The sequence below is a fragment of the Macaca nemestrina genome, chromosome 12 (assembly GCF_043159975.1).
Source record: "Macaca nemestrina isolate mMacNem1 chromosome 12, mMacNem.hap1, whole genome shotgun sequence".
NCBI lineage: Eukaryota > Metazoa > Chordata > Mammalia > Primates > Cercopithecidae > Macaca > Macaca nemestrina.
Window position 1 is genome coordinate 72,930,566 of NC_092136.1, and position 944,685 is coordinate 73,875,250.

The following is a 944,685-nucleotide window of genomic DNA, read 5'->3' on the forward strand; positions in this document are numbered from 1 at the left end:
CTTATCTTCTGCCCTGAGAGACACAAAGCTTCTTGCAGGGGGACTGAATTTTTTTTTTTTTTTTTTTTTGAGACGGAGTTTTGCTCTTGTTGCCCGGGCTGGAATCCAATGGCACGATCTCGGCTCACAGCAACCTCCGCCTTTCGGGTTCAAGCGATTCTCCTACCTCAGCCTCTTGAGTAGCTGGGATTACAGGCATGTGCCATCACACCCGGCTTATTTTGTATTTTTACTAGAGATGGGGTTTCTCCATGTTGGTCAGGTTAGTCTCGAACTCCCAACCTCAGATGATCCGCCCGCCTTGTTCTCCCAAAGTGCTGGGACTACAGGCGCGAGCCACTGCACTCCGCTGAAATGTCTTTTTTTTCTTTTTTTGGAGACAGAGTCTTACTCTCTCCAGGCTGGAGTGCAGTGGCATGATCTCAGCTCACTGCAACCTCCACTTCCTGGGTTCAAGCGATTCTCCTGCCTCAGCCTCGAGTAGCTGAGATTACAGAAGGGTGCCACCATGTCCAGCTAATTTTTGTATTTTTAGTAGAGACGGGGTTTCACCATGGTGGTCAGGCTGGTCTCACACTCCTGACCTCAAGTGATTCGCCTGCCTTGGCCTCCCAAAGTGCTGAGATTACAGGCGTGAGCCACTGCGCCCGGTCAATTTCATCTTATTCTTAGTGACAGGCACTATTGGTTGCATATCCAGCAACGCACACATAACACACACACATCCACCATATATACTAGAGATGACAGATGTGTTTCCAGCCTCCTTTCAGCTAAAGTATAGGCACATGAGTCCATCTGAGCCAGTGGGAGATGAAGGAAATGTGCTAGAGGCTTTTTTATTCTAAGAGAAGAAGAGATATAGAGAGATATATTTTCTTCCTTGATGAAAAGGAATAAATAAGAAAAAACTGCCGGCCGGGCGCGGTGGCTCAAGCCTGTAATCCCAGCACTTTGGGAGGCCGAGACGGGCGGATCACGAGGTCAGGAGATCGAGACCATCCTGGCTAACACGGTGAAACCCCGTCTCTACTAAAAAATACAAAAAACTAGCCGGGCGAGGTGGCTGGCGCCTGTAGTCCCAGCTACTCGGGAGGCTGAGGCAGGAGAATAGCGTAAACCCGGGAGGCGGAGCTTGCAGTGAGCTGAGATCCGGCCACTGCACTCCAGTCTGGGCGACAGAGCGAGACTCCGTCTCAAAAAAAAAAAAAAAAAAAAGAAAAAACTGCCTTTTTTCTGCCATTGATGTGGCTGTGTAAGGACATGATATTTAGAGCTAAGATAGCTCTTCTGAACATTAATATATAATTCTAATGAAAAAAGCCAATCACTGATGATGGCTAAGCAGAAAGCCACTGTACCAACCCTGGAACTGGCCTTCCTCTGGATTTCTTTTTAGTAACATAATAAATGTCTTTATATTTAATAATACCTTTATGTGTCTTTGTATTTCTTTGTTATTGTTACTTTGAGCTGACATTCTCATCTTTAGATCCCTTAAAACACCTTGCATAGTTGCTTGACTATTAGGCACTCAATATTGTACGTATATATATAAAGTAGTAGTTATCAAACAGGAACTGCCTTTTTCTGTTTAGTACTCCCTAAAAAGGGATTTATTACTGTTGGAAAGGCAGGAAATCAATAGAAGGAGAAAAACTGTCCAGCTAAAAGGACTGAAATCATATTGCTCACATTTGAAACAAATAATAGCTCTGGCAGGAATTCAAATTCCATCAAATGCAAAGACCTTCTAACCCACACTGCAGGGTATTATAATCATTGCTACTAAAAATAATAGTGGGTCAATATACAAAGCATAAAAATGACAAATGCTCAGTAATTCAAGGTGACCAATTAAATTAGTACAATTAACACAAGATATGTTGAAGTAAGTCTCATTTTTAAAAGACCACAAAAAATAAAGGTGGAGAGGAGTCATGTTAAAACCTGTTTTCCAAATACTTTGTCCTATAAGGACATGCCATTGGAGAATAAAGATTATTCAGTCAAAGTGGAGAAGGTGGTAGAACTTAAATGGAATGGTCCTTTCTGTAATTATAGCCAATGAATAGCTAAGTCAGAAGATATTTTTGCTACAGATTGATCTACAGAATCTATTTTTAATAATTCCATTTTGTTCTGTTCATGTGAATCATGGTCCCCGTTATGAATAATGTGATTTCTCAGAGCCTTGTAAGTGAGGTGTTACTTCCAGGCTTTGAAATTGCAGTGGGGGAAGAACTTGCTTCTTTTTATGCTAGTCCAGAATATATAAAATCTGACACATTGCTGGAGCTCTCCTCTCCCCACACTCTATCCCCCACAAATAATAAAGTCTCCTCTAAGATGTACAAGCGAATGAATCACTCCACCTGCTACTAAGTGATAATCACTCTCAGAGTAGAAGAGAACAACTGCCTCTACTGCTGTTTATATAAAGAACAGAGCATCTTAGGACAGAAAAGTGAGACCAACACTGTTTGCACTGAAATACCAACAGACTGCACAGCCAAATTGTAACTTGCCAAAGAAGCCAAGAGAAACTATCTTTCTGTGAACATTTCTTCGGCTTTTCAATTAACACAAAGTAATTAGGACTTTATTTTACATAAAATCAAAAGATATCAAAATAATTACAGAAATTGTAGCTCAAACTATCGAGTGAGATTATAAGCCACAACATCACAGGGAAAACAAACAAACTTCCAGTTTTAGGAAGATAAAGATGTTCTGTCTTCTTCTCTTTCTGAAACCATTCCAAAACCAGAAAAAAGAAATTAAAATGCAAACTCTGGGTTTGACATCTCTAACCCAGAGCCATAATATTTTAAGATGGGAGACAAAGATAGAGCAATGGTAACTGACTAAACAGAACATATAAAGTGCTTACTGAAAGATGAAGTAACAAGAAGCAAGTCAATCAACTAAGCAGAACTGCAGAAATTCTGCTCAGGAATGTGAAATACCAGGTACCACATAAGGTAGGGGTAAAACAAGGACAAAAACAAGAGAATTGTATCAACGACTGTATGAATAGCATTTTAAACCCATCCCTTTCTATGGTGAAACTGAATACAAGAAGCTCTCGGCGGCCGAGCGCGGTGGCTTACGACTATAATCCCAGCACTTTGTGAGGCCGAGGGTGGCGGATCGCCTGAGGTTGGGAGTTTGAGACCAGCCTGGCCGGCATGGTGAAACCCTTACTAAAAATACAAAAATTAGTCGGGCGTGGTGGCAGGCACCTGTAATCCCAGCTACTTGGGAAACTGAGGCAGGAGAATCGCTTGAACTCGGGAAGTGGAGGTTGCAGTCAGCTGAGATCGCGCCATTGCACTCTAGCCTGGGCAACAGAGCAAGAATCCGTCTCAAAAAAAAAAAAAAGAAGAAGAAGAAGCTCTAGGCTCAGTTAACCAGGCATAGTAAAGTAACAGGGTGAGGTACTGCCAAAAGACAGGGGAATTGATAAGCAATTATCTCTTTCCAATCACCTTCCATAAAAATGGCAGGCAGTCTCATATGCCCAAAAAAGAGACTAAGAGTTTCGCTCTTGTTGCTCAGGCTGGAGTGTGGAGTACAATGGCGCAATCTCGGCTCACTGCAACCACCACCTCCCGGGTTCAAGCAATTCTCCTGCCTCACCCTCCTGAGTAGCTGGGACAGGCACATGGCACCATGCCCGGCTAAGTTTTTTGTATTTTTCGTAGACATGGGGTTTCACTGTGTTAGCCAGGATGGTCTCGATCTCCTGACCTCATGATCTGCCCGCCTCAGCTTCCCAAAGTGCTGGGATCACAGGCTTGAGCCACAGGGCCTGGCCCACATTAATTTCTAGACCAGCGTGGGCAACATGATGAAACCCCACCTCTACCAAAAATACAAAAAATTAGCCAGGCATGGTGGTGCGCTTCTGTGATCCCAGCTACTCCGGAGGCTGAGATGGGAGGATTCCTTCAGCCTGGGAAGTGGAGATTTCAGTGAGCCGAGATCATGCCACCGCACTCCAGCCTGGGTGACAGAGCGAGACTTCATCTCAAAAAAAAAAAAAAAAAAAACCAATTCGCATTATTTTCATCAATAAAGACAAAAAATTTCCAAATCACTTTTCATACCAACTGTCTTCCTGGTTTTACCTGACAGGCTGTTGTTTCTGTTGTCCAGATCGAAGATTATCAGGGACAGTGTGCAGTCTTTCCAGAGGAGGCTTGCAAGAACACTTACATTGTAGCTGTACTCCAATACAGACAACAAAGATTATATATATATACTCTTTATATATATACTCCACTATCTTTTGATGAGAAAAAAAAAAAACCAGTTTATTTGCTATGTGATCTATTTACTAACATTATCATTTCAGAACCTTTCAGCTGGAAGAAACAGAAAACCCAACACCAAATAGTTTAAATGGCCGGGCTCTGTAGCTCACATCTGTAATTCCAGCACTTTGCAGTGGCCGAGGCAGGAGGATCACTTGACGTCAGGAGTTGGAGACCAGTCTGGCCAACATGGTGAAACCTCATTTCTACTAAAAGTACAAAAATTATTCGGGTGTAGTGGCAGGCGCCTATAATCCTAGCTACTAGGGAGGCTAAAACAGGAGAGTTGCTCGAACCCGGGAGGCGGAGGTTGCAGTGAGCCAAGATTGTGCCACTGCACTCCAGCCTGGGCAACCGAGGGAGACTCCGTCTCAAAAAAAAAAAAGAAAAAAAAAGTTTAAACAATAGGGCAAACCACAAAAACAAGCCCTGGCCGGTGCAGTGGCTCACACCTGTAATCCCAGCACTTTGGGAGGCCAAGGCGGGTGGATCACGAGGTCAGGAGATCGAGACCATCCTGGCTAACATGGTGAAACCCTGTCTCTACTAAAAATACAAAAAAAAAAAAAAAAAAATTACCCAGGCCTGGTGGCACGCACCTGTAGTCCCATCTACTTGGGAGGCTGAGACAGGAGAATGGCATGAACCTGGGAGGCAGAGCTGGCAGTGAGCAGAGATCGCGCCACTGCACTCTAGCCTGGGCACCAAAGCGAGACTCTGCCTCTAAATAAATAAATAAATAAATAAATAAATAATAAAATAAAATTAGCCGGGCATGGCGGCAGGTGCCTGTAATCCCAGGTACTCAGGAGGCTGAGGCGAAAGAATCGCTTGAACCAGGGAGGCGAATGTTGCAATGAGCCAAGATCACGCCATTGCACTCCAGCCTGGGTAACAGGGCAAGACTCCGTCTCAAAAAAAAAAAGGAAGTCCGAAGCTTCCAGGAAGCTTCCAGGACTAGTTAATTCCCTCCTACCCAGCAATGGCTACAAGAACCAGGTTCTTCTGTCTTTCTGCTCTGCCTTTCTCAGTGTATTGACTTTACTCTTAGATACTAGCTTCCCCAATAATCACAAGATTGCTGCTACAGTTCAAGCTGACACATCTATATCCTATAAAGTCCAGGGAAAGGAGATGCCGTCTATGTATCTCTGTAAGTAAAAAAAAACATTTCCCAGAATCCCCCATTAAACTCCCCATTACATCTCACTGGCCAGAATTGTTTCATATCCCCATCCTAAATCTGTCGCTACAAGAGAAATGGGATTACTAAGACTAGGATAGAGAGATCCATGGCTGTGTGAAGAAAGATAGATTTTTACATTAAAACTGTAATTTTGTTATGAGGAAAAGATGAAATATAATATTTGGAGCCGAAAGCCAGTGTTCATTACAATAAACACACGAATTCAGTTTTGAGTATGCTTTGTCCTGAAATATTCATTTGTTCATTTATTCATTCTACAAACACTTTTAACTAGTGTGTACCAGGCACTCTGCTTTACTACTGGAAATACAAAGCAGAAAAATATTTGGTCCTTACTTTTTTTTTTGTTTTTTGAGACAGAGTTTCGCTCTGTCGCCCAGGCTGGAGTGCAGTGGTGTGATCTGGGCTCACAGCAACCTCCGCCTCCTAGGTTCAAGCAATTCTCCTGCCTCAGCCTCCCAAGTAGATGGGATTACAGGTACCACCACCACACCCTGCTAATTTTTTTGTAGTTTTAATAGAGACCGGGTTTCACCATGTTGGTTAGGCTGGTTTTGAACTCCTGACTTCAAGTGATGCACCTGCCTTGGCCTCCCAAAGTGCTAAGATTACAGGCACGAGCCACTGTGCCCAGCCTGGTCCTTACTTCTGAGGTTTTGAGGTTATATTATTCTACTGGTGAGGCAAGCATGTTAATATATATTTTTTTGAGATGGAGTCTTGTTCTGTCAACCAGGCTAGAGTGCAGTGGTGCGATCTCAGCTCACTATAACCTCTGGCTCCCAGGTTCAAGCGATTCTCCTGCCTCAGCTTTCCCAGTAGCTAGGATTACAGGTGCCTGCCACTGCACCTGGCTAATTTTTGTATTTTTAATAGAGGTAGGGCTGGTCTCGAACTCCTGACCTCATGATTCACCTGCCTCTGCCTTCCAAATTGTTGGGATTAGAGGTGTGAGCCACCGCGCCTGGTATATTTTTTCTTTTAGAGATGGGATCTTGCTATGTTACCCTGGCTGTTGTTGAACTCCTGGCCTCAAGTGATTCTCCTACCTTAACCTCTCTAAGTGCTGGGATTTTAGGTGTGAGCCATCATGCTCAGCCTTAAAAAACTAAATGTAAGTAAGAATAAAGTAAGTAATGGGGGTACAGGTACTTTATTTATTTATTTATAATTTTTTTTGAGACAGGGTCTCACTCTGTCACCCAGGGTGGAGTGCAGTGGTATGATCTCGGCTTATTGCAACCTCTGCCTCCTGGGCTCAAGCAATCCTCTCACCTCAGCCTCCTGAGTAGCTGGGACTCCAGGCTGCACCACTATGCCCGGCTCATTTTTTTGTATTTTTGGTAGAGATGGGGTTTCACTATTTTACTCAGGCTGGCCTTGAACTTCTGAGCTCAAGCAATCCTCCAGCTTTAGTCTCCCACAGTGCTGGGATTACAGGCATGAACCACTGATCCAGGCCCAGGTACTTTATAATTCTATTTAACTTACTAGATCTGATAAGAAGCGTATATTATGGTCTATAGATCACAGAGATCATGCATATATTTCATATATCATCCACCACTTTGAAAACTAAGATATGGGTAAATTGTTTTTTCTTTTTTTGTTTCTTGTTGAAACGGAGTTTCACTCTTGTTGCCCAGGCTGGAGTACAACGGCGCGATCTTGGCCCACCACAACCTCCACCTCCCACGTTCAAGTGATTCTCCTGTCTCAGTCTCCCAAGTAGCTGGGATTACAGGCATGCGCCACCACACCCAGTTAATCTTGTATTTTTAGTAGAGACAAGGTTTCACCATGTTGGTCAGGGTGGTCTCGAACTCAGGACCTCAGGTGATCTGGCCATCTCAGCCTCCCAAAGTGCTGGGATTACAGGGATGAGCCATCGTGCCCGGCCAGATGTGGGTAAATCTTAATTATCTCCTCCAGAAGAATATGAATTTGATGAATTTATTCTATTTGTATTTTATTATAGCCAAAGCCCAAGAAATGAACAATTGTTGATAAGTATTTTCACTACTGTATCATATCAATCTGGAGCTCAGGGGATATGTCTGAGCTGTAGATAGAGATTTTGGAGTCATCAGCTTATATGTGACAGCTGTAGTAATGAGAATGGATGTATCACCTAAGTAGAGTGTGTAGCCTGAGAAGGCCAGGATAGAATCCTATGGAACAGCAATATTTAAAGTCAGACAGAAAAAGTATGGCAGAGTGTGGTGGTACCCACCTGTAATCCCAGCATTTTGGGAGGCTGAAGCGGGTGGGTAATCTGAGGTCAGGAACTCGAGACCAGCCTGGGCAACATGGTGAAACCCTGTCTCTACTAAAAATGCAAAAATTAGCTGGGCATAATTGGTGCACCCTGTAATCCCAGCTACCCAGGAGGCTCAGGTGGGAGAATCGCTTGAACCTGGGAGGCGGAGGCTGCAGTGAGCCAGCATTGCGCCACTGTACTCCACCCCGGGTGACAGAGAAAGACTCAATCTCAAAAAAAATAAAAAATAAAATAAAAATAAAGAAAGTAATCTGTGAAGAAAAGAATGTCAGAAAGTCAGGTGGAAAACCAGGAGAGAAAGTGGTGACAAGAAAGCCAAGGGAAGAGAACGTGTCAAAAGGAAAGGCTCAGTCAGCAACTGAAATACATCGGAGCAGTTAAATAAGTCAAAGACAAAAAGCATCCTACTATCAAAGGTGAGTGACTGCAAATGGGGCAAATGGGGACAAGGAATCTTTTTTTTTTGAGACAGAGTTTTGCTCTTGTTGCCCAGGCTGGAGTGCAATGGTGTGATCTTGGCTCCCTGCAACCTCTGCCTCCCAGGTTCAAGTGATTCTCCTGTCTCAGCCTCCCAAGTAGCTGGGATTACAGTCGCATGCCACCATACCCAGCTAATTTTTGTATTTTTAGTAGAGATGGGGCTTCATCATATTGGTAAGGCTGCTCTCAAACACCTGACCTCAGGTGATCCACCCGACTCAGCCTCCCAAAGTGCTGGGATTACAGGCGTGAGCCACCGTGCCTGGCAAGGAATCTTTTTAGGGTGATAGAACTGTTCTAAAAATTATACTGTGTTGATGATCACACAACTCTGTACATTAACTAAAAATCACTGAATTGTATGCTGAAAATGAGTGACTTTTGTGGATTATAAATTATACCTCAAAAGAATACCTCAAAAGAATGTTATTCCTTTTTTTTTGGAAATGGAGTTTTTCGCTCTTGTTACCCAGGGTGGAGTGCAGTGGCGTGGTCTTGGCTCACTGCAACCTCTGCCTCCTGGGTTCAAGCAATTCCCCTGCCTCAGCATCTCAAGTAGCTGAGATTACAGGCACCCGCCACCATGCCCAGCTAATTTTGTATTTTTAGTAGAGACGAGGTTTCACTATGTTGGCCAGGCTGGTCTCGAACTCCTGATATCAGGTGATCTGCCTGCCTCAGCCTCCCAAAGTGCTGGGATTACATGCGTCAGCCACTGAGCCCGGCCCTTTTTTTTTTTTTTTTTGAGACAGGGTCTCACTCTGGTTGCCCAGGCTGGAGTGCAGTGGCATGATCTTGGCTCACTGCAGCCTTGACCTCCCAGGCTCAGGTGATTCTCCCACCTCAGCCTCCTGAGTAGCTGGGACTACAGGTACAAGCCACCACACCTGGCTAATTTTGTGTATTTTTAGTAGAGACAGGGTTTTCTTTTTTTTTTTTTTTGAGACGGAGTCTCGCTCTGTCGCCCGGGCTGGAGTGCAGTGGCCGGATCTCAGCTCACTGCAAGCTCCGCCTCCCGGGTTTACGCCATTCTCCTGCCTCAGCCTCCCGAGTAGCTGGGACTACAGGCGCCCGCCAACTCACCCGGCTAGTTTTTTGTATTTTTTAGTAGAGACGGGGTTTCACCGTGTTAGCCAGGATGGTCTCGATCTCCTGACCTCGTGATCCACCCGTCTCGGCCTCCCAAAGTGCTGGGATTACAGGTGTGAGCTACCGTGCCCGGCTGAGACAGGGTTTTCTACATTGCCCAGCCTGCTCTTGAACTCCTGTACTCAAGCAATCCTCCTGCCTCAGCCTCCCAGAGTGCTAGGATTACAGGAGTAAGCCACTGCACCTGGCCAAAACAGTATTTTCAAGAGGGTTACTGGTGGCCTGGGTCTGAGAAGTTTCAATGAAGTAATGAGAATAAAAACCAGATTTGGATTTAGGAGTAAATTCAAAATGAAGAAATGGAGGCAAGAAGTGAGACTCTTTCATTTAAGAAATTCGGTTCTGGCTGGGTGCGGTGGCTCTTGCCTGTAATCCCAGCACTTCGGGAGGCCAAGGCAGGTGGATCACGAGGTGAAGAGATCGAGACCATCCTGGCTAACACAGTGAAACCCCGTCTCTACTAAAAATACAAAAAATTAGATGGGCATGGTGGCAGGCGCCTGTAGTCCCAGCTACTCGGGAGGCTGAGGCAGGAGAATGGCGTGAACCTGGGAGGCGGAGCTTGCTGTGAGCTGAGATGGTGCCACTGCACTCCAGCCTGGGTGACAGAGAGAGACTCCATCTCAGCAAAAAAAAAAAAAAAAGAAAGAAAGAAAGAAAGAAAGAAAGAAAAGAAAAAAGAAATTTGGTTCTAAGGGCAGGAAATAAAAAAAGTAGTACCTAAAGAGACCCACAAGGTCAAGAAGGGGAGGAAGGTGGTAAGTTTAGTTTTAGATGTATTCTGTTTGAGCTAAGACTCCATATAGCTACTAGACAATTATTCCCTTTTGTTTTAGAAGTAGGAATTGTGGCAGATTGCTTAGTACAAAAGTTCCACAACAGGTGGGCATTGGAGTGAAGCTGGAAAGAGAGCAGCACAGCAGATAAAGGGCCCCAGTTGTTCTCTAGGCAAATTCCATTTCCAGAATTACTGAGCTCAGAGAATATCCATAGGACTTCATCTGTCAGCTTCTAGGTATATCAACATCAACTTATTCCTCAGTACATATAGTGAAGAATCTCTGTCTACTCTCCCACTCTCCCCTGTTCCAGTTCTTCATTATCTGGAAGGTTTTCCTGGTGTTTAACACAAATCTCTCTTTAAAATTGTATTCCCAGCACTTTGGGAGGCAGAGGTGGGTGGATCACGAGGTCAGGAGATGGAGACCATCCTGGCTAACAAGGTGAAACCCCGTCTCTACTGAAAATACAAAAAATTAGCCGGGCCTGGTGGCGGGTGCCTGTAGTCCCAACTGCTCTGGAGGCTGAGGTAGGAGAATGGTGTGAACCCAGGAGGCGGAGCTTGCAGTGAGCCAAGAGTGCACCCCTGCGCTCCAGCCTGGGTGACAGAGCGAGACTCCGTTTCAAAAAAAAAAAAGAAAAAAAAAAATTGAATCCTTTAAAACTTCTCATTTAAGAAAAGATGCTGTGGCCGGGTGTGGTGGTTCATGCTTGTAATCTTAGCACTTTGGAGGGCTGAGGTGAGAGGATCTCTTGAGCCTAGGAGTTTAAGACCAACCTCTGTTGCACGGCAAGATCTCATCTCTATTTTAAAATAATAATAATAGAATGTATTTTAAAAAAAGAAAAAAAGTTGTGTGCTTTCATGCTTTCTATTTCTAGTATTTACAAGATTGCCAGACATCCTCTTTTTTTTTTTTTTTTTAACGACATGGAGTCTTGCTTTGTTGTCCAGGCTGGAGTGCAGTGGCTCAATCTCACCTCACTGCAACCTCTGCCTCCAGGGTTCAAGCGATTTTCCTGCCTCAGCCTCCAGAGTAGCTGGAATTATAGGCGTGCACCACCATGCCCAGCTAATTTTTGTACTTTTGGTAGAGATGGGGTTTCACTATGTTAGACAGGCTGGTCTCAAACTCCTGACCTAAGGTGATCTTCCTGCCTTGGCCTCCCAAAATGCTGGGATTACAGGTGTGATCCACTGCGCCCAGCCGCAAACTACTATTGATTAATATCAATCATAAAATAAAGCAAACTCGAAATAATGAAAAAAAAAGTATTTAAAGCTGAGCACAGTGGCTCATGCTTGTAATCCCAGCACTTTGGGAGGCCCAGGGAGAAGGACTGCTTGAGCCCAGGAGTTTGAGACCAGCCTGGGCAACATAGTGAGATTCCCTTCTCAACAAAAAATATAAAAAACAACAAAAAATTGGGGCCAGGCGCTGTGGCTCATGTCTGTAATCCCAGCACTCTGGGAGGTCAAGGCGGGTGTATCACGAGGTCAGGAGTTCGAGACCAGCCTGACCAACATGGTGCAACCCCGTCTCTTCTAAAAACACAAAAATTAGCTGGGCATGGTGGCACAACGGCTGTAATCCCAGCTACTCAGGAGGCTGAGACAAGAGAATCACTTGAACCCAAGAAGCAGAGGTTGCGGTAAGCCGAGATCATGCCACTGCACTCTAGCCTGGACACAGCAAGACTCTATCTCAATAAATAAATAAATAAGATGCTCAACATCTTTTTTTTTTTTTTTTTTTTTGAGACAGAGTCTCACTCTGTCACCAAGCTGGAGTGTAGTGGCGTGATCTTGGCTCACTGCAACTTGTGCCTCTCCGGTTCAAGCAATTCTACTGCCTCAGCCTCCCAAGTTGCTGGGACTACAGGCTTGCGCAGCCACACCTGGCTAATTTTGTCATTTTTTTTTTAGTAGAGATGGGGTTTCACCATGTTAGCCATTATGGTCTTGATCTCCTGACCTTGTGATTCACTGCCTCGGCCTCCCAAAGTGCTGGGATTACAGGCGTGAGCCACTGCGCCAGGTGTTTTTGTATTTTTAGTACAGACGGGGTTTCACCATGTTGGCCAGGATAGTTTCGATCTCTTGACCTTGTGATCCACCTGCCTCGGCCTCCAAAGTGCTGGAATTACAGGCGTGAGCCACCGTGCCCTGCCACAACAACTTTAATGATCAAGGAAATGCAAACCAAAACCACAAATACACCATTTCAAACTACTAAGATGGCTTAAAAAAATGTTTTGGAACCTTCAAATACTTGTACAAAATGTTTGTAGCAGCTTTGTTCACAATAGCCAACAAGTAGAAACAACCCAAGTGTTTGTAGACAGATGAACGGATAAACAAATTGTGTTATATCCATACAAGGGAATACTATTTAACTATAAAACAAAATAAAGTGTTAATACATAGTACAACATAGATGAAACTTTTTTTTAATGCTGAGTGAAACTAGGCAGACAGAAAACCTCAACTATTGTATGATTCCACTTATATGAAATATAGCAAATTCATAGAGACAGAAAGCGCACTGGAGATTAACAGGGGCTAGTAGGAGAGGTTAATGGGGAGTTATTGCTTACTGGGCATGGATTCTGCTTGGGGTAATGAAAATTTTTGGAAATAGATAATGGTGATGATTGCACGACACTGTGAATGTAATTAATGCCACTGAATTATACACATAAAGATTGTTAAAATGGAATTTTTTCTCATATATATTTGACCACAATTTTTTTTTTTTTTTTTTTTTTTGGTGGAAACGGAGTTTCGCCCTGTTGCTCAGGCTACAGTGCAGTGGCGCGATCTCGGCTCACTGCAGCTTCCGCTTCCTGGGTTCAAGCAATTCTGGACTACAGGCGCGCGCTGCCACGCCCGGCTAATTTTTGTATTTTCAGTAGAGACAGGGTTTCACCAAGTTGACCTGGATGGTCTGGATCTCCTGACCTCGTGATCCGCCTGCCTCGGCCTCCCAAAGTGCTGGGATTACAGGTGTGAGCCACTGCGCCCGGCCCCATATTTGACCACAATTAAAACAAACAAACAAACAAACAAAAAAAAACCGAGCTGACTATAAATAGGGTGACTCTAAGTAGAGTGACTATAAACTCCAGAACAGTCCACATTTACGACTGTTGTGTGGATTGTAATTATTGATAGTATACCATTAGACTCTCAAAGCTATACAAGTTTGAACAATAAATTATATAGTCACCGAATCTCTAAGATCTCATTTTGAATGGTTCTGCAATCCTAACATCGGGCATTAGGACCTTAGAAAGGTTTTGCGATGACATCACCTCTGGAAAACTAGAACCCACCGGCCTCCAGGGAACTGGAGGCGGGGCGGAAGATATGTGCATTTCACACAAACGCCCAGCTCCCAAGTGAGAATCTTTTCAGTGATAAATCATCTCTTTACTTCGGGTCCTGAGAGCCTACAACTAAAGAGAAACACTTAAACAGAGTGTGTGGGATGGAGTCAGCGGCGGCAGAAACAGAGAATACCCCACCCTCCCCTGTCAAGCCACACTCAGCATGGCCGCCAACGTCCATGTGGAGGAGGGAGCGCGCATCCTCTCGCAGCCCCAGAGGGGCGTGCCCTGGGAACCGAACGAGCTTCAGCGGACCAATGGGGAGAGGCGAGGGGCGGGGTTGGCCTGGGTCGTCGGCCCGAGGGCGGTGAGGTTAACTTGGACTGGCGGGTCTTGTGGTACCGCGGCTGCCACGTTATTTCCAGCTTTTGAGGTGGATTTTGCCCGGTGGTGTGCCACCGTCAGCGCTTCCGGGTTGAACTCCAGCTGAGCTGATCAGATCCCACCCTACCCAGTGCTTGTCCCTCCCCTTCCAAGCCAGCCCTAGTCAAAGCCCTGTTGGCCCCTCCCTCTCCTTTGAGATGACTCATCTCTGTATCCCAACGACGCGGCACCAGGTGTGGCCTGACACGTTTGAGCTTAAAACCTTTTTTTCTGATTATAAAAATATATGCATATTTTAGGAAATTAAGAAAAGCGTAATGGAAATAAAAGTGATTTACTGTCCCATCAGCCAGAAACAATCATAATTAACCTTTGTCATTCTTTTTTTCCCTCTGTGTATCAATTTTAACACAATTGAGACAATGCTGTATAACTTACGTATTGCTGTTTGCATATTAAATGTTTTTCTTTGTGATTTTATTTAGTTATTATTATTTTTTGAGACGGGGTCTCGCTCTGTTTCCCAGGCTGGAGTGCAGTGACGGTCTTGGCTCACTGCAAGCTCTGCCCCCCGGGTTCACGCCATTTTCCTGCCTCAGCCTCCCAAGTTGTTGGGACTACAGGCGACCGCCACCACGCCCGGCTAATTTTTGCGTGTGTGTTTTTAGTAGAGACGGGGTTTTACTGTGTTAGACAGGGTGGTCTTGATCTCCTGAACTCGTGATCCGCCCGCCCGCCTTGGCCTCCCAAAGTGCTGCGATTACAGGTGTGAGCCACCACATCCGGCCTTCTTTGTGATTTAAAATGAATGGCTAGGATAAGGTATTCCATGGATGAATGACTATCATTTTTATATTTTCCTGTTGAGCATTTAAACTAAACTTTGAGCCTGGGCACAGTGGCTCACACCTGTAATCCCAGCACTTTGGGAGGTCAAGGCGGGCAGATCACCTGAGGTCAGGAGTTCGAGACCAGCCTGACCAACATGGTGAAACCCCATCTCTACTAAAAATACAACATTAGCCGGGTGTGGTGGCACACACCTGTAATCCCAGCTACTTGGGAGGCTGAGGCAGGAGAATTGCTTGAACCTGGGAGGCAGAGGTTGCAGTGAACCAAGATCATGCCACTGCACCCCAGCCCGGGCAACAAGAGTGAAACTCCATTTCAAAAATAAATAAATACATAAAATTTAAAAAATAAAATAAACTTTGAGTGGATAGCCTCTTGGAGATGGGGCAGGTCGGGAAAGAGAGATAGCTAAGAACTGGCTATTCCACAGCTTCACCTTCTCTTTGCAAAGTTGTTCCACAAGAATTACAAGATTGTAGAGTCTTTCAACATTTTAGGATCTTAGGGTTATAAAGTAGTACAATAGAGAAACTTAAAATCATAACATCTTGGGTGGGTAAGGACCCTGAAAAAACAAGTCCAAGCCTCTACCAAATAGTTTCACTCCATCTCAAAAAATAAACAAACAAAAACTGTTCTCTATGGAAAAAAAAAAAAAAAGAAAAATTAGGCAGGTGTGGTGGTGGGTGCCTGTAGTCCCAGCTACTTGGGAGACTGAGGCAGGAGAATCACTTGAACCAGGGAGGCAGAGGCTGCAGTAAGCTGAGATCACACCACGGCACTCCAGCCTGGGAAACAGAGTAAGTCTCTGTCAGAGAAAAGAGAGAGAGGAGAGAGGGGAGGGAGGGACGAAGGGAGGAAGAGAGAGAGAGAGGAGAGAGAAGAGAGAGAGAGAGAGGAGAGAGAAAATTGTAGGAAGAGGTGTGGCAAAAGTCAAATGGTATATTAATTTCCATAGGCCTATATGACAGAGCATATAGAATAGTCCTTCTTAAGGCCAGAAGAGTTTTTATCCCAAAACAGCATTATCAACTCAGAGTGACTTGTTTTAAATGAAGAATTTAGTTATTTTGGTGGTAAAGAGCAGGTTACCTCAAGTAGTTTAGGGTAAAAGTTTGTTGCGCACTTCTTTTTTTCTTTTTTTCTTTTTTTCTTTTTTTTGAGACGGAGTCTCGCTCTGTTGCCCAGGCTGGAGTTCAGTGGCCGGATCTCAGCTCACTGCAAGCTCCACCTCCCGGGTCTACACCATTCTCCTGCCTCAGCCTCCCGAGTAGCTGGGACTACAGGCGCCCGCCACCTCGCCCAGCTAGGTTTTTGTATTTTTTTGGTAGAGACGGAGTTTCACCGTGTTAGCCAGGCTGGTCTCGATCTCCTGACCTCGTGATCCGCCCGTCTCGGCCTCCCAAAGTGCTGGGATTACAGGCTCGAGCCACCGCGCCCAGCCTGTTGCGCATTTCATTATAAAAATAGTCATGTTGGAGGGCCTTGAGATGCTAAGCAGGCCAGTTTCAGAAAGAGATGGGATTCAAAAAGAGGGTGGTTTCGTATTCAAGAAAAGGGTAGGGACCACGACAAAGTTGGAAGGTCTGGTTTTCTTGCAGCCAGACTTAATGGATAATTTATTCATCTGAACTGAGTCTCAGTTTCATCATCTGTAAAATGGAAACAACCATGCAATTGTTCTCTAATTGGACCATTAACAATGTATGGCAGAACAATAAAATCTAAGACCATTTTAGGACTAGGTGCGGTCGCTCATGCCTGTAATTCCAGTACTTCAGGAGGCAGAAGAGGGAGGATCACTTGAGCCTAGGAGTTCAAGACCAGCCTGGGTAACATAGCCAGACCCCATCTCTATTAAATAAATAAAATAAAATAAATAAGGCTGGGCGTGGTGGCTCATGCCTGTAATCCCAGCACTTTGGGAGGCTGAGGCGGGCAGATCAATAGGTCAGGAGATTCAGACCATCCTGGCTAACACGGTGAAACCCCGTCTCCACTAAAAATGCAAAAAATTAGCTGGGCATGGTGGCAGGCACCTGTAGTCCCAGCTATTCAGGAGGCTGAGGCAGGAGAATGGCGTGAACCTGGGAGGCGGAGCTTGCAGTGAGCTGAGATCACGCCACTGCACTCCAGCCTGGGCGACAGAGCGAGACTCTGTCTCAAAAAATAAATAAATAAATACGTACATACATAAATACATACATATCTAGATAAAAACACTAAAGATAAAAGGGTTCAGGCACAGTGGCTCAAGTCTGTAATCCCAGGACTTTGGGGGGCCAAGGCAGAAGGGTCACTTGAACCCAAGAGTTTGAGACCAGCCTGGACAACATAGTGAGACCCTATCTCTACAAAAAATTTAAAAATTAGCTGGGTGTAGTATCATGCACCTGTATTCCCTGCTACTTAAGAGGCTGAGGCTGAGGCAGGAGGAACGCCTAAGCCCAGGAGGTTAAAGCTGCAGTGAGCTACGATCGTGCCACTGCATTTCAGCCTGGTGACAGAGCGAGACTTTGTCTCAAAAAATAATAATGATAAATAAATAAATAAAAGACATAGGCTGGGCGTGGTGGCTCACGTCTGTAATCCCAGCACATTGGGAGACCGAGGCGGGCGGATCACCTGAGGTCAGGAGTTCGAGACCAGCCTGGCCAACATGGCAAACCTCCATCTCTACTAAAAATACAAAAATTAGCCAGGCACGGTGGCTGGCGCCTGTAATCCCAGCTACTCGGTAGGCTGAGGCAGGATAATTGCTTGAACCTGGGAGGCAGAGGGTTTGGTGAGCCAAGATTGCGCCACTGCACTCCAGCCTGGGGGACAGAGCAAGACTCCATCTCAAAAAAATAAATAAATAAATTTTTAAAAATGAAAGACATGAAGAAAGAGAAACATAATGAAATGTTAACATCCTGGCTGTCTTTGGGTGGTGCTGATTTTTTTTTATTTTTTATTTTTTTTGAGATGGAGTCTCGCTCTGTCGCCCAGGCTAGAGTGCAGTGGTGCTATCTCAGCTCACTGCAAGCTCCGCCTCCCGGGTTCACGCCATTCTCCTGCCTTAGCCTCCCGAGTAGCTGGGACTACAGGCGCCCGCCACCATGCCCAGCTAGTTTTTGTATTTTTAGTAGAGACGGGGTTTCACCATGTTGGCCAGGATGGTCTCAATCTCCTGACCTTGTGATCCACCCGCCTCCCAAAGTGCTGGGATTACAGGCCTGAGCCACCGCACCCAGCTGGATGGTGTTGATTTTTGCTGTTGTTGTTTTTACTTTTCTGTATTTTCCAAATGTTTCAGTTAATTATGCTTCCCCACTTTTTTTTGAAGAAAAGGCGCTCAGGGGCTAAAACAGGAGTTGCTAATCATGACAATCATCTCTATTTTGATCAAAAACTTAGAGCCAAAGTTCTTAGTATTCTTCAGCAAGCCCAATCTTCATCCACAAATTATTTCTGGTACCTACAATGTGTAGATGCTAAAAAGATGTTGAGAAAAACACAGAGTGGGATCAGACAAGGATCCGAAAATCAAGGAGCGTTTTCTGGTGGTTTGAAAAAACGCATCTTCAAACAACTATAAAACAAATTGTAAGGTCTATAAAGGAGGTATAGGAAAATGTGTTGAACAATTATCAGTGTCGTATGTGCAATGCGCATGTGAATAGGAACGGCTGAATGATAAATTGGAGACAGATCGTGAAAACTGTAAGTGCCGGCCAGGCGCGGTGGCTCACGCCTGTAATCCTAGCACTTTGGGAGCCCGAGGCGGGCGGATCACGAGGTCAGGAGATTGAGACCATCCTGGGTAACACGGTGAATCCCCGTCTCTACTAAAAATACAAAAAATTAGCCAAGCGTGGTGGCGGGTGCCTGTAGTCCCAGCTACTCCAGAGGCTGAGGCAGGAGAATGATGTGAACCCAGGAGGCGGCGCTTGCAGTGAGCCGAGATAGCACCACTGCACTCCAGCCTGGGTGAGGAGGAGGTTCAAGCGATTCTCCTGCCTCAGCCTCCTGAGTAGCTGGGAATACAGGCACATGCCACAATGCCCAGCTAATTTTTTTGTATTTTTAGTAGAGATGGCGTTTCACCATGTTGACCAGGTTGGTCTTGAACTCCTGACCTCAAGTGATCCACCCACCTCAGCCTCCCAAAGTGCTGGGATTACAGGCATGAGCCATTGTGCCTGGCATATTATTATTATTTTGAGATAAAGTCTCCCCCGTCACCAAGGTTGGAGTGCAGTGGCACAATCACAGCTCACTGCCACCTCAACCTCCCAGACTCAAGTGATCCTCTCACCCTCAGTCTCCCAAATAGCTGGGAAAATACGTATGCACCACCACATACAGCTAATTTTTATTTTTATATTTTGGTAGAGGCAGGATTTTGCCATGTTGCTTTGGGTGGTCTCAAACTGCTTCTGCCTTGGTCTCCCAAAGTGCTGGGATTATAGGCATGAGTCATTGTGTCTGGCCTACATTTATTATTTCTTAATTTTTTGAAGACAAAGTCTCTCTCTGTCACCAAGCTAGAGCACAGTGGTGTGATCATAACTCACTGTAACCACAAAACCCTAGGCCCAAGGGATCCTCCCACCTTGGCCTCCCAAAGTGTTGGGAGTACAGACGTAAGCCTGTGCACCCGGCTGTATTGAAGGTTTTTGGTTTGTTTTGCTTTTTAAATCATGATCTCCATGAAATATGCTTCAAGAAAGCTGTTTTTGGAAATAAACTGGAATAGGAATGAGACTAAAGACTGGCACACCAATTAGTTATGCCAGCACAATAGTTCAGATGGGAGATAATGAAAATGGACCTTGGCTAGTACATGTGGAGGTAAAGAGGAGGGGCATTCAAATGAAGAGATAGAGCAGATAGTTGGAGATGAAGGTCAGAAGCACCTATCTCATTAGGTCAAGGAGTTATTACTATCCTCCAAATAATGTATTTCAAAAACTACCTCCACATTTTGATTTTGTAAAATTTGCACCCATGTCTCCTAATCCCAGGCTGCCAGGCAGGATAATTACACTAGAGGCTATGAGTGGTTTGCTAGAGTGGAATTAGGGTTTTTCTGTTTCTGTTTTCCAGTACATGTGTGATATTTAGGCCATGGACAGCAGCAACACACAGAACTTTTCCATAAGAAAAGTGTTTTGTTTTGTAGAGGTGTGGGTCTCACTATAGCCCAGGCTGGTCTCAAACTTCTGGGCTCAAGCAATCCTCCTGCCTCAGCCTCCCCAAGTGCTGGGATTATAGGTGTGAGCCACCGCACTTGGCCAAAAAGTTTTCTTTTTTTTTTTTTTTTTTGAGACAGAGTCTCGCTCTGTGGCCCAGGCTGGAGTGCAGTGGTGCGATCTCGGCTCACTGCAAGCTCCGCCTCCCGGGTTCACGCCATTCTCCTGCCTCAGCCTCCCGAGTAGCTGGGACTACAGGCGCCCACAACTGCGCCTGGCTAATTTTTTTTGTATTTTTAGTAGAGACGGGGTTTCACCATGGTCTCGATCTCCTGACCTTGTGATCCGCCCGCCTCGGCCTCCCAAAGTGCTGGGATTACAGGCGTGAGCCACCGCGCCCGGCTATTGTAAGTATGATTTCCTTTGTATCAAAACCATACCAAAAAATAAAAGCGGAAAACTTCCACTGAAGCTAAAATAGTTTTCAGTTTGAGGTAGCTTAAGGTATATATTTTCACTTAAGTCATAGATTAGAACTTTTTGGCACTATGGGAAACTTTTTATAATAGGTGACCATGAAATTATTACTTGAAAGGAAGTTTAACTAGAGATCAAACATAGTCTTTCTAAAGGGCGTCCCTTTATTTTCTTGCTCCCTAAGGCATTCTCTGATGTGGTTGTGCTGAGAACCAGGACAGTTTTTTTTTTTAAGCTTTAAAGGAAGGCTAGCTTGTAAAAATAAAACCAGAAAGGCAAAGTACTCAATGCTTTTTTTGTGATGCAAGATATTATAAAGATCTAAAATCCATATTTACTTCTAGGAACTTTAAAAATATTCACATATTCATTATTTCATTCAACATTTGTTGGCGCTTCATTATGTTCTATGACCTGTGCCAAATGCTGAGGATAGAAAGAAACATGAACAATATTCCTCTAAAAGTGCTCTAGTGAATCCGGTAGAGATCTAGTGGAGAAGATACATAAGTGAACAAATAGTGACAATACATTGTGTTGACATCATGAGAAATGAGCTGTGGAAGTGCAGAGAAGGGACCACATTATTCCTGCAGAGTCATTGGAAATGGCTATACAGGAAAGGTAACATTTGACTTGTGTCTGGAAAGAAGAGTAAGAATTTTCCAGGTGAATGAGTAAACAAAGGTCATTTCAACACAAATATTGCAGGAGCAAAGGCAGGGAGGTGTGATAGACAGTATCATGGTTGGAGAATTACAGGATTTAATATTGGCTATGGAGTAATATTTGTGTTGAAAAGGGTGGAAAGGGCCGGGTGTGATGGAAAGGGCTGGGCATGGTGGCTCATGCCTGTAATCCCAGCACTTTGGGAGGCTGAGGCAGGTGCATCAAGTAGGGAGATCGAGACGATCCTGGCTAATATGGTGAAACCCCAAATCTACAAAAAATACAAACAAATTAGCCAGGCGTGGTGGCAGGTGCCTGTAGTCCCAGCCACTCGGGAGGCTGAGGCAGGAGAATGGCGTGAACCCGGGAGGCAGAGCTTGCAGTGGGCCGAGATCGTGCCATTGCACTCCAGCTTGAGGGACAGAGCAAGACTCTGTCTCAAAAAAAAAAAAAAAAAAAAAAAGAGAGAGAAGAAAAGGGTGGAAAGGCCAGCCAGGCTCAGTGGCTCACATCTGTAATCCCAGCACTTTGGGAGGCTGAGATGGGAGGATGTTTGAGGCCAGGAGATCGAGACCAGCCTGAGTAACAAAGTGAGACCTCATCTCTACAAAAATAAAAATAAAAATAAATTAGCTGGGCACAATGCTATGTGCCTATAGTCCCAGCTACTTGGGAAGCTGAGGTGAGAGAATTGCTTGAGCCCAGGAGTTTGAGGTTGCAGTGAGCAAGATCGCATCACTGCACTTCAGCTTTGGTGACAGAGCAAGACTCTGTCTCAAAAAAAAAAAAAAAAAAAAAAAGTGGAGGTGGAAATAAGGCTAGATAGGTAGACGGGAAATAGAGAGCAAAGGACTTGGTTTTTAGGAGTCTGGACCTGATCCCATAGCCACTATAAGGAGCCACTAGCCACATGTGATTATTTACATTAGAATTAAATTAAAATCCAGTTTCTTTTCTTTTTTATTCTTGAGACGGAGTCTCTCTCTGTCGCCCAGGCTGGAGTGCAGTGGCACGATCTCCGCTCACTGCAAGCTCCTCCTCTCAGGTTCACACCATTCTCCTGCCTCAGCCTCCCAAGTAGCTGGGACCACAGGCGCCCACCACCACACCCAGCTAATTTTTTTTTTTGTATTTTTAGTAGAGATGGGATTTCACCGTGTTAGCCAGGATGGTCCCGATCTCCTGACCTTGTGATCCACCCGCCTTGGCCTCCCAAAGTGCTATTACAGGTGTCAGCCACTGTGCCCCACCCTAAAATCCAGTTTCTAAGTCACACTAGTCGCACTTCAAGTGCTCAATAGCCACATATGGTTGGTAGCTATCTATTAGAGCAGATATAGAACATTCACATATTTGCAGACAGTTCTGTTGGACAGCACTGCTACAGGCAGTGTGTGAAGGGCATTAAACAACCTTGGGCAAAAAAGTGACATGGTCATATTTATGTTTAGAAATAGCACTCTGATGGCAGCATAAGAAATGGCATAGAGGTGGGGTATGGTGGGGTGCACCTGGGGTCTCAGCTACTAGGGAGGCTGAGGTGGAAGGATCATTTAAGCCCAGGAGTTCGAGTCCAGCCTGGGCAACACAGTAAGACCCTATCTATTTTTTAAAAACCCTTTTCTTATGGACTAGGAAGAATCTTTTGTGTTGCTGCTCTCCAAGGTCCAGATATCATAAGTGGCTCATGACTGTAATTCCAGCATTTTCCAAGGCCGAGGTGGGAAGATTGCTCGAGCCTGGGAGGTCATGGCTGCATTAAACCATGATTGCGTCACTGTACTCCAGTGTGGGTGACAGAGTGAGACCTTGCCTTAAAAAAAAAAAAGGCCAGGTGTGGTGGCTCACACCAGTAATCCCAGCACTTTGGGAGGCCAAGGCAGGTGGCGTATGAGGTCAGGAGTTTGAGACCAGCCTGGCCAACATGGTGAAACCCTGTCTCTATTAAAAATACAAAAATTAGCCAGGTGTGGTGGCAGGTGCCTGTGATCTCAGCTACTCGGGAGGCTGAGGCAGGAGAAGTGCTTGAAACAGGAAGGCGGGGGTTGCAATGAGCTGAGATTGCACCACTGGACTCCAGCCTGGGCAACAAGAGTGAAACTCCATCTCAAAAAAAAAAAAAAAAAAAAAAAAAAAAAAGGCCTGAAGGAGGGAGAGAAAGGGATTTGTCAAAATCATTTGAAGTGATCGGGCCGGGCGCGGTGGCTCAAGCCTGTAATCCCAGCACTTTGGGAGGCCGAGATGGGCGGATCACGAGGTCAGGAGATCGAGACCATCCTGGCTAACACGGTGAAATCCCATCTCTACTAAAAAATACAAAAAATTAGCCGGGCGAGGTGGCGGGCGCCTATAGTCCCAGCTACTCGGGAGGCTGAGGCAGGACAATGGCGTGAACCCGGGAGGCGGAGCTTGCAGTGAGCTGAGATCCGGCCACTGCACTCCAGCCTGGGCGACAGAGCGAGACTCCATCTCAAAAAATAAAATAAAATAAAATAAAGTGAAGTGATCACGGCCAGGCACAGTGGTTCACTCCTGTAATCCCAGCACTTTGAGAGGCCAAGGTGGGCAGATCACAAGGGCAGGAGTTCGAGACCAGCCTGGACAATATGGGGAAACCCCGTTACTACTAAAAATACAAAAATTAGCTGGGCATGGTCGTGGGTGCCTGTAGTCCCAGCTACTCAGGTGGCTGAGGCAGGAGAACCGCTTGAACCAGAAGGTGGAGGTTGCGGTGAGCCAAGATCATGCCACTGCACTCTAGCCTGGGCAATAGAGCGAGACTCTGTCTCAAAAAAATAAAAATAAAAATAAAATAAATAAGTAGAATGAAACGATCACAAATTACTATTCGGTTCTCTCTTTCTGAACCCTACAGTCATTCTTCTGATATCCACTCATCATGAAGGACAAAACTATCCAGAATTTAGGCCCAAAGCATTGACTTCAGGAAGCCTTTTTCTGGTGGCATTCACATGCTCCAGCCCTTTCCTTCTCTATCTCCCACTAGAGAGGTCAGGAGGCATTTGGTGAGCCTCTAGGCTGATAGCCAAAGGGTCTTCTGGGCAATAAAGAGAGGGACAGGAGCAGTCACATGCCTGGGAGAATGGGAAATTGGCTTATCTGGTACCTAGTTGTAGACTGATGCTCCATATTCATCTCAGATTATAACTTAGAATGTCCTTTACTGCTCACATCTAATCAGTCACCAAAGTCTGCCCATTCTATTGCCTTAATATCTCTCGTATTGATTCTTCTCCATCTCTATCAGTGCCTTAACTTAGACACTCCTCCTTGTCACTTACATTGCCACTTTAGTCTTCCGGCTGGACTCCCTGGCTCTGTTCTCTTCTCTACTTTTCCACTCTTAACTGGCTCCTGATTGGTCAAAGCCTCTCCAACTCTTTGGTCTGACATTTAACAATTTGACTCTATCCTGCCTCTCTAATCTCTTTTCTCAATAGTTTTCTCTCTAAATCTACATTTCAGCCAAACTTGAAGTCCCCTAAACATTCACCACTCTCTTTTTCAAAACCACATAGTGAGTAAATGGCAGGGGCAGGAATGAATTTGAGCCCATATTCTTTTTTTTTTTTTTTTTTTTTTTTTGAGACGGAGTCTCGCTCTGTCACCCAGGCTGGAGTGCAGTGGCCGGATCTCAGCTCACTGCAAGCTCCGCCTCCCGGGTTCACGCCATTCTCCTGCCTCAGCCTCCCGAGTAGCTGGGACTACAGGCGCCTGCCACCTCGCCCGGCTAAGTTTCTGTATTTTTAGTAGAGATGGGGTTTCACTGTGTTACCCAGGATAGTCTCGATCTCCTGACCTCGTGATCCGCCCGTCTCGGCCTCCCAAAGTGCTGGGATTACAGGCTTGAGCCACCGCGCCCGGCCTGAGCCCATATTCTATGCACATTCTCCCATCTCTGTGTGTCTACTATGCTGTTTGTGAAGAAGCAGACAAGAAATATCATTGTAGAAATGGGTTATAGGTAGGAGAAAAGAGAAAGAAGAGGGAGCTTTCAATTCAGTTCACCAGATGCATATTCCATGGGCTGGGCCCTGGACTAGATGCTGGAGATACAAAGATAAATAAGGTATTGGCCAGGTGCAGTGGCACATGCCTATAATCCCAGTGCTTTGAGAGGCTGAGATGGGAGGATCACTTCAGGTCAAGAGTTCGAGACCAGCCTGGGCAACATAGCAAAACACCCTGTCTGCAAAATAAATACATACATAATAAATACAATCATAAGCTGAGCTTGATTGTATACCTTTGTAGTCCCAGATACTCAGGAGGCTGAGGCAGAAGAATCACTTGAGCCCACAAGTTTGAGGTTACAGTGAGCTATGATCACGCCACTACACTCCAGCCTGGGCAGCAGAGCAAGACCCTGTCTCAAAACAACAACGAAGAAACAATCAAATATGAATAAGGTATAAATATCCTTGACCTTGGGAAGTTCATGGTTTATAGAAGGATGAAGTAAAAAGAAGAACTTGGTACTTGGAAAGCGGCCTGTGTTGAGCTGTCTTGGTTTCCCCAAATGGGTGGGAGGCTTTGTTTTTAGAGGCTGAAGACAAAATAAGCCAGAGAAGCTACTAAATGTTAGATATGCAGGGATTTCTGCTTACATCTATATGAAAGTGTCCCTCTGGGAAGCTCAGTAAACGCACTCCTTTATAACATATAACATCAGCAACAGAGCTTCGCAACAATAATATCCATTCCAGTACGTTCATGGATATTGCTGAGGTGCGTTTATATTTATATATGCTAATTTCAGCTTCCTTTTGGGTTCTAGATTCTTGACCTTTGAAAATATTCTAATTGTTAGCTGGGCGCGGTGGCTCACGCCTATAATCCCAGCACTTTGGGAGGCCAAGGCAGGCTGACAACCAGGTCAGGAGATTGAGAACATCCTGGCTAACACGGTGAAACCCCATCTCCACTAAAAATACAAAAAATTAGCCAGGCGTGGTGACAGGCGCCTGTAGTCCCAGCTGCTTGGGAGGCTGAGGTAGGAGAATGGTATGAACCCAGGAGGCAGAAGCTAAGTGATTGGGCCACTGCGCTCCAGCCTGGGCGACACAGCAAGACTCTGTCTTGAAAAAAAAAAAAAAATTCTAGTTGTTTTGGGAATCCTTGTATCTTCATACAAAGGACTAACCGTCTCCTTCTTCCTTCTTTTTCCTTTTTCCTTACTTACCCCAGAGAGTGTATTAACATGAAGATGGATTTGTATCTTTTTTTTTTTTTTCCCCAGACGGAGTCTTGTTCTGTGGCCCAAGCTGGAGTGCAATGGCACCATCTCAGCACACTGCAGGCTCTGCCTCCCGGGTTTAAGCGATTCTCCTTCCTCAGGCTCCTGAGTAGCTGGGATTACAGGCATGCACCGCTACGCCCGGCTAATTTTTGTATTTTTAGTAGAGATGGAGTTCACCATTTTGCTCAGGCTGGTCTCAAATTTGTGATCCACCTGCCTCGGCCTCCCAAAGTGCTCGGATTATAGGCATGAGCCACCACACCCGGCCATGTATCTTATTAGATTGTATTTACCTGGACTAGACAAGGAAAGAAACTCTGGCTGCCAACCTGCCCTTTTGCAAACCTATAGTCACAATCCCATAACACAGATGAAGCACAGGCACTGAAATGAAACAGCTCACCACTTATATAACATTATGTTAGCTAGGTACCTTCTTCCTGTCTCCGTTCCTCATCTGTGAGATGGGTATAATGATCCTCAGCCTCATAGGGTTATTGGAAAGACTGAATGAACCCATAAAGAACCGACCTGGCACATACTAGCATTTGATTGATTTTTTTTTTCTTATTTAAAATTTCACTTCTAAAACCCCAGTAGCATTTATTAGGCAACAATCAATCACTGTACTGGAGGAGGTATGGCTGGTCCATTATATTTCCAAGCATAATTAATTGTCATATCTGTGTTACCTCAGTACTTTGCACACAATTCTGGTATTTCACTTACCATACTAGATACTAATTATTTGTTACTAGATACTAATTATTTTTTACTATTATTTTGATTGAGTTTCTCAAGGACTGAGATCCTGATTGATTAATTTATTCCAGCATCTAGCACGGACGTGGAAATCTGACTTCTAACCTCAATTTAAGAGATGATTGGTCCGGCCCGGTGGCTCACGCTTGTAATCCTAGCACTTTGCGAGGCCGAGGCGGGCGGATCACCTGAGGTCGGGAGTTCAAGACCAGCCCGACAAACATGTAGAAACCCCATCTCTACTAAAAATACAAAAATTAGGCGGGCGTGGGGGCGCGCGCCTGTAATCCCAGCTACTTGGAGACAGGAGAATTGCTTGAACCAGAGAGGCGGAGGTTGCAGTGAGCTGAGATCATGCCACTACACTCCAGCCTGCGAAACAGAGCGAGACTCCGCTTCAAAAAACAAAAAAAGTCAGATCTGTGCTAGACGCTGAAAGGAATTAATCAGACAGGATCTCAGTCTTTTAAGAACTTTCAAATACAGAGAAGAGGTGGTAACAAATCATTAGTGTATAATATTGTAAGTGAAAAATCAGAAATGTGTGCTAAGTACTGGGGTAACATAGAGATGGTAATTAATTCTGCCTGGAGAAACAGCAGTGAATGTGACAACCTGAGTGAGGGCGGAAAGCAGGAGAATTTCTAGACGCTGAATTTCAGAAGCTTCCGGAACTAAAATGATGCGGAAGTTGAGTGAGTCTCGGTGGGATATTGTTGCTGCACCTGGTCAAGGCCGTTCCGTCAGTGTTTTCAGACGCCCTGGGAACGCGGCTGCAGGGGCGGGTCTTCAGTTTGCACAGCTAGAGGCCGCGCAGTAGCAAAGGATGAGCGGAACCTTGGAAAAGGTAACGTAGATTCCACGCACGCGGGGCTTGGTGAGATGGTGGAGAGTGGATAGCGGGGAGGTGGCGGCGGGGGGATATCCGGGGATAAGACACTGGGGCGCCCAAGGTCCTTCCCAGCAGCACATGCGGCTGCCTGGCGGTGAAGGGACTGAGCCCATTCCTTTCCACCCGGGGCGAACTCTGCGGAGGCGAGCCGTGCCACGCCCACACCACACACCACTCTCTCCACCCAGTGCCTGGAAAAGGGAGAGCTCTGCGATGGGAATCACACCAGGATACGGTCCCGATTAACTGTGTGACCTTGGGCAGGTCATTTTATATTTGCATTTAGTTACCAACTTCCATAATTTTTTCTAAGAATGCAGTTTTGACTTGCTGAACTGATGAGGATGTGAAGCTACCTGGTAATAAGGAAAGAGTAGTAATAAACTACGTTTTCGTTCCTCCCTTCCCCTCCCCTCCCCCTCCCCCTCCCCTCCCCCCCTCCCCCCTCCCTCCTCCCCTCCCCTGCCCTTCCCTTCCCTCTCCCCTCCCTTTTCTTTCTTCTCGGATTTCGCTCTGTTGCCCAGGCTGCTTGGCTCATCACAACCTTCGCTTTCCGGGTTCAAGCGATTCACCTGCCTCAGCCTCCCGAGTAGCTGGGACTACAGGCGCGCAAGACACTATGCCTGGCTAATTTTTGTATTTTTAGTAGAAACAGGGTTTCACTGTGTTGGCCAGGCTGGTCTCGAACTCCTGACCACGTGATATGCCCGCTTCGGCCTCCCAAAGTGCTGGGATTACAGGCGAGAGCTACCGCACCCCGCAAATTAACTACATTTTCTTTTTTTTTTTTTTTTTTTTTTTTGAGACGGAGTCTCGCTCTGTCGCCCAGGCTGGAGTGCAGTGGCGCGATCTCGGCTCACTGCAAGCTCCGCCTCCCGGGTTCACGCCATTCTCCTGCCTCAGCCTCCCGAGTAGCTGGGACTACAGGCGCCCACAACCGCGCCCGGCTAATTTTTTGTATTTTTAGTAGAGACGAGGTTTCACCGTGGTCTCGATCTCCTGACCTTGTGATCCGCCCGCCTCGGCCTCCCAAAGTGCTGGGATTACAGGCGTGAGCCACCGCGCCCGGCAACATTTTCATTTCCAAAACCTTATTTAAGTGACTGTCATAAAATCGTATGAACCACTATAAATGTGTTCCTTGGCTTTCTCCTATTCCCTTAAGAGATTTAACAGATTTCATTTGTGCTTTTTCAGTTGTATCATGCTGCTTAGATTAATGGCTCATTTTAGCAATTTATATTAAAATTTTGTTTTAGGCATTAGTTGTGGAGACTATTATTTCCATGATTCATAGGTCAGCATGGTCGTTGCAGCTCATGGATCTACCTATGGTTACCTTGGGGCTGCCCTTGAATGTGTAAGGGCCCACGCCTCACTTCATCCTTTATGAAACAATTCAGTTGTTCACCTGAGCCAGTTTGTAAGAATTTGGCCAAATATAGTGCCAAGATAATAGAAAAAAATTCAGAAAGTTTCAAAATTCCATTGTTAAAGATGGTCACACTGGTGACTACACTCCTTGATTTGCCTTGGTTGCAAGAAATGCTAAAAGGGAGGGAATAAAATAGTATCAAGGAATACTATTTGCAACCATTTGGTTCTCCATGTGTCACCATGTTGCTCAGACTGATCTGGAACTCCTGGAAAAGAGCCCATGGAAATCTGTCATTAAGGCCAGCATCTGACATGGGTATATAGAGCCTCTTTAGTTGCTTTAGTCAGCTAACCTTGTCATTATTTGCCAAATGTAAGTCTGTCTCAAAGTGTTAGTTAATACTTTACATTTATAAGGAAGGTCATAGGATTTGTGTCAGACAGTTCTATCTCTTGTTATGACCTTGGGCAAGTTATTTCACTTCACTGCTTGTGTTTCCTATCTGTAAAAGCAGATGATGCCCACCACATGGAATTGTAGAGATTATAGAGAATAATGTAGATAGGAGTATTTTGTAAGGTCTGAAGGATGATGCAAATAAGAATATTGATATTATTCTAGGCCGGGCGCGGTGGCTCAAGCCTGTAATCCCAGCACTTTGGGAGGCCGAGGCGGGTGGATCACGAAGTCAGGAGATCAAGACCATCCTGGCTAACATGGTGAAACCCCGTCTCTACTAAAAATACAAAAAACTAGCCAGGCGTGGTGGCGGGCGCCTGTAGTCCCAGCTACTCGGAGGCTGAGGCGGGAGAATGGCGTGAACCCGGGAGGCGGAGCTTGCAGTGAGCCGAGATCATGCCACTGCACTCCAGCCTGGGCGACACAGCGAGACTCCGTCTAAAAAAAAAAAAAAAAAAAGAATATTGATATTATTCTATAGTTAATAAATTTTCATTTACATAATTTCATTTGATCTTCACAATAGCACGAGATAATCCTGGCAGATGAGGAAATGGAAGCCTCATGTCTGGTATATAATAGAGACTTCAATGTCATACTGATGCCTTGAATGAATGACTGGAACCTAGGGTTTGTTTTTGTTTAGAGACAGGGTCTCACTTTGTTACCCAGGCTAGAGTGCAATGGTACAATCATAGTTTACTAAATTCTTGAACTCCTGGGCTTAAGTGATTCTCTTCACTCAGCCTCATGAGTAGCGGGGATTACAGGTACACACCACCATGCTCAGCTAATTTTTTTTTTTTTTGAGACAAGAGTCTCGCTCTGTCACCCAGGCTGGAGTGCAGTGGCATGATCTCGGCTCACTGCAAGCTCCCCCTCCTGGGTTCACGCCATTCTTCTGCCTCAGTTGCCTGAGTAGCTGGGGCTACAGGCGCCCGCCACCACGCCCGGCTAATTTTTTGTATTTTTAGTAGAGACGGGGTTTCACTGTGTTAGGCAGGATGGTCTCGATCTCCTGACCTTGTGATCCGCCCGCCTTGGCCTCCTAAAGTGCTGGGATTACAGGTGTGAGCCACTGTGCCCGGCTGCTCAGCTAATTTTTTTATTTTTAGTAAAGATGGGGTCTTGCCTTGTAGTCCAGGCTAGTTTTGAACTCCTGGTTTCAAGCAATCCTCCCACCTTGGCCTCCCAAAGTTCTGGGATTACAGATATGAACCACAACTCCCAGACCAAACCTAGATTAGTTGTACCCCTCCTAAGACCCAACCACCTTTTCTTTTCTTTTCTTTTTTTGAGACAGGGTCTCACTTTATTGCCCAGGCTGTAGTGCAGTAGCACAATCTTGGTTCACTGCAGCGCTGATCTCCTGGGCTCAGGTGATTCTCCCACCTCAGCCTCCCGAGTTGCTGGGACTGCAGGCACCTGCCACCACGCCTGGCTAATTTTTGTACTTTTTGTAGAGACAGGGTTTCGCTATTTTGCCCAGGCTGGTCTGGAACTCCTGGGCTCAAGCAATCTGCCCATCTCGGCCTCCCAAAGTGCTGGGATTACAGGCGTGAGCCACCATGCCTGGCCTACTGCTTTTTCTTTTCTGAGTATTTTACATCTCCCTAATATGACAATATTCTTGGTTTTCCTCATCTGTGAAATGCAGGATGAAAACCTTTCCTGGCTTTCTTATGTGTCAGACCTTTCCTTCTTTGTAACCCGTATAGCTCGTTATACTGATCTAACATAGGATAATAAATAATTTGTGCATCTGCTTTCCTCATTAGAAAGTTTTGTGGGTATGCGACTATATTTTCTTTTTTTTTTTTTTATTTTGTTTTGAGATAGGGTCTCGCTCTGTCACCCAGGCTGGAGTGCAGTGGAGTGATCTCAGTTCACTGCAACCTCTGCCTCCTGGGCTCAAGTGATCCTCTCGCCTCAGCCTCCTGAGTAGCTGGGATTACAGGCACGTGCCACCATGCCTGGCTAATTTTTTGTATTTTTTTGTAGAGATGGGGTTTTGCCATGTTGCCCAAGCTGGTCTCAAACTCCTGGGCTCAAGTGATCCGCCCGCCTCAGCCTGCCAGAGTGCTAGGATAACAGGCGTGAGCCACTGTGCCAGGTTGCAACTGTATTCTTGTCTATATGCACCCACCCTATGGTGTATTTGGCCTAAAGTAGGTAGCTGGTAAATGTCGAATGAATAAGTGGACGAACAAATGTTGATATTACATGGTAAGTACATGGTAGAGCTGGGACTAGAACTTCTAACTCTTAATTCAGTGCTTTTTCCTTGGGACCCTAAGAAATTTCTGGCTGCAGATAATCTCAAATTTTATTTTATTTTTGAGACAGGGTCTCACTATGTTGCCCAGGGTGGTCTTGAACCTCTGAGCTCAAGTGATCCTCCCACTTCAGCCTCCTGGGTTGCTGGGATAAAGACATGCCCTTCTGTGCCTAACTTCATCTCAAATTTTAGATGAGTGAGAAGCCCAGCTTTGCTAGAATAAAACTGGATAGAGCCAATACCTCTTTGGGTCAATAGAAGGAGTTCAGCAGGATGGAACCAGATAAGGCACTCAGGCTGATATTTATCAGATCAGTGTATTGATGATCATGATAGCAGGATGGTATCTGGGGAAGTTAGAATGCACCAAGGAAATGAGTATTGAATCACTTGCACAGAAAATGAATGGCTCACGGGTGTCAAGCTCAGGTCTAGATGCCACTCACTCTGAGATCACCACTATTTTCTCAGGGATTACCTTACTCCTGAACTGCAAGGGTACGGTTAGGGGAGACGCTGTGATTACTAATGGTGTGCCAAGTTATGTCTAATGTGTCAGCCCAGAAGTAACATCCTCGGGAACTGATCTCAGAGATAAAATGTTTTCACATTTCAGCATTTGAAGGCTAAAGAACAGAGTTCATATGAACAAAATATCCTCCTAATACATTGAATAGACAAGAATTAGAGGACATTAAAAGACATGAACTAGTAGTACACACATTTTAGAGTACCTAGAAGGGCAGGAAGTGCAAAAGCACAGAATAATCAAGAAGTTGGCTATTTCCTGGTCACCACTAGACCACAGGCCCTGGAGGAGCTTTTCTATTTTGTTAATGGTTTTATCATTAGCACCTGTCATACCCTAAGGTACATATTGTTTCACAAATGAGGAACCAAACAATTACCACCACCATTATCATTGTTACCAATTTGACCATTAATAATGCAGCTTCTACTTGTTAGCCCTTTTCATGTGTTATCTAATTTAATCATGTCAACAAGTCTATGAGGTAAATATTTTTATAAACTCTTCAGAGATAAGAAAATGAGGTTTAGAGAGATTTACTAATTTGATTAGCAGATATTTATTGGGCACTTGCTCTGTGCCAGAGTGTATGCTAGATGCTGGGATGTAGCAGGTTCCTGTCTTCATGGTGCTTATGTATTTATTTATTTATTTGGAGACAGAGTTTTGCTCTTGTTGCCCAGGCTTGAGTGTAATGGTGCGATCTCAGCTCACTACAACCCCTGCCTTCTGGATTCTCCTGCCTCAGCCTCCTAAGTAGCTGGGATAACAGGCATGCGCTACCACGCCCGTCTAATTTTGTATTTTTAGTAGAGATGGAGTTTCTCCATGTTGGTCAGGCTGGGCTTGAACTCCCGACCTCAGGTGATCTGCCCGCCTCAGTCTCCCAAAGTGCTGGGATTACAGGCGTGAACCACTGTGCCCGGCCATGGTGCTTATTAAGAGATGGACTAATTAAACTTATAACTACTTAACTGACTATGATAAATGCTGCAAATGGAAGATTCAGGATACTATATGACTATAGCAGCAGGATCCAAGCAAGTCTGAGCAGTCACGAAAGTTTTCTTGAGGACACTGCATGACTACTAAGATTTAAAGAGTAAGTGGGATTTAGAGAGAGAAAATGTATTCCAGATAAGGAGAAGAACATGTGAAATGAGAACACACTTGGAGTTCCAGAGGAACTCCTAGAGGAAGTTGGGAGGGAGAGAAGCACTGGGGTGTAGATTAAGGGAGAGTATGCAGATAAGTAGTATGGGAGTGAGAACTGAGGTAAGGGATTGGATTTATATTTAGGCCAGGCATGGTGGCTGGTAATCCCAGCACTTTGGAAAGCTGAGGTGGGTGGATTGCTTGAGCTCAGGAGTTTGAGACCAGCCTGGGCAACGTGGCAAAACTTTGTTTCGACAAAAAATACAATAATTAGCCAGGTGTGGTGGCATGCTCCTGTAGTCCCAGCTACAGGAGCCTGAGGTAGGAGGATCAGTTGAGCCTGGGAGACCAAGGCTGCAGCGAGCTCTGTGATTGCCCCACAGCACTCCAGCCTGGGTAACAGAGCGAGACCCTGTATCTATCTATCTATCTATCTATCTATCTATCTATCTATCTATCTATCTATCTAAACTATCTATCTGTCTCTAAATAAATAAAATTAAATAAATCAAGGCCGGGTGCGGTGGCTCATGCCTGTACTCCCAGCACTTTGGGAGGCTGAGGCAGGGGGATCTCCTGAGGTTGGGAGTTTGAGACCAGCCTGACCAACATGGAGAAACCCCATGTCTACTAAAAATACAAAATTAGCCGGGCATGGTGGCGCATGCCTGTTATCCCAGCTACTCAGGAGGCTGAGGCAGGAGAATGACTTGAATGCGGGAGGCGGAGGTTGCTGTGAGCTGAGATCACACCATTGCACTCCAGCCTGGGCAACAAGAGTGAAACTCCTTCTCAGGAAAAAAAAAAAAAAAAAATCAAATCAGGTCAGACAAACAAACAAACATTTTAGATGGTGACCACAGGATTGTAAAATTGGATTAAGTTCTAGAGAATGTTAGGGAATTGAGTGTAATGGAGCTCAGCTCTAGCTTAGAAGTATCATCCAGCACTTGTGTTATGAGGGCAAATATTTACTTCTCTTCTTTCTTTTTTTTGAGATGGAGTCTCACTCTGTTGCCCAGGCTGGAGTGCAGTGGCGTGATCTCGGCTCACTGCAACCTCCATCTCCCGGGTTCAAGTGATTCTCCTGCCTCAGCCTCCTGAGTAACTGGGATTACAGGCATGCGCCACGACGCCCAGCTAATTTTTTTTCTTTTTCCCTGGGGGATGGAGTCTTGCTCTGTTGCCCAGGCTGGAGTGCAATAGTGTGATCTCGGCTCACTGCAACCTCCACTTCTGGGTTCAAGCAATTCTCCTGCCTCAGCCTACCGAGTAGCTGGGACTACAGGCACCCGCCACCACACCCGGCTATTTTTTTTTTGTATTTTTTTTAGTAGAGATGGGGCTTCACTGTGTTGCCCAGGCTGGTTTTGAACTCCTGAGCTCAGCCAGTCCGCCCGCCTCGGCCTCCCAAAGTGCTAGGATTACAGGCATGAGTCACTGCACCTGGCTCATGCCCAGCTAATTTTTGTATTTTTAGGAGAGACAGGGTTTCACCATGTTGGCTAGGCTGGTCTTGACCACCTGGTCTTAGGTAATCCACCCCCCTCCGCCTCCCAAAGTGTTGGGATTGCAGGCGTGAGCCACCGTGCCTGGAATTCATTTCTGAATTTATTTTTTTTTAAAGTATAACAGCAGGATCCAAGCAAGTCTGAGCAGTCATAAAAGTTTTCTTGTGACCTTTTTAATAATTAAGAAATATAATTTATGTATTATAATATTCACTCTTTTTTTTTTTTGAGGTGGGGTCTCGCTCTGTCACCCAGGATGGAGTGCAGTAGTGCGATCTCGGCTCACTGCAAGCTCCGCCTCCCGGGTTCACGCCATTCTCCTCCCTCAGCCTTCCGAGTAGCTGGGACTACAGGCGCCCGCAACCACACCTGGCTAATTTTTGTGTGTGTATATATATATATATTTTTAGTAGAGACGAGGTTTCACCGTGTTAGCCAGGATGGTCTTGATCTCCTGACCTCGTGATCCGCCTGCCTCGGCCTCCCAAAGTGCTGGGATTACAAGCTTGCGCCACCGCGCCCGGCCTATTCACTCTTTTAAAGTAGATAATTTAATGGTTTTTAATATATTCACAAACTTGTACAACTGTTACCGCTATTTAATTCCAAAACATTTTTACCATCCTAAAAGGAAACTCCTTATCCGTAAATAGTCACTCTCCATACTGCCATCTCCCAGCCCTTAGCACCCACTAATCATCTTTACATCTTACGATTTGTCTAATCTAGTCATTTCATATAAATGAAATCGTTTAATATTGATGGCAGCAGTGGGCCATCTGCAGTGGCCGCTGCCACCACTCTGGCTGCAGCAGGGAGGTGTGGCCAGGGTTGTATGTTTCATGGAAGCAGCCGGAGCCAGGGACAAGTGGGAGCCCTGCCCCTTCCGAGTTGGGGTGGTGCCCAAGTCATGGCTGTGGATCTGGGCCTCCTGCTCCCCGCTCTTCCGAGTGCACTTATGGCTGCCCAAACTGACTACGGACCCAGGCATCTGTGCACTCTTGTGGGGCCCAGGAAGGCTGCCCCAGCCATCGCAGGCCATCAGAGGGGTCTGTTTCTGCTGCCTGGCTTCTCCCTGCTGTCGGCACCAGCTCTGATCTTGGAGTAAAACTGGGGCCAAGCCCAGGCCTGTCGCAGCCTGGCCAGGTGTACACACATTCAGGGCAGTGCTGACACGCCAGCTTCTTGCCTCTGTGACCCCCTCTGGACTTTGGGCACCAACAAGCATAGGAGGGAAGCCGAAGGGGAGGCTGAAGGGAGCTCATCACTGGCCTGCACGTGCCCCTTGGCACCTACAGGGCACCATGATTGACAGTAGGAGGCAGACAGGTTCTTGGGCAGAAGGGTGCAGGTTCCTGGTGAGGCGCCACCTTCAGGCCAGGGAGTGCCTGAAGTCTGGGCCTGGGCTGCCAGTCCGGTGGACAGGAGTGGGAACTTACGGTGCCTTTTCCAGGCCTGCCCATGGCCACCCATGGACAAATCAACATGTACTTCCTCCCCTCTGAGGCTCATAAAAACTTTGAGGCTGGGTGTGTTGGCTCATGCCTGTAATCCCAGCACTTTGGTAGGCTAAGGCAGGCAGATCACCTGAGGTCAGGAGTTTGAGACCTACCTGGACAACATGGTGAGACCCCATCTCTACTAAAAATACAAAAAATTAGCCGAGCGTGGTGGTGGGCGCCTGTAATCCCAGTTACTTAGGAGGTAGCTGGAGAATCCCTTGAACTAAGGAGACAGAGGTTGCAGTGAGATCATGCCATTGCACTTCAGCCTGGGTGAAAAGAGTGAGACTCTGTCAAAAAAACAAACCAACCAACCTTGGGCTCAGCCAGAGCTGAGCAGACATTGGGACAAGAGCTGAGCAGACATTGGGACAACTGGCTGCAGAGAGGAGCTACCCACTCTAGAGCTTTCTCTGCTGAGAACTGGGAAGACATTCAGACGATCTGCCTGCAGAGGGGAGCTGCCCACTCCAAGGGCCTCCTCTGAGCTATTTTGTCACTCAATAAAGCTCTTCTTTGTCTTGCTCACCCTCTGCTTGTCTGCATACCCCATTTATTCTGGTTGCAGGACAAGAACTTGGGACCCGTTTAATGGCAGGGCTGAAAGAGCTGCAACAGAAACAGGGCTGAGATGTGCCCCTTTTTCACCATGTTTTGGGTGAAGAGAAGGAAAGAAGAGCTGCCGCCCTTCGGGGAGCCCAGACCTGGGAGTTCCCTGAGCCAGGGCTGTGACTCTCTCCTTGGAGCCCTGTGGTTGCTGGCATCTCCAAGCTTCTGAGCACCACGTGTTCCCCAGTGCCAGCTGTGAAAGCTGCTTGCGGTGCACCTGGTCTGGCCTCACAGAGAGCCGACACCTGTGCCAGCACCTGGAGTTGCCCACCCTGCTGCAGCAGCCAGCATGTCTGACTGTGCACATTGGCCAGACCCCATGCTCACTCACACACCCCTCACCAGCCAATGCCTGACTTGCCCTTGGCAGGAGTGGGACCCAGGCTGGTAGCGTGAGCTGAGCACAGCCTGCCAAGACAAGTGGGTGAAACAAGCCCAGTTGACCAGAGCAAAACTTGGGCAAAGATGCCACCGGCCACAGACTTTTCCGGCCGGAAAAATGACATTCCAAAAATCCTGTAACAATATGTGAGGTCAGCTGACTTTCCAAGGATTGTACAGCTAGTAAAATGGAAGTGCTGATATTCAAACACAAATTCGTGTTTGGGTTTGTATATAAAATTTGTGCTCCTAACAGCCATAAGGACCCAATCCAAAGGCAGACTTTGATAGCAAACATAATGTGTTTGGAAGGTTATGGCTAAAGGAAAGACTGGAACCAAAAACATTTTTTTGTTTTGTTTTGTTTTTTGAGACAGAGTCTCGCTCTGTCGCCCAGGCTGGAGTGCAGTGACATAATCTTGGCTCACTGCAACCTCCACCTCCTGGGTTTAAGCAATTCTCTTGCCTCAGCCTCCCAAGTAGCTGGGATTACAGGCGCCCACCACTGCGCCTGGCTAATTTTTGTATTTTTAGTAGAGACAGGGTTTCACCATGCTGGCTAGACTGGTTTCGAACCCCTGACCTCAGGTGATCTGCCTGCCTCAGCCTCCCAAAGTGCTGGGATTACATGCGTGAGCCACCTCGCCCGGCCAACAAAAACAATTTTTTTTTTTTTTTTTGAGACGGAGTCTTGCTCTGTCGCCCAGGCTGGAGTACAGTGGCGGGATCTCGGCTCATTGCAAGCTCCGCCTCCCGGGTTCACGCCATTCTCCTGCCTCAGCCTCCCGGGTAGCTGGGACTACAGGCGCCTGCCACCTCGCCCGGCTAGTTTTTTTGTATTTTTTTTAGTAGAGACGGGGTTTCACCGTGTTAGCCAGGATGATCTCGATCTCCTGACCTCGTGATCCGCCCGTCTTGGCCTCCCAAAGTGCTGGAATTACAGGCTTGAACCACTGCGCCAGGCCAACAAAAACAATTTTTAAAAGAACTTGAGAAAACCTGGAGGCAATGATTATTGCCTTCAAATACTTGAGGGATTTGACTTCTTGTATGAAAAACAAGAACCGAACTTAGTTTATATGATCTCAGAATGGGGAACTAGGTACAAACCATAGAATTTACAGGGAGGGCCGGGCGCGGTGGCTCAAGCCTGTAATCCCAGCACTTTGGGAGGCCGAGGCGGGTGGATCACGAGGTCAGGAGATCGAGACTATCCTGGCTAACATGGTGAAACCCCATCTCTACTAAAAATACAAAAAACTAGCCGGGCGTGGTAGCGGGCGCCTGTAGTCCCAGCTACTTGGGAGGCTGAGGCGGGAGAATGGCGTGAACCCAGGGGCCGGAGCTTGCAGTGAGCCGAGATCGCGCCACTGCACTCCAGCCTGGGAGACACAGTGAGACTCCGTCTCAAAAAAAAAAAAAAAAAAAAAAAAAAAAAAAAAAAGTTACAGGGAGATGAGTTTGGGCTTTCTGTGTGGGAGGACATTCAGATAGTTAGCAGTGTCTGAAAATGTTTCAGTTTTGACCAGGGAGGTATTTAGGTAGCAGATGGATCCTTACGGACAGAGAGGCTAGTGTTGGTTGTGTACATGGGAAAGGTAGTGGTGAGGCTGGATGCAGTGGCTCACACCTATAATCCCAGCACTTTGGGAGGCCAAAGTGGGTGGATCATGAGGTCAGGAGTTTGAGACCAGCCTGGCCAACATAGTGAAACCACGTCTCTACTAAAAATACAAAAAATTATCCAGGCTTGGTGATGGGCACCTGTAATCCCAGCTACTCAGGAGGCTGAGGCAGGAGAATCGCTTGAACCTGAGAGGCGGAGGTTGTAGTGAGCTGAAATTGCGCCATTGCACTCCAGCCTGGGCAACAGTGCGAGACTCCGTCTTGGAAAAAGAAAAAAAAAAAAAGGAAGGTAGTGCTGGGCATTGAGAGTGGAAAGCCAGTGAGGAGAATTTGAAACTTCTGATAAATGAACTCAGGCAGGGACTGGGCTTTCCCAGGATGCCTAAGATGAGAGTAAACTCCATTGTAAGTTTTGGAACGTAGAGCCTGGGCAACATGGCAAAACCCCATCTCTACAAAGAAAAAATAAGCCAAGTGTAGTGGTGCATATCTGTAGTCCCAGCTACTTGGGAGGGTGAGGCGGGAGGATGGCTTGAGTCTAGGAGGTCGAGGTTGTAGTGAGCCATGATGACGCCACTGTGCCCCAGCCTGGGTGACAGAGCAAGACCTTGTCTCAAAAAAAAAAAAAAAAAAAAAAAATTGGAATGTAGATCAAGGTGTTGTTCATCTCAGGGAAGAAAATAAGAGCTGTCATGTAACAGCTGACTTGCTTTGCAACAGGAGTATAGGATATAGTATATAGTGGTGGAGAGAGCACTGATTGTGGGGTCAGCTAGAACATGACTTATTAGTTGTATGCATTAGGTGTGTTAATTCACTTTTCTGAGCTTTGATTTCCTCACTATAAAATGCGGTAGAAATGTCTACTTCACAGGAGTGGAATCATAGACATTGGAGACTTGGTAGGGTGGGAAGGTAAGAAGGAGATTAGAGATGAGAAACTACTTAATGGTTACAGTGTTCATCATTTGAGTGATGGTTACAATAAAAACACAGATTTCACCAATATGCAATGTATCCATTTAACAAAATGGCACTTGTACTCCCTAAATCTATATAAAAGAAAATACAAAGAACTATGCCTCGCAGAATGGTTGTGAGGATTAAAGGAGATGGTGTTTGGCATATAGCAGGTGCATAGTAAATGGTAGGATTATTGAATGGCTATTATCATTAGCTATGAAGTTCACTAGTATAAATTGGTATCAGTTTTTTGAGAGGTAGCGTGGAAGAATAGAAAGGATGAACTTTGGATTCAGGCAGACCTGGGTTTGAATTTCTCTTACCAAACCTCTAACTTTGGGCAATTTACATAAACTTCTTTTTTTTTTTCATATATAAAATAGAGCCAGTTATCTCAATAATGCCCCTGTCAGAGATGGTTGTTGTAACGATTAATTGAAATAATATGGACCAGGCCTGGTGGCTCACTCCTGTCTGTAATCCCAGCACTTTGGGAGGCCAAGGCAGAAAGATTGCCTGAGGCCAGGAGTTCGAGACAGCATGGGCAATACGGTGAGATCTGGTCTCTTAAAAAAAAAAATTAAAAAACAAGTAGTATGCGTAAAGTGCCTAGCAAATAGGATGTACTCAATAAATTGTAGTAACAATGCTATTTTAAATAATGTTTATTAAAACATAAATATATTGTTACTTTCGTGAAACAGCTCTCAGTTGCTTACATCAGAGACCCCCACCCACTGCTCTCACCATCCACCCCAGGCTCTGATATCTTAAGCTACTCACATGCTATAGATTTTGCCCTGTGACTTCAGTTTTTTGGCAGTTATGCAGTCCTTGCTTGGTTCCTGGCTCATGGGAGTATTTTTGTTACCCACTGCAGCGTCTGTGCCCTCATTCATTCATTAGCTGGCGTCACCACCCTCCTCTTCCACTTGCAGGGCCAGAGTTGCTCTTCATTTGCTGATGGCGGGGAGAGGGTAATTGTAGATACAGTCCCAAAATAGATTACTATTGTCCTGATAAATAATGCCAAGCATTGCAGGGGAGAGGAAGCACATTTCCCAGAGCTGACAGAGAGAGTTCATACCACAATTTGAATGTCTTCCAGAAATTTGTCAACTCTTAAGTCTGGCTTTTAGATAATTAAATGCATAGTTATTGTAGAGACTCAGAAATCTGAACAACTCAAATGAGAAAGCAGTCTCAATTTGATCTTTTTTCCCATCCAGTACCTCTTCTATATGAAGTAACCCATTTAAAAATACATTCTGTTCATTCTCATTTCTATTCTGTTTGTTGTGGTTAATAGATCCCAGCCCTGGAGGGACTTTAGAGTCATCTGATCTAACTTCAAGGTACATGGCCAGTAGTTGGGGGAGCTGGCCTGACCTCTCCTGGGACCCCAGTTTCCTACTCTGTCTTTTATGCTGAGTATTAGGTTAAGTATATTGTACACATACTTTACAAAGTCTTTTAGTACCTGATTCAGTTGTGCTTTTGGAATCATCTGCATATTTTGCCCTTCTGTCTATTCACATCCTTCCCAATCTTCATGGTCTTACATCCTCTGCAAGACTTTTCCTACGTTTTATCTTTCCTGCTTCTAATTTCCTAAGCATTAACACCTTCATTTATGTGAGAAAAGGTGTAGAATAGTGGGGAAATTACGGATTTTGGTGTCAGAGAAACCCAAGACCCTATGCTAGCTTCAATAGTAGTTGTGTGACTTTGGGTAGGTTACTTAATCTGTTTCCTCAACTGTAAAGTGGGGATAATAATGCTTATCTTGTAAAGGTATTATGATTTAGACACATGATGGGTGCTCAGCAAAGTAGATGTGGGTGCTTAATATACGGTAGCAATGATTATCATTTATTCATCAAAACAAACCTTGATTGTCTACAATGTGCCTGAGAGGAAAATGACATGACCCTTGCTCTGAGGATCTCTTGGTCTAGCATAGGGGTTCTTGGGTGATGATAAGAGTTTTGGTGAATCTCCTGAAGTAGTGGGCAAACTCTTTGTATATCCATGCCTATATGCATTTGTCTAGGAAGAGGGCTCATGAATGAGCAGATCCGCAGCAACGTGTATAACTGCAAAAGCTAAGGATTTCTCCTAGCCATTTCCCCCTGGATTTCCTGCCAGGTATGCTTGTTGTTCACACCACCTATTTTGACTTCCTCATACAATGCCTGCAGTATTGCTTAGCTGTTTAATACAAATGTATGTCTGTGTCTCCAGCCATCCAAATGCCTGAAGGACAGAGATTATGCATATATTTTTTGATAGCTTTATTGAAATATAGTTCACATAACCTACAATTCACCTATTTAAAGTGTGCAATTCTGTAGCTTTTATTATATTCACAGAGTTGTACAACCATTACTACAATCAGTTTGAGAACATCATCCCAAAAAAGAAACTCCATACTCCTTGGCTGTCATCCCCAGCTCCCCAGACCTTCCAGCCCCAGACAGCCACTAATCGACTTCCTTTCTCCATAGATTTGGCTATTCTGGATATTTTACAGAAATGGAATCATATAATATTTGATCCTCTCTGACTGGTTTATTTTATTTAGTATGATGTTTTCAAGATTCATCCCTGTAGTTACATTTACATTTTGTTTTTATATACTCTTCAGCATAGCAGTTGGCATATAAGCCTTCTTTTTTTTTTTTTAACTTGAGACAGGGTCTCATTCTGTCACCCCAGGCCGGAGTGCAGTGGCACGGTCACGGCTCATTGCAGCCTCAGCCCCATGGGTCCAAGTGATCCTCCTACCTCAGACTCCTGAGTAGCTGGGATCACAGGCGTGCACCACCACGCCTGGTTAATTTTTTAATTTTTGTAGAGAAAGGGTCTCCCTATGTTGGCCAGACTGGTCTCAAAATCCTAGGCTCAAGTGATCTTCCCACTTTGGCCTCCGAAAATGCTTGGATTGTAGGCATTACCCACTATACCTGGCTTATAACAGACTTTTTAAAAATAAGCTTTATTTTAGAATAGTTTCAGATTTACAGAAAACTTGCAATGACAGTACACAGAGTTCTCGTATATCCCAATTTCCCCTGTTACTATTATCTTTACATTAGTGTGGTTTATTTATTTATTTTTTGAGACAGAGTCTTGCTCTGTTGCCCAGACTGGAGTGCAGTGGTGTGATCTCTGCTCACTGCAACCTCTGTCCCCTGAGTTCAAGCGATTCTGCTACCTCAGCCTCCCAAGTAGCTGAGATTACAGGCACGCACCACCACCCCTGGCTAATTATTGTATTTTTAGTAGATATGGGTTTTCACCATGTTGGCCAGGCTGGTCTTGAACTTCTGGCCTCAAGTGATCCACTTGCTTTGGCCTCCCAAAGTATTGGGATTACAGGCTTGAGCCCCTGCACCCAGCCTAGCATGATTTTTTTTTTATAATTAATGAGCTAGTGTTGGTATATTATATTAACTAATGTCCATACTTTATTCAAATTTCCTTAATTTTTCTCTGGTGTCCTTTTTCTGTTCCAGATCCCATTCAGGATATTATATTTTATTTAGTTGTCATCTTTTCCATAGGCTCCTCTTGACTGATAGTTTCTCAGATTTTCCTTGTTTTTGCATACTAGACTTTTCATACATCCATGTTGAAAGAATTAAAATTGTTATCCATAGTTGGGCATGATTTTCTCTTGATGTTATGGGACCTTAAGAACAGACATTTTTTGTTTCTTTCCCGTAAAACAAACAAACAAAAGAACAGATGTTTGCTTGGGAGGCTGAGGCAAGGGAATTGCTTGAGTCCGAGAGATCGAGGCTGCAATTGCTATCATTTTATTTGTTTTTTTGTTCTTTCCTGCATTGTGAAGGATCATTATCACTGTTTTTTTTATTTTATTTTTGTTTTTTGAGACGGAGTCTTGCTCTGTTGCCCAGCCTAGAGTGCAGTGGCAAGATCTCGGCTAACTGCAACCTCCTCCTCCTGGATTCAAGCGATTCTCCTGCCTCAGCCTCCTGAATAGCTGGGATTACAGATGCCCACCACCACGCCTGGTTGATTTTTGTATTTTTAGTAGAGACGGGGTTTCACAATCTTGGCCAGGCTGGTCTCGAACTCCTCACCTCGTGATCCACCCACCTTGGCCTCCTAAAGTGCTGGGATTATAGGCGTGAGCCACCTATCACTGTTATTGAGAGAGACAGTGTGCTGTAATAGAGGCATAGCTTTTGTAGTAAGTCAGTCCTCTTTTTTTTTTTGAGACAGCGTCTCATTCTGTGGCATAGGCTGGAGTAGAATGGCGCAGTCTCGGCTCACTGCAACCTCCGCCTCCTGGGTTCAAGCAATTCTTCTGCCTGAGGCTCCTGAGTAGCTGGGATTATAGGCACGCGCCACCACACCTGGCTAATTTTTGTATTTTTAGTACAGACAACACCATGTTCGTCAGGCTGGTCTTGAACTCCTGACCTGGTGATCTGCCCGCCTCTACCTCCCAAAGTGCTGGGATTACAGGCTTGAGCCACCACGCCTGGCCATTAAGTCAGTCCTCTTAGCAGCTTATTAGGTATAAGTTTTTGGAATATAACCTCTCTGGGTCTCAGTTGCTTTACTTGTAAAATTGTCTTGCAGTGTTTTGAGAATTAAAGAAGACTTAATAAAGCCCCTCTCATGATGCTGTGCATGGCAGATGCATAGTAATTATTGATTGATATTAGAAAAAAATGGGTTAAGTTGGAAATGGTAAACAGTGAAAAAGCAGTGTGGGAGGGGGACTTCTGTTTCTTGAGCATTTACTGTAGTGGGTGGAATGAGAACGATGACCTTGATTTGTTTGCATGCTTGGTGTTAATTGTAGGATAGCTTCTTTGCTAGATAAAAACATTTTTGTCCTCTTTTGGTTTGTGTACTGTGCTTTTCTTGCCTCTCTGAGAAGACATACTTGGAGGTCTATAAATGCTTAAGATTTTCCTAACGTGGCTGTTTTGCTGTAGGTGCTGTGCCTGAGGAACAATACCATTTTTAAGCAAGCCTTTTCTCTCTTAAGGTAAGGATATTCATAACAATAATTAAAGATAGGTAACATTTGCCTTTGGCTTCATAGTTCACACAGCATTTTTTCATCATATTTACTTGCATGTCTATAAGCACATCAAGCATCTCCCCTGCTACCTTGCTCCTTCTCAATTCTCAGTTAATAGCATCTCCATTCATCTAGTTGCTGAGGCCAGAATACTTGCAGTTAATCCTTGATGCTGTTAATTCTTTTTTTTTTTTTTTCCTTTTTGAGATAGAGTTTCACTCTGTCACCCAGGCTGGAGTGCAGTGGTGTGATCTTGGCTCATTGCAACCTCTGCTTCCCAGGTTCAAATGATTCTCCTGCCTCAACCTCCCAAGTAGCTGGGATTACAGGCACCTGCCATCATGCCGGCTAAATTTTGTATTTTTGTAGGGATGGGGTTTCACCACGTTGGCCAGGCTGGTCTTGAACTCCTGATTGCAAGTGATCTGCCCACCTCGGCCTCCCAAATTGCTGGGATTACAGGTGTGGGCCCCTGCGTCTGGCCAGATGCTGTTATTTCTTCAGCAAAACTTGTTGGCTTTACTTTTGAAATATATACAGAACCTTTTTTTTCTTTTTTAATTGAGACTGAGTCTCCCTCTGTTGCCCAGGCTGGAGTGCAGCAGCATGATCACAGCTCACTGCAGGCTTGATCTCCCAGGTCAAGTGATTATTCCACCTCAGCCTCCCAAGTAGCTGGGTCTATAGGCGTGTACCAGCATGCCCCATTAGTTTTCATACTTTTTGTAGAGACAGTGTTTCGCCCTGTTGCCCAGGCTGGTCTTGAACTCCTGAGCTCAAGTGATCCGCCCAAACTGCTGGGGTTACAGGCATGAGCCACTGTGCCAGACCTAGAACCATTTCTTTCTCCAGTTTTTGCCTCATGCTTTCTGTTTTGCTAAACCACTATGGATCAGCTCCTTGTCTTCTCATTGCCTTTACTGCTATCACTTTGCCTCCCAACTGGTCTCCCTATGTTTACCTTTGTCTTCAATTCTTCACAGTAAAGCAGAGTGATTTTTTTTTTTAAAGATACCTAACATTATGAACATAAGAATGATTCTTTTATTTATTTATTTATTTATTTATTTATTTATTTATTTTTGAGACGGAGTCTCGCTCTGTCGCCCAGGCTGGAGTGCAGTGGCGCGATCTCAGCTCACTGCAAGCTCCGCCTCCTGGGTTCACACTATTCTCCCGCCTCAGCCTCCCGAGCAGCTGAGATTACAGGTGCCCACCACACGCCCGGCTGGTTTTTGTATTTTTAGTAGAGATGGGGTTTCACCATGTTAGCCAGGATGATCTCGATCTCCTGACCCCATGATCCACCCGTCTCGGCCTCCCAAAGTGCTGGGATTACAGGCGTGAGCCACCGTGCCCAGCCAAGAATGATTCTTTTAAAGCCAAGTTAGCTCACATCACTCCTTTGCTCCAAATTCTCCAGTGGTATCCCATCTTACTCAAAATAAAACCTGCAATCTTTACCATGGCCTATAGGACTTTCCATAATCTGTATCCTCATTTTATACTACTTACTCAGCATTAGCTACACTGTGGTTTCCTATTCCTTGATAATCTAAGCACCTTCCCACCCTAGGATCTTTGCACATTCTTTCCTCAGATATCCATATGGCTTGCCTTGTATTTTATTCAGGTTTCTGCCCAAATGTCATCCCAGCCAAGAGGCCTTCCCTGACTACTCTATGTAAAATATACACCCATCCATCAATCTCTGTTCCCTTGCTTTGCTTTATTTTTCTTTATAGCAGATGTCACCATCTGACACATTTTGTATATATAAAAATGTTTAACTGTCTTTCCTTGCCCCCTAAAAATAAGCATCATGGGGATACAGACTTTTAGTTTTGTGGACTGCCCTATTCCTAGGCCTAGAATGGTATCTGACACATAGTAGGCATTTAATAAATATGTGTTAAATGTGTGAATTGACCCTTATAGTGACCTGGTAAAACAGATGATATTATCTCCACTTTATATAAATAACTGGGGTCTGTTGTTTTAACATGATGGAGCTAATTTGGGTTGGAATTAGGATTCAAATCCAAGTTGTCTTTTTTTTTTTCCCAACTGTTCTGTATATAAAGTGCAACCTCCCCATTGTTTTTCTTTTTTCTTTATTTTTGTGAGACAGAATCTCTTTAGCCTAGGCTGGAGTGTAATGGCACTGTCTCAGTTCACTGCAACCTCTACCTCCCAGGTTCAAGCAATCCTCCTGTCTCAGCCTCCTGAGTAGCTGGGATTACAGGCACCCACCACCATGTCTGGCTAATTTTTCTATTTTTAGTAGAGATGGGGTTTCACCATGTTGACCTGGCTGGTTTCAAACTCCTGACCTCAAGTGATCCATGCTCCTCAACCTCCCAAACTGCTGGTATTACAGGCATGAGCCACTGTGCCTGGGCTCCCCATTGTTTTTCTCTAGGTGCTGATGAAATACATTTGGTGGTTTATTTCTCTGTTCAGCAGCAAATATGCACCAAGTGTCTTTTGTGTGTGGCAGCCACAGGATATAAAATAATGTATTGTATATCTTCCTAAACTACTTGGCACTCATGATCCTGGATGATTTCTTGATTCCTTAACATTTATTGAGGGCTTTCTCCCTTTATTTCCCTTCTAACTTTTAATTTTTTGTTTTTCTTAATCCCGAATGTGATAGTATCCCCTTCCATCTTAATCTATTATCCCATCTTAATCAGTCAACTGCTATTTGATAAGCACCTCCTATGGCACCATGCTATTTTTTGTTATCTTTAATCTTCACAAAAAACACTACAAGACAAATATAAATATCATTTTACAAAAGAGGAAACTGACTCAGAGTTTAAGATACATTTTCAGTCCCATGAGATTGTAGTATTATTGTCTGTATTTTTTTTTTTTTTTTTGAGACGGAGTTTCACTCTTGTTGCCTAGGCTGGAGTAGAGCGGCACAATCTCGGCTTACTGCAACCTCCGCCTCCCGAGTTCAGGCAATTCTCCTGCCTCAGCCTCCCGATTAGCTGGGATTACAGGTGCCCACCACCAAACCCGGGTAATTTTTTGTATTTTTAGTAGAGACGGGGTTTTGCCATGTTGGGCAGGCTGGTCTTGAACTCCTGACCTCAGGTCATCTGCCTGCTTCAGCCTCCCAAAATGCTGGGATTACAGGCATGAGCCGCTGTGCCCGGGCACTTTTTTGTTTTTTAAAACTCACCTCGCCGGGCGCGGTGGCTCAAGCCTGTAATCCCAGCACTTTGGGAGGCCGAGACGGGAGGATCACGAGGTCAGGAGTTCGAGACCATCCTGGCTAACACGGTGAAACCCCGTCTCTACTAAAAAATACAAAAAACTAGCCGGGCGAGGTGGCGGGTGCCTGTAGTCCCGGCTACTCGGGAGGCTGAGGCAGGAGAATGGCGTGAACCCGGGAGGCGGAGCTTGCAGTGAGCTGAGATCCGGCCACTGCACTCCAGCCTGGGCGACACAGCGAGACTCCGTCTCAAAAAAAAAAAAAAAAAAAAAAAAAAACTCACCTCAAAATAGTTTCACCTCCCTAGTAGAAATGACAATACTTTCCTTTGTGTCCTATTTAATTTTGAACATTTCTGTTCCGAATCAATACCATATTGTGGCTCACATTTGTTTCCCAGCATCCTTCCCAACTAGACCATGGATAGAGATATCTTACTTATGTTTGCATTCTCAGGATGTGCACTTTGGCACACAGTAGGTGCTTATTAAAGTTTGTGGAAGGAAGAAGGGAAGGAAGGAGTAAGGAAACAGCATTGATGCATCTTTAGTGACAGAATATAAATTTTGAAAACTATGCAAATAAAATACGGGTTTCTAATTGTATTCAACATACTTTCTCCCTCCTTTTAGGTTTAGAACTTCAAGAGAGAAGCCCATCTATTCTGTAGGTAAGCAGTTTTTACCTGATGTAGTTGGCCTACTTTAAGTGACCCTTTAGCACTCTATAATAATTTTGCATTCTATAATAATTTTGCCTAGAAGGAAGCCTACCATATCTTTGAGAACAGTGGCCTGAACCAAACCCCACCCCTCCATGCGTGCATGGAATAGAACCATGGGTGAGAACATAAAGTAGTGGTTAAGAGCAAGAGCTCTACAGTAAGTTTGGATTCCAACTGTACTACATATTTATTCGGTGATCTTTGGCTATTTCTCTGTAGCTTGGCTTCCTCACTTTAAAAAATGAGCAGGCTGTGAGGCCAGGCATGGTGGCTCAGGCCTGTTATCCCAGCACTTTGGGAGGCCGAGGCGGGCGGATCACCTGAGGTCAGTAGTTTGAGACCAGCCTGACCAACATGGTGAAACCTCGTCTCTACTAAAAATACAAAAAATTAGCTGGGCGTGGTGGCAGGCACCTGTAATCCCAGCTACTCAGGAGGCTGAGGCAGGAGAATCGCTTGAACCCAGGAGGCAGAGGTTGTAGCGAGCGTGGTGAGAGACTGTCTTTACAAATTTTTTTTAAAAAAGTAACCAGGCATGGTGGCACAGGCTTGTGATCCTACCTACTCTGGAGGCTAAGGCAGGAGGATCACTTGAGCCCAGATTACAGTGAGCTATGAACGTGCCACTGCGCTGCGGCCTGGGTGATAGAGCAAGACCCTGTCTCCTAAATAAAAACAATTTTTTTAAATTAAGAAAAGAGGATAATTATAATACAAACTGCAGTGTACCATTTGAAGATTCAGTGAGATAAAAGATATAAAGTGCTTGGCTGGGTACAGTGGCTCATGCCTGTAATGCCAGCACTTTGGGAGGCCGAGGCAGGCAGATCATGAGGTCAGGAGATCAAGACCATCCTGGCTAACACGGTGAAACCCTGTCTCTACTAAAAATACAAAAAATTAGCCGGGTGTGGTGGCGGGCACCTGTAGTCCCAGCTACTTGGGAGGCTGAGGCAGGAGAATTGTTTGAATCCCAGAAGTGGAGGTTGCAGTGAGCCGAGGTCACACCACTGCACTCTAGCCTGGGCGACAGAGCGAGACTCCGTCTCAAAAAAAAAAAAAGATATAAAATGCTCAAAAAGTAGCAGCTGTAATTGTTATTATTAATACTGCTACTATTCTAGACCTGTCTTGCATGTCCATCATCAGGCTAGGACTTTTCTCACACTGTTTAATCCAAAATGAATGTCCATTCAGTCTGATTAACTCAATGGATTTCCATCTCTGTTTCAACCCAATTACTTGCCATTTTTCCTTTGTCTATTATGTGAGAAATTTCAGTGGAGTTGTTGGATTTTAGTGATGTTTGTCATGTGTCTAACAAGTATCAGAGATAAAGGAATGGAAGTAAGGAAGGGAACTAACATTTTTTACTTGATGCCTACTGTGTGCAAGGAAGTGTGGAAGAGGCTTTACATATGTTAATTATTTTAGAAGGTGGCGGCAATGTGTAGGGAATCACCATTTCTACTGGACCCGAAGCCCAGCATCTCAAAATAATGGACTTTTTATTTGTACATTCTCATGACAGGCATGTATCTTATTAGACTGTGTGTTAGATGCTGGGGATACAAAATTAAGAGGATATAATCCTTGCTGTTTAGTAGTTTTAGAAGCTTATTTTTTCCCCAGGAATAACCCAATGAACATTTCTTTACCCACCATTTAGATTCAACTTTTGTTAACATTTTGTCATGTTAGCTTTTTAAAAATCAGACATCATGATACTTTACCCTTGAATACTTTAGCTTGGGTTTTTAGAAATAAGGATATTTTCTTTCTTTCTTTTTTTTAAAATTATAATTTAAGTTCTGGGTTACATGTGCAGAACGTGCAGTTTTGTTACCTAGGCATACACATGCCCTGGTGGTTTACTGCACCCATCAACCCGTCACCTACATTAGGTATTTCTCCTAATGTTATCCCTCCCCTAGCCCCCCACCCCTCGATGGGCCCTGGTATGTGATGTTCCCCTCCCTGTGTCCATGTATTTTCATTGTTCACCTCCCACTTATGAGTGAGAACATGTGGTGTTTGGTTTTCTGTGGTTTTTGTGATAGTGGAGTGCCTGCAAAGAATATATTAAGCAGCCCATTGGATACACTGATCTTGAGCTAAAAATATAGGTGTGAGTTGAAACTATAAATATGAAAGTTATTATTTTGTCAATTTTAATTGAAGCCATGGGAATGAATGTGATCACTTAAGGAGAAAAGGTGGAGAAGAGACCCAGGGATCATATACTGAGGAATTTCAACCTTAAAAATCTGGGTAGAGGGAGAAAGGCTAATGAAGCTGAGAAAGAGAGACCAAGGTAGAGAAAACCTGGATAGTATAGTATCATGGCAGGCAAGAGGAGAGCGTTTCAAGAAGGAAAGAGTGGCCAACCATATTACGGTTTCAACTGTGCTACTGAGCGATCAGGAAAAACATGAACATGATAGTATCCTTGGATTTTAGAATCTAGAGGTCATTGGTGACCTTGGAGCATAGTCTAGGTAGGTGGGGTGGATAGGTTGTAGAAATTAACCATGAGGTGACAAGTGAATGAAAGTCCAAGAGTTAGGAAAAAATGACTGTAGACAATGCTTTAATAAAGTTTGAGACTGAATGGGTCAAGAAAATATTGGCAGGAACTGACGAGGGATGTAGGGTGAAGGAAAGGTTTTTTAAAAAATTGTTTATCTCTTAATTATACTTTTTATTTTGAGAGATATAAAAATATAGAAAAGTAAAAGAGTAATATGTCAAATAAACCCAGAATTGGCAACTATTAACATTTTGTCAGACTTTCATTGTCTTTTTGGTATTCAAACAAAAAGGTCTATGTTCAAGTCCTCATTATTGTCTAGCCTTGGTCTTATCCCTTACCCTCCTCAACCATAGGCAAAGTTTATTTTGAATTGGTATATATTCTGAGGAAAGTCTTTTAAAAAAATTATTAGGTTGGTGCAAAAGTAAAAATAATGGCAAAAACTGCACTTTTGCACCAACCTAATACTATTAAAATAATCAACTGTTAAAAATTTGAAATGGATGCATATGGTAAGAATAAACTTAAACTGTACAGAAGGGTATATGACGAAAAGTTAAATTTTATTCCCCTTTCTCAGTCTTTTTTTTTTTTTTTGAGACGGAGTCTCGCTCTGTTGCCCAGACTGGAGTGCGGTGGCCTGATCTCGGCTCACTGCAAGGTCCGCCTCCTGGGTTGATGCTGTTCTCCTGCCTCAGCCTCCTAAGTAGCTGGGACTACAGGTGCCCACCACCATGGCCCACTAATTTTTTATATTTTTTAGTAGAGACGGAGTTTCACTGTGTTAGCCAGAATGGTCTCGATCTCCTGACCTCGTGATCCACCCTCCTCGGCCTCTCAAAGTGCTGGGATTACAGGCGTGAGCCACCTCTCCCCGCCCTCTTTCCCAATCTTAACTCCCTCATGATATCCACTGATAGCAATTTCTTATGTATCTTTCAGGAAGATTTTATATATATATGAAGATTTATATTATGTGTGTGTATGACTATATCTTAATGCTGGACATTTAAGTTGTTTTAGTTTTTTGCTGTTTCAAAAAATGGTACACCAGCCATTTTCATATGTCTTTGTAAACTTGTTCCTGTACATTTGTAAGATAAATTCCTGGAATTGAAATTGCTGAGTCAATGCATTATGAATTGGAGATTTTGATAAGTATTGCCAGACTATCCACCAGAGAAGTTGTATTAATTTACATTTCTATTTTCCAGCCCAAACTGAGTTTTATAAAACATTTATTGTTAGCTGGAAGCACTGGCATGGACTTGTAGTTCCAGCTACACGGAAAGCTGAAGTCCCAGAACGGTCCTTTGAGCCCAGGAGTTTGAGACTGTACTGCACTTTCATTTTGTCTGTGAATAGATGCCACACTCTAGCCTGGGCGATACAGCAGGATCCCATGTCTAAATAAATAAATAAATAAATAAATAAATATATATATATATATATATTTTTTTTTAGATGGAGTCTGGCTCTGTCGCCCAGGCTAGTGTGCAGTGGGGCGATCTCGGCTCACTGCAAGCTCCGCCTCCTGGGTTCATGCCATTCTCCTGCCTCAGCCTCCTGAGTAGCTGGGACTACATGTGCCCACCACCATGCCCAGCTAATTTTTTGTATTTTTAGTAGAGACGGAGTTTCACCATGTTAGCCAGGATGGTCTCGATCTCCTGACCTTGTGATCCGCCTGCCTCGGCCTCCCAAAGTGCTGGGGTTACAGGCGTGAGCCACTGCGCCCGGCCTTTTTTTTTTTCTGAGACTGAGACACATTCTGTCACCCAGACTGGACTACAGTGGCACGATCTTGGCTCACTGCAACTTCTACCTCCTGGGTTCAAGAGATTCCCCTGCCTCAGCCTCCCAAGTAGATGGGACTATAGGCATGCGCCACCATGCGTGCCTTTTTGTATTTATTAGTAGAGACAAGAGTTTCACCATGTTGGCCAGGCTGGTCTCTAACTCCTGACCTCAGATGATTCACCCACCTCGGCCTCCCATTGTGCTAAGATTACAGGTGTGAGCCATTGCACCTGGCCTAAAAAAAAAATTTTTTTTTGTTAGTGAAAATTATGTCTCATTTTAATTTGCGTGTCTTGAGTTTGTCATCTTTTCATATGGTTATTTGCCATTTGTATTTCTTTCCTAATGAATTGCCTATTTATTGATTTATTGATTTATTTATTTTTGAGAGTCTCACTCTGTCAACCAGGCTAGAGTGCAGTGGCATGATCTCAGCTCACTGCAACCTCTGCCTCTTGGGTTCAAGTGATTCTCCTGCCTCAGCCTCCTGAGTAGTTGGGACTACAGGAATGTGCCACCATGCCTGGCTAATTTTTTTTTGTATTTTTAGTAGAGACAGGGTTTCGCCATGTTGGCCAGGTTTGGTCTCTAACTCCTGACCTCAGATGATTCACCCACTTTGGCCTCCCAAAGTGCTCGGATTACAGGCGTGAGCCACCATGCTTGGCCCATTTATGTTTTTTGTCAGTTTTTCTATTGGATTGTTTACTTTTCCATTTTTGATTTGTAAGAACTTTTAATATAGTTCTTTCTTTTTTTTTTTTTTTTTGAGACGGAGTCTTGCTCTGTCGCCCAGGCTGGAGTGCAGTGGCCGGATCTCAGCTCACTGCAAGCTCCGCCTCCCAGGTTTACGCCATTCTCCTGCCTCAGCCTCCCGAGTAGGTGGGACTACAGGCGCCCGCCACCTCGCCCGGCTAATTTTTTGTATTTTTTAGTAGAGACGGGGTTTCACTGTGTTAGCCAGGATGATCTCGATCTCCTGACCTCATGATCCGCCCGTCTCGGCCTCCCAAAGTGTTGGGATTACAGGCTTGAGCCACCGCGCCCAGCCAATATAGTTCTTATATATTAAGGAAATTAGCATTTCTCTGTTACATATGCTTGTACTTTTTTTAGTCATTTATCCCTTGACTTTATGTTTGTGTTTTTTTCATTAAACAGAAGCTTTAGATTTTTATATAGTTATATTTATTAATCTTTGATTTCTAGATTTTGTTTCATGCTTAAAAAGATATTTTCTACTCTAAGATTATTTTGAAAAGTCCTTCATGTTACCTTCTGATGTATATTTTTTCTTTTAAATATGTGGTCCAGACCAGGTGTAGTGGCTTACGCCTATAACCTCAGCACTTTGGGAGGTTGAAGGGAAGATCACCTGAACCCAGGAGTTCAAGGCCAGCCTGGACAAAATAGGGAGACCCCATCTCTACAAAAAATAAAATAATTAGCCTGGTGGGATAACCAGTGCCTGTGGTCCCAGCTACTCAGAAGACGAAGACTGAGGTAGGAGGATTGCATGAGTCAGATTGAAGTTGCAGTGAGCTATGATTGTGCCACTGTACTCTAGCCTGGGTGACAGCACAAGATCATGTCTCAAAAAGAAAAAAAAGAGTGAGGCTAGGCGCGGTGGCTCACGCCTATAATCCCAGCACTTTGGGAGGCTGAGGCCGGTGGATCACCTGAGGTCAGGAGTTCGAGACCAGCCTGGCCAATACGGTGAAACCCCATCTCTACTAAAAATACAAAAATTAGCCAGGCGTGGTGATGCATGCCTGTAATCCCAACTACTTGGGAGGCTGAGGCAGGAGAATTGGTTGAACCTGGGAGGCGGAGGTTGCAGTGAGACAAGATGGCGCCATTGTACTCAAGCCTAGGCGACAGGAGCGATCCTCTGTCTCAAGTAAAAAAAAAAAGTGAGCCTGGGCGTGGTGGCTCATGCCTGTAATCCTGGCACTTTGGGAGGCTGAGACGGGTGGATCACTTGAGGTCAGGAGTTCCAGACCAGCCTGGTCAACATGGCGAAACTCTGTCTCTACTAAAAATACAAAAATTAGCCAGGTGTGGTTGCCACACGCCTGTAATCCCAGCTACTCAGGCAGCTGAAGGAGAATCCCTTGAACCTGGGAGGTGGAGGTTGCAGTGAGTCGAGATGTCTTGCCACTGCACGTCAGCCTGGATGACAGAGCAAGACTTGGTCTAATAAATAAATAAATAAATAAATAAGTGTTTCATCTGAAATTATAAGTGGGGCATGGATACAGTTTCTCCCCCTTAATGAATGAATGAAGTCAGTTGTTTCAACATTTATTAAAATATCCACATTTTTGTCTGGGCACTATGGCTCATGCTTGTAATCCCAGCACTTTGGGAGTTCGAGGTGGGTGGATCACCTGAGGTCAGGAGTTTACAACCAGCCTGACCAACATGGTGAAACCCTATCTCTACTAAAAATAGAAAAATTAGCCGGGCGTGGTGGCGCTCCTGTAATCTCAGCTACTCAGGAGGCTGAGGCAGGAGAATCGCTTGAACCTGAGAGGCAGAGGTTGCAGTGAGCCGAGACCGTGCCATTGTACTCCAACCTGGGCAACAAGAGCGAAACTCCATCTCAAAAAAAGAAAAAAAAAAAAATCCATGTTTTTCCAGGAGGTTTGAGAATGTAACCTTTATCATATTCTAAGTTCCTGTATAGATCTGGGATTTTAAAATTTTTTTTTTTTTTTTGAGACGGAGTCTCACGCTGTTGCCCAGGCTGGAGTGCAGTGGCGCGATCTCGGCTCACTGCAAGCTCCGCCTCCTGGGTTCACGCCATTCTCCTGCCTCAGCCTCCTGAGTAGCTAGGACTACAGGCGCCCGCCACCGCGCCCGGCTAATTTTTTTTTGTATTTTTAGTAGAGACGGGGTTTCACTGTGGTCTCGATCTCCTGACCTTGTGATCCGCCCGCCTTGGCCTCCCAAAGTGCTGGGATTACAGGCTTGAGCCACTGCGCCCGGCCTAAAATTTTTTATTTAGAGTCAGGATCTCTCTTTGCTGCCCAGACTTTGATGCCATCACAGTTCACCACAGTCTTGAGTTCCTAGGTTCTAGGGATCCTTCCATCTTGGCCTCCCAAAGTGCTGAGATTACATGTGTGAGCCACAACACCCAGCCTAAGTCTAGGGATATTTTTTGTTTGTTTGTTTGTTTTTACTTAAAAATTTTTAAACATAGAGACTAGGTCTCACTATGTAATCCTCCTGCCTCGGCCTCCCAAAGTGCTGGGACTGCTCAGTCTGTCACCCGGGCTGGAGTGTAGTGGCAGCATCACAGCTTACTGCAGCTTCAACCTCCCATGCTCGAGCCATCCTCCCACATGCCTCCTCAGTAGCTGGGACTACAGGCCTGTGCTACCATGCCTGACTTTTAGTTTTTATTGTTTTTATAAAGACAGGGTCTCCCTATGTTGCCCAGGCTGGTCTTGAAGTCCTGAGCTTAAACAGTCCTCCTGCCTTTGCTTCTCATACCTCTAGGTTCACAGGCATGAGCCACTGGGCCTGGCTCGGAACTACTTTTTAAACTTCATTTTGTTTTATTGATCTGTATATATATTTGATGCCAGTATGAAATTGTTTTAAAGCTTTTTGGTTACTATAGTTTTATAGTATATTTTAGTTTTTTATTTTTGAGATGGAGTTTTGCTTTTGTTGCCCAGGCTAGAGTGCAATGGCATGATCTTGACCAGCCTCAACCTCTGCCTCCCGGTTCAAGCGGTTCTCCTGCCTCAGCCTCTTGAGTAGCTAGGATTACAGGCATGCGCCACTATGCCTGGATAATTTTGTATTTTTAGTAAAGGGTTTCTCCATGTTGGCCAGGCTAGTCTCAAACTCCCCACCTTAGGTGATCCGCCCGCCTTGCCTCCCAGATTGCTGGGATTACAGGCGTGAGCCACCGCACCCAACCTGTAGTATATTTTAATATCTGGTAGCTACCTAATTCAGAGGTCATTTTTTATTTATTTTATTTATTATTATTTTTAGATGGAGTCTCACTCTGTCACCCATGCTGGAGTGCACTGGTGCCATCTCGGCTCACTGCAACCTCCAGCTCCCAGGTTCAAGTGATTCTCCTGCCTCAGCCTCCTGAGCAGCCGGGATTACAGGTGTGTGCTACCATGCCTGGCTAATTGTTTTTGTATTTTTTTTTTAATAGAGACGGGGTTTCACCATGTTGGCTAGGCTGGTGTGTAACTCCTGACCTCAGGTAATCCACCTGCTTGGGCCTCCCAAAGTGCTGGGATTATAGGCGTGAGCCACCAGGCCCAGCCTGTTTATTTTGTTTTTGAAGTTGGCATCAAATAGGGCATGTTAAATTGCTATTGTAAAAGATGCAATAGGAATTCTTTTTTGAAAAGATATGTGGGGATAGGAGCATAATTTGTTCAACATTTTTCTATTTGGAGAAATTTAAGTTGTTACCAAGATTTTGCAATGGAAACAACACTGTGATGAACATTCTTGTGCAATAATGTTTGTGCCATTGTCTGATTACTTAGGGTACATTTCTGAAAGTAGAACTGTTGGGTCAAAGGAAACACACACTTTTAAAGCTATTGATTGATGTGTGTTACTAAATTGCTCTCCAGAAAGATGGCACCATTTTTTACTTCTCTATTTGAGAATCCTATTTTATATACTCATCAACATTGAGTATTATTTTTAATATTTGCTAATATTGTAGGTTAAAATATACTTTCCCTTGTGTTTGGAATTTTCATGTCTTTGATTACTAGTTGGTTGAACATATTTTTGTACATTTCCTTGCTATTTATTTATTCTTTCCTTTGCCCATGTTTCAACTGTGGTTGGAGAATACTAGTCCGTAGAAGGTTCCAGGGCCCAGAATAACTCACTAATGTTGGCTCAGAAAGATAATTTCCACTTGAAAGCACACAGCTTTGTTGGCATTTTTTATAGGTTCTTTCAGATATATATTTTTGTTGTTGTTTTTGTTTTTGTGAGAGAGAGGGTCTTGCTTGTGGTCCAGGCTTGAGTACAGTGGCATGATCATAGCTTCCTGCAGCCTCGAACTTCTGGGTTCAAGCAGTCCTCCTGCCTCAGCCTCTTGAGTAGCTGGGATTACAGGTATGCGCTACCATGCCCAGCTAATTTTTTATTTTTTCAATTTTTTGTGGAGACAGGGTCTTGCTGTGTTGCCTAGGCTGGTCTTGATTTCCTGGCCTCAAGTAATCCTCCCATCTCAGCCATCCAAAGTGTTGGGATTACAGGTGTCAGCCACTGCACCCAGCCTGAGATAACTTTTTTTTTTTTTTTGAGACTGAGTGTTGCTCTGTCACCCAGGCTGGAGTGCAGTGGCGCGATCTCGGCTCACTGCAAGCTCCGCCTCCCGGGTTCACACCATTCTCCTGCCTCAGCCTCCGGAGTAGCTGGGACTACAGGCGCCCGCCACCTCGCCCGGCTAATTTTTTGTATTTTTAGTAGAGACGGGGTTTCACCGTGTTAGCCAGGATGGTCTCGATCTCCTGACCTCGTGATCCGCCCGTCTCGGCCTCCCAAAGTGCTGGGATTACAGGCTTGAGCCACCGCGCCTGGCCGAGATAACTTTAAAGTCAGAAATTTCAAAATGGAATTACAATGATACTCAGAAAGCAAGAGTAGGGAAAGTGCCCCATTCCTGCCTTCACCCATCCACTCCGTGTGTGGGCTCTGGGGACCATTCCAGCTGCTCTATCCAAGGAGGGGCTTAATTGTGGTGACCACCTTTTTCTTATTGATTTAAATATAAATAGACAGAAGTAAATATATAAAACTAGATCTAAAGAGACTAGATGAAGGGAACTTAGAGTGCTCTCATTACAGCATGAATAAAAAGGTAGAAGCAGAGAAGCATGGTATATTCAGATCCAAGTAGTTCAGTATAATTAGAACAGCTGAAAGAAATTTGAAAAGAAATTTTGAAAAATGTGGGCAACTGCCAGGGACAAATCATTGCAGATTGTTTTGGTAAAATACCTTAAGAACCATTTTTGTTTTGTTTTGTTTTGTTTATAAATATACACTTACCGAGCACATACTGTTTGCCAGGTGATGGCATTTTTTCTGCCCTGGAGGGCCTTACAGTCTGTTGAGTGGAGAGAATAACCTGTAATTAGCTTCTTGGCTGGGGCTACCCCAATTTTTTTCTTTCCCTAGCTGCATAGTCCTGCTAAAAATGCTTATCCCAATTCCGAATGAGAAATAATTAAAACAAAGTTGTTTATCCCCATCCGGTTTAGTTCTCAGTTTAATAAACAAGAACATTGAAGGACAGTTGTCTCTGGCATATGTAAAGGAAAGGGGAATGCTGTGCGAAACGTCAGTGCGTGATTATGTCTTATAATTGTGGTAACTGAAAGATTTTCAAAGCCTCCATTTGAAACCCTGGAGTTTTGTGTCTTTCGTTAGTGAAGAGTTGCGTTTTCTCTCAGGAGGCTGCAATGTTAATGTGATAGCAGGAAACCTACTTATTGACATGACACAGGGGAAAAGAATTCAGTTGAACTTACTGGAAATCAGAGGCTTTCAAACTTGTAAATTTTATAATTAAAACAACTGGCTAATTAAGCAGTTTAACCACTGGTAATTTGACCAAAACCTTTCATTTAAGGGGAGAATGGTTCATTTAACAGTGGTTTGAACCAGCTTCTTAATTAAGCAGCTGCTCTAATTATAGGAATTGCTCCAAACCGAATTTTAAAATGCCTCCTTGCCAAGGAATTCCAGTAGATAAGAGGCTGAGGCAAACATTTGCAGTACTTTCACCTACGATGTGTCATTATCTCAAATATCCTTTTTGGTTCTGCTTTTTGAAATTACAGATAGATGATTGAGTTTCTATGTAATACTTAAAGATAGTGATTGACATATAAGTTTTCTTTTTTATTTACACAAAATGTTTTATTATATAATGGAGGCATGGTAGAGCTATTACTATGAATTAAACTCTTGATCTTTGTATATTTAGGGCAGCAGAAGAGTTTCACAGAGATGGTAACATTTGAGCTGGCTCTGGAGGCTGTGTAGAATTTCACTGTCCAAGAGGTATAGTCCCAGCAGGGTAAACACCCGAGGAAGGCACAGAGGCATGAGAACTGTGGCAAGAATGGCAAGTGTAGCTCTGTGGCTGGGGAGCAGGGTTTAAAAAATCTAGAGGAGTGGGAGAATGAGATGAAATAGTTAGATCTAGATTATAAAATCAAGATCCTTAAGTGCTTACCTAAGAATTTCAAACTTTGGGCAGCAGAAAACCATCAAAATTTTACCTTCTGTCTCTTTCATTGTTGTCTTTAGAGTGCCTGGCATAGTGCCTGACAAATAGTAAATACCTATATTTTAAAACAGTTGTCCAGCCTGGGCAACATGGCAAAACCGCATATCTACAAGAAATCCAAAAATTAACCTGGTGTGGTGGCACGCACCTGTAGTACCAGCTACTCAGGAGGTTGAGATGGGAGGATCACCTGAGCCCAGGGAGGTCAAGGTTGCAGTGACCAAGATCGTGCCATTGCCCCCCAGCCTGGGCAACAGAGCAAGATCCTGTCTCAAAACAAGCAAACAAACAATTGTGTGTGTGTAATAAATAAAGGGTTAATTAATGAGAGTAACATGATTAGATTTTTTTTTTTTTTGAGACGGAGTCTCGCTCTGTCGCCCAGGCTGGAGTGCAGTGGCCGGATCTCAGCTCACTGCAAGCTCCGCCTTCCGGGTTTACGCCATTCTCCTGCCTCAGCCTCCGGAGTAGCTGGGACTACAGGCACCCGCCACCTCGCCCGGCTAATTTTTTGTATTTTTTAGTAGAGACGGGGTTTCACCGTGTTAGCCAGGATGGTCTCGATCTCCTGACCTCGTGATCTGCCCGTCTCGGCCTCCCAAAGTGCTGGGATTACAGGCTTGAGCCACCGCGCCCGGCCACATGATTAGATTTTTATTTTAAAAGGATTAATCTGTCAGTTCTCAAGGGAGGAATAGAAGAGAGGGATGTTGGAGGGTGTAGGTGCAGATCAACAACTTAGCAGGGGCTACCAATCTAATCTCCCCACTCACTTCACATAACAACCAAAATGATCTTTTTTTTTTTTTTGAGACGGAGTCTCGCTCTGTCGCCCAGGCTGAAGTGCAGTGGCCGGATCTCAGCTCACTGCAAGCTCTACCTCCCGGGTTCACGCCATTCTCCTGCCTCAGCCTCCCGAGTAGCTGGGACTACAGGCGCCCGCCACCGCACCCGGCTAGTTTTTTTTTTTTTTTTGTATTTTTAGTAGAGACGGGGTTTCACCCTGTTAGCCAGGATGGTCTCGATCTCCTGACCTCGTGATCCACCCGTCTCGGCCTCCCAAAGTGCTGGGATTACAGGCTTGAGCCACCGCACCCGGCCCAAAATGATCTTTTAAAAACATATATCAGACGTGCTTCCCTGCTTATGACTGTTCGGGATGAAATCCACACCTTTAACAAGACCCAGCATGGTTGATTCCTACCACTACTCACTCTGGTTCTTTCTTTTTTGAGACAGTGTTTCACTCTGTCACCTAGGCTGGAGTACAGTGGCTCAGTCTCTGCTCACTGCAAACTCCACCTCTCAGGTTCAAGTGATTCTCCTGCCTCAGCTTCCTGAGTAGTAGGGGCTACAGGCATGTACCATCACACCCGGCTAACTTTTGTGTTTTTAGTAGAGACAGGGATTCACCATGTTGGCTAGGCTGGTCTCAAACTCATGACCTCAAGTGATCACCCGCCCCAGCCTCCCAAAATGCTGCGATTACAGGTGTCAGCCACTTTGCCCAGCCCACTCTCATATCTTACGTGCATTCTGTCCCTCTCACTTTGCTTCAGTCACACTGACAGCTTTTCTGTTCCTTGAATGTCCCAAGCTGTGTGTTACATTAGGGCCTTTACACATGCTGTTTCCTCTACCTGGAACACCCCATCCTCCATTTTTTTCATCCAGTACACTTCTATTTCCAATATCTTATTTTATTTATTTATTTTTGAGTGGATAATACATGTATACAAGGAACAGATTTTAAAAGGTGCAAAGGAATATAAGTAACTCTCTTGCCTTTCTAGCCACTTCCCCCGCCCCACTATCCCCCCTGGGGATAACCACTATTATAATTTTCTTCTGAATTCTGGTTTCAGTTAAAATCTCATTTTTTCACAGAGGCCTTCCCTGATATTCTATTCTAAAAATAGGCCTACCTGTTGTATCACCATAGCCATCCCTGTGCTTTTTGTTTTTATCACTTATCAGAATTTGTAATTACTTTTTATAGGAGAGAGGGTCTTGCTCTGTTGCCCACACTGGAGTGTAGCAGCATGATAATAGTTCACTGCAGCCTTGAACTGGGCTCAAGCAATCCTCCCATCACAGCCTCCTGAGTAGCTAGGGCTATAGGCACATGCCACCATGTGCAGCTAATATTTTTTTTTTCCTTTTCTTTTTTTTTTTTTTTTTTTTTTTTTTGAGACAGAGTCTTGCTCTGTCGCCCAGGCTGGGGTGCAGTGGCCGGATCTCAGCTCACTGCAAGCTCCACCTCCCGGGTTTAGACCATTCTCCTGCCTCAGCCTCCCGAGTAGCTGAGACTATAGGCGCCCGCCACCTCGCCCGGCTAGTTTTTTGTATTTTTTAGTAGAGACGGGGTTTCACCGTGTTAGCCAGGATGGTCTCAATCTCCTGACCTCGTGATCCGCCCGTCTCGGCCTCCCAAAGTGCTGGGATTACAGGCTTGAGCCACCGCGCCCGGCCTTTTTTTCCTTTTCGTAGAGACAGGGTCTCTTCTATATTGCCCAGCTGGTCTTAAACTCCTGGCCTCAAGCGATCCTCCTGCCTCAGCCTCCCAAAGTGTTGAGATTACAGGCATGAGCTACCACACCTGGCCACAATTTGTAATCTTATATTTACTTTGTGACTATAAGTCTAATGATTCTCTCCTCCCACTAGACTATAATCTCCATAAGCCGAGTTTTATTGGCCTTGTCCCCAACCCTTTGCACAGTGCCTGGGATATCATTAGTACTCAATAATTAAGCCCTTCCTAAGCTTTGCCTTCTCTAAGTTCATCTCTTGCCACCCTGATCCTCATGCTCTACTTTAAAATTCTCTCTGGCTCTTTCTCTGCCTATACCATGTTTTCTCCTAACTCCTACTTATCCTTGAAGTTTTACTTAAAAGCCACCCAGTCTAAGAATCCTTTCCTGACACTCAAGTTCTTCGTGTGCCCCTCCCCAGAACAGTGCTTATAGACAGCCCTTATCACCTTGCATTGATATTATTGTCTGTCTCCCTAGGTGGCAGGTTCTTTGTTTTTTTTTTTTTTTTTTTGAGACGGAGTCTTGCTCTGTTGCCCAGGCTGGAGTGCAGTTCAGCTCACTGCAAGCTCCGCCTCCCAGGTTTACGCCATTCTCCTGCCTCAGCCTCCCGAGTAGCTGGGACTAGAGGCGCCCGCCACCACGCCCGGCTAGTTTTTTGTATTTTTTTTTTAGTAGAGACGGGGTTTCACCGTGTTAGCCAGGATGGTCTCGATCTCCTGACCTCGTGATTTGCCCATCTCGGCCTCCCAAAGTGCTGGGATTACAGGCTTGAGCCACCGCGCCCAGCAGGTGGCAGGTTCTGTATTGCAGGGACTTAGCCTTTGTTCATTGTTATAGCCCCAGCTTCTAGGGCAATGCATGGTACCTGTCGAGCCTGCCATGGATATTAGGTTGGTTGTACACTGCACAACTCTGGTGTGTGCCATTCATATGGTTGTGCAGTATAATTGTTGCTGCCTACCCTGATAGGTAATAATAAATATTTGTTGAATGGATGATTATACTTTGGAGAGTTCAGTGCTTTTTAGGAGCTCTTATTTTGAGTCGTAATAAAATCTTCTTCAATGAGATTCATTTGCAAGGCCCTGACCTGAGGATCACTGTATACCCATCAAAGAGATTTGGATATCAGCTCCATGGGTGGGTCCTCAGGTTGGAGAGTCTAGAGCCCAAAGTTGCAAAAGGTCAGATTCAGAGAGATGAAACTGGGGCAGCAGTCAGGAAGATACCTTGGTTATATTCTGTGCTCTTTGGGAACCTCTAGCCAAAAATACCACCCTATTCCTTACATGGTAAACTCTTACTCTGCTTTCAAGAATGCAGCTATTGCCTCTTCTGAACCTATTTCCCTGCACCCTGCAGCCCCACCCCAAAGGCAGAGTTACTTTTTTCTTCCTCTGAGCACCTATGACATTGCTCACATGTCCATTAAAGTACTTAGTACACCGTAAGGTGATTATCTGCTTTCCCATCTTCCTTTCATAGTATGCCTCGAGTATCTCAAGGGAAAAGTAGCATATTTTATTTGTAACTGTCTCAGTGTCTATACAGTTATTGGCATGAAATTGTAAATGTGGACTAATACATATTGTGGAAGGGATCCATGATATTTCTGGGGTTGTCTTGATGAAATAGTGTGGATTGTAAATGTAGGGAAGTTCTCTGAAGCCAGGACTGTCTCTGATAGGCCTCACACAGAGCAAACCTGCTTGGAAGCCCATTTCTGAAAAGAGAAGCCTAAGAAAACTTTTACTTGATGTCACTTAGATCAGGAATCCCCAAACTCCAGGCCATGGACCAGTAAGTGGTCTGTGACCTGTTAGGAACCAGGCCACACAGCAGGAAATGAGGGGCAGGTGAGCCAGGGAAGCTTCATCTGTATTTACAGCCACTCCCAGCCTCTCCCCATCACTCAAATTATCACCTGAGCTCTGTCTCATCTCAGATCAGCTGTGGCATTAGGTTCTCATAGGAGCATGAACTCTATTGTGAACTGCACATATGAGGGATCCAGGTTGAGCACTACTCCTTATGAGAATCTAATGCCTGATGTTCTATCACTGTCTCCCATCATCCCCATATGGGACCGTCTAGTTGCAGGAAAACAAGCTCAGGGCTCTCACTGATTTCTACATTATGGTGAGTTGTATAATTATTTCATTATATATTACAATGTAATAATATAAATAACATACACAATAAATGTAACACACTTGAATCATCCCAAAACCATTTCCCCACTCCTCACATCTGTGGAAAAATTGTCTTCCGTGAAATTGGTCCCTAGTGCCAAAAAGGTTGGGGACCACTGACTTAGACTTCTTCACACCATCTTGTGTTTAGTCCCCTACAGAGTGGTGACCCTGAAGAAATAAGGGCAGGACCACAGCAGCTTGAAGATCCCTCTTCAAGGAAGGACTTGCTGCCCATATCTTGATGCCACATACACATACATATAGATAGACACACATACACATGTTATCCTTTAACCTCTTTGTTATCCTCATTTATAAATAAAGAAGAAATAATAGCTCAAAAAACTTTGCTGAAAGTAACCAGAAAGTAACAGGTGGGAAGTCTATTTAAACTCAGGTCTATCTGACTGAACAGCCTGTGTCCATAACCACTAGGTTATAACACTTGAACTTCTAGAATACAAAAATATAGCGAGACGTGATCTGATTTCAGTTTCTTATCTCTACCCATCTTTTCTTTTCCTTTTTTTTTTTTTTTTTTTTTTTTTTAAATTTAGAGACAGGATCTCCTTATGTTGCCTAGGCTGAAGTGCAGCAGCTATTTGCACTACAGCGTCAAACTCTTGATCTCAAGCAATCCTCCTGCCTCAGCCTCCTGAGTAGCTGGTGAAGGGCTGGCCTGCCCCTCCACATCTGTAGGCGTTTCTGAGACCTGAGAAAAGAAAGAGACACAGAGACAAAGTATAGAGAAAGGAAAGTGGGCCCAGGGGAGGCAAGGCACGGGTCTCTGAGTTCCCTCAGTATTTATTGATCATTATCTTTACCATCTTGAAAAAGAGGAAGTGGCGGGACAATAGGGTCATAGTAGGGAGAAGGTCAGCAGAAAGATATATGAATAAAGATCTCTGTGACATGAATAAGTTTAAGGAAAAGTGCTGTGCCTTGATGTGCATACGCAAACATCTCCATAAACATTTTCAGTTCATAAAGAGCAGCATTGCCACTAGCATGTCCCACCTCCAGACCTAAGGCGGTTTTCTCCCATCTCAGTAAATAGAACATACAATCGGGTTTTATACCAAGACGTTCCAGTTCCATTGCCCAGGGATGAGCAGGAGACAGATGCCTTTCTCTGTCTCAACTGCCAAGAGGCCTTCTTTCCTCTTATACTAATCCTCCTCAGCACAGACCCTTCACCGGTATCTGGCTGGGGGACAATCAGGTCTTTCCCTTCCCACGAGGCCATATTTCAGACTATCACATGGGGAGAAACCTTGGACAATACCTAGCTTTCCTAGGCAGAGGTCCCTGCAACCTTCCCTTCAGCAGTGTATGTGTCCCTGGGTACTTGAGATTAAGAGAATGGTGATGACTTTTCTTTTTTTTTTTTTTTTTTTTTTTTTTTTTTGAGACGGAGTCTTTCTCTGTCCCCCAGGCTGGAGTGCAGTGGCCGGATCTCAGCTCACTGCAAGCTCCGCCTCCTGGGTTTACGCCATTCTCCTGCCTCAGCCTCCTGAGTAGCTGGGACTACAGGCGCCCGCCACCTCGCCCGGCTAGTTTTTTGTGTTTTTAGTAGAGACGGAGTTTCACCGTGTTAGCCAGGATGGTCTCGATCTCCTGACCTTGTGATCCGCCCGCCTTGGCCTCCCAAAGTGCTGGGATTACAGGCTTGAGCCACCGCGCCCGGCCTGGTGATGACTTTTCACAAGCATACTTGCCTTCAGGCACTTGTTTAACAAAGCACGTCCTGCACAGCCCCAAATCCATTAACCCTTGAGTCACCACAGCACATGTCTCTTGCAAGGACAGGGTTGGGGGTAGGGTCACAGATTAATAGCATCTCAAATACAGAACAAAATGGAGTCTCTTATGTCTACTTCTTTCTATATAGACACAGTAACAGTCTGATCTCTCTTTCTTTTCCCCACAGCTGGGACTACGGAAACATGCTACCACTCTAGCTATCTGGGTCTACCTCTCTGGGTCTACCACAATGTATGTGTATGTAAAGACCCCCCCCCCTTTTTTTTTTTTTTGAGACGAAGCCTCGGTCTGACACCCAGGCTGGAATGCAGTGGCATGATCTCAGCTCACTGCAACCTCCGCCTCCTGGGTTCAAGCAATTCTCCTGCCTCAGCCTCCTGAGTAGCTGTGTGCCACCATGCCCAACTAATTTTTATATTTTTAGTAGAGATGGGGTTTCACCATGTTGGTCAGGTCGTGAACTCCTGACTTCGTGATCCTCCTGCCTCGGCCTCCCAGAGTGCTGGGATTACAGGCGTGAGCCACTGCACCTGGCCAAGACCCAATTTTTTAAATCCATTAGTAGCATACCTGTATACTGTTCTACACTTTCGGTTTGTTTTTTTTGTTGTTCACTTAACAATATTTGTTGGAGGCTGTTTTCAGATCAGCACAAATAAATCAAGTTAGATGTTTTGTAAAACTTTATGGCCGGGCGCGGTGGTTCACACCTGCAGTGCCAGCACTTTGGGAGGCCGAGGCGGGTGGATCATGAGGTCAGTTCGAGACCAGCATGACCAACATGGTGAAACCCCGACTCTACTGAAAATAGAAAAATTAGCCGGGTGTGGTGGCACGTGCCTGTAATCCCAGCTACTCAGGAGGCTGAGGCAGGAGAATCACTTGAACCTGGGAGGCGGAAGTTGCAGTGAGCTGAGATCGTGCCATTGCACTCCAGCCTGGGTTACGGAACGAGACTCCAGCTCAAAAAAAAAAAAAGACTTTATGGAGCTCTATGATCTTCCTCTTTGTTGGCTATTTTTGCTGCCTGTCTCTTTCTCTGTACAGTCACAGTTAGAAAACTTCAAAAGGGCAGGGGAAAGGATTTTTTTTCGAAAGAAAAAAAGAAAACCTCAAAAGGATTATTGCCTGTTGAGGAACAAGAAGAGATGAGAACCCTCTGAGAATGTATTTTATCTCCTTACTGCCAGTGGCTTTATCAGGAGAGAATTTCTCAAAGAAAGATTAGTGGGGATCGGGCATATTCTAGGAGCCAAAAGGAGTGAATAAGGGGATAAACTGAGAATCAGCCCAGAATCAATAAATATCTATGGCCCTTTAAACCAACAAGAGGTCAGCTACCACCAAATCTTCCCAGTATTGCAGTGGAGAATTTGTCCCCTCAAATCATCTGTGTGTCCCTAGAGGAGCTTAGAAAGAGGTTTTAATATAGTTATTGTATGTTAAGGAAATTAGCATTTCTCTGTTACATGTGCTTTGTACTTTTTCTAGACATCTATTCTTTAACTTTATTTTTTTGTTGTTGTTGAACAGAAGTTTTAACTTTTTTTTTTTTTTTTTTTTTTGAGACAGAGTCTCGCTCTGTCGCCCAGGCTGGAGTGCAGTGGCCAGATCTCAGCTCACTGCAAGCTCCGCCTCCCGGGTTCACGCCATTCTCCTGCCTCAGCCTCCCGAGTAGCTGGGACTACAGGTGCCTGCCACCACGCCCGGCTAGTTTTTTGTATTTTTTTTTTTTTTTTTTTTTTTCAGACGGAGTCTTGCTCTGTCTCCCAGGCTGGAGTGCAGTGGCCAGATCTCAGCTCACTGCAAGCTCCGCCTCCCGGGTTCACGCCATTCTCCTGCCTCAGCCTCCCGAGTAGCTGGGACTACAGGCGTCCGCCACATCGCCCGGCTAGTTTTTTGTTATTTTTTAGTAGAGACGGGGTTTCACCATGTTAGCCAGGATGGTCTCGATCTCCTGACCTCGTGATCCGCCCGTCTCGGCCTCCCAAAGTGCTGGGATTACAGGCTTGAGCCACCGCGCCCGGCCCAGTTTTAACTTTTTATATAGCTAAGTTTATTAATATTTGATTTCTAGATTTTGTTTCATGCTTAAAAAGATTTCTACTCCGAGATTATTTTTAAAAATCCTTACGGTTACCTTGTTTTATATATATATATGTATGTGTGTATATGTTTGTGTGTGTGTGTATATATATATATATATTTATTTTAATTTGTAGTCCAGGCTAGGCGTGGTAGCTCACACCTGTAATCCTGGCACCCCGGGAGGCTGAGGTAGAAGGAGTTCCAGACCAGCTTGGGCAACATAGCAAGACTCCAGCTCTACAAAAAATAAAAAATACTAACTGGGCATGGTAGCACATGCCTGTAGTCCCAGCTACTTGGGGTCAGGGGGTGGGGGGTGGGCCAAGGCAGGAGACTATCTTGTACTTAGGAGTTTGAGGCTGCAATGAGCTATGAGATGGCATTACACCCCAGCTTGGGTGACAGAGCAAGACCCTGTCTCTTAAAAAAAAACAATAATAGCAACAACAAAAAAACAGGTTTGTCTTATTTTCTCTCTTTTAGGTGGAATTCTACTAAGTGCCAGTCGGCCCTACAAGACAAAGCCCACCCATGGCATTGGAAAATACAAGCACTTAATTAAAGCAGAAGAGGTAAGGGGCAGGGGAAGTCTTTTGGAAAAGGGTAACGTGCAACTTTTGCAAAAACCTGAAGATCAGATATGTATAGTTTGGATAATATTGGAGCTAGAAATGATAGAGTTGCCTCCTTAATCCTTGCCAGTTATTAGTTTGGAATTTCCAGACTGGAGATATTTCTACCAACTTCCAGTCTTATCCCTAGGCCAGGTTATCATAGTAAAAAGCAAATGGTTTGAAATTTTTTTTTTGAGGGTCTTGCTTTGTCACCTAGGCTGGAGTGCAGTGGCATGATCACGGCTCACTGCGGTCTTGATCTCCTAGGTGCAAGGAATCCTTCCACCTCAGCCTCCCAAGTAGCTGGTTCTATAGGCTCTCGCCACCATGCCCATCTAATAAAATTTTTTTAATAGAGACAGGGTCTTGCTGTATTGCCCAGGCTGGTCTCAAGCTCCTGGCCTCAAGTGATCCTCCTGCTTCAGTCTCCGGAAGCACTGGGATTATAGGCATGAGCCACCGTGCCTGGCCCGATTTTATTATTTGTAATACTTTAAAAAAATCTTCCTAGTAGTGTACTTAGTTCATTATGGACTTCATAATGGAAATGATAATTCAGTTTAGTTGAGTGAATGAGTTGTGGCAAGTAGAGGTAGATTGATATTTTCAGCCAAATAACTGGTTCTTTTTTGTTTGTTAGGTTTTTTTGAGATGGAGTCTCACTCTGTTGCCCAGGCTGGAGTGCAGTGGCATGATCTCAGCTCACTGCAACCTTTGCCTCCCTGGTTCAAGCTATTCTCGTGCTTCAGCCTCCCAAGTGGCAGGAATTATAGGCGTGTGCCGCCACGCCTGGCTAATTTTTGTATTTTTAGTAGAGGTGGGGTTTTACCATGTTGACCAGGCCAGGTCTTGAACTCCTGACCTCAAGTGATCTCCCTGCCTTGACCTCCCAAAGTGCTGGGATAACTGATTCTTATTGTATTTTCAAATCTAAAATAGGCCGGGTGTGGTGGCTCACACCTGTAATCCCAGGACTTTGGGAAGCTGAGGCAGGCAGATCTCTTGAGGTCAAGAGTTGCAAGACCAGCCTGACCAACACGGCAGAAACCCCGTTTCTACTAGAAATACAAAAATTAGCCGAGCGTGGTGGCACGTGCCGGTAATCCTAACTACTCGGAATGCTGAGGCATGAGAATCCCTTGATCCCAGGAGGCGGAGATTGCAGTGAGCCGAGATCACACCACTGTACTTCAGCCTGGGCAACAGAGCGAGGCTCTGTCTCAAAAATAAATAAATAAAAAAATTATGTGCTTCTTGAATCCTTTATCACAGATAAGTGGGTATTAGTTCTAAGCATTATGAAATTATTTAGCCCATTTCTTTGGCTCCAATTAGATTTCTATGTGTGTGCAGAGGATTTTCTTATGGGGTGGAAACAGCATGCAAGGTAGAAGATCTGGCTTTCAATCTGCCTGTCACTTCGTGCAAACAGTACAGTGGGGGAGATTTTGGGGAGACTTCAACAGCTCTTGGTTCTTTAGCTGATTTTAATGCTTCCACGCAACCACACATATTTCCTATTTACCTCTCTCTTCTTGGCAAGGTCCAATTCCACTGTATTTGGGCCTTAGAAGCCACTAACCTTGCCATGTTCTTCTGAGCTCGTCCTTAGAGTAAGGAATTTCAGGAGAAGAACACTACTACCTATCAGACCTGTATTAGGCAGGCTCCCCAACAGGAAACAAATGCCCTACTAAAATTGGTCCTTTGTAGTGGGAAGTCTGCTGAATTAGGAACAAGGAAAGTTGTGTTCTAGGCTTTGTTCTGCCACTTTTCTGCCTTGTGACTTTGGGTAAGTCAGCCTTCCCCGTCTAGGCATGGCGGGTCCTGAAATTATATGTAAAATATTTGCTGTAGGTGAATTTTTCTGGGAAGAGAGTCCATAGATTTTATCAGACTTTTCACAAAGGTTGAGAAATCTGGATTAGAATATCTCCAAGACGGCCTGGCGCGGTGGCTCAAGCCTGTAATCCCAGCACTTTGGGAGGCCGAGACGGGCGGATCACGAGGTCAGGAGATCGAGACCATCCTGGCTAACACGGTGAAACCCCGTCTCTACTAAAAAATACAAAAAGTAGCCGGGTGAGGTGGCGGGCGCCTGTAGTCCCAGCTACTCGGGAGGCTGAGGCAGGAGAATGGCGTAAACCTGGGAGGCGGAGCTTGCAGTGAGCTGTGATCCGGCCACTGCACCCCAGCCTGGGCGGCAGAGCAAGACTCCGTCTCAAAAAAAAAAAAAAAAAAGAATATCTCCAAGACTAGAATTTCAACTTGTATGTCATGTAACTTCATGATGTTGTGCAGTATTTATTGAATATCTATTATGTGCTAGGAACTCTTGATGCCTTGCCTATTCAAGAGTGAGTTGCAAAATCTTTTTTTTTTTTAAATTTTTTTTTTAAATAGAATCTGCTGTACAGGCTGGAGTGCAGTGGTGCCATCTCGGCTCACTACAACCTCTGCCTCCTGCGCTCAAGAGATCCTCCCATCTCAGCCCCCTAAGCAGCTGGGACTACAGGCATGCATCACCACACCCAGCTAAGTTTTGTGTTTTTTTGTAGAGGGAGTATTTTGCCATGTTGCCCAGGCTGGTCTCGAACTCCTGAGCTGAAGCGATAACACCTGTCTCAGCCTCCCAAAGTACTAGGATTACAGAGATGAGCCATCATGCCTGGCAAAATAGTTTTACAAAATAGATGAACAAGACGTGGTTCATTCTCAGAGGGAGGTGGTAAACCAACAGAGGTAACACACAGACATTGTACTTCCAGGCAGAAAGTGACAAGTGCTAAAAGAAAGATACAAAGTGCTATAAAAATTCAGAAGGAACGATTTGCACCCTTTTGAAGTTGTGACACCTTAGAGTAAATTATTGAAGTTGTTTTATTTTGAGACATCCCTTCTTTTTTTTTTTTTAATAATAAGCATCCTTTTATTTGCCGACACCATTACAAAAAGTGATTACATTTGCAACAAAAAAGTGTTTTCTTGAGTTGAAGTCAGAGGCAGTTACTTCCCAAAATGTTAAGTAAAACAGTATACACATCAATGAGCCCACATAACATAGTGGGAAATAAAATTAGTTTTGTTTGAGGGGGGACTTTTTTGGCTGTTTTAAAAAAGTTTCTGGCCGGGCGCGGTGGCTCAAGCCTGTAATCCCAGCACTTTGGGAGGCCGAGACGGGCGGATCACGAGGTCAGGATATCGAGACCATCCTGGCGAACACAATGAAACCCCGTCTCCACTAAAAATACAAAAAAATTAGCCGGGCGTGGTGGCGGCGCCTGTAGTCCCAGCTACTCGGGAGGCTGAGGCAGGAGAATGGCGGGAACCCGGGAGGCGGAGCTTGCAGTGAGCCGAGATCGCGCCACTGCACTCCAGCCTGGGCGACAGAGCGAGACTCCGCCTCAAAAAAAAAAAAAAAAAAAAAGTTTCTTAGAACCTTCTCTCTCAGATAATTTTCTGCATATGTCATGCTCTGACCCACTCCATTAACGTGGTATAAAAGGAAGCTTAATGCCATCTGTCCCGCCATTCCTCTCCAGCCTCTTCTCCACTCTCCTGGATACCATGCTTTAATGGTATTGGGCCTCTTGTTTTTCCTCCAAGTCATTATACTTTTTCAAGGCTCACAAGCTGTTCTGTCTACTTGGAAGACCTCCCCTTCTTCACCTGGCTAATTCCTCTTCAACCTTTAAATCTCAGTGAGAAAGCAGGGTGTGGAGGGACACAAACAAATTTCTCCTTCGAAGAAACTTTACTGGATTCCCTGCACTGAGTTACTTTTCTTTCTTTCTTTCTTTCTTTCTTTTTTTTTTTTCTTTTTTAAATTTGAGACATGGTCTCACTCTGCTGCCCAGGCTGGAATGCAGTGGTGTGATCATGGCCCACTGCCCCTTGAACTCTTAGGTTCAAGCGTTCTTTTTGCCTCAGCTTCTCAGTAGCTGGGACTACTTGGTGGCACATGCCACCAAACCTGGCTAATTTTTAGAAATTTTTGTAGAGACGGGGTCTCACTATGGTGCCCATGCTAGTCCTCTAGTCCTGGGCTCAAGTGATCCTCCCACCTTGGCCTCCCAAGTGCTGGAATTACTGGTGGAAACCACCATGCCCAGCCCTGAGTTGCTTTTCTTACCGTGAGCTGCCAGAGTTCCTTGTGCCTCCTCTGTTCTAGGAAAACTGCTCTATGTTTTAATCATCTGGGTGTTTTTGTTGTTTTCGTTTTTTTTTTTTTCTTTGAGACAGGTTCTTGCTCTGTCACCCAGGCTGGAATGCAGTGGTGCAATGGCTCACTGCAATCTCTGCCTCCCAGGCTCAAATGATTCTCCCTCCTCAGCCTCCTGAGTAGCTTGGACTACAGGAGTATACCACTACACCTGGCTCATTATATTTTTGTAGAGATGGTGGTCTCACCATGTTGCCCAGGCTGGTCTCGAACTCCAGGACTTAAGTGATCCGCCTGCCTCAGCCTGCCAAAGTACTAGGATTATAGGAGTGAGCCACCGCACCTGGCCTTAACCGTCTATTTTGATGACTATGTTCCCTTTTAGATTATGAGGTCCATAAGGGTAGAAGTCTCATTTTTCTTTATATCCTCAGTGTCCAGCACAGGGCCTGGCATCAAGAAGAGGACAGTAAATATTGATTGAGCTAAACTGAAATGTGGTTATTGGAGCTGCCCTGTGGTTTTATAAATCAGATTTCTCGAATACAACCCACTATCTGCAAACACCTGGCTCCAGATGACCCTGGTTGTTTGAATGGATTGGATGCTCCCTTTGTTTAGGACTGTAGGCTTTTCTCTAATGTTATTGCGTGTCCCAGGGTGGCTGGTACAGTAGTGCTGGCTACTGGAGTAAGTTGCTCCAGCCTCTTGGCTTCCTGCACGGGACAGCACAGTGAAAGCTTTCATCTACCACCTTACAGAGGCTCTGTCCTGAGTTCCTCTCTCTTATCCCTCTGGGGAACTGGACTAGTTAAACTAGATGGAATCTTTTGTGACCTCCTTTCTTTCTCTCCCTAAGCCTAGAAAAAAAATAAGTTGGCTAGATTCCCATTTTTTCCTCTCTGGGTCTCAGTCTGGCCCCTCTACTCTCGTGAGCCCAACATCCCTAAGACAAGAGTAAATTCTCATGCTCATGCACAAAGTACCCAACCCATGTCCCATTTCTGCTCCTTCATTCCTCCTTCGAAAGGTCCCACACTCACTTTTATGACTTCTGCACCTTGGGAAGGAAAGGGGGGTATCTACTTCATCTCAGCTTTCCTTGTTAATACCCTCCCTCCCTCCCTCCCTCCCTCCCTCCCTCTCTTCCTTCCTTCCTTCCTTCCATTTTTTTTTTTTTTTTTTTTTTGAGACGAAGTCTCCCTCTGTCGTCCAGGCTGGAGTTCAGTGGTGCCGTCTTGGCTTACTGCAACGTCCACCTTCTGGGTTCACACAATTGTCCTGTCTCAGCCTCCTGAGTAGCTGGGATTACAGGCATGCGCTACAATGCCCAGGTAATTTTTGTATTTTTAGTAGAGATGGGGTTTCATCATGTTGGCCAGGCTGGTCTCAAACTCCTGACCTCAGGTGATCCGCCTTGGCCTCCCTAAGAGCTGGGATTATAGGCATGAGACACCGCGCCCAGCCTGTTTTTATCTCTTTCTTAACATGGCCCGGTTTATAACACTGAGTAGCTTCCCATCCTTCCATCCCATGTCCTTGTCCTTGATGCTTTTTTGAGGGAGTAGATGAGAGATAAAAATGAGGCTTTTTCTTGGGTGGCAGCATGGGGGATCACAATAAATGTGGTATTTCAGCTCACTTACAGTATGGACCTGACCTCCTTCTCAGTGATCTCCCTTTTTGCACCTTGTATTTCAAGCATGTTTTCTCATACACCCATGCTCTTTCCTGCCTTTCTGCCTTTGCACATGCTCTTTCCTTTGTGTGGGATGATACCCTCCCTTTTTTCTCTATGGTGCTCATCCTGTAAGACCCATCTGGACCTGTGGCAGTGAATGATCACATATTAGAGCGTATCTCCACACCTAGCATCCAGTCTCAATGTGTAGATCTCATTATTCCTTAAAGGCCCTGCATCATTCAGTTGAATTTAAAAGGCTTCAGATATTTGGAGTGACTTATATTTGATAGAAGTAAAAATAAGGCCAGGCGTGGTGGCTCATGCCTATAATCCCAGCACTTTGGGAGGCCAAGGCGTGCGGATCACCTGAGGTCAGGAGTTTGAGACCAGCCTGACCAACATGGTGAAACTCCATCTCTACTAAAAATGCAAAATTAGCCAGGCATGGTGGTGCATGCCTGTAATCTCAGCTACTTGGGAGGCTGAGGCAGGAGAATCACTTGAGCCAGGGAGGTGGAGGTTGCAGTGAGCCGAGATCATTCCATTGCACTCCAGCCTGGGCAACAAGAGCAAAACTCTGTCTCAAAAACAAAAAAAGGTAAAAACAATAATAGTCATTCATATTTGTATAGCACCGGGTCATTTTTCCCAAGACCATTTACATACTTGCCCTCAGCTGTTATCCAGCTTCCAGTCTTGGGGTAATGGCAGCTTAATCTGAAATTTGCCAAGAGAAAGATATGGGAGGATGAAATGGAGGCAACATGAATTTCTGTCACTTTGTTATATGTTCTCATTTCCAGGCCTTGGAGCAAGAGAGTTAGGTATGTCTTCTGCTAACTCAGACAATTTTCTTCCTCTTTGCAGAACGGCCCCTAGGAATCAAGATAGCTTTTCTTTTGGAAACTTCATGCTGTTTTTAGTGTTGACAGAGAAGAGGTGTCTGCCATTTCTGTCACCTATTTATTTTGTTGTGGCACCCATAATAGATCAGCTCTTACAGCCACAAATCTGTGAGGAGACTGGAATCATTCCCAGATAAATCAGCAGGTCAGAATCACTTTATGGTTATAGTCTTAGCTTCTTGAGAGCTGTTTGGAGGTTGTAGCAGGGGAGTGCAGCTAGTTATACACCCTTGACTAAGGACCAGTCCTCCTCTATTGGGGATGGTTGTTCTCTTCAACCGAACTTGCAGCTTCAGGAGGGATGCACATGGAGTGGTAAGGGAGGAAGGTGACACCAGCCTAGCCAGCCAGATCAGCCGACTCAACCCTGGCAATCAGTGGGGTGACAGATGTCGCAGCCAGATCGCCCTCACATCTAGTCCTACCTTCTTGATAACAAAACAATTGGTTTTGCTGGTCTAGAAACTGTAGGGCTAGACATGTATTATAGGACTGGCTTAGGGAGAGTTACTTTATATTAGCACCCATGTTTTCACTCGTTTATTTCTTGTAACTCATTAAAAGAAAAACCATAATTGAGAATCTACTATATGCCACGCATTGTGCTGAGTATCCATAATGCTCAGGTAAATGGGACATGGTCCTACAAAAATTGTAAAGTCTGCTGGGAAAGTTAGTGCTCAAAAGTGTAACTAAATACTTGTGGCAAGTGCTTTACTAGGGGAATAAACTAAATATCAAGAGAGCAAAGATAAGCAATCGCTTCACGATGTTTTACATGGTAAATACATACAATTTTAAAAACCAAAAAGAAACAATTCTCCCCAAAAGGGTCAGTGAAGGTGTTACAGAGTTCAGCTCAACAAACATTTATTAAATGCCACCTGTATTCTTGGCACTGGGTAGGTAAAGCTGAACTGGACACTCCTCTGGCAGTATCTAGTTGCTTGGGGTAGCTGTTGACACAAGGCTGTAAAGAACATTAAAAAGCTCCCCAGGGCTTTTCTAAGTACAGGGAGTGACTCCTGTGAAGACCTGACTCTGCCTGTGCCATTAGAGCTCCTGATCTGCAGCCTGCTTGGAGTCTTGCCCTGTGTTACCAAATTACAATGGTGTCTGATTTTTAGAGGGATTCATGTTTGCTATGAGTAGTAGTAATGATCCTTTTCCATTCTGAAAGTACTTTGGCATCCATTATCTCAGACCCTTGCAAGCCATATTCCCTTGGAACATTGGTAGTACTAGAGCCAAACCCTTCTTCAAGATGAATAATAATAGTCCTTCCCATTTTAGAAACATATTAAATGAATTGATAGAATTTTCTAAATTTCATACATTCCTCCTATCAGTTTTACTTGGTGAAAATAAATATTAACAGAGAAACTCAGTTATGTTTTTATTTTTTTAAATTATTATTTTTTTCAGAGACAGGGTCTTGCTCTGTTGCCCAGGTTGGAGTGCAGTGGTGCAGTCATAGCACACTGTACCCTCAACCTCTCAGGCTCAAGTGATCTCACCCCAGCCTCCAGAGTAGCTGGGACTACAGGTGTGTACCACTACGTCTTGCTAATATTTTTATTTTTTAAATTGATTAATTAATTTTTTGAGATGGGCTCACTCTGTCATCTAGGCTGGAGTGCTGTGGCATGATTATGACTCACTGCAGCCTTGACCTCTCTGGCTCAGGTAATCCTCCCACCTCAGCCTCCTAATTAACTGGGATTATAGGTGCTCCCCACCACACTCTGTAAAGATGGGGTTTTACTATGTTGTCCAGGCTGGTGTCGAACTCCTGGACTTGCGTGATATGCCTGCCTTGGGCTCCTAAAGTGTTGGGATTACAAGTGTGAGTCACCACAGCTGGCCTAGAATTCATTTCAGTTCAACTCAACATTTAATATTTTGGGGCTCTAGGAATAGAAAGATTAATGAGACATAGTACCTTCCTACATGAATTGTGGTAATAGTTTAGTTACCATAATAGAGAGACCTACAACACCAGGGGCTTAAGAAAGAGAGAAATTTCTTTTTTTCTCACATAAAGGTATAAGCAGATACTCCAGCTTTTTGTTTTGCCATACTTATCATATTGCTTCTATCTCATGGTGTGAGATGGCTGCTCCCTCTTTAGCCACTATGTTCACATTTCAGGCAGCAGGAGGGGGAAAAGGGAAACAGTGGTCATCATGTCTCTTTTCTTTCTTTGTTTTTTGTTTTTGTTGTTCTTGTTTTATTTTGTTTGTTTTTGCTGTTTTTTTCTTTTTTGTTTTGTTTTTTTGAGACAGAGTCTTGCTCTGTCACCCAGGCTGGAGTGCAGTGGCGTGATCTCAGCTCACTGCAACCTCCGCCTCCCGGGTTCAAGTGATTCTCCTGCCTCAGCCTCCTGAGTAGCTGGGACTACAGGTGCCCGCCACCACGCCCAGCTAATTTTTTGTATTTTTGGTAGAGACAGGGTTTCACCGTGTTGACCAGGTTGCTCTCGATCTCCTGACCTCAGGTCATCTGCCCGCCTCGGCCTCCCAAAGTGCTGGGATTACAGGCGTGAGCCATCGTGCCTGGCCTGTTTTGGTTTTTTTCTGAGACAGGATCTCATTCTGTCATCCAGCTTGGAGTGTATTTGTGTGATTATGGTTCACTGCAACCTCAAACTCTTGAGTTTAAGCGATCCTGCAGCCTCAGCCTCCTGAGTAGCGGACCACAGGTACGTGCCATCACACAGAGCTAATTTTTAAATTTTTTTGTGGAGATAGGGTCTTGCCATATTGCCCAGGCTTGTCTCAAACTTCTGGGCTGAAGCAATCTACTGACCTTGGTCTCCCAAAGTGCTGGGATTACAGGTGTGAGCCACTGTGCCCAGCCATGTTGTCTCTTTTGTTTTTGAGACGAAGTCTCACTCTGTCACCAGACTGGAGTGCTGTGGTGTGATCTCGGCTCACTGCAACCTCCGACTCCCTGGTTCAAGCAATTCTCCTGCCTCAGCCTCCTGAGTAGCTGGGATTACAGGCACGCGCTACCATACCGGGCAGATTTTTGTATTTTTAGTAGAGGCAGAGTGTCACCATGTTGGCTAGAACGGTCTCAATCTCTTGACCTCGTGATCTGCCTGCCTCGGCCTCCCAAAGTGCTGGGATTACAGGCGTGAGCCACCGCACCCAGCCTGTCTTTCTTTTTTTTTTTTTTTTTTTTTTTGAGACGGAGTCTTGCTCTGTTGCCCAGGCTGGAGTGCAGTGGCCGGATCTCAGCTCACTGCAAGCTCCGCCTCCCGGGTTCACGCCATTCTCCTGCCTCAGCCTCCCGAGTAGCTGGGACTACAGGCGCATGCCACCTCGCCCGGCTAGATTTTTGTAGTTTTTAGTAGAGACGGGGTTTCACCGTGTTAGCCAGGATGGTCTTGATCTCCTGACCTCGTGATCCGCCCGTCTCGGCCTCCCAAAGTGCTGGGATTACAGGCTTGAGCCACCGCGCCCGGCCAGCCTGTCTTTCTTTAGAGTAATTGAACTAGCACTTCGTAAACTGCAGGTGCTTAATAAATTCTTCATTTTGTAAAATTTACCAGTTGGAAATTGGGACCATGCTTACCTCCAATATGTAGTAGTAACAGTAATGTCCTATCTATGTACGCTATACAACCTGTTTTAAAAATGTCATTTATGGCAGGACTCAGTGACTCACACCTGTAATCCTAGCACTTTGGGAGGTGGAGGCTGGTGGATCACCAGAGTTCAGGAGTTTGAGACCAGCCTGGCCAACAAGGTGAAACCCCGTTTCTACTAAAAATACAAAATTGCCCATACATGGTGGCAAATGCCTGTAATCACAGCTACTCGGGAGGCTGAGGCACGAGAATTGCTTCAACTCTGGAAGTGAAGGTTGCAGTGAGTCGAGATCACGCCACTACACCCTAGCCTGAGATACAGAGTGAGACTGTCTCAAAATAATAATAATTTTAAAATGCCATTTATGGCCGGGCGCGGTGGCTCAAGCCTGTAATCCCAGCACTTTGGGAGGCCGAGACGGGTGGATCACGAGGTCAGGAGATCGAGACCATCCTGGCTAACACGGTGAAACCCCGTCTCTACTAAAAAATACAAAAAACTAGCCGGGCGAGGTGGCGGGCGCCTGTAGTCCCAGCTATTCCGGAGGCTGAGGCAGGAGAATGGCGTAAACCCGGGAGGCGGAGCTTGCAGCGAGCTGAGATCCGGCCACTGTACTCCAGCCTGGGCGACAGAGCGAGACTCCGTCTCAAAAAAAAAAAAAAAAAAAAAAATGCCATTTATTTATTTTTAATTTATTTTTTTGAGACAGGCCCTCGCTGTCACCCAGTTTGGAGTAAGGTGGCATGATCTTGGCTCACTGCAACCTTCTCCCAGGTTCAAGCAATTCTTGTGCCTCAGTTTCCCAAGTAGCCAGGATTACACATGTGCACCACCATGCCCGGCTAATTTTTGTAATTTTATTTTTATTTATTTACTTTTTTTGAGACAGGGTCTCACTCTGTCGCCCAGGGTGGAGCGCAGTGGCACCATCTTGGCTCACTGCAACCTCTAGCTCCCGGGTTCAAGCAATTCTGGTGCCTCAGCCTCCCGAGTAGCTGGGACTACAGGCGCCCACCCGGCTGCAATCTCCACCTCCCAGGTTCAAGCGATTCTCCCTGCCTTAACCTCCCAAGTAGATGGGATTACAGGCACTCACCACCACACACCCAGCTAATTTTTTGTATTTTTAGTAGAGACGGGTTGTCACCATGTTGGCCAGTCTGGTCTCAAACTTCTGACCTCAGGTTTTCCCCTCACCTCGCCCTTCTAAAATGCCAGGATTATAGGCATAAGCTACCATGCCCTGCCAAAAATGCCACTTATTATTATATACCAGGTGCTATAAGTACTATGTGCCAGGCTTTAAAGACATTATTGCATTTTATAGCCTTTTAAACCTATTTATTATTTAAGCCTTAGCGTATCATATAGTTATTCGAGACCCTGTTTGAGGAATCCAAGACTCAGAGAAAGATTAAATGATGTGCCCATGTGGCTAGAAGTTTTCAGAGCCAATATTTGGAATGAGGATGGCCAGAATTCATCTAACATATCTAGTATTTCCATTTCATATAAATTCACTCTATTAAGCTCACAATAACTTTAGCTGTTACAGATGAGGAAACTGAGGCCTAGAAAGGTCACACAATGTCATGTAGTGACTAAGCAGATAGTTAGGATTTGAGGTCAGATTTTCTGTGGCTTCCATCTAAGTCTAGCGCACTTTATATAGCATCAGGCCATGCCTCCTTGCTACCCCAGTCAGAGCCAGGCCTTTTGTCCACATGTCTCTCAAGTGTATAACACCAGGTTATAAAATACTTGATTGCTGCGTACCTCACAGCTCATTATGGACTGTTCATGGTACTAACCCCAAATCATTCAAATCCTTGGGTGTAAATTTTGTTATTTTTATCACCATAATTTCTGGAAGCTGAATATGCTGCTGGCATATCAGCCTTTTTGTTTGAGGATTCAGATAATGGATAATTCTTACTGAACTTTCTCACCCTGGAGAGTGTCACTTACAGCGATAGGTAGATACTATCACTTGAGAGGAGAGAGCCTGGGCTTGGGGCTGCAGACTCGGCTTCCAGTTCTGGATAGACATAAAGTGGTTACCTTTGTCCTTTTCTTGCTGTTATAACCTTACACAAACCATTTTCCTTTTCTGGGTCTCAACTTCCTCCTTGTGTAGAATTAGGGGGAAGGAGAGACTCAGTTATCTCTAAGATGCTTTCCAGCTATAACAGGCTATGATTCTAATTTGATTCCTTTCTTTATCTGCTCTTTCCAGCAAAATTTCTCAGTAACCTTGGGCAAGTAACTTACCTTCAGAGGACCTCAGTTTTCTATCTGTGAAATAGGGGTAATAATGTGAACATTTCTGTACAAAACTTGTTTCATAATTTACCCTATAGTCTATTTGGGGGACCACAGTGCAGTCCTGCAGGGATCTAAGAATGACAATCCTGGGCTGTCCCTTAGTGAATCCAGGCCATAGGAGTGCCAACGTTTGATGATGGATAGTAGGCCATCCTCCTCCTACATTTCTCCTAGCTTCCTTTCCTTTCCTGCCTGGCTGGCCTTCATGTGCAGTCAGGTTGGGCTTCCCAAAACACAGCTTTATTCATGTATATCCTTTGCACAGATTTATTTATTTATTTATTTAGAGACAGAGTCTCGCACTGTTGCCCGGGCTGGAGGGCAGTGGCACGATCTTGGGTCACTGCAGCCTCCGCCTCCCGGGTTCAAGCGATTCTCCTGCCTCAGCCTCCTGAATAGCTGGAACTACAGGCGCCTGCCAGCACTCCCGGCTAATTTTTTGTATTTTTAGTAGAGATGGGGTTTCACCATGTTGGCCAGGCTGGTCTTGAATTCCTGACCTCGTGATCTGCCTGCCTTATCCTCCCAAAGTGCTGGGATTACAGGCATGAGCCACCGCTCCTGGCCCACAGAGATATCTTTAGTAGCTCCTCATGGCATTCATGAAGGCCTGAACTCAATCAGTAGGAGTAGAGAGAATGGGATGGATGTGAGAAAAATTGTGTAGATAAAATGACAGAAACTGGCATCTGGTATTATATGCAGTTAAGCTCTTGCTGGCTATGCTGTGCCCTGGCTCAGAACTGAAATATGTACTGTAATATCACAATGGGATCCTGGTAATGTGAATTGGTTCACGTAGATCTAGGCCAACATGGAAAAGCAAGTGAGATGCCAAGAGGGACACTGGGATCAGCTTTCTTTTCTTTGTTCCCCTAAAGCAATACCTTTGGAGAGTCCTGGCATTTTCTGTTGTTAAGAAAAGCCTCCTACAGGCTTCAGAGAAGCTCCTCCCCTCTCTGCTGGAAAATTTCAGCCACTCTCCATTGCATTCTGACTTTAGCATTCTACACAGCTCTTACTGCAGTGCTGCCTGTCACAATGAGAAGTCCTGATTGCTGCATTTGGCCATGAGTGTGTTGGTCTCTGAAGAAGAGAGAGCCGAATGCCTGCATGTTGGTGGTTGGTTTCTAGAGGTTGGCTTCCCACTCACAGCAAGGTCTAGCACCCTGGGGTGGCCACCACTGTTAAGAACTTTAGTAATGCAGAGGAAAAATTCCTGCACTGGGAATCAGGAGGTCTGGATTTTAGTTACTGGCGTCTGTCTTGTCTGGCTCCGTGATTCTGGGAAACACATTTATCTGTTTGGGTTTCATATTCTTCCCTTGCAAAGATGAAGAACCAGGACAAAATCATCTCTAAATTCCTTCCCATTCTAAAATTTTAAAATAATGACTCATTGTATGTTTTCTCTTTACTGGGCCCTGTGCTAGATATGAGGAATATAAAGTGAAAATAATAATAAAAGTTAATGTTTAGTGTTTAAATATGTGCCACAGATTGTATTAACCATTTTACATATGGTATTTTGTTCAATTCTCAAAACATTCCTGTGAGATCAGGTCTATCATCAGTATTACTGGCCTTGTAAAAGGACCATTTCTTCCTCTTCTGTATGGTTCTCCAGACTGGGTTCCTGCTCTCTATAGGTTGACCTCCAGAGCAGCAGTGTAAGGGAACCATTCCTACAGGTTGACCTCCAGAGCAGCAGTGTAAGAGAACCATTCCAGGTGCTCTGTTAGGAACAATGCTGCTGTGGAAGCCACTAGACTGTTGGCTATTAGATGGGGTGACTTAAGACTTATCAGTAGAGATAGTTTTTTTTTTTTCTTAAAAAAATAATTCTGCCCCATAGCAAGACTTACTACAAATCTCCAATTATTAGGACATGGTGGGTATCATCTCACGGATAGACAAATAGCCCAATGGAACAGAAGAGTAGAGAAACAAATGCATATATCTCTGGGTGCTTGTTATATGACATCGGTGGCACTGTAAAGCAGTGTGGCTGGGTCATTTCGGCTAGATGATCATGTGAAAACAAAAAATAACTCTTGACCCTATTTCGCATCACACACAGAAATGACTTAAAGATGGATTATGGATCTAAATGTAAATATTAAAATGATAAAACTGCTAGAACGTAAAATACAAGGGAATCTCCAATTATCTTAAGGTAGGCAAAGATTTCTTTCTTTGACACAAAAATCCCTATAACCATAAAAGATGAATACAGTGGACTACATTAAAAATAAGAACTTAAGTTTAACTTCAGGCCTGGTGTGGTAACTCACTTCTATAATCCCAGCACTTTGGGAGGCTGAGGTGGAAGGATCACTTGAGGTCAGGAGTTTGAGACCTGCCTGGGCAACAGAGTGAAACCCCATCTCTACAAAAAATTTTAAGAATTAGTCAGGCATGATAATGTGCACTGTAGTCCCAGCTACTTGGGAGGCTGAGGCGGGAGGATCACTTGAGACCAGGAGTTCCAGGCTGCAGTGAGCTACCATTGTGTCACTGCACTCCAACCTGGGCAATATAGTGAGACCCTGTCCTTAAAAAAAAAAAATCTGAGCTTCGTCAGTAACAAGTTAAACCAAAAAGAGAAAATAAATAATAAATAAAAATAAAAAAAGAACTTCTCATCAAAATATACCATTATAAAGTTAAAAGGGGGCTGGAAGCTGTGGCTTATGCCTATAATCCTAATACTTTGGGAGGCCGAGGCTGGCGGATCACTTGAACCCAGGAATTTAAGACCAGTCTGGGCAATGTGGAAAAACCTTGTTTCTATAAAAAAAAAATGCAAAAATTAGCTGGGCATAATGGCACATTCCTGTAATCCTAGCTACTCGGGAGGTTGAGGTGTGAGGATCACTTGAGCGTAGGAGGTCGAGGCTGCAGTAAGCTGTGATTGTGCCACTGAACTCCAGCCTGGGCAACAGAGTAAGACCCTATTTTTTTTTTTTAAGATGGAGTCTCGCTCTGTCACCCAGGCTGGAGTGCAGGGGCGCGATCTTGGCTCACTGCAACCTCTGCCTCCTGGGTTGAAGCGATTCTCCTGCTTCAGCCTCTGGAGTAGCTGGGACTACAGGCAACCACTACCACGCCTGGCCAATTGTTGTATTTTTAGTAGAGATGGGATTTCACCATGTTGGCCAGGCTGGTCTTGAACTCCTGACCTCAGGTGATCCGCCCACTTCTGCCTCCCAAAGTGTTGGGATTGCAGGCATGAGCCACTGCACCCGGCCAACCCTGTCTTACAAAAAATAAAATAAAATAAAATAAAATAAAATAAAATAAAATAAAAATAAAGTAAAAAGGGAAGGTACAGAGAGGGAGAAGATATTTGCAGCACGTACAAAGGATCATGTTTAGAATATGTAAAGAACCTCTACAAATCAATAAGAGAAAGGCAGACAACCCAATTTTTAAAATGAGCAAAATACTTGAATAGGCAGATTACAAAAGACAATATCCAAATAGCCAGTAATCATATGGGAAGGTGCTCAGGCTCAACAGATACAAAGAAAATGTTAGTTAAAACCTCACTGCATTACCACTACATATCCACCAAAATGGCTAAAACAAACCCACAAGAAAACCTGACTATACTGTTTTCTAAGTGTTAGGAAGAATGTAGAGCCATTAGAACTCTCATATACTGCTGGTGGAAGTCTAAATTGGAAACTACTCTACAAAACTCTTTGAGAATATCTATTAAAGTTGAACCTATACAAACTGTGTAACTCAGTAGTTCAGCTCCCAGGTATACCCCCAACAGAAATGCGTACATATGTTTACTAAAAGATACACACTAGAACATTGGTTGCACTACTATTCATAATGGCCCCATACTGGAAATAACCCAAATTTCCACCAACAGTAGAAAGGATAATTAAATTGTGGCGTATTCATACAGTGGATTAGTAGCACATGAGAAGGAAAGAATTGCCATTCCACCTAATGCCTGGTGAATCTTATGAACCTAATGAATGAAAGAAGACAGACACAAAAGAGAATGTATCTATCATTCCATTTTTGTGAATTTCAAAAACATGCAAAATAACTCTATGGTTTCATAAGTCAGGATAGTGGTTACTAATTTGGGGGAAAGGAGACATTTTAGGGTACTGGTAATGATCTGTTTCTTGTCTAGGGTACTGATTACAGAGGTACTTTCACTTTGTAAAAATTCATTGAGCTATGTAACTTATATATTTTTGCATATTAATATATTGCAATAAAAATTTACTAAAATTCAAGCATAATAGATTTTAAGATTCTAATTTTAGATTGGTAAAACATTTACACTATTAAAAAATTTTGAAAACAGAAGAAATAGTTTAAAATTCTCATTCCTACCCCCAGGCCCCAGCCACCTAGTTTCTTCACAAGCAGCCAATGATACTAGTTTTTGGGGGTTTTTGTATTTATTTTTGTTTTTGAGACATGGTCTCGCTCTATCGCCCAGGCTGGAGTGCAGTGGCTTAATCACCACTCACTGCAACCTCTGCCTCCCAGCCTCAAGCGGTCTTCCTGTCTCAGCCTCCCAAGGTGCTGGGACTACAGGTGTACACCACCACGCCTGGCTAATTTTTGTGTTTTTTGCAGTGCTGGGGTTTTGCCATGTTGCCCAGACTGGTTCTGAACTCCTAGGCTCAAGCAATCTGCCTGCCTCGGCCTCCCAAAGTGCAGGAATTACAGGCATGAGCCACTGTGCCTAGCCAATACTATTTTTGTACATGCTTCCAGAGGTTTTTTTAAAAATATGCAAGCAAATAAGTATGTATGTAATTACACACATGCACACACACATATCTATTCTCTTCCAGCTCCCCCATTTTATATGTGTGGCAACATTTTGAACACATTATTCTACAGTTTACTTTTATCATTTATTTATCTTAAAGACCTTTCCAGTATCTGTACATAAAGGAGTGGTTATTTATTTATTTATATATTTATTTAGAGATGGAGTCTCGTTTAGTTGCCCAGGTTCGAGTGCAGTGGTGGGATCTCAGCTCATTGCAACCTCTGCCTCCCAGGTTTGAGCGATTCTCCTGCCTCAGCCTCCCGAGCAGTTGGGACTACAGGCGCACACCACCACACCCAGCTAATTTTTGTATTTTTAGTAGAGATGGGCTTTCACCATATTGGCTAGGCTGGTCTCGAACTCCTGACCTCATGATCCACCTGTCTCTGCCTCCCAAAGTGCTGGGATTACAGGCGTGTGCCACCGTGCCCGGCCCCTTATTTCTTTTTACAGCTGCATAATTTACTTAATAAGTCTCCCTTCTTTTCTTTTTTGAAACAGGATCTCACTCTGTTGCCCAGGCTAGGGTGCAGTTGCGTGACCACAGCTCACTACAGCCTCAACCCCTCAGACTTAAGCCATCATCTCACCTCAGCCTCCTGAGTAGCTGGGATTACAGGCACTTGCCACAATGCCCAGCTAATTAAGAAAATTTTTCTTATAGAGTCAGGATATTGCTTATTGTCAGGGCTGCTCTTGAACCCCTTGGCTCAAGTGATCCTCCTATCTTGGCCTCAAAGTTCTGGGATTACAGGTGTCAGCCACTGCACCCAGCCATAAGTCCCTCTCCTTATGGGCATTTAGGTTAGATTATTTTTGGTTGAGGTGCTTTCTTCTTTCTGATGTATGTTGTTTTAAATATTTTTTCCCAGGCTTCATTTTAACTTTTTTTTTTTTTTTTTCTTGAGATGGAGTCTTACCCTGTCACCCAGGCTGGAGTGCAATGGCGCCATCTCGGTTCACTGCAACCTCTACCTCCCGGGTTTAAGCGATTCTCCTGCCTCAGTCTCCTGAGTAGCTGGGATTACAGATGCATGCCACCATGCCCGGCTAATTTTTTGTATCTTTAGTAGAGATGGGGTTTCACCATGTTGGCCAGGCTGGTCTTGAACTCCTGACCTCATGATCCATCCACCTCAGCCTCCCAAAATGCTGGGATTACAGGCATGAGCCACCACACCCAGCCTTCATTTTAGCTTTTTACAGCAGCCTACACAAGTTGATGTGTAGTGAAGCAATATTTTGTATGACAAAAAAGGGGAAGAAATCAAATAATTTTTCTACCTCTCAGTTCTTAAAAGGAATGCTGTGTAGACAATTGTAGAATTTCGAGCTAGGAGGAATAGAAGAGAACTAATGCTGAGATTCCTTTCTGTTAATTTTTTTCATGATTCTGATAAAACTCAGGATTCTCTCCTCAGAAACATATACATGTAAAATTTTGCATATAAATTTTGGGGCTTGGCCAGTAGCAGTGGCTCACGCCTGTAATCCCAACACTTGGGGAGGCCAAGGTGGGTGAATCACCTGAGGTCAGGAGTTTGAGACCAGTCTGGCCAATATTGGTAAAACCTCATCTCTACTAAAATTACAAAAATTAGCTGGGTATGGCAGCGGGCACCTGTAATCCCAGCTACTCAGGAGACTGAGGCAGGAGAATTGCTTGAACCCGGGAGGTAGAGTTGCAGTGAACCGAGATGGCGCCATTGCACTCCAGCCTGGGCGACAGGGTAAGAGTCCATCTCAAGAAAAAAAAAAAAAAAGTTAAAATGAAGCCTGGGAAAAAATATTTAATACAACATACATCAGAAAGAAGAAAGCACCTCAACCGAAAATAATCTAACCTAAATGCCCATAAAGAGAGGGACTTATGGCTGGGTGCAGTCCCTCCTGCCTATGGCTGGGAGGCTGAGGCAGGAGAGTCACTTGAACCCGGCAGGTAGAGATTGCAGTGAGCTGAGACTGCACCATTGCACTCCAGCCTGAGCGACAAGAGCGAAACTCCGTCTCAAAAAAAACAAAAACAAAAACAAAAAAACTGGGGGGCTCATAGACCCCTTAATTCATATATGGGTTAGGAATATTTTAATCTAGGCCAGGCTTGGTGCTCACACCTGTAATCCCAGCACTTTGGGAGGTCGAGGCGGGTGGATTGCCTGAGCTCAGGAGTTCGAGACTGCCCTGGGCAGCATGGTGAAACCCCATCTCTATGAAAAATACAAAAATTAGCTGGGCGTGGTGGTGGGCACCTGTAGTCCCAGCTACTTAGGAGGCTGAGGCATGATAATTACTTGAAGCGGGGAGGAGGAGGTTGCAGTGAGCCAAGATCGTTCCACTGCCACTCCAGCCTCGGTGACAGGGTGAGACTGTCTCCAAAAAAAAGAAAAATATTTTAATCTGACATAACCCTATCAATTTACAAATTGAGTAATAGAAGGCCAGAAATGGGAGGCGAATCTCAAAAGAAGGTAATAGCACAAGACAGTTACATGTACTCATGTTCAAGTAATTCATGTATTCAAGTAATGACAGCAGTATTCTCTCTCCTTGCATTGGCTGATGTCACAACCCAGACTGACAAGGGAAGCTGCTCATTCCTTCCCAGGAGAACTTCAGTTTGTAGGTAGGGTAACCCAAGAGCAAAATGTGAACAAATTTATTAGAAAGATTGACTTTTTAAAATATCAAGATAGTATTATTAGAATTTCTTGTATAATACTTTGATTATTTTCTTTCTCTTTTTGTTTTCTCTTCAGCCCAAGAAGAAGAAGGGAAAAGTGGAAGTGAGAGTCATTAATTTGGGGACAGATTATGAATATGGGGTTTTAAACATTCATCTGACTGCATATGACATGACCCTGGCAGAGAGTTATGCCCAGTATGTTCACAACCTCTGCAACTCTCTCTCCATTAAAGTCGAGGAAAGGTATGAAGGATGCTTTTGTATGGGATGTTCTTGGTGTGGGTAGAATGCTCTGCTTTTTTGTTAAACTAGGCTTTTGAGATACAGTTTACATGTAGTAAAATTAACTCTTTTTAGGTATATAATTTGCTACAATAAAAATATAAACTAGTTCTATTAACCTGAAAAGTTCCTTGGTGCCCTGGTGTAGTCAGTCTTCTCCCTCTTCCCCACTCAAGTCCCTGGCAACCACTGACCAATTTTCTGCCCCTATTGTTTTAACTTCTCCAGAATATCATATAAGTGAAATCACACGTATGTCGTGTTTGTGGCTGGCCTCTTTCACCTAGCATAATGTGTCTGATATTCATTCATGTTTTTGCAAGTTTTTTTTATTGTAAAATACACATAAGTTACCAGTTTAACTATTTTTAACTGTACAGTTTAGTGATATCAAATGCATTCATAATGTTATACAAGCATCATCACCATCCATCTCCATAATGTTTTTCATCTTATAAAAATGAAACTCTAGCTGGGCGCAGTGGCCTACACCTGTAATCCCAGCACTTTGGGAGGCTAAGGTGGGAGGATCACTTGAGCCTAGGAGTTTGAGACCTGCCTGGGCAACATAGCAAGACCTTGTCTCTACAAATAACAAAATTAGCTGGGCATGATAGCGTGTGCCTGTAGTCCCACCTACTTGGGAGGGTGAGGCAGGAGGATAGCTTGAGTCCAGGAGGTGGAGACTGCAGTGAGCAGTGTTCTTGCCACTGCACTCCAGCCTGGGTGACAGAGTGAGACCCTGTCTCAAAATTTAAAAAAACAGCCTGGACGTGGTGACTCAATGCCTGTAATCCCAGCACTTTGGAAGGCTAAGGCAGGCAGATCACCAGAGGTCAGGAGTTCGAGACTAGTTTGGCTAACATGGCGAAACCCCATCTCTACTAAAAATACAAAAATTAACTGGGAGCAGTGGCGCGCGCCTGTAGTCCCAGCTACTTGAGAGGCTGAGGCAGGAGAATCGCTTGAACCTGGGAAGCGGAGGTTGCAGTGAGCTGAGATTGTGCTACTGCACTCCAGCATGCAAGAGCAAGACTCCGTCTCAAAAAAAAAAAAAAAAAATTAAAAATAACAAACGTTGAAACTCTGTACCCATTAAACAATAACTTCCCATTCCCCTCCCCTGAGCTCCTGGCAACTACCCTTCTACTTTCTGTCCCTGACTTTTACTACTCTCCCTCATGTAAGTGGAATCATATAATATTTGTCTTTTTGTGACTGGCTTCTTTCACTTAACTTAATATCCTCAAAGGTCATCCATGGGCCGGGCGCGGTGGCTCACGCCTGTAATCCCAGCACTTTGGGAGGCCGAGGTGGGTGGATCACGAGGTCAGGGGTTCGAGACCAGCCTGACCAACATGGTGAAACCCCATCTCTACTAAAAATACAAAAATTAGCTTGGCGTGGTGGCGGGCACCTGTAATCCCAGCTACTCAGGAGGCTGAGGCAGGAGAATTGCTTGAACCCAGGAGGCGGAGGTTGCAGTGAGCTGAGATCGCACCATTGCACTCCAGCCTAGGCAAAAGAGCAAGACTCCATCTAAAAAAAAAAAAAAAAAAAAAGGTCATCCATGTGGTAGCATATGTCAAAATTTCCTTTCTTTTTCTTTTTTTGTTTTTTGTTTGTTTTTTGTTTTGTTTTGTTTTGTTTTTTTGTTCTTAACAAGCAGAATTTTATGTCCATTCAAAGAGTCTCTTACACCTTTCTGGGCCTATTCACTTGCAGAGAGGAGTCGAAACTGTAACCAGGCTCTTCATATCGTGCATTCATATGAGATGTCCAGTCTTCATATGCTGTCCAATTTCTTTAAGATAAATGGAGTGACTTGCAGCAGGGCCACGTAGATGAGAAAGTTCTGTATGGGAGATCACATCCTCGCGCATCTTCCGTCTCATCTCCTCCGGGTCCAGCTTCGGCGCGAGGCCCTCAATCCGGAACATGGCGGCTCTGACTTTGCAGTTTCTAGATGCCGCGCTCTCCTCTTCCCAGTGGCCGCCTCGCGCCTCTTTTTTTGTTTTTTGAGACAGAGTCTCGCTCTGTCACCCAGGCTGGATTGTAGTGGTGCAATCTTAGCTCCCTGTAACCTCTGCCTCATGGGTTTCACCATGTTGGCCAGGCTGGTCTCTACCTCCTGCCGCAAGTGATTCTCCTGCCTCAGCCTCTCCAGTAGCTGGGATTACAGGTGCGCACCACCACACCTGGCTAATTTTTGTATTTTTAGTAGAGATGGGGTTTCACCAACCACGTTGGCCAGGCTGGTCTTGAACTCCTGACCTCAAGTGATCGCCTGCCTCAGCTCCCAAAGTGCTGGGATTACAGTCATGAACCACTGCGCCCCACCTCCTTTCTTTTTCTTTTATTCTTTTAGTGACGTGGTCTCTCTCTCCCACTCAGGCTGGTATGCAGTGGTGCAATCGTTGCTTACTGCAGCCTCAACCTCCTAGGCTCAAGCGATCCTCCTCTCTCTCTCCCAAATAGTTGGGACTACAGGCAGACACCAAGTTGCCAAGCTGATTTTTTTATTTTCCTGGTATGATCTAGTCTTCTGAGTGCCTGGCTAATTTTAAAATTTTTTTGTAGAGATGGGGCCTCACTTTGTTGCCCAGGCTTCCTTTCTTTTCTTTTTTTTTTTTTTTTTTTTGTCTCACTCTGTTGCTCAGGCTGGAGTGCAGTGGCACAATCTCGGCTAACTGCAACCTCTGCCTCCCTCCAACCTCCAACCTTGCCTCCAATTTCTGGATTGTATAGTAAGTTTATGTTTAACTTTATAAGAAATTGCCAAATTGTTTTCCACAATGGCTGCACCATTTTGTATTCCCACCAGCAATGTATGAGAGTTCCGGCAACTCTTCATCCTGGTCAGCAGTTGGTATCATCAATTTTTAAAAAGCTATTGATAGGTTTATGGTGGTATCTCATAGTGGTGTTAATTTGCTCTTCACTAATAAATAATGATGTTGAGCATCTTTTCATGTGCTTATTTGTCATCTGTGTGTCTTCCCTGATGATATGTCTGTTCAAATCTTTTGTCCATTTAAAAAAATGGCTTGTTTTCTTACTGGGTTTTGAAAATTGTTCATCTATTTTTAGATAGCAGTTCCTTTTTTTTTTTTTTTTTTTGAGACGGAGTCTCGCTGTGTCTCCCAGGCTGGAGTGCAGTGGTGTGATCTCGGCTCACTGCAAGCTCTGCCTCCCGGTTTCACGCCATTCTCCTGCCTCAGCCTCCCAAGTAGCTGAGACTACAGGCGCCCGCCACCTCGCCCGGCTAGTTTTTTTTGTATTTTTTTTAGTAGAGATGGGGTTTCACCGTGTTAGCCAGAAAAAGATCTAATATTTGATGGCACAACAGGGTGACTATAGTCGATAATTTAATTGTACATTTACAGATAACTAAAAGAGTAGAGTTGGATTGTTTGTAACACAAAAGATAAATGCTTGAGATGATGGATATCCCATTTACCCTGATGTGATTATTATGCATTGTAGTCCTGTATCAAAATATCCCATATAACCTATAAATATATATACCTGCTATGGACCCACAAAAATTAAACATTAAAAAAGAGTACAAGCTCTGGAATCAAACTGTTGGCATTCATATTCTGGTTCTATCAGTTATTAGCAATATGACCTTGGGAAATTCTGAGCCTCAGTTTCCTCTTCTATATAATGAGGATGATAATTTTTTCTGTTTCTTTGAGCTCTGAAAATGAAACAAGATGGTACTTGACAGCACTTAGCACAGACACTGGCACATTGTAAACATTCTGTTACTGATTTTATTGTTGCAATAATTCAGAATTTTTTTCATCTGACAGGAATTAGAGATAGCTTCTTAAAAGTTGGTGGCAAAGAATATTAAATGTCATTCACAGAATGTTACTATCATACCTACAGTGGGGTCAGTTCCTTGGAATAGTGTTTGAAATTTTTAGGACTGTTTTTAGAGATGCTGCTTTTACAGTGAAGGGCACTGAATTTCCTGCTTTTCATCAACTAACCGCGGAAGTGCTGTTTTCCCTTTGGCTTTTACTTTTGCCACGTAGCTAGGTTTCTGGTTCCCCCACAGTTGGTGTGTTCACATAAGATTAGGGTCATTTTAGAGGAAATAGTTTCAATGTTTTGTTTGTTTGTTTGTTTGAGTCAGAGTCTTGCTCTGTCGCCCAGGCTGGAGTGCCGTGGCACGATCTCGGCTCATTGCAGCCTCTGACTCTTGGGTTCAAGCGATTCTCAAGCCTCAGCTTCCTGAGTAGCTGGGACTACGCCTGGCTAATTTTTGTATTTTTAGTAGAAACGGAGTTTCACTATGTTGGCCAGGCTGGTCTCAAACTCCTGACCTCAAGTGATCCGCCCACCTTGGCCTCCCAAAGTGCTAGGATTACAGGTATGAGCCACCGTGCCCAGCGTAGTTGCAATGTTTATAGGGTAGTTGTGGTAAGAAGCTAGTTTATTTTACATCTGGCTAAGTGGTCAGTGCTGCATGATTGTATACTCCCGGATTATAAATTTAAAAACTATGTAGTCCAAAAAAAAAAAAAAAGTTTCTTTAAAAAACGCAGCTGTAAAATGCCCTGGCTGCATTTGAGTGAAAACAGGAAGGCAGTTACATTTGTTGAGCACCTGCTATCAGTGAGGCACTCTGAACAAGCTAAGTACATTTTTCGTGTATTATTTAACTCAAACACCTTGTACATAGTAGATCAAAGTATCAACGCCGGAGCCAGACTGCCTGAGCTTTACTCTTGCTCCACTGCATTCTTAGTGTATGACATTGGGCACTTTGCTTAACTTCTTTGTGTCTTGGTTTCCTCATCTGTAAAATGGGATTGCTAAAAGCACCTACCTTAAAAGGCTACAGTGAAAATTAAGGGAGCTATTATGTATAATGTATCTAGAACTATGTCCAGCAACTGTTGGCTGCTATTATTATTACTATTGCTATTACTATTATTATAGAAGCTTGCCCATAGTCCTACACCTAGTAAGTGGCAAGTTCTGGAGTTAAACCTACTTTTTTTCCTGATTCTCTATTCTTCTAACCGGTTCTCCACACAGCATTTAGGGTGATCTTTCTAGATGGAAATATGATTATGTCACTCTTCTGCTTGAAATCCTTTGATGGCTTCTCCCTTAGGAGAATGGGGATGATCCTACTCCCTTAGGAGTAGGAGTAGGGGATGATCCTACTCCCTTAGGATCACAATAAAAGTTTCTCATGTAGCTTCCTAGGTGCTCCAGGGCCTGCCTTGCCTCTTTCATACTTCCCTCCCCACCTCCCTCTACTTCCAGTTACACTGGCTTTGTTTTTGTCCCTTTCCACCTCAGGACCTTTGCATATACTCTTCCTCTCTTCATCTAACTAGCCTCTACCTTTTTCTTAGATGCCATCTTTTTTTATTTTGAGATGGAGTCTTGCTCTATCGCCCAGGCTAGAGTGCAGTGGTGCGATCTTGGCTCACTGCAACCTCTACTGCCCGGATTCAAGCAATTCTCCTGCCTCAGCCTCCCAAGTAGCTGAGATTACAGGCGCCTGCCACCATGCCCAGCTAATTTTTGTATTTTTAGTAGAGATGGGGTTTCACCATCTTGGCCAGGCTGGTCTTGAACTCCTGACCTCGTGATCCACCCGCCTCGGCCTCCCAAAGTGCTGGGATTACAGGCGTGAGCCACCCCGCCTAGCCTCTTTATTTATTTATTTTTTATTTTTTGTTTGTTTTCTTATGTCTCGAATATTACTTCTTCAGGGAACCTCATTAAGTTAGGTCTTTATGTTATACATTAGAAGAAGTAAAAGGTATTTAACTGCCCTTTCATAACATGCACTTCTTGCTCTATAATTACTCGACTATTATTGGTCTTTTCTATTAGACTCTAAGCTCTGTAAGGCAAGGATTGTTTCTGTCTTCATTAGTGGTCTAAGCCTAAGATCTTGCCTAGTACCTGACGCAGTAGGCACTGAATAAAGACTTGTTGATTTGGATTGAATTCTAACAGGCATGCGGACATAATTCCTAGAACAGCAGGATGAATGTGCTGCTTTTTGCCTCTTTGCTGGCTCTTTGCTCCAAACAGCTCAGAGCATAAAGAGCTGTTTGTTTTTAGTAACTCAGTTCTCTGCATTGATTGAGGTTTTCAGACTGTCGTATTGTTAGGCAATCTCACTGCTCAGCCTTTCGGAGATGAAATTCTTTTCTTCTGATTTTCATTTCATCTTAATCCATCTTTCCTCGGGGGAGGGTGGGTAGGGATGATGGCCGTGACCTTGAGATGGAATTGGGCTAGACAGCAGGATGCCAACTTTTGTTCTCTAAATGGTTTGCACTGCTGCAACTACAACTCACCCAGGAGAGGCGAGGAAGAGGCCTCTCAAGTGGGTCCCTTAATTTGCCTGCATCCTTTGCCTAGCAGCTGCCTGAGGAGATGGAAATCTCACTCATCTGGGAGCAGCTTCCAAGCCTGAAGTTGAACCAGCCCCTGTGCTCTGCTGAGAGTAAAAGCATCATTCAGCATCCCTCGCTATGAGGCTACTCTTCTCTTTTTAAAACATCTACTTACATTTTTAAAAATTGAGATATAACTTGTATGAAGTGAAGCTCCCCAGCACCCCAGCAGACTTCCTCGTGTCCCTTTCTTGGCAATACTCCCCCTAAATAGTATTATTTTGTCATGTTAGGTTGACTCCTGAAATTCTTTCATTTATTTCCTTCCATTTTGCTGTCTGATCATCAAAGCAATGTTTATTGCAGAAAATTTGGAAGGTACAAAATAGTGTAGATACTAAAAATAAAAATAAAAAATAAAAAAAACCCATATGTACTCTTACATACATAAAGGCCTGTTCTACATCTTGATAAATCACTACCTCCTGTGAGGCTTTCCCTGAGTCCCCCTTTCCTCCCCTTCTTGTCCCTATAGTATTTGGCACAAAGCTATTATTGCCTTTGTCTTACTGTAGTACAATGTTTGTATACTTACTTACTTCTTTAAAACACTCACAGTGACCTCCTTGAAAGCATAGACCTTTTTTTTTTTTTTTTTTTTGAGACTGAGCCTTGCTCTGTCGCCCAAGCTGGAGTGAGATAGCATGATCTTGGCTCACTGCAACTTCTACCTCCCACGTTCAAGTGATTCTTCTGCCTCAGCCTCCTGAGTAGCTGGGACTACAGACGCTTGCCACCACACCCAGCTAATTTTTGTATTTTTAGTAGAAACAGGTTTTCACCATGTTAGCCAGGCTGGTCTCAAACTCCTGACCTCAGGTGATCTACCTGCCTCGGCCTCCCAAAGTGCTGGGACTACAGGCGTGAGCCGGGCGGCCGACATTTTTTTTTTCTTTAAATAGAGACAGCGTCTCACTAGGTTGCCCAGGCTAGTCTTAAACTTCTGGGCTCAAGCAATCCTCCTGTCTTGGCCTCCCAAAGTGCTCACATTATAGGTGGGAGCTACCACGCCTGGCTGCATAGACTTTTTTTTTTTTTTTTTTTTTTTTTGAGATGTTGCCCAGGCTGGAGTGCAGTGACATGGTCTCAGCTCACTACAACCTCCACCTCCCAGGTTCAAGTGATTCTCCTGCCTCAGCCTCCTGCATAGCTGGGATTACAGGCGGCTGCCACCACACCAGGCTAATTTTTGTATTTTTAGTAAAGATGGAGTTTCACCATGTTGACACTGGTCTTGAACTACTGACCTCAGGTGATGCACCTGCCTCAACCTCCCAAAGGGCTGGGCTTACAGGCGTGAGCCATCACATGCATAGACTTCTTATTGCCCATCAGGGTGCCTAGAACAGAGCAGGCTGTTAGTAAATATTTGTTGAGTGAATGAGTAAACAAATCAATGACATTTTGCTGAAGTAAGTGTTAAAGAATAAAACCCATTATTAGTGGCAGGAATGGACAATTCTCACTTTAGTCAGTCAGTCCTATCTGCAGAATGCCAAAAAAGAAAAATAGTATTTTAGGGTGTTTTTACTTTTCTGAAACACAATTATTTCACTTGAACATCCATAAGAAGTCTATGATTGTGTCCCCATTTTTTATGTTGGAAAGTTATTACTGTATTTGAATCAGAAGAAGAGGAGATCAGAGATAATGCTGAAAAGCAGGAGGGATGTTATTTAGAAAAACTACCTGAAAGAATTTGCAGTACCTTGCATTTACTGGCTGTATTTACTGTATGCCAGGCAATTACTTATGTAATCTCATTTAATCATTGCAACAACTCTATGAATTAGGTATTATTATTTTCAATTTATAGCGGAAGAAATGGAGACTCAGAAACCTGAATTTCCAAATTCAAATAGGTAATAATTGGCAGAGCCAATATCTAACTCCAGGACTGACTGTCATGTCTCTAGTCCATTTACTGTTACTTCTAAACTCCTGATCTCATGATCCACCTGCGTCAGCCTCCCAAAGTGCCGAGATTACAGGCGTGAGCCACCGCGCTTGGCCTATTACACTAAATTTCTTTTGTAGAGGTCTACCTATAGAGGGCCATGCCCCTTGCTATTAAGTGATGATTTTGTGACACATGAAAATTTAGGAATCTTTTTTCATTTATCTTCAGTTTGATGAACTTTTTGATAAGATGAACACAACACTACTACCATATTTCCATGTAGCCATTAGTCAGGTCTTATCTCATTAACACACCAGTTCTCACAATTCTCTGTTGATATAGGTCTAGATCGTTATCTTGTTTATACCTGAAGAAACTGAGGCCTAGAGGGGTAAGTGACTTACCTGAGTAAATATTGCTAATAAGTTGCAGCGCGGACACTTGACTCCTGTTCCGTGTTATTTTCACTGCAACATGTAGGCTTGCTGAAGTCGATTTTAGTAAGCATAAACTCTAACCTGGGAGAAGCTGCCCCTCAGGGGAAAATTAACAACGTCTGGAGGTAGTTTTGACTGTCACCACTTGGGGTATACTACAGATGTCCAGTGGGTAGAGGGATGTATATGGATATGTAGGTCAGCCCCTACAACAAAGAATTATCTGGTCTAAAATGTCAGTAGCACTGAGGTTGAGAAATCCTGTTCTAGAACAATTAATTTTCATGCCTTATTTCTCCAGAACAGATTAAATACCCAAGGTTAACCTCCAAAGCATACCTAGTGATGAGCTTGATTCTCTTTTTCTTTCTTTTCTTTTCTTTTTTTTTTTTTTTTTTTTTTTGAGACAAGGTCTCCCTCTGTTGCCCATGCTGGAGTACAGTGGTGCAATCTTGGCTCACTGCATCCTTGACCTCCTATGCTCAAACAATCTGCCCATCTCAGCCTCCTGAGTAGCTGGGGCTACAGGTGTGTGCCACCACACCTAGTTAATTTTTGTGTATTTACAGAGACAGAGTTTCACTGTGTTGCCCAGGCTGGTCTTGAATTCCCAAGCTCAAGCCATCCAGCTGCCCTGGCCTCCCAAATTGCTGGGATTACAGGTGTGTGCCACCACACCTGGCCGCTTGATTCTTTTAGAATGGGCTATTCTTCAGTAGCAACAAATTATTTATTAATCACCAGGTTTTATTCAGAGTATTGTATTAAGTATGATTAGAGATGCAGAACTGCATTAAACATGGTGTATTTGTTTAGGGAGTTTAGAGACTTTTGAAGGAGATAAGAGGGATCTAGTTACTTTGCTCCTGGTTGCAGATAAGCATCCCCTACATTCTGGAAACTATCACATGCAGTACTGGCTATACTTATGGACTACTATGATTGAAGTGGCTGCTGGCTTCAGTGAACACTCACTATAGTTGACTCTTCCTTCCCACAGTTATGCGATGCCAACCAAAACCATGGAAGTGTTACATTTGCAGGACCAAGGGAGCAAAATGTTACTGGACTCAGTGCTTACCACCCATGAGCGAGTGGTTCAGGTAGGCACTCCAGGAGAATAAAAAATGTATTTGCTTCTCCTGGTTCTTTTCTCTGTCCACTTTTTCACTTTCTGTTATGCTCTTTTCTTTCTTGAATAATGGTATTCTCCAGTGTTCAGTTATTGATGCCTCCATCTCTCCTTTTATAATACCTTCCCCCTATGCAGTCTCATTCATTCCTTAGGCCTCAGTGACCATCATTTAATACTGATAACCCCCAGATGTATACATCTCTAGTCCTGATCTGTTGGCTGAGGCTTGAAACTTGATACCCAGTTGTCTACTGGCCTTCTCGACTTTGATCCACAGGAGTCCTCCCTGCACTCCATCTATGCAAAATTAGTTGTAGAGGGACTGATTTTCCTGTTTTTCTGTAACCCTCCCCACCTTTGAACCTAATGTGTCACCCTTCTTTGTCTTCTGATACCCATTCATTCACCAAATTCTATAGCTTCTACGTCCTAAAAATCTTTCAGATTCATCCACTTCACTTTACCCCCATACCGAGTGATCATGTCATTTTCCTGCTTGAAACCCCTCAGTGGCTGCCTTCCTTTGATCTCTAGTAGTTGTCCTCTTTTCTTCCTGCAGATAATGATGGGTGCCAACCACACTACCTTGAGGGCACCCAGAGGTATTAAAAATACACAGCTTGCCAGCTTTACCATCATCCCCCTTTTAATAAGAGCATTAATTGATATATAATGGGCACATCATACAATTTACCAATTTGAAGTATACAATAAAAATGGTTTTTAGTATATTCAAAGAGTTATGCAACCATCCCCACAATCAATTTTAGAACATTTTCATCACGCTAAAAGAAACCATGCACCCATTAGCAGTCACTCCTCTTTCTTGGTCACCCTAACCCCTTGCAGCCACTAATCTAGTTTCTATCTCTGTGGATTTATCTCTTCATTTAAATGGAATTGTACATTAAATGGCCTTTTGTGTCAGGCTTCTTTCACGTAGAGGAATGTTTTCAAGGTTCATCTCTGTTGTATTGGTACTTCATTCCTTTTTATTGCCAAATAATATTCCATGGTATGGGCAACACCCTTTTTTTATCCACTCAAGGAACATACAGCAAGGTAATAAAATGAATGTTAAATTTAAGTCTAAATATGCTAATTTTAAAAATAAGTATATTTGGCTTTTAAAATATTATTAGGACTAAATTATTTGTAATATATCCTGTGATAGATCTGACATGCCAGAAGCCCATAGAATAGTTTGAATGCTTTAGGTTGGTACTCAGGTGCTTTCATGATTCTTCTCCTGCTTTTCCTCTTCACAGCCCATTTACTCCAGCCACACATGGAGCTAGGTATTTTTTGGGTTTTTTTTGGGAGACGGAGTTTCACCCTTGTTGCCCAGGCTGGAGTGCAATGGCAAGATCTCGGCTCACTGCAACCTCTGCCTCCTGTGTTCAAGTGAGTCTCCTGCCTCAGCCTCCTGAGTAGCTGGGATTACAGGCATATGCCACCATGCCCAACTAATTTTGTGTTTTTGTAGAGATGGGATTTCTCCGTGTTGGTCAGGCTGGTCTCAAACTATGGACCTCAGGTGATCTGCCCACCTCGGCCTCCCAAAGTGCTGGGATTACAGATGTGAACCACTGTGCCCGGCCAATGGAGCTAGTTTTAATTTCCTAACACTCTTATGCCCCCACATTTTACTGAATGTTGTTTCCTCTGCCTTCGAAATCCTCCACATGACTGTTGAATTCTCCTAGTTTACTCCTGTTTTTCTTCAAGATTTCACCAAGATACTAACGCTTCTGGAAGCTTTTTTTGACCTTCCTTGGTTGAGTTGGGTAGGAATTTTTCTTGTGGGTCCTTGCAGCCCCCCTGCCTGCCCTTTTACCATACATCTGATTCACCTTGGTGTTCTTAGCACAGTGTTTGACACCAGTCAGGTCCTGGTATGCGTGGATATGGGCAAAACTGAGTTGAATCAGAAAGTCAGTGTGCCCAGGCAGGTGGTTCACGCCTATAATCCCAGCACTTTGGGAGAATAAGGCAGTCAGATCACTTGAGGTGAGGAGTTTGAGACCAGCCTGGCCAACATGGTGAAACTCTGTCTCTACTAAAAATACAAAAATTAGCCATGCCAGGCGTGGTGGTATATGCCTGTAATCCCAGCTACTCAGGAGGCTGAGGCAGGAGAATTGCTTGAACCTGGGAGGTGGAGGTTGCAGTGAGCCAGGATCGCGCCATTGAACTCCAGCCTGGGCAACAAGAGCGAAACTCCATCTCAAAAACAAAACAAAACAAAAACAAAAATTAGCCAGCTGTTATCTCAGCTGCTTGGGAGGCTGAGGCAGGAGAATTGCTTGAGCCTGGGAGGCGGAGGTTTCAGTGAGCAGAGATGGTGCCACTTCACTCCAGCCTGGGGGTAACAGAGCAAGACTTCGTCTCAAAAAAAATAAATAAATAAGAAAGTCAGCCTGCGCTGGGTGCCATGGTTCATGCCTGTAAACCTAGCACTTTTGGAGGCCAAAGTGGGAGGACTGCTTGCAGCCAGGAATTTGACTAGTCTGGGCAACATAGCAAGACCCTGTTTCTACCAAAAACTAAAAATAAAAAATTAGCCGGGACTGGGGGCACGTGCTTGTAGTCCCAACTACTCTGGAGGCTGAGGTGGGAGAACCACTTGAACCCAGGAGTTCAAGGCTGCAGTGACCTATGATTGTTCCGCTGCACTCCAGCCTGGGCAACTGAAAGAGACCCTGGACTTTAAAACCTCTTGGTCCAGTAATGACATCTAATGCCCACAGGAGCAGATATTGGCAGTGACCATCTCAGCACCTTGCAGAAGGCAGGAGAAATCCCGTAGAGGCCAGGCTCAGAAACCAGTTTTGGTATTAATCTTCCACCCTTGGGCTCTCCAGACTCTACTGGAGCTGGCATTTGAACCCATACCATGTCTGCCCAGTTACCTCCTTTTCAGCTCCTCCCACCTCTTAGAGCGCCTTCTTTCATTTTGCAGATCAGCGGTTTGAGTGCTACGTTTGCAGAAATTTTCTTGGAAATAATCCAAAGCAGTCTTCCTGAAGGAGTCAGACTGTCAGTGAAGGAGGTAGGTGCTGGTTTGAGAAGAGGCCCCTGCTGGCCTGCATATGCTCAAAATAAGGATAAGAACATCTGGGCTGGGCGCGGTGGCTCACGTCTGTAATCCCAGCACTTTAGGAGGCCGAGGCGGGTGGATCACGAGGTCAGGAGATCGAGACCATCCTGGCTAATGTGGTGAAACCCCGTCACTACTAAAAATACAAAAATTAGCCAGGCGTGGTGGTGGGCGCCTGTAGTCCCAGCGACTCGGGAAGCTGAGGCAGGAGAATGGCGTGAACTCGGGAGGTGGAGCTTGCAGTGAGCCGAGATCGTGCCACTGCACTCCAGCCTAGGCGACAGAGCGAGACTCCATCTCAAAAAAAGAAAAAAAAAAAGAACACATCTGGACTGGCTTTAGAAAGAACAGAGAAATGTGGATAATGTGGCCTAAATAATAATCAGAAAAGTTGTATACTCTGATGACACTGTGATCATTAGTCCAGCTTCTGAGGCATCAGGGATGATGCTTTGTGGCCTACGAGTGCTGAGTTTCAACACAGCATCCTGATGTTGGTGGTGAGCCTATGAGGCCCCAGAATTCTCTCCTTTCAGACAGTTGTGTGGAAGAAAGAACATGGGTTAAGATAGTATATGGTGTAATAAATCAGAACACAAATAGGAAAATATATGTTAGAGAAAAGGTTCCTGGATCTTCAAGTCTTGACTGTAGCTTGACTAAATATATTTCATAAAGAATGCTAGTCAATAGGATGTTTGGTCAGGCATGGAAAACTTGGAGAACATTAGGAATCTTAGCCTAAATACTGAGTATTTGGGTCCAATTGCCAAGATGATCCTTCTTATGACACAGATGTATAAGGTCATCTTAGATTGGTACCATTTGCTCCATCCAGTTCTGCTTGTTCTGAGTCCATGCTTGTCAAGCTTCTTCTGGTTAGTATTTGGGCTTCATACAGATCTGGGTACACAGACACTACGTGCTGGTCATGCTGCCTTAAAACAGTCCAATCCCTGTTTGTTTTATTTCCTATGTAAATAATTTTGGTATTCTCTCTCTCTCTTTTAAATGCTTCTATTGTGATAGTTATAGCATTTTGACATTAAATCTTCATATATCTGTCTTTTCTAACTAGACTGCAAGTTCATGGAAAGCAAGGAGGAAATCTGATTCAAGTTTGAATCCCCTATACTATACTATACTATAAGTCTGCTACATAGTAGATGATAAAAGTTACTTGAATCTGAATGATTCTCTACAGAGCTGGTTCATGGTCCCTTTCTGGATGCTGTGCATATCTGGATAACTAAAAGCTCTGCAGTGATTTCCACTTATTTTCTTTTTCTTCTCCTTAGCACACTGAAGAAGATTTCAAGGGACGATTCAAAGCTCGACCAGAACTGGAAGAACTGTTGGCCAAGTTGAACTAGCTACTGTAGACTCTTTCATGCCCGCAATGGTCATATTGAGTGCCAAGGAGAAAAGCTTACTGGGTAGTCAGAGTTCATCAGGAGACCTGACCCTTAGATTTCATAAGTACCCATTCCCATAGCCAGTAATGTCCTCCTTCTCTGTGGCATGGCTGTACTTGCCATTTGTTACCACTTATCTATGAGGCAACCCTTGTTATCTTCCATCTAATAAAAATCTGCTGCTGATATGTATATATATGTGTGTGTGAGAGAGAGAAATTGGCCCATCCTGTGGAGTATCTTTAAGAGATTCTATATTCTGGCCAGGCACGGTGGTGCATCCCTCTAATCCCAGCACTTTGTGAGGCTGAGGCAGGAGGACTGCTTGAGGCCAGGAGCTTGAGACCAGCCTGGCAACATTCTGTCTTTACCAAAAACTTTTTTTTTTTTGCGAGACGGAGTCTCGCTCTGTTGCCCAGGCTGGAGTGCAGTGGCATGATCTCGGCTCACTGCAAGCTCCGCCTCCCTTGTTCACGCCATTCTCCTGCCTCAGTCTCCTGAGTAGCTGGGACTACAGGTGCCTGCCACCACGCCTGGCTAATTATTTGTATTTTCAGTAGAGACGGGGTTTCACCGTGTTAGCCAGGATGGTCTCTATTTCCTGTCCTTGTGATCCGCCCGCCTCGGCCTCCCAAAGTGCTGGGATTACAGGCGTGAGCCACAGCGCCCAGCCAAACATTTTTTTTTTAAATTAGCTGGACGCGGTGGTATGCACTTGTAGTCTCACTACTCGGGAGGCTGAGGCAGGAGGATTGCTTGAGCCCAGTAGTTCAAGACTGCAGGAGCTATGATTTTGCCATTGTACTCTAGCCTGGCTGACAGAGTAAGATCCTTTCTTTTTTTTAAAAAAAAAAAGAGATTCTATTTTCTCTTTGCCTGATGCTTTACACAGAAGCATGTTCCCCTTCCACATTTCTCCAACTAGAGTGAATTCATCCTTTAAAGCAATCTGGCATAGTGTCCTGTAGTGAAGCAGAGGATCATAACATAAGTAAACTCTCTATGGGTGGAAGTTGGAGAGAGGGACATTTTGGCTTTGTACATGAAAAAACTCTCCAGATAGAAACAGATTCTGCCCATAAGTGAAATAAAATGCTTTGTGGGGGTAATAAGTGACTTATAAGTATTCAGGTAGATGTTACATAACTGCTAATTAAGTTACTCTGGATTGAGTTTAAGCAAAGACTTGAAAGTTGATCTTGGTCAGGTGTCAGTAAACTACTGCCCATGAACAAAATCCTACCCACTGCCTGTTTGTGTGTTTTTTTTTTTTTTAAATAATATATTGAGGTGAAATTCATATATACAAAATTAAACTTTTTTTTTTTTTAAACGGAGTCTCGCTGTGTCACCCAGGCTGGAGTGCAGTGGTGTGATCTTGGCTCACTGCAACCTCCGCCTCCTGGGTTCAAGCAATTCTCCTGCCTCAGCCTCCCAAGTAGCTGGGACTACAGGCGCCTGCCAACACGCCCAGCTATTTTTATTTTTTTGAGATGAAGTCTTGTTCTTGTTGCCCCGGCTGGAGTGCAATGGCGCCATCTCGACTCACTGCAACCTCTGCCTCCTGTGTTCAAGCAATTCTTCTGCCTCAGCCTCCTGAATAGCTGGGATTACAGGTGCCTGCCACCACGCCTGGCTAATTTTTGTATTTTTAGTAGAGATGGGGTTTTACCATGTTGGCCAGGGTGGCCTTGAACTCCTGACCTCAGGCGATCCACCCACCTCAGCCTCCCAAAATGCTGGGATTACAGGCATGAGCTGCCGCCGCACCTGGCCTTAAACATTTTAAACTTGAGTAATTCAGTAGCATTTATTTAGTACATTCACAATGTTGTGCAGTCACCAGCTCTATCTAGTTCCAAAACCCCTCCGTTTTTTTGAAATAAAGGTTTATTGGATCAGAGCCATGCGTATTCACTTACATACTGTCTCTGGTTGCTTTAATGCTGCAATGGCAGAGTTGGGTAGCTGCATGTGTATTGCCTCTGTATCATATGGGCAATGGGCAAGTGTCACATGTTTTCCATTTGGAAACCTGGAAAAAATAGCAGTCTTTTCCAGTTGCTCAGTTGTTATCAATATATGGAAGCAGGAATCAGGATTTCATAAACTGACAAGACACTGGAGCTTAAGGACTTTAGGATCCAGCCAACCTAATTGTCTCTTTTAGCTAGTACAGGTTAGGAGCCCATAGAGGGCAATTCTTTGCCCAAGGTCATGGGATATGTCACTGGCAGAGGGGCAGCAGGATTCAAATCTCTTGATTCCTAATCCGTCTTTTTCTATCACATCACTCAGGGATGAGTCAGGCTTCTTACACAGGAGGCAGCTGGATTCTGTCACCTTGGAGCTCTTGTGTCACTGACCTAGTTGATGATTTATGCTCTCACCAGAGTCAGAGAGCTTTTGTTGCTCATCATTAGTTTGCCCTGAGACAAATGGAAGTTACTCTTAATGCCTTATCCTGGTAAGAAGGACTGGAGATATTCTGATTGCCAGAACCTCAGGGTTACAAAACAACTATGAGCTTTGACTCTTCTGGAGGGAGGTCCAGAAGGAAATGGATGTTCTTCCGATCACATGGCAGTAAAACCACACGGAACACAAGTCTTCTGGCTCCAGGTTGAAAATGCCTTCCCTTCCCTCCCTGAGACAACCTGCTAAAGGAAAAGAGGCAAAGAAACCTGAGTTGTGCCTGGCTTCTACATTTATTCATTTCTAGCCCATTGAACTTCAGATTTCTGATCAGAAGAATGAGCATAATCCCTTTTTAGGGATTTGAGATGGAGATAATATATATAATGGGCCGGGTGCGGTGGCTCAAGGCCTGTAATCCCAGCACTTTGGGAGGCCGAGACGGGCGGATCACAAGGTCAGGAGATCGAGACCATCCTGGCTAACACGGTGAAACCCCGTCTCTACTAAAAAAAAAAAAATACAAAAAACTAGCCGGGCGAGGTGGCGGGCACCTGTAGTCCCAGCTACTCGGGAGGCTGAGGCAGGAGAATGGCGTAAACCTGGGAGGCGGAGCTTGCAGTGAGCTGAGATCCGGCCACTGCACTCCAGCCTGGGTGACAGAGCGAGACTCTGTCTCAAAAAAAAAAAAAAAAAAAAAAAAAAAAAATATATATATATATATATAAAATGAACTAGTAATGCTCAGTAAATGTTATATTTCCTTCCCTTCTAAAACTTCTTTGGCATACTTTTTTAAAATATTTTTTTCATTGAGGTATAATTTATATATAGTGACATACAGATCTTGAACATATATTTGATCAATTTTGAAAATACATCTACCTACCCATGAAACCCATACTTGTATCAAGATAAAGAACATGTCCATCACCCCAAAAAGTTCCCTCATAATCTTCTTCCCCCAAGATGGAGTTTTGCTCTGTCGCCCAGGCTGGAGTGCAGTGGCACAATCTCGGTTCACTGCAACCTCTGCCTCCTGGGTTCAAGCAATTCTCCTGCCTCAGCCTCCCGAGTAGCTGGGGTTACAGGCATATGCCACCACACCTGGCCAATTTTTGTATTTTTAGTAGAGACAGGGTTTTGCCATGTTGGCTAGCCTGGTCTCAAACTGGCTGGTCTCGAACTCCTGACCTCATGATCCGCCTGCCTCAGCCTGCCAAAGTGTTGGGATTACAGGTGTGAGTGACTGCATACGGCCATCTTTCACATTTTCTCCAAGAAGTAACCACTAACCTCGTTTCTACTGCCATAGATTAGTTTTGCCTATCTAGTACTACATATAAATGAAATATACAGTATGTATTCTTTTCTGTCTGACTTCATCCGTTTAGCATAATGTTTTATCCCTTGTGTTACATGTATCAGTAGTTCATTCCTTCAGCATACTTTTAGTTTTGAATATCCTAGTTGGGGTTAAATTATTCCTAGTAGTGCCATGAAATCACAAGGGATAGGCAGGAGAGAAGAAGGAATGTCAGCGGATTGAGAGTCAGAATAGGTGGGTTCTAATCCTGGCTCTATCAATCAATACATAACCTTGGGGATAAACTATTTTGGTCTTCATTTTACAAATGTGTTAACTGGCCCAGGGAGAGAGAGAGACTTGTCTAAGGTCACCTAATTAGCCAGTGGCAGAGCCAAGGATGGTTTAAGGTCACACAATTCCTGGTTGAGTGCACATTACTGAGATTTTTAAAAAAGGATTTTTATATAGATCACTATTTTTTTTTTTGAGACGGAGTTTTGCTTTTATCACCTAGGCTGGAGTGCAATGGCACAATCTCGGCTCACTGCAACCTCTGCCTCCCAGGTTCAATCGATTCTCCTGCCTCAGCCTCCCGAGTAGTTGGGATTACAGGCACCCGCCACTACACCCGGCTAATTTTTGTATTTTTAGTAGAGACTGGGTTTCACCATGTTGGCCAGGCTGGTCTTGAACTCCTGACCTCAGGTGATCCACCCGCCTTGGCCTCCCAAAATGCTGGGATTACAGGTGTGAGCCACCACACCGGGCCAGATCACTAACTTTCAAGGATAGGATGCCTGGGTAAAATGGGCAGTTTTCCTAGTTGAGGCCAGCAGATTCCTCAGCTTCATGTTTTTGTCCCTTTCCTCTGGCTGAGGATGACTTGTTCCTCCACCACGAAAGCCTGGAAATGGCCAGCTGTGGATTCTGAAAAGGTATGTTTTAGACACATTCAAACAAATCTAGGTATTTTGGTCACTCAGATACTAGCAATGCTGAGGCCCCTGGGTCCCCTCTGTTTCTAGTGTACTTAAGGAAAGCTTTCTGAGCCTGTACTGGGTGTGCCTAGAACTAATCCTGATGGAGAGAGACTGCATACAGAGGTAGCCAATGTGTCTTGTGCTTGTTTAATCTGTACTTTGATCTCTTTGTGAATTTTTGTTTTCATGTGTCTGATCTTCCCACAATCTAAAATGATTCATTTGACTATAATAATCCCTCTGGAATAACTTTCATTCTCAGACATTTCAGCTCATTTTAGAAAATCAGCTCACCATTGAGTGTCCAGGATCTGAAGAATGAAAACCCTTCAAAAGATAGCTGCTGACAGGGAAGAATCCCTGCTACCTCCTCTGCTTGCTTTAAGTCCTTGCTGAGCGAGAAGGGAGCCCCAGCATTTTCTACAGGAAAATATAAGGATTCAATCTGGACTTGCTTCAGTTCTCTTCGGGTTTCTGAAGTCAGCAGCTCAAGGACTTAGTCTGGCAACTTTATGGAGAGAGGGTGGGAGGAGTATCTTCTTAGTCATGTAGTAAAACGCATTGCAGTGCACCTTTGTACCGAGCACAAGGCCAAGTCCCCAGCCAAGGACCTTGAAAGGAAGAGCTAAACCATGAGTCTGCCCTAGGCCTAGCCAAGAGAGGCATCAAGCCAAGAGGTCTCTCCACTCATCCCTGGCACCAAGCCTCTAAGCAGAGGCAACCCAAAGCTGCCAGAGTTAGATCCTATAGGGACAGGTATGAACCACCTTAAAGTCCAGCTCCTAGACTGTGGGCTGCAAAGCTGAGACTAAAGAAAAACATACCAATCTATATCACTGTGGGCAACTTGCACTAATTAATTGCAAAAAGTTAATTTCCTTTTTGCAAAGTGCTGACAAAAGCAAAGTAATATTTACACAGTCAATGTGGTTACTCACTACTGTGTGTTAAGCACTGCACTGGGCACCAGATGCTTGTGAGAGTAGAGTAGAAAACAGCCTAGGCTTTAGAGCAAGACATGCTTGGGAGTCTGATCCCCAGTCTGAGTTTTATTTCCTCATCTAAAGGAGAGCGAATGCCACGTTCAGAGGATTAGAAATTAGATTAGATAATGTAACTCAGGACAATCACTAGCACACTTAATAGTGATGATGGTAATAGCTAATGTTCACTGAACACTTACTATGTGCCAGATGCTGTTCCTAGGCTAAACCAATATTTAACTCAATCTTTCAACAATCCTATGAGGAAGGCCTATATTAGTTTTGAGGCTTGTGAAAAAGGTACTATATTTGCATTTTTACACAGGTAAAAACAGATCCTGAGATGTTAAGTAACTTGTCCAAAGTCACAAAGCTAGTAAGTGGCATAACTAGGATATGAAGGCAGCACATCATTGGGATTGACAGCAGGCTCTGGAACCAGACTGTCTGAGTTAAATGCCCAATAAATTTTAACACTTTTTATTATTAGCTACATATGTTTCGTTCCCTCATTTATTTGGCTTATGACATACGAATTATCCCCATTTATCTGAGGGAACAGGCTTGGATGGCAAGAGTCCTCTTTGCCTGATCAAATACATTCTGTGATCCACCCCATGCTTAACTCCCTATTAGAGCCACTGTCCTCCAAAACATGCTTGCTCCACTTAGCTGGTTTGGAAGCCATCCTTCCTGCTAAAGAGGCCTTTTATGCTTCTCTCTGTTGCTATCACCCCCTCCTCCATAGCCTACTATTTTTACTCACACAAAATACACACATTCCTATTGTAAAAGATTTGAATACACAGAGTCCTTACTGATGGAAATTGACATTGGGACCATTTACTAGTATAAACAATGCTGCAATGAACCTAATAGTATATATGTCTTATAAAAATACATTTCTGGGCCGGGCACGGTGGCTCAAGCCTGTAATCCCAGCACTTTGGGAGGCCGAGACGGGCGGATCATGAGGTCAGGAGATCAAGACCATCCTGGCTAACACGGTGAAACCCCGTCTCTACTAAAAAAATACAAAAAAACTAGCCGGGCGAGGTGGCGGGCGCCTGTAGTCCCAGCTACTCGGGATGCTGAAGCAGGAGAATGGTGTAAACCTGGGAGGCGGAGCTTGCAGTGAGCTGAGATCCGGCCATTGCACTCCAGCCTGGGCAACAGAGCGAGACTCCGTCTCAAAAAAAACAAAAAAACAAAAAAACAACAAAAAAAAAAACACCTTTCAGGCCAGGCACAGGGGCTCATACCTGTAATCCCAACACTTTGAGAGGCTGAGGTGGGAGGATCACTTGAGCCCAGGAGTTTGAGACTAGCCTGGGCAACATATTGAGACCTCATCTCTACCAAAAACAAAAACGAAATTTCTCTGATTATCCATGATGTAGAGCATATTTATAGTTTCCTATGTTTTCTGGCTTGTTCACTTTTTTTTTTGAGATGGAGTCTCGCTCTGTCACCCAGGCTGGAGTGCGGTGGCAGGATCTCAGCTCACTGCAACCTCTGCTGCCTCCTGGGTTCAAGCAATTCTCCTGCCTCAGCCTCCCAAGTAGCTGGGATTACAGGCACATGCCTGGCTAATTTTTTTGTTTTTAGTAGAGACAGGATTTCGCCATGTTGGCCAGGCTGGTCTCAAACTCCTCATCTCAAGTGATCCACCCAGTTCTGCCTCCCAAAGTGTTGAGATTACAGGCGTGAGCCACTGCACCTGCCTTATTTGTTCACTTTTCTATCCAACAGTGTGCTTCTTAGTGGCTTCCAGGTACTTTTTATTCTGGATGGTAATCTTTTCTGCTATAATTTACAAATAGGTAATGTCTACTTCATCTTTATTATTTATTTATTTATTGAGACAGTCTCACTCCATCACCCAGGCTGGAATGCAGTGGTGCAATCTTGGCTCACTGCCATCTCTACCTCCCAGGTTCAAGTGATTCTCCTGCCTCAGACTCCCAAGTAGCTGGGATTATACTCAGCATGCACCACCATGCCTGGCTAATTTTTTTGTATTTTTAGCAGAGATGGGGTTTTGCCACGTTGGCCAGGCTGGTCTTGAACTCCTGACCTCAAGTGAGCCACCATGCCTGCCCTACTTCATCTTTAAAAGTTCAACTCAACTCATCCCTTCTCTTCTTTGAGATTCTTGCTGAAAACTCCAGTGCACACTGCTTGTTTTCTCTGATGAATCAGCACTGAGCACACACACATAGCAATTTGTCTTTATAATTTGCCTGGTTATCCCCTTCAGCCAGAAATAGGATTGTTCTTTAAACTCCTATCTTCTCCCCTCTTTTCTCTTTACTTCTTCCCCAGATACTGGCATGAAGGCTCAAAGCAAATTTTAAGGCCTACTATACCTCAGATTTGGGCTTCTAATAGATCGATCCTGAAGCAATATTTGTTACTGTCTGGGTGTGGTGGCTCATACCTGTAATCCCAGCACTTTGGGAGGCTGAGGAGGGTGGATCACTTGAGGTCAGGAGTTCGAGACCAGCCTGGCCAACATGGTGAAACCCTGTTCCCTACTAAAAATACAAAAATTAGCCGCGTGTGGTACTGCTTACCTGTAGTCCCAGCTACTTGGGAGGCTGATGCAGGGGGATCACTTGAATTTGGGAGGCAGAGGTTGCAGTCAGCCCAGATTGCACTATTGCACTCCAGCCTGGGCGACAGAGCAAGACTCCATCTCAAAAAAAAAAAAAAAAAAAAAAAAAAATAGAATAGAATGGAAGAGTTTTGTTGAAGAAAAATGAGAATTGATATGCAACTGTTTTGAATCAGAAAACACAACCTACTAAAAGGGGGAGTTATTCAGCTCCAGCAAATTGTTAAGAGGGAATAAAAGTCAATGTTAACAGCTTTTCCACTTTTTAAAAGCTGAAAATCTGTATTTTAGTGTTAAATATACTTTAAAAATGTTAGCCCAACTTTGTGTGTTTGTTGGGTTGGGAGCAGGTTAAAGCCAGACTCGGTATCTGTTAATTCAACAGAATCTAGCATTTAATAGGTACTCAATATTTGAATAATTAGCTGGGTGTGGTGATGCACACACCTGTGGTTCCAGCTACTTGAGAGGCTTAGGTGGGAGGATGGCCTGAGCCCACTGAGGATGCAGTGAGCCCTGATTGCGCCACTGCACTCCAGCCTGGGCAACAGAGACTCCGTCTCAAAAAAACAAAACAAAAACATATTTGAATAAAAAGTTTCCCCATTTGCTTTCTTCCTTCCACTAAACTGACTGAAACATCCAGAACAAGCGATGAAAGAGAAAAGCACTAATCAGGTAATCAATTTACCATTAGATTGTGAATTTAATTTAAAATAAAATGTCCCTAAAATCATCTCAGTACTTGGCACACTGACCCAAGATGTGGGGTGGGGGAGCATCCCTTACCACATTCTTTGTTTTCCTGGCAAATACTGGTGGAACAAGACAGCTGCGGATGTGTGAGATCTGACCACGAACATATGACAGCTGTTTGTGCCAGTCACGTCTAAACCCATGGCTCTCAACTCCAGATCCAAAAACTATCCCCATGTTTTATACCTCCCACACCCAGCATTTAGGATTTCTTCCTCTATAATCCTGCTGGGTGCTGATCTTGGCAGGGCCATCTACTGGGGATAGGTGGTTTGAGGTCTCAGTGGTGGGCACTGGCTTGTTCTTTCCTCCTCTGCAGCTCCTCTCGCCGCCTCGACTGCTGTTCACTCATGCAATCCTTGAACGCCTGCACCTGTGGCTGGCATTGCCGCCAGTCCTGGTGCTGGGCCATGCACTCCTGCACTGCAAAGTGGGAGGCAGCACAGCCAGAGCGGGAGATCAGCTGGTCCAGCGGGTCCTCCTCCTCATCCTCCTTCTTCACCCGTTGGGTCCAGGTATGGCCTTGAGGGGCTGAGGTTGACATCCTGGGGATGGGGAGTCTATAGAACATTAACAGAGACAAGGTTAGAGTGGGGATATAATATGTAAGGTTCCTAGATTATAAATAGCACTGACCAGACTGCACCGTTTAGCCTGTTTATGTCTCCCGTGGGAGACTCGAAGCTTGCAGACAGATGCTTGTGTTTTGTTTTGTTTTTTAAGGGTGTCTTGCTTTGTTGCCCAGGCTCACTGTAGCCTCCATCTTTAGGGATCAAGCAATCTTTCCGCCTCAGTTCCTCCCCAGCCAGAGTAGCTGGGACTACAGGTGTGCACCACCACACTCAGCTAGTTTTTTTGATTTTTTGATAGATACAAGGTTTTTCCATGTTGCTCAGCATGGTCTCAAAACCCTGGGCTGAAGCGATCCTCCTGCCTTGGCCTCCTGAAGTGCTGAGATTACAGGTGTGAGCCAACTGTGCCCAGCTGATGTTTGTCTTGATTTACCTTTGTGCCTCCAGCACTAGGCCTAGCTGAGAGCAGGCCTGCAAAGTGGTTTGAACTGAATGAGATAAACCATGTGAGAATGCTTGACATAACATTCAATAAGTTCAATGGATTTTGCTATTGGAATATTAATTAGGTGAAATGTCATCTTTTTAGATAAGCTATCTCTGATCTACCTAAAAAGAACTAAACTTTCAGCTAGGTACGATGGCTCAAACCTGTAATCCTAGCATTTTGGGAGGCTGAGGAAGGAAGATCCCTTGAGCCCACGAGTTTGAGACCAGCCTGGGTTATGGCAAGACCTCATCTCTACAAAAAAATTTTAAAATGACTGGGTACAGTGGCTCACGCCTGTAATCCCAGCACTTTGGGAGACTGAGGTGGTTGGATTACCTGAGGTCGGGAGATCAAGACCAGCCTGACCAACATGGAGAAAGCCTGTCTCTACTAAAAATACAAAATCAGCCAGGCATCGTGGCGTATGCCTGTAATCCCAGCTACTCAGGAGGCTGAGGCAGGAGAATCGTTTGAACCTGGGAGGCGGAGGTTGTGGTGAGCCGAGATCACACCACTGCACTCCAGCCTGGGGAACAAGAGCGAAACTCTGAGGCCTCAAAAAAAAAAAAAAAAAAAAAAAGAAAGAAAAAAAAATTAAAAATTAGCTGGGCATGGTGGCACACACTTGTAGTCCCAGGTTCTCAAGAGGCTGAAGAGGGAGAATCCCTTGAGCCCAGGAGTTGAAAGGCTGCAGTGAGCTATGATGCTGCCACTATACTCCAGCTTAGGTGACATGGTGAGACCCAGTTTCAAATAAATAAATAACTGTTCTTCTTTTATCCTGCTAGTCTTATTCTATGCTGAAGAACAAAGTTTAAAAAGTGAAAGAGGCTGGATGTGGTGGCTCACACCTGTAATCCCAACACTTTGGGAGGCCGAGGCAAGTGGAGCACGAGGTCAGAAGTTCAAGACCAGCCTGGCCAAGATGGTGAAACCCCATCTCCACTAAAAATATAAAAATTAGGTGGGCACGATGGCAGGTGCCTGTAATCCCAGCTACTTGGGAGGCTGAAGCAGGAGAATCGCTTTAATCCAGGGGACAGAGGTTGCAGTGAGCCAAAGATTGCACCACTGCACTCCAGCCTGGGCGACAGAGTGAGACTCCGTCTCCAAAACAAACAAACAAAAAAACAAAGTGAAAGGGTGCCCAAATATGGGTAGGTTTTGGCACATGGGAAGGATAGAAAGAGCTCAGTGTGGCTGTAGCATACACCATGCAGAAACCTGGCCTCTGCATCTATAAGGTGAGATGGCTTTGTAAACTATACAAAAATGTGAGATGTATTTATTTGCCCAAACTGTCATGCCCATCTGCATCAGAACACTCAGCAGAAAGCAGCATACAGAAGGAACTTAAGATCTGAAGAGAAATGACTTCAGCCTTTGCAAAAATTTCACCATGATGGGCTGTAAAGAAACTAGAAGGACTCCTTATTACCTTTACTGTGTCTCTCATTCACTCAACCAATGATTAAGTACCTATCATGTACCAGGCACTATGCTAGTGCTGAGGATTCAAGAGTGTCTAAGTCAGTTAAGTTCCTGGCTTCATGGAGTTTACAACCTAGACAAGGAGACAGGGCAGTTTACTATGCAGTGTACAGATAGCGAAGACTGGGACCACAGTGGAGGGATACCTAATCCAGACAAGGGCAGGAATAGCAGGGAAGGCTTCCTAGAGGAAGTGATTTCCAAGCTGAAACTTGACATATGGAACAAAAGTTAGCCAGAGATGGGAAAACTATTTTTGGTCAATGGAAGAGCAGGTGGTTGAGATAGAATCTGATACATGAGAGAAAAAAAAAAAGTTCAGTGATGGGAAAATAGAGTATCAGAACAAGATAATATTAAACTGGTGGGCTTTGTAGGACATAGTAGGGAATTTAAGACTTTTTATTCTGAGGGCAATGGGGAAGTCACAAGAGGGAGTCAGGCACTTTACACAACTCATTTGCCTTGGAGGCAGTATAACTTAAGCAGGAGGGGGAAAATGGGCTTTGAAACAGACTCGGACCTAGCTTTGTCACTGCCTCATTTGGTGTCCTTGGACACGTCATTTGATAACCTCTCTGGAAACACAGAGATGAAGCTGGGTGCCATGGCTCACGCCTGTAATCCAGCACTTTGGGAGACTGAGGCTGCAGGATGGTTTGCGCCCAGCCTGGGCAACACTGCGAGCCGTGATCATGCCACTGCATCCCAGCCTGGGTGACAGCGGGAGACCCTGTCTCAAAAAAAAAAAAAAAAAAAAAGGTTTGTAAGGAGGCTAGTACGTCTAAAGAGTTCAATAAATGATAGTTTTCTCTTCCTAAACAGGCCAGCAGCAAATAATTTAGAGAAAGAACAGTGGAATGGAAAGTGCCTTGGATCCTAAACCAAGAGATCCGTATTCGAATCCCAGCACTACGCCTTACTATGTAAACTTTTTCATTTTAGTTTCCCCATTAATAATATTTAATTCGCACAATAGAATGAAGATTAACGAATGAAAAGTGCTTGGGCTACAACAGGACTCAGTAAATGCTACTGTACTCTCCTCTCACCACCTTCTGGCTTCAGTCTCCGGAGTAAAATGAGGACGACCCCTGCTCAGAGATCAGGGTAGGCTAGATGGTTGGCAGCTGGATCGTGGAGGCTGGCCTAAACTAGGAAGTCATGGAAAGGATCTTAAAGCAGAAAAATGCTGGCAGCCACGAGGCCTGAAGCGCCTGAGGGGCATCGCGGACTTTGAACTTTGAGGACGCATGCGCGCGCGCGGCCGCTAATCGCTGCACCTTTGGGCCCGCAACGCCTTCTGAAGAACGCGGTATGCGATGCTCACCGAATAGGTGGGAGAAGAGGGCCCGAACACACGCTCCTACGCAGCGGCTTGAGCTTCGCGGGCGGTTAAGGGTCCTCTGTCCATCCTTCCGGGAACCAGCCCCTCGTGTGGAGCGCGCACACGGAAGGGACGGGGAATGTGAAAAAGGCACGTTTTCATTGGTGGCCTCTCGGTGTTGAGCCCACCCTCTGTCCTCGCCGCACCCTTCTCGGGGACCCACTTCCGGGAAGGGGCGGAAGAGGTGGGCTGGTGGAGGCGGGGTCGAGATGGCGGCGCCTTTGAGGATTCAGAGCGACTGGGCGCAAGCCCTAAGGTGAATCCAGGCCCAGAACAGAGTCAGAGGAGGAGGGTAGTGGATGTTGCTTTTGCGTCAAGGAAAGCCATGCCTGGTCCAGGATATCAATAGGGGTTACTTCATCAATTGTTGAGGGATATGGAGGGAATAGGGTCCGGAAAAAGAAGTCTCAAACCCGTATGGTCATTCTCTGAAAAGCTATCCCCAGGTCAAGGGAGCACATGAGTTGTGTGATCCCCGCGTCAGAATTAGTATCAGTGAGTTGGAGAAAGACAGGGGTACTGGAAGGCAGGAAGGCTCTTGGCCAAGCAGTCATTTAGCAAATATTGATTAGTCGTCAGTTATTTCCAGAAGTCCCTGTACTCACCACTACTTTGTGCATGTGATGGAACCTTTGTATTCTCCTAGGCCCCTTAATGCTATATTGGGCATACTGGACGATACTATTAAGGAAACTAACACTATGTCCAGGCCCCGTACTGGATGCTTGGTGGAGCTCAGATGTATACTCTAAATATAAGTGATGGTTCCTGCTCTTAAGAAGCTGACATCCAAGCCGGGTGCGGTGGCTCATGCCTGTAATCCCAGCACTTTGGAAAACTGAGATTGGTGGATCATTTGAGGTCAGAAGTTCAAGACCAGCCTGACCAACATGGTGAAACCCTGTCTTTACTAAAAATACAGAAATTAGCCGGGTGTGGGAGTGGGCACCTATAATCCCAGCTACTCTGGAGGCTGAGGCAGGAGAATCGGTTGAACCCAGGAGGTGGAGGTTGCAGTGAGCTGAGATTGCACCACTGCACTCCAGCCTGTGTGACAGAGCGATACTCATCTCAAAAAAAAAGAAAAGCTGAAATCTTTTTTTTTTTTTTTTTGAGACGGAGTCTCGCTGTGTCACCCAAGCTGGAGTGCAGTGGCGCGATCTCGGCTCACTGCAAGCTCCGCCTCCCGGGTTTACGCCATTCTCCTGCCTCAGCCTCCGAGTAGCTGGGACTACAGGCGCCCGCCACCACGCCCGGCTAGTTTTTTGTATTTTTAGTAGAGACGGGGTTTCACCATGTTAGCCAGGATGGTCTCGATCTCCTGACTTCGTGACCCACCCGCCTCGGCCTCCCAAAGTACTGGGATTACAGGCTTGAGCCACTGCGCCCGGCCTAAAGCTGAAATCTTAAGTAGGAATACACAGCCAACTATTCATTCATAAAACGTTTATTGATCTTATACTGTGCCAGTTGTTTCTCTAGGAATCAGGATGGATATAGCAGTGCCATATTTGTCAACTGCTACTGCTAATAAGGGTTTTTCAAATTGAAACAATGGTGAAGATGAATGAAACAGCCTTCTGCATTTAAGAAATTTTCACCTTACTAAATTTATACCTTACTTAATTTAGGTGGGCTAAAATACAGACTAGTTGCTAGTACACAGAATGTGATAAGTAGTAAAGAACAATAACATGAAGTTCCACTAGGTACCTATAAGAAAGTACAGCACCAGAATCAGAAGGCTTAACTTGCCCAAGATCATGCATCTCATCAAATGATAGAGAGTTACTGTCAACCTAGATGTTTCTGTCTTAAAAGCATAGACCCTTTCCATTAGACCCTAAAAGTGCTAGGGTGAAGAGATCAGGATTTGGATGATTGGGCAGGTGCCGAAATAATAAAAGGAATCTTGTTTGGTTATTGTGAGAGTTAATGATTGTATATGGAAAGTGCTTAGCACAGGGCTTGGTTTACAATAATCCTGATAAATATCTAATTAGATAACCTTGATTTTTCAAAGTGAGCTCACTGTTGATGGATGAGCATTAATTTAACCAACAGATATCTATTCATTAAATAGTTAATCCACAAATACTTCTTGAACAAATAAAGTTTGTCTGTCTTAGAATGATCTATACCTGATGAGAGGTTGAACTAGCTCATGTCTAAGTACTGTGACCAAACTGGAGGTTACATGACCTTCTTTCTTCCCTTGTAACTATGGGATCCTGTTCAACTTTGGGTGAGCCTAATTAAGCTTTTGTCTTTCTTCATAGGAAGGATGAAGGGGAGGCCTGGCTGAGCTGTCATCCCCCAGGTAATACCCTATATGCTGTCACTTTAAAGAAGAAGGATTATTACCCTTAAAAGAAAGCTTCCTATTTTCTCTTGGCCCAGCCTCCTTATATAATACTCATAGTCTGCAAATATGCTTGACCAGTCAGTACTGTATAGCTAACACCCCAACTCCTCCATTCCAAGGGAAGGCCTTCAGATTGATTTTCCATTTGAAAGCCACAGACTTATTCATGGAGACATTGTTGATGCATCTTAATTAATCACTTACCCTGTGCTGTTGTATTCTAAGCACTTCTGCAGCTTTAACTGGGACCTTCTTGATGATAATTTCTAGATCTATAGCTCCAGCCCTGACTTCTCCATGTTCAAACAGAGATTGATCAGTTGTTTGCTGGAGATTTCTGCTTAAAGGTCTCACTGTCACCTTAAGTTACTTGACTTACTGAAGTCCAAAACCAAGCTGAGTACATTTGTTGTCAAGTGAGTTCTCTTTCTTGATTTTCTCATTTCTTAAGTTACCATCATTTTTCTAGGCACCAGAGTGAAAAACCTAGTTATTTGACCCTGCCATATCCAGGAAGCTCCCAAGTCTTATCAGTTTTTCTTTTGAACAACACTCTTTATTTCATTCACAGGATTCTTTTCAAATTGGTAACCAATGTGGTACCATTCTAAAACAAATCAACCTTCCTTCTAAATTCTGTGAGAAAGTTTTGTTTTGCTGATTATCTTTCATTTCAAATGCTGCTGATATATTGTATTTCTATGAGAAATAAAGTTTTGGCCAGGCACAGTGGCTCACACCTATAATCCTAGCACTTTGGGAAGCTGAGGCAGGAGGATCACTTGAGCCCAGGAGTTCGAGACCAGCCTGGGAAACAAAGTGAGACGCCCATCTCTATAAAAAATAATAAAAAAAAAAATAGGCATAGTGGCATGTTTGTATAGTCCCAGCTACTTGGCAGGCTGAGATAGGAGGATCTCTTGAGCCCAGGAGGTTGAGGCTGCAGTGAGTTACAATTGAACCATTGCACTCTTGCCGGAGTGACAGAGTGAGACCCCATCATTAAAAAAAAAAAAAAGATTATTGTTTATATCAGTGGAATAAAGGACTGACTTTATAGTGTTGTGACTTGCCAATCATCTTAAAGTATAAGGCCAGATGTGGTGGCTCACACCTATCATCCACCATTCTGGAAGGCCAAGATGGAGGATTGCTTGAGACCAGCTTGGGGAACATAGGGAGACCTTGTGTCTACAGCAAATAAAACTAGCTGGGCATGGTGTTGGGTGTCTGTAGTCCCAGCTACTCAAGAGGCAGAGGTGGGAGGATTGCTCAAGTCCAACAAGTCAAGGCTGCAGTGAGCTGTGATCATGCTACTGGATCTCCTACCCTGATCGGGTAGCCGTGATCATGCTACGTGATCTCCTACCCTGGACCAGAAAGTGAGACCCTGTCTCTAAAAAAAGAAACACACACACAAATATACAAATATATATATACACACACATACATACACATATATACATATATATGTAACATAAAAATTCAAGGACAATACTGTATTTTATTTTACCTATTTTATTGTGCTTAATTATGTTCAAAAATCCTATTCTCACTGCTTGAGCTAGGATTGTGCCACTGTACTCCAGCCTGAGAGACACAGCGAAACCCTGTCTCAATTAAAAAATAAAAATAAAAAAAATTAAAAAGCTGGGCACAGTGGCTCTACTAAAAAAAAATACAAAAAATTAGCCAAGCATTGTGGCGGGTGCCTGTAGTCCCAGTTATTCGTGAGCCTGAGGCAGGAGAATGGCATGAACCCAGGAGGCAGAGCTTGCAGTGAGCCGAGATCATGCCACTGCATTCTAGCCTAGTCGACTGAGCAAGACTCCGTCTCAAAAAAAAAAAAAAAAAAAAAAAAAAGCTGGGCACGGTGGCTCACGCCTGTTATCCCAGCACTTTAGGAAGCCATGGTGAGCGGATCACCTGAGGTCAGGAGTTTGAGACCAGCCTGGCTAACATAAAACCCTGTTTCTACTAAAAATACAAAAAATTAGCCGGGCATGGTGGTGCTGCCTGTAATCCTAGCTACTCAGGAGGCTGAGGCAGGAGAATCGCTTAAACCCATGAGGTAGAGGTTGCAGTGAGTGGAGATCGCGCCATTGCATTCCAGCCTGGGTAACAAGAGTGAAACTCCGTCTCAAAAATAAATAAATAAATAAATAAATAAAAGTAAAAAAAAAATACACAAAAGACCTACATTTTATTTTAACTAAAATATATAAACATACATTAAAATTCACCATCTCTTCATTAGTCCACTGATTATTACAAGGACCTTGGCTTTCTTATAATAAACCATAACCGAAAGGCACTGTTTCTTTAAAGCAAGGCAAATCTTTACTTACGCTAAAAAAGCAATCTAAGAGCAAAATGTCAACTGGGGTTTATATTTTTTTAGATCTTTTCCCTAACATTTTGCATTTATCTTGCCCATACTATTAAAGCAGTTTTTTTAAACAGAGTCTTGCTCTGTCACCCAGGCTGGAATGCAGTGGCATGATCTCAGCTCACTGCAACCTCCAGTCCCGGGTTGAAGCGATTCTCGTGCCTCAGCCTCCTGAATAGCTGGGACTACAGGTGCATGTTACCAGGCCCAGCTAATTTTTGTATTTTTAGTAGAGACGGGATGTCACCATGTTGGCCAGGCTGGTCTTGAACTCCTGACCTCAAGTGATCCTCCTGCCTTGGCCTCCCAGAGTGCTGGGATTATAGGCATGAGCCACTGCCCCTGGCCTAAAACAGTTTTTAAAAAAATTATCAAGTCTTTACAAGCAACAAACTTAGTTTTGTTTTGTTTTTAATTACCAAGCTACCTTCAACAACCAAGGAGTTTTTTGTTTGTTTGTTTTTGAGATGGAATCTCAGTGCAGTGGCGCAGTCTCGGCTCACTGCAACCTCCGCCTGCCAGGTTCAAGTGATTCTCCAGCTTCAGCCTCCCAAGTAGCTGGAACTACAGGCGTGTGCCGCCATGCCTGGCTAATTTTTTTGTGTTTTTTTTTGTTTTTTTTTTTTTTTGAGATGGAGTTTCGTTCTTGTTGTCCAGGCTAGAGGCTGGAGTGCAATGGCACAATCTTGGCTCACTGCAACCTCCACCTCCCAGATTCAAGCAATTCTCCTGCCTCAGCCTCCCGAGTAGCTGGGATTACAAGCATGTGCCACCATGCCTGGCTAATTTTGTATGTTTTTTTTTTTTTTTTAACAGAGACACGGTTTCTCCATGTTGGTCAGGCTGGTCTCGAACTCCCAACCTCAGGTGATCCATCCACCTCAACCTCCCAAAGTGCTGGGGTTACAGGCATGAGCCACCGCGCCCGGCAATTTTTTGTATTTTTAGTAGAGACGGGGTTTCACCGTGTTAGTCAGGATGGTCTCCATCTCCTGATCTTGTGATCCACTCACTGTGGCCTCCCAAAGTGCTGGGATTACAGGTGTGAGCCACCGCACCCGCACTTTTTTTTTCTTTTTTGAGGGTAACTTGTAGGCTCAGTTTTCTTATGAATTGGAGTTAATGATGTCAACTCTTAAGGAGGAGGATGGCTTTTGTTTTTGTGTGTGTTTATTTTTATTTTTATATATTATTTATTTATTTATTTATTTTTGAGTTGGAGTTTCGCTCTTGTCGCCCAGGCTGGAGTGCAGTGGTGTGGTCTTGGCTCACTGCAACCTCCGCCTCCTGGGTTCAAGCAATTCTTCTGCCTCGGCCTCCCAAGTAGCTGGGATTGCAGGCATGTGCCACCACGCCTGGCTAATTTTTTTTTTTGTTTTTTTTTTTGAGATGGAGTCTCGCTCTGTCGCCTAGGCTGGAGTGCAGTGGCACGATCTTGGCTCACTGCAAGCTCCGCCTTCTGGGTTCATGCCATTCTCCTGCCTCAGCCTCCTGAGTAGCTGGGACTACAGGCACCCGCCACCACGCCCAGCTGATTTTTTTGTATTTTTGGTAGAGACAGGGTTTTACTGTGTTAGGCAGGATGGTCTCGAACTCCTGACCTTGTGATCCACCCACCTCGGCCTCCCAAAGTGCTGGGATTACAGACGTACTGTGCCTGGCCTATTCTTATTTTTTTGAGACAGAGTCTTGCCCTGTTGCTCAGGCTGGAGTACAGTTACGTGGTTATGGGTCACTGCAGCCTTGATCTCCTGGGTTCAAGAGATCCTCCCACCTAAGCCTCCTGAGTAGCTGGGACCACAGCCATGCACCACCATACCCGGCTAATTTTTTACATTTTTTGTGGAGACAAGGTCTCACTATGTTGCCCAGGCTGGTCTTGAACTTCTGTGTTTATTTTTTAATGCATGGGGTCTCACTGTGTTTCCCAGGTGCTGAATTTGAACTCCTGTGCTCAAGTGATCCTTTCTCAGCCTCCCAAGTAGCTGAGACTCTAGGTGTGATCCACCATCTTGTTTCTTGTTTTTGTTTTTAAATAACAGCTTTATTGAGATAAAAATGTGTGCTATCTATGTGCTAGTTGCTTTACATATATTATTTCTAGTATCACTCCCCCCCCAAAAAAAAGTCTATACCCGTTAACAGTCACTTTCCACCCCCCAATCCTAGCAACCACTAGTTTACTTTCTATCTCTATGGTTTTGCCTACTTTGGACATTTCATATAAATGGAATCATAAAATACGTGGCCTTTTGTGTGACTTCTTTCACTTAGCATAATGTTTCTTTCTTTTTTTTTTTTTTGAGAGTCTTACTCTGTTGTCTAGGCTGAAGTATAATGACGCAATCTCAGCTCCTCATTGCAACCTTCACCTCCCGGATTCAAGTGATTTTTGTGCCTCAGCTTCCTGAGTAGCTGGGATTACAGGCACCTGCCACCACACCCGGGTAATTTTTGTATTTTTAGTAGAGACGAATGAGGTTTCGGCATGTTGGCCAGGCTGGTCTTGAACTCTTGGCCTCAAGTGATCTACCCACCTCGGCCTCCCAAAGTGCTGGGATTACAGGCAACTTAGTACAATGTTTCTATTTGTTGTTTTTATCAGTACTTCATTCCTTTTTGTGGCCCAGTAATACTCTGTTGTATGGATACACTATATTTTGTTTATCCATTCATCAATTGACGGACATTTATTTCTAGGTTTTGGCTATTATGAGGGAAGGAGATTTTGATGGCAGGATAGATGGCATGAGAACCGGCTGCTGTGGGGAATGGGAGAGGTGAAAGGATTACAAAACTGCTGAGTTTAGAAACATGAATTGGATTGGTGACAATTGGCAGTTGTGTCCTTTTCTGGAGCAGTGCTCAGCAGCCTGCATGTAGGAATGTAGAAGGTGAGTAGTTGGATTGATCCCAGTTCTGCTATTATATAGAGAAAACCAAGGCTGAGGTCATTTTAGTGACTTCACAAATGTAGAGAAGTCAGCTGGGCAGGGTAGCTCACCCTGTAATCCTACCACTTTGGGAGGCTGAGGCAGAAGGATTGCTTGAGCCCAGTAATTCGAGACCAGTCTGGGCAACAGTCTCTACTAAAAATAAAAAAAAATAAAAAATAAAAAATTGGCCGGGCGTAGTGGCTTACGCTTGTAATCCCAGCACTTTGGGAGGCTGAGTCGGGTGGATCACGAGGTCAGGAGATCGAGACCATCTTGGCTAACACGGTGAAACCCCTTCTCTACTAAAAAAAAAATGCAAAAAATTAGCTGGGTGTGGTGGCGGGCGCCTGTAGTCCCAGCTACTTGGGAGGCTGAGGCAGGAGAATGGCGTGAACCCAGGAGGCGGAGCTTGCAGTGAGCCGAGATCACGCCACTGCACTCCAGCCTGGGCGATTGAGCGAGACTCCGTCTCAAAAAGAAAAAAAAAAAAAAGTTGGGCATGGTGGCATGCAGGCTACTCAGGAAGCTGAGGTGGGAGAACCACTTGATTCCAGGAGACAGAGGCTGCAGTGAACCATGATCATGCCACTGCACTCCAGCCTGGGTGACAGAGTGAGACCCTGTCTCAAATATTTAAAAAATACATATATATATATATACATCCACAAATGTAGAGAAGTCATTGAGTGATTGGTTGAAATGATGCACCATGAGGGCCAGACTTCTTAAGGCAGTTGGTAAACACAGTAGGGAATTATGGAGTGGGATACAAAGTGAAGTTCCTTCAGTTCTGTTTTTGTGGCATCTTTCTGAAATAGTGCTTCATGATACTTCCCTGTGAAAAGTGTCTTTACTAGGTCTTCTGTAGGCCAAACTTCTACCCTAGACTTGAGTTTCTCTGGGATTTATCCCTTAAGTATCATTTCCATGACTGCTATTACCAAACTGGTGTATTAATTGATGACTCCTTCCCTCTTGTTTTTTTTTTTTCTTTTCTTTTTTTTTTTTTTGAGATGGTGTCTCACTCTGTCACCCATACTGGAGTGCAATGGCATGGTCTCAGCTCACTGCAACCTCCGCCTCCCAGGTTCAAGCGATTCTTCTGCCTCAGCCTCCTGAGTATCATAGCTGGGACTACAGGCGCATGCCACCAAACCTGGCTAATTTTTGAATTTTTAGTAGAGATGAGGTTTCACTGTGTTGGCCAGGCTGGTCTTGAACTCCTGATGTTGTGATCCACCCACCTTGGGCTCCCAAAGTGCTGAGATTACAGGCGTGAGCCACCATGCCCAGCCGACTTTCTTTCGTTCTTGATATGCTCCTCCTTAATTTGGAGTTTTCTTTCCCTTATTTTCTTCCTAGCCAGCTCCTATCTTTCTTTGAGGATCCTACACAAGTCCTATACTCTCTAGAAAGCGCTCCCGGCCGGACGTGGTGGCTTACGCCTGTAATCCCAACACTTTGGGAGGCTGAGGTGGGTGATCACCTGAGGGGAGGAGCTCGAGACCGGCCTGGCCAATCTGGTGAAACCCTGTCTCTGCTAAAAATACAAAAATTAGCCAGATGTGGTGGCAGGCGCCTGTAATCCCAGCTACTTGGGAGGCTGAGGCATGAGAACTGCTTGAACCCAGGAGGTTGAGGTTGCAGTGAGCTGAGATCGCGCCATTGCACTCCAACCTGGGCGACACTAATGAAACTCCATCTCAAAAAAAAAGCCCTCCCACTCTTATGTGAATCCATGGTGATTTCTACTTCTCTCTTCTGTAACTTCAGTTTGGTTCAACATTTATTTACTGAATAATAAATGAATGTAGCACCCTGGTAGACTCAAGGACTTCACAGTCTGTTGGGCAAGTCAGGCATGTAAACAGTGTGTTATATGGGCTGTTTTGGACATGAATATATAAGGTGTAGAAGAAGAATGGAAACAGTTTTTAACTTCATTTTATCATCTGCGTGTGCTTATGTGTAGGATAATATCTTACTTGGCCCATATCTCTGCAAAATCAGTATTCTACTTAGGCAAATTTTACAGGTTACTGAAGCTTAATTCTTTACTGTGTATTATGTGTATATACTGTGGATAAATACATGTATGCATATTGATCTTCACCTTTCATCCTGGAAGAATTACATTTCACAGCCAGTTACATCAGGTTGAGATCACTCTAGCAGCCCCCTCTACAAATGCTGTTTCAAATCACTAAATCTTTGTTCTTTTTTAGTCTTGAAAATGTGTTTTAGTCAGGTCGGGTGCAGTGGCCCACACCTGTAATCCCAGCACTCTGGGAGGCCGAGGCGGGCGGATCATGAGGTCAGGAGATTGAGACCATCCTGGCTAACACGGTGAAACCCCATCTCTACTAAAAATATAAAAAATTAGCTGGGTGTGGTTGCAGGTGCCTATAGTCCCAGCTACTCAGGAGGTTGAGGCAGGAGAATGGCGTGAACCCAGGAGGCGGAGGTTGCAGTGAACCGGATCACGCCACTGCACTCCAGCCTAGGTGACAGAGCGAGACTCCATCTCAGACCAAAAAAAAAAAAAAATAGAATATGTATTTTAGTCTTGAAAGTGTATTCCCTTTCAAATTAGAGTTGCCTAGTGCTATAGTTTGGATATTTGACCCCTCCAAATCTCATGTTGAAATTTAATCCTCAGTGTTGGAGGTAGAGCCTAACGGGGGGTGTTTTGGGTCACGGGGGCAGACGCCTCATGAATAGATTAATGTCCTCCCTGGGGAGTGAGAGTGACTGAGTTCTCTCTCTGTTCTTTCCTGAGAAAGCTGATTGTAAAAAAGATCCTGGTATCTCCCTCCTCTCTCTTACTTCCTCTCTCACCATGTGATCTCTGCACACACTGGCTCCCTTCTCCTTCTGCCATGAGTGGAAGCAGCCTGAGGCTCTCATCAGAAGCAGATGCTGGTGCCATGCTTCTTGTACAGTCTGCAGAACCGTGAGCCAAATAAACCTCTTTTCTCGTAAATTACCCAGCCTCAGGTATTCCTTTATAGCAACACTAAACAGACTAAGACACCTAATCTAATTCTCTTTTTACTTCACCTGACTTTTAACACAGGTACCTGTTTTTCTTTCATGGGCCAATTTCATGGGTTTACTATTTATACAGATGCCTGAATTGGGTCTTCAAAGAGAAAAATATTAAATTTTTCTTATTTTTTGAGACATGCTTTTTTTGTACCATATAGGGAAACCGTCTTTGTATGGCAGCCTAACTTGTCAAGGAATTGGCCTAGATGGCATCCCAGAGGTTACAGCTTCAGAAGGATTTATTGTGAATGAAATAAGCAAGGTATGTTTTTATATCTTCTAGATGGCATGATATTTAAAACTATGGTAGTACCCATACATCTACTTTAGATATTTATACGATTATCGTGTATCTCCACTTCATTTATATGAGAATCATAGTTTTTGCTGCCTGTGTTAATAGTTTTCTTTTTCTCATGTAGTTACATATACTTTTAAGTGCCATCAAACTTCCTCTTACTTCCCTTATATCAGTTCTGATAATGCAAGATGTATGTGTAATTTAAAATTTTCTAGTAGCCACATTATAGAGATAAAAGTAAATGATGAAATTGATTTTTGTTTTGTTTTGTTTTTTGAGATGGAGTCCTGCTCTGTCACCCAGGCTGGAGTGCAATGGCACGATATTGGCTCACTGCAACTGCTGCCTCCCGGGTTCAAGCAATTCTCCTGCCTCAGCCTCCTTAGCAGCTGGGATTACAGGCACCCGCCACCACGCCCAGCTAATTTTTGCATTTTTAGTAGAGATGGGGTTTCATCATGTTGGCCAGGCTGGTCTTGAACTCCTGACCTCGTGATCCACCTGTCTTGGCCTCCCAAAGTGCTGAGATTACAGGCATGAGCCACCATGCCTAGCCGAAATTGATTTTAATAATATATTTGATCTAACCCAGTATACCTAAAACATTATTTCAACCTGTAAATGCTACTAAAAATTATTAGAGAGATTTTACATTTATTTTTCTTATTAAGTCTTCAAAACTCCATGTATATTTTACTTTTACAGCCTATTTCAGACTCTAATTTTTATTAGAAATACTTGATCTGTATTTAGGTTTTATAAAATTTACGGTTGAAAACATATGCCTATATCCAAGTAGTTCTCAGTTGCCTGATATGGCTGTTACCTACTACACTGAACAATGTAGCCTTATAATCCATATCTGTTGAGGCCTTGATGAAGAGTCTACATTAATAGTACTTAACAGTTTTTCTTGTTTGTCTTTGAGGTGAGTATATGGGTAAGCAAAGCATTGGTGCACCCATGATTTGCCTCTCCCTACTAATTCTGACTGCTGCAGTTAGTATGCTCTGATGAGGTGATTCCCTAAGGGTGGACCAACCTTTTGTTTCATTTTTCATTTTTTGTGTAATTAAACTTTTTAGTTATAAAAATACTTTGGATATACTTACAAGAATAGAGAATACTTCATTTTTCATATAAGATTTTTAGCAAATGTTCATTCATTCCCTAAGGTGAGATGATTCCTTAAGGGCAGACCAGCCTTTTGTTTCATTTTTCTTTTTTTGTGTAATTAAACTTTTTAGTTATAAAAAATATTTTGGGGCTGGGCGCAGTGGCTCAAGCCTGTAATCCCAGCATTTTGGGAGGCCGAGACGGGCGGATCATGAGGTCAGGAGATCGAGACCATTCTGGCCAACATGGTGAAACCCCGTCTCTACTAAAAAAATACAAAAAAACTAGCCGGGCGAGGTGGCGGGCGCCTGTAGTCCCAGCTACTCTGGAGGCTGAGGCAGGAGAATGGCGTAAACCCGGGAGGCGGAGCTTGCAGTGAGCTGAGATTGCGCCACTGCACTGCAGCCTGGGCGACAGAATGAGACTCCGTCTCAAAAAAAAAAAAAAAAAAAAAAAAAAAAAAAAAAAAAATTTTGGGTATACTAACAAGAATAGAGAATACTTTGTTTTTTACATAAGATTTTTAGCAAATGTTCATTCATTACTCTCTTTGGGCCAGGTAATAGGCTACATGTTATTTTATATTTCATATTTGTTTTTCATAAACAGCTATGGGTATTATAGGTGTCAGAAGATCTAAGTCTTAGTTAATTCTGACACTTATTAGCTATGTGATTTTGGACAAATAACTTAGTTCTCTGGGTCTCAGTTTCCTCATCAATAAAGCTGAGATCATAATCTACCTCCTAGAATGGTTAATGGGGAATGAGACTGCATGTGGATGAATCTATAAAATACTACAAAAGTTAGTTTTGGTTGTTTTACCATGACAATCCTGTGGGATTGGCATTTAAAATTTCCATTTTGCAGATAGGCAAACAAACTCAGAGAGGTTAATTAATCTCTAATAATCAAAGACAGACTGTATGCTGGCATTGAAACCCAGTTCTGTTGATTCCAAGTTTAGCACTACCATGCAAGCCTACGTTTTTCTCAGGTGTTTTTGCACAGCCTAGATGCTGACTTCTTTCTTCCCTTCATACTCAGACCTGGATACAGTCCTTATCACTTCAAACATGATTGCTAATTTTTGCTGTGAACCTGCTGGGTGGGTTCAGACAGTAAGTGCTTATAGTTGAACATTCATTTGTTTCCTAACTGTCATGAGTCACTTTGCTATTTGATATTGCTACATTGTTCTCTTAAACAGTAGATCTGTCATTGTGCTTAAATGTCTAACCCTGGAGGATAAAAATGTTTGACTTAGAATTTTATCTTAGTGCAGCATACTCACATTTTTTCCACTTGAATTTTGTCTGTTCTGATCTCTCTTGCAGTTTTTCTTTAAAATATTTTCATTAACAGCATGATTGTCCACTGCTATTATTGGAAGATATTTTAACATTTATCTTCCTTCATAGTCTGTTTGTGGATCAAAGGTTGATTTGCAAGATTGCAAAGTAGGAGAAAAGAACTGATTATTGAAATCTGTCACATAGCTCCAAAGAAAGGAAGTCTTCTGAGAGCTAACCCAATTCTTACAGAGGCCCAAACACTAAGCTTTTGAAACTCCTTGCATCCTTGCTAGCGTGAATATTCAGCCAAGAGAATTTAGCTGACACTTTAGTTTCTGGTACAAAAGGTAGTTCCAAATCCAGGCAAGCACTCTTGCAGCTATATGGGCTTTGTCACGCAGTTAGAAGCAAAAACTCATTTAAAGAAAGGCCTGCGGGCAGCCAGGCATGGATATGCTGGCTAAGAAAGTGCTGTTTGTGTAGATAGTCCAATTGTCATTTTAAAGGAGTAGATCTGTAAAGAACATACTGATTCAATGATGAGAATATTTTGACTTTGAAACCATTCTTTCTAATGAACTGTGAGGACCTGTGCTTGTTGGATATAAGGAGATTCAGAAAATTTTGATTACTGAAGTCATTTTCATTGTCCTGAAGAATGACCAGAGACTTGGCCGGGCGCGGTGGCTCATGCCTGTAATCCCAGCACTTTGGGAGGCCGAGGTGGGTGGATCACGAAGTCAGGAGATCGAGACCATTCTGGCTAACATGGTGAAACCCCGTCTCTACTAAAAATACAAAAAAAAAAAAAAAAATTAGCCAGACGTGGTGGTGGGCGCCTGTAGTCCCAGCTACTCAGGAGGCTGAGGCAGGAAAATGTCGTGAACCCGGGAGGCAGAGCTTGCAGATCGCGCCACTGCACTCCAGCCTGGGCAACAGTGGGAGACTCCGTCTCAAAAAAAAAAAAAAAGAATTACCAGAGATTTTGAAGTACTACTACAGAAGAGATAAAAGGTTAGGGGTCCTTTGGTGAGTGTAGCTCCTCAATTCCTTATAGGAGATCTATACTTAGGTGATAGTATTGGTATTATGCTGGTTAGAGTAAGGGGCTGTCATATTGCAAGAGTCCTTGAGGGAGAGTTTACCAAGCCTTTTTTTGGAGACGGAGTCTCACTCTGTTGCCCAGGCTGGAGTGCAGTGGCACAACCTTGGCTTACTACAAGCTCCGTCTCCCAGGTTCACAACATTATCCTACCTCAGCCTCCGAGTAACTGGGACTACAGGCGCCCGCTACCAAACCAGGCTAAATTTTTTTGTATTTTTAGTAGGGATGGGGTTTCACTGTGTTAGCCAGGATGGTCTTGATCTCCTGACCTCGTGATCCTCCCGCCTAAGCCTCCCAAAGTGCTGGAATTAGAGGCGTGAGCCACCGCGCTCAGCCACCAAGCCTTTTTTTTAACCTCTACACATGCTACCTCGAAACACCAATATTCTTATCTAAAATGGTTACAGATGGCCTTTAGCAAGTCATGTCTCCTGAATCTAACATCTAGTTCTAAGCATACTTTCCTAATATGCCACCAGTGTTATCTTCCTATAGTAGTTGAAAGACAGGTGGTAATGACTAGGTAGAACACATGGGGCATCAAAATATAACTGTGTTACAATAACCAGTCTATGCACATGTACAGTCAATTTAAGTCTAAGCAGGGAGTAGGCACTGCAAGCCTGACCCAGGCCTATACATTTTATGGGTGTACCATAATTTACTTTACCAATTTCATCTGGTCATTGTAAATGTCAGTAGTCTAACATTCTCTCTAAAAGTTCTTATAGACAGCAAGTTTACTTTTAGACTTGTCTTTTAAGACCTAGGCTTGGGAGCTGGTGCTGAGTTTCCTTATATCTCTTTATGTCCTCTTCCGCTGATCCTGTTCCTTGCCCCACTGCCAGTTGAGAGTATTGGTATTAGAGTTTCTTCTTAAAACTAATGCTCTAATGCTTGTTGGTTGTATTATACTACTTGTCTGTCTTCTGTGCAGCAGTTTATTTCAACATAAAAAGATAATGGCATCTTAGCGATACCAAATTACACTGTAGCCCTCAGCAGTTTAAAAGGACTGCTGATCTATAGGGGAGGGATAGTTTTGTGGGGTGGGAAAGGAGGATGAGAGAGGGTACACAGAGAAGATGAGAATGTCCTGTAGTCCTAATGTTTTCTTTAAGAGGCTTTAATTATAATACATTGGAGGAGTTTTACTGACAAATCTCATCTTTTCCTCTTTGTTTAGAAAAGCATTCATATTTCATGTCCAAAGGAAAGTGCATCTTCTAAGTTTTTGGCACCATATACTACTTTTTCCAGAATTCATACAAAGAGTGTAAGTATTTTGATAAAATGAAGAGAAAATGTAATAGCATGTTAATTTTTCATTTTATTTGCTTGTCTGGTGCTATAAACATATTCAAAGTTAATATGTCTTTCATTTAGTTTGCATTGTAAGATGATACAGCTGATGAAGTGTGATGTGTTTGGCAAAACTGGTACTCGAGTCCACCCACATACAGTATGTGTTCAGATCTACTCACTGGTAATCTTAGAGATTATATCAAATTTCCTTGTATGTGTTTTAGGAGAGTTAGCAGCTTTCAGATAATGATATAATACTTGATGCTTGGCTAGGTGCAGTGGTTCACACCTGTAATCCTAGCACTTTGGGAGGCAGAGGCAGGAGGATCACTTGAGGCCAAGAGTTTGAGACAAGCCTGGGCAACAGAGTGAAACCCTGTCTCCACAAAAAAACAAAAATTAGCTGGGTGTGGTGGCACATACCTGTAGTCCTAGCTACTCAGGAGGCTGAGGTGGGAGAAATTTTTGAGCCCAGGAGTTGGAGGCTGCAGTGAACTGAGATTATGCCACCGTAGTGCAGCCTGGACTCTGTCTCCAAAAAATAAATAAATAAAAATAAATTTGTAATAGTTGATGCTTACATAATAATGCTGCTGCTCATATTTTATTCCTTTTCCTACAGGACAGGGACATTTTCTCAAAATTTCAAATATACCATGTTGAGGAATAATTTTTAAAGGTCTTTGTAATAAAGCCTTTTCTACCATGGGCTTCTTGGAAGCAGAAGTGAGAAATTGGTAGATAAAACTGATTATATTGAAGCCATTCACTTCTTACTGTTTGGTACATTTTTTAAAAGAGTGATTTTTGGCCAGGCATGGTGGCTCATGCCCATAATCCTAGCACTTTGGGAGACCGAGGTGGGTGGATCACTTGAGCTCAGGAGTTTGAGACCAGCCTGAGCAACATGGTGAAACCCTGTCTCTACAAAAAAATACAAAAATTAGCCAGACATGGTGCCACGTGCCTGTAGTTCCAGCCACTCTGAATGCTGAGGTAGGAGGATTGCTTGAGCCCAGGAGGTCGAGGCTGCAGTCAGCCATGTTCATGCCACTGCACTCCAAGCTGGGCAACAGAATGAGACACTACCTCACTAAAAAAAAAAAAAAAAAGGCCGGGCGCTGTGCCTATCACCTGTAATCCCAGCACTTCGGGAAGCTGAGGCGGGCAGATCACGAGGTCAGGAGATTGAGACCATCCTAGCTAACATGGTGAAACCCCGTCTCTACTAAAAATACAAAAAAATTAGCTGGGCGTGATGGCGGGCCTGTAGTCCCAGCTACTTAGGAGGCTGAGGCAGGAGAATGACGTGAACCTGGGAGGTGGAGCTTGCAGTGAACCGAGATCGCGCCACTGCACTCCAGGCTGGGGGACAGTGCGAGACTCCATCTCAAAAAAAAAAGAAAAAAAGAGCTCTTTTTTACCCTTATTACAAAACAAATATATACTTAGTGATGAAAATTTAGGACATGTAAAAAAAGTGAGAATCACTCGTGTTTCTGTATCCTAAAGGTAACTGTTAGGAACTTCTGCTGTATATCCCTTTTAAATAATAATCATAGTAGTAAAGGTCACATTTATTGATTGCCTACTATGAGCCAGCACCATGGCAACTTTGCATATCATTATTTTACTTAATACTCTGTCTTTTCCTTTTTTTTTTTTTTTTTTTTTTTTGAGACGGAGTCTCGCTCTGCCACCCAGGCTGGAGTGCAGTGGCCGGATCTTAGCTCACTACAAGCTCCGCCTCCGGGGTTGATGCCATTCTCCTGCCTCAGCCTCCCGAGTAGCTGGGACTACAGGCGCCCGCCACCACGCCCGGCTAGTTTTTTTTGTATTTTTTAGTAGAGACGGGGTTTCACCGTGTTAGCCAGGATGGTCTCGATCTCCTGACCTCATGATCCGCCCGTCTCGGCCTCCTAAAGTGCTGGGATTACAGGCTTGAGCCCCCGCGCCCGGCTGTCTTTTCCTTAAATATTTTACCAAAATGGGTTTTTACATTACATGCTATTTTGTAACTTGCTTTTTGTTTTGTTTTGTTGTGTTTTTGTTTTGTTTTTTCATTTTTTTTGAGATGGAGTCTCACTCTGTTGCCCAGGCTGGAGTGCTGTGGCATGATCTTGGCTCACTGCAAGCTCTGCCTCCTGGGTTCACGCCATTCTCCTGCCTCGGCCTCCTGAGTAGCTGGGACTACGGGCGCCTGCCACCATGCCCGGCTAATTTTTTTTTTTTTTTTGTATTTTTAGTAGAGACGAGGTTTCACCATGTTAGCCAGGACTGTCTCGATCTGCTGACCTTGTGATCCTCTTGCCTCGGCCTCCCAAAGTGCTGGGATTACAGGCGTGAGCCACCGTGCCTGGCCTATAACTTACTTTTTATTACATAATTATATGTCCATTATTCTATGCTGTCTTTCAATGTATTCTTCTGAGAGTTGCATGGTATTCTATTGATGAGTTTACTATAATTTAATTTAACTGTTTTATATTACTGGACATTCAAGTGTTTCCAGTTTTGTGATTTTGTATTTTTATGAATACATTTATAGCTAAAGTTTTGCTCCCAAAGATGGGAAGAAATTAGAATTCATTTGTAAAAGTGGAATTGCTGAGTCATAGGATGTGGGAATTATAAGACTTTGGGTGTGTTCTAATGCATCGCCACTTAACTGATTTATAGAGTCAATTTTTGCTCTGCATTTCCTCTGTAAAATATACCATTAGGTTGAATGTTTATCAAGAGTCAGTTGTAATGCCAGTTATATTATTTTTGAAATTATATAAATTAATTAAATATTATGTTAAATCAATAAAATGTGAATGTGAAAAGCAGAGAGCAATTATTTATTTGAAAACTAGGCAGCTGGGTGCAGTGGCTTTTGCCTGTAATCCCAGCACTTTGGGAGGCCGAGGCCGAGGCAGGCAGATCATGAGGTTGAAGTTCGAGACCAGCCTGGCCAACATAGTGAACCCTGTCTATACTAAAAATACAAAAAAATTAGCCAGGCGTGGTGGGGCACACCTATAATCCCAGCTACTCGGGAGGCTGAGGCAGGAGCATCGCTTAAACCCAGGAGGTAGAGGTTGCAGTGAGCCGAGGGCATGCCACTGCACTCCAGCCTGGGCAACAGAACAAGACCCCATCTCAAAAAAAAAAAACAAAAAACAAAAGCACCACAAAAAACAAAGTTGAATGCTTTGAAAAGATGTGATAAAGATGATTTAAAAAAAAAAACTGCTTTAATAGTATGCTGGGCAAGATAAATGCAAAATGTTCAGGAAAAGATAAAAAGAAAAAGCAACCCTAGTTGAATTTTTGCTCTTAGATTGCTTTGTAAGTGTGAGTAAAGATTTGCTTTGCTTTAAAGAAACTGGAAGCTGTAAATTGTGCCTTTTGATTATATTTTATTACAAGAAAGCCAAGGTCCTTGTAATAATCAGTGGACTAATGAAAAGTTAGGGAATTTTAATGTATGTTTATATATTTTAGTTAAAATGTAGATCTTTATGTGTCATTAAAAAAAATGAGATAGGATCTCACTCTGTCTCCCAGCCTGTAGTACAGTGGTACAATCATAGCTCACCCTAGCCTTGAACTCTTAGGTTCAAATGATCCTCGCACCTCAGCCCCCTAAGTAGCTAGAACTACAAAGTTCATGCACCACACGTGGCTTTTTTTTTTTTTTTTCAGATGGAGTCTCACTCTGTAGCCCAGCCTGAAGTGCAGTGGCATGATCTCAGTTCCCTGCAACTTCTGCCTCCTGGACTCAAACGATTCTCCTGCCTCAGCCTCCTGAGTAGCTGGAATTATAGGTACCCACCACCACACCTAGATAAGTTTTGTATTTTTAGTAGAGGTGGGGTTTCACTATGTTGGCCAGGCTGATCTTCAACTCCTGACCTCAAGTGATCTGCCCATCTCGGCCTCTGGAAGTGCTGGGATTACAGGTGTGAGCCACCGTGCCTGGCCTAAAAAAATTTTTTTTTTTTTTTTTTTTTTTGAGACAGAGTCTCGCTCTGTCACCCAGGCTGGAGTGCAGTGGCCAGATCTCAGCTCACTGCAAGCTCCGCCTCCCAGGTTTACGCCATTCTCCTGCCTCAGCCTCCCGAGTAGCTGGGACTACAGGCGCCCGCCACCTCGCCCGGCTAGTTTTTTGTATTTTTAGTAGAGACAGGATTTCACTGTGTTTGCCAGGATGGTCTCGATCTCCTGACCTTGTGATCCGCCCATCTCGGCCTCCCAAAGTGCTGGGATTGCAGGCTTGAGCCACCGCGCCCAGCCTAAAAATTTTTATTCTTATTTTTTGTAGAGGTGGAGTCCTGCTCTGTTGCCCAGGCTGGTCTCAAACTGCTGACTTCAAGCAGTCCTCTCTCCTTGGCTTCCCAAAATGCTGGGATTATAGGTATGAGCCACTGTGCCTGGCCTTTATACATAATTTTTTATTATTTTCTGCTTTAACTTGAGGGAGAAGGCGATTAACCTCTTGGGAGAGTTGGGAATGCCACTCACCTTTTGAGAAGTAAGTTATTTTAAAAATCATTTACAGGCTAGGCATAGTGGCTCATGCCTGTACCCAGCACTCTGGGAGGCCAAGGCAGGAGGATCACGTGAGCCCAGGAGTTTGAGACCAGCCTAGGCAACATACTGAGACCTTGTCTCTAAAAAAAATAAACAAAATAGGCTGGGTGTGGTGGCTCACACCTGTAATCCCAGCACTTTGGGAGGCCGAGGTGGGCAGATAATTTGAGGCTAGGAATTCAAGACCAGCCTGGCCAACATAATGAAACCCCATCTCTACTAAAAATATAAAAATCAGCTGGGTGTGGTGGTGCACGTCTATAATCCCAGCTACTCCGGACACTAAGGCACACGAATCACTTGAACCCAGGAGGCAGAGGTTGCAGTGAGCTGAGGTCACGCTACTGCATTGCAGCCTGGGTGACTGAGCAACACTCTGTCTCAAAAAATAAACAAACAAAATTAGCTGGATGTGGTAGTGTGTGCCTGTAGTCCCAGCTGCTCAGGAGGCTGGGATGGAAGGATTGCTTGAGCCTAGGAGGTCAAGGCTGCAGTGAGCTGTGATTGTGCCATTGCATTCCAGCCTGGGTTACAGACCGAGACCATGTCTCAAAAACAAACAAACAAAAATTAACTATGCTCCTTTTCTATTTCTTATTCTCTTTTTATTTGAGCTTACTGAAAGATGATTCATCCATTTATTAATCACCTACTATATTTCAGCTACTCTTCTGGGCACTGAATCAAACTAATAAAACTACCCTTATAGGGCTTACTTACATTTTAGGAGTGTGGAACCAGACATGATTTGCTGATGACTTGGATGTTAGGTATGAGAGAAAATGAGGAGTTGGGATGATTCAAAAAATTTTTGCCTGAGAAGTAGGTAAATTGTGTTCCATTTACTAATTGGAGGAGGAGCAGCTGTATTGGGATGGGGCAGGGGAAATAAAAGTTCTCTTTGGACATGTTCATTTTGAGGTGTACAGTCTAGCCTTGGTGTCCACTGCCTACCAGCAAGCAATTGAATAGATGCCACCTGTATCAGGACAGAACCTGAAGTATGTTGCTTACCAGTAAAGGATCCACTACTAAATTAGCCGTCCTTGTATAACAAGGAAGCAAAATAAAGAAGAAAAGTCTTAGAAAATGTTAGAGTTGATGGATATATCCCTATAGTTCTTCCCAAATTTATTAATTATGGTTTAATTGGCATAGAATAAAGTAAAATGAAAAGTTGGATAATTAAAGCCAAAGTCCCTACTTTTTTCTTAATAACTTATATGGGAATTATTGTTGCTGGGAATATGTCTGGAATTGCATATCTTGGTCCCACATTTCTGGAGCATTTGCAGCTGGTTGTTTTTTAATAAAAGAGTACAGCTTTGTATGTGTATAAAAGATTTGTTATTCTGATAATGGTTTATGCATGAAGTGATTGCTGATACTGAAATTACAAAAGTGAGGCTAGATGTGGTGGCTCATGCCTGTGATCCTAGCACTTTGGGAGGCTGAGGCAGAAGGATAGCTTGAGCCCAGGAGTTCAAGACCAGCCTGGGCAACATAGGGGGACCCCATCTCTCCAAAAAAAAAAAAAAAAATTAAAAAATTAGCTGGACATGCCAGCCCATGTTTGTAATCTCAGCTGCTTGGGAAGCTGAGGTAGGAGGATCACTTGTTCCTAAGAGGTTGAGACTGTAGTGAGTTGTAATCACACCACTGCACTTCAGCCTGAGCAACAGAGTGAGACCCTGTCTTAAAAAAAAGAAAAAGAAAAAGAAACTATAAAAGTGAATTTGGAAAACAAAAAGTGAATCTGATATTTCTCTATTCTTTATTCTGAAAGATCTATATCTGTATATTTTCTATAGCTATACCTATATATAGGTATATGTGGAAATACCTGTGCTCTTGAATCCTCCTTTTGCATCTTAGAACATTATCTTTTGTGTAACTGGGTTCCTAAGAATTAGGAGAGGTATCTTAATTTTCTTTTTATTTTTTATATTTACTTTAAAATTTTTTGTAGAGATGGAGTCTCATTATATTGCCCAGGCTGGTCTCAAACTCCTGGGCTCAAGTGGTCCTCCTGCCTTGGCCTCCCAGAGTGTTGGGATTACACAGATGTGAGCCACTGCACTTGGTCTTAATTTTAAAATAAAATAGCAGGGCTGGGCATAGTGGCTCGTGCCTATAATCTCAGCACTCTGGGAGGCTGAGATGGGAGAATCACTTGAGCTCAGGAGTTTGAGACTAACTTGGGCAACATGGCGAAACCCCATCTCTATAAAAAAATACAAAAATTAGTCAGGCACATTGGTGTGCGCCTATAGTTCCAACTACTCGGGAGGCTGAGGCAGGAGAATCGTTTGAGCCTGGGAGGCAGAGGTTGCAGTGAGCTGAGATGGGGGCATTGCACTCCCGCCTGGGTGATGGGAGTGAAACTCTGTCAAACAAACAAATAAATGCAACACATGGAAACTATGGAAATGAAATGGGGATAGGGAAAACTTTTTAGCTGAAGCATTAGATGAATAGAGGAATATCTTTTTGTTTGAAGAAGTAAAAGGTGTTTACTTCAGCCTTGTTGGGAGGTTGGTGATGATAACTCAACCTTTACATCAAAAAGCAGTACTTTTTTTTGGGCAACATAGGCTTCAGAAAGTCTTGCAAGAGTGAAACAAGGGAAGTTTATAACATATTTCAAGGGAATACGAGTATTTCATTATTTCTAACACATTGTTTTCTCTTTGAACAGATAACATGCTTGGACATTTCCAGTGGAGGAGGTCTTGGTGTGTCTTCTAGTACTGATGGGACCATGAAAATCTGGCAGGCTTCCAATGGAGAACTCAGGGTAAAGGATTTGGATGTGCTTTTAGGGTCTTAAACACAAAGGGTGGTCTGAGAAGCCTTGGACTGGGACATGGAAGGAAGAATGGCCCGTTCTAAAAATGTGGGACCACTCTGCATGTCAGTTGCTCTCTTTTCTTCCATTTTTGTGTTTTTTGTTGTTTCTTTTCTTTTCCTTTTTTTTTTTTTTTTTTTGAGACAGTCTTGCTCTGTTGCCCAGGCTGGAGTGCAGTGCTGCCTCCTGGGTTCAAGCGATTCTTGTGCCTCAGCCTCCCAAGTAGCTGGGATTACAGGCATGTGCCACCGTACACATCTAATTTTTGTATTTTTAGTAGAGATGGGCTTTCACCATGTTGGCCAGGCTGGTCTCCAACTCCTCACCTTAAGTCATCTGCCCACCTTGGCCTCCCAAAGTGCTGGGATTACAGGTGTGAGCCACCACTCCTGGCCTCCCATTTGTTAATTGGAGAACCATTCTCAAGCTCAGTGATTTGGCAGAACAGAGTGGGGCTGGAGCAGTTAAGGAGCCAGACCAGTAAAGGTCTAAGTGGGTGTGCCCTTGTTTTTTAATTGCCTCAGTGATCTGTTTCCAAGACAGAATAGGATTTTAAATAGAGATGAGTAAAAGGGTCCCCAAGCCACCTCAGCTCTTTATTCTTAGATCTAGACCTAGAGATAGCTGTGAGAGCCATGGATTTTTTTTTTTTAACCTAGGCTCTGGGGTGTTTTTACATGGAATTCAATTCTATAACCTCTATAGCTGAATTCCAGGAAAGAGAGCCAACACTGCCTACTAGACAAATGAGCTAAGAGATCCTTTGGATATCCTTAGCTTTAAAACCTAGCATGTGGGTTTAGCATGTAGGTATTTCACATAAGGAACCAGAGTATGGGAGGTAAGAGAACATCAAGGGATGGACAAGAGAACTAGCATGGAATTTTCTTTTGTTTTTCCAGAGAGTATTGGAAGGACATGTGTTTGATGTGAATTGTTGCAGGTTTTTCCCATCAGGCCTTGTGGTCCTGAGTGGGGGAATGGATGCCCAGCTGAAGATATGGTCAGCTGAAGATGCTAGCTGCGTGGTGACCTTCAAAGGTCACAAAGGAGGTATGAAGTGTGGTTTCTCCAGAAGGCTTCTCTAATGATACCCAGAAATGAATCACTGAAAAGGTAGAAACAGAAACTAGTTATTCACGAATGCACAATCCATCCAGCTGGGCATTTAGAGGAGCTGCCATTTCCCTAAGGACCAGAAATTCCTTTGCCACACAATCTTTTTATTGCTATCTTGAACTGTCTTACACAGTTGGTTTGATACCTAAAGCCTTTTCCAGCTGGGTGCAGTGGTGCATGCCTATAATCCCAGCTTTATCAGTTGTTTTCTACAATTGATTAAAAAAAAAAAAATTCTCTCCAGGAAATCAAATACTTGTGTGTTGGGAAATAGAGTGAGAGAGAAGGAGGTGTGCCTACATTTTGTCATATTAGTCTTTTGGCTGAGAGAACAGTAAAAGCTGGGTAGCTAATGGCTGCATCATCAGACATTATAGATAGAGCTTGATGATTCCCATAGATTTAAATTACAGTTCATGTTTTAAAAATGGATTAGCCTTATAACCAGTTAATATCAGATTATAGAGATAGAGTGGGAACATCTTCCCTTTGTAACTGACTTTTGTGGGGAAAAAATATAATTTAGGCATGTTTTATCCTTAATTGGAATATTGAAAAGGAGATAAGTATGCTATTCCTATTTTACAAGTTTGAATATTTTAAAAATATGTGATAATATCCCCAAATAATTCCTTGATCCTTCTTCTGGAACCATAATACATATTGTGTGTACCACTAATTTGGGAATTAATTTGTATTGCCTTCAACTTATGGGATTTTTAACTCTGTTTTTGTGAACCTCCGTACATTGTAACTTGGTGTGTGGAGAACAAGTTTTAAGCTTTTTTTTTTTAGACGGAGTTTGCTCTGTCGCATAGGCCGGAGTCCAGTGGCATGATCTCAGCTCGGTGTAACCTTTGCTTCCCAAGTAGCTGGGACTACAGGTGCACATCACCACACCTGCTAATTTTTGTATTTTTAGTAGAGATGGGGTTTCACCATATTGGTCAGGCTGGTCTCAAACTCTTGACCTCAGGGTGATCCACCTGCCTCGGCCTCCCAAAGTCCTGGGATTACAGACATGAGCCACCGCGCCTTGCCTTTTTTTTTTTTAGACAGAGTTTCGCTTGTTGCCCAGTCTGGAGTGCAGTGATGCCAGCTTGGCTCACTGCAACCTCCCCATCCCAGGCTCATGCGATCATTGTGCCTCAGTCTCTCAAGTAGCTGGGATCATAGGCGTGCACCACCACATACAACTAATTTTTGTATTTTTTAGTAGAGATGGGGTTTCGCTGTGTTGGCCAGGCTGGTCTTAAACTGGCCACAAGTGATCTGCCTACCTTGGCCTCCCAAAGTGCTGGGATTACAGATAGCCACTGCACCTGGCCCAAGTTTTAAGTTTTGATATTTCTTTATTAAAAACATTTTGCCAGATTACATGCTGATGTTTTAGCAAACACACACATTAACCTAAGTACATAAATGGTTTACTTCTGTGACGTAAGAAAATGGGTACGTTGAGAGGGAATAAAAACAATATTCAGAGCCTTCCTCACATTACTGAAGAACTCATCACCTCCTGAAGAACTGAGAGATTTAAGAAGTCAGAATGGCCTACAAATCTGGGGAGTCCAGGAGCCAAAGGAGTCTAGAGGAACAGTGCAAGCTTCACCTCAGATCTGGCCATCACTTTGAAGGTGTGGGGCACAGGAAAACATTTCAGTGGAACAAGTCATGACTCTGCACGTTGAACTTAGTTAACAAGATGCATATTCAACGTCAGTGCACACCCAGTTTCTAAATACCTTTGGATCACTGCAATTATTGTTCCCTCTACAGAATTCTAAGTCTTCCAACTTTCTTTAATTCTCCCTGAGAATATGTATGTGACCCTTAGCTTAGAGTAAATAGTAGAATGTTTGTTTGTTTGTTTATTTATTTTGAGACGGAGTCTCACTCTGTCTCCCAGGCTGGAGTGCAGTGGTGCGATCTTGGCTCACTGCAACCTCTGCCTCCCAGGTTAAAGCAGTTCTCCTGCCTCAGCCTCCCGAGTAGCTGGGATTACAGGCATGCGCCACCACGCCTGGCTAATTTTTTTTTGTATTTTTAGTAGAGACTGGGTTTCACCATATTGGCCAGGCTGGTCTCAAACTCCTGACCTTGTGATCTGCCCGCCTCAGTCTCCCAAAGTGCTGGGATTACAGGCGTGAGTCACCATGCCCAGCCTAGAATGTTAAATCAATTTAGATTTAAGCTTTTATTCGCATACTTGTTCCATTCTTTTAGCCTTGTGAGAAAGTCCTGGGGTAGAGTAGTGCCTTCTGCAGAGTATAACAGCCCTGACTTTTTTCTTGAGAGGGGAGTTTTTAGTAGATTGAACAGGATGATATATTTTAGAAGAAATGACATGAAGTCAGATCCAGGCTAACCTCTATCAGGTCATGAAAGCTCCTTTCCAGTTAGTTGGATAAAGTAGCCCCAGATTTGGGGTTGCCCATTCTTCCACAGCATGGCAAAAATCAAGATAGATCTCTGATAGTTTAACAACATATATATAGCTAGATCTGACAGCTTAGCAACCTAAAGATTGAGTGATTGTCACTATCTTCAACCAAATGACTTCCGAGTTGCTTTGTGTGACTTAAAAAAAAAAATCTTGGTCCGGGCACAGTAGCTTATGCCTGTAATCCCAGCACTTTTGGAGGCGGAGGCAGGTGGATCATCTGAGGTCAGGAGTTCAAGACCAGCCTCGCCAACATGGTGAAACCCCGTCTCTACTAAAAATACAAAAATTAGCCGGGTGTGGTGGCTGGCGCCTGTAATCCCAGCTACTCAGGGGTCTGACGTGGGAGAATCGCTTGAACTCAGGAGGCAGAGGTTGCAGTGAGCTGAGATCATGCCATTGCACTCCAGCGTGGCCAACGAGTGAAACTCTGTCTCAAAAAAAAAAAAAAAATTCTCTTGAGTTATGAGATTTTGAAGCATTTTATTATCCAGAGCCATGAGCCATATTAAAAAAACAGAAATGGCCGGGTGCGGTGTCTCACCATGTAATCCCAGCACTTTGGGAGGCCGAGGTGGGCGGATCGCCTGAGGTCAGCAGTTCGAAACCAGCCTGGCAAACATGGGAAAACCCCATCTCTACAAAAAATACAAAAATTAGCCAGGTGTAGTGGTATGCGCCTGTAATCCCAGCTACTTGGAAAGCTGAGGCGGGAGAATCGCTTGAACCTGGGAGGCGGAGGTTGCATTGTGCCAAGATCGCACCACTTCACTCCAGCCTGGGCAACAGAGTGAGACTCCGTCTCAAAAAAAAAAAAAAAGTATATATACATAAATTGGTGCCCCAATACTGTGTGTGTGTGTGTGTGTATTTAAATATATAACTAAAGTATTATTGTGTTCTTAATTAACAAGCAGAGGTAAGGTTTCTGTGTGTATGCTGAATTTTTCAAATGGAAAGGTAGACTAAAAGTAGTTTTGTGTTAGTAATATATGAGCTCAATAAGTAACTCTAAAATGCAGTTTAATCAGTTTGAAGTTAAATTGCCCAGGCCATTTAAGTAAGGTTGTGAAATTTGGGAATATACATTTATAATCCTAATTTTTTATAATAAGCATTTCATCTTTCATAATCAGTGAAATGTTGAGACCAAATTAAACTCCATTTTAGTTAACTAGTTGGCTTAGTTTTTTTTTCTCATAATGGTAGTGGAAATGCTTATATTTATAGAATAATTTTAAGAAACCAAGTTGCAGTTTCAGCAGTTGGGCCATTATTTTCCAAGTCTTAAATACTTTCTTAGAAATTGGCTATGCTGCCTCCAAGTAATAGGAGGTGCTTCAAGGCTTATTTTTTTTTTCAGAGATCTGAGTCATAGCCATTTTCCCATATACACATGTATGTATATTGTTCTCTAGCAACATTAGAATAGCTTAATATGATAGAGAAACTAAATAATTTAAATAAACTTGTTAAGAATATACACCTGGGAATATGAAATTTGCTTTATTTCTTACAAATACTTATTTCAGGAATAGTTTCTTCTAATGTTATTCGTATTTCCAGACTTTGGCTGGGATGCTTTTATGTGATTCTGTTGAATCTTTTTTTTTTTTTTTTTTTTTTTTTTTTGAGACGGAGTCTTGCTCTGTGGCCCAGGCTGGAGTGCAGTGGCCGGATCTCAGCTCACTGCAAGCTCCGTCTCCCAGGTTTACACCATTCTCCTGCCTCAGCCTCCCGTGTAGCTGGGACTACAGGCGCCCGCCACCTCGCCCGGCTAGTTTTTTTTTTTGTATCTTTTAGTAGAGATGGGTTTTCACGTGTTAGCCAGGATGGTCTCGATCTCCTGACCTCGTGATCCGCCCGTCTCGGCCTCCCAAAGTGCTGGGATTAGAGGCTTGAGCCACCGCGCCCGGCCAATGAATCTTTTCTTGAAGGCAAATGCTTCTGTGTTCTGGTTTATATGGTGAAGACTTGTATCTATTTGGTTTGATATCTAAAGCCTTTTCCAGCTGGGTACAGTGGTGCATGTCTGTAATCCCAGCTATTTGGGAGGCTAAGGTAGACAGATCTTTTGAGGCCAGGAGTTCAGGGCTGCAGTGTGATATAATTGTGCCTGTGAATAGCAATGGCACTCTAGCCTGGGCAACATAGTGAGACCCCATCTCAACAAAACAAAACAAAAATAACAGTAAAACTTTTTGCAGCTTCTGGTAAGCCTTAGCTGTGGCTGCTTCTCTTAGAAAGGCATTCTTGAAATTGCTACTTTCTTTTTTTTTTTTTTTTTTTGAGACAGAATCTCACTGTCACCCAGGCTGGTGTGCAGTGGCATGATCTCGGCTCAGTGCAACCTCTGCCTCCTGGGTTCAAGTGATTCTTCTGCCTCAGCTTCCCAAGTAGTTGGGACTACAGGTGCACACCACCATGCCCTGCTAATTTTTGTATTTTTAGAAGAAACTGGGTTTCACCATATTGGCAAGGCTGGTCTCGAACTCCTGACCTCGTGATTCTCCCTCATTGGCCTCCCAAAGTATTGCGATTACAGGCATGAGCCACCACGCCTAGCCAAAATTGCTACTTTCGTAGCTTCTTCTTCTTTTTTTTTTTTTTGTTGAGACAGAGTCTCGCTTTGTCGCCCAGACTGGAGTGCAGTGGCCGGATCTCAGCTCACTGCAAGCTCCGCCTCCCGGGTTCACGCCATTCTCCTGCCTCAGCCTCCCGAGTAGCTGGGACTACAGACGCCCGCCACCTCGCCCGGCTAGGTTTTTGTATTTTTTAGTAGAGACGGGGTTTCACCGTGTTAGCCAGGATGGTCTCGATCTCCTGACCTTGTGATCCACCCGTCTCGGCCTCCCAAAGTGCTGGGATTACAGGCTTGAGCCACCGCGCCCGGCCCGTAGCTTCTTTCTAAAGTCATTCTTCATAGGTTCCCACTTCCCCAGGGTCCTATTTTCTTTATTCTTGTCATGTAAGTGTTAAGAGACCCACACCAGATGCTGTTATATTATGAGTGATATTTTACTAAAGAGAGGGTGATAATTTTTCACTCTGCTTTTATAGAAAAGGAAAACTATCTAGATTGCAACTCTTTGCTGAATATTACTTGAAATTTATACACAATTAATAATGTAGTCAGCTTTCTAGCCACAGCTATAGCATCTGTGCCTTGAATACATACTTTTCAGAATTGTTTTTTCCCAAAAGCATGTATCACTTCCGTGGAACTCAGTAGCATTTTGAAATAGCGGTTGGAACTTCCCATAGAGACATAAAGAGATCTTTGATTGCTTAATAAGACCTGAAAGACCTTCCTTCTGATGATTCCTTAGGATTCTTAAAAGCTCTAAGATATTTTCTAATTAGATTTTTGCTGAATGTGTTATGGAGTTAAAATAGAAAGGTAGATTTTCCAAACTCAAAATACTTTGGTGACCAATTGCAAAATAAGAAACAAGATGGCAGCAAACCATATGGGCTCGATAGATCTGTTTTTGAGAGGAAGACTGAAAAATCTTTTCTCTAGTAGACTTTATCTAGTGGGTATATAGCTGTGAGAATTACATTTACCTAACAACTGTTGTCAGCTGTATAAATTGAATTTCGTTTTCTTTTTTTTTTTTTTTTTGAGACTCCCTCTGTTACCTAGGCTGGAGTGTAGTGGCGCCATCTCAGCTCACTTCAACCTCTGCCTCCCAGGTTCAAGTGATTCTTGTGCCTCAGCCTCCCAAGTAGCTGGAATTATAGGCATCTGCCACCACACCCTGCTAATTTTTGTATTTTAGTATAGACAGGGTTTCGCTATGTTGGTTAGGCTGGTCTTAAACTCCTGGCCTCGAGTGATCTGCCTGCCTCGGACTCCCAAAGTGCTGGGGTTACAGTCGTGAGCCACTGTACCTGGCTTGGATTTAGTTTTTATTTTAAACTGCATCTATTTGAAAAGTTACACTATAGTGATTAGGTCCCACCTGAGTTGCTTTTAATCATATTTTCCCACACAGACCCTAACTTGGCTACTTTTTAAAGCTGTGGCATTTTCCATAAACTCATCTTTTTCTAAACAAAGTGAAATTTCCAGTGAGAATTGAGAGACATGGTTAATCACATTGGATTGGCACTTGTACGTTACGCTGAGTTGCTGTAGAGTTTTTGTCAAGGTTTGTGTATCTGAAGTCATTTCATTTTAAGAGGAACGAAAGTATGCTAAAGACCACTAATTAGCTATGTGACCTTTGGTCAGCTACTCTTAATTTATTTGGCACCTATACTAAGCATCGTTAAATGAGTTTTAATAAAACAAATACTAGCCCTGCCTGGATCACCATAAGGTTGCACTACCTCTCTACCCTATACAACTCTGTGTTTTTACACCTGTGCCATTGTATTGTAAGTCTTTTTTTTTTCCAGATATATTGTTTGTGTATTTTTTTCTCTTTTTTTTCCATTGTAAGTCTTTATGTCTATAATTAACTCTATTTTTTTGTGCTGTGTATTCCTGAAGCTAGGGACCAAATATTCATATTATAGATAATAAAGGGCTTCAAAAACTGTAAAACCAATAGACATTTTGGACATTATAACACTCGATCTTAATTCTATCATCTTTTTTGGCAGGCAATTCCCTGTTGAGGTGTGGTATGAGGGCTGGGTAGATAAGAATGTTCAGCCTCCTACTGGGCTCCCCTTACACTACCCTGGCAAAAGTGGAGCACTGACTTATACCGCCTCACATTGTAGACGGGGGAGGTGGAAGTTCAGCTTCCCCCTTGGTCCTGTGTCACCTTCTTGGTGAAAGTAGGACACAGTTGCACCACCTGACTTGCATCACCTCATTGCCTCCTAGTGGCGTTACAAGCTTGGTTCGCTGCTGACTGACACCTGGGAAGGGGTTGTGGGCACCTCAGGGCACCTCTTTGTGCCTGTCAGTGCCAGATGGGGATGGAAGCTCACTGCTGGATCCTGATGACAATACCCTACTTAGCCTGGTCAGCCCCACTGGGTAGGGGAATGGGAGTGCTGCTGCCTGCTTCCATGGGAGCAGGGTAGACGATCACCTCCTGTTCAGCCCCACTGAAACCATGGGGGAGGGGGAGTAACAGTTTTTCTGTTGGTGTCTACTTGTATAGGGTGGATGTTGCCAAGAAGATTTCTATTTTGTGAGCTATGTCCTTCTCAGTCTTTGCGCTAGGGGCAACAGACTTTACTGGGAGTTTTGTTTTGTTTTGTTTTTTAACTCTGTTCCTGTTAGCAGTTTCGTGTTGGAGGCTTCTGCAACGTCCTGTCCAGGATATGTGGGAGGCAATAAAGAAATCCAGGAACTCATTGCTATGTTATTCTTTTTTTTTTTTTTTTTTTTTTTTTTTTTTTTTTTTTTTTTGAGACGGAGTCTCACTCTGTCGCCCAGGCTGGAGTGCAGTGGCCGGATCTCAGCTCACTGCAAGCTCCGCCTCCCGGGTTTACGCCATTCTCCTGCCTCAGCCTCCGGAGTAGCTGGGACTACAGGCGCCAGCCACCTCGCCCGACTAGTTTTTTTTTGTATTTTTTAGTAGAGACAGGGTTTCACCGGGTTAGCCAGGATGGTCTCGATCTCCTGACCTTGTGATCCACCCGTCTCAGCCTCCCAAAGTGCTGGGATTACAGGCTTGAGCCACCGCGCCCGGCTGCTATGTTATTCTTTAAATCCTGAGGTCCTTAGGTGGTCCACCACCTTCTTTCCGTCATTCCGAGTCTTCCTATGCTTGCTGTGTCCACGACTTTTCAGTTGTAAATGGAAGGACCTAGGAGCAATGGGACTACTCTTTCTTGGCCAGAACCAGAAGTCATGTCCTTTTTTCAAATGGGGAGGCTAACCCTTTTAATCAATTATGACTGAAAGCAGCAGCAAGATATATGTAATTATATGTATATATAGTGGGGTCTTGCTCCACTGCCCAGGCTGGAGTACAGTGAAGCAATCATGGCTTACTGTCGCCTTGAACTCCAGGGCTCAAGCAATCCTCCCACCTCAGCCTCCTGAGTAGCTGGGACTACAGGCACAAGCCTCATGCCTGAATTAAATTTTTTGTATAGACAAAGTCATGCTGTGTTGCCCAGGCTGGTCTCGACCTCCTGAGCTCAAGAGATTCTTCTGCCTCATCCTCCCGAAGTGCTGGAATTACAGGTGTGTACCACTGTACCTGGCCAAGGCAGTGATTTTCAAACTGAATTCTCTTAGGTGTCTTATTTTTTTTTTCTCCAAAGTTCTTGTTAAGGTGTCTACTTTATTTATTTATTATTTATTTATTTATTTGAGATGGAGTCTCCTCTGTCGAAGGCTGGAGTGCAGTGGTGTGACCTCAGCTCACTGCAACCTCCGCCTCCCAGGTTCAAGCGATTCTCCTGCCTCAGCCTCCTGATTAGCTGGGATTACAGGCATGTGCCACCACACCTGGCTATTTTGTATTTTTAGTAGAGACGGGGTTTCATCATATTAGCCAGGCTGGTCTTGAACTCCTGAGCTCAGGCAATCCACCTGCCTCAGCCTCCCAAAGTGCTGGGATTACAGGCATGAGCCACCATACTCGACCTCTTAATTTTTATTTTTTAAAAAGGGTTTTGAAGATAAAATAAAAAACTTGAACATGATTGCTCTAGCACACTCCACTAAAAATTAAATCCAGAATTTGTTTTTCCATGCCTGTCTTTCACAGCTAAACTTTGATTTATTGGGGAGCTGGGACTCTATTTCTGTTTTTCGAGCACTTGAACATGGCCAGCATGTGGTACCTGTTCAGAACATGTTTGTGAAGGGATGGAGTCATTTATGCAGCTCCATCTTCTCTGCCCTTGTAGTTCCTTTACTCCATCCTCCATCTTAGGGAGTTTTTTTCTCTTGCTAGGTATCCTGGATACAGCCATCGTTGATCGGGGGAGGAATGTGGTATCTGGTTCTCGAGATGGGACAGCACGACTTTGGGATTGTGGGCGCTCAGCCTGCTTGGGAGTCCTTGCAGATTGTGGTTCTTCCATCAATGGAGTGGCGGTGGGTGCTGCTGACAACTCCATAAACCTTGGCTCCCCTGAGCAGATGCCCAGTAAGTTGATAATGATATGTAGGATTGTTTTTTTTCTTGGGCCCCCTTCAGTGATTGCCTTAGTTTCTCTATTTCTTCCTCATCCTTTTCTGCTCTGTACCTGGTATTTCTGTTTTCACCATACAATTAATATTTATTCTGTACCTACTATGTTTCTATTGCTTTGGAATCTACAAAGGAAGTATATGTCATAGCACTACATTTCAGTAAGTACAATCTAATTTAGCAGATGAGATTAATGCCTATAAAACAGGGGTGTCCAATCTTTTGGCATCCCTGGGCCACATTTGAAGAAGACTTATCTTGGGCCACACATAAAACACACTTAACATTGATGATAGCTGAGCTAAAAATAAATAAATAAATCTCATAATATTTTAAGGAAGTTTATGAATTTGTGTTGGGCCTCATTCAAAGCCTCCCTGGGCTGCAGGTTGGACAAGCTTGCTATAAAACATTTAGAGAACAGTAACATTTGGCTGAACTAATTAGTGATTCTTTTTATTTATAATATTCTTTTAGTGATAGAGTCCTGCTGTTTTGCCCAGGCTGGCCTTGAACTCCTGGGCTTAAGTGATCCTCCCACCACAGCCTCCCTAATAGCTGGGACTATAGGCATGTACCACCATGCCTGGCAAATTAGCGAGTCCTAATGCAAATATAATAGGTTTTCAGAGGGATGGAGTGTTCCCGGTTAGTATAGATAGGAAAGATGTCACAAAAGAAGTTGGCTTAAGCCTTTAAAGGGTAAGTTCAAGTTGAACAGACAGGAATGGTAAGGATAGGACAGTGGGAGCTAGGGCAAGGGGTAGGTGTAGGGGCAGTTTGCATTACAGCTTGGACATGAAACTGAGTGTTATATAAAAAGATACACTTGGCTGGGCTAGAAAGTTGAATTAAGAGGGGTAGTAGTAGGAAATGGGTTGAATAGCTGTGGTGAGAGGCTAATAAAGGTCCTAATAAGGCAACTTTCATTCTTATTTTCCCATAATAATAGTTGCTTCTTTGTTCCATAGGACAATATTTTTTTTGAAATGGAGTCTTGCTCTGTCGCCCAGGCTGGAGTGCTGTGGCACAATCCCGGCTCACGGCAAGCTCTGGTTCCTGGGTTCACACCATTCTCCTGCCTTAGCCTCCCAAGAAGCTGGGACTACAGGCGCGCGCCACCACGCCTGGCTAATTTTTTGTATTTTTTAGTAGAGACGGGGTTTCACCATGTTAGCCAGCATGGGACAATTTTTTTTTTTTCTACCATTGTCTTAGCCCTTCACATTTAAAAAAATAGACCTTATTTTTTAGGGCCATTTTAGGTTCACAGCAAAATTTAGCAGAAAGTACAGGGGGCTGGGCGTGGTGGCTCACGCCTGTAATCCCAGCACATTGGGAGGCCAAGGAGGGCGAATCACAAGGTCAGGATTTTGAGACCAGTCTGGCCAACATAGTGAAACCCTGTCTCTACTAAAAATACAAAAATTTAGCCGGGTGTGGTGGTGTGTGTCTGTAATCCCAGCTACTCGGGAGGCTAAGGCAGGAGAATCGTGTGAACCTGGGAAGTTGAAGTTGCAGTGAGCTGAGATTGCACCAATGCACTCCAGCCTAGGTGACAGTGTGAGCCTCTGTTTCAAAAAAAAAAAAAAAGTACAGGGAGTTCTTATATACCTTTTGCCTTACCCACCCACACATAGCCCTCCTCACTATCAACGTCTCCCACCAGAGTGGTACATTTGTTGCAGCTGATGAACCTACATATGACACATTATTATCATCCAAAGTTCAGAGTTTAAGACTCATTCTTGGCGTTATACATCCTATAGGGTCTGACAAATGTACAGTGACATGTATTCACCATTGTAGTATCATACATAGTAGTTTCTTAGCCCTAATAATCCTCTGTACTCTGTTCAAGCAGTTCTCCTGCCTCTCAGCCTCTTGAGTAGCTAGGACTCTAGGCATGCACCGCTACACCTATCTAATTTTTTTTATTTTTTATTTTTGTAGCGACAAGGTCTCACTATGTTGCCCAGGCTGGTCTTGAACTCCTGGCCTCAAGCGATCCTCCCATCTTAGCCTCCCAAAGTGCTGGGATTACAAGTACGAGCCACTGCTGCTGGCCCTAAAGTAATTTAAATGAAAATATTGTTTCTCGTTTTCTGTACTTTTTCATTTCCCATTTATTCTTCAGCCCATTCTAGGATGGTTTATGCCTAAGTACTTGACTGAAATGGCTATTGTTAAAGTCACCAGTGACCTTCCTTTTTTTTTTTTTTTTTTTTTTTTTTTTTTTTTTTTTTTTTTTTGAGATGGGGTCTTAGTCTTGCCCAGGCTGGAGTGCAGTGGTACGATCTCTTGGCTCACTGCAACCTCCACCTCCCAGGTTCAAGTGTTCAAGTGATTCTCGTGCCTCAGCCTCCCGAGTAGCTGGGATTATGGGTGCCCACCATCATGCCTGGCTAATTTGTGTATTTTTAGTAGAGACGAGGTTTCACCATGTTGGCCAGGCTGGTCTTGAACTTCTGGCCTCAAGTGATCCGCCCTCCTCAGCCTCCCAAACTGCTGGGCTTACAGGTGTGAGCTATGGGGCCCAGCCACCAGTGAGCTTTCTCTTGCCGAATCCATCTTATTTCTCTGTGCTTGTCTTTCTGAATTTAGTGGTATTTCACATAGTAAACCCTCTCCTTAGAGAACATTTTTTTCATGGCTTCTGTGATACCACAAAACACTGGCTTTCTTCCTGTTTCATTGACTGCTACTTTTTAAAGTTCTCCTTTTATGAAACTCCTCTCTTCTACCTTTAAATACTAGAGGGCCCCACTATTAAGTTCTGGGCCCTCAACTGTAACTACAGTTTCTTCCTTTGTGATCTCATCTGTTCCATAGCTATCATTATTTAAACTGATAACGATTTCCAAAGTTCATGTAAAGCATAGACCTCTCACCTGAGTTTCAGACTCTATTTTGATGTCTAATAAATAAGTTGAACTTACCTTGTCTAACAAGGAGTGTTTGATCCCTCCCCACCCCAAACTGTTTTTTTCCATCTCAGAAATGGCACCACTATCTACCCATTTGCTCAAGCCTGAAGCCTGAGATTCACTCACAGTCTACCCCCTCTTTCCTCATGTCCTGCATCAGCAACGTCTACCATCTCTAACTTCAAAGTGTTTCTAATTTTTCTATTTCTCCCTCTCCCTCCCCTTCTCTCCCTTCCTCCTGCCAACATCCTGGTCCAAACTATCATCACCTATTTCCTGTACTACTGCCTAGACTATTCTCCTATAAGCCATTCTTTTCAGAGCAATCATTGTGGTCATTTAAGAAAATCGTGCCGGGTGTGGTGGCTCACGCCTGTAATCCCAGCACTTTGGGAGGCCGAGGTGGGCAGATCACAAGGTCAGGAGATCGAGACCAACCTGGCTAACACAGTGAAACCCTGTCTCTACTAAAAATACAAAAAATTAGCCGGGGGTGGTGGTGGGCGCCTGTAGTCCCAGCTACTCGGGAGGCTGAGGCAGGAGAATGGCATGAACCTGGGAGGCGGAGGTTGCAGTGAGCCGAGATCACGCCATTGCACTCCAGCCTGGGTGACAGAGCGAGACTCCATCTCCAAAAAAAAAGAAAAAGAAAATCATAAGTCATGTCATGCTCCTGCTTAGAACTCTCCAGTGGCCTCCCTTTGTACATGTTGAAATCCTAACCCCTTACATGGCTTACAACAAGCTCTTATACTTTCTGACCCCTGCACTTCTCTCCAGTCTCATGTCATACCATCCTCAGCCAGGCCCACTACATTTCAACTACAGGGCTTCAGTTTCTTCTTTCAGTACAGTGGACTCTCCCAGTCTCCGGACTTTGCCTTCTTTTTTTTTTTTTTAAATTGAGACAGTCTCCCTCTGTCACCCAGACTGGAATGCAGTGGCATATTCTTGGCTCACTGCAACCTCCACTTCCTGGGTTCAAGCAATTTTCCTGCCTCAGCCTCCTGAGTTGCTGGGATTACAGGCATGCACCACCACACCCAGCTATTTTTTGTATTTTTGGTAGAGATGGGGTTTTGCCATGTTGGCCAGGCTGGTCTTGAACTCCTTACCTCAAGTGATCACCCGCCTCGGGCTCCCAAAGTGCTGGGATTACAGGCGTGACCCACCGCACCTGGCCTGACTCTGCCGTCTTTTTCCCTTAGTCTGGAATATACTCCTGAAGCTCTTCACATAACTGGTTTCTGTTCACCTTTCAGATCTCACCGTTCAGTTGAAAAATTACTTCCACAGAGGCTTTTTAAAGTTAAAGTTTAGGCTGGACGTGGTGGCTCACACCTGTAAACCCAGCACTTTGGGAGGCTGAGGTGGGCGAATTGCTTGAGCCCAGGAGTTTGAGACTAGTCTGGGCAACATAGTGAGATCCCATGTCTATAAAAAAATTTTTTAAAAATAAATGAAGTTTACATTTAAAGTTACCCTCCCCACTTAGCCTCCCACCACCTATTCAATTCTGATCTTATTTTCCTATTTTATTTTCTTTTAGAACTCATCACTTTCTGAAAGTATCCTACTTGTTTATTTACCTATTCACTAGAATCCTTGAGAGTAAGGACCTTATCTGTTTGTTCATCACTGTTTCCTTAGCAGTTAGAATAGTGTGTGATGTCATCACATAGAAGATGAAGGTAAAAAAGAAAAAGAAAAAAAGAATAGTGCCTGATACATAGTAGGCCCTAAAGAAATATTTGGTGAGTGAATGAATACATTTCATTTTCTCCAGGCTGTAAGATCTTTGAGGTCAGAGACTATATTTTCCAGCATTGTATCCCTGCTCCTAGTGTGGTGTCTTCTCACGGTACAAACAACTTAGTATTTTAAAAGTTGGGTTTATTGCCAGCCATGGTGTGCACACCTGTAGTCCCAGCTACTCAGGAGGCTGAGGCGGGAGGATTGTTCGCGCCCAGGGATTCAAGGCTGTGGGGTGCTATGTTTGTTCTTGTGAATGGCCCATGCACTTCAGCCTGGACAACATACTAGACCCTGTCTCAAAAAAGAGTACACACACACACATTTTAAAAATACATTTGGATTTACTGAGGTATCTTTTACATATGGTAAAAGTCACCCTTTTCCTTGGCTACTGGATACCATTAAAAAACATTTTTAAAATGTAAAAATAAAGTCAGTCTTTTTAATTGTATAGTTCTGTGAGTTTTGTCAAATATATCCAGTTTATAAATAATACCACAGTGAGATACAGAACATAATAAATGTTTGCTTTGTAGTAAGTGAATCGCTAACAAAATCAGTAGTCAACCATCAGTATTGGTGCTGTGTGGGCACTGCCAGCTGATCAGCCTCACTGTTATTAACATAGTTCATTTGTCATGCAGGTGAACGGGAGGTTGGAACAGAAGCAAAAATGCTGCTGTTGGCCCGGGAAGATAAGAAACTTCAGTGCTTGGGACTACAGAGCAGGCAGCCGGCAAGTGGTTCCTATATGGCCTTTGAACTCTGAGGCAACCTGGGTCGTTCTGTTTCTTAGAAGGCTATTTTGGAAACATTTCTACTTGCTCCCTGTGTTCACTTTTGAGAAAGCTGCCTGAGTAAGAGGAAGTACAGCATAATGATTAAGAGTGTGGGATTTGGAATAAGGGCAACATTTAAATCCCTGTTTGTTTGTTTGTTTGTTTTTTGAGACAGAGTCTCACTCTGTCACCCAGGCTGGAGTGCAGTGGTGCAATCTCGGTTCAGCTTACTGCAACCTCCGCATCCTAGGTTCAAGTGATTCTCCTGCGTCAGCCTCCCGAGTAGCTGGGATTACAGGCCTACCACCATGCCTGGCTAATTTTTATATTTTCAGTAGAGACAGGGTTTCATCATGTTGGCCAGACTAGTCTCAAACTCCTGACCCATGTGATCTACCTTCCTTGACCTCACACCTGGGAGTACAGGTGTGAGCCACTGCACCCGGCCCTAAATCCCAGTTCTTGTGCAACACTTGCAGAGAATAAAAAAATAAAATAAATCTCAGTTCTTATGTTAATACTTAATGATTCCAGCATTGGACAAGTTACTTAACCTCTCTGCGCCTGCTTCCTCATCACTAAACTGGGCATAATAGGGTATATGATGAGGATTAAATGCTCTACTGTTTTGTGATCTTTGTTAAGTCATTTTCCTTCTCTGGGTCTTAGTGTGCTATATGTAAAATGATGAAGTTGTATAGATTTTCTTTCTTTATGAGTCCTGCTACCTCTTAGGTAATGTGAAGAAATTCTGAGTAAAGAACTCATGCGGCTGGGAACAATGGCTCATGCCTGTAATCCCAGCTTTCTGGGAGGCCCAGAAAGGGTAGATTGCTTGAGTCCAAGAGTTCAAGACTGGCCTGGGCAAAAAACCCATCTCTATTAATAATACAAAAAATTGGCTGGGCGTGGTGGCATGCACCTGTAATTCCAGCTACAGCTACTTGGGAGGCTGAGATGGGAAGATCACCTTAGCCTGGAAGGTGGAGGCTTCAGTGAGCCAAGATTGTGCCACTGTACTCCAGTCTGGGGAACCAGAGTGAGACCCTGTCTCAAAAAAAAAAAAAAAAAAAAAAAAAAAGACTCATGTATTCAGGACTCTTGATCAATTAATGAACAGACCATTAGTTGGAGTTTCTTCCTACATCTGAATTTTTGCTGGGAAGATTATGCTGTTAACTAAATTCTCTCTTCCCAGAGATTAGATTTTTAAAATTTCCTTCTAGCTCCTGTAATTGTCATCCAGACAACTTTAATGATTTGGTTTGGCCACAGCGTTTGCTGTTTTCATTTCATCTTATTACTTCATTGTGCTAGTGATATTTCCATTTTCAAAGTTTGTTTCAGGAACATTACCATTTTTGCTAATATCGCCTTTGTACTTGAGTTTTCACACTGGCTTTTACTTCCAGAGGGAAATCAGGTTTTTTTGTTTATTTTGTTTTTTGCCTTTTCTTTTTAGAATGTTTGGGGAAGACATAATCAGTTTGAGCTAACAGTAAGAAGTAAATGAAAATCTAATACTTTCTTTTTCAGATTCATGGGGAGAACTGTGATTCTTTACATCGCTACTTTATTTAAGCCTGTTTATTTTCCTACAAAATACCCTCCTTCAAAAGGTTGAAGTGACATGGAACAAAACTTACATGTGGGAATTGCAAGTGTTTCTCAAATAGAAGGTTGTCATGAAAAAGGGGAAAAGAAGGAATTTTGTTGGTGAGGATACTGTGAGATAGTGTGTTGAGTGGTAATAGTTGGAAAACTGCCACCTCAGAGTATATTACATAAACTGTTCAAGTCCTTAACCAGCCTCAGGTTCCTGAAATCCTGGGAGTATTTCCTTCTCAGTTTTTGGTGAATGTGTAATTTACCATTTGAGAATAATTAAAGGGGGAAGGAAGAAAATATCTCAAAATATAGTGAAATTTTTCCTTTTTTGGTGCCTGTTTATTCTTGGAAACAAATTAATCTCTAAACAGCATTTTTGCCTCCTACTTGTTCCCAGGTGTTCCTCTTTATTGGCTCAGATGCTTTCAACTGCTGTACTTTTCTCTCTGGCTTCTTGCTATTGGCTGGGACTCAAGATGGAAACATTTATCAGCTGGATGTGAGGAGTCCAGGGTGAGTCACTATTCATTTACATGATGCAGGTCTTCTACAGAGTGGAAATTTTTATTGGCTTTAACGTTGATTTAGCCTAGCATATAGATGACTGTTGAATCAAGGGTATATTTTTCCGTTTACAAAGGTTTTCTGGTCTGAATTTTCTGATTGTTCTTATTATTCCTGGACTCATATTAAAATATATGATTCATACTATTATGATTGTCTGACTAATGATTGCTGTGAAAATTAAGCTTAAATATAAACTAACATTTCATTTAAATTGATTGTCTAGAACTTTTAACCTTAAAGAGCTCAGTAATTTTCTCTTACATTAGACCCTGGCTACCCTAAGATTGAAAGATTGAATTATTTTTATTTATTTATTTATTTTTTGAGATGGATTCTCACTCTGTCCTCCAGGCTGGAGTACAGTGGTGCTATCTCGGCTTATTGTAACCTCTGCCTCCTGGGTTCAAGCAATTCTCCTGCCTTAGCCTCCTGAGTAGCTGGGATTACAGGCGTGCGCCACCACACCAAGCTAATTTTTGTATATTTAATAGAGACAGGGTTTCACCAGGTTGGTCAGGCTGGTCTCAAACTCCTGACCTCATTATCTGCCCGCCTCAGCCTCCCAAAGTGCTGGGATTACAGGCATGAGCCACTGTACCCAGCCCTAAAAGATTATTTTTAGTTTAAGGAACCCAGCTCTGTTAGTTATGTAGTTTTGATCATGACCTTTCTAAACAGGCTTTTCCTTGGTCTTAAAGATACCTAAAGAGAATCACACAATCTCTCTGTTGCAGGATTTAATAATTTCTACAATTCTGTCCCTTCTTCCTTTGATTTCCTTCCTTTTTTCAACTGATATTTATTGAAAATAGCTTCTGTGGGCATCAGGCTTGGTTCAAGGCACTGAAAAACAGAAATAAAAGGTACAGACTCTGGGCTGGGTGTGGTGGCTCACTCCTGTAACCCCAGCACTTCGGAAGGTCAAGGTGAGTGGATCACCTGAGGTCAGGAGTTCGAGACCAGCCTGGCCAACATGGCGAAACCCCGTTTCTACTGAAAATACAAAAATTAGTTGGGCATGGTGGCGCGTACCTATTATCCCAGCTGCTAGTGTAGCTGAGGCAGGAGGATCGCTTGAACCTGGGAAGTGGAGGTTTCAGTGAGCTGAGATCGTGCCACTGAACTCCAGCCTGGGCAACAGAGCGAGACTCTATCTCAAAAACAAAAACAAAAAACAAAAAAACAGACTCTGCCTTTGAGACACCTGGAGTCTAATGGTAAAGATGGACAAGTAAAAGACTGTTGTGCAGTGTGATCGCTTGTCTGACAGGGCTAGCCACAGAAATTTAAGGAAGCACCAGAAAGGAGAGGGAAGGAGGTAAGACTGCTTCTCCAAAGCAATGAGAAACATTGGATCTTGTTGAGTAGGAAGTTGCCAAGTAAAGAAGGAGGAAAAGAGCTGGGCTCGGTAGAATCCCATATATACAATCCTATATATGAAGGCATGTGAAAGGGGTTGTTTTCGGGAGTCTATGACAGGTATGTTCCCTGCATATGAGGGCAGTGGTGAGAAGTGATGCCAGCAGGAAAACAGGAGCTGCTTTGACCTTACCTGCCATTCTAAGTTTATTCCAAGAGCAGGGAAGAAATTACAGTAGATGGTGACTAGCTTATACCTTTTCTTCCATCATTTCAGTTACTTAATTTTTTTCTTTTTTTCTTTTTTTTTTTTGCCTCCACAGAGATAGGGAATCTCTGATCACTATTATAAAATCACCCTTACATATATATTAAATTGATTCTCACTCAGCTTTCTCTTTCTTTTTAGAGTCCTGACAATTTTAATATTTTACAACAAATCTTAATTCTTTCGTTAAGTGAAAAGGTTAACATACTGCTAATATTGTTATCTTCAACCCATGTCATACCTGCCTTAAAAACTCAGGATTTGGGTGGTGACTTAGTTCATGTTTAGAGACATGGATGGTTTTAAATGAATTACCTTAATCTGCCAGTTAAGGTTCTTGCCAGGAAAGAAACCATAGAAATGTTTAATCTTTCTCCACATTTTATCCTGTTTGCTCTTATGTGATTAGTGAATATGGTCAAGTATTGCTTTTGAAGAAAGAAAGTAAAATTTCCCTTTTCTTTGAATCCTAGGGCTCCGGTACAAGTCATCCACAGATCAGGAGCACCAGTTCTATCCCTGCTAAGTTTCAGAGATGGATTCATTGCTAGCCAAGGTGGGTCCATGAGCCAATTGAGAGAGATGCTTCTTTGTAGTTCAGTTAATTAAACATAGTTTTAAGTGTATAATCTCTGGCTGGGTTGGGGCATGGTCCCCCATGATTCTTTGGCATATTGTACCTATCAATAGTTTTTATCACTCTGTGTTGTGATTGTCTGCGTCCCCCTCCAGTTCAAGCTCCTTGAGGGTGGTGACTGTGCCTTATTCATTGTGTTATTCCCAGAATTTAGCTCAATGCCCACCACTCTTGTGCCCTAAGGGAGCTCACAATAAGGCAGACAGACATGTGAACATATGATTGCAGTCCAGTTTGATAAGGACTACATTAGAAGACTGCATGAGGAAATGGAGAATAGCTAATTCTAGAGGCAGGAGTGCTGTCAGCAAGGTCTTTGTGAACTAGGTGACATGTAAACCGATAAAGATTTCACCCACTGGAGATGTAAAGATGGACACTGAAAGCTGAAGCTTTTGTGTATGCAAAGTCATAGATGAGGCAAGGGGGGCAAAAGAAGAAGGGCACTAGCATTTCCGGAGAGCCTGCTATGTAGTAGGTACTGTGTTTGATGCTTTACATACATATTCTAGGTAAAGCGAGTACCTTGGTGTAGCCAGGACAAACTCTTTGGAATGGAGTTCAGGAATGATGTTGGGGAAATGCCTGGAACAAAGTGTACATTAAGGGACACTGGATCCTTGTAGGAATGATGCAGGTGAGGAGGACTGGACTATACAGCCTGGAGGGACTACCTACCTACCTTGAGCATTTCAGTATATCAGTTAGGATGTTTTGGGCTGTTATTTACAGAACACTCCGCTGAACATGGTTTAAACAGTTAGGAAAGTGTACTGCTTCACTTAACAAGAAGTCCAGAGTCCATTTCAGATTATATTAATTTAGTGATTTGAAAATAAAAGTCAACCAAGGAGACTAAAGAAACTTGACAGCTAAGTCAGTGGTATTCTAGACTGGATCCAGGATGTTAAGGAAAGACTGGTGGAAAAAAAAAAAGTATGTGTTTAGGTAATAGCAGTGTACCAATATTGACCTCTTAGTTTTGACAAATGTAAGGTAATAACATTTGGGAAAACCTGAAACTGATTAAGGGCATATGGGAACTTTCTGTATTATCTTTAACTTTTCTGTAAACCTAAAGTCACTCCAAAATATAATATTTTTATAAAACTTTTTTTTTTTTTTTTTAATTTAAAAAACAAATGGGCTGGGCACAGTGGCTCATGCCTATAATCCCAGCATTTTGGGAGGCTGAGGTGGAAGGATCACTTGAGCCCAGGAGTTTGAGACCAGCCCGGGCAACATAGAAGACCCTGTCTCTACAAAAAATAAAAATTAGTCAGGCATGGTGGTTCATTTCTGTGGTCCCAGCTACTCAGGAAGCTGAGGTAGGAGGATCGCTTGAGTCTAGGAGGTGGAGGCTGCAGTGAGCCATGATTGTGCCACTGCATTTCACCCTGGGTGACAAAGTGAGACTCTGTCTCAAAAATAATTTTTTTAATTAAAAAAATATTAAAAAGATAGTGACTGGGCATGGTGGCTCATGCCTGTAATCCCAGCACTTTGGAAAGCTGAAGCGGGTGGATCCCTTGAGGTCAGGAATTTGAGACCACCCTGGCCAGCATGATGAAACCCTGTCTCCACTAAAAACACAAAATTACTGGGCATGGTGGCACACGTCCGTAGTCCCAGCTACTCAGGAGGCTGAGGCATTAGAATTGCTTGAACCTGGGAGGCGGAGGATGCAGTGAGCTGAGATCATGCCACTGCACTCCTGCCTGGGTGACAGAGTGAGACTCTGTCTAAAAAAAAAAAAAAAAAAAAAAAATTAAAATTAAAAAATAAGGTTGGGCGCAGTGACTCACACCTGTAATCCCAGCACTTAGGGAGGCCAAGGTGGATAGATCACCTGAGGCCTCGATATTTCTCACCTCTTCTCTCCTACCTGCAGGCCATTTTCCTGATTGTTATCCCAGCACTTTGGGAGATCGAGGAGGGTAGATCACCTGAGGTCAGGAGTTTAAGACCAGCCTGGCCAACATGGCGAAATGCCATCTCTACTAAAAATACAAATATTAGCCGGGCATGGTGGTGTGCACCTGTAATCCCTGGTGAAACTCCCTCTCAAAAAAAAAAAAAAAGTCTCTGTTTCAAGGTGATGTGTGGGTTATATGAGGAGTAGGAGGTGGAGAAGAGCTGACTCGTACTCTACTTTTGGTACTTTTTTTTTTTTTTTTTTTTTGAATGTTAGAAATTTCTTTTTTTTTTTTTTTTTTTGAGACAGGGTCTTGCTCTGTCGCCCAGGCTGGAGTGCAGTGGCAGCATCTCAGCTCACTGCAAGCTCCATTCCCGAGTTCATGCCATTCTCCTGCCTCAGCCTCCTGAGTAGCTGGGACTACAGGTGCCCGCCACCACACCTGGCTAGTTTTTTGTATTTTTAGTAGAGATAGGGTTTCACCATATTAGCCTGGATGGTCTCGATCTCCTGACCTCATAATCCGCCCGCCCTGGCCTCCCAAAGTGCTGGGATTACAGGTGTGAGCCACCGCGCCTGGCCTGAAATTTCTTTATTATTACTTATGCTTACTAAGCACCAGCTTAATACTGCAGAAAATTTCAAATCACTGTTGATAACCCACTTTCTTTTCTCCCACCCGAATTCTTGATCAAGAGTTTTTCAAGTAAAGACATGCTCTTCTCTCTTGTGTATAAAACGTTGTGAAATAAAGGCAAAGTATTGTGTATATCTTGCTGGAAAATGCTGCTTAGGGCTCTGGAGATGGTGGCTGCCCCTGCTCCTTTCACTGTCCAGGTCTTGAAAGACTCTAGTTCATGAACTGTCTCTTCACAGAGCAAGTCCACCACTTGCTGCGTTTATCATTCTGAGGGTTGAAAACTTTCTTACAAAGTCTCAGTCCAGTCTCTTGCCTTAGCTGTTGTAAATAGGCCTTTATCACTTCATCTTCCTGTTTGTTTGCAGGTTTGGGATAAATTGCATTAAGTGGAAAACCGGGCTCTCCAGGAACAGGAAAGTTAGTGATTCCCAGTGTATACATTTCTTTCTCACCCTGGCTTTTGGAATTGCACTTTTGGAGTTCCTTTAGACACTCAGAAACGTAGAGAGAGATACATATCAAGGTCCTATCAGCTTCATTATTAACTTCATAGTTTTTGAAGAAGACATTGGCCTTGAAGTAATAGATGGCTTCATCCACAGTATCAATATCTTTTGTCTCTCTTGGGGCAGGTCCTTTGAATTGACTTCTGATAGGTAACAGTGCCATGTTTCCAATGAGTTCGGTGTCAGAATCCATGAGAGAAGAGTGGTAAGCTGGCATCTTGGTGGCTCCTGGGTTTCAACCCAAAGGAGCAGATTTTTTGTACTTTTCTACTTTTCTGCTGGGAAGAAGGCAAGGCATAACTTCCAGTACTGATATCTAAAGGCAAAGGGAGTAAGATTATAGCTCTGTTTTCAGAGGACAAAACTAAGACCAGTAAGAGAAAGTTATCAGAAACCACATTCCAGTTAATTATAAAGGAAAAGCTTTCTTTTCCTTAAGAAAGAAGCTGCCCTTAAGGTAGTGAGCACCCCTAACTCTGGCGATGGGCAAGTATAGGCTGTTTGGCCGCTCTGCCATGTGCTGTAGAGGGAGTTCTGTACTGGTTTAGAAGTTGGATATAGATGATCTTTGAGGTCCTTTGGAACTCTTTGATTATTAGTGAGGAGATTTAAATTGCCAGATGAAACAAAATAAAAAACTTTTTTGATGGAAATTGCCAAACATATCTAAAAGTAGACAAAATAGCACAGTGAACCTGCTATACCCATTGTCCAACGTAAGCTATTATCAATATATGGCTAATCTTGTTTTACCCATTCCCTTGCATTCCTCATTTCATATATTTTGAAATATATCATGAGCATCTTATTTCACCTGTCAGCATTTCTATATGTCTCTCTCAAAGATAAGGATTCATTGTTGGGGAAGATGATTTTTAATAATAATGCAAGAAAGGGTAAGGTACTACCTTGTATATGCTGCTGCTTGGAATATAGATTAACAGATAAATTTGGAAAACAGTTTTTCAGATTTCCAAAAAGTTTGAAAAGGTTAATTAATATCTGCTGATTCTTTTCCAGGTCTTTATATATACAAAGTCAGAAAAAACTGTATGCATAAAGACATTCATTTATGTACATGCTGTCAACCATGAAAAATAGGCACAAAAAATAGATAAAAATATTAACAGTAATTGCCTTTGAATGGTAGATTGGGGTGATTTTTCTACCCCTGCTTTGTTTATTTTTAAAGTTTTGTTCAATGAGCATGTACTACTTCTATTTATTTATGTATTTATGTATTTATTTTGAGACAGAGTCTCATTCTGTTGCTTAGGTTGGAGTGCAGTGGCACCATCTTGGCTCACTGCAACCTCTGCTTCCTGGGTTCAAGCAATTCTCCTGCCTCAGCCTCCTGAGTATCTGGGATTACAGGCGTGGACCACCACGCTCAGCTAATTTTTTTTGTATTTTTACTACTTTTATATTAACAAAAAGAAATCACCTCATTAAGCAGTTTATAGATCACTCCAAGTTTCATTTGTCCGTGCTCTTTTAAGAATTAGATATACTTTTACTTTCTTAGTGTTAACTGTCCTCTTTCTCCTAGTGTATACAGTCAAATTTACAGATTGAGGAATAATCTGGGAACATTTTAATAGGGAATATCGCCGGGCGCGGTGGCTCAAGCCTGTAATCCCAGCACTTTGGGAGGCCGAGACGGGCGGATCACGAGGTCAGGAGATCGAGACCATCCTGGCTAACACGGTGAAACCCTGTCTCTACTAAAAAATACAAAAAAAAACTAGCCGGGCAAGGTGGTGGGCGCCTGTAGTCCCAGCTACTCAGGAGGCTGAGGCAGGAGAATGGCATAAACCCGGGAGGCGGAGCTTGCAGTGAGTTGAGATCGGGCCACTGCACTCCAGCCTGGGCGGCAGAGCGAGACTCCGTCTCAAAAAAAAAAAAAAAAAAAAAAAAATAGGGAATATCTACACAAATATTTCTTTAAAAAATGTTAAGGACATTTTTTTAGACATTCCCTATTAAAAATAATCTAGGATAAGTTTATAAATACACACACACACTCACACACACACACCTGTGGTTGCTTGCTCTGTGCCTTTGGCTGGCATTGCTAATCAAAGACATCCCTTCTTCCCACAGAACTCGCACTTGCTCTTCAAATCCACCCCAGCTCAGCATTCTAGGCAGCCACTATGGGTTATCATAATTGGCCCACATAGGCCGGGCATGGTGGCTCACGCTTGTAATCCCAGCACCTTGGGAAGCTGAGGCAGGTGGATGGATCACCTGAGGTCGGGAGTTTGAGACAAGCCTGGCCAACATGGTGAAACCCCATCTCTACTAAAAATACAAAAATTACCCAGGTGTGGTGGCGGTCACCTGTAATCCCAGCTGCTTGGGAGGCTGAGGCAGGAGAATTGCTTGAACCCAGGAGGTGGAGGTTGCAGTGAGCTGAGATCGCGGCATAGTACTCCAGCCTGGACAACAAGAACGAAACTCTGTCTGAAAAAAAAAGATGGCCCACATAATAAGATCTATTTGCCATTCTGGGTCTTTGGACCATCTTCTTTACACTAGTGATCTACAGAAGCAAATAAAAATAGTGAGTGTTTAAGCTCTGGATAGAGTTTTCTCTTAGTTATATCAATTTTCTTTCTGCCTTTCAGGTGATGGAAGCTGTTTTATTGTCCAGCAAGACTTAGACTATGTCACTGAGCTCACTGGGGCTGACTGTGACCCTGTGTACAAGGTACAGGCCTGAGACAACACTAGACCTGGGTGATTCTCATGGGAGATCTAGGGCTTTTATGAGACTGAATCCAGATACCTTGTGGTCATTAGGGATGATAAAATAGTGCTTATTGTATAGGCAGTGTGGTAGGATGGGAAGAAATTAAGAGCTTAAGTCAGAGGTGACGTCTGGTCCAGGCATGGTGGCTCATGCCTGTAATTCCAGCACTTTGGGAGGCCGAGACAGGTGGATCACTTGAGGTCAGGAGTTCAAGACCAGCCTGGCCAGCATGGTGAAACCCGTCTCTACTAAAAATACAAAAAAATTAGCTGGGCGTGGTGGTATACGCCTGTAGTTCTAGCTACTTGGGAGGCTGAGGCAGGAGAATCACTTGAACCTGGGAGGTGGAGGCTGCAGTGAGCCCCGAGATCGCACCACTCCACTCCAGCCTGTGCAACAGAGTGAGACTCTATCTCTAAAAAAAAAAAAAAAAAAAAATAGTGACTTCTGGCTGACAGCTGTACCCCCAGCACTTCTGGAGGCTGAAGCAGGTGGATCACTTGAGCCCAGGAGTTCGAAACCAGCCTGGGCAATAAGATGAGACCCCCATCTCTACAAAAAATACAGAAAAATTAGCTGGGCATGGTGGCGCACATGCCTGTAGTCCCAGCTACTCATTTGGGAGGCCAAGATGGGACGATTGCTTGGGCCTGGGAAGTTGAGGCTGCCATGAGCTGTGATCGTGTCACTGCACTCCAGCCTGGGCGAAGAGTGAGACCCTGTCTCAGAAAAAAAAAAAAAAGTTCATCACTTACTGGCTCTAGAAACTTAAAAACTTACTTTACCTCACTAGTCTGTCAATTCATCTGTAAAATGAAGATAGTAATATGAAAACTCCTTGTAAATACATTCTATAAATATTATTATTATTATTATTATTAAGACTTCTGGACTGATTTTCTCATTTGATTAGAATAGAAAGAGAAAAATAAAAGGGGAAATATTTATTGACCAGACACTGTGCTGAACGTTTTATATACATTATCTCATGTAATCTTTGTTACCATTTGTTGAGGTATAGGTATTATTATTCCTATTTTTTCCTATAATTTAAAAAAAGTTGTATAATTAATATCTGTAAAAGTTCAAACAATACAGAATGATACAGATTTAAAAGTCTCCTTTACGACCTTTTTGGTTCCCTTCCTCTTTTCCAGAAGTAACTAGCGTTAACAGTTTGGCACATATTTTTCAAGACTATTTTCAGAGAATTTGTACACTTACATCTTTATGTATTGATGTGAATAATATACTTTTATCTTCAGTTTGTACATAATTGAGACTATTCTCTATATAGTGCCCTGTGACTTTTATTTAAATTACCGTCTTAGAGCTGTTTCCAGGTAAATGCATATAGATCTATTTCTTTTTTCTTTTTTTTTTTTTGAGATGGAGTTTCGCTCTTGTTACCTAGCCTGGAGTGCAGTGGCACAATCTCAGCCTACTGCAACCTCTGCCTCCCAGGTTCAAGCGATTCTCCTGCTTCAGCCTCCCAAGTAGCTGGGATTACAGGCATGCGCCACCACGCCTGGCTAATTTTGTATTTTTAGTAGAGACAGGGTTTCTCCATGTTGGTCAGGCTGGTCTCGAACTCCCGACTGAGGCCTGCCTTGGCCTCCCAAAGTGCTGGGATTACAGGCGTGAGCCACTGTGCCTGGCCATCCATTTCATTTTTTAAAATTCTTGTGTAGTGTTCCAGCCGGGTGCGGTGACTTACGCCTGTAATCCCAGCACTTTGGGAGGCCGAGGCGGGTGGATCATGAGGTCAGGAGATTGAGACCATCTTGGCTAACACGGTGAAACCCCACCTCTACTAAAAATACAAAAAATTAGCCAGGCATGGTGGCAGGTGCCTGTAGTCCCACCTACTCTGGAGGCTGAGGCAGGAAAATGGCGTGAACCTGGGAGGCGGAACTTGCAATGAGCCAAGATGGTGCCACTGCACTCCAGCCTGGGTGACAGAGCCGAGATTCTGTCTCAAAAAACAAAAAACAAACAAAATTCTTGTATAGTGTTCCATATTTTGAATCAACATATTTCCATTGTACAAATGAGGCAACTGGGGCCCGGGGGGTTGAGAAAGTTGCCCTAGGTCATGCAGCTAGTTGGTAGTAAAGCTGAGATTAAGTTAACTCCAGAATTCATGCTGTTTTCCTTGAAGAGTTGATGAAATCCTCCTCAGAAAAAAAGACACATATTCAGTACTTTTTTGTATTCAATTTTATAAGGTTCAAGAGTAGCCAAGCTCATCTATGAACCATCTCCTCCCCAGAGGCAGACCATCTGTGCTCAACCTGAACAACACTAATGGGTTTGCTTTCCACTTGGACCGATTAGTTTCTCTGTTCTATAGTCATGGGTGCATCCCAACCATTGGTGATTGGGATGCTGGCATCACTATGAGCCAGCAATTTTTGTAAGCACATAATCATGGATGTAATTCTGTTGCCTTCATAAAGCCTTCTCAGACTCCCTGGGACTAGTGTCTGTCAATCATAAGCCTCCATCTTTTTGAAATGGAAGAATCCCAGGCTTCCTTTTAACTGTGAATTCTTGTGTTCTAGGTAGCCACATGGGAGAAGCAGATCTACACATGCTGTCGAGATGGTCTTGTACGACGCTACCAGCTTTCTGACCTCTGACTTCTTGGAAAGAGCAATCCTGGTTAGTGAAAAGGTTTGACCCTGATCAACAATGAGCAGAAACATCATCAGACCTTCCCAAGGACCATGGCCCTTAGTGTATTGGGCACCCCTTGGAAATCACAGAAAGTCAGCTGTACTGGCTATATGGAACTCTCATGCCAAGACCTACTTTGAACTGAATAGGAAGGTCACTGGGCCCACTGCATTTGTCCCAACTTCTCCTTGTATAAACGTACCCCAGCAACACAGGGCAAGGATATAGATGCTTTTAGTTTGTTCTTAAACCAGTTGTGTTAAATGTTTACAAGGATCTCAGTACTAAAACTTGTTTTCTGGAGGAAATAAAGAAAATATGTTTGGAGGTGCCTGAATATGAAAAACTTTGTTAAAAACTCTTACTCCAGCAAAAAGTCGGTTAGGATGATGGAATTCCTTCCTCAGCACTCCCTGTTGCCTGACCATAGAGAAGGCCTGCTTGGCAGTAGCAACAAATGTCCTGTAAGAGATTCTTATGCCGGGCGCGGTGGCTCAAGCCTGTAATCCCAGCACTTTGGGAGGCCGAGATGGGCGGATCACGAGGTCAGGAGATCGAGACCATCCTGGCTAACACGGTGAAACCCCGTCTCTACTAAAAATACAAGAAAATTAGCCGGGCGAGGTGGCGGGCGCCTGTAGTCCCAGCTACTCGGGAGGCTGAGGCAGGAGAATGGCGTGAACCCGGGGGGGCGGAGCTTGCAGTGAGCCGAGATCGTGCCACTGCACTCCAGCCTGGGGCACAGAGCAAGACTCCGTCTCAAAAAAAAAAAAAAAAAAAAAAAGAGATTCTTATGCAGGTGGTAACCAACTGTCCCAGTTTGGTTGGAACTAAAGGGTTTGCTGTGACTTGAAACTTGCAGTGCCAAAAGTGGGGCAGTCTCAAACCAACATAATTGGTCAGCCTATATGTAGGTGAGGAAATTGAGTCATAATCATTGTAAAGGCATTGGCTGTCAAAGTGTGGTTCTTAGAACAGCAGCATCAGTATCACTGGGGAACTTGATGGGAAATAGAAATTGTTAGAGCCAATCCTAGACTTAAATCAGAAATTCTACGGGTGCAGCCAGCAATCTGTAGTTTAACAAGGATTCCAGGTGATTCTGATGTATGCTAAAGCTTGAGAGCCACTGATCTAGAGGAAGAAATGGTGGAGGGCACTTTAGTCACAGCTGGAACCCAGGGCTCAAAATGACAAGATTGGTCTGTAGGAGATGAGGCCACAGGGATTGGCAGAGCCCAGCTAGTGAAGGAGTAGGAATATCAGCTAAGGAGCTCAGACTTCAAGTGGTTGGCAGTGGGGAACCACTGAAGGGTTTTAAGCAAGAGAATGGCATGGTCCTTTTTTCTCTAAACATAAAAATGGAATCATAATGTATGTATTCCATGGCTTATTTTCACTTAATGTCTCTGAGATTTTCCATCTCAGTACATGTAGATGTTCCTCATTCTTTTTTAATAATGTCCAGAATGGGGATACCATATTATTTATATTTTTGAGATTATTAGAGAAAAGTTTCTTAAAAGATGTGACACTTGAGCTGGGACATGCAGATTAAGATTTCAATTTATTTAAGGGAGGAAGGTCATTTCATTCCTGGCTGGGGTAATAATATTGTTGACAGAGTTCTTTTTTTTTTTTTTTTTTGAGACAGAGTCTCGCTCTGTCACCCAGGCTGGTGCGATCTTGGCTCACTGCAACCTGCACCTGTCAGGTTCAAACGATTCTCCTGCCTCAGCCTTCCGAGTAGCTGGGACTGCAGGCATGCACTACCATGCCCGGCTAAATTTTTTTTGTGTGTATTTAGTAGAGATAGGGTTTCACCATGTTGGCCAGGCTGGTCTCAAACTCCTGACCTCGTGATCCACCTGCCTTGGCCTCCCAAAGTGTGGGATTACAGGTGTGAGCCACCGTACCCGGCCACCAGAGTTCTTAAAGGCGTATTCTCATGTAAATTTTTTTTTTTTTTTAAAAGACAGGGTCTTGCTCTGTTGCCCAGGCTGGAGTGCTTTGGCATGATTATAGCTTACTTCAGCTTTAACCTCCTGGGCTCAAGCAATTCACTTCAGCCTTCCAAGTTGCTGAAACCATGGGTGCACACCACCACACTTGGCTAATTTTTAAAATTTTTTGTAGTGACAGAGTCTCACCATGTTGTCCAGGCTGGTCTCAAACTCCTGAACTCAAGTGTTCCTCCCACCTTGGCCTCTCATAGTGCTGACATTACAGGCATGAGCCACCACACTCAACCAGGAACTTTGTCTTAACTTTAAATCCCATTTTTTTCTACAACGCCCTGTTGCTTAAACCAAAGTGTAAAAAGAAAATACTGTAATTCATTTAATATCTACTCTGTTCTAGATACTATATTTATATATCTAATCAAAAAGCAAATGTTATTATTTGTTTTATTCTGATAAGGAAACTGAGACTCAATACAGTAAATACCAGAGGCTTCCTTGGACAGTCTATACACCTGCTACACTGTGTAATCACAGGCAGGGAGCAAGAGACCTTTGTGACCAGAGCAATTTCATTTCAAGGTGCAATTTGTGACAGGGTCAGGTAGACCAGAATGGACATATTCCAGAACTTAGAAATATTAAATCCTAGGGGCTCCAGGTGGAACATCTAAGAAGTCAGATTAAGAAAACAGGATGAGGCTGGGCGCAGTGGCTCACTCCTGTAATCCCAGCACTTTGGGAGGCCAAGACGGGTGGATCACCTGAGGTCGGGAGTTCGAGACCAGCCTGACCAACATGGAGAAACCCTATCTCTACTAAAAACACAAAATTAGCCGGGCATGGTGGCGCATGTCTGTAATCCCAGCTACTTGGGAGGCTGAGTCAGGAGAATCACTTGATCCCAGGAGGCAGAGGTTGCAGTGAGCTCAGATTGTGCCATTGCACTCTCGCCTGGGCAACAAGAGCGAAACTCTGTCTCCAAAAAAAAAAAAAAAGGATGAAATGGGCTGGGTGTGGTGGCTCACACCTGTAATCCCAGAACTTTGGGAGGCTGAGGTGGGCAGATCACAAGGTCAGGAGATCGAGACCATCCTGGCTAACACAGTGAAACCCCGTCTCTACTAAAAATACAAAAAAAAATTTAGCCAGGCATGGTGGCAGGCGCCTGTAGTCCCAGCTACTTGGGAGGCTGAGGCAGGAGAATGGCGTGAACCCGGCAGGTGGAGCTTGCAATGAGCCGAGATTGGGCCACAGCACTCCAGCCTGGGCGACAGAGCAAGACTCTTATCTCAAGAAAAACAAAACAGGATGAAACGTTGTCATTTATTTGTAGAATCTGAAACATTTGAACTCATAGAAGCAGTGAGTAGAAGAGCCAGCGTGGTGGCTCATGCCTGTAATTCCAGCACTTTGGGAGGCTGGGGTGGGTGGATCGCTTGAGCCCAGGAGTTGGAGACCAGTCTGGGCAACATGAGGAAACTCTGTCTCTATTAAAAATACAAAAATTAACCAAGCGTAGTGGTGGGCACCTGTAATCCCAGCTACTCAGGAGGCTGAGGCAGGAGAATCACTTGAACCCGGGAGGTGGAGGTTGCAGTGAGCCAAGATCGCACCACTTCACTCCAGCTTGGGCAACAGAGCGAGACTGTCTCAAAAAAAAAAAAATATATATATACACACACACACACACACACACACACACACACACGTGTATATTTTGATACTTTTATATTTTTATGTATATATACATATATTTTATATATACATATTTACATATATTGTATGTATGTATATATAATATACTATAATATATAATATATATAATATATGTGTGTTTATATATATAGAAGCAGTGAGTAGAATGGTGGTTACAGAGACGTGGGGAGGAGGAATGGGGAAAATGATAGTCATAGGGCTTAAAGTCTCAGGAGGAATATATTATTTTTTGAGATCTATTGCATAGCATGGTAGATTGCTAAGAGTAAATTTCAAATGTTCTCAACCCAAAAAATGTTAAGCATATGAGGTGATGGATATGTTAACTGGCTTGATTTAATTATCCCACATTGTATTTATAAGTCACAATAGGACTTTGTGCCCCATAATTATAAACAGGTATAAATTGTCAATTTACAATTAAAAAAAAGAAAACAGGATAAGGAAGGATGTGGCTGAGTACACACAACATGTGAATGTCTGTGAGTTCCCATTCCAGGGCTCACTATTCTACATTGCCACCACATTCATCCACTCCTTTTCATAGGTCTCTAGAGTCGATGTCCCAGTTGTGATATATACAGTGACCCTTGACAGAAGGAAAGGAGGCCAGCTCTCAGGTGCTCCATAGCCTTGTCCACTGTGAAAGGAAGGAGCCCCTGTTTTTAGCAGACAAAGCTTTTTCTTTTTTTTCTTTAGGATTAAGGAGTGCATTCTGGGTAAGGAAGGGTAGGACACTGACAGCTCTACAGACTCAGTGAACTGTGCTAGACGGTGTTTCTTGGCTTTGGGATGCCGCCTTGTGACTTCTTATGAGAAATACCTTTCTCTCCAGACCTGAAAAGCTGGCAGCAGCATCAGCTATTCAGCATGTACTTGGTACCAGGCACAGGCCTCACAATAGGTAGATTTCTTTTCTAAACAAGACTGTTTGTGCATATACTTTTATGTTCTTTTTCTGTTTTAACTTTTATTTTGCCAATAACCTTAAACTTGCAGAAAAATTGCAAGAATAGTACAAAGGATAGGAAACAGACATGAGAAATATTTAAAAATAATAAAAAGAATAAAAAAGAATAGCATCAAGGATTTCAGTACACCCTCACCCAAATCTCCCAGTTGCTGACTTTTTTTTTTTTTTGAGACAGAGTCTCACTCCGTCACCCAGGCTGGAGTCAAGTGGCGCGATCTTGGCTCACTGCAACCTCTGCTTCCCGGGTTCAAGCGATTCTCCTGCCTCAGTCTCCTGAGTAGCTGGGATTACAAGGGTGCACCACCACGCCTGACTGATTTTTGTATTTTTAATAGAGACAGGGTTTCACCATGTTGGCCAGGTTGGTCTCAAACTCCTGATCTCAAATGATCCACCCGCCTCAGACTCCCAAAGTGCTGGGATTACAGGTGTGAGCCACCGTGCCTGGCCCAGTTGTCAACTTTGTATTATGTTTGCTTTATCACCCTCTTTCTGTATATATGTGCACAGATTATATATGCTATATTTTTTCTGACTCATTTGAGAGTAATATGTAAATGTTATATTCTATTACTCTATTACCATTTGTGATGGTGAATTTTATGTGTCAGCTTGACTGGCCATGGTGCCCAGATAGTTGGCCAATTTTCTGGATGTTTCTTTCAAGGTATTTTTTTTTTTTTTTTTTTTTTTATGAGATGAACATTTAAAATCAGTGAATTTGGGGGCTGGGTGAGGTGGCTCAGGCCTGTAATCCCAGCACTTTGGGAGGCCAAGGCGAGCGGATTACTTGAGGTCAGGAGATAGAGACCACTGGCCAACATTGTGAAACCCTATGTCTACTAAAAGTACAAAAATTAGCCAGGTGTAGTGCAGGAGCGTGTAATTCCAGCTACTCGGGAGGCTGAGGCATGAGAATCACTTGAACCCAGGAGGCAGAGGTTGCAGTAAGCCAAGATTGCACCACTGCCACTGCACTCCAGTCTGGGCAACAGAGGTAGGCTCTGTCTTTAAAAAAACAAAAAACAAAAATCAGTGAATTTTGGCTGGACACAGTGGCTGACGCGTGTAATCCCAGCACTTTGGAAGGCTAAGGCAGGAGCGTCGCTTGAGCCCAGGAGTTCAAGACCAGCCTGGGCAACACAGGGAGCCCTTGTCTCTACCAAAGAAAAAAAATTAGCCAGGTGGTGGGGTGTGGCACACTCCTGAAGTCCAGCTACTCAAGAGGCTGAAGTAGGAAGATCGATTGGGCCCTGAAGGTTGAGGCTTCTGTGAGCCATGATCATACCACTGAGCTGCAGCCTGGGCAACAGAGCAATACCATGTCTCAAAAAATAAATGAATAAAATAAAATCAGTGGATTTTGAGTAAAGCAGATTACCCTCCATAGTGTGATAGTGTGAGTGGGCCACATCCAGTCAGCTGAAGCCCTTAATACAACAAAGACTGTTGTTCCCCAAGCAAGAAGTTCTGTCAACAGACTGCCTTTGGATTCAGACTGCAGTTTTTCCCTGAATCTCCAGACCATCAGCCTACCCTATCAGTGTCTGGATTTGCCAAGCCTCCTGTGAGCCAATTCCTTAAATGTCTCTCTCTCTTTCTATGTATATATACACATACATACACATATCTATATGAAAACAGAACCTGCACATCTTATTGGTCCTGCTTCTCTGGAGAGACCTGACATATGTCATTGTATGGATATATACCACATTTTTATCCATTCATCAGTTGATGACATTTGGGCTGTTTCCACTTTTTAGCTATTATGAAATACACTGCTAGCAGCATTCATGTGCAAGTTCTTGTGTTAACATATGCCTTCAGTTCTATTTGGTATATACCTAACAGTGGAATTGCTGGGTCATATGGTACCGATATTTAACTTTTTGAGGGGCTGCCAACTGTTTTCCAAAGTGACTGTAACCATTTTATATCCTCACTAGCAGTGTATGAGGGTTCTGGTTTTTCCATGTCCTTGTTTTTTATTTATTAATTTTTTTTTCTGAGACAGAGTTTCGCTGTTGTTGCCCAGGCTGGAGTGCAATGGCATGATCTCGGCTCACTACAACCTCCACCTCCCAGGTTCAGGCGATTCTCCTGCCTCAGACTCCTGAGTAGCTGGGATTACAGGCATGCGCCACAACACCTGGCTAATTTTTGCATTTTTAGTAGAGACAAGGTTTTACCATGTTGGTCAAGTGAACTCCTGACCTCAGGTGATCCACCTGCCCCAGCCTCCCAAAGTGCTGGGATTACAGGCTTGAGCCACAACGCCCAGCTATGTCCTTGTTTTTTTCCATTTTTAAAGTTATAGTCCATTGATGTTAAGGTGGTTAAAATGGTGTCTTCCAGGTTTCTCCACAGAAAATTAATAAGCATTTTGTGGGGAGCTACTTTGAAACTATATAAATATCCTGTTCCCATGAAACTTACATCAACTAGTTTTAGCATTCTTTGATGATTCTTATCTGAATCAGTTATTCCCATGCTATTAGTAATTGTCAAAGGGTGACTTTCTTATTTCATCATTTTTTCTATATTTATAATTAGCATTCTACCATAAGGTAGAACTTCCCTTCTCCCCCATTTATTTATTTATTTAGTCATTTGCTTGTTTGTTCATTCATAGATATATCAGTGTGGACTACTCATGGATTCATATTCTATGACCACAACTCATTCTTACTATCATTTACTTTGATGCTTAAATTGTCCCAGTTTGGCCAGTGGACACTCCTTCAAGCTGGATCCTGTGTCCTTTTGACATGTTCCCATCATTCTCTGAGCACTTCCATCTTTTCTGGTACCACAAGATGTTCCAGCCTCACCCTGTATTTTTCCAGCCCCAGCCCTAGAACCAGTCACTTGTGTAAGTGGCCCTGGTTCCATTTAGTAGAGAATGGTATTCAGAAACCAAGATCTGGGCACTAGTATACTCTGTTACTGGAGTGTTCCTGCTTCGGGGCCCTATTGGGGACAGTACACGAATGGCCCTTTCCACATCCATCATATTCTGTAGTAAAAAGCATGAGTTCACACTGATGTCTCCAGTTCCAGCCCACCTCCACATGTTTTATCCTACCCTTCCATGTACATACTTCCTTTCTTCAATAGTGAGGAACTTGCCTCTCCTAATCCTCAATATAGTCACTGATTTTGGAGTACCTCTGTGAATAACCAACCTGCCAGGACACAGGCCAGCTCCTCCTGTTTTACCCACCCCCTGCACACATGGTTGTCACTCAGATGGGGTCTTCCTCTCTCCCTCCACCTCAGCCAGGTCTAGGCTGAGCAAGGCGTTCTCCCAACCCTCTGGATTTTCATTTTAATACATTTGTTTTCTAGTGGTAAGAGTGAAACAAATGACTAGCAAACATGAAAAGATGCTCAACTTCATTAGTAATTAAACAAATGCAAATTAAAATTCAAAAGAAGGCTTGGTAATGCAAAAAATTAAAAGGGTAATTCCATATTTTCATTTTGTAAATAGGAAAATGTGGCTAAGAAATAATTGTTTAAGGTCAGAAAACTAGTAGGTAACAGATAGGATTTGGAACTTGGTCTTTGACTCTACTGCCTCAAGGCTGAGGGAGCATCTTGTATATGCTACATGCTTTCCTATAACTTATTATTTTAATTTTTTGTAGACATGGGATCTGGCTATGGTGCCCAGGATGGTCTTGAACTCCTGGCCTCAGCAATCCTCCGTTTCTGCCTCCCAAAATGCTAGGATTACAAGTGGCTGAAGTAGGAGGATCGATTGGGCCCACCTGGCCACCTATAACTTTATATATTTCCCACCAACCCTGTGTTACAGTTGATTGTTAATAATCCCATTTATGTGAACAAACTTAGACTTAGGCCATTAAGCAAGCTTGCTTCAAGTCATACAAGTGGCAGGTGAGCTCGGCAGCATGAAGATTTGGTCACTTTCTGACCACTCAATTTACCCAAAACTTGCACTTTAGTTTTTAGCTCTTTAATTGACTCTTCTGTCCTTTGGCCCACCTCCAAAAGTGTGTTTTACTTATTCCAAATACACCTAAAGTAAGCCTTTTGCCTCAAATAATATGAAAGCGCTACTTTAAGTCAGGCCTTCCTCTGTAACAGTGTGGTTTCAGAGACCCAGGAAAGTTCTTAAATATCTCAGGCACTAGTATCTGAAATGCCATCAGGGAAACAAGCTTTTCCTTCTGCATTTAGAGATGAGATTTTAAACACAGCATTCCTTTTTCCCTATATGAGTGATGTTAGATTCTTCTCCTCAACAGAGGAGTCTCTCTCTGTTGCCCAGGCTGGAGTGCAGTGGCGTGATCTCAGCTCACTGCAACCTCTGTCTCCTGGGTTCAAGCGATTCTCCCTACCTCAGCCTCCCAAGTAACTGGGATCACAGGCCCCTGCCACCACATCTGTTCAATTTTTGTATTTTTTCAGTAGAGATGGGGTTTCACCATGCTGGCCAGGCTGGTCTCGAACTCCTGACCTCAGGTGATCCACCAGCCTTGGCCTCCCAAAGTGCAGGGATTACAGGTGAGCCATTGCACCTGGCCTGAGCCAGCACACCCGGCCAGATTCTTTCTTAAGAGCACGTTTCCATTTGAGGGGAGTAAGAGGCTGACTGGTTGGGTGTGGTGGCTCATGCCTGTAATCTCAGCACTTTGGGAGGTGGAGGCGGGTGGATCACTTGAGCTCAGGAGTTCGAGATCAGCCTGGACAACATGGTGAAACCTTGTCTCTACCACAAATTATTTAAAAAAAAAAAAAATCGGCTGGGCACAGTGGCTCACGCATGTAATCCAAGCACTTTGGGAGACCGAGGCTGGTGGATGATGAGGTCAGGAGTTCAAGACCAGCCTGGTCAAGATAGTGAAACCCTGTCTCTACTAAAAATACAAAAATTAGCTGGGCGTGGTAGCACATATCTGTACTTGGGAGGCTGAGGTAGGAGAATAACTTGAACCCAGGAGGCAGAGGTTGCAGTGAGCTGAGATAGCGCTACTGCACTCCAGCCTGGGCGACAGAGCAAGACTCCATCTCAAAAAAAAAAAAAAAAAATTATCTGGGCATGGTGGCATGCCCTTTTGGTCCCAGCTACTCTGGAGGCTGAGGTGGGAGGATCACTTGAACCCAGGTGGTGGAGATTGCAGTGAGCCATGATCATGCATCATGCCACCGCACTCCAGCGTTGGCGATGGAGTGAAACCCTGTCTCAAAACAACAACAAAGAAGAGGCTGACTGAAGGAGTAGTACTTAGGGAAGATACTCCTGAAGAAAAAGAATGGGGATGGGGAGAGAAAAAGGTTATATTGTGGCATTGTGTTAGGGTGATCAGACCCAACACCAGGCTGTGGGGGCTACAAAGTACAGTGGAGTCAAAGCAATGAGACAAGACAAGTTAACAGTGCATAAAGTAGGTCCAGGGGACCAACGGCAATATGGAGGCTGCAAAGGCCCTGAACTCTGGGAGTGATCAAACAAAGAAGCAGGTGGTGAGGACGTGGGGGTAGAAAGGAAGCAGTGCATCAAGTGTTTGATCTATAGCTGTGGTAGTTTAGCAGTTTCTTTGAAGCATATGGAACATGCTCTGCTACTCGAGATAATGGAGAACATGTTTTTCTACCTCAAGATACAATCAATTTACGAGCCTGGGAGAGCAAGAAGCAAGGAGCCAGCAAGTCTAGACACATTCCAGAGGCAATGAGGTGTTTTATGCCCTGAGCCCTGGATTCCATCCAAGCCATGAGGGGTTTTATGCCCTGAGCTTAGATTGTGGTGCAGCAGGGCAGCCTTCCACCCTTTGGCACAGAGCTTGGTGTTCCAAAGGCCACGAGGGGTTTTAGACCCTGGACCCAAGACATGTTCCAAGACTGTTTTACATTATGTCAAACAAGCAAGTCTTGCCTCAGCTCTTCTACCAACATGCCTCCTTCTTTTTTGCAAAACCACCACAGCTATCATTGCTTGTTCTCGGCGGTGGCTTTCTCTCCAGAGGCAGCTTCTGCATCTGCTGACTAATATGAAACAGCACAAGCACATAATTATTAGAATAAAATTCACAGATGTAGAACTTCCAATGACCTTAATCCATTTAAGAGGATTGATTGCAGACAACCCATCAGCTGCCTTACTCAAAATATTAGTTCTAGGGAGCAGGGCTAAGTGAGTCTGAGAGGCTTCAAAAACCTGCTCTTTTAGTTTTACGATGTTGAGGGTGAGATTTTCCTCTTTTCCTTCCAAATGATGTTTAACTTTTTCCCATTGGTGTTCTGTTTCATTGTAACTATGGGGAGTAATACAAAAATCAGATGTATTCCAGTCACATTGTATTTGAGTTCTATTTTCTAAACTCATAATATGATCCCCCATCCAAATTACAGTCTGATGGAGATCATTAATTTGATTAACTATTTTTTTTATCTATTTGAGCCTGAGAGTTCCATAATTTTGTGGAATTTTTCTGCCACTTATCAACAAATTCAGCAGTTTGCACAGATGACTGTAAAGCCACACCAGCTACTGTAGCAGTAGTAGTAACAGCAATGAGGCCAATTATAGCAAATATGAGAGCCACTATAAATCTTTTTGAACAGGATAAAAGTTTCCTAAGGATTTCAGTTATAGTATGAATCGATGGTAATGCTTCCCATGGAAGCATCTCTAAACAGAGTTTAGAGATACAGGGATCCAGACTCCTTCCCTGGCTCTAATTAACAAAATAGTTTTTGTTTTGTTTGTTTGTTTGTTTTTATCAAAAGCTGAGTTAATGCAGGTAAATAGGCGACATTCTGGGCAGGTAATAGAGCATGTATTTATATCAATAGTAACATTTCCTATTGGTAACATAAAAGGTGGTCGAACACAACTTTGAATCCAAAACGTCCTGTTGGAAAGAAAAGAAAGAGCATATTTATCCTTACCTCCCTCCCTGCTGTACTTTTCATATTTACTCTCCCAAATTTTAATTGGACTTTGAGCTACAGTTAATTTTCATAATTCTGAATGTTCCTGTCCTATAGCAGGAGATATCATTTTTGGACTAGGGGCACCAATGCCATCAGGATTCCATATGATAGGGGCATCAGCTTCTGTCTGAATGTATTGTGTATGATTCCATTGCCAGCAATTCCATCGGTTTGTTACATTTGCTTTACAAGAGGGTCTTCTGGTGCAATTTGGTTTGAAAAATCTCCTTAGGGGACCAATCAATGACGATTCCACAGGAATTATTTTGTAGCGCCTCAGCCTTATTTGCTATACAATCTTCTCAAGTCCAAGTATCTACACCTTCCAACCAAACTTTATTTTGCTTACATTCGAGCTTGTTTGGACGGAATTGCTGAGTTTTAGGGCTGGAATGGTTATATTTTAAACTTTGCCCCAAAATCATTTGTAAAGCAGCCTGTGATTTACTTTTTCCAGGGATTACTGCCAACTAGACTTGTGTGCCAATTTGTAAGAATCCAGCGGCAGGTCCCAGGCATATTGGAGGATATTTATATCCTATTGATATATTCATTTTCATCCCTTCCTCATTAGAATGCATTGGCCCTCGATTATCTATGGGCTTAGGCATCCAGTTACTGTTGTTGTTGTATACTTCAATAACCGGGTCCATCCAACTCACAGACCTAATTAAAGGAGGAAATGGGACATATGCCCAATAAGTAAAATTTTGAGTTGCTCCTACAGTAGGGAGGCTTACCACCACAGTGAGTACTGCCAGCATGGCCATCATTAAGTTACTAGTTGTTTTTGGTTTGTTCTGTGCTCTCAAGCTATCCTCTGCCATCTGCACCAGCTTCTTGATTTGTCCCCATGTTGGAGGATCTGCCTGACGAGTATTCTTGGTCTTCTCTTTTGTCTGTGAGATGTTCATTCATGCCATCACTTGTATCAGGAGCTCTGGCTCTTCCCAGAGTCCTCTCTTCCTGGTGTGGATCATGATACATTTCAAATGTTTGGTGGGCACCCACACAGGTTACTCATTTTCACCTGGAGAGACATAAGCAAATCCTCTTCCCCATGTAATTATCTTTCCTTTTTCCCAGCTTTTTGTATGAGTATCCCTCCACCATATATCTTGTCCGGCCTTTTTGTTTTCCTTTTGTCCTGTCAAGTGTTATTCAGCTGCAGTCATGGATTGATCTTGTTGTAAATTTAGAAAATTTAATGTTGATAAAGCTAAATGTAATTGTATATGCAGTATTTTATATTCCTGGTCTCCCCCTTTTTGTTTTTGTATTTGAGTTTTTAAGGTATGATTAGCTCTTTCAACTATTGCTTGTCCTTGTGAGTTATGTGGAATACCTGTAATATGGGTAATATTCCATTGTTGAAAAAATGTAGCCATAGCTTTACTACAGTACCCTGGGCCGTTATCAGTTTTGATTTTTTTCTGTGATTCCCATAACTACAAAGCAAGATAAAAGATGTCTTTTAACATGAGCTGTAGCTTCTCCTGTTTGACATGTGGCCCAAATAAAATATGAGTAAGTATCTACTGAAATATGAACAAAGGACAACTTTCCAAAGGCAGGAACATGTATTACATCCATCTGCCAGATGGAATTTGGAGATAAACTTCTAGGGTTAACTCTTGCTCCTTGATGTGGCAGATGTGAAACTTGGCAGGCAGAGCAATGTTGTACAATTTCCTTAGCCTGTTTCCAAGATAAGCCATATCTGTTTCTGAGACCTGTAGCATTAAGATGGGTTAAAGAATGGAATGTTTGTGCATCAGTAAAAGCTGCAGAAACCAGTGCATCCGCCCTTTGATTGAGTTTGGTTAAAGGGCTGGGGAGGTTAGTATGTGCTCTTGTATGAGTGATATACAAAGGGGAATGCCTTTGTTGTACTGCTTGTTGTAAAGAATGAAATAAAAGATTGAGTTGATCATCAGTTACATTTTGAATTAAGGCACATTCAGTATTTTGCGTGGCTTGCATCGCATAGGCTGAATGAGAAATAATGTAGCTGTTTAAAGGTTTTTAGTACTGTAATTATAGCCATAAGTTCAGCCCTTTGAGCAGAAGCAAAGTCAGTTTGAAAAACTTGTTGTTGAGGTCCTACAAATGAGGCCTTTCCATTAATAGATCCGTCAGTAAAAACAGGATTGGCCCCTTCAATAGGGGTCTTTTGAGTATTGGAGACTAATATCCATGATGTCAATTTTAGAAATTGGAATATTTTGGATTTAGGATAATGATTATCAAGTATACCAATAAAACCAGCTAAATTAACTTGCCATTTCTGGGAATTAACATAAGCTTGCTGAATTTACTGTTATTTAAAGGAACTATAATTTGATTTGGATCATGTCCCATTAATTTTGTTGTATACAGCCTTGCTTGACCTATCAGTACAGCAATTTGATCTAAGTGTAGAGTAAGTGTTTTAGTTGTATTGTGAGGTAGAAAAAGCCACTCAACTAGATCATCCTGTTGAACAACAACATCTGTAGTTGAATGTTTAGTAGGAAAAATTAAAAACTATAATGACATAGTGGATCAATTTGAGTCACTCGTGCCTGTTGAATTTTTTCTTCAGTTAATTGAAGTTCTAATGCTTCTTTGGCTAGAGAACATTTGCTGTTAAGGTCAGAATCACCTCATAAGGTAGAAAAGAGGTGAGACATAACATAAGTAGGAATGCCTAAAGTGGGACAAATCCAATTAATGTCTCCTAATAATTTTTGAAAATCATTTAGAGTTTTAAATTATCTCTTCGAATTTGAACCTTTTGAGGCTTAATGGTACTTTGTTCTACTTTCATTCCAAATATTGAAATGGAGTGAAAGTTTGGATTTTATCGGGGGCTATGATTAATCCTGCTGCAGTTACAGCCTTTTCTGTTTGTAGCATAGTATTAATTCCTCCCTAGTTTCAGCTTCACATAAGATATCATCCATGTAATGGATGATATAACATTTTTTAAACTGTTCTCTAACTGGCTTAATAACTTTTCCGACATAAGTTTGACAAATAGTTGGACTATTTAACATGCCTCGTGGAAGTACCTTCTTTCCAATAGTATCTATCCACTGGTTCTTTGTTATTTATGGTGGGAACAGTAAAAGCAAATTTTTCATAATCTTGGGTCACTAAAGGAATGGTAAAAAAAGCCATCTTTTAAATCCGTCACTATGAGAGGCCAGTATTTAGGAATCATAGTTGGGGAGGGCAGCCCTGGTTGCAGCACACCCATGGGTTGAATTACAGCATTAACGGCTCTCAAGTCTGTTAACATTTTCCATTTCCCTGATTTTTTCTTAATAACAAACATAGGAGAATTCCAAGGAGAGAAAGTAGGCTCTCTGTGTCCCTTTTACAATTGTTCTTGCACCAATTTTTTTAAAACCTCCAGTTTTTCCTGTTTCAGCACCCATTGCTCTATCCAAACCAGTTTGTCAGTTAGCCAAACAAGAGGAATGGGAGCCAGGGGCTCAACAATGGCTGCTCCTAAAAATAATACCCTAATCCAGTTCGCTCTGTTTGCCCTTTTAGTTTTAAAGGTTCTGGTTGGCCATTTTCATTTTTTTCCTAGTCCTTTCCCTGGGAGATATCCCATTTTTTTTTTCATTATTTATTTACTGTTGTTACTATATTGATCCATAGGAATAGATATTTCAGCACCCCATTGTTGCAATAAGTCACTTCCTTTCCATCTGGCCCTTGACATGGCAGAATTAAGGAACTTTGATAAACTTCTGAGGCAGCTCCTACTCCAACAATACCAATGGATGCCTTTTGTTTGGGCCAATGCCAGGGTCACTGATCTAAAGCAATAATAGAAACATCATCTCCAGTATCTACTAGTCCCTCAAAGTCTTTACCTTGAACGGTTACTGTACAAATATGTCTTTTGTCAGATACTGGATTAACCCAATAGACAGCCTTTTCTGCTGGATTTATACTACCAAACCCTGCCATTCTTTTTACTGTGCTGCTTCCCAGTTTTGTATAAGGTAGAACTAACAACTGAGCAGTTCTTTCTCCTGGGGAAGCAGACCACGGAGTTGCGGAACGGATAACTAGTTGAATTTCTCTGGTATAACCAGAATCAATTATTCCTGTATGTACATTGACATCTCTTAAATTTAAACTAGACCTTCCTAGCAAGAGACCAACTGTTCCTGAGGGTAAAGGGCCCCTAACTCCCATGGGGACCTTCTTTGGTGGCTCCTCAGGAAGTAGGGAGACAGGACTTGTGCTGCAGAGGTCTACGGCAGCTCTGCCTGCTGTGACGGGGGACAATTGTTGTACATTTGTAAGGGCACTGGCTGTGCCTCGGTTTGTTGAGGGGCCCGAGAGAGGTTGCCCATCCTTGCTAAATGTAGAATGACACTGATTTGCCCAGTGATTTCCCTTTTTACATCGGGGGCAGATACTGGAACTTTTTTGCTGCTTACTGGTAGTAACCTTTGCCTGTTGATTTCCTTTTTTACATTCCTTTTTTGTGTGTCCAAATTGCCCACATTTAAAACAAGAGCCTGAGAAACGAGGCATATTTTTTCCGACTTTTAATCCAGCCATAGCCTGAGCTAAAAGAGTAGCCTTATGTAAGTTACCCGCAGTGCCATCACAAGCCTTAATATACTCGGCCAGATGAGCCTTCCCCGTCATAGGTTGAATAGCAGTTTGACATTCTGCATTGGCATTATCGTATGCAAGAAGCTGTATTACAACATCTTGAGGCTGTTTTGTCAGTTATGGCTTTATTCACAGCCTCTTGGAGCTGAGCAATAAAATCAGTATATGGTTCCTTGTCGAACAGAACTGAAAGATTGATATTTTTTCCCTGTAACATTTATTCTTTCCCATGCCCTTAAGCACACAGAGCGTAACTGAGCCATGGCAACATCCTCCATTAATGCTTGATTGTCTAATCAACCCCAATTAGGGCCGACCCCCATTAACTGTTCAAAGGACACAGGCACAGGCGGCTGTGCCTGTGTGTTTTCTCTTGCCTAAGTTTGAGCTTCATTAGCCCACCAAGTTTTAAATTGCAAGTACTGAGACGGAGTGAGAACAGATTTTGTTGAAGTATCCCAATCATATGGTATTAACCTATTATCAAGAGCCACAATTTTTTAGTAAAGTTTGCACAAAAGGAGAATTTGGCCCATATTGACTAATGACTTGCTTGAATTCCTTTAACAACTTACAAAGAAAAGTGGCCCAATTAGCTATATTCTGTCCTCTTTGTTGGGTTACAGTAACTGGAAACTGCCATGCTTCAAGGTCTCCTTCAGCTCTAGCCTTCTGAATAGAATTTTGTATAGCACCACCAGTTGCTCCAAATTTTAATGTTGTCACTACAGGAGCAGTAAGTTTTACAACTACTTCACTTTCTTGCCCATTGTGGGAGAGGGAGGAGGTGCCCATTCGCTTAATTCAGCAGACGGAGCCAACGGACCAGTAAAATACGTGTTTTTCAGCTTTCCTTTCTTTTCTGTGATTTCCTCTGGCTCCTGTGCCTCGCATATCAGAATCTGATGTTAGTTTCTTACACTCATCCTCCTCTTCTTCATCTGAATCTGCCTCATTATCTGTTTGAAATGACTCAAGAGCTGCCTTTATTAACGGCCACATTGACCAAATAGAAACTGGAATTTTGGCTCCATCTTTATATGCCTTTTTAAAATCTCTGCCAATTCTTTTCCATTCATCCAACTCCCTAGTCCCTTGTTCCAGGAGCCATGGGCAGAACTGCTCTACTGTGCTGAAAAGTGTTAATAGACTTTGAGTACTAACTTTCACTCCCCCTCTCTGTAATAAATGCCTTAAGAAATTTAAATAAGAATTTTGCTTTCATTCTGTCCCATTGTTACCCTGGTTCTTCCGAGCGCCCAGCTTACCCACTGAGCTTCTTTCAGTCATGCTCGGGTGTCCTCTGACAATGTGTCCTCCCCTTCTGCATGCTCTAACATTCCTTCACCGGGGTTTTCGTCGCCCCACATTGGGTGCCAGAAATGTTGGGGTGATCAGACCCAACACCAGGCTGTGGGGGCTATGAAGAAGTCTGGCGGAGTCAAAGGAATGAGACAAGACAAGAGTGCATAAAGTGGGTCCAGGGAGCCAACGCCAATATGGAGGCTGCAAAGGCCCCAAGCTCTGGGAGCACACACTGTTTACTGGTGATCAAACAAAGAAGCAGGTGGTGAGGATGTGGGGATAAAAAGGTGAGGAGGTGAGGACGTGGGGGTAGAAAGGAAGCAGTGCATCAAGCATTTGACCTATAGCTGTGGTGGTTTAGCATTTTCTTTGAAGCATATGGAATATGCTCTGCTACTCGAGATAATGGAGAACGTGTTTTTCTACCTCAAGGTACAATCAATTTATGAGCCTGGGAGAGCAAGAAGCAAGGAGCCAGCAAGCCTGGACACATTCCAGAGGCCCCGAGGGTTTTTATTCCCTGAGCCCTGGATTCCATCCAAACCACAGGGGGTTTTATGCCCTGAGCTTAGATTGTGGTGCAGCAGGGCAGCCTTCCACCCTTTGGACAGAGCTTGGTGTTCCAAAGGTCACGAGGGGTTTTAGACCCTGGACCAAGGACACGTTCCAAGACTCTTTTACATTATGTCAAACAAGCAAGTCTTGCCTTAGCTCTTCTAGCAACACATTGCCCCAAGGATAGACCAATGGACAGCAGTCCAGACACCAACCCAGGCATATGCTGAAACTTCATAATCTAACACAGCAGTCAGTACAGATCGGTGGGAAGACAATGAATAATTAAATAACTGATCTGGGCAGTTGGATATCTTTTTAAAAAGATAACTACCTTGCTCCATATATAAAAAAATAAATTCTAGTTGGGTTAAATACTTAAATGTGAAACGGACTTTTGGAAGATCATATAGGTGAAGATCTTTATGCCCTCACATAAGGAAATATTTCTTAAGCTAGACACACGAAGTATAACCAGAAAGGAAAAGATTGATAAATTTGACCTAAAAAAAGGTGAAAAAAGCTTCAAATTGAAGAAAGGATATATATTTCATATTATCAACAAAGAATTTGTTTTCAAAATATATAGCTTTTTTTTTTTTTTTTTTTTTTTTTGAGACGGAGTTTCACTCTTGTTGCCCAGGCTGGAGTGCAATGGTGCAATCTCTGCTCACCGCAACCTCTGCCTCCCACGTTCAAGTGAGTCTTCTGCCTCAGCCTCCCAAGTAGCTGGGATTATAGGCATGTGGCACCATGCCCAGCTAATTTTGTAATTTTAGTAGAGATGGAGTTTCTCCTTGTTGGTCAGGCTGGTCTTGGACTCCTGACCTCAGGTGATCCACCCACCTCGGCCTCCCCAGGTGCTGGGATTACAGGCGTGAGCCACTGTGCCTGGCCTGTCGGTTTTTGAAAAGGATAGTCAAATAGAAAAAATGGGCAAAAACATAAATAGGTGTTTCATAATGAGGAAAAACAAATAGCCAGTAAGTATGAAAAGATACTCAACCAAGAAATGCAAATTAAAATCCACAATGAGATGCCACTTTATGCCTACTATATTGGCAAACGTTTTAAAACGACATCAAGAGTTGGTGAGGGCCAGGAGTGTTGGCTCATGCCCATAATCCCAGCACTTTGGGAAGCTGAGATAGAAGGATCACTTGAGCACACGAGTTCAAGACCCGTTTGCACAACATGGCAAGACCTCGTCTCTACAAAAAATTTAAAAATTAGCCTGATGTGGTGGTGTGTGCCTGTGTTTCCAGCTACTTGGGAGGCTGAGGCAGGAGGATTGCATAAGCCTAGGAGGTCAAGGCTGCAGGAGGTCAAGCCATGATTGCACCACTGCACTCCAGCCTGGGCAACAGAGGGAGACCCTGTCTTAAAAAAAAAAAAAAAAGAGTTGGTGAGGATATGGAGCAAAAGAAACTGATACAATGCTATTGCCAGTGTAAATTAGAATAACCACACCAGAAAACTTTGGCATTGCCTTGCAAAGTGGGCCCATATACCCAAATGTTCATCAACAGAGAGTACTGTACAGCCTGTGTGATAAGTCACACACACAAATACCTACCGTTTGTATAAATGATGCCATTTATATAAAGTTCAAAAATATGAAAAGGTAAATATGTCGCTATGGATATTTGCAGTGTGGCACTGGAGCTGGCTTGTACTGGCTTGGGAAGAACTGGCAAATGCCACAAACCAGCACACCACTGGGTACAGGCATATGGAGTAACTCTCTAAAGAAAAGCAAGAGAATTACAAACAGGTAGGGAGGGGCACATTGGAGAAGTATTCCTTCAACAAGGAATGTTCTAATGCTGCTCTTTTTCTTCCTAAGAAGAAAAAACAAATAGAAGTTAGTTAGGTTGATGTGAGAGTCTGTGGTGGGTGGGGTGGGAGGTTCTGAGCAAAGGTAGCAGCAGAGGTGAATGAGGAGAGGGGATGGCTGGTCCAGGCAGTGGCAAGCGCTGCAGTCCATTCTGACGAGCACTGGGCGCGTATAGGGCAGTGGTGAGAGCTCAAGGTGGAAAGGGAGGCACCGGATCACAGAGGGCCTGTGTGCCATGGTAAGCAGTTTGGAGTTCACTCCAAGTAATGAGGAGTGTGGGTTTCGCAGAACAGAGACAAGGCAATCTGGCCCACGAGGAAGTTGTTGTGGTCTTGCTGAAAGATGAAACCAGAGCTGGGCCCTGATTATGAGGAGGAAGAGCAGAGGAGCTGGGCTTGAGAGGTTGTCTAGGAAGCAGAATGGACTGAGCTTGGTGACCAATTGGATTTGGGATGTTCATGGAAAACAGGGCTCTGCTGTACTTAGAGAGGTGGAGCATGACTCCCTCACTGTAAGGGTGGACCACACAGTGACTGCCTTCCAAAGAGTGCAGTACAGAAAGGGGGAAAGGAGGGCCGGGTGTGGTGGCTCACACCTGTAATCCCAGCACTTTGGGAGGCGAAGGTGGATGGATCACTTGAGGTCAGGAGTTCGAGACCAGCCTGGGCAACATGGCAAAACCCCGTCTCTACTAAAAATACAAAAATTAGCTGGGCATGGTGGCACATGCCTGTAATCTCAGCTACTCGGGAGGCTGAGGCAGGAGAATCACTCGAACCCAAGAGGCAGAGGTTGCAGTGAGCTGAAATTGTGCCACTGCACTCCAGCCTGGGCAACAGAGTGAGACTCCATCTCAAAAAACCAAACAAACAAACAAACAAATTCAAATTGTGGGACATTCTACAAAACACCTGACCATTATTAAAGTGTCAAGGTCATTAAAGCCGTGGAAAGTCTGAGAAACTGTCACAGTCAGGAGGCACCGGAGGAGATGTGACAGCTAACTGTAATGTGGCATCCTGGATGGGATCCGGAACAGAAATAAGATATTAGGTTAAAACAACTAGTAAATCTGAATAAAATGTGGATTTTAGTTAACAATAATGTACCAATATTGGTCATTATTTGTGACAAATGTACCATACTAATGTAAGATGTTAATAATAGGGGAATGTGAGTGCAGTGGCTCACACCTGTTATCCCAGCACTTTGGGAGGCCAAGGTGAGCCCAAGAGTTCAAGACCAGCCTGGGTAATATGGTGAAACCCCCTTTCTACAAAACATACAAAAATTAACCAGGCATGGTGGTACACGCCTGTGTCTCAGCTACTTGGAAGGCTGAGGTGGGAGAATCCCTTGAGCCCGGGAGGTCGAGGCTGCAGTGAGGTGTAATCCTGCCACTGCTCTCCAGCCTGGGTGAGAGAGTGAGACCCGGTCTCAAAAACATTAAAATAATAATGAAATAGGGGAATGTGGATGTGAGGTATATGGGAACTCTCTGTACTGTCTTCTCAACTTTTCCAAAACTCTGTTCTAAAATAAATGTGTTTTTAAAAAATTAGCCAAATGCATTTCTTCTAAAACCTTTTTATTAAAACGAATTGCTGCTCTCTTTAAAAACAAAAACAGAGCCCTGTAAGTCTCCAATTTCTGAGTTGAGTGACCTTTCACAGGGTCACAGAATCAGCCCCAGCTCTCCTAGTCCTTTCACTGACTCCTCTCTGTTGCAGAGGTGAGATTTGTTTAGGGAAGTGGGACTACAACTCCCAGAGTGCACCTGTGCAGTTGTCAGGAGCAACCAAGGAAGCAAACTAACAGCCTTGCTAGAGTCTGAGGACTATCCAGGGCCTCACTGCCAGCCAGCCAGCCATGGGCCAGGATTATTACTCTGTGCTCCAGATCACTCGCAATTCAGAGGATGCCCAGATCAAGCAGGCGTAAGTTGGGGTGGGAGCCAGTCCTTAGGGGTGTGCTGGGGCAGGCCCTGCCCTCTTCTCTTCCAAAACAAGCTTTCCTGCACAGCTTAGAGCAGACAAGGTAAACCTTGTTCCTTCTTTCACTTCTTGCATACCTGTATCCTGGCTTTGGTCTGGGTCAGGGCCCAGGTTGGAAATTTGAACTCTTTAGTTCCTCAATCTGCTCCCAACCCATCTCCCTTTATGCTCCATGCCCTGTCTCCTCTCCTGGGTGCCTTGCCTTTCCCAGCAATGAAATGGAGACAAAGGAGCCATTTGAACTTTATCTTGAATATTATGGAGAACCAGAGGCTTATGAACAAGGGAGTGGCCGGGCCAGATAGATGTTATAAATTCGATTCTGGCCATGATGGAGGTTTTCAACATTGACTAAACTGCATTCCTGAATACTTCCATCAGGTCTTAAGGATGCTCTGGTTCATTCCTAAGAAAGCCTACGACAGGAGTCAGTACATTTTTCTGAAAACATGTTTTTGTTTTTGTTTTTGTTTTTGTTTTTTTTGAGACGGAATTTTGGTCTTGTTGCCCAGGCTGGAATGCAGTGGTGTGATCTCAGCTCACCACAACCTCTGCCTCCTGGGTTCAAGCGATTCTTCTGCCTCAGCCTCCCAAATAGCTGGGATTACAGGCACGCACCACTACGCCCAGCTAATTTTGTATTTTTAGTAGAGACGGGATTTCTCCTTTTTGGTCAGGCTGGTCTCAAACTCCTGACCTCTGGTGATCCTCCCGCCTTGGCCTCCCCAAGTGCTGGGATTATAGGTGTGAGTCACCACACCCGGCCAAAAACATGTTTTTTTTAAACAAATATTTATTAAGCGTCTACCACAGGGTCGAGAGGGTACTTCACCTCCTGCTGCAGTGGTGGCAGCTGGAAATAAATGTCTGAATCTGACAGTGACACTTCCTTACCTCATGCAGCTAGATTTTGTTGCTGAATAGATGTTGAATAAGTCACCACAACTGTGATGAGTGTTACAAAAGAGGAAGTACGGGGGGCTACGGAAGTTATCTTGGAAGGAGAGAGACCCCCTTAGAAGGCTGTTCGGGGTAATCAAGGCAAAAGATGAGGCCAGAGAAAGGGGAGGGAATGGACTTGGCAATTAAGTGGATCACTGGAGGGTAAAGAAAAGAGGAGTCCAGGATAACTCAGTTAAGTTGGGCAGTGACAATAGGTGCATGTTTTGAGTGTGTAGGTGCAGTTCTGAGAACTTTCCCTCACTCTTTAATCCTCACAACAGTCCTGAGAATTAAGTACCATTATTATCCCACGGCCATGCACTAGTAAATGGTGGAGCCAGTGTTCAGACATCAGGCCTCCCAGAGTTGCCAGTCATGGGCCTACTCCTGGGCCAGGTCCTTTTGGGGATCAGTGGCGTAAGTGGAGAGTCTGCAGTGTTGTTGGAGAAAAAAGACACAAACTCATGAAAAGATTTGAGAACAACTCAGGACAGTGTATGATGTCACCCACTCCTTGGAGCATCTCATTGACCAGAAGGACCCATCCAGGGAAAGGTAATCAGGAGGAAGGGCAGTGGGAGTGCAGAAAGAGAAGCACAACTTAAGCACTGGAAAGGGCTGGATCAGAATCCAGATTCACTTACCTGCTAGCTGTGTGACCTGGGCAAATTACTTAACCTCTCTGAGCTGAAGTTTTCCCATGTCTAAAAATCATCCTCATAATAAAGGTTGCTGTGAGACTGAAATAGGATTAGATAAGATAATGCATGTGTCCAGCAATCATTTGCATGTGAAACCATGTCATATAAAGAGTGATTAAGGCCTGGCGTGGTGGCTCATGCCTATAATCTGAGCACTTTAGGAGGCCAAAGCAGGAGGATCCCTTGAGCCCAGGAGTTTGAGAGGGCAGCCTGGGCATCATCGGGAGACCCTGTCTTTACAGAACATTTAAAAATTAGCTGGGCATGGTGGCACACACCTGTGTCCCAGCTACTCGGGAGGCTCAGGTGGGAGGATCGCTTGAGCCAAGAAAGTAGAGGCTGCATTGAGCTATGATTGCACCACTGCACTCCAGTCCGGGCAACAGAGCAAGACCTGTCTCAAAAATATAAAAATGGCTGGATGCAGTGGCTCACACCTGTAATCCTAGAGCTTTGGGAGGCTGAGGCAGGTGGATCACTTGAGGTCAGGAGTTTGCCAGCCTGGCCAACGTGGTGAAACCGCTTCTCTACTAAAACTACAAGAAATTAGCCAGGTATGGTGGCACACACCTGTAATCCCAGCTACTCGGGAGGCTGAGATAGGACAATTACTTGAACCCAGGAGGCAGAGGTTGCAGTGAGCCGAGATCATGCCATTGCACTCCAGCCTGGGTGACAGAGCGAGACTTCGTCTCAGAATAAATAAATAAATAAAAATAAGGCCGGGCTTAGTGGCTCATGCCTGTAATCCAAGCACTTTGGGAGGACGAGGCAGGAGGATCTCCTGAGATCAGAAGTTCGAGACCAGCCTGGCCAACAAGGTAAAACCCCATCTCTACTAAAAAAAAATTAGCCGGGTGTGGTGGCAGGTGCCTGTAATCCCAGCTACTCAGGAGACTGAGGCAGGAGAATTGCTTGAACCTGGAAGGTGGAGGTTGCAGTGAGCCGAGATTGAGCCATTACACTCCAGCCTGGGCAACAAGAGCAAAACTCTGTTTCAAAAATGACTAACTAACTAAATAAAAATAAATAGAGTGATTAAAAGAACTGTGCATGTTTCAAAAAGCAGTCCTTAACCCTTCTCTCCTGCAATAACTCTAAGTCACATGTATGACATGCTTGCTCATGGGACAACCTAGATATTGATTAAAAAAAAAGAAGAGCTAAACTTATATAAGGAAGAAAAGCACCATGATGGTTTATAATTGTCCAGGATTCCTAACTGCAGCGTTCAAGTTGTGATTTCACCCCTTTCTCTGCCACTCAGGAAAGCAGGTGAATGAGAGTGATGTCACTGCAGGGATAATTTTGAAACCACTCAAATTTATATGAAAAACTAAACCTTTCTCAAACCTTGTTACCTTTTTTTTTTTTTTTTGAAATGGAGTCTCTCCGTCACCCAGGCTGGAGTGCAGTGGCACAATCTGGACTCACTGCAATCACAGCCTTCTAGGTTCAAGTGATTCTTCTGTCTCAGCCTCCTGAGTAGCTGGGACTATAGGTGTGCGCCACCATACCCGGCTAATTTTTGTATTTTTAGTAGAGACGGGATTTCACCATGTTGGCCAGCCTGTTTTCAAACTCCTGATTTCAAGTGATCTGCCCGCCTCGGCCTCCCAAAGTGCTGGGACTACAGGAGGCTGAGATGGATGGATCACTTGAAGCCAGGAATTTGAGACCAGCCTGGCCAACACGGCAAAAACCCGTCTTTACTAAAAATACAAAAATGAGCCAGGTGTGGTGGTGGGCACCTGTAGTTTCAGCTACTTGAACTTGGGAGGCGGACATTGCAGTGAGCCCAGATTGCACCACTGAACTCCAGCCTAGGTGACAGAGTAAGACTGTATCTATAAATAAATAAATAAATAAATAAATAAATAAATAAATAAAAATAACCAACTGTGACCTTTATAATTGAGAAAGGCTGGTTTGGAAGGCTGTGACAATGTCTTCAAGTCTCTGAAAGTAGATATTCTCTCTGTAAGGTCCCAGGGCACAGCTACATCCCTTATGGATGGAGGGACAGTTGCAGGACAGCAGATCCAGCTTCCTGTTGCAGTAAGAGGAGGCATTGCCTAAAAGTCAGAGCCATTCCACAGTGAGATGGGCTGCCCTGTAGGATGCTGAGCGTATATCATTTATTTACTCACTCCTGCTCAGTGCCCAGCACTGGGGCTAGAACTGGATGCAGCAACTCCAGAACCTATTAGATGAGTCGACGACACCTGGAACACAGCGCTGCTAAGGACGAGGATCAAAGGTGCTGGGGACTTGGGAAGGGGAGTCTAACCTAGAAAGGAGGCTAGCTGTCAGGGAAGGCGCCCTGGAGGATTTGGTAACCTGAGCCGAAAGTTGAAGGATGAATTAAAAATTGCCCAGAGAAGCTGGGAGGGGCTGTAGAGGGGTGAGTCATGCAGGAGAGGTCAAGGGAGCAGCAAAGGAGAACAGTGAGTGAGGCCAGAGGAAGAGGCAGGGGCTTGGATCTTAGAGTGAGATATCTGAGTTTTATGCTGGAGACAATGGGGACACCAGTGAAGGGTTATGCCAGGAGAGGGACCTGGTCAGAAAATGTTTCAGAAGGCCGGCATGGTGGGTCATGCCTGTAATCTTAGCACTTTGGGAGGCTGAGGTGGGCGAATCACCTGAGGTCAGGATTCAAGACCAGCCTAGCCAACAGGGCGAAATCTTGCCTCTACTAAAACTACAAAAATTAGCCAGACGTGGTGGCTCATGCTGGTAGTCCCAGCTAATCGGGAGGCTGAGGCAGGAGAATGACGTGAACCCAGGAGGAGCTTGCAGTGAGCCGAGATCACGCCACTGCACTCCAGCCTGGGCGACAGAGCGAGACTCCATCTCAAAAAAGAAAAAAAAAAAAAAAAAGAAAGTATTTTAGAAGCATCAGTATTAACGAGCAGAGAGAGTGAGAGCAAGAGTGAGAGATACCGCAATTGGCAGCACACAATGCAGTGGAGGAGGGGCCACTGGGTGCAGGAAGACATGGTTCTGCAATACTTGTCGGGATAAAGAGACAGGAACAGAACATTTATTATTTATTTTGAGACAGAGTCTTGCTCTGTCACAGGCTGAAGTGCGGTGGTGTAATCTTGGCTCACGGCAGCCTTGACTTCCTGGGTTCAAGCAATTCTCCCACATCAGCCTCCCAAGTAGCTGGGACTACAGGTGAATGCCACCATGCCCGGCTAGTTTTTGCATTTTTTTTTTTTTTTTTTTTTTTTGTAGAGTCAGAGTTTTGCCATGTTGCCCAGGCTGGTGTTGAACTCCTGAGCTCGAGTCATCCTCCCACCTCGGCCTCCCAAAGTGTTGGGATTACAGGCATGAGCCACTGTACCCAGCCCAGAACATTAGTTAGAAGGAAAATCCCATGTGACTTGGTGACTGATGGGATAAGGAGAGGAGATGAAGGAGAGCTTGGAGTCAAAGTGCTCACATTTCTGGCTGCAGTGCCTGGGGAAAAATTATGCAGTGAAAATGTATGTGTTGGCAGGGTCAGGTGGCTCACGCCTATAATCCCAGCACTTTGGGAGGCCGTGGTGGATCACCTGAGGTCAGGAGTTCGAGACCAGCCTGGCCAACATGGTGAAACCCTGTTTCTAATAAAAATACAAAAAATTGGCCAGGCGCGGTGGCTCAAGCCTGTAATCCCAGCACTTTGGGAGGCCGAGACGGGCGGATCACGAGGTCAGGAGATCGAGACCATCCTGGTTAACATGGTGAAACCCCGTCTCTACTAAAAAAAAAAATACAAAAAACTAGCCGGGCGAGGTGGCGGACGCCTGTAGTCCCAGCTACTCGGGAGGCTGAGGCAGGAGAATGGCGTGAACCCGGGAGGCGGAGCTTGCAGTGAGCTGAGATCCGGCCACTGCACTCCAGCCTGGGTGACAGCGCGAGACTCCGTCTCAAAAAAAAAAAAAAAATACAAAAAATACAAAAAATTAGCCGGGTGTGGTGGCGGGTGCTTGTAATCTCAGCTGCTTGGGAGGTTGAGGCAGGAGAATAGCTTGAACCCGGGAGGCGGAGGTTGCAGTGAGCAGGGATTGTGCCACTGCACTCCAGCTTGGGCAACAAGAGAGAAACTCCGTCTCAAAAAAAAAAAAAAAAAAAAAGTGTATGTCTGGACTCGGTGAATTTATGATACCTTGGAGAGGAGATGGCAAGTAGACAGTTGGAGGTAGTCTTTGGCTCAGGGAAGTGGTCTGGTTCAGGATGGAGATTTAGCTGTGAGAGACCGAAGCCTGCCCCTGGGATGAGAAGAGAAACCACGGAACTCTGGGGATGGCGGCGAAGCGAGTGTGGGCACTGGAAAAGCAGGCGGAGGTAAGGTTGGGGATCATGCCTGGGCTGAGTGACAGGCGTCTGTGCCGGACGCCTCCCGTGCAACCCTCCAGACCCACTCCCCACCGTTCCTGCCCTGCTCGGCTCCGGCTCCGGGAGGCTTCCTTGCCCTCAGCCTTCCAGATGGAGCCGGCCCAGGGGAGCACTAGGCGGGAGATGGGGAGGGAGAAGGGCGGGGCTGCGGCTTTATTCCCTAGTTCTCCTCCTATGGGGTCTCTTCAGTCAGCTGTGTCGCTTGACAGAAAGTCACAGCTCCGCTGAGGGCCCTGTCCACACACTCCGACAGACCCCTCAGCGTTCCTGGCCTGGGAAAACTGCACTCTGCTGTCCCTGGCAAGTCTCCCTCCGCTCCTCCTGCACCTGGGCGAATGGTCCCTTTATTAAACCCTCCACAAACCACCCAATCCGCGCCATCTTTCCCCCACCCCGGGTCACTTCTGATACATATTCTCAGACGCTACGATGTCTGCCCCTCAGAAACAGGCCAGCTGGTAGGACTTGTATTAACCCTCCCTCCTCCAGGTACCGCAGACTCGCCCCTTAACCACCCGTTGAAGTCAAATGAGCCGTCTTCAGCAGAGATTTTCAGGCAAATAGCAGAGGACTGGGCAGAAAAGAAGTGGGAAAAAAAATAAGCACAGAGTGGGTGTGGGCGGCACAGGAACCAGACGCGCGTTGAGCGCCTCATCCATGTCCGCTGCACACCCGATTGTAGCTCATCCTCCCAAGACGCCTGTGTGTCTGCTCCTGTCCTCTAAGAAGCAAACAGGATTATGTGCAGGAAATGTACCTGGAGAGACTGTGAAGGATGAAGGGAAGGGAGCAGGAGCGCGCAGGGAGAGTCCCCAGAACACAGTGCAGCCTGACGCTTGCGAGTGGAGATAGGGAGGGGAGGAGTGGGGAGGGAGAGCTCAGCCAGCCTCTGGGGAGCCCTCACGCAGAGCGTGCCCGTTGGAGGAGTCCTGTGTCTTGCAGGAATGGGCCAGCCTTGGTATCTCCACCACACGTTAGCACTGGGGGCAGCTCAGGGGCAGTAGCTTCGGCTCAGATGCCCTGGGGGGCAGCTGCTGGAACTGTCAGTCAGCTGTGCTCCCCGCACCAGCTACTCTTCAAGAGCTGAGCAGTGCACCTCCGCAGCCACCACAGCCCGTGAAACTACCCCGGATTTATAGCCAGCCAGGAGTGGACAGAGTGCCAGCTCTGAACTCTGGTCTGCCCTCAGAAACAGGCCAGCTGATACGGCTTGTATTAACTCTCCCTCCTCCAGGTACCGCAGACTCGCCCTTAAGCACCACCCGTTGAAGTCAAATGAGCCGTCTTCAGCAGAGATTTTCAGGCAAATAGCAGAGGCCTTCGACGTGCTGAGTGACCGTGAGTAGCTGTGGGGCTGAGCAGCCCCCTCGATTAGGATCATTCCTTAAGTCTCCAGACTGTTGGGTTTTCTGAGGGGGCCCAATAGCGAGGAAGCATCCCTCTTCCCTGCCTAGAATCTAGACACACAGAGAAGACAGAATACCGACCTGCCTTTCTCAGTAGAAGCAAGCTGAGGGGGAGGACATAGGGTGTGGAGCCCAGGATTACATTGACTCGCTCACCCTGGCAGGCAGTGTGGGAGCAGGGGCACATTCCCCACGCATCCCTATCCCCTGTGAGGACGGGACCTTCCCCGGGAGGAACAGACTGAGGGGCTTGCAGCTACCGGGGAAGAAGGCTGAAGCTGGGCGGGCGCACCCACCTGTCCCTCCCAGAGGTCCTTCCCAGTGGCTGAGTGTCCATTTCCCCAGGGCCAGCAAGAGTAGGAACAGGCACAGAAAGGCCAGGAGTAATTAGGAAATCTCTCTCCGATGGAAATCAGCAGAGTGAAGAAAGTGTGATCCCCGCCCCCACACCCAGGGCCATCCTGCCTGGCTTTCCCTGGGACTTGTCCTGGAGACTAATCCTGGTTCCTGCAGAAGTACAGCTAGAAGATCACTAAGGTTTCTACAGCCCTGAGTTTTCAGGACTTCAGGGTCCTTAGACTCTAGGATTTCAAAGTTTTAAAATTTGGAGGCTGTAGAATTCTTAGCTTCTAAAATGTCAAGGTTCTACAATTCTGTTTACCCCAGATAAGACAGTGGCCATGATGACTGAGTTAGGCCAAATCCCAGGGCCATGGCCTGAGCCTCAGTCTCTCAGTTATTCCCCCAGTCTCTCACCCCGCCCCCAGCAAACCCAAGGCTTTCCCGTCTCTCTTCTGGGCTACAGAAGCCATACCTAGGTCCTCCCAGAATGAAATGGAACCCCTGACTCCTAGGGTCTCATTCCAAAGACTGCCAGACAGCAGGCACTTTGGGATCAAGCTGCTTCTGCCCCTTCCCTTTCTCCATATCCGCCTGCTTCCCAGCCCCTCCACCTATCTCAGCCCCCAAAGTTGGACGCCTCCTCAAGGTGATGCCCATCCACAGCTGTGAAGAGAGGCATCTACGACAAGTTTGGAGAGGAGGGCCTGAAGGGTGGGATTCCTTTGGAGTTTGGATCTCAGACCCCATGGACAACTGGTTACGTCTTCCACGGCAAACCCGAAAAGGTGTTCCACGAGTTCTTCGGTGGAAACAACCCCTTCAGTGGTAAGAGGTCTTCAGAGGTCTTCCTCCCCACCTTGCCTTACAGGGAAACGACACAGCTATAAATGATGCTTTTCGTTAAGTAGTTTTGTTTTTATTTTTACTTTATTATTTTATTTTATTTATTTATTTATTTATTTATTTGGAGATGGAGACTCGCTCTGTCGCCCAGGCTGGAGTGCAGTGGTGCGATCTTGGCTCACTGCAACCTCTGCCTCCTGAGTTCAAATAATTCTCCTGCCTCAGCTTCCCGAGTAGCTGGGACTACAGGCGCACGCTGCCATGCCCGGTTAATTTTTTAAAATTTTTAGTAGAGATGGGGTTTCACCATGTTGCCCAGGCTGCTTTCGAACTCCTGAGCTCAGGCAATCTGCCCACCTTGGCGTCCCAAAGTGCTAGGATTACAAGCGTGAGCTACCGCGGCCGGCCTATTTTTACTTTAATAAATATATATAACACATTGCAAAAGAAAAAGTAAAACAGAATTCATTGAAAAAGAAATACAGGCCGGGCGCGGTGGCTCAAGCCTGTAATCCCAGCACTTTGGGAGGCCGAGGCGGGTGGATCACGAGGTCAGGAGATCGAGACTATCCTGGCTAACATGGTGAAACCCCGTCTCTACTAAAAATACAAAAAACTAGCCGGGCGTGGTGGTGGGCGCCTATAGTCTCAGCTACTTGGGAGGCTGAGGCAGGAGAATGGCGTGAACCCGGGAGGTGGAGCTTGCAGTGAGCCGAGATCACACCACTGCACTCCAGCCTGGGAGACACAGCGAGACTCCGTCTCAAAAAAAAAAAAAAAAAAGAAAAAGAAATACATTCCAGCCCTCCATTTTCTTTCTTTCTTTCTTTCTTTATTTTTTGAGATGGAGTCCTGTTCTGTCACCCAGGCTGGAGTGCAGTGGCATGACTTCTGCTCACTGCAACCTCTGCCTCCCGGGTTCAAGCAGTTCTCCTTGCCTCAGCCTCCTGAGTAGCTGGGATTACAGGCACTCACCACCACACTCAGCTAGTAATTTTGTATTTTTTAGTAGATGAAGGGGTGGCCCACCCCTCCACACCTGTGGGCATTTCTCGTTAGGTGGAACGAGAGACATGAGAAAAGAAATGAGACACAGGGACAAAGTATAGAGAAAGAAAAAGTGGGCCCAGGGGACCGGTGCTCAGCATACAGAGGACCCACGCTGGCACTGGTCTCTGAGTTCCCTTAGTATTTATTGATAATTATCTTTACCATCTTAAAGATAAGGGAGTGGCAGGACAATAGGATCATTGTAGGGAGAAAATTAGCAGTAAGACATATGGATAAAGATCTCTGTGACATGAATAAGTTCAAAGGAAAATGCTGTGCCTTGATATGCATATACAAACATCTTCCATAAGCCTTTTAGCAGCATTGTTTCAGCAAGTCCCACCTTTTGCCCTAAAGCGATTTTCTCCTTTCTCAGTAAACAAAGCATACAATCGGGTCTCACACCGAGATGTTCCATTGCCCAGGGACGGGCAGGAGACAGATGCTTTTCTCTATCTTAACTGCCAACATCCGCCAAAAGGCCTTCTTTCCTCTTGTACTAGTCCTCCTCAGCACAGACCCTTCACGGGTGTCGGGCTGGGGGACAATCAGGTCCTTCTCTTCCCACGAGGCCCTATTTCAGACTATCACATGGAGAGAAACCTTTGACAATACCTAGCTTTCCTAGGCAAAGGTCACTGCGACCTTTGGCCATGTATGTGTCCCTGGGTACTTGAGATTAAGAGAATGGTGATGACCTTTAACCAGCAAGCTGCCTTCAGGCACTTGTTTAACAAAGACACATCCTGCACAGCCCAAAATCCATTAAACCTTGAGTCACCACAGCACACGTCTCTTGCAAGGACAAGGTTGGGGGTAGGGTCACAGATTAATAGCATCTCAAATACAGAACAAAAGTCTACTTCTTTCTATATAGACACAGTAACGAGTAGACATGTGGTTTCACCATATCTGCCAGGCTGGTCTCAAACTCCTGACCTCAGCTGATCCGCCCACCTCCATACATACATACACAATCATTGAAAGGCCTGGGTGAGAAGGCTCTAAGCTGGCCCTGTAGGAAATCTTCCAAGAACACCACCTCTAAACTGGTCCACAAGGAAAGCTGCTGTCTCTGCCACAGTCACGAAGAAGGAATCAGGAAATGTCACCGTTGCATTCCAGAACACACCATAAATGTAGCTGCAACTGCTGCCTCACTTGCTTCTGACAGGCATGAAACTCGTAGGTGGACACACAAAGGCTGCTGCAGAAAAACCCAGTATTTCCACGACAGTGCTCACCAGCTCCAGACAGAGCCATGGAGAGATGCCTGCCGCCTTCTTCCTGCCTCCCAAGTAGCTCAGGGTTTACCTGATGAACAGAATTAAAAGCCAGAACATTAGCTGCTAGAGAGTCTGGGGGTTGTTCCTTTTGGCTCTACAGATTCTCTAGGAGGGAAGGTATGCAAGAAGGAGGTCAGAGCAGATGCCAAGTGCCAGCATGGCTACCATGGGTGTTTTATAATTTATTATTATTAGAGTCTTACTCTGTTGCCCAGGAGTACAGTGGCACAATCTTGGCTCACTGCAACCTCTGCCTCCTGGGTTCAAGCGATTCTCCTGCCTCAGCCACCCGAGTAGCTGGGATTACATGCAGGCACCAGAATGCCTGGCTAATTTTTATATTTTTAGTAGAGATGGGGTTTCCACTCAAGACTGGCCAGGCTGGTTTTGAACTCCTGACCTCAGGTGATCTGCCTGCCTTATCCTCCCAAAGTGCTGGGATTACAGGCATGAGCCACTGTGCCAGGTATAATTTATTATTTTTAATTACTGTCTTATTGATGGGTATTTAGTTTCTTTCTGGTCTTTTGCTAATATTGTATTTGTGGGAAGATACCTCTTGTCTCTTTTGCAGTTAAAACAGTTCTTGTGCTATTTATAGTTTCCCTAACATGCTTGTCTCCCTACCAGACTGGGAGCTGCTCCAGGTCTGATTGATCTCAGAGTAGCCAAACCCCAGCCTAGCATCTGACAAGAGTGAGTGGATGGGTGGATGCATGAAATGAAGGAAGGAAGGACAGATGGATGAATGGATGAGTGGGTGTATGAATGAATAGATGGGCGCGTGGTGGCTGGGTGGGTAGGCAGATGGATGGCTGGGTAGGCGGATGGATGGCTGGGTAGGTGGATGGGTGCATGATCCCAAGTCTCAGACGAACTGACCAAGAGTTGATTTCTGAGGCTCAGAATCATCTTGCAAAGGCAGTGAAAAGACCTTCACACCTGACTTCCTGGCTCCAGTTATGCCCACATAGGCCTAGATTTTCACTGCCTGTTTTCTCCTACACCCCTTCCCCTTCTCCCTGACTATACTTCAGCCTTTCTGAACTTCAAAAGTTCTCTCCTTCTCTTCTCTGTGCCAATACGTGGGTTATAGCCCCTCTGCCTCAGAGACTGCTCCCATTGTGTGCCATCCTCATGTGTCTGCCAGAGGAAGCTTAGTTTATAAGCTCCACGTGAGACTGAAAATAGCAAGGGGCTTTGAGTAGCAGGCCTGTTTCCAATCCATGTGCTGCCATTTGTGAACTGTGTGGTCCTGGGAAATTTTCCTTACCCCTCTGAAACCCCAGCTTCCTAACCATTACATAGACAAAATAATCATTAAGGCTCAAGGGCTATTATCAGATAAGATAATGTTTATGAAAAGGGGCTTTGCAATTGGCCAGGCACGGTGGCTCACGCCTGTAATCCCAGCACTTCGGTAGGCCAAGGCCAGCAGATCACCTGAGGTCGGGAGTTCGAGACCAGCCTGACCACCATGGAGAAAATCCATCTCTACTAAAACAACAACAACAACAACAACAACAACAAAAAACCAAAAAAAAACAGTCGGGCACGGTGGCGCATTCCTGTAATTCCAGCTACTCAGGAGGCTGAGGTAGGAGAATCACTTGCACCAAGGAGGTGGAGGTTGCGGTGAGCCAAGATTGTGCCATTGCACTCCAGCCTGGGCAACCAGAGTGAGACTCCGTCTCAAAAAAAAGAAAAAAAGGAAAAGAAAAGGAAAGGGGCTTTGCAGCCCAAAAATGCCATACGGTGGACCTTGTCTCCCTACCTGTCTCAGTTCAAAGGAGCCAAGGGAGTCTACAGGGCATCGCTCATTGGGAAAGGTCAGGCTCAGGGTCTGGGCCTCCTTAGGCAGCACCCAGAAGCTATACTGCCACAGTGCTCCACCCCAAGGGTTCCTGAGTCCCATCTCCCTGCAGGGTTGAGGGGCTGGGCTTCCTGTGGCCTGGCTATGGGGTGTTTACTGCCTGGTACACTGTAGGTCTGGGTGAACAAGTGAATTCAGCAGTGCAACAGGAGGCCAGATGATTTGCAGGCCCCTTGATTGCCCATCACATCTTACAGGGACACAGTGTAGTCACCTCATCCCTGCCTAAGGTCATTTCACCATTCTAGCCTGTGAAGTTCATTCCATGGCATCAACCATGAGAAGCAGAATATGGGAACTCTGAACCATAGTGCCCCTCAAGTTTACAGCTTATGAAGGGCTTTCACATCTAGCGATGCAGTGTGGCACAGTGGTTAAGGACACAATTTCCATATTCATATTGTCCTGTGGTTCAGATCCCAACTCTACTGCTTACTAGCTATGGGACCTTAAGCATTTTGTTTGGCCTCTCTGGACCAATGAAATAATAATGTAAGGTGCAAAAATAGCACCTGATGCATAGTAAGCTCTCAGCAAGTTTTAGCTCTTTATCTTAATGGTGGAAGGCAAGTCAGGCATTATTACCCCATCCCACAGACCAAGACACTGAAGCCCACGGATCACACAGCACATCAGGGGCAGAGCCGAGATGGGGCTGTCTTTGCACTGGGAGGAAGGATGTGGGCAGCAAGAGGGGTTATGGGTGTAGAGCTGGGCAGGGGCAAAAGAAAGTGAGGAAAGAGGAATTTGGGGGATGCTAGTGGCCTCTCAAATTGTTAGGGACCAAACTTTTCCCTCTCCCATCTCAGTCGACAGCTTTATAGCAACTTGAGTCTGGGGTCTTTAGTAGTCTTGGGCTGGGCTGGACAGCGAAGGGGAGTGGCGTCTGTGGAAGAGTAGGGAGGACTGGCCAGCTCTGACCTTCCTGCCGAAGACTACCAGCAGTCTCTTCTGGCACTCCCGAGCGCGGCCACCAGAGGGAGCGCCTCCCTTTCCTGAGACAGCCAGAGTTACGGTATCCAAGTTGTGATTAAGAGAGACGGGGAAGCAGCGGGGGCGGCGGCGGGGTGATACCCCAAGCAGGGGTGAAGCAGTGGGAAGTGGCAAGGGATGATACTCACTGCATCAGCGGTTGAAGCAGCTCCTTGGCTTGGCCAGTCCGAGAGGTGGTTATAGGATGCTGGGTATTACACAGGGCAATGAAGAGGTTGGGGAGCGTATCTGGATGGGGAGGTGGAGTGTGTGTGTGTGTGTGTGTGTGTGTGTGTGTGTACACGCGTGTCTGGGTCTCTGGATACAATTTCTCTTACTCCTCTCCCTAACCCCCGCAGAGTTTTTTGATGCAGAAGGAAGTGAGGTGGATTTGAACTTTGGGGGGCTCCAGGGCCGAGGGGTCAAGAAGCAGGACCCCCCAATCGAACGGGATCTCTACCTGTCCCTGGAGGACTTATTCTTTGGCTGCACCAAAAAAATTAAGATCTCCAGAAGGGTGAGTACTCAGCTTGCTCCTCCCGGGAGCCACCACCTATCTCCTGCAGCCTAGCAGCCACCTCCTCCCTTACCCGGGTGGGAGGACTCAGGGATGGTCTCTGATGGAATTACAGAACCTTAGAGGCCGGGCGCGGTGGCTCAAGCCTGTAATCTCAGCACTTTGGGAGGCCGAGACGGGCGGATCACGAGGTCAGGATATCGAGACCATCCTGGCGAACATGGTGAAACCCCGTCTCTACTAAAAAATACAAAAAATTAGCCGGGCGAGGTGGCGGGCGCCTGTAGTCCCAGCTACGCGGGAGGCTGAGGCAGGAGAATGGCGTGAACCCGGGAGGCGGAGCTTGCAGTGAGCTGAGATCCGGCCACTGTGCTCCAGCCTGGGCGACAGAGCCAGACTCCGTCTCAAAAAAAATAAATAAATAAAAAATAAAAATAAAAAAAGAACCTTAGATTCAGAGACCTAGGATGTTAGAATTCTAGAATCTGAAATTCGGAAGGGACAATTGAGGATATTAGCCCGGTTCTTTCCTAGTGCAGGAGTGTCCTCTGCAGCCTTCCCAACTGCAGTCTTCCTCTCTTTCAATTCAGCCCCATCCCCGTGGGAACTGGAAAGGCTCTGAATCCTCTGAATTCTTTCCTCTGGGCTTTACCAGACCATATTCCCAGGATTTTACCAGGGTGCATGCCTCATGCATAAGAAAGAACAGTGGGCATGGAGGGTGGGCTGGGAGACAGTCACCAAGGTGACGGGTTGAGGAAGACCCTCAGTGCCTCGTGTCTAGTCCTTGGCTTGGCCCTGTGCCATGGCCCAGCCCTGTGCCAAGCATAAGAGCAAGCCTCCTCTACCTTTGCCCAGCAGAGGAGATGCTGATGCGGCCATGCTTTCCACAGATGGCACCCATCTGGACATGCGATTGGGGAGTGGAAGGATGACACAGTGGTGAATGCACTGGGGGAGGCTTAGATATGTTGACTTTCATTTCTCTCTTTGGGATTAAGAGACTTGCTGGAGGCTCAAGCCCAGGCCTCTGGGATTTGGAGAGAGGAAGGAAGTATATTTTCACCGTGTATCTGTTAGTGGCCAGGCCTGGAGCTGTGTGTTTGATCAACTAATGGTGACTGCTTGGCATCTCAGCCCCTAGCCCCAGTCTCATGGCATCCCCTGCCATCCTGGAATCATAGGTTCTTGGTTGTCATGGCAACAGGATGGGCAGGCTCTCCCCATTGCTGGAGGCTCTTCCCATTGCTAGAGGATTGAGCCCAAGTACAAATCCCATAGAGCATCTTTCATGTGTGCAAAGGTCACCTGAGTGTTCATGAAAATCTGAGCAATTGACTGTGCTCATGGAAGTCCTAAGCAGACCTCCCCACACCTGATATGTTGCTGCAGGTGCTGAATGAGGATGGGTACTCCTCCACCATCAAGGACAAGATCCTGACCATTGATGTGAAGCCTGGTTGGAGGCAGGGCACACGCATCACCTTTGAGAAGGAAGGGGACCAGGTAAGGGTGGAAGAAGCTGACTCAGGTCAGTCACTGGACTCAGGCGGTGGGAAGACTGAGGAGGAAGGGAAGGGAAAAGAGGCAATACTTTTTCCTGACCCTGTGAGCCTTGGTCTGTAGACAGCCCAGTCTGCAGAGTGGGTGAGACGGGATCCCTAATGTTCCTTCCAAGGAACAGAGCCTTATAATGCTTCTGTGAATGGGCAGCCCAGGGACTGTCCCCATTTTACAGAGTGGGAAACGGGGACCCAGAGAAGAATGGGACTTGCCTAGGGCAAGAACATGAGAGCTGAAAGGAGATCCCAGTCTGAACTCCAGTGTTTTCCTGATTTTCTTCAGTGCTTCTCGGAATAAAGCCCAACTACAGGAGCTACTCAGAAATCATTTAATCATAATAATTTTATTTATTTATTTTATTTTATTTTATTTTGAGACGAGAGTCTCACTTTGTTGCCCAGGCTGGAGTGAGGTGGCACGATTTCAGCTCATTGCAACCCCCACCTCCTGGATTCAAGTGATTCTCCTGCCCCAGCCTCCTGAGTAGCTGTGACTACAGGCACGTGCCACCACGCACAGCTAATTTTTTTTTTTTTTTAATTGAGACAGAATCTCACTCTGTTACCCAGGCTGGAAGGCAGTGGCGCAGTCTTGGCTCACTGCAAACTCCGCCTCCTGGGTTCAAGTTATTCTGCTGCCTCAGCCTCCCCAGTAGCTGGGATTACAGGCATGCACCACCACACCCAGCTAATTTTTGTATTTTTAGTAGAGACAGGGTTTCACCATGTTGGCCAGGCTGGTCTCGAACTCCTGACCTCAGGTGATCCACCTGTCTTGGCCTCCCAAAGTGCTTGGGATTACAGGCGTGAGCCACTGCACCTGGCCACCTAGCTAATTTTTGTATTTTTATAGAGATAGGATTTCTCCATGTTGGCCAGACTGACCTCGAACTCCTGACCTCAGGTGATCTGCCTGCCTCGACCTCCCACAGTGCCTGGGATTACAGATGTGAGCCACCATGCCTGGCCTATTAGTAATACTTTTAAATTAAATACTATTTAAATAAAAACATAAAATTATTGTCCAAGGCATGCTGAGTCCTTAAGTCCTGAGAAGAGGCAGAATGATGGAGCATTCAGAGCCAGGAAAGATACATTCCTTTGCCTGCACTTTTTACCCCCTTTCTCACCTATGAAACATCTACCTCCAGTCTGGCTTGGTGGCTTACACCTACAGCCCCAGCACTTTGGGATGCCAAGGCAAGAGAATCACTTGAGCTCAGAAGTTTGAGACCAGCCTGGGCAACATAGTGAGACCTTGTCTCTACTAAAAACAAAAACATTAGCTGGGCATGGCAGTGTGTGCCTGTGGTCCCAGATACTCAGGAGACTGAGGCCGGAGGATCTCTTGAGCCCAGGAGGTAGGTCAAGGCTGTGGTGAGCTATGATCATGCCACTGCACTTCAGCCTGGGCAACAGAGAGAGACCCTGTCTAAAAAAAAACCAAAAACCAAAAAACAAACAAACAATAAATAAAACATCTACTTTGAAGAAACATGCTTCAAAACCCAGCTCGTGTTTCCTGCTCTGGGCAGCCTTCTCTGAGCTCCAGGATCTGGGCCTCCCTTTATCATGTCTCGAGCTTGCTGAGGATTCACGGTCAGTTCCTCTCCCTCCCGGCCACGAGACTGGGAGCTCCTTGGGGTGAGGGGCCAGTCTGATTCCTCTGTCCCCAATGCCCAGAAGAGACCTCAGCAGACTTGTGGTGACTTAATGACAGGGGTGTCATGCCTGGAGTTACTAGCAAGACAGAGACATATGGTCGGTTGCCTGACGCCCAGCTCAGTGTTCTACCTGCCGTCTGAGGAAGCCTCTCCGAGCCTCCAGCTGAGTGGTCTATTTTGGGCATGCTCAGTACAGAAGTAATTCTGGGGGGATTCATCTGGGTAAGCTTCTCAGGCTTCTAATCTATCTGGGCTATGGGGGCCAAACTGAAAAGGCCCTTCCAGAAAACCTGCTCTCATCTCCCCATTGTACAGATGAAGACATGGAGACAAGTAGAGGCAGGAACTTGGCCAAAGTCACACGGCCAACTAGTCCTTGTCACCCTTTGGCGTCCCCTGCCCAGGGCCCCAACATCATCCCAGCAGACATCATTTTCATCGTAAAGGAGAAGCTACACCCTCGCTTCCGCAGGGAGAATGACAACCTCTTCTTCGTGAACCCCATCCCTCTGGGCAAGGTGAGTGGGCAAAGCGCAGGAGCAGCGGGGAGGGGATCGGCATGAGCCCCACCTGCCCTGGCCTAGACTTGGCCTCCCCTCCCGCAACCACCTGCCATCAGTCACTAAGCCCTGTGGATTCCACCCTCCAAATCACCATCCACTTGGTCCCCTCTGCTCATCCGCACCGCCTGGATCTGTGCACCAGATCTGCACAGCAGGTCCTCCTCCCCACTTCTCATCTCCTCCAGGCTCTTCTCCTTAGAGATCCTGCCACACACTCATCGGACCCTGCCATACTCCTCACTGTCTAAACATCTTTGTTTAGAGGGCCACTGGAGGCCCTCTGTGATCTGCTCCCTGCTTACCCCTTCCCCTGCACTCCAGCCCCTTCGCCGCATGGCACCCTGCCTGCGTAACGCATTTTCACGCCTCCGTTCTCATTTCTGCTGGGCCCTCTCCTTGGAATGCTGTCTATTCACCTGACCCTATAGGGTCCTCATCAATAGCTACCACCACTGCTACCACTTCCTGCCCTACTCCTAAATGGTTTAGGGGCCTCTCCTTGGCTCCCACAAACACTTTTATTCTATCTCCATCATTACATTTATACAACATCCATCTTACCTGCCAGATCCACCCATCTTTCCTGCCAGGGCAGAAAATGCCTGGGTCATTCACCTATGAGTTCTTGAACAGCCTCGTCTCCCTTGTGCCTAACTCACAGTCTGGCACTGGACAGGTTCCTAAGGTGCCTTCTAAATAGGAGGGCCATGGTGACCCTCCTCAGCCCCACCTTTGGCCCTGACCCTCCCTAGGCTCTCACCTGCTGCACTGTGGAGGTGAAGACTCTAGATGACCGTCTGCTCAACATCCCCATCAATGACATCATCCAGTGAGTCTATCTGCCTTGGGCCCCAGTAGCCAAGAGAAGGGCTAGCCTGGGATTTAGGGGGTATTGTCAGACAGGTCTGCCCAGTAGAGTTGTACAGGCTGCCCCCAGCACAAGGATTCCCTGCTGAGGGGATAGAGAGGACCAAAACCAAACCCACACTCTGGCCACGCTGTGGGCTGCAATCACCTGGCAAAAGGAGCACCTTTTTCTAATTCACACGAAGCTACTGCAGAGGCTAGAGGCCCCCAGTGTTGGGCAACCCCGTGGCCTCCATCCCCCTAAACTTCTCATTAGAGTTCTGAGTTGCATCCCCTAAGTCCTTTTCCAAGAAAGGCCCTCTGCCCCTGCAGAGGTTTGCCTGGCAGCCCAGCGCCCCGCCCTCACCTCAGGGTTTGCTCACCCTTACTTCCCGTTTCCCGTATCTTAAACAAAGTTTCTGGAATCCTCCATCAGAGACTCAGTGTAAACAGGTTTTCAGGGAGCAAGCGGTTTGGAATAAGCCAATCTCCTCTCCTTTCCCAACCAGTTCTGGCTAAGAGCCACTCCAGGTGAAGGCTGGAGTGACTGTGCCCTTCCTGGGGTTATGTGACAGGGGTTATGTGACAGGGACTTGCTGAGGTGCTGCTCTGGGATGATGTCTAAGCTCCTTTCTTTCATCCTATTTCAGCCCCAAATACTTCAAGAAGGTGCCAGGTGAGGGGATGCCATTGCCGGAGGACCCCACTAAGAAGGGGGATCTCTTCATCTTCTTCGACATCCAGTTCCCCACCCGCCTCACACCCCAGAAGAAGCAGATGCTGCGCCAGGCATTGCTGACATGACTGCGGTGGGCTGGAGCAGGGGTGAGAGGAGGCTAGCTGGGCCTCACCCCACCCCTACCCGCCACAGCCTCAGGGTGTGCACAGGTGTGCATAGCTCAGGGAGCCTGCTGCACAGATATGATACCAGAGTGGGATGGTGCAGGGCTTAAACTAACATAATAAAGATCTATTTCCTGTCCTCCAGCTACACCCATGAGAGTGTGTTGGAGAGGAGCTTCATATTAGCCTTTCTTGGGGGGCACAGGGAAGAAAGAGGCCCAAGGAGCTGAGTGCCTGGGTCCCTGTCCTGGCTTTGTGGGAAAGGGCAGGTAAGGGTTCAGATCCTCTGTGCTTCCACTTTGATAGAGTGGGGCAGGGCTGTGTGGCCTCTGAGGGTCTCTAGCTCTGCTCTGGCTTTTCATGACAGAAGAGACAATCTCTGGAGCATGGTATGGTCACGTTAGAGACAGGAAAACTAAAGCACAAAAGAAAACATTTGTTGCAGGTCACTCAGGCCTCAGTGGCAAAGCTGTCATCAGAACCTTGAAGGTGGCAGGGTGCGGTGGCTCACGCCTAGACTTTGGGAGGCCAAGGTGGGCGGATCACTTGAGGTCAGGAGTTCCAGACCAGCATGGCCAACATAGTGAAACCTCATCTCTACTAAATACAAAAATTAGCCAGGTGTGATGGCGGGCACCTGTAATCCCAGCTACTCCAAAGGTTGAGGCAGGAGAATTGCTTGAACCGGGGAGGCAGAGTTGCAGTGAGCTGAGATCGCTCCACTGCACTCCAGCCTGGGCAAAAGTGAAACTCCATCTCAAAAAAACCCAAAAAGGCCGGGTGTGGTGGCTCATGTTTGTAATCCCAGGACTTTGGGAGGCCGAGGCAGGTGGATCACCTGAGGTCAGGAGTTCGAGATTAGCCTGGCAAACATGGTAAAAACCCGTCTCTACTAAAAATACAAAAATTAGCTGGGTGTGGAGGTGAGTGCCTATAATCCCAGCTACTCGGGAGGCAGGGGAACCACTTGAATCCAGGAGGTGGAGGTTGCAGTTAGCCAAGATTGTGGCACTTCACTCCAGCCTGGGTGACAGAGCAAGACTCTGTCTCAAACAAAACAAAACAAAACCAGAAACCCCCCAAAACCTTGAAGGTCACTTCCCATAGACTCACCCTGCGTAGAAGAGCAGCATGAAGAACACGTGTGCACTGGAAACAGCTTTGGTTCTACCCCTCTGGCCTCAATCCCCTGGTCTGTGATAGGGTCCTGGGCAGGGTGATCTGGGAAACCCAAGTTCTGATCCCAGCCCTGCCACTTTCTCCTGGAACCAGTTACCACACCTGTCTTGTCAGTAGAGCAGAGCTCATAACCCCCTTCACAGGCACGTTGTGAGGACTGAAATCATTGATGTGAAAGTGCTTGGTGAACTCACTGCTTAGATTCAGGAAGGGGTAACAGTCCTGCTGCCCCCAAGGCCTGGAGTTCCAGCATCCACGTCCAACCGGGCCTGCGTAGACCACACTTGCCTCCTCAAAGTCAACAAGTGTGCTACGCTCCCCTTCCATGCCAGCGAGGTTCCCTTCTAGAGTCTGAGCTTGGGTGAGGATAGATCCAGGCTTCGGGGATTAGGTAGCCAATTCCATGGAATGCCTTCAGAGGTGCCAGAAATGGCCCCACGTTCAGATTGCTTGGGACTCCACCATTCAAATCACATCAGCTTAAGGCTTTTTCTTAAATGGGGGTTCAGTAGCACTTTTGTCATTAAAAAAATCACCATGGGCTGGGCGCAGTGGCTCACGCCTGTAATGCCAGCACTTTGGGAGGCCGAGGCGGGTGGATCACAAGGTCAGGGGTTTGAGACCAGCCTGGGCAACATGGTGAAACCTCGTCTCTACTAAAAATACAAAACTTAGCCGGGCATGGTGGCATTCACTTGTAATCCCAGCTACTTGGCAGGCTGAGGCAGGAGAATCACCTGAACCCAGGAGGCAGAGGTTGCAGTGAGCCGAGATCGTGCCACTGCACTCTAGCCTGGCAACAGAGCGAGACTCTGTCTCAAAAAAACAAAAAACAGGCCGGGCGCGGTGGCTCAAGCCTGTAATCCCAGCACTTTGGGAGGCCGAGACGGGCGGATCACGAGGTCAGGAGATCGAGACCATCCTGGCTAACACGGTGAAACCCCGTCTCTACTAAAAAATACAAAAAACTAGCCGGGCGAGGTGGCGGGCGCCTGTAGTCCCAGCTACTCGGGAGGCTGAGGCAGGAGAATGGCGTAAACCCGGGGGGCGGAGCTTGCAATGAGCCGAGATCGCGCCACTGCACTCCAGCCTGGGTGACAGAGCCAGACTCCGTCTCAAAAAAACAAAACAAAACAAAACAAAACAAACAAACAAAAAACAAAAAACATTCACCGTAAAGTCAGCTGCCCAAAGACCTTGCGATGAAGACTCCAGGAAGCATTTCAGCACAGTAGTTAAAAGCACGTGGGCTTTGGAGTCAGATACACCTGTTCTGGATCCCAGGTGTGTTACTAGCCAGCTGTGTGCCTTTGGGCAAGTCACTTCATCTCTCTTAAAGCTTGTAGCCCCTACCTTGCAGGCCTTTCATGGAAACCAGATGGTGAGGCATGAAATACTCAGGGGCAGGACTCAGGTGGAGTGGGGTGGTGAGAGCTGCCCTGTTCTGAGAGCAAGCCCTGAATTGAGAGGGGCTGTGAAAGTAGAGCCAGGGCTGTGAAATTATTGAACTCTAGGTCTCCTGTAGGGCAGCAGGAAAGCCTACTCCTTATCATGAGGCTCTGAAGGAAGCCTGGGTCTCAGGCCTGAAAGTCCCTTAGGAGATTCCTATTACCTCAGTGATCTTCGGCGCTACCTTGAATTAGGCAAAGCACGGCTTATCATATGCCCACTTAATAGGCATTAAAGGGTTGGGGACCAAAGAGAATTGATCTACCTCTGATCAGAATGAATGAGACCCACTGGTATGTTTTCCAGTGGTTCCTACCACTGTTCCCAGCTCATTGTCCCAAGGCCACACCCAGAACCACAATGAAGGTGGGTAGCCTCATGTCTATTAAGGCTGCTGAATGAACCAGCTGACTTGGTCATGCCCACCTGGCCTGTTTAGCTTTGACACACACCTACTAAACTGCCTCTCCTTCCTCTCGTCCAGAGCAGAGCTAACAGCCTGCCTCAAAGGATTAGTGTGAGAAGGTACATAAAGCACTGGCCAGGTCCTCCGTACATGCCACCCCCTGCAGCCTGCCTGGGCTGCCTGTCAACTCTTAACCTGGTCTGCCGCCTTATGGCACTCAACCCTGTCCCTCCCGAGGACTATGGGGCCTCAGATCAATTTGTCAAAAACTAAGAAGGAAGCTGAAGAATCCTGGACCCTCGTTCCTTCTCCAAGAACCAGTCTAACGCCCTGGCCCTCAACCCAAGCACTGAAGGGTCTAGCCTCCAGCTCTGACCACTGGGCTAATGAGGGGAAGGAGCAGTGGCGTCAGCTGCTTGAGGCTGAGGGAAGAGGGAGGGTGGTTGTGTTCTCAGGGCCTGGCTCCACAGCTGCCAAACAAGCTTCCCCAAGGACCCCAGCATTGGTCTTGGGGAGTCCAGAAGGGGAAGGAGGACTGGGTCCCGGTCCCAGTTCAGTAGCGGACTTTCTGGGTGTTCTTGCCTGCATCGCCTGTGTCAGGCCTCAGCTTCTTCAGACACCTACGAACTGGGTCTGAGTGACATATTACTAAGGGCCCAGCCCTACAGAAGATGCCTTGGGATTCTGGGACCTCACAGTCTCCACTCCTTGAAATTGTAGTAGCCCTGCCCACCTGCCTCTGAGGGCAGGTGATAAGAACAGGGACAGAGAAGCGGAGACCCCTGTGTAGCCAAAGCCCTGGTTTCCTATGGACTCCTTGGATCCCTAGCTGGGGCGGGGGCAGGTGGAGAGGGGCTGTGGTGAGACTCCAAATGGAAAGTATCCTGGCCAGGTGCGGTGGCTCACGCCTGTAATCCCAGCACTTTGGGAGGCTGAGGTAGGTGGATTGCTTGAGGTCAGGAGTTCGAGACCAGCCTGGCCAACATGGCAAAACCCCGTCTCTACTAAAAACACAAAAATTAGCCAAGTGTGATAGTGTATGCCTGTAATCCCAGCTACTTGGGAGGCTGAGGCAGGAGAATTGCCTGAACCTGGGAGAGGTTGCAGTGAGCCGAGATTGCACTACTGCACTCCAGCCTGGGTGGCAGCAAGTGAGACTCTGTCTCAAAACAACAAAAAACACAAATGGAAAGTATCCTCAGGCAGAAACCGGATATTTACCCTGCAGCCTCCACCCACCCTCTGTGGAGTCAGGGCCTGCTCCACCCAGTTCAGTAACACTTCCTCTGTGGGTATGGCTGTGGAGGGTGGAAGGAGGCTGACTTGTTCTCACAAGGTCTGGGACTTTGGGAGAGGTGGGTCTTCCTTCCGTTTGTAAAATGGAATAAAATAAAGTTGACAGCATCTAAGAGTCTCATGTTCCTCTGGAACTGCAGGAGATGCAGGGCAGACAGGAGCACTCTTGTTGTGCAGATAAACAGGCCTGTGGCTGGGGTGGGGGGTTGGGATGGCAGGCACTAGGGTACCAGATTCTGAGTAAGAGCTCAAGTGGCCTGGCAAAAGAAGGGGAGGCGAGAGCAAGGCCACTGCTGTCTCTCAGGTGGCTCCTGCTCTCCCCATGTTAGTGCAGGGCCTAGGTCTGAAAAGAAATGGACTGGATGACCTCCACAGGCTGCAGGTTGGATGCTGGAGGTGGAAGGTGGATCACACCCATTTTCAAAGTCAGGTGGTTCCTCCCCTGCCCACCAGGTACCAAAAAGGCCATTGGACCAAGACCTCTGGTAACAGCTACAAGAGAAGGAGGAGACACCAAGGTTGAGCTTGCTTTATGGGTGACAAGTGGGCTAGGGTGGGCTGCGGGGGGCAGGACGAAGATTCTGGCTGAATGTTCCAAGGGATGGGAGGCTTGGGATCCTGGCTGGTACCAGGCCTCCCACACTGTCAAATGTCAGCTCCACCAGCACTGAGAGACAATGAGGAGATGACAATGTGGAGAGAGGGAAGGTGGTGGGTAAAGGCATGGAAGAGAGAGGCGGGGAAAGAGGGAAGGAGGGAAGGGAAAGAAGGAAGAAAAGGAAAGCATGGCCCGGCTAGAGCCAAAGCCAGAGGTGATCAGGTCAGCAGCAGGAGAGGCTCAGAAGGGAGCCTCTCGGGAAGTGCAGGCAGCCATGAGGGCCCGTTTCAGCTGCTCATAGGTGACGAACATCACCACGTTCCAGGAACCCAAGCGGAGAAAGGAGGGCATGAACCTAGGGGAGAAAAAACACAGGTCATGGGGGTACCTCCACCTCCCACTTTCCTCACTGGGCCTGGTATTCAATCCAACCCAGTGGCTCTGTCCCAGAGGAGATTGGGAGGACTCAGTGAACTGAGCTCACAGCTGCCTGGTATGAATTCCCTTTGAGTCTCCGTTTAACAAATACAAAATTGTGATGGTAGCAATTCTGGGAGGAAGGAATTAAAGGGATAAGTGAAAGCTGGCGAAATGCCAGGAGTGGGATCAGAAATAGCCTGGGCTATCAACCCACTGGGCTGATACTCACTTCCGGGTGCTCCTCTCCCACCCATGATAGACATGCATAGCCAAGAGGCCTGAACTGGGTGGGGAGGATCAGAGGCTCACCCTTTGTAGAAGGCTCGGGGTCCCTCCTTCTGGAGCATGGTGAGGGCACAGTGGCCAGCGCTGCTGTACTGGCCCAGGGCAGAGTTCATGTATCTCGTCTTGACCACGTCTACAGGGGAGGCGATGACAGTGGTGCAGAAGCCTGCCCCAAAGGCGGAAGTGAAGTGGCAAGGGAGGTCATCTGCCAAGGAGGAGCAGGCAAGACAGTCAAGATTCTTCACTCATCATTCCAGAAGGAAGGAGAATACTTAAGTAGCTAAGAGTTTTCACGATTTTAAAGAGACAGAGAGGGTGGGCACAATGGCTCATGCCTGTAATCCAGGACTTTTGGAGGCTGAGGTGGGTGGATCACTTGAGCCCAGCAGTTCAAGACCAGACTGGGCAACATGGCAAATCCCTGTCTCTACAAAATACAAAAATTAGCCAGACATAGTGGTGCGTGCCTATAGTCCCAGCTACTCAGGAGGCTGAGGTGGGAGGATTGCTTGAGTCAGGGAGATCGAGGCTGCAAGGAGCCATTAATCACCCCACTGCACTCCAGCCTGGGCAACACAGCAAGACCCTGTCTCAAAAAACAAATAAGAGGGTGGGGCGCGGTGGCTCACACCTGTAATCCCAGCACTTTGGGAGGCCAAGGCGGGTGGATCACTTGAGGCCAGGAGTTCGAGACCAGCCTGGCTAACATGGTGAAACTCTGTCTCTACTAAAAATACAAAAATTAGCCAGTGTGCTGGCGCACATCTGTAATCCCAGCTACTCAGGAGGCTGAGGCATAAGAATTGCTTGAACCCGGGAGAAGGTTGCAATGAGCCGAGATTACATGGTGAGACTCTGTCTCAACAAAACAAAAAACAAAACAAAAAACAAAAACAAGAGACAGGGACTCCAGCTGAGACCTGTTCTGAGGACCGGAAAGCGTCGTTGTGCCAATCTAGCCTCAGTTCCTCAATATGCAAAGCGGGAGCTTTATCCTAGTTGGCTTCAATATGGCGAGTAAGAGATATATCTTACTCTCCCTGCAAAGGGCAAATAGGATGAAAAGATGTAGGCTTCTGGTGTCAACTAGACCCCTGCACCTGCTCCCGGCACGGGGGAAGGGTGAGACCCAGCACCATCAACCTTGTGACTCACCTGTCATGAGGTTGGCTTTCAGAAGGGCATCCTTGATGAGGTCATAGGTCACCAGCTCAGCACAGTTGACAATGGCATTACGAGCAACATTGGGAGAGGTCCCTGTAGGAAGAGGGAGATCCTGGGTGAGACCAGAGAATCAGGGAGGAGGAAAAGGGGAAAAGAAAACAACTGTACACACCTTTCCAGAGGCCCCCAAACCCTTCCTCTCGGGCAATGGTCTTGTAGGCATCGACGGTGCTTTGGTATCTCCGACCTCCAGCCCGGGCCTGAGCTTGGAACCGGACCTTTACCACATCCGTGGGCTGGGCCACAGCCACAGCCAGGGCACCTGTGGTGCTGCCTGCTAGGAGGCGGCTCCCAATGCTGGCATCTGTGGGCGAGTCAGGGGGTCAGTGGCCAGCGGGCTTGCACTGGTTTTTTACCTCATCTCTCCTCACCAAAACCACCCTGTCACTGTCATCTCCTGCTTTGGGGAATAGAATCCAGAAGCTTTTGGCCTTCTACAAGCTCTTGCTCTAAGCACCCCTCACATCAAACAAAATATCCCTATGAATGTCTACTCCTTGATAGGGACACAGCAAGGGGTAAGACCAAAATGAAACCTGGTGCTTTCTTTCATAAAACATTTTCATTTACCTGCTCAACAGCCCTGAGAAATCACAATCATTTCCATCTGACAAATGTAAAACCAAGGCTCAGAGAGAAGTGGCTTTCTGAGGACCGGGACTCCTAAGACTTGGGATCTCAGGTCAGCTTTACTTCTTCCTGCCATGTGATCTTGGGAAAGAAAACTTTTGTTTGGGGCTCTGTTTCTTCATATGTAAAATGGAGGGTTGGCAGAGCATAGTAAGGAGGTGAAAGGGAAGAACGCTGGCCTTGAAGGTGAGTGTCCTGGCTCTCTACTGTGTGCCCTTGGCCAAAGTCCCCCTCTACCCACTGCCTTCCCACCTCAGTCTCTTCTTCTATAACACTGGGATGATACTGCCTACTCCCAAGGTGGTGGTGAGGACTGTCATGGGATGATGCCCTGCTCAGAGCCTCGTGTAGCCCAGGTGCTCGGGAACTATGCGGAGGACCAGGCCCTTCCAGTTCTCTGTTCCTCTGATCTTCCTAGGGATCATGGGGCCTAAAAACACCTATATGGCTTAATGAACTAAGATCTATCATCACTGAGAAAAAAGGGCCAAGGGGCCTCCAGCCTAGCTCCATACTCACGCTCAGAGCCCTTGGTGTAGAACTGTTTGACAGAGTCATACAGGCCAATGCGGACAGAGGCAAAGCTCATTTGACGCTGCAGGCCGGCAACCAGTCCACTGTAGAGGCTTCGGGGGCCCTCGGTACGCACCATGGTCAGAATGGTGCCCAGCACACCGCGGTACTGGGCGCCGGCTGTAGCGCGCACTGGCCCCTGACTTTCTCCTTGGATCTGCAAGGCCAAAACGGGGTAGCTACAGGGATAGGCATGTTGCCCTTCCCACCTCCAGTCATCTTGATGCTCCAAATACCCACTGGCCCTTGAGGGGTCTGTGTCCTTGGGGAGGGAACAGAGTAGACACCATCAAGATCCCCAGGCTTCATCCCCTCACCTGTAACCGGACTTTAGCAGTATCCAGAGGAAAGGTGATGAGATCTGCGATGCAGGCAGCTGTGCCAGCCCCAAGAAACTTCACAGTGGCAGTAGGGGGGATATCTGTGGCCTTGAACCCAACCATGATGCTGATTTCCTGCTACCTCCCAGGAGACGGAGAAAAACCGGAGACGGGGCACCTTTAATCAGTAACAAGACGAGATAGAGGAACTCTGCCGGAATCTAAGCCAAGAGGAGAGAAGCCCCATTAGCCACGATGTCCCCAGGCCCTCCCTGCTCACCATCCCCAACCCCAGCTTCCCTAATAGCACCAAGCCCCTCAGCAAGACTCCAAGTGGCCTCATGAGGGAAAATAGATGTGAACTCGAGAGGCACTCAGTTAGGCACTGGTGAAGTAATTCCTGCTCAAGCAGTCAATACTTCATGAAGGGCTCCCTCCCTTTCAATACAGGGAGAGTCTGGATCAGAGCTCTCCTAGCGCTGCCTCATAAACAGCCACTGGACCAGCCCTCTGTCTGCTGGATGCAGAGGTTTCACTGATGATGCCCATGTTCCTGCTTCTGTGATTCATCTGGAGAGCTGACAGAAGCGGAGAGTTTCACCCAGACTAAGACCCGACAGGCACAGACCCACACGCTTATCTTCTGGATGTCTAGGCAGGAATGGTTTCCATGGGTCTGGAACTTAAGAAGAAAAGGAAGGTACAAGATGACGAATTCAGTCCCTTCCCAGACCGTCAGTCTAATTCTCTCCTCCAGCTCCCACATAGCTTAGGATCTCCAGAGTCACTGTTTTGTGACTTTGCTGGGCAGTAGTTCACTGAGATGCAGGAGATAATATCTACCCTAGAGGAGGCTTACTGTTGGGCACAGCGGGTGGGTGGGCAGATGATTCAAGCTGCGTTTGAGGCTTACAGGACATACTCTCAAAATGCAAAGGAGGGAACAACCAATGCCATCGGGAGAGAAGGAAGAGTGAGTGATCAGGAAAGACTTCCTGGGCCGGGTGCAGTGGCTCATGCCTGTAATTCCAACACTTTGGGAGGCCGAGGCAGGCAGATCACCTGAGGTCAGGAGTTTGAGACCAGCTTGGCCAACATGGCAAAACCCCATCTACACTAAAAATACAAAAATTAGCTGGGTGTGGTGGCACGCACCTGTATTCCCAGCTACTTAGGAGGCTGAGGCAGGAGAATCGCTTGAACCCAGGAGGTGGAGGCTGCAGTGAGCTGAGATTGTGCCACTGCACTCCAGCCTAGGCGACAGAGCAAGACTGTTTCAAAAAAAACCAAAAACCAAAAACAAACTAGCACTTTGGGAGGCCGAAGTGGGAGGGCTGCTTGAACCCAGGAGTTCAAGACCAGCCAGGGCAACATAGTGAGACCCTGTCTAAAAAATATAAATAAAAATAAATTAGCTGGACATGATGGTGCATGCTTATAGTCCCAGCTACTTGGGAGGATTACTTGAGCCCAGGAGGCTAAGGCTGCAGTGAGCTGTGATTGTGCCACTGTGTTCCAGTCTGGGTGAGAGAGTGAGACCTTGTCTCAAACAACAACAACAACAACAACAAAACTAAAGACTTCTTAGATAAGGTAACATTCAACTAGGTGATTTTGGGGGCTGAGAGTAAACTCTGGGGCATTAGACTCCTCCTGGCCTACCATGTGATGCAAAGAAAATTGCTCTCCTTTTTGTCTGGGCCAGTTTCCTTTCCTCCAACTTAGGGGGATCCACACTTACACAAGACAGGCAAGGATGGGGGTACAGGTCAGAGCTGTGAAGAGTGATAAGGAAAACCAAAAGCCCCATTTTGTTCTGAATTGGAACCACGCCCTCCTCCACTGCCCCAGGAGGAAGTGAGCCCAGCACCCTAGTTGGGGAGGGTGACCTGCTTCTTCCCCTGAGCTTATTTCTTTGACTTCATTGGAGCAGCTGCTTTGAGCCCCGCCTGACTGACTGCCTTTGTTGCTGGGGCTCAGATGAGAGCTGGCTGGTGAAGGGAGTCAGCTGTGAATACAGAGACCCATGGAAACAAAGAGCTCACCCAGCTTCCTCTTGGGCTTCTCACTCCAGGTGGCTGGGGCAACCGGGGAAATGAAGATACAATAGCAACTACACTGGGACCTACAGAACAAGGCCTGACCTTTTTCCTGTTTCCCTCCAGCTTGCCCACGAGGCTCAGTGAAGACTGCTGCTCAAATGACAGAGTGGGTTGATGAAGGTGCCCCTGGACTCCCCAGGTTCCCTGCTCTGACACCCCCTTCCCCCAGGAGGTGCTCCACAACTTTCCCCACCCCAATGCCCGGGGCACTGTATTAGCTCAATCCTCAGAGCAGCCCTGCAAGGTGGCTGCCCTTACTTCCATGTGAGATGAGTAAGAGCCACACTTACAGGCACCAAAGCTGGTAGTATTTGCTTTGCACTGCTGCCCAGCTCCTCAGTTCCTTCCTGCTGTTTTCTCAGCCCCAGGCACAGGCAGGGCCTTTCACAAGGAAAGTTCTCTCAGGCTGATTAAATAGTCCTGAGAAGGCTCAGGCAAATGGTATCCCTTCTCTGGGCATCAGAGACATCATGACATGAGTCTATCACATTCCTGACCTTGAGCTGGGTTGCAGGATGTTGTGAAGGCCAGAGAGTAAGACCCAGCTGCTGCCTAAAGACAAGTGCACAGAGGTTCAGCTGCCATTCTGAACGTTGCCTTGGGTTTGCCAAACCAGGTCCTTCAGAGGGTGGGTAAGGGGGCCCTACTGACAGCAATTAAAATGCAGGCCTAGAAATAGTTAATCCTGGCCGGGCGCGGTGGCTCAAGCCTGTAATCCCAGCACTTTGGGAGGCCGAGATGGGTGGATCACGAGGTCAGGAGATCGAGACCATCCTGGCTAACACGGTGAAACCCCGTCTCTACTAAGAAATACAAAAAAATAGCCGGGCGAGGTGGCGGGCGCCTGTAGTCCCAGCTACTCGGGAGGCTGAGGCCGGAGAATGGCGTGAACCCGGGAGGCGGAGCTTGCAGTGAGCTGAGATCCGGCCACTGCACTCCAGCCTGGGCTACAGAGCGAGACTCCGTCTCAAAAAAAAAAAAAAAAAAGAAATAGTTAATCCTATTTTACAGTGCCCAGCAAATAACCAGTTTCAGAGCTGCGCAAGGCTGATTACCAATCTCGGTTTCAGGGATAGTCAAAAGCTAGCATCAAAAATATGAAGTTAGAACAATAGGTTCCTGTCCTAGCTCTTCTACTGGCTCCCAGGATGACCTGGGGCCAGTCACTGTTCCATGTGGGCCTGTTCTCTCCTTTCTAAAATGGGGACCAAGAACCTCGGCTTGATTCGGCTGAAGGGCCAGAATGAGAGCAGGGAGGTGTGAGAGTGCTCTGTGAACTGGAAAGAGCCACTTCACTGTCATGGGGTGGGGATGGTAGTTATTTTTGTTAATGCCCCGCTGACTCCTGTCCCTAGACCACAGGGTTAGGAGACAGCAAGAGATCTCTTCCTTGGACTGGACTCTTACCTGGCTTTGTAAGGTCTCACGGTGAGGCCTCCAAGATCAAGCTTCTCTAAAGGTGTCCCGTTCTTCAAAGCTGCCAGTGGCTGTCATGGCCTGATCCCCTTGGTTTTCCATAGAAAATGGGTGGGAGACGAAACACCTAATGGTCATACTATGTGTCCTGTGGGTGAGCAAAGGCGGAGAATTTAGAAAGGGCCACCTGCCCCAAGACACACAAGCCCACCCAGTCCATGCCTTGGAGGGGGATGGAGAACAGGGCCCATTTCACCCAGGGACTGATTAAGTGCACACACTGGAAAGGGGAAAAGCAGGGTAGAAAATGAACCTAGGTACACTCCCCACCCCCACCCCACCTGCTTAATATCACAAATTGGCTCTTGTCCAGGCTTCTGCTTTTGTAACACCCAGTACTCTAGATAAGCACCCCCTAGCACAGTCATCAGACTTTGGTGAGTGAGAGAGTTATGAGGGGGTCACGATGGGACAGAGAATCTCCGGGAATTGGCTAGGGCCCAGGCCGGGCTGTGAGGAGGTTGGATGGGCTGGGAGCCTGCCCTGCAGGGGCCAGACTGAGCAGCTCAAAGCCCACTAGAAAAAGCCCCTAAGCCCTGGGAAAGGCAGTGCAGGAACACTGCCTGGAGCCGCCTGGTGAGAGGGAGGTCATCGTGGTCATCGCTGACGGTCCCCATCCAAGGCAGGGCTGGGCGTCGTGGTGGAAAGGAGGGATTGAAAAGGTGGAGGATCAAACCACAGCCAACCGAACGGAAGAGGGAAAGAACAAAAAGGAGTAAGAAAAAGAGTAAGAGAAGAGAAATAAAGAACCAAGGACAGAAAGGATTTGTACAGGCCGAGCGCGGTGGCTCATGCCTAAAATTCTAAGACTTTGTGAGGCCGAGGGGGGGCGGATCGCTTGAACTCAGGAGTTCGAGACCAGCCTGGGCAACAAAGCGAAACCCCGTCTCTACAAAACACAAAAATTAGCCGGACGGGCGCCTGTAATCCCAGCTACTCGGTAGGCGGATCGCTTGAACCTGGGAGGTGGAGGCTGCAGTGAGCCGAGATCGCGCCACTGCACTCCAGCCTGGGAGACAGAGCGACAGCCTGTCTCAAACAAACAAACAAACAAACAAACAAACAAAAACAAAAAATAAAACCGAAAGAAAGAAAAGAGTACAAACTTGGGTGGGAGAGAAGGGAAATGGAAGAGCGGGCAGCGCACGCAGAACAGGTGTAGGGGGTGCAGAGGGTGCAGGGCTGGGGCCAGGCTCACCGAGCCTCAGGGAGAACACGAGACTGCGTGCGGCTGTATCTGCTGGAGGAGGGCGCGTCGGGCGAGCAGGACCAACGCGGACGGTCGATCTCAAGGCTTGAACAGCAGGGCTTTGCAGTGTGGCTCCGCGCGGGCGGCGGCGCGGCACAAGTCTCGGGGGCGGGGCCCGGGGCGGGGCCTGCGGGGCGGGGCGTGCCAGCTCTTACTTGGGTGAGGAGACTCTGGAGCCGCCGCCTTTCCGCGGGGACCGTCCCGCCTAAGGTTCTCTCCGTGACTTTCTCCACTCCCATTTCTGTGCGTCCCATCACCGTGTTTACTCTTTCGTTCCCCTAGATGGTCACTCCCTTGCCACTCCCCGCCTCTGCTTCACACTCTCTCGGGCCGCCAACCTCTTTGTGAGGATGGCAAGACTGACGGCCAGAAAGCAGTCTTGTCCAGTCACACACCTCTTGCCTCCCAGCCAGGACGGTTTCTAACAGCGTTCAGCGGGGTCGGGTCTAAGTGTACTTTCTTTTTTATGGGCCCAGCCCCCAACGCTGGGCAAACTACCCACCCTCCTGCCAGCGAGAGCGCGGCTGGCTTCTGCAGGGCGGGGCGGGGTCTCGCGACTGGCCTCGCTGTCGATTGGTTACAGCCGCCGCGTTGTCGAGGGAAGGAACCAATCAGAGCTGCAGCAACAGGTGGTCCGACAACCGGCAACTGCGGTTGGGCTCGGCTGGGGTTCGCGCCTTCTCCGGCGGTGGAGCGGCCTGGCCTTTAGGGACCAGGGACACTAAAGGCCCCGGCGGGGCGGGAGCACCCAGCGTGACCTCACGCTCCTATACACACGCGAGCAAATGGGCTGGCCCCCCGCATGTGACAAGGCAGAGCCGGGCCCAGGCCCGCTGCTTGTCCAGCCCTGGGATGAGAAAAGGAGTCTCATCCCAGGACCGGGCCTGGTTCACCTTTAATTGGCTGACTCGTCCTGTGGGGGTAACCGGCGCGTGAACAGCCAACAATTGGGCCCGGTGGCCAGGACAAACACGTGCATTTAGGGAGTAGAAGAAGGCCGGTATTAACCTCCATTTTACGGTGAGGGAACGGAGTCCCAAAGACGTTCAGTCATCTGCCTGATAGTCACCACACAGTGGCGAGCCCTGACTTAGACCCTGGTCAGGTCGGCGCCATATGTGTTTTCACCAGCAGAAGGGACTGCCAGGGAACAGCTGAGGGGACCAGAGCTGGGAAGGGCCTGGATTATTACAGCGGAAAGAAAAACACGCCGAGCGCATGGTCCTGGCAGAAGCAGCGTGGAAACAGAAGTCAAGGCAGATTATTTCTGTCATGAGGAGATCTTGCCATGTAGGAAAAAAGAAAGAAAGAGAGAGAGAGAAAGGAAAGAGAGAGAGAGGAAAGAAAGAGAGACAAGAAAGAAATAAAACAAAGAGATCGAAAAAGAAAGAAAAGAAAAGAAAGATTATTTGTGGCACTGTGGGTCTCCCTCTGCCAGGTTCTCTAGCTTTTGCGCTGAGCCCTGTCCGGCTGTGCATTCCGGAGAGGCTCGGCAAATTTGCCGTGAGATTGCTGACCGACAGCAGAACAGATGCAAAGGCCTGCAGACCAAAAATTGTCGCTTTAGCTGTCCTAACAGGGAAGGATCTGGATTCCAGAAACTATATACTTATTATCCTTGGCAAAAGAGGCTGTTAAAAGCGTGGACTCGGCCGGGCGCGGTGGCTCAAGCCTGTAATCCCAGCACTTTGGGAGGCCGAGACGGGCGGATCACAAGGTCAGGAGATCGAGACCATCCTGGCTAACATGGTGAAACCCCGTCTCTACTAAAAATACAAAAAAAAAAAAAACTAGCCGGGCGAGGTGGCGGGCGCCTGTAGTCCCAGCTACTCGGGAGGCTGAGGCAGGAGAATGGCGTGAACCCGGGAGGCGGAGCTTGCAGTGAGCTGAGACCCGGCCACTGCACTCCAGCCTGGGCGACAGAGCGAGACTCCGTCTCAAAAAAAAAAAAAAAAAAAAGCGTGGACTCTGAAAAACGGAAGAGGAGATCAACAAGATGCAGCATGAAGTCTTTAAGAAGTCCTCTTTGGAAAAAAAGATGTGTTTAGGGTTTAAACTACTTTTATTATTTATTTATTTAACTTATTTTTTGAGACAGGGTCTCTTTTTGTTGCCCAGGCTGGAATGCAGGTGACTGGGTCTCTACTCACTGCAGTCTTGACCTCCTGGGACTAAGCAGTCCTACTTCTGCCTCCCTAGCTGGGACCACAGGGATGAGCCACTAAGCCTGGCTAATTTATTTATTCGTTGTAGTGACAGGTCTCCCTATGTTGTCCAGGCTACTCTTGAACTCCTGGTCTCAAGCAGTCCTCTGAACTCGGACTCTCACAGTACTGGAATTACAGGTGTGAGCCACTGTGCCTGGCCTCAAGAAATTCTCTTAAAATTCTTTTTGGGTGGGGGCAGATCTGAGCAATCCTATAGACATACAAATGCTGCACCCATGGATTTTCAGCATCTTGCCCAAGTCATAAGATGTCCTGTGGACAAACCAGAGAATGTATGGGTACAGATAACTATATTTTGAAAACTTGTAGCCGGGTGAGGTGGCTCACGCCTGCAATCCCAGCACTTTGGGAGGCTGAGGCGGGCAGATCACCTGAGGTCAGGAGTCGGAGACCAGCATGGCAAAGATGGTGAAACCCTGTCTCTACTAAAAATACAAAACTTAGCTGGGAGTGGTGGCGTGCGCCTGTAGTCCCAGCTACTTGGGAGGCTGGGGCAGGAGAATCACTTGAACCCAGGTGGCAGAGGTTGCAGTGAGCTGAGATTGCGACATTGCACTCAAGCCTGGGCGACAGAGCAAAACTCTGTCTCAAAAAACAAAACAAAAATAAAAAGAAAAGAAAACTTGTTTCACATCTATTTCATTGAATTGTGTGTACACGCACACACACACGTTTATTTGTAAATATTTTGTATGTGCCAATAACCAAATTGACAAGTTTCATATATTTTGTTGTATAATTTTAACATCATCCCAGGAAACAATTCACTGTGCTTACAGTTTTGGAACTTTTAAATCTTTAAATACAAACTGTATTTGAAACATTGAAAATGAAAAAAAGACACAAGAATGAAAGAGAAAACTGAAAACATCAGGTAATTAAAACCAACATGAGAAAAACTTAAACATTTCCTTAGTCTCTGATAATTTCTGCTAAGAATATTGAGTAGATTGGCTATATTAACTTTCCTCCCCTCATCAAACAAGCATACAATTATCTGATTGCATTTTTAAAAGGAAGTCAAATTTGATGACCATGCATTTCTAAAATTGACATGAAACTGAATTTCTTTTTTTTGTTTGTTTGTTTTTTGTTTTTTTTTTTTGAGACGGAGTCTCCCTCTGTCACCCAGGCTGGAGTGCAGTGGCCCGATCTCAGCTCACTGCAAGCTCCGCCTCTCGGGTTTACGCCATTCTCCTGCCTCAGCCTCCCGAATAGCTGGGACTACAGGCGCCCGCCACCTCACCCGGCTAATTTTTTGTATTTTTCAGTAGAGATGGGGTTTCACCATGTTAGCCAGCATGGTCTCGATCTCCTGACCTCGTGATCCGCCCATCTCGGCCTCCCAAAGTTCTGGGATTACAGGCTTGAGCCACCGCGCCCGGCTGAAACTGAATTTCTTTAAACCCACTTAGCAGATGAGATGGGGGATGGTGGCTCATACCTGTAATCCCAGCAGTTTGGGAGGTTGAGACAGGTGGATCACTTGAGGCCAGGAGTTGAAGACCAGCCTGCCAACATGGCAAAACCCTGTCTATACAAAAAATACAAAAATTAGCTGGGCATGGTGGTGCATGCCTGTAGTCTCAGCTACTTGGGGGACTGACATGGAGGATCACCTGAGCCTGGGAGGTTGAGGCTTCAGTGAGCCATGATTGTGCCACTATACTCCAGCCTGAGTGACAGGGTGACCCTGTCTCAAAATAAATAAATAAATAAAAAATACCTGTAATCCCAGCACTTTGAGAGACTGAAGCAGGTGGATCACAAGGTCAAGAGATAGAGACCATCCTGGCCAACATGGTGAAACCCCATCTCTACCAAAAATACAAAAATTAGCTGGGTGTGGTGGCACTTGCCTGTAGTCCCAGCTACTTGGGAGGTTGAAGCAGGAGAATCACTGGAATATGGGACATGGAGGTTGCAGTGAGCTGAGATTGTGCCGCTGCACTCCAGCCTGGCGACAGAGCGAGACTCCATCTCAAAATAATTTTTAAAAACCTCTTAGAAGATTAAATTGAATCATGTATTTGTTAATTTCCATGTCCATTTTGATGTTTCTTCTTCTTCTTGGTTTTGGTTTCTAAAAAAAGGGGGGTGGGGAAATGGCGACACAAAGCCAGATGGAATTACTTGACATGTTTGTCACGTAATTAACCATTGTACATGAATTTTCCTTGGTAAGTAACACACCCTGGTTTTTTGTTTGTTTGTTTGTTTCTTTTTGAGACGAAGTCCTGCTCTGTCGCCAGGCTGGAGTGCAGTGGCGCGATCTTGGCTTACTGCAACCTCCACCTCCTTCAAGGAATTCTCCTGCCTCAGTCTCCCGAGTAGCTGGGACTACAGGTGTGCACCAACATGCCCAGCTAATTTTTGTATTTTTAGTGGAGATGGGGTTTCACCATGTTGGCCAGGATGGTCTCTATCTCTTGACCTTGTGATCCACCTGCCTCGGCCTCCCAAAGTGATGAGATTACAGGTGTGAGCCACTGGGCCCAGCCCACATCCTGTATTTTAAAAGTTGAATTGAAAAACACTGAGTTAAAAGATGCATGTTTTTCCATGAAATGTGTGAATGAAATAAAGCTAAATTCATAAAGCATGAACATAGCAGCAGTTCTCATTTGGCTCACAGTCCTAAAAATGCAAATTCTCCTCAACTTCTTAGAGCATGACAAGTCTTCTGGCAATTTTTCCATGTTTATATAAGAAGCTAGAATTGATCATATGGTTTTACAGTGCTTTCTCTAAAATCCGTTTGTTATTAGATTCTGTTTTTCTTATTATTTCTCACAGGAAATCAAGCAGCAAATTACTCCCATATTTTAAGCTCTAAATTCAAGAACAACTAAATTCACTGCCAGCCATTACAAATATTCAGTTCTTTATTAAGGTATACTCCATTACAGTAGGCTCAGAGTGCTAATACATGAATAATAACTATAGTTAGTAAAACAATGCAAATGAAGATGAGTTTAAAGAGCCCTGATCAATGAAGTACTTTTCAGTTGAAAAATTATAGAAGGACTGGGTGCAGTGGCTCACGCCTCTAATCCCAGCACTTTGGGAGGCCGAGAGGGGCAGATCACCTGAGGTCAGGAGTTCCAGATCAGCCTGGGCAACATGGTGAAACCCCGTCTCTATTAAAAATACAAAATTAGCCAGGTGTGGTGGCACATGCCTGTAATCCCAGCTGCCCGGGAGGCTGAGGCAGGAGAATTGCTTGAACCTGGGATGCAGAGGATGCGGTGAGCCGAGATCGTGCCATTGCACTCCAGCAACAAGAGTAAATCTCCATCTCACAAAAAAAAAAAAAAAAAAAAAATTGTAGAAGGTGCCGGGCGCGGTAGCTTATGCCTGTAATCCCAGCACTTTGGGAGGCCGAGGCTGGCAGATCACGAGGTCAGCAGATCAAGACCATCCTGGCTAACACGGTGAAACCCCGTCTCTACTAAAAATACAAAAGAATTAGCCGGGCCTGGTGGCGGGCACCTGTAGTCCCAGCTACTCGGGAGGCTGAGGCAGGAGAATGGCGTGAACCCGGGAGGTGGAGCTTGCAGTGAGCGGAGATGGCGCCACTGCACTCCAGCCTGGGCGACAGAGCAAGACTCCGTCTAAAAAAAAAAAAAAAAAAATTGTAGAAGGTATGTACTAAAAAGCAATAGTAATATATGATAACTCAATAATTATTGAAGGAATAAGTGAATGAATCAAACTAGAAATTATTTTGATATATTAGTTTTCTTTTTCTTTCTTTATTTTTTTGAGATAGAGTTGTGCTCTGTCACCCAGCCTGGAGTGCAGTGGCAAGATCTGGGCTCACTGCAGCCTCTGCCCCCCTGGGGTTCAAGCGATTCCTGCCTCAGCCTTCCAAGTAGCTAGGATTACAGGCACGCACACCACAACGGGCTAATTTTTTGTATTTTTAGTAGAGATGGAGTTTCGTCATGTTGGCCAGGTTGATCTCAAACTCCTAGCCTCAGTAGATCCACTCACCTCGGCCTCCCAAAGTGCTGGGATTGGAGGTGTAAGCCACACTTCGCCTAGTTCTCTCTCTCTTTCTTTCTTTCTTTCTTTCTTTCTTTCTTTCTTTCTTTCTTTCTTTCTTTCTTTCTTTCTTTCTTTCTTTCTTTCTTTCTTTCTTTCTTTCTCTCTTTCTCTCTTTCTCTCTTTCTCTCTTTCTCTCTTTCTCTCTTTCTTTCTCTCTTTCTCTCTTTCTTTCTTTTTTTTTTTTTTTTTTTTTTTTGAGACGGAGTCTCCCTCTGTCACCCGGGCTGGAGTGCAGTGGCCGGATCTCAGCTCACTGCAAGCTCCGCCTCCCGGGTTTACGCCATTCTCCTGCCTCAGCCTCCCGAGTAGCTGGGACTACAGGCGCCGGCCACCTCGCCCGGCTAGTTTTTTGTATTTTTCAGTAGAGACGGGGTTTCACCGTGTTAGCCAGATGGTCTCGATCTCCTGACCTCGTGATCCGCCCGCCTCGGCCTCCCAAAGTGCTGGGATTACAGGCTTGAGCCACCGCGCCCGGCCTTTCTTTCTTTCTTTCTTTCTTTCTTTCTTTCTTTCTTTCTTTCTTTCTTTCTTTCTTTCTTTCTTTCTTTCTTTCTTTCTTTCTTTCTCTTTCTCTCTCTCTTTCTTTCTTTCTCTCTTTTTCTTTCTCTCTTTCTTTCTTTCTTTCTTTCTTTCTTTCTTTCTTTCTTTCTTTCTTTCTTTCTTTCTTTCTTTCTTTCTTTTTCTTCTCCTCCTCCTCCTTCTCTTTTCTTCTTCTTCTTCTTCTTCCTCTTCTTCTTTTTTTTTGAGATGGAATTCTTGTTGCCCAGGCTGGAATGCAATGGCATGATCTCGGTTCATTGCAACCTCCGCCTCCTGGGTTCAAGCGATTCTCCTGCCTCAGCCTCTCAAGCAGCTGGGATTATAGGTGCCTGCCAACACGCCCAGCTAATTTAAGCCACAGAAGTTAACCCAAACATAGTCTGTTTTGTTATTTTATTTTTAGAGATAGTGTCTCGCTCTGTTGCCGAGGCTAGAGTGCAGTGGTGTAATCATAGCTCACTGCAACCTTGAACTCCTGGACTCAAGCAGTCCTCCCACCTCACCCTCCTGAGTAGCTGGGCTTAAGGCACAAACCGTGCCTGTAGCTGCTATGTGCAGTGCCTGGCTACAACTAGTTCTATAAAGAAGAAAAAGTCAGGAAAAGTATTTACGTAATAACATTCTCAAATTCTTTGTTTGCCAGATATCTTATTTGGTCACTTAGGGTACAGTTTTTTTTTTGGTTTTTTTTTTTTTTTTTTTGAGACGGAGTCTCTCTCTGTCGCCCAGGCTGGAGTGCAGTGGCCCGATCCCAACTCACTGCAAGCTCCGCCTCCCAGGTTTACACCATTCTCCTGCCTCAGCCTCCCGAGTAGCTGGGACTACAGGCGCCTGCCACCTCACCCGGCTAGTTTTTTGTATTTTTTTAGTAGAGACGGGGTTTCACCATATTAGTCAGGATGGTCTCGATCTCCTGACCTTGTGATCTGCCTGTCTCGGCCTCCCAAAGTGCTGGGATTACAGGCTTGAGCCACCGCGCCCGGCCTGGGTACAGTTTTAAACTAGTAAACAATTATACTATAGAAGAACTAAACTAAATTATAACATGGCACAGACTTCTTAACTCGAAAAATCTAAAAAGTGATAGCAATTATTCTAATTAACATTTGAGATGAACTAATGACCCAAGACAACCTTTGAAATTATTCAATTCTTTTTTAAAAGTATACTAGCATAATTTAAGATCTAGCTTGCCTAAGATTATTTATTTATTTATTTATTTATTTATTTATTTTTTTTTTTTTTTTTTTTGAGACGGAGTCTCGCTCTGCCGCCCAGGCTGGAGTGCAGTGGCCGGATCTCAGCTCACTGCAAGCTCCGCCTCCCGGGTTCACGCCATTCTCCTGCCTCAGCCTCCCGAGTAGCTGGGACTACAGGCGCCGCCACCTCGCCCGGCTAGTTTTTTGTATTTTTTAAAGTAGAGACGGGGTTTAACCGTGTCAGCCAGGATGGTCTCGATCTCCTGACCTCGTGATCCGCCCGTCTCGGCCTCCCAAAGTGCTGGGATTACAGGCTTGAGCCACCGCGCCTGGCCAAGATTATTTATTTTATTTTATTTTTATTTATTTATTTTTAGATAGGGTCCTGCTATATCACCCAGGCTGGAATGCAGTGGCACAACCAGAGATCAGAGTTCATTACAGTCTCAAACTCCTGAGTTCAAGTGATTCTTCCATCTCAGCCTCCAGAGTAGCTGAGATTACAGGCGGGCACCACCACACCCAGCTCATTTTTAAATTTTTTTGTAGAGGTAGAGTCTCACTATGTAGTTCAGCCTGATCTCAAGCAATACTTCCCACCTCAGCCTCCCAAAGGGCTGAGATTACAGGCATGAGCTGCCATGCCTGTCCAGAATATGTCTCTATAGTAAGTTTATCATTAGAATGTTTTGATCTGAAGACAGAGTCTTAATGATTCTAAGTGTAATTCTAACCTAAAATCAAAATCCTTCGTTTGTAAACATCAGATTCAATTTTATGTTAATTCGTACGGCAACTAAACAAAAAACAGGTTTTTAAAATGTCTGTATTATTTATTACCTAAACAATTCTGACCGCTAACAACCAAGAGGGGGCGGGAGGGAACAACACTACCAGACCATGAAAACATCTTGCTTCGCAACAAACTTTCCTCCCTCGCTTTAACATTTTTGAGGATTCTTTTCCAAACCTATTACATGTATATTACGATGGTTACGAATTTCCCAACTCCACCACTCCTTTCAGTGGATTATTACTATTATTATTTTATTTATTACTTTTTTTTGAGATGGAGCCTCGCTCTGTCGCCCAGGCTGGAGCGCAGTGGCGCAGTCTCTGCTCACCACAACCTCTGCCTCCTGGGTTCAAGTGATTCTCCTACCTCAGTCTCCCGAGTAGCTGGGATTACAGGCATGTGCCACTGCGTCCAGCTAATTTTTGTATTTTTAGTAGAGACAGGGTTTTGCCATATTGGCCAGGCTGGTCTTGAACTCCTGACCTCAAGTGACCCGCCCACCTCAGCCTCCCAAAGTGCTGGGATTACAGACATGAGCCACCATGCCCAGCCATCAGCACATTATTTTTAATATCTTAATTAAAGGGGAAAAAATCCCCTACTTGTAATAACAAAACAATGTTGGAAACTGCCATTAAAACACAACAAGTGAAAAACAGAGCTCTTCCCAGACTCACGGGACTACAAATTTAGGAAGTACGCAAAAAAATTAAAAATTAATTACACTCAATTGGACACATTAAATATGTACAGCTTTTTGTACATAAATCATACCTAAATAAAGTGATTTTAAAAACAAATGAGATGGGCCAGGTGTGGTGTCTCACATCTGTAATCCCAGCACTTTGGTAGGTTGAGGCAGGTGGATCACTTGAAGCCAGGAATTAGGGACCAGCCTGGCCAACATGGTGAAACACCATCTCTGCTAAAAACACAAAAGTTAGCTGGGTGTGGTGGCACACGCTTGTAATCCCAGCTACTCCAGGGGCTGAGGCATGAGAATCTCTTGAGCCTGGGAGGTGGAGGTTGCAGTGGGCTGAGATGGTGCCACTGCACTCCAGCTTAAGTGACTCTGTCTCAAAATAATAATAATAAATAAATAAAAACAAATGATCCAACCCTTACCACCAACTGATAAAGAAACAAACAAATGAGTCATGCAAAAGAAAAGTCATGCTTTTTGATTTAATCCTACTTTAAGAACACTAACAATAATTTGCATGCAATAAATACAGTTCCCTAAATACAACAGATGAATTCTTTTATAAACACATCTGATTTTTGTTTATGGAGAATCTATTAATAAACACATTTTAGATTCAATATATTATGTATGTATGAATGGAAAGCAACCTTAAACATTTTAAATACCAGACATATACAAAAGAATTATAAACGAAGTAATACAAAGTGCCTCGTTTTTTTTTTTTTTTTTTTTTTTTTGTGAGACAGAGTCTCGCTCTGTTGCCCGGGCTGGAGTGCAGTGGCTGGATCTCAGCTCACTGCAAGCTCTGCCTCCCGGGTTTATGCCATTCTCCTGCCTCAGCCTCCCGAGTAGCTGGGACTACAGGCGCCCGCCACCTCGCCCGGCTAGTTTTTTTTTTTTGTATTTTTAGTAGAGACGGGGTTTCACCATGTTAGCCAGGATGGTCTCGATCTCCTGACCTTGTGATCCACCCGTCTCAGCCTCTCAAAGTGCTGGGATTACAGGCTTGAGCCACCGCGCCCGGCCGTGCCTCGTGTTTTTATCCTGGAGTCAAACCATAGAAATCACAGGTTATTAAGAGAACTTTGAAAAATATTGTTTTGAATATTGAAAATCATGTGTTTTGGGCGTGCCCAAGATGGCCGAATAGGAACAGCTCCAGCCTCCAGCTCCCAGTGTAAGTGACACAGAAGAAGGGTGATTTCTACATTTTCAACAGAGGTACCAGGTTCATCTCACTGGGGAGTGCCGGACACTCAGTGCTGGTCAGCTGGTGCAGCCCGACCAGCGAGAGCTGAAGCAGGGTGACGCATCACCTCACCTGGGAAGCGCAAGGGGGAAGGGAATCCCTTTTCCTAGCCAAGGGAAACTGAGACACACAACACCTGGAAAATCGGGTAACTCCCACCCTAATACTGTGCTTTACCAAGGGTCTTAGCAAATGGCATACCAGGAGATTATATCCCACACCTGGCCCAGAGGGTCCTATGCCCATGAAGCCTCCCTCATTGCTAGCACAGCAGTCTGAGATCTAACTGCAAGGCGGCAGCAAGTCTGGGGGAGGAGTGCCCGCCATTGCTGAGGCTTAAGTAGGTAAAGCCACCAGGAAGCTCGAACTGGGTGGAGCCCACCGCAGCTCAAGGAGGCCGGCCTGCCTCTGTAGACTCCTCCTCTGGGGGCAGGGCATAGCTAAACAAAAAGCAGCAGGAAACCTCGGCAGAGGTAAATGCCCCTGTCTGATAGCTTTGAAGAAAGCAGTGGATCTCCCAGCACAGAGGTTGAGATCTGAGAATGGACAGACTGCCTGCTCAAGTGGGACCCTGACCTCTGAGTAGCCTAACTGGGAGACATCCCCCACTAGGTGCAGACGGACACCCCACACCTCACATGGCAGGGTACACCCCTGAGATGAAGCTTCCAGAGCAAGAATCAGACAGCAACACTCACTGTGCAGCAATATTCTATCTTCTGCAGCCTCCGCTGCTGATACCAGGCAAACAGGGTCTGGAGTGGACCTCAAGCAAATTCCAACAGACCTATAGCTGAGGATCCTGACTGTTAGAAGGAAAACTAACAAACAGAAAGGACACCCACACCAAAACCCCATCAGTATATCACCATCATCAAAGACCTAAGGCAGATAAAACCACAAAGATGGGGAAAAAGCAGTGCAGGAAAGTTGGAAATTCAAAAAATCAGAGCGCATCTCCCCCTCCAAAGGAATGCAGCTCATCGCCACCAATGGAACAAAGCTGGACGGAGAATGACTTTGACGAGTTGAGAGAAGAAGGCTTCAGTCGATCAAACTTCTCAGAGCTAAAGGAGGAACTACATAACTAGCGCAAAGAAACTAAAAACCTTGAAAAAAGAATGGATGAAAGGATAACTAGAATAATCAATGCAGAGAAGACCTTAAAAGAACTGATAAAGATGAAAACCATAACACCAGAAATACGTGACAAATGCACAAGCTTCACTGACCGACTTGATCAACTGGAAGAAAGAGTATCAATGATTGAAGATCAAATGACTGAAATGAAGCAAGAAGAGAAGTGTGGAGAAAAAAGAGTTAAAAGAAATGAACAAAGCCTCCAAGAAGTATGGGATTATGTGAAAAGACCAAATCTATGTCTGATTGGTGTGCCTGAAAGTGATGGACAAAATAGAACCAAGTTGGAAAACACTCTGCAGGATATCATCCAGGAGAACTTCCCCAATCTAGTAATCTAGTAAGGCAGGCCAACATCCAAATTCAGGAAATACAGAGAATGCCACAAAGATACTCCTTGAGAGGTATCTTCTCCTTGAGAAGAGCAACTCCAAGACACATAATTGTCAGATTCACCAAAGTTGAAATGAAGGAAAAAATGTTAAGGGCAGCCAGAGAGAAAGGTTGGGTTACACACAAAGGGAAGCACATTGGACTAACAGCAGATCTCGCAGCAGAAACTCTCTAAGCCAGAAGAGAGTGGGGGCCAATATTCAACATTCTTAAAGAAAAGAATTTTCAACCCAGAATTTCATATCCAGCCAAACTAAGTTTCACAAGTGAAGGAGAAATGAAATCCTTTACAGACAAGCAAATGCTTAGGGATTTTGTCACCACCAGGCCTGCCCTACAAGAGATCCTAAAGGAAGCACTAAACATGGAAAGGAACAACAGGTACCAGCCATTGCAAAAACATGTCAAAATGTAAAGTCCATTGATGCTAGGAAGAAACTGCATCAACTAGCAAGCAAAATAACCAGCTAATATCATAATGACAGGATCAAGTTCACACATAACAATATTAACCTTAAATGTAAATGGACTAAATGGTCCAATTAAAAGACACAGACTGGCAAATTGGATAAAGAGTCAAGACCCATCAGTTTGCTGTATTCAGGAGACCCATCTCACATGCAGAGACACACATAGGCTCAAAATAAAGGGATAGAGGAAGATCTACCAAGCAAATGGAAAACAAAAAAAAGCAGGGGTTGCAATTCTAGTCTCTGATAAAACAGACTTTAAACCATCAAAGATCAAAAGAGACAAAGAAGGCCATTACATAATGGTAAAGGGATCAATTCATCAGCAAGAGCTAACTATCCTAAATATACATGCACCCAATACAGGAGCACCCAGATTCATAAAGCAAGTCCTTAGAGACCTACAAAGAGACTTATACTCCCATACAATAATAATGGGAGACTTTAACACCCCACTATCAACATTAGACAGATCAACGAGACAGAAAGTTAACAAGGATATCCAGGAATTGAACTCAACTCCGCACCAAGCAGACCTAATAGACATCTACAGAACTCTCCACCCCAAATCAACAGAATATACATTCTTCTCAGCACCACATCGCACTTATTCCAAAATTGACCACATAGTTGGAAGTAAAGCACTCCTCAGCAAATGTAAAAGAACAGAAATTATAACGAACTGTCTCTCAGACCACAGTACAATTAAACTAGAACTCAGGATGAAGAAAATCAATCAAAACCGCTCAACTACATGGAAACTGGACAACCTGCTCCTGAATGACTACTGGGTACATAACGAAATGAAGGCAAAAATAAAGATGTTCTTTGAAACCAATGAGAACACACACACAACATACCAGAATCTCTGGGACACATTTAAAGCAGTGTGTAGAGGGAAATTTATAACACTAAATGCCCACAAGAGAAAGCAGGAAAGATCTAAAATTGACACCCTAACATCACAATGAAAAGAACTAGAGAAGCAAGAGCAAACACATTCGAAAGCTAGCAGAAGGCAAGAAATAACTAAGATCAGAGCAGAACTGAAGGAGATAGAGACACAACAAACCCTCCAAAAAAATAAATGAATCCAGGAGCTGGTTTTTTGAAAAGATCAACAAAATTGATAGACTGCTAGCAAGACTAATAAAGAAGAAAAGAGAGAAGAACCAAATAGACACAATAAAAAATGATAAAGGGGATATCACCACCGACCCCACAGCAATACAAACTACCATCAGAGAATACTATAAACACCTCTACACAAATAAACTAGAAAACCTAGAAGAAATGGATAATTACCTGGACACTTACACTCTCCCAAGACTAAACCAGGAAAAAGTTGAATCCCTGAATAGACCTATAGCAGGCTCTGAAATTGAGGCAATAATTAATAGCCTACCAACAAAAAAAAGTTCAGGACCAGGTAGATTCACAGCCAAATTCTACCAGAGGTACAAGGAGGAGTTGGTACCATTCCTTCTGAAACTATTCCAATCAATAGAAAAAGAGGGAATCCTCCCTAACACATTTTACGAGGCCAACATCATCCTGATACCAAAGCCTGACAGAGATACAACAAAAAAAGAGAATTTTAGACCAATATCCCTGATGAACATCGATGCAAAAATCCTCAATAAAATACTGGCAAACCGAATCCAGCAGCACATCAAAAAGCTTATCCGCCATGATTAAGTGGGCTTCATCCCCGGGATGCAAGGCTGGTTCAACATACGGAAATCAATAAACGTAATCCAGCATATAAACAGAACCAAAGACAAAAACCACATGATTATCTCAATAGATGCAGAAAAGGCCTTTGACAAAATCCAACAGCCCTTCATGCTAAAAACTCTCAATGCATTTGGTATTGATGGAACATATCTCAAAATAATAAGAGCTATTTATGACAAACCCACAGCCAATATCATACTGAATGGGCAAAAACTGGAAGCATTCCCTTTGAAAACTGGCACAAGACAGGGATGCCCTCTCTCACCACTCCTATTCAACATAGTGTTGGAAGTTCTGGCTAGGGCAATCAGGCAAGAGAAAGAAATAAAGGGTATTCAGTCAGGAAAAGAAGAAGTCAAATTGTCCCTGTTTGCAGATGACATGATTGTATATTTAGAAAACCCCATCGTCTTAGCCCCAAATCTCCTTAAGCTGATAAGCAACTTCAGCAAAGGCTCAGGATACAAACTCAATGTGCAAAAGTCACAAGCATTGTTATACACCAGTAAGAGACAAACAGAGAGGCAAATCATGAATGAACTCCCATTCACAATAGCTTCAAACAGAATAAAATACCTAGGAATCCAACTTACCAGGGATGTAAAGGACTTCTTCAAGGAGAACTACAAACCACTGCTCAGTGAAATAAAAGAGGACACAAACAAATGGAAGAACACACCATGCTCATGGATAGGAAGAATCAATATCGTGAAAATGGCCATACTGCCCAAGGTAATTTATAGATTCAATGACATCCCCATTAAGCTACCAATGACTTTCTTCACAGAATTGGAAAAAACTGCTTTAAAGTTCATATGGAGCCAAAAAAGAGCCTGCATTGCCAAGACAATCCTAAGTCAAAAGAACAAAGCTGGAGGCATCACGCTACCTGACTCCAAACTATACTACAAGGCTACAGTAACCAAAACAGCATGGTACTGGTACCAAAACAGAGATATAGACCAATGCAACCGAACAGAGCCCTCAGAAATAATACCACACATCTACAGCCATCTGATCTTTGACAAACCTGAGAAAAACAAGAAATGGGGAAATGATTCCCTATTTAATAAATGGTGCTGGGAAAATTGGCTAGCCATAAGTAGAAAACTGAAACTGTATCCTTCCCTTACTCCTTATATGAAAATTAACTCAAGATGAATTAGAGACTTAAATGTTAGACCTAAAACCATAAAAACCCTAGAAGAATACCTAGGTAATACCATTTAGGACATAGGCATGGGCAAGGACTTCATGTCTAAAACACCAAAAGCAACGGCAACAAAAGCCAAAATTGACAAATGGGATCTAGTTAAACTAAAGAGCTTCTGCACAGCAAAAGAAACTACCATCAGGGTGAACAGGCAACCTACAGAATGGGAGAAAATTTTTGCCATCTACTCATCTGACAAAGGACTAATATCCAGAACCTACAAAGAACTCAAACAAATTTATGAAAAAAAACAAGCAACCCCATCAAAAAGGGGGAAAGGATATGAACAGACATTTCTCAAAAGAAGACATGCATAAGCCAACAGGCACATGAAAAAATGCTCATCGTCACTGGCCATCAGAGAAATGCAAATTAAAACCACAATGAGATACCATCTCACACCAGTTAGAATGGCAATCATTAAAAAGTCAGGAAACAACAGGTGCTGGAGAGGATGTGGAGAAACAGGAACACTTTTACAGTGTTGGTGGGATTGTAAATTGGTTCAACCATTGTGGAAAACAGTATGGCGATTCCTCAAGGATCTAGAACTAGAAATACCATTTGACCCAGCCATCCCATTACTGGGTATATACCCAAAGGATTATAAATCATGCTGCTACAAAGACACATGCACACGTATGTTTATTGTGGCACTATTCACAATAGCAAAGACTTGGAATCAACCCAGATGTCCATCAGTGACAGACTGGATTAAGAAAATGTGGCACATATACACCATGGAATACTATGCAGCCATAAAAAAAGATGAGTTTGTGTCCTTTGTAGGGACATGGATGCAGCTGGAAACCATCATTCTCAGCAAACTATCGCAAGAACAGAAAACCAAATATCACATGTTCTCCCTCATAGGTGGGAATTGACAATGAGATCACTTGGACACAGGAAGGGGAGCATCACACACTGGGTCCTAATGTGGGGAGGGGGTAGGGGGTAGGGATAGCATTAGGAGATATACCTAATGTAAATGATGAGTTAATGGGTGCAGCACACCAACAAGACACATGTATACATATGTAACGAACCTGCACATTGTGCACATGTACCCTAGAACTTAAAGTATAATAAAAAAATAAAAATAAAAAAAAGAAAATCATATGTTTTGGGGAAGGAGAGAATTAACAACCGTTCTTTGCCTTAAAATACTTTACATTTTATGAAATTGCAATTGGAATGAAGAAGCTCCTAAAGTAGTCAGTATTCGGGTCAGGGAAATTGAGCAGAGGAGCAAACTACCATTTGTTTTCTCAACTCCTTCACAATGCTCAGCGGAAGAGGTTCCCACTTAAAAGAGCTGCTGAAGTCATTTCTATTTTAGAAAGGTAGTATGAATGAGGTTTTCTATGTATTAGCTAGAATTTATGGTAATTTGTAAAATGTTTTTCCATTTTTAAACGTAAGAGTCTATATGTCCACCCACGAAGCAGCAGTCACTGCGGCTAACATCTGCCACCACACCAGTCTGCATGGCCCATAAGCAGGTGTGGAGAGGACCAGAGTTCACCTGTCAGCAGCACCATGGAATCAACTGTCCAGCCTTTCTGCCATTAATTACCACAGATGTGGTCTTTTTCCTGATATTCTATTCCCACCGGAGGCTTTTTATTAAGATATTGTACCAATGAATGCATTTAGGGTACAACATATTGTCTTCAAGGTACGGGGGTGGAAAATTGGAGGCAGGAAGCAAAAAGAGTGCACTCACTCTCCCTTCTTACTTTTCTGGAACCCAGGCTTGTCCAGCATGAAACTGGACGTGAACCCAACCATCTGTGTCTGCAGGGAGACTTCTCCCATGGACCACAAGCCACTTGACACCATGGGCCTCATGTGGAGATTCCACTGCTTCTGGTGCCCTCTCCCTGGCTACAGTTCTGGCCCAGGAGGCCAGCAAAGCTTCTGGAACAGAAGTTGTCACCATAACTGCATTAACTCCCTCAAGGAGAGCAGCAGACTCTTCTAGGGCAGGCAACCCCTCCCCAGGGAAAAGAGCCACTTCAGGAGGATGTGTCTCCTCAGAGCTTTGCAGGGATGTTTCCCCTTTGTCCGCTTTTGATTTTTTTGGTAATGATTTCCGGATTCTGGCCTCTTTTGCTGTGCTAGGAAAATTCTTTTGATTTGGATAGGCAAAGGCACACAGGAGCTTATTTCTGGCACCAAAGGCCTGTGTGGCTTTGCCTTTAATTGTAAGCACCAGGCCCGCAGAATGTCCCGGTGAATCGGATTAACAGGTGGCTGTTTAGAGGGTGATGAGGGGATTGGTATCTTCTTCTGAGGTTTGGGGTTATCTCTGTACTCTGCCGCCTTTTTTGGGCAGAGTGTTTTTTCATCTTTAGCAGATATTTCTCCTTTGGTTCCCTTTGCTGATGTTCCTGGCAAAGCAATTGTGTTTGATTGATCCTCTTCCCTCGACTTCTGTGAGGAGGTCCAATCCTTGCCTTTTGCCTTCTCCATACTCAGAGAAGAAGTGGAGCTTGGTCCCAAAATCCTTAAATCAGAGTGAAGGTATGCAGTAATCATCACTACCAAGATGGAAACAATTTCTATTTTTCCATAAAGAGTCTATGAAAAGAAGCCAGGCACAGTGGCTCACACCTATAGTCCCAGCTACTCAGGAGACTGAGGCAGGAGGATCACTTGAGCCCAGGAGGTTGAGTTCAGTCTAGACAACGTAGTAAGACCCCACACCTCTAAAAACATTTTTAAAAATTCTGTGAAAAGAAAAACCCAAAGTAAGCAGCAGACCTACATATAAACATTGTTTAAAAATTACATTTGCCAAAAAAATGGAAATAACCCAAACATCCATCAGTTGCGGAACGGACATATGTTAATAAAATATGGTATACGCAAACAATGGAACATTATTTAGCAATGAAAAGGAATGAAGTGGCTGGGCACAGTGGCTCACGCCTGTAATCCCAGCACTTTGGGAGGCCAAGGCGGGCAGATCATGAGGTCAGGAGATGGAGACCATCCTGGCTAACACGGTGAAACCCCGTCTCTACTGAAAATACAAAAAATTAGCCAGACGTGGTGGCTGGCGCCTGTAGTCCCAGCTCCTCGGGAGGCTGAAGCAGGAGAATGGTGTGAACCCGGGAGGTGGACCTTGAAGTGAGCTGAGATTACGCCACTGCACTCCAGCCTGGGTGACAGAAGCAAGACTCCATCTCAAAAAAAAAAAAAAAAAAAAAAAGAAAAGGAATGAAGTACTGATACATGCTAGACCGTGGATGAACCTTGAAAACATTATGCTAAGTAAAAGAAGCCAGTCACAAAATACCATACATTGTATGTTTCCTTGTATATAAAATGTCCAGAACAGTCAAATATATAAAGACAGAAGGTGGGGCTTCAGGGAATGGGGAGACTGGGCCATGACAGCTAATGGGTATGGGGGCTTGTTTTTGAGGCAGTGAAAATGATCTAAAATTGATTGTGGTGGTGGTTGTACAACTCTGTGAATATACTAAAAACCATTGAATTGTGACTTTGAATGGATGAATTGTATGCTATATGAATTATATTTCAATAAAACTGTTAACAAAAATGGAAAAATGGCTGGATGTGGTGGCTCATGCCTGTAATCCCAGTGGTTTGGGGGGGCAAGGCTGGAGGGTCACTGGAGCATGGGAATCAGAAACTAGCCTGGGCAACATAGGGAGACCCCCCCCCCCATCTCTACAAACAATTTAAAAAAATGAGCTGGGCATGGTGGTGTGTTCCTCCCTCCCGAGGTGGGAGGATCACCCAAACTACTCAGGAGGCTGAGCCTGGGAGGTTGAGGCTGCAGTGAGCTGTGATTGCACCACTGCACTCCAGCCTGGGCAACAGAGCAAGACTCTGTCTCTAAAAAATAAAAGGAAAAAAACCAAAATGCAAATTAGACAATTTTAGCATTCTCTCTCTCTCTTTTTTTTTTTTTTTGAGACAGAGTCTCACTCTGTTGCCCAGGCTGGAGTACAGTTGCAGAACCTTGGCTCACTGCAACCTCCACCTCCCAGGTTCAAGCGATTCTCCTGCCTTACCCTCCAGAGTAGCTGGGACTACAGGCACCTGCCACCACACCTGGCTAATTTTTGGATTTTTAGTAGAGGTGAGGTTTCACCATATTGGCCAGGCTGGTCTTGAGCTCCTGACCTCAACTGATCCACCCACCTTGGCCTCCCAAAGTGCTGGGATTACAGGCATGAGCCACCACGCCTGGCCCATTTTAGCATTCTCTTAAGGACAGCTTGTTGCACTTTGAATAAACTCGAAATGGGTTAATCTCTTAAGGACAGCTTGTTGCACTTTGAATAAATTCGAAATGGGTTAAAAAGCAATGGCTGGTCGTGGTGGCTCACACCTGTAATCCCAGCACTGTGGGAGGCCGAAGCGGGCAGATCACGAGGTCAGGAGTTCCAGACCGGCCTGGCCAACATAGCGAAACCCCGTCTCTGCTAAAAATACAAAAACTAGCCGGGTGTTGTGGCACGTGCCTGTAGTCCCAGCTACTGGGGAGGCTGAGGCAGGAGAATAGCTTGAACCCAGGAGGCAGAGCTTGCGGTGAGTCGAGACCATGCCGTTGCACTCCAGCCTGGGTGACAGAGTGAGACTCCATCTCAAAAAAAAAAAAAAAAAAAAAGGAGAATGTTTTCCAAGGCTTCTTATGAGATGTCAGTGAATCTTCATGGTCTGAGTTGAGACCTTCTGAAATAAATTTAAGGCATGTTGATCTGCACACCTTTGACAAAGCTTAACTGATATAGAGTTTATAAATATCCACAGGAATTTGTAATGTTCCATCATATCATTTCTCAATACTGGATGTTCATTGTTTTATACTTTTGCTACTTTAAATACCAAGAAACCTTTTCACAGGAAGAATAAAATCTCCATTTTTCTCTAGAGTGTAGGTAACAAAATATAAAATTAAACCAGATATATGTTTGACAAAGTAATACCTAAAATCACCATTATAATATTCATAATGACATTATGTTAACAGTCATCATAAAGTCCATAAAATTGATTTATAAAAAATGCAGATGATCTTAAGGTAAAAAATACAGTAAGTGCTTTTTGCTAAAAAGCTCTTTGTTGAATTAGGATGTGCTATAATAACTAAGACACCAGACAATACTAAATGTTACCCAAACTACAACACAACACACTTTGAACATAATTTAAGCCTAAATTATTCTGCACCAGCAGGATTCTTTTTAGTGCCTGGCAGTATGAAGCCAACTTTAAGAAAAAAGACACAAAGTGTGAATAACAAGTTCGGTGGCAAAATTAATACCAATGAAGCTTAGCAGAGAGAAGTGAGGAAGGTGCTCATCTCTTCATTCTGATAAGATGCCATCTCTAAACATTACATTCCTTTCAAGAAGTGGAACTTCAGATTTAGGTAAAGAAAACTGGAAAAACTAGCCTGAATGTGAATATCTAGTGTTAAAGCAACTTCCTAGAATGAGTGAATCAAGGTAAGAACATATATCGTTTTCTACTGGGAAGTAAGAGTTTTTGAAGGTTTTCTTTTCTGCAGTTTGTAGTGTGACTATTTTCCTACAAACTCATTGAATTCAGAACTAAACAGTAGAATTACAAGCATAGCTCAAAGGAACCCAGTCTGTTTCTGTTGTACCAACATAAGATTTCTGTTATGTTGTTGAATCTGTGGTTGCTTCCTCAATGACCATTTCAAATGACTCTGTCCTCTCATCTGCTCAAAGCAGGAAGTCAAATCAGGTTTTCCTTTTTCATAAGAAGCATCACCACACTTTCTGTTTGCGTTGATGAGATGGTACAGCATGGTGACATACCCACAGAAATCCTGCAAACCCACTTTGCTCCTTAATATTTCCAGTGCTTTATGAGCACCCATATGACACAAGCAAACTCTCCTTGTGGTTTTATTTTATCAAGTGGAAAAATTTCTCTCATCCCACCATTCAACATTGTAAGCACATGTGAAGCAAGGATCATAACTCCAAGACATAATAATAATAATATAGCAAGAATAACAACGCTGAAATATATCTGACAGTTTTTGAGATCTTGTGCCTTTGGAAAGTAAAAGAAATGGGGTTATGACTTCTGGAGATGACTTCTGGATAACAGGTCTAATATGCTGAGGAGTTCTACTCTGTGGGACTGGATTCATTGGTGAGAGGAGCCATGGAAACAAGCAATATACAATTCTTGTTTAGAACTCTGCTGCAAGTCACAGGTTCCAAATCAAGAAGGCTTTCACAGTGTAAGATACTGAGAAGAAAACCACAGTTGGGTTGTTTTGGTTGTGTAACCACATCATTGAGACACAGACACAGTGTTGTGCTTCTCAGAGTAAGTGCCTGATCAAAATTTCTCTCTATTCTGTACTTCTTTTTCACCAGTGTTTTGAACCTTTTCTAGGTCTTTAAAAAAGTTGTCCAGACACTCATATGAAAATTTGCAAACTTTTGGTGAAAGATTTCCCATCATTAGACCAGCAAGAGTAGCCAGGTATGGTGGCTAGCACCTGCAATCCCAATGACTTGGGAGGCTGAGGCGGGAGGATCACTTGAGTCCAGAAGTTCAAGACCAGCCTAGGCAACAAAGCAAGCCCCTATCTCTATAAAAAATTTAAAAATTAGCTGGGCCTAGTGGCAGGTGCCTGTAGTCCCAGCTACTTGAGAGGCTGAGGCAGGAAAACTCCTTGGGCCCAAGAGTTTGGGGGCTGCAGTGAACCGTGATCATGCCACTGCACTCCAGCCTGGGTAACAGTGAGACTCTGTCTTAAAAAAAAAATCTGTTTACAGATGTAACATTGTACCATGATGAATTAAGTTGATTTAAATTAATTAATTAATTTTTTAGTGAAAGCAACTATATGAAGTAAAGGAATAAAGAATGGCTATTCCAGCTGGGCATGGTGGCTCACACCTGTAATCCCAGCACTTTGGGAGGCAGAGGTGGTTGGATCACTTGAGGTCAGGAGTTCGAGAATGGCCTGGCCAACATGGTGAAATCATGTCTCCGCTAAAAATACAAAAATTAGCCGGGTGTGGTGGTGTGTGCTTGTAATCCCAGCTACTCAGGAAGCTGAGGCAGGAGAAATGCTTGAACCCGGGAGGCAGAGGTTGCAGTGAGCCGAGATTGCACCACTGCACTCCAGACTCGGCAACAAAGTGAGACTCTGTCTCAAAAAGAAAGAAAGAAAGAAGAAAATACCTTACAGAGTTGCAAAGTAATCATCTAATCACTTTTTACTCAATTATGAAACCTTCAAGAGAATAAAATTTTTGTCAGATATGGATACATACAAATGAATAAATTCTTAGTTATATAAACTAGGTACCACATGGTAATCCTCAAACTTCACTGAAATTATGGTAGACTCTCTTTGTTTTACTTCTCTTCATTTCAAAATGTTGAGAGGGTTGAGGACCTGAATAAATGATCTTATCAATAGCATATTTCTCAGGCAAAGTCCATATTTTTATGTCATTTTTGTGATCTGACCAGCCTACATCATCCACAATGTGTCTATGGCAGTTTCTACCGACAATATTGGTGAAAGATGACCACTATGTGACCATTCGTCAAATGTCAAAAAGATCAACTTTTGACAATCTACACTGACTTATAAGATCAATGTACTGGTGTCTTTTTATGCCAGGAAACTTAGACAATCAGCCTCCGTAAAACTGGGCAATGGATTATAACTTTTCTCATTGATGAAAATATCCTCCACAATCCTGGTGTGACTTGAAAATGGTGTTATCCTCAGGCCCTTTACTGTAATATCCAATAAGCGATAAAGGTACAGCATGAGTTGATCTCGACTGTAACAGTTCCTTATAGTATTTTTATTCCTCTTTCTTAACATGTTTAAATTATTAATATTTCTGTGGCATCACGGATTGTGGATATATAGAGGACAACATGCTTTGCATATTCTTTTCTGTGAATTTTCAAGGCCCTGTCACATGTTGGCTGGTGGCTTGCCCTGCAGGTGTTTGTGCTGGATGCAGAGCACCGTGTCTATGGTTCAAAGGCCTGTGGTGAGCCCGCAGGAAGCCTGATACCCTTATGGCTTAGAATGTTGGGGCACCCCATAGTAAGGGTTCCCGACAGCTCCGCATAGCATAGAACAGAGAACGGTGCATCAGCAGTTCCAAGTTTCTTCATTAATCTACATTTTAGGGGATAAAAAGACTTTCAAGGTTATCTTTCTTATAAATAACTCTCCAGGCCCAGTAACCTTCCTTCATATGTGACCATTCCTCGAACTTCACTGAAATGCTTGGAGAATCTCTTGTTTTACTTCTCTCCATTTCAAATTGTTTGCCTTTATGATTCTCTGTCTCTCTCTCTCTCTTTTTTTTTTTTTTCTTTGAGACGGAGTCTTGCTCTGTCACCCAAGCTGGAGTGCAGTGGCCCGATCTCAGCTCACTGCAAGCTCCTCCTCCTGGGTTCACGCCATTCTCCTGCCTCAGCCTCTCGAGTAGCTGGGACTACAGGCACCTGCCACCTCGCCCGGCTAGTTTTTTGTATTTTTTAGTAGAGACGGGGTTTCACCGTGTTAGCCAGGATGGTCTCCATCTCCTGATCTCGTGATCCGCCCGTCTCGGCCTCCCAAAGTGCTGGGATTATAGGTTTGAGCCACCGCGCCCGGCCTCTTTTTTTTTTTTTAGATTGGCTCTCACTCTGTTGCCCAGGCTGGAGTGCAGTGATGCAAACATGGCTCACTGCAGCCTCGGCCTTCTGGGCTCGGGTAATCCTCTTATCTCAACCTCCCAAGTAGCTGGGACCACAGATGTGCACCACCATGCTCAGCTAATTTTTAAACTTTTTTTGTAAAATGGGGTTTCACCATGTTGCCCAGGCTGCTCTTGAACTCAAGCTATCCACCCACTTCGGCCTCCCAAAGTGCTGGGACTACAGGTGTGAGCCACCATGCCTGGCCATGACTCTCTTTTATTTTAGGTTTCTCATATTCTTTCCAGAGCAGTCTCTCCTACTTTTACCCATTATTCTATCCCCTGCTAAGTTTTCCCCAGGACCTTGCTTCTGCAGTCTGTTCCCTATTCTTCTGTCTTTCCTTCTGCTGTGTAAATTAAAATGAACCGTCCTCAGGGCTTGCCCACCCCTTTCACAATGTCTATTTTTTCTCCTTCCTCTCTCTGCCAAACTTTCCAAACAATTGGCTGTCCTCTGACTTCTCAGCCTCTGGCACAACTGTTACATATTTGATGAATGGATAAATGAATGATCTCACATTTATCTCCTCATTCACTTCACTCCAGTCGCAGGCCTTCTTTCTGCATTTTGAACATGCCAAACTCATTTTCACTTTAGGGCCTGTGGACCACTGGTTCCCTTTGCCTGGAACACTCTTAAGATCTTTGCTTGGCCAGCAACTCTTATCATCCCTACACACACACACACACACACGCACCCCACATGCACACACACATACACACACATTATCAATACCCAAGTTTAAGTACACTTTGAAAGTAAATTCTTTTTTAAATGTGAGACAGAGTCTTGTTCTGCTACCCAGGCTGGAGTGTAGTGGTGTGGTCATGGCTCACTACAGCCTCAACCTCCCAGGCTCAAGTGATTCTTCCACCTAAGCCTCCCCCATAGCTGGGGCTACAGGCATGCACCACCACACCTGGCTAATTTTTGTATTTTCTGTAGAGATGGCGTCTCCCTATGTTGCTCAGGCTGGTCTCGAACTCCTGGACTGAAGCAACCCTCCCATGCTAGCCTCCTAAAGTGCTGGGATTACAGGCGAGAGCCACCACTCCCAGCCTAAAGGAAACTTTTATTGAAGTAAAACATATACAAAACACTGCACAAACCCTAAGTATACAGCATGAAAAACTTTTATAAAGCAAACATCCCTGTATAATGAGCACACACATGAGCAAATATTACTAACACCCAGAAGTGATCCTTTGTGTCTACCGTCAGTCTCTATCTACCCAAAGAATAACCAGTATCCTGATTTTTAACACCAAATATTTGTTTTACCTGTTCTTAAACATTATTTAAATGGAATGATACTGTGTGTACTATTTTGTGTCTTTCACTCAACGCTGTGTGAGATTCATCCAAGTTATATAAAATTGTAGTTCTTTAATTTTCATTCAAAAATAGGCAGAGGCCTTAAATAGACATTTCTCCAAAGAAGATATACAGATGGCCAATAACCACATGAAAAGAGCCATAGCATCACTAATCATTAATCAAAACCACAATGAGAGGCCCACCTTACATCCATTAGGATGGCTACTATCAAAAACCCAGAAAATAAGTGTTGAAGAGGTTGTGGAGAAACTGAAACCCTTATACACTGCAGCTGGGAATGAGAATGGTCCAGCTGCTATGGAAAACAGTATGATGGTTCCTCAAAAAATTAAATACAGAATTACCAATACCAAATGATTCCACAATTCCACTTTGCACTTTGAATATACACCTAAAAAAATGGAAAGGAGTTTTTGTTTGTTTGTTTGTTTTGTTTTTTTTTTGAGATGGAGTCTTGCTCTGTCGCCCAGGCTGGAGTGCAGTGGTGCGATCTGAGCTCACTGCAACCTCTGCCTCCTGGGTTCAAGCGATTCTCCTTCCTGAGTACCCCCTAGTAAATCTCTAAGTCTGCAACCCAGCCATACTGACAGCTGGCAATCCCTTGGATGCACCTTGAATGTTTTTATCTTGTTTCTGGGCCTTTACATGAACCATTTCCTTTGCCTAGAATAACTTTCGCTTAACTTCCTTTACCTGGATAACACCTATTTGACCTTTAGGTGTCTTCCTCCAAGAAGCTTCTTGGCCCCCCAGCCAGGTCAGATGTCCCTTATCTGTGTGCCTGCTCTTGGGTGCTTTGTACACACCTCTATTTGTAGCTTTGATCACCCAGTATGGTGACTGATGGTTTGCGGTTTGTCTTTCCTGCCCCACCATCCTCCACCCCAGTGAGCTCCCTGAGGACAGGACTGGTCTTGTTCACCCCAGCACCTAATATAACATATGGCTCACAATGTATGTACAATGAATATTTTCACTCTGTAGCACTCTGTGCTTTTCAAAGTGCCCTGAAACAAACTCATCTATGGAGCTATCATAATATTTCCTTAACATTCATTCCTCCTGAATAAAATATTCTTTTAAAAAATACTACCATTACTTAGAACATTTATGTGAATTATCCATCATGTCACAGATGGGACTGAGTCGGGACTCTATCTCATTTTCATCTGATATATTAGAAGAGTTTGAGAAAAACCAGATTCCTTTTGAATCACTTGACTGGAGGTGGTGTCTCTAGGAGTGTGGTGGGGAAATGGTGCACGGAACTCAGAAGCGGGCCTCAGCTGGTGATCTGACCTTCTCATGAATTCATGTCCCTGCTTTCCTGGAAGCATGAATTGAAGCCAGCATTGAAAAGGTGTTCACACTGTAGCCTGGGAGAAACTGTCTCTCAGTCCTTGGAATCACAGAATGAAAGAACTTCAGGTCATCTGGTTGAATCTCTGCCTTTAAGATGTGGGGAAAGAGACTGGGAGCAGTGGCTCACGCCTGTAATCCCAGCACTTTGGGAGGCCGAGGTGGGCGGATCATCTGATGTCAGGAGTTTAAGACCAGCCTGGTCAACACAGTGAAAACCCCATCTCTACTAAAAATACAAAAACTAGCCAGGGTGTTGTGGCACGCACCTGTAGTCCCAGCTACTCGGGAGTCTGAGGCAGGAGAATCACTTGAACCTGGGAGGTGGATGTTGCTGCAAGCCAATATTGTGCTAATCTGGGCACAGAGCAAGACTTTGACTCCAAAAAAAAAAAAAAAAAAAAAAATGGAGAAAGAGATCTAGTATTTTGGCCTAGAAACCTCACAAGACTCACCAATCTCGTTTTTCTTTCTCCAAAAGGCTGGACTTGGCAGTTAGTAGGCTCCTGATCCCACACAAAATATCTCTTAGAATATTTTATCCTCCCTTTCTCAGAATCATCACCTGAATAGTATCCTCTGCGTAGGTGGTGTGTTAATATTGCCATATAGAAATTCATGGAAGACATAGTTCCCGGCCCTAGAAACTTACAAACTGAGACCAGGAGTTTGAGAGTGATCTGCACACGTCAGTCAAGTCAAAAGAAAGAGAAACTCTTTTTTGTTTTGTTTTGTTTTTTGAGATGGGGTCTCACTCTGTCACCTAGGCTGGGGTGCAGTGGTGTGATCTCGGGTCACTGCAACCTCCATCTTCTGGGCTCAAGTGATCCTCCCACTTGAGCCTTCCAAGTAGCTGGAACCACGGGCGTGTGCCACCACGCCTGGCTAAAAAGGGAAACTTTTAATTTAATTCAATTCAATTTAATTTTTTTTTGAGACAGAGTTTCGCCCAGGCTGGAGTGCAGTGGTGCGGTCTTGGCTCACTGCAACCTCCGCCTCCCAGGTTCAAGCGATTCTCCTGCCTCAGACTCCCGAGTAGCTTGGATTACAGGTACCTGCCACCATGCCTGGCTAATTTTCTCTTTTTTTTTAAATTTTTTAAATTTTTAGTAGAGACGGGGTTTCACCATGCTGGCCAGGCTGGTCTCGAACTCCTGACCTCAAGTGATCCGCTTGCCTCGGCCTCCCAAAGGCATGAGCCACTGCACCAACCAGAAAGTTTTTAAAAGATGGGTTTTATTTGAAAACCAAGCCAGACATTAAATCAAAATAATTTTTTTTTTGCTTTTGTATGAACTCTCCAGTTTTTATACATAGATGATCTGAAGTTATAATTTAAATTTAGGAAAGTGCTGAGGATGAATAGATATTGGCTTTTTCCCAGGGTGTGGAGGGGTAGGAGCAGGGAAGCAGGGAAATGACACTACCGAGCGCCTTCTGTATGCCAACGATTTTTTGTTTGTTTTGTTTCAGAGAGTGAGTCTTGCTCTGTTGCCAAGACTGGAGTGCAGTCGTTATTCACAGGTGCAATCATGGCTCATTGCAGCCTTGAACTCCTGGGCTCAAGCAATCCTCTCGCCTAAGCCTCCCAGGTAGCAGGTGCACACCACATGTCTGCTTTCCAAGGAGGTTTAGATCAACCCTCACAACAAGCCTGTGAAGCAGGGATTGTTATTCCCACTTTTCTGGTAGCACACCAAGGTGCAAGGATTCCCTGTGGATACGTGGTTAGTATGGTAGAATGGGGTGAGTTTTGAACCCAGTCCTGACAATCATCAGAGCTACACAAGGCTGCCAAGAAGTAGAAAAAGACAGTGGCATTTTGGGTCCCCATTATCAATTCGAAAGATGTACAGTCTTAAGCTTGGAAGTCGGTCGTCTGGTTCAACCCTGCCTTTTGCAGAAGCAGGAACTGGAGCCCTAAAAAAATAAAGCAACTTGCCTGCAATTAAATAGGGTGAGAGGGGGCAGATGAAGCGTAGGCATGTGGGGCTGGATCTGGCTGCGCGCTGACACATAGAAAGCCTGAAATATAAGTGAGAAAGGAAAATTCCAAGAAAGAAAAGGCAGAGAAGTGGCTGTTCTTACTCCCACACCTAAGGTGTGAATTCTTTTATTGAGTCATAATAATTTCCCAAGAATTCCGAGTCTTGCTACTTTAGGTTCTTGCCCAGGAATCCACCTCTTTTCCCCCAAGCCCAACAACCCTTTGAGGTGCTCACGATTGAGCACATGGTGGGGGGGAAGGGGCTGCATGGGGGCGGAGATCCTATGGCTTCACATCATCCACTGTCACCTCTGGTCCCCAAGTCTCTGGATCCTTTGGTCTCACCTCTAGACAACCGTATCTTTCAAACCTTCTTCCCTGGCAACTCCCCTCTGTCCCGACAAAATCTCTCCCAAGACATTGTCCTTGTAGTTAGATTCACACAGAGCTTTTGCTTTCATAAGGTGCGTACATGCCCAGCTTCTCACTTGCGTGTGACAGCACCCCGGTGAGGTGGACAGGGAAGGGATGGCTCTCTCCATTTTGTAGGAAAGGGGAGGCTGCCCTCTTGATTCTTCAGTGTCATTAGGAATATTTACGAGTCCCAGCCTCACACTGGCCCAGCAGGGCTTCTTTGGCACAGGCTCTAGTTTTTTCTCTTGTTCCTTGGGTTTCCTAGAATCCCAAAGGACTCTCTGTGGCAGCTACATTACGAATAGGCTGATGATGCATGTGTGACGGTGCAGCGGCAGTCGCCAGCTCTGTGTTGCTGGGTGGCGTCCCTCCGGGCTCTGTGGCTGATCTCCCACTCTATCGTGGGCCCCTCCTGTCCCGTGCTTGCCATCCTTCCTGCTTATCATTCATTATCTATCTTCCTGCTTACCATTCATTATCGTAAATCTAACCAGATTTCACGGGGATACACATCTCCAACCCTCCATTTTGTCCAAACGGATCTATCTTGGTTTTTTTTCTCTTGCCTAAATATTAGGCATGCCTAATGGGTTTCAAAAATTAATATAATTTATTTTCCATCTTGTCAGTGCAAAACAAAGGTGTTCTCAAGGCATGGCACTGAAGACCAGAATCCTTCCTCCTCTTCTACTTCTGTTTCTTGAATCAGCAACAAGTAAACAACAGCTCTGTAAACATGTGTGGGTCTGTGTCCATGTGTGCGTGGATGCACCGTTTTCTTCCATTCTTAACTGGTTTGGGACATGTTAGCTACCAGTGGCCTTCTTGTCGTGTTCAAAACGGAGATTCCCGTAACATCTGGACTTTCATCAGGGCCCGTTTCAGCTGCTCATAGGTTACGAACATCACCACGTTCCAGGATCCCAAACGCAAAAAGGAGGGTGTAAATCTGATGAGAAAAACAACCAACACATCAGGTGGAGTGCTAGGAGACCACAACAGATGCGTGTGCTCTCGCGGGACACAGCGGTAGTGCCAAAGGATCTAGACTTCTGTTCATCACAAGTATTTTCTGAAATCCTTTCAGTCTCTCTCTCTCGCTCTGTTTTTTTTTTTTTTTTTTTTTTTTCCTGCTAAGGGGATTTAGGCAGAAGTCGGAGTAAGGGAAAAAAAACCTGACGTTTTGAGACAGGTTACTGTGTTAGGCAGCGAATTCTCACAGTTCTTTTTTTTTTTTTTTTTTTTTTGAGTCAGAATGTCACTCTTGTTGCCCAGGCTGGAGTGCAATGGCACTATCTCGGCTCACCGCAACCTCCGCCTCCCAAGTTCAAGTGATTCTCCTACCTCAGCCTCCCGAGTAGCTGGGATTACAGGCATGCACCACTACCCCCGGCTAATTTTTGTATTTTTAGTAGAGACAGAGTTTCTCCATGTTGGTCAGGCTAGTCTCGAACTCCTGATCTCAGGTGATCCACCTGACTCAGCCTCCCAAAGTGCTGGGATTACAGGCATGAGCCACTGCACCGGGCCCCTCACAGTTCTATAAGGCAGCCATGTTTTCACAAACCGAGGCCCAGGGAGGTTAAGAGCTCAACCAAAGACCTGTGGCTAGTAAGTGTCAGAGGTGTGGTTCTGACTCCACCCTGCTGCTGGGTGTTTCTGGGTTCAGTTACACCCCGGGGGGCCAGCCCTAACGTGGCCGCCTGCCAGGACATGGAGCAGCTTGGGCTTTGCAGGGTGAAGACAGTGTGGCACCAGATTTAGCTTATCTCCAGAGAGCCTGGCTGTGCTGTGATGGCACTGCAGGGACAGTGTCCCCACCTCAGCTGTGGCTCACCGACTCAGGGAGAAGCCCATGAGCTGGCCCCTGCCCCTCTCTCAGCCTGTCCCTCCACTAACCACCTCCTGGGCCCCTTTGCTCCCGCCAGACTCAGCTAGTCACATTCCCTGACGATACCAGGCCCTCTTCCCTCCATGCCTTTGCTCCTCTTGCTCCCTCTGCCTGGACTGTCCCCTCCTCTCCTCCTTTGCTGGCTGGTTGCTTCTTGCTCTGGAGGACTCAGTTCGGACACCATAACCTCATGCCATGGGTTTTCTTGACCCTCATGGGATATATAGCACTGTGACAACAAATGTAAACTCTGGAGTCAGACCTGGGTTCAAATCCAAGCTTTCCCAGTTTCCAGCTTTACAATCTGAACACATCACTTAATTTTTCTAAGCCTCAGTTTCCTCATCTGTAAAATGAGGAAAATAATAGTATCTGCCTTATAGAGTTAGTCGTGCAGATTAGGTGAGTTAATGTTGGACAGCACTCAGCACAGGGCCCAGCATCAGTAAATGCTCAGTAAATATCACCAACTTATCTGCTGCTCTTTGAGGCGAGCATAATCCAGGGCCTGGCACCTACAGGATGCTCCAGAAATGTTGGACAAGTGAAAGCAGTAACTGAGACAAGTGGCTACAGCTGAAGACTGTAATGATAGAGGCACTTTTTGGAAGAACAGTCTGTCAATTGCAATATAGTTTTGTTACGTCATTCCCAGGCTTGAGAACCTATAGTAGCTCTTGTTCACTTGTTGAGTCCATGATAACACCAGGCACCAGAAAACTCTCTGTTGAAGCCATCAGCAGTGGGAGGTGAAAGGGCCAAGCTAACAGCTTACCAGTAGGATAAACAATATTGTTGGGTGTGGTGTCTGACGGTCTGGGTTTGAGCCATGGCCCCACCATTTTAACTTGTGGTCTTGGATAAGTTACTTAACTTTTCTGACACTCAGTCTTTTCCTTAGTTAATGTGGACAATACTACCCAGTTCAAGGGGCTGTTGGGATAACGTGTGTAAAGTGCTCAGCACGAGGCCTAATATAGAGTGACTTAGCTGTCGTGATCATCGTCACCAACCTGCATTATCAAGTGCTCACTCTGTGCGAGGGACTGTGGGAGATACAAGACGTCTGAGCCACTTTGGCTTTCGGGAACTTGCCCTTTGCAAGAGGAATAACTTAAGCTTACCAATACTGTAATACAAGGCAGGAGGTGATAAATACCATAAAAATGGTATCAAATGGCATTGCAGAAGTTCCCAGGGAGGAGGGAAAATTTACACCTGAGAGTGTTAGGGAGGAGGTGGCATTTGAACTGGTCTTGAAGGAGGCTAAAATTGACAGCCTGTAGATGATGAGGCATTGCATGCAGAGGGAGCAGTAAGTGCAAGAAAATGTGGAGTATGTGGAGACAGTGAGGAAAGCACTGGCTGTGGTCAGCGTGGTGCTCAATGGCCATGGCAGGAGGTCCGGGAGGTCTCAGGATTGCTAACTTCCTTTGGAGACAGGCAGTACTTTTACCTGTTCCTAGAACGCTTCCTTAGTCAGGCTTCCCTAACTCTCCCCATCAGGTATGGTTCACTTTTTTTCTTTTACTTGCATGGTTTTTTAAACTTCTCCTTTGTGGCATTTACATCTGTACTCTTCACCGCTACATCCCAGGTTGACCCATGGTAGCCACATTAGAAAAGAAAGAAGCCCCCGTTCTCTGGGAGGGAGCACTGGAGGCAGGAGGAGGCTCACCCCTTGTAGAAGGCTGTGGGGCCCTCCTGGGCCACCATCTTTATCATACAGTCGAGGGGGCTGAGGTACTGGCCTGGAGGTGAGTTCATATACCGGGTCTTCACCACATCCACCGGGGAGGCCACCACTGTGGCACAGAAGCCGGCTCCAAAGGCAGAGGCAAAGTGGCAGGGGAAGTTGTCTGCATAGGAAGGATGAGCAAATATCAAGGAGTGCGTTTGTGTTCTGTCCATATGTATGCACTGTTTGTCCCCACCTCAACCATGAACTCCCTGAGCATATTTTCCGTATCTGACAGTATTTTCCGTATCTCTCACAGTGCCCTGGGCTAAGCTCTTGGTAAGTACTGGCAAACTAGGCCTGGGCTGACCCAGAGGTGGGAGGTCATGCAGGCTGTTTGAGGAAACTGAAGTCAGAGAAGGTGAGAGATCCTTGCTTAAAGCTACATAGTGAGATGTGGTGCTGGGACTGGAACCCAAGTCTCCAGCCTCCCAGTCTAGGGTTCTTTCCTGCTTGTCACCACAATGTACCAGGCACTCTTTACTAGGCACTGCTTCTCTCTCTGCTCCTTCTAAAACCCAGTTGCCTCTGGGTTCCCTCCCTGCTGGGGGAGGGCTGCCTGCCTGGAGCCCAGGGCCTCACCAGTGAGCAGGTGATAGTCCAGCAGCTTCTCCTTGAGGATGTCGTAGGTCACCACCTCAGCACAGTTGACGATGGCATTCCTCATGATGTTGGGCAAAGTTCCTGTTAGGAAGGCAGTGGGGACGGATGAATGGGAAATGGGAGAAATGGATGCCCTGGCTGCAAGGTCACAGGTCCCAGTTTTGGGGCTATCAGGCCCCATTCCAATGGTCGCAGTCAGAGGATCCCACCCCAGCTGTGCAGATTCCACATTTTCCTCTCTAGAGTTAACAACTCTCAGATTATCCATATCTTCCTCAGAGACAGAGAACAGAGAGGCCCACTGGTGTTCACTTGGCCTCATTTTGGAGGGTAATCTGCAACAGCTGTCAAAATTAACATATGCCTCCCCGAGACCCAGCTGCAGCCAGAAAAGAAAGTCATTCAGCGAGAGGCTGAGCTCTTGGAACAGTGACAGAATGTGGTGCCAGCAGGGCCCACCCCTGGTTTCACAGGTAAGGGGACAAGCTCTGAAGGGTGCCCAACAAGTGACTGAAGAGCCCCCACTTAAGAGGTGTCCTGCCCTTAAACTTCACTGGGTCAGTTTCTTCTGCAAACATTTCTGCAACCTCTGGTTCACACGTGGAGAGAGTCCTGCATTCATCACAGTGGCCGCCATGTGGACACATAGGGAACCCTCCAGCTTTGCTCCCAAGGGAGCGCTTCCTCATTGCATCTCCCTGCGCCCACTCTTCACAGCTGTGCGTTTCTGATGCTCCTCTTCTTCCTCCGGGCCCTGCTTGAGGGCCCCTCCCCTTCCGTCTCCACACACCTAGAGCCTGTTCAGTCTTCCAGGCCCAGCCTAGGTGTCACCTTCTCTGCAGAGCCCGCCTCTGGAGCTCCACCTCTGGGGCAACCCCTACCACATCCTGCCCGTGGTGTAGCTGCATCTTGACTTATCTCCTCCGCTGTCCTCACGCCCTGGGTGTGTGAAGGTGTCTTAAATTCATTTGTCTCCCTCACAGCAGCCTGCACATGGCAAAGGGCTGGTAAAATGAACTGAGTTTGAGGGGCTGTGGCAGGCCAGCGAAGTATCTTTGGTTGTGATGTTCTTTCAGAATCACTGGAACATGCCATGCTGGGAGCCCCTCCTTGCTGGGGTCCCTGCCCCAGCCGGAGGGGAGGGAAAGCTCTGCCTAAGGCCGCTTGTGCCCAGAGTCCAGACCTACCTTTCCACAGGCCCCTGACTCCTTCCTCCCTGGCGATGGTTCTGTAGGCATCTATAGTCCCGCTGTATTTTCTGTCGCTCCCAGACGACCCGAGGTGTATGCTGGCCTGAAATCGGACCTTCACCACATCTGTGGGCTGGGCACAGGTCACTGCCATGGCTCCCGTGGTGCAGCCGGCCAAAATCCGGGTAGTGAGGCTGGAGCCTGGAATGGACAGAAAGAGTGGGTCAGTACCCCCTACTAAGCAGCTCTCTGGGACATGCTGTTCTCTGCGGGACTGCCCCTGCAGCTTCCTTGATGTCCGCTCAGAGCCTCCTCATGAGCATTCGGTACCATCTTCCCCCCCACCCCTGGCTCTGCCTCTGAGTCTAGACTTCCCTGGTCTCTTGACCCACAGACGTTCGGCCACCCCTTTGGTGCTCAGGGACCTGGTCACTCACTGTCTGCGCCTTGGGGGGTGTAGACCTGCTTGACAGAGTCGTAGAGGCCGATGCGGATGGAGGCGAAGCTCATCTGGCGCTGCAGGCCGGCCACCAGCCCATTGTAGGGGCTGCAGAGACCCTCGGTCCGCACCATGGTCAGGATGGTGCCCAGCACGCCACGGTACTGCACAAGCCGGGCCGTCTGGGCCACCGGGTTCTCCCCCTGGATCTGAGGGACAATAGCGGGGGGCGAGGACTCAGATGGGAGGGCAAGAAGGGGCTGGGTGCACAGGAACCCTGCTGGGGCTGGGCCTGCCTGGGCTGGGCCTGAGAACAACCGTGCTGGTCACAGCCTTCACATCACAGTAGAAATCACTGGTGTCTGGGCAGGATTTTACCATTCACAAAGCAGTGTTATACACACGGCTTGATGTTTGATACTCAGAGTAAATCAGAGGGACAGATTGTCTTTCCATTTTATAAGTGCTTTGTGGCTTGCCCAAGATCACACAGTTAATTCCTTACTTTTACCGCACGCTGTGCGCTTTACGAAGTAGGGCCTAGCCCATAAAGGGCCCTGTCGCATTATGCAAAGAATTTAGATTTTTTTGTCTTGGTGGATGGTGATGAGAGGAGGCAAGGAAGGGTCCTAAGCAGTGGAGTGAGAGTCTTGGTCAGGGTTCTGAGTGAGGAAGGGCATGTGGGCACACGTCATGGGGGCTATGGGGGAGAACTAGCCCCTCCTTCCATGTGATCAATGACCCTTGGCCAAAGGGCACCTACCTGCAGGCGGACCTTGGCTGTGTCCAGTGGAAAGGTAAGGAGGTCAGCAAAACAGGCTGCTGTGCCTGCCCCCAGGAACTTCACAGCCATGGTGGGAGGCACGTCTGAAGGCTTCAGTCCAACCATGGTCCCGGAAGGCTCTGCCCAGTCGCTTTAGGGCCGAGAGGAGGTCCAAGGAGAGAGGCTGCTCCACAGCCCTGGGCTTCAGTGCAGCGGTGAGGCTGCAGGAGACAGGCCAGAGGAGGCTGACGGAGTGATGTCTGGCCTGGCCCCCAGGTGCTCCTCAGCATCCAGGAGGGGCTTTAGAAAGGGAGAAGCCTGGGTGGTGCCATACTTAAGCTGCGTGAATTTGGCCTATAAAAACAGGTCACGTTCCCATCCCTCGGATTTTGCAATCCTCCTCTTGACTCTCTCCCTCCCCTCCTTACCATGGGTAGGCAGAGCTGACAGTGGTATCTGCACTGTATACATGAGGAAACCGAGGCTCAGGCACCTGTTCTCCCCAATATCAAACTGCTTCCTTTTTTTTTTTTTGAGACAGGTTCTCGCTTTGTTACCTGGGCTGGAGTGCAGTGGTACAATCCAGGCTCACTGCAGCTTTTACCTCTTGGTCTCAAGTGATCCTCCCACCTTCAGCCTCCTGAGTAGCTGGGACTATAGGCGTGCATCACCATACTCAGCTAATTTTTTATTTTTTGTAGAGATGGCGGTCTCTCTATGTTGCCTATTCTGGTCTCGAACTCCTGGCCTCAGCCTGATCACTTGACAAGAGGGGCAGTTCTTAGCCACTCATGGGAAATGGAATGGATGGGCGTAGACTCAGGTCAAAAGCCCATCTTGGGGTCAGGGCTCTAGAACTTTCAGTAGTCAAGCTCGGGGAGGAGGGGAAGCCACAGTGGTGGGCACATATAGGAGCTGCCCTGAGGCCAGCACTCCCCAATCTTCTTCCCAATTCACTCCAGCCTCCCCTACACCCCTAGCAGCCGGCAGCCTTTTGCCACTGGCCAGTGGAGGAAGAAGTCAAAAGTGGAATCCTCATTTCTGTAGCTCTGCTGGGGCTCCTGAGGGATGGGATGTTCTAGTCTGCATGGTCCATTAATGTTTGCTGGTTGCTTCTTGCACTGGACACCGTGCTGAGGGCTTTACAGACACTGACTGAGTCGATCCTTTATAAGGCTACAAGTAGTTGCTATTATTATTCCCATTTCATAAACCAGGGACCTGAGGCTTCCAGGGCTTTAGCTAGTCATACAGCTGAAGTGCTGGCACTAAGATTGGTGTCCATGCTTGTCTGACATCTGAAGCTGTGCCTGTTTCACTGCCCAGAGAGTCTCAGACTTCAGGGAGAGCCGAAGATCCCTTGAGCTGCTTGTTTACAGAGTAGATTCTCAGCCCTCAGCCCCAGAGATCCTGATTTAGGTCTGGGGTGGGGCCTAGGAATCTGCATTAGGAAAACTCCCCATGGTAGCTCTGAAGCGGGGGAAGGGGACCCCATTTTGAGACATCTTACCCAATACCAGTTGCCTCCCCAACTCCAACCCACCCTCCCGGCAAAGCCTTCACAGCAGCCCACTGAAGAAGCCATGTAGGCGGAGAGACCATGGGCTCTGGAAAGCTCCCAGTAAATGACCTGGACCAGCCTCAGGTCAGAAGTGCCCCTGTCATCCCTACTCAGGAAGAGGCCCCAGGGTCTTCATGGAAGAAAGGGACTTATGCTCTGGAGGAATCGCAGAGATTCTGGGGCAGGCAAAGAAGAAAGCCACTTCCTGTCTATGGGGATTGGCAAAATCCCACCAGAGGCAGCCAGCAAGGCAAATGGGGTATGAGTCTTGAGTGAGTGACACGGGTGTTGGGTTCAAGTCCCAGCCCTGCCACAGTACCCTCATCAGGGCTGCAGCTTCCTTTTTATAAGGTGGGGGCTGGACTGAATATCAGGTCTGACATGCTACAGCTAGTGAGCCCTGACTGCTCGGGGCTGCTCGCTGAAAGCCTCCAATGAAAGGGAGAACAGGAGAAGGGAGAGGGACAGGGGAAGGGATGAGGGAGGAGAAAGGGGTCTTACCTGTGAGTCCTGCCAGGGCAGGGGCAGCACAGGGGCTCCCTATGGCTCCATCCCAGGGGGTGGCAGCAGGGATCGGATGGCCCCTCCTTGTCATTCACTGTTGTCTCTGCTGCTTCTGGCTTGGCACTGGTCTTATACACACGGGCTGACCTGAAACCTTATCCTAGAGAAGCTGGTTGACTGCCTGATCACTTGACAAGCGGCTGGCTGGTGAGGGCAGTGAGGTGAGAGGGGAGGTGAGTGAGTTCCACATCTGGTTCAGTCCTCTTACTTGGGGTGCTTTAATATAGCTCCTTTAAACTGTGGACGCTTTCTTGGTGACGGTGTATGGGGGGGTGGACCTGCTGCTACTTTTGAGTCTAAAGGTCAAGGCCTCCCACGATAGGCTGGGCACAGCTCTCCCAGGCCTCATAATAATAATGATAACTGTCATTTCTTCGTGCCCACTATGTGCTAAATATTTTACATACATTACTACTATTTTTCACAATCCTATGAGATAGGTACTATTAGAATTCTAATTTTTTTTTACTTTTTTTTTTTTTTGGTAATTTAAAAATTTTTAGTAGATTCGAGGTCTCACTGTATTCCCCAGGCTGGTCTTGAACTCCTGAGCTCAAGTCATCCTCCTGCCTCAGCCTGGCAAAGTGTTGGGATTACAGGTGTGAGCCACTGCACCTGGCCTAATTTTGTTTTTTAATTACAGATTTATCGATATAGAATTCACATACTCTACAATTCATCTGTTTCAAGTGCACAATTCAAATGGTTTTTAGTATATTCTGAGTTGTGCAACCATCAACACAATCTATTTTAGAACATTTTCATCACCCTCCTGCCCTGGAAAAACTCCATACACATTAGTAGTCACTCCCCTTCCCCCACTCCCCAGCCTCAGGCAACCACGAATCAATCTACTTTCTGTCTCTATAAATTTGCCTGTTCTGAACACTTCCTAGAAATGGAATCATCCACTATGTGCTTGTTTGTGACTGGCTTCTTTTACTTAGTATAGTAATGCTTTCAAAGTTCATCCGTGTTGGAGCCTGCTTCAGTATTTCATTTCTTTTTAATGCTGGGGATCCTAAAATCTTACCACTTATTTTACTGCGGAGGAAATGGAATCTCAGGGAGGTCATGTAGCCAGCACGTGGCAGGGCCTGACTCCAGCCTGTAAACTCTAAGGCATTTTGGGCTTATCTACTGTGACCACCATTTTCTCTGACATGACACTTGGAAGCTTTAGCATGGACACTGCTGGAGCCAAGGGAGCTGGGGCGGGGTGGAAGGGTGCCCCACAGAAGCTACTGGAGGCTCCATCTTTGGGCACTTAGAGTAAGGGCTGGGCATAGCTGAATCGGGCCCCAGGTGATGGGGGAAGGGGAGAAGAGGAAGAGAAGGGAGGGGAGGAGTGAGAAGCAGAAGGGAGGGAAGGAGAGTGAGTTGATTGGGTAGGGCAGAGGAGGAGTAGGCGGAAGTCTTTTCTGGACTTGGGCACACAGCCAGGGTCACAGGGCAGGTGGTCAGAGGTACGGACGCTCAAGTGCAAAGCTTGGGCTGTACCTGTCCTCTTCCTTGGACCAGGCTCTGACCTTAATGTCAGCAGAATAAGCAGCTGCATTAGTGTTAAGAGGGAAGTGGCTGTCAGGGCTGCTGAGATTAGGAAGGCTTAGGAAGTAGGTTCTGAGCTCCATCTGTAATTGCTAGCCTGGAGGTGGTGGGGTAAATTGCACGGAGTCTGTGGGGGAAGAATAGAGTAGAAGCCCAAACCAGGAGGCAGCAGGCTCTGGAGAAACCCAGGGGGAGGGAGGGCCAAGCTCTCTTTGGCTTGGGAGCTTGAGAGCAGGACCAGGTCTGCCTGCTTTGGCTCCATGTCCAGAGGCCAGCCCATGCTAGAAGTCCCAAGGCTGCCTGCTATGGGTTGGGAAGAGAGGCAGCCACTGGCTCGTTCTGGTGGTGGGAACACCTATCTCATGCCTTAATCCATGCCACATGCCTGGTCAAGTCATTTACCTCAGAGTTGGCACTGGGAAGATTCAGCTTCCAGGGCTAAGATATTGATAAATAACACACTGTTTTGAAGTGGAGATGGGAGGTCTCGACCCTCAGGGTCCCTTTGTGTCATCAGAGGCTGCTCTCAACCTGGAGTAGGAGCATGTCCTCCTAACCCCGATCAGGTTGTCTGTGGGAGCTAGAGTGGGATTTGGAGGAATATTCTTTACCTGGGGCTTTCCCCCTGAGGCCTGGTCTCTGACTGCTCCTCTTTAGGTTCCCTGAGCCCCAAAGGAAGTGGGGTCCTGGGCCTTGAATGCTCTGTGCTGGTGACTTGAGAGGGAGGCTGGCCTCCATGGTGCTGGGGAGGGGTGGGCTGGCAGGCTGGAACTTAGGAGCAGAGACAAATAGAAAGGGGAGGCCTTGTCACCAGGAAGGCGGCACCCACTCCTTCCTTGAGGTTCCCGCATCACTATGCACCCGCTGATGCCCGGGAGTGCTCCGCCTGCCCCAGTGGCTGTGTGCTTGCCTCACTACGGGTTTGCTCCGGAGCATCAGAGAGTGGGTGGGGCTGACATTTCCTAAGCTTCCACTGTGTGCCAAATGTAGGCGAAGCACTTTAAAAAATGTCATCTCATTTGATCTTCCTCACAACCCCATGAAGCTGGAGTGATTATCTCTGTTTTACACATGAGGCCACAGAGGCTCAGACACAGCGAGACTGGTCTCTCTCTCCAGCTGCACGCCGCTCACAGGCTTTTCTGGCTCGCTCTCTATAGCTGTCCATAGTCTGGCCAATTCTCTGGGCTCACCCCAAGACCTGTCTCTTCTAGGAAGCCTTCCCTGACTGCTTCAGCTCACATGGTCTTTCTCCATGAAGTCCCTAAATTAAGAGCACTTATTGGCTGTACCTTGTTTTGATCACTGAAAGCAGTAGCCTTGCAATACCTCTGGGGATTTCTTGTGTGGTGAATCACTTCCTAACTACACAAACAGAGGCAAAACACTGAACTTACAGAAACTGTAGATATCATACTATCTAGAGTTAGCAAGTTGTTTTGAGGACTGAGTGAAGTGACATGTACCTGGGGGTGAAAGCCTATTGCCCAGCCACGTCTTTTTTTTTTTTTGATATGGAGTCTTGAGTCTTGCCCTGTTGTCCAGGCTGGAGTGCAGTGGTGTGATCTCAGCTCACTGCAACCTCCACCTCCTGGGTTAAAGTGATTCTCCTGCCTCAGTCTCCTGAGTAGCTGGGACTACAAGCATGCACCATGCCCAGCTGATTTTTGTATTATTTTTTTTTTTTTAGTAGAGACAGGGTTTTGCCAGGTTGGCCAGGCTGGTCTCAAACTCCTGACCTCGGGTGATCTGCCTGTTTCACCCTCCCAAAGTATTTGGATTACAGGTGTGAGCCACTGCGCCCGTCCATGGCCCTTTTCTTGTCCTCCCCACAGGGCTTTGTCTGTGGCAGCTGCTCAAGAGTTTGTGGTCTGACAGCCTCAGCCAGAGTTACCCATCTCAGAGATAAGAGGGATTCTGAGGGTTCCATTTTACTAATGGATTTCAAGCATCAGCAAAGGAAATACTGGGTGTCACTGTCATCTGGACCAACCCGATTCTGGGGGAGCCAGAGTCTCATGGTGATTGATCCTGTGGGGGGTATGGTTGTTAATCTTCCTCTCTGGCAGTTAGGGCACACACGAATTCCTAGCATCCCCACTCCAGTGAAACACTTGTGCACAGATTACAAACACCAATATGATTTTATTCAAACACAGGCAAGAACAATGACCTTCAGAGCTGGGTAAAAACAATAAGTTAAAAGCATGGTTAGAATTTTAGACAATCGGATAAAAAGTTTGAAGGAGGTGATTTCCCCTTCCTGTCCTAATTAATTCAACATGGCATAAAAATAATTTGTATCTATAAAATATCCTTGTTCCCACACAAATGAACTGGAGGTGGCCCTAGGATTTCCTTGACTATGCACAATGCACACAATGTACATGTCCCTCCTCCCCAGCTTTTAAGGCAAAAATGGTCCCACATCTTCAGGCAGAGGGTGGGCTCATGTAAGCAGTCAGCTGTGCCAAGGACACTGGGAGGCGTTTCTCCACCGAAAGATGCCTGCTAGGGTCCGCTGGCCAAAAGATGGAGGAGCCACTTGGGCGCGGATTCCATTTTGTTTCTAGCCTTTGCCTTACCACAGAAGAAAGGCGCTGAAATTCCGGCAGGTGGACACTGGACTGGCTTGGGGCACTCCTCCAGTCTGGGCTGACTGGGTCTCTTGAGGCAGCCATGGCCTAGGTAAGTGGTAGTTTCAGGACTGTGACAGCCCTGAAGGAGCCAGACCTGGTGCCTCTGCAAACTGGACAAAGCTGAGGGAGGGTGGGCAGGTGTCTCCTTCTCCCAGCGCCTCAGGCTGCGTCAGTCTTTCTGGGAGTACCGAGAAGAAAATATCCGTGCAATTCTGCGAGTTTCTTCCTCAGGCAGGTTGGGGGGGAGCGAGTTAGGTCTGGGGCGACAAGGCCTTTGGGAGAGGGCTCCCCTGGTGGCTTCGCTCTTGTCCTGGAGAGGAAGAAGTCAGCTAGGTTAGTGCTGAGGATATGGCACCACCAATGGATGACACTGGTTTCTCTCATCTTTTGGTCCTTTGGTTAATATTTATGTAGAGCTGCGTGGTTTACAAAGCGCTTTACATACCTTATGTTGCTTGACCCTTACCTCGACCCTATATGGGGGGTATATCATTCTTCCCACGTCGTGGATAAGGAAACTACATCCAGGTGAAATAAACTCAAGGTCCCACAGCTCTGAGTGGCAGAGCTGGGATGTGAACCCCAGCCCTGACTCTTTCTGTGCCTCTGGAGAAGGAGGGCGTCACCTCCAGGACAGGTCTGAATCCTCACCCCTTCTCCTGTTGCGTGGCTTTAGACAAGCCATTTGTGCTCTGGGTTTAGTCCTATGTGTGATGCTGGGAACATATCCAACTCTCAGGGAGATGGTGGGGAATGAGACACTCTCTGGCCCTTAGGAGCTCCTGGAGTTGCCAGATGACATAAAGCACCCACCTACTGCCTGCCTACCAAACTTTGATCTCTCTGACTCTGGCTGACAGGGCACCACTAATTCCACCTTTAAGGTATTTGCCTGTGGGTTATGGTGTCATGGTCCTCTGGACTCCTCTAACTCATTTGCTCATTTTTCTTTCTTTTTTCTTACTCCATGTCAGGCTCCTGTGCTGAAGGAACTCAAAGTTATACAGGAAAGCCATCCCAGACAGCTGGCTGAGAGCAAGGTCCTGGGGAAGAGGTGGGGGCCTGATGGGGGAAGGGGCAGTTCTGAAAGGAGATGGGAGCAGCCTCCACAGGCCAATCTGGTTAACTTCATGGCATGCAGCTTGCTCTTCCCTGCCATCAAGTCCCATGAGCTGAGGCTGTCATAAACTGAAGGACCACTGAGAGCACACTGTACCACTTCCTGGGCACTGAGAAGCAGCTTGGTGGAGACCCTAGAGACTGGGACTACCTGTGCCCTGCAGTTCTGCTCATGAGAAACTGAGGCCCAGCTAGAGTTGCTTCTGGCATCAGTAACATTCAGTTATTCTTTCTTTCATGTCTGCAACCCTTTTTAATACCTACTTGAGAGGGGCACAGAAATAAACAGAACTCCGTTTTTGGCTTTCTCAGCTCAGACTTAAGCCTTGGGAGGCAGAGAGATCTGCCTAAAGAATTAGAATTGGCCGGGCGCGGTGGCTCAAGCCTGTAATCCCAGCACTTTGGGAGGCCGAGATGGGCAGATCACGAGGTCAGGAGATCGAGACCATCCTGGCTAACAGGGTGAAACCCCGTCTCTACTAAAAAATACAAAAAAATTAGCCGGGCGTGGTGGCGGGTGCCTGTAGTCCCAGCTACTCGGGAGGCTGAGGCAGGAGAATGGCCTGAACCCGGGAGGCGGAGCTTGCAGTGAGCTGAGATCCGGCCACTGCACTCCAGCCTGGGCGACAGAGCAAGACTCCGTCTCAAAAAGGAAAAAAAAAAAAAAAAAAAAAAAAAAAGAATTAGAATTGCCAGAATGAGATAAGGGGAGTGGAGTCAGGCATCCCTGGTCTACTGCCTGGATGTCAGTTTCCCACCCATGAAATAGAAGGGTGGATGGGAAACCTTGAGGGTCCCTGCCAATCTAGAATTCTAAGTGCCAAGGGAATGTCTACAATCTGGGAAGCTCTCAGTGCTATCAGTCCACAGGCAGCCTCTCCTTATAACCAAGAGCAAAGTGGCACTAGGGCTGGGCTGCACAGCAGAGACTAGACGATACATCTCCCTGCCTTCTAGGCAGGCCTAGGCTAAAAGGGAAGAAGGAAACCCACTTTTTGCTGGTGTTTGCAGTTATTCCTTCCAAAATACAGGAAGCACCTGCACTCCATGATTGATGCCTCAGGCCAGTGGGCCAGCCTCTGCCTATTGCTCTCCCACTTCCACACTGGGTGCTCCTGTAGGGCATGGACTGGGTCTGAGGCTTGGGATCCCAGCAAGGCCAGGTCCAAGACAGGAGCTTGGGAGCGGCTAGATGAGTATGGGTGGGACCACAGGTTTAAATTGGGTGGGGCCAATTTAAATTGGGTAGACAATGAGCTACCCAACAATCACAGAGATGACCACAGGCCAGGGTAACCACAGGCTTAAATTGGGCGGGGAGGAGACTCTTGTAGTAAGCTTCTCATTCATTCATTCTAGAACCAGTGGTTGTCGGCCTACCATTTGCCAGGTCTTTAGTTAAGTCAAACTCTCTCAGGCTCTCTGTAGCACTTTAAGCTTGTGTATATCTTTCTTTACTCCCAAGACCTAAGATGGCTGTTTCCTGAGCTACTTGGGGTTTAGGGTGACAAAAGTCCCATTCCTGTCCCCCAGCTGTACTGCAGGTAGATTTTCTGGGTCATCAGTTGTATCTTATCTTCCATTTCTTTCTCTGCTACTCTGAAGGGGAAGTAGGGAGATGCTTGCTTTATGAGCCAGATGGGAAAACAGGCCTAAGAGCAGAGTATTCTATCTCAGATCCTAAAACCAGGCATTGTTTCCCCATCATCTAGAGGAGATGTCTTCTCCGTTTTAGAGAGACGTAGATGAGTCTTGTTCTCCATGGCTGGAAGGGCCAACTACCTCAGTTCATGAAATGACCATCAAAAGACCTCTGTTGGGCTGGGTAGCTCACGCCTGTAACCCCAGCATTTTGGGAGGCCAAGGCAGGGGGATCGCATGAGTCTAGGAGTTTGTGACCAGCTTGGTCAACAGAGGAAAACTCTGTCTCTTAAAAAAAAAAAAAAAAAAGGAAAAAAAATAGCAGGGTGTAGTGGGGCACACCTGCAGCCCCAGCTACTCGGGAGGCTGTGGTGGGAGGATCGCTTGAGCCCAAGAATTCAAGGCTGCAGTAAGCTGTGATCGTGCTACTGCACTCCAACCTGGGTGACAGAGGAAGACCCTGTCTCAAAACAAAACACCTCTGTTGGTGACTCATCAAACTTTTCAGGAGCCTAAGATCTACTCTGCTTGATCAACTCTTATGGACAACAGGCAGACGTGGTTCCTTTTGTCACAGGGCTGCTCAGCTAGAGAGGAGACAGACAATGAGCTACCCAACAATCACAGACGTGAGGCTTCGAGCTTGTGAGCACTGAGAAAACAGCAATTAGTAACAGCTAAGAAAGTTTGGGGAGGCTTCACAAGGAGGTGGGCTCCAAGATGGGCAGGGTTTCAACAGAAGCTGGGTGTGGGGTGAGGTCTTCATTAGCGGGAACAGTATGAGCATAGACTTACACCTACTGGCTGGGCCATATCTGCCCTGGAGCTGAATCGTGTGTGGCACCAACCTTCCAGCACTGACACCCTGACCCAGTGGCCTAGGGGGCCTTATCTGCAAGGCCCAGGCCCAGGGACCAGGGCAGGGCCAGGGTGTGCAAGGACAGAGAACTCACACTCAGCAGCACTTTGCTTTTGTTGACCTCAATAGGGTTTAGAAACCATCTTGATTAGTAGTGAAGATTCCTCCTTCATCAGGACTGCTACCCTAACACACAATCCTGGTGGGGTTGGCCAGAGGCGAAACTGGCCAGAGCAGGGATACCCTCAAATGTATTATCCATTCCTCTGAAATACTACCACACTTCTGGCTGGAGGCCTGAGGGCACAAGAAAATTGTCAGCAGAGCATGTACTTTTTGGGAGGCATCAACCTTCCTGGGGAGGCAGGAGGAAGACACATGGAAGCAGGATTGTCGCAGCTGGAGGGGCTGCAGGTGCCTTGGAGTCTAGACAGTGGGTGTCATCCATGGGGTGAAGTCCCTGGAGCAGGGACTTAAACATGAAGGTGGAATGTGAACAGACGATGAAGAGAGAGGGTATGCCGCCTGCAGGCGCAGCTTTTGTGAGGAAGCAATTTTCTTTGCTAGGAAAGTGGTGGGTATGGGATAGACTGAGCTGCAGGTATGGAAAGCAGCCAAGACAAACCTATTACTAGAAGGAGGGGTTGATGCTGGCTGAGGGAAGTTCCAAAATGTGTGGGGGGAATCTGACCTTATTCTTCTTGGACTTCAGCGAGCTGATCTCCAAGGGCCTTCCCAGGGAACAGGGATGGGGTATTCGATGACTGTACTAGGCTGAAGGACAGAACTGGCTTTCCTGCGGGCCGGGTGTCACAGCAGCAGACCAGGGGCTTTCAGGCTGCCCCATTAAATCCTCCCTCATCCATACATGGGACCTGTTCCTTTCTGAGTACCTGGACACCCAGGCCATGAACATGATAGGCCTCTCTGATAATAGATGTGTCTTAAAAGAGCCTTCAATGCTAAAGGTTGGACTTTGCTGGGGAGAATATGGAGCACGTGGAAGGTGTAAGGAGTGGTTTGGAAAGAAAATGTGGGGGTTCCTGGGGCTCTTCAAATTGAGTGGCTAACCCTGCATGAGGAGCTGGTTTTAGTCCTGGCTCTACCACTTCTTAGCCAAGTGGTGTTGGGCAACCCACTTTCTCTTTGGGCCTTGGTTTGTGCATCTGAAAATGGGATCAGGATGAGCAGATAATGCAAGAGGAAGCACTCTATAAACCACAGGCTGATCCTAGCTCTTGGCTCCTTCTCTGATCTGCTCCCTGTGACACAGCCTCTTCTCCAAAAGCTCTCTCGGGAGGGCCTGGCCCTCTTCTTTGGCCTGGAACATGATCTGATCCCAGCCACTGTGTTCTAGGCTCTCTCCACTCCAGCCCCCAGATGGATCCCTCGAACAGGCCACATGCTCCCAGGGTTTGGTGAGTGCAGGTGCCCCCACTTACCCCTGGTTCCAAGTAACCCAGGGACTTTCTCAGAGGACAGGCAATGGAGTGCAGTGGAAAGGACATTGGTCTGTGGCCCAACCTAACTGTCCCACTCACTCAAGATCAAGACACTTTGTCATTCTGGGTCTCTGTGGGTCTTAGCTTCACTGTCAAGTGGATCTAAGAACTTCTGTTTGGTCTTCTTATCCAGGTCTATGCTGGGTTCAAATAAAATTCAGATATGGCCAAGCTAAGATGGTGCTAGAGCCAATACCAGCTGCAGACCCAAGAGCAAAATGAAGCCTTGCTGTTCTCAGACCCCATCCCAGGCAAAGGGTCAGGCCCCAAAAGTCCTGAGTAGAGCTGGGGTACAGCACCTCCTGTACTGGGGTAAGCAGTGCTAGGCCAGGCAAGCTCTCCCCATTCCACTGTCTTCCCCCCTTCTCTGGTAACAGTGAGCCTCTGGTCTGGGATGAGTGCTAAAGTTCTGTTCTTTTCCACAGTAGCCCCTTTAAGTGACACAAACATTGACTCAGGAGCTGAAAACTGAAAGTAAACAGCGGCTGGGTCTGGCTGGCTAGGTGGACCTGCCAATGGACTGCTGCATCAGAGGCCGAGTGAGGGCTCAATATAGTTGCCTGCCTTGCTCAACTTTCACCCCTTTGGCTGGCTGCCTTCCCCTGGGGTGGCCCTCAGAGTCTGGCCTGGACTACAACTTCCTTGACACTCCAGAGAGCAGCAAACTCAGCAGCCACGAGTAGGAGCAGAGGGGAAGTGAGGACAAGGTACTTAGACTAGAGGTCCAGCCCTGAGAGGCAAATCCTAAGTCTGACTTGCTCAGCCTGGCTGCTGCATGGCCGGTCTCATGCTCTGAGCTCACCCTCCATGCCTAAATTAGAGGTCTGGTCATGTGGTTCTCACTACCGATATGCTCCCTCTGTGCCACACCCCACCTGATGCCACCCTCTCCTTATTCCAAGAAGCCTTTCCAGACAGGCCCATTCTAAAGGGCCTACGTCACTCCCTCACCCCGGGCCTCAGTCTATGCCAGGAAGGGGCCTGACTAGGGCAAGACTCCTCAACCTTTTTTTTTGGTTTGTTTTTTAAAACAGGGCCTGGTTCAAAAGATGATCCTCAATCTTCTGAACCCAAGCTCTGCCAGAGACAGGGCTCAAAAGTCCAGGTTTTGAGGGAAGGGCTAAAAATTATACTCTTACAAGAAGAGCTCCTGGCTCCCCCTAGACTCTGGCCTCAGAGTGGCTTAGGCAACCTGAGACTAGCACCTGCCCAGCAGAACCTATGAGCCCCTTTCTAAAAAGTGCCTGCCAACTTGCAGTCTGGGACAGCCAATTTTGGCTGTTTCTTCTGACCTCTACACCCTTGGCCAAGCTGCTTATTTTCTAAAAGCTCTGTATGGCCTTTATCAGAGATACTTTGACCTTTAGGTCTCCTCTTAGGCGCTGCAGAAAGCTAGGGACTTGGTGGTTTAAAGAAATGAGGCAATAGGTCAGGACCTCTTGCCCCAAGAGGGGCAGCTCAGCCATCAGGCCTGGACCACAGGCTGAGAAGAAACCCAGCATCAGGAAGTTCCCTCAGGTCCCTTACTGATCTCATCTGGTGACTTTGTGGAGAACTGGGGTTCTCTACCAGGACCATTCATCTTTCAGCTGCTTCTGGTTTGTGGAAGGGAAACTAAGGGATAGTTTTTTTTTTTTTTGTTGTTGTTGTTTTTAAGACACAATTTCACTCTGTTGCCCAGGCTGGAGTGCAGTGGCACTATCTCGACTCATTGCAACCTCTGCCTCCGAGGTTCAAGTGATTCTCATGCCTCAGCCTCCCAAGTAGCTGGGTTTAGAGGTGCCAGGATAGAAAAATTCTATCCCTTGGTTTAGACATGTTGCTGAGGACCTCAGAAAGTCAAAAGCAGAGACAGGACAAAAAAAAAATCAGGCTTGCTGGCACCTCGATCCTTAGTGATGTCTGAAGTGCTGTGGTCCAGCTGAGTACAAGTGAGAACATGGGGTGGGAGGGGTGGAAAACTCAAGGTTTTAAGGGTACCCTCATGCCTGGCCTTGTCTCATACTTCCTGCCTCCTACACTCACTCCTCATGAATAACAGTGTTTGGCCCGATGCCTGTGGTTAATCCAGGGGCCCATTCATGATGTGGGCAGAACACGGGCTTAACGCAGGAAGACACAGAGCAAGACGGGGCTCACCTCATGGTAAAGAAGTGCCATGTGTGCAGGGCAGGGAGGCCAAGGCTCAGATGACAGGCTGCTTCTTGTCCTTTGCTTTTAATTCCTATCTTGTTTCAGTACAGGCCCATCTCTTCCCATTTCTGACCACGTCTCTAGTACACAGTGCTTGTACCTTCTGCTGTCCAAATTCTGTTGATTCTGAGGTTTTTTCTTTTCAAATCCACAGCCTGAAAAGCCTTTCTTCATCTTTGTTCAATTCAGCTTAAGCCACCCCACATGGCTCTGTCTTTCTTTTCCTATACTCATTCCCTTTGCTTTACTTCAGTGCTAATACAGCCAAATGCTATTTGAGGAAATGAGTGGTTTGGAGGCCAGTGCCTTCCTAAGAACTGCGAGCTCCTGAAGGCAGGATCCACAGCATGAGGGTCCTAGCTCTTTCAGCATGACAGGCAGTTGGTAGGAGTTGGAGGAACTTAGATATAAGGCTGGCTCCCCGGGGAACTGAGAGTTCCCTGAGGGAAGTCCTGTCTTCTGCACCTAGCTCAGGGCTATGGCTTTGCACATTTGTTAAAAGATGCAAATTTCAAGTTTGAGGTCAAAACTATCTTCCTACTTTCTGGCCTGCCTGTCCTCAGGCCCAGCTCTAGTTCTCCTATTCATTTATGGGAAGTTATTGGAAGGTTCTGAGCAGAGAAGTCACATGATTGAGTTGATGACTGATTTAACATCTTAAAAAGTCAATAGGATGCTGTATGGGGAATCGGTTGCGAGGAGAAAGGGAAGAAGCAGAAAGGCAAGTTAGGAGGCTACTGCAATAATCCAGGTCAGAAATAATGATGGCTGAGACCAGGGTGGTGAGAAGCACATTTCTGTATATTTTAAGGATACAGCTGCCAGAATTTCCTGTTTAATCGAAAACTGGCATCAGGGAGGATTCCAAGAGTTTTGGCCTGAACAACTAAACTACAGTCCCAGCTACTCAGGAGGCTGAGGCAGGAGATCACTTGAGCCCAGGAGTTTGAGGTTGCAGTGAGTTGAGATCATGCCACTGCACTACAGTCTGGGCAACAGAGCGAGACCCTATCTCAAAAAACAAACAAACAAATAAAAAACAACCCCCACCTCAGAGTTCAGTTGTACCCTTTAATCAAAATTGAGAAGACGGAGGGGGAAATGGATTTGGGAATAAAATCTGGAGCTCAGTTTTGGACATGTTAAATTTGAGACATCTATTAGATATTCAAATGGTGATGCTGGGTAGGCAGTTGTCGAGTTACAGTTGTAGAGTTAGGTCTAGGCCAAGCTAACCATCGGGAGTCTTCAGCATACAGAAGAAGTAGGGGAAATGAGGGAGACCCAGCAAAGAAGGCAGAGCAGGAGCAGCCAGTGAGGGAGGAGAACCAAGAAGAAGTGATGCCTTAGAAATAAGTGAAAAAAGTGTTCAAAGGAGAGAGATCAACTGTGTCACATGCTGCTGAGAGGTCAAATAAATTGAGCACTGAGATTTGATAACTGACTTAGGAACATGGAAGTTTTTTTGGGGTTTTGACAGGCTTAAACAGTGTTCCCCCTGCCAGTGGTAAAGTGGGGTAAAGGTCTGATTAGAGTGTGAGATTACACTGGCTCCAGTGTGGAGAATGAACAGTGGTGGAAAAGTGCAAGTATAAGCGACACTGGTTAGAAATAGTCAGGGGGTGCCAGGCTGGTGGCTCACTACTGTAATCACAGCACTTTGGGAGGCTGAAGCGGGCAGATCACTTAAGGTCAGGAGTTCGAGCCAGCCTGGCCAACATGGTGAAACCCCGTCTCTACTAAAAATACAAAAATTAGCCGGGCGTGATGGCATGCGCCTGTAATCCCAGCTACTGGGGAGGCTGAGGCAGGAGAATTGCTTGAACTCGGGAGGCAGAGGTTGCAGTGAGCCGAGATCATGCCACTGCACTCCCATCTTGGGGGAAAAAAAATAGTGGGGAGATGATTGGGCTAGACAAGGGCAGGGTGAGAAGTAAGTGATTCAAAAGATGCTTAGGTGGCAGAATTAACAGGCCTTGGTGATGTGGGTTTTGGCTATGGGTCATGGGAGATAAAGGAGCAGGGGTGAGAGATAATTGTGCTTCTGGCAGGAGTAACTACATGGATGGTGGCTGAATTTCCTGAGATATGGATGCAGGTGGCAGAGGAAGTATGCAAAGGAAGATGACAAGCTCAAGTTTTGGACAGAGTGAATTGTGTGTGACACATCAGACAAGACGTCTAGGATGCAGTTGAGTCTGTACGTGTCTGCGGCATGGGAGAGAAGACTAGACTGAAGATAAGGATTTGCATCATTTGAAGTAATATTTGAAGTCATCAGTGATTGAGATATTCCCAAGAGAGAAAATCTACAGAGCAAAAGACATAGTCTGAGGAAGACAACATGTAAAGCAAATTACTGCCGTTCTCATCATCAACCTCTCTCCTCCCCTGTACCGAAGTTGATGAAACTAGTTTGTCCATCAGCAGCTAAGCAAGCAGAATCATACATAACTTTTAACAAAATTAGGAAGCTGTCCCCAGTAAAGAGTTACTTCATCATAAGAGGGAAGAGAAAGCAAGGGCAGTGGAACTTGATTGATTTATAATGAATCTGGAACTGCAAATGGATCACTGTGCCACAGTCCTGCTAAACCAGCCATTGTTCTCACCCCTTTTCTTTTTGCGGAGGCAACAGCCAGAAGATGAGGTAGCATGGGGTGGGAATTACAGGCTGGCCCCAATACTCTACCTGTGTGGCACTCGGTATTCTACAGTACAACCACCCTGTGAGGCCTGATAACCCCATTTGACAGATGAGGAAGCAGATTCAGAAAAGTCCAAAGATCTGACAAATGTCACACAGGGTCCTGTATCCACTCTACTGTGGGAGGAGGGAGGGGACATCTGTTTCACAGATGCTTCCAGTGGAGACTGGGAGGTTCCTTGGCTCAGGTATATCATTTCAATGTGGAGTGAAAGATCAGGTCTTGCCTTTGATCATGGGGGGAAACCAGAGCAATCAATCCAGCAATTACGAGCCCTCTCCTGTTTCAGGGATGGGCTGTTAGCCCTGACCTGGAAGCAGGTCAGCTTTAGTATAGCAGTCCCAGGACAGTGGTTGAGAAGAGCCCTGCAGCCTCTCAAAGTGCTCCTCTTCAGTTGTGAGGGCCAAGGCTGGCCTTGGGAGGAGGCAGAAGAGACGGAATTCTCAAATGCGGATACAGGACAGGGCTCCTGCCCTTGTCTCCCTCTCTCTCACTTAGAGCTGCTGACTGTGCCTGAAGCAGCACCGAGAAAACAGGAGCTTCTATCAACTTGAAACCCTACCACCAGTCTCTAATCCTGTCTGCTTTAGCACCCATCTTCTCTGCCTTCCTTCATGACACTAGGTGAGTTTTCTTTTTCCTCTCAAAAGGCCAATACCTCCACATGTGCTCTAAATCTCATGCCCTTTCTGTTCCCCCTCTCCTTTTTCTCTCCCGCTTCTGTGTCTTCCCTTCTCCCTTTCTCTATGGGATTGCTGCATTAGCACATAGAAAGCTGCAGCCTTCCCATATTGAAAAACAAAAACAACCTCCCTTGGTTGCCACTCCCTTGGTGTGCCACTCCAGCCACTGCCCTATTTCTCTGCTCCATATTCACAGCCTAATTTGCGGAAGGAGTTAGAGTCTCCATCTTATCATCATTCAATCACTGTATAATTTTAATGACATATGATTATGTGATTTCTTTGTATAACATACCAATGAATCTATGTAACAACAGTAAATCACGAAGCACAAGAAAATGAACATCTGTAAACCCACAACCCAATCTAAGAACCGAAACATCACTAATACTGTTGAATAGATCTTTATGTTCCTCCTCCCCTATCCCATTCCCCTGCTTCTATCCCATCCCCTGCCTCCACAACTATGAACACTGTAATCAAACTGCTGAAAACCAGAGATAAAGAGAAAATCTTAAAAACAAGAAATGAATAAAGGCCATTCAGTGCAAGAACAATCAGAACAATACTTCTTATAAGAAACAGTGGAGGACAGAAGACAGTGGAAAGGTATCTCTAAAATGCTAAAACAACAAAAATTCAAGTTAGAATTCTATATCCAGTAGAAAAAAAATCTTTCAAAAATGAAGGCAAAATAAAGATATTTTCAGACAATTGAAGCTGGATAATCAGTTACCAGTAGGTCCACACTACGTGAAATTCCAAAGGAAGTTTCTCAGGCTGAAGGGAAATGGTCCCAGCCAGAAATCAGGATGTGAAGAAGACACGCAGAACAACAGCAATAGTAAGTATGTGGGTGAACAGAAAAGACTATTTTTGTCTCAAGTTCTTCAAAGTGAGGCCTTTTTAATAAAGGTCACAAGATGATGGTGCTCCTGCTCAAATAATATTTCAAAATTAAATCTAAAATAAGTATAAAGAAATCAGTTGATGTTGTGATTTATCCCAAGGTAACAATTTCAATCTTTTTAAAAAATGTAATTCTTAAAAATGTTTTCCTCTTAAATTTTGGTGTCTCTACTTGCTAGTGTCCTAAATACACACATGATCTTATTTCTTAAGTCATCCAATGCTGGCTGGCAGCCAGCCAGGAGCGTAAGATTCTTAGAAAATGTGCTGAAATAACCCAGCAAGTAGTGAGAGGCCCATCACTAGCCAGGATGACTAACCTCCCCGTGTTTACTGGATTCTGGGTTCCAGTGGTAAAACTGCGACAGTTCTGGGAAAACCATGATGACTGGTCATCTGAACCAGGACCCAGAATGAGGTCCTAAGGACAGAAGTGACTCTGAGAGCAGCAAACAATGGAATGTTGTTAAGGGCAACAAAGAAAAAAGGCTGAAAAGTATTATCTTCTCAAAAGTAGACTTGCTCTTTAATTGAAGTGGAAATTCTTATTTCTCCCTCTCCCATACTTTGTATCTAGTATTTAATAGGCCAAAGACATACATCAGGATACTTCTGGACTGACCCCATTTTTCATTAATGTGGCCTCTGGGAAAGCATATAAAATGTATACATGTTAACTGCTAAATAAAATCTAACTGGCTAGAAAAATGTACCATAAGTCAAATGTCATGATTTTCAGGTGGTGTAAGAGAAGAGCACAGAGTTGTGAGTCAGAAGTTTAGATTCAGGCCGGGCGCGGTGGCTCACGCCTGTAATCCCAGCATTTTGGGAGGCCGAGGCAGGCAGATCACGAAGTCAAGAGATTGAGATCATCCTGGCCAACATGGTGAAACCCTGTCTCTACTAAAAATACAAAAAGTAGCTGGGTGTGGTGGTGCATGCCTGTACTCCCAGCTACTTGGGAGGCTGAGGCAGGAGAGTCACTTGAACCCAGCAGGCAGAGGTTGCAGTGAGCTGAGATCGCACCACTGCATTCCAGCCTGGCGATAGAGCGAGAGTCTCAAAAAAAAAAAAAAAAAAAAAAAAAAAAAAAAAAAAATTTAGATTCACTTACTGGTTGGGTAACCCTGGGTAAGTGACTCAGCCTTTATGCATCTCAGTTTCTTTATATATACACAGAAATAGTCATAGCTTATGGGTCAGTATGTGAAGCTCTGAGCCTCAGTTTCCTCATTTTATTTTTTATACAGTCTCACTGTGTCACCCAGGCTGGAGTGCAGTGGTGCCATCATGGCTCACTGCAACCTCCACCTCCTGGGCTCAAGTGATATTTGTGACTCAGCCTCCCAAGTAGCTGGGATTATAGGCATGTGCCACCACGCCTACCTAATTTTTGTAATTTTTAGCAGAGATGAGGTTTTGCCTTGTTGACCAGGCTGGTCTTGAATTTCCTAGCTCAAGCGATCCCGCCACTTCACCCTCCCTAACTGCTGGGATTACAGGCATAAGCCACCATGCCTGGCCTAGTTTCCTCATTTTAAATAGAAGTAATGATAGTATATTCCTCATCAAGTTGCTGAATTTGATTCACTAATACAAAGTACTTGGAACAGTGCCTGGTACATGCTAAGCACCACCATAACTACCATCTTTAACACAGCCTCCTCAGAGAGACCCTGGTACCCATCTCATGTCTATAAATACTTTAGTTTTTGCTTACTGTTTGTACTCCATGAAGACAGGGAATTTGTCTGTCTTATTTACTATTATATGCTCAGTACCCAGCATGACACTTGATTCAGAGGAGGTACTCAAAAGTAGTTATTATTATTGTTTATTTTCTTGCCACTTGCAAGAAAGGTCAGGTGCTGTGCCAAGGCAAAAAAGAGGAGATGTGGGATTTGTACCAGAGTTCCAACCACCTAACTCAGCTGAATGAATAGTTATGAGGTGTTTTGTAAATGGCAAATAGTTGTATGACTGATATTCTGCTCATTCAGATCTTACTGTTGCACTCCCGTAAGGTTACGTCTGTGCTCCCATCTACTTGCTTGGTGGGGACTCCCACAGCACTCAATACACATTTCTTAGCTGCCTCTTGCTTTCATGCTTCTGCACTGCTTTTTTCTTGCGCATGTCAGTGTTGGCCAACAATGCCCTGCTCTTACACATTTGCTCTTCCTCACTTTTCCTGAGCTCCCTGACTACTGCTGGGCCCACAGAATATGCTCAGTACAAGCTTGAGGAGTGACCCCTGCTGCAGCCTTTCCAGGAAGATGGCCTCGGGCAGCTCTGCCTTCTGTGCACTGTTCTGTGGAAGAGATGATGACTCTATAGGAGAAAGGTCAGTTGGCCATTCTCTTACCTGATCTGTTGTGGCTGCTGGTGGCAAAGTTGCTGAGAGTGACAGCATCCGCAGGGAAGCCTCCAACTGCTGGGGAGGCAAAAAGAAGTTGGGCACCACAATGGGCTCTGGGCTACGATGGCAGTTAAGGGACAAAAATACCTAGAAGTCCACCCCCCTTGCAGTGGAGGCCAGTATCTCCACTGACCATTCACTCTGCCCCCACTCATGTTTTTCCCTCAATTAATCTTGTCCATAAATTCTTTGCTCAGCTAGCTCCCTCTGACTGGAAGGCTAACACTACAAGTTCTAAAGTTCTACAAGTTCTACAAGTTACACCACTCCTAACACATACAAGTTCTTTATGGATCGGTTCAAACCTGCCTCCTCTAGGAAGCCTTCTCTGAATCTTAGCCCACTTCCTCACAACCTAGAGCAGTTTGCAACACATGAGAATGCTTAATTTTTCAGTCTGATACAATTATTTTCTTCAATCTTCCCTAAATTTCTCAATGGCAGAGACAGTTTCCTTCTGTTACCTCTACTTCCTGAAAGCCCCTCAGGAGGTTGGCAGGTAGTAGGCATTGACTGATTCTTGCCTAAGGGCCTGCTGGTTAGAAAAAGACCTATTAGCAGTCAGTCAGACAATGTGGGGATGGGCATGTGGCTCCAGGAGGCAGTGCCTTAGGCTGCATTTAGGTGCCCTGCACCGAAGGAGGGCCTGCTTGCCTGTGTTCTCTGCTCACATCCAGAAATGTGAGCTCTGCATCAGGGGCTGTCCATGACAGGACATGTCCTCACGTCAGGGACCAGTACAGCTGGTCCGATCTGGATGCGAGCCCTAGAAGGCAGGTACTGTATCGTATCTTGCACTTCTCCACCATATCTTCTTGAGGTACTCAGTGCTGTGTTGAGCATGTGGTGTTCCACATATTCTCATTATTTTTTGAATCAAATAACTGATTCAGTTTAGTTGAACTCTGAAGGGGGTAAAGAGGGAACTATTTTGATGTTCCAATTTTTTGTTTCTGTTTAATAAGCTAAGTGTGGTTCTCACTCCAATTTGCTTACCACCTTTTCTATTTTATCATCGTTCTTCTACACTAGACTCTACACTCCAAGAAAGCAGAGATGATCTTTTTCATAACCATATTCCTGTCACCTAGCATAGTACCTGGGAGACAGTAAGTACTCAATAAATACCTTGAGAATGAATGAAATGCATTGATTTCTTGCTTTGGTTCAAGTCCCTGATTTTTCCGTAGAGAGGTGGGGAGGAATGGAGATCCCAAAGGGAAAGACCTTTTGACCCGAGGCCTTCTGCAGAGACCCAGGTGAGGTAGGGTCTATTTGCTGTTGCTGAAACCTGCCTGCCAGCCAGCCGATGCTGTGGGGAAGAAGGAACTTTGCTGTGAGGTGGCAGAGCTGGCTCTGAAGCATGGAAGTCTCCTTCCCAGCCCACTGCCTCATGTGTGCTTTAGGGTCCTGTCCCAACAGCCACTTTCTCCCACCAACTTTATTTTATTACACGTTTTTTTGAAACAGGGTCTCACTTCCATCATTCAGGCTGGAGTGCAGTGGTGTGATCATGGCTCACTGCAGCCTTGACCTTCTGGGCTCAGGTAATTCTTCTACTTCAGCCTCCAGAGTAGCTGGGATTATAGGTGCATGCTACCACGCCTGGCTAATTTCTGTATTTTTAGTAGAGATGGAATTTCACCATGTTACCCAGGCTGGTCTTGAACTCCTGACCTCAAGTGATCCTCCCACCTTGGCCTCCCAAAGTGCTGGGATTACAGGCATGAACCACTATGTCTGGCCTCATGAACTTTTAAGTTCCTGTTCCTCAGTCATAAAAATGTTCAAGTTTCCCATTTAGGGGGAAAAAACCAAACAAACCCCTGACCTTGCATTGTCTTCTAGTTGCCACCCAGCTCTCTGTCACTTACTAGATGGATAACTTCAGGAAAGTTCATTTTTTGTGCCTCAATTTCTCCATTTTTAAATGTATTAGTACTTATTGTTTTGAGGGTTAAATTAATTTATAAATGTCAAGTGTTTAGAATGGTGCCTAGCATAGTGAGCACTTAATAAATGTCAGCTATTCTTATCTCCTCAGTTTATGTGAAAAAGTTGCCTGTTCTCACTGTCCTCACCATTTAGCTCCTTTGACTAATGAAGTTTGGCTTCCATTCTCACCAATGCAAGGTCCTCCTTAACACTAAAACCAGTGATACACGTCAGCCACATTCTCCTGGACCTACGTGCAGCATCAGTGTTGACCACCACGTCCTGAAACTCTGCAGCATCGGCTCCCACGGCACCTCTCTCTGCTGCTTCTCCCACCTCCCGACCAGCTCTCCTCACCTCCTTTGTGGGCATGCCCTGTCCTGCTTCTCCTTTGCACACTGAAGATGCTCAGAGTCTGCCTCTGTGTGTTTGGTTCCCCCTTCCCAGGCTGTTCTTGCTGCCCTCATCGATTCCCAGAGATGCCTCCCTTTATGGCCGAGCTCAGCCCTCAACTCCAGGCCTGCATCTCCTCCTGGATGTCCTACAGGCACATGCCGCAAAGGGCAACCTGCATCATCTCCCAAACCCGTCTATGTGCTGTTTCCTATCCAGTAAATGGTATCACCTGCCTGGTAACTTGTGACAGAAACCTCTAATTATTATTTCCTTTGTCTCATCCCCTGCCCCTCTATCTAATCCTCTCAGATCTGTTCCCCTCCTTTTCATCATAAAGCAGTCTATACTTCAGGTCAGACTTTCTTCATCTCTTTTATTATTGCAAGTGTCCTACCTAGCCTCCTCACTTCTAGTCTTCCCTTTCTTAACCTGCCCTCTGCAAGGCATTGGGTGACTTCTTTTCTCATATGTACATCTGACCATACCACACTCTTGCTTAACAGTGGACACTATCCATGTACCAGGTATCGTGCTAGGCATTTTACATGATTATTTTCATTTTCACAACAACCCAGTAAGTACTACTATCACCTCCATTTTCCAGATGAGGAAAGTGAAGTTTCTTTGCTTTAGAATAGAGTCCAAGTACCTCAGCCAGGCATAGAAGTCCTTTAAGATCCAGGCCCTGCCTCACCTTGCACCATCCCCTCATCCCTGGACTCTAGCCACAGTGAACTACTGCCCACAGGCAGCCTCCTTCACCCAGTGAGGCCTCTGCACATACAGTTTGTCCTGACTAGAACTTTTCCTTGTCTCTGTTGCACAATGCCTATTCATCTTTAAGGCCTGGCTCTCCTGCCTCTCTTACTGGGATGGCTCCAAGTAGAGTTAGGGCAGCTCCTTCCTCACGCTCCCTTGCATTCTGTCCACGTCTCATCACAGTACTTGGCACAATAAACTGTCAGTATCTATCTATTTGACCATCTCCTATCTCATAATGGGAACTTCTCGAGGTAAGGTCTCATTCAAATCTGTCCTTGGCACCCAGCACAGGGCCTGGCATGATTTATTTTTGAAAGAATAGTCAGGAAGGCCTAAGTTAAAGCAGCGCTTAGGGTCTGGACACATATGGCAGCTCCTCCATCGGCCATATTCTGAGCACAATTAATACTGACTGCAAAGGCAGCAACATCAGGGTCCAGGATCCAGGATAGGCAAGGTCAGGGAGAACTGCACATGAGGAGGTCTATTTTCAATGCTCAGACTCCAGCCATTGCATGCTTTAATCCTTTCCTGAGCCCACTCCCCCACCCCTAGGTTTTTCTCTGATCTGCATCAAGAATCATACTGTGTGGTATGTACAAATGTTTCCACTCATCTGGTTTTCTCAACAATGTTGTGAAACTGTAATAGTTCAATCCAATCTATACTGACAAATCCCTTCTCTGGGTAGTGCTAGGTCCTGAGGATGCAGAAAAAGACAAGGTCCCTGACTTGGGGAGCTTATAGTTTGGTGGGTAAGGGATTTCCGCCTCCATTTTATAGGTGAAGAAACGGGCTCATAAAGATTAAACTATATATCTATAATCACAAAAATCATTTTGTGGGTCTAGAAGAGTCAAAGTCAGGCTCCCTGACTTCTAGTAGAGGAAGATTTCTAGTCTAGTAAAGCAGCCTGCTTCACCTGCCAGCCACACAATATTCCCTGCTTGTTGGGATAGCAGGTGAGCTGATCTAATCAGTTGGTTAGGCCACAGGTGTGAAGGCTGTAGATGGTCCTAAGTGGTTTCCTTTCCCCATAACATGCCAGTCTGTGTTTAAAAGGAGGGAGTAGGGAATGTCAGGTGCCCCCTGTTCCCATCAACAGTACCTTACTGGGGCCTTGGGAAAGTCCATCTCCATGGTGCCTGTTTAGCTCCATCACTTGGTTTTTTAAAAAAATTTAATCTGGCAAGGCATGGTGGCTCAAATGCTCTACTTGCAGCATTTTGAGAGGCTGAGGCAGGAGGATTGCTTGAGGCCAGGAGTTTGAGACCAGCCTGGGTAACACAGCAAGACCCCAACTCTTAAAAAAAATTAGCTGGGTGTGATGGTGCATACCTAGTAGTTCTAGCTACCTGCAAGGCTGAGGTGGGAGGATCACCGGACCACAGGAATCTGAGGCTGCAGTGAGGTATGATAATCCCACTGCACTCCAGCTTGGGTGACAGAACAAACTGTCTCTTAAAAAAGAAAAAGTAGGCAAGTCACGATAACTGAGCATCAGTTTCCTTATATATGCAAAATAGAGATGATACCTACCTAAAAGACTTGTGATGACTAAATGAAAAATGTACATAAAGTGCTCAATGGCAGTGATCTACTTCCCTCTTTCTCTAGTCCCTCTGCTTCTCTTTCAATTGAGATAAATAGTCTCATTCCTTAGATGCTGAGCCTTGCCTTCAGGTGGTAAAATACCCAACAGATGAATTGGAAAAATCAGGGTAAGCTAGGCTAATGTGCTACCAATGCCTAAACCCAGTTCAAGGCATTATGTTTCTGAGGGCTGGTGTTAATGGTAAAACTGTAGCACCTGTCATGCAGGTGGGGTCTTCTGAAGGTAACGGTCTTCCCATGCCCCCCAGTGCATTCCATGAGGGTGGCCACTTGCTCACACTCACACTAGGCTAGCCTTAGCACCAGCATCCAAACCACTTGTGGGAAATGCCAAAGGATACAGTAGGAGGCTATGCTTTGTGGATGTCTCTGATCCAGTTGTCACTTGCCTCTGCCTGATGTCAGAGGAGTCGATGGGTGGTCCCTTATGTTTTTCCCTTCTGCTCTGGGAGGCTAGGTTTAGTGGCAACTTCTTGAAGCTATCAGCAGAGTCACTGAGCTCACTGGTAGCAGCTTCATTCTCGGCAGGGGCCTCTGACTTGGGTTCCTTGTTCTGATCTGCCTGTGGTGAACTCCATCCAACAAATGTCCTGCTCTGTTGGGCTCCTGAGAGTGTCGGGCATGGGATGGGCTGAGGGTTGGCTGAGGCAGATTCGCCACTAATCTTGGCCTTAGAGGCCTCACCCTCACAAGCAACAAGACTTTGGCTAGGAGAACCCTCCCTAGGCAGGTGGGAGTTGACAGCCCTTTCTGGGCTGGAAAGAAAGCTACTTTTGACCGTAAGCTCTTCTCTGTAGAAAGGCCCTGGAGAAGGACAAGAGGGGCCTTCCCTCTGTACCTCATCAGGCTGAGGGCTGATGACGTCACTTGTGTCTGATATGAAACTAGACCAAGGGCTAGTTTTGTCTGTCACCGTGGTGATCTCATTTAAGGTCCTGGGCTCAATGATGTCTTCTTCATAGTCTTCATCACTGTAGGCTGGGCCTGCCTCAGTGTCCTCACTGCTCTGCATCCTTGTAATGGGTACTGTATGCCTCAGGGACTCATGGAGCATTCTTCCTCCATTTGAAGTCTCTTCAAGAGGAGGGGGTGGTGGGGAATCTGTGCCCTTATCTGGAGCTTTTGCCAATGGCTCATCTGGCATTGTGCATTGTTCTTGCAGTGCCTCTGTGTCCCGAGCATCTGGGAGGGTGGTGGCCTTGTTGTTTCTACTCCTGGCTCGGTGAGAACTCAAAGCCGCTTGGGAATCCCTGGTGATAGTCTGCAGATCTGAACAGCAACACATATCACTCTCATTACAAGGTAGGGCCACAGACCCCTCAAATTTCCCACACTAGCCTCTAGCTTCAGAAGCACTCTGGCAATCAGACTTTGAACAAGCCATAAAGAAAATTAGTCCACCCAAGATTCAGTGAGACTATATTCAAGGCAGTACAATTTTTAGTACTTTATTCTAGTATCAGAGGACCAGAATCTAATCTATAGTTGTGGATACATCTGTGGAAATGCTTTCAGAGACTATCTGCTCATGCTCAGGAATCCTTAGGAGCTGGGAGTTCTGGTGGGCATGTTCACGCTTCCAGTTACTTCAGTAACTACCTATATTAAAAATCAAAATGAGAATCCACTTATTTACCTATTTGATGACAGTTATTAAAACTACCGATTTTACTTGGAAAATAAAAGCAAGGAAATATCTATCACCCACATGATAAGGCAGGGAAGATTTACAGAGAAAATAGAAGCAGCAGAGTATGTTGGAAAGAGCATAGGCTTTGGAGCCAGTCAATCCTGGGTTCAAATCTCCGTTGTCACTTGTTAACTTTGTGATCACAAGCAGACTATCCTCTCTGAGCCTGTTGATCTGTACAGTGTAATCAACACCATCCACTTCATAAGGTTACAGTAGAGAATACACGAAAGAAATGGGCATACATTGTGTGGTGAATATACAACCACTTAATAAATAGAAGCTACTAGTCATCTCAAATTATTTTTGGGATGAAATAGGAGTGAATAAATTAATAAACAGACCTAGTAAATGATACATGTTTGCAAGATAATTTGAGAGGAAGAAAATTAGGAACTGAAGGCAAATTTGATTCCTGGGGAATAGGGGTCACATCTCCCTCACAGCACCTAACACAGGGCTCATTCTACAGGAGGTGCTGGCTGTTTAATATTATACATTGATGATTTTCGGGCCTCAAAGGAATGGGTAGATATATGAAAATGGAACATTACTACCTGTAAATAGGAATAGGCACTGGGAAGCATGTTTAGTTGATCCTAATCCTTTGGCCTGAGCATGCTTTCTGTCTCAGAGCAGTCTTCTTGTTTTTTATAAACCTGCCCAGCCTTCAAGGCTTCAAGGCATGTTCTATTGGATCTCCTTCAGGAAGCCTTTGCAGATTCATGAGTTCAATAAGATTGCTATATGGCTTTGTTCTATAAGGAAGCACTTAAGAATACGATGCTGTGTAATCGTATGTTTACCCCCTCAGACTGTGAGCTTCCTTATAAGCCTTCACTTGCACAGGAGTTTATGTTATGCTTTTAAACATACTATCTTGTTTAATTTTCAGCTAATCATATGAGATCAGTAATTACAAATAAGCAACTTGAGTTTCAGAGAATTTAAGTGGCTTGTCCAGAGCAGGGAGTAGTACGTAGCTACTCAGAATTTGGGACTCCAAGTCTTATCAGGAAGCTTCCCAGGGCATGAACCATATGTCTGAATCATGTTGTATCTCTAGGGCCCAGCCTAGCATATAGCTCTGGCTTAAAAAAAAACCCACTTGGTAACACTCTCTCAAGTTTCACTCATATCCATCTGTCTGATGGCTTTGTAAAAGAAGCGCACTGAGGCATAATGGAGGCAGGGGCAGGCTTTTGCTATGTTATTATTATTTTTTTTTGAATGGTTTCCCCGATCTAATCATCTTTCTCTTTTTAAATTCATTCTCCTTGTGAAAACCAGTTCTCATTCAGTCGTCTGCTTGCTGAGAACTTCCCATTTCTTCCAGGATAAATATTAGGCCCCACAGCTTCAATTCTTCTTTTTTTTTTGAGTCAGAGTATCATTCTGTTGCTCAGGCCAGGGTGCAGTGGAGCAATCTCGGCTCACTGCAACCTCCGTCCCCTGGGTTCAAGTGATTCTCGTGTCTCAGACTCCCAAGTAGCTGGGATTATAGATGCGCACCACCACGCACAGCTAATTTTTGTATTTTTAGTAGAGACGGGGTTTTGCCATGTTGGCCAGGCTGGTTTCGAACTCCTGACCTCAAGTGATCCACCCACTTCGGCCTCTCAAAGTGCTAGGATTACAGGTGTGAGCCACTGTGCCTGGCCACAATTCCCCTTTCTCTCCTCTTTTAATATGCCCCTTTATAAAGATTCCCCTATTTGTTTCCACCTCTACTCCAAACAAGCCTTCATCTGTTTTGCTGTCATACTTTCTTTGTGAGAGGATTTTTCTTTGGTTGACTATAGAATATAAGCTTGATGAAGGGAGATAATGCCTGTCACATCCACCACTGTATCCTGCTGGGACAAATAATAGAATAGTGCCTGGCACAGATGGTGCTCAATAAACACTTGACTGAAAATATCCAAGCAAGTGGAAGTCAAACACAGAGCATTTATCTGAGGCCATGGATACAAACAGGTTAGGTATCTGGAAGAAGAGGACAGAAAGAAAGTTTGTATTTAGTGTCAATCATGGTGTTTTTCTCTCCCTTTAGAGAAAGAAAATTGAAATTCTTCATCCCTGTGGAGAATCTATGCACTTTGCTCGAGCAAAATCAAGTGAGGTCTAAGGATGCTGACCTAGTTGATTTCCCAGTGTTCCCTGAAGTTTGCCTGATAAAGATTTCTAGGTCATGACCCTGGATCCTGATTCAGAAGGATGGAGTAGGACCTAGGAATCTCTATTTCACAGTAAGTGCCCCGGGTGATTCTTGTGCTCAGGCAGGTTGGCCAATACTTGCTCTAGAGCAGTCTCAGTCTTGTCCACACACTAGAACTACCTGGGGAGTTAGAAACAATACTGATGCCTGGGTTCCACCTCAGAGATTCTGTTGACCTACAGTACAGCCTGGGCACGGGGTTTTTTAAAAGTCCCTCAATAATTCCAATACACAGCTAAAGTGAGAACCACTGCTCCAAAGGGGTTTTTCAAAGGGTGGACTATGAACCCCTAACATCCAGAATCATCTAGGGTGCTTGTAAAAAGTGCAGACTTCTGGGCTCTGATAATTAGAATTTTAAATATGCTTGTTGTTTATTATTTTCTCAGAGAGTGGCACAAGTTCAAGAACTGCTATTGAGGAACCACTCATCTAATCTACCCCACTCTTTTCCTGGCTGGGGAACCTGAAGTCCAAGAAGGGAAAGGACATGTTCAGAGTCAGACTCTAAGTCTGTACCAGAAGCCCATCAAGGACCTGGGTCAGTCCAATGCTCTTTCCATTGCCCCATGTTGTTGTGCCATATTATTATGTCCCTCCTTTTCAAAAGCAAGATGGTTAAAAAAAAAAAAAAAAAAAAAAAAGGGAAGAGGGTGAAAACAACTGGTCTCTATTGGTCATAGGGGCTTGTCCAAAGGAAAACATTCAAATGCTTTTCGAATTAGCACCTAGTGACCATAACTTCTCAATAAGAAAGGATCTGAATCATACCCGTGATTAAGGAGCTGACTTGCAACACCAGGTTATTGGATTTTTCCAGGATACACTGGCTCCCAGGGTCTAGGCTGCTGGCACCTGGCTCAAGATGGTCCCTACAGCTCTCCTGGTGCTGTGAGATGGCCGTTTGAGTTTGAGGGCTGAGGGGTAGGAAAGACTTGGTGAGCTTCTGGCTGAAGTACCTCTGGATTTGATCAAGCTCACTCAGATTCTTCCTATAAACAAAAGGGGGAGAAGAAGACAAAAGGGTAATTCATGGAGATTATGAACATCTTTTATGTCACCTGAACACTACTGCTTGAGCCAAAGCCTTAATACCTCTCACTTGCTCTATTAATATACTAAGGCCCTCTCTCTCCAATCCACCAACTCATCCTTCACTCCTCTGACTGCAATCCTGCTACTGGGGACAACTTTCTCCCCATTTTGTCTGTCTAATGCAATTCCTCATATGATGTCCAGCAAAAATGCCACTTCCTCAGAAAGGAACCATTCTTGACCATCATTCCAGTCCTTATTTCTCTTTACTTTGACAGAATAAAGCCCTACTCTGTGCTAACACTGTCCTTTGCTACCTCATAACCATTCCTAATCCTTCAGGCAAGCAACTTCTAAAAAGCCTTCCCTGACTCTCTTAATTAGTTTAGGGGCTCCCCTTCTGTGCTCCATAGTTCTTTCTGCACTCTTCCATCACATCACTCATTTATTTCACATCTACTTCCCCTGATATACAGTGAGCTCTGGGCTGATTCCTTCACGTCTACTGCACCCAGCATAGTGCTTGGCGCAAAACAAAAGAATGTTGAATGGATAAAAAGGACATAAATAAATGATTTTAAAAATCTGTTTAAAAGCCTTTAATAGGGCTGCATTCTTACCATTCTCCAATAAGAAACCTTCACTTGCACAGGATTTTATGTTTATGCTTTTAAACATACCATCTTGTTTAATTTTCAGCTAATCATATGAGATCAGTAATTATAAATAAGCAACTTGAGTTTCAGAGAATTTAAGTGGCTTGTCCAGAGCAGGGAGTAGTATGTAGCTACTCAGAATTTGGGACTCCAAGTCTTATGCTTTTTCCATATGAGATGGGCTCTGTTCCAGCTGGGTTCGTTCCTTCCTCATACTTCTGCTGATACTGGAACCTGAGTTCAGGTAACTCCCTGCTCTATTTCTATTCCATTCAACTTTTAAGGTTGCAGCTCACATTTCTTTTTTTCAAAGTCCATTATCCCAAATCGTTGGACCACCTGTCCCTTAAACACCCTCACACTCATCATTTCACACGTCAAACCTTTTCTTAGATTTTCCCTTAATTGTCTCATTACATGTTAGTTTGGTTTCCCTAAGTAGGCCGTGGGCATCTCGGAATAGAAGATGTATCTCAAATTTCTCTGCTTCCTTAGTACACTCAATGTGCCTGGTACAATCAACACAACATGGACACCAAATACCTGTGACATGAACTGAAAGTCTTTCTATCCTTTTGTTAGAAACAGTCTGCGCGTCTTAGAGGAAAATCCAAATGAGAGGACAAAGTTGATCCTTATTCTATCACTAGAGGCCAAGACTCAAGTCACAGTGGTGTGTACCAAATCACTTAGGTGTCTATATTGTGGTATATGCCACATGGATAAACATCTGCAGGAGGAACATGCAAATAAATGTAACTTGGTGGGGGGTAGCTTTGGGAAATATGCAAACCTACCGGTCTTGTTAGACCAGTGTAGAACCATGTAGAACCATGGCATATCAACCTACGAACACCAAGCTGTAATTTGCTCATCTGTGAAACACAGGTTTATTAATACTTGCTCTGAAGGCCTGAAATGATAGCTATGATTCAAATGCAGCACTGTTAAAGGGCTCTCTGAATCTAAGGAGGTAATGCAAATTGATCTTACCATGTTTCACGCCCATTTGGTAAAGAATCCCTCTAGATAGTAGTTCTGAAAGCCTAGTTCTAGGACCAGCTATGGCAGCATCACCTGAGCCTGTTAGAAATGCAGAGTCTCAAGCCTTATCCTAGACCTACTGAATCAGGAACTGTGTGGATAGGTCTTAACAATCAGTGCTGTAATAAGCCCTTCATGGGATTCTGATATACATTAAATTTTGAGAACTACTGTCCTAGCGCAGTGCTTTTCAAGCTGGCAATATTGTCCCCCAGGATACACTTGGCAATGTCTGGAGACATTTTGGGTTGTCACAAGTCAACCCAAAGAGAGGGGTGCTACTGTATGTAGCTGGTAGAGGCCAGGGATGCAGCTAAACATCATATAATGCACAGAACTGACCCTCAAAACAAAATATCTGGCCAGAATATCAACAGTGCCAAGGTTGAGAGAAACTACTCGAAGGTGAAGGAGTTTTTTTTTTCAAGTGGGTTCCAAATAGGTTATGTGATGACCCAATAAAATACAACCAAATTGTCAATAATTTCACTTAAATAGCCTACAATCTCTAGCATTTTACTAATCTGAAATAAGAATCTGAACATATTACTTCTTTGTAAAATAAGTTTGGGCAGTTTCCCATAATCTATAACAGAAGTCCCAGCCTCTGGGCTGTGGACCGGTACTGGTTTGTGGCCTATTAGGAACTGGGCTGCACAGCAGGAGGTGAGCGGGGGCAAGTGAGCGTTACCCCGGAGCTCTGCCTCCTGTCAGATCAGCAGCGGCATTAGATTCTCATAGGAGCACAAACCCTATTGTGAACTGCTCATGTGAGGGATCTAGGCTGTGCGCTCCTTATGAGCATCTAAATAATGACTGATGATGGGAGGTGCAAGAGTTTCATCTGGAAAGCATTCCCCACCCCCCAATCCCACCCTGCCCCATCTGTGGAAAAATGATCTTCCACAAAACCAGTGTCTGGTGCCAAAAAGGTTGGGGTCTGCTGGTCTATAGCACTATTGATCAATGTTTAACTTGTGTCATTAACCAAAAAGATTTTGTCGATGTTTCTTTTCTGAGTTTGCATTATAAAATCAAAGAATAGGTTTTTTTTTTCCCCCCCAAATATAAAGTCTTTTGGACGGGCGCCATGGCTTACGCCTGTAATCCCAGCACTTTGGGATCACGAGGTCAGGAGTTTGAGACCAGCCTGGCCAACATAGTGAAACCCCATCTCTACTAAAAATACAAAAAATTAGCTGGGTGTGGTTATGGGGACCTGTAATCCCAGCTACTTGGGAGGCTGAGGCAGAAGAATCGCTTGAACCCAGGAGGCAGAGGCTGCAGTGAGCCAAGATTGCACCACTGCACTCCAGCATGGGTGACGGAGTGAGACCCCATCTCAAGAAAAACAAAAACAAAAACAAAAACAAAAACAAAAACAAAAACAAAAAAAGCCGGGAGCCGCAGTGGCTCAGCCCTGTTGTCCTGGTGAATAAGGAGGTAAGCAAGGTCAGGTGTTGGAGCCCATTTAAGGCCCTTCATGATCTGACTCTTAAAAACCTCACCTTGCTTCTTGCATCTTATGCTCAGCTTTTTCCTACATGCACTGCTGGCATTTCCCCAAACTTGACTTGCCCCTGAGCCTTGACATAACTTCTTTCTGCACAAAATGTCCTTCAAAGACCACTTCAAATGTGACTTCTTTAAATCTTTCCAGGAACAATCCAGAATATTAGGCATTCCCCTGTCTACTCTTGGCCAGGAAAACTGCAGCTCTTACTAACCTGCATTATAATTATTTGGCAACATGGCTATCTCCTCCACTGAGATGGGCAGAGCAAGGATTGGAGGTCAAGTCTATCTGACTCTGAAGCCACGTCCTTTCCACTGTGCCACGCTTTTCATTAGACAAGCGAGGGGCTGATATAGCTGATCTATCTGATCTATCATCGCCCTTTCAATTCTTACAGCGATTCTGACTCAAGTGCTAACTAAACTAAGAAAGGAACAGAAAAGAGTTAACAGGACAGAGGCTGGTCTGGAAGAAGTCAATGGTTGTGAGGATAAAGACTGTGGGCAGGACGAAGCTTTGTAAGTTCTAAAGAGAGTGGGAGGCTGTGTAGATGTGAGGGTGGTTATTATGAAGTTTTGGTGAATAACCTGAAGCTCCTGCATTTACAGCTGGATCAGTAACAGAGCCCCTGAAGGAATGAAAGGTCCCAAGCTGATACAGATTCATCTATGAGGAATCCCATGAGGCTCCAGGGTCCAACCTGATACTAACATGCAAAAGAGCACTCTACTAATGTTCCTAGGGTGGTGGCAGGTGATGGAAAAGCAGTAATGCACATTGCCATTTCTCATTCACCTTGTGCCCCACTATGGTTTCCTGCATCTTTTCTCCGCAGAGCCTCACCTGAGAGAAGTCAGAATGGAGGTTTGGGAGGACAAAGGTGATGTGGTCAGTTTGTCATCACATGGCAAGAGTGCTTCTCCCTGAAGATGCAGGGATTCATGAAACCGGCGAATGTTCTGCACATGCTCTTCATGGCGTGATGCTTGGTTTCTTGTGGTGCCACTTCTGCCACAAAAAAAAAAAAAAAAAAAAAAAAAAAAAAAAAAAAAAAGGGAGCAAAATAAATTCCCAATCAATGAGAACACTGCTAGCGTGACAATAAACAAATCACTATCCTGAAATGGAACTGCAAATCTATCCCCACTATCACAGTTCCGGCCTTATCATCTCTTGCTTGGATTATAAATGTCTCCAAAATAATCTTGTCTTCAATCTTGCCTACCCCCTTTTAATTCATTCTTCACAATAAACAGAGTGATTTTTCTAAAACATAAATCTGACTGGGGGCAGTGACTCAAGCCTGTAATCCCAGCACTTTGGGATGCCAAGGCAGGTGGTTCACTTAAGGCCAGAAATTTGAGACCAGCCTGGCCAATATGATGAAACCCTGTCCCTACTAAAAATACAAAAATTAGCTGGGTGTGGTGGCAGGTGCCTGTAATCCCAGCTATGCTATAGGCTGAGGCAGGAGAATCACTTGAACCTGGGAGGTGGAGGTTGCAGTGAGCTGAAATCATGCCACTGCACTCCAGCCTGGGCGACAGAGTGAGACTCTGTCTTTAAAAAAAAAAAAGCCTCCCAAAACCAAAAACCATAAATCTGAAGTAGTAATAACAAGAACAACAATAACAACAATATATTTGGCATCCTTATTATACGCCAAGCCCTGATGTAAGCATTCAACATATATTAGGCCATGTAATTACCATCATGCCTTTCTAGCTTTGGCTTTTCAACAAATCTCAAATTCCTGAGCATGATATTCAAGAACATGACTCCAAAAATCTTCTTTTTTTAATTCACAGCTTTATTGAGATATAATTCACATGCCACATAATTCACCTATTTGAAGTGTATTACTCAATGGTTTTTAGTATAAGAAGAGTTACATTAAGTGTTACCACAATCAGTTTTAGAACATTTTTACCACTCACAAAACAACTTCATAACCATTAGAACTATTCCACATTTCCTGGTCCTAGGCAACTACTAATTTATTTTCTGCTTCAATAGGTTTGCCCATTCTGGATATTGCATATGAATGGAATCATATAATATGTGTTTTTTGGTGACTGGCTTCTTTCATTTAGCATAATGTTTTCAAGCTTCATCTATAGTACAGCATGTATCAGTCTTTCATTCCTTTTTGCAGCTGAATAAATATCTACTCCTCAGTTGATGGGCATGAGTTGCTTCTACTTTTTGGTTATTAGGAATAATGCTGCTATAAACGTAAGTGTACAAGTTTTTGTGTGGACATCTGTTTTCATTTCTTTTGGGTATATAACTAGAAGTAGAATTACTGGGTCATAAGGTTACTCCATGTTTAACCTTTTAAGGAACTGCCAGATTATTTTCCAATGCACCTGCAGCATTTTACTATCCCACCAGCAATTTATCTACCCCTTCCTAAGGCTTGAGATATCTTTTTTTTTTTTTTATTAATACAGTCACCCTAGTGGATATAAAGTGGTACCTTATTGTGGTTTTGATTTGCATCTTTTACTGTGATTATTGGCCATTTGTATATCTTTTTTGAAGAAATGTCTATTCAAATCCTTTGCCCATTTTAAACTGGTTATTTGCTTTTTATTATTGAGTTGTAAGAGTTCTTTATATATTCTAGATATTATTTTGAGACAGGGTCTCACTTTGTCTCCCACGTTGGAGTGCACGGCTCAATGCAGCCTTAACCTCCTGGGCTCAAGTGATCCTCCCACCTCAGCCTCCTAAGTTGCTTAGACTACAGATGTGCACCACCAAATCCGACTAGTTTTTCAATTTTTTGTGGAGATGGGCTCTCACTATGTTGCCCATCTCTATAAAAAATAATAACATGGCCTTGACCTTCTGAGTTCAAGTGATCCTCCCACCTCAGCCTCCCCAAGTGCTGGGATTACAGGTGTGAGCCACTGCACCCAGTCCCCTTTATATGTTCTAGATATAAGATCTATAACTGGCCGGGCACGGTGGCTCACACGTGTAATCCTAGCACTTTGGGAGGCCAAGGTGGGTGGATCACAAGGTCAAGAGATCGAGACCATAGTGGCCAATATGGTGAAACCCCGTCTCTACTAAAAATACAAAAATTAGCCGGTGTGGTGGTGTGCCCCTGTAGTCCCAGCTACTCAGAAGGCTGAGGCAGGAGAATCACTTGAACCCGGGAGGTGGAGGTTGCAGTGGGCTGAGATCACGCCACTGCACTGCAGCCTGGTGACAGAGCAAGACTCCGTCTCAAAAAAAAAAAAAAAAGAAATCTGTAACTTGCAAATATTTTCTCCCATTCTATGGGATGTCTTTTCACTTCCTTGATGGTGTCACTTGCAGTGTAAAAATTCCTAGTTTTAAGATTTTATTTATTTTTATAATATCAATTTGTATTTTAGATCCGTGGTATATGTGCAGGATGCTGAGGTTTGGGGTTTGAATGATCCCATCACCCAGGTACTAAGCATATTACCCAACAGTTAGTTTTTCAACTTTTGTACTCCTCCCTTTCTCCTTCCTTTAGTAGTCCCTAGTTTCTTTTGTTGACATTTTTTATGTCCATGAGTACCCAATGCTTAGCTGCCACTTATAAGGGAGAACATGTGGTTTTTGGTTTTCTGTTCTTGTGGTAATTTGCTTAGGATAATGGCCTCCAGTTGCATCCATGTTGCTGCAAAGAACGTGATTTTGTTCTTTTTTTTTTTTTTTTAATGGCTATAAGAGTTTTTAATTTTGATGAATCTAATTTTTTTCTTTTGTTGCTTGTGCTTTTGGTGTCATTTCCTAAGGAATCATTGTCTAATCCAAGCTCATGAAGATTTACTCCTCTGCTTCCTAGGAAGAGTTTTATAGTTTTAGTTTTTACATTTAGATATGTGACCTATTTGAAGTTAATTTTTGTGTATGGTATGAGGAAGGGGTCCAACTTCAATCACTTGAATGTGGATATCCAGTTGTTCCAGCACCATTTATAGAAAAGACTATTCTGTCCTCATTAAAGAGTTTTGATATCCTTGTTGAAAATTAGTTTATCACAGACACCTGGGTCTATTTTGCGATTATCAATTCAATTCCACTGATTTATATTTCTATCCTCATTCCAGTACTGTTTTGCTTACAGTAGCATTGTAGTAAGCTTTGGAATCAGGGACTCTGTTCTTTTTCAAGGTTGTTTTGCCTATTTTGTGTGCCTTGAATTTCCATATTAATTTTAAGATCAGCTTGTCCATTTCCACAAAGCCAGCAGGAATTTTGATAGGGATTGGGTTGAATCTGTAGATGAATGTGGAGAATATTGCCATCATAACAATATTGTCTCTTAATCCATAAATATGGGATGTCTTTCATTTCATTTAGACCTTTTTCAATTTTTTTTTTTTTTTTTTTGGCAGACAGGGTCTTACTCTGTTGCCTAGGCTGGAGTGCAGTGGCATGAACGTGGCTCACTGTAGCCTCGACCTCCTGGGCTCAAGCAATTGTCCTGCTTCAGTCTCCCGAGTAGCTGGGACTGCAGGCGTGCACCACTATGCCTGGCTAATTTTTTCGATTTTTTGTAGAGCTAGGGTTTCACTTTGTTGCCCAGGCTGGTCTCGAACTCCTGAGCTCAAGCAATCCTCTCACCTTGGCCTCCCAAAGTGCTGGAATTACAGGCACAAGAGACCACACCCAGCCTCAATTTCATTTTTGGTTATTCATTTTTGGTATATAGAAATAAAATTGATTTTGCTTATCACGTTTTAAAAGTTTCTGTTTCAATTTCTAATACAGTAAAAATTGATAGATATAACCCACATAAACAAACCTGTTTGGGTCATCACTAATTTTTAATAGTATGAAAGGGTTTTAAAGTGAAAATATTTGAGAACCACTACTTTATAAATGTGTAACTGATATAAAATAAAATTTATGCATTTAAAGAATACAATTTGATGAATTTTAACACATGTATACATCCAAAGAAACCACTACCACGAGATAATGAATACATCTACCACCTCCAAAAGTTTCTTCTTGTCTTTTGCAATTCCTTCCTCCTTTCCTCCTTATCCACCCTGCCTTGTCCCTAGGCAACCACTGATTTGCTTTCTGTCAGTATAGGTTAGGATGCATTTTCTAGGATTTTATATAAATGGAATCACAAACAATGTACTTTTTATTTTTTTTAAGAGATGGGTTCTCGCTCTGTCACTCAGGCTGGAGTGCAGTGGTGCGATCATAGCTCACTGCACCCTTAAGTACCTGGGCTCAAGTGAGCCTCCTGTCTCAACCTCCTAAGTAGCTAGGACTACAGGCAGGCAAATTTTAAAATTTTTCTGTGGAGATGGGGTCTCACTATGTTGCCCAGGATCGTCTTAAACTCCTGGCCTCAAGCGATCCTCCCATCTCAGCTTCCTAAAGCATTGAGATTAAAGGCCTGAGTCACCATGGCTGGTCCAATGTACTCTTTTTCATCTAGCTTCTCTTCCTTAGCATAATTATTTTGATATTCATTTTGTTGTCTATCAATAATGCATTTCTTTTTATTTTTGAGTAGTATTAATATTTCATTGTATGGATATACCACAATTTGGTTATTTGTTCACCTCTTTGTTGATGGACACCTGAGTTGTTTACAATTTTTGGTTATTACGAATAAAGCACAAAGACAAGAAAGTTTGGAAACTGCTGTTCTAGGCATTTTGCATGTATTATTAGTAATAAAACCTCTCTCTTAAGGCTGCTGTGAAAACCCAGTGAGCTAATGTATATAAAGTCCATATGAAAGTGAGTTATTTCTATTCTCATTTACTCTTCATAACAGCCCTTGAGGTACTATATTATTTTCATCTAACAAATTAGAAAGCTAAAGCTCAGAAAACTAAAGTAATTAGCCTCAGGTCACATGTAGCTAGTAAGTGGTAAAGTCAGGATAGGATTCCAGATCTGTCTGACCTTACAGCCCACTTCACCACCCTGTCCCTTGAGCAGGGCAGGGTCAGGAAGAGCTGGATCTCTGGCAAAATGGTCAGAGAGGGAATTATAGCCTAGCCTTAAATGGCTATCTGTAAATAATATGACATTTTGATGTGGCCCTTCTGAAGTGGTAACAGGGACATCTTTATGTGGACAAAAGGCAAACCATTAAACTTTTAGCTTTTAAAATTACTAAAGAGTGGGCACTAGAGATACCCTCATCCTACCCATGTGTCCCACTGATTGGCTATGGTCAAAGTGACACTTATAAAAGATATAACAAAGGAATTATCTAAAATCTGGGATCTAGGAATTGACAGATACATAGCTCTCTTTGTACAGAGGACAGAGGAGCTCTTCACATCGTGATCAAGTAGAAAACTATGTAGCCCTGAACTGGGCCTTAGAGTGGTTACATGATATAAGTGTCTTCTTGGAATAATAGGGTCTGCTCAGGAACTGCTCTTGTAGGAAGGGCTGCTGTAGAGGAAGATTTCTTGCCCTTTCCCTGAGCTGAAGAGAAAGACATAGGAGAGACTCTGGTGTAGGCAGAGGAGGGTGCCAAATGGTACTAGGGCCTGCAAAGAGGTAGAAGGAAAAGTAGCAACCTTCCTCTTAGACCCTGCCCTTGTACAGGATGGAACATGCTGTAGCCCTGAGGCCATATGCATGTTCAAGCCTGGCTTAGTGAAAAGGATGGACCAGTTGCTTTTTGTAAAATAAACTGGCATGTAGTTTTAGGAGGGGAAAGAAGATGGATTCCTCACATAGCTGATGACTGACTTTAGGGATAAAGGTTAAAGACCTTGGAGGATAACAGAAACTTATCCCTTGTACTGAAGTGGCCCTTCTGAAAGCATACATATTCTAGCTCCTATCTCATAAAAACTTTGTTTTCATAGGATCTTGGGGTTTTTGGAGCTGTGATCAACAAAGCTCTTACCCTGTCTTGTTTTTTCCTCTAATAAAGGAAAGAGAGAAATGATAAGCCAGTTCACACACTTCCATTTTTTAACCCAATTTCTTCTCATCATCAAGAATTCACTCACCTCCCAGGAGAGGAGAAATCAAGCTCCTTTGAGGAGGCATGAGCAAGTTGGTCTAGGGTCTGCCTTGCCATGTGGCTGGAGAATGCAGCATACATATCAGAGGCAGGGAAGGAAAAGGGACTGTATATTGGGATCTGTAAACACAACAAGAAAAATGGTACACTTGTCACCATAAAACCATTCGTAACAAAGCAGTATGTAAATAAATTTGTAAAATTTATTGTGTGCATTTAATTTACTGAATACTTTGTGTTAAACACTGTGCTAAACAATTTACATACATTTTCTCATTTATAATCTTATGAGGCAAGTAGTATTATTATCCCCATTTTACAGACTATGCTATCAGATTACTTTTCAGTTGCTTTATCTATATTTATGCTCTTGTTCCTCCAGCTATTAATACACTGTAAATGCCTGGATGGATATCATTTTATACTTACCCTACATATGAGGATAATCTGGCTGTGAAATTTCTTGTCTTAGGACTACCAGGGTTGGGCTGAAGAAAGGACCTTCCTATATAGGAACCAATGAACTCTGTTTTCTTACGCATGCTTTCATTCAGTATTTATGGATGACCACTCTGTGCCAGACCCTGGGCCAGGCACGAGAGACAGAGAGATGAATAAAAAACATAGTCTTTGCCTTGATAGAGCTCTCGTATTTTTGATAGTCTGGGAAATTCTTCTTTCTCTTACAGTTAAACTCCTTGAAAGATTTGTCTATGCATACCATCATCAATTTCCCTCTTCGCATTCTTTCAATTATTTTTTTAATTGAAAGACTAATGATATCAGTGTAACAGAGTTGAAAAACAAGTCAACTTATATAGTTTCAGATTCTATATGACAATCTTGTTTTATTTGAAAACTGAGCTATAACTAATGTATTATACAATTCATCCTTTTAAAAAGCTCAATTCACTGGTTTTCAGTGTATTCAAAGTTGTGCAACCATCACAACTAATTCCAGAACATTTTCATCACCCCAAAAGGTCAGGAGGTTGTTACGAGACACAAATAGCATATAATGTATTCTATAAGCTGGAAAGGGCCAAACATAAGTAAAGAATGTTCTTATACGTCAGTACAATTCTTAATGGTTAGGGATGTGACTCTCCATACATACCAGTGATTTTGAGGTCTCCACTCCACGCCTTGCTTGCCTTTCTTCTTTGAAGTGTATCAAACTCTCCAAAGGGGAGACAGCAACTTTTATCTGCCCCTGGCACTCTCCACTGAAGTCCGTGATGTTGTACCAGCCACAGACAAACTGGAAACCAGAGAGAAGTGGGGAGAGGTCCACTGAGGCAAAGCCAATCACCCTCTCTTCATCTGTAGGGGAAAGAGAAAAGCTGGGCAATGTGGCTAGGTATGTCCTGCCACTGAGATTAGAGGCTGCACACAGAGAAGCTGATTCAGGGGATAGAGGAGTTCAGTGATCCCAAAGCCATCGGAGAAGACAGATAATGAAGTTGAGAGAGACTGGCAACCAAAGCCTGCCTTCCTGTTAGGAATTCCCTTTCTGTATGGTGGGAAAAAGCTGGCAGGCTTGCACTTCATTCTTTCTCTTTTTTTCAAAGAGATGGAGTCTCACTCTGATGTCCAGGTTGCAGTGCAGTAGCATGATCATAGTTCACTGCAGCCTCAAACTCCCAAACTCAAGCGATCCTCCTTCTTCAGCCTCCCAAATAGCTAGGACTATAGGCACACATCACCATGCCCAGCTAATTTTTAATTTAATTTTTTTGTTGAGACGCAGTCTCACTATGTTGCCCAGGTAGTCTTGAACCCCCAGCCTCAAGTGATCCTCCTGCACTGGCTTCCCAAAGTGTTGGAATTACACATGTGAGCCACCCCACCTAGCTGGTCCTCTTGATATAGGCAATTAGAAAATAACACTAAACTTAAGAACTTATTTTTCCTAGGCTATCATGTCTCAGTGATTTTTCTCAGGACAGTATGTCTTGCAATTATGGAATTATGAGAGATTTGCATTTTCCTATTTCTACTTCTCTGTATTTTCCAAATTTTCTACATATGTATTATATTTAATTAAGAGCAAAGTAATGCAAATTAAAAAGGAAAGACAAATAACTCCCTGGAGACCAGTTTAGGGTGCAAAATGAGCCTGGGCTCAGGCTCTTCTCTATATGGTAAGGGGGCTGCCCTTAATGACTGAGAAGATTCTCTTTTTATTGGACAAGCTACCATGCAATGACCTTCATTCTCATTTTCTTTGCTACTTATTCCTCATTTCTGACATGAAGTAGCTGGGGACAAACAGGCCTCTGTCACTACATGAATTTCTATTTTACACAGGCTCCATTCTGTACAGTGAAATCAAAGGCTGGATCTACCAAACACTGACACAACTATAGGTCCATAAATTGCTTAATAAATAGAGGAATGCAAATTTTCCAGAGGAGTAATCGTGAAGTTCCCACAGTTCCTTGGGCACATTCCTGATGATGCTAAATTCATCACATACTGCATAACATTTGTTTGGACAGCTTGTTGTCCTTTAGACTCGAACCTAGCTAAAAGATGAGAAAAGGTATTACACTATGTTCCCTACGCTGTCCATACCTGGCATAACATCTTCCTGCATGAAAAACTTGATATTCACTGAAAACACAAGTAAACTGGCCAACCTAGAGCGGGACAAAGGAGCAGTGTGCCACAATAGCAAATCTAGGTATGGCTTTGACTGGAAAACACATTCCTCTAACTCCCTGAGCCTCAGCCACACACATAAAATGAGAAGTATTGAACCAGATTCAATATCCCCTTTGGTTGAGCAGGTGGCTCATGCCTGTAACCCCAGCACTTTGGGAGGTTGAGGAGGGAGGGCGGCTTAAGGTCAAGAGTTCGAGACCAGTCTGGGCAACATTGCATGACCCTATTTCTAAAAAAAAAAAATTGTGGGGTATAGTGGTGCATGCCGGTAGTCCCAGCTACTTAGGAAGCTGAGGTGGGAGGACCTTGGGCTCAGGAGTTCACAGCTGCAGTGAGCATAATCCTACCACTGTACTCCAGCCTGGGAAACAAAGTGATCCTGTCTCAAAAAAGAAAAAAAAAAGATCCCCTTCAACTTGGAAAATTTTTGATTCTATAAACACTTGAAGCTGTATTCCCCAGAGTGGGGTTCAAGTAATTCTTACCCACTGGGGATGAAGTATGATGGAGGGTTCTGCCTAAAATGAAGGTAGTACATCTTAAACATACTTGAGGAGTGCTTTGGCTAAGCAGATCATGGAGAAAAGGAATGGCTTGGAAGAGTTAAATTTAACATCGGATTAACAGGACAACCTGCCATTCTCCATTTGCAGTTAATGTTCTAGTCATTGAGAACTTCCCTCAACTCTTTCTTGACTTGAGGCTTTGTATTTGTTTTCCCCTCTGACTACAGTAAGTCCTGACCCTTCATTCCTCAGCTCAGGTGTGCTCCAGGAAGCCTCCTCTGACATCCTAAGTCTGGGTAAGACGTCTCCTATCAGAGTAGCCTATATTTGCCTAATCATACTATACTGTACTTTTTATGTCCCACACTGACTGTGAGCTCTGTGAGGACAAGGGACCATGCCTGTTTTATTTTTATCTTTGTATCCCTAGTACTTAGCATGGTGCCTGACACAGAACAGAAGCTCTGCTGAACACAGCTTGGTTGGATTTCAGTATTTTCTATACTAGATTTGTTGAGTTTGTGTGGAAACAATAGAATTAACCCATTCATGCTGGAGTTTGCAAATTTTTTTATAAAAAATCAGACCTTGGTAAGGACCTCGAGCAGTAGGATATAAATAACTCCCACAAGCTTAGCATTCCTATAATGGAACACTAGGCATAAATAGGTTAAGGGGAGAGAGACATCTACATACACTGAGTGGTGGTCAGTGTTGTCTAGGCATTTTCCTCACTTTCATTTATGACCAGATCTTACTGAGACCCTCTTGAAGTCCTGGAAGATAGGGAATGTATTTTATTCTCTATACTCCAATAGTCCTAGCATAGTACCTGACACATAGTAGACATAATAATAAAAATAGCTCCATTTATTAAGCAACAATTATGTGCCAAGTACTTTACATATATTATCTCAAATCCTCACAAATCCTGCAAGGCCAATACTATTATTCTAACTTTATAAATAAGAAAGATAACAGGAAAGAGGTAAAGTGATTTAATTCAGGCCACAGAGTTATTATAGTAAATAGCAGAGCCAAGATTTGAACCCAGGTCTGCATAAGACCAAAGTTTATTCTCTTTTTCCTGCTAAAATAAGTGCTGAATTGTGAACCCTGGTCTGCTTGAGAATCTCTGTGGTACTTTAGAGAGAAGAGAGAAAAAGCCTAGAAAGGAGGGTGGAGCTCAGCTAAATAGAGCAAGAATTCCTTGTGTTGATTCAGAGAAAAGTGAGTTATGATCAGCTCTTGCTGTATTTACGAGGTTGGGTAGCAGTGGAGGAACTAAGTGAATCCAAAGCAGCAACATAGAACTCATCATCAAAACAAGGGACTCACAGCAGCACTCACCAACAGGAGCACAGGCGGAGAGAAAGCTCAGTAAATTCCCTTTACGTTCTGATTTCTCTCGGGTCTTTATTAGGGTTTGAGGTTAGCTCCAAATATCACCACTGGCAAACAAAAAACTGTGACTCTGTAGGCTGTGTAGGCGACTCAAAACAAATGAAGATTTGGAAATCAGGGCCTAGCTGGAATCCTAAAGGAGCTACACTTAGAGGAGAGATTTAGTGAGACAAAATTTTCTAAGCTGTAAGATGGTTAGATGTCCGCACTACCTCAATTTTCCAAGTTTTCCAATCTTACTAGCATGGTAAGGACAAACAGTGAAGGCTGTATAACCAGTAAGAACTGGGTTCAAATATTGGCTCCAACAATTCATAGTGACATGCCCTTAGTCAAGCCACTAAACTTCCTTGGCCTTCAGCTTTTACAGCTATAAAATTAGACTAATTTTATTTTTACCATCAAGAATCAGAGATGTTTGTAAAGTTCTTAGCACATTACTGCTCATTAATAAAAACAACAAAAACTGATATGGTATTTACTAAGTGTCAGGCTTAATTCTCCAAAAACCCTATGATAATAATACTACCTATGAAGTAGCCTCAATTTTACAGATATGGAAATAGGCACAGAGAAATCATTTACCCAAGGTCACACTGCTACAGTAAGGGGCAGAACTGGCATTTGAATCTGAAGAACCTGGCTTCAGAGTCAAGGCTCTTAATGTTGCTGTGTTATGCCTCTTAATAAAACTGGGTCGAAAGACCATAATATCAGCACATCCCTCTTGGGAAGGTTCTTGAAAATAAGAAAAAATATGTGGTTAGACTCTTGTCTTGTGTACTACCTGATAATGCAAGGGTCTTGGTTAATAAGCCAGAGTCAACAGAAGGCTTAACATCATCATACAAAAGTGGGGAGAAACCACTTGTATGTGGCAGGCTATACATTATGATGGTTGACAGATACAACAGGAAAGACTCAAACATACTTGGATTTCTTCACTAACCAGGTAGTCAAACAAAATTATATAATTTTTAAGTACTTGAATTCTGTAGGAGAACAGGCCAGGTATGGTGGCTCACGCCTGTGGTCTCAGCACTTTGGGAGGCTGAGGCAGGAAGACTGCTTGAGCCCAGGAGTTAGAGATCAGCCTGGCAACACAGTGAGACCTTGTCTGTACAAAAAATAATTAGCGGCTGGGTGTGGTGGCTCACGCCTGTAATCCCAGCACCTTGGGAGGCCAAGGCGGGTGGATCACGAGGTCAGGAGATTGAGACCATCCTGGCTAACACACTGAAACCCCATCTCTACCAAAAATATAAAAATTAGCGGGGCATGGTGGCGGGCGCCTGTAGTCCCAGCTACTCAGCGGGCTGAGGCAGAAGGGTGTGAACCTGGAAGGCGGAGCTTGTAGTGAGCAGAGATCGCGGCACTGCACTCCAGCTTGGGCGACAGAACAAGACTCCATCTCAAAAAAAACAAAACAAAACAAAATTAGCTAGGCATGGTGGTGCGCGCTTTGTGGTCCCTGCTACTCAGGAGACTGAGATGATCACGCCACTGCACTCCAGCCCAGGTGACAGAGCAAGATCTTGCTAAAAAAAAAAAAAAAAAAATCCTGTTGACAATTCACTTTTTTTTTTTTTTTTTTACAGGAGAATAATGTGGCCTTCTGGGGGATTACCCTCTACCACATATCTGCATTCCCAGCACCATCGGGAGTGCTTCACTTCGTTTAAAAAAAAAAAAAAAAAAAAAAAAAAGGAATGGTAAATTGTCAACAGGATGTGAGCTTATTTTTACAAGCAAGCAGATATTCTTTTAACAGAGTTCGTACCTCCTTTATGCCAAACTTTGAAGACCAGGGTTTGTTGTGGGTCCAGAAGCAGCTCTTTTGATAGCCTATTAAGAAAAACAACCACTGTAAACTAAGTGTATAGGAACTTTCTGTAGTATAAAACTTAGATTTGAAGAATATCTTGTAATTTGCAAAGCACTTTCCCAACACTATTTCATCTTCTTAGCCATCTTCTAGGATATATTTTTATCTTCACAGTTAAAATGAGGGGATGGAAGCTCAGAGAGATGAATTAACTTGCCAAGACTTGAAAACAGGCTCCCCTAACACAACATTTCCTCCCCACCACTCCCAAAGTTTCCCTAAGACAGAGGAGTTCCTCAACATGCATTTAAGAGTTTTATTGGAATGGGTAAAGATTCTGCTTATGCCTTAGAATGAGAGAATGGTGAGAAGGGAAGAGGAGGAAAAGAACATTTACTGAGTGCCTACCTTGGGCCAGGCATGGCACCAAGTGTTTCATATACATTTAATCTGCACAAAAGCCTGTAACAGGGACATTATTATCCTTATTTTATAGATGATAAGATTGGGCTCAGAGAAGTAAAATGGTTTGCTTGAGGTCACTGAAGAGTAAGTAAGTAGTAGGCATGGGATTTGAACCCTGGCTTGCCTGACCTCAACACTATACCATGCAGAGGCAAGGCAACAAAGTAAGAAAATGCCTAACTTTCATACCAGATAAAGAAGCTGAAGTGAAATCCACTGAACACCTCCAATACATTTATATATTATATAAAATACAGTTTTAAGTGACAAAGCTTTGGAAATTTCCAAACCAGGTGCTAGGGCTCCAGGTAAGCAAGAAGGAGATCTAGAGAAAACCAAGAGGCTTGATTTCATTCCCCAAACACCACTGGGGAAGTGAAGAGAGCCTACTTCCAGACCAATGAGAGGCACGGTCTAAAGTGAAACAAGGACTGGTCAGAGATTCTAATTCTAGCTGGGAGTCAAAAGACTCACCTCTGAATTGTAGCTCTACTATTATCACCTGAGCGACTCTGGCCATGCACTTAGCTTCTTCCAGGCCTGGTTCTCTTACCTGTTAAATGGGATAATACTACCGACCTGCAAGTTGCTATGAAGATCAAAGGAAACAATTTTGTGATAAGGGAATTGTAAATAGTGCCATTATTCATTTTTCTTCCAATCCTGCCTCTGTTACCAACAGACTATGTAGCCTCCCTGGGCCACAGTCTCCTCAACTGTAAAGTGAAGAGAGGAAATCAGGAGATTGCTCATGCCCCTTCATCAACTTTGTGAAGTTTTGTAATTACGTTAGGTTTTTAGGTTGTGAATGAACAAATCACCTCCACTTAGAAGCTCAGTCCTCTGGTTTCCTGCCTTTTGGGGAGGATTTGATATTTTATATGAAGTACTCTGATGGCCAGAATTTCTATGATTTCCAGTAGCTCACCATATACAGCACTGAGTTTTCACTGCAGTTCTAGCTCCTGACTCAGGCCAGCCTCTCAAATTACAAAACACTGAGCATGTGACCAACTGCTGAGACTCAATTAAAGTACACAAACACTGTGAAAAAACAGAAGACCAGACACCATGGGTATGGCTAGTGTTGGTGGACAAGAATTAAACTTTATACAGGGTGATACAGTATAACTTCTAATAATGATTTTGTTACTATTATCATAACATTGCATCACATTTAATAAAGTTTAATTCTTGGTTTCCTATGCCAGCCCCCTCACATTTAATTAGCCCTCTTTGTCCTAATAAAATCTGAGTGGCACTGCACAGTGCCTGACAGGACTTTACGTCCTATTTTTGAGCCTCCCAAAGGAGACCTAACATTTGTTGTATACCTGCTTTGTACCATAAGGCCCTAAATGTCATCTAATTTGGACCTCACAATGACCTTATAAAAATGACCCTCACTTTACAGAGGAATCTGTGGCTCACAGATGTTACGTAACTTGACCACACAGTCAGTAAATTACAGAGATGGAGTTGGAGGCCAAGTGTCTCTGGTTCAAATGCCCAGGGTCTTTCCACTACACCAGAAGTCTTTTCCAAGGATGAAAATCCACAGCATTTTCTGAGATTAGTTCTCTTTGTTCGGAATATCTTTCCAACTCTTATTCACCTGGATAACTTATATACATTCTTCAATATTTAGCTGAGGTGTCTTATTTATGAAGCCTTCCCTGAACTTCTAGGTTGTCCTAAATAATCTTTTTTTCTGAGCTCTACCAGCATCCCCTTCTTATTTCTCCTTATTGTAATTTTTTTTTTTTTTTTTGAGACAGTGTCTTACTATATTGCCCAGGCTGGTCTCAAACTCCTGGGCTCAAGTGATCCTCCCACCTTAGCTCTACCATCCCACATTGCCACCCCTCCCCTCCCCCAGTAGCTGGGATTATAGGCATGTGTTACCACACCCAGCTTGATGGTAATTTGTTATTGATATTTTTTCCCAGGTAAGACCATGCACTCCTCAACTGCATGAAGTATCTTAATCATCTTTAATTCCAAGTGCCTAAAACAGAGAGGTCCTCTCACTGAATAATTTTTGAGCATACTGAGAAGAGTTAAAAACATTAAAACAAAACCTTTAAACCACTGCTTGCTGTGAATTCATAAACACTAGGATTAAATAATTGCTGGGATAACAAAAGCATTTTCCAGGTCTGCTCAAAAATCGCGTTGGTTATATTCCTTGCTCTGACTTTGTGTCCTGGAACAAAAAGCAGATTCTGGAAGGCTGATGAACAAACAGATAACACAAACCTTGACTGCTGTTGAAAATTCCAGATGGGGGAATCTGTGTTTTCAACCACTTGGGTGTATACAGGAGATGATTCATCGGCTGTTGCAAAGGATACACAACAACTGGGTATCGATACTTTCCGCTCTGTCAAGGGGCTCCCTGAAATAGAATACAGTGGAGTGACTGTACTTTAGGGTACACAAGAAGCCTCAGATTATACAGGCACAAGCAGGACTATTCCTGGCCCTCTTCTACCTATGGGGTCTTTGTTCAAGCTATCCCCCTGTGTCTGAAATGTTTTCAGGCTGGGTGTGGTGGCTCAAGCCTGTAATCCCAGCACATTGGGAGGCCAAGGTAGGAGGACAGCTTGAGCGCAGGAATTCAAGACCAGCCTGGGCAATACAGTGAGATCCCATGTATATAAAAAAAAAATTAACCAAGCATGGTGGCACATGCCTGTAGTCCCAGCTACTCAGGAGGTGAGAGGATCTCTTGAGTCTGGGAGGCAGAGGCTGCAGTGAGCTGAGATTGCACCACTGTACTCCAGTCTGGGGGACAGAGTGAGACTGTGTCAATCAATCAATCAATCAATCAATCAATGGATGAAATGTTTCGGTGACCTTTCTGCTACTACCCTGTCTTTTTAAGACTCAGTTCATAAATATTCCCCAAAAAGAAGTGACTTCTCTCATGTCCTGTACTTTGTGGGAAGATGGAAAATACTGTGTTGAGAGGCAAAAGATAAGATAGAACTACAAGGAGTCCTGAACCTAAGAGTCAGATGACCAAATATCAGCTCTGCCATAAATGTGCTATGTGATTTTGGGCAAGAAGTATCTAGGCCATAGCTTCTTCAACTGTAAAACTGGGCATATTATACTTACACTTCCAAAGATATTGTAAGAATTAAGACAAATACTAAGAGTAAGTAACACTTATATATCACTTACTGTGTGCCAGGCACTGTTCTACGTACTTCATATATATAAACTCATTTAATCCTTACAACAACCCTACAACAACAATAGAAATATGATAGCTATTTCTATCATATAGATTATTTCTATCATATAGATTTCTATCATTATTATTTCTATCATACAGATTTCTAAAAATTAGGGTACTGAAAAATTAATTAGTTGGTCACATATTTATTAAATGGTAGACCTGAGAGTCCAATTCAAGCATTCTGGCTCCAGAGTCCATGCTCTAAAATGTCTCCTATATTGCCTCTACTATGGGGTTAACAAATGTAAAATACTTGGTGCTGGTGAGAATACCTAATGTTAATTTTTACAAGATCAGGTTTCAATGTGGGAGACTTGGTCAAGTTATTCTGTCTTAAGACAGTGTAAAATGCAGACGGCTGATGATACTAGATAGTCTAACTGAGCTGTACAGGAAGATAAGCGACGAGCCACGTGTGGCTATTCACCTTTAAATTCATTAAGACTAAAGATAAAAAATTTACTTCCTTGGTTGCACTAGCCATATTTCAAGTGCTCAATAGCCACATGGGGCTAGTGGCTACCATACTGGACACTGAACCCACAGAACATTTCCATCATAGTAGAAAGTTCTTTTGGACAGCACTGAATAATAGACACTTTACAAAACATAGACTATATATTTCATGAGATCACTTTCAGCTCTAAAATGCTATGAATGTCAGGATTACAGATGAAGGAAAAGAGATGAGCAGAGCAGAAAGGAATAAAGTATGTCCTAAACATAATCGACATGCTCCAGGGAACAGATTCTGTATGTGTATTCTAACTGGGTTGTCTTCTTTCTAATTGTCTAGCTCAGAATTCTCCAAATCCATACTCCCACTTGTCCTGTAGGTGAAGTTCATCTTTGAGGCTCCACCCTTTTCTCCATCTCGCTGCTCCTTTCAGTAAGTACTCCTCCAGGGGCCTCAGTCTGTCCCTCTGGACAGAAAGCATTCTGATGAACAAATTAACACTCAGGAACTGCTGATTTTATTCCTCTCCACATGCAGTTTAATATTTAACAAGTAGTCTTTAAAAGATAGGTTCTAGTACCATCTACTCTGACAAGCCTCCCTAGGTGGAATCACTGAACTTTATACCCTCAGAGCTTCCAACTTAAAATTTCTTTCAGGGGAAGAAAAGTAGCTATAGCTTTGCTTTGATATGTTTTCCTCAAACTAAAGAATTTCCATTAGACCAATTCTTTTCAAACTTTCCCACCAAAGTAACAATGATTCAGAGAAGAATAAACATTAAACTCTGAAGTGCAGGAGTCCCGGTTGCCTTGAAACAACTATAATAAGCATAACATCTAGCAGGCTTGTCTTTTATTTTAGCAATTCAGGAAGGTTTTATATTATATTCCATAATACAACTATATTTGTATCTGAAATGTATAAATGAAAAACAGCATTTCTGTTCCCAAATCTTTGTTAAAAAATTGACATGCTTATTATTTAATCTTGTGACTTCTAGCACCCAGGGCACAAAACCAGACCAGATGACATTACTTTTTCAGTCATTTGTACTGGAAATAATTAATAAAGAAAGAAACTGCGTGATGGGAAGAGAAAATAGAATGGAGATTTTGTGAGGAGGCTTGGGAAGGAGAACTGAAGAGAGATGCTAGCCTTGGAAGGAAGATCTAGTGGCGTCCACAAAGCAGGAGAGAACTGAGGCATGTGCAAGTTGCCAACAAAGCAGGACCTGGAAAAAGGCTGAACCAAGAAGCAGAGGAGCCTTAGAACAGGGAAAGCATTAAAGATATAGAGAAGAACTCTATGAGGAGCAAAACAACAAAACAAAACAACCTCTGGCTACAACTTGGCCAAACCGGTTTACAAGCTATTAAAAAAAACCTTTTTTAAGGCTAATCAAGGAAAGCAGTAGGAGTTACAAGCGTATTTTTGAAAGAACAGGGAAAGGTTAATAAAATAGTAGTAACCAGTGAGCTATCTTCTTAAAAGTTTTAGTGAAACTGAACAGTATTTATGCAGATTGACTTGTGGAGCATCTACTCCCGCCTACTTTTATTGCATTGTATTCCTCTCTATTGTACAGATTGGAAGGGTTAAAAGCTACATTTCTTGGACTCTTTTGCAGCTAGGGTATGGATGCAAATTGGCCTCTGCCAATCAGATGCCCTCACAAAAGATCTGGAGGGCAGGAGGCAGAGGACATCTTCCTTTTCCTTCTGCTTTTGCTAATAACAAGGATGATGATGTAGAGACATTGTGTTTTCTGATCTAGCGTTTGGTCCCTGGGTGGAGAGAGGCCCTGTGGCAATGGCGATGACAAGAGCTTCTGATTCTTAGATTTCAGTTTTGGCACTGCATTCTGAACTTAAAAGATTTAGTGGTTTCCTCCTGAAAGTTTAGCCTAAAGCCCACTCCTCTAGACCTTCTAATGACTTAAAGTACCTTAATATTCTATATTAAACTTCTCTCTGCTTAAAATGGCTGGAGTGGGTTCTGTTTCCTCTGCCTGATATAGCTTTCATCTCTCATTCTTTCTCCCATTTTCCTTTTTGGTCTTAAGCTTCAACTGATTTCTTTCAATAAAATGTCATAAATCCTCACAACTAGGAAGAGATAACCTGGCTCTACCATAGCAACTCTCAAATATTCTATAATAATCTGTGTTTCCCTCACTAGACTGAGAGCTCTTTGAATGCACAGAGTAGTCCCAAGGCCCTTATTAAAGGGTTGCTGACTCCCCACTGCCCTTTGTCTACAGATAGTTGCCCAGGGTTACAGAGAAGAGTTGCCTTGTCTGCTTGCAGTACATACTCATAGAGGATAGCAACATCTTCTCAAGAAAGCTCTGAGAAAGATCAGCAGAGAGGATCAATCACTGTTCCTAGAGGCAGGACACCTAGGTTCCAATATACGCTCTGCCGTTGCTTTAGTGTGACATATTGGATACACCACTTCATTCTGGCTCCCTGGGCCTCAGTTTTCTCATCAGAAGTAAGGGCTCTCAAACCACTTTCCACAGTAAAATTCTAATTCTAGATATATATCAATCTTGCTCACATCTGTCTCTTATGGCAATACCCCCTGTCCCTCTGGTTTTATTTGTTTATTTATTTATTTATTTTTTGAGATGGAGTCTCACTCACTCTGTTGCCCAGGCTGGAGTGCAGTGGCACGATCTCGGCTCACTGCAACCTCCGCCTCCTGGGTTCAAGTGATTCTCCTGCCTCAGCCTCCTGAATAGCTGGAATTGCAGGCTTGTGCTCAGCTAATTTTTGTATTTTTAGTAGAGATAGGGTTTCGTCATGTTGGCCAGGCTGGTTTTGAACTCCTGATCTCAAGTGATCTCCTGGCCTCAGCCTCCCAAAGTGCTGGGATTACAGGTGTAAGCCACTGCGCCCGGCCATCCTCCAGTTTATTTTGAAAGCTACTATTTGCTAAAGGCCTTGAAATAAAACTATTTTAACTTAGGAAAAAGATAGTTCCTTATTTAGACTTGAACAGACACATTCCTTTTAGCCAAATAGGTGGGTGAAAAAGAAATCAGCTTGGGAGAGCAGGTGTATCAGGTTTCTCTGGCTCTCCTCTTGTAGGTGGAAATTCATCTGGGCCTGTTTACATTCTGAAAAAGGTCAAGTTCTGAAATACTTTTGGAAGCAGCCCAAAAGAAGGCTGCTACACCCCTCCACAGGGTTGGGATGCACATTGAGAACAGTTAAGAAGACTTGAGGTCAACCAGTTATGCCATTTAATAATTCTTGATCTGTGGGAGACAGGCACAGACAGATAATTACAACCCAAGAAGATAAAGACTATGCTAAAAACACATGGGACCCAGAGGGGCCCTGAACTCTGCCTGGATGGGCTAAAGAATGCCTCTAAAAGTTGATAATATTGAATCTGATTTTGTTTTTTACTCAGTATAACTTATGCTACTTCAAATTATTTTACCTCTCTGTTCCTTACTTGTCTCATTTGTAAAACAGGGCTAGAAACACCTGTTTTGTCTAACGTAAGTGTACAAATCTTAAGAGTATTGAAGCTGATCTTAACAGAAGGTTCCTCAGAGCTTTTTCTTACAAAAGTATCCAAGAAGTTCTTTTATTTTCAGAACCAGGACTACAGTGGTGACCACAGACCATTTCAGAGCTGCTTCAGAATTAAGCTTTGCTAAAGGCAAAGCTCCGAATTCGGGGCTGTTTGTTAATCCTCTGCATAAAGGTTTGCACGAAAGAACCATTCATTTCCTTCCTTAAGAAAGAGCTTCCAAGGCATAAAAGGGACAGACACTCTGAGAACACTGTTAAGGCAAGAGGAAAGTCAGAAGTACAGATTGTAGAATAATGGTCTCCTACGAGAACGTTTCTGTTGCCTATTCTCCATTCTTGCTGCCTACCTTGCTTCTTTAGGCTTCAGAACTTGAACTAATGTGACGGCCCTCTCAGTGACTGCTGCTTTCAGTTTTATCCAGTATCTTTTTCATATTGCCACCAAGATTTCATGTCTGGTCAACAAATATGACCTTGTCTCTCCACAGATTAAGGCTTTGTTGGTTTCATCTCACCTGCAGTGTCAGTCATGTAGCATACAAAATGCTGCCCATGTAGCCTAATTAGTCTTTCCAGCCCCATTTCTCACTACTTTTTACTCACATTTAATGACCTTTTTTTGGCCAATGTCCCATTCTCTCATAGTACCAAGCTTTTGACCATGCTATTTCTTCTCATTAGAATGCCTTTTTCCTCTTTCATTCAGCAAACTTGCTCCTCCTCCTTCAAGAGTAGACTAAAGTGACACCAATACTTTGAGGCCTGACCACTCCATTAGCAAAAAAACTCCCTCTGTGTTCTCAAAGTTTTCCTATACCACCACATCCACCCTCCCACAGCTTTCCTCTTTCATATTGTTTATTCCTCTGTACCAAAAATGTTAACATATCTCTCCATTAGGCTGTCTGTTCCTTGGGGACAGGGACTGTGTGTTGTTTGTTTATCCCAGCACTGTGATCTTCATGATGCAGCAAAGCAAACATAATGTCCTCCTGTTTTATGAATATGAGACATAACACCTCTCACATTTCTGGCACGAGTCGCAGACCTGTAAATCACTTGTTATTTAGCCTCTAGGTAAAATGACCTGAAGTTACATAGTTAATGTGCTCTGCAGAGCCAGGTGGGCAGGTCTGTACTCAAAGAGACGATGGGCAGGTCTCTATACTATAGGTCTATACTGTATACTCAGCACAGTGTCTGACTGACACATACATGTTGTGAGAGGAAGGACTACATGGGCTTATCACTGCAGGGTGGAAATCAGGATACAACAGTGACGTCTGAAAGTCAGATGTCTACCATATGCTTGCCTTGACCTGGCTGAACAGAAAGAACTCTGTGAGAAATTTAAGAGAGAACAAGTTAGGGGTCTGATGATCTGATGGTGGATAAGGAAAAGAGAAGTATCTATCTAGGTTGATACTCAGGTGGCTGGACTGGGGAATTTACGATATGCAACAAGTTCAGAAAAGCTTTCATGTTGCTTAAACCTTTAGGATTGAGAAAAAAATATTTATCAGTTAAGATAATTAACAGATCCTGCCATGATTTGAAAGACTTGTGAAGAAAGGAGCACACCCTGAAGAGTTAGACATATGCTCCTGGATAGGTGAGGAGAGCATACCTTTCAAGCTCAAGTGCATTGCTCTTTCTACTAGGATGCTGACTGCAAATGTTCCATCCAACTCAGCAGGGCCCTCCTGGGTCAGGCAGACTTCAGCTGTGGTGCTGCAGGGGACCTGAGTGGAGGCAGGAGACTTCTGGTGGCAGGAGACTTCTTCCGGTGGAGAGAGTTGGACCTCATCATTTCTTCTGGGGAGTTGCTCAGACTCACTGTGGCTGCTGCAGTCCATAGAGTCCAGCTCATGAGTGGGCTCAAGGTGTGAGGAAAGAGAAGAAAGAACCACATGAACTCGCAAGGCAGCTCCTGAGAGGTTGGAAGCATTTCGTCCAAACAGAGGATACACACCTAAAAGAGGATGGAGAAGAATAAGGCTAGTCAAGCAGGAACCAAGGAAATACTCACTGAGGGTACTGTGGTCCTTTCTCCTTTGAAAGGTCTACAAACCCCAATACATCAATTTGCAAAAGAAACTATGAAGCTGGTAGAAAACAAGAAAACTTTTACCCTGCCCTAACTATCTTCAATAATGAAAAGTAGGCTGAGTGTGGTGGCTCACACCTGTAATCCTGGCACTTTGGAGACTGAAGTGGGCGAACTGCTTGAGTCTAGGAGTTCAAGAGTCTGGGCAACATGTTAAAACCCTATCTCTACAAAAAACACAAAAATTAGCTGAGCATGGTGGTGTGTGTCTGCAGTCCCAGCTACTCAGGAGGCTGAGGTGGGAGGATCACTTGAGCCCAAGAGGTTGAGGATGCAGTGAGCCATGATTGTGCCACTGCACTCCAGACTGGGTGACAGAGCAAGACTCTGTCTCAAAAAACAAAACAAAATAAAACAAACAAACAAACAAAAAACCCAAGTAATGAAAGTAGTAAGATCTCTGATTTAAAGCCAAAGCCAAGCGACTACCAGGCAGAGCTGTTGTGGAAGGGATTCATGCGCTGAGAGGCAATAAGACTTAAAGAAGTCTGAGATTTGATGAAATCAAGAGTGGCCTATTTTCTCTTCCTCGTGTCTCATGGGCTCCTGTTTTTAGACCTTCTCCCTATCGGGAAGCTGTCTTGACACTCAATTTAGCTATGTTTCACTAGGGTTCTGGCAATATTTTCGGGGGTGGAGGGGAAGTAGGAGGTAAGCGGAGACCAGAAAGAAGTATAAGGGGAGTTAATATTTGTTGGGTGTTTTTCATATGCCAGAATCTCAGAGGAGTTAAATAAACTGCCAACATCACTCTTCCAGTAAGTGGCACATTTAAGCCCAGAGATTTGAATTTCACCAACTTGCTGAATATTAAAATAAGATTTATAAAACAGAAGGTACTAATAGTTCCTTCTGAATCTCAAAGTTTGCTTCATTAGACTCATTTCAATTCAGGAAAATGGAGTTAACTGATTCATAGATGGCAATAATATTAAACCTTTCCTGTTTTAGATAACCAGTTTTCTTCTCAAAGCAATGTGTAAATTATTATGATTATCAAAGGAAAATAAGGGCAGGTCATTACAGGCGGGAAGACACCCAAAAGCAACACAGTTAAATCCTTATCCTCGGGAAAATTAACAAAACATGGAAGTAAGGTTGGATGGATGGCTTGATTCATTCAACAAACACATCAAATGACATGCCTTGTATAAGACCCGTGTACAAGAGAATAAAAAGCTCAGACAAGAGGGATATGGAGAAGTATGAGGGAAATGGATGATCTGAAAAGCTAAATATTACCTTTGGTAGCACTCAATAAAAAGAGATATTTGTGTCTGAGTTCCTATACTTAGATCTAAATTCAGTGTCCTAAACCTACTTTCTTCAGCAGAATGAAGCTAAAAGCCTGTCTTTATAAACTTTAGTTCAAGTGAACTTGGTTCACTTCAAGGACATTTTCTGTAGTCCCTTTGAAGGGACTCTAGGCCTGCTCAGATAAAACAGAGCACATGGCATTTGATGTGCTCAACAGAGCCAGATTTATACCTGTTAGGTCCAGAAAGAACCAGAGAATTTGGGATGATCACCTAGATACACTCAGTTCTCCTCTAGCCTGGGCCACCCACTCAACAATAGGGTCTGAGCACAGGGCTAATAGGGCTAACAAAGGGTCATGACTCAGTTTCTTCGACTGTAGAGTTGGGGAAATAACAACTAACTGGACCGCAATATTAAGCTGAATAAAGATCATATTTGTAAAGAATCTACTCTGGCTACCCCTAATTCATCTTAACTACAGTCACTAGCTTTATTTTTCTAAATGCAAAGCTATACACTCCTCTTGTATTCAGAAACCATTGTACTAATTTTCCATAACTCTCAGGAAAAAGTCCAAACTTCAGCTGAGAAGAGAAGGCTTTCAACACAGTACTCCTGCCTACCTCCCTAGCTTCATCTCTAATCACTTCCAAATCTATGTATGCTAAGATGCAGCTGTCCGAAATTACTATAGTCCCCAAAATCTATCAAACTGCTTCATTCTCCTGTACTTTCACCCATGCTGTTCCCTTCTTTAGAACACCTTTCTTTACCCCTTTCCTTGACTTATACCTACATCCTTTGAAACTCAGGTCAAGTATCACTTTCACTGAGATGCTATCCTTAGAGATGTTGCGTCCCTGCATTCCCATAGCACCAAGAATACCTTTTTCATAGTTCTCATGCCTCACTGTAATTATTTACTTACTATTGTATTCTCCTATTAGACCGTAAACTCTTTAAGTTCAGGAACTAGTTCTTACTCATCTTTGAATTCCCAGGTCCAAGCATATGTATCAAGTACCAAGCAAATGTTTGAAAGAAAAGCACCCAGCACAAAAATGCCACCTGCAAAATGTTACCCTTTTCTTTTCTGCTCTGTCAACTAGTTTATTACCATATAGATTTTCTTTATGGTTCCAAGATGTGGTGACCAGAGAGGAAGAATATCCTGGTCCCCTCAGTAGGTATGCTTTTCAATATAATTAATAAACTAGCATTCTAGATGATCATATAGGCTCTTATATATGTGGTTACAAGTAGTTCCCTAAATTCATTCATTATTTCATAAGTGTTAACAATGTTCTAAGCACTATGTTAAATGCAAAAATCTGATGAGTTTGGATGCACCCTAATGCTACGAAGTTCACAGCCAATTCTTCGACCTATGTTGATCCCACCACAGTACTAGAATTAGATAACACCCTTTCTTAAGCAGGCAGTGGAACTTTAAAAACAATCTCTTTAGGGATGAGTTCATGTCCTTTGCAGGGACAGGGATGAAGCTGGAAACCATCATTCTCAGCAAACAAGAACAGAAAACCAAACACTGCATGTTCTCACTTATAAGTGGGAGGTGAACAATGAGAACACATGGACACATGGAGGGGAACATCACACACCAGGGCCTGTTAGGGGGTGGGGGACTAGGGGAGGGATAGCATTAGGAAAAATACCTAATGTAGTTGACGGGTTGATTGGTGCAGCAAACCACCATGGCACGTGTATACCTATGTAACAAAACTGCACATTCTGCACATGTACCCCAGAACACATATATATAATATTATATATATATACATACACACACATATATATACACACACACATATATATATAATCTCCTTAGTTACAAGAAGCACTACTAAATTATTATTAATCTTTCCGTGTGCAATAATGGAAGGAAAACTTACTAGTCTGTGACCCTGGGCAGGTAACTCAATCTCTCTCAGTCTTCTTTTTAATGAATATAAATTGGGTATAATAGCTATCTCACAGGATTGCTGGGAGGGTCAAGTAAAGTAATGTCTGACAGAGTGTCACGCATAGTGTTTGACACAGAGCAGGTGCTCAAACTACAAGAGTTGAATTGGGCTCCTCACTTACCACTGACAGTTAGTGTCCTCGCTGACCTCTCCCCAAGTCTGGCCAGGTCCACATAGGCTGAGCCAATCCAGCTGTCTGTCTGATGGGGTCTCTCCACACTATCATTGCCATAAGCTTGCCACACTTGGATCTCTAGCCTCTCCTCCCTGAAGTACCAAAGCAGTGATGGTCCCCTGGTGACTTCTGCTCTTTTGGATGCCTTGAAAGTGACGATAATCTGCTTTTTGTTTACAGATTCCTTGGGTTTCTTGAGAGGGGTCCAAAAGGCTTCATGATCATAGAACTTGTAGCGAAGGTAGCAATATGTATTCTTATGAATATGGTTGTGGCCAGCAAGCAGCACGCAATGGATGGGCAGCCACAGCCTTGGGGTGGAGATGGTGACAGTGGCTGGCTCCCCTTCATCCATTCTGACAAAATCTTTCAGGCTGTTCTCAAAGCTCCAGCCCAATAGCTCAGCAGCTTCCAAGACCCGCTCTCTATCTCCACGATGCGTGAAGGAAACTGAAAGCTCCAGACCACCCACGATCTTCTGCATGAGCTCCAAGCCATGAGGTAGGCCCCCATCTTCTGGTAAAATGATAGGATACCATCCTGTGATTCCTTATGGGAGAAAAGAAAGATTCTCAATTATAGTCTTAAAAGTAAACAAAAAACAAGTTTGTTACTCTCCACCCCATAGTATCCCATCACCCTGGCTCAAGACAGAACAGAAGACATACCCCAGTGAATCAGAGTTTGTGTTCATCTGACCACTGAGAGGTAATGAGATTAGATGGGAAGAACAAAGGCTAGGAGTTGGAAGATCTGAGTTCTCTTTGGCTATGGCTAGATCTAGTGGTTTATTATGAACAAGCCATTAATTTCTCTCAGATTTGGTTTCCTTAGCTCACAAATGGGAAAACTGATGCTAGTGCTGTCTCCCAAAGTTGTTATGATTATCCAATGAGATAATGGTTTAGAAAGAGCTTTGAGAGAGAAGTGCTTTAAAAGTGTGAAATGTTTATAGTACTATGAGTACAATAGAAAAGGCCGGGGTCAAAAGAGATCTGGGGTCTAGACTCAAGTCTTCTACCAAGGGAATCGGCATTTAGAGAACACATACCAAGGACCAGGTGCTAGATTTCAAAATCTTTCTCTATCGCCCAGGCTGGAGTGCAGTGTTACCTGTAACTTTGAACTCCTGGGCTCAAGTCATTCTCCTGCCTCAGCCTCCCGAGAACATAGGACTATATGTGTGTGCTACCATGCCTGGCCATTTTCCAAAAAAAGGTTTGTGCTTGTTTTTTTTTTTTGCAGAGATAGGGTTGTGTTGTGATACCCAGGCTGGTCTTGAACTCATGGCCTCAAGTGATACTTGCACCTTGGTTTCCCAAGGTTTTGGGATTACAGGAGTGAGCCACAGCACCTGGCCAAAAACTACTCTTTATTAAACATCTAGTATGTGTCAGAAATTCTGCTAGCCCTTTACAGATATTATTTCATTTAATTCCTCTGATAACCCTGAGAAGTTCTGAGGACTAAATGGGATAATAATCCTTATTTTACAGGTGAGAAAGTGGAAGCTCAGAGACCTGTCCACCTTATTACTGCTACCAAGTAAGAGAGCCAGAATTTGACTCCAGGTCTAGCTGGCTCTAAAGTCTACATTGCACCTAGTACAGGTTCACACTATCTTATCTGAAACCTTTAAGGCCAGATTTATTTCTGAATTTAGAATTTTTCAGGTTTTAGAAAGGTAACAGAGTACATAAACTGAATATTATATAATATTATATATCAGGGCCCACAGATAGTAAATACTTTAGGCTTTTTGGGCCATATGGTCTCTGCCGCAGTCACTCAGCTACTGTGGTAGCTACTGTGGTAATAAAGTGGCCACAGACAATTTGTAAATTAATGGGCACAGTGTGTTTTAATAAAAGTTTACATAAATAGGCAGTTGCCTAAGTCTCGTATCAGCTGAGGTCAGACTTGGCTCCTCAATGAGTTAAAAAACTTCTATTTTCAGGGTCTTTTGGATTTTGGCACTATATAAAACAGATTGCGGAATGATAATATTCACAGCAATTTTCTGAGAAATGTTTTACTGAGTGTATTTTACAAATGAGAAGATTTAGGAGATTAATTTGCTGAAGATTACTTAAGGTTTTATGACTTTTGCACAGGTATTTAGCTTTTCTGGGCCTTCTTAGTTTTTCTCTGTGAAATGAGGAGGCTGAAAATTTTGATCTCTAAGGCTCTTTTTCAGCTTGATAGCCTAAGAGCCTAGGGCTTTGGTTCTATGATTATGTTTCCCCACAGCTTAATGGTTCTTAACATTTTTTTGGTCACAGACCCTTTTGGCTCAAATGAAAGCTATTATGCCCCCGAAAATAAACAAATACACGTAGACACAAAATTTCATGCCATTTCAGTGTTTAAGAACTGCATAGATTATTAGATGGTTACTTTAGCTCTGCGATTCTATAATTGAGGGTATAGGTAGGGAAAAACAAAATAGAGTGCTCACTTTAGAATACGCTGAATACAAAGACAAATGATATATCCTTAATTATCTAAAAGGTATATATCCAAGGGGTTAATTTTAATTCACAGAGATGTGATTTCCCAGATGGTGCTTGTTCTCTCCCAAACTGTAGCTAAGTTATAGAAGGAAGGAAATTGAGGTGTCCTATGTGCCCAGCCCTGTGCCAAGATTTTTCACATGTAAGATTTCATTAAATGCTTTAATAATCTTGTGAAATAGATATTACTATTTCCATATCTACAGATGAGGAAACTATGGATCTGAGAGATGAAGTAACTTTGTTTAGATCACAAACAATAAGTGACAGAAGGGAGTTTTGAATCCCATATCAACTTGTGCAGACTTCTGTCTGGCAGGCACATACACAGTACCTGTTTATTAGGGTAGTGCTCAAATATTAACTCACGAAAAAATTGGGAGATGTGTGACAGAATTCTGCAAACTAGATTACACAATCCTAGGCAGGAAGATGGACAACAGAAGGAAAACCTACACTTATTGCACACCTACTATGTGTCAGGTACTTTATATAACCAATTTAATGAGTTCCTACCTTATAGACTTATCAGGATTAACTGTATCCATCCCATAAGATAAGAAAATGGGGGCTCAGAGAGGTCAAATCACTTGGTCAAGGTCACCCAGTTACTAGTAAGTAGGATGGGATCAGTATTTCCAGACTGCCTTGGTGGTTGTGTCTACTTTGGGGGGCATTTATCCTATATCCTTATTCCTTCTACAGTGAGAGAAAAAATAGGGAAAAATAATGAGTGAATCTGGATTTCATTTCAGGTCCTGCCACTCACTAGGTATGTGGTTTTGGCAAACTACTTAATCTCTCTAAGTTTTCTCATCTGACACATGAAAATAATAAGATCCTATATCCGTACTTGTCAGGGTTACTGTGAAGCTCAAACAAGATCTGAGAAAATATTTTACAAAGTACTATATAATATAATGGATATTGCCATATTCTTCATCATCATCATCATCATCTTTCTTAGGGAAGGATGATAGTATAATGTCTTGAGCTTCTTTGTTTTATTAGAAGACCTTCAGAATGATTAGGGGGAAGACTTAAAATGTTTCGAGAAATGGAGTTCACTCATGATTTGGCTCTCTGTGTGTCTGTTACTGGTGTATAAGAATGCTTGTGATAGGCCGGGCGCGGTGGCTCACGCCTGTAATCCCAGCACTTTGGGAGGCCGAGGCGGGCGGATCACAAGGTCAGGAGATCGAGACCACGGTGAAACCCCGTCTCTACTAAAAATACAAAAAATTAGCCGGGCGCGGTTGTGGGCGCCTGTAGTCCCAGCTACTCGGGAGGCTGAGGCAGGAGAATGGCGTGAACCCGGGAGGCGGAGCTTGCAGTGAGCCGAGATCACGCCACTGCACTCCAGCCTGGGCGACAGAGCGAGACTCCGTCTCAAAAAAAAAAAAAAAAAAAAAGAATGCTTGTGATTTTTGCACATTCATTTTGTATCCTGAGACTTTGCTGAAGTTGCTTATCAGCTTAAGGAGATTTTGGGCTGAGACAATGGGGTTTTCTAAATATACAATCATTTCATCTGCAAACAGGGACAATTTGACTTCCTCTTTTCCTAACTGAATATCCTTTATTTCTTTCTCTTGCCTGATTGCCCTGGCCAGAACTTCCAACACAATGTTGAATAGGAGTGGTGAGAGAGGGCATCCCTGTCATGTGCCAGTTTTCAAAGGGAATGCTTCCAGTTTTTCCCATTCAGTATGATATTGGCTGTGGGTTTATCATAAATAGCTCCTATATTTTGAGATATGTTCCATCAATAGTTTATTGAGAGTTTTTAGCATGAAGGGCTGTTGAATTTTGTCGAACGCCTTTTCTGCATCTATTGAGATAATCATGTGGTTTTTGTCGTTGGTTCTGCTTAAGGGATGGATTATGTTTATTGATTTGCATATGTTGAACCAGTCTTGCATCCCAGGGATGAAGCCAACTTGATTGTGGTGGATAAGCTTTTTGATGTGCTGCTGGATTCGCCACCTGCCCACCCTCGCAAGGGAATAAAATACCTAGGAATCCAACTTACAAGGGATATGAAAGACTTCTTCAAGGAGAACTACAAACCACTGCTCAACGAAATAAAAGAGGACACTAAACAAATGCAAGAACATTCCATGCTCATGGATAGGAAGAATCAATATCGTGAAAATGGCCATACTGCCCAAGGTAATTTATAGATTCAGTGCCATCCCCATAAGCTACCAATGACTTTCTTCACAGAATTGGAAAAAACGACTTTAAAGTTCATATGGAACCAAAAAAAGAGCCCACATTGCCAAGACAATCCTAAGCAAAAAGAACAAAGCTGGAGGCATCATGCTACCTGACTTCAAACTATACTACAAGGCTACAGTAACCCAAACAGCATGGTACTGGTACCAAAACAGATATATAGACCAATGGAACAGAACAGAGGCCTCAGAAATAACATCACACATCTACAACCATCTGATCTTTGACAAACCTGACAAAAACAAGAAATGGGGAAAGGATTTCCTATTTAATAAATGGTGCTGGGAAAACTAGCTAGCCATATGTAGAAACCTGAAACTGGATCCCTTCCTTACACCTCATACAAAAATTAATTCAAGATGGATTAGAAACTTAAATGTTAGACCTAAAACCATAAAAACCCTAGAAGTAAACATAGGCAATACCATTCAGGACATAGGCATGGGCAAGGACTCCATGACTAAAACACCAAAATCAGTGGCAACAAAAGCCAAAATAGACAAATGGGATCTAATTAAACTAAAGAGCTTCTGCACAGCAAAAGAATCTACCATTAGAGTGAAAAGGCAACCCACAGAATGGAAGAAAATTTTTGCAATCTACCCATATGACAAAGGACTAACATCCAGAATCTACAAAGAACTTAAACAAATTTACAAGAAAAAAACAACCCCATCAAAAAGTGGGCAAAGGATATGAACAGACACTTCTCAAAAGAAGACATTTATGCAGCCAACAGACACATGAAAAAATGCTCATCATCACTGTTCATCAGAGAAACGCAAATCAAAACCACAATGAGATACCATCTCACACGAGTTAGAATGGCGATCATTAAAAAGTCAGGAGATAACAGACACTGGAGAGGATGTGGAGAAATAGGAACGCTTTTACACTGTTGGTGGGAACGTAAACTAGTTCAACCACTGTGGAAGACAGTGTGGCGATTCCTCAAGGATCTAGAACTAGAAATACCATTTGACCCAGCGATCCCATTACTGGGTATATATCCAAAGGATTATAAATCATGCACTATAAAGACACATGCATACGTATGTTTATTGCGGCACTATTCACAATAGCAAAGACTTGGAACCAACCCAAATGTCCATCAATGATAGACTGGATTAAGAAAATGTGGCACGGCCGGGAGCAGTGGCTCAAGCCTGTAATCCCAGCACTTTGGGAGGCCAAGACGGGTGGATCACGAGGTCAGGAGGTCGAGACCATCCTGGCTAACACGGTGAAACCCTGTCTCTACTAAAAAATACGAAAAACTAGCCGGGCGAGGTGGTGGGCGCCTGTAGTCCCAGCTACTCGGGAGGCTGAGGCAGGAGAATGGCGTAAACCCTGGAAGCGGAGCTTGCAGTGAGCCGAGATCGCGCCACTGCACTCCAGCCTGGGGAACAGACAGAGCGAGACTCTGGCTCAAAAAAAAAAAAAAAAAAAAAAAAAAGGAAAATGTGGCACATATACACCATGGAGTACTATGCAGTCATAGAAAAGGATGAGTTTATGTCCTTTGTAGGGACATGGATGCAGCTGGAAACCATCATTCTGAGCAAACTACCACAAGGACAGAAAACCAAACACCACCTGTTCTCACTCATAGGTGGGAATTGAACAATGAGAACACTTAGACACAGGGCAGGGAACGTTACACCCCAGGGCCTGTCATGGGGTGGGGGTTCGGGGGAGGGATAGCATTAGGAGAAATACGTAATGTAAATGACAAGTTAATGGTTGCAGCAAACCAACATGGCACATGTATACCTATGTAAAAACCTGCACGTTGGGCACGTGTACTCTAGAATTTAAAGTATAATAATAATAATAATAAAAATAGAAAAAAGAAACGGGGGTTTCACCATGTTAGCCAGGCTGGTCTCGAACTCCTGACCTCAGATGATCTGCCTGCCTTGGCCTCCCAAAGTGCTGGGATTACAGGCGTGAGCCACCGCGCCCAGCCTGTGTTTATCCTTTCTTCAGGCTTTCTCCATCTATAAAATTAACCTCTTCTGTTCAGCTCATTGGAACATTGGAACACATTTCATTTTATGAAATGAAGTATTCCAGATTGCAAATAAAATAAATTAAGATCTTTAAACTAAAAAAAAGTTTCAAGAAAACATTTGAGGTATTGGAGAAAGTTCAGAAGCGTGTGTTAAGGGCTTGTGTTTTTTTTTTTTTTTTTTTTTTTTGAGACGGAGTCTCGCTCTGTCGCCCAGGCTGGAGTGCAGTGGTCCGATCTCAGCTCACTGCAAGCTCCGCCTCCCGGGTTCACGCCATTCTCCTGCCTTAGCCTCCCGAGTAGCTGGGACTATAGGCGCCCGCCGCCTCGCCCGGCTAATTTTTTGTATTTTTTAGTAGAGACGGGGTTTCACCGTGTTAGCCAGGATGGTCTCGATCTCCTGACCTCGTGATCCGCCCGTCTCGGCCTCCCAAAGTGCTGAGATTACAGGCTTGAGCCACCGCGCCTGGCCAAGGGCTTGTGTTTTCTTTTGAACATCTTATAAGAGAGACAGAGATGATCTCTTGTAGGGAAGTGAAAGGGAAAGGGTGGCATCAGAAAGTGATAATCTGGGATCCTTACCAGATCTCTTGATCAGCAGCTCTTTTGTTGGAACTTTTACTACTCCAAGCAGATACTCTTTGCATGACTCAATACTGATTATATCACTGGCTGTTAAATCAAGCAAAAAAGAACAATTATTTGATGGTCTACTCATCAAGGAGCTTGTTTACAGTATATCCACACAACCCTCCCCTTACATGAACTAAATCTTAGTTTTGTAAAATACATTAGAGATTATCTTGCTCTTGCTCATGCCCCAATCAAAGCCTGAATGGCCTCAGTTTTTTTTTTTTTTTTTGGCAGGGTCTCACTCTTTCGCGCAGGCTGGAATGCAGTGGTGCAATCATAACTCACTGCACCCTTGAACTCTTGGGCTCAACTGATCCTCCCGCTTCGGCCTCCCAAAATGCTGGGAGTACAGGTGTGGGCCACTGTGCCCAGCCCATTTTTTAAATTAAATGTTTTGAAAAAAATTCACGAATATAGAAAAGTTGCAAAAACACAATAATGAACTCCTACACACTCTTCATCTGGATACACCCATTAACACTGACGCATTTGCTTTATTTCTCTCTACACTATCTTTCTCTTACATACTTAGTACATATCCTTATTTTTTGCTGTTATCTTTCAGAAATAAGTTGTAGAGATTATGACTCCTCACCTCTAAATACTTCAGTATGTATCTCCTAGGAAGGGCTACACCATTAAAAATGTAGCCTCTTTTAATTTTGATTGTGACAAGTCATATGGTGCTCACCTGACTTGGTATTTTCATGATAGACAGCAAAAATAACTTCTGCAAACTCCAACAACTCTGCTAGGAAACAGGCCTCTCCACTACAGTGCTGAGTCACCAAGTTACACGTGAACTCAACGTGATGGGAAAACTCAGGGCAGAAGGAACAGGCCACAGGGTGAGTTCGGCGCTGTTCTCCCTGGGGCAGGAAGGAGAGATGAGTGGTGACAGAGGCATTGACCCCAACTGTGGCACTAAACTGTAAAGCGGGTTCCTGTTCAGCCAAAGCCCTGTAGAGGAGAGGGGTGGAAATGAGAAGATACCATGGTAATATTAGAAATCAGCTTGACTGCCTGGAAAATAACTTCATTATTTCTACGAGACCACCAAGAATAAAACCAACTATATGCTTTCTTTTTTTTTTCTTTCTATATGCTATCTAGGCTTTTGGCAGTGCCACAATGGGCTTTCTTAGTAATCTAGATATCATGGCATATGTATATGGGGGTGGAGGGGGATAACATCTGCCCATCAGAGTGACCCTGAGGATGACCCACTGTCCTGTCAATGCCCTTAAGTCAAGGACCACAGGCACCAACTCTAGTTGAACAAGCTGGGTTTACTGCTCATTGCAATTAAGGAAAATATATACCATGGGGAACCACAGTACATCTCAGTGAGAAGTATCAGAAAGGGCTTATCAACATTGGGCTAGTGTTAGCTGATTTGGGTGAGGGCTTAAAGGAGCAGGGCTTTGCTCTGGATTGATTTTCTTAAAGAATCTTATCTAGATGGAGGGAATACTAGAGTAACGCTAAAGCTATAACTGGTGAAGCAGCAACTGTCACTCATTTTAGCCAGACAGGAGGATGTTGGGTGTTTCTATGGTTTGCATAAGTGACCTTGTTTTGGTCTGTGCTTAGACATGATGATTGAACTGTCTTGTTTTTGCCTCACTTCATCATAGTAATACAGTGATCTTGTCTGATGCTGATGTTCTGTAAGATTATTTATGCTCAACAAGAAAACACCAAAGTCTACCTATGAAAGTCGGCCCAATTCCCAGAAGTCTGGGGCTGCTTTTCTCTTTCTCAGCACAGATGTTCCATGATGTACAAATGGAATCTACATGCCTTTAATGACACTCATAAAGAGCAGTCAAGTCATTTGTGTGTAGCTACAGTGTGGGATAAACTCCCTTTCCCTAAACTCCCCAAGGGGATAAAGTTGACATCTAGGCAAAAAAGTCCCCTATTTTTGAAGCATTTCTTGATATCCCTAAAGTAGACTTATGGGTTCCTTCCTGTTAAAACCTTACTGTACTTCATATATACCAGTAGAGAGTAGTAATTTGGAGTTATACAGATCTGGGTTTGAAGCCTGGGTCCACCATTTACTCACCGTGTGACTCTCAATAAGTTATTCAACCTCCTTTAAGTCTCAGTTTCCTCTTCACTAAGATGAGGTTAATATAAGGATAGTATATAAATATGAAAGATATATATCTGGATGCTTACTGCAATTTCATTTCTAAGAAAAAAAGAAACACTTTTTCCTTTTCATTATCATTAATGATCATTAATAGATGATTTATCATTAACAGAAGATTAATGTGTATCCATACAATAGCATACCATGAAGTATATATTATGTCTAGGAAAAATGGGGTGAAAATAAATTGAATGCCAGCAGTAGCTTAAAAAATGAGGATAGACTGGGTGCGGTGGCTCATGCCTGTAATCCCAGCACTCTGGGAGGCTGAGGTGGGCGGATCGCCTGAGGTCAGGAGTTCGAGACCAGCCTGCCCAACAAGGCGAAACCCCATCTTTACTAAAAATACAAAAAATTAGCCGGGCGTGGTGGCGGGCACCTGTTAACCCAGCTACTCAGAGGCTGAGGCAGGAGAATCGCTTGAACCTAGGAGGCGGAGGTTGCAGTGAGCCGAGATCGCGCCACTGCACTCCAGCCTGGGTGACAAGAGCGAAACTCCGTCTCAAAAAAAATGAGGATAAAATACTCATAGGGTGTTGTAAAGATAACATTAGATAATATATACAAAGGAGAGAACTTGCCTATGGACAGTGAAGGACTCTCAATAGGGAACTCTCAGAGATGGCAGAAAGGCTTGGGCCCCAAGCTGGTTTGAATTCACTCATTCAGTCGTTATTTGCTGGGTATCTGCTCTGTGTGTCATGCCTTGGGCTCAGCTGGATATTCAGTAGTGAAGTAGCCTCAATTCCTTAGCTTCGTGGCATTTAAAGACTACTGGTTATGTCCAAGAAAGTTTCTATTCACTCTGAGTTAAAGATCAGGTGAGTTAGAAGAATGCAAGTCAATAAGAAGTGCCTACTTTACATAGGCACCAACAATGTATTTTCAGGAAGACCACTGGCAGGTAAGATGGAGGCTAGTGTTTCTTGAGGAGAGAAGACTAATTTACAGCACCTGCTATCTAGATGCCAGCATAAGGATTCAAAAGAGGGGTAAGTTTAGGACACCAAGAATTCTTTTCAGTAAGTGGCAATGCAAAACTTACTTCCCTGATTTTACTGGCAAATAAAGGTCACAATTATCTATACAAGTGGAAGTAATCAGAAAAATCTGTATATTGGTACGATAGTTTGTAGTTTTTAAAATGACTTCATATTTGTTAATTTTTATACTGATCCTTATAAAATCAGGGTAGGAATTTAAAATTTCCATTTCAGATGAAGAAACCGAAGCTCAGGGAAGTAAAGAAATCAGCCCAAGATCATACACAGCTAGTAGGAGATGGAGATGAGACTAGAAGCCACAGTATCTGATTTCTAGAACAGTTCTGTTTCCATTATACCATGCATTGTCTCACATCCTGTGAACCTCTCCCAACCTACCAGAAGAGTGTTGTATCAGAACTGGCCTGACTTCTTGCTCTCCCTCCTTGAATATATGACACAGATCAAATGGGAGATTTAGAATGAACTGCCTGCCATCCAATCTGACTTTCCTCATGAGTCCTCAGACAGAGCAACTACTGAGTTTCTGACCTGTTATCTGCCCTCTCTGAGATCTACTGAGTATCTAAATTCTGAGTCCTTCTCTGCCAATTAAATACTAGTTAATTTAATGCCATATTGAAGAATTCTGATGTTAGCTGGATCTGAGACTCAGGAGGAACTCCAAATACATAAGTTTCATGCCTCCCTGCCTTTGCACATGTTCTTCTCTTTCACCAAAATAACTTTCACTCCCTTTGGGTATCTTGATAACTACTATTCCTCTTTTAAGACTCAGATTTATTTTGAAGGGGCTTGAATCCCAAGCTAAGGAAGTTGGACCTTATTATATGGACCAATGACCCCTAAAGAAGGCTGTATACAACTTAGGAGGTTCATAGGATAAACTACATTGGTGATCTCATATATTAAAGTTTTTCTATTCCATGGTATATCTTAGAAGGTATTTTGTGTATGAGTATAGCAGTACGTGAAGATGATTTATACATGAATAAATATGTACATATTTAAAGGGTATGCTACTTTTTTATTAATAGGAATGCATAATTAAAATTATGAGATCAGGCCGGGCGCGGTGGCTCAAGCCTGTAATCCCAGCACTTTGGGAGGCCGAGACGGGCGGATCATGAGGTCAGGAGATCGAGACCATCTTGGCTAACACAATGAAACCCCGTCTCCACTAAAAATACAAAAAAATTAGCCGGGCGTGGTGGCGGCGCCTGTAGTCCCAGCTACTCGGGAGGCTGAGGCAGGAGAATGGCGGGAACCTGGGAGGCGGAGCTTGCAGTGAGCCGAGATCGCGCCACTGCACTCCAGCCTGGGCAACAGAGCGAGACTCCGCCTCAAAAAAAAAAAAAAAAAAAAAAAATATGAGATCACTGCTATCAACAATGGGAAATCATCAAGTTTTAATGTAAGGACGTGGCATGATTATAAAACTGCTTTACTGTCTCGGTGATGGGATCTGTACCCCAAACCTTAGCATCATGCAATATACCCATATAACAAACCTGCACATGTACCCCTGTATCTAAAACAAAAAGCTGAAATTAAACAAACAAACAAACAAACAAAAAACACACCAAAACCCAAAACAAACATAAAAACAAAACCTAAAACCAGCCTGTCTTTACATCACCTTCACTAACACTAAGATGTTCTTGGGCAGCAACTGAAAAAGTCTATGTGGAGAATTTAGTGAGGAACAGTATTAACTACACTGAGTATCTTAGCTCTTCAGCATCAGATCTAACACAGTAATGCAATTTCTTATTTGGAGACCATAAAGTTACAGGTGAACAGTTTGACCCTTGGTTACAACAGGGAAAAAGTTAGGGAGCACTTGTCTGTTTCTTTGTTCAAAGGGTGTCAGTCTGAAGCAGGAGCCTGATCTAGTTATTTTTCTTACTGGGTGCCTGTTATATGCTAGAATTATGATAGGAGGTTAGAAGGACGGAGAGGAGCTCAGGCAGTGTCTCTGACTAGAGGAACTCACAGTCTAGTGGGAGAAAAATACATGTACGCCAATAATTGAAACAGAATATGTGGTACAACCAAGGTGTTAACAAAGCAAAAACCACCAACTCTGCCTACACGTACAAAGATATAAAGGAAGACAGTCTTGAAGGAAAATAGGAGTTTGTTAAGTAGACAAAAGGAAGAATATTCAAGGCAGAGAGAAGTATCAGTGAAGACCTGAAGGAGGTAAGGGAGAGAGCCGTGCTGTTTTTCTACAGAAATAGTGTTCTAGGCAGAGAAAACAGCAAGAAAAAGGCCCTGAGGGGAAAATATGCTTGGTGTATTCAGAAGCAACAAGGGAGTCATGGCTGGAGTGGAGTAAGCAGAGGGGAGACAGGCAGGAGATGAGATCACAAAGATAGTTGGGGGCAGGGGCACGGTTTTTGTTTTTTTTTTTTTGAAATGGAGCCTTGCTCTGTCGCCCAGGCTGGAGTGCAGTGGCACGATCTCCGCTCACTGCAAGCTCCACCTTCCGGGTTCACGCCATTCTCCTGCCTCAGCCTCCTGAGTAGCTGGGACTACAGGCGCCCGCCACCTTGCCCGGCTAATTTTTTGTAATTTTAGTAGAGACGGGGTTTCACCGTGTTAGCCAGGATGGTCTCGACCTCCTGACCTCGTGATCCGCCCGCCTCGGCCTCCCAAAGTGTTGGGATTATAGGCGTGAGCCACCGCGCCCGGCCTAGGGGCACGGTTTTGATCATATGGGGTCTCATAGCCATTTTAAGGGCTCTGGCTTTTACTATGAATAAGATCAAACATAGGCCAGGCGTAGTGGCTCACGCCTGTGATCCCAGCACTTTGGGAGGCTGAGGCAGGCGGATCACTTGAGGTCAGGAGTTCGAGACCAGCCTGGTCAACACAGTAATGAGGATCCTGCCACTGCACTCTAGCCTGGGCGACAAAGCTAGACTTAGGTGTTCATAAGTTCACTGGCTACTATGTTGAGAACAGACTAAAGGGGTACAAGCTGGAAAAATAGGAGGTAGTACTCAGAAACTGAAAGGAATGAAGTGAGATTACACAGGAGTTGCAGTGATTGGGTATGGCATGGTTTGATGGTGTAGGGTATGGCCATAAGACTAAGTTGTTAAGAAAGGCACAGGATAAAACTGTTGGGCAAGGTCAAGGAACTAAGTTGCTAATAACAGTTAGAATAGCAATGTTTGCAAGTGATTTACTCACTTATATGCTGAAATGCTTTCTTAACAGAAAAAGAGTTGTTGTGGTTAATGAACTGGAAATTATACCTAAGAAAGTTTTGCATATCTGAGCATTATTTTACAATGATTGCAGTGTAAAAGGCTTGAGAATTGCTTGTCTCAGGTGGACTTACTTGGCTGCTGCTTGCAGACCACAGGCTCTGATAATCTGGACTGAGATGGAAACAGTTCGGGCAGCAAGAACTCCCTCTGCTGTTCTTGGACTACGCCTGTACCTTAGGCCCACATCCAGTAAACCTGAAGAATGAGGACACAAGGAAAGAAGGCTGGTCAGAAGAATCTCTGTTCCACCAAACCACAAAGTTGTGGTCAGGAAGGATGGAAGAGGATTAAACACTACAACGAACAATAAGCGCAATGAGAGAATCTGTCCTTGTCATAATCATATTGTTATTCTTTAGGGTTAATAAAGGCTTAACAGGTTACTAATTTACTTTACATTCAAGAAATTATGGTTCAGAGATTTAATTCCTTGCCAAGATTACACAACTACTGAAGGCAGAACTTAACTCCAGATTTTTTTTTACCCCCAATTATGTTTATAGAATTGAGATGGGCTCTAGCCATTTTCTTTTTAAACTTTCAAAAGGTTTCCACACCTCACATACTTCTATCACCCTCCTACCATCACCACCTGAAATATCTTCTTGTGCTACCTTTTTATAAAAACTCTATCATCCTACTGTTACATTTCAGGGAGAGCTTTATGGAATAACAGAATAAGCTGATCAGGGAGCATCAGGAGGAACAACTCAATCTTAATTATGGTGACATAAAACTTGTTGTTTTGGCAGATACTTTTTAGCAAGCATGTACAGCAACTTGATTTAGGAGGCTAAATTTCATTATCTGATGATAAATTTGGAGGGCACACCATTCTGCTGGAGTCATTAGGATGTAATATCATTCAAATCTCCAAATTTGAATTAATCCCTCCCAACTTTAAACCCTAGCCTTTTCCTCTCTTACAGTGAATTCCTGGTTCATGTTAACTATCTTCTACCAATCCCCCATTTGCTCATGTTGGCTTGGAATAACAATTCTCTGAGTGTACCATATAATGCTTAGAATTTATGGCTTGAGGGCTTATAAAATGCTTGCTGAAGTTAAAGGTGAAATGAGACAAGCAACATTTATATAGACTCCATGGAGCTATAAGTTTTCTAGAATTATATACAAAATTGGCAGTGTATATTCTGTACTCATTTTTTCCAAAAGAAGGTGTCTTACAGTTTTCATCAGATCCTCAAAAGGGCAAATACCTCAAAATGTGAAGAATCACTAATTTAGAGAGAAAAGGGATTTTTATGTATACTGTATATTTTGTGTGTGTGTATGTGTGTGTGTGTGTGTGTATATATATATATATATATATATATTTTTTTTTTTTTTTTTTTGAGACAGAGTTTCGCTTTTGTTGCCCAGGCTGCAGTGTAATGGCTTGATCTTGGCTCACCGCAACCTCCGCCTCCTAGGTTCAAGCGATTCTCCTGCCTCAGCCTCCTGAGTAGTTGGGATTACAAGTATGGGCAACCATGCCTGGCTAATTTTTTTGTATTTTTAGTAGAGACGGGGTTTCTCCATGTTGGTCAGGCTGGTCTCGAACTCTAGACCTCAGGTGATCTGCCCACCTTGGCCTCCCAAAGTGCTGGGATTACAGGTGTGAGCCACCACGCCTGGCTATTTTATATATTTTTATGTATACTGATTTTGAAAGAAAAAGACAAACTTGTTTTCAATTACCTGATGACTGGTTCCTCAATTGTTTCCTGTTCTCAATCCTGGGGGTTAAAGGGAGATTAAAGGTCTGTATTCCCACATCCTCACGATGCTGGGTGGTTACCATAGCACAGATCCTTGATAATGGCAAGGTTCCTTTGGCGACCATCTGGTCTCTCACATTAGGATAATAGTATCTGTAAACCACAAAAACACAAGTTGTCAGAAGAATTAGGTGATAAATTATTCAGTCTGCCCCAGAGATCAGCCTTCACTACCTGGTTATCTTTGGTGCCTACTTGTTCTGTGTTGGTAGTACGCAGTTATGGTGTCTGGCTAAATTTACCACTCATTATGTGGAGGAGGAACTCCATAAATTATACCCTGAGTTCAGGACAAACCCCAGCTTCCCACAAGCTTTCTGTGAGGTAACTGTACATGCCTTGAACCTGTCGGAGGTGGCCAGTCCTGAAAGTTTCCATCTTGCAGCAGCAAAAGTGGTTCAAAGTGGAGTAAGCCCAATGTCTTTCATGGCGTACTCTCATCTTCATGCTGAGGACCCTCTAATTTAGCAGGGTAATGAGGATCTGTCAGTACCTACTCTATTTCTTTCTCATGTCAAAACAATCCATTCTTAGATTGCAAAGTTGTAACTCAAACCTAGGTGGTTTTAAAAATCTTTTTTGTACTTGACTTACAATTAATCGTATTTAGGAAAATGTTCTCACATTTGGATGGTACTCATCCCTAGCTCTGTTCCTGATGCTGTTTCCTTTCCTCTTGTATTTATACTCTCTTAAGCACTTTAGCTGGTTTGTTCGTGGTGCAGATATAAAGGGGTGGGTTGAACATCTGTATTTATGCCAGCAATTTCCTGGAAATCTACCAATATTGGTAACATTGAGTGGATTTATATTCTATAGTATAAATCAAATATAATAATTTATATATTTATTATATAAAAATTATATTATTAAATTTTATTTATAAAATAAATATAAACGTTCTTCTGGTGTCGGGAAGAACAGGTTACAAGAAATGAGTTTATAAATGGGAGACCAGTTAGGAGGCTATCACAGTCATTTAGGCAAGATACAAAAAGGGCCTGAACTAAACAAGGCAATAACAGAAGCACAAAAAAGGTGATTGATATGTTTAATACATAATAGGAGGTAAAATGAACAAGACTTTCACTTCGAATGTAAGTAGTGATTAGAAATACGAGATACAATGGCTCACAAGATCCTAATAACAGATTTCAGTAAAAACTGGACAAGAGTCACTGTCAAATCCAAATAATATAAAACAGGGCAGAAGGGGCTGCTTAGCTTTCTTACAATAATTCAACCTAGGCTGGTTAGGAATAGGATGCTTTATGATTGTGCACTTCCTTCCTAGGCATAGGACTGGGGTCTCCACACTGTACCTGCACCAGATTTCAAACTGGACTCCACCTCCAGGTACAAGGCCCTGTGCAGAGAAGGCACTTAGTAGGAGCCTTTGCACTGGAACTTCAGCTGGCAACAGGAGAGAGTGATGGTGTTCACTATTAAAGATGGGATCCGGAACACAGAGTGTGGTTGCAGTTCGGAAGGGCTTCAGAGTAATTCCTTTAGAAAAGAAAAGCATTTCAAAATAATCCAACATATGACTTAGTGCTTTTTTCTTCTTTCATGTTCTTCCAGTGAATATTACTCAGTAATTCCCTAGTAGCTATGGTTCCCTATGATCCCATGATAATATAGAAGAAAAAGATCCCTTGCTAGTGGACAATTCATATATTGCCATTCAAGTGCTGACACTTGTTAAGTTTTTTTTTTTTTTTTTTTTAAATTATAGCTACCTTAGCGAGTATGAAATGGTATCTCAGTAGTATCGATTTGCATTTCCCAAATAAGTAATGATGCTCAGTATTCTTCCATGTGCTTATTAGCCATTTGTATATCTTTGGAGAAATGTCTATTCAGATCCTTTGCCCACTTTTTAATTGGTTTTTAAGAAATGATTGATTTGTAAGAGTTCTTTATATGTTCTGTATATACAAATCTTTTATTTGAACCTCAAAATCAACACTGGCAGCACTCTGGCAATCATTCTGGAACATACACTGAATGGCGAAAAATTCGAGTCACCCAGTCTGTTTGTTCCCAGGTGAGAACAATGTGAGACAGTCCGACTTCTTGTTTCTCGGAGATGACCAGAAGGTGGGGACAGTAGAGGCAGTGCAGAAGCTTCCACTCTGGGGACAGTAGGATGGGGTTTGAATCCCAACCTCGGCCCTTGTTAGTGGGGCAGCCCCAAGCAAGTCACTTAACGCTTGTGAATCTCATTTTTTCTTTCATAAAATAAAGCAAACAGAGTCTACCAGGGTAAGTTGTTTTACGAGTTAAAATAATGATCTATGTGAGATATGTATATGTACATATTTCCTTTAGGAGCAATGGTTCAGTATTCCCTAATTCAGCGTTCATGGTGCTTTACAGAACACAACTACTGTGAGGACTGAGAATCAACACTACGTATATAGATAAGAGTGAGTGGGCACGTAAAGGATATAAGATGGGGCAAAATGCAAATAATTGGTAGATCTAGGTAAAGAGTATACAAAAGTTCTTTGTACTATTTTTATAGGTTTTTGTAAATTTGAAGTTATATCAAAATAAAAAGCTACAAAAATAGTTAAAAAATAAAAAAACTTGGCCTATCTCCTGTTTTACTGCCCAGGTAAGACTAGAAATACTCAACAACACAAAATTCACTCAGAAAAAAAAAGAATTCTTAAATATAATGTAATAAAAGAACCATATAAGAATAAGAAAGCCTAATATCCTAAACCTACCATTTTCAAGGAACTCCGGTCCTTTCAGCACACTGGATTGCGAGTGTTGAACTGGAAAGTAGTACTGGACATAACAATCTGCTTCTCCCCAGACTGTTGCTTGAAGAGGGGCTAGCCCTTTAACCATCTCTACATGGATCTCAAAGCAGTGCTCCATCAGTGCATTTCCTCGGTCCTCTGCCTATTAAATGAAACAGAAACACCGGTGAGCTTTAAAGAGTAACTTGCTTAGAATATTCCTGCTTCTCTATGAAGTCTGAGTATAGATAAAGAGATAAGTATAATTAGTTGATATTAAAATAGATACTTAATTTTCACTGTAACTCTCACAACTGCTCACTGTAAGTAGGCTAAATAGGATGTACTCCTGACTATGAGACTGGGTTAATATTAGGAAATCCATAAATGTAATTCAGTGCATTAATGGAACAACAAAAATGATTAACACAAATGCATTTGATAAAATTCAATATTTGTTCCTGATAAAAGCTCTTAATATACTAAGAATAGAAGGCTATTCCCTTCACAGGAAAAAGAATAAATAGTAAATTTAGAATAAATTCTACATTTAGAATAGCAATGGAATGAGAAGTGAAGTGGAAGAAGGGTAACACCAGACCAAACTAATATCATAATTTAAGAAAAAAAGGAAAACTAATAGCCTACAGCAGACAGTGGCATCCACGATTCCAGCAGGACTCCTTAGCCTGGGCCACTTAGAATAGCAAACAGGTACTAACTACTATTTCCAAATTAGTTGGGGATAACGTCAGGACTGTCCAATAATGGTAAGGACTACTTGGGGAGGTAGTGAAGACACTGTTACTACAGGGAATAACAACAAATAATCATGTATTTATTGAGGATTTACTATGAACCAGGCACTACACCAAACAGCTCACCTTTATTAGGTGATTGAACATGCAGAGCTATTAACAGTGGAACCAGGTTTAGACTTAATGTAGTCTGACTCCAGAGCCAGTGATCTTTATCCCTATTCTATACAGCAGATCTTAGACAACAAATCATTCAGGAAAATTCAAAGGGGGGAATTCAGGATTCACATAAGAGTTGAGATTATATATATATATGTGTTTAACATTTTAACTACTAATCCAAAAAATCTAGAACAGAGACTGTATTAAGTCTCTGCTTTGAAATCTGAAAGCATATGTTAGCAATACCTGCTCAAAAATTTTCCTTAGAAAAACACAAAACTTGCAATTTGATTCCCTGGGGCAAAAATTGGGGAAAAAAAAATCAAGAGTCACAACAGCTATTTAATTTGGCCTTATAGTGTTACAGCAATTTGATAACTCCCTTCTGCAAATGGTGAATTGGATGAGAGGCATGAGTGTAGGAGGAAAAACAACTGTTTTTATAGATATCTAATCCCACAGGTAAATCTTTCAAGGATTTCCTCTGTGCACATAGTGAGAAACATTTTCTAACCTTTAGTATGGAATTTAACAAAATCTGAGTCTACACTGCAAGGTGACAGCCATATAATGCCTAAACAGACTTGGGGATATTAATGTGGTTTTTCTTTATTTGTGCTTTTATATAATTTTCAACTTGAAAAATACGATTATCTATTGACAAACAATAATATCTAACAAATAATTGGCTAGGTGTGGTGGTTCATGCCTGTAATCCCAGCACTGTGGGAGGTCGAGATGGGTGGATTACTTGAGGTTAAGACCAGCCTGGACTGGCAATATGGTGAAATCCCATCTCTACTAAAAATACGTAAGTTACCAGGCACAGTGGTGGGTGCCTGTAATCCCAGCTACCGGGAGGCCAAGGTGGGAGAATCCCTTGAACCCAGTTGGTGGAGGTAGTAGTGAGCTGAGATGGCGCCATTGCACTCCAGCCTGGGCAACAGAGCGAGATCTCACTTCAAAACAAAACAAAACAAAACTAACAAATAACTAAGAAAAATTTGGAGTTCATAATATACAAATAAACCATAACTTGCTAAAAGTTATTTTCCTAATAGTTCTTTCCCTGCTAGAGACATTTAAATTTGTCATTTGGGTTCAGACTTAAGAATATAACATACTTAAATGGTATGGATACTGAGATTTGGCTGTACTAGTAAAAACAACAAATATAAGATACAGTAGTACATGATACAGTGGAATAAAGACTGAACTTGAAGTTAGAAGACCTGTGTCTGAATCCCGGTTCTCTCATTCTTAGTTATGTGACCCCGGACAAGTAACTTACTCTCTTGGATTCTGTCTCATCATCTATAAAACAGAATAACAATGACCCACCTCATGTAGTTGTTAGGGAAATAAACATAAGAATGTATGTCAATGTGCTTTCTCAACTGGACAGCACCAAACAAAAACAAATTACTTTTAAATTACTAGTAGATAAGCAACCACTTCACAATGGCTTTCCAGCATGGGCTCAGCCAATAAGCAGGGTAAGATTTTGCTGGCTTACATTTGGGATCACTCTCCACTCCCATTTTTTTTTAAAGGCAACAAAGCTAGTAAATTAGATAATTAAGATCTGGTTGTTCGATTGGATTTTCTTTATAAATTCAGGGAGCTAAGAGGGACATAGAGATCCATTTAAACCATAACAGAAAACTACCAATGATTCCTTTGATTTATAGGAAGCACTGGAGTGCATGTTACGTTCTTTTGTTGAGCCTTTCATTATAGAAATAAAGGATTTGGGCAATAAATTCACTAAAATATGCAAGAGAAAATGAAATAATGACTTTTTGTAAACCATAGCATTTACTACCATAGCAACAGATGCTACAGTTGGCTGGTCCAGGAAATGGGCTGGCCTAGGGCTGAAGGGAGGGAGTGTTCCTTCTTCATGCTTTAATCTTTGTAGTGCCATTATTTGATCTGAGGAACCCATAGCTAAAAAGACTCGAAGACTCCCATTTTGGTGGCCTGAAAACACATCAATCACAGGCATGTAGCGGTCGACAGCAACAACTGGGTACTGGGCATCCAGCAGCAGGCGAGAAATTTTAGGATCTCTAGAGGGGGAGAAATTGTGAATAAGCAAATAACAAGCATCAATCATGTCATAGAGCAGTTTTATTTCTTTCTTGACTCATTTTTTCAGTTTGTTAAAAATAGATCTGCAACTGGAAAAGTAATAGTGGTTTTAAAAAATGTGTGCATCTGTCAGTAACCCACCAAATAAAAATTACCAGGCAGAGAAGTTCAAAATGTAGCAATTTAAAGGCAGGGAATGTGTCTGATATGTCTCTGTAGCATTATGGCCCCAAGTCCAGTGTCTGTGATTTGAGTAGTATCTCATGGAGCTTTGCTAAACTGCATTATTTTATAGGGAGGAAGTGTGGTCTACTAGGAAGAATGTGGACTTTGGTGTCTGACAGATAAGATTTGGATAATATTGCCAATATCTGCCATCTACTGAGTGCTTAGTATGTGATAGGCATTTTATAGTGTTTCTAATCCTTTTAACACTGCAAAGGTTGGTATTATCCACTATTAATGGATGAGAAAGCCAAATTTAAAGAGGTTAAGTTACTTAGCTAAGGATATACAACTAGTAGGAGGTTAAGTTGGGATTCAAGCTCTGATAAATGATTTATAATGTCATGCTGAATCTTAGCTCTGCCACTTACTTGCTGTGTGACTCAAGCAATTCATTTAACATTTTTGAGTCTGTTTTGTCATCTGTAAAATGTACACAATGAAAAAACTTACATCAAAGGGTGGTTGTTAGGACTAAACTGAGATAACATACAAAATACCAACTATGATGCTTGGTACATGGAAAATGCCCAGTAATTGGTAGCTACTATTATTTTACACACTCTCAGCAAAGAATGAGATCTGATGGAATGAGAAGTAAAGTGGAAGAAGGGTAACACCAGACCAAACTAACATCATAATTTAAGAAAAAAAGGAAAACTAATAGCCTACAGTGGACAGTGGCATCCACGATTCCAGCAGGACTCCCCAGCCTGGCTATGATTTCCAATGTTACTGTTGTAAGTATTAATACTTAGCTGTTCACAGAAGGCATATCCATGTATTTTCTCTCTAGATCTTCATGATTGTTCCACAAGAGAGATAGGGAATCTACTATCACCCTCATTTTACAGATAAGGAAAAGAAAGTCAGAGAGGTTAAGTGACTTCTGCAAGTTAAAGGACAAATTTCTTCATTTGTAATATAGGGATAATAATAATACTTTATAGGGTTATAGTGAGGTTCAAATGAGCTAATGCCCACAAAGGTGCTCTTTGTAAAATGTAAAACACAACATTTAAAACACAGAACTATGAGAAGGCTGCTAGGAAGGAGGTGAATGCTAAAATAAAAATCAGAAACTTGAGTCAAAATAAAAAAGGCACATTTTGGGCCAGATGCGGTAGCTCACACCTGTAATCCCAGCACTTTGGGAGGCCGAGGCGGGTGGATTGCGAGGTCAGGAGATCGAGATCATCCTGGCTAACACGGTGAAACCCCGACTCTACTAAAAATACAAAAAATTAGCCGGGCGTGGTGGCGGGCGCCTGTAGTCCCAGCTACTCGAGAGGCTGAGGCAGGAGAATGGCGTGAAGCCGGGAGGCGGAGCTTGCAGTGGGCCAAGACTGCGCCACTATACTCCAGCCTGGGGGACAGAGCAAGACTCTGTCTCAAAAAAAAAAAAAAAAAAAAAAAAAAAGGAACAGTTTGTATTGAGGAATGAAATAACCATCAGGTTAATCAATACCCCACCTATGTGTTAAAAGTGAGGTGAAGTAATCAAATCTGAAGGTCTAAAAGATAATATTCATTATATAAAACTTGCAAATAGCTGATGTGAACAATACTGAAGTTCTGTGATAGAATGGTAAACCACCTTTTGTGAGGTGGTAACTTTTGGCAGTAGAGCTTTTTGGTGAAGAGTGTGGACTCCACTGCCATGCTATGTTGGGCCCTAACCCTCCACTTTATGATATATGTGACAAGTAATTTAACTTCTCTGAGTCTCTGTTAACTCATCTGTACAAAAAAGCAAATAGAAGTACCTGCCTCAGAGGGTTGTCAAGAAGATTAAATGACTTGATGTATGCAAGGTTTTTAGCATAGTGCCTGAAACATGGTAAGCAGTATCTGTAAGATACTGCTTTAGAATAGGAGAAAGAGCAGCAACTGTGGTGAAACTGAAAAAAGTCCTTCAAGGGATTACTGGGCTATTCATGTTTGCAAATCAAAAGAATTCCTTTTCAGTCCATACAAAGTTAAAGACGCACAATAAAGAATACTCCAAAAGGTCCTATTTACTTGAATGACATGTAAAACTGGTGGAGGGGAAGTTTCACCAGCCCGAGCAGCTTGTCCAGTCCTGGGCTCCGCACCTTATTCCAAGTTTCAATTACCATCACATTGTTCTTAAGCCTTTCCAGGTATTTGGAAGACAGAGAGACGGGAATCACCTAAGAGAGAGGAACAACCAAAGCAAACAAAAAACTCATACCTAAGACAAATATTAATTTATACTTTCACTCAATAAGCATTTACAAAAAGCCTACTGTTAACACACAGTGTTATGAGCTAAAGACATTCAAATAAAACTTACTCTGTATCCTCAAGAGAAGTAGCAGTCTGCTGTTAGAGACTAACACACAAAGGCCAGATACAAAACAGTGAGTTCTCTGATGACAAAGCTCATACAGGTGGAGCTTTGAGGACACAGAGAAGGTTGTTAAACATGTCAAACATGGTGCCTGCCAAACTTGTCCAATCCTTTCTAAGGCAAAGTGATCCACTAGTAAACCCCCCTGAAAGAAAGATGTTTTTGAAAGAAGTATGCTACTGACTTGACAAGAGTTGAGTATTTTATCAAAGGGCAGCCAATCCACTGACTGGATAGCATTTAATAAAATGACCAAGTGCCAAAAGCTCTGCCCAACAGGTGTCACAGTAAAGAGCAAAGCCAACTGTTCCTCTGGATTTTCAACATAAAATTACTCCAGAATTGGCCAGTTGGTAGTTCCAATAGAAAACATGAGAGGCAAAAAGCATGAAATTAGAAAAGGGATGATGAGAGGAAGACACCAGAAGAACAGAGCAGAGCTACTTTTGTATCCACCTAAGAAACACAAAGTGGATACAAACCTAGTGTTTGTATCCTCAACGCATTTCTGTTCCTTGAAACCAAAAACAGTAAAACTAGAACAGCAACCTAACCTCCAAGTAAGGAAGTTGCAGGCAACTACTTCTGGGACAAAGTAACCTTAAATCTCAAGGCCGAGCAGGAGTTAACTAATACAAAAAGCTCTGCTTAAGTGGTGTCATGAAGGCTTAAAGGAAATTTAAGGCAGAAGAATGAGCACATACAAAGATACAGAAGTAGGAGAAGAGAATATTCAGGAAACTCTAAGTAGTTGAGCACAGCTGGGTTATTTAGTATAAAGGGAAGAGTGGCAGGAGCTGAGGCTGGAGAAGTACATACAGTCAGTTTCCAAAGGGTCTTGGATTTACATTCCATCTTGAAGGATATAGGGAATCACGGAAAGGCTTTAAGAAGGGAAGTAAAATGTTCAGGTTAGTGTTTTAGAAAGGTCATTCTCATTGGTGCATAAAGGAGGCAAAGGACATAAAGAGAACTGGGAAACAGCTAGACCAGTCTGAAGGCTATTTGGAAGGAGGGTGAAGGTTTAAATAGAAGCAGTGGCAGTGCAGTGAAGGTAAAGAGATGTGTTCCAGAGAATTAAGTTTGTAGTATCTATCAGACTTGGTAAGTAATTACATAAGAAAGAGTCAAGGGGCTGGGCGCTGTGGCTCACACCTGTAATCCCACCACTTTGGGAGGCCGAGGTGGGCGGATCACGAGGTCAGGAGCTCGAGACCATCCTGGCTAACACGGTGAAACCCGTCTCTACTAAAAATACAAAAAAAAATTAGTCGGGTGTGGTGGTGGGCACCTGCAGTCCCAGCTACTCGGGAGGTTGAGGCAGGTGAATGGCCTGAACCCGGGAGGCGGAGCTTGCAGTGAGCTGAGATCGCGCCACTGTACTCCAGCCTGGGCGACAAAGTGAGACTCTGTCTCGAAAAAAAAAAAAGAAGAAAGAGTCAAGGAAAACTAACAGGTTCTATTTAGGTGCCTGAGTAAATTACAATTTGAATTAGGGCAGACAAAAAGAGGAAGAACAGATTTGGAAGAAGTGATGAATTCAGATTTGAACATGTTTGAATTCGTTCTTTCATTTACACATCTTTATTGAATACCCAGTATGTGCCAGGCAATGTGTTAGGTGACAAGTGTAAACTGAGATATCCAGGTGGTAATGACCAGCAGGCAGTTAGATAGAGAAATCTCAAACTAAAAGGAAATGTCTGGCATATATAGAAGTGTAGATGTGGAAGTTATCGTCATAAAAATGACTGCTGAAGCTGTGTGAATAGATGTGATGATCATGGGGAAAAGTGGATTGATTTGGAAGAGTGCCAGCAATACAGTAATGAGTGGAAGCACCAACAATTAAAGGAAGAAGTATTAGGGTTACCACCCTTTTCCTAGTTTTTTTTTTTTTTTTTGAGACGGAGTCTCGCTCTGTCGCTCAGGCTGGAGTGTAGTGTTGATCTCGGCTCACTGCAAGCTCTGCCTCCCGGGTTCATGCCATCCTCCTGCCTCAGCCTCCTGAGTAGCTGGGACTACAGTTGCCCACCACCATGCCCGGCTAATTTTTTGCATTTTTAGTAGAGACGGGGTTTCACCGTGTTAGCCAGGATGGTCTCGATCTCCTGACCTCGTGATCTGCCTGCCTTAGCCTCTCAAAGTGCTTTTCCTAGTTTTCCTTCTGGCCCAATGACTGAAAAAGAACAGCTTCGAGTGAGGAAGAAAATAAGACAGTAAAGTTATAAAAACCAAGAAAGAAAACAACTTAAGCACCACATTATACAGAAAAATCAAGTTAAGATGCATACTAAAGTAGGGAGAAGAATAAATGTGAGGATAAATATATAAAATAAAATAATAAAGGAGAGATTGGAGAAAGATGGGGAGGTTTAACTAATCAAAGTCTTAGAGGAAGCAGAAAGGAATAGAATCCCAAAACTCAGGCAAAAGAAACAGAGAGAAACCATGTGAACTCAGACAGAATAAAGACAAAAAGTTTTAAAATGTTGACAATGCCTTTCCCTCTTCCATCCAATAGTGGGACTGAATCTGTACACCAAATGATTACAAAGGTTCCTGCTAGTCTGAACATTCTAGATTTAAGATGAAATTATAATTTGGGAAGCATTTGTCTCCCACCCCTATATTCCTCTAATGGATATGGAATGTACAAAGTTACCTGAGAAAAGTTAAAGACCGGTTGTGTTGTGCCCCATGCGATGACAGATCTGGTGACTTCCTCTGTGCTGAAGAGTTTACAATTTAAATAAACATTGCATGGTGATTGTTTCTCAGATTCTCCACTAATAAAATCTTTCCCATCTGGCACCATCAACAGCACATGCAACAGCAAAGCACTCTCTTTTGTTGACCCATTCGTCTGAATAACTAAATTATGGGAGGCTGGCATAGCCATGAAGGTTGAAGGATGTGGTGCTAGAGGGCTTGGTGACTTTCGGGTGGGGAGCACCAAGTTCTGTGCTTTCTTTGCAGTTTCCTCATGAATTTGATTTAAGTTTTGTGGATTTTTGGTATAGGTCATATCTTGGTTAAGTTCTGGTAGTGCCTTATTTGGACTTGTAGGAGCACAAAGTGGGGTATAATGGGTATTGCCACTTAACTTAGTATTGACACCAGTGATATCTTTGTTATCTGTAACAAGCTCCATGGTTACCTATAAAACACAAAAAGAGAAGAGTCAGTAAGAATGTCCTTTAGAATTGGAATTAGAATTTTGAGGTTGGAAACAACATCAGATTATTAGGAAATGAATTAACTCATCCTCAAACACTCTAATAGTAAGAATATTAACAGAATGCATATACATTAACTTGCTAGACTAAGAAAAACTAGACAGATGATTTATCAATAACAGAAGATGAACCTGGAAGATCAAGTTAAGCCAGAATAGAAGAAAGTTCCCAGAAAAGAATGGAGACATGTTTAAAGGACCCAGAAATCCAGTTGAAGAGGCTCCCACTGGCTAAATCTAGGACAATTTCAGCATCAGAATGAGTAACAGTAATGGATTATAACCTATTGAATAATAATCCATGAATCCATCCTGATATAAAATAAATATGAGAGAAGAAACAGCTCCTCCGTATAGAATGCCAATTAATAAACGCACAAGAGACGGTAGAGTTAGAAATCACCATTTGACAATCATCACAGTAATAAGTGATTCAGGTTAATCCCAGTGGAGGAACATTCTTTAAAATAACCGGCATTACTTTAAAAAAAAAATCAACGTACTGAAAAATAAAGAAAGGCTGCAGAACTGTTTCTGACTAAAGGAGAGATTAGAAAGATCTGACAAAATGCAATAGATAATCCTTGACTAGAAAAAAAATTTGCTATAAAGGCGCTGGTATAATTGGTGAAATCTTAGTACAGCCTGTAGATATAGCATCAATGCTATGCTGACTTTTAAAACTCTAGAGTATTATGCATGATGATGTCCTTGTTCTAAGGAAATACACAAAATATAAACTAAAGAATTTAGGGGGAGAGGCATGATGTACAACTTACTCTCAAATAGTTCAGAAAAAAATGTGCATGTATATGTATGGGGGAAGGAGATAAAGGGACAGAAAGAGAGACAGTGAAGAGACAGACAGACAATTATAAAGAAAATGTGACAAATAGTAAGAATTGGGGAGTCTGAGTAAAGAGTATAAAAAAAGTCTAAATGTTAAAAAGTAAAAAAGAAAAGGGATGCAGGATAAATGATGAATTTGAAGAACAGAAGTGGTCACTAACTGTCAGGAGACTCAATTACTAAGGGTAAAAGGTTCTTGCTGTTTCTTTGATCTGAAATCCGTAAGTGTTCGTAAGTGTTACACAGCAAGGTTCTTTTTTTTTTTTTGGAGACGGAGTTTCTCTGTTGCCCGGGCTGGAGTGCAGTGGTGCGATCTTGGTTCACTGCAAGCTCTGCCTCCCGGGTTCATGTCATTCTCCTGCCTCAGCCTCCCGAGTAGCTGGGACTACAGGTACCCGCCACCACACCCAGCTAATTTTTTGTATTTTTTAGTAGAGACGGGGTTTCACCGTGTTAGCCAGGATGGTTTCGATCTCCTGACCTCGTGATCTGCCTGCCTCGGCCTCCCAAAGTGCTGGGATTACAGGCGTGAGCCACCATGCCTGGCCAAGGTTCTTTTACTCTATTGAATATAGACAGCAATCTATCCAGAATAGTATTTCTCTCAAAAGAGCCAGAATAGAAAAAATTTCTAGTTGATCAATCCTATTTATAACCCCTTTCTGATTTTAAACTTTGTAGTCCAGAATGAACCAGGCAGGCAACAACTATAACTTGGATAGCACAAGAGTAAGGTGATGTTAATTTTTTGCAATAATAATCATGTAAGTCTTTAAAGCAAAGTGGTATTTACTAAGACCAAGAAGAGAGAGAAGGCTTTCAAGAAGAAAAGGCAGTATGACAAAACACAGAGGCATGAACCAGTATGATACCTTACTGATTCTTTATATAGTGTGACATAGTTATTGGTAGAGAAGCTGTAGGAGAGAAGGCTGAACGGTAGGCCAGGGTCATATAGTAAGTCTTGTACTTTATCCTTTGGGTGATTGGGAGTCATCAGGATGTTTTAGGCATGGCTGTGATGATTTTTTTTTTTTCTTTTGAGACAGAGTCTTGCTTTGCAGCCCAGGCTAGAGTGCAATGGTACAATCTCGGCTCACTGCAACCTCTGCCTACTGGGTTCAAGCGATTTTTGTGCCTCAGCCTCCCAAGTAGCTGGGATTACAGGCGCATGTCACCACTCCCGGCTAATTTTTGTATTTTTAGTAGAGATGGGGTTTAGCCATGTTGCCCAGGCTGGTCTCGAACTCCTGAGCTCCGGCAATCTGCCCACCTTGGCCTCCCAAAGTGCTGGGATTACAGGCTTAAGCCATTGCATCCGGCTGATTTTTAAAACTCACCAGGACAAAGCTATACTGAAGCCACACACCCTGATTCTGCCATCTAAGAAATCCTAACTCACCTGAATACAAGGAAATAACCCTCTCTCCAATGAATTATATACCAGAATTCATTCTATCAGGCACACTTAGTTACTTTTCTCCTTCTTTATTCCAATTACTCTAGTCTAAGCCACCATCAATCATCTCTTTTCTGGACTAATGCCACAGACCACCTCCCTCTTTCCTCTTGCAGTCTATTCTCTTGTAAAATGGAAATCAGATGATGTCACTCCCACGCTTCAACATCCTTTCCTTGGATCTTAGGCTAAAATCGAAACTCTTTACCTTACCTACAAAGCTCTGATGATACGGCTTCTACCTGACCGTTCAACTCTACTTTCTACCAATCTCTCTCCTGCTCACTATCCTCTGGCAACATTCTATCCCTTGATGACTCCAAGTCCAGTCCTGCTTTAGGGCTGTTGCATCTGTTATTCTCTCTGGAATGGTCTCTGTGTTTTTTACTTTCTCCTCTTATTCTTCAGATCTCACCTTCTATGTCACCTCCATAGAAAGATGTTCCGTGATCACCATCTCCTACTTTCTCCCATCATACCATTTATTTCCTTCATAGCACTTCCACTGCTCTATTTCAAGAGATGCTACATAAGATCAAAGACCTTGCTTTTCTTGTTCACTGCTACATCATCAGTACCAGCCAATAATGCATACTCAGCAAATACTTCTGACTTCCTGAATGTGTATCTACATACCTTGAGGGGGCCAAATACAGTCTGATCATTTTCCTGTTGCACTGGAAGTTGATCACTGAAAGAAAGCAGCTCTGATTGAATGACAGCTCGCAAAGAAAGTGACGCAGATCCAATGACTTCTGGCTGAGGAAGAAGGAGAGAGAACATTTTGGTTAGTTAAAGAGAAGCCACAGGAGATCTTAATTAAAGTGACAACATATGATGGCTTATAAAGGAAACCATGCAGGAAGAAAAAAGCTTAATTATCTAAGACAACTCTGAGATCCCACTTTCTGTCATATTTTGGTCTCTCTTCTGGTTTTTGTTACTTCTGTCTATAAGAATACAGAGGGTTTTATAAGCCACAAAGTGGTTGGAAGATTATCTTTTTCTATCACTAAGAGTTAATTCTTACTCAAAATGTTCAACTTCATTATTAAAAATAACAAATAAAATTTAGATGTCACAAATTTTTGCTATTAAAACTAGGGAAATTGTAAAGTTTAATATATCTAATGCTATCAAGGCTACGGAGAAACAAGAGGCTGTCATTTGAGTAAAGCTGGAAATATAAACTGGGAATATGCTTTTAGATGGCAAATTTGGTAACAAATATTAAAAGCTTTAAATATTTATGCTCTTTGGCCCACTAATTTCATTTCTGGGAATTTATACTAAAGAAATAATAAACAGGCCAGGCGCGGTGGCTCATGCCTGTAATCCCAGCACTTTCGGAGGTCAAGGCAGGCAGATCACCTCAGGTCAGGAGTTCGAGACCAGCCTGGTCAACATGGTGAAACCCCTGTCTCTACTAAAAATATAAAAAAATTAGTTGGGCATGTTGGCAGGTGCCTGTAATCCCAGCTACTCAGGAGGCTGAGGCAGGAGAATCGCTTGAACCCAGGAGGCTGAGGTTGCAGTGAGCCGAGACTGCGCCATTGCACTCCAGCCTGGGCAGCAAGAACAAAACTCTGTCACACACACACACACAAACACACACACACACACATACACATACACACAAAGAAATAAGAAACAATGCATAAAAAGCTTATACACAAATACGTATATGTTAAAAGTAGTTAACAATGAGATACACCTAGTTGTCCAATAATCAGGAATTAAGCTAATTATATAGCACATCCACATGATGGCATAACATGCAGCCATTAAAATGACACTTATTAAAAGTTTCTAATAATATTAATTGTATTTGTTATAATGGTTGATAAAAGGGTATTAATTCATGTATATCATAAACCTTCAAATACTTACAAAATTATGTGGAAAACACTAAATAGATATTTTTGAAGAAAATGAATAAAAACCCTCAAAATGCTAAATGATAAAAAGAAAGAATAAAACCTACATACAAAATTATATAACATATTTTGTTAATTGGAAAAAGACAATGCAGATAGGCATAAACGCTAACAATAGTTACTTCTTGGTGACAGAATTACAGGCAATTTTTGCCTTTTAAAAATTATTTTCCAAGTTTTCTACAAAAATATGTAAAACTCTTTTATAATTAGAAAAAAAATGCTGGCCAGGCGCAGTGCTTCACGCCTGTAATTCCAGCACTTTGGGAGGCCAAGGTGGGTGGATCACGAGGTCAGGAGATCGAGACCATCCTGGCTAACATAATGAAACCCCGTCTCTACTAAAAATACAAAAAAATTAGCCGGGCTTGGTGGCAGGCGCCTGTAGTCCCAGCTACTCTGGAGGCTGAGGCAGGAGAATGGTCTGAACCCGTGAGGCGGAGCTTGCAGTGAGCTGAGATTGCGCCACTGCACTCCAGCCTGGGTGACAAAGAGAGACTTTGTCTCAAAAAAAAAAAAAAAAAAAAAAAGAAAAAAAGAAAAAAAGAAAAGAAAAAAAAAAAGCCATTAACTAGGTATAGGAAAATGATTCAATGTAAATACATCGAAATGTTAATAGAGTTTATTTTGAGTTATGAAATGATGCCTTTCCCGCCCTTTCTATTTTGCTATAATTTTCCAAAAAGGACCTGTATTGTATATGTCTTCTGAAAAAAGCAAAAGAAAACAAGATGTTCTTCATGCTATCCATACCAAATAAGAGGTCAAAAGATTATAAAGACTATTCTTTTATTGAAGGAAGTAAAAACTGCTTGTTATAGTTTATTGATTTACTTTATGCCAGCTGAAAGTAATTTTATAAACTTGGAATTAGTTGATCAAAACTGCTACTCACAACTGTATTATTTTGGGCTTGGATAACTTGTGTATTCTGCCTGCAAACAGGAAGTAAAATCTCAAATTAAGGCTGATAGCCTGTATCAATATAGCTACCTTTCTCTAGAAGGGAACAGCACAATAATGAGGTTAAGAACTTGGGATCTAAAGACAGCAGATTTGGGATGGTGTCTTGGTTCTTTTATTAGATTGAGTGATCTTGGACATGTTATTTCACCAAATCTCAGTTTCTTCATCTGTAGAATGAAGATAATAATGTACCTAATTCACAGAGTTGTGGTGATTAAAATTGATAGTGTGCTTGGGTAGTCTTTAGTATTACATCTGGCCCATGACAAACAGCAGAGATTTGTAGTAGTAATAATAATAATAACAATGGATTATTAGTACTGCCTGCACCTGAAGATTCCTAGTTTAGGCAAGAATATAGTTTTAGGTATGCTCCAAATCCCTGGGGTGAAGGTAAGGCAAAGGCCAAAATCATTCAAAGTACCTTTTTCTGTGGAGTTTTCTTTGCATAAATTTGGAAAGTGAGGTTGGAATTCCACCAGTGCTCTATCATTGGGCCACCAAACTGTACTGGAAACACAAATCGCTGCTGGAACTTCACCTCTGTAAGGAGAACCAGACACACAGACATGTCACACCACCCAACTGAAGTCATCATCAATCCATGCCTTGATACCACCTGCTTCCCTTTCAAATTTAATTAAAATCTCCTGCAGAAATCTTGTCAGTGTAATTTCACAGAAAGTGCTAGGGCTGTAGGACTGAATGAGCAGGGACAAAGAGAAAACCCTGAAGATAGTACACAGAAGACAGGCAGTGCTATGTTGCTCTGCTTTGCTATGAGAAATGAATGCCGATCATGAGTACTGGATGTGTAAGGAGACATACCTATACACTTCACTTTGTTTTAGGTAATAGGACTGTTTTTAAAAGACAAGTTGGTAGGTAGTATACTAAAAGAAGGGGGCTGCCTGGAGGTGGAACAATGAGGGATAAACAGATAAATAGAAGAATGGAATAAAAAACTATAACAACAAAAATAAACTTATCTTCTGGACACTCCTATTGTCACAAACAAGGTATCAGGTACTGATGTTAGCAGTGTCAGGCAAAGCACAGTCTGTCTCTTGGGTGGAAAGGAAGGGGTGTCTGCTATAAGTGTAAGTGGAAGAAGTGATGGTGGTATTTGAGTTTGTGCTCATGGCTATAGAGTTTTAACTAGTAAATAAAAAGAATTTGAGGCCGGGTGCGGTGGCTCATGCCTGTAATCCCAGCACTTTGGGGGGCCGAGACGGGCGGATCACGAGGTTAGGAGATTGAGACCATCCTGGCTAACACGGTGAAACCCTGTCTCTACTAAAAATACAACAACAACAAAAAAATTAGCCGGGCGAGGTGGTGGGCGCCTGAAGTCCCAGCTACTCAGGAGGCTGAGGCAGAAGAATGGCATGAACCTTGGAGGCAGAGCTTACAGTGAGCCTAGATCACGCCATTGCACTCCAGCCTGGGCAACAGAGCGAGACTCTGTCTCAAAAATAAATAAATAAAATAAATAAATCAATAAAATAAAATAAAATAAAGAATTTGACACCAGAGTCAAAGGATGTAAGTTTAAGCTCCAGTTCTATTGTTTATTATTACCACCTCAGAAACACTTTATCACCTATAAAATGATCTTCCTGTCCATTCACTGCTAAGGCCCTTAAAATGGATCATGAATCTGAAGAATCCTCACAAGAGGCCCAGTTATGAAGAGAATCTGCTATTTCTAGCATTCATTCAAATGACCCATTTTAACCTACCGATCTCTCTATTCATCTCTGGCCATATTAATTGGTGACTCTATACTTTTCTTGGCACTGTTGGACAGGATCTGGACCTTGCTGTGTGGATCAATGCACAGGAACTACGAACAAAAGGTCTGGGCCCAGGAAGCCCACATCCACTAGATCAGTTTATTTGGTTGCCCTACCTGGGAAAGGGAAGTAAGATAACACTTGCACCTCATTGGTGTGCTGGGAGGATCAACTGAGGTAATAAAGGAAAAAGCACTTTAGACACTGTAAAATTCTTTATGTACAAACAGAATCCTATTTCAATTTCTCCTTACTACTTAGGTACGTTCTTGCACTGTTACTATATTTCTCATATAATTCTCTGTTTCTTAAGCTCATTATTTTTCACCACTGAGTAAAGTTAATTTACATTATGCCAGCTGCAAGCAATTTTACAAACTTGGAATTAGTTGATCAAAACTGCTACTCACAACTGTATTATTTTGGGCTTGGATAACTGATGTATTCTGTCTGTGAGTTAAGGCAGTAAGTGAAGAAAAAATTCAGGTAAATAACTTGCTAACACTGTCCCAGAGAAGATTTTTTTCAAGAGTTGAAAGGGATCCAGATTAATGCCTAGTCTAATCCATATTATTATTAAGAGAGGCCCACAGGTAAGACAGTGATTTTGCCTAAGGTGCATGATTAGTGTGTGGTATAATCAGAACTAGAACCCAGTCTTGCAATTCTTGGCTCAATGCTTATTCCACATTTCCCATATAATCCTTCTCAGAAAAACAGAGGATCAATCACTGTGGCCAAAAATAAAAATAATGTTTAAGAAGCAATATAGATTAAGGCACATTTTGGAATCGAAATGGTGCTAGGTTGAAGTTCTAGTTCTACCATAAACCAGCTGTGTGATATTACACAAGCTACTTAATTAATTTACGTCTCAGTTTCCTCTTTCCTCATCTGTGAGTTTCCTCTTTCCTCTTTATATCCTGATATGCAAAAATTCCTAAGATTAAAGGGAAGGTGCAGAACCACGTACAGGTTGGGCAGCCCTAACCCCAAAACTCAAAATCCAAAATGCTCCAAAATCTAAAACTTTCTGAATGCCAATATGATGCCAGAGTGGAAAATACCATACCCTACCTCATGTGATGGTCTCAGTCAAAACGCAGTGAAAACTTTATTTCATGCACAAAATTATTTAAAACATTGTACAAAATTACCTTCAGGCTATGCGTATAAGGTCTATATGATACATAAATGAATTTCATGTTTAGATTTGGGTCCTATGCCCAAGATATCGTATTAATGTATATGCAAATATTCCAAAATCTGAAAAAATCTGAAATCCTAAATACTTCTGGTTCTAACCACTTTGAAGAAAGGACACTCAACTTGTGTATGGTGCACTAACACTTGCAGAATCATGGAGGACAGGAGGTGGGGGAAGGGATAAACCAAGCTTGTCCAACCTGTGAGCCCACAAGTGGCCCATGATGGCTTTGAATGCAGCCCAACACAAATCTGTAAACTATCTTAAAACACTGTAAGATTTTTTTGTGATTTTTTTTTTAAGCTCATCAGCTATTGTTAGTGTTAGCGTATTTTATGTGTGGTCCAAGACAATTCTTCCAATGTGGTCCATGGAAGCCAAAAGATTGGACACCCCTGGAATAAACATATTTGCTGATACACACGCACGTGCGCACACACACACACATACACACATCTATCTATCTATCTATCTATCTATCTATCTATCTATCTATCTGGCTATCTATCTATAATGGCTTAAGGAAGGACATAAAAGCAACAACCTTGTTTGTCTGCAAGGATGCAACTTTTGAATTTTGAACCATGTGAATGGATTATCTAGTTCTAAAAGGAAACAAAACAAAGCAAAGTAAAAATTTAAAAATCCCATGTTACTATGCTGTAAAGGAAAAGTTATTTGACTATGTAGTAGGAGTGTTAGGACCACATCTTTTATTTCTCAAACTACTTCCCAGAGAAGAAACTTAACACTGATGAACTAACTATTCATAGATCAAACTGGAAAACCAAGGCAAAGGTATCCTCAGAATATATTAGAAAAGTGGCTGTAATTTTGGGTGGCAGGAACATAAATGTCTATTATATTATCCTTTTTCTGTATCTGAAATATTTAAAACAAATTAGAAAAAAAAAGACAACACCAAAAGCATAAGCAACAAAAGAAAAAAACAGATAAACTAGAGTACATAAAAATGAAAAACTTTTGTGCTGTAAACAATACCATCTAGAGAGTGAAAGGCCAACCCACAGAATGGGAGAAAATATTTGCAAATCATAGATCTGATAAGGGGCTTGTATTTAGGATATACAAAGAACCCTTATAACTCAATAACAAAGAGTCTGATTTGAAAATGAACAAAGGATCTGAATAGGCATTTCTCCAAAGAAGATATATAAATGGCCAATAAGCACATGAAAAGATGCTTGACATGACTGGCCATCAAGGAAAATGCAAATCAAAATCAATGTGATGTCACTTCACATCCACCAGGATGACCAGAATAAAAAAGAATGGAAAGTAACAAGTGTTGATGAGGATGTAGACAAATCAGAACATTCATATACTGATAGTGGGAAAATGGTGCAGCCACTGTTGAAAACAGTCTGGCAATTCTTGAAAAAATTAAAACATAAAGTTACCATATGACCCAGCAATTCTACCATTAGATATATACCCAACGGAAATGAAAGCACACGGTCCATACAAAAACATGTACACAAATGTTCACATAGCAACATTATGCAAAATTGCCAAAAAGTGGAAACAACCTGAATGTCCATCAACTGAGGAAAGGATAAATGAAATGTGGTATATCTATGCAATGGAGTATTAGCCATAGAAAGGAATGAAGGACTGATATATACTACAACTTGAAACCTAAAAATATTATGGTAAGTCAAAGATAGTAGTCAAAAAAATCACAAGTTGCATGATTCCATTTATATGAGACACCTAGAATGGACAAACTGATAGAGACAGAAAGAAGATTAGCAGTTGCTTAGGGCTGGGGAAAGAGGGAAATGGGAAGTGAAAGCTAGTAAGTATGGGGCTCCTTTTAGGGGAATGAAAATGTTCTAAAATTAGATTGTGCTGATGGTTGCACAGCCTTGAAAATATTGGCCGGGCATGGTGGCTCATGCCTGTATCCCAGCACTGTGGGAGGCCGAGGCAGGTGGATCACTTAAGGTCAGGAGTTCAAGACCAGCCTGACCAACATGGTGAAACCCCATCTCTACTAAAAATACAAAAATTAGCCAGGCATGCTGGCACGCACCTGTAATCCCAGTTACTCAGGTGGCTAAGGCAGGAGAATTGCTTGAAGCCAGGAGGTGGAGGTTGCAGTGAGCTGAGATCAAGCAACTACACTCTAGCCTAGGCGACAGAATGAGACTCCGTCGCAAAAAAAAAAAAAAAAAAAAAAAAAAAAAAATTAAAAAATTTTATACTTTAAACGAGTAAATTGTACAGTATGTAAATTATGTCTTGTTAAAGTTGTTTTAAAAGAAGGAAAATGGCGACAGTTGAAAGAAAATGATTTAAGCATCATAATTTTTGAGTTCTAGTCAGTTATGTTACTAGTGACCTGCTGCCTTATATTAGAATAGTCATAGTATCACTGGGCCTGTTTACTCCCTTATAAAATACAGAAATTACAGTAGATTCACTTCAAAGTTCTTTCTAGCTCTAAGATTTTATGATACTACAAAAGTCAAATGAGGCCAGGCATGATGGCTCATGCCTGTAATCCCAGCACTCTGGGAGGCCGAGGTGCATGGATCACCTGAAGTCAGGAGTTCGAAACCACCCTGGCCAACATGGTGAAACCACGTCTCTACTAAAAAATACAAAAATTAGCTGGGTGGGGTGGCATGCGCCTGTAATCCCAGCTACTCAGGAGGCTGAGATGGGAGAATTGCTTGAACCCGGGAGGCGGAGGCTGCAGTGAGTAGAGATTGCGCCACCACACTCCAGCCTGGGCGAAAGAGCGAGACTCCATGTCAAAAAAAAAAAAAAAGTCAAATGAGTAATTACGAATTCAAAAATTCTTCCAAAGTCAGAATGTCTAAGGTGCAGAAAACCAGTGTGTCTCTTACTTCCATTTGTAATTTTACTGGAGGCGAGTCGAACAACCTCAGTGATCAAAGCTGTCTTTCCCAATCCGCTTTCCGAAAAGCCCACAGGAAAGTGATATTCTACAAAGAAAGTGCTAAAAAGAAAAACAAAAAAAGTGATTAAAAACTAACCAAACAATAAACCTAATTTCCGTCTGATAAATCCAACATATATTTGAAGTCCTATTTTCAGGACCTCTAGTACTCAGAAGCCTTACCTCTTCTTCAAAGCTTTCCACCAATCCTTGTCAGAGAATCAAAGGTTCCCTTTCTTGCGTTCCCACAGCACTTTTAATACAAAACATCTATTTTGGGCCCTAAAGCCTTATGTTATAGATAGCCATTTAAATGTTTCTCTGTCCTGCTAACTGTAAGATATGTAAGAACAGAGTCTGTGTCTTAATTTTCTTTAGTCCCATACTTACACAGTTCTTGGGATCTAGTGGGGATTCAGTATATTTCTGTACATTAAATGATGCATATGAAAACACATCCCAAATCACAGTATTATACAACTTTTGATTATTATCATCACACACACTTTCGAAAAATGTCAAATTTAGCTTTCTCATGTTAGAGACATACCGCTTTTTTGCTGTAGTCACCTTAGGTGGTGGACCAGCATAGCTTTTTTTGTCAGGGGTCATCTGATGATTATCTGGAGGAATTCCCATGGTTTCAATGATGATTCTGACTGAATGTGTTCTACCCAAAAGGGCCAGTCTATCCACACTTAGTGTCATCGTTTGGGTATCTTCTGGAGTTTCTGAGAGCATCTGTTGTTCAACCAAATTTCTGAAAGGAGTTCACACGAGCAGTGAGGCATACTGTTACAGGCTTCACATGAAACAATCTAGTTTGCACAGGCAAGATGAGGAAAGAGGGAGGGCAGCAAGTTTTAATTTTTTAATTTTTATTTTTGCACAGGGTATTGCTCTGTCACCCAGGCCAGAGTGCAGTGGCATGATCATGGCTCACTGCAGCCTTGACCTCCTGGGCTCAAATGATCCTCCCACCTCAACTTCTCAAGTAGCTGGGACCACAAGCATGGGTCATCACACCCGGCTAATTTTTGTATTTTTTGTACAGATGAGATATTACTATGTTGCCCAGGCTGGTCTTGAACTCAGACTCAAGCAATCCTCCTGCCTCAGCCTCCCAAAGTGCTGGGATTACAGGTGTGAACCACCACACCCAGTCAAGCATCTTGATTCACAAGTTATCAAGGATTGGAAACAACCTTAATTATCAGAATTCTGGTCCTATAGTGCAAGAAATCTCAAAAAATGTAAAAACAATTATAATCTAAAGGTTTGAGAGTGTATATTCAGGGTAACTGGAATCTATGCTCGCAGTACAAAAAATTTTTAAATACTATATATATACATATACACACACACACACACACATACACACACACACACATATACACACACATATATACACACACACACACACATATATACAATACACATGAGTACAGAAACTGAAACTACAAATTTAGGTTTTTCTAGAAGGGACACAGACCTTATTTCAGTTACCCACTATCCTAATGTAACTACTATTGTCACTTTTGTGTATTTCTTCTCATTTGCTTTCCTTATGCATATTTTCTACATAGTCGTGATTACAGTACACATACAACCTAGAATCCTGCTTTCTTCCTTAACCATTTAAATTATACCTATCTTGGTAGAATCAATAAAATGAAAATGACCATACTGCCAAAAGCAATCTACAAATTCAGTGTAATTCCCATCAAAATACCCTCATCATTCTTCACAGAACTAGAAAAAAAAATCTTAAAATTCATATGGAACCAAAAAAGAGCCCACATAGCCAAAGCAAGACTAAGCAAAAAGAACAAATCTGGAGGCATTACATTACCTGACTTCAAACTATACTGTAAGGCCATAGTCACCAAAACGGCATGGTATTGGTATAAAAACAGACCCACAGACCAATGGACCAGAATAGAGAATCCAGAAATAAAGCCAAATATTTATAGCCAACTGATCTTCGACAAAGCAAACAAAAACATAAAGTGGTGAAAGGACACCCTATTCAACAAATGGTATTGGGACAATTGGCAAGCCACATGTAGAAGAATGAAATTGGATGTTCATCTCTCACCTTATAAAAATATCGACTCAAGATGGATCAAGGACTAAATCTAAGACCTCAAATCATAAAAATTCTAGAAGACAACAATGGAAAAACCCTTCTAGACATTGGTTTAGACAAAGACTTCATGACCAAGAACTCAAAAGCAAATGCAACAAAAACAAAGATAAATAGATGGAACTTAATTAAACTAAAAAGCTTCTGCACAGCAAAAGAAACAGTCAGCAGAGTAAACAGACAACCCACAGAATGGGAGAAAATCTTCACAATCTATACATCTGACAAAGGACTAATATCCAGAATCTATAAGGAATGTAAACAAATTAGCGAGAAAAAAATCAAACAATCGCATCAAAAGTGGGCTAAGGATATGAATAAACAATTCTCAAAAGAAGATATACAAATGGCCAACAAATGTATGAAAATATGCTCAACATCACTAATGATCAGGGAAATGCAAATCAAAACCATAGTGCGATACCATTTTACTCCTGCAAGAATGGCCATTAAAAAAAAAAAAAAAAAAAGAATGTTGGTGGGGATGTGGTGAAAAGGGAACACTATTACGCTGCCGGTGGGAATGTAAACTAGTACAACAACTATGGAAAACAGTGTGGACATTCCTTAAATAACTAAAAGTAGAACTACCATTTGATCCAGCAATCCTACTTCTAGTATCTACCCAGAGGAAAAGAAGTCATTATATGGAAAAGATACTTGTACACGAATGTTTATAGCAGCACAATTTGCAATTGCAAAAATATGGAACCAGCCTAAATGTCCATCAATCAACGAGTGGATAAAGAAATTCCATATATATATATGGAATACTACTCAACCATAAAAAAGAAACGAAATAACGGCATTTGCAGCAATCTGGATGGAATTGGAGACCATTATTCTAAGTGATGTAGCTCAGGAATGGAAAACCAAACATTGTATGTTCTCACTCATAAGTGGAAGTTAAGCTATGAGGATGCAAAGGCATAAGAATGATACAATGGACTTTTGAAACTGAGGGAAACAGTGGGAAGAAGGTGAGGGATAAAAGACTACAAATTAGAGGCCGGGTGCGGTGGCTCACACCTGTAATCCCAGCACTTTGGGAGGCCAAGGTAGGCGGATCACCTGAGGCTGGGAGTTCAAGAGTAGCCTGACCAACATGGAGAAACTGCGTCTCTACTAAAAATAAAAATTAGCTGGGCATGGTGGTGCATGCCTGTAATCCCAGCTACTCGGCAGAAGAATTGCTTCAATCCTGGAGGTGGAGGTTGCAGTAATCTGAGATCGTGCCATTGCACTCCAGCCTGGGAAACAAGAGCAAAACTCTGTCTCAAAAAAAAAAAAAAAAAAAAAAAAAAAAAGGCTACAAATTGGGTACAGTATCATATTGCTTAGGTGATGGGTACAACAAAATCTCAGAAATCACCACTAAAGAACTTATTCAGGTGACCAAATACTACCTGTTCCCCAAAACCTATGGAAAAAAAAAGTACCCATCTTTTCAGATTATTACATTTTTAAGAATTACAATGTTTACTGAGTTATTGCAACTTAATCACTCTAATGGTGCTGGACAAATGGGTCATTTCACCTTAGGAGATCTTGTGAAAATAATATTCCTTTGCATTTACCTTTAAATAAACAGAGCAGCTCACCTATTTTTCTTGCCTGTTGACCTCTTCTTCAGCTTATGATCACTTGACTCCAGAACCTTAGACGATCTGGCAAGAGCTGTTGACTGGCTTATTTTTTTAGAAGGGACAACATCATCCTCTTCACTGAGGAAATCACTGATGCTGGTATCAGATTTCTATGGAGAGGAAGAAACAGAGACACTAAAAGACAGCTGCTTTGGGGATTGTGGCAACGAAACATTTCTCTAAAGAAAGCAAGTTCTAAAAAAAAAAAAGAAAGAAAGCAAGTTCTTCTCTGTACATACATCACTCTCTTAAAGAAAGAACTGACACCAGGAAGATAATCCTGTATTTCTCCTGGTTATACAAAAATAATCTGAAGTTCACAAAAATAACCTACAAGTTCAGTTGAAAGCAAATAAATGAAGGTAGATTCTTCTTTCAAATTCTCAATAACAATAATAATTATTTATTGACTATAGACTGTATGTCTGGTATTATGCTTAATGCTACATGTATATTTCTAACATTCACCACATTCCTACAAGGTTCCTTTATCTCAGTTTTTACAAGAGAGAAAATCAGAGCTGAAAAAAGTAAGGCAGCTTGGTTATGAACCATACCTGTAAAGCCAGATTTTGATCTCCATGGGCTTCAAAGCCTGTATTTCTACCATAGTTTGAGGCCAAATGACTTGGACGATGTCACCTAATTATTTGGATAGACTACTTATTTATTTATTTTTTTTGAGACACAGTCTCACTGTGTTGCCAGGCTGGAGTGCAGTGGCACAATCACAGCTCACTGTAACCCTGACCTCCCCGGGGCTCATGTGATCCTCCTACCTCAGCCTCCTAGCTGGGACTACAGGCATGTGCCACCACCCCTGGCTAATTTTTGTATTTTTTGTAGAGTTAAAGTTTGGCCATGTTGCCCAGGCTGGTCTCAAACTATTGGGCTCAAGTGATCTGCCCGCCTCGGCCTCCCAGAGTGCTGGAATTATAGGGGTGAGCCACTGTACCCAGCCAAGACTACTTTTTGTCACCATTCTATACTACAAATGATTCATTCTGCTTTTAATCTTGCTAAAATGAACTGTTTACTATATATAGGTCACAAATTTCCTTAATGAGGGAACCAATGGCTAAGCCCCTTGCAATTCATTTTTATTTTGAGAAAAGGCAGCTACTGCAATGGACTGATCAGCCCTTTACATCACAAAATGTAAAATAAAGAGAGAAGATGGCATTATAGTTACTGGGTTCCATTTAAAAAAAAAGATACAAAGCTTGCTAATATAATATAAATTCAGGACACAAACCCAAAGTTATTTTAAGTCTATCATTTAAAACTACCCTTTTTTCAGCGTGTCAGGGGGTATAATGTGTTGATCTGTGACAGGGGGACAAATTAATTTAAATAAGCATGATAAGAATGTCTTCTTGGAAGCAATACAACTTTTTTTTTTTTGAGATGGAGTCTCGGTCTGTTGCCCAGGCTGGAGTGCAGTGGCATGATCTCCGCTCACTGTAACCTCCGCCTCCCAGGTTCCAGTGATTCTCATGCCTCAGCCTCCCAAGTAGCTGGGACTATAGGCATGCGCCACCACACCTGGCTAATTTTTGTAGTTTTAGTAGAGACAGGGTTTCACCATGTTGTCCAGGCTGGTCTCGAACTCCTGACCTTAAGTGATCTGCCTGCCTTGGCCTCCCAAAGTGCTGGGATTACAGGCGTGAGCCACCGCGCCACCACAATACAACTTTAAAAGGCAAAATTACAAAGATTTTTGCCTTTAAGATTTCCTTTAAGTGGCAACTTTTAAAAATGGTTATTGATGAGTGCAACTGAAGAATAAATTTTAAATTTTATGTAATGTCAACTAATTTAAGCAGCAGCATGTGGCTAGTAGCTATGTTGAATAGCATGATTGTCAGGTTACTTTTTTTTTTTTTTTTAATTATACTTTAAGTGTAGGGTACATGTGCACAATGTGCGATTTGTTACATATGTATACATGTGTCATGTTGGTTTACTGCACCCATCAACTCATCATTTACATTAGGTATTCCTCCTAATGCTATCCCTCCCCCAGCCCTCCACCCCTCGACAGGCCCCAGTGTGTGATGTTCCCCACCTGTGTCTAAGTGATCTCATTGTTCAATTCCCATCTATGAGTGAGAACAGGCAGTGTTTGGTTTTCTGTCCTTGTGATAATTTGTTCAGAATGATGGTTTCCAGTTTCATCCATGTCCCCGCAAAGGGCATGACCTCAACCTTTTTTATGGCTACATAGTATTCCATGGTGTATATGTGCCACATTTTCTTAATTCAGTCTATTACTGTTGGACATTTGGGTTGGCTCCAAGTCTTTGCTATTGTGAATAGTGCTGCAATAAACATATGTGTGCATATGTCTTTATAGTAGCATGATTTATAATCCTTTGGGTATACACCCAGTAATGGGATTGCTGGGTCAAATGGTAATTCTAGTTCTAGATCCTTGAGGAATCGCCACACTGTCTTCCACAATGGTTGAACTACTTTACACTCCCACCAACAGTGTAAAAGCGTTCCTATTTCTCCACATCCTCTCCAGCATCTATTGTTTCCTGACTTTTTAATGATTGCATTGTAACTGGCGTGAGATTGCATCTCATTGTGGTTTGGTTTGCATTTCTCTGATGACCAGTGATGATGAGCATTTTTTCATGTATCTGTTGCTGCATAAATGTCTTCTTTTGAGAAGTATCTGTTTATATCCTTCATCCACTTTTTGATGGGATTGTTTGATTTTTTTCTTGTAAATTTGTTTAAGTTCTTTGTAGATTCTAGGTAATAGCCCTTTGTCAGATGGGTAGATTGCAAAAATTTTCTCCCATTCTGTAGGTTGCCTGTTCACTTTGATGATAGTTTCTTTTGCTGTGCAGAAGCTCTTTAGTTTAATTAGATACCATTTGTCAATTTTGGCTTTTGTTGCCATTGCTTTTGGTGTTTTAGTCATGAAGTCCTTGCCCATGTGACTACTGGCTACCGAATTGGACAATGTGAGTACAGGACATTTCTGTCATCACAGGAAGTTCTAATGGACAACATTGTCTTACAAGGCTCCATTTCGAAGGATCCTTATCAATATGCACAGTTATTTCTAAAAAAAGGTTTGTTTCCACAGATGCTGGAGAGGATGTGGAGAAATAGGAATGCTTTTACACTGCTGGTGGGAGTGTAAATTAGTTCAATCATTGCGGAAGACAGTATGGCAATTCCTCAAAGATCTAGAACTAGAATTACCATTTGACCCAGCAATTCCATTACTGGGTATATACTCAAAGGATTATAAATCATGCTGCTATAAAGATACATGCACACATATGTTTATTGCAGCACTATTCACAATAGCAAAGACTTGGAACCAACCCGAATTCCATTAATGATAGACTGGATTAAGAAAATGTGGCACATATACACCACGGAATACTATGCAGCCACAAAAAAGGTTGAGGTCATGTTCTTTGCAGGGACACGGATGAAGCTGGAAACCATCATTCTGAGCAAACTATCACAAGGACAGAAAACCAGACACCGCCTATTCTTACTCATAGATGGGAACTGAACAATGAGATCACTTAGACACAGGGTGGGGAACATCACACACTGGGGCCTGTTGGGGGGTGGAGGGTTGGAGAAGGGATAGTATTAGGAGAAATACCTAATGTAAATGATGAGTTGATGGGTGCAGTAAACCAACATGGCACATGTATACATATGAAACAGACCACACATTGTGCACACGTACCCTAGAACTTAAAGTATTAAAAAAAAAAAAAAAAGGTTATTGACAAGGTAATCAAGATCTAGATGAGTCCAAGGGCTGAAAGGAATTAAGGTTAACATAAACTACATTGCTCAACAGCTAAGAATTTCAGGTACCAAAATACAAGGTAATCACACTGTGAATGCTATTCAATATTAAGAATGTCAAACACTGACTTTGGGGAAGGAACATTGTAACACCTTGACTTTCCCGCTGTCTCATGGTCAGTTAGTTCACTCCTTCTTTCAGGCAACAAACATTTTCTAAAATTATTTTGTTCAAATAGCATGGGGGATTATGTAGTACCATTCACACATTCATTTATTCACTAAGTATTCACTGAGTGAGCACTCGGTATCTGTCAGGCCTTTGCTGTACTGGTAATAAAAAGAATGAAGACACATTCCTGCGTACAAGGGACTATATCATACAACGTGGTAAGAGCTATAATAGAAATATGTGCAAGATATATGGGTATTCAGGTAACAAATTATGCTTGGAGAAGTCTGGGATGATTTCTTCACAGAGGTGATGAGTTGATCTTTAAGAATTAAGTTTATCAGATGGATAAGAGCATTTCAGCATTCAAAGTAGAAGGATTAGTACCAGCAAAAAATAGGGAGATACAAGAGCTAAGGCCAGGTGCAGTGGCTCATGCCTGTAATCTCAACCCTTTGGGAGGCCAAGGCAGGAGAACTGCTTGAGCCAGGAGTTTGAGACCAACTTGGACAACATAGTAAGACCCTGTCTTTACAGGAAAAAAAAAAAAAAGAGCTAAAATGTTTCAGAGTGTCAAGTGGCATGAGACTCCAGTAAGGCTGGAGACTCCGGTGGGTAAAGGGTGTAAGTGGGAGACAAAGTTAGAGAGGTCATTCACGGTCAGATTCTAACACCATGCTCAAGACTGACGACACACTGTGGTCTAGTAGAAAAAAATACAGGCTTTTTGTCAGATAGACTAGGGTGAGAATTCCAATTCTGCCACTTAATTATTAGTACTTAACCTCTTTAAGCTTTTGTTTAATGCTATGTAAAGGAGAGATAATACTATCTCATGCAGCTGGTAAAAGAATTAAATAAAATAGAGCTGGACATGGGGGCTTACGCCTGTAATCACAGCAGTTTGGGAGAGTGAGGTGGGCAGATCACTTGAGGTCAGGAGTTCAAGACCAGCCTGGCCAACATGGTGAAAGCCTGTCTCTAATAAAAATACAAAAATTAGCCAGGTGCAGTGGCATGTGCCTGTAATCCCAGCTACTCGGGAGGCTGAGGCAGGAGAATTGCTTGAACCCGGGAGGCGGAGGTTGCGGTGATCCGAGATTATGCCTCTGCACTCCAGCCTGGGTGACAGAATGAGAGACTCCGTCTCGGAAAAAAAAAAAAAAAGAATTAAACAAAATAATGAATGAAAAACAGTATTTAGTGCTCCATTAGTTTCAGCCTTAAAAAAAAAAACAAACAACCCGCCCAAGTATTTAATAAATGATAGATAAGATGTGAAGTCCCTAGCACACAGAAAATGGGTAATAAATATGTAATAAATATTTCCTCGTTATCCTATAGGGAACATATTATCAGTGATGACTGTGAAGGTGGGAAGTCATGAAATCCTAACAGTTCCTAAGGTCTTTCTCACCCACCTCCTCGTGTCCAATCCCACTGCTGCTACTCTCATTCAGGCATTCTCTCTCATACCTCCCGTAGCCCAGTGGCTTCCTATCTGCTTCTGGTTATTCCCTCTTCAGTCTGCCCCCCTGTATGGCTGCCAGACTCAGATTCCTAAAACACTCTTGTGATATGTGACTTCCTCTTCACCTGACATGAAAAGCCTTTCACAGATTGGCTGCAATGTGCTAGCCTGCCTTTTCAACTTCTTTTCCACACAAATTCTCATCTAGTCAACTGGATCCCTTGTAGTGCAAAAATGTGATTTTCTGCACAGGTCATTCTTCTACACCCATTTTGTATCTTTTCTCTGCTTCTCAAAACACTATCTTTCAAGTCTCAGTTAAAACCCTTTATTCTTCATTATGCTTTTCCCCAACAATCTCATGTAAAAGTTTTCCCTGCTTCTTCCAAACTGTAGTAGCCCTCACTGGCTTACTACTGGGCTGGTATAAACTACCTTGTATTTCAGTATCTTTTTTTGACCTGGAGAAAAGGAAAATCAGGAGTATGAACCTTTGCACATATAAACAATTACTTGTGGAACAGGGATTGGACTTACTATGTATAGACTCTAGAAGATGCTAAGTCAGTGAAAAGAGCATAAGGCTTGACAGAAAAAAGAACTTTGAAAAAACCAGCGCTGCCAGAAAAGAGAATCCCTGTCTCACAGGCCAGAAGAGTTTTGTCTCCTACGAGTAAGAAGTATTTTTGGAATATTTTTAACAGATACCAGTTAAGGATGGTTCTGAGGGTGTAACTACATCAGCTGTTCCTTATAAAAGCTCTAAGGAAACCATATAATACATTAATTAAACCATAGGCTTTGGACTCAGGCAAACTTGAATTTGAATTCTGGCTCTAATACTTATTTGTTACATGTTCTTGCACAAAATACTCAAATTCTACTAGGCCTGTCTCAACATCTGTAAAATGAAGATACTACTTTCTTCTTCAGGTTGTCATTATGATTAAGTAAGGTAAGGTATGTAAAATGCATAGCTGTCTGGCAAGTGGTATCATGCCTCCAGCTACTAATATTATTAATACATTTGTTCTCTAATTCTCAGTGCTTTAGGTTCAATGACTTACAGGTACTGTATAAAATAAGTTCTCCAGAAGACTTTGGTCATACTGAGGGTCATTCAGTTCACTGCTGCAATACACATCACTCCCAGGAGATGGGCAATCTGGAGGAGAGCCTAGCCCATCCCAGAAATTGCCTTGGGATAATTCAGCACTGCAGAGATAAGAAAACAAAGCAGAAGAATTTTAACAGAAGTTTCAGCTGAACTATTCTCTCTTTAGTGAAACTTTCTGAAGTTCTAAATGTGGAAGGAGATATGTTAAACAAAAGACTCACATTAAACAGAAGACTACTGAATAAATATTTCCCAATTATACTACCCCTCCTCTGGGATGCTAACAACCAGTATTCAAAAACACACTACTGACACTGATTGTGATCTCATTCATTTATTCAACAAATATTTACTGGTCACCTATTATGTGCTAGGTCCTGGAAGATACAGAGATGGCTAAGCTAACACAATCTGTACTCTTGTTGTATTTACAGTCTGATAGAGAGAAAAAAAAGGTATAATTCAATGAGTTAAATATTATACACTGATTTTGCAAAAAATTCACAGACACACCCACTTCCAATAAACAAAAATATGTGCATTTAGGACTAATTACGGTGATATTAGTTCTATACAGAATATAAAAAAATGAATAAAACACAGTTTATAAACTAATAGGAAGATAAGCATATAAGTAACTATAAACTCAGAATTTTGAAGGAACAAATTCTCCCTTTTTTTTTTTAAATCCTATGCTGGTCTCTCTCTTTTTTTTTTTTTTTTTGAGGTGGAATTTTGCTCTTGTTGTCCAGGCTGGAGTGCAATGGCATGATCTAGGCTCACTGCAACCTCTGCCTCCCGGATTCAAGTGATTTTCCTGCCTTAGCCTCCCTAGTAGCTGGGATTATAGGCACCCACTACCACGCCCGGCTAATTTTTGTATTTTTAGAGATGGGGTTTCACCATGTTGGTCAGGTTGGTCTTTAACTCCTCAGGTGATCCACCCACCTTGGCCTCCCAAAGTGCTGAGATTACTGGTCTCTTTTTTGATAGCAATTTTTACTTTCTACCTTTCTCTCAGTTCCTTGTATAAATTCCATATTTTTCCTCAAAGTTTAGGTTCCTTGAGGGCAAAATATGCATATAGTTCTGTTTCTCCTACATTAATTAGCATTTAATAAGCACCTGTTAGTGAACTTAATGATTTCTTAATGAATATGATGCCAGGTACTGTGCTACAGATTTTATTTATTATTTCTTTCCATGTTGCTTCCTTTCAAGTTAGCTGCTATACTTCTTTCCTTAATTTCTCAAGAAAATAGTATATAATCACTACCTTCAAATTAGACAGTGTTCTTATATTATTTTGAACAAGCAGATAGTTAACGTTCCCTTCCTCACCTTTCCCTGGGCTACAGAAGGGTTTCTCAATCTCAGCCCTGCTGACATGTTGGGTCAAACAGTTCTTCTATCTTTGGGACTGTCCTATGCATTTCAGATCCCTGGCCTCCACTTATCAGATGCCAGTAGCACATTTCCAGTTGTGACAACCGAAAAATGTCTCCAGACTCTGTAAATATCTCATGGGGTTGGGGTGGGGAAGAATCACCCCCTCCTTGAAAACCATCTATCTATAGTAACTCTCAAAGGTCAGAACAGCTTCCTAACTGCCATAATCCAACTAACAACTTCCCAGTCTACATGGCATCTCTGCAGCTTCCGCAGCCCAGGAGTTTAAGACCTGCTTCTTTTTGAAACTCTACTTTTTGGTCTTTTATATAACTGTATTATTTGCCACATATACTCTCCCCCTTGTACATCCTTAAAGTTACGAAGATTTTTCCAGTTGCTTGTTATTCCCCACTTTGTACACCCTTAAATTTATGAAGACTTTTCCACTTTTTACTCTTTTTTGAAATTAATATTTCTTTGAATTTATTCACCTGTCTATGACATACTAAAAGGGCTAAAATTTGCCTGTGTTCCTTGGCCATAAAGTAAGCCTATTTTCAGTACTATCCTCTTCTTTTTCTTCTTAGACATAATTTTAAATAAAAGAATACATATACCTATTCTGAAAGTCAAATAGGACTACAAGGCTTATAATAAAAAACAATAGCTGAGTGATTCCTCAGAGGGGATCACTTTCAATTCCCTTGGATGCTTCTTCTAGTATTTACCTCCATATTTCTCTTTTTAAAAATTTATTAGAGACATGGTCTTGCTTTATTGCCCAGCCTGGAGTGCACTGGTATTATCATAGCTCACTGAAGCCTTGAACTCCTGGGCTCAAGGGATCCTCCTGTCTCAGCCTCCTTAGTAGTAGCTAGGATTACAGGTGCATACCAACACACCTGGCTAATTAAAAATTTCTGTAGAGACAGGGCCTCATTATGTTACCCAGGCTAGTCTTGAACTAAACGATCTGACGTAGCCTCCCAAAATACTGGGATTACAGGTGTAAGCCCCCATGCCTGGCTTTACCTCTGTATTTTGAAGTGACACATTAATATACCACTATTTTCTGATTTTTCGCTTTTCTGTATGATCTATGAAAAATGAAGGACCCACTCTTTTACACCATTACACTTGAACCCACATTTCCCTTTATCCATCTTCTCTATTTAGTTATATTACAAATTTTTTGGTTAAATTAATTTTCAGGGTTAATATTGTATCTGAGCCAAGTACAGTATAATTTATTGCACCTCTTTTCTTATACAAGTAATTATCCCTGGTATAAATTAACTGCTTTAATTTTCATTTGCTTAGTTTTCTTTGACCCTATTACTACTTTATGACTGAATTCTTCAAGAGAATTGAACATTTCCTAAGAGAGAACTGAAAATTTGGTCAATATATGTTCCATTCCCCTTCACCTGTTCACTCCTTAGAAACATCCCTACTGAAGTCAGGGATGCCCCTATACGGACTGCTTGCTCTCTCTCTATGTTATATATCCGAAATCTCCTTCTATCCCTCTTCTGTGTTGTAGCCCCTATTTCTTAGACTATATGTCTTACTCTTTCTTCCTAAAATCAATGTTCAGTAGAAGATATTTTCCTGTGGTTTTCTGAGGAATAGTGCAAGACAGGTAAACTTCTGAGAATCTGAATAAAGTTATTTTTACTCTACCCTCACACTTGATTAATAGTTTGATTAGGAGTAGAATTTTAGGTTGAAAATAATTTTACTTCAGAATTCTGAAGACATTTCTGCACTGTCTTCCAAGGAAGTGGTAGAAAACCTGATGTCATTCCAATTCCTGATATTGTATATGTGACCTTTATTCTTTCTCCCTTTCTGGAGGCTTTTACTATTGTCTCTCAGTATTTTAAAATTTCATAATTATGTGTCTTAGTATATCTTTTTTCATTCACTGTTCTGAGTTCTTGATCCTTTTTTTTCCATAAACAGCTTTATTGAGATATAATTCACATACCATACAATCTTCCCATTTAAAGTGAGCAATTTGGTCAGATATGGTGCTCGCACCTGTAATCCCAGCACTTTGGGAGGCCGAGGCTGGTGGATGACTTGAGGTCAGGAGTTCAATACCAGCCTGGCCAACACAGTGAAACCCTGTCTCTACTAAAGATACAAAAAACTAGCTGGGCGTGGTGGCATGCGCCTGCAATCCCAGCTACTCGGGAAGCTGAGGCAGGAGAATTGCTTGAACCCGGGAAGTAGAGGTTGCAGTTAGCTGAGGTTGCGCCACTACACTCCAGCCTGGGTGACAAAGCAAAACTCTGTCTCAAAAAAATGAAAATAAAAAAAATAAATAAAGTGAGCAACTCGATAGTTTTTAGTATGTTCATAAACGTGACCAACCATCACCACTCAATTTTAAAACATTTTCGTCATCTCAAAAATAAACTCCATAACCTTTAGCTATCACTACCCTGCCCATCAGCACTCCCAGCCCTAAGGAACTATTCATCTATTTCCTATCTCTATAGATTTGCCTATTTGTACATTTCATCTAAATGAAATAAAAGTACATATATTTGCCTGTGACTGGCTTCTTTTTATTTAAGACAGGGTCTTGCTTTGCAACTCAGGCTGGAATACAGTGGTGCAATCACAGCTCACTGCAGCCTCAACTTCCAAGGTGCAAGTGATCCTCCCACCTCAGCCTCCTGAGCAGGCAGGACACTACAGGTGTACGCCACTACCCCAGGCTAATTTTTTACTTTTTGTAGAGACAGGGTCTCCCTATGTTGCCCAGGCTGGTCTTGAACTCCTGAGTTAAAGTGATTCTCCCACCTCGGCCTCCCAGATTACAGGTGTGAGGTACCAACACTGCGCCCGGCCTGGTTTCTTTCAATTAGCATGTTTTTAAGGTTCATCCATGTTGTAACATGTAGCAGTACTTCACCTTGATGGCCAAATGTAAAAACACTGCTCTACTGTATGGATACTCCAGATTTCTTAATCCATTCATCGGTTGATGGACATTTAGTTAGTTTCATTTTTGGGGTTGCTTCATTTTTTTTCCATGTGGCTATCCAGTTGAATAATGCTGGTATGAACATTCATGTACACATTTTTATGTAGACGTATGTTTTAATTTCCCTTGGGTATATAGCTAGGAGTTGAAATGCTGGGTCACATAGTAAATCTTTGTTTAAAAATTTTATTGTTTTCTGTCATATGGTAAATCTATAGGTATGAGTTTGAGGAGTTGACAGCCTATTTTCCAAAGTAGCTTCATCATTTTACATTCCTGCCGGCAGTGTACCAGGGTTTCAAATTCTCCACAACCTCATTAATGCATAGACTATTTGACTTTAGTGGGTGTGAAGTAGTATCTCATTGTCTTGATTTCCTGATAACAAATGGTGTCAAGCATCTTTTCATGTGTATATTGGCAATCTTTTTTTTTTTTTTCTTTTTTTGAGACGGAATCTCACTCTGTCGCCCACCTCCCAGGTTCACGCCATTCTCCTGCCTCAGTCTCCCGAGCAGCTGGGACTACAGGTGCCCAAAACCACGCCTGGCTAATTTTTTGTATTTTTAGTAGAGACGGGGTTTCACTGTGTTAGCCAGGATAGTCTCGATCTCCTGACTTCATGATCTGCCCGTCTCGGCCTCCCAAAGTGCTGGGATTACAGGCGTGAGCCACCATGCCCAGCCTTTTTTTTCTTTTTCGTTTTTTTGAGATGGAGTCTCACTCTATTGCCTAGGCTGGAGTGCAGTAGTGCAATCTTGGCTCACTGCAACCTGCACCTCCCAGGTTCAAGCGATTCTCCTGCCTCAGCCTCCTGAGTAGCTGGGACTACAGGCGCACACCACCACGCCCAGTTAATTTGTTTGTATTTTTAGCAGAGATGGGGTTTCACCATGTTGGTCAGACTGGTCTCGAACTCCTGACCTCGTGATCCGCCTGCCTTGGCCTCCCAAAATGCTGGGACTACAGGCCTGAGTCAGCACACCCGGCCATGTTAGTTATCTTAATATATTTTTTTGGAGAAATGTTTATTCAGATCCATTGCCCATATTTCTAATTGGATTATTTGTTCCTTAATTATTAAGTCATATAAGTTATTTATATGTTCTAGATATAAGTCCTGTATCAGATGTAAGGTTTGCCATTTTTTTTTCCCATTCTGTGGTGTCTTCTCACTTTAATAGTGTCCTTTGAAGCACATAAGTTTTCAATTTTGATGGAATCCAATTTATGTATCTTTTCTTTTGTTGTTTGTGCTTTTGGTGTCATATCTAAGAATCTTTTCCCAAATCCAAGGTCATAGATTTACCTCTATGTTTTCTCTAAGAGTTTTATAGTTTTAGCTCTTTCATTTAGCTGTTTTATCCATTTTGAGTTAATTTTTGTATACTGTGTGAGATAAGGGTCCAACTTCATTTTTTTTTTTTTTTTTTTTTTTAGATACAGGTCTTGCTTTGTCACCGAAACTGGAATGCGGTGGTGTAATCCTAGCTCAGTGTATCCTTGAACTCCTGGGTTCAAGTAATCCTTCTGCCTCAGTCTCCTGAACAGCTAGGACTATAGTCATGTGCCACCATACCTAGCTAATCTTTTTTACTTTTATTTTTTGTAGAGATGGGGGTTTCACCATGTAGCCCAGGCTGGTCTCAAACTCCTGGCCTCAAGTGATCCAACTGCCTCAGCCTCCCAAAATGTTGGGATTACAGGCATAAGCCACTGTGCCTGGTCCCAACTTCATTTTTTCTGCATGGGGCCATCCAGTTGTTCCAGCACCATTTGTTGAAAAGACTATTTGTTCCCCCATTGATTGGTCTTCACAGCCTTGTCTAACTCATATTAGTTGACCACAGATAGATGGGTTTATTTCTAAACTATCAATTCTATTCCATGGATTTATACGTCTATCCTTATGCCAGTATCACACTGACTTGATTCTGTTGCTCTGTAGCAAGCTTTAAAATTGGAAAGTGTTGAGTCCTACTTTTTTTTTTTCAAGATTGTTTTGGCTGTTCTGGGTCCCCTGCAATTTCCTATGAATTTGAGAAACAGCTTGTCAATTTCCACAAAAAAGTCAGCTGGGATTCTGATATTGTGTTGAAACATAAACATAGGATTTTTTCCATATATTTAAATCTTCTTTATTTCAACAATGTTTTACAGTTTTTATTTTATTTTTTATTTTTTTGAGACAAGATCTCACTCTGTCACCCAGACTGGAGTGTAGTAATCACAGCTCACTGTTGCTCAAGGGATTCTCCTGCCTCAGCCTCCCAAGTAGCTGGGACTACAAGCACGTGCCACCATGACTGGCTGTTTTTCTGCATCTTTTGAGATAATCATGTGGTTTTTGTTTCTTATTCTATTGATATGGTGAGGCCGGGTGCGGTGGCTCACGCCTGTAATCCCAGTGCTTTGGGAGGCCAAGGTGGGCAGATCACCTGAAGTCGTGAGTTTGAGACCAGCCTGGCCAACATGGTGAAACCCCATCTCTACTAAAAATACAAAAATTAGCCAGGTGTGGTGGCACACACCTGTAATCCCAGCTAGTTGGGAGGCTAAGGCAGGAGGATTGCTTGAACCCGGGAGGCAGAGGTTGCAGTAAGCTGAGATCAAGCCATTGCACTCTAGCCTGGGTGATAGAGTGAGACTCTGTCTCAAAAAAAAAAAATAAATAAATAAATAAATAAATAAAAATTTATCTGTTTCTCTCTCTCTCGATACAGATATAGATAATGGTGGATCACATATATTTATTTTCAGATGTCAAACTAACTCTCATTCCTGGAATAAATCCTGCTTGGTCATGGTATAAAATTATTTTTATATGTTGCTGGCTTCGGTTTGCAAGCATTTTCTGGAAGATTTTTGTGTCACATTCATATTGATCTGTAGTTTTCTTTTGTGATGCTCCTGTCTGGATTTGCATCAGAGTAATGCTTGCCTCATGAGTTGAGGAGTGTTCTCTACTATTCTAATTTTTTAGAAAGGTTTGTGAAGAATTGGTATCAACTCTTCTTTGGTAGAATTCAGCAGTGAAGCTGTCTGGACCTGGGCTTTTCTTTGTGGGTAGTTTCAAAGTTACGAATTCAATCTCTTTAGTTAATTTTTACTATTTCAATTATTAATTGCTTTGTTAGAGGTCTCTTCATATTGTCTATTTCTTCTTTTTTTCTTTTTTTGGAGACGGAGTCTTGCTCTGTCGCCCAGGCTGGAGTGCAGTGATGCCATCTCGGCTCACTGCAAGCTCTGCCTCCTGGGTTCACGCCATTCTCCTGCCTCAGCCTCCCAAGTAGCTGGGACTACAGGTGCCTGCCACCATGCCCGGCTAATTCTTTGCATTTTTAGTAGAGATGGGGTTCCACCGTGTTAGCCAGTATGGTCTCGGTCTCCTCGTGATCCGACCGCTTTAGCCTCCCAAAGTGCTGAGATTACAGGCGTGAGCCACCGCGCCCAGTCCATGTTGTCTACTTCCTCTTGAGATAGTTTAGGAAACTGTCCATTTCATCTAAGTCGTTGACTTTATTGTCGTACAATTGTTCATGGTATTTCTTTACCATCTGTTTTATTTGTATACAGTTGGTATTAATGTCCCTGCTTTAATTTCTAATGCTAGTATTAATAATTTGAATCTACCCCTCCCTGGGAACACAGTCCACCAACTAGTAACTAAGGGAAGAGGGGACCCTAAAGTCTTGCCTGCCTTAGCCTGGAGTGGTGTTTCTATTTCTGTGAGTTCGGAGGGATAGGGAGAGATATCTTGGTTCAAATACCAACATGAAAGCTCATGTGCTTCATTTCAGGGAAATTTACTTTTATAATTCCTTTCTCTCCTTTTTTCTTTCATCTTCTTTTTAGAATTCCCATAATTTGGACATTGAACCTCCTTAAAATATCCTCAATTTTATATTTTTTTTTCCGATTTTCCAACTCCATTCTTTTTGTTGAACTTTCTGGGATTTTTCCTCATCTTTCTCTTCCAAATTTTGCATTAAATATTGTTCTCTGTTTACATGTTGAAGCATTCCTCAAACATCTACAAATTGTGGCTATCTGTTCATATTAAAAGTCAGGCACTGAAATGCTGACCGGAAGTGTCATATTCCAGTTGGGAGTGGGAGAAAACTTGTTGACTGGTTGGTTTCATTATAAAATAATTGGGCAGAGCTAGACCATTTTGTTGAGTAATCTCTAATGGTTGGTATCTGTACTTCTTTTCTCTTGAGCTAGATGGTTTCTCAGCAAAATATCAATCTCCTACTTGGGAGGTGATGTGGCTGTCAGTGTTCTAGGAGTCAAGAGGTAATGGGGATCAGAGGTAGGAGGGGTGTTCACCATTCCATATGCAGACTTTAATTTAGTCTCCATTTCCTTGGTATGGTCCTCACCACTACCCTCAGTTTGCTTGACAGCCTTGCATCTAAGGATCAGTTTGTAACCTCTATATATTAAACTGCTTGTCTTTCACTGGGCAGGGTAATGTCAGTCTTCTGGCTCTGGGGATGGGAGATGGTATTATAATAATAATATCTAACATTTATTGAGAGGTCATTCTGTAAGATGTTTACAGGAATTAATTCACTGAGTCCACACTACATATCACTGAAGTAGGTTATATCCTTTTTATAGGTGAGGAAACTGTAGTAGAAGGTGGTTAAGTAACTTAATGTTTTACAGCTACTGAGTGGCAGAGTTCAGGTTCAAATACAGGCAATCTGGTTTGAGGTTCTCTTTCAATTAATCTCTATTCTATACTGTCTGTCCAGATCTTGGAGAGGGGAAAGAAGGATCTAATTGCTCCTATTTATTTTTTCTTAACCAGTCCTCATTTTTAGCCTCAAACTCAGATATTGCTTTGGTGTTTCTAATTCCTGCAGTAGTCTTTTTGGGCTACTGCAATCAAACTGTTGGTCCTCTAACCTCAAACATACAGACTTCTCTATTTTGCTAGGTCAGTTACCTTTGTTCACCTGTTTTCTAGCTTCCAAAATTTTATTGACATCTTTCTTTTGCTGTCACCTCCCCTTTTGGTTCTTGTGAATTTATGCCTTTTCTACTCTTTCATTATCATTTTGTTGAGGTTTATTTTATTTTGAGGCAGGGTCTTGTTCTGTTGCCCAGGCTGGAGTGCAGTGGCATGATCTGGGCTCACTGTAACCTCTGCCTCCTGGGCTCAAACAATTCTCCCACCTGAACCTCCCCAGTAGCTGGGACTACAGGCGTGTACCACCACGCCAAGCAATTTTGCATTTTTTTGTGGAGACAGGGTTTCCCTATGTTACCCAGGCTGGTCTTGACCTCCTGGGCTCAAGCAATTTGCCTGCCTCAGACACCCAAAATGCTGGGTGTACAGGTGTGAGCCACCATGCCTGGCAAAGAATGGGGATAAAAGTTTTAACTTTTATTCTTACTTTCATTCTACCATACTCTCTCTGGGTGATCTTGTCCACTCCAAAACTTTCGGTTATTACAGAGTAGCTAACAAATCTCCAATTTTTATCTTTGGGCTAGTCCTCTCTCTTGGGCTTCAGCTCTATATATCCAAGTGCCTACAACTCAAGTTTAACAGATTTACATGCTCAAACTTGAACTTGGCCTTATGCCTGCTTAAGGATTTTCAATAATTTCAATCATTATGATCCATGAAGTCACTAGGGCAAAAACCCTAGGGATCATGTTTTACTCTTTGCCCTCTTTCTACAACTAATAAGTAATCAAATTCTGTCATTTCAACCTTTAATGTCTTACCTCTCCCCTTCTGCCAGGGAGAAAAAAACCCCCACATGATTTCCCATCTCTTCTATCCAATGCTTTTCCGTACTGTTGTGACAGTGATCTTCTGCTCAAAACATTTTGATGTTTACACAATTTTTAAGGTCCAGATTCATTAACACAATAATCAAAGTCTGGCTTCCACTTACCTTTTCCATTATACCTCTACTCACTCTACTCATTCCTACCATTAGCATACGATGAGTATGTAGTGTTGTCACTTCCCTGTAATAGAAGTCTAAACTTCAAGTCAAACTAATTGGAGGTTTTTTATTTTCTTTTTTTTTTGAGATGGAGTCTCACTCCTTCTATCATCCAGGCTGGAGTGCGGTAGCATGATCTCAGCTCATTGCAACCTCCACATCCAGGGTTCAAGCAGTTCTCCTGCCTCAGCCTCCTGAGTAGCTGCACCACCATGCCTGGCTCATTTTTGTACTTTTAGTAGAGACAGGGTTTCACCCTGTTGGCCAGGCTGGTCTCAAACTCCCCAACTCAGGTGATCTGCCAACCTTAGCCTCCCAAAGTGTGGGGATTGTAGGTGTGAGCTTTTGGAGCCTTTGAAACACATGCTCTCCCATAACCTTTAAAACTTCGGCACATACTGCTTTTAACCACTATGCCCTATTAACTTTCCAAGACATGAATGTAGACAGTATCTTTTATATAAGAGACAATAAATAGATGAGTCTGGTTGGAGGGCACGTGTTATTCATAATGTTAACAGAAACAGCTACCAACAGTAAAAATACTATGTGTTGGCCAGGCACTGTGGTTCATGCCTATAATCCCAGCACTTTGGGAGGCTGAAGCGAGCAGATCACTTGAGGTTAAGAGTTCGAGACCAGCCTGGATAACATGGTGAAACCCTATCTCTACTAAAAATACAAAAATTAGTCAAGTGTGGTGGTGCATCTCTGTAGTACCAGCTACTTGGGAGGCAGAGGCAGGATAATCACTTGAACCCGGGAGGTGGAGGTTGCAGTGAGCCAAGATTGTGCCACTGCACTCCAGCCTGGGCGACAGAGTGAGACTCCGTTTCAAAAAAACCAAAAAACAGGCTGGGCGCGGTAGCTCAAGCCTGTAATCCCAGCACTTTGGGAGGCCGAGACGGGCGGATCGCGAGGTCAGGAGATCGAGACCATCCTGGCTAACACGGTGAAACCCTGTCTCTACTAAAAAATACAAAAAACTAGCCGGGTGAGATGGTGGGCGCCTGTAGTCCTAGCTACTCAGGAGGCTGAGGCAGGAGAATGGCGTAAACCCGGGAGGCGGAGCTTGCAGTGAGCTGAGATCCGGCCATTGCACTCCAGCCTGGGCGACACAGCGAGACTCCGTCTCAACAACAACAACAAAAAAAACCCAAAAAAAAAAACCCCTCAAAATATTATGTGTCAAGCATTGTGCTACTCTTTTATGTACATCATTTTTAATACTTACAACAATTTTGCAAGGTTAGGTACAATTCCAATTTTACCAATGCCTCTGAAGTTCAGAGATACCTGCTTAAGGCCACAAAGCTAATTAGAGATGAATGTCGAATTTCCACTTGTATCTGTTTAAAATCCATGCCTTTTCATCATACCATGTTAACACTGGTGTTGGGGAAAGAGTTGGGAGGTAAGAATGGTGAGGTAGAATGGGATCATTCTGTAAGTGAAGCCAAAAGTAAAGGGCTAAAGTTTGGAGTTTTATTTAGTAGGCAATGAGTGATCATTTAAGCAACAGGGAAGGGTTTGGTTAGTCTAAGGACATGTTACTTTAGGAAGATAAATCCGATAACATTGTATACTATGAATTGGAGGAAAAGTTTAAAAGGAAGAAAGCCAGTTAATAGTGCTTACCTGCCTAATAGCAGCTGTATAGCTCTGGTATCAGCTTTTGTGTCATGTCTCCAAAATGTATTCTCAGTTGAAGGGAGGAGGTGATCTTCAATGTGGTCTTTAAATTGATTCCTAGAAAAGGCTCTGATTCTAAGGTGTGGAAAAATACTTTTTCACTGAGTGGCTAACAGATGGAAAAAATCTAAATCATAATCACTTTGTACATGCAGCTGGTCTGACTCAGAAAATTTAATGTACTTTAGACTTAACTGCCTTAAATAAAACTTTACACTTTGCAAAGCTCTTTCCTACAGTAGAATCCCATCTCATTTCTGTGAGGTAGGGAGAGAAGATCCCCATTTTACATCCAAGGATACCAGTTCAGAGAGAGTAAAGAATTTACCCATTTACATACGCTGCAAGTGCCAGTGCTAGGATAAGATCTTCAGTATCTTAACTCCTAGTGTAGGCTTCTTTCCCACCACATCAGGAATTATTTGATAAGCGTTTCCAAGATTATCCAGTCCATAACTTGACAAAAAACACAGGTTAACAACTATTAAGAAATGAACTGTTAGGGTTCTGTCTATCCTGTAACTTACTGTGTTGATGCTCTAAGAGAATCTTCATTAATAGGAGGATGAACTTGGTCCAACAACACGCTGGTCTCTGGGCTTGATTTCATTGCAGAAATCACCATGGCATTACGCAGTTTATTGCCTTGTTCTAACAGAGCTGAAGAGGGTAAATGTAGAAAACAGAAAAACCCAAAATGCAGCAGAAACATTTGGAATATTCAGGGCATTTCCTTTTATCACGGGACTCACCAGTGTGTACTGTAATAGTTTACTCATCTGCCTTCCCCATTAGCTTGAGAATTCCTTGAGGACATTTACTCAAAAGAGATGTTTACTGAGCTTCTACTGTGCACTGTTTTAGATGCTGGCATTATAACAATGAATGAAGTCTCCATTCCGGAGACTGACCTCTTGTGGGGTTGTTATATCCATGCACTGACTCTTCCGACTGGTGTTTGTACCTAATAAGGTTAGTAATGTTTATATATTTTTTGTATCCAGATACCAAATTTATACTTCTATGGATGAAGAAAAGAGCGCTAAAAAGCTTCCACAACTCAAACAGCAGGTTAATGGAAAAGTCAGAATAAAACCTGAGTTTTCAGACTTTCTGATAGGTAAAATTTACCCCGTTCCTTAAGGGGTCCCACAACAATAACAGCACCAGAAATGAGAGAAAACATTTATTGAATGTTTACCACATGCAAGGCACTATTCTAAATATTTTAACATGTATTACTCATTTAATCCTCCCAATAGTCCTCTGAGATATGTACTACGACTTCTTTTGTTTTCCAGATAAAAAACTGAGGCAGACATAACAAAGGATGAGTTCATGTCTTTTGTAGGGACATGGATGAAGCTGGAAACCATCATTCTCAGCAAACTATCGCAAGGACCAAAAGCCAAACACCGCATGTTCTCACTCATAGGTGGGAATTGAACAATGAGAACACTTGGACACAGGAAGGGGAACATCACACACCGGGGCCTGTCATGGGGTGGGGGGAGGGGGGGGAGGGATAGCATTAGGAGATATACCTAATGTAAATGACGAGTTAATGGGTGTAGCACACCAACATGGCACATGTATACATAGGTAACAAACCTGCACGTTGTGCACATGTACCCTAGAACTTAAAATATAAAAAAAGAAAAAAAAATTGAGGCAGAGAGTAGGTAACTTGGCCAAGTTGCACACATAATACGTCTATAACTAGATGATTCCACATCCTATGCTTTTAACTGCTATACTATCTATGACCCTACTTAGTTCTTAGGTTTCTTTTTAAAAGCTGAGTGCTAGCCGGGCAGGGCAGCATGTGCCCATGGTCCCAGTGACTTGGGAGGCTGAGGCAGGAGGATTGCTTGAGTCAGGAAGACTGCTTGAGTCCACGAGTTTGAGGGGATAGTGTGCTATGATCACACCTATCAATAGTCACAGTGTTCCAGCCTGGGCAACATAGTGAGACCCTGTTTCTAAATAAAAACAAATACAGTAAAAAAGCTCAGGCCCAATAGTATTATTCCAACAGATATAGGAGGTCTTATTATTTTCTTGAGGTTCCACAGGCACTTAGAAAGTGCCTAACTCCTAGTCTAATTTTATAATTTCTAAAAATAAAATACGATGGTTAGGCCAAGAAAAAAAACAAGTCAAAAATATCCATAGTCTTATTCATTATTTACATATTTTTAGAGACAGGGTCTTGCTCTGTTGCCCTAGCTGAAATGCAGTGGTACAATCATAGTTCACTAAAGCCTTGAACTTCCAGGCTCAAGCAATCCTCCCACCTCAGCCTCCCAAGTAGCTAGGACTATAGGTGCATACCACCATGCCTGGTTTGTTTTTAACTTTTTTGTACAGATGGTATCTTGCTATGTTGCCCAGGCTGGTCTTGAACTCTTGGCCTCAAGCTATCCTCCTGCCCTTGCCTCCCAAAGTCCATAAACATCAAAACATCTAATATTTGTTACTGTAAAGAAGTCAAAATATACCTTAAAAACTTAAAAAAAATCAAAAATCTTAAATATCATATGTTCAATGTATGATGTGGCAATACAACTAAACTAAAAAATAAAGATCACTCACTATGATAGACAGAATTGTAAGATGGCTACCCCAAGGTCCCCAGTGCCTCATATACTCATACCTTGTCCTAGTAATTCAAACACTTGTCTAGGTATTACTATGAAAGGATTTTGCAGATGTAATTATTTAAAACAATTTTTTTTTTTTTTTTTGAGACAAGGTCTCCCTCTGTTACCCAGGCTGGAGCGCAGTAGCATGATCACGACTCACTGGAGCCTCGACCTCCCAGGCTCAAGTGATCCTCCCACCACAACCTCCCAAAGTGCTGGGATTATAGGCATGAGCTGGCTTGCCCGGACTTGCAGATATAATCAATGCTTACCTTAAGACAGGAAGATTATCTTGGTAGGCAGAACCTAATCATATTAACCTTTTAAAGTAGATTTTTCTCTGGCTGGTTAAAGGATATGTATGATAGTCAGAGACGTGAAGTAGGAGAAGAATCTAATGTATCATTGCTATTTTGAAAATGGAGAAGGACAGTATCCTGCTGTGTAGTTAGTGTTTCATAAATAATAGCTGGTTGACTGATACAGCCTTGTCCCCTCGTTTCTGGTAGTGTATTAGCACATCAAAGACCAGAAAAATCATTAGGTTGACGTATTTGTTGTGTCCCTCCCACGACCTCAGTTCTATGCTTACTAAAGTGGCCCACTTAATCTTGTGGTTGGAAGGGACCTTTGAAGATCTTATCCAGTGCAACCGGAGTCCACTTTCCCAGGGAAATTATACCAGGAACAGGAAACTCAAGACTGTATGCTCTCACTTATAAATGGGAGCTAAAAACTGGGTACTCAGGGATAAAAAGACGGCAACAATAGAAACTGGAGACCACTAGAGGGGGAGGGAAGACAGGGGCAAGGGCTGAAAAACTATTGGATGCTATGCTTAGTACCTGGGTGACAGGATCATTGATACCCCAATTCTTGGCACCATGCAATATAACCAGGTAACAAACCTGCATATATACCCTCTGAATCTAAAATAAAATTGAAAAATAAAAAAGATCTTATCCAGCTATGTACCTGATAATTTAACCCCATCTGTAAAAGTCACATCAGAAGGTTATCTAGCCCACACCTGACCATTTACAGAGATGTGGTCCCTCTCTCATTTGTGCACAAGTCAGACTACTAACTCAGACTGAGTCAAAATCTATCTTGTTTTATCTGTAAATCCACAGATCCTAGTAACTCTTATTGAAGAGATTGCACATTGACAGCCCATGGGTTGTGCATGGCATATTCTGCTTGGCTTGAACAGCTGGCCAGCAAAGTCTTGATTTAAAAAGCAAAAGCAAAACAAAACAAAACAGGCCTAGGTAAACAATGAACCTAGAGTCAGATGAAGCATAGGACTTTGCCTTAAAGTCTGAGACAATAATAAATGAGAGCTGCCCCCTTTGATAGCACAGGAGCTTCCTAAGTCTGAGCTTGTGTCTTCATTTTAAAATGGGGATAATACCTACCTCACATGACTTTTATAAGATTATGTATATAAAACACTTGGCATAGTAGCTAGTGCATAATTAGTGCTCAATAAGTGGCAGCTGTTTTCTCCAGGCTATCTCTTGCTGGTCCTTTTACCAGTCTGGTTACTCTCCTTAGAAGGAACATATCTCCTTTCAGAACACATGGACACAGGGAGGGGAACATCATACACCAGGGCCTGTCAGGGGGTGGGGGGCTATGGGAGAGATAGTATTAGGAGAAATACCTAATGTAGGTGATGGGTTGATGGGTGTAACAAAACTGCACATTCTGTACATGTACCCCGGAACTTAAAGTATAATAAAAAAAAATAAAAAATAAAAGTTAAAAAAAAAAAAGAAGGAACACATCTCCTTTCCTTTAGATCTTTAATGTTACCTTCTTTTTTCTCTTTGCTTTTTTTTTTTTTTTTAGAGATGAGATCTTGCTACATTGTCCAGGCTGGACTTGAACTCCTGGGCTCAAGTGATCCTTTTACCTCAGCCTCCTGAGTAGCTTAATGTTATCTTGTTAATGAGGTCTTCCTTTGCCAACCTATGTAAAACTAACATCCCCTTCTCTCACCTTCGTGGCTTGATGTATCGCCATTGCCATGATCACCAAGTAACACATGGTTATTTATTTAGTCTATCATTTGTCTTCCAATCAATATAAAACCCATACAGCGGGAGTTTATATCTTTTTTCTTTTTAACTACTGTAGCCCTGATGCCTAGAAGAGCACCAGTCATCTGGTAATGCTGAATAGATAACCGCTTATTGAGTCAACAAATATCTTTCTTAAAGTCTGGTGCCCGGGTCTACACAAATGAGCTGACAAGTGCTGAGTACAGTGGGTTCATTTTCTTTCTTGTTAACGCAGTCTTTGCATTAAAGACTAAAATTAATAGTTTATAATCTTGGAGTATACATACATACATATATATATATATGCTTTTAAATATATATATTTTTTCTTTTTTTTTTTTTTTTGAGACAGAGTCTCACTCTGTTGCCCAGGCTGGAGTGCAGTGGTGTGATTGTGGGTCACAAGAACCTCTGCCTCCTGGGTTCAAGTGATTTTCCTGCCTCAGCCTCTCGAGTAGCTGGGACTATAGGCGCCTACTATCACACCTGGCTAAGTTTTGTATTTTTAGTAGAGACAGGGTTTCACCATGTTGGCCAGGCTAGTTTCGAACTCCTGACTTCAAGTGATCTGCCCGCCTCAGCCTCCGAAAGTGTTGGGATTATAGGCGTGAGCCAACGCGCCCGGCCTGTATATTTTTTAGAGTAGGGAATCTAAGACATTTCAGTTGAAAAAATATAAACAAAATGTTTTTGTTCTTTTACAAAATGTGCTTAATTATGTAACCAAATAGTTCTGATGCTACAGATATTTTAATTTTGGAAATTTTACTTGTAGGGATGTAGACAAATTCCTGTTATGATCTTGAGGTCAAAGAGATACATGGTTGAACATTACAGTATAATGTTAAGTCAATTGCTTATATTATACCACTCCTTAACATGAGGTAATCTAATTCTGTTCCTGTTTGCTTTTTTATTTCTGTCTAAGCCCTTATAAGGGTAAACTGTCTCCTTTCTTCTTCTATTTGGCCACAAGTCATTATTTAATTCCCAGGATGAAGATTAGCAGTTGTATACTGAATGTTCTCACTAAGACTAAGTTTTCAGAATGTGAAATGGATTTGGTACTAGTCTCCATACAGTGGGATAAATAAATGCTGATGATGAGACAAAAACCTTACTTGCCTTGAATTATTTTGGACAAAATAAGGACTAACCCTTTTCTATGATGAAGGTTTTCCCTTCATATCCAATTCCTTTTAAATGATTCCTTTCCCAAACCTGCAATTTTATGCACCGAGTAATTATTTAAAAATACCCTGGTGGTTTAATACGGCTGTCTTTAAATGGTGCAAGATGCTGGACTCTAGCAAGACTGCCTGTTTTTATTTGACTTAGTTCAAACAAGAGTCTTGGTTCTCTTTGTAGGCTGGCTAACAAGTAGAGCAATCCCAATAAACGTAGTTTAGTCTGACTCAGTTCACAAATAAATACATACCTGAAAGAAGATCCTTGGTAGGGGGGTTGTTTGAAGAAAGAATGCATGAGTCACTGTGACTCTTGGCAACTGTTCTAATTTGAGGCTGGAATTCAGAACTGTTCAGAAGGGACATCTGCTTCCGTGGAGCTCTGCCTTTCAGAGTTACAGACTCTAAACTCTGTCCTGAATTAAGATGGTGCTGTAGTCCAAAGGAAGAATCCTTTATTGTATCAGGGTTCTCTGCAAAGTATACATGGTCTTTTCCCCTGTTTTTTTTTTAAAAAAGGAGAACATCAGCAATATATAATCTATTATGGTAACATTCTATTTTGTCAGAGACAGAAAGTAGACCAGCGGTTTTGGCAAGGTAGTTTGGACCTCAAAAGGGGTGATTTATTTGCAATGCAACTTTGTAAATCTCTTTTTCATCTCCCAAATTATAGAAGTAACAGATGCTTTACCTACAGTTAGGGAGTCATAGCTTAAGCGAGACAATAAAACGAAGAGCTCAGCAGAGCCTGACACAAAGCAAATGCTTCATAAATAATTACTTAAAATAAAAACCTGATTCTTATTCCATTCTGTTTCACAGAATAGCTCCCTTTCCCTCTTTTCCCTCATGAACATCTGTCCTGCATCTGGATATCATTTTGTCATTTATTTGTATGTTGGCTTCATTGTGAGTGGCTTCATTGTGAGATTGTGAGTAGTCCTCGAAAACAGAAATTATGTCTTACTTATTTCTAGGCCCAGCACCTAGTATCAAACCAGGACCAGAGCGAGGGCTTCACAGTTATCGGCTAAATGAGGACTGTGCCTCTCTCTGCTGTTAATCTTTTACTCAACCATAAATGAAAGACAGAAATCACAAGTACAGTGGAGTTAACTGACAGATTGACTGGTATTAGGTGTGGTAATTACCTCGGAGTGGTTGATCTACTGCTGTTGGCTCCTAACTCTTTTCCATCAATTTTGATGGTATGTATGTCGCGGGGCCTTGATGGAACCTCAAACTGGGTACTGCTGGGTTCAGTATTCTCTCTGAATCCCTGCTTAGATAAAAGCACGTTTTCTGTCATGTCAGTGGTAGGAAGTGGATGGTAGCTGTCGTAAGTTTCTGACAGAGGCTCCAGAGCAAGTGAGACCTAAGAGAGACACGTAGTATACGAGAAATTTTCTTCAGCATTAATTAACTAATTTTAAGACTCCCCTGCTTAATATTAATTAATGTCCCCCATTCCTTACAAGATTAATGTCCCCCATTAATTATCTAAATTTCTGCCTACCTCAGAAGCTTCATCTCTTACTAAGCTTCCTTCCTTCATCCCTCTGTTCCAATAGACCAATTACTTATGATTCTAAATATACCTTATATTTCATTGCTTTATGCCTTTGTACATACAATTTTCCCCAGTATTCCTTCTTTATGTCTAAGTAGAGATGCCATGTCCACTGCCTTCTTCATGTTTCTACTTACTCTGTATCTATCCATTAGTATAATCACCATTTACTGAACCTTTTACTACAGGCCAGGAACTGTGCTAAATTCCTCATATAGAGAAGCTAATGTGATTCTATAACGCCCTCAGGAAAGTATATTACCTTAATTCGAAGATTTTTTTTTTAAGCAAAGATTTAGAGAAGGTACTTGTAACCTTCGTTCATCATCCTGATTAGATTATGCATTCCTTGAAGGCACTGGCTATCTTCTTCATTTTTCTATCGACTAATTAGCAGAGTGCCTGTATACATAGTATGCAAGTCTAATATGCCTAATAATGCCTAATGGTCTGATGAATAAAAGAAGGACATAACATTTTCTGCATTTTTATTATTGGTTGCTTGGGAAAAATAAGGTCTAGTTCTATGCTGGAGATGAAGAGGGGTGAGGAGGGAGGACGACTAAGATGCAAAGGTAATTACTTTAAGTTTCCTTATCATTTCCTTCCTGTGAGTTCAAGTTCTTTGTGAAAAGGCTTTCTAGTCCTCTGAAAAGCCCAATGGAGAAACGTCTAATGGAGGAATGAAAAGTAAAATGGAGTTTTAAAGCAAAACCTTAAGGAAGAAAGTAAAGGATATACTCCAAAAGAAAAGAATAGCAATATTGAAAGTTCAGTTTCAATGACAAAGAAAGCAGAAGGAATTGTTTAAGCAGCCAAAGACTGTCAAATAATGAATGCCCTAACACAAAAATGAAAAATTGCAGTTAGATGTTTTACGATGTCTCTGGGAAGGTCAATGAAATATTTTATCCAGAAGAACTGCCAAGGCACAAACTCAATAAAATATGCCTGGGTCTTGATGAGAATTCTGTTCATGAACCATAACATAAAGTCCTTCAAGTCTATTCATCACGAAGATCTTTGTACAAAGACAAATGACAGCAATGCAGCAGGACGAATACTCTGTCCAGTGATCACTGTAACAGCATCACATAAAATTCTGGTTGCTCAAACATAAATGTCAGGAAGTGTTCCCTTACCATTCATCACTTGCCAAAGACTGCCTCTGCATTCTAGAAACAAAGGAGACACTGAGGATAAAGGTAGTGTTCCTGGCCTTAACAATGAGCTGCTAACTGGCCACAGAGTTTGCTTTAACTCATTGGCCTGTACTACCATTGGACCTTGAATAAAGAGTCAGAGAAAGTCCAGGCACTTGCCACGCTCATCTTACAATCAAAACACAGGGGCCTAACTTCTTTGTTCAGTTAAACAAATAATTGTTGATACCAGCTCTGTTCCAGGCTCTGTGCTACCTCCCTGAGGAAAAGAGAGGACTAAAACATGGACTTACAACTATAATCCCAGCCCGTTGGGAGGCAGGGGTAGGAGGATTGCTTGAGCCCAGGAGTTTGAGACTGGCCTGGGCAATATAGTGAGACCCTGTCACTACAAAAAATTAAAAAAAAAAAATTAGCTGCGTATAGTGGCATGTACCTTGAAGTCCTAGCTACTTGCTAGGCTGAGGCAGGAGGATTGCTCGAGCCCCAGAGATTGAGGCTGCAGTGAGCTATGATTGTGCCACTGTACCACAGCCTGGGCAACAGAGCAAGACTCTGTCTCAAAACAATAACCCCCTCCTCCTCCACAAACAAACCTTCTGCCTCAGAGGATCATAGTATTTTGTAGGGGAAGTTAAAAAAAAAAAGTAATTTTTCCACTTCTCTATCGGCCAGGAAGGGCGGTGGTGACATACCTATCAAGTACAATGACCACGGCTTCTGTGCTTTGACAAAACCTTAGATATGTGGCCTTATGGCCAAGTGCCTGAAATTTCATGTTGTTGGAACATTCGCTGTATCCCTGGGGGTTGCAGATCTCTCTCTGTTTGCTGTGGCTAAACCAAGAAAGAAGGCACACACAGATTTCTTCAGAAATTATGATTCCATCAAAGATTTTGAGGAGATGAAGAAGACTGGTATCTTTTGGAATACAAAGTGATTTTGAAATATAAAGAATTTCTTTGGGCTAAATTACGCAGAAGTTTGTCACTGACTTGTGTTCCTGAACTATGAAACATGAATATGTGGGCTAAGAAAGAGTTTCTACTGATAAATAAACAATTAACAAAAAAGTAATTTTAATATAAAATAGTAAGTTTTAAGATAAGGAAGTGTACTAGGTGGTATGGGAATGCTAAGAAGGGGTCTGAGGCTGGGGAAGAGGTGAGGAAGGAGTGCCATGGATGATTTCCAGGAATGAAATACAAACGTTTGAGCTTAGAATCTTAAATCTGAATGAGGCAGAAAATGCTGAGGGGGATGGAAGTAGAACATCAGAAGCAGAGGGAAAAGTATTGGTCAAACTTTGGAGGTATAAAACAGAAGAATGTTCTGTCAATTCCTAGCAGTCCAAGAGACCATCTACTCTAACCCTCCAGTTGTATTTAGCTTCCAGATCTTCATTCCTGTCCACCTCAATCATTCGCCTCCCCAGTCATGATTCATCTTGGTGCTTACTCCTCTGCCAATCCCTTGAGTCCTGTAGAATTTATATTTTATACAAATTACCACTTTAATGAAACATTTCTTTCTTTAAATGTCCCCATTTCCTCAAAGTCTCTTCCAATAGAAAACACCTATACTTGCCAGGCTAAAGGAAGTTAACTTTTGCCTTTCTGGTGCTAACTCTAGACCATCATTCTGTCACTTAAATGTATCACCCCTCTTCCAAAGCCCACGCCATCCACATATACCATGAATGTACCACATGCTTCTCACATCCATAAGAGAACAACTTTTTTTGTTTATTTTTTATTTTTTTGTATTTTTTTGTATTTTTTATTTCATTTGCTTATATTATTGAGTGATACATGCACATAGCTTAATGAAATGTCATTTACTCCAAAGAAGAATTTTTTTTTTTTATTATACTTTAAGTTCTAGGGTACATGTGCACAACATGCAGGTTTGTTACATATGTATACTTGTGCCATGTTGGTGTGCTGCACCCATCAACTCGTCAGCACCCATCAACTTGTCATTTACATCACGTATAACTCCCAGTGCCATCCCTCCCCCCGCCCACTCCACATAATAGGCCCTGGTGTGTGATGTTCCCCTTCCAGAGTCCAAGTGATCTCATTGTTCAATTCCCACCTATGAGTGAGAACATGCGGTGTTTGGTTTTCTGTTCTTGCGATAGTTTGCTGAGAATGATGGTTTCCAGCTGCATCCATGTCCCTACAAAGGACACAAACTCATCCTTTTTGATGGCTGCATAGTATTCCATGGTGTATATGTGTCACATTTTCTTAATCCAGTCTGTCACTGATGGACATTTGGGTTGATTCCAAGTCTTTGCTATTGTGAATAGTGCCGCAATAAACATATGTGTGCATGTGTCTTTATAGCAGCATGATTTATAATCCTTTGGGTATATACCCAGTAATGTGATGGCTGGGTCATATGGTATTTCTAGTTCTAGATCCTTGAAGAATCACCATACTGTTTTCCACAATGGTTGAACCAGTTTACAATCCCACCAACAGTGTAAAAGTGTTCCTATTTCTCCACATTCTTTCCAGCACCTGTTGTTTCCTGACTTTTTAATGATTGCGATTCTAACTCGTGTGAGATGGTATCTCATTGTGGTTTTGATTTGCATTTCTCTGATGGCAAGTGATGACGAGCATTTTTTCATGTGCCTGTTGGCTGTATGCATGTCTTCTTTTGAGAAATGTCTATTCATATCCTTTCCCCCTTTTTGATGAGGTTGTTTTTTTCTCGTAAATTTGTTTGAGTTCTTTGTAGGTTCTGGATATTAGCCCTTTGTCAGATGGGTAGATTGCAAAAATTTTCTCCCATTCTGTAGGTTGCCTGTTCACTCTGATGGTAGTTTCTTTTGCTGTGCAGAAGCTCTTTAGTTTAATTAGATACCATTTGTCAATTTTGGCTTTTGATGCCTTTGCTTTTGGTGTTTTAGACATGAAGTCCTTGCCCATGCCTATGTCCTGGATGGTATCACCCAGGTTTTCTTCTAGGGTTTTTATGGTTTTAGGTCTAACATTTAAGTCTCTAATCCATCTTGAATTAATTTTCGTATAAGGAGTAAGGAAAGGATCCAGTTTCAGCTTTCTACTTATGGCTAGCCAATTTTCCCAGCACCATTTATTAAATAGGGAATCCTTTCCCCATTTCTTGTTTCTCTCAGGTTTGTCAAAGATCAGATGGCTGTAGATGTGTGGTATTATTTCTGAGGACTCTGTTCTGTTCCATTGGTCTATATCTCTGTTTTGGTACCAGTACCATGCTGTTTTGGTTACTCTAGGCTTGTAGTATAGTTTGAAGTCAGGTAGCGTGATGCCTCCAGCTTTGTTCTTTTGACTTAGGATTGTCTTGGCAATGTGGGCTCTTTCTTGGTTCCATATGAACTTTAAAGCAGTTTTTTCCAATTCTGTGAAGAAATTCATTGGTAGCTTGATGGGAATGGCATGGAATCTATACATTACCTTGGGCAGTATGGCCATTTTCACGACATTGATTCTTCCTATCCATTAGCATGGTATGTTCTTCCATTTGTTTGTGTCCTCTTTTATTTCACTGAATGGTGGTTTGTAGTTCTCCTTGAAGAGGTCATTTATATCCCTTGTAAGTTGGATTCGTAGGTATTTTATTCTCTTTGAAGCAATTGTGAGTGGAAGTTCATTCATGATTTGGCTCTCTGTTTGTCTGTTACTGGTGTATAAGAATGCTTGTGATTTTTGCACATTAATTTTGTATCCTGAGACTTTGCTGAAGTTGCTTATCAGCTTAAGGAGATTTTGGGCTGAGACAACGGGGTTTTCTAAATATACAATCATGTCATCTGCAAACAGGGACAATCTGACTTCTTCTTTTCCTAACTGAATACCCTTTATTTCTTCATAAGAGAACAACCTTAAGGACACTCATCAGTCTTCCAGCAATGACTCAAGGTTCGCTTTAACAATAAGTTGCCTGCAATTATCTACTATATCTACAACATCTATCAGTATCAGAGAGAGCAAATTAGTAAGTATAATTTTCAGAATCATGTTGGTCAATGCAGCATTTTTTTAAAAGCCAACTATTTAACAATGTTTATTTATTTATTTTTTTAATTTAGAGGCAGGGTCTTGCTCTGTCACCCAGGCTGGACTGTAGTTGTGTGATCATAGGTCACTGTAACCTTGAACTCCTGGGCTCAAGTGATCCTCTTTTCTCAGCCTCCAAAGTAGCTGGGATTACGGGTGTGCACCATCAACCACATCAGGCTAATTTTATTTATTTTATATATATTTTATATATTTATATTTTATATATTTTAGGGGTCTTGCTCTGTTTCCCAGTCTCAAACTGCTGACCTTAAGTGATTCTCCCACGTCAGCTTCCTGAGTAGCTGAGATTATGGGCACATGCCACCATGCCTGGCTCAATTTGCTAAAATTGTGTTGAAAAATTTTAAGTCTAGGTTCATTAAGGATATTGTTCTATACTTTTCTTATATTGCTCTCTGGTTTTGGTATTAAGGTGGTGCAGGCTTTAAAATAAGTGTTTTCTCCTTTCTATTTTCTGGAAGAGACTGTGTTATTGGTGTTATTTCTTCTTTATGGTTGGAAGAATTGGCCAGTAAAGTGATCTGGGCCTGGAGATTTCCTTTTCAGAAGGTTTTAAGCTAAAAATTAAATTTAAAAATAATTATTGCTTTATTCAGGTTATCTGTTTGATCTTGAGTGAGTTTTGGTAGTTTACAGTTTTCAAATAATTGGCTCATTTCATCTAAATTGTCAAATTTATATGTGGAGAGTTGTTCATAGTATTTCCTTAATATCTATGGGTGCTATAGGCTGCTGTCTTTCTTACAGTAGAATCAAAAGGAAAGTGAAATATTTGTGTTCGTGAAAGAGGACAAGAGACTTATGAATTTCAAAACAAATGAAAGGAAAAAGCATATTTGTTTGTGGAAGAGAATGTGAAAGTTGATTATTCAAATTGGGTCCTTCTTGTCACATCCAACTAAATCAGTTGAGGGCCCAGGGGAAAAAAAGCACTCGAGGTATATAGATTGCTCCAAGAATGCAATTCTTTGCAAGCCTGGCTGCAGAAATGGCCTGCTATTACTCTCAGACCAGTTTCACCTGCCAATGAGAGGGTCACTCATCAAAAAGAGCTTGCCAGCTCCCCAAAGCTTCTCTAGTGCCAATAAGCTTTTTTGGAACACAATATGTACAGTTTTTCTTTTTTAAAAAAATGTTTAATTTTTATTTTAGGTTCAGGGGTACATGTGCAGATTTGTTATACAGGTAAACTCATGACTTGGGGGTCTGGTGTACAGATTATTTCATTACCCAGGTACTAAGCACTGTACCTGACAGGTTTTTTGTTCTGAACCTCTCCATCTTCCCACTCTCCTCCTTCAAGTAGGTCCCAGTGTCTACTGTTCTTCTATTTCTGTTAATCTGTTCTCATTATTTAGCTCCCACTTGTGAGAATATGTGGTGCTTGGTTTTCTGTTCCTGAGTTAGTTTGCTAAGGATAATGGCCTCCAGTTCTATCCATGTCCTGCAAAGGACATGATCTCATTCTTTTTCATGGTTGCATAGTTTTCCATAGTGTGTATGTACCACATTTTCTTAATGGTCTACCATTGATGGGCACTCAGCTTGATTCTATGTTTTTGCTATTGTGAATAGTGCTGCAATGAACATAACATGTGCATGTGTCTTTGTGATAGAACAACTTATAGTCCTTTGGGTATGTACCCAAAAAGTATAATTATGTAAAGTTATAATTATTTTTTAAATTTAATTTTCAGCTTAAAACCTTCTGAAAAAGAAATCTTCAGGTCCAGATCACTTTACTGGCAAATTCTTACAATACCCGGCAGTGGGACTGCTGGGTCAAATGGTAGTTCTGTTTTTAGATCTTTGATGAATCGCCACACTGCTTTCCACAACAGTTGAACTGATTTATGCTCCCACCAGCAGTGTATAAGCATTCACTTTTCTCTGCAATCTTGTCAGCATATGTTACTTTTTGACTTTTTAATAATAGCTATTCTGACTGGTGTAAATCATTCTCACTGTGGTTTTGATTTTTACTTCCCTAATGATTAGTGATATAGGGCATTTTTTCATATGCTTGTTGGCCGCATGTATGTCTTCTTTTAAAAAGTGTCTGTTCATGTCCTTTGCCCACTTTTTAATGGGGTTGTTTTTTGCTTGTACATTTGTTTAAGTTCCTTATAGATTCTGGATGTTAGACCTTTGTCAGATGTATAGTTTGGAAATATTTTCTCCTATTCTGTAGGTTGCCTCTGTTGATAGTTTCTTTTGCTGTACAGAAGCGCTTTAGTTTAATTGTCCCAGTTATTTTTGCTTTTGTTGCAATTACTTTTGTTTTCATCATGAAATCTTGCCAGTTCCTATGTTGAAAATGCCATTTCCTAGTTTCCAGGGTCTTTATAGTTTTAGGTTTTACATTGAGGTCTTCAGTCCATCTTGAGTTGATTTTTGTATATGGTGTAAGGGGTCCAGTTTCAATCTTCTGCATATAGCTAGCCAGATATCCCAGTACCATTTATTGAATAGGAAGTCCTTTCCCCAAAATTTTTCTTTCTAATAAAACTCCCAACCTTCTCTTTGTTCTTTGAACATACTGAAGACCATCACCTGTCTATATGTCCTGAATTGCAATTCTTGCTTCCCAAATAAAATGTTTTAAATTTGGAAATTTGTCTTTGTATTTTATTTTAACTACAACAAGAATATTTCTAATAGTAAAATACACAAACAAGATATGACTGTGTCAAAATATAGCATCAGGAAACAAACTATAGTAAGAATTATGATGGGCCTGTAGAACAGACAAATAATGAAAACTGAATAAACAGAAAGTACACATTTAAACAGGTTTTTTTTTTTTTTTTAAGTAGATAATGAGTGGTATTCCTGTGAAATGCAGTTGCATATTAAGATTAAAAGCTTTAGGATGTCAAAGTTTCTTATCAATGGTAAAATTTATAAAAGAATGTTTTGTGAATGCAGCAGAATTTGTGTATAATAGCATGATTTGCATATATGTATCTAACCAAAATTAGTTATGCAGCATGTTAGTGGTATGGCTGCAAACTTAAAAGGTGAATTGAGTGAAAATGTTAAATAATTTGTGGTATTCTTCTTTGTAGCTGAGAACACAGATAAAAATAACTTTCCAAGAGTTGTATCCATTTAAAGTATCAATGAGAACTTTATGCAAGCAAAAAATTTTTGGATGTGATGCTCATGACACATATTATCAAGAAAATATAGTTCTCTGAACTGGAAAAAGTCTTGAAAACGTTATTAAAGACTGATGACAAAGGATGATGATCCTGAAATGGTCTTTGTTGACAATGAAGTTGTTTCAAAATCTAAATCCAAGGTGGCAACACTTTGCAAAGACAGATAACCATAAAGCTATTTACTGTCTTATTTACTTTGTCTACAAGGCTAAAAGTCAAACCACACACACACACACACACACACACACACACGCGCACACACATATATAACTAACATGTGAATTAAATAAATTCCTGCCGGGCGCGGTGGCTCACGCCTGTAATCCCAGCACTTTGGGAGGCCGAGGTGGGTGGATCACTTGAGGTCAGGAGCTCGAGACCAGCTTGGCCAACATGGTGAAACTCTGCCTAAAAATACAAAAATTAGCTGGGCGTGGTGACAGACGCCTGCAATCCCAGCTACTTGGGAGGCTGAGGCAGGAGAATCGCTTGAACCTGGGGCGGAGGTTGCAGTGAGCCAAGATCATGCCACTGCGCTCCAGCCTGGGTGACAGAGCGAGACTCTGTCTCAAATAAATAAATAAATAAATAAAATAAAAATAAATAAATAATAAAATAAAATAAATAAATTCCTTTGGTCAATATTTTGTTTGATAACTGGAAAGCAGGCCAGGCACAGTGGTTCACATATATAATCCCAGATTTGTGTATAATCCCGTATAATCCCAGATTTGTTTGTATATAATCCCAGCACTTTGAGAGGCTGAGGCAGGAGGATCACTTAAGCCCAGAGTTCAAGACCAGCTTGGGCAACATCTCAAGGCCTTGTCTCTACAAAAAAATACAAAAATTAGCCAGGTGTCATGGTGTGCACCTGTAGTCCCAGCTACTAGACTAAGGCTGTGGTGGGAGGATCACTTGAGCCTAGGAGGTCAAGGCTACATACAGTGAGTCACGATCTAACCACTGCACTCCAGCTTGGGCGACAAAGCAAGACCCCATCTTAAACAACAACAACAATGACCACAACGACAACAACACCCCTGAAAAACTGGATAAGCAGTATGTAGCCTGTCATTAGTACATGGATATTGGGTGACTTAGTATAAGGTATGGTGCTAAAAAATGTTTTCGAGCTTGAGTTTAAAGAAGTCTCTTGGTTTATGTTACAGTCCAAGGAGACATCCCAGCCTCAGATCACTAGCACAGACTGGTCAAATACAGGGCCATTTTAAGTGACATTACTGCCTATGTAAAAAACCTGATGGCTTATCTGCAAGGGCATTATCAAGGAACCATATGTCATTCAATTTACTGATTACTTGATGACTGTATCTTTGGAAAGTTTTATCGGCAAGGAACTATCTGTCCTACTTTTTTGTATTTTTCCATGCTGAAACAGGATTTCCAGAAATGAAACTGATAGCATGAAATACATTCCTAAAATTGTAGAGCTGAAGACTGATATCCCAGAAAGATTTTTTTGGTTTCAAGCTTTATTAAAACTAACACTGTTCAACTTACCTTTCTCAATTTATACTGGAAGTGTAACATATGGAGGTTAATAAAGTACAGTACAATATTTAGGATTAACTGTGATGTTGAAATCTTAAATTTTACAAATGTCTTAGTAGTAGTACCCTAACTATCAAAACTATTTTGCCAAGATTCTACCTTTGTTTGGAAATACTCATGTTTGTGAATGGTTACGATCTGTTATGGAACTGAATAAAAACTAAATCTTGTAATTAAATGGTTTAAAAATGAATGATGTAATGCCCATCATATACACAATACTTGGTACTAACTTAGTATAGAAGTAAAAGTATCACATTTCTAGCCAGATTAAATGAATGACTTCAAAAGAAAAAAGCTATAGTCAAGTATTCCTGTTTCCCAATTTCAAACTTTAAATAATCATATGTTCGTGTATATATATACATACATATCTTACATAAATATACACATACATATAAGATATATGTGTGTGATATGTGTGTATATATTTATATATGTGTATATACTATGTTACATGCTTATATGATAGCATAAGTTTGATACTTTCAATACTTTTCAAAAGTCTGAATATATTTTTGGCAGTTGATTTCTTTTACGGCCAGTCTGCTTGACTCACTTATTTTTTTTGACATCTGATCTATACCAATAATGGAATACAACAAAGCTTCCTCTCTCAATCAGCGTGATTGTAATGAACTATATCTGCCTTCTTTGCAGTCCCTCACTCCCTAGTCTGACCAAACCTGATCTTTCCCTCCAGAGCAACACTGTAAAGCCACCTTTCTTCCTTCATCTTCCATTCTATCAGCTCCTTACTGGCTACACTTACCACTCTTGTCGGGAGAGATCCCATGCTTAGTCAACTCAATACTGTCCTTGGGGACAGCAAAGCAGTAGTATAACAAGAATTCAAGCTCCATCATTCACTGCATGTTTTTCTTTTTAAAGTATCTTAAAATTAATATAACACATGCACATTTAGATTCAAACAGTTCTATAATTTTGTTACATAAAACAAGTCCCTTACATAGACACCGTTCCTCTTTCCTCACAGGCAGCCACTTTCAATTTCTATACCTGATTCTTGTGGTATTTACCTCTACAGCTCCAAATAACATGATAATGTTACCTTGACTTAGTTTCCAGGCATGACCTTTTGACTTCCTAATACAGAGATAAGAATTTAGCTCTATCCCACATCCACTTATTTCCTCCATCCTCCCAATATGTCAATATAGTAAACACTGATTATTGATCTAACTACAATTATAGTATGAGCATGTATTCCATTTATAGCTGAACAATTAGATGTACTGATTACTTTTCCTTTCCTGCACAACATTTTCCCAAAATGCTGTCTTGTTTTCTCATTTGCTTAGTTAAAAAAATTTTTTTTTCTTTTTAGAGATCGGGTCTTGCCATGTTGCCCAGGCTGAACATGAACTCCTGGGCTCAAGTGATTCTACTGCTTCAGCTTCCTGAGTAGCTGGGACTATAGGTGCATGCTAACATTTGCTTTGTTTTTATTGTTCTTATTGTTAATTCAATTCTGAACTTTTTGCCAGTTGTTGAATTCTCCTCTTAAGATTTTCAGACACATTAGGTGTTTCGTAACTTTTTTTTTGAGAAATCTCTCCCAGAGCCTTAGCACATACTACAATTTGGAACACCTGCCATCTATGCCTTATGTACAGTTGCTTCACCTCAAATCAAGGGATTCTCTTCGGCTCTCTCCTGTGTTGTATCTCTTGTTTGCAATATCCCACCTTGTCTTCTTTTTAAGTTTACTCCCTCAGTTTGGCAGAGAAAGTCCTTCAGCTGCTTTGTCAGGAAGAGTGTCAGAGAGGTACAAATTTTTGAGACTTTGTATATACAAAAACTTCATTCTACTCTCACACTAGATAGTTTGCCTAGAGAGAGAGAATTCTAGGCCATTTTCATTCAACATTCTAGAGGCATTATTGAATTGTCTTCTGGACCCTAATGTTGCTCTTGAGAAGTCTGAAGCCACTCTACTTCTTAATTCTTTGTGTGTGACTGTTTCTCTTGTTATCCGGAAGTTTATAGAATCTTGTTTTTGTTTTCAATGTTCTAAAATGTCACAATGATATTACTTGCTGAAAGTCAGCTTTCACCCACTATGTTGTACTTAATGGTCACTTTTGTAAAAAAAAAAAAAAAAAAAATTGATATCAAGAAAAATGTTTCTGTGGATGGGTGCGGTGGCTCATGCCTGTAATCCTAGCACTTTGGGAGGTGAGGCAGGTGGATCACTTCAAGCCAGGAGTTTGAAACCAGCCTGGCCAACATAGTGAAACCCTGTCTCTACTTAAAAAAAAAAAAATTAGCTGGATGTGGTGGTACATGCCTCTAATCCCAGCTATTTGGGAGGCTGAGGCAGGAGAATCACTTGAACCCGGGAAGCAGAGGTTGCAGTGAGCTGAGATCATACCACTGCACTCCAGCCTGGGCTACAGAGTAAGGCTCTGTCTCAAAAAAAAAAAAAAAAAAAAAAAACAAAACAAAACAAAAAAACCCAACAACAAAAACAAATTTCTAAGCTTTTTACTATGAAAAATTTTAAACAAATACAAAATTAGAAAAAAATAAATAATGACTACAGGTACTTATTATCCAGTTTCAACAATTATCCACATCTGGCTAATCATGTTTCATTTATACCTTCTCCAAGCCCTGCTTTGTTACTGGATTATTGTGAACCAAGTTCCAGATATCATACCATTTCTGTAAATATAGTTTTAATAATATGAGGGCTCATTAACAAAAATAAACACCATACCATTATCACATTTTAAAAATTAATAACAATTCTTCAAAATTATCAAAAATTGAGTCAACATTCTAATTTCCCTGATTGTTTCAGATTTTTTACAGTTGGTTTCTATGAATCAGGATCCAAACGAATTCCACAGGAGACTTTTTCTTTCTTTCTTTCTTTTTTTTTGAGATGGAGTCTCACTCTGTCACCCAGGCTGGAGTAGTGCAATGGTGCAATCTCTACTCACTGCAACCTCCACCTCCCGGGTTCAAGCGATTCTCCTGCCTTAGACTCCTGAGTAGCTGGGATTACAGGTGCCCACCATCATTCCCAGCTAATTTTTGTATTTTTAGTAGAGACGGGGTTTTACTATGTTGGGCAGGCTGGTCTCGAAGTCCTGACCTGGTGATCCGCCTGTCTCGGCCTCCCAAAGTGCTGGGATTACAGGCATTAGCCACAGCGCCTGGCCCACAGGAGGCTTTTTCAATCTGGTAACTCATGTATTTAGTACTGAGAAGTCTTCCTGAATTCCTGAATTGCGTCCAACACTATTTATTTATTTATTTATTTTTTTTTTGAGACAGGGTCTCACTCCATCACCCAGGCTGGAGTGCAGTGGCATGATCTTGGCTCACTGCAACCTCTGCCTCCCAGGTTGGTGATTCTCCTGCCTCAGCCTTCTCAGCCTCCCTAGTAGCTGGGATTACAGGCACGTGCCACCATGTTCAGCTAATTTTTGCTTTTTTAGTAGAGATGGAGTTTTGTCGTGTTGGCCAGGCTGGTCTCAAACTCCTGGCCTCAAGCGATCCAACTGCCTCGGCCTCCCAAACTGCTAGAATTACAGGCATGAGCCGCCACACCTGGCTGACAACACTCATTAAAGAGGGAAAAAAACCAAGTGCACAATATATAAAATTTACAACGTTCAGTATTCAATAAAAATTTAACAGAAGTAGGAAAACATGCCCTAAAACCACAGAACAATTAATCAATAGAAACAGACCCCAAATGATAGGTGATAAAATTGATGGGACCTTAAAACCGCTATCATATAGATGCTCCTAATGCTTAAGGATATAAAAGAAAATGTGACTGCAAAGAAAAAAGAAAATGTACATTAAAAAAGGAAGTGTAACTTTTAGAGATGAAAATATTTGAAATGAAATTACGACTGATGGGGTTAGAAGCAGGTTAGATACCGTACAAGATGATTAATGAATTTGAATATAGAGTGATAGAAACTATAAAATGAAATACACAGAGGATGAAAAGACTGGAAAAAACCAAACTCAGTCACTGGTAGAAAAATGTCAAGCAGTCTGAGATGCTTTGAAGTCTCATGAAATCACATGCTGGCTCCGAAAAGATTAATAAAATTGTTAAACTTCTATCCAGGCTGATCGAGAAAAAAAATGAGAAAACAAATTACTAATATTAGGCATGAAAGAGGAGATATAATCACAATTGCTTTAGACGTTTAAAGACAGAAAAGGGATGTTATAAACAACTCTGTACCAATAAATTCAACAACTTCAATGAAATGGATGAGTTATTTGAAAATCAAACTACCAAAGCTCACTCAAAAAGAAAGATTACCTACATAAGCCCTGAATCTACTATAGAAATTAAAGTGGTAGTTAAAAACCTTCCCCATAAGGAAAAATCCAGAAACCGGTTAACTCCACTGGTAAACTTTACTAGACATTTAATCAATTCTACGTTAACTCTTCCAATAAACAGAGGAGCAACTCTTCTAAAATCATTTTATGCCAGCATTACCCTCACATCTACATAAAAGACAATGCAACAAAACAATACTACAGATTAATATCCCTCCCGAACAAAAATGTAATGTTTCATTTCATCCTCACTGAAACATTAAATCACAATAATATATAAAATGGCTAATACCACATGACTCCATAGTGTTCATCATAAGACTGATAGTCTGGTTTTGTTTTTAGAAATGAATCAATAAAATAGGTCATACTAACAGACCAAAAGAAAAAAATCCAAATGACTATCCTAACACATACAGGAAAAACATTTGATAAAGTTCAATACCCACGATGAAATCTCTCAGAAAATTTGGGAAAAGTGTTGTTAAAACTTGGTACTTTTCTAATTGATAAAGGACAAATATGAAAAACCTATATCTAACATCACATTTAATAGTGAAAGATACCAGACATGATGACTCTCCTGTAATTCCAGCACTTTGAGAGGCTGAGGAAGGAGGATTGCTTGAGGCCAGGAGTTTGAGACCAGCCCACCAACATAGCAAAACCCTGTCTCTACAAAAAAACTTTAAAAAACAGTGTGCATCTGTAGTCTTAGTTACTCAGAAGGCTGAGGCAGGAGGACTGCTTGAGTCCAGAAGTTTCAAATTGCAATGAGCTATGATCATGCCAGCCTGGGTGACAGAGTGAGACTTGGTCTCTTAAAAACAAAGCAAAGGAAAACAAACAAACAAAAACAAGTGAAAGACCAAATGTTTTCCTATGAAAAGGAAGAAGGAGGGAAGAATATGTTTTCTATTCAACATTATACTGGAGATCTTAGTGTGATAAGGCAAGAAAATAGAAATAAAAGGCATATAGATTAGAAAAGAAATAAACCTGTCTTTATCCACAGATGACATCATTGTCTATACAGAAAATTCTCAAGAATCAACAAAAAGCATAAATACTTTGGGATAAATCAAAATATATGCAGGCCTGCATGATGCTAAGTATAAAAGATTGTAGAAAAACATTAAAGAGCTAAACAAATGGAGAAATATACCATGTTCATGGAAGACTCAATATTGCTAAGAACTTAATTCTCTTAATTTTATCTGTATATTCTACAGTATCAACAAAAATCCCAGCAGACATTTTTTTGTGGAAATTAACAAGCTGATTCTAATATTTATAAGGAAATGCAAAGAACTTAAAATAGACAAATATTTTCAAAAAGAACAAAATTAGATGGCTCAGAGTATCTTATTTCAAGGTTTACAATAAAGCTGCAGTAATACAGTGTTACTATCCTAAGGACAGAAATACTAACCTGCAACAAGGATTCCATTAAAAACAAAAAGAAATACAGATCAATGCAACAGAATAGAGTCCAGAAATAGACTCATACATATATAATCAATTGATCTTATTCAAACAAAATTTAATGGGGTGGGAAAAGACAATTTTTTCAATAAGTAGTGACAGAACAAGCAGATACAATTATAAAAAAAACCAAATCCTGACCTTATTTCATATTACAGGTATACCCAAAAATTAATCAGACATGAATTATACCTAAAAGTAAAAGCCAAAACTATAAAAATCTTAGGGGAAAACAGTGGAGAAAATCTTTGCAACCTTCCCCTAATCAGGGGAAGATTTCTTAGGTAGGCCTAAGTTTACAAAAAACATAAACTATAAAAGGTAAGATCGATGGCTGGGCATGGTGGCTCACACCTGTAATCTTAGCACTTTGGGAGGCCAAGGTGGGTGAATCACCTGAGGTCAGGAGTTCCAGACCAGCCTGGCCAACATCGTGAAACCCCATCTCTACTAAAAATGAAAAAATTAGCTGGGCATGGTGGTGGGCTCCTATAATCCCAGCTACTAGGCAGGCTGAAGCAGGAGAATTGCTTGAACCTGGAGGGCAGAGGTTGCAGTGAGCCGAGATAGTGCCAGTTCACTCCAGTCTGGGGAAAAGAGTGAGACTTTGCCTCAAAAAAAAAAAAAAAAGAAAAAAAAGTAAGATCGATAAACCTGATTTCATGGAAAGAAAAACTTCTGTTCTTCAAAAGACACAATCATCAAAATAAAGGAAGAACAAAAGAAAACAAAGGAAGTATATATTCAGGGCAACTTGCATTTATGCTTCTGAGTTGCAGTCCTCAAGTTGGGCCCAAATAAAGTCTCTACTTATTAAAAAAGAAAAGAAAAAGAGAAGCCAAAGGCTGGGAATATAAATACATACATACATACATACTTATAGGCCTAATGTTAAAAAAGTTCTCAAAACTAAAAAAGATAAACTTATTTTTTAAATGGGCAAAAACCTTGACCAAACAATCCACAGGAAGTATCAGGGATTGATACATTTTCCTATGAATAGGCCAAAGAGGTAATATATTAGGCTTTGCATGCCATATGGTCTCATTACTTAACTCTGCTGTTAGGCATAAAAGCCACATAGACCATATATAAATGAATGGGTGTGGCTGTGTCCTAATAAAACTATTTACAAATATAGGTGATGAGCCAGATTTGGCTTGGGGTTTGCAGTCTGTGAACTCCTGAAGAAGATAAAAGAATAGCCAAAAAGCCCATGAAAAAATACTCAACACGTTAGTCATCAGGAAACACAAATGAAAATCTCAATTAGATATTAGTACATACTCATTAGAATGGCAAAAATGTAAAAGAGTGATCAAAAACTTAGAAGGCTGGTGAAGCATAAACACCTTCAATTTTAAGAAGAGCTGGGGTTCCTATTGGTTCCAGAGACCCTGCTTATAGCCAGCAAAAATGGTCTTTGACAACAGCCTTCTAGACATATTTGCCTTTAAGGCCTGTTCCTGGCAGGCCTCCATAGGCTCCAAGATAATGGAACAAGAGAGGAAACAAATCTTTAATTATAGCTTCTGTTTCTTCACTGTAACCACGACTTATTTCTGTACTCCTCAGTCATTCAAAATTTGACAAAATTCTCCACTACTCTATTAAAAACAATTCTTCAACAAACCCAATGACTGCAAATAAAAAAATACACAAATATTGTTGTATGAATTGACATTTAAATTGAACAAAAAATTGTGCAGGCATTCTGGAAAATAGTCTGGCAGTTCCTTAAAAAGTTAAAAACAGAGTTACCATATGGCCCAGCAATTCCACTTTCAGGCATATATCCAAGAGAACTGAAAGCATATGTTCACAAAAGAACTTATATATGAATGCTAATAGCAACATTATTAATAATAGTCAAAAAGTCAAAACAATCCAAATGTCTATCAATTTTAGAATGGGATATATCCATATCGTCAAGTATTATTCATCCACAAAAAGGAATGCACTTCTGATACATGCTATAACATGGATGAAACTTAAGAAACATTACGTTAAATGAAAAAAGCCAATCGCAAAAGGCCACAGATATTATTCCATTTGTATAAAATGTCTGGAACAGGCAAATACATAGAGACAGAAAACAGGTTAGTCGTCCTCAAGGGAGGGGGAAGAGAGAAACAAGGAGTGGCTGTATTGGGTACAGTGTTTCCTTTTGGGGTGATAAAATGTTCTAGATTTAATAGTAGTGATGATTGTAAAAACCACTGAATTGTATACTTTAAATGGGTGAATTGGCTGGGTGTGGTGGCTCACAGCTCTAATTCCAGCACTTTGGGAAGCTGACACGGACAGAACTTTGGGAAGGTGACTACTGGAGCTCAGGAGTTCCAGACCAGCCTGGACAACGTAGCAAAACCCTGTCTCTACAAAAAATACAAAAACTGGCCAGGTGCGGTGGCTCACGCCTGTAATCTCAGCACTTTGGGAGGCCAAGGTGGGCAGATCACGAGGTCAGGAGATCGAGACCATCCTGGCCAACATAGTGAAACCCTGTCTCTACTAAAATACAAAAAATTAGCTGGGCATGGTGGCGCACGCCTGTAGTCCCAACTACTTAGGAGGTTGAGGCAGGAGAATCACTTGAACCCAGGAGGTGGAGGTTGCAGTGAGCTGAGATCGTGCCACTGCACTCCAGCCTGGTGACGGAGCAAGACTCCGTCTCAAAAAACAAACAAACAAAAAACAACAAAAACTTAGCTGGGGTGGTGGTGTGTGCCTGTAGTCCCAACTACTAGGGAGGCTGAGATAGGAGGATCGCTGGAGCCCAGGAGGTCGAGGCAGAGTCAGTCAAGATTGCATCACTGTACTCCAGCCTGGGCACAGAGTAAGACCCTGTCTCAAAAAAAAAAAAAAAAAAAAAGTAAATTTTACGGTATGTGGATGATATCTTAATTTTTTTTAAAAAAACTAGGTGCTATGGAGTACACCTATAGTCCCAGCTACTCAGGAGGCTGAGGCAGGAGAACCCAAAAGCTTGAATCTAGCCTGGGAAACAGTGAGATCCCTTCTCTTAAAAGGAAGAAAGAAAAAGAAAAATATAAAACCTTACTTAGTGGCTGGGCACAGTGGCTCATGCCTACAATTCCAGCACTTTGGAAGGCCAAGGCAGGCAGATCACTTGAAGTCAAGAGTTCGAGACCAGCCTGGCCAACAGGGTGAAACCCCGTCTCTACCAAAAAATACAAAAATTAGCCAGGCATGGTGGTATGCGCCTGTAGTCCCAGCTACTTGAGAGGCTGTGGTGGCAGACTTGCTTGAATCCAGAAGGCGGAGATTGCAGTAAGCGGAGATAGTGCGACCGCACTACAGCTTGGGTAACAGCTTCTGTCCGTGTCAGCTTCCCAAAGTGCTGGAATTAGCGCTATGAGCCACCACACCCAGCCAATTCACCCATTTAAAGTATACAATTCAGTGGTTTTTACAATCATCACTACTATTAAATCTGTCTCAAAAAAACCCCAAAGAAAACCCACCTTACCAAAACCCTGTACTACTCCCGATTTCATTTTTCCCCTAGTCATCGATCATATGCACATATGTAAATTTGAATTTCCCTTTGTCATCAATCCAAAATCATTTTTCCAGCTGGTACACAATCATAACTATGTAATTTTATCTTCTATGGATATAAAAGGTTCCACAAATAGACTATAATTTTAATATTGTTGAATAAATTGTTTTCATTTTCCCAATATTAAAAATGTATTTCCATTACTAGACTGAAGCATATAACTTCCTTCTCTTTTCATAGTATTTACTTAAGGTAAATTCCCAGGGGTGGAATTACTGAGGTAAATGATATACAATAATTCATGTGACTTTTGAAACACAATGTCAAACTGTTTGGCAGTCCTGATGCAAATTTATATCATCAACAGAAAAGCATGACTAAACCAGACCCACTTCACCATTAAGTCATCAATATAAAGTGTCACTATTTTAACATTTAATATATTATAAATGAGAATAGGATAAATACAATAAATGTTAATTTTTTTTTCAGTTAGACGAATCTATTTCTGGAATCTGTTCCACTGACAAAATTATATGCTTATGATTTTATGATATTAATAAATGCTTACATTTGGTAATGTTAGATGTTCTTTCCTTATCTTTTTTAGGCTATTTTCTTATTTAGTATGTCATTTTCTCTACACGTTTTAGAATACAATTGACAAGGTATAACCCCTGGAATTTCTAAGGGGTTTGAATATTCAGAATTTTCTAGAAAGTGCTCCCAATGAGTCCCCCACAGAAGAGGGACCATTCTATGTTCTTTCCCAGTATCTCATGCATATCTATCACATAATATGTATCACACAGGGTTCTGGAAAATTAAATGAAATGGCCATCTTTTATCTCTGTATATCCTAAGTTATGGCATGTAATAGTGTATGAAAAAAACGTAAGTTGATTTCTTCAATAAATAGTGCTGGAAAACTAAATACCCACATGCAAGAGAATAAGACTAGACTCCTCTCATCATACCCCCCCAAAAAAGGTTAAAAATGGAGTAGACTTAAATGTAAGATCTAGGACTATAAAATGACTAGAAGAAAACAGGGGAAATGCCTCATGACATTGGTCCAGGCAAGGATTTTTTGGGTAAGACCTCAAAAGCACAAGCAACAAAAGCAAAAACAGACAAATGGGAGTACATCAAACTAAAAAGCTCTGCACAACAAAGGAAACAATCAACACAGCAAAGGGACAACCCACTGAGTGGGAGAAAATATTTGCAAACTTGGCATCTGACAAGAGTTAATATCCAGAATATATAAGAAACTCTAACAATTTAACAGCAACAAAACATTTTTTTTTCTGATTAAATAATGAACAGAAAACTTGAATAGACATTTCTCAAAAGAAGACATACGAATGGTCAATAGGCATATGAAAAAATGCTCAACAGGGCTGGGTGTGGTGGCTCACGTCTACAATCCCGGCACTTTGGAAGGCCAAAGGTCAGGAGTTCAAGACCAGCCTAGCCAACATGGTGAAACCGTGCCTCTACTAAAAATACAAAATTAGCCAGGCGTGTTGGTATGTGCCTGTAATCCTAGCTACTCAGGAGGCTGAGGCAGGAGAATCACTTGAACCCGGGAGGTGGAGGTTGCGGTGAGCCGTGATGGCGCCATTGCACTCCAACCTGGACAACAAGAGCAAAACTTCATCTCAAAAAAAAAGAAAGAAAAGAAAAAAGAAAAAATGCTCAACATCACTATGATTATGGAAAGGCCAATCAAAACGACAATGAGATATCATCTCACTCCAGTTAGAATAGCTACTATCAAAAAAGACAGAAAGTAACGAATGATGGTGAGGACGTGGAGAAAGGGATACTCATGTATTGTTGGTGGGAATGTAAATTAGTACAATCATTATGGTCAATAGTATGGAGGTTCTTCACAAAAATTAAAAGTAGAACTACCATATGATCCAGCAATCTCACTACTTGTTACATAGTCATGCACCAGGTAACAACATTTCCATCAATGACAGACCGCATATACAACAGTGGTCCCATAAGATTATAATAAGGTTGAAAAACTCCTATCGCCTAGTGGCTGTAGTGTTGTAATGTGGTAGTGCAATGCATTATTCTATGTTTGTGGCGATGCTGATGGAAACAAACCTGCACTGCCAGTATAGCACATACAATTATGTATGATACATAATACTTGAAAATGATAATAAACAACTATGTTACTGGTTTACAATTTACTATATTTTTTCTTTTTATTTTAGAGTGTAGTCTTTCTACTTATTAAAACAAAGTTAACTGTACAACAGCCTCAGGCAGGTCCTCAGGAGGTATTCCAGAAGGCACTGTTATCATAGGAGATGACAGCTCCATGTGTGTGACTGACCCTAAGACCTTCCAGTGGGACAAGATGTGGAGGTGGAAGACAGTGATAGTGATGATCCTGACCCCGTGTAGGCTTAGGTTAATGTGTGTGTTTGTGTCTCAGTTTTTAACAAAAATGTTTAAAAAGTTAAAAACATTTGAAAATAGAAAAAAGCTTATAGAATAGGGATACAAAAAATATTTTTGCATACCTGTAAAATGTGTTTGTGTTTTAAGTGTTATTACAAAAGATTCAAAAAGTTAAAAAAAAATTAAAAGTTTATAAAGTAAAAAAAGTTAAAGTAAGCTAAGGTTAATTTATTATTAAAGAACAACATTGTTTTGTAAATTTAGTGTAGTCTTCTAAGTGTACAGTGTTTATAAAGTCTACAGTAGTATATGGTAATGTCCTAGGCCTTCACATTCACTCACCACTTACTCACTGCCTCACCCAGAGCAACTTCTAGTCCTGTAAGCTCTATCCATAACTGCTCTATATAGGTATATATCTTTTATCTTTTATACTGTTATTTCGTCTTTTATACTGCTATCTTTTAACTTTTACACTGTTATTTTTATGTACTTTTTCTATGTTTAGATACACTTAGATATGCAAATTCTTACCATTGTGTTATAATCGTCTTCATTGTGTTACAACAGTATTCAGTATAGTAACATGCTATATAGGTTTGTAGCCTAGAAGCAATAGGCTATACCCTAAGCCTAGGTGTATAGTAGGCTATACCATTTAGGCTTGTGTCATTACACTCTATGATGTTTGCACAAGGATGAAATTGCCTGAGGACACATTTCTCAAAATACATCCCCATCATTAGTAGTAATGCATGACTGTATATTCAAAGGAAATAAAATCAGTATGTCAATGAGATACCGATACTCTGTTTATCACAGCACTATTCACAATAGCCAAGATGTGGAATCAACCTAAGCACCCATCAACAAATCAATAGATTTTAAAAAATGTATATATACACAATGGAATACTATTTACAATAAAAAAGAATGAAATCCTGCCAACTGTGACAACATAGATGAACCTGGAGGACATTATGTTAAATGAAATAAGCCAGGCACAGAAGGACAAATATTATACTGCATGATCTCACTCATATAGAATCTAAAGAAAGTAGATCTCATACAAGCAGAGCAGAATAGTGGTTAACAAAGATTAGGGAAGGTAGCAGGGAGGGAAGATGGGGAGAGGTTGGTCAATGGGTACTATGGTACAGACAGGAGGAATAAATTCTGGTGTTCTATTGTACAGTTGGGTGAATACAGTTAACACCAATGAATTGTATATTTCAAAATAGCCCGAAGAGAGGACTCACCACACACAAAAAAATACAAGTTTGAGATGATGGATATGCTAATTACCCTGATTTGATCCTTACACAACGTATACATGTATCTAAACATCACATTGTACTCTAAAAATATGTGCATTATGTGTTAATTAGAAACAAAATTTACAAAGTAAGCTGAATCAATCAATGAATACATCAAAGATACCACTTACATGAGTCAAACAAGCAATTATTTTCGGTACTATATTATGAGCTATGGGAAAAACAAAGAAAGCAGAAAACAAAGGCTTGCCTCTCAGGGAATCTAGAAACTAAAAGTAAGAGGAATTAAAGAGAGCCTACTAATAAACAATTTTGGAAACTATGTAGAATTATAACTGAACAAGGATTATATAATTAATGCTTTTATGAATGTAAAAAAGAGCACAAGAAGAATGAATGCAGTAGGAGGTGTGAAGGTCTCTCGGAACTTGAGATGGCACTAAGGCACTAAGAGGATTTGGATAAGTGGGAAACAAAAGTAGGTCTACTGGGTAAAAACATGAGCAAAGGCATGAGGTGGAAACTAGCATGATATACAGGAGTCATGGACCTATCCATTCTACAAACAGACTCAACTATTTCTGCCCAAAAAGTTTATTCTATGCAGCAAATAATTAAAATATATTTTTACCTGGAGTTCTCCAAGTTTCTTAGATGTTGATGAAACAATGGTAAAAAATCCATTGATTTGATGGGTTGGAGAAAGTTGAGCTAGTCCATTGATCTGAACTCTACCAATTGGAAGATGGTCAAGTTTGGTGATTACTTCCAGCACCAGCACAGCCATATCTAATCAGAAACAATTACAACACGGATATTTTTCATTTACTTTTATTTTCTTTTTTAAGAAGTGTGTAGACGGGTATATGCAGAAAAGCTTTTTAACTTGAAAAAAATATTTTATGTTGGGTAACACCATTGCATTGGTGAAAGTGAGGGAAATTAGTTACTTTAATATGTTGCTAATAGGATGGCTAACCAGAAAGCAATTTAGTAATAACATAAAAAAGTAGAAAAGCACATATCCTTTTTCCATGAAATTCTACTCTGTTTTTTTCTTTTTTTCTTGAGACAGGGTCACTCTGTCACCCAGGCTGGAGTACACTGGCACAATCATAGTTCACTGCAACCTCGAAATCCTGGACTCAAGTGATCCTCCTGTCCTAGTCTCACAAGTAGCTGAGACTAGAGGCACACACCACCATACTGGGTAATTTTTTTTATTTTTATAGAGACAAGGTCTCACTGTGTTGCCCAGGCTGGTCTCAAACTCCTGGCCTCAAGTGATCCCTCTGACCTTGGCCTCCCAAAGTGCTGGGATTACAAGTATGAGCCACCAAGGCAAGCCTACTCCTTAAACTTTATTTTACAAACTGTAAATTGATCTATGTACCAGAATATTAAATAAGCTGCATTTTTTTTTACAACAGCAAAATGGTGAAAAATAAAGTAATAAAAAGAATATAAGTAGCTCTATCTATACTGATACGGAACAACATCCAAGATGAATTGCTAAGTAGAAAAAAAGTGCTAACTATATATATATATAATTTGTGTAAATAAAAGGAATTATGCAAAGAAGCTTTTATTAGTATAGAATATATTTTATAAGTAAATATATTCCTGTGTAAAGACACACAAGAGACTGGTAACCTTTCATACCTTTAAAATGTTTTACCATGTGCATGTATTTCCTAATAAAAAAAGTGATACAACTGATAGAAAATACAACTAATTTAAAAACTACAACAGAGATAACAATTAACTATCTGGGCAAAGTAATTTAACTTAAATTATTTTAATTTCAAATAATCATTTATCATACCATTCTGGGCATAGAGGAGTATGAACCCAAGATCAAAAGAACAATAAAGATTTAGAGAAGAACGACAAATACCACACACTGAGGAAAAAATAAATCAACTGAACAAAAATATTTAGCATAGCAATTATTTGATAAGAAAAATACCCTTAAAAGAGTATTGTTAAATGTATTTGCCGAGAACTCAGGCTTTGGTTTTGACACACAGAGCAACAAATCTCAGTTTTCATTCTCATCATTTCTAGTTTTGAAATGGACAAAGGATTGCCCTTGCATAGCTGCACGGGTTGGTCTCTGCCTCCCAGGAATATCTAATTGCATACTCTTGGGTTATATCTGGAGCACTGAGCTATTGAGAGCACTTGGAACCAAGAAAAATGAAAATAAACTTCTCGACTATCGTCTTTAACTAGTCACTTAAGACTAATACCTTCATGCCCAGAGGAGAAGAAATATAATGTATGCATATGGAATCTAAGATCATTTCAGAACAGTTTAACTTCTGAGTATTTTCTTAACCAAAGTTGAGAAAATGGTTCGTTTTCACCCTTTGTTCAATACTGTAGTGAAAAGCATGTAGGAATTATTATTAGAAGACCCGTGATTGTGTTCTGACTGCAATATTCACAAGCTATTTCTGTATAAGCCATCATTGTCTGTAAAGTAGGCTCATAACATTTGCATCACTGCTGTGTGAGGAACTGGGGTTACTGCAAGCAGAACACTAGTACAGTGTCTTCCCACATGGTAGTTGCTGAATGGTTGTTAAATGACTTTAGGCAAATTACTTGACATATCATAGTCCCTGTGTAACATCTTGATATGGTTTGGCTGTGTCCCCACCCAAATCTCATCTTGAATTGTAACTCCCATAATCCCCACATGTCATGGGAGACCAGGGGGAGATAACTGAATCACAAGGGGGGTTCTCCCCATCCTGTTTTCATGATAGTGGGTTAGTTCTCATGAGCTCTGACGGTTTTATAAGGGGCTTCCCGCTTTGCTGGGCACTCATTTTTCTCTCCTGCTGCCATGTGAAGGACGTGTTTGCTTCCCCTTCTGCCATGATTGTAGGTTTCCTGAGGCCTCCCTAGCCATGTGGAACTGTGAGTCAATTAAACATCTTTCCTTTACAAATTACCCAGTTTCAGCTAAGTCTTTATAGCAGCATGAGAATGGACTAATACACTACTCATGGGGTTATCTGAAAGTCATATGAGCAAATAAATATAAAAGTGCTTTGTAGACTATAAAATGGTATACACATGTAGAATAAGGGAAATGGACTAACATTTATTCATTGGGTATTTACTAACAGCCAGGCTCTTCCACATCTCGTTAATTCTCTTAACAACCCTATGATACAGGTGTTTCTGTCTTCATTTGGGGATAAAAGAGGCCCTGCAACATCAGGTATATTCCTAAGTTCACGCAGCTTTAAATTGACAGAACTGGGCTAAAACTCATTTCTATCCAATTATAAGTCCACTACACTTAATTATAAGTCCACTACACTATTCATCACTTCTAGGACAAAAAGCTTAATTCTTAATAGACTTCTGACCTTTATACTTCATTTGTTGTGGAATTAGAACCCCTATTGTTCAGCACTATTCCTACTCCCATTTGTCTTTCACATTCCAACTAACTGAATCCTATCTGATCAAAGAGAGGTAAAAATCATGTAGTGCAGCCATAATTTTCTCAGTTTCTACTCTAGTCGTTCCATGCTCCAAATATTTACATGGCTGCTATTTTCTGCAACAGAACAAAGGGTAAAGGAAGAAAGATGTAAGAGTATGAGGCATATTTCAGAATCCTATAATCCTTCTATTTTCTAAGGCAGTATAATATAATAGAAGTATTAATAATTTTGGAGTTAAGTGCCTCCCTGAATTTAGGGTTGGTGCCAGGGTAACCTTGGGTTAGTCACTTTTAACTCTTTGAACCTCAAATTCATCATTCAGAAAATCAGGATAATACCCACTGCAAATGTACCCACTGCCTCAGAGCATGCTTTCTAGTGCTCTGCAGAGGCTTCATCTTATTTCTCCTATTGTATTTTCACTTTCTGTAAACAAAAAGTTATGAAGATTTAAAATGTAAAGGTTTTCTCATTAATTAAACAGAAATCTGTACTTAACATGTTTTTGCAGTTGCCTTAACTTCTGTTTAGAATAAGGTAAAATAGATATGAAGAAAGTGGTCAGGCATGGTGGCTTGCCTGTAATCCCAGCACTTTGGGAAGCCAAGGCAGGAGGATTGCTTGAGTAGAGAAGTTTGACACCAGCCTGGGCAACAACAGTGAGACCACATCTCCACAAAAAATATAAAAATTAGCTGAATGTCGTGGCATCTGCTTATATTCCCAGCTACTCAGGAGGCTGAGGTGGGAAGATTGCTTGAACCCAGGAGGTTGAGGCTACAGTGAACTGTGCTCGCATCACTGCACTCCAGCCTGGCTGACGGAGAGAGACCTTTTCTCAAAAATAAAATAAAATAGATACAAAGAAATAAATAAAATGATTTTAAACATCAAATAAGATGATAGACTTGAAAGTATTTCAAAAACTGTAAGATGCGATACGTTTCCCCTTCTTTTTTAAATTGTTATTTTTATCTGAGGAACTCACATAATCGTTCTTACTACCGCTCTCCAGCCTAGAAAAAAAGAGCAATCCCATTTCATTTCAAATGTTAATACTGGTACAGCCTATATATTTTACTCATTTGTAAATCTCTTCATACAGTAGTGACTTCTCCTTTTTTGACTCATACAGTATCCTAATTACAAGGTTATTTTATACTTGTCAATATCTTGAGTGTAATAAAAACGGCTTGAGAAAAAAATATAGTGCATGCTAATATGTGACAACATATTCATTACTTTTTGCATTTTATATTATTTTAAGTTAAATATGTACACAAAAGAGTAAATAAAATAATAATAATAACGCGAGTATCTACCACACAGGTTAAGAAATAGCACACTTTTTCCAAGTTTTTGGTTAGAGCACACACTTTTGTGAACTGATGTCTTATCTCTTCATTTTCAGTTGTTTTCTTTCTTTTTTAGAAACAGGGTCTCACTGTGTCACCCAGGCTGGAGTACAGCGGCACGAACACGGCTCAACACAGCCTTGACTTCCTGGGCTCAAGTGATTTCTCTCACCTCAGCCTCCCAAGTAGCTAGGCCTACAGGTGTGCACCACCATGCCCAGCTAATTTAAAAAAAAAAATTTTTTTTTTGTAGAAACAGGGTTTTGCTATGCATGTGGAATGTAATTTTTTTATAGAAACAGGGTTTTGCCCAGGCCGGTCTCGAACTCTTGGCCTCAAGTGATCTTCCTGCCTCAGCCTCCCAAAGTGTTGAGATTACAGGCGTGAGCCACCACATTCAGTCTCTTATCGCTTCATTTTCTAAAAAACATGTCATGTCAGCCAGGTGTGGTGGCTCACACCTGTAATCCCAGAATTTCGGGAGGCCAAGGCGAGCAGATCATGAGGTCAGGAGATCGAGACCATCCTGGCTAACACGGTGAAACACCATCTCTACTAAAAAAACAAAAAATTAGCCGAGTGTGGTGGCAGGAGCCTGTAGTCCCAGCTACTCGGGAGGCTGAGGCAGGAGAATGGCCTGAACCCGGGAGGCGGAGCTTGCAGTGAGACAAGAGTGCACCACTGCACTCCAGCCTGGGCCAGAGCAAGACTCTGTTTCAAAATAACAACAACAACAACAACAACACCATGTCATGTTTACAGTTGGACTGTCACTTATAAGGTTCACCTCATGTGTCTCCTGTTGAAATTCTACCTTTTCCATGGCCTTCTTTCTTAACTAGAATCATGAAATTTGGGTGCTGGCACATTTGATGTTTAACTCTTTCAATTTACTGGTGGGAAAATTAAGGCACAAGAAGATGAAACGGCTTGCTCAAAGTCAAACAGCCAGAGCATAGAGTAGAAGCAGGATTCTGGCTTCCTAATAAGATTAGCCCTTATTAACTTCCTAGAATATTCATATGATATTACTATATGTATCAAGTAATCAGACACTGTCTGGCATTGCTCACTACTGTTTCATGTATGTCAGTTTTGTTTTCAACTAATCTTTAAGTTCCTTTTGGGCAGGGAATACATCTTAAATCTCTGTACACACTGCCTGAGTCTTAATATTTTTGTAAGACTTGTACCTACAATGTGTCAGCTACTAGACCAATCACTTTACAAACATTTTTTTCATTTAGTATTTACAATAATTCCTGACAAATAAGTGCCATTTTTCCCAATTAACTAATAGGAAACTGGGGCCCCAAGATGCTAAGGAACCTCTCAGCATCACCTAACAATCTAGTCCTGAAACCAGAGTTCAAACTCTAGACTGTCTAGACTTCAACCCGTTCAACCAGGTTGCTTCTTTGTGAAAATACCTAGAAAATGGAAGGGCAACTACATGATCCCATTTTACAGATGGGGAAACAGGAATCAGAAATGGGAAGAGACTTTCCCAAAATCACATAGTTGGTAACACCAATGTAAATGTTCGGATGCCAAATCCAATGCACCAGTATACCATAAGATGTTCAAACAAAAGTCTGACCTGTTGATTACCATGTTAATAAATTCCTTGTCTCTTATTAAATTTCTAATCACTCCTCATTTGTTACATTACATAAAAATACTACCTGAGGATTTCAGTTTTAAGTTTACAGTACCAAGATTATTTATGAGTATCTTTTAATCGCATTTATTGCATTTAACCTACTATTAATAACTAAACTTTTTGTGAAGTTAGAGTTCTGTATCATTCTGATTAATTTTTTGGATTTTTTGTAAACCCCACAATGCCTTAAACAATGTCTAACATGTGCTAAATATATTTTTTGAATGACTGAATTACAGCATTTGTTCTTTACATGTTGATGTTTCAAAAATTTTTTCTCGAGGGAATGTAAGTTACTCAAGGACAAGTTAATCTTTAACTCACCCCTGGCTCTCCAATATTCTGAGCCCAACAATGTTTACATGATAAATGCTCGAATTTTATTGACTTGAACTGAACTGATTTGATAAATAACCCCATTACCCAAAACGTATTTATGTGAAAGCTTGACCTGAATGAAGAAATAACATAGTACACTCAGAATACTTTCCTTGTACAAAAATGAAGACATCTTGGCCTCTGGTTCCCTACAGAGGGATGCTTTCCATCTCTGAACATCTGTAATACTAACTCCCTAAACCATTCGTTTGGCATTTAGTATGTATTAGCTTGTACTATTGGTAAATTTTACATCTATATCCTCTTTCCTTGAGTATAACGTAAACCCCAGAGTTGAGACTACAGTTATTGCCTAAAAAAGCATGGTGTAGTGAAAAGAGCATGAGTTTTGGTGACAGACAGAAGTGGGTTCAAATCCTAATTCAGTCATTTATCAACTTTGTGACCTCAGAAAGTATTCATTTCATCTCTCCAAACTTGTTTCATTGTCTATAAAACAGAGACAATACCTATCTTTCAGGGTTATTGTAAGGATTAGAAGTAATACATTTCAAAACTGCTGGCACACAGTAACACTCAATAAATTTACAAAGAAAAATCTCTACTATAAAAACTCTTTGACTCTTCAATAATTAAGAATGCCCATATATGCTAGGTACACAATAACACTTATTGCTGACAATATAACCACATGCTTTGTATTATGTCTGCAGGTGCAATGATAAAACAATAACATACCTGTTAGATAAGAGGTAAACTGTTTTGGACCACAACGAATAGCATAACGTGTAGTTGTTCTCACAGCTTTTGGTTCAGTCTGCAATGCATCCCTGGGACAAAAGAGGGTTCCATCTGATGTTTCTCCCCACCATCTCACTCGGACCAGTACACAAGTGGGAGGCTTTGCAATCTTCCATATGACTCTATTAATAGTAAGTTTTAGAAAACAGCGTAGCTGGCCTTCAACCAGAGGTGGCAGGCTTGTAGATGGAGAAATGTCACTTAAACCTGTAGAGGAATCCAAGAAAATGGAATCAAAATTTAGACTAAATATAGAAAACATATAATACGCTTTTTGAATGAAAACAAACAAAACACTTTAGTCTTAAGTTCAGCAATTCATCATCATTTAGAAAAAAGGTTTATCCTACCCATTATTCTAACACATGAGAAGTAACTATCAAATCAGACCACAGAATAATCTACCTGGTCATGTAAGTCACCCTGATAACTAATTAGTATTTAAGGTTTGATTTGAGTTACTGTAAGTAAAGAACATACCAACAAAGACACACTAATATAAACTTTTCTTTAATTGAGTTACTATTTGAAAAATAGAAATATCAGAAGTAGTTGAAATTTTTCTAAGTATGGTTGAAATTTTTACAAGTACAGTTGTTTTAATTATTGCAACATCTATGGTTTTTAAGATATGTAATCTTTAACTCTTTTTTTTTTTAAAAAATCACTAACTATAAAACAGTAACAACTCCCTTCACTCACAAACGATTTAGACTATATCATACAACTCAGCATTTCAATGAAGAACATCTTAAATTGTCTGTAACTTTTCTTTCCTGCCAAGACCACACAGTCAGTGAGGACACAGACTATCTAATCTTCAGATTCCGCCACTATTTTTAACACAGTGCTGGGTCCATATATTTATTGGCTTTAGTATTTATTGGATTTCATAAAGACATTAAAGTGTAAACAAAGCAATTAATCATGACTTTCTATAAAATTTTCCTTTAATGACCCTGATTATCTTCCATTCATAGTACATTTTCAAGAAGACTTGGAGGAAATTTAAGAAACCATTCATACATTATGTATACCTTTTTTTTCCTTTGACTTTTCTTTGAGGAGTGGTTATGCCTCAAAGAAGAAAATATATGGAATGTATCAGGACTAATTATTTGGACTTCTAATGCAAACATCCCCTCTGCCCTCCATAGTGGAGAAAAGACCCACCATAATCCTTACGGATAGTTTCAACATAAAAATTATACACGATTGTGTATATATTTCTACTATGGAAATGGTATAGCAAAAAAAGTATATTCTGTTCTATACTATACTATTTCTACTTTGACTTTCCGCTTATCAACCAAACATGCTTAACTGGTTTGACACAGGGAGCACTAGTATGCTTCAGTCTCAGATCCTCCTATCTTTCGTGGCAGGAAAGTCACTACCTCAAAACTGCCTTAGTAATCTTTAAACAGCTTGGATAAGAGTAATTCCCAGATTGTAGCTTCAGTCCTCAACCCAATGGCCTAATGTCCTATCACTGCTCCAAACCAATACTTCTTTTCTCACTAAACTGCCTACGATGCAAAAAGGCAGGTTCACCCACTGTCCTTTTTCCCTTCGAGGCAGTCTTGTAGAGATTCAATATCCAGTTTCCTGATCTGCCCTCGGTCCCCAGTTTGACTGTTCTCACTGCAGCTAACATCCCCTACTCGGTGAGCCTGTGTCTCCTCGAGGTGTTAACCTGATAAGGACTCTCTGCTGTACACTCTTTCACGATCTCAGGTCCTTCAGGAGAACCTCATGCCCTTACCCCCACTTCAATCCTATCACACCTGTCATTCCCCACTCTTCCCCGCTCTATACTCTACAATTATTTTTTCCCCAACTCCTGCTCATAGCCAGTCCTTCATGCTTCATTCATTCAACAAACATTTACCGAGTCCTGCTTTGTACTAATCCTTGGTCATTCAGTAATGTATAAAACGTGATTCTTGTCCACAATCACACAAGAAATGATATCATCCCTTTGCCAATTTATGTTTCTTCCTGTCCCTGCGGACCTCTAAAGCTACTCGCACACATACATTTCACTTCGTTATCAAAACCAATCCTATTATTGTTTGCTCTTCTCCTCTACAGTCATCCCACCGGTAACCTTCATCTCATTAATCACCACTTTGTGGCCCCTACCCCAGCCCCTAATTCCTTTCTATTCTCTGGAGGGCCAACTGCCCTTCCTTTTAACCTTCTGGTCCCCTGGCTATTTCCCTTCTTACGTCCCTTTTCTTGTTTATCCAGCGGGGGTGGGGGTCTCCCTAAAATTCCTTACACCCTGCTCCCCTGTTAACGCTTTCCTCAATCTTTGATCGCTCGGGTTACCTCTTTTTTTGCGCCCACGGCTGCCCCCAGGCCCTTGGCCTTTACGTTGCTTCATGATGAGCCCGAGCTCTTCTTCATCAGCACAACTCTGTCTCCACCACCTAAGCAGCCGCCTCCCGCCATCCCTCCCCACGGCGCCTGCGTTCCCCGGCAACCGGCGCCGCTGGGCAGCCTGGGAGGCAGGAAAAAGCCACTTTTCCTCTAACAGTCTCCGGAAAACAGTGCGAAGAGAAGGCGCCAAGACGCCTTCCCGCCAATAGACTACAATACCCAGGATGCTTTGCTACAATACCTCTGCGGGGTTGGCTGGGGGCGCCTCCGGCTGCGCAAGCGCATACGGATACGCCCGTTGAGGACTCCATTGCCCAGGGTGCATTGCCCTGAAGACGGCTCCTCTTTCCGGTGAAAGTTGTCGGGTTTCCAGTTGGGAGTCTGCGGAGTTCGCAGACTGTTACCCAGCTTCCTTTGTGTGAGGGCTGTTGCGCACTTCCGGTGGAAGTGCTGAAGCGAGTGGGTGGAGTTTGCAGAGCCGGTGGGCGGTAGGCGGTGCTACCGGTAGCTGGGTGCTGTCCAAAGGCGACTGGGCGTCGTTAGGGGAGCGAGTCGTGACCGGTTGGGCCACACTCAACGTGGGACGAAGGTTCGCCTACTGTTTGACTACGTGCGTGCAGCCTTTCCTTGATGTCGGCCCTCGAAAAGAGCATGCACCTCGGCCGCCTTCCCTCTCGCCCACCTCTACCCGGCAGTGGGGGCAGTCAGAGCGGAGCCAAGATGCGAATGGGGTACGTGACCCATACTCCTACCTAGGGGCCAGGCCCCGGCCATTGGAGAATGGTGGCTCTGAGCGTTCAGAGAGGCACGGGGAAGGAGTCTACCGATAGGAGAAAATGTTGGCGGCGGCCTGGAGATATTTAGATGGAGTAGAAGGCAGATTGGGGAACTAGGGGAGGCGCCAAGTCAATAGAAACTGGAGGAAAAATAATGTTGTTGGAGGGAGAGGGGAATAAGGCAAAGGTTGGGGAAGCTGAGAGACTAACATAACTGAGAATCACCTCCAGAATGAAGGAGGTTTAGAAAAAGGTGACAAAGGTGGAGGAAAATCGGCCAGGGAAGGTGGAGGGAAATGGGGAATGACCGAGAGAAAAGTTGAGGGGAATTGAGGCAACAACTAAGAAAAGGTTTGGGAGGAGTGGATATTGTAAAAGTTCTAATATGTATACTGTGAGAACTAGATAGTAGAAAAGCTTAGGGAGTTGGACAGGGTTGGAGAACGAAAGAGGAGCACTAGGAAGCAGACGATTCTAGATGATTCCCAGAGGTCTAAAGACAGATTCAGGGAATGAGAGGTGAGATTAGGCCTCTTAAGGGAGAATGAGAAAGTTTGGGGAGTAGGCCTAAGGTAAGGTGGAGAATATAGCCATGAAGATTGTTAAGGGTAATAGGAATGTGCTGAGAAGCTGGACAGGATAAGGGAGAGAGAAGAAGGAGAGGACTGAAGAATTTGCAAAGTGACCATAGGCTCTAAAGATTGAGAAATAACTATAAATGCGGTTTGGTGAATGGAAGTGCTGCAGTTGTAAGGTCTGGGAAGCTTAGAGGAAGATTTGGGCAATCAGTTTTTGCGGGGCTAATAGATCTGAGGGAAGCAATGTACTGGCCTAAGACTTTGAATTAGTGAAGCATTGGGAGTTAGGGAAATAGTTTGCTGGAAAGAGAGGAGAGCCATGTTGAAGAGATAGGCTTTGGAATTTTAGATCATTAAATGGCTTGTGCCAGGTTAGGGGATACTTGGGCCGAGGACAAAGAATGAGGTGAACATGGGATAATTGCTGGAAAGTGGAGACAATTGAATAGGCATTTGGTTTTGAGGGGATATTTGTAGTTTCAGACAGGATTCTGGGAATTAGTGACTGTAAAGAGAAAAGGAGTAGGAAGGATACTTAGGTATGAGGACTCAAGAGTATATTTGGGATTCTAGAGATGAATTGATAGATATTCTTTGAAAAAGGACTACAGAAGAGAAACCTTAGGTTCTGAAGAAGTAATGTGTGTAAAAACTTACCAAAAGAAGCGAGAATAGGAGATGCAGTACTGTGACAGTAAGTCCTAGGGATGAAAAGAAAGGAGAATCCTATAAAACAGTGGGGTAAAGGAATGGGAAGAACAATTGGAAAAACCAGGGAAGGAAACTAAGAATTGAAGTGGAGACCTGCTGTGATATACAGTAGAAAAAGGAGAAAACCTTAGCAGGGGGAGATAGAGAGATGGACGCACAATAGAGGAGGTAGAAGGCTACATAGAAGGTAAAGTGAAGATTATTTTGACTTTGGAAGATCGAAAAGTTGGACTATAACATGAATAAAGAGAATTTGGAAACTGACCCATAACATTATTTGGGAAAATTAACCTGGAGTTTAATATTAATGTAACATTAATTGTTATATATCTTCATTGCTGCCTTTCTTAAACTACAATTTGATCTTTCAGTATACCAGCACTCTTCTATACAAATACATAAGAAAATCAGATTTTTAATAATTATACATTCTTTAGATAAGTTTAATTAGGGCTCAGCTTCTCATTTTGTCAAAACAAGTTCTCTGAAGATTGAAGAACTGGGTGAAAATACTGAGAGAAAATAAAAGGAAAATCTGCTGATTAGAAGATTGTATAATTGTTAGTAATTCATCGTTTTTATTTTGTATTACTTTTCATTTTACTTTTTTTAGAGACAGGGTCTCGCTGTGTTGCCCAGGCTGGAGTGCAGTGGCACAATCTTGGCTCACTGCAACTTCTACCTCCTGGGTTCAAGTGATTCATGTGCCTCAGCCTCCCAAGTAGCTGGGATTACCGGCGTGCATCACCATGCCCGGCTAATTTTTGTATTTTTAGTAGAGATGGGATTTCACCATGTTGGCCAGGCTGGTCTTGAACTCCTGGCCTCAAGTGATTTGCCCCACTTGGCTTCCCAAAGTACTGGGATTATAGCATTGAGCTACCATGCCTGGACAACTTACCTTTTTAAATAGATGCTTTGGTCTTCTTGGTTTAGGGTAACTGCTTATCCTGGAAAAGAAAGTTCTTTAGAAAGGCCTTTCTGTATGGTAGTATTGTGAAGAAAATTCACAAAAATATGGTAGTATTGGTGAATATTTGTGTGGTCCTCAAATGGCTTATTTTCCCGTATTTTTCTTTTCTACTTTATTGGTACATAAGCAGGCTTCATCTAAGTCTCATGGTAGTAATAATGCAGATTCTCTTTCTCCTTAGAATCATAAAGCTGAAAGAGAGCATAGACATGGATCATTTCACCACTTCATCATGTAGTTGAGGAACTGAATATTCAGAGAGTTCTGTATTCTGTAAGGGAATGTATTAATAAATGAGGGAACTGAGACTCAAATATTCCTAAAGCACCCTAGAAGCTTAGCGGTGGGGCTGTTAAGGACTAGGACTTGGGTCTCTTGACTGTGAGACCCATTGTGTATTTTGAAGTCATAATTGTCATCTGGGAATACTTAATTTGAGTTGTGTATCTTACTCCTTTGCATATAATATAGGATTCAGTCTTTTTCTTCAGTCAGTTGTAATTTATGAAGTCTCACACCAATTTCAAAGCGTTCTTTATGTCTCCTTATACTTGCTTTTTTCTTAACTTCTATTCTTCCACTCTATCTGTTACTCACAAGTTAGTCCTGTTCCCTTGATAGTCTCTCGTGTGGCTTACTCTTTCAACTATTTTTCATGAACATTTCACTAAACATTATTTAGGCATGTTTGCATATTCAGGGTGCATATTCTGAGTTGGTGAGTTTTCATAATTCAGTTTTTCAGATTAGATTTAGTAATTCCAAAGTATTGTTGGATAATTTAATAATAGCAATTTTTAAAGTAAGTACTGTGTGCCAGACATTGTAATGGTAACTTTATGTCATTTAATGTGTGTACAGACCTGCAAGGTGAATATTTTCCTGCATTATGGGTAAAGACATTCAGAGATTAAAAGTCACCCAACTAGTATGTACCAGAATCAGGATTCAATCTAAGTTTAGTCTCTAGAATCCATTCGCTTTTCAGTACACCAATATTTTCTCCTGGGTAAGGCCTGAAATCCTGGTGTCACTGTTCCTTTTAATAGATGCCAATGGATGTTGCCAAAAACATAGTGGTTTTGAACTTTATTCAAGCTTTTAGAGCTACTCTGACTAAAGTAGATTTGAGATCCCTATTTGTTTTGCACCCCTGGTGTGCTTGAAAGAAGTATCTTTTGAAAGTCACTGCTTTCGTATATACTATTACTATTAGAGGAACTATAAAATATTAAATCCATTCATTATTCAACATGTTTTTGGTTTATCAATAGTTGTACTTTTCGGCCAGGTGTAGTGGCTCATGCCTGTAATCCCAGCACTTTGGGAGGCCAAGGCAGGCGGATCACCTGCAGTCGGGAGTTCAAGACCAGCTTGACCAACATAGAGAAACGCTATCTCTACTAAAAATACAAAATTAGCTGGTGTGGTGGCACATGCCTGTAATCCCAGCTACTTGGGAGGCTGAGGCAGGAAAATTGCTCGAACCCGGGAGGCGGAGGTTGCGGTGAGCCGAGATCGCGCCATTGCACTCCAGCCTGGGCAACAAGAGCGAAACTCCATCTCAAAAAAAAAAAAAAACAAAACAGCTTTTCTATAATTATCTCTTACATTCCTTTTTCTTTTTCTTTTGTAAGAGATAGGGTCTTGCTGTGTTGCCCAAGCTGAAGTACAGTGGCTTTTCACAGGTGTGATCTTGGTGCATTACAGCCTCAAACTCGGGGGCTCAAGCAGTCTTCCCACCTCATCCTCTTGAGTAGGTAGGACTGAGGATGTATGCTAGCATACCCACTTCTGTAGTGACTTAACTGACATGTATATAGTCATCCCTTTTTATATTCTATGAGGTAAACTAGGGCAGGAGTTAATATTTTAATAAATGAAAAAACTGAAGTGTTCACTGACTTGCCTAAGATCACAGAATCATTACATGGCAGGAACAGCATTCAAACCCAGGACTTCATATTTTTGGTCTATTGTTCTTTTTATGGCGTGCATTGAAGGGTTTGGTATTTGAAGTGACATAGATCTAAGTTTGAAGCCCAACTTAGGTATTTACATTGGTCAAGTCATTTAGCTTCTCATCGTCTGTTTTCTTATCTCTAAAATGAGAATACTTCTGCTTACCTTAGAGTGCTGTGAGAATAAGATAATACATAAAAAGCGCTTATAGTTCCTGACACATAAGCTCTTAAGGAATGATAGCTAGTAGATAATTATAGATTGAGAACTGTGAAGAAGGTTCAGTTTATATGGAAGCTCTCCTTTCAATTTCTTATGTTATCAGCTTTTTTGTCCCCATGAGCTGTATGTTTATTCATATCTGATAGATAGTGTTTCATCCATCTTCTTAAATTTATTATGGTTATCGGGCCTCTTAGGAAGGCTTTAATGAGCTATTCACACAGATGGGGAAGTAAAGGGCAAAGTGAAGTGATTTGCTCAAGGTCACAGATTGAGTTACTAAAATAATCAAATCCCAGTATTTCTGGGTTTTTTAATATTTTCATTAGATTTTTAAAAAATTAAGTTACAATTTATATGCTATAGAATTCATTCTTTTAAAAGTACAATTCAGTGATTTTTAATATGTTCACTCGGTTGTACAGTTGTCACCACTAATTGCAGAACATTTTCATCCTCCCATAAACTCCTTACTCATTAGCATCCTCCCTTCCCCCCAGCATGTATTGCTTCTGGCTCTTGAGTCACAGAGAGGCTTTTCCTTTTTTCAGGTTATAAAAGAATCATTTATATGTTTTCCTGGTGCCTGTATGATGTCTTTTTTTTTTTTTTTTTTTGAGATAGAGTCTTGCTCTGTCACCCAGACTGGAGTGCAGTGGCGTGATTTCGGCCTGCTATAACCTCTACTTCCTGGGTTCAGGCGATTCTCCTGCTTCAGCCTCCTGAGTAGCTGGGATTACAGGCATGCACCACCACACCTAGCTAATTTTTGTATTTTTAGTTGATACGGGGTTTCATTATTTTGGCCAGGCTGGTCTTGAACTCCTGGCCTCAGGTAATCCACCCACCTCAGCCTCCCAAAATGCTGGGATTACAGGCGTAAGCCACCGCGCCTGCCCATTTTTTTTTTTAATCCATTTGAAGTTTATCTTGATATGCAAAGTGAGGAACAGAAGAAATTTTATTTTTATGCAAAGGCTATGTAGTTGTTTTAACATCATTTATTAAATTTTTTATTCCTTTACCCATTATGTAAATTTCACTACAATAAAGAAGTAGTCCTGGCCAGGCTCAGTAGTCCATGCCTGTAATCCCAGCACTTTGGGAGGCTGAGGTGTGTGGACCGCTTGAGGTTGGGAGTTGGAGACCAGCCTGGACAACATGGTGAAACCCCTTCTCTACAAAAATCACAAAAATTTAGCTGGGTGTGGTGGTGTGTGCCTGTAGTCCCAGCTACTCGGGAGGATCATTTGAGTCCAGGAAGCAAAGGTTGCAGTAAGCCAAGATCATGCCACTGCACTACAGCCTGGGACGCAGAGTGAGACTTGGTCTCAAAAAAAAAAAAAAATTCTTCTTCCTCAGTGATTAAAATGACACCTTTGTCATATGCCAAATTGCTATATAGATCTGGGTCTGTGGAGTTTCTTTCATGTGCCACTATTGTACTTTTAATTAGAGGCTTTATTAATATGTTTTGATGGATGGTACAGGTTGTTTCCCCCTCATTCATTTTTAGGATTTTCCTCGTTCCTCTTGTTTCTTTCCTCACAAATAAACTTTCTAATCCCATAGCCTAGTGCCAGAAAAAAATTCTGGCAGTATTTTTATTGGGATTACTAAATACAAACATTAATTTAGAATAAACATTTTTATGATGTCGAATGTTCCTTGAAGAAATATGGTATCTTTCAATTTGTGTGAATCCCTTTTGAAGGAAATATATTTCAGATTCCAAGTATTGACCTAAATTATATTCAATCTAATGTTACTTAAATTCCATAGTACTCTTAAATAATTGTAAAACTAATAGATTTACTGTTTAAATACAATTAAATCTGCAAAAATCCCCAAATCAGCAACATTATATTGATGTGAAATAATCTAATTTGCTGTTACCAGTTTACTGTAGTTTAAACTACAAGGACATTTATTATTGATAGGATGTTCCAGGGTTCATTCAATTGCTAAACAATTTCATTCAGGATCCAGGCTTTTTGCATCCTTTCTTTTGCCATCCTTAGAATGGTGGCTTTTCCTTCTCTTGCTTGTCATCTTATGGTTGCAGGATGGCTGCTGCCACTCTGCTTCTATCTTATCTTTACAAATAAAAAGAAACAGGGGCCAAAGTCCTTTCCTAGCTAAGCTTGTCTTTTAATTTTTTCCCAGAAATGCAAGCTCCCCAGCAGATTTTTCCCTTAAGTCTTTTTGTCCAGAACTGTTTGCATAACCATCCTAAAAGCAATCACTGGCAGTAGGGAATGGGATTAACTATGATTGGTTTAGACCAATTTTGATTCATTCCCTTGGACTGTAGGAGAGACAAGAAGAGATCTCCACTAGCTGCTTAAACAAAAGCATCACAATTTTGTTAGGGAAGAAAGAGTGGGAAGTGGGCAGGTAATGTCTGAAATGGAGAATAAACAGCATCTGCCCCAAATCCTGAGGTTAACAAGTAGAGAAGCCTAATCTTCTGATTTCAACTTCCCTACTGTTTTCATTGCAGTGTAAGTATAGGAAGTAATAATCCCACCCCCAACTCCCCTGCCCCTTATTGCCAGATTTGAGCCCCTTGACATTCATTTCAGAACTTCTGAGTAAAAGTCCATTTTTCCACTGTTACTTATTGCCAGCAGATCCATTTCTTCTTGTATCTTCAGAATTGGGTAGTTTGCTCTTTTATTTTAAACCTAATGAGGCTTCCTTGTTATGCTACTTGATGTCAGATTTGAGAAAACTTCTCTAGTTGTTTGGAAAAAGACTTTTTCCTTCAAACTATGAAATAGTTTTTTGTTTTGTTTTGTTTTTATTTTTTTTTTTAAGAGAAGGAACGTTTAATTAATAGTTCCATTAAGAGGGTGGCCACACACTTAGATACTCTTCAAATACAACATTGGTTACCAGTTTCAGGTACCTTCTACCAATATATTTTGAAGATTGAATAAGAGATTATATTGAAAATTCCAATCATTTCAAACCACACCAGAAGACTGAAGTTGTTTACTTATCAGTCCTTTTCCTGTATGCTTCTGTGTGTGTTTCTGGCCATGGACTTTTTCCAGGTTTAAGTGGACATCCTCTCTGCCACTAACAAGTTGTATGACTCCGGTCAGTTATTTTTCTCTTCCTGGGCCTCATTATCATGGAAAGAAAGAACACTTCGGCACCTGACATACTTGTTTAAATCCAAGCTCCCCAGCCTGGGCAACATAGCAAAAACTTGTCTCTACTAAAACAAAACAAAACAATCAGGCATGGTGGTGCACACCTGTTAGTCCCAGCTACTTGAGAGACTGAGATGGGAGAATCACTTGAGCCTGGGAGTTTGAGGTTGCAGTGTGCTGTGATCGTGCCACTGCACTCCAGCCTGGGAGACAGAATGAGAGCCTATCTCTAAAATAATAATTATAAAATAAAAAGTCAAATCCAAGCTCCAGTGCTACCAAAAATGGCTCTGGGCAAGTTATTTAGTATTTCTGAGTAACCTTAAAATGAGAATACTTCAATGGTACTGTTCAAAACCCTGCTTGGTACGTAATAACCCCTAGTTGTTTCCTTTATGAAAGTAAGATTTGAGTAGATGCTCTCTAACAGCATGATTCATGATGTAGTTTTTAGAATCCTGAAGTCTGCTGCTTAATGGCATGCCTTGGAGTAAGGAACACTTCAGACCTACCACAACCCTCAGCCAGCCATCTGGTTGCTTTCTTTCCATTCTCTTCAAAGTACTGCTAATAAGGACATTTTAAAAACAGTGGTGCCTTGATTTAAATAGCTGACTGCAATTAAACTTCAGTATTTAGCCTCCACTACCAGACTCTTAGACTTTGACAGAATTTATGACAACAGTGATTAAGACTGCTACTGTGCCCATTCATGACTCATCAATAACTCTCTTAACAGACTTATGCAGCCTAAATGTTGATGTATTATTCCTATTTAGATTTGAGACAGTCATGTAAAAACATACAACTCATATTTCTTGTTCCTTGATCTCTAGGCAAGGAAGTTTTTTCCTCCTTCCCTTTCTCCCCTTTCTCTCCTTTCTCCTGGCTTTCCTTGGGATTTGATCATATAATTTTGTTGGTTTTGGTCATTATCTCCTAGTAGGCATATCACATTGTAGACAAGAAGAACATTCTCTATTCTCCTTAGTTCTCTGAATTGTAATTATTGGTCAACTGTCTATTCCTCAAAACTGTTGAGGTTCATATGGGTAGGAATTGCGTCTGAATTTTGTTGGTGCCTAGAATGCTGTCTACTTTAGTGCTAACTGAACGAGAAACCCAAATCCTGGCCTATTTAACCCCATACTATAAGAAAAACATTATTTCCCCACCAGTTGCCTTAAGGTGGTATAACTGGGGCTATACTCCCTTTTTCCTAAAATTGGTTATACTTCATAGAATAATAGAATCCCTATTTCAATACCAACTTTTAGGTAAAATGTATTGTGTTTACAATATGTTACTTTGAGATTTAAAATAATTATGTGGTTGAAACTCTTCTAATACGGCTTGTAATAGGCTTGTAATAGGTCTTATGTTATGTACAGATTCAGGCTTGTTACTTTTATTTTATCAAAATTTGACAATTTGTGTCTTCCTCTTTGATTCCTCAAACCTGAAAGCAAGTTCATTATTATAAGAGAGCAAATGTCAATTAGCAGTTATTTTCACACTAGCCTTATTTTATAGTATTCAGTTTTTCTGCCCTTGCCCAATTATCACTTATTCTTTAAGAGTGAAGACTATTTTTCAAGCACCTTCACCAAGTTTAGGGACCAGAGCAAGCAGTCTACCATTAAAGGCTAGTGTTAATAGCGCTCCAAAGTCATGTCCTAAGCAGTGTTAATTTCCTAAGTATTTCTTGCACTTAACAATCGCCAAGTTTATTTTTCTGGCAATGCCTTCCATTTTCTTCACTTTTTCAAGTCCTACCCATCCTTTAAAACTGATGAAGCACTTTCAGACTACTTTAGCTCATTCATTTGCTCTCTCTTCTCTGAGCACCTATAACAATTTTGGCATCTCCACTCATCAATTTTTGTGCATTGGTATTGTGCTTTTTCACTGTTTACTGTGTCAGACTTATCGAAGATAATTTTATGCAGATTTTTGTGTGTTTCCTCAGTAAACTTTGGAGCTCCTGTAGTACAAGGGCCTTTGTTTCTTTGTGCTTTCTATTGTAACACAGTTAAATGTTTTTGTAAAATTTAATTTAATGGACACATAGCACACATTCATTTAAAATAAAGTCCTGAAGCTTTTTCTGGTCAGTCCAGCTTGCACTGATTTTTCTATTTTGTGTCCTTTGGTGGCACCTGTCATTGTACCAGGAATCAGCAAACATTTTCTGTTAAAAGCCAGATAGTATTTTAGACTTTGAGGGCCATGTTAGTCTCTGTTGCAGCTACTCAGCTCTGCTGTTGTAGAGTGAAAGCAGCCACAGACAATATATAACTGAATGTGTCTGTGTTCTAACAACAGTTTATGGACACTGAAATTTGAATTTCACATAATTTTCGCATGTTATTAGTCTCTCTCCTCCCCATACCCTCCACCTTTTAGAAATGTAAAGATCATTCTCTGATCCTCGGCCATGCAAAAATAGGTGGTGGGCTGGATTTCCCATAGACTGTAGTTTGCCAACCCAGTATCAATACTGTTAGTTCTGTATTTCTGCTGTCTTATAGTAGAAAGAAGGTAGGTTTTAAAATCAACAAACTAGGCTTCTTTTCCTGGCTTTACTACTTACCGCTTAACTGGTGCAAACTTGACTTTGTTTTTTTTTAAATGTAGATAGTAATGCTAGCCTCATAGAGTTTTTGAGGAGAAAATGAGATGATATATGTGTAGAAATATTATTTAAATTGGAAAACTGTCTAATGGAAACTTACTGTATTTCCTGAATTCTAAGATACATTTCTTTTTTACATTTAAAATGATAATGTCTTTTTTTTTTTTTTTTTGAGATAGAGTTCTCACTCTGTCACCCAGGCTGGAGTGCAGTGGCACGATCTCGGTTCACTGCAGCCTCCACCTCACAGGTTCAAGCAACCCTTCTGCCTCAGCCTCCTGAGTACCTGGGATTACAGGTGTGCACCACCACGCCCAGCTAATTTTTGTATTTTTAGTGGAGACAGGGTTTTACCATGTTGGTCAGGCTGGTCTCAAACTCCTGACCTCAAGGGATCTGCCCACCTTAGCCTCCTAAAGCGTTGGGAGATAGTGTCTTAACAATGCTGTTGGTCAGATAACAATTCTAACTTGGTTCTCATTGGCTGAACATAAGTGAACACCAAAACCAGGATCAAAATTTACAAAACGTATAGGTGTTGAGAACTTCTTAGAGATATAACTGGAGTGCTCTTTTAACCACTAAGAACTGAATGCTTGTGAGGAGGCGTGGGTGTTCAATCGGGTGGGTTAAGCAATATTCCTAAAGTGAGAGTCAAAAGTAAGGCTGAGGCCAGGTACCGTGGTTCATGCCTGTAATCCCAACACTTTGGGAGGCTGAGGTGGGAGGATTGCTTGAGCTCAGGAGTTCAAGACCAGCCTGGGCAACATAGCTAGACCTTGTCTCTAAAAAAAAAAAAAAAAAAAAAGGTAAGGGCTGGTGTAGTGGCTCACACTTGTAATCCCAGCACTTTTGGAGTTCAGGGTGGGAGGATTGCTCGAGCCCAGGAATTTGAGACCAGCCTGGGCAACATAGTGAGACCACATCTCTACAAAAAGTTAAAAGATTAGCCAAGCATGGTAGCGTGTACCTATTGTCACAACTACTCGAGAGGCTGAGGTGGGAGGATCAGTTGAGCCTAGGAGGTTGAGGTTGCAGTGAGCCATTATCGTGACACTGTACTCCAGCCTGGATGACAGAGGGAGACCCTGTCTCAAAACAATAAAAAAAAGTCAGATAGCTCTAAATAATTGAAAGCTGGCATATGAACTGGTGTTTAGTTGTATGAAACATTCCATCACCAATATTCTTGTGAGGCACAGAAAACTGTTGGTCCGAGTGATTCATAAGAGAGTGGAACTATGAAGAAATGGTCAGGAATACCTTAGGTTTTTTATTCTGCTTTCATTTATGTATGTTATATATATGTCTCCATAAGTAATATATAAGGAATCTATATAAGTATAAAAGAGCTGTTTCTTCTGTAGAAACACAAAATGAATTCTTTTTTATATAAAAAATGTAAAATGAATTCTAAGTGATAAAGTATTGTGTCATACTTGATAGTTCTTTTTCTTAGTTTTTCATCTTACAAATTCTCTTTCTTAGCTTTTCATCTTACAAATTGATGGTGCCTTGTACATACTGTATTTCGTCTATTCTAGCAACAAGATTGTGATCTGCTTGTTTAATTTTCTTAATTGTAAACTCCTTTTGTATGTTATTTACTTGTCTTACTGCAGTTAGCATCTAGGAGCTCAATAAACATTTGTTGAGTGAATGAATGACACTCAGATGCAATGGAAACATGACATTTTCCCAATAGAAATAGTTTAGAATTGTCCATCCTGAATTTAATAGGGAAGTAAATGGGAGGGAGGAGCCATAGACTTAGAGTAAAATTTTAAAAATATGATTATTGAAAGCTTGCAAAAATGAACTTGTACCCTATTTATATTCTTCTGTGATTCCATATTTGTATCTCTCTGTCTTTATTCTTTTAAGAAATATATCTTAGGTGGTTGTGAGGATTAAATTTGTATAATGCTTATAAAGTGCCTAGTTCATATACATGTCTAGCTTGTTTCATTTAATCCTTTTCATTCCTTTAATTAAACAGCTTTTCCTTAAGCATAAGAACCATTGTTCATTATATATAAAAACCGCTTTTAATTGAGTTTTTCTGTGTTAATCAACTGAACTATATTATTAGCTGGGTTTCATAAAAAATGGCATTTTTAGCATATTGTGGATAAGTAGGCTTCGGAGTGGAGCTACCCACAGAATTTACCAATATTTTATAATAATCTTAGGAGAAATGTGTCTTGGTACTCCCAATCAACTCATTTTTAAGTTAGAAAATCTCTATACTAACATTTTTTCACTGATTATTGGGAATTCTAATCTTTTGTAGCTAATTAGAGGATTTGTATTTTTGCCTCTTCCCTAACCAGATTAATGTTTAGTAAGGGTGGTACTTTAAATTTTTATAGCGTTTGAGTTAACAAAATCTTCACGCCAGATATCATCCTTGTGAATCCTTTTCCCTTCTGATTATATTAACATGTGTTCCACAAGAAAGACTGGATGTCCCTTTTATGAGCTCTCATGGATTATTTCATAGCCATAGTGTACAGTGACTGTTTCCCTACTTCCCCCCTGCATGAGCTCTTTGAAGGAAAGGACTAAATTTTAATCAATGGGAACTTCTAGTCTGCTTATTTCCCTAGTGCCTAGGAAGTATATCAGGGCCTGCCATGCAGGACAAACTCAAATATCTCTTCAATTGAATTGAGATTAAATTAGCTGCTTATATAAGCAAATTGTGACTGGAAAGAAGCTCTGAAATGATTGCCCTAATGATATTTACTGTTTGCTTATGAAGTATTTTTTTTTTTTTTTTTTTTTTTGAGACAGAGTCTCACTTTGTCACCCAGGCTGGAGTGCAGTGGCGCAATCTTGGCTCACTGCAACCTCCGCCTCCCGGGTTCAAGCGATTCTCCTGCCTCAGGCTCCCGAGTAGCTGGGATTACAGGCACATGTCACCACAACCAGCTAATTTTTGTATTTTTAGTAGAGACGGGGTTTCACCATGTTGGTCAGGCTAGTCTCGAACTCCTGACCTCAAGTTATCCACCCGTCTTGGCCTCCCAAAGTGCTGGGATTAGAGTTGTGAGCCACCGCGCCCGGCCTGAAGTATGTCTTTTATTCTAGATCATCATGACATTTAGATGAGTCTGGGGAGGGGATCGAATGGCTGTTGGTCTGAAATATACTTCATTAGAGGCTTCTATATGAACCTGATTGGTTTTCAAACTTCAAACCTGCTTGCTTTCTTCCTGTTGTGGCAGAATAGTAGCTTACATAAATGCTGATTATTGGGTAATGCCACACGTTGATTTTGAGGGTAAGCAACTGCATTAGCCTTTGCAAAACATCAAAAAGCCTATATTCTGTCTGTTCTTTTGCTTTCATTAATGGTGTTTCAGTGGCTTTTTTTCTTTGTTTGAGCCCAGATCGTTTTAGAAAAGTTGTCATTATATCCTTTTTTTTTTTTTTTTAACTTTTCAAGTTGTAGAAAAAGAAGTTAATAATTATGTTGTTTTTCCTGTTGGGCGAAAGGTGGAAGTTAAATTTAGAAAATTTATTTTCTAATTTAGGCAAAGTACAATTCTTTATTATCAACGGTGTAAGATTACACCTGTTCTCCCTGTGCTACAGCAGTCTGTGTTTATCCATGCACTTTAAGCAAAGTATATTTTTATGTGGTCTGACTCAGCAGGTTGGAAGTTCCTATGGCTTAAGTATCTTATCTGAAGATGGTTTTAAGTGAGATAAGGTTTCATTTATTTGCTTGAAAGCACATCATATATTGGGCTGTAAGTGTCCTGTTCTGCTTAATGCAAGAGATTTTGTGAAATGCTTCTGTTTCCATTTTCGGATTCCATGATGCTCAACACAGAAAAGTAATAGTAATGGGAGCTAGGATTTTTAACCACATGGTAAATCAGTATTTAATAAATTAGAACTCTTTAAGAAGGCCTTCTGTATTCTCTCTCTGTGGATGGCATCGGGAAAACTTGAGAGTTTTCCTTGATTCTTCTTTCTCACTTCACTCATCAGCTCCCTCCAATCATGATCATAACAGTTCTAAACCTTGACTTTGTTCTTAGTCTACATGGTGCTCAACCTTGCTACAAGGTTCTTCTACCAATCGTTACTATCCCTACAGCAGGAACCAGTCCTCTTCCTAGGGATTTCAGGGTGTTCATTGCCAGCTTTGATGATTTCAAGAATGGGGAACTTAATATTCGAGGATAGTATTGAAAACTGATAGGGAAATGACCCTGAGAGTCAGATTCTAGCTCAGCTGCTTCCCATGGTCTTAGACAAGTTATTTAAACTCCATTGGCCTTAGTTTTCTCATTTGGAAAATGAGGATAATAATAGCTACCCCAGAAGCTTGGTGTAGAAATTAATTCCTGTGTTTATCTCCATTGTCTCCTCAAATTTCATTAAGTTATAGTAATTTGGAAAAAGGAATAAAGCTAAAGGACAAAGAAGAGTAGGGATATAAGATGCTTACAAAATTTAGGAAGATAGAAAGCAAGTTGATAAATGTTTAGAAGAGAAAACTGAAAACTACTTGTAGAAAGAGAATGAAAGTTCAAGCTAATCCATATCACTATCCTATAAAGGCTCAAGAATTCCAGGTACTAGGTGCCTGTGAAAAGGGACTTAGAGTTTTCTTCTAAGAGTTTTCCAGTTTTGGCTAATACATGCAAGTCTGTGATCCATTTTGAGTTAATTTTTATGTATGATATGAGGAATGAGTCCAACTTCATTCTTTTGCATGTAGATATCCAGTTATCCCAGCACGATTTAACTGAAAAGGTTTCTTTTGCTATTAAATTATCTTGACACCCTTGTCAAAAGTCAGTTGACCATTACATGTATATGTTTGTTTTTGAGCCATCAATTCTGTATCATTGATTTATATATCAATCTATATATTGGTGCTACACTGTCTTTTGATTACTGTAGCTTTTTGTAGTAAGTTTCGAAATCAGGAAGTGTATTGTTTCCAACTTTGTTCTTTTTTAAAAAACTTATTTTGGGTCCCTTGAATTTCCATATGAATTTTAGGATGAGTTTGTCAACTTCTGCAGAGAAGCCAGGTGTAATTTTGATAGGCATTGCTTTGAATCTGTAGATCAATTTGAGAAGTATTGCCAACTTAAAAATACTCAGTCTTCCAATCCGTCAACACTGGATGTCTTTCTTTTTATTTATGTCTTCTTTAATTTCTTCAACAGTACTACATAGTTTTCAGTGTTTAAGTCTTGCATTTATTTGGCTATATTTATTCCTGCATATTTTATTCTTATCAGTGGTATTGTAAATGGAATTGTCCTCTTGATTTTATTTTTGGAGTGTTAATTGCAAATTACGGAAATACAATTGATTTTTATATATTGGTCTTATTTTCTGAAACCCTGCTGAAATTGTTCCTGTAGTTTTTTAATGGATTCCTAAGGATTTTGCCCTACACATTTTAACATGTATAGGTAATATAAAAGTCCAAGTTTAATCAATATCTCTGCTGTTCTTCTGAAGTAATACAATGACTTTAGCAACCTGTGGCAGGTGGAATAACAACATCCCAAGGATGCTAAGGTCTGAATCCCTGGAACCTGTGAATATGTTATTTTACATGGCAGAGAGGAATTAAGGTTGCTAATCAGCTGACCTTAAAATAAAGAGATTATCATGGATTATCTGGGTGGGCCCGGTGTGATCGTTGGTGTCTTTTAAAGAGAAGGAAACAGAAGAGCAAGTCAGAGCCTGAGAGATTTGAAGATGCTGTATTGCTTGCCGGCTATAAAATGGAGGAAGAACTTGTAAGCCAAGGAATACAGGCTGTCTCCAGAAGCTGGAGATGGTATTTAGACCTCTCAATCTGGGAACTAGACTAACTCATTGCTACTATTCTGGTTATTGCTTATAGGCCTTTGTAGTAGTCATAGCTAGAATTGTGAGTTCATACTGATACTTCTTTCTTCTTTTTTTTCTTCTTTTTTGAGATGGAGTCTCGCTCTTATCGCCCAGGCTGGAGTGAAAGTGGCACTATCTCGGCTCACTGCAACCTTCGTCTCCCGGGTTGAAGCAGTTATCTGCTTCAGCCTTCCAAGTAGCTGGGATTACAGGCACCTGCCACAACACCTGGCTAATTTGTGTATTTTTAGTAAAGATGGGGTTTCACCATCTTGGTCAAACTGGTCTTGAACTCCTGACCTCGTGATCTACCTGCCTCAGCCTCCCAAAGTGCTGGGATTACAGGGGTGAGCCACTGTGTCCGGCCCATACTGATATTTCAAAAGGAAGGACAAAAAGAATCAAGAGTTCACCCTGACATTTTCATTTCAAAATTAAGATTACAGGGTTTTTTACTTTTCTGATTTTTTTTTTTTTTTTTTTTTTTTTGAGACGGAGTCTCGCTCTGTCGCCCAGGCTAGAGTACAGTGGCCGGATCTCAGCTCACTGCAAGCTCCGCCTCCCGGGTTTACGCCATTCTCCTGCCCCAGCCTCCCGAGTAGCTGGGACTCCAGGCGCCCACCACCTCGCCCGGCTAGTTTTTTGTATTTTTTAGTAGAGACGGGGTTTCACCATGTTAGCCAGGATGGTCTTGATCTCCTGACCTCGTGATCCGCCCATCTCGGCCTCCCAAAGTGCTGGGATTACAGGCTTGAGCCACTGCGCCCGGCCTTTACTTTTCTGATTTTTATCTAATTATCTCTTCCTTTACAATGAAAGTCTTGGTTCCTAATGACATTAACCTAACTGCCTATTTGCTTTATCCAAATATGTATGTATATGATGTTCACAATAACAAACTGTGCTACCATTAAAAATAACCAACAGTATGATTACTGAATACTGTTTAAAATTTATTTTCAAAATAAATAAATAAATAAATAAAATTTATTTTCAGTTCTTTTTTTTCCTTAAAGTATATTTATCCCACCAGAGATGTGCAGTCAAATAATTGTTTTTAAAGTCATTTGGAATAATTCTTAATACACCATTAAGTTAATTTGTTCTGTTTTATGTTAATTGTGGTAATTGGTTTGTACAAAGTGTTTAATATGCTTATAAAACAAAAATTATGTACATGACTACAATGTTGAGGTATAAAACAATACATATTCAGAAAATTATAGCTTTTTTCCTTGTATCCTACAAGTAACTCTTTTCATTAGTTTTTGCTTTTATCAATGCACTTCAAAATATGTAAACATATATTTATACTTCCCCCTTATATGAAAGATAACATTGGCCAGGTGCGATGGCTCACACCTATAATTCCAACACTTTGGTAGGCCAAAGCAGGCAGATCGCTTGAGCTCAGGAGTTTGAGACCAGCCTGGACAATGTGGTGAGACCCTGTCTCTATTTAAAATTAAAAACTAATGATAAATAAATAAAATAACATACATATGGTTCCACATATTGCTTTATTTATTTATTTATTGAGTCAGGGTCTCACTCTGTCACCCAGGCTGGTGTGCAGTGGCATGATCATGGCTCACTGCAGCCTTGACTCCCTGGGCTCAAGCTATTCTTCTACCTCAGCTTCCCTAATAGTTGGGACTTTAGGTGTGCTCCACCGTGCCCCCTAAGTTTTGTATTTTTCATAGAGACAGTGTTTCGCCATGTTGCCCAGGCTGGTCTCAAACCCCTAGGCTTAAGCAGTCCACCCACCTCGGCCTCCCAAAGTGCCAGGATTGCAGGCATGAGCCACTGCACCTGGCTTGCCTATTGGTTTTTAAATTTAAGATATTCTGATCACTTCTTACTAGTACACAGAAATCTTTTCCATTATTTTCCCTGCAGTTGTTGTGTGGACATAACCCAGTGTATTCAGCCAGTCCCCTATTGATGGCCATTGGGTTTTTTTCATCCTTTTCTGTTTCAAATAGTGCTGAAATGAGCAAATTTACTCATATGTCATTTAGTATTTTGGGGATTAGGGCCACTTTTAAGATAGTTGTCTTTAATGTTCTATAGTTTTACCATAATGTATTACTTCTCTTTAAATCTTATGGTTCACTGAGCTTCATAAATCTGTGGTTTGATGTTTCCTCAGTTCTGAAAACTTCAGCCACAGGTTAAACATTCCTAATCTGAAAATCTGCAGTACTCCAAAATCTGAAACTTTTTGAGTGCTGACATGACACGAGTCAAAACAGAGCAAGAAATGTCAGTTTATAAAATCAGAGACAGACTTTAAAGACAAAAACCATTGTTAATGAGGCAGATGACTGGAAAAAAAATATTAAGCCACCTAGCAGCATGCATTCTCATCCCTAGAGGACCCACAGTCTGGTCTCTTGACAGGGTTAGAATGTTTGTCCCCTCCATATCTTATGTTGAAATGTAGTCACCAGTGCTGGAGGTAGGGCCCAGTGGAAAGTATTGGATCATGGGGGCAGATCCCTTATGAATGGCTTAGTGCTCTCCCCTTGGTAATGAGTGAATTCTGCTTCTGAGTTCAGTCGAGATCAGGTTGTTAAAAGAGAGTGGTGCACATCCCTGCCGTCAGCTCCCGCTCCTGCCATGTGATGTGGCTGCTCCAGCTTTACCTTCTACCATGATTGTAAGCTTCTGAAGCCCTCATCAGAAACAGATACTAGTAGCATGCTTCTTGTACAGCCTGCAGAACCCCAAGCCAAAATAAACCTGTTTTCTTTATCAGTTACCCAGCCTCAGGTATTTCTTTATAGTAGTGCAAGAATGGACAACATAGAAAATTGATACTGAAGAGTAGGACATTGCTATAAAGATAACTGAAAATGTGGAAGCAGTTTTGGAACTGGATAACGGGCAGAGGTTGGAAGAGTTTGGAGGACTTTTCAGAAGAAGACAGGAAGACAAGGAAAAGTTTGGAACTTCTTAAAGACTTGGTTAAATAATTTTGACCAAAATGCTGATAGAAATACGGACAATGAAAGCCAGGCTAATGAGGTCTCAGATGGAAATGAGGAGTTTATTGGGAACTGGAGTAAAAGTCACCATGTTATGCCCTAGCAAAGAGTTTGCCTGCATTGTGTTGTTCATGCCATAGGAACCTGTAGAAAGTTGAACTTGAGAGTGATCAAGAGTAGCTGGCAGAAGAAATTTCTAAGCAGCAAAGCATTCAAGAGGTGGCCTGGTTGCTTCTCACAGCCTGGTATCAGATACAGGAGCAAAGGAATAACTTAAAGTTGGACTTTATAGGCCAGGTGCACTGGGAGGCCAAAGTGGGAGGATTGTTTGAGTTCAGAAGTTCGAGACCAGCTTGGGCAACATAGTGAAACTTCGTCTCTACTAAAAATAAAAAAAAGTTATCAGCTGGATGTGGTGGTATATGCCAGTAGTCCCAGCTAGTCCAGAGGCTGAGGCAAGAGGATCACTCAAGTCTGGGAGATTGAGGCTGCAGTGAGCTGTGATGATGCCGCTGCACTCTAGCCTGGACAACAGAGTGAAATCCTGTCTGAAGAAAAAACAAAGTTGGAACTTGTTTTAAAATTGGAGCAGACTGTAAAAGTTTGGAAAACTTGCAACCTGGCCCTCTGGTAGAAGAGGAATCCAGGAGGGCTTTGGAGTAACCACTTACTAGAGAGATTTGCATGACTAAAAGGGAACCAATTGTTAATATCTAAAACAATGGGGAAAAGGTTTCAAAGTTGTTTCAGATGTCTTTGGGAAGGTCCCTCTCATCACAGGTCCAGAGACCTAGGAGGAAAGAATGATTTCAGGGCCCAGGCCCAGGGCACTGCTGCCCTGCTCAGCCTCTGGACACTGCACCTTGTATCCTGGCTACTCATGCACCAGCCAGGGCTCAAAATGCCCCAGGCACAGCTTGGGCTGCTGCTCTAGAGGGCACAAGCACCGTAAGTCTTGACCACTTCCATGTGGTTGGCAAGCCTGCATGCACATAGAATGCGAGAGTGAAGAAGGCTAGGCAACTTCTGCCTAGATTTCAGAGCATATATGAGAAAGCCAGTGTGCTGCAAGGGCAGAGCCCCTGCAGAGAAACTTTGCTAGGGCAATGCTGAAGGGAAATGGGGGGTTGGAGCCCCCTTCAAAGACCCCACTGGAGCATCACCTAGTGGAATTGTGGGAAAGGGGCTGCCACACTTCAGACCTTAGAATGGTAGAGCCACCGGCAGCTTGCATCCTGAGCATGGAAAAGCTGCAGGCACTCAACTCTAACCTCTGAGATAAGCTGGCAGGGCTATACCCTACAAGCAATAGGTGGAGCTGCCCAAGGCCTTGGGAGCCCACCCCTTGCACCAGTGTGCCCTGGACGTGGGACATGGAGTCAATAGAGATTATTTTTGGAGCTTTAAGATTTAATGACTACCCCGCTGGGTTTCAGACTTTGATAGGGCTTGTCGCGCCTTTCTTTTGGCCAGTTTCTCCATTTTGGAATGGGAATGTTTACCCAATGCATGTACCACCATTGTGTCTTGGAAGTAAATAATTTGTTTTGGTTTTACAGGCTCGTAGGTACATCTCGGGCTGCTTCCACATCATAGGTGGAAGGGGATGAGTCTTAGATGAGACTTAGGACTTTGGACTTGATGCAGAAACAAGTTAAGACTTTGGGGGAACTATTGAGAAGAGGTGATGGTATTTTGCAATGTGAGAAGGAGACGAAATTTGAGGGGCCAAGGGCAGAATGATATGGTTTGGATGTTTGTCCCCTCCAAATCTCATGTTGAAATGTAATCCCCAGTGCTGGAGGTGGGGCCTAGTGGGAGGTGTTGGATCATGGATGCAGATCCCTCATGAATGGTTTATTGCCATCACCTTGGTAATAAGTGAGTTCTTGCCCCGAGTTCTCTCCAGATCTAGTTGTTTAAAAGAGTGTGGCACCTCCCCCTTCTCTTGCTTCTGCTCTCTCCAGATGCTCCCACTTCACCTTCCACCGTGATTGTAAGCTTCCTGTGGCCCTTACCAGGAACAGATGCTGGTACCATGCAGAACCATTAGCCAGTTAAACCTTTTTTTTTTTTTTTGAGACGGAGTCTCGCTCTGTCGCCCAGGCTGGAGTGCAGTGGCCGGATCTCAGCTCACTGCAAGCTCCGCCTCCCGGCTTCGGGCCATTCTCCTGTCTCAGCCTCCTGAGTAGCTGGGACTACAGGCGCCCGCCACCTCGCCTGGCTAGTTTTTTGTATTTTTTAGTAGAGACGGGGTTTCACCGTGTTAGCCAGGATGGTCTCGATCTCCTGACCTAGTGATCCGCCCGTCTCGGCCTCCCAAAGTGCTGGGATTACAGGCTTGAGCCACCGCGCCCGGCCCAGTTAAACCTTTTTATAAATTACCCAGTCTCAGGTGTTATGTTACAGCAATGCAAGAACAGACTTAACACATCCCTCAACTGTTTCTGATGTTTCTTCTCACCTAAAAAATAAAATACTGTGTTTGGTAACCTTTTAATCAAACACAACATTGTAGGTAGGAGACTGAATGCCTGCCATTGTTGGTTGTTGCTTTTATTTAATAACCGGTAGAGGTGTTCTGTGATGTTACTATGCTGGTTGGTTACCCTGAGTACATTATGTTTTTTCACTGTATTAATGGTATGTTATATCTTTTAATGTTAAGTACTTATATGTGAATAAGTGTAAGAAAAATGATTATCAGTAACATGTAAGTTCAATCAGGAATGATAGTGATGCCAAACAACCATAGATTTTCCACATGGGTGGCTAAGATAGTGACACCATTGCTTTCTGATGCTTCAGTTTACACAAACTTTGTTTTGTGCACAAAATTATTAAAAACATTGTTTAAAATTACGTCTAGGCCATGTGTATAAGGTCTATATAAAACATAAATGAATTGTGTGTTTAGACTTGGGTCCCATCCCCAGGATATCTCATTGTGTATATGCAGATATTCCAAAGTAAAAAAAAAAAAAAAAAAAGGAAACAATAAACTGAAATTTGAAACACTTCTGGTCCCAAGCAGTTTGGACAAGGGGTACTCAACCTGTAGGGCTTCTTCAAATACTACTTTTATTCCACTCTCTTATTTCCTTTCAGAACTTCAGTTTGACATATTTAAGACTTATTTACGCTTCCCTTCATATTTCTTAACTTTTATATTTTCCATCTTCTGTTTGTATTTTGGATTCTAGATGTATCTAGATGTATCTGAACAAATTCACTACTAGTTTACCCTTCTCCTTAACTGTGTCTAATCAGTTAAACTTGACTGTTTTTTAATTTTAATTCTTTTCATTCTAGAAGCTTGTTTCAAGTTTCTGTTCATTTAAATGTATTAAGCAGTTATTTTATATTGTATTTGATAATTACTTTATGTGAACTCTTTACAGGTCTGTTTCCTCACATATTTTATGCTTTTTGATTGTGAGATAGTTATTTGCCTTGAAACTTTGTGAAAGTTCTTAGTCCTAGAATGAAGATTGACTCTTTAAGGAGGATTTGCCTTTGTTTCTCTTGGGTGTCCTGAGGGCACTACCAGTTGAATCCACTTTACATTCTCATCTTGAAACTTCTTGGGATATGTAAATGATATGTATTTAGCTCCATATCAGTTTGAGAGCCGTTTGTTTCTTCTTGCTTCTCTCTTCTCAACGCCAAGTTTTAAGACAGGCTTTTTTGTTGTTGTTGTTAAATTTAATCCTGAGATTGTGGTAAGGAGCAGAAAGTTAATTCTGTTTCAACCTTTCACTGAGCTTATGATCCTTTGAGATCCCAGCTTGATGGGAGAAAGGTTTCCTGCTGGGCTCCCCAGCAAGGCTTCCTACCTTGGGCTTTGTGTCCTGTTCTGTGTGCCCCAGGAAACCGCCGAACTTCGGACAGTTGGCAAATGCCATCAAAATAATAGCCAGATTTAATGGTGTAAGTGCCTCTCTGGGTTTCCACCTTACTTAACTTTTGGCCTGGGTCTTCCCTGTTCCTTACTTTCTTGCCAGCTCATTCTATGCATTTAAAAGAATGAATGACTATATAATTACAATATATAAGATCGTTATATATAATTAATAATTATACACTATGATTGTGTAAATATAACATCTATATATTTTTTACACACACACTTACATATAATTTTAGCCAATATTTCTCAAGTTGGATCTATTAATTACCATAGACAGAAACAGTTCCTAACATAAGAATTCTATACTCAGGCAGACTGTCAGTCATTTTGTGAAAATGGGGAACACGATTTTCTAACATGCAAAGTTTCAAAATTAATGTCCCTTTCTCATGAAGCTGATGGAGGGTGTGTTTCATCAAAATAAGAGACTATAACAAGAAAAATATGGGATATGGGATTAGGGATTCAACACAAGTGAAAGGCAAGAAGAATTCCCCAGATGATAGTAAAATGTTATCAGTTCATCATATCAAACAGCAGGCAGTCCCATTTGGAGCAGATGAATGGAGGGTGCCAGAAATGGAAATTTGAGTGAAAAATAGACCTGGTAGATTATTTAATGTGAATGACCAAACATTAAGAGAATTTTTACAGAATTGAAAGGCTTTCTTTGTTTAAAATTGTGAAATACTCATACAGAAAAGTAAAGTATAAATGTACAGTTCAAAAAATAATAAATTCTCATGTGTCCATCACCTAGCTTATGAAGTAAAACGTTATCAGCACCTTAGAAACCTGTTTGTCTCTCCTCGAGAGCATCTCTGTTTCCCAAACTGGTATTGAATTGCATGATAATCAGTGCCTGGCTTTTCTTTATTGTTTTACTACTTGTGCATGTGTATATTAAAAATACATTATTTAGCTTTGCCTGTTTTTGAACATTATTATTAATGGAATTATACAGGATTTATTCTTCTGTGCTTATTTCTTTCTCTAAGTATTTTTCAAATTCATATAACTCTTAAATTTATTTTCACTGCTATGCTATATTCTATTATCCAGATACATCACAGTTTGTATATTCTATTGGTGATGCATATTTAGCTTGCTTGTTATTCTTTGCTTTTATAGACATGTGTCTACAAACATTCTTATATGTGTGTTTTGATGCCTGTGTGCAGGAGGTTCTTTGTAACGTAAAATTACCAAGTTGAAGGACACTTGTCTAATTTTATTAGGTGATGCTTTACTGTTTTCCAAATAGCCTTCCCTGTTTGCTTGTTAATACCTGTTAATGTCTGGCTTCCTATATTTTGTCAACGTGATGGATGTGAAATAGGATACTTCACTGTAATTTTAAATTTATGTCTCTTAAATTGGAAACCTTTTCGTATGTTTATGGGCTGTTTGTGTTTCCTCTTTAGGGAAAAACCTATTAATGTCTTTTGCCTATCAAAAGGTTTTGGGAAACGATTAGTGACACTGTAATAGAAAACTAAGCAAACAAAATTAAAAAGACAATTATTCTGGAAAAAAGCAAAAAGTTGTACAAGAAGTACAATTGGTCTACCATGTAGCTCAACTATAAACCATGTTTCTATAATAACTAACAGGAAGTACTTACTAATAATCACTTTTCAAAGCTTACAATTGAAGAAATGCCAACAGTCACATAGCTCATAGTTATTGGAAATGAAATTTAGGCTAAAAGAATCTGACTTCAGAGCCCACATTCTTATCCATGAAACTATGCTTACTGCTCTCTGTATGTAGCTATAGTATGAAAATGGTGTATAGTTTAATGAAAAGGTATTTATTTTAATGAATTTCAAGTCCTGTATCTTTTTTTATCACTTCTGCTTTGGGTGTTGTATCTGAGAAACTGTTGCCTAATCCAACATCACAGAGTTTTACTTGTTTTTTTCTTCTCAGAGTTTTATTCTTCTGTTTAGGTTTATGATACACTTTGAGTTAATTATGTATATGGTGTGAGGAAGGGGTCTGGATTTGTACGTTTGCATGTGGATATCCAGTTGTCCCAATATCATTTCCCCCATTGAATTTATCTTGGCCCCTTTGTTGAAAATCAGTTTGTTACAGGAAAGGGGTCCCGATCCAGACCCCAAGAGAGGGTTCTTGGATCTCGCTCAAGAAAGAATTCAGGGCAAGTCCACAGTGCAAAGTAAAAGCAAGTTTATTGAGAAAGTAAAGTGGTGAAAGAACAGCTACTCCATAGAGAGAGTAGACGTTCCCGAAAGTAAGAGGAGGAATGCATCCACTCTAGATATAATGCTTGTATATATGGAGAGATGTGTTTTGCTACAAGGGTTTGTGATAAAGGATTAATTTCTTAATTACTATATTTTGCAAGAATCGATATTATTAACTTTAAAGCAAAATTAGGAATGCCTTTGTTCTCCAGATATCAGGATAGCTGGAAGCTCCCAAGTGTGGGTCTGTTTAGTAAACGTTATTAATTTGTTCCCTTAATCATAAACACCTAGAGGCTAGGAATGCCTAACTTTCTGAGAATGCAGCCCAGCAAGTTCCAGCCTCATTTTCCTAGCCCTCACTCAAAATGGAGTCGCTGTGGTTCAAATGCCTCTGACAAATTGACTATAAATACTAGTTTATTTCTGGACTTTTGATTGTATTTAGATGATCTCTATGTCTGTTCTTATACCTGTACCACAGTCTTGATTGATGTAGTATCCCATTTGCTTTTACTAGAAAGTTTATAAGGATTAAGTAAGGATTATTAACCTCAAAGCTATTTAATAATGGTAATAAATATTTATTGAGAAACCAAGCTAAGTGCTTTATGCACATTAATTTGTTTCAGACTGTCAACAGATATTAGTCATTGATGTGTATCAGACTCTGGGCTGGGAATACATCAGTGAAGTAATGGAGAACCTTCTTGTTCTAATGGATCTCACATTAGTGGTGAATTAGTTGGAGCGACTGGAGGATAATAACAAATAAGGGAATAAGATAATTTTAGAAAATGATTAGTTTTATGATAAGTAGAACAGACTAATTTGAGAATAACCAAGAGATGAAAGGGCATCTTTGATCCTCATAATAACACCTATAAAATGGGTACTATAATCCCCTGACATGAAGAAACTCAGGCTTACAGAAGTAAAGTGACTGCCCAGGGTCCCATAGTTTAATAAAGGCAGAACTGGGTTGTGAAAATAAACCTTTAGTTGGTTGCAAATGGAAAATGAATTCAGATTTAGGAACTAATAAGAATGCAGTATCTCCTCATTCTTTTTCTCTTTCTGCTGGAAATAGGTTGTTAAGGTCAAATTATAGGCTAAGCGTTCTTAATTTGGGATTCATAGATAGGTTTCTTGAAGCCAGTGGAATTATATGCAAAATATATGTGCATGCATTTTTTTCTGGATTGAGGGTTCATAGCTTTCATCAAATTCTGAACATGGTCTGTGACAATAGCAAAAGGTCCATAAACACATTTGATTCATGTGACTCAGGCAGACACCGTATTTTCTTTGTGTCCTTCACAGCACCACTTTGTCTCCTCTCTGCAAACTTCTTCCTTTGGCAATAGGAGATGGGAGGAAATTATTTATTTTGTTAGGTTTGAAATAAATTTTATTCTAATGTAAAAAAAATTATACAGTTACTTACCAGAGTAGATTTTTACTTGTAAATTGTAGGACTTAATTATTCGTTTCTCTATTCAAAAGTTTAAAATTGACTTTGATTCTGCTGTCAATCATCATTCATATCTTGAACATTCCCAAGATTTGTTCATTGCCTTTGAAAGGTCATTCTCTGTTTTCTTACTTTTAATTCCATTGCCAGTTAAGTCTCCCATTCTTTTCTCTTTTTTCTTTGTCAACCCTATTAACTGATCCCATCCTTTTCTAGCCAGGTTATTGCAACACATTTTTTCCCAGAATCAAGTCCATCTTGTGCCTGTAACCAGATTGATCTTTCTGAAAGACTTTTGTCTCTACATTTTATTGACTCTTCATTTTCTTTTTTTGTTTGTTTGCTTTTTGGAGACAGGGTTTCACCCTGTCACCCAGGCTGGAATGCAGTGGTGTGATCACAGCTCACTGCATCCTTGATCTCCTGGGCACAAATCATCTTCCTGCCTCAGCCTCCTGAGTAGCTAGAACTACAGGCGCGCACCACCATGCCTACGTAATTTTTTTTTGCTTTTAGTAGAGACGAGGTCTTGTTGTGTTGCCCAGGCTGGCCTCGATCTCCTGAGCTCGAGCGATCCTCCCCCCTTGACCTCCAAAGTGCTGGGATTACAGGCATGAGCCACCGTGTCCAGCCGGGCTCTTCATTTTCTCCCATCCAAGTACTAACCAGGCCCGAACCTGCTTAGCTTCTGAGATCAGATGAGATCGGGCGCATTCAGGGTGTTATGGCCGTGGACTGGCTCTTCATTTTCTATGATATCATCCATGACTGTTGGGCCCCTCCAAAAAAATCACACACATACAAATAACAGGAAAAAGAACATATATCCCCCATTTTATTAAGCTAACATTCTTTTTCCGCTATCTAATTGTGTCACCTTCTTTTGGCATTTCAAAAATGCTGTATTATTCCCACCTCATTCTGTTGTTGTTTTCAGTGTTCCTTCTGACAGGCAGCAGGCTGGCTCCTTATCTGCCTGAAATGTCTTATCCCTCTCTCCCTCCCTATTTCCATCAGCGCAGATTCTTTCTGTCCTTCAATGCCTAGCTTAAGTGTGTCTGTGTGCTTTTTTTAAAGCCTGTCTTTATTCTCCAAGCTGGAAGTAATCTTTCTCTCCTCCTTTGAACATTCAATGCACTTTAGCTGTACTTCTTAGGGTATTTAACTCTTTGTACATTTTGTTAGATATTTACGTACTTAATACTAATTTCTTGACAGCAGATGCGTTGTCTCTCTAGTTTTATAATTATCTCAGCATCTCCCATTATCCTATGTCAGTTCCAGCCTTATACATTTAGTAGGTTCTTAGTAAATATTTTTTGAACGAATTAATCCTTTTTTTGAGAGCGAGAGACAGGGTCTCATGGTTTTGCCCGGGTTAGAGTACAGTGGCTATTCACGAGTGTGATAGTAGTGCACTACAGCCTTGAACTCCACAGCTTAAGTGATCATCCTGTCTCAGTCTCCCAAGTAGCTGGGACTACAGGGGTGCACCACCACACCCAACAATAAATTCTTCCTTTTAAAATGTAACTGTATCAGTCTGTTTGACGCTGCTGATAAAGACATATCCAAGACTGGGTAATTTATAAAGAAAAAGAGGTTTAATGGACTCACAGTTCCACGTGGCTGGGGAGGCATCACAATCATGGTGGAAGGAAATAAGCATGTCTTACATGGTGGCAGACAAGAGAGAATTGAGACCCAAGTGAAAGGGGTTTCCCCTTATAAAGCCATCAGAGCTTGTGAGGCTCATTCACTACCATGAGAACAGTATAGGGGAAACTGCCCCCATGATTCCGTTATCTCCCACCAGGTCCCTCCCACAACACATGGAATTATGGGAGCTACAACTCAAGATGAGATTTGGGTAAGGACATAGCCAAACCATATCAGTAACTTAACCTTGGTATGCTTTTGAAAGTTTTTTCACTACTTTAAAATTCTTTCATTATGACCCCATGGGAGGAAAAAGTTAGTAATTAATCTAAAAATTATAATTAAAAAAGGCCTACGCAAACTATAATGACTCTAAAGTATCTAGGCATAAAATAAGAATCTAAAGCTATTTTTTAAAATCAATCTAAACTGTATCCCTAAAATTCACAATATTCTGTTCTGACTAAAATACAAAAATAATGTAAGATTCTTGCCACCTATGTAATGTCTAATATTAGTTACAAAATTAATTGAAATCTTCTAGTTTATAAACAATCATGTTTTTTGTGTGTGTGTGTTTGTGTGTGTGTGTGTGTAGACAAAGTCTCGCTCTGTCACCCAGGCTAGAGTGCAGTGGTACGATTTTGGCTCACTGCAACCTCCACCTCCCAGGTTCAAGTGATTCCCCTGCTTCAGCCTTCCTGAGTAGCTGAGACTACAGGCATGTGCCACTATGCCTGGCTAATTTTTGTATTTTTAGTAGTGACGGAGTTTTGCCACATTGGCCAGGCTGGTCTTGAACTCCTGACATCAGGTAATCTGCCCACCTCAGCCCCCAAAGTGCTGGGATTACAGGTGTGAGCCACCACGCCTGGCCCAATTATGTGTTTAAAAGAAGTTGTTAGGGGTATGCTAGAAAATCTCTGTAGGAGTAGGAGCAACCTTTGGAGATGGAGAATTATTGATTCCTTAAATAAATGGGAATTATTCGTTTGGTAGAAAGAAGTTGGGAGTCCCTGGAACCTGTTTTTTTGTTTATTATTATTATTATTATTTATTATTATTATTTTTTAAGAGATGAGGCCTCACTTGTTGCCCAGGCTGGATTAGAACTGCTAGGCTCAAGTTATCTTCCACCCTAGTCTCTCCTGAGTAGCAGGGACTATAGGCCTTTTTTGTTTTTTGTTTTTTTAAATGAAGGAAATTAGAAGTGGAGGGTGTTCTCCTGTGAATAATTTCTATTTATAGGAAGTAATTTTTCTCTAACTGGTACCTGGCTAACTTGTTAAGGTTCTTTGGCATTGGCAGAGTGAGCTATATTTAGACTACAAAAAGAAAACCTCTAATAATGTGCACTTAAGCCTTATTACCTTTCAGAAGCATAAATGACAGCATGAGAAGATAAAAGGATGAAAGAAGTGATACAGCATTGGGGTAAAGAGCAGAGGCTTTGGAGAGAGAGTGGTAGAACTGGATTTGAATTTTGTCACTACCGTATAGTAGTTGTGTGGCCTTGGCAAGTTACCTTTATGTCTAAATCTGTTTTTTTGTCTGTTAAATGGGCGTAAAAAGTTTTGCAAGGGTCAAATGGAATCATGTCTGTGAAGTATTTGGCACAGTGACTCGTTTGTGCATAGTGAATATTATGTACTATTACTGTGATGATTTCCTAGGTCCAGATATCAGAATTCATCCATGGATCCTTAGAATCCATTATAACATGTTTGACATGCCATGTTATCATTATAATCAAATTAGTGTAGGATAGGTAGATTTGTGAGTAACTTGTGAGTAAGTAGAATTGTAAGTTCTGCTTTTAGTTTTCCCATAGGATTTCAAGTGCAACCAGAAAAGGAAAAAAAGCAGGTCCAGGCTGAAGTTGCTATTTACTTCACAATGTCATTTTTATTTCAGAAGATAGGATTATCGATCTGCTGAGCAATTATCAAACGCTAGATATATTAGATTCTTCAAAAGTAATTTTATTCAGTCTCTGCAATCCAAGGCAGAATAATTTGACCAAGTTCATAATGTGTTAGGAACTTTTAGAGAAATGGTAGGAACTATAAGGAATTTGAACTCCTCTTTCATTCCAAATCATGTCCTCTATCGTTGTATTTATAGTGCCTCTCTCTTAACATGGGGAACTGTAAAAATCCTCAGTGCTCAGGCCATAACACAGACCACTTAAATATGTTTCTAGAGGTGAGACCCAAGCATGAGTATAAAGTTCTCCAGGTGATTTCATTGTTAGATTCAGAAATATTGACCTGGTTCAATGCCTAGAACAGAGTAGACATTCAATAAATGTTTCACTTTTGAAAGAATAGATCCCTTGCTACCTCTCTGCTCTGTTGTAGTTTTTTTCCAGTATTATAGTCAACCAGGAGCTTTTATATCAAGTTTTTAAAAGGAGATTTGTATCATACTTTGTAGATATTCTCCAATCAGCCCCATAGCATATTCAGGAACATGTCTGGCAGGAGGTAATGTTTTGCTGCTGATAGAATTCTGAATTTCCTCCATTACCAGGAAGAAGAATAGGTTGGAAATTTGGGACAGCTTGGAATTTCTTTCTTGTATTCCATCCAAGGTTGACGACATAAATTGTGAATAGATACTTACTGATTTATTTTGTTTTAGAATACTTTTTCGTTTTTTAATAATACATGATCAAAAATAAAAAGATAGTAAGGAATAGAGATTGAAAATTTTTCCTCTCATTTCCCAATCATACTTTCCTTTCCAAGATACCATAAATGTTATATCAGTATCCTTCCAGAGATGTTGAAAACATACATAAACGCTTAACATATATTTCACAATTTTACCCAAGTGATAGCACGCATATCGTGTTCATCTTGGAGTTATATATATGAATCTTGGAATTATATATTCATATATAAATATTTTTATTAATATATTCATTTTTACAACTAGTGTTTTTCTTTTTCTTTTTTTTTTTTTTTTGAGACGGAGTCTCGCTCTGTCGCCCAGGCTGGAGTGCAGTGGCCGGATCTTAGCTCACTGCAAGCTCCGCCTCCTGGGTTTACGCCATTCTCCTGCCTCAGCCTCCCGAGTAGCTGGGACTCCAGGCGCCCGCCACCTCGCCCGGCTAGTTTTTTGTATTTTTTAGTAGAGAGGGGGTTTCACCGGGGGGTTAGCCAGGATGTTCTCGAACTCCTGCCCTCGTGATCCTCCCGTCTCGGCCTCCAAAGTGCTGGGATTAACTAGTGTTTTTCTATCTACTACAATTTATTTTCATCAGTTCCCCTATTGAGGGATATTAGATTTTTTCCAACTTTCCTCTATTACAAACGATGTTGCATTGAATACTTAACACTTCTGTGTGAGCAGTTCTTCAGATAAATTCCTTTAAGTTCAAGGTATTGATATTGTCAGTTTGCCTTCCATGGAGGTTGTATATTGATTGTTTGGGAATGACAAGGAAGCATGAAAGAGTATGGAGAATTAAATGTGTAAAGGAGTAATAGTGACCAAGACTATTGACTGTTGACTGAGGTAGGAATGATATTAATGATATTAAAGTCAGCAAGGTGAAAAATGAGCAGGTTTTGTGTGTATATGAACACAGAATTTATTTGTGATTAAAATATACTAAAGAATTTTGAAAAATCCTAAAATTTTTACTCTTAAATCTATGTTTAGATTTAAATACATTTAAAAATACTTATTTAAATGCATTTACATTAGTATGTAATACAATACATTAAATACATTCTTATTTAAATACATGTTTAATATGATACTTTGTGATGAATTCTTTATATTTTTAAGAGAAAATACGTTTGCTGTTTTCATTACCGACTTAAATTTAGCGTTTATTGACCAAGATTTTATCTCTTTATGCATAATTTTTTCTTGAAATGTCTCTCTCTTTTTTTTTTTCAGCCCTGGAAGAAAGCGGGACTTTTCCCCTGTTCCTTGGAGTCAGTATTTTGAGTCCATGGAAGATGTAGAAGTAGAGAATGAAACTGGCAAGGATATATCCTTTGCAAAATGGCTTATTCTTTAGTGAGCTTATGATGTTGTCTAAGTTAAAAGACTTGTGTAGTTTCTAAAATGTTCTTTATTCCTGCTACTTATTTCACCTTATTCCTCACTTGTTCTTTATGGAATATTGCCTGTAAGTCCATGCCAGTATCTTTCTTGGCTGTAATTGTCTAATGCTTGGAGAAGGGATTAAGAATTAAATTCTTGAAACTGATAAACTGTCTTAGGGGCCCAGGGGAAGGTTTCATGAGTCAAGTGAGTTGAACTAGTTTCGTTTCTAGAATCCAGGGGCTATGTCCTTACGAGGGCAAAGGGACTATATATATATTTTTTTTATTGAACAAAATGGTCACGTGGGCTTCATGCTTCAAACAGAGGGTTGGTGTCTCAGAAATGTCTACTTACATCTCTTACATTTGGCAGTCTGCAGTTTTGCATGTAAGTTTCTAGCAGTATTACTGTGATTAAATAATGAAAAACTTCAGTGAGCAAAAACATAGATGTTTTATCTTTAACTATTCATACACTTTTCGAGTTTACAAGAGTGGTTCAGAGGGTCCAGTCCTGCTCCTTCTGCATGGAGGAGGTCATTCTGCCCTTTCTTGGGCTGTGTTCACGGTAAGTAGGTTGTTGATAGTACAAGTTAATGTTAGCACTTTTGAAGTAATTAAAGTATAGGGACAAATCTTGGAAGTTAACACATTCTATTTGGGAAGCAAGAATTGCTATTCCAGGCATACACACAGACTGGGTAGTATGTTCTTCAGTATGTCTGAAGAACAAAGAGAAGGTTGGAGGTTTTATAAAAAGGAGAAATGTTATATATTGTTCTTTGAGAAAGTTCATTGGCACTAGTAAAGGTCTGGGGAGAAAAAGAAATAGGGAGTGAAGGAAAATGTGAAGGAGAAATTTAAAAATGTTAAAAAAAAAAAGGTTTCGGAAGCTGGCAAGTTCTGTTAGATAAGTAACTGCGATGAGTAAAACTAGTCTTAGGGTCACAGCAGGTTGTTTCAGTAGCTATTAGATAACACTGGTTTCATATTCTAGCAGGCAGTTTCAGCAGCCAGGCTTGCAGAGAATTACTTACATTCTTGCAGCAATGTCATGTGCCCTGAGTGCTTTTTCTCCCTGGCCTCTCAACTCTGTTTTAATGGGATATGACAAGAATAACCCAATTTGTGTAAACTTCCATAGTGCAATCATTGTTTACTTCTGGATGAATTTGACTAGCCTACCTCTTCATTTTATGTAGAGAAGCAGACATTTTATTTAGGTGCTTTAGATAATGTCTATCACTTTGTCTCCCATATAGAGCGTATGTAATACTTTGCACATGGAGGTACCTCAAGAATTTGGAAAATGTTTCTTCCTTTTTGAAATGATTCTTTATATTTTAATGGTGCTTGTTAGCTACAAGGAAGTAAATAATATTTGGCTAATGATACTGTGGTCTAGAGTAGAAGATACGTGTCTGTGTGAATGCTGTCAATTATAGATCTTCCTAATACCCTTGACCGGAGTGGGACAGCCCATGTGCAAGGAGAGATACTGCTAAGTAAGATACTAGCAACATCTGTGTTTAAAATGAAGTTGTCATCTCGTGTATGTGTCAAGCAGATATGCATCCTCTGTTTACCTCTAGAGAGTCTGAAGGACAGAAAATGAGAGCAAGTGGGAATGCAGCACTAGACACCTGGAGCCAGATGGCTGTGGAGTTGAGGAAGTCCCTGAACATAGCACTTTGTTCCTGGCAGCGGGGATTACTGGGGTTAAGTTTAACTCTCATCTTGTCTCTTCTTTTAGACTATGAATTCCTTGAAAATAGGGATAACTTCTGTCTTATTCTTTTTTTCCCCAAATGGCTTGAAACAGTTCTTTAAACATAGGCACATATTCAACCGCTGATTAGCTGATTTGGCCCTTGTCTTGTTTGCTACTTTTGTAGGATAAATTGTGTGACTTGTCCATAAGTACCAGGTTCTCTCATGTCTCTGGACCAGTACTGTCCACTAGAAATACTGTGCAAACCACATATATCATTTTAAATTTCTTAGTAGACACTTTGATAGATAAAAAGAAATTAATTTTAATGTACATATATTTAACTATTGTATCCACAATATCACTTCAATGTGTGGAAGTAATTATATTGATTACCTAATCAATATAAAAATTATTATTGAGATATTTACATCTATTTTTATACTGTAAATTTGAAAATTTTATACTTACAGCACATCTCAGTTTGGGCTAGCCACATTTCAAATCATAGCTTTAGTCATTTACTTCGCAAATAGATTGCAAAGTTTTTTGGAGGCAAATTCCATGGCTTATTATGCCCAGCACATATTGTACGCTCGAAAAATTTTATGTATGTATTTATTTTTTAAGAGACAGAATCCTGCTATGTTGCCCAGGCTGGACATGAACTTCTAGGCTTATGAGTAATTTTCTTCCATCTTTCTGTTTTCTAGGTGTTCAGTGAAATGTTTATTACTTTCATAATTTAAAGATTGTTTTTTCTTTTATTGGAAACTATTTTCAAGGAAAAAGGTCATATTCACTTCTGGATCTGACAAGTTTGGCAAACTGAAGCTTTTCCAGAGAAGAGCAATCAAGATGAGAATACTTTAAACAATAGCATTTAAGGAACAGTTGAAGGAACTGAAAGGGGTTTGCCTGAAGAAAAGAAAGACTTGGGAGACATAATATTTGCTTTCAGTTGTATTTTTGTATGTATTTTTAAGACAGGATCTCAGTTTGTCGCCCAGGATACTGTACAGTGGCACAATCATAGCTCACTACAGCCTAAACTCCTGGGCTCAAGTGATCCTCCCACCTCAGCCTCCCAAGTAGCTAGGACTACAGGTGTGCACCACCATTCCCGGCTAATTTTTAATTTTTTTGTAGAGACAGGGTCTCACTGTGTTCCCCAGGGTGGTGTCAAACTCCTGACCTCAAGCACTCTTCCTCCCTTGGCCTTGCAAAGTGCTGAGAATTACAGGCATGAGCCACCAAGCCTGCCCTTATATAAGAAAAAAAGCAGCCACATTTTTTAAACATTTACTCTGTGCCAGGTACTATGCTAAGTGCTTAAGTGGATTATCCCATTTAATTTTTCTGTAATACTGTGAGATTAGGCAGATAAGGACTGAAATTTAGAGAAGTTACAGAGCCAGTGACAGCATGAAAACTCATACTTGTTCTGACTCCAGTGTGCATATTTCTTTGAAGACTGCTTTTATGCCGCCTAAGAGGAAAGATTCAGGGCAGAAACTATAGAGACCTATTTTTGACACACATAGGCAGAAATTCTAAAGATTAGGACTATTACAAAGCAACCCAGGTCCTCAGCAGAGGAAAAGCAAGCATCATTTCACTGAAAGGATGTAATTGTGAATGTATTCTTCCAAGTTCCTTCTTGTCCATAATTCTATAAAATCCTTAATCCTGAGTAGAACTCCTTTTCCATCTAAATGTTTTGTGGTTTGGGAGGGGAAATCCCCCAAATCCAGATTCACCAGAAGTTCTATTACCTATCAAGAGAAAGCATTTATACCTTGGCTTTAGTAACAGAAACAAACAACCATAAAGTACTTGAGAAACTTTTATCTATAACCACTTTTGTGGAACTATCAAAGGGATATAACTATTAGAAGAAAATTATGCTGTTTTATAGGATAGTCTTTAAATATCTAGAAGATTAATTTTTGAACCTTTTATTCCTTGTTTATATTCAATAGGTTAGTGATTGTAGTTGCCGCTTCAGTAGTCAAGTTTATCGTATATAGTGGGTAATAATGTATACAAAAATAAAGCAAACATTTTAAGAAACTTTTGTCTCAGACTAGGTTTTGAATGTCAAAGCAGCTTAATCTATCTGAATTTTAGATAGATGGGTATAATACCTCCTAGTTAATGGGGTGGTTGTGAAAATTCAACAAAAGATATAAGGTTCTTGGTGAAGTGCTTGACTCATAAGCACTCAGTTGTTAGATGAGTTTGCAGCAAGATACAAAGGTAATGCAGAGGAAGGAGTGATTAACTTGTGGTAGATGAGGGGTCTACAAGGAAAGTTTCATAAGAGAGGACATCTGAAATGGTTTTTAAGACTAAATAGAAGTTGGATTAGCAGGGAAGGCATGCCAAGAAAAGGTAAGCACACAGGCATTGAAGAGTGTAACAGTGAAGTTTGTTTTGGAAATTACAAGTAGCTTGGCTATAGTTTGAGTAGAGTTGAGGTTGTAGTTGTATAATGTATGATGAGGGTGGGGAGCAGGGAAAGAGGTGACTAGAGAGATCACTGGAGCAAAATTATATACCTATATATATACCTTGTATACCTAGCTAGGGAATTGTACCTTTAGTTTCCTTTTACTTCTGGGTAACAGTAGAGGGAGCTATTTTTCTTTGCTTTTGTTTTTGAGACAAGGTCTCACTCTGTCACCCAGGCTGGAGTACAGTGACGCAATCCTGGCTCACTGCAACCTTGACCTCCTGGGCTCAAGTGATCTTCCCGCCTCAGCCTCTTGAGTAGCTGGGACCACGGGTGCGCACTGTCACACTCAGCTATTTTTACTTTTTATAGAGAGGGAATCCCACTATATTGCCCAGGTTGGTCTTGAACACCTGGCCTCAAGCAATCCTCCTGCCTCAGCCTCTCAAAGTGCTGGGTTTACAGGCATGAGCTACTGTGTCTGGCCATGGGAGCTATTTTTAAACACATTTCCCCCACCCACATCCGCATTAAGCATATTTTAGGTATATCAAAATTATGGAGGGAGTATAGAAAGCATGTTTTGCTTGACACACATTCACACTGTAAAATTCTGGTAAGTAAAGTATCTTGATACACGTTTACCTGACTGTAATTGAGTACTACTGTTTTAGGCAATAGGAAGCTATTGAAGAGCTTTAGAAAAATCAAAATACTAGTATAGATGATTGATTGGGCAGGAAACCACAGTGGAGGCAGGGAGACTAGTTAGAAGGCTATTCTTATATTACTCAATTCTAAATATTTGACGTCTTATGGAGTATTAATTTCTCTTGAAAAGGAGGAAGTTCATTTACATTTTCCACCATGTAAAAAACCACTTAGGATAATACTGTTTTAAGCTATTTGATTTATTTATGAAGGTATTATTAGTCTAATACCAAAACCAGGCAATGATAATACAGGAAAACTAAGCCAGTCTCACTTATAAAATAGATACAGAAGTGGGGCATAGTGGCACATACCTATAGTCCCAGCTACTTGGGAAGCTCAGGGGGAGGAGTGCTTGAGCCCAGAAGTTTGAGGTTGTAGTGAGCCAAGATCATGCTACTGCACTCCAGCCTGGGTGACAGAACAAGACCCCATCTCATTTATACATACATACATACATACTCATTCACTTGCTTATTCACCTAATCCTAAGGAAAATAACAGCAGATTGATAGCATGGTAAAATAATAATACACTGTGACCAGGTAGGTTTTGTTCAAGGAATGCAAGAATATCTCAGCATTAGAAAATCTTATCAGTATGATTCACCTCTTACCTCACTTGATGCCGCAAAAGGACTTGATAAACTATAACATCCCCTCATATTGAAAACTCTTGGCAACTAGGAATAGATGAAAAACTTCCTAAAGATTATAAAATTGATACAGAAACTAGAAAATTGCATAAATATCATACTTAGTGGTAAAACAGACACATTGACACATTCCTTTTAAACTCAGGGATAAGACATGTGCTGTGGTTTGGATATTTGACCCCTCTAAATCTTAGTCAAAATTTGATCCCTAATGTTGGAGTTGAGGCCTAATGGGAAGTGTTTAGGTTATGGGAGTGGATCCTTCATGAATGGCTTGGTGCCATTCTCATGGTAATGAGTGAGTTCTTACTCTCCTACTTCCAAGAGTTATTTAACAAGATCTGACATCTCCCTCCCTTCTTTCTGCTTCCACTTTTTTGCCACATGACCTTTGCACCTGCCAGCTCCCCTTAGCCTTCCACCATGAGTGGAAGCAGCATGATGCACTCAGCAGCAGGAGCAGATGCTGGTGCCGTACTTTTATGCGGCTTGCAGAACTGTGACCCAAATAAACTTCTTTTCCTTATAAATTACTCAGGCTCACATTACATAATGGTAAAGGGATCAATTCAACTGGAAGAGCTAACTATCCTAAATATATATGCGCCCAATACAGGAGCACCCAGATTCATAAAGCAAGTCCTTAGAGACTTACAAAGAGACTTAGACTCCCATACATTAATAATGGGAGACTTCAACACCCCACTGCCAACATTAGACAGATCAACGAGACAGAAAGTTAACAAGGATATCCAGGAATTGAACTCAACTCTGCACTAAGCAGACCTAATACACATCTACAGAACTCTCCACCCCAAATCAACAGAATATATATTCTTCTCAGCACCACATCGCACTTATTCCAAAATTGACCACATAGTTGAAAGTAAAGCACTCCTCAGCAAATGTAAAAGAACAGAAATTATAACAAACTGTCTCTCAGACCACAGTGCAATCAAACTAGAACTCAGGATGAAGAAAATCAATCAAAACCGCTCAACTACATGGAAACTTAACAGCCTGCTCCTGAATGACTGCTGGGTACATAACAAAATGAAGGCAGAAATAAAGATGTTCTTTGAAACCAATGAGAACAAAGATACAACATACCAGAATCTCTGGGACACATTTAAAGCAGTGTGTAGAGGGAAATTTATAGCACTAAATGCCCACAAGAGAAAGCTGGAAAGATCTAAAATTGACACCCTAACATCACAATGAAAAGAACTAGAGAAGCAAGAGCAAACACATTCGAAAGTTAGCAGAAGGCAAGAAATAACTAAGATCAGAGCAGAACTGAAGGAGACAGAGACACAAAAAACCCTCCAAAAAATCAATGAATCCAGGAGCTGGTTTTTTGAAGAGATCAACAAGCAAGACTAATAAAGAAGAAAAGAGAGAAGAATCAAATCGACGCAATAAAAAATGATAAAGGGGATATCACCACCGACCCCACAGAAATACAAACTACCATCAGAGAATACTATAAACACCTCTGCGCAAATAAACTAGAAAACCTAGAAGAAATGGATAATTACCTGGACGCTTACACTCTCCCAAGACTAAACCAGGAAGAAGTTGAATCCCTGAATAGACCAATAGCAGGCTCTGAAATTGAGGCAATAATAAATAGCCTACCAACCAAAAAGTCCAGGACCAGATGGATTCACAGCCGAATTTTACCGGAGGTACAAGGAGGAGCTGGTACCATTCCTTCTGAAACTATTCCAATCAATAGAAAAAGAGGGAATCCTCCCTAACTCATTTTACGAGGCCAACGTCATCCTGATACCAAAGCCTAGCAGAGACACAACAAAAAAAGAGAATTTTAGACCAATATCCCTGATGAACATCGATGCAAAAATCCTCAATAAAATACTGGCAAACCGAATCCAGCAGCACATCAAAAAGCTTATCCACCATGATTAAGTGGGCTTCATCCCTGGGATGCAAGGCTGGTTCAACATACACAAACCAATAAACATAATCCAGCATATAAACAGAACCAAAGACAAAAACCACATGATTATCGCAATAGATGCAGAAAAGACCTTTGACAAAATTCAACAGCCCTTCATGCTAAAAACGCTCAATAAATTCGGTATTGATGGAACATATCTCAAAATAATAAGAGCTATTTATGACAAACCCACAGCCAATATCATACTGAATGGGCAAAAACTGGAAAAATTCCCTTTGAAAACTGGCACAAGACAGGGATGCCCTCTCTCACCACTCCTATTCAACATAGTGTTGGAAGTTCTGGCTAGGGCAATTAGGCAAGAGAAAGAAATCAAGGGTATTCAGTTAGGAAAAGAAGAAGTCAAATTGTCCCTGTTTGCAGATGACATGATTGTATATTTAGAAAACCCCATTGTCTCAGCCCAAAATCTCCTTAAGCTGATAAGCAACTTCAGCAAAGTCTCAGGATACAAAATTAATGTGCAAAAATCACAAGCATTCTTATACACCAGTAACAGACAGAGAGCCAAATCATGAATGAACTTCCATTCACAATTGCTTCAAAGAGAATAAAATACCTAGGAATCCAACTTACAAGGGATGTAAAGGACCTCTTCAAGGAGAACTACAAACCACCACTCAGTGAAATAGAAGAGGACACAAACAAATGGAAGAATATACCATGCTCATGGATAGGAATAATCAATATCATGAAAATGGCCATACTGCCCAAGGTAATTTATAGATTCAATGCCATTCCCATCAAGCTACCAATGACTTTCTTCACAGAATTGGAAAAAACTGCTTTAAAGTTCATATGGAGCCAAAAAAGAGCCCGCATTGCCAAGACAATCCTAAATCAAAAAAACAAAGCTGGAGGCATCACACTACCTGACTTCAAACTATACTACAAGCCTAGAGTAACCAAAACAGCATGGTACTGGTACCAAAACAGAGATATAGACCAATGGAACAGAACAGAGCCCTCAGAAATAATACCACATGTCTACAGCCATCTGATCTTTGACAAACCTGAGAAAAACAAGAAATGGGGAAAGGATTCCCTATTTAATAAGTGGTGCTGGGAAAATTGGCTAGCCATAAGTAGAAAGCTGAAACTGGATCCTTTCCTTACTCCTTATACGAAAATTAATTCAAGATGGATTAGAGACTTAAATGTTAGACCTAAAACCATAAAAACCCTAGAAGAAAACCTAGGTAATACCATTCAGGACAGAGGCATGGGCAAGGACTTCATGTCTAAAACACCAAAAGCAACAGCAACAAAAGCCAAAATTGACAAATGGGATCTAATTAAACTAAAGAGCTTCTGCACAGCAAAAGAAACTACCATCAGAGTGAACAGGCAGCCTACAGAATGGGAGAAAATTTTTGCGATCTACTCATCTGACAAAGGACTAATATGCAGAACCTACAAAGAACTCAAACAAATTTACGAGAAAAAAACAACCCCATCAAAAAGGGGGAAAGGATATGAACAGACATTTCTCAAGAGAAGACATACGTACAGCCAACAGGCATATGAAAAAATGCTCATCATCACTTGCCATCAGAGAAATGCAAATCAAAACCACAATGAGATACCATCTCACACCAGTTAGAATGGCAATCATTAAAAAGTCAGGAAACAACAGGTGCTGGAGAGGATGTGGAGAAACAGGAACACTTTTACAGTGTTGGTGGGATTGTAAATTGGTTCAACCATTGTGGAAAACAGTATGGCAATTCCTCAAGGATCTAGAACTAGGAATACCATATGACCCAGCCCTCGCATTACTGGGTATATACCCAAAGGATTATAAATCATGCTGCTATAAAGACACATGCACACGTATGTTTATTGCAGCACTATCACAATAGCAAAGACTTGGAATCAACCCAGATGTCCATCAGTGACAGACTGGATTAAGAAAATGTGGCACATATACACCATGGAATACTATGCAGCCATAAAAAAGGATGAGTTTGTGTCCTTTGTAGGGACATGGATGCAGCTGGAAACCATCATTCTCAGCAAACTATCGCAAGAACAGAAAACCAAACGCCACATGTTCTCACCCATAGGTGGGAATTGATCAATGAGATCACTTGGACTCTGGAAGGGGAACATCACACACCGGGGCCTATTATGGGGATGGGGGAGGAGGGAGGGATGCCATTGGGAGTTATACCTGATGTAAATGACGAGTTGATGGGTGCTGACGAGTTGATGGGTGCAGCACACCAACATGGCACAAGTATACCTATGTAACAAACCTGCACGTTGTGCACATGTACCCTAGAACTTAAAGTATAATGAAAAATAAATAAAAAAATAAAAAAATAAATTACTCAGGCTCAGATATTTCTTTATAGCAGCATAAATGGACTAAGACAGTAAGGGTGCAATTTTCAGTGTTATATTGGAGTTTCTAGTCAATACAATAAAGACAAGTTTTAAAGATTTGAAAAAAATTGCTAGAACAGTTATTATGTGAAGATATTCTGTCTCTAGAAAATCAAGAATATCAACTGACAAACTACTGGTTAAGCAGTAGTTTACAAAGGTGATGTTTAAAAATCTGTTTTTTCTAAAATTAGCACTTAGCAGATCTGGAAATGTAATAGGAAAAGTGGTCCTATTCATAAAAGCAACAAAATATAAAATACTTGGGAATAGACTTTATTTTTTAATTGTAAGACATTTATGAAGAAAATAAAATGTCACAGAAGAATTTAAAGGAAAATCTGAATAGGGAAATAAGTTATGTTCCTGTATGAATCTAGCCAAACTGGCTAATATCCCAGTGGGATTTTTTCACGAGAGTTAATTAAACAAACTGAAATTCACGCAGAGTAATAAATGCCTAGGAATAACCAAGATAATTTTGAAAAAGAGCAAGAAAAAGAGCAATCTAGTCTTTCAAATATCAAAACATAAGTCTATCAGTTAATAGTCCGGTATTGGCAGAAAGAATAAAGAAATAAGCCCACGTATAAAAAGGAATTTAATACACAATGAAAATGACAATACAAATGAATTAAAGGGCTGAATTTAAAAAACAAATCTTAAGAAAATTCAGATACAACCTTAAGGCAGGCCTTTTTAAACTTAGCCAAAAGAAGTAAAAGCCATAAATAAAAGATTAATTTGACTTTACCAAAACAAAAACTTCTAGACAAAATACCTTAAAGTTAAAACACAAGCTATGTGTTAGATAAAAAATATTTCATATATGTGCAATACAAACTATAAGCAAAGGGTTAATATTTTCATTATATTAAAAAGAAAAAAAACTACAAAGCAGTAAGAAAAAAGATAATCCACAAGAAAAATAGGCAAGAGATAAGTGTTAGTTCACAGAAGAACTATGGATAATGGATAAACTTATAAAAATGGGACTACCTTACTATTAGCAAAATATAAAGTAAAATAAAAGAATAACACTTTTGAGAGGGGCAACAGAGCAAGATGTTGAAATAGAAGCCTCCACTTATCGTCTTCCCCACAGGAACACCAAATTGAACAAATGTTCACATAAAAAATCACCTTCATAAGAACCAAAAATCAGGTGAATGATTACAGTACCTAGATCTGTCTTCATATCACTTAAAGAGACACTGAAGAGGATAGAAAAGACAGTCTTGAATTACTGACACCACCCCTTCCCCATCCGCTGGCAGTGGTTGCATGGAATGGAGAGAGAATCTATGTGCTTGGGAGAGGGAGAGCACAGTGATTGTGTGACTTTGCATTGGAACTCAGTGCTGCCCTGTCACAGCAGAAAGCAACACTGGGCAGGGCTCAGTCAGTTTCCACAGAGGGAGGATTTAGACCAGCCTTAGCCAGAGGGGAATTACCCATTCCAGTGTTCTGAATTTGAGTTCTGGAAAGCCTTTCCACTCAAGCTAAAGGGTTCTGGGGTCCTAAATAAACTTGAAAAGCAGACTAGGCCACAAGGACTGCAGTTCCTGGGCAAGTCCTGGTGCTGTGCTGGTCTTGGAGCCAGTGGACTTGAGCAGCACATAACCTTGTGAGACACCAGGGGCAGCCGGGGCAGTGCTTGCGCCATCCCTCCCCCAACCTCAGGTCTCGGAGCAGCTTGCAGCTCTGGGAGAGACTCCTTCCTTCTGCTTGAAAAGAGGAGAGGAAAGAGTAAAAAGGAGTTTGTTTTGCAACTTGGATACCAGCTCAGCTATAGTAGGATAAGGTACCAGGCAGAGTACCAAGGCCGATTCCAGGCCCTAATTCCCAGACAGCATGACACATACTGAGCTAGAAGGGAACACCCAGTCCTGGCAGGATTCATCACCTGCTGACGAAAGAGCCCCTGGGTCTTGAATAATCAGCAACGGTATTCAGACAGTACTTGCTGTGGTCCTGAGGTAAGACTCAGAGATGTGCTGGCTTCAGGTATGACCCAACACATTCCCAGCTGTGGTGGCTATAAGGAAGGACTCTTTATGATTGAGAAAAGGAGAGGGAAGGGTAAAGAAGATTTCATGTTGCAGTTAGTTACCAGTGGGGTAGATCTCGGACCGCATTTCTGGACCTACCCTGGGCCAGAGGGGAGCCCACTGCCCTGAAGAGCCAGTCCCAGGCCTGTCAGCATTCACCATAAGGTGACTGAAGAGCTCTTACGCCATGAATAAACACTGGTGGTAGCCAGGCAGTACTTGACATGGGCCTGGGGTAGTGGTAGCCATAGGGAAAGACTATGCTTGTGGAAAGGGTAGGGAAGAGTAGGAAGGACTTTGTCTTGTGACTTGGATGCCAGCTCAGCTGCAGTATAATAGAGCACCAGGTAGATTCCTAAGGTTTTCAGCTCTAAGCCCTAACTCCTGGATGGCATCTCTGGACTCACCTGGAACCAAGGGGCAACCCACTGACCTGAAGGGAAGGACAGAAGCCTGGCTGGCTTTGCCACCAGCTGATTATGGAGCTCTAGGGCCTTGAGTGAACATACATAGCCAGGCAGTGGTTACTGTAGGCCTTGGGTGAGTCCCAGTGCTGTGATGGCTTCAGGTCTGACCCAGCACAGTACTAGTGCTGGTGGCCACAGGGGTACTTGTGTCACTCCACCCTGAGCTCCAGGAAACTCAGCACAGAGAGGGACCCCATTCATTTGGGAGAATATGAAGGAAGAGAGTAAGAATCTCTGCCTGGTAATCCAGAGAATTCTTCCAGATCTTATCCAACACCATCAAAATAATACCTCTGTGAGTCTGCAAGAGCTAGGGGTTTGGGGTGCCCCCTAATGCAGATGTGGCTTCAGTGACCAAAAACTTAGATCACAATGCCCAAGTTTCTTTGAATACCTGGAAAGCTTTCGCAGGAAGAATGGATACAAACATACAATAAATACCTAACTCTTCAATGCCCAATCACTGATCAACATTTACAAACATCAAGACTGTCTAGGAAAATATGACTTCACCACATGAACTAAGGCACCAGGGACCAATCCCAGAGAGACAGAGATATGTGACCTTTCAGACAGAATTCAAAATAGCTATTTTGAGGAAACTCAACAAAATTCGAGATAACAGAAAAGGAATTCAGAAAATTTATCAGGTAAATTTAACAAAGCAATTGAAATAATTAAAAAGAACAGAAATTCTGGAGTTGAAAAATGCAGTTGATGTAACAAAGAATGTGTCAGAGTCTCAACATAGTTGATGAGGCAGAAGTAAGAATTAGTGAGCTTGAAGACAGGTTATTTGAAAATACACAAAGGAGACAAAATAAAAAGAATAAAATAAAAATGCAGCACACCGACAATAGAAAATAGCCTCAAAAGGGCAAATTTAAGAGTTACTGGTCTTAAAGAGGAGGTAGAGAGAGAGATTGGCATAGAAAATTTATTCAAAGAGTTAATAACAGAACTTCCCAAACCTAGAGAAACATATCAGTATTCAAATACCAGAAGGTTATACAACACGAAGCAGATTTAACCCAAATAAGACTCTCAAGGCATTTAATAATCAAACTCCCAAAGGTCAAAGATAGAGAAAGAATTCTAAAAGCAGAAAGAGAAAAGAAACAAATAATATACAATGGAGCTCCAGTGCATCTGGAAGCAGACTTCTCAGTGAAAACCTCACAGGCCAGGAGAGAGTGGCATAACATATTTAAAATTCTGGAAAAAAAAAAAAAAAACAAAAAAAACAAAAAAACTTTCACACTAAAATAGCGTATCCAGTCAAAATATCCTTCAAACATGAAAAGACTTTCCCAGACACACAAAAGCTGGAGGATTTCATCAACACCAGACTTACAAGAAATGCTAAAGGTAGTTCTTTTATCTGAAAGAAAAGGACTTTAATCTGAAACAAAAGGACATTAATGAACACTAAGAAATCATCTGAAGGTGCAAAACTCACTGATAAGTACACAGAATAACATTGTTGTGTATAAACTACCCATATCTTGAGTAGAAAGACTAAAAGAGGAACCAATCAAAAATATTAACTATGACAACTTTTCAAGACATAAACGGCACAATAATATATAAATAGAAACAATAGCTAAAAACAGGTTGGGCATGGTGGCTTACACCTGTAATCCCAGCACTTTGGGTGGCCAAGGTGGACAGATTGCTTGACTCCAGGAATTTGAGACCAGCCTGGTCTCAGTGAGACTGCATCTCTACAAAAAAAAGCAAAAATTGACCAAGTGTAGTGGTGTGTGCCTGTAGACCCAGCTACTTGGGAGGCTGAGGTGGGAGGATTGCTTGAGCTGGGAGGCAGTGGTTGTAATGAGCTGAGATCATACTACTGCACTCCAGCCTAGGCAACAGTGTGAGACCCTGTCTTAAAAAAGAAAAAAGAAAAGAAGTAGAGACAACAAACATTGAAAAGTGGAGTGCTGAAGTTAAAATGTAGAGTTTGTATTGGTTTTCTCTATGCTTGTTTGTTAGTTTGTTTATGAAATCAGTTTTAAATTGTCACCACTTTACAGTAATGGGTTATGATACTATTTGCAAGCAAACTCAAGCCAAAAACATACAACAGATACACAAAAAATAAAAAAGCAAGATATTTAAACATACCACCAGAGAAAAACACCTGCAGTAAAGGAAGACAGGAAAGAAGGCAGAGAAGACCACAAAACAACCAGAAAACAAAGTCACAGGAATAAGTCCTTATTAATAATAATGTTGAATATAAATGGACTAAACTCTCCAATCAAAAGACATGGAGTGGTTGAATGGATACAAAAACAAGGCCCACTGACCTTTTGCCTACTAGAAGCACTCTTTATCTATAAAGACACATATAAACTGAAAATAAAGTGAGGGACAAAGATATTCCATGCTGATGCAAACTAAAAAAGAGCGGGAGTAGCTATATGTATATCAGACAAAATAGATTTCAAGACAAAAACTATAAAAAGAGGCAAAGGTCATTATATAATGATAAGGGGGTCAATTCAGCAAGAGGATATAAGTTATACATATATATGCACCCAACACTGGAACACCCAAATAGGTAAAGCAAATATTAGAGCTAAAGAAGGAGAGATGGACCTCAATACAATAAGAGCTGGAGACTTCAATACCCCACTTTCAGCACTGGATAATCGAGATAGAAGATCAACAAAAAAAATTTACCTAATCTGCACTATATGTCAAATGGACCTAATAGTTACCTACAGAACACTTCATCCATCAGCTGCAGAATACACATTCTTCTCCTCAACACATGGATCATTCTCAAGGATGGACCATGTTAGGCCATAAAACAAGTCTTGGATAACATTCAAAAAATTGAAATTATATCAAGTATATTTTCTGACCACAATGGAATAAAACTAGTAATCAATAAGAGGAGGAATTTTGGATACTATACAAACACATGGAAAATAAACAGTATGCTCCTAAATGACCAGTTCGTCAATGAAATTAAGATGGAAATTTTAAAATTTCTTGCAACAAATGATAATGGAAACATAACATACCAAAGCCTGTGAGATACAGTGAAAGCCATACTAAGAGGAAAGTGTATAGCTATAAGAGCCTACATCAAGAATGTAGAAAACCCTCAAATAACCAATCCAACGATGCATCCTAAAGAATTAGTAGAGCAAGAGCAAACCAAACCCAAAATTAGCAGGAGACAAGAAATAATAAAGATCAGAGCAGAAATAAATGAAATCAAAACAAAAAAGTAAAAAAGATCAACAAAATAAAAAGTTGTTTTTTGAAAACATAAAATTGACAAACCTTTAGCTAGACTGAAAAAAAAGAAAGAAGACTCAAATAAATAAAATCAGGTGAAAAAGGAGACCTTACACCTGATACCACAGAAATTCAAAGGATTACTAGAGGATACTATGAGCAACTATATGCCAATAAGTTGGAAAATCTAGAAGAAATGGATAAATTTCTAGACAGATACATCCTATGAAGGTTGAACCATGAAGAAATCCAAAACCTGAACAGACAAATAACAAATAATGAAATCCAAGCTGTAATAAAAATCTCCTAGTAAAGAAAAAATGGGACCTGATGGCCTCACTGCTGAATTTTACCAAACATTTAAAAAAGAAATAACACCAGTCCTACTCAAACTATTCTGAAAAATAGAGGAGGAGGAAATACTTCCAGACTCCTTCTACGAGGCTAGTTACCCTAATACCAAAACCAGACAGACAAAAACAAAAACTACAGGCCAATATCCCTGCTGAACATTGATGCAGAAATCATCAGCAAAATACTAGCAAACCAAATTCAACAACACATTACAAAGATTATTCAGGCTGGGCACAGTGGTTCATGTCTGTAATCCCAGCACTTTGGGAGGCTGAGGCAGGTGGATCACCTGAGGTCAGGAGTTCAAGATCAGCCTGGCCAACATGGTGAAACCCTGTCTCTTCTAAAAATACAAAAATTAGCCAGGCATGGTGGTGCACACTTCTAATTCCAGCTACTCAAGAGGCAGAGGTGGGAGGATTGCCTGAACTTGGGAAATGGAGGTTGCAGGAAGCCAGGATCATGCCACTGCCCTCTATCCTGGGTGACAGAGCAAGGCTCCTTCTCAAAAAAAAAAAAAAAAGAAAAAGATTATTCGTTATGATCAAGTGGGATTTATCCTGGGATGCGAGGATGGTTCAGCATATGCAAATCAATCAATGTGATACATCATATCAACAGAATGAAGGACAAAAACCATATGAACATTTCAATTGATGCTGGAAAAGCATTTGATAAAATTCAACATCCTTTCGTGATTTAAAAAAACAAAAAACTTAAACTGGGTATAGAAGGAATGTAACACAATAAAAGCCATATACGATAGACCTGCAGCTTGTATCATACTAAAAGGATGATAAATGAAAAGTTGAAAGCTTTCTTCTGAGATCTGGAAAATGGCAAGGATACTCACTTTCATCACTGTTATTCAGCATAGTACTGGAAGTCTTAACTAGAGCAATCAAACAAGAGAAAGAAAGAAGGGGCATCCAAATTGGAAAGGAAAAAGTAAATTATCCTATTTTGCAGATGATATGAACTTATATTTAGAAAATCCTAAAGACTCCACCAAACTGTTAGAACTGATCAATTTAATAAAGTTACAGGATAAAAAATTGATATACAAAAATTAGTAGTGTTTTTATATGCCAACAGCAAACAATCTGAAAAATCAAGAAAGTAACCCTATTTACAGTAGGTACAAATAAAATACCTAGGAATTAACCAAAGAAGTGAAATACAATGAAATGTATAAAACACTGATGAAAGAAATTAAAGAGGACACAAAAAAGGGTAAGATATTCCATGTTCATGGATTGGAAGAATCAACATTGTTAAAATGTCCATAACACCCAAAACAATCTACAGATGCAACACAATCCCTATCAAAAATACCAATGATATTCTTCACAAAAATGAAACAATTCTGAAACTTACATAGAACTACAAAAGACCCAGAATAGCCAAAGCTATCCTGATAGAAAAGAACAAAACTGGAGAAATAACATTACCTGACTTCAGATTATACCACAGAGTTATAACAACCAAAACAGCATGGTACTGCCATAAAAACAGATGCATAGACCGATGGAACAGAATCGAGAACCCAGAAACAAATCCATACATCTATAGTGAACTCATTTTCAACAGAGGTGCTAAGAACATACGTTGGGGCAAGGACAGTTTCTTTAATAAATGGTGCTGGGAAAACTGGATATCCATATACAGAAGAATGAAACGAAACCCCTATCTCTTGCCATATACAAAAATCAACTAAAGATAGGAACAGCTCCAGTCTCCAACTCCCAGCGCGAGCGACACAGAAGACCGGTGATTTCTGCATTTCCAACTGAGGTACTGGGTTCATCTCACTGGGGAGCGCCGGACGATCGGTGCTGGTCAGCTGCTGCAGCCCGACCAGCGAGAGCTGAAGCAGGGCGAGGCATCGCCTCACCTGGGAAGTGCAAGGGGGAAGGGAATCCCTTTTCCTAGCCAGGGGAACTGAGACACACAACACCTGGAAAATCGGGTAACTCCCACCCCAATACTGTGCTTTAAGCAATCAGGCACACCAGGAGATCATATCCCACACCTGGCCGGGAGGGTCCCACGCCCACGGAGCCTCCCTCATTGCTAGCACAGCAGTCTGCAATATCGCGGCAAGGCAGCAACGAGGCTGGGGGAGGGGCGCCCGCCATTGCTGAGGCTTAAGTAGGTAAACAAAGCTGCTGGGAAGCTCGAACTGGGTGGAGCTCACAGAAGCTCAAGGAAACCTGCCTGTCTCTGTAGACTCCACCTCTGGGGACAGGGCACAGTAAAAATAACAAAAACAGCAGAAACCTCTGCAGACGCAAACGACTCTGTCTGACAGCTTTGAAGAGAGCAGTGGATCTCCCAACACGGAGGTTGAGATCTGAGAAGGGACAGACTCCCTGCTCAAGTGGGTCCCTGACCCCTGAGTAGCCTAACTAGGAGACATCCCCCACTAGGGGCAGTCTGACACCCCACACCTCACAGGGTGGAGTACACCCCTGAGAGGAAGCTTCCAAAGCAAGAATCAGACAGGTACACTCGCTGTTCAGAAATATTCTATCTTCTGCAGCCTCTGCTTCTGATACCCAGACAAACAGGGTCTGGAGTGGACCTCAAGCAATCTCCAACAGACCTACAGCTGAGGGTCCTGACTGTTAGAAGGAAAACTATCAAACAGGAAGGACACCTACACCAAAACCCCATCAGTACATCACCATCATCAAAGACCAGAGGCAGATAAAACCACAAAGATGGGGAAAAAGCAGGGCAGAAAAGCTGGAAATTCAAAAAATAAGAGCGCATCTCCCCCGGCAAAGGAGCACAGCTCATCGCCAGCAACGGATCAAAGCTGGACGGAGAATGACTTTGACGAGATGAGAGAAGAAGGCTTCAGTCCATCAAACTTCTCAGAGCTAAAGGAGGAATTACATAGCCAGTGCAAAGAAACTAAAAATCTTGAAAAAAAAGTGGAAGAATTGATGGCTAGAGTAATTAATGCAGAGAAGGTCATAAACGAAATGAAAGAGATGAAAACCATGACACGAGAAATACGTGACAAATGCACAAGCTTCAGTAACCGACTCGATCAACTGGAAGAAAGAGTATCAGCGATTGAGGATCAAATGAATGAAATGAAGCGAGAAGAGAAACTAAAAGAAAAAAGAAGAAAAAGAAATGAACAAAGCCTGCAAGAAGTATGGGATTATGTAAAAAGACCAAATCTACGTCTGATTGGGGTGCCTGAAAGTGAGGGGGAAGATGGAACCAAGTTGGAAAACACTCTTCAGGATATCATCCAGGAGAACTTCCCCAACCTAGTAGGGCAGGCCAACATTCAAATCCAGGAAATACAGAGAATGCCACAAAGATACTCCTCGAGAAGAGCAACTCCAAGACACATAATTGCCAGATTCACCAAAGTTGAAATGAAGGAAAAAATCTTAAGGGCAGCCAGAGAGAAAGGTCGGGTTACCCACAAAGGGAAGCCCATCAGACTAACAGCAGATCTCTCAGCAGAAACTCTACAAGCCAGAAGAGAGTGGGGGCCAATATTCAACATTCTTAAAGAAAAGAATTTTAAACCCAGAATTTCATATCCAGCCAAACTAAGTTTTGTAAGTGAAGGAGAAATAAAATCCTTTACAGATAAGCAAATGCTTAGAGATTTTGTCACCACTAGGCCTGCCTTACAAGAGACCCTGAAGGAAGCACTAAACATGGAAAGGAGCAACCGGTACCAGCCATTGCAAAAACATGCCAAAATGTAAAGACCATCGAGGCTAGGAAGAAACTGCATCAACTAACAAGCAAAATAACCAGTTAATATCATAATGGCAGGATCAAGTTCACACATAACAATATTAACCTTAAATGTAAATGGACTAAATGCTCCGATTAAAAGACATAGACTGGCAAACTGGATAAAGAGTCAAGACCCATCAGTCTGCTGTATTCAGGAGACCCATCTCACACGCAGAGACATACATAGGCTCAAAATAAAGGGATGAAGGAAGATTTACCAAGCAAATGGAGACCAAAAAAAAGCAGGGGTTGCAATACTAGTCTCTGATAAAACAGACTTTAAACCATCAAAGATCAAAAGAGACAAAGAAGGCCGTTACATAATGGTAAAGGGATCAATTCAACAGGAAGAGCTAACTATCCTAAATATATATGCACCCAATACAGGAGCACCCAGATTCATAAAGCAAGTCCTTAGAGACTTACAAAGAGACTTAGACTCCCATACAATAATAATGGGAGACTTCAACACTCCACTGTCAACATTAGACAGATCAACGAGACAGAAAGTTAACAAGGATATCCAGGAATTGAACTCATCTCTGCAGCAAGCAGACCTAATAGACATCTATAGAACTCTCCACCCCAAATCAACAGAATATACATTCTTCTCAGCACCACATCGTACTTACTCCAAAATTGACCACGTAATTGGAAGTAAAGCACTCCTCAGCAAATGTACAAGAACAGAAATTATAACAAACTGTCTCTCAGACCACAGTGCAATCAAACTAGAACTCAGGACTAAGAAACTCAATCAAAACCGCTCAACTACATGGAAACTGAACAACCTGCTCCTGAATGACTACTGGGTACATAACGAAATGAAGGCAGAAATAAAGATGTTCTTTGAAACCAATGAGAACAAAGATACAACATACCAGAATCTCTGGGACACATTTAAAGCAGTGTATAGAGGGAAATTTATAGCACTAAATGCCCACAAGAGAAAGCAGGAAAGATCTAAAATTGACACTCTAACATCGCAATTAAAAGAACTAGAGAAGCAAGAGCAAACACATTCGAAAGCTAGCAGAAGGCAAGAAATAACTAAGATCAGAGCAGAACTGAAGGAGATAGAGACACAAAAAACCCTCCAAAAAATCAATGAATCCAGGAGTTGGTTTTTTGAAAAGATCAACAAAATTGACAGACCACTAGCAAGACTAATAAAGAAGAAAAGAGAGAAGAATCAAATTGACGCAATTAAAAATGATAAAGGGGATATCACCACCAACCCCACAGAAATACAAACTACCATCAGAGAATACTATAAACACCTCTACGCAAATAAACTGGAAAATCTAGAAGAAATGGATAATTTCCTGGACACTTACACTCTTCCAAGACTAAACCAGGAAGAAGTTGAATCCCTGAATAGACCAATAGCAGGCTCTGAAATTGAGGCAATAATTAATAGCCTAGCAACCAAAAAAAGTCCAGGACCAGATGGATTCACTGCTGAATTCTACCAGAGGTACAAGGAGGAGTTGGTACCATTCCTTCTGAAACTATTCCAATCAATAGAAAAAGAGGGAATCCTCCCTAACTCATTTTATGAGGCCAACATCATCCTGATACCAAAGCCTGGCAGAGACACAACAAAAAAAGAGAATTTTAGACCAATATCCCTGATGAACATCGATGCAAAAATCCTCAATAAAATACTGGCAAACCGGATTCAGCAACACATCAAAAAGCTTATCCACCATGATCAAGTGGGCTTCATCCCTGGGATGCAAGGCTGGTTCAACATTCGCAAATCAATAAACATAATCCAGCATATAAACAGAACCAAAGACAAGAACCACATGATTATCTCAATAGATGCAGAAAAGACCTTTGACAAAATTCAACAGCCCTTCATGCTAAAAACGCTCAATAAATTCGGTATTGATGGAACGTACCTCAAAATAATAAGAGCTATTTATGACAAACCCACAGCCAATATCATACTGAATGGGCAAAAACTGGAAAAATTCCCTTTGAAAACTGGCACAAGACAGGGATGCCCTCTCTCACCACTCCTATTCAACATAGTGTTGGAAGTTCTGGCTAGGGCAATCAGGCAAGAGAAAGAAATCAAGGGTATTCAGTTAGGAAAAGAAGAAGTCAAATTGTCCCTGTTTGCAGATGACATGATTGTATATTTAGAAAACCCCATTGTCTCAGCCCAAAATCTCCTTAAGCTGATAAGCAACTTCAGCAAAGTCTCAGGATACAAAATTAATGTGCAAAAATCACAAGCATTCTTATACACCAGTAACAGACAAACAGAGAGCCAAATCAGGAATGAACTTTCATTCACAATTGCTTCAAAGAGAATAAAATACCTAGGAATCCAACTTACAAGGGATGTAAAGGACCTCTTCAAGGAGAACTACAAACCACTGCTCAGTGAAATAAAAGAGGACACAAACAAATGGAAGAACATACCATGCTCATGGATAGGAAGAATCAATATCGTGAAAATGGCCATACTGCCCAAGGTAATTTATAGATTCAATGCCATCCCCATCAAGCTACCAATGAGTTTCTTCACAGAATTGGAGAAAACTGCTTTAAAGTTCATATGGAACCAAAAAAGAGCCCGCATCTCCAAGACAATCCTAAGTCAAAAGAACAAAGCTGGAGGCATCACGCTACCTGACTTCAAACTATACTACAAGGCTACAGTAACCAAAACAGCATGGTACTGGTACCAAAACAGAGATATAGACCAATGGAACAGAACAGAGTCCTCAGAAATAATACCACACATCTACAGCCATCTGATCTTTGACAAACCTGAGAGAAACAAGAAATGGGGAAAGGATTCCCTATTTAATAAATGGTGCTGGGAAAATTGGCTAGCCATAAGTAGAAAGCTGAAACTGGATCCTTTCCTTACTCCTTATACGAAAATTAATTCAAGATGGATTAGAGACTTAAATGTTAGACCTAATACCATAAAAATCCTAGAGGAAAACCTAGGTAGTACCATTCAGGACATAGGCATGGGAAAAGACTTCATGTCTAAAACACCAAAAGCAATGGCAGCAAAAGCCAAAATTGACAAATGGGATCTAATTAAACTAAAGAGCTTCTGCACAGCAAAAGAAACTACCATCAGAGTGAACAGGCAACCTACAGAATGGGAGAAAATTTTTGCAATCTACTCATCTGACAAAGGGCTAATATCCAGAACCTACAAAGAACTCAAACAAATTTACAAGAAAAAAACAAACAACCCCATCAAAAAGTGGGCAAAGGATATGAACAGACATTTCTCAAAAGAAGACATTCATACGGCCAACAGACACATGAAAAAATGCTCATCATCACTGGCCATCAGAGAAATGCAAATCAAAACCACAATGAGATACCATCTCACACCAGTTAGAATGGCAATCATTAAAAAGTCAGGAAACAACAGGTGCTGGAGAGGATGTGGAGGAATAGGAACACTTTTACACTGTTGGTGGGATTGTAAACTAGTTCAACCATTATGGAAAACAGTATGGCGATTCCTCAAGGATCTAGAACTAGATGTACCATATGACCCAGCCATCCCATTACTGGGTATATACCCAAAGGATTATAAATTATGCTGCTATAAAGACACATGCACACGTATGTTTATTGCGGCACTATTCACAATAGCAAAGACTTGGAATCAACCCAAATGTCCATCAGTGACAGACTGGATTAAGAAAATGTGGCACATATACACCATGGAATACTATGCAGCCATCAAAAAGGATGAGTTTGTGTCCTTTGTAGGGACATGGATGCAGCTGGAAACCATCATTCTTAGCAAACTATCAGAAGAACAGAAAACCAAACACCGCATGTTCTCACTCATAGGTGGGAACTGAACAATGAGATCACTTGGACTCGGGAAGGGGAACATCACACACTGGGGCCTATCATGGGGAGGGGGGAGGGGGGAGGGATTGCATTGGGAGTTATACCTGATGTAAATGACGAGTTGATGGGTGCTGACGAGTTGATGGGTGCAGCACACCAACATGGCACAAGTATACATATGTAACATACCTGCACGTTATGCACATGTACCCTAGAACTTAAAGTATAATAATAATAAATAAATTTAAAAAAAAAATAAAAAATAATCCCTGATAATTTATTATTAGGTAAGAGAAACCCAGGGAAGCCCACCAGAATGTCAATGAAATAGTTGAATATGGTATTTAAAGGATCTAAATTTTGTTAGAGAATGAAACACAACACTTCTTCATTAGAATATTCCTATTTAAAAATGACTTTTGTTTGTTGTAATGCAATGTTATGTGTATAATTCTAGAAATAATGTTTTCTAAAGCTACATGTCAGCCTGACACCACAAAAATTGTTGGCACGTTTGAGAAACTAGTATACATAAAATTAATTATGTAAAAACATTGGATTTCATGGAATTGGATCTAGTTTGTAAGTGGGCTCCATGTCTCCTGTGTGGAGAAGAAAGAAAAATAAATAAAAAATAAAAATATTAATTTAAGAGACAAAAAAAAAATCAACTAAAAATGAGTTAAATACTCAAATTTAAGACCTCAAACTATGAAAGTACTAAAAGAAAACATTGAGAAAACTCTCCAGGACATTGGACTGTGGAAAGATTTTTTGAGTAATAACCAACAAGCACAGGTAGCTAAAGCAAAAATGGACAGATGGGATCATGTCAAGTTAAAAGGCTTCTGCACAGCAAAGGAAACAACAAAGTGAAGAAACAACCCACAGAATGGGAGAAAATATTTGCAAACTATCCATTTGACAAGGGATTAATAACCAGAATATATAAGGAGCTCAACAACTCTATAGGAAAAAATCCAATTTTAAAATGGGCAAAAGATCTGAATAGACATTTCTCAAAGGAATATATTCATATGGCAGACAAGCATATGAAAAGGTGCTCAACATCACTGATCACCAGAGAAATGCAAATGAAAACTATAATGAGGTATCATCTCACCCCAGTTAAAATGGCTTTGATGCAAAAGACAGGCAATAACAAATGCTGGTGAGGATGTGGAGAAAAGGAAACCCTCATAGACTGTTGGTGAGAATGTAAATTAGTAAAGCCACTATGGAGAACAGTTTGTAGATTCAAAAAAAAAAAAAAAAAAAACCCCTAAAAATAGAACTACCATATAATGCAGCAATCCCACTACTGCATATATAGCCAAAGGAAGGGAAATCAGTACATTGAAGATATACTACACTCCCGTGTTTATTACAGCACTGTTCACGATAGCCAAGATTTGGAAGCAACCAGTGTCTATCAGTAGATGAATGGATAAAGAAAATATGGTACATATACACAAAGGAGTACTATTTGGCCATAAAAAAGAATGAGATCCCTGTCATTTGCAACAACATGGATGGAACTGGAGGTCATTATGGTAAGTGAAATATGCCAGGCACAGAAAAAATTCGCATGTTCTCGCTTATTTATGGGAGCTAAAAATGGAAACAATTGAACTCATGGAGATGGAGAGTAGAAGGATGGTTGCCAGAGGCTGGGAATAATGGATGAGGGGAGGGAGGTGGGAGGTGGAGGACAATTGGGGATGGTTAATGAGTACAAAAATATTTAAATAGAATGAATAAGATCTTGTATTTGATGGCACAACAGGGTGACTACAGTCAACAGTAGTTTACTGTGTATTTTAAAATAACTAAAAGGATATAATTAGATTGTTTTGAACACAAAGAAAGGATAAATGTTTAAAGTGATGGCTGCCTCATTTGCCTGATGTGATGGTTGTACATTGTTTGCCTGTATCAGAATATCTAATGTACCCCACAAATATATACCCTTACTATGTACCCGCAAAATTTTTTAAAAAACAATACCACTTTTCACTTATCAAATTGGCCAAAATTAAGTTTGAGGATATCATGTATTTGTGGGGATACCTATTTCTCCATACTTTCACCAATACTTGATAAACCTCTAAGAACCTGTTTTGTCAGCCAAAAAAACTGTACTAGTATTTTCCCAGCCGACTTCTTAAGAATATGAGATTATCTGAGATAATCTGGTGGGATTACGAAGTGATACAGAAGCATGTTATTACTACCCACATCTTCCAGTCTTGTCTCTTGTTCTCTAGTCTAGGGTTAGGATAGTAGGCCTTCATTTTGGGTATACATTAGAATCACCTGGAGAAGTCTAAAATGTATAAATAACTTTGGTCCCTAACCCAGTTCACTTGAATCAGAATTTCTGGTGGGTTTGTACCTGGGTGGTAGTATTTAGGTGATTCTGTTATGTAGCCAGGGTTGAAAACCACCTGGAACCAGGCAGCTTGGATTTGAAAATTGTCTCTGTCACTTATTAGTTATTTAGCCTTGGGCAAGTTATGTAATCTCTCTGTAAAATGCTGAAAATTATGTCTAAGTAGTAAAGAGTTGTGAGGAGAAAGGTAATTCATTTGAGGCATTTAGATTGCTGACTGGCACATAGATTTAGTAGACATTAGCTGCTACTGCTATTGTTGCAGTTACTGCTAAACACCATAATATTCTAGTGAGAAAATGGTTGGTTAAGTCTAGTTCTTAAATAGCTGCTTTCCACTCATCCATTTCAGAAGTAGCAAAGTTGTACTATTTGTGGCAAGATCTGGAGTAGCTACCATAGATCTGCTCTGACACTTTTTTATTATCTTTAAAGCACGTGTTAGTCTGTGAATTTACTTTGCTCGTTTATTTTTTTCTAGTCTTCCTCCACCATAGTAGAATGTAGATACCATGAGAGCAGAAGTATTGCCAGTATTTTTCCCTCCTGTAACTCCATTACTCCATTGGTGCCAGATTTTTATTAGAAAGATTTGTTAAATAAATAAATGAAAATTTTGTTTTTAATATTTGTAGGGATTTTCTGATAGGCACCTATGATTGTAAATCATTGCTTTCAAGTTAAAGCCTAGAATTTCAAATATATATTTTGTTTATGTTTTATAAACCTGGTTCTATTATCTACAGAAATCAAGCAAATTAATACTATCTTTGCCACTTAATTTTATTTCTAACATATGGATTTGTTTTTGTCATTGAAGGCTTTACTGTCACTAAATAACTCCTGTAAATTAGCAAATAGCTTTCAGGAACAAACAGCAAAGTATAGTAGAATTTCATTCCATTGTTGTCTTTAAACGGTATTCGTTAGAGTAATAGGAATAGAATCAGACTTGATTTTCTATGGGATTTTAAAAATATGACTTAATCTGACTTGTTTTGTGATTTACTTTTACTTTTATATTGGTAACTTACCTTGGGTCTAGTTCTGTTTTTACTTTTTATTTGTTATGTGACCCTGGGCAAATAATTTTCTTTCTCTTGGCCTCAGTTTTCTCATTCATAAAATGTGATGGTTAGACTAGACAGTTCTCTTATTTTATTTTTAAAAGTTAAAATTTGTTGACATTTGGTAGCCCTAATTGTGATATATTATTGTCAAAGAATCCAATTTAGTTGAGGAAGAAGATCCCCAATTATTTCAGATTTCTTTCAACCTCTAAAATTGTACCTCCCCCATGATATGATTTCTTTTTCAATACATTTTTAACAGGAACACAAACTTGTATGTTCTACAGTATCTGTCTTAAGTGAATCTTAAGAAGACTCTTCCGTGACTTCTACTTTCAGCAAATTTCATGATTTGAATGTCATGTTTCTGTGATGTCCTGAGCCAAGATATAAACTGACTCACCATCCTTATTTAAGGGATTCTTTCTCCAGAGTAAGGAAAAGATATCCAAAGAATATAGATGAAAACCAGAGCTCAGAGGGTCATTGTCTAAAGGCTCTTAACTGTGTGTGTCAAGAAAGGATAGGAAGAATTAAGATTGAAAGAGGGATTTAAGTAGAGAAAGCCATATTTTGAAGTTGGGACAGAACTACAATATATGCCAAAACTAGTAGAAAATCATCATTCTTTCATTTTGCTTAAAAGTAGAAAGTCTTTTGATTCTCTTGGGTCCTTTGAATTCTGATGGTAGTTCATTTTACAAAGTTATCATTGGGAATTGGGCAAAATTTGTTATCCTAGATGTGTCTTAACTACTTTTCCTTTTCCTTTTTCTCCTAGGCAGCGATTATTAGTAGAGTTCAGTGTAGGATTGTGGCTTTGGATCTGCGAAGTCATGGTGAGTAAAGTTCTTAATTAGCCATTTACTGGATTATAGTCATCAAGCCCCTTTGAATAGTCGTAACTATTAGAAATTTCAACATGGCCATAAAATTACCTTGTCTATTCCATTTGGGCTTTTTTTTTCTTTTCTTTTTTTTTTTTTGTTGGAGATGGAGTCTCATTCTGTCACCCAGGCTGGAGTGCAGTGATACAATCTCAGCTCACTGCAACCTCTACCTCCTGGGTTCAGTCAATTCTCCTGCTTCAGTCTCCCTAGTAGCTGGGATTACAGGTGTGCGCCACCATGCCCAGCTAATTTTTGTATTTTTAGTAGCGACAGGATTTCACATGTTGGCCAGGCTGGTATCGAACTCTTGACCTCAAGTGATTCATTCACCTCTGCCTCCCAGAGTGCTAGCATAGCAGTTGTGAGCCACTGTGCCCAGCTCGATTTGGGCATTTTGAAGGAAGTCGTAGCTTCTAGTCTTTACAAATGTATGTGTATGTATATATATTAAAGTTTTATTTATAGTATTTATTTTTGTATTTTATATGTGTTAAGCTAAGAAAATGTCCTTTAAAGTAACCAGATTCTTATGCTGATGTATAAGGAATGTGGATAAATCTTTGCTAGGCTACTGTAATTATCCTTCTTAGGATAACTGTAAAGATTTGTCTGTAGAAAATCCTTGCTAAACTCATTGTGTAAAATTATAAAGTCCTTAATCCATTGTCCAAAGATGGTATTTTTAAAAGAGAATTCTTCTGCTTTTATAATTCCTGTCTGTGGGAATTTTATTTTAAAACTATTTTCATTTTAGGTGAAACAAAAGTCAAGAATCCTGAAGATCTGTCTGCAGAAACAATGGCAAAGTAAGTAACCAGATATTTCTTACACATTGCCTGTCTCCCATCACTATTATAAATAGTACTATAACTTTATCACTTTCCTGATGAGATTGTTGGAGAATAATTACCACAAGGAACATTTTACTTCTGTTCTCTCTCCTCTACTTTTGGTTTCTCCTTACTATTTAATCTTGAAAGAAACCTGCATCTTTCTTGGTATGTCCAACGCAATGATCATCATATAAAGCACATGAAAATTCTTCAAGGCACAGTTTAGTTTGTGAAGGCTTTTGAAAGTTTTCTTCTGTTGATGGAATTGCATTGAATCTGGATACCTATTATGGACTTATGCTTGGAAAAGTAGTTGTATGCAAGAGGCCTTGAGAGTTTCTCCTTCAGGTATCCTGTGCATATTCTTCATCTTATGTCATAGAAAGATGAGAACATGATATTAAAAAAATGACAGTTATACCCTGGGCCTAAAGTAAAAAATGAATGTAGCATATACAGTGACTCTCAAAAGTGCTCACTCATCAGAATCACTTGAGAAGTTACGAGACATACAGATGACTTGACCCTACCCCAGACCTACTTCTAGCCGTGGGGTCTGGACATTTATATTTTGATAAAGCTCTATATAGGAATCTGATGGAGCCAGTTCAATGACTGTTGTTTGGGAATCACTGACCTATAGCATAAATAGGATTCTTCTAGCCATTCTGCTTTAATACATACTCTCTCAGGTATTTGGTCACTTTGGCCAAAAATATCTTGCCCTCTTTTACTTCAGCAGCTTTAATTTAAGAATAAACTTTTTCCTTCAGATCCCAAACTGATGTAGCAGTAATTTTAATACTATTATTTTTTTACTGTCTACCTGGAGATAGTTGTTTTATTATTATAGTAGGTGTTATTTGTGTACTTTTTATCAGCCAGCTTTCATTAAAGTATAAACTAAGCATTTATTAATAATCATTATTTTGTGTAATCATTTATTGAAATTAATCCTCATTATTAACTCTGTAATACAGACATATCCTTTTACAGATGAGGAAACCGGCTCATATAGGTTGAATAACTGTATGAAATCACACAGTCAGTAGATTGAATTTAAGGTCATTCAACTATAGTCCTTGTCAGAGAGAGAGAGAAAGAAATAATGTGTATAGTATGAGTATCATTCCACTCAATGAACATATGCCTTAAAAACTATGAAAAGAGAGGTAAGAATCTGTTCCCTCAATTATTCCTACTGCCTTTGTTAATATGAGAGCAATATATCCTTAAACAGTCAAGCCTGTTAGTGATACCTCTAGGAAGATTTGTGAATGATTTTTAAGGAAGTAAAGGGTTTCTTGACTTTTAACAAAAAAGTGAAATACATCATCTGAGTGTCCAGGCAGTCAGACAAATTGATGATGATGCCTTGGTTAACATTCTAGAGGAAATTGAAGAATTAATTGAGAACCTTAAGGAAACATGGACTAAATAATAATGTTTCAGTCTAGGGCTCATCAGGAGAGAGAAACAACATAGTAAATTGTATAAGTAAAGTTGAATATAAATAATTATTCACAATAACAGGGGATTGGAATGAGAGATTGGTAGTAAGAAGTAAAGAAAACTCTTAATAATATAGGAAAGCAGATATAAGGAACAACCACTCCTCCCTTGGGCTGAGGGAGTACACCCAGGGTTGAGATCCAGACCTTGTTGGAGAATGCACAACCATGGCTTACCGAAGGTTAGAACTTGCTGAAAATCTGCCCTTTGGAACCTGACAGAATTCTGCCCTCTAAGGTACAGGGAAAGCTATTCTTGGGGAGGTATCTCACCAGAGGCACTTGTCTACAAAAACACTGGGTAGGGGAGGGCTAGAGTACTGGAGAAGCCATTTGTGCAGGAGGAATTGTGCAGGAATTGGCAGGAGTTGGATACTGGGGGAAGTTCTGTGTTTCTCTAGCACCCTCCATTAACATAGCTTAACATCATGCCTACTGGCAAGGGAAAAATATTTAAAGGCCTCACTCACGTCTGTTTTTGTAGAGCAGGCAATGAAGGATGAATTGGAGTTGAGGTAGTAAGTTGTTAACTGGCACCAAAAAATTTTTTTAATAATAAAAATCATCCACAGTAGATGAAGATGATGACCAAGAATCAAAAGGGCGAACAAACTGGATTCTTGCTGAAATTATCCAAGCAGTCAAACATTTATGTGATTTCTGAATTCAGTTACTCTGTGGAAAAAAAAAAATCTCAAAATAGGCATACTTACTATCAACTGCGGAACCTAAATACTCCATAAGAAAGTATGTGAAAAAGCCAAATTTGAGCTTGGGTCATTCTGATATTCCAGTTTCTGTGATACACAGTAATGCTTCTCAGAAAAGTAACCTAGCATTAAAATATGACAGAATCCCTTTAAAAAGCATCCACCAAAATTGTGATACATCCAGTTACAGTATGGATTTGTAGGTAGCCCTTGCTACTTCATCTTTATTGTATTTCTCTGGATTTTCAGGACTTACCTCAAGTAAGGTACTTGTTGACTGAATGCTCTGCTTGATTTTAATAACTACATTTTTCTTGGTGGTAGATGATCAAGTGATTAATCGTAACTACCTTCTACCTGGGTAAATATGCCTTTCCTAAGCTCAGACACGATGTTCAGTTGGTGTGTTTCAGACCTCTCTACCTTTGTGCATGAGGCGGATACTGCAGAACCCCTTCAATTCAGTTAATGTGTATTTTAAGGAGAATTGGACTTAGATAGTCGTCCATAGCATCCTTTTATTTTACTCATTATTTGTGTGTTAGCAACCGAAAGTTTCTTGGAATTGTTCAAGAATTATTCTGGAAATTACATGTTGATATTTAATATAAACATGTTTTAAACTTTAGTCTTTTCTTTAAAAAAAAAAAAAGTTTGCCCCCAAAATTATATCCAGTGTTGTTTTAGATTAATTGAGGATATAATTTTTTCTGGTCTGTTATTTTAATATGCAGAATTAGCTTTGGAATACTACCTGTTTTATTTTTTAGAAACTGTATGTATAATAATTTCCTCTGTGTTACTTACTCTAAAGACCACTTTTTTTTTGCTTTTTTTGTTTTTTTTGAGACTGAGTCTCGCTGTGTCGCCCAGGCTGGAGTGCAGTGGCGCGATCTCGGCTCACTGCAAGCTCCGCCTCCCGGGTTCACGCCATTCTCCTGCCCCAGCCTCCCGAGTAGCTGGGACTCCAGGCGCCCGCCACCACGCCCGGCTAGTTTTTTGTATTTTTAGTAGAGACGGGGTTTCACCATGTTAGCCAGGATGGTCTCGATCTCCCGACCTCGTGATCCACCCGCCTCGGCCTCCCAAAGTGCTGAGATTACAGGCTTGAGCCACCGCACTGGGCCAAGACCACTTGTATCAAGTCTTTGTTCCTGATATTTTCCAGTGGCCTCTGGGCAAAGGCATTATAGTTTTGACTTCATGAAATTACTCTGAATTCACAGTACCCTATGCCAAGGGGAGATGGCTTTACCATTTATACCTGAGGTTGCAATTTTTTGAATTTTTGCAATCAGAACTTGGTGATGACCTTGGGCAGTAGAATATAAATAACTCTCACATGCTTAGTGTTCCAATAGTGCATAAATTGGTTAACCCATTGAAACATTGAAAATATGTTTCAGTGAGGTAGTAAGAAAATGCAGCTCTTTTTACTTGGTAGAAATGCAATAATATATTTATAGACCCAGTGAGATTAATTGATTAATACAGACCCTTCTAGACAGGGCTGCTGAGGGATTACATTAGGTGATGTTATAAGAAAGTTTTATAGCACAACTGAAAAAGAAGCACTGAATAAGTATTAGTTCTCTTTTCTTTCCTTCATATCATTTTGTCTCCCGGAGAGAATTTTGTGTTCGTATAGAAGTAGCACTAGTGTCAAAGAAGCTTGGACTTTTCATCTTAACTATTTGTTATCGCTTTGGATGACTGCCTGAACTGCTTCACTTTCTGTCTTAATCTTAAATTTAAGTCCAAAGGAATATTAAACCATTTGTTTTCACTGACAAAGTTTGGTGGCCTCCCTGTCTCCCATTCAGATGGTCTACAATTGCCGAGGCTACCCTATTCACTCCTGCAGTTGTTGTATGAGATTTTAAAAATCAATTCCTACAGAACTAATAACATTTGCCTTTGCCATTATGAATACTGTAGAGATTATATATGAAAGTCTGTGTTCCTTCATTGACACTTGCTATATTTGGTTAACACTGTGTGAGTGCGCTTAAGGTATGTAATGACGCTCAGCAAGACAAAACTTTCTTTTGAAGTTGAACCAGCCACTCCCAAAAGAAGGGAGTAGAACTAGCCTAAAATATATATATCTATAATAAGGCAGTAGAGCCAGTGGGTCTCCAGAAACACACCTTACTGTTCTTGTCCACCTATTGCTATAGCAAGGAAGGCCTACATGCAATTAAAAACCAAACTTCATACTTCAGTTCTAATTTTCAAAGCTTTAAAATTGGTCTTTGTTAAACAGATCCATTCATAATTGAAGACTAGAACCAAAGCCAATAAAATGAGCTCTGAACACCTTTCTAGTTTCTCAGAGCACTGTACTTACATTTATGTTGATCCTTCAAACAAATGAGAAATTGTAAATAAAAATTAACATTTGTGAAGCATTTTACTCTTTCGAGGTGTTTTTTTGTTCACCTCTCAGTTAATCCTCAAAGCAATCCAGAGCAGTCAGTGATATTTTTCTCTTTTTTTATAAATGTTGAAACTCAGTTTCTGAGAGATTAAGTAACTAATCCAAGATCACATAGTGAAAAATAAACTGAGGCTGGGGCTCATCTTGTGATCTCGAGGTTTACTACATTATAATGCTTAATAAATTTTTTTTCTTGTTTTATAGATGGGAAAATTGAAACAGAGCAGTTAAATGATTTTTCCAGAGTTTGAATCTTAGGTTCAAAATAAAGGTATATGTTTACGTAATTGTACTACATATGTGGAACAGTGAAAGTGTGATGTAAAGGAAAATTCAGTAATTTGGGTTCTTAGTCCTTTACCTGCCATTTATCAGGAGAGCTAGGTGTGTGGCTACACATATTGATACTGGGGGCATGTTAGAAGGTTTACATAGGTATGTTTGTAAGATGGCCCAATAGACTTTTACAGTTTCCCAGAACTGTTACACACCAAAGGAAGGAACTGGGAAAGAAAACCGTTTTTATAGTGTTGTCCGAAAGCATTCTTATATATTTTTCTTCTCTTTACAGAGATGTTGGCAATGTGGTTGAAGCCATGTATGGGGACCTTCCTCCTCCAATTATGCTGATTGGACATAGCATGGGTGGTGCTATTGCAGTCCACACAGCATCATCCAACCTGGTACCAAGCCTCTTGGGTCTGTGCATGATTGATGTTGTAGAAGGTGAGTTTTCTTAGCACGGACCAAATCAGGATTTCACTTAATAAGAGACATCCATGGTAGATTATTACCTTGTCTTAGTTTATTGTTGATTTCATTCACCTTGAAATATGTCCCTCTGTCTTTACATCCTTTTTAAGTTTATACAAGATAACCGTTTTTCCATGTCATCAAAAACTCTTCATTAACATATTTTTATGACTGCATACTATTTCAATCCTATGTATGTTCCATAATTGTATTTAATCATATAAAAAGAAGCTTCCATGTCTTTTCTGACCGAGCTTCAGAAGTCACACTGCTGCTTGTGAATATAAGTCATCCTCTTCAGTGTGAGGGCATGACATAAAGGAGTGAATACCCCAGAGGCAAAAATTATTGAGGGCCATGTTTATTTCTCTGCAAGCATCACTAAATTCTGCTGTCATCAAGAGCAGATATATAGTAATTGACTCAGTGAGTGTAAATGCTCAGAATAAGTTAAATATGTGGTTACAGTTTTTGTTTAACATCCAGGTACAGCTATGGATGCACTTAATAGCATGCAGAATTTCTTACGGGGTCGTCCTAAAACCTTCAAGTCTCTGGAGAATGCTATTGAATGGAGGTAACCAACAAATCTTTGTCACCTTTATTTAATTAATTTGTTTGTTTGCTTGCTTATTTACTTATTTATTTATTTATTTATTTATTTAGGAGACAAGGCCTCACTCTATCACCCAGGCTGGAGTGCAGTAGCATGATCCTAGCTCACTGCAACCTTGAACTCCTGGGTTCAAGCAATCCTCCCATCTCAGCCTCCCAATTTGCTAAGACTACAGGTGCACACCACCAAGCCTGGCTAATTTTTAAATTTTTTGTAGAAACGAGGTCTTGCTATGTTGCCCAGGCTGGCTTCAAGTAATCCTCTTGCTTTAGCCTGGCCTCAAGTAATCAAGTAATCAAATTCCTGGCCTCAAGTAATCCTCCTGCTTTAGCTTCCCAAAGTGTTGGGGTTACAGGCATGAGCCACAGTGCCCAGCCACTGTTGCCTTTATTCTAAATGTTAGATTGTAGCTTTTCTTCTTTTTTAGGTCAAGCGCCAAGTTCGAGGAATAGAATTTCAGTTGCCATGCTTTATTGTAATAACATATGAGGGAACATTATATAAACAGCAGAATTTTTTTGAATATTTAAAAATATTTTAGATTTGGCTCAGTTGTCTGAAGCCCATTCTTTTCCCAATACACTGTAGTGCCTCCTGGAATCTTAGTAATTATTGATCATCTGCTGGGTCTAGCTGTTTCTGCCTCTGAGGTGAGAGGTTAGACTAGGTGGTTTCTAAGGCCTCATCCACCTCTGACGCTCCATGGTTTTAGATTTACTTGCTGTGTTTCAGATAAAATGGTGGAGAAATGGAAGATGGCTATAGGTTCCATTCCCTCACGTTTATTTGGATTTTGGGTAAATAAACTCAATGGGTAGTTTTAATAAAAATCAGTGTCAGAATTCCATTTAAGCAAAGGAATGAATTTATTCATTAATTCAGTTAATCATTTGATAAAGTATTTATTAAACACTTATTTTGTGCTAACAGGTGAAGATTCAGAGATGAATAAAACACTATCCCTTCCCACAAGGAGATCAGTCTTTGGATAAATGTCTTCATCATCCTATCTTCCTTCCTATTCTTCTAACTCTATCTCCAGTCCCTTCTTCAGAACATTTTCTCTTAAGTTCTCCAAACCACCCAGATGACTCTTTCAGCAAAATTACTAGAGACCTTTAAGTCTCTATTATATTGCACTGTATACCCTTAAGTTTTCCAATCCTCCCTTGAGGGATATGGCTCATATTAATTTTTATTAATGTCTGTCTTAATGCCCTTCCTGCATCATAAGGGAAGAAGCTATTCTGTATTTCTTTTTTACTTTCATATAGCATATGGCAGACTGCCCTAGCAGGCAGAATATATCTGTTAACTGAATCAGATATCAAGTGGAAATTTAGGACTTGGTAAATATATCCTAGGAGTTTTCCTAGGACAAAGGGTCTTATGCAAGAATATGGCTTGTCAGAATGATGTTTGTGTTTGGTGAAGTTGTTTTTACCACTTCCTGTTCACTACTGTGATGCAGGATTCCTGTTCTTGCGGAAATATCAAAGATCTCTCTATCTTGGGCAGACAGCATCAAGAATGTAGCTGCTGCCAGCTTGGCTTGTACCTCAGGTGCCCTGCCTGCTTCCACAATAACAACCAGTGAGAAAGTTATTCTAGAGTTGGCTCAGTTGTCTAAAGCCCATCTCTCTTTTATCCATACTTTTTTTTTTTTTTTTTTTTTTTGAGACTAGGTGTCACTCTGTTGTCCAGGCTGGCGTCCTGTGGCGTGATTACAGCTCTCACTGCAGCCTTGACATTCTGGGCTCAAGCGATCCTCCTGCCTCAGCCACCCAAGTAGCTGGGACTACAGATGTGCACCACGACGCCCAGCTAATTTTTGTTTTTTGGATTTTTTTTTTTTTGTAGCAACAGGGTTTTATCATGTTGGCCAGGCTGGTCTTGAACTCCTGGACTCAAGCAGTCTGCCCGCCTGCCTCGGCCTCTCAAAGTCATGGGATTATAGGTATGAGCCACTGCATCTGGCCGTTTCCAAACTTTAAAATTTATTCGGTAAATTTTTTTTTCTAGTGCCTAAGATGTGTCAGTACCTGATCTAAGAACTGGGGGATGAATCAGGCTCAGTTCCTATCATCAGAAAACTGGGGATGCAAACAAGGAAATGGATAAACACAACACAACGAAGGAAGCCAGGGGATATAGAAGAAGGGTACCTCATGCAGCCTGGGTATCATGGTAGGCCTTCTCTTAAGGTAGAGTCTTGTTTCTTTTGCCAGATACAGGATAGCATAAGGGTTCTGTTTGTTAAATGTTAAGATACTGGGTTTCATGAGAGTCATTGATTTTTCTGAACCTGAAAATTGTTATACTATGAGGTATTTGGTAATTTTGTTTTTTATTCTGCTGGATATCTGAATCAGGTTTATGACCGATGGCCATTTTGGCTATTCCAGATTTTTTTTATGTTGCGATATAAAGCCAGTTAATTACTGCTTTTGCTCTCATAGGTTTCCTAATGAGAGGCAGCAGGGGTATAGTCATTAAGAACCTGGGCTTTAGGCCAGATGTGGTGGCTCACACCTGTACTCCCAGTGCTTTTGGAGGTTGAGATAGGAATATCACTTGAGGCCAGGAGTTTGAGACCAGCCTGGGCCATATAGTGAGACCCTGTCTCTACAAAAAAAAAAAAAAAAAATTTTTTTTTTAATTAGCCGGGTGTGGTGGCATGTGCCTTGTAGTCCCAGCTACTCAGGAGGCTGAGGTGGGAGGATTATTTGAGCCCAGAAGTTCAAGGTTACAGTGAGCTATGATGATGGTACTGCACTTTAGCTTTAACAACAAAGTGAGACCTTGTCTTGAAACAAAACAAAAAAGTTAGGGGAAACCTGGGCTTTGAGGTCAGACAGATACAAATTTGCATCTTGGTTACACCACTCTGGCTGTTCTGAGGAAAATCGAATAGAAGAAGAAGTGGGGAATAAGGTATGAAGTTGGTTAGGAGACTGTTGTAGTATAGGAGAGTAAGAATGGTAAACATAGACTAGGATGGCAACAGAGGAAGAAAGAGAGTCATTTTTTAATGTATTTTCAAGGTAAAGCTGACAGGACTGGTTTATGGATTGGCTGTTGGGAGAGAGACGGGGGAGGGCAGGAAGGGACTTAAGGATGACTTCTAGGTTTTTAGCCCAAGCAATTGGATGAATGGTAGAAACAGAAAGAAGTAGATATGGGAGCAAATAAGGGGCAGATAATCAGTTTTGTTTGGATAAACTCAAATGCTTATTACATATGTAAGTGGAAATGTTAAGTAGGCAATTGTATATACTAGTTAGAAGATTAGAAGAGGCTGAACTAGAGATAAATTGGAGAATTGTCATCACATAGTTAATATTTAAAGGTGAAAGATTGAATGTGAAGACCTAGGAACTTGATATTGATAGGAAAAAGATCCCAGACTGAGTCTTGGGATATTCCACAATATTTAGAGCTTGGGAGGAAGAGGAAGATCCAACAAAGAAACTGAAGAGGCACAGTTGATGAGGTAAAAGGAAAACCAGGTGAGTATAGCAAGTGTTTGTAGAAGGAGGGAGAGAACAACTGTGTCAGATGCTGCAGAGAGATTAAGTAAGATGAGGACCAAGAAATGACTGTTGGAATTGGCATGATAGAAGTGACCTTGACAAAATAAATATCTGAAAATAAATGGGAGATAAAAATCAGATATAAGTTGGGGAAAGGATGAGAGGTGACAAAGTAGAGAAAGCAAGATAACTCTTTTGAGGAGCTTTGCTATGTAGGAGAGCAGAGAAATGGATTAATAGGTAGTAGTGAATGTGGCATTGGGAATGTTTTTAAAGGCTGGATAGTAGAGTATGGTTGTGACATCCACAAGAGAAAAAAAGTGACACAAAAGAGAGACAGGATAACTGAAGGAAACAGTATATTTTCAGAGGCAAGAGGGGATGGGAACTAGTGCCCAAGGTTGGCCTTCATTGGAATAGAGATATTTCATGTATTAAACAGGCATCAAGGCAGAGTATATTATTATTGGTGAATCTGTTTATTCAGTTGGTAGTTAAAAGATGAGGTAATAGTTCTGATTGCCTCAGTTTACCATTAAAGTAAGAAATAATGTCATTATCTGAGGAGGGGGGCTTTAAAATTTTGAATGATTTTTTAAACTAAGAAATGAGATTTAAAGAAACACTTTCTCCTGGTGGCTTGCTTCAGGCAGTGTTTCCAGTTCCCCCTGGGAATGCAGTCATTTTGCTTTGCCCTTAGTTGTACTTAGGTGGACAAATGTGAGAAGCCTAATTTATTCAGATAGCCTAAACTCTGTAGCACAGCACACAAGGCCCTGGAGAAGCTGGTGCCTGCCTACCAGTCCTATTCTGCCACGCTCCCCCTTTGCCTCCTCCCTGCTTCTGCTTGCAACCAGTCTTCTAAAATCATTATCTTGCCGACTTTCACATCATAGCACCTTTGCTCACAATGTGCCCTCTGCCTAGAATGCTCCAACCAACCTCTTTTATTTTCTGGTTAAACTTGTTGTCTATGCTCCTCAGTTTAGCTGTGACCTTTGGGGAGCTTTCTCTGACCTCCTCATTCATGATAAAGTGCCTTCTTTGAACCTTGCCTTGTTATATTAACATTATGTGTGTCTTTTTCTCCCTACTGAATTATGTGCTTCTTGAATATAGGCCTGGCACCTAGTATCCTCTTGATAAATAGCTGCAGAACTGAAATGGCTATGGTGTTTTTACTTAATTTTTACTACCTAGCTTATAACCATATAGCCAGGTGAGTAGTAGTGGCAATCTCTATAGTAAGAAACACTGGTGATCACTACTTTTTATTAGGTCTCACATAATCTGTGGAATTATTTATTTGATTCCAATGATTTGATACAATTGATACTGAATACCCTTCTCTCTTCATTCTTTTCTTTCCCAGTGTGAAGAGTGGCCAGATTCGAAATCTGGAGTCTGCCCGTGTCTCAATGGTTGGCCAAGTCAAACAGTAGGTCTTACTTTTCCCCCTTGGTCTGATTAGAGGCAGAAACATGGTGAGGGAATTACAGATTTTCTTTTGCTTTCCTTCCTTTCTCTCCTTCCTTTCCTTTCCTTCCCTTTCTTTTCTTTCCTCCTCTATTTAATACTGGATTACCTTAGCAAAACTGTATGTGTTAAAAAGCAAAGAATCCCAGAGCATAGACATGAAAAATTATGTTCACCTTAGTGATGGCAGCTGAGTTTCATTCTAGTAACCGTCTCCTTCTAAGCCAAACCTGGCGGTGAGGGAATTATAATAAAAAAGCTCTGGCATAGCCTGAGTGAAAGCCAGATTCTAAGAATGAGCTAAGATTATTTAGCCCAATTGATCTTTCCTGATGGAATTACATGGTATTCTGGATATTGCTGTATAGTCACAAAATAAACTTAAAGTTTGATGAATTGAGAAAATGTTGCCCAACAGAACAGACAGGAGTTAGATGAAAATGATGACAGCATTGAGTGTTTACTATTTGCCAGGCACTCTGCAAGGTATTTTATATGCACTGTCTCATTTTTAAAACCTTATATTTTGGAAAATTTTCACACATATAAAAGAAGAGTAATATAGTGGATGGACCCTAGTGTGCCCATTGTCCATTTTCAATGGTTATTAACCCGTAACTATGTCTCATTTGTTTCATCTGTGCCCCTATGTATTTCCCCAGTCACAAAATATTTTGAAGCAAATTCCAAACAAATATAATTTCCTCTGCAAGATTTTCATATGATCTAAAAATAAGGACTCTCTAAACATCATCACAATGACATTATTACACCTAAAAAATTGGCAGTTCTTTAATATCATCAAATATCTAATCAATATTCACATTTCTGATTGTCTCATAAATAATTTTTTATGGTTAAAGTCAAAATCAAAATAAGTAGATAGCAATTGGTTGATACACCTCTCATGCATCTTTTAATCTAAGGTTCCACTTGTATCTCGCTTTCTTTTTTGATTCCTTGCAATTTATTTCTTGAGGAAACCTTCCTGTTTGCCCCATAGAATTTCCCGTGATCTGGATTTGCTGATTGAATTCTCAGGCCATAATTTAACATATTCTTTTGTTCCTTATATTCTCTGTAAATAGTTAAACCTAGAAGCTTCATTGGGATCAGGTGTTTTGTTTGCCAGAATACTTAATAGGTGATGTTGTGTACTGCCATCAGGAAGTACATAATGTCTGATTGTCTTTTTTTTTTGAGACGGAGTCTCACTTGGTCGCCCAGGCTAGAGTGCAGTGGCGCGATCTCGGCTCACTGCAACCTTTGCCTCCTGAGTTCAAGCAATTCTCCTGCCTCAGCCTCCCGAGTAGCTGGGACTACAGGCAAGTGCCACCATGCCCAGCTAATTTTTTGTATTTTTAGTAGAGACGGGGTTTCACCGTGTTAGCCAGGATGGTCTCTATCTCCTGACCTTGTGATCCGCCCACCTCGGCCTCCCAAAGTGCTGGGATTACAGATGTGAGCCACCACGCCCAGCCGGTTGTCTCTCTCTCTTTTTTTTTAATGTCAGGAGCCGTTGATGTTTATTACCTAGATTCATTAATTCATTTGCACTATCTCATTTAATCCCTACAATACCTCTTTAGGATAAGTATTGCTTTATAGATGAGGAAATAGAAGTTCAGAGAGGTAGTTTCCCAAGATCACATAGCTCGTGGATGACATAGCTGAGATTCAAACTCCTGTGTATTTGACTTCAAGGCCTATATTACGGGTTTTATGCCTAAAAGGGCAATTTCAGTAGAAATACCAGGTAGTCTAAATGCAAGACTTTGAATAAGCTGTGAGACTGCCCACTTTTCAATTCCTAAATATTTTGAGACCTCAAATTTGTCTAATCAGTAGTAAAGCATTTTCCATGGCATATATGCAGATAGTTGAGTGATTTTAAAATTTTATTTCCAGTGATGTTTTCTCTTAATAAGTAAACCTATGTGTAGGAGAGTGTGTATGTGCACGTGTGTTAATTGTCACATAGATAGCTGGAACTTTCCTGCCCCTTATGATCTAGGTGAAATTGCCTTGAACCTCCTGATCCACAAGCTATAGAAATTCAAAGCATATGTTTCTTTGTTACACTATTTTTTAAATCACATCTATACTGTATACTACATGTGAAGCTTGGCACCTCAAGTTTCATATAAAACTCCTACTTAACAAAACATTTATGAACGTACACTTCACTGAAGGTTTGGCAGAGAAGACAGAGAGGGAGAAGTTATCATTCTTAAAAATCTACCGCTGACCTTTGAATTTATCCCAGTCTCTTTTTATCTTGCTTGTTCTAGAGATGCCATTTGAAAGAGAAAAACAATAATTGGTTGGTTCAGATGGTTTCTGTCAGCTAATTAAAAAGTGAGGCCTTTTATCATTCTGTTTGAGCCTTGTTCTACTGTAAGCAGGGTTCAGCAGAAAAGCACCATGTTTTGGAGTTAGTTGAGCCTGGATTTGCATCCCAGCCTTATCCGCTTATGAGTTAGGTGATACTAGACAATTTTCTTAACTCTTGAGGGCTACTTCATAGGATTGTTATGAAGATTATGTAAGATTATGCCAATAAAACTCATGCCTGAGGAAATGGTTGTTTCCTTTCTATGGGTCAGTATTGGTGTAAGAAGTGGAAACCAGCCCTTGGAGTATAGTTATACATTGGCCATGATTTCCACAGCCCTGGAAATGCACAATTCTATCCTACCAGGATAATTGTTAAGTTTTATCTAACATTTGATTTTAAAAGGCCATGAGTATCTCTGAGATAATTTCTGTATTGGAAAGAGGTGTGTAATAGCACTTTTTTTAAAAAAACCTAGGTGTGAAGGAATTACAAGTCCAGAAGGCTCAAAATCTATAGTGGAAGGAATCATAGAGGAAGAAGAAGAAGATGAGGAAGGAAGTGAGTCAATAAGCAAGAGGAAAAAGGAAGATGACATGGAGGTGGGTTAAAACATTGATTCTTGAAAAGATGTAGTATGGAATGGTTCAAACTGTGTGTGGGTGGGGAAGGGCTGATAACATTGTTCTTTTTGTTTGCCGTCAGGTATTTTAGGGCACAAAGACACTATCATAAGAGATACTTAGCTTAACTATAAAATGTAAAGCGCTGTTGATAGCTCTGACCAATTGGAACATAAAACTTACACTGTTTACCCTCCCCTAAAACAGACTGCTTTCTCACCTGTTCTTCTGTTCCTGTGTTTCCTCCCATGAGAAAAATTCCATTTCCTACTAGTCTGTTCTAAGCTCATTCAGATCTTACCCTGTCCATCTGTCTTTCAAAGTTTATCTCCTTGAGGAAGCTTTCTTTCATTTTCTTTCTTTTTTTTTTTTTTGTCTGTTTGTTCGTTTGAAACTGGGTTTTGCTGTGTTGCCCAGGCTGAATTCCTTGGCTCACGTGATCATCCCAGCTCAGCCTCCCCAGTATCGGTAGCTGGGACTACAGGTGCATGCCACCACACCCAGCTTCCTTGGGGAAGCTTTCTGACCTTAATTGATATCACTCTCTTTCCAACACAGCACTGAAAGTCTATATGACACACCTTAGCACTTTTTTTTTTTTGAAGTTGTACATATTAAGTCATAGAACTGATTTTATAAGTCACACTCAGAAATCCTATGGTCCTTTGCTAGTCATCTGTTGACTCAGGTTGTCCTCTGTGCAAGAATTGTATTCCAAACAAACAAAAAATGTGTATTTTGTGGCAGAAACTGATGTTCTGCATGAATTTCCCTCTGCATTTAGCTCAGGGTTGTATAAATAGTGTTTTATAAGTACTTGCTAGGCAAGTAGTGGTAACAAGTGCTTTTTTCTTGAAAATGTTTAGTGATCATGAACAGCAGACTAGGGATGGATTTGATTATAAACATCTTACTAATGGCAGGTAATGAACATGTAATGACCTACTTCTTTGCGTTTGGAGATGCTGCTGTTAGCAAGAAGGAGAATACATTTTTAAACAGGATTTTAAATTTGAGGATCTTCTTGCCATCTTTAAAATCAGTGATCAGAAATATAATACTTTGTACCTCTTTAGAGTTTACAAAGGTATAAATAACGCATGGTCTATTTGGTCCTCTCAACATCTTATGAGGTGTGGAGAGATCTTTTCTCCCATATTACGGTGTAGAATCTGAGGCTCAGAAGTTAAGAGATTTGCCCAAGGTCATCAAGCACGCATTTAGTAGATTTGAGACTCTTAATATAATTAATTGCTTTTTACTCATTATGTGCTAAGCACTATGCTGAATGCTTCACATTTATCATCTCTAATTCTCATTTTAGTTCTGCATTGTAGATATTATCACCATTTTACAACTTAGGTACAGATACTTGCCCATGGTCACACATAAAAGTTAAAGCTAAAACACACCCAGATCCTCGATTTTTAATTCTAACTCATTTTTTCTTTGTATTTTTTATAAGCCCAATTATGTGGTTTCATAAACTCCAGCAGTTCTGTTGAGAGGGTGAACTGAGGCACATTAATTAGGAGTGTCCATGAGTATTCACTCCCTATTTCTCCCCAACCCTCCCAGCCTTGGCAACCACTAATCTAATCTCTATAGATTTGCCTAATCTGGACATAAAATATAAATGGAACTAATAATATGTGGTCTTTTGTGACTGACTTCTTTTCCCTTAGAATAAAATTACCAGGGTTCATCCATATTGTAGCACGTATCAAATACCTCATTTCTCTATATGGTTGAATAATGTATCATTGTATGGCTATACCACAGTTTTTAATCCATTCATCGCTTGATGGACATTTGGGTTGTTTCCAATTTTTGTCTATTATGAATAATACTTCTTTGAACATTTGTGTGTAACTTTTTGTGTGGATATAGGCTTTTATTATTTGTCTTGGGTACACAGCTAGGATTGGAACTGATGGATCACATGGTAAGTATATTTAACCTTTTGAGGAACTGACAGACCATTTTCCAAAGCGGGTGCACCCTTTTACATTCCCACTAGCAGTGTATGAGTGTTTCAGTTTATCAGTATCCTTGTCAACACTTGTTATTTTCTCTCTTTGTGATTATGGCCATCCTAATGTGTATTAAGTAGTATCTGATTGTGGTTTTGATTTTCATTTTCCTAATGACTCTTGATATTGAGTTTCTTTTCATGAGCTTATTGTCCACTTATGTATTTTCTTTGGAGAAACGTTTTTTCAGATACTTTGCCCATTTTTTACTTGGGTTATTTGATTTTATTACTGAATTTTAAGAGTTCTATATATATTCTAGATACAGATCCCTAAATTGCAAATACTTTCTCCCATTCAGTGGGTTGTCTTTTTACTTTCTTGATGGCATTCTTAGAAGTACAGACAGTTTTAATTTGATGAAATTCAATTTATCTGTTTTTCCTTTTGTCCCTTGTACTTTTGGTATTATATCTAGGAAGGCTTTGCCTGAAAGTCATGAAGATTTATACCTATGTTTTCTTCTAAGAATTTTCTTTAGCTCTTACATTTAGGCCATTTTGAGTCAATATTTGTATATAATACCAGGAATGGAACCAACTTCATTCTTTTGCATGTAGATATCCAATAAATAGTCTGTCCCAGGTCCATTTATTGAAAAGGCTCCTTTTTCCCCATTTAATTATCTTGGCACCTTTGCTGAAAATCAGTTGACTATAAATGTTAGATTTTATTTCTGGACTCTGAATTCTATTGATCTATATGTCTGCCCTTATGCAAGTACCACACTGTCTTTGTTATTGTAGCTTTGTTGTATGTCTTGAAATCAGACAGTGTGTAAGTCCTCCAACTTTGTTCTTCTTTTTCAAGGTTATTGACATCCTATGTATTTTAAAAAAATTTTAATACTTGTTTATGTGCCAGACCACACTCCTGTTGTCTCACATACATGGGTATCTTTAGCTCATCCTTACAATTCTTTCAGATCTTGTGCTGCCAATTTCACAGCTAAGAAAACAGGCTGGAGCTGGGCACAGTAGCTCATGCCTGTAATCCCAGAACTTTGGGAGGCCGAGGCGGGTGGATCACGAGGTCAGGATATCGAGACCATCCTGGCCAACATGGTGAAACCCTGTCTCTACTAAAAACACAAAAATTTGCTGGGCGTGGTGGCGTGCGCCTGTAGTCCCAGCTACTCGGAAGGCTGAGGCAGGAGAATTGCTTGAACCCAGGAGGCAGAGGTTGCAGTGAGCCGAGATTGCGCCACTGCACTCCAGCCTAGGCAACAGAGTGAGACTGTCTCAAAAAAAAAAAAAAGAAAGAAAGAAAGAAAGAAAGAAAAACCAGGCTGGAAGAAATTAAGTAACTTCCCAAGGGGCCCACAGTTATTAGTTAATGATGGCTTTGGGACTTGCATTCAGTCAGATCTGACTGACACAAAGCGTTATGTTTTTAAACACTTTTCCAGTGAAACAGTGGGAGATAATGCAAGGCCTGTGGTGGATGCCCTTGTGTGGAGAACTGCATCTCGCCCAGGTAAACATCCCAGAAAGATTGTTAGCCAACTTTCTGTTTCTCCCACCCAACAACAAGTGGATCTCATTATATCAACCCGCTTTATTACCATTTTCACAGCATCCAATAGGCATCTAAACTAAACTTTATGATCCAGCTCTTGGGAGAAAGGATTTATTTCCAATAACCTAAATACAGGAGAAATCCTAATTCTATCCAGAATTTTTCCTTTGGTTTTACAAATTTTAAGATTTGAGATGAACTGTTTTATATATATATATATTATAATATTACTTTTTGGAGGTTCTCTTACGTTAAATTTGTCATTTCCCTGTGAAGTTCAGTGTGCATATAGGAGGGGCTTGTGAGATTATGCCTTGTCTCTGACGGTAGAGCTGATCTCTTAGAAATGGCTCATTAAAGGAAAGTGTTGTGGGGAATAGGACAGGCTGAGGTTCCAGGCTGAAATGGCAATATTTCCTTTAAAGTGTCCTACCCCTGGTAAATATTAACAGTGGAGAATAGAATTAGTTCTTTAGTGAGAATATTTGAATCATAAGGTACCTTTATGTCTCCTTTTATTGACAGAAGACCAAGGCCCAAAGAAGGGAAGGGACCTGAGAAAATCAGTGGCAAAGATAGGACTAGAAGACTCAAGTTTCTTGATTTCCCATTTGGCCATCTTTCTTTCCTTCCTTCCTTCCTTCCTTCCTTCCTTCCATCCATTAAAAAAACATAAAATTTGCCATCTCGGTAATTTTTCAGTGTACAGTTAATATTCACATTGTTGTGAAACATCTGAGATATAAACAACAACTCCCCTTTTCCAAAACTCTTCCAAAGGCCCCGGTTACCACCATTCTACTTTCTGTTTCTATGAATTTGACTATTTTAGATACCTCATATAAGTAGGATCATATATGTCTTTTTGTGACTGGCTTATGTCACTTTGCATAATGTCCTCAAAGTTCAGTCCCTATGCGGCTTGTGATAGCATTTCTTCCTTTTTCTGAACTGACTTATATATGTATATACCACATTTCGTTTATTCATTCGTCCATCAGTGGCCATTTGAGTGGCTTCCACCTCTTGGCTGTTATCCATAGTGCTGCTATGAACATGGGTTTGCAGATACCTCTTTGAGATTCTGTTTTCAATTCTTTGGATATGTACCCAGAAGTGGGATTCCTGCATCATGTAGTAGTTCTATTTTTAATATTTTGAGGAACTGCCTTAATGTTTTTCCTATTGGTTGAACCATTTTACAACTCAGTACACAAGGGTTCCAAATTCTCTGCATCCTCACCAACACTTATTTTTCTCTTTTTTGATAGTAGTCATCTTAATGGGGGTGAGATGGTTTCTCATTGTGGTGTTGATGTGCATTTATTTATTGATTAGTAATGTTAAGCATCGTTTCATATGCTTATTGGCCACTTCTGTATCACCTCTAGAGAAATGTCTATTCAAGCCCTTTGACCATTTTTTAATCAGGTTACTCGATGTTTTTAGTTGCTGAATTGTAGGCGTCCTTTATATATTCTGAATATTAATCCATTATGAGATATATGATTTGCAAAGATTTTCTCCCATTCCATACACATAGTACCATTTGTCTATTTTTGCCTTTGTTCACTGCTTTTTGGTGTCATATCTGAGAAATCATTGCCAAGTCTAGTGTCCAGCTTTTCCTCCATGTTTTCTTCTAGGAGTTTTATGTCTTAGTCTTACTAGACTTACTAGGTCTTTAATCTTAGTCTTACTAGGTCTTTAATGAAGCTGGGGAATAAGGCCCCAGCTTCATTCTTTGGAATATGCATATCTGTTTGGTTATCCCAGTACTGTTTGTTGAAGAGACTATTCTTTCCTCACTGAGTGGTCTTGGCACTCTTGTCAAAAATCATCTGACCATTTATGTGAAGGTTTATTTTTGGGCTCTGTATTCTGTTCCACTGGTCTGTTTGTCTTTATGCCAGTACCAAGTTGTTTCAATTACTGCAGCTTTGTACTTGGGGAGTGTGAGTTCTCCAATTTTGTTCTTCTTCAGAATTCTTTTCGCTAGTCAGTGTCTCATGAGATTCCATATGAATTTTAAGATGATTTGTTTCTATTTCCTAAAAAAAAGGCCATTGGAATTTTGATAGAGATTATGTTGAATCTGTAGATTACGTTGGGTAGTATGGACATCTTAAGCATCCAGTGATCTTTAACATAATATGTTACTATCTTGTGTTCGCTTTTAGATTTTCATATTGTGGTTGATTCAGTATATTTATTTCAATTATAATGTTTCAAATATTTCAATGGTATAGAAAACTATAGAGAATTATTTTTTTAGCCAATATTTGATTGCATACTCTGTACTTATCTACTATAAAGATTTAATAAATGTTGACATTTTGTCATATTTGTCTCATATTTCCTTTCAAAATTACTATTGCAGGAACATTATATCATTATCATAAAATATAAGAAAAAATACTCTACTAACAAATCAACCTATTTTTAGTTTTCCTTTTTCGTACTTTACTATAAGTATACCACATTTTTCCAGTACTAATCCTAACTTCGATGACATGTTGTAATCTGTTTCTTGCTTATATTATAAACATTTTTCATACTGCAATATGTTCTTTGTAGTTATTATTTTGATGAAAAACATCCTTTTTGCCAACCAAGTATGAGAAAGGCTTAATCTTGACAGTACCACTTACTAGCTTTGTGATCTTAAGAAAGTTTCCTAAACTTACAGAAACTAATAGCAATAAAAAGTAAACTTGTAATTATCTTAAAATGAATATTACAGTGGCCCATACAACAAGACTGTTAGAAGGACTGAATGTATATGAAAATGTCTGGGACTCAGTAGGTCCTTAATAAGTGCTAGTTTCCTTCCCTTTCCTTTTCCCAGGGATCTAGTTTTTAATCCTGTTCCTCCAGGGCTTGCCCTCGGAGACTCAGAACTTGCTCTTATTCCTCCAGACCAAGAAAGACCATCCATACACCTGGAGAATTGAACTGGCAAAAACAGAAAAATACTGGGATGGCTGGTTCCGAGGCTTATCCAATCTCTTTCTTAGTTGTCCCATTCCTAAATTGCTGCTCTTGGCTGGTAAGTGTATATGTGCATGTATTAGTCAGCTCAGGCTGCCATAACCAAATACCATAGACTGGGTGGCTTAAACAACAGAAATTTATTTTCTCACAGTTCTGGAGGCTGGAAATCTGAGATCAGGGTGCCAGCATGGTCAGGTTGTGGTGAGGGCTCTCTTCCTGGCTTGCCTTCTCTCTGTGCCCTCACATGGCCAAGAAAGAGTGAACGTGAGCTCTCTGGTGTCTCTTCTCTTAAGGACGTTAATTAGGGACGTTCATCCTATCATGTCAGAGCTCTGCCCTCATGACCTTATTTAACCTTTGTTACGTCCTTATAGGCCCTAGTTCCAAATACAGTCACATTGGGAATTGGGGCTTCAACATGAGTTTTAGGGGGACACAACTCAGTCCATAGCAGTGTTGGTATATTGTCATCTCAATATGACCTCATTAAAACTTCTCACCAAATAGGTAGTGACATCCAAAGTAGAATACCTTCCTCATTCATCTATGCCTTTTCTCCTCCCTACACCCAGTCTCTAAACCTAACTAGCATAGGCATTCATCTAAGCGTTAGGATGACCTAATTCTGGCCTGGCCTGTCTACTTGGTCAAGCTCAAGTCCTTCTTAGCCTAGAGCTAGATACAGTGGTATAAGGATATTCTGAGTATTAGGAGAATTAAAATAGTAAAACCCTGTTTTCAGAACCAGTTTAACATAGTGATTTTAGGGGAATCTCAACCTGAAAAGTTTCATCTGGTGGTGAGAATATGCTCTGGGAGTTAGGATTGGTATAAACATAAATTGAGAATGTTATCATGTTTACAACTTTGTAACACTTTTTACTTAGTACTTGAACAGCAAAATCTATTTCACAATGAATTCTCTTGTTTTCTAGGTGTTGATAGATTGGATAAAGATCTAACCATTGGCCAGATGCAAGGTAAGTTATCAAGAAATTATGCCCCTGGACCCTTTTCTGAAGAAAGGGTGATAGGGCAATTAACATCCTGAGATAGTGAAGTATAACGGAGAAAGCCTGAACTTTAGAGTCCAATCCAAGTTGAACATCTGCCTCTACTCCTGACACACTATATGATTATGGGCAAGTTATTTCCCTTTCCTGAGCTTTAATTTGTTTAAAAAAAAAAAAAATCCATCCAAAAATGAAGATTGTAATACTACCTATGTTTCAGTTATAAGAGTTAAAATGAGGCAATGTGTTTTAAAATTATAAAGTACTGTATAGGTGTATGATACTGTGAAAAGAGATATTCCGACTTCTGATGAGTTTTTTGTTTGTGGGTTTTTTTGTTTTTTTTTTTTTGGAGTCTTACTCTGTTGCCCAGGCTGGAGTGCAGTGGCCCAATCTTGGCTCACTGCAACTTCTGCCTCCCAGGTTCAAGCAGTTCTGCTGCCTCAGCCACCCCAGTAGTGGGATTACAGGCATGCACCACCACACGTGGCTAATTTTTGTATTTTTAGTAGAGATGGAGTTTCACCATTTTGGCCAGACTGGTCTCAAGCTCCTGACTTCAAGTGATCTGCCTGCCTTGGCCTCCCAGAGTGCTGAGATTACAGGTGTGAGCCACTGCAGCTGGCCAGTATTTTTATTATTGTTAGAATTTTTAGGAAAGGGAAAGGCTCAAGATAATCTAGATATAAAAAGGTATAAATACCTGTTTAGAAGACAGCATGGTAAGATGGTAAAAGTAAAGTCTCTGAAGTTCAGAAAACTGAATTTTGAATACTGCTTTTCCAGTAATTTTTTGACTCTGGCCAAGTTTTCTGACTTGCCTCAGCTTTAGTCTTCTTAATCTGTAAAATGAAAAAACGGATGGCAGCCTCAAATGGATCATGAGGTATAATGAGTAGAAAAGTGACATGCTGAGCACTGTGTACAGATGCATGTATGTTAGCTAGATGACAGTGGAGGCGGCGGGTCCAATTTTGTGGGGGCTCTTGCTTTAGTACAGGTAAAAGACTCAGTGAAGGTGAATTCAGTAAGCATGCAACTTTTGGGTTATGGGAAGAAGAGGTGCCAACTCCAAGACCAAAGTTTCAGGCTCAGGCAGAATCTGTTCTAGACCTTTCTTCCCTACTTACTCTCCCTGGACAATTTCATGGCTTCCATTTGTACCTTGATGACTCCCAAAGTTAAACATCCACCTCATCCCTCTCTCCTGAGGTCCAGTCCTAGCCCATGTAGCAAAACTGCTGGATGTCTCATGGGCCTCTCAAACTGTTCTTTTAGCTATCTTCAAGCTTTCCACAGCAAAAGGAGCTATACTCCTTCATAATAGTTGTTCAAAGCCTCTTGAATATAAAACTCTGGTCCCAGACCTTCATGGCTTTGCCTTCCTTTAACTACATTGTATCCTGAGGCCTGGAACAGGACCATGAGCTGGGACTGTGTGATTTTTTTTCATGGCACTGATGTTGGTCATTATGGGCTTAGACACTTATTTAAGTAGATTCTTATAAACGTCTAAGCCCATAATGACCAACATCAGTGCCATGAAATTGAATCTAAGACACTTAAATTCAATTCAGAAAACCTTTCCTAGGCACCCTTTCTGTGCAAGACCTGTGCATGATGCTGGGCAGACAGAAGAATCAGACATGGCCCCTGAGACTGCCTGAAGGCAGTTGACATGGACTGGGATAGCATTTGAAGTCATTGTTGATCGCCAGCCTTGGAGTCAGACAGTCCTGGGTTTGAATCACTGTTAATAGTTTTGCGGTATGAGTGAATTCCTAACTTCTTTAATTTTGAGTTTTTTCATCTATAAAATGGAGATAATGATATATCTCAGTACAGTTACATGAAGTTTAAATGGAAAAAATGCAGGTAGTTAACAAATGATGCCTTTCATTATATTCAGGAAGTAATCATGATTCCTTACGAGATGTCCTCCTGTTTCCTCAGTATAGATTATATCAAGACCACCTTCTGGTTTAAAGAAAGCCTCCTATGAGTATAGAGTAAATGGCAAGGATAAGGAACGTTCCACAAAACAAAAGGAAATGGTTAAGGCTGCATAGATTCCAAACCACAGCTTTCCCAGCACTGTGTTCAAACCAGCTGACTTAGTTATGAAATCCTGGAAAACTACCACCTATTCATAGTACAACTTGGGTAAATAATTTAGGCTCTCTGAACCTAAGGCTCCTAATCTGTGCAATGGGAGAGAAGAACTTGGAAATATTCCCACATCATAGAATAATTGTGAGGATTACCCATGAGCGTGTTATTTTATGTTTACCTGGCACAGTGTTGTTGGTGTATGTGAGTTCTCCCTGATTATACCGACTCTTCCAAAGAGGAAGGACAAATGCATCCCTAGTCATCAGAGCTGATCTAACAGAAACAACAGGGAGATAGGAGTTGTAAGTTTTGGATCTAGGCATTTGTTCATCATTCATTCGCTAAAGATTTAAGCATCTACTCAGTGCCCAACCCTGTGTTAGTTCTTATTAGGGATATAGAGCAAGTAATAACACCATCGTCCCCTGTTCTTACGGAAATAACACACTCCTGGGGAGGCAAGCACCAGTGACATGTAAAATGTAAACTTACTTGAAACTTATAAGAGGGCCATGTGCTGCTTTGTGTTTGGATCCAAGTGCATTAACAACAGTACTTTAGGAGCTAGATGGGAGAGTTGACTAGGCTCGAGCACCCAGAGAGAGGCAGCTTACTGCAGGAGGAGGGGCACAGGCTGGACTTTACTAATTGGGATCATCTTATTCCTCCACTGATTAACGAAGTGGCCTTGGGCAGGTCACTTCACTAACTTTGGCCTCAGTTTCATCATCTCAAAAAAGAATTTCAGTATTTTCGTGCATAATTTTATAGAGTAGATTTTAAGAATCAACTTTAAAAATGGATAGAAGAGTACACTGAAAACTTTTTGAATCCTATGTAACTGGGGTAAGAACCACAGGATGTAATGACCAGAAGAACTTTCAATCCCATTCCTTTATTTTATAAATAGAGAATCTGAGGCTGAGAAAATCTGCTGTCTCTACTTATGGGGGCTCTGGGTCTCCTTAGGGATCTTCTTTATCAGTCATCGCTGTTCATTCTCAATCATTGTCGCATTACCTATGAGCTTACAGTGTTCTGTGAGACAATATGAGAAGGTGCTTAGTACAATGCCTGGCACATGCTTAAGTGCTCAAATGGTAACTTATTGTAATAATACATTTTGAATCCTTAACATAGCTGACAAAATCCTTAATGGTTTGGCCCCTGCTTACCTCTCCAGCCTTATTGTTAACCACTCTCATAAGCACCATGCCAAGCTTCTTTTATTCCAAGCCATTTCAAGCCTTTTTTCCTTCCTGGGTCCCTCTTGGATTGTGAAGTTCCCTTTCTTATGCTCTTACAGCCCCACGTGCCCAGTTTCATCATAGGAATGACATGCTGCATTAAAATGTTGGTTGTTGTGTTTTACTCCCCTACTGGATTGTAAATCCCCTGAGGACAAGAACTGTTTCTTCTATGTGTCTCTGGCCCAGAGTAAATGTACACTAAATAGGACAGAAGGAAAAAGTGAAGGGAAATGATTGGCACAAGGCTATAATTACTTGTATTACCATCCTCAGCAAGACTTGATAATTGGGTCCAGAGTGTTGAGGTGAGGTTGGAAATGGGGAAGTAGGTCCTGGGCTCCCGGAGTGACCTATGAGGCTGCATAAGACAGGGCTCTTTTAGTCCCTGAAGTTGCCTTGCTTTGATTCCTCTCCAGGGAAGTTCCAGATGCAGGTCCTACCTCAGTGTGGCCATGCAGTCCATGAGGATGCCCCTGACAAGGTGAGTCTGGTGTTCAATGACTGTAAAAGGACAACTGTGAGAATAACCCTGGATGTCACAGAAGACAAGTCTCTGAGTCTCAGCCTGCATTGCCTGCAGCAGCTGCTGTGGAGCCTATGCAGATGCAATTCCACCAGCTCTCCAACTTCTCCCTGGCAGCTGCTTATGGTATTGGCTTTGTGTATATGTGCTGAGGAGCTACTGACACCCTGCTATTTCATCCCAGGGCCCTGTGGTTAAGATCTTCAGCTCTACTTCTCCAATACCCCCAAAAGCCAGATGGAAGAGGGATGATTAGGGTAGAAACTGCTCCCTAAACCACAGGCAAGGTTAGGAATTAATATGGACTCCTCCTGTGGGAAAACACTGTTTTGTAACTCTAAGGGCACAAATAAGCCCTTCACGTCATTCCTCTTGAGCTCTTTGGAGCTATCCCTGGCAAGGATGGTGGGGAAGAGTCTCCTAGCTCTGCTAGGGAGGGCCTAGGTCCTTTTAATTTCAAGCCGCTCAGACCTGTGGGTGGGATGAGGGCATTGTAGAGCCTAACCGTCTAACAGTAGCCCACAGCCCAAGGCTAAGCCCCATCAGTAACCTTCATATGGCCTGGAATATCTCTCCCTTTTCCAGGTAGCTGAAGCTGTTGCCACTTTCCTGATCCGGCACAGGTTTGCAGAACCCATCGGTGGATTCCAGTGGTAAGGCGGGTACAAGGGTTTAAGAACCCCAGCAGTGCTGGCCAACTCTGACAAACAGATATTTGCAGGACTATAAATACCTCTGCCTTACCCCTGCCTGGTTTGGTCACCATGCCTTTCTTCCTCTTCCTCAGTGAAGAGCCTGGCATGTCTGTTTCTACCAAGCCATGGTGGGTTGTTTCTTTGTGCTGTGCTCCAGTGGGTTGATGCTGAGGCTGTGATCAAATTGTGCCTAGTCTCACTCCCCACTGTGATGTGCATTTCTTCTTGAGGTGCCCCTTTGAGGAGGCTGGGATAGGAATCAGTCCATTTCCAGGCTCCTAGAGAAGTTTTCTTTGGCTTCTCCTGCCCTGCTGCCAGGGAAAGCTGGGCAGGCCATGGAGCAGGGCTTTCTTCTTTCTTTCTTTTTTTTTTTTTTTTTGTTTCCTTGGTACAGTCTTGGCTCACTGCAACCTCCGCCACCTGGGCTGAAGTGATCCTAGTGCCTCAGCCTCGCAAGTAGCTGGGATCACAGGCATGCGCCACCATGCCCAGCTAATTTTTGTTTTGTTTGTTTTTTGGTTTTTGGTTTTTTTTTTTTTTAGTAAAGATGGGGTTTCTCCATGTTGGCCAGGCTGATCTTGAACTCCTAGCCTCAAGTGATCCACCCACATCGGCCTCTTAAAGTGTTAGGATTATAGGCACAAGCCACCGCGCCTGGCCTAGAGCAGGGTTTTCTACAGTGTTGCAGAGTGTCTTCCCATGGCCAGCTACTAAGCAAGCTGGGAATGGAATGGGTGCTCTGCCATGCTTGCTTCCCCTCCCTTTCCGAAGCTGGCAGAATATTAGCCACTCTGCAGAGGTGATCCTGGAAGCTTTAGAGCAGGGTTTTCAACCTCAGTGCTATTGACATTTTGAAGTGGATAATTCTTCATTGTGGGGGCTGTCCTGTGCGTTGTGGGATGTTTAGCAGTATCCCTGGCTTTTATCCACCCGATAACAGTAGTACCCCTCCCACACACAGTTCTGACAGACAGAAATGTCTCCAGATTTTACCAAATGCCTCAAGGGAGGCAAAGTTTCCCCCTCTATTGGTCTAGAGGAAGAAACAGGGCCAGGCCTCTCATCCTAGGAAGCTCTTCATCTGTTTAAGGAAACACAGTTGGGCTCTGTTGAGGAAGAAGAAGAGAGGCATGTTGACCCCAAACCAGGTGGTCTTGACCCACCTCAGCCAGCTCCTAGTCTACTGCAGAAGGCTTTTGATCCTCAGAGAGCCCACAACCCTGATGAGGAGTCATTCCTACCATTGAAAAGTCTCTTCTCTGATTTTGGTGAGGGTTCGGGGGAACTTGTTCCCCACTCTCAGCAAGTTTGAAGAAGAAATATTAAGAAAAGGAAATGACTTCTGCCTTAGAGAACTCTGAATTCCAGGGCCTGGGAGATGAGAGTAACAGGGCAGGGTAAGCACTGGAGATGATGGCGAGACCCTGGGACAGTAAACCACAGAACCGACACCCCTGTGCTGAGCCATCCCTCTAACAACTGACCATTGATGGATCCCAGGAACCAACAATAAAGACCTAATTTCTCTACTGAACAGTGTTTGTCTGGGGCCCTTCGACCATTTGGAGCCTTGGACAAATGAGCAGCACACTGAGAGCAGACCCTGGGTCCAGCTTTGGTCAGGGCTATGAGATGGGTCAGATTTGCTTTGGTGGTCATTAGGCCGGGCTTCCTGGAGGACACAGATAAGCAAGGGAAAGCTATTGATAGTTACATTTGTTTTTCTTTCTCTTTCTGTTCTTCCATAGCGTGTTTCCTGGCTGTTAGTGACCTGCTGTCCACCCCTCCTCAACATCGAGCTCTGTTGTAAATACGTCGCACCAGAGGCCACTGTGATGCCACTGTCTCCTCCTCCCCGTCCCGCCTGGCCATGTGACACTGGCTCCCTGTAGACGGGCACCCCGAGATGTACCAACCTTTTCATGTATTCTGCCAAAAGCATTGTTTTCCAGGGTCCTTGACCAACTTTGGCTTCCCCAGTCCAAGACTCCCCTGCTCCTTTTCCTTCCCTGTACTGGGGTATCTCCTGCCTGCTCTCCCTGCGTTGCCTAGGGTAAAGCCTCCAGATTTGCCATACTGAGCCCCTCTTCCTAGCGTCAGGCGATACACCTGAGTCCAAATGTCTTCCCAGGCTCAGGGACCTCCATTCCTTGAGATTGTCTTGGCATGGTCCAACCCTGCCTCATGTGATGGACAATGTATGGGGTGGTCCTTATTTTTCCCTTTCAAATAAAACACTAGTCAGGTACCAGTTTATCCTAGTCATACTCTTCCAGGTTTGGAAGACCCAGAGAGGCCAAAATCCCATCCTTAGGCACCGGGAGGGGTGGTGGTGGGTAGCATCACAAGAAACCAGCCTGAAAATCAGGTCCAGCCAGTCCAAGCACATGGCCTCCCATCTGGGAGAGCCCACTGTCCCACTCCACATGTCTGGGCACCTGCCCTGGGCTGAGGCCAGGCTGCTCCAGGGGCCTCTTGAGCCCTCACCTGCCACACAGCAACCCAGGTTAAATACAGCCCATGCACAAAGCCACAGGCCAAAGCCTATGGAATTGTTTTTAATCATCAAATTTCACCATGTTCATAGCTGGTTCCTGGAGGTGTGCAGTGCCCTCTTGCCTCTTCAAACCTACAGCTTCTCTTTGCCATTTGTGGATTTCACGTCACTCCACATAGAAGCGTTACAGCCTGGCATCCCCAGTCTTTGCCTTCTTCCAGCTGCCTCGACAGCACTGCGGCCTGTCCCTATTGCCCAGGCACGCCATTTCCAAGGGCAGGAAGGAGCAGTGTCCTGAAGCCCATCTTCTCTGTGACTGTCTTAGGTGATGTGTAGCCCCCTCCATCTTTCCACTCAACAATCTCTCACCCCTGTCCTGCTGCATGGTCCGGAGTCTGGGACCTACTTCGTTTTTTGTTATTTATGACCTTGTTTAAAGAAAATAAATATCTCCCAACCTTTATTGGTCTGGTCTTTCTCTCTGAATTGTCCTTATTTCTGCTGATATGGGGGCAGGGGACAGCTCATCGGACTTATGGAACTCCAGAAACCCCTTTCCCTATAGCCCTTCAATATGTTCTGCCTGTCCCAGATCCAGAATGCCCAGTGGGATGGTCGGAGCCACTCTCCTCTGCAGCCAGGATGGAATTCCAGTCCCATCTCTCCTCATTATTGACTGTGTCTTTTTGGTCCAGAGCAGGGCAATCTGTGCGCTATCCACATGATCTCAGTCACCATAGCTTCACTTATGTGAAACTTTATCCACAACCCAAATCATTTCCTGAACTCTGAACAGTTAGGCCCAGGTACCTCCTCCTGTCTCTCCCAGATGATCAAAAGCCACTTCATATTGACTATTTCTAAAGCCGAATCCACCTTCCCCCTGAAACTTGCTCCCCATGAAACTTGTTCTTCCTCCAGTGTTTCCTGGCTCAGTAAGTGATAGGTACCACCGTCTCTCCAGTTGTCCAAACCAGATATCCACAGTGAATGCCTTCTCTTACACCTGCCTCAGGTCTCCCACCAAATCCTGTTCATTCTCTTTTCCGTGTCCCCTCTTTTCCATCCCATAGTCAGTGCCCTAGCTTAGGCCTCCTCATCTCTCACCTCGATCACTTCAGTGCCTTTGCTGCCCTCCTCCTCCCCAGGTGGTCCGCCACACACTGTCAGAGGCACCTTCCTAGTAGGCTCTGGGGCCAGGGTGGCTAAATTAGAACCCAAGGCCCACCCCTTACACTGTGTGGTGTGGCAACAAACTCTCTCTGTGCTGTAGTTTACTCATCTGAAAAATGGAGATAAACAGTATCTACCCCACAGAGTCTTGAGGATTATACAAGTTAAACTAGGTTAACTGGCTTTCTCAGTAACTGGCACATGGTAGACACTTAATAAGTAGTTCCTGTTATGACACTGTTACATTATTATAGTTAGGAACTTTATTCAGGGCAGTCTGTGGGCCAGTAGCCTCAGTATCTCCTGGAAGCTTGTTAGAGAACTGTGTCCCCATCTCAGACCTATTGAATCAGAACTCATCTGCATTTTAACAAGTGCATCAGTGTCTGAAAATGTCTGATTTAGTTGATGAAATATTTCAGGGTAATTCATGAGCTCCCTAGTGGAGGAGAGAAGTTCCTTATGTGTGGTTTGATTTCTCTCACTGGAACCCTTTGCGGGTGCCTTTGCTGGGCTATGTGCCCTCTTGTCCACAAGAGGGCAGCATGATTACCTGTGTGGTTTTCAGGGGCACCCAGGTTCATCAGGGGAAAGTCATAATGGTTACCAAATTTTGAGTGTCATCTAATTCACTTGACATACATCTCATTTAATCTTCACAGCAACTCTATGAGGTAGGTGCTGTTACATTCCTTTTACAGGTAGGCAGACAGGTCCAAATTCCTACAGCTTGGAAGTGACTGTCAGAATTCAAAGCTGGCTTGCTTCCACATCATGCTGCTCCTGGATGCTACAAGGGACCCTGGGCAGAAGTCATTTTGGCCCAGATACCTGACTTAAAAGAGCAGGAGGAGGATGACCGTGGAGATGAACCCTCTACACTTGATGGAGGAGGCTGAGAATGAATGAAATGCTCGTGAGCTTTGTGGTTGGTTGTGTTTTAGGCCCTTTCATCTCCATTCATCCTTTGCATCCTTGTGAAGTACAGGCATTATCCCCAATTTAAAGGCAAGAAAGCAAAAGCTCAAAGATGAAATGGCTTGCCCATAGCCACGGCCCGAGTAGCAGCATCTTTGTCTTCTGATTCCAAGTCTACTGAGCATTCCATCACACCCCAGTAGAGAAGGGACCATTCATGTATTCACTTAACATGGCTTTAATGAGCACCTACTATGTGTTGGCCATAACAGTGTCCTTGCAGAGCCTAGAGATCAGCATGTATGAACTCAGGAAGGGAATAAAGAAGGATACCCCAGGATCCTTGAATGAAGGATTGCCACAAAGAAGGAGCATGTTTGGGACAAACCAAAGTCCCTCTGTCACACAGACACTAGTGAATGTCCAAGGGAAACTCCTTCCCAAAAAAGGAGGATAGGCACATTTTGGAGGCAGACATAGATCTGATGGGGGAGAGACAGAATCTTGAGACTGGGAGGACTCAAGACAAAGGCATGAGGGGAATGGGGCATGACTTTGTAGCCCCACGCTCTTAACATACTGTTAGGAGCATTTGCTTATTAAGCAAACCCAAACATCCAATATGTGCCAGGCATCCAATGGACTTTGTAGACAGAGGTAAATAATGAGATTCTTAAAATGAACTCATTGTCTAGAAAGACAGTGATAGAAATAGTGACCATGTTGTAAGAAGGCTGGGGGTGGGCAGTAACTAAACCTATTTGGAAACAGGCCAGGAATGGTTTCACAAGAGGTAGCATGTTTTTTTAGACAGAGTCTCCTCCATCGCCTAGGCTGGAATACAGTGGTATGATCTTGGCTCACTGCAACCTCTGCCTCCCAGGTTCAAGCAATTCTCCTGCCTCAGCCTCCCAAATAGTTGGGGTTTCAGGTGCCTGCCACCACACCCAGCTAATTTTTGTATTTTTAGTAGAGATGGAGTTTTGCCATGTTGGTCAGGCTAGTCTCAAACTCCTGACCTCAAGTGATCTGCCCGCCTCGGCCTCCCAAAGCGCTGGGATTACAGGTGTGAGCCACCAAACCCAGCCAAGAGGCAGCATTTGAGTTGAGCCTTGAAGTATCACAAAGTGGAGGTGGAGGAGGAAGGGCAAGACATTCCAGGTAGAAGGAACAGCACAGACAAGCACTGGAGACTTGAAAGTCAGCCTAGGAAGAAGACTGTGGCTGGAGTATGGGCCGAGACAGGAGAGGAGGTAGGAGGCAGGGCATAAAGGCCTTAAGTGTCAAGAATAAGGAGTTTCCAGAAGTTATTAAACAGGGATGTGACAAGGTCAGGTCTTTTTTATAAAGGAAAGTCACCCTGGTAGCCTGCGTAGATGGATTGGTGGGTGCCAGACACGAGGCCAAGAGGTCAGTAAAGAGGCAGTTTTAATCGGGCAAGGAAAAGACAGAGGTATACTTAACTAGGACAGTGGCCACCGGGCTGAGAGAACAGAATAGTCTCAATATTTTGGAGGTGGAATGAACAAGAAAGAAACTAGTTAGATTTCAAAAGTGAGGGGCCAAGAACCCTTAAGTTGGATGCAGGGGCCTGTCATGCAAAGTGGGGGTTGGAAGTGAAAGGTCAAGGTTTTACCAAGGGAAAAGCAAGCGGAGAGCTTACACTAGCAGCAGAGAAAGCTAAAGGCAGTCACACTTCTCCCTGCGGTCACTGTTTTGTTTGCAATCTTGGAGCCAACGCTGCTGCTCCAGCTGGCCACCCCACCAGCAGCCAGAATCAACACATTCTCAGTCTGGGGCCAGGGCTCAGAAAGTTATGTCAACTCAAGAGGCTCCCTTATTCCTCGAGCTGGCTTCCTCTCCCAGCAGTTTGCTAGAAAACTCCAGCCCACAGCCAGGCAAAACCTTGGAACCCAAGACTAGCGGAGAGACTGGCCTCTTCCAGGTGCAGGCAGTAGGTGACTGAGGAGTGAACAGTGTCGAGGGAGAAAGTTTCTTCCTGATTAGTGACAATGATGCCATTCCATAATGACTTAAGAATGACTGATCAAACAAGCTTAGAATAACTGACATGATACCGTCTGTATCATTACAAAGCACATTTATAACCTTTGAGACCTCCAAACTCCTCTGGAGTGGGGAGGGCAGACAAATCAGCAGTGCCTCCTACAGATGAGGAATTCGAGGCTCTGACAAGGAAAGTGATTTGTCCAGGGTCACACGGTAGCACAATCTGGACTAGAACTCAGGCCACCTGACTTCCAGACCAGTCAGTGCCTTTTTAGTCTCACACCATAGCAAAAGGAGAGGAGGGGTGGGGCAGGGGCGTGGAGGACTAGGGCCTGATGGTGAGAGAAATGCTCCAAGCTCAGTTCAGCCTCCTACTAGCTGGGTGACCTCTGGCACATCACTTCCTTCAGAATTTCAGGTTCTGCATCCCCAAATGGGGTGATAATCCTTAATTCACTAGGTGTTATGAGGGTAAATGAGACTAAGTATCCAAGTATAGTAAAAGCTGCTGCCTACAGTAGATAAGGTGAAAAACAGTAGATGCCATGGCACTAAGAAGATAAGGGAATCCCCAAAGGGCGGGGAGACCAAGGCACAGCCATTCTACTACTCCTGCTGGGTGGGGCTGCTCAGGCAGAATTAGTGGAAGCCAGTGTGCCCCTGGGGCCTGAGAGCGGCCTACGATGCACCCTCCTCTGGCCTGGGGACGTCCTTCTCAAAAAATTTTTGGCCAGGAGCAGTGGCTCACGCCTGTAATCCCAGCACTGTGGGAGGCCAAGGTGGGCAGATCACAAGGCCTGGCCAACATGGTGAAACCCTGTCTTTACTAAAAAAACAAAAATTAGCCAGGTATGGTGGCAGGCACTTATAATCCCAGCTACTCAGGAGGCTGAGGCAGGAGAATCGCTTAAACCCAGGAGGCGGAGGTTGCAGTGAGCCAAGATCACGTCACTGCATTCCAGCCTGTGTGACAAGAGCAAGAATCCATCTCAAAAAGAGAAAAAACTTTTAACCAGGATTTTTTTTTTTAATAGTAAACCATAGCTAACACAGCATTTCTCATTTTAACCATGTGGAAATGAACAGTCCAGTGGCATCAATGACATTCACAAGGCTGTGGACCACACCACTATCTATACCCCAACTTTTTCATCATCCCCAGCAAGAACTCTGTACCCATTAAGCAGTGACTACCGCCTGCATACCCAGCCTCTATTCTGCTTTTGGTCTCTGAATTTGCCTATTTTAGGTAGCTCACAGGTGGAATCCTACAATATTTATTTTGTGTCTGGCTTATTTCATTTAGCATAATGCTTTCAAGTCCATCCATGTTGTAATGTGTATCAAAATTCTGTTCCACTTTATGGCTGAATATTTTAGTACATGCATATTCCATATTTTGTTTAGCCATTCTCTTGATGGACACCTGGGTCTGCTTCCACCTTCTGACGATTGTGAATAAAGCTGCTATGACCATGGGTGTACAGCTATCATTCCATTCTTTCAGATACATACCTGGGAGTGGAATGACTCGGTTAGATGACAGTTCTGTGTTTATCTTTCTGAGAAATCACCAGTCCGTTTTCCACAGTGGCTGCACCATTTCACATTCCCACTAGCAACGCATGAGAGTTCCAGTTTCTCCACATCCGTAGTGACACTTATTTTCTGTTTTTTAATTGTAGCCATCCTAGGAAGTGTGAAGTGGTTCCTTATTTGCATTTCAAGACCGCAAATATGGAGGGAGAAGGAGGGCTTTAGGGTCAGAAATGTGGGCTGATGCTGGCTGGCCCAGGGACTTGGGGCTTGCCCTACCTGTCCCATCCCAAAATCATAAGAGACAGAGGGACCCAGGGAGCTGGACAGGTAGGGAGGGTCTCTCTAGCCCCAGGCCCTGGAGGGTTCACAAGGCTTAGCAGCTCACACAGTGGCAGCAGGATAAAACCATTCCTTCAGGTTGAGCCTGCTGACAATTCCTGTTCCCTTTTTTGTTGCCAGAGAGTAAAAAATAGAGATTCTAGGACCCCAGAATCTGGAGAGAATTGTGAGAGTTTCTCACCATTTTTACAAGAAAATTGTGTATTTTTACAAGAAAATTACATGTACAATTTTTAAAAGAAGATTTAATGTAATTTTTTATTTGGTAAATGGAAAAGCAATCTGTTTTCCCAAAACAGATTACAGATCATAAAGTTAGACAAAATCTCTTCTCCTAGAGTGATATATCTGAATTTGTAAGACTAAAGAAAGTTTTAGGTTTATCAAAAGAGCATAAATGGTTTTATTAGGTTGGTGCAAAAGTAATTGTGTTTCTTTACCATTAAAAGTAATGGCAAAAATCGCAGTTACTTTTGCATCAACCTAAATAACAGTTGGACAAATGTTAATCTAAGGACCTGTGAGTTAGGGTGATAAGCCTTCCCACCTCCATATGCACATATGGACCTCCTTATCCTTCAACATCCAAATCAAAAGTCACATGACCCCATCACATGAAAGACATAATCATGTCTCTCACAACTTTGATAATGACACAGGATTCTTCTCTGCTACTTGCCAACCGGGGACCTCCATGGCCAGCAATGCCTCCTGCCCAGGCCTCACATGGCCACAGACCTGCCTCTGGAGGTACCATGCCCACTGACCCACCTGTGCTATAGCTTGTACCCACATTCAGGGGTTCTTGAGCTCTTTCCCCATGTCCAAGAAGAATGAGGATATGCTGACAATTTGAAGAGTGAGGATGGGCAGAGAAGAATTTTATTGAGTGATAGAAAAGCTCTCAGTGGAGAGGGGACAGGAGGGGTGGTCCCCAACCCCTGCAGTCAGATGGTTTCTCTATCTCTCTGTGCCTGGGTCTGGGGCTTTTTATGGACTCAGAATGGGGAGTGTGTGCTGACTGGTTTTTCAGTATGCAAAAAAGGTTAAAGCAAAGACACCACTCACAGTATAAAAAAAAATTAGGAAAGGGTAGGTATACGTAAAATAGGTGAAAGGTGGGGAGCAATCGGAGGAAAGCGCACTGAATGGGAAAACAGGTTCTCAATCTGGTTCATGGATTTAGCTGGGACTTGTAGCTGGACTTTAAACTGTCTTTGTCTTGAAGGTAGGATTTCACTGGGGACCCCATCCTATCTGCCTAGGCATTTGTCTGCTTCCTGCCGTTATCAATAACATTTTATACGTTCCTCTTTCACTAGTATTTCACTGGGATTGTAACTATTTTCACCATATTTTCACATACGTCAGTATTTTCACTAGTATTTCACTAGTATAGTCATTGTGGGTTCTCTTTTCTGGGAGCTCTTCAAGGTCAGAGACTCAATCAGTCATCCCAGCATCCTCAGCCCCAGCAAAGGTCCTGGCCCAGAGGCAACATCAGGAATGCTTAGCTGAATGAATAAATGACAGGCCACACATGCAGTCTGTGCTCATTTGTCCACTGTGCACCTGTTCCAAGAAGCACCTGTGGCGCATTGGAAAAAGCGTGTGTCTCTGAGCCAGGAAACCTTGCTTCTAGTCTTGAGCTGACACTGACACACAGTGGAATTATGGGCAAGTTGCTTTACTTTTCTAGGGCAGGGGAACTAACTACTGCCCTCCAGCCCCATAAGGTGATAAGCAGGTGAACAGGAGACATGGTGGTCATTATTTTAGAGTTATGCTCCATCTGAAAATGTGGTGGACTTTAAAGGTGGTAGGGATGTCATTATCTATGGGGCTCCATCTGAGCGATGCCCTTGAACCCTGAACCAAAAACACTGTCACCATGCAGGCATCCTGGTGCCTAGAATTCACTCCTAGCACCTTATTCCTTTGAGCTAATCTTTGATTTCACCAGGCTACCCATTTCTAACGCAAATATGCCCCTGTCAAGGACAGGGAAACTCTGTCACTCAAACCTTAGGGAGAATGGGCAGATCAAGCCCTTCATGGGAGGGGTCCTGTGACCAATGAAGTGAATATAAAGAGGGATGTGGCAGAGAGGAAGAAGGGAAAGAGGCAGGCTCTGATTCCGAAGGGGGAGAAAATTGTGGGGGTCCACAGCGGGGAAGAGAGAAAAAGTCCAGAAAGAGGTTAGAAGCAGCTAGGAGAAGTGGGAGACTTCCCCCCCAAGCTCCAGATCCTGGTTCTGCCCCTGGCTGTGTGAACTCAGTGATGTCTTTTCTTTAAACCCCACTTTCCTCCTTTGCCAAAAGGGATGATAATTGTTGTGACTATGATACAGGAGAGTGAACCACGGCAAAGAGTAGGCACAAATGTTTGTTTCCTCCCCCTAGCCCTTAGCCGATTTCATAGTTCTACTGAGTACACAGCAATCTGCAGGTCAATGTCCCTCTCTCCCAACCCCAGCCCCTACACACAGGCTCCTTTGCTTCTCCCAGCTTGAGCAGCCAAGGCCCCCAACAAGAGACTCTTTCAGTGGTTCTATGAGAAGGCAGTTTGTGCTGCCATTGGCGTTACTGGACAAGAGTCCCCGGAATCAACACCCTCTTGCTTTCTCCTCCCAGACAGCTCTCTCTACTCCCCTGTTGGGTCTGAAAGAGGGACAAGCAGGATGGCCGCTGCACCTTGCATTGCACAGGCACACATTCTTCCTCTTTCCATGTGTTTCTGGGGCTCTAACGTGGACACCCTCAGCATATTCTGGCCACAGGGTCCTGCTCTCGCTCCAAGCTCCCACAATCCTTAGGATGAGCAGCACACAGCTTCCCACTTGATTCTATCCAATTCTCACTTACATCTGGGCATGGACCAGCTCTGCCTTAAGGGCAGTGAGCAGGCTGTCTTCTTTTCTTGGATTCTCATGAAGCAGCTAGCATGGGCAGGTCACTCAACAAGTGTTCACCATACATTTGCAGAACTGATTCATTCCTGTATTCAACAGATATCTACATCTGACAAGAGTTCTTAACTATTAGGCATCAGTGGTACAAGGGATAGACCTTTTCAATACCTGGGAAAATGTTGGAGATCCCCCTGCTGTAAAATTATTGGCTCCAAAAGATTATTGTCAATGGAAGCACAGAAGTGACAGCAAAATAACATGGAATACAGACAACGGAGGGCTAGTTAAGGTCTTTGGTGACAGACTGACATGGATTTGAATCCTGCCTCTGCTATTTTATACTTGGATGACTTCAGGCCAAGTTATACTTTCTCTGCCTCAGTTTCCCTCATCTATAAAATGGGCATAATAGTACTCATCTCATTTTGAGGCTTAAAGGAGACAAATACACCTAAGTTCTCAGCACAGTGCCTGGCCTATCATACATGATATGGTTACTAATGATAATGATAATAGACTTTAATGTAAAGAATATTATCTGGAATCAGGCTTGCAAGTGATATATAGTGCAGTGCCAGAAACCCAGGTTGGACAAGGCTATTGGAAAACAGCTCACAGAACAGTGCAAGAAAGAAAGAAACAGGCTGGGTGCAGTGGCTCATGCCTGTAATTCTAGCACTTTGGAGGCTGAGGCGGGAGGATCACTTGAACTTGGAGTCTGAGAAAGAAAGAAATAAAATTATAAAAATATCAGTGCCCCAAGCCACAGTTGACCCTGCTTAGAATTAGCTGTCTATCTATCTACTAAGTGGGACCCAAGGCCATGCCACTTTATCAGGACTGGTCAGATTCAGAGGGCATGGAGACTAGTGCAAATATAGAATTAGGCAAATATAACAATTAGTGCAAATATAAGAATTAGGCCTTTCCACTCTAGGAGCAACGTGGTTTTGAAAGCCGTCTGGTGGAAAGAACACTGGTAAGGGAGACAGACCAGCCCCAGCTCTACCAGGAAGCCCCAGGAAGCCACTAACCATTCCCACCTCACTTTCCACAGTACCTGCTATGCTCTCCTCCCTGGGGAGGTGAAGTTCAAGTGGAGTGGTAAAGTGTTTTGACAATGAACATGCTGGCCAAAAATGAAGTGTCACTGTCCCTACAGCATGCCCCCTAGTATACACCCAGCCTGGTCTCTCCTCAGCCTCTAGGGACTCTGCTCATCTTCAAGACTTGCTCAAGTCCCTCCTTCCCATGAAACTTCCAGGGGTGAGGGGAGCCTCTTAATGCAGCCTGTTCATGTCTCCACTCGTGGCCACATGTCTCGTGATGATTTGAGGGTCTGCTCCATTTCTAGAGGCAGGGTCAGCATGTAATTCTCCTTTCCCTCCCTAGTGCCAGCAAGGGCCTGACACTGAGTAGGCACCTTGTCAGTGTGACTCGAATAAACAAATGAGGCTTTCTCAACTACCCCAAATCACAAGGCTCCCCTCCCTCTTGATGGGAGCATTCAGTGGTCATTCATCTCTTTCTGCATGCAACATTGTCACATTGTGCTTCGACGACGACACTGAACTCAGGATGCATTTTGTCTTATCCCCCTACCGGCCCAGCTTCCAGGGCTGCATCCTCTGTATCCCCACAGCACCCGCTGAGCCCAGGGCCTGCCCCTGAGGATTACTCATTAAGCAGTTATTAATTTGCAGCCAGACTTTTCTGAGTCTCAGTCGCCTGGTCAAGATGTTTGATAACTGCCCCATCTTAGACATTATTAAAAGCGCAAGATTTGGGGCCAGTCTGTGGTACTCTCAACAAGTGACTTAACTCTATAAATCTGCCTCCTTATCTGTACAATGGGGATAACTGTATTGACCTCATAGGGTTGGAATGAGCATTAAATATTTAACGCATGAAGCTCTTAGAACAGTGCCAATACTCTGATTAGCTCAGACCCATCCTGTAATTCTGAGAAGTCCAGGTTCTGTGATGAAAAGGGAGCAGCCTCCCCTGCAGACAGTCGCTTTCTGTCTCGTCTCAGGCCTGTTCCTCTTGGAACTGGAGGAGGCAGCTTGTGAGTAGTGATAGTAACTTAGTAAGAGGATTTCCAGAATCCTGGTGTGCTCTGCAGAAATCCTGGGAATGTGACAAGATGCACTTCAGACTCTGAGGAAGCTGGGTGTTAGAACATCAGAGCCTTTCCCTCGGGGCCACAGAGCTCTGGGAAGCGGAGGTCCTACGGGCTTGCGGGGAAGGGGCAGAGACGGCGAGCATCCAACCACCCAGTCCTTACACTGTGTGGCTTCCTTGTGAGCAATACATGCCCACAGCCCTGTGAAGGATCCTGAGCCAAGTGGCCTGAAATGTTCTCTTGGCACAAGTGCCCAAATATCACAATCACCCATCCATGCAGCCTTAGCCCCTGCTAGGCCTTTTGCTGGGAAACACTTCTCATCACACTCCACTTACAAAAAGTCTATGTCCTCCAGAGCACAGCTCAGGGGATGCCTTTCAGAACCGCTGAACGCCTCCTTACGCTGAACCAGACCTTCTTCTGGGGCTACCGAGAGGAATGAGGAGCACAGAGCCTAGAGGGGGCAGCCTGGCAAATACATAAACATTGAAACTCGGTGACCTGAGGGCTGGAATAGAGGCATTTACAAAGTACAGCACAGCCACAAAGCACTTTCACTGCAAGGAAGGCAACTGACCAAAGTTAAACAAATGAACAAAGTCATTTCAATCCTGAGAAGTGTTATGAAGAAAACAAAGTCAGTTCATATGAAAGAAAGTGGCTGGGTGGTGGCATGGTCATGGAAGCTCTGTGAGGTAATATTGAGCCACTGCATTGAGTGGAATGACGAAAAGAGCTCAGCGGTGGAAAGACTGAGGGGATGGCAAATGTCAAGGGCTGAGAAGTGGGAGTGAAGGTGGTGGCGATGGACATGGTGGTGATGGGGACAAGAAAGAATTCCAGTATCTGGAATGTACAGTGGGACAGTGGTGGGAGGTGAGCTGCACTGAGATTACAGCATAAATAAAATGCTGTACAGTCATTCCTCAGCATCCATGGGGAGTTGGTTCCAGGACTTCAAGAGGACACCAAAATCTACAGATGTTCAAGTCTCTTGTATAAAATGGTATAGTATTTGCATATAACCTGCAACCTGCACACATCCTCCCATATACTTTGTCACCTCTAGATTACTTATAATACCTAACACAATTTAAAAGCTGTGTAAGAAGATGTTATACTGTGTTGTTTAGGGAATACAATACAATCTATTTTTTCTGTACTGAGCATGTACAGAATAAAGTCTGTTATCGTCCATGGTTTTTTTTTTTTCAAATATTTTCAATCTGAGGTGCAATCCATAGATGGGGAACACATGGATGTGGAGGGCCAACTGTACTGTGCCTTTTTTTCCACTCAGCATTATAATGTAAGAATATTCTCAGTTGGGAAAATGATTTGTAAACATTTTTAATGACTGTATTAAAAAGCCACCATATAAAAAGAAAAGAAAGTTGCTTTCAACTTAAAAAAAGTCCTTATATAATGTACCACTTGTCTGGGATGTGCTTCTGGGAGGGGGACACTCCCTACTTGGGCTGCAACAGAAGACAGTAGGGAGAAGGGCTTAAAGTTCTGGGAGTCAGGCTAGCCCCTCCTGCAGGTGTCCTCATTACCACTTCTTGGTCCCTGTGGTTAAGGTTCAAAGTGCCAAAAGACCCACTGATCGAACCTGAGACTGTCGAGATGTCCTGTTCCCAACAGAGAGTATCTGAGCTCCAGAAACTTGCCTTTCAGGCCTCCACTCCCCCCTCCTTTGTACTATGCATCCTACTCTGACTCCCATGGCTGGAGCAGATCAAACGTACATTCTGTGTCCCCTGGTAACGACCTCTCCCTTGCCTCTGATTTGCAAGGCACAGGCAAAGCTGACAAGGCCTTCCTCCAGGAGGCTGCTCTGCTTTCTCCTCTCCTACCCCAGCTTTTGGCTCCTGGCTTCTCTGGAAAGCCACAGGACTCCACCAGCTTCTCTCTGACAACAGTTCAGTCTTCAGGGCTGGAGCTGCAGGGTCTGCGGAATTCCTGTCCATACTCATGTATCCACTTGTTGGCCACTGGGAGAGAACGGGGAAGAAGGAGACGGCAGACTCAGCAGAGCAAACGGCAGCAGTGCTGCAGACTGGTGTGCACTCACAGGGGCATGTGAGTACCCCCTTAAATTCTGCATCCTAGGCAACTCACTTGCCCATCCTAGTCCTGGCCTCACTATGGACTACAAGCTGTTTGTTCCAGCAGATAAATAGCAAAGAGGACATCGTCCTCTGGAAAAATGTGACAGGTCCTGTCTCCTGTAAACTCATTTTCAAATGTTTGGGAACTAAGGTCACTCACCCTTCATTTTAGAAGCCCATGTTCCCCGTGAAGCCATTCCAGAGTACTGAGAGAAAAACGGATGGCATCTCCTGGCAGCCTCCACCTCAGCTCATGAGCCCCCTTACACTTCTTTTTCTGTATTCAGAGCTAAGTGCTCCTGGACATAAATGTGACATAAACACGTCCATCTGCTTACTGATCTCTTCTTTGTTTTCCCACCTCCTCATGGGGAACACTAAATGCGAGAGGCAATGGCTTGACACATCTTTCCTTGGGGTAGAGTGTGGATGGGACAACATATTCCTCTCTGGAGGTCCTCAGGAATCAAAGCCTATCTGGTCAGGTGAATAAACCTTTACTGACAGTTACTCTGTAACAGGAACCCCTGCCTGTTATGGGCTCCCAATCTGTTGGGGGCACCTCATTCATAATCCGATCTTCTCAATATAATGTGGCACTGTAATGAAGCGTTTAGAATGGGATGGCTGTGCTAGGTCCCACCCATCCCCTGTTTCACTCTACTCTGCACCCCGTACCCCCTTCTCATGCTAGAAAGGCAGGACTTACCCCACTTATCTCCCACCAGGACAGGACAGCCCGCATGAAGTGTGTCACTGTCCCCTTCACCACTCCTATGCAGGTTCCACCAAAACAGTGCTGCATTCTGAAACAAGAGGGCCCAGCCCCAGGGAGGGTCAGCCCAGAACCTCAGTCCTCGGGAAGCACATACTAAGGACAAATGCAGGCATGTCATTGAAGAAGCCTTTCCATGCAGTCTGGGGGCAATGCATGCATAAAATGGCACAAAATGGCATAAGTTGCCATTTACTCATTCACGCATGGGTCACTGACAGAGTCCACTGTGCCCCAGGTCCTGGGGCTGCAGAGACAAATCACGTCCAGTTATGCTCTCCAGGAGCTCACAAGAAACAGACATAAAACAGACCTGAACAAGACAGCGTGGTGAGTTCTGGGAGAAAGGTGAGCATGTTTGTCATTGGGTCACTGAGGAGAAACACCCAACAAAACCACAAGGTGGAACAAAATATTCCTTACACAGCCAAGCACATCACCAACTCAGAAGCTTTTCCTCCCGTAGGCACTTATGACTAACACCTTCAGGGAGCAGGCAGTATCATAGTCCCCATTTTCCTAGCAAAGAACTGGAGGCCCAGGGCTTTAAATAATGCAGCAAAAGAAGGAGCAAAGTGAGGACACAAGCCCAGGTGTTCTGACGCTAAATCCTGTATGTTTTTCCCCCACACACTGCTTCTTTGCCCTATCTACTTCCTGTAGTCAAATTACTTTAACCTTGGCCCTCAAAGTAGACAAAACCCCAGGTCATGAAGAGCTTTCCAGGATGCGTTGGCAGTCTCTATGTTCCCAAGCCTACAAGAGGCACCAAGTTCCTGAGCATTCAGAGATACCTGGCATTGATTTATCAAATGCTTAGAATGTGTCAGGCACTGTACTACCTGCTTTACAGGAATGATCTCATTTAGTTATCTACATTTCATTCCTAAATTAGGTAAGGGCTGCCAGGGAGTTGGACTGATCTGAAATTTGGAGGAAATGCTCATTCATGAAGCAAACCTCCTATACTCAGTTCTCCTCGGCGCCTACCCTTTCCAAATTCCTATTGCACCATCAGAATGCCTGCTGACATCTCTGTAAACTCCTGGATCAAAGGGCTATGAATTTCCCTCTGTACCCACTGTGTCTCTAGCTCTTAATGTGGACTGAACTAATAATGGAAGGAACTAGATGCTGTAGAGGATCCAAAGTAAATAAAACAGAGCTCTTATCTTGAGGAGCTGTACTGTGACAGGGAAGACAGACGTGTAATCATCTACTTGCGAGGTAAGTGTAAATAAAATAACAAATAGAGGCACAAGTGACAAGTATGTTTGTGATAGCAAAGAAGACTATTGGATGATCTGTGATTCTGAGAATTGGGGAAGATCTCTTTTTGGCCCTCCTCCCAGGAATGGGCTTGCAAGCACAGAGAGCGTGAAGGTTAGGGCGTGAGCGCTGCACTCCCTCAACTCCATCTTCTGGGACCAGGGCCCCACTCACCTTAACCACAGGCACGCTGAGGTTGGCATAGATGAAGGCTGTGGCTCCTCCAGCTTCCACCGAGCTCAGCTACAAGACCAGAGGAAGAAGCCAGAGTTAAAACAGCCACCGACTTCCCTACCCTGTCATATGACGTCATTTCTGCATAGATTCCGTCCCACGGTCTTCTATTCAACTCTGAGAGAAATACTTGAAAGACAGTGATCCAACTTAGGAGGAATTTCGGGAGCCTACTCAATGGCATTGGTGTTGCCTACAGGGCCACAAGAGGACAATGTTTTGGTATTCCTTCTTTCTTTTCCCTTCCAGTTAACATCCTTATTGAGGGCTACAATAAGTAGATTCAAACTTTTTTGACTGAGACCCTTAGGAAAAAATACATTTTAAATAATGACCCAAGACACACACACACACATACAAACACACACACAAACACACACACACACAGCCTGAAATATAATTGTCATAAAACATTCTTACTGAGATAACTTCTGATCTTCTCTATTTTATTTTATTTTATTTTATTCTAGCTTAGTTCTCTGAAATGCTCATCAGAACCACTAAACTAATCTCACAACCTATAACGGATCATGACTTGTGGCTTGAAAACCAGTTTAGACTATGATTCTTCTTGGAAGCTGGGCATCATAGGAACTACTCATTACACCTTTGGCGTATTCTCCAGATCACTCTGCTCCTCTCCAGGAAACCCAAGCTAAGGGGTTTCATCACTGGTCTGTTCTAGGATTATGGATATGTTTTCTTAATGTGAAGCTTTTTTTCTGGTTGTCACAGAAATATATAATAATTATAAACTTTTTTAAAACAGGAAAATATTTTTAAATAACAATACTTATCATTGTACCATCCAGAAAAAAGTTACAGCTGACTTAGTGATAGTTGACACTTATTGGGCACTGACTATATGCTAGACGTTACACTATGTCCTTACAAATATATTATCTCATTTATTCCTCAAAACAATCCTAGGAGTTACAATTGTTATTATTTTTAACTCTTCTCATTTTACAGATGAAGAAACCAAGTCTCAGAGAGCTTAGGTACCTTATAAAAGGTCACATGACTCTTCCGAGACAGAGCCAGGATTTGAGCTGAGCCAGTGCCGTGTGACTACAAAGCCCCTGCTCATAACCATCATGCTACACCTTTGGAAATTTAGGTCATATCCAAACATTTACTATTATAAACAACACTGCACTGAACAACTTAATGAAAACAAATCACTTTGCATTTTGGATTGTTTTCATGGGAAAGAGTCTTAGCACTAGTATTATGGGGTCAAAAGGATATGCATAAGTTTTATACTTCTTACACATTTTGCTAAATTATTTTTGCAGCAGTTGCATCACACAAAAGTGCCAGTTTTACCTCACGCTGCCTAGCACTATCTACCGGAAGGTTCATGCTCTTTAATCTTATGGCAGTCAGATCCCAGCACATTTACTTGTGTTACAGAGCAAAAGGTATAGGAGGTAGGACGCTGGCCCTTGGTAGATGCAAGTGAACTGACGTGGTGATTTGGAACCTGGAAATGGCAGTGGTGACTATCAGCATTCCTTGGCTCCCCCTGTAGCACACTGGGAAAGCCGACAAGAACAACAATTGGTTCCTTGTGTTTAAGTAACTAACAAATTAGATTATTCTATTCCAGCCCTTGCCAGTAAGGGGCAACCTGGACTTTCTTGCATTCTTTTACCTGTGGTTTTACAATATGGTGGAAAGGAATGACATAGCCAACACACTAAAAAGAAAATCAGATTTTGCATGCAATGAAGCTCATGAGCACAGCATGGGCCATGAGAACAGTGGGGAAGGGAGAGAAATCTTCCCTCTGTATACCTTCTACTGTTTTGTATTGGGGCTGAATTTTTTTTTTTTTTAATAGAGACAGGGTCTCACTCTGTTACCCAGGCTGGACTCAAACTGCTGGGCTCAAGCGATTTTCTTGCCTCAGCCTGCCAAGTAGCTGGGACTACAGGTGCACACACTGCACCCAGATTGGGACTGATCTTATGTCCAATCTGAGCAGAAAATCACCAACTGGATCTCAACTCAATCCTCTGTACTTCTTAAAGATTATTTCCTCCCTACAATATCAGTCTTAGGTTTCCCACAGACCTTAACATTTGTCTTGAGAAATGTTTGTCTTGAAATTGTCTCAAGAAATCCCAACCTGCAGATAAAAGACAGGCATAATCTAGCACTTCCCAGGTCCCATGATACTGATTCCCCTTTACGAGACCCTTTCCTTTAATTGCTCTGTAGGATACAATGACAGAAACATACAGTATGGAACTTTCCAGAGTGACATCCCTTCTTACATTATCTCATCAGATCCTCACAACAACACTATGAGGAAGCACAGGGCGAAAAGTGAGCTCAAATAATAGATGTAATCTGTGCTGAGGTCACATAGTAAGTGGCAGAATCAGGATTAGGTCAACTGACTCCAAACCCAAAGTGCATTCCATTCCACTGTGTCTCAAATACTTAAAACCCAAATGCACATTCATGCACATGCATGTGAAAGTGTGTGAGAGTGCGTGTACAAACACAAACACACACACATGCATTTGCCATTTAAAATTACTGGGCTTTTATACCCACGCTACCTTTGCTATAGTAACTGGGGCCCTGTAACCAGGGAACCAGCCATAGGAGATACTGAGGGGATAAAGAACAGAGATATATTGTGCCCTAGATGCCTTATTTATTTGGCAGCAGTTCATTCTCTCACTGTCTGTGACCTCCCCTGACAGTTGGAGTGCTAAACCAGAGATGCAACCAGCTGCAGCTCCAATGATCAGAATGAGGCCAGACACCATTGTAAGTGGAAGCCTTCCAGTTCCATAGGAAGTACAGAACTGAGCCACATAGAGAAACACATTGACATTGCTGGCATTAAAGACTACACAGAATGCTGGCCTCCAACTGCCCTTTCTTGGCTGTCCTGTGGAGACCAGAAACAGTTCTAATAGAAGAGGAAAAGCTGGGGTGCAGGATGTCTGTTATTCTAATGAGCCTGAAACAAGGACTTCATCCTTGGTTGTTATATAGAGCCCCTTCAGTGAACAGTAAGATATCTCTTCTAATAAGTGATTAATTCTAATAATCTCTTCCAGTGACAGGTGATTGAAATTATGGCTTGCCACAGAGAAGGAAGTAAACCCACATGATCTGAAGGAAAGGGGATAGGTGAGATGATACAGACTGGGGCCGAATCTTGATCAGGCCAGGAATTAGGAGAGAAGTAGAATTTATTGTTTTATTTTGAAAGGGATGTCATGAAGATTTTACTGAAGATTTTATAGAGAGATAAGGAAGATAATTTTCACTAAATATCAGAGGCAGCACTCGCTGAATTTCTCTCAGTGTCTCTATTCTTCCCTCTTGTAAATCTGCTGCCTCATTCCTCATCCCTGTCTCTCCCCACAGCTCCACAACCTCATCTATGGGTTGTTTTTCAACACTCAGTAGTCCATGAGACCTCAAGGACACAGACTCTCAGATCCTCCTCCTGTGTTGTTCAAGTTTCTCTATCTCTTTGCCTTCAGTGGAGCTCTACTTCCCATCCTAATCCACTGCCCATACCAAGGTCATATTTAGATTTACACACTGTCAGCTCTTTAAGGGTAGAAACCTTGTCTTGTATTTCTTTACATCTCTTACAGTGCCTATCAAAAATGCTGTCTGAAATTTGCAAAATTCTGGGAGATTTTTGCGCTGAGTACCAGATAAAATCAATATATGAAATTGCTTTGAAAACAATAAAATAAAGTAGAGCTATAGTCAGTCATGAAGTAAGAAGCCCAGAGCAAGACTCACATAGATCATAAATGTTGCAACTCGGTTTCCAGACTTCATTCTGTAGAGGGGGCTGCTTGGTGACTGAGAAAAAAACAGAACATATCATTATTTTACGCACATGGCACCAGTGGGACAGGCAGGATCCCACTATTAATACAAATAGAAGTAAAATGGGGGCATCAAAGATGGGATATAGTTCTGAGCTACACCTACTGGAGTATGTGCCCGCCTTTGCTGGCAGGTACTCAATACAATTTTCTTTTTTTTTACTAATTTATTAGATACTTATATAAAAAAATTGTATACTAATACCAAAGAGAGCTACTTGTCAGTAATGAAAGTACTATATAAGGGGTTAATTGCACCTCTGAGTTTTCTGTGAAATATAGCAATTAATATATAAAATATTACAGATAATTATTCTGTAGGAATACCAAATCAGAAGACCAGAGTTCCAATTACTTGCTGAAGAGACATACTCTTTTCTTTTTGTCATGGAACAGTTTGAGATATGATTTACATTCCATAAAATTCACCCCTTGTAAGCCTACTGTTCAAAAAGTTTTAGTAAATTTTAACAGTCATCCAATCATTCCCACAATTGAGGTTTAGAACACAGAACACTTCCATCTGCTGAAAAGTTCCTTCATGCCAATTAGCAGTCAATCCCTGCTCCCACCTCCAACCTCAGGCAACCCACTTATCTGCTTTCTCTCTATAGCATTCCATTGTGCAGATATATCAAAATTTGTTTATCCATTCACCTATTGACAGACATCTGGGCTGTTTCCAATTCTTGGTTATTACAAATAAAGCTACTATAAACTTTTGTGTACAAGTGTTTGTAGAGACATATTTTCTTTTTCTTTTGGGTAAAATACATAGGTGTGAAATGGCTGGATCATAAGTAGGTGAACCTTTAACATTTTAAGAAACTGTCAAACTTTTTTCCAAAGTGTCTGTATAATTTTGCATTCCCACTAGCAGTGTATGAGAGCTTCAGTTCCTCCACATCCTCACCAACACTTGGTATTATCTTATTTTATTGTAGCCATCGTAGGAGAGTGCAGTGCTATCTCATTGTGGTTTTAATTTGCATTTCCCTAATGATGTCGAGCATCTTTCCATATGCTTCTCAGCCATTCATTTATCCTCTTTGGAGAGGTGGCTACTCAAATAACTTTTTGTCCATTAAAAAAATTGAATTATCTTATTACTGAGTTATAAAGGTTCTATAGATATTTTGGATACAAGTTCTTTACCAAATATATGACTTGCAAATATTTTCTCCTAGTTGGTGACTTATCTTTTCCTTTTCTAACGATATTTTTTGAAAAGCGAAGAATTTTAATTTGATAAGGTCCAATTTATCAGTTTTTTTCTTCTTTTATGGATTATACTTTGGTGTCCTATCTAAGAAATCTTTGCCTAACCTGTGGTCACAAAAATTTTCTCTTATGTTTTCTTCTAGAAGTTTTATAGTTTTACATTTACATCTATGATCCATTTTGTGTTAATTTTCATATATGGTGTGAGATAAGGATGTATAGTCATTATTATTTTGCAGATAGATATTAAATTGTTCCAATACCATCTATTGAAAAGATTATATCTTCTTCACTGAATTTCCTTGGCACCTTTGTCAACATCAATTGATCATAAATGTGTTGGTTTGTTTCTGGACTCTGTTCTGTTCCATTGACCTATGTGTCTCTCCTTACACTGGTACCACACTGCCTTGATTCTTGTAGCTCTATACTAAGTTTTGAGATCAGGTAGTGTGTGTCCTCCAATGTGTTCTTCTTTTTCAAAATTGTTTTGGCTGCTCTAGGTTTTTTGCATTTCCATATACATTTTAGGATCAGCTTATTAATTTCTATAAAAATAACCCTCCTGGAATTTTTATAAAGCTGGGGTTCAATTTATAGATCAATTTTGGGGAGGTCATTTTAATCCTCAAAAATCACTACTGGGTATCTACCCAAAGGAAAAGAAAGTATTATATTAAAGAAAAAACACCTGCCCCCAGATACTTATTGCAGCATTATTCACAACAGCAAAGTAATGGAACCAACCTAAATGTCCATCAATGGTTGATTTAATAAAGAAAGTATGGTATATATACAACATGGAATACTATCCAGCCATAAAAAGAATGAAATCATTTCCTCTGCAGCAACATGGATGGAGCTGGAGGCCATTATCCTAAGTGAACTAACTCAAAAGCAGAAGATAAGATATTGCATGTTCTCACTTATAAGTGGGAGCTAAACAATGGGTACACATGGACATAAAGATGCAGGTAACAGACACTGGAAACTCCAAAATGGGGGAGGGTGAAAGGGGAGTGAGAGTTGAAAAATTACGTATCAGGTACAACATTCAATATTTGGGTGATGGGTACACTGGAATTGTAGTCCCCACCATTACACATGTAATACCCATATAACAAGCATGGCTGGGTGCAGTGGCTCACTCCTGTAATGTCAGCACTTTGGGAGACTGAGGTGGGAGGATTGCTTGAGCCCAGGAGTTCAAGACCAGCCTGGGCAACATAGCAGGACCTTGTCTCTACAAAAAAATATTTTTTTTAATTAGCCAGGTGTAGTCCTAGAGCTACTTGGGAGGCTGAGATGGGAGGATCACTTAGCCCAGGAGTTCAAGGCTGCAGTGAGCTATGATGGTGCCACTACATTGCAGCCTTGGCAACAGAGCAAGACCCTGCCTATAAAGAAAAAAATAAATACATAAATAAATACGTAAATAAAAAACAAGCATATATACCCCATGAATCTAAAATTAAAAAATATATGTATTTGCTATTATCAGCAAAGATGGCCAGTTGAGATCATGAGGATAGAAGAGTTACTGGAGGAAGGACAATCCTCACCAGGAAGTCCCTGAGTGAAGAAGTCAGATGATTCCATGACAAGCCACATTCTTCCCTCACCAGCAAATTTTAGAAGAGAGATGGTGGCAGACAAGAAAATGGGTCAGCAACAATATGCTTGAAACTAATGCTTTCAGATGTTTCTAGAACAAGAACCTTTGTTCTAAGGTTTCACTTAGTATTCCCTGAGAGCCTACAAGAGCTCTGCCTCAGAGAAATAAATAATGCCCTGGCTTCCTACCCCAGGGGATTGGTCACTGACTCCACCATTACCGTAGCGTGGTCAAAGTGAGGCTCATAGTGCCCTCCGATGCCATAGTTCACCACCTGCAGATACTCTGCATACGGAGGCCGGACATCAAGGCCTGTGAGGGCAGCAATGCGGTGGTTAAGGGTCACCAGCATTGGGTCAACGGTGTCCTTCAGCCAGGCACTAAAACACACCACAGATTGAAGCATCAATGATCTGATGCCTGAAATGACTAAATGATGTCTCTGAATGAGTGAATAAACAAATAAATTATGTTAATTGCCAGAAGGAAGGATGGAAGGAAGGAAGGAAGAGAGGGAGGGAAGACAGACATAACTGCCTAATTACCTACTCATTCCTCATGGTAGGTCTGCCCAGTTCACTTTGTTCTCTACCTCAACAATCTCATGGCATTGAGATACAAAGAGGAATAAGACAAAACCCCTGCCTTCAAAGCTACTATGGTGTAGAGACATCTGAATAGAGGGACCCGGATACAGTGGGAAAAGCTTGAGATTTAGAGAAATGTGACGAGTCCCCGATCCTCTGTGATCCTAAGTGAAGTATTTAACCACTAACCTCTCTAAGGGTCAGTGTGTTGTCTATAAAATTGGGATGATAATAATGTCTACTTCACAGACTTAAAAAGATTGTGAGAGGCAATGCTTATGAAGACACTTTGTGAGCTATATGTTAGTGTTACTTTTAAACACAGGAAAATCTCTGCTCTACTGCAAGACAAGCCAGGATAGGGCAAAGACCAAACAGCAGAGTTCAGTCTCTTTTCCTGAATGTCTTGTTGAGGTTCTGACAAAGTGGCAATTTTGGAATCAGAATTTATGTCCCTGGAAAATGAGGAAGTGCTCCCTAAAGCCAGTGGGCCTCCTGGGGAGACCATAAAGCTCTGAGGGAAGAGCCTTGGCATGATATGGAAGACCATTTCTTTGCTCTTTGCTTTTGATGAACTAATGTGTTCATTCTTTTAAATAGAGTGCAAGCAGAGTGCTATGCCACATGCTCTCAGATTTACAGAGATCCCCAAGACAGGGTTATTGCCTTCTAAGAGCTCATGGATTATGGGAGAAAGGACAAACACAAATATAACTAAGAACAAAGTAAGGTACAGTGAAAAATTGAGAAACAGACTTTAAAGTGCTGGGGAGCACAGAGGAAGAAGAAGTTCATTCCAGTGGGGCACTCAGGTAAGATGGTGACATTTAGGCCAAATTTTGAAGGGTACATAAAATTTCAATAGATGGAAAAGATGTAGGAGTATTCCAGCCTGAAGAAACAGCATAAGCACCGACATGGAGGTGTGGTAATAAATTATGCATAAGGAGATAGGAAGAAGTAACGGGAGATACAGCTGGAGAAGCAGCCTCAGGGCATGACATAGAAAGCTGAAAACACTGTGATATGGAATCTGGACTTGACTTTATGGATAATGGGTAGTCCGTGAAGGTGTGCGAGCAGGAAAATGATTTGGTAATTAGAAGTTCCCTGGTGACCTTTGGGAGACCAGCTCCAGTGAAGTTGTGAGGACAGAATCAAAAGTCAAAGAGCTGAAGAGTGATGCAAGTAGAGAAAGAAAGTAGTTTCTTGTTCTGAAAAGGGAAGAAAATACCACCTGCTCCCCTGGAAGCAATTAACCCAAGGCTGAATTTTCTCTCTGACACTACAATATCAGAAAGGTTAGAAAAAGCAATGAAGCTGAGGAAGGGTCATAGGGACCTTCCATAGCTTAGAGAATAACTACTAATATGAAAGGCCCTTAATGTACCAGACCAAGTAAGTTAAGCCAAATAAATGATTCTGAATCACAGCTTTGATCACTCACCTCCCTTCCCAGACAGCACAAACGAATCCCCATTCTGAGGTCTGGCCTCTTGCCAAGGATGCTGACATCACTGTCTCACATGTCTTTGGTGGATGCAAGTAAAGGGCTGCAGTGGGGGGTGGGCAGGGCTGGAGGGGTGGGATAAAGCTGGGCTCTCACAGCTGAATCTGCTTCTCTACAGAAGCCATCAGGGCCACAGAGTCTATTTGTCCTTCCAGTCTCATTGTTGGCAAGTCATGCTTTGAATATGAGTCAGGAGGTGGGAACAGAATCTTGTAAAGTTAAAATTACAAATGTAGACAGGACTGTATCTTCTGGAAAAGCAATCCTGTTTAGAAGAACAACTACAGACTTATTTTTTGGCTTAGACCAGAGGAGCTCTTCCAAGTCTCTCTCGAATGGCCTTCTAGTTAAATCCTCAGATGATCTAACAATCTGGGAAAGGGGAGTGGAAACTTCTCCCTCTTAAAAAGAATGTATCGCTATAAACGTGAACTAGGGGTTCTCCACCTCTGGCGGTCCCTGAACGGCTGTTGCTGACTGGCAGTCAGGTATGCTACGGCCCTGAGGGTGGGCAGCAGGTATGACCAAGGAAGGGCCCTTCTTACCTTTTGCTGATGCGGTACTCCACTTGTAACTGCTTCTCCCCTGATGCCACCACTGATCTCTGTAGCTGGTGGGAAGGAAGTAAGACAAAGTCCAAGTGGTTATGATGCAAAAGGAAAGGCTTGTCATTCAACAGATATGCTCCTCCCTTAAGCATAAACATAACAGACGCCAGTTCCTCCCTAATTAGAGGACATTTTGCATGTGGGACTAATTTAGGGGCAGCTATCAATCCTGAAAATAAAAGACCATAAGGGACTAAAAATCGTAGAGTTGAAAATAACCTTTAACACTGTGTCTAGTCGACAGTAAGCACCCGATAAAAGTTTGCTAAGTTGAATTGAACTGTTATTTGAATCCCTTTTGTATCTGCAAGACTGTGAGTTAGGTAAGAACAGGGGCTATTTCTCATTCGTCTTTGTTTCCCGGGGTCAGGCACAGGGCCTGGCCTATGGTAAGCACTTCGTAAGTGTTTGTCGAATAAACGAACACCTCCAGCAACAGGAAACTCTCTACACTCAGAGGCACCCTGCTCCTTTTAAATATTCTAACGAAAGCCTTTCCTTACAGAGAATCAGAATCTGTTTTTGCTACAACTACTTTTTTAAAAAAATTGATTATAATAGTTATAGATGTTGAGGGTACTTGTGAGATTTTCATAGCTGCAACTGCCTTGATTATGAAAAGACAACAACAGTTTTGATAACACTAGTTTAATTTAATGCCTCTCTTTTGTTCTGAATGTCTAGATACAGCATTTAAATTATTATTATTATTATCTTTAGAGACAGGGTCTTGCTATGTTGTCCAGGCTGGAGTGCAGTAGTACAATCATAGCTCACTACAGCCTCCAACTCCTAGACTCAAGCAATCCTCCCACCTCAGCCTCCCAAATAGCTGGGACCATAAGCACATGCCACCAAACCTGGCTAATTTTTTAAAAAACTGTTTTTTGTAGATATGGGGTCTTGTTTTGTTGCCCAGGCTGGTCTTGAACTTCTGGTCTCAAGGGATCCTCCTGCCTCAGCCTCCCAAAGTGCTGGGATTATAGGAATGAGCCACCGTAGCAGGCCTAAATTATTTTTAAATAAAGTGTCTCCTAATTGCAAAATCCAGGGACAGAAAGAGAAATATTATTTATTTATATGAGGGTAAATGCCTCTGTCATCAGAATGCTAGCTCATGAGGGCAAGGACTTGACCTTTTTTCAGTGCTGTATCCCCACGGTCCATTCAATGCCTGGCGGTGGAGTAGGTGCTTAGTACTGGTTAAATAAACAAATGAATGAATGAAACAGGGCACTGTGCTTAAAGGTACTCACAGGGCTCAGACTCAGCTCTGGTGCTTCACAGGCAGGCAGAGCCTGGGGCAATGAGCTACACAGACAGAAGCTCTTTCCCTTCTCTGAAGCTTCCATAATGTCATTGTCCCTCCTGCTAAACCAGGTAGACAGTCTTGGAAAAGCCTCTTCCTTTCCTTGGGCCTGTTTCCCCATCTATAAAATGCAGCACAGGAACAACATGTGCTTGCGAGTTCCTCTCATCATGTGGCTCTACAATCTTATGAAGCAGGAAATCAGAAGGGGATTGATGTTGCCTCTATCCATTGTCCCCGGTGTGCTGTCCTGAGCCATTTGTAGAGGAGAGACTCACAGAAGAGAGATGCTCCCTTCTGTTCTTTTAGGGCCAAATCAATGGTTAAAAAAAAAAAAAAAAGAAAAAGGAAAAAAAAAAAAACCCTGAGGAATCCCTTCTCCACTCCAAATTAAGGAGCCACCTTATACTTAATTCCTGTAACAATCATTAATTGTCCACGTACCAGTCACTCATTTTTTGGAACAAATATTTATTAGTTGTTCTCTGTGCTAAGCATTGTGCTAGGCCCTGGAAAAACAATATGTTAACCCAGACAATGTCCCTGCCCCTAAGACATCTAATGGGGCCATAATAGGCAAGTATAGAATGCCATGGAAATACAGAGAGGGGCACATAGCCCCTTCTTATGAGGGACAGGAAGTCTTTCCAGGATGTCCACGAGACACACTGGAATCATACAGGTGAGAAGCCAAGGGCAGCTCATTCCAGGCAGACAGAAGAGTGTGCAGCTGGAGCATCAAGTGCTGGGGGAGATGTGGTGGAAGGGGTTGGCAGCAGCCAGGCCATGGAGACTTGTAAGCACTCAAGGGCAAAAGTGACCCATTAAAGAGTTTCAGCAAGGGCTTGAGTGGTCAGACCTGAGCTTTTAAAGATTACTCTGGCAGCAATGGGAAGAACACGGGCAAGGCATTTGCAGAAAGATGATGCCTGCTAGTTTACGATCTGACTGGGGAAAGAGGATGCTGACCCAAGAAACTGTCGGTGATGTCAGACAACACATAAACGGCAGAATAGATTTAAAAATTAAGTACCAGACAACCGGTGAGAAAAAGCTTAGAGTTCAGAGGAGGAATAGGTAATTGTATGTGGCTCTAAAAGGTGCTCTAAAAAATGAACCAAAGGCGGTCAGACTGGTCAGGGCTAGCAGCCCAACGAAGGTGCAGGGCTTCAACTGAGTCTTCAAAGATGGGCAGGATGTGCCAGAAGTAGAGACAGAAGTAATGAGTGGGTGTGCTTTGGGAAAGGGACAGTGACTAGGAAGCAGAGATATTCAACACAAGCCACTGAGGCGTCTGTCTTCGGTTCCCATGGGGGAGCCACTACCATGTCAGTGCAGGGCTGATTCCTGGGAGAGCCACAGACCAGACAGGCATCAGCAGCCCCAGAGAGACTCTTCTAGGGGAAGGAGGTGTGCCAAGATCTGTGCATGCCAAATGGACGACACAGCCATGAACATTTAAATCCACGTCTCTGGGTGGGTCACTTCTCCCGTTACCATGGTAACAGGGCTGTTCTAAGCAAAAAGTAGCTGTTGGCCAAAAGCTACTACTGCTGGCTCACTGCAAAGCTGAACCTGTTTGCTCTAATTCACCAGTGGGGCTTAATTATCTCAAAAAACTTCTGTGCAAAGATTCTAGACTGTCCTGGAGGGGACTTTAGATGAAATGATGATTGCTCCTCTTCTTCCTCCAATCCATGTCTGCTGTGACAATCTTCCTTAAAAATCAGACATGATCATGCAACTCTCCCATTAAAACTGTCCAACAGCTCTCCTGCTGCCTACAGGATAAAATCCAAACTCCCTGGCATGGCATTTATAGCATCTGCTAATGGTGTCTCACATCTAGCCTCATCTCCTATTACCTCTCGCCCCCATCCCTTGCACACTTCAGCCACCAAGTTTCTGTCCAGTCTCTGAACATACCACATATCACATACTGTTGTATTACCTCTCGCCCCCATCCCTTGCACACTTCAGCCACCAAGTTTCTGTCCAGTCTCTGAACATACCACATATCACATACTGTTGCCCTTGCACATACTGTTTTGTCTTTCTGGAATACCCTTTGCCACCTTCTTTCTCTGATAGATGTCACCTCCACAGTGAAGCCTTCCCTGATTCTTCCTCCCTTACCCATCTGTTCTTCACCCAATTGCCTTTTCTTTACAGGAAGCCTCCCTTTTTTATCTGCATAGTACAACTCCCTGCACACACCTCTATGATAGCATGTATCATAGCTTAGTGTAAATATTTGTTTTTTACCATTGTGCACTAAGTTCCCAAGAGGAAAGAACCAATACTTCATCTCACTGTAAAAGCCCAGCACTCAGGCCAGTGTCTGGCACACAGTGGGCTCTATTCTCTTGATGAATGACTAACGGCTGCCTGGATGAACTGCACATGTTAAGGGCACAATGTCTGGCTTGACAGAAATAATTCTGAGACAATATCTTTAAAGAGGCAACATGCTTATAGAGATGCATTATTTTTTAATATTTAGCACGCTTCCAAATGGAAGATTAAATGTCCTCTTCCCATTGACATCCAGCTCGGCTTGGTGACTTGCAGTGCTTTCCCTGTCGAAGAATTAGAACCTCGCTGTTGACTGCAGTAGTGGCCACATGTTTTGCTATGACCAATGAAACATGGGTGGAAGTAACATCTGGCACTTCCACGCAGAAGCTTTATGAGCCAGCTCATGTTTGCCATTTGTCTTTTTCCTTTTCCATGAGACTGGCAATGTCCCATATAGAGGCTGCTCTGTCAGGCTGGGTCTTTGAGTGAAGATAGCGTGGGATGGCTTTAATCAAAATTTAATTTAATCATGATTATAATTTAATTTAATCATGATTATAATTTAATTATAATCATAATTACATTATAACTAAATTATAACTAAATTTTTCCTTAAAACAGCCCTGTTGCCATGGAAACAGGAGAAGTGACCTACCCAGAGATGTCTATTTAATCGTTCACGGCCATGTCGTCCATTTGGCATGCACAGACCTTGGCACACTTCCTTCCCCTAGAAGCGTCTTTCTGGGGCTGCTGATGCCTGTCTGGTCTGTGGCTCTCCCAGGAATCAGCCCTGGGCTCACGTGGTAGTGGCTCCCCCATGGGAACTGAAGACAGACGCCTCAGTGGCTTGTGTTGAATATCTCTGCTTCCTAGTCACTGTCCCTTTCCCAAAGCACATTCACTCATCACTTCTCTCTCTCGCCACATCCTGCCCATCTTTGAAGACTCAGTTGAAGCCCTGCACCTTTGTTGGGCCCGCTAGCCCTGACCACTCTGGCCTCCTTTGGTTGTTTTTAAAACGAAATTATAATCATGATTATAATTGAAGTACAAAGTTTAATTTATAATTATATGTTATAATTTATAATTCATAAATGAGGCACAGAGATTAACAATAATAAAATAGAATAATAATAATAATATACTGTATTAAAGTTATGGGAAAATGACCTCTCTCTCTTAAAATATCTTATTGTACTACACTGAGAATAACTGAAACCACAGAAAGTAAAATTGCAAATAAGGGGGACTACTGTCCCTCTAAGTTCTAGCTGTGGCTCTAGCTATATGTGTGACCTTAACAAGTCCCTTCCCCTCTCTGGGCCTCAGTTTCCTTTTTAACAAATACTGAAGTTCAGCTTTCTACTCTAACTCTGTAAATACGTGCTAGGATTTTACTCCTTGCCACTGTCATTTCACCCTTTTCCCCACCTCTACCGATTATATGGAATGGTTGACACTTTTGAAGTGTTCTTTTTTATTTGCGTTTTCTTAGGTTAAACTTACATACAATGATATGCACAGGTCTCAAGTGGACCATTTGGTGAGTTTTGACAAATGCATACAGCCACATGTACCATGTCCCTAACAAGATATCGAGAGCACATTTTCAATACCCTAGAGAATCCTCTTGCACATCATCCAGTTAATCCTTTCCCTCCAGAGGCAAGCACTATTGTGATTTCTTTCCACCATGGATTAGTTTTATGGAATGGTTGGCATTCTGAACTCCTTAGCTCTTTGAGGTGTCTAGTTGTTCAGGTTGCCTATTCTGAACACTCCTGAACTCCAGGCATGTGAAGACACAAAGAGAAATTCTTGGCGGGTTCTCAGGACACTCACCCATGGTTCTGCAAATTCTCTAATTTTCTGAGCCTCTGAGTCACTGACAAAGTCATGGTAGAGAGCAATGTAGGGCTCCAGGTGGATGACCTCCTTCCGGATGGGCTGGAGCAGCAGGTAGGCATTGGAATTGGTCTCATAGGAACAGTAGAGGCTAGGGATCTGGTAGAGAGTGGGCTGGAAAGAAAGAATAGGATAAGCACAAGAGAAGAAGGGTCTAGGAGCAAAACTCAACTTAGGGGAACTATGGCATAAAAAATTGGAATGCAAAAGATACAGAATGTGGTCACTCTGATGCTGCCCAAGTGGGCTTTATTGTTTTTAATGCATCAGCTCTATCCCCTCATGTTATCCCAATTCTAGTTTCTCACACTCTAGCCAGGCCTCTCACCCTTTCTCTTTCCCTGAGGAATCCTACCTGGGAACCCAGGGTCTGACATAGCCCCTCGTAGGTGTCTCTGGTCTGCAGGTGGGGTATATTGGGCCTCTGGATGACAGCCTCAGCTACCACCTGGTTGGGGCTCTCTGCCAAGAGCCTTTCATATTTCAAGACATTCCTGGCCATCCTCTTATTATCTGGGCCTGGAAGAAATCAGAGCAGGGAATATAAAATAGGGATTAACAAACATTGGCAGCAGGGAGTGCCACCAAGGTTTCCTCCAGCTTCATTGCTGCACAAGATGGGCAACTGGATCTCCTGAATAACTCCTCATGTCAACGCACAGGAGGACACAAGGCCCTCACTCCCAGAAGAGTACCTGGTATTTTTTTTTTAAGTACCTGGTTTTTTTTTTTTTTAAAGTACCCAAAGCCTTTTGCACCTTTGAAGATGCAAAGGTGCAAAGGGCTTTAGGAAGCAATGTAGAACTTAAAACTCTTAGGCCAAGGGATCATGAGGATGGCTGCTCTGGGACAGTGTGATGGTATATATGGGGAAGATGAAGCTTCATTCATTCATTCATTGATTCTTTCACCCATCCATTCAGTAAATCTTCAGTGAACATCTACTATGTACCAGATACTGTGCTACAGGCTGACCTCCCAGAATTTAGAGTCTAATGGAGAAAAAGGACATTAAAATATCACTTACAACAAAATATGATAAGTGCAATGAAAGAGAAGTCCAGAAAGCCAAAGCGTATTGCAAAAGGACCCAACCTATTCTTCCCCAGAGAATTGGAAGCTAATTCATTCCTGGCTCCACTAGATCTTTCAAATCTCCTAACTGGCCTAGACCCAGAGCAAAGAAGTATGGGGCAGAGGGACTCTAGACTTTGGCTCTAGACTGGATTCCCACAGGGCCCTTGGGAAACCCAATAAATCTTGTGTCTTGTTCATGCCCACCTGTCTGTACCCACTTTGGCTGCAAGATGCCCCATGCATTGGCAGAGCTACCAGTGGCCTGCTGGTCTCTTTGCATGACTCTCAATGCATCTCAGAAGGAGATGCTGAATTGTTCTAAGGCTCCCAAAGCAGCTTTCTCTGAGGAACCCAGTGTGCTTCTAACCACAAGCATCACCCTGGCAAAAGAGGAAAGGAAGGAGCAGAAATTACCATTCTGTTTTAATAAGAGAAGAAATGAAGTTTTGGAGAATGGAAATTATTAGCCCAAACCCCAGTGAAAATATTGCAAAGCCAGAAATAAAACTGGAAATCTCAACTTGCCATGTTCTATTATCCACCTATAAAAGCACACAATTTGGGTGGATAGCAAAAAATTTAATAGATCAAGTGCAAAGAAATAAAGAAGGTTTGGATTATAATTTTGTTTGTACCACTAATTACTCAAGTGTTTGTAGATATACAGCTACTTCCTTATCCTATTGTTTGCTAAATTATCAGAAGGGAGTAATGTTACTAAATTGATTCATTAAAAAGTTATGTATACATGCAATTGTAAAGTCCTATATGAAATACTTTATAAATATTAAAACAAAATAGTGATTTTTGTATCTCATTTAAGTATCTAAATACTAAATACTCATGCCTGTAATCCCAGCATTTTGGGAGGCCAAGGAAGGTGGATCACTTGAGGCCAGGAGTTCGAGACCAGTCTGGCCAACATGGCAGAACCCTCTCTCTGCTAAAAATATAAAAATTAGCTGGGCATGGTGGCACATGGCTGTAATCCCAGCTACTTGGGAGGCTGAGGCACACGAATCACTTGAACCTGGGAGGCAGAGACTGCAGTGAGCCAAGATCGCGCCATTGCACTCCAGCGTGGGTGACAGAATGAGACTCTGTCTCAAAAAACAAAACCAAAAAACAAACAACAAAGAAAAAAAACCACACCCCCAAAAGCAAAAGTAAAACAAAACAAATGAATACTGTATTAAAGAAAAACCTAGGAAGCCATTTACCACTAAAATGTTAAGCAAATATACACATATAACTTTGAAGCAAACATTTCCAAGCAGATAGCTGAGTTAGGAAGCATCTCCCTCCTGTTTAACTCAATTTGTTGTTAGCAAGCGACTCCCTGAAGCGGGGATGATGCTGAATTATGTGACCCACTGGCTGGGCAGGATGCATGCATCACAGAAGGAGACCTGATGTAAAGGGAAAAACTGGTATCTCTCTGTGAGCAGCCAAACTGAGCAATCCTGCTGGGTCACTTTCCTTCTTGCGTACATAGTGCACACTGATTTCATTCATTCTTGGGTCTGCTTCCAAAATCTGGGACTTTAAAATGTCTCTGAAGAAACTAGCTCCCACTCCTGGGCTTTTTCTCATTGAAGCAACACTAATATATCATTGATTGGGTGGAGGAAGGAAGGGACAGGTTGATATCTTCTCAGCATTTTCCAACTAACTTAAAAATTTCCCCCGATGCATTGAACAGTATGTAAGATTTCACCAAAATCTGAAATGTGACCTGGATTATGAAATCAAGATAATAAAGATAGGGCCAGGCACAGTGGTTCATACCTGTAATCCCAGAACTTTGGGAGGCCGAGGTGGGGGGACCACTTGAAGTTAGGAGTTTGAGACCAGCCTCGCCAACATGGTGAAACCCCGCCTCTACTAAAAATACGAAAATTAGCCAGGTGTGGTGGTGGGCGCCTACAATCCCAGCTACTTGGGAGGCTGAGGCAGGAGAATCGCTTGAACCCAGGAGGCAGTGAGCTGAGATCACGCCACTGCACTCCAGCCTGGGTGACAGAGTGAGGAAAAAAAAAAAAAAGATAATAAAGACAGATAGCTGTATTTCTCTTGCAGGAATTAAAAGCCAGGAGCAGAAGGGAGTTCCCCATAAGTCAGACCTGTGGCTGGCTTATCTTTTATCCATTACGTACTGTAGAGAAGAAACTCCCGAGAGAGGCTGAGGGCACATGAAACATTTCCTGCCTGTTTCAAAAAAAAGGAAAAGAAAGCATTAACTTCACTGAGGACATCTCCTCTGAACAAACCATTAAATGGATTTAAAAAAAAACTATAAAATATTCTTACCATAAGTAGATAACAAGGCTCACTGAAAGGAACAGCAGACCAGAAATGCAGAGGATCTATGGCCTCGCTGCAAATGAGGTCTCACCAGTCTCCTCATTTACTAATGACTTATGACCACCCTTACCAGGCAAGGTAGGAAAATAAATGAAAATAAACCTTCTTAAAGTGCCCTCAAATCTTAAAGCATGCAAAACCACGTAATTGCAGTGTGTTGTTATTTGTTATATTATATTTAATAATACAACCAAAGTTAAATATATTTAACCTAATATGGAACTATAAAAATCCTAGTAAAAATATAATTTGTTCTCCAGATTCAATTCTTCCCAGAGTCCACAAAGTTAGTGGAGGGAGGCAAAGAAAGAACTAAAACGGAAACATTGCACAGTGCACAGGAATTAACTCTCCCTGCAGCCATTCAACCTTGGGCTCAACATAGTCAAAAGGAAATAGGGCTTTCCAGACAAATCTGGGAACAGAATCCTGAATGGATATGCAGCAGTCCTCTTCTGGGTGCTGCCAAACGATGATTAACTGATAGAAATGTATTTCATTCCAATCACTTTACTTTAGCATATTAACAATTCACTTTTAATGATAAAAACAATAAGCAGCACACTATGAAACATACGAGAAATGGAAAAAAAATTACTACACCAAAATCCAGGGACTGAAGCACTTTGGATAATATATAGTTTTTACATAGTTATAAGCATATTTGTATACATTTCACATCCTGATTGTTTCACTCTACACTGTTATCAGGAGTATTTTGATATCATCACATAGTCTTCACAGACAGCATTTTTAACGGCTGCATTTTATTCCGTCCAGAAGATATACCACAGAGAACATAACCTTTCCACTACTGTTGGACAAATATATTGTTTCTAATTATTTGATGTAATGAATTACTCTGTTCTACATTTAACAAGGAATACTTGAGTAATCTATGAATATCTTATAATGTCAAATATTAAGTTAAGGTCACAGCTTTTCAAACTCTTCGTGAGATGAAAAGAACCAAATACAATTTCACATATCTTTAAAACTTGAGAGCCTTGTAATAAAGTAAAATTATATTTTACAAAGAACAAAGATTTACTTTTGGTGTCTCAGTTAAGTTTCTTTGGAAATAGGTACACTAAGTAACATTAAATGAAAACAGAACATATACATGTGTGTATCATGTAATAAGAACTGACATTTATCCAGCAAGTAGCATGTGCCATGCATGCATTCTGTTAAAGGCTTTGCCTGTATTAGCTCACTCAATCCTCACAGCAACCCATTTGAGGTGAGCATCTTTATTCCTCTCTTACAAATAGGAAAATTGAGGCCCAGGGAAGCTAAATAAGTTGCCCATGTTTTCATAGCATTTGAACCCAGGTCTGTCTGATTTCAGAGCCCACAGCTTAACCACTGTACTCTACCATCTCTCATTATTAGCAGTTACTAAAATTTTTTTTACTAACATATATGAAATAAAATACATTATGAAATAAAATACATTAAATTTTATATGATAATGAAAGGTCCATGGGGACATTTACTTCCAGTTTACTAGGGAGTGAGAAGGAACATAAACCATCTGTAAGATAATGCCTTATGTCTGTTATTGGGGAATAAAAACATGCTATAAGAGCACCAAGGAGGAAAGCCTGGGGAGTGAGGAGAACTCAGGAAGACTTCACAAAGTAGGTGACATTCGAACTGGGCCTTGTAAGATAAACAGAATTTCACCAGACAAAGGAGGATGTGGAAAGAGAGTAGAAGAGAAATCCAAGCCATCAGAGTTAGAGGGAAACAAAACAAAACTAATCAATAATTGGGTACAGCACTTGAAACCCCGTCTTTCAGGGTAAGCTGCTTTAGTTTCTCTTCTCTGAGTCTTTCCACGTTGATTCTCCATTTCCTTCCTCTAGGAAAACTCAATTACTTCTCACCCTTTGTTACATCAGTTATTCTATTTGGCTTTAACACACAGCAATTTAGCAGGACAGTTAGGAAGAACACATACACAGTTTTTTTTTTTTTCTTTGTTTGTTTCTTTTCTTTTTCTTTTTTTTTTTTTTTGAGAAGCAGTTTCGCTTGTTTCCCAGGCTGGAGTGCAATGGCACAATCTCTGCTCACCACAACCTCCGCCTCTCGAGCTCAGGCAATTCTCCTGCCTCAGTCTCCTGAGTAGCTGGGATTACAGGCATGTGCCACCACACCCAGCTAATTTTTGTTTTTTTCTTTTTTCGTAGAGACGGGGTTTCTCCATGTTGGTCAGGCTGGTCTCAAACTCCTGACCTCAGGTGATCCGCCCGCCTCAACCTCCCAAAGTGCTGGGATTACAGGCGTGAGTCACCGCACCCGGCCAACACAGACACAGTTTTACAACAAAGATCCATTCACCAGGAACTTCCATGAAAGGAACAGGACTGTTTGCTGCACTGAAAGTAAATCTGTTTGGGCAGCAACACATGGGTTTGGACCACCCACATCCTCCTCCCCTTTCTCAAGAAAAGGGGGAAAGAAAAAAAAAGGTAGGGAGCAGAAATGGTTTACTAGTTTTGGAAACTCTAGGGAACTGGTTCCATGGAGATTTTTGCAGCCTACCCTTGAAGACTGTACAACTCGGGTGGGAAATGGGGTTAGCTATACAAAAGCTATACCTTACCCAGTTATTGGTTAGTTTTGTTTATTGGCAGCTGCTTTATTTAGGGAAATGAACTTCTACATAAGGCACACCAGGGAGTAAGTAGATCAACAGTGCCATGGAAAAATAACACCTGGAGGAGGCACTGTGGCTGGCACTACAGAACAGTGACTCCACCTCTGTAACCAGACACCAGTCACATTACAGTGGGACTCAACTGCAGATGGGAAAAGCTCATAATCAAACTTCTTTGTCCATGGCAATATCATGGGTAATATCTGTGATGAATTATGAGTTGCTGAGAGCACAAAAGAGTGATCTACATTTACTGTGAACCCACTAACCATTTGGGAATAAAGCAGCTGCTGCTACAGGTGACAAACATGGGAAATAATGATTGTAAAGTAGTCAATGCATTGGAAAGAGCACTGGACTAGTAGTCTAATCCTAGGTCTATAAGCTTTGTGACAAGTTAAGAGTCTTTTAGAGACTCAGTTTCCTCACATGTGATACATGGAAATGATAAAATAACTTCCTTGCTTGACTCACATTTGGTCCTACTGGGAAGATGAAACAGATGAAGATGTGAAAATGCTTAGAAATTGTAAAGCAGTTATAAAGGATTTCACTTAGTAAAATAAAAGCAAGTGAGCTTCACTTATTCCCTTACCTGGAAATAGGCAAAGGCCAAGTGATCCAAGGCATCTTCTAGACTTGCCTCATCCTCTGTCTTCCACTCTCCATAAGATCCTCGGAAGAGACTGACAGCCTCCTCCAGCCATGGAATGGCATGGTAATAATCCCCCATGTCATAGGCCACCTACACAGAACACAAGTACCATCGCTAAAGCCTTATTCCACAGGTAGAAAAAGAAAATGACAATTCAAAGAATAAGAGGACCTTTGGAATCCAAGAAGGCAGATTTTAATTTCAAACTCATTTTAATTCAATTTATTAAGCATCTACTATACACAATGCATTGTATTAGGTGAAGAGGAGACATAAGGGTTCTTATGCTTAAGGAATTTATAATCTGAAGGAGAAGAGAACATGACCTCAACTAACTTTAATTTGGGACACAATGTCATGAGTGCTCCAAGGAAAATGCATACTATCCTGTGGTGGCACAGAGAAAGGAAGAGACTTGGGAATCTCAGAAAGCTTCATGTGGGAGGTAGCATCTGAGACAGGCCTTCCTTGAAGAAGGAAAAGGATTTTGGTGAGTAGAGACTGGGAAGAAAAGCATTTTAAGATGAGGGAATGGCAGAAACAGAAATCTAAAGCAAGAATGTGTTCAAGTAGTCCATCGTGGCTGTAGCTAGGGTGAAGAGAAACAAAAAGTAAACTTGAAACAGCAGCACCGGCTAAGCAAATTACAGTCTTGAATATCATATTTTTAGGAAGATATTGCTGGTAGCAATGTGAAGAATGGATTATATTCATTCATTCATTCATTCATTTATTCAATATTTACTAAGTATTTCCTATGCGCCTGGTGGCCCTGTCCTGTAAGAGCTTAAATCAAGAGGGGGCACGTGAGTAAGCCAATAATTGTAACACAATGCATTAGACACCATAACGAAGGTAGACATGGAATACTATGGAAGCTCAATGGATCTGTTCTGTATTAAATGCTGGAACGCCGGCAACATGGCAACATGTACCAGACATAGCTCCTGTCTCCTCATAGTTTACAGTTAACTAGAATACCAGAGTTGCAAGTGGAATTTCCTGGAAGTTGATACTGGAGACAACATGGAATTGTAAAGTTACAGACTAGGAAGAACTATTGCAAAATGATCTAATTAGGGTGTAACTTCCTGACAGAGAAAAATCCTAGAGATATTGCAGTTCTGCAGCCTAAATCATAAATCATTGTTCCTTCAAGTCTGTCATTAACCTGTTGTTTCATTTTTCTGCACCTCAAGTCCTATTTGTAAAAAGGTTGAGCTAAAAAATGCTAAAAATGACTGAACTTTTCATGACAAGTTAATTTGTTTAATTAAGATTTCTATGAATAACTTCAAGTCCCAGCAATATGGTAGACTGAAATAACTGGAATCCTTCTGAACACAAATTCAGACACTTTGAATACTATAAAAAGTGTTGTATTATATATTTTCAAGAAATAAAAAAACAGAAAATATCAGGTACCAGAAACAAAAAAGGGCTAAAAGCCCAAACCATAAGCTTATGAGAAGATGCTGACGTTCCTTAGGATGGAGGTGGGTGTTAATCATAGTAACCTTGGTGTTAAGTAACCTTGGGTTATAACGCCCATATGAGGATAGAAGATGAGCCATTCTTAGACCTGCCGCAAGCCCAGGAACTGGAACTAACACACCTGTATGAAATTGGATTCTATAAAAAACTACACCTTAGGAGAAAAGGTAGACCAGAAAAAAATTTGCCTGCTGCCTTAATGAGACAAGAAGATTTGTTTGTTTCTGTCTAGCTCTGTGTAAGAATATTCTCAATTTTGAGCCTCTACTTCTTGTGAGTATAGGGTTTGAATCTGCAATATTCATATGGTTAAGGAACTCCTATGTCAATAAATGAATATAAAAATGGATCTAAGGCCAGTGAGAGCACCAGAGTTTCTGGAAGAAGAACACCCAAAACTCTCTGGAGGGATATTCCCACAACTCTGGGCACATGGATTCTCTTAGGGGGAAAATGTCCTGCTGAAAATAAGCTCCCAAACATGACAAACTATATCAGGAAATAATCCATCATGAGCAAGAGTCAACAGACACAATAGCATGATGATGGAATTAGACAATTAAGAATTTCAGAAGATAGGCTGGGTGCAGTGATTTATGCCTGTAATCCCAGCACTTTGAGAGGCTGAGGCAGGAGGATCACTTGAGGCCAGGAGTTCGAGACCATCCTGAGCAACACAGTGAGACCCTTATTTAAAAAGTAGCTGGATATGGTTGGGCACACCTGCAGTCCTAGCTACTTGGGAGGCTGAGGTGGGAGGATCACTTGAGCCCCCCCAGGTGGGAGGATCACTTGATCAAGGCTGCAGCGAGCCATGATTGTGTCACTGTACTTACTTGGATGGCAGAGCCAAACCCTAAGAAAAAAAAAGAATTTCATAAACTAGAGACTTCATAATCCATAGAGGAAGGGATTGGGGAAGTATAGATGAAACAAATTTGGCCACATGTTGATAATTATTGAAGCTTATTCTGTGACTTGGCAATACCACTCCCAGGTATTCATCCAAGAGAAATGAGAATAAATGCCCATAGAAGGACATAAAAGGATGTTAACAGAAGCTTTATTCACAGTAGCCCAAACTGGAAGCAATCCAAGAATCTGTTAACAGAAGACTGGATCAACAGTTTGTGGCATATTCATAGAATGGAATACTACCCAGCAATAAAAAGAAATGAACTACTAACAAATGATACAATATGGATGAATTCCACAGATACAATGTGTTGAGTGAAAGAAGCTGGACTCAGAAGGGCATATACTATATGGTTTAGGATCACGGCTACCTGGGCAAGGGTGGAGCAGAAGGGGTGGGGTGAGTGGTAAGGAGGATGAGTGGGGTTTTAGCTGTATGTAACATGTTTTTTTTTAAAAAAAATGTATTTTAAAAAATGAAACAAACATAGCAAAATCTGAACATATATCCATGACAATGATAGATGTAATTGCTTGCTATATTATTTTATGTCCTTTTCTTATATTTGAAAAGTTTTCTCTCTCAAAATAAGTAAATAAATACAGAAAGAAAGATTGCCAGTAAGACTTCCAGGAAGTGACTTTCTAAATTTTCAACATATGGCTTTACTTTCAGAAAGGCCTCACTAATGAAGAATATGTTAGTACCATACATCAAACTATTTACCTGGCTTAAATTTAAATCAGCCATGAACATGATGATTGAGCTCTGATTCCGCTCAGGATCCCATAAAAGAGAAAACGGTAAGTAAAGAGACTCAAGCAGCCCACTCTGCTTTAATTTGGAAGACTGACTCCCAAAATTTGGAATCAGGACACATGAGACCCACTCCCAGATCTGTTGACAAATACTGTAGGTGTCAGGAAAAATACACCTTACTGCAATAAACACCTTCAAAGGTAAAATGGATTTGCTCCATTGCTTTTTATGGCAAAGGCTGGCAAAGAGTATATTACAAAATGATCTCAAGTGTGATTACAACTTATAATCAAAGATCGGTTAAAGACCTCAGATGGGTGGGGGGTGTTCCTGAAGTCTATTTCCTCAAGTAATGTTAGAGCGAATGGCCTTAGATTTTGGACACTATTTTAATTTTGTATTTCTAAATGCTTAGGAAATGTTGCATTGGATTCCAGAAAGTCTCCGGAGGCTGTTTCCATGATCCTACCTTTCCATCACCATCTCTTATCCTTTTCCCCAACCTTGTGTCCCTGACCCCCTGATTTCCCTTTCTACCCAAGGGTTCATGCACTGGCCGGGTGCTATAGTTAGGGTGACCAAAGGACCATTTTCCCCAGTTCATGTCTGTTGTTCTAGCATAATTAATAACACCCCTTTCAATCTCAAGAGTGTCCTAAGCATATAAACACCCTTATTACTATGGAAAGGCCCTGAGATTTGGAGTCAAGACTGGGTTCAAGCTTTAGTTCTGCACTTAAAATTGCATAATCTTAGGGCAAATTATTTACATTCTCTGAATCTTGTTTTCTTTCTCTGAAAATGGAAATATCAAATTTCCAAGTTTACTGTAAGTATTAAAAAGAAGTAAAAGCAATTGGGACACAGGTATTTCATCCATAAGAAACCAGAGCCAAGCAACTGGTCCTCTCTCGAATATTGTTACCTTGCCGACTTGGAAGCAGTCATCCCCTGTGAGAGAAAAGAGCCGTTTGGGGCTGTACAGGTCAGTGATGGCAGAGCCAGTGACTCTCTGAAAGACACCTCGGGCCAGGCCTTTCACATTGAGCATGTACACGTCCTGCAGCCGCATCAGGGCCCTTGCTGCTCCCTCAAGGTCCTCAAAGGCTGGAAGGTCTTGCTCCACCTTCTCATAGCCATCCTTCAGAGCTGTAAAAGTAGTAAAAACATCAACCTATCATTCAAGAAACAGGAGTTGGGCATTTAATACATGCAAGGCATGACCACCTGTTCAAATATTTAGTGAGATCAAGTTGGATTTGTCTTTGTGTTCCCAGAGGCAAGCACAGTTCCTGGCACAGGGTGGATGCTTAATGCAATTCTGAATGAGGAACATTCAGAATGAGTGAATGAGGAATAAAAATTAAGGCACATGGCTTCATTATATTGTCCTATCCTGTATGTCTCCAGAAGTCTTGCTCTTTAGGGAAACAACTCTTCTTTTTCTTTTTCTTTTCTTTTCTTTTCTTTTTTTCTCTCTTCTCTCCTCTTTTCTTTCTTTCTTTTAATAGAAATAGGATCTTGTTCTGTTGCCTAGGCTGGAGTACAGTGGCATGGTCATAGCTCGTGCTTGAATTCCTGGGTTCAAGTGAGCCTCTCATTTCAGCCTTCTGAGTAGGCAGGACTTCAGGCACACGCCATCACATCCATCTAATTTAAATACATTTTTTTGTAGAGACAGGGTCTTGCTATGTTGCCCAAGCTGGTCTCAAACTCTTGGCCTCAAGTGATCCTTCCAACTTAGGCTCCCAAAGTGTTGAGATTATTGGCAAGAGCAACCGCACCCAGCCTCTTCTCACTGTTAGCTTTCCAAAAATCAACAAACTTCTTTTTTTTTTTTTTTTTTTTTTTGGAGACAGGGTCTTGCTCAGTCACCCAGGCTAGAGTGCAATGGTGCAATCTCAATCTCAGCTCACTGCAACCTCCACCTTCTGGGTTCAAGCGATTCTTGTGCCTCAGCTTCCCAAGTCTACAGGCATGTGCCACCATGCCTGGCTAATTTTTGTATTTTTAATAGGTTTCGCTATATTGCCCAGACTAGTCTCGAACTCATGAGCTCAAGCAATCTTAGCCTCTCAAAGTGCTGGGATTACAGGCATAAGCCACTGCGCCCAGCCCAAAAGTCAACACTTTTTTTTTTTTTTTTTTTTTTTTGAGACAGTCTCACTCTGTCGCCCCAGGCTGGAGTGCAGTGGTGCGATCTTGGCTCACTGCAACCTCTGCCTCCCGGGTTCAAGCAATTCTCCTGCCTCAGATCCTGAGTAACTGGGATTACAGGCATGTAATCCCACCACATCCTGGTAATTTTTGTATTTTTAATAGAGACGGGGTTTCACCATGTTGGTTAGGCCAGTCTGGAACTCCTGACCTCAAGTGATCAGCCCACCTCAGCTTCCCAAAGTGCTGAATTACAGGCATGAGCCACCGGGCCGGCCGTCAACAAACTTCTTAAAGCACAAAGCAGAATAAATTGGGAAAGTGATCTTGCTATAGATGACACTGTAGTGACAATTTAATGAAACAGAAACTACTAGAAGACGGTTATTTTCTATACATATATAAATGGAAGGATTTATCTTGTCCTTCGTCACAGGATTGTATAATGTATAATGTATAATCATACAAACCGATTAGCAAGGGGGGCTAATTCTTTGTGCTAGCTAGAACTAAGGATATTAAGTAATACCCACCTACTCCATTACCCTTTGAAATCACACCCCAACAGAATCTCTCTCCTTACCACCAGTCAGGAGATAGAATCTTCTCTCTTACCCTCCAGCCCTCCTCCTCATTACCTCGGATGTTCTCACTGGCCTCCAGACTATGTACCACATTCCTCCAGTCAGACTGTAGGCGTTTGATGAGAGTAAATGCAAGCAGAGGGTTAGCCACAGGGGTTGTTGAATCCTCATGCAAAGAAAGTACCTTGTCATAGAATCTGAAAGAAAGGAGTAGAATGATCTCACCTCCTGATACGACCACTACACCTAGGGAAAGCTGGCATGGTGTGTGTACATTAAGAGTAGCTAACATTGACATGCTGAACCTCTTGAGATTCACATAATAGTCCAACCAAAAAGCCATGCAAGCACAAAGAATATGAAAACTATAGATACAACAAAAGTAGGTCTGCTCTTTTGTTCATTGAATGAGTCAGTCTATATTAATCAATTACTGTATATCAGGCACCATGCTAGAGATATAAAGGCAAGACAGGGTCCAGCTCTCAAAGGGATCACAAAGTCTTTTTCTCCTGTCATCACTGTATATGCAATACTTAGTATCTGGTAGAAACTCAAAAACACTATTGAATTAATTATAGCCACTGTGATGTGTGCTATATAGTGGTCCCCAACCTTTTTGGCACCAGGGATGAGTTTCATGGAAAACAATTTTTTCCACGGACCAGGGGCATTGGGGGATGGTTTTGGGATGAAACTGTTCCACCTCAGATCATCAGGTACCAGTTAGATTCTTACAAGGAGCACACAACCTAGATCCCTCGCATGTGCAGTTCACAATAAGGTTCACGCTCCTATCAGAATCTAATGCCGCCGCTGATCTGACAGGAGGCGGAGCTCAAGCAGTAATGCTCCCTTGCCCACCACTCACCTCCTGCTGGGGGGCGGGGGGCGCCTCCTAACCAGCCATGGACTGGTACCAGTCCCTGGCCCAGGGGTTGGGGACGTCTCTGCTATGAGAGAAGTGAGCATATAATGCTGCAGCTGTGCAGGCAGGGCAGCTCACCCAGGTGGGAGTTAGAAGGGGGAAGGAAAGGCTTCCAAGAAGAGATGGCATTTGATCTGAATCTGAAAGGATTTGTTAAAATACTGAAAGCTATGACTTATTGAGCTCCTACCATGTATTGGCCTGTTGAGCGCTGTAAATAGGTTGTCTCATTTAATCGCCCCCCACCTTTGGACCTACACTTAGTGTAGATTTAATTTTACCCATTCCACGGAGAGGAAACAGAAACAAAGCCACACTGTTAGTAAAGGGCAAAGCCAGGATGGAACCCAAGTCTGACTAACTCTGAAACCTGAGTTCTCAGCTGATTATGCTATATGGTTTCTTAAGGAGCTAGAACAAAGAAGAGAAGAAGAGTATTTTTCAAGCCAACAGGAACCATTAGTGTACAAAGGCACAGAGGCTTGAGATATATTTGTAGTAAGTCAATCTACACTAGTTATTTGCTAGATGTCAGACTCCATGCTAGATTCTAGGGATACAAAAGCAAGATGGGGTCCAATACTCAAGGATTTCACAGATAAGAAAATAACTTTTTTTCTCATCACTCTATACCTAAATTCAATACATATTTCAATGAAAGAATGAATGAAGAATACTCTCCTAGGAGCTAAGGAAAAAATTCTGAATAAGGAAATAATCTTGGTCTCAAGGATCCACAGTTTAGTGAGTAAGGAAGATACAAATAATTACATTACAGATGCAATACCAGATTTAAGAACAAGGCTTGGTGGGGAGGACAGAGAGGGGATGACTAATTCGGCCACAGCAAGTTAGAGAAGGCTTTAAGTGAGAGTGGTACTGTTAAAACTATGACTTGTTCACATATATAAACGTGTGAGAGGGTGGGGAGGAGGCCACTTCAAAACTGCAAGCACAAGACAGGGAGAGTCTGAACCACGACAGCGATGGAGAATGGACTGGGTTCAAGGAAGGAGTTTAGGAAGTGGTGATGACTGTAAAGCAGAATAAGAGGTGGGATTGTCCAGCACACTTTCAACCTTTCTAGCTTGGCAACAATTGCAGAAAAGGGCAGAAATGATAGGGCCTGAAGTGATCATCTTTCTAGTTAATTTCCCTTCTTCAGTGTCCTTCAACAGTGTTCATATAGGCAAAAGATGCCGGTATACTACGGTTAATTCCATTTCTAAAACACCAATGGAATTTATATTACTGAAATTTATTATCTATAACAGGACACATTAAGGGTACTATTCCTGCTCTCCAAGAGTTTTCCCCCTCGTTTTAAAATTATTAACTTCAAAAACAGTATAACAAGAATGGAAGTAGAAGAAAAAAGAGTTTGTGCAAAGTGAAAAAAAAATGAACGTGTGCAAGCGCACAGGAGACTATGAGTCCTTTGGCAAAAGTGGGGAACTTCTGCAAGGAGACAGAGATGAAAGTGAAAAACAGACGAAGTGGCAGGGTGGTAGGATTTCAACCCCTTGGAGCAGAGTCCGATCTGAGGATTTCTAAAGAGTGAGGTCCTCAACTATGAAATGAAGCCTGAAATAGAAGACGACCGTCTTGAGGCTTCCAAGGAGCCGAATGTTTAATTCAACATAAACTAAGGAACAAGAATCTGGACCTGGGTCTCCCAGTGGGAAAATGGGAAACCTGTCAAGTCCCAGGGTGTCTCTGATCCCAAAGACAAGGCAGCCTGTGAGCTGGAGCTCTAGGGTTTTGAAATGAAACCAGCCTCCAGGGTGTGGGATCTTTACTACCCATTGTTTCCTGCTTTGGCTCCATATGGAACTACTTAGGGAAAGATATTCCACTGCTAGATGAAAAAACTTAACAAGCGGAGACTTGGGCTTGAGTCCAGCTTAAAGAGCAGGTGTCCAGGAACAACTGAGGCTGAGAGGGCAGTGATTTTATAAGACAGCTGGATAGGAAGGAGCTGGGGGAAGACCCGAGACTTATTCTGACCCAGCCTCCAACTATCACTCAGTTTCCTCATCCATAAAATGAAAGAACTGGTCTAGTCTAGAAGATTTCTATGGATCTTTTCAGCAGGCACATTCTGTTATTTCTTCTGATCACCCCTTCCACAACTGAATAAACAGATTCCTCATTAGCTTGAGGACTAATGTTTAACAGGAATCAGAGGAAACTGAGGCACAAAGGTAAAATGGTAAAGCAGAGAGGTGAATATTTGCCCCAAGTCATGCATCAAATCAAACGTGCTATCTACTTCCTTGTTTTCTTAGCACCCCTCCTTGCATTTTGGGGTTGATTTGTTTAGGTCAGGGTTTGATCTCTATTGCAGCACATCAATTCAGTCCAGTGTTTAGATATGCCAATTTTCTGTCACACAAAGAAAAAAATCTCTCAACTGATAACTGAGGTTGGCTTAGAATCCAAAAGTTGGCCCTAGCCCAGCCTCTGAGCACACAGCGGTTTCCAGAGTCTGGAAACTGAGTTACTGGATGCTGAATTCAAACCTCAGGGTTTCCTAAATGTCTTTTTGCTTTGACAAATACTGCTGAGAATGGAAAATCAGATCCTTTCCTTCAAGAATCTGCACATAAAATTTGCAACCCAATCCCTGCATTAAACATAGCCTGGGCAGGTTATCCAACCACAATACATGGGCTATTTCACTTCAATATGTTTTGCCTTTGGAATTCAGAAATGGTTTTGTCTCAGTTCTTCTGGGACATTCTTAATGCTTAATCCTTAGCACAGAAAAAAATTGCTGCTGACACTTCTCTTTCACTCTTGGTGGTATTTTAAACTACAAAAACAGCAACAACAAAAGCTAGGGTAAACTCTCTTTATATACATAACTAGTATATGTACCATACTGGCATATAACCATATATACTATAACAAGTATAATTTTTATTCATTAACTTGGAGTAGGGAGTAGTTCCTACCTCAAGAATATTGCATTTTTCTATCTCAACCGAGCCTTGGAAACAGCCTCTCAAGTTACATAAAATCACCAGATTGGGAGTATAGAAAAATTAGCAAGAACTGCCAAAATTCTTGTTTTAAAAAGCAAACATAAAGGCTGGGTGCGGTAGCTCATGCTTGCAATCCTAACACTTTGGGAGTACAAGGAGGGAGGATCAATCACTTCAGGCCAGGAGTTCAAGACCAGTCTGGGCAAGAGAGCAAGACCCCGTCTCTACCAAACCAAACCAAACCAAACAAAAACAAAAACAAAAGCAAAAAAAGCCCTAGCCAGGCATGGTGCGCATGGTGGTGCGCACCCGTAGTCCTAATTACCTGGTAGGCTCAGGCAGGAGGATCACTTGAGCCACAGGTTTGAGGTTACAGCGAGCTATGATAGAGCCGCTGCACTCTAGCCTGGGTGACAGAGCAAGACCCTGTCTCTTAAAAAGCAAACATTTCACTGGGTTTTAGAGCAGTCACTAGAGAACAGAATGATAGAATGCCAGTCTTCAAAATATCAAACTAAACTACAAAATTAAATGTTCGTAAGTCACCTGAGAAAATAATTGGGAACTTTTCTGATTTGTTTTTTATCTAGGCTGTCACAATCCTAGTTAATCCTCAGAGCCAAAAGTGGGGCCTAGTTTCACTAGTTGGTCTTAAAATAAAATAAAATAAAATAAAATAAAATAAAATAATAAGCATAAAGGCTTAGCATTTGTCCAGCAATTGTTACATGCCAGGCATAATGATAAATACTTTTACATGGTACTCTTAATCCTTCAACAACCCTATGGTGATAGGTACTGTGTTTATCATCATTTTAAAGATTAGGAAACTAAAGCTCAAAGAGGTAAAGTAACTTGTCCCAGATCAGAGCCAATGATTCAAACAGAGGTCTGTTAAACTCCTGAATTTACCGTTAACCACTATGTACTGTGGCCACTAGTAAAACCTCAATTAGTTAGGGGCTTGGTCTATGTCTTGGTATAACAGATAAAAGAAGCGGTAGGGATAACATAGCATAATAGGAAAAAAGTTGGATAAACAGTCAAAACAACTGTATCCTAGTCCTGGATTTGCTACCTGTTAGATTTATTAATACAATCTTGAATAAGCAACTAGACTTTAGTTTTCTTGGGTTTTAACTGATTTCTCAACAGTTAACAGTGTAATACAAATCTATTTCAAAGCACCGTGTGTGAGAGAGAATCAAATGAGATACGGTTTGTATGAGACCTCCTGCTGCGACAAAGTTGTGGCAATGATAATGGTGGAAAGACAGTGAAAGAGACCAGCATGGCGGAGTGGGGTTGGCCAGCTGCTTTGGCCAAAATGCTCTGAGTGCTCTCTTCTGAGAATGTAACCTGAAAGACCAGCACAGGGATTCTGACCCCCCACTCCCATCTCCATCTGAGCTACCCAAAGAAAGAGATTACTGGTATGAAAACAAGCATGGGTAGCAGGGAGCATGCTGGGCTCTGAAATCAAGCAGAAAAAAGTCTTTCCTATTTCCATCAATAAGCTTGGACTCCAATGACTCTGGGCTATGAACAAAAAGAAGACATTTGACTCAGTCAGCATGGACCCATAGAATACTAGACAACAATGCTATACCAAAAAGTGACAATAATTATTGAAATGATCTTCATTTATTGTTAAAATTAATACATACCTATATTGTACATTGTCACACTATTTCAAGCTGTTTATATGCAAGCCACATACTTAAGGACAAGCACCAAATTAGCTCATTCAGTCACTATTAACAAGATCTCTCACAAATACTTTCCACCCACAAAATGCTTTTCTTCTACATAGCTCTCTCTCACAGTCATGGGGTCTCAAAGTTTTGCACAGGGTGACAATGGGTTTGGGGGTCACACTGGACCTCAGAGTCACTCCCCATTCCACATACCTTCTTCTCATGTCACCCCAGAATCAGTATTACTATCACATACACTCACGCAAAGTTTTAAAAGCAGTGCATTGTGCCGTCTTAGCTCAATGAGAAGGAGGTCACGTGATAAAGGTACAATATTAATATATCCAAATAGTGACATGGTCATAACCACTCTGTCAGTGTTGTAGGCTTCTTCATGTCCCAAGCAGAGAAGGCGCAGCACATATTCATACAGATGGTATCATATACAATCATTTATCTTTCATTTTTCTCAGCTGGACACTGCCAAAGTCGATACATGACTATGGTGCCTCAGCATCCCAAGTCTAACAATCTTTTATGCCACAGTGTGTAGCACTAGAGTTTGTTGATTGTATATCAAAACAATATTAGCTGAGCATCCACTGCCGTGTGCTATACTCAATATCTTCTGCATCAAGTATGTTTTTTCACAGTGCTTTTTTGATATCAAATATGTTGACACACATATAACATCTCAGTTATCATTTATTTAGTATTTAGAGAGCTTCTACATGTGTAAGGAGAAGAAAGAACTGAAGACGTAGAGGGCAGTGGACATCTCTGATTCACAGTCATGGTGCTACAGACCCGAACTCCTTGAGGGCAGAGTTGGCTCTTCTTCACCATTTTATCCCCACTACCTGGAACACTGCCTGGCTCTTAGTAGGCACTCAAAAATATGTGTTCTATGAATTAATGAACTGAAGCATTATTCATATAGCGACCTGTACAGTTACTCAGCATCACTCACATGCAGAGTATGATATCCACAGCGTCGTGCCCATCCAGTGCCAATGACATGTAAATCTCACATATGGTGGAAGACTGTCACCTGACTCCTAACACTAAACTTCAGCTCACTAGGTCATGCGGTGTTTCATGATCGCCCCTTGAAAAGTCAATACTTGCATAGCTAAAGCGTCACCATATTTTCTCCATCTCACTCTCACAGTGTCTCTGTCACAGCACCGTCCACTGAGTCTGTGTCAGTGTGACACAGGGCCTGGGGATCATACAGCTTCGCACAGCACATTGTGAGGTCCTTGAGTCACCCCACCCCGCTCTTCCACAGTGCCACCGTGTGTGTTATGGAGTCTGCAGTCCCACACAGTGTGACTCAACCCTCGCCAACACCTCATGCCACGGAGTGTCGGGGTCCCACACAGTGTGACAATGGGTCTGGGGGGTCACACTGGCCCTCAGAGCCACTCCCCATCCCACGCCACAATGTCTCAGTCGCACGGTGCGACAGTGGGTCTGGGGTCCCACGCAGCATGACAATGAGCCTGGGGTCACACTCAACCTAAGTCACCCCACGTTGCTGCACAGTGTCTCCCACTGAGGCCCCTCGGTCGCTCCCACTCGCCGTGCCCTCACCTAGTCAGGTCCCGCAGCCGCGCCTCCTCCCCGCGCAGGTACCGCCTCAGCAGCCCCAGCAGCCGGCGTTCGGGCCCCAGGGCGCGCGCCACGCTGGTCAGTGCAGAGAACGTGTCGCCCCGCGCCGCAGCCCTTTCTGGGTCTCCTGTCCCGAGCGCCAGCACTGCCAGCAGCGCCGCCAGCCGCGCCCCTGGACCCATCGCCAGCGCTAGCGCACTTCTCAGACAGTCCTGGCCGCGCGGAGCCAGCTGCTCCTGCCCTGGCCTGCCCCGCCCCTTTCCCCGCCCCCTCCCGGCTCAGGCCCCGCCCCCTGGCCCCGGTCAGTCGCCTCCGCCGCCCAGTCTCGCCCCACGCCCCCTGCCTCCTTCCTTGTTTCGACGCGCCTCACCTCGCTCTCTAGCCCTCAGCTCCTCGGAATGCGTGGGGGCTTCCTGCAACATGAGTGTCAGCCGCCCTCCACTAAATCGCGACCCTGTGAAGGTGTTTCCACTGTGCCCATCACACTGGGAGAAATTGAGGCGGGGGCGAGGTGAGCGATGAATTCACAGGTCTAAGGCTGTGACCATCCCCAAATATTGTTAACACCATGCTGACAACATCCCTAAAATATCCGCCCCTCTGTACCATGGAGTGGGAATACACAAACACCACTGGATCCCCACAGAAGAGCCAATTTTGCGTGTGTGAATAGCTGCGCAGGCAAAGAGCGGCAAGAGAGCAGCAGGCAGGAAAACCCTCACAGAGGGCGTGACATCTGAGCCATCTGAAGGATGAGTAGGACTCTGTCAGGATGTGAGTGTATGACAAATCTAGGACTTACAGAACCTGAAACTCTGGGGTCCTGATGTCACTGCTTTACACAATATACCTAGAGTCACTTAGGCAAACAAAAATATTGCTATTATTATAGCCTACTAGGCTACTTACTCTATTTCCCCCCTCTTAATCATTTCCCAGGCAATGTTCATTCATTCAACAAATATTTATTAGCACCTATGTTAATGTGCTGACTACACAGAGAAATAGCAGATCCAATCCTGGACTCAGAGGAGGAGACAGATATGTAAACAAGTAATCACAGTAAAGTGCTGTCAGAGTAACTGAGGGTTGTGCAATGTGCAATGGCAACACTGAAGAAGGAACCCTCATCTAGCGGGTGGAGAGGGCTTCAGAGAGGAGATAATGTGTGCTGGTTCAAAAGCATGAAAAAAATTGGAAGTTGACAGGCAAGGGAGGAGCGGGCTTTCCTGGCAGAAGGTACCTGTGCGTGACAAGGTTTGGAGGTGGAAAACAGTTTGAGTTCCAGAAACGACGAGAAGTTCCTTGTGCTTGAAACTATCAGATTGCGAAGGGCCTTTGCATGCCATACTAAGAAATTTAGGTGCTTTTCCTCTATGAAAATCCAGTGGAAGTTTTTAAGGTGGTAATAATTGTAATAACAATGGCAATAGTAAACACAGCAGTTAATACTTACTGAGTGTTTCCTGTGTGGCAGGGGCCATCCAGAGTATTTTACATATATTAACTCATTTAATTGCTGTCCAGAGTATTTTATATATATTAACTCATTTAATTCTCATGCTGACCTTACAGCCTAGGTAGTAGTAGTATTCTTATAGTATTATTAGCCCCACTTTACCAATGAGAAGACTGAGTTGTAGGGACAATCAATAACCTACTCAATGTTAATCACTTGTGGACCACATTTGAGGTGTGCTGTAAACCAGCTGTCTAGGAAAAAAATTAAAATTCTGATTTGTGGCATTTGCCAATTTCTGTGGTGTCAATTCTCCCATAGTGGCTGATTTCAACATGAGAATATGTCATCACTGACTGCGGTTGGATAAAGATGCTAACAATCAATTCTTGCGAGCTGGGGTGAGCCAGCTCCAGCACACCACTGCTTGTGTAGACGTGGAGATGTACCACGCAGATCCCCCTTCAAACAATTGTTGCACAGCTGCAGGGAATGTGATCAGAAGAGTCTCCAGCGGTCAGCTGCTTTAGGGTCTATCCTATAGCAGAGAGCAGCCTTGCCTAGGGAAATTTCCTTCCTGGGGCAACCCTAATCCAGCAACGGAACAAGGTGAGGGAATCAAGGCCTAGCCATTTTGGTCCATCGTAAGAAAACTCTTACAGGCAATACTAGCTCCAGCACGCCTGCCACCTTGATTAAGGCTTCATCAAGCCTCTTTGACTTCTTCCTCTCCCCTTTCTTGCTTCCTTTCCCTTTCATAGATGTTGATCTCTAATAAACATCTTGCACCTCAAACTCCATCTGAGCCTCTGTTTCTAGAGAACCCAATCTGTAACATCAACTCAATCAACATACATAGTAAGTGGTAGAGAAGGGACTTGAACCCAGGTCATGTGGATCCTGATTCCATATTCTTAATTACTACCAGAGGCAGATTTACCCAGAAGGTTTTGAAGATTAAGCTTCAAGGCTCCTACCTTGCACAAACTCTTTCCAACTGAGTAGCCTTCCCATAGAAGCTGTTCTGACCAGAGATTAGGGACTGTGGTAGGCAGAATCACGCCCTCCCTCCAAAGATGTGCATGTGTTGATTCCCAAAACCCATGACTGTGTTACCTTACATGGCACAAGAGACTTTACAGATGTGATTAGGTTAAGGATCTTGACATTGGAGGATTATGCTGGTTTATCTTGGTAGTCCCAATGCAATCATGAGGGTCCTTAAAAGTCATAGAAAGAAATGTGACAATGGAAGCAAAGTCAGAAAGATTTAAAGATATTTAACACCATATTGCTGACTTTAAAGATGGAAGAAGGAGGCCACCAGTCAAGGATTGTGAACAGCTTCTAGAAGCTGGAAAGGCAAGGAAACAGGTTCTCCTCTAGTGCCTCCAAAAGGAACGGAGACCTGCTGACACGTTGATTTTAGTCCAGTAAAACCCATTTCAGACTTCTGAACTCCAGGACGGCAAGACAATATATGTGTTGTTTTAAGCCACTGTGTTTGTGGTCATTTGTTTCAGCGACATTAGGAAACTGATAAAGGAACCCAAAGGTATCTGTTTTGTATTGTCTCTGTCTCTTTAGCCCAAATGGGCAGTACTTCTATTGATAAAATTATCTTAAAACCTTTGAGGATTTCCTATAAATTTTACTGGAGTTCTTTCCATTAGACAAAAAACATATCTATATTTCTTCCCAAGAAGTGCCCTTCTCTCACTTGGGCTGAGACTCAGGGTGGTGGTACAACAGTCTTAAAAGTCTTTTTATTTTGTTAGAGATAGGGTCTTGCTCTGTTGCCAGATTGGATTGCAGTGGCATGATCACGACTCACTATAGCCTTGAACTCCCGGGCTCAAGTGATCCTCCTGCCTCAGCCTCCTGAGTAGCCGGGACTACAGGCACATGCCACCATGCCCAGCTCATTTTTGTATTTTTTTGTAGAGACAGGGTTTCACCATGTTGCCCAGGCTGGTGTCGAACTCCTGGCCTCAAGTGATCCCCCTACCTTGGCCTCCCAAAGTGCCGGGATTACGGGTGTGAGCCACCACGCCCAGCCAGCCCTAAGATTCTTAGAAGCATTTCTTTTTCCTGGTTGAAATATAAGGTACACCCATAAGATTCTTAGAGACCGTCTACAAAACCACAATATAACCACCAATATTAGGAAACTAACATTGACAAAATACTAATACCTCGAGTTCACATACCTTCTTCAAATTTTCTTGATTGTACCATTTAAATATGTTGTGAATCTAGGATCCTATCCAGGACTATTTGTGTGTTTAGTTGTCATATCTCTTTAGTGTTCTTCAATCTGGTACTGTTCCTCAATCTTTGCTTACTCTCTGCTATCTCGACACATTTGAAGATAACAGGCCAGTTATTTTTTGGAATGTCTCAATTTGAGTCTGTCTGATGTTTCCTCATGAGTAGATGCAACTTTGGCAGGAACACAACAGGAATAATTCTTTGTTCTTCTCAGTGCATCATGTCAGGAGGCATAGTATGTTGATTTGTCCCATTGCTGGTGGTGTTAATTTTCAGTACTTGGTATAAATTATGTATGCCTGGTTCCTCCAGCATAAAGTTAATGAAAAAGTATTTTCTACTTATTAATTGGTAGGTTATTACTACTTATTGGCATTCTCTGGTAATATAGAGCTTTCTCTTCTGTCCCAGTTATTAACTTATTCATTTATCTCAATATGTATGAGTTCATACATATTATTGAACAAATTATAATTAACTATTTATTTGATGCTCAAATTATTCTGCAGTTGTCCTGGCCAACACAAGTTGACTAACCCCTTCAGTATGGCTCTTGTGTCCTTTTGATATGTCCCCTTTACTCCTCTCATTCTATACTTTGTTATTTATAAGCTATTGCAGGTAATCTTGTACTTTCTTTCCCAGCCCCAGTCCCAGAATCAGGTATTTCTCCAAGGAGTGCTGGTTCCTTTTAATGGAAAAGAGTATTCAGAAACCAAGATTTGGGTGCTGGTGTGCTTACTGTGACTGGGATGCTGCTGCCCTCAGGTTCTTTCAGCAGATAGAGCTAGGAAATTGTACATAATAATTTTGTTAAATTTATTCCTTAAGTATAGTCTTCTTTATAAAATTGAAGTATAATTCGTATAGTATAAAATCTACCTTTAGTGTACAATTAGTTGATTTTTAGTATTAATATATTCACAAGGTTGCAAAACCATCACAAATATCTGATTCTAGAGTATTTTCTTTACCTCAAAGAGAAACTCTGTACCCCTTGGGAGGCTGAGGCAGGAGAATCACCCGAACCTGGGAAAAGGAGGTTGCAGTGAGCTGAGATCACACCTCTGTACTCCAGCCTGGGTGACAGAGTGAGACTCTGTCTCAAAAAAAAACAAAAAGAAAAAAAAAAAGAAAAAAAGAAACCCTGTACCATTAGCAGTCACTCCCTCATGGCAACCACTGATCTACTTCCCATGTATGTGGATTTTTTTTATTCTTGGCATTTCATATAAATGGCTTTGTGTGGTTTTTTAATACTATTGTAAATGAAATTTTTTCTTAATTTATACTGTATGGAAGTACAATTGATTTTTGTATATTGAGCTTAAATCTTGTAACCTTTTAAACTCATTTAATGTCTCTATAGTGTGTTTTGTGGATTCCCTATGATTTTACATATAGACAATCATAACATCAGAAAATAGATTACTTCTTCCATTCCAATCTGGATGCTTTTTATTTATTTATTTAGCCAAAATGACTTGGCTAGAATCTCCAGTATAATGTTGAATAGAAGTGGTAAGAGAAGGCATTCTGGTCTTATTTCAGATCTTAGGGGAAAAGCTTTCAATCTTCTGCCATTAAGTATGATGTTAGCTGAAGGTTTTTTTGTTAATACCCTAATTAGGTTGAGGAGGTTCCCTTCTGTTCTTAGTTTGTTGAATGTTTTTAATCTGTAGAATGCATTTTCTACCTTTGCTGAGGTGATCATGTGGTTTTCACCCCTTATTTTCTTAACATGGTGTGTTATATTGATTGATTCTTGTATGTTGAAACAACCTTGCATTCCTGGGATAAATCTCACTTGCCATGATGCTGGATTTGGTTTGTTAATATTTTGTTGAGGATTTTTGTATCTATATTAACAAGAGATGTTGGTCTGTGGTTTTCTTTTTATCTGATATCTTTGTCTGTTTTGGTATCATAATTCTGGTCTCATAGAATGAGTGGGAAAGTGTTCCCTCCTTTTCTATATTTTTATGTGTGAGTTTGTATAGGATTGGAGTAAGTTTTTCTTTAAACATTTGGAAAAATACACCATGAAAGTCATTTAAGCCTGGGCTTTTTTTTTTTTTTTTTTTTTTTCCTGTGGGAAATTTTTTGATTGCTGAGTCAATATCTTTAGAAATTCTTTTAGAGTAAGTCTCCTGGCAATGAATTCTCTTAATTTTCTTTCATCTAAGAATGCAGCTATTTTACTTTTATCCTGAAGTATATTTTCACTGAATGTAGAATTCTGAGTTGACCTTTTCTTTTTCTTTTCCCCTTCCTTCCTTCTTTCCTTCCCTCCCTCCTTCCTTCTCTCCCTCCTTCCTTCTCTCTCTTTGTCTCTCTCTTTCTCTCTTTCTTTCTTTTCTTTCTACAAGGTCTCACTCTGTTGCCCAGGCTAGAGTGCAGTAGTGGTGCAATCATGGCCCACTGTAGCCTTGATCTCCTGTGCTCTGGCAAAGCTTCCTGAGTAGCTAGACCCACAGGCACATGCCACCACACACAGATAATTTTCTTTTTTTGTAGACACAGGGTCTTACTATGTTGTCCAGACTGGTCTTGGACTCCTGGGCCCAAGCAATCTTCCCGCCTTGGCCTCCTAAAATGTTGAGATTACAGGCATGAGCCACCATATCTGGCCATGCTCATTTTCTAAAAATCTTTTTCTCATATTCGGATTAGATAATTTCTATGGGTCTATTTTCAAGTTCACCCAAGTTTTCTCTTTCCTATGTTATCTGTATTCTGCCATTAAGTCCATCAGTGAGTTTTTAATTTTGGCTATTATACTTTCAGCTCTAACATTTCCATTTGATTTCTTTTTATGTCTTCTATTTGTTTGTTGATACTTTCCATTCAAGAGTGTTCACCTTTACTTCTTGGAGCATTTTATAATGCCTAGTTTAAAGTCTTTAACAATTTCAACACTTATGTTCTCTCTTCATTGGCATCTGGTGGCTGTTTTTTCTCATGCAGATTGAGATTTTCTTGGTTCTTTGTATGCTGAGTAATTTTGGATTAAATACTAAACATTCTGAATATTATACATGTCTAGTTCTTGTTTAAATCTTATGGAGAATATTCATACTTTCATTTTAGCATGCAAGTGACCCAGCTGGATACAGGCCACAAACTGTGACCTGTCTTTGTGGCTGTGGTTAAAATGTCAGTTCAGTTTTCAAAGCCTTTCAATGCTATTCAGACCTCTTTCAGTTGTGCATACTCAGTGGGCAGTCTTGGATCTGGATAGTGGTTTATCCCTTTATCCCATATCTCAGTACTCAAGTCTACGGTATGCTATTTAGTATCAGATCCATGCGTGCACAGCTCAGAGGTGAACCTAGGAATTACGGCATTGCTCTCCCGGGCTTGTCTCCATGATGTTTGAAACTTTACAGTCCCCTGAGGCTCCCCTTTTAGGTCCTCTCACTAAAAACCCGAGGTTTCACTTACCCCATTCTGCTATGTACTTCTCATGACTGCATGTATCCAGGGCCAAGTAACAGGAAGACAGAGTCCTCAAATGCCTGCTCTGTGTATTCTGTCCAGGTTTTACAATTGCCAGGGTAGAATGTATCTGTTTCATCTTCCCCACAATCAGAACCTCCTAACTATAATATTTTGTTTTACTTCTGGATCAGTAGAGGAATTTTTGAAGTCACTTTAATAGCAGTGTTCCAAGTTTAACTAAAACAAACTAAAATTTAATGCAATTACGCTACAAGTGTAAATAATTACATGATGACATCAGAATAGGTATTTTCCGAGCACTGGTAAGTTTGTGAGGGCTCAACTTACATCCCTGTTTGAAACAACTTGCTAAATAGGAAGTTTTTTTTAACCTGTATTATTAGACCATCCCTATTTCTGAATGTCAAAATAGTGAAAAATGTATATTAGCTTTGAGGAAATGTTAGTATAATAAGGCTTTTGGGTATTAAAATGGAAAAAAATTGACAGAAAAGAGTTGAGGAAAAGATCAAGATTTTCAAATAATTATCAGAGAAAGAGAAGGGCTTCTCTGGAAATAATAACCATCCTCAGCTTCAGCTTGTGCCACTCTCCTCTGCTCGCTCCACTCCAGCCATGCTGGCCTTTTGTCTTTTCATTTCTTGCTCTTGGCAAGCTCTTTTCTGATTCATGTGGAATTTCTGACAGACTAAATCCTACTCATCCTTTGAGTCATTTCCTCAGGGACATTTTATTTGTCTGCAGACTAGGTTCAAGTCTTCATATTATTCAAAACACACCCTGTATTTTCCCTTGGTAGCATATATGACAATTATAATTTTTTATTTGGGCCAGGCACAGTGGCTCACGCCTGTAAACCCAGCACTTTGGGAAGCTGAGGCAGGAGGATCGCTTGAAGCCAGGAGTTTGAGACCAGCCTGGGCAACAGTGAGAGCCTGTCTCCACAGAAAAGTTAAAAATAATCTGGTTGTGGAGATGTGTGAATGCAGTCCCAGCTAGGAGGCTGAGGTGGGAGGACTGCTTGAGCCCAGGAGGTTGAGGCTACAGTGAGCCAGAATTGCACGACTGCACTCTAGTCTGGGTGACAGAGTGAGAGTTTGTCTCAGAATAATAATGATAATAATAATAACTATAATTATTACTTCTTATTTGTATAATTAATGGCTATCTGCTATACTAGATCATATACTTCATATAAGTGAGATGGTTCCTAGCTGAGTGCCTGGCAATTGCAGGTACTTGTTTAAAAGTATAGAACAGGTTAGGCATGGAGGCTTATGCCTGTAATCCCAACACATTGGGAGGCCCAGGAGTTCAAGACCAGCCTGGGTAACATAGAGAGACAAAAATACAAATATTAGCCGGGAGAGGTGGTGCATGCCTGTGGTGTGGGCTCCTTGGGAGGCTGAGGAGAGAGGATCTTTTGGGCTTGGGGAAGTTGGGAGATCAAGGCTACAGAGAGTCATGATTGTGCCACTGCACTCCAGCCTGGGCAAGATAGCAAGACTCTGTCTCAAGAAAATAATTGTTTGTTTTTTTTTTTGTTTGTTTGTTTTTTAGATGGAGCCTTGGAGTACAGTAGTGTGATCTCAGCTCACTGCAACCTTGGCCTGCCAGGTTCAAGCAATTCTCCTGCCTCAGCCTCCCAAGTAGCTGGGACTACAGGTGCCCGCCACCACACCTGGATAATTTTTTTTTATTTTTTAATAGAGACAGGGTTTCACCGTGTTGCCCAGGCTGGTTTTGAACTCCTGAGCTCAGGCAATCCACCCACCTCAGCCTCCCAAAGTGTTAGGATTACAGGCGTGAGCCACTGCGCCCAGCCAAGAAAATAAAAATAGAAATAAAAATAAGAGAATAGACAAATAAAGTAGAAAGAGCATTCAAAACAATCCTGTTAATCTCTTTATCAAGTGTCCCTAGTGCCAGTCCTCTTCCAAATCTTTTGAATTGCCTGTCCTCACAATAAGCCTATGAAGTATGTATTGTCCTGCATTTTACAGTTGAGAAAACCAGCTTATGGAAATGAAGTGACTCAGCTGCAAGATGGTAAACCCAGGGTCCCCAGCTCTCAGTTGAGTGCTCTTTCCATTGCATCATTACTTCACGTTGCTCATTATCAGTTCCTGGGTTAGCCTCCCTTTTACGTGGAATATTTTACTCCCTGGAACATTTCCAGGGACTCACATCACCTCAGTTTTTCCTTTATATTATGAAAGGATGAAACCAACAGATCAATGTTTCTCAGTGTGGCCCACAGCCTATTTGCATCAGAATTATTCAGGTAAATGTGGATGTTCTTATGAAAAATTCAGATTCCAAGGTCCACCCAGATTCATTGAATTGGACTGTAAGAGGGTGGAGGACAGGCAAAGTCCAGGAAATCTGCATTTTTAACAGGCTCTTGAGGTGATTCTTACACACATCCGAGTTGAGAACACTTCATTAGGTGATCTTCAAAGTTCCTTTCCACTTTGACAGTCTTTGCTTCTAAGACATTAAGTTTGGGAGGCATGTCTTTGCATCTCTATCATCTTTTACAGAGCCTAGAACTCAATATATTTTTAGTGAACAAATACACTTGTATTCGAAAGACCCAGATTCAAGTTCCTGCTTAGGTAGGTACCAGTTGTGATTCCCTGGGAAAATTACTTAATGTTCTGGAAATATAATTTTTAAGATGGAAATAATAACAATCTCTATCCTGGCTGCCAACAGCTGATGTGGAAGATAAATTAAATCATGTTTGTGAAAGCTGTTATGGTGGTTCCAAGTTGAAGAACCACTACAGGCATAAAGTGGGCACCAGCAGGGGTTACTAAGTCCTTCAGACTCACAGGTGGCTCACATACAGCTCTCTCCAGTGGAGTGAATGGGGAGCTTATTAAAACACAAAAGAAAACCGATCCCACCTTTGAAAAATCACATTTCCATTCAAAGTAGGTAGGGTCTTTCCATGGAAATAACATGATTTTTTAAGAGAGACTCCGAGGCATTGCCACAGTGACCCCTAGTGGAACTTATAAGCCAACTCAAACCCACCACCCTAGTCCTACATTTGCTGTTGGCTTAGCAGAGAGATCGATTTATTAATTCCATATATCTGTTCTTCACATAGGCTAGGACATTTTTGTGAAGCTTCTCTTTGTCCTCAGAGCCTAGCATTCATCCATCCATTCAACTATTACTGAGCATCCTGGGTGCCAGCTGCTGTGCTTGGCTCCAGAGGGATACAGCAGTGGAGTCAGTTGGGATCCTCACCCTCAGAGCCAGGTAGGGACAAGTTAAGAGTGGAGACAGAGAAGCAAACAACCAATAACAAGAGTGACACATGCTCCAAAAGAGGAAGTGCATGGAACTATGGAAGCCACTTTCTTTGGCAAAATCTCAATGATCTGTTTTGAGAATAACAGATTGAGGGATGAATGGCAAAAACGAGGCATGAAGTGTAAACAGGAGCCAGATGGCGAAGGGCATACTCTATAAATAAATTTAGATTTTATTCTAAGGTCAATGGGAAACACCTGAATAGTTTTAAGCACAGGAATTATTCGATTTTTGTTTTTTAGGATCATGCTGGCTTCAGTAGGTAGAGCTGATGGAAGGAGGTAAGACAGGAAGGAACTACATAGTCTAGGTAAGAAGTGAATATTAGGTTGGGAGGGGCATACAGGGAGTTTAAAATATATTGATGAAATGGCATTTCTTTCCCTGGGTGGCAGGTACAAAAGCACGCTATTCTTTACGCCTTACATTTATACTGCATAAATTATGTAGTATGTGTGAAACAGTTCATTTAAAAACATACAGAACTCACAGGGGGAAAAAACTATATATTTTTGATATGTACATATGTCACATAAAATTTGGAAGGGAAGGATGGCCTCCCACTTTGTGATGAGGGTAGCCTCTGAGGAGGTATGGCAAATTGTAAAAATAGCCATGATCCTTATTCCTCTCCGTATCCACACCCTTTGCTATATAACTTTGTATCTCCTGCTTGAACCTGGGAAGTTCTTATTATTTTCTTTTGCCAATAAATTGCAACAGAAGGAACAGTGCATCAATTCTGAGCCTAGATGTCCAGAGGCCTTACATGCTTTGGCTGTCTCTTTTGGGGCTCTGCCCAGGCACCCAGCGAATACCCTGGGCTAGCCTGCTGGAATGTGAGAGATCATGTGCAGCAGTACTTAGCCAACCCAGCCGCGGCCATCGGAAATAAACCAGCACCCAGTCAACTTGGCAGCTGACCACCAACAGATAAGTGGACTCCCTTAAGACCAGAAGAAATACCCAACTGACCTCAGCCAAAACTGCTAACCCACACAACAGTGAGTTACATAAATAGCTGCTGTTTTAAGCCACTAAGTGTTGGGGTAATTTGTTTTGCAGCAAAAGTTGACTGATACAGAAATTGGTGTCTGAAAGTGAGATGTTAGGCCTTTAACAAAACCCTAAAATTTGTGACATTGGCTTTGAAATTGGGAGTGGTTGGAAACTGGGAAAATGGCAAGCAAACATAGTGAGTCTAGGGAAATGATGGGAAATTATTACTAGAGGCTGGAAAAACAGTAATCTGTGTTTCATAGTGGCACTTTATAAAAACCTCTGCAAGAATTAAAGTGATGTCTAGTCGATCTCTGGACAAAAAATACTTCTTGGAAACTTAAGAGTGAGATCCCACAGAAGCCCAATTCAGAAATACCAGTAATAAAATCTAGAGAGATGTCACAAAACAATTGTATCATTTGGAGTATGGAATAGACTATTATCAGATACATAGAAAGCCCACTAAGTTTTAAATGAGTTGTATGTGTGAAGTACCACCAGCCTGGATTAAAGGGGACTGAAATTATTCAAACTACCAATTATTCAGCTACCAACATGGGCCATATCTTCAAAAGTAGCCACGGAAGGTGACAGACAAGGAATATGTTCCAGAGGGTATAGTCAAGAGCCACAGAGATCAGTGGAGCAAGAACCCCCCTCCCAGGGAGTAGACTCTAGACCTGAGCAAGAAATACACCCTCTCCTGGGAGAGAGAGACTTGTAAACCTTTGCCAAGCTAGAGTTCAGAATTGCTATGTTTAAGGGTGACTATGTGTCTCTCATTCTTCCCTTTTTAATTTTGCTTTGTTTTTGTTTTTTGAGACAGAGTGTTGCTCTGTTGCCCAGGCTGGAGTGCAGTGGTGCAATCTCAGCCCACTGCAACCTCCCACTCCCGGGCTCAAGTGGTTCTCCTGCCTCAGCCACCCGAGTAGCTGGGACTACAGGTGTGTTGCCCCACGCCTGGCTAATTTTTGTATTTTTAGTAGGTTGGTCTTGAACTCCTGGCCTCAAGTGATCTGCCTGCTTTCAGCCTCCCAAAGTGCTGGGATTACAGGCGTGAGCCGCCATGCCCAGCATTCTTCCCTTTTTTAAATGGAAGTTTATATTGAGGATATCCTGCCTCTGTCTCAATGTACAGTAGGTATGTGGGAGGCAAATAACTTATCTTTAATTCATCAGTGTCAGGATCAGGAAGAACAACATCCATAATGTCGCATACAAACCTGATGTGGACCACAAGATCCTAGTCTTCAAGCTTGATGACATAATTGCAAGAGGTGTTTGGGGGTCTTGGAATGGTGGTAAGCATATTTTTCCTGTGGGAGGAATGTGAATAATTACAGTCAGAGAGTAAACTGCGGTAGATTACAAAATTGGCCACAATCTTTCCATCCTCCCTGAATTCATACTCTTTGAGTTGTGACTTTGCAGCATCCCCCATCAAGAGGTGGAGGGAGACTATTTCTCCTCCCTTTACACCTGAACTGACCTCATGACATTTTTGGCCAATGGAATGCAGCAGAGAGAAGGTACAAATTATCTGTCTAAGTCCCAACATGCATCACACATCTCAGCTCTTTCTTTTGAAGTCCTGTCCCACTACTCATATGAAATGACCTGAGCTAGCCTGCTGGAGGACAAGAGATCACGTAGAATAGAGATGAGCCATCCCAGCGGAAGTTATTCCACATTATCCAGCAACCAGCCAATTTAGCATCTGACCTCAGACCCCCGAATAAACTCAGCCAAGACCAGGTGAACAACTCACCTGGGCTTAGCACAAATTGTTGATGCAGAATTGTGAGCTATATAAATACTTGCTATTTTAAACCACTAAGTCTTTGGGGATAGTTTGTTATTTGGCAAAAGCTAACCAATTAAAATAGATTGAACCAATATAAGAGTCAAAGCACGAAATTGGATAGAGAAGTACTAAAAAGGAAAGGGAAATATGTGGGACAAATGAGAAAGTGCTGACCTTTGTGGTTCTAGGTGGTGGGTACATAGGTGTTTGTTGTATCCTTCCCTCTAATTTTCTTTATTTGAAGTTTTTATAATTAAAAAAACTAGATTAAATTATAATTTTAAAGTAAAAAGAATACATGTTGGAGTTCCAAAATGCTAAGGCTCCATCTCCTGTCCGCACCCTCATTAGTTGATCATACTCATTTCCACAGCTTTTTTTTTTTTTTTTGAGACAGAGTCTTGCTCTGTTACCCAGTCGGGAGTGCAGTGGTGCAATCTCGGCTCACTGCAAGCTCCGCCTCCTGGGTTCACGCCATTCTCCTGCCTCAGCCTCTCGAATAGCTGGGACTACAGGTGCCTGCCACCACGCCGGGCTAATTCTTTGTATTTTTTAGTAGAGACAGGGTTTTACCATGTTAGCCAGGATGGTCTCGATCTCCTGACCTCGTGATCCACCCACCTCAGCCTCCCAAAGTGGTGGGATTACAGGTGTGAGCCACTGCACCCAGCCATTTCCACAGCTTTAAATACTTTGGTATGTTGGTAACTTCCAAATTTATATCTCTAGCTCAGACCTCTCTTCTGAGCTCCAGACTCATATTTCCAGTTGCCTACTTGATATTTATACTTGGATGTCTCTCAGGTGTCTCAAACATGACTTGTCTAAAATTGATCATTTAATCTTTCCCTTTGTTGTAGCCAGTCCCCAAGATAGCCATCCCTGCCTCTGGGTACTCACACCTTTGTCCCTTTCACACTGTAGCAGGATTGCAGGATTGATATATGTTACCATAAAATTATACAGAAATGACAGTTTGTGACTTCCAAGGCTAGGTCATAAAAGACACTGTGGCCTGTACCTTTCTCTTTGGAGAAACTCACTCTGGAGGATGTCAGCTGCCCTGTCACGGAGACACTCAGGCAACCCTACGGAGAGGCCCATGTGGTAAGGAACCGAGGCCTCTTGCCAACAGCCGTGTGAGTGGGCCATCTGCCCACTTTGGCTTTCCTTATTTAGCTCAGGTTAGCCGAAGCCTGGCTGGAAGCCATTCAGCAAGTCACAAGCATGACTGCTTCCCAGGTTTCACTCAGATAGCCCCTCTGCCTGGAGTTGAATTTACATATATGCCATGTGCCCCTCCCCACGCCTTTGCTTATCACAGCCTACATGCCTTTAAAAACCCAGTTCAAATTCCACTTTCTTTTTTTTCCCTTTTTTTTTTTTTTTTTTTTGCCGAGGACTCCTGATATTGCTTGGCTTGGTGCTAGGTGCTGGGTGCTGGGGGTACTGCACCGAGTCCGTTGATTCCAGCCCTCAGGGGGCCCACAATCCATGGAGGGAGTCCAATCACTTCAGTCTGGTGTGGGAAGTGCTGCAACAGAGGTGCAAATGGAGAGGGAAAGGCGGGGCCCTGCCAGCTTGGTTAGGGCCACAGGCAGGAAAGGCTTTTTGGAAGGGGTGGTGCTAGAGTCGAGGGTAAAAGGAAGACCAGTCTCTGGCAAAGTGAAGAGAAGTCCAGCAGTGTTGCTGGCTGAGGCCGCTCTGTCCCATCTGTTGTGCTGCCTCTCATGTCAGGTAGAAATCACACCTTTCTCTCCTCTGGACTGATACCAGCATTCCATGGGTATTAATTTCTGGACTTGGGTTTTTTTTTTTTTTTTTTTTTTTTTTTTTTTTTTTTTTTTTTTTTTTTTTTTTTTTTTTTGAGACGGAGTCTCGCTCTGTCGCCCAGGCTGGAGCGCAGTGGCCAGATCTCAGCTCACTGCAAGCTCCGCCTCCCGGGTTCCCGCCATTCTCCTGTCTCAGCCTCCTGAGTAGCTGGGACTACAGGCGCCCGCCACCTCGCCCGGCTAGTTTTTTGTATTTTTTTTAGTAGAGACGGGGTTTCACCGTGTTAGCCAGGATGGTCTCGATCTCCTGACCTAGTGATCCGCCCGTCTCGGCCTCCCAAAGTGCTGGGATTACAGGCTTGAGCCACCGCGCCCGGCCTGGACTTGGGTTTTTGAAAACAAACTGCCCATAGGTGATCAGGAAGGGGAGGGGGACCCAAAACTGGTTATATTATGAACAGCAGCTGAATTATGCATATTTAGACTGGGAGGTAGGGGACTGAGTGAAAAGGAAATGGACTGTTTTTATAACACAGAGTTTCTAAGTGCAAAATGTAGAAGCTACAGAAGGCAGAGGTCAGCTGAACACAAGAAAGAGCTCTCTACTGGCCTGTATTTAAAAGAGAGTGAACTTGTTTTGGCCCCTTGTCCCTGGAGAGCTTTAAACATGTATCCCCATTGGAGGTCACATCATAGAAAATGGTGACAGTTAGGTAAGACACCCTTTAAACTCCTTTCCAGTGGAAATTCTGTCGCCCCACCATCATCCCTCAATGACTCCCGTCAGCTGCTGACTGAAGTCCAAGCTCCACGGGGCAGCACACAGAGCACTCCACCTCTCCACTCACATCCGTACTCACACCTACTCTCAAACTTCAAGAACAACACCAAACCACTTGTGCTCTGCACACGTATGCCATGCTCAGTGTTTAAAATATCCTCCCCTCTCCCTTTGCCTAGTGTTTATTCTCCAACACTCAGCACTGGCACTGTAGTGGATGTTTGTCACTTTTTGTTTACACTATTATTTCCAATTTGGCAAATTAACTCCCCAACTATGTCTCAATGGAAAGGTAACTAGTGTCCTGCCTCTTACTAGCACTCAGGAGGAAGCTGAGGGAGTCAGATCCTTCTTTTATCAGCCTCCAGTTGCAGCTAGGAGGCAGGCAATGACAAAAATCCAGTCAATTGGGCCTTCTCTCAAGTTACTTTGAATCCAAAGTCATAAGAAATAGATAAAGGTGATTTATCTGATGGTGTGGGGGCAGTGGCATGGTGTCCTTGACAGGCTGTTTAGACAGTAACATGGTTGTATCTTTTTTCCTACTTTTTAGCCTTCTGGAGTGCCCTTGTTTCTTGTTTCCAGGTTAATAAATATGTATTAAATGAATGAATGAAACAGAGGGATAAAGGTCAAAGACAGTCTAAAGCAAATTATTTGCAAGGTTGGACCACTTAATGATCAGAAATGGAGTTAAAGAGAGGGAAATAAAAATAAACAGGAGAATGGTCACAGCACTAACAGAAATGAAGGGAAGTGTTGGTTTAGGGAAGATAGAGAGGAAGGATAGCAAATACCAAATTTTTATTATAATCCCCCCTCAAAAACATTTCCATTTATATACATACCAACTCTTCTCCTTTGGTGAGAACAAAAACAAAACCCTATTATTTTAGGTTGTGTTAGCTGCTTGGTCTCTTTATGTGGGTCTCAAGTCAATGGCCTTGCCCTTTACTTCAGAGACTGTTAAATTTAAAGAACTCATCAAATAGCACATACCCAGTGGCAGGAGAAATCGAAGATGATTTGGAGGTTTCAAACCAGGGAGTTATATGGCCTCTCAGGAAAAGCAGCAAGAAAATGTGGAGCTTGAGATTTCAGCAGGTATGTTGTGAGCAGAGATGACCCGACAGCAGTAAGACGTCTCTAAAACAGGTGGTATCACCACTGCATATTTCTCATGCAACTCTGCACATATGCAGAATCAAGGATTTAGTGTTTTTCTTCTGCAAGAAGAAACATGAGATAGGTTCATTCATTTGACAAACTTTTATTGGGTACCTGCTGATGGCCATATACTGTTCCAGGCAGTGGTAAAGTAGTGAAAAAGCTATGCTCATGAAGACAGATAATACTACTACTTAAATTGATTTGTTCACTTGTTTATGTGCTATAAAGAACAATAAACTAGCAAAAGCGGTTAAGGACGGGGTCAGCATGGTTCTCAGAATATTCCATTTAGAAGCTGATAAAAGGACCTCGTAGAACATTCCTTTCAGTCATCTTCCCTTTGAGCCTGATCTGGGAAAGGCAGGCAACAAAGACCAGGCCCACAGATTCATAAGAACCTTTGGAAACTCAGTCCTCCACCGTTATTGAAGCATAGATCTACGGTTATTACTGTGAGAGATTTCCAAACTTTGAACTTTTCTCTTATTATAGTAGCTGGCGCTAACATGGGCAAACAAGTTAGATCAGCTGAAGGAGAGAAAAAGAAAAGAAAAACAAGAATTTTAATGTTAAGTTTTCACATCTGGGACTTCCGATAAACCAATCAAGAAATATTTCCTGAGTACTAAGCCAGAATATTCATTTAGATGCAAAGTAAATTCTAGGGTATGTGATGTGTGTATTTCAAGAATATTTCCTGTTTAGATAGCAAGCTTTATGAACTACACAGTATCTCAAATAAAAATTACACAGAAAGTCATGCCTATGAAGAGACCTGTTTATTACTGATAACACTTCATTTGGCTAAAACCACAAGAAATCCACACACAAATACATAAAGTGCAAATTCTCACAGGCAGTACTTACAACACACCCTGGTGTTTTTGTAGGGAAAAATAAGAAGATGTTGACAGAAACTGTTAAAACAAGGGCACATTTTTGAACTACTGCTACATACTTTAGTCAGAAAAATAATTCATTCTTAACTGCATATATTTTATCTGGCACATTCAATGACGCATACAAAGAGTTTATTCTAGCCTAGAACAACAAGGCCTCACCATACATAGAAGCAGACACTTGCTTGAGTGGCTCTTGTAAGATACACGATGAATCATAACAATGGACAAAAACACACCAAATAGGATCAAATTAGTTGTGACTCACTTGGAAGGTAGTGCTACTAGGCTCAAAATGACACTTAGACTAGTGATATTAAGTCTACATAGACATCATTTCTTTACCTTCCTGGCTAACACCTTGCTTTGGGTGTAAAATACCAGGCATTATATATAATTTCCACAGAGAGATATGCTTTGCTCTCTCCAAAGAAACTGAGTATTTAAGGGGATGTCTGCTTAATAAACATTACATTATAAAGTTCAGTAATGGGACTTCATTCAAAAAACTGAATTAGAAAAGTCATTTTTTGATTGTTCTTTAAACTATTTGCAAATTTAAAAAATCCCTTAATTCCTAATTATCAGCAATTAAACACTCTATAACAGGTACTGAACTAGGTGGTGTGGATATGAAAAATAATAAACCACTATTCCTACTCTCGGGGCTGAGCATCAGGTGGTCCTTCTTAGTCAAGGAATGCCAATAGTAACAAAACTGTTTCAGGTCACTTTAGTTTGGCGTTAATTCTTCTGAAGGTCAGATTCTAAGGGCAGGAAATAGTCTAGATATGTTCTATGTTTATATATCTTTTTTTTTTTTTGAGATTGAGTTTCACTCTTGTTGCCCAGGCTGGAGAGCAATGGCACCATCTCGGCTTACCACAACCTCCACCTCCTGGGTTCAAGCGATTCTCCTGCCTCAGCCTCCTGAGTGGCTGGGATTACAGGCACGCGCCACTACACCCAGCTAATTTTGTATTTTTATTGGAGATGGGGTTTCTCCACGTTGGTCAGGCTGGAATGAAACTCCCGATCTCAGATGATCTGCCTGCCTCAGCCTCCCAAAGTGCTGGGATTACAGGCATGAGCCACCGAGCCCAGCCTACGTTTATATATCTTGCACTACAGCCAGTGTGTGTACCTCAAGGATATGCAGCCATTGGGGGTGAGGGCACTGGGGGAGAAAACTGAGCAGCCACGTGATGAACATGGTGCTCCTTTGTGGCAGCATAAGTTTCAGTAAAGATTAAATATATCATTTTTATATTAAAAGTTTTATTATAGAGAATGCAAAATTCACTTACATTTTAAAGATAGAACACACTTCATGTCAGTGGTAGGCTGCTTCTGATTTTGCTCTCAGAACCCCTTCCCCCTCCATCATGCCCCTCTGCTTTAGGGTTACCCTGGTGGAAAAATTTGAGCACCAAACTCTAGGTATGTCACTTTGTCCCTATTTGGTCACTCTACACATTCTTATAGGTTCTCTTTTGTAAGTACATAGTCTTGAGTAAACAGAGGAAAGATGGCCTAATGAATGTATAGTATGGTGAATACTTGAAGGTAACCAATAGTCAACACTAACTTTGTTTCCAACTAGAATTAAAGTCATGCTGTGCAAGGAGTCAGACAATGAGCAATTCATATCTTACTATTTATACTTCTGTGGCTTAGGGTAAGATGCTCTGAGGGACAAATGTGAATAAGATTTCCTCAGATCTTGTGCTTTGGCTCTCGAAGTACAAGGAAACCTGAAATAGAATGTTAGGTCAATTGCCCATACATTTTGGTTAGTACAACTTTTTCCTCCTCAATTTCTAGAGCAATCTCAGATGACAAGTGAATTGTAAAAGGCCATAATAAATTAACAGATAGCAGTATCAAGACAGACCAAAACAGGTTATGAAATAGATTAAAAATTACTTCCCACAATAAGTATTAAATATAATGACAACATTAACAAAATAACCAAAAGTCCATAGACAAATGTAGTTTATGACTAAGTTTAAAGCATTCTAAATGAATACAGTTGAGATTTCTTATCAGTGAGGTAACAGGGCAACAGTCCTTTACAGTAACAAAATGTACAAGGGTGCCTAGGAAAAGAGGGAGGTAGCGAGAAAAAGGCAAAAAATTAAATGTATCCAAGTGGAGTTTGGATTTTTCAAGCATCACAAATATCAATGGAAAATGTGAAAAAAAAATACTGATAGCAGCAGTTCATAGAACAATTTATCCATTAAACTCCAGCTAATAACCCTGTTGCATCAATTCCAGAAGCAACTTGCTTAAGAAATGGGAGGTCTATTTCCTACAGAAAGACATTCCAAGTATCCAATCTCTCAGAACCTCTCCATCTTCCAAAGTTTCTACATCCAAATAACAACATACATATTCAAAACAAAAAACTCAAATAACCTAAGCCACTATACATTCTTCAAGATGAACAAAAGTTTGTTCAAGTCTCACTTAATTTGCCAGGTAAAATTAAAAATAACAGTGAAGCAGGTAAATTATTCATTGCACTTAGGCATCAGTTACTCAAAACACACAAAAATTGTTTTGTGAGCTATATTCATCTAGATACGGAGTGAAACCCAAATGTTATTTTTAGTGCCCTTTCTGACATTTTTGTTCTAACCTGAGTTTTTTTTTAAATGTGCTGGAAAGAAGGACCCTTAAAAACTCATCTGTATATCTCTTAATTTTTAAAATTTGTATTCCCTTAAAAATAAAAAAGATTTTGAATAGAAGATATTATGAAGATTCCTCCTCAAGAAGGTCCTACATCTTAAACTTTCCATGCTGTCTTTAAAAATAAGATCCTCATTCCCTCTGGTTCTGTCTTCACTAGAGATGGAAAACATTATGGCATAGTATTTCTTACTTTGAACCCTTCAATAAAAGACTCAATAAAAATTCATTAGCAAACTTAGCAAACTATCTCAACAGCTTTCTCCTCTCTAGAGTCAAACAGTCTTTATTCCTTGAACTTTTTCTCAGAAGTCTTATTTTCTAATCTACATCTTCTTCCTTTTTATTTCTGCTCTATCTCTTCCTGAGTTCTCACGTGATTCTGATACAACATCCTAGCAGGAACTGAATCCGTAAAAGGGATACTTTTTTCTCACCTCCTAAACCTTGGCCTCATTTTAGTGATCACAATAAAGGAAAATGGTAGGTGCATATTCATCAGAACAACAAATAAACACAAGTAAACAGGTGGGACACTGTTTACTCCCTACTGTTATGGTGTTACATTTGCCCTTCACAAGAAGCATTTCCTGTGTCTCTTTATATTGTTTGCTTATTTCTACTGTTTATTTTCAATGTATGCTTTGATCTTGACCTACTAATTCTCTCCTTTTCTACAAAGCTCTAGAAAATTCCAGTTTTGACTTTCATGCTTAATGAGAATGCAATCATTTTCACAATATTGCTCAAAAAGAAAAAGACAAACAATGTAGTGCCTGAGGCTGAGCCCTCCTAGCCAGCACTTCTGTCTCTCTTGGAAAGCTTGGGCTATCACTGAATTTATCCTGTTAGGCAAATGTGCACCTACAACGTCAAGTTCATGTTAAGTGTCATGCTCAGACAGACTCATGACAGGCTAGAATAAAATAATTCCCTCAATCGATACACTTGAGGAGCATTCGTAAAATTTTGTTAACTTGAGATAAGAACACTTCAATAACTTTTCACCTTAAGATGACTTAAATGTTGCATTATATTAAAGCACTCAAATAAAACTGTTTTCTTCATAATAGAATGACAGTCATGACATGACTTTAGTAACTATGAATGAGCCATTGATTCATTTTAGCTTCATTTTTGTTTATCAGTCACTGAAACACAGAACTAAACCAAATATACATGTTTTTCATATATACAACATTATACTACTTTGCAGAATATACGCCATTCTCTAAATTGCAATCTACATTCTTAAAAGCATATCAAACAAAAGATGTTTTATACATTTTAAAAATAAAACAAAAATTCTACACATTTCTTCTCCAGTGCAAAGCCTTTGAGAACAAACTCATTGAGAAAAATGGTGCTCTACATTTAGTTAGCTGTCTATTATCTACAGTCATACAGTCATACAAGATCCAATGATAAGAAAGTAAGGAAGGAACAAATTAACAATAGTGGCAATACAATAATTGGACAATTAGGTTTGGATTATATATGCTCAACCAAATGTTAGCTGATAGCTGCAACAAACTAAACCATGATTTAAGGAACGTTCTAATCAGTTCAAACTTTATATTATTATTTTATATGAAATAAGTTCTCTAATTCCAGTGCTATCTCCTATAAGCAATTTGTTTAGGTCTTGTTATCTCCTAAGTATACTCCATGTGTATTCTGAGAACTATGTAGGACAAGATACATTTTAAGAAGATTAAACAGCATTTCTTTTTCTCTCTCTCTTTATTTATTTATTTATTTATTTATTTTAGATAAGGTCTGTGTCACCCAGGCTTCAGTGCAGCAGTGCCATCATAGCTTTCTGTAACTTAAACTCCTGGCCTCAAGCAATCCTCCCACCTTAGCCTCCCAAAGCGCTGGTATTACAGGTGCCAGCCACCATGCCCAGCTTAAACAGCATTTCTCTGTTAAACCTTTTCAGAAGACTGCATGATCAGCCAAAAGCGCCTTTTTGTTTTTTTTTTTTTTTTTTGAGATGGAGTATCCCTCCGTTGCCCAGGCTGGAGTGCAGTGGCATGATTTTCGCTTACTGCAATCTCAGCCTCCCAGGTTCAATCAATTCTCCTGCCTCAGCCTCCCGAGTAGCTGGGACTACAGGCACCCACCACCACACCCGGCTAATTTTTGTATTTTTAGTAGTGACGGGTTTCACCATATTGGCCAGGCTGGTCTCAAATTCCTGACCTTGTGATCCACCTGCCTTAGCCTCCCAAAGTACTGGGATTACAGGCGTGAGCCACCACACCCAGCCCAAAAGTGACTTTTTGAAAAAAAAAATTTCTACACTAAAAAAAGATAAAGAATAGTCATGCAATCTCTACAGAAGTCAGCAAGATGTTAGAATAAACTGGACCTCTGTTTTAAAACATGTAGTTTTTTTTTTTTGTTTTTTTTTTTTTTGGTTTTTTTTTTGAGATGGAGTCTCCCTCTGTCGCCCACTGGAGTGCAGTGGCCGGATCTCAGCTCACTGCAAGCTCCGCCTCCCGGGTTTACGCCATTCTCCTGCCTCAGCCTCCGGAGTAGCTGGGACTACAGGCGCCCGCCACCTCGCCCGGCTAGTTTTTTGTATTTTTTAGTAGAGACGGGGTTTCACGGTGTTCGCCAGGATGGTCTCAATCTCCTAACCTCGTGATCCGCCCGTCTGGGCCTCCCAAAGTGCTGGGATTACAGGCTTGAGCCACCGCGCCCGGCCTAAAACATGTAGTTTTAGTATTTCATAATACTTAAAATTGGATGTTTTATTTCTTAGTAAAATTAACATTACTTCATAAAATAAAAGAATAAACCTACTTACAAACATGTAATTCAAAAATCAGACTGTCAAATAAATTCAGAGCTCCTTTCTCAGTTCAGATTTTTTTCTGTAATAAAAGGTTTGATAAATGACACAATTCTAATATGAAGATCCTTAACTACATTAAGCCTGCTTTTATTAAGATCTTTATGTACATTCCTAAGATTTTAAAATCAGCAAACTCATTTGATATAGAGGAAGCACCTACAGATTTTGGAAGATTTTCCTTAGCTATCCGAAAATTGACTGATTAAATTATGGTAAATGCAGGAACACTTGTTTTTTCCGTTCATACCAGACCCTGAGAAGGCACTGAGAAATTTGACAAGAACAAAGCCAATAGGAGTGTTGCCACTATTGTTTTATGTTCAGTAAACGTCAGAATTTTAAATACATACAGAAAATTTACACTGCACCAATGACACCTGAAACAGACATGCCAAAACCACACATTGTAACATCTGTTCTAAACTACAGAAATGCTAAATATCCTATTTCAAATACTCTAATTTGTAAATTAATACCTATGATGTCACAATGACACTTTTTCATAACAATCAAGGAGAGTACCATGTTCTTGCCAATTTTATGGATTAATTTCTTTAACTAATCCTATAATTATATAACATTTACCTTTTTTTTTTCTTTTACCATGCTATCCACAATTACAAGATACAGAACTAGGCTTCACCACACTATAATAAGAAAACTCACTTCTGAATTGTGATGTTTCTGTTAAAGGAAGAACAATACGTTACTATAATACTTTTGGTGTAATAACTTTTGTTTGAATTATGAAAAAATTTGAATCATTTCCTTCTAGACTATTTCATTTCAAACTTATACTTTGTTTAGTCTAGCCAGTTGACCAAAAAGAAAGAAAATAAAGGAAAAAGATACTCGGCTAGATGAGCTAGAGAGAGAATGCTAACACGAGGTTCAATGTATGGAGTTCTCGGTTGCTCTGTTCCATATGCCCACACAGTGTTATGACATATTGGTGTACCCCTAAACAGAACGCCAGATCAGTCCATTCTTACTAGGCTGAAGAAAATTCTCAATTAGAGCATCAATGAGTTTCTTCAGTTCTTCCTCCAGTAAAGCAGTGTCACTGAGGAAAAGATGAAGAGTTTTGAAATTATTTATTTTCATAGGCTTAAAATTTATTTAAATTAGTTTTATTTTTTAAGCGGTCCTAATGGAGACATTAAACAATTGGTAAACAAAAGAGAAATTCACTTGGTTAAAACAAAACAAGACCAAAAAAAAAAAATTACACACAAAGAAAACACTGCTATCACAAACTGAAGTTGAACTGCATTAATAGGAGTTCCTTGGCAGATGATAAACAGAGGAGTGATGGTATATCTAAAGAATTCTCCTAGGTCAGGAGAATGAGGTTCAAATGGCTTTGAACACGAATAACAGGTGTTAGAAGAAAATGGCTTCCTGAAATACTTTGAAAAATAGTCAGTACAAATGTTATGGAATGATATAACATATCTTTCAGGTAGCAGAAGGAGGTGTGACTAAAAGAATGTGATGTTTAAAAAAATAAATATGCACTTAAAAGAAGGCCCTTGAAAGTCATCACTGAGGTGTTGCCATTGCCCAGAACATTTTGAGGCAAGCCTCTTTTAGATTGCCTTTACAGTCATTTTAAAAGCTACACAACAAATCAGTTATTACTTTAATAATCTTCCTTCTTTTTCAACCAGATGTAGCATTACCCAATTTGGTTTACTTTAGATTCTGCTTTGAATGACTTCAGGAGCTCTTTATCCCCCCAAAGGAAATGAAATCCATCCTCAAATGCAAATATTTGGGGAAATACATGATAGTATAGCTTCGCTGGACTCTGAAAGCAATTCTAAAAAGTCTCCTTCCCAAATCTATGTTGGGCAATTACAATATTATAGGAGACAGTACTTTTAATACATTTAAGTAGCCTTTGAATATGTTTATGAAATTAACTTAGTCACAATTCATCCTCTTAAAAGGAAATGAACTAAGCAGATTATGTCAAGTCATATTAGATATAGAAAATGAATATTTGGCAATAAACATAAATTATCTGATGATAATTTCCTTACATTAATCATGTAATAGTTAAAACTCAGAGAATCTTTCCAAGAATATAAATTCACTACAATTTTAAAATTCAATTCCCAAAGGATGTAGCTGCTTTAAAAAACAGTCTGGGCCGGGCGCGGTGGCTCAAGCCTGTAATCCCAGCACTTTGGGAGGCCGAGGCGGGCGGATCACAAGGTCAGGAGTTCGAGACCACAGTGAAACCCCGTCTCTACTAAAAATACAAAAAATTAGCCGGGCGCGGTGGCGGGCGCCTGTAGTCCTAGCTACTCAGGAGGCTGAGGCAGGAGAATGGCGTGAACCCAGGAGGCGGAGCTTGCAGTGAGCCGAGATCGCGCCACTGCACTCCAGCCTGGGCAACAGCGTGAGACTCCGTCTCAAAAAAAAAAAAAAAAAAAAAACAGTCTGGCAGTTCCTCAAAAGGTTAAACACAGAGTTACCATATGATCCAGCAGTTCACTCCTAGGTATATACCTAAGAGAAATGAAAACATACATTCACACAAAAACCTGTATGTAAATGTTCATAACAGTATTCAAAACAGCCAAAGAGTGCAAATAATCTGAATGTCCATCAAATGATCAATGGATTAAAAAGCATGGCATATCCATGCAATGGAATATTGGGCCATAAAAAACAAAAATTAAAAAAAAGGAATAAATTCATGCTACAACTGAATCATGGTGGAACCTAGAAACCATTATACAAAGTAAAAGATGGCAGTCACAAAGGCCCACATATTGTATGATTCCATTTATATGAAATGCCCACAAGAAGCAAATCTATAGAGAAAGACAGTAGATTGGGGTTGCTGAGGGCTGTAAAGGAGGGAAATGGGAAGTGATTTCTCATGGGTCTGGGCTTTTGGGGGTGATGAAAATGTTCTAAAATTGATTATAGTGATGGATGCACAACTTTGAACATACTAAAAGCAACTGAATTGTACATTTTAAGTGGGTGAGCTGTATGGTATGTGAATTATATTTCAATAAAGCTTTTGTAGGTATATCTAAAAAATCAATTCTCACCTCTGGTCAGGTGATGCGCACATCTCTGCATAATACTTTATCTTTGGTTCTGTCCCACTTGTCCGAAGGGTAGCAACACAGCCATTTTGAAAAGTAAATGTAATCATTTGGCTGTTTTTACTCACAGGCAGCACCTATGCAAAATGGCAACAACAGCTTAATTATACTTGGGATCTTTTTCATTTTCTTTCATTTTCAAGAATTGTAAAGTACAGTCCACTTACATGAGGTATCTAAAGCCGTCAAATTTATAGAAACAGAAATTAGAATGGCAGTTGCTGGGGCAGGAGGTATAGGGAGTTACTGTTTAATGGATAGAGAGTTTCAGTTTAGCCAGATAAAAAAGTTCTAGAGTTCTGTCGCACAACAATAAGAATATACTTGATACTACCGAACTATACACTTAAAAATGGTTAAGATAGTTAATTTTTATGTTATGTGTTTTTTTAACCACAATTGAAAATTTAAAACATATTTTAAAAGAATTATAAAATACAAATGAAGATTACCTATATATAATAATTCATAAACATACCATTTACTGAATAGTAAAGGCATTCGGTTATATACTTCACATACATGATCTTTGGGCCTCAACAATAACCCTGCAAAGTAAGTATTACCGCCATTTTACAGACGAGGCTCAAAGAGAGTAAACAACCTGTTCAAGACAATCAGCTAAGTGGTAGAATAAGAAACGGAAGCCAAGTTCCAAAGTCCAAACTGCCTCTATATTTGCGAAGCAGTTTTGCAGTTTATCAATCATTTCCAAAGAGGAGTGCATATATTCTGCATGTACTGGGGTGCAGAAAAAAACTCTATTTTTTATAAAAATTTAAAAAAGAAGTGATGTTTTACTGACACCAAATATATGGATTAACACTGGTACTCTTGCTAGTCCACACATCCGTCTGTTAAGGCATCTCGACGGGACTGTGAGGGTTGTACTAGGCCAGAGGGGTTGACAGTGGTACTTTTCCTCAGCTGTCCTGAGCCATGAGTCCTGTCCTTGAGACCCCTCTCGTGGTCAGTACATTACCACATACCAGTGGCTTAGAGATCATTCCTTCTTTTTCATCCACAGCTCATAAAGTAGCAAGTCCTTTCTACATTTTATTTAACTCAACTTTATCCAGTTCTCTCCATCACTGCTCCTATATTGAATTCAGGCAACCATCAAACTTCTTCTAGACTGCTGACACAGTGTACTAACTGATCTTGCTGCCTGGAAGTTTGCCCCTCAAAACCCACTCACCATACAGGTCATTCTTCTCACCTCATACTCCAGTTATAGACAACTACCTGTGGTTCTCTGAAAAAGAATATGCTTTTTCATCTCTGGACCTTGTACTTACTGTTCCCTTTGCCTGAAACACTCTCTGCTCCTCCTGCATCTGGCTAACTCCTAATCATACTTGAGAACTCAGTTCAGAACAGTTCTCTAGAAAGTCTTGCATAAGCCCCCAAAGTCTCTTCCATGACATCCTAGGCATGTCTCCCTGGTAGCACTTATCATTTTGTAAATTGCTATTTACTTGTCAATTTCCTCACTAAACTTTTTCTTGAGTGCAGTGTCTTTGTCATTGCTACATCCCTAGTGTACCTGTGCCTGTAGCACAGAAGCAGTCTGATAAATGAATGTACAGATGAATATCAATCTATCTGAAACATGGAAAAGAGAGAATTCAGAAAGGCTTTGATACTTACTATGCAACCTTGGGGATAACAAAATCTATGCTACCTACCTTACAAACTTGTTGTAAGAACCAGAAGAGAAGAGATGAAAAAGCACCCTGAATAATGAATATCATACACTTCAATGAGAATTAAGAGGGAAAAAAGCATTATATCAAAGGCTACTTGAGCACAGCAAATTAGAGAAATAAAAAGAAGCAAAACATGATTCTTCTCTTCCAGCAATTCACAAAGATAGAAAAATAGACACACATATACTCATACACAGGATATCAACACCAGGAACTAATACTGTTGATTGGATAAATATGCAAAAATGGAATATGGGTACCATTCTACACAATAAACTACAGATTTTCCAAAATACATTATGTCCCCAGAATCTTGAGACCACATCAGAACAGTACAAATGGAAATTTGGGCTAATAATCATCATAACAACAACAACAAAATGAATGTAATCAGCAATCTATGGCATTTAAGTATTTGTTGAGCAGCTACTACATAGGCAGGAATGTGGAGAGGCACAAACGTACATCAGAAAGAAACACGCCATGTGCAACACAATGATGACACAAAACAGAAAGTAATAGGAGGAAGGCACACTATGTAATGAAACCTCAAGAGGAAGGTATCTAATTATGAGGCCTAGAGGTCATGTGGAACAGCTGATATTTTTCTTAAGTCTTACAGTGGCTGAGGTATGGGGCTGTAGAAATTGGAAAAAATGGATACACTACAGAAACAACTGGACCAAAAATGCAGAAATTTTTTTTAAAAAGTATATATGAAGGTAAGTAAGTTGTTCTATTTGGCTGGAGGTATAGGGAATAAGGTTGGAAAGGGAAGTTAAAATCAGAAAGATGTATGGCTTTGAAATTATAGGCTTTTACAGTTATTTTCAACATTATCTAGCATCATTGCCCATTTTCTCTCTTTCTTCCTCTCTCTCTGCCCCCACCTCCATTCCACACACCTTACTGTGAGGGTAGTATACATGATTATATGGGAAGTGATAAGGATAGGATCAAAGTCAGAGAGACAAGTTAGCAGACTAAAACATGCTCTGGAGCAAAACAATGAGTTCCAGTCTCACAGGCCTGAAGTTTCACCATTTTATTATAGTATTGATGCAGGTGAACCCCCAAACTGGGGCTCAGCCCAGGAGGCTTCCTGGCTTCACACAGGAAAGAATTCAAGAATGAATCAACAGAGTAAAGTAAAAGGAAAGCAACTGCTGGGCGCGGTGGCTCATGCCTGTAATCCTAGCATTTTGGGAGGCCAAGGCAGGTGGATCACTTGAGGTCAGGAGTTCGAGACCAGCCTGGCTAACATGGTGAAACTCTGTCTCTACTAAAAATACAAAAATTAGTCAGGCGTGGTGACATGCTCCTGTAGTCCCAGCTACTCAGGAGGCTGAGGCAGGAGAATCACTTGAACCTGGGAGGCAGAGGTTGCAGTAAGCTGAGATCATGCCACTGCATGCCAGCCTGGGAGACAGAGCGAGAGACTGTCTCAAAAAAAAAAAAAAAAAAAAAGGGGAAAGCAATTTTTTTTTTTTTTTGAGACGGAGTCTGGCTCTGTCGCCCAGGCTGGAGTGCAGTGGCCGGATCTCAGCTCACTGCAAGCTCCACCTCCCGGGTTCACACCATTCTCCTGCCTCAGCCTCCCGGGGGAAAGCAATTTTATCAGAGCCGCAAAGTATAGGAAAATGGCTGCTTCATAGGCAGAGTAGCACTATGGATTGCTGGCTAGCTATATTATAGCTTCTCCTTAATTACATGCTAAATAAGGGGCAAGTTACTCACAAATTTTCTAGAAAAAGTAGGAGGAGTTCTTGGAACCAAGGGTTCCTCCCTGTTTAAACCACATAAGGTAATTTCTAGGTGTTGCCATGGCATCTGTAAGCTGACATGGTGTTGGTGGGAGTGTCTTTTAGCATGCTAATGTATTATAATTAGCATATAATGAGCAATGGGGGAATTAGAGGTTGCTTTTGTTGCCATCTTGGTTTTAGTTGATTTTGGCTGGTTCCTTTACTGCATGCATCCTGTTTTGACCAGATCCTGTTTTGATCAGTGGGGTCATGACCAGTGTTTGGAAAACAAGTCCTGCTGATCTCCTACTTCAGTATGAATTATTATAAACTGTTAAAAACTTTTTTTTTAAAGTAAGTATTTACAGGAGCTTCCAACTTGGTGAACACGTGGACTCGCTGGGAGGCTCCAGGCCCCAACCCCATCCCTAGTACATTGCCCTATAAATGTCTTACGTCTGGCTGTTCCAGAATTGTCACCTTTATAATAAACTGGTAAACATGAGGAAACTGGATAGAACCTCATGTGAAATCTGTCCTGCCTCTGGACTTTTTGGTGACATGAGCCATGAAATTTTCTAAACTGTTTGGGAGAAAAAAAAAGGGTACTTACTGATTTCTTATTAGGCTGGCTACTGTCATATCCAGTGGTAATGTCCCGTACATGCAATATAGCAAATGTTCCACAAAATTTTGGATATTCTTTTGGAGAATCAAAATTACGAAGCCTTTCAAATATACTTTTGATGGTAGGTGGTTCATAACATAAGAAATAGGAAGTTTTTGAAATATGATAACCATATCTGTGCAAAGATTCAAAGTGCTGAAATTAGATTTCAGATAACTCTTTTAAAAAAGTATATATTAAAGAAGATCAGCCTACTACAGTATTTTATAAAAAATGGCAGTCCTTAATTCACATAATTTTAATACTTTTAAAAAAAATATTAGGCACACTAATATAAGAGTGCCTATGAAGGTTGGTGGATTTACTCTGCCTGAGTAATCAATCAAAGGTCATGAAGCTTTTTAGTGATGCACTTTTAATATTAGCATAACATAAACTTGTGAACCAAGTGTACCTTCTCATAACACTGTGTATTCTTCAGAAACAAATTTAGAAAACTAAGGGTAGGACAATAAAAGAAAAATCGAACATGTGAAATTCATAATAGTAGAACTTACTTTTCATAAACCTTAACCAGTTGCTGTTTCAATGTTATATTCATGGTTTCCAGGTAAGATGCCATCTCAGCAACCACAACAGCTGCACTCACCCCATCTTTATCCAAAACTGAAGTTCCACAGAGAAAACCTGAGGATTGAAAACCATCACTAGAAAAGAGGAAAACTTAAGCCTATAATTTCAATAGTTTTACATTTCTTCAGAAGGACAAGGAAATGTAAAAGCCTAGTAATAGATGAAACTCATCAATACTGAGTGTATTTAGGGGACGCTTTGGTTCTTTTTGTTTTCTGATAAGAAATGTATCTACACATTTCTCAGTTCTCTGTAGTTTTACAACCCAAAATATGAAACCAGAACACAAAAAACTCTTACAGAATTACATTTTAAAAAATTATCAATCAAATTTCAAAGATTTTAATATTTACTACATACCAATAGACTCTTCAAATGCAAAAAGGACTTCTTTCCCATTTTCCAGGAGGTCTATTATCCTACTTCCAATCCATTTAAAACCTGGTAATGTTTCCTGAAATGCAGAGGAGGCCATTCTAGTTAAGTGAATACTTATTACAAATACCTATTAGAGAAAAATCTGCCACTACATGCATACAACATTCACATAATGATCTTTACTATAGTCCTCAGTCCACAAAGGTTTATAGAGTAGCAAACATATAGTAATAAAGTGCCATAAATACACACACTGCTACTACTGATGACCTACTATTTACAGATTATAGTACTAGGTGATTTACACCAAATATAAACCAGCATTTATAAGTGGTGTTCATATAGTCACAAAGTAACATGAATAAGCACATACACTATGATCACCTACTATTAAGGACTGAACCAAGTGCTTTACATTATCTTTTTTTTTTTTGAGACAGAGTCTTGCTGTATCACCCAGGCTGGAGTGCAGTGGTGCAATCTCGGCTCACTGCAACCTCCATCTCCCAGGTTCAAGCGATTTTTCTGTCTCAGCCTCCTGAATAGCTGGTATTACAGGCGCACCACCATGCCCAGCTAATTTTTGTATTTTTAGTAGAGACGGGGTTTCACCATGTTGGTCAGGCTGGTCTTGAACTCCTGATCTTGTGATCCACCTGCCTCAGCCTCCCAAAGTGCTAGGATTACAGGCGTGAGCCACCACACCCGGCCCCATTTTTTTTTTTTTTTTTTTTTTTTTTTGAGACAGAGTCTAGCTCTGTCGCCCAGGCTGGAGTGCAGTGATGAGATCCCGGCTCACTGCAAGCTCCACCTCCCGGGTTCACGCCAATTCTCCTGCCTCAGCCTCCCAAGTAGCTGGGACTACAGGTGCCCACCACCACGCCTGGCTAATTTTTTGTATTTTTAGTAGAGACAGGTTTTCACCATGTTAGCCAGAATGGTCTCGATCTCTCGACCTTGTGATTTTCAAGCCTCAGCCTCCCAAAGCCCGTTATCTTTTTTTTAATGCTTACAAACATTATCGCTGAAACACAGGCTCGAAAGATAAGTCAATCTGCCCAAAATTATACTGCATATAAAAGATGGAGTCAAGACTCAATTTCAAGTTTCTGCTTCTCAGAAACTGTCGTTTAAGCTATATTATAACCACTAATATAAGAGTGCCTATGAAGGTTGGTGGATTTACTCTCCCTGAGTAATCAATCAAAGGTCATGAAGCTTGTTAGTGATGCACTTTTAGTATTAGCATAACATAAATTTGAACTAAGTGTACCTGCTCATAACACTGTGTCCTAACTATTAATAAAACCACCAAGACAGTTACTAAGTACTTCTTTAAATAATTAGATTTGAGGACTTTTCATCTAATGAGCTACTGTTCACTTTAAAGACACAATCTGTTTTTGAGTCAACAGAAAGAGTATGTGATACACCCTAACACCAAAGCTCACCATTACTAACTTGTTTCCTAATTCACCTTTCTACCTCCTTACTGAAAAGAAAAAATAAAAAAGTCAAAACTTCCCTGCTACAACAAAAACAAGCAAATAAAATTATAATAGTGGTCTTTAGAATTGTTCTTTTTTCTCTTTTGTGCCCATTATAATTTTTCTTGCTATAGATATAAACTAGGAAAACATCAGAATCTTAGGTGTGAATAAACTTTCAGTATCTTCTATTTTGCTATTTGCGTTTTAGAAAGTATAAAGTTGAAAGCTCTATTTCATATAGCCAGGTACAATTTTCTTTTACTCAGTCAATTAGTATTAAGACCTGTAGCCTGACTATGGCTCAAGAAAAATGCCCAGGGACATTTTCACTGATATTTGGCAAAGATGGCAGAGAAAAAGCAACTTAGTTCCCATAGCTGCAAAAATGGTCAGCTTAAGGGTCTTAAGTTCATAAGGTTAATGATCTTGTTTTTTTGGATGTAGGATCATTGGGTCTTACTATGCAATTTAGAAGACTACTTGAAGTTCCTAAAGACCATGCTTGAAGAGCCTAAACAAGGGGTTGATGACACCCACAACTTTTTGGAGAGAAGTCTGAGTTACTGATGGGGTCACCAGGAGCTAGATTTTCCCTGTCTGAAAACCAGATATTTGTTGTATGGAATAATAAGTATTAATGTATTTTTTAAAGAATGTCTCATCTTAGTACCAGAAATTCATATACAGTACTGGATGAATTTTGGCTCAAAGTGTCTAAATTATCAAAAAAGACTAAATAAGTGTTAACAGAATTAGAAAAATAAGGGAATTACAAATGAAATCAATGAAAGTCAGTTTTGGTGGAGAGATGTCTTTAACATACAGAAATAGGCTTTTTTTTTTTTAATTAATTTATTATTATTATACTTTAAGTTGTAGGGTACATGTGCATAACGTGCAGGTTTGTTACATATGTATACTTGTGCCATGTTGGTGTGCTGCACCCATCAACTCGTCATTTACATCAGGTATAACTCCCAATGCAATCCCTCCCCCCTCCCCCCTCTCCATGATAGGCCCCGGTGTGTGATGTTCCCCTTCCTGAGTCCAAGTGATCTCATTGTTCAGTTCCCACCTATGAGTGAGAACATGCGGTGTTTGGTTTTCTGTTCTTGTGATAGTTTGCTAAGAATGATGGTTTCCAGCTGCATCCTAAATTATGCTGCTATAAAGACACATGCACATGTATGTTTATTGCAGCACTATTCACAATAGAAATAGGCTTTTAAAAGTAGCACACAGATATTATCGATTCTTACTTCAAAATGAAATCCTTCTTTAAGTGCAATTGCCTTCAAAATTTTAGAAGAGACTGTGGTGGCTAACATATAAACGTTCTTCACATCAGCATTTCTTGATTTATTTTTCTTCCAGCAATCAAACATCCACCACCCAAACAAAGCTGCCAACTCATTGCCTGTGAAAATTTTCCAAGAACCACTGTAGAGAGAAGGAAAATGCAATGTCAAGACCCTTCTTCTCATTGAAACTTCTTGACTCCAAGGCCTATAAATTACCATCTTTCAGTTAGGAAAAATCAAAAACTATCATATGGGATTTTTGAGAAAACATTTATTACTACTTCTTTTCTAACTGACCAGGGGTGATTTTACAGTAGGAATGGTACGACATCTTTTGGAAAATTATTATACCATTACATTTACTTTTTTACTTAATGAGAGAAAAAATTATGATAAATAATTAATACTTTCTAGGTAAGGACATTTGTCACATTACAATGGTAAAAATACATAGCAGCCCAGAGGACTAAGATTAGGAAATGGGTGGCTCACGCCTGTAATCGCAGCACTTTGGGAGACCAAGGTGGGAGGATCACCTGAGGTCAGGAGTTCGAGCCCAGCCTGACCAACATGGCGAAACCCTGTCTCTACTAAAAATACAAAATTAGTGTGGCAGCGCATGCCTGTAGTCCCAGCTACTTGGGAGGCTGAGGCAGAAGAATTGCTTGAATCTGGGAGGCAGAGATTGCAGTGAGCCAAGATAGTACCATTGCACTCCAACCTAAGCAACAATAGACTCTTGTCTCAAAAAAAAAAAAAGGAAAAAACAAGGTTAGGAAATAACTACATCATAAAGTGATCTGTTGGGATATTATGTCTTTGTAAATATTAATATTTTCAAATAATATATAAAGTCAGGGAAAAAGGCTTATACTGTAAGCATTTTTTGAAGCATTTTGTACAATCGAAGTGGAAAATAATCAAGATGTAAAACTATGATCATAATTTAATAAAAACAAATACATCTTTAAATATTTCAACTAAAAAGACAGGAAAGAATTGTCAAAGTATCAACTTCGGTGGTTATTTCTGGATAACGGGTTTACAGGAAATTTGTGTTCTTTTCTTATCTTTTCATTATTTTCAAAGAGCCTGTAAGACTTAAAATACATTGCTTTTCAAAGTTCAAGCTTTTAATCAAATAACATACTTCTCCTGAAGTTCTGCTGCTGCCAGTCTGTCTGCATCAGGATCTGTGGCTAGCACTATCCGGGCATTTTCTTTCTCTGCCAGTCTCAGGGAAAGTTCCTGAAACAGTGACCCAAAAAGCTGGATTGTACTGAAGAACCTAAATTCAATGTTAATGTTCCTGTATGTAGGCACAGTTTTAGCGACAGGAATTTTAGAAGGCATAGAATTCAGCTAAGTTTAAAATAAGAAGCCAAAAGTAGGGACACCCACCATAGACATTTCAAACAAAACACAGCCTATGACTCCAATACAATTAAAAGATGTAAACTACAGTCCTTTCTGTTTTTGTAAGTAATCTTTGAATTGTCAATGAGTTCTACCTATTCTGATGGTTTAATAAACTAATAATAATTTAAATACTAAAAAAAATACCAGCACAGATTCTCCTTCTTCAGGATTTGGACATTTAACAGTAGAAAAGTCTGGATCAGGATCTTTTTGTTCTGGTACTGGAATTGGAGGCTTAAAACCAAACACTTTAAAAGCCAACTGCACATAGTCATGTCCGACCCCATGAAAAGACGTGTGCACAAATTTCAAGGTGGTCTTCGAGTTTAACTCCCTGTAAAGGAAAATCAACATAAGATCATGATCACAAATCTTAAACCATCAAATTCTGAAAAATGTGATTAAAGCCTTCAGCAGAGGTCTAAGATACTCAAACAACAAATGAAGAGTATTAACTTAAAGATCAAGGGTTTTAATTCACCAGTATTCTCCCTTTGTGGCTCAACTTCCTGACTTGGACAGCTGCCTTCCATATGCTGTGCCAATACCCTGAACAAGCTAAGCTAGTATCATCTAAATAAGTATTTTATCTCACCAGACCATCATAAACACTTCCTAACTGGTCTTTCTCACACGCCAGTAGACCCCCTGTTTCTTCACTTCCAGTGTAGATTGCAAGGTACCTAATTACACTCACCTTCTTATATGTCACTCTGGGTACTTTGACCATCCAATACCCTAAACCTTGTTGAACCCAAATGTGTACCTTTTCCAGACTTGCACCAAAATAGTTGAATATTGCTAGAATAAATCTCACAAAAGGACTGAACAGCTTCATTCTGAATGCATACTCAATGCTGCCAGGCAATCATACTTTGTTACCCCTAAAGCTTATTTTTTACTCTCCAAGATGGTGACTTAATTAGTACCTTCTCTTCTCTTCTTATTCCTTTCCTCCCCCTTCACCTCATACATCATTGAGACACAGAGCCATTTGATGGGAACTTCCTAATCACCCCACACCAAACCAACAACTCATATTTTTTCCTTCTTCCATCTGATAATAATGAGGAAGCATTCTTTGTATCAAAGGTCAACCGCTCTACTTCTGCTCTGGTCCCCATCTATTCTCACTTGAGAACTTTAGTACATGGATAATCCTTTCTCGCCGGCATCATTTCCACTAGCATCTAGACTCTGTTTCTTTGGTCTTTTCCACAGCAAAACTTTCTACATCCTAACTTCCCATTTACTAACCATTCCCCATGAAAAATAAAATTTATTATAAGACAAATAATAAAAATAAAATGTTACGACAATTTTCAAACATACATCTAGGAAGACAGAATATCTAACACCATATAACCATTACCTCACTTCAATATGTTTCCATAGTCTGTCAATCTAGTCTCATTTATTCAAGACGTATTACTTTACATGAAAATGCTTTAGTATTTAAAAACATAACCATATTATCATTATTACATCTAACAAAATCAACAATAATTTCTTTCCTCTAATACCCTGTGTTCAAATTTTCCCCAAGTGTCTCAAAAATACTTTTAACAGTTGTTTTACTTGAAGCAGGACTTGAACGAGGTTCCATATAATTTGATTGCTATGCCTCTCAAGTCTCTTTTAATCTATAAATGTTCCTCCCTTCCTTCCCCAACCCGAATGTCATTTATTGAAGAAACTGGCCCATTTGTCCTGTAGAAGTTCCTGTATCTCCAGTATGTAGACTGCATCCTTTTGGTATTAACATGCTCCTCTATCCTATTTTTTCTGTAAATAGGCAGCTGCATTTAGAGGTTACATTAGATTCAGTTTCAATTCTTTGGGCAAGAATAGGTGCTGTGTATTTTCTATTGACTCACAGCTGGAAGCACACAATTTCTACTCTACTTTTAATGCTGTTAAACTAAGATTCACCAGTGTCAGCCTAATCCTTCCATCAAAAAATTTCCCATCAACATTTCACCTATGGGTCTTAGCAGCCCTTGATGAGAATTACTTAGATACATGATTTATTAGAGGTCACAACATAGTGATTTTGAAAATTCTATTATTCCTTCTGCATTTATTGGATTTTTCTTTTAAAAATAATGATCCTTTATCAACCATTTGATTAGCCCTAACATTCAGTTCACATAGAAAAGGCAGAACAAATTAAGATAAAGTTTCAAACATTTATCAATTTTCAGAAAGAAAATTTAGAATTTATCAAATTTCAGCATGAGTGATTTTCAGTCCAGCAAATCCCAAAGGTGACCAATAAAGAGCTTTTTTAGTATTACTAACAGTCACAGGCTTTTTATGTTTAATGTTTTAATTCATTAAGGTGATTATTCTTTTTGATGCCCAACTATCCAATATTTGGTCAGTGGGAGTCCCTTCAAGCTGGCCCCTAGATCCTTTTGATATGACCCCAGTATCTTTGAAAGCTAGCCTGCTTTATGGCAAGGAAAACAAAGCTATCTCAGGCTCATTTAGTACATTTTCTGCCCCCGTCCTTGATGAGAATCAATTTCTCCAATAAGCCGTGGTTCCTTTTACTAGGAAATGGTATTTAGAAACCACAATCTGGGCTTTAGGGGTAGGCATAGGCCTTATTAGTAACAGAACTAGTATTTTAGCATTTTAAGTAAATAAAACATATTTCAAATTCAAATTTAAAATTGTAATTTTAAAATTATTTTATTTGATTTTACATTTGCTTCTCTTAAACTAAAATCTTAGATCCTAGTGACATTAACATAGTTACCCATTTGTTTTATAATATATATAGTATGTCTATCTATATATTTATTTATATCCACATCTGTAAAACCATCAATATTACCACTAACAGTATAGCTATCAAATACAATTTGAGGTTTCTTTGTAGTTCTTTATCCTTAGGACATATCCCACTAGAAATGTATAGTCAATAACTGTAAAGTCACTTGAAATAATTCTTCTCTGTGTAATTATGCCTTCAGCTTCATAAATAGTTCACTTGTTAATTTGCTTTTGCCCATATACTCTTTAAAAAACAAAAATATAAATAAGAAAAGACAGAAAGGATAAAAAAGGAATCAATTCTTTTTAGAGTGATTAGAGCTGGTAGCATTTAGCTAGTATTACTGTCCACTTATCATTTTAGATGGAGAAGCAAACAATTGATAGCTTGAAGGGCACATTTTTGAAATTAAAATAAAGTTGAGAAAAAGCTAAAATTATTTTGTAGGATAGGAAAAATATACTTAGCCAGCCAGGGTTCTTCCTAGCAATAGTGTTAGCTATTTACAGAAGAGTTACAGAGATAATTATGGAAATATGGAAATGGTTAAGGAAAAATAAAATCTTAAAGGAAATATACTTATCTAACACAGAGGAAATACATATATTTAAGTATAACTTGTTTAACTTTATTGAGATATAATTCATATACCATATAATTCACCCATTTAAAGTGTGCAATTCAATGGCTGTCACTACATTCATAGAGTTGGTCAACCATGACTATGATCAACTTTAGAACATTCTCACTACTCCTGAAAGAAACTCTAGGCTGGGCATGATGGCTCACACCTGTAATCCCAGCACTTTGGGAGGCTGAGGCAGGCGGATCACCTGAGGTCAGGAGTTCAAGACCAGCCTAATAAATAGACAACAATTTGTATCACTTTTTCTTCTCCTCATTTGCTAACATTATTCTAAAGTGGTATTATCTGATATTCCCACTTGGATACCTGTAAAAACAGATCTTTTTCAGATCTTCCATGTATCTCCTGCAAATATCCTGCAGAGGGTCTCTCTTCAGTGGGCTGGTATCCACCAAATTATCATTCCAGGAACCATTCCAGGGTTCCACACATTCTTCTATACATTTTAGAATTTCTTTATCATGAGGTGACGTGATCTGAGCACCGGTTTCCCAGTAAACCTAGATGATAAGTAAATATAACCATAATCACTTAAAATGCTTGTCAGATCTTTTCTTACCTATAGTAGAGATCTTCAGCTTTACTAAAAAGCATATAAAATTGAGGCCGGGTGTCATGGCTCACGTCTGTAATCCCAGCACTTTGGGAGGCTGAAGCAGGCAGATCATGAGGTCAGGAGATCAAGACCATCCTGGCTAACACGGTGAAACGCCGTCTCTACTAAAAATACAAAAAATTAGCCAGGCGTGGTTGTGTGCGCCTGTAGTCTCAGCTACTCGGGAGGCTGAGGCAGGAGAATAGTGTGAACCTGGGAGGCGGAGCTTGCAGTGAGCCGAGATTGTGCTACTGCACTCCAGCCTGGGCTACAGAGCGAGACTCCGTCTCAAAAAAAAAAAAAAAAAAAAGCATATCAAATTGATCAAGCAAAAAATGTCAACATAGGACTAATTTAACAAATATTAAAAGATACAGATAGTAATTACTCTACAGGGACTCTTCAATCAAATGATTATATATGATTTTCTTTTAGAAGTATACCTTAATAACAATATGAGTAAAATGCAAGCAGGCCTAATTATTATGATAACATTATAATATGCATGTGCCATAGTGTCCAATTATACTCTTAAACCTATAACTATCTACTAAAGATAATCCAAGAAACCATAGAATATTCCTTAAAACTTGATACTATTTAACTCATTATAAAGTAGTTATGTGATACAGAAAAAAGTCATCTTTCTATTATAAAGTAGAATTTATATCATACCAAATATAGTTTATTAAAAATTAACATGTTAATTATCCATATAAATTTCAATGAGTTTCAGTTTGTCAAATAGCCTGATCAATAAGACATTAGGAACAGTTACCAAAAAAGCATGAAAATGTAATTCTATTAATTTATAGGATTTCAAATTTGGAAGGTTAGAGAACATCTATGGTGACTTCTACCATGTATAGGACACAAATCCCCTCTATTGCATCCTGAATGAAGGAAAGAAGAATACATTTGAATCTGTACTATGTACTAATCTCTATGCAAAGAATATGGTTAACCAGATGACCTAAAAATCTGTGTTCTATAAACACTTCAAAATGCTATATAAAAGAGAAAAAACATTATCTTAAATGCATAGCATAATCCACAAGAGGAAAGGGACAACTCTAGGCAGTGAGAGAAAAAGAATTAAAAAGCGGAATGATAAGCCTGTGGGACTGAGATTGTGGTTACTTGGGGTTTGAGAACTGTCCATTTATCTGGTTCTTGGGTTGTAATGCCCATGTGCAAGATATGGAGTTGGAACTGAGACCCCCAAATAAAAATGGCATTGTTGAAGCATTTCACTCTCAGTGAAAATGCAGAATAGAAAAAGTCCTGCCCACTATTATAGAGATTGTGAGGAAGCGTGTCTCTTCTTGGGTTCTGGGTAATTAAAAAAATTTTCAAATCCAAGGTCTGTACTTCAATTATTTTAGGATGAGAAACAATAAATTAACACAGAAACTGTCCCCAGTCAGTGAAACCCTTGAGGTTCTAGCAGAATTTTTAAAACAAACAAAAAACCCAGAATGCTTAAAACAAACAAAACTGTTCTGGAGGGATACTCCCACATTTCAAGCCATAAAAAAGATTATCTCCGTAAGTCCTGAAAGCTCACGTGAAAATTTATAAAACATAAGAAAAAAAAAATCCTGTTCTTTCTCCCGGTCCCCTTCTCCTTGCTTTTCTGTGGACGTGATGCCTGGAGGTACAGCAACCACCATGTGATGACCATGCTTGAGGGTAAGGCCAGAAAAACTGCAAGACACAAGGCCTGACATCATGGAGCTACAGAACCATGCCTGCGGCCACCTACCCCTGGACGTTTTGTCATGTGAGAAAAATGAACTTCTATCAGCTTAAGCCACTTTTGCTGGTTTTACTTAATCTGCACCAGAAAGCATCCCTATCTGATATAGTAACATAAAAATTCATGCAACAAAATACATCCAGGAATAAACGTTAAAAAATATCTGAAAAATCTAGTTTAAAAAAATGTTTAGGTCAGCTTACTCCTTTCTGCCCGTGGACGCTGCTGAGGAAGCATCATTAAAGTCTCTCTTCCCTGCCATCATGTCTAAGTCAGAGTCTCCTAAAGAGCCCAAACAGCCGAGGAAGCTCTTCCTTGGAGAGTTGAGTTTTGAAACAACCGATGAGAGCCTGAGGAGCCATTCTGAGCAATGGAGAATGCTCACGGACTGCGTGGTAATGAGAGACCCTAACACCAAGTGCTCCAAGGGCTTTGTTTTGTCACATACGCCACTGTGGAGGAGGTGGATGCAGCCATGAATGCAAGGCCACACAAGGTGGATGGAAGAGTCGTGGAACCAAAGAGAGCTGTCTCAAGAGAAGATTCTCAAAGACCAGGTGCCCACTTCACTGTGAAAAATATATTTGTTGGTGGCATTAAAGAAGGCATCGAAGAACATCACCTAAGAGATTTTTTTGAACAGTATGGGAAAATTGAAGTGATTGAAATCATGACTGACCGAGGCAGTGGCAAGAAAAGGGGCTTTGCCTTTGTAACCTTTGACGACCATGACTCCGTGGATAAGACTGTCATTCAGAAATACCATACTGTGAATGGCCACAACTGTGAAGTTAGGAAAGCGCTGTCAAAGCAAGAGATGGCTCGTGCTTCGTCCAGCCAAAGAGGTCGAAGTGGTTCTGGAAACTTTGGTGGTGGTCGTGGAGGTGGTTTCGGTGGGAATGACAACTTTGGTTGTGGAGGAAACTTCAATGGTTGTGGTGGCTTTGGTGGCAGCCATGGTGGTGGTGGATATGGTGGCAGTGGGGATGGCTATAACGGATTTGGTAATGATGGAAGCAATTTTGGAGGTGGTGGAAGTTACAATGACTTTGGCAATTACAACAATCAGTCTTCAAATTTTGGACCCGGCCAGGCGTGGTGGCTCACGCCTGTAATCCCAGCACTTTGGGCGGCTGAGGTGGTGGATCACCTGAGGTCAGGAGTTCGAGGGCAGCCTGGCCAACATGACAAAACCCCATCTCTACTAAAAATACAAAAATTAGCCGGGCGTGGTGGCGGGCGCCTATAGTCCCAGCTACTTGGGAGGCTGAGGCAGGAGAATTGCTTGAACCCGGGAGGCGGAGTTTGCAGTGAGCTGAACTTGCACCACTACACTGTAGCCTGGGCAACAGAGCGAGACTCCATCTCAAAAAAAAAAAAAAAAATTGGACCCACGAAGGGAGGAAACTTTGGAGACAGAAGCTCTGGCTTCTGTGGTGGTGGAGGCCAATACTTTACTAATTATGAAACCAAGGTGGCTATGGTGGTTCCAGTAGCAACAGTAGCTTGGCAGTGGCAGAAGATTTTAATTACTGCCAGGAAACAAAGCTTAGCAGGAGAGGAGAGCCAGAGAAGTGACAGAGAAGCTACAGGTTACAACGGATCTGTGAACTCAGCCAAGCACAGTGGTGGCGGGGCCTACCTGTGACAAAGAAGACATGTTTCAGACAAATACTCATGTGTATGGGCAAAAAACTCGAGGACTGTATTTCTGACAAATTGTATAACAAGTTATTTTAGTTCCTGTTCTGTGGAAAGTGCAAAGCATTCCAACAAAGAGTTTTAATATGGATTTTTTTTTTTTTTTGCACCATGCTGTTGATTGCTAAATGTAATAGTCTGATCACGATGCTGAATAAATGTGTCTCTTTTTTTTTTAATGTGCTGTGTAAAGTTAGTCTACTCTGAAGCCATCTTGGTAAATTTCCCCAACAGTGTGAAGTTAGAATTCCTTCAGAGTGATGCCAGGTTCTATTTGGAGTTTATATACAACTTGCTTGGGTAGAGAAATCGTTGTCTTCAGAAACCTTGGTGTAGTTGAACTTACAGTTACTGTTGTGACCTGAACTTCACCATTAAAAGGGATTACCCAAGCAAAATCATGGAATTATTGGTTATAAAAATGATTATTGACACATTCTATGCAATATATCTAAAATGAATAATGTTACCAGATAAAATTATAAATGGGAATGAAGCTTGTGTTTCATCCATTATCATATGTAATCAATAAACGATTTAATTATCTTTAAAAAATGTTTAAAATGCTACTAAAGAATCTAAAAGAAGTCTTGAAAGAATAGAAAGACACACCCTATTCTTGAATAGGGAGACTCAATTATTAAAATATCAAAGCTCTCTAAATTAATAGTAAATAAAATATGATACCAATAAAAATGCCAAAATAACTTTGTTTTCAAATGGGAAAAATACCATAATATCATGCATGGAAAAATAACATAAATAAAGTCAAGAGGACTGCGAGGAAATGTCTGCAAAACAGATGGCCAAGAGCTGCTTCTTACATAGAAAGAGTTCCCATAAATCAATAAGAAACAGCAAAAGAATAATGAGCAAATAGTTTAACAGATGCAAAACTATAAAACTCCTAGAAGATATGATGAGAGGAAGTCTAGAGGATCTTGGGTTTGGCAATAACTATTTTTTTTTTTCAGATGGAGTTTCACTCTTGTTGCCCCGGCTGGAGTGCAATGGCACAGTCTCGGCTCACTGCAACCTCTGCCTCCCAGGTTCAAGCGATTCTGCTGCCTCAGCCTCCCGAGTAGCTGGGATTACAGGTGCCTGCCACCATGCCCAGCTAATTTATTTTTTATTTTTTATTTTTTATTTTTAGTAGAGACGGGGTTTCACCATGTTAACCAGGCTGGTCTCAAACTCCTGACCTCAGGTGATCCACCTGCCTTGGCCTCCCAAAGTGCTGGGATTACAGGCATGAACCACGGTGCCCAGCTGGCAATAAATTTTTACGTACACCACCAAAGGCATGATCCATGAAAGAAAGAATTGATAAGCTGGATTTAAAATGAAAATAAAATTTTCTGCTCTGCAAAAGACACTGCCAAGTGAATAAAAAGACAAGCCGGACTGGGAGAAATATTTGCGAAAGATATATCTGAAAAAGGACTGTTATCCAAAATATATAAAGAATTCTTAAAACTCAACAATAAGAAAGCAAAACAGACACTTCACCGGAAAGAATACACAGATGGCAAAGAAGCATATGAAAACATGTTTCACATCGTATGTCATCAGAAAAATGGAAATTAAAACAACAATGAGATACTACTGCACACCTATTAGAATGGCCAAAATCCACAACACTGACAATAGCAAATGCTGGCAAGGATGTGGAGCAACAGAAGCTCTCATTCATTGCTTGTGGGGATTTAAATAGCCACTTTAGAGACAGTTTGGCAGTTTCTTACAAAACTAAACATACTCTTGTCATATGATTCAGCACTCACACTCCTTGGTATTTACTCAAAGGAATGAAGACTTATGTCCATACAAAAATGTGCACACAAATGTTTATAGCAGCTTTATTCATAATTGCCAAAACTTGGAAGAATCAGGCCGGGCGCGGTGGCTCAAGCCTGTAATCCCAGCACTTTGGGAGGCCGAGACGGGCGGATCACGAGGTCGGGAGATCGAGACCATCCTGGCTAACATGGTGAAACCCCGTCTCTACTAAAAAATACAAAAAACTAGCCGGGCGAGGTGGCGGGCGCCTGTAGTCCCAGCTACTGGGGAGGCTGAGGCAGGAGAATGGCGTAAACCCGGGAGGCGGAGCTTGCAGTGAGCTGAGATCCGGCCACTGCACTCCAGCCTGGGCGGCAGAGCGAGACTCTGTCTCCAAAAAAAAAAAAAAAAAAACAAAACTTGGAAGAATCTATGATGTTCTTCAGTAGGTGAATGGGGAAATAAACTGTGGTACATCCAGACAATGGAATATTCTTCTTCTGTGCTAAAAAAGAAATGAGCTATCCAGCCATGAAGAGACATGGAGGGAATTACCATGTGAAAGAAGCCAATCTAAAAAGGCTATATATTGTATATTCCAACAATATGACACTCTGGAAAAGGCAAAACTGTGGAGACAGTAAAAAGATCAGTGTTTGCCAGGGGTTAAAGAGGAGAAATGGATGAACAGGCACAACACGGAGAATTCTGGAGGCAATGGAAATACTCTGTATGAAACTATAATGGTGGATACATGTCATTATTCATTTGTCAAAACCCAAAGAATGTACAAATGAAGAATGACCCTAACATAAACTATGGGCTTTGGGTGATAATGACATGTCAATGCAGGCTCATCAAATGTACCACTCTGGTGGCGGATGTTGTTAATGCATATGTGGGGACAAGTGGGTACATGGGAAATCTCGGAACCCTCTGCTGAATTTTGCTGTGAATCTAAAACAGCTCTACAAAATAAAGTTTGTTAAAAAACAATCCTTTAACAGACTTCTCAGAAAGGGAAACACAAATATCTTATAAATACATGAAAAGACACTCAACCCCACTCATAAGACAGGTACAGATTAAAAATAACATTTCTACCAATCTGATTGGCAAAGATTAAAAGCTTTGATGATACAATCATGGAAGATAAAGGATAAAGGCCCTCATATATTGTCGATGAGGTTATTAAATGGCACGACCACCTTGAATAGGGAATGCCAAACTTTCTTTGCATATTCCCTTTGATCCAAAAGTTTCACCTCTAGGCCAGGCACAGTGGCTCACAGCATTCTGGGAGGCGGGGGCAGGAGGATCACTTGAGGCCAGAGGTTCAAGACCAGCCTGGCCAACATGGCAAAATCCTGTCTCTACTAAAAATACAAAAATTAGCTAGGTGTGGTGGTGCATGCCTGTAGTACCAGCTACCCAGGAGGCTGAGGCAAGAGAATAGCTTGAACCTCGGAGGCGAAGGTTGCAGTGAGCCGAGGTTGTGCCACTGCACTCCAGCTTGGGTGACAGAGCGAGGCTCCATCTCAAAAAACAAACACAAAAACACAAAAACTCCAAAGTTTCACCTCTAAAAATCTATCGTACAGATCAGCAGTGCCCAAAAGAAGTATGTGCACCACAAATGCAAGCCACATATAAAATTTAAAATTTTCTAGTAGTCACATTAAAAAATGCATAGATGAAATTAATTTTATGAATAAAGCATATATATTCATGCACATATATATTCATATCATTCATATGTGTATATATTCCTGCCATTCATACATATGTATATCTGCTTCATTCATCTTTAAAAATCTATATAGATGAATCATAATTTATGTAATCAATCCTCTATCGATGAACATTTCATTTGCTTCTGATCTTCTGCTATGTATAAACAGTGCCACAGTAAACATTCTTCTACATTCATCTTTGTTTTATTTTTTTCTTTTTTGAAACAGAGTTTTACTCTGTAGTCCAGGCTGGAGTGCAGTGGTGTGATCACAGTTCACTGCACTCTCTGACAGAGGAGCCCTCTCCTCTCCCGGGCTCTCCAAAAAATACAATGTCACATATACAAATATATACATATACAAACACACACATATACATATATATTTTTTCCTTAATATACAAGCACAGGTTAAAATATACATATTGACTATATATACACATGTATGTATATATATGTACATCTATATGTGTGTATGTATACATGTATATACATATATACACATACATACACATAGAACAAGAAGAGGGGAAGGGAGAGGGAGAAAGAAAAAGACAGTCTGTAAGACATATTGTTGTATGAAATCAGCAAGGCACAGAACACTATTATATAGTACCCTACCATTTATGGGGAAAAAGACGGGGAAGTGACAAACACATATATATTTATATATGTGTGGACTATCCCTAAACAGAAATGAAAACTGGAAACAGTATTTGCTTCTGAGAAACGGTACTAGGGGACAGAGATAGGACAGATACTTTTTACTGTTTAACTTTTTAACCTTGTGCTTACATATTAAGGAGAAAAAATATTTGAGGGTCCACTATGTGCCAAATATGTTCAATAGCAATGAATATCAAGGCAGACTAAGTCTCTCTACCTACGAACTTATATTTAGGGGATGGGGGTGAGGAGGGTCAAATAAATAAGATAATTCATCATAAAGAAACTAGATCCACAGCCTGGGCAACATAGCAAGACCCTGTCTCTACTAAATATAAAAAAATTAGCTGGGTATGGTGACTTATGCCTGTGGTTGGGAGGCTGAGGCAGGAGGATTGCTTGAACTTGGAAGGTTGAGGCTGCAGTGAGCTGTGATTGTGCCACTGCACTCCAGCCTTGGTGACAGAGCAAGACCTTGTCTTAAAAAATAAAAATAAACAAATAAAAAAAGAAAGAAAGAGAGAGAGAAGGAAGGGACGCAGGGAGGAAGAAAAAAAAAAGGCAGGCAAGTGGTATACACCTGTAGCCCCAGCTACATGAGAGGCTGAGGCTGGAGAACTCCCTGAGTTTAGGAGTTTGAGGCTACAGTGATCATACCACTGCACTGAAGGAGGACCACTCTTAGGTGTATATGCTGTGGAGGAATCAAGAACTCTCTAACAGACACCTCTAACAGGAACCTCAAAAGTAGTGTATCTAGAACAGAGTTCTTGATTACCCCACAACATATACACCTAAGAGTGGTCCTCCTTCAATCTCTTATCTCTGTAAATTAACATTACCACCCACCCAAACAAAAACCAAGAATCATTCTTGATTACTTCCTTTCCCTAACATTTAATCTACTAACAGGTTCTACAGATGCTGTGGCTAAAATAGAGGTTGAATATGTTTACCTCTGCCCATGTCCTCTACCAATCACCATTCTAAACCATTGTTGTCTTCTGTCTGAACCAAAGCATCCTAACTGGTCTCTTCCCTGCTTCCATTGTTCTCCCTGCAATCCATCCTCCACGAAGCAGACAGATGATCCCTTAGAACATAAACTTTCCTGCTTAAAGTTCTTCAGTGGCTTCTTATTCTTTTGATAAAACCCAACCCCCTTGCCTTGGAGCTTATAAGTCTGCATAATCTGCCTCCTGCTTGTTTCTTCATTCCTTCCCTTCCTGTGCTCACTGCATTCCAGTCATACCGCTGCTACCCTCTGTTCTCTAGCTCCTCCAACATAGCAAGTGCTAATTTTGCTCTAACATGTGTGGTGACCCAAAACTCTATAACTTAAGTCCAGATTTCTCCCCTGAGCTACAAGTCTATATATCCAACTACCTATAGGAACGCAGGCTTATCACCCACTCAGAAGCCCCAAACGGTGGTTCAATACTGTGCTGCATTCTTCTATTTCCCCTCCAGAGCCACTTTTCACCCTTCTCCACTCTGCTTTCTGCCACAGAGGCTGACCTATCAAGTGGAATCCTGTGGCCAACAAGGAGCTCCAGCAGAAAGTCAGAGGGAGAGGAGAGTGAGGATAAGGTACCATTCCTCTGGCTCTGTTGTTGAAAACTCCCACTCATTTTTCAAGTTCTTGCTGCAATGTGACTTTATGAAATGGTAGAGAGGATGGATTTAGGAAGGGATAGAGAAATCAAGGACAATTAGAAATAAAAGAACTAAAGAAGAGATTTTTGTAATCGTACACATTGAGAAATAATAAATGCCATTAGGGATACACATTCTTTGAGGACCAGCCTCAGTGTTTTTAACCTTTTGTTCCCAACGTCTAGCTCTGCTCTCCAGTATAGAAAACATACTCAGCACATATTATTTGAATAAAAAAGATGACCTATAAGATAAACAAAGGTCAGGAGTCCAAGGTTTACCTTGTATCCATTGTCTTCCTTGCGGTTGTGAGAGGCAGTAATCATCACACCTGCAACTGCTTTGAGCTTCTGAACTGCATATGGCTGAAAAATAAATAACACCATAGTTCCATTTTGCTTCCTAGCTATTTACACATTTGACATGAGAATAACTTTGATTAAATGACAGGAAAAGCATTATAGTATGATATTGCTTTTGTTAATACACTCTTTATTTTCTATTTACTTGATTTTTCCTTATACCTTTATTATAAGATTTCCTTCCTTTTACTTTTTTGGATTTCTTCTGTTTTAGCACAAACATGTTAAGCGAAAGCCAACTCATTATTTTAAAATCTTTTTTTTCCTTATATATTCATTAAGGCTATACATTTCCCTCTAAGTAGGGCTTTAGTTAAAACCCATAATTTTTACTATGTATTGTTTTCATTATTGCTCACTTTTAAATACCTACAGGCAGTCCTTGCTTTGCTCAGTTCCTATACATGAATTACTGATATTATGCTTTTGTTAAATAGCTCCAGTCTCCCAACAACATGTTCAAATTTCATTTACCACAGTAATATTAACCATAACTGCATCAAGTACACACTTGGCTTCTAGCTCTTCAGTCCACACATTCCTACATTTATAACAGAGCCACATCATGATGAGTGATCAATCATGTCACTCTTTAAAAGGGTGTCAGTGATTGGTCACTGAGCATCTGTTTTTTAGCGCTCACACAAACTGTAAAACATGTGGCTCTATTGCCTCCTTTTCTCCCAGTAATAGACCCATATGACAGTATACAAAAATGGATAATAGAAAGTAGGAATTAGCCAACAAAGGTGAAAGTGCAGCAAATAAACAAAAAGGAGTAATAATAGAGGGAAATTTGAATTGAACATAAATGAAGTTATAGAAAAAATAAGTGGGAATGCTGACACTGCTGCCATTCAAGAGACTTTAGACATACTACCAGGGAAGTGTAGTGAAGGGGAACACATGGATTAAATGAGGAACGAGACTGTGATGAGAAGGATGAAGATGTCCCAGAAGAAGTGACACCAACAAAGAAACCTTCACATTAAAGGAACTCCCAGAGATATTTCACAAGATTGAAATTAACAAAGGATAAGATGCTGGACGTCTATCCAAACTCAGAAAGGTATATTAACAATTTGCCAAGGCACAGATCAAGATGCTTGCTTGTAATATAAGTAAGTTATAACCACAAGAAGCAAGCTCTAGGCCGGGCGCGGTGGCTCAAGCCTGTAATCCCAGCACTTTGGGAGGCAGAGACGGGCGGATCACAAGGTCAGGAGATCGAGACCATCCTGGCTAATACGGCGAAACCCCGTCTCTACTAAAAAAAAAATACAAAAAACTAGCCGGGCGTGGTGGCGGGCACCTGTAGTCCCGGCTACTTGGGAGGCTGAGGCAGGAGAATGGCATGAACCCAGGGGGCGGAGCTTGCAGTGAGCCGAGATCGCGCCACTGCACTCCAGCCTGGGGCACAGAGCAAGACTCCATCTCAAAAAAAAAAAAAAAAAAAAAAAAAGAAGCAAGCTCTGTTTATCTCCTGATAAGTTTTATTGATTGATTGATTGAGACGGAGTCTTGCTCTGTTGTCCAGGCTGGAGTTCAGTGGCACGATCTCAGCTCACTGCAACCTCTGCCTCGCAGGTTCAAGCAATTCTCGTGCCTCAGCCTCCTGAGTAGCTGGGATTACAGGCATGCGCCACCATGCCTGGCTAATTTTTGTATTTTTAGTAGAGATCGTGTTCCACTGTGTTGGTCAGGCTGGTCTGAAACTCCTGACCTCAGGTGATCCACCTGCCTTGGCCTTCCAAAGTGCTGGGATTACAGGCATGAGCCATCACCCCCAGCCTCCTGATAAGTTCTTTTTACAAAGAAATAAAGTACTTTAGTTATCAATGTTTCTTAATGTTTTAAATTACAATGTACTAAATAAACATTAGTTTTACCATTGTTTTTTCTTTTTCCTTATACATTTTTACCCAAGAGTAAGAGTGTTTTTAATGTTGTGGCAAAAAAAAAAAAAAAAAAAAAAAAAAGTTAAAGGTCATGGAACAGTCATAATTTTTCTCATTGGTGATTAAGATCATCTGGCATTTTCTTAATCCAGTCTATCATTGATAGACATTTGGGTTGGTTCCAAGTCTTTGCTATTGTGAATAGTGCTGCGATAAACCAACATGGCACATGTATACATATGTAACAAACCTGCACGTTGTGCACATGTACCCTAGAACTTAAAGTATAACCAAAAAAAAAAAAAAAAGAAAAGATCACTTGGCATGGTTTTGGCTTATACAACTGTCTTTATAGCCCCCACACTCTGTGCAAAGCAAGGACTGCCTGTCATTTCTAATCTGCATTATGTTATCTTCCTTAATCCATGAATAGTTTATGAATGTGTTTTTAAAATTCCAAACATGGGAGGATTTATGGGCTTTTTTATTTCTGATTTTATTGCATTGGGGTCCAGGTATATGGCTTGATAAGCAGCTCTTTGGCATTTGCTGAGACTGTGATTCTGCTTAATAATAATGTAAATCCTGTCATCATACAATAGAGAATTTTTACACACATACACACACACACCCAGATCAAGTCAGCTAACAATGTGTTCAAATCTATCCTTCATCATTTTTGTCTGCCCAATGAATCAATTTCTGAAAGAAGATATTAAAATATTCCACTATAACTGTAGACTTGTCAACGTTTATAGATCAAGTTCTCAGCTAAGTTGAACAAATGTCTGTTGAATGAAAATAAACTCAAAGCAAAATTTGTTTTTCTTCCATTGGTCCCTTATATTACTCAACACAGAACTACATGCACAAAAAAGATTTGAATCCTAGTTGATTTCAGAAATATTTTCAAGAGCAGCAAGCTCTATGATCACCAACACAACACACTTACTACAAAAGGTGTAGGAACATATCTTGAAAAAAGGTACACAGGAACATCTCTGGCCAGCAAGACTGCAGCAGTGAGTTTAGCAAGCCTAAAAAAAGGGAGATTTCATTTAGTCCTTTGCCTACCATACTTTTTAAAAACCAACCTTCCACATAGATGTTTCATATTATAATTAGTCTGAATAAATAGTAGCCTAATATATCCTATTCTTATAATAACTGATTATTTAAACTTCATGCCCTAATTGGAAAATTTTAAATAAATAAGATTTTTTTTTAAAAAAGAGTTTAACAACTAATAGAATTGATATTTCAATTTCCTCTTTTTCCCTCATTCATCTTTTGATGGCTCTTTTACTAAGAAATAAAATCTGTAAAAGGCAAAAAGAATGGAAAAAGTGATATGAGACTTTGATAAACTCAATATGCATTATTACCCCGAAAAAACACCCTAAGACTAATCTAATAGGCATATAATGAGAATATAAGCTACATAATGACTACTGCCCAGTGCCTTTGCCAAAATACTAAAGTAATAAGCTATGATGTCATTCTAAATATGAACTCTAAATATTTTAAATTTTTACTTCTTTCTGTAAAATCTAAAGCTTTTCTTTGAAACACTTTTTATTCTATTTCAGCTCTAAAGTAAATATTAGCATGTGATCACATTTCTATCTGACAGTCTACTGTTTCGGAAATCCTACTACTGGACAAAAAATTTTTTAATATGTTTTATTCTATTTCAACTTAATCTTTGAAACAATTAACTCTGTACCTCTGGCTGCTGCAGCTGCTAGTTACTTGACCCCGAGTGTCATACCCAACCACAAAGCCTCTCTGCTTGAAGTCTGAGAAACATCTCTCAAGGTATTTGTACATCCCCTGAAGCAAATAAACACAAAAGATTAGTCCTAATGGATGCTTGCATTTCATATGACTCAGAATCTCTTATTTTTATGTTTGCTGTGCAGCTGACTGGCTGCTAGGGAAGTGGCTTCTGCCTTTATGCCCATGCTTACCAGTGTGGGAGCAATACTGTTCAATCCAGAAATGTAAGATGACAAACATATCCTGGATTTTCAGACACATTTAATACCATGGAAATACCGATTTAATAACCACTAAATCCAATACAATAAGTAAAACATTAGGAAAAGCAGAAGAAACATGAGCATCAATAAGCTAAAAAAAAAAAAAAAAAGATTAGAAGAGCCAACATAAATTGTTTCTTGTCTGAAGGCTCTAGAGAACAGAATTTTAATTGTCTTAAGTCCTTGCTAGATCATATGATTGAAGTTAACCAAAAGATTTGACCTATTTATGATGCAAACATTTTTAATCAGCAACACAGTTCTTCACTAGAACATTTCTTATGATGATTGATCCCATTTGTAATTCTTTGGTTTTAAAATCTCACAGAAAAGTAATACCATAGACTAGAAAAACGTGCAGTCATGGATGACAAAAAAATGAAATAAAGTATTTCATATTGAAAACATCACAATGACAAACTAAAACCATTTAACTACCTTACAAATGATTTGTTAAGTTTAATAAATACTTTAATATCTAAAAATAACATTTTAACATTTTATATTATTACAGTCCTTTAAAATGAGTTCCACATAAAAGATGGGACATTTAATCCTAACACCCTGAAAAGAAAGCAATGCAGACACCATTTCTAATTTGGTCTCTTTCAATATGTCTTTTAAGAAGAGGAGACAATAAGATTAAAGCTCCATGTAATGTCTTGCCTAAGGCCAAACTAAGTTATACTGATTTATTGAAGACCTATTATATGGCAGGCACTGCTAAATAAGTATGTGGTAGCACCAAACAAAGCCACAGTGACTTCTGGTGCCTGAGTTTCTCAAGTACAATTAATTTTCCCAACCTATAAGCTATGAGTGAGTGCATGCTTAGTATATTAGCTAGATTCGACAACTTATTTCTAATGACGATACTATCCTAAAACCTCACAGACCCTCATATTAATCTCTGCTATCAGAATGCATCTTATTTCCCTATATTTTTAGGTTGGTGGAAAAGTAATTGTAGTTTTTGCCATTAAAAAAATGACCAAAACCTCAATTACTTTTGCACCAATCTAATAGAGTCTGAAAAGGGCTAGGGCTTAAGAATCAGATTCCATCCAGCTTTTCCATTTCACACAATGGAATCCCAACTCCAGTGAAAATGTGCACTTCTGTAGAAATTGCTTTTCAAACACCTCCCCTACCCATTTTTGTAAAGTCAAGAAATCTTCACATAGAATGAAAGCATATGAAAAGACTAAATGTGTAAGAAAATAATGAACTAAAGCATCTCTGGTTGAGGAATAGGGGGAGGGGTGGGTAAGGAAGGGGCAGGTATCCTACCTATCCAACCATCCTGTCATTCCTTCTCTCCTACCTCTGAATTAGGCCTTGGCTTTAGAGAATTCTCTCAGAATAAGGCTAAAGATGATTTACTGTTTGGGAGTATCAATTAGAATTATGTCTACTGAATAATTCTCTAGCCCAGAACTATTTTTAGTATAAGCTAAATACATTATTGGTCTCAAAAGTATCGTTATTTGAAACAGGATGATTCACTTGCAAAGAGAAGCAATTTGTTTCTAGAGTGAGCTGCATAACAATGGAGAGAAGTAAAACAAATTGTATCATATTACACAACTGTATTAACTCTTACGTGGATATAGAAATCCACATAAAGGATATGTGATAAAGGAAAATATTTTCAACTAAATTTTCCAAATTCTGGTTAACCTTTATAAATGGCCATATGCCAAAATGAGTAGTTATTTTCTTCTATCTAAGTTTGTTTCTTTGTATTAATTGGATATGCTAATATACACTTCTTGGTTTCAAATGCAAAGCAACATTGTTAAGAAGTTGACAATGGCAACCAAAATAACTCTTAATCAGAAAGTCAGTCTGTGACCGTGAAGATACATAAATGACTTCTAAAATCTTGGGCAAGACTAAAGGTCAGAATTGAGTTTACAGTTTTTACTTATATAAGAGTAACTTAGGGGAAATAAAGCTTTGTGTGTGTGTGCATTTAGAATGGCACTACTTAATTTATAAATTAAAAAAAAAAAAACAGACTGAGAAAAAGTACACTTTTTTTTTGAGACAGAGTCTCGCTCTGTCGTCAGGCTGGAATGCAGTGGTGCAATCTCAGCTCACTGCAACCTCCGACTCCCAGGTTCAAGCAATTCTCCTGCCTCAGCCTCCCAAGTAGCTGAGACTACAGGCACGCACCACCATGCCCAGCTAATTTTTGTATTTTTAGTAGAGATGGGGTTTCACCATGTTGGCCAGGATGATTTCGATCTCTTGACCTCGTGATCCACCCGCCTCAGCCTCCCAAAGAGATGGGATTACAGGCATGAGCCACCATGTCTGGTCAAAAGTACACTCTTGATACTTGATAATACTTACCTGTGTTGACTGTATTACTGTAAGGTCATTAATATAGCAAAACCCTGCCCCCATGGCAGAACGGAGTCCTGCAGTCCCAAAAGTCATTCGGCAACAAAGACGATCTCGCAGCTCCTTGTTCATCCCATTCCGTAACAGGTTTTCAATCTGCTCTTTTGTTTTGGGATTCTATAAAGAAGAAGTATTAAAACTTAACCAGGAATCCAAGCAGAGTCCTAATATTAAGCCCTTCGGAGGGGTCAATATGTATATATCACAAGGTTCAACATTCAATATAAATTCCACAGTGCTACTTCTTTGTACGTATGATAAAATAATACCTGCCATTCACTGAGTCCCCAAAGGAGAAAGGGCCTGTTGAGGGTGATTTACATATCTCTAAATTTTATAGCATTTGTATAGCATATTAAAGAATGTTGTTTTTTAAAAAATTTGATATTTAAGAGCTTTGAATCCAAAATAAACCTCTTAGTAAAAAATGACATCAATTAAGTTAGAGTCCATGTTAGATTTCAATCATAGTTCACTGTAACCTCAAACTCCTGGGCTCAAGTAATCTAGCCTCAGCCTCTTGAGTAGCTGGGACTACAGGCATGCGCCACTACACCTGGCTAATACATTAAGTTTTAAGAGAAATAGAGACACTACTGGATAAATACCATCAATGCCTACCAGTTACCTACCTAGACCTCTGCAATTCAAAATGAACAGATATTCCTTTCTACTGCTTAAAAATCACAGAAAACGATTCAATTTATCTATGGCACAAGTTGGCCATAAAAATATTTTATGTGTTAAGTGTGAACTTAATTAAGAATGAGAATACAAATTCATTCCAAAAATGGTTTGTGAGGCAGGGCATGCCAACATCTATATTTGGGATTCTGTATTTCATTGTCATGTACTTTAACTTATTTTCATAAATCTCAAGAATACCTGTCACTGAAAATGGTGCTTCACAAAAGAATATCAAGTTTCGGCTGGGCGTGGTGGCTCACGCCTGTAATCCCAGCACTTTGGGAGGCCGAGACACATATATATATGCTTTAACATCTATTAGTTTTATATATATAAATATATAAATATAAATATATTTATATACATATATAAATATATATATGCTTTAACATCTATTAGTTATATACATACATAAATATATATGTGTGTGTGTATATATATATATAAAATCCAGACTCAAGGAGCTTCTGTTTCATAAATGGCACACACTAACAAATAACTTACATAAAAATATGAATAGCTCTTAAGGGAAAAATATGAATAACAGTATCTGGGATACTATCATTTCTAAGATACCACTAGATTTCATAGGTTAAAGAGACTTGAAGAGGGCTAACATTTAAAGGTGGGCATAGGAATGGCAAAAATTGAATAGACTCTTTACATTTAGAGGGTACATAGCACTGTAATACCCTGCTAGTAGGAATGTAAATTGGGATAGTCTTTTTACAGTGGTTTTACAGCAAGTATCAAATTTTAAATTGCACATGCCTTTTGGCCCATAGATGTCTGTCCACAAAAATACCTTCACATGAACAATAACATTTATTCATATAAGAAGGTTCACTGCAGCACCTGTATGGTTAGTATTATTATTAATATTACCATTGTATAGAGGAGGAAACTAAGATTTAGAGAGGGAGCCTAGTATCACTGAGCTGGTACTGGAAATTTAGACAGTTTGGGAACCTAAGCTGGTCTGGCTCTAAAGCCTATGCCATCTCACTACAAACAAAATAATTGTGTTGGGGTGTTAATAATGCTTCTGATAACAATTTAATTCCAGTTACAAAGCAAAGTGATGTTCCTTTTTATTACAGGTATAGTGTGTATATATATATTGTATGTATATATAGTATATATGTGTATATAGTATATGTGTATATATACAGTATGTGTATATGTGTATATATGTAGTATGTATATATAGTGTATGTATATATATATCTAATGAATATATATGTATATACACATATACATATATGTATGTGTATATACATATGTATACACACACACACATATATATAAATGATCCACCAGACATAAATGCTGTTGGTTACTGAGTATACTTGCTAATGTTTAACTGCACAGCTACTAGAGTAGGGCCTAAAAATTCCATTCCCAATTACAGACTTCACAAGCAGTACTAACCTAATTCCCGGTTGTTGAAAAGCTTGTAAGTTAGAGAAAAATGAAAATGAATAAAGAATCATGATATACTAGATATAACAAATACACTTTTATGGCAAAAAGCTAAATAATTATGACAACAGGCATTTGAAATCTACTTTACACTCAGATTTCTCCACTATTTAACAGTGAGACATTAAATTAGATGTTGATGTTATAAACTTTTAAAAATATAACCTAAAAAGCTATCTACGCAGCCATAATTATCACATATTCTCCATTCAGATGAACTTACATTTGTATTTTTTTCTAAAGTCATTATATCACTACGATTTTATAAACTATAATATATGAAGATTCTAAAGAATTATAAATTTATTATTATTATTATTATTATTTGAGACAGAGTCTCGCTCTGTCGCCCAGGCTGGAGTGCAGTGGCAGGATCTCGGCTTGCTGCAAGCTCCGCTGCCTCCCGGGTTCATGCCATTCTCCTGCCTCAGCCTCCCGAGTAGCTGGGACTACAGGCGTCCGCCACCACGCCCGGCTAATTTTTTGTGTTTTTAGTAGAGACGAGGTTTCACCATGTTAGCCAGGATGGTCTCCATCTCCTGAATTCGTGATCCGCCTGCCTCAGCCTCCCAAAGTGTGGGATTATAGGCATGAGCCACCACGCCCAGCCAACTAATTATTTTTAAATGAAATTTTCATGTTGAACTCAGGTATAATAAATGAAAAGGAGAGCAGAAGAGTATATACAGTGTTTTCATTTATATAAAAAGAGGTATGTGTATATTTATATATCATCTAGAAGTATTCCATGTAAATATAAGAGATTAAAAATAGTGATTACCTCTGAAGGGGATATTAGGCATGGGGTTTCAAGTAGACAAGTGATTTATTTTTATTGGAGAGCCATGATGCTGTTTGGATATTTTATGTATATATTACTTTTTTATGGTTAAAAACTAGTTAGGTATTCATGATGGCTCAGAAAAACCTCTACTTGTGTGTCTATGTGAATGATTTTTTACCTCACAAATTGCTCTCCTTTTCCCATTCACAGAAAGCTACTGATAAGATCTGAATCTATAGAACATATATTGGTGTTCTCTCAAATGCAAATTATTGTTTGCTTTCTAACTGTGCTCTCTTATTTACAATTCATTGATTACTTGGGGGTAGAAGCCTAGTCAAGAAAAAAAAAAAGAGGAGGAAGACAGTAGGAAAGCTATTTGACTGACCTGCTTTCAAGAAACATACACACCAGGCTGGGCACGTTGGGTCACGTCTGTAATCTCAGCACTTTGGGAGGTCGAGGCGGGCAGATTACCTGAGGTCAGGAGTTCAAGACAAGTCTGGCCAACATGGCGAAACATTCTCTCTACTAAAAATACAAAAATTAGCTGGGCATGGTAGTGTGTGCCTGTAGTCCCAGCTACTTGGGAGGCTGAGGCAGGAGAATCACTTGAACCAGGGAGGCAATTTAGTGAGCCGAGATCGCGCCACTGCACTCCAGCCTGGGCAACAGAGTAAGACTCCGTCTCAACAACAACAACAAAAAAATACACACTGACCTATTACACAAAATGAAAATTTATTATTTAGAAAGTAAATGCATTCAATCTGAAATAAATTTGCTTTTAACTAGCATATCTTAGAATCCTAACAATTTTAGTACTCCAAAAAAGTAATCCTGCAGAAAATCGAAAAGATTTTAGTGACTACTAGCATTTCTCTGTACTTCATCAGTAATAAAGCTAATTGTTTAGTATGAAGTCAGTAAGGTGCAGAATATAGAAAAAAGCCATGCATTATTTTCGAATTTTACCTGTATACCAAAAATTTTCCTTTAGGTTCTAATCCTATGGTTTGCTTCAACTTTACATGGCTGAAATGAAGAAAAGAAAGTATCTTCTTACATAATACTTGTGGAGTTTTCTTTTTTCCATATTGTAGAACCAGAAGGCCCAAATTCAAAGAAAACATGAAAGAATTGATTTTTCTAAAATCACTTAAAAAAATTAACTTCTTACAAACTTTCACAGATGTGAAGAAGGTTACACACCAGACCAAAATTCACATCAACTCTGCCTGCCGACCAGTGAAAGTACTAACATTCACTTATGAAGGATTATTTTGAACTTGCCCAAGTTTTCTGAATAGGTTCAGAAAACTAGGGACTTCTATATTATTTATGTATAATAAATATAAATGTGTATAAAAGAGTGTAAAAAATGTAATCAAGTTTGCCAATGAGAAGTGTGTTAGCTTGTCTGCATTGGTATAAAGGAATACTTGAGGCTGGGTAATTTATAAAGAAATAAGGTTTATTTGGCTCACGGTTCTGCAGGCTGTACAAGCATAGCACCAGCATCTGCTCCACTTCTGGTGAGGCCCAGGAAGCTTTTAGTCATAACAGAAGGGAAGAATAGCCAGCTTATCACATGGTGAATGAGGGAACAAAAGAGAGCTGCCAGGCTCTTCAACAATCACCTCTCATGTGAACTAACAGAGTGACAACTCCTTATTATCACCAGCAGAGAACCAAGCTATTCATGAGGGAACCACCCCAATGACCCAAACGCCTCCCACCAGGACCCACCTCCAACGCTGGAGGTCACATTTCAACATGCGATTTACAGGGGACAAAACAGCCAAACCATATTGAAGAGTTTACCTGTAAATCTTTTTTCCTATTTATCTGATAAACCTACTATTTTAATAATTCTAACACAATTTGAATCTACTCTATTAGTATTGTAGTACAAAACCTAACAGCTTAAATACACTCAAAAACATGAATCGCATTGTTTAGAAGATTGGAACAGACCTAAAAGAACATAATATATATTTAAAATCCCAAATTCAGTCTGGGCACGGTGGCTTATGCTTGTAATCCTAGCACTTTGGGAGGCTGAGGTGGATGGATCACCTGAGGTCAGGAGTTTGAGACCAGCCTGGCCAACATGGTGAAACCTTGCCTCTACTAAAAATACAAAAAATTAGCCAGGCATGGTGGTGGGCACCTATAATCCCAGCTACTCAGGAGGGTGAAGCAGGAGAATCACTTGAACCTGGGAGGCGGAGGTTACAGTGAGCCGAGATCATGCCATTTGCACTCCAGCCTGGATAACAAGAGTGAAACTCTGTCTAAAAAAAAAAATCGCAAATTCTAATATTGTTATACATCTAAAGGGGAGCCAATATACAAAATTGACTCTTAATAACTCAAATATATCTAAAGTTGCAAAATTGTACATAACATTTTTAAATGTTACTGGCAGAGACTTATGTCTAAATAATAAATACCAGTTTTATATAACTACAGAGAAAAACATTTTTATTTTGTTTATCTGTTTATTATTTTGCCCCCCATCGTGAATGAAAGACAAACAAATTTTAAAGTTTATTTCTAACCAGAAGTGAAAATAGGAAAGTGCAATCTGAAAATCTGAAAGGTAAACACAGCTGACATTCACTTCTGAGGGTAAGCCAATTTGAAGATCCGAGTCTAGAGTCTTGGAGCAGAACAGGTTTTCTAAATCAGATGTTTCCTTATGAAGTCCAAACTACATTCATGCTAAACTAATCATTCTTTCCTATTTAAATAATTTTTGTGTAATTCTAAATTTAATTTCCCTATCTTAAAAAAAATTGGTAGAAATTAACATAAATTTGGCTTAGACAAAAAACTTGAATATAAAATATACTCATCATATAAAATGAGATTTATTTGAATAATTGCTTAATAAACACAAAAATCATATCCACAAAATGAAGTACTAAGTACCCCCAAAGTAGAAAATAATCCTTGAAATATAATATTATCATTTAAGAATATTAGATACACCAAATTAATGTGAAAGATTAAAAAAAGTTAATTATTTTGTTTCAAAAAAACTATTTTTTTAAAAAACTATAATTTTAACAAAGCACATACAATAAGCTCAATTTTACTGTTCAATTACATAGTCAAACTTGTCTCTGTTAAGCTTTAAGTAAAAAATATTTCTCATATAAGGTAGTCAACATAAAATATTTCAAATGTTTATTGTCTTTCTACAAATATTGTGACATATCATACTTTTCTTGACCAACAAAGAATCCAATTATTGGCTAATGTGCTCAGTAGACCACTGTAGGAGAGAAAGATCACTGAAGTAATAATTCTAGAAGGTTTGGCCCTGATCTTGAGTCAGCAATTGCTTAGCTAAATCATCCTGAACAAGTCACTTCACCTTTCCTTAGACTTTAGATTCCAAGCATATGTGATGATTTTTGAGATTAACTTTTCAAACTCTATAGGTTTTGTCAGTAAGTGATCATGGAAGGCACTAAGTATACCAAGTTCAAGGGCTCCAGTAACATCTATTACTAGCTTTATGACCTTGAACAGGTAATTTAACTCCAGTATCTTCACCTGTAAAAAACAAGAATCATGTTCTACTCTTTTCCCTGGGCACCATGGGCCAGCCTCCCTTGGAGCTAAATGAGACCATGTGACAGAGTTATGGTCACTGGATATGAAAGAGATGTGCACCAGTTCCATGCCTAGCCCCAGACCTACTCCCCCACCACTCCTCTTTCCCCATTTACCCATTAAACAGAGAGGACTCTAAGAACCTACAGGAGTATGTAGCAACAAGATGGAATAAATGATTTCATGGAACAAAATCCCCCTCCTTTACCTCCTACCTCATGGACCAGCACTGGGCTGTAACGTCAACAAGAAATAAACTTACACTGTGTAAGCCACTGAAACTTTGGCATATTTGTAGGGTTTTTTGTTTGTTTGTGTTTTTCTCTTTTTTTTTTTTTTTTTGAGACAGAGTCTTGTTCTGTTGCTCAGGCTGGAGTACAGTGGTGACACATCAGCTCACTGAAACTTTGGCACATTTGTAGGGTTTTTTGTTTGTGTTTTCGTCTTTTTTTTTTTTTTTGAGACAGAGTCCATTCTGTTGCTCAGGCTGGAGTACAGTGGTGACATCAGCTCACTGCAGCCTGGACCTCCTGGGCTCAAGTGATCCTCCTGTCTTGGCCTCCCCAAAGTGCTAGAATTACAGGTGTCAGCCACTGCACCCAGTGGAAGTAATACTTGAACTGAAAAGTGAAAGATTAGTAGGAGTTGGATTGTGGAGCAAGGTGGGTGAGGAACAAGTTGGGAGTAGAGAGATAATGGAGTTCGGTATTAGACTTACTGAGTTTGAAATAATATCTATACCCAGCACACTAACCATTGCTTCCCCTCCCCCCTCCGGCCCCCAATAGTAACCTAGGAAATAAAAATTAAAACAAGATACCATTTTTCACCGAAAAACTTATTAAGAATTTTTAAAATGAGTAAGCCCAGTGCTGGGGAATGAAAATTAACTCTAGTAACCAAGGAAATGAAAATTAAAACAAGATACCATTTTTTCACCTAAAAATTGATTAAGAGTTTTTAAAATGAATAAGCCCAGTGCTGCGGAATGAGAGTATATTTATTGCTATGGCTTAGTAAAAAACCACTTTAAACTTAATGGTTTCAATCAATAATCATTAATTATCTTTCATAGTTTCTATGGGTTAGGAATTCAGAAATGGCACAGCCAGGATGGCTTGTCTGTGTACTGCTGTAGGCTTGTCTATCTGGCAGTGATGCTGACTGTAGGCTGGGGCCTAGTGGAGGCCATCAAATGGCACACCTACAGAGGCCACTCCTTGTGGCCTTGGTTTCCTTGCAATGTTGGGTTCCAAAGGCAAGTGTCCCATGAGCAAGCAAGCCAAGTGGAAGTCATATTACCTTTTATGGCCTAGCTCTGAAAGGCATGTTAATTTCCACTGCACTGTATTTATTATTTTTATTTTTATTTTTTTGAGGCAGAGTCTCACTCTGTCATGTAGGCTGGAGTACTGTGGAGAAAAACATGTCTCACTGCAGCCTCCACCTCCCAGTCTCAAGCAATCTTCCTACCTCAGCCTCCCAAGTAGCTGAGACTACTGGCATACACCACTATGCCTGGCTTTTTAATTTTTTAAAGAGATGGGGTCTTGCCATGTTGCCAAGGCTGGGCTTGAACTCCTAGCTTCAGGCAATACTCCCACTCCAACCTCCCAAAGTGCTGAGATTACAGGCATGAGCCACCGCACCTGCTTTGTACTATATTTCTTTAGGCAGCTACAAAGATCCACCCAGGTTCCAGCAGAGGGAACACAGATCCCACCATTCAATTAAGGAGTACCAAAGTCACACAGTAAGAAGAACATGTGGAATGGGACATATAGTTGCAGCTGTCTTTAAAAAAATACAATCTGCTAGAGGGACTATAAATCGATACAACATCTCAGATGACAATTTGCCAATATTTTAAGTAGCTTAAATATTAAATAGTCTTTGTTTTAGCAATTCTACTTCTAGAAATTTATCCCGAGGAAATAATCACGGATGCACGTTATGATTTAGTCATAAGGATATTCACTAAAGTAATATTAATAATAATAAAAAAAGTAAGCAAACCACATGTTAATAGAAAACTGGTTAAATAAAAAGGCTGATGTAATAGTATATTAACATTATGTATTAAAAAATCACAATAGAATTTTAATATGCAAAAACACTTAGATATATTAGGGGGGTAAGTATATAAACCATATGTGTAATACAATTCCAAATTTGTAAAATATACATAAATGCCTAGAAAAATAAAACTAAAAAAATGTGATTGTTCCTTATATCTTCATAGGGAAGGATTACTTATGTAATCAAGGAGAAAAGTTTACAGAATACAAATTAACCCCAAACTCTTATTTATTTAAAATTTTACTTTATTTTATATTCCAGATACATGTGCAGGTTACACAGGTAAATGTGTGCCATGGTGGTTTGCTGCACCTATCAACCCATCACCTAGGTATTAAGTCCCACATGCATTAGCTATTTATCCTGATGCTCTCCCTCCCCACGCCTCCCCGACAGGCCCCAGTGTGTGTTGTTCCCCTCCCCGTGTCCATATGTTCTCATTTTTCAGCTCTCACTTGTAAGTGAGAACATGCGGTGTTCGGTTTTCTGTTTCTGTGTTAGTTTGCTAGTTTGCATGATGGCTTCCAGCTCCATCCATGTCCTTACAAAGAACATGCTCTCAATCCTTTTTATGTATACATAGTATTCTATGGAGAGATATATATATTACATTTTCTTTATCCAGTCTATCACTGATGGGCATTTGGGTTGATCCCATGTCTTTGTTATTGTGAATAGTGCTGCAATGAACATATGTGTGCATATATCTTTGTAACAGAATGATTTATATTCCTTTGTAACACCGAACTCTTAACCTGTGGATTAATGTCATTCATCACTTTAGGAAATTTCATAGCAACTATCTCTTTCCTCTCCTTAAGAGATTCCAATGAATAGCATGTTAGACCTTTTCCTGTATCATCTTATGTCTCATAGCCTCTCTTTTATTCCTCCACTTCCCCCCAATCCTTTTGTCATTCCATGCTTTGTTCTGAATATTTTTCACTGACCTATCTTGCAGTTTGCTAATTCTCTCTCTGATTCCTCTCTAAAGTGTTGTTAAATGTGTTCATTGAATTCTTAATTTTGGTTATTGTATTTCTTCAGTTTCAGAATTTCTATTTTTTTTTTTTGGTTTTGTTTTGTTTTTTGAGACGGAGTCTCACTGTCGCCCAGGCTGGAGCGCAGTGGCCGGATCTCAGCTCACTGCAAGCTCTGCCTCCCAGTAGCTGGGACTACAGGCACCCGCCACCTCGCCCGGCTAGTTTTTTGTATTTTTTAGTAGAGACAGGGTTTCACCGTGTTAGCCAGGATGGTCTCGATCTCCTGACCTCGTGATCCGCCTGTCTCGGCCTCCCAAAGTGCTGGGATTACAGGCTTGAGCCACCGTGCCCAGCCGTTTCAGAATTTCTATTTTTAAAAATTTACTTTTTTTGTATTATTTTCATTTCTCCACCAATTTTTTTAACTTATGAGATTACTCCTACTTCTGCTCTCTGCTCAATTTTAATATTTTTTATCTTCTTGATCTTGACAGTCTTAGTTATTTTAAAGTCTACATTTGATAAATATAGGAGCCCTTGCAGGTCAGTTTGCATTATCTGTTGTTTTTGCAGGTTCTTGTTTATGCTGACTTGCTTCCTTATATTTCTGGTTATCTTTGACTCTGTACTATTATATTTATATTATTTTTGTAACATTATTAGGTATTATATTTAACATATTATTAGTAGGAATAATTTGGAACCTAAGATGAAGCTACCTCCCTCCAGGAAACTTGTTGTTGTTGTTTGTTTGTTTGTTGTTTTGCTTTTCTTAGGCATCTGAAAGCACTAGCAATCTAAGTTCACTTTAATCCAATTTCCAAGCCATCCAAATGACTCAAAACTGGAATACAGTCTGTACGAGGAGTGTTTGAGTTCACCAGTATTCACAGGGCAGCCCTTTGGACTTCTAAAGAGTGTTCTCAGGGTCTCCACCCGCGATAGGGCCCAGACTCCAATTTTTGTCCCTCTATACTAGCAAGACCAACAAAAAGACTGCCAATCTTCTTAGCTGCCTATCCCGATCAGTAAATGTGCCCTGGGCAAAAGTGGCCCTAAATACTAAACTCAGCTCTCTGAATTTCTGTCTTCTTCTAGACTGTGGCCTAGAATTTCCTTCTTCTTCGAAATCTTGAACTGGAAACTCTTGACTAACATTAAATAACACCTTCAAACAGATTTTTAAATCTACATTTTATCTATTTTTTCCAGTTGTTGGAGGAAGATTGTCCAAATTACCTCATCTGTCATTTCTAGAAGTAGAAGTCTTTCCACCATACAACACTGCACTATATAGTATGGCTTTATTATGCTTAACTTACATGTACTCCACTATATGTATTTAGCCCTGCCTCCTAAATATTAAAATTGTATTTTGTGCATGTGCTCTATTATATATGGCGCATTACTACATATGTTAACATATTCTCATATATTACTATATAAGGATAGATACTTGAAATCATGTATCTTGTAGTTCTTGGACAATTTAAGGGTTTACAAGGGTGATTTTAAAATTTTATACCATTTTTATTATTTATTGACTTTGGAATCTAACTCCTAAGTAAGACAAGACTCCACTATACCAGAAATGTTCTCGCATGGAAGTTACCTATTTGGGATACTACAGAACATGTTTTTATTCTGAGTAGGAGCTTAAATAAGATAATATCTAGGTTTCTGTCAACTGAGATTCCATAGTTTTGTGCTTAATTTAACGTATACCCGTATACCAGATAAAAGATTCATAGCTTGATGTTTCATGCATATTTTGGAATGGCGAAAATACTACCAACAGGAGAACCCTGCCCATCAGCATGAAAACTACCAAGAAAGGAAACAATAATATGCTTTTTCTTTTTCAATAAAGCCCAATTTTCATATTCTTCTGAAATTAGGCTACAATTATGGTCTGACTGCATTTCTCAGACGTTAAATATCTCTATATGTATATGTCATCTTTATATGTTACGGAAATAATCTAAGGGAAAAAGTTATATGCAAAATGATGCTCTCAGCATTATTCAAAATAGCTTTTAAAAATCAGAATAAGACATCCAGCAAAAAGGAAATGGTTAAATATGATATATTTACCAAGTGAAATACTATGCTGTCAATAAAATTATAATTATGTTCTACATGATAAAAATTACATATATAAATTCAAAAGACAAACTGAGAAAAAACATTTGTAATACACGATAAATCAATCAAAGGCTTATTTCTTTAGCATTAAAACAGGAGAAAAGATTAATAACTTGATAGAAAAGCTAGCAAAAGAAATGAAAACAGTTCATAGAAAAGGAAATACTGGTATCTTTTAAGTATATGAAAATATACAACTTCACTTATAAGAAAAATGGAAATTAAAGCTAAAATAAAATATGGTTTTTATTTTTCACAATGGCAAAGACAAATATTTGATACTGCATTGTAGAGTCAAGAATTTGAGAAAGCAGGCACTTTTATATATTGCTGGTAGAAGAATACATTGGTGCACACTCTCTGTAATGCAATTTGGCAATATCTGTAAAAAAAAAAAAAAAAAAAATTTTTTTTTTTGAGGCAGGGTCCCACTCTGTCACCCAGGCTGGAGTGCAGTGGTGCCATCACAGCTCACTGCAGCCTCAACCTCCCGGGCTCAAGCAAGCCTCCCACCTAAGCCTCCCAAGTAGCTGGAACTATAGGCATATGCCACCATGCCCAGCTAATTTTATTTACTTTTTGTAGAGACGAGGTCTCCCTACTTTGCCTAGGCTGGTCTCAAACTCCAGGGCTCAAGCAATCCTCCTGCCCTGGCCTCCCAAAATGCTGGGATTACAGGCATGAGCCACCACACCCAGCCTCCCACAGTTATCTTCATTTAAGTGAAAAACAAAATGATATTTTAACTGAACAAGAAAATCAAACAAAACCTTAGTATTCCTAGATATGCTTTGGTTACTTTGAGGAAAGGAAGGGAGGAGAATGGAATCAGAGAGGTGGACATGGGAATTTAAATTCTAATATCTTTCTTTTAAAAGATGTGATTCAAAGTTAGCAAAATATATGATTTAACAGAATGGGAGCTATCATTTTCTGTCTTTTTAAAAAGAAGATAGAGATCAATTTGCTAGTAAGTCTTCATGGCTTTTTTTTCCTGATTTTCTTACAAAGCAAACATCCTTATGTAAAACTTTTATATCTACATTTCTATGAGAGTTTCTAGGATCCCCTCCACAACTCCATTCCTAATTACATGCTGCAGCCAGATTAATCAGCCAAGAATCAGCAATAGAGTTCAATTCTCATTACATCAAATGTAAAAATTAGAAAGGCTGGGGTCAGATCCCAAAGGGCAGAGGAGTTTGAAACCTTCTTGGATTCAAATAGCCCCCTCTCTCTACACTTCTCTGAGCCTGGGTTTGTGTGTAGGCTTTAAAAAATGGAAATAACTACCTCAAACAATCTGGGAGAATTAAGAGACTTTCTACATGAAAGTATCTAGTAAGTACTATGTCTGGTACCTGATCACTCATAAAATCTAGTTTTCCTTCACCTATACTTACTCACCATAGCACAATACACACGCTACACTTAAGAAATCTCTTTATTGTTTCTGCATGCTTCCTGCTCAGTTTCATTTCCCTGATCAGTGCCATTTTCCATTTTATTATTCTACCGTGTCCACTTTAAATTTTCTGCCCCCATATCTGTTATCTATTCGTATCCTACTTACCCTTCAAGTCCCAGCTCAAATTCTACCTCTTATAAAAAATCTTCCTGACTTTGAACTCCTATTGCCCTTAAAAGCCAATGTCAGACAGTTGACCACTTAATTTTTGTTTATATTTTAAATTTTACTTTAATTATTACGAATTATATTAACACATTTCTCTTATTTAAAAAATACTAATAACACAGATAAAGCTACAGACATCGTTGACCATTACTCTCATTCCCAGACCCTATCTTTAGAGGTGCTGCTTATAGTTTGTAATACATTCTTCTAGACCTTTACTACACATCTACATACCTGTAAAATACAGTTTTGCTTTAACTCTTTTTTTATATATATGGCATCATATTGTACATGTTGTTCTATAACTTGCTTATTTCACATATATCTTGCACAGAGGGGCAAATACTGCATGATTTCACTTATATGAGGTATCTAAAATAGTCAAATTCATAGAATCAAAGAGTGGAATGGTGGTTGCCAGATGCTGGGAGGGAAGGAGGAATGGAGAGTTGTTATGCAAGGGGCATAAAGTTGTAGATGAATACATTCTAGAGATATGCTATGCAGCACTGTACCCACAGTTAACCATACCGTATTGAATACTGGAAAATCTGTTAAGAGGGTACATCTCATGTTAAGTATTCTTACTACGATAAAATAAAATTTAAAAAATATATAAACTTATATACCTATGTATCTATATCTCTATATCTATATATCTTGGAGGTCCTTTTAATACATATAGAACCATGCTATTCTTTTCACTCCAGAGTGTTCCAGTTTATGTTACCATTTCTTTATTCATGGACATTTAGGTTTTTTCCTCATTTTTACTTATATAAATAATGAAATATTTCAGAGAGAAATGATGTGAAAAAATTCTGAAGCAGAAACACAACATAAAACCACTACTTACATTAAAGAGGTTTCTAACAAGGTAGACATTAAAATGTCTTTGAATCAGAGATATATGGTATTTTTCATTTACCATATTATAGTCTTCATACTCTTTAAGGCATTAAATATGGCCATTTCCATTGTTTTGTTTGGTAAGATACACTGCTCATTAAATGATTTGGTGTAAAAGATCCTATGAGGATTGGCAACACTATCTCACTGCCTTCCTGCCTATTCTTCACCAACATAGATCATTTTCTCCATTAACTCCCGACACTAGAGGGCAGCAGCCTCAGTACTAATTAGTAGTAATGCAGCTCGCAGTTGACTAATGAAAACAATACTCCTTCAGTAAAATCTGCACTAAATTACTAATGAACTTTTTATGTTGAGGGAAAATATTTCTTAAAAACCAAATAGACATAAATTAGGTAAAGACAGGTTTCTCCACGAAACAAACCAATCGTGCTGTCTCTCCAAAAGGAAGGATGAAAGAAATCTGATTTAGATTATCCAGGGATTATCATTGAAATACAAGCTAATGTAACCAGGTGTGGTGGCTTGTGCCTGTAGTCCCAGCCACTTGGGAAACTGAGGTGGAAGGATCACTTGAGCCCAGGAAGCTGCAGTGAGCTATGATCACACTGCATTCTAGCCTAGGTGACAGGGTGAGACCCTGTTTCTCTACAAAACAATACAAAACAAAAACCCTGAGCTAATGAAATATAATAAGATGTATATTCTTTTGTTAATTCACTGTGTTTCACAAGTAAAGCCTGGAAGAATCAAATGATGACAAATTCCTTTTTATTAGATTCTCCACATTCTTTCTGATTTTTTTAAATAAGAGGAGAGGAACAGATAGGAATAATACTTTAAAAAAAAATTTTTTTTTTTTGAGATGGAGTCTCGCTCTGTCACCCAGGCTGGAGTGCAGTGGCGCGATCTCAGCTCACTACAGCCTCCGCCTCCCAGGTTCCAGTAATTCTCCTGCCTCAGCCTCCTAGGTAGCTGGGATTACAGGCAAGTGCCACTACGCCTGGCTAATTTTTTGTATTTTTAACAGAGATGGGGTTTCACCATGTTGGCCAGGCTGGTCTCGAACTCCTGACCTCAGGTGATGTGCCTGCCTCAGCCTCCCAAAGTGCTAGGATTACAGGCGTGAGCCACTGCGCCCGGCCAGGAAAATAATTTTAGATCAAAGACATATCCAAATAGGTTTTCTAATGGCCTTGTAGAAAACTTGAAGGAACTTAATAAACAGATTTTATGAAAGAAAAAAAACCCCAAAAAACAAAAAAAAACAGGGCAAAGAAGTCCCCCAAATAACAAACAGAAGTAGCTAGTCTACCTATTTTGAAAACTGTCAGGTGAGACATGAAGGGCTTTCAAATATAAATCACTCCTTTTCAGATATATCTATGGAAAAGTTACTACATTATGTAGTTTTTCCACACCATCTTCTTTCAGTAAGCAATCTACATTTAAGGTTTCTCCATCTTTTCACAGCTTGATAGCTCATCTCTTTTCGTGGCTTGACAGCTGATTTGTTTTAATCACTGAATAATATTTGATATGCAACAGTTTGCTTATTCATTCACCTATTGAAGGACATCTTAGCTGTTTTCAGTTTCAAGTACATTTTTAATTTGAAGAAATAAAAGTATAAAGACTTTCGGTTCAAGATGAAAGACTTAAACACTTGTCTCCCCTCCCTGAGAACTTATTACAGTGATAGTAAAGGAACAAAAGGACTAAACCTACAATGTAAAAAGAACTGGAGGAAGGGGTCAGTGGGTACTGAGGAGTAGATGCAATTGCCACGGACAAAAAGTAGCATGAAACAAAGCGCAATAAGCCCAAACCCAAAATAACTTGATAACATGCACATTTTGTTCTATAATCAAAATGAAATCTCATCTTCAACATGGATGAACCATGAAGGCATTATGCTAAGTGAAATAAGCTAGTCATAGAAAGACAAATACTGTATGATGCCACTTACATGAGGTACGTAGAGTAGTCAAATTCATAGAAACAGAAAGCAAAATGGTGGCTGCTAGAGGCTTAGGGGACGAAGAAATGGGGAGTTATTTGATGGGTACAGAAATTCAGTTTAGCATGATGAAAAAGCTCTGGAGACCTGTTTTTCTTTCCTTAAGATCCATCAATTAGTTGTTCAAAATGATGCACCATTTTAGTTGGCTTCATTTTTAGACCACAACTTAACTTACTCAGCTTTGTCTTTCCTTGCTTATTCGGGTCCTTCATTCTTTCCTTCCCTCCCTCCCTTCCTACTTTCTTCCTGTCTTCCTCCTCCCTCCCTCCTTCCCCTCCTTCGGTAACTGCTTTTTCTTTTCTTCTTTTTTTTTCTAATGTTGTTGACCAGAAATAACACGCCATCTTCACCATATTACTAACATCTTCCAGCTTTTTACTATTTATGGCATAGATGCTGAATTCTTTTTTAAGACATATTTCTGGAACCCCAGTGTGGATCAGTACACTGTTATCATCTAGGATTTCTTTACATTGGATTTCTGGGGAAGTTACTCCATGTCAACTTCCTCATATTTCCTATTTCCTTTTGCTATGTTTCCTCAACTTTAACTTCTATATTTTCTATTGCATTTGGCAGGGGTGGTGTGTCAATGTTTTTTTCTTAATTTCCAAGAGCTCATTATTGTTTCCTGTTCCTTTTTCATAGCATATTTCCTTATTTGATGGAATAATTGTCTTATTTAATCAAAAAACATTAAGTTCTTGTGTTCCCTGACTTAACTCAGTTTTTTTCCTGTATCCATTGCTTTACTTATTTTGCATGCAGCTTATTTCCTTTTTATGGTTTGATCGTTAGTTAGCTTTAACATCAATAGATTTTTAGCCACTGGTACCCAACATTCTGTTTTCTGTTTCTGTGTATTTGACTACGCTAGGTACCTTATATAAGCTGGTATGGGTTTTCTCTGTTTTCACATATAAAGTATGTTTTCTGCCAGTCTCCCATTAAACAAAATGGCCAATTGGAAGCTCTGTTAGTTACACTTATTGTCCTGCAAACTTTGCTAGCATTAATTATATTGTTTAAACTTTCGAAATGACTAATGCTAATAGCATAACTATCAAAATTCAGGAGACATAGAGAATAGTGAGTGAATTCCCATTTTTCACAGCACAGGGATATATCTGACAGATAATATCTAAAGCTTTAAAATACATCAAGAAATAGCGGTTCTAGTCTATTACTTGGTCTTTTCATGGTAACCACAAAAATAACTAAAAAGAAACTTAAAATGACCTATAAGCAAACTGAGGAAAAGAAGGGGCAGTTAGGATCATTGTTTTCCATTGTTTTCCCTTCTGTACTATTTTTTAAAATCATAAGCATGTATTTCTTCAAAAAAAAATAAATTGCAAATAAAATGATGAAAACAGGAGAAAATGTAGGAAATTTGGAAGTAAAAAGAAAAAATGAATTTGAATTCTAAAAATAAAAATTCAAATATTCATTTATATGTACTAAATTTCTTGGACAGAAGGAGAACACTGTTGCCAAGGAGACCAAAGCAACTGTTCAGCTCTTTAAAAAAAAATCCATGGCAATTTATTCTGCATGATATTACATCCTCCTCCAGCTTTATAAAAGCCAATAAAATGGTTTTAATGAGGGCCTTGAAACTTAGCTTATGTTGTCACTAACATGAATTAAACATTTGCTTTATGGAGTCTACCACAGTGATAAGAATACAGTAAAAGTGAGATGACCTAAGTTTGAGTCCCAATTTTACCACTTAAAAGCCATATCTCCTTGAGCAAGTCACTTTTCTTTTATGAGCTTAAGTTTCTTTACTTGTAAAAATGGGGATAACTACTACCTGCCTAACACACTGTTGCCATGAATAGCAAACGAGACTTAGAGCATTTTACCAAAGTTGAAACACTACAGAAATAAATTCAAGGAATAAGGACTAGCATTTCCCAAAAGTAATAAAGCCATATGTATATGTTCTGCACTCTTCATTGATTAAATGCCAAATTCAGTATTAGAAAAATGTGAACAAAAAATGTTATATAAACTAGTATTATAAAAATTGGATTGAACTAGGTGGCAGATCCAATGGCCCATCTAAGCTCCGTAACTGGATAATGTCCACAATTTCTTTGGGTCTCCATACAATGACCCTGGAGTAGACCACCTTTGTCGAGGAATGTCGTGGGTGTATTTCCCATCACATAAGGATGATTTAAAAGGAAATTCACTCATCACCTTTTCTACCTGGGCTACATTACGAGGCACAGAAAATCATGCGAGTGACACTGAAAAAAACTTCTACCATTAGACTAATGTTTGAATCACTGGCCTAGATTGAAGTATTTTATTTCCATTTTCAGGCTTTTTATAAGCCTGTGCTACCTTGAACTTTACATGATACTCTTTCTCAACACAGACCTACATTCTGAAACCAGAGTGCTCTACTTGCTATTTCTTAAAATGCCATGGCCAATTCCTGCCTCCACATCGCTGTCGATATATAGGAAGTTCAACACCTTTGTGGCAGCTGCTATAGCAGGCTGAGCAGCTCTGCCCTATGTCCCAGCTCTATTCCCCATCCAGCCACTGATCCATCCACTTTGCCAGTGCCTAACATCTTACATATAGGACTGCTTTTAAAAAGAAAATTAACAATGCATAAAGAACAGGACATATTATATTGAGAGAACCTGGCTTCTGGGCCAGCACAACTTATCTATAATTTGACAGAATGTATGAAAGTACTGAAAAAAAGAACTAGGAAGGAGGTGAGTGACTTAGCCCTAGAGGATAGAAGGAGAGACCACTGTAGTAGAGTCATCTGTTCACTGCCTGGAGGAGAAATGCCTTGATCTAGGACTTTTGGGTTCTAGTGGTAAGATAGTCCCATTGTGGAGATGTGTGCATTTACTTATTACAGGTTGATGCTGTTAAATGTTTGTGTCATATATCTGACTCCCTGTGATTTGATTTCATGACCACTAAAAATCTTCTTTTGACTTCTCCTATGGTGCATCTAGAAAATGCCCTGAATAGAAACAAATCTACTTAGCTATTACATCTGTACCATACATTAATAAAACATTCTGAATTCAGACATCAGTTTCTGTGACATTGAGCACAGTGAGTCCATCCTGAGACAAGGTAGGCTAACAAATTAGGCTGAAGGCTCAGGAACTGGAAGGTCACATTCTGGACTTGTAAATTTACCAACAGAAAGCCACCCCATAGAAACTACGTGGAGTACCCCAAACTGCCCCAATAAACAGCCCATCTTGTTGCATTGTTTTCTTTTTAACACTTACATGCACACCTGTGTGTATTTAAGCCCTTCAAAACATACTAAAGCCCTTCTATGACCTGGTCTTTACATATCCTTCCAAAATTTTCTATGTACCCTGAGCAACAGCAGAAATAAAAGTTCTTAATACACACATTAAAATTTATCTTTATGCTTGTCATAGTTCTCCTTATGTTAGCAAGTCTAATTTTAACTAATTCTGAAAGTTCAAGCACAAATAACATTTTTTTCATAAAGACTTTTCAAATACACCAACCGAGACTAAGATTAGTAATTTTAGTGACCAACGCAAGTAACACATTGACCTCTAATCAATTTATAACTGATTATATGCCTCATCTGAGTCATGAATAATTGGTGGCAGTTGGTTCCTTTTTTAATTAAATAGGTATTCATCAGGTGTTAAACTCAGTCTCTCTCTGTTAAAAGACTACCCATGTCATCAATGTATAATGTAAGAAATGCTGAGTCTGATCTTTACATTTCTGCACTCTAAATTTCAGTGCCCTGAGACATAGTCTAGCTTCTCTATAGTATCAATCTACAGTAGATATGATTTCTCCATTAAATATATTCTCTCCTATTAAGAAAGGATCAATGAAGAAATTTATTATATTTATTAACAAATTACTTAAATCTATTCCTCTGTTAAGGATACTTATTACTTGCCTCTATTATTTATGCTTTTCCTTCCCTTCTATGTTCTTTAACGATACGATCCATATCTATTTCATCTTTCTGTCTCTCACAGGTTTCAGCCAATGCCTTATATTCAGAGGCACTTTAAATACAAATTAAGAATTTATCTTCCACTTTTGATGAATTTTTATCTTCATTATTTTTATTTTATGTTGTTTTGCTTTATTTATTTTTGAGATGGAATCTCACTCTGTCACCCAGGCTAGAGTACAGTGGAACAATCTCAGCTCACTGCAACCTCCGCTTCCCGGGTTCAAGTGATTCTCTGGCCTCAGCCTTCGAGTAGCTGGGACTACAGGCATGTGCCACTTCGCCTGGGTAATTTTTTTTTTTTTTTTTTTTTTAGTAGAGACAGGGTTTCACTATGTTGGTCAGGCTGGTCTTGAACTCCTGACCTCAGATGATCTGCCCACCTTGGCCTCCCAGAGTGCATTACAAGTGTGAGCCACTGTGCCCAACCTCTCTTCATTCTTTTTCAGGGGCTGGGTGAGGTGGTTCACACCTATAATCCCAACACTTTGGGAGGCTGAGGTGGGAGAATCCCTTGAGGCCCAGAGTTCAAGACAAGCCTGGGCAACACAGTGCGACCCCATTTCTTTAAAAAAAAAAAAATTTATTTTTTTAATTAGCTGGGCATGGTGGCATGTGCCTATAGTCCCAGCTACTCAGCAGGCTAAGGCAAAAAGATCACTTGAGCCCAGGAGTTCAAGGCTGCAGTGGGTGCAGTGAGCTACGATTGTGCTACTGCACTCCAGCCTGGACAACATGGAGAGACCCTGTTTAAAAAAAAAAAAAAAAATCAATCAGGAGACTCATTAGGAAAAGTATAGTTAGAACTGGCACCTAAAGAAAACAAAGTTTTGCTACTCCAAGTGTGGTCCACAGACCAGCAGCATTAGTATCACCTGGAAATTCATTCTTAGGCAGAATCCGAGGCCCCACCCCACACCTCCTGAATCAGAATCTGTATTTCAAGATCCCCAGGTGATCTGTAAGCACATTAAGGTTTGAGAAGCATTAGACTGTAGAGAAAGAATTATTCGTCCGATATACATATGACCAATTAACACCAAATACCTCATTGTAACTGCTTATTTGTTGGTCTTCCTCATCTGCTGAGGCTTGTTGAGGGCAGGAACCCTTTCTATTTTCCTCACAAGTATTTCCTGGGTCTAACAAGACCTAAAACACACACTCGACATTCAATATTTTTTTGCTGAATGAATGAATGAACAAAGTAAAAACAAAACTTTCAGAAAGAGAAGCCTTAAGGAAATTCATTTGTACAACATGATGTCACATAATACCATACAAATTCCTTAATTCAGTGTCATTAATTCCATTTTAAATGTGCTGCCTTCTCTACTTCAACAAAGGCATTTTATGCACTTGACAAAGCAAAAGCTTGGATTATCTTCCTTTGTTGGAGCCACCAGGGACCTCTTTTACAAGTAAGATAGCTGCATTTTAATTCTGATTGTCACAAATCCATCCCAAATGCCCGCATAAGGTTTAATTACCGCAACAATTTGGAGGTGGGGGCGGAGCGTGGGTGGGGAGGTGTTGGTAGAGAAGTAAGGGTTAAGGCAAAAACAATCCTGTATTAAGAGTACCATATGAAACCTGGAAAACACGATTCCTTGAACAGATTAATTCCAGAAAATAGCTGCCAGCAGGAGAAAGAAGAGGTAAGCGCCTTGCCTTTCCCAAGAGCAAAAGGTGATACTAGAAAATACCAAGGATAGAAGACCAGCGACTACCTAGCGACAGAAGGAGGAAACACACCAGACCAGAACTAAAGCAGATAGCGGTTAGAAACGCCCAGTAAGGGTGCCAGAAACCACTTTCAGGTTTGTGGAGAAGGAAGTCAAGGGAGAAAAAGGGAAAGGAAATCGTTGTTTAGGGTATAACCTACAATTTTTTTTTTTTTTTTTTTTTTTTTTGGAAGAAAGAGGGAAGACAGCACTTGAAGGGAAAGAGGGTAAAGAAGAGGAAGGGAGGTTACAATTGAGAGCACCGCAGAAGGAAGCGATGCAGATGTTTGGCTCTGGCGGACCGAAGGAGGAACCCCATGCATAGGTGGGTGGCAACGCCCTGCTCCGCTGCCCCCCGCCCGGTGTCCCGAGCCATCTCCTCTGCAGCCCGTGGGGCGCTGGGTGGGCATAGGAAAGAGCAGACTATGTGGGGGAGGCGACGGCGGATGCTGGGCTGACCAGGTACCCACCTTATCCCAGCGGAGCCACTGCCCGATGGCCGTGTCCAGCTGAGGATCCCCGGTGTGGTAGGGGGCGTGGAGCAGGTTGGAGTTCAGATCCCCCTCTGTGTTTTCAGCCATGGCGACCAGACAGGTGTACGTGCCGGGGGCCGGCGAAGACACTGAGTTGGGGTGGGGGGTGGCCTGGGGTTCGCTCACCAGGGTCCGGGCGTCCCCACCTCACTGAAGGGCATTGGAGACCAATCGCAGGGTGTTTGTAACAGCTCCTGCTGCGGCGTCAGGGAACCGGGAGAGAGGGGGCTTATGGCCGCCTGCTCCCCAGCGGACCAGGTCGGGGTCTCTGGGCGAAGTGACTGAGGCGGTCGCGCCGCGAGAGAACAACAACAGTCCCAGATGTCTGGGTCCTGGCCCCGCCACCGCCGCCGCCGCCGCCGCCGCCCGCACCGCCTACGGCCCCGCCCCGCGCCTTAGGCCCCGCCCCTTCCCGCCTCTGCTAATTTAAGTCCGCGAAGCCCTAAACTGGAGTCCGGGAGCGCGCTCCCCACGACTCTGAAGTAGCATGGGTTTACAGCCCGTCCGGGTGGTGAGGCAGTAGTGCACGGTTATTTTTATTTTTTAATTTGCCATGGGTCTCCTTTCCTCGATCTGCTCTCACGGCTAGCACTAGGAAGCTGCCTTCGCGCTTGCCCTGCAGATCCCAGCGCGCGCGCAGACCCCCAATTTCTCTTGGGGGCACGCGCCGGTTGTGGGAGGAGGGGCTGTGCGAGCTGTCCGCGCACTGCTTCACGGGAGCTGTAGTTCTTTCCTTTGAGCTCAGCGGAGACCGCCGCCGAGACTACGACTCCCAGCAGCTCCGAGCCCTCCCTTTCCTCAAAAGAAAAAGATCTGCTTCGAGGTAGTTCCCTACGGACGCCCTATCCCTATTAGTTATGCTGCGGTATGTGGCCCTGGCATTAAATTAAACAAGGAATGACATAGTAAGGGGGCAAAGTGGTATTCGTTTAGTGCTGTGCAGTTTACGAGTCTCATTCTATCGCTTCAATCCCTCAGTAAGGTAGGGGGCGTCGTCCTTTCCCGTTTCACACACAAAGAAGAGACTCCCTGAGACAGTCCTCTCCTAAGAGGCCGAGTTCGTGAGCGGTCAAACTAGGGTTCGAGTCTCATTTCAGATTCCCTCGGCTGGCAGTTATTTTATTAGGTCGGTGCAAAAATAACTGCGGTTTTTGCCATTAAAAATAATAGCATTAAAAGTAATGGCAAAAACGGCAATGACTTTTGTACCAACCTAAAACTCTGCTGCTACAGTAAACTAGGAGGTAGGGCGAACAAGATTACTGTAAAATAGATGAGGAAGTTGTTGAGGGAAGATGGGTCGACATTTAACCTTGATATAAGAATGTATAAGCATCACAAGATACCAAGAGCAATGGTAATGGGAATACTGAGGAAGAGGAAATTGGTTCACTCAAATTGAAATAGTCTTCCGTTACTTCTTAGCCGCCTCTCCTATGGAATGCTCACCTAACTTGAGGTCTGGGAAACGCTGAGAAGTGCTGACCTGTCAGCCACCTAGCTACTCCTCCATTTCTTGGTCTGGCCTTCTTAGAATGGCTATGATTTTGACCAAGTATATTACAACTCTTTCCCTAGTCAGCTTTTTTGTGAGGAGGGTATGATAATATTTACATCATGGCTGTACAGTAACTTAATAAATGGCATTAGTCTGCGTTTCACAGATAAAAGACATAATAAGTTCAAAGTATTACTTTATTTCCTTTAACGTGCCATTTAAACTACCAAGGTACAAAAGGATTGTGGTTCCAGTTTCTGAAAAACATGCCATAGTCGGGAGTTGCAGTTTTTGCTAAGTGATTGTTTCCTTTGTGGAGTCAGCAGGACTCTTGTTCTTTTAATTACACAAGGCCTGGGAAACAATCACGTGTCCTGGAGAGAAATTCATCTTCCACTACCATCACCATTATTGTCCATGATACATTTACTCTCTGCTAAGCATTATGGTAGGAGCTGAGGCTACAAGAATCTATATAATTGTTCATTTCGAGAAATAACATCTAAGGAGACAGGATATATGTAAGAAAAGAAAGCCCATGATAAATAGCAAATGCTGCCAACAACTGTTAATGAATTTACATCTGAGGTGGTCAATGAAAAAAGCATCAAGCAGGAGGGACCTGCACTAGGCTTTCAGAAACAAAATAAACATGTTGAGAATAAGATAGAGGATATTTCAAACCCATAGACTAGTGGTTTTCATATCTCCCTAGGAGTTTGTTTAAATTCATATTCCTGGACACTGCCTCCACAGATTCTGAATCAATACATTGGCATAGGGCCCAGGTACCTGCATATTTGAAATATCTATTGACTGTCACAGAGGTGGCCATAATCTTACAACTCAAAGTGTGATTAGGAGGACCACTGTGCTGATGTCCTCTGGAAGCTTTTTAAGAAATACAAAATTTCAGACTCCACTCCAGTTCTGCTGCATCAGAATCTACATTTTAACAAGATCCAGTGATGATTTATATTTAAATTTGTTAAACAGTGTTTTTTTATAAGACAATCCTTATTCATTCATTTCTGAGAAACACTACCAAATCAACAGAGCTTTCAAGAGATGGAAAAAAAGAGCCAACTAACCTTCACTTTTATCAGCAAGATCACAGTAGACATTAACTACTTACCAGAAATCTTGCCCAGCGGATTAGGTTTATTGTTCGGACGTTGGAGGGTAAGCATCCTCCAACTCATCAAATCCAACAACAGTGTCTAAGTGTGTTCAGCAGAGGAAGTATAGTAGTTCCCCCAGTCTGGGAAAGCTCAGAGCTTTCATTTCTGTTGGAATTTGCCCACGGCATCCTGCATTTTTATTTGCTAAGCCTGGCAACATTAAATGTGGTTATGAAAAAGAATAGTCTTCTTGGTCCCCATATGCAAACATACATCACTTAATGGCAGGGATATGTTCTGAGAAATGCGTCATTAGGTGATTCTGTCATCTTAACATCATAGAGTATATAAACCTAGATGGTATAGCGCACTACACACCTAGGCTATATGGTATAGCCTATTGCTCCCAGGCTACAAACCTGTACAGTATGCTGCTGTACTGAATACTGTAGGGGACTGTAACACAGTTGTAAGCATTTGGATATCTAAACATATCTCAATATAGAAAAGGTACAACTTTTGGTATAAAAATTATGGTTTAAAAATATAAAATGGCACACCTATATAGTGCACTTACCATGAATGTAGCTTGCAGGACTGAAAGTAGCTCTGAGTGAGTAAGTGAATGGTGAGTGAATGGGAAGGCCTAGGACACTACTGTACACTACTGTAGACTTTATAAGCGCCGTACACATAAGCCTAGGCCTACACTGGGTCAGGATCATCCAGATATCACTCAGTCATAGGAATATTTCAGCCCCATTATAAGGTTATGGGACCACCATTGTATATGCTGTTCTTTGACCGAAACATCCTTATGCAGCATATGACTGTATTATATTTACTACATATATATATAATATAGTATGTTACCAATATTACATATAATGGACCTAATATCTTAGAATCCTAATATATATAACTTACCCTCCAATGATTTTAAAAAATACCATGTGTATGTCTATACAAATATTTATTATATATGTCTATATACAAATATATATATATTACATAGTTGAATGAATAGCAAAGGACAAAGCAAATGGAGGAAAATGTTAACAGTGGGTGGATCTGGGTAAAGAATTTATGAATAGCTGGGCGCAGTGGCTCACACCTGTAATCCCAGCACTTTGGGAGGCTGAGGTGGGTGGATCACCAGAGGTCAGGAGTTCAAGACCACCCTGTCACTACTAAAAATACAAAAATTAGCCAGGCATGGTGGCAGGCACCTGTAATCCCAGCTACTTGGGAGGCTGAGGCAGGAGAAATGCTTGAACCTGGGAGGTGGGGGTTGCAGTGAGCCAAGATCATACATTACACTCCAGCCTGGGTGACAAGAGCAAAATCTCTCTCAAAAAAAAAAAAAAAAAAATACACACACACACACACAATATATATGTATTATTTGCACTATTTTTATTTTTGTAACTTTGAAATTATTTTTTTCTTTTCTTTTCTTTTCTTTTTTGAGACTGGGTCCTGTTCTGTTGCCCAGGCTGGAGTGAGGTGGCGTGATGATGGCTTGCTGCACCCTTGACCTCCCGAGCTCAAATGATCCTCCCTCCTCAGCCTCCTGCATAGCTGGGACCACAGTTGCCCGCCACCATACCTGGCTAATTTTTTAATTATTTGTAGAGACAAGGTCTTGCCATGTTGCGCAGGCTGGTCTTGTGTTCCCGGGCTCAAGCAATCCTCCTACCTCGGCCTCCCAAAGTGCTGGGATTACAGGTATGAGTCACCACACCCAGCCGTGAAATTATTTCAAAATAAAAAAGTTTAAAAGAAAAACCTCCACTGTATAAGAAATACACATTTCTTTATTATTAACAAAAAATCTAGGCAAGCATGGTGGCTCATACCTCTAATCCCAGCATTTTGGGAGGTCAAGGTAGGAGGATCCTTTAGCCCAGGAGTTTGACACCAGCCTGGGCAACAAGGCAAGACCCTGTTTCTACAAAACAACAACAATTTTTTTTTTTTTTTAAGTTAGCTGGGCATGGTGGCTCAGGTCTGTAGTTGTAGCTACTTGGGAGGGTAAGGCAGAAGTTCCAGGCTGCAGTGAGCCTTGACTGTGCCACTGCACTCCAGCCTGGGCAACAGAACAGGACCCTGTCTCTAAAAAGAGAAAAAAAAAAAAATTATTAAAAGACTGGAATTTCTCATTCTGTTAGGGCAGCAAAAATTTGAATTTTCATTAATATCTGGAATTTTCCTCCCCACCCAGGCCTTATCTAGTACTTGGAAAACAGGAAGGGTCTGTAGGTCGAGTTCATTAAGGTTTCTGCAAGCATCTGCATTGTCCAGAGCTGTAGTGGTCACTGACACTGGAAGTCTGACAGCTTTCTCCCTGCATACCATTTATAAGCAATTACCAGGAAACTTGGTTGGGGCTAGGAACCCCAAAGCCTCCGTCTACGTTTGCCACATAGCCATCTCCTCTAAAATCTTGCCCATTCCTTGAAATGCTACCACCAGGCAGAGCTCAGGGCTTCTCTCTCTCATTACCTGCCTACTTTAAGACTTTAAATCTTGACAAAAATCTATCATTCGGCTCCGTGACTGCTCTGAAAAGAGAAGTATTTTCTTGTTGCTCACAAATATATTTGTCATAAACTCTAGTGAACTCTATTAAAAAAAGAGAGAGAGCCCAGAAAGGAAGTATCTCGCGAGCAATTTTCTACTTTTAGCCCTGTTACATAAAAACCTCCTCTGAGGCAAGGGGATCCAACAAGAACAACAAATAAAAAGTTGTCTTTGTGAAAGGGGAGATAGATGCAGAACATACCCAGGAATATAGTGAAGCAAGGCAAAGAACTCAAGGTGCAAAATGTGAGGAAGCCTTTTTGCTTACGTTTGTGAAGTGCAGGGTTGGCACCTGAAAGTCGGTGCCTCATTCCATTTTTTAACACTTAATTGAGATATAAATCACATACTATACAATTCAACCACTTATTTATTTATTATTATTATTATTTATTATTTTTTACTGCTCCTTGCAGAGCAAGGCTAACTCATAGGCAGTATGCCCAGAGCCTGCCCAGTTCACCCGTTTAAAGTATACAATTCAGTAGTTTTTGTTACATTCACAGATATGTACAAACATCACTATGGTCAGTTAAAATGTTCATCACCTCCAAAAGAAACTCCGTGCCCTTTAGCCATCAGACCACTATCACCCTATCTCCCCACTCCCAGGCCTAAGCAACCTCTAATCTACTTTGTGGCTCTGTGGATTGCCCTGTTGTGAACATTTCATCTAAAGGGAATTATATCATATGTGGTCTTTTGTGACTGGTTTCTTTCACTTAGCATGTTTTCAGGGCTCATCTATGTTGTAGCATATACTTCATTTTTTTTTTTACAGCTGAATAATATTCCAGTGTATGCATATGCCATATTTGTTGATCCATCCATTGGTGGACATTTCAGTCATTTCTGTCTTTTGATTATTGTGAATAATGCTTCTATAAACATTCATGTATGATTTTTTGTATAAAATGTTTTTGGCTGGGTGCGGTGGCTCACGCCTGTAATCTCAGCACTTTGGGAGGACAATACAGGTGGATAACTTGAGGTCAGGAGTAAGAGACCAGCCTGGCCAAAATGGTGAAACCCTGTCTCTACTAAAAATACAAAAATTAGCTGGGAGTGGTGGAGCATACCTGTAATCCCAGCTACTGAGGAGGCTGAAGCAGGAGAATGGCTTAAACCCAAAAAGCAGAGGTTGCAGTGAGCCGAGATGGCACCATTGCACTCCAGCCTGGGCAACAGACTGAGGGAGACTTCATCTCAAAAAACAAACAAAAAAAAAGTTTTCACTTCTTGTCAGTATATACCTAAGAATGGATTTGTTAGATCATATGGTAACTCTGTGTTTAACCATTTGAAGAACTGCCAGATTGTTTTTCAAAGTGACTGTACCATTTTACATTCCCTCCAGCAGTGTATGAGGCTTCCAATTTTTCCACAGATTTGCCAATGCTTGTTATCATCTGACTTTTTTATTCTAGCCATTTTAGTGAGTGTGAAGTGCTATCTCGTTGTGGTTTTGATTTGAATTTCCCTGATGACTAAAGATGTTGAGTATCTTTTCATGTGCTTATTGGCTACTTCTGTATCTTCCTTTGAGAAGGAAATTAATATATTTTGTCCACTTGCGATTGGGTTATTTGTCTCTTGTTGAGTTTAAATGTTCTTTTTATTTCTGGATATATGACCCTAATATGGGTCAGATATATGATTTGCAAATATTTGTCCTCTGTGACTAGAGATTGTTTTATTTCTTCCTTTCCAGTCTGGTTGCCTTTGATTTCTTTTTCTTGCCTACTGGCTCTGACTAGAACCTTCAGTACAATATTGAATAGAAGTGACAAGAGCAGACGTTCTTGTCTTGTTCCTGATTTTAGGGGGAAAGTATTCAATCTTCCACCATTAAGTATATGTTAACTGTGGGTTTTTTTGTAGATGCTCTCATCAGATTGATGATGTTCCCTTCTGTTTCTAGCTTGTTGAGTGTATTTATCATGAATGTTGGATTTTGTCAAATGCTTTCCCATATCCATTGAGATGATCATATGAGTTTTTAAATTATATTGGTATGATATAATTAATTATTAATTTTGGGAAGTTAAACCAAACTTGCATCCCACTTGGTCATGGTGTATCATTGTTTTCATGTTTCTGGATTTAGTTGCTAGTATTTTGTTGAGGATTTATTTGTTCATACTCAATAGAGATATTGGTGTGTAGTTATCTTTTTTTGTGATATATTAGTCTGATTTGGATATCAGAGTAATACTGGCCTCACAAAATGAGTCTGGAAGTGTTTCTTTCTCCCTCAATTTTTGGAAGAGTTTGTGAAGAGCTGACATTAATTCTTCCTTAAATGTTTAGTAGAATTTAGCAGTAAAGCTATCTGGACCTGGACTTTTCTTTGTGGGTAGTTTTCTCATTATTAATTCAATCTCTTCATGTGTTATAGATCTCTTCATTTGTCTATAGCCAATTTCAGTAGTTTGTGTCCTTGTAGGAATTTGTCCATTTAATCTAAGTTATCTAATTTGTTGTCATACAATTGTTTACAGTATTCCTTTATAATCCTTTTTATTTCTGTGAGTAGTAATGTCCTCTTTCATTTTTTATTTTAGTAATTTGAGTCTTCTCTCTTTTTTTTGGTCAATCTAGCTAAAGTTGTATCATTTTTGTCAATCTTTCGAAGAACCAATTTTAGGTTTTATTGATTTTCTCTAAGGCTTTTCTATTTTTTAATCTCATTAATTTATACTCTAATTATTATTATTTCATTTATTCCAGTTTACTAATTCTCTTTCCAGCAGCATATAAGTGACTAAACTGACCCCTTGGCTTTGTTTGTGTGCATGTGTATATTCCAGTGAAACTTTGTTTGCAAAAGCAGGTGGCAGGCCAGATTTGTCCCATGGGCCACAACTTGCCCATTCCTGATCCAGAGTAATGGTTCCCAACTCAGGGTGCACATCTTTTAAAGGACTCAGCTGCTGGGCTTCACTCCCTAAGATTATGATTTACCCGATCTGGGTTGGAGCATGGTCATCAGTGGGGTTTTTTCTTTGTGCTTGGTTTTTGTTTTAAGCTTTCCCATGGATTTCCAATGTGCAGCCGAAGCTGAGAGCCATGGATTCATAGCAGGGATCTGACATTTGGGTCGTTTGTCTTTAAATCAGCAGAATTTCATTATCTTGGGGTTTTGGAGGCTAGAAGTTCAACGTTAAGGTGTCAGCAGGGCCAAACTCCTTTGAAGCCTATGGGGAAAATCTTTCTTTGCCTCTTCCAGTTTCTGGTAGCTCCAAGTGTTCCTTAGCTTGTAGCTGCATAACTCCAATTTCTCCCTCTATCTTCACATGACCCTCTTCTCCTCCAACTCAGAAATGGCCAAGTGGAAGAGGTGCATAGGGCAAGGTGTGGGAGCACGGGTGGTGCAGAGCTTCTGTGGCTTCTCAGGGCACACCACCCTCCTAGCACCTCAATGTGTTCCACCCATCCAGAAGCTTTACTTTTGGGTTTTTAATTAAGGTTATTGTATTTTCTATTTCTAGAATTATTTTGGATTCATTTGTAAATTTACTACAGCACTTTTCATAGTTTCCTATTCTCTACAGAGAGCTTCAAACTTGTCTTTTACTTTTTAAACCTATAGCCTGCCTCGTTGTTTAAAATTTAAAATATTTATGGGTCTGTTTCCCTTGTCTAATGTTTTTGCTAGCTCCTGCTCTGCAGTCTGGTTTCTTTGTGAGCCGTGTGTGTGTGTGTGTGTGTGTGTGTGTGTGTGTGTGTGTAAAATGGACACTATTTGAAAAACTATTTGTGGGAGTAAATTTAGACTTGCAATGAAAGTTCTCTAGAGAGCATTTGCATTTGCTTCTCTTTATAGAGAAAATTCTTTTCTCTAGAGAGGAATTGACAAATGCCTGGTAGTTCAACTACTTTAAGGCTTGAAATTATCTGGTGCTCAGGTGACCCTATGTAGGCTGTAATTCCATGTAAAATATTTCTCTTCTAGTTTATAGTTACTTGGATAGCGTAGCTCTTTGGGGTTCCAATATTGTGAGAAGTTTCTCCTGTTAGACTCTCAAGCTTATGCAGACCTTGGCTTTGCTTTCTGTCTTGCCTGTGACAGTTCTAAAATTAAGGTTCAAAATGTTCAAGACTGGCAAATACTCTCAGGGCAAAAGCCACATCTCGCACAGTTACATCTTTGGGATAACATTTTCCTTTCTCTTTTGGCCTGGTAATGTTTTACTGACTTGTCATTTCTTCTTTGTGATTTACAAGGAGGTTAAAAATAATAACTGAGCTTTATTATTTAGTTTTAGCAAGAAGGTTAATACAAATAACCTCATCTACCATTTTGGGAAACACTATACTATTTTGATAATCATCTTATGGCTGTAAAATATTATGTCAAGTTGATCTACCATGGTATTTTTTTAAAATTATAGGTTTCTTAACTTGTCTCTATTTTTCCTATGTAAATAGCAATAACATTGAACACCTTTGTGAATAAAGCCATTTTTGCCTTCTGCAGTATTCCATACCTAAATTCTTGAGAGTACAACTACTGAGCAATGTACTATAAATGTTCAGAGGGTTTGATTTCTAAGGGTTGAACTAATGTCTTATGAATCAAATTGCATGATCTTCATCTTTTTAGTTCCGTCATAGTAATATTAATATTTTTAAAGACCAAGTCCAATAAACTAGTCTTGGTCACCTGATGAAGCAGTTCTCAAGCAGAATATGAATCTTTATGAGTTTTCTTTTAAAATATTAGCTCTTTTATGTAAATTATTTAAGTTCAATTTAATGTGGCAAATACTTGTATGCCTGTAGTGTTACATCTTTCTAGGTGTTTCAGATTTAGGATAAACAAGATAGACAAGCCTTGTTCCTGCCCTTACGAAGCCCAGGATGAGGAATACAGACAAATAACACATTACTGAAATGGACTGATAAGTGCTTTGATACCAGTGTTCCGTAATACTATGGAGTTACAGAGGAGGGGCACTTAATCCAGACTGGGAGGGCCATAAAAGGTATCCTTGAAGAAATCATAGCTAAACCTGGTAAATCTTGAATTTGGGTGGCCTACGTTCTCCAACTTTGTCCTTATTTTTCAAGATTCTTTGGGTTTTCTAGGTCCTTTGCATTTCCATATAAATTTTAGAATAAACTTGTTAATTTCTACCAAAAAAAAGCCTGCTAGGATTATGATTGAGATTATGTTAACTCCCTAGATCAATTCAGAAATAATTGACATCTTTAGAATACTGAGTTTTCCCATTCGTGAAAATGATCTATCTCTCTAATTTAAGAAGACCTTTAATTTCTCTCAGCAATGTTAACGTAGGTTTCAGTCAAAGGTCTTATAAGTCTTCGACGTATTCCTAAACACTTTGGTTTTTTATGCACATGTAAATAGTTTTATTTTTATAGTTTAGCTTGGAACTGAAGAACAAATAGGAGTTAGGAAAAAGGAATATGGTATGCTAGGCAAAGGAAACAAAACAAGAAGGATTATTTGTGTGCTGAGAGCTCAATATTACAAATGTCTGCAACAAACCTCTTTTATCATGCTGACATGGAAGAAATATTGCTGAGGTGAGTAACAAAAACAACAAAGAAGGCATATTCTTCTTTTTGAATTCCAGGGTCTACAACTATACACCTAATAATACTATCTAGTAATATCTATCAGATAGATATGATTTTCTAATAATACAGCAATAATATCTAAAGCCCCTTTGGGGCAGAATAAAGTTGGAGAACTTACACCATCTGACTTCAAGACTTATAAATATGCAGCAATTCAGAGTGTACAGTATTAGTATTAGGATATACAAACAGATAAATGGAACAGACTATTTCTGTGGGCCCAGAAATAGACCCACATTCATTTGAATTTTCAACAAAAGCATCAAAGCAAGCCAATGAGAAATGGAAAATTCCTTCAATGTATGATATTGAAAAAACAGAATATACATCTGGAAAAATATCAGTCTCAACCTCTATCTTACACCAAATATAAAAATTAATTTTAGCCTGGGCTCAGTGGCTCACGTAATCCCAGAATTTTGGAAGGCCAAGGCAGGAAGATCACTTGAGGCCAGGAGTTCAAGACTATTCTGGACAACATAGCAAGACACTCTCTACAAAAAAATCTAAAAATGTATATATATATATATATATGTTAGCTGGGCCTGGCAGTGCACCTGTAGTCTTAGCCACTCGGGAGGCTGAGGCAGGAGGATTGCTTGAGCCCAGGAGTTTCAGGCTGCAGTGAGCTATGATTGATTGTGCCACTGTACTCCAGTCTGGGTGATAGAGTAAGATCTCGTTTCTAAAACCAAATAAACAAGCAAACAAAAATAAAAAAATAAAGCTATACAGCTTCTAGAAGAAAACCAAGTAGAATATATTTGCAACTTGGGAATAGGTAAAGATTTTTTAGGATAGAGAAAGCATTAATCACAAAAATATAAAATTGATAAATTAGTTGTCATCAAAATTAACAACTTCTGCTCATCAAAAGACAGTCTTAAGAATCTAATTTGGTGAGCTATAGGTTGGGAGAAATTGTTTTCAAAATACATATCTGATAAAGAAGTAGTATCCAGAATATATATAGAATTCCTATGACACAATAATAAAAAGACAAAAATGAACCAAAAAAACTACCATTTTTTAAACTGCAAATGACAATACAAACTTAATCTAGCTTAAGTAGAAAACTGAATTTTAGTACAACATTGTGAATGTACTTAATGCCACTGAACTATACACTTATTTTCAAATATCTATTTTTATATATAATTCAAAAATTTAAAAATTAAATGTCTTGGCATATGTACCTGAGAAAGGCAGGAGTGGAGCTAGCTTCAGGGACCCCTGGATCCTGACATGAGGACTCTGTCTTCACCTTTCAGCTCCACTTCTGTTTCCTCCCAGCCTCCCTTACTTATTTTTCAAAATAAGACAGTTGTTACTACATAGAGCTCTGGGCTAGGCAAATATCACCCCAACTAGCAACCCCAAAAAGAAAGGCAAGATTTATCTCTCTGCTTCAGTAGATATAAATGTCAAGGAATAGTTGCCCCAGATCGGGTTATGAGCCCACTACCCCTAAGGCCTTGCCAGGAGGATAATATGTTGAACCACCCCATAAAAATCACATAAAATGGATAGTTAAGGAACAGTTCCCCAAAGGAAGGGTAGGGTTCTGTTACTGGGAGATGAAGAAAAGGGATGCTAAACAAACAAGACAAACAGATCCCTTTAATATTGATTTGTTATCTGTTCCTTGACTTTAAACAAATTCTTTACCATCTGGCAGTCATTTTTTTCAATCCTTTCTGAAAAAAAAGATCATTTATTTATTCAACAACTTTATATTGTGCACCTACTGTTGTGCTATGCACTGTTCTAGGGATGAGAAAGAATGGTAAATAGATCAAAGTCCTGGTACTCTTGTAGCATGAATGATTTTCCCACTTATAAAAGCAGTATTTGCCAGCTCCACATCTTGGCCATTTCCAAACATCACCAGTAAAGAAACTTTTTTTCTCTGTTGAAAGAAAAAGTTAAATAAGTCTGCTACATTTGGAAGGTCAAAAATAACCTTTCACTTTTAGGGATAAAGTATTCTGTACCTAGAGCCACTTAATATATGTGTGTCATTCTAAGCTTCAAAAGTGATGAAGTAACATATTTATTTCAGTTCTAAACCTTGATTTCTCCAGTTTTTGTTCATTTTCTTTTATTTTCTCTCTTTTTTTTTTTTTGAGATGGAGTCTTGGTCTGTCGCCCAGGCTAGAGTGCAGTGGAGTGATCACGGCTCACTGCAACCTCCGCCTCCCAAGTTCAAGGAATTCTCCTGCCTCAGCCTCCCAAGTAGCTGGGATTACAGGCACCCACCGCCACACCCGGCTAATTTTTGTATTTTTAGTAGAGACGGGGTTTCACCATCTTGGCCAGGCAGCTCTGGGACTCCTGACCTTGTGATCCACCTGCCTCGGCCTCCCAAAGTGCCGTGATTTCAGGCGTGAGCCACTGTACCTGGCCTGCATACCTGCATACCTGATAGCTCATTTTGAAATTGTTGCTTTCTGTTTTATTAAATGTCTGTGTTTGTGGATGCTAGATGACTATACTATGCTGTTGTAGGGTATCTTGCTTTCCTATAATTCTGTGTGTTTGTGTGTGTTCTATTTATTCAATAAAAAAACTGGTAGCCTGTAGTCAATTTTCTATCCCTAATAGTATTTCATTTCCTGATGAAATCCAAGATCCCTTTTTTATTATAATATGTAGATAGCATGGCATATTGTAGACAAAGGGAAATTTAATCTGTTGGAGCCAGCTGTTGGTGAGAAACTATGATTTTATGGTGATGTTATATCTTCAGCTATACGCTGGAAATTTTCTAGGATTAGAAGAAAATGATTCATTCTGGACTCGCAACAGGGAAGAAACTCTACATTATTTGGTAAGATGAGGACTAAAAGATATGATTTTCTGTGGATTTTATTGTTTAAAAACACTATGCAAATCATAACTTGGAACAAGTTATAATATACTCATATATACGTAGATACGGGTATAGATATAAATAGTATGTATATACATATGAGTTTTATCTTTACTTTTTCTGCCAACCCTTTAGTTAGGAATATTAGTGAGGAATGAAATGGCCAAAAGTATGTATCAATCTTGATAGCATTCAGCTGCATGTGACTAAAACAAAACTAAGCGGCTTAACAAAGAGAGGTTCATTTTCTTTTCCAAATAACAAGAAGTCCCAGGGAAGGCAGACCAAGCGTAGATAGTCAAAGACGTCATCAAGCACCCAGCCTCCTTTTATCTTTCCGTTCTTTCTTCCTTAACATGTGGTTCTCACCCTCATAGTCAAAAGATGACTGTGCCACGTTCCACATTATACCTGAATTCTAGGCAAGAGGAAGGGTGAAGGGCAAAAAGTTCACTTCAGCCAAGTCTGCCCGCCCCCCTTCTTAAAATGAGGAAAGCAACTGCTGCTTTCCCATGCTCCACCCAACTCTGTACCTCCGGTAGACTTTTTCTTACATCTCCCTGGCCAGAGCTGTGTCCTATAACCACTCCTGGGAAATTACGTTTTTGACTGCACATGCTATTGCCTTGAGCAAAACAGAAGTTCTGATGGTAAGAAGAACAGGAATAATGGATATTAAGTAGGTAGTTAGCAGAGCTGCCACGGGTGGCAATAGGGGGAAAAAATGCAGCTCAAGAGCTGGAAAATACAAACCATATAGTGTATAATTAAGAGTTTATCATAGTAACTTATTTAGGAACTATAGCATGTATCCCATAAAGTTACTGAACATATCTGCATAATTTATCCAACACTTAGATCAGTGCCTAGCCTGGTCCTATTGCAAGCACAGCAGTAGATCTCAGTCTAGCAGTGGAGGCCCTGATCAATTACCTTCCCTAGAGTCGAAAGTCTTTGAGGTGTATTCTCAAGGCTGACACAGCATCCAGAATTCCATATACTCCTTTCTTTCTCCCTACATTTATGGCTGTTCTTATTTTCATTGCTGACTTTTCTTCTATTAGCCCCTTATTTAAATGTTGGTATTTTTCGGTTCTTTCTGAAGCGCCACCACCCCCCAACTGCTTTTTTTTTTTGACACAGTGTCTCACTCTGTCGCCCAGGCTGGAGTGCAGTGGCACAATCTTGGCTCACTGCAACCTCCACCTGCCTGGTTCAAGCAGTTCCCCTGCCTCAGCCTCCCGAGTAGCTGGGATTACAAGTGCACGCCACCACGCCTGGCTAATTTTTTTGTATTTTAGTAGAAATAGGGTTTCACCATGTTGGCCAGTCTGGTCTCCAACTCCTGACCTCAGGCAATCTGCCCACCTCGGCCTCCCAAAGTGCTGGGATTACAGGCGTGAGCCACGGCGCCTCACCTGAAGCCCCTTTCTTAATCTTCACTTTAATCCTTGGTAATTTATTATAGTCCAGTGGCTTCAATTATGAATTAATTGATGATGTTTCTCAAACCGTAACAGCACTTTGTCTTCTGACCTCTGAACCCTATTACCTATTTTCACTTGGATAGCTCATAGACAAGTATTAGGTATTCTTTAAAATTTTTTTTTCATTTTATTATTATTATTTTTTTTTTTTTTTTTTTTTGAGACGGAGTCTTGCTCTGTCGCCCAGGCTGGAGTGCAGTGGCCGGATCTCAGCTCACTGCAAGCTCCGCCTCCCGGGTTCACTCCATTCTCCTGCCTCAGCCTCCCGAGTAGCTGGGACTACAGGCGCCCGCCACCTCGCCCGGCTAGTTTTTTGTATTTTTAGTAGAGACGGGGTTTCACCGTGTTAGCCAGGATGGTCTTGATCTCCTGACCTCGTGATCCGCCCGTCTCGGCCTCCCAAAGTGCTGGGATTACAGGCTTGAGCCACCGCGCCCGGCCTTCATTTTATTTTTAAATATTTATTTATTTACTTATTTATTTAAAGACCCGGTTATGAGACTGGCTAACGTTTGTATTTTTGGTAGGGGTGGGATTTCAGTATGTTCCCCAGGCTGGTCTCGAACTCCTGGGCTCGGCCTCCCAAAAGTGCTGTGATTACAGGTATGAGCCACCGCGCCCAGCCAATATTAGGTATTCTGACTCTGTTATTCTAATACTACCATTTTAACACCTTTGTTTCAATGCTAAGGACATGCTAAGTATGAACAGTTTCATCAAAATTAGGTCAATGTTGATGATGAAGAAAAGGCTTTATGGAGCAACATCTAATTATTTAATGCCATGATAAATTTTGTGTTTTAAACTATTTCCTTCAAATTTCCCCTTTTATTTTTTAAAAATTATATTTGAAATAAGTTCCTTTGCTTTTACACTTTACAACACAGATTTGATTCATTGATCATATTTTGTTCATATCAAATGGACGAGAAGCCCATTCTGCATCACCATTGTGTACTTTCTTTTGTGGTCATTATTTTCACAAAATCTAATTTTTTTCTGGAGTAGTTTTTAAATTTTTTATTTTTATTTTTGAGAAACAAATAAGTGGCAAGGAAAAAACAGGGAGAGAAAAAACTATAGATCAAAAGAGACTTAAACATGTTCACCAAATGCAATCTGTGGATCTTGTTTGATCTTGATTTGAAGAAATCTACCATCAAAGAAAATTATGAGACAATCCGGGAAATTTGAATACTGACAGAACATTTAAGGATATTAATGAGTTACTAATTTTTGGTATGATAATAGTATTTCATCATATTTGTAAAAGAAATATGAGGTCTTGGATTTGCTTCAAAATATTCTGGAGGTAGCAAAAGTGGGTGTGCGTATAGGTGAAACAAAATGGCCTTGAGTTAGTAATTGTTGAAACTAAGAGACAGGTACATGGGACTTCATAATATTAGTTTCTGTACTTTTGAAATTTTGAATTTTTCCACAGTAAAACGTGGGATACATAAATAAGTCCTGTGAAGCAGATTTGTTTCTCTAAAAATTACCAATTTTACCATGTGCAATTTTAGCCATCAGTTTTATTTTGTGTTATTTCTTTTTTAAAACTTTTTATTTTATTTTATTTTATTAATTGATTTTTTTGAGACAGAGTCTCACTCTGTCGCCCAGGCTGGAGCACAGTGGTGCAGTCTCGGCTCACTGCCACCTCCACCTCCCGGGTTCACGCGATTCTCCTGTCTCAGCCTCCCAAGTAGCTGAGATTACAGGTATGTACCACCACGCCCAGCTAATTTTTGTATTTTTAGTAGAGGCAGGGTTTCACCATGTTGGTCAGGCTGATCTCAACTCCTGACCTCAAGTGATCCACCTGCCTCGGCCTCCCAAAGTGGTGGGATTACAGGTGTGAGCCACCGCGCCCGGCCTTATTTGGTGTTATTGTACTGTTTCTTACAAATTGGATAGAAAACTGATCATTTGTATTCATTTCTTAGCTATCCATGAAAAACTTGTGAGAAATTTTGTTAGGATATTTCAGCTGCAAGCGACAACAAACCTTAACTCAATTGGTTTCAACCATAGAGGAATGCACTTCCCATAACAACTAGTTCTACATTGGGAACACCACTCCAGGATTGATTCATTCAGTAGCCCAGAACTCTGCCATCCTCAGGACCCAATGATGTCCAAGGACTGAAAAGGATTGTGTGTCTCTACTTACTAGCTTAAGAAACCTCTCCGGAGGTCCTTGGATGCTTTCTACTCACATCTATTTGCCCAAATTAGATACATGCCTAATTAATCCCTGGCAAGGTAAATGAGTGCCTTAGATCAGTCCCAATTCCCTTCTGTAGGCCTGGAGCTAGAGAGATTTAGCAGGAAGATGGAACTTACTCTGTCAGCATGGGAAAAAGGAAAAGTGCCTGTGACAGGAAAAACAACAAAGAGGGAGAGGTGGAGAGGAACAAGCCAAAGAAAGACAGAGAGGCCACACTATCCTAAGCTCCTGAATGCACTGTGACATCCAGATGTCCTGGGGAAGACATAAACACACCATACGGCACCCACAGGAACCCAAAGAGACTGGAGTTAATAAAGAGATTAAAAAGATTAACAGGGGGCTCAATTCATTCATTCATTCTTTCTTTCTTTCTTTTCTTTTTTGGGGGGTGGGGTGGGGAGTGGGGGACAGAGTCTCACTCTGTCGCCCAGGCTGGAGTGCAGCGGTGCAATCTTGGCTCACTGCAACCTCTGCCTCCCTGGTTCAAGCAATTCCCCTGCCTCAGCCTCCCGAGTAGCTGGGATTATAGGCACATGCCACCAAGCCTGGCTAATTTTTTTGTATTTTTTTTAGTAGAGACAGGATTTCACCACGTTGGTCAGACTAGTCTCGAACTCCTGACCTCAGGCAATCCGCCCACCTCGGCCTTCCAAAGTGCTGGGATTACAGGCGTGAGCCACTGTACCCAGCCCTCAATTCTTATGTTTGAGTGCATGAACTTTTATGTTAGAGGCAATAATAATCTGGCCTGATGAAGTACCTTTTCAAATAACTGGTATAAAATCTGTCCCAAGAGTATAGTTCTTTGCAATATTTGCTCATTGAACAATTGGAGAATGTTTGATCTCAATCATGGCAAAGTAAGCAAGGATGGATCTCTATGGACAACCTGCTTTTATGTAAAGCAGCCTTCTTATGAAGAAATGGGGACTGGGTGTGGTGACTCATACCTGCAATCCCAGAACGTTGAGAGGTCAAGGCAGGAGGATCACTTGTGCCCAGAAGTTTGAGACCAGCCTGGGCAACATGGGGAGACCTCGTCTCTAGAAAACATATAAAAATTAGGTGGGCATGGTGGCATGCACTTGTGGTCTCAGCTACTCAGGAGGCTGAGGGGGAGGAATGCTTGAGCCCAGGAGATTGAGGCTGCAGTGAGCTGTGATCATGCCACTGCATTCCAGACTGGGAAACAGAATGAGACTTTATTTCAAATAAATAAAAAAACAAAATAAGAAATGAATATTATTTGTCTGAAGTGATTAAAATTTAATTAAATTATTTTGTAAGTCACTTTTGAAGTTTTTTTTTTTCCATAAGGTCTTTAAAAACTTGAGGCAATTAAAGCAGACAACCTTAAAGGCTGCCAAGAAGCCTCTTTAAAACAGGTTGAGCCGGTTTTTCTCTACCTTTTTAAACTAAGTATGTTAAACCGTTAAAGCTAACCACAAGGATTGTTGCTAATTTATTACATGTTTTCAAGATGAAAAGAAATGTGGTCTCAGCCAGTTATCTGGGGATAATCCAAGTTTGCATCTAGCCTTGCTATGTATTTTTTTTCTTTGTACCTACCTTTTGGTTACCATGACAACTGAGAGGTCATGGGGGAGAAAAGATGTTTTGACTGCTGAACTGAGGGCAGGAGGAAAGCAGAAGGAAGATTTGGGACGGGTTTAGAAACACAAAGTGGCTGAGTAGATTCAGGTCAGGGAACAATGAGAGCCAGGGGTATGTGGATGTCTTTATGCTGAGCATTTCATGCTAGCTGTAGAGAAGACAGGCCTGATGCTAAGAAATAGATCACAATGCAGAGTACACGAGTAAGGATGGAGAACCCAAAGGCCAGCGGAGCAGAAAAGTTTTGTGTAGACGCGGTGTCCTCCACTCTCACCCACTACAGATTCTGTGCCGCTGTCCACAGAGTATGAGTGCTGGATCCATCCAGTCCATCAGCCAGGCATGGACTAGTGGCCAACCCATATGTTCACCGGTCCCACTCCCTGTTGACAGGGTGTCTTGAGTAGAAGAACACAACCACTTCAACAGGTGGCCTTGATAGGTCCTGTCTGAAGGGTGGAAGCTAGCCGACTCCCCAGCTCATGGAGCAGCCAAGGGGTATTGAGGTACACAGTCTCCTATGGTGACCCTGGGAATAGGTACTGACAATTGGCAAGCTGAAACTAACTTATAAAAGGGCTGTTGTGGCCCAAGTTGGAACTGGCCTAATTTGGAACATAGTAGTAGTGACTGGGCCTTACACAGGATGCCCTTCTAATCAGTCCATTCTGTCCAGTTCTGCTCTGGGAACAGCCACATTCTGCCTTAGGATACAGCTGCCAGCCACAAGCAGAATTTTAGAACTGATTCTGGTTTCCACCCATTACAGATGCAGAACTACTCCCTCATTTTTTATTTTTTACTTTTTGAATTAAAAAAAATTTTCATATTTTAAAAATATGTTTTTATGTGTTACTTTTTATCTGTTGTAATGCTGACTTGAAGTAGGGATAGGACAAAGTACTTGTCCCCCCAAATAAGAATTGGAAAATTTTACTGCTTAAAATTGATGATGACTCATTTGACCCTCAGGAACTGTTTCCTAATGAATCACTGACTTGAATTATGTCATTTATTTACTCTGTCTCTCCTTTTGTGTTAGTTCCCTGGCCTCATGTTGGTGAAAAGGGAGTTTGGTGATATATAACCTTTAAAAAGTGCATTTATTACACATTTCCCGGCACCATGTAATTTGAGCATTGTGATTCTGGCTTTTTATTATGTCTCCTTTGTGCTTATTTTCGTTTTTTTTTTTTTTTTTTTAATTCCTGAATGTTCTGCAATCTCTCTTTACTAAATGCGTGAATTACAAGTATACGCAAAAAAAGGTGGCTTTTTTGACTTGCTAAGACAAGGATGTTGTGTTCCGGATTTATAATTATAGCATTGGGGGAAAATATTTTATTTCAAAAAGACTAAATTGGTTCTACTTCAAAAGAGTTTCAGTTAGTTAAATGTAGGATGGTGAAAAGCCTAAAGGGTAGTCCTTTGATCCTGTAGTACTTTTATTTAGCTATTAATTAGATATATTTTCTTGTGCTCATGGCCTTACCTATTAATACTTAGTTTTTAAATAGTCAAACAAAAATGGATGTGCATGTTGGGCTGCTTTTATTGTGTTTCATTGTTTCATTTAGCTACATTATGGCCTATTTAATTTCATATTTGCTGACACAGTATTGATCATTTACATTTGTGACACAGTTCATATGCAAATATTTTGCATCTTGGAGTAGCAACCTGGTCATCTGTTCTCCTGCCCCCTCCCCTGCAAACTGTCTCCTTTCTCTCATAACAGCTCTACTGCTTACATATTTTACATGCTGTCTTTGATAAAAATTCATTCATTTACTTCTGTTATGTCCAAGGCACAATTGAATTTATTGAAAGAAATATAAAAAATAACACTACATGATATAATGTTTTATAATTTTAAAAAATTTTAATAGATAGGGTCTTGCTCTGTTGCCCAGGCTGGAGTGCGGTGGTGCTGTCCTAGCTCACTGCAACCTTGAACTCCTGAGCTCAAGTGATCCTCCCACTTTAGCCTCCCAAAGTGCTGGGATTATAGGTGTGAGCCACTGTGCTCAGCCTTAAAGAAACTATTTTTTACAATGTGGGGTAGGTGGGAAGTAGTGAGGGAGGAGTAGGATTCATTTGAGATGAACCTAGATGGGCAGGATATTGCCAGAAAATTGAGAGGGAAGAGATTCTGTATACAGAGATGTGATGTAGGTAGTTTATCCTTGTTTCTCCTACCTTATCCTCTCTTCATTCAAAGCTTATTCCTACCACACCTCCTTATTCTCTGCCTGAATGAATATAAGTTTCATAAGGGTAGGGGTTTTAATCTATGTTCACTGCTGCATAGTCAGGACCAATAATGCCTGGCACATGGTTGATGCTTAAGTATTGTGAGTTGTTGAATTAATAAACATGTGAATGAAATGATAATTACGTGTAAGGTTTGGGGTCTCTAGCCTTCTAAAATGTCAATTAGCTCATTATTTCCCCTCAGATACAATTAGCTCATTATTTCCCCTTAGCCAATATAATTTATAATCAAATTTACAAATATTTAAATTTTAATACATATTTTAAAAATCGTAGATGACATTGCACATCATACTATATGTCTTTCAGCCATGCTTTTAGTTTTTTATTGTTATTAACTTTCTGTTCATGTCTTTTCCCATTTTTATATTGGCAATTTGTCTCATTGATTTGTAAGTCCTCTTTATATATTAAGGAAATCAACTTTTATCTGTCTTATATATAGCAAACATTATTCCCAGTTTGTTATTTATACTTTGACTTCATTCATTGTATTACTTACTGTGTGTTATTTTTAATTTTTATGAAGTCATCCATATAAATATTTTATTTTGTTTTTTGAGTTTCTCCTTGATTATTTAAGAATGATTAGGCTAGGCATGGTGACTCATGCCTGTAATCCCAGCACTTTGGGAGGCCAAGACGGGTGGATCACGAGGTCAGGAGTTCAAGACCAGCTTGGCCAAGATGGTAAAACCCTGTCTCCCCTAAAAATACAAAAATTAGCGGGGCTTGATGGTGGGCACCTGTAATCCCAGCTACTCAGGAGGCTGAGGCAGACAATTGTTTGAACCTGGGAGGCGAAAGTTACAGTGAGCCGAGATCGCGGCCACAGCACTCCAGCCTGGGCAACAGAGTGAGACTCTGTCTCAAAAAAAAAAAAGAAAAGAAAAGGAAAGGAAAGGAAAAATTATCCCATGCTGTGTCCTAGCTTTAATTAGTTTGCTTTCTTACTTGCATATATCTTAGATCTATTTAGGACAGAGAATATTTATTAAGTGATCCATCTTTTGTCACTAATTTAAAATGTCATTTTATCAGATACTCAAGTTTGGATCCATAACTGGTCTTTCTTTTCCATTCATGTGACTGAAACAACATGCTTAGAATACTGTAGCTTTACTATATACTGTTTTTGTGGGGTGGTGTATGTATAGTTCTATGCAATTTAATCTCATGTATAGATTTGTGTAACCACCACCACAATCAACATACAGAACTGTTTCCTCACCACAGAGGAACTTCCTAGTGCTACCCCTCTGAATTCACACCTTCACCCTGTCATGTTCCTGACAAGTACTAATTTGTTCTCCATATCTATAGTTATGTCACTTTAGAATGTTATTAAATGGAGTCATACAATGAATAGTCTTTTGAAATTGACTTTCTTCAATAAGCATAATGCCCTTGATGTCCATCTAGGCTGTTGTGTGTATTGCAAGCTTTTTCCTTTTTATTTCTGAGTAGTAGTTCACATAATGGATGTGCTGGAATTTATCCATTCACCAACTGAAGGACATTTGGGTTATTTTCAGGTTTTTGCTATTACAAACAAAGCTTCTATGAACATTCCTTGAGGAATGTTGTTTTTCCTAAGTATGAAGTATTGGATTAAATATAATCCTTCGTTTATGGTACACTGTCATCATTGGACCTATGCAGAGCCATGTTACTCATTTATTTTCATTTATCTGTACTAATAAATGAACACCTATGAACCCACCACCTAAGCCAAGAACAAATAACTCACATCTTTCTTTGTTCTCCATCCCTATCCCATCACTTTGCCTTTCCCTCAAAGACACCTACCCTCTTGAATTGTGCTCTTATCATTTCTTTTGGGGCTGGGGTGTTTTTATCACATTCATTGTTAGCTTTACAAAAAGACTTCAATAATCTATATTACCTTCTGGGATTTGCTTTGCTACTAAAGTTTTGTTGCTTGTGACTTAATTTTCTTCCTGTGTAATATTCTATTGTGTGAACATAGTAAGAAAATTTAGGTTGTTTTCAGTTTTTGCAATATGATTGGTGCTGTTCTGAACATTCTTTAAGTGTTTCCAGGTACACACATGCTAAGCTTTCTTTGGGTGTATACCTAGGAGTGGAATTGCTAGATCAGAGAGGATGCAAATGTTCAATTTCATGAAATAATATCACACAATTTAACAAAGTAGCTGTTCCAATTTATACTCCCTCAGCAATGTGTCAGAGTGTCCTTTAATTCATATTTTCTTTAATGCTTGCTTTTGTCAGACATCTTACCTTTTACCATTTGAAAAGATAAAAAATGGCATATCATTGAGATCTAAATTTGCATTTTTCCAATTTCCTGTGAGGTTTATTGTATTTTCGTATGTTTATTAGCCTTATGTGTTTCTTCTGTGATATGTTTGATTATGTCTATTGTACCTTTCACTATTGTACTATTTCCTTATTAATTGGTAAGAATTCTTTATATATCCTTGATATTTGTAGGATCTTTCCGTTTGTTGCTTGTCTTTTCACTTTCTTTAAGGTGCAATCTTGGCCCTTAACCTCAGAACATACACAGTTTATTTAACCACTCCCCTACAGATACACATTTTTACTGTTTCCAATATTTTACCATTATAACAACGGAACCTTAGATATTCTTGTATCTATATATTTGGGAACATGTGAGAGTATCTACAGGAAAAACCCTTAGAAATAGAGTTAATGCTGACAAGTGGTATGTGCATTTTAAGTTTTGACAGATACTGCCAAATTGCTGTCCCTGGGAGCTGTACTTATATTCCTACTGTGAGAGTGCCTCTTACCCTACATTCTCTCCAACGTTGTAAAAAATGGTCATCTCGATTTGCATTTCTTTTACAGTCAGTGAAGATGAGTTAAAAGCCCTTTGATATAATATTTTTATACTGTTATGATATAAAGTTATATGTAGGAAAAATAATGTTGGAACAGGTGCATCAGTCTTTTATCTGCAGGGTGAATACACAACCTTTGTGTAGATTCTTGTTTATTACTTGTTTTTTATTTTGGGCCTATAAAATGTAAAGATGGAATATGATGATTAGAGGATTTTCGTAAAATCATTGGCTTTGGTGCAAATCCAAGCGCATTATGCAAGTAGTTTTAAGAAGCCTTTGAACTCATGTTTTTTTCCTTCTATCAAGCACATCATATTTGTTATAATGTATCAGGTAGAATAATGGCCTTCCACAGATGTCCATATCCTAATTCCTGGAGCCTGTGAATATGTTCCCTTACATGCCAAAGGGGACTTTGCAGATGTGATCAAGTTTAGGATCTTCAGATAAGGAGCATTATCCTAGATCATCCAACTGGCACCAGTGTAATCACAAGGGTCATTAACAGCAGAAGAGGGAGGAAGAAGAGGTCAGAGAATGAAATATAATGATAGGAGCAGGGCCAGAGTGATGTGCTATGAGAACCTATCATTGCTGGCTTTAGAGAGAGAAGAAGGGCCCATGAGCCAAGGAAATCAGGAAGCCTCTAGAACTTGGAAAAAGCAAGGAAATGGATTCTCCCCTGGATCCTTCAGAAGGACTTCATCCCTCCTGACACCTTCATTTTGACTCTTTGAGACCCACTTTGAACTTCTGACCTCCAGGCATAAGATAATAAATTTGTATTGTGTTAACTGATTGAGTTCATGATAGTTTGTTACAGCAGCAATGCACAACTAATACATATAGAAAATAAACAGTATAAGCGAAACAAAGAAAATAAAAACTTTATGTGGTCCTTTCACTCAGAGAAGTATTATCAGTATTTTGGTATGTATCTATGGTTTTGTGTTTTTTTTTTTTTTTCTTGTTTTTTTAGACAGAGTCTCGCTCTGTCACCCGGGCTGGAGTGCAGTGGCGTGATCTCAGCTCACTGCAACCTTGGCCTCCTGAGTTCAAGCAGTTCTTCTGCCTCAGCCTCCCGAATAGCTGGGACTACAGGTGCCTGCCACCATGCCTGGCTAATTTATATATTTTTCTAGTAGAGACGTGGTTTCACCATATTGGCTAGGCTGGTCTCGAACTCCTGACATTGTGATCCACCTGCCTCAGCCTCCCAAGTGCTGGAATTACAGTCATGAGCCACCACGCCCCTCCAGTTTTGCATATTTTTAAATTACACAAATAGTTTTATACTTTATGCTCTTTTTGTAACTTGCTTGTCTCAGTCAAAATTACATTTATGGGATATCTTTATGTTGATAATGTAGCTCTAGTTCATTTATTTAAAATTATATATAATATTTCATGATAAGAATTAACCATGTGCAGCTGCTGGGAACCTGAAGGTACTGGGTAGGTGCAGGCTGAACAGACAGGGCTCTGGATGGGTTCCCAAGTAGTGAGGAGTCATGGATCAAAACTACAGACCAAGGATTCAGGCCTGGGGAGAGAAAGGAAAATAGTATTAAGACAGTGCCCGGCGCAGTGGCTCACGCCTGTAATCCCAGCACTTTGGGAGGCTGAGGCAGGCGGATCACAAGGTCAGGAGATCGAGACCACGGTGAAACCCCATCTCTACTAAAAATACAAAAAATTAGCCGGGCGCGGTGGCAGGCGCCTGTAGTCCCAGCTACTCAGGAGGCTGAGGCCGGAGAATGGCGTGAACCCGGGAGGCGGAGCTTGCAGTGAGCCAAGATCGCGCCACTGCACTCCAGCCTGGGCGACAGAGCGAGACTCCGTCTCAAAAAAAAAAAAAAAGAAAGACAGCATCATTAGGTGACATTATAGAAAATGGCACAGTAGGGTGCTCAAAGAATTGGTGCTTCCACTGAAACAAACATAAGCTATCAAAGACTGACAGAATCAACTTTTTGGGGACCCTGAAATATCCAAAACTTACAGCAACCAGGGGAATGCTTAATAAGGAAAAGGGCAGTTGACTTTTGGTAAGAGAGCACTATGGCTTTTTTTTTTGAGACAGAGTCTTGCTCTGCCGCCCAGGCTGGAGTGCAGTGGCACGATCTCAGCTCACTGCAACCTCCGCTCCCCGGGTTCAAGTGATTCTTGTGCCTCAGCCTCCTCAGTAGCTGGCAATATAGGCATGCACGACCATGCCCACTAATTTTTTGTATTTTTAGTAGAGACGGGGTTTTGCCATTTTGGTTAGGCAGGTCTCGAACTCTTGACCACAGGTGATCTGCCTGCCTAGGCCTCCCAAAGTGCTGGGATGACCATGCACTCCCAGGACCATGTGCATGCACAGCCAGGCATGGTGGCGGGCACCTCTAATCCCAGCTACTCGAGAGGCTGAGGCAGTAGAATGGCTTGAACCCGGGAGGTGGAGGTTGCAGTGAGCTGAGATCACATCATTGCACTCCAGCCTGGGCGACAAGAGCAAGACTCTGTCTCAAAAAAAAAAAAAAAAAAAGAAAGGAAGAAAGGCCTTAGAGGATCATAGGCTTGGCACCTCTGGAAGATCTGTGGGGGCAGACCTGTAGGTGGGCTGGCGTAGGGGTGAAAAATGTCCCCACTCACAACCAGGCCGCAAAGACCAGAAGAGTAGTATTTTTTTCTCTTTTTTTTTTTTTGGCTCTGAGTACTTAAGGAAATCTTTGTTAGGTCACTTCACTAAGCACTAAGATAATGGAGCAGAGGCTTTGGTAACTACATGTAACAGGGAATACCTCTTTCCAAAAACAGTTTGAAAGCATCATTAAACAAATTGATGACTACAGTCCTCAACAATTAACAACAGCAAACTTGGGGAAGGAGGAATATATGATTTCCAGAGTTACCACATTAATCACATTATATTATTCAAATGCTCAGTTTTGTGTGTGGATGTTTTGTTTTGTTTTGTTTTGAGTCAGAGTCTCGCTTTGTCACCCCGGCTAGAGTGCAGTGGTGCCATCTCAGCTCGTTGCAACCTCTGCCTCCCAGGTTCAAGTAATTATCGTGCCTCAGCCTCCTGAGCAGCTGGGACTACAGGCATGTGCCACCATACCCAGCTAATTTTTGTATTTTTTGTAGAGATGAGTTTCGCCATGTTTGCCAGGCTGGTCTTGAATTCCTGGCCTCAAGTAACCCACCTTCCTCAGCCTCCCAAAGTGCTGGGATTACAGGCAAGAGCCACCACACCCAGCTGCAAATGCTCAGTTTTCAATAAAAAATTACAAGGCGTGCAAAGATAAATCAAAGAGTGGCCCATTTAAAGGAACAAAATCGTTAGGCAGAAACTGTCCCTGAAGAAGCCCAGACATTGGACTTAGTAGACAAAGACTTGAAATCAACTGTCTTAAATGTGCTCAAAGAGCTAAAGGAAACCATGGACAAAGAATGAAAGGAGGCTGGGCGCAGTGGCTCACGCCTGTAATCCCAACACTTAAAGAAGAATGAAAGGAAGCCAGGAAAACAATGTATGAACAAAATAAGAATAGTGATAAAAAAAAAAAAGAGTTATAAAAACGAACCAAATGGAAATTTTAGAGCCGAAAAGTATAATAACTGAGGGTAAAATATATTAGAGGGGTTCAACAACAGATTTGAGCAGGTAGAATAATCGGTGAATTTAAGAGGACAATTAAAATTATCCTATTTGAGGCACAGAAAAAATTAACCTCAATGTATCCAGTCCTTTATCGATAGACACTCACAGTGTTTCCAACTTTTCCCTAGTAATAAACTATGTTACATTGAACATCCTTGTGCACCTTGGGCATATATGCAAGAGTTGCCTTTGGACTATGGTTCTTAACGTTGGCAGCATATTAGAGATTAAAATTTAAACACCTGATTCATATTTCCAAGAGATTCTGGTTTAATTGGTCTGAAGTGGAATCTGGATTTTTTTTTTTTTTTTTGAAACAGGATCTTGCTTTGTTGCCCAGACTAGAGTGCAGTGGTGGGATCATAGCTCACTGTAGCCTCCAACTACTGGGCTCAAGCAAGATTCTCTTGCCTCATCCTCCCAAGTAGCTGGGATTACAGGCAAGCGTCACTGCATCTGGCTATCAGTATGTTTTTTAAAAAATTTATTTCAGGCAACGGAGAACCACTCAATTGGGTATATATGTAGATGTGGGATGATCAGGTCATAGGATAGGCATGTCTTCACTTTGCTAATACTGATAAATTGTCCTTCGAAATAGTTGTATCAATATACACTCCCAATGACAACATATCAGAGTTCCCATTTCCCCACATTCCCACCAACACTGTGTTTTTATTATTTGCCAATTTGGTTGGGTGCCGAATTGTATGTCATTTTTGTTTTAATTTGTATTTTCCTGGTTTTTAATGACGTTGAGCATTTTTTCATATATTTATTGGTCTTTGGGGTTCCCTCTTCTGTGAATTGCCTTTTAAAAAAAATCTTGTCCATTTTATAATTGTCATTTATCTTTTTCTTATTGATTTGAAGGAATTCTTTATATATTCTGGATATAATCTTTATTGCTTTGTTGGTGGCAAATATCTTTTCCCAATTTATGACTTGTCTTTTCACTTGGTGTTTGTATCATACAGATTTCAGTTTAATATAATCAGATTTAGCATTCTTTTCCTTTTGATTTGTGCCCTGTGTTTTCTTTTTAAAAATACTCTTAATTCTAATGTCATAGAGACATTTTTAATATTTTTGTGATAGAATATTATAATAATGACTCCAATGAATCACAGCATCCTGTTTGCACGTTCTTATGTACTTCCCGCCCACATTGACTCTGGACTTGGCTAAATGAATCTGTGACCTGCTCTGGCCAAACCGACATTGATGTAAATTGATGTAAGCAGAGATTTGAAAAGTGCTTGTGCATTGAAACATGCATCTTGCATCACAGTCACCTTCAGGCTTGCCTGCTGGAGACGGTGGCCTAGTGAATGGCCAGCACCAGCTGCCAGACATGTGAATGAGGCTATCATAGACCTCGCTGGTCAAGCTGATCCTCCCAATGGCTGCACCATGGTGAAAACACCGTAAGCAGCACCCAGCTCAAATTTCTGACCACAGAATTGAGAGCAGATAAAATGGTTGTTTTAGCCACTAAGTTTTGGAGTTGTTTGTTACAGAGCAATAGCTAAATAATACAATTTTCTTTTTTTAAAAAAGAAAGCCTTCTTCTAAAGTTTTGCTTCTCAGATTTGGATTTGTAATTCATCTGCAATTTATTTTTGAGTATAGTAAGAGATAGGGGTCTCATATATATAAATTTGAGTATGGTAAGAGACAGGAGTTTTATTATATATATTATATATATAAATTTCATAATTTTTCTCATAAGACTAACCTATTTTTCTAGCACCATTTATTAAATAATCAATTTTTTCATTTGAAATTCTATTTTTTTTTGAGACAGGGTCTCACCCTGTCACCCAGGCTAGAGTGCAGTGGCATGATCTTGGCTCACTGCAACCTCTGCTTCCCCGGTTCAAGTGATTCTCCTGCCTCAGCCTCCTGTGTAGCTGAGATTACATCATGTGCCACCATGCCCCACTAATTTTTGTTTTTTGTTTTAGCAGAGATGGGGTTTCACCATGTTGGCCAGGCTCGTCTCAAACTCCCGACCTCAAGTGATATGCTTGCCTTGGCCTCCCAAAGTGTTGGGATTACAGGCATGAGCCACTGCACCCGGCCTGAAATCATACCTTTATTATACAGCTAGTTCTAACACATGTTGGTCTTTTTCTAGGTTCTTTGTTTTATTACCTGTTTAACTATCTCTGCACCAATACCACATTGCTTCACATATTATGGCTTTATACCGTTTTCATATCTAATAGGCAACTTCCTAATATGCCTATCCAATATGTCTTCTTTTCTCCCTTCTTCTTGATTAGTGGAATACCAATTTTGTTTGGTGTAGCAGTGTCTTCAGCTCCAGGCAGTGGATCATGATCGGACTAACTGAGGGGTCAGCAAACTATGGTCCGTTGGCCAAACCCATTTTACTCCTGTTTTTGTGCAACCCATGAGCTAAGAATTGTTTCTACATTTTTAGATGTTTAAAAAAAGAAAATATGATGTGAAAATTATGTGAAATTGATATTTTAGTATCCATAATAAAGTTTTATTGTAACACAGCTACATTCATTTGTTGATATACTGTCTATAGCTGTTTTCATACTAAAATGAGAATTGAGTAGTTGTGATAGAGACTGTATGACTCTCAAAGCCTAAAATATTTACTACCTGGCTCTTTACAGAAAAAAATTTGCCAGTCACTGGTCTATGCCAACCTTATATGCAGTTAGATGACAATGAGCATAGAAGATGCTTCCAGAGGACACATTCAAGGGCTGCCAGATTGGCTAACCAGAGAACTTAGCCCAGCAGGATTTAATGTCTTCTTTGAACCGATGATTTACATATTTTCCATTCTTTCCTTTCTCAAATGGGAACTTTTACTGCGATGATCCTGTTCTTTCTCTGCTGCAGTACATTGGGTGTGTTGGGAGCAGATAATTGTCTTTTAGCCTTAGGTTGCTGGACCACAGGATTCATATTCAGACCTAGTAAAAAGGATTGCACATCACTCAGAGATCTTTCACTTCAGGCTGGTTTATTTTTATGTAAAGTGTACATAGGAGAAGAATAGTGTGTTTGGATGATTGATTGCCAAAGAAGTCGACTGGCAGATAGTGTTAGTTGCTACACAATACTGATTCCTTCTAACTGAAATCTGTGTTCTGGGTAGTACTGCCTGTCTGGATAATGAATTGTCTAAGTCAGTCATGAAATCTGCCTCTCCCTTATCCTTCCTTCCTTCCTTCCTTCCTTCCTTCCTTCCTTCCTTCCTTCCTTCCTTCCTTCCTTCCTTTCCTCCCTCCCTCCCTCCCTCCCTCCTTCTTTCTCTCTCTCTCTCCCTCCCTCCCTTCCTTCCTCTCTCTCTTTCTTTCTCTCTCTCTCTCTCTCTCTCTCTCTTTCTTTCCTTCTTTTTTTGACAGAGTCTCACTGTGTCGCCCAGGCTGGAGTACAGTGGCGCGATTTCAGCTCACTGCAACTGCCGCCTCCTGGGTTCAAGCGATTCTCCTGCCTCAGCCTCCCGAGTACCTGGTACTACAGGCACATGCCACCACGCCCAGCTAATTTTTTGTATTTTTACTAGAGATGGGGTTTCACTGTGTTAGCCAGGATGGTCTCAAACTCCTGACCTTGTGATCCACCTGCCTCGGCCTCCCAAAGTGCTGGGATTACAGGCGTGAGCCACCACGCCCAGCCCACTCTTTTTTTCTGCTAGGGAAGACTTATAATCTCATTCTAGCCAATGAAAATATGTAAATCAATGGGGTTTGCTGTGTTCCAATAAAACTTTATTTACAAAAACAGGTGGCAGACCTGATTTGGCCCATGAGCCATCGTCTACCAGTCTCTTCCATAGAATACATAAGAAGAAAGTGGGTAATGGGGGGTTAATAGTCTCTGACATGATATCTAATATGAATCGCTTTAAACTTTGTAAGTAGTTAAACAAATGTTTGTTAAATTTAGCTAGTTGTACAATTTGGTCACTCAGTAAATGGTCAATATGTAAGTCAATTTGTGATCTTGTGAGTGAACTCTCTCTAAAAATTATATTTTTAAGTGGTTGTTTTCTGTACACAGGAGAGGTATTGATTTTTGTATATTGCTCTTGTATTCACCAACCATGCTCCTATTGTCTCTGATAGGTTGTCCATAGAGTCTGTTGGATTTTCTATATGAAATATTATACTATTTGGAAACAATTAAAGTTATCATCTACAAAGATAATTGATATATGCAGTGCACATGTATGTGAATATGTTTTATAAAGGGATTCTCACAAAATAATTCATATAAATCAGTAATCATATCACCTTAATCATACTTTATCTTCATTTGACCCTCCCAGCATTCTCCTGTGATTATACAAGTATTGTTATTCCTATTTAACAAAATAGGAAAGTGATACCCAAAGAAATAACAAAATGGTACTTTTAATATTATAAATTATATTATATTATATTATAATCTCATAGTTGTGTGGGAGACTTTTTCTCTTCTCCCAGTCATATGCCTCAACTCGGAAAATAGAAGCTTCCCCAGCTCTTTCACTTTCTTCCCCTCACAGGAGAAGGAGGGACTTCACTGATTGGAGAAATTATGAGAGCATGACTTTCGTTGGTTGCATCCCTAGTAAGTGATGTAACATGTTAGAATTTAACATGTTATAATATGCAGCATGACTAGTCCATAATCTTTTCTCTCTGACCACTTAAAAAAAAAATAGTCATAATGATGTTTATTGGTTTTCAAGTTCAAAGTCTAAAAGAATCTACTGAATTAATAAGAATTGGAAAAGATCTCTAGATCCAAAACTAACACAAAATATTAATCAATTTCTAGATAGAGGACAAACATTAAGAAATATGCCTTTTTTTTTTCTTTTTTCTTTTCTTTTTCTTTTTCTTTTTTTTTTTTTTTTTTTTGAGATGTAGTCCCACTCTGTCGCCCAGGCTGGAGTGGAATGGAATGATCTCGGCTCACTGCAACCTCCGTCTCCTGGGTTTCAGCAATTCTCCTGCCTCAGCCTCCTGAGTAGCTGGGATTACAGGTACCCACCACCACGCCCGGCTAATTTTTTTATTTTTGGTAGAGACGGGGTTTCACCATGTTGGCCAGACTGGTCTCAAACTCCTGACCTCAGGTGATCCACCCATCTCGGCCTCCCAAAGTGCTGGGATTACAGGAGTGAACCACTGCACCCAGCCAAGAGATATGCCTTTTAAAATGGCGTCCAATATAATGTTTCTAGGAATAAATCTAAATAAAGATGTTGAAGGTACTATGGAGATACAAGAAAAACCTAAATGAAAAAGTAAACTATATTCATGAAATGGAAGATTTAGCCACGTAATCAATTTTCTCTAAACAGATTTATAGATTCAATACAATTCCAATTAAAATCCTACCAGGTGTTTTATGAAACTTGGTGATTTTTTTCTAAAATATATAAAAATTCAAAGACTCAGCCGGACACGGTGTCTCATGCCTGTAATCCCAGCACTTTGGAAGGCCAAGGCAGGTAGATCACCTGAGGTCAGAAGTTTGAGACCAGCCTGGCCAACATGCTGAAATCCTGTCTGTACAAAAAATACTAAAATTAGCCGAGTGTGGTGGCAGACACCTGTAACCCCAGCTACTCGGGAGGCTGAGGCAGGAGAATCACTTGAACCTGGGAGGCAGAGGTTGCAGTGAGCCGAGATTGTGCCACACTGCACTCCAGCATGGGAGGAAGAGCGAGACTCCATCTCAAAAAATTAAAATTAAAATTAAAAAAAAATTCAGAGAGTCAAGAAAATCCAAGATGCTCTTGAGAAAGAACAACATAGAAGGACTTGGTTTCACAGATATCAAGATTCATTATAAAGCTAAAGGAATAATGACAATATTGTAATTGTACAAAAATAGGCATACAGACCTCTCAAACAGAATATGCAGCTCAACAGCAGACTATTGTCTTAATAAACCAATAATATATGACAGAAATGATGTTGCAGATCAGTGGGAAAACAACAGATCTTTTCAATAAATAGTGGCAGACTAGTTAGTATCCACCAGATAAACTGAAATTGAATTCTTACCTCACAATATGCACATCACACACATCAATTAATTTCAAGTGGATTAAAGACCTAAATGCAAAAATTAAACCAGAAAACTTTTAGAAAATAATAAACATGGCTGGGCGCATTGGCTCATGACTGTAATCCCAGCACTTTGGGAGGCCAAGTCAGGCAGATTGCTTGAGCCCAAGAGTTTAAGATCAGCCTGGGCAACATGGCAAAACCCTGTCTCTACAAAAAGTGCAAAAATTAGCTGAGAGTGATGGCACACAGCTGTAGTCCCAGCTACTAAGGAGGCTGAGGTAGGAGGATCACTTGAGCCTAGGAGCTCGAGGCTGCATCATGCCATTGCACTCCAGCCTGGGCAACAGCGCAAGACCTTGTCTCAAAAAAGGAAAAAAGAAAATAATAAACACAGTATCTTCATGATCTTTTGTAGGGAAGAATTTTTTTTTAAAACAGGAAAAAGGCGCTAATCTAAAGGATGAGGAATAACAACTCTGTCAAATCAAGATTCTGTCTTCATTAAAGTCACCATAAAGAGTGAAAAAACAAGCTACAAAATAAGAGAAGATATTTACAACTCAACTATCTGATAAAGGAATAGTATCCAGGATACATAAAGAACTTGTTCAGGGCAGGTGCAGTGGTTCACACCTGTAATCCCAGCACTTTGGGAGACTAAGGGAGGCAGATCACTTGAGCACAGGAGTTTGAAATCAGCCTGGGCAAGATGGGTTAAACCCCCATCTCTACAAAAAAATACAAACGTTAGCCGGGTGTGATGGCACATCCTGTAGCCTTAGCTACTTGGGAGACTGAGATGGGAGGATTACTTGAGCCCAAGAGGTTTAGGCTTCAGTGGGCCATGATCATGCCACCGCACTCCAGCCTGGGTCACAGAGTGAGACCCTGTCTAAAAAACAAAAAACAAAAAGCCAAAAGAATTTGTTCAAATTAATTAGAAAAAAATTTTCAAAAGACTTAAACAGGTACTTCATATTTATTGACCAATGTTAATGTCCAATAAATAGATTATAAGCACTTAACCTCAGTAGTCATGAGGGAAGTGCAAATTAAAACCACCACGAAATATATCCACATAGTTACTAAATTAACAAATATTTTATTTTATTTTTGAGACAGAGTCTGGCTCTGTCGTCCAGGCTGGAGTGCAGCAGCACGATCTGGGCTCACTGGAACCTCTGTCTCCTGGGTTCAAGATATTATCCTGCCTCAGCCTCCTGAGTAGCTGGGATCAGATTAACAAATATTTTAAAAGATTGTCTCCTAATCTTAAACACTGGCTAAAATGCTGAGCAACAGGAACTCTCATACACTACTGGGTGGAAGTATAAGAGAATCAATTTATTAAACTGGCAATATCTTCCAAAGGCTAACATAGGCAGACCCTATGACCAAGGAATTGCACTTCTAGCTGAATACCCAACAGAAATGCATATAAAAACATCATTATTGGAAATAGCTCAAAAGTGGAAACACCCCAAATGTCCATCAACAGAAGAACGGATAAATAAGTTTGTAGAGTATTTCTAAAATGAAATATTAGCAATGAAAACTAATGAACCACAGCTGTACATGAAAATATGGCTAAATCTCTGATATGATTAGGCTTTATATCCCCACCCAAATCTCATCTTGAATTGTAATCCCCAGGTGTTGAGGGAGAGACCCAATAGGAGGTAATTGGATCATGGGGGTGGTTTTCCCCATGCCTTTCTCGTGATAGTGAGGGAATTCTCACGGGAGCTGATGGTTTTATAAGCAGCTCTTCCGCCTTCCCTCTCTAACTCTCTCTCCTGCTGCCTCATGAAGAAGGTGCCTGCTTCCCCTTCCGCCATGGTTGTAAGTTTCTTGAGGCCTCCCCACCCATGTGAAACTGTGAGTCAATGAAATCTCCTTTGTTTATAAATTACGCAGTCTTGTGTAATATCTCTATAGCAGTGTGAGAACGGACTAATACAATCTCATAAACATATATAGTTGTCATAGGGTTTGTCAGAGTGCCCCTCCCAAGAGAACTGCAGGTCATTTTAGTGGCCAGACTGTTCTCTAAATTCAAATCGGACCTAGTGTATGATTATTTAATTCTAGAGAGTCAGTACCAGCTTGGGACGAAAGCCTCATGAGAAAGTAGATGTAGAAGCAACCTCAGGGGTCTAGGTGTGAGGGGTGCTCAGTGGGGCCAGGGAAAATTTTAGACCCTGACATAAAGTTCATGGCACAAAGGTTGTGCCCTGTTGGAGGCAGTAAGTTCTGCTGCTGTGGGAATTTACCAAGGGTTGGATGGAGAAGCTACGCAGAAACCTGAGACTCCCCCGGGATGTGATTGGCCAAGACGCTGAGTGATATTCCTGGCTCACTCCTGTCTGCATGTCTCTGTTCAGTTCTGGTTCCTCAGTGGTTGCTATTGCTGCCACAACTGCTGTTGACAGTATTTGGCTCAGCTGTTCTTGAACCACACCTGTACTTTGTGCTTGGTCAAGTTGAGCTGCTGCTTTTCCCTCTCTTTGGAGCTTTGAGTACAGGTTATCCTCAAAGAGTTTCCCCAACTCTTTCAGATGTTCCCTATTATAAATGGTGCATTCCTGATGCTGTCTCTGATAAGGGGAGGGAGCTATAAGCCCAAGCTGCTTCTTGCATCCTTTACACTTGCACAGCTCCCTCTTGGGTGCCCGTTGTCTGAGTCCTTTGCTCTGGTCAACACAGCATGAAGCCAACTTTGGTCTTCCATATGTCTGCTTGGGTAATTATGCTCTGCAGAAATAATGCTCCCCATGTGCAGGTTTAAAGCCTAGTCTTTGGGGGTGATCCAACTTATGTTCTCTAATTCAATTTCCCAGAAATAAATACTGTTTTAACTCCTCTCTGACATTTATGTCCATTTCCAAATTATTTCAGCATTTAAAAGAGCAAAAGAGGATGGGACACCCATCAAATCTCAACAGTTTTTAAAGGCCGATCTGAGGCTTGAACCTCATTCTCCTGACTCAAAAGCCAGCGTGTATTTTATTACACATGCAGAGCCCGTTAGTTTCTTCCGATACTAGAAACCATTTACAGAGCCCCTTCTATTTATTGCCAGCAATGGTGCTAATCGCTTTATACACATTTTCTTATTTAGCCCTCACAACTCTATAAGATCCTAATTATTATCCAAATTTTATATATGAAGCCTAGATAAGTGACTTGCTCAATTTCATAGAGCTGATAAGTGGAAGAGCTGGAATTTAAGCTCAGATTGCTCTAATTATAAAGGTCCTGCTGCTAACCATTAAGTTATAATTTAATAATAATAACAATGCTTTAATAGTAATGAAGTAATGTTATAATCTAATAAAAGTAATACTGTGGTTGCCCATCATAACACTGTTGCATTGACCCGAGATGCTTTATGATAGCCTTGGCTTTGTACAGTCCTCCCTTGGTATACACAGGGGATTTTTAAGTGTACAATATAGTATTGTCATCTGTAAGCACAGTAGCAGTGCCTTTACCATACCTGGAGAGCATATTGTTCTCTTTATTGAGCAAATTAAATACTCCCACCTGACTCAGAGATGCTAAATTGCTAACAACCTCTCTAAGGCTTTATCCTCTTCCCTTTTCTTAAGAAACTTCTCTCTGAGCTACTAAGAGCTAGATTAAAATAGAGGCTTTTAGCCAAGTGTGGTGGCTTACACCCATAATCTCAGCACTTTGGGAGGCTGAGGTGGGCGGACTGCTTGAGCCCAAGACTTCGAGACCAGCCTGGGTAACATGGGGAAACCCCATCTCTACTAAAAATACAAAAAATTAGCTGGGCACAGTGGTGTGCACTTGTAGTCCCAGCTACTTGAGGGGCTGAGGTGGGAGGATCGCTTGAGTTGAGCCTGGGAGGTGGAGGTTGTAGTGAGCCAAGATTGTGCCCCTGCACTCCAGCCTGGGTGACACAGTGAGACTCTTCCCCCTACCACCACCAAAAAAAAAGAGAGAAGAAAAAAAAAAAATAGAGGCTTTTCTCCACTGCCCTGACAAAAAACAAAATATACAACTCATTATAATCAGTCAATACAAAAGTACTTATTAAGCACTTTCTGGTGTCTCCTACTGTACTAGACACAAACATAACCATAATTGTCAGTGTGAATTATCACAGAGAAAGCAGGCTTCTATGCAACTAAAGATTAGTCAAGCCCCAGGCATTTGTTGTGGTATCTTCAAGGCCTTATGAGAGCTCCTACCAATGTATGGACTTTTATGAGTTGACTGTGATAAGGAGGAAAGCATTGAAGGAAATGATTTTATGGTTAGGAAATTTGGCAAGGTAGGTTTTGTAAGTAGACTGTAGAGAGCTTAGGACACCTGTGAATCTCAACATTTCTCTTTCAAGCCCCCTGGAGACGAATACCATACTTTGAGAAAACAGCAGCTGAGTTCAGTTAAATAAAAACAGCTTTTGGTAATCAAAATAGCATGGCGAGATGGAGAAAGAAGCTTCCTCCTGCAACTGCACAAAGCTGTTAAGAGTTAACTACACTGAGTAATCTCAGAGTCTAAGGCTATGGTAGTTCTCACACCAACAATGTTTGTAAAAGTTTTCTAAATACATCTCTCTCCTACTCATTGCTATACCATCCTAAGGTACAGCAACGAGTAAGGGAAGGGAGGGAACAGGCCTGTGTGTTTTGATAAAAAGTGACGCTTCCACAACTTTAAGACCCACTGGCCTAAGATAATGAGTATGGAGTACCCAGCGTTTTCATGCATTGTTTTCTCCCAGGGCCCCAAAAGGGAGTAGCTGGGAAACATGCATTGCTTTCTATTCTGAAATTCTGAATACTACTGAATTCTATTTTGTGTAGGGCCCTGTAATAGAGCTGCAAGATAAATTAAACTTATGTGCATATGTTTACACATATGTATGTATATATTAAGGTCCTTGGTTTATTGGTAGTTTTCATCTACTTAGGAAGATAGGACATATTCATAAAAGAATTTTAAAAATAAAGTTCTGTGTGCTTAGCCCCAAATAAGTGATTTAGACCAGAGAGGCATGGCAAGTAACGTGTTGCTAATATTTGCAACTTTTGCAAATATTAAAAGATGCAACTTTTGCAAATAATTTCCCTTTAGAACAAATAAGGATAATAAAGAGATTCTCATTCACTTGCATGTCAGTATGTGTTCTTAAATTGGGGATAAAGAGGTAGAATTATGACACCAACTAGACAGAAATTACAAATTGTGCATAACAATAAATAATTTTACATGTAAAGCTAATCTATTAGATTTTTTTTTTTTCCTGTGGGGATGTGGAAAAGCCTGAAAACAGTTAATTTATACATAGAACTTTGGAACTTCCTAAGACAGACAATTATTGCAAGCTAATAATTTTGAAAAATTGTATAACATGAGACACGAGAGTAGAGCTGCATCTTGATTGGAGTGAAGGATTTATGTGGACTGTAGAGAGATTATGGGGAGTAAGAGGAAGGCTTCACACAAGGCCCAAGAAATGCAATGAAAACTAACATTGGAAAAATGGTTGTTGTATGGCAGGAATTTTTTATATTATTTCATTTAATAATTACATATATGATCTCATTTAATACTTACAAGAATCTGGGACAGTTGAGATTGCTCTCCCAATTGTAAAGACAAAGAAACTGATCTCAGGAGAGAAGAAGGAAATTGTCCAAGGTAAACCATCTAGGAAGTGAGACAGATTAAATAAAGCCACAAATTCTTTTCAGCTCCTCTCATCAAGACCAATATTTTAAAACGCTGGTCTAGCCTTTGGGAGGATGACAGTCCACATGGAAGTCACCCCAGTCAAGCAAGATATGTGAGGTCATGGGCAACCTTCCAGCCCATTCAGCCCTCCTGCTGAATGCAGCAGTGTGAGCAAGCTCAGGTAATACCAACCAAGAAGCTGCCCAGCCAATTCGTGTAATCGTGAGAAACAAGAAATTGCTGCTGTTTTAAGCGGCTGTGGTAGAGTGGTTTGTTATACAGCAGTCAATAACTAAAACAGCCAAACTTTGACTATAGGGCCTCCTTGTTCCAAAGCTGATGTTCTTTCCATAACACATACCACCATTTTGTCGTCTATAACATAGAAGTCTTTGATAAAATAATCTATAAGACTCCTCTGAGTTCTTCATAAAATCATATTCCAGATACACAGAATTGGAAAAGTCCAAGGTCTGTTTGGATAACAGGAAGAAGGCAGTCTAAACAAGATAGAAGTTTGCTGTAGAAGAAGTAATAGAAAGAAGAGTCTTTCTATTTATTTTTTCTGAGACAAGATCTTGATATACAGCTTTGTGCAGTTGCAGGAGGAAGCTTCTTTCTCCATCTCGCCATGCTATTTTGATTACCAAAAGCTGTTTTTATTTAACTGAACTCAGCTGCTGTTTTCTCAAAGTATGGTATTCATCTCCAGGGGGCTCGAAAGAGAAATGTTGAGATTCACAGGTGTCCTAAGCTCTCTACAGTCTACTTACAAAACCTACCTTGCCAAATTTCCTAACCATAAAATCATTTCCTTCAATGCTTTCCTCCTTATCACAGTCAACTCATAAAAGTCCATACATTGGTAGGAGCTCTCATAAGGCCTTGAAGATACCACAACAAATGCCTGGGGCTTGACTAATCTTTAGTTGCATAGAAGCCTGCTTTCTCTGTGATAATTCACACTGACAATTATGGTTATGTTTGTGTCTAGTACAGTAGGAGACACCAGAAAGTGCTTAATAAGTACTTTTGTATTGACTGATTATAATGAGTTGTATATTTTGTTTTTTGTCAGGGCAGTGGAGAAAAGCCTCTATTTTTTTTTTTTTTTTCTTCTCTCTTTTTTTTTGGTGGTGGTAGGGGGAAGAGTCTCACTGTGTCACCCAGGCTGGAGTGCAGGGGCACAATCTTGGCTCACTACAACCTCCACCTCCCAGGCTCAACTCAAGCGATCCTCCCACCTCAGCCCCTCAAGTAGCTGGGACTACAAGTGCACACCACTGTGCCCAGCTAATTTTTTGTATTTTTAGTAGAGATGGGGTTTCCCCATGTTACCCAGGCTGGTCTCGAAGTCTTGGGCTCAAGCAGTCCGCCCACCTCAGCCTCCCAAAGTGCTGAGATTATGGGTGTAAGCCACCACACTTGGCTAAAAGCCTCTATTTTAATCTAGCTCTTAGTAGCTCAGAGAGAAGTTTCTTAAGAAAAGGGAAGAGGATAAAGCCTTAGAGAGGTTGTTATTTGCTTGTCCCTCTCCTATACTTGGCACCCTTCTGTTCCCTTCCTTCTATTATAAGGAACTCAGGGTATATGAAAGAATGGCGCTAGAGGAGCAGAGCCCAAACCAAAGCTAACTGATTGCTAATGTTGCTAATGGCAGGTCTCAGTGGGGGGATGATCTTTAGAAAATTGTAGTGGAAATCCTAGTACCCAGCCTTTCTTAGAACAGTACCTCCCTTCTTTTTGAACACTGATCCCCCACTTCAACTATGTAGTTCCAGTAGGAGCTGGAAATCATAGAATCTCTCACCCTTGGCACAGGGATGAATATGTATCTTCTAGCCAGGGCCAAAGAGAAATTTTGCAAATTAGAGATAAGGGGAGGGGCTCAGTCCCCCTCAGATGGCAAAAGTGTGAGATGGAGCCAGGAGGTGTCAGTAGCCACATCCCTTGCTATGTGGAGGAAGCCAGTCTGTAGTTGTGGTGGGCTGACTTCCAGAAAGAAGAGACAGATGGAGTGTGGTGGGGTGGGGACAGGGGAGAGGACAAGAATGCAATCTACCTTGTGGCATTATTGTGCCTATTTCCAGTTGTCCTGGAGGTCCAGCTTTAAATTTACCCTTACCTATAGGAAACAATAAATGTGTCTTTTGACATTTTGAGGTTTCTACCCATAGCAACCAAAAAAGTATTGCCTGGCCTAGAAATCTTTAGTTTTCTGCCAGAGGTGACTACTTAACTATGTTTAGATGTAAGGTCACTCCTGGTCCTAGACCCCTTGTAGTCCAAGTTTCCTGGAATGGCCTATACTTCCCATGTGTTCGGTATTTTCATAAGTTTACCTAGTAATACTTCTAAACTACTCCTCATAATGACCCTCTGAGGTGGACAGGGTAGGGTTATCCCTATTTTACATCAAGAATACCAGGGTGAAGTGACTTGCCAACTCATGTAGTAAGTTAGAGGTAGAACAAAGACTCAAACCCTGGACATGACTAGTACTCTATTATGACAAGCTCTCTGTCCACTTGGGCAAGAGCATTGGAATGGCCCAGAATATGTTGCTTATTCATTCAACAAATACCATTGAACCTGTGCTAGGGCCAGGCACTGTTCTGGGGCCCAGAGTACAGTGTCAAACGAGACACAGCCTCTGACTCACAAAGCTGATAATCTAGACTGTGTATACACTAGTAAAAAGGCAATTAGAATAACGCGTGGTAAATACCATGGTAGACGGAGTCCTTCTGGAACAGATAGGAGGGGCACTAAACCTGTTCTGATAAGAATTAGGAAAGGATTCTTAGCAAGGTCACTGCCAGTCCAGCACCTTTTTGTGAATCAGAGAAAAAAGAGTGCTCTTTCCTTAAAACACCAACTTCCGGGACATTTTTATAAAAACATACAACTCTGGAATGTATTTTCTGTGCAGCAGGCAACCAGTACAACTGTGTGTGGCACCCTGCTTCCCAGAGGAAATAACATTGAAGCTGAGATCCAAAGGGTGAGTGTATGTTAGCAGACAGCCTACCTGTCAGCCCCAGGCCTGTCTGAGAATTGGGTCTGCTGCCAAACATGCCATTATTTATTTAGGCAGCACAGCCCTCCTGTGGCTGCTCCTGTGTCCTCACTGATACCATAGTCCCTTTTTTCTTTGCTTCAGTCTGGTCTCCCGTGGATCCCAGAGGACTCTCTCCCTGCAGGTTATTTAATCTCCCTAGACCTGTTTGTCTACCAGGGACGAGGTTAAGAGTTTGTGTTTCTGGACCGTAGCCCTCAGTGGTGCTTAATTCAAAAAGAAACCCCAAGAGAAAACTTGATCCTCTCTGGGAGGGCCCAGCCTAGAGGATAAAGTATCTAAAGGCCTGGGGATTGTACAGCCTTTTCCTGATTGGCTGCTAATTTTGTTCTTCTCTTGACTGCAGTTTTTCATTTCGTTTTGGTTTTTTATCTGTGGCATCTTCTTAGCTCAACGAAAGAAATAAGAAGGGAGCATGCAACCCTGTTGTTGCTAGAATCCTAAAATAGTAGGACTGGGGGGAAAAAAACAGTATGCTTTCCCCTCCCAGCATTCTTATCTAAGTGAAAACAAACTGTGAATGCAGATTTAAAGGGGAGTAGAAATGACTTTTATGAGAGAAAACTGGAAGAGCATTCAGGAAAGGACAGAGACCATTCCATCTCTTTGCTTTAGTGACATCAGGAGTTCATGTGTTGATGGAATGTATATGAAGCTCAGATCTTTTAGAATCAGCTGACAGGTGGAACTAATTTCCTTCCCAACCATCTGCACACTCTATAAAGATAGAACAGCGTCACGTTTCAATGCACTGGATGTCTTGATCATGAAATTACCTCTACTTTAGAGATATTACTGGCTCCCATTCCCAGATTCCCCCACCTGTTGTAATGCTTGCTATGATTAGGTTAGCTTATTATGTTACATTATGTTATATGATATTATTGCGCCTGGGTTCACAGGAAATTCTTTTTTATCCTCCCCCCTCTGCCCATTTCATACTAGGTTCTTCCAAGATTATTTTAAGGAAGCTTGTTTGAATCCTAGACTGTTCAAATGGAAGAATTTTAGGTGTCTCAGCAGATTACAGCCAAGGAGCACAGGCCCAGAGAGACATTGAGTGACAGAGGTCAGCCGGGGAGTTAGCGGCAGAGCTTAAGTGTCATCTTCAGTGTTCTTTCTACCACTGACACTATCTCTTTTTTGGCAGGTGATTAGCCTGGGATGAATTCTGAGATGGTTCTGGAAAGCATGCTGTCTTTCCTCTTCTAGCTACAGATTCCTCTTTTCCAGTTCCTTCCTCTTCTGTCTTTTCTCCTTAAATTTTGAATCTCATCCAGCAGCCACAACAGGTGTTGGGCCTGCCTCTCAACAAATCCTACAGCTTGGCTGGCAGGGTCCCAGGGGTGGAGTGTGTCCTTGCACCACCCACTTGGCTGCCAGATCAGTTTTAAGGTCTCTCTGGTAGCCTCCAGGGCCAGTTCTAATAAGAAGCTCCTCCCTCCTTGGAGCATCCAGTGATTGACATGTAAACTCTTCAAAAGTCTGCTCTGAGCGCCTCATGTGAGGAATATTTTATTGCAAACTGAAGCTCCCTGAGAATTGTTCTCTGTACTAAGCTTGACACAGTGTTAATCTACAATGGAGGCTGCTGTTGACAATCATGGTAAGAAAAACTCACCTGTTTACCTGAAACCTTCCCAGACTAGCCCTTTTTCGCTTCGATTGTTCCACTGGTGAGGGTGGGGCTGCTGCTGTGCCAAGTGCTACACTTTTTGTACACTCAACACAAAATTGTAATAAATGTACATACAGGGCTCCGTTTGAGCTTAAATTATGTCCACTTTTGGAATTCACACAGGCGTGGGTATTTGACCGTGAGTGAGCTGCCCAGGTCTCCCACAGGGAGCCTGCAGGGAGGAGAGCAGTTAGTGGCCGGCCTCAGGCAGCAGCACCTTTGGTGTTTACACGCTGGTCATGCTCACCCTGGCCTTCTCCCTGCCACTGACCAAGCCCTGCAGACGTATGAAAGCCAGGCCATTCCTGCCCAACACGGGGCTCCTGTAATGGGCAGTCTCTGCTCTGGGGCTCCTCATCAGCCTGGCTGAGGCTTTCTCAGAGCTGCATTGAAACCTGAGGCTCCTCCTGCCCAGTCCTTCTTCCTTCCCTCTTTTTTTCACTGGTGTCAGATCTGCATCACCATCTGAGGCTCCCTCATCTACTCCTGCTCCCGCACAGGCATTCTCCCCCAGTACATTTCTGGCACTTCTCACTCCATTTTGGCATCTGCTTCCTGGAGGACCCATTTGGGCATATTCGACCTAGTAGGCCCAACTCACCCAAAGTCCATTTTTCGTGAGGACTTTGGGTCTCTCGTGGGAGAGAACTCATCTTAAGGAAAGTGAGGAGATAGGCAACATGGGTCCAGCAATAGAATCTTCAAAATCAAGGACGAATGAGCCAACATTTAACATTAGGTTTGTCATGCAGATTTGTTTCTTGGCCTTGCTGCAGCTCAGGCTTAGGAATTTGTAGAGGGAAAGTGGGGTTAGGAAGGAATCAGCAAAATATAGAAGAGCTGCTTTACTGAAAGTTCTGTGAGTCAAAGGACATAAATATTACCCATTAGAAACCCATGTGACAAAGTATATCATGATGGAGTTTCTTCCCCTTCATGCATTCCATATAATAGATGCTATGTACTGGGAACTCCAGAAGTGTCCAAGTCACCTGACCTCTCAGTTCAGCATGTGAGAATCACTCTCCAGGCCTCTCAGAAATTAAGAGGTGCATTTCTCAGGGAACTAGGGTCCTTGGTTAATAAGCAGAGGCAATGAGTTGCAAAACTGTATATAAATTTGAATCACAGACTATTATAGCTGAAAGAAACTATAATTCCTTTCCATATAGATTCCATATAGATTTCATCCATCCATATAGACTAGATGATCTATAGTAATCATCCAACCTGCTGATTTTCAAACTACGTTCCACAGAGATTCTCAAAGTCCTGGGGGAAGAGTGCTACGGATGAAACAATGGTAGTTTGACAAAGGGAGAAATGAATTTAATTTGATGCCAGAAGGTATTCGATAAAAGTAAAGTGATGAGCAGATGAATTGATCAATTTAGGTCAAACAGCTAATAAATAAAGGCTCCAAGATGAGAATCCTGATTTCCTAGCTGCTTATGTGACTTTATAGGGGACTTTAGCTATTACTTTTGCAATGTGGTGTCTGTGAGCCAATTACCCAGAATGGAAAGAATTTTGGGATCCTAGTGTATGTTTTGTCTCTGTGTTCTACTCTTGGGAGAGAGGCATATTGCATCTGCCTTATGGATGCAGCTGGGTGACTCTAGACAAGTGTGCTTTTCCTGAAGTCTGGTTTTCATTATCGTTATATCCTCAGGCTCACAAGTCAGCTGGGACAGGGATGCTGACAGAAAGGACTAGTGGGAAGAATATATTTGCTTCTAATTTAGTATAAAAACAACCACACCCCACAGATCAAAACCCATGGAAACTTCCATCACCCTGGGGCAGTGTTTAGAGTGGCATTTCTGAAAGAGTTCTGAGAGATACTTAATATGCTCCTGAAAAAGGGTTCCACGTCAAATACTTTTGTGCAATGTTCCATATTATATCCCTGTCTTGGAGATTCCTGTTGCACATAAAAGTGTTCTGAAGAGTTCTGCAAAAGATGTCTGTTTAACCTTAATCCAGTGTTTTATAAACTTGCTTGTTGATGGAAACTTTTATATATGGAATATCTATTATCATCATATAGAACCTGCTTTGGAAATGCTGGGTAAAGACCACTGGCTGGGAACAAAAGAGGTCTGGTTGTGGTCTTGGCTCTGGTACTAAGTTGCGTTTCCCCACCCCCCCAAGACGGAGTCTTGCTCTATTGCCCAGGCTGGAGTGCAGTGGGGTGAACTCAGCTCACTGCAACCTCCACCTCCCAGGTTCAAGTAATTCTCACTGCAACCTCCGCCTCCTGGGTTCAAGTGATTCTCCTGTCTTAGCCTCCCAAGTAGCTGGGATGACAGGCACGTGCCACCACACTTGGCTAATTTTTAAATTTTTAATAGAGATGGTGTTTCACCAGGTTGGCCAGGCCGGTCTTGAACTCCTGACCTCATGATCCACCCACCTTGGCCTCCCAAAGTGCTGGGATTATAGGTGTGAGCCACCGCGCCCAGCCCTAATTTGCATTTTTAAGCTTTTCTTTGAACTCCAGTTTCCTCATCTGCAAAAGGAGACAGTTATAATCAGTGATCTAGAGAGAAAAGGACTACAATTTATTGCAGACCCACTCTGTGCCAGGCTGTGGATGTGCCACCATGGCCTATGCTCAGAAGGGCCCCCACACTTGGTTTAATACTCTGCTGTCACCATCTTTAAATTCTTGGTAATTTTTGAACAAAGTGCCAGCATTTTCATTTTGTGCTGGGACTTGCATTTTTGCACTGGTTCCATGTGACATTATCTCTACTCTTCATATTAGTCTAGTGAGAATGTGCATATATTTGTGATATACAGATATGGAAGCTGATAATTAGGTTAAATAAATTGCTCAAGATCACATACAGAATGAATAGCAGAGCCAAGATTCCAATCTAGTCCACCTGGTTCTAAAGCTTTGCTCTTCCCACTAGACCAGCTGCCAGTGCAAACATTCTGTGATTCTAAGATTCTTTTGTTCTTTAAACACCAACTAGATCTGTCTCATTGTTTAAGGAACAGAATAACTTAATTCTGTTTACTGTCTGAATGCATATCTGGCTAAACAGATTAGTAAATGATGGATTAGATATCAGTGAATGAATGGCTAGACAACAGGGAATGAATGGCTGTAGAAGTTAGACATGGAGTCTGACAAACTTGGTTTGCCATTTACTAATCATGTGACCTTGGGCAACGCACTTGACTTCTCTAAGTCTCAGTCTACCTCATAGGTATATTGTGAGGATTAAATGAAAGAATGCACTGCCTAACACATGGCAACCCCTCAATAGAATATTACTATTCTTTTATTAACCGGGCCAGGCTAGGTTTGCTATTGCGATATCAGAACTCCCAATATTATAACCCATTAATTTGCTCAATAGCAAGTAGAAGAACATTAGATTTCTTTACTCCTTGCTGAATCAAATCAAATTTTTATCTAATTCAAATCCAATTAAATTTAGCTTCACCCCCACCTGCCAGGTTTGTGGAACATCTAATTTCAGAGACTTTGTGGGGATGCAAAAACCCCAGGGCTTACCCAATCCAGAAAACCTGGGGGACAATCTCGGTCCATTGCAGTTGTGTTGAAGATGCTCATTGTCCAAGCAGGTGTGAGGCAGCCAGAGGTATCTGGCCCACTTGCATAAGACATTTACTCCTTCCATTGTAAACCTGGCCACCCAGAACTCCTGTATGGTCCCAAAGCTATGGTGTGGTAATTATCCCCCAGGAGTCTTTGTAGTCATCACTGCCAGAGATACTAGGAGGGCAATGGGGGAGAGTTCATGGGCTGATTTCCACCACCCCTCCATCCTCCTGGTCTTGTAGAATCTAGCTCTTGTCCCTTTAACCCTCAGAGTTTTCCCTCTCACAGACAATCTAACTCTGATCCTTGAGGAATTTATACTTTGGAAACAGAGACCTCCCAATATTTTCCTCCTGAGGTAAGGGAAATCCCCCAACCTGCAAAGGACTGTCCTTCCAAATAGGGTGCAGAAGAAAATTTCCTTTGAGTCTTTAAATAAATCCATGGTAGAAATAACTCATTAATTCACTCAATTACACAATGTTCTCAAACTTTTTCATCTTCTGAGAAGGTTCTGATATCCCCTTTCTCCCTTGGCTACTGTATTTTGCATCTAAGTCTATGTGTCTTTATTACAAATTGGTGGGTGGGGGGATGACGGGGGTAGAGAAAGTGGCAGGACTAGACAATATGTTGCTGATTCTCTCCATTCCTAGGTGAGGATGGTCACAACCAACTATTTGGATTTCACGTTTCACATCTTCAGAGTCCCTTGGAACAATGAGAACAGTGGGTAGAAAAAACAGGCGTTGGAAGCCTTTATTTATGGGAATAGGCTTATATGTAATGGCATGGGGGCTTGGTGCTAGGGTATCGGAACAGGCCAGGACACTGGTGTCTCCAGATTAGGTAAAAGAGAAGGAAGCATGGCCAACAATGTTCCCAGCTGTGTGGACAATTATGCTGGATGTCTGCCAGATGAAGGGTAAAATTCTGTGCTCTAAAAAGTGGCAGCAGAGCTGTAAACCTGTAGTGCTAGGCCCTCTAGTGGCTAGTTCTTTTTCAATGAATAGAGCTGGCTGTTTCCTACACTGCTGTCTCTCACTGCCTTGTCTTTTTAGTTTGCTAGAACCACTACCTCCCTCATCTACATTCTATCATCCCATTGCTCTATTATTACTGGTACTGACTTTGGAATGAACTCCATGTTAGGGCACAGTTCTTGAGGAAGTATTGATTCTCTTGGAAACAGACTGAGATGGAGAATTGCATGCAGAAGGTTGTTGGGGGAAGTATTCTTGGGAAATAGGAAATGAGAAAGCAGGGGTGGGCAGAGGAAGAAGCTAACTCACAAGGTGGTTGTCACTGAAGCCTCAGCTGATCCTCTGGGGAATTCCGGAGCTAAGATGGCCCCTCAGTTGCCCCAAATCGGTGATGGACTCAGACCTTTGGATCCCTGTATCAGCCCCTCATTGGTTGTGAGCCGCCCAAAGAAGGAGCTGTAACCTTGGTGAGTCAGCTCCCTGGGTGCAATGAGGAATTCAGTTGTTCATAAAATATTAATTTTTCTTTCCTGTTCATGAATTTCTGCGTTTCTTGTTCCCAGGAGCTCATTCTCCCTCAGAGTTCAACCACTGCCACAGATCGTTCTCTCATTTCACCCAGGGAAATAATGTTCTTGGTTTCTTAGCAGCACCTGAAACAAGATTCCTTTTCTATACAAGGTTGGCTGTGGTTGGCTGAAAGCCTTGCTTTGTCTGTTTCTCCTATGCCTAAACCGAAATCTTGGATATTATTCCAATGACAGGAGAGACCAGACTCACCTGTGCCAGAAAAAAAAAAAAAAAAAAAGAGCAAAAGTCACACTCCCAGGATAGGCTAAGTTATACTCAAAAGGCTCCCGTCTTCACCCCCTCCCTCGAAAACATGATCTAATCAGAGTAACAGCACTTCTTCCTTCCCAGCGGGGTTATAAATGTTTTTATCTTAACTAATCCTTTCGGGGGAGAGTTAGGAGGGTGTGGTGAAGACAGGAGCCTGTTGGGGAGAGTGAGGAGGGTGGGATGCAGATTTCTGGGGCTGTCCACCAAAAATAATTCTCTCCTTATTCCACAGTGATAGATGTTTAGCTGGGACTTGACTACTCAGATAGGCACCTCATTTGCCAGCTCCCCTTGCAGCCAGTTTGTGGCCATGTTGTTTAAGCCCTCGTCAATGGAGCTAAGCAGAAGAGATGTACGCAGCTTTTGCCTTGCTTTCTTGAGAGTAAATCCCTGGCCCTGGAATTCTATTTTGTCTTTTTTCTCACTAACCAGAAAATGCTTTGACAATGAGTGACCTTGGAAGCTACATGTTGAAAATGGCAGTTGCTATCCTCAGTCTCTGAATGTTTGAGTAGGGCAAAGCCATCCACCTACTTTGAACACTGAGCTTGGCTCATACTATACTGGACCTTCATTTTTTATTTTATTTATTTATTTATTTACTTACTTTTTGAGAGCTGGAGTGCAGGGGCATTATCACAGTTCACTGCAGCCACTTGACTTTCCAGGCTCAGGTGACCCACCCGCCTCAGCCTCCCAGAGTACTGGGATTACAGGAGTGAGCTACTGTGCCTGGCCTTACATTGGACTTTCTAACCAAATCCTACCAGTTCTTCATATTCCACTACAAATTCTACTTCTTCCTGGAAACATGCATGAACTTCCCTCTCCCCCTCCACCCACCCTTTTGTTTGTTGTTGTTTTTTGGTTTTTGTTTTTTGAGACAGAGTCTTGCTCTGTCACCCAGGCTAGAGTACAGTGGTGCCATCTCAGCTCACTGCAACCTCTGCCTTCTGGGTTCAAGTGATTCTCCTGCCTCAGCCTCCTGAGTTGCTGGGATTACAGGCACACATCACCACACCCAGCTAATTTTTGTACTTTTTTTTTTTTTTTTTTTTTTTTTTTTTTTTTTTTTTTTTAGTAGAGAGGAGATTTCACCTGGCTGGCCTTGAAATCCTGACCTGAAGTGATCTGCCTGTCTTGGCCTCTCAAAGTGTTGGGATTACAGGAGTGAGCCACTGTGCCCGATGTCCTCTCTTCTTCTTGACCACCACATTAGTATCTGTCCCCCACACTTTTTGATGCTTAATGATACTGTTTCCTACTTAGTTCTATTTGGTATTGTCCTATTTTTGTTCGTTATTTGATGTGTGCTTCTTGTCTCTTAAACTAGAAGGAGCTCCCAAGATGTGACACTCTGCTTCTACTTTCGTTTCCCCAACAGCACAGCTATCATGGATGCTGATGGGGCCCCAGAGCCCCCTTCGCCAGGCTGCCGTCATCAGCCTAGAGCTGTCCCCATCCCCAGAGATTTGGCCTGAGTCAAATATGAGCACACCCTGGGAGAGTAAGTACCCCTGTAGCAACTAGCAGCCAATGACTGATACAGGGTAGCAAAATAAGGTCACAAAAGGTGGGGCCAATTCTGTGATGAAAAAAGAGCTTCAGAACCTTCCCAAGGAACGAGGCTATTGCTAATCTCCAACCAAGAGCACTCCTTTGCTTATCTTTCTTCCACTGCTCTATTCTGCAGTAGCTCACAGCTGCTCCCTTCCCCACAGCTGATGGGAACCTCCTCAAAACCTTCTTGTCCCCTTCCCTGCCAGGGTGGCCCACAACCAATGACTGACTGCTTTGGGGATACAAAAGGCCAGCTGCCTTGTCTCAAGGGAGTGTAATTCTGCTGTGGGACTTATGCCCCCATATATAACAGTTCCCTGTGGATCAGGCTAAGGCTAGATGTGACCGAGACACACTTTGTATGGTACTTTCCCTTTCCTGTCTACTCCACTCTCTCCCTTGCAGGTTTTTCCTGAAAAACACTTCCCATCAATGTCTGTCGGATGGCCAGGTGTGGTGGCTCACGTCCATAATCTCAGCCCTTTAGGAGGCTGAGGCGGGAGGATTGCTTGAGCCCAGGAGTTTGAGACCAGCCTGGGAAAATAGTGAGACCTCATCTCTACTAAAATAAAATATTAGCTGGATGGGATGGAACATGCCTGTAGTCCTAGCTACTTGGGAAACTGATGTGGGAAGATCGCTTGAGCCTAGGAAATCGAAGCTGCAGTGAACCCTGATTAGGCCACTGCACTCCAGCCTGAGCCACAGAGCGAGACCCTGTCTCAAAAAAAAAAAAAAAAAAGACTGTCTCAAGATCTGTTTCCAGGAAACCCAACTTCAGACCACAGGTGTCAGTACTCTGCCATCCTTTTCCCAAATCACTTTCTCATTCATTTCCGGGGACTGTTCAGATCCATGCTCTAGGCTGTGTATACCATGGGACCTAAATTGGGCTGAAAGTACATGAAGGTGCTAGGTCAAAAACAACTGGGCTCTATGGAAGTACTTGTAAGGAATACCTACTTACTGCATAGGGTTGTTATGAGGGTTTTAAAAGCTAAATGAGTTCAAGTGTATAAAACGCTTAGACCAATGCTTTGCATGGAGTAAATGCTCTTAAGTATTAGTGCAGGGACTTCTGGGATGTTTTTGTTTACTTATGCATTCCAAGTGTGCCTAGGTGAATGCTTGGCACATAAAGGCACTCAATAATACCTGTTGAATTGATTGGTTTTGCTTTGAGGGCTTAAGGCGATGTGTCAGGATTTGGCCAGCAGAGGGCAGAACCTGTGAGGCCAAAGCTCCTACCGGCTTTGACTTACAAGCGGTTGCAGGACAGGCTCCCAGACAACAGGGTTGGAGGGAGGGCTGCGTGGAGTGACTATACCATAGGATATATATATATATATATATATATATATATATATATATATATATATATATATATATTTTTTTTTTTTTTTTTTTTTGAGATTGAGTTTCACTCTTGTTGCCCAGGCTGGAGTGCAATGGCACGATCTTGGCTCACTGCAACCTCTGCCTCCTGTGTTCAAGAGATTCTCTTGCCTTAGCCTCCCAAGTAGCTGGGATTACAGGTGTGCACCACCAAATCTGGCTAATTTTGTATTTTTTTAGAAGAGATGGGGTTTCACCATGTTGATCAGGCTGGATCGAACTCCTGACCTCAAGTGATTCACCTGCCTCGCCTCCCAAACTGTTGGGATTACAGGCTTGAGCCACTGTGCCTGGCCACCGTAGGATATTAGAATGTTTAAATTTTACTCCCTTCAAATCCTAGAATTTTATTTAGTCCAACCTGGGTGTGTTTAAGGAAACATACTGAGCTCTTAGTTTGTGAATTCAGGCAGATCCGTTGTTCCAGGCCCCGAGATCCCTGGAGTTGCCCTGGTGTCTGTAGCTCCTTCTTTAAACTTGTGAACTACCCCATACACTTCAGAAATTCCCTTCTGTACTTATGCTAATATACATCAGGTGCCTGTAACTTGCAACCGAAATAATTTGTATTTTATGATTAAGCCCATGGAGTGTGAGGACTGTGTGAAGGGGAGCCTTCTCCACTGGGGACACTGAAGTCATAGAGTAGCCCCAGGAGGCCTGCTTCCTGCTGTCTCCCCAGCCTACCTGCCCTCATCAGGAAGGAGCTCCCTGACATCTGCCTCCAGGCTTCCCTGATCTTGTTCCCTTCATTCACTCTGCCCATTTAGCTCTGTCCTAGCTTTCAAAGCCCAGTTCAAGTTCTACCTCTCTCTGACTCCTCCTAGTCAATTTCATTTCTCAAAATCCTTATGGCATTCATCACCTGACCATTCATTCTTACACCCACTTGCGTCCCATATTTTATTTGGAAGTTTGGGCAGGGTGGTGTCTAAAGTCCTATCAGCTGTAAATTTCTCAATCTGTTGCCTTCCCATATGTCACATCTCCTTGAGGAAGTCTCCATCTTCTCCCTCAAGAAGAGATGAGGAAGGGTTTGAGCAACAGGGCTCAGCACAGGTTTGCAGAGCATCAACATAACCGCACATGGCAGCAAATGTGGCCCATGATCTCCATTCAAGAACCCAAAGGCTTTTATTTTTATTTTTTCAAAATGGAAGTACCTTTTTTCCTTTTATTATATAAGTAACATACTTATGGTCAAGTCAGTCAAATATTACATAAATTTATAATGTGGAAAGGGAAAATCACCCATAATTCAATTCCTCAGAGATAACTACTATCAAAATATTATTTCAGAGTTCTGCTATACACAAATATGCATGTTTCAGTGGGTACTTCTGGGGACCACATGGAGATCCCTTAAGTTGAAACTGGACAAACAGAACAGTGGATGGTTCTAGCTGAGATTTGGGATAGTTTCTGAATTCAGAAGTATTCACCAGCCACATCGCATGTATTAGCTGGAACCATATATGAAACTACAATACTCAGCTGTTTCTAACCTACACAGTGATTACATATGGCTCCACTTAATGTATATGAAGCCTAGAATGTCAGAACTGATAGAGCCTTAGAGACTTTCAAGTCTATTTCATTATGTTGAAGAGGAAAACGGATGAGAGATAGAAGTGTCCAGCCTAAGATCATATACCACCTTAAGTGGTAGAATCAGGGCTGCTTCTCTTCCTACTGGACCATGCACCTACGTCTCATACTCTGCTTCTTTTAATATAATAATATTTTAGGTGCGATATCAGTCTTGTCTTGTCTTTTTTTTTTTTTTTTTTTTTGAGACAGAGCCTTGCTCTGTCGCCCAGGCTGGAGTGCAGTGGTGCAATCTTGGCTCACTGCAACCTCCGCCTCCCGGGTTCAAACAATTCTCCTGCCTCAGCCTCCCAAGTAGCTGGGAATACAGGCACCCGCCACCAGGCCTGGCTAATTTTTGTATATTTTTAGTAGACGGGGTTTCACCATGTTGGCCAGGCTGGTCTCGAACTCCTGACCTCAGGTGATCTGCCCACCTTGGCAATATCAGTCTTTTAGAAGCAGATTCAATATGACCTCAGAAAACTCACAGATAGTCGTGGTGGCTCACACCTGTAATCCCAGCACTTTGGGAGACCGAGATGGGCAGATCACTTGAGGCCAGGAGTTCGAGACCAGCCTGGGCAACAACATGGTGAAACCCTGCCTCTACTTTAAAAAAAAAAAAAAAAATTTATATATATATATATAAATTAGCTGGGTGTGGTGACAGGAATCTGTAATCCCAGCTACTCAGGTGGCTGAGGCAGGATAATTGCTTGAACCTGGGAGGTGGGGGTTGCAGTAAGCCAAGACTGGGTTGCTGCACTGCAGCCTGGGTGACATAGGGAGACTGTCTCAAAAAAAAGAAAAAGAAAAGGAAAACATTTCTCACAGAACTCAAAACTGAAGAGGCTGCTTTGGAGGTAGTTTAGTCCTGTTGACTAGCAATGTGGCTGGGAAGTACCCTGTGACTTGGTTCAAGAAGCATATGAACCATAGAGCTAACAAGGCCTAACATTCAGGGTCCTGACTCACATGAGCTCCTTCTTAAGGTCCTAGTAGGAGCCCTAGCAACATATTAATGTGGCAGTATATTTGCATAATGTTTGCAAAAGTAAGATATTTTAGAATTCTTTTTCTTAAAGAGAGTCCCCAGAATTGTATGACCTTCAGGCCTGGATCCACTCCTGTGTGGCACAGAGTTTTGAAAAGCACTAGGCAAGGAGACCAGAGTTCCTGGGTTCCAATCATGGCACTACTCAGGCCCAAATGGGCGGCACAGCACTTGCCCTGCTTTCTTTATGGGAGTGCGAGTGGGAGTGGTGGCAGGGTGGTGGTGGTAAATCATATCTGTGATATGGGATAATCATCACTGCTTCTCATGGCTTTTGAAGATAACACATAAAAAATGTGTCCCCAGAGCATCTTCCTGTCTCATCTCCCTCTGCTACAACTTCTCCTTTCTCCAACCTTCAGGCCCCCAGTACTCCAGCCACTGAACCAGTTATTGGTCATTATCTGTTGCTACTTTTATATGTTTGTTCATGGACTCCCACTGTTTATAAAGTCTATCTTTTCCTGGGAAAAAATCCTTATGCACAAGGCTTCGGTCTACCAGCCCCTCTTCTCCCACCCCAGTGATGACCTCCCTTAGCCCTGTTTCTTGTTGCTCTTACAGATAGGGACACTGAGACCTGATGCAGTCCACAGCAGAGTTCTGGAGGCCCCAGACGCAATCCCCAGGTGTCTTGGTCTTCCACCATTCCAGCCCTCTCGTGTTAGATCATAGACACACGGTTCTTGATATACACATGATAGGGGTCACTACGCTTGTCCACTTTGCGGGAGCGGGTATATCCCAGGATGAGGCTGCCCACAGTGACAGCAAATAGAAACATGACAAAGAGAATGTACATGTAGGAGTTGTCATCACGGCCAGGTAGGCTGGCCGGTCGCTCTTCAGTCTGGTTGTCTGGCCCCAGCCCTGGCCCTGGCCGGCAGAGCAAATTGCTGTGAAGAGTGGCATTTAAAGCCTTCAGCACGGCATGTAGGCTCTCATACCAAGTCTCAGTTCCATTGGTAGTCTCCATAGCAACAGGGATTGAGGTGGGGGAAGACTCGGTAGAAGCTCTGTTGGCAAGAGAAAAGAGAGAGGGGATGGCTCTGTCACCTGGAGCTCAAATGACCTCCTCCCTTCAGATCCCAGTAAAATCCTAGCATCATGGCTGATATGGTTTGGCTGTGTCCTTACCCAAATCTCATCTGGAATCATAGCTCCCATAATCCCCATGTGTCATGGGAGGGACCCAGTAGGAAGTAACTGAATCATGGGGGTGGGTTTTTACCATGCTGTTCTCATGACAGTAAATAAGTCTCAAGAGATCTGATGGTTTTATAAAGGGCAGTTCCCCTGCACCTGCTCTCTTGCCTGCCACCATGTAAGATGTGCCTTTGCTCCTCCTTTGCCTTCTGCCGTGATTGTGAGGCCTCCCCAGCCATGTGGAACTGTGAGTGCATTAAACCTCTTTTTCTTTATAAACTGCCCAGGCTCGGGTATTCCTTCATGGCAGTATGAAAATGGACTAATACAATAGCTTATTCTGGTTACTTGATTACATGTTTGTCTTTTCCACTAGACCATATACTAAATAATAAAGGCAGGGCCTATATTTGTTTTACTGACTGCTATATGCAATCACTTATGACAGTACTCGATAAGTACTCAATAAATAATTGTAGAATAAAGCCTTCCCTGACCATCAGAACCCATACTAATCTCTCATTTCTTTAGATTCTATAAATCACTGAACTTTAGGTTAGAAGGACCTTAAGGATTATTTAATGTAACTCTTGCCATTTTACACACAGGGAAACTGAGGCCTTGAGAGAATAAGTGGCTTGTCCATGATCACAGAATATTGGAGGTAGAGCCAAGACAGAAAGCCCTGCTCCTTATGGCTAGCTTAGAGCTGCTTCCACTTCTAAGCTAGCTCTCAGCAGGACTGTGTGGCACCATAAGAAGACATTCATCACAACTCTCCTTCAGCACAGTTCTCTTTATAGACTCCACAGACAGGCTGGGCACAGTGGCTCATGCCTGTAATCCTAGCACTTTGGGAGGCTGAGGCGGGTGGATCACTTGAGGTCAGGAGTTGGAGACCAGCCTTACCAACATGGTAAAACCCCATCTCTACTAAAAATACAAAAATTAGCTGGGCGTGGTGGTGAGCACTTGTAATCCCAGCTACTTGGGAGGCTAAGGCAGGAGAATCGCTTGGACCCAGAAGGTGGAGGTTGCAGTGAGCCGAGATAGAGCTGCTGTATTCCAGCTTGGGCCACAGAGTGTGACTTTGTCTCAAAATAAAAAAAAAAAAAGACTCCATGGGTACACCTTTTTTGGAAGATGCCTGGGGATGGTTTAAATTTCATCCTACCTAGAGGCCAGAAGCTGGATCATTTGACCTCTCAAGCATCCTGTGTCCCAAAGACTAGATATTCCTAGCTATTTGCAGAAATTCTGTTGGAAAGGAGGTGGTCAGGGAAATGGGAACAGGTTGGCAACCACTGTAGGCGCTGGAGAAGAGAAAAACAGCTTGGGCCTGAGGGCGGGAGAGTGAAAGGAGTTCTCAGTCTGGCTTGGGGTTTACCTGCCCACAAAAAGAAGACACAAGCACGCCAACTATCTTGTCTCCTGAAATAAAGTCATTATGTACCTGGCATATACTAAGTGATTATAAATGTTCCTTTTCCTTCTTCTCAGAGATCCTTAGTCTATAATATAGAAATAACCTTTTTTTTGTTTGTTTGTTTTTTTTTTTTTTGAGATGGAGTCTCACTCGTCGCCCAGGCTGGAGTGCAGTAGCGCGATCTCAGCTCACTGCAAGCTCCGCCTCCTAGGTTCACACCATTCTCCTGCCTCAGCCTCCCAAGTAGCTGGGACTACAGGCGCCCGCCACCATGCCTGGCTAATTTTTTTGTATTTTTAGTAGAGATGTGGTTTCACCGTGTTAGCCAGGATGGTCTTGATCTCCTGACCTCATGATCCACCCGCCTCAGCCTCTCAAAGTGCTGGGATTACAGGCGTGAGCCACTGTGCCCAGTCAGAAAGAACATCTTAAAACAGACTTGCATCCTTGTCTCTGAAAAACCATATGTCATTCCCTGTAAACAAGGCCCCACACTCACTTCCTTTAGGGAAGCCTCCGTTCAGTGCTCCCCACCCCTCAGCCACACTACACCACCTTTATCATCACAGCCTTCCCTTCCCCCCAACACTTAACATATAAGGCAATATGTGGCTATCCTCTTGTTTTTGATAAGGATATCATCAGGCCACATGTGCCTGGTCAGCAGGGCTATGTCTCTTCCTCCAATCTGGAGGACTACCCTGAGACTGGGTGTTCTCCTTTCCCAGGGCACTACCCTGTGACTGGCTGGGCATTCCCTTTTTCTAGGGGACTGCCCTAAGACTGAATGGGTGTTATCCTTCTCTCAATAGTTTCTAGTAAAGATGTCCACTTTAAGGAATTCTCTATGGGCCAAGCATTCAGTCCTCCATCATATGGGCAGAACTGTTAACAAACTAAAGTTAACTAATGTGACTATTAACCATAAGATCTCTTCCCTGGAAAATATGATCATTCTGACCATGATAAATATTCATCAATGGCTCTATGAACGCAATTAGCCAGGACTGGGCAGCATTTTATGCAAGGCCTTTGGGGCCCTCTGCCATCTAGTACTTGTGCTGTCCTGTCTGGATGGAGGAGGGGAGAAGAACAAGAGCTCACTGAGTTAAGATCCAGGAGATATACGTTCTCATCTACTACCCCATGTGTCAGGCAGAAGATCTGTGGCTGCTTCTTCCCTCGTGTCTGCCAATAGCAAGTAGGAGCAGCATGAGGAAATAAATAACTCAAAAAATCATCCAGATAGTTATCACCAATATGGGCCAGGCCCTGTGATGGGAGCTCGGGGTGGCTCAGATCCAGTGCCTTCGCCCAGATCCAGGGGCTCTGCTCTGATACAATGCAGGGGACAAGCCAGGAGCTACTAAGGCTAAAAGGAATAAGTAATGGATACTGATCAGGGCTTAGAGAGTGTCCACAGTGATGGAGGCATTTGAGTTGGACCTTGAAGGATTTTTAAGAGGCAGAGAAGACAAAGGAAGGCAACATGAGCAAAGGCGCAACAAAGTGTGTACATGTTTAGAAGAATGGAAAGTAGCATAAAGAGGTTGAAGTGTAAGATGTGTAGAAGAATAGCATAGGATGTGGGACAGGAGAGATAGGAGCCAGATCATAGGCAGCCTTGAGTGCCACTCTGTAGAGTTGGAACTTTATTCTGTAGCTAGGGAAGATAAAATGGTCAGATCTGTGCCTGGAAAGGATACTCTGACTGTCATGTGGACTGGAGGGAGCTGGAATTGAGGCAGTGAGCCCAGCTACACGAGTCTTGAAATAGTTTAGTGCAAGATGCTGAGTCACGAGTTGGGGCAGAGAGGATAACAAAGTGGGGAAGTGGGGGTAGAGACAGATGTGAGACCCAAGGAGGAAATGGCCAAGTAAGTGTTGAAGGAGGAAGGAGCCTCAGGCAATTTCACAGGTAGACAACAAACAAACAGTGTAAGTGTCTGGAGGAGCCTACTCTGAAGGAAATAAGTTCCTTTCCCTGGTTGGGCTTCGGTTTCCTCATCTACCAAAAGAGATGACCATAGAGTTGTTGTATGGTAGGTATAGAGTTTCAGTTTTGCAAGATGAAAAGGTTCTGGAGATCTGCTGCACAACAAGGTGAATCTAGCTAACACTACTGAGTGTACACTCAAGAATGACTAAGATGGTACATTTGTGTGTGTGTGTGTGTGTGTGTGTTTTAAGCACAATTTAAAAAAAATAGGCCAGGTGCGGTGGCTCACTCCTTTAATCCCAGTACTTTGGGAGGCTGAGGTGGGCGGGTCACCTGAGGTCAGGAGTTCAAGACCAGCCTAGCCAACATGGAGAAACCCCATCTCTACTAAAAATACAAAAATTAGCCAGGCACATGCCTGTATTTCCAGCTGCTCAGGAGGCTGAGGCAGGAGAACCGCTTGAACTTTGGAGGCAGAGGTTGCAGTGAGCCGAGATCATGCCACTGCACTCCAGCCGGGGCAGCAGAGCAAGACCTCTGTCTCAAAAAAAAAAAAAAAAGAAAGAAAAATGATCATCCTTGGCCTCCTCTTTCAAGGCTTGCTATGAGTATACACTTGTATTATACAGAAGAGGATTAAAAACTTTTTATTTTCAAGAAGCAAATATGTACACATAGGTTTAAAAAAAAAGAATGGACACAGCACATACTGTGAAGGTGAAAGCTCCTAGTTGTCCCGAGCTCCAATCCCAGGGCAGGGCAGTTACCATTCAGTTTTCTTACGTATCATCGGAAAGGGGTTTTAACTGACAGGGAGAGGGAGGGAAATCTCAATCTGGAAGACTTACCAGCTGGCAAATCCGCTGGCTCTCAGTCAGTTTCAGGAGTCTCTTTGTGGACACACTAAGGCTCCTCAGCCCCCGAGCCTCTTCAGGATGTCTCTGGACACATCTGAGATCTCAGTATTGACTTCGGAGCTGGGAAAGCCCAGAGCTAGAAAGCAGGAGAGAAAGCAGAAAAGGAAGGAACCAGGGTGGATTGCCCAAGGCCAGGCCCCAAGGATTGTGCAATAGTCCTGCTGTGGGCTCTGACCCCCTCCCACAGCCCCTCCCCTTCCTGCAGCAGCTGGGTCAGGCCAGCCTAGGGTTGCAGTTAAAGGAACTGTGCAGTGACCAAAGGGCCTCTGATTGCTGTCCCCCAACTCCAGACTTAGTGTCTTCATTGGGTGACATCATGAGAAACCTATTTAACATGTGGACTCACACTCAGGGACCAGCTGATGGTGCAGCCTAAAACATTCCCTTTCCTAAGGGTTACCTTAGCAAGGGCCTTTTAGAATGCCAAGGGAACAGACATGAGTGGGAGAATGGCAGCTGCGTTGATATTTTGCACAGAAACAAATGATGTGTTACCACCCAATCTATTCAGATAGACAGGATATGAACACGGTCACAGAATGAGCACTATCTGTAGCAGAGCTTTGTTGTGAAAATTAAAGAACATCATGTAGTGCTTGGCACTAGACACTGCACAGATGGCGGTGGTTGTATTTTGTAGAGCAGAGGCTGGAAGGGCCTTCAGAGCCCATCTAGGCTATATGCCCTTACTTTACGGTGAAGGAAATGGAAACCCAGGGGGTTGTCCCGGCTCAGCTGCTCCTTGTGTGACTTTGGACGTAAGACTTCCCTTTTCTGTGCCTCAGCTTCTGTCTGCATCTGTAAAATGAAGGGGTCCCAGTTGGTTCTAATGTCCTGTGATGATTTCAATCATGAAACCAAGCTGTGAAACCATGGGAAGTTAGACAGGCTGATGGGAGAAGCGTTTTGGGGGATTTCTAGAGCTTCTCAAATCCCAAGATAGAGAAGGCTGTGGACCTTTTCCTCACAGGCTAAGATGCTTCTGAGCCCTGGGACTGACTTACATCTAATATCCCAGCTGAGCCAAACTGAGCTCGGCTCATTTTTCCTCTTCACAGCTCACCTGCCAGGATGATCCAGCCTGAGGAGGAGATAGACTCTGCAGAAAGTGGGAGAAGGGGACAGTGTGAAGGTCAGCGGGGGGCTTTGAGGCAGTGTTCCATGAGGGGAATAAAGATTCATGAGACCTTTCACACCTCAAGGCCTCTCTGGATAGACTAGGATGTTTGTGATTCTGACAGTAGGAGGAAAGAGGCCATAGTTCCATACCTCTAGGTGCTGGGTTTGTGTGGGAGGGAGGGCTTGGGTGCAAGGGCCTCCTGTCTGAATTAGGCGAGGCAGAAAGCTGATGAAGGCACAGGTTGGTTCTCTTTGGGGCTCTGGGACTGCCTCTGGGGCTGAAGCTGGGGACTCGCAGTCAGGAACGGGGGAGTTTTGCCACTGTTTCTGAGTTCCTTGGCTTCCCTGTCCAGGAGAGTCCCTGATTACCAAGATCCTTGGATGGGGAAGACAGAGCTCCTGCCCTGGAGAGGTCTTGCCTTGAAATAGAAGATAGGCCAGTGAGGAAGGAGGGTGAGCAGATGGCCAAGCTGACAGGGACTTTAAGGATCTTCTAGAATCTAGATTCCAGGCCAACCCTCCATTTCGTAGATGAGGGAACTGAGGCTCAGAAGGGAGAAGTGACTAGTCCAAAATGACATGGCCCATAAATGGCAGCACTCAGACAAGAACCCAGGTGTTTGGCGGTACTGTTCAGGTGCTCTTTCCACTACAAATGGCAGTGTTTCCTCACATCTAAGCTTCACATCACACCAGACACAGCCTCCTAGTGTCATGGGGCATCATCTCCTCTAACTTTGTTACTATGGCCTTTTCGTGCACCACAGATTCTCACCAATCTTAGTCAAGGACCCAGTGAGATGGAGCTTGGTAAGCTTCGGAGGAGGAGGTAGCCTTCCTTTATGCTCTCGTCTCCCATGCACCCCGCTGCTCCAGACCTACTCCTGATTCCCTAGATGAGCCAAGTTCACTCTCTGTTCCTGCTATTTCCCACACATTACCAGGTTCTCACAAAATGCACTTGCCTTGCACTTGTCCAACCCCTACTTGGGGACTAAAGCTGTGATCTGAGGGATGAACTGGGGATCTTAGTGGGGTTTTCGTTCAGGTTGCTCTGGGGGAAAAGCGAAACTCTACCCTTGGGTCTTTCTTTCCCATTGCTCCATTTCAGCTACTCTTTCAGAATGAGCGTCTTCAGTGTCTGGAAATGAAGTACAGAGAGGCAGGTAGAAAAAGTCACATAAAGCAGGTAGGTGATCCAAAGACAGCTCCTGGGGTGTACAGTTTTGCCACTGTCCCCTCAGTGGTCTTACCACTCTTGTGGACTGGAGAGCTGGTGGAGTGGGAGAGGAGTTGAAGGAGTAGCCCCTAGCATCCAGTTGGAAGGAAAAGGAATAGAATCTGAGCTGGAAGAGATCTTCATGATCATGTTGTTGGTGCAACCCCCTCATTCAACCAGTGGGAAAATAGACCCTCCTCCCCAAGGCAATCACCTGCTTAAAGTCTCACAGCCCAGTAGTGGCAGAGTTGGAGCCAGAAACCAAGTATCTTGACTTCCCCTCCACAGACCTTTCCACTATAAGTTCCCTTCTGCCAGTAGGGCAGACTCTAAACTCTTCTGATTACCACTGAAGTGCCTTGAAATGTGACTCTGACACTGGCCTCATCTCCCCGCAGCTCTTCTCAGTGGCCTGCACCCATGACACTGAACTACAGGCCACTCTCCAAATACTCCTTGCACTTGCACATCTCTTGCCTTTGCTCATGCTGTTTTCTTAAACAAGAATGCCCTTCCTCTTTTTACCTGCCCGGCAAACTCCTACTCATCCTTCAAGACCCAGCTCCAATTCATCTCTGTAGACCTTCTCCTGGGACACCTCCTTCCTCACTCCCTAGCCAGTTAGTCTCTCCCTCTTGTTTTTTTCCCCAAAAGTGCTTTGCACAAAGACTTATTAGAGCACTATGCTGTATTGAAATTGTGTGTTTGTGTGTGTGTGTAACTGTGCTTTGAGGTAAGAGGGCAGGGTCCTGTGCCTCATACATTTCTTTATTTCCCAGCCCTGATACCTAGCAGGCATTCAAGAATAAATGAATCAATGCCTCTTCTCTAAGAGCATGCCTCTGCTCTGGCACACACATATACATTCATGAAAACAGCTTACAATATTTAAAAAGCAACCTCCAGGGAAGGGCAAAACAGATTTCATTTGGTCTGGGGAAGGGATGGCTCAAAGAAAAGCAGTCATCTCAGTCAGGTGGGGTGAGTCACAGGAGGAGGAATTCTAAGCTTTCTTTGGAAGCCCAGATGCTCCCTGCACCTGGACCCCATTCAATCCAAAGGGCAAACATTCTTGGCCTCAAAACACCAGCAATGGCTTTGCAACCCTCTTCCCTGTGTACCTACCCAGGGTGTGGCTATATACACCCACCCCCTGCACACACACACACAGTCCAACTCCCCGGTCCTTCGGCCTGTGATCTTGCCGTTCAGGTGTTCCTTTCATGATTCTAATCTTGGCTGTATGCTTGGCTCTGTGTCCTTGAACACTGCATTTACTTCCTCTGAACCTCATCTATAAGATGGGGATAATGATCCCTGCCCTGCCCAACTCATATGAGAACTGGAGGAGACAAGAGATGGGAAAGTTTTAGAAATTGCAAACATACAAGAAAATTATCAGGCAGCCTGGTCACACTGTTTGTTTCCTTTTCTGTCTCCATATCTTTCCTTTCCCCCCTATTATCAAGAACAGCCATCTCTATGTCTCCTTTCCCACCCCAGCTCTCCTAGCCTCAGACGCAACCAGGAGGTTCTTATTATTCTTCTTGATTCCCAGGAACCTCACCTTCTCCAGAAGCCTTCCTTGTTTCCCACCCTCTCTGATCATCCCTGCAGTCCTTTATCATTGAGGGGTACCATTCTGTAGTCCTGTAGCTGGTGGAGAACACATCAGAGGGGGAATCAGGAGACCTGGGTTCCTGCCCCTACTATGCCAACACGTCTAGTCATGCATTTTGGTTGAGTAACTATCACTCTAGGCCTCATTTTCCTCATCAATAAGATGGAGTTTCTTGTCTTTCTTCCCTCTCAGAAGGTATTTTGATCACTAGCACATTAAATTTATGGACGTGCTTTGAGAGGTATGGAGTGAGTGAGGGATGGAGAAGGTGATGGTTATCATCTCAAGGAGTCAAGAAAATCTGAAAGCAGTTTCCAGGCCCCCAGCATGGGTCTCCTCCATCAGGAACAAAGTGGACGGATGCAAGGAAATAAGGAGGCGCTCACACGTTTACAATATGCCTTTGTAGGTGAAGCAGAGAGAGCCCTGGGCTAGGACTGAGGAAACTTGGGTTCTAATTCTGTTTGGTCTCTGTTGTAACCTTAGGTAAATCATCTCCCCTGGGGTATCAGTTTCCCTATATGCAAATTAGTGGGGAGTCGGGAGAGGATTTTAGGAGGGGATACTTTGGTGGGCTTTCATGCAAGGACTAAACTCACTTATTTTCGAGATAAGAGACTCCCAGGTCCAATCCCCCTTTCTCCTTCTGTCCCATGAGGTGTGCAGGCAACAGGAGCAGGAGGCCCATTTTACAAATGGTGACCCAGGAAATGCGAGGGCAAGGCGCAGAGCTGAGGGGTGACTGCCCGGCTTTACACAGCCTGTAAACTAGAACTCAAGTCTCCCGACTCCCAGCCTCGACCTATGTTACTGGCAGCAGAGGATGATTTTGGGAGTCCCCAGCTTTCCCGGGACTAGGTCAGACAGGGTGAGGGACACAGTGTGGTAGAGGGAATGGGCAAGTCAGCTCCGCAGAGCCAGTGGCCCCGGCCAAATGAGACTGTGCTGGGTCCTGAAGTGTCTTTTCTGCGCGTGCACTGGCTGCCAGCCGCAGGTGTTCACTTGCACTCCTGTGGGTGTGGAGGAACTTTTCTTGTCGCCGTCTTGAGGGCTGGGACTAACGGCGCAAGTCCCCACGGTTTCCAGACGGGGCGCGCAGAGCCCAGCTCCCTACTCCCACATGCTGCTCTGCGATCACTGCGCTCGGGAGGATCGAGAGGATCGGGGAGGATCCTGGAGGACTTGCTCGGTATTTGCAGCGCCCACCCCTGCCCCACGCCCCGTCGGTTCCACAGTCTCACGGAGAGTGCCCCGTGACCCTTGGAAGGGAGGCGGGAAGACCCCTCACTTGCACCCCCGACTGTAGCTCAGCCTTCCCAGCTCAGTGGGTGCCTTACCTGCCTCTCAGCAAGGCTCTGGGGCGCCCGTTTGCTCGCTGGCCTCTGACCGAGGATGGCCCAGGCGCTGCGACCCTGTGCATTCCACCGGCCCGGTTCCACTCCGCGGGTGCCCCGCACCGCCCAGCGCGCTCTCTGGCTCTGGGCTCCCACCCGCGCTCGGCTCCCTTTTCCCTCCCCCAGGCGTCCCCTCCCCCGGCCCCGCCCGGGCCCCAGCACACCCACTTCTCCCGGGGCTGGCCTTGAGTGCCTCCGCCCAGCTCCTTGGCCTCCCCTGGCTGTGGGCTACGACCCTTCCGTCCCCTGCAGCGCCTGCTTCCTGGACCAGAGACCGAAAGCCTCTCGCTCCGCTGGGCCTCAACAAGCCCAGCATGAGGCCGATCTCCAGGAGCCGACTTTGCTGCGGCGTGGCTGTGTGGTGGTGGGCGAATCGCTGCCCCTCACCGGGACTTGGCCTCGCTGTAAAGTTGGTATAGTTCCACCATGCATTCTTCACAGGCTTATGGTTGGGGTCAGATGAGACCTTTGAGTCCAAAGTATTAAAACCAAAGGGTCAACAGCAAGTTAATATGATTCTTACACAAACTTTTCTACATAGGATGCAGAGGCCCAGTTGGAGAAGGGATTTGCCCAGGTGGCAGAGCCCAGACCCAAAATCTGCTACACACCCCCCTCTCTCTGAGTAGCACCAGCAGGTGTTTCCTCCATCAAGCCTCAAAAGTTCCTGACAGTGCCTGACCAACTTGTGTTCAGCCACACGTTACTCATCTCTGTCCCATGACACTTTATTTTCCACCACCATGCCCTCACTCAAACTGTTGTTTCCTCGCTGGTGACATTGCAGGCTTCAGAGAATTGGGGCAGCTGGGGAATAAGAGCCAAGAGGCTAGTGGCAGAGAAAGGAACAGTTCCAGAGAATTTCTCCCAGGGACCCTGTGGAGCACCCTTTTACCTGCTCACTGCCTCAGAATAATTAATAACAGCCTCAGGCCGGCTCTCTCACTCCCTTGCAGAGGTCTGCTCCAGGATATCTGAGGCACATACTCTCAATTACAGAATCTCAGAATGTATCTAAGGCATATTGTACCCACCTTGTTTTGACCCAACTATTCCTTTTTCTCAATCTGGAGATCACCTCTTAGAAAAGTCATCCTTATCACCTAAGCTTGCAATCTCAATTTTCTTTCTTTCTTTTTTTTTTTTTTTTGAGACAGGATCTCACTGTGTCACCCAGACTGGAGTACAGTAGAGTGATTATGGCTCACAGCAGCCTTGAACTCCTGGGCTCAGGTGATCCTCCTCCCTCAGCCTCCTGAGTAGCTGGGACACACCACCATGCCTGGCTAATTTTTGTATTTTATAGAGACTGGGTTTCTCCATGTTGCCCAGGCTAGTCTCGAACTCCTGGGCTCAAGTGACCTGCCCACCTCCACCTCCCAAAGTGCCAGGATTACAGGCATGAACCACTGTGCCTGTCCTGCAGCTTCAGTTTTCAATCTGCCTAAGAATCCCCATGGGAGTTTGTTTTACTGAGTAGACTTTTGGGCTCCATTCCAGAGGTTCTAATTCAGGAAATCTGGAGTGGAGCCCAGAAATCAGCATTTTTAAACAAGATTTCCAAATGACTCTGATGCAGATGGTTCTTGAGACTAGCCATGCAGTCCTGGCTTGGTCAGGGTTCCTTCTCAGATCCTGCCCATGGCCTTGCATTTACTCTGTAGGACTGTTTATGACAGTTATAGAAAGTAACCACCTCATCTGCTAGGTTGTGAGTTCTTTGAAGATAGGGATTGTCTTTTGTTCTAATAAAATCTTAGAACCAAAGTCTTAGAATCATATCTTAGGATTCTAGAATGTAAATTGGAAGAATTCTCACGAGTTTCCTAGTCAAATCCCTCATGAGCCTAACAGATCCTCCCATTTCTTTATTTTTGGAAACATATCACCCAGGCTGGAGTGCAGTGTGCGATCTCGGCTCACTGCAACCCCTGCCTCCCAGGTTCAAGCAATTCTTGTGCCTCAGCCTCCTGAGTAGCTGGAATTACAGCTGTGCCAAAACACCCAGCTAATTTTTGTATTTTTAGTAGAGATGGGGTTTTGCCATGTTAGCCAGGCTGGTCTCGAACTCTTGACCTCAAGTAATCTGCCCGCCTTGGCCTCCCAAAGTGTTGGGATTACAGGCGTGAGCCACCACACCCCACCTCTATTTCATTTTTGACATGAGGCTATCCAGCTTCTCTTGCACACCTCTAGGGAGCTCATTGCCTGCAAGGCAGCTAGACAGCTCTGACTGTTAGGATATTCTCACATTTTATTTTTATTTTTTTATTTTTTTTTATTTTTTTTTTGAGACTGAGTCTGGCTCTGTCGCCCAGGCTGGAGTGCAGTGGCCGGATCTCAGCTCACTGCAAGCTCTGCCTCCCGGGTTTACGCCATTCTCCTGCCTCAGCCTCCCGAGTAGCTGGGACCACAGGCGCCCGCCACTTCGCCCGGCTAGTTTTTTGTATTTTTTAGTAGAGATGGGGTTTCACCGTGTTAGCCAGGATGGTCTCGATCTCCTGACCTCGTGATCCGCCTGTCTCGGCCTCCCAAAGTGCTGGGATTACAGGCTTGAGCCACCGCGCCCGGCCAGGATATTCTCACATTTTAACAAAAACTGCCTCTTGTTGACTTCTACCCTTTGGGCCTTGCACCCATTGGAGACATAAAATAGAAGTCTGATCTGTGTTCCCTTTTACAGTCCTTCAAGAATTTAAGGTCGGCCAGGAGCAGTGGCTCCTGCCTGTAATCCCAGCACTTTGGGAGGCCGAGACGGGCGGATCCAAGGTGGGTGGATCACTTGAGCCTAGGAGTTCAAGACCAACCTGGGTAACATAATGAGACCTCATTTCTACGAACAATACAAAAATTAGCTGGGCATGATGCCATGTGCCTATAGTACCAGCTACTTGAGAGGCTGAGGTGGGAGGATTGCTTGAGCCCAGAAGGTCGAGGCTGCAGTGAACCGAGATTGTGCCACTGCACTCACTACAGCCTGGACAACAAAGTGAGACCCTATCTCAAGAAAAAAAAATTGTTGGGCACAGTGGCCCATGTCTGTAATCCCAGCACTTTGGGAGGCGGGCGGATCATGAGGTCAGGAGTTCAAGACCAGCCTGGTAAATATGGTGAAACCCCGTCTCTACTAAAGATACAAAAAAAATTAGCTGAGCATGGTGGCATGCACCTATAATCCCAGCTACTCGGGAGGCTGAGGCAGAAGAATCGCCTGAACCCAGGAGGCGGAGGTTGCAGTGAGCCAAGATTGCGCCACTGCACTCTAGCCTGGGTGACAGAACGAGACTACATCTCAAAGAAAAAAAAAAAGTAGAATTTAAGGTCTATCCTTTACTTCCCCTTCTCTGGGGTGAGGATAAGGCAGGAACCATGTCAGGGAAAGCAGCTGGGCCTTGGAAAGGGGGCTGAGCTGCCTCATGTTCCCCAGCTGTGCCCCGGAGCCTTGCCAGGAGGCTTAGATGAAGTGATGTGTATAATATGCCTAGGGCCGGGCCTAGCGTGAGGCATAGGCTTAATAACGGCAGCTTCTATTGTCATTGGGTGAGAAAGAGTGGGAGGAAACAGAGTTCCTGTCCCTGGGGATCTCTAGTCTGACAGGGACTTCAAGGAGCTCCCTAATCCAAAGACATTGGAGACATGGCCCTGACCCTGGGATGGGGGAGTAGGGTGGATGCAGTTTGAGGGTAGGATGAGCTGATTGAAGGGATAAGGGGAAGGCTCACCTAGAGATATGCTGCAAAAAAGTCTTGGCTTAAATGTCACCTTCTTGGTGAGGCCTTCCCTGAGCATCCAGTTTACAAATGCTAATTCCTCCTTTCTCCTGTCTCCCTACCTCCATCCCCTACCTTACTTTTCAGTAACACCTTACCAGATGATTCTGATATATTTCACTTACTTAAAAAAAAAAAAAGTATTTTGTTGTTGTTCTTGCTGCATCTTCAACTGAGGCTCACAGCTCCCTCTGCCCTCAGCCCTCTCTTAGAGCTCTCCCTGAGTCTAGATTCCTGTAACCACCTCCTTCTCTTTCCTCTTCAGGCCTAGGGGTGGTAGTGATGCCCAAGTGCTTTCAGCTCCAGGATATCTCACAACCCCTGTGGTTTCCCCACTCTCTGCACATCTCTGAATAGAGCCTTCTTGAATTATCCATATGAGATAGCCATCTTCTTCCTGCAGGACCTGACTGGCACAGAGGCCCACTTTCTCTGCTCCTACAGCCCCTTGGGCTTTCCTCTCACACAGCATTTACCATTCTGTGTTACAATTGTCTCCTCTATCGGTTGACTCCACACCTAGAACATAAATTCATCGAGGGCACCAAGCCATTCCCAGCACCAAGCCTAGCACAGAGGAGAATGAGTGAGTGAATAATGGTCATGAGAGGGAAGACCCCTAGGAATTATGTTATCAGAGAAAGCTTCCAAGAAGAGATAGAACCTAAGAGAACCTCAAAGGTCAGTAGGAGACTTTTTCAACCTGTGGGCCAAAACTTTCCTCTGAGCATCAAACTCCCATATCCAACAACCTCCCTGATGTCTCTGTTTGGATAACGTGGGGACCGGAACTCTTGACTTCTTTCCCTTTCAATCTTCTATGTCTCAGTCAATGGCACCATCATCCACCCAGTTCCCTGTTTGTTTTCTTCATAGAACTCAACCCAATCTTCTGTTTATCTGTTTGGGGCCTGCCTTTCCCATTGGACTGGAAGCGCTGTGAGAACAGAGACGAGTTGTGTCTTTTCCACCATGGTATCCCTTGAGTTACATCTTGATTTTTCAGTGCACCTAACCAGATGACTCTGATCTATTTGATGTTTCTAACTCAAGGTCTAGGAAGTGGGGGGGAAATGTTGAAAGGTAGAGTGAGTGTGGATGGTACCTGTCAACAGTTTCAGAAGCCTGGGTCACCGGGGGGAAATGCAATGTGACTCACAGAGGAAGTTTAACAGTCACATCAAGTTACTTTATTTCATTACTCACGAGGAGCCCGTGTCTGTGCCTCCAGGGTCTTATCTCCTCCTGGCTTGTCAGTTTGGTCCTTAATCCCTTGCATTCCCAAAATCTGAAATGCTACAGCCCAGAAATCAGCTCATTTCCTCTTCTCTATCCCCTCTTCTTCTCTCTCTTCCAAATCCCTCTCTAAGGGGAGTGCTACGTCCTTCTCACTGATGTGTTTATGAGGTGTCTGAAGATGTGCATTCTGGATTCTCATTCTGATTCCAACAGCAAATATTCATCTTTGGCGGAACTACTTGTCCTCTCTGGACCTGTTTTCCTCTCTGCACAGGATGGTGTGACACTGTCTGATCTCTAGGGTTCCTACCAGATCTGACCTTCTTCAAGACTCAGCCTTGTGGGGAGGGACAGGCATCACACCACAGTTCTTAGCTCAGACAGGTATGGTGGCTCTTCATAGTCGCAAAAGCATCTTCACATTTGCTGTCTCATTTGGTCCTTTGGAGTCTAGACTGGAGTCCAAACAGTGGACTTGCCTCTAATTGACTTCATGAATTTGGGCAATTTCTTCTTCTGAAACTCAGTTTCCTCTTCTGAAAACAGGGTCAGTAATACATCCTTGTGGATTTGTTATTTGCTGCAAATATTGTGCTTAGAACAGCTCTGGACCCTCATGAGCTGGGCTGGCAAGAGGCAAGTAAGGGGCCCGGCACAGTGGCTCATGCCTGTAATCCCGGCACTTTGGGAGGCCGAGGTGGGTGGATCACCTGAGGTCAGGAGTTCAAGACCAGTCTGGCCAACATGGTGAAACCTGTCTCTATTAATAATACAAAAAATTAGCTAGGCGTGGTGGCGGGCACCTGTAATCCCAGCTACTTGGGAGGCTGAGGCAAGAAAATTGCTCAAACCCAGGAAGCAGAGGTAGCAGTGAGCTGAGGTCACGCCATTGCACTCCAGCCTGGGTGACAGAATGAGGCTCTGTCTCAGAAAGAAAAAAAAAAAGGATAGGCAAGTGAGGTGGAATTGAGCTGAATACCAATAACTAAATAACTCCTCCCAGGTTTCCAGCACTTTGCAGGGCTTAGCACACCCTGTCCATCCTCTAACTGTGGATTAGGGCTGTGCGTCACCAGGGTCCAGGTAGGAAACAGATGGCACCCTGAAAAATGAGTAATTTAGAGTGTGGTGAGGGTTTAGAAAATCAAGACGAAATAGTGCAGTTTGTCTGGCAAGCAACAGTGAGGATGGAAACTACTTGGGCTGACAGGGTGAGGGGAGGAAGGGGTTATTACTGGAACTCAGAGAGGGCAGTGGTGGGGAGGGCATCAGGACTGGAGCTGTGGCCTTTGGTAGAGGCTAACCTCTCACAGGAAGAGAGCCAGGGGAACAAGCACATTTCTCTCTCTCCCCTCCCATCCTGTGGTCTTCTACCACTGCCTCCTGTTGGCTCAACCCAGACTGAAGTTCCAGAGTCAGGCGGCCTACTGTGGGTGGAGAAGGGTGGTGAGCCCACGCAGGACAAGTGGAAGGATCCAGCACAGGCAGTGCATCTGATAGATGGGTAGGGTCCTCCCCTGTTCCTTTTCAGCCTGCTCCAGGCAAGGGGTGGGAGGAAGGAGTAGGAGAACTAAGGAATGTGGGTGGAGGATGCGAGCTTGGGTTTTCACCCCAGAAAGGAGCAGGAGGGGACAATCTCAGTTCCTCAAATACCCACATGCTCTCTGTCATCTTCAGGCCTTTGCTTACGCTGTTCTCTCTGCCTGGAACACCCTTCCTCCTGGGGCAGGCTAACTCACCCTTAGATGCTACTTCCTCCTGGAAATCTCCCCTGCCCTAAATTAGATGCCTTTGTCTGTGTCCCCTGACTGCTCCCATCCCACGAGTCTCCCCTTTTTCATATGTATCACCCTTGTGTAAGTCCCTGTTCTTGGGAAGAATGGCCCTGACTGCATGGAGAATGTTGCTCTCACTGAGAGAGCCCCTAGTCTGAGGGAGCAATAGGTGAAGCAGCCCCTGGGAGGATCAGAGTGCTGTTTGTTTTTTGGTGCTTCTAATCTTCTGCCTCCAAAGTTATCAATGTTTAGAAAACAAGCAACAGATGTGGGTGTCTTTACTGGAGCTCTGGCTGAACCCACAGAGAAAGGAGGGATTCCCTAATTATTCTTAGTGGTAAGAGACCACCTGGATGGTGCTGACACAGGCACAAGCCAAGAAAGGGGTCAGCCAGGGATCATTGGCTCTGGGACCCTGGGCCAAGTCACTGCCTCACTTTGAGCCTCTGTGTTCCTCACTTACACAAGAATCTTGGTCCTGCAAACCTTGCAGGTTTCCAAGGAGCAAATGGATTCGTGGCCGAGAAGGCACTTTGAAACCATGAAATGCTTATTATTGCCTTCCCCTCAGACCAGGAGCTCCTGGAAGGAGGGGCTGTACCTCAGATGTTATGCATATTTGTTATCCCACCTAAGTAAATAGGACAGTGTGGCAGCAAAACAAAGCAAAAAAAGTGTTGACACTGACTTAAGCTTTATTTTTAGAAGAATGTATTTGGGGCTATTTTGGATTCTCCCAGAAGCAGGCCCTGGGACATGGATTTGAGTACAAGTGGTTCATGTGTGACGTGATCCCGGCAAACACAATTAGGAGAGTGGGAAAGTAACACAGGAGTGAATGGAACCTTAAATAAGGTGTACCTTTAGCAAGCTTAGCACTGCTAGGGAACCCTAGAGGCCTGGGTAGAATACATCCAGAGTTACCTCTCATTAGAGGCAAGGGGGTTAGGGGAGTCAGTCATTGGCCGAGGGCTGCTCGAGGGACTTGAATTCTCCAGCATGTCTAGCCTGACACATGGGTTGATAGCCCTGGTCCCTCCAAAAGTCCTGAGACAAAATGTGCAGATGCTGGCAGGTGGAAATAGACACTGAAATGTCTCTCCTCCTCCTTCCTCCTTCCTCCTTCCTCCTTCCTCCTTCCTCCTTCCTCCTTCCTCCTTCCTCCTTCCTCCTTCCTCCTTCCTCCTTCCTCCTTCCTCCTTCTTTCTTCTTTCTTTCTTTTTTTTTTGAGACAGGTGCTCACTCTGTCACCCCAGCTCCAGGCTGGAGTGCAGTGGTGATGATCTTGACTCATTGCAGCCTTCACTTCCTGGACTCAAGCAATCTTTTCGCCTCAGCCTGCCAGGTAGCTGGGACTGCAGGTGCATGCCACCATGCCTGGCTAATTTTTGCATTTTTTGTAAAGACAGGTTTTTGCCATGTTGCCCAGGCTGGTCTTGAACTCCTGAGCTCAAGTGATCCTCCTGCCTCAGCCTCTCAAAGTGCTGGTATTACAGGAGTGTGCCACTGCACCCAGCCTGAAATGTCTATTTCCAACAGACATTTGAATTGGCACCGAAATGGAAGGGCTAGACAAATATACATGGGGCACCTAAAGCACCTGCTGTAGTCTGGAGCAAACAGGCACTTGAGTTCCCCAGAACAGCTTCACACCTCAGAGACTCTCATGCTTCTTATTCTGCCTGGAACACACCATGTCTTCTTATCTATCCAAAAATTCTTTACTTATCTTCTGAGGCCATCGTGGACGTCTGATGTCTTGGCCTTCCCAGAATTCCTTCTTTTGGGAATGGAACCTCTCTCTTCCTCTTGGGGAGTCACCCTTCCCTCCCTTGCTCTCAGCCCATATGGTTGAGGTGGGGCTAAGCCCCATCTGTTGGTTCCAAGGGGGTCATGACCCTCCTTGGAGCAGTGATTTATCCAGAATCCTTCCTGGGCCTTAGGCTGAATGTATACGAAAGTAGGGGTGGCTAAGCTATAGAATCTAAGTGTGGTGTGACCAACAGCCATCTTTGGTACCACACGGGACAGAGCGAAGCCAATTCTGAGGTCAGCAGAGCTAAGGGATAGAGGAAGAAAAACCAAGTCCTGATGCCATTGTTTGAGTCTCTGGATCAATCTGTGCCTGAAGTCTATCCACAGACTTCTCAGTTATGAGATCTAAAATATTCTCTTTTCACTTGAGCTAGTTTGAGCTGGGTTTCCTGTTACCTACAACCTAAAGTCCCCACTAATTCAGTGTCACTTTCAGCCTTTCCTGTCCTCATCCTCCCTGTTAAGACTTAGTACTTCTTTGATGTCCCCACGGTTCCCTATGCAAGCTTCTCTCAGTGTGTGTAACACTTTACTGCATGTGTTTGTTTACAGGTGTGTCTTCTCTACAAGGCGGTGAACTCCTTGAAGATGGACCAAGTTGGATCCATCTTTGTCCTCAGGATCCAGCACAGGCTTGAACCTGGCCAGACCATACCATACATGTTGTCTTCAACTCCAAGCTGCATAGATTAAGGGCACATTGGCCAATTGGAGCCTATGGAGATGAGGGCAGTGGTGTGGAGTCTGGAAGCCATGAAGAACATAAGAAGAATAAGGAATGTTTAACTTGAAGAAGAGACCACTTCTGAGACAATCCATTCTCTGATTCCACAGACTGTTTCTGGGCACCTCCTCTGTGGAAGGCCCGGGACTGGGGGCTGAAAAGGCCACGGATGACACAGCTATAGTCTCTGCCTGGGGAGCCCACAGTCTGAATGGGATCAGGCAGAGAAACAAGGAACTATAATAGAGTGTGGTCAGTACCACTAGAAAGGGATGTAGCGTGTGGCCAGGGAAGTCCTCTTAGTGCAGGGGGGACAGAATTATGACAGTGTTGGTGGCATTTTAGCTTTGAGGAGTAACTTTCTAACAATCAGAACTATCCAAGAATGGAAGGCTGTCTCAGGAGGTAGTAAGTGCTCTGTGTCTGGAGAGATGTGTGAGCAGGGCTGGGACAACCACTTAACAGACTGGATATATATTTTTTCTTTTTTATCACTTTATTTACAAATTGTCTATGTCTTTTAATGTTAAAGTATGTTTTTTGATAATAACATAGAATTGCTTGCATTTATAAAAGGTCAACAAATGCTGCCTTTTAATGAGAGTATTTAATCCATTTACATTAAATTAGTATGTTTGGATTAATCTATCATGGTGTTTGATTTCTATTTCTGTTTTCAGATTTTCATTTCTCTACCTTTAGTTGGAAAATTATTTTTATTCAATTTTATCTCCTATGTGAATTATCATTAATAATTTAATTTGTGTCACCACTATTGAATTTCTGCTTATGTCCATTTGTCTTATTTTTGGTGGTTGCTGTATAGATGCATATGCATCTTCTTTTTATCATTACTTGCCTGCCAAAAATACTCTAGTGTTTAGGAATATAAGAATCTTGGTTGGGCGCAGTGGCTCACACCTATAATCCCAGCACTTTGGGAGGCCGAGGAGGGCTGATCACGCGGTCAGGAGTTTGAGGCCAGCCTAGCCAATATGGTGATACCCCATCTCTACTAAAAATACAAAAATTAGCCGGGCGTGGTGGTGGGTGCCTGTAGTCCCAGCTACGTGGGAGGCTGAGGCAGAAGAATGACTTGAACCAGGGAGGCAGAGGTCACAGTGAGCTGAGATCGCACCACTGCACTTCAGCCTGGGTAACAGAGCAAGACTCCATCTCAAAAAAAAAAAAAAAAAAAAAAAGAATCTTAAAACAGTATACTTATAACTTCTTTTTTTTTTTTTTTTTTTTTTTTTTTTTTTTTTTTTTTTTTTTTTTTAATGAGACAGAGTTTTGCTCTGTCACCCAGGCTATAGTGCAGTGGCGTGATCTCGGCTCACTACAACCTCTACCTCCTGGGTTCAAGAGATTTTCCTGCCTCAGCCTCCCGAGTAGCTGGGACTACAGGCGCGTGCCACCACTCCTGGCTAATTTTTATATTTTTAGTAGAGACAGTGTTGGCCAGGCTGGTCTCAAACTCCTGACCTCAAGTGATACACCCACCTCGGCCTCCCAAAGTGCTGGGATTACAGGCGTGAGCCACTGTGCCCTGCCTTAAAACGATATATGTCTGAATACCACCCTACTATCTTCATGGTTATATACTTTACATTCATATCTGCTATAAATTCCACATTATGTAGTATTATTTTGACTTTATGGTAGTTATGTTCTATAAAGTTGTTGAAATCATGAACACTGAACCATGGCTTCTAGAGGAAATAAAGAGTTAGGTTCCTGTTTGTCTCTGGTCACAACATTTTCTTTTTTCTTTTTGAGATGGAGTCTCACTGTGTTGCCCAGGTTGGAGTGCAGTGGTGCCATCTCAGCTTACTGCAACCTTTGCCTCCCAGGTTCAAGCGATTCTCCCACCTCAGCCCACCAGATATTTGGGATTACAGGTGCACACCACCACACCCGACTAATTTTTGTATTTTTAGTAGAGACGAGGTTTCACCATGTTGGCCAGGCTGGTCTCGAATTCTGGCCTCAAATGATCCTCCTGCCTTAGCCTCCCAAAGTGCTGGGATTACAGGCATGAGCCACCATGCCCGGCCTATTTTCATCAACTGAAAAATGCATATGCTTGTTTTATGTGTGTTTCCATTTAGAAACATCTTATTTCAAATATATTGTTGATTCATTAACACTGAACTCACAGCCAACTGCATTATGAGTCATGCCTGAACAAAGCTTATGTAACACGTGTATCTTTTCCATAAGGCCCATTATAGTTTTCTTGTGCTTGGAAATACCAGACAGCATTTCAGCACTACTATTGGGAGCCATGTTAAATAGTGAAATTGCTATTGAAAAGCACAATTTTTAACAGACTGGATGTTGATGTTTATCGACAAAGAGGACCAACGTGGAGGCTGCAGGGAATTCCTCACAATAAGGCAAGCCATTAAATCTCTGCTTCCTTCTGTATGTCAGGTACTGGGATAGTAAGACAAAAACAAAAATAAAAAAGAAACAATCTCTGGCTCACAGTAGAAAAGCTCACAGTTTAGAGAAAGTTTTTAAATATAACACTATGGCCTGATACCAGTGTCTCTTGAACTAGAATAACATACAAAGACCCCCCTTTGAAAAGAAAAAAAAAAATCATTGGGTTACTCATTGTTGACTTAATCTAAATATGTTAAAATTTAAACTCAATATAAACTCCAATGTATATAACTATAAAAGCAAATCTTTTATATAAGCAATTTTTTTAAATTTATTTATTATTATTATACTTTAAGTTGTAGGGTACATGTGCATAACGTGCAGGTTTGTTACATATGTATACTTGTGCCATGTTGGTGTGCTGCACCCATCAACTCGTCATTTACATCAGGTATAACTCCCAATGCAATCCCTCCCCCCTCCTCCCTCCCCATGATAGGCCCCTGTGTGTGATGTTCCCCTTCCTGAGTCCAAGTGATCTCATTGTTCAGTTCCCACCTATGAGTGAGAACATGCGGTGTTTGGTTTTCTGTTCTTGTGATAGTTTGCTAAGAATGATGGTTTCCAGCTGCATCCATGTCCCTACAAAGGACACAAACTCATCCTTTTTGATGGCTGCATAGTATTCCATGGTGTATATGTGCCACATTTTCTTAATCCAATCTGTCACTGATGGACATTTGGGTTGATTCCAAGTCTTTGCTATTGTGAATAGTGCCGCAATAAACATACGTGTGCATGTGTCTTTATAGCAGCATAATTTATAATCCTTTGGGTATATAAGCAATTTTTATTCAGTACAAACTTACTGAATATGAACAGAACTAAAAACTGAATAAAATGCTAATAACAACACTGCTGCTGCCGGTCATGATGAGTTCTTTTGAGCGCATCCTGTTGGTTCTGTAGAACTATTCCGGCCGGGTGAGGTGGCTCACGCCTATAATCCCAGCACTTTGGGAGGCCGAAGTGGGTGGATCGTTTGAGCCCAGGAGTTTAAGACCAGCCTTGACGTGGCAAGACCCTGTCTCTATAAAAAATACAAAAATTAGCTGGGCATAGTGGCGCATGCCTATAGTCCCAGCCACTCGGGAGGCTGAAGTGGGAGAATCACCTGAGCCCAGGAAGTCAAGGCTGCCGTGATACAGTGAGCCGTGATTGCGTCACTGCACTCCAGCCTGGGTGACAAAGTGAGACCCTATCTCTAAAAAAAAAGATTCCATCTGGTAAGTGAAGGAGGAATAACAGCATCTAATAAGATAATGCATCTAAGAAATGATCATTACAAAAAAGAGAGAAAAAAAGCCTGAGATTACATCCCTCTTGCTATAAGAACACACTACCATCTAGCAGCAGACACGCAAAAAAAAAAAAAGAAAAAAAAAAAATCATACGTGAAAGAGACCAGGCCTCAGGAGCTACCTTTCAATGTTCAGGAAATAGAAGAGATAGAGAGACATGTGAAATGATATCAGGAGGACACAATGAACAAAATCCAGACTGTGGAAAACTTGATAGGACAAACATCTGTTTCCTCAAATAACAAGAGGGGCAAAGACAAAAAGATGGAGGGGGAACTTACAGATAAAAAAAGACTTAAGAGACATTTGTGAGACACATGAACCAAATACAGTGTCTAGATCTTGTTTGGATCCTGATTTGAATAAAACAACTAAAAGTAAAGAAAAAAGCAACTGGAGAAATGTGAACGTTAACTGAATATTTGTTGATATGGAAGAAGTATTTTCTACATATGGTGATAATGTTGTGGTTAAAGAGTTTAAAAAGAGTCAGGTTTTTCTGTTTCTGAGACAGGGTCTGACTCTGTTGCCCAGGCTGGAGTGCAGCGGTGCAATCTCGGCTCACTGTAGCCTCGACCTCATGGGTTCAAGTGATCCTCCCACCTCAGCCTCCCAATTAGCTGGAGCTACAGGTGTGCACCACTATGCCTGGCTAATTTTTGTATTTTTTTGTACAGACGAGGTTTCACCATGTTGGCCAGGTTGGTGTCAAACTCCTGAGCTGAAGCGATCCACCCACCTTGGCCTCCCAAAGTGCTAGGATTACAGGCATGAGCCACCATGCCTAGCCAAGAGTATTTATCTTTTGGGAATACATACTGAAATATTTATGAATGAAATAGTATGATATTTGTTATTTGCTTCACAATAATCCAGGGGGAGATGGGAAAAGGGTACCAGTTTAGACAAACACATCTGGCCGTTATGAGTTGAGGATGGCTTTAGCTGCATGATGGTTCATTACTGTATGTTTAAAATATTTTATAATAAAAGGCTTTAAGGCCAAACACAAAACCTGTAATCCCAGCGCTTTCAGAGGTGGAGGAAAGAGGATTGCTTTAGGCCAGGAGTTCAAGACCAGCCTGGGCAAAATAGCCAGATCTCATCTCTACTTTGGGGGAAAAAAAAAAAATGAGCTAGGCGTGGTGGCACATGCCTAGCGAGTCCTAGCTACTCAGGAGGCTGAGGTGGAAAGATCACTTTAACCCAGAAGGTCAAGGCTGCAGTGAGCCATTATCATACTGCTGCACTCCAGCTTAGGTAACAGAGTGAGACCCTGTTTCAACAACAAAAAAAAGGCTTTAAAAATAAAAAAAAGACACTTGTCTTTCAAGTCGTCCACTTGGCCCTCTTCCAAGTGTACTTTCCTTCCTTTCGTTCCTGCTCTAAAGCTTTTTAACTTTCACTCCTGCTCCAAAACTTGCCTTAAAAAGAAAGAAAAAGCATTCTACGGTGCTGGAAATTTAAAATTCAGGCATTACATCATTACATTGCTGACAGGAGTATAGATTGGTATAACTTTTATGGAAGGCAATTATGACAATGTCCACTAAATTTAAAATACACATATCCTTTGACTCAGAAAACCATTTCTAGAAATGCAGCTTCTGTCCTCACCATGTGTGAAACACACACAGATACACATACACACAAATTCTCATTACGGCTTTGTTTGTAAAAGCCTAAGATTAGTAATAACCTAAATGTCCTCAATAGAGACTAAATAAGTCATGGTAAATCATTCAATGGAATACTACATAGTCACTAAAAAGAATGAGGATGCCTTTTATAAACTGGTCTGAAACAATCACCCAAGTGCAAGACTGTGCATAGGGTATGCTACTATATAAAAAAGAATGAGTATAGTCATGTGTGCTTATATATGTATAAAATAACTCTGAAGTACATAAATAAGACACTTTTCATTATGTAGGCCTCTAGGGAAGGGATCTGGGTTTACAGGGGAGAAGGGGAGGAGTAAGACTTACATTTCAATGCCACTATTCTGCACCTTTTAAATTTTATTCCATATGTATGATTATCTCTATTAAAAATTGATCAAAGTTAAAAAATAAAATTAAGGCATTCAAAAATACAGTTATGAAGACTAGCAATGTGGGAAAATGTTTGTAGTATGATATTTGGTTTAAAAGAGTACACAGAGAGGGCCGGGCGCGGTGACTCACGCCTATAATCCCAGCACTTCGGGAGGCCGAGGCAGGCGGATCACGAGGTCAGGAGATCAAGACCATCCTGGCTAACACTGTGAAACCACGTCTCTACTAAAAATACAAAAAATTAGCCGGACATGCTGGCGGGCGCCTGTAGTCCCAGCTACTCGGGAGGCTGAGGCAGGAGATTGGCTCAGTGAACCCGGGAGGCGGAGCTTGCAGTGAGTCGAGATCGGGCCACTGAACTCCAGCGTGGCGACAGAAGACAGAGACTCCATCTCAAAAAAAAAAAAAAAAAAAGAAAGAAAGAAAAAAAGATCATACAGAGCGGTACGTCCAGCTTCCGAGTGGGAACGTTCCTAGCGCCAGCGACAAAAGAGATGATTAAATATGGGTAATATTGAGAAAGGCAAGAGGATTTGTGTTGAGAAGTGTGCCCAGTGCTACACCATGGAAAACAAAGGCAAGGACAAAACTGGGCCTAATCTCCACCTGTCCAGGCCACTGGATTCTCTTACACAGATGCCAATAAGAACAAAGGCATCACCTGGGGAGAGGATACCCTGATGGAGCATTTGGAGAATTCCTAGAAGTACATCCCTGGAACAAAAATGATCTTTGCCCACATTAAGAAGAAGGCAGAAAGGGCAGACTTGATAGCTTATCTCAAAAAAGCTACCAATGAGTAATAATTGGCCACTGCCTTATTTATTACAAAACAGAAATGTCTGACTTTTTTATGTGTACCATAATTTGATAGCTCTCATACATCAGAATTCAGATCATGAATGATTGACAGAATATTTTGTTGGGCAGTCCTGATTTAAAACTAAACCCTGGGTTGTAGTTAAATGAATTTGTTTAGTTTTTTGAATTTTAATAGTAATTGTGATTCAGTAAATGCTATCACTGTTTACCCCTTCTAAAGATATGATTAGACTTTGTTAGTAACGTTCAACTTTCCAGAGATGGTTAATGCTATCTTAAAACTTATTGGAGATTGGGCCAGGTGTGGTAGCTCACACCTGTAATCGCAGCACTTTGGGAGGCTGAGGTGGGCAGATCACTTGAGGTCAGGAGTTCAAGACCAGCCTGGCCAACATGGTGAAACCCCATCTCTACTAAAAATACAAAAATTAGCCGGGCATGGTGGCGCACGCTTGTAGTCCCAGCTACTCTACTCAGGAGGCTGAGGCTGAGGAATCGCTTGAACCCAGGAGGCAGAGGTTGCAGTGAGCCGAGATCACACCACTACACTCCAGCCTGGGCAACAGAGCAAGACTCCATCTCAAAAAAACAAAACAAAACTTATTGGAGATTCGTTTTATATTTAGATTAATATAACTGGATATGTGAATATATTTAAATACTGGGGAAATTCCTTCCCTGTCTCAGAACCAAGCAAGCTTTCACCTGTGTTTTGTGTTCGTCACTTCTTAAAGGCAAGGGTTGACGATAAGGTAGCAATGTATACTTTAAATTTTTGGCCTTAACTATGCCAATCTAATTTGAATTCCCTGTATCTAAAATGGTTCCTTTTACTTATTGAAAGGCATTTTAGTGTGGTTTATGTGTAATATCAAATAAAGATTAACACTTCTCACATTTTATAGATGATCTATAAGGTCAAATGCTTTAAAAATAGTAGCAAGTTAAACTTCACTCTTGAATTCTTTACAATCTAAGTCAGACTAAGTTGTAATTTAGGATTGTCTTTAAACAGCCATTCAAAAGCATAAAACTGTAGAACTCCCGTGTATTTGTGATTGGGAATGGTGCTTTTGCCAACTTAAAAGGATTAAAGTAGAGGAGATATATACAAATTTAAAAATTATGTATGATCATAAGACTTAATTAAAAACAAAATCAAAGACGATGAAAAAAGTATACAAAATTTTGTTCACATATTAGAAGTATATAAAAATATGTCTGCTCATGATCAAATACTGAAAACACACGTAAGTGAAAAGGATTGTGTTAGGTGGGAGTACAAGTATTTTTTAACTTTACAGATATTATAAAGTGGTTTGATAATATGTACAGTAAGTGACAATTTGGTAAAAAAAAATCAGATTTCGATTACAAAAATCTGGTTTCCATGGGAGTTTTCAGAGAGATAATTTTTAAAAATCAGTTAATAAATCATTTATTTGTAAATCAGCACGTGTACTATAAAGAACCTAAGACTTTAGACAATTTTAATAACCCATAAGCATGTTGTTTCCATTTGCAGATTTAAATTTTGTATAAATAGCAGTCATTGCATATATACATCTTAAGTGTACTTTGTTTATAATCACATTTATGCTACCGATAGTCTTCAGAAAAACACAGATTCTACTTGGTTCTAGCTGAAGTATTATGAACTCCAAATAATGCTTTGAGGACCTCCAAAGGTAAAGTACTAATCCCTTTAGCCATTTACTGAGAGAGAGAGAGAGAGAGAGAGAGAGAGAGAGAGAGAGAGAGTTTTGAAGCATCAATGTAACAATGTACCATTTGTAAAGCTGCTGTGCAAAATTACCCCTCAGTCCTATTCTAAGCTTACAGCTCAGTTGATTTTATTGTCCTCTAAGTATATACAATTCACATATGGGACAAAAACACTAAATCAAGATGGTTATTTTCACTATTTTGCTTAAGATTCATATTTAAATATAAATCAAGAAGTTAACCTACAGTTTGAGAGATACTTTTTACATTAGAAATGTTTTTTAAAAAGTTAAACTGAGGCCGGGCGCGGTGGCTCAAGCCTGTAATCCCAGCACTTTGGGAGGCCGAGACGGGTGGATCACGAGGTCAGGAGATCGAGACCATCCTGGCTAACACGGTGAAACCCCGTCTCTACTAAAAAATACAAAAAACTAGCCGGGCGATGTGGCGGACGCCTGTAGTCCCAGCTACTCGGGAGGCTGAGGCAGGAGAATGGAGTGAACCCGGGAGGCGGAGCTTGCAGTGAGCTGAGATCCGGCCACTGCACTCCAGCCTGGGCGACAGAGCGAGACTCCGTCTCAAAAAAAAAAAAAAAAAAAAAAAAAGTTAAACTGAAACATAATTGTAAATATTTATGGCATATGTACTGTTTCACATACAATGTGTATCAATCAAATCAGTGTAATTAGCACACCCATCAACTCAAACATTTATCATTTATTTGTAGCAAGAACATTCAATGCATTAACTATTGTCACCCTACTGTGCAATAGGACATCTGAACGTATTCCTCCTAATTTAACTTTGTACCCATTAAAAGTGGTTTTGCGTGCAAATTACAGACAGATGTTCTACCCATACATTGTTTTCCAAAATTATTGTATGGCTTTTTAAAAGAAAACCACACAACAAATTTTAAAAGGCACTGAGATAACATCTGCTTCTAGATCATTGCTAGGCTCAAAAAAAAAAAAAGTCTGTTCTACCAGGAATCACAAGTTAGAACTGAGTATTGCCAAAGCAGAAATTATATAGTGTCAGTCATTTCAGGCAAATGCTATTCGGCTTTCATCCCCAACTATCTGTCAGAACAATTAAAACAGGTCAAAACAGTCCAGCATAATAGGCTTCATTATATAAGGCCATTTTGTTCTAAGATGCTAATAAACCAAAATAAGAAATATTAAAATCAAAATAAAAGATACTATTTGAGCTATTCTCATACAAACTGTTGATTCCTTATATCCTCCCTTCTATAACAATAAAGGGCATATTTTACTGCAAAGAAAATTTTACTTTATATATATCACTAGCCATAAATTTTTGAATGTCATTAATTACAGAAATGTTGCCTAGTACCATTAACCAAATAGCATAACCATTTTATGTCCACATTTCATTTCTGTATTTACAAACATATCTATCGGTAAAGACTTAACAATGAGATGCAATCTAACATCCATATTATCTGATGTTTTGTAGACAGCAATGTAGATGATTTTTAATCACCTTTCATTTGAGTGATCTTATACAAAAAATAAGTCAATAATTTAGAGTTTCTAAGTCTCCAAAGGAGATTTTCGAATGTAAATATATAAATGGTTATAGACAATGAGATTTTTAGGAAGCCTCTTTCATGTCTGCATCCTGTTGTAACGGTTGTATCATCTTTTCTTCCAGCTGCTTTCCTTTGCCTGAAAGAGGGGTCAAGATAAGATGAGTTTTGCCTGACTTCTTTGATGTCCTGAGCTTTCTATAGTCCTTTATTTTTCTTCAATTTGTTCATTATAAATTTAGGTTGGCATTTGTTTGATCTTTCCAACTGTCTTCATTGCATCAGTAGTTTTATTTCATAGTTCTTGCTGGTATTTGACAGGCTCATTTCTGTATTTTTCAAATTCAAATGAATTATCCACTGTAAGCTCATTATTATCCGTTGCTTTACAGAATGCTTTAGTCCAATTTTCGAGAATTGCACTTCTTTTAAAGTTTTTATGCCATTTGTATTTATATAATCTGAACACCTTGCAACAGCTGCAGATGAACATCATGATGTGGTCAGGGTAGATGGGCCCCAAGTTTTGTCTTATGGGTAAATGGTGGCTATTTTCACAGATAACATCATTAGTCCCATCCCTTACTACGATTTATACAAAAGAGGCTGGAGAATAAGTACATTTTTACAGCCAGGTGTGGTGGCTCACACCTGTAATCCTACTTAGCACTTCGGGAGGCCGAGACAGGAGGATCTCTTGAGCCCAGGAGTTCGAGACCAGCCTGGACAACATAAGGAGACACTGTCAAAGAGCGATTTTTACACAAAGCGAGGTGCCTGATACCTGGTCATGCTGCCAGAGCTGGCTCTGTTCAGTTTCCTGCCAGCCTCAGGGGGGAACGAGACACTGGACTAGTAACTGCAGTTGGTCACGTCCTCACCCTCAGCACTCATTCACCAGACTCTGGACAATCTGTTTATTTTGAGGAAAAGACTCTGAACAAACAAGAAGAGGCTTTTTCAAAGGAGGAAAGTCAGGGTGTTAAATATCCTCCTTCATATGCTCAGCTTCCTTCCTTAAGGAAGGGCCCCAGTGGGAAACCAGAGGTGGGATCTGTCCAAGCAGGAAGGAGAGCCAGGAACCCACAGCAGTAGCCTGACCTGATGCCACAGCTAGACCTCAGCCTAACTCTGGCCTCCTGTTCTATATCCTCCCGCTTTGCCTACCCACTCACCACCTGTTACTGGGGGCTCCTCCTGCAGGCCTGCCTCACTCACCCTTCAGAGCCCGCACTGGAAGCCCAGACTCACCTTGCCCTTATCAACAGCATGACCTCTCTCACAAGGCACTTGACCTCTCGGAGCCTTGGTTTTCTCATCCATAAAATAACCTTGCCTATCTTGTTGGGTTGCCGGAGAAAGAGACTGCCAGAGGATGAGACAGTCACGTTGTCCCATTCTGTGCCCCTGCACCACTTATTCTCTACTTCTCAGTCTACTTGGCCTACTCCTCCTTGCCAGCCCGTGCCTCACACAGCCTGTGTCTCACACTTAACAGTCCTCTGCTCTCCTCTCTTAGAGCTTCTACACCTAAACCTTCACTCATCCCACTCATTCTCCAGACCCAACTGCCTCTTGGCTCTCTCTGCTTGCCTCTCCCATGAGTATCTCAAACTTGATTTATCAAAAACTGAATTCATCATCTTTCTCTCCAAACTTGGTCCTTATCTGGTGTTCTCCAACCCAGCAGTATCTTTAGCATCCATCCACCCAGCTGCTCAAGCAAGAAACTTTGATTCTACCCCAACATTCATGGATAGCAGCCGCAGTGGCAGAAGCAGCAGCAGCCATGTTCCACCATGTGGCCTGGGAAATAGAGAAAGCTGAACTGAAGCAAGACAAAATGAAGCAAACACATGCCACAAAACATGACAGAGAGTGGGAGGGAAAAGACTACCTGAGTTCCTAAAGGGCTTCACACTCCCGTTCTCTTCTTCAGCTGCTGCCTTACTCTTGGATTCTGTGAGACTCTAGTACCTTTTCCAATAACCCCCACCCTTGTTATTTTTTTGGCTCATGTTAGAATTGGCTTTCTACACTTACAAATATAAGAGTTCTGATTAATATAAACAATTATGTTAGTTATAGCAGGCTAGGTTGTGCTGTGACATATATGTGACTGAACTCCAATGCATGTCCATCATCAGCAGGGGGCTCTGATCATTGCAGTCCCTCAGGAAGCAGCCACCATCTTCAACGTTGTTGGTCACTGTTCCAGAGGGAAACTCTGAAAGGCCTGGCACCAGCTAGTCAATGCTCCAGCTCAGAAGTGACATGCCACCTCCATTCATAAATTAACCAGAAGAATTTGACCTTGCCCCTACTCACCCACGTGGGGGCTACAAAGCACAATCCTGCCATGTGTCCAGAAAGCAGAGAGCCAGAAATATTTGGTGAAGATTAAAAACTATCATACATTTTCTGCTGTCTATACTGTGCCAGGCCCTGAGCCAGGGGCCAGGGACACAGGAATGAGTAAGTCATGGCCCTTTCTTAAAGGGCTCCCCATGACTGTGGTGTAAAACCAATACTATGATGGGTCCACCGAGACTCTGCTGTGTCTCAGAACAAGGAAATGTCTAGATTAGGGGTCACCAACTCAAATGCCTACAGGGGCCAGAAAGCTAATGTCAACAAGTGGGGAAGGGAGGAGAGGTGCTGCAGCCAACTGGAAATTGCAATTTTAAAAACATACCTGCTTCTGGCTGGGCATGGTGGCTCACGCCTGTGATCCCAGCACTTTGGGAGGCTGAGGCGGGTGGATCACTTGAGGCCAGGAGTTCAAGACCAGCCTGGCCAACATGGTGAAACCCCATCTCTACTAAAAATACAAAAATTAGCTAGGCATGGTGGCAGATGCCTGTAATCCCAGCTACTTGAGAGGCTGAGGCAGGAGAATCGCTTGAACCCAGGGCAACAGAGTGAGACTCTATCACACACACACACACAAAACAACAACAACAACAAAATACCTGCTTCCAATTGTCAGGCCAATGGCCCAGTGTTTCCAGATCTCTCCAATTTTCATGAGAAGCCAGAAAACCAAATTTTTACATGACAATTTCCCATTTTTTAAATGTTGGCAATTACTAAACTTAACCAGATACATACACACATATATAAAATCCTGTAAGCCAAAAAGAACACGTCTGCAGGCCAGCACCATGAGGGCCAGTTTGTGTTCCCCAAGTCCAGCACAGGAAGCAACAGTTTCCTGTACTCTGTGCTGGTCTGTCCACACCAAGACTGCTGTGCTCAGCCGTGAGTGCTGCACCTAATGGGACACACATGAGCTGGGGCTGGTGCACAGACAGATGGGCAGGCTGGGAGAAGAGTTTAAACAGTTCAATTCTCCTTAATCGGTATGTTCAAATAGCCTTCTGTATGTCAAGCCCAGTGCTACGTGCTGGAGATGCAGAAGGAAACAAGGCAGAAGCAGCTCTACTCCTGCGGAGCCTATTGCCTTGAGGGGAACTCAAAGGATCTGGGGATAATTTCCCTGGAGAAGGCTCATGGAGGACAGACGGTGATAATAATAATGTTAAGATTTACTGAAGTTTTACTCTGGGCCAACATTACCCTCAATGCTTTACCTATAATTATGTCATCTAATTCTTACCACCATCCTTGTTTCATGTAATGAAACTGAGGTTCAGGAAGGTCAAGCAAATCAGCCACTACAACTGTGTACAGATTCTCTATGGTCCAGAAGAATGGAACAGGCTGTCAAATGAGAGCATGTACTTAACAGGCTAACACAGTATGACTGTATGTGGCACTATACGTAAGTGCTGAGCACATGTCTATTTCTTTTCCAGTCTCTGGAAGCATTCAAGAACAAGTTGTATGGTCATTTGTTAGGGCTGCTAGAGAGGGAGGCTGAGTATCAGATAGGTAGAAACACTGTGCATGGCCTTCCATCTATGAGAATCTAACTCCACTTTTCCTGGAATAATTATTTTCCTTTTCGGCAATAATAACTCAAAGTAATTATCAATGACTCCTCACTCCCACACCCCTACAACAGCAGCAGTGGCCCTGTGGATGGGAAACTAAGGCCCAGGAAGAATATGGACCAAATTACAGGTGATAAACCATCAATCAACTAATATTGATGGAATGTCCATGACACTTAAACCTTCTTGTTCCAAGCTCTAAATCAGTGTGCACAGCAGGAAAAGAGCATGAGAAAGGGGCTTATACCTAAGACTCAGTGCCGGCTTTGGCATTAATTTACTTTGACTTTGAGGTTTTTCCTAATTCTTGTTTTCATCTCTTTACAACGAGGGGGTAGGAATAAACCTCTAAAGTCCTTTTCAGCTTGAATAATTGATATAAATTATTTGCATTAAAAAAAATCAGACCTCAGATGTAGGAGGATTTACCTTTCTTCCTAGAAGCCAGTGAGACCACAGAACCTTGGGAACTCAAAGGGACTTTACATGTGAGAATGGTCGGTCTAAGGCACCATCACGATGTGCCCAATGAGCACTTTTAAAATGTGGCTAGTCCAAAATGAGGTGTGCTATAAGTGTAAAATACACACTATATTTTGAAGACTCAGTATGAGAAAAGGAACGTGAAATATCTCAAGAAAACATTTATATTGCTTTATATTGATATTTTTGCATATTGGGTTAATTAAAATACTAAAATTAACATCATAGGCCAGGCATGGTGGCTCATACCTGTAATCCCAGCACTTTGTGAGGCTGAGGCAGAAGGATCCCTTGAGCCCAGGAGTTTGAGACCAGCTTGGGCAACATAGTGAGGCCTCATTTCTTTTTTTTTTTTTTTTTTTTTTGAGACGGAGTCTCGCTCTGTCGCCCAGGCTGGAGTGCAGTGGCCGGATCTCAGCTCACTGCAAGCTCCGCCTCCCGGGTTCACGCCATTCTCCTGCCTCAGCCTCCCGAGTAGCTGGGACTACAGGCGCCCGCCACCTCGCCCGGCTAGTTTTTTGTATTTTTTAGTAGAGACGGGGTTTCACCGTGTTAGCCAGGATAGTCTCGATCTCCAGGCCTCGTGATCCACCCGTCTCGGCCTCCCAAAGTGCTGGGATTACAGGCTTGAGCCACCGCGCCCGGCCTATGATGTTAATTTTAGTATTTTAATTAACCCAATATGCAAAAATATCAATATAAAGCAATATAAATGTTTTCTTGAGATATTTCACGTTCCTTTTCTCATACTGAGTCTTCAAAATATAGTGTGTATTTTACACTTATAGCACACCTCATTTTGGACTAGCCACGTTTTAAAAGTGCTCATTGGGCACATCATGATGGTGCCTTAGACCGACCATTCTCACATGTAAAGTCCCTTTGAGTTCCCAAGGTTCTGTGGTCTCACTGGCTTCTAGGAAGAAAGGTAAATCCTCCTACATCTGAGGTCTGATTTTTTTTAATGCAAATAATTTATATCAATTATTCAAGCTGAAAAGGACTTTAGAGGTTTATTCCTACCCCCTCGTTGTAAAGAGATGAAAACAAGAATTAACATCACTCATTTCTTTTACCTTTTTAACATGGATCCTATAAAATGTCAAATTACAATGTGGCTTGCATTGTATTTCTGTTGAACAGCACTGGTTTAAGGAGAAACTGAAGACCAGAGAGTAAACGACTTTTCCACAGAGCCAGAACTGGAACCAGCGTCCCCTGACTTCTCATTCAAGGCTGTTTCCACTCTTAATAGGCTTGGTAGGCATTCTTCAAGATGGCCCCTAATAATCCTCACCTCTTGTTGCCCTAGTGAAGTCCCTTCCACACTGAACAGGGCTCATCTGTTAGAAGACTACAGAAATGCCTGTATGATTTCCGAGGCTGGGTCATGAAAAACATTGTGGCTTCCAGATTGTCTCTCTTTGGCATGACTTGCTCTAGGGGAAGCCAGTTGCCCTGTCATGAGAACTATCAAGCAGCCCTATAGAGAGGTCCACATGGTGAGGAACTGAGGCCTCTTGTCAACAACCACAACCAACCAGGCAAGCAAGTGCACCATATGGGGTGCCAATCCTAGAGCCCAGCCAAGTCTTTGAATAACTGCAGCTGACATCATAACTGCAAGTTCGTGGGAGACCCCAACCTACAAACACCCAGCTAAGCTTCCCCCAAATTCCTGACCCACAAACGATAATTAATGTTTACTGTTAAGTCACTAAGTTTTGATGATTTGTTACACAGCAACAGATAATATGCAGCCTTACAAACTTACAGGTCTCATATAAAAAAACTCACTTCTACCTTTGGCATTTGTACAGTGTGAGAAATTATTCTTGTTCTTTCTCCAGTCTTTGGCCTAGCTCAGGGTAACCCAACTAAAAACTGCTAAATTATCAAACTTGGGGAATCAAACCCAGGAAGGTAAGATTCCATTTTATTCTTTGAAGGTTCTTCCCTTTTCCCTTTATTGCAGAAAGAACCCAGGTCTCTTGAGAATAAAACACCACATCATATCACCTTCACCTGTGCCATTCAGAGATTTGATTTCCACAAAATTGAGGGAACTAGAGCCCAGAATTGCTCAGTTAGACACAGTATTGAGGAAGTAACAATAGAGAAATGACAATCTATGACATCTCAATTTCTCTAAGCTGAGACACTGCTGTCAATAGTAGTGCTGTTTTATACAGCATGTGTTGCTTTTCAGTGTTGTCACATTTAGATATAAATAAAACAGGATACATATGAAAACAGTGGCTCAGAGCTCATGGTATGTCCTTAGTTTCATGATCAGTGAATGATACGCCAGGTCTAAAATCTGTGTTTCAGTAGGTGACTCAAGTCAGGCTTCGTGCTTCCCAAGGCACGAGCATCCTCGCTGTTATAATATGAGTACTCTTCAGTTGGGGCTGTCCTCTGAGATCAGTGTGCACTTGTAGATCTCCTTAAAGGCCACAAGGAAAGGTGGCATTACTTCATCCACGGTGACGTGCCTCTGGAGCTCCTTACTCAAGGAAGTGACGCCTGTCCCAACCAGTCCACAGGGCACAATGTGCTCAAACCACGTGAGGTCCGTAGAGCAGTTGAGAGCCAGGCCGTGGGACGTGATGTGCCTTCCACAGCGGACTCCTGCAAGGCAAGTCAAAGGGTCTTAGAGTAGATACCCTCCACTCTCCAGGCTTCGGGGTCCCTCTCAGGGGGATGAGAGAACTGGACTAGATCACTAGTTTTCAAATTTTGTTTCTGGAGAAACAAGGAATTGTGCACAGATAGGAAAAGGAAACAAATGAAAGGAAGGGGTGCGTGGCTTCAAGGCAGCTGCACTCATCATGAGGATTCCAGGAAATGTCTTTTAACAGATTCCAATACTTAAAAAAAAAAAAAAAAAAAAAAAAAGTTTGGGGACCGGCGCAGTGGCTAACGCCTGTAATCCCAGCACTTTGGGAGGCCGAGGCGCGCGGATCACGAGGTCATGAGATCGAGACCATCCTGGCCAACACAGTGAAACCCCATCTCTACTAAAAATACAAAAAATTAGCCGGGCTGGTGGTGGGCGCCTGTAGTCCCAGTTACTCGGGAGACTGATGCAGGAGAATGGCGTGAACCCGGGAGGCGGAGCTTGCAGTGAGCCGAGGTTGCGTCACTGCACTCCAGCCTGGGAGACACAGCGAGACTCCGTCTTAAAATAAAAAAAGTTTGAAAATTAGCACCCTTATTGCCATGACATTGTGATTGGCTGGAAGTAACCTGGCAATCCACTTCTCCTGTCTCTCCATTCACAGAAATGCGTGTTCGACTAGATGATGTAACGTGCCTTCTGCTTCTGAATATATGGTATCCGGGAGAGGTCTTAAAAACTCAAACGCAGCGGGTAGCTGTGATTCAAGGCCCGCGTTAGATACGCCTCCTCCCGGCCCGAGTTCTACCCTCACCTCCATTGGTCCAGCCCCGTCAGACCCCGCCCCCAGGCCTCAAGCTCCGACCCCGGCTCTCAGGTCCCGCCCTGCGCCGCGGCGCTCACCGATCGCGCAGATCTTGCGATCGTCCAGCCAGACGCCGGTGTAGGGTGGGGACCGCGCGCGGGCGTCCTGCAGGCCCTGGAGCTCGCACAGGCGCACGGCGCACGCCTCCAGCGCCGCTACGTGCATGCGCAAGCGCAGACCGAGACGCCGCAGGTCGAGTACCGGGTGGCAAAGCAGCTGGCCCGGGCCGTGGAAGGTGGCCAGGCCACCGCGGCCTGTGACGCGCACCTCGGCGCCCAAGGCCCGTAGCCGCGCAGTTTCCTCGGGCGTCAGACCGCCGCGCAGCCCGGCCGTGTACACGGGCCCCGCGGGCTCGCAGAGCAGGAGCGCGCCCGCCTCAGTCCCCGACGAGGCTTCAGTGCCTGGCTCGGCCTGTAGCCGCCGCAGCCAGCGGTCCTGCAGCCCCAGCAGCTCGGCGTACGGCACCCGACCCAGGCGCAACAGCCGAACCGCGGGTTGCCGCATCGTGCCCACCGCTGCGTCCGCGGGACCCCGCCCTCTCCCTGGGCCTGGGGGCGTGGTATGAGGGGCGGGGACTCAGGGGCACGCCCCAAGCCGCGGCTCCCAGGTGCGTGTTAAAAGCTGGAGGGGGGAATGTGTGATTCCAGGACCCAGCGCAGGCCGGCCTCCTCGGTTCATTCAACAACCAGTATTTAGTGCCTGCTATGTTCTGCAGGCCCTGCCCTAGGCGCTTGATACAGCGGTGCATAGCGTATGAGAAAGCTCTGTCCTGGTAAGCTTACATTCTTACAGCAGACAATAAGTATTTAAGTATTAAGTAAATAAAGTTATTTCACGTCTAAGGTGTTAAGTGCTATGAAAAGAAAAATAAAACGGTAACATGGTATGTCCTGGGTTGAGCCCCTGGGGGTCGCAAGAGGGAGATTAGCTTGCCTACAAGGTTATTGGTGGGGATAGGGAGAACTTAAAGATCAGCACCTGTAAGAAAGTGAAGGAAAGAGGAATTTGTAGGCAGAGCGAGAAGTTGGCCTGCAAAACGGTTTTAGCAGAGGCCTTTACCAATCCCAAGGGATGCTTGGAGCCTAGGATGACCCTTCAGAGTAGTTCCACATTAAAGCAAGGGGGCCAGAAACTCATATCCTTGCATTGACCAGTCATGGATACAGGCTACACTTGTAGAGGCACTGTGATTTTTTTTTTGTTTGTTTGTTGTTTTTGGCAAGACTGCTTCCCTTGATGGAGGGGGGCCCCCAGAGAAGGACTCAGTTGTGAATCATCAGCAACCAACTCCAGAAGCTGAGGGAATGACTGTCTAGGTGTCTGAAAAACATTTCATAAACATAGACATAAAGATCCTAAGCAAATATTAGCAAATCAAATCCAGCAATTTATAAAAGGATTAATACATCATGGTGAAGTAGGGTTTATCCCAGGAATGCAAGGTTGGTTTTGCATTCTGAAATCAAACAACGTAATTTACGTTAGAAGAGAAAAGCCTTCATTGGAAGAAATAATAAAACAACTTTTTTAAAATAAAAGCTATGATTATGTTCAATACATACAGATAAATCTGTTGGCAAAAATAAACACCTCTTCTGACCAAAAGACTCAGCTAACTAGGAATAGAAGAGAAATTTTCCAGTCTGATGAAGGGTTCAAATTATCAGGGTTTGGACAAGAGAAATCACATATGTACTATTTTAATCAGATGTTTTATTTGAGAAAATTGGAGACTCATATGCAGTTGTAAGCAATAATACGGACAGATTATGTGTATCCTTTACCCAGCTTTCCCCAATGGAAACACCTTGCAAAACTGTAGTACAATATCACAACCAGGATACTGACATTGATACAGTCAAGATGCAGAATATTTTCATCACCACAAGGATCCCTCATGTTGCTGTTTGTAGTTACACTGCTTGTTAATTCCTGGCGAACGTCTGTGTTGTATAGATGGATGGAATCATACAGTATGCAACCTTTTAGAATTTTTTTTTCACTCAGCATAATTCTCTGGAGACTTATCCAAGTTGTTGCATGTATCAATACTTCATTTCTTTTTATTGATGAGTAGTAGTCCATAGTATGAATGTACCGCAGTTTAGCCGTTCACTCACTGAAGAGCACCTGGGTTGTTTCCAGTTTTCAGATATTCTGAGTAAAGGTACTGTAGACATTTGTGTACAGGTTTTTGTACGAACTTAAGTTTTCACTTCTCCAGAATAAATGTCCAGGAGTGCAGTTGCTGGGTTGCATGGTAGTTACATGTTTTGTTTTTTAAGAAACTGTCAAAATGCTTTCCAGAGTGGCTGTACCATTTTACATACCCACCACCAGTGTATGAATGATCCAGTTTCTCTGCATCCTCACGAGCATTAGCTTTTATTTTAGCCATTCTAATAGGTGTGTGGTGGTGTCTTGTGGTTTTAATTTGTATTTTCCTATTGACTAACGATGTAAGACATCTTTTCATGTGCTTATTTACCATGTGTATATTCCCTTCAATGAAATGTCTGTTCATGTCTTTTGCCCATTTTCTGATTAATTGTTTTTTGTACTGTTGAGTTTTTAGATATCTTTATACATTCTAGATATTAGCCCTTTGTCGAATATGTGCTTTGTAAATAGTTTCTCACAGTGCATGGCTTGTATTTTCATCCTCTTAACTGTATCCTTTGCAGAGCAAAAGTTTGTCATTGTGATAAGGTCCAGTTTATCCACTTTTCCTTTTATTGATGCTTTTGGTTTAATAACTCTTTGCCCAGCCCTAGATCCTGAAGACCTTCTACTGTCTATTTTTTAAAAGATTTTTTTATTTTACATTTAAGTCTATGATACATTTTGAGTTATTTTTTTAAATAGGTGTAAAACTTTGGTTGCTGTTGCTGTTCTTCTTCTTTTGTTTGTTTGCATATGCATGTTACATTACACCAACACCATTTGTTCAAAAGGCTATGTTTCCTCCGTTGAATTGCTTTTATGCTTTGTCAAAACCAGTGGCACATATTTGTGTGATCCTATTTCCAGTTTCTGTATTCTGTTCCATTGATCTATGTGTTTATTCCTCTACCAATACAGGTTGAGCATCCATAATCTAAAAATCTGAAATCTGAAATGCTCCAAAATCCTAAACTTTTTGAGTACTGACATTACGCCACCAGTGGAAAATTTCATACCTGAACTTACGTGAGTTGCAGTGAAAACACAGGTGCACAACACACAGTTCATGCAACATCCCCAAGGGGAAAAGACCCTCCCAGCTCTTTTCTGCTGCAGTTTTTCTGCTCACACCTGGAATTACCCATCCCCACAAAGGGTAATTAAATGGCCTGTGTGCAGGCTGGACACACCAACAACACGTTTCCCAAAATGCCCCATATGGGGCCAAGACCTATGTGCATTACTCACTGCATTTTTTTGCTTATTCTCTGCTGTGTGGTGTAAATATATTGTTGAAAATGTCAAAAATATCTGAAGATACCCCTGTGAATATCAGTGATAAGAAAAAGAGGAAGCATTTATGTTTATCTATAGCACAGAAAGTCAAGTTGTTGGAGAAACTGGACAGTGGTGTAAGTGTGAAACATCTTACAGAAGAGTATGGTGTTGGAATGACCACCATATATGACCTGAAGAAACAGAAGGATAAACTATTGAAGTTTTATGCTGAAAGTGATGAGCAGATACTATTGAAAAATAGAAAAACACTTCATAAAGCTAAAAATGAAGATCTTGATCGTGTATTGAAAGAGTGGATCCGTCAGCGTCTCAGTGAACACATGCCACTTAATGGTGTGCTGATCATGAAACAAGCAAAGATCTATCACAATGAACTAAAAATTGAGGGGAACTGTGAATATTCAACAGGCTGGTTGCAGAAATTTAAGAAGAGACATGGCATTAAATTTTTAAAGATTTGTGGCAATAAAGCATCTGCTGGTCGTGAAGCAGCAGAGAAGTTTACTGGCAAGTTCAGTAATGATGATGAACAAGATGGTAACTTGGAAGGATTCTATATGTCAAGTGAGAAAAAAATAATGTCTGACCTCCTTACGTATACAAAAAATATACATCCAGAGACTGTCAGTAAGCTGGAAGAAGAGGATATCAAAGATGTTTTTAACAGTAATAACGAGGTTCCAGTTGTTCATTCATTGTCCAATGGTGAAGTAACAAAAATGGTTCTGAATCAAGGTGATCATGATAGTAATGATAATGAAGATGATGTTAACACTGCAGAAAAAGTGCCTATAGATGACATGGTAAAAATGTGTGATGGGCTTATTAAAGGACTAGAGCAGCATGCATTCATAACAGAACAAGAAATCATGTCAGTTTATAAAATCAAAGAGAGACTTCTAAGACAAAAAGCATCATTAATGAGGCAGATGACTCTGAAAGAAACATTTAAAAAATCCATCCAGAGGAATGCTGCTTCCTCTCTACAGAATCCACTTCTTGGTCCCTCAACTGCTTCTGATGCTTCTTCTCACCTAAAAATAAAATACAGTGTACAGTAACCTCTTAAAGCATAGCATCGTACTTGGAAACTAAAAGCCTACTGTTATTTGTTATTGTTGCTTAACAGCTGATACAGGTATTCTGGTGACACTACTGTGCTGGCTCACTTAACCTGAATACACTATTTTTTTCATTGTATTACTGGTATGTCATATTTTTTACTGTTAAGTACTTATGTGTGAATAAGTGTTAGAAAATGATTGCTTATTGGTAGCGTATAAATTCAGAATCAGGAATGATGGTGATGCCAAACAATCACAGATCGTCCACATGGGTGGTGGAGATGTTAACACCTTTGCTTTCTGATGGTTCAGTGTATCCACACTTTGTTTCATGCCAAAATTATTTAAATTATTGTATAAAATTACCTTCAGGCTATGTGTATAAAGTGTATATGAAACATAAATGAACTTTGTGTTTAAACTTGGATCTTATCCTCAAGCTATCTCATTGTGCATGTATAAATATTTCAAACTAAAAAAAAAAATCTAAAATCTGAAACACTTCTGGTCCCAAGCATTTCAGATAAGGGATATTCAACCTGCACTGCAGTCTTGATTGCTGTAACTATATAATAAATCTTGAAATCAGGTAGCATGATTGATTCCACTTTATTTTTTCCTCAAAATGGTTTTAGTTATTCTAGTTCCTTTGCCTTTCCATACAAATTTTAGAGCGATATGTATGTCTAAAAAATACTGTTGGAGCCGGGCACAGTGGCTCATGCCTGTAATCCTAGCACTTTAGGAGGCTGAGGCAGGTGAATTACAAGGTCAGGAGATCGAGACCATCCTGGCTAACATGGTGAAACCCCATCTCTACTAAAAATACAAAAACAAAGTTAGGCGGGCGCCTGTAGTCCCAGCTACTTTGGAGGCTGAGGTGGGAGAATGGTGTGAACCCAGGAGGTGGAGCTTGCAGTGAGCCAAGATTGCGCCACTGCACTCCAGCCTGGGCGACAAAGCGAGACTCCATCTCAAAAACAAAAACAAAAACAAAAAACTGTTGGTAGATCTGGATTGGTGGCCACATAAAAATCTTTTTGGGATTTTTATAGGAATTGCATTAAAGTTTGTTATCAACTTGGGGAGAATTGACATATTTGCTACATTGGGTCTTCCAGTCCATGAACACAGTATCTCTCACCATTTATCTAGATCTTCTTTGACTTGTTTCATCAACAGTTTGTAGCTTTCAGCATACAAATCCTATGTGTGTTTTGTTAGATTTATACCTAAGTATTTCACTCGTTTTTGAGTGATTGTAAATGGTATTTAAAATTTCTGTTTCCACTGCGAGTATATAGAAATGCAGTTGATTTTTGTGTATTTATCTTGGGTCCTACTTCTTTACTAAACTCACTTATTAGTCCTATGAGTTTTTTGTAGATTCTTTAGGATTTTCTATGGAGACCATCATGTCATCTGCAAATTGGGACAGTTCTATTTTCTTCCTTTCTGATATGTATGCCTGTAATCCCCCTTTTTTTGCCTTATAGCACTGACTAAAACTTCAGTACTGTGTTGAATAAGAGTAGTAATAGCAGACATCCTTGCTTTGTTTCCAGTCTTGGAGGGAAAGCATTAAGTCTTTCACCATTAAATATAATGTTTGCTATAGGTTTTTGGTAGCTGCTTTTTATCAAGCTGAGGAAGTTCTCCTTTTACTGCAATTTTTCTCAGAGTTTTTATCATGAATGGTGTTGAAATTTGAGAAAACTTTTTCTGTACTGATTGATAGAATCATGTGATTTTTCTTTAGCCCGTTAATATGTACATTACATTGACTGTTTTTTTAATGTTGACTAGCGTTGCATAGCTGGAATAAACCCCAGCTGTATAAATCTTTTACTGCTTTCTTGCATTTGATTTGCGAATATTTCATTGAAGATTTTTTGCATCTAAGTTTATGAGGGTTATTGCCTGTAGTTTTCTTTCTTTTGTACTTCTTTGCCTGATTTGAGTAGAAGGGAAATACTAGCTTCATAAGATGAATTTTTAAATCTTCAACTTTTAAGTTCAGGGGTACATGTGCAAGATGTGCAGGTTTGTTACATAGGTAAACTTGTGCCATGGTGGTTTGCTGCACAGATCATTCCATAACCTAGTTATTAAGCCCAGTATCCATTAACTATTCTTCCTTATGCTCTCTGTTTCCCCACCCCACCCCTGATAGGCCCTGGTGTGTGTTGTTCCCCCACCCCATGTGTCCATGTGTTCTCATCATTCAACTCCCACTTGTAAGTGAACATGGGGTGTATGGTTTTCTGTTCCTGCATTAGTTTGCTGAGAATAATGACTTCCAGCTCCATCCATGTCCCTGCAAAGGACATGATCTTGTTCCTTTTTATTGCTGCATAGTATTCCATAATGTATATGTATCACATTTTCTTTATCGAGTCTATCATTGATGGGCATTTGGATTGATTCCATGTTTTTGCTATTGTGAATAGTGCAAATGAACATACATGTGCATGTATCGTTATAATAGAATGATTCATACTCCTTTGGGTACATACCCAGTAATGGGATTGCTGGGTCAAATGGTATTTCTGCCTCTAGGTCTTTGAAGAATCACCATACTTGTCTTCCACAATGATTGAAGTAATTAACACTCCCACCAACAGTATAAAAGCGTTCCTTTTTCTCTGCAACCTCACCAGCATCTGTTGTTTTTTGACCTTTTAATAATCACCATTCTGACTGGCATGAGATGGTGTCTCATGGTGGTTTTGATTTGCATTTCTCTGATGATTAGTGATGTTGAGCTTCCCCCCGCCCCCATTTGTTTATTTATTTATTTAAGAGACAGGTTCTCACTATGTTGCCCAGGCTGGTCTTAAACACCTGGCCTCAAGCTATGGGCAGTTTAAAGAATCTGTATTCTGCTATTGTTGGATGCAATGTTCTATAAATGTTAATTAGAATCAATGGTTAATGATATTGGGTGAGTTGTTCTATATCCTTGCTGATTTTCTGTCTCATTGTTCTACTGATTGTTGAGAGAGAGGTGTTGAAATCTCCAACTGTTGTGGATTTATGTATTTCACCTTTGGATTCTGTAAGTTTTTGCTTCACATATTTTGTGTCTCTGTTGTTTGATACATACACATTTATGATTGCTATGTCTTCCTGGTGAATTGACCCTTTTATTATTATATAGTGTTCTTCACTGTCTCTAATAATTTTCTTTCCCCTGAAGCTTACTTTATATGATATTATTGTAGTCACTCTGCTTTCCTTTGGTTAGTTTTACATGATATATCCCTTTTCACCCTCTTACTTTCAACCTGCCTTTATTGTTATACAGTCACATACCACATAACGATGTTTTGGTCAACAACAGACCACATATATGATGGTAGTCTCATAAGATTATAATGGAACTGAAAAATTTCTGTTGCCTAGTGACAACCTGATGATTCTGATGCTACTATGTGTATGTCTTAGTTTTAACTAAAAAAATTAAAAAGTTTTAAAAAAGAAAAAATTTTAAAATAGAAAAAAGCGTATAGAATAAGGATATAAAGAAAATATTTTAATACAACTATACAATGTGTGCTGTAGGCCATTATTATAGAAAGAGTCAAAACGTTTAAACATTTAAATGTTTATAAAATAAAAATGTTACAGTAAGTTAAGGTTAACTTGTTTTTGAAGAAAGAAAAATATTTTAAAATAAAGGTAGTGTAACCTAAGTGTGCAATGTTTACACCTACAGTAGTGTACAGTAATGTTTTAGGCCTTCACATTCACTCACTGTTCACACATAGACTCACCCTGGACAACTTCCAGCCCTGCAAGCTTCATTCATGGTAAGTGGCCTATATACCACATTTTTACTCTCCCTTTACTACGTTTTGATATGTTTAAATACACAGATACTTACCATTGTTTTACAGTTGCCTACATTATTCAGTACAATAATGTGCTGTACAAGTTTGTAGCCTAGGAGCAGTAGGCTATAGCATATAGCCTAGGTGTATAATAGGCTTATACCATCCATGTTTGTTTAAGTGTGCTCTGTGATGTTCACACAATGATGTAATTACCTAACAACTCATTCTCAGAGTATGTCCCTGTTGTTAAGCCATGCATAATTGTATTTAAAGTGAGTTTTTTGGGAGTCCCAGGTGAGAGGATTGCTTGAGGCTGGGAGTTTGAGAGTAGCCTGGACAACAGAGTGAGACCTTGTCTCTACAAAAAAAAAAAAATTTGCTAGGTGTGGTGGTATTCATCTGCAGTACTAGCCACTTGGGAGGCAGAGGCAGGGAGGATTGCTTGAGCCCAGGAATTTGAGATTACAGTGAGCTGCAATCATACCACTGCACTGCAGCCTGGGAAACAGAGCAAGACCCTGTCTCTTGATTATTATTATTGTTATTATTTTGAGAAAGGGTCTCACTCCATTGCCCAGGCTGGAGTGCAGAGGCATGATCTCAGCTCACTGCAACCTCTGCCTCCCAGATTCAAGTGATTCTCGTGCCTCAGCCACCTGAGTAGCTGGAATTACAGGTGTATGCCCCCATGCCCAGCTAATTTTTGTAGCTGTAATAGAGATGGGTTTTTGCCATGTTGGCCAGGCTGGTCTTGAACTCCTGGCCTCATGTGATCCACCCACCTTGACCTCCCAAAGTGCTGGGATTACAGGTGTGAGCCACTGTGTGAGCCAAGACCGTATCTCTTTGAAAATAATAAATAAGTAAAATAGTATTTTATAGACAGCATGTAGTTAGGTCATTCTTTTTTCCACTCTGCCAATCTGTCTTTTAACTGATGTATTCTGACCATTTAGATATAAGGTAATGTTGATATATTAAAGCTTAAGTCTTACCTTTTATTTTTTGTTACCTCTTTGTTCTGTGTATTGTTTCTCTGTTTTCTTTTTCTGATTTTCTGTGCTCAGCATCACTAATCATCAAGGAAATGTAAATTAAAACCACAATGAAATTCCATTACATTCTTACCTGAATGATTAAAATGTAAAAGACTGACAACATCAAATGTTGGCAAGGTTGTACTGCAACCAGAACTCTCATATATTTTTGATGGTAGTGTAAAATGGCACACACACTTTCAGAAATGGTCTGGCATTTCTTATAAAACTAAATATACACTGACCCTATAATTTAGTTTTAGTCCTAGGAATTTACTCACAATAAAGGAAAACACCTATACCACAAAAACGCTTATATGACAATGTTCACTGCAAATTTATTACTAATACCCTAAACTGGAAACTGCTGAAGTATCTATCAATAAAATAATGGATATTCTGTGGTATCTTCATGAAATGGAATATTACTCAGCAATTAAAATGGGCAAATTATGAGTTCCATAGTGTGTGGCTCACAGCAATCTCAAGTACTGTGACTAAGCTAAGCACTTCATGAATTTGATTTTACTGAATCCTTCTAGCCTTATGAGATAATCACTATTACTGCCAAGTGCTTTGTGTTTATTTTCTTAACTTTTACTACCCTCTGAGGTAGCATCCTCACACAAACTGGTGTACAGAAATACAATTTAATTCTGATACTAACCACCCAGTGTTGGCAGTGGACTCCACAGGTTTAATGGCACAATCCCCAGTAGAACTATTTTCACTTCAGATGTCAGTTGCATTTTGGGGGGTCCCTAAGCCACCTGTGCTCCTGACCAACTGGCTGTAAATTCAAAGTTTCACATGACCCCCAAGGGTACAATAATTTTCTAGAATGACTCACAGAACTCAGGAAGGCACTAATGATATAAGTCAGGACCAGTTAAATGAAGATCCATGTGGGTGGAGTCTGGGAGAGTTCTGAATTGAGAGCATTCATGACCTCTCCCCCATGGCATCACCTTCCTAGCACATAGCTGTGCTCACCAACTGGGAAGCTCTACTGAGCTTTGGTGTTGAGAGTTTTTATTGGGGTCTCATTACATAGGCATGATTGCTTGGATCATTGGTCACATGACTGGACTCAATCTTTCACAGTCCTCCTCCTCCTAGGAGATTGACCCAACCCTCTAAGTACATTGTTGGTCTTTCTGGTGACCATCCTCACCCTGTGTCATCTCATTAGTTAGCATAAACTCAGGTGTAATCTAAGGAGCTCATAAATAACAAAGACACTCCTGCTACTTAGGAAGTTCTAAGGGTTTAAAGTCTCTTTACCAGAAACCAGGGACAAAGGCCAGTCAAGTTATTTATTACACAATAGTTAGGCATTATTATTATTATTGTTTTATTTAATAGAGACGGGGCCGAGCGCAGTGGCTCACACCTGTAATCCCAGCACTTTGGGAGGCCGAGGTGGGTGGGGATCACTTGAGGGCAGGAGTTTGAAACCAGCCTGGCCAACATGGTAAAACCCCATCTTTACCAAAAATATAAAAAATTAGCTGGTTGTGGTGGCGCATGCCTGTAATCCCAGCTACTCAGGAGGCTGAGGCAAAAAAATTGCTTGAATCTGGGAGGTGGAGGTTGCAGTGAACCAAAATTGGGCCACTGCCCTCCATCCTGGGGTGACAGAGTGAGACTCCATCTCAAAAAAAAAAAAAAAAAAATAGAGACAGGGTCTCACTATATTGGCCAGGTTGGCCTGAAACTCCTGACCTCAACCATTTCTCCTACTGCAGCCTCCCTAAATGTTGAGATTACAAGTGTGAGCCATCATGCCTGGCCAATAAGTAGGCATTATTATTGTCCTCATTTTAGAGATAAGTAGGGACCTATATTGATTGCTCAAAGTTACACAGTAACTAGCAGAATTAGGACTGGAACCTAGGTATGTCTGAATACAATCTTGCTATTGTCTACTATATATATTGTCTGAAAGTTATTGCCACATGCTATTTGTTGAATGAATAAATTAACAGGAAAAATCACAGGTGATTCTGAAATTTCTACCTTGTGGGAACTGAGAATGATCAAGGCCTTTTTCAGAATTTCATTGATGCTAGATACATTTATATTTGTAGGTCCTATCCCATATTAAAGTGTGTCTGTATCCCACATCAAGTATTATTTTTTTTCTGCTGAAAAAGATATTGAAAGGATTTTTTAAAATTTCTTTAGAAACCATTTGGCTCCATGCACTCAAGTTATTATAGGATTTGATTTCATGGCAGTCGCAGTGCATGGGTGGAATGTTTCCAAAGTGAGAAACTTGAACTTACAAATTATTTTCAAATGTAATAAAATGTTTATAAATACCAGTGTATTCGTTCAGTACGGCCTAAGCGGCTATAACAAAGAGACTTCTTAGTACAGTGAGAGCACAGGGCTAGTAGGCAGGATTCTACCTCAGCATCCACTCCAGCTCTTGCCGTAAGGTCTGCATCACAGCCAGGGACAAAGCAGCCACATTCACAATGACAAAGAGCATCATTTGCACAGACTGCAGTGCTCATGTGCCCACTGGAGTTGTCCATAGTAGTAACTCTCACAAGTGTGTAGGGAGAAAGATGAAGAAGAGCTCATCCCCTACTGCACAACCAAAAGTGGCAGGTATCACTTATACTCACTTCCCATGGTCAGAACTTAGTCACATGACCACATCTAGCTTCAAAAGAGGCTGGAAGTGTAGTCTTTTACTGAGTGACCCTTGCACCTACCTAAAACCTAGTTCTACTTATAAAGGAAGAAGGGGATATATAGTAGTCATTATCATAATTAAATTGCATAAACAAGTAATGAAGTTGGTGTAAATTTATGTTGGTAGACATTTAATTAAAAGTTTATTGCTTTTGACTTTATGGTTTTTTGTATTTTGGTTGTTAAAAAAAAAGTGGGAGGGTTGTTCTTAAACTTTTTTTTTTAGGCCCTTGAAAAGTTTGTCAGCTCCAAGTGCTGTGCCTAATGGATACACAATCTCTGTGGATCATGAGGCCACTAATCAGAGAAGGAATGCAGGATGGCTGTGATTGCTCTCTGCTTGGTCCCCCTTCTAGGTAGGAAGGCAGCCACTATGAACTGGGTAGGCTAGATTCAGTATGCAATTTGTGGGGCTAAGGGAGTGTAGACACTCGAACAAATATTAACTAATCCTTACGTAGCTGGGGTTATAGTCCATGGGGCTGAGGGTGGGACAGGAAGCAGGGAGAGGCAGGGAGAAGGGAATAACAACTAGAATGAGACTCAGTGCCAAGAAATTGGTAAGGAAGACAAAATAACATGAACAAACATGCACAATGATAGGTTTCAGAGCAGATTATGAAAGTCATTGTGAGTCATCGGTGGTAGTGGTGGTGTTTAAAAGAAACAGTGTCTAGATAACGCTGGGCTCTGAAGGAAAAAGAGGTTGGATTACACAACGTCCTGCCTCAGGACATCTACAGTTTATAAATAAATATGCCCAAAATGGGGAAAGTAACTCTAATGACCTGTTTCCTGTAGAAGATGCTCCAGCCCAAGAACTGTCCTGGTATAAAGTAGGAGCCATTAGTAGGCAGGCCGGGAATCTAGGTTCATGTTTGGCCTCTATCACTATTTATTTGAGAATGTGAGCTCCTTTGGAGTAGGTAATGCATAGTTTCATCTGTGGATCCTCACCTAGCCTAGTGCCTGGCACTTACTAAGTTCTTAGTAAATTCTTACAGAATCAATGAACAATTTGTTTAATAACTTGCTGCGTATCCTTGAACTGAGACCTTTTACCAGGGGTCTTAAACCTAAAAGGAAACCGTGGGTCAGGGTGGCCTCCAGGTCCCTAGTGACCTCAAATTTTCAGGATATGAGGATTGATATTTGGCTACTGTCACACTAAGAAGTGCACTTCATAGCATGCAAAATCAAATCTGAACTCAACCCACACATCTTAGCTCAAAGACTGCTTCCTCCACAATGCCTCCCTACCCCTTCTCTCAACAAATTGTGCCTCTGCTGACACTCTTCTACCTTGGTTATTCTCAGTTGAGTTCATTACCTTTCCTTACCCCCTCAGGCCTGTGACCTGAGAACACACAGTAAAAGCTAACACTTAGGTAAAATTTACTGTGTGTCAGGTGCTCTAAAGGGCTTAAAATCATCAGTGCATTTAATATCTTGGTGACCCAGAAAGTAGGTGCTATGATTATCCTCATTTCAGAGATGAGAAAACTGAGGTACAGAGTAAGTAACTTTCTTACCGTTAGGCTGCTAGTGAGTGGCAGGGACAAGATTCAAATCTGGGTAGCAATCTCCAGAGTCCATAACCAGTTCCCTGTCTTGTTCATCTTTAAATACCCCATAATAAACATCCCATGGTCAGCACATAGTAAGTGTGCAGTAAATGTTTGCCAAATAAATGAATAAACAAATGCAGTAAACTAGGAAGCAAGGTATCAGAAGGGCATGGAGTTCCCCCAAATACCCATCTGCCTGTTGGGTGTCTTAACCTTTCCCCAACATATTGAGTTAGTTTGTTGGTCCATCCATCCACTCACTTGTCCATCCATCCATTCAATGACTAGTTACTGTCCTAACCACCTCCCCACCACCCCACATTGGGACCAGGGATACAAAACTGAATTGGCACAGACAGATGGACTTATTCACAGACAATGGCAGTACAGCATCACATGAGCTACACAGAAGACAGAGCCACTAACTCTGCCCAGGCAGGGTCAGAGAACACTTTTTAGTCTATGGGACAGAGATTCAACCTGGATTTTTAAAAATCTGTCTCCAGGTCCCTGGTGGGCCAGGGTCCTCCCTGACCCCAGCCCATATAGCTGGAGACAGAATAGCCTGTCCTCCCAGCTGCTGGCTGCAAATTTGCCTTGGGGAGTCCATAGCTCTGTCCATGGTCTGAATACTGGTGCTCTTGCCAGCTGCCATGCCCCTAGATTAAGCCATATGTTTTGGATCCTGGTTCTGAGTGTTGACCCTGAGCCTTTAGTGCCAGGCTCACAGCCAAGCATAGCCCACTTGCCAGATCCTTTCAGGTCTCTCCCTTTTAGCTGGGGGTGCAGGGGGTGGGGTGAGGGTGGGAGGACATATGGCATATCCCTAGGCATGTGCTAAGATACAGACCTGGGATCTGGTGATTGCCAGTTTCATTGACCCCTTCCTCAGCCTCTAAGGAAATTCAGGCCAGACTAAGAAAGGACTCAGGCTGGAGCAGGTCCCTGAGGGCTCAACCACACTTGTATATATTCTGCCTGTCAGAGCTGGCCTGGCCCCAGATACCCTCTAGGTCCCTGCCTATCCTGAGGCTCTGGAATGGGCATACAGTGAAAGAGACAGACCTGGACTTCAGGGCTCCTGATCCCAGTCTGACATTTGTTCCACTACAAAAAGGGGGTCTGGAATTCATTTTCAGTAATGAAGGCTTTCTCAATGAAATTTTAACCATTATATAAAGGAGAACGGCTCGCCTGAAGTAGAGTTAGGGCATCCAAAAGATCACTGTCTTGGCCTCTGCCTCCCTTTCTCAGCCTTTAAGTCACTTCTAATAAACCTATCTCATTTTTTACCATTAGATCTCAACAGTGGAAGTTGGTCCAGTGAGGTCCTAAGCCTTTGCGGAAATGGCAGCTACTTCCCTCCGGCCTGTTTCACCCATTTCGTTCACCTTCCTCACTAGAACCAGAGACCTTTCAAAAACCTAGGTCTGTCTTTGCTACCCTCCAGTTTAAAAACATCCATTTCGCAGGACTTGGTGTCTCATTCCTTTAATCCCAGTGCTTTGAGAGGCTAAGATGGGAGGATTGCTTGAAGCTAGGATTTCGAGACCAGCCTGGGTGGCATAGGGAGACCCCGTCTCTACAAAATTTTTCCTTTTAATTAGCCAGGTGTGGTGGTGTGTGCCTGTAGTTCCAGCTACTTGGGAGGCTGAAGTGAGAAGATCACTTAAACCCAGGAATTTGAGGCTGCAGTGAGCCATCACCACATCACTGCACTCTAGCCTGAGTGACAGAGCAAGACCCTATCTCAAACACCAGAAATAAACAAATTCATTTGTCCAACAATATTTACATAAGGAGGATTATATTCATTGCACTTCTAGCTCCTTTGATTGTGGCAGGAACGGAAGTAGGAGCTAGAAGTGCAATGAATATGACAGTCCTTGCCTGTTTGTGGTGGTAGGGGAGCCAAAAAATCTGGTGACAATAAAATAAAGTACTAAACAGAGTCTGGTGATAGAGCCTAAAACAGGAGAGTGGTCTGAGGAGGCTGAAGGACAAGCCAGTGCCATCCAGGAGAAAACTGTTCAGCCAGAGATAAGAGCCTGTGTTAAGGTTTAGGGTGGCAGCTTTAGGAAAACAGAAGGTTCAGTGATGGTGCTGTGAAATGAGACCAGAGAGATACACAGAGGCCAGGCCATGGAAAACCCTAAAGATCACTTCCAGGTTGTTGGTCTGCATCTTAAAGAGCAAAGGGAATACGATTGAATGGTTTTAAATGAGATAGTGACAAAATGCCGTTTTTGTTTTAAGATCAAGCTGGTTATGTGGAGAACAGGCTAGAGGAAGGCAAGAGTAAAGGCAGAGAGGCCTATTAATAAGACATTGATGGCTGGGCATGGTGGCTCATGTATGTATAATCCCAGCACTTTGGGAGGTGGAGGCTGGAGGATAGCCTGAGCCCAAGAGTTCGAGACCAGCCTGGGCAACATAGTGGAACCCCATCTGTACAAAAAATAAAGGTAAAAAAATAGCCAGGTGTGATGGTGCATGCCTGTGGTCCCAGCTACTTGGGAAGCTGAGGCAAGAGGATCTATTGAGTCCAAGAGGTTGAGGCTGCAGTGAAATGTGTTCATACCACCGAACTGTAGCCTGGGACAACATAACAAGACCTTGTCTCAAAAAAAAAAAAAAAAAAAAAAAAAAAAGATTGTTATAGTCCAAGGTGAGAGATGACATTGAGAAGTTGTGCTAAGCATGGGTACTGTGTATTCCATACACCTAACACTCCTTCTTCCAGCCTTCATTCAGGCCCCAGAGAAACACTTTCCCACATATCTTGCCCCACATCCTCAAAACAAAAAATCATATTTTACATACAATAAAATGCTCACATGTAAGTGCCTAGTTTGAGGAGCTTGTACAAGTGTATATACCTCTGTAACCACCACCCACTCAAGCATGGATAGAGACCATTTACATCATTTCCACCACATGACTGTGTCTAAAGTTCTATGGGTTGTGCTGCTGCTCACACCGGAAATAGCCACTGCTTTCGAGTGAGGAAAGCAAGTAAGTGGCAGAAGCTCGTGGGTATGAAAAGCACACATCAATTAATCCTATGAAGTCTTTTCTCTCACATAGCATGAATGCCTAATGGGGTATCATTTTCCAGAAAAGCATAGTCCATTTTCTTGCTTCTTTTTGTGTTCCAATTTGTAGTTTTGGAGGAATTCAGGAATTGCTCACTATTTGCAATAGTTGCATGTGGCAGCTAATAAATACGTTGCAGTATTAAACAACTCATACTACTATAACATTGTTGTGCATGTAGGTCTAGTTGTAGACCTACATATACATGATATTGATTCTTTATGGACTTAGCTATTGTGTTAAGGAATGATGAAAATTCTAATATGAGTGGTAGTGATTTATATGATGAAATAAAAATAGAATGTATTATATGTATTTACCATTTTATAAATCTATTTAACATATAAATGTAGTTTGTGTTGTGTAATTATGTGTTCCTATATTTGACCATAATATATAAAATTCATGATACTTTTAAAATCTAATGTTACTTTAAGAATTTTATTGACAATCCCTGTTGCTACTGCCTTAGCAGAGCAAACTTTTTCCAAATTGAAATTGATGACTAAAAAAAACCTCTAAAACGTACAGTGTTCCAATAAAGGTTATTTTGTTTTTGACCTTATTGTCCAAAATATTATGAAATATATAATTATTGATGAACCATATATTTCCTTTTACTCATATATTCCTGTCCTGAGCCATTCCTTTCCATGACATCCATTAAATTCAGTCATCTTTGATATTTTGCTTACTTTCAATAAAAAGTACCATAGAAGGTGGTGCAAGGTGGAAGACTAGAAGGTCCTACCAATTGTCCTCCCTGCAGGAACAAGAAATTCAACAACTATCTACCCAAAAAAGGACCTTCACTAGAACCAAAAATCAGGTGAGCACTCACAATACCTGGTTTTACTTCATATCATGGAAAGAGACACTGAAGAGAATAGGAAAGACAGTCTTGAGTTGCCGGTGCCGCCCCTTCCGCATTGCCCCCGCAGTGGACGCATGGTGCAGAGAAATCTATGTGCTTGGGAGACAGCGCAGCAATTGTGAGACTTTACATTGAATTCAGTGCTGCCCTCTCACAGCAGAAAGCAAAACCAGGCTGGGCTCAACTGACGTCTGCCCATGAAGGGAGCATTCAGACCAGCCCTAGCCAGTGGGGTATCACCCATCCCAGCAATTGGAACTTGAGTTCCAGGAAGCCGCACCACCATGGGCTGAAGTTTTCTGGAGCCTAAAATAAACTTGAAAGGCGGTCTGGGCCACAAGGACTACAAGTCCTAGTGCTGAGCTGGGCTTGGGGGGCATGTGACATACTTAGACATCAACAAGGGCATCTGAGGGACTGTTTGTGCCCCCCCCCGTCCCCACCCTCAGGCAGCATATCCCCTGACTCCAAGAGAGACCCCTTTCTCCTGCTTGAGGAGAGGAAAGGGAAGAGTAAAGAGGACCAGCTTAGCCACAGCAGGATAGAGCATTGGTCAGAGTTGTGAGGTCCCCATTCCAGGCCCTAGCTCCTGGATGACATTTCTAGACACACCGTGGGCCAGAAGGGAACCTGCTGTCTTGAAGGGAAGGACCCAGTCCTGGCGGGATCCATCATCTGCTGACTAAAGAGCCCTTGGTCCCTGAATAACCAGCAACAGTAACCATGTAGTACACACCGTGGGTGTTGGGTGAAACTCTGAGACTTGCTGGCTTCAGATGAGACCCAGCACCTTCTCAGCTGTGGTGGCCATGCTGAGAGACTCCTTCTCCTTGATAAAAGAAGAGGGAGAAGTAAAGGGGATTTTTGTCTTATAGTTTAGATACCACCTTGGCCACAGTGGGGTAGAACACCAAATGGGCTCTTGGGGTCCCTGATTCCAGGCCTTGGCTCTTGGACAGCATTTCTGGACCTGCTTTGGGTCAGAGGGAAGCCAACTGCCTGAAAGGTGAGTCCCAGGCCCGAAAGCATTCACCATAAGCTGATTGAAGAGCCCTTGGGCCTTAAGTGAACATTGGCAGTAGTCTGGCAGTAGTCTGCTGGCATGTGGTTGTGGTGGCCACAGGGTGAGACCCCTCTGCCTGTGGGAAGGGAAGAGAAGAATGGGAAGGACTTTGTCTCATGGTTTGAGTACCAGCTTAGCTACAGTAGTGTAGAGCACCAGGTAGACTTCTAAGATCCTTGACTCCAGTCCCTAGCTCCTGGATGGCATCTCTGGACCTGCCTGGGGCCTAGGGGAACTCACCACCCTGAAGGGGAAGACACAAGTCTGGCTGGCTTCATCACCTGCTAATTGTAGAGCCCTAGGGCCTTAAGTAAACACAGGCCCTTAAGTAAACATAGATGGTAGCCATGTAGGGCCTTGGGCAAGACTCAGTGCTGTGCTAGCTTCAGGTCTGATGCAACCCAGTCCCATGGTAATGGCCACAGGAATGCTTATGTCACCTAACGCCAGCCCCAGGCAGCTCAGCACAGGGAGGGAGACTCCATTTATTTGGGAGAAAGTAAGGGAAGGAAACAAGAGTCTCCACCTAGTAATCCCAAGAATTCTTCCTGATCATATCTAAGACCACCAAGGTGGTGTATTTATGAGTCTGCAAAACCACAGCATTACTGGCTTGGGGTGTTCCCTAATGCAGATAGGGTCTAGATCACAACACCCAAATCCTTTTGAAAACTTGAAAAGCCTTTGAATACTTGAAAAGGACAGGTACAAACAAGCCCAGGTGGTAAAGACTACAAGAAATACCTAACTCTTCAATGCCCAGACACTGACAAACATCAACAAGCATCAAGACCATCCAGGAAAACATGACCGTACCAAACAAACTAAATAAGGCACCAGGGACCAATCCTGGAAAAACAGAGATAAGTGACCTTTCAGGCAGAGAATTCAAAATAGCTGTTTTGAGGAAACTCAAAGAAATTCAAGAAAACATGGAGAAGGAATTCAGAATTCTATAAGATAAATTTAACAGATTGAAATAATTAAAAAGCAGAAATTCTGGAGTTGAAAAATGCAATTGGCATACTGGAGAATGTATCAGAATCTCTTAATAGCAGAATCGATCAAGCAAAAGAAAGTATTAGTAAGCTTGAAGATAGGCTATTCAAAAGTACACAGTCAGAAGAGATGAAGGAAAAAGAATAAAAAAGCATGAATCATGCCTACAAGATCTAGAAAATAGCTTCAAAAAGGCAAGTCTTAAGAATCACTGGCCGTAAAGAGAAGGTAGAGGAAGAGATGGGATAGAAAGTTTATTCAAAGGGATAATAACAGAGAACTTCCCAAACCTAGAGAAATCTATCAATATCCAAGTACAAGTACCCAAAGGAGACTACTTCAAGGCATTTAATAATCAAACTCCTGAAGGTCAGTGATAAAGAAAGGATCCAAAAAGCAGCAAGAGAAAAATAAATAATGTACAATGGAGCCACAATACAACTGGCAGCAGACTTTTCAGTGGAAACCTTACAGTCCAGGAGAGAATGGCATGACATATCTAAAGTGCTGAAGAAAAAAACCTTTTACCCTAGAATAGTATATCTGGTGAAAATATCCTAAAAGCATGAAGGAGAAATAAAGAGTTTGCCAGACAAGCAAAAGCTAAGGGATTTCATCAACACCAGACCTATGCTACAAGAAATGCTGAAGGAAGTACATCAATCAGAAAGAAAAGGATATTAATGAGCAATAAGAAATCATCTGAAGGTACAAAACTCACTGGTAATAGTAAGCACAAAGAAAAACATGAAATATTATAACACTGTAATTGTGTGTGAACTGCTCTTATCCTAAGCAGAAAGAGTAAAAGATGAACCAATAAAAATAATAACTGCAACAACTTCTCAAGACATAGACAATACAATAAGACATAAAGAGAAACAACAAAAAAGTTTAAAAGTGGGGAGATGAAGTTAAAGTGTAGAGTTTTTGTTAGTGTTCTTTTTGCTTGTTTGTTTATGCAATCAGTGTTAAGTTGTCATCAGTTTAAAATAATGGGTTATAAGATAGTGTTTGAAAGCCTCAGGGTAACCTCAAATCAAAGAACATACAGTGGATACATAAAAAATAAAATGCAAGAAATTAAATCATACCACCAGAGAAAATCACCTTCACTGAAAGGAAGACAGGGAGGAAGGAAAGAAGGAAGATAAAACTACAAACAATCAGAAACAAATAACAAAACGGCAGGAGCAAGTCCTCACTTATCAATAATAACATTGAGTATAAATGGACTAAACTCTCCAACAAAAGACACAGAGTGGCTAAGTGGTTAAAAAAAGAAAAAAAAAAATCATCTGTTGCTTATAAGGAACACACTTTACCTATAAAGATATACATGGACCAGGGGTGTCCAATCTTTTGGCTTCCCTGGGCCACATTGGAAGAAGAATTGTCTTGGGCCACATATAAAATACACTAGTGCAAATGATAGTTGATGAGCTAAAAATAAATTACAAAGAAGACCTCATAATGTTTTAAGAAAGTTTATGAATTTGTGTTAGGCCACATTCAAAACCATTCTGGGCCACATGTGGCCCTTGGGCCGTGGGTTGGACAAGCTTGATATAGACCGAAACTAAAGGGATGGAAAAAGATAACTTATGTAAATGGAAACAGAAAAAGGGCAAGAGTAGCTACATTTATGTCAGGCAAAATAGATTTCAAGACAAAAACTGTAAGAGGAGACAAGGAAGCTCTCTGTAAAACAATAAAGGGGTCAATTCAGCAAGAGGATATAACAATTGTAATTATACATGCACCCAACACTGGAGCACTCAGATATATAAAGCAAATATTAGTAGAGCTAAAGAGAGAGATAGACCCCAATACAATAATAGCTGGAGACTTTAACACCCTGCTTGCAGCATTGAACAGATTTTCTAGACAGAAAATCAACAGAGAAACATCAGATTTAACCTGCACTATAGACCAAATGGACCCAATGAATATTTATAGACCGTTTCATCCAATGGCTAAAAAATACACATTCTCCTCCTCAGCACATGGATCATTCTCAAGGATAGACCATATGTTAGGTCACAAAACAAGTCTTAAAACATTTAAAAAAATAAAATTAAGCATCTTCTCTAATCACAATGGAATAAAACTAGAAATCAATAATGAGGAATTTTGGAAACTGTATAAACACATGGAAATTAAACTGTACGCTCCTGAATGACCAATGGATCAATGAAGAAATTAAGACGAAAATTGAAAATTTCATGACTCAAATAGTAATGTAAACATGACATACCAAAACCTTTGGGATACGGTAAAAGCAACACTAAGAGGGAAGTAAAAGCAACACTAAGAGGGAAGTTTATAGCTATAAGGACTTATATCAAAAAAGAACTAAAGGTCAGAGATGAAGTAATTGAAATTGAAATGAAGAAAACAATACAAAAGATCAACAAAACAAAAGGTGGGTTTTTTGAAAACATAAACAAAATTAACAAACCTTTAACCAGACTAAGAAAAAGAGAAGATCTAAATAAATAAAATTAGAGATAAAAAAGGGGACATTACAACTGATGCTGCAGAAATTCAAAGGATCATTAGTAGATACTATGAGAAACCATATACCAATAAATTGGAAAATCTAGAAGAAATGATTAAGTTTCTAGACACATACCTACCAAGATTGAACCATAGAAATTCAAAACTTGAGCATACCAATAACAAGTACCGAGGCTGAAGCCATAATAGATCTTCCAGCAAAGAAAAACCCACAACTCATTAACTTCACTGCTGAATTCTACCAAACATTTAAAGAGAACTAATACCAATCCTACTGTGTTCTGACAGATAGAGGAGGGAATACTTCCAAATTCATTCTATGAGGCCAGTATTACCCTGATACCAAAACCAGACAAAGACACATCAAAAATAAAAATAAATAAAAAGCTACAGGCCAATATCACTGATGAATATTGATGCATAAATCCTCAGCAAAACACTGGCAAATCAAATTCAATGACACATCAAAAAGATCATTTATCATGACCACGTGGGATTTACCCTAGGGATGCAAGGATGGTCCAATACATGCAAATAAATCAATGTGGTACATCATATCAACAGAATGAAGGACAGAAACCATATGATCATTTCAATTGATGGTGAAAAAGCATTTGGTAAAAATAAAAAACTCTCAAAAACTGGATATAGAAGAAACATACCTCAACATAATAAAAGCCATATACAACAGACTTGCTGCTCATATCAAACTGAATGGGGAAAAACTGAAAATCTTTCCTCTAAGATCTGCAACAGGACAAGGATGCCCACTTTCACCACTGTTATTCAACATAGTACTGAACGTCTTGGTTAAAGCAATCAGACAAGAGAAAGAAATAAAGGACATCCAAATTTGGAAAGGAAGAAGTCAAATTACCCTTATTTGCAGATGATATGATCTTTTATTTGGAAAAACATAAAGACTCCACCAAAAAATTATTAGAACTGATAAACAAATACAGTAAAGTTGCAGGATACAAAATCAACATACAAAAATTGATAGCATTTCTATATGCCAACAGTGAACAATCTGAAAAAGAAATCAAGAAAGTAATCCCATTTACAATAGCTACAAATAAAATTAAATATCTAGGAATTAATCAAAGAAGTGAAATACTGTTGCAATGAAAACTATATAACATTGATGCAAGAAATGGGAGAAAACACCAAAAAATGGAAAGATATTTCATGTTCATGGATTGGAAGAATCAGTATTGTTAAAATGTCCATACTGCCCAAAGCAATTTTACAGATGCAATGCAATCCCTATCAAAATACCAATGCCATTCTTCACAGAAATAGAAAAAAAAAAATTCTAAAATGTATATGGAGCCACAAAAGACCCAGAATAGCCAATGCTATCCTAAGTAAAAAGAACAAAACTTGGAGGAATCACATTACCTGACTTCAAATTATACTACAGAGCTATAGTAACCAAAGTGGGATGATACTGGAATGAAAGAGATACATAGACCAGTGGAACAGCATAGAAAACCCAGAAATAAATCCATACATCTACAGTAAACTCATTTTTGACAAAGGTGCCAAGAACATACATTGGGGAAAGGACACTTTGTTCAATAAATAGTGCTGGGAAAACTGGATATCCATTTGCAGAACAATGAAACTAGACTCCTATCTCTCATAACATACAAAATCAAATCAAAATGGATTAAAGACTTAAGTCTAAGACCTCAAACTATGAAACTGTTAAAAGAAAATATTGAGGAAACTCTCCAGAACATTGAAGGGGCAAAGATTTCTTGAGTAATACCCCACGAGCACAGGCAACCAAAGTAAAAATGAACAAATGGGATCACATCAAGTTGAAAAGCTTCTGCACAACAAAGGGAACAATCAACGAAGAGACAATCCCATTGAATGAACCCCATTCTGTGGGTTGTCTCTTTGCAAACTATCTGTCTGACAAAGGATTAATAACCAGAATATACAAGAAGCTCAAATAACTCTATAGGAAAAAGTCTAATCATCTGATTTAAAATGGGCAAAAGATCTGGATAGATACTTATAAAGGAAAGACATACAAATGGCAAACAGGTTTATGAAGTGGGGCTCAACACAATTGATCATCAGATAAATGCAGATCAAAACTACAATGAGATATTATCTCACCCCAGTTAAAGCGGATTTTATCCAAAAGACAGGCAATAACAAATGCTGGTGAGGATGTGGAGAAAAGGGAACCCTTGTACACTGTTGGTAGGAATGTAGATTAGTACAACTACTATGGAGAACAGTTTGGAGTTTCCTCAGAAAACTAAAAATAGAGCTATTATATAATCCAGCAATCACACTCCTAGGTCTGTTATCTAAAAGAAAGGAAATCATATAATGAAGCAATACCTGCACTCTCGTGTTTATTGAAGCACTACGCACAATAGCCAAAATGTGGAAGTAACCCAAGTGTCCGTCAACAGATGAATGGATAAAGAAAATGTGGTACATAACACAATGGAGTACTATTCAGCCATAAAAAAGAACGAGATCCTATTATTTGCAGCAACATGGATAGAACTTAAGGTCGTTATGTTAGGTGAAATAAGCCAGGTACAGAAAGACAAACATCACATGTTCTCACTTATGTGTGGAATCTAAAAATTAAAACAATTGAACTTAAGGAGATAGCAAATAGAAGGATGGTTACTAGAGGCTGGAAAGGGTAGTTGAGGGTAGAGGGGAGGGAACTGGGGATGGTTAGGGGGTATGAAAAACAGAAAGAATGAGTAAGGCCTAGTATTTGCTAGCACAACAGGTAAAAAATAATGTAATTTAGTAAATTACATTACACAGTAAATTGCAATAGTAAAAAATAATGTAATTGTACATTTTAAAATAGCTAAAAGAGTATAATTGGATTGTTTGTAACACAAAGGATAATGCTTGAGGTGATGGATACCCCATTTACCCTGATGTAATTATTACACATTTCATGTCTGTATCAAAATATCTCATGTACCCAATAAATACATATACTTATATATATACTTATATATATTCATATATACTTATGTTTATATACATATAAATATTCATATAAGTATATATAAACACAAATATATAAAAATGTGTAATATATAAAAATAAGTATATATAAAATATATATCTACTATGTACCCACAAAATTTAAAAATTAAAATTAAATTTAAAAAATCTGCAGGTATCTTTCTTTTCTGAGACAGGGAATTGCTTTGTCACCCAGTCTGGAGTGTAATGGCACCGTCTTGGCTCACTGCAGCCTTGAACTCCCAGGCTCAAATGATCCTCCTGCCTCAGGCTCCCAAGTAGCGAGGACTACAGGCAAGCCACACCACACCTAGCTAATAAAAAAATCTATAGTTTTTGGTGAAAGAAGTCAGACACAAGAGTACATACTATATAATTCCATTGATATGAACTTTTAGAACATTGATATGAATAGGCAAAACTAACCTATAGTGATAGAAATCAGATGGGTGGTTGCCTGGGGTGAAAGGGAGGGGAAATTGATTGCAAATAGGCATAAAGAAACTGTCTAGGGTAATGGAAATATTCTATATCAATAACTGATTGGAGCAGTGGTTACACAGATATATACATTTGTTAAACCTCCTCAAAGTATGCACTGAAAGTGTGTACATTTTGCTGTATGCAAATACACCTCAGTACCTCAGGAAAGTTAATTAAGAAGACTTTATCTTTTTGTGTGTGTTTTTAAAAATTTTTTCTTTTTGTTTTCTTTTTGGGAAGACTTCATCTTTTTTTTTTTTTTTTTTTTTTGAGACAGAGTCTCGCTCTTTTGCCAGGCTGGAGTGCAATGGCAATGACCTTAGCTCACTGCAACCTCCGCCTCCTGGGTTCAAGCGATTCTCCTGCCTCAGCCTTCCAAGTAGCTGGGACTACAGGCGCGTGCCACCACGTCCAGCTGATTTTTGTATTTCTAGTAGTGACAGGGTTTCACCATGTTGGCCAGTATGGTCTCGATGTCTTGACCTCATGATCCATCTGCCTCGGCCTCCCAAAGTGCTGGGATTACAGGCATGAGCCGCCATGCCAGGCTGACTTTATCTCTTAATAAAATAATCTATTTAACTTGATGCATAACTTTTAAATATTTAGACTTATCACATGTGGGCCCTACTGTATTTCCACCCTGGGCCCCATCTAATGCCTTGGTTTCTGGCGGGAGTAGGTAAATGACAGATACTGGTGCCATTTACAGAGATGAGGAAAGTCCAGGAGGATTAGGCTTGGTCGGGGTAAGGCTGGTATTCAGCTGGTGCATTCCAGGAGTGCAATACTGATTTAAAACAAACAAACAAACAAACAAAAAACGCTGCTGCTCTGAGCCTTCTTGCCACCCAGCCACCTGGCCTTCACCCTGGGATCCTCAGATCCTCCCACTCTCCAGCAACTAAATGATTAATACCTGGCACATCACTGGCACCATAATGGGTCTTCAGGATGCTGATCCAAATCCAGGGGGACTTGCTAGTGCCTGTAACCCTCAATATTTTAAACGTCACCGCTGATAGAATTGGGGAAGGAAGCATGTGAATCCAAGGTTTATGGATAGAAGTTGAAAGGGGAGGTCTGAGCTGGAGATGGAGCTTGTTGACTCTTGCTGCCTGTGGAATCAAGCCCAAACTCCCTTAGGTTGGCCCTGCAGTTCCCTTAGGTTATCATTCAGCTTCCATGTGGCTCCCTCCAGCTCCCTGCCAGGATGCCTGATCACTGTGTGTTCCGGCACCCACTATTCCCTCTACCTGGAATGCCCTTTCATGTCTTCTCCACTGGCCACCCTCCTCCTTGTTTTTCAGGGCCATCTCACATGTCTCTGCCTCCTGAGGCCTCCCACCCTGTTTTCCACGGCTCCTCCAAACAGAGGAGAGCACCCTGCCTTGTGCATCTCTGTTTAGATCCCTGCTTTCTGCACTAGGCTGTGAACTCCTCCAGGTCAGGGACAGGGGCTGGTGGCTCTCTGGGCCAAGCAAGGCCCCGGCATGGAGCAGTTCCAGTAAATCTTAAAGGACTAGATGGTGAGGCAGCATCCTGACTGGATTTACTACAGCCCCACCCTCACTCCATGAATTCTGTGCATGTGGAAGTCACAAATTTAGACAAACTAAACTTGGTCTTCTTGAAAGAATAGGTTCTTTAACAGCAAAGACCACTCTTTCCACATCACTTCTTGCTCCTTCACAGCCTGAAAAAAAGCACACAAATGAAAAGCAAGGGTGAGCCTGGTCAGGTAGAATGGAATTTCAGCTTGGAGTCTTGTGAGCTGGGTGACCTCGGAGAAGTTGCTTCCCTTTTCTGAGCCTCAGATTTTTCAGGTAAGAGAATGAAAATAACAGTACCTACTTCACGAAATAATGTGTATAAAAGTGTGTCAGGGAGAGGGGAGAGGGAGAATGAGGGTTATTGTTTAATAGATACAGAGGTTCAGTTATATTTTATATGAAAAAATATTCTGGAGATGAATAGTAGTGACAGTTCATAGCAATGTGGATATACTGAATCCCACTGAACTGTACACTTAAAAAGGTTACAATGATACATTTTATGTTGTGTATATTTTACCACAATAAAAATAAATAAATATGCTGAATGAAAGATCTTCCCTCATTGTCCCCTCTCCAAAAAGGGTTCAGCATGGTTCCAGGTACACAGCAGATGATCCATACGTCTGAGTTTCCTTCTTCCTCCCTTCTGGATTTCTCTCCACCTGGGTTCCAGGGCCATGGCCAAGAGGCAGGATGAGGGAGAGCAGGACGGGTGTCAGGAGCGGAAGTGATTAAATGTTGAACGAGGATATGGTGTTTGTGGGGTCAAAGCCAGGACTGCCCTCTGGAAAGGCCAGGCATGAGGAGGCGAGTTGCCTCCCTGCCTGAAAGGAAGAAGGATGTCCGGGGGTCAGGGATGACACTAGTGTTTTTGGCCGTGGGAGAGAAGTAAGATATCTAAATTAAGGAAGAAAGGCAAGCGGGAGTTGCAGGATGTCTATATTGGCCTATGTTGCAAAAATAAATGCATCTAGAAATAAATACATACGTAAATAAATAAGTACAGATTTTTTTTAAAGCGCTCAACTCCACCTTCTTGCTCTACTTCACCAAGGACAAGGGTAGCATAATAAGCTGAGATGGGAAACAAAGAGATTGTAGATTCCGGCTGCTATGGGGAAATTACAAATGAGGTCTGACGCTATCTTTGTTTCTTTTTCATTATGAAAAATACCTTGCCTGACATGGGCACCCTGCCACTATTGGGAAAACTGTGAGAATCCAGTTTGTTCCCAAAACACTGCCATGGGGAGCTGAGGTCACAAGGGAACATTGCTTTTCCCCAAGGCAGCTGTGACCAAAAATAAATAAATAAAGGAATAAATGATAAATAAACAATGTCCTGGAAGAAACACTGAAGTGGGTATCAGGGCACATGGCTTCTGGCCTGGTGTGTTCACATCCTAGCTGGGTGACCAGGGACAAGTCACCTTCCCTCTCTGCACTTCAGCTGTTTCATCTGCAGAATGAGGGGAGCCACCAGATGACCTCTGAGGGTGCTTCCATCTCAGATAATATCTCTAATACTCATGATTCTAGGATATACTCTTTTCAAGTCCTTGAGAGAACAACAGTGGGAGTTGGTGAGGAAAGAAAATGCTGAGCTGGATGGTGAAACTGAATATCTCAGAGTTGGAAGAGAATCTGAGAGATCACCCAGCCCAACCATCCGTCCATCCATCCATTTATCCATCTACCCATTCAGTATTCCTACTTGAGCCTGGCTCTGTGTAGGGAAGTAAGGACCAAAAATGGATCAGACTCATTCCTTACCTTCATGGAGCTCTCTATCTAGGGAACCTGGGGGTGAGGCAGGAAGGTAACTGAGTGATTATGTTACCAAGGACTATGAACTGGGGTCTGAACATGCAGGGTATGGTAGGGGTGCAGTGTGGGTGAAACCTGCTCAGCTTGAGGAGGCCAGGAGAGGCTTCCAAATAAAGAATCTACTCAATAAGTAGAAGCTCTTCAGGCAGAGAAAGGGAGAAACAGCAGAACAGCATTTGCACAAGTTCTGCTGTATGATGAAGTCATTCCAATCCCAGGGCACCAATGTCCTGCCTTACAGCAATTCAGGTAAACACATCCCAGCGTTTTGGAAATGATTAGATCAGAGTTTCTCAGACCTGGGACTATAAACCCCTCAAAGTTAATAAATAAATATATTGTGAGGAGCCTGAATTGTGTCTATGAAAACTTTTAAATGTTATGTTTCATTTTGATGGTAATCCAAACAAAATCAGCATGTTCTGAATTGTCTGGAAGGCTACCACCTGCCATGGCATTTGGGCACTGACTTTGTGTTTCTGATCACTTTGAAGCCAGATAGTGCTACGTTAATTGTTTTAGCCCAACCAAGGAAAATAGAGGTGAACTTAATGGAAATGATACTTCTATGCCAAGTAAAAGTCAAATGGGGACTTGGTGCACTGTCAAAATGAAGACTTTCCAGGAGTTTGACCAGAGAAGCACGATGGGAGCTGCCTGCAGTCTACAGTGCTCCGAGTGTGCTGTACTAAAAAAGACCTGTGCCATAGCAGTCTGCCCCATACTCAGGTTTTAAATGGCAATTTAACTTCAGTAAAACATCTTCTGGCATACTAAGTTAGAATGTTTGTTTGAATTTTATAGGGTTAGTAATTGTGTTTATTTTCCATTTGTCTTGGATTAGAGTTACAGAACAGCTATTAGCATAAGGAATTTATACTGAGTTTTGTGCTCAGTATAAATTCAAGTGATATTAAAATAATAAAATTCAACTGGTATTAAAATATACAAGTGGTATTAAAATAATTTAAGTCGGTCAGGTGCGGTGGTTCACGCCTATAATCCCAGCATTTTGGGAGGCCAAGATGGGTGGATCACCAGAGGTCAGGAGTTCGAGACTAGCCTGACCAACATGGAGAAACCCCATCTCTACTAAAAATACAAAAATTAGCTGGATGTGGTGGCTCATGTCTGTAATCCCAGCTACTCGGGAGGCTGAGGCAGGAGAATTGCTTGAACCCAGGAGGCGGAGGTTGCGGTGAGCTGAGATTGTGCCATTGCACTCCAGCCTGGGCAACAAGAGTGAAACTCTGTCTCAAAAAAAAAACAAATTTAAGTCAACTTTGGGGTGAATCTGTAAGAATTTTGAACAGGGGCATCTCCATTACTTGAGTTTGAGAACATTCTGTTAGCTGCTTGATTAGCAATCCTCATTGTTTAGAAGATCTTCCTTAAGTTTAATGGGAGTCCTTCTTGCTGCCACCTTAGGCCAAAATTACCTCCAAAAAGAAGAACCATAACCTATTATCATATAGCTTAAAAAAAAAAAAAAAAGGCGCACAGGGCCCCTAGGAGGTAATTGCGTCTTCCAGGGTTAGGCACAGCTGACGTGTACTTTACCACTTTCCACTGCCGCCCAGCATACACCCTCTCCTGCAGCCATGTGGTTGATACTTTAGCAGGGTTCACTGAACAACTTGGGTAAAGTTCTTAATCTCTCCAAGATCCAGTTTACTAATCTGTAAAACAGTCATGCTAATAATACTTTACCTCTCAGGGTTGTTGTGAAGATCGAATGGGTAAATGCTGGGATACAACAATAATAATTCCAGGCCAGGCGAGGTGGTTCCTGCCTGTAATCCCAACACTTTGGGAGACCAGTGCAGGAGGATCACTTGAACACAGGAGTTAAAGACAAGCCTGGGCAACATAATGAGACCCTGTCTCTACAAAAAAAAAATTTTTTTTTAATTAGCTAAGCTTTGTGTCACTTGTCTGTTGTCCTAGCCACTCAGGAGGCCGAGGAGGGAGAATTGCTTGAACCCAGGAATTCGAGGCTCCAGTGAACTATGATCATACTACTGCACTCCAGCCTGGGTGACAGAGCAAGACCATCCATCTTTAAAAAAAAAAAAAAATTAGAATAGTTACCATTAACACTAAATACATTTCCTACTTTCTTTCATTTAATCCTCCCAGTAAGTCTACACAGACATAGTCTATCCCAATTTTATAGCTCAAGAAACAAGCTTAGAGAGGTGCAGGGAGTTTGTCAGATAACTGAACTGAGATTCAAACCTAACTCTCAAACATGCTAACTGCCTTTGCTGTGACCATTGCACACGCGTTACTCATGCCCTGCCAGCTTCACCTGTGAAAATCTTGCCTGCCTTTTAACACCCTTACCAGAATTAAGCTCTCCTCCTGTGTGTTCATTCATACCTTTTGCTTAGCCTCTTGGATTGCAGGAATTTAATCTAGCTTTGCCTGATACAGGGTCAATTTACCCAGGACACACCCTTTTCAGGGGGCAAGGGATGAAGGCTAATTATCAGAGGTCTGGGAACAATCAAATGAGTCCCCACCCAGTGAAGTCACCCACATCCAGAGCCTCTTCCCTGAAAACCCCCACCACTCCTTTTCCTTGGCCAGATCCCCAGGGGCTCGCTTGGGTGTTTGTTAAATTGAATGAGTTGAATGGAGCCAAGAGATCGGGCCTCCAACCCCTGTCCTGCAACTACAGTGTCTGATTTGAACAAGTGATTTTGCCTCACTGGGCCCCATGCTCTGGAAAGTGGGGTGGGGGGATGTGTGGATTGGGTGCTTGGTGAAGTCCTACCAATCTTTAACATTCTACGTCTCAAAAGCTGTAGCAAAACATCAGCATGAGACTTGTGGCCAGATTAAGTTTCTTGGAACAGGGTACTTCCTGAGATTATTTTAGTGTATGTTCATACATTGTAGCAAGAAGGGGGAAAATGGATATTGAAAACAAAATTTACCATTCAATTGATATTGAAAACAAAATTTATGTTTGTCTTCCAGGGAATCTCATATTCATCAGCAGAGACAAGATTTTTTTTTTCTAAAAAACACCATAATCAGCTTTTTTGTATGTGGAAAGTGGGCCTTTCTCCCTCACCCTCCTTTTGGTGTAATTAAACTTTTTTGTGATTCCATTTTATCTCCTTTGTTAGCTTATCAGCTAGAACGCTTTGTTTTGTTATTTTAGTGATTACTTTAGGGTTTAGTATACATCTTTAACTTTCACAGTCTAGGTGAGATTATGCCATTTCACGTAAGAATTGTAAAACAGGATACTTCCATTTCTCTTCTCCAGCCCTTTGTGTTTATGCTGTCACACATTTTATTTTTGTTAAATAGTTAATTTTCTGTTATGGAAATATAAGTAATAAGAATTCTCTTATATTTACCCAGATAGGTAGCATTTCTGGTGATTTTATTTTTTTTCCTTTTTTGACACATTCTCATTCTGTTGTCCAGGCTAAAGTACAGGCTGGAGTGCAGTGGGGCAGTCACAGCTCACTGCAGCCTTGAACTCCTAGGCTCAAGCAATCCTCCCACCTCAGCCTCCAGAGTATGTAGGACCACAGAGATGTGCCACCATGCCCAGCTAGTTTTTAAAATTTTTTTTGTAGAGACAGAGTCTTGCTATGTCGCTCAGGCTTGTTTCAAACTCCTGGGCTCAAGTAATCCTCCTGCCTCAGCCTCCAAAAGTGCTGAGATTACAGGTGTGGGCCACAGCACCTGGCTTCTGGTGTTCTTCATTCCTCTGTATAGATTCGTATTTCTGTCTGGTATCATTTTACTTCTTGCAGAAGAACTCCCTTTAGCATTTCTTACAAAGTTTGTCTCCTGGTGATGAATACTTTTAGTTTTTATATGTCTGAAAACTACTGTTTTGATTTCTTCAAATGATATTTCCATAGAAACATCATTTTAAGTATAGAGTTCTAGACTCACAAGTGGTTTTTTGTTGTTGTTGTTGTTCAATATCCTAAAGATATTGCTGCACTGTCTTCTCACTTGCATTGTTTCCAACAAGAAATCAGTTGTCATCATTTGTTCCTTTGTAAGTAACGCCTTTCTCCTCTGGCTGCTCTCAAGGTAGTCATTTGCTGCATAACACACTGCATATACAGTGGGGATTCCATAAAATTATAATGGAGCTGAAAAATTTCTATCACCTTGTGAAAATTTTCTATCACTTTATCCTATCAATTATATGGTGTCATGGCCATCATAATATTGTAGCACAATTACTTTAAAAAAAATGAATTTAGAGTAACCTAAGTGTACAGCACTTAAAAAGCCTATAGTAGTAGACAGTAATGTCCTAGGCCTTCCTATTTACTCACCACTCTTTTACTGACTCACCTAGAGCAACTTTCATTTCTGCAAGCTCCATTCTTGATAAGTGACCTATATAGGTATACCATTTTTAAATCTTTTTCTTGAGACAGGGTCTTGCTATGTTGCCCAGGTGGTCTTGAACTCTTGAGCTCAAGCAATCCTCCTGCCTGAGCTTCCTGAGTAGCTGGGATTATAGGCATGCACCACTGTACCTGGCTCCATTTTTTAATATTTTACATATTTTATGTGGTACTTTTACTATACCTTTTCTATGTTTAGCTATATTTAGATACACAAATACTTACCTTTCTATTACAGTTGGCTACAGTATTCAGTACGGTAACATACTGTGCAGCTCTATGGCCTAGGAGCAATAGAAATAACACGTCGTAGAGATGTGTAGTAGGCTATAGCATCTGGGTTTGTATAAGTATGCTCTATGATATTTATGCAACAAGGAAATCACCTGATAACACATTTCTTAGACTGTATCCCCAGATTTAAGTAACGCATGATTGTATTTTCTCTTTATCACTGATTTTAATAATTTGGCTGTGATGTGACCGGCACAGTTTTCTTCATGTTCCTTGTGCTTGGTGTTTGTTGAACTTTTTGTTCCATGGGTTTATAATTTTAATCACATTTGGAAAAATTTCAGCTGTTATTTCTTCAAATATCTCTTCTGTTGCCCTCTTTCTCTTCTTTGGGGACTCCAATTACATGTATATTAGACTGATTGAAGTTGTCTTTTTTTTTTTTTTTTTGAGACAGAATCTTACCCTGTTGCCCAGTACAGTGGCATGATTTTGGCTCACTGCAACCTCTGCCTCCTGGGTTCAAGTGATTCTCCTGTCTCAGCCTCCCGACAGGCCTGGGATTACAGGCCTGTGCCACTGTGCCTGGCTAATTTTTGTAATTTTGGTAGAGACGGAGTTGTGCCATGTTGGCCAGGCTGGTCTCGAACTCCTGGCCTCAAGCAATCCACCCATTCCGGCCTCCCAAAGTGCTGGGATTACAGATGTGAGCCACTGCACCCAGCACATTAATAATATTCTTAATTCATTTTTATTTCTGTATTTCTTTTTTGTATAGCTTATATTGCTATAATTTTAAATTAACTAATCTTTTCTTCTGCTGGGCTTAATCTGCTATTAATCCCACCAATGTGCCAGCGTAGACATTGAGGTTTTCATTTGTAAAAGTTTGATTTGTATCTCCTTTATGTTTTCCATGTTTCTATTTAACTTTTGAACATATAGAATAAAGTTATAATAACTATTTTCAGGTCCTTCTCTGATAATTCTAACATCTGTGTCAGTTCTGGCTCAATTTCAATTGGCAGATTATTCTCATTTTGAGTTATGGTTTCCTGCCTCTTTGCATGTCTCCTAACCTTTAATTAGATGTCAGACACTGTGATTTCTGCCTTATTGAGTGCTGGATATTTTTTAATTTCTATAAATAATCTTCAGCTTTGTTTTGGGGCACAGTTTGAAGCAGTCTGATCCTCTTGGGTGTTGCCTTTATGATTTTTAAGGTGGGTCTGGAGTCGTGCCCATTCTAGGGATAATTATTTGCACTACTGAGCCAATACCTTCCTGATTCGCCATCCAGTGCCCTGTGAAACATGCTTTTCCAGTCTGGCTGGTGGGAAGAGACACTATTCCTGGATAGTGCTGAGTATTATCACCTCTAGTCCTTCAGGATGGTTCTTTCCCTGGCCTTGATAGTTTCCTCACACATACACGCTGATCATTAATCAACTGAAAGACTCAAGTAAGATCTTCTGAAGGTCTCTGGAGTTCTGTTTGAGTGAAGTTCTCTCTCCTCTCTGTATGATGCCTTGTGAATTATTGTTGCATGTTACTACTGATGAATAAGTAAGAGTATTTGTTAACACGTATTGAGCAGTTACAATTTCCAAATGAGGAAACTAAGCCAAGAGAAGTTAATTAATTTGTCAAAGGTCGTTACAAGAGAGGGTCTGTCTCTAAGCACCCATATCTTTAATCATTAAACTGTACTGCCTTATCATGTATTTAATGTGGCATTATTTCCTTATCTTTAGGATAAGCTGCTATTAAATTTATGGTCTGGTTTATAATCAATGGCAGGTTAGAATAGAGAAAACTTCATGATTTAAAAAACTGAGCACAGAGAATAAGAGAATATGAGATCAAATGTGTCACTTAACAATAAGTATCACTAACATTTATCAAGCACTTAAGCACTTATTCAGACCAGATGTTTTTTTGAATGCTCTGCATTGCACCACGTATTTGTTATTAGTCTGTTCTTGCTGTAAAGGAATGCCTGAGACTGGGTAATTTATAAAGAAAAGTGGTTTATGTAGGGTCTTGGCTCTGCAGGCTGTACAGAAAGCATGGTGTTAGCATCTGCTCCTAGTAAGGGCCTCAGGAAGCCTTCAATCATGGCAGAGGGTGAAGGAGGAGTAAGCATATCACATGGCGACAGCAGGAGCAACAGAGAGAAAGGGGATGTCCTAGACTCTTTTAAATAACCAGATCTCACATGAACTAACTGAGGGAGAATGCACTTATCACCAAGGGGATGGTGCTAAATGATTCATGAGGGATCGGTCCCCATGATCCAGTAACCTCCCACTAGGTCCCACCTCCAATATTGGGAGTCATATTTCAACATGCAATTTGGAGGAGACAAACATCCAAACCACATCACTGCTATAATTCCAGCAGTTTGGGAGGCCGAGGCAGGTGGATCACCTGAGGTCAGGAGTTTGAGACCAACCTGGCCAACATGGAGAAACCCCATCTCTACTAATAATACAAAAATTTGCCGGGCGCAGTGGCTTATACCTGTAATCACAGCACTTTGGGAGGCCAAGGTGGGCAGATCACGAGGTCAAGAGATCAAGACCATCCTGGCCAACATGGTGAAACTCCATCTCTACTAAAAAATACAAAAATTAGCTGGGCGTGGTGGCGTGCACCTGTAATCCCAGCTACTTGGGAGGCTGAGGCAGAATTGCTTGAACCCGGGAGGCAGAGGTTGCAGTGAGCGGAGATCACGCCACTGCTCTCCAGCCGGGTGACAAAGCGAGACTTCGTCTCAAAACAAAAAAAAAAAAAAAAGGAAAAAAAAAATTAGCTGGGCATGGTGGCACATGCCTGTAATCCCAGCTACTCGGGAGGTTGAGGCAGGAGAATCACTTGAACCCAGAAAGTGGAGGTTGCAGTGAGCCAAGATCATACCACTGCACTCCAGCCTGAGCAACAAGAGTGAAAGTCTGTCTCAAAAAAAAAAAAAAAAAAATACAGCTGTGATAAGTGCTGTGACACAAGAAACAGCAGGAGATTATAGGAATGCAGAGGGAGGCACCTAATCCAACTGGAGTAGTCACAACATGGCAAAGTGCTCCAAAGAGAAGATTCCTGAACTGAATGTTAAAAGACACGGGAAGTTAGGCATTGGGAGAAGGCTAGGGGCAAAAGAGATCATGGAGCTCAAAGCGCAAAGTAACGAGAGAGTCTGGAGTGGTATAAACTAAGAAAAGAAAAATAATGTGATCACATACATGTGCTCCAGTGTTCAAATACTTTATGGTGCAGCCAGCAATGAATTGGCTGTCAAAGCCGATTGTGTTTATGTCAATAATTTGAAATCTGCCATGGTAGGAATATTTACGCCATGGAAATCAGTAAAGCTACAAATGAGGGTCTTTTTCCCTCAGAGATTTACCAGCACCGCTGGTCCCAGGCTATAAACATCTGAAGATGACTTTTGTTTTGTTTTGTTTTGTTTTGAGCCCGAGTCTTGCTCTGTCACCCAGGCTGGAGTGCAGTGGAGTGATCTCAGCTCACTGCAAGCTCCGTCTCCCGGATTGAGGCAATTCTCCTGCCTCAGCCTCCTGAGTAGCTGGGACTACAGGCGCCCGCCACCATGCCTGGCTAATTTTTTGTACATTTTTTTAATAGAGATGGGATTTCACTGTGTTGCCCAGGCTGGTGAGTAGCTCCTGAGCTCAGTCGATTTGCCTGCCTCTGCCTCCCAAACTGTTGGGATTATGGGCATGAGCCACCACACCCAGCCCAAGATGACTTTTATATCTTCTCCTGATGTTGTCTTATAGAGGCTAAAATATCTTTATTATAAAATTTCTCTTGCAGATTGTTTCTGGCCTTGAATTATTTTTCCCTGAAATTTCATTCACTCCACAAACCTATCCACATGGTGCCATGTTTGTGGTGGTTGCTGCAGATATGACCCCACCAGGAAGTCATGGCACCTGCTATCATATACTCCCAGGAACCCAGGGCCAGTGTTCTTGTTCTCCATATGAACTTTGTAGGGCATTTCACCAGGAACTTTAAAGTAGCCAGATGGCTATCAGGAAAGAAAGTTTCCTTAGCCTGTGGCATTGTTTTTTTTTTTTTTTTTTTAATTGAATAATCCATTAACATTGATGGAGTCATAGCTGGCTCCAGGGTGCCTCCTGTCCGGCTCCCACAGGAGGTTACAATAGGAGTTGGCAAACTTTCCAAAGTACTCCATCAAGTCCATGTGTAACTATTCTCCCATTCAAATTTTCTTCACCCTGCAGTGGTGGCTTCAGACTATCTTCACTATCAACAATTGTTTATCAAGTAGCCACTGAGCTAAGCTAAGATGACTAAGAAGACATGCTTGTCCTTGAGGGAAGCCAGGACCCATTCATAAATAAAAATAAAAACAAAAATAAATAAGAATAGTACTTAGAGCATCATAAAAGTGGGAGGAACTATTTAATGCCTCCATTCTGTGTGCTGTATTTTCACTTTCTTGATGGTGTCCTTTAAAGCACATAAGTTTTTAATTTTGATAATGTCCAGTTTATTTTTTCTTTTGTTTTAACTTTTTGTGTCGTATCTATGAAATATATATATATATATATTGTTTTATACAATTGCTTTTTCAATCATTTAATAAAGGAGAAGAAATACACTGTCTTTTATAATTACATAATTACCTTTACTGGTACTCTTTGCTTTTTCATTTGAATCTGAATTACCATATAGGGTCAGTTGCTTTCAGTTTGGAGAACTTTCTTTAGCATGTCTCATAAGGCAGGTCTACTAGCAAAAAATTATCTCATCTTTCTTTATTCCACCTTCATTTCTGAAAGATATTTTTGCTGGATATAACTTCCTTATTGACAGATTTTTTTAATTTTGGTACTTTGAATATATCATCCACTGTTTTCTAATGTCTTTTTTTTTTTTGAGACAGGGTCTCACTCTGTCACCCAGACTGGAGTACAGTGGTGTGATCACAGCTCACTGCAGGCTCAACATCCCAAGCTCAAGCAATCCTCTCACCTCAGGCTCTGGAATAGCTGGGACAACAGGTTGCACCACCACACTGGGCTAATTTTTTAATATTTCATAGAGACAAAGTCTCACTACGTTTCCCAGGGTGATCTCGAACTTCTGGGCTCAAGTGACCCTCCTGCCAAAGCCTCCGAAAATGCTGGGATTACAGGTGTGAGCCACCATGCCTGGCCAGTTATTTCTTGTAAGGAGTCATCTGCTGATCTTACTGAGGTTCTCTTGTATGTGATAAGTCATTTGCTCTTGCTACTTTCACAATTAATCTTTGTCTTTCAGCGTTTTTGCCACGATATATAAGTGTGCACCTCTTTGTTTTTATCCTACTTGGAATTCATTCCAAGTATATGAATGAATTCCATGAAGATCAATATTTTTCATTCAATTTGGGAAGCTTTCAGCTAGTATTTCTTCAAACCTTTTTTTCGGTTCCTTTCTCTCTTCTCCATTTTTGTTTTTGTTGTTGTTGTTGGTTGGTTGCTTGTTTGTTTGCTTTTAGATGGAGTCTTGCTTTGTTTCTTTGTTTGTTTTAGGATGGAGTCTTGCTCTGTTACCCAGGCAGGAGTGCAGTGGCACGATCTCATCTCACTGCAACCTCTGCTTCCTGGGTTCAAGCAATTCTCCTGCCTCAGCCTCCTGACTAGCTGGGACTACAGACATGCGCCACCATGCCTGGCTAATTTTTGTGTTTTTAGTAGAGACAGGGTTTCACCATGTTGGCCAGGCTAGCCTTGAACTCCTGACCTCAAATGATCCACCCGCCTCAGCCTCCCAAAGTCCTGGGATTACATTTGTGAGCCACTGCACCTGGCCATCTCTTCTCCTTTTGAAACTACCATCACTTAATGGTGACCCCACATTCTCTGAGGCTGTTCATTTTTTTATTCTTCTTTCTCTCTGTTCTTCAGATTGCGTAATCTCTATTGATCTATCTTCAGGTTTGCTGATTCTTTCTCCTGCCAGTTTAGACCTACTGTTGAGCTACTCTAGTGAATTTTTCATTTTGGTTATTGTACTTTTCAGTTCCAGAACTTCCATTTTATTATTTTTTTCTATCTCCTTATTGACATTTTTCATTAGATGTGACATTATCACTGTCACATGCGTCAATTTGAAGAAACCACCAAACAGGCTTTGTGTGACCAACAAGGCCGTTTATTTCACCTGGGTGCACCTCTAAAAGTATTAAAGCAGCAGCAGCCACCACATGCAGACATGAGGACTATGCTAAAACAGTAAGGTCAAGTTGTTTGGACAGAAAGACTACAGGGCATGGTCCCGGCTCTTGTGTAAGAATCTGACCACACAGGCCTGCACTTCGGCTGTGTGTAATGAAAAAGGTTGGGATGAGTTAGGGAGAGCTAGTGTGGGAGCAGCTTTTGGGGTTGTTTTTTGAGGAATGGAAAGGGGAGAGGGGAAAGAATTTAGGATTTATGGGGTCAGCTAGGTTTATCTAGGACAGAATAATCGGTTGTGGAGGGAGGTATTGAGGATAGGAGAGTATATGGGTTTGGCACCAGGGGGTGGAGAGGCAAGGCAATTTGGTTGATAAGCACAGATCCTGAACTAACCTGTAAGACTTGTCTGGTTTTTGGACAGGTAAAATGGGGAATTGTAAGGAAAGTTTATAGGCTTTAAAAGGCCATGCTGTAATAGGCAAGTGATAACAGGCTTTAATCCTTGTAAAGCATGCTGTGGAATGGGATATTGGCATTGAGTGGGGTAAGGGTGATTAGATTTTAATGAGATGGTAAGGGGTGCATGATTGGTCACCAAGGAGGGAGTAGAGGTGTCCCATACCTGCGGATTAAGATGGGGAGATACAAGGGGAGGATGTGAGGGAGGCTTTGAACTGGGGAAAAGGGTGGCAATGAGGTGTGGCTGTAGCCTAGGAATAGTCAGGGAAGCAGACAATTTAGTTAAAATGTCTTGACATGACCAGGCACGGTGGCTTACGCCAGCACTTTGGGAGGCCGAGGCGGGCGGATCACAAGGTCAGGAGATCAAGACCATCCTGGCTAACACGGTGAAACCCCATCTCTACTAAAAATACAAAAAAATTAGCCAGGCATGGTGGCGGGCGCCTGTAGTCCCAGCTGCTCAGGAAGCTGAGGCAGGAGAATGGCATGAACTTGGGAGGCAGAGCTTGCAGTGAGCTGAGATCTCGCCACTGCACTCCAGCCTGGAAGACAGAGCAAGACTCTGTCTCAAATAAAATAAAATAAAATGTCTCAACATAATAAGGGAACTGGGCAGGTGGGGATAACTAAAAAGGGGTGCATAAAAGAATGTTGTCCAAGTTGGCACCAGAGTTGGGGAGTTTTAAGAGGTTTAGAAGCCTGGCCTTTAATACCCACAACATTTATGGAGGCAAGGGAAACACGCCCTTGAAAAGAAAGTAATGTGGAGTGGGTAGCCTCCATTTTAATTTAGAAGGGGATGGACTTACCCTCCACTGTAAGAGTTACCCAAAGCATCTGTGATGGTCCTGTAGGCTTCCAAGGTGACTGGGCAGCGTCAGTGTTCAGCCGCTAAGCCAACAAGATCTGGGAGTCAGTCAGAGTTCCAGGGGCCCTGGGAGTGGCTGCCAGGTGAGCTGGACAGTCAGATTTCCAGGGTGGTCCTGCACAGATGGGACACGGCTTAGGAGGAATCCTGGGCTGTGGGCATTCCTTGACCCAGTGGCCAGATTTCTGGCACTTGAAGCAAGATCCTGGGGGAGGCAGTCCTGGAGGAATGCGTGGCTGCTGCAGTTCAGGCATTTTGAAGTTATTGTGTGCTGGAGACATGGCTGAGGTTTCTCTCACAGTGGAGGCAAGTAATTGCAACTCAGAAATACGTTGCTAGTTGGCTGCCTCTACTCTATTATTGTACACCTTGAAGGTGAGGTTAATTAAGTCCTGTTGTGGGGTTTGAGGGCTGGAATCTAATTTTTGGAGATTTTTCTAGTGTCAGGAGCGGGTTGGGTAATAAAATGCATATTGAGAATAAGACGGCTTTCTGGCCCTTCTGGGTCTAGAATGGTAATGCATCTAAGGGTTGTTGCCAAACAAGCCATGAACTGGATTGAGTTCTTATATTTGATAAAAAAAAAAAAGAGCCTAAATGCTAACTGATCTGGGAGAGGTCAGATAAAGAAAAAGGAGCATTAACCTTGGCTATGCCTTCAGCTCCAGCCACCTCTCTAAGAGGAGATTGTTGGGCAGATGGGGGAGGGCTAGTCTCAGAATGAAACTGTAAGCCAGACTGGGTGTGAGGAGGGGAGGTAATAGAAGGGTTATAGGGTGGGGGAGCAGAGGCTGAAGAAGAGTTGGAACCTGGCTCGGCCTGGCAAGGAGCAGCCTGGGAAGGAGGGGAGAGGTCAGATGGGTCTGTAGAAAAGGAGGATTCACAGGACTCAGAGTTTGGGGTGGAGACTGAAGGAACAGACAGGAGAGAAAGAAGAAAGATTTGGGACGAGTTGCATTGGGACCAGACACTAGGGAGGGACAAATGTGTAAAAGAATGCCTGGACATCAGGCACCTCAGACCATTTGCCCATTTTTTGACAAAAATTATGCAGATCTTGTGAAATGGAGAAATCAAAAGTGTCGTTTTCTGGCTATTTAGAACCATTATCGAGTTTGTACAGGGGTCAAGCAGTATTGCAGAAGAAAATAAGGCATTTAGGTCTTAGGTGAGGTGTGAGTTGAAGAGGTTTTAAGTTCTTGAGAACACAGGCTAAGGGAGAAGAAGGGGGAATGGAGGACGAAAGATTGCCCATAGTGAAGGAGGTAAGTTTAAAGAGAAAGGTAGAGACATGGAGAAGGGGGCTGGTGAGCAGCCTTGGGCGGCAATGTGGGTGAGCAGCCAAAGCAGGCGTCCCCACAATTGACTTGCCACTAAGGGAATGTGGGTGAATGACCAAGGCAGGCGTCCCCACAGTGATCAGACACCAATGGAGTGTGGGTAAATAAACAGGCAGGTGTCCCCACAGTGATTAAACACCAAGAGAAGACTGTCTTCCCAAGGCTGTGACTGGCGCTGGAGTTTTGGGTCCATGGATAAAATGTGTCTCCTTGTCACTACTAGAGAGGAAAAAGAACTGGAATTGGAAGGACGGGGAGATTGAAGGGTAGCGAGAGAGGCTGGAGAAGAGTGAGAAGACCGCTTACCTGATTTGAAATTGGTGAGATGTTCGTTGGGCTGATTCGTCTGAGGACCTGAGGTGGTAGGTGGATCTCCTCAAGGAGTGAGGACAAGGACAGGGGACTGGTCTCCGGAAGAAGTCCTCGTGTCCCAGGTCTTCGGCACCAAATGTCATGCGTGTCTGTGTGAACAGACCACCAAACAGGCTTTGTGTGAGCAACAAGGCTGTTTATTTCACCTGGGTGCAGGCAGGCTGAGTCTGAAAAGAGAGTCAGCGAAGGGAGATGGGGTGGGGCTGTTTTATAGGATTTGGGTAGGTAGTGAAAAATTACAATCAAAGGGGGTTTTTCTCTTACAGGCAGGGGCGGGGGTCACAAGGTGCTCAGTGGGGGAGCTTCTGAGCCAGAAGAAGGAATTTCACAAGGTTAATCGCTCAGTTAAGGTGGGGCAGAAACAAATCACAATGGTGGAATGTCATCAGTTAAGACAGGAACCGGCCATTTTCACTTCTTTTGTGATTCTTCACTTCCTTCAGGCCATCTGGATGTATACGTGCAGGTCACAGGGGATATGATGGTTTAGCATGGGCTCAGAGGCCTGACAATCATCTTATCTTTCTTTACTACTTTAAGCATGTTTATTTTTCTTCAAGATCTTTGAACATTGAATGCATGAACATAATGGTAGCTTTGAAGTCTTTATTAAATCTGACCTCAGAGCCCTCTCACAGGCAGCTCCTGTTGCCTACATTTTTCCCTGTGGGCTGATCACACTTTTCAGTTTCTCTGCATGTCTCATAATTTTTGGGTGAAAACTAGATGCTTTCAGTGACATAACTGCTGTAGGCACTGATTCCCTTCTCCCTCTGTGGGGCTTGTTTTTGTTGTTTGCTTAGTGATTTGGCCAGAATATTTTAGTGAATTCTAATTCCCCCACAGTGTGAAGCCTCTAGTGCCACTCCTCAAAGGATACAGCCTTAGGTATGTGCCCAGTTACCCTTGAATAACAGGGGTTTCAGCAAGACTCTGTCTCTTCCCTGACCTGTTAAACTGTCTGCCTCATTTGGTATCACACCAAGCTTTTAGGCTGTACCAGTTGCTGGCTGATTGCTCATTTATGCCCTGAAGCATAAATGGTGCTGCAGTCTGATTTAATTAAATCCAAATCTCTGCAGGAGTAAATTTTGAAGCTAGTCTTTGAGGTTTGTTCAAACCCCAGGAAGTCTCTTTTTGTTCTTTCCCTGGTTCTCTCAGATAAAATAGCAGGCCTATGGCTTAGCTTGTTGCTATCAAGAATTACCATCCTCCTGCTAACTGCTTACCCCCAAAATTTGTGTTGTTGTCAAGAGCACCCTAGACTTGAACTTCTCACACTTAGTTTCAAGTAAAGCCAGTCCCTTTGGGAAGATCTTCAGAGATTTCTGTTCTTATACACTGCCTCTCCTCCTGGGCAAAATCTCTGAGCCATGGCTTCAGACTCTGGGTGGAGGTGATAGCCTCTGGTCTTCTAGGCTTGCTGCTTCCTGAATGGAACCTCCTCTCTATGAGCAAGGTGGAGTGAGGGTGATCAGAGTCCCCATATCCTCAGCCTGCTGCATCTGGGGAGGGGCCTCTTTTTATGAGTGAGGACTGGGTGGAAGAAGAGAGCCCCTGACCTCTTGGCTGCATTTGCCAGGAATTTAGCTTCTGCAACTCAGAGCTGGAAATGATGAAAAATGCTGGTGACCTGTTCCTCATGGTAATATACTGTATCCCTTTACTTGGAGCTGAGGGAAGTGGGAGCCCCATCTTCCTGGCCACACCTTCTGGATGGAGCTTCCATCACTCTAAGTTGAAGGCAGGGCAGGGAGCAATGAGAAATGGAGGGGGTCATGGCTCAAGTGCCACAAATTCTTGTTATTATTACTGAGATTTAGTAGATTTTCTTGAATAAGCATTTCTTCATTTGTTGTATGTCTTGGGACAATTCACAGAGACTTTATTTGCTTTTCCTTTTCTTTTTCATTGTTTTAAATTTAAAATTATAGTGAAAATAGAGACAGGGTCTCACTATGTTGCCCAGGCTGGTCTCAAACTCCTGGGTTCAAGTGATCCTCCCACCTCAGCCTCCCAAAGTTCTGGGATTACAGGCATGAGCCACCACGACTGGCCAATTTGTGGAGACTTTAAATGACTGCTTAATAATTTTTACCAGTTAAGGTTTTTCATTGGGGAATGGGTCTGTGGGGGCTCCTTACTCCACTATTCCAGAAACAGAACCTCTTTCATTTAACATGTAAAATGTACTTTCCACCCTTTTCTACTGTCTTCTTTTTCCTAGGAAGCTGAAATGTATGGGCTACATCAATAAGGCTCCATGCCTTCAGGCTTCCAGTTGCCAATAAATGCCCCAGTAGGAGACTGGAGGGAGGGAGGAGGATGAGATCAGAGTGTTTATTCCCTTGGCTCCCTTCAGTTGTGCAGCCTTCTTTGAATGACTCCTTGTCATTTCCAATTGCCATTCCCTTCCCTGTCTCTTCTGGCTAGAAGTAGTTACTTCACTACCACTTTCAACTCCCCTACACATTACTTATACCTTTGTGTAAGGGAAGTGGCTGCACTTTGGTCAGGAATAAGCCAAGGCAGCCTTCTGGCGCAGTGTGACTCAAGCAGGTTTGGAGTGCAGACACACAACTCCTCACGTTGTGTAGCCATGCCACATGAGGCGCTTTAGGCAACCACTCACGTGTGCTCGTGCTTGACAGAGCCACTATTGTTTGTAAAAGGTATAACTACCCAGCTGACGCTATACATATGGCTTGTGCCCATGGCTTATGCCCATGACTTGTACCGAGGCTGGCGCCCAAGCTCGCTCATGCCCAGAGAGACAGAGAAAATGCCATGTCAAAACTTGCTATGATTCCTTGAGTGTTCTTTCAGCTGGCCACCATTTGTCCACCGACTCCCCTCAGACCTCAGTTAGAACATGACAATTGGCATCATGAACATGATCCCAGAGTGAGTGAGTCTTTGGTCCCCACTGATTCCAGGTCAGCCATGTGGCCGCAACATGGGTGGTGGTACCCGATGGCAGCTGTGCTGCTCAGATGGACTCCAGTGGAAACCTGGGCAGTGGTAGACGGGCCCCCTGAGAGCATGGAGAAGGCACTGAAGCAGCTGGAAGCACAGAGCACTGAGAAGGAGTGAACCTTTCCCGACAGAGTTGAATGGGTGTTTTTGACTGCACTAGGAGAGGTACACACCCAGTCCCTGAGGGATGCAGCAGAGGTAAGGGCCCCCCGGGTGCCAGCAGGCCTGGTTACACAGCTCAGAAAAAGCGTTAGAAGCTGCCATGAATGGGGACCTCCAGGCATAGGCAGAGTGCCTGGAGGCCTGGCCATAGGGCTTAGAAAAGGAATTAGAGGCTGCTGTGAATGCAAGCCGGGGTCCGTCATCTTGGCCTGAGAGACTCCCACTTGGTCTGGGTTTGCACCATAAAGAAGGAGAAGATGCCCCACTTGCAGGGGCCCCCCCTGATGGGAGGAAAGGGGGTCCCAATGAGTGACATGCTCACAGATGTGGGTAGATTTGATTTTGGCTGGGGTTGACTGAGAGAAAATTAATAAGCAGCCCAATGAAGTACTATTAACTTTGTGGAGACAGCTGTCTCCAGAGCACCAATTCCAGAAAATGTCCAAGGGGAAGAAGGACATTGCTGCGTGACCTGGTCCCACCTGGTGGGTGCTTTGGCTCAAAGACTATGTGCTGCAGCCGGACAGGGGTGTAAAGCCTTTTCTGTTTGATGACGGAACTGGCCAAGGTGCCCGGCCTGGGGGAACACCAGATGACGGGAGGCCACATGTGAAATTAGCAATTCACTGGTCCCCCACCAACGTACAGCAAGTGCTGGTGCTGGTAGACACCAGTGCAGATATATTCTGGGGGTGGATATTTTCCACAGCTTGGCAGCTGTGCCATCAATCATGGATTTGATGGACCCTTTGATGATAGAACTGGAACAGTACCACTATGTGGTGGATTTAGCTAATGCATTCTTTTCCAGAACGCCAGGAACAGCTTACCTTCATGGGAAGGTGACAGTGGACTTTCACAGTGCTGCCGCAGGTCTATATGCAGAGCCTTACCATATGTCATGGTCTCGTTAATGATATTATGCTAACCTCTGATTCTCTTGCAGATTTAGAAGTGGCAATGCTCCCCTTGCCTAGAATTAAGACGATGAGGCTGAGACAGCCTTTCTGGCAGCCTGGCAGGCTATTCAGCAGGCACAGGCCCTACTGGTAATTAACCAGGGGCACCCATTTAAACTTGATGTGCATGTGACCACAGATAGTTTTGGCTGGGCCTATAGCAGCACATGGAGAGCTTGAGAACGCCAGTAGGCTTTTCATCCCAACTATGGAAAGGAGTTGAGCTCTAGTACTTATTGATAGAGAAGCAGTCAGTAACTGTATATGCTGCCCTTCAGGCTCACGAAAGCATGGCAGGACAGGCTACAGTCATCGTGCAGACAACTTACCTGATAGTGGGATGAGTGTGTTCATGGATAACAACCCCCTGGATGGTGAAAGCAGTTAGTAAGGGCTCATAAGAGCATGGCAGAACGGAGACGGGCTACAGTCATCGTGTGGATAACTTACCTGAGAGCGGGATGGATATATTCATGGATAACAACCCCCCTGGACTGGGATGGTGTAGACATCCACTTTGGCAAAGTGGGGCGCCTACTTGGAGCAGTGGAGTACGCCGAGTACAAGTCCCTTAGCAGTAGAATTGCAAGAGGTCTTGGGACCTGTAGTTCTAATGCAAGAAAAGGCCATGGGGCCTAGAGCCATGGGGCCTGAGGCACCCTTAGACCCTGAACCTTCACCATTTAAGGAAGGACATCTCCCCATTCCCAATGGGGTATGATACACAGATGGGTCTAGCCGAGATGCTACTGCTGCCTGATTACCATGTGATTTGAAACCAGGGGTGGACAGAGTAGTCAATGGGCTGAACTTAGAGCAGTATGGATGGTGATCACCAAGGAGGTGACACCTACAGTAATCTGTACCAATAGCTGGGCGGTCTTTTGAGGCTTAACCTTGTGATTAACTACCTGGAAAATACAGAAGTGGCTAGTTGGCCACCGACCCATATGGGGCTAAGCCATGTGGCAAGACTTCTAGGAAATGGGTCATCAGAAAGAGGTAACTATCATCTGTCAGGCCGTATGCCTTTTGCCACCCCTGGCAATGATGAGACAGATGCTTTGGCCAAGGTCTGATGGTTAGAGACAGCACCTACTTGAGATGTGGCCTTCTGGCTACACTGGAAACTAGGAGTAAACTAATGCAACAGGTCAATAAGCATTGGGGTCTGTCCCTGCCCATGCAAGATATTTGGGAGGCTTGTCAGAAATGCCCAGCATGTGCTCAGGCATACCCTAAATGGAGACCACTACCCAGTGTTACACAACAAGTAATGATACGGCGAGTGCCCTTAACCAGGTAGCAAGTAGACAAGATCAGGCCCCGAAGGATTTTGTGCCCCCTGGAAGTTTATGGGTCTGTGGTGACACAGGGTATCCTTACCTACCAGTGGACTGGACTGAATATTGTGCCTAGGGGTGGTCTTATGTACCTGCCACTGTTCTCCCCAGATGCCCATCCCACATAACTGGGAGGCACTACATTCTCAGTTTTTGCCAGTGCAACGATCCCCCTGGTGGTTCTACCCCTTGGCAATGACTATTCTTGGAGCGGGTGTCATAACTGTAGAAGCACAAGTTACTGCTCCTGCAGAGCACACTGCTCGGGCTCCGAATCACACCCAAGTGGTCCTCCTCCTGTTAACAGATGAGGTTGATCAGATCAGAAAGGTGGTGTTGCAAAACTGAATGGCCTTAGACATAATGACCGCTGTCCAAGGAGGCACCTGTGCTCTCTTAGGAACACAATGTGGTACCTTTATTCCTGACAATTGGCAGAACATAACAGCAGCCCTTCAAGGGGTCTCATGGGAGATTAAGGCAGTCAAGAGCCTTACTGACAATCCCCTGCAGGGTGGGCATCCCTGGGTTCTGGCCAATGCTGGGCCCTAATAGTCAAAAGTAGCATAGCTGGGATCCTAGTAGTGAGCTATTGCTCTCCGTATGGTTGTTGTGGGTTATGGATTCAGGGCTCCAGTCTCTGGGCATGTGTCCCTGCCCAGAGGATGGCCTTGGCCTAGGGGGTGCAGTGTAAGGGCAATGGCTGTGCTTTAGTTGGGAATAGGCTGAGGTGGCCTTCTGGCACAGCATGACTCAGCGGGTTTGGAGCACAGATGCACAACACTGCACGTTATGTAACCATGCCATGTGAGGCAAATTAGGTAACCAGGTGTGCTCGTGCTTGGCTCAGAGCCATTGTTGTCTGTAAAAGGTGTAACTATCCAGCTGATGCTAAACATACAGCTTGCACCCACAGCTTGTGCCCACACCTTGTGCCCAAGCCTACTCGTGCTCAGAGAGAAAAAACCATATCAAAACTCCCTATATGATTCCTTGAGTGTTCTTTCAGCTGCCTGCCACTGGTCTACCAACTCCCCTCAGACCTCAGTTAGAACATGACACTTTAAAATCATCCCTGGCTTCTCCGAGAGAACACCAAATGGCGGATGACGCCGGTGCAGCGGGGGGCCCGGAGGCCCTGGTGGCCCTGGGATGGGGAACCGCGGTGGCTTCCGTGGAGGTTTTGGCAGTGGCATCCGGGGCCGGGGTCGTGGCCGTGGACGGGGCCGGGGCCGAGGCCGCGGAGCTCGTGGAGGCAAGGCCGAGGATAAGGAGTGGATGCCCGTCACCAAGCTGGGCCGCTTGGTCAAGGACATGAAAATCAAGTCCCTGGAGGAGATCTACCTCTTCTCTTTGCCCATTAAGGAATCTGAGATCATTGACTTTTTCTTGGGAGCCTCTCTCAAAGACGAGGTTTTGAAGATTATGCCGGTGCAGAAGCAGACCCGTGCTGGCCAGCGCACCAGGTTCAAGGCGTTTGTTGCTATCGGGGACTACAATGGCCACGTCGGCCTGGGTGTTAAGTGCTCCAAGGAGGTGGCCACTGCCATCCGTGGGGCCATCATCCTGGCCAAACTCTCCATTGTCCCGGTGCGCAGAGGCTACTGGGGGAACAAGATCGGCAAGCCCCACACCGTCCCTTGCAAGGTGACGGGCCGCTGCGGCTCTGTGCTGGTGCCCCTCATCCCTGCACCCAGGGGCACTGGCATCGTCTCAGCGCCTGTGCCCAAGAAGCTGCTCATGATGGCTGGTATTGATGACTGCTACACCTCAGCCCGGGGCTGCACTGCCACCCTGGGCAACTTCGCCAAGGCCACCTTCGATGCCATCTCTAAGACCTACAGCTACCTGACCCCTGACCTCTGGAAGGAGACTGTGTTTACCAAGTCTCCCTGTCAGGAATTCCTGACCACCTTGTCAAGACCCGCACCAGAGTCTCTGTGCCACGGACCCAGGCCCCAGCTGTGGCTACAACGTAGGGTTTTTATACAAGAAAAATAAAGTGAATGAAGCCTGTTACCAAAAAATAAAAAATAAATAAAATAAAATCATCCCTGGCCAGGTGCGGTGGCTCATGCCTGTAATCCCAACACTTTGGGAGGCCGAGGCAGGCAGATCACGAGGTCAAGAGGTGGATCACTGGTCAAGAGATCGAGACCATCCTGGCCAACATGGTGAAACCCTGTCTCTACTAAAAATACAAAAATTAGCTGAGCATGGTGCGCTTATAGTCCCAGCTACTCAGGAGGATGAGGCCGGAAAATCGCTGGAACCTGGGAGGCAGAGGTTTCAGTGAGCTGAGATCTCACCCCTGCACTCCAGCCTAGTGACAGAGCTAGATTCTCTCTCAAAGAAGAAGAAAATCATCCCTTTGTGAAAAAACAAAGCAAAACCCGAAAAAACACCTCCTTGAATTATCTAATTGTGCTATTTTCTGTTGTGAGCCTGATTGGTACATTACCCATTTCTTTTTCAAGCACTCTATTAGATGTTCTTCAGAAATCTATATTCATGTACGAAATAAGAGGGACATAGGTTCTAATACCAGTTCTGGAAGCTAATTCTTGGGGAAAGTTCTTTAGCCTCTTTGAGCTTCAATTTCCTTATCTGTAGTATGAATGTCTGATAGTTATGGTGAGGATTAAGTGAGATGACTTATATAAAATGACTGGCATGTTATCTGCAGTAGACATGAATATGCTGCACTATATCCCTCTTCAAGGAGGACTAGTTGCCTCAATTGATGGGGGTGTTGCCAACAGACAAATTCTAGCTGTCATCTCCTTTAAGATTTGCCCTAGTCGTGTAGAGAGCTGCCTTACCCAAGGCCTTGCCCCTCTTGGAGCAGCCCATGTGAGGTGACTGAGCAAGGCATGGGTATAAAAGTTTGGCCATTTTGGCCCACCATGGGAAACACTGATGGGTTATGTATGTTCCAGAGGTCCCCATGGATTGGTTGAAGCTTTGTCAGACTATATAGCTTTCGGGCTTTCCCTCTGTTCAGTGTTTCTTCCTTCTAAGGAATTGGTGTTAGGAATGGCCCAAAAATGCAGTTGGTAAGATGGGATTTTAAACCTGGATTACTCACCACCTTGTTGGCCATAAGGACCTCATCACTGGTGATAGAAGGATCAGAGACAACACCTAGCACAAGGTGGAGGTCCGATTGTTAAAACTCTTACCAGTGGCTGGGTGCAGTGGTTCATACCTGTAATCCCAGCACTTTGGGAGGCCTAGGCAGGTGGTTCACCTGAGGTCGTGAGTTTGAGACCAGCCTGGCCAACATGGCAAAATCCTTTCTCTACTAAAAATGCAAAAATTAACTGGGCATGGTAGTGGTGCATGCCTGTAATCCCAGCTACTCAGGGGGCTGAGGCAGGAGAGTCGCTTGAACCCAGGAGGCAGAAGTTGCAGTGAGCTGAGATCACGCCACTGCACTCCAGCCTGGGCAGCAGAGTGAGACTCCGTCTCAAAAGAAAAAAACAAAAACAAACAAAAAACCTCTTACCGGTGATGAATTAGGGTTGTATAGACATGGAGGGGGAATTCACTAGCTGGTTCAATGTATTTAGCATTTGGGAAGTATAGGAGAAACAGTAACTATTTCTATTATGGAAACTGAGTGACTATAATGGAATTGAGTGACTATTGCTAAATTCATGGATACGTTAGAAAAAGACAATAAAAAACTGCAGGCATTTAACAGGCAATGAAAGCCAAATGTGAAAGCTTACAAAGAGGCTTTCATTCCCTACAGCAAGAAGGCAGAAAAAGCTGAAGACCTGAGCTGGGAATTAATACAGCCGTCAAGCTCCAGAGAAAATTAAATGACAACGGTAGGTCCAATATGCTAAGGTTAGTAGAACTCTAGCACTTAGGATGGGGACCTGTGGGTATATTTTGAACTCCCAGACTCCTCTAAATCCTCTGAGCATTCAGAAGTAGTGCCCTTCTCCTCTTAAGAGCTAGCACCCCCACCTCCCTCGCTTATTCGAAGGCAAGGCAGGGAACTCAGACTGTCAAGATAAAATGTGCCTCCCTCATGTTGTGCCAAACCACTATCAACTCCAGTGAGGATAGCACCAGGTTCAAGAGGCTGAAAAAGAGACCCAGAGCCAGCAAATGAGACATGGAGTTTTACTGGGGGCTTCCATACAGGGGAGAGTCCAGCAGTGGCGGGCTGGACCAGAGAACAGGTCCAGTGGTGGTGAACAGGTCCAGTGGCGGTGGGCTGGGCAGGAGAATTGCAGCCACTTGCAAAAGGCCTGCAGTTTCTATAGCATGTGCACTTAGTACCCTCCCGCTAACAACCTCCACCTGGCAACCTTCATTTAACCCAAAACCCAACGATTTGATCCCCTGTATGGCCCGTGTTCCACGGGATGCGCCAGAAGTTCAAATGTTCCTCATTGACAAGAAACGAGTCTGTGATTTGGCCACTTCTCAATTCCCTAGCTCAGAACACACATTCAGGTGTGTTTGCCATACAGGGTCATTCTCAGGATATGCTTAAGTTATTGCTATCAGGTGTGCTTACCATAAACCTCAGGATCTGCCCCACCTGTTCCTAACCGCAAAGACTGTAACTAGAGTTAAGTCACGGGCCAGGCCACAGTGGCTCATGCCTATAATCCCAGAGCTTTGGGAGGCAGAGGCAGGAGAATTGCTTGAGGCCAAGGGTTTGAGACCAGCCTGGATAACATAATGAGACCTTCATCTCTGCAAAAAATAAAAATAAAATAAAATAAATAAAATTACCTGAGCATGGTGATGCACCCCTGTAGCCCTAACTGCTTGAGAGGCTGAGGTGGAAGCATCCCTTGAGCCCAGGAGTTTGAGGCTGGAGTGAGCTATTATTGCATCACTGCACTCCAGCCTGGGTGACAAAGAAAGACCTGATCTCTTTAAAAACAAACAAACAAAAAACCCACAAAGTTATTCTCACGCAGTTCTGTTGGTTAGAAATCTGAAATCATTTTCACTCAGCCAAAATTAAGGTGTCAGGGCAAGGTCACATGTAATGCGTGTGACCTTGCATTTAGGGCCCACCCAGGATAATCTCCTCACTGCAAGAGCCTTAACTTAATTACACCTGCAAAGATACTGTTTCCATATAAAATAACATTTACAGGTTTCAAGGATTGGGATCTAACATCTTTAGCGGCTACTAGTCAACCTACTACAGGGGCAAATCTGAGTTTTCCTTCTCTCGTGTCTCAACAAGGAAGTGTGGTCTTTGGAAAGGAGTAAGGAGACAGAGACTTTGTTTGCAAAAGAAGTTGTGTTTTGGGTGGTATTTATTTATTTATTTATTTAGAAATGGAGTTTCACGGCCGGGTGCGGTGGCTCACACCTGTAATCCCAGCACTTTGGGAGGCCAAGGCAGGTGGATCACAAGGTCAGGAGATCAAGACCATCCTGGCTAACATGGTGAAACCCCATCTCTACTAAAAAATACAAAAAATTAGCCAGGCGTGGTGGTGGGTGCCTGTAGTCCCAGCTACTCAGGAGGCTGAGGCAGGAGAATGGTGTCAACCCAGGAGGCAGAGCTTGCAGTGAGCCGAGATCTCGAGATCTCGCCACTGCACTCCAGCCTGGGTGACAGAGTGAGACTCCGTCTCAAAACAAAACAAAAAAACGAAATGGAGTTTCACTGCTTCACCCAGGCTGGAGTGAAGTCGCACGATTTCAGCTCACTGCAACCTCTGCCTCCTGGCTTCAAGCAATTCTTGTGCCTCCGCCTCCCAATTAGCTGGGATTACAGGTATGCACCACCATGCCTGGCTAATTTTTGTATTTTTAGTAGAGATGGAGTTTCTCCACGTTGGCCAGGCTGGTCTTGAACTTCTGACCTCAGGCGATCTGCCCACCTCAGCCTCCCAAAGTGCTGGGATTACAGGCATGAGCCACCGCACCCAGCCAGTAGTTAATATTTTAAAAGAAGATTTTGTTTGTTGTGTGATGTTTCATTCTGCAGGAGCTGAAGGATGCAAGAGTCTCCAAATGATGTGTAGCTTTTCAAAGATCTCATGCTTCCTCTTCCATGATGAGGGAGTTCTACAAGGAGGCAGAAGTTTAAAGAGACCAAGAAAATGGTCAGGTAGAAGAGGAAGGGAGACCAAAGAGAGGCAGAGAGAGAGAGAAAATGCCAATGGTCAAATGTTTTCTGGGAATGATGTGCATTCACACACCCTCCCGGTTGATCTAGACATTGTGTTTATTCTTCCGAGGTGATGGAGAGGTGTTCCTGTGGGTGACTGTAATTACAGGCTATAGGAGGTGGGGTACAGATAGTCAGATATTGTTAAAATCAGCTCTGTCTATTCAGCAGAGAGGATAGTTCACACATGCTAATATTTCACACACCAGAGACTTCACTAGAAGCTGGGGCTTAAGCTAGGCTGTGTAGGCTGAGAAGTATTCAGACAAGTTACGAGAAGAGTGTTCATGCAGGGCCAGGGGCAGAGGTAAGGAAAATCAGTTGGGTGCAGTGGCTCACACCTGTAATCACAACACTTTGGGATGCTGAGGTGGGCAGATCACCTGAGGTCAGGAGTTCGAGACCAGCCTGGCCAACATGGCAAAACCGTCTTTACTAAAAATACAAAAAGTAGCCAGGCACGGTGGCAGGCGCCTGTAATCCCAGTTACTCGGGAGGCTGAGGCGGGAGAATTGCTTGAGCCCTGGAGGCAGAGGTTGCAGTGAGCTGAGATCACACCACTGAACTCCAGCCTGGGTAACAGAGTGAGACTCCGTTTCAAAAAAAGAAGTAAGGAAAATCAGAGGCACTAGGACTCCTGGGGAAAGACATTTCTAGAGCATAGCACTAGTAGGGGGCAGTGGATTAATCTACCCTTGCAGCCTGATAACCCAGCCCAAGCACTATTAGACACATTACTTCAGGAAGTAGTTAGTAACTCCGCACAGCATTTCAACTTGGTAGGTCAGTCCTAAGTGTGAATTTTGTTTTTCTTCACTGACTCTAACACGGTGATTGTCTTTTTGGTCCAATATTATCACGTTTCATTACCTTATTAATGTTATGCCCAGACCGTTTATTCCCCGAAGAAGACCACCAGAGTCCAGAGTCAAAGCTAAGCAGCAAGGATCTTTATTACAGGTTCGAACCTGGAGCTCTCACTTGCTCGTGAAACGAGACGGGCAGGAGAGCTCCCCCACTGAGCTCCGAACAATGTTATATAGTCTAAGGAAAGTAGGCATAGAATCATTATACAAATTAGAGGTATGATTGGCTGGAGTTTGAACAAAGCGATTTGGCAAACTATGATTGGTTCCTGCCATTTCTGATATTTTGGTTCAAACTTTGAGGCGGGAGAGCAGGTTTATGGCAGCAAGAGTTTATCTTACTTAAACACGTCTTGTGACCTTGCCTCAGAACTTACAAAATCTCTGGTATGTGCAAAACAAAATCTCTGGTACGTGCAGAAAACCAGGTACTCACAGAACTTACGAAATCTCTGGTATGTGCAAAGATTAGAGAGCAGAACAAGGGTGTAGCGGGTGGGGGGCGGGTACACATCTATCTTTGTGTCCTTTCATTTCTCCCTTCTCATAAGTAACTGGATGTCCAATCTTGGATTTCCAGAGTCTTATAATATAGCCTCACTTTCTGGGTGCAGGAGAGGCTGGTGATGGCTACGGAGGACCATTAGTTGGATGGTATCAAACCTTTCTCTGACAAATTGTAAAATTTTATTTACCACACAGGGGCCTATAGTGAATAGAAGTAGTAAAGACATTAGGGGGCCTAAAAGGGGTGCCAGAAGGGAAAACATTAAAGAGCTCCACCAATTGTTAGCGGCTGTAGTGAATTGTTGCTTTTTCATTTCTAAGCTTAGTTCGTGTAGGCGTTGGACTCTCTCCTCAACTAACCCTGACTCATTTATATAGAAACAGCATTCTTCTTTGAGGAACATACAGGTACCTCCTTTCTCAGCCGTGAGTAAGTCTAAGGCTCTGCGGTTTTGAAGGGTGACCTGTGCTAGGGAGGTGAGCTGCCGCTGAAGGGAGGCTAGGGAATAGGCGGAGTCTTCCATAGCAACAGAGAATTGTTGTAACAGCTTGTCGTTTTCTATCATGGAGTGTTGTAGGGCCCCTCCTGCTAACCCCGCTGCGACGACAGAGGTGGTTAAGGATATTCCGGCAATTAGTGGTAGAAAAACTGCTCGTCTATGTAGCGCAGTTTTAGTTGGGGCGGTCCCTGCCCAGCCTATGAACTCTGCCGGGGTTAGCAGTGTCAGTCGGGGAACTAGGGTAACAGGGATACACAACTGTCCGTCAGAGATGCTTTTGGACAGAGTTTTTAACAGAGTCATATTACACCAGAAGAACACACCAGGGGGAGCATATATGGGACTATTAGGGTATGTAGCCGATTGGTTACAGAGGCTGTTGCTAAATGCCGAATAACAATAGGGGTATTTCTCTTGGTATGGGTCACGGTACAGGGCTACATCGGGTATCGTGACTATCGATGAGTTAAAACCTGTATAGTTTGTGGGAGGGGAGGATAGAGGAACAGCCGTTAATGGTGGTCTTCCTAGGGCTGCACACATAAAACAAGAGGACAGGTCGCCTAAACCAGTGAGGTTGGCGAATGCTAGCCCTTCCCGTAATAGAGTTAGCCAGGAGAAGGGCTGCAAGTCTTGTGATAGCTTGGTTTCTTGCCTGTGGATTTGTGTGTGGATTAAGGGTTGAATCTGGACTAGACTTCTCCACAGATATAAATGGCTACTGGGCCAGGTACTAGTTGATGAGTAATATACTCCCCCATGTTGTGGGATTGTCCACCGAGAGTCCCATGGGTCTCTAATTATCCAAGTGTAAGTGACGGGAGACTCAGTTTTGTAAAAATACCACCCTTGTCGTTCTGTCCAGTATCGGACAGAGTGCGTCTTACAGTAGCTATATGGGCAACCTGCACTCTGGTGCCACCAATAATTTTTACAATTATATTCAGTTTGATCATATTCAAAACAGATCATGGGTATTGCTGGTTGGGCAATCTGGAACCTAGTGAAATTGAGGTAAACTATAGTATTACACCCTGAGGGGGGGCAGTCTGCGCTAGCTAGCAGTTTACCCGCTTGGGGGGTTTCCCCGGGGTGAGTTTTGTTCTCATAGAGCCAGAACCTCCAGACATAGGGATTAGGCGGCGCAGCAGTGAGGAGAGTCAGATGCATAAGGCATAAAAGCATAGGTAAGCTAGACATGGTTACGGCTATGGGGATGATGGCGCAGGGTTAGCTTTAAGGGATTGTTCTTAGCTTTGTCTACAGTCCATGTAACCGGTGCTCCAGACGGCTCGAGAAGGTCGGATGTTGGGTCCACTGGTTTGACGTGTGTGTAGTGGATCCACGAAGCGATGCCTTCTACTTTGAGAGCGGTGGGAGTAGTCAGGAGTACTTGCAGTGGTCCTTTCCACCTGGGTTGAAGAGTTTCTTGCCGGTGGCGCTTGACTAGGACCCAGTCTCCCGGCTGGAACGGATGAGGTGTCGGCGGAGGTCCTGCCTCGTACAGTTCTCGTAGTCTGGGCCAAATTTCCTGGTGAATTTTCTGTAAGGCTTGTAAGGAGAACAGGAGCTCAGAGACATTTTCAGTTTCAGGTTTGAGTAAGTCATCTTTTAGACTGGGGACCAGGGGTGGGGGTCTGCCATACATGATTTCATATGGTGTGAGGCCTAGTCTGTAAGGGGTATTTCGGGCCCGGAACAGAGCGTAGGGGAGAAGTACTACCCAATTAGCGCCAGTCTCCATGGTCAATTTAGTTAAGGTCTCCTTCAGAGTCCAATTCATCCTTTCTACCTGTCCTGAGCTTTGGGGCCTATAAGCACAATGTAATTTCCAATTTGCCCCCAGAATGGAAGCCAAATCCTGACTTACCTTAGCAACGAAGGCTGGTCCATTGTCTGACCCTATTTGGACGGGAAAGCCATACCTGGGGAGGATTTCTTCCAAAATTTTCTTTGCTACAACCTGAGCAGTTTCTCTCTTAGTTGGGAACGCTTCTGTCCATCCTCAGTCTCTGACGTTACAGCCGCTCCTGCATACCGCTGGCCTTGGTGGACATAGCTGCTGCCATCAGTGAACCAGGTGAGTTCTGTGTCGGGGAGCGGACGATCTTGCAGGTCCTCCCGCACCCCATGCACCTGAGCCAGTATCTCTGTGCACTCATGGGACGGGGCGTCCAAGTCTGGATTTGGCAGCAGTGAAGCAGGGTTTAAAGAGGTTGGGGGCAGAAAAGTTATTCTGAGGGGGTTTAACAGCAGTCCTTGATAGTGGGTGAGCCGGCCGTTACTCATCCATCGGTCCGGCGGCTGCCGGAGGACGCCTTCAATGGCATGCGGGGTTATAACGCGCAACTCTTGCCCCATGATAAGTTTATCAGCGTCTCGGACCATTAGGGCGGTCGCCGCGATTATCCGGAGGCAGGGTGGCCAGCCAGCAGCCACTGAATCTAATTTTTTTGACAAATAGGCAACTGGCCTCTGCCAGGGGCCTAGGTACTGTGTTAACACGGCTTTTGCAACACCCTTACTTTCATCCACGTATAAGTGGAAGGGCTTGGAGACATCAGGGAGCCCCAGCGCGGGGGCTGATAACAAGGCAGTTTTGATTTGCTGAAAGGCCAGCTCAGCCTCTTCCGTCCAATTGAAGGGCTGCCGTTCCTTTGTTGCCTGGTATAGGGGCTTGGCTAACTCAGCAAATCCGGGTATCCATAACCTACAGAACCCTGCCGACCCCAGGAATTCTCTCACTTGCCGTGTTGACTGGGGTCTAGGGATGCGTAGGACTGTTTCCTTTCGGGCTTTGGTTAGCCAGCGTTGCCCCCTTTTAATAGGTACCCCAGATAAGTTACCTCCGACTTGCAGATCTGAGCCTTTGTTGCTGAGGCTCGGTAGCCTAGCTCCCCCAGAGTCTTCAGGAGGTCCTCAGTCCCTCGAACACAAGTTTCTGGGGACCTGGCCGCTATTAAGAGATCATCAACATATTGCAAAAGAGTTATTTCAGGGTGTTGCCGCCGGTACTCACCCAGATCTTCATGAAGGGCTTCATCGAACAGGGTTGGCGAGTTCTTGAACCCTTGTGGCAGTCTGGTCCATGTTAGCTGACCGTTGATGCCCCTCTCAGGATCCGTCCATTGAAATGCAAAGAGTTCTTGACTTTTGGGAGCCAGAGGAAGGCTGAAGAAAGCGTCTTTTAGATCAAGAACGGTATACCACTGTTTTTTGGGATGTAAGGCACTCAGAAGGGTGTATGGATTGGGCACAGTGGGATGTATGTCCATGACCCTTTTATTAACTTCTCTTAAATCCTGTACTGGCCTGTAGTCCGTACTGTTGGGTTTACGAACAGGTAACAGTGGAGTATTCCAGGATGAGTGGCAAGCCCGTAGGACTCCCTGGTCTAGGAGTCGGCGGATATGGGGCGTAATTCCTTCTCTTGCCTCCAGGGGCATAGGATATTGCCGAACCCGAACGGGGTCCGTCCCTGGCTTAACTTCCACAAATATGGCAGGTCGATGTTTAGCTAGCCCCAAGCCCCCAGTTTCTGCCCACGCTTCAGGGAAACGCTGGAGCCAAGAGTCAATTCCCTGATCGGGGGGCTTTTGCTCTTGATGGAGTCGGTACTCATCTTCTAAGGTGACAGTCAGGATAGATATTGGCCTGTTTTGGGAATCAGTTATCTTGGGCCCTTCTGGCTCAAAGTGGATTTGGGCCCCCATCTTTGTCAGCAAGTCCCTCCCTAGTAGAGGGCAGGGGCTCTCTGGGATGACTAGGAAGGAATGGGAGACTTTTCCCGTTCCTAAGTCTACAGTCCTCTGGGTTGTCCAGGGGTATTTTTTGATGCCTGTGGCCCCGTGCACCCAGGATGTTTTCTTAGACATTTTTCCAATTGGTTTGGTTAGGACTGAGCGTTCCGCCCCAGTATCGACCAAGAAGCGAACTGGGGACCCCTCCACTTGCAAAGTTACCCTGGGTTCGGGGAGGGGGTCCGAACCCCGTCCTCCCTAGTCAGAGTCCTGGGTAACGAGTACGGAGGTAGGGTTAGCTGGTCTCCGTTTCTTTGGGCAGTCTTTAATCCAGTGGCCACGTTCCTTGCAATAAGCACACTGATCTTTTTCTAATCCTTGCCTAGGGCCTTGCTTTTTCTGCTTTCTGTTTTGGCCATTTCCTGCCTGGGGGAAAGCTGCTACTAAGACTTTGGTCATTTCTTTGGTTGCCTTGAACTGTTTTTCTTCTGGAGTATCCCTATTATTATAAACTCGCTGGGCCATCTGAAGGAGGTCCTGAATCTGCTTTCCCTCTAAACCTTCTAATTTCTGGAGTTTTCTTTTAATATCTGGTGTTGCCTGGTTTACAAAGGACATTACTACCGCTGCCTGATTTTCCGGTGCTTCCGGGTCCATAGGGGTAAACTGTCTGAAGGCTTCCATTAATCTCTCTAAATACACAGCGGGGCTTTCTGTCTTACCTTGTAACACAGAATATACTTTAGCCAAATTGGTGGGCTTGCGAGCTGCAGCCCGGAGACCCGCCATTAGAGTCTGGCGATAAATGAGCAGTCGTCCCCTACCTTCTGCCGTGTTGTAGTCCCATCTGGGCCGGGTCAAAGGGAAAGCCGCATTAATGAGGTCAGGATTTGCAGTTGGCTGGCCGTCATCTCCTGGAACCAGTTTTCTGGCCTCAACTTGGATTCTTTCCCGCTCCTCCGTTGTGAACAGGATTCGGAGGAGCTGTTGACAGTCATCCCAGGTCGGCTGGTGAGTAAACATGACACTGTCTAACAACGAGGTTAGATCTTTGGGATTATCTGAGAACCGAGCACTTTGGGACTTCCAATTGTATAAATCACTGGTGGAAAAAGGCCAATACATGAGACGGGAGAGCCCGGTATCATCGAGCGATCCTATTTCTCTGAGAGGCAGGGCTACAGTGGAGTCAGGGAGTCGGGAAGCTTGGTCCCGCTGTACGCGGCCTCGTGTTTGCCGGCCCCCCCAGGTTATTTTCGCTCTCGGCTGCTTCCGCTTCTCGGTTTCCCTCTACGGAAGCACCACCCTGGGGGACTGGGTCCTGCGGGATAAGGTGCAGATATGGTGGGGGAAATGTGGGTTCTAACGTTAGGGGGTCCTGGCTGTCCGGCAGCACAGGGGCCGAGGGAGCAGAGGGAGTCTTTTGTCTTGTAGGTCGCGTTACTAGGACTTTGCAGGGCTCAGGGATGAATGGAGTTATCCAGGGTGGTGGGTTTTCCACAAGATCCTGCCACACTAGAATATAAGGAATTTGATCAGGATGTCCTGACTGCCCTGGCAGGAAAATCTTAGTTTTTACCTTAGTAATAATAGAGAGACAGAAAGTTCCTTCGGAGGGCCACCCTACGCCGAAAGAGGGCCACTCCAAACGGCAGAAAGTAACTAGCTTTCCCTTCTTTAGTTCTATGCTTAAGTTATGCCCCCGAGCCTTCACATCCTTAAAATTGGTAACAAGGAGTGAGAGCGGCGTGCTCTGGTTGTTGCCCATCTTTGGACTGCTCCTACAAAGAGAAGGGGGGACGAAAATGAGTGTGAAGCAGAGGGGAGTATCCGACAGGTCCGGTCCTGGAAGGGGAAGAAAAGGTTTTATGTTTCGTTTTGGGCTTACACTTAACACTTAACAATAACGGACAGACAGTAATAACGATGAGCATTCGCGAGCGCGTGTCGGACTTCCGACCTGAGTCAGACGGGGCAACCAAGGATGGAGGCCCCCAGATGGGCACTGGGGAACGTCTCCCACCAGTCCCGAGTGGCTGTCTTCTAGCGCGTCCGCCAAGACCGTGCCACTTACAGAACAGACCAATACAGATTACAGATTACGGATTTCGCAAAATTTCAGGGAGACAGACAGAGACAAAGACAGAGACAGTGACAAAGCCGGCTTACCTACAGATTAAGATCCGTTGACTTGGGGGTCTGGTGGGCTTGGGGGAAATCCCGGACGAGCCCCCATTTGTTATGCCCAGACCGTTTATTCCCCGAAGAAGACCACCAGAGTCCAGAGTCAAAGCTAAGCAGCAAGGATCTTTATTACAGGTTCGAACCTGGAGCTCTCACTTGCTCGTGAAACGAGACGGGCAGGAGAGCTCCCCCACTGAGCTCCGAACAATGTTATATAGTCTAAGGAAAGTAGGCATAGAATCATTATACAAATTAGAGGTATGATTGGCTGGAGTTTGAACAAAGCGATTTGGCAAACTATGATTGGTTCCTGCCATTTCTGATATTTTGGTTCAAACTTTGAGGCGGGAGAGCAGGTTTATGGCAGCAAGAGTTTATCTTACTTAAACACGTCTTGTGACCTTGCCTCAGAACTTACAAAATCTCTGGTATGTGCAAAACAAAATCTCTGGTACGTGCAGAAAACCAGGTACTCACAGAACTTACGAAATCTCTGGTATGTGCAAAGATTAGAGAGCAGAACAAGGGTGTAGCGGGTGGGGGGCGGGTACACATCTATCTTTGTGTCCTTTCATTAACAGCCAGACTTTGTTTTTTTTTCATTTTTAAATAAATGAAGCATATGTGGAATTCTAAAGAACTCAGCTCATTTATTTCCTTTGAAAAATCTTACTCCCGCACCAACAAACATCATTATAATGCACCCAGCCAATTTCATTTCGGAACAAGTTGGTACATTACTCAAATATTGATCACTTGCTTTGTCATCTTATTAGTTGATTATTATTATGGTTAGAGGTTCCTCAAAGTTGAGGCTTGGTGATATTTTCTCTTTCTTCTGGATCAGCACATGGAGTACAGCACACGGCCCATAATGGGCCATTAAGAAGTGTTAATTGACATTTCATACCTGAGTTGGGCCAAAGCATCAAATTCTTTATGTCAAGGTACAGTTTTAACCTGAATGTAATAATAATAATATAATAAACCTTAACTTTAGCCTCAAAGTCATTAAAAATCTAAATTTTTGGAACACTTGTTTTTAGCTTATTAATCTTTTTTGTAAAAAAAAATGCCATTGTCAGAGGCATGTGAACCAGAGCAACTCTATCTTAAATAGGAGCTGGGTAAAATAAAGCTGAAACCTAGTGGGCTGCATTCTCAGACTGTTAGGCATTCTAAGTCACAGAATGAGATAGGAGGTCGGCACAAGATACAGGTCATAAAGACCTTGCTAATAAAACAGGTTGCCAGTAAAGAAGCCAGCTAAAACCCATGAAAACCAAGATGGCGACAAGAGTAACCTCTGGTCGTCCTCACTGCTACACTCCCAACAGCTCCGTCACAGTTTATAAATGCCATTGGCAATGTCAGGAAGTTACCCTATATAGTCTAAAAAGGGAAGGTATGAATAATCCACCCCTTGTTTAGCATATAAGCAAAAAATAACCACAAAAATGGGTCACCAGCAGCCCTTGGGGCTTCTCTGTCTATGAAGTAGCCATTCTTTATTCCTTTACTTTCCTAATAAACTTGCTTTTACTTTATAAACTCACCCTGAATTACTTCTTGCTTGATATCCAAGAACCCTCTCTTGGGGTCTGGATTGGGACCCCTTTCCTGTAACACAATGACTCATTTTGTTTACAATGTAGGCAAAATTATAGAATGCTGGAATTGTGAGGAATTTTAGGGATAATCTAGCCTAAAGTTCTCATTTTATACGAGGGGAAACTGAGGACCAAAGACATAAAGTAAAAGTTGGGTGTGGCAGGTCAGATCTGTTTTCCGGGCTTGAGGCCACGAAAACAGCCTAGGCAACAGAACCCATCTCTTAAAGAATTTTTTTTTAAATTTTAATTAGCCAGACTTGGTAGCATGACTGCAGTGCCAGCTACTTCGGAGGCTGAGGTAGGAGGATCACTTGAGATTGAGAGATCGAGGCTGCAGTGAGCTGCGATCATGCCACTGTACTCCAGCCTGGGCGACAGAGGAGACTGACTCAAAATTTAAAAAAAAAAGAAAAAAGTGACCTGCCCATATGGGGATCTGAGCTGGAGGAAGCGACAGGTCAGCTGAGCAGCTGACAAAGACCCCAGGTTATAACACATGACAAAACATCCCTGGGTACCAAAGTATTGCTAGAAATTTAACAAGGTGGGCAAAATTGTGTATATCAGAACTCCTCTGGGACAGAGTAGTTGTTGTAAGGAGTACTTTGGTGAATAATGTAAGATGAGAATGAACAACAATGAATGTTCACTCAGCAGCTTCCTAAGGAGACTGGGTTGGATAAACAAAGGGCTTTTGTTTTGCAGAATGGAGTATGCAAGTTTGAGTCCAGGCTGAATTGCCCCGGAAAATAAAGGTGAGTGTTAGTACTGCTACCTCTGGTGCTCCTTCCAGCCCTTCCCCTTCATGGCACTCAACTGTCCTCTAACTCATGGTTGAACAACAGTTAAAGAAAGCTGATTTGATGTAAGTGTGCTAGTATCTCTTAGCTACACCTTTTATAGCTAAGAGCTGAACCCAAACTCTGAGAAGCTGGGGCTAGGACTTGCAAACCACACTTTGTGTTTCCCAGCCTTGCCCCCTGTTAGACTCTGCTGTAAATGGCCCTAGAGAAAGCTGGAACACTGGAGGAGAGGGAGGGAATTTGTAGCTTCTGTTTGCTTCCTGTCTTGTCAGCAACCCCCTACAAAGGCCATTCACCTTGACAACAGCAGTTGGCGCCAGTTTCTAGATTTAGGGAGGCTCTCTGAGAACACACCCAGATGCTAAGCTTCTAGGTTTTGACAACGCTATCCTCTTCCCTTTATTCCCCCACCCCTGGGGAAGGTAGCTGCTTATAGTAATTCTCTCTAAGGCCGGGCGCGGTGGCTCAAGCCTGTAATCCCAGCACTTTGGGAGGCTGAGACGGGCGGATCATGAGGTCAGGAGATCGAGACCATCCTGGCTAACACGGTGAAACCCCGTCTCTACTAAAAATACAAGAAAATTAGCCGGGCGAGGTGGCGGGCGCCTGTAGTCCCAGCTACTCGGGAGGCTGAGGCAGGAGAATGGCGTGAACCCGGGGAGGCGGAGCTTGCAGTGAGCCGAGATCGCGCCACTGCACTCCAGCCTGGGGCACAGAGCAAGACTCCGTCTCAAAAAAAAAAAAAAAAAAAAAAAAAAAATTCTCTCTATTATCTCCTTACTCTCTTTTATCAGTCCTCTAGTGCCTATTTAACTAATTCCCTATATTCCATTCTCTCTGTCAAAGTGTCTGGTATGAATTCTGTTTCTGAAGGGACTCAGCTGCTGAAAGGTGCTATTAACCTATTAGGGGATCCTCGAAGTCAATCCAATCCTAAATGGTAATAATAGTAGCTATCATTTATTTGAGGACCTACTATGTGCTCAGCACTTAAATAAATTCATTTAATCCTCAGAATAACTCTGGGGTGTAAGTATTACACCCATTTTAACAGATGACAAGCTGAGGCTCAGGTTTAAATAGGTTATATTTATGGTTACCAAGCTTGTTAGTGATAGAGCAGAAATTCAAACTTGTATTTTTCTGACTGCCAAACCTATGCTATTTTTAAAGTTAATTTTTAAATATACTTTTTGATATGGCTTGGTTGTGTCCCCCCCAAATCTCACTTTGACTTATAATGGTCCCCACATGTCAAAGGTGGGGCCAGGTGGAGATAATTTAATCATGGCGGCAGTTTCACCTATACTGTTCTTGTGGTGGTAAGTCTCCCAAGATCTGGTGGTTTCATAAATGGGAGTTCCCCTGCACAAGCCCTCTTGCCTGCTGCCATGTTAAACGTGTCTTTGCTCCTCCTTTGCCGTCCACTATGATTGTGAGGCCTCCCCAGCCATGTGAAACTGTGAATCCATTAAACCTCTTTTCCTTTATAAATTACCCAGTCTCCAGTATGTCTTTATTAGCAACATAAGAACAGACCAATACACTTTTTTTTTAATTAGAAGAGTATTGTATATTCTTCATAATAAGTCAAACAATAAAAAATTAACATATTATAAAATACATGTTAATTTATCCCTTCTTCCCTATAATACCTTCACCACTCCCTTATCACCATTCCCCAGCCCATGCCCCAGTTAACCAATATTAACACCATATTGTGTAACTTGTCACACTTTTTTTTCGCTCATACAAAAATATAAGCATACAAAGGACTTATTTTTCCTTAATTTATTTTATTTTATTTTATTTTATTTCTTTTAGAGATCACGTCTTGCTATGTTGCCCAGGCTGGCTTCAAAATCCCAAGCTCAAGGGATCCTTCTACCTTAGCCTTCCCCATAGCAGAGACTACAGGCATGCAACAACACACCTGGCTGTTTTCTCTTTCATAAAACATACATTACTGTGCAACCTGCTTTTTCACACAACAGTATTTCATTGTCATTCCTCCTGGTTGGGACTATAACTGGACCCAGGTTTGGCTGCTCGCTGCTCAAAAACCAAACAGGAGAGACAAGGGTTGGTGGGAGGAAAAGCAGGTTTAACTGGAGAGCCAACAAACCGAGACAATGGAGAACTAGCATAGGAAAGTGCTAGTTTATAAATTTTTATAATTTACCATAGGGTTTTTAAAAGAAGTTTGGTGTGGGAGACATGGGGGAGTGCAGCAGACTGCAGCTCTGGGTCTTTGTTCTGACGGCTATCTTGGGTCATCGTCTCTCTGGAGGTCTGCTTGGCATTATCCTGACTTTGGCCTGATGGTGGTGACCTAATTGTTCTGACTCCCCCTAAGTGGGAGGATTCCACAGGGTCTTCCTGCATGGTTTGTTTCAAGATTAGCCTCTGGAATTTCTTAAGCAACAGCATAATTAGATAAGCATACGTTACCAGAGAGAAGTGTCAAGACAGTGAAGGAATGACAAGGTGAGAGGGGAGCAGAGGAAGAAAAATAAAGTGTGTGATTTTTAAAACTGACGTCCCTGGTTACAGTACATATAGATTTAAAGATTTAAGTTGTTTCATAAATAGCTAGATCATATTCCATAATAGAATACAAATATATACAAATATATTCAAATCATTTATCTGCTCTTGGACATTCAGGTTATTTCCTTTTTTTTTTTTTCCTACTATAAGCAGTGTTCCCATAAACATTCTTTTTTTTTTTTTTTTGAGACAGGGTCTCACTCTGTTGCCCAAGCTGGAGTGCAGTGGAGCAATCTAGTTTCACTACAGCCTCCACCTCCTGGGTTCAAGAGATCCTCCTACCTCAACCTCCTGAGAAGCTGGTACTACAGGTGCACACCACCACACTTGGCTAATTTTTTAAGATTTTTGTTTTTTGTAGAGATGAGATCTCACTGTGCTGCCTAGGCTGGTCTCGAACTCCTGGGCTCAGAGTGATCCCCTGGACTTGGCCTCCTAATGTGCTGGGATTAGAGGCATGAGCCACCTTGCCTGACCTCAGGCAAACATTTTTGTACATATATTTTTAGGTAATGATACTTTTATTCCAACAAAATGGTCTAAAAGAGCAGTGCATGGGCCAAAAAGTATATACATTTAAAATTTTTCTTCTAGAGTACTTTCCAAACAGATTATGGTACAATGTAATACCTTCACCAGCAATGTGTAATGATGTCCATTTCCTTACTTTGTAATAATGGAGTTCAGGACCTGCTACCCAAAAACATCAGAAGCAGGAAAATCACTCACACCTTCCTCCTGCCCTATTCTCCTAAAGCAAGTCCTAAAACCTCGGAGGGCTGTTTTGACCTTCCCCTGCAACAGGTCATAAGACCCTCATTCAGGAAGTGCCCTCCCTGCACCCAGAGGAAAAGAGTCCTTATGTCTGAAGACAAAGGTCCATGGAGAAGAATCTGAACAAGCAGACCTTGCTAAGTTCCCCTCAATTTATTACCATTAGATCATACTTTTTTATATAACCAAACTTCTCCACAGCTATCCACTTCTTCATTAAAACTAGCATTAAAAATACATAGGTTTTAATTTCTTTGATGGGTACATGGGTTTACCCATTTCTTCAGATTTTTCTGAAGGCTCCTATGTCACATAAAATTTATAATTGATGAATGTATATGCTTTTCTCTGATTAATCTGTCTACTGTTTTAGAGACCTCAGCCATGAACCTAAGATGGGAAGGAAAAACACGTCTTTTCCCTTACATTGACAAGAGCTAGATGTTCTCAATAATTCAATTTGTGTCAGACATATTATTGAAACACTGTATCCTATTTTAAAAAATTTTTCATTTCTCTGATAGCTAGTGAGTTTGAGTTGCTTTTAATATGTTTATTGTCCATCTGCATTTCCTCTTCTTTGAATTGCCTGTTCAAATCATTTCCCTAGTTTCTCTGTGGGTTGTTTGTGTTGTGTACATTCCACACTGCAACTTAAGTGGTCAATGAAAGAATGAGAACTACAACTCAGTCTTCCAACTCCCAGTCCAGGAATTTCTCTACTGTGGCCTCTTCCTGAACTATAATGTGTTTTTGTTGTTGTGCTATATATTTGTTTTATTGTATTTATGCCTATTATGCTATAATGTAAATATAACTAGTTTGTTGAACAAGCTAGAGTCATACTGTTGCAGGCAGGAAACCTTATTTTTTCCCCACCAGTTTCTCTAAAATTCAATTTGCCAAATAGGTCTTCCCTTATCACTTGATGAAATCTTAGGAAGATCTCATGGGAGTGTTTTGGTTGTTGGTTTTTTTTCTTTTGGTCCTCAGGAAATAAAAGTTCTCTAGTCTCTTGTAAGCTATTTCCTTCCCATTTTGGGTTTATGACCGAGGCCTCTAAAACAGAAGACAGATTAGTAAGAAAAAAGCATACACATTTAGGTTGGGCACAGTGGCTCATGCCTGTAATCCCAACACTCTGGGAGGCCAAGGCAGGCAGATCTCTTGAGGTCAGGAGTTTGAGACCAGCCTGGCCAACATGGTGAAACCCTGTCTCTACTAAAAATACAAAAATTAGCTGGGCATGGTAGCATGCACCTGTAATCCCAGCTACTTGGGAGGCTGAGGCAGTAGAATTGCTTGAGCCTGGCAGAGGCAGAGGTTGCAGTGAGCCGAGATCATGCCAGTGCACTCCAGCCTGGGTGACAGAGCGAGACTCTATCGGGCAGGGCAGGGCAAGGCAAGGCAGGGCAAGGCAAGGCAAGGCAAGGCAAGGCAAGGCAGGGCAAGGCCATTGGTAAACCAGTGTATTTTTTTATGCCGGTTTTGACAAAGAAGTGGATAGCTGTGGAGAAGTATTATTATACAAAAAAAGTATGATCTAATGGTAATAAACTGAAGGAAACTTAGTTTGGCCAGGTGCAGTGGCTCATGCCTGTAATCCTAGCACTTGGGAGGACAAGATGGGAGGATTGCTTTAGCCCAAGAATTTAAGACCAGCCTGGGTAACATAGGGAGACCTGGTCCCTAAAAAAAATTTAAAAATTAGCCAGGTGTGGTGGCTCATGCCTGTAGTCCCAGCTGCTCCCAAAGCTGAGGTGGGAGGATCGTTGAGCCCAGGAGGTTGAGTCTGCAGTGAACTGGTATCACACCACTCCATTCCAGCCTGGGCAACAGGGAAAGAAAGAGAGAGAGAGACACACACAGAGGGGGAGAGAGAGAGAGAGAGAGAAAGAAAGAAAGGCAAAAAAAAAAAAAAATAGCTAGGCGTGACGGCGGGTGCCTGTAATCCTAGTTACTTGGGAGACTGTGGCAGGAGAATCACTGGAACCCGGGAGGCAGAGGTTGCGTTGAGCTGAGATTGCACGATTGCACTCCAGCCTGGGCGACAGGAGCGAAACTCCATCTCAGAAAAAAATAAATAAAAATAAAAAGCAGAGTATAATCTGTGTGATCACCTAGCCCTGATCTAGCCCTGTGTGATATCAGATCTCCAAGCACATAGAAGTTGATTTGTCCCCTCCTGAAACTGAAAGGAAGTCTGCAGCAGTAGAGCTGCACACTTAAATGAAGATGCAGGACTAGATGCACTCATTTATTCAGTAAATGTTTATCGAGTCCCTATTATGTGTCAGGAACTGTCTGGGTGTGAGGAATCATCAGAAAACAAACTAGCTGACTTCTCAGGCCCTACCAGCCCTCACATTCTCTGATGTTGGGGGCCAACAATGAGTGGTTCAAGTTCTGGCTGCAATCATGACTACTTTTCCACCTCAGCAGTGTATGGCCTCCTCTTGTAGGGATATTTATTTATTTATTTCTGACAGGGTCCTGCTCTGTTGGGTGCAGTAATGCAATCAGGGCTCACTGCAACCTGGACCTCCTGGGCTCAAGTGATCCTCCTACTTCAGCCTCCCAAAGTGCTGAGATTATAGGTGTGAGCCGCCATGCCCAGCCCACAGGGACTTTTGATGGGACTAGGGGTAAGCTTCCTTTGAAGGCAGCATTGCTGTTTCAGTTACTGCCCATCAACCTAGGCTGTCTGGCCTGGAAGTACTGCCTGGCCAACGACAATGGAAAGGTTTATTTGCAGAGGCCAGGAAGTCCCCATGACCCCTCTCCATTCACCTCTGAGACAGGAAGGCCCAGGAGGAAAAAACAAAAGATGAAATGCTGGCTGACTTCCCAGGTTCCAAGTGCTCAGCCGCACTCTGGACTGGAGTATCCCTTCTGCCCAGTGGACAGGGACCTCTCTCAGCAGCTCCTTCCTTGTCATTGATCCCCAGGCCTCAGTTCCTGTCCTGAGGATCCAGAAGGACTTAGGTGACGTAAAAAGGGTAAAAGAAATGAAGACTGAGTCTCTGGGAAAGGATGCATGATGTCTTATCCTAAGCTAAGCCTCCATATCTGGGAAGTGGGGGGAGACTGAATGCACAGAGTGGGAAAAATATTCTCAGTGGTTAAGGAAGCAAGTGACTCACCTGCTCTGACCTTCATCCATCCACTCCCACGGCCAGAGTGGGTTCAGGGAGGAGGTGGGGTGGAAGAGATTTCCAAGTCTCGATTTTTGTTTCTTGAGTTATTTGGGACCCCTTACTTATGATGTACCTTCCATCTATCACACTTCTCCCAACAGCTTAGCTAACCTGCCTGGAAGAAACAGTCATCAAAAAGCACATGGCATGCTGAGTAGAAAATGAAAAAGCAGGAGGTGCCTCCCCTCTTCCAACAGCTTTTCCAGTGGGTTCTGTGCCTGAGGAGTTGCTCCCTCCAGTCCACAGAGTAGCTGGAATGCATTTTCAAAATTCAACTTTAAAAACCGAAGTGGCCGGTCATGGTGGCTTATGCCTGTAATCCCGGCACTTTGGGGGCCGAGGTGGGTGGATCATCTGAGGAGTTCGAGACCAGCCTGGCCAACATGGTGAAACCCCATCTCTACCAAAAATACAAAAATTAGCTGGGTGTGGTGGCAAGCACCTGTAATCCCAGCTACTCAGGAGGCTGAGGCAGGAGAATTGCTTGAACCCGGGAGGCAGAGGTTGCAGTGAGCTGAGATCGCACGACTGCACTCCAGCCTGAGAGACAAGAGCAAAATTCCATCTCAAAACAAAAAACAAAAACAAAAAAACTGAAGCATAACATTCATAGAAAAGTACATAAATCATACATGTACAGTTCCATAAGTTTTGAGAAAGTGCACTTCCATGCAACCAACACTCAAGTGGAGAAATAGAAGCTCCTCTGTGCCTCCTTCCAGCCACTTCACCCTGCAAAGCTAAATGCTATCCTGAATTCTAACATCAAAAATTAGATTTGCCTGTTTTTGAACTGTTAAGTAGAATCGTATAGTATGTGTTCTTTTGTGTCCAACTTCTTTCACTCATAATAGGTTTGTGATATTCACCTTAGTTGTTGCAGGTATTCTCACTGCTGTATAGTATTCCAATGATTGGTTATGTCCAATGTCTTTATTCTATCAACTATTGATGGACATTTGGTGTGTTTCCAATTTTGGGCTATTACAAGTGGTGCTGCTGTAGACATTCTTATACGTAGTTGTCGGTGTAAATAGGTGGGAAATTGCTGGGTCATCAGGCTTGTAGATGTTCAGCCTTAGAAAATACTACCAAACTGCCAAACTAAAGTGGTTATGTCAGTTTACACTCCCATCAGTGATGCATGAGAGTTCCATTTGTTCCATATTCTTGTTAACACTTGATGTTGGCTGGGCATGGTGGCTCATGCCTGTAATCCCAGCACTGTGGGAGGCTGAGGCGGGTGGATCACAAAGTCAGGAGATCAAGACCATCCTGGCTAACATGGCGAAACCCCATCTCGACTAAAAATACAAAAAATTAGCCAGGCATGGTGACGGGCGCCTGTAGTCCCAGCTACTCGGGAGGCTGAGGCAGGAGAATGGCGTGAACCTGGGAGGCGGAGCTTGCAGTGAGCCGAGATCGCGCCACTGCACTCCAGCCTGGATACAGAGCAAGACTCCATCCCAAAAAGAAAAAAAAAAAAAAACACTTGATGTTGTTTGTGTTTTTCATTTTGTTTCTTTCAGCCAATAAGTGGTGGTATCTTGTTGAAGTTTCAGAGCAGTATTTTTTTTATGAGAAAGGCCCTCCCTTTGATAGAGCAGTATTTTTAACATTCAGATATAACCAGATCACTTATCTGGATCCCCACAGTCTACAGGATTAAGCCTGAACTCCATAGCTGTACATTCAAGGCCCCTTATGATCTAGCAACTAGGGAGCAACTATTGACCTCTTCAGTGGTTGATGAGGTGGATGACTCTTGCTTCATCCCACTTTCCCCCAAGTTCTGTTCATGTGGGAGGGCCTGCTATTACCCCAACCATGCTCTTTCACGCTTCTGTGCTGTCCCTCCTTCTTGGGACAGATTTGTTCCTCTTCTTTGCTTTGAAAATTCTGATTTTCCTGTTCTGTCACCATTCCCTCGGGCACCCACAGACCCTGTGCTTTCCTCAGCCATAATCCTGACCCCAAGTATGGTGATAATTTGTTTCCATATTTATCTTCTCTACCAGACTGTGAGCCCTTGAGGGCAGAGCCTGGGTCTGCTACATCTTTGTGTCCCTAGTGCCCAGTGCAGGACCTGGGAGAGTTGGTATCAGTAAGTGGTTTCTGATTGACCACCTGAGTATCCCAGATGCTGCCCAGAAGGAGAGGCTGTGGAGCAAATAGAAATCACAAAATGTGTCCTGAATCCTGACTTCCATCTCCCTGAACATCAACTGTCCTGGTATCCTATTACCTTAGTGGGAAAGGACCTAAGAAATCATCCTCCCACTGAGAGGAATTTCATGACAAGCTGCCCTTCCTTGTGGACTTCTGGGAGTGGAGAACTTAATTCTTTCTTTCTTTCTTTCTTTCTTTTTTTTTTTTGTTTCAAAACTAAAGCAAATTCATTAAGAAAGTAAAGGAACAAAGATTGGCTACTCCATAGACAGAGCAGCCCTGAGGGCTGCTGGTTGTCCATTTTTATGGTCATTTATTGATTATATGCTAAACAAGAGGTGGATTATTCATGAGTTTTTTCAGAATTCAGAGTTCCTCCCCTTTTTAGACCATATAGGGTAACTTACTGACGTTGCCATGACATCTGTAAACTGTCTTGGTGCTGGTGAAGAAATTATTTGTTTCCAGACAAGCCTTTCCTGAGACTCCACAGCCAGTGACAGCTCTACTTTTGGGGCCACCAGACAGTCCTTCTGAGACAGAGAAGCAGGAAGTGTGCTTTTCTTTGGGCTGAATGGCCCCATGTCCGCACTTCATCTGTTAGCCCAAAAAAAGTAAGTGGCTCCTAGGCCTACTAGGAGCTTGATTTGAGGGCACTCCTGGAAAGCGTCACCCATCACAGTCTAGCATAGCCTCTCACCACTGAGCAGTCATTTCTTTGGATCTTGAAGGTTCTCTGTTCTCTAAGAATCCCCTGTTAAATTAGAAACAAATCAACAAACCAGTCCTTGGAAGGGAAGGAGGTTAACATCAAGAACACATCACCTGTATAGATGTCCAGGGCTCTGTACTTAGAAGGACCTCCTGCTTAGTTTAATGTTCTGCTGTTGCCATCTTTGAATGCTTGGCAATTTCTGAACAAGAGGCCCCCACATTTTCATTTTGCATGGGGCCCTGCAAATTATGTAGCTGGTCCTGATTGAGAATGTCCCATGTGTTAGGTTCTATGTCAAGTATTTTACATACGTGTTTCATCCTAGCCTCACAACTATGCTGAGCTAGGAACTGTTAGCTCCAAGAGGAAATTTAGGCTTAGGTAAATGACTTGCTGGAGGTCACATACCAAGTAAGGGGCAGAGTCAGGATACAAACCCCAAGTCCAACTTCAAAGTTAGGGCTTATTCCTGTCCTCAATGCTCTCTCACCAAGAAAAATGCCTTTACTTCCCACCTTCTGGGAAAGCTGAGTCTGAGAGAGCAATTCAGGAGAGTTGGGCAGGGGTGGGGGTGAATGAGCTTCCACCAAAGCTGAAATTTTAAGCAAACCTTGGGAATATCTTTTTTTTTTTTTTTTTTTTTTTTTGAGACAGAGTTTCACTCTTGTTGCCCAGATTGGAATGCAATGGTGCGATCTCAGCTCACCGCCACTTCCACCTCCTGGGTTCAAGTGATTCACCTGCCTCAGCCTCCCAAGTAGCTGAGATAACAGGCATGCACCACCACGCCCACCTAATTTTGTATGTTTAGTAGAGACAGGGTTTCTCCATGTTGGTCAGGCTGGTCTCAAACTCCTGACCTCAAGTGATCACCCTCCTCGGACTCCCAAAGTGCTGGGATTACAGATGTGAGCCACCGTACCCGGCCGGGAATATCTTTTTTAATATTGACCTACATGCACATTCATACACAACCACACACACACACACACACGGTCTGTCACTCAAATGCTCGTGCATACACACTCACACCCATCCACATCCACTCACACATACCACCTGGCCCGAAGCCTGCCTTCAGAAGGAGTTCAATTATGTGTACCTTATGGTGTCCTAGAGTGACAACTCCACAAGAGCCCCTTGGGAAACATCTAATTTAGAAGCATCTAATTTAATCATCTGATTCCCTTATCTGACAGATGAGAAAACTGAAGCTCAGAGCGGGAAGAGACTTGTCTAGGTCACACACTACTAGTGGGCGGAGCTAGGGGCCACAGGCTAGCCTCCTGAATCTGGATTCAACAGCACAGCATGAGGTGCACTGATGGGAGGGAAGGTGAGATTTGAGCAGAAAGGAAGCTCGACCTTGAGGTCAATCAGGCTTTTTTTTTTTTTTTTGCTTTCCTAGGCACCTTTCGTTTGCACCCCACACAATTACCCATCAGTCTCTGAGAAATGCTTTGCTTCTGTTGCTGACTGGGCACAGAATCCCCCTACCTCTGTCTAAGTGTTTGTAATAATGCTATTGCTCAAGACCAGAAACACCTGCTTTAAGGGGTCAAGTAGTTTGGATTCAGAAGGTTAAATTGTTCTTTCACTCATAAGCAAAACAAAACACAAAAGCAAAATATAAACAGGATGAGGCATGAGAGGCTTAATTACCCTGTAGAAACAGCAGAGTTTCTGTGAAGTAAAAACACAAAAGAAAACAAAACACCACGATCTGCCAGGGACTGCCCAGGACGAGCGGGTGACAGGGGCTGGGCCCAGATTTTGACTTTCTCTGGGCAATCTCCCACCACCAGCGCTGAGACCGAGCTGGGCTTGAGACAGAGTCACATGGCTAAGGAGCAGGATTTGTTAGTCTTCAGCCATCATTCTAAAGCTTCTCCCTGCATATTTCCTCCTTGACAGATCTGGGTTCAAATTTTGACTCTGTCATTTACTAAGGGCATGTTGCATAATCTCTCTGAGCCTCTTTTTCCTCATTTGCAAAAGGCATGACACTCAAACCTACGTCCATGTCCAGGGGATTCCCAGGATGTGAGACTTTCAGTGCTAAACCCTGGGCTGGTTACCTTAGTGGCACCATCTCAGCTCACTGCAGCCTTGACCTCCTGGGCTCAAGTGATCCTCCCACCTCAGCCTCCCAAGTAGCAGAAACTACAGGTGTGCACCACCACACCTAGCTAATTTTTGTATTTTTTTGTAGAGACAGGGTTTCACCATGTTGTCCAGGCTTTTACCTCAGATATTAAAGAGCACCTTTGGTCTGCCATACTTTGTGTTAAGCACTAAGATAAATTACAAACATTTATTGAGTTCACTTTATACTTGATAGAGTATTTTCATGTCCATGATCTAATCTGATCCTTACAAGAGCCCTTTGAGGGAGGCAAAACTCTTAATATTTCTGTCTTATAGTTGAGATAACTAGAGCTCAGAAAGATGAATGACTTTTTCAAGGTCGCTCAGTCAATAGTTTGCCATGGACCAAATGTTTGTGCCCCCCAAAATCCATATGTTAAAGCTCTAACCCTCAATGTGATGGTATTTGGAGGTGGGGCCCTTGCAAGGTAATTAGGTTTAGGTGACATCATGAGGGTAGAGCTCCCATGATGAGATTAGTGCCCTTATAAGAAAAGGAAGAGACCAGAGCTCACTCTCTGTCTGCCATGCGAGGATACTATAAGAAAGTAGATGGCCGGGTGCAGTGGCTTATGCCTGTAATCCCAGCACTTTGGGAGGCCGAGGTGGGAGGATCACCTGAGGCTGGGAGTTCAAGACCAGCCTGGCTAACATGGTGAAATCCCATCTCTACTCAAATACAAAACTTAGCCAGGTGTGGTGGTAATCCCAGCTACTCAGGAGGCTGAGGCACGAGAGTTGCTTGAACCCGAGAGGCGGAGGTTGCAGTGAGCTGAGGTTGCGCCACTGCACTCCAGCCTAAGCAACAAGAGCGAGACTCTGTCTCAAAGAAAAAAAAAAAAAAGAATCCTTTCTTAATCTTTGAGCTTTGGGAGTTTAATTATTAAATGCCCTGATGTAGTCTCCATCCTAGGCCACCTAGGCTACTGATAGCTCCTGCTCCCTTTCCTCATTATCAGGCAGGATGCCTTCCTGCAAGCAACAGAAACATATTCCGGCTGACTGAAGCAGAATAGGAGTTATTGAAAAGCTATTAGGTAGCTCACAGAATCTCCTGGAGGGCCAGAGAACAAGGATGGGATCTTTCACTGCAAGAGCAGCTCCTAAATTCACCATATAGAACTGGCTCCATGAACACATGCCAGCTGCTGCTCTGGGGAAGTGTTACCACCACAGGCACCGTCCAGACAGCAAAGGTCAGGCCCTGGACTCTGCTGCTGGTCATGGCTCACACTGATTCTGCACGGCCTGCTCCTTTGCCTCACTAGCTTCCAATTCAAAGTCTCTCTAAGGCAGGTGGTCTGATTTGTAGCACTTAGGCCATATGCCATGTCTTGGTTGCAGTGGACTCTGGAGAATTGAGTCTGGCATTTTCAGTTCCTGTGATAGGAAACTGGCTTGGTTTTTACTCAACTAGCTTGGTTATTAATCAACTAACAATTAGTGCTAGTTGATTAATAACCAAGCTAGTTGATTAAAAACCAAGTATTAGTGCTAGTTGATTAATAACCAAGCTAGTTGATTAAAATGTATTAGTATTAGTGCTAATGTATTAGTGCTAGTTGATTAATACTGACATAGTAGTTGAAGTATGTGCTGAGAAGAATTCAGAGAGTAGTTTAATTAGAACTTCAGCTTTGGGTGTTGATGGTGAAGTGGGAATACTTTTTCCCTGTGTTGCCCTGGGGAGGGATTCTCCATTTCTGGTTTACAAGACCAGAGTATTAAATTATACTACAACCATCTCATCCTGTGATTAGAAACTCTGGTGGGCTTGCCCCTGTAGTCACCTACTCAGGAGGCTGAGGCAAGAGAATCACTTGAGCCTGGGAGGGCTGTAGTGAGCTATAATTGTGCCATTGCACCCCAGTCTGGGAGACAGAGTAAAACTCCATCTCTAAAAAAAAAAAAAAATTGTAAATTTTTTTGAAAGATGAAGTATTCACCAAACATGAAAAAGAGGTCTATAGCTCATCAGCTCAAAATGATAACAGCAACGTGTTATCTCATCTTTTCTGTACTCTCTCTGTACCTCCAGGCCATCCACCTCTGAATTTCAATTTTTGTTTGTTTGTTTAAAACCAGGACAATACTGCTTTCATTTGCTTTATTTTAAAAAACTACAACCTAGTGACTGTATTGGGCTTAAGCATGATTGTTGTTGCAATGTGCTACTTACAATGAATGACAGCAAACAAGATAGGGATTCTGTCTGCCACTTCCAGCCTTTCCTCTTTTTACTTCAATAGGCATCAATGATAAATTAATCTTATGTACAATTTCTTACAACTTTTTGTAATTTTTGTAGAGGTGGGGTTTCGCCATGTTGCCCAGGCCAGTCTGAAACTCCTGAGCTCAAATGATCCACCCATCTTGGCCTCCCAGAGTGCTAGGATTACAGGCATGACCCAGTGCTCCCAGCCTTTGCATTTTAACTGGATTATGTATATAAGTATAGATGCCAGGTTTTTAAAATTTTTTTCTGTTGCTTGGTTGGCTGGTTTTCTTGTTTTGGTTGCCCAACATCTGAAACCAACCCCTTCCTTATATTTGGAGAACTCTCGGTCATCTGAGCGTTGGAGAGAAGCAGATTTTGTCTCCTATTATGGAAGTGAAAAAGTCCAGATATTTGCTTTCCAGCACACCCTTTACAGCTAGGGCATGCACATATGATATAGGCTCAATCAATTAGATATGTCCTCTTGGAACTTTGATTAAGAAACTTGTGCCACAAAGAAGCAGGGACAGCGGAGAGTTCGTTTTGGCAGAGGTGGAGGCAGTGGCAGTAACATCTAGGTATAGGGCAGCAATGCCAGCAGAGCAATGAGTGGCCTCTGGGTCCAGGGTTCAGGGGAGGGATAGAGGTGGCAGTGGTGTCTTTACTGAATTGGTTCCATAGCAGGATTTGGGCTAAGGTAGTACCTGTCTTGGCTCCTTTAGTCTCTGCCATTTTTTAAACAGCTTTATTGAAATATTAGGTTGGTGCAAAAATAATTGCAGTTTTTGCTATTACATGTTTTACAATTTGCTCTTTTAAAGTGTAAAATTCCTTGACTTTTAGTATATTTACAAATACGTGAGACTATCACCATAGCCAATTTTTATTACCTCAAAAAACATCCATACCCGGCTTTGCAGACGCTGCCGCCGAGGAAAGTCCTGTACTACTAGCCATGGTCAACCCTACCGTGTTCTTCGACATTGCCGTCGACGGCGAGCCTTTGGGCCGCGTCTCCTTCGAGCTGTTTGCAGACAAGGTTCCAAAGACAGCAGAAAATTTTCGTGCTCTGAGCACTGGAGAGAAAGGATTTGGTTATAAGGGTTCCTGCTTTCACAGAATTATTCCAGGGTTTATGTGTCAGGGTGGTGACTTCACACGCCATAATGGCACTGGTGGCAAGTCCATCTATGGGGAGAAATTTGAAGATGAGAACTTCATCCTGAAGCATACAGGTCCTGGCATCTTGTCCATGGCAAATGCTGGACCCAACACAAATGGTTCCCAGTTTTTCATCTGCACTGCCAAGACTGAGTGGTTGGATGGCAAGCATGTGGTCTTTGGCAAAGTGAAAGAAGGCATGAATATTGTGGAGGCCATGGAGCGCTTTGGGTCCAGGAATGGCAAGACCAGCAAGAAGATCACCATTGCTGACTGTGGACAACTCGAATAAGTTTGACTTGTGTTTTATCTTAACCACCAGACCATTCCTTCTGTAGCTCAGGAGAGCACCCCTCCACCCCATTTGCTCGCAGTATCCTAGAATCTTTGTGCTCTCGCTGCAGTTCCCTTTGGGTTCCATGTTTTCCTTGTTCTCTCCCATGCCTAGCTGGATTGCAGAGTTAAGTTTATGATTATGAAATAAAAACTAAGTAACAAAAAAAAAAAAAAAAAAAAAAAAACATCCATACCCTTTAACTATCATTTCCTATCCCACCCACACCTCCACCCCTTCCCAGCCCTGAGCAACTACTGATCTGCTTTCTGTGTATACATTTCCCTATTCTGGACTTTCACATGAATGGAATCATACAGCATGTGGCCATTTGCAGCTGTCTTATTTTATTTAGCATGATGTTTTCAAGGTCCATCTATGTTGTGGCATATATCATTCATTTTTATGGCTGAATCATATTCCATTGTATATCATATTTTGTTTATCCATTCATCTGTTGACAGACATTTGGGTTGTTTCCATGTCTTGGCTATTACGAACAATGCTGCTATAAACGTTCATACACAAGTTCTGTGTGGGCATATGTTTTCATTTTCTGCCCATTTGCTGACCCTAATTCTTCAGGCTTTCTGGTGACTCCATGAGTTATAGAAAATTATCTTAACAAACTTTTTTCTTATTCAAATAAGACAATATTGATTTCTATTCTTTATAACCATGAGGCCTTTACTATTTTCTTTGGGGCCAAGTTCTTAGTCCCAGGACAAAATGGCTGTAATTGGCTAATGTGACACACTTCCCAGTTAACCTTCAGTGCCGAATTTAATCTTCCTTGTACATTGATGTAGAGAATGAGATCCAGAGAAGGAAAGTGACTTGCTTAAGGTCACACAGCCAGTCAGTGGTACAGCTAAGACTAGAATCTAGAACTCCTTATGCCAACTTAATGTTCTTCCCCCTACACTAGGCCTCCTGTCATCAATTCAACAACTGTTTGTTAAGCTCTGCGGCCATAGGACATATGGAAGAAGCAGGGGAGACAGAGTCCAAAGACATGATTTCTGCTCCTGGCTTTGCCACTTCCTACCTTTGTGACCTTGGACAATTTATTCTGTATCTCCGGGTCTCAGCTATCTCATCCAAAAAAGCAGGAGTTGGAGATTGGAGGCTAGGCAGGGAGAGGGGTTGGATTAGAGGTGACAATCTCAAATGCCTACAACCTCCAGAGGGTGTTACTCTTTCATTTATTCAATTATATTTTATTCACTTATAATTTATCACCTCCTTTTTTTGAGATGGGGTCTCACTCTATTACCCAGGCCAGAGTGCAGTGGTGCTATCTTGGCTCACTGCAGCCTCAACTTCCTGGGTTCAAGCAATCCTTCTACCTCCTTCTCCTGAGTAGCTGGACCTATAGGCATGTGCCACCACTTCCAGCTAATTTTTGTAATTTTTTGTACAGACAGGGTCTTGCTATGTAGCACAGGCTGGTCTCAAACTCCTGGCCTCAAGTGATCCACCCCCATCAGCCTCTCAAAGTGCTGGGATTATAGGCATGAGCCACCACGCCCAGAATTTTCTTACTTTTGTTAAAGACATGATCAATAAATATTTCACACATTAAAAATAATGTTTAGGCCAGGTGCAGTGGTTCACGCTGGTAATCCCAGCACTTTGGGAGACCGAGGCGGGTGGATCACTTGAGCCCAGGAGTTCAAGACCAGCCTGGGCAACATAGGGAGACCCCTGTCTCCACAAAAAATATGAACCTTAGCTGGTATGGTGGCACGTGCCTGTAGTCCCAGCTACTCAGGAGGCTGAGGTGGGAAGATAGCTTGAACGTGGGAGGTGGAGGTTGCAGTGAGCTGTGATGGTGTCACTTCATGCTAGCCTGGGTGGCAGAGTGAGACCTTGTCTCAAAAAAAAAAAAAAAAGTTTTAAGAAAAATAATAGTACAACCACCTTGATCAATGGCAAAAATAACTTGGCCTCCATGTTGGGAGAACAGAGGGAATGATAAGGACCAAGGCTCCACCATGGTATGGCACAAGATATTTGGATTTTTTAAAAGCCTGAAATACAATTTTACTAGGAAATCCCTTATTCTTTAAATTTGGGCAATTAATTCAATTAAACGTTTTCACACAGAGCGTTTTCTAATTGTTTATTGAGGTCCTATCTTCATTGTTATTCTTCATGGAGGAAGGAGTGGCAATAATGGGAGATGGCAAAAGGAGAGGTGACTCTGCCATCTGCTGCTCACTGATGGTATGTACCTGCAGGCCCTCAGTAGGATTCAGGTGCCACCCTTATAAAGGGTCAGCTCTGAGAGGCTTTGTTGGGGACATCTCCAATACCCTAATTTGATGGTTGGGGTGTCAGGCACCTGGAAGCCTTATATCCCAACACCTGGAATCCATGAAGCCGGCTCCAAGGTAAAGCCCACAGGCAGAATCTGTCCTCTGGTAGGCATCAGGCATGTGCTGCCGCAGAGCTGAAAGTGTGGCTGGAGAAGGATGAGAGGAGAGGAAAGAGGATTGCAGTGGAAGTCGCCAAGGAAGCTGGAAGCCATTGCACAGCTCCAGGAACAGGGGCAAGGGAAAAGAGAGAGAGAGAGAGAGAAATGAGTGGATTTGAGAAACAGTAAAAGAAAATCCAACTTGATAAGACACTGGATTCAGAGAATGAAGGGCTGAAACTGCCAGTGCCTTCCAGTGAGTTGTACTTTGTGCTACCGACTAATCTTCGTAGAACTTCAGTTTGATTATTCATTACCTCCAGCCTATTTTGGCTTCCTACTGAAATCAGGACACAAGGAAATTTGTCACCAGGTAGACAATAAATGTCCCTCCCCACCCCCTGCCAGTCACCCCACTAGTCTTATTAGGAATCCTACACTTGGTAGGAATTAAGACATCTTGAGTGTGAGTCCCAAGTTCAATCATTTTCTGGCTGACTGACCTTGGGGAAAGTGACCAAACACCTGGGAGTTTAGTTTTCTCATCTTGAGTTTACTCATCCGAACAACAGAGCAATGGTAACAACGGCTCCCATTAGGCTGAGCCAAGCTTCATACAAGCTAATGTCAGACATCTATCATCTTACTGAATTATTGCAACCCCAGGAAATGGGCACTACCATTACCCCCATTATTCAAGTGAGGACACTGAAGCTCTGAGAAATGGAGTGGCTTGCCCAAGGCCATATAGCTAGAAAATGGCAGAGCTGTCTTTCCAACTCGGATTGCTTAGCTCCACAGCTTTATTGCTCTGCATCTCTGTCTCAGTGAGCTTTTGTTATTAAATGACCCACCCTGAAATGCAATGGCTTAAAATAGCAATCATTTTGTTTAGTTCACAGTTCTACAGTATAGTATATTTATACAGGTCACAGTTTTGGTCTTGGCCAGTTCAGCTGATCTATGCTGGATTCCCACATGCATGGGTCTGTGGATAGCTGGTGAGTTGGCTCAATCACATATATGATGATCAGCAGTTGGCTGGAGCACTCTGATGCTCTTCCATATAGCCTCTCATCCTCCAGCAGGCTAGCTTAGGCTCATTGAGTTGGCGGGATAAAGATTCCAAGTTTAACAAGAGAAGACAGCCCGGACATGGTGGCTCATACCTGTAATCCCAGTACTTTGAGAGGCTGAGGCGGGCAGATCATGAGGTCAGGAGTTCAAGACCAACCTGGCCAATATGATGAAACCCTGTCTCTGCTAAAAACACAAAAATTAGCCAGGTGTGGTGGTGTATGCCTGTAATCCCAACTACTCAGGCGGCTGAGGTAGAAGAATCACTTGAACCCAGGAGGCGGAGGTTGCAGTGAGCCGAGATTGCACCACTCCACTCCAGCCCAGGTGATAGAGTGAGACTCCGTCTCAAAAAAAAAAAAAAAAAAAAAAAAAAAACGGCCGGGCATGGTGGCTCACGCCTGTAATCCCAGCACTTTGGGAGGCCGAGGCAAGCGGATCACGAGATCAAGAGATGGAGATAATCCTGGCCAACCAACATGGTAAAACCCCGTCTCTACTAAAAATACAAAAATTAGCTGGGCGTAGTGGTGCACACCTGTAGTCCAGCTACTCGGGAGGCTGAGTCAGGAGAGTCGCTTGAACCCGGGAGGCTGAGGTTGCAGTGAGCTGAGATCATGCCACTGCACTCCAGCCCAGGTGACAGAGTGAGACTCCATCTCAAAAAATAAAATAAAATTTAAAAAAGCACTGAGATGCACCACTAGGTAATAAAAACACATTCACACCAAGACTCGTATGCAAATTTTTTAGTACCAAAACTGGAGCTTATCCAACATCCATCATCTGGTCAGTAAATAAATAAAATATGGTACATTCATACAATAAAATACTACTCAGCAATAAAAAGTAATCAACTACTGATGTTTGCACTAACATGAAAGATGATATATTCATTTGCTTGGGCTGCCATAACAAAGTTCCACAGACTAGATGACTTAATACAAATTTTGGCCAGGTGCGGTGGCTCACGTCTGTAATCCCAGCACTTTCGGAGGCTGAGGTGGGCAGATCACTTGAGGTCAGGAGTTTGAGAGCAGCCTGGCCAACATTAGCAAAACCCTGTCTCTATGAAAATACAAAAATTAGCCAGGTGTAATGGTGGGCGCCTATAGTCCCAGCTACTGGGGAGGCTGAGGCAGGAGAATCGCTTGAACTTGGGAGGCAGAGGTTGCAGTGAGCTGAGATTGCGCCACTGCACTCCAGCCTGGGCAACAGAGTGAGACTCCATCTCAAAAAACAAACAAACAAACAAAATAAATAAATAAATTTATTTTCTCACAGTTCTGAAGGCTAGAAATCAAGGTGTTGTCAGAGTTTATTTCTTCTGAAGCCTCTCTTTTTGGCTTGCAGAAGGCCATCTTCTCCCCATGTCTTCACATAGTCTTCCTCTGTACATGTACAAGTCCTCATCTCTTATAAGGACATCTGTCATTAGATTAAGACCCACTCTAATGCCCTAATTTTAACTTAAGTACCATTTTAAAGACTGTCTCCAAATACAGTCACATTCTGAGGTCCTGGAGGTTAGGACTTTGACATATGAATTCGGAAGGGACAAAATTCAGCCCAAAACAGAAGTCATACACAAAAACTACATGTTGTATGGTTCCATCTGCATGAAGTTTCTGTTTTTATTTTTTAATTTTGTTGTTGTTGCTGTTGTTACAGGATCTTGCTATGTTGCCCAGGATTGAATGCAGTGGCACAGTCATGGCTCACTGCAGCCTCGACCTCCCAGGCTCAAATGATCCTCCCACCTCAGCCTCCTGAGTATATCAGACTACAGGTATGCACCACCACGCCCAGCTAATTTTTTTTTTTTTTTTTTAGAGATGGGGTCTTGCCATGCTGTCCAGGCTGGTCTCGAACTTCTGAGCTCAGGTTATCTATCCTCCTGCCTCAGCCTCCCAGAAGTGCTAGGATTACAGGAATGAGCCATCATGCCCGGCTTAATTTTTAAAATTTTTTGTATAGAGAGGGTCTCACTATGTTACCCAAACTGGTCTTAAATTCCAGGAGTTCATAGCTATCCTCCCACTTTGGCCTCCCAAAGCACAAGGATTACAGGTATGAGCCACCATGCCCAGCATGTTGCATGAAATTTTTAGAACAGACAAAATTATAGAGACAGCAGGTCAGTGGTTACTTAGGGCTAAGGGGTGAGAGTAGGATTGACTGCGTAAGTGGAGAATATAAGGCACAAGGAAACTTTGGGAATGATGGAAGTGTTCTAAGACTGGATTTGGGTGATGGTTACACAACTATAAATTTACTAAAATTCACCTGACTGTATACTTAAAATGGGTAAATTTTATGGTATCTAAATTGTTTATCAATAAAGTTATTAAAATAAAGCTGTAGGGGGGCCATGGAAGGAGTTTTACCTGGGGTTTGGGGGGGGGGTGGTCAAGGTCAAGGTCAGTTCAGCATTTAGAACCATCTGTTTTTTTTGAGATGGAGTCTTGCTGTGTTGCCCAGGCTGGAGTGTAGCAGCACGATCTCGGCTCACTGCAATGTTCGCCTCCCAGGCTCAAGCCGTTCTCCTGCCTCAGCCTCCCAAGTAGCTGGGATTACAGGCACGTGCCACCACGCCTGGCTAATTTTTGTATTTTTAGTAGAGGTGGAGTTTCGCCATGTTGGCCAGGCTGGTCTTGAACTCTTGACCTCAAGTGATCCACCCACCTTGGCCTCCCAAAGTGCAAGAATTACAGGCGTGAGCCGCTGCACCCGGCCTAGAACCATATTTCTAGTGGTGAGTGTGGAGGACAGACTGGAAGAGGTGGAAATGGAGACAGGAAGACCAGTGGGGAGGCTGAAAGATGGCCGGACCTGTGCTCAGCAAGGGGCAGTAAGGGTGGGAGTATACTTGGCACCTGCTGTTTGATAGGTGATGTGTGGGAAATGTGGTTCCCAGGGATGGCCACAGAGGGACACCAGCTTCCTGGAGGAGGGAATGCCTCGTGAAAGTGCCCAGCAGGCCAGGCGCGGTGGCTCACACCTGTAATCCTAGCATTTTGGGAGGTGGAGGCAGGTGGATCACCTGAGGTCAGGAGTTTGAGCCCAGCCTGGCCAACATGGCGAAACCCTGTCTCTACTAAAAATACAAAAAATTAGCTGGGTGTGGTGGTGCACGCCTATAATCCCAGCTACTCAGGAGGCTGAGGCAGGAGAATCGCTTGAACCCAGGGGGTGGAGATTGCAGTGAGCTGAGATCGCACCACTTCGCTCCAGCCTGGGCTAAAGAGTGAGACTCCGTCAAAGAAAAGAAAGGGAAAGAAAGAAAAGAAAGAAAGAAAGAAAGAAAGAAAGAAAGAAAGAAAGAAAGAAAGAAAGAAAGAAAGAAAGAAAGAAAGAAAGAGAGAGAGAGAGAGAGAGAGAGAGAGAGAGAGAGAAAGAAAGAAAGGAAGGAAGGAGGGAAGGAAGGAGGGAAGGAAGGAGGGAAGGAAGGAAGGAAGGAAGGAAGGAAGGAAGGAAGGAAGGAAGGAAGGAAGGAAGGAAGGAAGGAAGGGAGGAAGGGAAGGGAGGAAGGAAGGACAGAAGGAAGGAAGGGAAGGGAGGAAGGAAAGAAAGAAGGAAGGAAGGGAAGGGAGGGAAGGGAGGGAAGGGAAGGAAGGGAGGGAAGGGAGGGAAGGAAGGGAAGAAAAGAAAGAAACAACCCAGCAGATGGATCCTTTGTCTGGCCTAACGGGGTTCTGAAAGGCCGAGATGTATCGACAGAGGCAGAGGATATATTTCTGGGTATGAATCAGCTCTGGCTGGGGGCAGCTCATCAGAAACCCAACCCTCCAGGATGAAAAATGAAGGCATTCCTTACTGATCTGATATCCCCACACTTCCCAGCCTCTTCTAGCCACACCACAGCCCAGTGGCTCATTTGTGGCCTGGCCATGTCTGTGCCAGGCTCCAGCTGGAACAGGATAAGTGATGGATTAGACATGGGCCTGGCCTTCAGGAGCTCACAGCAAACTGAGTGAGAGAGCTGTGTAAGGTATGGATGCCTCTTTAATTTTTTTAGCAACTGGTGCCAAAGTGTCCTGAGAAGAAATTAGGATAATCTATGAAAAACTACCCTATGGCCGCCTGGTACTTGGGTAGAGAAAGGGTGGGATTGTGTTGCATTAGACAAGGGAGGTTTACACACACACATACACACACACGCAAGCACACACACATGCAAGCACACACACATACGCACGCACACACACGCACGCACACCCGCAACACACGCATACACACATGCATGCATGCACACACACACACACACATATGCATGCACGCATGTGTTCCGACAAAGAGAAGGGGGAAGACGAAAATACCCTGGGCTGGGAAGCTGACTGAAACAAGGGAATTTTGAAGAGGAAAGACCTCATATGGGAAATCTTAGGTGTAAATTGTGTGAACTGTGCAGTATACCCCTTCCCCCCACACTCCTCACATCCTTAGTACACTACCCAAATCCCCAAATGCCTGGTAGGATTGGATATTTCGTGGAAATCAGAAGCTGAAACAGAATCTCACCCAGCCAGATGAGAAGCAGCAGCACCATCTGGACTGTGTTTAATCAGCAGGGGGCCGTGAGACAAATGTCAGGAAGGAGGCTCTGAAGCTTCCAGACACAAAGGAATGGAGCAGAGTCGAGGGCAGTATTTCAGGCTGCAGCAGAAGCAGGAAGCGAAGGCATGTGGCTGTGACAGCAGGTGCGTGCTGTTGGATGATGCTGGCGCTACTGCAGTTTGACATTGCTGAAGAGGAAGGTGGAAGAAGGACCAGACCCTGAAGAGCCTTGAATGCTCCTGTCTTCTCTACTAAGAAACTGAGACTTGCCGGACATGGTGGCTCACACCTGTAATCCCAGCACTTTGGGAGGCTGAAGTGGGCAGATCATTTGAGGTCAGGAGTTCGAGACCAGCCTGACCTACACAGTGAAACCCTATCTCTACCAAAAATACAAAAAAAAAAAAAAAAAAAAAAAAATTAGCCGGGCGTGGTAGCATGCACCTATAGTCCCAGCTACTCAGGAGGCTGAGGCAGGAGACCCCCTTGAACCCAGGAGGTGGAGGTTGCAGTGAGGTGAGATCGTGCCATTGCAGTCCAGCCTGGGTGACAGAGTGGGACTCCATGAAGGAAGGAGGGAAGGAAGGAGTGGGAGGCGGGGAGGGAAAGAAGGAAGGAAGGAAGAAAGAAAGAGAGAGAAAGGAGAGAGACTTTATTCTAAAATCAACAGAGAACCACCAAAGGGTTTTAAGCAGGGAGTAACATCATCAGATCTGTGTTTCAGAAACATCATCCTGGCCGGGTGCAGTGGCTCACACCTGTAATCCCAGCACTTTGGGAGGCCGAGGCAGGCGGATCGTGAGATCAAGAGATTGAAACCATCTTGGCCCACATGGTGAAACTCTGTCTCTACTGAAAATATAAAAATTAGCTGGGCGTGGTGATGGCCACCTGTAGTCCCAGCTACTCAGGAGGCTGAGGCAGGAGAATCATTTGAACCCAGGAGGCAGAGGTTGCAGTGAGCTGAGATCACTCCACTGCACTCCAGCCTGGCAACAGAGACTCTGTCAAGAAGGAAGGAAGGGAGGGAGGGAGGGAGGGAGGGAGGGAGGGAGGGAGGGAGGAAGAAAGGAAGCTCATCCTAGAACTTGTGTTAAAGATGAACCAGGGCCAGGGAGGGCGGATTGGAGTAGAGATGAGGCTAGAAAAGATGAGGACAAGCAGGCATTTCCTTTATTAGCAGAAAACTTAAAAGACTGATGATAGGAGGGCCTGAAATAGGGCAGGTATGAGGAGAGCAGTGGAGTGGTGGAGGTATCACAGAGCAAGGGGAAATGAGAGAAGTTAGTTGGGTAAGTCCACTATCTGATTTTGCCTTAGGAAGAAAATACTGAAAGGTAAGATACTTCAAATTAGTCAACCCCAAACATATGGAGTGTTTACTAAAGTACTATGTGTCAAGATTGTATGTAGGAACGTGTGAAGCCTCTTTCTGGGGTCTCTAGCAGCAGGGCTGTTTGCAGCCGTCAAGCCTGCTTAGGACCTGGGCTCGTTGCCTCTCTGTCCTCATTTCTGATCACTGGGTCTTTCAAGGAAGCTGGATTTCCCCATTAGCTTATCTATAATGTTCACCTGATAACAGACAATAGTCATTGCAGTGGTGCAAGGAAAAGTAGACAACACCTTCCACAAACAATATTCTGTAACTCAACAAAAGGGACTATAGAGCAGAACAATATTTAATTCACTTTCATCCACCCATCCATCTATTCACCAGGCATTCAGTTTCCGCCAATAAATATTTGCTAAGGGCCTGTTCATTCCAGTTTTAGCCAAGTAGGGTGCTGGGAACCAGGGATGAAAAGGCCTTTGAAGAATTCCCTTTCCATGTCCCCTCCTGCAGATTCCAGCCTTCAGTTCCTCCAGTCCTGCCTCCCTGACTGACAACACTCTAGATGAAACAGACCCCACAATGCCTGGCGTGCCTTTTCCTAAGACAAATGTCCACCACCACCTCCTAGCCCTGTGGCTTAGACAGACATGCTATGAAGCTCATGACCATCCTCAACCCCTTCCACCTCTCCATTTCCACGTAGTTAATTGGCCAGAGTTGTCTTCACCTTCTATCCAGTTCTTCTCACTCTTCATTCCTTAAATTACTGAACTCTGGCTCTTGCGACTGTCACTCCTCTAGCCGATGGAGGCCAAATTCAATGCATTCCTTTTTTTTTTTTTTTTTTTTTTTTTCTGTGATGGAGTCTCACTCTGTAGCCCAGGCTGGAGTGAAGTGGCATGATCTCAGCTCACTGCAACCTCCGCCTCCTGGGTTCAAGCAATTCTCCTGCCTCAGCCTCCCAAGTAGTTGGGATTATAGGCACCCACCACCACACTTAGCTAATATTTGTTTTTTCATTTTGTTTTGTTTTGTTGAGATGGAGTCTCGCCCTGTCACCCAGGCTAGAGTGCAATGGCACAATCTCGGCTCACTGCAACCTCCACCTCCCGGTTCAAGCAATTCTCTTGCCTCAGCCTCCCGAGTAGCTGGGATTACAGATGCCTACCACCATGCCCAGCTAATTTTTGTATTTTTAGCAGAGACGGGGTTTCACCATGTTGGCCAGGCTGATCTTGAACTCCTGACTTCGTGATCCACCTGCCTCGGCCTCCCAAACTGCTGAGATTACAGGCGTGAGCCACCGCTCCCAGCCTAAGTTTTGTATTTTTAGTAGAGACGGTGTTTAAACATGTTGCCCAGGCTGATCTTGAACTCCTGACCTCAGGTGATCCAACTGCCTCAACTTCCCAAAGTGCTGGGATTATAGGCGTGAGCCACTGCATCGGGCCAACATGGTCTTTTAACTGTCTGTTAACTTATCTGTCTCCAACCTGGGTCATATGTCTCTTGTATACTATTGTATCTCATATATATAGTGAATTCTAAGAAGAAACTCAGTGAACAAGTGAGGAATGAATGAATGAGCACTTGTCTAAGAGGAACCTGTCCATGGGCTGCTTAGTATCCTGAAAAAAATTTTGATAATCTGAGATTTAAAAAAAAACAAAAACAAAAACTGAAATAAGTTGAGCAAATTGGACTGGGCCAGTTAGGAATTACAAAATGGGGAACTGTTGAGAAAATCTGTAGTTAGTCATGGGCCAAAAGCTGGAAGTGGTGGTTGACATGAACCATAGCAACGATGGCTCTGTTTATACTAAAATTATGAGGAAACAAAAACTGTGGTTAAGCAGAGAAGAAAACAGAGCAGTCATACAGAAAGAAGCAATGAGGTCAAAAGACAATGAGGCAAAGAGAGCCGCTCACTCCCTCAAGACTGTGTCTGCAACAGCCCTTGCCCTTCTTCACCTGACATGAAAGCTAAGCCCACGTGACAGCTCCTCAGGAAGTCTCCCTGACCAGCAGTGTTTGGGGGCAGAAAGCAATGTTCTCTGAAAAAAGGATCATATGCTTCTTTCTAGCCCTGAATGCCAACCCCACCTGACACACATTGTAAGAATTCAGAGGCCGGGTGCAGTGGCTCATGCTTATAATCCCAGTACTTTGGGAGGCCGAGGTTGGCAATCACCAGGTCAGGAGTTCGAGACCAGCCTGGCCAATATGGTGAAACCCCATCTCTCCTAAAAATACAAAAATTAGCCCAGCTACTCGGGAGGCTGAGGCAGGAGAATTGCTTGAACCTGGGAGGCGGAGGTTGCAGTGAGCCAAGATCATACCACTGCACTCCAACCTGGGTGGCAGAGGGAGACTCTGTCTCAAAAAAAAAAAAAAAATTTCAGAAATGATGTGCTTAAGACAAAACTGCCCATAACCAGTTTTCAGTTATCTTCACTTTTAGCATCACTACTCCAAGCACTCTCCCCACCCCCAAGGGAAGGGAGAAAGGAAAAAAATTATACAAAGCATATGCAAGGTGGGGATGGGAGGTCCTCATGCTCTTTTTCTGAATGTCTGAGGCAGCAAAGGTAGAGACATGAACATCTGGTGAGCGAGCTGAGGAATAAACAGGCTAGGGTGTGAGTGTGGCTGGGAGCATGATGGGGTGGTATACGTATGGAGCAGGAAAACCAGTATCACAGTGTCCTCTTAGCTCACCCACTTAGTTTTGGTAACTGAGGGATTTTGCATTGATTTTTATAGTACTGATAAGGTGTTTTAGAACAAGCACCTGGAGACTTATCTCACTGTCCTTGAGCTCCTACGTCACCAGCTGTCAAGAGGGTAATGTGTCCTGGCCTGGCCTGGGTAGCTATACATTCCCCAAGACAGTCTATGCAAGATACACATGTTCTCATAAAACTTTATGAGAACTTTAAAAAAATGTGTTTATTTTTGAGATAGGGTCTTGCTTTGTCACCCAAGCTGGAGTGCAGTGGCATGAACATATCTCACTGCAGCCTTGACCTCCTGGGCTCAAGTGATCCTCCTGCCTCAGCCTCCTGAGTAGCTAGGACTACAGGCACAAGCCACCACACCTGGCTATTTTTTTCTTTTTCTTTTTTTGTAGAGATGGGATTGCCCTGTGTTGCCTAGGCTGATCTCAAACTCCTAGACTCAAGCGATCCTCCCACCTCAGCCTCCCAAAATGTTGGGATTATAGGCATGAGCCACCGTGCCTGGCCTAAACAACTTTTTGAAAAAGAAGAAATACAGGCTTGTGATGTATTATTAAAAGTTGTAACAAAGACAGCACTCTGGCCGGGTATGGTGGTTTACGCCTGTAATCCCAGAACTCTAGGAGGACAAGGTGGGCGGATCACTTAAGGCCAGGAGTTTGAGACAAACCTGGCCAACATGGTGAAACCCTGTCTCTACCAAAAATACAAAACTTATCCAGGCATGGTGGTGCTCACTTGTAGTTCCAGCTACTCAGGAGGTTGAGTTATGAGAATCGCTTGAACCCAGGAGGTAGAGGTTGCAGTGACCCGAGATTGCACCACTGTACTCCAGCCTGGGCAATAGAGCAAGACTCTGTCTCAAAAAAAAAAAAAAAAAAAAAAGACAGCACTCTGATTTCATTTTTATATATTTCACCAAATGAAAGGAAGGATTACATGGTATATATTCCTGGTATCCAGGCCCAAAGTTTTTCCCTGATTTCCTCTGATCTGGTGAGCTGCCTCCTCTGAGTTCTTCTGGCACGCTGTGATTCCCTCACACTGTATTGCTGTTTGCCCTATACAGACTGTAAACTCCCAGAGATGAAGACCATGCTGTGTCCCCATTAATCACATAGAGCCTGGTATACAAGAGGCCTTTAGCAATGTTCATCGAATGAATGAATGAATGAATGAGTGATCTAATTACTAAATACATCTGTGTCAACAAGAAATATATTGGTGTTAAGATTACTTCTTTTTTTGTTTTGTTTTGTTTTGTTTTGTTTTGTTTGTGTTTGATACAGGGTCTCACTCTGTTGCCCAGGCTAGAGTGCAATGGCAGGATCTCAGCTCACAGCAACCTCCACCTGCCAGGTTCAAGTGATCCTCCCGCCTCAGCCTCCCGAGTAGCTGGGATTACAAGTGTGAGCCACCACACCTGGCTAATGTTTGTATTTTTCAGTAGAGACATTGTTTCCCCATGTTGGCGAGGCTGGTCTCAAACTCCTGGCCTCAAGCGATCCTCCTGCCTTGGCTTCCCAAAGTGCTGGGATTATAGGCGTAAACCACAGAGCCTGGTCTTAAGATTACTTTAATCTTATACATCTTAGTTGACCTGTTACCCGCTTGGAATGTTACCCCCAATAAACCTGTAGTATCCCGGAAGGCCAGCCAACTGGTAGGGTTCCTAAGTTGCCCCCAAGGGCTTCCTTTCCTGTGCAGAGGCCTGGCTTCCTTCCCTCCTCTGAGTCTGGGAACCCTGCCTGCACAAAGGTTGATTGCTCATCACCCTGCCCCAATATTGAGCCCTGTCTAGATTTCCCACTCCATGCCCCATCAGAATCATTAGATTCTCTGATGCGATTATTTCTGGGATGAGGCGGGGACAAAGAAGACAGAGGAGGGTCAACCTTCTACTTCTGACACTTAGGTTCTTTTTTGAGGCATGGAGGCTGAGGTCCTATGGTTCCCACTGCTGGTGGCACCTGACGCCAACATCCCCGACAGTTTTGTCTGGCCTCTCCTTTGGTTAGAAAATGCTTTGGCTGATTGATTATTCTGGCTTCTGGAGAACTGCTTTTGTTCTCAACATGAGGCACCATCCTTAAGGAATAAGGAGTGAGTGTTTTTTTTGTTTTTGTTGTTGTTGTTGTTGTTGTTTTTTAAAGTGACATTTAAGATGTTGTAGGTAGGAATGGTGGTTCTAGTCCTTTTTGGAGATTACCTTTTACATTTTATTTTATTTTTTTAATGGAGTCTCACTCTGTTGCCCAGGGTGGAGTGCAATGGCATGATCTAGGCTCACTGCAACCTCCATCTCCTGGGTTCAAGCGATTCTCCTGCCTCAGCTTCCCAAGCAGCTAGGATTACAGGTGCCTGCCACCACGCCCAGCTAATTTTTGTATTTTTAGTAAAGATGGGGTTTCCCCATGCTGGCCAGGCTGGTCTCAAACTCCCAACCTCAGGCAATCTGCCCGCCTCGACCTCCCGAAGTGCTGGGATTATAGGCATGAGCCACCTCGCCCGGCCACCTTTTACATTTTAAATAGCGAAACATTACAGATGATTGGAACAAAAAGAGTTAATTTAACATTACTAAATGCTCCATTTTTTTCAAAATGAAAATATGTTCATTCTTTTCTGATTATAAAAATGATACAGACTCTTGGCCGGGTGCAGTGGCTCATACCTATAATCCCAGCACTTTGGGAGGCTGAGGCGGGCAGATCACCTGAGGTGGGGAGTTCGAGACCAGCCTGACCAACATGGAGAAACCCCACCTCTACTAAAAATACAAAATTAGCTGGGTGTGGTGGCGCATGCCTGTAATCCCAGCTACTCGGGAGGCTGAGGCAGGAGAATCACCTGAACCTGGGAGGTGGAGGTGGCAGTGAGCCGAGATCGCACCATTGCACTCCAGCCTACGCAACAAGAGTGAAACTCCATCTCAAAAAAATAAATAAATATAAATGATACGGACTCTTGTTAACACTTCCAAACACATATAAGAAAAAATAGATATAAAGAAGAAAACAAAAATCAGCCAAATGCTATTGTGTAAAGACAACCACAGTGTCGAGAACATGGTGTTTGGGCACACCTGGGCTGGAAACACATCTTTACCACTTACTTAATTTCTCTGAGCTCCAGTTTCTTCATCTGTACAATAGGGATAATAATTTAAGCTAAATGACATCTAGAAAATAGAGATAATAGTGGGTAGGTAATAATACTTTATCGGTTGTTTCAAATATTAAATGAAAATATTCAAGTAAAAGGCCTAGCATAGTGCCTACACATGCAGTGAATGGTAATTCATAGTGGACACTCTTTGAGGTCTCCTTGTTTCTCAATCCTATATTTTTCCCCTTAAATCTCACTGCTTTTGGTGTAATTACACCTAAGTTAGGACAGGCGCGGTGGCTCATGCCTGTAATCCCAGCACTTTGGAGACCAAGGTGGATGGATCACCTGAGGTTGGGCGTTCAAGACCAGCCTGGCCAATATGGTGAAACCCCATCTCTACTAAAAATATAAAAATTAGCCAGGTGTGGTGGCAGGTGCCTGTAATCCCAGCTACTCAGGAAGCTGAGGCAGGAGGATTGCTTGAGCCTAGGAGGCAGAGGTTGCAGCAAGCCAAGATCGTGCCACTGCACTCCAGCCTGGGCGAGAGAGCGAGACTCTGTCTCAAAACACCAAACAACCAAACAAACAAAAAAACTAAATCAGTAAACATTTATTAAGAAGCTATTAGATGCTGGTGGTGGTGGTGTCATTATTATTGTTACATTAGGATGAGGCTAGTTGTAAAGTCCTACTTACTACCTACTACTTAGTTATTTGTTTAAGCAAACCTTGTCTTAGAACTTACATGGAATTGTTTTCTACTCACTCTTCCCATTGACAACACAAAATCAGTCTCAAATTTGGGCCCTTTTTTGGTGAAGGGATAATTGAATCTAACAGGATTGGCTGAGGGTTAAATGAGCCACTCTAGGCAAAGTACTCAAAACATGGTATGTGCTCAATAAATGATAGTTATTATCATCCAAGCAATGTATACAACCTACAACACTCTTCATTCAGGATTTATGGGAGTAAAAGTACAGAGGAGTTCTCTTTTCTGGAGTCTTTTCTGGTTTACTTTTGACCCTAAAATGAAGCCTTCAGGCATTATCTAGATAAAATACTAATCTCCTGGACACAGTCCTAGGCTTCTTCACTGGCATTTGCTAGCTGTAGTTCCCTTCCAAATCTAATCAAAGGTCTATACTTCCCGCAACCTTCCCTTACCTCCAACACCTGACCCAAAACTTTCAATGTTAACTTTTGCCTGGACTCTATGTTGTCATATCATGTGATACTCAACATATCCAATTTGTTACTTGTTTTCTACTGAAAGCAATTCTCACTTGACTGATGTGCACTGGAATCCCAAAATTCTGCAATAAAAAGTGTTAGAGTTTACTGTACTTATTATTGGTTTTACATGTACAGTTGTAAACTAATAATGAGATAGCAAAACACAGTGTTTAAGATCATGGATGCTGTGGCCAGATTGCCTGGGTTATAATTCTAGCTCTGTTGCTTTGTGACCTTGGGCAAGTTATTTAACCTCTCTGTGACAGAGTTTACTTTTCTGAATAAAGGGAATAACAACATACTTTACTTTCCAGGGTTGTTATGGAGATTAGATGGGTTCCAAGTGTGTAAAGCACTTGGAATGGAGCCTATCAAATAGTCAGTGGTATGTAACTGTTTGTTATACAATAACAGTTGCCATTTATGGAGGCTTAGTTATCTCCCAGGCACAGAGCATGTTACTTTCAACCCTCTCAATCATGCAAGGTAGATAAATTATTTACAGTGATGCACGAGGGCTGGCCGGTACTTGCTTATGAGAGCTGAATGTTAAATTTTCAGAAAGTTTGCAAGTCAGTTAAACAGAGCCATTACTAAAAATTAAATTATATAAATGTGCAATCAAATTATATTAAACACAAGGCAATAAATATTCAAATTTCATCACTTCCTAAGTATTTTACTACTGTCTATGCTCTTTTTGTTTGTTTGGTTTTTTTTTAGACAGACAGGTCTCACTATGTTTCCCAAGCTGGACTCGAACTCCTGGGATCAAGGGATGCTCCTGTCTTTGTCTCCCAAAGTACTGAGATTACAGATGTGAGTCACTGTGCCTGGCCTATCTATGCTCTTGAGGTTATTTATGTTTATTGTGTCTGTATGGTGGAAATAATGGTGTGATACTGTGCAACTGTTCCTAACTCTGCATTCTATGGCATCAATATCTGTAGCTTGAATTTTGCTATGTGGAGCATTTATACCACAGAAGTGCAACCACTTCAGATCAGGGCTTTTTTTATTTAGCAAGTTGGTTATTACACATTTATCTGTACATCGCTGGATATTATTATCTCTTCTTTTAAGATGATAAAAGAGGTTAAATGATTTGCCTAAAGCCACACAGCTAGTAAGTGGTAAAGCTGGGATTCAGGCCCAGATTTTTGTTTGTTTGCTTTCTTGCTTTTTACAAGAAAAATTGTTTCCAAAGCCTATATGCTTTTCATTCAGTTACCCTCCAAACTGGAAAAGGAATAGTCAAACTGGGTAGACCTTAGACACAGAAACAGAAAAGCTATCTCTTTTCTTCCCCCTCCAGCCCTCCTGCCCTTAATGTACACACTCAACCCCTAGTCTACCCAATCCTGTGCAGAGCTGTAGTCACTCCTTTCTAGTCCCATTATCCCAACCCAGACTTAGAGATACCTTTCATTATTTATCTTGATTTGATAATTACTGCCTTGCTTTGCACCACTTTTGCCCATTATCCCTTCTTCCCAGAATTTCCTTTCTATTGTCCAAGGTTAAGATTAAACCCAGTCTTTCTAATACCTCTACCTATTTTCTATTTCCCTAGTTGGAGAAGGCTTGACACTGTAGTTAAGATTCCTCAAATACTTTTTCCTGTGGCGGCAGCCGGGGTGAGAGGAGCGTGGCTGTCTCCTCTCTCTGCCATGGCATGTGCTCTCCCACTGATATCGGTGTACTCCAAAAAGGGGGAGTCATCTGGCAAAAATGTCACTTTGCCTGCTGTATTCAAGGCTCCTATTCGACCAGATATTGTGAACTTTGTTCATACCAACTTGCACAAAAACAACAGACAGCCCTACGCTGTCAGTGAATTCGCAGGTCATCAGACCAGTGCTGAGTCTTGGGGTACTGGCAGAGCTGTGGCTCGAATTCCCAGAGTTCCAGGTGGTGGGACTCACCGCTCTGGCCAGGGAGCTTTTGGAAACATGTGTTGTGGAGGCCGAATGTTTGCACCAACTAAAACCTGGCACCGTTGGCATTGTAGAGTGAACACAACCCAAAAATGATATGCCATCTGTTCTGTCCTGGCTGCCTCAGTCCTACCAGCACTGGTCATGTCTAAAGGTCATCGTGTTGAGGAAGTTCCTGAACTTCCTTTGGTAGTCGAAGATAAAGTTGAAGGCTACAAGAAGACCAAATAAGCTGTTTTGCTCCCTAAGAAACTTAAAGCCTGGAATGATATCAAAAAGGTCTATGCCTCTCAGTGAATGAGGGCTGGCAAAGGCAAAATGAGAAACCATTGCCGTATCCAGCGCAGGGGGCCATGCATCATCTATAATGAGGATAATGGCATCATCAAGGCCTTCAGAAACATCCCTGAAATTACTCTGCTTAATGTAAGCAAACTGAACATTTTGAAGCTTGCTCCTGGTGGGCATGTGGGACGTTTCTGCATCTGGACTGAGAGTGCTTTCTGGAAGTTAGATGAATTGTATGGCACTTGGTGTAAAGTCGCTTCCCTCAAGAGTAACTACAATCTTCCCATGCACAAGATGATTAATACAGATCTTAGCAGAATCTTGAAAAGCCCAGAGATCCAAAGAGCCCTTCGAGCACCACGCAAGAAGATTCATCGCAGAGTCCTAAAGAAGACCCCACTGAAAAACCTGAGAATCATGTTGAAGCTAAACCCATATGCAAAGACCGTGCACCGGAATACCATTCTTCGCCAGGCCAGGAATCACAAGCTCCAGGTGGATAAGGCAGCTGCTGCAGCAGCAGCACTAGAAGCCAAGTCAGATGAGAAGGTGGCGGTTGCAGGCAAGAAGCCTGTGGTAGGGAAGAAAGGAAAGAAGGCTGCTGTTGGTGTTAAGAAGCAGAAGAAGCCTCTAGTGGGAAAAAGGCAGCCACTACCAAGAAACCAGCCCCTGAAAAGAAGCCTGCAGAAAAGAAACCTGCTACAGAGGAAAAGAAGCCTGCTGCATAAACTCTTAAATTTGATTATTCCATAAGGGTCACATCATTTTGGACAACTTCTTTTGAAAAAATACCTGATCATACAGTCAGTGAGAAAAAAAAAAAAGATTCCTCAAATAATCAATTTCCTTAAACTTTTGATTAATGCAAACATCCACGTAGAAAACTATATATACATATCAAAAGTATGTACCTCAAATCATTTTCCAAACTCAACACACCATGCAACCAGCACCAAGATCAAGAACATTACCTTCATCTCAGAAGCCTCCTCATAGTCCCTTCCAGTTTCTACCCTACCAAGGGTAACCACTAATCCAGCTAAGTCATTCAGCCCTAATATTGGCATGTCCTTTGGGTTGGGCTGGGTACTCTAAACAGTGTGGTTGATATAGGAGTTAAGAAGAAATCACTTAGGCAGATAGTAAAAGGATAGGAGTCCACTGTAAGGCTTTTCTTTTTAATGAAAAGCAGCCCCAAATCATTTTATAACAAAGACCAGCCTGTAAAGTCGAGCTGCAGATGTAGACAAGCAAGTTGGGAGCTTGCACGGGTGAATGTGGGCAGGAACTAGGCACTAGACATGTTCAAGATGGCGGCTCCATCATCCCTTCTCTGCTAGCCACGTGTACAGTAAGGAGCAGACAAGATGATGCCAGCCAAGGAGAGTTCATTTGCATAATAAGATTAGGGTGGGGATACCAGCCTTCTCCCTGGGCTATGTAAATGTCACACCTGATCGAAACAATCTGTGAGCCCTACATAAATCAGACACCGCCTCCTCAAGCTGGACTATAAAGTCCAGTGCATCTGCCACCATGATCACTAGGAGACCCCTCTCTCTATATATAAAGAGAACTGTTTCTCTTTCTCTTCTGCCTATTAAACCTCCGCTCCTAAACTCTTTGTGTTAGTGTCCTAAATTTTCCTGGCGCCAGACTACCAACCCCAGGGTATATAGCCCAGACAACATAGCCACTTCACTGTCATCTGCTCCATTTGGCATACGGATAGTATCAAGACTCTTCCCTGGCCAATTATCTTGACTTACTTCCCACTCCTGTGGAGCACTGACAAGAGGCCTGAGTTCTGATCCCACAGCAACCATCTAATAATCCTGGAAAAATCTACTTCTCTCTAAGCCTCAACAATCTAGTCTCTAAAACATGGACAATGGCCAGGCGCAGTGGCTCACACTTGTAATCCCAGCACTTTGGGAGGCAGAGGCGGGCGGATCACTTGAGGTCAGAAATTCAAGACCAGCCTGGCCAACAAGGCAAAACCCCCTCTCTACTAAAAATACAGTTTGGTGTGGTGGTGCATGCCTGCAATCCCAGCTACTCAGGAGGTGGAGGCATGAGAATCGCATGAACCTGTGAGGCAGAGAGATTGCAGTGAGTGAAGATCGTGCCACTGCACTCCAGCCTGGGCGACAGATCAAGACTCCGTCTCAAAAAATAAAACAAAATAAATTAATAGGCTGGGCGTGGTGGCTCATGCCTGTAATCCCAGCACTTTGGGAGGTGGAGGCGGGTGGATTGCCTGAGGTTGGGAGTTCAAGACCAGCCTGACCAACATGGAGAAACCTGTCTCTACTAAAAATACAAAATGAGGCACATGTATACATACGTAACAAACCTGCAGGTTGCGCACACGTACCCTAGAACTTAAAGTATAAAAAAAAAGTTACAATTTTTAGGTACAAGAATATTTGTATTTTAGATGTTGAAACATACACAAAATAAAATAAAATAAAAATAAAAATACAAAATTAGCTGGGCATGGTGGTGCAGGCCTGTAATCCCAGCTACTCGGGAAGCTGAGGCAGAAGAATCGCTTGAACCTGGGAGGCGGAGGTTGCGGTGAGCCGAGATTGCGCCATTGCACTCCAGCCTGGGCAACGGGAGCAAAATTCCATCTCAAAATAAATAAATAAATAAATAAATAAATAAATAAAATATGGACAATATAATGCATTTGCAGCATTGCTATGAGGACTAAATGAAATATTGCTCTCCAAGTACCTGGTACAGTGTGTCTGGTATATAATAATGTAATAGTCAATGATTATAGATTTTATTGTGTGCAGGTACTGCATGAGGGTTTTATGTATATTACCTCATTTACAACTGGCCAAATAGAATTATTTGATTTTCTCATCTGCTTCCAGTTTTTCATGTCTCAGTCAAGGGCATCACCATTTACCTAAAGATTTATGTTCTATATCTAGGTATTTTCCTTGATTCCTGTTTTTTCCACACTCCACTCATCTAATTCATCAGCAGGTTTTGCCGACTAACAGAAAACTCAAGTCACTCAGTTCTCTCAATTTCCACTACCACTACTCTATTTTAAAAAATGTATTGGCTGGGCACAGTGGCTTATGCCTGTAATCCCAGCACTTTGGGAGGCTGACGCGGGTGGATCACCTGAGGTTAGGAGTTCAATACCAGCCTGGCCAACATGGCGAAACCCTGTCTCTACTAAAAATCCAAAAAATTAGCTGGGCGTGGTGGTGGGCGCCAGTAATCCCAGCAACTTGGGAGGCAGAGGCAGGAGAATCACTTGAACCCGGGAGGCAGAGGTTGCAGTGAGCTGAGATTGCGCCATTGCACTCCAACCTGGGGAACAGGAGCAAAACTCCATCTCAAAAAAAAAAAAAATTACTATTTTTTGAGACAGGGTCTCACCCTGTCACCCAGGCTATATGCAGTGGCGTTATCAAGCGCTTGTACCTCCTGGGCTCAATCCATCCTCCCACTTCAGAGCTGGGACCACAGACCACAGGCTTGCGCCACCACCATGGCTTTTTTTTTTTTTTTTTTTTTTAGTAGAGATGGAGTTTCACTATGTTGCTGAGGCTGGTCTTGAAATCCTGGGGCTCAAGTGATCCCCTTGCCTTGGCCTCCCAAAGCGCTGGGATTGTAGGTGTGACCCACTGTGTCTGGCACTGCTACCCTACTTTATTTTATTTATTTATTTTGAGAGGGGGTCTCACTCTATTTCCCAGGCTGGAGTGCAGTGGCACGATCTCAGCTCACCACAACCTCTGTCTCCCAGGTTCAAGTGATTCTCCTGCCTCAGCCTCCCAAGTAGCTGGGATTATAGGCGTGTGCCACCACACCTGGCTAATTTTTGTATTTTTAGTAGAGACAGGGTTTTGCCATGTTGGCCAGGCTGGTCTCAAAGTCCTGACCTCAGGTGATCTGCCTGCCTCGGCCTCCCAAAGTGCTGGGTTTACGGGTGTGAGCCACTGCGCCGAGCCATTTTATTTTACTTTTAGACTGAGTCTCCCTCTGTTTCCCAAGCTGAAGTGCAGTGGCATGATCTTGGCTCACTGCAACCTCCACCTCCTGGATTCAAGACATTCTCCTGCCTCAGCCCCGCGAGTAGCTGGGAATATAGGCACGTGCCACCATGCCCAGATAATTTTTATATTTTTAGTAGAGACAGGAGTTCACTATGTTGGCCAGGCAGGTCTCGAACTCCTGACTTCAGTTGATTCATTCCCCTGGGCCTCCCAAAGTGCTGGGATTACAGGCGTTAGTCACCGTGCCCAGTCTGCTGCCCTATTTTATTTTATTTTATTTATTTATTTATTTATTTTTTGGAGACGGAGTCTCGCTCTGTTGCCCAGGCTGGAGTGCAGTGGCCGGATCTCAGCTCACTGCAAGCTCCGCCTCCCGGGTCTACGCCATTCTCCTGCCTCAGCCTCCCGAGTAGCTGGGACTACAGGCGCCCGCCACCTCGCCCGGCTAGTTTTTTGTATTTTTTAGTAGAGACGGCGTTTCACTGTGTTAGCCAGGATGGTCTCGATCTCCTGACCTCGTGATCCGCCCGTCTCGGCCTCCCAAAGTGCTGGGATTACAGGCTTGAGCCACCGTGGCGCCCGGCCCTGCTGCCCTATTTTAAACCACCACTATCCTTCACTTAAATATCTCAGAATGTAAGCTACATGTGAACAGGCTCGGTTTATTATTGTTCACAGCTGCAGCCCCAGCACCTCAGCACTCAGAACAGTATCTGGCCTTTCTCAGGATTTTGCTGTGCTTTGAATGAATGCATGTTGCAACAAGCCTTTGAAGTAGGTACTATTATTATTCCCATTTTATAGATAAGGAAATAGGCTCCTAGTGGCTAAAGAATTACCTAACTTTACACAACGAACTGCAAAACGAGGATTCAAACCCAGTAAGTCTGATTCACTTATGCACTACAGCTGCGGTACTGAACTGCACCAGCTTATGCTGAAGTCAATTATTAAAGATTTTTGGGGGGTGATATTAGGAGAAATTTGAGTTGAAATTCCCCAACCTGATAACTTTTCTCCAAGTTTTCCTGAGAACACAGCTCATGCACATCTTCACATTCTCCTAGGCACAACTATTTGGTTTCTCCCAAGTATCTCTCACCCGCCTCTTCTCCTAATAATCCAGAGATAATGAACTCTTTTCCAGCAAATTCTCCTGCCTCTATCTGAAACACTCAGCCTCTCCTCATCCCCTCTGGAAAAACCTTCCCTAATTTCTCAACTCTGAGGGATTATAACAGGCAGTACTTTTCCCCAGTTGGCAGCACTACTAAAATTACTTGTTTTCAATAGTCTCCCTTTTATCCGGGCTTTCCCGGGTTTCATCACCCGCAGCCAATCTCGGTAGGGAAATATTATATCCAACGACATCTGTTGAGAGACCATATTCACTAATGTTTATTACAGTATAATAATAACAATGTTCTATTTTATCGTTAGCTATTTTTGTTAATCTCTTACTGTGCCTAATTTATAAATTAAACTTTAACATAAGCACGTAAGTATAGGAAAAAACTAGCCAGGAGGCCCCGTACTTCGCTATTTCCCACTAGCTCTGCCTACTTCAGTCTGCGCCGTCTCCATAACTAGTTTGACTCGCTGAGGGCCGCCGTAGTGCGTCGCTTCCGTTGCCGGGGAAACGACCCGGGACCTGGGAGGGAGCAAAGACGTTTCCCGCCGGCGGGAGCTGTGTCTGTGGTTGAGAGAGGGGCTAAAGGCGGGTCCCAGCGCTGCCGCACTATGGCGGACCAGCTTTATCTGGAAAATATAGACGAGTTCGTCACGGACCAAAACAAGATCGTGAGCAGCTACTACTGGGGAACACGGGCGTGCGACCGGGGTCCTGGGCCCGGCTGGGGTGGCGGGAGCCTTGACTCTCTCTGCGGTGGCTTCGTGGGGAGCAGGGGGAGACAGGTCCCTACGAGGGGACCTGGGCGAGCTCTGTGCCCCAGGGCGAGCGAGGACTCGTCGGGAAGGTCCTCCGGCACACACGGAAGTCCGTGTCCCTTGGGTGGGCGTGCTCTGAACAGAGCCTGGGGCTGGAGCCGCGGAGACCGGGCGCGGAGGGAGGGCCGTTGGCTGAGTATTTCTAAGGCGTCCCTACACCTATCTTTTAAGGTGGTTGGCGTTTAAAGTTTTACGTTTATAGTTGAGGAAATCGTGTCTTAACTGTGTTAAGTTACAAGTTGTGTAACCTCCAGATACTGTTTCCTCTTCCTGGAAATTTAAGCATTGATAGAGGTTTGACCCGCCTTCACAGGGGTGCGGTAAAGATCAAGCGAGATGATGCATGTGAGTGCACTTTTCAAACCTTGATGATCGAGTGCATGCTGTGTGCCAAGGCACTTTAATCTTTACAGTGACCTCCCCGCACCCTACCCCAGGTCGGTGGTGGTATCCTTAGATGAGGAAATTGAATCTGAGGGGCCAAATAACTTGTTTATTTCCGGTTGGTAAGGGATAGGCAATTTTTCAACCTACGTCTGTCCTCTTACTAATACTTTCTTCTACATCACACTACCTTTGCCTAACCTGTGCAAGTCTTCTAACTATTGGAAGCTTGACATTTGGAATTGGAGAGACTTTGAGAGAAGAGAGTGCAGGCATCCTGGGTCTAGGAGGGATGAAGGCTTGATGCTGGTAGTTCCCAATCTGATCTCTTATAAAAATATTTACCCTCTTTGTTCGTTTCCTGACCCCTGCACCACCTGCGCCCTTTAATGTTTGCATGGGTGCAACTTTCTTTAGAAGTTTCTGAGACATAACATTTCAAAGTCATCTATCTTCTGCGTGAGTTTTAGGATGGCTTTGGCTGGTGGTCCCAAAAAAAAGACATCATGAGGAAAGGGCCTAAGTAAAACAAGGAATGTGAGGAAAATGAGAGCTTTTTCTGCTAGGTATGTTCAACCTGTCTTGTTAGATTATTTTTCGTTACTTCATGAAACAAACTTACTAGCATTTTTAAGATAAGTAACTTGGTCCTGCCTACCCAGATAGATAGTTCTTGGCAAAGCTGCAGTGGCATTTGTTGTAATTTATAAGGCATAACCATCTAAGAACAGGAATCTTTAGGAACAGACACTCGGGGCTGATCTGCACTCTGGAGTCATCTAATAAAACATTTGAAAATGTTTTTCTTCTTACAGGTGACATACAAATGGCTGAGCTATACACTAGGGGTTCATGTTAACCAGGCCAAACAGTAAGTCCAAGTTACTACCAATTTTAATCACATTGGAGTTTTTTGTTTTGTTTTTTGTTGTGCTTTGCTTTTAACTCTACAGATAGCCTATAGATTAGAGCTAATTTTCTGGGTAAATGAAAATAATACTCTTTTTACTACCTTTTGTCTTGTTTAAAATATTGGTGGACTTGTATTAGGTTGGTGCAAAAATAATCGTGGTTTTTGCCATTACTTTTGCAGCAACCTAAATATATAAAGGTATGATGGTAAATTTATTGGATTTATTTGCAGCCTTGGGCTCTGGTTAACATCACTTTGTTAATTCAAATTTATTAAATGGCCTGCCCAGTTCTGTTTACATCTCGGATTTGTATGTTTGTTTCTTACATCTTCACTATGTTTTCACATGTTTTTCTTAGGCCCATTTCTGGATGTTATTGAAATGCTTCCATAATGAGGTCAACAGGTGTTTGACACAAGCTGTATGACAGTATAAGAGATGGGAGAACTATTTAAGTGAAACTGAAAAGAATATGTTTAGGCTGGTGCAGAACATTATTCTTCTTGAATTTTGCCATATCACCTTTTCTTACTGAAACCTGTGATCCAGTTTGAAACCAGAGGGGAAAAGGCAAGCTTTTGAAATAACTAGAATGTTTTGACCTGCATAGGTGCCAGTATCATCTATGTCCCAAAAGGGGGAATTAGTAAACAGGTTGAGGATACAAATATTGGGTTAATTGCTCATTTAGTTTGTTTTATTCCTAAGGATGGTCTGAGTTTTCTCTATTCTTTGAGTCGTACAAACTTTTTTTTTTCTTTTTCTTTTTTTTGAGAGAGAGCCTTGCTCTGTCACCCAGGCTGGAGTGCAGAGGCGTGCTCTCAGCTCACTGTAACCTCCGCCTCCCAGGTTCAAGCAATTCTCCTGCCTCAGTCTCCCAAGTAGCTGGGATTACAGGCGCCCACCACCACACCCAGATAATTTTTATATTTTTAGTAGAAATGGGATTTCACTATGTTGGCCAGGCTGATCTCAAACTACTAACTTCAAATGATCCACCTGCCAAAGCCTCCCAAATTGCTGGGATTACAGGTGTGAGCCACCATGCCTGAAGGAGCCATAGGAATCTTTGAGCCTTAAGAACATTCCACAAGTCTTAGAAAGTTCCTAGTCTCTAGAATGGGTTGCTTTGACTCTATCTGGGTTAGTGTTAGACAGGTTTAGGAGTCTGATTTTGGCGGTGATGGTTAGGCTTTCAAACCTGAAAGTCTTAGCCTAGGGATAGATTGGGACTAATTTTGACTGAGATTGCACAAGAGCAGCTGGCCCAAACCCAAGAGGTTCAGTTAACTTTGGGAATGGATACCTATGGGTTATTGTTCATTGTGGTTATGGATGTTTAAAGTGAAATTAGGCAACTATTACTAAGCCTATTGGGATACAAAGGTGTATACTGTGAACTAGAGTTCCCTAAAGGTGAAATGAAGATGCCTGCAATTTTACTGTAGCTACCTGATTACCTCTAATTTTTGTAGCATTAATGCACTGTCTAGCTCCTGCCTATCTACCCAACTTCATCTCATACCACTTTCTACCTCACTTACTATAGTCTAGCCATATTTGCCTTTCTGTTCTCCAAATATGCAAGCTTATTCTCACTTTAGGATCCCTCTGTCCGGAATGCTCTTTCAGCTGTCCTCATCCTTCAGATTTCAGCTCAGATTTTACATGTTACCACTTGTAAGGAATCTTACTAATCCTCTATTTCAAGTATCCCCACCCCTCCCCAACTCTGTCATATCATTCTGTTAATTTCTTTAGTAATTCTCCCTTTAAAAAGTTTATTGAGATATAATTCACCAATTTAAGGTGTATAATTCAGTAGTTTTTAGTATATTCACAGAGTTGTGTAACCATCACCACAGTTTTATAACATATTCATCACTCTAAAAAGAAACTACCCACTATCACTCACTTACCATTTCTCCCTTACTTCTATGCCCTCAGCCCTAGACAACCACTAATCTTTCTGCCTATAGATTTGCCTGTTCTGAATATGTTGTATAAATGGAATCATATATAGTCTTATAATGTTTGTTTTTGTTTCACTTAGCATGCATCACTACTTAATTTGTTCTTATGGCTAAATAATATTCCATTATATAATTTATTAGTTTCCAAGGGCTGCCGTAACAATATACTACAAATTAGGTGGCTTAAGACAACAGATATTTAATATCTTATAGTACTGGAGGCTAGAAGTAAAAATCAAGGTGTTGGCGGGGCTGTGTGCTGTCTCTGAAATCTATAGGAAAGAATCTTATTCTTTACTTTTTCCCACCTTTGGTGGTTTGCTGGCAATCATTCGCATTGGCTTGTAGCTGCGTAATTCCAATCTCTGCCTTCATTGTCATGGCATTCTCCCTGTGTATCTGTATCTTTGCATGTGTATCTTATATGAACACCAGTCATATTGAATTACGAATCCACCCTACTCCGATATGACCTCGTCTTAACTAATTACATGTGCAATAACTCTATTTCTAAATAAGGTCACATTTTAAGGTATTGGGGGTTAGGGCTTCACCATATCTTTTTGGAGACATGATTCAGTCTCCAAATATATATGGATACAACAAATTTTGTTTATTCATCATTAATAGACATTTGGGTTATTTCCATATTTTGACTGCTATGAATGATGCTGTTATGAACATTCATGTATAAAACATTCATGTATAAGTGTTTATATGAACATATATTTTCAGTTATCTTGAGTATATGTATTAGTCCCTTCTCATGCTGCTATGAAGACATACCTGAGATTGAATTTATAAAGACGAGGTTTAATTGACTCACAGTTCCGCATGGCTGGGGAGGCCTCAGGAGACTTGGCGGAAGGCATCTCTTCACAGGTTGGCAGGAGAGAGAATGAGTGTCGAGCGAAGTGGGAAGCCCCTTGTAAAACCATCAGATCTCGTGATAACTCACTATCATGAGAAGAGCTTGGGGGAACTGCCCCCATAATTCAGTTATCTCCACCTGGTCCTGTCTTTGATACGTGGGGATTATTACAATTCAAGTTGAGATTTGGGTGGGGACACAGCCAAACCATATCAGTATCTGTACCTACGATTGGAATTGCTGGGTTATAATTCTGTATTTAACATTTGGAGGAACTGACAAACTATTTTTCAAAATGGCTACACTGTCTTACCGTCCTAACAGTATATGAGTATTTCAGTTTCTCCACATTCTGGTCAACACACTTTTTTTTTCCCTTAGACTTCTCGTGGATGAATTCTCTTTTTTTTTTTTTGAGATGGGGTTTCACTATGTTGCCTAGGCTGGATTTGAACTCAAGGATCCTCCCGCCTCAGCCTCCCAAGTAGCTCTACGGGTGTACATCACCACACCTGGCTAAAACTTTTTGTTATGTCTTATTTTAACCATCCTAGCAGATGTGAAGTGGTATCTCATAAATGATGTTGATTTGCATTTTCCTAATGACTAATGATGCTGAATATCTTTTCATACACGTCTTGGCCATTTGTATATCTTTGGAGAAACGATATTCAAAATTTTGCCCATTTCTGTCATTGGGTATTTTTGGTTGTTTTTGAGTTTTAAGAGTTCTTTATAGGTTCTGAATATAAGACCCCGATTGAAAAATGATTTGCAAAAATTTTCTACCATTCTGTGGATTGTCTTTGTACTTTCTTGATGGTGTGCTTTGAAGTGCAGACATTTGTTGTTGTTGTTGTTTGAGACAGAATGCCACTCTGTTGCCCAAGCTGGAGTGCAGTGGTGTGATGTCAGCCCACTTCTGCCTTGACTTCCCTGGGCTCAGGTGATTTTCCCACCTCAGCCTCCCAAGTAGCCAGGACTACAGGTGCATGCCACCACACTCAGCTAATTTTTAAATTTTTTTTAGAGATGGAGTCTCGCCATGTTTCACAGGCTGGTCCCAGGCTGGCCTTGAACTCCTAGGCTCAAGCCCCTGCCTTGGCCTCCCAAAGTGCTAGGATTACAGACATGAGCCACATGCCTGGCCAATGGAAGTTTTTATTGCTGATGAAGTCCAATTTATTTATTTTTCCTTTTGTTGCTTATGCTTTTTTAAGTTTAAATTTTAAAAGGATTAATTTTTTTTATCTTATTATTTTTTTTTTTAGTAGAAACGAGATCTCGCTATGTTGCCCAGGCTAGTCTCAAACTCCTGATCTCAAGTGATCCTCCCACCTTGGCCTCCCAAAATGCTGGAATTACTGATACGAGCCACTGTGCCTGGCCTAAGAAGATTTTTTTTTTTTTTTTTTTTAAAAAGACAGAAGCCTTGCTCTGTCGCCTAGGCTGGAGTCCAATGGCGTGATCTCGGCTCACTGCAACCTCTGCCTCTCTGGTTCAAGCCATTCTCCTGCCTCAGCCTCCCAGGTAGCTGGGACTACAGGCATGTGCCACTACGCCCGGCCAATTTTATTGTATTTTTAGTAGAAATGGGGTTTCACCATGCTGGCCAAGCTGGTCTCGAACTCCTGACCTCAAGTGATCTGCTTGCCTTGGCCTCCTAAAGTGCTGGGATTACAGATGTGAGCCATCATGCCCAGCCAAGATTTTTTAAATTGACAAGTTAAGTTGTATGTATTTATTGTGTACAACATTATATTTTGAAGTATATGTACGTTGTGGAATAGTTAAATCTAGCTAATAAATGTATTACATCACACAGTTATTTTGGTGGTAAAAACATTTAATGTCTACCATCTTTGCATTTTTCAAGAATATAATATATCATCGTTAACTGTAGTCACCATGCTATACAGTAGAGCTCTTGAACTTATTCCTGTCTAATGGTAATTATGTATCCTTTGAACAACATCTCCCCATTCCCCCTCCGCTAACCACCTCAGCCTATGGAAAGAAAATTCTGCTTTCTACTTCTGTGAGATCAACTTTTACAGATTGCACAAATGAGTGAGATCATGTGGTATTTGTCTGTGTCTGGCTTATTTCAGTTAACATAGTCTCTTCCAGGTTCATCCATTTTGTTGCAAATGATAGGATTTTATTCATTTTTATGGCTGAATAGTATTCCATTGTGTATATACACTCTATTTCCTTTATGCATTTATCCGTTAAAGGACATAGGTTGATTCCATATCTTGGCTATTGTAAATAGTGCTGCAGTAAGCATGTGAGTGCAAATATCTCTGACATACTGATTTCATTTCCTTTGGATGTATATCCATAGTGGGACTGCTGGATCATACAGTAGCTCTATTTTTGATATTTTGAGGAACCTCCATACCGTTTTACACAATGGCTGTATTAATTTACATTCCCACCAACAGTGTATAAGCATTCTCTTTTCTCCATACCCTTGCTGTGTTTTCTTTCTGATGTGTTGCATATGCTTCTGACATAGTATCTAAGAAGGCTTTGCCTAACCCAGGGTTGTGAAGATTTACTCCTGTGCTTTTTTTCTAAGATTTCTTAGTTTTTGCACTTACATTTAATTCTGTAATCCACTTAAGAGTTTTAAAAAAATCATTTTTATCACTATATTTAAGTTTTCTACAGATCATGTGCTTGTCAACATCATTATTATTATTGTTTTGAGACAGCGTTTCACTCTGTTGCCCAGGTGGAAATGCAGTGGCGCAATTTTGGCTCACTGCAACTTTGGCCTCCCAGGCTCAAGTGATTCTCCCTCCTCAGCCTCCCGACTAGCTGGACCTACAGGTGCATGCCACCACACCTGGCTACTTTTTGTATTTTTTGTAGAGATGGGGTTTCACTGTGTTGCGCAGGCTGGTCTTGAACTCCCGGGCTGAAGCCATCCTCCTGCCTTGTCCTCCAAAGTGCTGGGATTGCAGATATGAGCCACTGCACCTGGCCATGTACTTGTTAACATTAGAAATGCTTCAGTCAGGTGGGTGTGGTGGCTCAGTTGTATTAGTCCCAACACTTGAGGAGGCTGAGGTGGGAGAATTGCTTGAGCCCAGGAGTTCAAGGCGAGCCTGGGCAACATAGTGAGACCCCCATCTTTATAAAAAGGTTTTTTAAAACAGAAGTTGGGTGTGGTGGCATGCACCTGTAGTCTTAGCTACTCGGAAGGCTGAGGCAGGAGAATTGTCTGAGCCCAAGAGTTCAAGGCTGCAGTGAGCTAGGATCCCATCTGGGTGACAGAGCAAGACCCTGTCTCTAAAACAGAAAGGGAGAGAGAAAAAAGGAAGGAAGGAAGGGAGGGAGGGAGGGAGGAAAGGAAGGAAGGAGAAATGCTGTAGTTATTATAGTAAGACTATACTAAAGCTTTCAGATTAGGTGTTAGTTCAAGCTAATTTTTAAATGAATCACTGAAATGTATAAATATTGACTATATCTTCTAGGAATCACTTGGAGTTAATTTTTTGTGTATGGTGTAAGGAAAGGGTCCAGCATCATTTTTTTGCACATGGGTATATGGTTATCCCAGCATTTTATAATTCATATTATTGTCTTGGCATTTTTTGCTTATTGTATGTCTTTTGCCACTAGAATATAAACTCGATGAAGGCAGGAAACTTGTCAGGTTCATCGCTGTTCTGATTACTATTGCTGTATCAGAAATCACCCCAAAATGTAGTGCCTGGAAACATCATTTTATTATGCTCATAGAATCTTTTGCTTTGGAATTTGGATAGGGCACAGTGGGAATGGCTTATGTCTGTTCCGTGATGTCTGGCATCCCCACTGGAAAGTCTCAATAACTGGAACCTGGTCATCTCTAGGCATCTTTAAGCACATGTCTGGCTGTTGCTTCTGGCCATCTGTTGGGACTTTCGCAGGGGCAGTGGACTAGAGTGCTTGCATGTGGTCTATGTATATGGCCTGGGCTTCCTCACAGCCTGGTGTCTCCAGGTAGTCGGACTTCTTACATAGCAGCTCAAGGCTCCAAAAACTTGTGTTCCAGCACAGTGTAGAGCCAATTGCCTTTTCTGACTAGCCTCAGAAGTCAAGCAGTGAATCACTGGCCATACCAGATTCAAGGGGTGGACTCTACTTCTCAATGAGAGAATGTAGAAGAGCATATGGAATGGGAGATGCTGTCTCAGCCATCTTTGGAAAATATAATATGCCACAATTATTCTCTCTTCAGTGTCAGGCACACAGTGAATGCCAATACATATTTATTGAATGAATACCAAGCACTATGGTTTATGTTTGTTTGTTTTGAAATAGAGTCTTATCACCCAGGCTGGAGTGCAGTGGTTCAAACATGGCTTCCTGTAGCCTTGACCTCCTGGGCTCAAGGGATCCTCCCACCTCAGCCTTGTGAGTAGCTGGGACCACAGGTACATGCCACCATGCTAGCTGATTTTTTTATTTTGGAGAGATGGGATCTTGCCATGTTGACCAGGCTGGTCTTGAATGTCTGGACTCAAGCAGTCCTCCTGCCTCAGCCTTCCAAAGTACTGGAATTATAGGCATGAGCCACCAAGCTCGGCCTCACTATTTTCACAAACATTTCTCTCACATAATTTTTTTTTTTTTTTTTGATGGAGTCTTGCTCCGTCACCCAGGCCAGAGTGCAGTGGTGGAACTTGGCCCACTGCAACCTCTACCTTCCAGGTTCAAGCGATTCTCCTGCTTCAGCCTCCCAAATAGTGGGGATTACAGGCACCCGCCACCATGCCCGGCTAATTTTTGCATTTTTAGTAGAGACAGGGTTTCACAGTCTTGGCCAGGCTGGTCTTGAACTCCTGACCTGGTGATCCGCCCGCCTCAGCCTCCCAAAGTGCTGAGATTACAGGCTTGAGCCAGTGTGCCTGGCCTCATACTGTTTTCTTTAGCATTATTTCAGGCTATGTCATACAATAGTAAACCTGACAGACAAGCCCCCCCCCCCCCCAACCAATTGATTTAAACAAGATAATTTCAGATTGTGAAAATGCTGTGAAAGAATTAAGTTAGGTTAGAGAAAGCAGTATGGGCAATACATTGTACTCATCCTGGGGAACATTATGGGTGGAACTGATCAGGAGGGAAGATTAATGAATTAAAATGGGAAGCTATAATTAATCATACATGTAGGAAGTGTATCTTGTAAGAAGTCATATATGTTGTTGTTCTTTTTTTTTTTTTTTTGAGATGGAGTCTTGCTCTATTGCCCAGGCTGGAGTGCAATGACACAATCTCGACTCACTGCAACCTCCGCCTGCCGGATTCAAGCAATTCTCCTGCCTCAGCCTCCCAAGTAGCTGGGGCTACAGGCACGTGCCACCATGCCTGGCTAACTTTTTGTATTTTTAGTAGAGATGGGGTTTCACCTTGCTGGCCAGGCTGGTCTCGAACTCCTGACCTCGTGATCTGCCTGCCTCGGCCTCCTAACATTTTGGGATTACAGGCGTGAGCCACTGTGCCGAGCCTGTTGTCATTCTTATTTAAGAATATTTTACATTTTGTTTATTAAAAAATGTTTGGCTTAGGCTGGGCGCGGTGGCTAATGCCTGTAATCCTAGCACTTTGGGAGGCCGAGGCGGGCGGATTGCCTGAGCTCAGCAGTTTGAGACCAGCCCGGGCAACATGATGAAACCCCGTCTCTACTAAAATACGAAAAAGTAGCCAGCGCGTGCCTGTAGTCCCAGCTACTTGGGAGGCTGAGGCAGGAAAATTGCTTCAACCTGGAGGCAGAGATTGCAGTGAGCTGAGATTGCACCACTGCACTCCAGCCTGGCGACAGAGCGAGACTCTTATCTCCCAAAAAAAAAAAAAAAAAGTTTGGCTTAGATTAGATAAAACATGTTTTAGACTCAAAAAAATAGGCAGGAATTCTTTCCTTTTTTTTTTTTGAGATAGAGTTTTGCTCTTGTTGCCCAGGCTGGAGTGCAATGGCACAAGCCTGGCTCACTGCAACCTCTGCCTCCCAGGTTCAAGCAATTCTGCTTCAGACTCCTGAGTAGCTGCGATTATAGGCATGCACCACCACGCCCGGCTAATTTTGTATTTTTAATAGAGATGAGGTTTCTCTATGTTGGTTAGGCTGGTCTCGAACTCTCGACCTCAGGTGATCCGCCTGCCTTGGCCTCCCAAAGTGCTGGGATTACAGATGTGAGCCACCGTGTCCGGCCGCAGGAATTCTTTTTTAAAATAAGAGTTTGCTTTGAATTTTCTGTTAATAATATAAGAGAGAAGAACTGGGGTCAATTTGGGGAGACAGGTACGTAGAGGACAATGACTGATGATATGGGCAGGACTATTAGTTGTGGATAAAAAATACTGCATTTGGCCAGCAAGCTTGAGAGCATCTTGGGCATGGTACCTGCCTATCACGTCTTCCCTTAGCATGGTCCAAACTAGCATCAACAAACCAAAATGTTCATGGATCTGTTAGCTCATTTATTCTTCTAACACAATTGTTGTAATGGAAAGAAACATCAAAGGGCAAAGAGGAGGAATCAGCAAAAATCCTGACTAGGGCACCTTTTTGTACTCAAGGAGTTAACAGTCCAGAGCGGATGCCTCATATGTAAAATAAGTAGTTAGAATGCAGGGTGATACATGCTGTAATAATGGATATGAGATAAGATTTGTTAGAGCTTAGAAGGCAGAGGCTCATTGTCTAGGCATGATGGCTCACTCCTGTAATCCCAGCATTTTGGGAGGCCAAGGCAGGAGGATCGCTTGAGCCCAGGGGTTCGAGGCCAGGCTGGCAGAAGGAGGGGCATATACAAAGGAATAAAGGGAACTGTAGAATGTTTCATAAGGATGAAGATAGTGTAGGTATGATGGGGAATGGTCAGAGATACAGGGCCCAGAACAAGAAGGGTTTTACCTGTCATACCTAGAGATTTGAAGTTGATCCTTAGGGGATGAGAAGCTACTGAAAGCTTTGTTACACTTATTATTATTATTTTGTCTTTTTTTACCCCCGCTTTTTGTGGAGAACGGGATCTCACTATATTGCCCAGGCAGGTCTCAAACTCCTGGGCTCAAGCTATCCTCCCGCCTCTGCCTCCCTGAGAGCTGGGATTACAAACATGAGCCACCGTGCCTGGCGCTACTGAAAGATTTATAACAAGGAATTATATTTCAGGCAAGACTCTCTAGCAACTTTTTCAACATCAACAGTGACTAATAGGCATTGCAAATTTAATATGCCCCAAAACCTAACTCCTGACTTCTCCCCTCAACACCTGCTTTTCCTGCTTTTCCCCTATCTCGGTGAATTGCAGCTTGCTTCTTTGGGTTGCCTAGTGCAGTCATTTTTGACTCTTCTTTCTCTTACACCTCACCACAGTATATCAGCAAATCTTCTTGTTTCTCACTTTAAAATATACCCAGAATTCATCCACTAATTACTACCTGCACTGCTACCGCCCCAAACTGAGCCACCAATCATCTCTAGGCTGGGTTATTGCAATAGCCTCCTAACTGGTCTCCTTGCTTCCTCCCTTGCTCCCCTACAGTATATCGTCCACATAACCTCAGATCCTTCCAAAAGGTGAGATCATGTTACCTCTGCTCTCAAGTTTCTAATGGCTTCTTAAAGTCCTATGGTAGCCACAAAGCCCTATGTGCCTGGTACTCTGCCCTCTCTCGCCTACTACTGTCCTTATTTCACTGCAGCACACTGGCCTCCTTTCTTTTCCTTGGATCTTGCTGACCATCCTGCGTCAGAACCTTGGCATTCGTTGGACTGTCTGCCTAGAACATTGTTTCCCAAGATATCCACCTTGCTGGCTCCCTCCCTCTGTGCAGGGCTCTGCTAATGAGGCCTTCCCTAATCACCTTATATAAAATAGCAAAACTTCTCAGGCACCCTCTGTCCTCCTTACCTTACTTAATTTTGTTTCCATAAACTTACTGTCATCTGAGATTATATATATTTATTGTGTGTCTCATTTCTAGAATGTAAGCTCCAAGAGCAGACTTGCTTTATTCACTATTCTGTCACTAAGGCATAGAACATAAAGTAATCACTCAGTAAAGTTTTGTTGACTGAATGACTTGATTTGCATTTTTTAAACTTCACTTTGGCAGCATCATGGATAATGAAGGTGAAGTGGGGAGGAGAAGAGGAATTGATACTTGGAATTGAAATAGTCTAGTCAAGAGATTTGGAGGGCATGGAGTCAAGAATTACTTGGGAAGGAGAGCTGATGAGACTTGGCAACTCACTGGATAGGAAGAAGTGAAGGATAATGACTCCCAGATTTCTGGCTTGGGTGGTTTGAGCAGATGATGTTATAGTCAGGGATGGATGAAATAAACCAAGGAAAATATGTAGTAGGGTGACCAGCCACCCTGGGTTTGCCCAGGATGGTTGATTTTGTCACTGCAAGTTCCACATCCCAAGAAACCCCTCAGACCCAGGCAGACAGGAATGGTCAGTCACTCTAATACAGAGAGTGAAAAGATAGCTGAAGGCAGAACACCAACAGTTAAGGAAAGGGAGGAGGTAGAGAAGTCTCTTCAGAAAGTGAAGCAGAAGCAGTGAGAGGGGTAGCAGGAGACTCAGTGGGTCATGGTTTCATGGAAGCTGAGAGAGCAGGCTCTTCAAGAAGAGAGTGAACAGCAATGTAGGTTGAGTTTCTCTGGGGATTTTTAAATTTCTAGCTGTGCTTGGCAGAAGTATATTATAGAGAGACTGTAAATGTTTCTTGAAATAAAAGACATGTTATGTCTCTTTTTGTTGTTTTTAAACTGGATTGTTGAAGGGAGCCAACTTCTGATACTTGCTGGATCATAGGGTAAAAATGAATTTAGAGATTTTACTAAAAGCAGCATTATTTCTGCATTTAGTATTTGGCTATCTCAGGTTAATGAATTATTCTGAATACTGGGCGATGTGAGTAAGCTGTTACATTCTGCAATTCTGAATCGGCATTAAATCTGAGTAATCTTAAAATTGGAATTTCAGAGCTGGACATTTGTGATCATATACTTAGTAGTTCTTAATGTTTTGGAGTAATTCACTCTTCAGAATCCATCGAAAACTCTCACACATCTCCTCCCAAAAAAGCACATAAACATTTGCTGAAACTTTAGGGTTGGAGGGTTATAGATGGCCACCTGAATCCCAGGTTGAAAGAATCACTAATCTAATATAACCCTCCTGTTCACACCTTGGGATATTAAGAGGCCTAGACAAATTAATTATCTTATCCAGAGCTTAGACAGTTACCAAACTACTTCTTGATTCAGTGTTCTATTTATTATGTATCATTGCCACTGTTTTAATGCAGGTTCAGTCCCTCTTGGTCTATTATTAATCTTATTTCAGTTAATATACTGATCACTGTGCCAGCTCCATACAAGTGGACTCTACTCCCCATGTCCTGTCTACAGTCCATCCTTTTTTTAACTGACCATAAGCCAAGCAAAAATGCTACTGTTCAGAAAATTTGATGGACTACCAGATTTCATATATCTTTTAAGTCATTAATTAAGAGTTGATCATGTAAGAACTCTTACTGATGACTTACTTGTGGCTTGTTTTCTTTGGAACAGGATGCTGTATGATTATGTTGAAAGGAAACGAAAAGAAAATTCAGGAGCCCAACTGCATGTTACCTATTTGGTGTCTGGCAGTCTCATTCAGAATGGACATTCCGTAAGTTCTCAGAGCCTTGTAATGAGCTTAAATGTGTTTGTGTTATGAAGAGTGTTATAGTTTAGGGGAGAGAAAAAAACCAAGATTCTGTGTTATAGTAGTTTTAAAGAGCTGTTTGATGGCGATGATTATTTTGGGTGTTTAGACTAAATCTAAAACTGAGAAGTTTGGGTAATATCTTGGCTGTGATGCAGAGACTGTATCATTATTATGCAATAAGATGTTAGGAGACTGCTTCTGTTATTCCCTATATCTCTTTTTCCCTCTTGAAGGTATATGGGGAACAATGGTGCTTAATTTTATACCTGTTCAAATTTCAAATCACGAATACAAGTGTTCAAAAATTATAATTTCTTTAACTGAACTTCATTTTAATTTTGAACATTCATTTGGGTAGGCTTACGTCTAAGTGCCTAAAGGGTAAGGGTTTTTGGCAGGAGCATGGCTAATGCAGTGCATAGGGTGGGAACATTTTATTCTCCTTCCTCTTCTTTTTGTAGTCCCACCTGGTATCTGGTCATCTGGCACCGCAGGTGACTGCTGGATTTCATCATCCTGACTGTAAAGCTTTCTCAGGTCTGCTTGATTTTTTTCTTAGCTATTTTCATGTCCCTCTCAGGGGCACAGGGATCATTCTGTTACTCCCATGCCTTGGTGGGTACCAGAAGCTCTGCTAAGATGTCTTGTTCCCTCTCCTGCACCACACTGGGCCTTGGGAACTTTAATAATTCCCCTCTCTGGCGTCCTCCCAAAAGTAAGGCATACCTCCTCTGTTCTCACTTCCTCAGACTTCCTGTCTGAAGGTTCTTTTGGGCATAAAAAGCCCCATGGGACTTTGCCCAAAGGTCAGGTGGCCCCTTCTCAAAGATCTACTACGTTTTCCTCTTTCCTTTGATTTTCCCTCAGAATCATAAGTTCAGAGCCCTGATTTGTCGAAATATTGACTGGATTTGTTTTTTAGCAATTGAGTCTCAAGCATGTGAGATTTAAAACTGAAATGTCAGGCTGGGTACAGTGCCTCGCTCCTGTAATCTCAGCCCTTTGGGAAGCTGGGTTAGGAGAATCACTTGAGCCCAGGAGTTCGAGACCAGCCTGGGCAACCTAGCGAAACCCCATCTCTACAAAAAATACAAAAACTAGCCGGGCATGGTGGCATGCGCCTGTAGTCCCGCCTGCTCAGGAGGCTGAAGTGGGAAGGATCACTTGAGCCCATAAGGTCAAGGCTGCAGTGAGCTGTGATTGCACCACTGTACTCCAGCTTGGGTGATATAAAATAAAACTGGAATGTCAGTTTAGTAATTTACAAGGAGCAACAAAACTGCTAGAAGGATCAGATACTTAATACTCTCTAGCCAACATATTCTTTTCTTGTTTGCAAGCTATTTGGCAAGCCAAATGATAACCAAGATATTTGCAAGTGTAAAATAAGATGTCATTTATATCTCTGAAGCAAAGTTAAACAGATGTGACTCATTTACTTTCAGAGATAAACCTGCCTCCAGAGTTCTGCCACTCTAGAGCTCTTGAATGGTTATTGTCAAAGATTATAGCTGATTGTCATATTTTCTTCTGTTTACAGGGTCAACTAACCTTCTGTCTCTTTCTTTAGTTATGTCAATACCCTCAATCTAGTCATATTTAAGCCTTTACTTGGGAATCTTTATATTTCTTTAAAGCAGTAATTTTTTTTCTTTTTTTGGTCACTGAGAATCTGAAAGAAAAATGCATATGTTGACATTCATAAAATTTTGAGTTCATGGATCTTCTGGAATAGGATCCCAAGTTAATAATTTGTGTTTTAAGATAATATAGATTTTTACTCAAACTGACCCATTATAACAGGGGCTCTTAATTTAGGATTCTTGGACAGTCTTCATGGTTGGTCTTCAGAGTCCAGAGTTTTCTTGGATGACACTGAAAGTGTTCAAATTGTGTTCCTCAGTGCATATTTCTGAGACCATTTTTCAAAATGATGTATAACCTATAATCAGTTAAAAACTTCTAAGCCATGGCTTGCTTATAAAAAGGTTTTCTGTTTCTAAGTATAAGATGGCATTTAAATTCTGCCTATCTTTTTTTAGCAGGAGAATGCTTTTTCAAACAAAATCTTAATCAGAGTTCTATATGTAAAATTTATTAAGAGCGTGGTTGCTGTGGTTGAAGTGGTTGTGAGGATTTTGGAGCCCTGGACTTGCCCTCCCAATAGCCTCACTGGGAAGCTCTGTGGAGCCCTGTGGAATTAACTGACCAAATGTGGATGCTTACCTATGCTTTTTTTCCCTTAAAGGGAATCCTAAGGAAAGGCAAATTCTTAAGCATTATGTCAGGTTTTGTTCTTTTAATTCTTGTATTAATAATTTCCTTTTCAAGTTTTTAGTGCTTCTAGAAAGAAAAAAAGACATTACACGGCTTTGTATGGAATTTTTAATCATTTTTATTTTTATTTATTTTTTGAGACAGGGTCTCACTTTGTCACCCAGGCTATAGTGCAGTGGCAGAATCTCGGTTCACTGTAGCCTCAACCTCCTGGGTTTAAGCCATCCTCCTGCCTCAACCCCGCAAGTAGCTGGGATTACAGGTGCTCGCCACCATGCCCAGCTAATTTTTGTATTTTTTGTAGGGGTAGGGTTTTGTCACGTTGCCCAGGCTGGTCTCGAACTTCTAAGCTCAAGTGATCTGCCCTTCTCGGCCTTTCAAAGTGCTAGGATTACAGAAGTGAGCCACTGTGCCTGACCTGGATTTTTTTAAATGTAAATAATTTTTATTTTTCCAATGATTATTATAAAAAATGTTTAAAAATATATAGAACGTGAAAGCTTCCTTCACATCTCATTCCAGAGATTCTTCCAGAGGATTATTTGAAAATTTCAAGGAAATATTTGGCTGGTTCTTTTTGTAATGTGAAGAACTGTCAACCTGATCTATGCTTTATGGGTTCCCTATTAGCTTTTCATCTAATGATTTTAGCTGAAATTAGTTTTAATCATTGCCTAAATCATTAATTCACTAAAGGTTACAAAATGGTGATGTTTTGCCTTGAACTCCTGGGCCCAAGTGATCCCCTTGCCTCAGCCTCCTGAGTAGCTAGGGCTGCAGACATGCACCACCATGCCTGGCTAATTTTTTACTTTTATTTTTGTTAGAGACGAGGTCTCACTATGTTGCCCAGGCTGGGTTTTTTTGTTGTTGTTTTTGAGACGGAGTCTTGCTCCGTCGCCCAGGGTGGAGTGCAGTGGCGCGATCTCGGCTCACTGCAAGCTCTGCCTCCTGGGTTCACGCCATTCTCCTGCCTCAGCCTCCTGAGTAGCTGGGACTACAGGTGCCCGCCACCACGCCCAGCTAATTTTTTGTATTTTAATAGAAATGGGGTTTCACTGTGTTAGCCAGGATGGTCTCGATCTCCTGACCTCATGATCCACCCGCCTCAGCCTCCCAAAGTGTTGGGATTACAGGTGTGAGCCACCGCACCTGGCCGACTGGTCTTAAACTTCTGGGCTCAAATGATCCTCATGCTTCTGCCTCCCTAAGTGCTGGGATTACAGCCATGAACCACGACACCTGGCCTTTCTGTTTTTTTAGCCGTAATTTTTCTATGAAGAATTTTCTCTCATCAGCTAGCCATGTTTTCCCTGTTCTGCTAAGAACAGGGGGCTTACCCCCTCCTAGGCTCTGGGTTTGTGGATGCTCCCTAACTCCCATGTCCACAAGGAACCCATTGAATCAGAGCTCTACTCTGGTCTGCATTGTTTTAGCACCAGCTGGCATTTCCATTCTGTTGTTTTTTATGTACTTTCAGTATCCCCCGAGGCAGTATATAGCCACTCTGACCTGTCTGGTCTATTCAGATCTTCTCATGAGGTGCGAATTACTGTTTTTAGGGCTCTTTACTGCAAAGCTTCATAGGTTTTGAGTGATTCATTCCTAATGGTCTGTACTTTTTATAATCTCTGTAATTTTTAGTGTGCAGTTTTACAGAACCTGACTTTTTTCTTCCCTTAAATAAACCAGTAAAAATGACATTTTTAGGACTGCCTGTTTTAAGAGAAAACACATTATGAGAACATTAATAATCCCAGCTCAAACTTATGGTTACACTTTTTAAAATACTTATTTGATGTTTAGATTGCTCTTTTTTTTATGTTGTGAATTTTGGTGATTCTGAACATTAACAAAAATATCTATTTGCTTTACACAAGTATACAAGGTTTCGACAAGCAAAACCAGTATTATTACCAACAATTTGATTACTGAAAATAAGATTTCTTTGCAGTTCTTTGTCTGTAGGATATGTCCTGCTAAGGATGCACAGTCATCCTGTATTTTAGAATCACTTGAAATAATTCCTCACTCTACTGAAGCCACCAATTCAATATCTAGTTAAATTCAATTTTTTTTTTTTCCATTTTGCTTTCAATTCATAGGTTCCCTCCTTTCCCTTACAGGTAACTATTACGTTGGGTTTGCCTTCTCCTTCCTTTTTTTTTTTTCAGATGGAATTTCACTCTGTCGCCCAGGCGTTGGAGTGCAGTGGTGCGATCTCAGCTCACTGCACCCTCTGCCTCCCGGGTTTAAGCAATTCTCCTCCTCAGTCTTCCAAGTAGCTGGGATTACAGGCACCCACCACCATGCTCGGCTAATATTTTTTTGTGTTTTAGTAGAGACGGGGCTTCGCCATCTTGGCCAGGCTGATCTTGAACTCCTGACCTCGTGATCCACCCACCTCAAACTCCCAAAGTGCTGGGATTACAGGCGTGAGCCATTGCGCCTGGCCTGTTGTATATATTTTTAATATAAGAAAATATATATTAATTTTGCCTCTCTTTCTTAGATAGATGTTTTCATACGTGCAACCTATTTTGCACTCTGGTTTTTTTTTTTTACATAACAGTAGATTCAGAGCATCACTCCACAGCAGTTATAGAAATATTCCTCATTATTATAGCCACATAGTGCCACATTGATAGATATACCTTAGCTTATTCAGCAATCCTTTATTGGTAGTTGTTATTTACGATCTTTGGCTATTACAGATATTAATAGTGCTGTAGTGAATAGCTTAGTGTCTATGTGTTTTGTATATTTTTGCTAGTGTGTTTTAGGGTTACATTCCTAGAGTAGAATTGCTTGGTCAAAGGGTGAGTGCATGTGTACTTTTGTTGGATATTGCCAAATATCACTCTGTTTCTTGTTCCCACCAACAATGTATGAAAGTTCCTGTTTCCGTACAGCATATGTTATCATATGTTTTAGGGATATTTATATTTCTTTTTCTGTGAACTATCTGTTCCTACCACTTGCCCTTTTTTTTTTTTTTTTTTCCTTTTTTAAGATGGAGTCTTACTCTGTCACCAGGCTGGAGTGCAGTGGCACAATCTCAGCTCACTGAAACCTCCACCTCCCGGAATTAAGCGACTTTCCTGCCTCAGCCTCCCAAGTAGCTGGGACTACAGGCACGCACCACCACGCCTAGCTAATTTTTGTATTTTTAGTAGAAACGGGGTTTCACCATGTTGGCCAGGAAGATCTCCATCTCTTGACCTCATGATCTGCCTGCCTCAGCCTCCCAAAGTACTGGGATTACAGGCATGAGCCACTGCGTCTGGCCTCTCTTGCCCATTTTCTAAAGGGTTGTTAGTCTTTGTTTTCTTTATTTTTAGAAGTTGCATATTAACCCTTTGTGATGTAAGTTGCAGATTTTTTTTCCACTTTATTGTTTGTTTTTGTACTAAATTTTTTTTTTCATTTAAATTTTTTTTTTATAGATTATTTCAGTTATTTCTGGATTTCAAATTATACTTAGGAAATGTTCCCTCTTTCTTAGGTTATAGCCGGTTATAGAATTCACACATGTTTTCATGTGCATGTGTGTGTTCTTTTCTTTTTTTTTGAGACCAGGTGTCACTCTTGTCGCCTAGGCTGGAGTGCAGTGGCACAATCTTAGCTCACTGCAACCTCCGCCTCCCAGGTTCAAGTGATTCTCCTGCCTCACCCTCCTGAGTAGCTGGGATTACAGGCGCCTGCCACCACACCCAGCTAATTTTTGTATTTTTAGTAGAGACAGGGCCTCACCATGTTGGCCAAGGTGGTCTCAAACTCCTGACCTCAGGTGATCCACCCACTTCAGCCTCCCAAAGTGCTGGGATTACAGGCATGAGTCACCGCACTCAGCCTCATTTTTTACATTTAAATCTCTGATCTATTTAGAATTTATTTTGGTATATGGTATGAGGAACAGATCCAATTTTTATGTGGCTCCATATGATTATACAGTAATTCTTATTAAATCACTCACTAAAAAGCCTTTGCTCACACTGATTTGAGATGCTTTATTTTTTAAATTGTAGTACTGAAATCTGTACTAGATCACTTTTCTTAACCTTGTTGAGAAGTTTTAAGATAAGCAAATTATTTTTTTCCTGAAAGTAAGCAAATTAAAAGTGAGTCTGACTTTATTAAATTATAACATATATTTTAAGGAGTGCCTGGTGTTTTCCTAATTCACATCCAAGCACAATTGAATTATTGGGGCAAGGAAATTAAAATTGCAGATTCTTACATTAAGCACTAATCAAGTGTTGTTTTCTTACAGTGCCACAAGGTTGCAGTAGTGAGAGAAGATAAATTGGAAGGTAAGTGTTTTAGTGACTTAGCAAGTTTTCCTCTTATGGCATCAATGTAGGTGCAATAAAAAATCTGCCTCTAACATCTGCATATATTTAGCTATTTAACTGAATAGCCCAATAGTCATTTTATTAGTAGTTTTTGAAGCATGTTAAAATATGATACTACATCTGCCTAACTTCCCATTTTTAGGGCCAATAGCTGCTGACATTTATAAAGCACTTTTATCATAGAATTTCAAAACTCGTGACACATGCAGAAACTGTTATGAATACCATATGAGCTACCTCATCAACTGTAAAAAGACAGTGGCAGTTTTTTTAGGAAGCAAGTTAAAGAATGCTTTTCTGGAAGTTAGAAAGACTTCTAAATTAAATTTGTCTCACTCTTTCAAGACTATTAGTGCTACCATTCGATTGTTTAAAAACCCAATTCAAAGGAATTTAATAACAGGGTTCTCCTGATCTTGGACCTATATCTCAAGACAAAACCTGTACTGTTATACTTTGTATATAAAGGCTCCTTGGCCTGCAGGCCCCATTTCACAGATTGGGACTGAGGAGGGTGGAGGGCAGCCATGTCAGGGACACAAAAAATATGTGTATTTTAAAAAGAAAGAGCTCCTGCCTGTGAGGGTAGGATGGGGGTATTTTACCAAATTTAACTCTAAAGTATTCAGAGTGGTGGGTTTGTCTACTTTTTACTTTCTGAATTCCCACAGTGTTAAGCAAAGCAAAATTTCTTTATTGTATAGATAGGTAATGATTATCTACTATGTGCCAAGCTCTATACTAGGAACTGGGGACATGGAACAAGTTAGCTGCAATCCTTTCCTTCACAGAACCTAACATTTGTTCTTGTGGTGTTCTTTTGTGTTTCTCCTCCGTAGGCTTATCTAGTTTGCATTGTTTTTATTATAGAGTTGCTTTCTCTAAACTAAAATTGAAATATATAAATGATATTCTCAGATATAAATTACTTAGTCCTCTTTAATTATATGCTATAGTGTAAGGCTCTTTTCTGACCGAAAGAAAAAGATCATCGTAGTCATCGTCAATCATTAATATTTACTGAGTGTCCACTGCATGACTGATACCCTCACAGGTGCTGTACTTAGAAATGACTCACCACCACCAACTTGTCATAATGTCCCCATTGCAGACAGAAGGGTTGATGTTTTACTGTATATGTGGCTATGTGGCCTTTTAGAGTTTTTTGGACCACCGCAGATTACAAATGCTTTAATGCAGAAGGGTTTCTTGTTAAAGTCCTCTATGCTATGAAGTTTGTGTATTAACAGACTGCTTTTCCTGTTGACTTGTAGCAGTGAAGTCCAAGCTAGCTGTGACTGCCAGCATCCATGTGTACAGCATCCAGAAAGCCATGCTAAAGGACAGTGGGCCTCTGTTCAATACTGACTATGACATCCTTAAAAGCAACTTGCAGAACTGCAGCAAGTAAGCTTCTTAATGTTCCTTGTGGGCTTCTTTACGAATTGATTTTGTAAGATGTTTACACAGTGGCTGCCTCTTAAGAGTGAATGCCAAGTCTAGTAAAACCCCATTTATCTTGCAATAAGACACATGCCTGGTTTTATTAGTACATCATAAGGTGAAAAATAGCAGCCACAACCCATATTGAAAACCCCAGTGGACTCCCCATAAATCTACTTCTCATGTATTTATCCTGTCACTGCCACCAGAAATGTTTGTCGTGCCCTTTCTAACTCCCTTACCCAGTCTCTGCTTGTCTAAATCCTACCTATCCTTCAACTAGTTCAAATGTTGTCCTTAAAAAAATAATTCCTAATTTGATACCCCTCTACTTTTCATCCAAAAACAACTTTTTCTTAAGCTTCCATACCAGGATCAGGTTTTTAAAATCTTTTGTATCCTTAACAGCACAAGGAGGTAATGGGCTATAATGCATGTACATTTTGGAAATTGGTGGTCACAGGCTTGAGTTGTGGCTTTGCTGCTTAGTAGCCTGGTGGCATTGGATGAATTACTTAAACTCTTTGAGCTTTGGTTTCTTTGCCTTTAAATTCGATGTAATAATGTCTACTTCGTGGGGTTGTATTGAGAATTCAGATCAGTTCCCCAGATATATATTGAGCACCTACTGCTGTGACAGGTACTGAGTAAAATCATTTGAATTCATTCAGCAAATATCTCATGATACCTGTGACATACCATACAGTAGAGAGTGAATGTGCCCGTGTACCTTTTCATGTAACTGATGGGAGACAGGAGTTATGATACAGTGTAAGAGTGCTGTAATAGGAGGAATATTGGGGGAAGATGTTGGCTGGGGCACTTATCTCCCACTTTTGGATGGATAGAGTCAGGGGACAAGACAGTTATGACTTATGACACTGAAGGTTATAACATCTCACTTGAGGCTTGAAGGCCCAATAGAAATAGCCAAGCAAAGGAGAAATGAGAGACTAAGGACAGAGCTAAGAGAGAAAACATGCTTGTGCAGAACTACAATCGTTTTCTGTGGCTGCAACTTAGAGTGAAAGGTAGGAAATAATTAGATAGAAGACTAAAAAGGCCAAGCAGGAATTACATTATGCTTTGATTACTAGGATAAAAATTTAGACTCTATTCTGAGAGCACTGGGGAGCCACTGAAAATATTTAAGCAGATGGAGTGAAATTATCAAAATTGCATTTTAGAAAGATTGTTCTGGCTGCAGTATTGAAGATAGATCAGAAGAGAATAATCTGGAGGCAAGGCCATCTGGGAGGAGAAATGTGGCTGTGATCCAGGTGGATACGACAGTTTTCTGATGTAAAGTTGTGCTGTTGGGGATGGAGAGGTGTGAAGTTTAATGAGTCATGACCATCAAAAAACCTTGACGTGGCCGGGCGTGGTGGCTAATGCCTGTAATCCCAGCACCCAGCACTTTGGGAGGCCGAGGCTGGTGGATCACAAGGTCAGATCAAGACCATCCTGGCTAACACGGTGAAACCCTGTCTCTTCTAAAAATACAAAAAATTAGCCGGGCGTGGTGGCAGGCGTCTGTAGTCCCAGCTACCTGGGAGGCTGAGGCAGGAGAATGGCATGAACCTGGGAGGCGGAGCTTGCAGTGAGCCGAGATCACTCCACTGCACTCCAGCCTGGGCGACAGAGCGAGACTCTGTCTCAAAAAAAAAATAAAAAACAACCTCAATGTATGGTAGTGGTCAGGGACAAGGTGTGTGGGGGTAGGGGATGGGGGAAGATAGCCTTTCTTGGTATTAAAAGTTTGATACCCATGCTTCTGGCTTGGGCAGCTGAGTACTAAGAAGGGGAATATAACAGGAGGAGCAGGCTTTAGGAGAGAGAGAAAAATGACAAATTGGGTTTTAGAGATGTTGAGTTTGAGAAGCCTGTGAGAAATCCAAGTGAGGATGTCCATCGCAAAAGATAGGTGAATCTAGAGCTAAGGAGAGAAATCTGGGTTAAAGAGAGATTTTGGAATCAGAAAGAATAGTAACTGGGCCATAGTAGTAGATAGTTGTGCAGAGAGAATGTATAGAATGAAAGAAGGGCAGAAAGTAAAACTCTAGGCCAAATTACTAGCTGCGTGACCTTGGGCAAATTATTTAACTTCTGGGTGCCTCAATTTTCTTGTCAGTAAAGCTGATAATAGTACCAGCCAAATAGGGTTGTAGAGGATTAAATGGACTATTATATGTTAAGCACTTAGAATAGCACTTGGCACATAGTAAGCACTATTTAATGATAGTTGCTTTTCAAGGGAAGAACAGAAAAAGGGGGGCTCAAGAGGGAGCCATCAGAGATAAGAGTATATGGGGTTTTAGCCCCTAAGGAAAGAGATTCAAGTAGGAGGGACCAGTCAACATTGTTAAACGTTGCTGAGAAGCCAAGTTAGAAAGTGAAAATTATCCATGGAATTTAGTGATAGCCTTGGTAAGAGCATTTTCAGTGGAGTGACCAGATTCTGGTGAGCTAAGTAAATGGGAACACAGGAAGTGAGACAGCAAATATGGACAGATCTTTCCAGGAGATTTGACTGCAAAGCAGAAAAGAGGGTGGTAGCTAAGGAGGGATTGAGACGGGAAGGATATATACGTTTCTAAAGTTGAGAATGACTTGAACTTGGATTGTTAGGAGGGTGCTATAGAGAAGAAAAGGCTGAAAATCCTGGGGAGGTGGGATGACTGATAAAGATGGGTCCTCAGGGAGAGAGAGAGACAGAATTGCCATAGTTTCTGTAAGTTCCATGAGAATAGGGATTGTGTCTCAGTTGTTAACTATATACCCAAAATAGTGCCTGGCACACTAATAAGTAGTTATTGAGTGAATTAGTGATAGACATTAGTTCTTTTTTTTCTTTAGCTCAAAACCTTGAGCATAAGTATACAAATATTTATTAAATAAACAAATGTATAACCAAAGAGTAATAATTTACAAGTCTCTTGTCTTTTAGGGAAGGATTTCAAGAAAATATTAACACCCTGATAAGTTTATTTGAAATATATTACTAGATTTCAAAAAATTTTAAAATCTAGTTGGGTATTCCAGGCTCTAAAAATCAGTTCCTTTGTTGTATCTAGCAAGTAAGCAAACAAGAATAAAAGTGACGCAAAAGTTCAAAATGAAATCTGCCAGGGCCCACTAAAATAAACATGGCAAGTAGGAATGTGGTAATAGGAAGCACTTCAGTGAAACTTTACCTAATTACTTAAAGTATCCTCAGTAGAAAAGTGAATTTATCTCCAACAAATGAGTTTGTATTTGGTCCTGAGAATTATGGGCCAACTGAGATCTGACTCATGATTTCGTGTGTTTTAAGTGCCGTGACATGAAGAAAGTTGAAATTTTAGGATTGACCAGAGATCTCTTGTCATCAGACATACTCCCAGCCTAACTCGGTCTCTTCCTCATTGCCAATTCCTGGTCCTGACCCTAAGGTGTGGAATTCAAACCAGAAGGAGAAAGAGTTGTTTCAACGCCAACTTCAGACATTGACAGTGAAATAAAACATTACCCTTTTCCTTGTATGTGGAAGTACTGCAAGGCCAGAGAGGAAGAGCAGTGGGTGAAAGCAAATGATTTCCATCTGTTCTTAACTCTGATGCACAAAAGATGTGTGTAAATACAGAGTTTTCTGATGAAGACCATAATAAATCAGTGGAAGATTTTTGGAGCTTTTGACTCTAGCTTTGGGGCTGTCCAGTCTAAAGTTACTTCTGAGATGAAATGATGTATCAGGGATTTTCTTTTTTTTTTTTTCATTAGACCAGGTGTTCTAGCAGTTAATCTCGAAGTTGTGCCTGGTTGATCTTTAAGATAATTGCTATCACCACATAGTTTAGAAATCTCCCACCCCAAGTTGAAGGTGATACACTAAAGAAGGGAGAGAAGCCAGAAGCCTCACTTTCATTCACTTAGTCATTCTTTCAACATGTTGTTTCTAGCACTTTTCTGTGCCAGGTCTTGAGCTGGGTGCCTGAAATAAAAAAGATAAATAAGACTTCAAGGAGTTCTTACGTATGCTCAATAAGCAAGAATGGGAAAAATAAAATATTTTTCTTTGTTAGAAAAAGCTGGGGAACTTTGCTTTTTCTAACAAAGAAAATAATCCTGTGAGAAGGCTAAATTAATTACCTATTCACAATGTGGAATGTTACATTATGGATTTGTGTGAAACGGCACTTCTATAATGATTAGAGAAGAGATGTATGTTCCCTTTAATATGCCACGCAAGCTGTTCCACCAATTTTCTTCTCTTGGCCTTGGGCATACTTACTTGTCTGGTGCCGTTAGTATTATTAGAAATTATTAACAAATGGCTGTCAAGGACTATAGGTTATTGGAGCCAGTGGCTCTGCTCCCAGCTTCTCCTATTTTTCTTTTTTTTGTTTTTTGTTTTGAGACAGAGTCTCACTCTGTCACCCAGGCTGGAGTGCAGTGGTGTGATCTTGGCTCACTGTAACCTCTGCCTCCCAGGTTCAAGCAATTCTCCTGCCTCAGCCTCCTGAGTAGCTGGGATTACAGGCACGTGCCACCATGCCCAGCTAACTTTTGTATTTTCAGTAAAGACAGGGTTTTGCCGTGTGCCAGGCTGGTCTTGAACTCCTGACCTCATGATCCACCTGCCTCGGCCTCCCAAAATGTTGGGATTACAGGCGTGAGCCACCACACCCAGCCTTTTCCTTGTTTTAAAGCATGATTTGTTTATTTATTTTGAGACAGCGTCTCACTCTGTTCCCTAGACTGGAGTTGAGTGATGAGCTTATGGCTCAGTGCAACCTGGACCTCCTGAATTCAGGTGATCCTTCTACCTTGGCCTCCCGAGTAATCAGGGCTATAGGCGTGTGCCACCACACCCAACTAATTTTTGTGTTTTTTGTAGAAACAAAGTTTCACCATGTTGCCCAGGCCGTCTTAAATTCCTAGACTTACACGATCTGCCTACCTCAGGTTCCCAAACCTCTGGGATTACAAGCATGAGCCAGCACACCCAACCCTGCAGCATGATTTACTCTGGCCAAGAGCGTTGCCAGGAAATTTGTTAATATTTAAAGCTTAGTTTTGATTCAGTCAATATTTATTGCAAATCTAGCCCTATCAGAGGAAGGTCTTTAAAAACAAGGGCTATTTCATTTCCCAAGGATAATGAAATTACTGCGTCTTTTATTATTGTTGGTTGCATTCTTTTTTGAATTAGGATACTTTTTTCAAAAAAACCAAGAATATTCAATTAATGGTGGTAGAAGGCACCTAATTCCAACCCTGTCTGTTACTAACTAGATGTATGACCTAGTACAAGTGACTCACTTCTCTCTAGTATTTGTTTCTTTATGTAATAGAGAGTTTCATACAACATTTGTCTAAAGTTGATTTTTTTTTTTTTTTTTTTTTTTTTTGAGACGGAGTCTCACGCTGTTGCCCAGGCTGGAGTGCAGTGGCGCGATCTCGGCTCACTGCAAGCTCCGCCTCCCGGGTTCCCGCCATTCTCCTGCCTCAGCCTCCCGAGTAGCTGGGACTACAGGCGCCCACCACCACGCCCGGCTAATTTTTTGTATTTTTAGTAGAGACGGGGTTTCACTGTGGTCTCGATCTCCTGACCTTGTGATCCGCCCGCCTCGGCCTCCCAAAGTGCTGGGATTACAGGCTTGAGCCACCGCGCCCGGCCTAAAGTTGATTTTAAACAATATTAGAGTTAAGTATTGTGTGGAAGAAGCAAGAATTTGAAAATAAGGTTGTAAACTGACATTAGTTTTTTTTTTCTTTCTCTTTTTTTTGTTGAACCACCCAAGAATGCATATGCTGACATTAACTTAATGTAACATTTCTGTCCCTAGATTTAGTGCTATACAATGTGCAGCTGCAGTCCCTAGATCTCCTGCTGAATCTTCTTCATCTTCCAAAAAGTTTGAGCAGTCACATCTTCACATGTCAAGTGAGACACAAGCCAACAATGAGCTGACCACCAATGGTCATGGCCCACCTGCATCCAAGCAGGTTTCCCAGCAGCCCAAAGGAATTATGGGAATGTTTGCCTCCAAAGCTGCTGCTAAAACCCAAGAAACCAACAAGGAAGCTAAAACAGAGGCTAAGGAAGTAACAAATGTAAGTCTTCTTTGAAGATACCCTTCATTACAGCTCAGAGTGGGTAACTAGAAAAGCATTAATGGTCCCAGTGGTAGTAGTTTATTTATGTAAGGTTCTGATACTCAGTTCTGATTTTTCTACTTTAGTTTGAACGCTTTAATACTTGATACTGTTACCTGAAAGAGTTCTTTTGCTTTTGATAATGATTCTCACCAAGCCTTGGATTTCCTTTGCAAACGAGATTGTTGTGAGACCCAGATGAAAACATGTGAAAACACCTCTAAAATTGTTAACATTCAAAAAAATGTTTATTTGCAATATGTCATTCTGAGGAATATCTTATGTTCTGGGCTTTGCAATATATACCTTCCTTCCTAGTGTATTTCCCATTCTTATTATACTTTATGTGGGTTTTTTTGTTTTGTTTTTGCTTTATTTGCTTCCCTTAGATTTTTATTGTTCAGTCATCTGAACTAACTTAAGGGCATTGACTTAAGAAAAGTATCATTCCAATACTATTTTAAAAATCCAGAAAAGTATAATTATTGTTGTTACTATTATTATCACTGTCATTTTCAAGTGTCAAGTGTATTCAATTCAGATCACTGTCATTTTCAAGTGTCTGTCTTGGGGAAGAAGGATGGAGGAAAACAATAATGTTTATTGAATTTCAGCTGTGTGCCAATAGTTTGGTCTTTGTTCAAATCCTCTTATCAGTTCTGTGAGGGAGGTATTAACTATTTCCCTTTCACATATGGTAAAACTGAAACCTAGACTTAAGTAATTTGCCTGGAGCTCATATTGCTACTGAACGGTAGGAACCAGGAATTCAGATCTACTTCTGATGATTAAAAATGTAATGTTTTAGGTTTTCCCGCTTTGTGTACATACTGCCTCTGATCTTTTTTAATTCTGTCAAATTAAATAGTTTTTAAATGTGCTCAAGAAAAGTTTAGACATATCCATGGGTACTTAATTTTATAAGATCTATAAGAAACTAAGCTTTAGAGATTAACACCAGTTACTATCTGGTGTGGATTATTGTTCTAGATTTGTTCTTATATCTAATGCCTCCGCATTTTGGCACTATTATATAGAGACTATACTATCGCAGCAGTGTGCTATAGAAGAGATTGTTTGAGACTGCTACCTCATGAACAGCCTAAATGCTAGCAAAAAATCATACGTGTTTTCTGTGCTTGTAGGCATCTTCAGCAGGCAACAAGGCCCCAGTGAAAGGGAATATGATGAGCAACTTTTTTGGAAAAGCTGCTATGAGTAAGCATGTTCTTACCTTACTTTGACTAATGAATGAATGTTAATGTAATGACATATTATACCGGAAGTAAAAGTTACTTTGTTTAGTTTTTGCCTGTCCAGGAGACTACCTGCATCCTAACATAAATTTACAGTGTACTGCCCAATATATTGATGAAAGTAACTTAGCTGGAACTTTATGGGTGAGTTAGGCTCAGTTGAGATCTCTTCGAGAGCAGTTTATTATTCCTGGTTTAACTTCCCGCCTTGAAAAGATAATGAACTATTTCCTTCATAGGGCCCTTGAAAATGGGTGATTAAAATAAAAGGGAGGCTGCCTGGCTACGCAGTATAGTATTGAGGTTAATAACATGGATGCTAGAGTCAGTTTGCCTGGTGTGACCTTTATTTCTTCTATCTCTCAAGGGTCCACAAAAGCAAATATTTTGCCTTTCTTTGGTTATTTTTTGCAGATTACTTACAGTAATGAATTAGACTTCCAGTGTGAATTAGAAGGGCCCGAGTCATAATGGACATTTAAAAATCTTTTTTTGAGAAAGCAAAAATCTTCTTTATTTTTAAAAAGATACTTAAGTAAGAATTCTTCTGTATGGAAAGAACCAGTAGTCACATATTTTCATACTTCTCATATCAAGTGTACATCCCCTGAGAGTATGTGGTAGAATACCAGGAAGAATGCAGGAGCCACAGGATAATTATGGCACACTTTCTTGGAGCATCAGTTTTACAAAGATTTTTCAAGGAGGCATTTTGTTACATGCCTATGCAAGCAAAATTAGTCAAAATTCTGCCTTTCCATGATGGCTAAATTTTTTTTCATATTCTGCTTATGTAAGCGTGACAGTTTTTGTGTTTGCTATAAAAGCTGTCAGAGAACATTTTTGTGTTCTTGCAGCTCAGAATGGGTAACTAGAAAAGTGAATGGAAAATGTGATACTTAAAGGTTTCTGGGAAGCATTGTTGTATTACTGCAGGCACAGTTGGTGTACAGGGAATGATTCCTACTTCCGTTAAAACAGGTCCCCAACCCACAGGCCACTGATGGGTAGCAGTCCGGGGCCTGTTGGGGACTGGTTTGCACAGGAGGTGAGCAGCAAATGAGCAAGCATTATTATGCCTGAACTCCACCTCCTGTCAGATCAGTGGTGGCATTAGATTCTTAAAGGATTGCGAACCCTTTTGTGAACTGTGCATGTGAGGGATCTAGGTTGCGGGCTCCTTATGAGAATCTAATGCCTGATGATCTGAGGTGGAACAGTTTCATCCTGAAACCACCCCTACCCTGCTGCCCACCACCACCCCTGCCTATGGAAAAATTGTCTACCATGAAACTGGTCCCTGGTGCCAAAAAGGTTGGGGACTGCTGTGTTAAAGCATCATGCTGTCACTGACCTGCCTAGCTCGTATGGGCCACTGTACCCAATCAGATCATGGTTTCTTGGCAACTTTGATGAGACCCATCTTTTTGTTGGTTGCTTTTTTTTTAATGCATTTGTAACCTTAAAAACCCAGTGAATTTTAAAATTCTTATTTTTAAAATACATAAAATATGTGATTGTGAATTGTTTAAAAAAATCAAACTATACAGAAGTGTACTTATTTAAGTCATGTGTTTAGTTAGCAAATAGATCAAGCACCTGCTATATGCTTGGCATTGTTATGCACTGGTGATACAATAGAGAAAAAGACAAGGTCCCTGCCTCAAGTCCTTATACTCTACTGAGAGAGATGGACAAATAAATATGGAAAAAAAGCCAGGCATGGTGGTACATGCCTATAATCCCAGCTACTCGGGAGACCGAGGCAGGAGATTTGCTTGAGCCCATGAATTCAAATCCAGCCAAAAATATAGCAAGACCCCATTCCTAAAAAAAAAAAAAAAGTGGATGATTGTAATTGCTAGGTAGGAGTAATAAGGTGTTATAATGGCACGTAATTCAGTGAGGGGGAAAACCTGGATAAAATAAAATACTATTAAATATTAATGTAAAAAAAAGAATTGCTTACAAAGTTAATTTATTTAACAGACATTTCTTCAAGGCTGAATGTTCAGAGTAAAATTAGGACTTTTTTATTGTATTTGACACATGACAAGATCATTACAATGAAAATGAAGCTTGAGAATTGGATGAAGAGAGTTCATTGTGGGGACTTGAACCATGTAAACTTAATACTGGACAGTAACAAGTGTTGCCAAGGATATGGAGAAATTGAACCCTCACGTTCTGCTGTGGGGAATGTAAAATGATGTGTACTCACTTTGGAAAATGATATGGCAGTACTTCTAAAAGTTAAACATAGAGCAGCAGTTCCTCTCCTAGATATCTACTCAAGGGAATTAAAACTGTATGTCCACACAAAAACTTGTACATAGATGTTCATAGCAGCATTCTTCATAATAGCCAAAAATTGAAACAGTCCAAAAGTCTGTCATCTGATGAATGGATAAACAAAGGTGGTATATCCAGACAATGAAATGTTATTCAGCTATAAAAAGTAATGAAGTACAGATTGATATGTGATATACATGGATGAACCTTGAAATATTAAGTGAAATAAGCCAGATAGAAAAGATCATATATGATTTCATTTGTATGAAACATCCAGAATAGGCAAGTCTATAGAGACAGTAGGGGCCGGGCGTGGTGGCTCAAGCCTGTAATCCCAGCACTTTGGGAGGCTGAGGCGGGCGGATCATGAGGTCAGGAGATTGAGACCATCCTGGTTAACACGGTAAAAATCCGTCTCTACTAAAAAAATACAAAAAATTAGCCGGGCATGGTGGCGGGCACCTGTAGTCCCAGCTACTCGGGAGGCTGAGGCAGGAGGATGGCGTGAACCCGGCAGACAGAGCTTGCAGTGAGCCAAGATCGCTGCACTGCACTCCAGCCTGGGCAACAGAGTGAGACTCTGTCTCAAAAAAAAAAAAAAAAAAAGAGAGAGAGAAAGAGGAAGGAGAGGAGAGGAAGATTGGTTGTCAGGGACTGGACTGGGGTCAAGGAGGAATGCTAATGGGTTCAGGGTTTCTTTTTGGGGTGATGAAAATGCTCTAAAACTGGACAGTTATGGTGGATATACAACCAAAACCCACTGAATGTAAAGTGATGAATTTTATGGTATGTGAATTATATCTCAATTTTTAAAAGTAATGCTTTATATGTGATAAAATTCAGCATTGATTACAAAATTTAAAGGTCATAATTGGTTATCTTTATTTGCTTGAAAAGGTTTCATGTTTTCTTGAGTATAAGAAGGAAATGCTTTTAATCAGCTAGAAAATAGGTGACTTGATCATTCAGGTAACAAAATGTCATTAAATTTTCCTTAATAATCGCCTTAAATTGTTGCATTGAACTACCTCTTTACCAGTTAATTGGCTATTGGTAGCTGCATATATGTTTAAGTTAGAGTTCTCAAAATTCTGTGAAACCAAGACAGAGAGAAGAAACTCTGGATGCTGAATCTAATGTTTGATCAGTGGTATTTTAATTGAGATCGGTTTTCTGTAATTGGTAAACTCAATGCAGTAGCCTCGCTTTCCTTAATACATAAGGTAGGTAGGAAGTGTTTGGAGGTTTTTTCTCCTAATGATGCCATTTTTAAAACAATTGCTATTAAAACAGTATAATTTATGTGATAGATTGAAAATTTTGCATAAATTTTAAAGCTACACATGTGACTCCAGTGTACTGTATTTTTTGGATTGGCTGTTGACCCTAGAGCCCTGGAGATGCATGTTTACTCTCTTATACAATTTGGGATATTTGAGAGGCACTGATACTTGAGAACAACAGTTGAAAATGCAAAAGTATGCCATCATTGGAAAGGTGGATTCCACCGTTCGCATTTTCTATTCAAGTCTTCAGGAAAAATAAAAGTGTAAATAGATTACATTTTACACTTTGGTCCATCAGCTACACCTTCAAATAATACACATTATTTATAAATTATTATACTAAGCTATGCATAATAGCCAAGACTATGATACTAGTTTTTTCTACACTGTAGAAGGTTTAAGCTATTATAACAACATATAACCAAAACTACTTATTGAAGCGCCTCCAGCTATTGACAGCTTTCCAATAGTATTTTGTGACTTTACTTGTGAAAAGCTATCACTAAGTACAGTGTGAAGGCTAGATGACATGCTTCTATAGTTCCTCAGATGGCGAGGCCTTTTTGCATTTCTTAGTTCTCCCTGTTGCACAGTAGTCATTCTTCAGCTCGGTGTAGGAAAAGGGTTAAGGACTTTGAGGAGTTAAACTGACTTCTGTTCAAATCCCAACTCTTACCTTTTCTGTCAGTGTTACCTTGGATAAATCATTTAACCAATACTGATCTCTTTTAGTCCTTATAATAATCTTGTAACTATTATCCCAGGTGTAGAAAAGACTGACTTTTAGATAAAATAACTTGCCCAGAGTGAAGCGGGGTTTGAACCAAACTTCTTTGAATCCAAAATGTCTTTAACTTTTATAATTAAGGTAGTAGTGAGATATTAAGGGTATCCAGGCATTAAAAGATAGAATATATAGAAAGTAAAGGTCTTGGCTACAAATCGTTGTCACCATTTGTAAACTGTGTATTGTTGGGAAACATCTTGTAATCCTTCTGATTATTGATTTTCCTCATCTGAAAATGAAAAAGATGATACCTCATAAAGTTGTATATGTTTTTTCTAAGCCTTGCTTTTACTATCATTTAGCCTGGGGACTGTGATACAATGAGGGATTAGCAGGAGGCAGAAATGAGAAGTTACAGTTAGAGTGGTAGTTGGAAAGGAGGAATGTTTTCTAAATAGTCCATGAGCTCCTTTTTGCCCCTGCTCCTAACATATTACCTGGCACATGGTAGACTGTCAAAAGAATGATGTATTAATATTGCATGATGGGGTCATATGTCGTCTGCTATACTCTATTTATAGATAAACTTAAAGTCAATTTGGACTCAGAACAAGCAGTGAAAGAAGAAAAAATAGTGGAGCAGCCTACAGTATCTGTCACTGAACCAAAGCTGGCAGCTCCTGCAGGCCTGAAAAAATCCAGCAAAAAAGCAGAGCCTGTTAAGGTGCTGCAGAAGGAAAAAAAAAGGTAGGAAAATGTTGTTGCTTGTTGGGGAAGAGTCTCTACTGGGGGTGAGAAGGTCTCTTTGGGCTTATTGACAGCAGGCAGTTTTCAGTTAAGTACTAAATCCCACTTAATGCCTTACCGATACAACTATACAACCAAAATGGAAAGAGAAGCCCACTAGCTTATCTAGTGGAGTAGAACTGTGGAATCAGCCAGTTTGGATGATTTAAGGACCAAAGTCATTTTTTTGGCCTTATTGATCTAAATTGATTGTTAGTTTTTGTTTTAAATTTGTGGACATGGCATAAGTGTGTCTAATTGTGTGTGTGTGTGTTTCACTTCAATTTGCCAAATGAAGGGTTACTGTTTCCAGTCAAATTTAAGAGAAAAAGTTCTTTGTTTTCTTTTTGTATCAATGAGTTTATTTTTCAAGTGGTAAAATGTAATTAGAAAAGAAAATAAAAAGCACATAAGCTATTAAAACTAGATCCAGGAATTGGAGACACTACCTCATAGTTGGTAGAATTAGTCTGTTGAAAGAAATTCTAAAGGACACTGTCAAGACTGATAGGCCTAGAAAGACGACTTTTGTGGCAAGGTTGGGATTACTCTCGTTGAAAACATCAACAAAATGGTGAAATTTTAGAGGGTTAAAGCTCTGTCCAGTGGGCCTTACCTCCTAGGAACTTATGACTTGTATGGATAAAAATGTCCCCAACCATGGGTACATCACTCACTGTTGATGCTTATTGCCAGGAATGCATTCAGTATTTCACTACTAAATGTGATGTTAAATGTAGATTTTTAATAGATACCCTTAACCCGATTGAGGAAGTTGTTTTCTGTTCCAAGGTTGCTAAGAGGTTTTATCATGAGTGGTTATTGAATTTTGACAGATGCTTTTTTGAATTTATTGGATGCTCAGACGGTGTTTTTATTAATGTGGTGAATTAGGCCAACCTTGTGTTCTTGGGATAGACTCCACTTAGTTATGATATTATCCTTTTTTATATATTGCTGGATTAAATTTGTTAATATTACACTAAGCATTTGTTGCCTGTGTTTATGAGGGCTATAGGTCAGTTACTTTCTTTTCTGGTAATGTCTTTATCAAGTTGCTGTGTCAAAATTGTGCTAACTTCATAAGATTAGTCATGCACTGCATAACAATGTTTGGGTCAACAATGGGCCACATATATGACAGTGGTCCCATAAGATTATAATGGAGCTGAAAAATTCCTGTTGCCTAGTGACATCATAGCTGTCATGACATGGTAGTACAATACTTTCCTCACGTGTTTGTGATGATGCTGGTATAAACATACCTACTGTGCTGCCAGTCATGTGAAAGTATAGCATATATATTAATAGTTATGTATACATAATACTTGATAATAAAAATGGCTATGCTACTATGATTACTGCACTATACTTTTTATCATTTTAGAGGACAGTAGTCTTTCTACTTATAAAAGAAGTTGACTGTAAAATAGCCTCAGGCAGTCATTAGGAGATACTCCAAAAGAAGGCATTGTTATCATTAGAGATGACAGCTTCATGTGTGTTACTGCCCCTGAAGAAGACCTTCCAGTGGGACAAGATGTGGAGGTGGAAGACAATGATCCTGACCCTGTGTAGGCCGAGGCTAATGTGTGTTTGGGTCTTAGCTTTCAACAAAAAAAGTTTAAAAAGTAAATACAAAATTTTTAAAGCAGAAAAAAGCCTATAGAATAGGGATATAAAGAAAATATTTTTGTACAGCTGTACAATTTTTTGTTTTAAGCTGTGTTATTACAAAAGAGCCAAAACGTTATAAAATTGAAAATAAAGTTACAGTAAGCTGTTTATTATTGAAGAAAGAAAAACATTTTAAAATAAATTTAGTGTTGCCTGAGTATCCAGTGTTGATAAAGTCTACAGTAGTGTACGGTAACATCCTATGACCTTCACATTCACTCACCACTCACTCACTGACTCAGCCAGAGCAACTTTCAGTGCTGAAAGCCCCACTCATGGCAAGTGCCCTAGACGTGTGTACCATTTTTAATCTTTTTTATACAGTATTTTTACTATCTTTTCTCTTTTTAGATGTTTAAATACACAAATACCGTTGTGTTACAGTTGCCTACTACAGTAACAATGATGTACAGGTTTGTAGCCTAGGAGCAGTAGACTAGACCATCTAGGTTTGTGTGAGTAGACTCTATGACGTTCACACAGTGAAATCACCTAACAATGCATTGCTCAAAATGTGTCCCTGTCATTAAGCGATCCATGACCGCAGTTGGGAGAAGTTTCCTCTGTTTTCTGAAGGAGTTTATATATACGTACATATTTTTCAAATGTTTAATAAAATTTACCAGTGAATCCAGGGCTGGATTTTATTTGTGGGAAAGGTTTTTGTTGTGAATTTGATTTAACTAGAGCTGTGCAAATTCTCTAGTTCTTTTGGATCAGTTTTGACTGAGTTGTGCTTTTAAAACTCAAAGTTTGATCTAAATTGCTGAGTTTATTGGCATAAACCTGTTCGTTATATAACCTTATTCTTCAAGTTTGTAGAACCTGTACTCAATACAGATTTCTTCACTGTTTCATTCCTGATTGGTAATTTATATTTTTCTGTTTTCAAAATGGATTTTATAAAAAGCTTATTAATTTTATTAATCTCTTTCCCACAAGTAACAACGTTGGCTTTGTTAATTTTCTTTTTTTTAATCTCATTGATTTCTGTTCTTATCTTTATTATTTCCTTTTGTTTTGGGTTTAATTGTTCTTTTTCTAGTTCAAGGTAGAAAGGAAAGTTGGTATTTAAAGTTATATAAGACATAAGGTACTTGTTGGCAAAGATTATGTCTTGTATATATTTGTATCTCTAACATTCAGTAGGCCTTTGATAAATTAGTTGTTGGTTGCATGAGGAGTGTGATGGAGTATCCATTCATCCTGAGGAGCTAAATAATGTCACGGCGGAGTCTAGGTTTTTTTTATTATTATTATTATGTCAATTGAATCACCTTAAAAGGATATCTCTGCCTTTGCTCATATTGTTCTTTCTCTTTAAAATATGTTTCTCCTTTCTACATGATGAACTTCTACTTAGCTTGTAAGTTTTCCAAATATGAATTATATTCCATAACATTTTATTTGTCCAGTTAAATCTACCACATTGCCTTATAGCCTGTGGTGCTTGCCAGAGCTTCTTGAAAACAGTATTTTCTTCTGTATCATTGTATTCTCAATGGCTAGCAAAGAGCCTTGTAGGTATGTAGTAGCTGCTTATTTAATGCTTGTTGGATAATTGAAAGTCCTATCAGGGAAGTAAGAAGGAATTTGGAGAGATTTTTGATAACCTGGTTGTAGCTTCCAGCAGTTTCTAGAAAACTCTAGAAATTTTTTATTCAAGTCACCTCATAAAGTGACCTAGTTAATGGTCAGTTAGCAGAGTATCCTTAACAAGAGTCCTTATTGGACTATTTGGCTGTCCTTTTCTACCCTCTGGAATTAAGACCACGAGTTATAAAGCAAAACCCATAAGAGCATGTGAATACTTAACATTTTTGTTATGTGTAACAAGCTTAATTTATTTCTGGATGACAACAGGGGGAAGCGAGTAGCGTTATCTGATGATGAGACAAAGGAAACTGAAAACATGAAGAAAAAAAGGAGAAGAATCAAACTTCCTGAATCTGATAGCAGTGAAGATGAAGGTGGGCATTACCAGTCATTTTTGGTTAGGGGGATCAATTTTACTTTTAATGTTCAAGGAGCTAAAAAAGTAATGGATTAAGGATCACAATGAGAGTAGTAATTCTAGCATTGAGAGACACCATAGCACCTCTTTCTGTTTGAAATTTGCGTTAGCCTTTTGACTAGAACCATGATCTTTTGTCAATTTGTCAAAATAACACAGAGGGAAAGAGGATAAGAATAATTATTATGCACACTATCTAAGACTTTTTCTTTTCTTTTCTTTTCTTTTAAGGGGAGGATATTCCTTTGGCTACCTTCATGTGAATCTTTTAAGAATTGTGACATTCTAGGGAGCCAGGATATTATTGGTGGTGGTCCACACAGGTAAAACTAGGGTTAACTGGAACAACCTGCAGTGTCATTATTGGAAGGGAATGACACTGTGGACCATTCTAGTTTTAGGCTGTGGGCCAGTGTAAGATAAGCAAACCTCATAAGGGCAAGAGTCTTACCAGGAACATTAATATGCTTTTTAAAAAATATCAAATATTTTGAAGAGCCAAGATCTTGCCCCAAATTGTATAAAGTATATAGAAAAAGAAGGAGGGTAAAAAGAAAGTTAAATGGGTTGAACTGATATACTAGTGCATGACTCTACTTTGAAAAGCCCACTTTGAGACACGGTGAAAAGTTTGAACTGCTCTAATCAATTGTCCATGAATTCATGGCATAATGGGTATAAAACATTTTAGGTAATGAGGGGAAATCTAGTCTAAAGTATTTCAGCATCACATGAAGATATAGAGACAAACACAAACAGATACTAAAAGGGAGAGTAAAGAATAATAATGAATGCAAAAAAGGAAGCTACTGTGCTATCAAAGGACAAAATGAAACTTGTAAGATTCTACTTTTTCTAGAAACTAAGAGGAATTGAAAATGCTAAGAGAGGCTTCTGGAAAAAGGATATTAGCTCAACTATACAAGTGAGTGAAAAAAAACAAATTATATATATGGATGACAGTAATGCAAAAAAATGAACAGACCCAAGAAATAGTAAAAGAAAGTTGAGTCTGTGATAGAGATGTAGCATCTTTTACACTTCTGTGGATTTAGATTCTACCATTCATGCTATGTGTTTAGAATTACAGCCGTTGATATGCTGTGAGAGGTACAATGTCCTTCTGTGGTTTTTAGTGGCCCTTCAGAATGGGTAGGATAAGACACATGAGCATCCCAGAGAGGCAAATGCTATATTTTCATTCCATTGTCATTTATCAAAATGCTTTGGCCAAGGCTGCAGAAAGGAACAACTCCATGTAGACACATGGGAAAATAATTAGGAAGTAAATGTAGGAATAGGTGCTAATTGGAACAGTCTTCCCTATTTCCAATCAGTAAAAGACCTTGGGAAGATTTTGGAAAGGTCTTTGAAGCCATCAACCTAATGTACATTAAAAAGGTAAATTAGATACTCTAGTATTAGTGAAGGAGTCAGTTCTAAGTTAAGGAATTACTATGGTTGGTTGAGCACTCATTATATCATTCTGAAATATTCCTTGTAGTTCTGATCTGTAGCCTACAACAATAATACTGTTGGGTGATTAGAAATATAAGTGGGGTTATTTAGTTTTGAAAGGAATGTGAAGAAATGCGATAGAGATGCACAACCTATAATAACAGATGATATAGAGCAGAAGCTCTTAGATTTTTTTTCCTCTGGCAAAGATAATTTTTGGCATCTGACTAAATTTATAAACCTCTGCCATTTTATTCTTAAATTTCGTCTTTGTCTCAAAGCCAGTGGGATTTTATTTTAAACCCTTACACAGTCTCTAACTTATTATTGCTTTATTTCTGTTACACTGAGTATGTCATATAGTTCAATATGCTGTCTTCAGCCAGAAGTTAGAAAAGGAACAGCAGGAGAAGAGAAAATACAAGAACTTTGGAGTCAGGCAGACCTGGGTTTAAATTTTATCTTGACCATTTATTGTGTGACTTTAAGCAGATTAGTTAACTTGTTTAATTCCTTGTTTTTCATCTCTAAAACGGGGATTTTTATCATAAATGGTACAGGCTTTTTATGAACATGAAATAAGATGATGTGTCAGAAGTGCCAAGACAGTGCTTGGTACATGGTTTTCTTTTGTTTTGTCTTTTCTTTTCTTCTTTTTTTTTTTGAGACGGAGTCTCACTCTGTCGCCCAGGCTGGAGTGCAGTGGCGTGATCTCCGCTCATTGCAAGCTCTGCCTCCCGGGTTCAACCTGTTCTCTGCCTCAGCCTCCCGAGTAGCTGGGATTACAGGCGCCCACCACCACGCCCAGCTAATTTTTGTGTTTTTAGTAGAGATGGGGTGTCACCATATTGGCCATGCTGGTCTTGAACTCCTGACCCTGTGATCCACCCGCCTTGGCCTCCCAAAGTGCTGGGATTACAGGCGTGAGCCACTGCACCTGGCCTGTTTTTTCTTTTACCTGTGTCTGGAAACAAGTTCAGATAGTTTTCTTATTATTCACTCTACTCTTCCTGCTGAGGTGCCCATACTTGCAAGTACCTTCAGTTTTTTCAGAAAATTCCCTTCCACTTCTGTTTGTAACTCTCTACCCAAGGGTCTGTGCCTTTCTCTTTTACCCCTGCGGGGTCATATGCACCTTTAGTAGTTCTACATACTCTCTTTGTAAAGCAAAATCAAAAGGCCAGACCCAGAAAGAAATAACATTAAGAGTAACATCTACATTGCTAAGAAGAAATGTAGTTTTAACTGATAAATATTTAAGTCTTTGCTAATATTTTCAGTCCTTGCAAGGTGCTTATGGAGAATGTTAAGCAAATGATCCCCAATTTTAGGTAAAGATAGGTATTTTTAAAAAATACTGAGTCCTAGGAAGCTGTGAATGGTTTCCAAGAATTCTAATTACCTGTCTCTGCCAGAGAACTCTTTGACACAGTGGATCTCTGAAATTAGTTTCATTGCAGTTTTTACTCTGTCCCAACAAAGGTTGCTTTCCTGGAATAAGTGATACTTCATTGCTTAACTTTCACTTGAAGAGCTGCAGATTGGCTACAAATCTGTTTAAAATACACCAGTGCATGGAACATTCTTTATGTCTGTGTCAGTAAAAATGTATTGAGTGGGGATGTTTGGCTTGGTAAAGACTAAGGCAGACAGACATATATTCTAGTACATGAATGGCGGCAAGTTTAAACAAAGTAGTAGATATTTACAATTTTAAAAGTCAGATAAAAATAGAAGTTTTATAATAGATAATAATCTCTACTCTCTGACTCATCTGATTTGACTGATGCCCCTTTTGTCAACTTTCTCCCATCTGCCTTCCATCTTCCAGGGATTTGTTGAAATTTCTTAATCATTAAGGGCTCTTGACTCCTCTACTATTCTCTTCCCTGTTTGGGGGAGTCATAATGTTTTACTTGTTTATTATCACAGTGTTTCTCTCAGGGAGTGTGTGGAAGGAAGAGAGAGAGATATGTTGTCTTCCTTGACCTGGGTTCCTCATTCCAAATTTAGTTCAGAAAGTGGTGGTTTTCCTTTATGTAAATAAATACACACACACATACACACACACATACACACACACATACACACAGTTACTCTGTGTTTATGCCAGGGAAATCGTGGTGTCTCTGCCTTTTTGGAGCTTAGAGTCTAGAGTGGGGATCTAGATAAACATTTGCATACAGTGCTGTGAGAGGGGTCTTAGAGGGTGTCACTAGGATTGTTTTCTTTGGTTAAGTCAACTGGTTTCAGAACTGGAAATAAGAATGCCTAAGTTTATTACTGTGAGTCTCAAAATTCCTTTGGCTTCCTCATTGCCTAAACTTTCCTCCTCCCATTATAACACATCTACCATTATAGCCCAGCTTTCTTCATAGCTGTTCCTTCAGAACAATGGAGGCTTACTTCTGGTGTTTGACTTTTCTCTTGCCTGAGTTCCCATCATGTTCTAGCCTCCCAGAGCTGGGCTGATAGCTGGACTGCTTTCCTTTTGTGTTTCTCTCTCTTGTTTCCCAGAGCTTATAAAGTTTTTGGGGCCCATTTTATACTTAAAGTGTGTAATTTATTGTTCATTCTGGCTCTTGTTCTGTTTCACCTCTTTAGGTCATTTGGCCTTGAACTCGCTTCACTGTCATAATTTTTAACACTGACCTAATCAGTTGGGAGAATTTCAGATCCAAGACTTGTGTTAAGAATTTGAATACAGCCAGGAGAGTCAGGGAGCAGGTGAGGCTAAGTTGCTACCCAGCACTTTCTTTGTGGTGATTGAGTAATAGGTCAGTTGAGGATTTTTGCTTCCCCTCTCATGGGCCGTTTACTAAGACCATCAATTCTGCAATTGTTAAGAAATCATGGGATCCCTCTGGTGGTGCTCATTTCTTGGGTGATGCCACTTCCACAGCAGTATTTTTTTCCTAAAAGTATGCTTTCCTGTTAACTTCAGTGTAGCAGAACAAGCCCTATCAGTGGAGCAGTCACTAGAAATATGCAAAATATTAATCAGGTCCTAGTTGTTAGAGCTTAAATAATGATAATCATTTAAAAGATGACTTCACCCACCTCCAAGTTTATACTCTTAACATCAGCTGGAGATTTTCAGTCTAACAAACATCTCAAGTGATGAAAATCCTTAGGTCACAGTGGAAGACTCTGGCATAGAACGTTCGTTATAACCTGAGGATTGTCTCCACATGGATCTTGAGAGAGAATGTCTTGTCCTCAATGGTAAAGCGGCATGGTATAGTTGGAATAGCAAGGCTGTAGAATTGGATTGACTTAGGCTTAAAACCTCCTGTCTCCGTTGTAAGCTGTGTGACCTTGGCAAGTTTCGGAACCCCTCTGAACCTCTATTTACTGTAATGTGCAAATAAGAAAATCTGTCTCAGAGTTGTAAAAATAAAGTGAAATACATGGCACATGGAAGGCGATGAGTGGATATTTACAAACCAACTTCATAACCTGACTTAGCTATAAAAGAAAACATTTAGCTAAGATACTTCTGGCTGTAATAGTTCTTGATTCTCTGATTTTATTTATATAAAATTAATAAAATATATATTTTAAAGATAACTATATAACTGCAAAGTTCTTGGTTATCATGAATTACTGCTTGCTAAATCCCCTTTGCTGGACATGTCAATTTAGAGAACCAGTGGAGAAGGCATTATACCAGATAGTGCTTGTAGTTCTCTGATCTAAGTCTGTTTCATTATTTCAGTCTTCCCAGACTCTCCTGGGGCTTATGAAGCTGAGTCACCACCCCCACCTCCTCCTCCGTCTCCACCTCTTGAACCAGTGCCAAAGACTGAGCCTGAACCTCCTTCTGTCAAGGTAAAATTATACTGGGATTCTTGCATATCCATGTATCCTTTATGTCTTAAGGACCTACAACCACTTTGCTAAATCAGTTCCCTTGCTGTATACTTCACAAATGCCAGTAGATGGCTCTTGTCTCATTCTGCTCTCCTACAGGTTGTACAGAATGGGTGTTCCTCCATTCTCACCTGAAGGGAGATTTCGCTAGCGGGTATAGTCTCAAGAACGTTGCAGAGGTGGAACCTGGGAGCTGTTCTGTATTCATGACCTTCAGCATCTCTGCTGTGCTGTACACCTCCTGTTAGAGTGGTGCAAAAAGAGATCCCCCTGCATCAGAGCAACATGTGAAAGACGGGGGAACAAACAACTTAAACACATTTGCTGCCCTTCAGAAGCAATTCTGGAAAAGGGCTGGATGGGAAAACTGTCAGCCAAAGGGGAAATACAGCTTGGAACGCTCTTCAGCTGCATCTTTTTTACATCTATTAGTGTAGATAATGAAGAGTTGAAAAAATAGTTGCTGACAATTTTTTTTTTCCTTTGTGGCTGTTAGTTTTTCTTAATTCATTGTGCATCATTTAAATCTTACGCCGATTTCCTCATTAGCTGAAGAGAAAATGAGATGAAAGAGACCAGTGGAGATAAAAGGAAGTTGGTATTAGTAATACCTATTTGAGACTAAATTAGATAGGTGTAATGTTGAAGTGTCAAGGCTGGCCAGGCATGTTGGCTCACACCTGTAATCCTAGCACTTTGGAAGGCTTAGGTGGGCAGAATGCCTGAGTCCAGGAGTTTGAGACCTGGGCAACACAGGGAGACCTTGTCTCTACTTTAAAAATATCTGGGCATGGTGGCACATGCTTTTTAGTTTCAGCTACTTGGGAGGCTGAGGCGGGATGATCATTTGAGCCCAGGAGTTGGACTACTGCCATGAGTTATGATTGCACTTCTGCACTACAGCCTGGGCAACAGAGCAAAACCTTGCCTCTCAAAAACAAACCAAAAAAAAAAGAAAACAAGAAATGTGAAGGCTGACATAGCAAGTATCTACAGCAAGGGCATATGCCACAGAAACCCCTGGTGTGGTTTAGGGGCCATCCCTGTGTGCTCCCATAATATCTGCCTCAGCCCTCCATTGAAGCCTTCACCACATCGTATTGCAGTGGTCTGCTTTCCTTATCTGTCTCCTCCACTAAGGTCCTTATCCTACTTTTTAACCATGTCGCCTGCACTACTCAGCAAAAGCTTATTGACCGAATGAACAGAACACAGTTCTTTCTTCAGCATGCTACTTCCCTTCTTATGAACAATGAAATATCAAGCCTGTGTATATAGTGAGCGTAACTTGTCTATGTGATGGGGTTGGTTCTCTAAAACTAATGTAGAGTTTCTCTTTCAACTTTTTATCATAATGGAGTACTGGAGAATGATTATTATAGATTTAAAAGCTTTTGTTATTTTTCTGTATAACATAATTGATCAGCTTAACATTGTATCCTCTGATCTTTTAGAGCTCAAGTGGAGAAAACAAAAGAAAACGAAAACGCGTACTAAAATCTAAAACTTACGTGGATGAGGAAGGCTGCATAGGTAAGGCAAATATTTGGCTCCAAATCCGGAAAGAGTCTCTTATTACCGTAGAGGCACCATAATCTCTTTTAGAACAGGTACATCTCAAACTTTAATTTACATATGAATCATCCCCAAGTGCTACTGATGCTGTTTGTCTATGGCATACACTTTGTGTAGCAGAGTGTAAGTCAGAACACCTAGGTTCTTGTTTAAGTCATACACTATAAAAATAAGCACTGAGATGTTGGCTAAAAGTTATGTTGTCTCTGGTGAAGAGTTTCTTATCTGTGGAATATCCATTTTGCCTAAATGTGTGGTTGTTATGAAGATTCAGGTGGCATAAATATGTCTAAAAACAAGATGGAAACCACAGTATGGGCTTAAGATGTTATCATAGACATTGAGAAGCATTTTTTTTCCCTAGAATGTTTGTTTTTATAAATCTGAACAGTGGAAAAGAAGCTACAGATGATTAGACTGTATCAAGAGTCATTTTTGGTATTTGGTTCCATTTGTTCTTCAGAAGGGAATGACTCATCCAGATTACTTCCTTTATGTTTCCTATTTGTAAGCCATGTTAGGTAAAAGCATGTGCTTGTTACGAAGGCCTAGGGAGGAATTAGAGTTCAGGCTTTGAGTCATTGGCTGGTTCTTCAGCCATGTTTTAGCTACTTCTGCCCTTTCCATAATCAAACCAGACTTCTGTGGAGCTTTTAAGATTTAGCACTTGAGGTTTGATGGGATGCTCATATCCTGGTACTGTATTTTTGTGTTTGAAAAGAGTTGTGGGTTTAGGCTTTTACCTTTGTTAGTTGGATAGCCCATGGTTGTCATTTTGCCTTTTGTGGCACCTGCCACAGGTTGGATCTTCAGAGAAGGTTATTTTTTCCTGTTCTTGATTTTTTTTTTTTTCTTCTAGTTCAAACTTGTTTTTAAAAGATTGGCTCTGAAGAATCAACCTTTCCTGGTTCTTAAAACTAGTGAGGACATTTTGTTATCTGTGTTACCTGTCCCACTGTTCCCAACCTCCCAGTCCTCTGAAAAGGCCTCTGCCATTTTAATTGTAGCATGCGACTGGGGAGTAAAGTTCTTTACATGTGGAAATTCTGTCTTTTCAGTGCCAAATTTCTTATGAACCTGTGAATTCTGGACTTTGAATGGGTTTTTTTTTCTTTCTTTCTTTCTTTCTTTTTTTCTTTTTTTTTTTTTTTTGGCTTTCAGTCTTTTAATAGTTACCATTTTCAAGCCTCTTGGTTTGGCCGTGGGTGATAATATATGTATTTACTATTGACTTTCTTAATTCAACAGTATATTTTTTAAATTTAGGAGGACAAAAGCATTGGTGCCAGTTTTTTCCTCCTCTTTCTGCCCCAAAGAAAAAAGTCAAATGTCGTTGTGAGAGTTCATTGGGAATTTGTGAGTAATTATTTATTGCTTTGTTTAAAACATAGTACTCGAGTTTTGGCCAGGTGTGTGATGTGGACTTTTTTGCACTCCTGTCTCCAGACAGAACTGTTAAGAGCCTTGGATGCAACAGTGAAAACTGTGCTCACATTGCACCTTTTTTTTTTTTTTTTTTTTTTTTTAAAGGTTTTTGGTCCAAGCTCAACCTAATGAATCTTGGCTTTGGTTACCAACAAAGGAGTTCTGCTTTCCTCTCTCTGCTCAGACTGTTCCAAATGTACCAGCATAGGGGGTTTGCCCTGTTCCGTGCTGAATCAAATTTGTTCTGTGGGTTTAGAAAACTCATCTTTCCCTCTTTGCGAGTTTGCAGCAGAAACTGGGGAGTTGGGTCCCTGAGATAAGTTTGGAGTAGACTCCTGGACAAGGGGATGGGTTTCTAAGAGCAAAGCAGTTAAGTGGAAAAGAAATCTGATGTTACCCACAAAAACCAGGTTTGTTTGCTTTTTTTAATGGCAACCCAGAAAAGTGGCATGTTGTTCAGCTAAAACAAAGGCCCCATATTTTTAATGGAGGCGTCCTTTTTCCTGGGGTTTGAGGTAGCTACAGCTTTGAATATAGAAATATTCCTTTTAGCTCTTACAGTATACTGAATATGCTGCTAAAGAAATTTTATTGGTGCTGCCCTGTTTTTTAACTCCCCCAAGCAATGTGTTATACAAAATTGGCAATGAGACAGCCATTGGTTTCATTAATAAGTAATGAAATAATGAGCTAATTGATGTTGAAGTGTAATGTTGTAGATACGCTGCCATTTGAATACAGAATATAGCTTATGAAGGAGCAAAGTCTTATACCACCAACTAGTAGAAAGTCATTTCCTTTCTGTATCTGTAGGTGGCTCTTCAGACTTTTCTAATTTAAGATATTGAATAAATAACAGCTCGTAATTTTGTCCCATTAATTCAGTTACATAATGCTTTTGAAGATGCATGTGAGACGGAGGTGGTGTTCTGGGGTCTAATTGCTGAACGAATAGGTATGCCGTGGGAATTCTCTAATTATCTTAGAGCAACATTTCTCAAACTTCGCCGACTATGTGCATTACTTGGAGATCTTGCTAAAATTGGAAATTCTGCATCAGTAGGCCAGGAGTGGGAACTAGAGTACATTCCTAATAAGCTCATGGGGGATTCCGTTGCCTCTGGTGTGTGGAGCACAATTTGAGTAGTAAGGCCTTTCAGAATACTTAGTATAATACTATCTAAAGTTTATTAGTATTGTTTAGCCTCTAAGTGAAAATCAAAGTGAATTCTTGGCTCTTAAAAAATTAAAGACAAACTCTGGGAACTCTCTGGGAAGGGATTGTTGATTATGCAGCCTTAATGGGATTAGCTGGATAAGAGAGAAGGAGTGCTCCAGTGGCAATTGCACTTCAACATTTAAAACAGGGAAGGAAAGAACATTAATTCCCAGAGTGTGGTCCCCAGACCGGCAGCATCAGCATTTTCTGGGAGGATGTTAGAGAAGCAAATTCTCAGTTCCACCCCAGATCTGCTGAATCTGAAACTTGGGAAACAAGAGTCTGGCAATCTATGTTTTAACCAGCCCTCCAGGTGGTTCTGATGCATAGTAAAGTTTGAGATGATATCTTAAGTAGCAGAGTAGGTATTAGGACACAGAATCATTTGATTCCAAAGCTTATGCCTCTAGAACAATTTGATATATTTTATTAGAAAGAATTATCAATAAGAGGTTGAGACTGTCATTGTTCTTTAATGGAAAAAAAAAAACTTTAATCATTTGAGCATTTAATATGCATATTAGGTTACACTTTTCAGCTAAGAACGAGCTCTTTTCCTTCAATGTTTCTCTATCACTTGCTGCAACCAGGAAGCCTGAGAAAGAATTTAGATAGTATTTATTGGTTATGCAGCTGCCACAGCTCTCTCAAATTACAGAAAGGTGGCGTGCTGTTTCTTGTGGTTGGTGTATGTGTTGCAGTAGTGTGGATCCTCCTCGGTTATGTGACATCATGGCTGGAAGCCACTATCTCTGCCTGTGCCCTTTGGGGCTTGCTCATAATGGACTGCTTACTGGTATAGTTCTTTTCCAAGTTTCCCTTGGGAAAGGTTCAGTGAGTTTTAATAGCAGGGGAAAGGCAATTTATGCCTTTGGCTGATAGAGAGTAAGAAAACTGGTAACTTTGTTTCTCATTTTATCACTGTCATTGCTTAAAACTAACAAGTGTGTCATCTGATAGCATTTGCTTGAGATAGTTAACTTTCGTGATATAGACTACTACTAAATCTTGGGTTAATTTGCAGCCATTAAGAACTAAGAACCGAACAGTTGAGTAACTTATCTTCAATTCTCTGTACTTAGGATGTGCAGAGAGTGGGTGGCATCAGGATAGAGCTAGACAGGAGGGTCCACGGTGAGCTTGGCTAGACAGAATGGAGGCAGGCAGATAGGCCAGCGGTTTAAGACCAGTAATGGGAATAGGCAGGCATTGTAGGTCAGAGAGATGAGACTTAAGAAGCCAGTCAAAGCATGGAGTTAGAAGTAAGTGTTTGAGATATAGACAATTCAGGTATAGAGTTCAGGAAGTTAGCTAACATAGGCCAGGACCCAAATAAAGGATTTAGGCAATTCACTGATAAAGGGCCATTTAAAGGCATGGGATATAGCAGTGAGGGAGAAAAGTGAATGTTAATTCTAAGCATCAAATAGAGGCAGTGTGAGCTCAGGATTCCACGTACTTGCTACCTTAGGCTAGATCTGATCTCCCAGTGGGAGAAAGATTCAGTCCTAAGTAAGCATATTTGCCTTGATCAGAGAGTCTGAAATGATTGGGGTTAGCAAGACATCCCATTTTCTTGATAGAGTAAATGATTCAACCCACCCATGTTCCATTTTTTTCTCATCCTACCAGTGACTGAAAAAGTCTACGAGAGTGAATCCTGCACAGATAGTGAAGAGGAGCTTAAGATGAAGACATCCTCAGTACACAGACCCCCTGCCATGACTGTGAAAAAAGAACCCAAAGAGGAACGAAAGGGCCTCAAGAAAGGGACTGCTGCTCTGGGCAAAGCCAACAGACAGGTGTCCATTACTGGCTTCTTCCAGAGGAAATAAACTGCCATCTCTGGTAGATCAGAGACTTGAAGTGGTCAAGGGAGAAGACCAAGAAATGTGCTCCTCACTTACTATGTAAGTTCATCTAGATCTCCACCTCACTTGTATCAAAAGACTGTTCTTTCATCCTGTGAGGTTTATACTATTTCTGGTTTTTAACCAAAAGGAAATCATCTGGAAGCAGGAGACAAAAAGCTGTTACCTTCTAATGACATTTAAAAAGCACAATCTTTGACCTGTCCAGGAGAAGGATTTACTCCAAAATTATACTGGAACAGTTTTCAGAATTCTCACTGAAGCCGTTTAGTGGCTAATCCACTGTTCCCCACTCGCCTTATGCCCTGGTCCGCATATGGCACAGGAATTATTCCTTCTTGTTCCTCTGTATTCTGAGAATTCATGTGGGTGTTTCTTATCCTTACATTCTGCTGGATGTGTTTACCCCTCTTGTCTTCCTCCAGTACCACACTTCTGTCCCCTAACCTCCTGAGGCTGTTCTCTGTAAGTCTTTTAAGTCTTGGTTGGACTAAAGGCTGAAGTGAAAATCTCCCTGTAATCCTCTTCCTCCATTATGCAGTATATGGACACCTGGCTACAGACCAGGACATGGCTTGTGTTCTGTTCCTTTCACAAAAGCTCTCTGGGACCTTCACTCTCAATTAGTGGTTAGGGAAAAGCCTCAGGCAGAACACAAATAGAAATTTAATGATGTGTTCAACTCCACCAGAAATTACCTCGAGTCAGCATTGACGATATTGGAGGAGCTGCCGTGCTGCTGACACGGGGTGTGCTTTATGCTGCTTTTTTTGGTTTGTTGATCCCTCTCCCCCACTCTCAGTACCTAGAGAGTGAAACCTGTACAGTGAGATAAAGACTAAAAAGAGAAATCCCTTCCTATATACAGTGTACTACATTTACATAAAATTTCTTCTTTTTAAGAAAACAGAATATTCAAAAACAGCACTTTTCCAGGAAGTTAGTGAGGAAGATAAGGCACACATTTATACATGGATGTTGCTCCTTTGTATTTGTAGCTCCCCTATTTGCTTAAAAGTAGAGGCTCCCCAAGAGAGGATGGAGAGGGAGAGACTGAATTGTTAGTAGTCTAAACAGCAAAGAAAACATTTTTATTAGTTACTTATGGAAAATCGTCTATTACAATGATAACCTTCAAGCGACTTCCATTATGGCTGGACAGGCGGTGAGCTCAGTGGATTGCAGTGGTGTGCTGGTGATTTTGCAGTGAGCTCTGCGGAAGGGGTCACACTCAGCTGCTGATGTGTCTCACACGTAGCAGACAAGAGGTGTCTGACCGGCTTCTTCCGCCTCAGGCTGGTGTGTGTCGTAAGTGATGCAATCAGCTGTCTCCTCTTTAAGGTTGGGATTGTGCTGACCTTGGGATTAACATGAGCTTCTTTAGCAACCAAGCATGAACTTGATTAAGACCAGAAGTGTGGGAGATGAGTCCTGGCATTATGTCTAGGGCTAAAGCAGTGGCTTTGTATAGCAAGCTGTATAGCAAGGTTGACATACTCCAAAACCCTTTCTTTTTAAAATGAAAAAGGATGGAGAGAAGGATGGAAAGCCTGGACTTAAACCATTAGAAAAAACTTCTGGAGAGAAATCCCTTTTAAACAGTTATTTTTGTCATTGCCTCTGGTCATTTGTCTAAGTAGGAATGGAAAATTAAAAGCAACAATCCAATCTTTTTTCTAAAAATTATGCTGGGGTCTCGACTAAAACAATTTGAATTGGAAAATTCTGGTGCTGGTTGGAGTTCCAACTTTCAAGGGATAATACGAATCCTATGATCTCTATGCCCAATATGCTGCCTCAACTTGAGCTGCTGCAAGGCTTAGTAAGTATTGAGTGGTGAGGGTTTTTTTTTTTTTCTTTTTACATAATACCATGTTAACCACATGAGTTCAATAAATTTGAGAAGTTTTAAGACAGTGCTTCAAACTGAGTATCTGATGAGTCTTATTTGACGGATGGTAACAGTGTTGCAATTATTTAAACTCTGAATGGGAAGAAGGCTGGTTTTCAGTTGATACTGTTAAAACTGCATACCTATAGTCTGAGATGAACAAGTTATTTTCTGCCTTCATCATTTTTTCAGCCCTGGGGAAATCTTAGTTTCAGCAAACCTCATTGTTTAGTTCATCTATAAGAAAATGTAGCACATTGTATTAGTTTGGCTTCATCACTTGCTAGCCGTATGACCTTGGGCAAGTTTCACAGCCTCAAGGTCTTTATCAAAATAAATGAATTACCAAGGGTTGTCAAGACTAAAGTCAAGTGTATGTAGCATGAATTCGGTACATGATGGTAGTCACATATGCGCTCTACAAATGGTGGCTTCCTTTCTGATGTCGTAAGTGATGTAATCAGCTAGCAACTTACTGAAATGTTATCAGTTATACGGCCCAGGTGGTGTATTCTTCAGTCATTCTGGCTGTACATGTGGTAAAAAGGGGAAGATAGTTGTCCTATTTCATGAAAGGTTTAAAGAGAGTAGATATTTTCCTATTGAAGGAATTACAGATGGCTATATTTACTGTTCATTTATTGTATATCTATTATGTGTCAAGCCCATGACCTGGGGACTAGAGGATATAATAGAAACAGTAGAATTTGGCACTTGATCCTCACAATGTAGTGGAAGGGAAAGCTAGTAAAATGAAATGACAATGCCATATGTGAGTCCAATGTACAGGTCCTCCAAGAATTCCTAGGAGGATAGGTATCAAGGCAGTCTTCCTGGAGGAGAGGAAAGCAAGCAGTTCTTTGAATGATGAGCAGGATTTCACCAGGCAAAGAGGAATGGAAACTATTTTCTCGGCAGAGGAGCATGGGTTTTGGGAGAGGTGGCCGGTAGAACTTGAGAATAGGGAGGAAAGTGTATTCAGAAATGAAGTTGGGGTCTTGCTGAGCAGTTTGGATTTGATTTGTAGATAATGGGGACCAACTGAAGAAATTTAAGAAGAGTGACAGAAGTTGGTTCTCAGTTAAAGAGTGACAGCCAATATTTACTTTGATTTTGTATCCATGATAGTATTTCTACCCTTGCATATGCACATTGTGTCTTAAAATTCTAGCGGATTAAAGAAAACTATCTTGGTTAAAACAAGGCTGCTTAATTCTGGCAGTCAGCATAGACAATTGCAGTGTTTCCCTTGTCTTCCCCTGTCAATGTAGATTTTGGTAGCAGAATCAGTTTTTTAAAGTGATTTCAAAAGCTGGTGTTTCTTCTTTGACACTCTCAGTGATGAGCCTCCACTCACCTCCCTGGAAAAAACTGGGAATTTGGGGGCAGAGGGGCTGGTAAACGAGTGAAACAGTTGTCTTATTCCTTTTCTATCTTTGTTTCTTTAAGAAGACATTAGTTATTATACAGGAGAGAGCTGAAGAGAAGGGCCATATAAGGAAAGTAAATAGTTTCTCCAGGACATGAGTAGAATGAGTGCCTAATAATGTATTTGCCAGAAACGTACTCTGTGTCAAGACTCGTTTTGGTAAACTTGTCTCCTTTCATTGGTTCCAGGATCTCAGTATGCTGTAATGCAGCTTTTACCACCATGAAACATTCTGGGACTGCCTCGTTTTGCTATGAGAAGGCAGTATTGCTTTCTGAGTTATTGCCCTGGCAGCTCTGTAAATTAGCCCATGCTGTCACCATGCCCTCTCTGAAGGGCACATTGTACCCAAATGACTGCATTTAGGATTGACTCTTACCACTCCCTGCTGCATGACACTTCTCTCCACTTGTATCTGTGTCCAGTTTTTTGTGTTCTTAAGTGCAGACCACCCACAGATTGCCACCCAGGCTCTTTAGCCAGAGAAACTTGGTAAGGCTTCTGATCCAATATTTTTCCATTGGATCAGAATCCACCTTAACTCTACAATTCCCCTTCTACTTCAAACCCTTAATGTTTTCTGAACACCCACTCCCCTTAATTTTTCTCATTTTCTCTTTCCAGATTCCATGTTTCTTGAGGTTTCACCTTGGCTCCCCGTACCTTCATTTTTAATAATCAAAGCTCTTCATGGCTAGTTCTTCAGCTTCATTCTTGTGGTGTTTTAGGCTTTCTCAAGGCTTTTCATGGCATGTCTTTTACCAGACTGCTCTTGAAGAATGGAAAAACTACTTTGTTTAGTGTCTGTTTGTGATCAGTCAGATCCAAAGCATAAAGCAGTTATTGGAAGCTAGTTATGTTTAGTCCTGGATAAAATATTTCGGGGATTGTAAGAGCCCAGAAGTTACCATTTTGGAGTGACAAGACAAACATACTAAACAGCATTTAGCATTTGAGACAATGCTTAGATGAGTGATAGACATGGGACTTAATAATTTAGGAACAAATTAGGATAATCATTATGGGCAAAATGTTATATTCCTATGCAAAGAACAATAAAAGATTTAAAGAAACAGGCTGAGGTAGGCTCACCATTTTACTGGGTGTTATTCAACTATTTGAACTTCAGTTGCCATTTATGTATTCATGGTGTAAGTAAACCATGATTTAGTGAATCTTTTAATTAATGGAGTTATTTCTGTTGTGCTTTAAGCATGAGAGTATTGACGAGAAAGCAAGCAGTTACCAGGAATTACTTCAAAGGGCAGTTTATACAATATAAAGTCTGTATAGGCTCCACTCAGTTTTGTACACACTCAACAATTTTGACCTACTAGGGAGGCCGGATGCCATGATGGAAACAACACAGACTTGGAGACAGAGGCTGCTGGATGCAAACCCTGTCTGAGGTGCTGACCTTAAGCAAAGTATGCATCCTCTCTGAACTTGTTTCCTCATCTTTCAAAATGAGCTGCCCACCTACCTTAAAGGGTTGTTTTAGGGCATTAATGAAATAATGCATGGGCAGTCGCTAGTATTTTGACACGTACTAAACTAATACAAAGCAGAGTAACTCACATTTACCTCTTTTAATCCTCAGCCCTGTGAGATAGGTAGTTTTATTCCCATTTTGCACATGAGAAAATGGCGGCAAAGAGGTTAAGTAACCTGCCCAAGGTCAGAGCCACGATATAAATCATGACAATTTGGCTTCATTGCCCTCCGTCTTAACCGCTGTGCTATATCGCCTCTTGGCTATATATTAGTTCACACTTCCATACCGCCAAGTGACGATTGATGGGTTTTTTGGTTTTTTATTTGTTTTTTAAGACAGAGTCTCACTCTGTCACCCAGGCTGGAATGCAGTGGCACAATGTCGGCTCACTGCAATGTCCTCTTCCCAGCTTCAAGTGATTCTCTGCAACCTCCGCTTCCCAGGTTCAAGCGATTCTCCTGCCTCAGCCTCCCCAGTAGCTGGGACTACAGGCGCATGCCACCACACCTGGCTAATTTTTGTATTTTTAGTAGAGATGGGGTTTCACCATGTTGGCCAGGCTTGTCTCGAACTCCTGACCCCAGCTGATCTGCCTGCCTCAGCCTCCTGATGTTCATTTTTATAAGTGAAAGTGCAGCTGGTTGTTCAGATCCCAGATTGTCAAATTTGAAGGCAATCTTAATGCTTATCTAAATCAACCTCTTATCTGAAGTCTGCATCTTCTCTACAGCATCCCTGCCAAGTGGTCTTGAATCTATAAACAAGTATTCAATTATGTTCAGTATACCATACTTAACTAAATTACAAAGTTAGATAAGTAGGCTAATAAATGTTAAGAAGAATTTAAAGAGAGGCTGGACTAAAATTAAGTTTTCCAATTACTTTTAGATCACCAGGAAACTTCCAAATAGAGCATACTGCCATAAGCAGTCCATTTAATTGGTTTCAGTTTAAGTTGAGAACATTGTTTTCCTTGAAACAGTTTGTCTGATTCTTGGCCTTGCCTCTGACTTAATATTTGTAAGAAAATCAAGAGGACATTTGGCATTTGTGCCCTATTTAAGCCATGCTGCAGGTTCATAGGTTGAAAGTGGTCCTGGGGTGCTTGCAAGTGAGTTAGGTCAGGGTGGTGTTCTCCATTTTGAATGTCAAAACCCTGTTTTCCTAGGATACTTGGTTTCAAGCTTATCTGGTATGTGAAGATTATATAAACATAGCATAATGATGGTACAGTGCAGTGGTCCCCAACCTGTTTGGCACCAGGGACTAGTTTCATGGAAGACGATTTTTCCATGGCCGGATAGCGGAGATGGTTTTGGGATGAAATTGTTCCCCCTCAGATGATCAGGCATTAGTTTGATTCGCATACGGAGCACACAACCTAGATCCTTGCATGTGCAGTTCACACTAGGGTTTGCGCTCCTGTGAGCATCTAATGCTGCAGTTGATCTGACAGGAGGCAGACCTCAGGCAGTAATGCTCTTTGCCCACCTGCTGCTCACCTCCTGCTGTGCAGCTAGGTTTCTAGCAGGCCACGGACCAGTACCAGTCCACAGCCGGGGGTTGGGGACCCCTGGTGTACTTTTTAAAGTTCTGTCCTGGAATGGGATATACAGAAGGCAGAACCATTTTCCTGCAAACCATAAAACCTGATTGGAGTGTTTTCCCTTGTCCCTCTTAGTTGTATTCTATATGTATTTGTATGGTGCTTTACTGTATCTTACTTCATCCTTATGATAACCTGCAAGGTCTTTCTCTCCCACATTTTGCAGAAAACAAGCCCAGGGAGTTGAGCTAGTATGGCCAGCATCATACAGTGAGAAAGTGAACCAGGGCTGGAACCTAGGTCTTGAGACTTTGCGTCTTCAGACTCTGCATCATGTGACTTTCCCGCAGTATAGCAACCCCTAAGAAGAATATATGGGTCCACTTATAAATGTGGCTTGAGTCATTCAATGCTTACTTATTTGACCAACAACTATGGTGGCTACTGTGGATTCAAGAAAAGTATGTGACAAGTTCTCTGACTTCCTGGGACTGACCATCTGTTGGGAAGGCAAAAAAACATGCACATATTTGTACATTTCGCAGAGTTTTGACTGAAAGTTTACTATGTACTCAGCACTGGTGCATTAAATACTGGGGATACAAAGATGAATTTCTTGCCCTTGATACATTTACTATCTGGTGAGGAGAGAGACAGACAAATATGCTATCATTATATTATAATAATATTTATAAGAGTGCTTACCATGGGCCCAAATTTTTGAAGATATTTAATACACTTTCTCTAATCCTCACAATACTTTATTTACACATGAAGACAGGAAGGCTCAGAGAGTTTAAATGATTTGCCTAATAAGTGGCAAAGGTGAGACATGTCTCTGTTTAATAATTTATAATGAAAAGTTAGAGAAACTAGTATATTTGAATGCTTGTGATTAGCAAACCTGCATGGAAGTCAACTTCCCTTCGGGTGGATCAAAAGGAGCAAAATGAATTAGACCTTTACAATTGTCATTCTCAGGTAGGTGTGATCTTGCCAGTGAGTCTGAGTCTTTTGGCTACGATCTTCAGCTCGTATCTCCACATAAGTAAACACACACCAGTGGACTATATGTTAGGCTAGAGATGAAGGCTTTCTCCCCTCTGGTTGGTGTTCTAGCTGGCCTGGGGAGAGGGCCACAGTTTGAACTCTAGTCCTTCTGACTTGAAGTCTATATTCTGACTACCGTACCATGTCCTTCCGCCTGTATAAAGGAGGTGTGTGTTCATAGGTCAGTGTGGACCCAAGAAAGGGTTGCCTATGACTGCCTGAGGGATTAAGGGAAGATTCACAGAGGGGGAGGTGCTTAAAAAGGTCTTGAGAAAAATAGGAGTTTGCCAGATGGAAAGTGAGAAAGGCATTCCAGGCAGAAGGAACAGGACATACAAAGGCATGGACACACGAGAAAGCACAGACTGTTTAGAGAGTCGTAAGTGGTTTAGTGAGAGGCAGACTGGTTGGCTATGAGGCCATATAAGTAGGCAGAGGCCAGCTCACAGAGGTCTTTGCTAAGTAGTTTAGACCTTGCACTATGGGCAATAGGAAGCCACTGAATTTTAACATGTCAGATTTGTACATTAGAAAAATCAGCTTTAGTAGCCTGAATAATTACTGGTATAAAGTAGATCATAAGTAAGAGCCAAATGGAACCTGCATCTCAAGTTAGAACAAGCAGAGGAAAATAATTTGAAGTTAGATCTAGTTTTGTTTTAGGCAGATGACTCCTTTGATCCCCTTGGAAACTCAGGAGAGGAGAGTATTAGGAGTGACTTCAAATGTGGAATGATTAGCCTTTTGCTAGGTCGTCTCATGCTTGGAAATTCTCTGGCTCTTGCCTGAGCCATGGTCCTAGTTAAACCATGGAGATGGGATTGGTTCCACAGTTTCACCAAGGATTCATGTAGGCCATTCTCTGACGCACATACACTGATTCAGACCTGGAACTGACGGCATCTCCCTGGAATTCTTTGGGTCGAAAATGACCCATAGTCCTAGACTAATGAACTGAATTCATCCCAAATCTTACTATACACCTATTCTATGCCAGATGCTTTCATATACTTTATATCATTTGATCCTTAACAACTTTGTGAGATGTAGGTATCAGCCCAATTTGATGAATTAGGAAATTCAATGGTAGAGAGGCTGTCCAGCTAGTACATGGTAGAGCTGGGATTTGAGAGGCACACAGAGTATCCTATTGTCATCCATTCTTAGTGTAAGTTTTTTTCCAGTGGTGTGAAGTGTAGTAAACATTCTTGCATATCATAAGTGACATCCATATTAGACATTGAATGACCATTATACTTAGGAATGTACCAATGATTTAGTTCTTTTCTAGCAGTAAGTTTTGCTGTGAACTCCAAAGGTCACCCCTAAAATACAGGAACAGCTATCCTGAAGCTCCTGCATGAAACGCCCCACTCTTAGAATTGTGCATAGTTCATAATATGTGTTATGTGTCTTCCCAGCCTGTACACTTTAGAAGCAGCAAAGCAGCAAGAGACAGTTGCTTTCTAGCCACGTGCGGTGGCTCATGCCTGTAATCCCAGCACTTTGGGAGACCGAGACAGGTGGATCACTTGAGTCCAGGAGTTCGAGACCAGCCTGGCCAACGTGGTGAAACCCCATCTTTATTTATTTGAGAGAGAGAGAGGCTTATATTTTGGAAAGTGAGATATATATATATATATATTTTTTGGAAAGTATACTCTGGCTGCAGTTGGAGAGCAGACTGTCTCACTTTTTGGTGTTGTAGAAAGTCCTTGGACTTTAGAGTTGGGCAAACTTGAGTTCATGCCCTTTTACCATCAGTGTGACTCCCAGAAAAAGCCACCGAATTTCTCTGAGCCTCAGTCTGCCCATCTGTAAGATGAAGCTTGTATCTACCTCAAGGTTATAGTGAGGATTAGAAATAACAAATGTAAAGTGCCCAGTTTATAGTGGTTGGACTTTTATTGTTTCAGAGTAATGCTTTGGGCTTTAATCTTACCTGTGTGAGAAAAATAAGTTGTCATACTTTGTTAATTTTTTTGTCAACAAACCTTTATTGGAGTGCCTACTTCGTGTTGTAGACAATACATTAGATTGTCAAAACTGAGGTTCTAACAAAGTGAGGAGGGAGGGCTAATGGACCCAGTGTTTCCTTGCGGTTCTGCTCACCTGTCACATTCCTGACTCCCCTTTGCCCCACCAGCACCCATACCTTTCAGGTGGGCTGCGTGTCATTCTATGTGCTACACAACACATCCTTGTTTCAACAATATTTCTACATGAAGTTGTTTAGAGAAAAGCGAATGGTCTGAGTGTGCATTCTATTTCCTCAAGTACAGACATCAGAGAATGCTGTTTATTAATGAGAAAATAAACAGATATTTAGCAGCAAAGAAGCCTCTCCCAGTGATGTATGGGGTGCTTGGGCTATAGTCATGCCTGCAGTTTGAGCCCATCTGTTTTCTCTGTTCACCTCCTGAGCACTGTCCCCTTGTGGTTTGCATCATTCCCTAAGCCCAGCCAACTCCAACCCTCTTCAGTCCACTCATTCAATAGCTGTCTTATTTAAACACACACACACACACACTCTCTCTCTCTCTCTCTTTGGGTGCCAGATGTGAAGTTTCAAGGCAGCAGAGGCCTGGCTGGCTAGTGCCATGACACCTGCTTTAGCAGGCAAGCCAGTCAGCTGCTGCTTCTGATGATATTGGCTCTTCTTCATGGACAGCATGAGGGTTTCACCCCACCAAGTGCACACACAGGCAGCTGAGGGAGCCTCATAAATTATGGTTTTGTTTGTTTACTTCGGTCAGACAGCGTGGTGTAGTGGAAAGAGCCCTGCACTTGGACGCAGAAAGCACGGGTTTGAGTGCTTGGTGGTTATGTGCTTTCTGCCTACAGAGCACCTCTTCATAGTACTTATCACTATCTCTGCTAATTGTGTATCTGTTTATCTGCTTATTGGCTATCTCGTCCACTACAGTATAAGTTCCAGGAAGTTAGGAACTGTCTTAGTCTATCATTCTGTCTCCAGTACCTAGGACAGTACCTAGAACATAGTAGGCTCTTAGAAAATACTTATTGAATGAATTAATGAATTATAAAACTGCCTCTTCTACTCACTGGCCATGTGATTGTGGGAAAGTCATTCTCTTCTCTGGGTTTTATCTTCTCTTTCAGTTTTATCAACTCAAATGAAAGCATTAGGTCTCTATCCCTGATGCTGTAAGAGTTTAAGAATTCATTCATTTAACAAATTACCTTGTGTCTCCGTAGGGGGTATTGCCAAGCCCTAAAGCTACACAGTCATGAACAAGGCAGAAACAGAATGTGCCCTCAGGGAGTTTTGAAAGAGAGAGACAACCAAATAAATAATTGCATGAACAATTATGTAATGACCATTGTGATAAGCCTTATAAAAGGATCTGTACAGGGCACTAGGAGAAAAACCACATATGAGGGCCATGTTGGGGGTTGTCAGAGATTTCTTGGTGAAAGTGATATTTAAGTCAGACTTTACAGATAAGTAGTTGACCAGGCAAAGATGGTACAGTTTTTCAGGGAGAGGGAAGAGCGTTTGTGAAAGTCCAGGGTGGACATGTGGCTGTAGCATGGTGACCAACAGGGAGGTCATGCCAGGATCAGGCTAGAGAGGGAGGCTGGGCCAGATGGTTCAGAACCTTGTGGGCTATGGTAAGGATTTTGGCATGTCTAAAGACAAAGGGAAGTCATTGAAAACAATTCCTATCATTACAAAGGCTTTACTAGTACATACAGGGGGGAAAGCTGAACTCAGCATTACATGCCTGTCAGAGGTAGGTAGAGCACATAGTACCTCCATTTTATAGCTGAGGAAATAGGCCCCAGGGACGATAGGTAACTTACCAAGACCACTAGGCAAGTCAGTGGTAGAACTTGATCTCTAAAATTTTAGTCTACTTCTCTCAATACTATATCACATTACAAAGTTGAGAGGGTTTTCTTTCCCTTCACATACTCTAGATGGCCACATTTTAGACCTAAATGCCTTGTAATAACAGCTCTCATCTGCAAATTGAATGTCTCATAAGCAATTTTTAAGCAACTCTGTTAGCAACAAATCCCTCCAGAGCATTATGCTTGCATTTTGGGTAACTACAGCCATATCTTTGATGCCCATTTTAGATTATTGTTAGGATAGAGTGTTAGGAATAGAATTACTGTGTCAAAGGATATCAATTTTAAGAAACTTTTCATACATATTGCCAACTTGCCTTCCCAAAGGTTGCTTATCATCATCAGTATATGACAGTGGCTTTCTCAGTGCTTCAGGTAATAGAGACCAACTCTAATTTAAGCAAAACTGAATAGAGCTTACTTTCTAATCATACATATTTTGTTCACTTAGAGACAGGAAACTCAAGCAGACTTTGGCAATTTGAATTGAGGAAGAAGATGAAGCTATAGAGATAGTGCCCAAAGGAGGCAGAAAACTCCCTAAGGCATTGTTCATTGTGAAGAAGCAGACAACGTAGACATTAAAGACAGGAAAGTGAAGGCAAACTCTATTGTATTCTACTAAAGGAAGAATCTTCAGCATTGTGACATTTCTGCTAAAAGTAACTCCAACTTTGAAAAGCCCTTCCTCTGGCTTGCTAGAAAACTAATTGGAGATCCTAACTTGGAGTTTGTTGCTATGCTTGCCCTTGCCCCACCAGAGGTTGTCATGGACCCAGCTTTGGCAGCACAATATGTCATGATTTACAGGTTGTTCAGATGCTCTCCCGAATAAGAATGACGATCTGTGAGAAAATGAAGCTGGAGCCCAGCATCAGAAGTCTAGTTTTATAAGCATCTGTGCTATGCTGTCAGTAGTGTGGTGTGTTTGCCATTTTATTATGTAGCTAAGCAGAACATGTGCTTTATCTTTGGGATGCTGAAGGAGATGAATGGACTTCAAAAATACCTTCAATTTTTGGACCTGCATATTTAGCTGTTTTGGTTGTTTCCTTCTGGTGTTTCATATATATTAGGGTGGTGCAGAAGTTATTGCAGTTTTTGCAATACGTTGGCAAAAACTACAATTACTTTTGCACTAGCCTAATATTTCACATCATAATATTCAGTGGTGAGGATCTTATTTTACTGCCATTCCCATTCCTTTTCATTTAGAAACAGAATGAAGTTGTATTTCAAATACCTAAGAGAGAGATACACACACACACACGTACATAGTGTGGTCCATAACATAAGTAGAAATAAAATACTTGACAAAACTAGCACAAAGGATGGGAGGAGGGAGTATGGAAGTATAGTATACTCTTCTTCTTATGTTATACTTGAGGTGGTATATTATTTTTAAATTAATAACTTTAAATAATTTAACTGTTTTAAGTTAAATGTACATATTGTAAACCTGGAGCAACCACTGAAAACAACGATGTAACTCAAAAGTATAGTTAATAAGCCAATAATGGAGATGAAATGGAATACTAAAATTACCAATGAATGTTAGAAAAGAAGGAAAAAAGGACAAAGAATAGATGGGACAAATAGAAAGCAATAAAAAGACATTAGACTTAACCGTATCAACATTAAATGTAAATGGAATGAACACTTCAATTAAAAGGCAGAAACTATCAGGCTAGATTTTTTTTTCTGTAAATAGATACACATATGCTGTGTGCTAGTCTGTTCTTGCGTTGCTATAAAGAAATACCTAAGACTGAGTAATTTACAAGGAAAGAGGTTTAATTGTCTCATGGTTCTGCAGGCTGTACAAGCATGGCGCCAGCATCAGCTTAGCTTCTGGGGAGGCCTCAGGGAGCTTTTACTCATGGCAGAAGGTAAAGCAGGAACAGGCATGTCACATGGCCAGAGCAGGAGCAAGAGAAAGAAGGGGAGGGGAGATGCCACACACTTTTGCTCAACCAGATCTCATGAGGACTTACTATTGGGAGGACATCACCAAACCATGAGTGATCCCCCCAGATGACTCATACCTCCCACCAGCCCCGACCTCCAAGATGAGGGATCACATTTCAACATGAGGTTTTGAGGGGACAACATCCAAACTATATCATACTGTTTACAAGAAAGCATGTTAAACATAAAGATGCAGATAGGTTAAAAGTACTAGGACAGAAAAAGATAGACCATGCATACATAAATCATAAGAAACCTGGAGTGGCTATATTAATATCACATGAAGTAGACTTTAGAACAAGGAATATTACCAGATGTAAAGAGACGTAATAAGAGAATCAAGAAGATATAATACTCGTAAATGTGCACACACTTAATAACATGAAATAAAACTGACAGAACTAAAAACAAGTAGATAAATCTGTAATTTAGGGGAATGTGGAATGATGAGGCAGGACTTCTGGAATGACAGAGTAAGTAGCTCAGAAAATCCTCTTTAAAAAGAGATTGTCAAGAACAAAATTGATTAAAGGCTGACAACAAATTGAGAAGCATTTATTCATGAAAAACTACTGACCCTCAGGTTAAAATAGTGGGAGTCTGTGGTGTTTTAACCTGGGGCTGCTTGCAACCCACCTCCTCTCCTCTGCTCCCCACCAGCTTGGCACCATAGTAATTGTGCTACAAGGAAAGATGTCACGAAAACCTGCAGCTTTGCTGTGGGAAGGGGCTCACTTGATTTGAAGCAGAATTTGAAAAACTGCATGCCCAGGGGTATTGAAAGAAATAATAGCAGTCTCAGTGACAGACTAACAAACAAAAAACAAGCAAGACCAACAATTCAGCTAGCCTGAAGTTGAGGTCCTGGTGGGAGCAAGCAAGGGACCAGGGAGATAATGGGAATGAGAGCCATAGTGACCCTCAATAAGCTGCCACATATCCCTAGCAAAGCACATGGGCAGGAGAGACCAAAGAGTGCCTTAGCTATCCACATACACCTGGTAGAACTTGAGGCCATGAACATAGAGGAAATGTGAGAGTGCCCAACAGAAAGGAAATGCTATGAAATATGCAGAGAAACAGGAACATGTAACATACTGGCGGGAAATAAAATGATATGCAAGACTTGAAAAACTTTATCAATCAACTTGACCTGATTGATATTTACAGAACACAATACTCGACTGCAGAATGCCTGTTCTTTTCAAGCGTGCATAGAAGACAAACCATGGGGATTTTTACAAAATTCAACACCTATATTTGACCAAAAAAAAAAAAAAAAAAACCACTTTTCAAAAAGTAGGAATAGAAGAAAACATCCTCAACCTGCTAAATGGAATATACAAAACACTAAATACCATATATCATACTTTGTGATGAAATATTGAAACTTTCTAAGTTTGGAAACAAGGCAGAGATGTCTGGTATCAGTTCATGCAGTATTATTATGTGACTGGAGGTTTCAGCAAAAGCAGTAAGATGAGAAAAGTAAGTCATCCAGATTGAAAGGAAGGCATAAAACTATTTTCAAAGAAAAAACAAGTAATCTACAAAACAAAAATCTAGGGCTAATGTGTGAATTTAGTAAAGTGACAGGATACGAGGTCAATAGACAATATAGATTCAATTCTTTTGTATACCAGCAATAAGTAATTGTAAAATTAAAATAACATTTAAAATGCCATTTATAATAGTGTCAAGAACATAAAATAGGGATAAATTTAATGAAATATGTTCAAGATCTCTACACTTAAAAACTAAAACAGTGATGACAAAAACTAGGTTATTTGAAGTTTTTCTTCTTTCTTGATGTAGGTGCTTATAGCTGTAAAATTTCCTTAGTATTGCTTTTGCTGTGCCCCATAGGTTTTGTATGTTGTGTTTCAATTATCATTTGTTTCAAGAAATTTTTCAGCCAGGCTAGATGACTCACACCTGTAATCCCAGCACTTTGGGAGGCCGAGGCAGATGGATCACGAGGTCAGAAGTTCGAGACCAGCCTGTCCAAAATGGTGAAACCCCATCTCTACTAAAAATGCAAAAATTAGCCAGGCATGGTGGTGTGCGCCTGTAATGCCAGCTACTCAGAAGGCTGAGTCAGGAGAATCGCTTGAACCCGGGAGGCAGAGGTTGCAGTGAGCCAAGATCGCACCATTGCACTCCAGTCTGGGTGACAGAATGAGACTCCGTCTCAAAAAAAAAAAAAGAAATTTTTCAATTCTTTATTTGTTCATTGACCCACTGGTCATTCAGGATCATGTAGTTTAATTTCCATGTGTTTGTATAGCTTCCAGAATTTCTCTTGTTATTGATTTCTAGTTTTATTCCATTGTGGTCAAAGAAGATGTTTGATAATATTTCAGGGATTTTTTTTTTTAAGGTGTAAGACTTGTTTTGTGACCCAACGTATGGTCTGTCCTTGAAAATGATCCATGTGCTGAGGAGAATATGTATTCTGGAGCCACTGGATGAAATGTTCTCTAAATAACTATTAGGTCAATTTATTCTGTAGTTCAGGTTAAGTCTGAGGTTTCTTTGTTGATTTTCTGTGTAGGAAATCTGTCCAGTGCTAAAAGTAGGGTGTTGAAGTCTCCAGCTATTATTGCACTGGGGTCTATCTCTCTCTTTCTCTAGCTCTAATAATATTTTCTTTATATATCTGGGTGCTCCAGCTTTGGGGGCATATATATTTATAATTGTTATATTCTCTTGATGGATTGATGCCTTTACCATTATATAATGACCTTCCTTGTCTCTTCTTACAATTTTTGTCTTGAAGTCTATTTTGTCCGGTGTAAGTATAGCTACTCCTCTTTTTTAAATTTCCATTTGCATGGAATATTTTTTTCCATCCCTTTATTTTCGGTCTTTGTGTGTCTTTTTTTTTTTTTTTTTGAGACGGAGTCTCGCTCTGTTGCCCAGGCTGGAGTGCAGTGGCACAGTCTCCACTCACTGCAAGCTCCGCCTCCCAGGTTCATGCCATTCTCCTGCCTCAGCCTCCTGTGTAGCTGGGACTACAGGCGCCCGCCACCGCGCCTGGCTAATTTTTGTACTTTTAGTAGAGACGGGGTTTCATCGTGTTAGCCAGGATGGTCTCGATCTCCTGACCTCGTGATCCGCCTGTCTTGGCCTCCCAAAGTGCTGGGATTACAGGCATGAGCCACCGTGCCCAGCCCTTGTGTGTCTTTATAGATGAAGTATGTTTCTTATAGGCAATAAATTATTGTGTCTTTTTTTTTTTAATCCATTCAGCCACTCTGTGTCTTTTGATTGGAGAACTTAGTCTATTTACATTCAATGTTATTATTGATAAGTAAGGATTTACTTCTGCCACTTTGTTGTTTTCTGGTTTTCTTTTCCTTCCTGTCTTCCTTTTAGTGAAGGTAAGTTTCTCTGGTGTTGTGACTTAATTTCTTGCTTTTTGGTTTTTGTATATCTGTTGTATATTTTTTGATTTGAGGTTATTATGAGGCTTACAAATACTATCTTATGACTCATTTTAAACTGGTGACAACTTAACACTGATTGCATAAAGAAACAAACAAAAAGAAAACTAATAACTCTACACTTTTTGTCTCCCCACTTGTTAACTTTTTGTTGTTTTTGTTTATACCTTATTGTACTGTATGTCTTGAAAAGTAGCTATTATTTTTGATTGATTCATCTTTTCGTCTTTCTGCTTAAGATAAAAGTAGATTATACACCACAGTTACAGTGTTAAAATAGTCTGTTTTTCTGTGTACTTACTATTACCAGTGAGTTTTGTATCTTCAGATGATTTTTTATTGCTCACTAACATCCTTTTCTTTCAGATTGAAGAACTTCCTTTAGCATTTCTTGTAAGACAGATCTGGTGTTGACGAAATCCTTCAGTTTTGAAAGTCTTTATTTCTCCTTCATGTTTGAAGGATGTTTTCACCAGATATACTATTCTAGGGTAAAAGTTTTTTTCCCTTGGGACTTTAAATATGTCATGCCACCCCCTCCTGCCTTGTAAGGTTTATTAGATGCCTCAAGGTAGTCTTCAAGTTAAATCTATTTGGTGTTCTATCATCTTGTACTTCAGTATTTGTATTAGTTCATTTTCATGCTGCTGATAAAGACATACCTGAAACTGGGAACAAAAAGAGGTTGAATTGGACTTAGAGTTCCACATGGCTGGGGAGGCCTCAGAATCATGGCAGGAGGTGAAAGATACTTCTTACATGGCAGCAGCAAGAGAAAAATGAGGAAGCAAAAGGGGAAACCCCTGATAAACCCATCAGATCTTGTGAGACTTACTATCACAAAAATAGCACAGGAAAGACCAGCCTACATGATTCAATTACCTCCTTCTGGGTCCCTCTCACAACACGTGGGAATTCTGGGAGATAAAATTCAAGTTGAGATTTGGGTGGGGACACAACCAAACAATATCATTCTGCTCCTGGCCCCTCCAAATCTCATGTCCTCACATTTCAGAACCAATCATGCCTTCCCAACAGTCCCCCAAAGTCTTAACTCATCTTAGCATTAACCCAAAAGTTCACAGTCCAAAGTCTCATCTGAGACAAGCTGAGTCTCTTCCACCTATGAGCCTATAAAATCAAAAGCAAGCTAGTTACTTCCTTGATACAGTGTGGGTACAGGTATTGGGTAAATACAGCCATTCCAAATGGGAGAAATTGGCAAAAACAAAGGGGTTACAGGACCCATGCAAGTTCGAAATCCAGCGGGGCAGTCAAATTTTAAAGCTCCAAAATGATCTCCTTTGACTCCAGGTCTCATATCCAGCTCACCCTGATGCAAAAGGTGGGTTCCCATGGTCTTGGGCAGCTCTGCCTCTGTGGCTTTGCAGGGTACAGCCTCTCTCCTGGCTGCTTTCAAGGGCTGGCATTGAGTGTCTGTGGCTTTTCCAGGTGCACGGTGCAAGCTGCCAGTGGATCTACCATTCTGGGCTCTAGAGGACGGTGGCCCTCTTCTCACAGCTCCACTAGGCAGTGCCCCAGTAGCGACTCTATGTGGGGGCTCCAACCTCACATTTCCCTTCCACACTGCCCTAGCAGAGGTTTTCCATGAGGGCCCCACCCCTGCAGCAAGCTTTTGCCTGGGCTTCCAGGCATTTCCATACATCTTCTGAAATCTAGGTGGAGGTTCCCAAACCCCAATTCTCGACTCCTGTGCACCCGCAGGCGCAACAGCACGGGGACTCTGGGCCCGACCTACAAAACCACTTTTTCCTCCTGGGCCTCCGGGCCTGTGATGGGAGGGGCTGCCATGAAGGTCTCGACATGGCCTAGAGACATTTTCCCCATGGCCTTCGGAATTAACACTAGACTCCTTGCTACTTTTGCAAATTTCTGCAGCCAGCTTGAATTTCTCCCCAGTGAATTTTCCTTTTCTATCACATTGTCAGGCTGCAAATTTTCCAAACTTTTATGCTGTTTCCCTTTTAAAACGGAATGCTTTTAACAGCACCCAAGTCACCTCTTGAATGGTTTGCTGCTTAGAAATTTCTTCTGCCAGATACCCTAAATAATCTCTCTCAAGTTCACAGCTCCACAGATCTCTAAGGCAGGGACAAAATGCCGCCAGCCTCTTTGCCAAAACATAACAAGAGTCAACTTTGCTCCAGTTCCCAACAAGTTCCTTATCTCCATCTGAGACTACCTCAGCCTGAATGTTATTGTTCATATCACTATCAGCATTTTCATCAAAGCCATTCAACAAGTCTTAGGAAGTTCCAAACTTTCCCACATTTTTCTGTCTTCTTCTGATCCCTCCAAACTGTTCTAACCTCTGCCTGTTACCAAGTTCCAAAGTCACTTCCACAGTTTTGGGAATCTTTTCAGCAACACCCCACTCTGCTGGTACCAATTTACTGTATTAGTCCATTTTTACACTAATTTACTGTATTAGTAAATGACAAAGACATACCTGAGACTGGGAAGAAAAAGAGGTTTAACTGGACTTACAGTTCCACATGGTTGGGGAGGCCTCAGAATCATGGTAGGAGGCAAAAGGCACTTCTTACATGGCAGCAGCAAGAGAAAAATGATGAGGAAGCAAAACTGGAAACCCCTGATAAACCCATCAGATCTCATGAGACTTACTATCACGAGAATAGCACGGGAAAGACTGGCCCCCATGATTCAATTACCTCCTCTTGGGTCCCTCCCACAACAGGTGGGAATTCTGGAAGATACAATTCAAGTTGAGATTTGGGTGGGAATATAGCCAAACCATATCAGTATTGGTATCTTTCTCTAGGTTTTGGAAGCTCTCTATTATTATCCCTTTGAATAAACTTTCTACTATTATACTTTCTGTTTCTCTACCTTTAAGGTCAGTAACTCTTAGATTTGCCCTTTTGAGGCTGTTGTCTAGATCTTGTAGGCATGCCTCGTTCTTTTTTATTCTTTTTTCTTTTGTCTCCTGATGTGATTTGGATTTGTGTCCCTGCCCAAATCTCATGTTGAATTGTACTCCCCAGTGTTGGAGGAGGGGCCTGGTAGGAGATGATGGTATCATAGTGGTGGATTTCCCCTTTGCTGTTCTCATGATAGTGAGTGAGTTCTCATGAGACCTGGTTGTTTAAAAATGTGTAGCATCTCCCCCTGTGTACTCTTCCTCCTTCTCTGGCCAGGTAAGGTGTGCCTGCTTCCTCTTCACCTTCCGCCATGATTGTAAGTTTCCTGAGGCCTCCCCAGCCATGCTTTCTGTAAAACCTGTTGAACTGAGTCAGTTAAACCTTTTTCTTTATAAATTACATAGTCTCAGGTAGTTCTTTTTTTTTTTTTTTTTTTTTTTTTTGTGAGGTGGAGTCTCGCTCTGTCGCCCAGGCTGGAGTGCAGTGGCGCGATCTCGGCTCACTGCAAGCTCCGCCTCCCGGGTTCCCACCATTCTCCTGCCTCAGCCTCCCGAGTAGCTGGGACTACAGGCGCCGCCACCACGCCCGGCTAATTTTTTTGTATTTTTAGTGGAGACGGGGTTTCATTGTGTTAGCCAGGATGGTCTCGATCTCCTGACCTCGTGATCCGCCCGTCTCGGCCTCCCAAAGTGCTGGGATTACAGGCTTGAGCCACCGCGCCCGGCCGGTAGTTCTTTATAGCAATGCAAAAACAGACTAATACGTCTCCTCTGACTGTGTTTTTTCAAGTAGCCTGTGTTCAGGCTCACTAATTCTTCTGCTTGGTCAATTCTGCTCTTAAGGGACTCTGATGTATTCTTCAGTATGTCAATTGCATTTTTCAACTCCAGAATTTCTGCTTGATTCTTTTCAATATTTCAACTCCTTTGTTAAATTTATCTGATAGAATTATGTGTTCCTTCTCTGTGTTATCTTGAATTTCTTTGACTTTCCTCAAAACAGCTTTGAATTTTCTGTCTGAAAGGTTATATGTCTCTGTTTCTCCAGGATTGGTCCATGGCACTTTATTTAGTTCATTTGGTAATGTCATGTTTTCCTGGATGGTCTTGATGCTTGTGGATGTTTGTCAGTGTCTAGGCATTAAAGAGTTAAGTATTTATTGTAGTCATCACAGTCTGGCTTTGTTTGTACCTGTCTTTGGGAAGGCTTTTCAGGTATTCGAAGGGACTTGAATATTATAATCTGAGCTGTACTGCATTAGGGGGAACCCCAAGTCTAATAACACTATGATTTAGACTCATAGAGGTACCTCTTTGGTGGTCTTAGATAAGACCTGAAAGAACTCTCTGGATTACCAGATGAAGACTCTTGTTCTCTTCTATTACTTTCTCCCAGTCTTTCACTCTCTGTGCTGAGCCACCTGAAGCTGGAGGTGGGGTGACACAAGCACCCCTGTAGCCACCCACTGGGACTGGGCTGGGTTAGGCCTGAAGCCAACACAGCACTGGGTCTTGCCCAAGACCCCCTGTTACCTCTACCTGGCTTTCGCCTATGTTCGCTCAAGGCCCTAGAGTTCTACAATCAGCAGGTAGCGAAGCCAGCCAGGCCTGTATCCTTTTCTTCAGGGCAGCAAGTTCCCTTAGGCCCCAGGTGGGTCCAGAGATGCTATCTGGGAGCCAGGGACTGGAGTAAAAAACCTTATAAATCTACCCTGTGTTCTATTCTGTGGCTAAGCTGAACTCATACTATGAGACGTCCTTTCTACTCTTCCCTTCCCTTTCCACAAGCAGAGGAGCCTCTCCCAGTGACCGCCACCACCACAGGCCCATGGGGAGTACTGGCAGTCTCACTGATGTTCACTTACCGCCCAAGGGCTCTTCCATCTGCTTAGGGTGAATGCTGCCAGGCCTGGGACTCACCCTTCAGAGCAGTGGGCTCCTCTCTGGCCTAGGGCAGGTCCAGAAAATGGTCCAAGAGCCAAGGCCTGGAATCGGGGATCCCAAGAGCCCACTTGGTACTGTACCCCACTGTGGGCAAGCTGGTTACTTAAGTGTAAGATAAAGTCCCCTTTACTTTTCCCTCTTCTTTTCTCAAGGAGGAGTCTCTCACCATGGCCACCACAGCTGGGAACATGCTGGGTCTCACCTGAAGCCAGCATGTCTCAGAGTCTCACCAAGGCCCGTGGCATACAACCTGGTTATTGCTGCTCATTATTCAGGGCCTAAGGGCTCTTTAGTCAGCAGGTGATGAATCCTGCCTGGCCTGGCCCCTTCTCTTCAAGGGAGTAGGTTTTCTTCTGGACCAGGATGTGTCTAGAAATATCTGGGAGCTAGGGCCTGGAATGGGGGCCTCAAAACTCTTCCCGCTGCCCTATCCTGTCGTGCCTGAGCTGGTATCCAACATGCAAATCAAAATTATTTTTACCCTTCCCTCTCCTCAAGCAGAAGGAAGGAGTCACTTTCATTGCTGAGAACTGTGCTGCTTGCAGTTGGAGGAGGAGTGGCACAAGCACTCCATTAGCCACCCCAGCTGGTGTCTCACTAGGTCACATGCCCCCCAGGTCCACAAGCTCCAAGCCCAGCACAACAGTAAGACTTGCCTAGGAGTTGCAGTCCTTGAGGCACAGACTGCCTTTCATGTTTACTTAGGACCCCAGAACACTTTAGCCCACCATGCTGAGGCTTGCCTAAACTCAAGTTCTGACTGCTGGGATAGGCGATTCCTGTCTGGCTATGACTGGTCTAAGTGCTCCTTCCATGGACACACATCTGCTGAGTTCAGCCCAGTTTTGCTGAGTTCAAAGTCCCACAGTTGCTGCACTCTCCCTCCCCGAACCACACAGATTCTCTCTCTGCGCCAAGGGCACTGCAAGGGGATGGGGGAGGAGGGGCATTGGCAATTCAAGACTATCATGTTTACCCTCTTCAGGGCCTCTTTCAGTGATAGGAAGTTAAAACCAGGTACTGTGATTGCTTACCTGATTTTTGGTTCTTATAAAGGTGCTTTTCTTATGTAAATAGTTGTTAAAATTTGGTGTTCTGTGGGGAGGATGATCACTGGAAGCTTCTCTTCAGGTGTCTTGCTCTGTCTTTGATGAGGGAAATTAAAGAAACTAAATTAATGGAGAAATGTAACACATTTGTAGATTGGACGAATGCAATATTGTTAACTTGTCAGTTCTCTCCAAATGGATAAATGGGTTCAAAGCAATGCCAATCAAATTTCCAGTAGGATTTTTTGTAGAAATTCATAAGTTGAAGTTCTAAAATTTGCATGGAAATGGAAAAGATGTAGTATAAAGCAGTCTTGTAATAAGACAGAGGTGAAGAACTTACATTTGATTTCTAGACTTACAGTAGTGCCACAGTAATCAAGACAGTGTGGTGTTGACATAAAGATAGAAAAAATAGATCAATGGGACAGAATAGTTAGTCCATAAATAGTGGTTGATTTTCATCCAAGGAGGAAAAGCAGTTTGATGTGTAAAGAAAAGTCTGTTCAACAAGCAATGCTGGAACAACTGGCTATTAAAATGTTTTTTAGAAGAAAATACATAGAAGAACATTTTCATCATCTTTGAATAGTCAAACTTTTTTTAGGACCCAGAAAGCAATAACCATACAAGAAACGTCAATAAAATGGAATTCATCAAAATTTAAAGCTTCTGATAAGAAAAAGACACCATTAAGAAATGAGTAGGAAAACCACAGAATGAGAGTAAGTTATCACCATGCATATATCTCTCTATGTCTATATATTTGACAAAAGGCTTTTATCTAGAATATGTAAAAAAAAAAAAACTTATACAGCTCAATATTAAGAAGACCCAATTAAAATCTAATTTTTAAAAAAATGGGCAAAAAATAAGAACCAGCACTGAATAAAGAAAGATATACCAATGGCTAATAAGCACATGAAAATGTGTTTTAATACTATTATTCAGCAAAATGTAAATGAAAATGACATTGAGATATCACTACGTGCCCATTAGAATGGCTAAAATCAAAGGGTGGCAACAGCTTAAGTGGTAAGATTGTAGACCGTAAGCAAAAGTCTCATACGTTGCTGGTAGGAGTGACACAACCACTTTGAAAATTGGTCTGGAACTTTCTCATAAAGTTATCATGCATCTGCCAAATGACCCAGCAATTCCACACTAAATATTTACCCAAGAAAATGAAAACATACATCCATACAAAGATTTGTACACTAATATCCATAGCAGCTTTATTCTAAAACTGGAAACAACCCAAATATCTATCAACAGGTGAATGGATGAATAAATTGTGGTATATTCATATAATGGAGTACAGCTCAGCAATAAAAAGTATAAATTCTACCAAACACTTAAGATTTAATACCAATTCTTCACAAACTCTTCCAAAAATCAGAAGAGGAGAGAACATTTCCCAACTTACTCTATGAGGTCAGTATTACTCTGACACCAAAACCAGACAAAGACATCATAAGAAAACTACAGACTAATATTCCTAATGAATATAGATGCAGAAATCCTCAAAAAAAATTACCAAGCTGAATCCAGTGACATATAAAAAAGATTTTGCACCATGAGCAAGAGGGATTTATCCTAGGAATTTAAGGTTGGTTTAATATCTGAAAAATCAATTAATACAGTAAACCTTATCAATGGAATAAAGGACAAAAACCACATAATCATCTCAGAATCAGAGCTGCGCATGGTGGCTCACGCCTGTAATCCCAACACTTTGAGAAGCCCAGGCGGGCAGATCCCTTGAGGCCAGGAGTTTGAGACCGGCCTGACCAACATGCTGAAACTCTGTCTCTACTAAAAATACAAAAATCAGCCAGATATGGTAGCACATGCCTATAATCCCAGCTACTTGGGAGGCTGAGGCAGGAGAATTGCTTGATCCCAGGAGGCAGAGGTTGCAGTGAGCTGAGATCACACCACTGAACTCCAGCCCGGGCAACAGAGTGAGACTCTATCTCAAAAATAAAATAAAAATAAAAATCAGCTGGGCATGGGGCTGCACGCCTGTTGTGCCTGCTGCCTGGGAGGATGAGGCATGAAAATCACTTGAACCAAGGAAGTGGAGGTTGCAGTGAGCCGAGACTGCCACTGCACCCCAGCCTGGGCAATAGAGCGAGACTCTCTCAAAAAAAAAAAAATGTGAGATTAATAGAGCCAGAAGGAGCATTTGACAAAATCTAGCACCCTTTTGTAATTTTTTTTTTTTGAGACAGAGTCTTGCTCCGTCACCCAGGCTGGATGGAGTGCAGTGGCGAGATGTCAACTCACTGCAACCTCTGCCTCCCGGGTTCAAGCAAGTCTCCTGCTTCAGCCTCCCGAGTAGCTGCAATTACAGGCATGCACCACTACACCTGGCTAACTTTTGTATTTTTAGTGGAGGGAGTTTTGCCATGTTGGTCAGGCTGGTCTCAAACTCTTGACCTCAGGTGATCTGCCCGCCTTGGCCTCCCAAAGCACTGGGATTACAGGCATGAGCCACCATGCCTGGCCCCTTTCATAATTTTTAAAAAACACTAAAAAAAACTAGAAATAGAAGGAAACTTCCTCCACCTCATAAAGGGTATCAACAAAAACCCACAGCTAACATCATACTTAATGGTGAAAGACTGAAAACTTTCCCATAGGATCAAAAACAAGACAAGGAAGTCTGCTCTTACTGCTTATATTCAGCATTGTACTGGAGGCTCTAGCCAGGGCAATTGGGCAGGAAAAAGAAAAGGGATTCATTTTAGAAAGGAAGAAGTACTATTTCTATATTCAGATGACGTGATCTTCTATATAGAAAATCCTAAAGAATCCACTAAAAAACCTATTAAACCCAATACGTAAGTTCAACAAGGCTTTAGGGTACAAGCCTAATGTACAAACCAGTTATATTTCTACAAGCTAGAAATAATCTGAAAATGAAATTAGTAAACAATTGCATTTACAATGGTATCAAAATGTTTAAAAGTACTCAGGAATACATATAATGAAGTTCAAAGCTTATATAAATTCTGAAATCTACAAAGCATTGTTTAAAGGGTGCAGTGGTTCACACCTCTAATCCCAGCTTCCTGGGATGGCTTTCCCACCTTGTTTGTCAGGAAATGTCTTCTCATCTTTTAAAAAGCCATTTGAAGGCTCATGCCTGTAATCCCAGCACTTTGGGAGGCCAAGGCGGGTGGATCACCTGAGGTCAGGAGTTTGAGCCCAGCCTGGCCAACATGGTGAAATCCCATCTCTACTGAAAATACAAAAATTAGCCAGGCTTGGTGGTGGGTGCCTGTAATCCCAGCTACTTGGGAGGCTGAGGCAGGAGAATTGCTTGAACCCAGGAGGTGGAGGTTGCAGTGAGCTGAGATTGTACTCCAGCCTGGGCAACAAGAGTGAAACTCTGCCAAAAAAAAAAAAAAAAAGAAAAGAAAAGAAAGAGAGAAGGAAGGAAGGAGAAAGAAGACCTAAATAAGTGGAAACACTTCAATGCTCATGAATCAAAAGACTTAGTAGTATCCTTAAGATGGCAATACTCCCTAAATTAATCTACAGATTTAGTGCAATCTCTATCAAAATCCCAGCTGGATTTCTTTTTTTTTTTTTTCCCGGAAATTGACAAGCTGACCCTAAAATTCATATGCAAACGCAAGGGACCAAGAACAGTCAAGACAATCTTGAAAAAGAAGAACAAAAGTGGAGAAATTCTTCTTGATTTCAAAACTTACTACAAACCACAGTAATCAAGACAGGCTGGTTATAGCATAACAGTAGATATCTAGATCAGTGAAACAATTGATAGTCCAGAATTAAAACTTACATTTATGGGCAATTGATGTTTAAAAGTGCTAAAAAAAAAAAAAAAAAAAAATCAATGAGGCACCCCAAGCATCAATGGGGGAAAGAATATTCTTTTCAACAAATGATACTGGGACAACTGGATATCCACATGCAAAGGAATAAAGTTAGGCCCCTTTCTTACACCATACATAGAAATTAATGGGCTAGGTGAGGGAGGAATGCAGAATTGTCTAATAGGCATAGAGTTTCCGTTTTGCAAGATTAAAAGTTCTAGAGATTGGTTACACAGCAATGCAAATGTTCTTAACACTACTGAACTGTATACTTAACAATTAAGATGGTAAATTTTATGTCATGAATATTTTACTGCAATTTAAAATTTTTAAATAAAATTTAAAAATTTAGCTAAAAATGGACCGTAGTCCTGAATGTAAAAGCTAAAACTATAAAACTCTTAGAAGAAAACGGGTAAATTTTTGTGACCTTGGGTTAGGAAAACCTTTCTTAGACACAACACCAAAGCATAAGCAACAAAAGATAAATTGGACTTCAAAGGACACTCTCAAAAAATGAAAAAACAGCCCAAAGAAAGGATGAAAATATTTGCAAATCATTTTTCTGACAAGAGAATTATATCCAGAATCTATAAAGAACATTTACAACTCAATAGCGAAAAGACAACCCAACTGAAAAATTGGCAAAGGGTCTGAAAAGACATTTCTTCAAAGAATGTATACAAATGACAACAAACATCAAAACATCAACACCGTCAGTCATTAGGGAAAACATTAGTCATTAGGGAAATGTGAATCAAAATCACAATGAGAAATCACTACACCCACTAGAACTGCTGTAAATAAAAAGAGACAATAACAAGTGTTGATGCGGCTGTGGATCAATTGGAACCTTCATCCACTGCTGGTGGGAATATAAAATGGTGCAGGCACTTTGGGACACTTTGGCAGTTCCTCAAAATGTTAAATAGAGTTACACTATGACCCAGAAATTTCATTGCTATATATGTACTGAAAAGCAATAAAACATACATTCATACAAAATCTTGTACATAAATGTTTAAATGTTCATAGCAGCATCATTCATAATAGCCAAAAAATAGAACTAAGCCATATGTCTATAAGGTGATGAATGGATAAATACAATATGATATATCATTAGAATGGAATACTGTCCAACCCTAAAAGGAATGAAATATTGATATATACCATTACATGGATGAACCTTGAAACATTATGCTAAGTGAAAGAAGGCAGACAAAAACGACTACATATCACGTAGCAAGGGGACCCAAAATAGATGGGAAAGGTATAGCATACAATCAGTATTTGCTGGATGAATAAATGTATTAAGTAAAATACCCAGTACAGGGCCAACTGGATTTAGAAGGTGAAGGAAAAATAAGGCTAAGGTACTACTGAGCTTTCTTAAGCTGGGTGAGTAAGGGTGGGTGGGAACATTAAAGAGGCCTGGAGTAGCTAGGAGGGAGAATGGGGTTAGGGGGTATAATGGGAGAAAATGGAAGATATATAGAGTTTTCCTTTCTGTTGTGTTGTTTTTTTATACTGGTGCTGGACATGCAGTCTCACTCACTAGACATTTTGGAACATTACGTGGAAATGCCCAGCCGGCGGTTGGAGAGGTAGGGTAGGATCTGAAGATCTCAAGCCTCAGAAGCACAGATTTAAGAATCACTGACTTAGAGGTGGTAGTTTCAAGTGACATGATGGTTAAGTTCACCAAGAGAAAAAGTTTAGAATAAAAAGAGCTGAGCCTTCTGCCCTTTCTATTTTTTAGAAGAGGGTTTCTGAGAGCCTGGATATTCAAATGATAAGAGGGGTGTGTGGTGCGGGGACAAGACTTGAGTCAGAGGACCCAGGGTCTCTGCTTTAGCGCCATCTTGCTGTGTGACCTTGGGAAGCTGACCTTACTGTCAGTGCCTCAGTTTCCTCACCTGTAACCAGGGACAATAATGCCAGCCCTCTCTCCCTCCCAAAATTATTTCATGGACCAAAAGGGAGAATGCACAAGAAAGTGCTTTGTAAACCACTCAAAAGACTCATCAAATGTAAGGGATGATTATTATTGCAGTGGGAGATGCAGGAGGCCGATAAAATGGATTTGGTTGCAGTAAGCACAGGGGCTACTTTCTGTTTCTTTAAAAAAAGAAAAACCAGCAGCCACAAGTACTGCCAGGTGCACGGCGTAGTTTTTCCAACTCTGAGAAGCAAATAACAGAGAGGGGCCAACTGGCTCATCCCAGGAGGCCTGTCCTCACCAATTGAATCTGAAATCACCACCCAGGGAATTGCTGCAGGCACAGGCACAGGACAGCAGGCCCTGTCCTGGCGGGATAGGACCCAGGGAGTGCAGGGCCAACTGAGGCCATCCACATGGCCAGAGACCTGGGCCCTTTGCCCCTGCGGCTTGGAACGTCCATCAGGCCCTGCCCAACCAGATGTTCTCCCCAGAGCCCCAGGTGGCCCATGAAGGGTGCTGCCTGGCCCCCAAGCCACGTTCAGGAGCATCACCTCAGGGTTAGGCAGAGAAGAGACCACTGCTTTATGGCAAAATTGGCCAGGCCAAGTTTCTATGGCTCCCCAGGTGGCCAGCCTCATTAGTGTTGAGGGCCACATTGAGCCTGCCAGAACCGCAGGACAAAGTCCAGTGCAGGAGGCTTGGGGGACTGCTTCCAGTTCTTTCCAGGCCCAGAGACACGTCCCCCAAATGCCTGGCTGGATATGAGCCCCTGCAATCTGTGTGCCAGCCTGGGGGCAGTCCCCTCAATTGCACCTTTAAGGTGGCCACACTTTCCCCAAATCTTCCTGGCCAAGGCTAGAGAGAATCTTAGAGACCTTCTAGTCCAGCTCCTCCTTCATTTTTGATTAAGGAACCTGAGGCCCAGAGCGGGCAGGAACTTGCTAAAGGTTAGAGTCGGGGAGCTTCTCTGAGGCAGCACAATGGAGCTGGGAGCAGAAATCAGGTCTCTGGCCTCCCAGCTGTCCAACCCTCCCCTTCCTACCCTCTTAGCTCCTGGCTGTTATTTTCCAGTCTCTTCTCCTTGGGGCTGCTGCCTTCTCCCCCCTCTCAGAGCTTCCTGGCCAGCCCTACTGCTCTGAGGTCCCCACCTGAGGCTACGATTCTGCTCCCTGACTCTGCTTGGTGCCCACTGACCAGCTCCAAGAGCATCCCCTGCCCTGAGCTGCCGCAGGGAAGCTCCCAGGGAGCAAGCAGAGAACAGAGGCCGGGAGCTGAGGCTCGGCTGGGAGCCACAACTGCAGGCCCAGCTCTGCCACTGTGGGTCTGAGAGGGACTGAGAGAACGCTACTTTTTGAAAAACAACTCTACCCAGGCCCTGTATTGGAGCTTCTCCTGTCCCTCCTGACGCTTCCTCCCAGAGCATTTGTTTGTCCCTTCAATGTTCATCCTTCAGTCAGCACAACCTTACTGAGGATTTAGATGCCAAGCCATGCCCTGTCAGGGTGCCGGGGCACAGACACCCCTTACCAACGCAGCCTTGCCATCAGGAGCTCCCAGGCTGGTGGAGGAGATGTCAGAATGGGCATCTGCCACAGCGTAATGGGCACATGACAGAGGGAAAAACAAGAGGACTCCAGGGGCCCAGAGGATGCACCGTCTCCCTGCAGCTGGGGCGGGTTAAGGGAAGGCCTCAGCAAGCTCAAATGGCTTTTTTTTTTTTTTTTTTTTTTTTTTTTTTGAGGGTTTTTTTTTTTTGAGTTTCACTCTGTCGCCCAGGCTGGAGTGCAGTGTCGCGATCTCAGCTCACTGCAACCTCTGCCTCCCAGGCTCAAGCAATTCTCCTGCCTCAGCCTCCTGAGTAGCTGGGATTACAGTTGCCCACCACCACACCCAGCTAATTTGGTATTTTTAGTAGAGACAGAGTTTCACCATGTTGGTTGGCCTGGTCTCAAATTCCTGACCTCAGGTGATCCGCCCACCTCGGCCTCCCAAAGTGCTGGGATTACAAGCATGAGCCACCGCGCCTGGCCATCAAATGGCTTTTTAAAAGATGAGAAGACATTTCCTAGACAGACAAGGTGGGAAAGTCATCCCAGGAAGCTCGTGCTAAGATGAGCGGTAACAGGGATGATGGGCTCAGGGAACACTGCTGAATTTGGTGTGACTTAAACCACAGCCTGTGCGGGAGTGGCAGAGGTGAGGGAGCGGAGTTGGCAGAGGCCATACGAGAAGGGTGCTGCAGGCAGGTGAATGTTTGGACTTGATCCCATTCATGACAGGGAAACCATTTAAGAGTTTTGAGCAGGGGAGATAGGATCCCATGTGCCTTTTAGAAACCCCCTCCTAGCTTATAAATGCCAGGGGACAGAGGACTCTCCCATTTCTCTCATGTCCTGGGCCTCCTGGAGAGGTGCCAGGGCAGGTCCCATGAGTGCATGTTCTTTGTGGAGTGCCAGGCCTGGTATTTCTTTTCCTTCCTGGGGGTGAGGCTTCCCATCCAGCAACAGGAAGGATGAAACCCAATCCAATCTCAGGGTTTTTCACCCAATGATGAATCAGAATCCACCATGGAATTTTCTAAATGACAAACACTTGGGCCCCATCCCAAGTTTACTAGATCATGCATCCATTCCGGAAATGTTTCTCGAGCACATAGCACATGTGGACACTGTTCTAGGTAGTAGGGACACAGCAATGGGCAAAGCCCCTGCCTTCATGGAACTTACAGTCGGAATCTCTGGGGCGGGCCCCAACATCTGTGTTTAGAAAAGCTCCAGTGGTGGCCCCAAAGCCCAGGATTATGGACTGAATTGTGTTCCCCCAAATTCACACATTTCATTCCTAACCCCCAGTACCTGCGGGTGTGACTGTATTTGGAGATGGGGTCTTTAAAGAGGTAATTAAGGTAAAATGAGGTATTGGGATGGGCCCTAATCCACTATGACTGGTGTCCTTATAAGAAGAGATTAGGACACAGACAGGCACAGAGTGAAGACCATGTGAGGACACAGAGGGAAGACGGCCAACTACAAGCCAAGGAGGCGGCCTCAGAAGAAACCAGCGCTACCAACACCTTGATCTCAGACTTCCAGCCTCCAGAACTGTGAGGAGACATATGCCTCTTGTTTAAGTCACCAGTCTTTATTATTGGCAGCCTTAGCAAATGAATTCACCCAGCCTCACCCAGGAACTACAGCTTAAACAACCCAAGAGGATACAGAACATAAATAGGAAGCACCTCTGGGCAGTGTGGGCTGTGTAACCCAGAGCTTAGAGATCTCTCTATAGGTTTGTGCCTGACAGAAGCCAGTTCCATTCACAAAGGCACCACTGTCCTGGAAGTGTGGGTGTTTCAGAGCAGCCTCCTGGTGGGGCCCTGCCTTAAACCCTGGCAAGCCTGCTAGTGCTCCTCCTCACAAAGGGCCACATCCACAGAAATGACAAGAAAGGGCCCTGAGGTTCTTGCCTTCCACAAGGAGGCTCCAGTGGGAACAGACCTTGGGAACCAAGGACCTGTGCTGCTTAGAGAGACCCAGGAAGGGCAAGGAGCTGGCCTGAGGTCACACAGCCTGAAGGACAGCATCTGAGCTGGTCTCTCACCCCCTGCTCTGGTCCCAGCTGTTTGCTTCTCCAGCCCTGGCACCTCGCCCAAATCTGCTGCCACCCGCTTCGCTTTCCCACCCTCTCCCCTCCACGTCTCTGGCTCTGACTAAGGCCAGGAGCATGATTTCAGAATGATGAAACCCAGCTCCTGAGGTCACGCCGGCCTCGTCGTAGTGGCTATAATTTTGCACGGCCTCATCCCCCCCAGTAGTCTGGGGAAGCTGCCAGGCCTTTGGCACATGTCTGGGGGGGAATGTGAGGATGAGACCGAAGAGATCACTTCAAGCTAGGTCAAGAGGAATTTTTGGTTACGTACCATCTCCTGTCCCAGCCCTGGTCTGGGAGACACAGACTGATAATGCAGCCTTACGCTCACGTCATGCCTTTGGCCATCATCCCACTTAATCCCCTTTATACACACAGTTTCCAAGCCAGCACCACCAAACTGCCTGCACGTCTGTCCCCACGCTGTGCTGATTCACATCTCTGGGGTTTTGCTTCTGCTGCTACCTCTGCGTGGGCTACTCTTCCCTCCTCTTCCCCCACCCTCCTTATCTGCTTTGCTAACTCCTGCTCATTCTTTAGGGCCTTGCTGTGCTGTCACCTTTCCCAGGAAACCTTCCCTGACCATGCCCTCCGCAGGTAGGCCTGTATATTTCTCTCTGTACTTGCATAATCATCTATCTTTACGTCCTTGCATTGCATGTGAATTATCTGCTCACATAACCATTTCCCCATCCAGAATGGGAGCTTCTTAAACTTCTTGCGTGGGATGGGGTTGGGACTAGATCTGCTTCATCTTGGTGTCCCAGCCCCCAGTTCAGAACTGAACATAGAATGAGTCGGTAAGTGTTGATTGAATGTCAGCCCACCCCCGACCCAACACACACAAAGATAGATAAGGCAGGGAGTGTTTGCCTCCATTTTCAGACAGAAAGGCCCAAGAGGAGGTTTTTGACCTGTTTAATGTCCCAGGGTGAGTTAGTGTCAGGACAGGGATTAGCATCCAGCTCTTTGGGAGCTTAGACTAGTTCTCTCATGCACCAAGGACAGCATTCATAGAGTAGCAAGCCAAAGGGACCCACTCAACACCTGTGAAAAGAAGAGGGGGGTAGGGAAGAAAATAAACAAAGGGATCACTGAACCTGAGCCAAACTGGGCATATTCATTGTCAATTGCTTTGTCACAAATCACCACACGGGTGCGGTGCTCATGCCTGTAATCCCAGCACTTTAAGAGGCCAAGGCAGGCAGATCACCTGAGATCAAGGAGTTTGAGACCAGTCTGGCCAACATGATGAAACCCCGTCTCTACTAAAAATACAAAAATTAGTTGGGTGTGGTGGTGCACACCTGTAACCCCAGCTACTTGGGAGGCTGAGGCAGGAGAATCACTTGAACCCAGGAGGCGGAGGTTGCAGTGAGCTGAGGTCACGCCACTGCACTCCAGCCTGGGCAACAAGAGCAAAACTCCATCTAAAAAAAAAAAAAAAGAAAAGCACCACACTTACTGGCTTAAAACAACACATATCTCTTATCTTACAGCCCTGAGGTCAGAAGTTCAAAGTGGGCCTCACTGGGCTAAAATCAAGGCATTAACAGTTCTGCCTTCCTTTCTGGAGGCTGGAGGGGAGACTCCATATCCTTGCCTTTTCTAGCTTCTAGAAGCTTCCTGCATTCCTTGACTCATGGTCCCCTTCCCTTCTCAAAGCCAGTGGCCGGTTGGGTAGTTCTCACATGCATCCCTCTACACTTCCTCTTCTGTCTCCCTTCTCAGTTTTTAAGGATCCTTGTGATTATATTGGTCTCACCGAGATAATTCGGGATAATCTCATCTCAAGGTTCAGCTGATCTGCAACTGTAATTCCCTTTACCACGTGAGCTAACATCCTCAGGTTCCAGGGACTAGGAAGTTGCCTTTTTTTTTTTTTTTGAGACGGAGTCTCCCTCTGTCACCCAGGCTGGAGTGCAGTGGCATGATCTCAGCTCACGTCAACCTCTGCCTCCCAGGTTCAAGTGATTCTCCTGCCTCAGTCTCCTAAGTAGCTGAGACTATGGGTGCCCACCATCATGCTCAGCTAATTTTTATATTTTTAGTAGAGACAAAGTTTCGCCATGTTGGCCAGGCTGGTTTTGAACTCCTGACCTCAGGTGATCTGCCTGCCTCGGTCTCCCAAAGTGCTGGGATTATAGGTGTGAGCCACAGCACCCGGCCATTTGAGAGTCCTTATTCTGTCTACCACGCTGGTGGGCAAGGAGGTAATGGAATAGATCTGTTGAGGGTGGGGTGACCAGACTTCCAGTGTGCTTAGAACTGTCTTGGCTTCAAGCTGTCATCCTGAGAGTGATCGTACATGCTTTTGCTCTCAAAAACATTCTGGCTTGAAGAATAAATTATATGATTACCCTAGTCACAGACCATTAGAGCAGGAAGGTCAAGCCTTCCATTTTGCAGATGGGGAAACTGAGGCAGAAAGGGGCAAGAACATGCCCAGTGTCGCACAGCTAGTAGCAGAGTTGAGATTAGAACCCAGATCTTTTGTCAGGAGGAGGACAAGTTGATGCCCAATTCAGACTGATATTTCTTACATCAAGAAGATGTCCTAAAGGAAGTGGTAGGCATAGTCATCAGCGATGATAATAAGAAAGATGATAATGATGAATTTATTACACACTTACTGTGGGCCAGGCATTGTTAATTTGATGCTGAATGCTTTGGATGTATTATTTCATTTGGTCTTCACATAGGGAACCAATTTATAGTGGTTAAGTGACCAACCAGTAAGCATTGGAGCTAAGTTTCAAACTCAAATCTTTCTTATTACAAAGCAGATTATTTCCTCTGTACTTAGAGGGTTGTTGGGCTTAGGGGCCTAAGAGAATTAGAAGCTTTACTTTGGAGAAGCCCAGCTTTAGGGTAGAGATGGAGAATGACGGCGGGGTTGGGGATGTATTGAGCCTCCGAGTCTATGAGAGAATGGGTATGAGGATGCAGTGGCTCAACAACTTGTGTTTAATTTCCACTGAAGACTGAGATTATGGTCACAGCAGGAGTAATTATCTTTATTTTTAAGGGTTTATTGTTTTCCATATCTGTTCAATGTAGAACATTTGGAAAATAACAGAAGGAAAGAGAAAATAATAACAATCATGATAATTCCATACTCCCAAAGAACCACTGATAACATTTTGACAAATTTCCTTTCAGGGTTTTTTTTTTCCCTTTTTTTCTTTTTATCCTCTTTTTCTTTTCTTTCTTTCTTTCTTTTTTTTAACTTCCCATTCACCCAATGTTACAGAGATTTCTTTTTAAAATAAAATATTTCGACATATGAACAAGTATAAGAATAATATGATCAACACCCATGTACCCACCCTCCAGCTTAAGAAATAAGATATTCTATATATTATTGAAGTCTGGCATACCTGTTACCAAATATATTTCCTTCCTCCCTGCCAAGAGGTCTTTCTAGGTTTTTCTCTATGCGTATTGTTTTTTTCTTAGTTGATGTTCCTGTGATTTTACAGTTTGATACCAGAAGAGCTCAGGAGGGACATCAGCAGGTCCCCAACCCTGCCACAGTCAGTAGTTCAAAAATATTGCCTTATAAAAAAACAGCTTTGGACTGGCTCCTCCTTCCCACATTTGGTGCTGGGTGGCCCAGCGATGTCACTCTACCCTTGGGAGTGCCCGCCTCAGGTGTGCAGCTGTGGGCCTGGTTTGGTGTGGCCCTTTGCCCTCCCTCTTCCCACCCACCTGACCTCTGTGCTCTCCCTCTTTCTCAGCCTCTCCCTTCCTTGTAGTTCAGCTTCTCTGCCTTGTCGCGTCAATCCCCATCTCCTCTCTGCTCCAGCTCCTCTTCTATGGGCAAGCAGCGGCCCAGGTGGAGAGAGCAACTCTACTTCCTGCCACAGGCCCTGCTTTCCAAGGATTCTAAAACTCCCCCCATCTTTCCCACCAATGCCTGAATTCCTTCATTTCCATTTTATTCATAAAGTCATGGATTACAGGACTGGAATCACACTTAGAGACTACGCAGCCCTTCCCCACCCCCATTTTCCAGCTGAAGAAATCAGCTGGGAGAGGACAACCCATCTGCCCCATGTCATCTGTCATCCAGAGAGGACAACAGAGCAAAACCAGAAGCCAAGGCTCCTGCCTCTTATTCCAGTGCTCCTGAGACCCCTCCCATGGGGGAGCACCCACCAGGGCTGGATCCCCCCACCCCCACCCCTGGAGGCCTGCTTCGAGAAGACTGGGGTGTTGTGTAAGAGCCCGTGGTGTTGGTCACTGCCGCTGTTTCATCTGGAGCATGGGAGCTCCAGGGCATGGTGGGGTGGGAGAAAGCCTTGCAGCTGCTTCATTCAGGGGAAGAGCGTCAGAGCTGGCGAGGTCCTAGAGATCAACCGAAGCCCACTCCTTCTAGACAGGAGGAAACAGCTGCTTGTATGGTGAGGAGGGAGACCAGTCTGGTTGATGCTTTTGAGGTCATCCTGCAAAAGGTTCTTGAATGCCAGATGAAGAATTTGATCTTCATTCAAAGGGCTGCAGATTGAGGCCCAGCTCCATCGTGAACTAGTTGCGCGACCCTAGGCAAGTCACTAAACCTCCCTGAGCCACCATAGCTTCATCTGTAACACTGGGTAACAATAGCATTTCATGTGCAGATGAAATGAGACAGTGCAGGGAGAGTACCCAGCCCAGAGGCTGACACACACATTTACCCACAGTAGATGGCAGCTGTGTGACTCCCATAGATGCCCTGGGCTCACGCTGGGCTCTGTTGCTAACACCTTGAGCTGCACCTAGTTCCTTAGACCTTGCTAAGCCTCCCACCTCGACTTCATGAAGAGTCAAAGGTGAGGGGATTTATTCTCTCTAACCTGTCAAATATGGAACACATAGGCTTTTCTTATTTTTTATTATTTATATATTTATTTCTTTGAGACAGGGTCTCACTCTGTCACCCAGGCTTGAGTGCTGTGGCATGATCATGGCTCACTGCAGCCTTTATCTCCGGGGCTCAAGTTATCCTCCCACCTTGGCCTCCCAAGCAACTGGGACTACAGGAACGTGCCACCATGCCTGGCAATTTTTTTAATATTTTTTGTAGAGACAGGGTCTCACTATGTTGCCCAGACCAGTCTTGAACTTTTGTCCTCAAGCCATCCTCCTGCCTCGGCCTCCCAAAATTTTGGTATTACAGGCACGAGCCACTGCACCTGGCCAAGCTCATAGTCTTTCTGAAGAGATAGCTGCATACACATTGGAGATACAGTTCTTGCTGGTGGGGGGTCAGCTGTGCCAGGACCAGGCTTGGGGCACTGGGAGCTCTGAGATGTGCAGCTGAGCCAGCTCTGGTCGCACCACAGGATCCTGAGGGGTTAAAGCTCAAGATTCTGTTCTGGATGCCCGTGCCCAGCACAGGGCCAGTCAGGGACTGATTGTGAGGCAGTGCTCCCCGACAACCCTTTTTCAACAGCCTCACAGGCAGCCAGGGGTGCTGGGAAGACCAAAGGCGTCAGACTCAGCTTGTCCTGGGTTCCAGCCCACCTTCCCCAACTGTGATGTTGGACAAGCCTCTCAGCCACCTCCCTGAGCTCTATTTCCTCATCATAGAGTAAGGGCGGAGGATAGCACCACCGAGCGATGGGGCTGATCTCCTGATGCTGGCATTATGTATAAAACACATTGCTCGGGGCTGGCACCAAAATATGGTGGCAATTCTGTGTATGTGAATCTCATCATCTCAGACTGTGAGCCCTGGGAGGCTTGTGCTGGGGTCTTGCCATTAACCTGGAAAGCAGGGGCCTGCCTGTCCAGACAAGGTGTGTGATGGATATGGAGACCTCCACCCCCAAATGGAGTCAGGCACCCAAGGGAGACTCTCCTGTATCCATTGACCACATGACAGAATAATCTTTTTAACCTGAGGGAGGGCAGAGGCAAGGATTTGCCATTTGGTGTTTTCGTGCAGATAAGGTCATAAATGACGAATCACTTGTAACTGGAGGCCGAGTCTCCATGTGTTTTCCAGTTTGTGATCTCATTGTATTCTCACAGCCCCCGCCTCCTGCCAACACCATGTCTTGTGGGAGGATATGGAGAAACTGGGATTGGTCTCCCCAGTTTCCAGATGGGAAAATTGAGCTTGGGAGAGACTGAGTGACTGATTTAGGTCGCCCTGCAGTTCACGCCATGGGGGCTTCTCCCTTCTGGCCCAAGGGTTTTTGCAGGAGTCCAGTGGCATGTTTGGGTTGTTCCGGCTACAAGGAACAGAGAGCCCCTGAGGTACTGTGGGGATGGTGAGGGAGCACAGGACTCCTCCAGTGGCACGGCCTTTTGATGGCAGTGTCTACACTGCAGCCCTGCTGGCCCGGTGGCTCCTCAGTGCCAGAGCAGCAGCAGCCCTAGCTCCTTCTCCAGCCTCACACCGAGTCTGCTTCTCTTTCCTTCACGCTTGCTGGGTCTCCCACTTAAACCCGGAAGAGAAAGGATCTGTTTGCTAGACCAGCATTTTGGATGCAAGGGACACAGGCTCTCTCAGGGCACCTTGGGAGTAGTTCTGGGGGACATGTGTGGCCTGGAACTGGGGAAGGCTCAGACACCAAGGCAGTCCTCTGTGTGCTTTAGTCCCTTCCATTCCCATTGGCCCAGTGCTCTGAGCCGGCCCCAGGATAGCTCCCTGGAGGGAGCACAGTGAGCTCATCACCTCACTGGCAGACCCTTCCCACGGGCCTCCTCAGGCTCTGGGGGCCTATAAGCTGGGACTCTCCCCACCTCTGGCTGGTCAGTGGCCTGCGCTGGGCAAAGACCTGCCCAGCCCTGCCTCTGTGAAAGGGCATGGGGAGCCATTTCATGAGAACAAAGTATTAGGGAAGGCATGACTGCCAACATGCTTTGTGCCCTCAGGTTAGGTTTTGCCTCTACTTACCCTCAGCGTTCCAGAGCTGGGCTGCCTCACAGAGCACACACCTCTCTTAGGTCCAGCCCAGAGATGTGGCCCTTGCTCAGGTGTGGCTAGGGTGGAAGGGTCATCTAACTCAAAATGACAATCATATGTTCAGAGTGGCCATTTTCATCAGATGGGGCTGTGCACGGAGCGGGCCTTCTAAGGCAGGGAGAGTTCTCTGTGGCCGATGGATCTCCAGAGTCTGTGAGCAGAGTGAAACAGCTGGCTACTTCCTGGACCTGTGGTCAGGGCCCCGTCAGCCCACAAGGTGTGTGATGGATGTGGAGACTTAGGCAAGCATTGCATCATGGTGTTCTGGAAAGTTCTGGGCAGCAAGCAGGGAGTTGTAGATGTGGGGATGTGCCCCTGGGGGTATGGGGGAATGGTTGGAGCGGATGTGCAGGCCCCACCTTGAATGAACCCATTCTGCAGAGAATTCACCGTGATGCCAGAAAAAGAGGAGAAAGGAACACAGGTCCTCACTGAGGGTGAGCATGGGGTGCCTACAGAAAGAACTCAGATGGGCACTTCCCAGGGGTGGTTGTGAGGGACCAACACAGACAGGGGCCCTTGAGGGAGGTCAGGTGGCTTCGCATCTACTGACCACTATGCCCCTCCCCTCCATAGACCCCGATGGAGCCTGTGTGAGGGTGGGGAGGAAGACAACAGCTCTTGCTTTATTTTCCCACTCCAGGAGTGGGCATTTGTGTGTGGTCTGATGAATTCATGAGGGGGGCTAGGGAGGACTACTAGAAGCTACCCAATAGGGAGCAGCAGGGCTTCCCCGTGACCTCTGCGAGGGCAGGGGTCTACCTATGTCATGTGTCCGGGTATGCCACTGAGCCCAACCAAAAGCAGGGCACTGCAGCGGAATCACGTGTTTCCGGTCCCGGGGCCTCCAGCGACCTCTCAGCTCTCCTTCATGGTGGCATCCGGGACAGGAGGCTTCCAGGAGCACGTGACTGGCCTCCTACAGGCCTGTCCCCACTGACTCAGAGGCAACCCAAGGCCTCCTGCGGCAACCTGGGGAGGCTCCAGCCCCAACTTTGCTGATGACAGTTCCGTGAGCCTCGGGTTCCTCAGCTGTAAGCTGGGAAACTGTGTTCCATTCTGTGAATTTATGTGAATGCACAGCAGAGCTCTGTACACACAATCGGGTGTTGCCATTAACCTGGAAAGTAGGGTCCTGCCTGTCCAGTTCAGCTTTGTGAACCCAGTGTGTGGCACACAATAGGTACTCAGTAAAACTTTTCTCAATAAACTGACAATGGAAAAGGAGCATTCTGAGAATCATTAATTATGGTCATTCCATCAGCCAGCAAAGAGGGAGGTCCAGGGGCCTGGTGGAAATGGCATGAGGCCAGCAGACCCGTGTGGAGGGACCTAGGGCAAGGCTCAACAACCTGGGCTTTAGTTTTCTCATGTGTCCAATAAAAGGGTTGGACAAGGTGAGCTTTCGGATTCCTTCCTGGCTCTGAGGTCCTGAGGATTTTCTGGGGGGTGACCAGATGCCCACCCCCATCTGGGTCTATAAGGATCATGGAACTGCTCTCCTGGCCCTGCCCTTCTCTGCGCAGGCTTTCCTTCTTCGTCTTGGCTACTTTCATTTGCAGGAGTTTAAATGCTGCTTGGTCTTCTTTCATACATTTGTGTCCTGCCCCCCACCCATTTTGAGAGCTCCCTGTGGGCAGTGCTGTCTCCTCAATCCACCTTATCGCCAAGACTGTCTTCCTCCTGACACTGCACATCCTTCCTCTCCCCCTCATCAGTTTGGGACAAGTCCCGTCTTCACGAGGGTCTCTCCCTTGGATCCCACCCAAGGCTGTGGCTGCCCCGTCCCCTGGGGGAAGAGGGCAGAGTGACATGTCTGCTGACAGACTGATGGCCCACACTCCAAGGGGAGCAGGCCAGCAGCTGCAAAGGTGCAGTCTGTGCCAGGTGGGCCTTGCCAGCCAGAGCTATTTTTAGAAGCCATGTTTGCAAATTTTGTGTTAATAGTGTCTCTGTCCAAGCTCTGGCTCCCAGGTCTTCAGGACGGGGAGAGCCTGGGAGAAACCCTCCCTCCTGCCTTGTTCTCCTCCTCACAGGTGGCTGGGATCAGTGGGGGACTCCTATCCAGGTCGAAGCCCTCCCAGCCAGCCAACTGCAGAGACAGGGCAAATGGGGACTGAGGGGCTAGCTTGAGGGAGGAAGAGAGGCATAGAGCTGAGGCTACCAGAGGACCAGTCTCAGAAGGGAGGCAGGACTCCCGGCCACAGGACACTCCGTTGGTGCCATGTTATTGGATGGACACTGTCAGCCGCCCTGTCAGTCACCTCCTTAGGCAGTGAGCCTGGGCCCCCCATCAGGCTTCTGTATTTCTCTGACCATGCCCACTCTCATCCCAAGACCTTCAGCCAGGCCTTGACTGAGCTCTGATCTGGAGGCACCAGAGGAAACACTCCCCAATGCATCTTCCTGGGCTCGTTTATGAAGGGAGGGACCTGGTGGTTGAGGGGGGGGGCAAGCTGATACAGTCCCGTCCTCAGGGCTCCGGGTCAGGCAGAAAGGGCCAAGGCCTTGAGCGCACCATGACCACTGTGATGGGTGCTGGGATGAAGAAGTGATGGTATGAAGTGATGGGTGCTGGGAGGGTATCACTTGCTCTGAGCTGAGAACTGAAGGATGAGTAGGAATCCAGGGAAGAGTGAGTGAAAGAAGCACAGGGCGGGTGCAAGTGCAAAGGCCAGTAAGATTTGGTGATTCAATGACTGTAGAAGCCAGGAGATTCTTCCAAACGTGGGGGCTCCCAAGGAAGAAGCTCCCATCTTTTCTTGGTTCCCACCCATCCACACAGACCTGCTCCTCTGCCAGCACTGGCAGTACTTGGAGCCCACCCCCAATGCCCAGTGCAGCCCAGAAAAGGCTTTCCTTTCAGGGCAGTGACACTCCTGCACACTGAGGCACCCTAATGGCCCGGCCTGGAAGGAAGCTCAGAGGGCCCCCACTGGTTCAGTCGAAGGCTCGGCTTCAATACCCAGGTGCTGGGAGCTCACTCTCAAAGAGGAGCTTGATGGGCAGTGAGCCGGCTCTGAGCAGGAACATTATCCCTGCTACACCCACCTCCTGTGACCCAGCTGCCCCAAACCCTGCTCTCCCTCTGCTGGACTCTAGGCCTTGCTCCTTCCTTTAAACCTGTGAGACCTCGGGCAAGGTGTTCAACCTCTCTGGGCCTCATCTGTAAAATGGGGATATTAATAGAGCAGGGGGGATGACATAAAACCAAGTGGGAGAAGCCTCAGTCCAGGCCCTGGAATACAGTAAGCGCCCAATAAGCGTTCATTCCTAGTGACACCGCCGTCTTGTGAGAGAAGGGGAAGCTGAGGCCCTAGTGGGCAGGGCCTTGCCCAGGGTGGCTCCCGGGAGCGATCGCAGCCGGGCGGGTGGGGGCGGGCGCCGTGGCCTCAGGGGCCCTCCCCGGGCTGGGCACCCCCTCGCCGTCCGGGCACCGCTCGCGGCCGCGCTTTACAAGCGAAAACAAACACGGCCACAAGCAGCCCCTGTGCGACGCGGCCCCGCGCCCGCCAGGGCCGCCGCCGCCCGGTCAAAGCCGGCTTTGTGCCCGCCCCGCCGCCCCCGCGGCCCAGGCGATTTTAATTAGCGTCTGGGTCTGCGCCGGGAGATGGGAATCAAAGCCCCCGTTCTTCCAGCGCCCCCACCGCGGCCCCCGCCTCTCGGATCCCCGCGGCTCCGCGCACCCCTGCTGGCAGCCGCGGGAAGTAGAGCCCTCCAGGGGCGGCTGTCTAGAGTTCGAATCATACCTTTTACAGCAGAGAAACCTGGGGCAAGTTACTGACGCTCTGAGCCTCCATTTCCCCATTATTAATAGCATTCCCCGGAGCCAGCCCTTAGAGTGCTGCTGCGAGGTTTACGTAAGAAACAGAAGGTCAGCAGGAATTCTAGCTCTGGGACAAGGGACAAAAAGCCTTTCTAGGGGGCAGGGAGCTGCGTCTTAGGTGAGGTTGAGGAGGGGTCCCCCGGTACACGGGAAAAGGCAGCCCAGGCAGAGGCAACGGGGGAGTAAAACTCAGGTGCATTGCCTTGTCTGGAGCTGGACCCGGGAGCCCAGGCGGGGAGGCAGCCTTCCACCTGTGTGATGGGGAGCCACGGGAGGGGTTTGAGCTGGGCCGTGAGAAGGCTAGCTTTGCTTTTGAAAAGTTCACTTGGGCTGCTGTGTAAAGGAGGGGTTGAAGGGCTGAGGCTGGAGGCAGTGACTTGATGAGGCCTGAGCTGGGCTGAGGCACCCCCAGAGGAAGGGGCAGGAGCAGGAGGCCCTTAGAGGTAAGGCTGCATCATGAGCAGCGTTCTCCCACTGAGGATTGGACCCTTACACCCTTGAGGGTTTCTTGAAGGATAGCCTGGCCCTGGGTCACCAGGGTGCTTGTTTAAAAAGGCCAGTTGATGGCCCCACCTCACATCGGCTGAATCGGAACCCTTGGGCTTGGGGCCTTGGAATCCACAGCTCCATGTTGATTCTGTTACATGAATGAGGATGGATGAGCCATAATCTGTAGGAAAAATATAATCGCTGGTCCCCATACCCCCAGCACCAGGACTGAAGTGGGATATTTGTTCCCACCACTGGGCCTTGTTACCCTCACAGGCCCCCATGTCTCCCAATGGGCCTCAGTTTCCTCACTCATAAAATGGTCATGGCCTCACATCAACCCTCCCTCCTAGGGATATGGGAGAATCACACATGCCCTTGAGTGGGAAATGCCATCAGAGGCAGGAAGACCCCTAAACAGTCCTGTCTTCCACACACTGCATTCACCCTCGTAAAGGCATTTTTGTGCCTGACTGCTGCTGCTCAGCACCCTTTGAGAGCTCCCTGTGGGCAGAGGCGAGGGGTCACTGGAGTGTGGCTCCCCACTGTCTTCAGAATAAAACTCTGACCCCTCAGCCTGGTGTTCCAAACTGCGACCTGGCTACATTTCCAGTGTTTTTTCTCAGTGCCCCCAAAACTACCCCCTATCCCTGTTCAGTCCGAAACACCTGTGCTTTCCTGCTGCTTTGCCTTTGCCTGACCTGTCCCCTCCTTGGAAATATACTTTCTCCTTTCCCTCTCCCCCATTTTCAAATAGCCATATGTTGTTATTTCTTTATGACTGTGCCCCACCCTGCCCCAGTAGGGGTGCTCTTTGTCTCCTGTGAACTCCTTCTGTACTCACTATTCCTCTGTTAAAGCACTGACTGCCTTCTACACTGGTTAAGATCTTGAGTTTTTGATGTGAGGGCAATCTGGCTGTGACATCTGTCACCTCAATGATCGCAGGGTTGATTTGGCTGGTCTGGCTGACTAGGCAGGTGTCCCCTTCCTCCCTTACCACTCCAGTGCATCCCTCCTGAAGCTGCATGCTTGGTCAAAGAGGATGACCTTCCTGATAGAGGAGGACCATCCCTCTGTCAGGGGTATATGAGGAGCTATGCTCCCCTACTAAACTTCCGAACAAGCTCTAAAGATCTTGGGTTTGGAAGATTTATAAACCTAGTTTGTGGCCCTGACTCCAGTACTGTGTGACCTTGGAAAAGTTCCTCAACCTCTTTGAGCTTCCATTTCCTCCTTGTATTTTCAAGGAAATTTGGGGACATAAGGAAGGAAAAGCATTTGGAGCAGTGTCTGGGCAGTGCAGAGTAACAGACAAGAGTGCAGGCTCTTTCTTGAAAGGAGAAATGGGTGGAAAAAAAAGGAGATTAGGCTCTGAACTGCAGTGCATGGGTTTAAAACCACACTCCACCCTCACTCACTGGCAGTATGAGCTTGGATAGAATTACTAAACTCTTCTTTGCCTCAGTTTCCTCAACTGTACAATTTGGATAATAGTGTGGTAGACAGACCCTAGTGTGGCACCCATAATGTTCACACCCTGTATCATCCTCAGTTTTTGAGTGTGAGCAAGACCTGTGATTTGCTTCTGACCACTGGAACATGGCATAGGCGAAGGGATTTTGCAGATGTAATTAAGGTTCCAAATTATTAGATTCTGAGTTACTCCAAAGGGAGATTATGCTTGAGTGGGCCTGATTTAGTCAGGTAAAATTCCTTAAAAGAGGAACTGTACCCTCCCTGGAGTCAGAGACTGTGAGTTCTGATTTTGAAGAAGTAAGCTGTTGTGCTGCAAGAAGGCCTATGAGAAAGGCCACGTGGCAAGACTGTGGGTGGCCTCTAAGAACTGAAAGTGGACCCTGGCTGACAGCCAGCAAGAATACCAGGGTTTCAATCCTGCAACTGCAAGGAGGTGAATTTTTCCAACTTAAGGGAGCTTGGGAGTGGATCTTTTCCCAGTCAAGCTTCTGATGAGACCACAGCCCCAACTGATGCCTGGATTGTAGGCTGATGAGACCCTAAAGCAGAGAACTGTCTGTTTCCAGGCTTCTGACCTACAGAAGCTGTGAGACAATAAATATGCTAAATTTGCAGTAATTTGTTACTCAGCATACAAAATTAATACAAACAGTATCCACATTATAGGGGTCTAATGAAGATTAAATGAGGTCACAGAGGTAAATAAAGCCTTGGTCTGGTGCCTGGCTCATGGGAGATGCTCAGTAATTGGTAGTAACTAGCTGCCAATGCTATTATGTTTAGGATTAGCACTTTACAAAGGTATGTTTTTAATCATCAGCTTATTAGCACGTTTAAAAAAATGATAGGTTTTTGCAGGCAGGAAACCTACATCTGAAACATAGCAAAGTTGCTGTTAGACCTTTACTTTGCTGGGCCTGTATCTGTTAGAATGCATTGGGCTGCAAGTATAGAAAACCTGACTAACAGTGGCTGTCTTAGGTTGGGATTCTTAGAAACAGAAGTTGAGATGAGGAGTCATGTGAAAGTGATGTATTGGGCAGTGTTTCCAAGACAAACCAGTAGTAGGGGAGTGGAGAAGTGGGAAGGGAAGAAGGCAAGGCAAGGGTGTGATTCAGGCCAAGTCCCACAAAGGGGAGCTTGACTCAGACTTGCAGAGGAGCGCCAGAGATCGTGCAGTCACTCCTGAGTCATCCACATTAGCATAAGGGAGCTGGAGGATTGGCACCTCAATACTCATCTGTCTGGGCTAAGGGCCACCTGGGGTGGAGTGGGGGTGGACATTCTCAGGCTCTTCTGGTTTTCCATGCTCACTGGCAAAGTGGGCTCTGGCAGCCTGAGGGCAGTCCTCTGACAAAGAGAAGCAGGTGCTGGCTGTTGGGAATGAAAGCTCACTGGAGCGAGCTAGTATGTATGACAATGGTAAAGGTATAAGAGGCATTGTGTTTGGGTCAATGGCAGTGCCACTACAGTGGCGTAAACTGCAAGGACATCTGTTGTTTTCTTAACAAGAAATGTGGAGGTAGGTGGTCCCCAGACTGGTTCAGTGTGGGCCATCAAGGTCATTGAGGACTCAGCTCAGGACAGCCTTCCTCAGCATCCTGGCTTTTATCATTCTCAGCCTCATGGCCACAAGATGGCTGCTGCAGCACCAGGGCTCATGTCCTTAACTGACAGCATCTGAGGCCGGAAGAAAAGGGAGGGCTGCAGCAAAAAACCTTTCTCCTCACGTGACCCTCCCCTACAGAAGGAAAATCTTCCCTGCTCACTCCACCAGCCCTGGGTCATGTCACCAGTGCGTGTGAAAGGGCTTTATAACCTGCGAAGCACAACAATGCTGATTTTAATTGCTATTGAAATCCATGCTTTTCCTTCCCCTTTGTACTGTGAGGGGCTGTTTGCGACTCACCGTGGCTTCTGTTGATTCTACCCTCTAAATGGCTGGCAATCCCACCCACTTCTCTCCCTCTCTGTTGCCATGCCCTAGTCCAGACTGCCACCATCTCTGTCACTGGTAGCTGCAATAACTTATTAATACTAACCGATTGCCCTGCTTCCATTCTTGACTCCTTCCAAGTCTTTCTCCCACAGAAGCCTCAGGGATCTTTGTAAAACACAAATCTGTTTGAGTCACTCCCCTGCTGGAAATCGTTCCAGGCTCAAAAATAGGGGAGATATTCAAAGTAACTACTGGTTTGGAAAGGCCCTGGGCAATCAGGATAGGCCCCAGTGTTCACAGCCCTGCCAGCCCATCTTTCCTGAATATCAGCCCTGTTCTCGTGGCCCTGGGGAAACTGACCTCTGCTGCCTCTCCAGGCTTCCCTCTAGAGCCCGTTCCCCTCACCCCCACTTCCTGCACCACCCAGCTCCACTGCCCGATACTACTCTCTTGCCAGGCCGAACTTTTTGCTGCTTCCCAGATGTCTGACATACAGTAGGTGCTCAATCAGTGGTTGTTGAGCTCTGGAATGATCACTGCTACCATTGTTACTCCCATTACCACTGCCACCACCACCATTACTGCCTCCACCACCACCAGTACCACCGCTCCTATTTGTAGCACCCGGGCAAGAATGCAAATGGAGAGTACGTATCATAATATGTAATAGATCATATGTGATATGACATGGAATCTCTATTTGTATCCTTGCCTGTCACCACTTTTGCCTGTTTCCAGGCCTCTGACCTCACTGTTTCCTAGGACTGAAACACAACTTCTCCACTTCCCTGAATAATTCCTTAAGGTCTCTATTTGGATGTCCCTCATCCAGGAAGCTTCCTCTGACACCCCTTTCCCTGCCCCCTGGCCATGGGTTCTCACAGGCCCCCTGTGCCTTCTTCTGTTTTTGTCACTCTGTTGTCATCGTTTGTGTCTCTCTTTCCCTCTCTAGACTGGAGACTTTTGAGGATGCAGTTGGACACAGAGGACAATTACATCCCCTTTGCTGGTAGTAGCAGGTAGCAATGGTGGTGAAGGAGGGCAGGACCACCTTTAAGCCCAGGAAAGAGGGACCCCCAGCCTGGACCATGCCCTCTGGAGGGCCCCAGTCTGACCCACTTTCAGCTGCACTCCTACCCACAGCCCAAGGGGTCCATAGGATCGAGGGCATGTGTACCCCACTTCCCTTCTAGACCACAGTGGGGACCTAGGATCCTGGAATTCTCTGCCCAAGCAGCCCTGAGTCTGCTTCTTGGACTGCACCTCTTCCCTAGGTCTGTTCTCTAAACCTGAGGGATAGTTTGCTGGGGCTCTGGATGAAATTTGAAAAAGTTCCATTTGCTTTTGCTGCATAACGAATTACCCCAGAATTTGGCGGCTCAAACAACTTTTCTTTTTTCTTTCTTTTTTTTTTTTTTTGAGACAGGGTCTTGCTCTGTTGTCCAGGTTGGAGTACAGTGGCATGATCATAGCTCACTGCAGCCTTGACCTCCTGGGTTCAAGCAATCCTCCTACCTCAGCTTCCTGAATAGATGGGACTACAGACGTGTGCTACCATGCCCAGGTAATTTGTTATTTGTTATTTATTTATTTATTTATTTTTGAGGCAGAGTCTTGCTCTGTCGCCCAGGCTGGAGTGCAGGGGTGCAATCTCAGTTCACTGCAACCTCCACCTTCTGGGTTCACGCCATTCTCTTGCCTTAGCTTCCTGAGTCGCTGGGACTACAGGTGCCTGCCATCATGCCTGGCTAATTTTTGTGTGTGTGTGTGTGTTTTTAGTAGAGACGGGGTTTCACCGTGTTAGCCAGGATGGTCTCGATCTCCTGACCTCGTGATCTGCCCACCTTGGCCTCCCAAAGTGCTGGGATTACAGGCGTGAGCCACCGCACCCAGCTGTTATTTTTTATAGAGACTGGGTCTCGCTGTGTTGCCCAGGCTAGCCTTAAACTCCTGGGCTCAAATGATCCTCCCACCTCAGCCTCCCGAAGTGCTGGGTTTATAGGTGTGAGTCACCATGCCCAGTAACAACTGTTTTTCAATCCTCATGAATTCTGTGGGGCAGCAACTTGGGCATGGCACAGTGGGAATGGTTTGTCTCTGTTCCACAATGCCTGGGGTCTCAGCTGGGGAAACTCTAAGCTGGGGGCTGGATCCCCCTGGAGGAGTCTTTATGTTAATATCTGCTTGGTGTTTCCGATAGTTGGTCCAGAGCTCGGCTGGGTCTGTTGAGTGGAGCATATGTGTGTGTCACCTATGTCGTTTTGGCTTCCTCACAGCATGGTGGCCTCATAGCAGCTGGACTTTGTGCAAATGGCTCAGGGCTCCAAAAGCAGTTATCTCTGTAAGCAAAGCAGTAGCTGCATTGCCTTTTCTGACCTAGCCTTGGAAATCACCCCTTATAATTTCTGTTTCATTCTGTTGGTACAAATGAGTCACAGCCTACTCAGATTTAAGGGGTGGGGACATGGGCCACACATGGGCTACCTCTCAATGGGAGGAGTATAAAAGCATTTGTGGACATGTTTTAAAACCACCATAGACATGCAGATTGGGGTGTCCATATGTGTGTGTACGGGACCCCTCACAGTAGAGGATGGAGATGAAATGAGGAGAGAGGTGGGCCAACAGCTGGAAGCCAGGGGTTAAGGGTTGGCTCTCCCTGGGTTTACATATTCTGGCCAAGAATTCAGAGAAGTCAGAAAATTTTAAATTTGAATTTGGCCTTCCAGGCCGTGAAGAAGTTATAATTGTCAAGGTAGGAACACAAAACATATTCATGTAATAGTTTTGTTTGATTTATAACTTTTAAATATTCAGGATGTGATACGTAGTCTTCACATGCATTCTTGCTTGGGCCCTGCAAGTGTAAGGGGTGGTCCTAGTGGTGGAAGTGGCAGTAACGGTGGTGGTGGTGGTGGTAATGGCAGTGACAATGGTAGTGGTGATCATTCAAGGATTGAACAACCATTTATTGAGTACCTACTATATGTCAGCAGTCAATCACATCTTACCACTGTTGCCTTTACCATCATTGTAATTCTTCCTTCCTTCAATTAGCATATATTGAATGCCTCTTGTGGGCTAGGAACCATGCTAGGGGCTGGAAGTGCAGAGATGAATAACATGTGGTCTCGGATTCCAGACACTAACTGTCCTGTGGGAGGACCAGATCACTGCAGTACAAAAGGATGAGTTCCACTACTGAGGAGCAGACAATGCTGGGGCAGCCAAGGACTAGAGAGGGATTTTCTAGGAGATCTTGAAAGATAAAATGAAATAGTACAGGCATAAAATAGGGAAAGGCATTTCAGAAAGAGGAAACAGCTTGTAAAAGGCATGGAAGAGAGGACACAGGTTCAAGAAAGTTGTAGCAGTGGCAGCCTGGGAACAGGGATCCCTTTGGTAACCACTCTCTGTGTTTGCCACCTACTCCCTTATTTTGGGGCACTGCTCTTCCCCTACGCCAATCATGTGATGCTAATACCTCATCCCTGACCACCCAAGACTGGCTGTATGTCACCCAATATGGACCAGTCAGAGTTCCTCCCCAGAGTATTTCTATTGGAATGGGAAGGGAAGTTCCTTTGTACCCGATCTGGTTGGGAGCTCTTAGGATGTTCAACAGTGTGTAGTGTGTTGTCTTCTTCTTGAAAGAGTTGGTTGGAAAGAAGGTATGGCTATTCAGGATCTACAGAGTTGAGAATGGAGAAGGAATGTTCTGATGGTGTCAGAGTCCATGATTCAGGTCTTGCTGGAGCCCAGACCCATCCCAACTCGGTCAGATGGTGCAGCAGGACCCTTGGGTATTTCTGGGAGATAAACCCAAGGGTTGGACTGAAAAGGCAGCAGGAGTCCAATCATGAAGGGGTTGGAGGGGAGCTTTGGTGTCATCCTGAGGACAAAGGAAAGTCATTTAGGGAGCAGCTTAATAAGGGAGAGGCATGGTCAGATTTGTGTTTTTGAAAGACCATTCTGATAGGCAAGACTTACTGGGAAGGGGCAGCGGTGGGAGAGGAAAGGCTGGTGGCAGGGGAGCTGGTGAGGAGGCTGATCTCATCCTTGGCCCAGTTGTAACCCGGCGGGAGAGGCTCGAACTTTGGAGTGAGACCCTGTGAGTTCCAATCACAGCCCCACGTCCCAGTTGCTATTTGACTTTGGGCAAGTATGTGAGCTCTGATGTGTGCTGGAGGAAGAAAAAGGTGGGATTGGTGAGAGAAATCAAATTTCATGTGGTCATTAAATCAGTCTTGAGCTGGGTACCAGAGATCCAGGTTCTAATTCTAGAAAGTCTGAGAAAACACCGTATACATAGAAACCCATGCCAACCCACCCCCTTTCCAACCTCAGCCAGCTTCCTACAGCGGTTGCTGCTCGTCTTCCATGAACTGACTCTGATGGAGGACGTGGCAGGCAGGGGGTGTCTTCCAGGGACCAGGGTGAGGGGAAGCAGGGTGGCTGAGCCAGCCCTGGAGAGAGATGCCATTGTGCCCAGCGGGGCCCCAGGCCATCCCTCACCCCCAGGCTAGCCCTAAACCACAGGCCACGTCCTGTTTCTCAGAAATACTGCCATTTCCCAGAGCCCAGCATTTGTGGGGGGACAAAGGAGGTGACATGACAGCTGCCAGAGGAGGAGGAAACATCCCCAGGAAACCTGGAGGCCAGGCCTGGCATTGTGAAGGATGATCACATTTCAGGGCCAGAAAGCTACCTGGGAAGGTTGAGTGGAATGAGGGCTCTGAGCCCAGGTCTGTGGTGCCTGCCCCTGCCCAGGACCTGGCCCCCCCCCGTGCTCTGGGACCCATGAGGATACAGAATCCTATCACATAAAGGTAGAGAGTGGAAAGGTAGATGACAGAGACTGGGAAGGGTGCAGGGAGCGGGAGGATGAAGAATACTGGGCTGAAGGTACAGACATGCAGTAAGACAGAAGGATTCCATTCAGTGATTGATAGCACGGTAAGGTGACTGTACTTAACAATAATATATTCAGGTGATGGACACCCTAAATACCTTGACTTGATCACTGCACGTTATATACACATTATATACATGTAGCAAAATTTCTCATGTACCCCAAAAAGTTGCCCCCAAAAAATTTAAAAAAATAAAATTAAGACTTTAGGATATAGAATCGTAGACCTCAGTTGGAATCCAATTGTCCATTTGTTATTGTGACCTTGGTGAGTGACCTTCTCTCCCTGGAGGCTTAGTTCCCTTGTCTGATATGGTTAACAAGCCCCACCTCACTGGGCTGTGCTAGGGATCAGATGGGACAGTGGATTTGAATGTGCTTTGTTAACCAATGGCCAGGAGGGATATCACTACCTCAGCGGGAGCTCTGGCTGTGCCCAGCCGGGCCACCGATGGGACAGTGGATCCCATGGGACTCCCTGCTGGAGCCTTGGGGAGCCCCATGGTGGGGCATGGCTGGTCAGATCTGGGAGCCCTCCACTCCCCTTTCATCACACTCACAAGGAGATGAGTAGGGTTACACAGCAGGTTAGAGGCCAATGAAGAATGGATTTTAACCCATCCCTAAATCTTGCCTTCATCCATCCTCACTCCTATTTCTCCTAATCTTCCCTCTCCTGGGGCATCTCCTCATCACAGACTTGCTCCCAGCCAGAAAGCTGTCTTCTTCAAGCCCATGTGCACAGTCAGCCATGGGCCTGCCTCTCTTCTTTATTGCCAGCTTTCTTAAAATGCTTGTTTCCTCACTTCCCAGAAACCATCTCAGCACCTAAAACCCAGCTCCCACCTCTCAGCTCTCCTGACTTTGCTCCCTGCTGTGGCCATTGGAGTCTCCTTGTCTCCATGAAGGTCTCTTTGCCGGCCTTACTCATGGTCCTCTCAGCACCCTGCTCCCCCACCTGTTCCGTCTGCCATGCTGACCCTTTGCTGATGCTCTGGGGTCTGTCATGCTCCCACTCTGTTTACTCCATCATCTCTCCCAGACCAGTGTCACCCCCTCTCCCAGCTTTAGTTACCACCTACAGGCCAACAGCTCCCAACTCCCCACCTCTAGCCCGGTTTTCTCTCCAGACCTATTAAACCCAGAGGGCTGTGGATACCTCCTGAGACTCAGCGTGTACTCAGCTGAAACTTCTGGCTTCTCCTCCCAGAAGGTATCACCAAGTGAGACACCAGGTACACACTTGCTCCTCACTCTCCCTCAATCCCGAATCTCGCCAGTCATCCACTGTGCCTTGCCCATGACTTCTCTCCTACCCAGGCCAGAGTCATCCTCACATGGATCCCACAGCAGCCACCTCCTACCTGGCCTCAGCCTCACTCTGCCAGGCCCTTCTTTACCTGGCCAGTAGAACCAGTGTTCTCAACCACAAATCTGACCAAAGTATTGAAACTCTCCTGGGCCTACCTGCTAGCCTTCAGGATGCAGTCAGAGCTCTTCAGCTAGCTGTGCAGCCTCACCTCCCTTTGCACGTTGCCTCAAATTATCATCCAGTGACAGTGAGCTATTTGTGGTGCTGCTGTAACTTGCTATTTTTCACCTTCTACCAAGTTTTCTCTTCCTGTGCCATCACCCACCCTCCTCTCTCTCTCTCCTTTTTTTCTATCTCCTGCTCACCTTCCGAGCCTGCTTGAGTGTCCTCGGTCTGGGTTGGGGCTGTGCCCCTTTGGTCCCTGCCCTTAGCACTCGCAACACTCAGGGGCTCGGATGCCACTCCCTCCTCTATCTCCTCCTCCATCTCCTCCTCCAGACTTGAGGCTCCAAAACACAGGAAGGGCAATTAGCTCCCTACACTGTGTTGGTGCTCTAGCATAAAGCCCACCCAAGAGCAGCGCAGAAGATGTTTTATGAATGAATCCATGAAAGAGAAGACAACATGGCAGAGCTGCCTAAAGACTCACATGGCGAGCCCGTGTTTACACACTCAGAAAGGTCTGGACCAAAGTCAGGAGAGGGCAATGTGCTGAATGTGTTCCCCCGGTGGAAAGGCGAACCTCATAGGCATCCCATAAGCCCGTCAGAGAAACCAGGAAGGCAGTTTGGTCTGTAGCATCAGGAAAAGTGTACAGCGAAGTCCACTCCTGTCTAGAGACCCTGGAACTGCCTTTGATGACAGAGCCCTGCCTCCAAACCCCATTTTCCAGGAAAGGAGGAGCGGGTTCAGGGCACAGATGTGTCAGGGAAGGTATCACTGAAGACATCTGAGCTAGACTGAAGGATGACCAGAGTTTATCCTGTGAATGGTTAAGCTTTCAGATTCCTGCACTTTAAATGAGGCAAGCTCGGAACCCATCTCCAAAGCTCCAAGTGAACCCTCTGTGTGAGCAAGCCAGGCCAAAATTGTGAGTCGTCGAGGAGGGCCAGGTAGAGGCTGTGAGGGGAGAAGGTGAATGTCTTCTGACTCAGGGGATGTTGGGAGGTTCCAGCCTGAAACCCCAAACTTTCAAACCCAGACCCTGGGAGCTGGCAGAGGAGTTAGGGGAGGGAGACACTCATCCCTGCTCAATAAGACTTCCCAAACCTTAGCCGACTTCCCAAACCTTAGTAACCCTAGATTCAAGATTAGGGCTATGGAGGCCAGCTTAGTGGCTCATGCCTGTAATCTCAGTACTTCGGGAGGCTGAGGCAGAAGGATTGCTTGAGCCTATTAGTTCTAAACCAGCCTGGGCAACATAGCAAGACCCCATCTCTTAAAAAAAAAAAAAAAAAAAGACCAAGGCTATGGAGACAATGACACCAAGCCCTCTCAGTGGCTGCACAAGTCCAGTCAACAGACTACTCTCCACCATTGCTCTGGAGCTTTGATCAGGCTTGGGTGGGGAGGGGATGGAGAAGCCATAGTCGTGAGAGGGTTGAGACCAGCTATCCTGAGGAGAGAACCCTGCCTGGGGCCGGAAGACCTGAGTTCTAGCCCTGGCTTCAGTACAGCACTGTGAGGCTTTGGGGAAGACATGCGGTGGTCCCGAGTCCGTCTCCTCCTCTCTAAAATGTGGGTAGTGCCTACACCATTCACCTTTAGTGAAATCATGGGCATTAAAACATCTTTGAAATTATAAGGATTTGTACACGTCAGCAGGATAAATAACTGATGGTGTCTTTATTTTATTATTAATATTTTTAGAGATGGAGTCTTGCTCTGTTGCCCAGGCTGGAGTACAGTGGCATGATCTCGGCTCACTGCAACCTCTGCCTCCTGGGTTCA

The 944,685-nt window shown here is 42.4% G+C and overlaps 16 protein-coding genes, 4 long non-coding RNA genes, 1 other non-coding gene and 7 pseudogenes across 60 annotated transcripts; 15 read left to right on the forward strand and 13 right to left on the reverse strand.

Annotated features, from left to right (window-relative positions):
• Positions 1 to 27,834: 27,834 nt before the first annotated feature.
• LOC105468722 (mitochondrial ribosomal protein L48) lies at positions 27,835 to 106,414 on the forward strand. The gene is made up of 8 exons (XM_071075263.1): positions 27,835 to 27,974; positions 45,387 to 45,439; positions 49,337 to 49,374; positions 70,132 to 70,220; positions 90,507 to 90,676; positions 100,493 to 100,595; positions 103,590 to 103,679; positions 105,026 to 106,414. The coding sequence occupies exons 1-8, from the start codon at positions 27,954 to 27,956 to the stop codon at positions 105,098 to 105,100; spliced, it is 639 nt and encodes a 212-aa protein (XP_070931364.1). The 5' UTR covers positions 27,835 to 27,953; the 3' UTR covers positions 105,101 to 106,414.
• LOC105468723 (mitochondrial import receptor subunit TOM5 homolog) lies at positions 92,325 to 92,946 on the reverse strand. Its single transcript, XM_011719038.3, is given in 2 exon segments — positions 92,325 to 92,577; positions 92,579 to 92,946. Coding segments are annotated over 2 exon segments (153 nt in total). The 5' UTR covers positions 92,656 to 92,946; the 3' UTR covers positions 92,325 to 92,501.
• A 7,714-nt stretch (positions 106,415 to 114,128) lies between the features above and the next one.
• On the reverse strand, positions 114,129 to 118,223 carry LOC105468725 (cytochrome c oxidase assembly factor 4 homolog). Of its 3 annotated transcripts, none has more exons than XM_071075264.1 (2): positions 118,086 to 118,223; positions 114,129 to 114,762 (listed from the first exon to the last, which is right to left on the reverse strand). In XM_071075264.1, exon 2 carries the CDS (start codon positions 114,744 to 114,746, stop codon positions 114,483 to 114,485), a length of 264 nt encoding a protein of 87 aa, XP_070931365.1. In that variant the 5' UTR covers positions 114,747 to 114,762; positions 118,086 to 118,223; the 3' UTR covers positions 114,129 to 114,482. The 3 variants fall into 3 exon arrangements, with proteins under 3 accessions (XP_070931365.1, XP_070931368.1, XP_070931366.1); XM_071075267.1 differs by lacking the exon at positions 118,086 to 118,223 and adding an exon at positions 117,811 to 117,985; XM_071075265.1 differs by lacking the exon at positions 118,086 to 118,223 and adding an exon at positions 117,808 to 117,985.
• On the forward strand, positions 118,107 to 170,837 carry LOC105468727 (proteasomal ATPase associated factor 1). 4 transcript variants are annotated; one of them, XM_071075261.1, is made up of 13 exons: positions 118,107 to 118,236; positions 120,426 to 120,462; positions 129,039 to 129,142; positions 131,345 to 131,418; positions 133,884 to 133,973; positions 141,279 to 141,377; positions 142,331 to 142,481; positions 151,866 to 152,060; positions 157,432 to 157,523; positions 159,572 to 159,687; positions 161,842 to 161,924; positions 167,697 to 167,779; positions 170,386 to 170,837. In XM_071075261.1, exons 4-13 carry the CDS (start codon positions 131,374 to 131,376, stop codon positions 170,461 to 170,463), a joined length of 1,032 nt encoding a protein of 343 aa, XP_070931362.1. In that variant the 5' UTR covers positions 118,107 to 118,236; positions 120,426 to 120,462; positions 129,039 to 129,142; positions 131,345 to 131,373; the 3' UTR covers positions 170,464 to 170,837. The 4 variants fall into 4 exon arrangements, with proteins under 4 accessions (XP_070931362.1, XP_070931363.1, XP_070931360.1 ...); XM_071075259.1 differs by lacking the exons at positions 118,107 to 118,236; positions 131,345 to 131,418 and adding an exon at positions 118,308 to 118,398 and having other exon boundaries at positions 120,422 to 120,462; XM_071075262.1 differs by lacking the exons at positions 118,107 to 118,236; positions 131,345 to 131,418; positions 151,866 to 152,060 and adding an exon at positions 118,306 to 118,398 and having other exon boundaries at positions 120,422 to 120,462.
• On the reverse strand, positions 164,606 to 165,779 carry LOC105468726 (actin-related protein 2/3 complex subunit 3 pseudogene; annotated as a pseudogene).
• Positions 170,838 to 192,231: 21,394 nt separating the features above from the next.
• Positions 192,232 to 212,392, forward strand: LOC105468939 (DnaJ heat shock protein family (Hsp40) member B13). Of its 6 annotated transcripts, none has more exons than XR_011610921.1 (9): positions 192,248 to 192,382; positions 198,306 to 198,417; positions 199,703 to 199,806; positions 200,880 to 201,041; positions 206,600 to 206,757; positions 208,150 to 208,263; positions 210,299 to 210,501; positions 211,299 to 211,375; positions 212,043 to 212,392. XR_011610921.1 is itself a non-coding variant. In XM_071075268.1 (9 exons), the coding sequence occupies exons 1-9, from the start codon at positions 192,364 to 192,366 to the stop codon at positions 212,194 to 212,196; spliced, it is 1,014 nt and encodes a 337-aa protein (XP_070931369.1). In that variant the 5' UTR covers positions 192,249 to 192,363; the 3' UTR covers positions 212,197 to 212,392. The 6 variants fall into 6 exon arrangements, 5 of the variants coding, with proteins under 5 accessions (XP_070931370.1, XP_070931373.1, XP_070931369.1 ...); XM_071075268.1 differs by having other exon boundaries at positions 192,249 to 192,382; positions 210,388 to 210,501; XM_071075269.1 differs by lacking the exon at positions 198,306 to 198,417 and having other exon boundaries at positions 192,232 to 192,382; positions 210,388 to 210,501.
• A 4,687-nt stretch (positions 212,393 to 217,079) lies between these two features.
• LOC105468728 (uncoupling protein 2) lies at positions 217,080 to 225,956 on the reverse strand. Of its 4 annotated transcripts, none has more exons than XM_011719046.3 (9): positions 225,392 to 225,548; positions 224,125 to 224,281; positions 221,248 to 221,297; positions 220,613 to 220,836; positions 220,242 to 220,452; positions 219,205 to 219,396; positions 219,024 to 219,125; positions 217,893 to 218,073; positions 217,080 to 217,518 (listed from the first exon to the last, which is right to left on the reverse strand). In XM_011719046.3, the coding sequence occupies exons 4-9, from the start codon at positions 220,736 to 220,738 to the stop codon at positions 217,404 to 217,406; spliced, it is 927 nt and encodes a 308-aa protein (XP_011717348.1). In that variant the 5' UTR covers positions 220,739 to 220,836; positions 221,248 to 221,297; positions 224,125 to 224,281; positions 225,392 to 225,548; the 3' UTR covers positions 217,080 to 217,403. The 4 variants fall into 4 exon arrangements, with proteins under 4 accessions (XP_011717348.1, XP_011717347.1, XP_070931375.1 ...); XM_011719045.3 differs by having other exon boundaries at positions 221,244 to 221,297; XM_071075274.1 differs by lacking the exons at positions 221,248 to 221,297; positions 225,392 to 225,548 and adding an exon at positions 225,838 to 225,956.
• A 16,339-nt stretch (positions 225,957 to 242,295) lies between these two features.
• LOC105468729 (developmental pluripotency-associated protein 4 pseudogene) lies at positions 242,296 to 244,018 on the reverse strand (annotated as a pseudogene).
• A 3,397-nt stretch (positions 244,019 to 247,415) lies between these two features.
• LOC105468733 (uncharacterized) lies at positions 247,416 to 295,545 on the forward strand. The gene is made up of 5 exons (XR_011610927.1): positions 247,416 to 247,514; positions 290,432 to 290,627; positions 290,986 to 291,137; positions 295,245 to 295,365; positions 295,456 to 295,545. It is a non-coding gene; the product is annotated as an uncharacterized lncRNA (long non-coding RNA).
• Positions 254,691 to 263,921, reverse strand: LOC105468735 (uncoupling protein 3). Its single transcript, XM_011719056.2, has 7 exons — positions 263,699 to 263,921; positions 261,637 to 261,857; positions 260,872 to 261,082; positions 260,432 to 260,635; positions 259,224 to 259,325; positions 258,582 to 258,762; positions 254,691 to 255,961 (listed from the first exon to the last, which is right to left on the reverse strand). Exons 2-7 carry the CDS (start codon positions 261,760 to 261,762, stop codon positions 255,847 to 255,849), a joined length of 939 nt encoding a protein of 312 aa, XP_011717358.1. The 5' UTR covers positions 261,763 to 261,857; positions 263,699 to 263,921; the 3' UTR covers positions 254,691 to 255,846.
• Positions 267,435 to 423,231, reverse strand: LOC105468732 (C2 domain containing 3 centriole elongation regulator). Of its 11 annotated transcripts, none has more exons than XM_071075275.1 (34): positions 423,026 to 423,231; positions 420,337 to 420,606; positions 413,406 to 413,563; positions 389,322 to 389,545; positions 388,419 to 388,666; positions 382,797 to 382,929; positions 382,216 to 382,344; positions 370,166 to 370,313; positions 363,619 to 363,773; positions 360,422 to 360,631; positions 359,819 to 359,931; positions 354,364 to 354,482; positions 351,673 to 351,795; positions 348,156 to 348,650; positions 345,139 to 345,290; positions 342,623 to 342,869; positions 339,860 to 340,040; positions 338,447 to 338,630; positions 337,045 to 337,217; positions 335,415 to 335,538; positions 329,589 to 329,857; positions 328,847 to 328,936; positions 321,449 to 322,051; positions 317,603 to 317,947; positions 310,980 to 311,118; positions 308,211 to 308,275; positions 307,768 to 307,841; positions 302,971 to 303,114; positions 301,840 to 301,973; positions 295,691 to 295,855; positions 291,368 to 291,588; positions 287,030 to 287,957; positions 281,928 to 282,039; positions 267,435 to 268,258 (listed from the first exon to the last, which is right to left on the reverse strand). In XM_071075275.1, the coding sequence occupies exons 1-34, from the start codon at positions 423,093 to 423,095 to the stop codon at positions 268,118 to 268,120; spliced, it is 7,086 nt and encodes a 2,361-aa protein (XP_070931376.1). In that variant the 5' UTR covers positions 423,096 to 423,231; the 3' UTR covers positions 267,435 to 268,117. The 11 variants fall into 11 exon arrangements, 10 of the variants coding, with proteins under 10 accessions (XP_070931376.1, XP_070931378.1, XP_070931380.1 ...); XM_071075277.1 differs by lacking the exon at positions 423,026 to 423,231 and adding an exon at positions 422,734 to 422,958; XM_071075279.1 differs by lacking the exon at positions 348,156 to 348,650.
• LOC139357538 (uncharacterized) lies at positions 281,784 to 283,533 on the forward strand. The gene is made up of 3 exons (XR_011610929.1): positions 281,784 to 281,906; positions 283,014 to 283,090; positions 283,452 to 283,533. It is a non-coding gene; the product is annotated as an uncharacterized lncRNA (long non-coding RNA).
• A 36-nt stretch (positions 423,232 to 423,267) lies between the features above and the next one.
• On the forward strand, positions 423,268 to 513,914 carry LOC105468731 (protein phosphatase methylesterase 1). 3 transcript variants are annotated; one of them, XM_011719049.2, is made up of 14 exons: positions 423,268 to 423,515; positions 455,832 to 455,925; positions 456,459 to 456,551; positions 483,878 to 483,935; positions 484,741 to 484,792; positions 490,052 to 490,206; positions 490,720 to 490,810; positions 495,755 to 495,820; positions 498,672 to 498,795; positions 505,287 to 505,416; positions 506,297 to 506,341; positions 510,153 to 510,217; positions 510,845 to 510,912; positions 512,703 to 513,914. In XM_011719049.2, exons 1-14 carry the CDS (start codon positions 423,415 to 423,417, stop codon positions 512,719 to 512,721), a joined length of 1,161 nt encoding a protein of 386 aa, XP_011717351.1. In that variant the 5' UTR covers positions 423,268 to 423,414; the 3' UTR covers positions 512,722 to 513,914. The 3 variants fall into 3 exon arrangements, with proteins under 3 accessions (XP_011717351.1, XP_070931392.1, XP_011717350.1); XM_071075291.1 differs by lacking the exon at positions 510,845 to 510,912; XM_011719048.3 differs by lacking the exons at positions 510,845 to 510,912; positions 512,703 to 513,914 and having other exon boundaries at positions 510,153 to 510,562.
• LOC105468730 (prolyl 4-hydroxylase subunit alpha 3) lies at positions 479,886 to 563,895 on the reverse strand. 8 transcript variants are annotated; one of them, XR_011610923.1, is made up of 14 exons: positions 563,669 to 563,883; positions 556,515 to 556,657; positions 554,645 to 554,868; positions 550,491 to 550,640; positions 547,023 to 547,074; positions 544,145 to 544,308; positions 543,727 to 543,903; positions 538,212 to 538,276; positions 535,790 to 535,949; positions 532,645 to 532,707; positions 528,799 to 528,867; positions 527,290 to 527,386; positions 526,326 to 526,463; positions 519,249 to 524,937 (listed from the first exon to the last, which is right to left on the reverse strand). XR_011610923.1 is itself a non-coding variant. In XM_071075287.1 (13 exons), exons 1-12 carry the CDS (start codon positions 563,866 to 563,868, stop codon positions 507,127 to 507,129), a joined length of 1,557 nt encoding a protein of 518 aa, XP_070931388.1. In that variant the 5' UTR covers positions 563,869 to 563,888; the 3' UTR covers positions 479,886 to 487,005; positions 507,078 to 507,126. The 8 variants fall into 8 exon arrangements, 6 of the variants coding, with proteins under 6 accessions (XP_070931388.1, XP_070931387.1, XP_070931390.1 ...); XM_071075287.1 differs by lacking the exons at positions 519,249 to 524,937; positions 526,326 to 526,463; positions 527,290 to 527,386 and adding exons at positions 479,886 to 487,005; positions 507,078 to 507,216 and having other exon boundaries at positions 563,669 to 563,888; XR_011610924.1 differs by lacking the exons at positions 519,249 to 524,937; positions 526,326 to 526,463; positions 527,290 to 527,386 and adding exons at positions 506,542 to 507,216; positions 519,068 to 519,242 and having other exon boundaries at positions 563,669 to 563,887.
• LOC112424482 (small nucleolar RNA SNORA7) lies at positions 511,632 to 511,769 on the reverse strand. The gene has a single exon (XR_003015234.2). It is a non-coding gene; the product is annotated as a small nucleolar RNA SNORA7 (small nucleolar RNA).
• An 11,230-nt stretch (positions 563,896 to 575,125) lies between the features above and the next one.
• LOC139357537 (uncharacterized) lies at positions 575,126 to 576,934 on the forward strand. The gene is made up of 3 exons (XR_011610928.1): positions 575,126 to 575,209; positions 576,387 to 576,508; positions 576,797 to 576,934. It is a non-coding gene; the product is annotated as an uncharacterized lncRNA (long non-coding RNA).
• Positions 576,935 to 583,850: 6,916 nt separating this feature from the next.
• LOC105468739 (phosphoglucomutase 2 like 1) lies at positions 583,851 to 642,583 on the reverse strand. 2 transcript variants are annotated; one of them, XM_011719059.3, is made up of 14 exons: positions 642,168 to 642,583; positions 619,601 to 619,768; positions 616,927 to 617,033; positions 616,153 to 616,237; positions 613,222 to 613,305; positions 603,359 to 603,552; positions 599,769 to 599,958; positions 599,356 to 599,453; positions 598,164 to 598,344; positions 595,397 to 595,490; positions 594,961 to 595,090; positions 594,389 to 594,578; positions 590,265 to 590,398; positions 583,851 to 588,256 (listed from the first exon to the last, which is right to left on the reverse strand). In XM_011719059.3, the coding sequence occupies exons 1-14, from the start codon at positions 642,276 to 642,278 to the stop codon at positions 588,154 to 588,156; spliced, it is 1,869 nt and encodes a 622-aa protein (XP_011717361.1). In that variant the 5' UTR covers positions 642,279 to 642,583; the 3' UTR covers positions 583,851 to 588,153. The 2 variants fall into 2 exon arrangements, with proteins under 2 accessions (XP_011717361.1, XP_011717362.1); XM_011719060.3 differs by lacking the exon at positions 642,168 to 642,583 and adding an exon at positions 621,770 to 622,057.
• On the forward strand, positions 605,670 to 606,935 carry LOC112424463 (heterogeneous nuclear ribonucleoprotein A1-like; annotated as a pseudogene).
• LOC105468738 (uncharacterized) lies at positions 641,538 to 718,865 on the forward strand. 4 transcript variants are annotated; one of them, XR_003015212.2, is made up of 4 exons: positions 641,538 to 641,631; positions 641,892 to 642,022; positions 693,342 to 693,464; positions 717,489 to 718,865. It is a non-coding gene; the product is annotated as an uncharacterized lncRNA (long non-coding RNA). The 4 variants fall into 4 exon arrangements; XR_003015211.2 differs by lacking the exon at positions 641,538 to 641,631 and adding an exon at positions 641,678 to 641,793; XR_011610926.1 differs by lacking the exon at positions 641,538 to 641,631 and adding an exon at positions 641,678 to 641,793 and having other exon boundaries at positions 641,896 to 642,022.
• LOC105468737 (potassium voltage-gated channel subfamily E regulatory subunit 3) lies at positions 697,161 to 708,419 on the reverse strand. Of its 2 annotated transcripts, XM_071075292.1 has the most exons (4): positions 708,281 to 708,419; positions 703,675 to 703,782; positions 702,916 to 703,060; positions 697,161 to 698,572 (listed from the first exon to the last, which is right to left on the reverse strand). In XM_071075292.1, exon 4 carries the CDS (start codon positions 698,530 to 698,532, stop codon positions 698,221 to 698,223), a length of 312 nt encoding a protein of 103 aa, XP_070931393.1. In that variant the 5' UTR covers positions 698,533 to 698,572; positions 702,916 to 703,060; positions 703,675 to 703,782; positions 708,281 to 708,419; the 3' UTR covers positions 697,161 to 698,220. The 2 variants fall into 2 exon arrangements, with proteins under 2 accessions (XP_070931393.1, XP_070931395.1); XM_071075294.1 differs by lacking the exon at positions 703,675 to 703,782.
• Positions 718,866 to 723,973: 5,108 nt separating the features above from the next.
• Positions 723,974 to 724,304, forward strand: LOC112424464 (cytochrome c, somatic pseudogene; annotated as a pseudogene).
• Positions 724,305 to 726,718: 2,414 nt separating this feature from the next.
• On the reverse strand, positions 726,719 to 728,163 carry LOC112424440 (probable ribosome biogenesis protein RLP24 pseudogene; annotated as a pseudogene).
• On the reverse strand, positions 726,719 to 735,999 carry LOC105468740 (lipoyl(octanoyl) transferase 2). Of its 2 annotated transcripts, none has more exons than XM_011719061.3 (2): positions 735,534 to 735,999; positions 726,719 to 734,641 (listed from the first exon to the last, which is right to left on the reverse strand). In XM_011719061.3, exons 1-2 carry the CDS (start codon positions 735,997 to 735,999, stop codon positions 734,412 to 734,414), a joined length of 696 nt encoding a protein of 231 aa, XP_011717363.1. In that variant the 3' UTR covers positions 726,719 to 734,411. The 2 variants fall into 2 exon arrangements, with proteins under 2 accessions (XP_011717363.1, XP_024644561.1); XM_024788793.2 differs by having other exon boundaries at positions 735,496 to 735,999.
• On the forward strand, positions 735,965 to 740,611 carry LIPT2-AS1 (LIPT2 antisense RNA 1). 2 transcript variants are annotated; one of them, XM_071075295.1, is made up of 2 exons: positions 735,965 to 736,102; positions 738,577 to 740,611. In XM_071075295.1, the coding sequence occupies exon 2, from the start codon at positions 738,957 to 738,959 to the stop codon at positions 740,016 to 740,018; it is 1,062 nt and encodes a 353-aa protein (XP_070931396.1). In that variant the 5' UTR covers positions 735,965 to 736,102; positions 738,577 to 738,956; the 3' UTR covers positions 740,019 to 740,611. The 2 variants fall into 2 exon arrangements, with proteins under 2 accessions (XP_070931396.1, XP_011717364.2); XM_011719062.3 differs by lacking the exon at positions 735,965 to 736,102 and adding an exon at positions 736,131 to 736,267.
• A 44,417-nt stretch (positions 740,612 to 785,028) lies between these two features.
• On the forward strand, positions 785,029 to 785,908 carry LOC105468742 (small ribosomal subunit protein uS5 pseudogene; annotated as a pseudogene).
• Positions 785,909 to 814,985: 29,077 nt separating this feature from the next.
• Positions 814,986 to 815,707, forward strand: LOC139357539 (peptidyl-prolyl cis-trans isomerase A). Its single transcript, XM_071075296.1, has one exon. It carries the CDS (start codon positions 815,029 to 815,031, stop codon positions 815,524 to 815,526), a length of 498 nt encoding a protein of 165 aa, XP_070931397.1. The 5' UTR covers positions 814,986 to 815,028; the 3' UTR covers positions 815,527 to 815,707.
• A 17,966-nt stretch (positions 815,708 to 833,673) lies between these two features.
• Positions 833,674 to 835,028, forward strand: LOC105468743 (large ribosomal subunit protein uL4 pseudogene; annotated as a pseudogene).
• Positions 835,029 to 839,935: 4,907 nt separating this feature from the next.
• Positions 839,936 to 891,709, forward strand: LOC105468744 (DNA polymerase delta 3, accessory subunit). The gene is made up of 12 exons (XM_011719064.3): positions 839,936 to 840,092; positions 841,439 to 841,494; positions 853,970 to 854,072; positions 860,662 to 860,701; positions 862,018 to 862,150; positions 868,015 to 868,282; positions 869,470 to 869,542; positions 874,467 to 874,632; positions 878,212 to 878,318; positions 883,539 to 883,651; positions 885,148 to 885,226; positions 889,545 to 891,709. The coding sequence occupies exons 1-12, from the start codon at positions 840,033 to 840,035 to the stop codon at positions 889,745 to 889,747; spliced, it is 1,401 nt and encodes a 466-aa protein (XP_011717366.2). The 5' UTR covers positions 839,936 to 840,032; the 3' UTR covers positions 889,748 to 891,709.
• Positions 891,710 to 944,685: the final 52,976 nt, after the last annotated feature.

Bases quoted from the DNA above. Each gene is read 5' to 3' on its own strand.
- LOC105468740 (XM_011719061.3), bottom strand. From the start codon at position 735,999: ATGCGGCAACCCGCGGTTCGGCTGTTGCGCCTGGGTCGGGTGCCGTAC. The intron at 734,642-735,533 runs GTGAGCGCCGCG...CTTGCCTTGCAG, and splicing joins TCGCAAGATCTGCGCGATCG to GAGTCCGCTGTGGAAGGCAC.
- LOC105468722 (XM_071075263.1), top strand. From the start codon at position 27,954: ATGAGCGGAACCTTGGAAAAG. The intron at 49,375-70,131 runs GTAAGCAGTTTT...TCTCTCTTTTAG, and splicing joins GAAGCCCATCTATTCTGTAG to GTGGAATTCTACTAAGTGCC. The intron at 90,677-100,492 runs GTATGAAGGATG...TCCTTCCCACAG, and splicing joins TCCATTAAAGTCGAGGAAAG to TTATGCGATGCCAACCAAAA.
- LOC105468939 (XM_071075268.1), top strand. The intron at 198,418-199,702 runs GTAAGGTTGGGG...TCCCTCCTCCAG, and splicing joins CACTGGAAAAGCAGGCGGAG to GTACCGCAGACTCGCCCTTA. The intron at 208,264-210,387 runs GTAAGGGTGGAA...TCCCCTGCCCAG, and splicing joins TTGAGAAGGAAGGGGACCAG to GGCCCCAACATCATCCCAGC.
- LOC105468730 (XM_071075290.1), bottom strand. From the start codon at position 563,868: ATGGGTCCAGGGGCGCGGCTGGCGGCGCTGCTGGCAGTGCTGGCGCTC. The intron at 556,658-563,668 runs GTGAGGGCACGG...CCTTTCTTTCAG, and splicing joins CGGCTGCGGGACCTGACTAG to ATTCTATGACAAGGTACTTT. The intron at 538,277-543,726 runs GTGAGTGTCCTG...CCTTCCCACCAG, and splicing joins GAGAATTTGCAGAACCATGG to CTACAGAGATCAGTGGTGGC.
- LOC105468731 (XM_011719048.3), top strand. From the start codon at position 423,415: ATGTCGGCCCTCGAAAAGAGCATGCACCTCGGCCGCCTTCCCTCTCGC. The intron at 484,793-490,051 runs GTAAGTAACCAG...TTCTCTTTACAG, and splicing joins TCTGCAGAAACAATGGCAAA to AGATGTTGGCAATGTGGTTG. The intron at 490,811-495,754 runs GTAACCAACAAA...TTTCTTTCCCAG, and splicing joins GAGAATGCTATTGAATGGAG to TGTGAAGAGTGGCCAGATTC.
- LOC105468727 (XM_071075259.1), top strand. From the start codon at position 118,352: ATGGCGGCGCCTTTGAGGATTCAGAGCGACTGGGCGCAAGCCCTAAG. The intron at 152,061-157,431 runs GTAAGTTGATAA...TTTGTCATGCAG, and splicing joins CTCCCCTGAGCAGATGCCCA to GTGAACGGGAGGTTGGAACA. The intron at 157,524-159,571 runs GCAAGTGGTTCC...ACTTGTTCCCAG, and splicing joins GACTACAGAGCAGGCAGCCG to GTGTTCCTCTTTATTGGCTC.
- LIPT2-AS1 (XM_071075295.1), top strand. From the start codon at position 738,957: ATGTCAAAAATATCTGAAGATACCCCTGTGAATATCAGTGATAAGAAA.
- LOC139357539 (XM_071075296.1), top strand. From the start codon at position 815,029: ATGGTCAACCCTACCGTGTTCTTCGACATTGCCGTCGACGGCGAGCCT.
- LOC105468732 (XM_071075275.1), bottom strand. From the start codon at position 423,095: ATGGAGTCCTCAACGGGCGTATCCGTATGCGCTTGCGCAGCCGGAGGC. The intron at 389,546-413,405 runs GTAAAAATATAT...TGTCTCTCTTAG, and splicing joins AGAAACTTGGAGAACTCCAG to GTCTCACTTGCTCTGGAGCC. The intron at 268,259-281,927 runs GTAAGAGAATGG...CTTCCTCTCCAG, and splicing joins CAGCAGCCACAACAGATCAG to GACAAGAGCGAAGCCACCAG.
- LOC105468744 (XM_011719064.3), top strand. From the start codon at position 840,033: ATGGCGGACCAGCTTTATCTGGAAAATATAGACGAGTTCGTCACGGAC. The intron at 840,093-841,438 runs GTGAGCAGCTAC...TTCTTCTTACAG, and splicing joins TCACGGACCAAAACAAGATC to GTGACATACAAATGGCTGAG. The intron at 862,151-868,014 runs GTAAGCTTCTTA...TTCTGTCCCTAG, and splicing joins AACTTGCAGAACTGCAGCAA to ATTTAGTGCTATACAATGTG.
- LOC105468737 (XM_071075294.1), bottom strand. From the start codon at position 698,532: ATGGAGACTACCAATGGAACTGAGACTTGGTATGAGAGCCTACATGCC.
- LOC105468739 (XM_011719059.3), bottom strand. From the start codon at position 642,278: ATGGCTGAAAACACAGAGGGGGATCTGAACTCCAACCTGCTCCACGCC. The intron at 619,769-642,167 runs GTGGGTACCTGG...TCTTCTTTATAG, and splicing joins AGTGGCTCCGCTGGGATAAG to AATCCCAAAACAAAAGAGCA. The intron at 599,959-603,358 runs GTATCCAAGTGG...TTTCCTTTACAG, and splicing joins AAAAAGATCTGTTTTTACAG to GGAGTTAAACTCGAAGACCA.
- LOC105468725 (XM_071075264.1), bottom strand. From the start codon at position 114,746: ATGTCAACCTCAGCCCCTCAAGGCCATACCTGGACCCAACGGGTGAAG.
- LOC105468735 (XM_011719056.2), bottom strand. From the start codon at position 261,762: ATGGTTGGACTGAAGCCTTCAGACGTGCCTCCCACCATGGCTGTGAAG. The intron at 261,083-261,636 runs GTAGGTGCCCTT...ATTGTCCCTCAG, and splicing joins CAGCCAAGGTCCGCCTGCAG to ATCCAGGGGGAGAACCCGGT. The intron at 255,962-258,581 runs GTGAGCCTCCTC...TTTTCTCATCAG, and splicing joins CCCACAGCCTTCTACAAGGG to ATTTACACCCTCCTTTTTGC.
- LOC105468728 (XM_071075274.1), bottom strand. From the start codon at position 220,738: ATGGTTGGGTTCAAGGCCACAGATATCCCCCCTACTGCCACTGTGAAG. The intron at 220,453-220,612 runs GTGAGGGGATGA...TTGGCCTTGCAG, and splicing joins CTGCTAAAGTCCGGTTACAG to ATCCAAGGAGAAAGTCAGGG. The intron at 218,074-219,023 runs GTGAGTCACAAG...CCTCCTTGGCAG, and splicing joins GAAAGCCAACCTCATGACAG to ATGACCTCCCTTGCCACTTC.